Below are 1,153,433 nucleotides of genomic sequence, written 5' to 3'. Positions count from 1 at the left end.
TCGCTTCTTCCAAGCAGGTTCATCAAAGTCAAATACAGAGCGAACAACGTCATCGAATTTCTTGTTATACATACTTATGTATAGAGTGGTATAAAGGGTGGCCCAAGTAGAGCGCCAGCCGAGGCAGACATCGTCGTCAACGTCTTTGTCGTCGTCGTTGTCGTTGTCTACCTGCCAAGCACTTGACACATGTGGTCTCCACATAACACCACGTGTGTGGGCGTACAAGTATCTGTTAGAAAGGAAACTTATCGGTATGTCAGCTGACAAGTCAAACGCAATAGCTTGTACCTTTCCATCTGTCCATTGGCTCTTTAACGACTGACATGTTTCCGCGTTAACAATTTCTTTTACTTTACCTGCACCTAACAGCCACTTTACAGTCATCGTCATTTATGCCTACACACTTGCGCGCAGTACATCCCAGAAGGGTATTGCGGAACACGAATAATAAAAACAAGCTACAAAGTTATCGAAGCTACAACAAAACTTTATTCCTCCAGGGGAAATATGCCAAATTATTAGAAAAAGTATTCAAATTTACTAAATCCGGATTGGGAGCACATTTTTTGCTTAAATGTTTAGCAGATATTATATCCAATACAATTATATCATTTTATGAAGAAGTATTAGCTTATCTGTATTCATATTATCGTTTTCAATACAAATTTTAAAACTAGCAATTTTGTCTTTAAAAATATGAAGCTGGTATCAAATGGAAACTTTTTTAGTGACGGTAGTAATTGTCCATCACTTAAGAAGTGTTTTCAATTAGCTGTTAGCCTCCATTTTTAAAAATTTCAATATTTCAAGAAATATTGTTTCCAGATTTAGTGTAAAATTGGCCTTTCAGTCACCACTTATATTAAAAAGGAATTATTGTAAAGAAATTGTCCAGACAGTACTTTCAAATATTGTTTATAGTTTTAGTTTAAAATCTTAATCTTTAATCAATACTAATTCTTAATCGACTTGAGGTATGAAAGGCTCATAAAAGCTGAAAATACGACAATTTTTTTTCAGAATTAATGAATATGAAATATTTTGATAAATTGTTACTCGAATAGCTTGTCTGATCAGAAATTTTAACATTATTATGCACTGAAATTAAAAAAAAAAAAAAACGATTTCGAAAATGATCTGCGGATAATAACGATTCCTCCGATAAATATGAATGGAAGCGACTGAGCATCACAGAATACATTATATCGAAGGAAAAGCAATTTGTGTATAGAAATTCACATATTTAGGAAGATTTTCTGGAACTTGCCTCGCACACTTATCCGTAAAATTCCGATTGGCGCGTGAAATCAATTAACTTAAATTAATTCCATGCAAGTGGTGCCATGAAAAAGTTTCCCAAACATATGCGACGAAACTGTTTCCTTCGCTGCTTCACATGCGCTTTGTGTTGTAAATTTGACTACGGTTTCCTCTCCTTATACACCCACATATATGTACTATACATACATATATACTTGTATGTACGCGTATGTGTGAATGTAGGTGGCAAGCTTATTGGCTGAAAGAGCTTTGAGAGCGACAGTTGTGCCAGTGGAAGTGCGCTGACAATTTAATTTGCATTTTACATGCAAGCGATTTGGCATTGAAGTGGCGGGCGTCTCTAATAGACGGAATTTTGGGGCTATGTGGAGCAGGTGCGTAGCAATGGGAAATTGAATTTTTATAGACAATTGCGGGCGTAGACAGTGGAGGCGTAGATATTAGCTTTTACCGGCAATACAAAATCCTTGAGAATTGAAACGATGACACCTAATATTTTCGATTGCTCAATTTGTTCATGCTCTACATTTTTATTGCAAAACAAGAGCAAATGTGGGGATACAAGTAGGCAGAAGCCATACATAACTGAATGAGAAACGGCAAGAGTTCGAAATTGATACGCAATAAAGGAAAATAGCATTGAAACGTACAGAGTCTAGGAACCCACTTTGGAAAACAAGCAATATACTACAAGAGTCAGATGAAAAGCACTACAACACAAATAACCGGAGATTGGCAGATTCTGTGATATTAGCAGAAAAGATGGAAATCAATGCGATTGCAAACAATCAAGGTTTAATTTTGTCGTACCAAGCATAAGAACTACTGTTTCAACTGTTTCAATAGCAATCTCAGATAGAAATATCCCTTGCAAACTATCATAAAGTAAAAGCATATTTTTGTAAAGATGTTTTCGATTTGCGACAACTTCGTATTTAAATAAATATAATAATTCCTTTGTTAGGTACAAGTTTTCATAAAGACGGGTCACAGTTATGTTCTTATTTTCTATTAATTTTTTGGTTTTTTTTTTATTTAAGAAGAAACAAGCAGGAATTAATTTTAATTTTAATTTATTTATTGTGTTTTGTGAAAAATAAACTTTTATAGATCTTCGAGATATACCTTCCCCTAACACAATAAATAATAATTTAACTGTCCAGATAGGTAGTTTAATAATAGTACTTATGGATGTGCAGAAAAATAAAATTCCTTGCCCACTTATAGGTGCTGCGGCTGTAATGCCAATCGCTTTGCAGATGCCGGCACATAAAGCAATATATTGGATACTTTTTCAATAAACGCTTCAAACTTTTTGCAACGATGTGCAAATGATAAAGAGCGCGGGTGTGTGGGCGTGGCGGTATGGGCGTAGGCACAAACATGCCGCCGTTTCTCTGCTTCCTTTTCAAGAACCGTTTGCTGCTGTGCTTTCATAAAACTCTCATAATGATTACGACCACCAGCTGTACGGTTTCTTTAGCTCAACACATCCTCCCATAGCCACGCGCAACACCAAATTTTATCTTTCTTACGTTTATGTTCGTGCCATTGAGCCTACTGGGTTGCTACTTCGACTGGTACTGCTGCGTTACTGTCGAGACTGCTGTCATTTCGCAGCAGCAGCAGCAGCCTTCGCAATTTTGGGGATTAACCTTGACTTCCTTACGGCATACACGAGCGCACACATACACTCACATCAATGGCAACAACAAAGCCTAATCTCGAATACCATTACCTCACATATATTTTTTTAATGATGCGCTGATTTTATGATACATTTTTCACACATGATACTTTTATGGGATGAGACTTTTCTGAATTGGTTAACTTTCTTGTAAATATTATAAACGTTTACTTACCGTTCTCTCGAATTGTCATCGTTTAGCGATCTAGCAATTATCAAGAATATACAATGCAAGTTGTTGACGATGAACGAAATAAACAAATCTTTAAGAAAGAAAGAAAGTTTATATAATAAATTTCAATAGAAACAAAAATTGTAGATATAATAAAAAATAATAAAAGTGATAAAAGAAAAGTTTGTATTGTATATTGATCTGCGTATAAATGCGTTAATAAACCTACAACAAAGTTGTGTCCGAATGTTTAAATTTAAATTATTTGAAATTCTGAAACATTGTTGTATAGCAGAAATTAGCTGCCTAAATCGCAGCAGCCAACCTGCTTGACAAAGGCAGAATTATCATTTTGAAAAAGGGTATGATGGTAGCAGGCCGTCAAACTTCGACACACACACACCAACTCAAAACCACCCATTGTGGGTGTGCCTGGCAGCGCCATCTTGAGTTGCCTTTGTTGTCAGTGGCCTGGGCTCCTGCTACTGATGCTACTGCTGCTGCTACTGCTTCTTCTACCTCATCTGGTTTTGGTTTGTGTGCTTCTAATCTTATCTGTTACTTTTTCTGTATGTATACCGTTGTGCAGCAGTTATTGCCGTTACGTCGTCTCCTGAAAGTCATTTAAAATTATGTACATGAACAGCACAAACACCCGCTAAAGCAGAAACAGAAACAACAGCACGAGCCGAGAAAACAAATCCAAGCATCAACAGCAGCATAACAAAAAAGAAAAGTATTCTTTCTAATTTAGTCCACGCGACTTTTATGACTTTAATGGCCTACCACCACTTTTGCTGTAACTGCCCCTACCACCACATAGACCCTACCACGACTGTTGCCTACTTTCAGGCGCCGCTTGTCGCCATGGGATTTGTCATTATTGTTGTGTATTTTTCTTGGCTTTTCTTCTCTCTGTACATATAGTATGTGTGTGTTTGTATGTGTGTGTGGGTGAATGCTGCTCACTGTTTTCGGCAGCTGCTTTGTTGTATTAGGTAAGTTTTATGTTGCCGACGTACTTAGGACGCCTTTGTGCGTGCTATTGATTTATATTTTTGGTACACTTTTAATGGCAGTTGTTGTTTTCATATAGCCGCCGTGGTACTTAGGTCCGCTATTTATAGTTTATGGTCATGAGCAATGGGCATTTGAAGAGTTCCGGACTGCTTAAAGCAGCTTACATTTTCGAGCCCAATGTGAACATTTGGCTTTGATCCGATGATATATGACGTTGATGCCTCAAATTAATGAGATATATAAAACAAAATTCTTACGTATTTCTTTTGTTCTTCATTCACATAACTTTCAACTCTAAACTAAAGGTGCCAGTCTGCTGCTGTAAGTGATTTACAAAGCCCACCCATACTCTGAAAACTATCGATTAGTCGATTGGATAGTGTTGTCATACAGAAGCAGCTTTCTTATGCGTCCCGCTTATATAAGCTCTAGGGTGAAAGGATCTGCAAAGATCCCATTATCTAAAAGAAGCATTTCAGTAATACTATATGACTAACAATTTCAACACATATCTTAATTAATCGAATTATTACACCAATCCAATATATATGTCAAACAGGTTTAACATTCCACTACAAACTGAAAATAAAGCCAGAAAAGTTTTAAAGACAATAATAAATGCATGAAATTAGATTTCATTTTCACAGTTCCAAATAAATAAATTTGCATTTGGAGTATGCGTTTCAAGTTAGTTTGTAAACAAACTTAGAATGTTTTGGTTCGTAATTTTAGTAACGAGTTTAGTGGTCACTATCGGAACAGAAGACTTTCTGAAAATGGAGGATCGCCGCTTCATTTTTAGCAAAGATAAGGTAAGTAGTAAGTAAAAGATTATGTTTAATATAATGATAGTCAAGTTATATTATTAAAGACAAACTGGTATGAAGCCAATCAACGTTGCATTAAAATAAACGCACGATTGGCCACCATTCGGAACGCAGATGAGTATTCAGCAACCGAGAATTTTGTGAAATTAAATGGCCTAAAGGGATCTTATTGGATCACAGGATATCGCGTAAGAGGACATGAACCTTCCCATTGTATCGACGAGAGATTATATGTTTGTGAAAAATAACCAAATATTCTAAATTCTCGGTTTAAGCAAGTAACTTGAAACTTTAGCAAATAAAACCAACAGAAAAACTATCGAAATTCTCGACAAATCTGACAAATATATGTATTGACTATATCAGCTCTCTGACCCAAAAAGTTGTTTACAGTCTAAAATAAAATACAAACCTTGATAAATATTTTTCAACATCTTTCATTTTAAGCATACACGTAAATTAATGTTTTCAGGCAATAGATTTCCTAAATTAAGCACACCTATTAATTTGCTTTTTTTATTATTTATAAACATTACAACTTTTCAGTTTAATTTCAGAATTGCAAATTTAAATACAAGCCAGATATTTTTTTAGTTATACTTTTGGAATTAAGATATTCATTTCAAGAATAAAGAATAGAATAGAGTAAGTGTATCTAAGACATAGAAATAAAAAACTTAGAAACTAAGAACTGGAAGAATACCAAAGTTTGGCAACACAGGAGCCTTGCCATAATGCCTGACCTAAATACAGATTTAATATCAATTTGGAAATAGAAAGAAACCGATAGTTTGTGCTCTGATTAGGGATGATAAGAACCAAGTCTTGCAGAAGAAGCATTTATATGTGATGTACATATATTATTAATTTTCAAGCTACTGCTATTCATTTACTTCAAATTAAAAAATCGAGTCATTGAAAGAAAACGACTGCAATCTTTCAAAATTAATGAAAGGTTTTCGTGGCTTTGAAACACAGAACATCTTCTACACTCAAATTTTGAACTATTTTTGTCTGTAGAGACGTTTATATTACCTCTTAGCTGACGAACTGCGTGCTTGTCATATTTAAATATTTTGTTAAATGAACGATGGCGACCCATAGACAAACTTCAATAAGCGGCGCAAATGAAGTCTGCCTGCTGTGGCCTGAAGTGCTGTGTTATAATTTGAAAATTTGCATATTACATCAGCATGCACATTTACTTGTTTATATGGCTATATAGCTACACATATACGTACGCGTAGGTATATAAGCACTGTCTGTGTTGTGCTTACAATTGGGTTTTGATAAGAGACTTGACTGTGGTCGGCTCACTAAATGCGTGACGGCTATTACAATGGACCCCCCAGACAGTCTGGATATTGTGGCTTAAAGTTGTATTTGAAAGTGAGCCACAATGCGGTTTTATGGTTGCGACAAAGAGAACGCACATATGTACTCACTTACATACACACATATGTATGTATATATGTAGGCGTTGTTTTCAATTTAACGTTCGAGTGACTCTCGAGTGCTTTTCATTAGTTTATTTAACTTGAACACACACACACACACACTCAAGCACATACCTATATGTACACAGATTCTTATGTTGGAAAATGTCAAACGTGCAAGGCGGGTATGCCGCCTGCATTTTTCATTTAAAGCTCACACACTCACCAGCTATAAACAACACAGACACCAGCAACAAAAATAAATAAATAAAAAATTGCACCCCAAAAAATGACTTACAATATTTTATGGGTCACAAAAAAATGTGCCGCCATTTGGTAAGGATAAAAATAAAATATAAGAACGCCAGCTCGACCAGTATACTTATTTTTATGTCAGATATGTGTATGTATATACCTAAATACATATATGTATGTGTTTGTATGTATGTCTTTTTCAAAGTAAATGTTGTTGTTGTGCGCAACTAATCAATGGTTATGGTTTTTACACTCCAAATCCGAGTCGAATGTATACAAAAAATAGCAGACACGAAGTAAAGGTTGCAATTTTGTATATTTAAACATGTTAAGCCTTGCACATTGGTTAAAAGATTTCTGAAAGTTACGTAATAAATCCAATAAACTTTAGTTGGAAAATTAAGCATAGTTCTCAAAGAAATTGTTCAGTGGGTTGTGAGTTCTCATACTATATTGCAGGCTATACACAACACTTCTCAGAGAGGATTTGTACACATTTTATTATAATTTCATCACCCAGGGTTTCCTGCACATAGAGATTGAATAGGAATTTATTAATTCTATTTAAAATTGTATTTAAAGCTTAATGTATAAATATGCTTTCTAACTTGGACATCTTTAAAACGCAATCTTATAGGTTTATAAGAGAGGAAATTAGTATTGATTATTATTATTGATTTGATATGAGTTCAACATATCTCCTTATCAATTTAGTAAAGTTAAACAATTTAAATTTATTATTATATGTAAGAACGAAGTAAGAGTATCGCCTTATCAGCGCTATAGATATTACTATGTTTTATCGGTTAGTGTGAAAATCTCATTTTTGTATCAACTTGAAGCACTGTTTGTCTTTCAGCTACTTTGAAAGATTTTGCCTTCCCCTTCACCATCATTGCTTCAGCATCATCAGGCAAGGCCAACTATCAGCAACACGCGCTTCGCGCGTTGAGTAAAAATCGCTGATGTGCTACAAAATAAAACGTAGAGCAGGAGAAATACATTTTTTCCACGGCAGCCAAAAAGGTTGCGTTCGTGACCTTTGTCAGGCGTTTTATAGTTGTCCCTGCTGCTGTTTACTTTTTTTGCTCTTGGCATTTCTTTGCTGAGCTGATTTGCTTCAAGTATTTGTTCACACACACACACACACACATATGCACACACACGCACACTAGTTACACGCTCGTTTGGTACGTGCTAGAGCTGTGCCACTCGCTGGCACGCACGGTTTTTTCGTCGTACTTCTTTTTATACATGCTTGGGAACATCAACTGCATGTTGCGTATACGCACAGTTCGCCACGCGCAGAAAAGTATGCTTACTTATTTCCTTGGGTGTGTGTTTTCAACATTTCCACCCCTTATGCCCTGCATCAGATGGCTAAGTAGGGTATATTAGTTTGAGCAAATATATAGTACATACATATAATATATAATATAATATAATGTTATTTAATATAGAAAATATTAAGGACATTTTTTAGCAAAGCAGCTTTGTTCCGGTAATACGCACCCAAAACAGATTCGCCATTCCTCTTTATAAAACAATGAACATAAAACTCCGGTGGAGTTTTAGTTTAGGTAGAGTATTTCGCTGTCGGACTTGGTAGATTCTAACATTGTCTCTTGTTTGATTTTAACTGCTACGTCAAGTATATCTAGATTTTTGCATTGAAACTGGCAAGTCACTGGAATTTGTTTCGGTTTGCAAAATATTCGTTTGTTTTCGGCATGTGTATTGTTCTCTAATATATTTTCTACAAGTATGTGTCGGAATTCACACCTCGTTTTGATCTTCAACAAACTCATTAATATTTAAGCAAACTAACTGAGCTAACTACTTGATATTTCAGGAAATACTTCTGGTGAAATATATTATGAGATTGGTATCAAAATTTGATATTATGTTGATTCTAAAAAAAATAAGTTAGTGAGAGAGATAAGGATATACCAAAATCAACAGCTGATGTACGGAAAAAGATTACAACTTCGCTCATAAGTTTGGATTTCAATCAAATATTGTATGAAAACAAAACATTTTTAGGTTTAGTCAGAGTAAGAAATTCCGCTAGTTGGAAAGTTTTGATTTCCTGAGCTATGGTACAATTGGCTAATAATTTTCTTATAATTTGCTTATAATTTGCGTCGCATTTCACACATTTCATCACGAATCAAAAGCAATTAGCAAGAGCGCAATTTTTGTTTGTTTCAACATTTTTGAGTTTGAGCCCGACATGGAAGCTGTGGAGTTTAGTCACCATTTCTAAAACATATTTAAGATAATAGTATAATATTGTATGCACCCAGTTCCAGATTGTATTATACTTTTTCTATAAATTGTTATCTAATTTCCAACAAACTTAATTTTAAGACATTTTTCAGTTAAATCGATATATGTGAAGTTTAAATTTAAACTCGCGAGCCGTTTCGAAGTAAATATAATTTTACAGTCCGATTCAAATTCAAAGTGAAAATAAAATAATAGCAATAAAAGAAATATTATAAATAAATCTTATCAGTATAAATCAGCGAAAAGTTTTTGGAAATAATAAAAATAAGTGTATTGCTCAAAATATATAAGTACCATGGCATCATAGTGCACTGATGATCTGAGGGGGATTGCTTTGAAGTGGACGAAATGGATATTGATGAATAAATAAATGTTCTTCAAAGTAATTCAAAATTCACCCTTTCTTCTGAACAGACATAACCTCCTTCTAGTATTCCTTATTATTCCTTGATGCACCACACATATGTAATCGAAGAAAACTGTGAGGAAAACCTTCACCTTTTCTTTTGAACAGACCTCGTAGATTGAATCTTTAAATTTTTTAAATTATGGTATTAAAAAAACGTGTCGAATTACACAAATCATATTAGGGCATACCTGTATTACATTAAAGCATTAACTAAACTTTATTTTTTATTTCTTCATTATAGTTTTAAACATATTGCAAAACTGATCAGACATGTGGGGTATCTTATTGTCTGGAAATGAATGTAAAAGCTTGTGGCAACTATTATTACGTTGAGACGGTTCAGACGGTGAGGCTTGCTATATGTCGAAAAATACAAATATTCTATTTAAAGGTAAATTGGTTTGTTGCAAACAAGCTTTGCATCGGTAAAAATGCCCATTTAGTGAACTTAGAGGAAAAAAAAAAATACTTACGAATGCGGGGATTCGTAGAAACTCAATCGTTTTGGATCTCATCATTTGGAATCGACACTCTGCGTTTAACAGTCAAAGAGAAGAGCAAAGTGGTTAGAAGCTCTTTTACATTTGGGTATAAAAATAGTCCGTTAGGTCATTGTGGCCGAGTTAAAATACTTGGTGCTGAGCTCGACTATGCTCTCTCTAATTGTGAAGGGCAAATGCATTTCATATGTAAAAGCAATGAATAATGCTTTTCATTACCGAAAATAAATACCCTATCAATCACCTGTGATAAAAGAACACCAAAAAATAACAGTCATCTTTATGGGGTTTTTAATTATACGAATACATTACAAATATGATTCAATTATGCATCGATGGTGTGTAAACCAATATAATGCACCCTATTTTGATGTCGCTAAAGGTTTCCTATTACTATTACTTTGTATTTGAGGACTGAACTTTTATGTTGCGTATACGCACAGTTAGGCACGCACTGAAAAGTATCCTTCGCAGTTTTACTCGCGTATGAGCTTATCCTTTAGTGTTACTCTATTTTCCGTCAAAACATACAACTCGAGAGACGACCTTGGAAAACACTATCATTTATAAAAATACGTTAATTCAGATACATCAGGCAAAAATGTAACGTCAAAGTACTTAGTTGTACTGTGATCAGAAGTTACACTTCAACCAACTAATACTTTTCACTAGCCAAAATAAATACCCCATAAATAACCTGAATTCGGTTCCATGTTGTGATTACAGACCATCAAAAGACAAGAGACTTATCTGTGGTCTTCCCAGATCCGGCTTTTCTAACATTTACTTTAAATTTGTGAACTGTCTGAAACATTCTATGGACAAATCAAATAATCCTTTATAAGTGTATTCGTACATGAAAAAGCTAACTTCAGCGTGATTTCTTTTACATTTACTATATCCATAAGAACAAATCGTTCTTGAGTTGATCTTGTGCGCTTGGCGTTAAAAAATTACAGATATTTCAGCACTTGACCATGAAGTGACAGCCAGGAATGTATGAACTAAGGCTAAGCTTAGAAATGCTAAGCTGTGGTGGTATGTGGATGGGCGTTTGCAACTAACCACAAGCCAGCCACATGCAGGGGAGTGCGCGAGGGGGGCAGAAGATAGCCCACACAGGCTATGAGCCTAACCAATTCCGCAGTTGTTGATAGGCTTATAGTTGGCTTCCACTCGGTTCGGTAAGCGACACAGTCTTACACTCAGAATCCAAAACTCAAATTTAGAAATTAATTTTCATGAATAATAATTATTGTGTTAATTTTTTGTTTTCCTTGGCTTGGTCGACAATTATAATTTATTTGAAATCTTACCAATTAGTTTACAGTTAAACATGTTGTAAAGAAAAATCTGTCTTTAAAACGTTAAAGTTTGTTTATAAATTTGAATATAAGCCATTTCTATGCTTAATGTAAAATGTGAACAGAACAGCAGCAGCAGAAAGTTCTTCAAAAACTAATAACAAAATGGCTCGAATGTTTCTTAGTTTTTATTTAAATACAAGTATAAACAACTTTTGTCATATTAATGAAAAGTATACCTTTAAAGAAGAATTGTACATCAGGCAAAAATGTAACGACAAAGTACTTAGTTGTACTGTGATCAGAAGTTACACTTCAACCAACTAATACTTTTCACTAGCCAAAATAAATACCCCATAAATAACCTGAATTCGGTTCCATGTTGTGATTACAGACCATCAAAAGACAAGAGACTTATCTGTGGTCTTCCCAGATCTACTTTAAATTTGTGAACTGTCTGATACATTCTATGGACAAATCAAATAATCCTTTATAAGTGTATTCGTACATGAAAAAGCTAACTTCAGCGTGATTTCTTTTACATTTACTATATCCACAAGAACAAATCGTTCTTGAGTTGATCTTGTGCGCTTGGCGTTAAAAAATTACAGATATTTCAGCACTTGACCATGAAGTGACAGCCAGGAATGTATGAACTAAGGCTAAGCTTAGAAATGCTAAGCTGTGGTGGTATGTGGATGGGCGTTTGCCAGCAATACAGTTTGGTAGCAGACATTTTGTTAGCTCCATTTCTGTGGTTTTGCTAATCAGGTTAACCTTATCAAATGAATGAATAATAGCCTTACTACATAATACGCAGACAAGCAGGAACGATGCTTATTTTTCCTCTGCTGGGTATTTCGAAGACCTTGCTCGGCGAAAATTTTAGTTCGGGTTAGTTTCGAGAAATATATTTTGCATTGTCACTGCAATTTTCGCACAAGGATGTTGTTCCTCAAAAGTTTTGCGTATTGTTTTTCTGCTAAAAATGTCGCAAATGCAATAAATTGAAACTGCAGATCGTGCATCAAAACTTTTGTGCCATGGCCATCGTAATATAAATTGGCGGTGCACTGCAAAGTTCACCTTGTTGTCCAATATTTGGCTGCCACATGCAACTAACCACAAGCCAGCCACATGCAGGAGAGTGCGCGAGGGGGGCAGAAGATAGCCCACACAGGCTATGAGCCTAACCAATTCGGCAGTTGTTGATAGGCTTATAGTTGGCTTTCACTCGGTTCGGTAAGCGACACAGTCTTACACTCAGAATCCAAAACTCATATTAATCTCAAATTTAGAAATTCATTTTCATGAATAATAATTATTGTGTTAATTTTGTTTTTCTTCGCTTGGTCGACAATTATAATTTAATTGAAATCTTATCAATTGTTTAAGCATCTAACATTTCTAGCAAATAGTTTACAGTTAAACATGCTGTAAAGAAAAATCTGCCTTTAAAAGGTTAAAGTTTGAATATAAGCCATTTCTATGCTTAATGTAAAATGTGAACAGAACAGCAGCAGCAGAAAGTTCTTCAAAAACTAATAACAAAATGGCTCGAATGTTTCTTAGTTTTTATTTAAATACAAGTATAAACAACTTTTGTCATATTAATGAAAAGTATACCTTTAAAGAAGAATTGTTCCTTCAACTTTTATAAAACAACTTCAACTACTTCTATTTGGACAAATGAGCAAATATCATTTTAAGATAATAAACATTTTCATTTTAACAAACAAATATGCTGATATTAGGAGGAGTTATTAAATAAATGAAATAAGTTATTAAATAAATACCTATTTCATTTATTTATTTATTTATTTTTTATTCCTTTTCTCTTTAATAAGACGTATTGCCAATCAATCATTTATGGATGCGGCTTTCATCAACATGTTTATTAAAATTTTGTTTTTGCGATGTCGGTACAATTTTTCTTCGAGTGCATGTACACACTAGGTTCTACGTCATTGTGTGTGCGTGGGAAGGCCGTTTTGCTGACACAAGCAAGCCGCAAAATTGATTTCCTAATTGATGTCGCACAGTTGTCGTCGTCGTCTGTCTTACATGATGCAAATGAGGCATGGAAAGGGCGATAGAGGGACAGATATAAAGCTGAGTTGCACGGCAACAATATACATATAAACGCATGCACACAATCGGAACTTTATTTGGGCTGAACATTTTCGTAAGCTGATTCTTCACATGTGCAATTGAATTTCAATTTGTGTGAGTCATTCAGTCATACAAGTTGTCAATGATTTAGGATTAAGGCACAATACAAATTGCAGCTTACGTCTTCAAGGTTGTAATTAAATTGTCAATGGCAAGATTTTAGAGCAACAATGGTGGCTAAACGTAATTTGTGCAGTAAATTAATACATATACGAGCTAGGGAAGCTAATTTTGATAACATCCCTTTGGCGAAAAAGTATTAGCAGTCTATTTTAAATAGAAGCGAATGTGTTAAGAGTTTAATATTGATTTCCTATCCCATTAATCATCTGTCTACATAGTTTGAAAAAACACAATAACAACGATAATTGTTGATTAATCAATTCTAAAAAAAAATTAATTAAAAATGTAGCATATTTTTAGTGCAATTATAGATATTTGTATGCAAAAAAGTTCTTATTTCTTTCAATATAACAGCAATTAAAGTTATTTATTTTATTTCCTCAAATCTATCTTTGAGGATTTTCTTCAACAAAAGGCTTACTTTTCGAAAACATGTGAAAAGAATGGATAGCCCTTAAAATAGTTAAAATTCTTAGAAAATATTTTATATATATATACGTTGTTTTAAATGTGATCCCATTTTCTATAATAATTAATATTATTTTCTTTAATTTCCAAACTCTCTTTAAGGCATAAATCAACAGTCTATGTTTGGTTGTACCTGAAAATTTCCACCACTCTCAAAATGATATAATTTGATTTTCTTTTAGTACCTTAATCATATCTTACTCCAGTGCCGACTGCATGCCTCATTAACATTTTGTAGGACCTACGGAGCGTTTTAAATGGGCGCAGCATCGGCCCTTTGGCCATTTAGGCCATTTGCTCATCTGCCATTCAAGTTGGCGGACCTGTTTTACGACAAACATGCGGCAGGGTTTTGGTAATTGGTATTAAGACGGAACGAGCGCAAAGGGAGGCCAGACGAGAAGCAAACAATGCCGAATTCACCAAACATAACAAAAACAGAGCAGGAACAACAATAATAAAAGAGTAGGTTTATTTGAAAAGTCTGAAAACTAATTTAGTTAACGACATCCAAAGAAGTCTTTGTGGGACAATATTATAATGCTCTTTATCGGATATAAGAAACATGTTCATAGAAAAGTACGCCATACTCTGCACCTAAGTGGGCATTGAATTAGTATTTAAGAACCAGTATACTCTACAAACACATAATTCAGTAGTTTTTAGTAAGACTCAACAATACACAAGAAACGTGTTAATTGGCCAACACAGAAACATTCAACAGGTTTGTTTATAAAGTACCAGTATAACTGATTTATATTTCATTTTTATATAAATAAATAGTTAGAAATGGATATATATCTAATGATACGCAAGAATAAAACTACATTATTTTTTGAGGCCAAGGATAACACCAAAGTTCTTGAATTGAAATACATGATAGCGTCCCTTTTGAAAGTCCGGCCTCTCAATCAGCAATTATACACTAAAAATAATGTGCTTATGTTCAATTCTGACGAGTTGAAGGAATATGGGATCATTTCTTCAACTGCGACGCCACAAGAACCAGCCCAATTAGGTCTGGTTTTAAGAAACTCGGAGGGGGACTTCGAACCTGTTGAAATCGAACCATATTCAACGCCACCACCCATGCCTATTGTTGGCTCCAAAGAGCATGACTGAGAGGGTAAAAATACCTTTTAATCCACATAGCAGTTGTAAGTACAAAAAAAGAAGAAAAGTGGAGCTCGAGTAATGCTGCTTCAACTTTATCAATCCAAGTAAAACTACAAATGTTCCTAGTTTCTTCATTAAAAACGCAAAATCATCCTGGTGGCCACAATTGAGCGGAAGTGAGACCATCCCCCGTATCTCTAAAGGATAGCAGTTTAACAACTTTTAGAAAAGCAGGAAAACTTTTGAACCGGGCTCTACTATTATTTATACTTCCAGATGTCTAGCATTACAATTTTCATAAATTTTATAACACCTGTAAAGTGAGATTTATGCCAAAGTTATAGGTCTCTAGAGGATAACAGCATTACAACTTTTATTGTCTAGCTGGTGATCGATTTAGTACATTTCAGCACATTAAAAATTCAATATGGAAAACATACAACTCGGCTTTCACTTTTTTATACAATCATGTTGGGGATGGACTTAAATTTTATAGGGAGCTTTTTCCATTTTAAAAGTTGTTTCAAATTATTAATTATATTTAAAGAATGAAGTGAGTTTGTTCAAAACTGGTTTGGCAATATTTAAAAGTTGTTTCAATATTTGTTCATTACCTGTTCAACAAATATGTAGAACCATATTTGTGAACCATATTGTAAACATTTTGGTATACTATAACAAATGGAGTATATAAACAATTCTAGAAAAAATTAAATAAATGAAAAGAATTAATTATAGGAAGAACACTTACTCTCTGAAATAAACCTCTGGATTGCAATTACAAATACATTTAATGTTTAGCTTTTTTTAAACATACATATGTATTATGGTCGGTTATTATATTTCAAGTTCTTCTACTGATTGGTAAGTTATATTAAAGGAACTTTAATGTGCGAAACAGATCTCTTTCTAATCCTTTAACAATAGCACAAAAGGTCAAAGAAGCTACAACTTTATGCAATCGTTTTGTAATCATAGACCAGAACGAATATGTGTGCTTGGTTTTAGTTTTTTTACAGCAACACTGATATGTGACAAAGGTAACAAAGGCAAACGATCTCTGTGCTTCAAAGCCCGTTAACAGCTTAAGGTCTTTTCAATTCCCAATCATTTTTGCACAGTTCAGTAAACCTTTTCCTTTCACCCCATCACGTACAGTGCTTTGTTTATCAACCATGCGACGTATTTGTTATTCGATTTGGGCGACAACGTGACTGCTAAGGCACAAAAAGTGCAACAGGCTTCAACAATTCAAAAATGTGTCACTGGCCAGAAAGTTTGCAGCGCGAAAAAAACTGTCGCCATCGTCATCGCCATTTCTTGCTGTTGTCATCACCACAGGCCGGAGCCAGTATCCTTGGTGCGCTTCAATGGACTCTCTGCTGCCCGGACGAGCTGATGCCATGAGTTAAGCCACAATAGCAGTGTGCAGCTTTGGGTGCAAGCAAGGGCTGTTCGAAAAATACGCACAATGGAAGCATATAGAACCAAAAACGGAACTTCAAACATCAATACTAACGGAACCAAATTCGGACCCAAAAAAAGGACATGAACGACCACGGGATCCTGCACCTTAACCAGAACCGAAATCAGAATTAAAAGAACGACCGAAAATAGGCCTAATGCAATTAAGACCAGAAGGGAGCCCAAAGCCAGGATTGGAACTGAAACCTCGTTTGGAACTAGAACCAAAACCGAGTATCGGAACCAGCACGCAAGCCCGTCCCGCTGCAGAAGCACGCCTGAAGACGCGAACGAACCTCGTGCACACCAAACTCGTATGTACATACGGACATGGCTGTTAAGTCTAATGACGTCAATGGCATCGGTGGCGGTATTTGTCAAACGCAGCCCAACGTGCACGAGGCGTAAAGGGGGCGTGGAACTGGGTGAGAACATGCTAGTTGCTACTGACACGTTGCAACATGCAACAAGCCACCCAAAGAGCAGAAGCTGCACAAATTCAACGAAGCTGAAACTTTTTGTGCACTCGTTGACGTGTTGGATGGCCGGAATGGTTGGATGGTGAGGCCTCTCTGGGGGCGTTCGGGGCACCAGCAGCAGCAGGTCGGAATTGTTGCTGAGCTCTTGGTCTGTTGCGTTTTTCGGCTGAAATATAAAACTTTGCGCCTTTGTTGCTCGAAAGTTTTCAATGCCCCAGTTGGCCGGCCAGTCGCCATCGTCGCCATCGTCGCTGTCATCGCTTTGATACTCGTTCCTGGCCACAAAGGCCGTCAGTCATGGAGTTGAGGGAGAAACCGCAGCAGCATATAAAAATAAATAAATTGGTATATAAGCCGCTGAGTGTTTTCAGTGCAGCTTGTGTCTGGCAATTTTATGAGTTAATTAATCAAAATTTAAGGCGCAGCTGATTTTTATGTGCATGCTAGACAAATTATTGCTCACTTGGGGCAAACAAGGCTTAGGGATATGTGTCTACGTCCCAAACAATTATAGGTCGAATGGCCGGCAATTAAGGTGAATAATTTATATGCCTGCCTTCAACCATTCAAGACAATTCATTTTTTAAAAGCATGCTTATTTTTTAAGCTTGTAATATTTGGTACTTTTATTTATTTATTTATTTTAAATAAAAATAAGAAATTATTTCTGTGTTGATTCATTTGTTAGCCAATTTAAAATTGTAAATATATTGTTTTAGTATCTAAAACATAACAGAGAGATTTTCGAAATTAAAGATGTACGAAAAGTTCATTTTTTTCAAACCTAAAACTTTATGTGCTCGACTGAATGAATGTGCCAGTTATTACTTAGGGCTTTACCAAAAACAAAAAAGAGTTGATATTGGAATTTCTTATACCAGATATATATCAGTTATATTGATAATATTGATACATAATAATTGTTATTTAAAGATAGAAATACTTTAAAATATTTATTGTATGAATATTTATTATAAATATTATTGCACAGCGGTATTCCTTTTTAATCAATTCAATGGCATACTAGAAATAACTCTTAAAACGAGTAAGAATGGGAAGGTCTCCTATAGATATAAGATAGAAGAGAGAATCTTTTGCGGGATTCTTTATCCGTCTTCTCTTACAGCAACACTGCAGGCCTCACGCCACCTAACCCTAAATATTGTAGGAAGCAGGTCGATTTACATATTATTCTCATAAAACCATCACTGAATGCTATAATAACAATTCAGTGATAACGGATTCGCCATACAACTAATCTCCTTCAGGCTTCCGACCTCCAACCACGTACGGACAACTCTGACTTACTCTGAACAACAGCGATGTTTTTTTGTGTTCCATAATTTCTGCAGAAGCTGTAGATTTAACGAAGGCGAGGATATTTTCCAGATCTTAGCAGGCTCATGCTTGTTGCTGTAACCTAACCTAATCTTACCGTATGTTCTAATAATCTCGTTAACAAACTATAAAAAGTAATTAATTTTTGCAAATTATTTAGAGATTTCCAAAGACTTAACAAGTATACGGAAATGTAAATTAAAACTAATACAAATTGTACTTTAATAATCGATCAGAAATGACTACATTTTAAATAAACATGCAATTGACAATTAACTGCCATTTATTTCTTTAATACGGCAACAAATTTATCATTATTTTCTTATACTTAAAGTTGTCTGCCTCCCTTTAGTTGAAGAAACTAAATGAGCAAATGGAAGACAACAAAATGGAGGAAAACTTAAAAAATCAAATAAAAATTATTGTGGACATGAAGCTTTTCAATGTTGACATCATTTCCAGTTTCTCTGCGTCAAGGCAGCCCCAACGATAAGCGACAGATGAACCCCAACCAATACCACTGCTCCAGTCAGTTGGCATATCATTTGCAGCAGCAGTCGATTGGCAAGTCATGTACATACGGGTATATGTTCAAATGTACTTATGTAGTACGTGTATGTATGAAGTTGGACAGTTTGCCAGCTGGCCATATATTTTAGCCATGATTGCATTGCAATATCTATGGCGGGTATTGCAAGTGGGGCGAAATGGTTCGAGAACTGCGCAAAATATTGCGAGTATTTGTTTCTGTATGAATGTTTGGCATTTGCCAAGTTGTTTACCAAGTTCAAGGACAATTACGATCCTGTAATGGCTGACAGCATCGAAGAACTTTGCTGTTTTTGTTGCCGTTGTGCCCTATTTTTTATTTATTTCATGAGCTTCTTCTTTTTTTTTGTTCAGTACTTTGCAGACGCAAATGGCGTTTATCATTTGCCGAAACTTTTTATGCGTCGCCAGCTCAGTCCAAATGTAGGCAGCGACAGAAGTAACAAAATTTGGTTGTTATTTTTATTTCTGCTTTATTGTCTACTTGACGCGCTTAACGAGGCTGCTGGTCGGAGCGGGCCTAAGGATGGAAATAATATTTTCGTGAATTCGTGCCAGGAGGACATTACAGGATGTACGCTGGCACGAGAAAAAGAAACGGCATATTTAAGAAAGTAAAACATTGCTACAACTCTATAAGTGATACTAATTGCACTTTAATGATGAAACTATTGTCTTTAATGTAAGAAAAAAGGATTTATATGCGTAATTATGTGTTCTGTTATCACAGGCTAATCGCTTTTTTCAACTTTCTGTCATCAAAACATTCCAAGCCAAAGCGATATATATATAAATATATATGGAGACTACATAATGTCGCCCGATTTTCCACACTTTATTTAAAGCTAGCATTCCAGCAACAGGAGAAGGAGGCTGAAGAGGGTGTGACCTTCCCAACAGATTTATATTGTAATTAAGACTAAACACTTAGTTTAAGTTGTATTGTAACTATAAGTGTAATTTAAGATATAAATATAACAGTATAAATAAAAATAAAAAAATAAAAGACGTATTCAATTGTTTAAACTATTTATTAAAATTAAAATACAAGTAGTATACTTTTAGGGTTCAGTTTTAGGTTTTGCCAATCAAAAATTCCATAAAACTGTACCGAAACTGTACTTAATGAGAATTAAAGATAAAATATGCACTTGGCTATTGAAAAGTAGGGGCTATCCCAGCTTCTAGTAGAATATAGAAGTGGAAAATTAATATGTTGCTAAAAGCTTTAAGAATTTAGAAGTTCAACAATGACAGTAAAAATTGAAGGTGTTTGAGCAACAGCAGCTTGGACAAGCTCTTTTAAAATAGTCTTTAAATATATTTTACTCTCTGTAAAGACTGATGTGGACTAAGATCTGTTTTCTATACTCGTTTTTAAAATAAAACAGTTTCTATTAATATTGAATTTGGAATTGAAATATATTCTATACTTATAGTCTAGTACTTCTTGTTTTAATACTAATAGCAGAAAAATTGCAGTATTTACTTAAATTTGCTTATCAGAGAGTACAATTTATTGAATAAAGAATTGAAGAGTTGCGTATCTTCACAATTTTCTACCACATTCTTATCCTTCAATAGTTAATCTTATTTTATTTTTTTAATCCACTATTCAAATTTTTCTTTCCTTTGTCGTCGCATAGCCGGTCAGATGGTAACGAAACCCCCAACACATCGAAAGCATTGTAATTTGTCTTATTTTGGTCTTTTTATTACGTTTGTATTTCGTTTTCTGTATTTGTATTTTTCTCTAACTTGAATTTAAGTGGTTGCAAATAGTAACTGTATAATTAAAGTTTTCATTTATAAAAAAAAAAAAAAAAAAAGAGGGCTCTTATTTGTCGATAAACATATAAATTCACACTAAATCCTTCTTCCCCTCTGTTGTAAGTGTTCACGGCTTCGATGCTCATCTCTATAGGCGCGTTTCAAGTTGCTTGGTCCAAAAATTAAAAGGAAGAAGAAAATAAATATAAAAAGCGTGGCGCGTAATTCAACGCATTCAACGAATATTTTATGAGCCACTAAAAAGCATCCACGACTTGCGATGATGAGGTTAAAGGGGGCGCAACAGGAAGTGCCATTTGCATAGACAACTGCGCACCTTTGGCTTGACGGAAATATTCGAAAGGGGCGACAGCGAGGGCGTGGCGCGTAAACAAGCAAACTCGTTTAGCACGGAAATGCAGCCACTGAATGAGTCGTGCAGTCGTGATATGAGCGATGGGTGGCAACTGGTCACGAATACAGGAACATGCCCCCAACTCCCATACTTGGTTGTGCACTCAAAGGTGCAACGTCTGGTTGGGAAAAGCGAAAAGCAGCTCTCTAGTGTAAAGCACAAAAGCGTGGCGCGGTGTTGGCTGCCATTTTGAATGCCGTCGTCATTGTGCGGCTTCGACAGCAGGGAAAACAAAGCGGCAAACATTTTGACCAGCCGCATGGACGGGTTATGAGCTCAACAAAGCAAGAAATGTAGAACGCAAATGGCACACGTGTCGAAAAGTTGGGGTCCTGCAGAGCTGAGCGCTAAATGTGCGCAGTTTCAATTGCGATTTGTAAGGACAAGGATGAAGCTGACGGTGTGGGTGTGGGAGTTGAAGACCATAATAGAGATTTGCGTTTTATTTTTTGGTGAGCAGAAATAAAGTGGTGTAATAGGTCTATTAGTGCTGAACACGGCTATTTACGTTTGCGCAATTGCAGCCATTGTGCGAAAAAGTAAAACACACGTTTAAACAAAACATTTCCAACATTTTCGCCACCCAGCGTTTGATGAAGAGGAAAGTTTGCATTTATTAAATTGTTTAAAAACTATTCAAAGTAATTTCATAAACCATTTTGTGTGAATAAATGGCGTAGAAATGATGTGAAAGTATAAAAATAAATGGCGGAAGACATTTCCAAAGCCCGTTTTTCATTTTCTAGAAGAAGATGTCGAAAATTGAAACGAAAAACTATTGAGATGCGTACAAGTACTGAAAACTCGAGCTATTGGTTTTTTCGAAATAATTTTAATCCAAATGGTCTGCTCCTGGCGACTATATTCTCACAAGTGCTAAGTTGTACACTAAAAAACTAAGTCGAAGGCATAAGCCGGCGGACTTCAAAGCCGAACTTACTTCGTCTAATAAGTATAAGAGGTTGAACTTAAGGGAACTATCTTAGCTTAAGTTCTTATATTAATAATGTTATCATACAACTACTTATAACTATATGCCAGCTCCAAAAATATATACCTACTCATTTAAAAATATTAATAATTGTAATGCACGTCAGCTGCTTCCAAATCTTACACAGTTGGGAGTTTTTTCTATCATAATTATTTTCCGATTTCTCAAACTGAGTCTTCTTCAACGAGGTGTGGCCCAGCAAGATCTTCAAAGCACTCTAAAAGAATTGAACAGCTAAAAATATTTATTCCTCATTGATTTTGCCATAAACGTGCAAAGGAAGAAATAAAATAAGAAAGTACAAGTATATCGCCACAGACCCTCGCTAAATGATGAGAACAAATTGAGCTTGGAGTCGGCCTTACTGCCATACTTCTTAACGCATTCACCGCATTCCCTCTCTTAACGCGTCCCTTTTGATTGCTATATTTATATTTGGTAACAAAATGGCGCACCAGTTTTTGGAATTCTCCTCTGTGCGTATGCAAAACATTCGGCATGACATGGCCTGAGGGTAGTTAGCAACTAAGTTTGCTTTTTCTCTCTCTCCATCACATCCTGCGCTGTCCTCTAGGCTGTGCTGTTTGTTGTTTTTGTAGTTGTGTTAGGACTGCGTCTGTCTGTAATTTTTGGTAGGCCCATCAGCTCCATCATCATCAGCATCAGCATCATAATCATCCACATGGGGGGGCAGCAACATGCTTTTTATTTCGAATGTTTTCCATAACTGTAAAGGGTCCAGGCTCGGACTACTCATAAAAAATGCTGCCCACCTTCCCGCCATTTAAATGCAACACAGTCGTTGCTTGTGTTTTTGTTTGTTTTGAATTTGTTTTTGTTTGTTCATTGATTTTCTGTATTTTCCTTATTTTTTATTTATTTTTTATTTATTTTTTGCTCTTCTTTGGCCAGCGCGTGCCTCGGATTAAGCAACCCTCTGGCATTTGATTTTGATTTCCCCACCAACCGGTTGCGCTTCATTAGCGTTACGTACGAGTATTATTTGTCAAGCATTACCCGTAAATGTCTTTGAATACAGCGTACATTTTTTTAGCTCTGAATAAGCCAGTTGCGCTTGTTGGAAAATATATTCGTATATATATTCTATATATAATATAGAATTCCACAAATTGACTTTAGCTTTAAAAACACTTTAGGTTAAGCGAGTCAAGCGACAAACGTTTTATCAGCTACACAAGTCAGAGCACTAAAAAGGCTTAGCGTATCTCCGTTGTTGGGAAAAACCGCAAAATCGGAAATGTCCTTTTCTTCCTACCATCGAACATATGCAACGTCATGCCCTCAGTTTCTGTGTTCAGCAGTTGCAGCATCCATGCAATCCGATTGTCTCACACAAGCAAACGCACACAGCACACACACCCCATCTGTCTATTTGCCATCTGTCCATCTGTCTGTGCATTTCATGGCTCACTGGTACATATATCCGCTCTGACTACCGCATCGTCAGTTGTTGCCCTTATCCATTTCCTTATTTGGCTTACCTTGGCTGCGAGTCGCACGAGCTTACAATCTCGCATCCTTTTTCCAATGGCAGCTGCGGTTGCCATTTGTTTTTGTTGCTGTTACTATTGCTGATGCTGTTGTTGCTGTTGTTGCTGTTGTGTAGCTGTTGTGGCGACTGCCTCTGTTTTTCCGCTCAAATGCAATCTGCCAAGGACTTGACTCTGACTTTGATTACTTGAATATGTGTGGCTGGATGCGTGCCTGCCATGTCTGATGTTATGTTAAAGATGCGTGTTGCACGGTAAATATTAAATAAAATATTGATTAACATATTTGATTGCGAAATTTTCGCTTTAAAGTACACAAATGTTTGTAAAAATGTAATTATATTTGTTAACATTTTTCAAACTTTTTAAACTCAAAATTAAAAAGTTGGCACTCTTCTAAATAATTTCTTTGAAAATTATCCAAAGATGAGTAAAAACAACAATATTTATTGCGCTCGAAGCTGAGAAAAATAAGGAAAACAAGCTATCCTTCAAATTTGCAAACTCATTCTAGTTTTCTTCTCCTCAATGCCGGGCTTTTATGCTATTTGTTGGCTTACAAACTATAATATGTAGTTAGGTGGATTATGAGCGACTTCGACTTGTGTTATACCTGGAGGTTAACCTTTTAGAGACCCTTGTTTCCACTATTTCACCCTTCCGCACACTCGATTAAGCTCTTATGTTTCTCGCTCCCTCCTACAGTATACTGTTTTTTGATCCATTTGATTATTTTTCTGAAAAAAAACCCTTCGCCCTCTTCACTTTAAAAGCACCCCTTGTGTGTATTAAAAACGAGTAGTCCTCGCATAACTTTTATATATGTAGGTGGTGTAGTTCCAGTATTGCGGGTATTATATTTTGTTTACAGAATCAAGAGAATTTTTTATCATTTAATCGCATTTTCGTTGCTCCTTTTTTCCGTTCACCTACTTCCTTTGTGGCCCCTTTTTGGGATTTATTACGAATGCATCGGTATTTTATAGACGTTGTGGTGTTTTTTATGTTTTTTTTCTGCCACTGCCAAAACTTATTTGGCCCTCGCTTTTGGCTAGCAAATTGATTTTACTTCGTTATGATGATAAGTTTTTTGTGGGTGCGAATGAGATACAAACCATTATGTTGTTGTTGTTGTTGTTGTTGTTATTATTATTGCTGCCAGCAAATCATGTTGTGTGGGATACTTTATTGTGTATGTCGATGTGATTTATTGCGGTAGCAAGTTGTTTAAGTGAAGCAACTTCGCTTTTCATTTACTCTACATACAAACATTCAGACAGCTGAAGGATATCAAAATATAGAAACATACTTATAGACGGCGTAAATCTAGATCACCATTGGAAACCTTTCTATCAATATTTGTGTACTTTAAACACATCTATAACAGAGCTTTCAGCATAACATATGTAAATATGTATCATAGCAGATAAAAAAGACATTTTACAAATCATTCAGACAGCATCATAATTGTAATTAAATGAAGTAATTGTTAATCATATGAAGTTTTAAGATACCAGTTTAATTGAGTATTTTGTACCTAATGGGCTTTCGAACTCGTTTTTTTTAGTGTAGAAGTGCTGCTACCACTTGAATCTGCTATCACAATATTTGTCGCTTTTAATGCCAAAGCACTTTACTTACACGCACTAAAACCAATGGGTTATACGCCACATAAGATGGTATGTGAAGAAGCTCTAGTTTTCCCTTTTCTGTCCTTTTCCCCATTCATCATTCTGTCGGCCAAAGGCCTTGACATACACGTAATTACTATTGATTACTAACAATGACTTAAGAAAGTGACATAAGCCCCAATATATACACACAATTGTCCGGCAGAAGCCAACAACCCACATAACTCGTATGTATAGTATATCTAACCATATTTGTTCACATCCATTCGGATTCGTTCGCTTACTGTGCGTAATATATTTTTATCTAACAGATACAAACGCACATGCATTTGGTTATGTCATAAGCAGCACAGTCTGTGGGACAGACTGACACAATTATCATTGCATTTGCATTACTGGCTTTCCACCACTTTGCACATCGAATGAACGATTGAACGATTGAACGAACGAACGAGCGAGCGAACGGCAATTTGTTGCCTAATAAGAAAATTGCGCACAGACCTCAGGCCTCCAACCTCAGACCTCCGACCTCAGATGGAATTGGAAATGGAAATGTTCTACAAATGGAACGCCTCGTTATCGTCATAGTCAGCTTTTTGCATATTCGAACACACAGATGTGAGTGCATTTTGACGAAATTTAATTTGCTGCTCACTTTTGGACAACCTTGACTGTGGCACCAGAAGTCATTTGCGTCAGCCATTTGGCCATTTAGCCATTCAACTGTCCCCCGTCTAACTGACAGAAAATTCAATTTGCAGCACCAGCCCGCTTTTCCCAGCCACACACAAATGGCTGCAGCTGTTAGCCACCTCAAGCGGACCGCAACTATCTCTCGACTGTTTGTTTTATTATTTTTTTTTTTTTCTCTCAACTTAATTCTAATGAAAATAGAAAACATCTTATGTCAACATGCGAGCGGCACGCTAATATTTTTATATTGCCATAAAAATAGGCACAATATTTTGTATTTTATATTTGTTTTTGTTTTCCTTTATTTTCGCGTGCGCTGTTTTTCTCGACTCTACAATCAGACGAATTGACCTTGTAACGAATACGGTGCGCACATAATCGCGAATTGCAAGCGACACGGCTGTGAATCAGAATTATAACGAAGTAATGCTTGTATACTCTTTGAAATCAACTGCATTGGATGGTGAAGAAAATTAAAACATACAAGTATAAAGTCTATTCTATATTTCAGAATTTTGCACAAAACACATTTTAAAACTTGTTTTTATTTAAAATTTTTTCTAAAATGATTGATGAATGTGAAAAAATATATAAATTATTTAAAAATAACATAAAATAATACGAATGGAATGTTTAAGTCGTGTAAATTAGAGTCTAATATCAGCCTTATTTTCGCTAAAATATTAAAATAAACGTCGTCATTTCTGCGAAAGCTATCAACCAAAAGAGTTGTTGGAATTATGCCATGGCAGCTATAGTATAAGATAACCTGCGTCGATTTACAAAACTTATAAATACCAGACTTATTTAAAATATCTTCATGAACAAAAATGTAAAAGAAAGTCAATAATATAATGTTGGAGAACTAATTTAAAGGTTTCATCTCTCATATTTCTACCCTATAACTTTTTATTTCATAAATATCTGTGGTCAAGGAAACATTTAAGCGGTAAGAAGCAGGTTGGCAGTACCAAATTGGCAGCCCAAGTATTTTAAGTGGAAAATATTTCCGATCACACTCTTTAATTGTTTCCGACATATTTTAAATATAATATAAATTGTGATATAATGTTGGAGAACTCATTTAATGGTTTAATCTCTCATATTTCTATGCTATTACTTTTTGCTTCATAAATATCTGTGGTCAAGGAAATATTTAAGCAGGTTGGTAGCATCTTGCTATATCATCCAATTGGCAGCCCGAGTATTTTAAATGGAAAATATCTTTGATCACAGCCTTTATTTGTTTGCGGCAGTTTTTATATAAAATATAAATTATGATTTAAAAATCAAACGAAAAAAGCTACTTTAGAATAATGAATAGCTGTTTTTTCCGAAAAAACATTTATAAATCAGATTATGTTTTTGATGGCTTATAATGTGTGTGCGTTTTGTAATCTTTTTCGACAGCTCCTATTTGTGAAGCTATTATTCAATAAAAGAATACATAAATTATTATGTGCAGGCAGAAATAAAGTGCTTTTGAATAATTTATTAGCCCAAGGCATAGGCTTAGCTTTGTAATTCGCTTGATTAAGTATTTCACCCTTAATCCGTTTATTTTATTTAACAAATAAAAACAAACTCTATGAGTTGCACACCCAGGCTCTGAAATATTCAGAGTATTTGAAATGCATTCAAAATGTGCAACCCACATAGCAGCTTTATTATGCTTCTATCATCAGCCCTAGTGCATATGTATCTGTGCTGTGGAACTTTGTGCGAGGCGCTACCTTTAAAGCTTACATAAAGTGGCGTGCTAAAAAATGAATAAATGAAAATGAAAATGAAAAAGGTGGCCAAGTTGTCGTCACCACTGTGCCGCCGAGACGCGAGACGTCTGTGGCGCGACTGCAGTGTCTGGGTGGCTGTCGAGTGCCAGCGGGCTGTGGGACGCGATTCTTGATTGGCTCTCGCATATCTTTTTGCATGTTGAATGGCTTCGTGAGTTGAGTTTTGATTGAAATCTATGACAGTTTTAGAGCTGGCAGCGCTTTCTTTCTATTGTGTCGACAATTTGCAAATAATATGGTTCAAGGTGACTTCGAATTGCGGGCACCTCGTTATAAAATTCAAATGAAATTATTTGCTCGCAGCAACTCTCTTTGAATGACTGGCTAACCATACAATATATTAGCACTACAAATTCTAGAACTGATAAGCAAGTGTAGGTCAACAAATTATCATAATTTGTGCAGTAAATGTGAGTCAACTTATTTGTGCTAACGAGCTCCACTTTAGCTATGAATAGAGCGTCGGGAATAGTACTTAAGCAAATAAATCCTTTTCTATTTTTGCATATGCGTCATGAAATCAATGTTAGTTCAGTCGGAAAACAAAAATAGCTAATAACTAGTAGTATATTAGATTAATATGTTGTGGTATATTTTTTTTTTTTTGAAATTTCTGTAATTCGTGTGTAAACTGTTTGACTGATATAATATAATAATAATAAAGTAAACAAAGAAATTTTAATGTATGTAAGTTTTAAATAATTGCTTAAAAAATCAGAAAGACACGATAAAAAATATAAGCCCAACACAGCTATAGATGTTACATTAATTATGATTTGTTAAAAGGTACAACATAACACTATTAGATTGTTTTATTTGCTTAGTCAATTCTACAATTCTACCATACCTTAAGTTATCAAAAAAGTGATACAGATTTCTACCTTTTATTTCCTTAAAGTCATCGTCGAAGACAAAAATATGGTTCTATATTTCTAAAAACAATTCTTTTTGTGTTTAATTTTAAAATTGTGTCTTTATTCTTTGACAACTCTCAATTTAAATGTCTCCCAAGGTTAAGTAATTAATTATACTCTGTACATGAAATGTACAAGAGTATATTAGGTTTGCGGGAGCTGAAAAATGTAACAGGCAGAAGGAGGCGTGGCAGACCCCACAAAGTATATATATTCTTGATCAGCATGACGAGACGAGTCGATCTAGCCCTGTCTGTCCGTCTGTCCGTCCGTATGAACACCTGGATCTCAGAGACTATAAGAGATAGAGACACCAAATTTTGCACAAAGATGCGTTATGTGTGTATTCTATACGAGTTTGTTTTATTTTTTTGATTTTCCCCCCCACTTCCCCCGTATGGGGGTTTTCCCGATTTTCCATTCGTATAATCGCCTATATCTCGGAGACTATAAGACCTAGGAACACCAAATTTTAGTCCCAGATGCCTTATGTGAATACGCAGAAAATGTATATTTTGGAATTCCCGTCCCTCCCCCCTCTACCCCGCAAATCGTAACTCCCGTAATTCTTGGAATTTCGAACTAAAATTTTGGAAATACCCCCAGTTGGTTATTATGTGTCCGTATGCCAAATTTCATTATGATAGACCGATTTAACAAGAAGTTATAGCCATAAATATATTTGCTGATGCAGCGCTGCTGCAGCGCTGCTCAAGCGCTGCCCGCGGCTGTTGTTGATGTTGCTGTTTGGTTGACTGCGAAAATGCTTACACAGACACGAATTGATGCGCATAGGCATACATACACTCACACAGACGCAATTGCTATGTAAATGTGCAATTATACACCCTTTACGTGAGTTCGAATACCGAGAGAGGTAAAATCGATCAAATTTTTTTTTTATTTTCTTAATTTTTTTATTTTCTATAATTATTGTAAACATATGTACAGAGTATTTCAAAGTCGGGACACCCGACTTTAGCTTTTTTACTTGTTTTATATGCTATAATTATAAATGGCTATCTTTTTTTGTGAAGCAGAAAGAACACAGGACAATATAATTAAAGAAGTTAGAATACGACTAAAAAACAAATCTAAGCAATTGATATAAAAAAACATATTCCCATACCCTTTATCATAATTATATTTTACATATGAAAATATATTTGCGAGTTTATTGCCGACGTTTAAGCGCCATAAGCATCAGTCGACTGCATTATTTAATCTCAACTTAAGCAGCTCATATTAAATTGAAACCAGTTGGAGATTAATGAACTACTTTGGTCGAGCAGCAGGCCCAAGCATACTTTCGTAATTCCAGCAAAGAAAACTACCACCCCCCCCCCCCCTTGCCGGCTACAAGATATCAAAGAGCTGATAAACGATTATGCAACTAAGCCGTCTTAATCAATTAAGTATACGCACCGTTTGACCGAAGCCGATGCAGGAGCTGCAGATGTTATGCAGTCTATAAACAAATTAAACAAGCTGCAACAAAAATATGATAACAATAACAATAAAAGCGCAACCACACCAACAACAACAACAACATCAGCAGCACACAAAACAATGCTTAAGCACGCTTAAGTGCTTTAGAAAAGCGAGCAAAATTGCAGGGGAAAAAAGCGAGGAGAGGGAAAAATAAAAAAGATACACTCCAGCGAATTCCACATAAACAAGACACAGCAGCAACAGGAACAGCAACAGCAACAACGACAACAACTAAGTGCAGTTATTTGATAAAGCCGGGGGTCGGATGGAGCAAATATTTTTACCCGCTGTGCAGCTCAATGGGGCGCACATTTCACTTTAAAGTTGCACTCGAGTGTAGTGCAATTTTTATTACTTGCACGGCAACAAGAAGAAAACAATTTATTAAGTGGCAAGTCAAAATAAAACACTTGATTTGCTGTTCATTAAATCAGTTAGCATGTGTAATATAAGAGTGGCCATAGGCCGATTCTGTTGGCTCTTAAGGGAAAAAAAATGACCATATGTTAGTCGGAATTTAGACTCATATTATCTTTATACTTAAGTTATACCTCCAATAGCCATAGACCGCAACGGACTATATACCCTACTATTTCAATACTAAGAGTATCTTATCTTGCATTAGGAAGCATTTTTTACAAACAAATTGGACTTATTGAACACCACATTCGCTGTCCTCGAGAAATGCAAAACCATCCATCCAATATGCTCTTTTGCTCCCATATCTACAAAAATAATTAAGTTAACAATTTCTAAGTCAAATTTTAAGACATGATAAGGGTTCATATATGTATTAACTGCGTCCCTAAGCAGAAAAAAAGTGGCTAAAAATCTGTGAAAGGTGTTGTTATTACAGCAGACAGTAACGAATCGCTCACAAGTTATTTCCAATGTTTGTAGGGAAAATTTGGTAACATTTTATGAATTTTTCACGTAATGTAATTAACTTTTGCTCATAATCTATTATCTTTTCCCAAACTTACGTACTGTCTTTTCATTATTTCATTATTATTTCACCCTTGAGGCATTATTTCTTCGTCATTCCATCTATTTTGAAAGGCCTTAACAACTACAGAGCAGTTTTGTTATTTGTTTGCTGCTTTCCACTTTCCAATGTGTTGCATATTTGTGCAGCGATACGTGGCGTATGCGTAATAAGTATTCACTTAGTATAAACAATCAGATGACGACGAGGCTAGGTCGTTCAACAGAGAAATCAAGTCTTAATTGTAGATAAGCCACTAATCTATTGACGAAAGCAATACAAAGAGCTATATATACATAAACACATACAAACAAATCTATAAATATAATCTTGTATTGTTTTGCTTGGCTTTGGTTAGCTTAGTCAATAAACTTTTGATTAGAATTATCAATTACGGGCATTTGGGTCAGTGGTTGATATTTATATTTGTAATTTCAATATCGTTTGAAAATTGGGAAACTATTGGCTTAAATGTACATACAACATTCTAAAGTTGAGTAAATCAACTCTTGAAACCGACAAATTGTTCAAAGGTATAAAAAGTGTAACTTTCCAAATATATTAAATGAGAAATGCCTTTAGAATTAAAATCTCAAAAACTATTCAGAAGTAACTATTCAGAAGTATGCGAATCATTTTTTCATCATTCATCCTTCAACTCCAATCATTCTATAGCTTCTTATTACAATTGAGTTTTAATAATTCTACTTCTCACTGCTCTTATTAATTTTAATTGGCAGCCACTTCCTAATGCTAATCCATATGTAATGTGAAAGACAATCATATAAAGATTCGATGGCACAGTTTGGATTTATGTCCACTTTTCGCATTCATTCGCAAGCAATTTCAATTGCAATTAAATTTTTACGCAGAAGCTGAAAGCACACTGGAACAGTTTAATTTGCCGCATCATTGCATTCCGTGGTTTGCTATACAACTTTTTTATTGCCTACACTATAAATGAAGGGGTATTTAAGGTTATGTGGCCATGCTGGCAAATAAGCATTCATGAAATCGTAAATTGGAGCGAAAAGTGCAATAAAAGCTGATTTATTCAAATTAATGCTCCAATGTGACATTAGCATCAGATTTGTGTTTCGTGTGCTTTCATTTATGCTTTGTGGCTCGTTGCAGACTATTGATGGAGAAGCTAGTGTGTTATCTAAATTCGCTCTTTATGCCATTTCAAATGGAGTAGTATAAGTTAGTATTTAAATATGTATATAATATAATATATATAATAGCAATTCATTTTATTTATGCGCTGCAGTACTAAAAGGTGTTTTTCAAAGTAAACAGGACTTTTTTAATAGAGCGCGGACTGGTGCGTTAGAATCTGCTGTCTTTATCGGTTGTCCAGTGAGAATTTCATGACATTTCATCAATTGGAAGTGAAGTTATTGCGTTTTAAGTGTCAGTATGTTTGTGTTAACACTAAATTTTGTTTTAAAAATGGTAAAACTTTAACCGAAACTTTTCAATTGATGGAACAAGTTTATGGCGATGATTGCCAATCCCGTAGCAGAGTGCACGAGTGGTTTCAACGTTTTCAAAGTGGTCGTGAGGACATAAATGACGATTAACATGTGAGCCAATCAAAATTCGTGATCACCGAAAATTCCATCGAAACTGTGCGTGAATTCATCAAAAATCAGCCGAAATCATCATTGAAATTGATGGAAATGGAATTGAACATCTCCAAAACATCGATTTTTCGCATTTTGACCGACAATTTGGGCTTACAAAAGGTTTGTGCATGGTTTGTTCCGCACAAATTGACTGACGACCAAAAATTGCTTTCATCGATCGACGCTTGTGACCGATTATTTGACCAAAAATCACATTTTAACCATTAACCACGCGCCGTATTCACCTGATATGGCGCCGTGCGACTTCTACCTTTTCGGAAAAATGCATTTGCCCATGAAAGGAAAGCGTTATGCAGACGTAGAGGCCATTCAAAAGGCTTGCACCGGCATACTGGCGGCCATACCGGCAAACGAGCTAAAACACTCGTTCGACATGCTTTGGGATCGTGCAAAAAGCTGTCTTGAAGCAGAAGGAGACTATTTTGAATAAAATAAATTGATTTTGCCGAAAAAAGCACTTGTTCTGTTTTTTTTTTGTAACCTTTATCGATGCAAGCATTAATATAAATAGTGGAACTACTGGCAAAGCTCCGAAAACCACTCAGAAGACAATTGCGTGAACAACCCCACAAATCAAATGAAATTCTTTGTTAAAAATATCACGGTGCGTGCCAAAAAAATGTGCCTACCCACATAGTACATACGAGTACATATAAACAATAACAACTGACGGTACATTAATATTTTGCACAGCTGAAAAGTGGCGATTATATTTTGTAAGCCGACGTGAGCGTCATATTAATTTATGAGCGCCAAATATACGAATAAAATTGACGTTTTGCACGACACATTAAGAAAACAAAAAACAACAGCAGCAACAAAATATAATGCGAGTTAATCGTAATAATAAATACACACATACACACATACATATGTACATGCAAGTACCATTATGTATACACATATCTCTCTACATACAAGGTTCAGATTTTAGCCACAGCTGTAAATCTATAGCCAGTCGAGTTGGAACGCGGCTTTGTAACCATTTTTGGCAAACTGCAAGTTGCGTGAGTGTGTTGAAATATTTCCTTTTGGGTTTTATTTTATTTTTTTTTTTTCATTTTTTTTTTTTCATGTTGCTGTGATGCTTGAACTTCCCACACGCACAACAGTCGCAATCGAAACAAATGTTTTCAGTGCGCTTTCTGTGCAGCTCAGAGAGCGTCAAATCTTCATGGTTAGCAGTCCATGTAGTGGCGAACATTTGTGTGGCATTCAAAAGGCATGTTATTGGAATATTTTGTATCAAATTGACGGACTGGAAGCACATAGTAAAATTTTTAACATTTGTGCAATAAAATCTAACTATTTGTTCAATTTATAGTAGTAAATATAAGCGAATAGGTTAATATTGGTAAAATGTATTCTTAAATTCAAAACGCGCGCGCAACCCCTTTACATATGACGTCACGATGTGCACTTCTTGTTGAGCCGCAAAGAAACTGCATGTGGTAATGCATTTAACTGCTTTACAAACTCCACTGCTTGCTCTTCCTTCTACCGCTCTTAAGAGAGCAAGAAGCAAAACTGTTATATTACTCTCTTACTAGCGCAGCGCATGTGAGATGGTTAGATCGTGACAGTCTAAGGCAGAGCAAAAGAGAGCAACTTCATTTCTTTCTACTTCCTGCATTCTTTTTTTTGCTTTCCTTTTTGTGCGGACGCCTTTTCGTCAGCAATTGCGACACAATTTAACGCGCTTTTTAAAACAGCCTAGCAACGCGCATGCAGCCACACAACATGCATTCATACATATGTGTATGTACATAAAAATATACATATGTACATACACACATACATATATGTATATTAAACGTGAATGCATGTACATACATATATTTGTCTGTACATACATATGTACATATGTACATATGTACGCATTTATATGTAAATACAAGTATGTACGTACATATGTACATATGTATGTATGTATATATACATACATACATAAGCATGTACATACATACATATGTACATATTTGTACACATATGTACGTATGTGTGTTTGCAAAAACAAAATTCAATGTCAAAATAACAAAATAAACTAATAATACTTACATATACCGATCAAATTAATTGCAATGCGGTGCAGGCGGCTTGATTTACACACAAAACACTTTAAAAATCACAAAAACATCACCCAAAAAAAAGAGAAAACAAAATGGCGACACCCACGCTGATGCGCAAAACACATTAAAAACTGCAATAACATCACTTTAAAAAAAAGAATAAAAAAAATAACCGTACGAAAATGAATGCGAAATAATCGATACACATTTATAAACACAATTAATAATATAATAATGATTTTATATTTACAACGCGATAAACTATTTACATATTAATTTTTGTGCGCGGAGAACGCGACGCGGTTGGGAGGTGAAGCAACACTAAGCCTTTCCATGAACCCAGCATTCGTTTGACACAGAAATCAAAGCAAATTAGCTAGATATGTAACTGTAAATCCGCCAACGCTAACTGGCATACGTCAACTGTTAATTGGAGCAGGGACCGCTGCAAGCGAAAGTTGGTAACAAGAGTGCCACCTGTTGAGCTGAAAGAGTAATAAGGCGCGTGTATAACAGTTTCCTCTATCGCTTAAACGCATTTAAAAAGTTCGAAAGTAATCCGTAAACTGCAAGCGGGGATGTTAAGTATAATTAAGTATATACATTTTTTTTTAATAAACAAGAGAGAACGCTACAGTCGAGCAAGCCCGACAGTGTAATACCCTGTACCCAGGTAAACTTCCGTCACTGAGTTATATGCGCCCATAGCAGAAGCAAAAAGAGGAAGAAGAAGAGCGAACTTGTTGCTGCAGTTTGGGGGGGTTGTACTGTCGAGAATTTGTTTTGCTAATAACTTTTCTTAGAATTGACCGAATTGAATAAAATTTTATACAACAGTAGACAATTATATATAAATTATGTGTGCAAAGTTTGGTTTAGGTAGCATTTGAAATGTGGACGCTATTGACGAAATTCTGTAGCGGGGGAAGGGGGGGAAAATTAAAAAAAAAAACATAAACTCGTCCTTACTCGGACCTAGGAGAATCTGGATGCCAACTTTGGTTATTCTAGCTTTTATAGTTTCTGAGATCCTCGCGTTCATCCAGACGGACGGACAGACGGACAGACGGACAGACGGACAGACGGACAGACGGACGGACAGACGGACGGACATGTCTAGATCGATTTCTCTCGTCATGCTGATCAAGAATATATATACTTTATGGGGTCGGAGATGCTTCCTTCTATATGTTACATACTTTGCACAAACCTAATATACCCTTTTTACCCTACGGGTACAGGGTATAAAAAGTAATAAATGATGTGCACATAAATTACTAACTTATTCGTAAAGTAATATTAAACTATCAGCCTGTTAAGCGCGTGTATAACAGTTTCCTTATGTGAGTAGCAAAAGCATTCCATGAATTAAGAGCGAGCATGCTGCTTGGTTTCCTTTTTAAGAACTTTCTGTAAGTAGAGAATTGTTAGTGCTTTTCAGCAACGGATTCTTATCAGAAGCGAACTTTTTTCTATGCTTACACAAAATTCAAGTAGAAATTTTTTTTAGTTGCTGCATTCTTTGCCTTCGCCACTACGTATTGTTTTATCTCGGCAAATTTTTAGATACACGACATTCTGTTACTCAGTCGCGCAGATACTTGAAACAGACGTTCATGTCCACAGAGCGTGAGCGGCCGACGCGACGCTGGCTTAGCACGCATGCTGGCTTCGAATGAGGCTGGCTATTCACTTCCAATTGGAAGAGTTTGGGAAACTTATAAATGCTCTTAAAAAAATATTTATGATTTAATTCGTTTAACATACATATTTATTTTTATAAAATCTGCAATATTAAACAATTATCGGGCCTTATAAATATAGTTTTTTCACACAATTAAATTAAATAAAAATACAAATAAATTATATAAAAAGTCACACCTGTGTAAGTGCATTTAAAGTTCGTGCATTCATATTTCTTTCTTATGTTTTGAGTTGATTTCGTGTTTTTGACACATCGTTTGTGGGCGTGCGATGGAAACTTTTTGCGGCATTAAGCTTGCCCAACATTTAAATTATTGCTCGTGTCAGTTGTGAACTATAACGGCGTTTTTCAACTGCAAATTGTGTCGGCAGTGAAGACCACGCCCACCCCCTCCCACCTCACTTACCTACCTACCTAACTTTTCAATTATCTATTGTCTTGAAATTTTACAGCGTCTGCGCTTACAAATTGCTTTTCATTCGCCTTAAACAGTAGCAACGGTACCACACACACACATACATATGTACATGATACATATTTATATCGTGTAGAGCTATGTAAAGATGCAGCGACACACGCACACGCTCACTAGTGTGAGAGCAGAAAGGGCGTTTGAAATGATGGCTGCATTAATAAAATTGGAACAAACATTGAAATACACAGCGGCGATAAGATAAACGCACACACACACACACACATTAGGTGAAATGTTGTGAGAAATGCGAAAAGACAAAACACCAAATAGCGCATGAAGAAAAGTGAACAAAACGAAACTCGAGAGCGAAAAAAGTATAACGAACACATCACTCATAAAAGTGTCCAAGAAATTGTTGAAATTTCAAGCATGCTTTGTCTGTTCTAGATACGTTCGTACACATAAAACAATCTACAATTTAGTGATTAAGTTAAATACAAATTTCAAATACTTGGCGCAATTCAAATTTAAAATAACCAGTCAGGTTAAATGAAAGTTTCCAAAGCGCCATCTATTGCAAGATCGCTTAGCACCATCTATTGAAATTTAGCAGCGCTGGGAGACACTTTTTCCAACTTCATGCAAATTAGATAAGAACAGAGTTTTCGTTCGGGCTCAGATTAGACACTTCTGTTTCTAATCAATATACACCTAATTCTGTTTTTACACGGTAGGTTTGAAAAAAGTCGTGTTTGTTATTTTGATTCGTGCTAAATGGATTTAAGTCGTGCAACCATGTACATATATAAAATTTTAAATATTCAAACAGTGTTAAATCAAAACCGTGTAAAAAAAGACAGTGTAAAACCGAATTAGGTTTATTTTAATAAAAATTCCTTTTTTTTTGAACCAACTGTCGCTTTGACTAATTTATACATGTTGTGTTCCAAAGTAAACAGGACTCTTTGAAAATATCCCTTTCTTGTGGAGGCCCATATCGATGGGTGACTGCCTTAGTTAGGTATATCTTTTATCGAAATCTCATTGAAATACACACATATATATAAAAATCAAATCTTAAGTTCTGCTTAAAAACTGGATAAACCTTTTCGAAATAATTTTAATTGATGAAACAGATTTTTGTGATAATTATTTAAATTACCGAAGATGAAGGGAATTAATTTAAAATAAGCCAAAATAGTTGGTGAACATAATCAAAATTGAATTAATTATAAACAAAATAAAAATTTAAATTCAAAATACATTATTGTTTGCCGTTTGCACCAAAAATCTCTGTAAAATAAGATAATGTAATTCGGCTCTCTTGCTGTAATTAACAGTGTGGTTTGGCAGCGCTTTTGCTCTCATTACAACGGCTGATCTGCAATTGCAGCTTCAGTGCGAGGGCGTTGGTCAAAGTCTAGTCTAGAAGTTTAACAGTTTGCATCAAAAAACGCTGTAAGATAACATAATGTAATTCGACTGCGTCTGCAGCGCTCTCTTGCTCTAATTAACATTGTAATTTCGCGCTTGTTCTTGTTTATTGCTCTCCAGCATTCGTACAGGATTAATTCGATCTCGCTTATTTATTGTTTTTAGCGAAACAGGATAATCTATCAGAGCTACAGCCATAATATACTTTGTAGTTGCAGTGAAGATTTTAAATAAATGTTTATTACTATAAAACGTTTTTTTCGTTAAAAGTCAACTAGTTTTATTTGTAAAAAATATGTTTTGGCCATAGTTTTAAAAAAAGCTGCCAAAAAAAAAGCTTTCTACTATTCGAAGTATATTTTTCCACTTGCCCAAATAGCTAATGCTGTGCCACATGCCGGTGCATCGTAATTGTCGTATTCCGTCGAAATATCTTGAGAAAGAAAGCCTTATCGCACAATTCTGAAGGATATGCCGATCGATGTACTTGCTTGACGTTGCTTTGATTAAAATAACTTATTTGTTTTAAAAAATTGCAATTCTGTGTTCTTTTTTTTCGGACGCAGCTTGTACACTCGTTTGAAGAATATATTGTAAATGATTTCCCATATGGGTTCAGCTCAGCGTAAGACGCGTCACTTTTTCTTTTGCCAGCTATTATGCGTTTTAAGCTGCTTGGCAGACGGCGTTTCATTTAATCTAATCTTAAGCAAATAAATGGCAACGCACACAAACACAATATATTAACGTATATGTGAGTATGTATATGTATGCCTATCTGGGATAGATACTATACTATACGAGTATGTTTTTGTTTCTGTTTGTTACTTTATTTTGTGTGTTTCTTTTTGTTTTGGGCGTGGGCGGTTTGGAGCGCCATGGTGGTGGCATGGGTTTGTTGTTGTTGTGGAAAGTGTTAAATGTTTTACAACAGCGATGACTGATTGGTTTTTAATTGTACATAATTATAGTCGGCACCTGGTGCGATAAGCCAAAGAGCTGACAGAGAGGTCGACACCTTTGACATTTATGTAAAAACTTGTTAAACAAAATAATTCAATTAAATATGCAACGTCACATTGTCAGCAAACAGAACCATGAAAAAATCGGCAGCAATTTAAAATCGACCCTGAACTGGACTCATATACTATACAATACTATACATATACGAGTATACGCTATGTTTTATAAATAGAGAGAACGACGGGCCCACGTAGGCCAAGCTATGGGCACAAATATACACACACATACACACACAAATACACACACACACACACTTCACCACATTTCAATTTCCCGTTTTGTTTTACGGCAGAAAGCATCAATTTTCATTTTATTGATTTCGATTTTTATTGTCAACAACAACAAAAACGAAAACAACGACGGCGACAGCGACAACAACGCAAATGGCAAACAGCAAACATTGAAATGGAAATGACAGTTTAGCGACAACAACAACAACAACAACAAGAACTACAACAACAGCAGCAGTTTAATACAAGGTCTAGTCCTGATAACAAATCCTTCAAAAGCCCAAGTTGTGCCGAAATCTAGTTGGGATGTGTGTGCGCACTAAAGCTTGCTGTCTTGACTAAGCTGAGCGACAGTTAAAGTACAATAGAATGCTGCACTACTTATTAAAATCTGATGCTAAATATCTGATGTTTTTTAAAAGAGAACTTTTCATTTCATAGCTCATTCAAAGCTGCATGAAGGAGCTACATTTGTAGAAAACAAAATTTGTAATATAATTAACAATAATAATAAAAGTCAGATATCTGCAGGAACAAAACTACTGTTTCGTAATCTGTCGGCATCTGGATATTTAATGGTGAAGCTTTAAACCATATTGAAAAATGATCTAAGGAAGCAATATATTTATTAGGGAGCGTTAAATTTAACTGAGTTTCGGATACTCAGAAACAATATTTAGATTAATATATAAGAGTTGTAATTATTAAAGCACATTTGATATTAGGATACGAGATCTGAAAATATTTCAATTTTCCTTGATCTGTATATGAAAATAGCTTATACAATTGTTTTAAGCTAATTTTAAGTTCATCAGTATTCGAATATCTACTCTTGTATATTCATAAAAAAAAACAGTTTGTCCTGACTGATTGATCAACTCAAAGTCCAATAGGGTCAAAGCTAGGAAGCTGAAATTTTGACTTAAGTATATTTTCAAAGGGGGAAAACAAGCTTCAAAGTTTGTATACAAAATTTTCAACCGAGTTTGAAGTCAAACTTAGTTTTATTTTATTTTATAAAATCTATAAATTATGCTATCAGATGTCTTTTACACATTAAAATAAAGGTATAGAACAATATTATGTTTGAATTTAAATTTTAAAAAAAGGGATCAAAAATAAATGTAGAATAATGTCTATTAATGCCTCCATACATATTATATGGTCAAAAACAGACCTAAAAACTAAAAAAAAGGAGAAGAGAAAACTTAATCCTACTTAAAAGCAAATTAGATAAAGTAAGGAGTTCCGAAAGTTTTCAAAAGCAATACATCGTTAAACAGATTAATGTTCTTATTATTATTTAGAGTCTGATGAACACGTTTCAGCTTTCCATTCATCCGTATCGGAAAATTGCTTATAAAATTGTTTTAAACAAAGTTAAGGTTAATCATATCCGAATATTATTTATAGTAGTGTCTCAAGAGAAGTAAATATCAATTTTTTAACATTTGCCAATACTGTGAGTTCTGAGTACAATTCTGAAAACAGTTTTGAGAAAAGTCAGTATTTAACTGATTTTCTTTTTATTTAGAAATTCCAAGCAATATTCTTTTGAAATATGCAGCTTAACTGAACGGGCGGTGTCTTATCATTTGTTGTAAACGTCTATTGTTCCGACCAACATTTGATGCTCTTTTGCTAAGCCGATTTGTTAGAGCAAAGTCTTTTAGCTGCCCACCGTGCGTAGCTGTCAGCGTTATGGCCTTTACTATTACTTTTCTTTGTTGATTTGCATTTTCCTTTCCTCCGATTTTGCGCCACTCTTTTTAGCCGCTCATCGTAGCGGAAATAGCTGTCTTTCTCCATAGCCATTGCGATTCATTCCTTCATACGCTTGCTCCCGCCCGACCATTCATGCATTCATTCAGTCAACCAGTCATTCAGTCATCCAGTCATTCGGGCACCCTGTCGTGCTGAATATTTCGCCCCGGGACTGAAACTGTTAAGGAGATTAACGCAGCTGGCAGGCACCGACAATGGCGAGCAGCAACAACAACAACAGTGGCGTCGGCGTCGACGTCGACGGCGATGTCTTTGTGTCGCTGTTGATATGCAAATTTCTTGGTATATATCTGCAGATATTGCTATTACATGTCAACAGTGCAAAACTGAGTTGGGTAGACATGTAGTTCTGAAGGCAAAATATTGTCAGAAATATGCAAAAGGAGGTGCTAGTTGTTTTAAAAGAATGAGAGACTGTCTTTCTTGTTGCTTTTTTTTTTGTATATTTAAGCAGTCACGCAATTAAGGAGCCAAATTTTTAGTTTATATTTTAAAAGCTGTTAGGAATAAATAGCTCTACTAAGACTACAAAAAATAGACCATATTTTCCACACAATTGTCTTTAAAGCAAAATTCACACACCATTACACTGCCAGTTCTGGTGTTATTTTGCACATCTTTATCATTACTTTTGTTCCCTTTTGCCATTCCATATACTTGTATGTATAAACCACAATTTGCTGCATAGAAATGTTTATATGGTGGGCATAAACATTAATTTCCACAACATTTCTGCATCATTTACACGCTTGTAATATTTATTGCCAATAATCGCAGAGTTTACAGCCTGAGGAAAGGACACTACCAGCTGCCTAAGCCTCTATTCCCAGAATAAATGCCAAAAGTGAACAGCAACAACAATAAGCAATAATAAAAAAGAAGCGCCCACAAAAAATCTGCCAGAGAGCTTCATTTACATACAGAGGCGTTTACATACATACATATATCTAACTAATATGCTCGGTGCAATGCCTTAACAAATATTTATAGACCATAGTATTATTTTTATGAGTACTTTACTTGGAAAAATTATAATTGAGCGCCGCCTCCTTTATCTATTCGTTGGTATTCGAGGCCAATATAATTGCAGGCAATGAAACGCATTACGCATACGCCACGTTGGCGTCCATTAAGTGGAACTATGAAAATATAATACCAGCAGCTAAAACAGTAAACGAAATAAATAATTATAGCATAAATATTGCTGTGGCACACACAAAGCAACCAACTCGATGGGTGGCTGGGTGGTTAGGTGGTTGATGTGTCAAGAAAGCAACTCAGGGGCGTTCGATTTTGCCACGCTCGAATGCTCAAACATTTTGCCCGCTGCACAGCACAAAAATAAATATTATGGGACACACACACACACACACACATATATATATATACACACACCTCCACACTCCAAGTAACGAATTTGGTTTCAAGGGCGCACAAAGGATGGCAACCAACTGACACTGGCCAGTCAGTTGACCGACTTGCCTCGCCTTTTATTCAGTCAAGGCTTTCGAGGTGTGTGCACTTTTGAGTGCAGCGCATTACGTATACGCAGCATTGCACACTTTTATTTCGACATTGATTAAAAAGTTTAAAGCCCTCGCAACCGCATCCAAATAATTGACTTAATTAAGTATGCCAACGCAGAACAAAAGCAAACATATGTGCCAGTTCGGCCAACCAGCCAGTCATTGATTTATTATCAGCTCCAGCCGCACACACACACACACACACGCACACACACACACACCTTTGCAATCAAACCGTGCGCAAAATAAAATAAAATGGCTTGTGAGTCTCGGGATGGCAGGCAAGCAAAGTTAAACTTTCGCTTCATTTGTTATGCGAATCCATTTGATAAAAGCAGCATCGACATCGTTGTCGATTCAACGAAGCGTTCTGCTAACTAAAGATGAGCTGCCGCTCTAGTCACGAATGTGCTATATATCCCGGATTTAAGCAGCTACTAATGGCTATAGTTTAATATTAATCTTAAGCGGGAGTCTCTGCTTGCAAAGCGGACTTTCAAGTGTAATAATCCAGCAGTATAGAGATTGTTTATAGGCTTTTTAATTGTTTTAAATAATTTCACTACCTAATTGTTTTTAGGTCATCAACTTATTTACTTTACGTGTTCTTGGATAGTTAAATTAACTTTGCAAATCAAAGACTTACGAGATCTTTTGCGTAAGTCTCTGTACCATCAACTTCACTTTGCACAATTGGTTTCGGTTTTTTTGGAACAACTATAATCGTTTTCGTCATCTCTTTGGCCAATTTGATTAAATCAAGCATATTTATAATTATTTTCGTCATCTCTTTGGCCAATTTGATCAAATCAAGCATACTTAATTTTCTGAAGTCGGAATAATATTTATTGTTGCACTTTAATATCTTTACTTTTTTTAGAATAATTACTGTTACTGTTAATTTTAATTTTTTTGCTGTTTTTATAATATTTAAAATAAATTCTTGTAGGTTTTTGTTATTCATAACATGGACAGTTATTTGTTAGAATTAATAAATAGCTTCGTCTTTTCAGCCACTTTTTAAGATAAGAGTTGATAATGTTAAATAAATATGTATTTATATAAAAGAGATTTTGTTTATAGCCATTTGAATTGTCATATTTTTTGTTAAATGTTATTGTTAGGTCATAAATATATCTTTGCAATCACTTTTAAGGCGTTAAGAAATATTTGTCAGTGTTCAGATAAAAGATAAAGGTTTATAATGTCAAATAAATACTTTGCAGGCATGATTTCAATTAATCGATTGCTCTGCAAAATATTAGTAACCATTTCTATAGATCTTACTTAGTTACAACATAGCCATAAATATATATACATATATATAAATAATAGTTTAAAGCGCTTCCTGGCCTTGTCGCACAATGATTTTCCAAGTCTTTTAAGTCAAAAAAAAAACTCTTCAAATATATATATTTACTTATTTATATTTTCTACTGCAACAAGAAAAAGTCTTATAAATGAATTCACTAGTCACAAAACATACATTTTTCTTTGATTAAATTTAAAACGATTTTATTTTATAAAATATAGAGTTTAATTTTGAACTTTGTTAGTTACATATTTTTTAATGACTTCTAATCGTGTAAAAATGTTGGCATTGTGTAAGAGCATTTTTCTCTCCCACTTTCCATCTCTAATGGCAGTTAACATGAAGCCGCCCACCTTTTCAAAGCACAAGCGGAAGGTCGGAAAAGCGCCAAGGCAATGAAAAAGGCGAAGGCAAGCAACTAACAGTGCCAGCACCAGCGCCATTGCCAGTGCCAGCTTCATCTTCATCATCGTTGTCAGACACAGTCGATGCAGTTGCTAGAGCGCTAATGGCTGGCAGCTCCTGGCTGGCTGTAATTGCTTTGCCACTGCCTCGCTGCTCTTGGCCTCAAATTGCCACTGAAAGGTTGGTTTTTTTTTCTTTTTTTGGGTTTGCCGAACGAACGCGCCTTTGAATAATTGAGGCAAGTTTATGGCAAAAAAAAGAAAGCAAAAAACCACAGAAGAATAGTAAAGTAAAACCAGAGACCTGTCTTCATCTATTGAGTGTCAGCAGCTGCGTACGCATAACTTTTATCGGCGGTTAATTAGTAAAGTTTTCCATTTTTGATTTCGTTCACGGTGATTGGTAATGCAAAGCGGCAATTCTTTTAAGTGAACGGCATTGTCTATTATGTATTCGGTAAACACGTGGAAAATGTAAAACATTTTCGGCAGCGCAAAACTTTGTATGCTGAATCACAAAAAGTTTTAAGCTGACACGCAGAAATTTGCAAACTTGCAAGAATTTATGAATTTCGGCTGCTACTGGTGTTTATTATTAAAGCGAAACTTCGTCGAAATATCTGACGCCAAGTGTCTAAACGATCTTTACACTTCAACAAGCAGCGATGCCGCAGTAAAAACTCTCGGTGGCGCAAACATAACTAATTATGGCTCAGGATTCCTGAGTGATGTTCAAACACCGCTGATGTGCTAATCGATCCTGCGCTGCTAAATAAAATGCGCACTAGCTGAACATAAGTTTAGTTAAAATTAATTATTATAACCATTATAGAATACAAGTATACAGTTTTTCTTGCATTCTTAAAAGTATACAAAACTAAATTTGAAGTTAATCGTATGAACATTGTAGATTTTCCATACAAACGTTGGAGCCCGTTTTCCCCCCTTTGGAGTTCGAGTTTTCCAAAACCCCTGAGAGGAATCTTGTGTCCACATTTCAGCTTCCTAGCTTTGATTGCCAATCAGTCAGTCAGTCAGGACAAACTGATTTATATATATATATATAGATAAATGTTCCATTGATAGCATGCTTAAATGTTTTTCAAGAAAATAAAGAATTTAAACATCAACATGAACGACGTGCAATGAAGATATTTACATATTTAGCCCAACTCTGTGCACACTCTGTACTGTACAGACTACTTGTCTGCAATAAATGGCGTATTAAACCCTGCCAATAACTCATACGTATACTACCCATTCCTTATTAGATAAATGAAAAACATGAACAAATTAAGTCTAATGTGGTTTCTTTGAACCAACTTTTCAACATCCTCGCGGCGAAAAATAAAAACAATTTAAACAAATATCTCTATTTAATCACAGCAATGCGTAAGCATTATACTTCGTATTATAATTCCAACAACTCCTAATCCAATACTATATTTATTTATTTATTTATTTATTTATTTATTATTTTTATTTTTTTATTTATTTATTATTTTTATTTTTTTATTTTTTTATTTATTTATTTATTTATTTATTTATTTATTTATTTATTTATTTATTTATTTATTTATGTCAACAAACTGCAACTTATAACTGCACTCGCCACACATTCTCTTAGTAACCTTTTTCAACTTTCTCTATTTTCCATTATAAACCCTTTTCAATCCCTATTCGATCAGCATTTCTGCCATGATAATAGCAGTAGCCTTAACTCCATTTATCATAATTTTTACATACTCCTATAAGCTAATCCCCATCCAAAATATATACTCATATTTATGTAAAGCTAACAAACATTGCAATTAAATATGCAGCCAAACTGATATGAACTAAAAAAAAATAAAAATAAAACGAAATATTTGCATATTTGGGGCATGAAAAAGTTTTTAATTAACGCTCGACACTAAACATATTCGGACTAGAAAATTCTGCAAACTACTATATTGCCATAACTAAGTGCGTTTATATCAAATATAATTAAAGCAAGTGTTAACAACTAAATTGGTAATTTTTAAAACACAAATATTAGAGGCGCAACCACAATTTAATGTCAATAGTTAAACCAAATGAGTTCGCGTTGCAAAAATTCAATTCACACTCCCTTAAACACACAGAAATTCGGTTTTATGTTGTCTAAGCTTATTATTAAAATTTGCTTTATAATTTCTGTTTTGTATTTGCTCTTCATTATATTTATTTATGACGTGCCGCGTCGTGCGGTACGCATATTTAGTTGATGTTATTGACGCGTTTTATGGCATAACAATATTCTTGTTGTTGTTCGGCTCGCACGGTTCAATGGGTTAATTTTGAGGGACGTCGATTTTGACGCAGACCGACAGACAAGAGTTCGTCAATGCGGCGTATGCGTAATGCGGCTGTAAGGGGGGCGCAGAAATGTGCAACAAATTTAGTTGATAATTACAATTGCTGGAAACATTCTCGTTCTGTTATATAAGCACATTTACAAAATTCCACTCAAATGCCACGCGCCACAGTCGGTCTGCCATTTATCTGGTCAGCTAATTAACGTGCAATTTGAAAATACACGGCTTTTTTGTCCAACAATTTATACAAACATTGAGCTCTGGCAGTGAGCTCATCTATTAACGGCTCAGTTTCTCAATCTCTGTGTCGCTTGTTTTGACAAATATTGCCCCCACCTCCACCCCTTCAACACCCCCTCTCTCCACCCCCTAGCACTCCATTAAATCGGCAAACGCACGCAAAAGCAGCGCTCGGCATTAGCTTTATAAATGCTGCGCCATAGTAAATCAAATTAGGGGCAAACACGTTTACCGTTTTAAGCATTTCGAGATCTGCTCGACAATTACAGTGACAATGTTGAGACAATGCACAGTGGCCCAAAACTCATTTGAGTGCAATTGAGTAAAGGCAAAGAGATTCATTTTTAATTTCTTTGTAAAAAAGAAGACACATTTTTTTGTTCAATATAAAACTTTAAAACCACTTTATAGTTATTTGAATTTTTCTAGGAGAGTTCAAAATTCGAATGTGTACTTTCTAGAATCCAAATGGAAACCAGCTAATAAATCAATTATGTTACTATAATAAGCCCAGTAGCTGAACTAAAACTAATACCGATGGCGAGACCTTTTAAAGCAACTTGAGCGCCCTTCTCTCCTTTCTCCACATTGAAACAGCTTGAGGTCATAATAATAATTTGAACTATTTGTACAAATTAGGGCCCTTCTCGGCGCCTTTCATACAAAGCCACCTAACGCAGCCATATTTGACAACTAAGTTAATGAAAATAGCCGACCTTCGCACTTCACTAAATTTCTATTAGCAGGGGAGTGGGGGAGGGGGGAAATTTTAATATACTGCGTACTCACATAAGGCATCTGCGTGCAAAATTTGGTGTTTCTAGCTTCTATAGTCTCTTAGATCTAGATGTTCATACAGACGGACGTTCATTTCAGGTACAAATTTCGTAAATAATAACCTAAATGGTGGAGCTTTATAAGCACATGCAAGCGCATTAAATTAGATGAAAATATTATCAAATCTATTCAGAATAAACTATTCAAATCAACATCATTATTCCTTATATTGCTTGCTTTGAAATTAAAGTGGCCTTTCTGAGCTGCTGGGAAGATTTTTGTATTTAAGAAGAACATGAATTTAAAAAGCGAATTTTATATCTTTCACTTAATTATTGACGTTAGGAATAAGCCCAGCAATTGATTAAAATAAAAGACATTTGATTATGTCTATACTTAAACCACAATCGCCCCTGTCCAATAGTCTGTGCTGTTATCCAGCTTTGTCAAATTATTTCGCCTCACTGTGCTTTGTTACGACGACCCCCTCAACACGCATACGCCATGTTGTGCCATCGCTTATCTCTCATTTAGCAAAATACTTTTGAGTTATATGTTCTGAACAGAACAAGACATGTGTACTATATGCTTCGCTAGATATACTCGTAAAGTAGTTAAGTATTTGTGTATGTATTGTGCGAGCATGTGTTTGCTTTTTTCTCAAATAGTAGCGTGTTAACATCACTTCTAATTAGAAACGAAATCAGCACAGAAATAGCATTCGAAATATATTTGAAAAGCTAAAGCAACAGATCTTTTGACAATGGCGAAAACACAGAAGCACCAGTCAAGTATCACTCGAAGTATAATTTGGAGCAATTGATTTCTGACAACTCATTTCCTGTCCATTTATTAGGCAGACATAGGCGATGGCTTTTCAATTTCAATTTTAACAACTTACTGAGCTTTTCCCGAGGGATTTTTTGTTGAAAATGTTAAGGGAATAGTTTTTTTAGTTTTATTTATATTCTAAATCTCCGAAATGATGCATCATTATACTAGAAATCGTGGTAGACGATTCGTTCTAGACATGTTTATGTCTCTGTCTGTCCGTCTGTATGAACCTAATAATCTTCAAATTTTATAAGAGCTAGAGTAACCAAATTTCTTGATCAGTTTCTTCCAAGTGTGGTACATGAGAAGTTTTTGTTTTCCTTTTGATGTATTCCCCCACTCTTCCGCAATGAGTTTTTGATATCCATATTTCGCTAAAATCTTGGAATTTGTAAATTTTCAAATAATATTAAAATCAGAAAATCGGTAAAGGGGTTAGGGCGTGACTCTTCTCATTCTTTATCATAGAACAAATTAATCTTAGTTAAATTAAATGGGGGAACTACTTACAACATAATATAACAAGTCTTTAGATCGTTTGTTCGACTGTATGAACGTAAAAATATTGGAAACTCTTATTGCTAGCAACACAGAATTGGATCTGAGAAATTACATTATATTTTGCCTTGATAGTTCGTTTGATCGTTTATTCCACTTTATTTTGAATTTTAATTTTCCTCTAATGTAGGTTGTAAACAATTCCTAGAACTCTGCTAGTATTGGTTTCTATGTGGCAGTCGGCTTCCCAGAGACTGGTGTCTTCTAATTAAAGCGACGTTTGAATGCCTATCAAATTTCCTAGAACAAAATATTGTCTTCTTGTGCGACATCAAACAACAGCATTGATCGATTCAAATATATACTATAAGTATAAACGTAGGTGCTCCGGTTACTTTATTTACCTTCTCGACCAGTACGAGTTTTTGGAATTGCATTCTATTTGTATTTGTTTTGCGTGCATTGTCTGGTCGCTGTTTGATATTCGCTAAATAATCACAAATTAATTGAATTGCCATTCGTGTTTTTGCGTCTCTGGCGACAACAATAACCCATCCCCAACCAATCTATGTACATCTATCTATCTATGTAAAGGTATGTACTACGATTATATACATACAAATATATATATATATATATATATATATATATATATATATATATATATATATATATATATATATATGTGTGTGTGTGTATCTCTATCGTATAAACAGCTAACTGGCTTGGCTATTGGCACGCCCGCACAAAGTGCAAACAATTGTAATTTGCCATTACACCTTGCTGGCTCTCTGTCTGTCCGTTTGTCCGTTTGTCTGCCTGTCTCTCTTCCCTGCGTTTTCTCTTACGGCTGCTGTTGCTGTTCTTGTTGTTGTTGTTGTTGTGGTGGTGGCGTTTGTGCGTCCACGTGGCTTAATTAATTGCCAACCGTCAGCTTGTTTTGTCGTTGAACTGTTGACTAATTTTTGAGCAGCGTTAGCAAATTATTTTGATTAACATTTTTCCTATTTTTCCGTTTAGTTGTTGTTGTTATGTGCGTGGCATGAATCAGCAAATTTCGCCAAGAGCATCCGTCTGTCCAGCCAGCTGGCACGAAACTTGGCGTGCGTTGTTGCTGGGAAAGGGTATTAACTGAATAGCCATGACCCAATGCCTTTAGAAGCTTCTTGGTCGCCACAATTGAAGGTATTAGGGCTATGGCACTGCTTTCGAATTTTAATTAAATGAGTGAGTGAGTTATACAGAGCAGCAGCTGAGAGAAAGAATGTGCATTAAAGCTGTGCTATTTAAAGCTTTTTTTAAATAAAAGTACTAAATATATAGTGCACCTAAATCAAAGCACCTCATAGCTAAGCAACGATACGAATTCCGATAGAGCTGGTTAGTCCGATTCTATGGAAAGCTCTTGGTACTCTCCACACAGTTACGGCCATTTATTTTAACAGCCGTAGCTTCTTTTGGAATTGTCTGCTTACTGGTGGTCAAATGGTTCTCCTTAGCTCGAACATATCTATTGATTAGCAATTTTATCGTTCCATTGCCTTTTTTTCTAACTTGCGGGACGTTCGGTGGTTCGGTGGCAAATGCATAAAAATTAACAAATAATATCCATTGTTTTGACCAGAAAGTGAATGTGTTTCCTTAAGCTATATAAAGACTATTAATAAATGTGGAAAGCCTCTATACACAAGAACTTGTCACAGCCATATTGCATTGACGAAGGGGGGTCAGAGATTGCGAACTACTATACACCTATTTTGTATTCATACGATATTATCTTTTAATATAAAGCATTTGTGATTTCTGCTTTGCATTTAGTCATCATTTATGATCGACGAGTGTTACTAAAACCATTAGCTATGATCTCAAGACTTTCAGTTCAGTTCAGTTTGGTTTCCATATTCTTCGAAGTAAACCAGTTTTCAATTTAATGAAAGTTATATCTCTGAGAGCCCTCTGATATAGCAAGCTCGCATAGTCGGTCTCAACAAGCATAGATACATATATACAGTGCTTTGGTCAGACGAAACAAAGCTAAGTTTATTGGGATGTGATGGTAAGACGGCCCAAAAATAAATCTCATGCTCCTGACTACACCATAAAAACTATTAAGGATTGTGGCGTCAACATAATACTTTGGGAATGCTATTCCTCATTCGGGTGCTGGTCCAATATTTTGGTTTAAGGACGAAATCTGCGCTATGAATTACGTTCATATACTTAACAGCATAATGCTTCCATATTCTGAGAATGAAATGCAAGAAATGTAATGTGGGAGTTTTTACAAGATAATAACCTTTAGGGTTCACTTCAAAGCTTGCGAAAAATGAGGTTTAATGAAATCAAAGGTTCTTTGAAGGAACCGATTTCAAAATAATCCGACCTAAATATTATAGAGCACCTATGAGGTAAATTTATAAAGAATATTTAATATATTAAAAAGTATGCTGGCACTACCAAATATTAGTAATAACTCCAAATTGCATAAATGGTTAATTTCTTGGAAATAAAAAATTAATATTTTTCATTTTAAACTGTGTCGATTCTATTTTTTTCCAACCAATAAAGATCAAAAGACGCTTTTTCGCCATCTAAGTTTTCTCAAAGCTTTTTTTTTTTTTTAATTTAATCATGTCATCTGATAAATATTTATTTGTATGGAAGATAATTCGAATAAACGAAGAAAATTATGTTGGTTCTATTCTTTTTTCCACAACTGTAGCTCTAAGAATATAGTGCTTGAAAGAGTCAGTTGAACGCACGTTACTTCCATTCTTCCAAATCGGTGGACTTATTTGTAAAAATGTTGAAAAGAAAACATAATTTTCTGCGCAAATTTCTCTGACTACGCTTTACGAACATTATTTTTTAAATTATTTTAATTTCGCCATCTTCGCCACTTTTTTCGCTTGCATTGCTAATTAATTAGTTTCGATTCATTTTGAGTAATTTAATAGAGGTTATTAAATCCATTCGCATAGAATTGGCTCATCACATAGCCGCAGTATTAATTGAATTTTAATGGCACTCAATAAAATTAAAATATTTTTTTACTCAGCCGCCACCACAAACAGAATTTAAACAAAACAAGCAAAGCAGGCAGGCTGGCAGGCAGACAGGCGGCATAAGGCTTTTCCGAAACGCCCCCCCAACCAGAAGGAAAGAGAATTTTGGATAAACACACGTGTGAACGGAAATTGAATGGATGGCTGGCCAGCTCTATATATTTAGTATTTATGGATACAGATACGTATGTAGAGATAGCAGAGAAGAACATTTTCGAAAACTACAGCAAATCAGCGCTAAAAATTTGACGTAATTGTCACAATTTTGGTGGCGCGTGTATTTGGTGGCGCGTGTATTTGGTGGCCGCCTTCTCTTCCCAACAACTACTACTATCTCTATCCAGTCAACTAGCTATGGGTTAAGATATATTTTGACGCTCACGCTACCTACACACATATCTACATATGCGTGTATACACATATGTATATATATACTATAATATATATAAAGATGTTGGTGTTGTTGTGTCTACTCCGTCAAGGTATTTGGCGCAGGCGCGTTGCCAAAATTTTTGGAGCGTAAGCAATGTCCGAGGGACAGACTGATGAACTGACTGTCTGCCTGCATGGCTGACAGATAGACTGAGTGACAGACTGACTGACAGAGAGTCCAACAGATTGTCTGTATGTACATATAAATGTATGTATGCCCGAGTGTTGTCCGCCTCATCAATTAACACCAATTTGCCACATAAAGCAAATAAAAAGTGGACATTGGGGCTTCGCAAAATAGCGCACAAATAAATTAAGCAGATATACACAAATATTTGTGGCCATACATACATACAGACAGTGGTTGGCGTTTATATATTTTAAGAAATGCCGTCGTAAGTCGGGCACACAAAAAAGTTTAGGCTCTAAAAACAAAACTTACACTCGTAAATAAATAAATGTGTAATTCTATTCTATGGACGACTGTCTATTTGAATGTCTGCAAGACAACAAACAGGGTGGGGGGGGGGGGGGGGGGGGGGTGAGGGGCCAGACCAAATACCAAATATCTGGTTAGCGGCTAGAAAGGCCATTGGCTGGCCCCTGTACTGCAACAGAAGGGAATCAACCTGGAGCTACGGAATCCAGGTTTAGGGAGAGGCTGCTGCGTCGAACCGCAAACGAGTTCAGACGTTTCAGAATAAAGCTCTACCTAAAACGTTTTTGGCTTAATGCAGACAATTGAACTGCAATTTAAGCGCCACATAGCCTCCACTATAATAAATAATTGCAACTATGTTTAAATCTATCGAATAAGCCAAATGTGCAAACAGGTATGTCGAAACTCCATAAATAATAATAATAAAGTTTGAATAAAGTTGCATTGATTACATTGTACAGTTCCGAAGACTACATCGTTTATTAACATCCAAAAAGGCAAAATAAAAATCAATTCGTAACTCTTCATGATCTCTATTATCCTTCCAATCGCTCTGAACTATAATTCCTGGAAAAGGGTTGACTAAAAGGCTTGTGCGATGAGGCATCGCCCACAGAAATTCCCACCAAGAAAATGTAAAATTAGTCTATAGTCTTCAATTATTACCAGTTTCTATATTTTGGAAAAACTATGTATAGTACATATATATCTACTTGGACTTCTGCCCAGATTTCACGAGGAATAGAGTTCTTTATTTCTAAAAGAAACTTCTGCTACTTACACAAATACTGTATATAAATATTTTCAATCATGTTATTTAATTGATAAAATCTGAAATCTAAAATCAAGATACATATGTTTTTACATCGAGTTTTTATTTAATTTCCAAAAGTTATTAATTTTATTTATTTGATTTTATGGGCTTTTGATGGTGAAGTGGCATTGCTTAGATTCTTTGTATGAGCAGCGCAGAGGAAGGTCGTCTTTTGAATTTAATTTCCAATAATTATTATATATTTAGAGGCCTACGACTCTAAGTAGCTAGTATTGGCACCCCTTAAGTATATTATGGTATGACATATTTAACTCAAATAAAAAAATGTATATATACTACTAATATAAATTATTTAAACAGCTGTGTAGGGACAACATTGCAGGCCAGATCTTCAGTATTTAATGATTAATTTAAAGTATATTTTCTATGCATTTAATGTCCAGCTTTATAAAATAATAGCTTTATAAAATAATATATATATGTGTATATATTTATAATATTTATTATAATAACATTTTGCTTCTGAACATACTCGTATATAGTGTGCCAACCACTGTACGGATTGAGAGACCAGAGACTGACTTTATGAGCACCCTAATCAGGCCGGATTGTGGGAACTGGCAATGTATTGCATGTTATCAGCAGCCGGCAAATAAAAACTTATGAACAAATTAGCATAACAACAAATGTTTACAATGTGTGTACATTTGTGCGAACTTATTGCTGACGATTTGAAAATAACACGCACCTGCGAAATCGCTCTCAATTAAAATCTGTTAAGTTGTAAAATGAAGAAAATATGTAACTACTCTTATGTATATTCGGCAGGTATATGATATATACATATATAAGTAGCAGGTATAGCGATTTGTCTATAAATAGAATGATGTCTGTGCTGCGAGGCTGCTAATAATTGCCATCAATTATCTTTGTTATAATTTCTTTGCATCAGAGAAGAATTCATTTGTTTTGTTTACATTCGTATGATTGCCTTAATTTGCAAAGAAATGTTCCCATTTTGCGAAATACTCGTCTACTTAGTTTGTTTGTTTATTCATTTATTTACTGGAGCATTGCAGCAATTTTCAACAACTTCAGCTGCTTTGGATGGGTCTGGCAGAGTTTAATAAATTGGCTATTCAGTTAAAAAACATACACCAGCTGTTTTATTTTAAAACAAATAAACAAAACAATTCAGTAATGGACTAGTCGCTTAATTCGTAAATCCTGTGTTTTTTTTTTGCTAGCATTTCAAATTTCAATTCCAACTCTACGTTCTCTCAGAATAAGCTTACCAGTTCTGTTGCTTGTGCTTTAATTAAGGACTATTAGTCCTTTCATCATGCTTTTGATGAACTTAACTCAAAGCTCACTTAAGTCTTACCATTAACTAGGCATTATCTTTATTTTACGCATATCGTAATTAATTTTAATGAAAAATTAATAAATTTGCAATATTTTAACCACATTTTACTTTCTTGTTTGGCGTTAGAGAAAAGCTAATGTAAGAAGTCTGCAAACTAAGCAATTTTAAAATTTTATTTTGCTTATTATGGCTTCGAAGGTTTGCTGAACTTTTTCTTTAGTAAAAGACACATTCCATTCATTACTATGTCTAATAAGGTAAAAAAAATGCGCTTTATTTCCCAAAATTTTCTCACAACACAGTTTTAAAACAATCATTGATGTTAGTCTATGAAGATAAATAAGCGATAGTTGCACAACATTTTGCTTAAAAAAGAGTGCTTTCCTATGCAAATATTAAGAAGAAAACCTCGTTTCCTGCACTATCATAGAAGTGAGTGTTTGACTTTAGTTATGCGGCATATTTTGTTAATATTAAATATTGTTTCGTTAGTTGAATTATATATAATAATATTGCTCTCTAATGGTAGGGCCAAGTAGTTCCTTTTTTAATTTTAGATTTAGATTTATATTAGATTTATATTAAGCAACAACTGTTTAAATAAAATGTACAATTTAAAACTCGTTTTCATATATTCCAAATAACAACAAAAATACTATAGTTGATAAGCAATCGCATTTAAGTGCCATAGGGAATGTATGGGTACTACTGAAGAAAAAGATAATAAAGCCCAATTTGATGGAAGAAAATTGATTGTAAAGACTAATAATTTGGTCGAGATTTGGATGCCTTCGTTAGGGCTAATTATTATTATTGAAAATTAATATTTAAATATTTTAAATATTAACATATCTGTGCGAAAAAAGTACTCTCTTCTGGTGTGGCTTAAGCTCTATCTTATGCTGGATATGAATTGATATTGTTATTCTATTTCGTTGTTATGCGATTTAGAGATATAAGGAAAAAATGCCTTGCTTTTAGATAGTAATCTCTTTGTGGTAACAAATATCTAATAAATAGAAGAATAGATATAGAATAGATAAAGAGCCAATAACTTTATGGCATATACTTAGAATAACATTTGTTATATATGCTTTAATAGCAATCAATATTTTTCTAATTATGATTAAATTTTATTAAATTCGCAACCTTTTCTCAGTTTTTTATTCTTCCAATATAGCTTTTAATTATACAAGTACTTTCTGATGCCATTAAATATTTCCATTTTCAATTAATTTGAACAATAATATGTAAACAAAGATTTATGAATAAAGGCCTGCAAATTGACCAATTATCCAAAAATAAGTAGATCTGTACAGCTCTGCATTCTTTGAGTTGCTTTTCCACATTTCACACGTACCTGTGAAGAATTTCCCACATACCCTCATTTATTTAATTAACAGCCGCACATTCCATTTAAATAATTGCTTATATTAAAATGCACAATACACTTTGGCTCATAAAAACACGGACCGTAAAATCATAAGTGAATAAAAAACATATCAATATATATTTTTTTAAAGGCGTTTGCTATGACGAGAACGTTAACGACAACGTCGAATTCCCATCCAGCCAGCTAGCCAGCCAGCCAGCCACCACAAGTATAGAATGAGGGAGGGAGAGATCCAGAGCCCCGATATTTCCCACTGCAGTCGCCTCCCCGGGGGCGGCACTTTGTGAGCGCAGCCATTTGGAAAATGAAATCAAAAATCACTTCAACCGCCAAGCAAGCCAAGCGGCTCGAGTGCCGGTACGAGTCCGATGCTCATTCGCTCCTTCTTTCCTCCCACTTCCTCCCACCAGCCAGCCTTCGTTCGTTCAATCGTTCATTCGTTGCAGTTGCAATTAGAGCTGAGCGCGTGACAACAATTTACCGTCACGCGCAGGCAAGAGATTAATTTTTTTCGATGCAATCGCAACATTTTGGGAGTGTTCATCGTACGAGCGATAAGAGAGTATTATAATATCGTTCAGTTCAGAATGAGATCCCACTGTTTTCGCCCTTACTCTCTAGCATATAATACTTTTCCATATAATATAAATGAGAAATCGTTTATCGAAAGGAATAAACATAGAATATTATAAATAACGAATAATAAGATTATAACAATCTACTAATTTGCTATATAATTTCATCTCGATCCAAAAAAGAGCGCGCTTAAATTTCTATTCGATGAACGCCCTCGTTCCATCGCTAAAGGCTTTATTTTAGAAGTCCTGTTACTCCTGGAAATGAGATTTCAACTTATGCAATACCAATTCCACTAGATATTGATTTTTTTTTTGAAGTAGCTTTCTCCACAATATTTCCAGCGGTGTCATCAAATTGTTTTATATTTGTAATATGTATTTAACAGAAACAGAGGATTACTTTGAAGAGGACAAAATGGATATTGATTAAGAAATAAATGTTTTCAAAAAAAAATCAAAAATCATAAAAAATTCAACTTTTCTTTTAGACTGCCCACGTACTATATATTAGTTAGGTTGACAAATAATTTTCCCAAACATTTTAGTAATTTAACAAGTAGGGTTTAGTAAGTAAATCCCCCACGCAGCTGTTGATTGCATTAGTTAATATTTAATTTAGAATAACATTTTTATTGATTTTAATTAAAGTAACATTTTATTTACTACATAACATACTTCTAAAATTTGATAAATTTGTGTGCAAATTATTTTCCTGTCTGACCATAGCTTGAGTATGCTTTCAATCATTTCAAACATCGGTTCAAATTTATTCGATTTTGCGATTGCGAGAAGTTGTTAATGGCAAGTTCTTTAAAAATTCCACGATAGTCTTAGAAAAGCACGTTACTTTTCACGCTCACGCACGCATTCACAAACGAACACACATCTCTAGACTGCAATTGCCGTAACCGATGCACTTTTGGCCCATTCGTCGATGCCGCCAGCGGCAGCTGCTGCCGGTACATCACGCAATCTGAAAACAGCTTTGACATTTTCTATATGGACGGACCAGACAGACAGACTTACAGACTTACAGACAGACAGACAGGCTGAGAGACGGGACCAGCTCCGACCAGAACCGAGCGAATTATTTTGTTTATCAATTGCGATGTTAACAATAGCATGTTAATAATTAAGTTAAATTAGCCGGACGTTTGTTTTTTTTTTTTTTTGCATTTATTGCGTTGTTCGCTGACGCAACTATTTTGTAAAGCGCTACAATTAACAGCTAGACAGGGCAACAACAACAATAACAACAATGAATTACAGCAACTGCTGCATTCCAATTACCAATTTAAATCGTCTAACAATATGGCACAATTGCAGTCCGGCAAATTAAATTCAATTTGTGACATGTGTGCAGGGTATTCATTAATTCATTACACTCGCAATATCGCACATCAATGCAGAGATTTCCATTTTAATGATGTAAGCCAACAGATTGGCGAATGATTTGCTTTTTTTGGGCGATGCCATAAATGGCAAAAACCACACACCACCAAAGGATGGTTGTTGGAATACCAAAATAATATTTTTTTCACAGCATTTAAAAGTATATTATTTTTTAAATATCAAACATTTTTCTGTTAACTTTAAGCAACGGTTTGTCTTTTTTAGTTTGTTTATTTTTAATTTTAACAAAAAAGTTTTCTGCTTATTCAATGATAACCATTTTCCCCAATTATTTAAGACTATTTTTAAAGACTTTCGAACATAGCGACTATTATTTATTAGATCATAAACTTAGTAATAAGTTCAAAGGCATTACTTATTAATGAATTTTTAGGTTGGGTTAGGTTAAGATTGCGATATTACTTTAAAGACTGCAGTGACCTTTAATTTTGGTGTATCTGCCAGATGCTTGCCAAAGCGCAATGAATCTGAATCAAAAATGCTCTGCGAAAATGTGTTAAATTCAAAATAATGAAGAAATAATGGTATTTGGTAAGAATTGTTAGTGTAAAATATTAAGTAATAGGGGAAAACGGTATTTTGCTGTTGCATTTCTATATAGTAGAACCACTTGTGTACATTTTCAATATTGAAACGAATAATATTTTTAATGTATTTAAATGGCTTTAATTTATTAAATAAGCCTTCCTTTTTCTGTTATTGCCTCAAAAATGCGATTCTTCATACTTTTAAGTAGAGTTTTGAGCGAATTTCTTTCCAATTGCTCCCAATTTCTTATTATTGCCCTTTTCATCAAAATTGTCGAATTGTCTTTGATCCTTAAAGATCCTTCGGACAAGTATTCCCCAAATATTGTACGTATGGGTGCCACACAAATTATTGTAAACAATCGTAATCAAATCGAGCATCTCAAACGGTGTTAGGGTAGGAAGCTAGCGATTGACAAAAGGCAATTCCTTTTTTTTTTTAAATACAAGTATATAATTTTTAAAAAATGTGTTTTTGAAGCCCCGAGTGCTGCTCATATTTTTGAGGCTCTATAGGTTCTTCCTTTTTGGCTTCGTTTGTTCTTTTAAGTCGATAGTTTTCGACCCACCTATGAAGAGTTACTCTTCAAGGTCATTAAGAGAGGTATAAATACATCAGCCCTATTCAGAAACTGACAGTTTGCTATAACTATATTATCTCTGCACTTGGCCAAACTTTTCTTTCGATTGTATAACCACTTTATTAACCAAATTCCCCCAGTGAGTCAGAGATTTTAGAACCCAACGGCTTTTAATTTGTTTATCTTAACGACTAGCATCAATCTAGCAATCTTGCGAGACACCTAGGTTCTAGTAATCGATTTATAGTGAAAATTGTGTAATTACTAAAAAAGGTTCAGCAGGAAATTGATATAAAAAGAGTTTTCGGAAGTCCACTTTTAAGACTTTAAAGCTGAATGTCTTGAGATTTTCATGTTTTCCCTTAGTCAAAATTTTGTGCAATGCTTCTTGAATAACTATGCTCACAACAGATTTTGAAAGTAACCAACTATTTAAATATTTAGTTTGAAAAATCTATTATAGCTCTTTCCGATTAGGCGTATCATCAATTATATCAAGTGAGAGGCAATTAATAAACAAAAAACCTGCACACAACATTTTTGAAATATTTTCAGCGCAATGCAAACAAAAAAGTTGAACAAAGCCTTGCTATGTTATTTTCATAAATTATTAAAATTACTTAGCGCTTTCTTATGATTTAGGAGGGCCTGAAGTGGGGCGCAAATATTTTCCCAAGTAAGCCTTATTATAAAATTAAAAGCTTGTTATGCTGCTTCCCTTATTATTATTTACATTTATGGGTTATTTATTGAAGGGCTTCCCCCCAGAACAATGCTGTCTGGTTTCTTTCGAGCTCATTTCATGCCCCAAACAATACGCTATCAGCATTTTCGTCTCCACTATCTTTTAATAAACTTTTAATTATCGCCAGTGTCTCTCGTTCCAACCACGTTTGCGGCGCTTATCGTGCCACTCAAGCGTTCAGGGCAGCCCAACATGGCCCATAAATATTTACACAGCTGACAAAGTTGATCAGAAAATAAATTTCAATATGCAATCAACGAGCGAATGAACCAACGAACGAAAGTAGCCCATAAAGTTCAAAATAAATGTATATTTTTGAACAGAATTTTGTTGTTGTTGGTAATTTTACGAACTTTTTATACCCTTCAAACGAAATGGGAAAGTTAGTTATAAGTACATAATAGTATATATGGATAGCATGCTGCAACAAACGGCTTAGACATATCTGTCTGTACGTTCGTTCCTTCCTTGGAAAATCACTCTTGGCATGACAAGTTGCTTGTTTATGAAGATATCTTAAGTAATAGTTGTAATCAGGAGATTTTTGGAGACTTTCTAATATAGCTACAATATGAAAAAAAAAAAAAAATTAGTCATGCTACCACAAACTTTTTTTTGTTTTAATAATATTTTAAACAAATTTGTCTTTTATGTATTTTTTATAATGTCTCACAATAATCTAAGGAATTATTTAAATCTATTCATTATATCATACAGTTGTAATAGGAACAACTTTCTTGTTTAGTTTTTGTAGCAATCTTTAGAAATTTGTTATTTTAGCCATTTTTTTATAATAGTTTCTACAGTTGTATAATAATCGATAAGCTATTTTCTATAGCTACCATGGGCACTTTTTTTATGTAGCGTGGAAAATGGTGGCTACAGGTTATTCAAGAGTCGACTTTCTCGCATCCTATACCGGGATGATATCTACGCTTAAACGAAAATGTTAGAGAAATTCTTTGGCCGGCCAATTTAAAGAATTTCGCGTATAAATGTGCAAATAAATAATGTGAAAATATGAAGAAAAAAAGAAAACACTGCGACTAAAAGCAAAATGGACAAACAACATTTTTGCTGTCTTTAAAAATATCAGAAATGAATTTTTTCTTCTTTTTTTAATGCTTTTTTGTGTTGCTCTCCAACTTTGTAGTTGTAGTTGTTGTTGTTGCTGTTTCCGCCGACCGGAATTATATAAGCGGCCGCATCATACTCGTATATAATTTTTACGATGCTAAATGGATTAGTTATTATAATTTTGTTGCTGTTCTGTTCGACTTCGTTGCTATTTTTGGCACAATAGCTTTGCTACGAATTTCGAATACGTCTGTTGTCTATATATTTGTGCTATTAAATCGGCAAATTCTTTAACTGTATTTAAGTGCATATACAATACATGCATAACTACATGTGTGTATGTGTGAGTATGCGAATATGTATTTGGTTTGTTGTTTTGCACTTTACGAGCAATAAATTGCCTTTATATTTTCGCAATAAATCGCTTATGAACTGGCGGCTGTAAGGCATCATCTATCTGTATGTATATACTTGTATATAGACGGCCAGAAATTGCTTAAATTAAGTAGATTTAAAAAAGTCTAGTCTACATCGTGATAAGCAGCATTTGCAAATTTTAAACGAAGCTTAAAAAAAGTCAAAAAACTTGAAGAAAGACCCAAGCGAAACCAATATTTTGTTCATAGTTATAAACTCGACTGAGTCGAATGTTGTAGCTGAACAACTCAATGATTCATAGGTTTTAATTCAATGGTTATATTTAGCAAGACTAGAATATATTTCCAGTTGTCTAATAAATTGAAAAATTTGCAAATGAGCTTCCCTTGTGCGTATATATAGTATTCCGGCAGGAGTGGCTTCTGAACCCTATTTCGATGAAGCTACATTTTATGTTGATAATAATATTTCAAATTAATCTATAATTAATATTTTCAACCGAACATTCCCTTCCTTTAATAGGTCTCTCTTTTAAGCCATTTGCAAAATCTCTGACCAGGATCGGTCCTGAGACGGAGCATAGCTTCACAGAGTGGCTAATAAATCTTTCACAACCGGTTCTGAGATTCCATTTTTAGTTTTGTTCCTTTTTTAAAATTAGGTTTTAATTAATTCTAAGTTTCTTAACTCAAGTTTTTTCTTTTTATATTGGTAGACTTATTGACGCCTTTGTTCACACTTGGCTGTGAGTCGGGCGGAGGCTTTCATTTCATATTATTACAATTTTATTAGATTTCTCCGGCTTAGGCTTTTGTAGCGTATACGGTTTTTTCTTTTTAATTTTTCTATATTCTTTTGCTAGGTGGCCAGTCAATATTATTGACATAAATATAAGTAAAAAATACCAAATTTGTTTGCCAAGTCTCACTAAAAACTAATTTTCCGGATTATCGGGTCTATATTATATATTATTCTACCTACAGAGACAAAGACGTAAATTCTGGCGTAAATTCAACTTATTTTCCAATTACATGTTTCACGCTTCAGTTGCGTTTTACCGCCAACGCATAGTTTTGTGTGCCCAGCAAAAAAGCCAAAAATAACAACAAAATATGTTAACTGCATATAAATTTTCCACTGGCAGGCAGGCAGGCAGCTTGTTTGGCAGTCTAATTGGTTGAGTCCGGCCAGACAAGATAGACCGCAGGCAGGGGAGCTGGGACTGACAAATTCAAATGCGACGTTGTTTTCGCAAGGTAAGCCAAGATAAAAACAACAACAACAACAACAAAAACAAAGCAACCACCCCACTAACTAGTTGGGGGAAATCAAAACAAAGAGGTCCCACAAAACAGCTTGCCACAAGCTCTCTAGAATTGTGTGCCACTAATGACAGACATGCGTGCGGCATTAAGAAGGCCAGAGACCAAGTGAAACATGCATAAGTAGTATATGCTCAATAGCAGATATACATACTATACAATACATACAGTGGGAGTATATATGTATGTACATATACATATTCATATGTGCACGTCTATATAGCCGAAGTGGAGCGATTCCCAGAGGCCCGCATGCCATCAATTACTCAGCCAAACTGTTCACTTTGCTTCGTCCAACTTGCCAACCAAAGTTCCATTACCCGAGGCACAACTCATAAAACTCCTGTTCCCGCTCCCGCTCCTGCTCCTTCTCCTTCTCCTGCTCAGTTCTATTCTATTCTGTTCTGTTCTGTTCCTTTCCATTCTGTTCAGCTCTGTGTTATCCTGTCACATGTGTGCGGTGCCGCAACTTCAAACTTTGAGCAGCAAAAAACGTAAAGGAGCAACCAAATATGTGCCCAAAAGTGTTGCTATAAATAACCTTAGACATGCCATGTCCTTTGCTATGCCACGCACACATGCCTCGCCATAACCTTCCATACTATGCACATATATTACATATGTATATATACATATATACATATTTCATATATATCTCCATATATACATACCTATAAAGGTATATCTGTGTTTCTCTGCGTGTGTTTGTGTGGCAAACACGCCAACTTTCTGCTTCCACGAAAATCAAGGAAACAAAAAATATATAAGACCTCTACTCAGCCATTGCCGGAGCTTCCTTCCGTACATACATATTTTAGTACACTCGGAAAATAATAGATGGATTATAGATTTTAGAAAGTTGACCTAAAACTAAAAATGAAGATGGAAACAGGCAGAAAAATTCCTTTACAATATGTACAAGGCTTGTTCCTCTGCCCATCCCTCTGTTCGCAGACTCGTAATCGTATATAGTCTAATAAATTTATACAGCTGCCACAGGATCGTTTGAAGGAATATTTCTAATACTATGTTAATTTCGGCCTGAAACTATAGCTCTAATAAATGTTTCTGAAAACATTTGAGCAGCGTGTTATGCATTGCCAAATTTCCTTCTTTTTTTTTTGTAGTATACTAGTATTTATACAATATTTAAAAAATCTCGATTCAATTCAAGCTAGACTCGATTCAACAGATTTAAAAATGATAATTTTCACTTTCAAAAAAGTTTACCCAATTTTACAAAATTACTTTTTAAAAAGCAACTTTTTTAAAAGCATTGTTAGTTGTCTTCGTTTGTATTTAAAGGGCGTTTTTTGAATTTTAGGGCGATTCCCGACTTTTTTTTTCAGTGTAGGTAACTACCTTTATATACATACATGCACATACATTGGTATTTTTTCAGCTGCGGCATGTAATAAGTTGGCATGTATGTAAAAAAATGCAACGGCCCGCAACGTCGTAGGTAGAAAGAGCTGCAGACAAAAATAAATATACATTCATATTTCGGAACATAAACAGAACACTTTGGCAGCCCGTTTTGGGTTGAGAAAATCTTTAATATAAAGCTTAAGCTATACTACATAAATATTTAGTAGAACTGCACCCACACTTTTCAGCCACAACCAGGTCAGTTAGCCGTATTGGCCAACTACTAAATTGTCCTCCAGCGGGTCAGAAACTATCACAAATAAAAATACTATTTTTACAATTATTTTTCGCGGTTTCGTGTTACTTAATTGCAATGCTTGTTTATGATTTTGTTTTAATTAAATAGGAAAGAGAGAGTTCAGGTGGGAAATGTTGTTATAATTAAGGCATAAGCCCCGAAAAGGAGTGTGCAATCCCTAATCAGTAGTTCATATATTTATTAGAAGAGCAATACATTTTTTGTTTGGTAAAGGGATTGAGAATTAAGAATAAAAATAGGGGGAAACTATCCACTCGATAATCAATTTGCCGATGACAGTCTGCTCGAGTAGGGTGACAAACGAAGGATGGGATGCCAGTTTTGAAGTACGAAGACCAAAAAGACGTAATTAATGATTTCTATAATCCGGATAAATTTTAAATTAAAATTTAATTTTTCATGGGTTTTTGATTAAATTTTTCCCCCGCTTTTGTTACATATTAGAAACTGACCGTTCACTCATAAACTGTAAAAATACACTTTATATATACAAGTAATTAAGTTAATAAGGTTTTATAACCTGTACTCTTTATTATTAACTAATTATAGATACACACCAATTTATGAGCCAATTTATGTGAATACATGAAATGAATGAAAATTAAATTAATTTTTCACCGGACCAGCGTTTAATGAATCCAAGAGCGTCCCTAGCCTGGTTTGTGATAGTGGGAATGTGAAAATTTAAGATTAATTTGGAATAAAAAAGTGCTATAGATTGTAAATGCGTATACGTAATACTTAGTCGCATGACTAAGTGTGATCTGGTCCGAGAAGCAGTCAAATCATCCTGCACACAAATATTGTAAAAGGGGTTCTTGTACAATAGAATTAACTCCAAATTCAAGTATATATGCTGATCTCTTTGAAATTGTATGCCAAGCTTTAAGTTATTCAATTAAGATTGAAGTAATTTAGCTCTCTATCATTTTAATAACCTGAGTTAGTTAGCTAGGTTACTATTTAGGATATCTTGATAATTACATCATTATCAGGAATAGCTGAGACTTTGAAGCTATACTTAAAGAGGTCAAATCAGCTCATTGTTTGATGCTCCAAGCACTGTCTATAAAGCTGTTACTTCGCATGTATAAACAAATAATAATATATAGTTGTATACATGTCGTATAATTTCAATGAAGCCCGATTTTGTTTTATTTCAGGGCCTCTTTCACAGTCCATTGAAATTCTAAATACATATTGATTTTACAAGTTTGTATTGTTTGCAGGTGTTTTCAGCTGCCAATTTTGCCGCTACAATGGTACATACATATCTATATAAAGTATATAGCATATTAAGTATACGGCATGGTTTTTAATACTCACCTCTATACGTATATGCAAATTTTTGCATGTTTCCAACCACCAACTACGAGTATAACTCGACACTTTAATTTCATATGCAAAACTATTAAATGGAATTTTGCTTTTAGGAAAACGAACAAAATAACAAAATTATGTAACGTGGCCCCCACGTGGCCTGCATGCATGTGAATTGAAATATAATTATTTCTTTTAATGAAAGTAATGGCTTTTTTGTAAAGCAAGCAAAGGCATGAGGAATGGATATGAATATATTCTACAACTAATTAACAAGTGGGGGAGATTTGTAAAACCTTTAATGACAAAGTAATATTATTTTAAAAATACTTGTTAAAAGAACTCAAAAAAGGAGATATGAGTATCTAGAAAATTATTTAAAACATTATTTTAAAATTCAATTCTCTAATATACATAACTACAGAAACACAAAACTTATGTAGGTTATAAATTTTCAAATGCAAACAGATGATAAACGTCCATCGTTCACATGTTGTGTTATCAGAACAATATCAGTTTTTACAGATATGAGATTATCGATGTCACTATCTGTAGTATAGATGGTTTTTAATTGTTTCCAGGCACTATTATCAGAATGAAGCTACTATTGAAAATAATAAGGTATATACCGGTCTCATGTGATCTCCCGCTAGCTGGTATTTTATAAATACTGTATCGATTTTAAAAAGAATATCCTTTTAATTTTTTTTCATCAGATGATGAACAATTTTAGATTTAAATAGATTCTAGCGATTTCATTAGACAGATGTTATTTAAGTTCATCAAAATTTGCAAATTGCTGATGGAATTACTAAACAGAAACTTTCCCATTGCCGCAATAGTTCTGTCTAACCAACGCATTTGAAAGAGATTTTGATTCCTTGGATTATGATAACGAGCTGTAGAGAGGTATGATTAATTCAATGATTATATCTGATGAGTATATTTAGAAAAGATTTGATTCAGGTTTGATTCAAGTTAGCTAACGGGGATGGTAGTGAGTTGTAGAGAATTCCCTTGAATTTCCACTTTCCCCAACTAGTTCCTTTTATTCAGCGCATTCCTTTCAGTTAACGTTCTTGGCTTAGAAAGGGTTGATCGTCTCCCAATAATAACGCACACACAATTTTTCATGTATATTTTTTAAGGATTTCAAATTCATTTTATTGGTTTTTTTGTCTGTTTTGTTTTTTGTTTTTTATTTGTTTCATTCTCCTCAATCTTTTCAAATCATCGTTACTTATAATTGTTTTTTTTCTTTGCAAATTTCTTCCTCTTTATTGTATGCTTGTTTGTTTTTGTTTTTTGTTGTTGTTTTTTTTTTAAAGATTACTCATCTTTGTTTTAAATATATATATGCACTTGCTATATAAACTTAATTGTAGAAACTAAATTAAATAATTTGAATTTTACTTTTCTTGTTTCTTTCTCTTTTTAATATGTATATATAATTATATATTTATAAATATATATATTTATATATATGTACCCCAAATTTTGCACGCACACACATGAAACAACAACAGAAAGTTTGTTTTTTAATTCCTACACAATGTTCGACATAAATGATTTGTTGTTTATGCAAATTGAATCGAAATGTTCAATAGATGGGGGCTTAACAAAAACTCTTTAATGAGCTCGAAAGAAATTATTATGAAATATAATATTTTACAAGAGTTGTGGAAATAATAAATATTAACGCATTGCTACAATTTACTTAATTTTAAAAGAAAACAATTGCACAAAAATGAACCAATCTGGTTTTAAAAAACACATTAATTTTGTTTAAAAATAAAACTGAATATATAAAATTGTTTCTAATGCATATATCGTCGCATATGCCAGCAAATAAATGTCTGTTGTTTTTATTTTCCATTTTTTCCAATGCATATTTATATTTGTTTATTATTAAATTGTTTGCTCAGACTACTACAGACTATTTATATGTTATGCGTGTAGGTTGAATTCTCATTTTTTATTTTTGTTTCTTCTTTTTTTAAATATAGATAACCTATATGGTTATTAATGCGCCTATAACGGTTGTGGCTGATGTATATATGCGTGTGTTAAAAATAAATCAAAATATTAATTAAACATATAGAAACAACGTCGTAATGTGATGTGAACAGTTCGTGGCTACGTTCCTTACTCAATTATTCATTTAAAATGTAGATTTGTAATGCCTATGTATGACTTTTTGTCGCAACTAGTTAGAAATTATTGTTTTTTCTTTTTGTTTTTTTTTTTTTTGTTTTTGTTAAATATAAACGAAATGATTAAAAAATAAACTTTATTTTTTCTACGCTCGTTTTGATTTGACTTCTCACAACATAACTTGAAAGGCCGGGCGTTTAAAATTAAATCAACAAAGATTTACAGGTAGTACAATTTTTAAACAAAATTATAAAACATTCAATTTCCAGGTGCGGCATTTCTGCCGACAATTTAAACAATAAATAATAATAGTATTTCCCATAACTTCTTCAGCGTATTTTTTTTTAAGTATTAAACTTAGTTGGCGCCTTTTTCTTTTTTGTTTTATTTGCACATGATTTGTTGGTATAATGCTTAATGTAAATATATATGTATATAGATTTTTGTTTGTTTGTTAATTACGCCTTTTATGTAATGCTAAATTTTTACGCTTTTTTTCCTTTACACACAAATTTCAGTTGGGGCTTCTTTATCCGAAAGTAAACATAGACGCTTGGTATTTTTATTTCATTAACAGCTACACATATTATTATTCTGGTTTGTTGTTTTTTCTGAATTCGGTTAGCTGGGGTAGTCCGTATTGAACGGACAAAAAAGCAAACAAACAGTTGAATGTGTGTAAGAGCATGAGTTTGGTGCGCCGACTTCTTGGTGCTACTGTTAAGTCGGATGCGGCGTGATGGCGATGATTGGTGATGTACTATAAGTATTAACCATAACACTTGCATATTCTTGGCTGCTGTCATCGCTGATTGTACAACTCTCTCTCTCACACACACACGCACGCATTCGCTCGCAGCCTAAAAAAGTGTGTACACACCTGCTTCGGTTCGGTTATTGCTGCACAATTAGGCATTGGAAATGCGCGTTGGCATCAAACAGTGTGTACACACCTGAATCTGTTTGGCTATTGCTGCACATACTGGTCAGTTCTACCAATTATTGTTTTTGTTTTAAATGTTACATCTTCTCCTGTTTTTTTTTTCTTTATCAAATTTTTTACTTATTGGGATTTTATGCTGCGCCTTTAATCGGTTGATTTTTTTGTTGTTGTTAATTGTTTATTAATATAACACATTGTTTTATCATATGATTTGTGTATTTGTGTTTTTCTTCTTCTTTGTTTTTTTTTCAAGCGCACTGTGTACGTAACGTTTTTTTACACATAATTTGTTTTTATTTTTAAATTTATAAATTAATAAAGCGTTTTATACTTTCACAAATGTTTTGTTGTTGCTGTTTAATGTTCTTTGCTGTCTGCTTGACTAACTGACTGACTGACTGACTAACTGACCGACTTACTTTTTGAAAAACCAATTTGTTTCTGCCCACTCTTCTGCTTCCTTTCTATTTCTGTTTATGTATCTTGTTCTGTTTGTTCCGTTTGCTTTGTTGGCTTTAGTTTTGACCCATTTTGCGGATTCGCTTTTCGCTTTCTTCATATATTCATTTTAAACTAAACTACGTTACAACTAAATACATATCTGTAGTCTCGTGGTTATATATACGCTATATGTATTGTAGTAATGAATGAATATTTTGTTTTCTTATCTTTTGTTTCCTCTATACGTGTACGTATGTATGTATGCAATAAATTGGTTTGCTTGTTTTGTTACTTGTTGCATTTCATCTATTAATTTAACGGCTTGTTTCTTCTTCTTCTCCACCTTCTCCTCCGGCTTCTTCTTCTTCTTCTGGTATTACATTTAGGCTCAAATTCTTTATCAATTGTATGTTGATTTGTGTTGGCTGCTGTTGAAGCTCACACGAAAGGCTGCTTCGGTTGAGGTTACGGTTTGGGAAGGACTTCATTAGTTTGGAGCTAAGAGAGATGATTCAGTTTTGGGCTTCGAGCTGCAAGTAAAAGATGGAAAATGTATTATTTAATAATGGATATTACAGTTATAGAGAATAGATTTTGCAACCAATATTTTGTGTATTGAAAGCAGGTTCTTAGTATCGGTTTAACTTTATAAGTGAAGTGATAATTAAATTAAATTATCCACGCTTAATACTTCTATACGGCAAGGGTCTTTGGTCAGCTTAAGATTTCTTAACAGATGGTTTTTTTCCTCCCCAATTTTCCAACAAATATGAGAAAAGTGCTAACAAACTCTATCTATAGGAAGGTTTTCGAAATCTAGTGCTGGCAATAAAATTAAATAAAACGAAGTTTTACGTCAGGTTTTAAGCTTTTTAATTATCTAAACTTCTTGATCTTCTTGAACTCTTAAATATAATTTTTTTTGCCAATTAATGATGGTTGTATGATATTAAACGGCATTTAATTTTTTTTTTTTTTTTTTTGAGTCAATGATCGACAGCTCTTATCATTTTATTCAATCTTCCTCATTTATAGCTAAAATAAAAGACTCTCGTCTCTCTAACTTCCTTTTATTTATTTGATTGGCTTTGGGTTTCTTCACTTTGTTTTAAACGTTTATGAACAGCCTTGGCGGCAGCCAAGTTTCTGCCAGTTAGTAAAAGTTTAAAAATCCACTTCCTACTTAGGTTAAAAACCTCGGCAACCTACTAAATATGTATGCATGCATAAAAATATTCAAATAAACCAGACGATAAAGCTCACACTGTATGACTCAGACGATTTCAGCTAGCAAGTTGTGGTCGAAACACGTGCTATGAGCGTTTTTCAAAACGCCAGGTCAAGGTCAATTCAGCACAAGCAATTATTTGGAACAATTGCGAAACAAACAAACATATTTAGCGATAATTATTGATTTCTTTTTATAAGGCAGTATTCGTTTCCAGTTTGTAAATATAATTGGATATAAGTATCTACAAAGCTATTAAGGAAAAACTGCTTAAATTGAGTAAATATATACTTATGAAGGAAACTGAGCGCAACGTCTTAAGGGAAAATGTGTTGGAATGAATCGAAAAGAATTAAGGCTATACTTCACAGGATTTTTTGTGTAGTCAGTCTTCAATATCTTTTGTGTTAAAGCAAGAATTATATTGAATATATCAGAAATAAGAAGCGATAAGTTTTGAAAGAGCTATATTTTGAGTAGAATGCGTACCTGGCTGGGTTGAAGGCAAGAAGGAGAGTTGTAAAACAATTGATTATTAATAATTTTAAATCATTTATTATTCATTTCTACTTAACCAAACAAATTTATTTTGCAAAATATTTTAAAGAAGATTTAAAAACTAAACAAACGGACAAACAAATGAAATGATTAACAGCACCTAATGGCTTTCTTTTAACTAAAAAGGTACTAATGGGCTGTGGAGGCGTGAAGGATAGGATTATGAAGTATTATGAACAGACCGGTAGCGCTAGGAAATACTTCAATATAAAGCAGATGTGTAAGAGGAGTTGGAGAACAGTTTATTTAGAATGAGAGCTTGTTAGTTATTAATTGATTTCAATTACTTATTTCTTTTCTTAAATAATTAACAGAGTTTACATAAAGCTCCCCACCCAGTTTTTCAAAGAATTTAATGAAGCAGATGTGTAAAAAGTAATAGAAAATATTTGGTTCATAATGAGAGTTTTTTAGTTTTTTGTTACTATCTCTTTATGCCTGTCTTTCTCAATACTTTTAAAGAGTTTTCTTTACAGTTCCACAAGAGAGCGAGCAATAATTAAATGTAGATTTCCAAAAACCATGACCTAGTCCCTTACACATAATAGTATCTTGATGCAGTTTCCTCACTCTCCACTATTCACATTCACTTTTCATTTGCACATTCAAAACCATTTTCCATGCGAAAAACTAAAACTAATCTGCTATAGATACGAACGAGTGTTGTGCCTTATCATAGTTTGGCGACATCGAGGTTGGGCTTATGACGTAAGCAAAGGCAGCATAGCAGCAAGGCAGCATAGCAGCAAGGCAGTATGGCAGCAGCGGCAGGGCAGTATAAACAGCGTGTTATATTAAATCTCTTACAAAAAACAAAACCATACGGCACAAACAGATAAAAGCAGACAACAACAACAACAACAACAGCAACTACAACATCAAATACTTTTAGTATTCTCAGCGAGTGTTTTATCGTTGAAACAAAAGCCGTTACTGGTCGGCGTCATCGCCTCACCCACGCACCCACCAACCAACCAACCAACCAGACAGTCAGCCAGCCAGCCAGCCACATAATACCACAACGATGAGAAGGTATAAAATATTTCATATACAAGTATACTACTACATATATTATACCTATTTTTGCGTGTGTAGCAGCCCATGGCCCATGGAGGGAGTATCAAGCAACAGAAAATTTGTATCTGCTGCTCAAATTACAACAAACTGGAGGGGCATTACGACTGTCCAGGTATGTATTGTACGTATATAAACGACTATCTATATACGAGTATGGCCAACTAAGTACAGGAAAAACTTTCACTTACACAAAAGTGGCCAACTGCGGTTGCCGGCCTTCAGATGCGCAGATGAATGGCGATATGCAACATAAGTACATACCTATACAAGTTTTTATTTCTTTTGGAAGTATTTGTGGTTGGCTTGAATGAAAAAGCATACAAAAAGTAAAACTGAATGGCTTGTGGGAAGTAGAGATGCGTAAAATAAAAATTTAATTTTATAGACGGCCATTATCTTTACAGTCACACCCGAAAATATTGTGCAAAACAAAAATGTATGCTAATGGACAATTATTTCGTTGCCTCAAACATTTCCCAACATTCTACCAATATATTTGTAGACTCTACATATTTACGATTATTTGAAATTAAGCTGCGAATGATATAAGCAAATATTACATACATAGAAGATGATGTCATCATCAGTAAAAACAAAATAAGATGTGAAGCACAAATGGTTGGCTTGCCTCCCAACTCTGTTGGGGCGCATCTAGGCATAAATAAGTGGAGATACGAGCATTATTGTAGCTTTGATGGGATTCTAATCTGCTTTTTCAATGCTCGTACAGTAGAAAAAGTATTTCTCCTCTTCTCAGAGGATTATCGAAAAGAAAGCGGGCAAGTATTATAATCCAGAAGTGGAATATATTGAGTCATTATTTTTGTGTATTTGTTGGCTTGTTTGTGGTTCGCTGAATGAATCAGAGTTTTATTTGGATAAAATGTCTGGTATTTGGTATTTGTAATAAATTGATGAACAATATTTTGAGAGTGATAGTAAATATTTACAAGGAAAGTTACCTTGCAACAACAACTACAAACGCAGCAGAAAACTATTTTAAACGGCATCTAAAGTATACATAACAGTATTCCTTTCTATAGACCTAGGCTTGGCCACACACACAAGCCGCCAATACTTGCAAACATACATAGATCATGATCTGATGAGTGCTTATGTCGGAATAAATGGCAAGGAAGGAACGTAAATTGGAGAGGACTCCCCCCTTCAAGATGCTGGATAAAAAGAAAAATTGCAAGGCGTCGTTTGAAGCAACACAATAGGAAGCTGAATGGCATAGCTATGTATGATGATGATGATGGGGAGGTTTAGGAGGTAGATGCACACTTTCTGAAGCATGAAAGGTAAGGCAAAACTTCAAACTGCAAACCCTGCCATATTATATGTTGATTTTGCGCACAAAATATAAATATTCATATATGATGGCAGTCCGAAAAAAGTTTCCAATATCGACTTTGTAAATTGTTTGTTAAAACATAACTTTATTATCGATATGGAAATTTTTGGGGAAACACAATCAGAAAATCAAAGTTTGATTAATGTAGGAGCTGGGCTTTATGGCCCGTCTAGAAATATTTCAGGCTGTGCGACAGAATTATTATTAAATCAAGCTTAATCAACTTTTTTATGCTCTCATATCAATAACTGCTTAAATCAACCGCTGCAATCAATACAGAATTAAACAATATCCACAATATCCATTAAGTACCCACGCAGAGCCAAAAATAAGTTGCTTCAAAAAATGTTTGCCGCAATTTCGTAAGAATTTTGTTTCGATTAAATCATTCTTTGCTAATAATAGTCAGTTATTAAAATAGCAATTCCCAAAATGATTCCTTCCAAGATTTCTAGGTAAGTGACGATGGTAAAGTTGTTACACATGAATAGAAGAAGCACAAGTTGATTATTTACTTATTTTCTTATGTTCCAATGCTTTATAGGGGTTTTTTAAGAACAGCGAATAAGATCTTCTTAATCTCAATTTAAATGCCTTAATTATAGATTCTAGCCAAAAGTTGATAAGCTCTTACATAAATCCATACTTTGGCGACGAATTGACGCTTCATATCGTGTATGTAATAGTGATAGTCTCCATCATCTTTATTTAATTATCAATTGAATATATTTGAGACAAACAGTATTGGTTTCATTTCTTGTGGTTGTTGTTGCTGTGGTTCCTTGCATAACCTTGAGACAAAATCACTCACATTTTCCTCACCTTGATACACATTTATGTGCTTATTGCTTTATCAAAAATGCCATGAGCTCACATAAGTTGTCCACTAATTAGCTGCCTGCCTGCCATACTGCCTGTCAACGTATCCGACACACACACACACATGAATATGTAAATAAGTACACATACTATAGTAGTAGTAGATATAGGTATGTTTAAATAACTTAAGTCGCAGACTTCGTGCTCAGAAAGCAACCGAAAAGCCATTTGGCTTTTAGTAGTTGCGTTTATTTGCCTTTTTGTGAATTCTTAAAAAGGCCACATGGCAAATGGGCGACTATAGACCGATTCTGTCTGTCTGTCCACCGCCCGCCCACATATCCGCCCACATAGTGTGCATAGTTTATGAACCGCAGACACACTGCATTTTAAAAGTGCGTAATTACCGACAGGGGAAATTCAACAACTGCCGATACTCGTATAGAGAAACTATAAATAAAATGTTTATAATTTCACGACGCGCTTCAGTGTTTGTACGAGTATGTCGAACTATTTTTAAAATCGCCCATACATTCTACTATATGGATAATCAATATATAAATAATTAAACAAGGCAAAACGATGTCACGCCACAGACAGCAAGACAAATAAAAGAAGAACAGATGAACAGAAAGGGCGGACAGACGAGCAAACATAACGCCATTTTATTTATGCCTTACAATTAAAAGTCAACAACACATATACACGTACACATATTTATAGACAGACTGTTGGATGGTCAGTTGCGGGGACACTTGCTGTCAAAAATAGTTTGCAAATTGTCAACAACAACAATAACAACAACAACAAGAGCAACACAGGCAACAACAGGCGAATTTCTTTTCATTCCATTTCATTTTCATAATATTTGCTTCTATAAATTTTTTTCTTAAATGCCTGTCCACTCATCTCTACGTGCTGTTGATTTATGAAAATCATTTATATTTTTTCTTCAACTCCCCCCTCCCTCCCCCTCCTGCTCTACTCACCTTTTTATATATCTGTCTCTCTAACATGCTGCACAACATTTTCGCACTTGACAGCCTTCGGGGGGTTTTTGGGTAAATCTGTCTGTATATTTCTTTGCTAACACGGAGGGGTGAGAGAGGCAGCTCTCAGCATAGCTTATAAAATTTAATTTAAATAAATAAATATATTTTTTCACAATTTTTAAACGTGCACAGCATTTTCGATTCGTTTAAATACTATGTTGAATCATTTGTATGTATACATTTGGGCCCTGGTGGCAACATTTTTGTCATTGCGTGGAGGTCAAATGTGTATCGGGTTGGAATAATAACAGCTGCAGCCGAAAATGGGACATGAAGGAATAATAAGAGGGACAAAAAAGAGGAAGAGCAAGTGGGGAAATGTATTTGAAAATAAATTGTATAATTACTATAAACTGTTAACCTTTATCCAACAACTTAATATGTATTCTGATAATTTTCCACCTGGCGTGTGTTAAATATTGAATGAAAATGTGTGTACTCGAAGGGTTAAAAGTTCCATTAGAAAATGTAAACGCTAGAATAATCTGTCTGACTATCCGTCTGTTCTTGATGTTCGAACCTTTAAACCATAGTTGTTAGGGACATCGAACTTGGTAGATAGATTTGTTTTAGAGCAGCGAAACTACATTTTTTGTTTATTAAGATATCGTAACTAAATGTTGTACTTATTATTCAATCTAAGTAATAGAAGAATTGATAATAAAATATTTATAAATACATAATTTCTACAAAATTTAAAAAATTCTTCTGTATTGTATTCTTTATTCAGAATAATTTTTATTAAAATATATTAATTTCGGAAAGGATTTTCTGGTACTTTAAGTGTACTGCTCTGGCAATGCTGGAGTTGAACATAATTGCAAAGGACTTAGGAAACTTATTTGTTATTTCCGAGAAATTATCGAAATAGTTTAATTGTTAAATTATATGTAAAATGTTTAAGAGGCAAGGACTAAAGAGAAAAAACTTATTGAACAAATTAAGACTTTAAAATTTAAAAAATATATAAGTAAAACGAACTCTAAAATCTCCCAAACACAATAAACCATACAATGCTAATTTATTATTAGTCTTAAAAAATCAATACATGAGTAATTCAGGCAACTTTTTATAAATAAAAAGAAAATGCTGAACATGTAGTCAGTTTGAAAATTCTTGTATCATAAACTTTTTACAGAACTCAAAACAAGTGAAGATATTAACATTTCAGAGATGCTTTCACAGACATTGCAGCGTAGGGGTTTTAATTTTTAATGTCTGTCACAGGTTCATCAAAAGCTTTTGCCTTTTGTCTCGCTTTTAATAAACCCCCAAACTACAAGTTGAACAAACGAGAAGAGAGAAAAGGAAATCTGCAATTTAAAATTAACTTTGCTTCTTTGTTATTTGTTTGTTTACTCGCCCGCTTTCTTCTCATCTCGTACTCAATATGCAGAAGTCGAACACTTTGAACTTTTAACTTTTTTAATAACAAAACAAATGCGGCTTGGCAACAATTGGCATGCCAATTATACGATGCTTTCTTCGCAACTTTTCCCCGCTCGTATCCCTCCTCCAAGTACGTATCTGTAATGTCAATAAACTTTTTGGCTTAGAAATCAAATCAATTTCTGTGCCAAAATGATGGGAAATTCAGGTGAGCGTGTGTGTGTGTGTGTGTGTGTGAAACTAACAAGAAAAATCGAATCGATTTATGTGACAGGAACTACGTCGTGGATGAGTGCGACGACAACTGCCCACGAGACAAATCAATTAAAATTTTGAATTTCATTTTACATTTTTGTTTTTCCGTTTCCGTTTCTGTTTTTCTTATTTTCCACCAGCAGAGAAAATGTCAAATAAATACAATTCTGCTCGCCAATGTCAGCAACGTTGCCGGCTGAGTTCATGCTGTGGAGTGGAAATGAACAGGAAACGGCCAAGAAGTGGGGGAGGGGGGAGGGGATAGTAGAGAAGAGCAGCGCATGAATTAAAGGCAAATTTCAATTTTTGTCACGACATTGTCTGATGTTATTGCCGTTGTTCTTGTTGTTGTTGCAACAAAATTAACTACGAAAGCAATTAAAGACTAAGAGCGAACGGGCAGGCTGACTGCCCAAAGGCGCAGGGTCAGGGGCTGGCGCTGGGGCTGGGGCAGAGGACACGAATCCTCTTTGCGCGCGCATGCAGGCAATTAACGTTACACACAGACGCACTCAACACTCGCACACACACACAGACAGACATACACACAAAGGACGAGAGAGAGAAAGAGAGAGCGACACGTGCTGCGTTGCCGGCGGCAAGTTGGCGAACAATTTGTGCGCTGCAATAAAATAAAATTACAATTTTTTAACAACTACAAGCAAAGTAACAACTTCAAGTGAGAAGCGCACAGGCAAGGCAGCAGGCAACCCCCTTCCTTCCCTCCACACCCCCCTTCAACCATCCCCCTTTCTTCCACTCCCGCATATACAAGAGCATGTTCTGAACCAAGGGCTTAAGAGGCAACGTCATCAGCGCATCACTTTCCTGGTAATTATGATAAGGCAGTAATTACATTTATCTGTTACCGAGCGCACAAAAAGGAAAAATAATAAATTAAAAAAAAAAAAACAACTAAAAGGAAAGGAAACTCATTTCCAGTAAAGTATTAATCAGGCAACATACAACATTGCGTATGCGTAATATCCATGTTTTATATTACGTATACGCCACACCATCGCAAGGGAATAAATTGATTTGAGAAACACGTAGAAAGGACAGACAGACAGCGACAGAGAGAGAGAGAGAGAGAGAGAGAGAGAGAGAGAGGGAAACAAATAAGCAATTAAATGTATGCATGAATTGGTGATTTACTCAAAGCCTTGGGTGCAAATAATTCGTTAATGTAGAATGCGTGGAATGTACGAGTTGTTCGAGTAATTAGAAAAGCATTCATAATACATATTCAATTAAATTGAACATAAAAATGCTGATTAAATGGTTAAATGCGAGCATATTTAACTTTAATCTGTCACTATTCTAAAAAGATTGGTTAGAATTGAAAGGTTCTATAAAGTTTGTTTACAAACTGGTGGCTAGAGATTAAAAGAGCTTCATCTTTAAGCAGCTAGCATACGTTTCAAATAAAAGCAACTAATGAGCGAACGTTTGTTAGGGAAATCAGTGCTGGGCTTATGGAAGATTTGAAAGGTTTGAAAAATTTCGTACGAGTAGGTAGTTAGTTACTTAGAGCTGAAGCTGAGCATTATTTTAAAAAGTTACCTCTTACTCCCGTCATTTATAGCAAACATTTAACTTGTGGAACAGCAAATACATAAATTGACTAAAGAAGAAAAGTCTCTTTAAAAGTGTCAGCACCAATTGCCGGTACCTTAGAATATACATATATGATATAGATTTAATTACATCGCAAATAACAAACAATATAGCACATTTGTTTCATCACCAACTTTAACATTTTCGAACAATTTATTTTTTATTTGTTCAATTACTAAGCAAATGACATATCTACCAGAATTATCTATAAGACACAGTATAGTGCAGAGACTCATTACCTAAATTTACATATATATGAACAATTAAAAAAGAAAAATAAATCAAGTAGGAGACTTGAAGTCCAACTTTTTAAGACAATTCTATATAAATATGCTTTCCATATATGATTAATTTGTCCTATCCACCAAAATGCTGAAGTGTCAATAAGGCGATAGATTTATTTTCAAATAATTTATCGTGACGGTGATTTATGAGCAAAACTTTACAGATAAAGTTATAAAACTGTATTCAACAAACAAATAAGGTTCAAGGGCAATTTACAAAATACATACTTGTATAACAAAAAAAAAAAAAAAAAAAAAAAAGCTACGCATCAAAGAAAACATTTAGATTTAGAATATATCTATTTTAGTAAATTATTAAAACTTGTTTTTATGGTAGTTATGGGCATGCCATCACCTTCAATTCAATTAACTTGTTATTATACCTTATATTGTTGATTTATATGCCACTTGGAAGAGAGAAAGAGTAATCAAAATCCTACTAAGTACAAATGATGTAGTGTGCTCAGAAGAGTGATGAATGCAATGATAAAAGTTTCGACTACATCATTAATAATTTAAGTTAAATAACCAAGTTTTTCTTTGTGTAACATTGATGGCAGTTCTGTATTCAATTAGAGCTTAGAGTGCTATTCAATATTAGGTCAGAAAGTAGCATTACTTTTGGAAATTACTTGACACTTTGAATATTTAGTATCAATGTTTAATTACAGCTTCATTCCTTGAATCTTTCAAACTTTGCTTGCTAACGAACTCATTATGGTTCTAACCTAAATGCATTCACAATTATAAACTGCCCACAACTTTGCATATTCTGAAAACTTTCTACATATGCAAATATTTAAAATATATATAAAAGTGATAAAGAGGGTTTTTTTTATTTTGTATCTCACAGCACGGCATAAACTATAAACCATAACTATCATTAATGCATTTAAAACTTTGAAAGGACTGTTGCGTTTAACTTTAAACGTTTAAATAAAAAATGCAATTAAGTTGAATGAAAAAGTTGTTTGCCCACCATCCGGCGCTGGTTTATCAACAAAATCATTAAAACTTATTGAAGCCAACAACTAAAAAAAAGGAGGAGGGGGAGGCATGCAAAAGAGGAGATAACCATGAAAGCAACAAACAGGCCAACAGGCAAATAAAAGACATTTATTACACACAATTATGCAGAACGGGCCAACAAACTTATGCGGGTCGGCCAGAACTCTCTCAGGCTTATGCTTTTGTTTAGTCGTAGTTGGCGGCGTGTGATTTCTTGTTAATTTGTTTATAACTAAATGGGTTAAGAATATGCACCCCAACCCAACAGCCAGAATGTAAATGTGAATGGGAATGAGAATTGTAATTAGAACTAGAACGAATCGACGACCCGCTGGCACACTTTATTGTTCGCTTCTTTCTTCTTCTTTTTTGTGCTCTTTTTTTTTATATCATGCACACAATATTTGCTGATAAGCATAATATTAAAAAAAAGAGCAGGTCATGCAAATTTTATTGACTGACTGACAGCCTGACATACAATTACATTTATACAGCGTGCTTCTAATTTAATTTGATAAAAAATGACGACTTGCTCTTCTCACCCTCCCGCCCTACTCCTAACATTCCGATTGCTCACAAATTCAATTCAAACAGCATGTAATCAATAATAATTTGTTGTTGGGGCAACGACTTCATGCTATACAATATATATGTGTGTATGTATGTACTTGTATATATGTACACGTTTAGTTATTCAGGTGCCCTGGCAGCAAATTAATTGAATATGTATATATATGTATACTATATATATAATTTTTTGTACCCCTTCGTGTTACCCTTACACAAAACACTGCACGCAGGTTCGAAGTATTGATTAATTATCTACTGGCTGCGTTTTTTCGTCTGCCGGCATTTCCACGTGCGCCTTTGTGAGGTACAATATAAGTTCTAGTTATATAAATATATTAATTAAATATGTTTCGAGTAGAAATGGGCTCGATCTATAATTACTTTGACATTGAAATTCAACTCAAAGCTAATAAAGCTCATTATGCTTGAACGACAAAAAGAAAATGTGGAGAGGGGAATCAATAAATAACTTTTCACACTCCATTTGCAGCTCAGGTTACTATAAAGTGATTAATTGTGCTTAAGTGGGACATAAGCTTATTGGTAATACAACTATATGTAAGTATGAATATTGAAATCATAGATTCAATAATCAAAATGTTGATTGAAAATTATTATATAGAATGTAGCTCATATTGTATATGAAAGAGATTAAAATTAATATTTATTATTTAAGCAAATAATTTGCACCCAAATTTTGTGTAAGCCCCGAAGTAAAGAAAGTAAAACAACTGTTCGCATTTCTCACGTATGACGAGTATTCCAGAATCCTACAATCAGCCCAAAATGGATTGCTGTCCGAACTATAAAGAAAGTTGTTGTAGAACAGATTGGTAGCAGTCTGTTGTCATAAAAGAAAGGCATTTAATAATTGATATTCATAAAATATGTATAACAGCAGCAGGAGCAGCAACTTAATTGCACTTTTCTAAGCTAACTGGCAAGTTGACGACAATATTTGAAAACAAGCCTTGTTTTTAATGCAAAAATTTGTAGTTCCCACTGCATTCAGCCCCCACTTAGCTTGGCTGTGGAATTCAGAAACCCAACTCAAATTTCAAATCCATTAAGCTCGCAAATTCTGAATGAAAATTGCATGACGTTGTGAACTCAAAGCAGCAGACAAAGCAGGGAAAAAGCGAGACTGGGAGTGGGAGTGGGAGAGGGCGAATGGGGGTGGCAGTGTGAGAGTGAGAATAAAAAATTAGCCATTTATCCCTCACAAAAGCCCATGCAAGATACACACACAACCGAAAAAGAGAGAAAAAGATCCAACAACAGCAACAGACAACAGGCAACAAAAACAAACAGCGGCTACAAAATTTTAAGCAAAGGCAGAACGCAAAACGTCGGATGAGAATAATTGCAAAGTGAACAATAAAAAACATGTAAACGGGCAAAAAATGCGATACACACACACACACACACATGCATATGTACATATGCACGTACATACATATCTATAAAAAGAGACGCAACATGGCGACGACAATAACAGCAATAGCAACAACAATAACGTAAACGTTAACGACGACGTGTGCGTTATTTAAATGATTTTGCTCAATAATGTTGTTCTTGTTGTTGGCTCAATTTAAATTTGTTGCCGCCACTGCCTAACCACCATTCAGGAGACAAAAACTCGTTTGTATAGTATGACAACAGCAACAACAACAACAAAAACCACAAAAAAGTTTGCAAAAAAGAAAATGAGAAGCAACGGCAGAAAAAACGTCATTTAATTTATTCTCATTGCGTTTGAAAACGAAAATAAAACTGTTTTGTTATTGTAGCTGTTTTTGATGTTGTTGATGTTGCTGTTGCCGCTGCCTTTTGTTGCTGTTGCTCATTCGTTTGCTCGTTGTTTGTGTGTTTGTTTATATTCGACTGCGTTGCTCATACGCCTCGTTGTCCAAAACGCACAGCGATGTCGACGCTGCTGTTGCACGTTTAGAATTATTGATGATTTCTTCTGCTTCTTCTTGCTTTTTGCTTTGTCTGCCTGACTGCATTTGTTGCTTTTAATTATTGCCAATGTTTGTTGTTTTTGTTGCTCTTGCTGTTGTTTCGACTGCTAAAATATAAAGTTTGTTTGTTTTTGTTGCTTCTCTGTGCGTGTTTGCAAGTTTATTTGAGGGCACTGTTACAAGGCTGCCCGCCTCCGCCTCTGCCACAGCCACAACCACTGCCACTGTCTACCACTGCCACCCGAACAAGTGAACCACCTTCTGGGCAACCAGTTGTACAATGGCATAAAAGGCCTCTATTTTCAGCAGAACTAGTAATTTTGATTCTCATTAATTTTAAATAAGAAAACATATAAGCTAACAAGCTTGAATCTGCAGCATAATAACAAAAAAGTAGCCACTAAATACAATGCATAAATAATTATTATTATTATTATTATTTGATTATAAGTTTTTATTAGATTTATTAAATTTTTTATTATATATATTTATATTTTTTATTTTTTGTAGTAATTTAATTAAATTATTTCTATATTATTATCGTTTGTTAATTGTTTATTTAATTTCAGTATGAATTTTCTTTATTGTTGATATTTTTTTTTTACTATTTTTAGTTTATAAATAATAATTGTTCATTTCTATATTATTTATGTAACTTTGTTTATAATTAAACTTGTAAAAATTTATTTGTATTATTATTTAACATTATTTTGTAAGTTTTATTTATTAAATCTTGATTTTATTTTTAAAACTATGATAAAACATCTGCGCTGTGCTCTTGAATTCAAGCTAGCGCTTTGATCAGAATGTCTGCATTTTGTACCACTGTGCATTGACCAGACTAGACAATTTCTAAACGCGTTGGAAGTTGCATTTTGCGTGAGTTTCAGTCGCAGTTCTTGTTTTTTGTTTTTATCGTTCGCAGCTATTTCTAAACTTGGTCTAGGTGCTTATTGGAGCGCTACAAATATGTGTGCGACAAGTGTGTTGGTAGACTTTAAACAAGTTTTACGCACACATTTCTGACAAGTGACTTAAAACATAAAAAACTTGAAGTTGCCGAGCATTCGAGCTGCTAACTTTTAATATTTCGCACTCAAAGTTTAATCATCAACTGCAGAAATCAAATACAAACATACATATCTATGTTTTTAGGTTTGTGGAAAGTTTTATATTATGTTTGACCTGTTTGTCGAGCCATATGAAAATGGATATCTTTAGATGAATAGAATGATTGATATTGAAAGTGAGCAGAAAAAAACAATTTAATAAACTCGCTAAGCCGTTCAACATGCAGTGGAAAATCTATGTTTTATCCAGAAAGTGAAAATGTAATCTTTTAATAGTCGTAATTAATTTAAGTTGAACTAAAATGGGGCACAAAAAAAAAAAGGAAAAGGTGGGTCAGCTTTCCCCTGTTTTATCCGACGTTTCAAATGATTTCAAGTGCAGACATTTTTAATTCATTTAATCCAGGCAAGTGACATCAAACTGGTAAGGCTATATAATACAGTTTTCCACGAAAAGAATATAATAACTGAAGTCTGCCTATCAGTCTTCGAGTCGAGTGTATATACGAAGTGACAGCGAGCACACTTAGCTATACTATATATCTATATCTATGGCTTTGTCTATCATTTTTTATAAGTTTAAACCCACAAGGCTTTCGAACCATGTATACATAAGTGGTAGCTGCTAAAAGGTTTGGCCTACTGCCTAGTAGACTTAGTACCATGATTATATATACATCAGCATTATTATCATCATTACGATATGCGCTGGTCGTTGTTGATGATTGATGGACTTTTTTGGCAAGGAGGGCGACAATTTTCAAACAAATTGAACAAACATTAATTAGTGCCAATAAAATTGTAGACGACACACATGTCGCAACGGAAAATTCACAAAATATAGTACCAAATACGCATAAATACATGCAAACATTTATGTATGTATGTATATATATATGTGCTGTGCCTAGCATACAAATATTGGGCATTAGCAAAGGTCAAGCAAGGTCATGGTCAGCTAATGCTGCTTTGGCAGGCATATTTCTCATATTTTTTTTGGGGGGGGACAGAAGGTCGTTAGCAATGGCAGGCAGAGTCGCTCAGTTTCACACTTCCATGCCTCGCTCTCCCCCTCTTTCTTGTGCGCATTCATTCTTGTTTTATTATTTATGCTTTGTTGTTATTTAATGCGCTTTTCACACGCAGCAAAATTAGCTTTAACATTTTCCTGCCGTCTTTCCACACCTCCGGCAACATAGTTGTGGTGGCTTTTGTTTAGTTTTGTGGGCCAAAGTTGAGCACGGCTTCTAATTTATTTATTATTTAAATTAATTGCCAGCAAAATTACTAATTTTGACAACAACAAAAAACTGCAACACGCTAATGTTTACAAAACACGCTAAAAAATTGAAATGTTTGCCTATTTTTGTACAGCATTTGCAGATCTAATTTGTAAATGTTTGATAACAAAAAAGTACTCGTAATATTTCTTAGGAAAGGTAATACATATTCGTTGTATCTGCGGTGCTACGAGGGAGTTATTTAAACTGTTACGGAAAGGGATAAAATCACATAACTTGTTGATGGTTTGCAATTAGTTTGATTACAAATAACCTATGATATAATCTTCAAATTAAATCAGTTTTAAGGAACAAAAAAACATAGAAGGAGTTCATAAATTATTGATCGCATTGACGAATTGGCGCTGACCCTATTTACCAGATTTAACCACCTCCGATTATTTCCCTTTTGCAAACTTAAAAGCAATGGATTTTTGGTAAATGATTTGCCAACAATGAAGATATGGCTTCTGCGGTTGTTGGCTATTACTCTTTAGAAAATAAAAATTGCTCAAGCAAGTTGAAAAAGTGTGGGCGTGTAAGGATATTCATATTTCTGCTGCAATCATTCAAACCAAGGCAAAGGAAATAGCTGAGCAAGAGCAATATATATGTATATATGTAGGGAAATGACGCAAAGGACATAACATTGCATTCAAGCGTATGTATGTACATACATATATCTGGCAAAGCATCACCGGTAATCAATTCAACGAACAGCTTACTTTTATTCTGCGTGGTTGCAACCAGCCGGAAGACAATTACAATGCAGACGAGAACCGGATATTCACTGTATTCCAATACACTAGGTATATACGAGTATATATATATATATATATATATATATATATATATATATATATTTTTGATTGGATTGGATTAGATTTAAATTTGTTATAAATAGCGTTGTCTGCGACATTTACTGAAGAGTTGGCTGTTATGAATACAGTACTTAAAAGTTTTTAGGCCTGTCTGGAACATTTAATAAAAATGGAAACGATTCCATGATTAATTGAAACATTTCAGTGTAGTTCCCCACACAGTAATTTATAGATAACTTCAAGCTTTGTCCATAAAATTCGAAACTTTATTTGTTGCCTTCACAAAAAATCGATTTTTTTTGTATCGCTGTCTAACGTTTTAACATCGCGGCTGATTCATGGCTGATGTTAACATTCCGGGAAACTTATTAGATAGCCGGCTCCTCGCACTTGTACTAAATACAGAATCAAAACATCATCACACATATAGTACAATCACACATTTGTGTGATTCGGCAAGACAGCATTTTTCAGAAATAGCACGTAGTTAATTTTCTGGATAAACATGTGCCGAGCATGTGGATTGGACCTGCGAGTTTATTTGGAATGGAATGGAACGTCAACATTTCGATTTTGGGAATGGGGCAAGAAACGCGATTCATTTCTGACAGCTGCACACACTTCGGATGGGACTAATTAGAAACGAATGCTTGGCACGCAACTCAATTGACTGACTGAGAGACTGAATGATTGAATGACCGACTTATTCAACTGTCTAAAACAAATCCCTAACAGTAGGAACTTCATACATACTACATATATATATTTTTTGTGAATGCGAAGGCCGTAAAATAATTTGATGCAGCACCGAGTGGTGGCAAGTGGGGCACAAACAAAGCTAATCCACTCAGGCATATACAAACAAACACACACACATATATATATACATACACACTCCAATTGTCTAAACAACAATCAATCAACTTGGTTCGAAGCATCAATCAAATTGGAAAAAGTCATAACAAGCAGCAATAAACAACGAAAGCAAAAAACAAATGAAATACTTTACAAATGACATATACCGCCTTATATTCTATATAGATATCTACATACATACAAGTATATAGTAAATATATGTAAATTAAAAATATATATTTCGTCATATACTTGTATTTCAACAGAAAACGACGATAATTTGGTAAAGATTTAAAAAACTATTATCGGCTAAAATTAATCAATTAGAGCGCGTTTGTATATTATTTTCCATATTTTTCATAAATATTGTATATTGAAGAAATATTTCTTTACTTTTGAAAGAAACATTGGATTTCAAATGTATACAACAGACAGGAAAATAAGATAAAGAATATGTCTCTCCAATACCCAAACACTACAAGAGCCTACAAAAACTATATGTATGTATTAGGCTTTGCTTAAATAAAAATCGGGGGCTACCCGAAAAAATAGAAGATAAAGACAAATTATCAAATATCTGTATTAAAAAGACATTTCCCAAGAAACAGAAGTAACTTTTTCAATTTATTTGAAGTATTTGTTTTCAGAAATAAAATAAGTTTGTTTTAATTAGCTTTTGATGCACATAATTAAGATGAGTATGCATTTTAAATTTGCTGACTCCATCTATGATTGTTCAAAAGATATAGGCGTTCATACAGACAAACATTTGAGTTAAAGAAAATTTGACAGAAATTTGCCCTTTACAATTTTTAATGAAATAATATTTGGGACTCCACTGATTACAGGAAATGTTAAATATTGTAAAGAATAGTTAATTAAGAATTAAAAAACGCAGATTTGTTAATAGTTTTATGTTTTTTAAGCTTTACCTTTTCAGAAATTAATAAAAATGAGTAGAAACTGAAGCTGAAGAAACAAATGTTAATCAACTAATAGGTGTTATAGAAAAGAATAATTTTAAAATTTATTCAGAAAACTTTTTGGAAAAGTTTGCCCTTTTCGTAAAGAAAGACACTGAACCTATTGACCAGACTACAAACACCTGACCTAGATAAGATTTCAAAAAAAAAAAATATGTACTTGTATTTCAAATCGTCAAAAATGATACTTGTACTTTCCCGATTTTATGGTCATTGTGGATATGGTAAATTAAAATTATATACTATAGTATATTGTAGTATGTGGCTCTCGTTATACTTACAGTTATGTTTTATGTTGTGGGCAGCTTGTGAAAAATCCACGCCATGGTTTTTTATAGTTGTATACATATGTGCCGAGCTGGACATAGATATAGTAGTTGCTGTAGTTTTAGTAGTAGTTGTAGTTGTAGTAGTAAGTAGTAGACACATAGACGAGACGACGACGACAACAACAATTTGCATGTTGCTGCTGTATTTGCTGCTGTTTTGGCAGCATTTGCTGATTCTACTGCTGATCCGATATTGGCGGCGGCGACATGTGGGCATCTTCTAGAATTCAGCAAATTCCTTTGCGCACTTTTCAGTGCTGGAAATTCGCAACGCTTCCTCTTCGTAATCATCGAAATTGCTTGTATCACCGGGTCCTTTACACCGCGGTATGAAGGGCGCCTCGATTTTCTTTTGGAAGATCGCGATCCAGTCCGTCGAGGCGAACCATTTCTGATTCTTAATATCATTGACGCCCGCTTTCAGATTGCCATAGCGTTTGGTCAGATCGACTTGCAGCAGATTGCGCAACAGATCCTTCAGATCGGAGCCAAAGTGCGATGGGAAACGCACCTTGCCGGACACAATTTTCTCATAAATTTGTATGGGCTGATCCGCAAAGAAGGGCGGATAACCGGCGGCCATTTCATAAACCAGCACGCCCAGCGCCCACCAATCGACGGCCTTATTATAGCCCTTGGACAATATAATTTCGGGTGCCAGATATTCGGGCGTGCCACACAACGTCCAGGTGCGACCCTTGACCCGCTTGGCGAAGCCAAAATCGGTGACTTTTAGATAACCCTGCGAATCGATTAGCAGATTTTCGGGCTTCAGATCGCGATATATCAAGTCCAGATAATGAAGATACTCAAAGGCGAGCACTATTTGCGCTGCATAGAACCGAGAATGGGGCTCAGAGAAGCGACCGACCTTCCGCAGATGGGAGAACATCTCACCGCCGGGCACATACTCCAGCACCATGTACAGATTCGAGTTATCCTTGAAATGATAGCGTAGCGAGACAAGGAAGGGGAACTGTATAGCTTGCAGGATGCGTTTCTCGTTCAGCGTATGCTCCACCTGCTTCAGCTTAACGACCTTCTGCTTGTCGAGTATCTTCATGGCATAATAGTCTTTTGTTGGCTTGTGCTGAACGATCATGACACGACCAAAGGAGCCCGTGCCAAGGGTTTTGATGCGCTCGAAATCGTCGAGGGCGGCCGTATTGGTCGGATTGCGGCGCCATTTATCCTCGAACTCCTCCTTGGCCTGCTCCAGAAACTCCTTAACCGTTTCGGCGGCATCTACCTTCTTATTAGATGTGGTCGCGTTATTTCCCATTTTCGAGATGGTACCCGTAAGAGAGGACAGACGAAAGGTGGCGCTCGCTGTTACTTGCGCTTGGGGATTGCTGCCGCTGGCGGCGCCGCTGCGGTCCTCCTCGATGTTGGCGGGTGCTGTATCGGCGGTAGCTGTATGAGGGGCAGGACTTGTGGACTGTTGTGGTTGTTGTTGTTGGCCTGTTGGCGGCGTTATTTTGTGGCTGCTTGAGCGTACAGTCGTTAGCTTTTCCCCAGTCGTTGTTGTTGTCGCTGCGGAGGCGGCGGCTGCGCTGCTGCTGCTGCTAGCCTCCTGTCCTCCACCACCGCCTTCCTCCTCGTACGACGACTGCTGCTGTAGCTTCCCCTCGCTGCTGCCCCCCGATGTTGAACTATGGTGGGACTTTTTCTTTTTAAGAAATTGCAAAATGGATTTAGCTATTTTGACGAGTTTATTGACAACGTTGGGCAGGAAATTTTCGTTTCAGCGCTTTGCACACGACGTGCAACTCTTTTGTTTTGCTCCTTTTTGTGGCTGTTGCTTAACTTTTCTTATGTTGTGTTTTTTATAGTGGAAGCTGCTTTTTTCGACTTTATCTTTTAGGCGCGTTTTGTTGCTGTTTTGCTGGTTAACACTTTTTGCTTAAACTAGTTTTACACTTTAAGCTTAGACTAACATTTGGTTGTTTAACACTTTATTCTTTTTTTGTTGTTGTTATTATTAATTTATTTCTTTGTGAAGCTGCAAAAAGAATGCAAAGAAGACAACAAAAATTAGCATAACAATTAATTTTAATTAAAGTACAAAGTGCGTGCAATGCGATTTGGCACGCACTCAGTTGCTAGATTTTGAAATATAAAAATGTACATATGTATATTTTTATAATCTGACAACTTTTTTGCGTGTCAAATGCATTGAATTTGTTGTTCATTTAACTATATTTAATTAGACCACATATGTTTTACTAATTAGTTTACTTTGCGCCATTTTCTAATTACTTTGCATTTGTTTTATTTGCAGTTTCCATGTTCTTTGCTTTTGTAATTTATGTGTGTGCTTTTGCTTCTTCTGACACGACACAGCAATCAAACGAAATTCTGCACAAAACCTTTTAACTCAATAAACAAAATAATTTGCATTAATTAAGCAAAGAAAAAACAGGGTATAAAAAGAAAGAACGAATAATTCAAAGCCCAACTCGTTTTCAAAACGATCATCAGGCGCGCCGATCGTGTCAAGTGTCAAAACAGCTGATGGCTGCAATACTAGTGCGCACTCACTCGCACCCACAGTAAAGAAAAATAAAAAGACACACAAACACACGCACACACACAATTGTTGCTGTCTGTTACGCTCTTATTGGATTCTTGTTTATTTAATTTAAAGCTTGCAATTCTTTTCATAAATTATTAAAATTTTTGATTTGCCCACACGCACATATACATTCAAATTCAAATTCACATCGTTTGGTTTTGTTGCGCATTTTTGCTTTGCACTTGTGTTTCGCCGTTGCTTTTGCCTTTACATTTGCGAGCGTTTGTTTGTGTGTGTGTGTGCGTTTCTGGTTTGCTTTTTGCGTTTTGGTATACACTTCTTTACATTATGCTGTCTATGTCTGCTTTATAGTTCGGCGTTCGTTTTCGGCTGATTTACGCTTTTCGCATATATTTTAAATTAGTTAAATTGGCCTTTATTGCACGTTGAGCTAAATTTACATTATTAAATTTTATGGCTTTCTGCATAAAAATGATTTTGAACAAAAGCACACACACACACTCATGCATACATACACGCATACGCACACACAGATTGAATAATCGATTTTTTTTACACACTTCTTTTCCTTTTATTTGTTTGACTTTGCTCCGGGATTTTGTTACCTTTTTCAACTAATTACTATGTTTCTAGCAATTGTAAACACATTCAGAAATTTTGCAAATTGGTTGCATTGAATTTTCAATTTTTTTTAGATCTTATTTGCACTTAAGCTTTGTAGATTTTGCTTAGATTTTAAAATACCCGCATATACCGCCCGTTACCGAACCGTAAACTTCAACAGCCGACCGTTTAGTTCGACAGCAGTTTTAAGACAAAGAGCATCGTGTGTATTTTATCAAAACCATCGAATGGAATCCACATGTGTGGATGCGCAACTCGGCCAGAAATTGTGGCTACAAGAGGCAAGGTATGGCATTACAGGTTACAGCTCTCATTGCGCGCCACAATAAGCTCCGAACTAGTCACATACGGTAGAGTGCACAGTAAATTTACGACAGATTTAGAATTTAGTTCTGTATAAATTCACGGGGCACCACTAAAATGTCAAAAGAAAACAATATGGCTACACCACAGAGCTTATTCTGACGTCACACATAAAGAGCTTGGAATAACAGTCCTGCGCATTGCCATACCTTCTAAGTTCTTTGTACTCTGCAGTCAGAACTGGGGCTATTTCGTTTCTTCCGCAGGCAGCAAATACGAGACTCTATCGCGGGCTTTTTCTCACTGCTTACTCGAGCATTACTAATAAAGAGAGCTCTGCCAGATTGAATCCACAACAATTTAAGAGCGTTTCGACAGACTGATTCCACAACAATTTAAGAGATTCTTTGCCGATTGTTTTTGTTTTTTTTTCTTTTTTGCAAAATGTATCAAGTAAATACCCATGCATTAAATAATAGGTGGTAAGCAAAAAGAATTTATAGTTACGTAGCCGAAGTGGCAGCCATATAAAAGGAATATACTATTAAATTCTAAGTAATTTATTTACGTTATTTTTTTATTTTTAATCGCTATAGTTCTGATATACAAATGTTTGGTATAAAGCTTCATTGGTTTTTTACTTTATAAGCCCTAAATTTACATTAATAATAGTGTTGTAAGTGGTGCGCAAACACACAGAAACGAATTCTACTGCACAGCTGACGGATAATATTAACTGCTAGGGAGGTGAGTGCCAATTCGATATTTGATATATACTTGTTTAAGTATCTAGTTCACCTCACTTTGGTGTATTTGGAATTTAAAAGTGTCTTTTGGCCATTCGTTTATTAGTTGCATTAAGCTATGAATGAAAATAGGTTGCAGATAGTAATTAATATTAATAGAATATGAGATATTACAGAAATATGTAGTTTAATTTGAAATAGCATATCGATATGTTCACATCGGGAGTATCGATACCGCATCAACAAGGCAAATGCTCATCTCAATGCAAAACGCACGTGTATTCGTTTTCTTACTGCCCTCAGTGAAGCAACTAGCCGAGAGGTTGCATTTTGTTTAAACTCATTTACACAACTAATTAAAAACAAACATCAAAATGGTGAGTGTATTTATTAATTGAGCTAGTGTGGAGTGAAATTATAATTAAATTACATTCCCAAACAGACCGAGGAAGTCAACCCGAAAGCATTCCCCTTGGCCGATGCGCAGTTGACATCGAAGATTATGAACTTGCTGCAGCAGTCACTTAATTACAACCAGTTGCGCAAAGGAGCTAACGAGGCCACAAAAACGCTGAACCGTGGCATAGCCGATATTGTAGTGCTGGCCGCAGATACGGAACCGATTGAGATCTTGATGCATTTGCCGCTGCTGTGCGAGGACAAGAACGTGCCGTATGTGTTTGTCCGTTCCAAGCAGGCATTGGGACGTGCTTGCGGTGTGTCCAGACCCATCGTGGCCTGCTCCGTCACCACCAACGAAGGCAGCCAACTCAAGTCGCAGATCCAATCCATTCAGCAGGAAATCGAAAGGCTGCTAGTTTAAGCAAATTTAAGACGCAGTTTTAAGGTACAACATGTACAAATTGATTTAGAAGAGGTGTAAACGTAAATAAAACATATTTTTCATTTGAATTGCTATTTAGTGACATTTGATTGCATTTTGTGTTGAAATTTGCCATTAAACGTTTAAGAGCACGTTTTTTTTTAGTGCAGTCTCTAGCGGCGCGCGTGCTATTGACTCATCGATTTGAAAACGCGCGCTACCACCTCTAGCCGGTAAATAACGTAAATAAAGTACGTATTGCTCGCGCAAGCTGTAAAGTAATTTATACAAATAATGCTTTGTTTAGTGCAATACATGTTCATTTATAAGAATTTGCCAAAGTGGTGCTCAAATTCAGAATGTAATGAAATTACATTCCAAAAATTAAAACAGAAAAGCAATCATTTCTTTATTTTGTCGTGCGTAGTAAGTGTAGCAGGGACTCAAACCAATGAAAAATTCGCCGCCCAAGGCAAGCACCAGAACGAACAGGGCTAGTAATGGCACAAACCAAATAAAATAAATAATAATAAAATATAAATAAACGCATTTACAAATCAATAAAAAAAAACAACAACTACACTTGCCGAAATTTAAAAAACATTTTTAAAACTATAGCTTGTGCAAAGGTTCAAAAACAACTTTTTATTTGCGATATACACGCGACCATCGCAGTTCGATAAATATCGATTTTTTTAACGCATCGAGACATCGTTTATGTTTTATGCCATCCACATTAAAATTTTTTTGGCTGCCACACTATCGTCAGCAGCTGATGAGCAACAGCGACAATGAAAGTTTATCAAGAAGCACGCGAATTGGTGCCATTGTTAATATTGCAGCTTTAGGGCGGCGCGCCCGTCCATAATAAACATAAACAGCCACATCTTCGCAAACAACAACAACAACCATGAAATTGCTGGGCAAATACGTGGACAAGGGCATGCAGGGGTAAGAGACATGTGAGATCCCAATCCTTTATCTACCACTAATATCTCCTCTCGTTGTCTAGCAATGTTGTTCTCGTGCCGGAGGAGCCGGAGGACATGTGGCACGCCTACAATCTGATAGCCGAGGGCGACAGCGTGCGCAGCACCACCATTCGCAAAGTGCAAAACGAGACAGCGACCGGCTCATCCACCAGCAGCCGTGTCCGCACCACCCTGACCATTGTCGTAGAAAACATCGACTTTGATACGCAGGCCTGCGTGCTTCGGTTGAAGGGACGCAACAGGGAGGAGAATCAATATGTCAAGATGGGCGCCTACCACACACTCGACCTGGAGCTGAATCGAAAATTTGAGCTGCGCAAGCCAGAATGGGACACCATTGCCTTGGAACGCATAGACATGGCCTGCGATCCCACACAATCAGCGGATGTGGCCGCTGTAGTCATGCAGGAGGGCTTGGCGCACGTCTGCCTTATTACAGCCAGCATGACGTTGGTGCGCAGCAAAATCGAAGTGTCCATACCTCGCAAACGTAAAGGCTCTGTGCAGCAGCACGAGAAGGGCTTGGCCAAGTTCTATGAGCAGGTCATGCAAAGCATTCTCCGGCACGTCAACTTCGACGTTGTCAAATGCGTGCTGTTGGCCTCGCCCGGCTTTGTGCGGGATCAGTTCTATGATTATATGTTCCAGCAGGCCGTCAAAATGGACTATAAGGTGCTGCTCGAAAACAAAAGCAAGTTCATGTTGGTGCACGCTTCTTCGGGCTTTAAGCACTCCCTGAAAGGTATCTATTCCATATCTTCTAAGTATATAGCTTCGAACGTTTAATGATTTATGTCGTTGTACTTACAGAGGTGCTGCAGGATGCGGCTGTTATTGCCAAAATGTCCGATACTAAAGCTGCCAGCGAGGTAAAGGCACTGGAACAGTTCTATATGATGCTGCAATGCGAACCAGCAAAGGCTTTCTATGGCAAGAAACATGTGCTGGCTGCCGCCGAGGCTCAAGCTATCGAAACTCTGCTCATTTCTGATAATCTATTTAGGTAAGTGCCAAGCCTACTCTTTAAACTTATTGATAGCCAACATGTCGATACTGTACTGAATAAGAAACCGGGAAGGCTGGGTCCTCCCGACTATGGCTTACTGGCCTCTAATTGTATGAATATAATACCTTAACACATTCGGAAGTCATGGGCCATGGGCGAAATTATTATTCCATGATTTAATTCTTTTTAATGAAGAAAAACTAAAGCCCATAAATAGCACTTAACTCCTAAAAATATCGAAAAAAATTAATCTTATAATACCTCGACTGTTATATCATTAATATCGGACTTGTAAGGTGACGATTTCTATAATTCTACTCTTATATTGTTCATCCGCTTTATTATGTACTTATTTTGAGAACACCGTTTTAATAAAACAGCTTGTAGTTTCACAGTTTTTTATGGAAAAGGGTTGACCGGGAATATTTAATCTAGATCGTATTTTCCAAGACCATAAAGTTTTAATATTCAGATTTTGTGGGGATAAACGTAAAAAAATGTATGAATGAATGCAATGAACTATACAAAATGCTTTCCGACTCGGAATTAACTGGTTCCAGGGATCCTTTCTTTATTTCATCGAAATAAAGAGATACAATTTCCTTATACCGAAAGTAACATCTTCAATTGAAAATAAGCACTCAAATATGAAGGCGAAAAGAGTGCTGAGTGTTTGTTGGTGGGACTGGTATTCCATTTATCTGAGGTGTATGGGTACCATAGCTTAACGCAATCGGATCTGCGTAGACCTGTCGTGGTTCGTTCATACCTGAAATTATTCTTTGACGATGCATTCTACGATCCTTTTCTTTGTGATGAAGTAAAACAATAGCCCAAAAATAGCACGAGAGTCCTAAAAGGAGAGAAGGAAAGAAATTAATCGTTTTAAACCTCAACTATTATATATTATTAATATCACATAACTTACCACAATCGGTTAATGTTATTATTATTGGTAAAATTATTAACGCTCAAAGATTAATATTATATTCATCAAAATAATATCGAACTAGAGTAGAATCGCTATTCCAGCTACATACTTGTATAACCAAGGCCCAAGCAAATATTTCAAGAATTTCAAAGAACAAAACGTATACAGATATATAGAACTATATACATACTATATTGGCTTTAATATTTTTCACTGAATTGTACCTTAAGTGTCCCGATAATCAACAATGCTGAGCAAACTAAACATAAGCATGCTATGAAACGATAAATAGGCGTAACAAACACAAGAGATGGAAAGATTATTGGAAGTAAATAATCTACAAATGATAACTCTCCGATTGTAACTACTCTAATGCTTATGTCAATACAGAAACAACATTTTCGCGACAGCTTCAATTAATTACAAATCCGTTTATACTCGCCTGAGCTACTTATTTACCCGCAGTATTACGTATTTCTTTTTAGAGAAAAAAAATTATGCGTGTAGGGCTTTAATGATTCAGCTTGTGAAATTGGAAAAGAGGGTTTAAGGGGAATATTTGAAAAGAATTTTAAAATTAAGTACAATTTTTAACAGCAATTATTTACGGGAATCCGAAATCTAACTTCTCTATTTTATAGAGCTGGATTTTTTAATGCCACAATTCCGTAGTTCACAGATCCTAACCACAGTGATGTTTTTATTTTTAAAGAAATAGGTTATGCGGGTCCGGCCTAAATGATTCACTTTATAGAACAGATGTTTATAATAAGAATTGAACAGAAATATTTGTAAAGAGTTTAAAAATAATTGAGTTCCCCCCAAAAGGAATATACTTAACGGCAAATCCGAAAACCAAAAGGTTCAGTAGCTTTTACTGTAATTTACTAAATTATCTTCTTCTCCAGCACTTCCACATCGTCACGCAACATTTTTCTATCTATAAAATGAAGAAATAGTAACAGAGTCTCACTAACTAACTGTAAATATAGATTTTCTGCTCAGTTAGATAACTAAGAGTAGCTTATACCGCAAGCCACAAAATTTGCTCTCTTTTTTTCCACATCCACATATGTATTCTTCGCAAGTTTTGCTCAATTTAGCCATTTAAAGAAAGCGGCACGTCCAATGTTAATTATTTGATTGCCCCCCAACCGTGTATATGCTCATGATCAAGGTTGTTTCGCCAAAGTCTACAAAGTCTACAGAGGCACACACATGCGGAGACAGGCGAGTGGAAATACAACGATAGTCCAAAGAAGGCAGACGACGCGGACGCCTTTTTTGGCCGCCACATTTGTTTTGTCTGTTCTGTTTACTTTTTGTTGTTGCTATTGATGTTGTTGTTGTTGTTTTTAATGTACCCCACAGCTCCGTTTACATTTTTAATGAGCCGTTGAAATTCCACTTTATTGCTGCTATTCTATTCACACAGAAAAATTTATATGCAAAATGCGTGGCGCGCAATTTAATTAAGTTTTATTGCGCTAAGTTTAATTTATTTATTTACTTTTTCTTAGTAGCTAGAAATTTTTTGCAAAAGTTGCTTAACTTTATGATTTATTTTTTAGCACATTTAATCAGTCCCAAAGTGAAATTGTTGTGAAGGCAACGTTTTTGTTTTTCTCAAAAACTATTCAAATCGCACGTCACCAATGTTGTTGTTGTTGCTGCTGCTGAGTTGTTGTTGCTGTTGCCCCAACATACTTGATTGCTGTCGATTGTTTCGCAATTTGTAATGCAAAGAAAACGAAAAAGTTAAAAATACGCCTTTTTGTTGATAACGACGACGACGCCACAGAAATTTCACAATTTATGATTTGATTTACCATTTGTTTGTGTTGATTAGTCTGTAGTTGTTGTTGTTGCTGCCACTTCGTTGTGGTTGCTGCTGCTGCTTCTTTTGTTGCTCGTTCCATTGATTCTTCAGCTGTTTCTGTTGCGCCACAACATCATCTTTGCTCTTGCCCCTGCAGCCCCTACTCTTTAGGGCTCTCTGCTCTTCCAACTGGCTTTTGTAGTAATCGTTGAGCGTTTCGCGCAACGGCAAGAGGCGTGTAGAAGAATTGGTCGAGCGGCAATTTCTGTACTGATGGCAGGGTGAAGATATCTCCTCACAAGGTTGCCACTGTGTGATGCAGATTCCGAGCTCGGATATGATATAGTCGGGAGTTTTGGTGATCATCTTGGTAGCACAACAATTTGGGAACTAAAAGCGGAAAATAGATGTACACTAAATTTAAATTTGCTGAGTTAAGTTTAATTTATTTTAAATCATCTTTAAAATGTAATTAAATTACTATAATCATAGTTCAATTTATCATGTACATTAAATGCTTTGTTTCTTTACTATATAGCAGCATATATGATCGAATCAATTAAGAAATTTCTTATCATCTCATAGCATTTCAACTGATCTTTTAGCCATATTGTAATAGAGAAACTCAATTTTCTCACGTTTAATCATTTCAACCAAATTCCAGTCTTGCCACCTTTATTTGGATGAATATTCATAAATAGTTTCAAGCCAAGTTTGGACGTCGTCTCGCTGAGCTCTTTTTATAGAGCTTGCTTGTAGTTACTTGACCAGAATTTAAATTAAAGTCGCAATAATTGTATCTAAGGCAAGTGGGACTTGACCCACACCCCTGTCGTTCTTACATTTCTTTCTGGTCCGGCAGCTTCAATGCGCGCTAATTATTAACATGGGATGTGTGGGCGAGAACAACAAATACCAGCAAGTAACAAATAAGGAATGCTTATTTATTAAATCGCACCGTTTATGGCTGGCAACAATCTATTGCTGCTGTAGTGGACAGCATTTAAGCCTTCGGCTTCTTTGATTGACAAGCCCCTTCTCTCTTGCACGCCATCTCCCTCTCTCGCTCCCTTTCTCTCCAACAACTTGGCCACTTACAATCCACACACACACACACACACACTGACGATGTAATATGATCCACTTTGCCACAATCATATGACAACTTATGCTTGTTTCAGGCCTGAAAGACTTCTTCTTTAATGCATTAACCCCACACCCGCTCTCTTCGCCCCTCCAGCACTCTTCACATGTGCGGTTCTCTGCTGCTCATTTGACTGCGACTCGTTCGAACGACGCGTCGCTGCGTTTTCTTGCTGTCCATATGGATTTCAGTTGTTGGTTTTTTACTCGCATTTTATTTTATCGGTTCAACCAGTTTTTCTAGTCTTTTGTTTTAGGGCGTTTAATACTACACGTATGTATGTTTTATGCCTCAAAAACGTGTCCCCCTTTTTGGTTGCCAGCTTTTTGCAGCTGCTTTTTAGCGTGCATTTGTAAACATTTTGTTTAAAACAATTGTTGCTTTGCATTTATGGCGCCGTCTCTTTGTGTTGTGTAATGTTATGGTTTTTTCTTTTCTAAGACGTTCCGTTGGGCAAGAAGTGAATGCATTCAAAGCATTCATAAATCAATCTAAGCTGTGTACGACTCTACTTATTTGACAACGAAACCACTTTAGAGCTATATTTGAAGCAGACTAATTTTAGTAACCAATATTGGTATAAACAGCAAGCGTTGAATTGAAAAATTTCAAGTATACTCATATTTTAGATTCTATAAAATAACAGACAAAATATAGTACATAAAGCTTTGCATTATAAATGATTAAATTGAAGACGAAAATAGAGGTTATTGTAAGAATTTAAAAAACTGCAGAATGCCCCAACAATCATTGATAGAAATAAAGTTTATTATATAAATAACGACTTAGTATTTCAAAGAGCTATCATTTTTGAAGCAATTTCCTATAATATTTTCGAAATTATTATTTATTTATTCCTAAAATTCTTACATTTAATTGTGAAAAAAGAACTCATGCTTTAAGAAAACTGTTTATAAAAAATATTGATTAGTTTCGATTTTGCCAAATAAGAAATTACGATTGAATATCAAATATAAAAGAGAGGGATAAAAACTTTTGTTCATCAGTGTAGTAAGCAAAATACTTAACCCGTATTTAGCCTTTTTTGATGCTTAACCATCATTTAAATCTGCATACATTATACATTTTATGTTGTATTCTATCATTTGTATTGTTTTAGAAAACATGCAGGAATTATATGTTTCTGAATATCTTTCATTTTACTTGTAAAAAAAAGTAACCTATAGCACTAAGTTAGCAAATGTAAAATTGTAAATGTTGGGTTTAACAAATCCAAACTATTAGTGTGAAATTGTATCTTTTTCAATGTTTTACTTTATTCGATTTGTTTATTTTATAAACTCGTAGAAAATAATGTGGGTGTGTAAGCTTTCCTATGGAGGCCCCTGCTGGGTGCTCGATTAATCTTATAAACGAAAAGAATCTGGGAGAGTATGTGTGGTTATCCCGTTTTTCAAAGTTTGTTGCTGCACGCTATGAAGAGAATGATCTCTTAGCAGAATTGAAAGAAACGAAGATAATTCGCAAACAAGGAACCTAATGGCTTAAAAAATCCCTCAAGTAGGTTTTTCATTTCACAGCTCATTCATACATACATAAATACATACATACATACATATGTATATGAATTGAATTCCCATGATTGTCATGCATTGATTAACACAAACCACAAAGTTAAAATCAACACACACACAACCGAGACACTCACGGCGCACTTTACGGTACAAAAATTTCATTGCCTCTCTTTGTTGATTTTAATGGTATATCTGGAGAGGTCGCCATACGCCTCCGCACCACCTTCGCACTACCTGCATGCCGCGACTTTCACCTCGTGGCGGCTAATTCCATTATAACAATTGATTTCATTGTGCAATCATTGTCACGCAGCGACAACAACAACAATGGCCATGCACACAGTTCACGTCATCTCCGCAGTTTGCGGTTTGTGTGTGTTTCTTTTTTTTTTAATTTTATGTGCAATAAGACACTCTCAGATACACTCAGCTTCAATTCACAAGCCTAAAATTCATGTCAGGTGGCTGCTGCCGCTGCTGCTGCTTCTGCTGGTGACTCAAGCTCAGAAATTCCAAAACGCCGATGTTACCTTCTCTCTATGCCTATCTGCTTATTGGTTTGAGAGTGCGAATGTGGGGGGAAGGTGTGCTCAAAAAATGCCAACACGCATAGTTCCCCTGTGGGGTTTGTTTTTCTTTTTTTGCCTTTCTTCTCTCTCTGTTTCTTTTTTAAGCCGTTTTGCACTTGACATGCTAGTTTGCCGGCTTGCAGAAGAAGAAGAAGAGAAGCAAATAAAAAGCTTGATTGAGCGGAAGGGGAAGAAGAAACTTTCACTTTGTCTTTGCACGGGCAGTCAACGCACCTTCTACTTAAGATTTTTGTACACTCTGGTTTTCTTTTGCCTTGCCTTGTACGCTTGGCAACCCGTTCAAAATGTTTATTCTTATTGATCGGCTTTTATTCTTCCTCTTCGGTTTCGCTTCTCCGAACGTGTGCGCGTCGCAAGAAAGCCGCTTTGCAACTAATTCTTCCACACATAGACCGCCAAGACCATGACGACGCTCTCGCCTCGCGCACTCTCTTCAATGCACGTGCTGTGGAACGTATTTGATGCCATACATCAGAGTGGCCAGCTTAGCTATTTTCCCGCCAGTTTTGGGTGTTTTTAAAACGCAAAGAACATTTTACAATTGCTGGGGGGAGTTAAAAGTTTTTTACTATATTATTTTGTAAAGTTACAAGCATACATACTAGGTATGAGTAACTGATTAGATTTGGCCTAATTTTTTGTTTTACCTATAGTATTTGTAGTATTAGTATTCATAGAATAATTATATACACCTAATTCTGTTTTTACACGGTCTTTTTTTACATGATTATGATATAACTCGGTTTGAAAATTAAAAATTTCATATATATATATTTATAGGGTGGCACATAAAAGTGGTGGAAAAAGAAATATATGGAAATCAATAATAGAGTAAATTTCTTCCTTCTAAGCATAGCTTAAACCTTATGTCAATCTTCTCCTACACCAATAAAATGGAAATGATATTAAAGCTTCATCAGCTTGGTACCAAAAATTATCATTTGTTCAGCTGTTTCTGGCTTCTAGCCTTATTTGAACTGGCAACACTGCCACACATAGCTTCCACTTGGCGCACACAGTTAGTTTCCATTTTATTCAAATACATTGATCGCTCGCGCTCTTTCGCAGTAAATAAGTTTTCATGGAGCTCTCTGCTCTCAGTTTGGTATTTCGCTCTTCAAGCCGCATTTTTTCGTTAAACTTTTTATTTATTTTATTTTTTGCTGCTTTCTGCTGCTTGCCAACATCAATAAAAATGATAATTGAAATTTTTTTACCTGCTCTGATATGAATTGAAATTGTTGTTGGGGCGCGTTTTTAATGGTTGGAATTAAACATTTTTGTTAAGGTTTTTGAACTGCATTTCTACTGCCGGCTGTGTTTATTGTATTTGCAAAGATCATAAACGCCCAATACTTAAAGACAGTTTTGTGGTTTATAGTACTAGTATATGTGTTGGCTTTTAATAGCAATTAGCTCACCTATATTGTAACCTTTGTCCGTCCCCGAGCAGAGGTGGGGAGGTGCACCCACAATTTCCAGTTTCGTCTGGCACCCTATGTGGTATATAATACAATACATATGTGTATATTGTATATAAGTATATCATATGTACTCGTCTGTATCTCATTGCCCCTCACGTGCTGATGATTAAGCGCTGAGCAATTTTTATTGTCTGTTGTATAATTTATATTCAATTTTGCAGTATCATGTTAGTTGCATTACAATAATTATTCCTATTAGTTTATAGAGCTTTTGATCGTCAGTTTTTTTCAATGCTACTTCAAGGGTTTCCTACCAATGCGATTTATTTATAAGCCAGAGTATTGTTTAGTTAGTTGCTCAGACCTAACTATTACTAAGTAGCCTTTATAAGAAGTTTTCCCAACTATGCATGTTTCTTTTATTTATAAATACAATCAAACAATAAGAAACAGCAATATCTTTATAGATCTATCTATTACTGACATCCCTTCATAGTTTATCTTTGTATCATAAATTCTTTTAAAATTCCATAAACCTCTTTCGTTGAAACGTTTGAAATTATAACTAATAGTTAAGGAATAAGTTGAATCGTTGAAACGTTTGAAATTATAACTCAAATCGTTGAATCTTAGTCATGATATTTAAAAACTCTATAAACCTCTTTCGTTGTATTGTAAGACAATGGTGCAGATAAAATAGAATCTTAGGATCCAAGACTGTGTTCTTTAAGATTTGGTGCTGTGGATTTATATATTTCCATAAACACACTATACTGATAAATATTCTGTTCTATCTTATTTAATCGTGTAGCTAATCAGTTATAATTTTATGTTTTAATCTTCTTTTGTGTTATCAATAAAATATGTTAATTTCTATCTAATGTTTAACCTAAAATTACTTCATTTGCAGATGTCAAGATGTTAATCTCAGGAAAGAATATGTTAATTTAGTTGAGTCGGTGCGTGATGCTGGCGGTGAAGTCAAAATATTCTCCAGCATGCACATATCCGGTGAACGTAAGTACCTTTCACTAAAGTTATAATCACACATCATCTCATTCATCATTTTCATTGAAATATATATAATTGGTAGAGCAGTTTAGAAAACAAAATAGATAATGCCTTTTTAAATTAGTGGGATTTGGCTTTTCTTTTATCACCACTTATTGTATTTATCAACAGCTTTACTTAACTTTACCGATAGCCTAAAATTTATTGAAGTTCAAGAGCAAAGTACAACTCAGAGCTATCAGTAATTACTCATATTACTACTTTCTATATCTATAATTTAATTTTTCATCAATTTGTGTCCAAACATAATAATCAAAAATGGAAATAACACTCGATTTCTAGCGCTTTTGAAACTTTTAATTATATATTTGTTTTAAAATATGCTCTATATTTCGAGTATATAAACTATTGTTTCTAATAGAGATATTTACTTATTATTAATATGTAGTTCAATATCTGTATTGAAATTGAAGCCCATTTTGTTGAAATATTTAAGTATTTTTTTGTGAAAACATATTTGATATTTTGATCAAGCGAACTAACAATTCTTTTTGTTTGATGAAGCAAAGATCAAAGATCTGTAGAGAACCATCAGGACATGAGTCAAAAACAATTTCTTTAAGCTGTAAATACACATATGACTTGGAATCAATTCTCGATTTACTGAAGATATTTTCATGAATCTTTTTGTTTGTTTGTCCTTGCGATCCAAGATCTGTAGAAAACCATCAGGCCATGCTTTAAAAACAATTTCTTTAAGCTGTAAATACAGATATGACTTGGAAACAATTCTCGATTTACTGGAGATATTTTCATGAATCTATAGAGTAGCTTACAAATGGACTTAGTTGTAATTTTCATAGACAGCTCGTTGCTTTGGCAATAGCTCTGAATTATTTCGTGTTGCGATTCCTATGCCCGATTTGCATTTCAATGCATGCCATGCGGCCTCCCATACCCCCCTCTGTCTAATGACCTCGTTAAAAGCGCTATTTTTAAATGCCTCGCGCATACATATTTCTTGGTGCTGTTGTCTTCATGGAGGGGTCTCCCGCATGCAGCGCGTTTCAAAGTCCACCCAACAGATTCATAAATGCTCGGCTAGATCTGAATGTGCCTGAGAGGCTGCCGCCAAAGTGCATTTTTAGCGACACTTTCGCTTTCGTTTTAGTTTTCGTTTAGTTTTGTTTTCTTTTTTGATCATCTGCAACCAAACAATCAAACTTAATTTGTTTTTGTTGTTTTAAATTAAAATTGCATTTCGAAAAGGGCTTTAAATAGCCACGTTCCTGCACTGCCCTGCCTGCTTGGTAAATGAGTCACGAGCTGACTTAATTATTTAGCATGATTTTCGTTTTCCGTTTCTTGCCTTCTTTTTATCAATTGTCTGCGAGCTGCCAACACTTTTGGGCAATACGTGTGTGTAGTTTTTTTGTTATTAAAACAAAAAAAATAGGTCGTTGCAGCTAAAATAGCAACACATTGTTTGTTGGCTTACAACACCACTTAGGCCGCTAGGAATAGAGATATTTCACACACACACACACAGAATTAATCATTCAAAATATTTGGCAGTTGTAGCTTTAGCTTTTTAAAGTTTTTTTTTAACAGATTTTGTAGCTTCGTAGTGGGTTTTATCTAAAATCAATAATTTCCGAAAATGTTTCAGAGTCCTAACTGGTTATAATTAAAGCATAACCTGTGCTTCCACAATTTTTATTTAAACCTGGCTATAATTGATTCCTAAACTATATTAAGAGCTGAATGATTAATTTTGATTTAGTTTGAATATATGCTTTAATAGGGTTTACAATAAATATTTAGAGAAATCCCAATAATGATTGACATTTTTGTTAAATTATTAATTTTGATCCAGTATTAATGTATGTTGTACTAGTTTTCCAAATCTAGATAGTTTTACTTTTGAAAAATGTGCTGTTGTTGGCAGAGTCTAAAGGCTTTAGAAAAGAGTTTCAAATCGTCATGTTTTCAACTGTTTAAACCTGTCTACAAACATCATCTCAAGACTTATTAATCTAAATTATAAAATTGTAAACAACCTTTGATGCAATAGTGTCAGCAAATGTTTTTATGTAGACAGAGATTCCAAAAAGGTTTTTAAAAGACTGTTAAACTGTTTAAACCTGTCTACAAACATCATCTCAAGACTTATTAATCTAAATTATAAAATTCTAAGCAACCTTTGATGCAATAGTGTCAGCAAATGTTTTTATGTAGGCAGAGATTCCAAAAAGGTTTTTAAAAGAGTTTGAAAGACTTTAAATGGTGTTAATTTTAAAAATGTACTATAACCAATTCTCCCACAATATTCGTTTATCCCTGTCTGCATTTATAATCTTAATTCAATGATTAAATTAAATATTCATGCCTTTCATGAACATGCTTGCAATATCTAAATAGGAAGAGTCTATAAACAACTTTCTAAGTCTTCAAGTGCTTCGAACTTAAACATATTTCGTGATCAATTTTTCCGCAATATTTGTTGAAACATCTCTACATTGATCATCTGTGGAAAAGAGTGCAGAGTGGAAACCCCTTCCACCACATCTTGCATTTTACTGGAAAGCACTTCAATTCTTTCATCATACTTCAAGTGTATTCCAATACTGCAGTGTTCCTCCCTCACACGTCTCGCTATACACATATATATTGTATATATTGTATATATTTGCCCAACCCGACAATGCTGGCTTATCTTTGTCGCGTTTCCTCCTCAAGTGCTTTTTTTGTGTCGCTGTTTACAGAACATTTTAATCAGTTTTAAATTATGTAAACAATGCACAATACGAAAGGGGTAAACAAATTTGTTGCTTGATTTGAGTTTTGCGAGAAGAGAGGCGTAGCAAGAAATTGCGGTTGATGGGTTATGAAGCGATCTTTCACAGCTCCCATCTAATTGTTAAGCCTATGTTAAGGCAGTCAAGTTGAATGTTAAGTTCAACTCGATGAGCTAATGGGCCTTGAATGTAGCAATTGCTGCAACGCCTACTTGTGCGATACTTATGTATCTAGATATATATTTTATGCTAAATATGAAAAGGTGCATTGATTTGTTGTTACTCGACTTGTTGGCCTGGCCTTGGGCAAGAAATAAAATGCAGCAGCAGCTGCTGCACGGATTAGACAGTGAATAAGCGCTAAGATGAAAGCATTGGGATGAAAATAGTTGATTAAAATTGAGAAGCGATTAAAACTTGATGATCTAGCAGTTCTTTTCTTGCTATTCTATTCTTTTAGAGTGCAAATAATTGTTGTTAACTTTATTTTTCTTACAATGAAGTCTTTGATGAAGATGAACATAATTGATTTAAACTGAGTTGGGATTTAAGTTCTAATCCTCTATTCTATTCGTTTAAAATGCAAATTTAATTCTTAAGATTGAATATTAGAATAGTATTATAATATCCTTTTAGTTAAATAGTTGTTAATAATATTACAAAAAGATTTACTTAATTGATTTAAATTGAGTAGAGATTTTATTTTATTTTTTTATCTCTATTCTATTCGGTTCGAAAACAATTTAATCTGTGTTTTATTATTGGTAATCTGATAGCAGTTATTAACGTGGGTTTTCTTACGATTGTAATATAAGAATAATATCTTATTAGCTAAAGAGTTGTTAATAGTTAAAAGAATAAGACTGTCTGTAAGAGTGTTTAGTTAATTAAGTCTTTTAATACTACTTTGCTTTTAACCTTAATTGTTAGTAATAATTATAAAAGTAGCTTTAAACATTAAATTATAGCATGGTTTTGGAAACTAAAACCTAGTTCAATTAGGCTGTCCTTTAATTTTAGAATGCTTCTTAAAAACTAGAAATAAGAGTTGAATTTTTATTTCGGTTATCAAAACGTTTGGAGACTAAGCATATGGCATTGGTTTTGAAATTGTTTGTTTATGAAAATAAGTAAATATTTGTTTACTTTAAATAAAATAACATATTCTTCGTGAGATCTACTAGACAAAAAGTTTGAGATTTAATGTAAAGTGTGCTTCAAATTATCTATTTTTTATCACAAAAGAGACATTCTAACAAGTCATCTTCGTTTGCAAAGCTAATATCCAATTTGGTTCCAGTAAATTACTTACCGGTTTGTTGTTGTCTATTCACAAGGCCATCATCTTTCCAATCCTCACTCGATCATCTATTTAGTGACTTATCGTTTCGTTGCCGAAATTGAAAGTGAAAAGTCTTGAAATATGCTGAAAATGTGAAAATTGTGAAAGCCCATCTTTACATCTCACTCGCTCCATTAACATTTTGTTGGCGAAACAATTGGAAGTGAAAGGACTCGAAAGGACGTGTTTTAAGTTCGAAAACTATATTCGAGAACTATATTTTCTTTGCAGAGCTCGCACAGCTAACTGGAATAGCGGCTGTCCTCCGATTTCCTATGCCCGAACTGGAGGATAGCGACGACGACGATGATGAAGATGGTGCGGCAGGTGGAGACGATAGCGACTAAGTGGAAATGGAGAAACCAAGCATTTTTCAACAATAACAAAACAACACCAACAACATTAACAATAACAACAAAAACTTGTCAACTGCAATCAGTGTATAAAAAACAAAAACCAGCACTCGACCTATTTAAGTAGCTTGAGTTAAAACAAATTCTAAGAATTGTATATTAAATAGGTACTACTTCTGACAGACTTGGACTGTGGCAGGGCATATACAATACTATATACAAGTAATTTTTTTAAGTTTAAAACAAATACATAATTGTTTAAGTGTCTGAAAATCTAGTTAAAATTATAAGGTGTTTCAACAACAAAAACAAAATTTAATGTGGCCAAGCAACAGAAAAGGAAGGAAATAATATACTTAAACATTAAACAATAATTGGAAACTAACAACAAAACAAAACTAAACAAAAGTGTTCAATGCGCCGAGTGCTTGCAATTTGATTTGCTCTCTCCTTGTTTAAAATAAAATAATAATATTTTAATTGATTCGCGTTTTGTTGTACATTTTTAATACAATTTTTTATACCATAAGTTCGTAAATGCTGCGCAAAACCAATTCATTAATTGTTCATAATTTTTTATAAGTGAAATAATAAAAGCGAAGAAAAGCCAAACATTTCTTTCAATTTCATTTTTATTGCAAAGAACTTTAAACGTAGGCTTAGACTTATAGGAATAGGACGCCTATTTGCTGCTAAGTTTGGCTGCCGATGCAGCAGCGGTAGCCGCCGCCTTACGTGCCTCACGCTTTGCCGTCTTCTTGGCCTCCTTGGCGGTGGCTTCGATGTTGCGACGCTTCTTCCGCAACAGCCATTCCTCCTTCTCCTTGGACTGTTTTTCGCGTATCAGCTTTCGGAAGAGATCGCGATGGCGCGGCTTCACCATTCGAGCCTGCAAGCGATGCTCGTCCACCTCCGCCTTGTGCACCTGGCGTTTGTTCACCTTATGGACCTTGCCCGATTGAACGGACATTTTCTGTTGCTGTGAGTGAAGCGAGAAGCAGAGGAAAAAAGTTAATATTTATATGCAGCCGTGTAATAAAATCGCTTACTTCTTCCAGTTTTCGCTTTGTTTTTGGGTCCAACTCTTCTTCCTCATCGTCTTCTGCCTCCTCGTCATCCTCATCTTCATCGGAGGGCACTTCTTCGTCTTCTTTACTGACACCATCGCGACCACCGTACTTCTTATCCTCGATATTCTCATCGTGAAAGGCGCGTTCAAGCTGTGCATCAAGCAGCATCTGTTCTGCCTGCTCATCGGCAGCTTCTTCCTCAGATTCATCGTCACTTTGTGCTAAAAAAGTAATACACAGTTAATAATTAATTAAGCAGTAGTGCAGAAATGTTGCTCACCATGTGTCTCGATGAGTGATGGATCGTGCAAGGCCCTCTCCTCGGGCGGTATGTAAGCATCGCGCTTGGCATCGACGAATGGCGACAAATGTGGCGGCAGAACCTCGCCCATGAAATATTTATTTGTGGGCAGTAGCTGGCGCTGATTTACACAATCGAATATCCATTGCGGCTGAATGTAGTCTCTGGAGATGTACTGTTTCGTTAAGCTGGGCCTGTCCACAATCTGATGTGTGATGGTCTCATCGGCTTCGTCGAAGGTGGCGCCGGCAAAGACGGTGGAGTCCCATGACACTTTGCCGCCAAAGGAGCGTATGATAATAACCAGTGGCTCGCGTGGTACCTCGCGATTTATGTAGAACTTCAGACCCTTGAAGAGAGTGCGCAAGCGTGCCACCTCCTGTGCATCCTGTTTCATTTTAATAATGCGCTTCGAGTCACCATCCTGCTCGAGCAGCTCCATATCAATGTCCGGGTCCTCCTCATCCTCCTGCACTTTGTCTGTGCGCAGCAGCTCGAAATTCAGCGCAGCTATGCGATCCGAAACGAATGTAGACTCATCTTTTAAAGTCTCTGGGTTGTCCTGCAGCACGCTGCTGGGAAACTGTGGTGGATAGGCCATGTTGAGGCCATGATAGAGACGGAAATTGACAAATCCGAGCATAATCGTATAGAATTCAACGAATATCGACATGACTTTGAAGTCAACTTCATGCTTCGACTGTGGCTTAAAGGGATAGTAGTGCGGCACAATCCAAGTGACCTTCTGGCCCTTTATCTCGGCTTGGAAATAGTAGCCCTTGATGGAAATGAAGACCTTGCGCAGCGACTTTGAGGCAATCAGATAGTGCAGGAACTCAATGGTCAGTCGTCGGCAGAGATTGGACTGCTCCCGCGGTATCAAATGCAGCGAAGGGAAGGTGCTGAAGAGGAAGAGCAGCGTCAGACAATCGTCCAGATCCTTGAGCGCATCTATAAACGTTGGATACCGCTCCTTCACTATGTGATCGAGCTTAATTTCTGGATACAAGGCTAGGCGGCGTTTTAAGTTGCGGAAATCCTTGATGGCGCGGTCGCGGCCCGTTTTCTTGGCAAAGATCTGCAAGGCATAAATATGAGTAACAATTCGAAAGGTTTTCTTTTAGAAAAACCCTCACCTTGTAATCACGCAGCGTCCACACAATGGGCTCGTGCAGGAGGAAGCGTATGTCCTTCGCATGATACAGAATTTTTATCTCCGACGAGCCTTTCTGTGCGCGACGCCTGTGTTTCGGTTCGCGCGGATAGACGCCCTTGAGAATGCACAGGCGGCGAAAGTCATTCAGCGATATCTGCAGCCTTCGTATAGCCGTACGACGGCTAATGTACTGGGTAGCCTCACCGGACTCGTACTGCGCAAAAAGTTGAACAAAATGTAAAGTTACTGTGAAAATGAGAGGGACCTAACCTCATTTGCGTTATTTGTGTGTTGCCTACCTTGTTTGGACGTCGCATATTCGCTAAATTGTGTTGTGCAGCTGTTTAGTAAGTGAAAGAGTACTGTTTTCAAATTCCACCTTCGCGTTTTTGGTGAAAAATGTAATAAAATAAAGCACGCACAGCACCAAAACACACGTTTCTGTGTTGTTGGTCGCGTGGAAAGGGTAGAAGAAGAAGAACTCAAACACGAATGCCATTCACATGGAATGATTGTTTGACAGCTGTGTGTTTTGCCGGCCAGGGCTGCCAAACTACTTATGACTGTGAGCTTTTGTTAGGGAGCGTTGCGCGCGACTGCCCATTCATTCAAAATGCAATTCGAGATGCTTTTGGATAACTCATTTTATTGAATTTGTTTTTATTGTTTTATAGGTATTGAGAAAATAACATACAGTCTAAGTTTGTTGTATTATATAATATTCGTTATATATTATGTATTTAGTTTCAACATTAACTTCATTTTTTTTGTTCGCAATATGCTAATTGCAATTCACTGCTTTACAATAATTTTGTTGTTAATAACAAAAGTTCATTTAACGGCCCATTTACTTAATTCGTTTGCTGCGGCTCCGCTACAATTCAGCTATTTAACGTTTTATTTTCGTTTTAGACGCTCGTGTGTGTGTGTGTTTATTGTTTATATGTTTGTTTGTGTGTTTATGCTCTTTTTTAAGCGTTTGTTAACATTGTTAAATGTATGTATGTATGTGTGTGTGTGTGTGTGTGTGTGTGTGTGTGTATGTTGCTTTTGTATATTTCACCTAAATATCTAGTTAACATCTTATTGGGTTTTCTGCGGCTTAGATTCGTTTTGATTCACATAATTGTTGTTCCGTTTCTGTCTGTTTATTTGCGCCTCCTTCAAACATTATTATTTTTACTTGTTTACTTGTATATTGTGTGTGCCAGCCATATTGAAATTGACTATTTATTTGATTCGTATTCGTCTGTTAATGCAGTTTGATGATACCCTCTTGACCAGATGCGAGCGCGTCATATGATGTTACATATGTATAGTATGTGTGGGAGGTGATGGGCGTTGGGCGTTGGGCGTACATACATATGTGTCTGTATAAAATCTAAATGGTATTTTATTTAACTATACTTATATAAAGTAAATAACATGTTTTCCTCTGTTTATAAATTTTAAATTTCATAATTGCTGTATTATGCGATACAGTGCTGCTGCTTTATATTCGAATGTGTTCGTAAAGTAAAGCCCAAATCTTAAGGCAGTCCATGTCAGTAATCAACAGGTGCTTGCTTGTTTTGCTTCGTAGCTCTGTAGATTCCAATAAGTAGCCGGCGACGCATCGGAGCAAGCTTTGGATCGTTGTCGTTTCAAGTTACAAGAGTTTTAAAGTAAAGCAACGTCTTTCAAAATTGAACTGTTCCCTAACCTCTGGCTTACAAAATACGGAAACAAGTGTTGGGAAAATGTTGGAAAATGTTTAAACAATTGAAAAGAGATAAAGTGGACTTTTGAAAATTTATAAACAGGCAGGCCACTGCTCATTTGGTATTAATTTATGAATTATTTGTATAAATGATTTGTACAATCTTATGTGCTAAAAGCGTATCAGTTATTAAAATTAACTTTTTTTTATTATAATACTCTCTTGCTCACTATTAAATTAATTACTAATTACATGCACAACAATCTATAGATTTGTTACAATTGTCCATTCAAGAAAACAAACATGTGTGTGTGTTAAGTAAAAAATTGTACAACAATTTAACCAAACAACACAAAATCATTGGTGGGTAATGGAATTTTATTACACACGACGGCTATATATTTATTTTTTTACGTACTTCGTATCCCAAACGACGTTACACCGAAAATCGTTAACCAAATTGGCTAAAAAACAAATACAAAAAATTTCTTTGCCACATGCTACAATATATTGTTGTTGTTTTTTTCCGCCTATTTAAATAATAAACGCATTGTCGTTACATATACATACAAATTTGAAAACGCTATAAAAACTTTAAATTAGTCTACCAATATGTTAACTATTACTTTTTACTGGATTTTCGGTTGTTGTTGTTGTTATTCTTCTTCGTCTTTTTCTTTTTATTTATTATTTATATTGTTATGGCATTAAAATATTTGTTTATTTAAAACTCAGAATAAAGTTTCGAGCGCAAATTTATACAGCGGCGTGGGCAGACAGACAGAGGCTGCCCGCTACGGCACACAGCTGGAGCCGTTAGGTTGGCAGCCCAGGCCGTTAGTTTTAAATTTCGATTCGACTTCGTTTTTTTTTTTTGAACCAAGTATTCGCTTTTAAATATTTATTGTGTTTTGCAACGGACGCAACTTGAAACGTGTAAGTATATCATGCATATGCGCACTTAATTATATATATATATATATATATATATATGTATATATATTGTACATAACATTGCGGTTCGTATTTATTTAAAAAAAAAGAAAAGAAATTACGTTTCTTGCAACTGTTTATATGTGTATATGTATGTAAGTACGCAAAAAATGATATACATAACTACGAGTACAATAATATATCTATATATTGTATATATATAGGTATATGTATCTGTCTTGCCTTTTTAATAATCCATTATAAAAGTTAATATATGTATTGTATATGTATATCTATGTATGTATATATATGTATATATATAATATTTAAAGCTGAAATTAATGATTATGTGCTCGTTTGTTCGTACGTTTGTTGGTTTCGATTGTTTTACGTGATTGATTTTAAGGCTTCCCAACACTATTTGAGCTTCAACTGCCGCTGCAGTGTGCAGTAACGCGTGCATGTTTCAGCCTCGAGATGATTTTTAAAAAATGAGCCGGCTCTGTGTTTGCTAATTTGTTTGTTTTCTTTTATTTTTTTTTATAAAAAAGCCAATTCGTTGCAAAGCTAAATTATAATTTCTATTGTTCATACTTACGTACTTACTGTAAGGAGCAAAGAGATATTAAAACAATTTCTCGAAACTCAAAATTTTGCTTCAACAAAATTAGCAGACACAAGTAATTGTACGCGTGATGAAGTTGTTGTTTTTTCTTCTTTTTTCAGTTTAATTTCAAACAATGATTTTTATTATTAATTGTTAAATATTTTATAAAGTATATATAGCATTACTATATGTATTAGTTTTATTATGAATTTTATCTTCTTTTCATCATCAATTTTATTATACTTCTTGTTACTGTTATGAACGTTTTACTAATTTCTCAACAATTTTTTTTTAGTTTTTACTTTTTACGCAATTATTCAACTTTTTAAAAATCTATAACCATAACAATTTTATATATATATTTTATGTATATATATATATATATAATCATATATATTTATATTAAAGCGAGAATTCTACGACCACTCGACGTGTGTGCGTTTGGATTTTATTTTATGTTTATGTCTTGTTATTGTTTATTTAGTTTTTTATTAATGGCGTTAAGAGGAGGAGAAGTGCGTGTATGTGTGTGTTTTTGTGTCTTTAAGTTAATGATTAATGATCGATCGATGCCTAAATGAGACTAGCTAACTAGTATTGTTTATTGCTTTGTTGCCTTAGCATTGCATTTGATTTTGATTTTTGTTAACATTTCGCTGCATGTTTTGTACTGCGATTTAGGGTTAGGTCCTTGAAACAGACCGGAAATGTTGTATTAATGCATGAGAGGAGTAGTTCGTAGTCCTAGAGTTTGTACTTCGAGTGTACAGTGTTCTTATCTCTAAGAATAGAGAGAGAGGCGCGCGATATGTATCGAATGTTTGTGAGTATGTGTGTGTGGATAGAGTGTGGCGTGTGTCGGTGTTGGGGTGCTGCTTTTTCCTATCTTCAGTATGTGTGTGTATTTATAAATTTCTCGTATATATTTAGTATGTATGTATATGCATTATTTAAAGTTAATTTGGAAGATTATTGTTTAGTTAAACGTACAGCTTGTATAAAAGTTTAAGTTCATTTTTTTTCTTTTTCATTTCATTTGAATTTGTTCTCGTCTTCTTCAAATGTCTTTGGAAGCTGTCAGTTAGTGTTATAAGTTAAAGCCTGCTCTAGAATTGTAATGCAGCGAGCATCTGAGACTTAGAAGAGTTCGAAAGACTCTATATAGAAACTATTTCGTGTGCAGTGCGGTCTGGGAAGGTGCATTGAAGAAGTTGCTAAACAAAATTCCTAAATGTAAATAAATAGGTGAGAGTTTTCACCATCATTTTATCTGAATTAAAGAATATTGAACACTTTATAGTTCAAGAATTTCTTTCATTGTTAGAAAGAATATTTATTAAAATATTATAGATGTACGTATTTAAGCTAAATTTGTTTATGTTTTCTAAACAATGTTATATTAAACGTGTAACAAGAATTGTTTGATTAGAAATATGGAAATTGGAATTTCAGGAACCATTTGTAAAACATTTTAAAGAACGCTTGAAGTGTTTCTGCCTTAAATTTAGCGAGGAAACATGTTTTTCCTTTAGAAATTTGTATTTTCAAAAATAATAATGTTCAATTGATAAAATTTTTAAAATGTTTAAGAAACATTAGGAATGGGAACCAGAATTTAAGGAATTATATGTATTATATTAGAATAGAAAAGTAGGAGTTTTCATGAACATTTCTCGAAACGTTGAAGAAAATATAAATTGATTAAAATTACTATTAGAATATTTTAGATTAGAAAATGTGAAATTTTTTCGATATCTTTGCACATTTGTAAATAAGTATTTGATCATAACTTTGGAGAAGCATACTCTTTTGGAATATGGAAATAGGAAATTTGTAGAAATACTTCTTTAAAGTTTTATAAGAACTTAATTTTCGATATGAAATCTTGAATCTATATCTATATTAAAATCAGAAAGCCCACAATTTCAGGAATACATTTCAGTGTTCTTCATTGAATTTGTGGAAATCTTGAAATGCTTGGAATACTTGTATTTAAAAAAATCTCAATTAGGAAAAAATGAATGAATATTGAGAAACTTTTGATTTATTTTGAAGTCCTTGGCAGACAGCACTGTTCACATGATAGTTTTGAGGATATCTAGAGCGTAAGTTCCATGGTGCATAGTTAGTTGAGGGTGTGTGGGTTTGGGTGTGAGGGTGTGTGAGTAAGTATAGGATTGGCATTGCATGAACAAAGCATGACGTACGTAGTATGTTGTTGAACTCTATATATGTGTGTATTTTTCGAGTTGAGTTTCTTTGTACAATGCATTCAGAATCGTATTGGTATTGGTGTTCTCTGTATTTATAAATTTGCATGTCATAACATTTCGAGTTAATCGTATTTTTAATGCTTGTGTGCCATTTGTTATGCACTGCACCCATGGGGTGTACGTTCATTTGCTCTTGTTATTATTAAATAGATGTAAGTTGTGTGTGTAATACATACTATACTATATATATATAGTTGCATGTATATATATATATATATATATATATATATGTATGAATATTGTGTGATGGTTTCCCACTATATACGACTGGCTGGCTGGCTGGCTGGCCGGCCGCCGTTTAGCGATTTGTTGGCCGTGCTTTTTAAATATACAGTTCGAATTTGTTAAATAGGCGTATTATATATATATATATATAGGTATATGTATATGTATGTATGTAGTATATAAAGTTAAGTCACTGCCACTAGTTTGTTATTTTTGGTTTCTCATGTAACTATGCTTCTCATTGCATCGTATGAAAAATTATTGCTTTCTGTTCTGTGTTTTGTGTAATTTTGTCATTTCATCAATTTGTCAAATTGTCAATTCGTCAATTCATCAGCTTCAACTTTCAACTTCAACTTGCGAGCCATATGCAAACGTTTGAATATCAGTTAGATATATGTATTTGCCTACTTAAGTTATAGTAGCATATATGTACTTTATGTTTTTTCTTTATATATAAAATATATATATTTATATATATGTATGCTTTTACGTTAAATGTTCAATTTGCTTCGACTTCTTTTTCTTGATTTTTTTTTTTGTAAATTTTTTGTTGCATACTATAATGCGGTCACTTTTTTCGAGTTTTTTTTTTTAATGTTAGTTTAGAAAAATGTTTACGTACTTCTAAATAAAGAGAGCAAGTTTTTTGTTTAAATATTTTTGGTTGTTGTTGTTTGTTGTTGTTGTTATATAATACGTATGTTTATATGCTCATATATATGGGGGAGGTTTTTAAGCAAAAAAGTATATGAAATTATTTGTGTTCTTTTTTTCGTATTCGTTTTCATTTTTGTGTTTTTGGTTTTGTTTTTCTTTCGTGGTTTAGTAGTCTATCATAAATATTGTTAAATTTAAATAACTGCACCTTTTACACGCCAACAATAATCATAATCATAATAAGTTATAAAGGTATAATCGATCATCGTGTTAAAATTATGGCAAATGCTTAGCAAAATTTATTAAAGTAGGTATTTCTTTTGTTACTTTATTCTTTTTGTTGAGTATAGTAGTTAGCTTACTAGAAAGTTTTCTTTCCTTCTTCATCTTCATCTTCTTCTAATCTCTGTTCATCTGTTCTCTTCATCTTCTCATCCCGTTTTTCATTCGCAAATTATCACTTAATCAATATAGGTAGGGCGATATAGGTATGCCGTGTGAGTATGTGTGCGTGTGGTATATAAGTGTTCATACTCGGTTATATATTTATTTTGGTTATTAAGTTAAAACAACTTGGTTGTAAAAACTAGGGAAAGAAGTGTTTTAGTATAGCCTTGGAATTGCTGGAGAATTTCGAATTTAGAAAAAGATTATGCAAATAAAATACAATACTTAATACAAATTTGTGGCTTTGTGTGCTGGGCAGATACACAAATACATTCTATATGAGCAATAAATAGTTAACAAAAATATTATTATTCTTTCAGAAACACTCTTAGCACTTTCTTCTGCAATAACTATGTATTTGTCTAGCAGAGTACATATTTTATTTAGGTATTTATAAGGCGCGGTATTCTGCTGCTTAGCTGATATGAGTATTGGTAGAGCCTCGTTTGCATTTTCTACACCTATACGCTGCCTGTTTGTTAGTTTTGTAGAACGCATACAACGAATCATTTGAAATTCATTTGAGATTTCAATTCCCAGATTTACTTTAAAGGTTAATCTTTAAAATTTGTAGTGCTGTTAAGCGAATTAATGTATTTATATCATAATTTTGTTGTTGGTTTTGTGCAAATCATAAATTTCCTTTGGTGTTGTAAAACTATAATTTGAATAGATTCATTATTTATTTATTACAAAAATTAAGTTACTGTTATTATTATTTATTCATCTCCCTTTAAGCAACATATTAAGACAGATTTTTTGTTGTTAATTTTTAATAATTGGAGGCAAATAAATAGCTAAGAAAGTCAGCCCAATTTTTCGTCTTGTACAAGAATATAACGAATCCATAGTATTGAAAAACGACATATCGAAATGATAGAAATTTAAATTAAAGTTCGGTTGATTTTTGTTTGAACAAATATAAGAATAATGTAGAGCACATGTCCAATTCTTGGTGTTGTGTTATTATTTCTTGCCTTTCGTTTCATTAATTCAAATATTTTTCAATTAAATAAGAAACCAAGTTAGATCTTTAGATTTCTTAGTGTTGGAAAATTACATATTAAAGCATTGTATCTGCAATTGATGAATTTTATTGGGACTCATCTTATTATTCATATCATTCGTTGTATCGTTGCACATCCCTGCTGGAAGCTGGAATCAATAACAAATTAAAGCTATTTAGTATATCAGATATATTCACAAATTCATGTTTTGCAGCATTCATTCGTGCTTAATCGTTTTTCTTGTGGACGCTATTGTTCCAGCTTTCCATCATTAGGTTGCGCATAAACGTAGGTAGGCATCAGAGGGGTTTATAACTAATAGGTTTAGAGTACTGTTGTCATATTGTAGAATTAAGTATGCCTGCTGCCCGACACTTAGCCACGAAACTGCTTAGGTTAATTTTAGCTTTTGCCTATTATATAAGGTGCATGTGCCAGAAATATTATCATTATTATTATATTTTTTTGATAATTTTGGTTTATAATAATTTTTTTCTTTTGGCTGTACTATATTTAGAACCCAAAGGATCAGTTAAAGTAATGTTTTGGGAAGCATTATCTTGTTCTTCTAATCGTAATAATAATAACAATAATAATAATTAGATAAATAGATAGATAAGGTCCATAGTTGAGTAGAAGATAGTAAGATAGAGAGAGCTTAAGAATCGTTTATAGGTTGTTCAATGTTGTCATTAAAAAGCTGCGACTAAACATTTTAAAGTAAATGTCTTTCGAAAAGGAAACGATGCACTTAGTTGCACTAACTAACTCGCATTTTACGTTAAGTTTTCATATTTTTATGTAATTCTTATTTATTTTTGTTTCATTCTTTATTAATGCTTCTGCCATGTATGTGATTCTATGTGTGTAGTATGTGTGTGGGTTTAACAATTCGATTATTTAGTTAAGTCCTTTGTTTAATTCATTAATTAATTCATTAATTTGTTTGTATATAATTTAGCTAAGTGGATGTTGTTGTTGTCGTTTTGGTTGTTGTTATCAAACATGTATGTATATTGCGCTGATCGGCTATCGCTATCGTTAACGTTATCGCTATCGCCATCGGCTGTGTTTGTAATTTTGTCTTTGTTCGTCATATTCGCTTCTTACACTGGACAAGTGATCATATCGTATTCGAACATCAGCGAAACAGCAACAAAGACAAAATACAGTAGAAACATGGTAAATCCCAGCCCCTTGTTCATGCGCCATCGGAAGCAGGCAATTGACATTACCACAAACACCAGCATCATAAACAAAATCGTAATGGAACAAACCATGCCTACAGAGTTGACCTCAACTGGTGCATCGTAGATAATACCATAAAGTAGCCAGGGAATTGGCAAGCTGGTTAAAGGAGCGGGGAGTCAAGGAAAACATATATTTTTTTATATACATTGTAGTTTATTTCTGTTTCCCATTTCAAACGAACTATGCGGAATAGAAATGGATATCCAAAAAACCATGCAGCTATCGAGATATTATGCAAACATTTTGAAAGCGAATATCTGAATGGTATTTTGGATTCTCAACTCTTTCGATTCCGCATGACTTTATGAAATTACGAAACGAATTGTGGAGTATTGAAATCAATAAATGTTTCCATTTCGAAACCATTTTGAAATCTTAAACGTATTCCAGATTCTGGTTTCTTTCAATTCCGCATAACTTCATGGAATTCGGAATTTTGGAGAATTGAAATCAATAAATGTTTCCATTTCGAAAAAATTATAGAATCAAAAATCTTAATCGTATTTTAGATTCCCGTAACTTTCAATTCCGCATAACTCTATGGAATTCGGAAACGCATTTTGAAGAATTGAAATCGATCATATCAATTGTATACTGGATTTTATCAATTCCGCATAATTCGATCGAGTTTGAAATCGAATTTTGTTGAATAGAAATTAATTAATGTTCGCAAATCCGTAAAACAATTGAGCTAATCGGCATTATAATACATTTTTTAAAATGTTGGAATAGTATTTGGGTTATTGTCTATTTCAATTCCTCATGATTTAATAAAATTCAGAAACGGAAACATGGCTAATTATTTTAGTTTTTAGAGCAGTTTCTATAGACTGTACTTACCCCACAGTTACATCGAATATATTGCTGCCCACAGAGCTAGACACAGCCATATCACCAAAGCCTTTGCGTGCCACAATAACTGAGGTTATCAAATCCGGTATGGAAGTGCCCGCTGCCAGGAAGGTCAGTCCCATTACCTATGGCCCAGAAATTGCTTATTTAACTGCTGGCTGGCTGGTTGGACTTTTCCGACTTACCTCGGGCGGTATGCGGGCGGTATCGCCGGCCACATTGGCCCACCATACCATCAGATATGAGAAGGCGGCTATCCACAGTATGGAGCCAATGAAGGTGACGGGAAAGAAGCGTTTGCCGCGGGGCGAGCGCGTATCGGGCAGCGTTAGCCACATCGGTACCAGCAATGGAGCGACCAGAACATAGGTTAGACGTTTCCGTGCCGTATCCGGCCAGGCCATGCTCAAAGGCTCCGGTTCGTCTTCTATTTCAGGTGCCTTTGTTGTTGTTTTTTTTTTTTTTTAGGAAAACATTTTTCGTGTTGTGTGGAAAATAAGTTGCAGTTAGTTTTGTGTGAACTCGAGTGGAATGGGGGTTATAATGGGTCTTTCGTTATCTTTACAATACGTAATAATTGATAATTGATAAATATATAGTAGTATGTATGATATAAGTATATTTATAAGTAAGTATGTATATAGAATATTAATTTGTTCATATAAAATATATAGTAAAATGTGTGATTATGTACGCTCTTAAACGACAGCTGAGTGGTGAGTTCTGAGTGGTGAGTTGTGAGCTCTGAGTGGAGATGAGTGGAGTGGCTTGAGTGGATTCGTTTGATTTGTTGTGATCGGCTTGGCACGATTGCTATACAATGATGAGTGTTATGAATGCATGATTATGGCTTTACTTTTCATTAATTGTTGTGCATATTCAGCTCTTTGCTATTTTTTACAAAAGTTATTTCTTCTTTTTTGTTGTTGTTTTTTTTTTTGGTTTGGAATTCATTTCGAAGCACTCACAGACAGGCGTTTAGAGCTTGCTTGGATTTGGTTTAGTCAACGTTTAATTAATTTAAACAAAAAAAAAAAGTACGTGTATGTACAACTGGAAGGGGGAACACTTCACTAACGATTATGTTAAGAATAAAAGAAATTGAAATTTTTAAAAATTTTATGCACTTACTTCTATTATTATGATTATTTTTTAAATGCTTGTATTTTACAATTATTGTGGGTGCTATGTCTTAATACGATTACATATTGAAACGTGCAGAGTTCGGCATTAGTCGGGCTGGTGTTTTCTTTTTTTTTTTTGAGCATTCATTGATTGATTTCTTTCCACCAGACCCCAAAAATGCACAGCGCATGCTTTTCAAGTGCAACAACACAGACAGAGGCTACACAGACACACCAATGGATGCGTTTATGGGTAGAGCCCAAAACTAAAGTTGGAAAACTATATAAATAGATGAAAGTAAAATTATTCGATTAAATCATGATGAGTTCACAACTAGAGCTAACTTTTAATTCTACGTTACATACAATTTTATTTATTTACTATCTAGGTATTAAATGTATTGGTGTAAGCGGTACTTAAGCAATGTGAGTGAGAGTACAAAATACTCGATTAATTTTTTTAAATGTTTTGTTTTATTTTGCAAAAGCGGTGTATCTAAGTGTGAGTTTATTCTCGTTATTGCGATTGCGGCGTCTGCGGTTGCGTTCAACGTTCATGGGCAGTGCCTCAATATACTATACTTTTTTAAAAATATTTATGTAGATTTATAGTGCCATGACTGACACATTAGATCGAATAACTAAATAACAGTGTACCCATTCGCATGTCGCTTAATCATTCATCGTAATTGTTTAGCCTCCTCCCCACATGGGGCGCGTGTCATGTTTCAAATGCAAATGCTTCGAAACTAGAGGTGGTTGCGTGATCTCCCATTTAACGAGCCTTTCAATTAACTTTAAATATAAGAAACTGTTTTCTTGGCATCTGTTTAAGTATGTTTCACCGTTTTCATTCCTGGTGCTTCAAATTTTAATGCTTGGGAACTGGGCTCGATACTTCATTAAAGGCGTATTTCAAGTAGTACCTTGTAAAATTTTTTTTTTTCGTCGATTACCATCGAAGCAGTTTAAATGTATACACCTTTTCTATTTCTATATATCCACTAGAAAATGTCGAAACAGAGCCTTATATTTGTTGCCTTTAAAAACGATATTCTATTAATAACTTGTGCTTCAAAATATAGCTATTTTCCTAATATGAAAACAGACGTCTTCTCAATTTTATTTCTTGCCACTATTTCCACTTCTTGTACTTCTCATGGAACTACAATAGAACAACATTTATTGCACTAAGTATTTATCTCGTCTACGATAACACATCTCTAGGCATAACTTTTGTCGTCTTTATAATCGATAATCCATTTAAGACTATGATTCAAAAATGTAGCAGAGATAAACCGCAATTTGATTTCTAAAATATTGAAGTCACAGAACCCTCTTTATATCGTTTTTATAAACGATATTTCTATTTCCACTTCTTTGTGATCAGATTATTTAACTATTTATGTAAATGTCGTTTACGATAACGTCTCCCACACATCTCTAGGCACAATCACAGAACCCTCTTTATATCATCTTTATAAACGATATTCTATTTAAAACTTTTCCCACAAAAAGTGTCTCATTTTCTATATTGGAATGCAGGTGTCTCTCAATTTTATTTCTTTAAACTATTTCCTCTTCTTTGTGATTAGAAGACTTAAATATTTATGTATATCTCGATTACGACAACGCCTCACACACATATCTAGGAAAAATCACAGAACCCTCTTTTTATCGTCCTTTTAAACAATATTCTATTTAAAACTTATCCTACAAAAAATGTCAAATATTCTAAATTGAAATCCAGATGTTCTTCAATTTTATTTTCTGAAACAATTTCGACTTCTTTGTGATCTGACTATTTAACTATTCATGTAAATCTCACATCTTTACTCCCAACCACAGAATCAGTTGTGGTCTAGATCGAGTGAATGAATCACTTTCCTATAGCAGAAGTTCAAGCTGAATTTTCCGATTATAACTAACGCTGACTATAGCTTTTCCTATATTCAAGAAATACTATACCTTTTAGTATATATAGTACATATATCTCACACTGCACAGGAATGTTAGTTTGCAAGCCGCTAGACTGACGTCACGTCTTACATATAACGAACTTAATTTTGCTTTTTTGTTTAATGTAGTTTGAGAAAAATAAATAATAATAAAATTGTTATGCAATATATAGAGGAGAGAGATAGAGAGAGAGAGAGCAATAAAAATTGTTTATGAAACTAACTTTGATGCTAAATTTGCGTGTCTGAATTTTGACCCTCTGCTCAATCCAGCTAGGACGTCGACCACTTAAGGATGGCTTTTTGAATTGAATTTAAGTTAAATTTGTTTTGAGAGAAAAGTATATAGATATATATAATTTTTCAACAAATTATATGCGGTTGCCTTGATTTTTGACGTTACTTTTTGTTTGTTTTTAAATGGCAATTATATATAGTAGTAGTAGTATTATATGTAAACATGTAGTTAGTTATTGAAATAAAAGTTGATTAAAACTGAAACTGTTAGAGATAGTAGTTGTTGGGAGACAGATAGAAAGTTTTCAAGTTGGTTGATTTGTTGGTTATGTGTAGAAGTGGCAGTTAGAAGTTAGAAGTGTGGGGAGTTTTGTTGATCGGGTTTTAAGTAGAACATTTAACAAACAATCACATACAGCGGGAAATATAACAATTTGGCATTTGGGGTTGACGAGTCAGATAGAAATAGATATAGGAGATAGCGGAGAGAATTTGCTCACAGACTTGGCCCAACTCGGAAATACTCGCAATGTTGGGATTTTCAAATTTTTGTATCGCAGCTGCGTTTGACTTCACAATAACTTCACAATCACTATTAAGATAGTCAACGACTTTGAATTTTGTGGCTGTTTGCTTTGTCATCTTTTTGCAAAAAATTATAATAACAAAAAAAAATGACAACAAAAATAACAAGAACACCAAGAACCAAGGAACGTAATGCAATGCTGTTGTTGCTTTGGCAAGTGCTGGCTATGCATAGTAATGTACGTTTAAGAAAAAAAAAATGAGGAAAAAAAAGAAAACAATCAGAAAATGTCAACAATAACACGACTTGGGCACAGATGTGTGGGGGCGTGGGATCGCAGCTGTGTCATATATGGTTTTGGCTTTACGGTATTTGGAGGGAGCAGCGAGGCTGGAGCGCAAGGCGCAGCATTTGCATAGCGAGTTATTGTTGTTGTTGTTGTTGTTGCTGCTGGCACGTGGCAACACTTTGAAATGAATAACTGAATGATGTCTTGAATGTCTCGAGTGGCTCAAATGACTTCATCGCACAGCATTGAATGTGAGTGGAAATCATAAAGGTATTGAGTAGAAAAGAAAAACATTTTATGTATTTTTACTTTTTTTTTTTGTTGTTTTGTTTTTTGTTCTTGGTACATACTTCGAATAAACGTTGTGGGTGGGTTAGCTTATGTAGTATGTTTGTAGGTATGTACTGTAACTATGCAATTATGTATGTTCCATGAGTTGATAGGTAATATTACGAAAGTGTCAACATTCGCTTAAAAATTACTAAGTAAAGACACAAAGCAAATGAGTTCCAAATGGTCTGCAGAAAAACGATAATTTTATGCAAATACTTAGTAGTATATATTGTAGTAGTACTTTATTTTAGTTTTTCGTTCTATTCCGAATTAGCTCTTTATTTGGGAAAAAACAACACACGCACATACACGCACAAATAGATGAAGAGATGTGGGATGTGTTGCGAGAGAGTATTACAGTTAAGGCATACACAAAAAGGTGACAGGTGAATGTGTATTAAGAGAGATAGAGAGTTAGATAGAGAGAGAGAGCCAGAGGCACACAGATAGAGATAGAGAGAGTTTTGTGTGGGTGTGAGGTTGTGAGGGTGTGTGTGTGTGGGTATGTGGCTTGTGGGTGGAAAGTTATATGTTAAATTACTGATCAAAATAAAAAATTAATATTACTTTTGTTTTTTTTTTTTTGGTTTTGTTAAAAGAAAGAAAGTTACATAAGAATTCATAAGAGAGTAAGAGAAAGAGAGTTACAGTAAGTCACACATAAACGTTGCATAAACACACAGACTCTTCTTGTTGCTTCTTGCTCTTAAATTTAATTATAATAGGTAGGTACAGTATTTTGACAACAATCGTAGATAGGAGCTAGTAATTGAAGCTGTTCATTCAGCATTGGGGCACATAAGTACATATAAGGTCTGGCCGAACACACATACATATGTACATTCCTAAACATACATACATACGTTTAAAAAAAAATAGTAGAAACATTTAGAAGTGTAAAGCCATGGTCCCGCAGGCAAATAATTTGCTAACGAATTCATCTATATTTACAAGTATACTGCGAGAAGTGATTAACAAGAGGGCTGCAGTGGTATGCAAAATATTTGATTGAAGAAACGTTAACATCAACCGTACTTGTAGAACTCAGCAAATTTGTGGGCCAATTATTTGCCTGTCTGACCATAACTCCATAATGACGCACCATTAAACGGTTTTAGCTGCAGTTCAAACGCTGTGCTGCTTATGCATTAATTAGACAGTCAATCAATCAGTCAATCAATCAATTTTTACATTAGCATTGCAAAGAAACATGCCAACTAACAGAACATGTAGAACTTTTGGAAAAAAAAGAAACGCTTGAACTGGTAGGCTGAACCATGTCGGTGAGCTATTAAAGAAAAACTTGGAAGAAATTGGGTTTACGATGTTTAATTTGGAGTAATGCATTCAACTGACACTGGCGCGTTTAAGTTCGGGTTATAACACAAGAAACCTACTATCTGTAATTGCGGTAGTTGTTCCTATATCGTAAATTTTCATCTGTTTCAGCAGATGCTCCAACTTTAAATGTAACCTTACGATATTCGTTTTTACGATATTGAAATTTACGATATTGCCTGCGATTTGTTGTATGAAGAATGCAGCGCATTGTGTGTGACATTGTATTTTTTTTTTTTTTTTTTTTTTTGTAAATTTAATTTAATTGGTTTTTTAATACAACAAAAGAAAGACTCAAACGATAAACAAATACGAAAAGAAAATCATGCCTAAAAATCATTTCATTAGCAATGTAAGTAATACATAAATATGTATATAGATATGTATGTATTTAGAAATCGGCACAATGGCACAACTTACCGAATCGAGCGTCGTGTCTATATTGCCATTAGGTCGATCGGCCAGTGTGGTCTCCTTGAGATTGATTTTGACGTGATTGGCCGCCGAGGTGGTGGCACCACCGCGTTGCGGTTTCGTCGCGTCCAGCAGCACCTTTAGGGAGGCGATCGCATGCAGTTGGGTCGCCTTTTCGTCCACTTTGCCTGGAACATCATCTTTGTCATTGTAATTGTGTGTGGTTTGGGGGGAGGTGTTCGATAAATAATGCAGTGTTTCATTTCACACACAGTTTTCAAATTGTTTTTGTGTGGTTGTGTGTGTGTGTGTGTGCGTGTTAGTTCAATTGGTACATTGTGTATGTAGAGTAGAGTAGAGTAGTTGAGTAGAGTAGAGTAGAGTAGTAGAGAGCAGTGTTTGTTGTTGTTGTTGTTTTTTCATTTGTAGCACACAACGAATTGAGTTTGGTTTGGTTTGGTTTTGTTTTGATTATTTTTTGAACGCAAAATCCAAGTGTTTTTATTTTTATTTTTGCAAAAATTAAATGAAAAAAAGAAGAAAAAGAAAGGAAAAATTGCATCGATTAAAAATGAGAAAAAACGAATTAACCCCTTTTGAGGTTTCTATTTTAATATTTTCGTTTTTTGTTTTTTAGTTTTTTGGTTTTTTTTTTCATATAGCAAATTATATAGCAATGTAAATGCCCTTTGGGTTTTATTGAAAATATTTTATACAAAATGTTGATGTCAGTTGCGAAATAGCATTTTGGAGATTGGTTGTAATAAGTAGTTAGCTAGAAGAGGTTTCAGACTAGACTGCATATACTAGAGCGGAGTCGGAGTTAGAAAGCCAGAGAGTGTATGCAGAGAGTAAGAGAGAGAAAGAGAGAGGGAAAGAGAGGGCAGACAGAGACAGAGAGAGAGACAGAGAGAGAGAGAGCGAATAGCGCTTTGAAGCATAGTGTTTTGGGGGCGCTTATGAGTATTATGCGGGGTTTATGGATTTGTTTTTAGTGTTTTTTTTTTAACGGGCTCTACTAAAAGACTACAGCTAGTTCTATATGCTAATAAACTACTGATATTTACCGTGTCAGAGTCACATGGTTATTTGGTCTAACTTGTTTTTCTTTTAGCTCTGTAGAGTATTGAGTGTGACAGCGAAATTGTGTTTTGCACTAACAGCTGATTTCTTCTTTCAATGTTAATTTTGTTTGTTACGGTGGTTAGGGGAATGGGCTTTCGGGGTGGAATGTTGTTGTTATTGTTGTTCTCAATGTGGCATGAAGTGGTACGTTTCAGGGGCTCGGCTAACTGACATACACAGAGCTGTACATATATGTGTGTATTTTTTGGGCCCCAAAATGGCTCTAGCATTTATTTTTTTTATTTTTTTGCATATATACATATACATATGTGTGTATATACACAGCGACTTAAAGTGACTTATTTATTCTAGCATCTAAGCTTAACTTAATTAATTTAATTATTAATTATTTTGGCCAATTATTGTTTGACAGACAGTCCTAAATTGCTAAACACATGCTCAACAAAATAAATAAACAAATATATAACTAACAGCTCTATTGACTTTGGCAACTTCAAAAAATTTAGACAGACAGAGCATATTTTGAACACATTAACATAAGCACTAACATTCCAAATGTATAAATGGGTATGAATACAGTCGTCGGCATAAATATATGCACATTTTACTTCAAATTGTGCTTCATCCTAAAGTGAAGAGGACACTGTTTTAAACGGCCAGTATTTCCTTTAGGATGGTGACACAAGGCTTTTGGTGGTATTCGATATCCTTTTAGCGCTTTATTTGATGGGAAAATGCAATTTCCCCTTCGAATCGTAGAAACAAATCCAAAAGCCAAATAGCTTCTCTTTCTTTGGGTTTTCACTCTTTTAAGTGTTTCTAATTGGCATTCTGATGCTTTATTTTAGGATCTTATTGAAATCATTAAGTTTCGTCATCAGCCACAAAAGGGTTTGCTTCTTTTTTTTTAAATCCATAATGAAGAATATTTAATTATGAGAAATTTTTGGTTAGCAGTCAACAATTTATCGAACAATGTAAGAACATATCTTTCGCAGGCCCATTTCTTCAAAAAGGGCACCATGAATCGTTGATTTCGGTATATATTCGGTATATTTCGGATATTTAATTCACTTTCGCTGAATTTATCCGACAATTTTGGCTGATTTTTGATAAATTCCCTTAAGAGCATTCTTTGATTGCGTATACCACCCGTGGACTCTGTCACGAGATAAACAATTATCGCCATTATCGTGAAATTTTAACAGGATATCGATATCGATTCCTTGCACATATAAACTAAGCAATTCAGTTTCTGCATTTTTTATAACAGCAAATGGAATTCAATTAATGACACGAAATATTTTGTAACATTTCAAATGATTCTTTTGACAGTGCCGCCTGTGAAAGGGAATATAGTTTATACCCATGACTGTATATATATATATTGTGTGGAGTATGCTATATATATGTATGATAACGAGATAAAGACCTATGCAAAACAATTCACTTGGCTAGTCAAGTTGACATGCAACTAACCAACGAACTAACCAACCAGTTGGTGTAATGACTTGTAGCTATGCCTAGGCCAATTTTTCTTGAGCAGCATTTTTGTTTGTATTTTTTTTTTTTTCTTATTTGTTGTTTAAAACCAATTGTACTAGTTGCCAAGTAATTACAATTAACACATACAACATTAAAGGCATACTTAATATGTACAAATTATTTTGTTTTTGTCACGCGCCAAACTTGACATTGGACAGAATTGATCGAACAAACGAACGAACGAACCAACAAACCAACTTCTAAGTAGTAGCTGCTACTTATATATATGTATATATATATGTATGTATGGGTATATAGTGTGTATGTGAGTGTGTGAAATCTAAGAATTTTTGCTACATACAATATATTGTTTTATTATTAGTTATATAAACGCATATGTATATATATATATATATATAGAATGTAACTCCAAACTGACATTGAACAACATAAAATATTTTCGTTATTTGGTTTTGTTTGTTTTTTTTTTTCTTTATTTACGCCAAAATTAATAAAAAACAGATAAACAAAAAAAACAAGAAACTGATGCCAAAAATTATTTATAATTAAATAAATTGCATTTTTATAAGCAAACAACAAAAACTTGGCAATAAAGCGAATAAGGCAGCATTGTAGAAGAAATTATAGAACTTGAAATAACTCTAGTAGGGCTACCCGACGCTTTAATGCCCTCAACTGTACAGAAATATAGAAACATTTATCTCGTATATCATATTAAATATTATACGACATATTATAACTGCAAAATATGTACAAATAAGCTTAATTTCCACTTTAAAAGGGGTTACCCTTTATTGCTATAAGTAAATTCTTTCACTTATCTATTTAAGATTTTCTTGTTTTTCCGAAAAGTTTAACCAACTATTTTATAAATATTGATTTTTTGCTTTTTCAACACAATTTCTAAGCCCGAAATATGTAAGTCAAGCTCTCTAAATAGACGAGATTTCAAATTGCAAAAATTCTAAGTAGAAACAAAGTGTTCATAAAACTTTCAACAACTAGATTCTTGAATACATAGTACTTGAAAAGCCAAATCAAAAGTATGTACATGATCAAATTATGGAGCACTAGAACTCATTTTAAAGGCAAAATAATTAAGAGCGCCTATAGGAGATAACTACATCAGAACAAGCTTTCTTTCTTCAGTACGAGAATTTTAAAAACACTGTTTTAATTTGCTTTGCAAATCAAATGCTATGATGCTATAATGCTTTTGAAACCAAATAATACAATCGCTTTTCAGAAATAGGCTTTTAATATTTCTAATTACTATTCCTCTTAGTTTTATAGAATTTTGGAGCGGCATAAAGTTTCCTTGGGGTATTTTATTGTTGGACTGATGCTTTTGTTTTTAAAACATTTTCAGGACACTTTAATTTGTTTAAGAACTTATTTAAGCCCTTAAGCCATTTCTAGTGTTGAGTAAGAGGGCTATTATTTCATTGTTTATCTTTAAGGAAAAAAAGGTTTTAAAATGTTTTAAACGGGCCCAATTGCTTTAGAAAAATAGAAAGATAATTATTTATCAAATAATGCCATATTAGATTGATGAAAACGCTTTTTGTTTCAACATTGTTTCTCTTTCTTCATGAGCCACTTAATGGGTATAGATCTTTTGTTGTTGTTTTATTTTTTATTGGATATCTCTTTTCCTTGAGCCGCTTTTAGTGTTGAGCAGCGAGACTTATACTTCATGGTTTACTTCTCAGCAAATGCTGTTTTTATATTTGTAATAATTACTTCTATATTGTTGCGCTTTTATTTAAGCCACTTCTAGTGTTGAATAGTGATACATTAATTAGAGAAGAGTTTAGGGAATAGCTTTGTAGTTAATTAGTATGTATCTTGCAATAGATATGGGCACTTAAGCTACGTATAGTGTTGAATAGAGAGTAGACGTCAATTAGAAAAGAGTCTATAGATGTTTACCCTTTGCAGTCAATTAGTTGTATTTACTGCTGCAATCGATATACCCACATATGTGTGTAATGCACTGCAATGGTAAAAGAATTCTAACACTTTCTGGCACCCAGCCTTGAAGCACGCCCCACAGTTGGCCCTGGGCCGGTGCTGGTGCTGGTGCTGTTGCTGTTGCTGTTGCTGTTACTGGTGGCATTGCCGTGACAACGGCTGGTGCTAGTCGACTACCCATACATATTAATATTATGTGAATGAGTGTGGAGCGAGCTGCTATGTACCTAATACATAATAAATCAATGCGAGCACGTCTGGTTCTGGCTGTGACTGTGGCTGTATTGCTGCTGTCCCCAATAACGAAATGCCAAAAAGAAAAGCAAAGAAGTATAACCTGTCATCAGCGACGTGGACGAGGACGAGGACGAGGATGAGTCTGGGCCTGTTTCGGACCAGCTGGAGCTGTCATTTCCCTGCACTAGACAATAACATCGACAATAATGTCGGAGTACGCGGAGTAATTTGACGTCGCTCGGTCTGGCGCGATGTTTCGTGCCATGGCGTGGTAATTAGATAAGTGGTTTCAAGGTCAGCTGACGCGTCAGTCAACTTTAAAAAAAAAAAAGAAAACAAAACTACTAACCAACACATAAAGCAAAATCAACAAAATGGGGCAAACGAAATATACAAGTGTATGGTTGGGTGTGGGTGTGAGTGTGTGTGTGTGAGAGTTTGTATACAAAGGAGTAACTTCTTGCTTGCAAGTCAAACATCCAATTAGAAGGAACACAGAATATACACAGAGTTTAACAAAAAAGTGAACACAAAGTAGTATCTCTTTTTAGCAGTTATAATAATAATAATAGTAAGTAATACAAGTAGTAGTATAAACAGTATTAGTTGGTAGTATGTTTTTGCTTTTTTCATGTTTTCGAATGTAAGCGTGGGTTTGGGTCTCAGGTTTCAGGTTTGTGGACTTGGGTTGGGGTGGGGGAGCGTAAGCGTTGGGATAGGTTAGTTAGTTGGGCAGGTGAAAGGTCAGGTCAGGCGGGGGTAGTTGTAATTTTTCGATTTCTTTTTAGAGAACATAGAGTTGTTTTTTTTTTGGCTTGGCTTGTGCAAAACACACTGTGGCAACTCAACGAACTTACCATCGTGTAGTGGATCTATCGTGTGTATCATTAGCTGTAATAGGCCATGACGGAATTTTGCACCGGTCTGTGTACTACCAGCAGTGCCACCACTGCTATTACCTGTAGCGCCCGCATTGCTCGAGCCGGGCGGACCCGAGCGCGTCTCGCTGGCCGCACGCGATGTCACCGAACCGCCCGGCTGTGTGGCCATCGACGTTTCCGATGAGTTCGCCGCATTACCCTGAAGTGAAGGAAGAACGATGGATGGGTGGTTGTGGTAACGGTTATGTTGAGACGTTGGTTTTATTTTATTTCATTTTTTTGGTTTTTTTTTTTGTTTTTCAGTTAATTGGGGTTTTTCGTTTTATTTTTGTTCCATAGAGCGTGATTGTTAATTGTGTGTATATTTGGTTTTATGTGTGGTTGTGGTTGTGGGTGTTGGTGGTGTTTATTGATGGTTGGTGAGTCGTAAGCATTTTGAGAAAATGTGAAAAGAAGAAGAAGAAAAGTTTATTATTGCAAATTGTATAAATTTACAGTTGAGTGTAGCGTTTGTTGTATTTGTTGTACTTGTTGTTGTAGTTGTAGTAGTAGTTGTTGTTGTATCGCTTAAACTCTAATCGAATTGGTATAAGTGCACATATTATTAGAGCCAATTGTATTTATTTGTATCAAAAAATTGAAAACTCATTTAACAAAAAAAAAAAAAGAAACACTCAAAAACAAACGCATAAAATAATATTAGTAAATTAATATTTAGCTTAAAGCCACACTTAAGGGACCATTTGCAGCATAATTTAGTAGCATAGCTGCCAAAATGTAGTTGGCTTTAGCTCTAAGAGTCCATGAATCCACTAAGAATACATTGAGCAGTCTATGGTAGAAATTTGAATGAAATCGCATGTCTCGTATGAATTGCTGTTTTGGTTTCAACAGCACAGGCAAATCGAATTGCACGAAACTCTGAAACAGCGACTGAAAATTCTTGATTTAGTGCCAAAAAAACGCAAAGAAGAAAACCAAAACTAGTTTTTAACACGACATAGACTCCAAGCTCAATTTTATGAGAAAATAAAGATTAAAAAAATAAGTAAAATAAAAACATATACAAAATAAAACTCAAAAACAAATAGTGAACAAGTTTTTTTTTTTTTTGAAAATTTATACATGTAAATAATTGTTTAAAAATACATATTAGGAATAAATCAATACACATAGAAACTTTTTGCTTTTTGTATACAATTTTGTTCAACTTTGGTTTGTTTGTTCATTATACATACAAGCTTCATTTTTTCATTTTTTTATGACTTTTTGTTTGTTTTATAAATTAATTTCTTTTTGTCAAAGCGCAGTGGGAAGTTTTGTTGTATTTCATTTTGCCTTCACTAAAAAACAAGAAACACATAAAACAACATTTTCAAATGATAATTGAATGAAACCAAGTTTATTTGGAGAAAAAAGGGGAATCAAAACATCAGTATCATGGATTACAAAACAAAATGTATATATACATATAGTATTTTGTAAATACTATGCATATATATATATAGTTTGTAATTCACGATTGCTGTTCAAGCTTAGGCACAAGTTCTACAAAGGTGTGTAAATGATATCATTAGGCAAAACAAATACTAACTACTTGGTGAACATGATTGTAAATAACTGAATGACAGATCTTATATTTACATAGTTCATGAATGTGGGGGACTATAGTTTAGATGAGTTTATTTATGCTCTTAAATGCTTTGCATTAAACAAAAACCATATAGCCGGAACGTCGATAACAGCTTTAGATAAAAGCCATACACATAGTTGAAGAAATAACAATGACTTGGCAAATCTAGACAGATGTTTTGATTCTTCCAAATGGCCGGCAATATTGTTGTTTTTACATTTCAATATATGCAGCTAGTTGGGGAATTTTTTATGGAGATAACAATGACTAGGCAGGCCTAGTGTTTACAGTTAACTGATACAATTTGTCTACTCATTCGTGACGAACATATCTCGATTAACATATGTATGTATCTAGTTTGTGGCTTCGAATAATAATCAAAATCACAGCACACTCATACATATAGACCCTCACTGCAGAGGGTCACGAGGTATAGGCATTTGTGTAACATTTAATTACAAAATTAGCGACTACTTTTAATTGCAAAGAGCTTTAGAAGCTGCAGAGCAATGCTCCCATTCTATTAACGGATTATAGACATTGTTGACAGTCGTCTGCAGCGCAACAATTTTAAATATATGTACATATATAATTTTTTTTTTTTGGTATTCAAATAGCTGCCTAAACGCTCAGGGAATCAATGCTATCAGCGATATACTACAATGGCTTCTATATTGTACAGATCTTAATGTTATAATTGACATTTAGTCAATAATAAACCCATTACAACAGCACTGCTAAAAGTTTCTCTCTCTTCATGACTCATTGCCACCATTTCTCTGTTGTCATGATTTTATCAAGGGTTGTAGTATTTAAATAAATTTATTTAAAATATTTAACAAAGTACCCAAAACTGCTCGTCTCAGAGAATTGTAGCCTTTGATTATCCTTATCCAGGAATTCTTCTATCGCAAAGTAGGACTTTCTAAGAAACTTCACTTCATCAAACAATAATCTCTGTTTATATCTAATGCAATTCTTCTATCGAAATACTATAACCACATCTTTGTAAACATATACTCGAGAACTTTCTAGCTTAATCGAAAAGTGGGTTTATCTAATTGTTATATTATAGTGTATGCCATAGCTGTCTACATAGCTGACAACTATAAGCTGTTTCTTTCATCTTTTTATGGCTATGACGACAAAGCTAACGGCAAACTGGCATTATAACGCTAAGTGTGACTTCAAAACACAATCTCTGCCAATTAGCATAAATGAGTCTTTTCAGTGAAATGGCGAATGCACTCAAAATAAGCCAAGAACAATGCACAAGCCAGAGAGTTTGGCCTTAAAAACTGAGTTGACTGCTTTTCGGGGGGCTGCCAATTAACAGCTCGTCTCGTTGATTCAATTATCGTAAAACGCCATTCCAGCCCGTTTTACCAGATTGTCAACAGACTGTGATGGATTTCATCATTAACTTAACTTAATAATTAATGCTAATGCAAAAGCTGCAAAGCTTTTATTTTTTTTGTTGGCCAAAACAAGTGTGAAATCATGTTAAAAACATGCTAAAGAAACCAACAAAAAAATTAAAATGCATCATCATCTGAGCAGAGATTGTTTAATTCAACACTTAGGTCGCATAATGAATTATTGAAGCCTGTATGAATCACTCAAAAGAGTCGACAGTTTTGAAAAAACGCGCACGCAGTGCTGGCGAGTTCAGTTTCGAAAATTTCAATATCAGTTTCAGGTGAATACGAAAACTGAACAGTCAGCGATCGAGCTGATGTAAGAAATGCAAATTGCAGCATCGATGCGATATTTTTGAGTGAATGGCTGAGCGAATGACTGCATGAGTGAAGTTCAATGCTCAATAACCCAATAACCTGTCGTAGGGTATCCCCAAAACCAGTTCCCAGAATTAATGCAGCGATTCGTGGAATCGGACGTAGTAGCCGCCGTGCTATAGACAGTGGCTCGTGTGTTTACCTCTTAAGTCGAGCTACTACGAATAGCGGTCGGGCCTCTTGGCCCCACGATGAGTGCTGAGTGCTGCAGCCGAGGTTCGGACGAACCTACTATAGAGTCTTCAGCGTAATCGCTGAGATTGTTATTGCTATTGTCTCGTCGTTTCGATTGAGCTGTATTGAGCGCATAAGTTTTATACGCTGATATATCCGGCAGTGCAAATCATTTGGTCACGACTCTTAAGCCCCAACGGACGTCCACACTCGAGTGGCTCGCGCGCGTGCCTTTTGTTTTCGAAATGTTTCAAAAGCGCTTAGTGGAAATATTTACACTGGTCTTTTACTGGCTGGTGGCCATGAAATGGATATACGCGTATGTCAGCGAAAAGAAATGGGTCGAATATAGCCTAGACCATATGGGTAATACCGTCTACACCCACGGTCTATTCCTGCTCGCCGTTATTGTCGGTTATGTGGTGCTCTATCGCATGGTCATGTTCACGTACATGAAGTGCAAGGTGTGTGATATAAAAATGTGGCACGATCTGAAGAAGATGAAGGAGGATCCGGAGGCACAGTTGTCGAGGAAAACCGAATACAAGCCCGTCCACAATGTCGATGTCGTCGATGGCCACAAGATGATACGCACCATTAGCAGTCCGCTGCTGGTCGAAAGGGATCTGGCCATGATACATACCAAGCACGAGACCCGGCCCCTCCGCAGCAATACATTGCGCGCAGCTCCCCCCGTCCCGCCAACGCCACCTGGCATGGCCCGCAAGCTGAGTCTGGGGGTGATTGTAACGCCAGACAGGCTCGAGAGCGCGCCCCTGAAGAAGTTCGCATCGGAGGGCACCATCTAGAGGACACTATCTAGAAGACACTATCTAGAGGACACTATCTAGAGGACATTAGTGTGTCGCGCGCGTGTGTTTTGTAGTCCAGTATTAAGTTATAAGTCAAGAGACCAAAGAATTCAAACGACTTTCAGATCCTGTGATCGATTATTAATTTTTAAATGTGCGATCGTCCATTTCGAATTGCAATAATTTAAGTAGCGAAATTTTGTCCGCGGACCCGAATATATTATATTTATTATACAAGTACATATGTACAATAATGTGCTATCGAAATTATTATTTATTATATAAATACATATAGATGTACGTGTGTAATTACAGTTAAGTTTTTGTGGTTTTTGTCCCAACGAATTTGTTTGATAGCAATACAAAACGAAAATCAATAAATAAATAAAATCATTAACAAAATAACTCAAATTGCATACTTTGTTTACCGAGGTAGGTTTTTAGATTATATTTGTGTCTAAAGATTAGAAGCTGATTTGGAAAATACTCGTATTTATTTCATTGAAACTTATACGATTGTCAGCCATTTTTTAATGACGTCATTTTTTTTACAAACTTATTATTTTCTAATATTTTGAAATTAATTGATGAAAAAAGTTAAAACGACTGGTCTAAATAAAATTTTTCAATGTTTTTTTTAAATATTTCTAAGGTTTTGAAAAAAATTTATTTTTTATATTGAAAACAAATTTGAAATGTTAACAAATTTTAACAACTTCAAAAGTTATATTTAAGCCTTTTTTAAAACCTTAAAAATTTATGTTCTTGGAATATACTTATCGTATTTGTGTTTAAAAATTCGAGTCTAATTTGGAAAATAATTATTTCGAGAAAAATTAAAACTATTACGATTGCTGCTGACCTTTTTTAATGACGTCAATTTTATTTTTTTTAACACACTTATTATTTTCTAACATTTTGAAATTAATTGTTGGAAATAAAATGAAACGATTGGTTCTGATACGACTCGAGAATAGATACGCTATTTTAATCATTTTTAAATGAATTAAATTTTTTTTATATATTTTGTAACTTTTTTGTATTAATTTTGTCATGTTTTTAAAATATTACAAACAAATTCGAAATGGTAAATAAATGTATAAGACTTCGAAAATTATATTTATGCTTTTGTCTTTAAAGAACATTTTCTAAATTTTTACCATTATTAAATTTGTTTCATTTATTAATTCACTGATTTAGATTAGTTTTTAAGTTTTAATAAGATAGTGAGCAATTTTTTTAAAATTGATTTATTTTTTATATTATTTATATTTGTTGTTGGATCGATAACTGCATGGCAGTCAGGCTCGTTTCTTTCCATTCCAATTGAATGAACCACTGTAGTCAGAGTAATGTTTGAACCACAAGCTACCCGCACAATCGTGCTTAGCATCGGCAAAATATATTTTACATGACAAATCACATTTGTTTGCGTCCGATTTTTCCTAAACATACAACTCGCATATTAAACGGTGCACAACTGTTTAGCAGGCTTGAATCGGTTTCCGTCGAAATCTACTCTTTGCAAAATAATGCAGAAGACACTGGTTAAAGTAATTGCATTGTGCAGCTATTGGGCATTAATGGTAACAGTGGTGAGAGAATGGGCGGAGGACTTTATTGACGATGAGGTTGACGAGAAAAACAAATCTTGGGTTACAACCTTCAGAGCGCACGTACCATTCGCAATTATAGCAATAATCGGCTACTTTGTGTTCTATATGTTTGTCATCTACATGTATAAAATATTAATGTCGTATGACCATAAAAGGGAATTAAAGTTGAGAAACATGAAAAAGCAAGGATATGCGGATAAAGAAGCGCAATACAGTCAGTCGAATACTAAAAATAACTCGCCAACAGTGACCCGAAAAAACTCGCCAGCAGGAACAGCCACACTTGGCAGGTCTATGGAATTAAGTGTACAAAATTTGCAAACCAGAAAAATAAATGAGCTGAAAATGCCAGTCACCCTACCCAGAAATTACCACGCACCAGGATACACCAGCTTTGGGAGGACCAAGCAGGATGCTGCACCTAAGCCTTCACTACCACCATCACCACCACCTCCACCACCACCAACTACGCCGCAACAAAAATTTTAAAATAATACAAATATTATTAAACTAACCAGAATACAAACGAAATTTTAGCCACGAAAACTTCTAGAATTATTCATTGATCGTACGATAAGCAATACCTTTTTTATATTTTCTTGAACTAGCATTTTTAATTTTTGTTAATTTATCGATTGACTTTTTATTATTTTGTCGCTGTTTTAAATAGGTATTCCTAGAAAAACCCTGTTATTTTTTCATTGTATATGTGAGTCAAAAAAACTTCTAGAATTAATCATTGATTGTTCTTGTATAGGTGTTTAATTCAAACTATTTATAAACAATAAAAGAAAATATATTCGCGTGTTTTTTTTACATTTTCTTGAACTAGCATTTGTATTATTTGTTAATTTATCGATCGATGCGCTATTATTACGAAAAACTTGTTATTATTCCATTTTTAATATTTTGGTTTTAAACCTTACATTATTAAAGATTTAGACCATTAATTATATATTATAAATTATTAAAATATTTGAAAACTTTTTAAATTAAATTAAAATTATTTCGTTGCTTAGTTTTTGATATTTGAGTATTCCTTTAAATTAATTTATTAAATTAAATTTGTTTAAATTGTTATTCGTTTTTACATAAATTTTCTTTCCTCTATTGTATTTTTTATTTTTTATTTTTTTATTTTTTGAATATCACGACACTAAGTAATAAAGTATTAAGAAACTAAGCGAAATATTTGTTTATTTAATTTAATTTAATTTAAAAAGATTCATATTTTTATATCGATTATAATTTCATTATTAATGCATTTAATATATAAAACTATGAAATAAAAAAATAAAATAAAATACAGTCGAATGTTTCACAAAATCATTGTTTCTTTTGATTATATATTTTTTCACTTTTATATTAATTTATGTTTGTAATCTTAAACATTTTTTTTTATATTTTTTAAATTTGATTTTTCAACTTTTTAAATAAATAATTTTAGATTTAATGTGATATTTGAGGCTTTTGTCTTTCGAATATTCTATACTTTTAAAATTAATTGATTTTTTTGTTAATTAACTAATTAAAAAAAAATAAATTTATATTTTTAATTTTTTTATCCTTTTTTAAAACTTACATTTTTTACACTTTAAACGTTGCGAAACCAAATAACTTTGTGGAAGTAATATAGGTATCTCGCTTTAAAGGGGCATGATTAATAGAAATATAATTATTACAAACCACCGGTATTTTTACAAACCCTCATTCATTAAAATAACTTTTCATTTTAAAATGCAATCTGTGATTCCGTAAAAGTTCATGTTTCACTCTATTGGGATTGGAATTTAGTTTCTTTGTCATACTTTTTCCGTTGTGCGGCTTTTATATTCTTATTCCAAATATATTTATGAGAATATTTAAACAGTCTATCGCATTACTTCTCGCTCGAAACATTTGCACGATCGCATAAAGTTAAAATCCGTTGTGAAAATTCATTAATTAATTAATTATTCTAGTTAGTCGATATCGACATACGGAGAATGTGTTACAAGAAAACAATTGAAATCCTCACAGTTATTGTTTATTGGGCTTTTATTTTAACAATCGTTAGGGACTTGTTAGTGAAAATGGATTGGATTGCGGAAGAGGAGAATCTGCTCCCAAAAATCGAGGCCCATATTCCGTTTGCAATTTGTGCAATATTCGGGTATTTCGTATTTTATATTATAACTATGAACGTCTTTTACAAGATTAAGGAGTCTAATTTAAACAATGAACTACTATTGATGGAGAAAAAAAAAACGCTCAACATGCCATCATCTACTATAGAAACTATATCGTTGGAAGGGTCATACACAAGTAATGAGATGCCTGAACTAGATACACGACTAGACCTAGGACCGGATACACCAAAAACCCCACCATCAGAACAATTCGCACCATTATCAGAACCTTTTGCTGCACATCCAATGCTTCCGCCAAAACCAGTGTCTTCGTATATGAATACATAGTCTTCAGGCTTGAATAATTATCAACCTGTAAAAATATCTCAATATATTTATATTTCTAAATTGATTATTTGTTATACATATTGTAAGGAAGTCTTTCAAAATGGTTATATGTATTCGAATTAATCCGAGAGTACCCAATGGTGTTATCTCAAATAAAATTTCATTTTGTTATAATTGGAATAGAAATAATATAACAATTTCATGTAAAATCAATAAAAAAAAATGCAGATAATATTGCATTTAATTTGTCTGAAGGTTTTTGCCTGTCCTTTTCCTTCAATAGCTATCGAACTAGATGCAACCAATTTTTTACAACTCTTCTAAGGTAAAAAGTAATTCATATTCACGAGCTGTAGCTTGAAAATAATACATCTTAGTCGTTAGTCTGTAATTTAACAATTAAAATAATAATAAATCAATAGATGGTCAACAATCGAAAAATTAACTTTGCGTTTTAAAGGGCCAACTTCTAGCTGATTTACCGAAAATTATCGAAATAAAAATGACTTTTTCGAGGGCTTTGAAATCAGGAAGTCCTAACATGAACTTAATGAGTTTCTTTTAGCTCCGAAAATAAATATATATAAATACTCTTTCCATAAAATTTAAAGCAATTTGTGCTTTAAATGTATGTATATAAAAAATAAATATTGCGCTAAAACTTTGTATTCAAAAAGTTCAACGTGCTGGCTATTTCTGAAATTATATACATATATTAGTACAACGCCAACGGCGATAACAGATATATTGAGGCTTTGTGTGTGGTCGACTTAATACTTTGGTCGAATTTATGCTGATAAGCATAAAGCATATTAGCAATGCTCTTAATTCAAGGCTTTCTCTTTATGATAAAAACCACAATGCGGTATCGCAAAAATGGGTTGTTTTTATGAATTCTGTTTTTTGTAATCATTTAAGACTTACTGTATTTTGGTATTAATTCACTTATAAATAGCTTTGAATGCATTTTAAATCGATTGATGGAACTATAATTAACAAGTATATAAGTATATAGGCGCTCTTTATCAAAATTGAAACTTTTGGGCCGAAATGTTGAGAAGGTCTTGATAAATAATTGTTAGGTAATTGTTATGAATATTTATTTACTTATTTTATTTTTAAATAAATAAATAAATAATATATTTCAACAAACATTGACTGTCGTCATAGGAGGAAAAAAATATAAAGATTATAAAAAGCATCTTATAAGCTATAAAAGCCTAAGAAGGAGAAATCTAATCAAATAACAATAATATCTAATTATCGCCTCCGACCCGGTGTGGGAATATTATTTGACCTTCGGCTAGCTATGTAATTACGATAATTTTTTAATTAATTCGACCTAAAATTCTTGGATATTAATATGTTTTTCAATTCTAACTTGTTATTCTTGTTAAACAAATTGTTTGATTAGAAAAGAATATAATAGAGTTTTTGCACATTTTTAAATAAATATGCTGTCAAATAGTTTTTAATCATATAATTTTAATAAAATATTGATACACACACTGCTTCACTCCGCTTTCAAAAAATAGCAGGAGTGGCTTAAAAGAATTTAATATTAAGAGTTAAAATCAAATGAAAACTGCGTTACACAGCTTGCAATACAGCAACAATAACTGAATTGTTGCCTTCCAGCAGACAAAACATCAAGACGAATAATAATAATATACCTTTGCTGGCATAGTATATTAAATAAATAATAATATTTTCATCACTATTTTATCAATTGAATATTTCTTTAAACTCCTTGCAACGCAATGACAAGAAGTGCTTTCTTGCCTATCAGCAGACAAAACATCAGGACGAATAATAATAATATTACTGTTAGGAGCTTCCTTTGCTGCCATAGTATATTAAATAAATAATAACATTTTCATCAGTATTTTATTACGCAAGCCATATGGGCGAGGCCGTCAAAAATGTATTTATTTAAATAATAGCAGGTGTAGCATAAAGGAATTGAATATTTTTTTAAACTCCTTGTAACGCAATGACGAGAAGTGCTTTGCAGCAGAAAAAACATCAGGACGAATACTTATATTATTGTTGGGAGCTTCCTTTGCTGCCTTTATATTAAGTAAATAATATTCTTCTCTTCATAATTTTATCACACAAGCCTCGCGCATATCCGTCCAAAATGTATCGCTACAAATTATTGTTGAGCAGAACTTGATTTTAGTTTGTTTTGAAAAGTGAACGCGCCACGAGGTTTTCTTTTGTATTGAAATGGGAAAGCAGAGTTCGAGAAACGAGCGGCTCTCCAAAAGCCAAATGTTTGCTCTAATTGCCGTCTTCATCATCTATTGGCTGTTCTTCGCCTGCATTTGGTTTGGTAGTGGTGCCAAGCTCATAGGAAATTGCACCTTCAGGGCGGTCCTCTATGGGATCTTCTTTCTGGCCGTCTTTGCGGTGCTACAGCTATTCATAATTAGCTGTTTTACGTATCAGCAGCGATCAAAAAATCGTCGCGAACCTGGCCTTGAGCTGGAGCTGGAGCAACAGACAGTGCGCAACAATTTAAAGGAACAGCCCAAGCCCCATTGCTATGTGGCACGTTATGATACCGATGCGTGCCAATATAGCAACAATAAACAACTGATGTGCATACAAATACAGGTGAACAAGTCTTGGGATGATAAAGGAGCAGCCGCTAGTTACTAATGCAATACTTTAGTGATTGTTTTGTGTATGTGTTTCAACAATAAAGTGTCATTTATTATGAAAAGATGGAAAATGAAACCAAAAGCGTTCTACACATGCGCACAAAAAGTTCTAGAGTGTGGGAAACAGTGCCTACAATAGTACATAAATAATTCCAACATTTGTGAACTTTATGCTGCATACTTTAAATAATTTGTTTATATCTATTTTTCTTAATTTTTAACACTTTTTAATGGCCCATAGACTTGAGAATTGTTTTCAAGCGTTGTTTCAAATATATTTCACATTAAATTGTAATAATATTGTGGAAAAGCTTTTAATTGTGCAATAGCAAGTTCAATTAGAACCAATCTAATTAAGCGTAATTTAAAAACATTTCACATTAAATTGAAATAAATTTGTGGGAATGCTTTTAATTATGAAATAGAACCAATATAATTAATACCCACAAATATTAATTATTATTGCAAGAAACATTATTAATACATTTTATTGCTTGCTTTTAAAACTCTTAACAAGAATAGGACCAACTAGTAAATACCTCTTATCTAGCTCTTATGCTTTCCAAAATCCTAGTGTTCATACTTATGAGCATATGGGCGCCCAGACAGACAGGCATGGCTATATCGACTAGTCTAGACATACTAATCATTAGTTGCTGAAGATTAGAATTTAAATTCTTGTCTTCTTGTATCCTTCCTTGTAAGCTTCTGGCTTTATAATATATGCAACATGAGGTCAGCTTATCGAAAAGATTGACAGCAGATTGAAAATTCGAAACGGAATAAAAGTTCTTAATCTTTTTGCCTGCTAACTTTTTCATGAACGACTTCCGCTCGACAATATAATAATTCAAATTCTTATCAAAACTTCAGAAAAGGCGCATAATAAGACGCTGCCAGCTATCGAGAATATTCACAAGAGATTGGAAAACGAAATATAATTTAAGTTCTTATCCTCGAGTTGGATATAAATTTGAAACATGGGAACACGAGCTTTGATTTAAATACAAATGTTTTCATGTTTAACACTTATTTCTTTCCTTCTGCTTATTGTATAGCTTTGAAAAATCGTTAAAAGGGGTTTCTTAATCACAAATATACTCGTTCATTCCAGCCAAAGACATTTTGATTATTTAACTCTCTAGAGGTTTATCTTGGAGTGCTTCAGTTCTTTTTCTAAAACATCAAATACGAAACGTTTGTTTCTTTAAACTTCACAAATAATTAAACAATCTCACGAATGTGGAGCTCTTTGTTGGTGTAGTTAAGATTGTGCTTAGATATAGAAACAAATATTATAGAATAGTTTCTGAAATTTGTTTCCGATCTAAACAGCACTCAGTGTAGGGCAGACTCTCTAAAAAGGTGGATGTCTAAACTAAAGAACGCTACGTGGGATCTAAACGGCAAGCAGTGTGCGTTGGCAGTTGGCGGGGCGTTGCATGCTCAGTTTGTTTTGCATACGTGTGTATGTGAGTGTGTGTATGTATGTGTATGTGTGATTGTGTTTTGAGTGTATATATTTAGTAGATGTGTTTGTTTTCTGTAGAGAGTGAAATAAGATTCTCAAACGCAATGCAAACCGAAAAGTATTTATTGTAGTTGAATGAAAACAAATGATATACTAAGTCGATACTAAAAACTCAAATTGTAACTAGAGATTAAATTCGAGAGAGAAACTAAATGCATAGAGCATGACGTTAGATAACAAATTTAAATGATAATATTAAAAAGAAAAGTTGATAGAAATCATAGGCGCGCGTCTTAGACTAAACTGTTAACAGCTGCAGTACGGCAAGAGTTTTGGAAAAGTCCACTAATAACGCCAGATAACATTTGTTTATACGAAGTCGTAGTCATGGAGGCTTTAACAACAATATTTTTCCTTCATTTGGCAACTCTACAATATTTTACAAACTTCCAATAATATGGTGATAGATTTGTAGAGTTCTTTGTCCATAGGTAAGCACCTCTACGTAGACAAAAAAAGAGTTTGAATATGCGAATTCTCCAAGTTTTTCCAAAGTTGCTGTAGAATGTTAAACCATTCTTTATTAACTGAACCATTTTAAGTGGACTTTAAAAGTCCAAGGCGAAATTCCATTGAAAAATTGCGAAGACAGATATTATTTATAACTATTTCAATATGTTGTAAAAGAGTTTGGATATTGGAGGAGCTACTCAAATGCGAATTCTCTAAGTTTTTCCAAAGTTGCTTTAGAATGTTGAACCATTCTTTATTAACTGAATTATGTAAAATTACCTTAAAAAGTCGAAGGAGAAATTACATGAAAAATTGCGAAGACAGATATTATTTATAACTATTTCAATATGTTTCGAGCTAAGACCTTTAAAACGAGAACAAATAAATGTAGAACATATTCAATCAAGAATTGTAGAATTGAAGATCAATTACAGTATAACATCAGTAGCAGAATACTGATCAGTCCCTTAGAGAGTTTAACTCTCCGATAAATGTTTGATTTTAGTGATTTTTTGTTCTTTTTGAACAGAATGTCACAGTTTTGAAATATCAGTATTTAAAAATAGTTTTTTTCGAATTAAAATTACTAAAGCCTTTTGCCTGATAAATAAGTTTTGTTAATTGAAAAACATCTACAAATATTGCATTGCCTTTTTTTCGATGTTTGCTCTAATATGTATAAAAGATCTACTTAATATCACTTGAATTTCTGCAAAATTGAGAAACTCAAAACATTTGGAATATATTTTGGCTTCCCATTAGTATTAAAAATTCTCTTTGCAGTAAATTTATAAATACTCAAAAGTGCTATAAATCAAAGGGGTCGTAAAAATTTCGACATTTTCTTTAAATGAAGCAACCAAGTCCTTCAGCAAATGTGAAAATTTCATTGTCGTGATTAATGCAGCGCCACACGAATGGGACCAAGCTTGATTTTGATCAAGTTGTAACTACACTTAGCGATGACTTATTTATTGGAATGCCTGTAAACAACACCTGCGCCAATTATACAGAGACAGGGATGGCAATAGCCATAGCTTTGCTCGAAAGTTGCTGCCGAGTCGTCTGCCGAAGCGCATTTTTGAGTTAAAAAACAACAACTTAGAGGTGAAAATCTGAGCTCGTCAGTTAATGATAATCATCATCATCATCATCAGAAGAGATGAGAAGATGTTCGATCTGGCTGCTGTTAGTCATGCAAGTTTCACCAGCGATTGCAATACAAACAGCACCCAGGCCCTTAGTCATAGTATTTAGCACCTGTTTGTCGTTTGTCCGTCCATTTGTCCATTTGTCTGCTTGTCAGTCTGTTGTCTGCTGTCTGTCCGTTTGACCGTTTGGCTAGCTGTTAGTCAGGTTTAGTTTAAGGCGCGCGCACGCCAAATGCATGGAAAGGTACTTGCTAAAGAAAAACGACACAAAAACGAAAATCAATCGAAAATTGGAATCCTGGCAAAGGATCTTTTTCGTTTTTTGCAAACAATATTTAAAATTTCTTGTTGTTTGCAACCATTTTTTCTTTCGTTTGTTTAACAAATTGACTTGATTTACGTTTTTTGTAATTGTTTTTACTTTAAACGTTTTGATTTTTTTTTTTTTTTTTTTTTGAAATTTGATTTGATTTGTTTGCAAAAAAACTTCCCAACTACTTACTGCTGGCATAAGTTGATCTGTACTTCTGACGCGAGTCACCTTGTTTTTGGTAATCATCTTCTTGACGCACTGCTCCACCTGCACGTTCCACTTCATAAAGGTCACATAGGCTATATAGATGAGAAAGAGTATGAGCGCCTCCCACCAATAGATGCGATTGTCGCGAAAAAAGTATATCAACACCAGCAGGCTAATGCTATAGAATGAGCAATCGCGAAATAGTGGCCACCAGGTCAGAGATAGGACCGTCTTCGAGAATAGCGCACACATGCCAATTACGAAGAGTATATTGAAGACGGCGGAACCAACGATTGTACCAATGCCAACATCATCGAACGACACGAAAACGCCAATAACACTCGTGAAGAGCTCGGGGGCGCTGCCACCCGCCGCCATGAACGTTGCGCCAGCAACATCGTCAGTGATGCCGAGCTTTTCAATGATTACGTCAAGGGAAGGCACGAAGAATTCATCGCAGACAATTGCCAGCGCGACAAACATATATATAACTCCGATGATGTGCAGGATGACAGCGCCGTTCTCGAGCTGTTCTTTCGTGAATAAATCTTTTGGAAATAATGGCGTTTTCGTGGTGGTCGAATTGTCTGTGTGCGTGTCTGCAAATAAGAAAGAGAAAATGCGCAAAAATACATTAATTAGCTATATTTAAATCAATGGAGGAATATATAATAAATAAATGGAACTATTTGATAACTTAGAGAAGTACCTTTCTTTCAGTAGATACATCGTACTGCTTAACTATAATTTAGAGAAGTGCCTTTCTTCTAGTTGATATATAGTATTGCCTAACTATTTCTTTTTCTGCTTTGGATGTCAATTCATGACTTATTTACGATAAATATTTATAGTAGAATATTAAATTGAGTACGTTTTTACTGCTGGAACTCAAAGCACGTCCTCTTTTGTATAAAAAAATTTATATTTTGTAGCGAATATTCAAGTCACATTTAAATACGCCCTGAAAACGCGCACAAACCGCTTACAGAGAAAGGCACAGAAAGCGCTCATTTTTTTTGGATTTTTATTAGAAATTGTACTCTTTCTTTCTTTTAATACACTTAATATTTGTTGGATTTAATCAATTTTTGAAATTTATTTTCGCAAAGGAGGAATATTTAATAAATAAATCTAACTATGCATTTGAAAACTTAGAAAATCACATTTCTTCTATTTCATATATTGTTTTACTATCGGGTATACTCTTTTTCTACTTTGGATGTCAATTCATGATTTATTTACGATAAATATAAATGTTGGAATATTGCTGGAATTCAAACCATAACCTCTTGCATATGAAAAATCCATCAATGACCAATTCACATTTGAAAACGCCCAAGAAACGCGCAGAAGCCGCTCACAGAAATAGGCACAGAAAGTGCTCATTGTTATGGGTTTTATTAGAACTTTACTCTTTGTATTTTGTATGCATTTATTATTTGTTGGATTGTTAGTTTTTTTTTATAATAATTGTCGCAGTTTCGAAACGCTCATTAAAACGCTAATGAAACGCACTGAAAAAGTTTATCTTGGTGGAGTTCTAATGCCTTTGTAAAGAGTTTTCCTTTCATGCTCAGGGTATACTATATGTTTCAATATAATTGGTCTATACTACTAGTATTTATTCGTTGTTAGTTTTGTATTTGTTTGGTATTATTTTTATATATTAACTGCATATTTTCGGTTCCATTTGAGCAGCGTTTTGTGAATATCTCAATACTTGTTTACGTGCTGTTAGGGCAATTGTTTTTGAAGCAAAACAAGGTGTGCTCTAATGCTGTATAGACAAACATACATTGTGTGGGAATAATTGGATTATTTCTTAATATAAAAATAATCATCTTTCAATTGCTTATACGCCAAAGGAGACAACGCAGTGGAGCACAAAAGTCTAACAAATGTTATTTTTAAGCAAAACAAGGTGTGCTTAAAGATTTTGAAAATGCTAACATGATTTGGGAATGATTGGATTCTTTCAATTTGTTTATCCCAAAGGCAACAACACAGTGACGCACAAAAGTCTAACAAAGGTTGGAGCAACCGAATCCGTTCTAACACACCCTTATAATATGTGTTGAACAAATTATATATTATTATTATTGCTATGCGGCATCTTTTGTCAACTCTCTAATGAGCTGTAAATCAATATAATGGGCCAATTGTGCTTAACCTTTTGCATTAGAAACGTTAGAAAAAACAACACACACACAAATACACACACTTGAAAGGTTAACAAGACGTATAGTAAACAATTCCCCAAAGCAGCATTCTAATAATAATAATGGCCATGCATCATCATCATATTTTGTGTCAATTAACATTAACAATTAGCGGTAGTTTTCTCTTTAAAAAAAAAATCGCGGGGAAAACGCGCGCAAATCGTTTCGATTGCGGCATCTTTTGTACTGACATCGATTTTTATTTCAGTTTTTTGCAATTATTCACAAATTATGCAGCACATTCTGCAACAATTAGCAAATTGCACTTATTTGTTGCGACTGCGATTTTGCAAATGTTTAAATATTTATCATTCATTTGCCACATGAGCAATCATTTTGGCGCGTGTGCAAACAAATTAATCGCCAGCGGCACTCACAAACTGATTGACTCATGTCAGTCATCCAGTCAGTCAGTCAGTCAGTCAGTCGGGCATTCAGAACAAAACATTGCAAGGCACAGCTGTATTGTTTCTTTATAAATCATGCTCAAAAGCATTCCGCTTATCAATGTCAATATACTGTCTAATTATATTCCACAAAATGCGTAAACATATCGTATTATCACTGTTTGTATTTATTTTCATTTTAAAACGCATCGCACGACAATTCCAGTTGCAGTTGTGCAGTTTTTTGAGTCATTTGCGGTTAGGCTCTGGACTAGATCCGATTGTAGCTCCTAAGATGATTTACAGACAACTAACGGACGTTACTTGTCACACCCACCACGCCCACTGCGCCCACCACCAGCACCACCACCAGTCTTCGTAAAACCGCAGAGTCGTAGGGGCCATAAATCAATGCTGCTTATGAATCACCAGCCGAATACTTAATGAGTGACGATTGGGTCATTTAGATACGATTTGTTTGCGTAGCACAGAACCCATAACGTGATTCTATGCCGAAGTGCCAGCAATGCTGACTAAGGCATTCCCTACAGTCTACAATGTGTAGATCGACAAGTGTCTGGAAATACCTTCAATGACTGTAATGGTTTTATTTATTCGATGGAATTAGAAAATTTTCCAGAGAAAGTTCAGTTCACTATTGACTCCAGAATGTTACAGAAATCTTTAGAAGCTTAGCAGTTTTCATAGAAGAACCTATTATTTATTAACGTGATTCTATGCCGAAGTGCCAGCAATGCTGACTAAGGTATTACCTATAGTCTACAATGTGTAGATCGACAAGTGTCTGGAAATACCTTCAATGACTGGAATGGTTTTATTTATGCGACGGAACTTAAAACATTTCAAAGAAAGTTCGGTTTAGAAAGTAGATTCTTCATTATTGACAGAAACCTTTAGAATCTTTAGATAAAAGAACCTATTATTTTATGCAACGCTTTTAGTCGTGTGTAGATCGACAACTGTCTGGAAATACCTTCAATGACTACAATGGTTTTATTTATCGTAACCACTTTAATTCGATGGAATTCGAAAATTATTTCAGTTCATTATTGTCTCCAGAATGTTACAGAAATCTTAGAAAGCTTAGCAGTGAATAAAAAATTTAAATAAATGTATAAACGAACCTATTACTTTATGCAATGCTTTTAAATTAAAAACATACAAACAACAAATCTCGTTTTAAAATTGACATTCAAGCGATATTTTTATCCTTTTGTTTCCCCAGCTGTTTTCTTGTCTTATAAAATATCTGTACAATTTAATATTTTGTATCTGTATTTGTAGCTGTTGTTTAGTTTCGGCAGAGATCAACAAAATATAAGTCTATTTTTTATTTAATTTTCAACATAAATATGTGTTTAAGATAGACATAGTCTATAAAAAAAGCAAACCTATTATCAGCTTGTGGGGTGCGTTTTTTTTTCTCGCGTACAGATAAGCGGTATATAGACTTTGCTTACACAAATTTGTATATAGGCGGCCTTGAGCGCAGAAACGATAACAAATTATGATGTCAGTAATAATTAAAAGATCCAAATTTTTGCAATTTTGGTTGCAAATAAGCAAGACTCATAAATGAATAGAATTGATGAACTGCTTAGGAATGACAAAAATTAAACAAAGTCTTAAAAGACTTGTTGTTAATATGTTAGTTGTACTTAATGCTTTGTGCAGAAATTGTATGTTTAAATGTGTATTTAAATTGGAACGAATGAATGAATAGCTATAGTTTTTAATTACTTCTATCAATAGAAGGCTGGGAAATACTGGGATACTGGGAAATTTTGGGGAACTAGTCATATCGCCACAGCTCAGCAAAAAATAAAAGTAGACGACTACCGATAGCGGAGTCGGGTATAAAGACAGGCGACCTAAGTCGCGAAAAACGGCATTAAAAGTGCAAAAAAATACATCAAATGCATTCTAAAATATATCGTCAATTATAGGCCAATAAGTCTAATAAACAAATAAGCTAGTTGAGCATGCCAATTACACTTGAGGGTATTTATAAAGACAGCTAGAATTTTCTAGACTTTTGCTGTGATAGATTCTACAAATATCTGGAAAGTTCTTGAAAAATTAGAGCATTGTTTTGTATTTCAAAAGAAAGTGGTTTATGCTTTAAAGTCTTGGAGCATATATTTGAATAAAATAAAATAGATTCTTATATATCTATCTAGAATAGAATAGAATAGAATAGAATAGAATAGAATAGAATATAACAAAACTTAGCATGGAATAGAAGAGGATGCTGTTGATATAAGTCTGTAGTGGAATTCTAGGTATTTTTATTTGACCGCAATCGTAATTTTCGAAAGAGTGTTACGCAGTAATAAAAGTAATTATTTATTTGCTAGAAGTATACATAAAGGGGTATATAGCTGTCGAAATTTAATCGGAATACCTAATAAATATTGCTCTATAACTGAAACACCAACAATTTATATACTTTAACTTATTAGTTGTATTCTTTTGGGCACAGAAGGGAAATGTTGAATAAAAATATAAATACAAAAAAATAAATGAATGCTTTGAAATCAAATTAATGATCACACTAATCCAGCTATAGTAATTTAAAAATATTGCTCTTTAACTGAAACGCCAACAATTTATATACTTTAAACTAATTAGTTGTATTCTTTTAAGCACAGAATAAATACAAATAAATTAAACTCTGCTCTTCTTACTCCTAAAATATATTAAAATGATTTCAAATCAAATTAATGATCACACTAATCCAGCTATAGTAATTTAAAAATAAATTGCTGATCAATTGTGGGTTCAATGCGCTTGAGTGCTTGAGTCACTGCTGAGAGAACAAAAAAAATGGTAACCACAATATAAATATAGAAATAAATTGTAAGAACGACCGGTTACCGCTTTGGCGTTAAAACACATGATTAATTAGCAAGAGTTATTTTTATTATTGTACAGCATTCAGCATAGTGACGAACTGCATGGAAAAATGCACTGTGCCTGTTTTTTTATAGGGCAGTGCAATAACTTTAATGACTGACTGACTGGCTGAGTCGTTGGCGCTCTGGCTAACTGAGCCTCTCAGGTGCTCTCTGAATAGTGACGAACTGCATGGAAAAATGCACTGTGCCTGTTTTTTTATAGGGCAGTGCAATAACTTTAATGACTGACTGACTGGCTGAGTAGTTGGCGCTCTGGTTATTGCGGCAGGCATTGAGGGCGCGTCGTCGTCGTCGTTTTCGACTTCGACTTGGCTGACTGAGCCTCTCGGGTGCTGCCCGAAACCTGTTTCGATTGCAAATTGTCATTAAACGAAATGCCACAGCGATTTGACTACGCGCCTGCAATCGCAGAGAGGCCAGCAAAAACAAAAAAAAAAAACAAAAAAAGAAGAAAAAAAACGCGTCTAGAGCACACATACAACCCACACACAAAACCAAACCAAACCAAACTCACAGACGTGCTGCCAACGTATGCGTCACAGCACGTTGCGAGTTGTTTACTGAGAAATAACAAAAAAACATTGAAGAGAAAAAAACATAAACCGACGACATCAACAAAGCCGTAGTCACACAATCAGTTGCGAACTGAGACTCGACGCGCTCAGACAACGAATTTTCGCAAAAGTTTCTTCTACTACTTTGTTGTTGTTGTTCTTGTTGTTGTTGGGGAAAATGGCAGCCAGCATAGCCACACACACCCAAGAAGTTTTCATCAGCACGGCCAGCATCCAGTTAGCGCCCCCGCAACTGCAAGAGGGCCAACAGAGTCCCATCTACGAGTGGCATACACAGGTGACCGCGCCCACGTCCCCAACCGGAGATTCGACAACGGAAGCGATAACGCGACGCATCACACAAACCAACAACAGCCAGAGCCCCAGTCCCAAATACTACTACACCCCACCACCCATTAGCGGCAAGGAGGCGGAGAGGAAATATCTGCCACAAACGCTGGGCAACTTCTTTGAGGCGGAGCGCTATGCCAGCGCCTGGAATCGGACCACACAGCACCCAATTTAAATTGTAATTAAACGTTGCCTCAAATAAAATGCAAAGCTAGCGAAAATCAAGAGCTAAAGGTGAATTATTCTGCAATATGCCGAATATGGCATACCCTTGTGCTGTAATTATAAAATGAATTATAAAGTTATATGAGAGCGCTCTTCACAAAAGCAACTCGTCAACAACAATTTTGGACGAGCAGTCGTGAAGTGTGTGGGCCGCGAATTGTTGCCCAATTTAGAAGAGACTTATGCAATGCACTTTGCTGAGATACAACATCAGAAAAACGCACTGACAGACATTGTTGGATATGAATCATTCGCAATTAAAATGCTTTATAAACAAATTAAACTGCGTGGGTTACCTGAATTCTCTTAGGTGGAGTGCTTTCAAATGTTACAGTGCTATACAATTTTGTGACTCATTTGTAATAGTGTTGGAAAACACTATTTGTGTTTGAAAACAATGAATCATGATATTTGTGTTCCGTAAATTAAAGCATTGTCCAACACACTTAATAGGCGCTTCTTTTAAATGAATTTAAGAATATTTTTAAGAAATGGATCAAGACTGCTGCTTTATGGTAAATGTGCCGTTATATTTCTCCAAATGAATCAAATTTTAAGAGTGTTGCACAGTTTGTTAAATAGTGAGCAAATGTTTTTCAAAAATACTGCTTCTGCTGGTACTTTTATTTATTTTAAATAATTGGATGTTTAAATAAATACAAGCAACATTGTTTTATCAAATGTTCTTTTTTATCGAAGCTATGATTGCAAAAATGTAAAGCTTATAGCTTATTTAAAATCAAATTACACTCATTTAGCTGAAGTTACAAAAATATGTTTCAGTAATTTGCTAAGCAATTTTATTTTTTTATTCTTTAATTGTTGCTTTACTTCAGATCCTAAAGAGATCATTGAGTAGTGGCATATGGCAAAGAATTACATGAATTTCTATAAAATAACATGGAGCTTCAAAATTAAGTTGTTGATGTGGATTAAAAGAAAAGATTAGAATTAATAGTTATCTGAAAAAAGCAAAAGTTAGCTCGGACTTAAAATATTCAAATGTTTTCCCAAGCTCCCAAACTAAGGAATAGGGCGAACTCTCTGATTACATAAGAAGATAAAAAGTATATTGAACTATGTATATACGTGTATGTATGTGAGTAAATAAGGTATGTAAATATGTATATCAATAATTAAAAGACGGTTTCTATAGTCACTTGAAATCAATAAATTAAAGTTCTTAAAATTCCGAAACTCGCAACAGACCTCATGCGTATTTAATAACCCGAAAAGTTTGCGCGCGTCACGACAAACTTGTAAGACTTTGGCGAGAGTATGGAAAAAGTTTTTCGCACAGAACGCTGATTTTATTTCGCGACGTCATCAATGTGCATAAATCACGGCCAGCCAGCTGGGCCGTGGCCAGAACTGAACAAACGCACAAAATTACGCGACGTGCGCAAACGGCCGGAAGTTCATTATGGCGGAAACCAGGCGTGCTTAACGCGCATAAGTCTGTGTGTGTGTGTGTGTGAGTGTGTGGGTGAGTGTATGCTTTGAAGTGTGTGTATGTGTGACAAATAGTGGGCGCATACTTTCACGCCTTGAAGCAGTCGCTAATTTATCAGAGCGAGAGACAAGCCGCCGCTTGGCACGGCGGCAACTTTCAAGGTAGCTGGCGAATCGATTAGTGGTACCATTGCCGGAATTGGGCGCACGGTAAAAGGCAACTACAACAACAACAACAACAGCACTAGCAACCAGAAAGCCAAAGGACACCCGCAATGGCCCGATAACAGCAGGAAAATTTAACAAAAACACGAAAGTGTGCAATGCACATGCAAAATAAGTGGCCTCTGACCCACTCTGCTCTGTCATGGCTTTGGCTCTGGCCCTTGTGCCCTGCTGTCCTGCCAGTGTTGTCAAGTGGCTGTTGAATCAATGCAGCACGGCGCTGTTATGCCGCATTGGGTTCTCAACGCTTTCAAACATTGTCGCATAAACTTTATGAGTGCTTGACTTGACGCATAAAACTGTCATAGCTGTGTCGTTTCATGAATGTTACTTATCGCGGTTGCGCTTGCCCTTTCTCCCTCTCCCTCTCTCGTTCTCTTCCTCTTGCATTTTTTGCCAAACATTATTTAAAGTTATTACAATACTAACTGGCTGCCATTCCGAGAATACAAAGTGGGCCATTTTATCATCGTACGTACGAGTACTCGTACATTGTCTGCCAACCAGCCCCGAGGTGAAGTTATACAAGCCATTTAATTAATCGAAACTGTTCCTTTGGGTTCTCTGTGTAATCACAGCATTTGTATTCGGGCTATAAACAGTTGTACTTATATATGCTGGTGCTGTTGTGCAACACAATTAAACACGATAATGCCCCCAAAGCAGGAGCTTGTGTTAAGAAACCGGCTCTGGGCTACAATTTCCCAATTTAGGCTTTAAAGAACTATCCTCAGCAACTCGAAAATGATGACTTTTTATTTCCCAATCCATAATTATGTTAGGCTGTGTTTTAAAAGTGCAAATTAAACAAACATTTTAAAATAATTCTAAATTATAATTGGCTCTGTTGTGCAACTCAATTAAATACGATAAAGCAGGAGCTTGTGTTAAGAAATCGGCTCTGGGCTACAATTTCGAATCGTAGGCTTTAAAGAACTATCCTCAGGAACTCGGAAATGATGACTTTTTCTTCCACAATCGATAATCGTTTTTAAAGTGCAAACTAAGCAAATATTTTAAAATATTTATAAACCGCTATCACAATATAATTTAAATGAATATATATTTCTTCAAACATAATATTGACGTTTAAATAAACTACTCATGGGTTTTTAAAATAATTTTCCCCCGACTTTGTTGCATATTTAAAGCTTTCCGTTCATTTCATAAATTGTAAAAACCCACCTTATAACTAACTAGGTAGATAAGGTCTTATAACCTAAACTGATAAAAGAATCGTACAAACTTATCAGCAAATTTTTTTGTTAAAATTTGAATGAAAATAATATTGATGATTCATTTAGTCTTGAAAAATTAAAAAAAAAAGCCTTTAAAAATAGATCTGAAATGAAAATAAATAAATGTGGAAATTAAGCAAAAATTTTGAAATAATAATAAACTTATGTCACACACACAATATAATTTCTACTAAATGAACATAAAGTATATCTTAAAACATAATATTGACGATTCATTTAGGGTTGCAAAATAAATAGGAAACCTTTGAAACTGCAACTGAAAATATATGTTTCAACTCGCTTCTAAATTACAATGCATCATTAACATTATTTATAATGTTCTGTTAATAGAATCTAAATCAAATATGTGTGAAGTTGAGTTTTGTTTATAATCGAAAGTTACTATTCATTTTATTGCAAACGACGCCTTTAAAGGCTAGGCACGTATATTTCAAATATTCGCATAAGAGTCGTTGAAAAAGTGTTTAAGTACTTATTAATTATAATTAGGTAATTTCCATTATGCTGACCAAATTCTAAGTTGTATCTGGTACAACATGAGAGTGTTGATTAATGTTTTTAATTAATAAGTTTCTATCGTACATTACGTAAAAGTGCTAAGAAATGTCCAAAGAAAGCTAATTACATGTGTTGGAAAGCGCTTTAAGTAATAGAACTGCCATAAATATCATCTGTGGCTCAACTTGCAAAGCAGTTTTATTTAAACTTTTAGTTACATACCGTTGTGGACTGAAAAGAAAATCAGCAACAAATGCCCGATCTAGTTTCCGACTTGTTCCATGCTCAGTAAAATTGTTAGTTTTCTATTGTGTTCAAGGCCCATAATAAAAAGTTAAGCCTACTAACATACTCCGATTAAGTTGACTTTTGCCTCGTTGGGTAATTGGGATTTTCCCATTTTACATTAGAAATACTAGAGACCAGACCCCACGAATACTGAACTGAAATCGTTTGAGTCATCGTTGGGAAAACTTATTTCCGACATTTAGGCACGCAACGTTCAGCGTATTGGCAGACATATAGGCCCACTTTTGACGGTCAATAAGCCGCAAAACTGGTTTAAGCCATCAAATGAAAAGTTAAACTAGTTCAGCTTAACACGTCATAATTTGATTAGGCACACTACATTCTATCATAACAACCGCGACTGAAGTGTTGAATTAGCATATCATTTTAATGCCCACATTTTAATGCGTTTTATCACTCGGACTTTGTTGACATTGTCAAGACTTAGACAAACATAGCCATTTCATCAAGTTCAGTGACAAAATGTGTGGCATCACGTGTTGCGCTTTAAAAGTTTCAGATAAATTAACTTTATTTTACCCTTTCGAATCTGAAATATGATTGATAAAGTAGCATGATTGGCGCAAATTTAAAATCATAATATGGCGGGGCAGATGGAAATAATTGAATTAATATATCTACCTTCACCACATAGCCGTAACATTTGTTCAGAAAGTTACCCTTCTTCCCAAACTTCCTGCCAGTGTTCCCCTTTTCTTCTTAGTCTTTCAGACTTGGCATTTCCATTGAGATTTACTCGTACATTTCGTGCCCTTCGATTGCCAATTTGTAGATTTAACTATTTTATATTGTGTTGTGCACCAATTATAATCTTTTATCTAATCACATATTCTTCGAATGCTCCATTAAGGCTTTTTCTTCTCCAATATACTTGCAACTTGATTCTAACAACCTCTAATCGTATCTCACTCTTTTAATTATTTCACATTTTGAATTTTATTTTAAGTTATACTATGTTATATCTTAAATTCTTTTGCATAAATTTTATGTTTTTTTGCAAATTAAACTATAGACAAATAAATAAATTAAAACTAGCAGCGTGCTGTTGATAGTTTTTCAGCTCCGCTTTCGCCACAAAAGCAATGAATTGAATATCATTTTGTATATCTGTTAAGTGCTGCTTAAATTCTAGTTAGTCTTAATTACATTCTGTTTGTAAATTATATTAATTTATGAGCTAACTAAAGTGTTGCACTTAAAAACTCCATTATTAGGTCAAATTCTAAACTGAATTTAATAAATTCGATTCATTTTACAATTACAATCGCTTAACATGTTAATTATAACTAAACTTTTTTATTCATTTAATCAACAATAATTTGCATATAAATGTGCAGAAAAAATGCTGCTCTATTTTATGGCATTTTTTGTTTTGATTGATAAATAGGCCAATAATTGCGTAATGTAATAATTAACACAAACAACAATATACATAGATGTACATGTGTGTATGAAATATTTACGATTTAAATGCAAATAAAATTGTAGCATGTAAATAATTGATTAGTAAATTGCATTTAATATTGTATTTAGCACATTAACTTGTCTCTCGCGATAAATTAAAATAATGGTTAACATCCCTCTGCCCCCCACAAGGAGTGAGTCAGCAGCGTGATTTTCAAGCCACAAACATGAGGTCTGTGAGTCAGCCAGCTGTAGCCAAGGCTTAGAGGGTGCTGAGTACTGAGTCAGTGTTGGCCAAAACACAGAGAGACAGGGAGCTGGAGAGATGGGGAGCTGGAGAATTGACTTATAATTAAAAATTCGCCCAATTAAGTGCCATGTTTACTTCACACACAGCCAGACACAATGGGCGTGTGTGTGAGTGTGTGTGAGTGTGGCAAGCAAACTAAATTAAAATTAAAGCCAAATTACATACATCAAGTGGCCAGCATACTAAGCACAGCAATTAAAGTCCAAATCGTGCCACACACACAAACACACACACACAGAGAGACACAGTGAAAGCGTGGGAGGAGGAAAGAAAAAATGTCAATAATTAAAAGGCAGCCAAATGTTGTCATTTGGCCACAATGGCGTAGCTGTGGCAGTGGCAGTGGCAGCAACAGCGGCAGCGCCCCATAAACGACTTCCCTGCCCAGAGCGTGCACCCACATGGAACACACACACACACACACACCCATAGACACACACACACACAGATACAGAGATACACTCATGACATTTGCGCTGTTTGTGTTTGTATTTGTGTTTGCGAGCTTTTGAGCATGCAAGTCACACGTCCTTGCTGGGCATTGTTGTTGTTGGCATTTCTGATTTATCGATTTAAATTTGCTGCCCACCTTTTGAGGCATTTAACAGGCAACGTGCAACTTGGGACGTGCGTGCTCGTAAAAGCCTTTCTTCGTGTGCTGCTTGTCCTCCTTTTTACATTTCTTTCTTGACTTACTTCTTCCAATTTTTCTACATTTTTTGCATTCAATCATTTGTGTTTGTGTGTGTGTTTTGTTTTTTGGATTTCCCTTTCATTTCAAGACGCCGAAAAGTTTTGCGTTTTAAATATTTGCCATACGCACGCCAAACATTCACCCACCAGTCAACAGCAATCCACACCCCCACTCCCCCTCCTCCCTTACCACAATCCATCTGTTTATACACACATACATACATACATACATACAAATATCCAGTGGTTCGACCGCCTAACGGCAACCGCCTGGTGCGCGTTTAGGTCGAGGTCTTTGCTAAAATACTTTTCAGGGTCTATGTACACCCACAAAAACGCCATCCGAAGCACGGTCAGGCAGTAAGGCAGTCAGTCAGCCGAGCAACGTCGTTAACAGCCACGTTTGCGTGTGCCCCACACACACACACACACACACACACACACACACCCACACACACAGACAACATCGATGTGTATGCGTAGCTACAATATTGTTAAGTAAAATAGAGAGAGACCAGTTTATTAATTGTTTTTCAAAGCGTCATAATATTTGATTGAAGTTTTTCAATGACTTTTCAAACAACTTTGTCGATAACTTTTCGAAAACAAAACACTTTGACCATTATCAGTATAAATGTTTCCGGTAAAAAAAAGCTATAATAAAAGCCAGCATATTTTTAGGGTTCACTTTTCGCCTTGGCTGCCTTTGATAGATATTTAAGCATGTTTTAATAAAAACTGCATGAAAGAGCAAGTAAAAAATTATAGTATAGGGCTATCAAGTTTTGCGAACTTATCTGTAGAGGTATTAGAAATTATGATCATTTTTTATGCTTTCTTAGATTTGAAGTTGCAAATATAAATTGAAATATTTTGGGCACATATGTACATAGTAAAGGAAATTTATAAATTAATTTAAAGAATAAAATATAAATATAAATCGTAGCAAACGTATATTGGAGTTTAAATCTACAGAAAAGAAAAAATATGTTTCATTTCGATCAGCAAAAGAGCTCGTTTTCTTTTCTTAGTTTTCAGATTTGCTGCAAAAAAATTGTATTTAATTTCATTTGAAACAAAAATTAAAATAGTTTAAAAAATTCTGAAAGTTGCCAGTTTGGTCAATCTTTAAATTACAACAGTTGTTGTTTTCAAAACTACTGAAGAATTAGCAATTATTCAAAATTTTAAAAATATTTGAATAAAGATTTTCATTGAGATATATGGATGATAAAAAGAAAAAATGATTGACAATAAAGAACTAGAGTAAACGTTATGAAAATAATGTGAATATATAAATAGAAGCAATGGAAGTCTTTATGGATTTACAATCCACTATTAATCCTTCTAAGCTATTTAAACAAAATTAATATTGATGGTATTAATTTATTTAAAATCAATGTATGTAATGAATTTTTTGTAATACATGTAAAAATAATATAATTATGATAATTAAAATTATGATTATTATTTTATAATTATTTTCTTTGAAAATATCTCTTTGGCCAACTTCATGATAGAAGAATGTACCATTGGGATTAGTTAAGAGTCCAGTGCTCAGTATACTCGTATATAGACAGCAGGAGCACAATTTAGTTAAGCCTCTCACTATGTTTCGAAGTAAGCATTTAAATTTTCTTGTATTGAAAAAATAAGTCCTGTTCTAACATATTCATAAGTTATAAAAATTTTATTAAATGTATAAATAAAATGTTTATTTTACTGGAATAAATTAATTTAAATTGTAGAAGAAAGTACGCGTAATCCATTGCTGAGAGTACAAGTGGCTTAGGAAATGAAGTATTTATATTTAAATATTTATATACATGCCTTAATGATCCCAACATTTCTCTTTGTGATAGGTAAACTAAGAATTCTTTTACATTCTCTGGATATACTGCCAACTTGGCTGTTCTTCTGTTGGGATTATAATGATATTTCTAACAACCATCTTCTTGGATATCTCTGATCACATTTGGCTGTGAATCGGGGATATACCATTATCCGAACGTGTCGGAGACTTTAACAGACATTGTTGTACTTTTGTTAGACATTTATTTGAGTGTTGCTTAACTTTTAAGTTTAAATAGGTTAGTTAATTAATAAGGAACTTCCAGAAGCCCAGAAAAATATTTTTCCAATTATATCCACCAGCAGAACCAAACCACAAGGCATTGCTCAGTATTGGGAAATAATGGGAATGCCAGCAGAATACTTTATTGGATATCTTGTCATTTTATATCAACCAAAATATTCTGCGTTTCTATTCTCACAAGAGTTGCTGTAGATATGCTGGTAAGTGTGTGTGTGTGTAAGTTTATAGCCTGCCCATTTATAGTATGCTCGTAGCAGGTTCTGCTCTATTGCTGTGTATGTGTGAGAGGTTGTTTTTGTTGCTGGCCTACAGTGAGCGCAATTTGGGTCGATGGTAAAATAGAAAAGCAAAAGCCCACACACACGCACACATACATACATACACACAAAAATGTGTGGCACCAACACACAAATACAAAAAGAAATATATATATATATATAAAGTTTTTCGAACAAGGGTCGTTGAAGACCAGTGCACATTTATATTTATATATAAAAATACAATACAAACACAGCTGCATAGATAAATGTGTGTACGTATGGATGTATATGTGTATTGTCTGTGCTGTTCATGTGTGTGTGTGTGTGAGTGTGTGCGGCAGCAGCTGAGTTATGTTCGCTGCTCACGACGCTTTTTCAGCTCGTGGCCGTGTCTTTTTGGTCGTTTCATGTTAATTGCTCATGGCGTTTGGCAACGCGCGGCGCTTGTTCCAGCAATCTGCGTTAATTTTAAAGGTTGATTTACAGCTGTAACTACCGTTAGTGGGGCAGTTGGGCTCACTGCTGTTGCGGCTGCAGTTCAACTGCATTTGTGTGAGCGTGCCCCTAAAAGCACACAGCACAAATTTTTATATATTGTACGTACGAGTATATGTTCTTTATGTCTCGCGGCTCCATATTTTTTATTTTTTTTTTACTGTTACTGTTGTTCTGCTGTCGCCTTTGTTTTGCTTCTTTTTTGTTTGTTCGCCAGCCACTTGGACCAGTGTTGCAGGTCGCAGCTTGCAGACAGCTGAGTTGAGTCATTAAAATGAGAAATGGCTCTAGGGTTGTCGCCTAAGTAAACACACAATGCACGGCACGGCACGGCAAGGCAAGGCAAGGCAAGGCACAGAAAGGCAAGGCACGACACGGTCAAAGTTGTTTTAATTGTTGGCCCAAAAGGAAACACAAAACCAGCCATAGAAAAGGTTGCTCGACACATGGACTTGGACATGTGCGTTTGGGGCGCTTTAATATTTGCTCTCACATAAATTACACATACGCACTGCCTGCGTGTTTGTGTGTATATGTGTGTGCGGGGGCAGCAAATATTACGTATATGCTATGGGCATTATAATGATTTATATATAATTATTTTTACAAATTGCACAAGTCATTTTATTGCCTTAACGTCCACGGCTCATGCATAGCGTTTTTCTTTATCGTATACGTGTTAACATAACATGTTTCAACATTTCTCCATCAATTGCCATCTGACATAATACCGATGTGGGTGGAACGACTAACTAACTTCTCAGTAAAATGTTTACTTATATTTATAAAACTAATAGGGCATTATATTTCTCTCTTATCAATTCATTAGCTTCTTAAACAATGAAGTTCATGGCATTGATAGCGATATAAAAGCCTTATTCATTTCTTTGCAAATTGCAATTATTTGCACTTTGAAACTTATTTTGGCAAAAAGAATTCAATAATCGATATGAAATATTATTTTAAATCAATATTAAGCAAGATATTTGTGCGCTGCTATCAATTGAAATTAGTCAAAAAGTATCCTAGGTTTTTATATACCTTATTGAGTTTATTTCTATAATTGAAATGATGCCGAGAAAGCAAAGAATCGTTTGCTGCGGAATATATAGGTATTTTTAATATACTTCAGAGACTATGAATCATAAGCTATTTAGGATAATTCGAATATCCTTCTGATAATTTGTTTCAAGTTCTTTGCAAACAAATTTCTCACATACAGTTGAAAATCTGAATTGTTTTAGTCCTCAACGCAATTAATGCAGTCCTGTCGCTTTTCTCTGCCATCTGAAATAAATTTTGAATATCTTCTTATAAAGCAAAACCCTCCATAAGGTTTTCGGCTTCATCACAATATTTATGACATTGGGATGTTTTGCCTAAAACTTTCTTTGAAAAAGTACCAACTCTTCATCAACTGTAACGTCTACATGAATATAATATAAATACTTTAGCTGTCCATTTATCCGAATTACTATCATTATTATTATTTTTGTTACATTCTTGTCACGTTTTTTCTCCCATTCCTCCTCTCAATAATATTAACATTAAATGATGTAAGTAATTACAATTTTGAAGCAAAAGCTATTAAGATAGATATCGCTCAAATAATCTGTAATTCACTCCTTCTCTTGATAAATTTTATTTTATTGTCAATTAAATCCAAAATTCTTTCGCTCGCTCTTCTCATTTTATTTTTAAAGCTTGACAGCATTTGGAAATTGAAATATCGAATTGAAATGAAATTGCCGGCTTAACCAATGTTTTCAATAAATTAAGGAACCATTGTCAATAAAAATGTTGTTGTTCACAGCACTCTCACTTATTGAAAGCACACAATAGGCAATAAAGGCAGCCATACAACTGCAGAACTTCAGAGTAAATATCGAGTGCGTGGGAAAAATGCATATTTTTCCATGAATTTTGTTGCTGCCTCTGCGCGGAAATTTTCATAAAAACACAATTTTTTCTGCGTATCTCTGGTCAATTATGTGGTTGTGTTTTCATTTTTAATTTGAATGCGAAATGAGTTTTGAAAGGCAAACCGAACAACGATTTAAATAGTATTATGACTGCGACTTCTGTGGGATTAGTGGCACTCACAACTTTTCGGGGAAACAACTAAAAGCACAATTTCGCAACGCTTTATGCATCAAAGCATGTGTTGCCGGAGGGTACTGTCGGTGGAATTGCAATTTATAATTGGACCGAAACTACTACAGCTTGTTAGAGTGAAGAGCACTACATCCCGCCGCAATATCCTTTGAGAGATTCTGGCAGATTTTTTGAGTTATGTTAAACTAAATTCATTTAAAAAGTTATTTGAAAATTGCTTTAAGAACCACAACAAAAATGAGATTCTTGTGGAAATATGTATTTTTGCTTTTGTCCTTTACCATAAAGTTAACCACAAAAGTATGCCGTGCTTAACTTTATTTCTCTTTCAAATCCACTGCCAACAACAAACAAAAACTAACATACGTCGTAATTAGATAGAGATAAATGTACGGGTATGTAGGTATGTTTAAAAAAAGTTGTTGAAAATCACTTCTAATTCCACGGGGGAGGAAGAGATGGGCTGGCAGAACACAACCACAGCAGTAGGTGGAATATTTTAACTTCCATACGATATAATTTGTAAGCGTTAACTGTAAATGAAAGGTGTTTGTTTGCCAGCACAGAGCTGTAACTAAGTAACTAATAATTAAGAGTTGTCCACAATCAAAGCGTGAAATGATTAAATTCTATTATATATTATTATTTTATGTCGAACTTTGTTCACGAATAATGAATCTTAAAATAATCTACCTACGCAAATGATGCTATTGTTTCAACAAAAATAAAAGATAAGAAATATAACATTCAGGTTTGGGGGAGACCTGTCGGGTGTCCAGCTCTCTATTCTCCCATGTCCCGCCAATCACAATAACCTAGCCTAAATGCCATAAATGGAAATGTTACAAAGCTTAAAACGTTAGGGATTATATTTTATATTTAGAATTAAGTAAAGGCTCTCAGCGCTTACTGATTAGAATAAATTTAGACTTAATACCATAACATTTCTAAGCTTTACATTTTTAAACATTCACGCAAACACTCTTGTAAATATAACTAGAGCTTTCGTCCTCGAATTGAAAAGCTGTAATTTACCTATTTTTGGATAGAGTTCATGCAATTAAGCCATTTGTCGTGGTTAAATGGGCCGAAACCAATCCGTCTTCAGTGGAATATGCCGTTCATATGGCTGCTTTGAAGCTCAAAGCCAGCCTTTACTCATTTCCCAATCAGTAAGCGACTGTAAAAAAGTTAACTAAAACCCTTAGCGTAAAGCTGGCACACAAAGGCCGATCAACTATTCGACGTTGTGCTTTATTTTTGAAATCAAAGCAATTCAATTCAGCCCAGCAAAACCGAAAATAAATTTAATCACCCATCCAGGCAGTTAACTTCCTTCCTTAAAATAAAAATAAATACATAGACACCATTGAATGGCCACAGATTCTCATATAAATAGATTTGAAAATTTGTAATGAATAATAATTGAGGTTTTTGCGGCGTCTTTTTAAAGCCATGCGAATTAAATTTCTATAATATTTCTATAATATTTACAATAAATATGAAATATATAAAAAAATATAACACATTTGTGAATGAATGAATTAAATGCTAATCTCACAAATTTTCTGCAACACTTCATGCGCACCATGGCGTATGCGCAATAATTTGCTTGATGTTATGAATTATGAAATTATTATAATTACGTATACGCAGTGTAGTTTTTCAGTTACTTAGAAAGAAATGCTAAAAATAGTTGAAAGATTTTTAGTTGTATATATAATTTGTATGCCCATAGAATAATAATTTGCCTCATGAAGGAGATTACGTATACGCAGCGTACGCCAGCACTAATTTGTTTTTTAAAAAACTTTTCAAATTCTCATTATGTGCAATTCAAAGTGTCAACGTACATGCTATATAGTTATATGGTATATGTATCAAGCATACTTTATATGCAAATATTAATTAAATTGCGCATACGCAGCGTATAACGCACACTTGAATTCAATTTGCACTTGCGCTTGCAAGACTGTGAGCGAACAAATCAGAGAGATATGGTAGTCTGATTTGAATAGAAATGCAATTATGTTGATTTGCGTACTTGTGTGAGTTACAGTTTATACATACATGCGAGTATTTTGACTTACCATTGGAACGCTGATTGGCCATATTATCCTCATCAGAGCCATGCCCCGCATTCAAATTGAGTTCCTCCTCCTCGTCCAGCATTTGCTCCTCGGATTGAAAGGGATACAGTAGTTCGGCTTCCTCGTTCGATGTTTGCGATGATATAACCTGATAAGTGGGCGGCACACCACCGCGTCCCATGTTAACCGTTACATCGTTGTTAAAGCTACCCGATTGCTGTTGTTCTTGCTGCTGTTGTTGTTGTTGCTGCTGCTGCTTGTGCTGCAGCTGCGTGGCCGATTTGGGCTTGGCGGCCAGCGTGTGGCTGGGCAGCAACAAACTGAGGCACAACACAAGCGCACAGGCAAAGGACGAGCCGCTGCATTGCCATCGCCGTCGTCGGCGTCGACGATCGAGTGCAGCAGCGTCGGCAGCAGTTGCTGTTGTTGCAGCATCTGCTGATTGTTGCTTGTTGTTGTTGTTATTTGTTGCATTTAACGTTAATAATACTAAGCGTTTTAAAATATTTACACATTCGACAATGTACGCGCACATTAGCGATAACAAAAGCGTTGCATGGTGTTCTGGTTGTGGTTGTTGTTTTTGTTGTTGTTCTTGTTCTTCTTGTTTTTGTGTAGTAGTAGCAACATAAAAATGTGTTGTTGCTGGCACTAATTGGCAACACGCTGTGGGAAATCGTAGTCGACCGCGTCGACGTCGACTATTGAAATCTATCGTAGGCAAGCGTTGTGCCTCGCTTGTGATGGTTGCTGCTGCTGTTGTTGTTGCTGTTATTTGACTGTTGTTCTTGTTATCTTCGGCTGGCAACATGTTGCCAGGCTTGCAATTAATGTTGCTAGTGCGGCTGCTGCTTCTGTCTAAGTCGGCTGCTAAGGCAACATGGCTGCCCAATCTAAGGCGCTGATCTTTAGCTTTGTTGTTCAATTGTTGTTGTACGAGTAGCTGCTGTGATTGCTGTAGTTGTTGCTGTTGCTGTTTTTCTTGTTGATGCTGTGGTTTTTGTTGCTGCGCCTGCTTGCTGCATGTTTGTTGCTGCAACATTGGACCCGAAATATTTATATATTGTGGTTGCTGTTGTTCTTGTGGCTGTTTCTTCTATTTTCTCTGGTTTTACATCTGCTTCTGCTTCTGTCACTTTTACTTTCTGCTTTCGCTCAAAACCGTTTGAAGTCGTTGTACGTTGTTGTTGAAATATTCTTAATTAAAATAACGTGGCTGTTGAATTATGCAATAAAGTTGAAACTTTTGCCTGGTAGTGTAGTGTGTGTATAGTGCTTTAGCTTTAAGTTTTTTCTTTATAATGAAATTTTACTTTTTTGCTAAAGTTGAAGACTGACGCGCTCGCTTTAATAGGCGTTTACTTTTTTATTTAATAAACTTTTTTTTTGCTATATCACACTCGGTATATAAATATATATATATATGTATAATATATCTATGCTTCACACTATTTTTTTAATTAATTTTAATTATAATATAAATAACAATTATAATATTTAATAACTTTTGCAGCACACACACAAACACACACACTTAGGCGGCCAATTTTGGCGCCGTCGCCAAATGCAAATGCATTGCACGCAATGCTTTTGTTGTTGTTGTTGTTGCTATTATCCGTACACCCGAAATTAGTCACGGTTTGGATCTGCTTGCTGTTGTTTTTGTTGCTGCTGTGCTGGTTGTTGTTGTTGTTGCTGTTGTAGTTATAGCTGCTGTGGCCATTTGTGTAAAGTATGCAAGGAAAATTTTGTGCCACCGCACAGCGCAGCGTTGTGGAAAATTTCCCTGAGAGTTGTATTTTTGTTGTGTATTTTTTTTTTGCTTTCTTTTGCTTTTGGGGGGCTGCAAGCCGGGACACGACAGGACGTTAACAAGCAGTACGACCAATTTTAGGCCGAACCACTCGCTACAGCTGCCGTCGCTGTAATGTGAAAGCCAAAGAATTTCGATTTAATTTCGTGCTCCTTCTGCCTTCCTTGTGCCTTGCCGTCGTTTTTTTTTTTCCTTTTTATGGCACTCACAACATGGCGCTGGAATGAACTTTTCTGAGTATTGGAAGTTGCGGCCTGCTGCTTGCTTTTATGGCAGAGAGAGCAGCAGCAGCGCAGCTTGTTCGTTGCTGTTGTTGTTGTTGCGCCTGCGTCGCTTTTGTTTACATTTTCGCATATAATTTGATTAAGTTGTTGGGCCTTTCGTCTAACGGCGAAACTGTAAAATAGCAGAAATGTAAGATTTAACATATCGATAGACATGGACATACTTGTACACACATACAACACAGCTTCAAATAAGCTTCAATCTAGCCCTAACTATTTCATGCAGCATTCCACTTTACTCACACATTCACTCACGCACTCGCTCTCTCTCTCTCTCCATCTCTGCCAACCAAATGCCGCTCTCAATGCAAGCGCTCTCTTTGCTCAATTATGTTCACTCAAGCCTGCACTGCCTCAACCACTCATACAGACTCAGGAAAACTGATTTTCCTAGTTTTGAGAAAATCGGCATACAATTAAAAAAAAAAAACTGTACATTTTCCATTATTAAAATATATGTATGCACTTTTCTTACATTTTGAAACAGTTGTCTGTTATTAAGTAATATTTGTCTTTCAATCAGGAATTAAGGCATTTTTTTGTTTTTATTTAAGCTCATTCACTCAGAAAATCTTTTGAACCTTATAATTTAGAAATATTTTGCTTAAATTTAGAAATTAAAGTTTTTCTTAGAACTCACACACTCAGAAAAAATGTTTTAGATTATTGACTAAAAAGCACCTCAATTTGGTAAAATGTTGTATTATTAGGAAATAATTGAAGTGTTACTTTATAATTTTGATTTTGATTTGCTTCTCTTAAGTTTAGAAATCCGAGAGATAACACATTATTCGTATATTTTTCTAGTTTTTAAGTCGAAATCGTATACTGCATTTAGAAACATTATCTAAAAAGTTTTTAATTTCATCCTTCAAACCATAAACTAATACTTGTAGATTAATAGAATATTGTATTTAAGCATTTTTTGTTTAATTTTCAAGTGGTTTTCAGTTAAATAAGAGTAGTGATTATTTTCTATGCTTTTTAGTTATTTATCGTATTATTGGAAAAAGTTTCAATGTTATGATGATGAAAAAATACATAATAAAAATGGTGTCATGATTCAAAAATATGATAATAATATAATAATAATAACAATTTAATGCTTGTTAAGTGATTCATTTTAAAAATAAACTAAAACTCGGCTTCAAAAATAAATAATAATAATTAAACTTATTATATCAGAAAATAATTTAAATTTCAAAAAATTATACTTGATATTTTGAAAAAAATCAAAAAAAAATAGTGATCATAAGATTTAAAAAAAATTTAAGCATAAAACTGACATTGAAATTGCTTTTAAAAATAGTTTACAAAGTTTCAGTTGAAACTTTAAATAACAATATAAATAAAGTTCAAAAGTAGGGCTAGTTAGTTGTCTGTAGGTGTGTTGTAAGGACGTTTTTTTTAGTGTACTCTCACGCTTGTTCATCACTTATCTCTGCCTTCTTATCGTTGTGCTTGCTCTCTCTCTCTCTCACACACTCTCTGTCCCGTATGATATGCGTTGTTATTGCCTGCTTTCGTTTTGCTTTACTATGTGCGCGTTTGTTTGCGTGTGCGTTTTACTTTCATTTAGCTTAGTAGGTAACAAAAAAACAACAACACGAACAACAACAGCAACAACACAAATAAGTAATGTTAAAGAAAAGAAAAACGCGTGTTGTCCGCCTGTCCTTCTATCCTCCTATCCTCAACGTCATCACCTCACTCACACCCTCTACTTCTGCAGCTGCTGGTGCTGCTTCTTCGCCGTCGCCTTCGTCTTCGTCTTCCTCACTCTCCCATTCTGCGGTCTGCGTGCCAAAATGCGTTACACTTTTTCTCCATTCTATGCCGTTTTTTATGTAGCTCCTTGTGGCTAGCTGGCTGTCTATGGGGTCTGACTGTGGGCTCTATGTGCGGTTATGTTCATTGTTATGCTGCCGTCGCTAGGCTTTGAGTAGCTGCTACTAATTTTACGCGACTATGTTTGCATGTTTGTCTATGTGTCTATATGTGTGTGATTGTATTAGTGTGTGATGCTACCTTTTTCCTCTTCTTTTTCTCTGCTCTACGGTATTTATAGCTTTGGGGAAAGTTTAGCGAGGAATTTGACTATGTGGCGTTGTTATTAATGATGTTTTTCTTTTTTTTTACAATATAAATATATAGCTATAGAGTATGTATGTTGCGTAACCTGGATTTCTATACATTTTTGTATTTTAACGTATTCAAATAATAGAATATTAAATTGCTTAATTATCTGGCGTAAAGTAGCAAGTAAATCGAAATATATGAATTGCTTAATTATTTTGCATAAAACAAAAAGTAAATATATACATACATATATATACGTACATATATATATATATATATATATATATATATATATATATATATATATATATATGTACAAGTATATATATATCAATTGTGGGAATTTGTCATTATACCCTCTTCATCGGTATATACTACTACTTTTCATTCTTAATCAGCTGCAAATTCATAGAAAAGTTAGTTCGCAAGGTCTGTTATATGCGAAAATTAAAGTAAATTAGTGTGAAACATAAGTTATTTGAAGGAAATATTAATTCAAATCAAATATTAACTCATTATCTTTTATCGTTTAGTTATCTTCTGGTTATTCGATATAATTTCCATATCGTTACTTTTCATTAATTGTATAATTTATTATATGTGTGGCATACTTTTGTTCACCCATGGACTTCTTATTCAATTTTTATAGCTCAATCATCTTTTTGAACAATATAGTCTTTAAAATAATTTCAGAAAGTTGTTGGCCAATATAATTAGTATACTATTGCTCGTTGCTCCTTGTAATAAATAACCACCCTGTTAAACCGCCCTAACAATAGTGTAATAAAAGTAGCCATAAAATGTTTTCAACGCTCGCAACTACCAATTAGAATTACATATTTTGGGCAATAAACTACATTTATGGGAATATTAACTCTTATTTATTTCATAGTAATATGTAGTGTTGTAAGTTGGTTGGATGCAAGCAATATTTTTGCCGCTGAATGAATTGTTAAAGGTTATGTTTTATGAGTAACGAAACATATTCTAGCGAGAGAAATACAGATTTTAACAACAGAAAAAAAAACTGTAATATTATGGATATGATATAAGTACTTAGTGTTTTATTAATGATTCTCTTGCAAAAATGGTTAGAATTGTTTATAACAAATAATTTTTAGAACTGTTCAAAATTCTTTTGCTCTGCCAACGATTAAGAAGATGTTTCCCAATTCAGTAATATTTACTATTAGTCTGTTGTAAAATGTAAAAAGTAAACTAAAGAAAAAACATAAGTTTATGTGCTTTATTTTTATAAAGCTTTAATTTTGTTTCGATTAAAAAATAGTAAATTTGTTGTTATTTATTTTATTCATTGTTATTTATTTGCTTATAAATATTTGTCATTTTCGTTTTATAATTTGTAATCAATGTATTTTATTTTGTTTACCTTTTATTTATTCATATATATTTTTATTTTAGCTTATGAATTATTTTTTTAATTATTGGACCATTTTGTCATTACTTTTTTAGCTTTTAATAAAATGTTATTAATTTATGTGATTTGTATGGATTTTTTTTATTTATTTATGGATTTAAAATGTTTTTTGCATTTATTTATTTAGCTTATGAATATTTGTATTTTAAATTAGTATATTATTTTTAATAATTTCTTTTCTAAATTTGTTTTAAAATACACTTTTTTATTTGGTTTTTTTTAATTAAATTCTATTCATATTTCGTTTCTAAATTGGTTTATAAAATTTTTTTTTTGTATTTCGTATAAATTTTTGTTAAATTTATACAATTTAAAAAATGTGGTTTGAACATAAAGCAAATTTAAATAAATAAATGCGAAATCATACTATTCTGATATAAAAACTTGTCTGGAACATAATCTTTACTTTACGTCTACTTTAACACAATAAATAATTTCATGTCTGTCCATAACTAATTGTGTTCTATAATGAAAAGTATATCTATATGTTTATAGATATATGTAGTAGTTTTATATTTCTATGAACGCAATTAGAGTACCTTGTATCTAGTATGTAAGCTTTTTATAGGCCAGGCTTTTTAAATGAATCGCTTGTTCTATGAATCATGTTTTGGGGCATGACGAGTGTGGCATTCATATGCGTGTATGTACCATTTAGCTTACCATATCTAGCCTTTACATAATAACACATAATTCACTTTGCTGTTCGCTTTTCGCTTTCTGGCTTTTTGCTTCTCATGTGACGCTTAGTTTAGCACCTAAAAGCATGCTACAGAAAAATAAAACACTTGAAATCTTTGCATGAATTCTTCCCATGGCAGACACATACACGTTCATATGAGAAGGTACTATGTATGCTTGTATGTATGTTTTAAGTGCATGCACATACATATTAAATGAGGTGTCCAGTTCTTGAATTTATTCAGATTTAAATATGAATTTATGTATCTTTTGTTGTTGCGTTCCGCACTGTTCCGCAGTAGTTGTGGTCTTCAATTTGTTTGTATTCGCATTTGGGGAACACACCCACAATAGTAGTTTGTGATGGAAAGGGCGTGCCACTTGAAAAACTAGCCACAATCTCGTTGAGTCTTTAAATTTTTGTTTGGGCCAAAGGAGAAACTTGTACAAATGAACAAAAATATAACTCAAAGCAACATTTTGACCTCTTTATGAAAAAGCCTGAAGCAGCAGAACACGAACATACACACCACACACAAACACACATACACGTATATACATACACACGCAAATGGTATTAACATTTTTGCACTCACTCGAGGCACCTCACAAAAACACACACAGACACACACACAAACACACAGGCATACACATCGCACACAGACACCGAAAAAAGCGTTTGAACGCCCGCTCTTCTGCTCTGCTTTATTGCTTGATTATATAAAAATTGGCTTTTCATTCATTTGATGTGATGGCTCTGCTTTTTGTCACTGCCCGGACATCGGCTTTATTCATACTTGGCTGTTTGTGTTGCCTTTTCAATTTATATTTTATTTAATTCGCATTTCTTTTAAGCTTTGACGTTTTTAATTGAAATACACACACAAATACGCGCGCACGTTTCAAAAGTTTTGCACACAGACACAGGCACAGCCACACACATACACACACACAACAATATACAACGACACAGAGTCAAACACATGCACACAGTGTTATAGAAAAGTCATGCAAGACAGCAAAAACTTTGACGACGCACCGTCCGCGTGTTGGTCCTGCAAGGATGTTGTCAACGCAGCGTACGAAAACGTTTTGGGCCAAGTTGAAAGCAAAAGCTGCCAAGGCACAAGACAGCCAACAGAATTGAGCAGGACACGAGGCAAGAGCCGAGTGAGCAACGAGCTGGTTATAGCTTTCCAGCACACACACACACACCCTCACACAAACAATTGGCCATATATGCTCGTACACTAATATTACATTATATATTTGTATATGTATACAATAAAATGTGAGTACAAATATTATTTTAAAACATCATTTCTACATGTCAGATAGCGCTTTTTAATTTATCATAATTATTTGTTTGCATTTGGCATAATTTCTAAATAAATTCCCAGCCACCTACTATATGTAGTGTGTGTGTGTGTGTGTGTGTGTTTAGTCTCACCCACTCACTCGCTGCTTTCCAGTTTATAGCATACTTTGAAGCGCTCGCTGAGCGTCCCTCTTTAGGGCGCCTGCGTTGCTCAAGCACAGGTAGCAGGCCACAAAAAAGCAGAAGAAACACACAAAAAAAGCAGCAGCAACAACGACAACAACATGGAGAAGTTTGCAAACGCGCGTGCATGCCTTACAACATTTACAAACACTCTCACATACTCACACATACTCACACACACACACACACATACATATACACACGCACGCTACGCACAATTGTATTTTGATTATGCCCGGTTTGCTTTTGCCGACGCCATCGCCATCGCTGTCGCTATCGCCGCATAGCTTACAAATTTCTACGCACAACAATGCGCTACTGGCTCCTGCCTATTGATAGCACACACATCCATACAATCATACAAGTTTGTATGTGACTTTGTAGGTGTATGTCCCGGCTAGAGATGAGGCGTAATATGATCCTAATTGCAAAAGTTGTGAGCAGCTAAATTAAAAACTATAACGAGTAGAGATTTAAGTATCTTTACAAAATTGTGGATATTAACTGCAAAAACTTGTAGAAGGTGCTTCAAAATGTGATTAGCGCAGAATTTCAACACTCTATACAGATTTTACAATTTCTAAAAAAGTCTAAAAGACAGTTTAAATTTTAATAAATAAAGGAATATTAAGGAAAGGTGTTGCCGGGTATGGGAGACATGTTTAGCAGAGATTTTCATAACTCAATACAATCTATATTAAGCGGTTTTTACAATTTCCAAAACAGAAATATTTCATTTAAATTTAAATTTTATTAAATTCATGAATATTCAGAAATGGTATGGTCGGCTATTGGAGATTCGTTTGTAGAGGGATTTATTATTCCATCTACATCCTGCTGTGTTTTAAAAGAATTGCTACTGGGTGCGTGCATTTGCTGCTTTTGTCATCTGCTGGGATGCCCAGGTTCTTAAAAAAGGATGACTACCAAGCAATGCCCTGCTAGTAGCTACTGTAGAGTGCTCTAAGGGAGCTAAGTATTATTACAAAGTGTTGGTGTGCATTAAAAAATATATGGAAAAATAGCTGTCTTCCTGTATGGAAATGAAATTTTCGGCAACTGTGCTGTCCAAAGATATATTTTTTGTTAATTACACGCTAATCAAATTCTTAAACTGACTCTTAACTCATGAATTAAACTTCGGACTCTAATTTTCATGCATAGAACCATTATTCGAAAAGAAGTGAATTATTTGTACGACAAAATCTCATTAACTTCATCAAGGAGAACTACTAATATAATGTAGTTTGGGTAAGGTATACAGTCCCCTGTTCAGAAAAGAACCCCGTTCGATTGTAGAACAAGTTAACTCATTACTTAAAAATAATCAGCAGTTAAAGGGATTTCGAAATTAAAATTCCAGCACACTCGCAAGAGAATAACTAAATGATAAAGTAAGCTAAAGAGTACAATATTAATACATATACTTGTATGTATATATATACTAGTAATAACATTAGGAAAGAGAGCCCACAACTTTAAAATACATATAAATAAGAAAAGGCTTTATGGGTTTTTGTATAATTTTTTCCGCCTAACACTGTCACATAATTGTTATTTAACTTTTTATATTTCCCCATTTCGTTTAATTATGTAAGTAGTGTTTTCTTAACACTAATATTTTAGATAAAGATATTAAAGATATTTCTTTATCTCACTAGTAAATTCATAATGTTTTTTAAGAAAACTAAATAAATTGAATATAAATAACAATTTAAATTATAAAATGTTATGTTAATATTTATTTATTATTTCTTTGAATCAATTGTATATTTTATAAATAGAATGATGTATTTCCTTTTAATATTTTTTTATTATCTATTTTATTTAGTTTTATAATAATATCAAATAATATTTGGAGGAATAATATTTGCCTTTTGACTAATACTCCAACTCACAGCCAAATTGAAACGCTAGGACAGAGTTTACAAATAAATAAAATAATAACAAAATAAAATAATAACAAAATAAAAGAATAATTAAAATAAATCCGTGCTTGGCAAGCGAATAACAAATGGTATGAAAATATTCTTGTAATATATTTACTCACTCTTTAAAAAACGACTTTCTTTAGTTAAAGAAAAAGCTTGTTATAAACAAATGATTTTCCAGTTGCGTGAGTCGTGATTCAAGGCACAATTTGCTCATCTGCATGAAGCAGATAAACACATATAATACGCATACGAGTATAGTAGATGCGTGAAATATTTATAGAAAGCCAGCATGGGAAGAAAGTTTTTCACGTTCAAACACATTAATAGGCGTTTATATAATTTATTTAATGCACAGTCGACCAATAAGAACGCCTGAAATGTAACGGCATCATAAATTATTTGTAATTATAATATTGAATGAATGATAAGGCTATGATGCTGTAGCCGCCCATCAAGTCAAAACAGTTACCTAACCATGGACCACAAATGCTTAGGGACAGTCGCACACAACTCTTGTTTCTGGTGTCTAATAAAGCATATAATATGAGTATAAATCAAATATGCCACACATCGACTTTTCATTTGTGTGTGTGTGTTGAGCAAGTTGCGGTTGACGGATGTGTCGGCGGCACAGGAAGTTCGGGAAGTTGTGCGTTCGTGTGGGTGTATGGGGGCCACACATCATAAATCACAAGCGGCGGGCAAAAGTTTTGCACTTTGACTGGCTTTTATGGCATTTGTTTGTTTGCTGACAACTCGTACTGAAAACTCAATACTCTATACTCCTTCCCAGCCCTGCCCTGCCCTGCCCCGCCATCCCTCCAACCCATAGAGAACAAACAAACTGACGAACACAGGGACTGGCTAAATTTTAATGAATGGCGTCGACCTCGTCATTCTGGATGGCATGAAGGCCGCTTATGTGCGCCAAGGACGCGCAACGAACCAAACTAAATGGATCAACAACAATAACAACAGCAACAACAACAAAAAAGGATGAGCAAAAGTTATGCTGCTAATCCAACAATAACAATAACAATTACTATACCAACTGCAACAATTGAACAATTGCAATGAACTTTGATAAATTGTCGAGCACTGCGCTCAATAATGTGCGGCACGGCTTGTGGGTTTTCTTTTTTTTTTGGGGGGATTTTGGGATTTGGGGAACTTTTCTGCGAGTATTTTCGTTCGATTGCTGTCCAAACTGTAAACTACAAACTGCAAACTGGTTGTTGTTGTTGTTGTTGTTGGCGAGCAATGCTTGTTAGCATAACTACTGCAGATAGTTGGCTATCGATTTCAATTGCTTATGCAAGCAATTCCAATTAAAATGACATAGCAATGCCAAAAGAGTTATAACTTTTCGAGCAACCCTTCCCCCGCTCCTTATACGCTAGGGCCGAAATGCAATTATGAATTTGTGATTTTCTTTTCCTGCGCTTTTTTGTTTTGGATTTCATCGTATTTGTAACGAATAGCTGGTGCTCCTCAAGGTAGTCATCTTATTTACTTTGTGTACTAGCATTTCATCTTCTTTACTAATTTATCTTTTACTTTATGTATTAAGGACCCTGCCCCTCTTATATACTTATGATGTACATCTTAATTTATCAAAAAGCGTAGTCCCTTTTTTAATCCTTTAACTAATAGGCGTCTGCAGGATGATCTAAACTGCATGCAGTCGCGATGCATGGCTTATTATTTAAATTTAAATTAGTGACCTTTCATTGACTATGCGCCATTCGAACACTTGTAGGTTCCTCATTCGCAGATCTAGGGGTACTTTTTGAATCAAATAATGAAAAGAAATAGGGCGTTCCACCAAGAAATTATTCCAACACAGCTCGGCAGTGCTTGAAGACTACTCCTCAGGCAATGCCTACTTAATGCTCTCCGTGGATTAATCTAGATTTGCTTTTAAATCTTTCTATCATTCTAAAATATTTATTAGCTATCCTTTGGACTGTTGTTGTTAATGTTTTTCTTCACAAGTTCTTCTTCACATTTCAATATGTAACGTATTGCTGTAAGACCAAAAAAAATTTAATAATAGGCAGGAAATTTAAGGTATTTAGTAATTGGGAAACAATATAGTATTTGGTTATGTCTGTTTGGGAACGATCGCTGAATCGGTGGTGAGGCCTATTGTGGTGCTTTCTTTAAAAAGTTTGATAGTTTCATAATATTTAAGCATTTCTAGAAAGGAATGAGCTTGCTTAGTTCTGAAGTATAACAGCGAATATACTCTCCGCACTTCTTCTCTTTCTCAGCTCGACTCGCATCTGCAGACACCATTGAATTTCCTGCTTATATATCCTTTTCAGGCTATGTATGTAGTTTTGTTAGTGTTTTGGTTCCCTTGATGTTCAGAATACATGGTCTATGCTTGCTCGAATACACAATTGTGTACCTAGACTCCTTGTGAGTGCATGGTGGAGCGTCAGGAGCCGGAAGGAGACTAGCTGCATACCCAGTCCGTACTTGTCAGTAAAGCTGTGTGCGGTGGTTGCCTCTCTTGTCTGTTCCCTCCAATGTTTCCGTGTGCCGGTTCATATCCGAAGCTAACACTATGGCAGCCTTAGCTAACACTATGGCAGCTTATGTTAGAAGCAAGTATCTGTCGCTTGGGCGTCCGAGAATATGTTAAATGGGATGATTGAGATGTCGCTTTAATTGTAATAAATGCACAATAATTTCATTAAATATAATTTTTCCATAATTAGGTGTTTGAGAAGTTACAGAACAAATTATGGCAATCATTAATATCCTTATGCAGTTATAGGCATTATACACATATTTTAAAAAAATAGTTTAATATATAATCTATAAGGTCTATATGGTTGTAAATCGGGGCATAGCTGGCCAAATGGCAAATAAAATTGCCCCAATGCGTCGGTGGCATAAATAAACACTATTATATATTTATTTTAGAGGCCTTTTCATTTTCTAAGTCAAAACTATAATATTATTCTATATTTTTACTGTAATAATGTAAATTTGTTATCGACAGCACAATTTATTGATTATTTAAATAAATAAAACTAAAATAATACTTCCTTTGCAATTTCCAAAACTTGCTAGAGAAAAAATCTGTTTTTTTTTCTGTAACAATAATTTACAAAGGTTTTTCCACTTAAAGGGTCTAAGTCAAGTTTTAAGCAATTTTTCCCTTGTAAGAAACAAGTTTTAATGAAAGGTTAAGAATTAATAAGTATATGAAGAAGCGAACTCTTTTTAAGGAACTATGATAATTATTAATATTTTAATTCAGTTACAGGCAATATATATTTACTCGTTTTTTTTTTCTTTGAAGTCGTTATTCTTTATTTAAGATCTGTACTAAGGAGGGCATTTATTAAATTATAAATTATATACTCGTATTTAAAAATAAAATGTTTTTTACTTTGTTTGCAATTTTAAAAACCCGAATGCAAGTGCTCGATTAGAGAAACAAGTTTAAATCATAGATTAGGAAAAGATAAGTAGACGTATATAAAGAAAAAGGATATAAGCCAAAGAACTCTTTTTATGAAACTACAATAACCATTAATATTATCAGTCAGTTACAGGCATTATACATATATTTAAAAATTATTTGTTTTTTACTTACTGAAATTTCCAAAACTTGAAACTTCAACGCGGTCGAGCTAAAGAAGAAAACGGTTGTTTTCTTAAACAATAATATAAGAATCGATAAGTATAGAAAGGAAAAGGGAAGAAGTCTATTAAAAACTATTCCCTTGAAAGCAACCTTGAAAGCTTTAGCGCTAACTAACTAACTAAGTGACTCGTTCTGGGAGAGAGCTGTTTGAAAAGCCTTTAACTTTAAGCATGACCTTTGTGTTGCTTAAAACATATGTTATGCACAACCTGGTCTATTCCCTCAATGCATTTCACAATTAACGTTTCGTTAGTTGGCCTGTGCGGTCATGTTTAATGCATTCGTGTCCAAATATTGCGCATACACCACGTAGTACGAAATGAGAGAACAAAGGCAGGCTCGCACGTTTATCTGTGAGCTAAGAGATACATAGAGACGCATAAACACACACACACACATACATAAACACAGAGAACTAACCGCAGAAGCGGCAACAACAGCAGTAGCAGCAGCGCGTTTACAAGCCACTTAAAATAAAACTCCCATGTGGCCGGCCCGGGGGGAGCGACGGGACAGGCTTTAACGCAAAACGTTACGAAAACTATGCAAAAGGCTAAAAACATAAACACAGAGGCCGTTCCTACCCTCTCCCTCACCCTTGTCTTAAGCTCAATAGCTGCTCGCATGCCCGCCCGCCATGCAAAGGCATAAAAAGCTGTATAGAATGTTGCAATCAGTTAATTTAAGTGCAGGCCGAGCCGAACAACAACAATAGCAACAACAGAGCAGCAGCAACAACAATGTGAGGCAACAAAACGAAAAATGGAAATTTCAATGTGCATATATAAACAAACACGCACGCATACAAACACAAACACACATACACACACACACCCATTCAAGTATACGAAAGATATACGAAATGTTGGCGCTGAATTCGTTTGGGTCTCTTCTGAGCTGTTGCCTATGGGGGCCACACATACACATCCACACACACAAAAGCACAAGTGGCTACTAATGCAAATAATTTACAAGTAGCAGTGGTGGGCGTTGGTAAGCAAGTGGGTGGTTGGGTCGCGTTCTGGGGGGGGGGGCTGGGCGTAACTTGACAGTCACAGCAGCCGATGTCTGCGTCGACGTCGAGGCAAAATGTCGTCGACAAAAAAGTAAAAGGACATTATGCGTCTTTTCACATTTGAGAAAAGGACAAATTTGTAAGGACAAGTGTAAGTGAAGGAAGCCGTAACAAACGCACACACACACACACACATACACACACAAAGCGACACTCACCTACATACATACATACACGGCCACAGATAAACACATCTAGAACGCACTCTACAACGAACTTCATTCCTAACAAATACACCCCAAGAGAATTTGTGCAAAGGCAAGGCTTTAAGTAGCAGTGGGAAAGCAAATCAGGAACTCTACGAAACTTATTATTTATAAAAGAAATCTTTTCAATTAGAATAATTCATTTATTTATACTCTAAATCAAAAACTTGATAATTTATTAAATTATTTTTAATTGTTGCTTTATTTAAAATCTGCTCTAAAAGAAAAATTCTTAAATAAGTTTATATGCATCTTACAGCGGAAAAGATTGCATGAATTTTTCTAATTCAACATGGAACTTAGAAAAGGAGTTGTGGATGTGAATTAAGAAAAGTTTAAAATTAAAATGTTATCGGCAGTTATCGCTAACCACTAACGATGCTCTGCACAATTCGTTTGGGGTTCTTTGTAACAATTACAATCGATTTGGTTATCTCTTTGGCCCTGAGAGCTCTGTCAATTTGATTAAATTTGTTAAGGTCAGAATAAAATATTTAAATATAAACTTAAAATATTGTATTTTTTATTTGAAGTGCAACAAAATCTTTACTCTTTTTAAAGAATGTTTGTCATGTTCTAACTTTAATTTTTAAGTTTTTATTTTCTCTTTATTTCATTCAAATGAATATTTATTATTATTTTTATATGTTTCCATGTTAAATTGACAGTTCCTTGCCAGTAATAAATAAATAATTAAAAAAACGCTCGAGTTGACCCTGAATGGAAGGTCAAGCGGGTGGAGTCTTTTGAGAGGATGATTTATGGCAAGACTGAATAATAATTAAAAACGCGTTTGACTTGGAAATTTGACAAATTTATTAGGCCACTTACGAATTTGAATATAACTTCAAGCTTTACTTTACTAACACTAAAATAATAACTAATACTAACTAAAAAAATAACTCACAATCTTAAAAAGGAAACATTCCACAAAATCAATGTAATAATGCCGTTTAAATAAACTTGAAATAATTGTAAATTGTTAATATTATTCTACCACTTGGTCTAATCATATATCGTTCATTTATATTGGCTTGAGTTTAGATCATAAAAGAATTGAAAAATTAAGCAGATTTAACATTTTAGTGACGCAAATTATTAACTGAACCAAGCAGATTTATTCATTAAATTCATCAACAAACAAAGCTGACGATTTAAAAAAACAAAACAATACAAAAGGGAACTTAAAATAAATAAAATTAAAGAGTAAAAAATCCTTAAAAAAATTGCAATAATATCAAATAACGAATCCGACTCGGTGGGTGATTTTATTTATCAAACAGATTAGTCAGCGACTAAACCCAATAAATAATAAATGGGAAAGCAAGTAATTTATATATGTAATTGTTATAAACATAATTATTAATATTAAATGCATGAAATTTAATAAATCCGTATTAATGCCTTTCTAAATATTTATTTAATTAATAATGCATTTTAAAATTAAAATGTAGAATTATTTAAAAATTTAAACGAGTGGGGCTGAGTGAGACATTCGATAACTCCTTCCTACATCGACCAATCGGTTTTCGTTTTTTAAATAAGTTTTAGCTTTTTAAAATTTTTAATAAAACAGATAATACAAGTATTTCGTTCTACCATTATTGCCGGCCTTCAATTCAAAAACTAATGCGGCGAGTTCATTATTATCTTCAGTTAAGCAAAGATGAAAAATTCAGGCTATTCCTTGCCATAAGCTTGAGGCCACGCTGCTTTAGCTTTAGACAGTTTAGCTGACTTATAATTTAACATTTACTTGCAGTTTTGTTTTATAAATAAAAGTAGCTATTAAACAACAATTCTGTTACGTTTCTTAAAGCGTTGTTCGACTGTGCTGAGATTGTTTGTGCGCCCAAGAAAACGTAGAACATTTTTATGGCCTATCCTAAAGCGCGCGCATGCCGCCTTTTTGATAATGTCGAGTGAAAATCAATGCGAACTGCCGTTCGGTGTTTAATTTCTGGCCCAGCCTCGCCTATGAATAGAGGTAGATGCGACTGTGTGTATGTGTGTGTGTTCGTGTGTGAATGTAGTCAGTCGTCCATGGGACATTTATGAAAAATGAGCTTGCCACTGTGAACAAAATATTATAAAAATACAAAGTTTTGTAGGCAGCCTTTTAGGCTTTCAGGCATAATTTATCAATATGCCCAATAGTTTGCAGACAATCTGAGAACACAGGGCGGCGTGATGAAAACAAAACCAAACTGACTGACTGCTCGACTGACTGCTCGACTGACTGCTTGACTGACTGACTGACTGAAATTTACGCGGCTTTGCCATCGTTCGCTCACTCACGCACGAGCTTTGCGGTGGCGCGTCGTCGTTGGCGCGTGGAGGTAATTGAAGTGACGTTTATGAATGTCATCCGTCAAGCACTCAAGGACATTTACATACAAACATACATACGAACGCATATATATAACACACATACACCCACACTTACACAACACACATTTGTATTTGTGCGAGTGATGGTGATGATGACAAAAAGCGCTCCTCTTCCAACAAGAGACCAAGGCTGCAATGAACTGCATTTTATTTTATTTTACAACTTATGTACAATCGAAACCTATTCATTTATTAGCTTAATTATCTTATTTATTTATACGTATTTGTTTGATGACAATAGTGCTTATAGTATTGTTTTTTTAATTGATCAGCTTAATGACATTATTTAATGTGGACAAGGGAAGTGCTTGCAGCATGGTGAAATGCATAAGAGAGAGAGAGAGAGAGATAGAGTGAAAAAGCTACAAATGCCACAATAATTTGCAGCAAGGAGCTTAGAACAATATTCTAGAGAAATACTAACGTTTTTTGTTTTTCGATATCTCTTGTAGTATTTAATTTTAATTTGTTTTAATACAAGTTTTTATTTGATATGTTTTTGTAAAAATAAACAATGCTATACAAATGTTGCCGCTGCAGCACAGCTTAATTTGAAGGAGTCGTTAATTTCAATTTTAAACCCTTACCGACTTATATGGCAACATAAAAAACGGCCGCTAAGGCTGGAAGGCTAGGAACATGTCTTTTAAAGCTCTTGCGAATACGTTTATAATTTTTATAGATAAATGAAAGTGTATAATAAAAGATTACTAATGTAAATGAGTGAGTAAATGACTTAAACCGCCATTGTGCCAGCTGTAACAACATGCTCGATTTTTCACGTTACATTTAATTTAATCTAAGAATAATTCATCTATAACAATAATGCATTTATTATTTCTTTATAAAACAAAAACAAATAATCCAATAGGATTCATTTCAAATATTCATTCATTTCATCGATATTTTCTATTCTTTTTAGAGATATTGTATGATTATTTATTTTATTGCGTTTTTAAAATCTATTTAGTTCTAATCAATCCAAAATTTATTAAGTTATCCCTTTGACCAAGCTGAAACGAAGACAATCAACTGCGTCAAAGGTGCTTCTGAATGCGTTCATGCAGCTCTCTAATAGATATGTATAAGACTTCTTTAACTTTATTATTTTTGTTCACATTGACAGTCCTAAGTAATGCACAAGATTTTTACAACTCATTGCAAATATATTTTGTTTATTTTAATAATAGTTTTACGTTTTTACATTTTTAATTTTGTATTTATATCTTGTTTGCAATTTTTGCATAATTTTTGTCACGCACCCATCGCTATTGCCTGCACGCTGGGGCGTTTGGTTGCTTGACGCTGATGCCGTGACAGATGCGGGTACACAGATTTTTGTGTTTGTATACACACACACATGCATACATTTATACATACATACATACATACAATCACTAGCTTAAGTCACATGGCGTATACGCCATGTTGTCGTCTTTGCCTTCGTCATCATCGTCGTCGTGGTGGTCGCATACTCGTATGTGTACAAATAAATATGTATGTGTGCATGCATATTGAACGTGTTTGTGTGTGTGTGTTTGTGTTTACATGTGTCAGCGTTTGCTGTATGTATGTATGTACACATATATATACATATGTATATGTGTGTGTGTGTATGAAGCGATTTAAAAATAAATACAAGAAACTAGCGCAAAAAGCGGTGGCTGGGGCGGCGGTTCGGCGACTTCTGCGAATGCCTGCAAAACAAGATGTACGTGTACGAGTCTGTGTGTGTGTGTGTGTGTGTGTTACGAAGAGGGGGAGGAGAAGGTCGCGAGGGCCACAAGATGGATTGACAAGGTCTTAATTGCTCAACGTTTGTCCCAAGAATACTAGAAATGGCACATTAATTTATGTCTCTATATAGTCTGAACCTATCTGAACCTAACATTTGATAAATTAATGCAATCTCTTGTATTCACAATGTACTATACGGGTGTAATATTTAACAGCACATTTAAGATTCATTCGCTTGAACTTTTGTAGTATTATCTCATCTTGTTGTGGACCCGATTTAGGTAAGGATATGTGCCATTTTGTTTCAAAAGAGCGCTGCTCTTGCTGCTCAAAAGCTCTGCCAGTTCCAGAGATTCTCCATTGAAAACTTTTTTTTACATCCAGAAATTTTCGCCATTTCCTGATTGAATTATTCATGAGTGCATCTACAGCAAACTAAATTTATTGTCGCTTTATTGTTGGTTGGTGTATTATGAATTCTACATTTATTTGATAACAAAATTTATAACAAATATTTCTTACAGCTTATGCATTCATTAGAGTTATTTTATAAAATAAGCCAGTTGTTTAGATCAAGCCTAATTTCTTTATAGTTTAGTTCTTTTAAGAAATCTGCTTTGTTTATAACTAAATTTGTATATTTAAAAGAAAAAAACTTAAAATTTTCAGTAAATAATGCACGATTAATAGAAAAACTTCGACAAATCAAACTCAGTTCCATCTTAAGGCAGAATAGTGCGCCTAAATAATGAATGTGTGGACGACTTTATATTGCGACATTTTTTTTTAGAGGGTGGGGATGAACGGCCCTCCATTTTATAGAAATAGTATTCCTAAAAGAGTTCCCCCTATAAAGGTTTCTTTAAACCGTGCCCTTACATACATATGTTTTAATTAAAGACTGAAAGGCGATCCTGAAAAATACGACTGGAGTGTAAAAACGTTGGAGAGAGTGTTGTTGTTCACAGCTTCACCAAATTGAAGATCTTACGACCGACACCCCAACGGGGGCTTTAATCCACCTATGCCATCAAAGGTTTTCTTTAAAATGTGACGTTTTGCAAGCATATTTTCAAATATTTTTCTTGTTCCTGGAAGCAAAGAAATGTTAGTTCGTAAGTTAGATATTGAAATAATAATTAGTAGCATACCGCCAGGCATGAACATAAGTAGTATTGTATTGTTTACTAGGGAAGTAGGCGATGTGGGGTACTCCTAGTACATTTTATTAAAGCTAAGAAAAAAGTCAGCATAATCTCGTTTATTCATTAAATAATTCCATGAAATAGTGGTTTTTAGATTATTGTTTTTTTTTTTAATTTGTATTAAATTGTTATTTACTTTGTCTCGGAAATTGTTTAGAAACTCGAATATTAGATGCTTCAGATATTTGGAAAGGTATATCCTTTTCTTATAATCTTAAACGCCTTGACTCATAGTAGTTCCATCATTAGGAATTGCAAATGGTGAGGCATCTGTTATTTTTAGTTTTCTCTCTCTTTGTTTAAGCTGGAATTTCCAATGTAATCAAAATGTCTTTATTTGTATGATCTGCTTTATAAAAGCAGCTTAAGCATAAAGGCAGTTAACTTCTAGAGAATTTTCTCTACTTTCGACTTCGAATTCCATTTGCTTGCTCCCCTGTGTTCCGTCATTAATTGGCCATTTGTTGTGTCACCTTGAGCTGCCACAACTGCTGATAACCTTATCCTTTGCCTTGAATTTGCTCGGCTGTGCATAATCTCTGATTTGTGTATACCCATAGGACTAACCTCGGCGATGTCTTGAATGGAATGCAATAGCAGCAGCAGCAGCAACAGCAGTATCAGCGGCGAAGGCAGAGGCAACCCACTTGGCTTGTCTACTAATTAAAATGCATGCAATAACCTGAAGCCTTTGTTGCCGCATTGTTATTGTTGTTGTTTGTATGCGTAGAAGGACGCACGGCGTACGCAGCAGCAGCGTTGACAATTTGTTGAAAGTGCTCGGCCCAGGCTTGTCAGGTTAAGGGAACAACAACAGCAGCAACCAACTAACCAGCCAACCAACCAACTATCCATGTCCCATTCCATTCATTCAAGTTCAGGACAGACTCTATTGATGGCTTGTCAAATACACTACTTATATACATACTGCGGGCAGATATATAGATCTGACAAGCTACATTTTTAATTGTCTATCAGCGCACCTATTTATAGCACAAAAGCCATAAATGGCCTTGCACTAAGCTCAGGTCTGAGCCACAGAGCCGTCGGCAACAACAGAACAGCAACAGCAACAACAACAGCCACAAAAGAAGGGCAGGTGGGTGTAGAGGGGTATGTGCGTGTGTGTGTGTATCTGTGTGTGCCATATGCATTTTTAATGACATTTGGCTCTAGCGTCGCCAATTTAGTCGGAAAAGCAATTTAAGCCCAAAACGCAACTGTTGAATGGCCAGCCCCAGTGCCTGTGCCTGTGCCAATGCCAGAGCCGGGCACACGTGTTGCAAAAATGTGCATACCTCGAAATACATTTTTGATGCAGATTTTCATAATAAATAAACGTAATAATGTGCGGCATTATTGTTGCGTGACTGAGCGATGAACGAGAGCTGTGCACGATTCTGATTTGTTTTTGTTTACTTAAACACAACGCTAACGCAATCAATTTTATATTGTTTATGCATATGTTTGTAGAACTTTTAAACTGTAGAAATGAGGCTTCAATTTCAACTACGAAGCTAACTTAAATAGAAAGATTAAAGATTTCACAAAAAAATCCGGAAATAATTTACTATCAATGCTAAACAACTGCGAAGTACTGAAGGACTCCAATATCGAAATATTATTTTAATTTAATATAGAAGAATTCGCTGAATTTAATTAGCAACTTCAACTTTTGCACATCTAGGGAATTAATTCTAAAATGTCCAACAATAATTCGCTTTTTGCCATCATGTTTGCTGCGATTTTTTTTATATCTTCAAGCAAATGTAGAACCTAGAATACATGATAGAATCGTTGTTTCCCAACTTGAATACCTCATCTAAAGAATATTCTACTGATTTTAAAATAAAAACATTTCAAGAAGCTTCGTTTGTTATTTATTTATTTATATTTATGTCACCAAACATTGGCTGTCGACATAGGAAAACAATATATAAAACTTATAATCAAAAACCTTATAAGCTAGGAAAGTCTAAGTAAGAAAAATCAAATCTAAGAAAAACTTAACGGGGAGAAAAAGCTTAGAATTAATGAAAAGCTTATTTTAAGAAAGGACCAAAAAATATATAAACTGGAATCTCATATCGCAAATAAGTAGAATTGTATAAAATTGCGGGGCATTAACAAAATATTTGTTCAAAGTATTAAATTGAATGCTTAAATAAATAAATCTATTTCATCAGAATCATATTTTCTAAATTCGTACTCAAAAGTGGTAAAAATGGGCGCCAACGTTTGACAAAATATCTGTCACTTTTCACTTTTGACCTTCAACTTGGTCTGTCTACTCTTTAAAGGCATTCACTTTTTGTATTTCCGATTTGGTCGTAAGCAGAACGGAAGACAATACCCAACCCAAACATTTAAATATTGCTTCATAGCTGCGGTTATAAATCAAAATGCAATAATTGTTTTTAATTACAACTAAACAATGCCTACGCACACATGCATTTAAGTAATAATTATAAAGTTATTTTTTATGCACTGGAAAGCAACGTTCTTTTGGAATATTTTACGTTTTACAGTCTGTTAATAGCCATAATTATGATGTACGAGTATGTATGTATGTGTGTTTCTAATTGGCATTTATCTGCAGATCAGCAATTAGTAATTTATATTTAAAGAGTATCTCAACTTCACGTTTCGTCGCATGTCAAGCAGCGAATTGTTGTTGTCTCCATATTTGTTGATACGCTTACAGCTTATTATTTCATTTAAAAGACGATTTCATGCCGAAAGAAAACAAATAATAAAGCAAACATTACGCAGTTATTAGCCAAATGCCCTTGAAATACGCCAACGTGGAGCGGGCTGGCAAAAATATTGAAAAAATTTTGCATGCAAATGAGCCAAGCCAAGAAAGAAAGCCGAGAAGAATCGAAGAGAAAAACCCGCCGCCAACCGGTTGGCTTGAACTTGACACGATAACGAAGGCCCTCCCCCCTTCATGGCAACACCTTCTGCAGCGATTACGGTGCTCTTGTAGCTGTTGTTATTGTTGTTGTTATTGCTGCTTACTCACAGCCACCTTCTCTCTTGCGGCATTGCGGGTCGTAGCCCTTGACGCGTGCGCGAATCCAAAACAACAACAACAACAGCAACCACGAATGCCCAACAACGAGCAAAACTACAATCCACAACTATTGAGTAATCTACCGCGCATTATAAACAAAATTCTAGCAGGGCGATCGAAAGAGAGAGAGAGAGAGAGAGAGAGGACAAAAGCAAAACAATCTCATTTCATAATAAGGCGCTTCCGTCATACAAGTCTGAGCTTTTGCTCGCCAATGATCATCGGCAGTGTTGCGAACTTTTCAATTTGAATGCCACAAAGCGCCAGATTGAGGAAGCAAATGGCGTAAAAGGCTAAAATACGCGTCAATAATTGCAATATTTTTCAATCTTTTAGCAAAGACACTACAATGTCGACTTTTTTGACTCATTCAAGTACACAGTCAATGATATATTAAAACTAAACTAAAAAGATGGCATACTTTACAAAAAGTTGTTAGCTCAAAAGTTTTCATAAAGAATATGCTAATCAAGCAAATTTATTTGTGTATATGAATGACAGAAGTGAATGACAGAAGAAGGTTTAACAGAATAACAAACAATGGTTTAATTCTGTTAAAAATTATTTTTACATACCTATATGTATATAACTTTCTGCATATACTATATGTATCTGAGATAGTAAAATAAGTAAACAAATTAGAAAAGCTATTAGGGAGACGGCTCAGGCCAAGCTTTCCCTTTTTTCCCCCAGGTTTATTATTATTATATTATTTGATTTTTGCCTTCCCTTCCTCCGCTCAATACTGCCTACATAAATCCAAATAGGTAGATAAAAAAAACTTTCCACACATCATTAATATGTTATTACATATCTACTTTTGTTTAAAATTTCATCCAAATCGGTATATTTAAAATATAAAATTATTAGCGAATCAATTTTACTTTAATACTGTGCCCACAAACTACAGAAATGGGTTTGTTTGGGTGCAGGTTACTTCATTGTGGGGTTTGCTTGACTGTAGCGTTCTCTCTTGTTGAACAATAACAATAAATACGAGCAGCTGTAAGTCATTTAAAAGAAATAACAAAATGTTTCTCACAAAAATAATTGATTGCTTTAAATTTTAATTGGCTGCAAAACTTATAATACACAATTCGAAAGATTACAACGCACAACAACAAGATAATTCAAATATATTATACACAATATGAATACTAAGGTTCAGTATTTTCAGAATAACAATACAGAATCTTCGCGATCTAGTAAACAACATTAAATTTAAACAAACAACAAATTTAGCTAAATGCACAAAAAAATGCAATGTTTTATCCCTTTCCCTTATTCCGAATAACCGGACCGAATCATACATTTGTAATTATAATTCCCAAGTAAACACATATGAGAAATAAAAATGTGAATAACATTTAGCTGTGAATCTATTTAAACAATGAAAATAGAATGAAATATACCGTTGCTCCAAAAACACTTACTCAAATCTGACGGCAAAGTTATTTAGTTGGCAACTCTGACTGTCTGACGAGTGAAGGCGCGCGATCAGTGGCTGCGAAGAAAAGCTTTTCTGTGTGCGAAAATAAAAAGCTTTGCGAGCGCTCGCTCTGCCGCGACTAACCAACCAAGGCGTCATGCCGCATATCTAAGCTAGTTTTAGTTTGGCAATTTACGCATAGACAGCGAACAACACACGGCAGCCGGTGTATAAATAAATTGTGTTAAATTGAAAGACAGCTGTTGATATTTTCATTTTGTGATTTCCATTTGAACGTCGCCATCTGGAAAATGTATTAAACAACTTTTTTTGTATTACGACTTTCGTTTTGTTTTGTCACGTCAAGAGTGAAAGAGATTTCATTCAACTTTTGTTGTTGTTGTTGTTGTTATTAGTATTCTTGTTGTTGCTGTGTTGTGAGTGTGTAACATATGTGTTGAGTGCCATTTAAGCAACTGTGGCGACCTTGGACAACTGTTTGTGATTTCGTTTAACTCGAAGATACAAGTTGCTGCCGATTTCAATAGAAAGATTGTTGACCCAATAAAAGAGGGAGAAAATATCAGAGCGTCTTTAACTAAATCCGGCCGATATATGTATATAGCATTTTAACGAAATTCGTATGAAATCATATTGACTTAAAAGCACTAATCTGCCATTCCTTCAATATATTTATTTGAATAGACGTGTGTGTGCATTTTCCGGTTAAACGTTAAGCACACATGTATCGCGAAATGAATAAGCAAATCTAATTTCAAAATGAATACCCGTGGCTACAATTGTGAAATATTCAAGATGAATTCAGCGTTTATAACAGCAGTGGTGTTCTAATCATTTCTAACATACTTATATAGTCATAGCTATAAAATAATGTAAACTTGTAAACACAAATTGTAAGCACACTAAACTAAAGTTTGAAAATAAGATTAAACAATGAATGCTTCATCGCTTGTATCGCTTATTCGAATTGTGATTAAATGGCAGCTGCACTGAACTGGTGGAGCATCAATCTTTAGATCGCTTTTTATTCCTTCCCTTCTCTTGCAACTTCAGATTCTTTTGAAATGTTGGAAAAAAATAAAACACACATAGCTCCATTTCTAAAGTTAATAAAAATATCAATTTGCAAAAGGTAATTTTTAATATACTATTTGTTAGAAGTTTTTGGTCTTCAGTTTTTAATAGCTTTTCCTTTTTTTTTGGGGGAATCCTGCAATTTGTAAATTAGAGGAGGAGGTTGTTTTTGAGTTTGTGAATTGTGAAGAATGAAAAGTAATATCACAGCTTTGACGAATTATATCATTATTATAATATAAAATAGAAATAAATTATTATTTATGTAGAAAACTTGAGATATGTGCGATTTTTTTTGGTTCTGCTTTGCCCTTTCGGACTGTAATTGGAATTGTTATTCATTTAAATGGCGATGCCGTCACTTTTTCTCTTTAATGCCTCTTAATAATTTCCTAATATAAAAACTACTTAGCAACCATTATCAAGCTGATTGACTTAATATAAGTACATACATTTTATACTAAGTGCCATTACATTATCTTTAAATAATCTTCAAAATACTTACTTATCTAGCAGATCATTCAACTTCCGCCATTTATTTATAGAGTGGGGCATAAAAATGTCCATAGTCTGCCTATATCTGTATATGTCGTTTCTAAGTACACACTTCAACTTTATTCTCCAAAACTTAGAGAACGCCTCTTTGTTGTGGTCGACTACAAATAATCGCAGAACCATCTTAAGTATTCGCACATGTTAATGAAAAGACGTTCGCACTCACTTCAGGTTAAATAGCTGGCCCAACTACCAGCATGGGCGCTGCCGGATATTATTTGGGGGGATAACGAAGTAACGTTTAATAATGTTAACAGATACAATTTTATCTGCCGTGAACACTAGAAGATTCATATTCTTATTCAGATGAAAAGTTTGATTACAGGCAAAATATTATAAATGTTAAAATGGCAACAACATTCTATGACTAACAATTTGTTAGGAACGAAACAAAAACTATGCCGAAATAGTAATGAACTTAAAAGTAAACGGGGGAGAATTTTTAGATCTTAATGCTAGAGATGTTTTTTAATGAGATGTAGTTTGAAATGATGTTAGCTCTGTAAGAATCTAGAAATAAATATTTTTTAAATATATACATAATTAATGAATAAGACACCCCCAATAAATCTGGCTCTAAGAGATATTTCTGAAGATACCAAATACAGATTATTTCTTTACCTCCTTTAAAATACAGTTACGAAGTTAATAGGATAAAAAATTCTGATTTTTTATACAAACGTTGGTCCAGTGCTTACCCATTTAGAGTAAACATTTTTGGTGAATCAAAATATTGAATTAAATGGGAAAAATACATCTGCTTGTTTCGAGTTCCAGTGCGGGAGGCCCAATGCCCTTCTTAAAGCCCTTCACTACGCCCCTGGCCTCACTCACTTAAGCAGTTGAAAAGTTCACATTGACGTCACTTTTTTTCCCATACGACGAAGCCAGACCGACTAAATTCTAATCAGACATTCGACTTTCTTCATATACTGGCGTGCGTGTGTGTGTTTGTTTGTGAGTGAGAGAGAGAGAGAGAGAGAGAGAGAGAGTGCGAGAGGGGGGGAGTGTGTGTGTGTGTGTGTAGTAGGAGTGTAAATTTCCTGAGCTTAATCACCAGGCAGGCATACACACACACACACACACACACAAACGCACATGCCTGCATGCTGAAGTGTACTTTGCGCCCTTGAGAATGGTGCGCAATTAAATGCAGTAACGGTAAAGCAACAACAATTACAGTTACACTTGGAATAACAATACAACATGAAAGATGGCAGTGGGATTGGGAGAGTGCCAGAGCCAGAGTCAGAGCCTGTGCAAATATACATATTTGCCCAGTGATTGGCGCTTTAGACGCTCTTGACGCACAAATCGGCCACGAGGCAGGCAGCAATTATAATGCATAATTAATTAAAAGCAACAACAACAACTAAAATAACAATAGTAGCACTAAGCCCCATGTGAATTATTATGCAAAAACAAAAAAACAAAACGGAAAACTTAAACTGTCTATTAAAGTGCAACGCAATGCTTTGCTGATTATAAAAAGACAGCAGCAATGACCAACGACCAGGCATTTAATCATTAACTAACAACAATAACAACAATATTAATAAAAATATCAACAACGACGCACATACATATGCTACAAGTATAATGTAAAAGTTATCAGTGCGCGCGAAAATTGAAGCAATTGTGCAAACAAAAGTGTAAGTGAAATCAAAGGCTCTGCCGCACACTGCTCTGGCAACGAAACGAAATGGAATGAATGAACAAAACAATAACAACAACAAAAACAATTATTAGCATTATAAAATATTTGATTTCTTTATTTTTGTGTTTAGTATCATTTCAAAAGCGAATGCGTGCAGGCCGGGCAGCTAAATCTGTAGCGGCTACAAAATAAAATATAGCAACGATACAAATAAATAAGTAATACTACAAACTAAGAAACTGGGTCAGTGTTTAGACAACTCCGTGCCTGGCAAAAGTTGCAATTTGCAGAAAACAAAAAGTTAACTACCAACAACAACAACAACAACCACAAACAAGCAACAAATAAAGAGTAAATAAAACAAGACTTAAACAAAAAATATTACACATACACATTAACACACACAGAGAGAGAGAGAGACACATAAACATCAACAGTTATTACAAAATTTGTGCTCAAAAATGTTGTACAAACTGCTAATCCAACGGCCAGCACATGCCAGCAACAACAACAGCAGCAACAAAAAGATGTACAACAACAAAAAAATCAACTGCAAACACCAGCAGGCCCAGCACGCCGTGGTGCTAGCACTGTTGTTGCTACTAATGTTGTTGCTATTGCTGAGCGGCCAAATCGAACCGGTGGATGGCCATAAAGTGACGGTAAGTTGGCCAAAAAGTTGCAAGCCAAGTTGCTCGTACTTGGCAAGGAAACAACAACAACATTAATAAACTTTACTAGAGTTCGTTTATTTAGTCGGGCAGTTGGGTAATCGCCTTAGGCTTCAAAATCGGCACCACTTGGCGTATACTTGATTTTTGAACGCCCAGCAAAAGCCATATAAGTAACACAAACACAACAACACTTTTCAGTTTCGAAATAATAAATTTCAGACGAAATGTATTGACAGCACAAAAGTGAACGATTTCACAAGGATAAGGAAATAAGTACAAAGAAGTAGGAAAGTAATTAATTAGGTAATGTAGTTACCTTCTTTTTCGAGTGTACGCTTCAAAGAGCATTTGAATTTAGCATTTTAAAGGCAGTTGCATTATTTTTAATTTAAAATTATATTAATTGCTATATATTAATTATTTTTTTGTAACTAAACATGCTTTCTTTTATAGCAATACTTTGCACAAACCTAAAATATCCTTCGTGTACAGATTAAAAACATTTTCATATTTTAGCTTTATTGCTAACTTTTCTTGCGACCAATGACTCACAATAAAGCGATATTTTCGATAAGATACTTATTAAGGATTCAGATTGTAATGTTGATCACCTACAGTTTCAATGTCGGCGATATCTTTTTGCGATATCTTTGATAAGAAAGCGCTTTCTAAGCGATTCATCGTTTTTATGGCAACAGGCAAAGGTCAACAATTGGGGGAATATACATATGTGTGTATACATACAATAGGCTATAAAAGCTAAGTACCGATCGAACAAAGAAGCTACAATTAGAAAGATGAAACAGTGAGTGGTGCTATGAAAAAATAATTAAATCTATTAAGTTGGGGAATATTTGAAGGGTGTTTTCTTTAGCAACAGTTACTTATAATGTGACCTTTAAAATTGTGGCTTAAAATTTGATATGCTCATTAAGAAATGTACGCCATAGATGTTGAATTCCAGCTGTATTTCTATCCCTAATCATAGGCGCTGTCTTAAAGAAATGCATTCAACTTTCAATGTACCCTCGGCTTCATGTTAATGTATCAATGCTAACTAAAGAAATGCATTCTATTTAACAGATTCCGACTTTTTTTTGGCAGCTAAGGTTAATTTTCTATTCATATTATTTCTATTAGTATTATTATTCTTATTAGGCACATTCCGGGCATTATTTTTAGCACCAACTAACAAATTCATTTCAGTCTAATTGGCAGAGAAAATCGGAAAAGGAATTAATATATTTAGAATATTATCAACATATGTGTGTATGTATTTTCTAGAAGCTAGATCACACGTTTAATATCAACGTTCAGCCATGCTGGCGTCCCAAAATCTAGACACCGAATCGATCATCACGTTCTTATCAATTTTGTGCTTCCTCATTGCTAGTGTGACGCGTCATAAAGGCTTCCGACCAGACAGCCCATTAAAATTTGATTACTTGGAGCCAAAAAAAGTAGTAATTATTCATAACACGCGCATCCAGCCACACACCCCCAAATCTAGACACACCTACCGCACCGCTCAAACCTTGGATTGAAACATAAAAAAGTTCTAGAAAAGAATACAAAAAGTGGACAATAACAAGTTTTATGAAAACAAGTCATAGTATTCAGAATATACATATAGTAGAAATATTGTTTCAATACTATATATAGCGGCGATCACCCGATCACTTCGCCCAGCTATCAGCTGAGAAAGGGTGGGTGGGCTAATGTCAGGGACTATCTGCGATAAGCGACAACGAATTCAGCGACACCATTCGTTGACTCTCTCTGAACGCATGGTGCCCTAACTTTTGCCATCATGCCCACTACTTGCTAATCAAAAATAAAAAAGGAAAGCTTGCCAGAAAAAAACGACAGCAACAAAAAATAAAGAGGCTGCTAATAAATGGCACACGATGTCGCATCGTCGGACCACTTTATTCTCCTATGACGCGTTTTCGTCGCAGATATATACATATAATTGGACTTTGGGCCAAAAGCGTTCTCATGGTGCGTGCGATTATTATGGTCAGCTGCCTGTCTTTGTTCGCCGCTACTGACATTCTGAATAAATATATAGTAGGTTTCTACAAAGATAAGCAACGTTATGGTGCCAATATGGGAAATAGCCCCAATCTATGGGAAACAGGTGTTTGAATGCGATAACAAATGGCCTAAGTAAGAATTTAGTAGACTGTTGGTCACTGGGAAAGGCTAAAAATACTATAAGAATATCGAATTAATGTTTGCTCTAAATTTTTAACATAAATTCATAAACATTACGTTGTATAGTAACATAACAGAATGTAATTCGGCTGTATCTGCAGCGCTCTCTTGCTCTAATTAACATTGTAATTGGGAAGCGCTCTTGCTCTCATTACAGAGCCTGATCAGCAAATGCAGCTGCACTGTTAGGGCCGCCTTGCGTTCAGAAAAGTCTAGTCTAAAAATCGCTGTAACATAACATAATGTAATTATGCAGGGCTGTAATGCTAACACACTGTAATTTGGCAGCGCTCTTGCAGTGCTTAGGGCCTCCTTTATTAAAGTATTGTCTAGAAATTCTGGGCAGGCCAGATTTTTGTTGCTCTCCAGCATTCGTGAGAGAGACAATTGGCTTAAATAGAAAAATATAAAACACCCCATAAAATTAACTAAAAATTGGAAAAACTTCCACAATAAGTCGAACACTCTGCACTTATAACTAAAAGTGTCCAACACTTTTAATTTAATTAAATGCTTTAAAAAAGTATGCGATTTAGCAAAAGTCAGCCTTAGAGTCTCATAAAAGAGCAATGATAATTAATTGAAGCCATTTAGCATCATTACTTAGCATTTATTCTCTGTCATTGTCTAAAATTTTTTTGGATAATGCTAGACTTTACTTAATTTAAATATTGTGAACATATTTACTGCATTATTATTTAATAGAAAATGGGGTTTCTAGAAAATTTCAGCCAAAATTAATTACATCATAGGCTGCAATTGTGTTTGGTTTATCCGAAATTCGAACACTTAGTTTACTTCCATTGTCTTTATTTCGGGAACTTCCTTTTAAATATGTTACAATCTGAATCTAAATCTGCTTCACTATGCAGAGTAACAAATTGTTTTAATTAAAACTTATTTGTCTAACAGATTGTTATATGCCACTAGAAAAGCAACAACTAGGGGAAAAATTATATTAAATAAATACATTTATAAATGTTAAAAGCAACGCCCTCCTCTGCGCTTCTCATGCTAAGCACTTAAACGAAGCCACTTATGTAATTTTTTTTGCGAATAATTTAACTGCCGCCACTGGAAGCTTCAATATTAATGAAATAAACTAATTGCCCTCCTCCGCGCTTTTCATGACATTATCACATCATTAGACTGCTTTTAAAAATAATTTATTGATAATGCTTAAGAAGGAAATATAGGATCCGGTTTAGATTGTTCGCCCTTTGTTCCCAGCAGTTTTTAGTTCTATTGCGATGCCATCCAATTTAAATCAAATCGTATATAAACAGTTCATTAAATAGCGGAATTCCATTCAAAACCTAAAATTGGAAAGTGATCTACTATTTACTATACTACTAGATTTTATCGTTTCTCTCTGTTCACCTTGCAGGCCAGACGGATAACCAATCACAACTATCCGGTGGAGGAGCACACCGTACACACATCGGACGACTACATTCTGACTATTTATCGGATACCCACATCGCCGAAGCGTCCGCTGCAAAATGAAACCATAAAGCCAGTGGTTTTTCTACAGCACGGCATACTGTGTGCCTCGGATGATTGGATTATCAATGGACCGGAGACCTCGTTGGCATACATGTTCGCCGATGCCGGTTACGATGTGTGGCTGGGAAATGCGCGGGGCAACACCTATTCGCGCCAGCACAAACACATACATCCGGATACGTCGGACTTCTGGAAGTTCAGTTGGCACGAAATAGGCGTCTACGATTTGGCCGCCATGCTGGACTATGCGCTAGCGGAGACGAACTCCAGCTCATTGCATTTTGTGGCGCATTCGCAGGGCACCACAACGTTCTTCGTGCTAATGTCCTCATTGCCGTCCTACAATGAGAAGGTGCGTTCGGTTCACTTGCTCGCACCGATCGCTTTCATGCGCAACCATTCCTTTATTCTGTCCAAGCTGGGCAGCATCTTCTTGGGCTCGCCATCATTTCTCAGTTGGGTGCTGGGCGGCATAGAGCTGCTGCCGATTACGACAGTTCAGAAACTGCTCTGCGAGCATGTCTGCTCGGTGGGCTCGATGTTTAAGTTCCTCTGCTCGGGCCTCTTGGATTTCATTGGAGGTTGGGGTACCAGACACTTGAATCATGTACGTAAACTGCCTTATGAGGTACTATATTAGATATTTTCACCTGTTTTTTTCTATTCTTTAGACTCTGCTTACGGACGTTTGTGAAACGCATCCGGCGGGTGCATCCACCACCCAAATCATTCACTATCTGCAGCTCTATATCTCGGGCGACTTTCGACAGTACGACCATGGCAAGGAGCTGAATGAGATTATCTATCAGCAGGCGACCCCGCCTTCTTACGATATCTCCAACATTAGGAGCTGCGTCAATCTATATTATAGCGAGAACGATTACATGTCAGCGGTCGAGGATGTCGAATATCTGGCCTCGTTGCTGCCCTGCGCCGAACTCTATCGCATCCCGTACAATGATTGGAATCATTATGACTTCCTGTGGTCCATCAATGTGAAGGAGGTGATAAATAATCGAATCATTGACAAAATCCGCAGATATGACATCGAACACAAATTGGGTGTGAGCTCGTAGTGGACCCTACTCTCTCCAATATCTTCAAAGTTTGTACATAATTGTAAATAATTAGTTACTAACTAGCTAGAGCGTGATATTATATTTGGTATTTAATAGCATTTAAGCTAGCTAAAGTGACAACAAAAAGGTTTGTGAAATGTTATTTAGGCATAATTAATGATATAATAAAATATATATTAAATAAAATAAAAATCGCTTTTAAAAAAAAGTTTATTTAATTAAACAATTATTATAATTTTATAAATGCTACTTAAAGTTAAATAGCTTTTCATATATTACTTCTTTATAATTACGCGCCTATTAATTACCAAGAAAGTATACCCATTTTTTAAAAATATTTTTTGTCTTTTATATATTTTTCAACTGAAAAGCTAATTTTGAATTTTTCAAATTTCGTTCTCGTTCAAATTGTTGTAGCTGGCAACGCTGTGCGCTCTTTTGCACACTCAGTCGCTCTCGCGCTCACGCTCATGCAGTGTGAGAAAAACGTCGACAGAACATCAACAGCATTTACGGGCCACGCCATATTTGATTTTTTGCTTTTGCAAAGTGGACAAGGTTGTTGGGCATCGTGCATTTTTCTAAGTGTAAAAAAATTTAAGCGCACATTCAATTGATTTAAATTTTTTCGGTGTATTGCGGCAAAGTGAAGCTATTACATTTTCTTACAGTGATTGGTACGCACAACAAAAAACAACAACAAATTAGCGCGCAACAAAATGCGGCAGCTGCAGAACAAAAGGAAATACAAAATCGATTAAGTGGCAAGCAAAGCAACACAACTGTTTGTCCGCAGCGAGCGAAACGCTCTTTTATTACACAAACAAAATGGGTAGGTTGTACAGTGGTTTGTGATTTAGTGCTTAAATATTAATTGTTGATTAAAGAAACAATATATAAAGAAATGAATAAAATTTATGCCGCTGCCTGCTGAGCGTTGCTCTCCCTCGTTCCCTCTCTCTCTCTTATCATCACGTTTACTCTCTTTCACCGACTGAAGCAGGGTTGCATGTGAACCAGTTCAGATATATGTAAATCATGAACCAACACATGCACAAGTGTATGTATTTACAAACACATCTATATTTATTGTTTACATTTCCAATGCAGATGGCACAGGACCCAGTACAAGTGCTAGCCTCGGAGCCATGTTGGTGCAGGTCACTACGGATGGGGGCGTGCCGAAGCTGCACTGTCCGGTGTGCAACAAAGCGCTGGGCTCTCTGGCCGGCTATGTGAAGCATCTGAAGAAACACGAACCGCCTGGCGGCTTCAAATGTCGCCACTGTAACTCGCTCTTCTGCCAGGAGGATGAGCTGAAGAAGCACGTGGAGGCCACCCACGCGGAGCTGACGTGCAACCTGTGCCATGGTATGAGCTTCGTTAGTTCGGCCGCTTTGTGCTCTCACATCAACGAGGTACATCCCGATGAGGATAGGGAGAAGCACTTCAAATTCTTGAAGTTTGGCTTGGGACTTGCCACTGAGGATTCCATAAAAAGCGATAATGCCACACGTTCCTTCAAATGCGACATATGCGATAAGAGTTTGCCGACCAGACGCGATTTGAAACAGCATCAGGAGACTGTGCACAAGACTGGACCTGGACGACGCCGGGGCTTTGCGGAAAAGAACGAACGTGCGCACAACGCTACACCTTCTGCTCTGACTCCGCCCGTACGCAAGGTGGAGTGCAAGGGCTGTAACGCCACCTACTCCAGCTCCTCGAATCTAATGAAGCACAGACGCAGTCGACCGGACACCTGCGGCCTGCCCATCTATGATACGTGTACGCAACGGGGGCGTCCTCGTGGCTCACGCTGTTAGTATATTTTTAGCTCGAATATTGCACCTATCTCACACATTTCTTCTCACTTTACAGCGTCCAATACTTTGGACTCATCAACTGCCGCAAAAATAAAAGCGAAAGCCAAGAAGACGCGAAAAAAGCACGGCTCCAATTCTTCTAGCGATGGAGGAGATGATTTCATGGACAATGATAACGTAGACAGCAGCGATGATGATCTGCCATTGGCCAACAGACTCAAGACACGAGGCCAGCAAATGAAGCAGGAGCCCATCAGCACTGCAGTCAGCGATTCGGATGAAGAGTATCCCGACTTCGAGCCCACCAATAGCGACGATGATGACTTCAAACTGCCCGCACCTGCAAAGGTAAAGGAGGAGACATACGATGATGATTTCGAGTACCAGGATGCCAGCCTCTTTGTGCAGTCCACATGCGCCGTCAAGGAGGAGGGCACAGGCAGCGAAATTTTCATCAATGAGAAGGACAAGTTGCTGGATGTGCTGCTCAGCACCGAGGAGGATGGAGTTGTGGCAACTGGCGAGACCAATCTAAAGCCATTCGAAAGTCTGAAAGTGGAGCACGCGATGCTGGATGAAATAGCCGCTGTGCCTTTGGCGGCCACAAACGAGCCGGAGTCCGTGGAGGAAGATGTTCTGGCGCTGCAAGAGCCTGCATCTCCGGAAGACAACGACGACGACGATGATGATGATGATGACGAGGACTTTGAATATGACAGTGAAGCTGAGAAAAAATCTAAACGCAAGAAACAATCAAAAGCGAAGGCGTCTAAACCGACGGGTCCCAAGCGTAAATATCGAAAACGCAATGCCCCGCGTACACCGTCACCCTCATCGGACAGCCAAATGCCGAAACGTGTTGCCAAGATCAGCAAGAAAGAGCTCAAGGAACGTCTCAAGATGATCAACAAAGTGGAAAAGTCGTGGAAGTGTCCGCACTGCGTCAAAATCTATCACATACGCAAGCCGTACGAGAAACATTTACGCGACGATCACAAACTAACGCCCGAGCAAATGAAGGAGATATTCAAAGATGTCGATGCGCACGCCAAGCTGGATGAGGAGGTCTTCAAATGCAAGATATGCTCCAAGATCTATTTGGTGGAGAAACGTCTGGAGACGCACATGAAGGTGCACGGCGAGGACGGCAGTCTCACCTTTAAGTGCCCCTGCTATTGCAATCTATTCTTTGCCACCAAGGAGGAGGCCACAGCACACGCCCACAAGCAACACAAGGAGCTGCTCTACTGTGTCATCTGCGACAAGTACATGACTGGCCACGACAGCTTAAAGAACCACGAGAAGAACTTCCATTCAAAAAAACAGCCACGCAATCAGCCCCGTAATCTCATCTGCGACAAGTGTGGCAAAAAGTTTACCGGACGCACCTCTTTATCGGATCACGTGCGCTCCGATTGCGGTCGACTGCCCCTCTATCAGTGCTCTGTGTGCAGTAAACGTCTCTCCACCGCCGGCATTTTGAAAACCCACATGCTGCTCCATAAGGATGAGACGCCATACCAGTGCGACAAATGCGGCAAGACTTTCAAGGTGAAGGCTCAGTACAAATCGCATCTAAAAACGCGACACACGGACTACAAACCCTACAAGTGTCATGTAAGTAGATTCAATAGTTTTGTTTTTAACTATTTCCAACAAAGAAAACATTAATAGATATTTAAGAAGTGGTTTGAAATTCCTTAACAATGTTATTCTAATTTCTTGTTTGCAGCTCTGCCCCAAGGAATATCCCTACCGTGAAAGTCTGCTGACGCACATGACCGTCCACACAGGCATCAAGCGGTTCCTCTGCAACAATTGTGGCAAACGATTCACTTGCATCTCGAATCTCCAGGCGCATCGGAAGGTGCATGCCGACACCTGCGGCCTATTGCCCCTGAATGCAAAGGCCACGCAATATATGGGCGTGCAGCGGGGCAAGCTGTTGATGGGCGCGAAGCCCGAGGCAGGAATGGAGTATGAAGAGACCAAGACCCTCATTGCGCAGGATGTTATTGATCGCGATATGCCAATGGCACAGGAACTTAATTTTCCCTCAGAGCCATCGGCGCCGTTGGCCACTGTGCCCCTCAACTATGCCTCCTCTCATCTGGTTCCGCATATTGTGCTTCAAACCATGCAGGCGGAGGCCAGGCGCTCATCAAATTAGATTAAGGTAGAGTAGTTAATGATTATTTTCTATTATGCGCCCGCAGTTTATATAAAATACGCCTTGTATATAATGTCGAAGACTTTTTGTGCATTTGCTTACATTAACTTACGACTAATTGACAATTACTAGATGGATTGCGAACTGCAGCAAGTATTGGTTGATTTGAATACTGAGTGTCGCTTCAGATTAGTCTAAAGTAGGGCTTTTGTATACGTCCAATGGGCATGCGTCCCTTGGTGCGCAATCGGCGCACCGCCTCCCGTATAAACTTGGGTTGCAGAGCGCCCGATTCGCCCTGGGCCTCCATGACATCGAGCGCTGCAAAGCAGTGAATTATTAAAAATAGGTATGGGAAGAAACAAAGCTTTGTGCGTACCCTCCTCCACCACTTCGCCGACAAACACCTTGGCTATGCCGGACATGGCTATGACCACATTTTGGGACACAGAGCACCCAGTAATCGTTTGCATTAGACGTTTAACGGCGGCCTTAGGAAATGCCGAGCGGCGGTACATTTCATACCGATCCAGTTGCTCCTCCGTAAAGTTAGAAACGAGCACCCTTGAGGGGAAGTAGAGAGTTGTAATCATTTGGTTATTATTATTTGTTAAGCTCCCTCACTGCATGCGTTCCCGCTCCTCCTCCTCTAGCTCCTTCTTGCTCTTTTGCTTTTTTTGTGGTGGCTCTCCGGAGTCGCCATCGTTTTTGTCAAACTTAAATTCTGTGTCCGCATCATTGATGTTGGCGCTGCCCTCGCCACTATCCGAGGTTTCGCTGTCCTTGCGGTTGTCCGAGGCGGTGTTGAAGAATTTAAGATCCACCTCATCGCTGTCGCTTAGCGAATTGTTTTTCTGTTGGGTGGGAAACAATATTTGATCCATATTTGTTAATTATTGCGAGCGATTCCAAGACAACAAAATAGACCAGGGCTGCAGCAAGAGCTACTGTCTTCGGTACGGCATTTGCCAGCACTGCACATTGTACATCAACTAGTTCGCAATAATTATATTGTCTTCAATTTGTTGCAAATTTATTGCAAAGGAAAGTAAAAAATTTATTAATTATATATAAATTAGTAAGTTTATTACAAAAACATGGCATATGAGAGTAATTATCGTAGTCTGCCCTGAAAAGTAACTTTTAGTTTGTTCGTTGTACAACACTAGCAGCTTGCCTCGTGCTTTTGTTCTTTCCTTTTCATTACTCAGTCCGCGAAGTGCGCGAGTGTTGCTTTTATTTAATTAATCAACAAATAATTAAGAAACAAAGCCATGTCCGCAACTGAGGCACTGAATGTGGAGGCCGTTGCGCCCGAAGTTGTCGCACCACCTACTGGTGAAGATGCGAAAAAACAGAAGAAACCAAAGCCGAACAATAAAAAACTGCGGCAAGGTGAGTGACCTGCACTTTTGATCCGATTGTAAAAATTGCAACTAAAATGCATTTGTATACGCGAAAACAGAAGCAGCTGCCAAGAGGGCTGCTGAGGGCGGTGAAGATGCCGCCGTTGATGGGAATGCTGTAACAAATGGCGATGGTGTTGGAAAAAAGGCGGCGGCGTCGGCGCCGGCAGCAGCGGCGGCAAGTAAGAAGAAGAATAAGGGCAAGAAAAGTGGGGGCGGGCAAACGGATCCACCCACCATACCAATTGCAGAGCTCTTTCCGAATGGTGCCTTTCCCGAGGGTCAGATTATGGAGCATCCCACGCCCAAGGATCTGCCTGACGATCGCACTGCCAAGGATCGCTTCACCTCGGAAGAGAAACGCACGCTGGATCGCATGCACAATGATATCTACCAGGAGTTGCGTCAAGCTGCCGAGGCGCATCGTCAGACACGTCAGTATATGCAGGGATACATTAAGCCCGGCATGACAATGATACAGATTTGCGAAGAACTTGAGAATACGGCGCGCCGTCTTATTGGCGAGAATGGATTGGAGGCCGGCCTGGCTTTCCCCACCGGCTGCTCACTGAACCATTGTGCCGCCCACTACACGCCCAATGCGGGCGATACAACGGTGCTGCAACACGACGATGTGTGCAAAATTGATTTTGGCACACACATCAAAGGGCGTATCATTGATTGTGCATTTACACTGACGTTCAACAATAAGTACGACAAGTTGCTGCAGGCGGTCAAGGAGGCGACCAACACGGGTATTAAGGAGGCGGGCATTGACGTCCGTCTATGTGACATTGGCGCGGCCATTCAAGAGGTAATGGAATCTTACGAAATCGAACTGGACGGCAAGACGTATCCCATCAAATCGATACGCAATCTAAATGGACACTCCATTAGCCCCTACCGTAGGCATTAATCAGTGACTTATCTATGTCAGCAATTAATTTCATTTGGCACTTTGCAGGCATACATTCGGGCAAGACGGTGCCCATTGTGAAGGGCGGCGAATCGACACGCATGGAGGAGGACGAATTCTATGCCATTGAAACCTTTGGCTCAACTGGTCGTGGTCTCGTGCACGATGATATGGACTGCTCGCATTACATGAAGAACTTTGATCTGCCATTTGTGCCGCTGCGCCTTCAATCCTCCAAACAGCTGCTGGGCACAATTAACAAGCATTTCGGCACGCTGGCCTTCTGCAAGCGTTGGTTGGATCGCGCCGGCGCCACCAAATATCAAATGGCGCTCAAGGATCTGTGCGACAAGGGCATTGTCGAGGCCTATCCACCGCTGTGCGATATCAAAGGTTGCTATACGGCCCAATACGAGCACACCATTATGCTGCGACCCACCTGCAAGGAGGTGGTCTCGCGTGGCGACGACTATTAAACTGGTTGGTTGGCAAAACATTATTAGCATGCATTACAACACGTTTTGATATTAAGTTCATTCAATTGTTGATTTTTGTGAGCATATGAAACGATTTCAATATATACAGTATATAATGTGGTAAGTACGGAGCGTATTTCCATTATTTATAAATTTTATTATCATCTATTATGCTGAATTCGAAATTGAAAATTTAATTGATTTGTATGTGAAATTAGTTTTCTATCATTGCTGCTGCTGTGATGTTAAGCCTTTCGGTGACAATTCCTTCCAGTATAGCTCGTTAGTGGGAGGTTCTGCGTTGACAGTTGCTGTGTTCCTTTTCTTAAAAGCCCGATAATAATAGACGAACCATTTGCCAGTCAGATAATACAATATTTCTATATAAGTGATGATGCTGAAGCCATACATCAGCGACAAAATGCCACCAAAACGATCTGTTAACAAAAATCATTTATATATAGTAATATTTTAATAGTTGTTTCAATTCCTACTCAACTGAGTAACACCACCCAATCGCTAGCTACGTCCATTGCCGTTGCCTGTGCGTATCGCAGCCTGAAATATAACTTGATTATCGCCAGCGGACGATCATTTTTGAGGCCCTTGCTAAAAATTTAGATCCGATAAAGATCATTGATATTTCTTGCTCGATCCTCACTCACAGTAGGCCAAAGGAATAGCCAGAATTGCCATAAGCTTTTCTCAGAGGCGCCACATTAGTCGTTATGTGAAATTCCACGCCATTGCAAGTGGGTAGACAATGGCCACATTGCTTGACGTTCTGATCATCGTCGTCCTCGTGGTCCTGCACATAGGAGAACTCCTTAAATCCGTACCAAATCCGCTTCCATTTCAATAGGCAGGGCAAGTCGAGCACTGAGCAAACGGGGACATGATCGGTGCTTGCCGACATGGTTGAGGAAACGCAGCCGCAGTGTTGGAGCATGCTGGCCATGCGACAAAGCATTAGACACTCCTCCAGAGAATAGTAGGACGAGTTTAACAATTTCCTGCCCTCATCTGGAAAGTAACACAAACGTTTCTCTGGCGAAACACCACGCACCGTCGCAGAAGACTCCAAAAATTTGGGTTGTATGGGTATTTCAACAATTGTATTATGATCAATAAGTAGCTCACCTAGAGTACTCGACTGTATCGTAGCATAGTCCTCTTGCTGAAAAAGATATACCTGCAATGGAAGTAAATACACAGTTCAAAGAGCAGAGTTAGCTTTCACGGATTTTGATAAAACTTCAGAATGTAGTCGGGTACTATAAAATACTAAGAAATGCTTAATTTTATGTTCGTAACCTTTGTGGAGGGATAGAAATCGATGTTCATACAGACGGACGAAAGAACTGTATTGATTCCTTTCCTTGTGCCTTTAATATATGAATGTTTTGTATAGCACCGCTCTTTGGCATAAATATTAAATATAAGTCTTAAATAAAGGGACTATAAAATACTAATAAATTCTTAATTTGGTGTTCGTAACTCTTGCGGAGGAAAAGAAATCGATGTTCATACAGACAGACGGAAATACTGTGTCGATACCCTTCCTTGTGCCTTTAATATTTTATCTGTTACAAAATTATTTTATAAATTCCTTTTTTGGTATGGATATTAAATAGGGACTATAAAGGGACTATAAAATACTAATAAATTCTTAATTTGGTGTTCGTAACTCTTGCGGAGGAAAAGAAATCGATGTTCATACAGACAGACGGAAATACTGTGTCGATACCCTTCCTTGTGCCTTTAATATTTTATCTGTTACAAAATTATTTTATAAATTCCTTTTTTGGTATGGATATTAAATAGAAGCCTTAAATAAATCTCAAGTTAAAGCAGGTAGATAGCTAAGATTGGGGTCCCACGTAATAAACAAAGAAGCTTTGTAGACTTTTATTCGAAGCAATTAATTATTCTCAGTTTATTCGGAAGTAGTCCTTAAACCTACCTGAAACGCATCGTTGCTTAAATAGGTGTAGGTGAAGTCATCCGGACTAGATCCCTGTAGCACGAACTGTACGCTGTTAAGTATAGAATTGGACTCGAATACCACTTCGGGTTTGGAGGCCATTTCGGCATCTTGCTCGGCTCGCACCTCTCTGTAAGTGGATTTTATAGAGGAGGGGCGATCTATTGCGTTACTGGTGTTTTCTGCTCACGGAATCTGTGAATAGCTGGGACGTTTGTAATTGAACAAACAACAGATACTCGAAGATGTGGCTCGCTGGAGGAATAACTTTCTGGTATCGACTGGGGCTCCAAAGACTATACCGCGCACCACGAGCTCATCGCAATCGGACGATAAAATGCGCAAAATGTCACGCACCGAGTACTGGCTCGTGTTGTAGTAGCTGGTGAGCAGCCAGTGTAGATGGGACAGTTCGCTTTCCTCCAAGTCGGGCTCGTCGTGGGCATTCAAATAGAAATAAACCAGCCACAGCAGGCGGCGCGCCATATCGTCCACATCGGCTGCCACATCGGTTGCCACAAAACCAGCGACGTTGAACGGCGACGAAGAGTTCAGCAATGACGACTGGTGCTGATAGCTGGAAAAATAGGTGTACGAGTATTATTAGCATGCAAGCCATGTCTGCTGTGGACTCTTCGGTGCATTATAAATGCCAAGAAACTCAAGGGTTCGGCTTTAGTTGCAAACATGAAGTTACTGTGCACTTGGCTTGTCTTCAATTTGTTCGCCACGCTGTGGCTGAATGCTGTCTGCGAACGCCAGCGCTTCGATGACTACCGTGTCTATCGCCTGCTGCCCGAAAAGGAGGAGCACTTGACGGTACTAAAGCCTCTAGAGGCGCATAAGGATAATGTGATCTTCATCGACACTCCGAAGCTGCGCAAAATGGATGTGCTGGTCAGGCAGACTTATGAGGAAAAGTTTCTGTCGCTGTTGCGAGAGGCGGGCATACTTCAGCAGCTGCTGGACGACAATCCACAAGCGACTTTGGAGCTGGATATTGAACCCGTTGCAGATGCGAATAGACGCAGCGACGACTATAGCTGGACCCAGTACCATGAGCTGAACGACACCTATCAGTGGCTGGAAAATATGGCTGGCAAATATCCCGAAGTTGCCAGCGTCTTTGTCGCTGGCCAGAGCTACGAGAATCGAGAGTTGCGGGGCTTGAGAATTGCTTATAAAGCGGAGCAGGAAGCTGACACCCGACAAGCTATCTTCCTGGAAGCTGGCATGCATGCACGCGAATGGATAAGTCCGGCGACTGCCAATTACTTTGCCAACGAACTGTTGACTTCGGAGCAGCCAGCAATCCAGCAATTGGCACGCGCCTACATCTGGTACATACTGCCCCATGCCAATCCCGATGGCTATGTCTACACCCACACGCAAAATCGTATGTGGCGGAAGACGCGTAGTCCGCAGGCCAAGGATTGCTTTGGCACTGATCCGAATCGTAATTGGGGCTTCCATTGGCGTGAGGTGGGGGCTAGTGCTGAGCCTTGCTCGGAATCATATGCGGGACCGAAAGCCTTCTCGGAACGTGAGACTGAGACGCTGTCGCAGTACCTGAGAAGCTTACCCGAACCCATTTTCATGTACATTGCCATGCATTCGTTCTCGCAACTGCTGCTTTATCCCTTTGGGCACACTTCAGCATTGCCGGGGAATCATCGCGACTTGGACAGGATATTCAGTGCAGCCGTTTCGGGTATGAAACGACGGTTCGGTACACGTTATACGGGAGGAAATGTTTATGACGCTATCTATCCGGCTGCCGGCTCTAGCATGGACTGGGCCTATGGCGAATTGGGTGTAAAATATGCCTTCACCTATGAGTTGCGTCCGTCGGGCTATAGCTTCTGGACAGGATTTCGACTGCCTGCCTCACAGATTGTGCCAACGGGCCAGGAAACCACAGACTCACTGCTGGAAATGGTTAATGCAGCAAAGGCCTTAAGCCCTTAACTGTCGACAATAAAGTGGGTTGATAACGATCTAAATTCCTTGTTATTTTGGGGGTAATTAATGTTCCATTTCGACTTCCATTTCCCTTACGATTTCAAACATGACGTTGACAAGAATGAAAAGCAATTGCTGGCTAAAATAAAAGTCCTTAATATGATAGATTAGTTACTATATGTTGATTGATTAGATTTTAAAACGTTATCTGGGTTTCATAATCTACGGAAGAGCATTTGAAAATTAATAAGAACCTTTAAAATCTCTGAGATTTAATTAGCTACCGGAATGGACTAGAAATAAAAGTCAAGTCATGGAATTAGCGAACTCACTTCATTGATGATCGCAAAATCGCAAAATCTTATCAATCCTAGTAGTACAACAAACCCAAGAATGTACATATAGCTTGATTATCAGCACAAACGCTTTTCATTGAAAGAGATGCAGCGGCGATTAATACTCTTTAAAGTGTTAAAGTTGTGAACTAGTAAAAAAGTAGATTTTATTTATAGATTGATTATTCCAGATGTTGATATTTGTTTTAATAATAGGCAGAGTCCATCCCTGGTAGATTAGCCAGTAATACAACTTAACTAACTAGGTTAAATTTCCCTACCCTTTAATAGTTCGAAAGCTAGGGAGTACGTTAACAGCAATAGTATTGCCCTCGCTTTTGGAGATTTTGCACTTAATTTTGATTGATAATTTGATTTTTACCCACCTAATCCGACCCTGTCTAGGCAATTGAGCCGCACGAGCTGTTAAGTCGATGATTTATTATATTCTATGATATTTTTTTTCCCGATAACGACTGTTGAGATTACCGTTATTTATAATTGTGGCAAACTTGCAGACTTTTTCAACTCAATATGCAATAAATTAGATTTAGATAATTCAAAATCACCCCTATCGTCTAACAAGTTCTTGTTATCGGGCGCGCTCCGCGAAACCGAAGTGCCTATATAAGCACTCCTACCGTCTAGCGAAAGGCGTATTCCACGAACATGTCGCGGAGCAAATGTTTATTAGTCGCCCTCGTGGGCTTACTAGCCCTCGTAACTCCTGGCCAGAGTGCTCTCCGTGCGCGCTATGACAACTATCGCGTGTACAAAGCTAATGCCGAGAGCGAAGCCCAGTTGGCTGTGCTGAAGCAGTTGGAGAGCTCCAGTGATTCGATCATCTTCTTGGAGGGCGTACATCGCTTGAACGCTGACGTGCACATGGTTGTCGCTCCCCATAAGGTACCCGACCTATTGGAGGTTCTGGGACGTGAGGAAATCAAATATTCTCTGGAGTCTACTGACTGGCAAAAGGCCATGGATGCGACAGATGAAAGTGTGGCTATTAAGGGCCGTGCTGGCGACTATAGCTGGACGGCTTACTACGAGCTGGATGATACCTATAATTGGCTGCAAACTTTGGCTCAGCAATATCCCGGAGTTGTCACCTTGATCGAAGGCGGCAAGACCTACCAGCGTCGTTCTATTCTGGGTGTGAAAATCTCTAAGAGCGGTACTCAAAAGCCTGGTATTTTCATTGAGGCTGGCATTCATGCTCGTGAATGGATTGCTCCTGCTGCTGCCACTTACATCATCAATCAGCTGCTGACCTCAGAGACGGCATCCATTAAGCAGTTGGCCCAGAACTACGACTGGTACATTTTCCCCCACGCCAACCCCGATGGCTACGTCTATACCCATACCACCGACCGTATGTGGCGCAAGACTCGCCAACCGCATGGCACTTGCTTTGGCGCCGATCCCAACCGCAACTGGGACTTCCACTGGAATGAGGTGGGTGCCAGCAGCAGTGCCTGCTCGGACACCTATGCTGGACCATCGGCCTTCTCCGAAATCGAAACACTCTCGCTGTCCAACTACATTGCCTCGATAAAGAGCAAGATCCAGCTGTACATTTCCTTCCATGCCTACTCCCAGTATTTGCTCTACCCCTACGGACACACCAGCGACCTACCCGTAAATGGCGATGATTACAAGAAGGTATTTGATGCGGCCATTGGCGCCATTAACCAGCGTTATGGCACCAAGTACACTGGTGGCAACATCTACGATGCCATCTACCCTGCTGCTGGCGCCAGCGTGGATTGGGCCTTCGGTACCCAAGATGTGCGCATGGCCTTCTGCTATGAGCTGCGTCCCTCTTCCAACTCTATTCTGACCGGCTTCAAGCTGCCCGCAGAGCAAATCATTCCAGCCAGCGAGGAGCTGTTGGATTCCATTACTGCCATGGTTTCGGAGGTAAAGAATCTGGGCTACTTTGATTAAAAACGAACGATTTAATAAACGAAAGTCATATTTTTGTGGCAAGCAATTTAAAAGTAAAATAAATTATAAGCCAAAGCTCTAATTGCGATAATTTTGGGGTTGGGGGCGTAAGCCGCTAAGAGTGGCCGTTAGCCGAACTAAAATTTAGTTGACTCCACTGAATAGTCTATGAATAGTCGAATTTTCAAACCTTATTGCTGTTTCGAGTCCATCTAACTTTCTAGATAATTGGATAATATAGTATGCTTCCAAAAGAATCGTCGAATTTACAAGAAAAATAGTTATCTCTAATAGTTAAGGAAATAAAGGAAAAACCCAGTTTGGAATTAAAAAAAAAAAAAAACTGTAAAAACTGCAGCAAATTAATCTAACTCGTAAATTAATTGTTCGATATCAGCATGGACTTTCTACAGAAATACTTCAGAGTGGTTCACAAACCACTTCGCTTTGAGTGAGACTTGACTTTCTAGTACATATGGTGTTTACTTTTATTAAATCATGTCTGGGCTGTCTGAGTAGAAAAAGTTGCAAATAGAAGTACTTTGGGTAACTGATTTACTATGCTGCAGAATTTTTGCAGATAAAGTCAACTAAGATAGCATTTATGGTTAGTGTAAAGTAGCAGACAATTCTCATTTACAATAAATCAGATTTGACTAATTGGAAATGCAGGTTATCGTGGCCTGTGGGTCCTATAAAACCACCTACGTTGGCCAGTGCAGGGCTATACGAAAAGCATGTACCGAAGCAAGTGTCTTTTAGTTCTTCTAACGGGTCTGCTGTCCCTGGTTAGCCCCGGCCAGGGTGCACTTCGTGCGCGCTATGACAACTATCGGATGTACAAAGTCAATGCCGAGAGCGAAGCCCAGTTGGCTGTGCTGAAGCAGTTGGAGAGCTCCAGTGATTCGATCATCTTCCTGGACGGCGTACATCGCTTGAACACTGACGTGCACATGGTTGTCGCTCCCCATAAGGTACCCGACCTATTGGAGATTCTGGGACGTGAGGAAATCAAATATTTCCTGGAGTGTGGTGACTGGCAGAAAACCATAGATGAGGCTTGGAACCATGTGCCTGTTAAGAGTCGTTCTGCAGTCTACAGTTGGAAAGAGTACCATTCTTTGAATGATACCTATAGTTGGTTGCAAACTTTGGCTCAGCAACATCCCGGAGTTGTTACCTTGATTGACGTTGGTCAGACTTATGAGAAACGACACTCCCAACAATTCGGACGTGTACCCTGGACCTTCGGCCTTCTCCGAAATTGAAACTGAATCCCTGTCTAAATATATTGGCTCGATAAAGGATAGGATCAATCTGTACATTTCCCTCCATGCCTATTCACAGTTGCTGCTCTACCCCTATGGATACACGAATGAACTGCCAGATAACGCAGCCGACTACAAGAAGGTCTTTGATGCGGCCATTGGAGCTATAAGCAAGCGTTACGGCACCAATTACACTGGTGGCAATATTTACAAAGAGATCTACCCCGCTGCTGGCGCCAGTTTGGATTGGGTTTATGGTACCCAAGGCGTGCGAATGGCCTTCTGCTATGAGCTGCGTCCCACTGGAGGCAATGATTTAAAATCCTTTCTTCTACCCCCTGACCAAATTATTCCTACCAGTGAGGAGCTACTGGATTCTATCACGGCCATGGTTGCCGAAGTAAAGAATCTCGGCTACTTTGTTAAAAAGTGGACAACTTATTAAATGCTACTTACATTTTTGTTGCATAGTCATGAAGTAGACGCTTGCTCACTTTATTGGGACTGCAAACGGCGACGGCGAGAAAGGGACTGTTGGACACATGCGTCAGAGTGGGGGTCATACGCAGCTCGGTGGGTTGGTCAATAAAGTGCAGCGTTAGGTTGACAATGACAACATGTGTCCAGACCACAATTATGATGAGTAGCGCCAGCCAGAGTGCTCTGTCAATAGATGTGGCATACGGTTTATCTGCTGTGTACATTATACGAGTATATCCTTATCTGACTGGCCTGATTGGCTACGCACTTGGCAAATCGCACGGGCGTGTACATCAAAAACGGCTTTAGCCCACTTATATAGCTATTGCGCAAAAAGTCTTTAAAGACGCGCCGAACATCCGATTTTTCCTCGACTACCATCTTGGATGGGGCTTTCAATGTGAACCACAAAACAGACATTTTATAGTGCACTGAGCAAGGTCAGGAGCAGCTCATCAATCAAGAGACTTAATTCGAATGTGTCAAGGGTAGGCGTTTATTAGTCTAGTCCTGATTGACAAAGTTAAAGATAGGGCGAAAGGTCAAAAAATATATAAATTCAAAGGCAGTCACAATGCTGAACCCCATGATGAGACCAAGCAGGCCGCCAAACGAAGCTGTAAAGTAAAAAAAAAATAACTCGATTAAGTTGCTCGTCAAGTTGTTAGCAATAACCACCTAAAGCCGATAGCCAATTCTGAAATATCTCCATGCGGTAACGGGTGGACATCAAATCACTGTAGAAGACATGCAAAAGGATGTTGTCCGTCCGATTACTGCGATTAGCCGCTTGGCTAGACAGATAGGTAGATATAGAAAGATAGTTACTGGAGTGCATCTTCGGAAACTCTACTCACCTGGCAGTCATTCTTGTTAGGGAATAGGTGATGTTTAGTTTGCCCATAGTGCTCTCGGATACGTAATGATTCGATTGGCAGTCTGGCAAGCAGTCGCAGGGAAAGTCGTCTGTCTGGCGCACAATTGACAGTGTAATATTAATATTAGCCAGGGCCATGGAGAAAACACCTACGGATGAAGATGGAGTATTGAGAAAACTAGAACTTAAGGAGCATACAAGTAGTACTCGCAGCTTACGCTTGCTTTGTATCACGCAATTGACTTGTAGAATGCCACAGGTCGGCTGACTGCCATTATTGTGCATATAGGCCGGAAGGCAGCCGCAGCGCTTAAGGATCATCAGCACCCTACATTCAAACATGCAGTTGACGAAAGAGTATCGCTGCAGTCCGTTCAATGAGCGTTCGCGTCCAAACAGGCAGTTCCGCAATTGTAGGTCCATGCGGCGAATATCCTCGGTGGCATATGTCGACTCCGGGCTAATGCGGACAAAGCTCTCACGGGTCGCAGTCACGACTTTTGTTTCCGAATTCTCATCGGGAAAGTTGTAGGCATCGTGTATGAGCAGCCGGAAGCCATAGCCACTGAAGAAGGTGCCGTAGTAGTCAGAGATCATGGGATTGAGCAGTATTGATAGGCCAGTGGGATAGCCGCAGCCCGTAACGCGATACGGTCGCTTGGGCACCTGATACGCTATTTTCCTATAAACAACAATAATATATACTTCGACTTTCCTTCATTTCCTTCGCACTTACTCTGGAAAGTTGTTGGTTACCGAAGCAAAGTAATTGAAGCTGCAACACGTGCCCTCCATGGTTACAACGCGTTGAAATAGGCTCTCACATCTCGTATTCATGCCCTTCCAAATGCAACGCGAAATCATTTCAATGCAATCGGGTGATATTTGCTGTGCAAGATCGGCCAGCGTTACGTTGTTTAGCTTCAGAATGCGATCGTAGATCTGCAAACTTTCGTTGCTCACAACAAGGGTTGGTGGATAGAGTGTCAAGTTAAAGAGATCCCGCAAATCCATTTTCGTCACATTTGAAGGCAACTGCCTAAGGGATAAATAAATTTCAGAAAGAGAATCTTTATTAAGTATGCTTTCTTTTATTAAAAAATAGTGTTTAGTGTTGCTTATAGATCAAATCCCAGATTGATTTGGAAAACACAGCCCCAAATAGGGGGAAATGGAAAAACGATTTTCTTGCTTTATAAAGTAAGTGTTGTTTGCAGCTCAAGTCCTGAAAAAATATGGAAAACTCAGCTCCAAATAGGGGATAAAAGGTATATAAGTGTTTGGAAAAGGGATTTTCATATGATTTTCTTTATAAAAGATGGAAATAAGCCAAAATTATGAAAAATTAAATTCCCAATTGGGTGAAAACTTTATACCCGTTTTCACCCAATTAGGGATTGAATTTTGTTTGTTTGTTCTTACTGAAGCTCATTGCTAATGTTATTTTCTTTATTTAAGTCTGAAATAAGCACTGTAGTGCTAAATCGAAACATATATGATTAATAGGGGTGTTAAGCCCCAAGATAGTAGAGCATGAGTTGTTGATGTCTTTATTCCAAATAATTAATTAGCACACTCTTTGATTTATGAATACTTTATTTAACAAATATTATGTTAGTTCACTTCTTAAACAGTTTATTCAGTTACTTCTTTAGCACTTGACTTTCTTTCTGACTTCTTCGACAATTAAGACCCCACACTTCTGTAATCTGATTCTGATCTCAATGTTTAGCTTTCTTTGCTCTCTTTCTCTCGCTCTCTACCTGTAGCTGTCATTTCATAAACACGGCTACTGTGTTACTTTTTAATCTCAACTTCCTAAGGGAGTTGAATTCTCCCTGTTTTATAGAACTAAAGTATTTCTTTTTCATACTTACATGCGGTCTAAGAAATTCAGAGCTTTCGTTTTTGATATCTTATTGAAATTGCAAACAGTAATTGCGGGAAAGGGAATATTCCATGTGGGAAAGTGTGAGCTCTCGATAACTGTCACTGTAGGCGTTTCACGATTCCAATACCATGAGATGAGCACCAACACAATGGATGTTATGATGGCCAAGATGACAATGCCGAGCCAAAACAGTCGCTCACCATGACTGATGTCGGGCCGTGTAATATAACTAAAGCCATGCAGGGATGTAGTCTGACAATAGTTGCTCAAATTCTCGCTAAACCAACGCTTAAACGCCACCCATGGCGTCAGCGTGACCTGACTAGGTGAACGTTTGTCCTTCGTATTGCTCCCAAAAGACTTGGCCAGCTGTTGGGCCTGCACTTCCTGCAAGTCGAATATGCGACGTTTGGGCAAAGGCATTGATGGTTCTAGACTTCCTATGGACAACTGACCCAGAAGTCCAGAAGCGAACGCCAATTAACTGGCGGCCAGTTGTCCTAATTACCGCTAATGAGCAGCGGCTGCCAACTGGGCCTGACGACGTCGCTTGCGGCGCAGCCGATATTTAATTTGTTGTTTCGTTAACCAATTACAAGTGGGTCGCACAAACACGAAGAATATTAATTCGAAGACAGAAACGAAACTACACCCCATAAATAGTCCAGTGATGCCACCGAAAGTGCCTGAAAATTATACATTAATACGAGTACACAGTACAAGCATACGTCCTTTTGCTCATTAGTTCACTACTTCTGGCATTACTTGCCTATAAATGTTAGCCAGTTTTCGTAGACATCCAAGCGTAACTGCTCAGCGGTTAGAGCATCGTAATAAACATGCAGAAGCACTTCATTGGAGGCATTGAAATTTTTGCTGTAAGTAAAGTAAAGGCTTTCTAATCACATGCGATTTTTCAGATGTTTTTGGTGAGCAAACAAACAAGGAAGTGTAAAAAGGTATACTAAAAAGTCTGAAAATATGTAAAAGCTAGAAGCAAGCCTCATTTTACGGGCCTAAGCAAGTTCAGTATGACGCAACAAATAAATATAGGCTTGTCCGGTAGACCGCTCGTCAGACCTTCAACCTGTCTGTATGTATGAACCACGATAACTTTTGAGCAATAACAGCTAGAGTCACTATATTGGGTATTTAGACTTGTTTTCTGTATATGTATACTGAGTTTATCATAAACCATGAAAAGTTTCATTATTTTATATAGCTACCATAGGAACGATCGGTGAAAGCAAATCCTTTCTATGTTACGCTATTGTAAGTGTTTAATTATATCTCACAATAGTCGGAAGTAAGAGAGAAATCGGTGGACTTTATATGTTAGCTTCTATAAAAATGATTTGTATATTACAACTTAAGGCTGTAAGGCTTTGTGAGAGGGGACCCGTACAAAGTAAATAAGAGTCGGACATCCTTTTATAGAAGAATCTACTTCTATTTCTAATATTTTTCCACTTACAAGAACTTGTCATATTCATTTCTCACAATAGCCTGAAGTATTCGAAAAATCGATGCACTATATGAAGAAGAGTCGGATGCAAGCAGTATAAAAATCCTTTTATAGAAGCAAGGGCGTAGGCAGGGGGGGGGGGCAGGGGCCGTTGCCCCCCGTAGAAAAAATTTTGCCATTTCTAATATTTTTCCACTTACAAGAACTTGTCATATTCGTACTCCACTGGATAATTAACAGCCATTGGCACCACTTCGCTTAGCATTTCATAGCGATGGAATGCACACAGTGGCCAGCAATTGCAAAGGTAGACATAGTTTTCAATATTCCCAGTTTCCGTCAGTTGTCCATTTATAGCTGTAATGAGCTTGGAAAAGGACACTTGCAAAGAACGACTCAATTCTCCAACTTACAGTTGTGTTTTTGCAAGCATTCTAGCTCTGAAAATTTGCACACCAGCCAGTCCCTTCTTTTGGGGGTATGGGGCGCTACGCAACCACATTGTTTATGAAGTCGTTCGCCGCGACATTCCGCCAGACAATTGTCCTGTTCGTAGCTGGTGAAGTGAAACAATTTGCGTTCATTGGGCAAATAGCAGCGACGCTTGTCAACCTCCAGGCCACCCACGTAGGAGGTGGCATGTGTGCCAAATGGCTTCACCATCAGATAAGTCTCGGCGCTGTTTGGCGCAATCACGCGTGGACTGACGCCGTCGGGTGTGGTGTAGGATTCGTGCACCATTACCTCGAATCCATAGGTGGCTGCCGCAGCGCTGCCATAATCCTCAGACTGTGTTGCCAAACGTATAGTTAGGCCCTTTTCACAGCCGCTGTGGAAAGTGTGGCGTGTGCTCTCGTAATTAAATGTGCAACAGAGTCCTTGGTGGACAGTCCAGATGGGCTTAAGGATTTTTTCACAAGCTGTTGCCTGACCCTCCCACTTACAGCCCAAGAGCTGTGCCTCACACAAGGGCGGTGCCAAATCCTCCCATAACTGGGACCAGCTCTCGTTGCTTAAAGCCAATTGCAACAGAGCTCCGTGTGGCATGTTCAAGGACCTTTTGCCAGCCAACCAGGGCAGCCGTCTTAGCGTGTCCTCTGGCAGACCCAGCTGCCTCGCTTTCTGCTGCAAACGCTGCTTGGAAACGCGATTCAAACTGCAGATTGTCACTGCGGGAAAGGGCATGTTGGATGTCGGCTCATGCATGCTCTCTATAATGCGTATGGTGGGCGTGTCCACATTCAGGGTGTGCGACATAACCAGCACGATGAGGGATAAGAGAACGGCGGTGCATATCAGTAGCCACCAGAGAACCCGTTGCCACGTTTTGGCGCCAACGAAAATATGAAAGCCATGTATGCTGGCCATCTCACAATAGATCTCGAATCCGGTCTTGCGTTTGCAGAGTCCGTCATCGACGCGTGCCCGCAAAAACGCCAGAAAACTAGGCAAGGGTAGTCCGTTGAACCATTTGTGGCATAAGCTTAGGCGTTTGGCCGCCACGCTGTGCCCTTTGCGCCACAATCTGACCACCTTTAGGCGCTTCAGCGTTTTGTTAAGCGTTTCAAGATTACTCTCTGGCTTTGGCAGCCTAACGAACTGCTGTAGCGGATGGACTTTGTGCGGCAGTTTGGGTCTCAGATACGACTCGAAATTTATTAAGTAAATAGGTTGCTCCGGCTCGTCGGTGTTTAGTTGGGGCTCCATTACACTTATCTTCGGGCAATGCGGCACAATGATTGTTCGTTAAGCTCAATAGTCCTCTGGCTTATATAGACATGGTGCGCATATAGACAGAAGTTTCATTTGCTCGTGCTGCTACGCCCTTAGCCTGTAGTTGGATTATCAGCGATTTTTCAATCAATACAATAAATCAGATATGTATGTGCTTACAACTCGTCCATGAAAACAAGACAAAGCTCTTTATTAAATGTAGAAGCACATGTACTCTTTTTTTCTTTCTACACCGGAAATCGTGTTTATGTTAAGTTCTTGCAACATTTAATACAAAAGTCTGAAGACTTTAATTGTTGGTATTTAGGAGTGAATGGGATTCAAAAAGAAACGCCACATCATTTGCTGAAATCAAACTGTAATTGTTTTGTTCTTAAAAATGTTCCATATTATATTCACAATTGTTACTTAGGATCTAAACTTCTATATTCTACATCTACTCTCTCTTTTTGCAATTCCCTTTGATTTACATTTGTTATTCTCATCTCCAATGTGAATGTGGACTGTATTTCCTATTGGTTGTTTATACTTGTACTATCGATGACCTGCATATGATATCGCACTAATCGATACCAGATGCTTACATTGGAATTTTGGATTAAGAAAATGTGCTTAAATGCCACTAGAAGTTGTATAGAGTTGTATTTAAAGTATAGTTTCTTTTGCGCATTAAAAAATTTGAAAGCTTTAAAATAAACATAACATTAATAAAGTTGAGTAAAAAAGTGATATTGTTGCATTTAAAATTTAATCAATATCTGCAACAAATCAGATATGTGCTTACAACTTGTCCAAGAAACAATTATTAAATGCAGAACCACTTGTACTCAATTTTCTTTTTTTTATCAGAAATACAGTCTATGAAACTTCAGTTGTTGGTATTTAGAAGAGAAGTACGAATAGAAATGGTGGTCCCTCGAAAGGAGCCAAGTGAGGCAGCAGCTTGGTTTCTTAAAATCAGCTTAAATTATACTAGAAGTCTTATATAAAACATAGTTTCTGTTGTGCATTAAAACATTTAAAAGCTTTTAAGAAGTATTATTTTAACATTTAAATTGTTCTTCATTTCTGCAGCAATGTATTCAAAAATTCCTGGTATCGTTGAAAATAATTATGCATTTGTTTGCCAGGCCATCCTAAGTACATATGTAGCTATATAGTCACTTCTGTTCACATCTGCTGGTCCAATCCAATAAGCTTCGCAAACACATTAACCGCAAAGTGAGAAAAACAATATTTCCTACCATGTTTTTATGCATACTGAGATTGTTTGTTTATGTTACTGTGTTGTTGTTATTGTTTATTTTTGCATTGTTTTGCTAATGAATTTGTTATTATTTGTTTTGGGCACACACGCACACACAAACAAACCCACCCATAAAGCGCATTTATTTGAAATCGAATTTATGGGCATAAATTGTTTAAATATTTTGCTCGTGCCCGGCTGCCGTTCTCCAACGCATATTGATTAGGTCAGTCCAAATACACTGATGATCACCCAAATAGTTAAACACACTGCTGCAAAACACAAACTGTAGCAACAATTCAAATCGTGCTGCAATTTTGGTTCAAAAAAAGAATACTCTTTAATACCTTTTAACCTTTCTGAAAACCTCCTTTAAATTCTAGATAGCTTCAATTTGTGTTTCAGGTAATCGTTTTATTGTTTTCAAATCATGTTCGTAAATTAAATTGAATTAAATTAGAAATGTCTGTTTAGAAAAGCCAACGCGTTTCGGAAAACCTCCTTTACATTCAAGATAGCTTCAATTTCTGTTTGAAATCATGTTCCTAAATTGAATTTGTAGTTAAATTAAATTGAATTAAATTAGAAATAAATTTGTAATAAATACCTTAGTAAATTAAAAATAATCTGGTACTTGGATAATACGCTAGGATAAAGTATATAAATAACTAAATACAAATAAGTTTAAAGAAATCATATTAATTAAAACCTGCAGTACCCTTCAATTATAATAACAATAAATGGAAAAGTAGTTAAGAAGTTTTATTTTTAAAATGTTGATCATTTTATTTTTGTTTCCACAATCATTTTATTATTTGAAAAATTAAAGTTATCTCAAAATTGTAGTATTGGTATAGTCACAATAACACTGCAATGTGAAGTTCGAATTCATTCCTGATTTTCTTTAAATATAAAAAAATAAATTGCTTAATATAACATTGAACATCATGCCTTGCAGTTAAATCTTTGAAATATTAAGATTAAAAATAGTATTATAAATAGGTATTATAAATGGTTATTATAAAGAGTTATAATAAATAGTTAGATGGTAAGTAGTTAGATGATTAATAGTTAGATAAAAAGTTAGATGATAAATAGCTAGATGATAAATAGTTAGTTAGATAAAAAGTTAGATGATAAATAGTTAGATGATAAATAGTTAGATGGTAAATAGTTAGATGATAAATAGTGAGTTGATAAATAGTTAGATGATAAAAAGTTGGATGATAAATAGTGAGTTGATAAATAGTTAGATGATACAAGTAAATAGTTAGATGATAAATAATTAGATGATAAATAGTTAGATGATTAATAGTTAGATGGTAAATAGTGAGTTGATAAATAGTTAGATGATAAATAGTTAGATGGTAACTAGTTAGATGGTAAATAGATAGATGATAAATAGTTAGATGATTAATAGTTAGATGGTAAATAGTTAGATGGTAAATAGTGAGTTGATAAATAGTTAGATGATAAATAGTTAGATGATAAATAGTTAGATGATAAATAGTGAGTTGATAAATAGTTAGATATTAAATAAATAATTAGACGATAAATATTTAGATGATAAATAGTTAGATAAAAAGTTAGATGATAAATAGTTAGATGATAAATAGTTAGATGATAAATAATTAGATGATAAAAAGTTAGATCATAAATACATAGTTGGATGGTAAATAGTGAGTTGATAAATAGTTAGATGATAAATAGTTAGACGATAAATATTTAGATGATAAATAGTTAGATAAAAAGTTAGATGATTAATAGTTAGATGGTAAATAGTGAGTTGATATATAGTTAGATGATAAATAGTTAGATGATAAATAGTTATATGATAAATAATTAGATGATAAAATGTTAGATGATAAATACATAGTTGGATGGTAAATAGTGAGTTGATAAATAGTTAGATGATAAATAGTTAGACGATAAATATTTAGATGATAAATAGTTACATAAAAAGTTAGATGATTAATAGTTAGATGGTAAATAGTGAGTTGATATATAGTTAGATGATAAAAAGTTAGATGATAAATACATAGTTGGATGGTAAACAGTTAGATGATAAATAAATAGCAGGGAAGTGCGAAGCTTTTTCGTTTTTGATTGCCAGTCGTTCGATCGATAGAGCCTTTTACTCTGAACTGAATTGGGAGCATAACGTTTTGTAGATTGCCTTTAGAAACTTAAAAAACTCGTGTTAGGCAATGAAATATTGTGCTTAAATGTGCAAGTCTTAACGAGGATGCTAATTATTGTGCCTTGAACTATAACAAATTAAAATGCAAGCAATTAAAAACTAACTGAACATATTTCTAAAATAAGACTGTTGTCGGAGATAATGTTCGCTGTATTTATATGCAATGTTTGTTGTTTTGCTCAGAGTTGAGTTGGAAAATAAATTGAATTAGTAATTTAGTTTAGTGAAACAATACTCTGGTATATAGTACCTATTGAAATGGCGGCCAGTGTATAGAGGCGTGTGTAAATAGAATTGATTGATGGCTTAAATTCTAAATTGTGGCATACTTTTGTGCGACATTTCAAATCCGCTGGCAGATCGGGTGGTCTAATGCAAACATGGCTGTTACAAATTAATATTTTGAATGGGTAGTTAAATATTATGTTAGCTGGCTGGCAAATATTTAAATTCTATGGAATCCCGCAAGGCCATAAATTAGCAGGCAATGACCACATTAGGTGTGCACGTGTGCCCAATTAATTAAAAAAAATTGCTTTCGTGATAGGAAGTTTGCCCAAAAAATGGGGGTACACATTGATATTGAAATACTGTGTACACTTAATTCACTTTCTAGCCACGTGCCCGCCATGAGACACAGCCACAAGTACTTATATATGTATATAGATACTATATGCCTGTCTGGTTCATTAATTTATTACAAAATGAGAGGTGGTGGTGCTCTGACAGCCTCAGCGTCAGCGCCACCGCCAGCGCCATCGCCTGATAAGGCAGTGATTCGGGTAGATGATCGGATTGGATTGGATCGCTGTCCGATGACAGCTTCATGATCCACATTGTCTCTGTTTTGAGTGCAGCTGCACTGAAAATTGCAAGTTTATGATGATGGGAGGGGGGGCCTTGACTGAAGTTTAAACACACCTTGGTACAACATTTTTGGGCCACAATTGTTTAAAGATGTTCGTGTTTATAAATAAACGCATAACGGTATCTGCATTACGTCAGCCAACGGTTAATCTACAGGGCTCCAAGCTGCTGACTGGACGCCACGTGCGACCGACGTGGAACCGACGTGGCTCACTGGCTGCTGCCTGCATGGGCTATTTTTGGAAGAGCCTCGCCAATTCAGCAGCTTGAAAATAAGAAACAATTGCTAATTGTATAAACACAAGTAGATGAACTGTACAGTAAATATCAGCTAAATAGCTCAATATTTTAATGAAAATTGGGCTTCATCTCGCTTTTCATCATCTTTTCAAATTGAATTGAAGATCAGTTAAAATTGTCGCACGCTGCAACACTCAACAAATGTTTGATGAAATTTTAATAGATTATATTATACGTTTTATATGATATATTTTTTATATATTTATTATGACATTTTATAGCTTAACATCAAAAGAACAAGCACAACTTCCCAGTGCTTTTAAGAAGCTAGCTTTTCATCATCGTTTCAACTTAAATTGAAGATCAGTTCAAAATTGTCGCTCGATTCAACACTCAACAATTGTTTGATGGAATTTCAATAGCTAGACCCTATTTTATTGACTTTTTTGATATATATTTTATATGATTTTTATAGCTTTACATCAAAAGAATGAGCTGCTTTTGGTGCCTTCTTATTATGACAAAGCAGGCTTAATACGCAACAAGCCCTCTGTGTACACTTTACTTAATTAAAACTTACATATCTCATAAAAATATTACATTACTGGCACGGGGTTCGAGTTACGCTTTAACCAATATTTTGGGATATAGAAAATAGAAAACGCCCCCAGACTTTGTACCTTTTGTTGAGTTCAAAATCGTCGGAAATCTGGGCGTTGTTTTTAAAATGACACATCAAATATATTTATTTGACACCTACTTGAGGCTTACTTGACGTCATACATGTAACATTCATAAAAACAACCGAACCGCTGAAATCACTGTGTGGAACTTCTGCCTATATTTTAGAATGAAAAAATTCGAATAAACTATTGAAAGTTTTAAAATTGTATCACATTTGCTGTACTACTGTGTACAAATATGATAATTAAAATAATTATAGCTTTCAAAATCATTATTTATTCATTAAAATTTTTCTTTGTCGCCTTCAAAGAAATCCCCTCGGGGTGCAGGTGCATATATATTAACATTTTTAGAATTTTCAAAGCAGTCCTAAAAGTCCTTTTTCTGTTATGAGAAATACCGACCCGCACTATCAATTAAAGTTTTCATTTCTTCGTTTAAATTTAAATTTGTTAAAATTCAAAGAAATCTTCTCAGGAGCCTAAGCCTAAGCTTTTCCGAAATCTACAAGCAGCCCAAAAAGTACCTTTTCAGTACATTTTTCGGCTTGAATCTCCTTTTCAATCGAGGGTTTAGGAGCAAGGTTTTTTGATTTGCTCAAGATCTTTTTTCTCAGTCGATGTTCTTTGTCGTCTTCAACGCTTTCTTTTTAATTCTTTTTGAATATTTTTTTTTAGTCTGTTTATCGAAAGCTTTCTGTAACATTATTAACGTTACGGCTGTAAAAATTGCATTCCTTAATTTAATAATTTAACCGAGCTGCTTTACTGAATGTTTTCGGACATTGTAAAAATCGAAAAATTTATTTTCTAAACTTTGTTCACAAAACACAAATGGAGGGAATGGTGCAAAAATTTGACACACCTAACAAAAGCAGTACTGCTAACTTAAATATATATTTATATAACAAAATAGAAGCACCCGCTCGGGTACACTCTGGTACATATTTATAGTTGATGTTCATTATAGGTAGGCAGCATTCATATTGTCTGTTGCCCTAGCCCCCCCAGCAGCGTTTGATTATCAGCCGCTATTGATTTACAGCCGACGCGCGTACTTTATTTTTAAAACTAGAGCGAGGCTGCTAATCTTTCGATTGCAATTGACGTAAATCAATTGAGCTGCTGTTGATTCCGAAGAAAAAGAAGTTGACTCTGGTTCAAACAATTTTCAAAAAAGCGTAATGTCAAATGAGTGTGATTCGGCATGACGCAGCCGCATGCTGAATCATGATGAAACCGAATTCCCACATCATTCATTCAGCATTCAGCAATCATTATGCGCATTAACACAAAACAGAAACAGGCGATGTGATTGTTTTAGCCAACACTTGGCTTCTATCTATTAATTATTTACAAGCACAGAATATTTATTATTCTGCAATGCCTGGCACGCTCGCATTCGCATCTACTTGTATGTATACGTATTCTTGTTTACGTTATCATAAATAAATTTTTGGCATGACCTTAGATTAGCGTCTTCAGTTCAGATTCAGATTAGTGTGCATACAGCGGAATATTCTTGCTATTTATTTATTTGATTATTGTTATTAATTTGATGTGTGTTATCAGAGACTCGCGCCGCGCCACTCACATGTTACCACGCACATCGATTGTGGGTTTATTTCTGACATTAGCAATTAAATTTCGTCGCTATAAAAACGCAAATATCATTCACAAATAAACTCACTGCAAATGCTGCTGTCATATAAATTAGCACGCTATTAGGCCCTGACACTGACTTGGAAAACATTTTATCAGCGGTTGTTGCTATTGTTGTTCTGCGCCGGTCATAGCTCTTACTATATACGAGTACATAGTTTTTGATAAGTGCACCTCACTTAGCAAGTTGCCATCCGCTTGATTCCATGGCAGGTGCAGCTCTAAAAATAGTCACAGATCTGGGAGGGATTTCTCAATTATTTTTATTTGATGTTTAGGCTAAAAACGAAAAAAGAAACTAAACAACAATTAATATTTTTAGACAAGGGTATTAAAGGTTAACTATTTTAGTTATTAATTATTATAATCTTCATTAAGAAACTGTTTTGATTAATTTATATAAACACTATTAGCTACTATACCCTTTTATCCTTTGGGTAGAGTGTATGAAAAGCGAAAAGGAAGAGCCATAACAAATCTAGTATGCCCTAAAACGAAGTCTAATAATTAAATAGATTTTGAGTTCAAATAAAATTTAAGCAGCATCTACATAATCAATAAAAAACACGAATCCTAAAACCTTTTAAAAACCAATAGGTTCCAATGTGTTGAGTCTTCTTTGAACATGAAAAGAACCGCAGCATTTCTACCCCCTTTGGTAAAAGCCGCCTACGCCCTTGTTTTCTGCAGAAGCTGCACAGGTGACGAGGATGTAGAAAGTGTGGAGCACTTCCTTTCTCACTGTCCAGCTCCCAGTTGATTTCTTGAATAATCTCAATTATACAACAAAACTGGAGATCGTAAAAGTTTAGTTTATTAGAAGCTCCAGATTGGTGGTCGAAGCTAAAACAACTAAAGGGAACTAACTGGCAACACAATGGCTCTTCTTGGCCTGTTTGTGGGGCGCATATAACCCTTCAGCCATACATATCTTCGCAGCCCAACCTAAGACGTTAACAATTATTCTTATTTCTTATTTTTTTTTATACTATTCACCCGTTTTTCATAATTGTTTCATCATTATTTCATATTTCATTGATGCTTCCAAGTAAATGTCTAGCACATGGCCCATATCAGTGAATAACTTGCTAATGACGCATTAATATATAAATTCCGTTGTAATAAATGAATGAGTGTTAAATTTTAGCGGAACTCTCTGAACAGTTGAAAGCCGATAGCTGGAAATATACTTTCATAATTAAAGAAAGACGCAAAGACGAAAAAATGTCGTGTGACGCATTTGAATTGATTTTTAAAAGTTAGCTGTGACTTAATGCCGACTGCTTCAGCTTTTATAGTACAACTTTTTTTTTGTAGACCAAAAGCTAAACTTCAGCATCAACGTTTCCTTTACTTTTTACAAAGACGTGCTAAAATTAGAATGTCTTTTTGTTGATACGTCAAAAGATTATGCCCAGAAGTGAATGGTAGAATCTACGAGTATAGGTTGCGTAAAAAATGAACATAAATCAAAGATTTAACATTAAATTTTAGGGCTACAGTTAAGCAAAGGTTAGGTTAGGTTGTGTATAATGTGTTCTTAGTTACTAGATAAAAGGATAATGGCTTTACGTTGTCATGTGAGAAGAAAGTGCTTTTATAAATCAGAATCTGTTGTAAAACTATTTGCTGTCATTTATGTGAATTTTTGTTTAAATTATATGTCTCAGTTAAACTGCCAGTTGACTGACCTGGCAAGCAAATAAAGATGAAATCTATGAACCATATAATGATGTGCTGATTACACACGATGAAGTCGTGCCTTAGTCTACCTAGTGTTATTATTTAAATGGGCAGATGACATGTGTTTAGAGAAGCCTTAAAAATTATATCATTTGTTATTTTTTATTTAACAATATATGTAGGCCTTAGCTAACGTTATGCCTGACTGATTACAAGAAATGTTTTCTCGTTTTCTATACAAACAGAAACAAGTTTTATGGGAAAGAGCCATGTATGTAACAATATATTTGTAACAATAGCCATTACAGTTCCAATTGATTACAGTTGGATGCGTCACATTGGCAGCCTATCTAAGCTGCATTATAATACATCCTGTTTCTATGCCTACTATATTAATTTTAATATATCCATCCAGATGTGATCGACGTCATGGAAAGAATTGTGGTTAGAGGGAAAATGCGATAATTACTGCGATTAATATTCGATAATTACGAAAAAACATGATGGTGGTCAGAATATTTATAGAAATAAAAAGCATTCAATTCTATCTATGACTATGCAGTATAAAAAAGAACTTAGTCTTTTCCCCAAAATTAATTCTCAAATGGATTTAACACCGAGATAAAATATTAGTTATTTCATTCTAAATGCATCAAACTTCAAGATTTAAAGAAATGTCAAACAAATCAAACAAACTTTTCAAACAAATGGCATAATGTTTTGGAAAACACAGAATTGAACGGAATGTCCTTTAAAAAAATATATATTTCGAAACCTACAGAAAACTATCTACTTTTTATTAAACTATGAAATGTCAATTTGCATTTTTTTGGTATCAAATATAATTTCTTTGGATCCAATAACACTTCTGAACAAACTTGTTTGTTGTAAATTTGTTTAATAATTTTTTATGTTGATTTATTTTTTGGAAGAAAATTAAATGAAATTATATACTCATAAATTTGTAATATGAACAATTTCGTATTAAGAACACAAGTTGTTATTATGCATTTCAAAAGTGGCACATGTTTTATAATTCTTAAAAATTATGTATCACAAATTATTACGTTTCGCAAAAGTTAATGTCAGTTAACAGTCATATGAAGGGGGTGTTACATCAGAGGTCCATACTCTAAATAAAATATCATAGAATCGATGACATGGTTATCCTCAAATATAATGATTTTTTGTATCCTAATTTTTTCTTTGAACTCCAAGTCTTCGCTCTTTTTCTATAATTAACTGGACATGCTAAAATATTTGAAATGCCTTTTAAAGAAAGAAAAGATGTGTATTATTATTAGAGGTATTAACTCTTTATACAAGACCAACGATTTGTATAAGACACGATGAGTTAGCTTTCACTCTAATTCTTCTGTCAACTCCAAAGCGTCTCTTTTATTTCTAGTAAATAATTCGGAACCCTAACATTAACCGGAGAAACAGTTTCTATGGGAATATTCGTAATTGGTTGTTGAAAGAGTCTCTTAAGAAAAAATGTTTAGTACTATTAACTACACAATTATTGATTTGTCATCTTTGTTAAAACAAAAAATTAGATTGTTAGCTGTGTTGTCCGCTTTAGGACTAAGAGCTTGATCTTATTGAATTTAAGAAATCCTTTCGGAGACCCAAACCCGACTGCAATCTAAGCCGGAATCGAGACCAGAATCAACCCTGATTTTTGAATAAAGTCAAGTCGCTGTAGATAAAAAAACCCATTCCGAATTAATAATTTGGTGTGCAAGTTCAAAACGTTCAAACGGACAGACTGATATGGTCCGACAAACAGACATATTATAAATTGGTGCAAAAATCGCTCTTTCCATAATTTTATTGCTATATTCTTTTTTTTTTTTCTTGCTATTTTTTCAATATTACGTTTCTGGACCGTTTTAAAAATAACTTTTTTATGTTTGTGTTTTCATTTCAAAAATATTTTCAAAATAAATATTAATCAGAATTAGAATCGGAAATGGAGGCACATCTGATCTTTACTGATAACCCTACATAGTATGCATTAAAGTTCGTATTAATATCTCAAGAGCTCTGCTAAGCTTCGCACCCACCCGTGAAAAAATGTTCGCTTTAATGATTTCAGTAATGTCTTTTGCTATGCGCTGCGTCGACGTCTCAGCAAACAAAAGAAAAGGCTTAATACTATGACGTCAGCAAAGTCATTGAATTATTAATTAATAATAATAATGAGGAGAGGCGCTCAGCGCTCAGCACTTAGCTGAGCCGAGCCGAGTCGAGTCGAGCTAAGCCGTGCCAAATACTAATAGCAAACACATTTTGTAGATCATGAGCTTGATCGCAGCGGCGAAATAGTGTGTTTTTGTTGCTATTTTTTTAAGCCAACTATTTAAGTTGGCTCGCACGGAAGACGTCAGTCTCTGGGCCTCTGAGGCCGAGACTACCTGAGCATAATATTAAGTTACAAATAATGACGAATGCGTTTTTGCCGACAAACTCAACTCGCTGCTGATGTGGCGGCTGGCTGTGTGTCGATCCCGTGAGCTGCGTTAAAGTCGCGAGATTAAAAAAGTCAAGTGACACTCAAATGCGTCAATCGGCAACAACAACAACAACAAAGACAGCAGCAACAACAACGCGAGTAACAAAAAAAATTGAAACAAAACAGAAGCAGCAATAAACTTGGACAGAGTACAAAAGTCAAGCTGGCTGTGTTGGGTCTCTTTGTCTGACTGCCCGGTGGCCTCTCAGTCTCTCTGTCTGGCTGTCTCTCCGCCAGGCAGTGTTGCAAATGTAGCGCTTTTTCCGCTAGCTGTGAAGTTTTTGAACTGCAGTTTTCCGAGGGTCAACAAAAAAGGGTATTAGTTTTTGACTCCATTTTGCCAAAGGGTGTGTGGGCCCTTAAAAGGATCTTAAGGCAACAAAACACTTTTTAAAAATGACATTACTATTGCTATACTTAATACTACTAACGTAGATATGAATATTAAATGTATTTTGTCGCTAGTATTTGTATTTGTCATTTACTTGTCTAGTGTTTTCTTTTGGGATTTTTTTTGTTTAATATAATTAAGAAACATGAGGGAGTCATGATTCGGTTCTGTTTTTTTATTTATTTATCAAATTCACTATTCTTATGTTGAAAATATATATAGGAAGTCTGCATAAAATGCAAATTTTATGTATGAATGATTTGACTATTTTAAACTTTGGTCAGATAAACAAATAATTTCCATGACATGTTGTCCTTAAATTAAAACCAATAATCAACAACCATAAACAACAATCTTCCTTAGGATTTACTTTTAAATCCTACTTGCATAACATTTCGATTTTGTCAAATAAAGCAAGCTGCTTATGAAGAATCGGCTTTTTATCTGAATTACACATTCTTTAGCTGTTTTCTAGCAGTTCTTTTGCCGCACAAGGTTGGGCAACACTGCCAGCAGGCTCCTTGCCTGCCTGCCTGCCTCTGTGTTTGTCAGTTTCTCCTTGGCGTTGATGATGGGCTGCGATTGCATTGTGTACAGTTAGCAATTAAGATTGCAGCTGTTAAAGAGGCTTGGTCTTGATTATGATGACGACCATCATGATGTTGATGATGATGCTGATGGATCATAACAAAGAAATGCTGAATTGCCCACTTCGCCAAAAAAAAGAAGAAGAAAAAAGAAGAAGAAGAGAAAAATGTACGCTTGACGTCAACAGCGACTTGGGATTTTATTGTGCGATCGGGATTTTAGCATCAACACACGATTCACTAAAATGAATGTGTAGTGGAGATGAGCAAGCGATAGAGGAGAGATTGAGAGCGCGAAAAAGGAGGGCGCGAAATCGTATGATGTTGTGCTGCGGTTGTTGTTGTTGTTGCTGCTGATGTGTTATCAGCTAATAATTAATTAAGAGTTAGGTGGAAAGGGGGAATGTACTCAGAATGTAGGTGCTAATTATACGGCAATTAATTGTTCATCATTAATTGGCTAATATATCTTCGATAAACGTGCCTACCAAATCAACAATTTCAATTTTTATTTATAAGCCAGAAGATGCCACTACTTCTAATTATATGCCCCCTGATTTATGTTGTTTTATATCAGAACTAAAACTTGTTCATTAGCTAATCTAAAATAATTGAGGAGGTCGTGAAATGCAAATGCCTATATTATAACATTTTATATTGTTCATTTAAACTGAGACAACTATATCTTATGAAAAAACAAATGTTCTTTTAAAAGCAGTCTGAAGCCAAGCTTTTAAGTGTTGCCGTCGGTTGTTGTTAAATATTTTTTTAAATCTAACAATTCTTTTATAATCGGTACTTATGATAAATTTAGTCAGTGCCATTGTTAATGCATATTAAACATTTTAAGGTGGTGATCCGAAGGTTATTTTTGCGCTCTGCAAAATTTAACATCGAGGGTGCAGTTCTGACAACAAACAGACGGTTTCAAGGGCGCAGTAGGGTGTGGCCCTACCTTGGGCGCCAATATTTACAGAAGAAATGAATGAATATAAAAGTCTTTTTCGCTTTTGGAAAGCAACCATAAAGTATAAAACGAATATAAACGCCATTAATGTATTCAAAGAAATTGGTTTGATTTCCATTTGAGTCTATTTTGAAATGTTGAAGAATGGAATGATTCAGAAGTTTTAATTAAAGATAATTACACAAGAGATTTACAAATATACTCGTACTATACGTATACGGACAATGGATTTTCTAGCTAGATAGAATTGGATCGTCTGTCATAGCCCAGCTGGGGACAGTCTATTGTATGGCCCAGAGAAAGATCTACTAGATGGAAACATGTCGATTGATTGATATTATTGATTTAAATGTAAGAAACAGTTGCTTTAAGATAATTACTACCAGTTCCTAAAGGGAGGTGAAGAACTGTTCTACAAAATGTATCAACTCACAAATGGGTAGGGAAAAAATCAGTCAAAAATATTATCTCCTTCTCTTCGTTGACTACTTTTTTGTGCTTTTTTTGATGAACTGACTCTTCTGGTTGGTTTTCCCAAAAGGGGACTTTATTGCGGTCATAGGTGAGTGGCAAACAAAATTTCCCCCCGGCTTTTGGAGAAGCTTTTAGCTTTTGGATGTAATTGTAATTTGGTTGTATTTTATGGTTTCTTGGAAAAGTTGAAAAGTTTATAATGTATGCAAATAAATTATTGTGTGCTTTAGTGGGAAACTGTTTCTCCAACCTATCCTAACTAATCCTAACCTATCCCAAGCTAACCTATGCCCTTTTTGCATATTGTACTCGTATGTATCTGCGGATATCGGCAATTCCCATCACTTTCTATTGTCTGCTTTTCAACCGACGAGCGACGCGTGCTGTCTATGAGTATTGTTTGTATTGTTTTGTAGCACGCCATTCAATCAAAAGTGTGGGCGCTAGAATGGAAACACAACAACAACAGCAGCAATAACAACATCATAGAGCTGAGAACATTGCATTCGACGAGGGGGATTCTGGGGGCGGCGCGTTTAAATTAATGCGCATGGCAAACACCAATTTGATGTTAGCTATTGTGCGAGTATGGTAATGGGATGGAAGTGGATTGAAATGCCTATCTTGGGCAGCAGTCACGTGTAAATGTTAATGAGCGTTACTCATACGCCACGTTGTCAATGCACACATCACACCAGCAGCAGCAGTAGCAGCAGCAGCAGGCAGTAGCAGCCGCAACAAAGTTCAATGCATTTAGGCGCCCACATCAACTAGTACGAGAGTCCCCTTTGGGGCGAAACTTGTTGGCAAATTTGCATCACATTTTGACTTTTGCATGATAATGGGCCAAACAAGCGGCGACAAAGACGTCGCCAACAATTTGCTGACGTACGAGACTGTGGTTGGCACGCTTGGCGGCGCATGTTTACATGCAACAATCGCATTCGCACTCGCAGTCGCCTTTGCAGCCAGCCACTCGAGGTTTGTGTGTCAGACTGACGACGTATGGCAACAAAAGGTGGTGTCGGCAAGAAATGAAATTGAAAACTCCGCAAAATATGCGCATTTTGCACTCCCCTATTGACCATGAACTGGCTGCTGATACGAATACCCAGAATTTCCAGAAAAATTTGGCGCAGTTAGAAGAAGACGATGAAAATGAAAAGTAACAAGAATGTTTGCATAATGTTTTTGTATCTTCGAAAAGAAGAAGCTGCGCAATAACACCATTTGCATTGCAGATATGTACATGGCATACAACTCGAATCTTCGCCATCACACACACACACACACACACACACACACACGGTAGGTTCAACAGTTTTTTGATAAACAACTCTTATGGCTGTCGCCCCCCACATCCAAGTTCATTGGCTGACCTTAGGCGAGCAGACGACCCCGTGTTCTAACATATGCTAAATGACGTCAGCACCCAGGGCGTTTATTATGTAATTAATTAGAAGTATGTTTGTGTACTTAAGCAACTGTTTGTTTATGCCATACACTCAGGGATAGACAATTACCTCTCTTATAATTTTCTATTTTCGATCAGCAACGCCACGTTGTGCCTAAAAACTAGGAAATGTTGGACTAGGTGGACAATAACTCAGCAAAATGGTGAATTAATTACCTAACCTATGAAATATCGGATAATTATTATAACAATCTGGAAAATGTTGGACTAGGTGGACAATAATTCAGCAAAATGGTGAATTAATTACCTAACCTATGAAATATCGGATAATTATTCTAACAATCTGTTATTGTTTCTACATTGCTTTACAATTCTCAAATAGTTTTTCTGGAAATGTGTGCTATCTCAATGCTGGACTACAATTATACCAAGTTATATAAAAGAATTTAGTGTATATATGGAGTTAAATTAGATCAACCAATGAAAAATAAATATATATATAAATAGAAGTGTATATGAAAGAAGCAAGGGCGTACGCAGCGTTTTTTTTAAGGGGGCTAAAATATTAAAATGTTGATTAAATAATGCACGATGCATTTAATATCAAAAATCTAAATACTTAACAACATAAACACAGTTCTAAGCCTTTAGATCATAGTTTCTATGGACAATAATTGTATGCATCTTTTAGGCCTTTTGTTTGCGTAAATACGCAAATACTTGTACACTGCCTTTTACTTATGTACAATCTTAAAAATATTCCTAGTTTCTTTTCTTTAAGACAGTTTTAGGCAACGTTTAATAAAATCTTAATTATTTGTTGCCTCTAATGCCTTATATGTATGTAGGTATATCTAAAAATACCACTTATTAATAAACCTCATTGCCAAAATCTAACCTTTGTTTTCAAATTATTAGGCCACTTATAAGCTACCAAGTTTTCTACGGGTATTATTCACCAAACTTCTATAAGATTGGTGAAAAAATGAAGTCTTTAATTTAAACTATGTTTTTTCTTTCCAAGAATACAAACTTCGTTTACATCAAAAAGGAAAGCACAAAAGTTGGAATTAATTGCTAAGAGCCAGTATTTTTTAGAAGCTTCAGCAGACATTTTAATAACATTTCATTGTATTAGTTTGTTTGAACAATTAGGAGCTTGCACGTAAAAAATGTTAGCACTTATGTGGACAACAATTTGTTAATTTCTGTTTTTCTTAGTTCATCAAAAATATCAACAATAAATCATATTTAAACCAAATTTAACAAGTTTCTTATCTCTCATGCAAATGGCATTTATATTTCGTCATACATTAAATAAATTTTAATTGTATTAGTAGATTTACCTGATGATAAGCAATAAACATGCCACAAAATGAAAAATTTCATTATTATACAACAGCATTTAATGGATAAGTTATTCATTTTCTATGAAAGTATGAAGCGTACCTTAATTTTCACATTGATAACCCGCATCTTAGTATAACTCGACATTTATTTAAATAAATAACAAGAAACTTTTCATAAAGTCAGACCACAGGAAAAGATTTAAAAAATAATTTGCAGTTTATTTTATATTTTTACGTAACGTATACAAACGAAACTCAATAATGAAGTTTTTCAACTTATTTTCGAGCGCGTTAGAGTATTAAGAATAAATAAGAAACGTTTGTATAACGTTTTATTATATGGAAAATAAAATCGCTCCACCGAGTCGGATTCGTTATTAGATATTTTTGTAACTTTTACAGGCTTTTTTATTTCTTTAGTTTAAAGGTTTTATTGATTTTTCTTTTCTTTATTTTACATCGACAGTTTTGTTTGTCGCTGAAATTAAAACTAAATTAAATTAAAACTAAATTAAATACAATAGAAGAGGAAGTTGAATTCTACTGAGGTGGAAATTATAAAGACCGCTAACTCGCGTTATCTTTGCTTTTCAACACTGATACTTCTTAATATAACTTTGGCAGTAAAGTGTAGCTAATTCGAGCTATGAATTGAAAGAAGATGGGTATATTTTTAGGTAAAATTCCAAAAGTAATTTGAAAATAAAATAACTCTTGTTTGTGTGGATTTTGGGAATTTCCACATATGGTAATGCCTTTTGGCTCTCGTTACGTTTATCCTGCTGTGTATTAGAAATGTGTTTATGCGCCGGCGAGCATTCATTTATGCTAAAAACTTCCCATTTGCCACCCCTCATTCGCGGCAATCGTACTCGCACTCAATGCCGCTCATTGCTCCCCAATGCTCCAACTCGCTCAGCGCTCTCTCAGCACCGCCGAATCGTGCATTGATCGTCGCTGTCGTCGCTGTGCCGTCGTTGTTTGTCGCGCCCGCCATAGCAGCCGACGCGGTTCGCCCACAAAACTGGCCGGCCATAAAGGCAAACCAGTTAGTCGTCGCCAAGAGCAGTAAGCGAGCACATAGCGTCGGGAACGCAGATCTAAGAAAAATCATTTATCGTACATACATAACAAGCACAGCGTATGTTCTGTGTGTGTGCGTGTGTAGTGCAGCAACAAAGTCAGATAAAAGAATATAATTGTATACACCAATACAATACAAAAGTAAAGTGCGAGATTATCAGAAAAAAATTATAGGAAATACACACATATTTCAATATAAATTTTTTGAAAAAATTGTGCGAACTGTGTGCAGTAAAGAAATGTTGCAAGAATAAAAAAGACTCAAGTGCAAATAAAAATATATGAAAAACACTTTTATAACTATTTTATCAAATAAGATATTAAATACAAATGACTATGACTTCAACATTACTGCAACGGCCCACAACAACAACCACCACAAAGGAGAAAGCAACAACAACGGCAAAGAGACGCACAACCATGGCGTGGTCGAATGATAAATTGCGTTTTTCATGCATCGATAACATTAGCCTTAAACAATTGTGGAAACTAATTGCCTTGGATACGGCAACATCAACGGCTCCCAATGCAACAACAGCAACAGCCGTGCTCAACGAATTGGAGCAGCAATCAAAGCACGCCAGCAGCAACAACAACAACCACAACAACAATAATAATAACAGTGAGGTAAGTTAACATTGCTTTGCAAATAACTGTATTGTGCGAGTGTGGGGGAAACTTCATGGTTATGGCGGGAGGTGTGGTGGGATCGTAAATCAAGCAAAAAGAAAGCAAAGCTTGTAAAGCGCATTTTATAATTTGTATATATGTATGTATATATATTTTTTTTTATTTTGTTTACTGTTGTTGTGACGTTGTGACGTCAATGCCGGCTTACATCCGTGTAGAAAGCAGCCACACTGGCAGAGAAAGTGCCCCAAAATAATCAAATGACTAGTTAAAAATTAAAAAAGACACATTACACACAAGTATAGTCGTATTAATAACTAGTTAGTGCAGAAATGACGTACATAGTACATACATACATATAGAGAATGTATGTATGTATGTACATTGAAACAACTGACAGCTGCTGTGAGCTGGAACTGAGACTGAGTCTGTGACTGGGACTGGGATGGGGATGCGTCAAATAAACCAAAAGTCGGCGACGTAACGTTAATTTGCATGACGGCTGCCTTGACTTAAGAAAGCCGAGGGGGGACGTCTCTCAGGGAGACAGAGACGACGACGACGACGACGGCGCGCTAATTAAGATCAAGCGTTCGCACAACTTGAAACAGTCGCGATCTTTCTTCTTCCCATACAGGCGCCAGTTATGTTTGCCTTATATACTACATACATATATAATATGTAAGAGTAAATAACGGCTTTAGTCACATGCCTTCTTGTATGTGACAACAAATCAATTTCATTTTATTAAAAACAATTGGCCAATATTCACTCATAAATCACAAAAAAAGAGACAAAAGCTCTCTTGTTGTGACTCGTTCATTAACTGAGCCCACTTATTTGTTACAGTGTAGCCACATCAAGTGTCAAGTGCAACAGCAGCCCACGCTGTCATCGCCATCATTATCGCAACTAGACACAGCTTTTTTTATATTTATAATAGATTTAGATTTTTATTTTCATGTTTTCAAGTTTCAAGCTGTCTGCGCCATTTAGTTTGTTCGTCTTTCGATCAAGGCTCATGATAAGTGTGCGGCGCTTAGTGGTTTTGTGGCACAGTGACACTTGAAAAGCATGCAGCACTCAAGGCTGTCTGTCTGCCTCTCTGCCTGTCTGTCTAGTAATATTTAGAGTAAAGTTCATGTGTGTTGTCTCAATGCTGAGGACAAATGTCTTTGACAGTGAAAATGACAATGAGTGGACAGTGGACGGAAATCCGCAGATGAGTGGCTCGCTAATCGAAACATAAATAAAGCGCAATATTAATCTTAGTTTTCAGCACTAGACATTCGGCTACTTCGTGGGTTCAACTGGCTGTTTAGTTCTATATTAGTAACAAATGCTCTGCAACTTTTCCAACTAGCTCTTGATCATCAAAATGCTCTTAAAACTGGGATCAAGAACTTTAAAGCTAAGGTGATGTAAAAATGAACTCTAAGTTTGATTTCGTGAATTCCCCGAAATGTTTTTGGCTTCACTATGCTGCTCAGCAACGTCTATGAATCATAATCAAATAGCAATTATTTATATCGCTCTCAGAATTTATCAAGCTTAGCCACTGAAAGTCTTAATTTTTGACGTCATTTCTTAAACGTCAGCATTTACATGAATCTGGAGGAACTACTTGTTGTCCAATGATTCGTAAGCAATTTATTGAAAAGCATTGAGTCACTCTTACAATAGAAACTGTTTATGAATTGGTATCGCTTGGGAATTGCGTATTATCGCCATAGAACTTTGTATTATGGACTTGAAAGTTTTCCATCAAGTGTAATTGTTGGGATTTTATCAGTATTTCGAATTTCACAGAAATCGTATGTCATTAACATAATGTCGGAATGTAAACAATAGGTTAACGGTGGGACATTGCACCAGAACAGAATGTTTTTCTTTGGCAAATTTGTGTGAACAGCTTCAGACAGCAGGGTTTAATAATAAAGCCATGACATAAGACATACTTCTAGTATTATACGCACAGAGGGCATGTAAGGAGACTCTGTTCTTTCTTGCCCCAACCTCCAACTGTGCACATACTCGTAGTATAAAAAGCTTGAAATTTTTACGCTTTAATTATCGGTCTTTTTGTGCCATAAAACACAACTGGTTTGGCAGCTATACGATGTTCTAAAAAAATTAAAAATAAAAGATGGCTCTTGAAGATATTGACGTCAATGCAAATAAAGCGGATTGCCTCTTTTGCAGACAGACTGACTGACCGACAAACTGACAGACAGTTTGGCCTGGGTAGCCGAAATCAAAGGCAAACCACCGCCCTGCAAGCAGCATGCTTAATTATTTTGTAGTTCTTCTCTGTAAGTATGTCAGTCAGGGTTGTGTTCTAGAAACCAGATTGCAGGTTCCTGCAACCTACCTACCCAGAAAAGAAAAGGACAAGAAGAATAAGAGAGAAGAAAACGGAAACTAGTTTAGAACCTGCTGCACGCCGGACCTGCAACAGTTTGTTCAGGGTCAAGGGTTGGTGGCGAATATTTGGGTTACCTTTCTCGGTGTGCTGAAGCGATTTTTCGATTTGATAAATTTGATAAATTTGGCAATTTTGAGTTTGTTTAATTAGCAACGCAACGGCAACGGCAGCGGCTTTGACGTCACGCGCATAAATTTTGTTGGCGCTTGCCACGACTGTTTAACCAAAAATTATAATGAAACGATTTTCTTGTCTTTGTTGCTGTTATTGCTGTTGTTGTTGGGCTTTTGTTAACACGTTCGACTGGCAATACAAAATGTTAAGTAGTCATAAATAAACACCACTAAATGCTGAGCTTAGTTAAACAGGCGCTCTGACCGAACGTGGGTTATGAGTTGAGGCTAAAAATAAATCGGCGCGTTTAAAAACGCGTCCGAATCGCGCGCACCCTGAAGCGACGCCGGCGCGTGCGGTGCTGTGCTGTGCTGTAACTTTTGTTATTTCAACTTCAAAGTTGTCACAACTAATTTATTGTAATTATTGCATTCGTCAAACTGCGGTCAACCTGACGGTTTTCCACAAAACAGCATTGATTTTTTCCCCAACAATCAGTTTTATCTTTGAAACAATTTTTTGTTTACTGCGGTTATGCAGCACGAAACAATAATTAAAGAATTGTGCATAGAAATTAAATAATAATTTGAATGCAAGGCAGCCAGCCCTCCTCTCTGAGAGTTTTCATTTAATTTTAGCACCTTTTCCATAAAATGATTAGTTAGCCGCTAATTGTCGTTTATACTTGACGTTTTATAAATAAACTGAAATAAAACGATTAGAGCGAATTGAGGCAGCTGCTTTAACTATAAAGTATAAGTACGGCTACTTGGGGTGTACGTGCAAAAATGCTTAAGTTCAGGCGTCGCTCGACAATCAATTTACATAAATCTTGCATAAAGCTGTTCTTAACGAAGTTGTAAAACGCAGCACGTTTTATGACGTCTCTAAAACAAGTCATGGCTTCTAATCGTACTCGTACTTATAGTACATGCAATTAAATTTGTCTCCTGCCCCTAACATGCGTTTCCTAAGGTCAACATTGACGACATTAACTAAATTGAATACAGCTCTAGCCACTTTGATGTGTGCGTTGAGTATTATTGTTGTTGATGTTGTTGTTGGGTTTAGCAGAACTCGATACGGTATTTCAATTGCAAGCCGCGAACGTTACGGTTTCGGTTTGGGTTTGCGTCCATGTCGCCCCAAATGTCAGTCGATATGTGACAGCTTATTAGCGCCTAATTAAAACATAAAAGCTATATGCCACAGATATAAGTGTGTATATATAGTATGTTGGATGTATATGTGTTTTATTAAAGCATGGCTGATAAGCGATTGCCAGAAACTTCTTTTTGATTTGGCAAATAAATACAATTGTTATTTGCTTCTTAAAAGTAAAGCTCACTTGTTACTACATATACATGATTTAATGAAATGAAACTGTGAGTAATAGACTCATAGCTTGTTTTAATTACGCTATTGTATAAAATGTAAGCATTTCAATCTATGATCTATTTAATTTAAAATTTCGCATTACTCCCAATTTGCTTAATGCTCGCGAAATGAGATTCACGCACTTGACCCAATGAGTTTGAAGTTCGCTATTGCATAAAATTCATGGAATTCTATGGTTTTAATCATATAGCTGAGTTGAGCTAATTAGGTTTGACATTCTCCAATTAGAAGGTGGGGTTTAACTGAGCTAGAGTTGGAGTTAGCTTGAGAAGAATTTGAAGTAGCACTTAGCTCGAAGGAATTCTATAGTTTTGAACATACTATATAGCTCAGTTGGGCTCATTAGGTTTTCATACTCTCATTAGAATGTTGGTTTTACTGAGCTAGCTTGAGAAGAATTTTATGTAGCACATAGCTCGAACTTAACTATAACTTTTTATAACTTTTTCTATACATGATTTATAGAAATGAAATTTTCGCATTACTCACATTTCGCTTTAAGCTCGCTATTGCGTAAAATTCAAGGAATTCTATAGTTTTGAACATATAGCTGAGTTGGGCTAATTAGGTTTGACATTCTCTCATTAGAATATGGCTTTAACTGAGCTCTAGTTAGAGTTACCACCTAACTCTATTGCCTTAAAAATCCAGCTATATATGCAATTTTTTGTTTAATAATTGATTGAGCCATGATAAGAAAAACTATCGTATCTAAACATAGAGCTGTTATGGGCTCCATGGGTTATACATATTTTCAAATGCATTTTGGTAAATGGTTTTGAAAAGTGTTTCATTTAATTTACAGTTTTTGGCAACAATTTCTAAGCAATTCACACTTGAACAGTAGTTGCATGCTTTATGGGATCGTCATGATCTGGAATACCAATTTATTTATAGACAAGCAAGGAAACACCGTAGAAACTCATTGAATTTCATGATAAAAAAGGTTCACCCCTGGAAATTGTGTTACTGGATCATGAGTGCGGCCATGCCAATTAATAGATAACAGATAACATACTTGCTATTGTTGGTTCTACTCCCCGATATAAAATACTCGTACATAGATATAGCATTTCTATACGTCTTGAGCAAATTTGCGTATCTCAAACAATTTTGTTACCACACCCACCCACTTGAGAATAACAATGTTGTTTCCTCTGCCAAGTCAAACATTTGAGCAGCGATAAGTGGAGGTTAGGCTAAGATCAAAGTTGTGGCTGATGAATTAGCATTTGTGCCACATATGCAAATTTGTTAACTGCTTACGTAAAAGCCGTCACACATTGCAGCAATGTTATTAACCTGCTCGCCTTATCTGGAGGGGGGAAAAAAAGACGCAGTCTTATCTACCAGTTACGATAACAAGCTGGAGAGATAGGCGCACGGCTTCTGCCCACTGCTCGTGCTGCCTATTCAAAAGTTCTAGTATTTATTTAGATGCTGTGCAATGAACAGGTTTGAAGGCAGGAGCAGCAGCAACTAAAGACGCCCTAATTAGTTCATTAATTTAAAACGAATTTTTATTTTTATGGGCTGTGTTGTGAGCGCGGGGTGTGTACGAAACGGCAATGCCCCCTTGCCTTGTTTGTACACATTGTTATGGCCAAGAGTTTATAACTTAATTTGAATTTTCATGGCAACAACAACAAAAACAACAGCAGCGGCAACAATAACAACAAATAGCAATGGGCCTTTCAGCATTTTGCATACTAAGTGCCTAATTAGCAGCGAATGCGCGTTTTTTCGCTCATAAACCACACACAGGCAACGGTCCATAAAACAAATAGCGCAGAAATGAAAAGAAACAAAATGTATACTCGTATAAAATATACATATAAATACTATACATTTCAAATAAGCGTCAACAAATAGATTTCTGCCACTGCCATGTTCTCTCCTCCTGTTGTTGTTGCATTTTTATGGAATAATTAATAGTTTTTTTTGTTTAAAAAAAAAGCTTGGCATGTGTCTGAGTCACATTATTGGGCTGCGCTCTTGATTCATGTCCAGCGGAAGACTTGGTCTTATATATGTATATATATAATGCATATAGTTTTTTTTTTAATTTTTTATTTTGTAAACAACATGCCAGTATGTACGTCTAAAAATCGAAGCTTTATGCATTGACGTCAAACCCACATTTGTTTTCACGCTTCTATATCTCTCTCCCTCACACAAACTCTTTCTCTCTCTGTCTCGCTTACAGCAACAAATGCAATACGAAAATTGTGAAAACTTGGCCGACTATTTGAGCTTACAAAGGGCAGTTCAAGCACAAACACACACACAACTGGGCGGCATCCACGCCCCCAACAGTCACATGTCATTGCTGAAATGTTTGGCCATTGTAAGTATACAAAAAAAAAAGCGAAGGAAATAAAAGAAAAATTTTCCATTCCATCCATCCAATCGGCAAGAGAATTGCAATTCCAGACAATGTAAATATTTGTACGACCAGATGGTAACCGAAAAAACAAAACCCGAAAACACTTCCTGCTCGAGGAGAACCTCAGACAATAAGAGACCGCTTGGCTTGCATAAATTTCGTATAAATACAAATACTATACTCGTATATAATCATAAAAAACAAAACCAAACGCTGCAAATAAAATCACATACGTTTTGGGGCGTTGCGACAATGGCAAATAAAATAAAATGTTTCGTCTGATTATTTATAATCTTGAGCAGACAGACAATAACGATCCCTCCCAGAAAAAATTGCAGCAGAGTCCAGAATTTTTTCTTTTTTGTGGTGTGTGTGTGTGTGGGGAACCGGGTTTAACCAGTTAGTGGTCGGACAGATCGCGATATCGCCAAAAGTGTGAAATAATTACTGTTTCTATAGATCAGCAACAATCGACTTAAATAAACAACATTAACAATTTTCCATTTGCTAATTGCATTTATTTTTCTCTCTGTTTTTTTTTTTAGAACGCCTTAGAACTGAGCGCCCCTGCCACGCCTCTACTTCTCCAGCAACAGCAACAACAACAGCCAGAAAAACAGCCAACGGAAGCAGCAAAGCCACAGGGCTGGATGCAGTTATCGGGCCATCCCGAAAGGTAAGCAGCATTAACCACATCTTCTAATATGGAAGTCCATATAACAATTTTAACTGCAAATCATTTCCTTTTTTGATAAGGACTAGAGTTTTCAAACTACGATTTTTAAACTTTTCATATAAAAGGATACTTAGAAATATTTCAGGACATCATCTCTAAAAGAGCTAGAACTTTTTACAAACTTACCCTTTGACTAAAGAAAATATAGTAGATTCATCGTTGTATCCAAAATACTATACAATATATATATTGATAATTAATGTGAATCGTTTCATTGTTCTACAAAGAGAGTTCAAAAAAGACTTTCAGAAATATTTCAAATCTACAAGTATATATGTACTATATGTCTCCATATTGAGAAGGAATGTGCATATATCATTTCTGTCTTCTACTGCTTGCGTAAATAGCTTTACCAGAAATTGAAGACTGAAGTTTTTAGTGAAAAAGGAATGCCGTTTCTATTATTTTGTCCATCACTGTACATAACAATTAGAGCTTTCATATAAAACTATTCCAACAGAATTGGATCCCAAGAAACCTTTCTGATCTAGTACTTATGTTTTTAAATTTAGACCAATTTACAATTCGTTTTAGAAATTTCGTTAAGTGCTGAGCTTTACAATAATATTTAAGAAAATATTGCAAAAGCAGAATCTTATCTTCCGATTAATTAATGATTTGGACAAAGAGCCCTGAAATTAGAGAACGTTTTCTATTTTTCTGGTAACACCAATCTTAATTTAGAGATCACAGTTCTATTGTAACAATATTAGAAATTGTTTTTCTTCAATAAATTTTGTCAGAAATTTAGGGCTATTGATCCAAATAGTTTTTAAATTGAAAACTTCCGTTTGATGTAGAAAAACTACAAGTATTTTGAAAAATGTGTTAATTCCCCCTCTAAAACTTTTCCAAAAGTACGGCTAGCTATCCTTAGTTAAATCATTAACTGTCAGTTACACAGAATTTCGCTAAATGTTGCGTAATTGAATATATTATTGAAAACTCTAGACCAAGTTGAAATTCTTTTAAACTTCCAAAAGTCCGTAACAATTAAATTAATATGATATAATATTAATAAATGTAAAATAATAATATTAAATAACCCATTCTCTTTCTTAATATTTGCAGCATTGTGCCCACGAGCAGCGGCATTGTGCGAAAGCGGATCGTTAGCATTGACGATAGCGAAGTGCACGCCTACGAGCTGATCTCACAGGAGCCTCAGACGGCACAGATAGTGCCTGGGTATCTGGGCAGACGTGAGCTGCACGGACAGCATTACATCGAGTTGCAGGATTTGCTGGCCGGCTTCAAGGATCCGTGCGTCATGGACATCAAGATGGGCTGCCGCACCTTTCTGGAATCGGAGGTCAGCAACACAACGCTGCGTCCGGACTTGTATCAGAAAATGGTGGCAGTCGATGCGAGTGCGCCCACAGCTGCGGAGCATGAGGCGCAGGCGATCACGAAGCTGCGTTACATGCTCTTCCGCGAATCCTTGTCCTCCTCACACACGAAGGGCTTTCGCATTGAGGCACTGCGTCTGCGTGGCCGCGCCCCCCTCAAGGACTTGAAAACCTGTCGCACCGACGAGCAGATCACACAAACCATTGAACAGTTCCTGGCCGCACGCAAATCCGTTCAGAAGGAGCTGCTGAAACGGCTGAAGCACATGCGCCTGGTCATGGAGCAGTCGGCGTTCTTCAATCGCCACGAAATTGTCGGCTCCAGCATCTTCATTGTCTACGACAATGAGCGCGTAGGTGCCTGGCTGATAGACTTTGCCAAGTCCCGTCAGCTGCCGCCACAGCTGAGCGTCAGCCATCGGGCCCACTGGATGCCTGGCAATCGGGAAGAGGGTCTCCTGAAAGGCATGGACGAGCTGATCCGTGCCTTCGAGACGGTCTATGCGCGCAGCACCAGCCATCGCAGCTGTTTGAAGATGTAGGCGTGGGCGGCAGGTCCTCCCACTCCCACTCCAACTTCCACACCCCTTCCTATCATTATTATACTGGCATATAAGACTGATTACAACACCAATTTCCACGCTCACGCTCATTCGTACAGCGGACTTTTCATCGCATGCGGCACGCTTTGGATATTTTCCATATTGGAAACACAGAAGCGGCCAATTCGCAAGACTTGCAACTGTAGGAAATTAGAAAAAGAAAAATTAAAACGATTAGTATTGAGCACCAAGCAGCATTTGTTTGAATGAAACAGGTTTAAGTCCCTAGTTTTTAAGACCATTGTACTAAAAACTGAATTTTGTACGCAAGAAATAAAACTGAAGAGAAAATAGTTCAAAGAATTGTGCAAATGTTGTTTTTACTCTTTAATTGCGATTAAATCGTTAGTCGTACAGCAAAATCTTTGGATTATTAATTATATTTATTTTCAAAAATGGCAGCCAATTAGATTTGCCCGCAATCGCGGCAATTTGAAATATTTGTTACGATGTGGCAGCGCTATATTTTTACATTTCGCGTTGAAGTGGCAGCACAGCGAACTTTCATTTTGATGGGTAGCATTTTTCGCGCATTCTGCTTGTTGCGTTCGTTAGACGAGAACTTCTTGAAATTTTATTAAAATACGGGATGAATACCATACGGCCTTGCGGCTGCAAGGGTGTACGGACCTGTCTCACCTGCGAGCAGGACTTTCGGATAGAAAAACCCTCGCTGCAACAGCAATTTCAACAGCTGGAGCCTTGGTCTTATTGCACGCAATGCCAATGCCTGTACGCCGGCTGGGACGTCGGCGCGGTGCAGTCCCAACACAATGCGCACGATAAATCCAAGGGATTGGCGCTTCCCGGCGTGCTGGTGCAGGAGCAGTTTCTGAGCGAACATGAGGGCGCGCAATTAATGCGCGACTTGGATGCCCTGCCTTGGGCAGTCTCGCAAAGTGGGCGCCGCAAGCAAAACTTTGGCCCCAAAACGAACTTTCGGAAACGAAAATTACAGTTGGGTGCATTCACAGGATTCCCGGCCAGCACGCAATACGTGCAGCAGCGTTTTGCGAATGTGCCGCTGCTACACAACTTTCAGACTATCGAGCAGTGCTCGCTGGAGTACGAGCCCAGCAAAGGGGCGAGCATAGATCCCCACGTGGATGATTGCTGGATATGGGGGGAACGTGTGGTCACTGTCAACTGCCTTGGCGATGCTGTACTGACGCTGACAGTCTATGAACCACAGCAGGTCAGCAAATACAATTTAGATCAAGTCCGAGAATATGAGCAGAGCTTGCTGGCGCCGCTGCTGCCCGAGCGCGAATTGGCGGCTTACAAAGGGAAAGTGCTTCGCATACCAATGCCCAAGTGCGTAATGAAAACCTCATTAATAGTTTAAATATTTAATTATCGAAAACTCCTTGTAGTCTGTCGCTCATTGTTCTCTATGGCCCCGCACGCTATCAATTCGAACACGCAGTGCTGCGCGAGGATGTGCGAGAGCGACGTGTTTGCATTGCCTACAGAGAGTTCACGCCCATGTATATTGATGGCAAGGATAAGCCGCAGGGCGATGGTGTGCGAGCGAAATCTATGGTGTTTTGGCGAGTGCCAGAGTCAATAAACGTGCAATGAAGGTAATTAATTTCTTTTCTTTATTATCAATGTGGCTCATCCAATTGAATGAGGTATTCCGCTTCCAAGTCACCATTGTTCTCGCTGGCGGGTCGATAGTCTAGAAGCGCCACATGCTGTGGCAGCTGCACGCCATGAACGCGCTTGAGATGAGCGCGCAGATTGCTGCTGGTGCTGAAGGTGTTCGAACACACCATGCACTGGTGTTTCGAGTGCTTCTTGCGTATGTGGTCGTTGAGATCCTTGATTTTGACGAAGGCAGAGGTACAATATTTACAAACGTGCGACTTGCGCACATGCGTCTTCAGAAACTGTGGGGAGGCATAGGCCAGGGGACAGTATTTGCATTTGTAGACGGCCTGACTGCCCACGGGCTCCACATCGAACAGTCGATTTGCCTCATTGTACTCGTCCAGGTTGTTGTGCTTCAGCTCCACGGCGGCATAGTCGACAGTGCGCAGCTCATTGGTGGGCAGACCCGACAAGTTCTCGTTCAGATCGATCACATCATCGAACTGCGCAGCGGGTAGAAACTCGGAAACGATCAGAAAGTCGTTGTTGTTCAGTTTCTTTGGCACTTTGGCCACAACATGCTTATACGCATCACTATCATCTGCGTTCTCCTCTTCCTCCAACTGCTGCTCACTGATTTCCTCCACAAGCTCTTCAGCTTCGCTTTCATCGCACTCTTCTACCTCGCTGGGCTCGTATGCCTTCTGTGCCTCATTGTACAGCTGCTGTAGCTGGCGATTCGAAATGAGTAGCTTACGAAAGTAGGAATAGTGCGTCAGACACTCCTCCACACAGGCGGTGCACATCATCGGCAGCTCCTGCGCCAGCTCCAGACTGATGACCTATTAATAATAGGGTGTTTGAATTGGACTCTTCCACTCATCTGGGCTTGCAATTAATTTCAAGGTGCCACCTACCTGGGAACTCTGGAACATGGTCTGCAACATTGTCAATATAGTCACTTGTTTCTCTATTTCGGCGCCATCCTCGTCCAGTGCCCAGGCGCTGGCCTTGTACTCTGTGATGTCTACTGTGGGGCCATCGACGAAACAAATGCGACACAACTTACGCAGATCCATCGTAAAAGCGTGGCTATATTTCTAAAATGTCGCATTAATCTTCAGCCCTTCAATTTGTAAACAGTAGTCGTCCACTTTATGTGCAATTACCAAAAAGCGCTGCCAACTTAACTTATGCCAGTCAGCTGGCTTATTGTTTTATTTTAATAGTCTGGCAACTCTCCACTAAGTCGAAAACTGTGAGTGGCGGTCAGATTTAAAAAAAAGTTTGCAACATTAAAGTGTGGTTAGGTTTTTAATAATGTAACTAAATATAACTGCTTTAGTTTTATTCTATTTATAAACATAGTTGTAGTATTTTGAATATTTGGAAGAAACGTTGCAATGGTTATCAGCTGTTTTCAGACGCAAATTCTGCACTGCAAGCAGAACTGTCCGTCTGTATGAACGCATGGATCTCGGAAAATATAAAAACTAGAATAACCAAACTTGTTTCCAAGGGAAAAGACATTTTTGTTTGTTTTTTCAGCTCGCTACAGATAGATCCATCTTTTCTAGTGACTTAGCTTCAGGTAATCAAGCAAATGTATGTTTTTATTGTTTCCAATATTAAAGTATGATTAGCTTTTTAATAATTTAACTAAACATAACTGCTTTACGTTTATTCTCTATATATATGTACATAGTTGTAGTATTCTTCACTGAATATTTGGAAGTAACGTTGCAATCGTTATCAGTTGTTTTTAAAGCAAACCTTACGTCTGTATGAACGCAAAAATCTCGGAAAGTATAAAAGCTAGAGTAACCAAACCCAGGTTCTCCTATGGCCGAGAAAGGGGACAAATTTGTTTAGTTTTCCTGATGCACCACCAACATAAAAACACAGCATTAACGATTTGTTCAGATAACACAATTATCGATGAGTTATTTTCTTCGAGCGTTATCGTAAAATTGTCTAAACTGCGTTCGCCTGTAATTGTTGACTCCTTAATGATGTCATTCGAATCACGAATTCTATGCCATTATTGATAATATTTGTATGGATAGCTTCAAACTATGCGATAACTCGACCGGATATCGGTAAAAAGATGTACTTATATAACGTAACCATTACTATGTGGGATTTTTGTAAAAGTCCGGTTTACTTTGGGATGCACCTTCTAAATATAAACTTAATATAAATCCACATTTTCGAAACGCAAGAGCAATCACCGATTCCAGCAAAGGCTTTAATTGTGAAGGCATTATCGATCTTGCATTTTAGTGAAATAATCGATACGGACAGATCCATCTTTTCAAGTGTCTTAGCTTCATGTTCTGCAAAGCTGAAAAGAATAGCTTCCTCTATGAACTTCCAGAAAATTCAATATTGTGAAAAAAAAGTCGCGCGATTCTCTTTTCAAAATAAATTTTATTCAGTTTTTGTTTTGTTGTTTGTTTTTTGTTTCTTGCAATCATTTCTCTCGAGTTTTAAATTTAATTTTCTTTTGTTTTTATTATTGAAATCATTTAATTCCTTTTGTTTTTGCTTACAATTAATTATTATCGTCAATGTGACGAAAGTTATTTGTCTGCCAATAATATTTATTGACAACAGACTTTTGCTAATTTTAATAGATTTTTGGTTTTTGTTTTGTGTTTTTTGGTATAAGTTGCGGTTTTTCTTTACATGCATTTGGGATCTCATCTCATCGACTTTCTCTCATCATTATTACACAATTTGGTTTATTAAGTATGCAATTAGCTATGTTTTAATTAAACTGGTTTGGTTTGGTATTTGTTTTGAGGTTTTTGTTTTAGTTTTTGTTGGGGGAGGCGGGAGCATTTCTGGGAGTTTTAGTGCTTAACGTTTGCAGTTAATAGCCTAGTTTAGTTAGTTAAATGCTAATTTTTAAATATATCTTTAAAACATACTGATCAAATGTATGTGTGTCTGTCTTTTAAACGCTGAGTTTTTCCTTTTTTTGGTTCATGCAGAAACGGAAAACATAAAACAGAGTTTTTGCTGTAGAATTTCGAGCTGCTCTCTCTTTTTATTTGTTAATACGAATTGTTGTGTACTGTTTAACTAGCATTTGTTTGTTTTTGGTTTTCTTTTGTGAGTATGATCAGTAGAAATTAGTTCAAACTTGCATAGAAGTGCAGTAGTACAGATTTCAAATGATAAGACATTTTCTTCTTTTTTTTTTTTAAATTTAACTACAAGTTCAAGTTGTCCGCTGACTTCAGAACTTGTGAGACGCATTGAATTTAGCCGTCAACCCTATAATTCTTGTTGTTTTTGCAGTAATTTTAAATTCGTTTTTAGTTATCCTCGCCTAATGTGTCGTAGGACGCTTATTACATAATTAATATTGGGCTTTCCTTTCATTTAATAATTGCCTATTTAATGCTAGATTAGTTTAGTTTATTTTATACATACACATGTAGACTTCATTCTTTTAAAGAGTGTAGAAAATGTTTTGTTTTTCATTAAAATAGCTTCCTTTTTATCAAAAAGACATTCATACGTACGTACATTTAGTAGTAGTTCTAATTAAAGTTTAGCACTAAACTAATTATAAAAAAAAATAAAACAATAAAATATTACAACTAAAATGGATAGAAGACTTGCATTGCTTCTAGGCTCTGCTGCCGAACGAACTAAATCCTGCAGACATACAACCTCAGGGGGGACAGAGCCTGGTAGTTACTGGTAGGATTAAAATTACATTATACGCGTATCAAATGCAAATGAAACATACAAATCGATTTACGTTTAGATCTAGAGTAGTTCCTTCCATCTACATGCTGAATGATAATACTTATAGCCGGATTCCACTCATATAACATTTCACGGTTATCGCAATTTATCTTTAATCTTCTTCCTAACTGATGGCAAATCGAATGAATGTCCTGAGAAAGGAGTCAGTGAGTGGACTCTGGCCATAATAGTTGTAGCACCGAATGGAGCTCTGTCTATAGAGCTAGCTAAAGATGCATGTCTTTGTTTGTTTGTTTCTTCCTTTCTTTTTGTTTTGTTTTAGTATTTAAGAAGTTTTTATTTTTAAGCACTTATTCTGCATTCGTTAGTTTTGAGTTTGTCTGTGTGCGAAGCATATCGAAATTGTTGTTATCCTTGATGTAAGCAAATGGTTTCTGTGTTTCTTTTTCGTAATTTCGTAAGTAAAACTTTGTCTGGTAGCTTACGCCTAAAATCATAAGTGATTGCACAATTCTGTTAGAAATTTTCGGAACAAGAGGGCGAATACTGATACAAAGGAGATAGAGAGTTACGGCGAGGGGGCGGGAAGAGGGGGGAGTAGAGAGTTAGAGAGTATGTGCGAGTTATACGGCAGTGTTGCTTGGCGACATTTTCATCATCATTTTCTTTGTAACAAGGAGGTAGGTTTTTCATTTTGTGTTTCATTTCGCTTTTGTGTGTAGAAAACGTGTACATTAAAAGGTTTCTTAGGTGGGTTTTGGAAAAGTTATACATTTTCTCATATTTTTGTTTTTGGTTTGGGAGCTTTACCATAAATATCACTGTTACGCTTTTTGGTTTCATATTTTCATATTTTCTCAGCATGTTTCTGGATGTGAGTGTAGTAGTAAAGATTCTCAAAACAATAAACAGCAGTAATAGTAATAAGTAGTAGTACGAAAATATTTGAAGCTCATCATTAGGAATACTTAGGAAACATATACTATAATATGGAATATGGAAGAGACAAACGCATACAAGTTCAAAACAAATTCCATGGGTCCTTTTGTTGTTGTCACCAATTTCCAACAAAATTGTGTTGCAGTCGTCGTTGATTTGGGGGTATGGGGGGATTGGGGATCGCTGCCGGGGCTGCTTGCTTGCTTTTTTCTTATTAAAAATATATACTCGTATGCGCGGTGATATATGTGTAATAAAATATATATACACCGGTTGTTGTTCTTGTTCTTGTTTTTGCTGTCGTCTCGTATTGCTAATTGTTTTGACTATTCAGTTTTTGTTTTGCCTTTAATTGGTGACTATAACTGATTTTGTATTCGAATTTGCTACAATAATTCAACAATTTTCAATTTTCTAAAAACAGCACGTTCGTTCAATGAACATATCTTCAATGTATTTTTGTATTTGTATTTGAAATTGTATCTGTGTTAGTTAATTACATGTACTATATTAATATGTATCCAATATTCATTATTATTGTGTCAGTTTGTTACCATCTAGGCCCGACTAGGCCACCCAACCTATCTCCATCCCTTCTAACAAAATGCCTTTAAAAACTTATCTAAATGTACCACAAATAATACCCTACGTCTCAACGACCACCTCATATTTCTTCCTCACCTAAAAACTTTACAAAGCCCGCCTACCCTTGGCTTTTGGCATTTCAGTAATTCGGCCGCTCTGTGTCTAGGCTTTTTTTTTCTGTGCAGACATCAGTAGGAACTTGGAGTTGGAGTTATATCAATAAAAAAGTTATATTAAAAACAGAGGGCGAGTATTTTTTTGAAGCAAACTGCGACTTTACAACACTGGAAAATAAACGATTACCCATGACTTGAAGAGAAGAATTTCTAAAGGGAGCTTAACTTTGGAACTATTTAAAAGTCGCTCAAGTTTTAAAACAATTATTGATATACGAAAAAGGAGAATCATCAATTTTTCCTTTTCCATATGATAGTCATTTGATTCGAAAGGTGAGTTCATAGAGTTCTGAATCACGTGGATTGCTTGCGCCTGATTAGCTTAATTGAAGTGCTAGTTTTTTGTTTAAATACTCGTATGATATAGAATTATTGACATTTTTAACTCCCCTTTAATTTAGACATTCTAATTGTGCAATTTTTCAAAAATTAAATTCAATTGATAGCATATTATAATATTTGTTGCCAACTAGAACTTTTGAGCAGATAAAGGATCGATTAACTAAAGTGAACTGTAAACTGAAGATAAACTACAAGTTTATGGCTGACAAATTATTTAAATATTTATAATCAGTATTCTTCATATGTTCCTCTTCTTGGACACGAATTTTTTTGGTGAAACGCAAAACTGACATTTGTAAAATGAGAAATGAAGAAAGGATTAACTACAGAGAATTGTGAGGGTAAATAATATCACTCACATATATAGTTATAGCTGATAAAATGAAGAAGAAAATAAACGCTGTTTATTGAGCTTAATCTTAAAAGTTTAGCAGGAAGATGAAGAATAGATTAACTATAGGAAACTGAGATATATAGGTATATAGGCTGATAATATGAACAACAAAAGCAACGCGGCTTATTAAGAATAATCTTGAAATGAGAACATAATAAGTTATAGCTGATAAAATAAACAACAAAATGAACGCTGTTTATTTAACATAATCTTAAAGGCTTAGCGGAAAAATGAAGGATGAATTAACTACAGAAAACTAAGGACATAAATAGTTATAGCTGACAAAATAAACAACAAAATGAATGCTGAATGAATGTATGTTTATTGAGCATAATCTTAAAGGTTTAGCAGAAAGATGAAGAATAGAGAACTATAGAGAAATTAAATATGTAGGCATAGCTGATAAAATGAACAACAAAAGCAACGCGGCTTATTAAGAATAATCTTGAAATGAGAACATAATAAGTTATAGCTGATAAAATAAACAACAAAATGAACGATTAACTATAGTGAACTGAATCCAGACTTAGGTCGCTACTTGAGTTTTACATTTTTGGCATTACTCCAAGTTCCTGTCTGCCTTACAACCCACCAGTTTGGTGTCACAGTCCACCTATAAATGGTTTATGTGTTATGTGCCAGCAGTAGTCTCCTCTAGAAGGCTCTGCTCGGTTCTTGGCCTCGCTGCTTCCTTTCTTTGCAGTTCTCAATTACGTAGGTGTCTATCCTTTGTGTGTGTGCCGTGTGTTTGCCATTTTAAATACATATCTAATGTCTCATAGGAACAATCTCTTATATATAATGTACTTGCTTGTGTGTATCTGTGTGTGTGTGCGTGTGGTTGTAAATTATAACAACAGAGCGTAATTAACTTATAACTTCGTTATTGTACATACATAGCATATATACATATGTATATATATACTTAGTATGTATTGTACATATGTATAACCTCATTTTTCGCACTGTGTTGTGTGTTTCCCCTTTAATTTTGTTAATTTATTGCTATTACTATGCAAATTTTTTGTTTGTTTCTTTGTTTCAACTTGCTAAACATTTGCTTCTTCTTCTTATATATTCTGTTTGTTGTACGGCAGTAATTTTTGCTTTGTTTTTCATAAAATACTTCTTCTTTTGGTTTTTTTTTTTTGTAGTACACGCGACTAAATTTGTTGTTTGTTTTTTGTTTCATTTGCGAAATTGGTTTTGACTTAAAAATGTAATTAACAATTGTTTTCGCTTTGTTTCGAAGCATCTTCGCCAGCGTTTTTGTTGAAAAAGAACTTAACTAGGCATTCTCATATATTCTCATCATCATACATACATATAGAACATATATGTAGCTACTTTATACTCGTATATATATATATACATATATGATAACTTAGTTCTCTAAATTGATCGGCCTTATTGCACGATTATGTGCGGAGCTGAGAGCAGCACTGTTACCGTTGCAATAATCGTGAAGAGCGTGAAAACAATTAAACAAAATCTGTGAAGTAGAATGGAGTGAGCAGAGCATAAGCATTAATTAGTCTCTACAAACAAAATGGCGTTGGTGTCCCCCACGTCGCCATTATTGAATATTTATAGGTGTGTGTGTGTGTGCGTGCGTGTGCCGGAAATTGTTTGCCCTTCACGCACACGCTGCCTGTTGGCCTAATTGTTTGATTTGGTGGCGTGACACTGGCTGTTTACTCACCTATCCACAACCATTGCAGCGAACTTCCAATCGCTTATCAATTCCGCCTCATCGTCAGCTTTGCGCATGCGCGCAGTTATGAATTGCAATTCTTTGAGAATTAAGTGTAAATCTTTATGATTGCAGCCTATTGCAGTGTGATGCTCCTCCACCGTTGTCGGCCGACCAAAGCTACTAAAAATTGAGAGAGAACACATTTCTATAAATCCTTTTCAATTTCGAAAACAAGTCATAGAGTTAATCAGAATACTTGCGCCATTTTCTAAACTTTACACACATAAAAAATAAACTAGAGACGGCCTTCATTATTCAAATGGCGAGTGAATTGGTCTTGACTTAATTTATAATACTATAAATGGTTGGAAAAAAGAATTCCTTTTGTTTACTCTATATTCAAATTTATTTTATAAAGTTTGCGATGTCTGCTTGAGGTCAGATATTTTCTGGCTTCGTAGTTCGTCTCCCATACAAGTTCTGGTCTTTGCTGCTGAAAAATCCACAAATCTTTTTTGCAGTCCTTCATTGAATTCATTTGTTTTTTTGTCACTCGAAATATTTTGCAATGACAATTATTTAATAAATATACAGTAAATGTAGAAGAACTAGTCAAACAACGCCTTTTTGGTAAATTTGAGCTCCAAATGGGAGAAAACGTGCTCCAAAGATTGTTTGAAAATCCTGTATTTGTCCACGAATCGACTTTAAACTTGGATTAAATACTTTAAATATGTTTTTTTTAACAGCTTAAGCAACTGATGACTGTCTTTCAAACCCACCCAATGCATAACATAACTTTCTTGGTTTTTATCATATGCGACCTATTTAGACACCAGTTCATTCCGTTTGGCCAACAGCTCCGCAGATGATAATTATAATCATCAATAGTATTTTAAGTCAAGTAACAATAGGATTCGTTATTTTAGTTATGTTACTTCGTTTGATTTAAAAGGCGTTTGTGCGGCATTAATTAATGTATGGTTTAAATGGAATTAAGGATACGTACGCTGACGAGCCGATGGCGGTCTGTGAGCCCGATATTGTGTGCCGAAAATCATCATCAATATCCAGCACATTGGCTAGTAGGGACTTAGAGGAACGCTCCTTCAATTCCAATTCCTTCATGCGATTGCTTAATAATATTGTTTTGCGTGTGATCTTGCGACCTGGCCGACCCATGCGCAAGATCCAGGGCAGCCATTGTAGGAAAACGGATTTGATCTGTTCCAAAGAAATGGAAAATTGACACTTGTATTAGCCAAGAGTGCCATACTAGATGGTTTTCACTGTACATACTAGCTGGCTTCAGCACTTACCCACGGTGGCATCTCGTGTATATCCGCTGTGCGATGATGATAGTTTAGCACCACAACTGTGAGCACCACAGACGATGCAACCATGAACATGATGCAGTTGAAATATGTGCCTAAGTTTTCAGTCGTTGTTGGTATTGTTGTGGTTGGTGGGTTGGTTTGTTGGTGTGTAATTGTGTATAATAGATTACAAAAACAAATAGAAGTTTTTTCATTAGTATGCAGCTTATTGGTCTCCAGCCTTTGCAACACTAAGAACGAAAGCTTTAAATGATAATTTACAAAAGTACAGCAATGCTTTAGTTTGTTTCATTTCATGAGAAAGTTAGACAGAGTAAGCTAAATACTATATACTAGTATTATAGAGTAGAACTTGTAGCGTGAATTAGTGTTAATATAGCACATGACTCAAAAGATGCGATTACTAGACTAATAAGCCAACTACACGCACACAGCTGTGCTCTGTGCAACTACGATATGTTAGCGAACTACTTGTATTACGATAGACGACATGCACGAACATGCAGATTTGTGTGGAGATGTGCGATTTGCATAAAAAGGAATAAGTTTGAAAAATGAAAACAATAATGATTGAATGATAAAGACTGCGATGACAGTTCTGAAATAAGCTGAAGACTAAGGAAAATGTCTTAAAATATTAATTGGAATTTTTGGAAACCTATGAAAACTATAGTTGTTGGGAAAATGTCCATTTTAGTCACTATATGAGTCCTGAAACTCAAAAGTATTGAGTATTGAGATTACAGATAATATACTCGATACTCCAAACTATCGATATTGTTACATTATCGGATAATCTTCCCTATAAGTTTGTACTTCGCCACTCTGTCTTTATGCCTGATACTCACAAATTCAAAGAACATGGTTAAAGAAATTTAATTGTTACTTTAATTATTTATAAAACTTACAGCAGTATTGGTTTTGAAAATCTGAAGGACAGTTATTTACAAATTTAATGTGTGCTCTTTATTTTTCCTATTGTAAATACAATTGAAATAGGAATTTAAGAATTATTTGATATTTCAGACATACATTCTATCTGCAGAATTATCTTAAAGAGAGTTAAGTGGAAGTTCTATCTGCAGAATTATCTTAAGGAGCGTTTAGTAGAAGTTCTACCTAAAATGATTTGCTTAGTCTTGCCAATTTAGCTAAATTTCAGTTGTGTTTAAATTGAAATTAAATGTTAAATTAGGCATTGATGTTTAAGTAAATAAGATGTATCTAAACTTTAAGTATCGATATTACCTATAGAGTATAGAGTATAGTGAGGAATTGTGCGGAAGCTGAATGCTTTGAATACTCGATAGCTTTACAAATGCGCTTTTATATGGAAATAGGGGCTCCCCTACCTCAACCACTCTAGTAATGATTGAAAGCGCTATAAATTTTGAAATGTGTTTGGCATTTCCCAGCACTGACTGACCTTTTACACCAAATTCATGAGACAATTTAATTGACTGCCTTATAATAAATGTGTGATTGACTTAGAGCTATAAAATTGCAAATAATTGTATAAATAAGTAGAGTAGCAAGCATGCATGTAATTGAGACTAAGTATTTAGTAAAATGCTGTTGTTGTTGTTTCTAAAATGTTGGTGAATTCATTTTAAATGCTCGGATGAACATAGCAGTTTAATTAATATTTCAATTCCTTTTTGTTGTTATTGTTATGCAATTAAATGCCTGTTGGATATATTTCTTTCTATAAAGTGTACATTTTATGATTGGTTTATGTCCGTGTACTGTTTAGGCAATCATGTAAATTTAATATGTAATAAATGAGTTTTTAATTTTTTCAGTCAGCTTTGATACTTGGATGTGAGGAATTGTATTAAATAGTAAGTAAGACTAGAGGTGTTAGTTATGGGCTTCATTTGCAATAGGTTGTTAGCAAGTTAGCAAAGCACCCTCAAAGCGTAACTACGGGAAGTCTTGATGCCTCCTACTTAAGTCACACACAAGTGGAGCAAAAAACAAATAAAAGAAACAAAAGAGAAGAGAAAAGTAGAGAAGAGGTTCAGCCAAAGTCTAAAGAAGCATTTGTTAACTGGAAATTTGTTTGGTAACGTTAATCAGGGGGATAAGTAAGTTAGGCAGGCCTACAGATAAGAGTACGTATGGGTTCTTAACGCCTTTTTTTTATCCTTTTCAGTTGTTGCTCATGCTCGTCGCTATTTTCATTTGCATCCTACTTTAAAGGCGCTGCAGCGCTATGTTTTTAGCATTTGTACAACATTTTCATCATTTCATCTTATTTTCTTTATTGGATTTATGGGTTTTTCTTTATTTAGTTTCGATTTCCAAGTCTTTGGCAAATACTTTTTTGTGGTTGTTGTTAAAACTTTGTACATTCGGTTTTTGTTTAGCAGCTAAAAGAGAATAGAATTTGGTTTTTATAGCTCTAGGTTTTTTGTTTGATTTTAAATTGGGAAAACTTAAAAGATAAGTAGCAGGTTCGTTTTGTTTTTTATTTTTTTACTAGTACCTAGCAGTGGTACAGCCTCGCTCGTCTTTGTTATGACATTACCGACCAATAAAGAGAAAACTGTTTGCGATAGAAGTATTGTAACACCTGCAAATAGTTTGGCAAAAATTTTAATAACAAACAATTGTAAACACATCTTAAACAAATATGGCTGGAAGAGCTAAAATTTCTCAATACGGACGTAGTTCGAATTTATTGCTGCTTGAGTGTGTCGAGTGTTTTTTTAAAAGGAGGAGCAATGCTTAAAAAAATAGTTAATATTACAATGTAATAAACGTTGACAAGAGACTGGGCCTAGACAGTTTGTAGAAATGATTCATTAGCTGTATTCTTTTAAGCGTATAAATGAATTTTTGTTTATTAAAAACTATTTTTTTATTTTAAGCTATTATTTGTTGATTGAAGATAGAACTAATCGTTCGTTTGATCTCAAATAGAACTTATACTAGAACTGATGAGAGCTGCAAAGTAATGGAACCGTTTATACCCTCTACTTTTTGCCAATCTGAACTTTAGAGAGCAAACAGCTCTGAAAAACTTTCTATCTTAGGCCCGCATTAGTTGTATAACTGACAAAGCTAGATAAGACCATTCGCTTGTCTTTCTGTTTGCACGTCTGAACGCTTTCAGTTTGTAGACTTTATTCGCTGCGGTCATCAAACTCTACGGATGCTTAAATTCAGCAAAATTGTTTTTAAAAAACTACAATAAAACACATTTTGTAGATAAATAAATCATTTTGAAAGGGTTTTCAAACGAATAAAATATGTATTATTGGTAGGTACTTGTTTTGTTTAATTAAACCAGTGTTAATCCTCATCTATTATGCTCTTTATCTAAAGATATCTTTGCTATAACTCAGAAGAAATTTAAAACAGAAATCAAATTTATTCTGATAGTTTAATTTCTTATGCTAATTATAATCTGGCCTCTGACGACTGAAATATACGAATTCAAACTCTTTTCGATCTTACTTATAAAGTGGTCTGTTTCTGGACCTAAAAGTATATCAGCTAAAGGAATGTAAAGAAATACAGGATTAATCATAGCTGAATGAGTTTGCTTTGTTTTTGAAGATCCTATATATCTTTTTATAGTGTGTTACAAATATAGAAAAATAGTATATCGAAAGATTTTAAATGCAATGCAGCAGATAAGAATGTATATTCTGCTTACTTACATCTCTTGTCAAACAAAGTGGAAAGTTTAGAGAGTGGCTAAATGATATTTTTTGGCTGAACCTTTTTCTTTTACTTTTCAATTCTTGTGCGCAACTTGGAAAGACTTGGTTAGGTCGGGTACATTATAAAATATTTATGTTATACGAAGTAAGCGAAGCTTTGGGGTGCACTTGCTTTTTTTTTAAATTGAAACGCATATATACAATAGCTTTACTTGAGATTTTATTGCTATTATTATTGTGATTGTTATTATTTGTATGGCCCAAGCATTAACATTTTACTGGTTTAGTTTATAATAAAAAAGAACAGCAAGCGTTGCATACATATACGAGTATATATAACCTTTCGACCCATTACGCACGCTTTCAAAAACACATTACGGCGAAATGATATTTTTTCAAAGCTTTCAATAGCAGCTGAATGTTATAATGTTTATATATTCGTATTCATTAGTTAAGTATGTGTACAAAAAGGTTCATAAGCAAAAAAATATCATTCCGAGAAACATGGGTCGAAAAGCATATATGTAAATAGTGAATACAATAGCTATGGACGTGGGTGTAATGCGAATAGGACGACAGATAGCCAAATAGTTAGTTAAAAATGTTAAAATACGAAGTAGGTACTTTGAAAATATATAAGTATATATAGCGTGGGTTGCGGCTGAGTGTACTTGGTGGGTGGTTGGGTGGCTGGGTGGCTCGGTGGTTGGTTGGCTGGTGAGTGGTGAGTGGTTCAGCGTTTTGTGTTAGCTATGTGGTGAGCGAGCGAGCGAGCGAACGAACGAACGAATGATACGTTTATGATAAAACATAAGGTGTTTATTTCTATGCAATGCAAAAACTGTTGCTAAACAAAAGTGAGCATGGGTGAGTAACGAAATGAATTAACAACAAAAACAAGAAAGCTTTTAGCAAACAAGTCAAATCATAAGTTATACAAAAAAAAGAAGAAACTTCTTTCTTTCTTTCTTTCTTTCATCTTCATCGGCGACAACGACGTCTTCATCAGTAATATTTTGTTGTTGTTCTTTTTTCGTTTTTTTTTTGTTTTTTTTTTGTTTTTTGTATTTCACAAGTATTTTCCCAAACTCACTTGTATTGAAATCTGTCTCATAAGTATCTTTTGTAATTACGTATATATGGGTTGGAAGGAGTTACATAATTGCGAAGTGGAAAGAGTACAAACAAGGTGTACTGGATAATATAATATGTATTAAAATATTATAGTTGAATATATATATTTATATATGTATTTATATAGTGAATAATTTAAAACGAAGTTCTTGTTTGGGGCTATTTGTTTCAGTGCGATAAAACTCTGTTTTGTAGGGAATTGAAATGGGGGTTAAGAAAAGTTGCAAAATAAAAGGTAAAATCTAAATCCGCGATTAGGGGAAGTCAATTGCTTAAATATATTTCTCATTCACAGCCTGCAGAAAAAATGGATTATGTTTATTTCGATCTACTAAGACTACTAAGACCTTCTCTATAATATTTTTGAATTTTGATCCAATGTATATATTTTTTGCTGACGGTAAAAAGTTGTTCAAACTTGTGTGGGGATTGTCCTTTAAAAATATGGTAACAATCTAAAATTTATCATGGATGGATCTTGGATTATCCTTCTAGCTACCTTATAAAGCTGCCCTATATTTCAGATTTTTAAATTAACAAATCAAAAAATGTATGTAGCTAAAGGTTTGATGTGTAACATATAGAAAAGGGAATTAGTTTTAAAATCAGCACTGGAACTCATACCCTAACAAAAAATAAGGCGAAACCAATAACCAATCCAATATTGAAATCTATACTAGAAACCTATATCGCAACTTCCAAGCGAACTAATGTTGGAACCGATAACGGAACAAAAACTATTATGCCTATAACAAAACCAGTATCCCTGAACCAGTACCGTGACTTAGAGAATACCAAAGCTGTACTAGAGGACCCAGTATCATAATAGATACTGCAGCTAATAGCAAAACCAATAGCGAAGCTAATATTGCACTAATTGTCTAAAAAATACCGGAACTAAATATATAACCAATACTGGATCAATCTTTCATATTCAATACTGGATCAGCACTAAAACTAGTGATAGTGAAGAAGCGTGCTAGAAATTCCTAGTAAATAAATGTAAGCCTATAAGTATGCTTCATTTTTTTAAACCAAAGTGTTAAGGCGTTGGTCCCGTTTGTACAAAAAGTAAAACCGTTACACATCAAAGGAATTATTTTGCAGTTCATCTAAAAAGTCTTGGTTATAAAGACATTCCCTTTATGGTATATTTTTAACTGAAAAACCTGGAACAATCTAACTAGTTTGTAAAGTTAGCATTAATTTAATTTGGCAATCCCTTGAGATGAATGCCAGGAATATTCTACTTTAAGGTTCCCAATTATCTCAATGCATTCTATATCTTTAGAACAGATATGTTATGTTTGCTTTAATTTAATTTGGAAATCCCTTGAGATGAATGCCTTGAATATTCTACGTTAAGATTCCCAATTGTCTCAATGTTAAGTTTGCTTTAATTTAATTTGGAAATCCCTTGAGATGAATGCCTTGAATATTCTACGTTAAGATTCCCAATTGTCTCAATGCATTCTATATCTTTAGAACAGATATGTTCAGTTGGATTAAATTTATTTTGGCAACCTTATTACGATGAAGTTCTTCCCCACTTTTGTTTTAAAATATATTTCACAAAATTCTATAAAGTATATTTTTCGGTTCTATCGCAGGAAATATAGCACCCATTCCAAATAGAGAAATAGAGTAAATTATATTGAAGAGAATTGTGTACATTGGCGTAGCTGGAATGCATTTTTTTTTTGTTTTGTGTGCAGTAAGAGTGGTCTCTGATTTTCCATTTGCTACGCAGCAATGACGATTAAGAAGTCATAGAGAAAGTGAAGTGGTGAGGAGGTATATAAATCAGAAATATATAGATAACGATAGCATTTAAAAGATTGCTGGTTTACTGGTTTACGTTGCTTTTCACTTGGAAGGTTTTTTGTGACTACCCGGTCTCGTAACGCTGAGCTCGTAACGCTGAGCGCGGGCCTTGGATTTAAGAAGCGAACCAAAAATAATTGTTTGGTAAAATGAAGAGAGGAGAGATCGCGTAGTTGTGGCAAAGAGAGAGAGAGAGAGAGATAAGGAGCATTGGAGAGTACTTGTATAATTGAGATAGAGAGAGTGAGAGAGAGATAGAGAGAGCGAGATAGCAACATAATAATATATGATCAACTAAGGAACATCGTCGTTATATATTTTAGTTTTAATCTTCAAGTTTAGAGCAAGAGAGAGATAGATAGTTAGAGTTAAATTGGTTTAGTTAGTAGCAGTAAACTTGTTTTAATTAGTAAACATAGTAGTACGAAGTACACAAAAAACATTTAACAACTGTTGGCACTTAGAGTTGGTTTTGGTTGACGTTCTGTTTAGTTAGACTAATACTTTATTTAGGTTCAGGTAATATTTTTTTGTATTTTGTTTTTTTTTTAGTTAAGGATTATATATGCGAACAATTTAGCAATGTGTGTGAGTAATCATAATAGATATATATATAACAACAATAACAATAATATTTATGAATATATATATATAGATATACGTATATATGTAAATCATATTAAGTAATTTGTTAATTAATTTTTTTGTTTTTGGTTTTTTGTTTTTTTGACAAATTTGAATATATATTTGCATTTTTCATGTTTTTAAATGCAATCGCTACCTAACAAGGGGATTGCATCAGATACTTGGGGCAATGTCTCAGCTACAAGGTTGAGAAACACTGTGAGCGATAGAAGAATTGTAACTCCTGAAACAAAAGAATTTCGTTGAAAAATACAATATAAAACAATGACAGTAATGGAAATAAAAAAACGTATGTGTGTATTGTTTTGTGACACAAATGGAACAGAAAACACATTAATAATCAAGGTTGGCATTTCCGGTGGAAGTTCAGTTTGTTGTGTGGTGTTTTGTTGTTGTTATTGTTGTATTTATATAATTGTAGTAAAGAGTAAGCAGTTGTTGTTGTGGTTGTTATTGTAAGTAAATGTGAGATACGAGAGAAGCTGCTGTTAATTAATATAATTACGCGCTGCTTTTTGTGATTAGACTTCGTATTTTGTTGTTGGTATGGGCTGCATTGTTCTTATGTTTTTCTCTTTTCTTTTCTTTCCTTTTCTCTTTTCTTTCCTTTTTTGTTTGCTTTATGGCTGACCAAATTTTGTTGTTGTTATTTTTAATGCACATTTAATTATTGCTTTGATGTCAATTTTCGAATTGATTTGAATTGAATTGAGCTGAGCTGAATTGAGTTGAATGAAGTGTGATGTGATTTATGCCTGTATGCTTGAAGTTTGGTAGTAAACGGAAAAACAGGGACACAACTCAAAGTGTTAATAGGTAATGCGGGATTTTTGTCTGAGGACATTAATAAATAACGCCAAACGTTGGGTAACTGGTAACTGCTATTGGCAACTGCAGGCCCCTTTAAGCCCACCGATAAATTAGAGACCAACAGCAAATAAATGGGGATATAGCTTTTTCCTAAACGATGTTGTTTTTCAGTTTTGGAGCTGTATGCTTCAGCAGATATGCGCCATAAGTATAAAGATGCCAAGTCTTAAAATATCATCTACACGCGACCCCTTTAGATGACTGCGACTAAAAAGTTCGAAAGTTGTCTTTTTTACTTTCTATAGGACTGTTAAAAAACATCCATTTATTAATTCATTATTATCAGCATATTTATACTTGAAAACTGTTTTCTATTGCTTCCAAGTGAAACATAATTACTTGAAAGGTATTGAATAATTGTTTTTATAATAATAGCAGGAAGTGTTAATTGAAAAGTGCCTGCAAGTCTTCAGCTTCGTATCGAATGTTTGTAAAATACACGTATATTGCGCAGATTCCTTATTAAATATATCGATTGAATTTGCTACACGCAGATGGAAAACACATTAATGTATTGAACTTATGAATCTATCTACTAAAAACAAAAGGCATTCTGAGCACAAAGTGCAAATTCGGCATCATAAAAAAGTATTTTAATATATTCAATAGTTGTCTGTCTATTTTTTGGTACCTGTTAAGCAAAAAAGTATCTATATTAAATGTACTATTGATATTCGATAGTGTCGTTTCAATAGGACAACTCGATTTTTGTTAACTATTTTGATAGCAAAGATGTCGTGCATAAGTAAGAAATCTATAGAAATAGTTTATATTTAAGAAAATTGTTTTGCCCTCTTAGTTATTGCTATTAACTTAACCAATTGGTACTCAAAAGCTTCTGTAAAAGCATCGATTAATATATTTTGTACTCATTTTCATATACAAAGTGCTGGATATTCTCGACTTTTCGTTTGAAAATGTATAATCATTATTTTCTAGTGCAGATGCTCTAGTGCAAGATGCTCGAATGCGTAAATGTTATTAAAATTAACAAGAAGTAGTAGCTTAGCTGTTGAATAACAATTAAATAGTAGACAACTAGTACAGTTTTCAGTATAATAAATAACAATCGATACTCTTTCGAATAACAATTTGCTCATATTTGACAAACATTTGGCGGCTTCTGATTAACTCTTTTTGTTGCGACCTCTTTTGGATGACCTTCAGAAGAAATGAAATTAGTGCCCATACAAGTGTTTGAGTACAGTTTTGTTAGTAATATCATAAATACTCAATTGAAAGCATCGATAACAATAGTTTTTTCAAAATATCGAGTATGCTCTATCGTTTGTTGCTTTGTGAGGAACTTCCGCTTTATTTCGGATGTCCATTAAGAGCATTTCTTCCTTTTGCTTTAGTTTTTTGGAACATAAATAATAATTTATTATTATTAAGTAATGTGTTCAGCCGTATGAAAATATATGATAATTTGCTATAATTATTTTATTCAACTATACAAAATGTACATGATCTTTTATTTCAAATCTTTAAAAATCAGCAATATCGGAATTTTTTCTTGTTCTTTATGATTGAAAACTTAATCTCTGAAATTGGTCTGTTGTTTCAACTAACGCTGGAAAATCAGTCGAGAGCTTATCATCAAACCACATCGTGGCCGTTCTCGCATTTAATGAAGTGGGGAATGGGAGTCTGCCACCACTTTTTAGTGCAGACTGTGCGCATAAAGTTTTTAACTGTCCTGCCATCTAAGTTCCATTTGCGAAGAACTAAAGCAATTTTGGGTCATTTAATAGCATCATTTCAAATGGCAAAGCATTTAAAAGCAACAACTCTTGAGTAACTGACAGACAGAAAGAGAGAGAGAGAGAGAGAGAGAGAGAGAGAGGGAGAGAGACGGAGCGCAGTAAACATTTTCAAGCAAATTTTCAAAAAACACCTAACAAATTAACTTTTTGGCCGCCCCAGAACTTTCTAGCGGCTTTCTTGGCCACGCCCATGCCCATGCCCCTGCCCATGGTGTGTGCCAACTTTTTGGCCATTACTTGACGCACTTAGTAGAGAAGGGAAAAAAAGTTGTAAAGTTTTTGCGGTTTGTCTCCCACAGCATAAAACAAATAGAAGATTGTTGGAAAATTGAACTCGAACTATGGCCCGTCTTTTTATTTTAGCTTAGTTGGGGCTCGGGTTTGAGTTTGGTTTTGGTTTCGTTTGGCCTCGGCATGGCAATGAGTTTTTTTTTTATTTTTACTTTTTTGGCAAATTTGTGGCTCAGCGTGTCGCCAGTTTGCTCAGCTTTTGGCACGCGGCTCATTTAATGTGGCACGTGCGAAAATGTACAGTTTCCCTCGGAAATGCACGAATTGCATGCAAATGACGCGGCTCCCTTAGTGGCTTGGTCTTCTCGGTGAAGGGGTGGTGGGGGCGGTGGTGCTGATTAGTAGAGTAGACGGATTAGTTCATAAATAGTATATATGGACATAATATGAACGCATGATGGGCACACGACATCATGAACGATACGATATTATGTGGAGTTGCAACTCAACCATCTGATCAAATGGATCTGCATAAATGCAAGTTCAAATGTCGTTTTTAAGTTCACGTTTAAGACTTAAGTTAAGTTAGGTACGTTTTTGGTTTTTGGTTTTAGGTTTTTTAATGGGGACATGGCATGGATACGTTATTTCGTTTTTAATGTCTGGAGTTTACGGGTGCGTAAGCATGAGTGATAAATTTTTTGTTTAGAGCATTTCTATTTTGTTGTTGTTGTTGTGGGTGTTTTATATTTTTTTAAAGCTTGAGCAAAGAAAAGTTCTTAGTTGGTGGGTGTGTTGTGAGGTGTTTTGTGAATTGTATTTGTGATGTGAGTTGAGATTGAGATTTAGAGATTGGTGCAAGTACAAAGTGTTCTTGCCAAAACGAGACAGATGATTCAGAGATAGAGAGAGAGAGGAAGAGCGATACAGAGTTGGAGTTAGATAGAGAGAGTTAGAGAGCGAAAGAGAGCGAGAGTTAGATAGAGAAGAAAGGACTAAGAGCAATGTGTGTGAGTTTGTTGTGTGTCCTTGTTTTTTTTTTTCGTTTAATTATTGCAAATTGGCATGCGCTTTCGTTTTTAATTTTAGATTTTTTGCTGTCGTTTTCCGCTAATTATTGTTGTATTTGCTGTTGTTGTTTTTGTTGTTATAATTGTTTTAGTAGTGTCTGTTGTTGTTGTTGTTGTTAGTGTGTTTGTTGTACTTACGATAGCTGTTCAAGTGTTTCGTTTATATACAGTGTACTCTACAACATTGTTTGTTGGTGGCAATAAAATTCATAAAGTATTGCCTACTTAGTGGGGCAGCTCAGCAGCATTTACAGCGTAGGCTAAATAAATAATACCTACCAAAAATTGCGTCTAATATGCATACAAGTAGCTGTAGTATTTACTCAGTATTTGTCTTATGTATAGTTAAGTGTTGTTGTTGTATGTTTTTACATATGTATTTGTATATATAGTAGATATTTTTAACTAAGCTTGCTTCCTCTATACTCTACCAAGTATCAAATGACATTGGTCGTGTAGATATAGTATGTTTTTCAATACAAACCTCGGCAACTATTGCCGTTTTATTTAACTCTGATTTGGCATATATATATATACAGTCGATTTGGAAATAATATATTCAGCTACTATTTATAATGGCCGTTGTTGTTGTTGACGCTAACTGTTCACTTTGACAGAGCTAGCTAAACTCTTAAAACGTTTTAGAGCTAGTTCATTGTTTCTGTTTGTTTTGCAATGCTTTGATATGAACCTTACAATCGTGGTCATGAAAATATATACCCAATTGTTATGCCTTGTATAACAATTGCATAGCTACTTAATATACAAAATGTTTATATTTTAAGCGCATTTCATAGCTGTAGGCTGCAATTAGCTAACATAATCATAATGAAAAGGTTACAGAAAATAAACTAATGATTAGCTTATTGCTTATTGAAGTACTGCTTAGTTTTTTCATTTAAACAGGCATTTCATTCATGACTATAGTTGTGTAAATAGCTGGTCTTTTATTTATTTTTCCTTCGTTTCCGTAGTCTGCTGATTAGAACGATTAGCGAACAAAATGGCGAATATCATTCAAATGTAAGCAGAGCTTAGCATTGGCGCAGAAACACATCCATAAAAAAGGATTCCTCCTATTTCCAAATTTGTCAAAATGGATTTGTACAGATTTTTTTTAATTGTGTTCAGTTCATGTGCCTTGAGTATTGGCATCTTACAAAGATTAAATAATTTTTCTAATTTATCATGGGGCTTCGAAGACTACAATTAAAAGTTATTAGGAAATTCTAGTTTAACCGGAATGGCTGGTCAAGAGTGGGCGGAGTCAAGAGTCTGATATTAAGATTTTTGATTTGGAATGTCTAAAAATCTTAAAAATTAAACAATTCCATATACATAAGTCTAATTAAATCTATAGATAATCTTAACGAAAGAAACTCTTTTGAAGCTAAAAAATACACTTTATTAATCTGAGCTAGAGCCTTAGAGATTATATTTCATTTAAACTGCTACTTGACTATATTTTCATGACCACTTCTGTCTATTGTTCAATCTAATGTTGCGATTGCAGTTGCGAGTATTGATTGTTCGTAAATGGCATGGCAATTGTTACGCATGTTGTTTGTTGTTGTTTTGATTTGGTAGCGAAAAAAGGTTGTTCGTTGGATTTTTCATATTTTCTATATACAGTTGTGGCTAGTTTTAAGTTACTTGTTTATTTAAATTGATTTGGTTTGGTTTTTCTTTTGTTGCGTTGTTTCTACTTCACGAAGTGATTGATGGATTTGTTTTCAAGCGATGAATGCGCCTGCCTAGCATGATATGATATTTCTCTAAAAAGTATCAACAAGCTATATAGTATAATATATACATGATGATCGATCTAATTTTAGCGATTTACATATGGTTTATTAATTAGGTTTTGTTTTTTGTTACTCAATTTTTTGCAAGCTAATGAACATAGAATGAATAAAAAGGAAAAGAATGAAAGAAATGAAACGAAAAGAAATAACAGCTAAATATTATAGAGTTAGAGGCACACGGAGGAAAACCAACAAACAAACGAACAAACCGACAGAAACAACAACTGAGGATTTACATAAGTAAGGCAGCTTAGTCTCTGATGATAGGTAAAATATAGATATAGATATACGAGTAGATAGGCAACATACGCGTTTCAAACAGCAAAACTAAATGAAAACTTGTGGAAATTTTGGTTTGATTTCATGGCGTGTGTATGTGTGTGTGTGTGTGTGTGTGTCTGTGATGGCTGAGAACTGAGCGTGAGTGCGTTTGTTAGTTGCTTGGTGTCTTGGTGTGTGTGTGTGTGTGTAGTCGTCAAATACCAATTATGTCAGAGCTTTGCAGAGAATGCTAATGCCGCGATTATATAGTACGAGAGTATGATGCTTAAGGCCACTTGAGCAGCCAAACCAAAGGAGCTTTAGTCGAGTAGAGTAGAGTAGTTAAAAAAGTATTAGAGAGGAAAAGAGTAGCAATAATAGTAAACATATCTAGTACTTTAAAGAAAAACTAGCTCTGGTTGTTGTTGTTGGTTCAAGTACTTTACATTGTTAGACAGTGATAGACAGTTAGAGAGTGAGATAGAGAAGACATAGTTGTGTTAGAGATGACTGTGTGTGGGTTTCTTTTGGGTGTGCTTTGGAATTAAAGCTACTCGTTTAGGAAATTTTCTATCCATATTCCGTTACAGAGTACAGCTGGCTGAAAGTCCAGAAGTTAGAGTTCTATTTATATTGCAAAACATAATTAGAGAGGAGGTTTAAGAGATTTTCACATTCTCCATACACGTGTGTTCGAGATCTAAATAATTGGTATTTTTGTTGTATTCTTTGGTTTTTTGTTGTTGTTAGTTTGTTTATGCTTGGCATACATAATGTTTTTCGTTTTTTTTTTTTTTTTGGTAAAAATTTTGTACTGTGTTTTTGGTTTTTTTACTTCATGGCACTACTGTAGTAAAAACTAATATGATAACTAAAAACAGCATTTAGGCACATCACTCCATTTGCTTTGTTAAAATAATTGTTGTCGGTTTTTTTTTTTGTTTTTTTTTTTCGATACTTTAGTTAAATAATAGCGTGTGTGTGTACCTATAAGAGGAACAGCATCCGACGTTGTCGGCATAGACTCAGCAACAAGGTTTAGAAATACTGTTAATGATAGTAGTATAGTTACGCCTGGAATAAGAGATACAATAAATATAAAACAATTTAAATGAAAGTTAACGCAAAATACTGAAAACTGAAAGATTCAAATTAATAATTAATATCATAAAACGTAGCACAATTTTCATTTTCAAAAACAAAGAAATTATTAACGCTTCTTGCTTTTAGTTTTCGATTAATTACACATTCAGAATTTTTGGATTTTAATTTTAAAAAGGGGGAGACACATTTCTTGGTAGCTTGAAACTAATCTTAATCTTTTTATTTAGCAAGTTAGTTGAGGGTGTTTCTTTGCAGATAGCTGGCCGGGCTTTTAAAATAAAAGCATTTGAAAAATTAAACAATGTAATAATTGAGTCACTTGTTTCTTTAAAATAAAAGTCAGTTATTAATGAAAGAAAGTGAAGTTGTCTGAAGACGTTAAATGAATAAATTGCTTAATTGATTGTTAATTGAACAATTAAGAGTATGCCTGAAAAAGTTGATTGATTGGTTGATGAACAAGAAGAACGACTGACAAAAAAACATTGAATTTTATATGAAGACGAAAACAGATAGCAAAACTTTCTGGAATGATTGCTAAAGTTTATTGACACTTAAATGAAAGACGAGAACGACTAAACAACTTGATTGAATCATTCATGAAAGAAAGAATAGAGGGATCAAGTTGATTTAATGGTTGATGAGCGAACACAGCGGCTATACAAGTTAATTGAATGGCTAAAGAAAGAAAAGTATATTGAATCGTTCATGAATGAAATACAAATTTGAACGGGTTAATGGAATCTTGATAATAAATCACCGACTGAAGATGATTGAATGGTGAATATACAAAAAGAATGACTGAACAATGAAGAAGAAGTTCACGGACTTATAAGTTGAATGGCAATGAAAAAAAATGAAAATATGGGTGGAAAAGTTCATTGAATTGTTCAAGAATAAAAGCATAATTTAAACAGAAATTTGTAAAAGGTTATAGGATCAGTCATGAACCAAGCAAATATATTGAATGAATGAAACAAGATAATTGCTGAGCTAGTTGACAAATAAATAAGGAAGTTGTTAGGTTGATAAAATAGAGAATTGATTGAAAAGTTAAACAAAAATATTTATTTTTATGCAGTTTATTTATTTATTTATTATAATATTTATTTAATAAGTCAGCATTAATCTGTTGATTAAATAATGCAAAAAATGACTGCATAAATAGTTCAATAAGGAGATTATAAAATGACCTTCAGTAATAAACAAAAGAAGGAAGTGTTAAACGTAGGCTCATATGAATAAAATATATATTTATTTTGAAGAGTCGCTGTAAATTGTTCAATTTCTGGATACATACGAGTATACCAATTTTTTAATCAAATTCTCATGCCACTTTTGAAAGAAACACCCCACATAACTGTTTAATTTACTTTATATAGTACTTGTATTTACTGAGAAGAAAACATGCAGAGTTTAAACTAAAAGCAGCGTTAGATATGTTGTTTTTGGTTTTTTGTTTATTAAAAGGGAATTTTAGGTTGAGCAATACGATTTAGATTATAGTTTGTTGTACTTTAAATCCAGCTAAGCCTCATTTCGCTACCGCGGCTGCAGCTCGAGCTGAACAGCTTTACCTGAACACTGATCTGAATTTTCTTAGAAAACTTTGCTGGGGCCCTAACTACGTTTTGAGATACAGTATGTATATATATATATAGTATGTAAGACAGCTTAGAGCAGTATTTACCACACATTATCTATAAAACGCGCTGAAAAACTTACAAAATTGTTTATGTATTTGTATATAGAATATATATCGATATATATATATATATAAAGATATTTGGTTTATATTATAAGGGCTGGCAGCGAACGCCCGTGGAATACTCACCTAACGTTAATTTTTCGCCCGAGTCCGGCGGCAATGTGAAGCCCAGTAGGGCCATCGATGATATCAACACACATGGCACAATTAAATTGAAAAAATAATAGAGAGTGCGTCGACGAATTTGTATTGTAAAGGTGATATCGACATATGGTTCTGGGCAGCAGGCGTAGACTATGGTATTCTTCTTTCCGGGCATGGCTGAACGATAGAAGTAGCGATTAGTACGATCGGAACTCGATATGAGTTGAATGACACAGAGAGAGACACACACACGTACATATATGTACAACAAATGGTTTCTTATCGAGACTTTTTAATCTATATACAAATATTATTATTTAGAAATCAAAATATTTGTTTGCAATTTTGGCAAATAATAAAGTCTATGAAGCGTTTTTTCAGACTAGAGCTACAAGCAAATTGCTACAAAAGTGTTTTAAAAATTATACGAGTATTCAAAAAAATACAAAGAATTCAATTGAAAATCTTAAGATTAATAATGTGAATAATGCTTAAATACATTTACAAATGACAACGATTAGGAACAGTTAGAAGGATAAGCATAAAGATCATGATGATTTTTACTAACCAAGCAAGTACCACTCGCCATTTGTTATGAAATCGGAAAGATCCCCTCCATCTTCGGAATTCAAAACCAAATCCAACTGATTTTTTTTATTATCATTTTACCATTTTTTAAAGTACAAAATTGGTTTGCACAAGTTGTGTGACAAACGAATTTTCGATTTTGGAAATTGTTTTTATCATATATTTTTTTTGAGGTTGGGTATTGTTTTGAGTTTTTGTTTTTGTGGTCAATGTGTTCAGTTATTGTTTTTTTTTTTTTTTTTTGGAGAAAAAGAATATTTTAACATTTTAGTTTTTTTGTTTGTTAGGTAACATTTTAGAATTTTACAAAAAAGCCACATTGAAACAACATTTATGTACAAAGAGAGCATGTGTTCGAGGTGTACGAGAGAGCGAGCAAAAGAGAGCTGCATATAAACGGATTGTTTTTTTTTTTTGACATTGCTTTTATGTGCAAAATACATAGTACGTGAAAATCAAAAGCGTTGTAAATCAAATGGTACTCAAAACTTTTTGTTTGACTTTCATTAAGAGTCTTTACGTACGTCCAAAAATTCACTTTGGGTGGATAGCCTGCTACCATGCAAAATAGGTGAAACGGCCATAGCGTTTCACACATGATTCCAGCTTTGGATAGATATGTCTATAAAAGATTTCCATTCTCGCATCATGTCCAATTACCAGCAGGCCAGACACAACAATTTGAAAATTGTGGTTCTCTGGTCCCAAAAGTAAGCGACAATATGCCAAAATAAATCTTTATAGCTGCTAACAACCTATAGATACCTCTACTCTATATGCGTGGACATAAAATATTCAATTCTGAATTGAAAATTTTAGTCCACACACCATATATGGTTCAGTCTGCATAAATAGTGCTTAGCACATATATTTTGGTTTTGTAATTCGCAAAAACGCAAAGAATTGTTCGTAGTTACGACTTCGCATACAGATAAATATATTTAGAATATGTATAAAATAAATATGGAGTTTATAATTTAGGTAAATAGAACAAGAGAGAGAGAGATAGTTTGGGAAACCATAAAATTAGAAGGACGCGCCATGAAGTCCACCTGATTTCAATTTCTTTTGGAAGAACTGAGTCCCTAAAGCAACTGTCAACTAAATAGCTCGTACCGGTAGTAGATTTCGACTCCCTCCTATGTACGTATGCCTAACACCTGTTACAGTTGTTAGGTGCGTGTGTGCGAGTTTGTTAGGCAGCGGTCAGACAGCCAAATAATTTGCACTGAACTGCACTCGTTGTATTTATTTCAATTGCAAAAAATAAGTAAGTGATTTGTTGCGCTATTTAATTGAAATTCCGGGGGTTTTAAGGCAAATTGTTTGCCCGTCTGACCACAAAAAGTGTGTGATTTGTTAGCGCAAAAAGCGTGATTCGTGTATTGCTGTGTATGAGTGCACGACTTGAAATTCGCGTGATTCGAGTGTGTTTCTGTGTGAGTGTGTTTGTTGTTTGTCGTTTGTTGTTTGTTAGTGTGAGTGACGCGCAGCCTAGCTTCACTGTAGCCAGCTTTTTTTTAAAACTGTACTGTTAGTTCTTAGTTCTGTTTGTTGTGGTGGTATTGCAAACACTTTACCTGATTTCCATCGTAAGTCCAACTACCGAATTTCATTTCGCAATGTTGGTCATCAAATGGGAACCACGTGATGTCTATCTTGCATGTGCTCTTGAAGATACCAGGGGGCACGTACAGACAACTGCCGTTATGTTTGACCACAATGTTGGTGTGATACGTGCCATCGAATCCCTCATCCGCGCTAAATTATTGTACAATTTTATGCATTATTGTATTTTTTCGTTCTTTCGCATTCGTTATTCGTATTTATTTTGTTTATAGCTTTTGGTTTCTCTATTTTTTGATATCATATTTAATTTATTTTGTGATTTGCGCTTCTTTTCTTTTCTTGTTTTTGTTTTTTCTTTGTTTTTGTTCTTACTGGTTGAAAAAAAAAGTTTTGAATTTTTTTGAAAAAAAAAAAATTAAATGCTTCAAAGAGCAGGAATTGGAATTAGGTATGTTGTGTGTGGCGAGTGTTTTGTGTTTATTGTGAAGTAAAATGAAGATTCGTAGAGATTTCTTAAAAATATTCTTAGACTATTTCAATGGGCAAGCCAATAAATACGTATGCCTAGTGATAAGCTTAATTTTAAATATAAAATATGGATATCTTAAAATTAAGGCCTAAATTTAAATCGCCATTGCGCGCTCTAAGGTCAACCCCTTTCAATTTCAAATTACTTTTTTTTTTTTTAAAAAGTGTAGAGTTCATAGATTTTAAATTATTTAAAGGTTTCTGTTCTTTCTGATATTTGTGAACAACAGCAAAACAATATCGAAAAGATCCAAAATATTTTTAATCCTAAAAGATTTTAAGTCAATAAACAATCAATGTGCACCTTATTAATTTGTTTAAAGAATAAATATTCAAATTGTAGGGCAATATTTCGAGAAATTATTTAATTACTTTTTAAATTCCTATAAACTGATCTTTCATTTCATAAAATAATGTGTTACTTGTGATATTTCATGAATTTATAAGCAAATAGCTTGTTTGTCTGACCATCGGGTATAAAACAATCTTCAAATCCTAGCATTCTCAAAGTTATTTAATTATAGTACTTAATGTTAAATCCTTTTTCAATTGGCAGCACCAGAAATAAACAGTTCAATAATAATTCTTTTAGACTTAAGGTGAAAATCATTCCTATTATTTATTTGATTGTATGACCCGAAAGCCAACAGAATATCATAATATCACTGAAGTGGCAAACATTCCAGCTTTTCTTTATTTTTCTTCATTTTTTTTTTGCCAAATCTCCGATTTTCGCTAAGCACAAATCCATTTCGTCTGAATCCAACGACCATCCATCCATCCACTTATGGTATCAACTTTTGATGACCCAAACAATGACCGCAAAGAATTGCTGCATATTTGTTGTCAGCACAAAACTAAACTAAATAAATGAAAGCAGCCAAATGCGAAATGCTCTCAGATATCTGTGCATATGCAAATGAAGCTCATGGATAGTCAGAAAAATATAACTACAAATATAAATAAGAGTATGCATACACAGCTCTGCTCAAGAAAATGGGCGCAATAATTTGATCAGTTATGAGCAATTATTAGCAGCCAATAAGACGAGACAAGAGCCATAAATGTAAATAATTTATAAGCTTGCGTTGCCTTTAATACCAATTTCACAGATTAAAGTATCAATTATTAAATTGCCGGAACTAGAAATATTGAAGATAGATGTCGAGATTTCTTAGAATAAAATTTGTAGAACAAGTTTTTATAAAGACGAATGTAATATGCTCATGTAAAAAGAAAATATTTAGGTATTTCAGCCGATGCGATATATGAACTGAAGTACAGTTCCTTTGCAAATGCTTAAGTCAGACACAAAATGCTTTAAAAATGTTTGCCAATTTTAAAAGCCTTTTAAAATATTTCTTTCTTTTTGAAAGTCTTATAAGTAACTGTTTATCGGTTCAATTAAAGACCAAAAATAAATAATGCTAGAATAGGAAAATATATCTTAAAGTATTTTTTGGTGTTCCGCATGTTTATAAAACGCTTATAACTTTGTTCAAAAAACTTTAAGGCTTCTTTATATTTGTACTTTTATTATTATTTCATTAAAGAATTTATTGTGGGCTTATTAAGCTTTATGATTGGAGCTTGACTAAAAATTACGGAATAAAATTTGCTGTTCAACATTAAAATGCGAGTATCTAACAAAATAAGAGTGATTTGTTGTTTATACCACAATATTTGCTTGCAATTAACTACAATATTTGCTCGGAATGCATCCTTAAATCAAATTTGACGAAGTCATAAAAGTAATGCTTATTCCTTTGTGAAGATGCACCTAATCAGTTGAGCGGCGGTGTGCTTGTCCGAGCATTTTCAAATTGACCACTAAAAGCGTCCAGTTATAAAGAAGTGCAAGTCCGAGTGAACTGCAGCCATGCCGGAGATGCCAGCCATATGTCGGTCCAGCCGACTAGCTATACATACGAGTATAAGCATATAGTATGCGTTTTTGCGTATTCGTCTCGCATATCTCGGCATCTACTACATTTTTGCAGATGTATTTAATGCTCGCTTGTGAAATGTTGCAATAAAATGCAATTACATAGATCTGACTGATTTGATGCAACATAGAAACAACAACAACGACAGCAACAAACAAACAAACAAACAAAGAATGTGCTGCGTAAACATTTCGAGAGAATTTCCATATACACGTATATATTTTGGGCAAGGAGTGTCTGGTTGGTCGTTTCTAACTCCATCTGCAATATATTTTATGCTTTTGCTGGCTTTTTGTGCATTTTGTGGTCAACAACACGTGGCGTATACGCAATTTACGAAGCAAACACTTTACATTATTTGGATTGTGATTTGTGCGGCCATGTGAGGGGCGGGGCAGGGCAGGGCAATGCCTCGCTGGGCATGAAATGCATTTAATTGGCACAACTGCATGACATATAATGGCCCTAGCTGTGTGTGTTGGATATGTCAAGGGGGCGTGTGGCTTACACATGTTCGTAGTGGCATTTAAGTGGATTTTAGGCTGTGCTTAGTGGCCATTGTAATGAGGACTTAGCAGAGAGAGGGGCCCACATACACCAGCTGGTGTTCTGTGACAAAGCTTAGCGGCCATTACACTCGCCCCGGCTCTGAGAAGTTGAGAAGCTGAGCTGAGCAGCAGCTGAGTGTCGCGCTCTAATCATTGACTGCTTACGGAAGTCAGGGCATGTCCATGACAGGTCAGGTATCAGCTATTTGCAGCCAAGTGAATGGGCGTGAGACACGAAATAGTATAGGTTAAAAGAATATCGGACTTCCTATTAATCTAAAGAGCTTTTAATTGGGCGCCTTCAAACATACACTGGCTGCTTTAATAACTTAAAATAAAATGTTAGGCCAGCATTTAATCTGCTACCTGACCTAATACCTTAATAACTGTCAGTTGCTTAGCCCAGTTGCTGTACCCAAATCTGACTTTGGTAGTTCGGCGCACATAAATAAAAGTAAACATGAAGATAATTTTAATCTCGCAAAAACAAAAAGAAAAACGGAAAGCAACATTTTGCGGGCTATTTCGCTTTTTCGCTTTCTCTGCTCCTCCCTGCTTAACCTTCGACGGCGAACATGCAAATAAAATCATTGCCGGGCATTATTAAAATGAATGTTGCCTGCTTGGCTGCTTCGCTGCTTGGTTGGTTGGCTGCTGGGTTAGTAAGTTGGTTGGTTCGTTTCGACCACAAAGCTACGTAAAGCAACGCCACCACTGTCAAATTTTGCGCTTTTGGAACACACTGCGCTTTGAGTTATAGGCCTTCAAATGCGGCTTAGGCCGACAACTTTCAGATTTACAACAGACAGCCGACAATATTGCAATTAAATTGAAAGCTTTCCACTGCGCTTATGCCACTGACATTGGCGGTTCAAAGTTGTATCTCAATTAAGTAGCAGCGCATATTTGTGAGTGAGTGTCTGCTCGGCTCAACTCAGCTTAAAAATCATGGCATATTCGGCCATTCAGCCATTCAGCACTTACTGAGGTCCCATGTGGCCGAAATCGCCATAAACAAATTACCAAAAATTGAAACAGGCAGATTGATTCGTAAGAGGCGTTGATGGGCGCCCATAACGAGCAACAAGGCACGTTGTCGAGGCAGCCAACTGCCTGCCCCAAAAGTAGGCGTCGAGTATGTATCTATAAGTAGCTTCGTCGATTCAAGCCACTACGTCTTGGTATTGATCTAAATGATGGCCGCACATTAGCAGCGCTGGCGACGCATACAAATTAGGCAGCAATATACTCCAATATATACGAGTACATATATACAAAATATACAAATAAATAAGAGTGCTCCTATATAGACGAAATTGGGCCACTGGGCATGGCACACAGCATGCGGCCGAGCAGTCGGAAAAAAAAACCAGCACTGCGCAGAATTAATAAATTAAACCAAATAAAAGTTAGTGGTATTTGTTACGCTTCTCTCAGCTCGCAGCTCTTAGCTGTTACGTATGTATGTATGTATATGTATACAGTGCCATTCAACAGAATAGATGCATAGTCTGTGGGAAACAATCAATCGATTGGAGTATTTTTGAAATTGAAGAAAAACAAGCAGGGGAGGAATGCCTTTGCAATTCATATTTCGTTTTTGTGTTTACTTTTCAAATATGTACTTTTTTGATTGGAAAAGAGACTCAACTAAACAACAATAGAGTAGTTATTTGTTATTTTGTTATTTTGTGCATGTATTTAGTGAATTATTGCTAAATTTCTTTAAAATAATATCAGGGATATTTATTTTATTTAAGGAACATTTTCTTTAGAATGTGAAACAATTTTATTACCATATTCCTCTTCATTTTAGTTTCTAAAGTCGAGGAAAAGTAGAACGTAAAAGTCCACCCGAAAAAAACATTTTTTACTTAGTTTGTCCGGCTGTCTGTCTGTATAAACGTCCCTTAGTGGGGCCATCAAACTTGGTATCTAGACTAGACCTATTCATACGCAGATCAAGCTTATTATTAACCAAATATAGTCCCATTACACCATACCATAGGAAAGTTCGGTGAAAAAATCGCATTTATTAGAATATCGTTTTTGTTTATGGAGTTATGGTAATCAAATGTAATATCCATGAGTTTGTTCTAATGTCTAATTCTATACTGAGGTATCTTTAAAATCTGTGGACTATGTATATCAAATAGAAAAGCTGGCATAGGAAAGCTGCTATTAAATTATAGTGACATGTAAGCAAATGGCAAGCTGAGTAGTTTTTTATAGTGCCCGACTATGTTTTAAAGATTCATAAAAATAAATTATTATATTTAATTATTTGATTTTCTACTGATGCTTAGAATCGCTTCAATTAGGTGCCTCGTATGGGGAAAGCTGTATTTTGATTTAATTATTTTTATTGTTATATATTATTTTTATTTATTTGATTTCATATGCTTCTGATGCTTAGAGTGGCTTCGCTTAGGTGCCTCGTATGACAAGCGTAGAGGGGACTATCCTTTGAATTTAATTTTCACAAATTATTATTAATATTTATTTTTTTTTTTTATTTAATGTGCTTCTGATGGTTAGAGTGGATTCACTTAGGTGTCTGGTTTGAGAAACACAGAGAGAGGCCGTCTTTTGCATTTAATTTTATTAAAATGATTATTGTTATTGAATTAAGTAAATTCAAATCGCTATGCTGCCTTAAATTCGATTTAATTTGTAGTTCTGTGGTAGATGGGATAGATACAGGATTTACAGATCAGCATTATCAATTAGTTTTCATTGTTCTTAAGCATACACTTGAACATATACAGTTGTGCGGCACTGTTTGCGTAAACGTTGAGGTGGCAGGAAGTGGTGTGGCAGTTCATTAGCAAATAAAGTTGACAGCCGAAAGGTTTCGGTAGCAGCAGTGTATTGCGAATGAGAGAGCAAGAAGCTACTCATACACTGATTTCCCCAGACTACACATCTGCATTTGCTCTACATAGCTAATCAATATGAATTTTATTTCTCCACCAAGATTGCCACTATTTACGAGTATTGTGCACGGCAGGCGGAAGCTCAGGAAGTTGCGTAGGTCTTCCCTGCCTAGGTTGCCAATGACTTCTGTGGGCGGACTGGTTCGGGGGCTCTCGTATGTATTGTGTGCTCGAAATCAGCAACGGATGCTGCGTGCTATGCAAATTAAACGTAGACGTACGTGTTACGACCGCTATTCACGTTGTAGCTACCTCAAGCCTTTGTCTTGCTGGCAGAAGAACGGAAGTGCCACTCAGAGTTCCTCATGCGGCCTGACATGTTAACTTCATTTGATGCATAAAACCTAATGGCCAAAACTTTAACACTTCTGCTTTGTTTCAAAATGTCTGTACAATAACCATATGCCATGGAAATATAATATTATGTTGCCAGCATTTCAATAACAATTTACGGAAGTGAATTTAATGCGCACACTTGTCTGTTAAAATAAATAAACAGCAACATCGAAACTTCACATATACTTGTAGATATATGTACATATATATGTAGTAGTTGGATTTTCTTTATTTTTAAATTTTTTAAAAAGGTATAAATAACTTTTTTGTATCTATCACAGGGATAGGATTATTTAATATTAATTTCGTTATTTTCTATTAAATTTTTTTTAACATTTTGCGTTTATTTCCCAATAATTTAAGTGAATCGAGCAGCTGTCAACTGAAACTAACTCGATTTATCCGACTCTGGCCAAATTTTAGAAGCTATTCAGAAGTTAACATTTTCAGTTAATTTGTTTCTAATTAATATTTATATCTTGTTAAAATTTCAAGTTTCCAAAAAAGCTCGCTTGAGATACGTTTTTTTTTATGTTCATTCTAACTATGCCAATGCTATAGGCTGTTTAAATCGGTATACGCAGTTCTAAAATTAGTTACTCAATTGCTTTGCAGAATAAAATAACTTTTACTGTCGATAGAAGGATGTAAATGCTAACTGATATGACATTTGAACTTCCAAAGCTGATTGATATAAAATTTCAAATTGCCCTCTAACATTATTTTTTTCTTTGTCAGCAGCAAAAATTGGATGTTCATTCTATCTTTGATTATTAATAAATAGCTCCGATATTGGGTGTTGACTATAGGCTGTTTAAGTCGGAATACGCAGCTCTTTAATTAGTTATTTAATTCTATATAATAAATATATAATAAAATAACTTTTGCTGTCGATTGAAGCATGCAAATGCTAACTGCTGAAATGACATTTAAACTTCCAAAGCTAATTGATATAAAACGTTAACTGGAAAATGACTGAACAGACCATATATTTTATTATAAGTGGAAATTGTTGAGATTGGAAAGCCTCATCGAAGCTGAACGATATTACATTGGCGGCATAAATATTAAGTTAAAATACTTGTATTAAAAAGCTCAACTAGATCGTATAGTTACCACCCAGAAATCTTAAAATATTCCTAAAACTTTAAAAATCAACGGAACGACTTTAAATGCGTTTCAAAAACCGCTTCAACAGCCAAATACAATAAATTTTGATATTGTCGGCCTAATCTGAAACTACTTCTTGCCTGCAGCAGGGTTAAATTTTTTACTATCTCAGTGATAATCTTACAATTCGAGTTAGCATCTGCACTAAAAATATAAATTGCAATTAGCCGAAAAATAACTTGACACTTTATGGTTCATTTACGAGAGCTGCTGAGGCTAATACATACGTCACAAAAAAGCACATGCACTCTGTCAAATAATTTAGCTTTACGAGTATGGGGAAGCAACAGCTCTGCCTTACTCGGTATTTGTCTTCATTTGTGGCCCCCAAAAAGTTTATGGAGAGCTACGCGCTTTTTACGTGCAAAATGTGTAAAATCTGCGCCTGCTCTGGGACTTCTGGCATTTAAGTAGTTTTTAGGCAGAACAGCACAGAACAGGAGAAAAAGAAGAAAAAGCAGCACGGCAGCTCAAAAAGAGGGCGACTTTTTTCTCTGGCTGTGGCCAACAGCACAAAAAGCGCCAACAAATTTTGACATTTAAAGTTATGGCTTAAAATGTTTTAGCTTACTTAGTGGGTTTTTATGGGCCGCAAATGCAGTAACGCCTCATGTTATTTTGTGGTTGATTAAGGCTTAAGAACTTAAAAGATTTTAAGTCTGCACACGCGCTGTTAAGGCAGGTAGAAATAGTTTTAAAAAAGGCTTGGAAAAATTATGGTTGCAACAAACAAACATGGAATGCAATTTTAGATGGGGGTCTATTGAAGTAACACTTTTGAAGCTGCTTATTGTGGTTTAAAATAGAAATTGAAAAATATAATGTTGAAGAAGCGCGAAAAAATGGTTAGAAACTCTATTCCAATCTTTGTTTATACATACAAGTATGTTATATTTCCAGCGCTTAGTAAGCATTTATATTTAGTTTAAAACATTACAGCTACCTCAATTATTTCGTTATTGTTTATCAAAAATTAACAGAATGAATTGCTAAAGAAATTAAACATCAATTGCCAATATTCTAAGCCAACCTGTTTTTGAATAAAGGCAGAAAATAGAAATTGAAGAAGATATTGTTGAAGAATTGTAAAAACATGATTAGAAACTCTATTCCAGTCTTTAGTAACATTTAGTAACCATTTATAATTTAAAACATTCTAGCTGCTTGACTATAATTTTGTTTATCAAAAATTAGCAGAGTGAATTGTATTTGAAGAAAGGCAGAAAATAGAAATTGAAGAATATATTGCTGAAGAAGTGCCAAATTATGATTAGAAACTCTATTCCAATTCTAGCTGCCTGAATTTAATTTTGTTTATCAAAAATTAAAAGAGTGAATTGCCCAAGAAATGAAATATCAATTACCCCCCATTTCTAAGCCAACCTGTATTTGAATAAAGGCAGAGAATTTGCAAAAGTCTTATATCTAATTAAGTACATACTAACACATGTTTTACGTTGTGGCACTTAAATGTAGCTTAAGGCAGGACTTAAATTAGCTTACATGTTGACTTAGGCTATTGGTGCACTGTCGTGCAATGTCCTGATTGCAGTTTCTAATTTAAAAGCAGCAATTGTTGCGCCATTAGGCACAACCGTCTGGCAATTGCGATTAGTTAGACACACACACATCGATAACAAGAGCACGCACATCAACACGAGTTAAAAGATAAATAGCAATGAGCAACGGCAATAGTTGTGGTTATAGTAGCAGTAGTAGTAGCAGTAGTGGGGTGGTAATTACTGGACAACAAGTAAGTACATATACTATATATATGTATGTATAGTAGTATAAAATATAAAATCAGTTATAGGTATAGACAGTAAACACATACGAGTAGCTGCTAGGTTTAACGAAAACAAAACAACAAAAACAGAGAGTACGAGTAAACAACGACAACAATTGATTACTTTTGTAATTGGCACACATACATACACACACACATACACACCCACAGACAGACAGACGCATTCACACTGTTTTTATGTATAGATATAAGCGTTAAATATATGTATGTACGAGTATGTTTGTTTGATGGCACGCTAACATTTAAACACATTTAAAAGCTTAAGGCCAACGAATGGCGGCATGGCATGAAATGGAATTGTAATTATTGTGAGCACATCAATTGCAATTTTTTGGCCATCACACAGACACACCATACACAGACGCATACAGACATATATTCACTCCAATTTGCAATGGCGAGTTAACTCGTCAACATATGTAATTTTGTGGTTATTGCTGCACAATAAATACATTTCGTCTGGCTTATGGGGCGTATGATGAATATTGCAAGGCATAATTGGCGCTTAAGCAACACGAGCGCTGAGGTTTTTATTATTTTTAAACACAGACACTGACACACACGCATCTATGTATATTATATGCACATATATATGTATAATTATTGTAATGTATATTTAACAGACATTCTGTCTAATTGTTTCGTAATAGTGTACAGCATGTAATGGAGAAGTGGTTATGAAAGCTTTCAGCTGGAAATATGAAACGCAAGCTTGGGTTTCGTTTTTTTTTTGCATAATGAGCTGATTTGAGGAAGTATTTTAAATCAATAAATTTCTGTTTTTCTGTTTCCAAGCATTTTCTAGCACTTTACATAATTGTAGAAAAAACTGTAGAAAAATTACTAAAATGTATATAGAAACAGCTTGAAGTAAGGTGGTTGTTGATTATTTAAAAGCTTTTTAAAGTTATCGAAGTTAAAAAATAAATTCTAGTATGTGCAGGCCTGTTTCAAATACAATGAAAATTTACGTCTTTTAAGTTTTTCCTTCCCTTTTTAAGTTTTTCTTTCTGCATTTAAATGATTGTACGTATTGCTTTTTCTTTGAGGGAAATTAAGCGCCATTCGAGAGCTTTCTTATGTAATAATTTTGTTTTTAGTTATTGATGTGTTCTAATTATTATCTATTTAGAAGCATATGTTGCTTATGATTGCGGAAAGCGTTGGTATGTCCTATACTTTTGTTTGAGGGACTGCTTTCGGAATGGTTATTATTAATTATTCAGAAAGTGGTGGAAAAAACGGTAATCTGGAATGTATGTTTCCAGCTAGACTTTCCAAATTAAAAAAAGAACAAAACAGATTCTCTGTTATCTACAAAAGTTGAAACAGGTCTGAACATTTAAAGAGTTTTACAAGCCATGAAAATAAATACCCTATCCTACAGAGATCCTACAGAATATGGTGATGTGCTTGCATTTGTTATATACGAATATATAGTACGTATGTACATCTTATATGTGCTATGAATGCGCAGAACGTGTTTTCTGTTGATTGAGCATTGCATTTTAGACTAACTAATGTTTTGTTTTTGGTTTAGTAACATGTCGTATTTAGTTGTATTTATCGTTAACTAAAAATGTTATGACTTAATTATGTATGACAGTTTTGTTTTTAAACATTTATTTAAGCTTTTGTTAGTACTAACGAATATAAATAAATATAGTATATTTGTATATTAGTTAGGTGTTTGGTGTTTGTGTTTTAGTTGGGATTGTGTGTTAGTGTGTGTGTGCGTGTGGTAATAGAACAGTGGGACAATTTAACGGGTGCCAACAAAGTAAAATTTGCTAATACCTTGCTCTAGCATTTAACAGTTACTTGTTGATATAAGTATGATATATATTTTCTTTTTGTGTTTTTTTTTGTTTTTTTTTTGTTTTGTTTTTATTGTTGATTTATATATGCGTCTTCTTTATTTAGCATGTTTTATTTAGTACGAGGGATTTGATTTCTCATGCACAATACTTGAAAATCTATTTTGCCATTGGTTTGTGTTTTGTTTTGCAAACTACGACAAATACAACAGAAACGTTTTGTTTTTTTGTTTTTAGCGGCTAAATAAATTCAAGTACTGAACGTCTAACCAGAAATATTACACCAGCATATTGTTGAACAATTTTTCTAGTTGTCTTTCGAAATCGAGCAAAATTGTGCTCATTAAGCAATCGCAAACATATTTGTATGTATTCTATTTTCTTCTTTTCTTTTTTTTTTGTTTTTTTTCTTGAGCTGTTGTTTCAAACAAACTACTTGCATAACATTCTGGTTAAACAAATATATTTTAGTTTTCGGAGTTTAGTCAAAGAGATATTATTTAAGCTATACGGCATGAATTAATTTAATTGAGTTTTTTTGATTTTGTTTTCTTTGATTATTTGGCGATTTTTAGGTTATGTTAGTTATAAGTATTAGAATGGTACGTTCGCTTAGCATTACGAATCCAATTACAATGTGACGCCCACATAAACGGCAAGCTGACAATGTACAGTCCCACTAGACACCACTGCGTGTAAACTACTCTTATTGAAGTAAACAAAATGTAGGCATGTTTACGTTGAAGTGAAGTTTTTCGCTTTGTTTTTGCAAATTTCATCTGTTTGTTCAACATAAACATCGAGGGCAAATCATAAGTGGGTAACATTGAAGGGTAAATATTTAGTTGAAACGAAAAACTTAAGGATATCAAGTATATGTTTTGCTATCGCATTAATAGACACACAAACAATAGCGAGTGGATTATGTGTGATAAGTATGCTTTAAGTATATTGCACATACGTTAGCTTTTTTGATGGTATTGGTTTAGGTTTTATTTTTATTTTTTGTTAATAAGGCATATACAAACAGTTTTATATGCAATCAGTATTGCTAAATGAAAAACACAAAATAACTTTAACGGAACTAAGTAATTAACTCAACAAACGCATATCTTTGTTAACAAATTAGTTGGCTAGATACATTTAGATGCAATAGAACTCCTATATTCGCATATTTGTATATTGTTAGAATTGCTTTTTTAAGTCTATTACAAATTAGAACTAAAGAGAGACAAAGAGAGTAAACCACTGCTTTTACAAAGCTCTGGCAATTAATCATTGTAAACAAAGTCATTTCATATGAAAAGATTGTGACTTGTTCAGAAATAGAGACGGATATTCTTATCAATTGCTTTAACAATTATATTTCAAATAACTTAAAGGCAATGAGATAAGATCTTAGAAGAAGAAAAGCATTCTTTAGTAGAAAAGTTCAAATAACAGCAGCAAACTATAACAGCTATTTTAACGGTTTTTTTTCCTGTCGGTGTAAAATGTCGACCAATCAGCTCAAAATAGTGCGAGGTATATTAAAGGGTCGTATTGTAACAATTACCCAGCAAAGAGGAGAACAAGTGAACAACAGACTGGCACGGGTTCTGTACATGTGTTCGACAAGCGCACACTGAAGGTGGAGAAATGGTTTGTCAGGCATATTGAGAACATGATGAAAGGTGTCACATTCGGTAGCCAGTACGAAGTGTCTGCTGTATATGCTCATTTGCCAATTAACTGTGCAGCCTTCGAAAACAACTCGCCGTGTGGAGATGGCACTCAACAGCCAAAAAGGGCATGCTTTTTGTGGAAGAGCAATGTATTGAGGCTATATCAGGTTTGAAAGCACTTATCCAGCTGCCGACTACTGTTAAAAAACAAAGAGAATATTTGTTGTTTCTATACAGTCTTTGTGTTTTTGAAAACACTATAGCTGTGGAGCTAGAAGCTTAGAATTGCATAGCAGTTTGATCTCAATACATAAAGAGAAAGTTAAAAGCTGGCTGTTAACAGCAATCGGTTGACAGAATCAGCTTTGCCTACATTTTATGTAAACTTTAATTGCTCTTTTAAAAACAGGCTGTACAAATTGCAGCATTTCTGTAAAGCTTAACAATGCAATGTCAACAATTTTGCAGTGTAAAGTCGTATGTTTTCTAAAGTTAAGCAGACTTAAAAGAACTTAATTTTGAAAAATTCGTCATAAAGTAGGGTGATACTAAGTATTTTAATAATATTTGATCTCAAAAGCTGACTGTTAACAGGAAGTTTGACATCTGAATCTGATTCGATTATAGTCTATGTAAAGTTTATCAGCTCTTCTAATAGCAGGCTGTACAAATTGCAGCATTTCTGTAAAGCTTAACAATGCAATGTCAACAATTTTGCAGTGTAAAGTCGTATCTTTTCTAAAGTTAAGCAGACTTAAAAGAACTTAATTTTGAAAAATTCGTCATAAAGTAGGGTGATACTAAGTATTTTAATAATATTTGATCTCAAAAGCTGACTGTTAACAGCATCTGAATCTGATTCGATTATAGTCTATGTAAAGTTTCACAGCTCTTCTAATAGCAGGCTGTACAAATTGCAGCATTTCTGTAAAGCTTAACAATGCAATGTCAACAATTTTGCAGTGTAAAGTCGTATCTTTTCTAAAGTGTAGTAGACTTAAAAGAATTCAATTTTGAAAAATTCGTCAAAAAGTAGGGTGATACAAAGTATTTTAATAATATTTGATCTCAAAAGCTGACTGTTAACAGGAAGTTTGACATCTGAATCTGATTCGATTATAGTCTATGTAAAGCTTATCAGCTCTTTTAAAAGCAGGCTAAACAGTTTACAGTGCAATGTCAACAATGTAGCAGTGTTAAGTCGTATCAATTCTAAAGTGTAATAGACTTATAAGAGCTCGGTTTTAATAACTTCGTATAGTATATTATTAAGTATTTTAGTAATATTTATTTCGAATCAAAGTTCTATTGCGCCTAAGTAAAGCTTATAGCCGAATAGCTCTATACTCGCAAGTAAACTTGCTCTTTATAGGCCACTAAAGGCTACATAACGCATAAATATACGAGTATATGAATATATATATTTTTTTCATTTATAAACACAAAGCAAGTGCACAATCCAACTACATTTAAATAAGTATCAACTCAAAACAGAACTATAACTATTAACTAAGAACAAAAAACAATAAAAATAATAATAATATTGATCCTGCTACGGATCAGGCACTATAAATATAGTATGTATTGAAGTAGATTTGCTTTCAGTTAGCGAAGCACAAATCGCTTAACTTACCGCTGATTCAGTAATGAGTTTTACAAAATATGTTAAAGCTATAAAGATTGTATCTGTTTTTGTTGGTTATACCTAGTTGGTAGACTGTAGTATTGACATATGAGTAGACCTTAAGACTGCTCTATTAGCTGTATATTTGTAGCGCATAATCAATATCTCAATTTTGATCGGATTAGTCTTGGTTATAGTCATTTATTAAGCTGCATTATTGCAACAAAACGTGGACAACTTACCTATTGTACATGAGGACATCGGGCTTCCACAGCTTGTTTGGCGTAATGCGCAGATCTTTGACGTTGCCATATTCTGTTTCATTCCAGCGCAGATTGTAATCATTCCATTCCTTGTGTTTTTTGAAAACATATATACAATTGAAATGTTAGTAAGAGACATAATGATGCTTTCTGTAGTTATAGGCTAGCAATTATGATGACTGAACAGCGTCTGTTGTGCAAGAGACGCTGTTCGAGCCTGGAGAAAAAAACCTAGCAGTTAAATGAAAATGCGACATAAGTTGCAGTGAAGATACAAAAGTTGTTGGATTGGGAAGACTGGGAGAGCGGGGGAATGCACACAAGAGCTGATAAAAATGAATTTAAAGCGTAAAGCGTGCAGCAGGCATTACATACATATTTCATTACAAAGTACAGTTGCGCGCAATGCTGTTAGTGAGTGAATGTTAAATTACAGACAAAACAACAACAAGCTGTTACGTCAGGCAATTCTACAAATGCGAGTACATGCTGGATGCTGCATAAAATAAAACTTGACATTTTTTTAAGTCAAGTCTCTGAGTATGCACATATATCTGTTTTCTCTTATACACACACTCACACACACACACACACACACATCACACACCCGCAGATGTCGCTGCAGTCCGCCAACATTCCGTTAATGTTGGTCTGATCCGTTACTGCCCTCTCCCGCTCCCGACTCACTGCTTTGTGTCACTTTGCGGTTATGTGTCGCTGTTTATCTCTGTCTATCCTATGTCCTCCAACCTCTGCCCGTTGTCCCCTGTTCCGAGTGTCTCTCCCTCTCACCCACAACATTCCTATCTTTGTGTGCTGCATTTTGTGGCTTGCCTACAAGTGGTTCCATGTTCATGTCATATAATCAGCAAAGTTTTCCCTCTGTTTAGCTGTTGCTCTTGTCGTTGTGGTTGTTGTTTCTGCTGCTGTTGTTGTTGTTGAGTTTATAATTTAACACATTTGTGGCATTTTTAGAGCATGCAATTGTCTTGTCCTTTCTCATTCGCATTCACATTCGCAGTCGCAGTCGTATTCACATTCATATTCTGAAGCCACAAAGCAGCCTTTTTAAAATCACAAAAAATTTAATTACATGCTAGACTTTGCATTCCCCGTTTTGACTTTAAATTTAAATACACATACATATGTATGAGTACATGTGTGTATTTAAATATTTTATTTTGTTTTTCATTTGTTTGTCTGCTGCTGCTATTATTGTTCCATGCGGTTTTTATGACAGCTGTAAAAACAGTTGAAGATTGAAGTGGCTTTTCCAAATGGGAAAAGTATTTTACAGCTCGTTTTGCCATCTGAGATGGACACTCCACATACATACATATGTATGTATAAATACACGTGTAAATAAAGGTATACATGACAGTGCTAACATGATATAATTAAGCAGAGTATTGCGTAACGAAATAGTGAATTTAGTTCGATTGCCACAGAGGGGCAATAATGTTTATTAAAGATTAAAGATATTAGCATTGTCACCTTAATTCTCCTCATTGTTATTATTTCTCCAAGCTATGGCCCACAAATGCCATTACTTTATGTAATGTAGATAGAGTTGAGTTGTTTAATGTTTTTCAAAACTAATATTGACTTCGAAGAGCTTATTCTATTTGTCAGAGTGAATTATTTATATTCTTTGTAAATATGAAAATAAAGTTACTGCTTTAAAACATTAATCAATTTAAATGTTGCCTCCCAAATTATTCATTTCCAAATTTAAAATAGTGTTAAAGATTCTAACAATGTTGTTTTATAAAGCATCAATAAAATGTCAACTAATCCTAATCGCAAATCCTCATTAGCAACACAAGCGGAGTAGATATACGAAAAATTGATTAATTATTTCGTATAAATCAGTATCACTTATTCATGTAATAAAATAAAAATGATAGATACTTTTATATTTCGATTGCTCTAAGAACTTCGTAGTTACCGCCATGCTAACAATAATTTTGATAGTTCAGCTTTTTAGACATGAAAGCTAACTGAGCCAGCTAATCCATAACAATAAATATACATTATCGACTAACTTTACAACTGTAATGCATAGCTATGTATATAGCTATATAGACTTTTGGTTTATGCACCACTGTAGCAATCAAAATATCGTATGCATATTTTACACTTTGACATTTATCGGCTGTCCTTCGGTTACACAAAATTTAAATTACAAATGTCCGTTGATGATGATGATGAAAATTTACCAACATTCGTACGCAATTTCAAACTGTCAGTTTATCAATGGCATATGGCCCCATCAATCATATTGTGGCTAAAATTCGATGGCGTGACAATGCCAAGCGAATGGCAATGGTGAGAATAAATGGCTCCCACAACCAATTACAAATGGGCCTTGGCTTAAACATTGAGCGCCAATACATTACACACACACACACACTTGCGTACGCACAACACACTTTTAATAACAATTTACGTGTTAAATAAATAATTTAATTAATTTCATAAATTGACAAGCCACGACAAGTGCAACGAGCTTGGTCGGAAATAGGTGTGTATGGAAAAAATTGTGTAATATTTCCCCTTGCACTTCCGTTCACACACAGCTATACATACTGTAGCTTTTATTATTTTTAATGAATGAGATAAGCACAGCCGCACCCTCCTTCTTCTTCTCTCTCTCTCTCTCACACACACACACATGCAATTGTTATGCAATAACATTTTGATGGCTTAACAGGAGCCAGGGCAGCAGGCTGCAGGCTGCAGGCTCTTCATTCGATCAACTTAAAAGGCACGTTACGAACACGTACTACGTTATTAAACAAATGCAAGGCATGCACTACCCTATATGTTTAATTTTTTTTAACATGCAGTGTTGTGGTTTTCTTGTTGTTGTTGTTGTTGTTGTTTTTGTTATTTATAGAACCGTTTTTGTTTGTTTGGCTTTGTTTACGTGTTGGTTTTTAGTTGCTCTTAAAAAATGGCAAAGCAAGAGAGAAACTAAATTTGTTGCCGTTTAATATTTTTATTTTATTTTTTTTTTGAAAATGTTAAAAGCTAGAACTAAAATGAAATAAAGTTGATAAGAAAAACCTAATCTGCTACTTAAAAATAAATGCAATGGAACACAAGAGAGAGTAGTTTTAGGTTTAGCTATCAAGGTAAGTATGTATGTATGTATGTATTTATGTATGTTTGTTTGTTTGTTTGTTTGTTTGTAGGTGTGTGAGTATGGAAGTAGTAGTTCTGTTGTAGCTGTTGTTAATAAAGCGTATTTATTTAAACAGTTAGATTCGTATTTAATTGCAATTTAAATGATTACGTTTAAATAATTTAAAACACACACGAGCTAAGCCACACATTCAAAAGAAATTCCATTATCATTGCAAAGTCTGCAAAGTTTGTACACAGTTTGTGGAAAATAGTTTTAGATTTAGACAATTAATTGAGAGGAATTTCTTTCTCTCTGAAGCTTAAAAACATACGAGTATTGAAAGATTTGAAAAAGATAGGCTCGCCTCTTGAAGACAAAAGACAGCAGATCAGAGAGTTCAACATTTGAGTTTCAACAACAGGCATTCATGGTCAGATGGTGGCCGTGTGTGTCTAAATTATGGGCAGGCAATACATTTTGTTAGCTATATATAGACCAGTCAGACTAACTACAGTAACTCCATGTATAGCTAACAAATGAATCTTAGTTTTATTTATGATATACATGGTGTTTAAAGCATGAGATATTATTTAAGATACAGCTATATTTAGATAAGGTTTTTATGTTTATGGGTTTTTCAGTTTAAGTTCAAACTTACCAACGAAAGCCAAAGATTCGTTATAAGAAGTTGATTTTTCTCGTCCTACAAACGCATTTTTGTTCATAAAAATAAACGTTGTTTTTGTTTGAAGAAACGCAAAACAAAACGAAAAGCAAAAAATGAAGATAATGCCAAAAAAAAAGAAATGAAATGAAAATTAAATTTATAAAAAGAGCAGAGTATGATAATAGAAAGTTTTTTTTATATATTTGTTTAATGAGTTCATAAGAGAATTTTTGTTTTCATTTTTGTTTTTTCTTTTTTCTTTTAGGTATGTGTTTATGGCAATAGTTGTTCGAAATATAAATCAAGTCTTTCCACTGTACGCAGTTTGGCTTTAATGGGCTTTAAAGTTGGTGCTATTTGCATTGGTAAGTGTGTATTTTGTTAGTACTTATTACTAAGTTTTAAAGTGGTCTAAATTTTTATTAGTTATATTAATTTTTTTAATTTTTCTAATATTTTTTCCCCAAAAATATAATTGAAAAAAAATCTATAGATCAGTTGAGAAATACCAGCTTCAATAAGTAAGCCCAGCAGGAAAAGTATTTTGTTGCGAATGATGTGTGTATTAGAAATATTACTAATTACTATTATTATTAGGATTTTTATCGAACAAATTCCTTAAGTTTTTTTATGACTGTCTAGCTCTTAGATAGCTAGCACTATCTCAACTATTTGCATTGCAAGTTATTCTTTGGCTGAGTACCTAAAATATTCAAATCTTTCGTTGCTTTACGGCTAAGCAGCTTTTTTTGTGCAGTGTCCTCCAATTTGTGCAAAGGCTTAAGCAGAGACACTCAAAGCAAATGAAATGATATCAAAACTTTGTTAGGATAAGCATATGTATGTACTATATATACGAGTGCTCGTAGTATGTGGATGTCCAGAGAGCTGGTAGCCAATGCCGCAGGCTTGCACTGGCCTGTCAAAGCGCCTTGATTCGAATCCCTTTTCAATCTAGGCGATGTCTGTGTGAGTGTGTATTCTTCCCACTTCTACTCATCGCAGCTAGGCTTGGCCATTGAAGCATATGCTTAAGCCTTTGTCCAATGTGCCGAGCCGGTTTGCCAATTTATTTTACAATTTTTGCCTTTATCTGTGGTGCAGGCAATAAAAACTTTGCGACTAGGTTGGTCTTAGATATCAGAACCCATTTATCTTTATACAAATTTTAATTAAAGATATTTCATGCTGGTGCATTGTCACAGTCCTGACTGACAGACAGACAGACAGACAGACAGACAGAGAGACAGGCACGTCTGTCACACAGTCAGTCAGTCATGCAGTCAGTCCATCCGTCCATCAGTCCGTCAGTTGGTGAGGCAGTGACAGAGCCCGCATGATACAAATTTAATATATGTAGTTCAAGGTGGACATGTAGCGCTTTCTCCTCGTTTGTAATGCAGATGAAGGCGAACAGCCCACCATTCCACCATGCCATCAAGCCGGCATCTGCATATGAAAGCTGATGTCGTTGTGGCACCATACTCGTGCCATACATCCTATGTATATAGTATAGCTAGGTGCTTGTCATTAATAACTTGGCAGTGTAAACAACAAAAAATCGTTAACAACGGGCGGTAGCAGCTGCAGTAACGACTTAAGCCATTAAAAGATACATGCACGATGGCATTGGGCACTTGTAATGATATGCACAGCAAACGGCAATACGGCAGCACGGCAAACATCAAACCCTCGCAGCACATTGGCACTTAAGGTTTTCGGTTAAGCTAATATACGAGCAGAAGCGAGGGTTCAACCAAAAAGAAGTGTGCGTTACAATTTTCCAATTTAAATTTCTGAAAATAAATAAAACCATCTGGCTGTAGAAGGTCGCGCATTAAAGTTACCTTCTTTGGAAATTAAAGGGGGCTTTCATATTTTAGAAGTGAAACTTCTTATGTGCGGGTTTTCAATGCTGGAGCGTCAACCTTTTCTGTGACGAAACCAAAAGCGCGGTAACAGTCGTAGATAAGTGAACAGCAAGTAGACCAGCTTGAATTTATGAATGTAAACAAAAACCAGCTCTAGTATGAACTTTAAAATCCGAAATGTAAACAAACTGTAAACAAACTCCTATTGCTCATATTCCATAACAACTGATTGCATGATTCTAATTGTAAAATATATTATTTATGCCTATCTAGTAGGTCCTGATTTTTAAGAGTCACCATTTCTTGTGGTTTTCGGGTTTTCCAGGTTGGTTTTTACTGTGGGTTTTATAGCTATTAATAGTGATGTTTCTAGCCATTTTATAGTTTTTATGTCCGTCAATTTGTAGTGCATTTTCTAGCGGTTCTTCTAGCCATTGCGATACTCTACTTCTTGCCATTCTGGCTACTTATACATAGTTGTGCTTTTGGCTATTTTCTAGATCGTTTTCTTTTCTTATTGTCATTTTTGACGCGTTGTCTATCAATTTTATAGTAAATTTTTAGTGGTTGCTACTTATAGCTGATTTTCTAGCGTTGTTTCTATAGTTTTTTAGTTATTTAGGAATAATTTCTAGTAATTTTATAGCGCTTCATTCCATCAATTGTTAGTCGATTTTTTATTTTCTATTTCTTGCAATTTTCTGGCTATTTATACATAGTTGTGCTTCTAGCTATTTTCTTTATCGTTTTTTAGTTATTATTAGTTGTTCTCATAGTAATTTTTAGCGAGTTTTCTATCCATTTTCTAGCTATTTATATTTTTATACCCATTTTCAGTTGAGCTTCTAATTATTTATAGTAAGTTTTTAGTAGACTTTCTTGCCATATAAAGCTGATTTTCTAGCGCTGTTTTTAGTCATTTTTGGATTTTTGGAGGATTTTCTAGCCATTTTATGATTACTTATTGTTTCTAGCCCTTTTCTTCGATAACCAACAGCGATAATAATTTCAAGCCAAATGTACATTAGCCATCCACCTTTGTTGAGAAATTATAAAGGCAATCTTAACGATCGAAAAAAATGGACTTAAATTAAATTACTCCAAAATATCCACTAAGTTTCACTTCCATCTAATTTTTTTTTTATTCTCACAGACAATTCCTCTCTGAATTTCTAATATTTCTTCTACATTTGGTTGCCACAGTCGAAGCTATTTTACATCTTCTACATCTATTTTCTTACCGCAATATAATCGAATAAACTTATTTACGATTTGAAGTCGAATCGTTCTTAGCTGCTTATAACATTCTATTTTTTTTGTTCGGCTCTCGCAGTTGAAGACTTGGAAACAATTCCATAGGGGTGTGTGTTTTTGAACGTCAAAGTCAAAAGCCATAACGTGCACATACTCGTATGTGTATGTGTGTATGTGTGTGCTTATGTGTAGGAGTGTGTGTTGGCATATTTGCTGTTGACACCTTATAAAAATGGCAGTTTTGTGCAAATTTCATGTTTATGACATGCCGTTTTGCTTTGGCTTCTGGCTTGCCTCTTCCGTTGACAAAATGTGAACGCCTTCACGTCGCTCTGTGTGCTGCACATGCGACAGAACTGTCAAGTGTCAGAGGGAAGGCCCGAATGGCAGTCATTCAGTCCGTCAGTCTGTCAGTCTGTTAGCCGAAGCCTGCCTGCCACAAGCAATTTTTGTCGGGCGCAAGTTTTGGACGTCAAATGAGCAGCAGCAGCTTCAATCCTGTGCACTGTCGTTGACGCATACTAATGACATTTGCTTAAGCAGCAAACCGGGCTCAAGAAGCTACAACAACAACCACGACAACAAGAAGAAAAAAGAAACTGTAGCATAAAAATTTTAAACATCATTTGCTACAAATGACATTTGCATTTAATGCTCACACTTGCCAGCAGTCGCAGCAACTTAATCGCGTAATGTGTTTATATATATATATAGTATATATATGTATATATTTTACTTGCGAACTTCGCTGCACGTCTGCCAGACACACACATATGTACAAGTATGTACATATATCTGTATCTTAAGCAGGCGACGAGTTTTTCCTCGTGTTGTTGCTGGTGTTGTTGATATTGCTATTCGGCTTATAGATTTATTTTGCATTAACGTGCTAAATTGTTTTTAAATGAGTTTCTAATGAGCCAACAATTGGCGTTGTCGCCCGACTTTTATGATAAATGTTTGGCAACTTCTACGAGTACTCGTCTATGGTTGTGCTGGCGACATCCATATGCCAAAAATGCTATTCAAGGGCAAAGTTTGCTCGCAACGTACGAGTACAAGTATGTTGAGGCAAATTAGCAATCGATAAGTGCTTTGATACTGCAAACAAAACAACACCAAACAGTCCTCAGTCGTTGTGATAGGTTGGGATGAGCTGCGGGAAAAGTTCACAGGATGTGCTCTGCCTTAAGGGTGGCAGCTGTGCATTGGCTAAGGCTAAGGGTCTTCTTCTACATACGTCCTTTGATGAGCTACGGCAGTAGCCGTGGTCTCTGATGTCTGACAAACGAGTGCAATTCATCAACTCTCTCGGAGTGGGAAGGCGAGAAATTAAAGTAGGACTGGAAGGCCAAGCAACGAATGGAGGTGGCCGTCCAACAAACCTCATATATTACAGTAATTTCTTTTAAATAAAGTGGAGTACAGTAGCATACTAATTACATCCATGAAAAAATAGCGTTATGCTTAATTTCTCGAATAGTCTAAGCTTAAACAAGCCTCTATAAACAACCTGGTTCAGTAAGCTACACTTAAAAATTAACATGGGCTGAAATAAAAATCGCCTTCAAGTTTGTAGCTTACTGAGTAAAATACAAATAATCTTACTTTAGAAGAGTTGGATTTTCCGATCAAAACTGCATAATAAGTTCATTCTTTAACTGAGAAAACAAGCAGTAATACGGACTGTTTATCGATAGCGACACTAAAGGCATAGAACTATATGTATAGTACACATATCCAAGATAGGGTTCAGTCACTCAAAAAATTCTCCTAAAATTTATTAAATATACTTATTTATGATATCTATTGACAGTAGTACAAAGACCTCTTCAATTGAATTCGACTGAGTGCTGACTATTTGCAAAAGTATTAGTGTCACATATATTTTAAGTATTGAAGAAGAATCTTCAAACAAAACAGAAATAACGAAATACTATTTCAGATAGATTTCTTTTTTAATGAATTAAGTCACCTTTAATAATAGAGCAATAGAGCAAAGAAGCCAACGGAGTCTCCTAAACAAGAGAAGAAGAAAGTGGAAGACCATGGGTTGGTTTTAGAGCCATTAGGATTCTTTTTTCATGATCAAAGTCGTGGTTGAAAGTTTAAAAACAAAACAGAAAAATCATCAAAAATGCCAATTATTTCCCAAAGAGTAGAAGACTGTGGGTTCGGCTTAGCGATTCTTTGAAACAATATATATAAATCATTAAAGAAGTCCACGGAGTCTCCTAAATAAGAGAATCGAGTAGAAGTCTGTGGTTTCGACTTAGGGCCACTAGGATTCTTTTTTAAAAATCAAAGACGTAGTTGAAAGCTATAAACAGTATAGGAACATCATTAAAGAAGGCAACAGGGTCTCCTCAACAAGAGAAGCAGAGAATAGAAGACTGTTTCTTTAAAAAAAGTAAGAAGTTTCAAAGCTATCGATATCGGTATATCTAATTGATATTGTGTTTTGTTTTATTGTTGTCACAAAGTTTTGGGAACTTTTGACTTTAGCCAAAAATTTTTGCTATTAACAGCTTAAGCATCATCAACTGCTTTTCACACTTGAAACTTGCTTTGTTCCTCCCTCTTCCTTTCTTCCTTCCTTCCTTCCTTCGTTTCACCTTTAGTCGGGGCCCCTTTTGACATGGATTTCTATGGCACCGAGTCATTTAGGTGGCTTTGTGTGGCCTGCAAGCCATTATGACACTACCATCATCGTTATCGTCATCATCAGGACCGCACCGCACCACACCGCACCACATCGTGCAGTTTGGTGTTAGCCGAAAAATGCTAATGACTTTATTCCTTAACTTTCATTTCGGCACTTGTGTTCAAGCCCAGGCCACAATGTGCATTTTAATGTTGCAGTGCCTAACAACTCAACACGCGACAGTGGGTGGCGGGAGGAGGGGGAGTTGATGGTCGGATGGATAGAATGTTTCAAAGATGCCTTGGCCACACGTACTTTTGGCAATTTTGTGAATGACACTTTGGGTTGCATTTCGAGCAGCTCCAGCAGCTGACATGCATGGGGCCATCAATGGTGAAAGGGCCATCAACAACAGCGAGGGGTGAGGCGGAGCGGGGCCGAGGAACGAAAAAACCTTGGCATGTTACCATGACACACAACAGCGCGAGTTGTTGTTGTGGTTGTTGCATGCTTTTGCTGACAGTTTTTTATAGACTCGTACCGCTCCAGCAGATTTTGCGAATAGGCTATATTAATTTTGTGTGGACACATGTGACAGGGATCTTGACACGAGAATCAGACGTCGACAGAGCTTTTTAAGATGAAATAAGCTAGACATATGTATGCATGTACATATCTATCGACACATTTATCGGCTGTCAAGTCGAATTTATTGTAACGCGTGTAATATATAAAGCGCAGCACGTTTTTGTGGCCTTCGATTGTCCAACTTTAGTGAACATATACAAAAAAAATATACACAACAAGCTTAGTTTTTGATTTGATTGCCCCAAAAGCAGTTGAAGAATGGCTCAATTTTGACTAAAAGCTATATCTCGCTAGTGAATAAAGTTATGAAGTTATGAATAAAATAATTTTCAGTTCAAAATTCTGCCAAGATTACATATGTATATCTCAGATATTATAGAAGCTTTCATGTTATAGTTTTAGTTGCATGGATGAAAAATATAGTCCCTTATTTAGACATTAAATATTTACATATTAGAAAGCATGCAAGCGGTTTATAAACGTACCTAATATCTGCAGGTATATATGCTATATTATTGAATCTTCTTATGCAGTATGTTCTCAACAAAAAATATTTAAAACTGGTAGGAAATCAATTTAAAATGGATTTAATTTGTATATACCAGTACCACGAGTAAATCCTATTTACGTTTGAAAAATGTGTGTAGAATAATAGAGTGTCGTCCTAAGCTTGAAGAAACTCCAATAACTTATTGAGTATAGGAATTTTAAAACGCCTGGTTCAGAAAATATTCTCCTTTTTTTTAAAGTTATAAAAGCTTTACTTTCAAAATTATAGTAAGTATTATGTTAGTAAATAAAAATAAGGGAGTTAGAACATCCAAAAACTGTTTAGATTTAACAAATATTTTTAATTATTATACGAGTATTCGCATTAAAGATTGATTTGTTTGTGTTTATTTGAAGAGATTATAACGGTTGATTATTTATTAATTCTTCTGTGACAAAAAAGCCGCTTGCCTGCGCTTCGAACAATGCTAACAGGATGCTAAAACATTATTAGTATTATTTCTTATAATGTCTTTTAATTACCTAGTATAAGGGTATAATGATCTCCATCATCTAATGGTTTCAAATTCTATAACTGCCGCAGACTGAAGCTGCTTGCTTTATGACTCTATCACTTGTTAGCTGATTGCTGCGCAACTCACATTTACTTTTCTAAATCTTTTCCTTCACTTGTTAGCTGATTGCTGTGCAACTTCTATTCACTTTTCTAAAATATGGAAACTAGCATTTTGTTAAGTCAGCTTTAAAGTATGGGGGAGAAGCCTTTGAAAATAGAACTTTTTTGTGGGCTTGTCCCTTAACCTGTTCGCTAAAAATAATTGTTACTGCTGTCCACTTTTTGCTTCCAAAACTGATTTGCTGTTTTCTGCACAGTATCAGTTGTGGCTCAGTACCACATTTTAGTCTAAAAATAGTTATAATTCATGATAGCCATCAGCATGTTATTAATTATTTGCAAACTAATTAGCGTAATTGACAACGTGGTGGTGAGCACTGGTCAGGGAGCAGATCTCATCTCTTAAATTCATAAAGCGGCCAGCGTTGAATATTTTATATGGCTGCGAATCAGTACGAATATAGGATTGTCAACGATGCATAAATCAAATTTTTCATCAGCAACAGTGGAGTTTGAAAATAATGCGTAATTGTAATCGATGGACGTGTTAGTTTAATTAAAATGTTTACGTGTGCGCACACATTAAAGCCAAACTGTTTGTAATTTGTTGTTGCCTTTAAATTGTTTTTAGCTTGAGTTGCTATTTAACTCTTTTGATTTGTGTATACAATATACCATATACATATACAATATACTATATATACTTATATACTTATATACGAGTATATAAATTCATATTTAGATACAAAGAAAACACCGAGTTTAATTTTTAGTTAGTTGGTTTGGTTTTTTAGTTTAACAACATGCATGCCGTCTTTTGTTGTTATTGTTGTTGTTTGGTTTGGTTTGAATTTGTTGCATTTTTTTAGGGTGTTGGTTGGTTTTGTTGTTGTTGTTGATGTTGCTTTTTTAATTCAGATGCTCAAAACTTTTATGACATGTACCCAGCAAAAAATATTTCAAACATAATCTGTAATAGATACATATTACATATTATTATTATTAGTAGCGACACACACACACACATAGGCACACCAAGTTGGTTGGTGGGTTGCAAAAAGGAGGGTGGAAAAAAACAAATTGCATAATTTTGGAACAGAAATTCAAATGTAATTGCCAATAACATGGGAATGGGAGAAACATTGATTGGCAGTATTGAATAAATATTGTTTTTATGCAAATCAATATTAATTAAAAACATATTATATCCATATGCATTATTTTAGCTGCGATTGCCATTTTCTGCTCTGGGCATTCAAATGTTTTGCTCTCTTTTTGTGGTTATTAATTTGTGATAAATAGTTTGCTTTATAAACTTGTTTATTTGATGAAGTCTGCAAATTACTAATAAAGATAGATCGCATTAATTAAAAACTACTATTAGCTTGCTAAATCCAATAAGCTTTTTTAAATGGTCACAATAACTTGTAATTGTCTTTCTCTTCTCATTAATAATTGTAGAAATTATTCGTCAAGGAAGGGGCACTCTTAAAAGAGTTTGGACGTATTCTCTGCTGCCTGATCACAAATATTTGTTTTCATATACAAGTACCAATATAAAGTTGGAAAATGCATGAGAATTTAACAATATTTGTTCAATTAAATTGAAATAATTGTAACTTTCTCGCATGGTTTTAGGAATATTGTTTTAACCAGAGAGCCAAGATAGAGATCCTTTAGCTTAATAAAAAATGCTTAAAATTTGGTGGCACAATTGAATTCTGCATCTCAAAATACAAATTCTATTTATCTCCATCTATCTTCCTTCGCTTCCTTTAATTTTTTTAAGCGACAGGACTGCTTCTAACTCAACATTGCTAGTAGCTGCTGTAAGAATTAATCGTTTACCAAACTTTATAATTGAATTGGAAAATAAAGGAAGCCTTCAGCAGCATTGCTACTTTTTAAATTAAATGATTCTGAAATATTTTGTCTATATACTCATTTTAATTTATGAGTAGAAAAAGAACAGCAAGCGCAGCATTTTTAATTTTAATGTGTTAATTTGATTGTTTTATAAAAAACAGGTGTAGCACAAACAAATAAATCGAAAATATGTATTTATTCAAAAATTAAAATAGAAAAAAATGCTCATCCATATGTAAATTACACAAAAAGACAACGACACAAACGCCTAAACACATGGTGACATACAGAAAGTATGCAAAAAAAATTGGTTTGCAGTTTTGTTTATTTTTTTTTTTATGCAACGGAAAATATATTGTTGCGTTTGCCACAAGTGTTGTGTTTTGGGTTACATTCTATTTTTTTGTTTTGTTGCTTTTAGTTCAAATGTTTATATCATTTTTACGACAATTAGTTAGACTTTTGTTTTTTAGTTGGCAGCTGAACGGTGTTAGGCAAATTGAAAAGTGTGGTTGTGGTCATAAATCTGACTGATGGGCATAGACATGGGCGTGGGCATGGGTCTGGGCTTGAATGCAAAACGACAAAAAAGCAGCCCGCTATTAATTTTATTGAAAAGGGTTTTTTGCGGCTCAGCGATCCACAGCGTCGCTGACCAGCGGTGGGTGCAGCTTCTGTAGTACGAGTATGTATGTACTATACAAGTATATGCGGAAAAAGCGAATAAAAATGGTAGCTGTACATAAATTTTATTTATGTGCTTTGTGTGTGCGGTTCTTTTGTGTGATTTATTTGTTTATGGCCATCATTTTGTTGCAATTTATGCCAATTTAGCAACGCAAAGCGAGCATGCCACCAGATATAACGAGCTGTTGTAGCCATTTGGTCAAGATAGAAACAAATAACTGGGCTTTGGCTTTGGCCCTGACCCAAGTCCAGGCACATCGGCAGGTTAAACGAAAAATGTGTAAATCAAATGTTTAGATTATGATATACGTTTTAGACTTGGCAACAACACTGGACACTGATGCAGAACTGAGGCTAAATAATTGTCTTCTACTTCCACAGCTTTTTAAAATAATGCGATTATTTCTATGTATTTTCTCACCTCCATACGTCTTTCTTGCATATTCCCTTATTACGATTGCTAGTATGCATCCTTGTATTCTTCTTTAATTCTTTATACTTTCTGTTATCCATTTTTTTGATGTGAATCTTTAATTTATGTTCATTGTATTTTCTTACATATTTCTTGTTGAAATTAGATATAATTTGGATAAGCTATGTATGTTTTCATCTCGCATTATTCTTGATGATTTTAATTTTTCTGATACTCTATGCTTACTCTTTTTATAACTCCATCTGTCAATATTCATTTGTATCTATTAATAATAATTTTTAAATCTCTCTTAGTGTACTTTTTTTTTAGTATATTTTGCTATTTCTATTCTTTTTCGTACTATACTTTCTCTGCTTCGTTTTCCATCCTTTTATTCTGTTATCCTTTTATATTGCTTTTTTATTATATAAAATCCTCTATCAAATTCGAATAATTTCAGGGAACTGAAACTTGTCTCGCTTCATTTAAGGTTTTTGTGTTTTTCTTTAAATTATTTATTCCATTGTTGATCTCTCCTTAGTATTTTTTCTTAATCCTATGTATGAAAATAAAATAGCAAATATTTTATTTTATATCTGTCCCCATATCTTCTTTTTACTAAAAAAACAACCTGAACTCCTTTTAGTTCTATATTTTTTCGTCTTCTTTATTTCTTTAATAATTTAAGTTTTATTTTTCTATTATTCTCTTATATTGCTGTCATTAATTATTGCATACCCAGCACCATTCTCAGATTTTCATCAGCGTCCAGTATATACATGTTTATGAATCAGCTTTGCCACAGCAGCTAATGTTTTATTAATTAATTTAAGTTCTACTTTTAGGTTGTTACGCTTTTAGGTTGTTTGTGAGTTAAGCATTTGCCTTAAATTACAAATTGCAATATGCTGTTTGCACTAAACAAAATACATAAAAAATATAGTGTTGAACAGCAAATGTTTAATATTGTTTTTTGGTTTTTTGGTTTTTCTTTCAAATATTGATCACACACATTTCGAGACAACACATATAGAGGAGCTCCAGAAGGAGGCGTCCCATATTAGACGCAATGCAAAGTAAAGTAAAAACAAAATAAAATAAATAAAAAACTGGATATACGAGTACGTAAATATGTTGGTGTTCAAAAGGGTCGCTCTTCACTTGACAAATTAGGAGAGTTAAGGAAACAATAAGCCTATTCGAAAATGCGAGACAAAGAAGACACACAAATGGTGCTAGACAATTTAAAGACGGGTACATGTCACTTACCAAATTTAACCACGCATTTGTGGTCAGAATCTGATTCTTTTCGTCCTATAAGAAACGCAAGCGTTATTATTCGAAACGGCAAAACGATTAAGTGATTGTTCAACAATTTTTATTTGTTGTTTTGTTTTGGTTTTTTCTGTTTTCTTTCTTTTTATATAAAACCGACGGCAATATTCAATCAGCGGCCATGAAAACTCAGTATAGCTTTGAAATATTTTCATTATTTTGCGATGGTTTCTCTTTTGTTTTTAAAATTGATTTGTTGTTGTTGTTGGTGGTGGTGTTTGGTTATTGTTAGATTGTTAGCTTGAACTTACCACATCGATGATTTGCTGCAACGTCAGTCCGAATTTAACCTCCAGTGGCTCCGATTCATTGGCAACGGGTCGCTCGAGTGTATTGTAGGTGGAGAGCAGGTGATTAAGTAAACGTTTTTCGTGTGGTCCCTGACAGCTTTCTGCAATGACAAGAGAGAGAGAGAGAGAGAGAGACGAGCAATTAGGTGGGCATCAAAACTGGACGGGAGCTCTAGTTCCTGATTTATGGCACATTCTACAATTAAACTAATAAGTGCGCGAGCGAGCGGTAGCAGGAGAAAGTGCTTTCCCAATTTGCCGAAATGGCACGCAGTTTGGCAGCTCATTAGGAAAAAGCTATTAAAAAATATGACTACGCGCCGCTCTGCCCTGATGAGTTTTGTGGCAGAGTCTGTTAATTGGTCAAAAGTGGCGAATGGGCGACGTGCACAACGAAACAAAATGGCGACCGCCAGGGCTGCACCACAAACAACATGGCCTGGGCAATGCCTTTTCAGAAAACTTGACAAATAAAAGAAGTAGTATTTAGTTGGTGTAAAAAGTATTAAAGAAATATAACGGCTTTCCACATTAGTTGACATTATTTTATTTGATAATAAGGCAAGATTTTTCTGCTTTACATACATTGCATTATTGTTATTATTTCATAGTCCCCGATTTGTTGTTAGGGCTCGATGCTAGAAGTTCAAGGGTTTTTAAGGATTCTACTTAGCTCACTAGTTTCGAAAAAAGTTTAGCTTTAGAGACGTCTTTATGTTCAAAATAAATGCGTTTTCGCAGGATTAAATGTTTTAGCTTAACAACTCTTACACGCAAAAAATAGGAATATTTTTTGGAAAGCTAAATATTAAGAGCAAAAATGTTCGGTTATAAAGATAAGCAGCTTAGGAATAGTTGTAAAATATTTCATCCTTAAACTGTCAATGGAGTTCAAAGAAATGCGCTTACAAACCAATTAGGAAATTCGGGAGAGAGGCGTGGGCAGCGCTCTGTTAACTAACAGCGGTCGCTAACAGCTGTTAGCCTCGGACAGCCTTGGCTGCAGTTAACAGCGCGCTGTCGCATAAACACAGCCTAACTAACTCTGGTTATTAATATTAATATTATTTATAAGTAACAACAATGTAAATAAACAAGTAAAATTTTAAAATGATTGGAAGATTCTACCATTTTACCATTAATATTTTAGCTGAGAATTAAGCTCATTAACTTTTTAAAAATATATAAAAAGAAGACTAACTTTTAATTTATATTTTGCTCAATTAACTCTAATTTCTAGTGTAGTCTTGTGTTTTCTAATTCTACGCTTTATAGTCTTTAACTAAACTTATACTAGTTTCATTGTTTTCGTTGCTTATAGTACTAAACTGACAACTAAACTCATTAATTAACTCATTGAATGAATAGTGTTTTTCCCCGGCAAAGGCGATTGTGTTTAGATACGTGTGGACGAGTTGTTGATTCATATTATCCACAATTAGGCAAAATATCTAGTCTAGTTTGTTGTCTCAGGACTCTTCTAGCTAACCTCATAGTTTTCTTTTAGCTTTCTGCCACTTCACTGAGCCCTCGTTTGGTCAAATATTGTCTAGCTTTTGAGAACACACATACACATAGCAAGAGGACAGGAGGACAACCAAAAATGACGGCCATAAAAGCACCTTAAGTGCTTTCAATTCCTTGCTGGCCGGAGCTAGAAGCGTGTTATAACAGACCGTAAAGCGGCAGTGACAAATATTTGAGATGAGCACAAAAACTTGGCAATTTACGAGCATGCGGCAATGCTGCCGAGTCACAACCACCGACGCCGCCAACGCCAACGCCAGCACCGCCACCACTGCCACACGTTCAAAATTGACAACTCAATTGTGAAAACTATTTGCACGCAATTAGGCGAAATGACGGCGGCAAGCAGAAGCTTTGGCCCACACACACTGTCTAAACTTTGTTAGCGCCGTCGTCGTCATCGTCATCGTTGTCGTCGTCGTCGTCGTCATTGTCGTCTAGTGTAATGGACACATAAAAAAGGCGTAACTCTGGCCAGGTGTAGTTACGGACACGTTCAACAAAAGACCAGCACGTGCAGCAGAATGTGGACGGAGACGCGTTTGTCAAACAAGCCGTGAAGAGTGAGCCAAGTTAGTGTCATGCCCAAGTGTAAATATTGACGAGTAGTGGCCAGAAGATGTACGAGTAGAGCGCGAGCAAGCTGCACAGTTCACACATTTTTTTTATATTTTTTTTTTGGCTTTTCTTTTCTTTTTTTTTTGACAAACTGTGCAAGAGCCTATTAATAAATGCATTAGGGACAAGGCACGCAAACGCAATCGAATTCATGTTGGAATTGCGTTTAAATTATGCAACTGTCAGACCATGAATTTCAAATGGCACTGGGAACTGACCACACTGTCAGTCACTCACACAGATGCAGCTATATAAGGAGTACATATGTGGGTATGTGTGTGTGTGTGTGTGCAAAGTAAGTACGTCCGGTTGTCCTGTCAAGGTGAGCGATTGTGTTTATTTCATGAGCGGCCACTTGTCCATCAGGGTGTCCTTTTGCATTTTCAGTTATTTTAGTGTACGTGTATATTTCAATATTTTGCCGTAGGTTTTATTTTACGAGAATTGAAAAAATAACTCTGGCAGCTAACTAATTTTGCTAATTTTTTAATTAATTTTAATTTAATTCAAAGCACAACAATATTGACCTTAACAAAACAATTTAACAATTTAAAGAAATAGCAAACTTGACAAAAAAAAAAACGTATGCATGAACATAATTTATTATAATATAAATCATCTAATTTATTATTTTATTGATTATAGTTGTTTATTGACATTTTTAAAATAATAGGTATCAAATGCATCCTTTTCGTTTTGAATGTCACAGAAAATATAACAAAATCAAAACTTTTAATTGGATTTCAAATCAAACTTAACAGCTCATAAGAATATAATATAGATTAATATAGAATTAAGACCGGTTCCCATCACTAAATTTAAGTTATTTCACATCTTAATGTGTTTGTTAACAAACAGAATTATATCAAAAGGCGTATTTAGGTTTATTTTGAGAACTTATGTGCATATGGGTCAAGGCTTAGAACTATTTATTTAATAAAATATAAATATAGTTGTTGCCAAAGTTATCAATAAATTGGCGAATTTTTTTAAAATATCGTCCGGCAACTTATTCGCCCTTGTCGCTGTTGTAGATCTCCCCTCTATTGCTGTAGACGATGAGAGGAATATGAACAGTGGGCTTAGAGTCTGAATACCCTAGTTGCTCGTCTTATAGTTGGTAAGCCTGCGAGATACTTGGCTTCTTGGTCTTGCTGGTGGACTTTGGCGTTTAGCAAGACCGCAGGGACATTGTCTTTTTTCAGCGTGTTGCCAAAATTCCTGCACTTCCTAATTCTTCCTGCGAATATTCCAGCTTCGAAACCAGCTCTCAAGCAGGTGTAGATACTCCTGCAACCAATTTGCTGCTTTATATATACATTTTTTATTATATTTGATTTTGCAAGAAACTTTAAGCGAATAATGTAACAATATTCGCATTAATCACAAACCAAACATAGCAAGCGCATGACTTTATCTAATTTTTAAGCTTTTATTTTTCTATCTACTTATTTATATGTTATCTGCAATTTTCAGCTCACCCTGTTTGCTTTCCCCATTTGTTAACTGCAGCTGTAGATTGGCTTTTGTCTCAGTTGCAACTAACAAGGTGCGCTAATAAGTAGCCTCCTTCTTACACATGTACTCGTATGTGTGTGTATAGATGTGTGTTTATCTATTCTATGTACGAGTTTGTGCTATATATTACTCAATTTATTTGTATTGTTCGCTAGTTGGCTGACCTACTTACTATACATTTACACGGCTCTGATCAATTCGGCCTTGAGCGCAGTAACAACTTCTGCAGCAAGCAAGTTGCAGTATTCGTAGTCCTTGCCGCCTGGCTTCAATTCAGTTGACATTTGCCGCTAACGCTACCGCTTTCCCTATGGCCCCTGGCCCCTGCCCTTCCCTCCGCCCACTCCCATCTAGCTAGCATTCTCTCGAGCCATTGAGCGTGGGACTGAGTTTGCATGATTTAAACAATTTAACTTGTCGGTGTGTGTTGCACTGCATTTGCGTCCTTTTGTTTATGACATTTGGGCTGTGATTTCGCCTTTTTGCACCTTTTATGCTGAGTGCTCGGTTCGGGTCCGCTCTGCTCTGTTACTGCTGCTTCTGCTTCTCAAAAATTTATGAGTTTTTTAACCTTGACGCAAATGGCAGAGGGCCAGCCCATCAGCAAAGGTACAAGCATGGCATAACAACAAAAAAAGAAAAGGGAAGAGCATAACAATAGTATGTACCTTTGCGTAAATTGTTAATTGCCATTGTATTTGTATTGCCGTATGGGGGAGCGAATGTTTTAAAAGCCAATGTGGCGTATGCGCAATTTGGTTATCAATCTACCATCATGAAGTTGAGCAGAAAAAGTTGCCACGCATTCGGCATATCAGCTCATATTTTAATAAACGCGCATCGAAGCTGCAGGTTTTTAAAAAATACAAATTAATAAATGTTCTCTCTGCTTCAGTTCACTTTTTTTTGTTTTCATTTACAGCTGCAGTCGTTGACAACTCTTTTCCAACATATATATTAACGATTTAATAACGATTTCCCGATTCGGTAAGTCACGAATTTATTTATTTGAAAAATATGACTTTTTGATGAAAACAAATATCAATTAATAACTATTTTTTACTGTACTGTCTACAAAAAATACCATTTATTAAAATATATGGTCAGTATATAAAAAACTGACTAAAAAATATATTAAAGTGCTCAATTAGGAATGCATATTTACTTATATTAAATCATCGTACAAAGACGGCAAATATTGGGAACTACGATATTTGTAAATGAATATCGTTGTTTTTTAGAAATCATATTTATTATTATTATTCCTTGTATCGAAAAAGTAAATGGCTTAATAGTTTAGTTTGAATTACAAGCAATACAGAGAAAGAGGCGTGACTGACCACCCACGGTATATAAGGTTTACTCTTAATCAGTATGATAAGAAGAGTCTCTATATTTTCATGTCCGTCTGTGCATCTACTTATATGAACGGTAAGTAGAAGAGCTTAAATAACTAACCTACATTGTGACATTCCGGACCACAAGTTATTGGTGAAGCCATAATGTACTTAAAGAAAAGTACAGCCCAAATGCAGTGCGTTTCCTTTATTCATGGGAAAGAACCGAGCTAACGATAGTCCTTAAAATTATACCAGTGCAGTGGTTGGAAGTGACGATTAGGCACACTCAATTTTCTTACATCTAACAAGGTTATTTTATATATGTTTAAGCCTACAAATAGTTAATTTTTTATGAAAACCTTTATTTTTATGGGCTTATAGCTCATTTGTAGTTTTTAGTTGAAGCTGAATAAGAAAATAGCTTAACTAAGCAAGTAATGTTAGCAACGATAGTTCAAATATGCGCTATAAAACTATCGAATAGATAAGTTTTGGCATCTGCTCATCTTGATACTTTGTTTCTTATATATTTTGTAAACTTTTTCTTTGTCTGCCTGCTTTGCAGTTTTGCCATACTCTGCAGGCAATAGAATCCTTAGCAAATAGGCCTACACTTAAGATTTCCATTACTAAATATATGCTATCGAAGGAATAGCATAGAGAGTTTCGCAGGGATCTGTCTTCCCTATATTATTCCTGGTCTGCCTGGTTTGGTGTTAATCGAAACCATTGCTCGGAGCACGTTTGGTTGGCATTATCAAAAAAACATTCGTTTCGCTCATTTCCATTCCAATTTGAATAGCAATTAAAGGCTCTAACATGCACACTTCAGTGTGTTGCTTTCTCCGCGTACCACTCCTAGAGTTTTAGACGTACAAGTGTTGATAATGCACTCGGCGCTATTTTTGCCAAGCACGGCTGCTTAATGATATGCAAACACACACACGTACACACTCACACATATAACAACAGAAATAATAACAATAGCAGCATTCTTAATTGCCTTTTCCAACGCTGCTAGCTGCTGCTGTTGTTGTTGTTGTTGTTGTCAACTTCCACCTCCCAATGCTTGCTTTGTTGTTGTTGTTGTTGTTGCTGTTAACATTTAATTAAATGCCTTTGCTGTCAAAAGCACGACATAATTACACGCCAGTTTCACTTTTCTTAGCAAATTTCCAGAAATTGTTATAGCCCTCACGAATTTCTCTTTAGCAGCGCCGCCTTTGCTTTCACTTTCTTCCTCCTTCCTCTGCTTTTATTTTTATTGTTTTCCTCCTTTTTTTCGCCATGCATTATTGTTTAATTGCAATTAGCACACGCAACATGCTGAACAGAAAAAATATCAACACTGACAGCAACAACAGCAACAACAACAGCAACAACAACAACAACGACAACAACAATGACAATAATGAGAAAGAGCTTTTGGCGAGTCCTCAACGTCTCAGTCTCATGCATAATGCAAAGATCAAAACTGAGGCCCCCTTCCTCTCCACCTCTCCGTTGCCCGCCTGCTTTGTGCCTTCCTTTACTTTCCTTTCCTTTCCTTTATTTGCCGCACACACACGTGCATTGCAATTAAGTTGCAAAAGCTTAGCGTCTATTGTTCTTGTTGTTGTTGCTGTTTCTGCTGCTGTTTTACCGTTGCTTCCTGCTCCCCTCTCTCCCGCTCTCGCCCAAACAGCATGCCGAGGCATATCTCTCGCTTGTCTTCAAGTGTTACGCTGCTCTGCCACTCGAGTAAGTAGTGCTCGACTGCTTGAGCCGAGAGTGCGACGTCTTGAGTGCGTTAGATTATTTTTATGTGTTTTATGTTTATGTTCATGTTGATGTTTTCCATACCCTTCCATACCCGAAGAGTGGAAGGGTATGCTAGAAAGTTCAAATGGCAAATTTGTATAACAGGCAGAAGTGGGCGTGGCGGCCTAATGTATATATACTTATCTCTTTTATTTATTTATTTATCTATTAACTTATCCTAGAGTTGTCCTAGTCATTACATATTCATTTCAATTTAACTCAGTTAATTATTAATTTAATTTAATTTAAATACACATTTAATTTAGTTTTAGTTTTCATTTGGTATTTACTTCAATTCCAAGAAAAAAAAATTCAATAAAAAATCGTCAAAATGTTTATTTTGAAGTTGAGAGTTATTGAAGGCAGACTATTAAATCGAATAATATTATATTTCAAATGTATAGTATTTAATAATGTGTATATATATATCTATGTATTGATATAAGGTTCATTTTTATGATTTTTTTAAGCGGTATTTATCTCTATCTTCTATTCTAATTGCTATCCATCTATTTCAATAAAAACGACTCGGTGAAGGGATTTTATTTGCCAAACGGCGAGGTATGTCGCAATTCACAGCACAGAGTAGTCAGAGACGTTATTAGACCCAACAAAAAATAAATGGAGATGAAAGTATAACAACAAAATATAAAATACAAGTAAAATAAAATGTAGTGAATAAATGAATTATTTCTATGGTACTAAAAACAAAGAACGAAATGTAAGAATGTAAGAATGTAAGAAAATAACAGGAAATCCTTTCAAACTCATGCTACTTAATCTAATCTTAAAAACGGAATAGCTGAAAGCTGATGATATTCTTTCTTCATGGAGAAATTTTACTTATAAATGCAGTTCCTATTACTAAAGTTTCAAATAATTACTTCGCTTTGTTCATTGGTTAAATATAGCTCACACTAGTTTTATTGGGATTTATAAAATAAATTCCAAAATGTATGTTTTGTATAAAAATAACCAAAGTCCCTCAAAGTGTATTCTAGTTGAAGAACTGCAACAGAGTGCAGTGTGGTTATAGAGTACAGCAGAGTTGAACTGACGCGACTGTTGTGTTTTGCTCGTTTTTTTCTCGTTTTCTCTCCTCTTCCCCTGCTCCTTTTGCGCCTTATTTTCACATGCTTAAGTAGTTAGTTTAATAAATTGCATTTTGCGCCAATGTAGGCGCGTAAATGAAAGCACTGGTGAGGTGCAATCAAAGAGAGAGAGAGAGTGGAGGGAGTTAATAAGTGGGTGAATATTTCGGGTGGTTGGCTAGTGGAGCCTTGTGAGCGCAATGCTCACGGCTAATTGTAAGCTAAATGGCCCGCTAAGAGTCTTACAAACTGGCGCTGCTTTGCTCATTAATTGAGCAGTTTCCCAAACCTAATGGATTGTATAATTCAAACTGCAAAGCGGCTTTTCTGTTATTTCATTAAAGTTCGGATTATTTTTAAATAGGTAGATTAGAATAAGGAGATTATTTATACGCTCAGTAGGCCTCCAAGCTATATTTTAATTTCATGTGTATTAATGCATATAAAAAAGAATGAAATCAAATGATCAGACTTTTAGCAGCAATAGTGCTTTCTAATGTTTGTCCCTATAATTGTTAAATGCCATAAAAACAATACCCTTACTGGTTATGTCCATTTTGGGATTCACTTTCATAAAAAGTTACCAAAAACTAACGAATGGTATACTTTGGAATTCACTTTTATAAAAAGTTAGCAAAATCTAATGTATAATTTAAGCTCCAAAGCAGCTTTTATATTATTTTATTTAACTTCATATTATTTTTTAAGCCGAATATGGAGATTATGCATACATTCAGTAGGCTTCCAAGCTATATTTTAATTCCATTTGTACTAATGCATATAAAAAGAATGAAATCAAATGATCAGACTTTTAGCAGCAATAGTGCTTTCTAATGTTTGTCCCTATAATTGTTAAATGCCATAAAAACAATACCCTTACTGGTTATGTCCATTTTGGGATTCACTTTCATAATCAGGCTGGAAAGATTGAATTTCTTGTGCTTCTTTCGTTTCGTGCCATTTTCGTTTTGCGCCCAACAATTGTTATTTGTTCACGTCTTCGACATCTCCACTTGATTACAGTTTAGCATTCAAATATGAATATCAATTCATATTTTTATGCACACATTCCGGCTTATTGCAATCTTAATATCTGTCTAGTAATGTTATATCAGAGAACGTGCCATAGTCTCGGCTTATTTTCTTAACTCGGGCTAAAGTCTCATTGACCTTGTCCTTGCCTTTGCCCCTGCCCCTGCCATTGCTCCTGCCCCTGCGGCGTCAATGTTAGGGTTGGTTAAGTGCCATCAAATATCGACATCCCAAATTTGATTATTGCCCCGAAAACGTATAAATGTTGGCTCATATACGAGTATATATAGTACAAGTAGGCCCAGCACCTACATTCATATTTCGGGCAATGAGCGTAATTTGGTTCTTCTGGGTGCCCTGGCCCGGCAATGTTCAGTTTTCAATTTTCAATTTGCTTCCCAGGCATTTGCACAAATTTCATTTTGAAATTCGAAATTCGCTCATATTAAATGCATATCGTAATGCGAATGTGTAAATTTTGTGTTGGAAGGGAAGCAAGAAAAAAAGGCGTAGTATTTCATGCAAGAGGCCAAGTGCTCCGGGGAAGTGGGGGCAGACGGGCGGTCGAGTTTGTGTCACGTTCGCGACTTCATTTGAAATTCATGCATAATAAGCAGTCAAGTACACACGCACACACACACACACACATACGCACAGCATCTAACTGTGCATCATGCGGATCCGTCGGTCTGTCCGCATGCTGCACAGTGGTGCCGATATCTTACAAAAGATTTAGAAGAGTCTCAGTTGTTAAGGTGCAATACGCATTAGTTTTTCCATTAATATAATGGATTTTTATATAGAGGAAGAACGAATTCAATGGCACTTTCCCTAAGAGGCAGCTTCTTCTCTACATTTTTGTTATACCCAGCATTAAATTTACGGAATTTCCAGTAACTGTAATTCAGACAGGCAGTTCCATTTTCTATGGTTTGTCCGAAAAAACACACATAAACTGAAAGCCGACATTTTCTAAACAGATTTGTTTTGCATATAGTAAAATTCTTTTTTGCATGGTTTATCCGAAAGAGCACACACACGGAAAGCCGATATTTTCTTATCAGATTTATTTTGCATAGAAAAAAAAAACGGCTATTCATAATAATCAATAAAATTAAAATTTATTTTATTACATAATTTGTAAGAGGGAGTTTTTTTTATAAATTTTTAATCTTTATTTAAAATCTCTGCTATTTTAGTCAATTATTCAATTTTTTGATAGCCATGAAATTCTTTCAATCATACTTCTGTCATGATTTGTTGCGGCGTGATTCGAACCAAGTTCCTACTCAGGAACAATCTTATTTTGTGGAATTCCTGCTAGTATTTCCATAAAGGATAAAGCGCTTTAACTATTGTGCGAAAAATCAGAATTCTTCAACCGATTGACCCTACAAACATAGTTTTAGCTCAATGTTTTTTTGTTAATTTACTTTGATGTATTGGGGCTTTTCGGTGATAAAACGGAAACATAATAGGGTAGTATATATATTTTTAGTATATATATGTATAGTATATATATTTTTAGTATATATATAGTACATTTAGTATGTATATTTATAATATATATATATTTTTTTCAAATTAAAAATGTATAAATTGTTCATGACAGTTTCATATTTAACTTTTGCCAGCAAAACATTGAAACTATGCCACTGTGCCTTGTCGGTCTGTCGCTTGGAAGCCCTGTTGCCTGCCGCTGCTGCATAAACAAGCACCCAATGTCGGAGCTAATTTTATTAAAAAGCAACGCGCTCTAAGCCAAAAGGCAAGCAGGCAAAACAGGCAGTCGTCTGCCAGCGTGGCTGCCACGCTGCCTGCATCACTGCCATGCCTTGGTATATATGGCCAACTGTTGTGTTTAGAGTGCTATGTGTGTGTGTGTGTGTGTGTGCGATTCTCTGATGGAGTGTCGCTCGAGTAGCACATAAAACTGCAGCTTGCCAGCATAAAACAAACAAAACAAGCGGGAAACTGCGCTAACTGCGTTGACTCCGACTCTGACTGTGACTGCGACTCTGACTCTTACTAGGACTACGACTATGACTAGGACTAGGAGTACGCAAAATTTATGCCTGCATACAGTTAAGTGCGCAGAGATGAGCATATAAACGAGCAGAGGGTGGTCGGCCACTTTTTTTTATGGCTTTTATGGAGACATTTTTTATGCGGCGGCAATTTAATTAGATACATAAATTTTTGTAACGCTGCTTGGACAAATTATTGGGGCCAGCAGCCAAATAGCAGCCTGCACATTTTTCCTCTCCTTTTTCATATCCTGCTGTTTACCTCAAAGCATGTGCTTGCGTGCGAGATTGATGTGGTTTCGTGGGTGTGGGTCTGGGAGTGGGTGGACAGGCATGGTGGTTAGCACCAAAAAAGGTTTACAGCACGTTTTGAGCCGACAGCTGCTTTTACATTAGCTTTGGTGGCGCTTAAAAGCGTGCTACACTTTTTTACATTTCATTTTGAGTTTTTCATATAAATGTAATAAATGTTTATAAATTTGTTATTTGTTTTAAACATTAAGACGTGTGCTGAAGTTTTAACAAAATAGAATTAAATGATGGCACAAGATGTAAAAAACAAAAAAAACTTATGTTTTCAACTACTATTTAGGATTAAAGGTTCTTAGCCTGAATAATAGAGATAAAATATACAATTTTTATAGTAGAAAAAATTATTATATTTAAATACTGTGGGAAGACCTATTTTAAAAAAAAAAAAGGTAATATCTTTTCTATCAATGCATGGCTCGGCTACTTGTTGTTGGGTCAGCTATTAACAATTTTGTAAAGATTTATTTAATTTGTTTTGCTTCATAAATGTTCGTTTTAAAGGCTTTAAATATATTTGCATCAAAGCTTCTATTTTTAGTTTCTTTTCAATTTATTTGTCGAAATTGTACAATTTTTCATTTTAAAACGTAAGATGAGCAACGTGGAAAGGCTTAACCAACTCTTATGTGCAAGTTTTGTGTGCTCGAAAGTCCTTCAAGGATTTATTTTCTGCAAAATTTTATGTCTTATAGTAAGCGGTTGTTGTGCTAAAAAGCTAACTTTTTATTTATGTAATAATTAACAGGGCGCTTAAAATGTATAGTTAATAAACTATATAACTAATTAATACAAAATTGAAACTGCTATCTAAAAAGAGAAAATTATGATTTCGAAAGACGGAATTTCTCTGCTTCGTTTCAGTTTATTTGTCTTTTTAGGGAGCACATGAGGAATAAATGATGAAAATCTGAAACCAGCACTATCTTATCCTATTCTTCCATGAGAAAGATATTTGGATATTATTCAAGGACTTAAATATAGAATAGCATATGTACTTTTTCCATTTAACATGAGAAAGTGTGAGACAGAGTGTGCTTTATTTGAAGAGATGTCTATCCTTTTTTACCCCGCATTAACAATAAATCACACCCCCGCACAATAAATAAATGAATTCTTCTACCAATGGGTTAGAATTTTTCTTTGCCGTTGCTTTTTAATGCAGTATTATTGTAAGCACAGCATTTTATCATAGCATGGCAGTCCCAGTCTGTTATGATTGATTAGCCATTATGATGGATATATGCCCTAAAGGACTCCAAAGGTTGTAAAGTTAACGTGGTAGAAAGAAAGAATATTAAATTATTCAAGATATTGAAGAGAAAGCATGGTGGGAGAATTATGATTTAAAGTTTTGCTTCCATTTTTAACAGGCCTACTCTCTTTTCCTTTTAACACCTTCCTCCTAAAAAAAATTATTATATAAATAAAGAAATAAAAAATATAATAAATAAATAAAAACACTAGATGATCACCTGTAGGCTTACTACTCGACCTTCAACAGCTGCCCTCTCTGCCTCAGCCTAAAAAGCAGGCTACGAAAATGTTTTTTGCGAGCAGGTTAGTAGCACACATGGTTTAAAATTAATCACACGATTTATGACGCTCCCACTAACCGCAAATTTATTAGCCTCAACGTGGACTAGTCTCGAACAACTAAACAGGCGTCTGCTTTCTGGCCACCTGCCCTGGCCACCCCTTACCCTTGACGCTTCACGCTTCAACCGAACAAGCCAACACGCTGCACGCATTTTAAAATTGTATTGTGGCTGAATACACGCTGTGCTTGAATTTCGAGTGGTTTATGTGTATGTGTGTGTATGTGTGTGTGTGTGTTTGGTTCATGCCTGCATAGATTTGCAGCGTGGTTTTTGCGTTTGTGGCGCCACGCTGGTGAATTGAATTTCAACACCGCCAACCAACTTTTGCCGCTCATTACTTTGCCTTGCCTCGCTGCCAGAGTTGAATGCCAGAAACCAGCATTAAATATTTACATACCTCTAATACCTGAGATAAACTGCAATTGCAAATTTGACTGAGCACGTGGGGAATACTTGGGGAATGTGATTCCACACAACCAGCCGGATAAGGTTGTACTTGTTAAGCAAACAATCAGCAGAAGGTTAATAGTTGTGCACTATAATATATGTTTGAGTGACACGAGAATTAAGTTTCAATGCAATTTAAATGTTTTTATCTTGTTCTTAATTTTTCTTCTTCTTATATATATAGCCTATCAAAAGTCTGAACTTATAACTAAATGTAGGCTGCTAAACTAATAACAGTTCAGCACATTTAAATATCTTATTTGTTTTCAATTAAAAAGTTAAAGTAAAGATAGAGATAGAGAACGAGATAGAGAGAGATAGTGCAAGATTAAATAAATTTAGCCCTATTCTATACAAAAATAATAATAATATATTTGAGTGTCAAGAGAACTTAGTTTCAATGCATTTGCAAACTTTCTCCCATTTTCTTAATTCAAACAAACTCATAAGTCTATTAGTTAAAAAAAAAAACTAGTAGACCAAATATCAACTTAAAGGGCCTAAAAATGCTAACATTTACAATAACAAAAACAATTTTAAATAAAAATAATATTAAAAAAATGCAGTCGAATTGAGAATCTCCTTCTTTTTTCAATCGCCTCATCATCAATTCGGCATACTGGTAAATAGTTGCATATTTGAAGCCTCGTGTAATCGATATTAAATTTAAAGACATATGGCAACCCTGCTGTTCAGAGAGTAGCACTATAGAAGTGAACGCCCAAATATTAAACTGTGTAATTTGAATAATGGAAAGGAAACTTGCACAATAATTATAAAATAACTACTTTGATTCCTGTTGTAATTGAAAATTTAATGATATGTGGCAACCCTGTCGCTCAGTTAAAGTACCACTATAGAAGTGAATGTCATTTAAGCATATTTATCCAACTGTGTAATTTAAATAATGGAAAGACTGTGTAATTCGAATAATGGAAAGAAAACGCACGCAGTAATTATAAAAGAAGCTCTTAGTACTTTGAATTCTCGTGTAATCGAACATTTAAAGACATATGGCAACCCAGTTTAAGTAGCACTATAGAAGTGAATGAAAGTGAAATATCCAACTGTGTAATTTGAATAATGGAAAGGAAACTTGCACACTAATTATAAAAGAAGCTCTGAGTACTTAGTACAAATAACAAAACAAACAATATCATAATTTATTATTGTTCCCATTTTAGGGAGTGATTGAGGGCGCGAACTTTTTGTGCCAGCAATCTGGTAAAGTGCTTAAAACTAATTTCTGATTGGCACTACTTCAAAATTGCAAATTTGTTTGACTGTAAAATAATTTTGCTCCACTTGCGGCACATGCTGGTGCCTCATTATCGTTTCCTAGTGCCACACAAAGCCTGCCGCCACACACCTACACCCATACATATAAGTGTGTATATGTACAAGCATAAATGTATATGTATATGAGTGTGTGTGTGTGTGTGAGTGTAGAAGGCGCTGAAGCATGGCAAAGTTATAAATTGCCACATAGTTTTTGGCGCGCCAACTTGGGGCAAGTTATAGAAGTCCTCGTTGCGTGGGCGTTGGCAGGCAACCAACAGCCGAGTCTCTTGAACATTATTCCGTATATGTATATGTATGTATATGTATATCTATAAATGTACATACACGGAACAGATATATGTATGTATGTATATATGCTACATATGTCTATGTAGTCTGTGTATGTGTACTTAAGTATTAGTAACAAAATTAAATGTGCGCTAAGTAACGAGCAGTCTGCATGTTTATGTGGGTGTGTGGGTATGTATGTGTGCGGCAGCTTTTATGGAGCTTGCCCTTTCTCTGGAGCATTCTGGGAGAGGTGTGGGGTGAAGGGGAGGGATGTGGGATGAGGGGCTGTGCATTTGCTACGACAAATTAAAAGCACTTGTGATTTTATTTTATGACATGATTTCTACGCTACTCTTGAAAAATTATGCATATCTTAGATGCCAACGGAGAGGTCTATAAATTATTTAGCCCCCAAGTCAGGGGGTTGTGTGAAAAGTAGGTGGCGGCGTGAAGTAATAAAAATGTGGTTAAACGAGAATTGAATGCGACAGTGAATTGCATTAGAGTGGAAAGAGTGTATGTTCAGTCCCAGTTCAGCCACTGTGGCAAATAATAGTAGTAAGAGTTTATTTCCGCCTTGCACTTCACGCGCTGTGAGTGTCAAACTAGAGATTCATGGTCAACAAAAATAAAATATATATCCATCTCACTTCACTCTAAAAAACAGCTTACATTTCCCCTACAGCATTTAATTAAAAAGAAAAAAACACGAATTAAAATAAATTTCTTTAAAAAGCAAATAACGTGAAATAAAGTGGTTTACAAAAAACTACAATTAATACTAGAGAGCACTTTCAGCGCACAATTTATCTTAGTTTGCTTTGATTTTAATCATTTTTTACACTTGCAGCTCTGCTTGCCAACTCAGCATTCCTTTTTGTTGCCAACTTGTCCTGCACTCTCGTTTGTTTCACATTTGTTTAAGTCTGTAACCTGCACTTTGTGGTTGCACATTATCGATACACCAGAGTGTATGCGCTTTTTTCGAATCTGTTTATCGGATTTGACTTTTTTATATACTCGTACACTTCTGGTTCCTCGTCTCAATCGCATTGGGGACGCCTTCTCGTACGAGTGCCACGGACCACGTAGCTCGAACCTCGTACCTCTATTTTCCGTTAATGCTCCCCTCTTTATGCTCGCTTAGCAACTCATTAAGGCTGTGTGTCAGGCCACGTATTTGGACACACAAAAAGAAAGAAAAGGGAATGGAAGAAAACGCTTTGTATTGATACGAGTACCAGTGAACCGGGATAAAATACCACCTGCCGCATATACTCGTAGTATTCTCGGTTTCGAATGCAAGTGAGCATTTACAGAGAGATTATAATCTGCTACAAATGAGGAAATCCCAGCAAACCGACAGATTAAATTTGTATTCCACTCGTACAAACGGATGTTGGCATGTGTGTAAAGTAACTCGGCTTCCGTGCTGTACACTACGAATGTGGTGTGTGGGTGTGTGTATGTGTGTGTGTGTGTGCCTACGCGTGTGTGCGAGCTGGCATTTGAAAAACAAAGGACGCAAGCACATGCGGCAGATACTCGTACTTTTCAAAGAGCATTACATTATTTATGAAAAGGCAACGCAAATTATACACACATACGAGCATATATATACAAGTATATTCATATACATCTATCTGCGTGCATGTGTGTGTGTAATTTAGAGAAAATGGCTGCCATACAGTGGCTTTTCGACTGGATGGTTAGTTAGCCCAACTAGGCGAGCCCTGGTCGACAAATGTAATTTTGTGTAAAAATTTTCATGAATGAAAACGTTTTTGTCCGCACAGCCATCGCCAGTGTAGGCGTTGCCATGCTGGCGGGAGATAAACGCACACACACACACACACATTCTTGGCAAGTGAGGAGAGTAGGAATGAAGATTATTTCCAAATATTTTATTATTTATATTAAGTATTATTACGAATTGGATAGTCACCGAACTATATGTTTTAGCATATAGTTTTTTTTTTGTCACTTAACATTTAATGTGCCACGAATATATAAATTTAAATTTTTAAATTATATTACATTTATTGTTTTTTTTATGTATTATTTATTAAACTGAATGCAAATATAATTCGCGTATAATATATTGTGTTTAATAATATATGAATATATTATTATTATTTGTTCATGCTAAAGCTGCTGGCAGCTTTCAACTATTGTATGGCTAATTAAACATTAACTTAATATAAATGAATTTTAATTTATTAATAATTTTGTAGCAAATCATGCTTACAAAAAGTAGAAAACATTACTCTTATTAACAATATAGTAAAATGTCTTTCAAAAAATAGAAAACGTACAGAATTGCAATGTTTTTTTTTCATTTGTAGCAGAGTTGTTCATTTTAAGAAGTTTCATTTATTTTATTAACGATAGAACAAGATTAGACTTAAACGTATTTTAACTGATAATATAATAATTAATATAAATAAATTTTAATTTATTAATAATTTTGTAGCAAATCATGCTTACAAAAAGTAGAAAACATTACTCTTATTAACAATATAGTAAAATGTCTTTCAAAAAATAGAAAACGTGCAGAAAGAATTGCAATTTTTTTTAAATTTGTATCAGAGATGTTCATTTTGAGAAGTTTCATTTATTTTATTAACGATAGAACAAGATTAGACTTAAACGTATTTTAACTGATCAGCATCCGGCCATTAATATGGAAACATTATAATCCAAGTATTTGAAAAATAATATTGAGATCTTTAAGTGATATTTGTCACAGAAAATGTGAAAAATTATTTAATTCTTTATTTATTTATTGGACAAAATAACTCTAACAACATCTCCTCCAATGCTGCCATTAATATGAGAAAATTATAAAAATAAACTGTTGGATTTTCTGTTTTCACAAATCTAAAAAAAGTATAACATTTAATTGCCAACTTAACATTGCAAAATCACGTGAAATGCCCATCTCTAGCACACACACATCTGCAGATGTTCTTGGTGGGCATAAGCCTTGGGTATGTTAACAATTGTGTAGCATATTTTTGGGGGTCACTCAAGCGTGCCACATGTAGCGTCTGTTAGTTTTTGGAATACTAGCGCGCGAGTACTCGAATGCGAAGTCGCAGCACAGCGAGCCAGAGTCAGCTTAAAAAGGGATTATATATACTTTTCTATACTATGTATACTATATGTGCGCAGTGGCCATTAAAAGGACTTGTTGTCCCTTTTGCAGCCAGCCCCACCATTAGTATAGATATAGAGAGAGAGAGCGAGATTCTTGAGCGCTGTGTGTGTGTGTGCAACTAAGCACTTGAAATTAATTTGGCATTTTTATTTACTCACAAAGTGGCACCCAAATAACTCGCCAGTTGCTTGCCATCCTCAAGGGCGGCTCAGAGACAATACTGAGCACACTATATATCTAGTGAGCCAGCTACTATACTCGTACCGTTGACAGTTTAGCACCTCAAATCATTTTTCTTTTCAAGCCATGCATGTTTGTAACCATTTGTCTCGCCTTCCTAGTTTGGCAAATTGCCCAAAAGCAGGGTTTTGCTGCTCACTTCCAAGATTAATGGGGCATGCAATGCACTTTGAATTGACTTCGATGCAATGAATGAGAACCATATATTCCTAAATACTAATACCCATATATTTGTCGTTGGAATTAAAAAATTAATTGGGAACGATTTTAAAGGCTGTACAATTTTGAAAGGTAAAGACAAAATAAAGCTGCTACTTATATATTGTACTTACATAAAAATAATTATCAATACACTTATTTCTTTCTTACTATACTTTGTATTTGAAGGGTAAACAGGGCTTATGAGGTTTCTTCTGTAAAAGTTAGAAAGAAGCATTCGCGTGTAAAGTGTACAAATTCCTTATACATCAATACCATATTCCCGACTCTAATCTATATTTCATTTCGTATTTTGAAATTTAATGTTAATCATAAGACAACTGCTTTTTCCCTCTTGTTTGTTTATATTTTTCAAAGTAGGATCAATACATCATTGTTACATTGATAGAGTAGAAGCTGCTCCCGATCACAAGCTCTTTAAAGTTCAATAAACTGAAATTCTTTAAATAAAAAGAAACTAAATAAATAATTAACATCAACTAAGTAATTATTATGATATATATTATAATATTCACAATATCACATTAATCAAAACTGAGTCTGCAACTTCCAAAATGAGATTCGCAAATGAAAAGTCCAAGTAGCTGCTGATTTGAACTAAGTCGGTTTTACTCTATAATTTGCTTAATCTTTCGATATCGTGTGCCTATCAATACAATTTCAATACATCGATATCTGTTACATTTCAGTTCCATTCATATGTTTCTAATCAGTCAGCTATTTACACAGACAGTGAAAATATCAGCTTAATAGTTCAAATCGTTTGATAATAATACTAATAATTATAGAAAATGCGTCTTCTTTACATTAATCTTCTGGTGGTCATTAGGAAATACTTGTAGTGTGGGTTTTGGCGTCATCAAATACTTTGGTTTGAAATGAAAGCGGAATAAATTTTCCATGCACAAAATCCACGATTTGTTCTCGTCTTAAACTAGATATGTGTATAAGCCATTTGTAAGTTGTTAAACGAGATTTGACGTCTCCAGCTGTCATGCTTCAGAAGTTCTCGTTGCTCATACAGTCGAACAGATGAATAGATGCTCTCGGCTAAGTACTCTTGCGTAATAAGTCATCACGTGGTGCTGAACGACGCCTCCCTGCCCGATAAGCAGCTATTTCTCGCATTTGCACCGCAGGTGGGCTACCGAATCTTAATTGGGTGTGCTAGTGGCCTTTATCTGCACCACACTATGTCTTAATAATGCAAACCGCAAGGGAGCTGCATACTCGTACACTGGCTAGGCTTGTCATGACCACAAGCAATCTCCTGAACAAAGACGGCTGAGGTATGCATACAAATTACTCATAAACCTGCACATCAAATAGAAACTAATCAGATATGTGCAGCCTCAGTCAGGAGCTGAAGGCCCGCTCGACTGCAAATACTTGGCACAATAAAAGCACAAGTGTGTGTGTGTGTGTGTATAATAGTTTTAGTCGGAGCTACCTTTTTAGCTACATCTTAGTTATGGCAACTCTTTCTTTATCGACCTATTTATTTATTTATTTCCTATTTCCCAGTGTGACAAGAAAAAATAATTTTACATTAATGCTCTAGTCACAAAAACTTAAACCTTTCTTTTATAAAATTTAAAATGATTTGATTCAAACCAATTTAAAAATTAAAAAAAAAATTAAATGATAGTACTTACATAGTTTTGTCTATTAGCATCAGTTGTTATTTATAATTTATTAGTTGAATTAACTTTTTCATTATTAAAGAATTTCTTTAGCCAAATAAAATAGGTCTTGAGTGTTAAAAAATAAATTTTATTAATCCCATTATAAGATAAATATAAAATCTAATGTTATTTATATGACAAAATAAAAGAATTTGCTTATTTTTATTATTAAATAAATAAAAAAATTCCTTAATATTTGCATTATGTATATATATATATATATATATATATATATATATATATATATATATATATATATATATATATATATATATATATATATATATATATATATATATATATATATATATATATATAATGCAAATATTAAGGAATTTTTTTATTTATTTAATAATCAATATATATATATATATATATATATATATACGAGGATAAATTTTATTATTAAAGCCGATCATAAATCAGTATCAAGTTGCCAAACAAATGATAAATATTTGAAATTTCAAACAAAACGGATTTATTTACATTTAAAAAAAAGACCATTTTATCATTTTCCCATAAAATGCTTATCGAAACGAATTAAGCATTTATGTATAAATATTTTTGAGTTTTTTTAATATTCTAATTATTATAATAATAATAGCATTATTTTAATAATATAATTTTATAATTATAATATAATTAACAAAGCATCAAGATCGAATTAAGTTTGTTCAGAAACAATTCCTTTTTTTTGGTGTTGTGGTTTAAATAGGATTTGCAACCTTTGTTACCCAAGCATAATTCTACTTATCAATATTCAGTCTCTGACTAATCAAGGGACTATCCTTCGTGTTGTATTAATCCCCACACTAATTATCCTTTTCGGGCATTATGATTAACCCGTATGTGAAGTATTAAAACACAGTGCACATTCGAAGGTAATTAGATGGAATTTCGAATTAGTATTTTCGATTCCTAGCTCTCACCGTATGGACTGTGCGTTGATCGTTAATCAGTCAGCTAGGACGAAGTGATTTATATAGACATTAATTTCAATTAAATTTAAAAAAACATTTAAAAATCTATCTATTTTAACTCTTCATTTTGTCAGATTTGAATGCGGCTTTTTGCTTTAGATAGAAAAGGCATAATACAACATTTCAAGAAAAATAAAAAAAATATATTATTATTATTATTATTATTATTATTATTTTTAGAAAAAACGATGTGTTGCATTTCTGCATCAAAGTTGTTTAAATAAATATTGAATCCGTTTCTTCACAAAATTAGTTATCAGCCCACAAATTAAAGTAAAAAGTTAGAATGCACCGCCGCTTGACTTGTTACAAAGTTAAAAAGCTGGAAGTGAACAAAATATTCTGAATACTTGCAAACTAAAGCATTTATCTTTATTAAGGTCGTTACTTGGCTTTTTAGTTATTAAAAGTCATAGACTTTAAATAGAACTATAGTAGTCGAAGCCATCATTTATGATGTGAATGCCAAGCCCTGTTTGGACCGGTTTCAATGGTTGTTTTAGGTGAGGTGCAAATATTTTGGGGCAAACTTAGTAATTTGAATAATTTTCATGAATATGAATGGCTAATAAATCTATTGCTTCGTTCCCAGCATCGTGCCCAGCTGCCGATATTGTAGCGCACTCGCACCATCCAGAGTAGATGATGTTGACAGGTCTGGCGCAAAAACTTCATTTAAATTATGGCTTTGAAGCAGCACAAATGCAATAATGAACGTCAAGAGAAACTGCCACTACATATTTTATTTAAATTATTTGCATAGGAAATATGAAATGTGTTTGTTTGTTTGGCTAACTTGGCAACTCGATTGCAGATGTTGCACTGCAAAATAAACAACGAAATGGTGAAAAGTTTTTGGGGCCAGTGGGAGTGGAAAAGGCAGTGATTCAAACTTAAATGGGCGTTGATTTTGACAAAATTAAGTTTTGAAACTTACCTCAGTTGGGCAAGAAAAGGGTTTAAGGCCAGCCTTCTTTAATATTTATTAAGCACAAAAGGCAGAACACTCGTATACCCATATGCATCGAATCCCATACATTTATGCATGTTTTGTACATATTTAATGTCTGGCTGGCTGGCTGGCTGGCTGGCTTCCCGAGTCAGTTGAGGAGTGCCCTGGACCTGCTTAAGTGCCCTTCATCATATTTTATGTAGCATGCATGCGATGTGGAGTTTTACGAGCTTTTTAGAAGACCGCACAATTCTCAGCAAACCAAACCGATTGGAGATTTCGATGCGACATAAAAACTGGCATTTAAATACTGTCTCTGTGTTTGTGCGACTCTGCCTGTGTGGGGCTGTAATTTTGCAAGAGTGCGCGTTACCGGAAATTAACACGAGTAAAAATTGGCAATAAGCAACAGCGACAGCGACAACTGTTGGTGTTTGTTGTTGGCCAACAAAGCGACATGCCGTTTACGTCACCAATAAATGTTAAAATAAGCAAAGTTGTTTACAGCTGGCAATGGATGGTGGGGAGGTGGGGAGGTGGGGAGGCGCCACAAAAGCAGGCAACCAAACACTTTCCCGTTTGCCACAATTGCTGCTCGTAAAGCAGTCGAGCGAGCTGTGTAGGAGAGAGGCAAGAAGACGTAGTACATGAGATTCAGCTAAGCCTTTGCTGCGTAGGTTGTTCAATTGATTGGCCCAAGTAGAAGTTCTGGGAGACTTTAAAAATAAGTGAATAAATAAAATTTGACCACAGGAATGATAGAAAATACTTAGCATGAAGAAAAGGTAAAGAATTTATTATTTTTTGTGTTTAAGATTTGTTACCTAATTTGAAAATAATCTTGAATCAAAATATATATATATATATATATAGCCAGAGCAACGGAGTCCTTCAGGCCGTATTTTTTTTTAAATCTATTAATCATAGATAGTATGTAGTTTAGAAATGAGCTTTATGAAGTTATTAATATTTACAGTATTTGTTTTGGTAGTTGATTTGTAGTTGATTTGGTGTGGGAATTTTCAAGGAAATAAATTGGCAGTAGTTGGTTTTGCTTGCGTCGCAAAAAGGTAAACAATTTTCTTGATATGCCTTTGTAAATAGCAGAAAATATAGAACTGTAATTTTTTCAATTTCAATTTATTCTTTTTTTTCTTTTCTTAAAAGCATTATATATATTATTTACAAGATAAAGATATCTTATTTTTTCCCTTTTCTAATTAATTAAACAAAATGGAGAAATATGAAAAGTTAAACATCTTCATAAAAGTGTTTTATTTCTTATAAATTATATATTATCATATATTGTATTATTATTATATCATATTATTTTATTATTTATATGCAGGTATGTAGATTACATACATCTCTATTATTAAATCTAACGTTTAGGCGAGCAATCCTTTCTGCAACTAATTCAACTTTGTTATTTGGTGTAAATCTGTAGCGAAGAAGTGCCAGGGAAGGCTATAGATCATCTAAAGTATTTTATTTTGGATGATTTGAATGTTTTTAATATGAGAATTTGCCCAAACTGGAGACCCATAGCAGATAAAAGCTAGCCGAAGGGCAAATAATATTCCCCCACCGAGTCGGAGGCGTTAATTAGATATTATTGTAATTCGATTAGATTTCTCCTTCTTGGGATTTTATAGCTTATAAGATGCTTTTTATAATTTTTATATATTTCCTATGTCGACAGTCAATGTTTGTTGACATAAATAGAAGTAAATAGATAACAGCTTGGTCTGATTGATCTGAAAAATTGCATTTTGTTTTCTATGCAAAGACGACTGTTTCTATTTATAAATGTGTATAAAACACTAACTAATACTAACTAATACTTGTATTTCACTTCTTACTATAACTGTAATAACTTTTAATTAAATCCCTATTATTTGCTCATTTACTCTACAAACATAACTCTTGAAACCAACCACTTTTATGGAGCGCACACAATTAAAGGGAATGTGTTGAGAAATAAATACACATTAATTGCTGTTGCTCGTTGGGTATTTGTTTCAAAAGACCAGCGGCACAAATTTAATTGCTTGTCCGGACGGGCAATAGTTTACGGGCACAGCTCTAGAGCATGTCCGTGCCAATGGCCGCTGCTATTGGCCTTAAAATGGCGGCAAAGGCAGCAAAGGCAGCAAAGGCGGCGGCTTGTTGATTGTCGCCATTACATCGTTTTGGGCGACACATTGGCGAAAAACGTGAGGCGCATGCCACAATATATACGTAGTACGTACGAGTAGTTGCCAAACGGCAGCATGGTGTTGCATTTAAGTATTTCACTTACGGCACTTATTGCAATTGGCGTGAAAATTGTAAAATGCATTTTTGTCGCGCACTCTCCATTTGTTGAGTTTGTTCGTTCGCGTTTGTTGGTTTCTGCCTTTGCGACTAAATTGAGTTTCAATTGCCGACACATGGCTGCACGTGGCGAATTTTCAATTGTTTTTTGCCAGCAGTTGTTGCCATGGCTCTACCAATTTTTGAGACCGCATTATTTATGCATGCACAGCATTCCCGGGCCTGGCCAAATAAGCCAACGAGTCTCTAAATAATTGAGCATGCAACGCGACACAAGACAGGAGAACCGTGCCATGCCATTGCCAGGGAATGCAATGAAGTGACGTTTGCAGCCTGGGATGTTTGCCAAGTTCTTCGAGAATTGAGGCCAATGAAACTATTTGAGAGGCTCAGAAGCAGACAAGCCTGTTGACTCACGAACAAGTAACTTAGCCAGTTGGTAGTTGGTAGTAGCCAGCATGCTATTGGATTACAGGACCATTTTGGGGCACTTAGGCAGCTCCTCAAAGGGGCACACTTTAAGCAGATTGGCTCTGTCAGCCAGCTCTGTCCCATTCAATAAATACAAGAGCAAGGGGCTTAGGCACTTATTAACAGGATATTAAGAGTCTCGTCTCACGCACACACACACGCATACCATATTATATTTGAAAATGCACTCTGCCTTTTCACCTAATTACTCGCACAATTAAATCAATTGAATTGCTGACTGATTGGCATTTCATAAGCTAATCAATGCATTTCTATATACTCGCACATACTTGTAAGTATACACGTAAATCGTGTATATGGCCTTTGTAGGAGCGACCGCAATCATTGGGCAGCATTTAATGCCAATAGCAGTGCATGCCACAGACCACGCCCCACAGCTTCGCATACACACACACATACATATGTACATATGTCCACTAAAATGCAAAACACGCATTACTGATTCCGATCTGCGGTTATGTCATTAAAATTAATGAAATGTTGCTGTTATGGTCATGATTAAAGCTACAAGTATACTGTAGCTCTTAGATCGGTTTAACTTATTTATATTTCTCTGAATTTTTATAAATTCTGTGAATTTTTTTTTGAGATACATACATATATCTATTTGTAATATTAGAAATATTGTTGTTATGCTCATTATTAAAACTACAAGTATACCCGTAGTTCTTAGATCGTTTTAAATTATTTATATTTCTCTGTATTTTTATAATTTCATTGAATTTATTTTTTGTTGAAAAAAAGAAATATTTTTTAAGCGGCACATTTTTAAGCATGTCTTGAGATACATTCTATAAATCTACTTGTATGGCTTCGCAAAATTATTGCTATAGTGATTATTAAAGCTATAAGTATAGTTGCCTGTTCACATTCTTTGCATTTCTCTGAATTTTTAGAAGATTTTTTTAAGCCTCTTCTAGAGATATTTCGTTTTGTATGGCTTCGATTAGGTGCTGCGTATAATCAATGCGAAGAATGGACGATAAGTTTATATAGTTCTTATATTTAATATTATATTTATATATTTAATTAGAATAAGTCAAGCTTCGCGCTGTCTCCTAAATGTCTTAATCATCTTTAATTGCTTAAAGTGTAGGGTAATCAAATCTTTCTTGTCGCACTAAGAAATAATAATAAAGAAATAAATAAATTCAGTGCTTCGAATGAGAAGTTTGAAGTGGAGCTGTGTTAGCATTTATATAGAAAAATATTATTTCAGTTTAATAATTAATAATAGTTAATACTGTATAATTGTTGTTTACCAGCCATCAATGAAAGAAACCCTCCTCTCAGCGCTTGCTTATAAAGCAGTATTTTACCTCAAAATTTGAAGTTATTTTTATACTTATATTGAAAGAAAACAATTGTTCATATCCATTTAAAACACATATGTCCTAAATTTTAGTCAGACATATATTTTTCTAATCACAGCTGTATATGTTTCTGATGAGCTGAGATAATGCTAATAGTCGTCGTCAGTGATTTGAAATCTAAAGCATTTCTTCTTGGTTATCAATAAATACTACATTTTATTTATTTATTTATGCTATTGATTGTTAATCTTTTAAATCCTTTTAACTTCACTTAAATTCTGTTTTCTATTATATTTATTATTTATTTTTATGGGTATTTTTATAAATGCATTTTTTTTATAATCAGAACTGAAAGACGTTTCCTACAGTTTATTTTTTTCTTGGTTATCAATAAATACCCCATTTTATTTATTTATTTAGTCGCTGGAATCCTTTAATTTTAGCTTTTAATTTTAGCTGAATTAAGTTTTCTACTACATTTATATTCTTTTATGATTATAGAAATGCTATTTATTTATAATTAGAACTGAAAGTCATTTTCTACAGTTAAATTTTCCTTGTTTTGGCCCATGGTGCGCATACGCAATAATTAAACGTCAAAATTTAAGCAAATTTCATATTCCTATGCGCAATTGCGTTTATGATTGTGTGTGTGTGTGTGCGTGTGGGTGTTGGTATGTATGTATTTGTGTGGTTATTTTGCGCACATGAAGTAAATTTGCAAAATTGCTGAAACAAAATGATTAACTCACTAGCAACTAGGAAGCTGGAAGCTGCGAGCGAGCTCTGTTCATTGTCTCAGAGCTCTCACGCAACTTTTTGCTGTCATTTCGAGTAAATTTTTCATTTTTATTATTGCGCGCCATTTTGTTTCGCTGGTCACCCATCATTGTGAATGGTGCCCCTGCTCTTCTGCTCTTCTGCTGCTCTGCTGGTGTTGATGCCGCTGCTGCTCTCGGCGACAGAGATTAATGAGGCAGCGTCACATTTAGTTAATTTTGATGACTGCCACACTGGCTGACTATTATTGTTGGCTCTGTGTTTCGCTTCTTCCGTCCGACTCTACATTGAGTTGTGAATGTGTAAGTGTCTGTGTGTGTTTTTTGTGTGTGTGCGGCGCTTAGCAAAATTTAATTGCTAACAACAGGGTACTGTACTTGCTAACAGTACCCCCGAAACTCCTCCGCCACCCCGTCTCCCGCTGTGTTATTATTATTATGCTGAGCATTTCGTTTTTGGAGTCTAACTGCGGTTCATTAAACTGGTGCGTTTCATTTGTCATTTGGTTGGGCTGAGCTCGTCACACCAGCAGCAGCTAAAAACTGACGCACTGTTTTAATTTTGCATAACAATTGAAACGTATTCGTCAGATAAACTTTTGTTTTACGCCCCATTGTCTATGCCCCTGGGGTGTTTTAAAGTTGATTTTGTTTTGCAGCACGTAGCGTGCGGAATTTTTAAGTAGGTCCTTGAACTAAGCTTAGCGTGAAGGTGAACGGTTAATGACTTTTAAATAGAGCTTTAGTTGCAATGAACCGATCAAGCAGTTTGTGGGTCTTTATTTATTAGCAAGCTCAACAAATTTGCACATCAACGTAAGGACTGTTGCTAATTTTAAAGTTTAACAGCAGTAATACGTTCTGCGCATCTGAATAGAAGATTTATAAAGTTATAAAGACAAGGGCGCACAGACATCAACCAATCTATATATAATTGCTGTATCATATGAAGACCACTAAATAGGCATCATTGCATATACTCTGGAGTTGTTCAGAACATAGCAAATGACAACAATTTTTATTTATGACATTCAAAGAAAATGTGCTTCAAATTGGTTTATGACGTCACTGTGCTTATAAGTATGTTTATACCCTGGATCCGTAGGATAAAAATGGTATATTAGGTTTGTGCAAAGTATGTAACAGGCATTAGGAAGCATCTGCGAACCCATAAAAAATAAAAATATCTTAATCAGTATGAGGAGTGACATCGATCTATCAACCATTCGTCCGTCCGTCTGGATGAACGCCTGGATTTTGTAGACGGCTGGGCACACATTAACCAAACGCAGCCCAACAAATCTATATATAATTGTATAATTATGTTTTAAATTTCATTGAAATCAGTCAATTCTAAAAAAAATTATTAGCGAAACAATTTCACTCCAGTATTGCTCTTCTTCTTCTTTATTGTGGTCGCTGCGAATTACTTGACATTTCAAATGGCAATGCGTATATTTTTTAATGTTAATCTTTTTGTGGGTCGAATGCATTTCGATTTGTTGTTTGCGTGTGCGTAGGTGTTGTAAGCCTCTTTGTGATATTACTTTTAAGTATTTCTTTTGTGTTTCTTTGCTGTCGCTATTTATACACCTCTTACTGTTTGCTTCACTGGCTTGCTATTTATATAAATGTAATTGGTTATGATTTCCACGTTCATGTTGTATTTCATTTTCTTTGTGCAGGTGGGGCTTTCTTGCTTGTGCTTGTTTGTGCTTTCCATTTTATTATCTTTTCAATTGCTTGCACTGCTCTTCAACTTCGTTTGCCTCACTTATAAGTATATTTCTTGGTTACCTCACTGGTTTCTTTTTCTGCTTAAGTTCCCCTGCCATTGCCTGTGCTTTTTACACTTAACACGTTCGCTTGCCCCTTTTAAGTAAGTTGTCAGTGCATTTCCATGGCTACGGCATACAATAATTACATACTTATTATGATAAAAGCCGTGCCACATTAACAGTTATATATTTCTTAATTAAATTGATAGGCAGCTTCAGTCGATTTGCTTGAACTCCAACTCCTCGTATGCATTTTAATTAAAGTTTATTATGCCCAACCACCCAGCCACTCAGACCCACACACACACACACACACACACACACACACGCACATAAAGCCAAACCCGGTCAGCCAACCTGCCAACCAACGAAGGACCTGCTACTCTGCTGTGTCGGAAATGCAAAAGTCTGCCCAGCAATTCTTTGGCCATCGTGATGACTGCTGCCACTTTTATTGTTTGTGCAACGAACAAAAACTGCAACAACGGCCAAGTTGAACTTTTGTTAATGAAAATAATGCAATTACAATAACAACAACAACTCCACTCTTAACAATGCCAGCCACTGGCAGGCGATGCACGTCATGTGTGAACGTGTTTGCGGTTTGCCGGAGCTCACAATGACGATTGCCGCGATGATGATGACGATGACGAAGACGGCAACAGCAATGGCTCCACACAGTGGATTGAGAGATATGCAAATTTTAAATTCTATGCTAATAGCTGTTAAGTGTGTGTTGCAACGAGTATTCCCATAAAAAACAACAACTATTCCACATGCCACTGGAAAAAAAAAGGTTGAACAGGAATTTGCTGTGGCAAATATTGGCTTCATCTACTCGTAAATTATCTACTGATTTATTATATATATTGTAAATATATTTTTTATTGAATGAAATGTTGCCTTTATCTGAAAATCTGTACAAAACACATGTTGCTATTAACAGAATCATAGCCAGACCTTAGCTAAGTAGTACGGTAATTTTCTTACAAAGACAAATGTTAAAATTTTAATTTACGAAATATAAATAATACTATTATTATTGTTATAAACAATCAACTTTTTGGCGGGTTAAACCCATCAAAGTAGGTTTTGTATTAAAGCCTGCTTGCCAAATGTGTGGTCGTTAGCTGTTATGGTTTAAAATTTATCGACGTTCATACAGACAGACGGACAAACAGTCGAACAGATAGACATGCCGATATAGATTGATCTTATTATGCTTATTCTATAAGTACCTATGATAGGGGGGAGTCTGTTCTGCCTATTACATGTATTCAAACTACTGTGAAGTTTTTACACCTTGACTATTTTGCAAAATTTTGAACGATATCTGAACATTTTCATAAATGTTTGATCAATTTTGTGTCAGTGTGTGATGCCAGTATTGTTGTTGTTGTTGTGTTGTTTGCTTTGCTGGCAGCGGCATTGCCTGCAATTGGTCTTTCAGAAACTTTTCGCCCTGTCTGCATCTGTTCAACGCCTCGCTATCTATGTTGCTGGAGATGGTGGTGATGGTAATGGTAGTGTGTGTGTGCGAGTGTTTGTGTGTATGGGTGTGTGCGTGGGTGTGTGTTGATGTGTTTGCTTAATGCAATTAAGCGAAGCGGAAGTAATTCTGCCAACTGCCTGACTCGCGGCCTGGCAGGCACATTCGGCTAATGAATCGTTGCAGTTGCCGCTACGCTCGTCTGTCAAACGGGCTGGGAATAAGACGGAGGTAAGACAATGTGTCGAGCAGGAGCAATGCTGTTGTTGTTGTTGTTATTGTTATTGCAACATTTCATTTCGTTTTTCTTTTCTTGCTATATTTTTTATTATTTTGAAAAGTGTGCTCAAGTTTTAATTTCTTTTTGTTCGCGCAAGTATAGAGCTGCTGTTGTGCTGCCTTTTTGTTTCCGCTCTCAGGTCTGCCAGCACCAAAGCCAAAGTTAACGCCAACGCCAACACCAACGCGAACACTCCTGCAACTGCAACTTGAGGCAAGTGGCTGTTGTTGCTGTTGGTTTTGTTGCCATTTCCTTTGCCTTTTCTTTTGTTTTGTTGACTGCGTCCCGCCGACTGTGGGCTCTTCAGCTTGCGGCTGCCATTATTATTACTGCGGTGTGCATGCTAAAGTGGGCCACAGAATGCAATTTGTTATGCAGGCGACGCGGCTTGGAATTTGATTACCAGCCAGCGAAGGCAACGCCTCCTGGTTTAATACCAAATGCCATAATTATTGTCAGTCCAACACTTTGCCCTTTTTCCCACACACACACACACACACACACACACACACACACACACACACACACACACACTCGCACACTCGCACATACACTCAGACAGCCTGACACTTGCCCGGGGGCCAAGCGCAAAGATTGCACTTTGTTGCAAGTGCTAAAAAGTTGAACAAACAGAACAGCACAGCACAGCGCAGAACAGAAGAGAAGAGAAGAGAAAAAAACAAACAACACCAACAACAACACAGTCTGAGGCAGAGTTCAAACAAACAGGCCAGCAGGCTGTCAGCTCTGCACGCGGCATGGAAGTGAAAAGTGAAGAAAAACTACGGCCATATGTTAACAAAGTTTATGCAACTTTGTAGCTGCCATTTTGTGGCGCAATTCAACTCGTACCGCCACCCCCTTTAAGTGGCAAGCAAGGAAGCCGCCACATGAAACCGACTCCAACTTAATTCACTGCACATCAGTGCAGAGAAGTAATTGAATTGAATTGAATTGAATTGAATTGAATAATATACTATATATACTTGTATATATACAACACATATTGGAAATCAAAGTAAAGAAACAGCGTCCAAAAAAGTGCGTTAATTTCAAAAAAACATTCAAACATTAATGCTTCCAATTAGTAATATCTAACCGTATGCCCATTGACTTTTCTATCTCAATTTGCGGATTGGTTAATTTCACATTATATTCCGCTCGGTTCCCAAAGTCTTCAAATGACATTTCACGCACACGCCCGGTCAGTATTTCATCCATATGATGGCTAGATGGCAGACAGGTTAATCGGCCGACTTTACTGGCCACTGAGCGTTCCATTAGCTTGACCATCGGGGATGCCGTACCGGAGACAATACCCAATATTCGCATATCTTGGTTATACCTATTGGCGAGAAAGCCCCTTTCCGCGACTTGAAATGTATCCTCCTCATCCCCCAATTGGGCCAAGCAGGTTTTATTTGCCGGCGTTATCGGCTGGCCAGTGGCACACAGAATTGTGCCGGTCGCCGGCATCAATGCTTGGGTTGGTGGATAACTCATTTTTTTTAGCACTTTAATTATGATCAGTGAAATATATAGATAAATTGCTAGTATAGAATTTGGCTTTGTAGTTGACACTGACAGTTTATTTTGTGTTAAAAACAATTCAATTTAAATACGCCTACTGCCCTGCTCCAAAACAGAGGCACATTCTAAACAATGTGGGGATCGTTTCTGTCTATTACGAACGCGTTTCCCCTAATTAACCAAATTGTAATTCTCACTCTCTGGGATTTCTGTCCAATTCGCTGTTGTTTTACACTGAAAGGTAGCATTCGGCATAAGTTTACAAAATTTGACAGTTTCGGCAGCGTTCAAAATATTTGCTCGATCACAATCGTTAATTAACACTGGTACTATGCCCAGTATGAATTCTCTTCCTGAATCGGTATAATTTGCAGCAGCTTCGCCATGAATCCTTATTAATTTATTATTTTAACGTTTACGTCAGCGCCACATTTTAGAATTTCACAATTTACTATCAAAACAATAAAAAAAAAATCTATATACATTGCCTTTCCAACTACCTGATTTAAAATAATGTTTCATAGATGGCGCAGCTAACTAACTTGATGTGGGAAGTTCGTATGTTCCCTACTGAATAATACGGATGTGTATAACATAAAACAATAAGTACTTTATTTAAGCTTCGCGCTAGCGGTTGTTCAAGCAAGGTAGACTCCTGGAGATCGATTCGTACATAATATATAACGAACTACCTATTCAAATTAGTTAAGCTTTATCAGCAAAAGATGGCGCTACGTAGAGTTTCCACATTGATATTCATTGAAAGATTAATAGCCACTACCAACAGAATAAACAGTAGTACAAAATATATGTACACATTTCCATTCCAACTGAATATAAACAGACTACCAAATTTGAAATAATGTTTAATAGATGACGCAGCTAACTATTTTGATATTCATTCAAAGTTAAGAAGCCAAGATCAAAACAATAAACGGTCGTACAAAAAATCTATACACATTGCCATTCGTGCTTAATAAAAAGGGACTACCTAATTTGAAAAAATGTTTCATAGATGGCGCAGCTAACATTTTGATAATCATTGAAAATTAAAGCAATAAACGATCGTACAAAAAATATGTACACATTGCCATCTAGATAAATATAATGAATTGAAAAAATTGTTTCATAGATGGCGCATCTAACTATTTTTCATATTCATAGAAATGACAAAAAATTATTGCTGATATTAGGCGTTTAAATGCGATTGGCTGTAATAGATCAGGTTATCTACTATTGGTTTGGTTTTTCAAGTTTTAGATCGTAGCAAACTAAATATATATTAACTAACTGAATTTGGTGTTTTAATGGTTTTCCGCGGCTAATTATTGGGTAATACTGGATAAGCCAAAAGGCTGTTAAATTGGACGTGCAACTCCTAATGCTCTACAAGGCAAATTGCATGCAGCTAAGTGTCGGGGCAGCTAAGCAAATTATCGACAGTTTTTCAATCCAGCAATCCCCCTCTTACATAATATATATCGAACTATCTAATCAAATTAGTTAAGCTTGATCAGCAAAAGATGGCGCTGCGTAGAGTTTCCACATTGATATTCATTGAAAGATTAATAGCCACTACCAACAGAATAAACAGTAGTACAAAATATATGTACACATTTCCATTCCAACTGAATATAAACAGACTACCAAATTTGAAATAATGTTTAATAGATGACGCAGCTAACTATTTTGATATTCATTCAAAGTTAAGAAGCCAAGATCAAAACAATAAACGGTCGTACAAAAAATCTATACACATTGCCATTCGTGCTTAATAAAAAGGGACTACCTAATTTGAAAAAATGTTTCATAGATGGCGCAGCTAACATTTTGATAATCATTGAAAATTAAAGCAATAAACGATCGTACAAAAAATATGTACACATTGCCATCTAGATAAATATAATGAATTGAAAAAATTGTTTCATAGATGGCGCATCTAACTATTTTTCATATTCATAGAAATGACAAAAAATTATTGCTGATATTAGGCGTTTAAATGCGATTGGCTGTAATAGATCAGGTTATCTACTATTGGTTTGGTTTTTCAAGTTTTAGATCGTAGCAAACTAAATATATATTAACTAACTGAATTTGGTGTTTTAATGGTTTTCCGCGGCTAATTATTGGGTAATACTGGATAAGCCAAAAGGCTGTTAAATTGGACGTGCAACTCCTAATGCTCTACAAGGCAAATTGCATGCAGCTAAGTGTCGGGGCAGCTAAGCAAATTATCGACAGTTTTTCAATCCAGCAATCCCCCTCTTACATAATATATATCGAACTATCTAATCAAATTAGTTAAGCTTGATCAGCAAAAGATGGCGCTGCGTAGAGTTTCCACATTGATATTCATTGAAAGATTAATAGCCACAACCAACAGAATAAACAGTAGTACAAAATATTTTTTTAGGGACATTTTAATTTTAATTATGATTTCTTAATTGTAGAAGTTCTTTTAATTTTAGAGTTTTTTGCATGACATCGACTCAAGTCTGTACACTTTGTGGCCAATTTATAATGTGTGAGCATATAATAGGGCATTAATCCACCCAAAAAGTTACCAAATTAAAAGGGAGGAGAGATATGTACATACATACTATAGGTTTGTCGACCATTTGTCGACCAACAAGGGAGCAAGTTTGCAGTAAGGTGACAGTATTTGTTAACTAAGCCAGCCAATCTGCACTGAGCCCACTTATTGCTCACACAGCAGTCCTAAAGCTGTAATATAGGCACACACACACACACACACACACACACACCCCTACACCTTTGCACACTTTCTGGCAGAATTTTAACACGCCTTTGCCATTTGGTTACAGTGCTTCATAATTTAAATGGGCAAACCGAGCAATAATCCTTAATTGCTCATTTTACTTAAGCATATTTTCTTCTGCTCGGGCTGGCCCACGCGCTTTACCTTTTCCATTTCATTTAAAATGCCCAGCGCAAACAAGGTTTACGGCTGAGCTGGGGGAGGGGGGGACCGGCTGCACAGGACTTGGTAGCTCGACCGCCTTTCTGTATGCTACGCCTTCCATTATGCATGTGCCGAAACACTCACACATATATACACACACACATACACACACAGTTTTAGGCCTTTCAGCGAACTGGCGTGTGTATTCACTTTGCTGTTGCACAAAGATGTTGAGCGCTGAGCAGAGGACGACGGATGTGCACTTGCAATTTGAGTACAACGTGGCGTATGCAAAATATTTGCATTGATAAACAGCTTGCAGCGCACTCAAACGCACACACACTCCCACACAAGCCATGCATAGGTGGCACGTGCTGGCAGCTTCGCCCCTGTGGCCATCATAGCGCCACCGCAGCACTTAAAATTTTTCATTTAAAGTTTGTTGAAAAGGCAGCTGTGCGGCGTTCCCTTCTGCCACAGCCAGAGCCACAGCCACAGCCACAGTCTCACCTCTCATCTATGCAAAGGCTTATCGATTGGCATAGCGACACAAGCGACTCATACAGCGCCAAAGAGCCGCGCTGGTATGCAAAGGAATTTGTATTATTATATCTTTTCAATAGCATTCAGTTTCTACACCTCTAGTGGGTGTAGAGTATGCAGGGATAGGGCTAGGCAGCGACATGCAAACAGTGGTTTGAACAGCTCGGCTATTTTTCTTATTTAAGGCAGAAGTGCAAAGCTTTAAATTTATTGCAAAGAAAAGTAAACTCTTGCAACCAAAAGGAGCTAGAAATTGAACAAAGTAAAGAATGTTTTAAAAGTGTACGAACTAGAAGATATGTAAGAAAAGGAAGAAAATTCGAAAGTTATATTTTTAAAAAATCAAAAAACAACTTTTATAAAAAAAATGCAAAGTAGAGAATTAAAGAATTTCCAAAAGTTAATAATAAACCCACTTTTTAACAAATACTAATTTATAAAATAAATACCTTTATATATTATTATGCCTTTATTTTTTATATTTGCATCTTAAGGCATAAAATAAAGCTCCCTAAAGCTGTTGTTTATATTCTAAAAGAAGCTTTAATATAAAATTTAAAGAAGTAGAAACATTAGCGTCTTTTGGATCAACATAATGTTCGCTCTATAATTTTTTCAAGTTGTTCAGCAAGACGGCCAGCTTGGCATCTTTTAAGGGTATAGTTTATATTTTAAAGTAAACTCCAATCAAAAATTCAAAGAAGTAGAGACCCAGCATAGCACTAAAGAAGTTCTAAGACTGTTTAGCAGCTGGAGAAATATTTTTTTGACTAAATCGAAATAAATAAATTTATGAAAAATATATATTAGTATTATCCAGGATTGGAGAAACAACAGCGTCTCATGGAACAATATAAAGCTTGTTTATATTTGAAAAAAAAAAAACCCAATAAAAAATTCAAAGAAGTGGATATCCAGCATAGCAGTAAAGAAATTCTAAGAGTTAATAATAAATCCGCGGTTAATAGCTAGACAAATATTTGTTTGACTAAATCGAAATAAATACATTTTATATAAGAGATATATTAGCGTCTCATGGAACAAAATAAAGCTCCCTCTGCAGATCCTATCCCTTCTGCGGGGAAGCATTGAGTTCTCAGCACCTACTTGGCCCCTTCTTCCCTTTTAGAATCTCCCTCACTTGTTGACATAAAAAAAATAAACAAAAATTAAACCCAACCCTGTAAAAATAATTAAATTAACATCGAGTCGAAGGCCCTAGTAGCTAGCACTCGCTAATCTAATATTAAGTTTACTATAAAATACAAGATTTAATTTGTTGAAATAAAATAAAATAAAAGTTCCCTCTTTAGCCGATCAGGCAGTTCTTTGTATTTGAAATTGTTAGCCCTAATTTACAAACTGCTTTTAAGCCACTGTGCAGCAGTCGTTAGCTAAAGGTTAGGGGTGTTGAATTTATTGATTTATTAACTGCACTGAAATGAAAGGGCAGTCTATTGCCTGCCTGCCTGCCTGCCTGCCCTTCACCGAGCAGGGCACAGCACAGTTGCACCTCTCTGGCATGCAAGTAATATATAGTTGTATTTGCACAACAAGAGGAATACTCGTACTCACAACTTTCTCTCATTTCTCAACTTTTTTTTGCTAATAAAAACGCAGAGCGACCTTCGCAGGCCGGGGTCTGCAGCAACTGTAAGCCCTTTCATGCAATTAAATTGCGCAATTGCCTGCAAGTATGACTACAATATGTGCAATGGGTGAATGGGCAAAAGCAAGTGACATGCCAATGAGCTGCCAGGCAGACAGCCAGACAACCAGACAGCCAGACAACCAGAATGTTTGCCTGCCTGCCTGCCTGCAATTTTTTATTACGCCTTCAAGTCGTGATGGCGCGCTTCATTGAGCAGCAGCCAGGCAGCCAGCCAGCAGGCAGGCAGGCAGGCAGGCAGCAAACAACAAATAACAACAGCAATGCATCATGCATATAAACGCAAATAGTACAACTGTATTGTTGTGTGAGTGTCTCTGTGTACAAGTATGTTTGCCTACTTTTCAGCGCACGCCCTGCATTTATTGCCATGCAATACGTATACGCCGCGTATGCCAAACTGCAAGTCAAGTTGCTTTCAATAGCAAATTTCGTGCACTGCATGCTGAAAAGTGAACACACACACACACACAAATAGAATTAAGCGAACATGCAGCAACACTCACTCGCCGGCTGACTGACTGACTGACTGACAACCCCCTTTACAATTGTCAGTTGTAGACGACTTCTACCGTTACATGTAACTAGGGAAAACAATTTAATGATGTTGTCCGTTTTGTAACCATTCATAAGGCTGTCGTCTGTCTGTCTGTGCGTCCTTTCCCCACTCACTCCCTGTTTCCTCGCTGTCTCCCCCCCTGTCTGTTCGTCTTGTCAATGCGAAATTCAATAGCCACCAAGCGCCAACGTGTCGTACATTGAACCATGCCTCTACTCCCGTTGCTGTTGTTGCCACATATTTTGCCCAACAAGTACATGTATCAGTGCAATTGTTGCTTCAACTTGTGCGCCTCCAGGATTTATTGAGCGCCAACTTAAACACTACTACTCGGCATGCTGCATAATTAATGCCAACTCAATGCGGATTTGCAATCGAAATCAATTTTTACAAAAGCCTCCATATTTCTTCTTGTTCTTTCGTTTGTCTTTAAAGCGAAAGAGTTGTGTAAATCGGCCATTTCTGGGCAGACCTGACAGTCATTTACTGTTTGCCAGTCAGTTGTCCAACTTTAACTTTGGCTTAAAGCCATGTTGCGACATTAGTTTCGGCTTCGGCCTATTGACAGCTGTGCTGCCCCTTTATTTACTCAACTTTTATCTTTTCTCTTCTGCTGCGCTTCGTCTTAATTAAACGTAATTAAAAAGTTAGCTTGACACGCATTTGTTGAGTGCTGCAGGAATGCTCGCCTGCATTTCCTCCAAAAAAAAAAAACAAAGACAAAATTAATAAAAAAAATAGGAGTAGCAGACAGCAGCCACAACAGGCCACAGCTAAAAGCTAGTACTTGGCTAATGGCGTAAAGTTAGCCAAGTTTTGCGACTACTATGGCGACGACCACAGAACCTTTTTGCTTTTTATGACTCGCCATGCCCCTTTATGGTCACTTCTGAGAAATTTTTGCGCATAATTAGATAAAGTTCTATGGAAAAGTTTTCACAGTAAATGTGCGACCTGTGCACAGCACAGCACAGCCTTTGGCAAAAGTTACGCATAAAGGAAATATATGTATGATTAGATATTTTTGGGGGCGCACAACCGTTAAATTTTACGACCATACTCATATGGAGGCAATCAACTTAGTTACGCGCAAACGATGTCTGCAATTCCAAATATTATTATTTAAAGGGAAGAGCATATGTATTTTGCTGGGAAATTATTTATTTTTCAAATACATTTTGTATAAGTTTGCTTTATGATGGGTGGTAAGTGGCATTCAATAGTTAAGCTGTTCAGAAAAGACATATTCTGCGTGAAAACTTATTATAAATTATTAGTTATTAGTTACAACAAAGAGAGATATTTTATTTGATTTTGAAAAGATTGTAAAATGTTTGTTCAAAAAATGTATTATTTGATTGCAATTGAATTATTTTACCTATTTATTTTATTTGTATATCAACAAACAATGATTGTCTATATAAGGAAACAATATAAAAGCTATAAAAAGTCTTAATAGAAGAAATCTAATCAAATTACAATAATATCTCCGACTCGGTGAGGGGGAACATTATTTGCCCCGACTTACAGCCAATTGTGGTCAGATGCGTTAATAGATCTACCAACTAAAAAAGAAAAATCTTAACAATGAAAATGAAAAATATATGCGCAAAAAAAGGGGAGAAAATGTGCACGAGGGGGAAGATATTTCAAAAAACTCCAATTCAATGCAGAACAATTTTTTTAAAATTATACTGTTATATTTACAATTTAAATTAAACTTATAGTTAAATACAAATGCAACTTAAACTAGGTGCTCAGTCTTAATTACAATTTAACATTTATAATTTATATAAATCTATTGAGAAGGTGTGACCTTTTCAGCCTCCTTCTCACTATTCTTCTTCCTTTTCTTCGCCGTTTCAGCAGGTCCCCGGAGGGCGAAGATAATTCAACAAACTCCAATTCAACAATGGCTTCAACTTTACTTCGGTTTGAAATGATTTGCAAATAATAATAGGAGTTGTTGTGATAAGCTGGCGAAGAAGATCGTTAAAAATTGTATTTGCCAGCGCTGTTAAGTGTCATGTGGCGGATGGAATTCTATTTTGTTTTTGGTTCATTTAGCAATGATCGGTTTTTTATGACGCTGTTTTGCTGGTCAGCTATACTCGTAGTTTATGGCCCAATTGCCACACCTGTCAAGCAGCAAACAAGCAGCCTCCCTGCCTCCCTGCTGCCCTCCCTCCCTAGTCAGTCAAATCATCTATGAAGTTGTGGACGCGTGTCTGTTTATGGCTTTCATTTCTTCTCCCTTCATTTTCGTATATATTTTCGCATGTATAGCATTCATATAGATGTACTATACATGTATACATATATGCATATATGTATGTATATTTGTTAGGTTATGGCTCGTAAATATTTTATGCGAACGCCATTCTGGGCTATTGATTTGTTAGCGCAGACGATGATTTGTGCTTCAGTTTATTGTCCGGCCATTGGCCAGAGCGTCGCTCAAGCGCACATGGCGCCTTGGCCGTACAGGATTTCAGTGGGGTGGGGAGGGGGATTACCCCTTTTACACTGATGGACAAATGACGGCTTTGGCTTGCTTAGAATTTCAAGCATGAAAGTAGTAGGGATAATATCTCTACTTCTCAAGAAATAAGTAAATTAGAAGTCAAATAGTATAGCAACAATAAAAGAAAATTTGTAAATTTATTTTTCGAATGAAATATAAATAGAAAAGGAAGGTTCCATTAAATGAATAGCTTTTTGGAATGCTTGAGGAACAAAAAGGGGAAACTGTAAAGCGATAGGGGAAAATAAAATGTAAAAATTAAATTCAAATGAAGAGGCAGTCCCTGCTGTGATTAGAGAGTTTGCAAGAGATGTTTAAAGGGATATGTTGTTAAGCTTGTATGTACTATTTATATAAATATATACATTTATATAAATATATGTATATATATATTAGGTGATCTGGTGTGCCTCGCTACACTAAGTACTTTGTGGACTCTTCACATTTCACAATATAATCGTCTTCTTGTGGACAAATCATCGTATTTTCTATTAATAATGCTTTTATGCGACTCTACTAGCTACAAATAACATTCAACGCATTTTCCGATTTACCCTCAGCCTTCAGTAGTCTCGAACGAATAGATATAATAAATTAGTATTTCAGCCTTTTCCAAATCATAATTGAATACTTCTTCTTATAACATACACAATTTCGTTCAACACTTTAAGAACTAACTGGACGCTCTATTCAGTCTGCATTTTTATTCAGTCTTTGACATACATATCCAAAACATACGAAGAAATTTCTGAAAATATTAAGCAAAAAGTAAAATGGATACCTTAGATCCAAAAAATAAATAATTGAGAGAAAAACTATCCTATGTTTTAAGTTAGACCAAATTAAAGATACATCTGAAATTTGAGGACAAACATCGTGACACGATGTATATATAAATATATAGATAAATATAGAGAAACAGAGGAAGTGAGAAATATCAATATATTCAGAGCGTAAAACCCGAAAACAATTCTGCATAACATACTCAGTCTGATGATAAATAGTTTATAATTGATGTGAGAGGAGCAGAAGAGTTGAGACGACCGGAAATGAAGTAAATAATCAATTACATAAGAAAGACAACACCGAACGATAAATTATAGGCTGGTTAGACACAAGCTACAAATTAAATTCAAATGCCAAATGAAAATCTAATTGACTTACAGATTTGTAGCAATAGTAATCAAAAGTCAAAGCACAACCACTTACGATGAAGTGTTCGTGTTGAAAGCTGATATATTAGCTGGCATATTAGCGAAGATATGTGCAGCCCTTTTGGAAATTCTCATCGTTCGGTTATGGTTATCGGATTTCGAATGCTACTGAAATGTTTAGGCAAGAAAATCTTAGCACAAACATATATAGACTTTACTTGGTGGTATTAAATGAGTGACTTAGCTACATTTATAGACTTTAAAGTTTTAAATTTTAAAATCTTATTGGGTACAGTATTCAGAAGCCTCGATGACATAGTTCAACCTCCATCTCGTCGCTATCTGTGTGGTAGTAGGCCCAATTGTGCAGCGCCTCCAACAAGCCGTTGGCTTTCACTTTGCTGCAGGCTGGAGTGTCAAAACGACTTTATATCAACGTTAATTGATGGCTTTAATGCACACAACGTGTACCTGGCAGCCAACCAGCAGGGCTCACCTGACTGCTCTCTCTCTTTCTCTCCCTTTCTCGCTTTGGCCAACATGGCAGCCCTTTTGACAATGATTTTAATGCCTGTCAGCGTGTTGTGAAAAATTCAACGAAGCATAGACATATTGCTATCATTTTTACCCCCATTTTTTCCCTTCCTAATTTAGTTGCCAGGCAGGCAAGCTGGCAAGCTGGCAAGGAACGAGGCAACGAGGCAGCCAGCCCTCGCACTTCAATTACTTTAATGAAGGTGGCGGGAGGGCTCCTTGCAATGTGTTGCATGCAACATGCCGCAAATGTCTTAAGTGCCTCTGGCGTCGACGTCGACACTTTGATGGCACTCGGCTGTTGGTTGTGCCATAGCTTAAGGGTTACGAGAATATACGTATATTTTGTTGCAGGCGCGCGCACGTGTTGAGGTTTTGTGTCTTCCAACTGGGTTGTCGTGCTTTTTTGGGTGAAGGTCATTTTAATTTATTGCTGAACTTGGCAGCCATCAGTTGGTTGCCTTCCCTTGGCCGCTAGCCCACTCCTGGGGCATTGCAAATGAATGCCAAATGAAATGTTTAAAGTCCTTTTGGCGCTTACAATAACAATGATTGCGATGACGATGACGATGACACTGCGGCTACAGATAACAACGTTTATGAAATTACGAGTGAAACAATCAAAACGCCAACTCTTAAGCCAACGACACAAGTGCAGAAATCGCAGAAATGGCAGAAGGCGCAAAAGCAAAAGGAAAAGCTGCCCATAAATGTGTCAAGGTCTCTGAAGCGCAAGCTCTTGGATTTGAATATGAAAGTCAGCGCATGCTCTTATCCCGCCCCCAAAAGCAGCAGCAAAGCGAACGCGAAAGGACGAAGGTGGTGGTGGTGGTGGTGGTGGTGGATGTGGAGGCAAGGACCAAAGCAAGCACTCATAAAACAGACATAAAATGAGATTTCTAGCGCAAAAGCCGCGAATTGCAACCCGGCCGCATTTAATTTAATTCCGTGCCAGGCAGGACCAAAAAGGTCACAAGTAAATGGCCGAATGGCTTATTGTGCTCAGCACAACGCTGTTAGGGCAAGTTCAAAGGGCATGCGATGGGCAGCAGGTGGATATGAGTTGCAGGTGGATACGAGGGAGAGAGCATACTTGTAGAAGCAGCGTGCATTGTGTCTGACGCGGAATAATGATGAATAAAGATGAGCTGCGTTTGTAGAGCAAAACTAAAAAGGCTTTCAAAACTTTCTGATAATTAAAATATGCAATTCATTACTCTTTTATTATGGCATCAAGCTGTAAAAAGTTATTCCACAGCAGCGTTTAATTTAACCCCCCAAATTAGGGGTTCCAATACGCTGCGGGAATGCTAAACTTGTGGTAAAGAAGTTTCTCATACTCTTAGAGGCTAGCTGTGCTAGGAATGAGGAATACCCTTTCGAAACTTATGTCACTTCTAATAAAATCGGATATAAATAAAGACTTTTTGGAGAACGGAACCAAGCCAGCTAGCATTTAAGCTAAAAGAAATAAGAAGATCTAGGTGTATATGTGGAGGGGAGAAGCTTCACAAAATGGCGGCCAAGTAATCAGTTCATCTGCTGTTATCCACTTTGTTTTTGGAATTAATTACATTTTTCAGTAATGCCTATGGCTATGGGTGATTTTCTAAGAAGAGTGACGCTGCCGACGCGAGCAGCGCTCTTTTAGCTAACAGCTGTAAGCGACGGCCGCAGCTAACAGCCACTGTTATAGTTGCAGCCGCAGCTAACAGCCACTGTTATAGTTGCAGCCGCAGCTAACAGCCACTCTTATAGTTGCAGCCGAAGCTAACAGCGCGCTGCCGCATAAACAATAGGGAAGAAATTATCTTCAGCGAGGCGTTGACAAAATGGGAGAAACGAACGACGTCTTTGTCAAGAAAAGCCTAGAAGTGAGGGTAATGAACCTATTAGTGAACTGTTAAGGTAAACTTGCGAAAAACTCATGACAAAGTACGGATTGAGGTTAAGTTAGATTAAGTTGGCGTTACCCGAAACTATTGGAACTTTGTGATGTTGCAGTCGATTAAATTTATCCTCCTTCTACGCATTGAATCTGAATTGCAGTTAAGTCCTCCAGAAACTTGATGAAGTCGGATTTGATGGATAAGTGAACAAATATGAACAAGAAAATGTGTTTAAAATTTCACTTATTGGCAGCATTTTTCTTAAAAAAGCCTACAGTCCTAACACCAGTTAACAACACCTACTTAGTCGACAGAGCTCTATAGAACTTATTTTTTATTTATTTATAAACTTTATCCAAGTAAAAGATTACTATTAAGTTATTGCGCTTGTCAATACATATTTATGTCTAATTTAATTTAGTTTTTTTATATATTATTATATTTACATATATTTATTTTATATTTTATTATTATTTAATTACAACTTTAATTAATTTTTATTTGTTGTTGAGCATTGTATTTGAAAATGTTTGTTTTGTTTTGATACTTGAATTGAATCAACCCATTAGCGTATTTACGCAAGTATAACCTGCCTATTATTGATAAATATCAGCACTGATTGTTAATGTATACGCCAAATAGATATCTGAAGCGTACAGTAATGCTAGTTAGATTAATACATTTTCTACTACTCTTTAAAGTGCAGAAATCTCATGGCCAAAGCTTTTACGTTTAAAGCAGCTGTAAAGAATAAAGCACGTCACATTAAATTCTGCTCCACCAATGCCAGTTAATTAGCGAATTAGTTCAAGATTCTTCGTGCCTAAAGCCATTTACAATATTGCCTGTTCGCTTTCTGGCTCTCTCTCTTGCTTTCTAAGAAACCACATTTTGTTTTGTTGCCATAATCACAAAAGTAAGATCACGTGGCGTATGAACAATGTGCATTCATTATTTGCTGGCATTGCTCATACGCAGCGCTGTCTCCGACATCTCCGAGTGCCTTGGCTGGTCTTTTGAAAATGATTTCTTTTTGAGCAACCTGCGCTTGCAAGCCTGCTGATGAAATAATGAGACATTTTTTGCCATACATTTAAAAAAAAAAAGAAAGGGTTGCAATTGTTGCCTGCCATAAGGCGCTTTTTCACATACACACACACATACACAGACGGACATGCACACGTGCATGTGATTTATGTGTGTGTACAATAAAATGTCTTGTCAACATTTCATAACTCACTTTGTATGCCAGAGTCGTTTCCCTCCCGAGCTCTTCGGGCCTCCGACTGTTTGTTTGACTGTTTGTCGCTTTGTCTGACTGTCTGTTTGCATGTCTGTCTGTCTGTTTGTCCGTTCTGTCTGCTCCCCCCAATGCTTGCAATGGCTCTGGTCTTGTTTGTTGCGTTGGTGGGCCTCCTCCCGGACACCTCGCTGTACTCGTATGTGTGAATAGCAACAAACAGACACGCACGAACACGACTGTCTGTCTGTCTGTCTGTTTGTCAGGCAACCAACCGAAGCGGTCTGGAAACTGGGGCCCAGACTCGGAGTCGTCTGCCTTTAGAGCATTGGGTGTGCTGTGCGTGTGTGTCTCATTTGTAACTGTAAATGTACAACGTGTAGTAATAAAACATTTTTCATATACCAACTCGTATGTAAGTTTCACACTCTGTCCACAATATATGTATTTTTCTTTTTCTCTTGTCTCTGTTGTTGTTGCTGTTGCGCCTTTTAATGATAATGTTCCTGCTGATGATGCTGATGATGATGATGTCTTTGTAATGATAAACAGCAGTCAGTTAGTCAGTCATGGCCATGTGCTGGTCATTTGCGTTCATGTGTTAATCAAAGGCGCCCACTTAAAGCATTTCCCACATTTCCCACATTTCGGGGCACACTTTAACATTTCCTTTTTAGAGACGAACACAATTAGAACTTGTGCTGTAATATTATATTGCCTTAAATGCTGCCATTCGAATGAATTAAGAAATCTTTGTTAACTTTATTTTGTGAAGAGCGATGAAGTCAACAGATTATTTTACATATTTTCTGCCGCTTTATTGTAAACAATGTTTAATCAACAGTTTTTCCGCGATTGCAAATGCGTTGCTTTTCAAACACTCTCATTATTAAAGTAGACTTTGCTGTATTTTTCATTAAATGAGCGGTATTTTTATAAATTTAGTAGCAGCCCCACCATAAAAAGCAGCCATTTGCAATACAAGTATAGTATAAATGCATGAAGATAGCGATCTTTAATATTACATTTTAATTAAGGGAGACCAGAATCAGGTTCAGTATAAATATAAATAATATATATAAATAATATAAATATATATTTATTTATTTATATTCATATTTATTCAAACACTCTCATTATTAAAGCAGATTTTGCTGTATTTTTCATTAAATAAGCTGCATTTATATAAATTTAGTAGCAGCCCAACAATATTTGCAATACAAGTATAAATGCATGAAGATAGCTAAGTACGATCATCAATATTCCATTTTAATTAAGGGAAACCAGAATCAGATTCAATATCAGCCATCAACTAGGCAATCTAGTTAGAAGACTAAGTATATATTAATTAAGGTTTTCTTTTCCATTTTTCATTAATATTTAATAATTGATTTAAGCTGCACTATCCACTTGATATATATGTATGCCATATATCTATGCTATATATATATTTATATATATATATATTTATATATATTCATATCTCAGATGAAAATATATTTGATTTTTTTTTAATTAAGGGAAATATTTGTACTTGGTTTTATCGCTTTTTCTCAACTATAATTATGTAATTAGATCGTTCGCTAAATTAGATAAGCCCTAGCGTTGAAACTACAAGTACAACGAGATTGGAATACTCTACGCTGGACAATGCTGCTAAAATAGTGTCTAAGTGGTAAGAGTATTTAAGCAGCTAAGAGAACTTGCTGGCGAAAGGAAATAGTCAAAGAGTAACTAAAATTATGCACATATTTCACTTAGGACTGATCAGTAAAAGCTTTAAAATGAGCGCCATTAAGGGGGAATGTCTGCCAAATGATTACAATTTTAACATTTCCCTCATATTTTTTGTTTATTTATCATTTATTGTTACTTGCATTCAACTCTGTTTGTTTTCAATTATTTCAAGTGCCCGCCCATTAGGTTGGATGGCGAGGGAAGGCGCTAAGCGTTAGGAAAACCCACACAATTGATTAAATTTTACTGTCGACAGGTGTGTGCTCCAAGAGCTCGTTTTGCCAGCCATCTTATGCGCCTTTATAGATATTTCTCCCGTTCTGCTTCGCTCCCTTTCGTATTGTCTTTCTCTCTCTCTCTCTCTCTCTGTGTGTGTGTGTGTGTGTGTGTGTGTGTTCCACAAACTGGCAATTTTTATGTTTATCGCAAATGACATTTATGCTTCCCAATGGCTACATTTTATATCAAATTGAAATTGCACAACAAACATTTTCGGGCCAACTAGGCGAGTGTCTGTCTATCTGTCTGTCTCTGTCCCGCCCCCAACTCGTGTGGTTTTGCATGAAGGAGGAATTCAGTAACGCCCCCGAACAATGACAAAGTGATTTTTTAATGACAGTTTGATAAGTGTCTCTGGGCGTGCGGGACATGGCCGTCTGTCCGCTTTGGTCCTGCTGTCTGCTCAGATGGTTGCCTGCATTAGATGGATTGTGCAATGAAAAATTGAGAGCATTTCTAAAACGTAGAGATTTTATTTTATTTCTAAAATTGTGTGTACGAGGGTAGAGCGAGAAGTTACCCAACGAAGTGCTAGCCAGCAAGTTAAATTTTAGACTAGTGTTGCGAAGCACTTTCTCTGACTTTGTTTTAGCTTTAGTTTAGGAGTAAAATGAGCAGAAATGTAAACTATTTTTAATCTTAGACTCCTACTGCATAGCACTTTCTCTCATTTTGCATATGCTTATGTTTTAATGAATTGTTATAATTGCTTTAAATTGTGAGCAAAAACTTAAATTATTTTTAATCTTAAGTGCAAAGCACTTTCTCTGACTTTGTTTTAGCATTTGCTGTAATGAATCAATAATATCGATTTAACAAGGAATAATATGAGATTACATTTTTTAAAATCTTAGACTCCTATTGCAGAGCTTCTTTTTGACTTGGTTTTAGCTGATATTTTAATGAATCAATAATATCGCTCCTAAAAGGAATATTATGGGCAGAAAATGAACATTTTTTTAATCTTGGACTGCACTTTTTTTGGCTTTGTTTTAGTTGATGTTTTAATATATTGATATACTTGTAATCACTCTAAATAGGAATATTTTGAGCAGAAAAGGAAAATATATTTAATCTTAGACTCCTATTGCAAAACACTTTCTTTTAGTTTGCTTAAAGCATATGTTTTCATGAATTGATGTAATCGCTTTAAAATGGAATAATTTAAGCAGAAAAAACAAATTATATTTTATATATAATCTTAGACTCCTATTGCAAAGCACTTTTTTTGACTTTGTTTTAATAAATCGCTTTAATTGCTTTAAGAAGGAATAATTTAATAATTTTTTAAATCCTAGACTCCCATTGCAAAGCACTTTTTTTGACTTTGTTTTAATGAATCGCTTTAAAAAGGAATATTATGATCAGAAAATGAAAATATTTCCATTTAAACATTTTATTTACGTGCAAAATTTATATTAAATTTTATTTAATAATGCCATAAATTAGGGTTTCGCCGAGAAATTATTGCCGGCAAATAAAATTACATTGTTGGCATGCCACGAATTTCAACAACTACAACAATGCGGCACTAAGCTATTGTCGCACAAATAAATACAAATTCCAATGCCACCCTCCATCACAAACCATCCATCCAACCCCTTCCAGAACACGGTTCTCACGCCTCAAGCCGCACATTTGGCAGCAGCGTAAAAATATCATTCAATTGTCAGCACTATAAATGTGTGTATGTGTGTGTGTGCATGTGATCATAAATCATGCACACACACACACACACACATACGTTTATCTGTATGTATTTATACGTATGTGCTGAGAGAGCAAATAACTAAAAATAATGCAAAACAATAAAGAGTAGAAGGATGTTAAAGCAGCGGCACCAGGAGCAGACATTGCGGCGCAAGGTGAGCAGAAACAACAACAACAACCACAACTACAAAAACAAGAAGAAAAAGAAACTGAAGCAACCACACAAAGCACAGGCAAAGGCAAAGGCAAAGTCAAAGGCAAAAGGGCTAAGGCCAGGATGTGGCGCCCTGAAGACGCCAGTGTGTTAGCGCGTGTGTGGCACACAAATACAATGCGAGTTAATAATTTATATATTTATGCCGTTGAAGCGTAAAACGAAGTTGAGAAACCAAAACCAAAGCCAAAGCTAAAGCCAAACCCCTTCCCCTACAACCGCACGCCAAAAGATAATACAATACAATGTACATATAAAATAAAAATAACATAATAAAAGAGCGAGCATGCGGTCGCAAGTTGGGAAACCCACTCAGCCCAACACACACCGACAATATGGTTAAGCAAACGGTCGCTATAAATCGAATTCCCTTTTTTTTTTCAACTCGTATCTTCATATAACTCTTATAGCTATAAGTGTGTGTAGAATAAATGTTAGTAGCTTTTGTATAAAATATTAGTAAAATTCTATCTATTTCGCATCTAAAAATTAAATTATTTTTTACATTTTTGATCCACAATGTTTAAATGTTTATAAGTATTCCATATACCAGTATACAGTTTGTAAAATTTAACCTCATTTAAAGCTGTATGTACAATTAATGTGTCTGCCATAGATAGATCGTTCTTTAAAAGTCATTTTTTATGCTCAACCTCTATTCGAAGTCTTTTATCAAATCAAAACAATTTTTGAAGTAAAACAAGAAGTAAAGAAGATGTGTGAGAATCGCCAATTCTTGTGTTTTTCGAGTTTTCCAGGAATATTTTTAATGCGAATTAGAACTGGTTTGTCTGAGGCGTTGTCTTGAAAGCTGGATCTTAAAACATTGCTGACGGTGGGTTTTCTATTCGAAATCTATTTTTTAGCGGATTTTATAGGTTTTTAAGGCAGCGTTTCTAGGCATTTTCTTATAGGTTGTATTTTTGTAAGTTTTATAAATATTTCCTGGCGGATTTTTAGCGAAATATCTAACTCTTTTTCGAGCTACTTATAATTGTTTTTCTAGCCATTTGATAGCGGGGTTTCTAGCTGTTAATAGTGGTTTTTAAAGCCATTAAACATTTTTTCTAGCTATTAATGAATAATTATAAATGCTTCTCACCCATATCGAAATACAACTATTTAATTCAATACAACCATAAAGTTTTACTTCTATCGCTTGCTGCCCTGACACACGTATTTCTTTTATTTTATTTGATATCTAAGAACTAGCAGCTTGAAATATTAAATAGTGACAATTATCCTTTATTATTTTCCACATATGTACAATTTCTGCTCACTGCAGTAGGAAAGATTATAATCTCCAGGGAGGCCAATAGCCGAGATCCAATACGAGCCATTTAAGCTATTTGCTTCCACATATTTCGCAATAGCTTCAATCTCTTCGCGTTTGCGGATTATGGCCAACGGAGACTTCCTGGCCTTGCAACGTTTATTGGCCACAAGCCAGCTTACCTTTAATATTGCAATTCGGATCATTTGTTATTAAGCTCAATAGCGACGAGATTTACTGTCTCATTGCTGAAATAAAAACTACGACCGGCCAGCTTTACAGAATCTGTCAATTCGTGTACGAGCACTGTACTTGCCGCTATCACAATAAATAACTGCCACATTCTGAGTGCACAAAGATCCTTTTAGCAACTGGGTGTGAAATTTGCGATTCACACCCAATTCGCAAACAAATCCAATTGAGGCGAATCTGTGGCAAATGCAAATGTGTTTGGTCGCATTTGTTTCGTTCACGCAATTGAATTTAATTAACTAATTTCGCACATAATGTGCTTATTTGCAAACTAATTTCTTAATGACGTTCGATTTTTGTTTTCCTCCATCTGCCCGTCGAACAGTTTATCAAAAATCCTGTATTTTAGAGGAAAATGTAAGGCTTTGTGAGATCTGTTTTAAAATGGAAATGGATGCCATGCTTAGAATATTTCCAAAAACTTAAATGAAGCTTTAAAGTAATTGAATTTTTTATTTATTTATTTATTTGTTTATTAGTTCCTAGTGATACAAGAAAATTTCTTAAATATTAATGCACTTTTTTCTTTTTATCAATTGTAAAAATTGTAAATTGTAAAAAAAGAAAATCCCCAAATTTTTTGAACTTTTTGAAAAGCTAGATATATGTTTTAACTGCTGCTAACATTTTGGATTTCTTTGAAACGTAATTTTTGAAAGAAAAACTGCTAGATATTGACTTTCTATATAATAAGTCTAATAACTTATGCTTTAATATGTAATGAAATGAATAATTTGATGAAATCTTCAGTAAGTAATGCTAAACGATTTCCAATATTTGTAATGCGTTGATATTTGATTTGAAAATGTTCGACAGGAAAATCGACTTTCCTATGTTGAAATTATTTTGAAACATATCAACAATTTGTAACAAAGCTTCGTGATTTTTTTGTTGGCATTATTGTATTTCTATAGTAGTGGAAAAAATAATGGAAACGGCATTTATTTTTTCAAAAAACAGGGACGATATTTAGCAAAAAATGCAGAATGGTTAATAATCCTAAATTTGTGAAATTTCACTTTTATTTATTTATTTAATAAATCCTCTAATTTATATTATATTATAAAAAATTAAACTAAAGACATATAAAAATATTACGTAATATATGGGTCGGTTTCAAGTTTTTAAAAATTATGCTGACACTACAAAATGTTAGTTATAAATAACCTCAATATTCATATACAAGTATTGTTAATTTCTTGTAACTAATTTAATAAATTCAATTTATGTTCTTCAGATTAGACTATGTCGTTTATATTTTTTTCCAATTAAAAAAGATAAAAGACTTTTTATCGAAAACAAAATTTTCACAAACAAAATGTTTAAGCATGTTAATTGATAAATATTTATTAAAAATATTTTCATTCCGAAATATCAATTTATGAGGAAAAAAATTTGAATAAACGAAGAAAATGACGTCATTTCTATTACTTTTGGAACTAAAGCTTAGCAGTTTAGAATATTGACTTATGATTCTGTTATAATAAACGATTCAGCAAACCAATATGCTTTTGGAATACTTAACAATTTTCATCTGCATTGTTAAAGCACTTAAAGAATTCTCTACAAAGTGATTTTAATGTTAGGAACATAATTTATTTTAGGCAACTGTGTGCATAAACAATTGATAACAAATTTGTCCTGCCATGCCAATAAGGCACAAATGAACCCTTTTTTGGCATTGGAGGGCACGCTACACGCTGAGTAGCTCGGCGCATAATTAATATAGACACTCGAAAGAGTGTACAACGCCAAGACTAATTTGGCAGAAGCGTAGGCGCTTGCATTCTGCACATAAATCACCTTGAATGTAACTGTACTGCTGACTGAGGCTGAGGCTGAGGCGGAGACTGAGGCTGTAAGTGGACGCTGGACCAGGGGGAGTCCTGTCCATTGGAAGGCAGCCGACTGCCTAACTGAGCTGCTTTTGTTTTTAAGCAACTTTCTAATTGCCACTTTAGCTGGCAACGCATGAGGCATACACACACACACACACGCATACATACATATATATACTTGTATGTTTGTACATGCAGCTAACTGTTCATTCATTAAAACAAACTGGCGCCAGGCTAAGAGCCAGAGCAGCATATCTGCTACCGAAAACAATGAAAACAAATGCCATAGCAGCAAAACAATGAGCAGAATTTCAGAGGCGACACAAGATGGGCTTCTAAGTTAACTGAATACGCTGCTTTGGTAGAAGAAAAGCAGAGGAACTTGACAGCTGACTGACACTATTTTCTGCACTTGTAATGAGAGGAGGGTTGCATTAAGGTTCGAAGATTTCTTGGAAGTTGACTGCCAATATTGCAAGGAAAGTGTTGTTGTTGTATTATCTAACCCATTTTTTTTTCTATCCAAACTACTTCTCTTTAAACACTGGAAAAATGGGTGCCGCTATAGTTATGCACAATTCTTCTTTATATTGTAAGATAGGCAAGGAATTTATAAGCATGGAATCACTTCTATTTGTATATTTTTTTAATGTAAGCATTGCTTTTTAAAAAAATAAATTTAAAAAATGTAGCATTTTTTAGACAGAAACTAAGATAGTCACGAGGCGCATTTCATTTTAAACTAATTAAAATTTATGAATTAGTTTCTTTCAAGCTCAAGCCATGTTGCCCGAACAGCGAAAGAACGGCTTAATAGATAAAGAATTTAGTAATCAGTATAACTAAAGAGAAAACAACACCAACAACCAATGAAAGGCATTCGGGCTTATGTTAAGGACTAATTCAGATTTAGATTATTTTCTTGTCAAGCCAAATACCACATAATGGCCAAAGGCTATTACAAATCAAATACTATATTCTAAAACAAGGATTTAGCCATTTAGTGAAAAAAGAAACCCCTCTTAAATCCCCCCGAAAATGGTGAAGCTTGTGGAAGCTTCTATTAGAAGAAAAAAGACTTACTTGTAGTCATTTCGTTAACATTTTGGAAAAACAGAAACCCCTCTATATATTCTTGAAATTGCAAACCAAAAATGGTGAGGCTTGTGGCAACAAACTGAAACATCAAATTAAAATGCTGTGCTCTGCTGATCACACACACAGTTTCCGCAACTGTGGCTCTTCGTTGCCAGAGTGCTGCTGCCAGCATTGAGAGCTCCCAAAATGCTGGGCGACAGCCGCTTGGGGAGTGAAAGTGTTGCGCACACTTAAAAATTTCTCAAGTATACCTACCGGACATCATTTTGTGTAAGCCATTATGTGCCGCATGTAAACACACGCACACACACACACACACACACATATATGCGCTCATAAAAATGTATGTATGTACGAGTATCTGTCCATTGTATTTAGTTGCTGCTGGCAGCCAAGCAGGCAGGCAGCACTCTGCCTCCGCCTCTTCCTCTTCCAGCGCGCATGTTAATGCGAGCATATGTGTGTGTGTGTGTGCGTGAGTGTGTCGGCCATGTCGGCGGCCTGAGGCTACAAACAGAAACTAAATAGCTCTATGTTTGTTGTTTGCCTCTGCCTTTTTTCATACTTTGTAACTACATGTAGTTTTTCAGCAACAAAAAAAAAAGTTGCGCGTGAAAATTTTATTAATTTTTTTTTTTTTTTTTTTTTGCTGTTGTGTACAGTAACTGTGTAACTGAAACTAACGCCCAGTGAGTGTGTGTGTGTGTGTGTGCAAGGGCAGCAGCTGCCAGAGCGGCAGCTTCGTTTGCCTTTATCACATTCTATGGCACCATTGCCGGCTGACTGCCACTTTCGCTCTTACGCAAAAGTTCAAGGACTTTGCTGAGCATTTATAAAGCAATTAAAATTTAAATGAACAATTTTCGGCGGGCGGTCCAACTCAGGCATTCATTTTATTTGTTACAAATTGTGACATGCAAGTCATAAAATATTTATGAATTTTTGTGCTCTCTTAAATAATTGCTGGCATTTTGAGCATCGTTGAGCTGACCTTGAGCAGTATGGCGCGGCTGTATGCGTGGGTGTGGGTGTGGGTGCGGGCGTGCCTGACATTTCGTTCATTCAATTTTCATTTGATATTTCATGATTACATTATTGTTGTTGCAAGCAATTAGCTTAATATGCAAAATATCCACTTTGCGCTGCTAAGTAGGCAATGGTTTTTTAATGCGCAGCTGTTAAACGCACTCAGCGCACATAAGTAGGCAATGGTTATTGTTATTTCCATTCAAGTCGAGTGCGTCTGCCATTTCAAAACCATTTGCAACGCATTAGTAGCCAAACATTGCACATTTAGCAAACAACTAAACTTTTCTCATATAATGAGGCAATGGTTTTCGGCGTGCGATTTGTTGTCTTTGCACATTTACCCCCCTCGAACTCTGTTGAAGGCTATACTCTCCCAGTGAGAACGTTGCAATCGCTTGTGTCATAAATTGCCAACAAAAAAAAAGAAAGAAATAAAAACGATCATATTGTGGATATGAAACATTTCATTGAAATGCAATTTAATACTCTTTCAATGGTGGCAGGTATGATTTATTTAGAACCTATTTCTGCGGTTCAGTGTGCATTCAAAAAAGGCATTTCAGTGCATAAAACAGCATTGAACAGCATTTTAAAATAATAATTTTCTAGCAAACGGAAATACTTTGCGGTCTTTTATGTTGCCTATTACGTGGACTTAGCTGTCAATTGTATGCAAAGGATTTGTTTTTAGTTACTGGCTTAAATGGAATACACTTGTCATTCTCTTTTAGTTTTCTGTTTAAAGGCAATACACTTTTCATGCGTTTCGTTTTTTAAAGTTTATTTAAAACCAAACGAAAATGTTTTGCAAAATTTGCCCTTAAGCTATTTTGATGAGGGTTTTCAGTGGCTCGTCAAGCCCGAATAACTCTCTTTTAAATGCCTTATACTACACAGTTATTTACTGACCTTGCAGTTTAGGGCTTAGTTCAACATATGTACTCCAAAAAAATAATTCATGTGCCTGCGCTTTTGCTTCGCAAACATGTACACCATATGCGGTCGTCATTTTAATGGCCAGGTTGGTTTTCTGTTCGCTTTTTCATCTTATTTTTATTTTTTGTGCTTTCCTGCTTTCAATTATAATGCGCTACAGCTTGAAAAGTTTTTACAGCAAACGCAGCACATTAACTTTACTGCCAACTGGCAGCGTCCATAAATTCCGCTCGGGGTTCGTTTAATTTTTCATTTTTTTTTTACCAACATTGTTTTTGCAACAAACGAGCGCGGTGCATGCAACAAGCGGCTGCACGCAAGCAGCCAAGTTAAATTGAAAATAAATATGACCAATACAGACACAAACACACACACACACACTCAGGTGCACAGTAAATACACCCTGCGCCCAGCTTCCAAATAAAGCCAAAAGCTTTAACAATTTTGTTCTGTGGTTAAAAATTGAAAGTCAAAAAATTGAAATGCCAGTTGATGTCCTCTCAGTTGTAGCAAAATTTTTCGTTATACATAAAACTCATAAAAACAATACGGAGGCGTAAATAACATTGTTACACTCACAAAAAATAAAAACACTTTGTTCTAAGGTTTTTGAAATGTTTGGTAAAACAACAACACATGTACACTAGAAATTGCATGGCAGTTGATGTGCCGATTTAGTCCTAGAAACATTTTCAAATATTTTCTAATGGTTATAAAAACAACAACAGCAAGCGAGATCAAAAAATGAAATGGAGAATTTAGAATTGGCTTAGAATTCGTCCCGAAACATCTCTAAATGATTTCGAAAATATTAAAAATGATATTCGCTTCCCAATTGAGTTTTAGAAACATTTTAAATATTTTACTTGCAATACAAATATTGTAGAATAGTTAAAAAATGCAATGGATTGAATTAATTTGGAAAAAAATGACTATTACGATACATTAATAATATTATCACAGTCCTATTTCTATTTACCTTTCAAGTGGATTCACGCTGCAATTATGTTTGTAAAGCTTTCAAGTTTATACATTTTTGACCTCAGCCATAGCCATGGAGCGCTGCTCAAAACCTGAACTTAACACTGCTTTGATCATTGGCTTGTTTGTTGGCCACAAATTGTAATTGTAGAGACACTAACAGCGAATGGATAGCTCGCAGGGTAGTGCTAATTCGTAGGGATAAAACATTATGTCCCTTCAATTGACAATTTTTAATTAAAATCCTTATCAGGTCTGAAGCATTTAAGTGGGAGACTACAAGAACAGCGTATTAAGGGCGCCAACGTTTTGAAATGAATGCTTTTATTTTTTTTTCATTCTTACAATCAAATAATTAATTTTACAACACCTGGCAAACTGAATTATTAGGAATTATTTAGACTAAAATCCTTAACAAGTTCAGCCTTTCCTCCACCACCTTAAGACCTGACGCCTTCATCACTAAAATTGTTAACTACAAAATGGAATGAAGAATAAAAGTCGAGATAGTACGCGATTGTTTATTCTTTTGTTTCTCTGCGTGTATGCACATAGATGTAAAGTAAGGACAACATATTGCTGGGTTGTTAGCTGTGACAACGACAACCCTGGCATTTGGCTTGCTTGTCGGCATTTATGCTTAATTTAAATGCAAGACAGAAATGGGGAAGAGGCAACAACAACAACAAAAATGAAAAACCAAACCAGCATGCCGTAACGTTCAACGCTACGTATACGTAACGCAACGTAGCGCAACGTAACGGACTGAAAGGCAACGGCATAATTTATGTGCATGTTATTGTTGTTGCTGCTGTTGTTATCGTTATTGTTGTTGTACATACTTTGGCACAAATGCTCATTTCATCGTTTAAGTTGGCAAGGGCACAAAGCAGCATACAATTGAGTTTGCGTTAGTCCTGCTAAGCACACACAAGCACACACACACCCACACACACAGCCATAACAACAACAGCACTCACGCAAAACACACACATACACATACACACACACACACACACAGCGGGCTGCTTAACCCAATTCGAATTTTGCCCCACTCCCCAAAACGCAAGTGTCTTAGGCAGCAGCTGCCGCTTTAGCTTTTGTTTTAGACAACATTAGGGCTAGAGGGCGTAGAGTGTGGAGCTGAACGCGGGCTGCATGTTGCAAGGGATTGGGGTAGGCGAGCACTGTACTCTGACCTGCCTGCCCCGCCCGCCCCGCCTGCGACGCCACGCCACGCCATATCGCCTGCTTGTTTGCGGCTGGCAGATTTTCACTTTTCCTCAGACGGTGAAAACGTTTTTAGCGTAAATGCCTTTGAAATTTTTGACGTTTTGCTGCGAGGGATGCTCGAGGATTGACAACAACAGAAATGGCTTCAATTATGCCAACAAATTTAGTTGAATGTGCACTTACAAAATATATTTCGAAGAACACATTCACGTTTGCCAATTCGTAGAATTTTTTTGCTTAGAAGCTAGAGAATTTGTTGACATAAGTCAGCTTAATGCCAAAGAGAAAACAGATATAGAGAACTATAGTACACTATACTAACTATATTATAACAAAGTATATTTAGAAGCACCATTCCACTCTTGCCAATTCCTAGATATTTGTTGTTTAGCTGCTAGAGAAAAGATTGCCTTAAGTCATTTTAATTTCGACCAGAAAACAGAGATAAAGAACTATATTTTTCAAATTATACTATAACAAAATATATTTTGAAGAATTTCTACCCTTAGCAATTCGTAGATGCTTGTTGTTTAGTAGTTAGACTTAAGTCTTCTAAATACTAGAGAGTAAACAGAGATAAAGAACTATATTTTTTACTCTCATTTTCGGAAGCCAGTCATTTTTCACCTACTTTTGAGCCTACAACAATAGTTTTAAATTAATTGAATTATTACATTTTCTTTTTTTTTGTATTTGTATTTGTTTGTTTATTAATTCCTAGTACGACAAGAAGATTTCTTATAAATTAATGTACTAGTCACAAAGTATGCAATTTTCTTAGATAAAATGAATAGAATGAATAAAATACATAAAAATGAATAAAATACATAAATTTAAGGCTTGTTTTTCTTTCTGTTTTTTCCTGTTTTTTTTTTTATTATTATTAATACATATATTTAAGGTGATTTTTCTTTAAGTAAATTATAAATATAATTTACGCGGCAGCGCGATGTTAGTTTCGGCTGTCGCTTACAGCTTTTAGCGTCTGTTGCTTACAGCTGTTAGCTAACAGAGCGCTGTCCGCGTCGGCAGCGTCTCTCCCTCTAGTAAATTAGCCGTATTAAAAAATATTATTGGAAACTACCAAGTAGAAGGTAGAATAAGAGCATGTGAAATATAAAATAAAACTCCTAGTTTAAGTTGTAATTGTATTTCTCTTAAAGTGTAATTTAATTGTAAATAGTGACAGTACAAACTTATACTGCATATAAGAAAAAAGAGAACCTGCCAGTCAATTATCTTAGAAGTCATTTGTTTCCATTCAAGTTCTTGTTGACTTTTTCAACAGGCAGCTTTCAAAGGCAACCAACTGATGGCGCTACCCTCTTCTAAATGCGTTTGGCAAACAGTTCAGCTCTGCCTGTTATCGCACTACTTGCCGTTGTTGTTATTGTTTTTTTTTGCTACGCCTCGCCTAGCTTCATCTTTTTAAATGAAATCAAAGTTCTGGCTACGATTAACTCCCCAAGCCCAGGCAGGCACTCGAAACTATGTCAAGTTTAAAGCCAGCAAAGGCAAACGCAACAACAGAAGCGATGGCATAGTCGAGAACATAGGGAGTATAGAGGACATTGAGGACGCTGCTCGATAGTTTTGCAATGTAATTTTCTTTATGATTTGGCAGAGAAAGTCGTGCGTGCGTAAAATTGAACAGCAGTGCCCGAAACGATGCTCAGAGACCTCCACAACTGCCGTCGACCACTCACCTCGCTCGCAATTTTTACGGCTTTGTAGTTTAAATGACATAACAACAATGCCAACAACAGCAGAAAACTTAAAGCAACAGTGGCTGAGTGAGTCCAAGTAGTGAAGGATCAGGAGGAGAAGTAGATGGGGAACAAAATAAAAGAGTTACATTTACTTTTTTTTCGTACAGCAACAAGGGGCTGCGATGTTGCCTTTATCAGAGCTTCCGTTTACCGTTGTTGCTCCGCTACGAGCTCTATTGTCTGTTGGTGACATGGTCGGGCATGCCATTGTGCTCGTACGAGTTTGTGAATGTGTGTGGTTGTGTGTGTGTGTGTGTGTGTGTGTGTCCCTCGTTTATAATCAACTAAAAGCCAAATAATCAAAAAGTCAACACAAAAAAACTAACACGCGCTTTTTTTCAAATCACAGTTACACACACAGCTACATATAAAGTAAGTAGGTGTGTGTGTGTGGGTGTGTGTATGAATGAAAATATTTAAAAATAGCAGTCGCCTCATTTGCTTTGTGTTGCCTGCTTTTAGGGTCCTGGTCAGAACCTTAAAGAGCGCAACACTGGCCGTTGCCATTGCCGTTCCTTTTAACAACTGCCATCAAAAGGCGTTAGCCATAAAAATCAATGAACGCCTTCTGGCCAACAATATACGCTCGGTATGCATATTGGCGCAGTGAAACCATAATATAAACAACTTTTAAAAAATGGAAAAAAAGATTAAATATTGTTTATTGTTATTATTTTTGTTTGTCATCTCTAGACTAGCCGCTATTGCAAAAGAGTAGTTGTTGAAAATTCGACCCATAATTGAGGTAACATTGCGAACAAAGTTTATATGAACATTTTTAAAACTTGTATAATATGCTTTACAAAATCAATAAAGAGTATCTGTACATTTGAAAAACTTGTTAACTAGAGTAATGTGTGGGAGAAATGCGTGGGTTTTGCAACCATAATTTAATAAACTAATTTGTAATCTAATTTAAACTCTAGTTGCTAAGAATTATTTTTTTATACATAGTTAGATACAATTTATTTTAAGTAATAAAAAGATAAGGCCAGTTGTTTTCGCAAATTCGACACAAAAATGGGTTAAACACAGATCGGAGAAATTAAACTCCCAAAATATAAACAGTTGCTTATTTTGCAACTTATTTAGAACAATTTCCTTTGAATACATACAACACTTTTTCTCTTTGCCAATATATTGGTAAAAACAAAATTTTTATGAATTGCATTTCAATGACATAATGTCAGTAATGTAGAAAACAATATTAGTTGTTCCGTCTCCCTAAATGCATTCAACGAATTCATATAAAGCTTATACATTTGTTGGATTTTCTTTTACGGCAAAAATTTCTTTCTAAAAAACTATTTTCCAATAATCTTGCAAACAATATTAGTTGATTCAACGCATTAAGCTTATACATTTGTCGCATTTTCTTTTACGGCAAAAATTTGTTTCTTAAAATCAGTTTTTCATGAAAATCTTGACTGTATCTGTAGGCGAGCGGTTGACATCCAGCTCCGATGACGACAACATTTTAAAACAACGTCTGCTTTGGTCCTGGCTTGGCTTTTTGGCCACAACGACCTTCTGTCCTTTTTAGGCCTTGTTATCCTACCACATGCATGTTAATGCCCGAGTGCTTGTCTATATGTCTATGCGAGTACATACATATATATTTATATACATACATACTTGTATATCTGTGTGTGCGTGTGTAAACTTATAAAAATATCTAAACACAACAAAGAGAACAGCAGTTGCGACAGCCTTGCACACAACATGTTGCCTACTTTTTGACATTTTTAACATGTGTACCCCCTGTCATCTGCCACGGCCCCCTTCCCCCTAGTCATAATGCTGGCCATTCAGTATTTGTGTTGGCTTTCAACGTTGACGGTTGCGTTGATTTTTGACAGCTGCCTAGGCTGGTACGCACACAAGCCCACGCACATGCACAAACAATAACAAAAACTTGTTTCTAAAAGTTATAGCAGATTGCCTATGTATATGAATATATATAGGCATATTCGTATACATATGTATGTATCTATTTATGTGTCTGTATGAGTGTGTGTGTGTGTGTGGTTTTGTTTGTTCGTGCAGTTATTGTTTCACTTTTGTGCGTTTATGTGCACACTTTTCTGTCTCATATCTGTAAGGTTTATGTCAAGGTTCCTTTTATTACTTTGATATGCCGTTACGTTTCGTCAACGCTTTTTACTCAGCCACATGTACATACATACTTACGCATACACACACAAAGGCATGTGTGTTCATATGGTCGAGTCGAATGCTCATATATGCGTCCGGGTTTTTTTTTTTTTTTTCGAAGCAGCAGAAGTTTTTACGACACAAGTTGCAGTTTAAAGTTGACAGCGGGAGGATGTGCGCACTTACCTGTAAGTAAGAAGGTAAATGAAAGCTTATTAAATATCATTCCATGCCTTTCTCTTTTTTATGGGCAATGCAGTTAAAGTTATGGCAAATGAACATTTTTTGTTTTCGAATACGCCAAAGGCAACAAACATTTCAATGAAGCAATTCAACAGTGCTCTGCGTCGTTGGGCGCCAGCTCAGTTCGCAAACGAATTTCCTTATTTATTGCGTTTCAAGAGGTTTTGCTGACAAAGCGAAACTCAGCGAAGAGTATTAACCTTTTGTCACAAACGTTTCACCGATTTGTGTTAAGAGTTCAAAAACCGACCCACATCGGGTGCCAAAGGAGAGCTTTAAAGAGTGTGTTTCGCATTTGTTTGATTTTAAATTTGCATTTTAGTTGCATAGTTGTACTTTTTTTTTTGCTGATTTGTGTTCTTATTTAAGTTCATTAAAAAGTTTTTTTGAACTAAGCATTTAATAATTTATAAGCATTTTTATAAAGTCAGAAAAAAAATTTGCTCAAATCCTTCACACTTCGGAAGTTTAAGAAATATTCTTGAAAGCAGTACTATTCTATGAAATTAATTAATACACATTTGCAATTGGGCCTTGAAGATTTGTTCTTCTTCACATTTTTCTTTTAAATAGTTTATTTTAAAAGTTAGCTTCCTTATCGTCAAGTCAGTCAGTCAGCAAATCGGGACATAGGGGCGCTATTAGATCAATAATTAGAATGCTCTCTGCATATTTTTTTATTAATGGCGCAAAAATTGATTTTATGATTAAGTTTCTCATATACGCGTGATAAATATTTAATTAGTGGACTTAGACAATTAATTGTTAATATAGGAAGTTAACCATATAATACTTAATACTTAAATCTATCCTATAAAGCCAAGCACAAATTCAATTTCTAATATTATTTTTGAAACAATTAGTGTTATTCAATTAATGTTTAAATTAAATTAATAAGTCGCAATGATCATTAGCAATACTTATTATGGTTTTTGACGGAAACTGTTTTAGTGCTGCATAAAGTTTTTAAAAATTCTTTAATCAGTACCCAGCAGTGGCATATATTTCCACGCCAGTTGGCAGTAAGACAGTGAAAACATAAATAAAACTGCTCTTAAAAGTTTGGATTTCCTGCCAGGAAGCACGTCTTGAATTGGTGGCTGTGAATAAGTTATTATCACAAAACAATAAGCATTGATAATGAACCTTAACCTGATAAGTTAATTTATCACAGCTTCTGATATTATACAAAATTGGGTTGCATGTTCCAAGAGTTTATCAGCATTGTTTGCTTTTTTTAGTCGTTTGCCAAGAACTTCCAATGCATTTCTAAGCTCTGCTAAGCAATTTCAATCAATAATACAGCTTTGTGGCTGCCTTATTCGCCTCAATAGCGTTCAATTCTGTTGAGCAACAGCCTCTTCGGCTATATCTCAGATCTGCAACTGAACGGCACAACTACAGCTAAACAAATATGCCATTTAAATACAATTAGTATTGTGTTTGCTATCGGCCCACATGTTTCACTCACTGACCAAAGACTTTTTGTGCATTGTGTGGGCGAGCAAATAGAGCATGGAAAGTGCATTATGCATTGTGCCACAAACAAAAAAAAAAAAAAAAAAAGCCACATAAAAGCTATACCTGCCAAAATACTGCCCGTAGCTTGGCATAGAAGCAAGCGTGCATTTAACACGTGGCCTTAATGGGAACTTTGGTGAGAGAATCGCTCGTGCCTGGCATTGCGAGCAACGTTTGATGCCAGAGTTGTCAACGGCACAATACAACAAGTCAAATATTGACGCACGCATGCACCGCATAGGAACCGTCGACGTGCCAGCCTACTCTGCACAGTGGAACACTTCGATAGACAAGGTGGGAAAAATTGTAGCTCAGTGGTGTGATTAGAAACATTATAATAATGACAGAAGTAGAATTTAGTTCCAATCCAATTACACATCATAACAAAAATAATTATAGGGTTTATTATTTATTATGGCTTATGGCCATGTTAGGTACTTTTTAAAAGCATGCTGCACGGGCTTTTGACTAAAAATATCGTTTGATACTTAACTAATACTAGCGTTAAGTCCTTAAACGATTTTTTTATTAGGAACATTATAATTATAACGGAAGAAGAATTTAATTCCAATTCAATTACATATCATAACAAAAATATTTATATGGTTTGTTATGAACAACTTGTGGCCAAGTTAGTTACTTTTTAAAAGAATACTGAATGGGCTTTTGACTAAAAATCTCGTTTGATACTTAACTAATACTATAAAGCAAATATACCTAGCGTTAAGATCTTTAAAGTATTTTTATTTTGATTGAAGTGCAGCAAAAGGCATTTATCCTCAATTACAATAGAACTTGATAAAATTCTTTACTAAAGAAGATATTCAATTATATTAAAAAATTTAATAATTTAAAAGTAATTCTACAATTTATTATGAACAATTTATGGCCAATTTATGGCTATTTACAAATATATTGGACGCGCTTTTGATTAAAAATCACTTTTGATTTTTACCTTCTACTCTAAAGCAAATAAAAACGATAAAAGCTCCTATAAGTATTTATTAGAACTCTCAATTTAATTATAAAATTAGAAAATAAATAAAATGCTACAAATAAAATATAAGTACATATGTATAACTAAATACGAAAGGACATCCATTTTCATTTTCACAAAAAAACAGAATTTAGTCAAAAAACAGAGCGCAACTTTAATCAAATTTAATATTTCAACCTCAATTGCCACCTTTAGAGTTGTAGAAATGAGTCCAGAAAAGTGAAATGAAAGTCGCATTAATATATAGTATTAACAAAATATAACAAAACAGCACTAAGCATGATTCGCCGATTTTAAAAACCATTTTAAGAAACGCAAAATGCATAAAGTCCTTGTGAACTAATGCAATACAAGATTTATGATTAGTCTTCAAAAAAAGCCGAAATCTACATAAATCGTAAACTACAGATATTTTACATCCTTGTTCTAACATTTAAACCATCCTAAGGCTCCCATTTTTTGTTTAATAGAGGACTGCATGTGCAAACAAAATGTAAGTTTTCTAACTGAAGTAATTCGAAGATCAGTAAACGAATCAAATTGCTGAAAAAAAATGAAAATAATAAAATAAACTGAGAAGAGAGAAATAAAACAATTATCAAGACATCAATTAAATTATTCTTTAAATATACTCGATAAGGAGAAAACTATTTGAAACAAACTTTGGCAGGCATTTCTGTCGCTACTCCAAGAAAACTGGAAACCTTCAACCTTCTTTAGTTTATTTGTATTGGCAAAAGAATGAACTTAGGCTGTCCCACTGAGTGGGCTGCAGTTCGTGTAATTTGGTGGTCAAATATAAAAGTGAATATTAAATAAAATAAGTAAATACCCGCACATTAAATACAACAGCTAGAAAAGGCCTGAATTGGTGTTGCCATCATTGAACATAATGCAGCAGTTGGTTCTTGAATAAGTTAAAGCTCGAAAACTTTTCAATTCACTTGGAGAAAATACACATAGAGTATGTACCACTGTGTGTGTGAGTGTGTGTGTGTGTGTGTGTAACACAAAGAAAAAATCGCTCAAACGCTGCAACCGCACGCGCAAACAAAACAAACAATTGGAGCAGCACGAGAACGACGACAATAACAACAACAACAACAACAATAAGCAGCAGCCTCAGAAAATAGACAACAATAAAGCATTTCCAACGAAAACTTGGCAAAAGCAATTGCAATTGCATCAGCAGGCAGGCAGGCAGGCAGGCAGGCAGTCAGGCAGGCAGACACCACAACAAAGTTGTTGACAATGGCAAACACGTTAACCGAAAACTTTGGCACAAAGATAAACGCAAATAAATTTGCAACTTTGCACAGTGTACGGCAACAACATTTGTGGCCATGTCTTGGCTGTGTTGCATCTGCATCTTCCCTTATGCTCTGGGTCTCCTGCAGTTTGTCTTACTGCCACTTGCCACTGCAAATTTCTCAAAGTACAACACAAAGGCGTCGCCCGCAGTTTGTCGGCTAGCCAACACCACCAACACAACCACCACCAACACCGCCAGCACCACCCCTTGCAGACCCGTGCAAATATTGATGTTAGTCGCTGGCAGGGCTTACCCGCATTTAAATGGCATAAATATTACAAACGCTCAGCGCTCAGTGAACGGCCATAAACGATTTTCACGGCACAGCCGCCAACGAACGAAATACGACTCGAATCACAAAAATAAAAATACATATAATACAACAACAACAAAAAACAACAAAAAAACAGAAAAAATCGGCACGTAAGCTCCCCAGAGAGGCGGGGAACCAGTCGCAGAGCCAAAAACCGCAAATTGACATGCATTGAGCGTAGTAGGGCAACAGAAGTCTCGCACACTCACTCACACACACTCACACACACACACACAATAATTCACACACCCACACTCGCACACACACTCTCACCAAATTGTGGCCGTTTGACACAAAACGTTTCTTTTTCTGCTGCCATATTTCGTATGTTTGTTGTGTGTACAGCAAGTGCTGCTTAACATCGACCAGCTGAACAGTTTTCTCACAAAGAGAAAGAATGTCCTTAAGAGCGAGATCAGCTTTTCCTTGCCTTTTAAGTGATTCAATTGTAGAGTTTTCTGAGCCACCATAAATACAAGCAGCAGTAATGTAAGGTGGCAACCATATATCTATAGCAACAAGATGGCATCACTATACAGGCAGCAGAAGCATGGAGAGAAGGGAGTTAGAGAGTCGCCAGAGACTTGTCTAATTTAAATATCCTACATTAAAATACACAATTTTATTCGTCGCTTTACAAATCTACTCCTCTTTAAACTGTTAAAATCTTTATATTCTTATCCGATTTACATATACTAAAAATCCTGTAGTACAACTCATCTTACATTAATAACAAATATTTTTTTGAACAAAAAAGTGCTCATAATAAGTGTGATTTTTTAACCGATCTATCCTATTGCGGTTGTATAAAATAATGAGTTTATATATAGTTTTAATATGGTTGGTTGCATATCAAGCTTAGTGTCCACAGCTGTTAGGGTTCAAAAGTTGTGGGTGTTCATACGGACAAACAAACGAGCGGACAGACGAACAAATGATCATTTATCACGCCTGAATTTGCTTAGACTTTCTAACAGGCCATCTCACTCTTCAGTTAAAGGCTTAGGATTTAACTACCAAGATGGCTCAAATAAAATGGGTGATGCGACATTAAAAAAGCACTTAAATGTTGTCAAAAATGAAATTCCAATTCAGCGATTATTTTTTAATCTCGTGTCTAAAAACCATAACTAATGTCTAATATTAATGTGTAAGTTTTTCGGTTTTAATATGAATATGTTCTTAAATCTTGTTTTCTAAACACTTTTCAAGCATATAAATGATTGATTTGCTTTTGAGTTAAAAAAGAAGAGGCTAAAAATATATAGAAAAGATTTCAATGCTCTAACTTTTTCTAAAACTTTTTTAGTTTAAAGACAAGTTTTAACTTGAAAAGAAAAAAATTTCATTGTAGTCTTTCAGAAATATTTGTCATTTATTTGATGTGGAAAAGAAATATTTGCTTAAAGAAATTTATAAATAATTATTTATTTAAATTTATTTCATAAAACCTTTTATAGTCTTTTACCAACATTATAAAATATTTCTTTGTGGTCTTTCAGCAATATTTAAATTATCATAAACAATGGTACAACATTTATTTGGAAAAAATATTGTTTAAAGAAATGTATAAAAAATTATTTATTTAAATTTATTTCAAAACATCTTTCATATTCTTTTACCAACATTATAATTGCCATAATAAACTACAACATTTATTTAGTATGGATGAAACATATTGTTTAAAGCAATTTAAATAAAAAATAAATAAAAATATATTTATTGAATTTCTTTAATTACTTGAGTAGTGCAGTGTTGTTTCAATTATCGAACTTCTACTGTATTTTAGTGGATGGCCCAAAAAAAAGAGACAAAATAGAAATACATAGCAATGTATCTTGCGACTTGCGCACAGATTTGCGACGCATGACAGTCATAAGTAAAATGCCAATGGCATAGTTCTATGAATACATGTGTGTGTGTGTGTGTGGGTGCGTATATATATATATATATATATATGTGTGTGTGTGTGTGTGTGTGTGTGTGTGTGTGTGTGTGTGTGTGCCTTGTACCCTCTGCCATGTGTCTTGTGTACTGAGGAGCAATGAGAAATCAAACTGAGTGCGCGCTGAGCTTAAGGCTGAGACATTGCCTCAACTGGCTATATAAATGTGACTGCCTTTGCACATAAATCGTGCGGCGACAATAACAAAAACAACATCGCCAACAAATCCAACCACATAACCAGCAAGAACACCAACAACAACAACAACAATAGTAGCTATAGCAACCACAGCAGCCATTTCTCTAATATCTACAAGTTGTCTATGGAGTTGTTTTTTCTTCTTCTTTCTTTTTGTTTTTTTTTGTTTGTTTTTTTTCTTTTTTTGATAGCTGTTGTCACTGTGTACACAATAATAACAGCAGCAGCAACAACAACAACAACAACAACAACAATAGAAGTATCACAACAAAAAATAGCAACAGTAGGGCACCGTCTGCATAGGTTGGTTTGAGAAATACAGTCTCATCGTTAAAAGAGATGGACAGATGGACGAACGGACAGAACATATATAACTATATCGATTCCACTCATTATGCAGATCATATACAGTGAAAACTCCCTTAATGGACACCTCTTTTATCCTCGCACCACTCTTAGGCAAACACTTTTTCTAGCACCTTCGTTCGATGTGCTTAGTATTTAGGCATCCCCTTAAGCGGATACTTCCCAGGGGCGCACTAAAGTTGGGCGACGGTTAGTGTCCAACCAAGAGAGTTTTCACTGTACTTAAGTACTCTGGTTATGCGATTTAAATGCTTATTGGAAAGCCTAACTGATGTGAAGTTGAAACGTATTCTATAAATGCTTATGAATTAGCAAGATGTTCTCGAAAGACTTCGATAGGCACAGCAGCTAATTGATGGACCCTAATGGCTAGCTTTTGTTCATTTGAATATCATTATAATATTATTATAACTAAATATTATTATTATAATTAAATTTCTGCCCTTCCCAACAAGTTCTTTTACGTCTGCAGGAATCAAAAATCATCAAGAATAAGTGCGGAACCATAAATAACAAAATTTAATTAACAATAATACTACTAATTTAATAGTAATACTATTAATAGTAATACTAATTTTGACCAACCAAAAACATTTGTATTTTATGAATTAACCAAAAGCTAAGTTATTTTTTATACTTTGTAAAGCCTTTTATTATTCGTGTTTTGACGCTAAAGTATGTTTATGTTCAAAACTATTTTTTTTATTATTTTTTATACTCTGCAAAGCCTTTTATTATTCGTGTTTTGACGCTCAAATTTGCTTATGTTGAGAACTAAATTTTTTTTAGAACAAAATTAAAGAATAAATGCATGCCAAGCTTTTAAAAAAAAAAATTCCAATCACAGCCTTGCTTTGTAGATGGCTGCTTAGCTTACTCTTTATCGAGTAAGGGTATCAGAAATGAATACTTGTACATTCGCGGCTCAACAAATATTGTTGGCCCATACTTTTCTAATAGATTCAAATCGAATATATTTAAAATAATCTTTCGCCACAAAATTTGGCTTACTTCTAATAAACTTTTCAAGCAGCCCACAAGTATTCGTGTCCTCCAAACATTTCTGCCATATTGGCTACACTGTTATTGACAGCTTTGTTACTTGAATGTAGTTTTCTTTTTGCCTCCCTCTCCTCCTGCCTTCTGCAGGACAAGAAAAAGCTGAGCTGTCGACCAGTCGAGCAGTTAGTTGGCCAGCCACAAAAGACAGTGACGGCAGCAACAACAAGTTGCTCACAGTCCAATAGCTTAAATCGTTTTACTATAAGCAGCAGATAGACTTAGAGACTATGTTCACTCACACACACACACACACACACACACACACACACACAGGCATACATGCTAGAGACAGGATATGTTAAAGGATATTACAAGAGGAGCCAAAGTCTATGCTGCCAATAAGCAATTTCTGTCTATGGCAAAAGAAATAGATAGCAATTTGGTAGAGGGCGATGAAGAGGGAGTGGCAGGGGGCGTGTGTAGGTGTGTGTATGGGTGTGTGTGTGTGTGTGGCCAGTTTATTGCTGAACTGTAAGGACGGCTGACATATGCGTATACGTAATATGCCCAAAGCACAGGAAATGAAAAATGTAATTAAAAAAGTTTTTGGCGCAAGTCTTTGTCACGAGCAAAGTGTTGTTGTTGTCGCAAAAGCCAAAGAGAAAGACAAAGACAGAGAGATTGACAGAGACAGAGGAAAGGGCAGAGAAAAAGTGAACGGGTTGGGAAGGGGCAGTAGAGCGTGCAGTGCTTAAGTTGTCAACAATTCTAGCGCCAGTCTTTAAATGCGCCAAAAATGAGCGCCAGATATAGGCGGTGAGTGCTATTCAGTTTGCTCGGCTTGTGCCACAAAATATGCCGCACACAGACACTGTCAAACACTCAGACATACAACACACATATGCAGCGATTTGATGTGCATGTAAAAAGTGCTCATTAAAACATATCAACAAGCTTTATGGCAACGTCATCAACGTCGCCAGCTACATGGCGTTGTCGTCGTCGTCGACGTCGTCGTCATACCGACGGCAGTTAAATTCATTCATAAACTACGTGACAAAACGAACGGAAATGTAGAAGCGGAAATTGCCAACAAACACACACACACACACACACATATATATAGACAGTCACTCACACAATCACACACTCGGTCGCTCAGTCGCTGAGCTGCTCGGCGGTTCAACGTGCGCAAAATATTTTCGCACTTTGGCGGGCGCGACGTCGCCTTCCACGGCATTTACAATCAATTTTTAAAATGTATGAATACGTCGCTACCCGTTTCTTTTTTTATAGCCCCACACACACATTCACACACACACACACACATGCAAGCAAAGCCCGACGCTGAGTGTCTACTTGAGTGTAGCTGGGGAAAAAAAAAATCTTTGAATTGCGCGCCCAATATGGGGCCCGGCGTGCCGAATGTGGGGCGGTCATAAAACCCAGTGGCTGACTACCCCCCACCCCCGCTCCCTTCCCCCCCCCCTCCTCGCACCCTCTCAACAAGCATATTACATTTGCAATATTTACCCTTTTTTTATGCTCTCGTATGTAAGTTATCAACGGCGGGCGGTCCGCAGCGCAGCATCAAGAGCGCGCAAAATCTCATAATATTGATAGTGCGCTTTTCGTGAGGAGGTAAAAAAAAAAAACAGAAATGGAGAAGGAAAATCAAGCGTATTTTCTGATTGCTGCCATACAAAGTGACAGGCGAACGAGTATGCTCGCATGAAAGGGTTGCGGCGCAAAGACGGAGGTAATTTCGTTTCTTTATATCACAAACAATTGGGGAAACCTTTTGACACAAGTTAACGCAGGTCAGCAACAGACGAAAGGATTGCAGTGGAGCACATGTCTGCACTGTGGGACAATCCCTTTTCATTATTCCGTTATTTCGCATTAAGTTGAGGGCAATTTCTTGTTGTTAGCAATGTCAATCGGAGCTATATTGTAAATAGAAGCAATAGTAATGGCAAGTCAAATGAATGGGATTGCAGCAATTGGCTGACTAGCAGAGACAATTAGGGCAGTATTTGGGTAATAGCCATAGTTGGGAATTAAAGCTAATCACAGTGTCTTCGTTTCCTGCAGCTTAAATTTAATCAATTGCTGGTTAGTTGCTCAAGCCCTACTGAAGGGATACTGGTAGTTTAATAATGAACACGTGATTGTTTTAAATGCTTATTAATCATATTGTTCATTGCTTTATTTCCAAAACGAGTATTTGCTTACACTCTATGAACTATTGCTTAAATGATAAGCTAATGTTAATTAAATCAATTATTCATTAATGAAAAAAGGTTTTTTAAACTGCATTCAAATTCTATAGGCGAGCTGTCTACTCGTATATTTGAAGTTCACATTTAAAAGTGAATCAACCGCTTAAATAAATCTTTACAATACAGAACTTAAACTAATTAAAGCTAAATAAGTAAAAGAGCCTTTAGAAATTACAAAAATATCTAATAACGAAACCGACTCGCTGGGGGAATTTTATTTGACATTTGGCCACCTATGCCCCGATTCGCGGCCTTAAAATTAAAATAAAAATAGTAGAGGAAAAAACTTATTTATACTTAAAAACTAATTAGATGAGTAAGAAACATAAAAATGAAAAATCTGCAACCCACTGCACTGCAGTGGAAGAAAATTTGATTGGCAGTCCAGCAAACTATTTCCCGGCTCGACTCACGACAGTAAGTGGTCAGAGATTTCTGCGGAGATACATATAAAGGACAGCTTTTATGGAATAGAGATAAAAAGAAAGTTCTGTCGGAGATAAATATAAGGAACAGCTTTTATAGAATAGAGATATACAGAGAGTTCTGTCAGAGATAAATATAAAGGACAGCTTTTATAGAAGAGAGATAGAAGGAGAGTTCTGTCGGATATAAATTGAAAGGACAACTTTTATAGAAGAGAGATAGAAAGATAGTTCTGTACATGTGAAATATCATTAAATCATGAATTAGCAACGCGCGCATATTGACAAATCCTGCATTTCATTTAATAGGCCGCTCACTTCTGAACTGATTAGTCAGCTGCTGCTGGCGTAAGGGTGTGTGCAGTCATTAATCACAGCTGCAGGCCAATTACACACTGTCTGCATTCAAATCCACACTTCATATACGAGCATGTGAGTGTGTCTGCGTCTGGCCTTTCAAACTCTTGTTTAGATACGCACTATTTCGTGCATTTTATGGCCTGAAGCTCTATCGCTCATTCAGGCACTGCCTAGGTCAGAGTTGAAAGCGGCCGCTTGATGCTTCGGCCCCGCGTTGGCCATAAATGTCAAAGTCAATGCAGTGCCTTACAATAAGCACAAAAGCAGCAGCAATACTAGCAGCTGAAGCAACAACAACAACAACAAAAGCAATAACAACAGCAAGAACAACTGGCTGGCAGCAGCCCAGCAGCCATCGTCGAGTCAAGGTTTCTTGCAATAAAATATACAAAAATATGTATGCCAATGTATGGAGCTTGGGCGGGCGTTTGTGTCGACTTTTCAGAGGGCAGACAATTTGAAATGAAAATCGCATGAAGGTGCGGGAAACGTGCGTGGCAGTGGGTGGCAAGTTTTGCTGTCGTTGAATAATTGAAACGATAAATTTTACACACAATAAAACGCTAGAAATTCAATAAACTTTACAATTCTACTGTGTACGGGGGCGTCTCATGGGCGTGGCATGTGGCTTGCAACTTGTAACATGTAACTTGTTGCTACACACATAGGAACATGCATAAACATTATTTTATGTGCACACAACACGACAATAAAAATCACGCATGAATTTCATGGATATACAACGAACCAAACGACCCGACCACACAGAAAGTCACAAACACGCTTCACACTCCTCTCTCTCTCCCTCCCTTTCTGTGTCAGCCCACTGTGCCACTTGCATAAGCAACTACAGTGGAAAAGGTATATGAGTTACGCCCAGGCATAATGCCTGGACGAAGTATGGTGAGCAGTGAAGGATCGAGACTAGAAAACACAGCCCATTCCAACAGCAACTAGAAAGAAAGGACTCCAGGCTCGCAGGCTAAATGCCAAACTATAAGCGATCGAAGCACAACAACTGAAGTAATAAAAAAAAAGAATGTTGGGTAAATAATCGGTAATTCGCTTTTAGTGATGTCCACTTTATTTGTTCTTATTTTTAAATCTTCCTTAAAAGTAAATTAATTTTTAGGGACACGTAGTTTTAACATTAATATCAATGCAAGCTAAAATAAATGAAGGCTTAGAGAGCGATTTAATAATTGAATCAGAAAACCCAGCACCTGATAATCAACTTTTCTGAATTTTTAAACAGATTTTTATTTTTATTTTTTTGTTGTATTAGCAAAGTGTTTTTATTTAAAACTGTTTATCGTAGACAATCATTAAATTGGTTAAATAAACTTGACAATTAATTTATATCATTTATGATGAGGCTGTAGTATCCGGCTAGTACAGAACACATGATTGAACAAATTTCAATGCTACCATATAATTTAATAATTGTCCTTCGTAGGACATAACTCAAATAAAGAATAAAGATTTTAAAAAAATTAATAATAATTTAAAAAAAATTAAACTCCGCAGTTCAAGAATAGATATTGAAATAGATAAGTATAGTAGTGCTGTAGATCCAGGAATTTGTGTGCTAACGTTCAGGAAAAAAATCAACAAATTTTAAATTGAATAAGTCAAATATTAAAACTTATACTCAATATCCCTGTAGCTCTGCAAACAAACGACCGAGTTTTTTCTAAATTTTAAATGAGCGACGAGTTCGACCACTTAGCTCAAATATAGTAAAGATAGTCTTTCTTAATACAAATTTGTGCTGCTTAATATGAATATATGTTTTCATTTTTACATTTAAATGTTATAACAAGTTCATGTTGGGCCGTGTTAAAAACACTTTTCGTTGTGCGTGAGCGTGCTTGTCTCTAAAAGTTAATTTCGTGTCTGTATCGTGTTGTGCCTTAAATAGCACATCTCTACATACACTTTCCTTTCCTTGCCTTGGAGTTGTCGAAACACAGCAGGATACTGACGGATCAATAAAGCACTCTTAAAGCCCAACAATACTAAAGGCCAACTTATGGTTGTCGACCAATCAACTAATAGCGCCTGAATTAAATCTATAACTATTACGAAAAGCTTTAATAAAATCAATAGGTTTTCATTCGAATTCTGAACTTAATCCACCTTTGCAGATTGTATAAGAAAAATTCTAAAAAAAATCCATTTTATGAATGGAAAATGCCATTTCTTGTCACTTTCTAGCGTTGTCCACTGTAGGTGTCAGCAGAAAGAAAGAAACATGCGGCAAGGGTCGCGGCAAAAAAGGTCATTGTGTAAAACAAAAAACCTCAACACGAGCAGAACAAAATGTAATTACAACAAGGACTTTTCACAACAGCAGCGACGGTGGCAGCAGCAGTGGCACAGCAACAGCTTTGCCAGCGGGGAGTCTTTGGCCCCAACAATGGCAAAAAGCAATATACCTGAAATGCAACAATGTTGCACACGCACATACTATATACTATATACATACATATGAGGTGCATGTGTGTGTGGCAGCAGTCGGCGAGTGAAAGTGAAGGTTAGTCGCACGCGTTGGCGCCGAGTTGAGTTGAGTTGCGTTTAGTTTAGTTTACCGAAATGCGTTGCATGGATAAGAGGCAAGCACTACGGAGAATGGGCCATGGGCATGCGGGATGAGGCAAGCGGCATGTGGCATGGTGCATGGTGCACGAGGCACATAAGCACACAAGCACACAAGCTCAGCGCTACACTTGAGCTTTATTGCATACATTAAGGGGCCAAGGTGCGCCACAGAGAATGGCACATGCACTTGGCTAAGTGAGTGTGCAAATGTCTGTGTGAGTGTGCGTGCATGTGTGCGTGTGTGTGTGCCAGTGCGTGTTCAGTTGCATCTATTTTGTTAATGGACATTGTCGTTTTGCTTGTCGGCAAACGGAGAGCGCCATAAATTATGGCAGCACACACACACACTCGACAGAGTACAATATAAAGCATAAAGGACTCGTCTATTCTCTACTGCCAACATCCAACTCACTCGTATCCAGCTAACTGTTGCTGAACGCACTAAAATCTAGCATTTAACATTTCTGGCACACATCAACACGTTGCCGATAAAACGCAAATGAAGAATGCATAAAGTTTAAACATCACTCACAACATGGGAGAAGAATTATTGCTATGGCTAATTGAAATAATTTGACTAAAATATAGCACTAATGTTTAAAATCAAAATTAAAGAAAGCAGTGAATATTAAATTAAGCTGAAACCTATACTAAAAACAACCAATAAATGCCAAATTGTTCACAAACTTTGGGGAAAGCCTAACTTCTGGGACTGACATTATTGTTTTCAACTTCAACTTTACTTTGTGTCGAAATTTAGTAAGAATTGGTACCTCCAGATTCTTTCTAACCTAGATTTATTTCCATCATTTATTGTTTCTTGATTTTACAATTCATTAATAAGAGAACTTTAAACTGTTGAGGTATTTATCGTATGCTTATCGAAGTTAGTCCCTATACAATGAAGTTATCTATGTGAGTCACACTTTCTGCTTAAGAGCAGCACGTTCCGTTATATTTCCTCCCTAAATAAACGATTAATTAAGTTTAACGCCCGCATTTATCATTTATTAGAGGTGTAATAAAGCAACAAATAATTATTTTGTATGCTTGATATGAAAAATTGTTTCCTTTATTACCTTTTAATCTATGGACACGGTTTGAAAAGTAAAAATTTTTTAATTTTATTCCATTTACCACGATTCAAAATAATATATGATCAATGTCTTTTTTACACGGTTTTTTACACGACTTTTTCTGGAACCAATCTGCCATGTAAAAATAGAATTATCATATGATATTGTTCGTCCATAAAAAAATCAATATTTCTTTGTAAGAATATGTTTTGATTTCCTTAGGTTCAGTTTCTCATCATTTAAATTGCTTTCTAGTTTTTTATAATTTGCTAACTTTATGTTTGTATCGATTTATATACCAATTCTGCAAATCAAAACATGCCTCAGTCTCAATATTTATAAAAAAATATCTTATTTTGGTTTTAAATGCGGCCAACAAACACACACACGCATCATGTCTGTGAAGTATAAAGTTTTGAAAGCCATAAATAAAACAAGCGCCAGCCGCCACGTTCCTTGGCCACTGTTATCCGAGAGACTTAGCCAAATAAAGTATAAATTTTAAGAATTATTTATTAAAGATAAAGATAAAGAAATATTTGTTGCTGTAAAAAGTCTGCAAAACTTGCTGTGATTCTAATAATTGCTAGTATTTCAAAAAGCAATCAGCAAATAAAAACCCAGCTACACGTTTTGCAATTTTTATTAATATTATATACATATATTACCAATTTGGTAAATAAATCTTAACCGAAATATCCTTCAACTTAGCTTTTCACGTATTTATTTGTATAATACATTTATTTATTTTATTTATAATAATGTCCCCTACATCGCATTATTAAACCTCTTGTAGTCTTAAAGCTTTTTTACTAACCTCTTTTTAAATTTGTAATATTTTAGTGGCTCTGTATTTTTGATACAAAACAAATATTAACAAATTATTATTATTAATCTATTTATTTCATTTATAACAATGTCTTTATCGTCGCATCTTTAACAGTATCGTAGCTTTTTTGCTTTATACTAACACCATTATTAATTTGTAATTTTTTGTTGGTCTGTATTTTTGATACAAAATAAATATAAACAAATTATTATTACTAATCTATTTATTTATTTATTTATTTTATTTATAATAATGTCTCCATCATCGCATATTTTAGCTTTCTACTAATTTGTAATTTTTTTTATTGTTCTGTATTTTTGATACAATATTAACGAAAAAATGTTATAATATACTTGAGAATTCTTCACATTATAATTAGCTGCAAAAAGCACAAAGTATTTGTTGTTTAACATTCTTAGAACTATTAATGCCGAACTATATTAAGACTACTTCACTTATTTTAATTAGGGCTTATATTTTGCAAGAGAGAAAATGTTGATATTAAAACCTTTGTAGGTAGTTTAGTTTACGCAGACAAACAGGTAAACAAATATGTATATATATATATGTCTAACATATTCTTAAATATAGCCATGCGAGCACTCAACGTTTGTGTGTGTGTGTGTGCCTAACCTCTTTAGTAGCGCATCTTATTCAGAACAAAAGCCTATCCTGCACTTTCTGCGCGGCATTGTTTTGCATTTAGTCAGACGCCGGCGTCGCTGCTGCGTCGATTAGACGCCTCTGTTACCTGCTCCCATTATGGGAGACACTGCCGCACTACCACAAAGACACACACATACACCCTTGCCTCTCCCCCCGCCTGACCCATACTCTTAACTAACGAGCAGCTGATATGACAAACGTCGTTTGGGTCGTGTAATTGTAGGTGTGTGTGTGCGTGTATGTGTGTGTGTCTGTATGTGTGAATGACTGAACAACAGAGTGACGTTGTGCACGGCAGAACATGCAACCTGGCGACGACGCCAACGACGACATCCTTGACATGCTTGTGGCGGCGAGGCGGACATCATGACAATTGCGGATTCAGGCTTGGGGTCTATATGCGTGTCTTGCATGTCGTCTATCTTCTATCTGTGTGTGTGTGTGTAGGTGTGTAGATGTGTGTGTTGTAGTGCGTCTGTCTGTAGGCAAATGCGTGTGCATATTTCTTAATTAAAACGCTGCCATTTTGACTCAATTAAGCGCCAAAAACAAGCTAATGCACTTTGCTGCCGTGGCAAGCAGCCGCTCGCAAAGTCTAGAGCAGCTTAGCTTATTCATAATACATACATCATCAGCAATCACTTAATTGTTAATCATATCAATCGATTGTCGAAAAGCAGACTCAGCTCAGAATTTAATAAACAAATACTTAATACTTATTTCTTATTTGCGTTAGATAAAATGTCATTTCAATTGAATAATAAATAATAACTATTAATACACCTCTAACTATTTAATAAACAAATACTTAATACTTATTTCTTATTTGCGTTAGATAAAATGCCATTTCAATTGAATAATAAATAATAACTATTAATACAGCTTTGACAAAAATGAAGGACTATCATTATTAAACCTGTTCTTTTTTTTATTAAAAATAAAAAATAATAATTATTTTTAAATTTTATTCATTCTCTCAAAATATAATGATTACTTTGAGTTATAAAACTTAACCATTATTTTTGAGCAACAAAAAATACAACTCATAAAACAATAATCATTCTTTAAGTTTCATTTTTGTTTATCAAAAATGTAAGTCAATTAATTAAACTAATATATCCTAAAGCAATGACCCAGTTTTGGGCTAAAAAAATCCGTACAAATATATTTTCACTATAATAAAATTAATTGCGGCTGTCATTGCCAAAACCAGAGCTTGATGTTGCAAATCGCTAAAAATTTAAATAAATATCAAACATATCTATTTACAATATATTATAAATTTAATTTATTATTACATTTATTTTATTGTTTAAGGATATATATAAATTTTTTTCCTTATTCCCTAGGAAAAACGCAATTTTATTTTTGATAAAAATTAATCATTATATTGTGAGAAAATGAATAAAAATATAAATTATTAATAAAAAAACAATAAAAAATAACGATATTGGCATAACATCGTTTTCTCAAAGCTACTTTAAGTGAATGATTTTTTCGCTTTATAATAACAAAATAGTCTTTAATTGATAAAAAGTGTACCTTTTTTGGTATAAAAATCTATACATATTTAATAAAAATCTACTTTTAAAACCACTGGATCAGTTTTTAGGAAAACTTTACATTTAATAATTTGCCTGATTTTTATAGGAAATTGAATTACAATTCTTATATTCGATTGGTATTGTGCATAGTTGAACAGCGGCTGAGCTTGAGTTTTGATCGCAATAAATAAATTAATATACTATATATTTTCTATATCACTTTATTGTCTTTTGTTGAATAAAAATAACGAATATATCGAAAATAAACTAAGCAAAGTAGTATTATTTAGTCAGAAATTTGTGACTTCTGCATATGAATATTTAGATAAATTTATAGTTTTAAACACATTCTTAAAAATTACCAATATATAATAATTTATTTAAATACCTTTCGATTTACATATTGGGAATATAAAGTATATGAAAATATACACTTAAATAATTCAGTTAGCCTTTTCATATTTCCTTTCTGATATTGAAAATGTAAAATGTAACCTGCAAGCCTTCTGCATAAATTATAGCTTTGTGTCAATTTTGTTGGGTGTTGAAGCATATCAATCAATTATTAATTTTAATTAAAAACCCGCCGACATTATTTGCATTTTGAAGGAAACAAGCAACTTAAAGACTCCTCCACAACAGAACATGAAATATCAATTTGAAAAGAAATAAAGGGAAGGAAAGGCAATAAGCTTGTTATGCTACAGCAGAACACTCATGTGAGACCTTCCCACATTTAGGCAAATGCGATTATATATCCCATATATAGTATGTGCATTGCTCAAATATCGTGTGCGCAGGAAAGTTACAAAAACCATCTTCCACTGCCACCTTAATTGGATTTCGTGTGATGGCCGTAATAACTGACTTGCCTTGGAGATGCAAAGCAAATATGCAACTGTTGGTCAATTATGAGCAGCAAAACAATGCCATTGCGGCAACAACAAATACACACTTGATGCTATCTACATATACCTACAGTAAGTATATACACATGTGTATATATATATATATATGATATACAAGTATATGTGATACATATATATTGAATGGCTGCTCCAACTTCTCCAGAATCAAGCGATAGAGCTTCGACGTTGAATTGGTCGTTTTGAGTGAAAGAGCACGCATGGAGCAGGCGCGCGTAAATCTCACTGGAATTGAGCATTGAGAAATGTCGAAACGAAACGGGAATAAACATGCGCATCCTTGCATATCCTTGAAAACTTTGCACGTTGCCTGGATGATGCTCAGCAAAGCTTTCCAGATTTTAATTCATTATGGCAAAAATAACTCAACGGGACTCATTGGGAGCAGCACACTCTCTCTCGCTAAGTGTGCGTGCGTGTGTGTGTGAGTGTGTGGGTGTGTAGGTGTGTGTGTGTGTGTGTGTGTGTGTGTGACCGTGTGGCAAAGTCAGTCATTGGGTCGCCATCAACGCACGATGCGTGAAATGTGGAGTATGCCGGCTGACAGCATCAGGCCAGCCTTCTCGCCAGCCTTCTCACCTGCCCGACCATCCTGCCGCTTCGCTAATGTCACCATCGAGACTGGCGCGCGCGCTCTACGCTCCGACCTCTGGGATGGGATCTGGAGTCCATCCTATGCAAATGCCCAAAACAAAGTAAAAACATCGAAGCGCTCTTCTGTGTTGAATTTGCATGAATTTCGAAGCCTAAACTTTTTACAGCCTAGACGCCAGTTCTTGCCGTGCGGCTGCTGATGAGAGAGTGGAAGCAGTATGGGTTCGTGGTCCGTAGTCAGTAGTCCGTGGCTATAGTCGGGTGGATGAGTGGGTGGCACACAAAAGCTCCTCAGTCAATTGGTGGGTAGACACTGCTTTTTTACACATTCACATCCACATTTTCATTTTCGTTTTGGGCGTTTTGCCCAACTTCTGCTTCTACTGTTGTTGCATACATTGCGGACGCGTTGTGCTCTGCGCCTGTAATTCGTTTTGTAGTCGCCTTGGGCGCAATTATTTTTACCTTTTAAGCGCGTTGCGTCAACTCTTTTTTTTCTATTTTTTTCCTACATTCTTCTCGTTAAACGCTTACGCCTAGTTTTTTGAACAGCCAGGTGGTCGCCAAGTGGGAAGGGGGAGGGGGGAGGGAAACAGGGACGATGGAACATTGTGCGTGCCAAACATGTGTTTCGCTTTTGTTCTTGCTTTTAATTTGTTGTTGAGCTGTTGCCGCCATTGTCGCCAGATTGTCTCAATGCGCGAGGTGAGATTGGCGCGTAGGAGATATTTGAAAACAACAACAATTTCATTTGCAGCAACAGACAGCGCAGAAAGAAAATTCGCAGACATAGAAACATGAATAGATTTGCTTAATATAGCAGAAGGTTTATAAATAAATACATAAGTAAAATAATAAATAATAATTATAATAAAAATAGTAATTATAATAAAATATGTCTCGCTTACAAAAATTAATTTGAATTTAATTCAAAATCTAATTCAAATTTAGTGATTGATAAATTTTGGTTAACAAGAACTTAAGAACAATTACCCTCCTAGTCCTGGACAATTATTTATTTAATTAAAATAAGTCTCGCTTACAAAAATTAATTTGAATTTAATTCAAAATCTAATTCAAATTTAGTGATTGATAATTTTTGGTTAACAAGAACTTAAGAACAATTACCATCCTAGTCCTGGACAATTATTTATTTGTTTATCAGTTGTTTTTAAAATTTATTTATTTTTTTTTTAAATTTTTATTGAAATTCACTGGCATTGTTAGCATTTAATTCCTATTAACAATCTTTATGAAAATAGATATGCATATATATACATATTTTTTTAGTAATTTTGAGGTAAAATATTTGTATTAAATATTAAATATTTATTAAATTAAATATTTAGTTATAAGTATGTGTGTTTTATTAATAAATGTATTCATTGATAGTAGTTATTAGTAGGTTATATCATTAGCAATGCATTAGTTTAATAGTTTCTTTGTTGTAATTTTTATTGGTATAGAAATAGTTTTTTTTAGCATTTAATTCCTGTTAGCATTTTTGGTCAATTAAATATTTAGTTATTAGTATTTGTGTTTTATTGATAAATGTATTTATTTGTAATTGTTTCTTTATTGTAATATTAATTCGTATTCGATTTTTTGATGAATATGTATATTAATTTTAGTTATTTTGTTCTTTTTTAGTTCCTCTTTTTGTGGAATTTAAATATTTCCTTAAAATGATGTATTTTTTGCTACATGTATTAGTAATCGTTAATATTTAATTATATCATTACCAATGCATTGGTAATTTTTTCAATAATTATCATTTCAGTATGTAATTGATTTTTTTGCATTTTTGACATGATCTAAATTCGTAATTCCCATTATTTATTAAATTAGTAATCAGTTTTATTTTCTTTTTATTAGTCTTTCTGTTGCCTTTTTGTAATTTTTTATTAAAAAGTTTTTAAAAGTAAAACAATTAACTATTAAATATTTTTGCAAAATTATAATAATGGTTTTTAGTAAATTATATCATTAATCAATCATGAATTATCAATGTTTTTTTTTTTTTTTTTTAATTTTTGTCATTATCCAAATTGGAAATTCCTATTATGCATTACTAATTAAATCGTTGTTTTTTCTTTTTATTAGTATTTCTAATTTTTTTTTTTGTCATTTTTTTATTAATATGATTTATAAGTAAACAATAAGATATTTCCTTATCGTAGTTTCTTTTAGTAATTGTTTTTTTGTCATTACCTTAATTCCTTTTATTTATTTCGTTTTTTTCTTATTATTAGTATTTTTTGTAATTTATTAAAATTTATAAAGTTTGATAAGTAGAACCATTTACAATTGATAGATAGTAAAGCAATTAATAAAACCAATTGACACCATTCTTTTTTGTTAAAAAAAAAAGAAAACAAAGCTTAAACCATAAATCTACAGACGTGAACGCTTCAAATAAAATCTCATTTACGATAAGAAGTCCACAAGAACTGGCGAAATTGAAATCGCACGAAGGATCGTACAGACCTCGTAGGCTATAGACGGTTTTTTACGACATTCTTAAGCAAGTCAACGACGCTTTGTAATTGAAAGCGCACTACTTTACTGTTAAATTACATCAAATTTATGTTTATCAAGTTTTTATCAAGTTTTTTGTCTCTGCCGAAGCTGCTGCTGCTGTTGCTCTTGTTGTTGTTGTTGGTGCTGTTGTTGTTATTATTGTCATTGTCTGCGGCCCAAGAGTGCTGTTTACGGTTATTTTAGGCGCAAGACAGTCCCTGTCCCTGTCAGGCAGTAAGTTTTTACGATTTGGGCGCACTTTATGCGCACATTGTGAATTGTGCCAAGAAAAAAAATAAAAAATGCTTATTTGGAAAGTTTCTTCTTTTTTTGTTTTGCTTATAATTTGGTTATCTTTTTGATTTTGAATGAGTCACACGCATAATGCACGCGGCTTTAAAGTCTAGTTCAACATACAGGTGTTGCTTTAAGGACACGTGGGGGATCCCCATCTGCCCTGCTCGTCTGGGAACAAGGTTAGGAGGCTAGCGACGGGTGCGAGTGCGGCGTCGTTTTGGTCGCCGCCACGGAAGTGGAAGTGCAAAGCGCGTATCTAAAACTTGTTTGCCTCTCCTTGTTGTGCCTCGCTCTACTTTGCTTTACGGCTGGCTGAATGGATTGCGCTGACTGCCGGGCTGCCAGCCTGGCGGCCTTGAAAGTTGCGTTCAGCCATGAGCTATGGCCGAACTGCTCGCTGCTGGCTCAGCAACTAGCAACTTGCAACTTGGCGTCGCAGCGGAAGTGGCAAGTTCTCATTGCCGTTAAGTTACCTGCAGGCTGTATGTGTGGCAGCAGCACACGCCCACAGCTTAGACGAACTACATAAAGAGAACTAGGCTAGCTTAGTTGTTGCCAATGCAACTTTAGAAAAGTTGCTGAAAGCCTCTGCTGCTCGCTACTGGCAACCATGTGCGGCATACAAATTATATGGAAGAGAGAAGTTTCTCCATCAAAAAGTTTAATGTTATTATTTTTGTTGCTAAGACTTGGTAACGAGCCTTATAGCTCGAATATGTATTTTGATAATAAAAACTTGATTCTTAAGAAAGTCATGCAGCTGGACTGGTTTCAGCTTCTGCCTCAAAAGCAGGCTCAGCTCAGCTGAATTACAATTATTTGCTGCCGAGCGATCCACATGGACATCAAAGGGGACTTTTAAACTGTTGTGGAAATGTTATTTTTTGCAATTAAAGAGACGGAAATATCAGATTATATGCCCTTTCAATGGAGTCAGAGTATTTCCAATTTGTTTTTATTTAAATTAATAATTAATTCAAACTACTCTTTTAATCGAATCAGAGAATTTCATATTTGTTTTTAGTTCTACTGGATATTAAAATATGTATATTCTGATGGAAATTTAATATGATTGTTTTCAAAGTCAGCAATTGATAATCCAACCTCTATCTTCGTTACCACAAAATAGTTGCGGTGTTAAAAAAAATCAATGATGGCAGTTTTTTTCTTAAATCTTCACACTAGCATCGACTGATTGGCAGCTTTTAATTGAAAATTATCGAATAAGAATGGAAATAATTGATTAGGCTATAGAAAGCGTTTAAAGTTCTTCAATCAGCATCATTTAAACTCAAGGCCATCACATAATCAATTAGTTCTTAATTCACTTTTGGAAATAATAAGAAATTGCCTTCAACGCCTTCAGTTAAATATATAGAGCACTTTTAAAATGGTCCCATCTTTTAAAAAAAAAGAATGCTTAATAAATTATTTCAGAAGGTTATTTTATTATTTATAATTTACCTTCATATATCTCTCTTTAAACTACAAATAAAGTCGCATTCCCTCAGCTACTAATAAACTTTAAAGGGAACTTGAATGTAGTTTTTAAGTAAGAAGACTTAATATAAGGTCTCATTTGCCATTTAAATATTTAAAATACTTCTTTCTGCTGCCTGTTCTTGGCCGGAACCCCAGCCCCAACCCCATTACGTATTCAAATACATTTGTATGTATATCTTTCAACTCATAAGCCCAGCCGTGCCCATCGACACGCCACTGGGAGTTAGTTAAGCCGTCAGCATCAAATGTAAATTAAGGTTGAGGTATGGGGCGTACTCGTATACTATATAATATACTTATGTACTCGTATATATTGTGAGCAATGCAAGGTCTTTGGCTGGCCTCGCGCGGCTTTCCCATGCAAATCCAATAGCAATTTATGTCATTTAAATTTCGAAATGCGTAAGATGCCTTAAAACAAAATATATGGCCAGCAATATATGCAGACAGCCCAGCCAGGACGATGTGCCAAGGTGCAAAGGTCGCTCCTGTGTCGCTCGAGTTGCTATAAAATTTATGCGCTAGCGCCATTTGCCAACTGGCTGAGGCCAACTCAGGTCAGGTCTCAACTCGACACGATTCTCGGCTCAGAGAGAAATGTTGACAACATTCGGCTAAAATATTTGACTGGCTGGCTGGCTGGATGGCTGGCATTTTACAATTTTCAACTGCTGCTGATTTTCCAATCAGTGCGCGAACTTATTGAAAATATTCTGCCCGCTGACTGCCTTCATTAGTCTTTGTCTGCCAATTTGCGACGCTGATTTGTGGGGCATGCCTCAACTTTTGGCCCATCAGCGGGAAACGAGGCGGTTGCGCCACGTCAAGCAACACAAAGTCAACGTCCCCAAGCGCTGCTTAAGTAATAACTTGGCAGAGACAAGAGCTCACACTAAAAATAATAAGCGCCAAGACAAATACACCCGAGCAGAAAGCGGAGAAGAGAATCGAGAACTCGAGTGCAGAGTCAAATGTGTGCACAGCTCGGTATTATTTTTTTTTTTTTTGCCAATGTTTCCAACACACGAAGCGGCAGCCAGTTACAAAAAAAAAAAAAAAAAGAAAACACTTCAAGCCAATACTAACAGCCAAGAAGTGCCATAATTGACTAGAACATTCAATACTCTGCCAGCTATTCTTTCTAAAAAACAGACTTAAAGTCAATCGCAAGAGCCATAAACAGGTTAGCATTAAAACTGATACTCTTGGGCGAAGAAAAGTAAGGCTATATTGTGAGGAAAAGCTATGAAAAATGTGTGGTAAGGAAAGCTACAAAGTCTAAGATAAAATACAAATAAATATATATAATACAATATAAATAATTAGGTACATCAGTAGAAAAATAGCGGGTTGGAGAAACATTTATAAGGTATCAGGAGAAACAGTTATAGTACTTGTATATATAGTTAGCTAGTTAGTATATATAGTTAGCTAAGTTAATAACTGAGTTGATAGCTAATTAAATTAGGTAAATAAATAGTTTATGACAAATTAAGTTTATGAAACGAAAGAAATGCCAACATTTAATCAACAAACAAATTATTTTCATAGATGGATGGAAATAATAAAAAACGTGCCAAGTTTCGAGTTTTGATTGAAATTGGAAATTAAAGCTATGTAATTACTGTTGAGTAATTATTTTTAATACATTTTGTACAATTTTTTCTTATAATTAATAGCAAGGATAGCAGCGTCCTATTTAAAGCAAATTATAGATTCATTGTTGAGCACTCATTAGTACTTTCACTTCAAGGACTGCTAGAGAGCAGAGACAGAGCTGGAGAGGTATACTTGTATGTAGTAGTATTTGTGCTGGTCTTGAAAAATAACTGTTTTTTTTGCCTATCTCTTACAATTTTACAATAACAATTCTTAACAAAAAGCGTTATACCCTACAATCAATCGTTTTAAGCAATCGCAATTTTTTAAAGTGGTTCTGTAGTTTTGCAATGCACGTGAAACTGTCAAACTATCGATTGCACTATCGGTAGTAAGTGGTAGTAGTAGTGGGAGCTTTATTTTCATATTAACTTCAAAAGATTACCAAATTTTAAGCTAAAAAATATAGCTATATTTCAATTATAGTGACTTGGCTTAAAACCGTTTGTCTATCACCAACAATTACTCTGAACTAGAAAGGTTACTATACCACTATCGGTAGTATCCGTGGTTTTATGTATTGCTATTTAAATATCGATGGTGTTTATTAACAATAGTAGAAGTAGCTTAATTGACTCTAAAATAATGTTTATGAGAATATAGAGCATTATTTTAAGCTATACTATTTAATATATTAAATTCTTCTGTATTTTTATAAGTTTTTTTTCTTTACGTCTTCTCATTATTATTTTATATTTATATTATTTATTATATTTCTTGCAAAGTTAGCAGTTCTTTATTAACTATAAATAAATAAAAAGAATAACAATTTAGCAAAGATGTATTATGTTCAAAATTGATAAAAAGAATATTTATTTATTTATTATTAGTTCCTAGTGCGACAAGAAAGATTCTTATAAATATAGATAAATATAATATAGAACGTTAAGTTGTATTATTTAATAATAAATAAAAAATAATAAGCTGCAACGAACAAATTAGCAACGACAGCACTTGGGTTTACAAAAAGATAAACGATGCCTCATAATTTTTCAATAAAAGAAAAACATTAATGCTTCGATGGTGTGTACATCGATAATTTCGTGCCAAGTTATCGCATGTTGCTAAGTACTATCGATAGTTGAACAACTCTAGACTCTAGAGTACAATCAACGTCGCAAGTTAATTGGAAATATTAATATGCTCCCTTTTCAAAGCGCAGCTGAATGCTTTTTGAAATATTTGCCTGAAAAGTTGAAAGCGCGTGTGCCAGTCGCTTGGGAACAGCTTGAAACAGGATGGTGGTGGTGGTGGGTGGTGCTGCTGGTGGTTGGTGGGTGGCTAGCAAGTTTGTAAAGCTATGACAATTGTTTTTTTTTTTTTTTTTTGTTTTTTCCTTTAAATATTTGTCTCATTGCCATTCTCTGGCTCTCTGCGCTACTTTGGCGTTCAGCAAACTAAAATAAAAAAATATGGCAAAAATTGCAAAACCCGCACGTGAAACGAACCGACGCGAACGAACAGCAGCGCTATGGAGCTGTGGGCGATTTCGGTTTCGGCCTTAGCTTCAGTTTCAGCTTCAGCTTCAGCTTCAGATCGAGTTCCTGCTGTGCTGCGTGCTGCTCCTACGTGGCTTCTCCATGAAGTTCCATGGCGACAATGCTGACAATGGCGACCATGTGAATTTATGGCGCATTGCGTGGGAATTCATGTATGTAACTACACATAATTTATATATATACGGGTATACATACAAACATACATATCTACAATTCTATCTCTATGTATGCATGGCATTTACTTTTTTTTACGTTTTGTTTTATGCGCTCCGCTGGCATTCCGCATTCTCGCATTTCTATCTTTTTGGCCTGCTGCTTAAAGTGCCGTGAAAACATGGCAAAGAAATTGAAAAATCGGAAGTAGCACTGAATAATGTGGCAGCGATGCGCAATGTGGCAAGTTCGTGAAATGTCACAGAGATTTATGCACACAATTGTGGGCGAATAGTATGTATGCACGGAGCGGAACAGGCGTTTATTAAATATTGATAGTGACACATTATTAAAAGAGAAGAAAATATCACATTTCAGTTGAATAGTTGGCAACAAACTAGAATATTGAATAATAGCCGAATAACACGTGTCGGACATGAACTGAAAAATGTTATCAGTTCAATTGTTGCAATATTGCTTGACTATTGAAAAAATATAAATAAAATATTTTACAAAGGGTGTAATGATGCAAAAGAATGAAGGGAGTTGAATAGTTGGCAACATACTAAAATGTCGGATATGAACAGAGAAATGTTATCAGTTCAATTATTGCAATATTGCTTCACTACTGAAAAATATTAATAAAATATTTTACAATGAGTTTATTGCTGCAAAAAATTGAACGAGGAAGGATGTACTTTTCTTTCAATCATTGTTGGAGTTCACCGCTATATGGATCAGCAGCTGGAGTTCCATTTAGTTTGTTCGACTGTATGAACGCCTTTATATCAAAAACTAAAGTGTCTAGAGATACTAAACTTGATCTCTGCTTCGAAGAAACTTTCTTGAGTTAGCTGCTATCTGGCTTTGGGGAATTCGACTCTTAAATGAAGTAAATGTGTATCTTATGTTTTATTTTGTTACTAAGAAACTTTGATAAATTCAACCCTCAAATGTGTCGGTTATATATTTTTAACAAATTATTATCTTTAATTTGCACATATTTTCGATCTGAGTTAAATTAAATTTATCTAAAAATTTGTTTATTATGCAAATAAATTGCCGTACTTTTTTTAACGATTCATGGTCATTGTAGAAATCTATTGCCATCGATTATTTATTTTTATTTCTTTTCACTAAATATTTGATCTACATATTTCATTTATTTTATTTTTTAGATTTTTAACACCACTACCAACAACTTTGTACGTTTACTATTGATTTTGATTGTCAACTACTCAGTTTATTGATTGAACAACACACACATCAGCTTTTTGGCTTTCTTTGTTTTGAAATCTTTGAAAGCTCTTTCAACTTCGTAATTGACCATCAGTGTTGAATGGCGTAAGAATTCTAATTAGTTTGTCAAAGAACTCGATTCTCACATCGATTGCGTTTGCAATTTGTTCGTGTTTCGCATTTTTCTTATCTGCTTTTGAAGTCCATTAGGCATTTGCTTCTTGCTGTGCCCTGACATTTATCTGCCTGTAATGTCTGCACCTTTTCAATTTGAAGAGCATAGTCTGTTGACATTACAAGTCGTTTGACACAGCCTTGATGTGCAGGCAATTTGTATTTAGGCTTTGATGTTTTGCTTTTAAGCTTGCTTTTAATGCAAGCAATGCGTTATTATCTTTCGATAAGAAAGAAAGTCAAGCATACTTGTAGGCGTGTGGAGTTGCTAATGACATGTAATGGTTTCGACTTTAAAAAGCCACGTTACTAGTATGTTTTATGGTAATCTTTTTGGCATTGAATGAATTTAAATTTTTTATATTAATGACTTAGATCGTGCCCTGTTTAACATGATGATTATGTTTCTTAATAAAACTCATTCATTTCCCAGAACACTATCAATGTTTCTTCTTATTTCCTACAAGATTTATTTCAAATATGTTAAATATTTTACACACATAAAACATAGAATTATATTCTAAGAAATAAATAAAAAATAAATAAATATGGTTTCCTATTATTAGAACGACTAGAACTTTTCTGATATTTCGGAAAATATTATAGTCAAATAAAATTATTATACACACTATATTGCGAACCACTGAACAATTTAGAATTGAATTTAAAAAGGCAAATTGTCGAGTTATTTCTAAAACAAAACAAAACCGAAATATATTCGGATTCTTATTGTTTCCTATTATTAGAACGAAAATAATGTTTGTGGTATTTAGAAAATTATTTTAATTCAAAAATTATATTTCAAGCCACAGAACAATTTAGAATTTAATTTAAATTAGAGAAATGCTTTCTAAAATATAACCCCCTTTATTCGAACAAAAACTATTAAGGGAAAATTAAAACATTGGCATGATATTTAGAAACAAGTTTTTAAGCTTCAGAATTAAATTCCCTATTTAAACTTGAAATTTCAATAAATGTAACAATAGGATTTCTTTTCTACACTAAGAAGGAATACCTTCTGGTTACTTGGCTCACTAAACTCAGTACGCAAGCAAACTATAATTGTTATTCCTAGTTGACAAAAATAGAAAACGGAGCTCAATGTCGTCAACGTTTTATAGTTGCCATTTAACTGACACATTTAAGAGCAATGGGCCTATTTAATCGTTTACCTTGCCTTGCCATTTAATGAACAGCTAGAGTTTATAAAGCTATGCACTAAAAGGGAAAGTGCAAAGGTTGAAGGAGAAGAAGAAGAAGATGGCAGCGCACTCACCTTTAATTATCACAAGAAAGATCAACACGACAAACAGCGTCCACGACGACGAGTCCATGTCCTTGGATTGTTGTTTGCGTTGTTTTTACGTTGAATAGGTTGGTTGCTGTTGTTACTGCCTTTGTTGTTGTTACTGTTGTTGTTCTTGTTGTTGTTGTTGTTGGTGTTGGGGGAAAGCGAAAGTGGCTGAATATAGTTGTTGCTGCAACAAAGTGCTAACTGACTGACACTGTCGCCTTGTCGCCTCTCCGACTGGTCGCGCGTTGCCTTCTCACTTATTTTTCTTTTTATTTTTTTATAAATAGACAATGCACCGTTAAGTAGTTGGGCGCACGTTCGTATGATTAACACAATGTGACGTGACGGGTGAGCGCGAGAGAGAGAGAGAGTGAGTGAGTTGTGAGAGAGAGGGGAAGAGTGGGGAGTGGGTCAGAGAACAGCGAGTTCACAAATGTCAACAACAACAATAATGGCCAACGCTCGCTATAACGTTCGCCCGCTCTAACACACTCAACGAACGCACTCACGGCCTGCCGCACACCTCTCTCTTGGCACTGCTCAGCACTGCTTATTTATTTAAAAATTGTTGCCAGTTTCGTTTCGATTTCGGTTTTGTGGGTTTCTGTTGGATTTTTTGTTGTTTTTTGGGTGCGCGGTTTACTTTTGTTAGCGTTCTCTGTTTGCTTTGGCTTTGATTCGTTTTTCACTGCGGCAAATGACAAACAAAATTATGCTGCAAAATGTGAAAATTATTTACGCACTGCAATTTTCCGCGTCCATTTCAGCTTACTGTCTGTTTGTTTGTCGCTCTGCCGCCTCCCTCTTTATACTTATATATCTATGTATATACTAAATAGTATTCGTGGGCGCGTTCGCTACTTTCTCGCTCTAATTTTGATAAACATTTGTTTAGTGAATTTCTTAATTTTTGCTCCCGCGCTTCTCTGTGGCGTTTTTCATGGGTAAATATTTGGAACGCGCGTGGAGATGCTCGGATGCTCGTTTCTGCTCCTATTTTCTTTGGTGGTCGCTGGCTTGGTTTAGTTGCTCGGCTTTCTTGGTTGGATGCGCTCCTATTTATTGCTGACTGGCTTTGGCTGGTCGGTTTTGTTTGCACTGCTTGTTTTTTGAGGTTATGAGCACGCACGCTGCTCTGAAATGTTGTCAGATTTAATTTCCGGTCTTCTTGGCACGCATCTCGTGAGGGTTTTTGTCTTCTTTTTTGTTTTTTTTTGGGCTTTTTGGCACGCACTTTTGCTTTACTCGCTTTGATATTTTATGTGTGTTCGAGTATATAGAGTTTTAGTTTTGCTATAATTTACATAATTTGCACTTGTTGTTGTGTGTTGCTTCTGCTGTAATTCTTCTTCTTTCTGTTATAGCTTAAGAAACCATAGGTAGCAGTTGTTCAGTTATATATCGTTGTTTCGTTGACTGTTGTGAGTTGTTAGCTGAAAACATAAAAAGAGTTTTTTAAATTGAATAAATTAGCTTACACACACAAATTGTTTATATGTTTGGTTTTATAATATAGTTTTATTTGCATTTGGTATCTATAGTTTTCTTTGTATTTTTTACTTAAAGTGTAAATAACGCATTTATTTGCAAGCAAAGCTATCTTTTGAACAAACTTTAGGGCTTAATTATGTAGTTTCAGCGATAAAATAATTTCTGAGAAGGACAGCTTGTCGCGATAAGCTTCAACACCCATCAAGAGATCGCTTACGGCGCTTTATTCAAAGCCACAGCTTAATTGGCCCTTTCTTCCTCTCTTGGAAGTAATTGCTCGGTCCACTAACAAGTAAACAGAATTTATACGAGTTTTTCTGGATGAACTCATTGAATATATTTCTGAAACCACCAGCTTTAATACTTCAATATATTTCTAAGAAGAAATTGAATTTGCACCTCTGCTTTATACTTATCGAATTGTTGGCAAAACTCACTTTATTTTGGGTTTCATAAATTTAAAAACATTGCTTTGAAGTTTCAAAGCAGAAACCACAAGACAGTTGCTAGTCGATTTGTGGCGAGCAAACCACAAAGGCAGGCAGTCTCACAAAAACTTAAGTTGACTTTAACGTTTAATACAAAAATAAACTGTTAACCCTATTTGCTGGGCTTTAACCTCATTTTGGCTGCCTTTGTTGCCGCCACCAAGCCTGCTTTGTCACCTTGGGGCGAGTCATCGTCAGCGCCATATTTTGTTGCCATCATCGTTGTTGTTGTTGTTGCTGGTGCTGTTGTCGTTATTACTGTCGGCCAAACCCACATTGATTAGTTTTTGTTTTCGGTCAACAAACTTGAGTAAATTAAAACAATGAATTTGCGTAAAAACCGCCAACGCCGAGCACACAGAAAAAAAAAAGTACAAGAAAAAACACGAAAAAAACCAAAAGCACATAGCGCCCAAATTAAAAAGGCATGAAAAATAACAACAGGCGGCAACATCGGCAACGGCATCGGCGTCAGGCAGGCAGGCAGGCTGGCAGACTATGGGTGTGGCAATTGCCGAGAATGTGGGCGGTTGTCGAGAGTCTGCGGCTCTTAGCAGCCGCACGAGAAATGCAGTAATTGAAATACATGCGGCGGCCATTTGCAAGAAGTGCGAAAAAGCATAGCAGCCTTATGGGCGCCCACCATTTTGAAAAGCGTGTAATTATTTCCTTCCTTCCCATTTGAAATATTTTCGCTAAGCAGGCGAACATTATTTTTGCCAAATTCTATTTAAAAACAACTAATTTTTAAATAAGTGTGCAGAAATATTTTATGAAACACATTTTCACATCTATAATAAATTTCATTCAAATTTATTAAAGTAAAGCAAATTTAATTCAGTTTAATTATTGTTATTGATAATTTCGATCAAAATCCATAATGAAAAGTCATTTCATTACATAAATAACTCGCTTAAGTTTTGGAGGCTTTTCAAATAATTTTTAAATAAGTGTGTAGAAATATTTTATGAAACAAATTTTCACATCTTAAATAAATTTAAGTCAAATTTAGTAAAGCAAATAAATTTAATTCAGGTTAATTATTGTCATTGATAATTTCGATCAAAATCCATAATTAAAAGTCATTTCATTAAATAAATAACACGCTAGAGTTTTGGGGGCTTTTAAAATAATTGAAACAGCCGCTTCGTCCTGGGGCCTGTCTGTTCGCTTTGCTGTACGCGTCAGCTGTTTGTGTAATTAGAAGCTTTATTAGTTATGTGTGCCAAATGGCGCTGCACACCACAAATAAAAAAGAAAATGAAAGAAAGCAAGGTAACAGCAACAACAACAGCGACAACAGCAGCAACAGCAAAAGCTAAGGAAAGAAAAGTTTAGATTGTGTTGGGAGCGGCTGCTCTTGTTGCCTGTCAGCGTTGCTTTTGCCCTTGTCGCGGTTAATTAATATCAAGTTTAGTTTGCGCTGTACAGTCACCCCCTCAACCCCTCTCCCCAGCCACTCACACACACTCTCACACTCACAGACACACACACAGTCATACATAGTCGGCGCTATTTGTTTGTGGGGCAACTGCGGCATATAAGCTGGCAGGTAAAAAGTTTTAAAGTCAATTTAATGCATCGCTAATGATGAGCAAGAATGTGTGTGTGTGAAAGAGTGAGTGAAGATGAAAAATAAGAGTAAATACAGCGGCTTGCCTCAAACACACAAAACACAATGAGCCTTGAAATTGAAAGCGTTTTCATCCCAGACGCCATCGCGTTAAAGTTCAGCATAAAATGTTTGCAAAATAACAACAACAACAACTTCAGAAAGGAGAATGGGAGTATATGTGGAGAGAGTGCATTGAACTCTCTAGCTCTCACTCTCTCTGTCTGAGCCACTCAGGTATCAGGATAGTTTATCTAGTATTAGGTAAAAGCCAGAAAGTAGTGATAGTTGTAAATATCCTTTACGAATTGCAAAATTTTAAAATGTGTCTTTAAAGCAACTAAGTTTTGTAACTGATAAGTAATTGAATACGTTGAATCTGAATCGATGTATCGATGGTTATGAGTTAGAGTTCTTCAAACAGAAACTATTTGAACAGAGGGACAAGAAATTCCAATACAATACCATCTTCATTAAGATATTTAGCGAAATCGCGAAATAACTGTTTAAAGGAATTCGATTATTTAAGGAAACAAAACAAACTTAGCCCAAAGACCTACTTAGTTCCGTAGTTCCTTTCAAAAAGCTGGTTTTTAAAACTACTTCGGACCAAACCGAATTGAACTGAACACTAAGTTTGGTGTGCCTAATGCTTGTGTACTAGCGGCTCATCCAAGCTTGTATACCCCCTCTCTAGAGGATTGGGCGCGACAAAAAAACGCGCGCATAACTAAGTTTGGCCACCCCACCCAGATTTCGGTTCGCCGATACCCTTTACTGCCTCACTGTCCTTTCACATGCGATTGCATTTTGCACACATTGCTGATCAATTTGGATTCACGTTGTTTGCATAAAGTTGTGTATTGGGGGGCGCCTATAACGCGCCAAACTGCTTTGAGGCGTTTTTTATCGCGCGCAGTCAGTTTGTTTGGCAATCTGATTTTTTCTTGTTCACACGCTCGCCTACTCCTGCATCCGCAACACGCTGCTGCACAAATTTGCGTGCCAAGTTTGGAAACTAGTTTACAAAAATCCCTCCCTAGGTAGCCAGTTGGCTGAACTGAGCTGAGCAGCTTAGCTGTGATTCGCAAAGGACGAAGATATGCAGGAAACTTTTCCTGTCAGCAGCACAAGAAGACTCTCTGGAGCTTTTTTGGAATGCTCATTACATTGTAATGCTTACTTTAATTTGCATATTTTAATATGCACATAATTGTGAATACTCTCGATTACACAGCTTTTGCCTGCGTTGCACATTAAATCGACCGTTCGGTGCAATTATAAGGAAATGGAAAATCGCAGATAAATTTAATAAAGTAATTGAACGAATTTCATTAATTTATGTGTGCGATAAGCAATTAACGAAATAAATAAAATTCAATTAGTTAAATGTCTTATTCTTTGATTTATTAAGCTTACTCATTTGAAGCATTTATTTAAGCAGTAATTTATTATTTGCAATTAATTAACTGATGTCATAATTTTCAAGTATCTTTCTTTCAACAAAATGAATAATTTGGATTGCTCTTGGGCTCAAATATTTCATTTAATTAATAGGAATAACAGACCATAATTAAATCAATTGCAATTATTTATTATTGATTGATTTCTTGTTTAATAAAAAAATAGAATAAAGAATAAATATTAATAAATACAAACTAATTATTGCTTACTTTAATAACCAATATTAAGCTTACTTATTTGAAGCATTTATTTAAGCAGAAATTTATTATATGCAATTAATTAACTGATGTCATTATTTTCAAGTACGGTCTTTCAACAAAATGAATAACTTGGCTTGCTTTTCGGTTAAAATATTTCATTTGATTAATAAGAATACCAGACAATATTTAAATCAATTGTAAGTATTGATTGATTTATTTGTTAATAAAAATATAATAAAGAATAATTATTTTTAAATAAAAGTTACTTATTGCTGGATATAAAAAATCAATATTAAGCTTAATTTAACATTTTCAATTAATTAATTGATGACATCATTTTCAAGTGTCTTTCTTTCAACAATGTCAAGTTATTACCTTTAATATTTCCCGCCCACAATTTTTTTAAAAACAGAAAGGCAGTTCTGTCGATCCAAAAAAGAATTTAACAAGAAGACGCTTATCTGGCTTTCTACCCCTGTGGTCTTAGACATTTCCACAAAAGACACTATAAACGCAAAATGTAAGGAGAGGAAAGACATGCCCTTTACACAATATTTCTGTCCGATCTAAAAACTGCTCGCTAAGCCCATCAAACCATCCAGAAACGTGTCCAGAGATGTGTAGATAAACGAAACTTCAAGAAAAAAGCACAAGTAGCTGAGAATATAAGAGAATTAAACAAATGTGTGCAGAACTTAATGAGGACAGATAACCTCGAAAGCTCGTTATAAAAAAATCAAATGAATGAGAAATTAATATTAATGCCACTATTCTTAAAATAAAAAAATCATTTGAATAAATAAATTAAAATGTTAAATTCATTTTCTCCTGCTGACTAAAAGATTCCGACTCTTTCTCTAAGAAAAAACATATATCTTCGCAAATTTGAGTCGCTTTGACAGCAAGGCTGACATGAAGGAGGCAATATATTTTCAAATTAAATTTTATTGCCTAAATATAATCAACTTTTTTGAATGCACCTTTTGAATTAATATTTTGTGCTGAAAGTTGTTTGCATTTCTCATTGAATTTTCAGCTTAAATCACATTTTTGTCATGTATTTTAAGGCAATCTTTTAATTGTAAATGTTATTTGAAAAGAAAATTGATTCACAACATGCTTTTTGCTATTATGTTCGCAGTAATTTTCACTCGACTTAATAAATAAATAATTAAAAATGGCAGTCTGTCACACACACACCCGTACGCACACTTGGCATATGAAATGCCTAAAAAACTTTAGCAATTTAAATGCCAGCTGATGTTGATTTTTGAATGCCCACAGCACGTTTTTTTCCTTCTGTTTCTCATCTCTTCCTCTTTTTTTTTGCTGACAGTCAACGTTTGTCATTTCGGCTGAAAGTTCATTTCCCTAGTTGTCAACAGTTTATAATAGTTTTTGCCTTTGTGCCCGGCCGAGCGATCCGAACCCAGTGCCCGCATTTCTAAAAGGCCCGCTCGCCATTTGTTTGATGTTTTGACCATTTCCCTCAGTCCCGCCCTGTCCATCTCCGTGTTCCAGTCCTGTTGCCTGCGTCTGCGTTTGTCTCTGTGGCTGCAGCTGCAGTCGCAGAGCAACTGTCTATGCTATACTCGTATATCTCTCAATTCCAGTTGGTTTATTTCGTTGTGCCAGGCAAATCTGCTTTGCTGATTAAACCTAAATAATGTTGCCCTGTTTTGTTTCCTTTCGTTCTGCCTTGGCTTTAAAAATGAACAGCTTCTTTTCTCTATATGCATCTATATATACTTATATATCTCTGTATGTGTGTATGCACAGATATTTGCCGCTCTTCTGCTAAATCTGAGACAATTTCCAGGCAGGCTGGCATAGTTTGCTGCATTTGTATAATAACACAGTCGTTGGCTCTAGAGCCCTGGCTACTGGCGCTTCCGTTGTTGTTCACCATGTCCTGTATCCTGGCCACTTGTTGTTGCTGCTGCTGCTGCTCCTGCAGCTACTGCTGCTGCTGCTGTAGCGTTCTGCTTTATTTCCTTTCAGCTTGTCTGCTATCAACAGCAGCACCGTTATACCAACAACAACAGCATATCCAATTTAATTTCTGTCTGGCTGCACCTGCGGTCCCCCCTCGCCAGCCTGCTTGCCGGCCTGCAGTCGCTGCCGTTGTCTTGCTGCCTCCCCTTGTCTTTAGCATTGTTTGGCATGCACCATTTCCTATTTTACATATTCTTTTCATACCCTTTCTGCACACCAAGCCCCAAGGTGGCAAGTCCTGCAAACTACACATGCTTTACGAGCCAGTTTGTTGAGGATATATGTCTGACTGTTCTTCTATTTATCAAGTCAAAATATTTAGAAGAGAGACTTTCTAGTAAACTGAAATAAAAGAAATAATTATATTTGTAAAGAATGGCAAAGGGAGTCGAATTCTATGTACTGGCAATTAGACCGTTTGAAGTAAGCGATTGCCAAGCCTTACTTCAATAATGACTTGCCGGAAACTCGGCAAGCTTGATTGGAAGGCTTTAATGCTTTCTGATAATACAGTCCGGATTCGGCGCCAATTGTCCTTCAGCTTCTTTTTATCATGGCAAAATTTTCGGGCTGACAGAAAATGCAGTCAGTGGAGGACTGGGAAAATTGGTACCAAAACTTTTATGAGAGAGGAATTATGAAGCCATTTATGAAGGATTGTATTATACGTGTTTATATAAAAATTACAAAATAATGATTATTTTTTAATTTTATTCATTCTCTAAAAAAAAAGGATTTAATTTTTAAGCAAAAAAAAAATAATTATGAAATAGTTATTATTCTTTGTTTTATTTTTTTTTTTATCAAATATAAAACTCAAGTTGTTATTTTGCCTGAATATATATTTTAAAGTATGCTTTTTTAGGGGTTCATCGTGGCTTATTGTTTAAGGATATATATAAATTGTATCCAGGAATTAAAATTCAATTTTTTAAATCATGATGAATAAGCATAGAGAAGATATTGGTATTATCCTCGTTTTGTCAAAGCTACTAAAAGTGCATGATTTTTTCGCCTCAAAAAAAAAAAGAATCGTTATTGCAGGGTTCACAAATAATTTATTTATTCACAAATTGGCAACAAATTATAAGTGCATGATTTTTTGTCTTAAAAAACAAAATAATCATTATTGCAGGGACCACAAATAATTTATTTATGCACAAATTGGCAAAACAAAACATCAAACAAAACGAAAAATATCGTCCTTATTATTATTCAATTCATATTATTTTATTCTTCCCAAAAAAATATTTCGCTGATATACTCTGCTCAAAAATTCTGCTATAAATAAGTATTATTCAAAAATATATTTCCAAGTGTATACATTTTTCGACTTGAACCATCTTTCGAATACCGTGCACCTTTTATCCCTTTTGCTTGGCTTGTTATGCCAGTTGTTGCGCCTCGGGTGTTCCGGCTAACATGCAATTAACTTTTCCACTTCCACCTCACGAAAAAATAAAATAAAATGCCTGCATAAATACAAATAAAAATAATATGAAAGGAAATGAAAAAAAGAAATGCAAAACAATTTATGGCAAAAAATATTTCTATAGCGATTTTAATTAAACGTCGCATCAATGACTGAAAAAATTGTTTCTAATGTGGACGCATCAAAGCGCAATCTGGGTGCGGCGGCCCATGCGCTTCTCTGACCCAAATTGTTGCCAGTCAGCCAGTCAGCCAGCCAGCCATCGAGTCAATATGCATTGGCTGGAGTCTATCGAACGGCTGACTGCATCGCATTGCGCCAATCCGGCCGCTGCTGCAGTTGTTGTAATTGCAAAGCACTTGTTGTTTTGGCTTTGCGCTACAACAAAAGCCATCGGCCCACACCCACTAACCAGGCGCAATGTTTTAAAAGAGTGCCAATAACCGCACTTGAAAGCGCGCGCACAAAAGTATGCTGCACTATTTTGCTAAAATGACTTTTAACACTAGAGCCTGGCAATATTTGCATGTGGCTTGTGTGGCTCCTCTGTGTGGGTGTGAGTGTGTTCTGTCGATGCGGGTAATGCCATCTCTTAGTTTGAATAAGCAACGACCATTACAGCATTTAAAGTTTTTTAATGTCGACTGCACAGAAAATTGAAAAAAAAAGTGCATCTACTTGTTTGACGCGTTTTTACTCGCGCCGCTAACAGACGACGCCCATTGACATTGACATATTTAAAAATGCATTAATGCGGAAAATTGCATCGGTGGTTAAAAAATCATTGCACATTTGTGTAGTTTTTATGGAATTTAAGTGCTTTTCAATAGTTCTCATCCACATATGATTGTGAATTAAGCCTGCTGTGTAATTAAGAATTTACTGCATTGCTATAATTAAGTATGATTAAGCGTTTATTTATAAAGCGGTTAGAGAGTATTTAATTATTCGATTAATATTAATATACTTTAAAAGCTGACACATATTAAGGCGCATATAAATCGAATACGACGTTTATGTAGAAAATCGTCCTCAAAACAAGTAAAGTTAAATTATATTTTTTAGTGCGATGGCTTACTTGGATTGGGATTGGGACTTGGATTGGGAGAAATATTTCAAAACATTTTCTACAAAAAAAAAATGTGTTTTTCTTTGTCAAAAATTCGTTTTTATTAATTAATGTGTTTTTCCACTAAATAAACAGATTTCCGAATAGTGAGATATTTTTCATGAGAAACCGAAATGGAATTGAAATTAAAATGATCGTGAAAAGAATGTGAGGATGAATGAATTGTGGTTGGGAAAAATTTCAAAACATATTTTTTACAAAACAGAATTGTTTTTTCTTTGCTAACAATATTTTTTTCCAAATTAAAGTAATTTAGAAACAGATTTCCGAAAGCTCAGGTATTTTTTCATGAGAAACAGAAATGCAATTTAAATTATTGCAAAAAGAATATGAGAATGTCAAAATTGTGATTGAGAAAAATATCAGAACATTTTCTACCAATTAGAAATATATTTTTCTTTGCCAAAAAATGTTTTTCAAATTAATATCTTTTTCTCTAAATAAACAGATTTCCAAATGCTGAGATTTTTTTTCATGAGAAACAGAAATGAAAGTGAAATAATTGTAAACAGAATATGAGAATAAAAGATTTGTGATTTTATTTTGCAAATAAATTATGATAAATAATATTAGCAAATGTATGGAAAATATCTAAATATTTCCATTTATTTAGCGGCCTAATCTAGTTAATTTAACATCGATTTTCTGTTCTCATTAAATAAAAAAGTGACTTTATTTTCTGTTTCTGTTGCAGCTTGCATGCTGTTCTGAAATTCTTTAATACTGCAACTTTCTGCCTCACCTTTGCTTAAATCACTGCGGAATAAAACTTTTTCTTTAGCCTGTCCTGCATTTTTTTCAAAAGATCCGCCAACCTGTCACGTACAATTTTTCAAATCCGTCTTCCTTTTCGCATATTTTTTAACTGATATGCTTCCTGTTCTCAACAGCTATGCTTCGTAGTACTCGTGCCACCGCTGCGTTCCATTAGAATGAATTCTAAGCTAATTTTTACCAGCGAATGACTTGCAAAGCCCCAACGGAAATGAAACTTCAATGCAGTGCGCGACAAATGGACGCTGTCTAGCAGCAACAACAAAAAAAATGAATGAATGCCATTTACACCTGCCCCTGCCCATCTCCTTTTGCTCTGCAGCAACTTTAAAAACAAAGTGCATGAAACATTCAAAAGAGCGACTGTTTGAAAAACGCCTTCAAATTTTATGCACGCGTTTCTCGTCGCATTTCGTCCCGCAACTAACAGCCAAACTTTTTTCTTGTTTTTTGTTTGGTTTTTTTTTCATTTTTTTATTCTTGTGAATGCGCTCGTCTACTGAAAATTTCTTTCGGTGATTTTTATTGGATTTCGTACGTATACGTAATATGAAATTCATAACAGTCCGAAATTCGAACGATTGCGACTGCAAATGCACTTTTTTCTACAACCGAATGGCTGGCTGGCTCGCTAACTGCCTGGCTGCCTGGCCCTGCTGGCTGGCTGGATGACAGCGCTGAGCTCAACGATTTTTTTGATAGGTTGAGCAAGTTGGGAAACGATTTGAAAATCGAGTTGACTGGAAAATTGTGTGGAAATTTAATTTTTACCCACTCTCTTTTTTTTGTAGTTAGTGTGTTGGCAGCAATTTGTAATTTGCTGTCATTTGTAGAGCTGTTATTTCTACTCGACACAACGAAATTTCGGGAAGGCTCTGAATACTTTAGGCCCCACTCAGAAACTACTTTCCATTTGAACTTTTCTAACCTGAGATTTCAATAAATGTTATTTATTTCATCAACAAACAAAGCTGTCGATATAAACAAGAAAATCAATACAATAGGGTTAGTAATGGTAGTAATAATATAAAATTAAAATATTTAAATACACCTAGATCTCGCTTAACACGGGAGTTGCGTTCCTAGAAAGGCTTGTGGTAGGCGAAATCGTATGAAACGAGACATGGACTCCAAAAAAAAATATGGGGTTACGTTCCTAGATTCCTAGACACAGGCACCAGAAAAGTTTTTCTCTTTAAATTTCCACCGTTTTAAAGGTCAAAACATTGTCAACATTAACAAAAAGTTACTCCAAGTATGGAATATTATTCATTAACAGATAAATCTTATTAAAATGGAAAATATTTGTAAGTGTAAAAAATGTTAAAGGAGCTTAATATAAAATTTAAGATCCATTTGGTCCCATTGCCATTTTCGTGCTGAACATTCTTGAAAAAGAAAGTATTTTGCGATTGTAAACAATCGCGGGTCACAATTTCTACCAATATTTATTGAATGTAGCCTCCTTAAGCTTAATTAGAGATAAAATAAACAATTCAAGGCAATGAGAAATTGCTCTCCAATACTGATCACATCGATGGATCCAGTTTCAGCCTAAAATACTCGTAATAGTAGGTATGTTTTGAAAGCGCCAACTTTTATTTTAAAATTCAGATTTAGCTAGCTCTTCCAACAAGAAAAATGAGTTAAAGTAATACGCTTCTTTTTTAAAAATTTTTTTTCTTCTATCGTGTAAGAACAAGGTTTTCGGCGCATTAATTAAGAAAAGGTAGCAAATTTTTAATCGTGTTTGAGCGAGTACGTATTGAAAGAGGTCGTGTTAAGCGAAGGCTAGCTGTAATAACGAAAAAAGATTATGAACAATTCTTTGGGAATTTTCTTTAAATGTTTCTTGTTTTAAAAATAGCGAACAAATGATGTTTAAATAAAGTCAATTGACTTAAATCTTTAGAACAACATTTTGCAATCTGAAGTCCACCACACATTTATTGTTTAACGCACTATTACGCCTTAGAATGGAATTGAGTTGGATTTATTGAAGTTTTTCTGTTAATAAATTAATTGTGATTTATTTAATCAAAGTTTTAATTTTTTGGCCGCAATATATTGTCGAGCAAGTAATTATAAAAGCAACATTATTATTATTGAGTCATGCCGTTCTATACGTTTGCGGGTGTAGTCAATAATACTATATATTCACAATCAACTCACATTTAACCGATATGTCTTAAATTTATTTTAAATTCGCTTTCAATAAGCCATATTAATTTTAAATATGTATGTATGTATGTATATGTGAGTGACTAATTTATATAGTTTTGGCCATTTTTTTGCCATTATTAGTTCCCTGAAAGCATTTTTTTACGAGTACACGTGCATATATTTTATGAAGCACTTACCCAGCAAATGCGCCTACGGCCATACTTTGTTGCAGAGGTTGTTGTTGCTCTATTGTTGTTGTTTTTGTTGCTGTTGAGCTTTGCTGCAATCGCTTGTTTTAGTGGTTGTTGTTGTTGTTGTTGTGACTGCAGCTGCAAGCAAGCGGGGGCCGTTTGGTTTTGGCATTGGAACAAACACAACAAAAATGTTGATGAATGTTCCATAATTAAACAAAATAAACGTTTTTTTTTATATGTATATTAAATTTGCTTTTTTTGCTTGCATTTATTTGCGTTTTTAATAGCGTGCTTTTAATAATTAAGAACTTTTAGTTGTTATTATTATTGTAGTTAGAGTTGTTGTTGCTGTTGTTGGTGGTTGTGGTGGTGGTGGTGGTATTGGTATTGGTGCAGCGGTTGCTTTTGTGTGCTACTGTTGTTGTTGTTGTTATTATTATTGGTGCTTGATGGGTTGATGGCAGTTGCAGTTGATGATTGGGCGCTTGATAGACTGTTTGATCGATTGGTTCGATTCGATTTTGGTTTTGATTTTGGTTTTGGGCTGAGCAAAATTTATTTATCATTATTAATGCATTATTTGTTGTTTTTTTGCTTGAATTTTAATTGGAGATGTGTTTAGTTAGAGTTTAGTTGGGTGATTTAGAATGATGATAGTTTTAGGCTGGCGATTTCTATTTAGCATTTTTGTTTATTTATTAATATCATTTACAATTATGAACACTTTCTTTGCTTGGTTGTTATTTATATTTTTAATATATGTGTTTTGTTTACGGAGCTATTTAAATATTTGCATATAGCATTAAGGTGATGAGCAACATTTTAATAAAAAACTTGTTAAAGTAGTTGCATTTTAGCTGTGAATGAAACAGAAAGACAGAGGGAGAGAGAAATGGGAAGATAGAGAAAGAAATGGCATAAGTATGCATATTTTTTAAATGCTTATATTTTAATAAAAGTTCAATTATATGAGCAACAGTAAGAAATATGGCATTTCTTTATTTAAATCGAAATTATTTTTAGTTGAAAAGAAGTTATGCTTGACGTAAAAATATATTCCACACACTTTTCGTTAAAAAAAAACTAGTGTGCCGTTTTTAAGAAGTTGATCTGCGGATAAGTAATTAGTTTCTACATTCAATAAACAATATTAAAAGTAAAAATTTGTATTCACGGTTAATCCCAAAAGCAACAGCGAAGTCTAACAACGAAAACAAAATCTTTATTTCTTTACTAAATCGTTTTTTTTGCTGGAGAGATGTTTAATTGTGTCGACAGCTTGTCTAAGATGCGCTTTTAGGAGCCTTGAGCCTTGAAAATACACGAGTATTCAACAAAAGCTGAAATATTGATTTCAAGAATGCGTAGCGTGTTTAAACATTTAATATTATTTTCTGCTACAAAGAACGCAAAGGGCTTTAAGTTTCTGAGAGCTGCGATTATTGCCCAAAATAGTTATTCACTGTTTAGAAAAAATGCATCGAATCCCAGATAAGTTAATTTTCGAAAACTCCCGAAATATTTGAAACACTGTTAAATATATTCTAATAATAGCTGCTTAGATCTATTTTAAGTTCAGAAATGCTGACTCAAATATACCAACACATGCAATGCTCTATCAAATTAGGAATGAGTTTCATTTGATGTTTAGTTAATGAGGTAAACATATCGCTTTTAAGCTACCTACATAAATATTATCAGGATAAAATAATGCTCAAAAGCTGTTTGAAGGTCAACTTTATTTTGAAAGGCTTTAGAGAGCTGTGTAGAAAACTTAAGGAATGTATCCTGATTACTATAGTATGTGCACCCTAGGAAGGGAACATTGCCTGACAATTCTAGTGAAGCTGTGCAAGAGTCCAATCACTTTCAGTCTTCATAAACGCGTCTTAAAGAACCCCTTCCTAAAATACTGGCAGATCTGCCTGTTAACTACAGAGCTTAATCCTTAATTGTCGAATGAATATTTAGTTCGATTCATCATTATAAATAAATAAATAAAAGCAAATAAATGTGTTTATATTATATTGCCATATTTCGTTTTGTTTTAAATAGTGGTCTTTGTTTATTTCATTTAATAAATCATGCTCAGATACAGATACAGATATAAGATGTTTTATATTAACTCACAATGAAAATATAGAATAATATTATGTTATATTTTCAACTTAAAAATATAAAGCTTTTGAGGCTTTATAACTGTAACTATACAATAATGCCTCGTTGGCTGCTCTGCTCATTGAATTCGTCTATGGATAAAGGGAATATATTTCACATTTCTGTAATAAATAGCTTTCTACAAGAGTGATTGTTGCTTGCTTAGTGTTTACAGACAAATTGTACGCATCTTAATCCACATACGTACGAGTATCTGCCGCACATTGTCAAATCAAATTCAGAACTGAGCCGGCAAGCACTACTTCCAACTAACTTAAGGACATGCGAGTACAACAACTAAGTAGTTTGAAAGAAAAACAATTTCGGCACTAACACCAGCCCCACTCACAATTGCGACACTCAAAACTGTCACAGCCCATAAAATTCAATTCAATTCAATACAGTTTCAAGCAATTGCCAGATTACGCCCACCACGTGCCACGATTTACGGCAAAAGTTTTCAAGCGCACTCAGAATGAAAGAAGAGGAAAAAAAACTTCAACGAGAACAAGCAACATTAGTTTAATGTGCTTGGCCATTGATAACTATGAGTATTTCGGGATATATAGCTAGATAGAGTGATAAAGTTAAGAGGGGAAACGAAAGCCAACATTGAAATTTCCGTTATGGGCAAGTCACAAAAAAAAAAATGAAATAAAAATTGCAAAAACGAATGAAAAGAGTTGCCCCCCACCCCATTCACAATCTCTCGCACTAAGCTCGAGTCCAAAGGAGGACCAAAGGTTTCCTCACCGCCAATTGTTGTTGTTGCTCTTCTTGTTGTTGTAGTTGGCACTGGGCCTTTGTTGTTGCTGTCAAGCAGCCAACAAGCATTTTTATTTATGACAATTTCATTGTCTTGCCACCATGTCCGTCGCTTTTCTTTGCTTTCTTTTTCTTTTTTCCGCAATACTCTACCAGGCTATTGCTATAACTTTGATTATACTTGACGCAAGCACTTTGCCTGCCATGGTGGTAAATATTTTTATCAAACTTATGGAGGATCCTAAGGTCACATGATACTAGATAGTTTGGCCAATTGAAAATTGCTTGTATTTTGAAAGATATTGTTAATATAGAGATTGAAAATTGTGTAAATTTTAAAAGATATTGTTAATATATATTGTTATTGTTCGCAACTATTTGTTAATTTAGGCATTGATTTCGTTTGATATGGAAATTGTTTACATTTTAAAAATATTGCTAATCTCCTAACCTTATTCGCTAAGTTAAGCATTGAATTAATTTGGTGCTTGATGCTTTGGAATCAGAATAGGTTACAATACTCAATACCTTTATGATTTTTTTATAATTTTTTTTTTTATTTTGAATTCATTTTTAAGAAATTAATTGTAAAGTTTCTATACTTTGACTTATTTCTTGTAGATGCCATTTTAGTAACTTATATATTTCTTCTGTTACAACGAAAAGTACCTCATGTTTATGAATTTTAAAATAAAATAAATATGAATATTAATATAAATTATATAATAAAGAAATATTATAAACTAAATAATACATACTTTTGTTGCAACATAATTAATATAATTTTTAACTATATTGAAATAATTATTGCAATAAAGAGAATAATTTAGCAAGGGTATTTAATATAATTAATATAATTTAATATATAAATATAGTTTTTGAGTATACATATTGAAATAATTATTACATTAAAGGGAATAATTTTGTATGGATATTTAATATAATTATTGAATTAATATAATTTAATATATAAATATAACTTTTAAGTATACATTTTTAAATAAATTGCAATAAAGGGAATACTTTTTGCAAGGTTATTAAATATATTTAATATAATTTAATATATAAATATAGTTTTGAGTACACATATTAAAATAAGTATTACAATAAAGGGAATACATTTACAAGGGTATTTAATATAATCAATATAGTAATATAATTAAATATATAAATATAATTTTGAATTATACATATTAAAATAATTATTACAATAAAGGAAATAATTTTGTATGGATATTTAATACAATTAATTAATTAAAATAATTTAATAAATAAATAAAACTTTTAAGTATACATATTAAAATAACTATTGCAATAAAGGGAAAACTGCAAGGGAATAGAAATATAATTAATAAATAAATATAATTTAGCATGTAAATAGAATTTTTAACTATATTGAAAGGGTTATTACAATAAAGGTAATAATGTTTGGGAAGTGTATTGAAGCTTCGGTATGGCAATGTCATGAGCATGTGTCCCTTGTCTTACTTTTATTTAGCGCCTTTTATTTATTTACAGCAGACGACGAACTACCTACACACCCATAGATACACACACAAATGCATGCATAGTTAGCTGCCAGGTCTATTGTGTAGCATACTTTTGTGCGCGCGGCGTTATCAAACGTTTTCCGCACTGTTACGCATATTTCTTTCTATATTTCGTTTATTTTTTTCTAGTTTTTTTTCAAATAAAATCGGCTACATCTTTATCTATGTAGATATCTATATGTATGTGTGCAATGTTTAGCTGCTGTTATCACTGAACACACACACACACACACACACATACACAAACACACACGCAGAGAGCGAAACAGGCACTCAGCGCCCATTGATGGAAGTTTGAGTGACTTTTTGCATGAGTTGAGTGAATGAGCAATGCAAAGAAGTAACTGTGAACTTAACCTGAGCTAAAGCTGAGCATTGGAAGCAGCCGCCAGACTCTGTTTACACTTGGAAGCTGACGACGAGGACGACGACGATGACTGCCAATTGTTGCAAACGCTTGTTGCAAAGAAGAAGATGATGATGAAAAAAAAGCAGGCAAGCAGTCAGCCAGCCAGCCAGCCAGGCAAGTGGTCTGTGTACCTTTTTTTCGGTGGGAGTGAGGGCTGGGGGCAGGGGCAACGAAATTCCCGCACTGTGCGCCGTGAAAGCTCGACAAACATAAATACACACCTACCAAATATTTATGTATAAGCAATTTTTTGCCAGCCCTTGTTTCAAAAAATGTAAAAATCATGCGAATGAAATTGGATAATGCTGAATGGCTCACTGGCACTTGCTTGGACTGGCTTAGAAATTTATTTAATTAACTTCTCTGTCTCTGCGTTGGCCATAGTGGGCTATGAAAGTGCCATAAATCTGCGGCAGCTTTCTTCTGATAAAACGGCAGCAGAGTCTAAATTGTCTTTTAAGTGTTTTATGACAGGCACATGATTTTGGAGAGCATTTCCTGCGAGTGCCTAACGGCAATTTTTTGAGTTTTCATTGTTGCTGCTGCCCGTGCCACAAACACACACAAACACACATACACAATTGCTCAACAAAAATTCAACAATCAGCGCCGACATTAGAAGTCCACAATAGCCAAACAACAAAAACAAAATCAAAACTTTCACTTGTTTGCTTTTTGCGCAAACTGCTGATTAGAAATGCTTTTGATGTACTTCTACATACATGCAGACATATATTGTAGACATATATATACGTGAAGGTACAGTAAGAGCTTGTTAATTCAGACACTCAGCATGGAAAACAATCGTTTGTCTATTATTTTCGCGTATTTTCTTTTCTTTATTTATCTACTTTTTGACAGTTTTTGGGCGTCTTTTGAATTTAAGGTCGTTTCTTTGCTTCTTAAAATTGGAAATATTGTGTATTCAACAAAATGCTTTATAGAAAGCAATGGAAAGCGATTCAATATAAATTCTTCGGGTTTTCAAATTATAAACTTTCTGATATCTTCAGTAAAAATCCTTTTCGAATAACTGGAAAAACATATTTCATAATTAACGATAGCTGCTGCTTTCCACCTTTCAGCTACAGTTTTAGGGAAAGTTTGAGAAAAGCGAGAATGATTTAAGAACAACATAGATCGAATTATTAAATTATTCAGCTACGCATTTCAATTCTTCAGGTAATGTCAGTTAATGTGGCGGTAGCTCGCAAATCTATTTCCAAAAATTATTTCTTTTTCATCATAAATATAATAAAGTCTTACAATTAATCAATTATGAAAAATATGAAACGAAAAGGAAATTGCTACGTTTGAATGTGTATAAGGTTTAAAGCTTTGAGGTATATTACCTTATTTAATTTAAAAATAAGAGTAATGAGTAGTACATATAACTTTATTTCTATTGAGTTGAGACAGTGCAGAATATCCCTTTCTTTATATATCGACACATATTTTAAAAACGGCTATAAAATGTAAAAATTTCTTCAAAACCAGCTAACTAATATAAAACTCTAAAAAATGATAAATATACAAACAAAAAATCCAAATTTGAATATATGTACTTAGGTATATAATATTGAAAAAATGATAGAAATAACTCTTAAAAGTCTTTTTATTTGATCATGTTTATTGAATGTATTTTTTTTAAAATTTGTTTAATATTTTAATGTTTGATAAATGGCTAAATGGCTGAAAACAAATGATATCTCAACAAAATTGAATTCATAAATAAATTCACCTTTAATTAACTTAATATGTTTTATGTACATATGTACATATTTATTGGAAATTTATTATTAACTCTTTATGTATTTGTGTAGGTATTGCCTTTTTAATATTACTAAAACTTAAATATAAAAGTTAGGTGAAAAATATTAGAAAGAACATAAACGTGACTAAATTTAAAACATTTGTTTCGAATCCCTGCAATCATAATCGCAGACGCATGGTCGAATTTCAAGTTTTTATTAAATTATTATTATTATTATTTAAATTTATTGTCCAACCAAGGACGGATCTTAAATGAAGACTAAATAGATAAAAAAAAACATTTCTGAAACCCATCAGCTATACCTTTTATATAGGTTCCATGATATGAAATAGAAATAATAGATTAATCAAACATTTACAACTTATTTTATATAATTTTCTGGACCTATTCACGTTTTTTATTAAATTCAATAAAAATGCAATTTGTTCGAAGCCTTAATGGCATGTTGCTTTTCAGTTTCGTAATTTGAACAATTGTTCAGGCTATGGAATTTTTACTTTATTGCATTGTAGGCATTTGTGTGTGCGTGTGTGTGTGTGCTTAACCAACCAAAAACACGCCCTCACGGCCATGCACAACACAACCGAACACAACAGAACACTTTGTGGGAATTGCAATAACCTTAATTAAACATAATGAGTAATTAAAAACTTTTATACATAATTTGATTTGGCGTCGGTGCGACGTCGACGCTGCTGCTAACGACAAAATTCGCGCAAAATTTATGGAAAAGTTTCAATATGCGCGCCATTTTGCTAAATTGTTGTTCCCCTTGTTGCTGTTATTGTTATTGCAATTGCAAAACAACAATAACGTGCCCACAATGCCACACGCAATATGCGCCAAAAAAAAAGAAAAAAACGAAACGAAAACAACAAAAAAAAAAAAGGAGAGGCAAATAGAAAATTGTGAAGCTTGTGGCAGGGCAGAGAGGTCAGAAAATACATAGAAGCAGCGGCAGCGAACAATGATGAATGTTATCTTGGCCAGTTGTTCTTACCTACAATGTGGTCGAAACCAGATAGATGGGAAAGACGGAGTGAGAAACAGGGTGTGGGACAGACATGGACGTGGACTGAGAGGGCCCAAGCAGCTGTTTGAACAAGAATGTATCAGCAATAGAGACTTATTATAATAAGTACTAATAATTATTTTATGAGATAAACTAAAGGCGATGACAAGACAAATACATAAAATAGATAAATAAAATAAATAAGATTTGTAAACCTGAAACCTATTTGAAACAGCTAGAACAGAAGCATGATTGAACTAATTTCAAGGATATTGAAATTTAATAACTGTCCCACCTATAAATGTTCTTAAATAAAGATTAAAAAAAAAGTTTTTATTATGCTGCTATAAAAACAATTTAACATGTTTTTTTTACTATTTTACAATTAATAATTATATTAATACCACTTTCATGACATTTATTGAAAGTAGATTAAAGTCAAATTTACAAATAATAAATATAAAAGTTAGCTAAATAAAAACGTAAATTTATTTATTAATAAACTTTCATTAGAAAGAAATAGGTAGCATATAAATATTTAAAAATATGATAAGAATTATAACGATAAAAAAAGAATATGGACAGATAGCTCATCATTATAAATAAATATGTTTTAAGTTTAAAAAATTTTACTGGCTATATATTTAAAAAAAGTCTAATTCGGGGAAGTAGGGTCGTCTAATAGGACTACTAGCAGAAGATCAGTTAATGGATAAGGCAAGCGTGGAACATATAGAAGCAGCTTAAAATATACCCAAGATTAGAATGTAGTCCGTAGAAGAAAATAAGGAGGGACATTCAAACTAAGGTAAAATAGTATACGTGAAATTTAAGTACACAGATAGAAAGAAAAGATTGAAAAATTTATTTTAAAAAAGTAATTCAAATAAATTAAGAATAAATTTAAGCGAGTATTATTCCCTGCTTTTTCAAACCTTAATGCGCAGATTAATTATTTTGAAATCGAAAAACTCTCACAGGAATGTGTAACTAATTCAGTTGAGTTATATAATGATAGAAAGAAAAGTTTGAGAAATTAAACAAAAATAATAATAATTAACATAAAATGAAAATTAATTTAAGCGAGTATTGGTTTCCCTTCTTTCAAAGCTTAATCGCAGATGAATTACTCTCACAGCAATTTGTAACTAATTCAGCCGAGTTATATGTATTTGATTTCAACTAATCATACCGACAAGTTTTGAAAAGCTTTGTCGCACATACGAGCATAGAGTGCGGACAATGAGTAAAGAGAAATCAATCAATAAATATTGTTAATATCCCTACGCTACGCCCATGAAGAGAGTGAGAGAATGCGAATGAGAGGGGCCGAGAGGGCAAGGTGGAAAAACGAAGTGTATGGGTGGATTGGCATGAAAAGGAAATGCTACAAATCTTTGAAGTTGAACAGCAACAACAACAAGTACTGAAATGTGCACTCAGATTGAAGAAAGTTGAAAAAATAAAGCTACAATAGAGCGGACTACAAAAACAAATAAATAGGTAGATTATGTGTGTTGGCTTTTTATTTTTGTTTTAAAATATACTCGTATACACATACAAGAGCAGAGCTGCTTCCAAATGCAATGAAGCACTAAAGGAAATGAAGATAAGCACAAATTAAAAATTTACCAGAATGAATCATTAAAATGTGTACAGAAAAAAAGAAGAGCATAATTGTCAAGAGTTTATTAAGTTTGATTGAAGCCAGGGTTAAGAGGTAATTATCTAGATCTTTATGCTCCGGAATTGGGCTGCAGATTTGACCTTAACAAGACAGTTTTAAATTTTTTAGATAAGAGACGAATCTTACAGAAGTTTTAAACTGCAAGTCATTCTTAAATCATGCTTTATGCGATGTTGGTAGTCGCTCCGTGATTTGAACCTAGTCATATACTCAGGAACAAACTCACATACTTGTAGTGGAATTCTTGCTTCTAGCTTGTTTAACTATGCCAGGCCCCTAATTGGATCATCAACTAATTATGTAAATATGTTGTGAACGCTTATAATGCTTCGTATGCCGAATTCAAGCAAACTTTGAAGCTTTAAAAATCCATTGCCTTGGAATCATTCTGCTCGTGCCAAGCTTATTTCACATATTTCATTTTCTGACTGACCTGAATTTTTAAGCCATTCAAATAGGTCTATAGCATGCTAGTCCTTTCTCTTTTCCAAGGGCTTGCAGGACAACAACTTCAAGGGCTTGAAGCTATGGAGCTGAGGCCACGAAGAAGGGGAAGAAAATAGGAAGAGGAGTCTGACGTATTTTATGATGACATGGCATTAGATCTGTTCAATTAAGCCGCCATATTTGTAATTTGCATTGCATTTTCTTTTGTTAAATTATTGCAGCAACTATTCTGTCTGTCTAGTACGCTAAAATGTTAAATGAGAAAAGCCAAAAGAACCTCAATACTCCAACAAAACTCAACCACTACCAAAAGTTCGGGTGTCAAATCAATTGAGATAAGGACTGTTAAGCAGATTGGCAGCCAATTATAGAGAGCGCCAATTGGGAGCAAGTACGAGCTTGTAATGACACCTATTTTATATCGATGTTGCATCCCTCCCTCATTTTGCTTTCTTCTTACTCCATTCGTAACTAAATCTTTTCACATTTTTCACGTTTCAAAAAGTTTGCATGTGCGCTATCGTTATTGAGTTTTCTGCAACACTTCCTGCGGTTGCACATCAATTAAGCAAAGGTTTAATATACTGACCAAAGTTAATAACAAACTACTATTTTGGGACCTGTGTGCTGTCAACTCGCACACAAAACTTATGCCTGGCATATGGAAACTTTTCCCAAGGTCCACAGTTCAAGCATAAAACCAGGCTTTCCTATCACTCGCACTCGAAGTTAAGCAACAAAAACTATAAATTTAGGCATTCCCTTTGAGAGAAGGGGTGCCACAGTTCGTTGCCTTTCCAAAGACACCTGTCTATAAGCACGTATGTCTGTGTGTGTGTGTGTGTTTGTGTGTGTGTGCATGTATGTGTTCGTACTCCCAACAGAAAGTTGTAAACCGTCAAGTTAGTGCAACAAAGTTGCGTTTCGTATGATGATGAACATAAAAGAACGCAAGCAAATATTCGCTGCACACAAGTTCACAAACACACACACACGTATACTTGAAAACATATACTCGTGTGTGCGTGTATATATGTGTGTTACTGTTAACTTACTCAAGACAAACACACACACACACGGTAAAAAGGTTAAGGCAGCAACAAAAGCGCTGAGCGCAGCCAAAAAATTTTTGGCAGTTGTGGCTGTGATGCGAAGACACTGCACAGTGGAATGCTTTAGCTTTTCTGTTATCAAAAACAGCTGATTATTTAAAAGACTAATTGAAGCAAATATTCATATTTTTAGAAATTTAAATCAGTAATTTATTAAATGAGTGAAATACTTAAAAGAAAAATAGTATTTCAAGAATCATATCATCATTATAGAGGTAAACCCCACACTAATTCTAGTTCTTGTCCTGCTGAATTTATTTTTACAATTGTCAAAGAAACAGAAAATAAAGTATAATGTATCATTTATTCTTTACTAGGCATTCATTTCCAAATAATACTTGTATATAGAAGAGAAATAATATTAATTCAATCATTATGGGTATAAAAACGCATTGGAACTTAGGATTAATTCGTAATTGCAATTATATCAATAAAAAAATAAGCTTATAATATTTATTACATTTATTTTAAAGAGCTTAAATTAAATTATTAATTAAACAATTAAAAAAAATAGTGTTATTAGTTGCTAGTTCTTGGTAGTTAGTTAATAGTTCTAAATAAATATTTTCAAATACTTCTGAAAATTCAAAGAACAATTTTCAAATAAAAACCCAATCTAAAAAAATATTGTAGATTTTTTATTTTATTTTTAAAATCTGTAGTTCAATAATTAGAATAGAGATTAATTTATCGAATTAATATTATATATTTTATTTATTCTATTTTTTATATTTTGAATAAATAATATTCAAATTCATAGTAAAATATAATGTTTTTCAATCACTTGCTAGTTGTAAGGAAAAAAGCTATAAATTGTTTTTGTTAAATAATGGAATATCACATTTTTTTGGTGGGAAATATAATATAGGCTAATGTTTTAGGATTTATATATTTATTAGAAATAAATAATTTCTATAAATACTCCATTATTTAATCACTTAAATATTTAAAATTTATTTTTAAATTTTTTCAACTTAAAACTTGCATCTTTAAATGTAAGATAAACATAATTGTTGCTTATCAACGGTTTTGGACGCACTGTGCGGCGGCTGGTATGAAGATGAAGACGATGGGAGCGTTGTTAAAATAAAATAGAAACGAACGTAAGGCGAGCAATAAAAGTGCGTAAAGAAAAATAGAAAAGGCCATAGAGCTAGAGCCAGGCAGCGAGAGTAAAAGCAAAACGGAGAAGAAAAGAAAAGGAAAAACGGCAAAAAAGAACGATGACGATGTCGAAATTAATACGAAAAATCACATTAAAACTTGAAGCAACGAGTGACGAGCGTCGAGTGAAGCTGTGCGTGTTTGTGTGTGTGTGTGTGTGTGTGTGCCATAAGGAGGGCAGAAGGAGGAAGGGAGGAAAGGGGGAAAGGGAGCAAATTGTGGCACGGGAGCAAAGCGAATGAAGTAAGGGCAGTTGAGTTGGGTATTTTTCGTTGGGTGGGTTAAAGACGAAACATATTGTGCGTAGACGCCAGAAAAAGGACGAACAGGACGCACGCATATACAAAGACACACACACACACACACATGCATACACACATATATAGAGCAATACAGACAGACGTCGTGGCAATGGCAACGTGTTTATGTTTAAGTGTTTTGGTGCACGGATATATAGAGGCGGGCACGCAGACAGCGGCAAGAGATAGACCCACACACACACACACACACACACGCATACACGCATAAATGTGTTATGTATTGTTGTACATAAAGTGGAACGATTTGACTGACTGGGAGTGTGTGTGTGTGTGTGTGTGCATCGATGTGTATGTATTTCTGCTTTCAATTTGTGTTTTAGCATTTAGCTGTAGGTATGTTTGTTCGTTCGTTCGTTTGTTTATTTGTTTCTACTTATGTATGTATGTATGTACGATATAAAACTTTTTATGATGTCTACACTGTCGCTTATCAGGCAGCCATGCCGCGACAACAAAAACAACAACAACAACAATTGGTCGCAGCAGTGAGCAATGCTTGTAATAACTTCGACTGACTTGACTCGACTCGTCTCTACTGTCCAACGTGCAGATTTTTAATGGGTCTGATGCCCAAGGGGGCCAACGGTGCTCGTAAGTAGAAGCAGAAGCAGCAGCAGCAACTGCCGCCTAAGGCAGGTCCAGTCTATAACCGTTGGCCATAACGCGCTCACTGCTGGCGCCCTACTGGGCCGCACAGCTTTAACTGAAAGGGTCAACTTTGCGAACTGTGAAGAGGGCCGGCAGGCAGCAATGAGTGGATGGCAAATGAATATACAATCAAAATTATTTACATACATACATATCTATGTAAATATGCACACAGAGAAAAAATTGTGGGAATTGTAATTCTATATTTAAATCGATGTCAAATAATGATAACATTTTTATTTTAAATACATTTTTCAATATTTGAACAATATTCTGGTGTTTTAATGCTGTTTTGTGTTTCAAGATTGTGTATTATTAAAGCTTTTTAGTTCTGACAGTTCTTGATTTTGCATAGTCTATTTATTATTGATCTCTTATCGTTTTAGTTATCTTTATTCTATAATTTATTTTATAATTTATCCAATTCCTATACAAACAATTTCTTTTCGATAACTTGAAACAACCTACAACAATCAATATTTGAACAATATTCTGGTGTTTTACTGCTGTTTTGTGTTTCAAGATTGTGTATTATTAAAGCTTTTTAGTTCTGACAGTTCTTGATTTTTCATAGTCTATTTATTATTGATCTATTATCGTTTTAGTTATCTTTATTCTATAATTTATTTTATAATTTATCCAATTCCTATACAAACAATTTCTTTTCGATAACTTGAAACAACCTACAACAAATCAATGGGTAACATATTCATAGTTCATATTTATAGTTGTACCTTTCTGAAGAAAAATGAATTGGGAATTTTAGCTCAAAACATAAAACCATAAGTTTTAATTCCCGAATACTGTGAGCGTTAACGCACCCTAGAAAAATATTGCACCTTTCTACAGTTGCAATGAATTATCTTAATTGTTATATTATTCGTTTGGGATTAAAAGATTAAGGGGGAGGGAGATAAAGATGAAAAAAGAATGTAAAAGCATCAGAGCTTGAGATTTCAGGACACTCTTACAGTTTTAACCTCTCTTGCATGCTTTAATCGAGGTTTAAATATTTATATTAAGCTCCCAGGCATTATTTAACAATATTTTTTTTATTAAAATGCGATATTCTGGTACTTTCAAACTCTAACTCTTGACTTCAACACAATTCGAGAAGAAGTTGTCCTTTTTCTATCAGTGTAAAATTATATATGCATAGTAAGTATGTATAGTATTGTTTGTACGATCCAAAGCAGATGTTCATGTGCTGAAATATGCACTTTGTTATAAACACAAACATTTTAAACTTTTAACAAAAATAACAATTAGACTCTTCAGTAAAGGCTGCTAAACTGCCTAAAGAGGTTTTTGATTTACATTAATTAAATATATTAAGCTTAAATTTACAATAGTAACGAATTTAAATGCATAATATCTAAACAGTTTAGCACTCAGTCTTCAATTCAAACTATTAATAAATGGAAATAAGAAAAGCAGCAAGCTAAAAAATTCGTAATTACTTTTTGTTAAAGTCTTTGCAAATAAGTAAAAGTTGGGAAGGCTCTCACTCGAATCAGGTTAAAACTTGCGAGGCAATATTGATATTATATCGATGTAGAAAAACCACACTCTTTATCTCATTAATAAACATTCTTAAAGGCTATTTAGAAGAGGTTGTTGTTTTTTCACTGTAGTACCATCTTTCAACTCGGTCCTTTAATTGAAAATTGTTGAAACAGTTTGGCTTTGACTTGTCGGAAAAACTACTTTCCACTTGTTTGCGATGCCAGCCTACAATGCTGGCAAACTTCATCAAAATTGAAGCACATGCCATGCCTCTTTCAAAAACAAACTTCTGATGGGCACTCTTCCATTAGGCCCCATTCATTAGGTTTCGAAATACAATTTAGCGACCCATTTATGTCAGAACTCAATGCCAGCAGCCACTAGGTAAACAAATGTCTTGTGCTCAGTCAAGTGCACTAAATGCTTGCTGCCATCGCTTAAATGTTGTCTCATGTTCAACTCGTTAACGCAAAGTTGGGACCGAATAAACACAGTGGCGGTCTAGGGTAGCGAGCTTGCACAGATTTGACATTTTTTCCTCTTCAATTTGGCTTTAATTTGTGTGAAAGTTTGACGCAGCACTATTTATATGGGGCCCCCCATTGGGCGCCAAAACTGTATCGCCACTGCACGGTCGCATTTTAAACTACACGCACGAGAAGCGAAACTAGGCGTAGTCAAGCAAAATGATTGATGAAAAATCTGCGTGTGTACACAACTTGGCACTCAACACACACACACTGATAGACACACAAGCACACACACACACACTCACACAGACAGATACAGCGTCGCACTTACGCCCACTTAAACAAGCCACAGCAGCATGCCCAGTAGTTGGCAAAAAGTTGCTGCTTCCATTTTTTTTTTGGCCGAAAACAAAATTGAATGATAAGGCATTGTGTTTGCGAGTGGGGCGGGGAGTTGCTTTTAAAATAAAACTTTTCCCACTGATTGATAGTTAGCAGCAAAAGTTAATTGCATGTGCCCCACACCACAGCTTCCTCCCCACTCCACGATGCTCCACAAAACCGCAACAATCGACCACAAAACTGCATTTTATGTATGCATATATATTGTAATTTTAGTTATGGTTGAAAAACCGAAAACAAAACAAAAATCACGCATAGTTCTGCACGCAGCGCACAAACAAACACAATAAAATTGCAATTTAAAGTTGCTTATAATTAAATTTTAATTACGTGCTCCGCAGCACAACGAATATGCATTCACTTGTGTGGCGCATGGAATGCACAAAATCTGTGGTGTGCCCGAGTTTCTGTTTTCGTGTAAAGTTATGAGCAAATTCTTTAATAGTATTATGAGAAGGAGTGCGGAAAGCACTCGCGCGCGATTTTTTCACACAATTTAGTCAAACAATTCACACGCATAACACACGTCAGCAAATTAATGCAACAGTCTGGGCATGAATGGGAAAATGAGAAATGCAGCTTATTTAGGACTTTAATTAAATTATGCGCCATTTAATTGATGTTGAAAGGCAATTAATAAATTTCACTCATTTAAAAATCTTTCCCCACATACTAAGTATACGCGTATTTTAAATGTTTCTAAATACTTTTAAATATTACAAATAAAATGTCATTTGTTTAAAACTTAGCGCAATAAATGTGTATGCTGGGAGCAAAGCAAATAATTATATTTGCAAGCAATTCATAAATGTTGCCTTCTTTCAACATTAAATTTAATTTTTCAGCACTTTGGATGCCTTTTTAAACCAAATTTTAAGCAATTTATAAATGTTTCCTTCTCTCAACATGCAATTTAATTTTGGTCCACTTTGGATGCTTTTTAAAAATCTTTATACATTCCCCACATATTTTGTACATTCTACGCGTCACCGCTTTGCATAATTTAATCAAATAAATTGCAATTTAGCTAAAAATGTCGTTTAATTGTTGTTAGAAAACTGCTTTTCCGCTGAAAGCGCAACAATTATGACAGCGACCAAAAATTGTAGCATACTTTTCAGCTGTTGCACAAAAAATCAAAACATACGCGAACGAAAAATGTGTAGCTAGGCTAGTTTTTAGAAATAGTTGTTTATTCAATTAAATATTCAATTAAATTTAAATTGTTTACCTTATTTATATAAATTTATATATAGTTCGTATTTATCAGTTGTATCTGAAGCAATCGCATTTACGGGCAATGTTTTATTGATTCGAATTCATGTGTGGTTGTGGTATGTATGCATAATTGCTAATAATAATTTTTTGCGCTTTATTTAAATATAGCTGCTTGTTGTTGTTGTGTTGTTGCTTTTCTTGTTGTTGTTGTTGTTGTTGCTATTGTGAACACAGTGATGTGATGAAGTTTAAACGACTAATACACGCACAAAATACACGCACACGCACTGAGAGACGCCAAAAAGCATTTGAAATTGTTGTGTAGAGTCGACACCAACACAAACACAAATACCAATACAAATTCAAATACAAACACACACGCACGCATACACACAGAGGGCAACGCGCTAACGAAATTGTTAAAAATTATTTATTTACTTAGATTTTATTTACGCTATTTTTGCTTGAATTATTTTGTGGTTTTATTTGATGTGTATTTGATAGATTTTTTTAAACAGTTGCAGTTAGGGCTGCTCTTGTTGTAGTAATTGTTTTTGTTGTTGTTGTTGTTGTTGGGCGCTCTAACGGTACACACACGCAAAAACTAACCGCGTCAACTCAAAAGTGCGTCCTGACTCGTTGTACCCTAACGACTTAATGCGCTCAACGCAGCTTTTCACACGGCCATGGACCGGAGTAGCTGAAAACCACACTGTCACACACACACACACACACACACTCATGCATACACCCGCACATGCAAGGCGAAGCTTCCAATACGAAGATGAAACCGTTGACTGTGTATGCTGCGTCCGCCATTCGGCTCACATCCTCATCGTAGTCGTAGTCCTCGTCGTCGTCGTCGTCCTTCTCGTCGGCTCTTTTGAGTGAAAGCTCACTGGAATGTTTACAATTGAGCATCTGAGTTAGTATGAACGCAAATCTCAGGCAGTCCCGCCGCCTGCCAGCGCATCCTTTGCGTGGGCGCTCAATGGTGTTGCTGGTGTGCTGGTCAATGTCTCTATACCTGCTGTTGCTGCTGCTCCAGAATGAAAAACAAAAAAAGTAACCGACTATGAGTGTAGCATCCACCAGCATACTCAACCCCCCTCTTCGTCGTCCTTTTGGTTTCAGTTCCAGGACGAAGTTTCATTAATGAGTGCGACAAGTGTGTGGCGCTCAAAATGCTCAACATGTGCGCGCTGCTGCTGCTTTTGAGTGCCTATTTGGGCGTCGCGATGCCAAACCAAACACACTTAACTAATGTCTGTAGAATATTTTAGTCTGATAACAGCTGCCGCAATGTTGTTGCTGTTATCAGCGGACACCTCGTATTGCAAACAGTCCACAATAAAGGACTCCAGGTACAGTGGGTTTAATGAAATGGAAACTAATTTTGGAACTTATTTAACGCTCGTTTTCTCAAGCCAACGGAGAGCTAAAATGTATACAACTGTTAATACTGTCCTTAATAGTATAAGTGGGCCTCGAAATGGGGGAAAGGGGACCGATTTTGATAACGAGATTTATATATATTTATGTTTAATACTACTGTACTAGTTCCGATTCCAGTATTAGTTCATATTTCTTTCCGTTTCTGTGATCTTTCAGAACAGGAACAGAAAAAGTTGCAGTCTTCGTGACGATTTCGACTTACCATCAGTTATGGTATAGATTGCGATTCCGGCATTGGTTTCGGTTGCTTTATTTGTCTAGGTATTTATTCAGGAAATGTTCTCATATAACTCAAAATATTCTAAACCTGTTTAAATAATAGTCCCGACACCATTTTTAGAGTGGACCTCTCTTAAATTAAATTTTAATAAAATATGTCTCCACTTTTGTCATGATTTTTGACGAATTAAATGTGTAGCCATGAGAAAATATTTTAAAAATGTTCAGTTCTCTGACAATTCGGACAATTTAGTATTATTGCAATACGAATTGATTGCTGAAGCTGTTAATTCAATTCCAGTGATCTTTTTAAACATCATTCTTTATAAATAAAAATACAATTTTTTTATATTTAGATTGGTACTAAGCTTTATTGATATATCTTTGAATAAAATAATACTTGCCTTTCCATTTAAAGACAATGAGGTAACTGTACTTTTAAGGGAGAGAACAACATAAGATTAAAGATATAAATTAAAGAAAATACGAACAAAATTGATGGTCGAGTTATGCAGAGTTACATTCCATATCACATTTTTCATCTTACAATCCTTAGCGATCCCTTGGCATTTTTCTAAACCACAACCCACTGTGCACCTCTCGTGGCTTTTTCGTTGCCAGCTTTATGCGTAGCTTAGGAACATGAATTATGGAAACCAATAAAATTAAGTGCATTAATGCGCTTTGTTGGACTATAAAATGAGGCCCGGTCTTTGGCGCCGATGGCAAAATACAATCGTACTTGTATATCCTTAATATACAATATGTTTGAATGTTTTTTGTGTGTTGCACACACATACAGATGTGTGTGTGTATAAATGAGCCTCTGGGCGCTAATATATTTCGTGTACTTCAAATCACAGCTAAATGCATAGGCTTCTAAGTGCACTAATTATATTATTGGACTAATTGATGTAAAGCGAACTAACTTTGTGGCTTTTCCCTCTCACGTGTTCAAAGCATCCTTTGATTTAGACTTTCTCGATTTGCACAAAGCGCTCACGCTTGTATTGATCCTTATAACTGTCTACAAAACGTAAGCGACCCTCGTATTTCAAATTCATAATGGTCTTGACTAAAGGCGGATGTTCGTTGCCCAGTTCGAGCCACAATTTGCCGCCGGGACGCAAATGGACACAAGCCAAATCAAAAACTAAACGGGCAACCCGCAAGCCATCCGGACCGCCATCCAGGGCGTTAATGTTCTCGTAGCTATGCATAGGAGAGGCGGAAATTAATAAAACATTTCTGTTCCTGCTGTTACTCTCTTCACTTACACGACCACCTCGGGATGCAAATACTGAAACTCCATTGTCTTGACATAGGGCGGATTTGATATTATCAAATCGTATTGCTTATCCTTCAGCTCCTCCGGCATATACTTGTTTTCCTCCATGGTATGGTTGTAGACCTTGAAACGCTGGTGCAGTCCCAGCAGCTTGGCATTCTCCCAAGCCAGTGCTGTGGCCGCTTTGCTGCGTTCTATGCCGGTCGCATCCACATGCGGCAGTGCATGCAACATGGACAGGGACATGGCGCCCGAGCCGCAGCCTACTTCCAGCATATCGATATGCTCCGATTCGCGATATTCCTCGATCACACGTCGTACAAACTCTTCAGTTTCGGGTCGCGGGATAAAAACAGTGGGTGCTGTCTTCAGTGTAATATCCATAAAATCCCATTCGCCAATGATGTGCTGTAGAGGCATGCGGGCGCAGCGTGCCTCACAGAAGCGCTCAAAGTCGCGCAATTGCGAGGAATTGAAGCTTACGTTGGCATAATTGTCGGGCACCGTGTTCTGTTGGAGAGCGGAGTAGGGGGCAGAAAAGTGAGGTTATAGCAGACGACTAAAAGCGACTGACACTGTATGAAACACACAAATTTACGCTGCAATACATGTGAGACAATGCATTTTAAGTTGAAATCGGTGTCCTCAACGCCAGCCTCTTTTAGTTTGCCCGCCCATCCGTCCAAGGCTTTGGTAACTGGCACCACAGTTTCATCCTTTGTTGTTTCTGTTACTGCGTGTTCGGCAGACGGCTGCGAGCTGCCGCTGCTGGCATAGCGCGTTAATTTTGCAGCTGCCAGGCAGCGCATTGGCTTTGTCAATAATTTCAGCATCATTTCGACTAATTACCTAACTAATATTGATTAATTTACAACAAACTTGAACATTTTTGTTGCACAAGCCAGTTACAGCTGTTCACATGTAGGCCTAAACAGATGTGCCTGTCAGTGTTGAAAAATACACGTAAGAATAAATATCGAATAGAGCAACAATCGATAGCTGGCCATAACAGCGCAACAGGTGACTTGCAGTGATTTATTTATTTGCTATTATTATTATTTTAAAAGTAAGTTTATTTAAATACACGACTATTGATTAATAGCTCTAGATCAATAATATTAATATTAAATAAATATGTAGAACTAGTGCCGAGATGCCGCAAATGTTGGATACTTTGGTGTTTAGTAGAAGCTCGTTCAAAGGTCATTTTATGTTGTTTACAATGTTTTTGTAATTCATCTTCCAGAGATAATGCTGCGTTCCAAGCTACTGAGTCTGCTGCCACGTGCCGCCGATGCCACAAGATGCATGTCCAGTGCCGCCACGAAGCTAACAACAGTGGAGGTGGATAGTAAGAGCGGCATAGCTACGCTTACAATGAACCGGCCGCCTGTAAATGGCCTGAACTTGGAACTGTTGCGGGATATTAATGCATCGATCGACGAAATTGAGAGCAATAAAAGCCGTGGACTCATACTGACATCGGTATAAATATATTAACCCAAAACATACGAAAAACATTACTAATTGTTGCCGTTCTAGTCGAATCCCACCATCTTCTCTGCCGGCCTAGATATAATGGAGATGTATAAACCCGATCAGGAGCGTCTGCGCGCTTTTTGGACAGCTCTACAAGATTGTTGGCTAGCACTCTACGGCAGCAGTGTTCCCACTGCAGCAGCCATCAATGTAAGCAGCTCTTAAATATGATAAAGAAGACACGACTCATCTTTAAACGGTTCTGCTTTTCTTGCAGGGTCATTCACCCGCCGGCGGTTGTTTGCTGGCCACCTCATGCGAATATCGCGTAATGCTGCCAAATTTTTCTATCGGCCTGAATGAAACTAAGCTGGGCATTGTAGCGCCTCTGTGGTTCATGGCGAGCTTTCTGAGCGTCCTGCCCAGACGTGAGGCCGAGCGGGCGCTCAATCAGGGTCGAATGTTTAGTACGGCCGAAGCATTGGAAGCCGGTCTAATCGACGAGATTGCCAGCAGCAAGGAGGAGGCGCTGGCCAAGTGTGCTGCTTTTATTGGCACTTTTGCCAAAGTAAATCCAATGGCACGTGCATTAACGAAACAACAATTTCGTGGTGCAGATTTGCGGCAATTGGAGAATGAACGCGCTCAAGATTTGGAGAAATTTTTATTCTTTGTAAATCAGCCGGCTGTACAGAAAGGACTGGGAATTTACCTCGATGGTCTAAAGAAGAAGGCCAAGAACTGAAATTGTTTGCATTTTGCCATTAAATCTCTGTTTTTTACATCATCTTTTCTTAAATTTGCATGCATCCATTGTTGCTGGTAAGCTAAAAACTAAATTAATTGGAAATCCATATCTTTTTATATGTCTATTAAACTGTTATGATAAAAATAGTCCCGCAATTTTATGAACTAAGCTTTCAGTTGCTTAACATTTCATTTCTCTTTGGAAATTACTTTCTCCAGTTCCCACATTTATTCATTTCCACAAGAAAAAGTAGTCGTCGTTATAATAGGTCCAATAGCCGCTCAAGCCCGGAAATAGCATATTTATTTTGTTTGAATTTAATGTTAGTTTGACATGATTTAGTAACCCAAGCCACAGAACCGAAAGGGTTTATTTACAAACATAGAAATTTTTAATTTCCCATTCTTTTAAAATCGAAAGAGATGCGAGTAGGCATCGCTCATCGTCAGGAACTTCGAAGTTGGATTGGAAGTCACCACCTCAGTTGCCTGTGGAGATTTGGTGCTACTTTTCGTCGCATTGATGCTCTTTTTCGTCGTATTGGTTCTCTTTTTTATCGTATTGCTGCTCTTTTTCGTCGTATTGGTTCTCTTTTTTATTGCATTGCTGCACTTTTTCTTCGTATTGGTTCTCTTTTTCATCGTCTTGGTGGTCTTTTTCATCGTTTTGGTGCTCCTTTTTGTCGTATTGATGATCTTTTTTGTCGTAGCCCTCAGTGGTTGACTGTTTTCCACCTTTTCAGAACGTTGTTTGCTATATAAAGTATAATAAATACAATAATAATATAATAATAATAATAATAAATCAGACTAAAAGTTTAAAGCATTTCCAATATTTTGCTAATTTTTTTTTTAATAAGCAATATAAAAAAAATTTTATAGTATTTCATCTTCTTTTTTTATACTTGAATAAGTGGACAACAATTATATGCAATTTTTGTATATTTCTAAACATGAAGCAGTGTGCGTTAAATTTTGCTCTCTAATTCAAAGAGGGGATTTCTTTTTCCCACACCCAATATTATAATTATTAAATTTATATGATTTAATTGTTCTTATTTTGAGTATTTGGCTTAAAAGGTACAGTAAACATTAATTATTTAAATAAAGAAACATAATTGCACAAAAGCCTCTATTATACTATTATTTAACTGTGATTTAATATCAAGAAATACTCGGCATCAATATTTAAAGACGGCATAAAATAAACAATTTTTCCGTAGCTTCCAACTTTTTCTTACCCTAAATTTATATTTTAAAAGGTGCAGTCCAATCTTTTGTGATTCCCTTTTTTAAAGTGCTTTTTTTTTACTCCATCAAGTAGATATTTTGATTTATGTGGATAAATAATGAATAGGACTTACACAGTCGGTTCCGCTCTCATATCTGTTAGTGCGACTGGTCCGGCGCTTTTAACTGATTGTTGATTTAACTCTTTCGCTCGCACAGATCGCTGATTTGGCTTCGCGGCGGCTATAAATATTTAATTAAATGTGCATTACATATTTCGTATTTCTATATAAATAAATAATTACCTGCACCAGTTTGTAATTTCTCTAACAAAGTTGTTATGTTTTTCATTCTGTTAAGAAAAATAATTTACATTAAAACAAATTATTTTTTTAACATATATTTTGTTATGGAATGATAGTAATTCTATATTTGTTCACCCACCTCTCTGCCTGATCAAATTTAAAGGCATCGAAATCGTGGAATATCGAATATTTCAGTTGTTGAACGGCCTCCACCACAGGTTTCATAATATCGTTGGTAATGTTTTGAACAATTTGTGTTAAATTATTAAAAGTGAGGACATCTGTGTTACGAGCTGGTTGAGCGTCCGTTATAGTTGCTGACTGAGTGGGTGGCGCAGAACTGCCGGGTAATGTTGTCTGTTCACTGGAACTGGCCATTAAGTTGCTCATACCAGTGTTGACTGTTGTCTGTTCACTGGAACTGGCCATTAAGTTGCTCATACCAGTGTTGACTGTTGTCGCCGCAGAACTGCCGGGTAATGTTGTCTGTTCACTGGAACTGGCCATTAAGTTGCTCATACCAGTGTTGACTGTTGTCTGTTCACTAGAACTGGCCATTAAGTTGCTCATACCAGTGTTGTCTGTTGTCGCCGCAGAACTGCCGGGTACTGTTGTCTGTTCACTGGAACTGGCCATTAAGTTGCTCATACCAGTGTTGACTGTTGTCTGTTCACTGGAACTGGCCATTAAGTTGCTCATACCAGTGTTGACTGTTGTCGCCGCAGAACTGCTGGGTACTGTTGTCTGTTCACTGTTGCTCATACCAGTGTTGACTGTTGTCGGCGTAGAACTGCCAGGTAATGTTGTCTGTTCACTGGAACTGGCCATTAAGTTGCTCATACCAGTGTTGACTGTTGTCGGCGTAGAACTGCCAGGTAATGTTGTCTGTTCACTAGAACTGGCCATTAAGTTGCTCATACCAGTGTTGACTGTTGTCGGCGTAGAACTACCGGGTACTGTTGTTTGTTCACTGGAACTGGCCATTAAGTTGCTCATACCAGTGTTGACTGTTGTCTGTTCACTGGAACTGGCCATTAAGTTGCTCATACCAGTGTTGACTGTTGTCGCCGCAGAACTGTCGGGTACTGTTGTCTGTTCACTGGAACTGGCCATTAAGTTGCTCATACCAGTGTTGACTGTTGTCGGCGTAGAGCTACCGGGTACTGTTGTTTGTTCACTGGAACTGGCCATTAAGTTGCTCATACCAGTGTTGACTGTTGTCTGTTCACTGGAACTGGCCATTAAGTTGCTCATACCAGTGTTGACTGTTGTCGCCGCAGAACTGTCGGGTACTGTTGTCTGTTCACTGGAACTGGCCATTAAGTTGCTCATACCAGTGTTGACTGTTGTCGCCGCAGAACTGCCGGGTACTGTTGTCTGTTCACTGGAACTGGCCATTAAATTGCTCATACCAGTGTTGACTGTTGTCGGCGTAGAACTACCGGGTACTGTTGTTTGTTCACTGGAACTGGCCATTAAGTTGCTCATACCAGTGTTGACTGTTGTCGACGCAGAACTGCTGGGTAACAACACAGAGGCTGTGGGGCTAAACTCTCCGAGAGTTGTGCTGCTACTAGTTTGTGGCACAATAAGTGATGTGGGAATCTGAGTAGTACCAACTCGTTCAGTAGTCTTATTATTGGGTATGTCTGTTGGGTTCTCTGTCGTAGCTGGCTTAGAGGGCGCTGATGAGCTTTGATTGGGTGTAGTACTTACAGTAGGAACTATTGGTTGGTTGCTCTCCTGGCCATTTAGTAACTCTCTGATTTTATCCAATAGCTCCTTTGAGAGATCTAAATCCGCTTGCGAATTAGTAGGATTATTTGCCATATGATGTAACTTGTCATTAAGCAGCTTCGCCAACTTATCCATCAAGTTCAATCCCTCCTTTACTTTATCGATCGGGGAGGCATTCTTATCTGGTAGTTTGTTTGGAGATTCTGTGGTGCCATTTGGATTCTGTTTCTTGGCATCATTTAGTAATGCTTGTAGTTTTTCCAAAAAGTTCAACACCGTTCCTAGAGTTTCGATGGCTGTTAAATTTCCACTCTCACAACCCTTTACTTTATCGTTAAACATTTGTTGAACATTTTTTAATAGATCCAGCAAGTCTTTTATTTCTTGATCGGATGCTCCAGGGGGCAGGGTGGTATTAGTATTTTGATTGTCCTGGGGGTTTGAGGTTTCATTGTTTGTCTGTGGTTTGGTTGTGGCTTGGGGAGGGCCTGATGTTTCGTGTGGGTTTGGTGTTATAAGCGTAGTACCTAAAATTGTCTATAATTAGTGGTTGCATCTGTATAATGTTATATAGTAGTACTTTTTATATCGTCTTTATCGTCCGCTCCGTTCAACAACTTCTGTATCTTGTTCAATATTTTCACGGTCGAGCCCAATGCATCCAATGATGGTACCACACTTTCGGGGGTATCTTTTAGGTTTTCATCAAACATTTTCTTTAATTGGTCCATGAGCCCTAACACATTCTTTATTTTGTCTATTTCAGGGCCTTGAGTCGGAGCAACTGGCCATTTTGGAATCTTTATAGGCCTGTTCGGGTTATGTTCTGCGGGTACGGGTGCGGGTGCAGGTGCGGGTGCAGGTGCGGGTGCTGGATCTTCCGAAGTTGAATTCGCTTGTAGCTTTGGTATAACATCCTTTAATATCTGCATCAACTTTTGAATGAATGCCAACTGTTCTTTCGGGTCCTTAATGGCTGGGTCCGAGCTCGATGGGTATTCATTGGGAATGGGTCTATTTTGCGCAAGCTCATTCGCTGCATTCATCAAAATATCAATCAAGGAGCGCTGATTATCGGCCCAATGTTTCAGTAAATTGGCCAAATTGTGCATTGCGGCTGAATCTGTAGAATGAGGGGGTCTATGCGTTGGTATATCATGTTCTTCCAAATGCGATTTGGGCTTAAGTTTCTTTAGAATTTTCTCAACTAGGTAGACCAACCTCTCGATCAATGCCAATTTTCTATTGCGATGTGGCCTAGGATAATACCCTAATTTACCATTTGCTTTCGACATTTCCCTTATTATTTCGCGCACGAAGGTGCCAATCAATGCTCGTTGACTTTCCGCCCACAACTTGAACCAGGACGAAACATTACCTATCCCGCTGGCGTTATCCTCTCTGCCATTATTCGGAAACGGTTTGTTGTCGTCATACGGTGGCGGTCTTTCGACATCTGTATCATATTCCTGGTATTGGATTGGTGCTGGATAATGGACTGGCCTGTTTTCATAGGGTCGGTGCAAACCAGGATATCTTGGACGTGCTCTCCAGTTCCTTATATGCTCGTCTCCATTGAATTCAGAGCGATCATTGGGCTCATTATTATAATCCTGCCGCATATCTTCATTAGACTCCTGATACGAATCGATTTCCTGCGAAGGAAACACATACAATAATAAATAACTAATCTTCTTAAGATAGCCAGTGATATGATGAGTGATTGTAATATTTTAAAGACTCAAAAACCTGATGCTCTTTATAAATATAAAAGTATGATATAGTTTTTTTTTTATATATATATTTATATAAAAACAGTAAGATCTCTTTACAAAGACTCCGTTGTTCCAAATAAGGCGTTTCGAAATGTTTTTATAGTCTTTGTCAGTAAAACGACAAGACGGGAATTCAATTTAAGGACTATTATCAAAATTTCATTAAAAGATCAAAAATACCGGACTCGAGAACAAAGACGAATATATCTTGAAGATTAATAATATTACTATTTCAGGGTTTAATAGAATAGGAGATAATAAATAGGATTGTTGAAAGCTTTCCCTTGGAGAACTCGTATCACTCTTCCGATTTATTGATATAACAAATATAGTTGTACTTCACTTTGTGTTGATTTTCGTGAGCACTTATAATACATAATTCTATGTATTTAAAAATAATCTTTCCCCACATTAGCGAGCTGTATTTACTTTCGAATAACACTCATAATTCCAAAAACAATAAATGTTTCGTAGAGCTTTGAGATTAAGGATCAAAGAAAACAAACCTTTAGCTGGAAATAGAATCAAGTCTTTTTTTTAGTACTCGTGGTTTAAATGCTAATTCACACAATCAGACGAGTTAATCGGACATTAGTCTCACTTATGAGTAGCAAAGAATTACGTATAATATTTTTTTTTTACAAAAGTTTGTTGACCTTTGACCTTTTCGGTTTACACAAATAAGAGACGTTACAAATGCAAAACATGTTTGTGCGTGTTAAATGAAGAAAGCTTAATCATATTCAAGACTGCACTCACATTTCCAAAGCTACTAATTGCTGATAGACACACAAAAACTATAATGATCGTAACATCCATTTAAGTACACTTAGATCGATCGCACAGTTCACTCGCCAAATGGATACTAAGCCGTTTCTCAATAGAATATAAAACCCTAATGCTATTATCGGACCGCAATGAATTGAAAAAATTGATATGCTATGCCTAGCTAGCAGAAATGATTGAAACTAATGAAATTCTTGCAGTTCACCAATAGTCAGGGAATTGAAATGTGCGTAGCGCCACCTAGGGTAGGTGTACGGCATATCTGAAACAATTACAAGGGAGAGGTTCTTGCCTACGTGTCGTCTTCGGATGGAATTTAGGATTCTTGGTTATTTATTAGGAAACAGAACCATATTCTTGTTGGAATACAATTTATATTAGATGTATGCCTTAGAGACCATTTCCAGCACCTTATTCTGGAAACTTTTGATGTAAATTTTCCGACTAAAGATATTTTATCCCTTACATCCGCCAGCTTAGTATAAAGTTTTCTTAAACTGCATTTGAAAAATTATCCTCTTAGAGAATCCATTATCCCTACTCCAATATTTGAAAAATCAAGAATATTGGCTCTAAAAAGGGTTAAATTCTTCGCCAACTGATTACAATGAAGGCTATAGTTAAGCACTGATAACTATAGTGTATTTATTTGATGAAATAATATACAATGTAGAGGCTAAATTATAGAGTTTTTAAACTTAAAATAAATACCAAACCGGGATTTCGAATTAGGGAGAAATTAGGGATTTACGCAATGGGCTTTTCATATAGTACATTGCCTAATTAATACACAAAGGCATGCTGGGGTGTGGCACGCTCAATAAGAGAAGACTTGCGAGCTGGCATCGGACGGTTCTTCGATATGATTCGAACTGGGACTAGTTGGGAGCACCTGAGTTGCCTGCAGGAGATCGACGCCATTGTCCGTCGTAGTCAGCAGCAGCTGTTCTGGCGCAAAGGGGGCGGCGACAGTCGAGGGGGACAGCTCCTCTTTGGGCACAGTGGGCGACTGCTTCATGATGTGATTATAAATGTTGTCTATGGTGGGTATGGCAGCGGGAGGAGCAGCCGCCTCGGGAACAGTGGAGGGCGGCTTGGGCTTCTTGCCAAAGGCAAAGCAACCGCTCTGCTTGGTGGCCACCGGTGACAGATTGTCCTTGTTTTTGGTGCTGTTGGAAAGGCAGAATAGACTTTAAACTAATGTATTGGAGGGATGGATCATAGCTTACAAAGCCTTGAGCGCCTCCAGCTTGGGTATGTTGCGGTTATAGGTTTTGGCGCCGCCGGCCGCTTCCTGTTCGGCCAGCTCGACGGGATGCGACTTCTTCTTGTGCGTCCGGCAATTGGAGCCATTGGCAAAGGTGCGATCGCAAAAGTCGCAGGAATATGGCTTGAGGCCAGTGTGCAGTATCAGATGATTCTTCAGGGCCTTGGCACGCTTGAACTCCCGTCCACAATAGTCGCATTTGTGCTGCATCTGATCCGTGTGGACGAGTCGATGTCGATTGAGCGTGGGCCGCGAATTCAGCTGCATGCCACACTCTGGACAGATGTATTTGTGCGGATCATGTGTCTCCTTGTGGTGCTTGAGGCGGTTGGCGCTCTTGAAGCACTTCTTGCAAATGTCGCACTCGAAGGGCGCGTAGTCTGTGTGTCGCAACATGTGCTCCTTGAGCGCGGCATTTGAGTGCACGGCGACGCCGCACTGTTCGCAGATGAAGGGTCGCGGCCGCTCGTCCTGGTGCATATACTGGGCATGCAGCTGGGCGGAATAGTTGCTGGTGAACTTCTTGCCACAGCTGTTGCAGGGATAGATTTTTCGCTTCGTTATGGGCACGTGCTGTTGCATGTGGCGCTGGAGTTGGTAGCGTGTACGAAATTTCTTATCGCACTCGGCACATGGCAGCTGCTCACCGGGACTCGTCTGGTCAGACACCGCCTCCTCCTCCTCTTTTGTGTGATGTCGCATATGGCGTTGCAGCGTCCAGGTGTGTGTGTAGACTTTGTAGCATTCGGAGCACTCATAGATTTTGCCATCGGATGTTTTTTCTTTGCCTTTCTTGCGACCTCTGCGACGTATTATCTCTCTGACGGGTCTGCTGGATTTGCTGCTGCAGCTCGATGCACTGCCGGGCTCGCTAGCCAGGTCCTCTGCGCTATCCGCCAGCGATTCATCTTCTTCCGCAGCATTGATTTCCTCGTCTTTGTTCTCCCCACCCTCTGTTCGCCGGCAGGGGGTAAGCGGATTCTCCAGCTCCAGCGCCTCTTCCAGCAGGCCCTGCTCATTTATTTTCGGCTTCTCGTCCACCACATAGTGTACTTCCGTCAGCGCCTGCTGCGGCAGCACCACTGCCTCCCGCTCTTCGTCCAGCAGTCCGAATCTGGTGCGCAACTCTCGCATATCCAATGCCTTCTGCTTGGACCTGCTCTGCAATATGCAATACATTTTCTGTACCCTCGTGATGCGCTCCGAGAAGTTCACCAGCGATGTGACCAGGCCTAGGCATTCTGTGCATATCATTTCGGGCAGCTCCTCGCCTCGAGTTATCTGCCAATTGAAGGAAAAAGTAACAGAGTTACGGAGAAGCCAACACACTAGCCACTAGCTACTCACATTCACCCAAAAGTATTTTCCTATGGCCATGGTTAGATCTCCTCCTGCATCCGTGGTGTCCGCTTCGTTCTTTAGAAAAACATTGATGTTGCCTTGGATGTCATCCTTAGCGCAAAGTCGGCACCACAGCTGCCAGTTTGTGGCTAGATCCTGTGCGCTTTCTGCCACAGCCATTGCAACATTCAGGAGGAGTTTTTAATTAAATTGCAGCAAAACATATTTTGGAAACTGCGGCGTTGCCACATCGTTGACATTGCAGGCATGAGCGCATGAACCAAATTATATTTTAATGCATTTTAAAAGAATTCCTTAAAAATTAAGCAAATAAACCAACAAATAATTAAATACATGGCGCAGTCTTTAATTAATATTATTCCTATTATTTCAATATACATATGTATGTATTTATATATCATTGAATACATTTGAATGCTCTGCAGCCCTGACGCACTCTCTAGTTCAAAAATCAGCTGTTCTGTGTCGTTGTTAGTGTTTCGCTTTGTTTGTGATTTTTTTTAGGCGTTACAATAACAGTTGCGAAATTATTGCGGGGATTTTTAGTGTAAAAAATGTTTGAGGCACGCCTAGGAAAGACAGCGCTGCTGAAAAAGATTGTGGAGGCCTTGAAGGATATACTCAAGGCTAGCACATTGGATTGCAGCGACTCTGGCATACAAGTTAGTTTAAATGTTTAGCAAAGAAACAAAAAGCATCAGTTCTTCACACTCTATCTAGCTGCAGGCCATGGACGACTCGCACGTCTCTTTGGTGGAGCTTTCCTTGAGTAGCGAGGGTTTCGAAAAATATCGTTGCGATCGCAATCTTTCCTTGGGCCTGCACCTGGACATGCTGGCCAAGGTATTGAAATGTGCCAACAACGACGATGCCGTAACCATAAGTGCTCAGGATAAGCCCGATAAGGTGCTCTTTGCCTTCGAATCGCAAAGCAAGGAACGCACCTCGGACTATGAGCTGCGTCTGATGAATCTGGAGCAGGAGCATCTGGGCATTCCGGACACAAGCTATGCGTGTGTTGTGCGCATGCCTGCTGTGGAATTCGCCCGCATTTGCCGGGACTTGGCCATGTTTAGCGAAACGGTAATTATAGCTTGCCAGAAGGACAGCATCAAGTTCTCGGCTAGTGGCGATGCGGGCACAGCGAATATCAAGCTGTCCCAATCTGTCATCGATGAGGAAACACAGAGAGTCAGCATCGAGGTAGATGAGCCCGTTACTCTCTCATTTGGCGGCAGATATTTGTCTTCGTTTACACGCGCCACGCCACTTTCCGAGCAAGTTAAGATTGGCATGGCTGTAAATGTGCCATTGTTAGTGGAATATGCCATCGAAAATTTCGGCTATGTGCGCTACTATCTAGCTCCCAAGGTGGACGAGCCGGAGGCGTAAAAGGGAGGACTCTAACTATTTTTTTAAATTATCCATTTAATGCACGTGCAATGTTTTGTGCAATTTTTATTCTATAAGTCCCGTTTTTATACCAAATACTATGTTTACACAAATTATATATTCAAATATTATATTTTAAAAAGACAATATCGAAGCATTTTTTTTATTTATCAGCTTTTTATTTTGTGGTTGATTTTCAAGCTAGAGTGGGTATTACCTGGGAAAAAACTCTCTTATATACAAATTTACATTTATGAAATGAAAATAGTCAAAAGTCCCATTTTGTATAGAAATATCATTAATAATTAATATTAAATTCACGAAAAACGCGAATTATTTCAGAAATTTCTTTACTGTGCCAAAAAAGAGAATGAAAGAAGACGAAAAAGCCCTAAAAAAGCAATTTTTCCGAAAATTACAGTCAGCTTATGAATTCGTTTATTTATAAAATTAAAAAAATATATATTCATATTGTTCATAATTGTTTAATTTAAGCCATTTTAGTTATATTATTATGAGCTGTTAAACCATTATATAATCGCTAATCTAGGATGAATAGTAAAATAAGCCTGAAGCTAAGCAAAATTTTAAAACAAAAAACATATCCCTATTGTGACCGGAGTCCAGCTATCGTTATTAAAACTAGCCAGTGTTGGACATATTAAAAATATCTGTAGAACGTACAACTGAAAAAGAGAGTATTTTCAATTCGGCATTGCAAATGGACTTACGATAGAAATACTTAACTAAAAATAAAAGTTTATTTCAATTTATTTAAATTGAGTAATTACTATTTATTAAATAGACTGTGTAATCGATAAGTTTCACTTCAATGATAACGATTGCTGTAATACTTTCAACGATTTTGATAACGCCTTTCATTTCATCGTTAGCGCGTCCTAAAAGCGCAGGAAAGCTCAGTCGCATGTTAATTTAGTTAGTCTGGTTAATTTCGCATCATTTAAAATAATTCCGCAACGCTGTTCGACTTAGAAAATACATGAAAAGCAAATATATTTATGGCAGGCAATTGGCAGATGTGGTGCCGACTGTGCGCCAACGATGACATCCAAAACAATATGGATGTGGTGGTGAAAAGTATGAACGAGTCGAAGTTAACGGGCGTAGGATACATAGCCATGGCCATAAGCAAAATCTTTTGGGTGAATGTGAGTAGCAATGACTAGAGCTGGCCCTTCAATAATCAGTAACTCCTGCTTTGGATTGTCAGATAACTCCAGGCGAGGGTCTGCCGGAGATGATTTGCTCAGAGTGCCTTACCCTGATCAAAACGTTGGTGGAATTGTCGAAGCATGTATCCAAGGTGCAAAAAATGTATGGTCAACTGTTGAGCACGCCCCAGCTGAATGAAATGGATGTGCGAGAAGTGCGCAACAAATTTTTTGTTCTGGGCAATGAGCAAGACTCGCTGCTGCCTGATGTCCACCATTTGGAAGATGGGGAACTACAAATGAATGGACAGCGGCAGAGCAGGCTGGAGGAAGATCCACTTGTGGCTTGCGTGCAGAAGGAAAAAGAAACTAACGTGGAAGAAGTTGCTGAAGACACAGCCAGCGAGAAGGGCAGCCTTTTAAAGAGCAGTGAAGAGAAGCGCTTAACCAAATGTGTATCATCTAAGGATAAACCGAAAAAGATCGAGAGGAAGCTGCTCTGCACAAAGTGTGATAAGACATTCGGTACACGGGTGGGACTCCAGCGTCACATGCAGTGCCATGTGGCCATAACCCAACGCAAAATGTATCCGTGCGAGACTTGTGACATGAAATTCGTGAGCAACTCTTACCTGTGGCAGCATGTTCGGCATGTGCACCAGAATGTGCGTCCACTACCCATTATCTGCGAACAGTGCGGCACAGGCGTGCTGTCGAATGCCGCACTCAAGGATCACATGTTGGTCCATACGGAATACGCGCCCCACGAGTGCGATATTTGCCAGAAATGCTTTAAGAGCGAAAGATGTCTAAGGCAGCACAAAGAAACACACGACTCTCGGCCCACGCCCAATCGACCCATCCGTACGGATCAAATGCAGCAGAAATGCGACTATTGTGGACGGGAATTCAAGCGTGACAATGCCCTGAAGTGTCATTTGATACTACACACTGGCCAGAAGCCATATTCCTGCGACTTTTGCAATCGCACCTTTGCCAGTGGGTCTAATTGTTGCAGACACAAGAAGAGAGTGCATCCAGTCGAGCTGGCCGCACAGAAAGCGGCCGGCGCCGCCAGAACCTACAGTCGGGATCTACCAAAGCTGGAAGACCTCAAAGCATTGTAAGATAGGATTGAAAATACGCTCTTAATATGTATAAAAATTAATTTATGTGTGTTCTACAAATAGCATCAGAAATAAGGAGAATCTTTTGCCGATGGCCCCCAAACAAAGTGCATGCTTGGCCGCCAACAGAAACCCCAATAAGCCTGCAGTGGTATCCGAAGCTGCTCCCCAATAATCCAATGCCTAATCCTTCGCAACACATTCACAGTCAGTCCGTGGGAGAAATGATTGGTTGGCGCGCAATTTTGAATTATTTTGACTAATCTTGGCATATGGAGTTCGGGACGCTGCATCCATCCACTGCGCATGTCCTGTGTATGTCAAAGGCTGGCCCACTCTCGACCACCCCCTGACAAAGTAGCCAATATACTGCCTTATAAAGGAATTTAGTTCAGTTGACAGCGTGCGCTCCCTCGTGTCTGCTCTCTGGCTTGGGATTGTTTAATTTTAAAGCCTGAACCTAACATGTAGAATTACCAAATTATTAATTAAAAACTATGTGTATTTGTTTTATACACGCTTTGGGCGTCGCAAGCCTAACGGGCAGTACAAACTTGTTGTAATAAAAATAGAAAATAAACCGCAAAAAATTCAAATTAAATTTTATGTGTTCGGAACTCGATCAAAAAAAAAAATCGATACTTGCCCAATAAAAACAAAGTGCATAGCCGTACCGCCGTGCCTCCGTTCGTATGTGTGTGACTGAGCTTTAAATGAATTTCAGAAGTCTTTAAGCAGAGACAAGGTTAAGTGTTTTAACATTTATGAATAAACAAAATTAAACAGCCAGAGCCAGCGGGCGCTGTGAGGCACATGAAAAAAATTGCTGCTGCACTTAATGGCGTTTATATTGCAAGTAAGATGCGATAAATGTTTATAATTTTAAGTGAGTTTTAATAAATTTAAAGTGAGGTTTAATAATATATATTGAAAATATACAAATTAATTTAAAAATATATCAGCCGTGTCTGCAGTGAACCAGCACAGCTGTTCTTTTGAGACTCAATCTGCGGAGTTAGCGAACCAGCTAGTTCGCCAGTTCAGTTCCACAGAGCCAGCTTGTGAGCCAGTTCGTTTGCGAACAGCAAACACAAATGGTGCGAAAATTACATTTGCTGCGCGAAATGTCGTGTTTTTAGTGCTTTTAAAAATTAGAATAAATGCATTTAGCCAACGGGCCCCTTCCCCAGTCTGTAAACATGCATGTGTTTTACGAATTAGTGACGAAATCTTTATAAATGAACGCATACCGTATTGCTTGTCGTGTTTCTTATTCTGTGTTTGTATTGTTGCACAAGTCGGCGTTTTCTATATGTTTTTACGCACGCACAACTTCAACGCGCGTGTGTGTGTGTGTCTGCCAGTGTGTATGACGGTGAATTAAAAAAAATCGATTTGTAAGTTTTACTTTTAATTGTTTTAAATGAAAATGCCACCCAAATTATAAGGCTGTATAATTGTTTGTGTGTGTATGTGTCCGGCTATTTTGCTACGTTATCGTAAAACGGGTTCAGAGGTGCGTAGGTGGGTCGCCAGCCAGTTTGCTGGCTTGGTGGCATTCAACAACAACAATAATAATTATAATAATAATGACAACACAATAACAGTAAGCGCGCCCGGCAGCGCCTTTATCTCTAAATTCGAAAGTTGAAGCAACAGTGCGTTCTAATTGGAATTTTGTTTCGCCACAATAGCTAGTTGGCTGGCTCGTCAGTTTTGGGCTCAAAACTAACGCCAAAGTGCAACAAAGGCTGGCAACAAAAGTTTTGTGTGTGTGTGTGTTTGGGTGTGCAAAGAAGCCGCGAACCGCATTATCCTTTTGGCTTGACCTAAATTGCATTGCCAACCAACCAACTAACCAACCAGCCAGCCAACCAGTAAGGATGTCCAAGCTGGCAGGCAACCAGGCGGCATTGTAGCAAGGTAGCCACCACTTTGTTTTTGCCTCTCTTGCCTATCTACTTGTCTTTGTCCAGCCTCTTTCGTCGCCTCGTCGCCATAGACTTCCTTTTGTGCGTTGCCGTTTTGCCATTGCCTGGTTTATCATTTAATGTGCGGCAAGTTAATTGCCCTAAGAAGTTTCCCACCCACTGCAATAAACTCTTATCAGTGACAGTGGCAAGTTCTTAAAGTGTTTCATTTCATTTGGTGTGGCAGAGGAGTGCCTGCGGCACCAAGCATTTCCAAATTAAAATTCTTCTTGCCACTCTCATTAGCAATTACGCGCAGGCGGCGATGCCAAATGACTTGTCAAAGTAATGAGACACAAATTTCCATATTGAAAGTGCACATCGACATATCTGCGGCACAATCAATAAGCTTTCAAAATTACAGCTAATGTTTCTCATTTCCCCCCCAAACATCCTAGCCCGCTGCCTCGCTTCAGCTGCTCGCGCAAAGTTTTTGGCGCTTTTCGGCAGACATGCCAGTTGAATTTAATTACTGCCAATGCAGCTGTCAAAGCAAAGGATGCAAAAAGTGAGGGTAATTTCATTAAAAGGCAGCAAAGTTTTTCCAAAAAACTACACATTTCAGTCTAAATATACATGCGATCAGACAGGCAAACAATTTCCACAAAAGCTTCTAGGGTTTTTGTATGGAAAAGAGAGTAGTTTCTTTAAAAGGTTCCACAGTTCTTCCTACTTAACATTTTCGAATAAACATACATATGTACATGCGGTCAGACAGGCAAATAATTTGCACACAAATTTGTAGGGTTTTGTTTTTATGAGAATGAGCTGCAAATCAGGTTTTTATATAATATTGTTATTATTTTTTATGAAAACCCATTGATATTTGAACCCATCCAGATTATACAAAACTAAATAAAACTTTCAATAAAACAAGCATTGGCACTTGATTTTCGTAAAACTTGATTTTATTAATATTATTGTTATATTGTCATTAACACCTTTTTTAAAATCTTTGAAGCTACTGTGCGTTCTTCTTTCATATTATCTTCACTCTTTTTATAACTCTTTCTTTTAAAACAAATTCGACAAAGAATAAGAGTACATACATTTATTTTCCTTTTAACACACAATTACAGCCAAGCTTTAACAAATAATTGCTTAAAAACCATAAAAACCAACATGTTCGACGAAGAATAAGAGTCTTTTTTTATTTCTTCACAGCTGAGAAAAAATAAATAATTGCATGCAGAACTTTTAAACACTTATCAACCATAGTTGTGGCCTTTAATTGTTGTACTTTTTTGTATAACATGCACACTTACTGGTTTGAATCCTATTGCTCAGAATGCCATTTTCATTTCTACAATTATTTCTGCTTGGTTCCTTCAAACTATTTTATAATTTTCTTTAGAAGGCAAAATAAATTTTGTTCTTCAATTAGGCAACTCAAAAGTGTCTTAATTTAAAACTATTCCAAATGGTTGAGGTCCTTATGTATTCAATATTAATAATAGAGTTCATTTAAGTAATTCTGTATAAAGGAGTTTTTAATTAAAATGTGTATGCTACTTATTCGAATCTACCTAAATGACATAGTTCTATACATCATTTTCTAAAACATTTTATGTTCCCCTTCAACTATTTAATAATTTATCTTTAGTAAACAAAGTTAATTTTCTTGAACAATAATAAAGTGGTTTGAAATGGTTTTTCATAATAAAATGTCTTATTCCCGTCATTTACGAATATTTTCTGAGGAAATTGACAATGAGAAACTATAAAATTGTTAATAAAAATGCTTTAATTTTTTGAATTTAACTAAATCGGTTGACAAAATAGAAGAAATGGACATTTTAGTGATAATGTATAAATTTTAAAGCATATTTATTGAAGTATTCATTTCGTTTTAGATAACTTCTTAAAAGTACCGTCTTAGGAATGATTATTGAGCCATCATCTAAATCTTGTTTTAGTAAACAGCAAGTTTACTAAAAGAACAATTGAAAAACTTGGAGGTTTCATTACTTATAAACATTGTTTCTATTATATTTTCATTCCTTAATTAATGAAGAACTCACTGCTGTTAACTAGCAAGTCTTCTAAGAGTCATAGTTTCCAATGCTAATACTCATCTTTCCCATTACTGAATGGACCAGATTTACTTAGTTTCTGTCCAACCGTGCTCAGTAAATATTTCTTCAACTTATTAAATTACACTTGTCACTTTGCCCATTATGTGTTGGGTCGCCTTCAATAAGTTTTTCCCTTGCTCTATTAAGCTTGTAACAGTTCAAATCCCTTAAGAATGCAATAACCCCTTGCAAAAAAAGAAAAAAAGAACGCCTTACGATGACACTGCCTCTAAAAAACTTGGCCACTAGTCAATTTGTTATCTGCTATCTTAATGTTTGACTTACTGGCTTTTTGACGACGGCTACGCATAAGCCCATAAGTAAGTCACTTGATAAACGAACCGCCTCCCCTCCTCCCCCCATTTTTTTCGAAACATATGTATGTATAACTTCATATCGATAAGCTTTGACCAACATTTGTCATGCTTTAGTTGCCCTTAGTTTGTTTGCTTGATTTTTGTTATGTTATGGCTATTAAAGTGTTTGCCTTGGTCAAGATTTGTTGTCTGACTTAATGATGCCATAATATTTCTATGTTTTACAGTTGCTAGAAACTATAGTATGCCGCTAGAAACATTTTATGGTTACGCATTCCGGCTGTGAATATTGAGAATAACTTTTGTGGAGAATTAACATTAAGCTAAAGCGGCTTCTTAAATCAACCCCTAGGCAGTTATACCATTTGAAAAGCTCTTTCACTGTCCTACAAAAATCCTGGTTACGCACCCGAAAGAAGTTTCGCTAGACGTGGAAAACAAAAGTTTCCCAAGACGAGGAAAACTTATTGGTTTATTGTTATAAATATACTTAGGCTGGTATTTCAGTTTGTTGTATCAGAAGCTATTTGTGGCACCATATCTATTAGAAAAAGTTTAGAAAATTTAGAAATTCTTATAAAAGCTTTTAAGCAATAATATTGCACTGTTATACATATGCTGTATAAAATGTGTAAATATTTCTACGTGGCATACAGTAGTAAACGATTTTGTTGGCCCGCCATTCATATTTTTGGGCATATATAACGGTACTATTCCCAATTACAGCATTTTGAAGAGGAATATGTCATGTTATACTTATATATAGTACTCGTTCATGTGAATAAAACACGTGGTTTCATTTGAAGTTCCATACTCTAGTCATAAAATTTCGTTTTAGCTTGTAGAAGAGTTATTTTTTTAAATATGCTATGAAAAGTATGTTTCTTGAAGACGGATGTTACAAATTGATTAAAATTGTAGCTCCCTCACTATTTGCCCATTAGTACAAACTTCTATAAAAAACTATATATAACATTTATTTCGTAGTTCTAAAAAAAACCGCTTGTATAAAAGTGTTATAAATTGTCTAACTTGAAAGAAGAACTAAGATACTTATTGGATTCTTAGTTTATAGCTTGTATAATCAGAAAAAGTGGTATAATTTTGTAGTTCTACAACCTGTTCTATAATTTCGTTGTGTAATAAATGAATTGTATAATTGTTATAAAGAGTCCAACTTGAAAACAGAGCTAAAATACCTACACATTTCGATTATTATAGCTTGTATAAAACACATAAAGTGGTCTACTTTTTTAGTTCTATACCTTGTTCTAAAATTTCGTTCTCATTTTGTTGTGCTTCTGTATAACAATGTGCTAAATGAATTGTATAGCTGGTATAAGCTGGTAGCATAGCTTCTAAATTAGTACACACAGTTTTATATTTGGCCCGTTTGTTTTTTATCCAAAAAAGTTAGCCAAGTTTGAAACCTTTGTAGAGTAAATTGAAACCCCTTAGGGGTATGTGTTATAATGGCATACTTTTGTAAGAGGCGTGCTATTATTTTCGATGTACTGTTCTTGGTTCTAGAGCGCTTTAGTGCAGGGGTTGTTATGGCCTCCCCTATTCAGAGAAGCTGTTATAATACAAGTATGTAGTAGATGTGTCTCCTGAGTGGTTTTGCTGAGAATGGTTGGTTTCATCATCCCCTAAGCATTCGAGTTGTTTTAAACGCACTCTAGATTTGTTTTTTGAGTGTTTTGGCTGATGAATCTCTAGCATGGTTTGTTTTTATCATCCCCTGAGAAGTGGAGTTTTTTTGTGCTCACTCTAAACTTGTTATTTGAGCGCGTTTGCTAATGAGTGTTTTTATATTTAGCTCGCCCAACGGCTGTTGCTTGGCAGTTAAAAAGAAAAAATAATAAAAACTGCAGTGCATATAAATTGCGCGTTATTTCCCTCCACGTGCAACCAGCTTTGCATCCCTTGACGACCACATTTTTTGCAAGTTTTTCGCGATCCAAGAGCAACAACTAATGCTGCAGAAATGAGTGCAAAAAAAAGCCAAAGCTTTTACTTTAATTAAATGCGTGCGTGCTGCTAAATTGGGACTTGCTTTTGTTGTTGTTGCTACAGAGTAGCTGCTGCGGCTCGCCTCCTGATGATTAACTGCAGCTGCTTTGCGTCGACATCTTGTTGGCATAGCATACTTTTATGCTGATTGAGTGGGGCTTATCGGACCAGACTATAACTCATGTTATGGCCGTTACGATACCAATTGTACGACTCTATATGAATATACACATATACATATACACTCGTATATATGCATATATAAGCCAAATCACAGTAAAAGTCATAAAGCGTAAGGGCAGCCACAGACAAATGTTATTATTAAAATGGTCGCGCGGCGGCTTTGCATAAAATGTGAAAAAATGGTCTGTAATTGACTGCGAATGCACTCAGAGAAAAAATAAATTGTACAAATGCGACAGAAATAATACCAATTTGCTTGACTTAAAAATTAAAACAAATAAATTTTATATTTTAGTTCCATGACATTGTTATATCAATTAATTAGTTTCAATTAATTGCCGCCCTTTCACGGAACTAAATTAGGTATTTTTTAATATTTGTTGATGTTTATTTATGCCAATCAATTATATCTGCTTGTACTACTTTAATAAACCCAGGTTAATATTTTTAACTTATAATATTATTAACTTATAAAGTTGTTGAAAAAAGGAAATGTAATTAACATGAAAATTGGCGAAAAAACATTGCTTAAAAGAGGGGAATATTTTAAAACTAAAAGGGTCAAAAGAAGGAAGGATCTACTTAAAGGCGATGATCATTCATTTAGCAACCAAAATTTGTTGCGTATTATGGTTGATTCTCTTTTGTCTCTGTTTTCTATTTTTTGATTAAAGCGCATTTCTGGTGTGTTCATTATTTTTTATACTCACTTATGTTTTCTGTATTGAGTAATCAATTATTAAAATTTAATTAGCATTTTTTCTTTGAATATGCACTTACTTGCCTTTGTGTTCCTTTATAGTTACAACGAAAGGATTTCGAATAGCGTAGTTTTTTTATATATAATTATACTGTTACATTTACAACTTAAATTAAACTGATAGTTAATTTCAAATACAACTTAAACTAGGTGTTCAGTCTTAATTAAATTTTAACATTTATGATTTATATAAATCGGTTGGGAAAATAGCGTAGCAGATGTAAATTGTTTATATTTTAAAAAATTAAAACGGATATTTCGAAAGCTCACCAACTTCATTCAGAAAGAGTGTAACGTGTATTTTTTTATTATTTTTAAGAAAAAGTATGCCTTTTATTCGTCTACTTTCTGATTACTTGTTCATTATATGAGAAGCAAGGAAACAAAACACTTAACTCCTTTTCTTTTCGACTGAACAGTTAATTTCAGTTTGCATGGCAAACGCCTGCCACCCACTTAAGTAGAGCTGGAGGCAGTTGTTTCTCTGAGTGTGGCTTCTGAGTTGTGGGCATACATATGCTTGTATCCTTTAAGCAATAAAATATCATGCTAAAAGCCCTTCAAAATGTCAGGCAAACAGTTGAGCTGTCGTTGTAATGGTTGTTCTCATTGCTGTTTTTGTTGCTGCTGCTGTTGCGGGCGTCTGCTATAAATTTTGCGTATTAAAAGCAGATATCGAATGGATTATTTTTAATATATGACCATATACATATACACGAGTATACGCAAAGCTTCTGCTGCTACTCAGTTGCCGGCCCCGAAAAGTGCAGGCATCCAGTTCGTTTTGGCTTCGTACGGTTCAGTTTGGCAACGCAATTAGCCTGCAAGTGCAGAGTCGCAGCCAGTGGCTGCCAACTCCTACACAGCTACCGCCCCCATTCCCATCCCCATCCCCACCCACATCCTGGCTTACTGTTTATGACTATCTAGGAAACTGCCGCTACAAATTGCCATCAGCAATGCCGCACTCAATCGCAACTGCTCGTCGTTGTCGTATGCGTTGCCTTTGTCGGCAACACAGCTGGCATTTTCCGCTACGTAATCCTTTTATTAATCCCCTTGGCTTGGCAAAAATCCTTTACACTGGTGTTGGCACTTTTGCAAATCATGGTGAGAGCAACGCCAACGAAAAAATTACAAAAAAATAAATAAATACTGTAACAAGATGGGTATAACAACAACAAAAAAAGAGAAGAGTTTCATAGACGCTTGTGTCTTGCTGGTTAGGTCTAATTTGTTGCAATGTTTAGCGTAGATTAAAAATTAATTGGCTGTGGGAACGCCCTCCGCTCTGGCATATTAATGCCCATGAGTCTAACCCGCGTAATTTGTGTTGATTATTTTTGCTGAGCAGCAGCTGAAAACTCAAGTGCTAAACTTTATTTCTTGGCTCACTTTTCATTCCCCCTTCTTTATCTCTCTCTATTTCTCTCTTTTTCTCGCTTTATATGTATTTCAATTTTGATGTTGTGAAGCGAATAGCTGGCGTATGGTTTTTTAATAAAGCGAATTAATCAGCACCACTTGAAGAGCAAGTCGAGCCGTATCCTGCATCCTTCAGCTTCACAGCCTCAGCACGACAGCCCGACAGCCCGCCACCCGTTTGCCACTTTGTGTAAGTTTAGCGCGCATTAAAAATTCAAAATGCACTTAACGAAGCATAGCGCGTAAACCGATAGCCCAGCGAGGATATGGCGTGTTACATGCCATACTTTAGCTGGACCTTTTCGCCTTTTATTTTTTCTTGCGATTTTCTGTGAGAGATCTACGCGCGTTGCGGTGTTACGGCACTGATGGCAGCTTCGATAGAATATTTAAAAATAAAACTATTAGAAAAAATATAGTTTATTAACAACATTATTGAGCTTCACAAAATGTTACTCATTTTCTAGCTAATAGCTGACGATAATTTCAGAATGAAATGCGCTTAAATTTATTCGATTAGAGAAACGATTTTTCCAAACTATAGGTTGCTTTATTATTTATCAGTTTTGCAGTCTTTTCTCAGTTAAAGAATTTATCCATTAATATCAATTAATATGAAATGTAGTCCCACTTCTCATTTATACTGAATAGGTAAATGAATTTGAAGAACTATTGTTACCAATTTGAAAGAAAATTTAAGAATAAAACTGTTACAAAAATATATTATATAACAAATTTTTTTAAAATGTTACTCATTTTCTACCGATTTGCTGATAATAAATAAAGAATGAAATGAATAGAAGTTGATGTAATTGTTAATTAGTTCTGCGGTCTTTCCTCAGAGAATTTATCCATTAAGATCAATTAGTATGTAATTTAGCCCTAACTTTCATTTATATTGTATACAAAAATATAGTTTATTAATATTTTTTTTAAAAATGCTACTCATTTTCTACCGATTAGCTGACAATAATTAAAGAATGAAATGATTTTAGAAGAAAGAATGAAATGATTATAGGTTGCTTTTATTGTTTATCAGTTTCGCGGTCTTTCCTCAGTTAAAGAATTTGTCCATTAAAAGCAATTGAAGGTTAATTTGTTGTCACCCCTCACATTTTTTATTTATATTGAATAAGTGAAAGAATTTAAAGAACTATAGCTACCAATTAGGATTGTCTCAGTGTCCAGATAATCCCATTACAGGGCATCTAAGCTAACCCAAAGCCGTGATTGACATTTTCTTCCTGGCTCCTCGGTCCTGTCCAAAATGCGAGTATTTGAAAATCTCTTTGAGTTGGCGGCACTTTATCAACATTAGCGCAACTTGTTTCGCCTTTTTGGCTTGTTATTTTGACTTTTTCACGCTACGCACAGCAACAACAAGAACAGCAATTCGAGTAACAGTGTAAGACGGGCGACGAGCAAAGGGTTGAAAAGTTAATTCAATTAGCCTGACTCCACCACTTAAGCTGCTTTTTAATAATAAGCAGACAGTAAAGTACTTTGCTTGGGCAGCGGACCAGCGACTATTTAATATGCACGACCCCCGCAAATCAAAGGCACACTTGAAATATTCCGCGCACCAAATTACGAACTAAGCACTTAAAACTTTTACTATTACGCCATGGGGTGTTAAACTGCTTATATTGGAGAGCTGGAAGTTAGGCCGATCATAAATCATTAACCATATAGTATAGCAAAAAAATAAATAAAAAAAAGAGAATGAAGAAAACCGCTATGTTTATTGCTGACAAGTGTGTTAAATGTCAATAAAAACAACAACGAGAGAGGCACGAACCCCTGCTGCTACTTGTACCACAAGGCGTATGCGTAATAAATGTCATTACAAGGGCGTGGTTGGTTGGGGGCGTTAGCGCACGCTGTTTGCAATTGCACATAAATCAAATAGCAAGTCAATTGAAATGCTAGCCACACTCATTTCATAATTATATTGTCATTGAAACTTACACAGAAAGACAAATAGACGGACAAACAAACAGACAGACAGACAGACAAATATATAGACACAGGACAGTACAAAGTGGAAAGGCAAATATGTGCAAACAGCAATATATATACATGCTTACATATAATCGTAAGCTAGAGGTGGGCATATAATCGTGTACATCAATGCAAAGAAAGCGATGGGTAGAGCCAAATAAAAAGTGAAAAAATAAAAGAAATAAAAAAAATAAAATAAATTAAATGCTACCAATTTGAAGGCAATTTATAGCTTTTGATAAAGCGTAGACTGCAGTAATAGTATGTGTTCTATTTTCATTTTCTATTAGTAATGTAAAATAGCTTTTAATGTTACTTACAAGTGTTTTAAAAGCCTTTCTCTTTTGACATTTACAAATACACAAAAAATTAGGCAATTTAAAACATATATTCATAGTAAGTGCTTAGATAAAACTAACTCTACAGTATGTTGTCAGCCAACAAATATATACAAACAACTTAAAAACTGAAGTAATAAAATTTTGAGCTTAACAATCTGTTAAATGAACTGATAGAAAAAGATATGGATTAATTGCTCGATAAATGTGTTACTATAGCAACGTTTTAAAAGACTTTCCTAATTGAAATTTTTATAACAAACAGTTCTCTATTGTTGTCTGCATATGAGACTTTATTTTCTGATCTATCATATTTTTATATGAGCCTTATTCTTGTTTTAATTAGGGTCTTTCTTATTCAAGAACAATTGCTCTGTTCGTACCCTTTGGCGGCTACAAAGGATCAAACTACAGGTTTAAAGTAAGAGCAGCTAACCAACGTTTCGTAGAAAATTAAAGCAACTCATATACATTTGCTGTTCCGTATTCCTCCCCTAATATTGAAAGCTTAAAATTTAAGCAGTTCATCAGCATTTTATTAAGAATTACAAGGCTCCTAGATATTTAAGGCCTATCTTCTCTCTTTCGAAATTTCTGTTCTCATTTCGTCCTTTATAATATTATATTATTGAAGCAGTTAGTCAATGAACAGTTTATATTTGAAGTGTATCTCTTGTCGGTATCGATGTTACTTTTTTCGGTATTATTTTTATCAAAATGTTACATCCAAGCAACTTGGCAGTAAATCAGCATTTGAAGAAGAACTACATATATTCGAAGTTATTTAAAATGTAGCTGCTATGTCGACATTTCTCCTCTACTACTACCTATTTAATGTTTAATATTTAAGCAGTTAATTAGCCGTTTGTGTCTAATTAATTCTACTCCTACATGTCTAGAGTATAGCTGCTACTTCAATATTTCTTTTCTCGCTCATAATTTGTCACGCGCCCACCTCCGCTCACTACCACTCATGCCAACATATCGTAATCGCGTACATCACTTAGCATGCATAGGCATGCTGCATACTTTTGTGCGCAGCAGCAGCGCATTGCGTCTTGGGAAAAGGCACGGCAACAATTTCCCGGTGCGCCGCATCGCCTCAGTGCCTCAGCGCCTGGCTTGCCATTTAATGAGTAAATCGTAAACTAATTGCAAGATAATTAATTTTAATTATTTGTGTATTTTACTTTTGTTTGTTGCGGTTGCTGTTGCCGCTGCCATTGCTGTTGTTGTTGCTGTTGCTGTCTGGACATAATCAGCCTTGCCGGACGTGGGGCACAGACCATTAAAAGCACATTAGCTTGTTAAGCGACCAACTCAAACCCAGGGCAACAACTCATTTGAGCTCAGCTGAACGCAACTCGCGCATAAGGTTGAGTTCTGGCCAACGACACAAAAACAAACACACACACACACCCATACACACGTGCAGCTTTTGTTTGGTGTCTTTACTTGTTCATACATCATTATCACTAAAGCGTTAAATTGCTTTGTTGTTTTTGTATTGCGGTGCTTTGTTTGTTTGTGTTGGTCGGTCAGCGTTAAGCGGCACGTTTAAATGATTTGAGAATTAATTATGGGTGGGGCGACTATTACAGCATTATGGCTGGAGACTTGACAAGCAATATGTTCATAAGATCTCGCCGTAAGGCAGTCAAACTAAGTAATGTCAACTTGTCGACTTTTCAATGAAATAAATTAATATTTAAAATAAATAGTAATTCCGCAGTCCTTTTAAATAAAATGCATTGTTAAACCCATTTATAGACACATAACAACAATGTATAGACAATCCACTGGCCTCAAAAAAAAATGCATCCACAATGTTATAAATTAATATTTAAAATAAATAACAAGTCCTCAGTCCGTTTAAATAAAATGCAATTTTATATAGACAAACAACAACAATGTATAGACAATCCACTGGCCTCCAAAAAAATGCACCCACAAAACAAACTTTCAAAACTCTCTACAAAGCATCTTAACTTAGTAATGTCAGCTTTAAATAAACAAATTAATATTTAAAATAAATAATAATTCCTCAGTCCATTTAAATAAAATACTTTTTTATTTATAAACACACTACATATGTCTTGCGTAAACCTTCAAAACTTGTTCATTAGATCTCTCTGCAAAGCATCCTAACTTAGTAATGTCAACTTGTCGACTCTTCAATTAAATAAATCAACATTTAAAATAAATAAAATGCATTTAAACAAACAATAACAATACAATCCACTGTCCTCCAAAAAAAACTGCACACACTATGTTTTCCGTAAACCTTCAAAACTTCTTTTCTGTTTCGCATTTTGATTTGCCAAAAGTCTTCCTTAGTTCTCATCATTATGGCTTACCTCTTTAAGCCATATCCATTACAATGCGTTAGTTTAGCTTGGCAAATGGCTTTGTAACCTTAAAAGGGCCAGGATAAAAGGAAAAAACTTTCGCCACAGAGGCAGGCAGTAGAGTAAAGTCCTCGGCACAACTTTCACGTTTCCATTTGTAATTTTTCTTGTCGCTGCCATTTGTTGTTATTGATGTACAAGTATGTGTGTGTATTGGTATACTTTGTACATGTCAGCATTAAATATTCATGAAATATACAAAAGCATAACATAACGGTACATCTTCATATGCCTACAGTTAAGCGCGAAAGTATGCTATGCTTTTTGCCTTGTCTGTCTTCCTGTCGGCCTGTCTGCCTGACAGTCGTTTGTATTAGTTTATTTACCGTTACACGCTCAGTTTGCAGCTACGCACTCGCACACACACACCCACCCACCCATCACCCATCCATACTTACACTCAGCTGGAAGGGCCATTTGGCAGTGCCTTTAATGTAGCCGCTAAGTGGCAATGTCATGCTAGGCTAGCACTGGGCGTGGTTGCCCATTTGCCCACATTCGCCCCCTCTCCCCCCCTCCAGCGCTCCCGCTCTCCCGCAGCGACCAAACCGCAAACGACAGTTGCCAAAGATTTTGGCTAAAAGGGTGCGGGTTCGCCTTATGGACGAGCGAGCGAGCACTCTGTCTGAACGATTGTTGCTTTATGCCGGAGTTGCAAAGCGTAAGGTCCTTGCATATTTCATAAGCAATTACTAAGCAGCGCGTCGGCACTGGGTGCGTTTTTAAAAATGTTTGCGTGCTAGCTGAGCGTCTCAATTGCCAATGGCCTAACTGCTGGCATTCTGGGGCTCGGGCAGACGACACGAATTCAGTTGACAACGCCCGCAAGTAGGCAACACTTTTTGACTCTATGTGTAGAGGTGGGGAATTCCTTCACGCTCACGCAATTCATAATAATCACGAGACCGTGCTGTTTTTTAACCGCAGTCCATAAATAAGCTGAACGTTTTTTATTTTAATTTTGTCTGCGTTTAGTCGATAACTAAGACTGCTTGCAAACAGAAAATTAGTCGATAACTAAGACTGTCTACAACCCTGGTAGCTGTCAAAGTGACTAGTCGACTTTTTATTGTGCGCTCCGTGAAAAATTGTAGTAAATTCCTCTTTTTCAATTATTTCGCGTATAGTGCGTTAAAAAAAAAAAAAAAAAAAAAATCACCCGGAAACCTAGTTTCACCTTGGCTTTTTGGCAATCGTTTAGTATCCTTATTTTCTTGGATTCCAATCAACAATTAATCTGCTGTATGGGGCTGCTCTGCTGACGTATACACGTCATCGAAGCAGAGACAGCCCAGAATTTTTCTTCTTTGCTTGTTTTTGCAAGTCATCTTATCTCACGTAAATGAATGCTGATGAAGACTCGGCCGCTCTCGGAGCAGCTGAGGAAGTAGTCAATAAGCTGCCGAAGTACGTGGAGATGAGAAAAATGTCTGGTAAATCACCTTCGGAGCTGAGAGCAAAAATAACCAAGGACTTGCATATGTCAATGGGAAAACCATACTTAAAGCCGTCAAGCTCAACCAGTAACTGGATTGCCTCAACCACTTGTACATCGACTACAAGTACCCTAACGTTCTCTGTGGTGAACTCTCAATCAATGTATACTACAGTAGCGACATCAAATGGCAGTTTGTGCTCCACACCCGCCGTTGTGAGTACACCGGCTTCAATCACAAACTTAGTTGCAAATCCAACTCTGGACAAATTTTGCTCGTTTCAAATGTCAGTACCCGGTATTAATAGGAAGCGGAAAGGAGCCGTCGAGTCACTAAAATCGGCTCAAAAAAATAAGCCAACTCCTGTCAATACAACCCAGGGACAACGAACTGCGTCCTCCTCTCCGCCAGCGCTTCAAAATAATAGATTTGCAGCCCTTTCGGAAGAAGCTGATTCCATTATGGAAATGGAAGAGCCAGATTCCGAAGATCCATCGAGCCAGCAAAATGAAGCCAGCCGTTTCCAGCAGGGAAGTAGTATTCCTAAGCCTCCTGCTATATGTGTGCCACAAGTTAACAAATTGGATAAGCTGGAGGTGGCGCTCAATTCTGCTGTCTCCCCTGACGATTACGACATACGCACATCGAAATCTGGGATCTCGCGTATTTATACGAAGAATTCGAATGCGTTTCGTGCAATAATCAAATTATTGTCCAATCAAAATTGTCAATTCTGGCACCACCAGTTGAAGGAGAACAAACCCTGCAGATTGGTGCTCAGAGATATTCATCCCAATGTACCCAGGCAATTAATAGAGCGCACCTTTACCGACAAGGGCTTTACAGTTTTGAATATATATTGCCCCAGAAAACCGGACTGGCGTAACATTCAAATTAATGAGGAGGATGGTGAGGATGGTGATAATGTCAAAACAAGACAAAATATGTTTTACGTTAACCTCCAGAACGCACCCAACGTTGCTGAGGCACTAAAAATAACTCAAATTGGTCGACACAGGGTTACAATATCAAAGGCCAAACAGAGTAAAGAGCTGGTACAATGCTTCAGATGCCAAGATTTCGGGCACACGAGGAACTATTGCCTTAAAAAGCCGGTTTGCGGTAAATGCTCGGGGGACCATGATACTGGCTCAAAATCATGTAACCTGAATGATAATGGGGAATTTATATGCGCTAATTGCGGCGAAGACCACATGTCGAGCTTCAGAGGCTGCAAGGTAAGAATTGATCTAGCCAAAAAACTTAAGCCAGCTGTGAGGTTGCCGAGAGATGGTCTAGTCATCGGTAGCAATAGGAGTTACCCAAACAACCAAGGCAATAAAGTACAGTTCATCTCAAACTCTGCTGTTAAGAGTGGCTTCTCTTACGCTGATGCAGCAAGGCCAATTGAAGGAAAGCGTACCATCGCGCCAACAAACCAAAACTCGCCCCGGGCACACATTTCCGCTGAAGATTGGCATCTAAACAATAAATTTAGTATGCTGGAAAAGGCGATTTTTGATCTAAACGCAAGAATGGATCAAATGTATAAGCTCATTCAGGAAAATATGGATTCCAATAGAGCCTTCCGTGACTTGGTACAAAAACTAATATCCAAATGTTAAATCCGCTGTTAAAAATCGGATTATGGAACGCACGGGGCCTGGTCAAAAACAATGATGAACTCAGGCTTTTCCTAAGTTCAAACTTGATCGATATCATGTTAATAACCGAAACGCATATGCGTCCTGGCTTGAACGCATATTTGCCAGGATACGACCAGTACTACGCTAATCATCCCAGTGGCACCGCTAAAAGTGGTTCTGCAGTCATCATTAGATCAAGTATCGCTCATTCACAGAATGAGCCAATTATAAAAACAAGCATCCAAGCGGCCAGCGTAACTATAACGACGAATGGTGGAAGCATCAAAGTCTCCTCCCTATATCTTCCTCCCAATGAAGCTTGGTGCAGGGCCGACTTTGATCTATTGCTTGCAACCTTAGGAGATAAGTTTATTGTAGGCGGTGATTTTAATGCAAAACACCAATGGTGGGGTAATTCCAGATCTTGCAGGCGAGGAAGGTGTTTGCAAGAGGCCATAGCTAGTACTACTTGCCAAGTTCTTGCTACTGGAGAGCCAACTTTCTACTCATACAACACACGGCTTAACCCCTCTGCACTAGACTTCTTTATTGTCAACAGGATTGCCCTAAACAGACTCACCGTTGAAACAAAATATGAGCTCGCATCGGATCACCTTCCAGTAGTAGCGACGCTACATCATGCACCGCAATATAATCCCAAGAGGGAATATATTCTACCACCTGGCTCCCGTATTGATGTTTTTAAAGCCGATCTCGAAAGAAGAATTAACCTGAACGTCGAAATTAACAGTCCAGAGGATATCGAAGACGCGATATCAATCCTCATGAAGAACATTTCACTGGCTGCGTCTTCTGCTGCACCGAAAACTTTACGCTTGCCAACCCAACATAGTCAAGCTAGTCTACCACCAACGGCTGCTGCGCTCTTAAGCCTGAAAAGAAGAGTCAGGAAAGAATATGCAAGAACTGGAGATACTCGCATTCATCAAATCTACAAAAGACTGTCCAATCGACTGCAAAAAGAGCTTGCTAAAATCAGACAAGGCAGAATTGATGACATATTGGAAAGTGCTGGTCCAGATGCATCATTTAATTACTCGCTCTGGAAGCTTACGAGGCGATTCAAGAGGCTGGTCATCCCTAAGACTCCAATTAAGGATCCTACAGGTGGATGGAGCTATTCCAGTCAGCAGAAAGCTGAAATTTTTGCAAACAGCCTAGAGGAAAGATTTAAGCCTTTTGACTTTACATCAGCAGATAGGCGAAGGGTAGTCGAGCTTAGGCTGGAGATGCCATTCCAAATGGCCTTGCCTGCAAGCCCAGTTACACTGCAAGAAGTGGTACAGCAGATAAAAAATCTAAAGGTCAAAAAAGCGCCTGGAGAAGACCTTTTAGACAACAGGACGCTGAAACTGCTCCCCACAAGGGCTCTGCTGTATATTGTCTTGCTCATGAATAACATACTCAGGCTGAGGCACTTTCCAAACTGCTGGAAAATGGCGCTAATTACGATGATTCCAAAGCCAGAGAAACAGCATACTGAAGTAGATGGATATAGGCCGATTAGTCTGCTACCTGCCCTCGGGAAGATGATGGAACGCGTGATTCTGGACCGGATTCTCCAGCTCGAAGCCGTGACGCGCAGAATTCCAAAATGGCAATTTGGTTTTCGAAGAAGTCACGGAACACCGGAACAGCTCCACCGTGTGGTCAACTTCGCCCTGGAAGCCATGGAGCAAAAGATGTACTCAGTGGCTGTGTTTATGGATATTAAACAAGCTTTTGATAGAGTGTGGCATGATGGTCTCCTCTGCAAATTGAAAGGCATGCTAACTCCTCAATTGTTTCAACTCATCGAAAGCTTTCTAAGGGACAGAAGCTTCAGAGTTGCTGTTGATGGAGTGAAATCCACGAGGCGCTCAATTTGTGCAGGAGTGCCCCAAGGCAGTGTTCTGGGTCCTACCCTGTATACATTATTTACTGCTGATATGCCTGCACCGCAAGAGATCCTTGGAGTAGACGAGGATGACGCACTAATAGCTACTTACGCAGACGACACTGCGGTGCTTACCAGATGCAGAGATATCGATGTAGCTTCGGAAGCCTTACAGCAGTATGTAAGTAGTTTCGAGAAGTGGGCTCTGAATTGGAACATTGGTATCAACGCCAGCAAGTGTGCGAATGTCACATTTACAACAAGGCCGTCGTCATGCAGAGATATCACAATGTTGGGGTCCACGCTCAGTCATACAAATTCGCACAAATATCTTGGTGTCATTCTGGACAGAAGACTCAACTTCAGCAAGCATACAACAATGGTCAAGCGATCGGTCATGGCAAAAGCCGGAAAGATGGCATGGCTGCTTGCACCCTGCAACAAGCTGTCTCTGCACAGTAAGGTGACAGTATACAAGTCCATATTAAGTCCAATATGGAAGTATGCGCTACCAATTTATGGCATTGCCGCTGCATCGAACCTAAATAAAATAAGAGTTGCGCAAGCTAAAATACTCAGAAAAATATGCAACGCTCCCTGGTATATGCGCACTAGGGACATCGAAAGAGACTTATGTGTCCCCAAGGTTGGCGATGTCATTCAAATGCACGCAAGCAATTACGAGAAGCGACTCGGCAGTCACCCCAACGCACTAGCGAGGCGGCTCCTGTCCAAACCTAAGAAGAGAAGACTGAAGAAGTGCCATCCAAAGGATCTCCCCACAAGATCCCTTGTATAAAATATATAATATATATCATAAAATATAATTTCATTTCTAATGTAAAACATTGTAAATATTGTATATATGTACATAGATATAAGTGCGTCCTATAGATGCTTACTATAGACAAGTTTTGTATTCCCTAACTTTCAACTAGCTTAAGCTGCCATATTGGTAGTAGAAAATTAGTTTAATAAATTGTATATATGTAAAAAAAAAAAAAAAAAAAAAAAAAGACTGTCTACAAACAGAAAATTTGGTAAAAGAAAACATTTAATAATAAAACATTTTAAATTAAGATTAAATTTAAGATTAATGATTAAACAGTCAAAATAAATCTGATTTGGGTAAATTAAAAAAAAAGTTTGAAAATTACTTACCAAAAAAAAAAAAAAAAAAAATCGTAAGTTTCTTAAATCTCTGTCATAGCATATAGCCGCTATATAGAATGAAGAATGTATTTATGTCATCTCCAAATAACCCATGGTTTTTGTTTTTTAAAAAACTTTTCTTACTCTTCAAATAACTTATATAAAAAATTTATATTTTCCATACTCTTGATTCTCTACAAAAACTTATATAAATAATCAATAGCTTTTGTGTTTTCAATAAAAGAAAACATTTAAGGTACAATAAAAAACTTAACAAAACTGAACTATGATAGAAATTTCATAAAAATGAACAGAACTTTAAGAATTATTATTATTAAAAAAGTAACATTCAAAATTAATCTGATTTGGGGAAATTAATAGAAAAAGAAGCCTAATATCAACTCTCATGGTTGGTTAAATCTCTGCTATAGCATTCGTCGCTATATAGGATGAAGAATGTTTTTATGTTACCTACAAATAACTTCTATAAATAGCGGATAATTTTTTTAAAATAATTTTCTTTACTTTTCAATTAACTTATATAAACAACTGATACTTTTGGAGTTTCCATACTCTTGACTGTCTACAAAAATGTCTATAAATAATCAATAGTTTATATGTTTTCGATAGATATTGCTTGCACACTTTATTATATACTGGCTGCATTGTAATAACATATATTAGTAATATTCAAAGACTGTTGCCATTATTTCCATAGTTTATTGAATGTATTGAAAATCATTTATAAACTTCCATACCTAAACGAGAACTTTGTGTTTTCAATCAACTTTTTTACTAGATTAGAAAAGCACATAAATTTTGCTGAATGGTGTCAGTTTCAATCATTCATAGGTTTTTTTTTCTTCCCTCTACCATCTCTAGTTTCGGGTGCAGGGAGGGAAGATAATACAATACAATGACAGCCTATAATTTATGATTACTTTTTATAATAACGGCAAATTGATATGCTACAAGCGCTGGAGAGGAGGAGAGCACACTCTTATATTATATATATATTTTTTTCCGACCCGTACTCTTCCATCAACGGCAACGACAACGACAATGCGCTGTTGTTTTTAAGTCATTGCTTCCTATTATTTTGTTATTAAATTACGCACAATTGCTTTTTCTGCGTGTGCGTGTATGTGGGCGTGTGTGGATGTGTATTAATGTGTGTTTGTGTGTGTGTGTTTCGGGGTTGCTCTTTACGAGCAAAGTTCAAAGCGCATGGCAAGGACCACCAATCTACCAAAGCCATTAAAAAGTTGATTTCATTTTATTAAATTTTGGCGCGGTTATATGCCGTTATGATTTCTTGTTATTAATTTTTGAGCGCCTTAAAGTCGACTTAAATAACAGTTAAGTTGCACACACACACACACACACATACACGCACACACACACATGTTCCACAATCGTTCTGCATAGCCCTGGAACCCAAAACGTCCGTTTTGTGCGACTTGATTATCTCTTATCTAAACAAAAGCTACAATTATCTTAATACCAGGTGCAAGAAATTAATGTGCTGTAAGCACATTTCAACACAATATAACTAACGAATACTACGACGAGGACAACAACAACAGCGATGAGAACAAGGACGCACTTAATCTGCGATAAAGGTGTAGGCAAAAAAGGCACAGACAAATCGCTGGCAGGGACTTCCAACTGCCTGGCACATTATAACAACTCGTTGTGGTCCCTTTTCCTTTTTTTTTCCAACCTTTTTCATTTGCTGTTGTTGTGCCATTGTCGCTGTTGTTGTTGTTGTTGCTTCTACTCTCGTTTGGGTGCCATCTATTTGTATTTTTATGTGCTTAATGTCAACGAAATAATTGAGTGACTTTTGTTTGTAGTGCCAGAGCGGAAGCTAGCTAGCAGAGGGTTGGCAAAGTTGTTGTCTAGTTGAGGTGAGAAAAATAGATTAACATATGTATCTACTCGCAGGAAGTGTGTAGCTCCTTTATTAAGTGATTTCATACGTTTCTACTTCTTCCAGTTAATGTACTACGTCCATTGTTGACAGAAAACATGCTTTGCTAAATCTGATCACTTCATCATACGTACGTATTTATGTGCCCAGGAAACTTTTTTGATAAATTATTAAGCAAGCTAGATAACTTAGTTATAGAGTGAAACCTCTCTTGGCCGAGGAAAGTGTCCGGTTAAGAAGATACAGACACATTTATTTCATCATTGGCTTATTTTCTTTCTCTTTAGGCGATTAAAATAGGTTTACTTCATTCATTATAAAGAATCAGTTATGATTTATGCAAGTACTTTCATACAAAAATGAACCATAGCAGAAAAACCTGATACCTATTTATGTGCCCAGGAAACTTTATTTATAAATTATTAAGCAAGCTAGCTAACTTAGTTTTAGAGTGAAACCTTTTGTCCGGCCAAGTGTCCGGTTAAGAAGATACGTAGACATTTTTTCATAATTGTTTTTCTATTTAGGCGATTAAAATAGGTTTACTTCATTCATTATAAAGAATCAGTTATGATTTATGCAAGTACTTCCATACAAAAATGAAACATAGCAGAAAAAACTGATCTTCACTAACTATTTGCAAATTTTGAACCATGTCTGAGGTAACTTACTAATATTGAATATATTTTGCATTATTTTTCGAAGCACTACTATTGTTTAGATCACATGGGTAGCAGAAAATAATTAAAATTGAAAAATATGAAAAATACGGATGATCAAATAAAGACAAACTTAATGGTCTTCACTTCATATCACTACAATTATTTTGCATGCATTTCAAACGACCATTAAAATGATTTTTTTTTTTGGAAATACATCCTATCTATGTCAGCGTCCGTTTTCAAAAGGTTCGCGTCCAGCCAAGAGCGGCTTTAGTTTGAATTTTTCACGAGAGAGCCGACATTTTAAAAGTACACTAAAACGAATGTTCTAGAAAAAGTGTCCGCCAAAGGGGGGTGTCCAAATAAAAGAGGGGTCCGTTAAGGGAGTTTTCACAGTATAAAGAGATGTGTGAGTTACGAGATTAAGTACTGAAAACTGCCAAAGGATTCTTTTCAAAAAGAAGTAACCAAACAACCAATGCAGTGGGACTACAAATTCGTTTCCTACGCTACTGCCTTTCTAGCTTAACTAGTTTTCTGATTGATGGAAAACTGAACACTGCTCAGTAAGCCGTGCAGCTTGTGGTTCACATTTTAATATTTTCACAGTCACAACTTTTTGCATAAATCGAGCAAATTTGGTTAGCATTTTTTTTATGATCCCGTGGCACTCTTGCATCGTGTTAGGTTTTATGCCTTTCCAATGCATTGGGCATTAACCAACAGAAATGAGCAAATTTTATGGACAGAGCCATCAAAGGCATCAGCATGTTGTGCGCCCACATGCTTGGCATGCAAAACTAGTCTAAAACTTTGGTAATTTTTCCCCGTGGAAAAAAAGAAGAGAGCGAGAAAGAAACCAATTTCCAGACGCACTTAGCTAAGCTGCTGTTTTTGCGCAATATGGGCGTTTTATGTGCCACGCATGTGTCTGCGTGTGTGTGCGTGCGTGTGCGTGCGTGTGCGTGCGTGTGCGTAGGTGCTAAACCTAAACACGTAGTAGCTGGCGGCCTAAAAGCAGGCTACACAAAATATACGACTATGTGCACAGCAGCACCTGTTCTCCTTTCTTTTTTCTCGCAGTTGTTGTTGTTGTTGCCTTCTTTATAATGAAACAATCTCAGCAAATATGATATTTTGTATGCAAACATGCAAAATATTGCCAAAGCCTGAGCACTCGTAAAACGAAATAAGCCCGAGCCCATGCTGGGTGTGTGTGTGTGTGTGTGTGTGTGTGTGTGTGTGTGTGTGTGTGTGTGTGTGTGTGTGTGTGTGTGTGTGCTGTATTGTAGTCTACTTGTGCGCCTTCTTACGTCGAAGATAAACAAACAAATATTTGCGCTGACAATAAGCCGAGCCAAAAAAAAAGCCCGCCCAAAAAAAACACCAAAAGCAAAATGAATTAAAGGCAGTGAAGTGAGCTGAGCAGCGACGCATAGAACGGCGCTGAAAGGTTCATTCTGGCTTCTGAGTAATACTTACAAAAATTCAGTCGCCTTTCAAATACATCAACAAAATAATTTTGCATTTTATCAAAAATTTATGTTCTTAGTTTCGGGCGCGCAAATTGTCAGCTACATTTTAAATGAGGTAAAAAGCCACCTCACCTGCTGAGAACCCTTTGTGAATATTGTGTCAACAACTGAAAAAAGAAGAAGAAAAAATACGCACCATCCACCGCAGCGCGCACCCCATCCATCGTCAGCCAGACCGCGCACATATATCAAATATTGTATATCAATAATTCAATATTTATTTCGTTATTTTTATTGTTTGGCCGGCTCGAGGTCAGAGTAAGAAAAACCAATTTATTTAATTTTCTTTTCTTTTTCCGATATATTTCGGTTACGCCACGGTAACCGTCTTCAGGGCAATTATTTAAGCAAGTCTGCTCTGTTTGACTTGGAGTTAGTTAGTAACTCCAAGTCAAACAGAGCAGACTTGCTTAAATAATTGCCCTGAAGACGGTTACCGTGGCGTAACCGAAATATATCGGAAAAAGAAAAGAAAATTAAATAAATTGGTTTTTCTTACTCTGACCTCGAGCCGGCCAAACAATAAAAATAACTATGAGGAAGGTCACCAAAATACTCAACAATATTTATTTCGTCGTTCCGTGCGTCGAGCTGCTGTACTGTAAGTCGTAACGAGGAAATTTAATCTTTTTTCTTTGGAGTTCGCTGTCTCTACCTTGCTGGTAGGTGCTCCCCTACTCTGCTGGCACATTTGACAGGCATTGCAACCCAATTAGTTGTCGGTTTTGGCAGCGACGCTGCGAGATCTTCAAATTTGGCATTGGTGGTAGCTTAAAGAAAGAATGGCGACCCAATTGCAAAATGGGGAACCAAAATGTATTTAGTGGGGGCGTCTAAAGCTGGCCGCTGACCTTAATTGGTAATCAAATTATAAGCTGATTTCTATAATGCGGTAAATAAGTTAAATTGGTTTAGATTTTTGGCACTGAAGGTACAGTTGATGAACTGAAAGCGACAGTTCTTTATGCTTACACGATTTGCTTCACGTCTTCGCGTTTCCTGTTCAATAGTCTTTTGATGAATCTACTTGCCAAGTTAAATAGCTTTGTGGTTCCTTATCTTACCAAAATTTGTATCTTTATAATAAAACATGGAGTTTCTGACAAGTTTATTTGACTTTTTAACAAGAAACATTTGAAGCTACGTCAGTAGAATATCTTCCAATGCAATATCTTCTTTTCTTCTTGTTTGTGTAGCTTGTAATCTGTTTTTAAAATCTTCTTCCATTCATCTTTAAGATCTACCTTCAGTTCTACCTACTTTCGAACCAATTTTTTTTTTTTCAAATCTTCTATTAACAATCAAATTAACTTAATTTTCGTTGCCTCTTCTTTTCTATCAACTATTCAACTGTTTCTTTTGTCTCTTTTAATCGGTTTTTAAATTCTTTTTCCATTTATCTTTGAACTTTACCTTCATCGCTACGCTTTTCAGTTCTACATTTTCTATTTACTTTCAAATCAAATAAAAATAATTAATTCTTCTTTTAATCTGAAATTAACTTAAATTTTCTTTGCCTCTTCTCTTCTTTCAACTCTTCACCTGTTTCTTTTATATCTTCTAAACTGCTTTTGAATTCTTCATATATTCTTTTTTAGCTTTGCGTTTATGGCTACAATCATCAGTTGTATCTTTTCTTCTTTTTGTGCAACTCTTCACTTGTATCGTTTATCTTTTTCAATCTCCTTTTGAATTCTTCTTGCAGTTATCTTTTAACAAAGGGCTTTTACCTTACTTTCTATCTTCATCTTTCAGTTCAACCTTTTGTCCCTACCTTCTTTTCATTTTATTGCTTTTTGCTGTTTTATCTCTTTCCTCATTTTCCCTTTTTCCGTTTCAATATTGCCATTACCAGTGCCACATTTTATGTCCTGTCACTAATTGTATTCTTGTCCAGCCTTTCTTCCTGGTTATTTGCCCGCTTTACTTACATGCCATGTCTTGTAGTCTCCGAGGAGCGTCAGTCTGCTCCCACAATCCCTATTCTCGAAGAGACACGCGACATACGCCAACTCGCAGCCAACTAAGCTGTCAACAAATTAACTGCGATGCTGGGTGTGTGTGTTTGTCTGCCATACGGCAGGACATGCATGGCATGGCTTGGCATGTTTTGCTGTCCAGCTTAGGCTGCTGGCCACTGCATGCACATAAGTCGTAAATTGTTGGCCCAAAGGGGATGCAATGCAGCATCAGCTGCGACCACTGGGCCCAAAATATTGAACAATTAGCTAACAACAAACAGAGCGAAACGATGGGCAAACGATGGGGCAAGAATGTGGCGATTGGGGGCCAGGCAGTGTTTGTAATTTAAATTTTATTTCTGCCAACAATTGGCAGGATGTGCCAACTACAAAGGAGTGCTGCATACATGCTCGTGTATATATATTTTATTTGTATAAATAATGCTCTGGTACGTGTGGTAATGATGCCGACACGTGACAAGACGGTCGCCAAAAGTTGCCAAAACGTTAAGGCGTTGAAATAAGATATTTTTTCTGTATATTTATGATGGGGTGGTCGTAGCACTTCTTTTTTTTTTTTTTTGGCACGGTTGCAGCATCTCGTGGCCGTGTGTATAAATTTGCATGAGCCCCACTCATATGTATGGAGGAAGAGATCCTTACAGACAAAGCACTGTGCGCATAAACAAATAAACAAACAGAACATAAATTTCTGCACACGGCTGCAGGAAAAGGCGTAGGCGTTGGCGGTGGCTGCTGCTGCCTGCATATGCCAAGCACGTTTTTTCCGCCTGGGTGTCGTTTCCGGCTCCCCGACTCGACTGCCTGCTGTGCCTTCTCTGTCGACGCTGCCTTAGCCATGGCTTGACATTGGGCTTTGATAACAATAATAATAATAAGAAGGTATATAATAACAATCATTTTGTGTCCATAAATGCTGCCACATGTCATCGACAGAGCTGGCTGACAAAAAGATATTATGCCCCGTCGACCAGGTTAACCGCAATGCCAAAGAATGAAGACAGTTTGTGTGTTTTTTTCAGCTTTTTATCTTTTTATTGACTTGGTTTTTTATGTAAAATTGGTTTATTTAAAGCAATTTGTATTTTTTATCGCTCGACATAAATGTATGAATTGCACATATAAATATTCCTATTTTATACTATAACAGCCATAATATGAGCAGCAACAACTTAAACAATCTTAAATATTAAACGCAACAGTCACATCATATAGCATATAAACAAGAGATATATACAGTCTCTCCTCGAAGCCAGTGGTCTCGGCAGGAACAGCTGCATTGAAAAGAAATAAAGCAGAAATATTTTAATGGCAATTAGTTATTTAGTTGGAGTAGAATGTTAAGAATAAATATAGCTTATATAGCCCCATTAGCATAAGATACAATAATATTGCCGATTGCAATTGCTTACAATATTCCACCTAATCAGTACAAACAACTACAATAAATTTGATATCAACAAACATAATAAAAACCTTCATATAATTACGATACTGACTTTTTAAACAATATCCAAAATATTATTAAGAATATTCCAAACATAGAACTATGAAATCAATTCAGAAGCAGGATAAATATTGAACACATACTTATCCAGGCTTATATATAATTGATTTTAAAATATAAATATAATATACTATATAATGGAGCAGCTTTTTTAAATAAATAATTAAAATAAATTCGCTTCATATATGATTTACTAATAATATCAATTTCCATATCTTCTCTACTTATAGTTAACGCAATTCATACACTGAAATAAACGTTTTCCTGCAGATAGAAGGCAACAACAACAACCTTTGAAAATGTTGAAAATGAATAACGTAAGTAATTAATATTTCTCATAAAGATTGGGCCAATACTGCAAACTCTATTGCTATTAAAACGATTATGTGGTGTAAAGATATGCAGTTTTATAAAAATTATGATAAATACTACAACAAAAAAAGACTTTTAAAGTCTATTGCTATATAAACCAATAAAAGATATTATAACAGAATTAAATGAAAAACTGAACACATTTCCGAAATGTCAGCGAAATGTTTATCATAGGGCCAGGAAAGCTCTTACAATTTTGTAAAATGTTGGCATAATATGGAAGACCAAAATAGAACAGAAACTACAAGTATATGGAAATCTTATGCGCTATGACTTAAAATCATTTTTATTTTTGTTCCACAATGTAATGCTAACAAAATTTGTCCCTACCTAACGGCATTTTTATTCTATAGTTTTTATTTTTCAGGAATTTTCAGTAATAAATCAATGGCTTTCTTATGATAGAAAATTTCTTGAGATTGGCTTTGAAATTTGTAGAACCTTGGAAAATGTGTGTTTAAACAATATTTATAAATTGAAATAATTGTTTGGCGAACTGGTTTCTAACATAGGGAAGTATATTTCCTCCTAAAAGAAACACAAAACACAGTTTGTTTTCATTTTAAATTAAATTTTGCTTAACACACAACACAAACTCTATATTTATCAACATCTTTTCAACATTTATGGTCCCTATTTTTGCCACTTAGTGATGTTTGCTTAAATTTGTTATACTATCGTATTTAGCTATCATTCCGAACGTAACATATTAGATTAACTTCGAATGCGATAGTAGTATTTGTTTTGGTTTCCGCTATGCGCTCATTTAAAATCGGTTATTATTTTTGGAAAATTAAAGGCATAGTGTTCAAAAAATCCTTCTTAAAAGCACATTTTGAAATTCAGTTAGCAAACGCTTGACTTTCTGTCAATGGAAAGCAAAGTTGGAAAGTTGGTCTTCAGTATTAATGGAAACAATATAAGTTTCCTAAAATTGCAGTTCCATTTCAAGAAAAAGAAACCTATTTTCCATTTCAAGAAAAATAAACATATTTTCCATTTCATTTAAATAAAAAGCTTCAAAACTGTAAATACATAATTTTTCACATAAAAAATTTGACAAAAAGTAAAGAAAGATCTCCTACAGATATAGTCTTAGGAAATGTGAACCAAAAACTTGTAAATACGGAATTAGCTTCAAATAAGTTTAAAAAAAAAACATTTTATTGTTCAACTTTGTTTAAAAGCTGATTTTATTTCCTAAGGAATATTTTATTTTACTATTTATGTTTCTTTCGTCTCTGGTTATTTACAACTAATATATCCTTTTAGCTTTTGGTTACAGGTCATTAATATTTAAAAACAAATATTTTTCAAAAATTGAGTTCATGTTTGGATGTCTAGCAAAAGTCTATTCGAGAAAAAACTACCTGAGAAGATTTTAAACTCATTTTTATTTAAAAAAACATTCCTAAACATTTTAAACAGAAAAGTGAGAAGGTACTGGATTCTACCTAACTAATAATTGAAAACTGATTTGGATTTCTAATGGCCGTCTTGCTCCGCCTTCGATAAAAAGTACAGTATACAAAAATCTTCACAAGTTGTTGTTAAAAATAGAAAGTATGAAGAGGTTTTCTAAACACGAGCTAAATCTTGTTATAACACATTTTTTAGTTTGCCTGAAGCTCGCAATCTGTAAGAAATCATAAGCTTCTATCCTAAGTAGTGTCCTTAATGCAGGGACATTCATTTCTCATTCTAATCTCCCATAATTGCATTCATTTTTCATTTTCAAAGAAGAATCAAAAAACAATCAATTTACACATCAATTTCATGTGTGATTTTCTTTTCAAACCACTCGTACGAGCATATGTGTGTGTGTGTGTGCCAGGACGTGCCAGAGAGAACTTAAAGCAGATTTTGAAATGTCTAGACAATCAAACAAGTTCGTCAATAGTCCGTCTACCTGTTATTTGCCTTTCACTCAATTGTGTTATTGGAGCTTAATTACTACACATTGCAACGTATATCTCTGAATGTGTATTGTTTGCGTGTGCCCGCCCGACTTGTCCTATAATGCAATATATATGGTCAAAAAGCAGCATGTCTGTACGAGTATGTGTGTGTGTGTCAGTTTCCGGCATTGGTTATATGCTGGTAGCTGGCAGGCAATGAGATGAGCCGCTTAAACTTTGCTGCTGCTGCTGCTGCTCCTGATTCTGCTTCTGCTCCTGCTGATAGCCAAAGTTGCCGCTTTTGTGTTTCGATGGCGATGAGCAAAAGGATATCAGTTGCCTAGCACAAAGGCAACAAATTAAACTGTTCTATTTGCAAATGAATTGTGCGTACGTGTGTGTGCAGATGTAGGAGTATGTGTGGGCATCTGTCCTGCGTAATTTTGCAGAAAACTTGGCAAATGTTGTAAAGCGAGACTCGAACTCAATACTGCCCGGCCAAATACTCGTACATACGCACACGTCCTTCCGCTTGAAATAAAATAAGTAGTATAATATAAAGGAGGGAAAAAAGAACGTGAACGTAAACGTAAACGCAAACTCAAACGCAACGCAACACAACGTAACGAAATGAAATGAAAGAAAAGGATTCTCTGCTTACAAAAACTTTTCGTCTTTGTGTGCACCCGAGTATTTGTGGGTGTGGGTGTGCGTATGGGTGTGTGTGTGTGTGTGTGGGTGGATGTGGATGTGTTTGTGTGTGTGTGTGTGTGAAACTTTTGTGAGGGCTCAACAACTACAACATCCTTTGGTTGGTCGGTTGGTTGGTTGCCTGCTTGCCTGGCAGGTTGGGTTTGCGTTTCATACGCTCAATTGCTGGTGGTTAGCCAAGCCGGCTGCGTGTTCTGGTCGACAGTCAATTGAAAATGAAATTGGCAAAAGTTAGCCAAAGTCCCTCCCCACCCCTCACAGGACCCCCTCTTTGCTTTTTGCTTCAAAAGAGCTTCAAGATACGTGCGGACAAGCATGCATAATGAGTAGCAGCAGTAACAGCAGCAGTAGCAGCAGCAGTAGGCGATCAAGACTCCAATATATATGCGGGCGGTCCTGTCGCTTGCCTTGCAAATTAATACTAAGAGTCGCACAAAAGTATGCAACACAAAATGGATGCCAACCTGCTGCCGCAGCCATTGTAAATAAATAGCTACGCGACGTACAAAAGTATGCAACAAAAAATAGTTACCTCCTACATGTGTATATTTATGTCGGTTTTCCCGTTGCCCTTTTTATAGTTGTCCCTTTCGGCTCATAAAAAAACTAAAACAAGAAAAGAATGCTAAAGTCGAGCAAGCTCAACTCTTAAATACCCTGTACCTCCCACCAAAAAGGAAAAAATGAAAAAAAAAATTTTTTAATAATTAAAAAAATTATATTAATTAAATTATTTAATTAAATTAAAGAATAAAAAAATAAACTTTATCTGCCTAGGGCTTATGGGAATCTGGATACCGAGTTTGGTTATTCTAGCTCTTGTACCTTCTGAGATCCTTGCGCTCATACAGACGGACGGACGGACAGACGGACATGGCTATATCGACTCGGCTTGTCACCCTGATCAAGAATATATATACTTTGCGGGGTCTGCCACGCCTCCTTCTGTGTGTTACATACATTCGCACAAAACTAATATAGCCTTTTACCCTTTGAGTACAGGCTATAAAAAAAACAAAAAGAAAAAGAAAGGAAAAGCACAAAATACAGTTGCAGCGCAACTCGTAAGCTCGTATTACAGCATTACTACCAACTACAAGGCCCCTACTGCCAGTCTCCCTGGCGTCCCCTTCCTGCATTCCCCCCACTCTTTACGCAACTTATCATCGACACGTCGTGTTGTCAAATTTTTATGGATTTCTGTTTGAGTGCATTTGCTTGTTGCGCACACAACGTAGCGTCGCATTCTGATTTTTTACGATTCATTCTGTTATCCTTGCCCATCCCCCCTGCATAAGTATGTGTGAGTGTGTGTCTGTTTTTTATATTTTTTTAGGGTCACAAAGTGACAAATTGTTGGCCAAGGTGCGTAGTAAAAAGGATTAAGCATATAAAGCACGAATATCATGACATGATTATACGGTACTATGAACGATTTACTACACATGTACATATCTATGTATGTGCATGTGTGTTTGTGTAAAGCAGCATATGCAGGGCATCAGCAAATAAGGAACTGCGCTCTAGTGTGGGGGATAATAAGCGTGAAGCAGGCAACCGATTTTCCAAGAAGGATGATTCTATTATTTTTTTATGACAACACCAAGCAGTGTGCTGTCAAGCAAGGATTACATATACAAGTGCTATATATTTGTTGGTGGCTGATTATAGAAATCGGATAATAAAAACGGGTTTAAACCAATGTGCTTGATTGAGATTTAAAACTAATTTAATGCTTAAAAATAAAAATAAATAATTGATTGGTTTAGCTCACCGCGTTTGTGGTCTTAAACTATTCTTTGTATTGCTCCCTCTCCAACATAGCAAGCATCAGCGCGTGTTTCTGGCTGTACTGAAAAGACAGAAGAAAGAATGAAGAAATGCAAATTAGTATTCAGTTTTTTGACAATTTTAATTAAGTTACAATTATTTGAACTGTTTTGTTTTGCCAATCTTGGATATTAACAAAAAATAGTGTTATAACAATAAGTCCGGGTATATTAGGATCGTAGGAAATATTCAAGGCTCAATCGTCAAGTCGTAACTTAGATGACTGTTGACTCCTAGAACGGCTTTATTTCTCTGCCCAAACGACTAACATCTGACCGTTGACTTGTGCTTGGAACTACTTATGGCTAACGACTTCCTAGTACTTGCGGCTGATAACTAATTACTAAGCATATTTACGGCTGATTGCTGAGTACGACGATGTTGCTAATGAGGGTTCCTTGTTTATTATTTTATATTATGCAAACAAGTTAAAGGTTTTGCCGATTATAGAAATTTATTAAATAAAAAAAAACCCAAATATTTAAAAAGTTTATACAAAAGAAATTAGGTAATTAGTGAGTAGCGATAATATTATGCCATTTGAACACATAATAAAAAAAACGTTTTACAAAATTAAGAAAAAACAAAATTCAAGAATTTAGTTTTTAATTTTGTTTACTCAAAACGAAGGCAGAATAGATTTAAGCTTTAATATAATATTTTAATTCATTTTTTCCCTTTAAAATGTTCTTGATTTTTTATTTTTTGCTACAAATGCATTGTTATTTCAACTATATGTTTGTTAACCATTAAATCAATGTAGACACTTTATTTGGTTTGTAATGCTTTACTACAAAACCACAAATAAATCAAAATACAAATATATATAATATAAATACCTACCTACATGTAAAAGGCGTTCGTTCGTAAAATCACACAAATAAAATTTATTTAAAAGAAAAATTGAAGAGCACTTAGTCGAGCGACTGTTGTATCGTTTTAAACTGTCCAAAAATGGTAAATGCTTTTTTCACATTTATATTAAACTAATCTGCCTGAATTTAATCAACGCACGCTCACAGTTACAGTTTGCTGTACCTATTTCTTTATCTATAAAAATGCAATAAAAACATGTTGAATCGATTTATGGAGCAGTACATTTTTTTAGCTTCGTAAATTTTCGCTAATTAAATTAATTAATGAAGTGCGTGTACATATCAAAGGGAAGTGTGTGTTTACTTTTTTGTGTGCACATTTTTTTGGTGCAGTTTCATTTGCTTCGATTGCATTATTTATATCGCTTTATAACGCGGTTGTAACTTTACACACAAAGAAGCTCAATTTATTTGATTTATAACTATTTTTAGGGCCAATTTTTTGGTTTCATGTTCTATAGATATTGTTTTTTTTTTTCAATTATATTATCGCTAAGTAATTAAAATCCTTTAATGTGTTTTGTATAGCATAAGCAAAATAAAAAAAGTCAAAGCTTAAATAATTGAAAGCGGCTAAAATTATGCTGATCCTATTCATCCTTTGGTGTTTAATTAATTTTTATTTCTCTTTATTGCTTTGCATATATATTTAAGAATTTATCTATTTATTTATTATCAGGAATTAAAATATTTTTTTTGCTGATTTCTTTAATAAATTTATTTTTTGTTTGGTAATATTATGTTTAGCAAGTTGTTGACATGTTTGTTTAAATACATTTATTAATTATAGCAGTAGTTGCGAGTTTTGTAATTATTTACTTTCGAAGGGTTAATTAAAACAGTATTTATTTAATTTAAGTTTTTAAACGAATATAATTTTGATTTAATGTACACATAAAAATAATATATTTTATTTAATTTTTTTGATTTATTTATTATTTTGTTTATTTTTCATGTATTTATTTATTGCGTATATTTTAAACTTATAAATTATAGGATAATTCGCAAATGAAAATATTTTTATTTAATAATTCGTTTTGAATTTTTTCTGAAGGCTAAAAAATAAATGTAAAATGTTCTGTTAGCATTATTAAAAAAAGGATTGTTATAACACTTAAGATGTATATTTTTGTTTGTTTACTGCGTAAAATATATAGTCCACAATTTAACAATTATTTATTTATTTCTTTTAAAATTGTGAGCTTAGTTTTTTAAATGAGAAATTTGATTGAAAAAATTAACCTTATATTCAACAAAACCTAATGCATTGGTTAAGCAAATTCTGAGTATTTAATGCATCTTATTTTTCAATTATAACAAAAATTTTAATTTCAATTTTAAACTTTCCCAAAATTTCCTGAATTTTGTAAGCTTGCGAAAATGTGTTTCTTGTAAACAACTAATTAAGATAGTTAAAAAAATGTTTAGCATCGCAGGAACATAAAGTTCGTTTTTAGTCTATTTTATTTAAAATGGGAAGCAATATGATTCTGGAAGCAATTTGCAAACATTTCTTAAGGAATTAGTTTGCGAAACCTGAACACTCGTAAGCAACACTTGCATTTGGTTTATTTCATTTCAAACTTTCAAATGTTATCAGAAGCTTTTTAAATTTTTAACACTGCTGTCCTTAATTTTAATCTTACACCTTGGCAGTTATTTACGTGTATTTTTATTCGCATTATATATTTCAAATACTTTGCTGTTGCCTTTAAGATTGTTTCCAATCGATTGCCTGCACTTGACACTGATTATAGCCGCACACTCACTTATTATCACGCAAAATGCACATAAACATAAACATTTATTTTGCCAACTGTCTCTCTCTCGCTCGCTTTGAAAAAACATTCACAGCCTAATTCAAGCGATTTTGAATTTCGCGTTAAACCCAAACAAAACAAAAAGGAGCAGAGTAAAGCAAAGGAAGAAAAAATCATTATGAAGTTCATTTATTGTTGTTTGGTTGGTTGTACTCACATAACAAAGAGCAACAAATGCCGCCACAAATGCTGCTGCCAGCCTCCAATTGCAGTCGTCCACTTCATGCCACAACACGCGCGCGCTCTCACACACACACACACTTACTCGTACAGAAACTGCTTTCACTTGAAGCCACTGTGTGTCGTTTCCCTTCAGCTCCAGTGCTGCTTCGACAGTTCTTTTTTGTTCCCACGGCGGCATTGTCGTTTACATATCGCCGGTCGCTGAAGCTTCGAGCTACACGTTTCGCCGTCTAAACGATTTACGACACTTTTGCCAACTGCTTGTGCACACATTTGCAATATTGCTGCCTGAGTGTGTGTCTGTATAGAGGTGTGTGTGTGTGTGTTATTAGCATTAAACAAACAGATGCCACACTAAAAAGAACTCTTGGCAACGAAAATGTGGCGCACACGTTCGTTTTTATTATGTTAAATGTCTCCTGGGGCTACGACAACAAAACTTATGCCACTCTCCACTGTTCGTTCTTCTTGTTGTTACTGCCATTGTTTTTGTTGTTGTTGCTGCTGCTTCTGTTGCTGCCGCTTTTGTTTTGCGACCGTGCGCAAATGTTAACTGTCACTGCTTGTCAGTGTCACAGAAATACACACAGAAACACACAAACACATTCACTCACTGTCTGACACGAACATTTTACGTTGATTTCTCAAGCGCGCGCCAAAATGTATGCTTTACAAATTAACCAACTCGTCGACGTACTTCTTCTTGCTGTTGTTGTTGCTGTTGCTCCTGCGGCGGCTGCTGCTGCTAATTCAGAATTTGGAACGCCGCTTTCAACACACAGCACGCCGCACCAGTTGAGACTGACGACAACGGTCAAAGTCAATGCCTGCCTGCCTGTCTGCTTGCTTGATTGCCTGCGAGCCAGCCTCTGTGCTGCCTGTGCTGCTGTTCGTGTGTTGCTTGGGACACGCACGATTCGCATCGCTCTCCACGAAACTCACCATTCGACGTACGAACGACACACGAACGCAAAAGCTTTGCGCTCAAACTCTCTTCTTGAACTAAAACAACGGCTCATTTCTTGTAAGCGCCGCATAGCTTGTCTACAATCATTTGTTTTGAAAACGCTAGAGTGCGCTCTTTTGAGCAACTTTCGTAGCCCTTCTCTGCTATCAGTCTGTTGAGTGCACATTTTTCTGCCTTTCTCTGCTATCAGTTTGCTGAGTGTAACATTTTTGCATCAAAAAATGTCTCTTTGTAGCCAATGCACATTTTGAGTGAAGCTCATTTGCTCTGCTGAGTAAACATCAGCTTTCAATCTGGAATGCAATGCATTCGCTCTTCGAAACGCTTGAGTGTTTTATTATTGTGATGTTTATAGTGAAATTTGTTCTCTGTGAGTTCAAAATGCAATTCTTTCTGAGTTATTCTAGGCTTTAACTGCAATTGTAAAAGCGCGCGCTCTTCGCAGTGTCCTAGTGCTTTATTTATTTATTTAATGCTAACTTAAATATGAAATTTACAGCTTGCAGCTATGACTATCAGGATCTTAAGCTATAGAGTGCTTTATTAGTGTGAACAAACGTGATCAGGCAAAATTTGCTCTATATTGCTGCTCAAATACTTACTGAGTAATTCAAGGTTTTTTATTCTTAAAAGTGCTTCTGTTTCTGTATAGCAAATTTGTAGTTTTATTCGTTGAACTAAATGGTATTTACATTCCGTTGAACTAAATTGTATTTATATTTTATAAACATTTTTAATTAACTTTCTGCCAAGTTTGCAAATCATTTTAAGTGAACGGCTCAGTTTTTCTCTTATTATTTGAGTATTTTTTGCCTGCTAGTCTAGCATTTGTTTAAGCGCCCAGTCCGCTTAAATCCAGCTTCAATTTGAATCACTCCACTTGCTCTTAAAGGCCTCTTTGCTTGCCGTGGTTTGAGCATTTTAAGCAGCTGTGGTAGGTCAAGAACTATGCACTTACAGCTGTGCTCTTAAAGGCTGCGCTTGTCACTCAATTGCTGGCCTCGCTCTTATTCCAGAGTTCACTCGTTCGCTCGATTGGTTTCTCTTTTTCTGCGTGTAAGCAAAACCCACCACAGACTCACTTCGTCAGCACAACTTTGTCGTGTGGCACGCACACACACACACATACAGACACACACACACACACCGAAGTGTGCCGAGCAGCACGAACGGCTCCGCTCTGAGCCTTAGCCAATCGTAAAAGTTTTGTACGTATTTAGTACAATTTCGGGATTTGCCAGGATGTAACGAGCGTGTAAGAAACAAGCGCGCTGGCACGTAACAAAAAGTTCAACAAAATCTAAAATATACAAGAATGAAAAAATATCGAAAGGGCAAATAAAAGAAATAATACAGAAAGCCGAAACCAAAACCAAAAGTGTGTAAACAATGCTTCAGCTGCCACCAATGGTCAAATGAAACCACAGAGCAGTGTTAAATGTTATTCTCACAATATACGAGTATAGTGTTCGCAATCTAGTTTGTTTCTGCATTGCAGTTGTACCGCAATGTTATTGTCAAAGCGGTACTTCAACGTCGTCTTCAGCTAAGTAGCCTCGTCGTAGTAGTGACGTCTTCGGCTGCAGTTCGTACCACCTGGCGGCTACGCGATTTGCCCAGTCAAGGCAACTCGTGTGTGTGTGTGTGTGTACGCGCGCGTGTGTGTTTGCGAGTGCTTCTGTGTGTTTGTGTGCCTGTGTCTATGGCGTGCCGGTTGGCTTTTTTCATTTTGGCCATGTTATTACGGCGCGTATGCTAATTTCGTCTACATAATTACGACTACAAGCGCTGTTTTATTTAATCATTTTTTGTTGTTGCATATTTTTGAAGAATTTTTGCACGCGCTACACTCCGAAGGAACAAAATCAATATGCAGCTGGTAAACTTAAAACTTCAACAGCACAGACCTTTATCTGTGTGTATGTGTGTGTGAATGATTGTGTTTGTCTGGTTGGTGTTTGTTGACCCAGAAATATGTCAAGAAATCACTGACACACTTCCGTTTGACAACGACTGCTGCGAATGACAATAAGCACAATTTTGTTGGCCCACAAACAAAAAAAAAAAAAAGTAAAGAAAAGGACAAGCCGCAGTTGTTTGCCTTAATTCGCTTGGTTATGCAATGCGACAAACACGCTGCCGGCCCAAAACTACAACTAGCCTGGCTGGCTGGCTTGTGGCTTGTGGCTTGGCTTGCCTTGGCTAATCCCCCACAGACGCTTAATAAAAATTTCATAGAAATTGAAAAGAAGGAAAAAAATGTAACAGCAATTGTACACAGAAAATTGGCGCATGGCTAACCCAAAAAATCTTTCAGCCGCACGCAGTTCCGCTGCCCTATCCTTCCCTATCCTTGCTGCCTCTCGCTCTCTCGCGCCGCTGCGTATGTGTCCTGTAGCCCGTGCATGCAGTAATAGTGTCGTTTCCTTTATGTGGCCCAGCATTGGCTTTTATGTTACCTTTTTTTTTTGCTGCTGCTGCTTTCCACAACACAATTGAAAATTCAATTGATTTACAAAATGAAGTCGCTGCTTACACGCTTTTATCTATTTTCATTTTCGGTTTTTACGAGCGGCAAACATTTCTCCTTGCTCCTTTTTTTGGTTTTGTTTGGTTAAAGTGCCGTTAGCAGTTTGCAGCTTTTGTTTTCTCTGTATGTGCGTGTGTGCGTGTGTGTGTGTGTGTATGGCCAGTGTTTGCGATTTGCCAAACTAACGGTGCTTGTGATGGGTTTGTCGGTTGGTTAGTGGGTTGCTCGCTCGCTCGCTCTTTCCCAATAGCTGGAAGGCCTGCCAACAACAACAACAACAATGGCAAAACAGGAATAGCAGCTGTGAAGCAATTTGCGTTTGGCTCATTGTTATGGGGTTAGTGCATAAGGAAACCCGACAAGGTCGTGCACAAGTGAAGCAAAACTAAAGAAACAATTATGAGTAACATGGCAGCCGCAATTCTGAAATGTTGTTAGCCAACTTTTCGTTTTAGGCAATGCGTTTGATAGATAGCTGCACAAAGCAAAAGAAAACTACACTTGAAGAACATTTTGACATGAATACACAAATCATACTTGAAGAAGCTGCTGAGAAAAGTTGAGAAAGTTCTTCGATTACTATCTTTTGTGAAACATAGATATATGTTTCTATGGATTCAGAAAAACTATTATGAATTTTATAACTTTTTTATGAAAATATTTGAAGCCCTCCAAACAATAGTACAGAAATTATTTTAATGAAATCGTTTACTTAATTGTGAACTTTATTTAAAAACTGAAAAATCAAAAGTAAGTTTTGTGCTCCATTTCACATATCATAATTGCGGTTAGTTACAATAGATTTTGTTGGTATTAAAGATGCCTACAGAGGCAAAAGAAGAAGTTAACCGCTTCCATTTTGATAATAGATTATATGAGAAACTATTCGTTGATGACAATATAAGGTGTATTTATATTCGTCTGTGCGTTACAAGACTGATATTTGTATAAAAATAAGCGCTGGCAATTACCAAGACAATGTACATCTGTTGCTGACAACTATTACTTATTCAATAACGTTTTAAATAATGTTCAAATTTGAAGTCTTAATTGTAAGCAAATTTAAATAAAAAATCTTGCAGCCTAATCAAATTTATTTCCCCTGATTTGTTCACCAAATTTGCATCTCTTTTTGAAATATAGATTATAGTTCGTTTATTGTTAGTCAGCATTTTGCTTTCAAATGTCAAATTGAAGAGAAAATTGTTATTAAGTCGAACAATTTATGTGTATTCCTTTTGCCAGATTCAAATGCAATTCAATGCAAGCGGGGAGCTACATTTCTCATTTCAAGTAATTCGTTTGAGCAATTCAATTCAACATTGAATTATATTCTTTGAGTTTGACAAACTTGTGTTGAACTTTACTTTATACCTTTAACATTCACCTGAGACCATATTATTCCAAGTCATATTTTTCGTATTTTGAAAACTGTTTTTCACGTTTAAATTGCAGAGAAACTCAGTTAGTTGTTTCTCTGCATTAAATATTAAACGCAAATTACAAACTAAACAAACTGCGACCTGCTTTCAATTTGGACTAAAAATGTTTTGTTTTAATTTATGGTGCGATAAGTGTGGCCATAAATGGTAATCTGTGTTAAGCGCACTAATCGCGAAGAAGGACAATTAATTGAGAATAGTTTTGGAAAATGGATAAAGCATGGTGACATCTATACGTGCAAGTGGGCTTATGAATCTTATGATATATGGCTTAATAATCAGCTAATAATTCAGTTCATAAATAAGAGAATTTCGTTAAATTTATAGATTGAAATGTCATACAAAAATTATGGAAGAGTCTACGCTGCTTTGTTTGGAAGTTAAACTTAATTACGGTTCTTTTTTTCTCTGATATATACACTTTAATTATACTGTTATTTCAATAACTTAAATTAAACTTATAGCTAAATACAAATACAACTTAAACTAGCAGCTTAATCTTATTTACAATTTTATATTTATAATTTATATAAATCTATTGGCAAGGTAACACCCTACCTCTTCGGCCTCCTTCTCATTAAATCCTCTCATTTAATACGCCGTTTCAGTAGACGCCTTGCTAGAACATTTAGATGGGTTCGAAGACGGCTCCTGTATTGTGAAAAATTACGGTTCCGATTGTTCAGGAAATAGCGCTTAGAAGTAGGCAATAGTCTTTGAAGAACTTCTGAAGCCATTTAATTTGTTGGTCGTTGAAAAATGACTAAAAAGCCTATCCTATTTTATTTTTAAGTATTTTTCCAAAAATTGAAGAAGATAATTAGGGTCGGTTGTTTTCAGTGTCACATTCGGTCGTTATATAGCAAAAATGTTTAGTTCACAACTTTTTATTTGTTGTGTTGCCAGCTCAGCCCATCTTGAGCCATGTTCTGTCTAATGCCTTCCTGCAAAAAGTTGTCGAACATCTTTGGCAATTATTTCTACATTAAACATCATTGATTTTTCCTTCCCATATTGTATGATGGCTGAACTTTTTATCCCACTGGCTTGCTGTCTTTCTTTCTTTCTGCACATATGCAATGTATTCGCAATTAGCTTAATTTCTGTCCCAGAAAAAAAGTGTATTGATTCCTGCTGGCGAGCAATGGCCAGTGCTGCGAGGTATTTGTTATTTCATTTTCTTCAACTATTTCTGTTGTGTGATATGACACCAAAAAGATGTCGTCTTAAAGCCACAAAAACCATTGGAACTTGCTGGTACGCTGGACAATGGCAGCGCTCTACTTCAAGCACTTTGTTTAAGCAACTTTTCTCGTTTGGTGTCAAGTGGTTTTATTAGCACTGTGCACAGAATTTGGCCAACCTGCTCCACCCCCAACCCCCCCTTAGACACATACTCGTACTGGGAAAGTGAGACGACAGTTGCGGCATTTTTGCCTATTTTACTGCACATTTTTATCATGACAAGCCACACACACATACACAGAGACAGAGTTAGATACACCTCCCCACTCTGTTTGTTTGGCACTGAGAAGAGGGCGAGTGACAACAAACAAAGCCACAAGCAAAAGTGAAATGAAATAGTCAGGATGTGTAGCAAACGTATGAGTGGCTTTCTGGGGGCAGCACTCAAATGAAAAGGCTTTCCATATTTCATGTGATCCTAGATTTAAACTTTAACTTTTTGACAGCTTTCAAAGAAAGGTAAAATTCTCTTTTAGAAAGCCGTATAATTATAAATCATCCAACTAAACGACCTTTAATATGTTCTTGTTAATAATTAACTCAATAAATGATTAATTCATTTAATGTTTACTTCAAAAAATCGATTCTCATCTTCCCGCTCCCCGTTGTGTTTTTTTTTTTCTGATTCGGACCTTTTCGGTTGTGGTTCATTTTATGCCTTGGCGGCAATATAGTTCAATATAGCTTTATTTTTTCAAAAAAGTGTTTTTTTATTAATAATAAATGATTTCAACTTATCCTGCCTAAAACAATCAATAGATATTCTTTATTAAAAAGTTATCATATTCAGGAAGTTTTCTGTTTCTGGCCTTATTAAATCTTTTTTCTAATACGCGTTGACACAAACAAATCTTGTGAAGATTGTTGTTCAGATTCGCGTATAGCTGTCACCTTTTCGGGGTCGTCTGCAATGTTGCAGGTATTTACAGCCTTTAGAAAAAGGGACAGCTCCTTTAAGCCAGCTACTATATATAAATAGTATGTTCTTCAAACCATCATGATGCCATCGAGTAATTGTTATTTTAATGATGACTTAATACTAGCGATAGTCTCACTAAATCCCGTGATAGTAACCTCCGATATATAATTATGTAATTAAATTATCATGTTCTTACTTATATTTTATTTATTTTGCTTTAATTGCCAAAAAAAAGTTCAAAAATAATCTAAAGCTAGCTTAATATAAACAAGTTTAGAACAATAACTTTTCGATTGAGAAATGAATATGTATATAGTATACATATATAGCAAGTGTATACGTGTAGTGTAAATCTATTATTAAATAATTATAGAAAAATGGCAAAGAAAATCTGAATTTTAATTAAAACATTTTTGAGGAGACTTATTATAGTTATAAGCTGGTAATTGATGAAAAAAAATAACCTAAAATATACTTGTAGTGCAAAAGATGTGTTCATCTATCGTTTTAATATTGGATTTCTCGTATAGTCGTTCTGTTGAATAATAAAACGGTCTGTTAAAAACAAAATAACCAAAGCATTTTTCACAATATTTCAATTCCTTAACTTAGCTGGAAACAGTCTTTATTAATAGAAGTTTTGCTTACAAAAGTCTAAGGGAAGCTCTTAAAAGCATTATCTTTTTTAACATTTTTGTAGGAAGTATAAATATGAGAAACACCATCAACTCTATGCTTGTTTACTTTCATCAAAGCACTGCCTCAGATAACTTTGGGCATTAATAGTGCAATTTGTAGACAACATGTGAATTTAGAAAAATGTCTGGAGTGAGAAAAAGGGAAAGGAAACTTAATCCACGCTTAACTCTCTGACGATATTTGATATGACATAATTAAAAGCTTATATTGCAATGTCTAGCTTACGATTAAAAGGTTGCAGTTTTTTCCTGCAGCATATTATTTCAAAGGAGGTTTATTATCAATAAATTGGTGTATTTTCTACACTCCTACAGCTCCACTTGCAACAAATATCACGCATACGCGAGGTGCGCCTGATAGTTGGGGGACAAAGTGCTTGAAAAAGAACAGCAGTAGAAAGTCTATGTAAGGTGGGGGTGTAAGTGTAGATACACTGTCTGTGCGTCTGCTGATAATGAGTTGTCGATTATCAATTGTCATTAAGTTAATTGGAATAGTCATGCTTGCATCCACACCATTCCCTTCGCACGCACCTCCCACACACTCGCTGCCACTTTATTAATGTTTCGTGTAAATAATAGTAATAATAAAACAAAAAACAAAAAAAGAACGAAAGAAAAAACTATTAAATCAACTGGCAGACCGTGCGTGAGTGGGCCGCGTATTTGAGTTGCCTTGCCGTCCAGTGCTGGCCAAAGCGTGAGCGAGCGTCCTCGTTGAGTGGCGCCACTCGAAGTTGGCATGAGGATGACGATGGTGCTTGCCTGTATGCCTGCCTGCCTGCCTGCCTGCCTACACCTACCCCATACACTGTTGCTGGTTGCCCTGCTCCTACGCCTTTGCCTTTGCCAGGCACCACTCAATGTTGTTGTTGACGTTTACAATTGGTGTTGAAAACTTCAATGGAAATTGGGTAAAAACTGACTGCAGTGCATTAAGTATGCTTGTGTATGTCGTTTACTTCCTACCCTTCTCACTGCACTCTCCGCTGCACGCCTCCACAGCGTCAGTTGTAACAAAGAAATTTTTAATTTTTATAGAACAGCGCCGTCATCTCCATCCCCATCCCCAATCCCCATCACCAATCCCATGCCCATCATCATCGCCAGCGTCATCGCCATCGCCATCATCATCGTTGTTGAGCGTTGCTGAGCGTTGAGCGTTGAATGTTGAATGTTCGTGCTAGTGCAAAAAAAATCCAATTATTTTAAAACTTTTGACAACTGCAACAACAAGCCAAGCACACAATGCAAGTTACCGGCTATGAAAACAATAAGAAAACTCACTGACTGACTGACTAACTGACTGACTGCCAGGCACAAACAGCAACAACAAAAGCAGGCAGTGGCTCGCAACAACAACAACAACAGCTAAAAAAGGGTTGCCAGCCATTATAACTTCACTTGAAAAGTTTAATTGATTTTTACAAGAGTGCATAGAGCACTACGATATGTATAGTATATATATATATGTATATGTATATATAGATATGTATGCCTACATATATGCATATAAATACAGCGAAGTAGTCAGGCATCCGACACGCCCACAGTCAGTTGAGTGCCTGGCACGCCCACGCAACAGCAAATACTTTTCTTTGTCGTTTTTTTGGTTTTCCATTTTATTTTTTTACTAAGTGGGTTCATAAGTTGAAGTAAACAAACTGCTCTGCTGATGGGTCGAGAGGAAGCCGAGTGGTTACAAAAACAAAAAATCAAACTGACATTGCTCATGCAATGCACAGAGGCTTATGTATATTTACTTTGTTCGCTTGTCTATATCATAGGTAGTAAGCCGTTGTATGTGTGGGCGTTTGCATGTGTACCATGTGTGTGTGTGTGTGTGTGTGTGTGTGTGTATGTGTGTATATGTGTGTGGGTTAGTTGATAACTACTTGACTCGACTTTGTTTGATTGCCATTTTAAATGAGCTAGCACATGTTTTGAAGCTTCCCCCCATTGCATTCTACTTACGCTTGAGATCGTTAACTAACTAGCGCTTAGAAGTTGGCAATGGTTTGTTGTTAAGGCGATTCTAAACTTTGAAGAGTATTTAAATTTGTAAATTGTTAAAGAAATTGATTATTCAAATAAGTGATGTTCATTTTGTATGCCTAGACTTTGGTTTTGTTTTTGAACAAAATATTCTGAATTTCGTAAGGATTTGAAAACTTTGAAGCCAAATGCAAAATTATATAAATTTTTATGATAAAATATATTTATTTATATATTTATTTTTATCTATTTATTTATAGATTTACTTATATACATTTTAAATGTAATTAAAATTACAGAAAAGCTATGGTGGTCTAAGCTATAGGGACTTGGCCTTGGGCTTAACTTAAAAAATAATATAAATTATTATAATGAATTTATTTTATTTACGGACGTAATGGATGAACTAATTAGCATACTTATGAATTAGATTTGATGCTTTTAGAAACATAAAAAGTATTTTAAAGTTGTCTTGAGTCGGACAAAAAAGAGAAGTAGATGGGTTGAGGGTTGAAAATTTTGAAGTCAAATGCAAAGTTATACAAATTTTAATTCAAATTGCTTTTAATGCAAATTCATAATGCTCATAATGAGTTTTTAAAGCAAGAATTATTCCCAATATTCTTGGAAGGCATTAAGTTAGAATACACTTAGTTCCACACGCAAAGTGGTGCTTAGTAATGGAGGGTGTTGGAGTTAGTGAGTAAGCTTATATTCTGTTTATATTTCCCTGGCGTTAAACAAATGCAAAATATACATTTTTCCATTAAGTTGCGTCTTTTGTTATGTGGTTGTAGTTGCGGTTGAATTGTTCACATCTAAACTTAACAGAAGCGGTCTTTATTAAAAAATGAAGAGAGAAAATTAATTGTACATACGTAACTTACAACCAGCAGAAAAAGCTTGCAACAGCTAGCTAAAATTTATGGGTAGTTTTATGCCTTCATTTTAGATCAAATTAATCTGCTTTATTGTTTCCCATAAATGCTTTGAAGTTAGTGTAGGACTACCTTTTTTAATGAAACTCGTAAACGCATGAAAAAGGTAATAAAACCTAAACTTCATGCTACCGTTTAAGGCACAGTGTACCTGTTTTTTTTTTTAATTTGAAAAAAAGTCATCATTAAATTGCAAACCTCAAACATTTTGGTACGGAACAATGTACAATTTACTAAATAACAAGTTTATTTACAATTCAATTGCGTTTATTAGTTTTTCATCAAAAAGCTTAAAGTCAAATAAAATCAGCTTCATTTTTAATACAATATTAAATTAATTCACTTACAACTTTTCTGTTGCTTCTTCTGCATTTTGAAATATTCGTTCTATTTTCAAATCAAATCATTGTAAATGCTTGTGGATTTATTGAATTAAATAACTCGTTTTTCTACGAGAAATATGTACCTGCTGTTAAAAAAATTGAAATGTTATGATCAAACAAGCCGTTCAAATTATTATTTTTTAATGTCATTTGTGTATTTTAACTGCATTCGCCCTTACTTCTACCTTGCGCCGGAAAGTATGCTACGCTTTATAGCAAGTAACTACACCTGCCACATCCTGTGCTGTGCTTATTGTCATTAAATGCTGTCGGTTCTTGTTTTCAATCAATTGTGCAGTTTGTCCGCTCGCTCTGCTCAATGGAAACTTTTTTTACCGCCACTTGCAGAAATCACTTTCTTCCTTCACACACACACACACACACACAGAGAAAGGTCTGTTTGTCACGGCGACAACTTAAGCCAACAGTTGGCAAGTGCCTTCACTCTCTTTTTTTCTTTCCTTCTCATTGCAGCCGCAGCGGAATAAGAAAGCATAAATAAAAATTTAAAATTAAAGAATAAAGAAATAAGAAAAATGAGTCAATAAATAAAATGCATATACACCGTTATAAATAAACAGAAAAACAATCGATTTATCATTGTCAGATGCAATCAATTGAGAGCAAATATCCAGAACTGCATATCTTATATATATAGTATATACACACACCTACATAATCGTGTATACAGAAATAATAATGATACTAGAGTTTTAAGTATTTAAGTCCACAAAGAATCAGGTAATTTATTCGCATAGTAACAACAGCTTCCCTCCACATGGTACTCGTTCTGCGAACCAATCAACGACAATGATGATCCTCCTGGTGATGACGTCAATGCGGCTGGTGGCTACAATAACGACAACAACAATATACCACGCATGTCATTGTTTCACAACTAAATGAACAACATAATGCCAACAATAACAACTACAACCACAACGCATAAATGGCGCACGTTACAACAACAACAAAAACAACAACCACGACAATGTTGCGACGCACCATTCTATGCGTGACAACAACAACAACAACAACAAATAATATAACAATGGCTACAAATCTTCATGCAATACAAATATCGTCGCTATCATGCCAATAATGATGATGACATCGCATTTACTAACACATCTTGTTATATCCGATGATTTTCGGCTTGCGAAAATGTATTTAACCAATGATTGAAAATCATCATCAACTAACGAACGCTAAACCAACAACAACAATAAATAATTATAATAATAATAAATATATACTTAAATATATTTGAAACAAAACAAAACAACGCACGTTCAAAAACACGTTGAACAAACGCAAAAATAAACAAAACTAATACTTGGTACACATAAATACACACACACACACACATACGCACTCTTTCTCACACACACGCACACTATTACACCCTCTCCCTTACACACACACACACACACACACCTAAAAAAACATACCCTCTTCGCTGCTTTGCATGCAATTAGCGCTGGGAGCGCTGTTTACAACGCCTTGTCACCCACAAGGACGCTGAATTTTGAGCACTCAAGCTGTCAGTCAGTCAATCTGTCAGTTTGTCTGTCAGTCAGTCAGTCATTTAGTCAGCCAAAGAGTAAGTCTGACTGTATGTTGAAAAGCCAGTGCGACACTTTGTGTAAATAATATAGCGTATTATAATAATTGTTGTTGTTGTCCTTCTGCCATTTGCTTCTATATACACACATATATACAAATTCAAATATATACATATATACTCGTATATAAGTCCACCCACATACACACAATCGACCCACGAACCCACGCTCTACATAAATAATGGGTCTGCAGATGGCAACATTTCAAGCCGCAGCAGCCAAATTTGTTGCAGCCACCTTCCTAGTGTTGCTCATGTGGACGCCAGCGCCCGTCGATGCAGTCCGTAAGTACAACTTTTAACTAACTATATATAACACATATATATCATAGGGTATACTAATAGATAGTATCATATTTTTGAGAATATATTTTTATTTGTTTTATTTGATTAGAATTTTTATGTCAACAAACAATATAAAAGTTAAATAAAACCTCCTAAGCTAGTATATCCCAAGTAGGAGAGTCTTATTAGATTATAATAATATCTACTAAACGCCTCTGAATCGGTGGGGGAACATTATTTGCTTTTCGGCTAGTAATGATGTATGATGATGTATGATCAGAGGCGTCACAGATCTAGCAAATAAAAGAAAAACTTAACAGAATAAGAAATCTTGGAATTAATTAAAAGCTAATTTTAAAAATTATTCACAGCTCAGTTTTATAAATAAGTTACCTAAGACCTTTTTATTATTAATTTTAAACAAGCGCTACATTTAAAAAAAATAAAAGAAAAGAAAAACTGATAAACTTCCCCACTTCATGGAGAGAAAATTCTGCATTTTAAAAGAATTGTGGAAACATTTGAAACTTCCTGAATCGGTGGGGGAACAATATTTGCTTTTCGGCTAGCAATGTCAAGATTCACAGCCAAGCCTGGCCAGATCTACCAAATAGAAAGAAAAAACTTAACATAGAAAGAAATCTTGGAATTTATTAAAATCTAATTTTAAAATTATTTACAGCTTAGTTAATACTAAGAAATTTTCATATTCATTTTTAAATAAACGCTACGTTTAAAATGTAGGTACTTAGCTTTAAGAAAAACTGATAAACTTCCCCACTTGACGGGCAGAAAATTGCTGCATATTATAAGAATTGTGGAAAACATTTGAAACTTCCTTTTACTTTTGAATTTGCGCATAATTTTTATATGTTTGTTGTCACGACGCGATGTTGTTTCATTTCATAGCCAAGCGATAAACAAGTGAATAGAATAGGACGTAAGGACGAATAGGACAAGGACAAGGGACAAGGAAGCAAAAGAGGCACAACAAACATTGCACATTTCACATCCTGGCTGGCCAGAGTGGGGTTCTTTTTATTTGTTTATTTTTGTACAGCTCTGAGTTTGTCGCACCTCTTTTTGTGTGTAGGCCATTAAATTGAAATTTATGCGGCACTTTGCCGCGTGAAATGTTTGTACAACTGGCTGTGGCTTGTTGTCCGTAAAACTCTGCCCCACCAACCAGCCAGCTAGCCTGCTAGCCAGCCAGCCTACCGCAGGCGTTGACAGAGCAGCAAAATGTTAGACAACATTGGTCGAGACTCGGTGACTCGTGGGCCGGGGCAGGGGCAGGAAGTGCAAAACATATGCAAAATGGTACGTTGTATTGCATGTAAATGGTTTGCCTTTTTTTCTCTGATTGTTTGCATGCAGTTTGCATCGACAATGCGACAATACGAGAATATGACAATGTAGCTGTGTCAGGCAGGAGTCTCGACTAATTTGTCGTTTGTTGAAATTATGACACAAAGCCGCTCAACGACAGCCGCTTAGCGACAACGACAACGACGACGACACAAGTCGCTCGACAATTGCCAGAGAACTCAAATATCAGCAGAGCAACTCATTTCACTTTTGGTTTTTGTAACAAGTTTTAATTAATTTGCCACAACTACCGTCGCAATAATTCTCTGTTTTATGTAAGTTGAGTAGCGAGAGTGTCAGAGGGGGGAGGGGCTGGCTTGGGGGCGGGGCTAATATGCAGAGAGATGAAGAGTGGTAGCGAGAGCGAGAAAAGTTGATGCTACGATAATTTGAAAAGTTTTCGTTTAGACAGAAAGCGGAGCGGCAAACCAAACGATTCTCGGCTCACTATACATACTCGTACATAAATCCATACACTCGGCAAAAATGATTGAAAGAGAAATACTGGAACAATTAATTTTGCCTTTACTTTTCATTTTTTAATACCAACTTTAAAGTATTTTTTGCCGAAAGGAAAATAGTTTAGGGCTACTGCTGTGAATCATTATTGTTGAAAAAAGCGGATAAAAACCAAAAAAAAAACGGATACCAAAATAATGAAAACAATATTAATTTTAAAAGCAACAAATAAAGGTAGTCACACACATTTGCTACTGATAGTTCAGATGTGATATAAAGTCTCCGATTTTGCCAATTTTCAACTGTTTATGTAAACATTTGTCTGTTTATTGACCGAAACGTTTGTTAATTATGAAATAATAGTCATTAGATATTGTAGGAAGACTGATGATTAAGAAAAAGCCGCTAATTTATTTAAGAATTGAAACAAGAAATAAAATTAAATTAAATCCTTTTATAATTTATATTGATATTTAATTTCAACCAAAAAATACATTCTTTGAAAATGCGTATCAAATATTATTTCATGTTATCGAATTTATATTATCTATACATTATAAACAAAACGGAGAGTAAAACTGATAGCCAAGTAATCAACGTAACTTAAAATATGACACTCAATCTGATTCTTGGAAAATAGAATTTATTTTATTTATTCATTTCATCAACAAACAAAAATTTAATCAATGCAATAGAGAACTTAAACTAGCTGCGATGGCAGCCTAGCCTGATTGCTTGTTTTTCTGAGTGTATACACCCACATATGTATGTGTGTCTTTTTATGTGTGAGTGTTTGAATACGACATGCCATATTAAGCCTCAAATAAATTCACCGCCATAATTAACATATAGAAAAAGTTTTACGCTAAGCCCTTCTGCCGTGTGCTGTGCACACACATACATACATACTTATACTCGCATATGTACAGATATCTGGCTATACTCGCACATATACATATACTAGTATTAGATGAAATATGACCAAGGTAGTTCGCAGCAAGTTTATGCAGCAAAAGTAATTTGAAATTTAGAACTTTGAGTGATTGAGGAGCAGCCTACAGACAAGTATTCGCTCGCCAAGTGGCCAAGTAATTAGCCCATAGGTAGTGCTTTTGCTTCCAGTAAGTAGGTGGAGATGGGCAGGCAGTTGGCCATTTTCAATTGTTGGCCACTGGCCATTGGCCATTGTGCCGGATGTGTGGTCTCAGATAAATGTTGTTGATTTATTGGGCAGCATCAGGGCAGGCCATGGGGGTTGCAACCGCACCCCTCCCACTCATTTAATGTGTTGACATTTGGCCCCAGCGACTCCCCAAGCGCTGCCAGCCACGACAACGACAGCTCTTACAAAAAATTATATATATTTATATGTATATGTATAGATAGTATGTCTACATGCATATACTCGTATGCTACAGCAAACTAACAACATTTTGCTGTGCCTATTTTGGGGCATAATGGTTCACAACACACACACACACACACACACACACTGGCACAAGCAGTTGTAATGAAAAGTAATAATATTAAATTAACACAACTCTCAGGAATTGTTGCCGCTTGGTCAGGCAGCTTAACGCTCGACAGTGGTGCAAAAGGAAATATATTAATAATTAAAGTGGTGTTGGAAAATTCACAAGAAAACAAAAGGTAGAGTTTTGGTTACAGCAAATATTTAATTTATATGCTGTTGAAATAATCGATAATTTATTATAAAACTGCGGTTGAAATTTATTAATAATTAAAGTAGTGTTGGAAAATTCACAAGAAAACAAAAGAAAGAGTTTTATTCGTCTGTTCCCTTTAGATATAATGCAGTCTTAATTTCAACAATTATTTAATTTACTACGCTGTTGAAATGATCGATCATTTATTATTAAATAGCGGGTGAGATTTATTAATAATTAAAGTAGTGTTGAAAAATTCACAAGAAAAGAAAATATAGAGTTATAGTTAATTAGTTCGTGGGCAATTCGTTTATTCGCATTAAAAATAATGCAGTCTTATTAACAACAAATATTCAATTCAAATAGCGCTTAATATTTGTCTACAAAAAGTTGGGGTTCAGGGTTGCCACAGTTTAAAGTGTGCTGGCATCCACTAGCGTTCTTTCTCTGTCACTTGAGTTGGTAGAAATGCACCCATCTGACGCACCCATATAACTGATTCGTAGAATTCTAACATAACATAGGGACGCCTCCACAAAATGTCTTCGTTATTTCATTATTAATATAACTTCCAATTTCAAAACCATATAACCCCTGGTAGTGGTAAACATTTACTTTCCAAAGCCCTTGGAACTATCGATTTATATTTGCAGTTGCAATTGAAGTCGAATGCTGATAGCTCTTCATTCTACAATGCGATTTGAAATTTGTCTAATTGAAAATTTTACTTTACGGTCAGACAGACAAATAATTTGCTCACAAAATCATTCCATCTTTAAAAGCGACATCAAATTGTTTAGTTCTAATAAGTAAACAACTTCCTTGCATAGCATTTGTAGTGTTTTATGTTTCGAAATTGAATTTTTACTATACGATATTATAAGTCTATTTTGATATTGTTTCTCCTTTCCTAACCACTGTACGTGGCACGTTTAGGGGGTTGGGCTTGTCTGCGCCACTATTGCTAGGCCGCAACATCTTATTTATGGTCATTTCTCGTAAAAATTTGTTATTTAGATTTATGGCGCTTTGCTCTTTGTTGTTGCTACATTACATTTATTTATTTCGTTTGTTGTTGTTGCTGTTGCTTTTGTTGTTGTCGTTTGCTCTCGCCGTTGCCTTTGCTACTATTTCTCTGAAATTTTAGAGCCAACACGCTGTCTCGACTCTGCATCCTTGGCCACTGGGAACGCCTTGGTCACTTGTTTGAGGGGCGCAAAAAAAAGTGTGATAAATGCCCGCACATTATTATTGTTGAGTGGATGCATGGCGGCAGATATATGTATCTGTACACTTTGTTGATATAATGATATGCGGCATTAACAAAGCGCACACGCATTCCTCGCCGCTGCCTCCTCCTGCTTGCCCGCTCCTCCTCCCGAGGATGCCAGCTCATTTGCTTAACTGTCTCTGTGCCAGCAGGAAGAGTGGACAAAAAGATAAAGACACTTACAAGTCAGAGCATAGCATTATTCTGCCTCGCTATTTACTTTTTTTGGGGGGCGTGGCGTGCCGCTGAAAACGTGAAATGTGTTGGCTGATGTTTTCAACAATCGCTGAACTAAGTACTTAGAGTGTCGCAAATGATATCGGGAAATTATATTAAAAGTTATGAGAACATTTTCTGTTGCTATTTGCTGTCTTGAATTTTATGTAAAACATGAAATATTTCTTTCAATTAGGTATTACCTTTTCTTCTTCTATTAATATTGAAATATTTTGTGTCATTTTTTAAAAGTGGGTAGCCTTTGAGGGTATACATGAAATATTTAATTTAAATAATAATAACAATAGTCTTTAATGATCAAGCTATGTCGTCGTGATTGGTTTTTATTTAAATTTCTTTGTAGGAAAGCTTAACGCAACATTTCAAACAACAGTCTTAAAGAGCCAATCTTTTTAGTCCCTTGTAATAAAAATTGTTTCAAAACTAGTGGAAAAGTAGCAATATTTAATATCGTTTCGCTAATTTTTCCTAAATTAAGCAATTGTTTTCTTGTATTTATTGTGTCAGAATTAATATTTCCAAGAACAGCTGAATATTTTGCTATTTTCTGGCTTCAGTTCGCCCTTTTTAATCTTGCTTTTCTTGTCTTATTATTTTAAAAGCCTAACAATAATTAACCACATCTTATTTTTATTTATTTTATCATCAATTGGATTACGCAGTTGATATAGAAGTCTCTAAGACGTAGGTCCAAATGGGCTTAAACAGATTGTTTGCCTTAACTTTCAGCTGCGTCTTCTCTCCTCTCTAATCTCCTTCACTTATTTTGACACTCTTCCCAACACTTACCCATCAAGGTTGTATGAATGAAGATCTATTTTTCCTGCTTTGTGTTTTCCTTGTCCATTATTTTAAAAGAAAAACCTTTTATTACCTTCTTAAACTGCCCAGCTCTGTACTTTACCTTTCGCTTCACCACATTTGCTGCTTCAGTGCCGCCGCAACATTATCAATTTGTTTTATTTGGTTTCTCTTAAGTAATCGTTCCTGTCGTTTCTGTTTTTTTGTTGTTGTTTTTTATTCACGCGCGTTGCCCAGACAACTTGTGTTTGTTTAATTAGAAAAATCTTAATTTAATGCTTCGTTGCTCCTTTAAAATGTGCTCCTCATTTTGTCCAGTGGCTTGCATTGACTTATGCTGGCCAGTCAACTGACTTGACTGCAATTTGTGTGCGTGGTTCACCGCTTGTCTAACCTCTACGAACATTTTTAATTGCCTAGCATGTAAAGAGATTAATCAGAAAGTATCTGCTTTGCTTAGCGATACTTTGTAGCAATGGCAAGTTATTTTTGAAATATTGAATCCATTTTATTTAACTTATTTTATAAACTAAAAATAAATGAAAAAAGGAATCTCTGACCCAATGGGGGAAGCTTTATTTATCACAGCTGTGTGTGGCTATTGAGAAATTAAGACGATCTTGGAGGGAAGAATAATCGACACTTGTGAAGGAACAGAAATAACTCAAATAAATGTCATCAAATCATAAGTAGGGATAAAACTGTAACAAATTGGAGAAAATTGCATTATGTTTGCATTTAAATAGTTATAGTTATTTACTTGAGAGGGTTTATAATTGATTCTTAACCTATTTAAACCCTAAAGGCATTTATTATCGATTAACTATTATTACTTAATTAATTAATTAGGTTTCGTTACCATTCATCTATGTTTATTGCAGTCGATTTGCAATTTACAAAATTCTCGTACTTCGCTGTTGGGCGGCAAATAATTGGACATTCTAAACGCCTAAAAGCATGCCACAAATGTTTAAGAACTCACACACACATACACATACTTACAATTGCCAATGATTTACAAAAATATGTCGCGACACGTGGCTATGTCATATGCATGCTGTTTGCTTGTGGAAATTTCCGACAAGCCAAGGAGAAACATGGCGCAGAATTTTCATTTTATACAACAAAAATACTTTGTGTTGGTTTTTATTTTGGGCCGAAATATCTGTGCATGTGTGTGTGTTTGTGTGTGTTGGGGGATTGTGTGCTAAATGATTCATGAGTTGCAAACTATGCGCACGTGTGTGTGAATCTCTCGCCCCCCTCTCCCCTCTCTCTCTCTCTCTCTCTCTCTCTCTCTTTCTCTCTGTGTAGGCCAAAAAAGTGCTTAACTCGTAATTTTTAGCGCGACGTGCAAATAAGGCCACCGAGGCAGCTTGGCCTGGCCACTGCACCGTTTAGTGGCCCGCTCGACGGCCGGCCACTCACAACAATTTGAGTGCATTTTAGTGTAGCTGTTGCTGTTGTTGTTGCTGTTGCTGTTTTTGTTGTTGTGGTTACTGCTACTGCTGTTGTAACTGTTGTGTGCACATGAATATTGCAGCTGATGAGCCATATGCCCTTCTAGCCACTCCCATTGCCCCTCTTCTTTCTTTCATTCATGGGCCGCTGCTGTTGCTGCTGCTGCTGTAAGGGTCAAAACTTTTAATTAATGTTTATGGCTGCACTGCGGCCAGAGTTGCCGCTCAACTCAATTCAACTGAGCTCGTTTTGGGGCTGGATCTGTGCCGGTTGCTAGGGTTTCGCACAGCATTTTAAGTAGAATTTATTTTTTTCTGCTGCCTCCCTATCTCGCTGTTATTATTATTTTGTTGTTGTTATTGTTGTTGTTGTTGCTGGTGAGACGCAAAGAAGATGGCAACCTATATAATAAGTAGCAGCCGCTCGCCGCCTAAGACACTCATTTTTTTACGCACTTTGGCAGACAACAAAATTTTTTAATTAATTTGTGTGTGCGTGTGTGTGTGTATGTGTGTGTGTTTTAGGCCTCTTTTATTGCCTGGCACTGGCGCAGAATTTCACATTAATCAATTAGGTAGCGGCATATGACTAAATGAAATTTTCATTGCCTGCTTGCTTTTGGGCGCTACTGTACCATAGAATACAAGTAGGTTCGACACGCAGATCCAGCTTTGGCAGGCAAACGCGTGGGGAGGTGGGGGCTTGAGGGTGGAGGCGGCCATAATTACAAATTTATGTGCACGACAAAGGGCGTGACCGAGCGACTACCTAATAATTGTCAATGGGCTCGGGTCATAAAGTTGAAGTAGTTTGCCACAACTGTGTGTGTGCGTTTACAGTCCAACTACGTGCTGACAAAACTACTACACATTTATGAGAGATGCTTTGCAAAATACACAAAATAAACAAAAGGCAATTATTGTTCCTATACAAGTGACTTTATAAATGTACCTGCTATTTAATATCTTTAAATGCCTGCAAAAATAGGGCCATGCAGTGTTTATTAGTCAACAAAAGCTATCAAAATTAATGCTAATTCGCAAGATATAGAAAATGTGGCGACAAAGAAATAATGTTTATTTAATTTGAAAATATATTTGTATTCATTTTTATAAAAATTGATTAAGACTACGAAGATATAGAACTTTTAATTCGAAAGATATAGAAAATGTGTCGACAAAGAAATAATGATTATTTTGTTTGAAAGTATATTTGTATTCACTTTTATAAAAATCGACTAAGACTAAGAGGATATAGAAATTTTAATTCGAAAGAAGAAAAGAGTGTCGGCAAAGAAATAATGTTTATTTAAAAATACATTTGTATTAATTTTTATAAAAATCGATTAAGACTACGAAGATATAGAACTTTTAATTCGAAAGATATAAAAAATGTGTCTACAAATAAGTAATATTTATTTGAAAATTTATTTGTATTAATTAGTATTCAAATCGACTAAAACTAAGAAGATATAGAAATTTTAATATGATAAAAAAAAGTTGGTGAAAGCTGTGAAATTATTATTACTAGAGTGGCATCGAATATAAACAAAAACTTGGCATATCTGTTATATGCTTGTAAAGAAATCGTTGAAACAATCGGATGGCATCAAAAGTCATTCTAGAAGACATTTAAAGTAATTGTGATAATTGAAATTTTTGCAGATAATATCAACAGTGCAATAGAAAAGCCAAAAAAAAAAACAAATCTCCCCTCGTAGCAAATTCCAGAAAGCGTTCGATCATGTTACACAATTGCCAAATAGGTTTCGATATCATGCTTGAATTCTGTTGAAGATGAAGCTGTAAATTGTTGAATTTAACAACACTATAAAACACAACTAAACTAAAAGGTAGGGGAGTTATCAAAATCGTATCACATATCATTAAAGCTACGCCTTGGCTTGTAATTTTAGAAATGTATATAATTCATTTTTAATTTCCTTTTGGCCCCGTTTGGCTTCAAATTTAATACGAAACTCCCATTTGTATTTCAACATGTGTTGCTAAATAAATTGTGCGTCTATTCCCTGCTCTGTTTATTTTATTATCAGCAGGTTTCACTGTATTTGTTGTTGTTAGTATGTGGCGCACGTTTGCATGTTGTCGTGCTGTATTTTTTGTTGGTTTACTTTTATTTTTTTTCCGTTCTGCTTTGGGAGCACACGCTAAGGCAACAAGGCAGGCACTTAAGGGGTTAACTGGCACGCGCACAAATCAGGCAATATATACTAATATACACCCATATATGTATGTATATATAGTACATATCTCGATTTGTATTTGTAGGGCGCATTTTAATGACATTATTTTGTTTCAACTTAAAGCAGCGCGAGTTCTTAAAGCGTGCAAAGAAAAGCAAAAGTGCAGAGGTGAGATTCACAAAGCAGCATGCAAATTGCATTTAAAAGCAGAAGAAGACGATGGGAATGGAGAGCTGAGCTACGGGCAGATAGACGCAAAGGCAATGGAAAGGAAAAGGCAGAGAGCTGTTGCGGCAAAGTGAGCTATTTTTGTATGGCATATAAAAACAGCTTCAGCCAGGCAAAAATACAAAAGCAAGCTGGCAAGCGAGCGACCAAGCAACCAACTAACGGTAGCAGTGTCAACTTGTACAGCATGCTCGTGCAACTGGGCGGGGCAGCCAGGTGGGGGCTAGAGGTGGGCTTTTCACCGTGATTGCCTTTAAAAATTGTATTCATTGGCATGCACATAAAGCTGAAGAAGTTTTCTGTTCAGTTTCAAAGACAAATAACTTGGGAAATTGAAGTCAATTTCAAATGAAATTTAAACCATGATGAACACTTTGATTTGCACAAATAATAACAGATATTTAAGCATTCGTATTAGAATACAGAAATTTGATATTGCTTAAAATTTCGGTTCACTTAACTAAATTGATAATTAAAGTCACTTTTCTCACAAAAAAAAAACTTCGGAACGTAACAAATTTCCATTTTCACATCAAAATAAAAAATATAAAAAATTCAAAAATAATAAAAACACCAAAATAAATATATTGTATTCATTTCATCATTCATCAATAAATTAAATTGTATTCATTGACATGCACATAAAGCTGAAGAAGTTTTCTGTTCAGTTTAAATTAAATTACAGTCAATTTTAAATGAAATTTAATCCATGAACACTTTGATTTACACAAATAATAACAGATATTTAAACATTTATATTAGAATACAGAAATTTGATATTGATTAAATTGCTTAAAATTCAAGTTCACCTAAGTGAGTTGATAATTAAAGTCACTTTTCTCAAAAAAAAAAGCTACTGAGCGTAACAAATTTTCAATTTCACATCAAAATGAAAAATATAAAAAAATTCAAAAATAATAAAAGACATCAAAATAAATATTTAGACTGTGTAAATATAGTGAAATTCTAAATTAAGTATTTTCATTTAATTAATTCGTTTTTTTTTTTTAAATAATTAAAAAAAATGTATTCTATTTTGTATTGAATTACACTTCAGAGCAACAATTTCATAAAGAGTTGCTAACAAAAGTTCAGCAAGTATTTCAAAAGTTTGAAGAACAGCAAACTGTTTATTTCTCATGTGTCATAGAAACCGTCTTAAAACATTATATACGAATAGAATTCCTCATGGAAACACTATTTAGTCTGTAATTTTCTTTTCATTTCACAATTCAATGGATTTTAAACTATTCTTAATATACAATTATTATTAATATTAATTATTAGTTAGTATAGCATTCACTCATATTATTTAAAAGAATTACAATAATGTATTACTAACTTAAATCATCAATCATAAAACATTATATACAAATAGAATTCCTCATGGAAACACTATTTAGTGTGAATTTACTTTTCATTTAACTAATTTGAACAATTTAACGAATTTTAAACTATTCTTTACATACAATTATTATTAATTTGAATTATTAATTAGGGCAACATATTATTTAAAAGAATTACAATAATGTATTACTAACTTAAATCATTTTGTGAAATTTTAAATATGAATCATTACTTTTCATTGCACTGATTCAAAAATTTTAACGATTTTATGAATAGCTGCTGAAAGAAAGCATGGACGCAGCATGCAGCTTCGTTAAATATTTAGTTAAATGTGAGAGTGTCGTGAGCGCATCTCGTGACTTCACATATATGAATATTTTCACGCACTCGTCCCTAGTACTTTCTGGCAGCTATGTAGTAAGTCCGTTCGCTTGGCAGTCAGACAAAGCGTCGGCATTGTCGCTTTTGTGTTGCATAGTTGACATTGTTGGATTTCTTTTACCGCGCGCACACAAAGGTGCAGCTTTAGCCTCAGTCGCAGTCCCAGTCGCAGTCCCAGAACCAGACCCAGCCGCACACACAGCCACATTCATTTGATTCGGTTTTGCTTTAGTATGCGTATTTGCTTTAGACAGCAATAGTTGGGGAATTTCTATGTCGATCTGTGTGTGTCTCCCTCTCTGCATGTGTGTGTGTGTGTGTGTGTGTGTGTGTGTGTGCAACAATAACGCCGTTAGACAATTGCGACTGTTCATCTTCACACCTCATTGCTTGCGTGTAAAGTTGCCGTGCCATGCAGCACTCAGAAAGAAAGAACGAAAGAAGGGACGAAGGACGCAGGACAACACCTGCTGCTGCCTTTGCTGCTGCTGTTACTGCTCCCACCAAGTTTGCTTAAGCATTTTTTTTTCGTATTTTGTTTTAGCTATGCATGTATATTTTTCTTTATAGTGAGCCGTTTGTTGAGCAAAGTGTGTGAGCAGCGGCAGCATGGCCTTCGAAACTTTAAGTCGACTTCAAGGCGCATTATTTTTTAGTAAACTTTGTTCACTTAAGTTTGTTTGTTAAACAAAAACGGCCAACATGTTTTCATATATTTTTCCCCCATAAAAGTGAACTTAGTGCGGTAAATGATACTGTTTTATTTTTAATTGATATAGTAAGGTCAAGAGTGCATTAAATATATTTACATGTCATGTGGCATTAAAACGTAAAATTATTATTAGAAGACCTCACTGTTTTATCTCTTCTTTTTGAAAGTCCAGTTCAGAAGTAAAAGTTCATAAATCTTAATGAAATAGTAGTCCAGACTATAGTACGAAATCGAGCTTGGATCCGCACTATCTAGTTGCTTGTATACTTATTAAACAACAACATTATCCAGAGCCTACCTAGCAGGAGAAGCAAGCAGGAAGTTACACAGATAGCATTGTTGTGTATTTTGAAAATAAATTATAAATATGGAGTAGAAGATTCGCGCCATTGATCAACAACAGAGACAGCGCTGGCAAAAACATAATTGCACTAAAGGCGCGCACTCTATAATTATAAATAAATAAATAAATGGGGCACCTGTTCCACTCATTTGGACTTGCAGTTCCAATGTGGTTCTTTGGGCGGCAAAATAAATCATAAATCGCAAGAATACGACATTGCTTTTCCACTAAATTAAAATATTTACATTCGCGACAATGAAGTTCATCTTTTTTTTAAAAACAGATTTTCAATATTTCTGGTAACTTATTCGTGAATTTGTGCAGCATTATTCTCAATCAATGTTGCTGTTGTGTGTTTCCTCTATAAATTAAAATATTTACAAGATTTTAAAAAAGACATTTTCGTGAATTTTTCTGAGCATTATTCACAAGCAGTTGTGTGACCAACATTCAAGGCTCACGCACACATCAAATGTTTGTATGTTGCAATGCTGTTGTGCCTGCTAACCCCTCGCCACCTCGGCACCTCCCACCACCCACCTCCGCCCACGTCCCCCTCAATGGCTGTCTGTCCGACTGGTGTGTTGTGGCGCAGCGCGCTGCTTTGCATTTTATGTCGGCGCGTTAACTACTTGGCGGCGCTTTCAGTATGCGCCATGCAAACTTTCCAATTGTTAAAACTTTGCACTTGAGCGATTTTTGTGTAGCATATTTTTTGGCATATTTGCGCGCTCGTATGTACCAAGCACTTTGCAAAGAAAACTTTTCAATGTGGTGAGCACACACACACAGGCACACACACACACACCAGCTCGCCTGCTAGTGCAGACACAACTATTAAAAGCCAGCAACTGAGAGTAAAATGCATAAATAATGTAGGCAAAGCACAGACCACTGAGAGAGTCAGCTATGCAGATAAAGTGTGTGAGGGAGGACTGTATAGTACAGCAAAAAAAAAAAAAAAAAAAAAAAAAAAAAAAAAAAAAAAAAAAAAGTAGAGTAGAAGTAGTAGAAGAAGAAGAACGTTGCCTGCCTGTGTCAAGTTGACAGTTTTTCTTTTGTTGCTCCTCTATGCGCAAGTTCTTTTCCACACATTATGAAAAAGTTTTTTTTCGCCAGCGTCGTCGTCGTCGACTGATAAACGTTCCATGGCGTCGCTTTACCGCCCACTATGTGTGAGTGGGTGTGTGTGTGTGGCAATGTGTGCGTGTGTAAGTCAACACAAACATGCGCTGAGTACATTAGACAGGTGGTATGGGTCCTTTGCGTGTCCGGGCCCCGTTTTGAGTTACCTACGCCAGTTGTTCGCTGTCATGTTACGGCAATTTTACGCCTTAACTTTCCTGCTCGCCATTTCAGCGTTAGACTCAGATTCAGGGGCAGCAAGAAACATAAAAATGTCAAGGCATTCAACATTTTCTATTATTCAGCGCAACATTTTGCGTTGTCTTCCTCTTCCCCTGGCCTGCGTCCTTCTCCACCTTCCTTACTATATAGGCAGCAATTTAATTTTTTGTCCTTGCCACTACAGTGCAGCTGTTAAGCCGCAAAACACGCGTCCATCCGATGCTGATGCTCATGCTCATGCTCGTCTCTCTGGTTTGGTCTGACTGTGGCATTTTTCGAGCTGCATTTGCAGAAATTGATACCCAACTGCGCCCACTCAGTCGCTGGTCGCTGGCTGGCACTAGTTTTAGCCTCTGGTCCCAAGCGCGTAAGCATTTTTGCATTTTAACCAGAACCAGAACAGTCAGCAGCAACAGCAACAGCAGGAGCAGGAGCAGGAAGGAGCAACAGCAGCGACAGCTAAGCCTATGTAAATATGCAGACAGAAAAGCATAGAAAACTATAGCCATTGAGTGCACTAATTTCAAATTATGCCGAGCTCCGCAACTATGGTGGGTTGAGTGGTGCTTAGGCCTGTTATGAGCAACGTACAGGAAGGCGCATTTACATATAATTTCATTGAACGCTTTAACTCTTTAAAATGGCAAACAGTTGCATGTTTTCTTTGATGGCTGAAACATTTCTTATTCGGCAAATATAAGCATTAAATACACTAAAATCACTTAAGGCGCATTTATAATTTCATTGAACGCTTTAAGTCTTTAATGCTGGCGGGGCTTTGAAAGGGCGAGTTTTGCTTGATTTTCCTTTTCTTCAAAACAACATCCTTTAAATAAACTGAAATCATTTACACAAAATGTTGCAACTTTCTATTATTTAAGCCCATGGAATTATGTTGTCAATGTATAGCGAGCTCAAAGCACATTTCTGTTGTAATAAGCTGCTAGTTGGGGTTTTCAAACGAGTTTCAATTAAATACTTAAACGTTTGCCGTTTGCAGCAAGTGTCAATGGCAAATTTGTTGCTATAAGTTGACTAATTATATGGCCTGTCAATAAAAGGCAGCGAAAGAGGAATGGCAGTCCATTAAAGATGTTGCCAGTGGCAGGCGAACACATGGCATAAAAAGTGTCAGAAGTCAAATGTGTTAAATAGTTGAAGGCCTTAATGGCAACCCGTTTAAAAATTAACAACTTAAAGCCAAAAAAGCGAACGGGCGAAAGACAGAGAGTGAGTGAGAGAGATGGAGAGGGGGAAGGGGGAAAGCAAAACAGTTACAACTGTCAGCTAAAAGGAGCCACGTTAAGTAAAATGGACTTAAAGTTTTAACAACCTCGGCCAAGTGGCACGAAGTGGTGCTGGAGGGCGACGACGACGATGGCGACGATGGCGTTAGCTGCTAAGCCGTTTGGGTAGCAATGCTGAAATAAAGCAACAGTAGCAGCTACAAGAACAAAAACAACAAACAAAAAGTGTTGCTGCTTGCTATTTACTTATTTTGTTTGCATTTACTTAAATCGGATGAAAGGATTTGCTGCTTAGAGTGCGAGAGACGCGGCCTCCTCCGACCAAGCTGGCTGGCTGCAGGGAGAGCTGTAGGAGCGGTGCCTAGAAAATTTTAAATGAAGTTGCTTGCCACTGCCACGGCCGCTGGTTGGTCGCTTGACTTAGCCTAAAGTGTTGAAACGTGCAAAAGTGCCAGCGTCAAGCATTTCATTTCGATTTATGTCAAAATGTTCTTTCTTCAACGAAATTCCCAAACCAAAGTGCAGTCGCTTGCTCCTCGGCTTAGATTTATGCTCATTGGGCAAGCAGCAAGCGGCGGCATATCAAAAAGAGTGTGTAACAGATATGAACTGTTTATCCCCGCCCCCCGCCTGCCCAGCGAATGCTGTTGTCACCCGGCAACGACAAACACACACACAGAGGACACACACATTGAAAAAGGATCGCCCGCTTATAATACCAAAGGGAAAAGAACTGCCGGCCAACAGCCCAACAAATCACTGGCTTTATTTTTTTTGTGTGCCGTCTTTGTGTGTGTGCGTTCCAAACGTTCCACACTCAAAAAAATACTGTCCTCAGATTTGAAAGCTGTCTGACAAAAGTTTGAATTGTTTTCCAAGTAGGTTTTCAAAACTAATTTCCAAAGAACACAAAATTTTTTTTAAGTTTTTTTAGTTCTTTTATTTAAGATCTGTCCTACGTTGGACAATTATTAAGTTTAATGATAAACATTTAAATTGTTCTTTAAAGATGTTTCTTACAGCAGAACACTGCATTTTTGTAAAGAATTCGTTTTGGTTTCAATTAAAGAAATATATTTATTGCAAAAGTTTAACATTTAAAGTAATATTTTTAAATAGATATACATTTATACAAAAACTTTCTGTCTAGAAAGAAATTGTTTAATTTCTGTTAAGCTTCTTATTACTGCTGGTTTTTTGTGTAATGCTTTTTCTTTAAGTGTATGCTGGCTGGCTGGCCTGCCGAGTGCCGAGTGGTGTAGTCAAGTCGCGTCGAGTATATTGTGCCCTTATTTGTAAAATCCTTTTTATGTAAATAAATTCTCAAGTCCATTTTCAACATATTTATGCGCCATTTTCCACACCAGCATCAACATCGGCATCAGCATCAGCATCGAACCATCAACGACGTCGACCGTCTGTAGACATTTCATTTTGTAAATCCCATTAAGAAAATTTCCGAAATAAGAAAAATGAGCTTTGGCGCATTAGAAAAGAAAATAATCAGCCAGGCAGCCCAACAAGCCACCCAGCCAGTCAGCCAGTCAGGCAGCCAGCCAGTAAACCGAAGGCAAAGGCAAAGTGTAAGGTAAATTTACTGTTGACATTTCATTTTGTTAAAGGAATTTGTCTTTTTTTGAACTTTGTAGAGCCATGGTTGTTATGGGGGAAATGCGTTCCGGATCGTGTGCCAGACTGTACCGCTACCTTTTCTATTTTTTTTATTCTCGTGCTCGCTTTTTGTTGTTTTAATGACAAAATGAAGTGTTGTTACTCAATGACAAAAAAAAAGAAAAGAAAAAAAGTAAGGAAAACAACACCAAAATCGAGTGAGTGGGCGGTTTAAACTGATTGGGTTAAACAGGGATAAAAGCTTTAGTGGGCTAAGTGAATTGGCTGCGTCTAAGTCTGTAAATAGTACGAGCTAAGGGGGCAAGGCAGATGAAGCAAAACAAAAAATAGGAGATTAAACGTAGATTTGAGAAAAAATAAATACGTGCCCTGCATATTTGAAACATCAAGAATGACGATGAATCTAAAAGAGCATAACTATCTGCTTCAGCTTTCTTTAAATGCCATGCATTAATGAAAAGAACGTACAATTGTAGTTTCAGTTGGAGACCTTAGTTTGATAAACTTATTTAAAAGCAATTCGTTTGTGTTGGTAATTGCTTTGAAAGTATTATTTAAAAACGTAGCTAACTGGCTGAGATAGTCTAACTGGTCTTTAAACCAAAGTTACTGAGTCTACAATAAAATAGGAAAAGCGACGGGAGCTAAGATAGCCTTAAAGTTGAAATTCTTGTTAGTTATTTTAATTTCTCATCTTATAAATATTTCTATTCGAAAATGTAGCAGAGAACATAAGTGATTGGGAATAATAAAACTAATAGCTTCATGTTTTTGTGTAAAGGGATAGCCATTTTAATTGTATTGTCGTTAACTTTTTCAAATGTTGTTTTAGATTGATTATCACTTGATTTATTCAATTCGTTTCAAATTCATGTAATTATTGCCAAAAGAGTCTTCAATGTGCATTAAATAAAATAAATTGAAACCTAAAAGTGCGCCCCCAAAAGTATGCTATGCTTAGTTTCAATTACATTTGATTTCCATTTAATGGATTTTTATTTCATTTAATGGATTTGTATTTCTTCTTTTTTTAAAACAATGAAAAACCTTTTTAATTGAAAGTGGACACGACACCCGACATCCTTTCAAAGAGCTTTGTGGCAAAGAGAAGCGGCGAGTATTGAGGCCAGATTAGATGTTTTAAATAAGACAAGCTTTAATTTCTTTCTCTATTCAGAGTTTGTCAAAGTTTTTAAAAACTGTTTCATAGTAACACGAACCTTCATCAATCCACACATTAATTATTATAAGGAATGCTGCTGACTTGACTTGCAACTTTTCTATATCAGGGCGACTTACCAGTTTTTTCAAATAAGAAAGCCAGGAATATTGCTATTATTTCGTTTTTTCTGCCTGCAATGCGTTCGTGAATTGATGAAGCAATATTTCTCTCATCTCAGAGCTGCTCAATTACCGTTAAATATTTGGCTTTTCGGATAGATTGATATTGATAGATATAGAGATATTTTCACATTTCTTGCTACTCATGAATTTCCTGGAATTGTTCACAAATGTCAATTAGACTCTTTGCCATTGCTAATTGAAAGCCTCAGCTCTGAGGCAATATCAACTGCTGTGGACTGCCACTCATTCGCAGTTCTTGCCTCTCTGCCCCATTCATCTGTCTGTCTAGCCAAGACCCTAACCAGCTCACAGTTGTGGCGCGGCGGCTTTTATCAGTTACGAAATGGAAATTAATATTTAATGTGCTCACATTTTTTATGCCTCACGCCCACAAAAGCAACGTCAGCGTCGACGTCGGCTGCGGCTGCGACGCCTGAGGCAGCAACAACGACAGCGGTTAGCAACATTTCTGAAATGTTAGATGCTGCTTAGGCCTCATTAATAAATAATGAAAGGCATATTATGTTAACGCATAGAAGCAGAAGTACGAACGTTTCCAAAGTGACTTTTGTTGCTGACACACACACTATTGTTGTTCCTGTTCCTGTGTAGTTTTTGCTATTTCGTTTATCCGTCTGGCATTATTTTTTTCAATAATTCTTATCCTTTATTTGGCTTTCTTTTTGGCCTGTCTGCAATTTTTGAGTTCAATATGGGCCAACAGGCAATGCGCATTGATAAGCCAAAAGTTTTGCTGCCATTGCAAATCTCTGGAGATGGAAGCAGGAAAATTTGTTTTTAGACAACTTCCGGCACAGTAAAGAGAACATTGAGAATTGCGGCACAATGCACAGTGGTCGCACTAAAGAGAATATGCTATTTAATATGAATTTGAAATGGCTACAGTTTGCTGTCAAACCTAATGCTCCTCGGGTGGAATGTTTTAATGAAAACTATTGCTGTAATGCTGGAAAGAAACTAGATTTGATTGGCTTTTGAAGCCTTAGCGCTGACTGAGTAAACTTTAAATAATTAACGTTTTCAAAGACTCAATTATGCGCTAAGTTGTATCTTTATTTTAAAGGTGAACACAATCATTAATTATTTTTATTAGTATTTTACAGTTTTTGCATATTCAAAGCAATTATTGAAAACAATTAAAATAAATGACACAGCATCTTATTTATTTAACAATAAATTGAAAATGAATACAAGTATAAACTTTTAAAACTCTTACATAAGAGTATAAGCTATTAAAACAGTTTTTTATTGAATAAGAATGACAAAGAGAAAATAAATTATTAATACTATGAAAATATAATAAGCAAATAGTTTTTAAATTAAAAAATATATATGCAAATAAAAATATATATATAAACACTTGCATAAAAGTATAAATAAATAAAAATCTATAAAAATTAAATAGAAAAACAAATATTAAATATATTAATCTCTGAGGACAGACAGATAGACCTAAATCGACTAGTCTTCTCATGCTAATGAAGAATATATATATTTTGTGGGCGGTGCCATGCCTCCCCTACCTGTTGCAGTTTTCACTTTGCACAAACCTAATCTACTTTCATATAAAGACTATAAAAATATATAAAAAGGACATACATTATAGAAATTATATAAATAAAATATATGCAAAAAGCGAAACGAATAGCTCAGTACGGTTTCCTTTTATATAAATTGTTGACCACTGTACTCGTTGGCTGCTGGCGTTGCTGCTTAAACGCAGAAAAGCAAAAGTTTTGGCCGCAAAACTTTTAACTGGTTGGCCGTACTTGTTGCCAAAACCCGAGTCCTGTCATCCGCCGTCTTCTGCTCCACTGCTGCCGCCTGTGCCTGACCAGCAAAGTGCCAGGAGTTTGCCGTTCTCTGCTGTTATGGGCTGAGGTGGCCAGCTGTGCGGTGCTAAGACAAACATAAATTACATGCCATTGTCTACTTTAGGCGACCAATAGACGGCGGTAGCAGTCAAAGTTGCTTCTAATGATGCCACATTCAATGGCAAGGTGGTGGGGGGAGGGGTTTGGGCATAAATTAGCGGCCGCGGTGGCTCTGGCAGTGGCCACATGGCCGGCAACAACAACAACAATGGCGATGGCGACGGCAACTCAAATTAAATGTTAATTTCATGCCATCATAATCACCGTCGCACGGTGCGAGTATAACACAACACACATGACCTCATTAAGGCCAAGCAGCAAACGGCAAGCGGCGGCAATAGCAGCAGCAACAAGAACAATAGCAACAACAAGAAGAACCAGAGCGGCACGAACAATGGCGAGCATATAATAAAAGGCAAGCCACAAAACCACATCTAACATACACAAAAGCAACTCACACACTCACACTCAACATACACCCAGACACACACACACACACGCACACACATACATATATACATATATACTCGTATTAACAAAGGTATGTGTGTCCGACTGGGCGCCGCCATTGGCCGCCAGAATTGTGGGCAACGCTTCAGCCGCCGCCACGCTTTGCAAATAAACTGTAAAAATGTTTACCGACAATTTTCTACACAATTTTACGCGTCTCTCGACTCTCGTCTCCTGGCTTGGAATTTCAGCAAATTAGGGTGTGCATGAGGTCATATTAATGTGGTTAATGTTAATTACAATAATTAGAAATTTAATTAAGGTGTGCGCGCAGACCAAAATCGAATTTACATGTTAAAGCGCTGTAAAAGTATAAAAAAAAAACAAACAAACAAACAAACCAACTGGCTGCTTGCCTGACTGGCTGGCTGGCAAACAGCAAAGGAAATTATACGCATGGCCCCACATATAAATACTAAACAATATAATTTATTACACAAGCCAACAAAATAAAATAAAAAAAACAAAGAAAAGGGGTGTAGCATTCACTTGGATTTGCTGGAATTTACGGTTAGTCAGCGTCTGGACATGTAAATTAGGAAACGCTAACAGAGTTGTTGTGACTAATTGGGTATACGAGTAATATAGTTTTCCAAGGCGTTGTTATTCGAACATTTTTGGCATGTGTGTGTGCAAACTTTGGGGGAAATGGCTAAACATATATCACACATGTAGTGGAGAACTAGGAAAAAGGGGTACAGAGGCTAATACTAATACCGCAGATACCATATAGATAGATATAGATGTTAGTATGTGATATGATATGTTAATAGTACTATATAAATAATAAAATAAAATCCAACTCATCAATAAATTTATGCAAATAATATATATAATATATCAAAACGGTCGGTCGATTTTTGGCCGCCCGAGAGGAGTGTACACTTAAGGGGATGCTTAAATCTTTTTACAGATAATAGAGCTGTCCATTAAGGGAGTTTTCACTGTATACAAAATGTCAGTACGAAGCAGCTGCTTCAAATTCAAAATAATGATTTTTTTAAAAGAATTAATAATTACTTGACGGATTAGTCAAATTAATAAAAATGTTGTACCGATTAATGCATGAAGTCCACGAAATACTGTTTCTTTATAAAATGTAGAGCCATAAACTGAATCAGGAATATTAAATGTTGCTAAACATTCATATGCTTGTAGAATTGTAAAATAAATTCCTCAAATTGCAATAAAAAATAATCCTCGTGTATCTTGTTAATCACTACTTTCTATTAATCTGTAATGAACTCAAGTAAAAAAAAAAACTCCTCAAACCAATAAAATTGCTGTACATGTATTTAATAAAGGAATTTGAAATTGAATAAATTCTGTACATCCTGCTGGTGGTCATGAAGCTCCTTATTGTGATCCCGCAGTGGTTGATGTGTTTGTATCTCGATGACTACACTTCTGTTGGGATCGACTGGTGGACTGGTGGCCAACCAAACGATCAGTTTAAGGATGTATTCCAGAGCCAGCTATTTTGTTCAAAGAGAATTTCTAGACTTGTCACCAATTTCAAGCGATTCTTCTTGAAACATCTTACAACTAGTCTGTGTTGAATCGGAACTGATGGACAGCCCCTATTTGTTACAAGCAACAATGCTGCTTTATTTACTTCTTTAAGAGACACTTTTTAAGTCGATTCATACCCAAGAGAATAAACTTCCTGTCATTTGTGATGATACAAAGTCCTGGCTAAGACTAATCCCAGTACCTTTCTTCTGTTTGTTTCGCTGAATGGCCTGATGGATAAAATTTAAATACTGCTCTCGTCATTTGGTTCCCGAGTCCTTAAGTTCTATATACCACAGATATTGCAGCAAATTTTAAAATAATCGCTATGGTCCATATTTATCAATTTTGAGAACGATTTTGTTATTTTGCCTTTTCGAGTTCCATTATTTTTATATTCTATTATATTTATTGATCATACATATTAAGACGCCTAATTAAAAGTTACTCATTCGTTGTTTAATCCAAAGATGAATATTTTAAGTTCTCAAAACCACAACAAATCTACAATATACGAGTGCTTGTAGCAGCGCCTGGCAGCGCCTACGGGCTTCATTTGATTCGTCGAAGCTAATACCTCCTGCCACGTCCTTTGCTTCCTTCCTGCACCGCGCAATGTTATTATGCCATATGGCTTCCTCATGCCCAAAAACCGGAAATGCGAACATTTTATGGCCCTTGCGGCTTATGCGCTCAGTGTCTGTGTGTGTTGGCCTCAAAATGAACAGTGCGCGCCAAAAATGTGCGTTTAATTAGAGTTTTTACATGTCATTGATTTAGGCAACACACACACACATACACGCACACACACTTACATATGCATGTGCGCATAAAATTGCTAGGAGGGGCCAACACATTTACGTATATAAAACCTCAGAACTCGAAATAGCTGAGGCATAGCTCTGTATGTGAGACTGCCTTCCGCCTTCTGCCACTGCCTCTGACCTTTTTTCTGCATCTGCCTCTGTTTATTTGTATAAGGATGTGTATGTGTGTGTATCTCTCTCTGTGTGTGTATGTGTGGGATTTGATTTGTTGGTACGGCGCGCACTTTTGTTTAGTTTATTATGTAATGAATATTTGCAAAAGTGCTGGCTGCCACTGCCGCTGCCGTTGGCATTGTGGGTCGTTGGGGGCGCTGGGGGCGCTGGGGCGTGGCAGTTGCACATTTTTGACTTGAAGTAGATTTAATTTGCGTATGAAAAATTCCTTTGCCTTTTAGAGCGGCGCACAATTCCCCAACCAGGGAGCGCACAAACCCACGAACGAACCAACCAACCAACCAGCCAACCAACTGACTGACTCTCTCCCTGCAGTTGTTTAGAGGATATGCATAAGAATGCCTTGCATTTCCGTTTCAGTTTAATGCGAATTTGTTTGTGTGCGTTTACGAGTATATGTATATGTACAGTACATATATATGTTTGTATGCTTGTTTTCGCAAACAGTGATTTCCTATTTGCTCGTTCGCGCGGCCGCCATCTCTGCCCTGTTCTTCTGCTCTGTTCAGTTCTGTTCTGTTCTGGCTTCTAAAAGCTGAGCTGTGTGCCTGGCGGCTGCCGCTTGCTCTTTGGCCCCTCAAATCCCCCCTTTGGTCCTGTACTGTCCGCCTCTGTCGCTGCGGGCTGGTCCTTTGGCAAAGTGGAATTGCGCCGAGTTTATTTTATGCTTTGAGCAAAAGTTTCGTTGCATATTTTAAGGCAGTTTGCCGGCTGCAGTTATGTATGTACTACTACTGCCTCCCTTCCCCCCTCTATCCTCCTTTTACTGCCACCCTGCCTGCTTGCCTGCCTGCCTGCATGCCTGCCTGCCTGACTGTGGAAAAACAATCAACTGCGATTTGTTGTGGAAAAATTGCAAAATTATGCAGCTGTGCAAGCCAACGAGAATATTTTTCGTGCGCTACAAACGTTTGTTAGACAGACAGACATACAGACAGACAAACGCACACACACACTAGTACACACCTACGAAGATAGACTAACCGTCGACCTGCCATGCCATTTGAAATAATTTGATGTTTTCATATTTATTAAATTCCGCTCGCCACTGCTGCTGCCGCCGCCGCCGCTTAGCAAACAACAAAGTGCTGGCAAATCAATTACACTTCACTCGCCACTCAGCATACACGCCACAAACACATTCAACTACAATAAACAAGTGCATACAGTGCTGCTAATTTAAATAGACACACGTTGCTCCGGCGCTGTTAAGTAGCTGCTAAATTGCAAATAGTTTTCGATGTACTTTAGTTGTGGCTGTCTAGTTTGGAATTTTGCATACATTTGCATTCAAAAAATGCCATTCCATACCCTACTATAAGCGATGCAAAAATAGTTTAAGTGGAATGATGAGCTCTGACAGAAACTATTGGCTGACCATTTCAACATCTGTCACTTGAACTGGGGGAGAATTATCTTCAATTGTTCAAGCTTTGAAAATTTACTTCTACGTTTCCTTTAACTTCCTAAAGTAGAAAGAGCTAAAGCTCCAAAGATCTCTATAAAAACACCTCTCCCTAGAACTGCTAGTCAACAATTCAAAGGGTATTAAAACTGTATTCCCATTAATTTGTCTTACACGTGAACTAGAACTCACTAGAAGGGCTGCAGAACTATCTTCAATCGTTCAAGCCTTTCACTTCCGAAAAGATAAAGAGTTATAGCTCTTATCTCTCTTACTTACAGATTAAGGTTGTTACGTTTTCAGAGACCTCTCTAAACATTTCTAGAACTGTCGAAGAACCGTCAACCATTCAACGATATTTAAAACTATTCCCATTAAGTTGTCTTTCATTTGAAAAAAAACAAAATCCCCTGCCAACATCTCTCGCTAGAACTGCTGGAGAACAATCTTTTAATCGTTCAAGCTTTTTCCAAAGATCTCTGTAAACATCTCATCATAGAACTGCTAGGCAACAATTAGACGAGATTTAAAACTTGATTTCCATCCAGTTGTCTTTCATTTGAATAGAAACAATATATTCTTTTGTTATTCTTTTTAAAATCGTTTGCCAAAATCTCTCACTTTAAATGCTGATAAGAATAATCTACAATAGAGAAAGCTTTAAACGCCTGTTCCCTTTAAGTAGCACCTTCAGTTTTTAGAACATAAAGTGTGCTATGCCCTACTTTATCTGTAGGTTTGAAAAATGTAAATCGGCCTGCTTTCCCCATTTAAGTAAGCCGCACTGTTGGCACACACACACACTCACAGGCACACTATATGTGTATATGCTTAGAATTGAGTTCATTGTCCGGAGTATAGTTTGCATGCTAGTATATGGCGGGTTTGCGATGCCTATCTTTAATTAGAATGCCGGCGCTGGCTGGCAACACTTTTAGGATTGATGATGGCAAAAGTCAGCGGCTCGTTTGTTAGTTAGTGGGGCGCCAATCACAGGTAATTACGTTCAGGAAATGCACATGTTGTATCTGCCAGATACAGATACATTGCTTTCCCCATCCGTTATCCGTTAACCGTTGGTTGAAAGTAGGCGTCAGCGCGGCACATTAAATTTTCTTTCTTACCCATATTACAAAAAGTTTGACAGCACACACACACACACACACAGCCGCATACACGCATGCAATTTGTAGCGAAAGCCTTTCGATTTGTTGTTGAGATCGGCCCCCTTCGCCATAGACAGGCAGTCATCATAATCAGCAACAGCAGTAGCAACAGTAACAACACCATCAAAAAATGGGGCCGTCGCCAGCTGATGCTGTCGTTTGTCGGCTGTCGGCTGTCGGTCGAGACACATAAAGAGCAACATGTCAACCTCAAAAACCGCAAAGTTGGCAACAACTTTGCTGCTAGCAAGCCTTATTTTTAAGCTCCACTAACTCGGCCCTTGCACGCAAAAAAGGGACCTTCTTCTTCGATTGAAAATCAACGCACATGTGCAAATTTGGCAACGAGAAATTGAATAAGGTCCACACACACACATACAAACACACACACACACTGGGCCGGAAGTGATGGCAAACATTTGAATTTCAAATGCGAAGAATTAACTTTTCTTTCCACTAACTGACTAAGTTACGGGGAGGAGTATGAATTGCTGCGATAGATTACTTTGCAAGTTTATCGAATGGCTCAAAAAAAAAAAAAAATGGCGAAAAAAAAAGAAAAAAAAACGCACCTCAATAAGTTCAAAATCGTGCTACAATTATCTTTCGAGCCGCTTTACGAAGCTAAATTATTTGGAAATTAGAAATAAATGTTTACCAAAACGCCAATGAAGTTTTTAAATTAAATATAATTAAATGTACAATGAATATAGGCTAATTTAATTTACATTTAAATGAAATTAAACAAATAAATTTAATATAAATATCTCAAATATAATTACATACAGAATTTTGGAAACCAAAATTAAATTATTCAAACTGCCTTCAATATTTAGAACAATTTTAGCTTTTGTGGGCTGGAGCAGCAATTACTATATAAAACGCGTAACTGAAGCAAAAACGATTCAATTAATATTAAATGTTGGTTATTGATAATGCAAAGAAATCATACACAAATCAATTGATGGTTCTATAATTATAACCAATTTACGTACAAAGAGAAATTTAGATAAAAATGTAAATTATATTATATATATACATTTATAATTTTTTTTTTTTTTTTTTGAAGGCATTTGTTTTTTATAAAAAATGTTTTTACAATTTATTAAACACTATTCTGCTAAGAATATGGCAGTTTAAGCTTATTAAACATTAATGGGGAATACAAAAATTGTCCATAGTATTGATCTATAGGGCACACTTAAATCTACAATGCAATATTTACAACACTTTTTAAATAAATAAAAGTATATGCTTTAGACAAGGGATCGCGTGGGGAGATCCTTTTGGGAGGCACTTCTTCAATCTTCAATTTAGTGCGTTAGTCTGAAGTTATAAACATATTGTAATAAAGTTCAGCCTACAACCTTCAGCCTTGACAATTGTAGTTTTGTGTAACAAGAAATGCTTACGTACTATCGACAACTATTGAGGCATCGCAAAAAAATGAAACAATTTCTGATATTATTGTTATTTTGTATTAACAGCCCACTGTGCCACAACTTTACAATCATTTTCAATTTGTAGCCGCGCTGATGGGCAAAAAAAAAATCAGTGCGTTACTTTAAATTTGTTTCTTAAATGTAAAAAATAAACCAGCAGCAGCTAATCAGCATATCAATGCGGGTCCTGCCCTGACTATACTGGTATTTTTTTCAGCTTTCTTCTTCTCTTTCCTCTCTATTATAATTACACTCTTGTTGGAGGTGGCAGAGGGAGGGGAGGAGGGTGGGGCTTGTTATTATTGTGTGTGTGCAGCGTTTCTAATTTTACGCTCGACAAATTTTATATGACTGAATTATGATATGAGCCGTGGCCATGGCGTTGAATCGTCGACCAGCCCAGCCAGGCAGCCAAGTGGACGAAGTGGACTCGTGATCCATGGCCTATGGCCCTGTACTCTATACTGTGTACTGTGTAGTCTGTATAGTCTGTACTGTACGCGTTAATAATTTAAACTTTAAACGTTGCATGCGCCCACCAAGTTGGGATGCTTTTTAATTAAGCCACGTGCTTTAAGCATGGCCAAATCAAAGTTGTCTACAACAGGACCAACAGTGACAAAGGCAGAAACGGCAGCAGTAGCAGCAGAAGCAGCACTTGCATACTTAAACAGATACTCGCACAAATAGGTATATATATATATATATATCTATATAGAGAGACAGACAAACAGACAGATGCCTGAAATTATGCTAAGCATATGCGTTGAGTGAGGGTCGGTTGTGGACCGTTGGTAATGACAAGGGCTCGGTTTGGGCTTCGACTTCGGCTCAGCACCGGAAAGACAGTTTAAGAAAAAGGCATGCTCTGCCCCGCCCTGCCCTGTCACGCAAAAAGGACAACATCAAGAACAGCAACAACGACAACAACAACAAGCTTTATTAATGTTTTATGTGTATTGTGTGCTGCATACTAATGCGATATAGAGCCGACCGCCTGACAATGTCAATTGAAAATGCTTTGTAGCACAATCGCAGTCAATAAGTGGCAAACAGCAATAACAACAAATACAACAGCAGCAACAACAACAATAACGACAAGAACAACAACAGCAAGGACAACGGTAATGAAACTAATTAGTTCCAATGGGCAAGCAAAATGAAAAGCTTGCACCTGGACGAGTGGCCTCATTAAGCAGCGCCCTGTAAAGTACAGCTAGCATATTTGCAACTTGCCTTAATGGCATTCAACAAACTACAGTTGACAAAACCCAGAAAGTGGCACAGAGCGAGAGAGGGAGAGAGGAGGACAGAGACAGAGCGATAGAATTGCCACTGGAACCGCACGGCAATGCACGGCAACATTGCAATGTGCCCGCCAAGTTGCGGCCGTACATGCAGTTGAGATGTCGTTTGGCAACCGCCAAGCATTTTTAATTAAATCGCCGTGAAATAAAATGAGATGCAACGCAAACTTTTGCATATCGAAGACAATAATACCCTTGTTAGATGCTTTGGGGCAGTGCCTTAGTAGCTAAGAGCAGGTACATTGCAGCATCTAGAGATGCTGCGCCTCAATTAGCGATCAATATTTATTCTCATATTTGAGGAACCTTGGCTGGATTTGGAATAATTTCACAAATTATTAGTCAAGAATCAGGTAAAAAGGCAACTTTCGCCTCATTAGGGATAATTTATGCAATATTGCCAAATGGATTATTACCATTTATTGTTTGAACTCATCAGATAGTTACAGTAGGTATAGACGTTGATACTACTTTACATCTGCTACTATAATTTTTGCTGTCCCAAAAACTGACGCATGAATTTGACATGCTTTGGAGAAATACTTAGAGATATTTATTTTTATATACAATTCGATAAATGATTTTCCTTTTTTTTTTGAACCAAAATCATTGCATGGCAGGCTTTTTAAAATATTGTTGGGTTCCGTTCAAATTATTTTAATTCAATTTAAATATAAAACTTAATTTCATAAATATCTGCCAAAAAATATTAATGTTAGCATTTCGTAAATATTTCTGTGCCATCCAAAGAGTAGAAAAGTGTATAACATGCTCATATGTACAATGAATTTTTTTTTTTTTTTTAATTATTGAATGTTGTAAGCAATCGATTTTTTTGTTGTTGTACATACAAATCTTCATGAACCATACAAGATGACAGACTACTTAAAATATTCCTGGGTTGCGTTGAGATTAATTTTAATTAAATTAAAAAATTGCATTTCATTTCAAAAATTTTTTCTAAAAAATGTTAATGTAGCAATTGCTAAATATTTGTGTGCCAACCAAAGAGTATAAAAGTGTATAACATGCCCATTTGAGAGCGTCGAAGCACAGCATAAAAACAACGACAACGACAACAAAAACAACAAGAGCATGAACAGAAATGGCCATGGTTATAGAATGGCAGAGTGTTGTCTGTGCTTGCCATAAAATAAATCCACGCCAAAAGTATGCAACAAAAGTTTGCAATTAAAATTCAAATAACATACAAGCTGTGCCTGGATGGCCCAAAACCAACAACAGCAGCAACAACGACAGAAATGCACAGACACACACACACACACACACTGAAACAACTCAATGTGTTGAAAAGTGGCAGACGATTCTTAGAAAACCGCCAAAAACACACAAGATGGGCGGGCAAGTAAACACACATATATATAGTACACACACATATATGTGTGTTTAAAAGCATAGGTGTGTGTATGTGTGCCAAGGCAAAGCCGTGAATCACACACAGAATGTAATAAAGCTCTACTGCTCGCCCACTCCCCTACTCGCTATACACACGTGCCATGTAGCGCGTATCATAGCATACTTTTATGGGATACTGTTGCACACATGCACACCTACACCAACTGTGGGCTCTGTGGCAAACATCATCATATTCATTATTATGACAGTTGTTGTCACAATTAAAACAATAACAAAAACAAAAGTCGTAAGTTTACATGGTAATTAAATATTTTAATATGCCTGCGTGCTGTGCTCTCAGCACTCAAAAGCTTCAAGCTCAAAACACTCCTCGCTCTCTCTCACTCTCTCTTTCCCACTCACTCCATCGCTGTTGGGTTTCCGGTTGTGGCTTTGGTTGTGAAGTTGAAGACAACAGCGTTGTTGTTGTTGTTGCTGGTGGGAGTCTCTGATTGAGAGTGTTTGGGAGTTGATGCTAGCGGTTGGTGGTGCTGGCATAGTGGCTTGAAATTGCGAACAGCTTGCGAGAAGAAAGCAACAAATTGTCACCAATGTGGCACGCGTCCACATGTGGCATGCATGCCATTTTCAAATACACAGCAAAAACAGCTGAAGAGAATGTTAAATTAGAAATAGAAGAGATCACAATTCTTTAAAAATATAATAGATTTTCCATGAATAATTAACAAATGAATTGCCAAAGCACAGAACACTCTGATATATCAGCAGGTCAAATACATCATGGCGATCATCAGAAGGAAGGTGGAGAAATAGATATCTCTATTAATGATTAATTGTAAACACAAATATGTGCTAAAAATTTAAACCTTTTTTAAACGCAGCGGCAAACAATTCCCACAGCTTTCTGTCACTGAATTGTCAAAGCACAGCATGTGAGATACTTATTGACAAGTCATTTTTTATTTTATTTATATTAAATTTATTTATTTATTTATATTAAATTCCAATAAAGGTATAAAAATAAAAAGTATTATGTATAAGTTCAAATTAAAAAATAAGAAAGTCTTAAAAATCACTATACAATAATGTTGTTTATGCCTCAAAAAAAGGGGGGAATTTAATTTGCTATTTTGCCAGCTATGCTCTTATTCACTGCCAGACCTAAGCAACTAAAACAAAATATAGATAGTGCAGGAAATTAAAAAAAAAAAAAACTCCTCAGCATTCTTTAATATATCACACCCTTTTAGAATTAACAAGAGAGAACGCTACAGTCGAGCAAGCCCGACAGTGTAATACCCTGTACCCAGGTAAACTTCCGTCACTGAGTTATATGCGCCCAAAGCAGCAGCAAGAAGAGGAAGAAGAAGAGCGAACTTGTTGCTGCAGTTTGTGGGGGTTGTACTGTAGAGAATTTGTTTCGCTAATAACTTTTCTCAGAATTAACCGAATTGGATAAAATTTTATACAACAGTAGACAATTATATATAAATTATGTGTGCAAAGTTTGGTTTAGGTAGCATTTGAAATGTGGACGCTATTGACGAAATTCTGTAGCGGGGGAAGGGGGGGAAAATTAAAAAAAAAAAAATAAACTCGTCCTTACTCGGACCTAGGAGAATCTGGATGCCAACTTTGGTTATTCTAGCTTTTATAGTTTCTGAGATCCTCGCGTTCATCCAGACGGACAGACGGACGGACAGACGGACGGACATGTCTAGATCGATTTCTCTCGTCATGCTGATCAAGAATATATATACTTTATGGGGTCGGAGATGCTTCCTTCTGTATGTTACATACTTTGCACAAACCTAATATACCCTTTTTACCCTACGGGTACAGGGTATAAAAACAAAGCATTAAATTATTCTAGAAAATGCCTTAATATAAATGCTTGAAATCTATCATGAACTCATGGAGAAGCTTTCAAGATTTTCAAGGAGTCCTCCATGCACTTAGCACGAGATGTTTCCATCAACTTGCCAGCTACTTGCGAACACTTGTATTACACGCTTCATTTGTAGTGCTTGTGCAGAGGAGGAGAGTTACTCGTCACTTTCTTGCAGTGCACTTTTCAATTTTCTAATTGTTAAACTTGTGCCTTGTATGCCACACCACAGCTTTCCGGCTGCCACCTACACAAGCCCATTTTCACACACACACGTACACAGAAAATTCAAGCCGCAGCCATCACTTCACAGATACGCATCCATATGTGCGAGCGTCTTCTTGAGTGATTTCATCTATCCAACTGTTGCTCAGCATTCTCTCTCCATTTGGTCACACACACACACACACACACACACACACACACACACACACACACACACACACACACACACACACACACACACACACACACACACACACACACAAACACACACACACACTCAGATGTGTTGTGTGTAACGGCATTTTGCAAGGTTTGCCATGCGTTTAATTACAACTTTATTTTGTTTTTGTGTGCGCGCCATGCCGTCAACATTTGTCGGTTTTCATCGCCGTCTCTGTCGTCGTCATCGTCGTCGTCGTCATCGTCGACGTCTCTTTGCATTAATTAATTCAATTCAATGGCGACGGCGACAGCGACGGCACGAGGAATGGGGGGAGGGGGGTGGTTGCTGAGAACGTCAACGACTGCGGCTGTCATTTCCGCAACGAGTCTTTTAATCTGATTTGAGCACGCACTTTATGTTGACGGGCGTTATTGAATTTAAACTTATACACAATATTGCTTATTTCGGTTAAATAAGACAATTCATTCAATTTGTGGCCACTAAATCAACCATAATAATAACAACCACAACAACACAACAGCCACACCACAAACGACAAAAAAAAAACAGCAACAACAACAACGACATTTTATATAGAAAGCGGAAGAAAAAACACAAAATTTATATATGAAACCAAAACCAAAGCATGGTAAAGAAAATTCAACGCCCAATTTGTGCCGCACTGCTGCTTCCGTTGTCAATAACAATTTACGGCACACACAACAACAACAGCAACAACAACAGGGGCGGTCACAAGGACAATAATCGAAAACAGCAGCCGGTCAGTAGAAAATATATTTCCTTTTCCTAATATTAATAATCCGGCGTATACGCAACGAGCAGCAAAGCTTCAGGTCCAGCGCCATGTCCAGCAAATGAGCCTAGACAGAAAACAGAGTAAGGATCGGAAACCCATGCCCCCCTCCCCCATGCTCTCCACCTAATATGTCACTGTTGGTGCCAATAACAATAATAAGCAGCAGCAGCAGTAACGACAGCGGCAACAAAACAAAGCCTAAAAGCTGGCATCATAAATTTTTTGTCGACTGCCAGGGAGTAAAGACATTGACAATGTCAGGGGGCCAGCAGCCAGCCAGGATATTGGCCAGGATACAGGCCCAGGCCCAGCTCTTGCCAATTTTTGCCATTCACTAATAAAATGTATGAAAAAGTTCAATTTATTGTTCTTCAGCCAGCAACAATGCATTGCAATGTTGCTAACATTATTTTAGATTTTATTTAAAAAGTTTATAAATTTTACTTGTGAATTACTTACACATGAAGAGAAACGCTGGCATATCAATTTCTTAGACATACTCGTACGCACATATATTATTTTAACATTTACATATGCGGGCATAAAATATGAATATGTGTGAGTGTGTGTGTGTGTGTGTGAGCGTCTAAGTGCGTTGGCAGCATATGCCATAAATTGCCCGACTTCAACCATTGACTGAAGTGGCTCGACTTTTTCCTGCTGCTGCTGCTGCTGCGTCTAACAAATGCCTGGGCGTTATTGAAATTTTTACTTTTGCTTTGACTTTGACTGCCAGAGAGTCGGTTGTTTATGCGGGCCAGACAATAACCCTGCCATAGCATCAATTTTACATCAATCCACACGCACATATCTAAGCATTGATATCGCATATATTTATACATAATTTTTCTTTTTGCACATATTTGCATATATTTTTTTTCTGTTTTTTTTTTTTTTCTTTACCTCACCACATCAGCCAGACACCACCACCACATTAGCACAAAATGTCTTTTCCTTCATTGGGAATTCCTAGCAATTTATGATGTTTTGCAGTTTGTCTTGAAGGCGCGTTGGTCAAAAGGGAAAGGGAGAAAGGAAATTGATATTGGCATGCATTTTGCTATTGGTATGGCCATAGTTTGTTGATGTCAAGTTTCCCAACAGCTTCAAAAACAAATCAATTTAGTGGTAGAGTGCTTTGTGCGACTTAAACAAATAATACAAAAAATATATATAATTCTAACAAACTTACTAGCAATTCCTACAAATGGGAGTTTAATTTGATGACACAAATCCGCCCATCAGTTGCAGGGTAGGTTTCGATATTCGATCGTGCTGTGATAATACGAAGCACGAATAACCTTCTTGTATGTTTGAAGAAACAAATATTGCTGATGCCAGCGTACCCAAAACTTTTTTTACCCGTACGTTGCCAGCAATCTAAGCGAGTTTCTGGAACATGTTTGATCATTTAATCGCTGCACTAATCTGCACCAAGAGTCTATTCATCTCAGTTTGTTCCTAGCCAATGATTAAATAAGACGTGCCTTTAAATTGTAAATGTGAAGTGCTTTGTGAAAATAAAAAATACATACTTACGTACATATATATTTAAAGACCTGTCTTTGCTACTAAAAGTTTAGCTTTGTTTTTTTTTTTTATAGAAATTGTCATTACATTTGTCTCCCACAATAGCTTGCTGCCAGGCCTGAATTTTGACAATTGTTCGTTCGTGAACTTGCATACATAACCGATTAATCCTGACTAATAATCTTTAATAATTTACACATTCTCACAACTCGCAGGTCATTCCTGCCTTACTATGCTGCTTTAAAGCATATTTGGTTACTAACTCTTGATTCTTTGTTGGATAGTAGTAGTATTCTTTCAAGAATTGTATTAAAAACCCTTTTGACCTAAGGCTTGAGCTTTACACATAATACAATGGTTGTTTGCTTTGTAGTTACTATATAGTTATAGAATGCAAGCAAGTTTCCACATTAATGCAATGTAATCGATAATTGTATAGAAACTTTCTCTTTGACGTCACTACAAAGCAAAGTGCCGCCAGCACAGAGAGAAGATTAATAACACATTCATACATTTATTCACAAAACTTTAAACAATTGTAAGCAACGAAATGAAGAACTTTAAAACATAACTAAGAACTACAAGTAGAACAGCAGTTCACCAAAAGGTGATGCACATACATAGTTGTATTTCTTGAATTATTTAAGCAGCATACACGCATAATTTCTATTAGGGTATCTACGATTTTAACTCCCCATATTGCCTCTCTTCTGGCATTGACTTTATTAAGTTTTACGACTATTTCCGTGCTAGCTCCAAGCAGAGCAACAAAAGTTGTTTATTTGCTATTTTTCCGCGAGCAAAACGCTCCGGGGTGTAGTTGTTTGTTTTTTTGTTTTTTGTTTTCTGTGGGTTTTTTGAGTCAACAAATTAATTAGTTATGCTGTTGCGGGCACATGGTAGCTTCATTAATTAAAACAAAAATCTCTCACATGCCAGGCCAGAAGTCACAAAACGCACGAATAAGATTTCCTGCAGGCATAGATAATGAAAAATAAAAGTAGATAGTCATGCGGTGATGGTGGGGATGCGAGGTGGGGGTGGGGGTGGATGCCGGATGTGGATTTGCTTTGATTAGCCGGAAGCATTTTGTCAAAAAGTTAAGTTGTGAGTCGCATCGTTGGCCAATGAGGAAATTATTTTGCATGATTCAGCATATCAAAGGCAAAAACGAAGGCAGAAGCAAAGTAATTACAACAAAAGGCGCGCTATCATTGCCAGCATATTTGCGCCAAGAAGTGCTGGCGATGGTTAGAGGGGGGGTTGGGAGTTCGACATAAGAGCCTTGACGGCTACACAGTTCGCTGCGCCACTGCAGGTGCTCGGCTCGTGCCTCATATGTTGCTCTAAAGCTTAAAGTCAGCAACCATTCAATTTTTGTTAAGCTTTCACTCACCCTAGTATGTCGCACAGTGGTGCGAAAGCAGAAAAAAACTATTAGGCGTTGAAAGTTATGAACTGAATGACAGTGCTTTAAAAATGTATGTTCATTTAATTCTACCAAGATATAGATATATTTTATGTAAGAGCTAACTTAATAATAGTAAAATTATAGGCTAGCTAGTTATTTGTCAACTCTATTTCATTTTCATTTCATTTATTTACAAATAATTGGCTCAAAATTGTGTTTCTGATAAAAGTTAATAATGAAGGTTATCTTCTCAATTAGATACAAAGTGTTTTTTAACAGTTCATGAATGAATGGACAATTTCTAATATGCAACAAAAGCGGGGGAACATTGTTTTAAAAAACCCAAAAACCCCTAAAAGAAAATTAGAGTAAGAATTTGAAGCAATGCTAGTAATATGGGAATATGTAGAACGATTACAATTGTTAAGAAAATGAAGAGTTAAACATAATAAAGGCCAGGGCAGATTAAAATTTGTTTAAAACAGACCTGCTTGTAAAATGGAACTAAACAGATATATTTTGTTATCCAAGCTGAGGCGTGCCTGCTTAAGGTTAATCAAATATGAATTGCAATTATAAGAATAACTTAAATATTTAAAAATAGTAAAGGAACAGCAAACCCCAAACCGTAGCTCTATTAAAAAACAAAACTGACAAAAAGTAAAACAATAAAAAGGCAGAAGAGATACCAGAATGTGATGATCTCCTCTTTAGTTGATGACTAACAAAAAGCTTAGGACTAGCTGACAAGAGGTTGGATGGGCTTTAAATACAACGAAGATACTGAATTAGAGGGTTGCGAGAGATTACAAGTACTATACTGATAATACTAACATAACAAGAACAAAAAGGAGATGATATGCCACATAGAAAGTAAGTTTATTTATTTATGTCAACAAACATTGACTGTCGACATAGGAAATATATAAAAATTAAATAAAATCATCTTATAAGCTAGAAAAGCCAACGAAGAAGAAATCTAATCGAATTAAAATAATATCTAGTTATTGTTATATTCTTCTGTTAAGCCTTTATAACATGCTATATGACGTAAGATTTGCATTCTTAAAGCAAAATGCTGATATTTGATTGATATTTAAGTTGAACTGATTAGTTGATTCAATGTCGGCGGGTTTCCAATTTAAATAGCTTTAGAACTGATTTAGGAGGCAATCAAAATGATAAGCTGTGGCTTTTAATTTTGTTTTAAATTTCTACACTTGCGAAATTAATTGATTTCATTCTTTAATTATGATTGCTTGCGTTTTAGAATCACTTGTTTATGAATAAAGCATGTATTGCTTGATTAAAGGGAAGAAAACGCTTCGAAAAAAGTAGAATAAAGTTGTGAACCACCGTGTGTCGTCGTTGCGCTGTTTGTGGTTGTCGTTGTGGAGCTTCGCTGAGGTCCCCTGTGTGAGTGTGTTGGTAGCGTAACGTAACAATGCGCGCACATGACCCCTTTTGCTTGACCTCACTTATCTTACTTAGTGGTTTAGTGCTGCGCTCTGTGCGCTACAACTTGCTAACAAAAACATTTAGAACTCACAAGCCTAGGCGTCAGTGCCTGCCCCAGCTAGCCAGCTAGCCAGCCAGCCAGTGAGCCAGCGAGCCAGCGAACATTGGAAGACAAGCCTGATATTTATGTCGCCAGCTGTTGGCATTAGTGGACTGGCTTTTAAGGCGGCAGAGTGTTGTGTGTGTCGGGCATAACAATAAGTGCGACGCTGGTTGGTGTAAGTGACCACCAGATTGTCGGCATGGCTTGGTCTTGGACACATAAACGTGGGCGCGCGCATTATGTTCGAGGCCACAAAAAGATTACAGTCGTGCGTGTATGTGTGTGTGTGTGTGTGTGTGTGAGAGTCTCCTTCTCCTGCCCGATTGCAAGAGTTTTGCGCACAGAGGGAGTGTGGGTGTGGATGTGTGTGTGTTTGGCAATAAACTTGTCGCTTGTTATTATCGTCTTAATCGTCTGCTCGGCCAGCTTGCATCACTTTTCTTCTCTGTAGTTTTTCGTTAATGTTTTAACAGGCCGAGGTTTATGTACTCTAGTCCCCAAGCACAACCCACTGCCCATTACCCACTACCATCCCCATCGCCTCATCGCCCCATCGTCTCATAATTGCTGTCACTGCAACAGTTGTTTGCTGAGCAGCTCCTCCGTATCTGTGTACAGGAATTGATGAAACTTTTAAGCACTGGCCCGGCATCATCATACATTTAGATTTACATAAGCCTCGCACAGCAGCAGTGGCAGCAGCAACATTTATCAAACTGTAAATGTATTTTTCTTTAAAAGTAATGCGGCAAATGCGTGCAACACAACGTGACAAAGTTTTTCAAATGCCTACTGGTACTGCTTCGATGTAGCTCTTACACGTAGTAGTAGTAGTACGACTGCCTTTTTATAATCTCGACTCTTGTCTACCGTGCGTCGCAACGTATGCTGCATAATAAACAAAGGCGGCTCTAGACAAAAGTCAGGCGCGGCACGGCGCGGCGCGGCGCAGCGATTTGAGAAACAATAAAAAAAAGAGAGAGCAGTGTGCTTTACAAAGAAGCATTGCATACTTTATGGCTGTAGGCTTAGTGAAACAAAAAAAACAACAACAACAAAAACAGCAAAACAGCGACAAAACATTTATTTTCCTGTTATGCCAGAGCCGGGAGGGGCCGGTAGCTGACAATGTTGGTAAGTTTGTAAGGCTTAGCAGCGTCAATGATACTAGTATGGGTAGCAGCAGTTTGTAAAACGAAAAAACTCCGCTTACTTACACTTAAAATATTGAAAGCACGTTCCTTCGTAGCGCACTTCTTAGAATGTTTATTGGAAATTTCTATAACTAGCTGTGGACATGGAACATTTCATGTATTGAGTGTAAATCGCGTTAACTGCAGCTTTACTTTTCTATGCTTTTGGCAATAGATTGCTTCCGAGAGATTTGTGAAAATGGATTTAGAAAATGCCCATTTTAATAGAGATTTTACAAATTTGTTGGTAAAAAATCTAGTTCATTATCTAATTATTATCATAGTTATTATTATTTTATAATTATTTTCTAATTGGATTATATTTATCAGCATATTACTTTCTCAATTACAATTAATTATAACTGATCTTAACTGAAAATAATTGCTTTGCTTGTTCTGCAGGAAGATAATAAGAGTTTGGGAAGTATTTAAACAGAGATTCTACAAATTAAAAGTAAATGAATGAATAATTCACAATTACATTTAATTAGAACAAATCATTAGAAAATAAGTGATTGTTCTGTGAATTTTGTAAGGCGTGGAAGTTTTTGTTTCAGAGCGATTTGTTAAATTGAATTTAGAAAGCCTATTTAAAGAATGATTATTCAGGAAGATTTGTGAATAAGAGTTTGGGAAGTATTTTAGTAGAAATTCTACAAATTAGTTGATCACAAATCAAACTCATTAACTAATTGTATTCTATTTATATAAATTATGCAACTTAAATGAATGAATAATTCACAATTACATTTAATTAGAACTGATCAAAAGAAAATAATGCAGAGGCTCAGTGGTTCGTTAGTGAAAAAATGGCGACTGAAGTCGTCCTATTTTTTTGTGCCATCTTAAAGCAAAGCTACTCAACTGAAAATTTGACTTATACTCATATCTGTGGTGCAAACCTACGCTCCACCACCACTCCCTGTGTTGGTGGCATGGCAACCACTTATTACCGCTGCCTCCTACACAGTTTTAAGGCCCAAGGCAAGCTGTTCACTCAGCTTACTCGAGGCCTTCATTGTTTTTTGTTGTTACTTTTGCGGCTTAAGTGTTGCTGTTTACTTTTGTGCACATTTAGCTGCCAGTTATTGTTGCCACTGTCAATGCCACTGCCACTGCCTCTGCCACTGCCAATAGCTGCTGCTTTAGCTTTAATGCGTGTGTTGAACTCGCGTCCCAGCATTGGAATTAGTTTTGATTCCACCATAGGCCCAGTCTGGCCAACTGCCACCTGCCACAGGCCTTACCAGCTTATAAATAACGCAAATTAAAGGAAGGAGAGAAAAAACTTTGATGCTTTTGCTTTATTATCGTTGGCCTATCGTCTGCTGTGGAGAGAGGGGAGGGGAGGGGGTCTGACAAAAATTCGGTCGCTCCAATCATGATCATCAATATATACTCAATATAATTTCTGTCAAAAGTTGAAACTAATAAAAGGCAAAAGCCGTGTGCGAGGCTTTTAATGCTAATAACAATAATAATAAAAGTTTTAGGCCCACAAAGATTTTTGTGCACTTGCTTTGCTCTGCTTTGCTCAGTGCTGTTGTTCTTTGTTTTTGTTTCTGTTTTTGTTTTTGTCATAGTCATGGCACTTGCTGGGCAAAGTTTTGTGGGCAGACATCGTCTTTTGTTTTCAAAGTCGTCAGTGTCAGACACACACACACTCACACACACCCACACACACAATCATATATCATATTGTCGTCTCAGGCAAGTTGACAAACCACCACCTGACGCCTGGCTCCTGGAAAACATGCGATGACTACGAGTTTCGGGTACATGCATCTAATACATATCATAAATATTATGACAAGCTCAATAAAATATCAAAGCACACTTACTGGCGCGTTTACGTGCGTAAAATAAAAGCTGGCTGCAAAGAGAAAAGAGAAAACAAAGCCAGTCGCCAACGAAAAGCAGAAGCATTCAACAACATCCAGCAACCAGCATTCAGCAGCCATGCCTGGCAATTTGGCAAGTGTCTACACAGTTTATGAAATTGCCAGGTTGTCTACGACATAGTCGTCGTCGTCGTCGTCTTTGTCGTCGATGCACAGTGGTCTAATAGTGGCGGCCAAAATTAGAACGAATTTCCTCGATTCTTTACATTCCTAATAACTAAAATCTTAGCAGACATCCTTTTTATTTCAAATGTTAAATGTGTTCATATATGTGGCAAATATTCTTGATGGGCATAATATATTTCTGTCAATCTGTACGCTGTATATAATTAAGATATATGACTGCTTCATGGCTATTGCTCTCCTTTTCTTGAATAAAACAAAGATGATTTCGATTAGATTGTGGTGTCGAATGACATCAATCGCTCTTCATTTGTTTTATTAAATATTCATTCTGACTCACAGCTGCTAAGTATTTTTATTCTCCTCTGAATGTAAACTGTAGGGCGAAACCTTAAAAACAATCTCATAAATATATTGCAAATGTCTGTAAAATGTTAGTCTATTTGTTATTTCTCGTGCAGCTAGTTTTTCCAAATTGTTAAATTAATTTGAATGAAACTGAAAATGAAATTGTGCTGCTACCTGATCGGCAATGATATGTTTGATTTATATTTTATAGTATACTTATATATTTTTGGGCAATTGTTGATATGTCTTTAAAAATATGAAGATGCTTAGAATGTGTTTTGTTTCTTATAATGTTTTAAGGGTATTACGTAGAGCAGATATACTATAAACTTCAAAGAACTAAAAAAACAATCACACTTCTCTTTTTCAAAGCCTTATACATCTTTAAAAATTTGAAGATGTTTAAAATATTAATAACAATTTTATAAAGAGCGTTTAGCTTTTAATTCTGATTCAAATAAATTACCCCTAATATATAAAGTAGAGCAATTTATATCGCTGCCTGTTCTCAATCTGCATTTAATTTTAATGTATTTTGAGAATTGAAAAAGGATGATTTGGGTTCACTGTGCATTGTCGTCGACATCGTTCCTCCTTCTTGTCTTCGGCGGCAGTTTGTTGTCCCTCGTCCGTAGGCAATCATAAATTGCTAAGGCGTTTTTTGGTCATAGGAATAGGCATAGGCATAGGTATAGACAACGGTATATAGGCATAGGCACGTGTGTTGCGTCTCATAAAGTTTGCGGTATTTTAAGCTGGCCCAGCTTACTGGGTAATCCTGCATAGAAATAATGAGTGTGTTGCCGGCTGAGTCGGGGCTCGGGGGTCGGCCGTTGTTGGACGTTGTATACATTGTATTTCGCTTAAAAAACAGATAGATGGATGGATGGATAGATAGTTGTACACATGGCGTGTTGGGAAGCAGTGGGGCGGTGGGGCAGTGGGCAACCGACAGCAAATCCCCATTTAATGGAACAGGCGTGAGCGACAGCATTACGATGTCTGTTGCTCTTGGGATGGGAGAAGCGAAGGGCGCTTCTATCTCTCTCTCTCCTCCCTATCTCTCTCTCCCTTTCTTACTCTTAACATTTTTGAAAATATGCTGCGGTTTATAAAATGCTGCCTGCCAGCCTCAACTCGAATAGTTTTGCAAAACCCAAAACCGCAGCCAAGTTAACTTTGCTGGCGTCGTTGCGAACCTTAAGGCATGCGGCTTGGACTCGACTTACCGCAACACCACCTTGCCCCACCCTTGTCTCGCCTCGTATGTGTTGAAATTTTTGTGTTGGCCGCACTTTACGTTATGACCGAAACACACACACATGGTAAGAGAGAGCGTGAAAGAGAGAGAGAGAGAGACATAGAGAGAGGGAGGGGGAGAGAAAAACTAATTATATTAAAATGTCATGTAAAATTTTTGTGCGGCACTGTGCTGGAAATAGTTGTCAGGCGTTAGTTGTGGGCATTTAGCGTTGAGTTTGGCAAGTCATTTGGTGGTTTTGGCAAGCATCTCAAGTTGTGGCCGAGAGTGTGCAGGAAAATGTGATACGAAATCGAAACAGCTCAGCTGAGGTTAAGGTGACAAAATGACAACAAAAAGCCAAAAGCCAAATCGAACGAAAGCTAGAAGCAGTGGTTAAGCTAAGCTAAACGAAGTGGTCAGATAGGCAAATAATTTGCATGCAAATATGTAAACTATAGCAGAAGAAGAAAAACGTTTTATTGGAAAATACTTGTACATTTGTGTTGGTAATGTTTATGGAACTAGTTATAATATTCTAATCATTTCTATTGCATTCTTTTTAATTTCGAATTTAACAATATCTCTTAAATGTTTTAGTTTAATCCATTACCTTAACACGAATTTTAACTTGGCAAATGATTGAGGAGAAATCTGCATAAGAAGTTATAACTTGGCTTGACATTTGCAACGTCTCGTTACCACAAGACCCACAAATATAGGGGAGGTGTTAAAATGAAAGGCATTTCGATTATGCAAATAATGCCCAAGAGTTTGAAATTGTGACTCAAAAGTGTAGGGCAGGTGTACGTGCGTGGCTTTAACTAGTTAGGAGGCAACAGTCAACAGTCATCTCAAGTTTTCTGCTACATTTGGCCGACAAAAGGCACACTTTTAATTTTGATTAATGATGCCAACGTCCTGTTGGCGGCCTACATCATTTATATGCCTGACTGACCAGAGAACCTAATGCCGTTTGGCTCCACCTTTACTTTTCCATTGTGTTTTTGGTCTAGCGTTGCAGAGGCATCGATTTCATGATGAATTGTTTAATGGCATTTTGTTGACATTTTTCCTCGAAAATCAAACCCAAATCACATACATTGACAATAATGATGAGGACGACGCACAAATTTAATTAAAATTTTACATTGAACGTTGTTGTTTTTTTTTTTCTTTTGCTTTGTTTGTGTCGGGAACGTTGTCATCTTCAACGCTATATACTTACTACTTTGCAGTGGCGCTAGTATAATCACTGGCCTTTGTTCGCACAGCAGGCGTTACTGAAGTTGCACAGAACTTTATTTTTATTACTCTTTCAAGTAACATTAAAATTTAGTTGCATACGGCAGGGCGCCGACGCGCTGGCTGGCTATAAAAGGAGCGTAAAACTATGCTGCACTTTATATTTTATTTGCAGTGTGCGCCAAACAGAAAAGAACAGAACGGCAAACGCAGCAGATTTAGCAATGCAATGCCAAAGTTGCCGCATTAAAAATACAACAGTCGGGACAGACGGACGAACGAACAGACGGACGGACGGAGCTGGAATTGGTCTTGGGTGCGGGCCAAGTCATTGGACCAACAGAGTTGCAATTTTCAGCACTGCAGATGAGTTGAGTTGAGTTGAGATGAGATGAGACGAGTTGGGTTCAGTTGAGATGATGCGATGCGATGTGATGTGAAGGAGATGGGTGTCGAGTAGCAAAATGCAATGAATCGTTAAATTTAGCATCGCATTTCAATGCAATACCGTGCACAGCAGAATTCTGCTGCTGCTGCTGCTGACAGGTGAATTGTAGCTGTCATTCAAAAGCTGCAATCGTAGACATTGCCCGGCCGCCTGCCCCTGCCCCTGCCTCTGTCTCTGCCCCATTCCCTGCTGTCCCAGGCTACTCGTACTTTTGTTGAAATTTCTTCTCGATTTGTCGTCAGCGCACTACAGCTTAGCCAACATCCTTCCTTCGTCTATTTACAGCTTAAGGTTTTCCATTACAACAGCTAAGCTGTAAGCTAAGAGTGGGTAGGTAGGTCCTTCAACCGACAACATTCCGACAGTGCGTCGCTGCGACTACACGATATACCCCTTTAGGCCAGAGAAATGATAAAAATTCTGCACAACTTTGTTCCACTTTGCACTTATTAAAAAGTCGTACACATGAAATACGCTTTCCAGGCATAAATTTTCCGAGGCCTAACTTTTTAAACTAGGAGGGTTAGGCACAGGCGGTGTTGTATGGTGTGGTGTGGTGTCGGCCATAAAAAACAGCTGCATACTTTACGGCGTACAGCATATGCTGATTTTATATGCCAGCTTGTTCGTTCATACGTTTGCTTGCTCGCTGGTTCGTTTTCTCATTCTGTATGCCACACGGGGTCAATTTTTATGAGCGTTTTGGCATATTGGAAACAAGGGCACAACTTATGGGGTATAATTTAACAAAGTAGTAGTAGAAAAGGCAGACACAGTGAGGCTGTGCCGAAGGGGATTGCCAAAAAGATGGCAAGAAATGGAAAGTAACGGGTGTGAAAGCATTTTGGACCGCAAACTGTGAGCTGAGTGCTAGCAGAATTAAGAGGCTTAGACTCGAATAAGAAAGGAGACACACATTCAAATCAATTTGTCAAAATAAAATACATTTGAGAACTGGCACTATGCTTGCATTCTAGTTCTATAACTGATTGGTTATACTATTAATTTGGCTTCTAATAGAGATTCGATTCATGGCTCTGTTTATTTTTTAAAAGTATATTGTCAATAATTGGATTTGCAAATAAGAGAAATGTTTCAAGATTTTCCAGCTCCCAAAACTTAACAAATTACAGAAGAGGAGTTGTTTTACACATTTCTGGCTAAGCAGCTATTGGTTACAAATTATTATGCCCAGGTTTAATATAATTTTCAAAAAAGCAAACTTTTAATTTGGTTTCATTAAAATCCTATTTCAAAAAATTGAAAACAAATATAAATTTTTAATTTGAATTCCTTGAAATCCCAATTCAGAAAATGTTGTAAATAAAATGGCGCAAAATTTGTGTTTCACAAACATTAGCCTTTTAATGTTATTATAATAAGCTTTTCAAGAATACAAATATTTTCAGTTATGGCCCAAAGATAAAAGGCTACTTGGCACAAGCAAAAGACTTCTTGATAGATTAGCTTTCTTTAAGTACTATAAAGAAACTACAAAAAGCTAAATAGACTTTCACATTTTCATTTAAGAACTTAGCTGTTTGAAATAAATATTAAAACACAATGGCAAATAAAACTGCACAAAAAGTAAATTTGTCGAAGAAAGAAATGATAGCTAAAATATTGAAACCCAATTTTGCAAACACACAATACAGACATACTATATATATATATATAGAAGTTTATATATATTGCTTGCCACTTATACCCCCGCTGCCACTAAGCCTCTGTCTGTAGAATATTTGCTGCATATTTTTTACAAAATCAATTTGATTTCTCTCTTCGTTTTTCTGCGTTTCTTTTTAAGGGTTGTAGTAAAAATTGTTAGTATTAATTTCCATATAAATTGCCCGTCTATCGGTTTTAGTATTGCTGTCGAACGGTGTAGGTGTAGGTGTGCGAGGGTGTAGGTAGGTGTGTGTGTGTGTGTGTGTGCCCATCTATAACTGCACATTTCAACCGTTGAAATCAATTTGCACATATCAACAACGAAATTGTTTGCTCTGCGTATGTGGCATGCCACACCCCAACACCACCCCACCCCCCAACCCAACCCAACCCAACCCAGATCGAAGCAAGCCCAACGAAACGTGCGAAATGAAAAATCAGCAAAAGGGAGAAATAAAGTTGCACGGCATGCAGCATGGGAGCCAAGTTGGTTGCATTTAGCAGCGACTGTGTAGCTTTTTCCACTTCCGCTGTCTTTGCTTTTACTGTTGTTGTTGCTGCTGTTGTTGAAGTCGACGTTTTCTATGTTATCTATGCCATCTACAAATTTCATTTGCCATGCCTTTAATCTTTGTAACAAGCTTCTGTGTTCGGAATCAGTTACAGCAGCAGCAATGGCAACAGCAGCTCCCTCCCCACAGCACAAACATAATTAAATTTATTTAAATTTTTCGCAAAACCAACAACAAGCTGCGATAGCAACGCATAGCAATCCAACAAATAAACAGAAATCCCAGTTTTATAGCCGTAATGATACGCTTTTTATGACTCGTCACGGAAGTGTCTGGCAGTAGCAATGCCGTGCTTCCTGCCTCCCAACTCCTGCCTGTAGCCTGTAGCTTCATCGCTTCTCTCTCTTCCTCTCTCTATCTCTCTGCTTTTCGCTTTCTCTCTATATATATCGCTTTCTTCATGCCATCAAATTGTTTAAGCAAACATAAAACTTTACAAATGCGCGAAGCGCCGGAAAAAACGCTGTTGTAGCTACCAATTTGCATTGCGTCTTGTTCAGGAACTAGAGCTGAACCAAAAACGTGAGCAGACAAAACTGTTAAAGGAGCTGAAATGTGCTGCCATTTGAAAAATTGCAATACCCTATAACTGATGCTTTGCTGCTTTGAAATCAAAGCAAAGACATTAAAATAATTCAATATGAGTTAGATATTCATTATGAATATCAAAGATTAGCTAAAATATTTATTAATTCTATACGATTTCGTTTATTTTTTATTTTGAAACGCTTTTGAGAATAAAAGCTAGTTTTAACAAATTGTTCTTAATAATAAAATTATTATTATTATTGAGGAAATATATTTAAAGCAAACAGCTTAGAACCCAATACTCAAAAGTTGATTAGTTTCTGAATTCAGTTTAGCCGTAATTTCTTATTGGTTTCCAAGTAATTACAACAGAAGGTGTATTCTCCAAATAGGCAAATTCTTATTTCTTATTCTTAATGCATTTTCAATTTTAATCTTAGATGTGGAAATACATTTAGTGTATTTGTATATAAACTAAACACAGTTATAATTTATTCAACTTCAGCTTAAAAAAGATCTCTAGGTTCTTCTTTTTTTACCAAACCAAGTTTGTGATTGTGTTAATTTCTTGTTTATTTTATACTTACATTTCCAATTGTATATTTCAAAAAAGAACCATAGAAAATGCGTAGTTCGATACGAAGCAGTTCAGAAATCCTAAGTTAAATATTTCTATATATGACTAAAAAATACATAACGGTTGAGCTGTTAAAATGACTAGTACTTTAACATATGAGTTGTTGCACTAGGAACTAATTAACATTCAACAAAAATAAAATAAAATGCATATAAATATTACTGAAATTTATTTTCTAATTTAACTGACAATTTTTAGAAAATTAAAAATGTTGCTTTAGCGTTGAAAAATATGCAGGAAAACCTCATATAAATATTACTGAAATTTATTTTCTAATTTAACTGACAATTTTTAGAAAATTAAAAATGTTGCCCATCAAAATATTAGTATATTTCAAAAAAATTCACTCGTCTGCCACATAAAAAACTGATGAAAACTTCCTTTTAGAGATCTTTGCTTTCGCGTTGAAAAATATGCAGGAAAACCTCATTTTAAAAATGTTTTGCTGAGCGTTTTCTTTTCAAGCTGCCATCTCCAATCGGCAGATCTACCGCCCAATTGCGGGCGTGCGTAGCTCATTACAGCCACAAACCAATATGCTTATTGCTGCTTGGGCTATAAAAACTGTTAACGTAAGCGTAAAATGCTTTCAAGTGCTTGGCAAATCCAAACGACGACTGCCAGCGCGTCTTGGCAAATGAAACGAGGACAGACAGTCAGATAGACAGCCAGAGAAACAAGCAAGCAAGGCAGTTGTCCTGGGTGTTTATAATGAGCAGAGGAAGCTGCGAAAAGAAATATATATATGTATATCATTTGTATATAGAAAGAAATTCAGAAAAGGAATTATCTGCTGCTGTTGCCAAAAAGCAAACTGGCATTAAAGTGTGCGTCATTTATTGACATATGCACGGCATTTATTGCAAGTTGACCGAACGCTTATTTTGTTCTCAAATATTTTTATTTTATTTCAACTTTCCTTCAAGCTCAAGTTGCCTAAACTAAAATCTCCAAACGCATTGTTGCACAGGCAGCAAAAAAAAACAAGAAAGGAATGCTAAAGTCGAGCAGGCTCAACTCTTAAATACCCTGTACCACCCCACAAAAAAGTAATTTAATTAATTAATTAATTTAATTTAATTAATTAACTAAATTAATTTAATGAATTAACTAAATATTAACTAATTAAATATAAAATATTCCATGCATGCATACATACATTTACATTTACATCAGTATCGTGCCTTATGCGTGTTTGTGTACTTGTACATATGTATGTATGTGTGCATTGGGCCTGGTTATATGGCTATAACTTTCTTTCCGATCATTCTATCATAATGAAACTTGGTATACGGATATATAATTACTAACCTAATGTGACTACCAAATTTTAGCTCAAAATTCCAAGAATTACGGGAGTTATAGAAAATCAGTAATAGGGGGGGAGTGGGGGGTTGGATCAGAAAAAATGAACAAACTCGTCCTTTCTTGGTCTCAGGAGAATCTGTGTACCAAGTTTGGTTATTCTAGCTCTTATACTTTCGGAGATCCTTGCGTTCATACAGACAGACAGACGGACAGACAGACGGACAGACAGACGGACAGACGGACAGACGGTCAGACGGACAGACGGACATGGCTATATCGACTCGGCTTGTCATGCTGATCAAGAATATATATACTTTGTGGGGTCTACCAAGCCTCCTTCTGTGTGTTCCATGTGCACTCGCACAAAACTAATATACCCTTGTACCCTTTGGGTACAGGGTATAAAAATGAAAATGAAATAAAATAATAAATAAATACGAACCCTGACAAACATGTCGAGAAAAAGTTTTACGCAAAACTTGCCAAATGATACTCGGTAGCAAGCAGCAGCAGTAGCAACAACAACGACAACAACAACAACTATAAAGCCGCAACAACAGCAAGCAATGCAGCACATTACAAGGCAAATTGTGTGTATATATAGTATGTGTATGTGTATGTGTGTGTGTGTTGGCAACAATGGAAATTTTGTTGTTGATTTTTTTTCCTCTTTCTTGGCAAAGTGTGTGTTGCTGTTATACAAAAAACTTTAAATTATTTATACAAGAGTCTGCTGCACAATGTTGTACACACGAATAACAACAACAACAACAACAAAAACAACTTGCTTGAGAGATGATGTGTATTTTAAATATATATATATATATTGACCCTTGGCCATATTAAAAGCTGTATTGCAGCCACACCATATGACAGTTGACTTTTGAAAATAAAACAATTTGTCTACCAATATTCATATTCGATAGAAAATTGCCTCCGGCATTATTTGCCAGCTCATAGTTCAAATTCCAAAAACAATTCACAGTTTTTTCTTCTTTTTTTTTGTGTGTGCAACCAGAAACCATAAAGACCATTTATGCATACAATTTTGCGATTTAGAAGTGCAGGTTTTTTTCCAAAGGCATTTTCGGCTTTAAAATGCTGTTCTATGATGGGGAAAATGAATTTTTAGAGCAGGCTGTGAACAGGAAATTACTTCAGAGCCAACAAACATTAAAATTTGAAATAATATTTTCGAATTCTTTCATCAAAAACTTTCAGTTGCAAGCAATATTTTCATTTTACGCAAATAATAAAAATTAATTAGAGAACCATAAGCGTTAAAATTAGTTTAAGACAACTATTGAAAATATATTCAAAAATAAATTTAAAACAAAGCAAACACGGGGTGAAAAAGATGCAATAATAGCAATCAAATCTAAAAGATTTAAACAAGCTGAAAATAAGAAATTACTTCACAGCCAGCAATATTATGGAGGAATTCAAACAGTTCCTAGTCTATTCCATCAATTTATTTATACTTACATCAATAAATTACAGTACATATTATTAAGTACTAAATACTCTTATATACTCTGTTTGTTTCTTCATTTACTTTTCGCACCTCAGTGTCTAGGTGTGCTATTTGTTATTATTTATGGTTGTCCACAATTCCCAATATAATCATCAATTCCAAGAAAATTAAGCAAATAACAAAAAAAGCCTCTTCATGGACTATTTAATAAGTTATAAAATTTAAATATAAATAAAATGGGCTTATCCTAAGAAGGGAAAAGGAATTTAAAATGTTCGAAAGCAGAGTTAGTTAAAGTTTTTTCCTTCAAGAGTACACGTATAACATTTATTTAAATTTACAAAACTTTTTTAATCAAATTAGGTCATTAATATTATATATAAAAAGTATCAAAGTTTCTTCAGGACTCTCAAATGTATAATTAAAATATTTTTTGAAACTTAAAACATATTCCAAGTTAGTTTGTAAGTAAACAGCCATAACTTTAACAAACACTGAAAAGATGTTTCCCAACTAAAGTTTAAGTTTGTTTAAGCTCTTTAAGTTAATGGTGAAAATAATACGAGTAAGTTATTCATAAGCCGCAAATAACAATTTTATATAATATATGCATATAACTTTTAATCGAAACAAACAAACGACTAAAAATGAATAATGAAAAAAATCGCGTTTACCGAAATATGTCAACGCGTCGTCAACAACGACCATAACAATAAAATAAGCAAATAACTCAAAAATAAACAACAACAACATACTAACCCGTTGCTGCCGTACATTGCAGATGCAAATTTTTCGGATTTTCCATATATCCAATACCTGACACGTAAGTTGGTTCGACGGCTCGTTGGCGCGCAGCTTAGAGTTGCACGAGCAACATTTAAATGCGCGTAATATTTAATTTCAATAAAATTCATAAATCGAATTGATATGTTGGGTAAACTACTTACGTGGCCCGCTGCTACGTTCATCATCACGATGATGGTGATGATGATGATGATGACGATGATGCTGATGATGATGATGGGAAAAGCGACCTGGGCACGGCTGCATAACATGCATGTGACAATATTTTGCTGTTTGTTTAACGATTCGTGATTTCTGCCAGATTTTTAATGCTGCGCAGTTCCTGTACTGTACGCACGAGTGTGTGTCTCTCGCTCTCTGTGTGTATGTGTGGCACGTACGCCGGAACACACACACACACACACACACAGCTGCTACCTACCCGCATATATGTATGTTTGTGTAAACAAGACTCAGCGTTGTATTGACAGCATATTGTGACAAATATGTAAAAAATATACAAAACACAAACGCACACAGATACAGATACAGACACAGACACACAAACACAGAGATATGCAGCGAAATATGACAGCGAAAATGCATTTGCAGAGCCGCCATTTTGTTGGCTGTTGGCATTAAATGTGTTGCCTGCTTTAAAGCGCAGCTGTGTCCCACCCAGGTCGCCTGTTCCCCTCCTTCCTACCAAGGCTGTCATAGCATTCAAAACATTTACTAATTGAATACCACGTTCTTTTGCACATCTTTATAGATCCACCGGAGATCATCAGGAAGCCACAGAATCAGGGCGTGCGTGTGGGAGGCGTGGCCAGCTTCTATTGTGCAGCAAGGGGCGATCCACCGCCATCGATAGTTTGGCGCAAAAATGGCAAGAAAGTATCTGGTGAGTAAAGTTAATTCAAAATAAACTGCATTCGCAGCAGAATTATTTCAAATTCATGAAAAAAATAGTAATATATTCGCCTGAAGCTCGAATTTTGCGTAGAATAATTGCTTTCAGTTGCGTAATTATGAGATAAAGTCATGAGCTCTTTTACCTCCACCCTTAAATCCCCTTTTATGTCTTCATTTTCGACTGTTTGTAAGTTGTTGCTTAACCAGCTTAATATAGAATTATCATACTTCCTAACAACAATCGTATTATTAGTTCAAAAATTTTACTTTGCAGCCTCAAACTCAATTCTAAACTCTCAACTCTCAACTCTTTCCCACGCAGGCACACAATCACGGTACACGGTTCTGGAACAGCCGGGCGGTATTTCCATTTTGCGTATCGAGCCAGTCCGAGCGGGACGTGATGATGCGCCGTACGAGTGCGTAGCGGAGAATGGTGTGGGCGATGCCGTTTCCGCCGATGCAACTTTAACCATCTATGAAGGTAAGTGATGGGAAACCAAGAACTCTCAACTCTCTCTCTAGCTGCTAGCCTGCAGCTATTTAGAGCAAGTGCGATGCAGTGCGCCTTAATTGAAGTCGATAACTGAAAGCGGCAAAGCCGCAGAAGCAGCAGCAGCGTTTGGCCAAAAGTTTCGGCTGTGTGTGCGGCGTAATGTAAACAAAGTTCATACATTGATTTTGAATTAAAACTGGGTAAAGAACTTTACATGCCTTGGCGTAAATGGCAACAACTTTTTCCCCAAGCGGCTCCCAGCCTGACTATAAACTAGTATGTGTGTGCGTGTGTATTGGAAAGAAAGGGTGGAGGGGGTCGAGGGGGGCTAGAGGATTGGAGGTTAGTGAAATGGTTGGCTCGAAACTTGTTTGCCAGCTTGTTTGTGTGGCTTAAATTACTTGCCAAAATTTACTTTTGCTTATTTACAACTCTCTGTGCAAAGGATAAAGTTTTGCCTAAGCCTAATCAAGTCTATGCCCCATCTGGGGGAGTGAGGTGGCACGGCAGACAGTAGTGATGTGAAGTGAGGCTGGCAATTGAGCTAATTTGCTTAAACCGAGCGACGACGACGACGACGACAACAACGAACCGGCCAAGTATTTATAAATTTGGAGTAAATTATAAACCACCTAAAACTTTTCTGCACAAATCAATAACAATTTTTCGCCCAGTAGCAAAACAAATTGTTGGCACAGTGGGCACAAAAAACTGTAGACTAGAAGCAACTAGAATCAATTTATTTCTTTGAACACTTTTCACTTTTCACAAACGCTTTGAAATAAAGATAGAAAGTGTGAAAGATATCCAATAAGGCAATGAATTAAAAAAACTATTTCTATACAATTTTAATTCTTGCTGCAACATAAAATTGTTTGTAGAAACATTCCATTGCTGAAAAAGTTTCAATAATTTGACTATTTCTTTTTGAAAATCCCAAAACTTCGCAAAAGTATGCTTGTTTATAGTTTCTGGAAGTGAATAACGTGCGATGAAAGTTAAATCTTGGCCATCAGTCATTAATTTGGCTATCAAACATTAATTTGTTTCTACGGAAAATCCCATTGCGGGAAAGGTTTCAATTTTGTTTATGGTTTCTAGAAGTGAAAAATGTGCGATGAAAGTTAAATCTTGGCCATCACTCTTTCTATTTATATACAACTTTAATTCTTGCTCTAAAATTCAGAAAATGACATTATTGAAAAGGCTTAAATTATTTTAATATTTATTTTTTAATTATTTTATTTATTTATGTGTTATTTTATTTGTTTGTTATTTTTATTTTATTTATTTATTTATTTTTTTCTTTTTTGAAAACAAACTTCATAAAAGTAGGGTTGTTTATGGTTTCTAGAAATGAAAAATGGGCAATGAAATGTTTATTTTCACCACCAGGCTTTATATTTATATACAACTTTAATTATTGCTGTAACATTCAAAAAATCACATTTTTGAAAAGGTTTCAATGATTTTAAATGTATTTTTATTTATTTTATTTTATTTATTTATGTTTTATTTTATTTATTTATGTTTTATTTTATTTATTTATTATAATTAATGGTATTTTTTTGAAAACAAACTTCATAAAAGTACAAGCATACTTTTCGTTTCTTGAAGTGAAAAATGTGCGATGAAATGTACATTTTGGCCATCAGTCTTTATATGGCGAGTATTGTAGGTCGGCCAGGTGTTTGCGAGCCATTTTGTAAACGGAAAATAATTACCAACCCAAGGCAAAGGAAAACTATCGCTGAAATTTATGTACGCGGCGTATGAGTAATGTGCACTACTTTACACTGAGCCAGCCAGTCTCAACTTATAATTTACTGTCTAGCTTTTTAGTTGTTGTTTATTGTTGTTGTTTTTGTTAGATGTTATTGTTTATGTGGCCGCTGCCGCCATTCAACCGCAAAATGTGTGAAAATTGCACGCCCGAGTACACCCGAAGGCGCCAAACATATTTGATACCCGGCCTGTAGTTGTGGGGCTTGCATTTTTAGTTCTTGTTAATTATGCCGCTTGATTATGCTCTCGGCATACGGCGAGGCGCCACGTAATTGGTGTGCATTTGATTTGTGGCAGCTTGTAACGGTTCACTGATACCAGAGCCATATGGAAGAAGGCGAAGGCCGTCTGCTGTGCACTTACTATACACGTATACTATATAGTAACTACAACGAGGGGAAGTAATTAGTGTAGTTTAGCGAAAAGTACACACCATCAAGAAGGTAGTAGCAGCAGCAGTAGAGGAAGATGGAGCAAAGGTATGAAATTTTGACAATAAAACGATTTGCAGCCTTGACCATTTACGAGCACAGTTTGTTGCTAACTAATCCAACTATTCAGACTCAAAGGCGACTTGGCAACTGCAATCAAAGTTAATTTATATTAAGCCACAGCTAGCTCCTCTTTGTTAACATTAATAGGTGGAAATTTCATTTAATTTTAGAAGAATTTGTGCAGTAAATAAAGGCAAACATTTGTGTTACCGGGCAGTAGTAATATGGCTAGCTACATCGCTTGTTTTTATAAATGTCGAACAATGTGGAATAAAAAAATTGAAAGATAAAATTAACTCCCTGCAAAGTCTACGAGCTCAGTTTTACTTTCTTGGAAGCCTGCATTGCGACTTAATTGATTTACAAATTTATTTACTGCCCTTTTGTAAAGCGGAGAATTAAAACATCAGTATATGCATATACTTTCACTTCAGCGATAAATAAAGTAAATTAAGCCTGCATTTAAAGTGTCAAGGATGTATTGAATAAGTGATTTAATCGTTGCTCTCATTAACTTGAATGGCAAGCCGTTTTAAAGCCACATGTGGCTTAAATATTAAGGTACATGTCATGTGCATAAAATAATGTTATAATGTAGATAAAATGCATATATTTGCAAGTATATGTATTTATGGTAAACATTATATTTATATTTTAACATCAATATATTTTCTGTCTATTCTTATAAAAGTAACAAAATTGTTGAATTGAAAAAAGCCTCTAACGTGCTTGTCGCGATGATGTGAAGCTTTGCATGTGTGAAAATATTTGCCCAATGGCCATAAATATTTAAATGAAACATAGAAATCCTGTAGGCAACCATTTTTCATTTATATTCTTGTAACATTACACTTCAATTACAATTTAAAGCTTTTTTGTTGTATTTGTTTTATTTTTTTTCTATAGATGAATACAGATTGCTGCAAGTTTTGCAAGAAATTCAATTCTTTCATAAAATAGCATTTATTATGCCACTATAACACCATAGTATTAAATATATACTAGTATGGAAAAATATCAATAAAAATCAGTTTATTCACTCTTAAATGGCAGGTGTTCACAAATGTTTAGCATTCATGTAGCCATAAACAATTTGTATTTGCTAAAGAAAGCAAGCTCCTTAAATATTTAAAACAATTATTTAAATGTGTAGAAGGTTAAAACAAAATTTACCAATTTAATTTAATTCTCAGCTATTAATTCAGCGTACGCTTTCGAAGCTTTGTGTTCCGTTTTGCATATCTGTGCATAAAATTCTTGTATATTGAAGTATTAACAAATATTTGACCATTTCCCATTGGTCTTTGATAAGAATTTAGACTTGAAATAATTTAATTAAATTAAATTAAAAAGGTCTTAAGTCTTTGTGCTATTGTCTTTGAAATACGCTCGGTTCTTAAAATCTTCAGTGCTGCTTCAACCTTTTCGCTTTTGTCAACCACAGACTACAAACAGTCGCCACCCGCCACCCCCAACCACAAATCTACTCTCAACCCGCTGCCTCTGCCTCTGTCTCTGCTTGGCTGTGCCCCGCTTTTGTTTAGTACTTAATTAAAATTTTGTATTCCATCACGAGGCCAAGTGTTGCGGGCCCTGATCCCTTCCCTCCCAGTTCCCTTGTTCCTAGTTTTTTGGGTCTGTTGAGCGCCATGCAGCGTGAAGCGCTCCAACGTGCCACAGGGCGGTTACGTAATACGAAAATAATAATGCAGCAACATTATAATAAATACGCAGCGAACAGTACTCGTAACAACAGTAACGACAAAAGCGACAGAAAAAATTATCGCATGCAATAAATTTTGAACGCAAGCAATCAGTGAAGAGCAACAGAATGGGGCAGCGTAGAGGCGAGGCATAGGGCAGGATGCCACCGGGGCAAGGACAACAGACAACAAATTGTAAACACTAAATTCTAGTAAACTGAGGAGGTAACTTCATGTGGGGAGGGAGAAAGCTTTGCTTCCTTTTACATTAGCACTAAATCGCACACACTAACGCCGCCAGTTAGTTAAACGTTTTGCGCATAAATACACGCAGCAGCCGGCAACAATACTATCCTTACACACACACACAGACACAACGATACAGCTGGCGGTGTTTTTTGGTGGATCTGCTAGGCAGCAGGCGCCCACCCACCCACAAGAAATTTATCTGCAAGCGGCGAAAATCCCTGCTGCAGTTTGTTGCCTCCATCCAGCCGTTAGACTAATCTTTATTTCGATATTTGCATAAAAAACAAACATGTCAAAATTTGCCTGCGTCCGCAGTTACCCCCGTTCTGCCCCCCCCCCCCCTCCCTTCTCCCAACCCCACCTTTCCATTCCCTCCTCCCTCTCCTCGTCCTTCGTTGCCCGTCAAATGCAACCGCATGAATCGGCGCTGGCGCCGGCGCCGGCGGTTTTGTTTCTGCTTAACGTCGCCGTTTGTTTGCTTGTGCGCTCGCTCGCTGCTGCCACTACATAAAATGCAAGGCAAAGGATTTACTACGATGGCTGCAGTGCCACGCCCACCCCCCCGCCAACCGCCCACAATATTACTTGACGCTGTCAGTGAGACAGAGTCACGTTATTTGCAGGTGTTGCAATCTATCCGATGCTGTAGGTGTGCCGCCATCCAAGCAGCGGCTTTGTGGTAAGAAGTAATAAGAGCTACACCGCCACGCACACACCTAGCAGCCCAAATATGTATAAAGGGTGTCCCACGAGTCAGGCAATAAATCACTTATTGTTAACAAGTTTGAATTAAATTAGCAATGTTGTTTTATTGTTTAAGTTGAGTTTATTCGGGAAATTATTCTACAATCTCACGAACTTTGCTAGCACTCCAAGAGGGTTTTATTTAACGATCTTTCATATGAAAGCAATATTTTTATTTATCTTATTTAATTGAAAATAAATCAATAAATTGATTGAGCTCTACAATTGGTTTCTCCGATGAAACTTTTGATTTCGCAGAGGCATAAGAAATTTACAAATACCAACTTCTGTTGAAATATCGTAACAAATATTATGTGTTGTGTGTGAATAAAAAACAACATTTAGTAAATTATAATTACGGACTATCTGACACCCTAGGCGATGTATTGAAAAGCGACTGGAGTGTCTTCTAATAATTAAATCAGTTTCCCTGAACTGCTGAACGCTGCTCTTCACAGAAAGTCTCCTCAGTTTTGTTCGCAAATATTTGACTCTCCCCTCAATTATTGCACATTGATGGCTACAGAGTGTCTTAATAATTAATTAATTTTCCCTGAACTGCTGAACACAGCTCTATACAGAATTTGCAAGAAAGTCTTCATAGTTTCCCACAAAGAGTTAACTATCCTCAACTATTGCGTATTAGTAGCTAAAGTGTCTTTTAATAATTAAATCATTTTCCCTGGCTAAGACTGCTTTCACTGTTTTTCACAGCCGAAGAAAGACAGTCTCCACACATTTGTTCATTAATAGTCAACTCTATCCTCAATTATGAATGGCTAGAGTGTCTTTTAATTATTAAATCAGTTTTCCTAAATTTCTGAACACTGCTTTTCACAGATAATGCAAGAAAGTCTCCATATTTTCAGCAAATCGTTAGCTCTACTCTTAATCATTCCGTTTTGATGGCTGGAGTGTCTTTTAATAATTAAATCACTTATCCTGCTTTTCACAGCTGAACAAAGAAAGTCTCCACATTTGTTTGCAAATAGTTAACTCTACACTCAATTATTGCGTATTGATCGCTATAGAGTTTTTTAAAAATTGCTGAACCCTGCTTCTCACAGCTTAAGAAAGATAGTCTCTACATATTTTCTTACAAATAGTTAACTCTATCCTCAATTAGTGCTGCCTTATATATAATTTAAAAATTATATTAGTTGCTCTTCACAGATGACGCAAGAAAGTCGCCTTATTTTTGAATATTGATGGAGCACCCATTATTTGCACGCAGCAGGTGTGGCAGCAGCAGCCGCGTGTTGCAAGTGTTTTTGATCTCGCGCTACTTTAGTCTGTTGGGAATTTTGATTAAAAATGCTTTCACGTGAAACTCAAACGTGCTTGGCCCGAGTGCATATGTGGGCTGCTGCTGCCGTATCTGGTGGCTTGTGGGCGTGGCCGACACGGCTTCTGCCTGCTGTGCCGTTCCGTTTCGCTTTTATTGGCGTTCGCCGCGTTCATTTTTACGCTCTTGTGCAAATTTTTACATTGAGATTTATCACGCTAAAAACTTTAACATGCAAAAATCCGCCAACACACCAACCAATGGCCCGATAGCGAAATAAAAGCACAGGACTAGGCACAAAATGGTCACCTGCCACACGACGTTGGCAGACGGAGAGACAGAGCTGTGTTCTTTGCCAACAACTGTTACACAAAGCAATTAATTTCAACGGCATTTGTGCAGGTGTTGCGATGATGGAGGGCTATGGCATCCGAGCACTTTTAATGGAAATTTCTCAGATAGAATAAAGGCGCCTTGGACTGATTAGCTACCAGATGCAAACATTACACTAAATATTAAATGAATACTATACAACATGTATGTAAATCAAGAAAGAATTAAGTGTATTATGCTAATATTATAGAATGAATGTCGTCTCTGCATTGTTATTATTTATTATTATTTTCTGAGTTTCTTTATTATTTTCTAAAGGACAAATGTATAGCCAGCTAAGTTCTCTTGATCAAAAGACATTTATTTAAAGTTCATCATCGTCAAGAAATGAACATCTTTATCGCTCTGATCCATAAATGCTGTTTTCTGGAAACAAATTTGTTCAATGTGTTAAAAATTGCTCTCATTCGGCAAAGAACTTTTCAAGTCTTTACATCGGGGATAAACGCTCGTTTCATTTTTATTTATACAAATAAGAAAAGATGTGGAAATTTATGTGTGCTTCTTTCTAGACAGAGCCATTTTTATTTCAACTTATTGCAATCGTTTCAAAAATGTATATAAATATTTAATTTTATTATGAGAAACCAATACAATGAACATCACATTTACTGTGAAAACTCCCCTAAAGCGGACACTTTTTCTTGAACATTAGTTTGGTGTACTAAGTATTTAAGTATTCCCTTAAGTGGACAAAAGTTGGCCGGCAGTAAGTGTCAACTGGCTAAAATTTTAAATTCTAATTCTATGAATTCAAATTGACAACAGTCTTATTACACATTCCATTATCTTCAAAAATATGCACGAATTTCCGTTCGGAGAAGAATTGATTTATGCATATACATGGTATATTAACATTTTCTTTATAACAAACATGCTTGCTGTTGTCTGTTCTTTTAAGCAAAGTCTTTTATCTGATAAGTAAATAATTGTGTATATCTAAGACAGCAATCACGGTAATATTCTATCGTCACGCCTACCCCTTGAACGCCCCCTTGAATTTACGTCTCGATGGCGGCCAGACAATAGGGCCGCACAAAATTGCAATAAAATCGACAACAAAACCGGCGCCAACAACAATATTGTGGTCGCTAAAGACAATAGAAAACCGCGCAACGATTTGCTTTAAAATTTGTACAAGCAACCACAAGCCTCCCCAAGCCCCCCATTCCATAAAGTCACGCCATCGCCATCGCCATCCGACCACCATTCACAACAAACAATATGGCGAGCGTCGACATCGTCGTCGCCGGCAAATAAATTTCATTAATTGCCAACCAAAAAAGGCAATGTCGCTCGCTCGCTCGCTCGGCCAACGCAAAATTCATTAATCTCACTTTATAGTAATAAGCGGCTTTGGTGGCTGCGCTTAGGTTTCGGGCTTACCTACGCCCCTACCTACGACCAGGGCCATTAGTTGTGCTTGATTAAAACCCAAGCCCAAGTCGGACCACGTTGTGGTCTCGGCCTAGTGACGATGACGACGACAACGAACAACACTGCCAACTGCTGGTGCAGCTTTTGCTTTTCTGCACTTGTTGCCCAGCAGCCGGTTCTGCAGTTTCAAAAGTCAAACAGCAAGTTACGCTTACCCGTGCTAGGACCAAACTTTATCCTTGCCATTTGCTGCGTCCTGCTGCGCATATGACGACGACGACGGCGGCAAAGACGACCACAACCACCATGGCGTTAATGGTGACGACAATGCACAGTGGTCCTTGCAATCGATGGTTGAAATCCAATCCAATCCTTGTCAATACTCCTGCTGTAGATTAGTTGGAAACAACTTGATCTTGCAGATTTACAAATACTTTTTAAGTAGAATGTTCGCACAGGCTAAACATTTGCACACACATTTGACCATAATATCCTTCTAGTCCTTCTAGTCTAGTCTAGACTTCGGCTGTACAGACACATTAGAGGTGCGCACTACTTTCTTCGTCCTGCTGGAAGATCCTGCTTTTTGCATCGAGCGACAGATGGTTTTGTGAGGAATGCTGCCAAGAGTCGGAATTTCATATAAGTTCAAATAATTTGGGCCATATATTTCCCATGAAATCAATAAGCTCTTTAACTTTAGCTTCTGGCCTTTTATTGCAAAAGCTACTCCGGTTTATGTCGACATATTTAGCTAACAATGCGTTGTCTGATTACCATCCAAGTCTTTAGTGTGTTTCTGGTCCATTTCGTCTGCGCTTTTGTTTATAAAATTCTCAGAGTGCCCTGAAACCCAGCCAAATGGCATCTTGTTATCAGCTTGGATAATGATCTTTAAGAAAGTATAGCTCCTTTAACTGCCATCCTAGTCTGATGGCAAGAATAACTCCTCTAATGAGCTTACTTAGGATAATGATCTCTAAGAAAGTATAGCTCCTTTGACTGCCTTGCTACCACTGAAAAATAGTCCCTCTCATGAACTATCTATCAGATCTCTCTGGCATGACTTTCGAATTTGAGAACGCTGGGTCACTGGGTGTTGGGTTCCAGAATTAATTTAGCAATTTCTCTTCTGTGTTCACAGCAAATTGTACTTTTTTCTTAGACCTTAAAGCCCCGTAACAACATTTTATTTCGAAGTTCGTAGTCGAGAACATGCCTCTAACGATTGCTCATATTCTCATATCGTATAAACATAATCGAAGAATATAGTTGTTAAGTTAGAGGAGAGCGTTGTCTTAAACTTATGACCGAAACTAGTACTTTCTTTGTGCTCCATAAAGAGCTTACTTTATGTCTGCTTTGTCCGTTATTACCTCTTTTAAAGTAATAAATAGCAGAAGGCTCCACTGTGCGGCATGCAGACAAACATTGAGAATAGAAGAGGCGCGTCCAACTGGCCAAAGGCATGCCGGCTGCCGGCTGCCTAGCAGTTGGTTGCAGCAATCGTTTGGCTGTTTGCCTGTTCAGCTGTTCGGCCGTTTGACCGTCTGGCAGCCGCCTAAAAAGTCATATTAATAATGAAAATTGTACAGTAGCGAAAAGTTTAAATGGGAAATTTTTGCCGGCATGTCCGCCTGCAGCGATGCAGCAGGATGCCAAACGGCAAGCTGTGAGCGCGAACTCGTGCCCACCACAATGAAGTACTTGTATATGTATAAATATATATACCTACTTATATATAAATATGTAAGTATATATGTATATGGAGTTGGTGTGTGCGCTCATGAAAGTTATTGGGCTTAGAGCTGTTTGCGTTTAATATATGACGGTTGAGCTATGGAGGGTCTGCGTCGCAGAGGCCTGGCCGCACAATTGTGTTTTGCTTTTATGGCCAGCCCCTGACTTGCGCCAAGGTACCTGCATAGTCCAAACACACTCACACACACAGGGACACAGATGAACACACAGAATTTCAACTCAAGCTAATTAAAAGCTGTCAGACATTAGCTGGCACATTTCTATGCCAATTTGCATTTAATATAATTCGCAGCAAAAGTCATAAAGTGTCGTGCGAAATTGCAAAAAATATTTTACTTTGCAAGCAGAAATGTCGTGGCAATAACTGCGGTCTCAGCTTACTTACACACATGCACACACACACACATATGTATATACATATATAACTATCAAAGTAACGTTCTTATGGTTGTCAGTGACGTCTTAAATTGAGTAACATCGTGTTCGTGTTGCTGCCATAGAAATAAGCAGCAAAGCAGTAACAGCAACAACAAGAACCTAGCTGGAAAATTGTTGCAAAGTAAATTGAAAAATTGATAGCTTGGCAAAAAGAGTGCAGCTGAAAAGTTGTAATAGCTAGTGAGTTGGTCTCAAGGTAAACCGGATACGCTAGCTTAGCACTCACTCTCATGTAAGGGGCAGTGAACTGAAAAAAAATCAGTTTTCAGGATTGACTAAACAATACTAAAATACTCTAAAGAAGTTTTATCAATTCGGAAGTAGTATACATTTTTTTAGTATATCTTTTTCTGGACGCCACTTGAAAGCATTATGTTCGAAAATTCTATTTATAGCTAATAGGAGTAATTGTGCAAATGGCGGTTCAATGTTCTCCTCCAGGTATTGTGGGGCCTTTCTTTTCTTGTGCTTCCTTGGAGATTCCATTCTAAAGCAGCTCGGTTTATATCATTGTGGAATCTGCGCAAAATATGCCCAATCCATCTCCCTCATCGTCTTCTGCTGGTAACAGTAACAGGCTCTTGATTTGTCCATTGCCATAAAGATGTGTTGCTTATCGTGTTGGGCCAAAAGAATTTGCCAATAATTCTTGGACACTTGTTATTGAATGTGTGGAATTTGCATTTAATCCCCACGTTTCGCATTCTTACAGTAGATTCGTTTTTTAGATGTTTCGTATATTCGTAATTTAGTTTTATAAATAAATATGATAACTATAAATAAGTATTAATAAAAACTCAACATTATTTCAAATTTTAAAGTACATTAGTTAGTTACTATTGTGAGTACTTCAAGCAAAATTCTTGGGGATCCAAAGTTAAAAAACGCCTATTAACAGCTTCTTCTTCTTCACACAATCTTCCCACTTATAGTGTACCCCTTTTGTTGATCAAATACACCTAACCCTCACGAACGAAAGGTATTCAAAAAGTAGAACACCCTTTTTACAGCGCACCAAAAAATATATTATATATAACAGCCATTCTTATGACAGTCGCCTCCTTCTACCTCATCCCTATGGTCGCCCACCATCTTCTATATAATAGTGCCTTCCCACTGCAACAACCAAGTGCAAGTTTTGGTATTAAAGTTTCAAATGTAATGACGTTAAATAAAATTGGAAGCGACTTAAAAAAATTGAACTTTTATTGGCTTCCAAAAAGAATGTGAAAAAACGAAAGCGAAATTGCGTTTTTCTATATGTACGATTTTCTACGAGTATAGGCTATAGTTTATGGCTTGCATGGCTTGTTTTACAAGCCATTTATCAGCAAAGTTGTGTTAGTTCATCATAAAAGTGGCAAACGATGCGCTATGAGTGCATCGAAATGTTTTTGACGCATTGCGGTGAACCCAAATGATGTATGTGGCACAGTCAGATGGAAGTATAGCGATAGTTAAGGAAGAAAGGCAACGAATAAGTGGAATGGTAGTTTAGAAAAAATTATTCTTAAGGCATTGTAGATTGCATATAAAATTTAGCACCTTTAAGAATTACTTGCGTTTATTTTCGACTGACGGAAGTATAGAGATATAGTTCAGGAAGAAAGACAACGTATGGTTGGTATGGTTTAAAAAAAAAATGTATTCTTAAGGCTATTTTCGTAGCATATAAAATTAAACACATTTAAGAATTACTTGCGTTTATTTTTGAAAAGAAAACGAATAATTGGAATTATACTTAACAAAAAATATTCTTAGGGCTACATATTGCATATAAAATGAAGCACCTTTAAGAATTACTTTCGTTTATTTTCGATTAATGCTTATGCAGCTCAACTCGATTTTATCAATGCAAAGTATTTCTTTCGCCTTAGAAGCGTATTTTTTTTATCGTGCTATCGAACTGTGTTGACCTCTTTACACAGCTCGAGCCATCATGCATTCACATGCCTTCATCTTTAATGCCATTGCTTACCTTTGTTTAGTCGCCTTACCAAGTTGCCTAGTTGCTTTGTTTACCTACGACTGCAGCGCCACTAAGTGCTTTGTTATGCCACAGAACTGCACAATGCCAGTATCTAAGAATGCGGCTCCAGTAGGATGCATGCCATGAGGCCCAGCCGTCGTCTGTGGTTAGATTTTTGATTTCTAAACAATAAATAATAAATGCCATCAGCAACAGCAGAAGCAGCAGCAGCTGCGGTATCAGCATCAACATCAAGAAGGCAACTCTAAATTAAGAACAACAATGAATATATGGCATATAAGACTATGTACATATAGTATGTATTCAGCCACAACTTGTATGTACATATGTATGCCATTTTGTTGGCGTCTTTCCGTGCCGTGTTGTGTGAAATATTTTGCACTTCAACAGGCAAATGCCTACAACTTAATCAAATATATTTCATGCGAATTGTTGGCAGACAGGCAGACATACCCAACTGGTACTTGCCTTGCAGGCAAATTAGATTGACTGATGTATACTCCCCCTTTACACACACCCACACACACACTACCTTGAGTGACACACACACCTTGCTGTGCACTTGACATGCCTTGGCTTGACATACGATGCCACTTAGCTATGTCTTCGTTTTCGTTTTCCTTGTTTTCTTTCTTACTTTTTTGCCCCGCCCCGCCCCTGCACTTTGCTTGTTTTGTTGCTCTTCTGCCGCCTTTTGATATCTCTGTTTGGTTTTTTGTTTCAACATTGCGTCTTAGCGGGCAAAAGTTGACGCTCTTTGTAAATCGACGCAATTGTGTCACGCGCTTTTATCAGGCCATGGAATCGTATGATATGTCAGTTGGCTGTGGTTGTTTATTTATTTACTTTTTTCATTACATGTGTAACAAAGTTTTGCATTTGTTTTACACAAACACATTCGCACACACACACACAAACACACACATTAGAAAGTCAAAAGACAGCAAACACGCTTTTTTGATGTCTTACGCGCATATTTTTTTGTGCCCTTCCATTTGTTTGCTCTGCATTTGTAAAAAAGTTTGCAGTCGTGTGTTTGTGTGTGTGTTTGAGTTGTTGGCATCGTGATAGGTCATGGAGCTCACCCGTGTCAGCTTTTGATGTGTGGCATAAATCGCCTTCGCTACGCTCTATATAAATGCAAAAAATGAGAACAAGAAGTCATACATCAAGGGTATGTAGACCGCCATGTAACTTTTTCCCAATGAATGCTTTTATCGACCCAGCTGGGGCTTCCTGCGGCACCTTTAATTAAGTAAATCTTTAGCTTCATAATTATGTTCATTATTTGCCATTGAGAAGAAATCCGCTTTTACAAAAGACAAAGGGTTGCAGGACACCTAATAACTGCTGTTACTAGGATCTAGAGGAAGAGGATCGGGCATTATACTACATTATAAAGAAACAACGAAAATAAAACAGAAGAAACTCGCTTTGCTTTGAGGAGAGATACGCGTCATTACAGTATCCTTTAAATAGCATCGCCTATATCCTCTAAGGCAGGTAATTACAATTATTTACCATTTTTTAGAGCAGAAGCTACATCTTTTCTAAGAGTTCTCAAAGTCAGAATATAAACACACCTAGGAAGCACAAAAAACAATCACAGAGCAAGTGCGTCCAACCAAAGCATCCCCCAACACCCACAAGCAAACAAATACTCTAGAACTAACAATTCCAAAACAAAACTAATTTGCGTATGTGTTTCTCAGCGCCATATCTATCTACATATATGCTGTATTTATATATAGTTGTAGTTTCTAAAATCTTAGAAAACCAATAATCGGAACAAACATGAATAGAAAATTGTTTCTCAGAGAACAACTGCAGAGCATATAATTCTTTGTTATTTCAGCTTATGAAATAATAATTATTTGTCTGTTTTAATATTAAAATTACAGAGAACTTAGTAATCGATTCGCTATGAAATTTCCAATTTAGTATAATCTAGGTTTTTCATCCGCTTTCTATAAAAATCAAAAAGTTTCCATGTAGTTCGACAAATGTTTGCAACAATCATATAATTTTGCTGTTACTAAACCTCTATTGAGCACTTTTTAACAGAACTATAAAACGCTTAAATGTTCATCGATAGAACTCAAAACTTTTGCAACAACTTAATAACACTATTGAAACAGCTTTAAGCAACCATTTAGCTACTTTTGGAGCATTTGAAGCACAAGACAGTGGTTACAGGCACCAGTTAATCCGCCAATAAAGTTCATGAAACCCCGCTAGCTGAAAATTTGCATTAGAATACTAAGAAATACATTACATTCATTAAACCAGAATTGCGAATTTCAAATTGGAAATGAAAAATATAGCTATTAAAGGGAATATCATGGCAATAGCTGCTTTATTCTTCCTTATTCATTCTTCAACCGTTCGAAAAACATTCCATTGTAAGTTATTTATGTTTTGTTTACAGTATGCTTATATTTGAAAATGTTTATATTTGGTTATTCCGGCATTTTCCATCGTATTACATATTGCTGATGCGGCAGCACGGCGACCCACAAGAACCCAAACAAGCCAACGATTCGAGCAAATATTATATGCCAGAGGCTTGCTCTTTAATTAGCTGGCCCACATTTCAAGTTCATGACCCTATGCCAACCCTCCTTTAAGGGCTGCACCTTCCCCCATCCAATCCGCCAGCAGAGTGCTTGGGAAAAAGTGCTGCTCTCACATTTTTCGCTGGCTTGGCATATAAATGGCTTAATCGCCTTAATGACAACGAATGCTGTGGCATAGCAATTACTTTAATTACCCGAAGGGCCGCCAACAATTTTTGGTGTTGAAATTGCAAATATTTATTGGTATTTATAAGCAGCTCGGGAATGTTGAATGTTGTTGTCGACTCTCGCATGCGAGTAGATGGTTGGTTGTCGGGTGAGGTGCCTGCAAATATGCAAAGCTTTTTGCTCTTGTCGTTATGACAATGAGGCCAGCCCGACAGAGAGACAGACAGCCAGGGTGGCCTGGCAAAAATTGTTGACATTTTTGTCATTTGTTTTTAGATTCTAGTGGCAATGACACACTGCGCTCAGTTGTTTTTGTTGTTGTCGTTGTTCAAGTCACACACAAAATGTTATTTATAAAAATGACAGACACTTCTATTCCGTGCAGCCGTCGTCAACGCTGTCGGTGTTTGTGTGTGTGTGTGTGTGTGCGCCCGTTTTTAGAGTACGAGTATGTGTGCTGCGAGCTGTTGGAATGCTGTGAAAAATGGCGGCAGCGGCACGTCGCAAGTTTGTCACACATACCACAGTAGATTAAATTATAATCGAGCTGCAGCCCTAGCCCAAGCCTGAGTCCTAGCTACACATACAACACTGAGATTTGCGCAATTGACTGTGCAAGTGTTGGCATCCTTCTGCGTGCGTATGTGTGGGAGTGTGTGTGTGTGTGTCGTATGCATGCTTTATTTTTAATGAAATGTCAGCCCGCCATTTCAGCCATTTTTCATGTAGGGTCATCGGTTCTCTCTCACAACACACAGCAACTGATTAACTTTTAACAACCGGGTTTTTTGCATTGCTTTACAAAACCAAAACAAAAACAGTGTAGCATACTTTTGTGCGTTTGTGCCTTACATTCCCTTTGCCAGTTTGATGTTCAGTCGTAAATCATTTTTTCTGCACTTTTACAACCAACTAGCAATGCGCACAGCCATCTCTTTTAATCCTTTTTTTCATCTCATACAAAGAATGGTCGCACTTTTGACATTTACGCCAGCTTTGACATTTTCCTCTAGTTTATGTGATATTCCATATGCGATAAGCACAGCGAAATGTCGAACCGTGGGCAGCTCAAAGGTCCCGTCCACGCATCACATTTTGCTGCCAGTCCCTGCTGTTCTCCCCGCTGCCTGCTACGCTCTATTAATAGCATGGAAGTTATAGAGTAGCCTGCGAAGGGTCGCCGCTTGTGCCTTTTTGCAGCTCATTTAACACTCTCTTTGCCAGCGACGCTAATCACGGGTCATCAAAATGTGCCAAAGCACATCAGAAGTCATCCAGTGACTAACCAACGACTAAAAAAATAACAAAAATAGAACAAATAGAGAAAGAAAAGCGGCAACATAAAAAACTGATGAGCCAAGCAAAAAAAGGTGCTAGAGATGGACACCGAATTGATATAAGTTACAGACGAGTTGGCGCACAGATTAGAACTTGGGGGGCCACAAAAAATGCCAACTGAGGGATTTGAGATAATGCAAACATAGCGTTGCACAGCACAGCACAGCACAGCTATTTTATTTTATTTTGTTGTTGTTGGAAGGGAAATGTTCTAAACGCTTTTAATAGCATATGCAGAAAACTGTAGAAAATTAAAGAACAATGTAAGCCTTACACACACATGCCATCAAAGCAAAGCTGCAAAGAAATTAGAACGTTTTCAGCATCTAACGAAATAATTAATAAGCGCTGGGAAACTGAAATTTAAAAATTATAAACCCAATATTAAATTGTTTGTTTTTTCGGCAAGTATAAATCTTGGCAAAAATTTGCAAAAATATTTGCTATTTGGCCCACAACTATTTGCTGTTTTGTAATGTCTGCCTTTGAAAGCAGACTTACATCGTTGCAAAAACTCAACATTTGCTTTGTTAATAAAATATTTTCGCTATTGAAGGAAATAAAGAACAGGAAGGTACTGAAGAACAAGGCTTTCATATATTCAAAATATTCTAATCAATTGTTGTGCTTCTGATTATTGAAAAACAAAGCTTTTTGAAAAGCAACAACTTTAATTTTTAGATAGTTTGGCTCCAGCTTTTATGCTTCTGTTGTCTTTCTGCAGAATATTGTCAGAAAATGTACTTTTCTTTTTGAAGGGAACATGCTTCCTAAGCAAGCACATACTTTTATGATTTATTAGAATATTTGAAAATGTTTTGACAATGCTTTTACAATATGCTGGCATAAAAACACAATTTCATCCAAAATTTGCTACCTTTGCTTAGTAGCCGTCTAATTCTGTGCCAGTTGAAGATATATTTTGTTAAATTCGTGCTGGAAAAAATGTGAAAAGCAGACATCAGTTGCGGTCGTGCATGGCTTTTGATAAAGCCATGGTGGAGTGCCTGTGGCCAGAATCTACTTTAGGCATTGATCCATAAATTGCTACATTTTATGTGGTCGGTCAGTCGTTCGCTGCCTTCTCAGCTGTACGCTTGTTGGCTATTTACATACCTGGCCACGTTTCATAGCCAGCCTACCTTCGCCTTCTCGACATCAACCCCAACCACCCCCTAAGGCCGACAGTTGGTGTGCGAAATGTGCGTTTTGGGTAAAATTATAACCGTAAGCCACGTGCTCCAAAAAATGCCGAAACCGAAACCAAAACCGAGCCACAAGCTCGCGCGCGCACCATAATGCAAATTTATGATCAGAATTCAATTATGTGCTTATTGAACGCAGCTGCTGCCACCGGTCCTTGATGCTCTTACCTGGGCTTTTGGCACTTGGCGCTGGGTTCTGGCTCTGGCTGTGGGCCATGGGCTCTGGGCATGCAGTTAATGCTGCGCAGTTTAACAGTTAAGGCCAAAAAGCTATGATTTACTTACACACACACATACACATACTCGTATATACAGTTGTACACTCTACAAAAAAAGGGTGATTAATAGATCAAAATGCAAAGAAAATTTTTATTGATATACAAAATTATTTACAACCAGTATTCTTCTACTGATATGCCAGCTTAAGCTAGTTGAATAATAATTCAATTTTTAGAGCAATAAAATAATTAAATCAATGGAATGTTTATGTTTATGGTTTACTTTTCAATTTATCTAATGAACAATTTGTATATTTTCTGTTTATTTGGCTGACCAAATAATTCAATGTAATATACATTAATTAAAGTAAATTAAACTTGAGCTTAGACTGCCATTTCCTAGCATGGATACAAGCAGAGGTGAACATACGTGTAATGCTTAGCTTGTAAGTGCTAACTTCTTGATTTATTTAAATAATTTTAAATGGAATTTTCTAATCATTTAATTTTTATTTTATTCATTTTTTTTTTTAATTTTTGTAATTTTATTATTATTTTGTGAATCGACCTGCAGATTTGCCCATAACACGACAGTTTTGACATTTGTTTTTAGCAATTATTGGTCTTTTAGCAAATGCTATTAGCAATAAAATAGTGGGTGCCATTCTAAAAAAATCATGTCTTCTTTAAACAAATGCTCGATTAACAATACTAGCATCTGTGGGCAAGAGAACCTCACAAAACAGCTACTTAGTTTTCTGATTTTTCTCAAAGTGCTACTCACACAGACGCACGCGAGCACACACAGGCATAAACAATTGTTGCAATTGACGGCTTAAAGTGCGTGATTCCAGAACTCCAGGAGGACATTTTATGACCGGCAGTCGTATTCTGGCCGGGCTCAGGCGTCATTAAACCAGTTAACAAATAAATACTTTGCGGCCTCATAAACGTCACAGCCTAAAAGCGCGCCACACTAAAAACACAAGTTCCTCTGTGGTATGTGTGGCTGGCTGTGTGTGTGTGTGTGTGTATGTGTGAGTGTAACAGAGAGAGACTTCCGAGCCTGCTGCGAGCTTATGGTCGGTTTTGTTGTTTTTGCTGTTTGTTGCCTTGCCGGCTGTTAAAGTGGGCGCAATGTTATGCTTTTGGTTGGTGTTGTTGTTTCTTTTTTTTTATTGACTGTTGTAAGCGCGTTGCCTTTAATTGAGACACACACACACAGATAAACTCACATATGTGTGTGTGTGAATTGGCAAAGAAATGCGCCGCAGGCTGCGCTACAATTTTTCACTTGCTACGCGTTCATGTATAAATAATTTGAAATTAATTACATGTAACATGCTGTTGTTGTTGTTGTTGCTGCTGCTGCTGTTGTTGTTGATATGCATAGCGTTTGCTCATTCAGATGTATGCGGTGTGTTTGTTGTTGTCTTTCATTTCATTTTATTTTGTTAAAACGTGGCGCACGTCGATGCGTATGTCATTTGGCAATTGGCAGTGCAAGATATATAAAATATACATACATATATATGCCAATGGCACAAATGTCGACGACTGTTGGGCCCAGCACAGATTTATGGCGTGCAATTAACAATGCTGGCCATTAAGCAACAGCAACTACTACAAGCCACTACTAACCATTTTATAGCATACTTTTATGGGCAAAACATCCACACACACACACACAGGCACACACATCGTTCCATTTTTGCATTTTACTTTCGGTCCATTGCTTAAAATGTTTTGAATTTAAACTTATAATTAAAAAACTTTGCACTCTGGCACAATGTAGCGCTCGTAATTGGCCTTTTGTTACAGTTGCAGACGCTGTCGCCGTCCATGTAGATGTCCATGTTGTTGTTGTTGTTGTTGTTGACGCTGTTGCCACCTCGAGCTAGTTAACTGGCATCATAAAACAGTTGCCGGTTGCTATTTATAATAGCATGTGTGTGTGTGCGTGTGTGTGCTTTGCAATTTATGCGCATTACAATTTCAGTGGCATTTTACATTTGTTCGGCGCCAATATTAAATCATTCACAAGCGCTACGCACGCCAAGTTAAACATTAAAATAAACTTACATAAAATTGCATAATTACATTTCATAATAAACGTGTTGGCATAATTGAGTTGACCACTCACTGCGTGTTTCTCTCTCTGTGTGTGTGTGTGTGTCTATGTGTGTGCAATGAAATGCGATGCCAGCACAATATTGGCAGCTACTAAAGCGTGTTATTTATAGAGAGATAGCGGTAGGAAGTGTACGAGCGTAGCAACTGCACCAACTGTTGGAATTTGAAATATGTGTGTGTGTCGGTGTAACAATGAAATTATAAAGCAACAACAGCATCCTAATTAAAGCAAAAAGAAATAATAAACCGATTTAAATTTATTACAAACCAAAATGTTTTGGTTGCACACGCGCCGCTAACTAGTATGTGCACTAGAGACTGATTTCATGTTTCAAATTCAACATCAACTCCCACATAATGGCACTAATGCGCTTTGAAATACGAGCTTTTTCAATTTACTCCTCCCTTAAAACATATATTCATCATATTTTTTAATTACACCCATTCATTCTTGCTGCTTAAACAAATCCACATTTTACAAACTCGCAAGATCGTATGACTATTTAATTTGCAGCAAAAGAATTGTTTTAAAATTTGAACGAAACAAAATACATGTATTTAATTATTGCGAAATTAATTTATAGATTATCACAAATAACAAATTACAGCAAAAACTTCATTAATAAGCAACTCCTTCATCCCAACATCCTTCCTAGCCGGACACTTTTTCTAGAACATTCATTCGGTTTAAACGGACACTCCCTTTGGACGGTCAAAAGAGTTTTTACTGTATCTCTATCAAAAATCTATTTATCAACATTTTCTTACTGGCATTTTATTGAAAGCGAAATGAAGAACTTTTATTGTTGTATTGTTGTTTAGCAACTTACGAATGTTTGTCCTCTAAGTACTACGTTTAAGTAAAAACATATAAAATAAAATTAATGCTACAACTATCTAATAGTTATTTATGCGCTGGCTCGCTGGCAGTTATATTTCTGTAGACCTTTGCCGCTATTTGCACTTTTCAAAAGGTTTTAGATTTTTTCGTGGCATTGACAAGTTCCTTAAAAACCATATTTCTGTCATAAGAAACATTCCTCAGCTTTGTCTGCTTGACTCCATTTTTTAAAAACTAAAAAGATGTTATAGTTTCCTATTGTATTGGAAACAAACGTTTCTATAACAATGAAAAGGAGGATAATTTAAATACATACATTATACTTTTAAGATAATTTTCCATACATAGATGTATGTACTAAGATACTTATCTTAAATTACAACAAAAATTATTTAGAAAAGGAAAAAGCAACAATCTTAACATTCTTAAGATTAAATCAATTTAAAGTTCCCCATAAATATAGTTCTTTTTATTAAGAGAAATAATTATAGAAAGCTTTTAAAGAACATTTTTAATGTTAAGGTTAGTAAGTTTGTAACACCCACAAGGAGGAATAATTGGAGATAATATAAAAAGTCTAAACGCCAAATGTATGTAACAGAAGGCCAGTTTTAATCACAAACCTTCAACAACTTTGCATCACAACTTCTTTTTGAAGGTCGCGGCTGTCAGTTATCAAATTTTTGTAACAAAAACTTGTTTATCTTTAAAGTTGCGGCAACCAAGTTGCATATCGGGAAATAGCATTTAAATCTTATAGATTTGCGTTACTCATAACATGGCTTAATGGAAAACAAAAGTTCAAACGAATTCGAAAGAATTATATATCACTAAGTGTGGAAACAGTAGGGTATGTAGATTGCGGCCAATGCCCAGGAAGGAATGCAGTTTTGTTGTGAAAAACATATAGACGGACACGAAGATACCTTGTTAGCTTGCAATTATTTGCAAAATATAATCCCCAGACTATATTTCAGATGACTTTATGAAATGGAAACTATTTATTTGGCTTTTAATCATCGCCTCAATATTCAGCGAAATCTGTTCGCGTTTAAAACAGAACCATTATTCATGCAAACGAACATACGGACATGCATATGAATTGCTGTGTGTATGTGTGTCTCTGTGTATTTGTAATTAAGTATATATGGCAATATTTTTTATGGATGCATTCTTTATACTCAGATGCACATTGAATTGCTTTTGTTTATTATTGTTATTGTTGCTGCTGTGCACTTTTTGTTGTTTTAATTAACCACTGCAAGTTAAATGAAGACAGTAACATGACAACTACAACAACAACAACGACCGCTTTCCCACGCACGCACTCACACATAAAATGTCTGCTATGTGTGTATGTACGACAGTATACTATATATAGATAGATGGGAGAGCAAGCATATAAACAAACAAACAAAAAAAGAAGAGAACCCGGAAATGCGCGCACAAAAACTAATAACCAAACGGAAATGCACATGCATATTTAAAAATAAAGCCCTGCCCCGTGTGTATTATATATACGAGTATATGTAGGTATAAGGATGCGGCCATAAAGCACGCACACAGGCACATTAAGTGTACATTTGTATGTGCGTACTGCCAACAAAAATGTAATTAATTTCATATGCGCGTCCAACAACGAACAATGAACGCACGCACACGCACACACACATAGACACACATACACCCGCATCCACACCCGCAAAAATGGACGACAGTTGTCGAATGACTGTCACAATAAAAGCGGAACTCTGACGGCCTTATCTGTTGTACGGGCCCTGCTTACCTAGCACATAATACGTGGCTGTCTGCTGCCTGTTGTCACTCATTTAATATACAAGATTTTTTCCGTTTTTGACGGCCCCACACTCGCACTCACTCACCCACTCAAACACACACGCACACACACGTATTTGTTATTTTATTCTATTTGGCTCATTCACTCACTCGCTCACAGGCCCTCCTTTCAATTTGTGTTTGACATCTATTAACATTTCTGTTTTGCTTTGCTTTGTTTTGTTTTGCTTTGTTTCTTGCCGTTAACATCGTTGCCAACATTCCACATACAAGTTTCGTTTTTCTATGTGTTTTTTTTTTTTTTTTGTTTTCCTGATGGCCAGACATTTACATAATTAAATTTATAAACATTATTGCTGGCATGCTTTTAGCTTTATTAATTTCTGTTCTGTGCTGCACACATGTGCAAGGGTTGCTAAAAAGTACGAGTATGAAAGGGAGAGAACATGTAGAAAAAACGGTGTCGTCTGATATCATGTCACATATCAATGTTAATTACTAGTTCATTTTATCACTTAGGCGATAGCTCTAGTTGCTGCCGACTTATGGCCGCTATAAATTTCAATAAAAAAAAGCACCACACACTAGTTGCCAAACATATTCAGACAGGTTACAAATTGAAAAAAAAAATCTATGAGCGCTACCAGACGGCACAATTTCACAGAAATATGATTATTTTTTTTTCCCCGTATGAATTATAGAAACAGTTGTGTACTATATTTTCTATATGTGGAAAAAGACACAAATATATATCTTAAATATATGCAATTTATATAAAAAGGGCCAGAAATAAACATTTTATACTTAAATATTTTTTTGTTTAATATTTGTTTTTTCCATTGATATTAATATTTAAACATATTTTAATATTTTAACTGTATGTTTTTGTATTTTTTTATATAAATTTTATTTAATCTTTTATATTTTGTATTTTTTTCTTCTTATTTGTTTTCTTTTATCTTTGTTTTTGCAACATTTTGAATACATTTTCCTTGCTGTCCGGCTCGAGGTATAGATATTTACTGCAAATTTTGTAAATCGTCTCTAAGGGACTACGCGGCGTTGCTACCCATTACATAATAATAAAATCAATTCTCATTTATTATGAAAGACCCTCCATTTATGTATCGTCATATTCGCTTCTTAGAGAATGCTAAATAAATTCTAAATAGTCGATATCTGCTCAGTATACTCGCCGGAAAGAGTTGCTCCAACAAGCCGTTTTATGGTTTAATGGAACTTATATTTGATAGTGTGTTCACAGCAGTGTGTTTGCAGCCTACTTCGATACTCAGAATTATCAATTCATTCTACTTAGCCTGAACTTACGCACTAACTATTCTTAAGTCGCAATGCTTAGCCTGAGCTTACACACTAGGACTTTGTGAAAGCTGCACCATTGCCATAATCCTAACAAATTTGAGCTCGCATCACATCTTTAGTTTTTATATTTAATTTTTCAACACACGATTCCTACTTATGTACTACAAATATATATAAATAAACGAACTCTTCTCAATCAAAAGCGCTGCAATTAGTTTATGGAAAAAACTATAGCATACTTATATGCGCACATTTCACAAGCATCACTCCCGAGTGTATAGATTGGTGTTTATGTGTGGATGTGGGTGTGTGTGTGGTTGCGGTTGTGTGTGTTAATAGATAGAAATAAAAACTTGGCAATTGGCGCATTTAATTGAAAAAGCCAAGCCAAGCCAACCCAACAGAGCGCAATCAAAGCGCGCGCTGAGAGTTGAGTTTCCTCCTGCCAGCTAGAATGCCTTTTATTAATTATAGTCTAATTAACAAAATGCTCAAATAACTCGCCCTTCCACCCACTTGGCGCACTCGTGCATGGCGTATACAGATGACAGCCAGTCAGCAGTCAGCGAGCAGCGGCAGCAGCAATGGCAGCAGCAGTGGCAGTGGCAGTTGCACTGCAAGTAGGAGTAGCAGTAAGAGAATTTGTGTAAGACAACACTCAACGCAAGTGCCATGAGCCACGAGCTTTAGCTATGAGCGCATCAAGTGCATTTTTAATTGCTTTTCTGGTCAGTTGAACGCCAGCGTAGTCTCTAGTCCAATGCAGAAAGTTTTACTCTTCTAGTTGTTGTTGTTGTTTATGCTTATTATTTGAACACAACTATATAGCATTCCTAGGCAGCCACCAACTTCAAAGCAAATGCATAAAGCAAATGACCAAAGAAGTTTATAATTATGCTGATTGCAGTCACAAAAGCAGTAAAAACGACAAACTTTTCAAAACAAACCAATAGTACATATTTTTTTTTTTTTTTGTTGGAATCAATTTCCTCACAAACGGAAGTTTTAAAATTTAGTTTAAAGCCAGAATTAAAAGCGTTGGAAAGCTTCTATTTAAGAGTTTCCATAAATTTAGCAATATGTGTCAAGGTTTAATTAACATTTGTTTAAAAATAACCTCTAATCAAGATATAAAATGTGTTTGCAAACATTTTTTGAAATTGGTTTAGATTTAAAAATAACATCCTAAAAAATAGCCCAGAAAAATAACTTTTTTAAAATTTGAACCTTTATTTTTATATAATTATTTATTTCACTTCATTTGAGGCAGAAATGTACAAAAAGCTAGCTCATTATAAAAAATCGGAGTTTAGAAAAATATCATTTGCAAGCTCATCTCTATTATTAAATATTAAAGGAAAAAATGGTAAATAAAACATTAATTATAATGGAAAAATGTTACTAAATAAAATATATCGTACAAGTATATTCATCAGTAGAGTTGAAGTTTATTTTGAACAAATTTTGTTAATTATGCTGCTCATGTTCCTATGTGATGCAACAAATTCCAACACTCGTTGGTGGATTACATTATGAATGTTTCTTGCATGGACTGGTTTTATACAATTATACAATTTTTATATGGCTTCTTAGAAATTCAGAGTCGCGAATAGTGTGTGTTTCTTGCATGGCTTTTAGTTTTACAGGCATTTTGGGCAAAATGGCGAGGCGGCCATAGATATGCAAATGTAATTAGTTGCATGCCAGCGGCCAACTGTAAAACGCCACATGCCGTGCTCTGTAAAATGTTAGCGTAGTGAAACAATTTATAGTGAAAATAGAATTAAAACCACAAAAGCAAAACATGCCAACCAGCAAAACAAAACAAAACAAGACAAACAAACAGTACGAAGAAGTGAATACAAAAAATGTTAGAGAGCCTTTTGTAGCAGGCAAAGAAAGCGCAGCCGGCTAAACCAAGATTTATATGCAAATAAAAAAAAGGAGGCGGCAATAGAGAATAGTGTGGAGAGAACGAGCGTGTTGGAGAAGAAGTTGCGGTGACTAAAAAAAATGTGCATAGATTTTCTGTAACCGCAATGCTTTGCACAGGCGAGTTTCTGAAATAACCCAAGTGGCGAGTGGCGACGAGCACGCCAGCGTCCAGGACGAGCACAGGACGAAACGTATAAATTTGTAATTCCTGATGCAACCGCAACGTTTATTAATTTAAAATTCAATTTCCAACGTTCAGCACACAGCAATAAAAAGTGGCAAATGCGAATGGGTGTGTATATGTACATATATAGGAAATAGTGTGCTTGTGTGTCTGTCGTATCAATAGATTAATGCGCTAGCAATTAGTGCGATCAAGCGTCTAAATGGTAAAGAAATTTAAATTGCAACACCAAGAAATTATTAATGTACAACCCAAGCGCATTCGCATTGCTTTAGGGCGTGGGATTTCCATTATAAATAAAAGAAAACACAAGCACGGGAATTTGTAATTTGAAAACTGTATAAATCAGATGTGTTGCAAACGGAAACTATTATTATGGGAGCCCAGCTATGCTAGGGTTTCAGATAACACTTCGTATTGTTGAGTAGTAAGAGAACTGCTTCAAATTTTAAATATTTGATCTGCAATCGATGTTGAATAAGATATATACTCTTTTTCTAATTAAGGGAACGCGCAAGTGAAGCGAACAAGCGGGGGAACAAAAAACTGTTCGCATTAAAAAGAAATGGAAATGGAAGCATACGTCACGTGGTGTTGTCATAAAATTCACGTCGTCGACGTTCCCAGACGACAATGCAGACAACAGGAGATGTTACAATGTGCCAGTGTATGTGTGTGTATGCATGTGTGTGTGTACATCGATGACTCTAGGGCATTTTTAATGGAAACTCATTTTTGAGGTTAATTGTAAGCAAAAGATGGTTGGCTGGCTGGCTGACTGCCGTCTCACAGTTGGATGAGTGCTTTATGACTGCTTCGTTGTCTCCTCTGTCGTCTACCCAGTGGCTTTCACGCTGAAGCAAAGCTAGCAAGAGAGAGAGAGAGAGAGAGAGAGAGAGAAGACAACATTTTACAGCTACATATGAGGATGGCAGAAGTAGGGAGAGTAGCAGCTTGCGGGCTCTGCTCTCACTCACTTGCTCATTGCATAAAAATATGAAAAGCACAATGTGTGAGCGTCTCGCTCCCTCACCCCCCTTTTTTGTGCCCGCTCTGTCTGTCATTATTGCTGTTTCTGTTGTTGTTGTTGTTGTTGTTGTTGCACTTGCCAGCGACAGCGCGGTTGATGTGTTTCTGGCTACGTTTCATAATGAGCGGAAGGGTTTCAAGCGAATGGCACTTGCACTCCGGCAAAACGTTTGACTTCCACTGTAAAAGGTAGGGGAGAAGAAGAAAGCTGATGAAAAGCGAATGAAGCGTCTCTCGTCTACAGGATAGGCTGTTCTGAGTGGGAATCTGCAAAAGATTGACAGTTGAGAGTCGTGTCATGGGGCTTTAACTGAAAGCGCACATCAAATGTTGAAACAAAATTAAAACCGATTTTTCATAATATTTCCCACTGACAACGGAAGGCTGCATGCCTCAGAATTGACACGTCAATCTTGGGTTAATCTGAACGAAAAATTTAAATTTTAAACCTGCAACTATTTATATCATTTGGTATTATTTACTTGCGAAGAAGTGACAAAGGATTTCAGATAACAATTGAACAGACTTTCTTCAACCTGGACAAGAACATTCTTAGAACATTTTCTTAGAAAGCTATTAATCAACCAGTCTTTCTGAATTAAGCTTCTCCTTTCAGCTACCATTAAGCCCACGTGGGTACATAACACAATTTGCTAATAAAGCCGCAAATTAACTGCATCAGGTTTCAAAACAAGACTCTAAGTTCTCGTAATTTTAACACTGAACCCAAATTGTAGAATGTCTTTTTAAATCAAAATTTTTATTATTTTGGTCCAAAATAATTGGCAGTCAGGATCAAGCTAACTATTCGATAGGAATTGCCTTTTTTGTGGCCATATATAGGTTACAGGTTATACTTTAGAAGGGGGTTTTTTCTGCTTCATTTGCTGCTTCTGTTTGTTTTAAAATATTGCCGATACCAAGGCTACAGAATTTTGAAGAAAGTATAGTTATGACTAATATACCTGGTCTATAGAAAAATAGCTGTTGCTGTAGACTAAAACTAAACAGGGTCTAGCAATAAAAAGCTGTCTACCATAGAATAAAATACTGGCCTATATTTTTGTTTTTAATAACCTTTTTGCTCTCTCAGCTTCCAGCAAGCACAATTTCTAGTACCGAGCTTAGAGTAGTATTGGTAAAACTTAAGCCAAGCCAAAGCAATTAAATTTCTAAGCACATGCAATTGTACATATACTCTTATTCATGTCATGTCAGCAATATTAATTACGTCATATGATAGCTTTGTGTCTCGTTCTATTATCACTCTCATTTGTATGAAGGGCTTTACTAATGAATGACATTTCGTTCATTACTTAAGAGTATACTCGCATGCTGCAGTGAATTGCATTTAGATAATTACAAATTGGCTTAAACTAACAAAATGTTGCTTGCTATGCATGTTATTTACATGTTTGTTTAATTGCCAACACATTGCTTGTTGGCTAAAGCGATGGCTAAAGCTGGAGCTAAACCTTAACTTCATTTCATTTAATGCATTGAGCCCAGGGTGTGACGGAGAGTTTGCATTGATTGTTTGCAATAGAATAAACAACAAATGGTCCTGTCAAAAATTAATCACTTACACTTAGTGCGCGCACACTCACATACATAACACACACACACAGGAGCAGATGCATACAAATGGACACTTAGACAATGGCTGGCTGCTACACACGCATTTATAATTGAATTTAGCTTTTGTTGTTGCCGCTATGGCGCCTGTCAGAGTTGGCATGTGGCCCGGCAACTGGCAACTGGCAGCGCCTGAAAGCCGGCAATTTATTTTCATTTGTCTAATAGACTTATTTAGACACGCACACAAACACAATCACACATACACACAGATATACATAGACATAGACTCGTAGTCATAGTCATATGAGTCACTGCCAATACGCGTGTGTGTCGTGATAAATTATTTGCAATTTATTAATTTATTTATTAATTTCAACGACTGTTTGCTTCAGCGTCCTTTCTCTCTGTCTCTCTCTCGTTATCTGTCTGTCTGTTTTGTACGCCTTTTGTTTTTGTGTCTGTCTGGCCGTCGCCATCGCTTATGCCTTGGTCGAGTCATTAATAAAGCCAACAACAATATGCGTTCAACATTTGACAGCTGCCATTGGACCCAGAGGTGTTTATGAGCCTAAAACATACATACATACACAGGCACATACACACACATACCTAGAATTATTTTCTTGCTGCATAGAATGCCACGTTTATGTGCAACACACATGCGAACCTTGCAACTACACTGTGCTACCAGTGCCACCGACAATATAAATGGATTTTCAATGATTTATTATTGCATTAAAACGCATTAGACGCATGCAGCGAGCAGAAGAGACGAAAAACCAAAACAATTCCGAACACAAAATTGTTGAAAATCGTCAGCTCTTACCCAGAGAGGAGCCGTTGAGCTTTAAAGTCGTGACACTATTGTCTAGAATATAATTTTTTTTTCCGAAAATAGGGGTGTACGCTTTTGGACTCCGTAATGGGAGTTTATCCATCGGAATAATTGTCGATTTATTGCGCAGGCAATCAAAATGTATTTACTGATTCAGGACTTTTTTTTTAATTATACTCTTATATATAACTTAAATTAAACTTCTAGTTAAGTACAAATACAACTTAAGCTAGGTGTTTAGTCTTAATTACAATTTAACATTTATAATTTATATAAATCTGTTGGGAAGGTCAATAGGGTGACCTCTTCAGCCTCCTTCAAGTCTAGATTGACAAAACTAATTGAATGATCATCTAAACTAGACTCTAATAGGCATATCATGTTCATCTATTATGTATCATAAACGTGATTGCATCCATTTAAGGAAATGGGATATTTAACTTCTTCGGTTCCGCATTGGGAATTTTTCAGAAACCATATTTAATGACAAAAAAATGTTATATAAATAAAATTTATATTTTAATTCACATCCAGATTGAAAAACAATAGCTTGAATACTAAGAATGCTTGTATCAGGCATCTAGTTTTGGAAATATATGTAGAAAAGTTAAATTCTTAGATTCTTCAAAACTACCCTAGAATTCCAAACAACTGATGTCTATGGAACTATGGAGTATAAGCATCTAAAGTATAGACAGTTATGGTTAGATAGATCTGACATTAAGACACTTGACGTGTATAAATCTGAAGGATAGAAATTTTAAATAAAGACATCTGAGGCATACAGGTCTGGCTTATGGAAATGTGAGTTGTAAACACGATTCATTTCCACCCCAAAGCTAGAATTCTCAAGGCTTACGTTTTTGGTGATCATAAGCCGTTGTACTTCAATTTTTCTGCTCGTGAGTGTTTATTTTTATCACGCAATCATATCTCATCCCAGCTGAGATGTGCTCGGTCAGTGGAATTGTGAGAAAGAAAACGAAAAATTTGAGCCATAAGTTGCTGTTGCTGCAACATTCCCCATTCTAGTCGTATCCTTTTTGTCTTTCCTTCTGCCCGTCGGCAGTTTTAAAAATTTATAAAATGCGCCAGCGCATAACTGGCAGATGGCAGCAGCAACAGGGGAAAGCAGCTTTGACCAGCAGCGTCGCTCGTTGTTCGTCCTTCGTGTCCTTCGTGCTTGTGTTCCTGATGCTGCTGCTACGATTTCTACAACTTTCTAGTTGTATGCGACTGGCAGCATTATCAAATGTCTCTGACAAGAAAAATTAAATTAAATTGTAGCGCACAAAGACAGAGACAGCGACAGATAAAGAGTGGGGAAGAAAGACAGAGAAGAAGCGAGACTTGGATATGTTAAAATAGACTTCGACAGTCATGGGTTGCGCTGAGAAGTGGCGCTGCCCATCTAAGATGCCGCATAGCTGCGCCCTGTCTGCCACTGCCACTGCCGCTGTCTCAGCCACTGCCACTGCCTCTACAGCTACAACATCGTAATGCAAACTTAATAAGATGTACGCTGTGCATGTCGCCTGTCACTGAATACACATGCAACTATCGGGCCATGCACTGACAGTTAGACAAACAGACGAGCAGACGAGCAGACGAGCAGACGAACAGACAAGCCAGACCCTCGTTGCAACAGCGGTTAGACGTTATGTCATTGCATATCAGACCTGGACACTACAGGCAGACAGTCAGTCAGTCAGACAGCCAGTCAGTCAGTCAGTCAGTCAGAAGATAGTTGCGACTGTAATCAGTAAACATTTTATGCTTAAAACTGAAATGCATCCTGGTTGGCATAAAACACTGAAGTGGGCGAGTACACGATGATGGCCTTAGCGGCAGACAAAAACAAGCCAGAAGATAAAGCCAACACAATCGATCGTAGAGGCGTACAAATAAATGTTCAAGTATCATTTAAAACTTGAACAAGATGTGGTTTCTTGAACCACACTCCATTCCAGAATTTTCAATAATTAATTTTGCTTTTGTTTCAAGCTCCACCCTTTGTTTGCTCTTTGGTTTACAAAAAATCTTTATTTTATTTTTATAACATCAACAAATATGGGCAGTCGATACAGATATTTATTCAAAATGCGCTTAAAAGATTAGAAAGCCTCATAAATAAATGTACAATAAAATCTATTCCGACACAATGGGCGAGTCACAGCTGTTCGTTGTCAGAGATTTCCTCGCAAAATAGACAACAGTTTTTATAGCCTGTACCCAAAGGGTAAAAGGCTGTACTAGTTATAGAACAGAGAGAGATAGTGAATAATCTGTCATACTAAAATCGTAAAAAAGTCAACAGCTTCGACTTTCATTAACCTGCGTTCTTTAATCTTAAATGAGTATAAGATATAAATAAATAATTAATTTAAAATGTTCGACTTAACTGACTGATTAGGGATATATATAAATTTTGTCCTTAATAAATTTTCAACTTAAGTTTTATTTTTGATCAAAGAAAATAAAATCCTGATCCTTCAAAAATGTATCTGTAAATTACTCTCGTTTTTTCGTTTAAAAAACAAAATAATCATTATTTACGGTCTCTGATACAAATCGGGTCGTTTTAAAGGTTAAATGAAAGTGCGCCTTTAAGTAAATCCTTATTTAATTTGAAAAAATGTCTCGTCTTTTGTCATCTTAAATGAATATAACAATTAAATAAATAAACGTCTATAGACCAGCTTTGTCTTAAAGCCAACCCTTAACCAAGCCTCCTTCATATTTTTAAAAAATTGCTTAAAATGCCAATTGATTTTAAAATACATATAATAAATAAATAAATAAACATCTATAAACCAGCATAGTCTTTAAGGCAGTTCTCTTTTATATTTTCAAAAATGTATTCGTCTTTTGTCTTCTGAAATATAGTAAATATAATAAATGAATATAATAAATAAACAAACGTCTGTAAACCAGGGAGTTTTAAACGCTAAATGAAAGCCAGCTCTTAACAAAGCCAGTCCCCCTTCATACTTTGGAAAAATTGACCGTCTTTTGTCATCTTCAATTAATATAATAATTAAATAAATAAACATCTATAAACCAGCTTAGTGTTTAAGGCTACATGAAAGCCAGTCCTCCTTTATACATATTTTGAAAAATTGATTCGTCTTTTGTTTTCTTAATAACCCAGAAAGTTTTAAACGCTAAATGAAAGCCCGCCTTTAACCAAGCCATCCTCCTCTATATTTTGGAAAAATTGCTCGTCTTTTGTCATCATCTGCTCACTCTTTGCGCTGCTCAATATCATTTACTTTAAGCACACATCGTTCACAATTAATAAAAAGTCACTGCAACAATGACTACTTGGTATTATCTAGTCCCTTATGAAGTCCTTTGTATTGTTCGCTGTAATTGAAAGGCAATTGCCGGAGGCAGAAGAGCAAAAGCGACAGCAACAGAGACAGGGACAGCAATTAGGCAAACGTTGGCCCTTCATTACGCTGATCAATGGCTGCTTGATGTCACTTATAGGCCGGCAGTCTAAGCTCAAACACATACGAGTACGTACGAGTATATATCCTAGAGTTGGTTGCCAGGACTGCAACATTGCTGCTCAACCGGAAGTGTTGACTGGCCACAAATTTGCTGCCGCTATCTCCCTCTTCGCTCCCTCTCTCTTTCTCTCTACTTGTGCTCTTTTTAGTTGCCGTTTTTTTTCGTTTTTGTGCAAGCCGCCGGCACTCGAAGCTTTATTGTTGGCATTGTCTAACATCTTCTGCAAGTTGCCTTTTTCTTTTTCTTCGTCTTCGTCTTCTGCTGTTGCTGCTGCTGCTGCACTAAAAAACGGTTATTTACTCAGCCGGCGCTGTAGGCAGCAGTCTCTATCCTTCTCTACACACACACACACAAACACACACTTTTCACTTTGCCTTCAGTTACACTTTTCGTTGTTGCTGCTTTTCCTATTGCTGTGTATCTGTGGTTGCTGTTGTTGTTTTTGTTTGCTTGTGTGCCTACTTAACAGAATAAACACTCAATTTTCGAGCATGTTTTGTTTGGGATTTGCGGCACTACTTCCACACGCCGTCGAGATTGCTTAGGGCTCGAAACTTTGCTAAGCCCCCACTCTCCAATCTCCATTCCCCACTCTCTGCCGTTTCTTGTAGAATTGTTTGCTTAGGTGTGATGTTTTCTTTTCTCCCCCCAGTATCGAAAAGAAAGAACGAAACCCATAAATACATTTCGGTTTCACAATTGTTGACATTTTGTGGCTTTGATTTCTTTTCAATTGCATGGTCAAAAGTTTGGCGCTAATCACAAGACAAACTTGACAGCAAGTTAAACTTGAATTAAATTGCTGGCACGCCACACCCTCCTACTTACTTAGACTAAGCAGTGGCAGCAGCAGCAACCAACAACAAGAACAACAACTTTAAAAAGCATATTACAAATTTATGATACTCATTTCTGCCAACGGGGATTATAACTTTGTCATGGCATTGGCCATCGAACACATTATACTCGTAAGTAGTCCAGCTAACGGAGTCCTTTTCAACAAAGTTGCTTAGCATTGTCATAAAAGCAAAAGCAAAAAGAATACTATATTATTTAGAAATATACGACTCTATTAATTCCACGCTAAAGATGCTCATTAATTAATTTAATTAATTAATTGACCTCCTTGAAAATCAGAGCATTTTCCGCGTCGAGCATACTTTCTTGGCCGAAAATGTGTGGCCAAAAACAAAAGTGGCGACTGTTGCTGCTTCCGGCCTGCGGTCAAATGGCGAAACCATGCTGCTGCTGCTGCGGACAAGCAGCACCAGAAGATGAAGAGCAAGGAGAAAATAAGTAGAAAAAACTGTTATCAATCTTAAAAACTCATGAATAATTAAAATATGTAAATGCGCTTGTGGCTGTGGTTGTGTTGGCGAATGTCGCTTTAAAGCCACTCTCGACAGCTTTAAGCGAAGTCGACAGTCTGGCTGTCTGGCTGTCTGCCTTTCCCTTTCTTCGACTTGGACTATGAAAATGTTTGTCTGTTTACGCTGTTTGCTTTGGCAACACGAACGTAAAATTCCAAACGCGCTGCAAACAACATATTTTTCCTTTGAGCAATAGAAACAAAAAAGCAAGAACGCAAGATGAAAAAACGACAGAAAAGAAAACACGGCGGCACGGCGTGAAAATGCCTTTTGAAAGCGACTCAATAATACCAACAGCTAACAGCCAACACCCACTGATGGGTCCTTTTGGGTCTCTTCTGTTTCGGTTTGTTGTTTTGAGGGATGGGAGGTGGGGCAGCTTTTGTGCGGGGGTCAGTGGCACTGGCAGCGACACCTAAAAGCAGACTACATGCAAATAAGCGCTTTTGTGCGAGCTAATGATGTTTATCGTCGCCAGCAAGACATATACGAGTAAGCGAGTATGAAAGAAAGTCAGGTGGCAGGCAAGCGAATGGGTCCTTGGCTTCGCTTTTATTAGCTAATTCATTAAATGCTGTCACCAAACTCAGTCGAGTATTACACAGCGCTGCTGGAGTGGAGTATGAGATTGAGCGGGGCTGGGCTGCGCCGAGTGGGTGGAGAGTGGAGTGGAGGGGAGTGAAGTGGAGTGGAGCGGGAACTGCTGTTTGGTCTGCATTGTTAACACATTTGCCAAAGCTTTTCACACTTGCATGACGGTGGCGACAATGACGACCACTGCACTAGTGCCATACCAGAAGCCAGAGGAGTAACACCAGCAGCAGCACACAAGCTTAATTGAAATGCATGAAAAGCCACATGAATTTGGCAGTCACTGACAGCAATGGCCGCCGCCGACGCTGACGCCGCACACTCCTTCACGGCTCGCTTGGCTTTATAATAAATGCATTCCCATTCACGCACAAAACAGTCTATACCGGCTACAAACAACAATGGAATCGAATTTCAAATGACATTCCTTCAAGTGATTTCGCACAACAAATGCCACAAGAATGTGAATGCAAAACCCAGGAGAAATTCACAAATGTGAGCACTTTTTGTTTTAGATAAACAAGTTATCGAAAAAAACACATCTATGGTCTGAAGAAGATCATTTTTATAACAAAAAACTGCACAGATAAAAAGAGCTTACGAAACTCAAGAAATAAAGAAATGCCAATATATTAGATTCGGAATAAATTATAGAAGTGTCGAAAGACACAAGTTCACGATTCATGAAAAATAAAAGAAATTTCAACATTTAAAATATATCATATCAAAAGAAACCATGTTCTAAAAAGTGCCTAAATAGCGAAATTTCAAATCTATTAGACATTTAAAAAGTATAGAATGTGATCTTAGGGTCCACTTTACATTACGATCAAAAACAATCAAAAGAAGAAATGTTAAAAACTCCATTAGATTCGAAATAAAATATAGAAATGTCGAAAACAAAGCTCATTCTCTGCGCTTCTCAAAAAAGAAACAAATAACTTTTATTATTCTTCTAAAAATTCTCTAATTCTTGCACAGTTTTAGTTCAAAAGTCTTTATCTGCGCTTCTCAAAATGAGCCAAAAATCTGTTTAACCATTCTTCTAAACAAATTATATTTTTCTTCATCGCTCTTTGCGCTTTTCTAAACCAAAAATCCGATATTGAAGTGATACCTTATCTTTTTTTTTAAATTACTAACTTTCCCATCTCTACTTCAAACGCCTTTCTTTGCTGTAAATAAAGTGTGCATTGTACGCTTTTAGATTTTTCATTACATTTTCAACGGCGCATAGGCGACAACAATGTTGTCTGGACTCTAACAACAACAGCTATAACTATAACTTTTAGTTCGAGTGATAGATAGTTAGATACGAAGATAGAGAGAGAGAGGACGGACGCCTAACTGCAACATTGTTAAAGCGGTTATACTATTTGTATGGTGTCTGACAAAACGCTGTCATAGAAGCTGTAAAGCTAAAAATTGGTTTGATTAACAAACAGGGAAATCAATTTTTCCAACGAAATGCAGTTTTTCCATTTTTTAATGGAATAGGCATTTTTGTATGAGCTTTGCATTTAAATAATATTCATTCCCAAATTTAAAGCGTCTGCATTCTTGAACGTCATCTATCCCCACATTTATTTAACTCTTCTTTAAAGCCATTTATAACTTTTGTCGCTCTTCTGTCATTTAACTGCTCGCTTGGAATTAAATTTATTTTCAACTCCGCGCATAGTTTTAAAAATGAGAGAAAGCGACACAAAATTGCCCCAAAACTGTCTCCACCAATCTCTCTAAAATATGTTGCAGTCCTCTTTCTTTGTCCCATCACTAAACGAACAGAAAGCACTTTTCTCCGAATGTTATTTAAGGGGGGAAAAAAAAAACAGAATAATAATAATAATGTTGCAGTTTTATTTGTTAATTTGGCACAGTTTTCTGCTATTCGTTATGCATTTTGTAAGAAGTGACATGGCCATAAAAAATATACGAAATGCAAAAACAAAAAGGCAACTAAAAGCAAACTTTGCAGCAAACCAGCGACAAGAGCAGCAGCAAAATGGCAAAAATGGCTGAAACAACAGTCAGACAATCAGACAGATAGACAGGAAGGCAACAGAAGCAGCAGCACCAACAACAATTATACCGACGGCTACGACAAGGACAACCGACGGCAACGTCAAATGTCAACATCAATGTTGTGTGTCTGATGCTGTTGTTGTTGTTGTTGTTGTTGTTGTTGTTGTTTCGTGTTGTTGCTATTATTGTAGTTTTGCATTTATGCATATGTATGCGCATTTGTACGTGTGTGCTGCAGTATTTATATACATATATATGTATGTTTATATATACATATGTGTATGTATATGCAGCGCCTTTTTTGTCTCTGTTAAATTTTAATTTCACGCTGAAAACACACAAACACATCCACAGGCACATACATAGATATGAAAAAATACAGACTGACACGAAGGTAGTCTCGGTATTACCAGAGCTTAAGAACTTTACAAAGCAACAGGACTACTTTTTCACTATCGGGGGTACGAATCCTAAGTAAGCTCTCATTAGAAGTGACTCTGAATACAAGGATTCCAATCAAAGATGCAAGCTCCAATTTTAGAAATCCGCTCTACATCGGCTCTCATTACCAGAGCTTAAGATACAAAGAAAAGCGTCGACTTCTTCAATATCAGAAGGGAAATTTAAATGCACGTTAATACCTCTCTTCAAGATAGGTCGTTACTAGTGAGGAGAAGGAGAAAACTGTCTTATATTTCCTGTATTAATAAATGCAACATTTTATTGTAAAGGCGCTCCTAAGCTAACAGAAGTCCAGGCTACTAAAAACAAATAATTCTATAACCCGCTTTAAATGAGCAACAGATATACCCGCCCGGCTAATCCCTTTCGACTCTATTTTAGATTTTACAATAACCATTAATTCCATTTTTCGAATACAAGAAGAAAATGTGATATTTTGAGGCATATAGTATCATTAAATCAAATGATTCGAACCCTCAAACATATTCATGAGTCAGAATCGTAATAGATAGGAGATACATTTTCCAGATCACTTCCAAACTCTTGTGCCCCCTAAAGAAGAGTGAAAGTTTGTTTCTACGGAAGCGGCAGACTCTATTAGGATCTTCATGAAACATTCAAAGCTAGACACACTCGTAAATGTAGATGACTTCCAGATCAAGCAAGCGGGAATCTGGATCCAGAAACAAGCTTAGGAAATATAGTATATTATTCATTTACATTCTTGCTTTACTTTATATTGGTCCTGAGCCACAAAGGAACGTTGAGGGCAACTGCAATGAACAACTGGCTTTCGCAATGGTGGGAATCTAGTCAGCTATTCCCCTAGTAGCGCATTTATTAGAGAAAGGAAGCTTTATGAAAAGTAATGGATCATTAATTTACTTCCAAACTCTTAGTTGTTTGGCAGCTATTTTCTTTAATCAGTATTATTGTATTTTAAAACTTCTCTTCAGCATAGACTCAATAGAGTTCTAACACCAATTAAATAGTAAACAAACCAACTGAGCTTTGAGCTCAAGCTCTTGCATTTATTAATGTTGTATTAAGAACTTTTAAAACGACTCTCGCTCATACTCGTAGGGAGTCAGAGAAGTGGCTCTGTGGCTGCTAACTCCGCGAGGCGACGAGCGTCGCTTATTGTAGATTTCGCTGCTGTTAAATGTTTTAGCAAGCGGCGAAAATGAAAACGAAAACAGCGGCAACAACAAAAGCAACAGTAGAGGACAGAACATCCGGCAGATGTGGCAATGGCAGCTGCAGCTGTACTTGCAACTGCAACACCACTCCACCCTGCCCTCAGAGCGGATTTAATTGGAAAATGTAAATGAGCTTTGTTCATTTGCAAGATGCAGCCGGCGCGGAATGCCGCAGCCACTTTCCAGTTATGCATTTCTTTAATGCGGCAACAAAAAAAGTACCTAAAAACTTAAAAGGAGGGCGGGGAGCAATGGAGGTGACTTACAGTTAAGCCGATTTGATACAACAATGCCATGCTACTCATATACGCGTATGTGCAGTTTAAAGTCGCCGCACAAAAGCCAAACTAACAAAACAAACACAAAAGAAATGTCATGGAACGCAAAAGAAAGAAAATGCTGACCCCACTCTCACAACACAACAGAACACAACACAAACTCAACACAACTCACACACACACACACGTGTTACGCGTGTGTATGTGTTAACATGCACGCCATTGTTTGACTTACAAAATGGCGTAGAAAGCTGCAACAGCAATACCAACAAAAGCAACTGACGGCGGGCTTTTAAAAATGGCAACTTCCGTTTATAAAAGCGTCATGTAAAACAATACATTGGCTGCTTGTGTGTACGCGAGTGTGTATGTGTGTGTGAGTGCGTGTTTGAAAGCGCCATATTGTTTTTCGCCAACCTCCTCCCCTCGCCACTTAAACTATATAAGCAGCGTGCCATTTTTTTACCCTTCTACATACAATCGAGCATACTATATATATAAATTTTTTTGTTTTATAATTTAACCCTTTTCCCTCTGCTTGCTTTTCTTCTAGGCGATAAAACACCCGCGGGCTTTCCAGTCATAACGCAAGGTCCGGGCACACGCGTCATCGAAGTTGGTCACACGGTGCTCATGCAATGCAAAGCGATTGGCAATCCCACGCCTACTATCTTCTGGATAAAGAATCAGACGAAAGTAGACATGAGCAATCCGCGCTATGCCATTAAAGACGGTAAGTGAGAAAGTATTTTCATAATATGAAGTATAGTATTTAATATAGTACGTATAGAGTATGATTTCTGCTTCTATGCTATCTATAATCTGACAGTCTCTATACGTCAAAAAAAAAGACTGTAAGGTGCAGGTTGCTGAGGATTTTCTTTCTCAAAACGTTTAAAGGCAACAGCCGCACAATGTGATACAGATATTTATTTACTTATTTTATTTAGATAAATACGAGATGTCGGCAAAGGTGATAATACTATATACAACATTATAATGGAGCCTTTTAAGCTAAAAAAAAAAGCCTAAGTAGTAGAAATCTCATTTAATTACAATTATGTCTAAGAAATGTCTGCGCCTCGATGGAGGAGTTTTATTTGCCACTCGGCCCGCTATGCCCCGCATCACAGCCAATAGTAGTCAGAGGCGTTCAAATAAACATTTTAAATTAAATCTTATAAAAGAAAGGCAACTTGAATAAACGAATAGCTCTCGATTGTTTCCTACAAGACTGCTGGACAAGGCCAAGTCGTAGGTTAGACTGCAGAGCAGGGAATATACATGCAGAGAATATATAGGCGATCGCTTATCTCCTCAAATTTAATTTCAATTAATCAACTTCATGTATTCAATCTTGTTTTATTAGGCATTTAATGCTATATTTTTAATTCTATTCAAATTTCTAATTGAAATGGAATTTTGTTTGGTAAACATTTTGGTTTTTGTTGTTATTTGAATTGCAAGTCTTTTTGGTGTTTTTTGCTTTCTGCTCCATGTAGCAGCTTCACTAAGTTTTGGCAATTTTGTTTGCCTCCCTTTAAATAAAATAAATAAATATTTCACAATTTCAAACAAACCTCACTTTAAAGTTAATTTGATTGTGGAATTTATTTTTTTTCTGTTTTCTGTCATAATGTTTGGCTTAAACGTTATTCTCCAATAGTTTTGCGAACTTCCACTATACTCGTATGTGCATTTATCTTTGATTCATTCATGATAAGCATCGTTGCTTCCATGCCCCCCTCGGTCCGCCCTCTGCCCGCCCTTTCCTCGGCTAACACATGCACTCGCGTATCTGGCGTTTATCAAACAACCCGTAACTAAGAGCTGCCCTACCCGGAGTCGCAAAAAAGGTGCACTACCCCCAGCCCTGGCCCCAACCCCATCGCGGCAGGAAGAAAAACGACTTCATTTATTAAAATTCTAGTCTGTGCGCTGGCTTTTTGGCATACTCGTATTTCTTTCTTCTTTTTTTGTGTGTTCTTTTTTTGCGCTTACGCTCATTTGAATTTCTTAGGAGTTTACTTACGCTTCGTCGCATTTTGTGTCTGAAGTTTTTCGGCGCTTAGTTAACGTTTGACTTTTGCCAGCTGTTGGGACGCGATGCGGGATGACCACCTGCCTGCTGCTGGCCTACCTTTTTGGTAATGCTGCTCCACTTTTGTTGTTAGTGTTGTTGTAATGTTGCTGTAATGGTAAAAGGCAAAGTTTGTCCGCATACCTTTTTGCTGCCTTTACGAGCTAGCTCAAATCTTATTAGTGCTCAGAACTTTCCAAATGTCAACAAAATGGTGTGCGGCCTTTAATCAAGCACTGGACTCCTCTCTGAGAGGACTACCTAGTCAAAAATCCATCCAGTCTGCAGTTGTAGTTGCAGTAGAACGAGCATTTAACTATATAGGATGTAGTAGTAGTATGTTCAATGTCAGGTCGCACGTCCACCGACATCGTTAGCGCTGACACGCATCAAATCGCGCGACAAACTACTACGAGTTCTAACAAAGCCAGCAACGACGCCAGCAGCGGCTCTGGTCATTAGAAGCGCAAATATTGACATTAATATTGACATTAATATGCATTAAGGAGTACCTTTTAAAATGACATCAATGGCGGGTACTGGCGCTGACAGCCAACAGCAAGACAGACAGACAGACAGACAGACGGGCGGACAGCCAGGATGGAATTGAATAGGATGAGATGGCATGGCATGGGATGTGATGGGTTGGGTTGGGTTGGGACCATGGAACAGCGCGATAACAATGATTATATTTGCGTTGCCATTGCCGCATAAAACGCAAATACATAAAGCTGTCGAGGGGTGGGAGAGGAGGGAGGTCGTTTCAATTGCAACTACCACCGACAGGCCATCCAGAACGTTGTTTTTGTTGCTCTTGCTGTTGTTGTTGGTGACATGACCAGCGTTGCCAACATATGCCTGGAGGGGCTCTGGCGAAAGTAAAGGCAGCAGCGGGCGGTAACTTTAACAATTGAAACGTGTTGGGCATATTAAAAATCGCGTACCCTTAACCAACTGCCCGGCCACAATGCTAATGAAATGGCCGGCAGGGCTCCTAACGATAGCCTACCAAACAATTGAGAGTTTAACAATTAGGCTGCAATGACTCTCTAATGACCTACACATCAAACAACAGAGGAGTCTTAGAATTGAATGTTGAATTGAAGTCAAGCAGTTGCGATTTTTAAAAGCTTTTTAAGAACTGTTGAGAGTGTTTATAAACCGGACCTAGTTAAGGACATTTGTACAAACTGGCATAGGTTTACATGCCTAGGTAGAGGCCGTTTGTCGCTAAGTTTATCTAAATGGTTTCAACTTAACATTCTAAATGAATAAGTTTCTACAACACCAACAGGCACTAGATAGGGGGATATAGGTAAGATATAGCCACGCATATGCAATAGTTAAATCATTAAATTGTTAGATAAAATAATGTTTTAGTCCCATATGAACCAAAATAAAAATTTGAAAGCATTTGGTGACTAACATAGTTGGGCTACAATCTGATAAATTATTTATAATAAAGATATTGATAATATTGTTAGCGATCTTTATTATAACATTTTATTACTATATATATATATAAAATCGGAAATATTTGTATATGAATACACCTTCCATTTAAAGAAAATTTGCAATATTTACCCCCAAATGGGTACAAAATGTGTTTACATTTTTGGGCAATATATAAGTAATTAATTTAATTTATATAATCAATTCTTCAATTATTTTAACTTTAGAAGATTTGAATAGGTTATATACTTGAAAGAATCCTAATAATAATTAGTTATCTCGTTTAATTGTTATTTGATTTTAATCGATTATTACATGAAACCAAGAAAAGGTGCTACTTTTCAAAGTTTTGGGGAAAGCAGACAAACACACTGTCTAAATTAATTAAACTAACGACATGTCTGCCTCAATTAATAAAAATGTTGATGGATGATTTAGTCGGGATATGGGAATACCAACTGTCCATAGACTCAAAAAAGTGTAGAGTGTCGGACAACACATGAAAAAGCGATTAAAGTAAAATAGTGTTAGCATCCCTTTTAGTCTCGAGTGTTCCTACTTCTACTGCCCAAGCAATTTGCTTTATAGCGTACACGTAGGCCCTTTCGCTTTTCGCTATTACTAATTGTTACCAGCACTCCCAAACAATGCAACTGCCCCATTCATCCACCTTGGACTATATAGCCATAGCTATATAGCTGTAGCGCATAACAAATTAAAAACTGTTACAAAAATTTCCCCAAGGTAAAATCACTTTTTACTGTGCATGGCTCTAACATTTCTCCTTTTTTGTTTTTTTTTTTTTTTTTTTTTTTTTTGTGCACTTGGACTGGCTCGACTAATTTAGCGCAACACGCCAAAAGTGGCCAACACCGTCATGGCCATTGCCAGCGTTGGCGCCTGTGGACGGTGCGGGTTAAATTAGTTTTACGTGGGCCTTGCAACTTTTGTAGCCGCTTTGAAGGCGTGTTGAGACTTTGGTAAGCACGATGGTTAGTTGGTTGGCTGGCTGGCTAGCTGGCTGGCTGGTTGGTTAGGTTGGCTGTCTGCCCGTCTGCCTGTCTGTCTGCGCCATCTTTGGCACGTTAAACGAAACGTAAAAATATTTCCGCCAGCTAAATATCCTTTTGGGCGCCTTAAACGCCTCTCTCTTTCTCTCTCTTTCTCTCGCGCTCTGTCTCTCGATTTAGTATCTGCCTTCTGCTTGGCATATCTCTAAGCGTTTGGCGGCTGCTTAAAGTGCGTTTTTAAATTTATGAAAATGAATTTGCGCGCTCGCTCGAGGCGCGATAGGTTCGGTTCGGCTCGGGATGGGATTGGATGGGATGGGAAGGGGCTACTACACCCTCGGTCTGTGCATAGAAATGACGCAACCAAGCTGGCAAAAAATATATATTTTTCATAATAAGTTATGCAAGTCATGTGCCGTTTTATTCAATTAGCACTTTATGGTCCTTTATTGTGCCAACCCGCCACTGAACCCACTCTACGCCGCAGGACGCGTTGATTTTTCGGTTATACGACCGTTCCTAATTAAGGCAATGCCATGCAAACGGGTTGGGTGTGGAGTGGCAGTGGGAGTGGATGTGGGTGTGGGTTGGATTGCGTGAGTTATCAAATGAAAAGTACCTCGTACTTCATATTTCTGTCTTTTCTTTTTGGGGGGCATAATTAAATTAGAACTTTATTATTTTAATAAAACGGCTCAAGGCATACAACGAACGCCTTTTGCCATTGCCTTTTACTTATCCTTTGCCATTTTCCTTGCGAGCACATTTTGCCTTTGCTTTGCTGGCTGGTGGACACGCCTCATTTGTTGTAAGGCTCATTAATGTGATTATTTTCTATATTGCTTGCGCATGCAGGCAAATGACAACGGTCGCACTTCAATGCACAAATACGTTTATAAATATTTTATTTAAAATTACTTCGGGGCATTGCCGCATAGCCTGGACATCGATAGAGACCCAAGTGGCCCGCCCAGCCTAGCCACAGGCACAGCCCTCGCTCCTCTCCAGCCCAATGGTCGTTGGCAGTTAATTTTGTCCACATAGAACGAAAGCTGGCTCGCTGTTGTGTAGGCTCCTCGACAATAATATTGAGCATTATACCTTTATTTTTATTCGTCGGCGCGCCAAATAGTCCCTCAGGGCTTTGGGGCGATAAAGTAAAAAAGAAAGGCAACCTTAAGTTCCACTCAGAGAGTGCGGGCGTATGAGAGAGTAGAAAGCAAAAAGTGTAGTGGCAATGTTTCTAGAAGGGTTCATGTCGTTCAGCAGCGTCTGGGGAAATTACTTCATAAATGCGTCAGAACGCCAAGGCACGAGTACAACTTTGTATTTTCAAATGCCATAATTTGGCTTTTATTTGGAGATTGTGGCGGGGGGAGTGGTGAAAAAAAGAGGCTTAACAGAAATTGGCTTCGCCAATTGTCCTAATGGGCACCATTCGATGAATGGCAAACGCCAAAACGAGCTTAAGCGCCAAGTGGCCGAGCTTAGCCATTAAAGGACTTTCAATGCAATGTCACACAAAGGACTACAGCAAAAGGCACTGAGTGCTGTGTGAGTGCAAATAAAAAGGTGCGTAATTTGCAAGTAATTCGTTTCCCGTTTCAAGCGGAAAGATTGCCAAATAATTCCGATCGTCTAAGGATCGCTGCTACTACCTCCACATGTAGTCAAGTGCGGTTTATTTTTCTCACTTAAAGCAGACAATATCAAACAATGGTGTTAGCTGAAAAGTATACTCTTCATACTCATTATTTAGCGCAGACAATTGGGAATAAAGGGAAACAAACTACTGCTACAATTTCCATCTTTATTCTGTTTTAATTTTGAAAATGTCTCAGTATTTATACATACTTTTACTTATTTAATAGTTATTTTCTTTAATGTACTAACAACATAATGTTTTGATTTTTCTTATTCTCGTAACACCGTACTTATTATAAATTTACATGTTCTGTCTTATTCATTCCTGACAAGTTATGAAGTGGTTTTTCCTAAATATGTATATTATATTTATAATATTCTGTGAATCCTCACTATTTCTGAATGCATTTCTGCTGCTGTACTGCATTGTGTTATTTATAAATCATAATTCTTTTTAGCCTTCCTACTGGATTGCATTCTTTATGGTAACGTCTAGACTCTGTTCACTTTTGTGAACAATTTCACAGACAGTTATTGTTCATTGTCTCAAAAAGTGGTATTTTATTCGCAGCCCTTACTTTCAAAGAACGATCTTATCGACTTGTTTTCCAAGTAAGACGATCACTCGATTTCTTTGTAGACGAATTTCTTTAAACAAGGCAGATTGTTCACCTTCTTCCAATTCACTCCAATTCGATTGGTATTGACATTGCAATGCATATTTATGCATTTTGCATTAATTATCTAATTATTTACAAAATCCTGATAAAAATGAGAACAATGACGTCTAAATGTTTTTTAAATTTTATTTAAGTCCAATCAGCTTAGCCTTAGCTTCTAAAGGGTTATAATTGAGAAATAATCTTCTAAAATTGTATTTCTATCACTAATAAATTTCATAAATGAAATAAATTGTCAAATTTATTTAACCAATTTAATAACTGTCCACGATGTACAGTTTTAAATAAAAATACTCTGCTAATACCAACAAAAAGATAATTAGTTGATGTGCGAACTTGAAGTTTAAAGTTAATGGGCTTGCCTTAAACTTGGTTTAGAAATCACATTTAAAATACTCCTTTATATAACTTTAAAACTCAAGTTGTCTTATAAGTATTTAACACTTGTCAAAATCTTACTAACCAAATAAAAAGAGCATCAAAGGCGGCACGAATTCCTTGGAACTGAAACTCGCATGTCTAACGCGTCTTAGAAAATGCAAAATTATATTCAAGGCTTTACGTTTACTTTCTGTTCGGGGATTGCGCTTAAGTGCAGGCTCATTCCACGGTTTATTGAACGTGGAATTGTATGAAACATTTCAGTAAATAGTAGCCAATTGGGCTTATGACTGTTATATTGTCTTTTTATAGTCTCTTGTTAACTACATGTTCGTTGCGGAGCAGCTGCAGGTCTCTTTAAAGTCCACACTCAGCAGCAGGAACAGCGATAGTCTCGACTACAACTGTAATTGCTGTTGCCCATCATTACAATCGCCTCGGTGGCTGGTGGCTGGTGGCTGGAGGACCACAGCCACCCGCCAGCTCCGTCTGCCGCCTGCCGTCTGCAGCCGCCACTTGACGTGACCGAGCTTAACAATACAGTGGGAGTCTTTACAGCCCAATCGCCACCAGCAACCCGCCACCCGCCACCCAGCAGCTCGGCAAGTCGTTCGCTGCGTAATTATTTACTTGAGCTGTAAAACTGTAGTTAAGTCAAGTCAACTTGAAAGCGTTTTGCGAAAGTTTAATGTTTAAATTATGAGCTCGTCGCACCGTTGCGTTTGTCACACTCATCTCAGCTCTTTCGACTTAAGTCAGCGCCATTGCCATCGCCATGGCCATCACCATCACCATCGCCATCGCCAGTTCAGTGCAGTGCAGTTGAGCTCAATTCATCTCGCTTGCCGCAAAAGAGTTGACAGTTACTTTTCTTGCAAATGAGACAGTAATTGCCAAAAATGTGCATCACACTGGAAAGCAACTTGATCGAGGTCAGTGAAGTTTTTGCATTTACCGAGCAAGCGATAAGTTCTTAAGATTAGCGATGGGCACGTGACTATATTTTGTTTATTGAAAAAGTTGTAATTACTACTTAGTACCACTTTTTATTACAACGGATTTCATCTTATATTATTTAAACATATTGAATGGATTTATCGCTTCGTGTGTTCAAACGAATACATTTTCAGTTCGTGCAGTCAAAAAAATATAAATAATGGACCATTCCGTTTATCGCAGCCAGTTTCATTTTAATGTGGAATATATTCACTTTGAAAGGTTTTAGACAAAATTTAGGGTCCTAGTAAGAGGTCTTTGGTGCTTATTTAAAATTTCTCTACTACACCACTTAAACTACAATTAGACGTGAAAGTAGAAGTACTTAAATTTTTTGTAACAAATTTCTCTTTACTTATTTTTAAATAATAACAATATTTGTTTGAAAGTACAATTATGTAGTACTTTTGAAGTTCAACAAGTGTGTGTGCAAATAAGTATCTTTTTTTATAATTTATTATTATTTTGCTAGTGGACCTGCAGCTTTGGTCATTACACCATTACAGACATTTAAAACTGCAACTAACTGTGAAGTTTTGTGGCGATTGGCTAAACAGAATAGGAATTCAACATGGTGATAATAATGCTGAAATTTATTCACAGACAGAATAGACAAATAGAATCGTCTGAGCAGTAGTTAGAATATTTATTTACCTTTCTAGGAAAATGTTATAAGGCCTCTTCCATATAATTGAAAAGATTGCCTTCGTTGAAGAATTCGAAACGTTCTGCTCACACATTGTGAAACTCCTGGCTGTTTTCATAACAAAAAGTATAGCATACTTATGTGCGACATTTTTTGAATAGAACGTTCTGCAGGCTGCCGGATGTTTTTTGTATCGATATAGAGTCTAGTTTATTTACCACAGTCTTTAATTTTCTTCCAGCGCGAATAATCGCGTTTCTTTGAATTAAATATTTCAGAATAGGGCATTATGTAACTTTTTCAATGCACGCTGGCAACGCATCTCTAGTCGTGACTTTAACCAAAAAAACGAAAAAAAAGAAAATAAAGGAATTTTGTAACTCACTTCTTTTGTTCGGGCACTGAGGGCAGCCCATAAATGTCACTTTGTCGTCGACAGCGACAACGACAACGACGGCGACTACTTAAATTAAAGCATAATTAAATTAATAATCCCATTTGGCCGCGCGAAGCCAAGTCGAGAGTCGAGTCGAGTCGAGCACGCAGCAGTTGCGCAGCGTTTTGCGCCTTAGAAGCGGCCCTATGGGCGCTTATGTTGCAGCCCGGCAAGTTGGGAAGTTGGCAAGTTGTGTTGTGCCTTGGCCCGGTTTGGCCCTTCCTGCGCTTGCCATGTGTGGCAACGGAAGTTGCAAAATATGAAAATGACTGCGCAAGCGGAAGTGCAGTTGTGGCGTGCCACATGTGTGTGGCTGCCATGTAGCTGGGCCGCATTGTCTTGCTGCTGTTAATGGCTCGACTATGCCCTAGTCCACAGGTCCTTCTCCCCCATCTCCTTTACTCTCTCTACGAGTATATATTGTATATAGTCGCTGAATCGTTTGTGTTAAACACACACAAAAGACGTTAACGCTGACGTTGGCGACAACGTGCAGACGCACGCTTTTGGCCTTTGGCCATGCCCATGTTTTAAAAGTGCAAACCTGCCTAGTTGAACGTTTGTAGCCCCAGTTGTGTTGTCGCCGAGTTATTGTTGTTGTTGTTGCTGCTGCTGCTGTGATTGACTTTAACAAAATAGTTTGATGCTCTGCCCAACAGGCTCACTAACAGCCTCCACAGCCCCAGGACTCAGGACTCAACGACTGCGTGTGTAGGCCATTGCTTTTATTTTTTACGATGCTGGCAAGAATTTTTAATTTTCATAAGAGTTATTCAAACACACACACACAATAACAGCCACGCATACACACGCGTATGTGGCAGGAAGTCACAAAGTCTGAGGTACCCTAGATGTATGCTAGCTTAATTTTTATTACGGCACACAAAGTGTTAAGGCGTTCCAACACACACACAGATACACACTTGAAACCCTTTCTTCTCCCATTCTCTCCCCAGCAACAGCATCATATTCTGGCTATAATGTCTGTAATATTCCGGCGTTGCAAACGTTTAGCTGTTTAGCAAAGTTTTTGTGTTCAGTTATCGATAATGTAACTGAAAACATACTTCAATATATCAGTTCATGCTCATATTCACACTCTCCTGCTCAAGCTTAATGTGTCCCCATAAAGAGAAGTAATAATTTAATAAATTATGGAAATAAACAGAAAATACAAATTGTTTCTAAAAACGACACTTTAAAATATCGTAGAAATCAGGACATTGAAGGCTGCAGACTCAAAGCAGTTCAAATATATTTATTGTGCTCTTAGGCTAGTGGTTGGTACTTTCAGATAATCAGATGGCTATCCAGAAAAGGTTGAGTAGCGGCTATGGCAGTTGAACAAAACTCTGATTGCGAAAAACTTCGAAGAAAGCGAACTTTAATGCTGATTATAATATTTATGTTAAAATACACAAAATTTGCTTTAAAGCCTTAAAGCTTAATCAGGGAGGAGTACTTCAAAAAAAGGCAGCAATGTTAAATAATCAAAGTTAAAACTTTTGACTTTCAACTTTCTGTTTTAAAAATAAATATTTCACACTCTATAGCCTGGCATTCGCAGTACTATGTTTAATCGCAGCAGTGTGTGTAAAAAAATCGAAGCTGTTTGAACGAGTTTTTGCGGAATCGCTCATTAAAAGGGAATACAGTTTTTGCTCAACTTTGGCAGAATCAGCGGCTTACGTATGTTAGTCAAAAATGTTGAATGAGAGTTGCATTCATCCATGCATACTCGTATATCTGTGTATATGTTTTGTGCTTTCTCTATTATTTTGAAGCTTAAAAGTTGTGGCACGCCATTGAAATACCTTGAATACGTTTGATTATTCGCCATTTGAAATTGTTTATATTGGCATGGCTTTTAATCGTTATTTGAAATGCTAGTATGTTGCGCTTGCCTCAAACGATGCAACAAGCGTAATAAATGTGCAGCAATACAAGCCAAATAGTATGCAATAAATTTCCAAACAATCAACATTGATGTACGAGTACGCGTACGCGTATGTGTGTAGGTGAGCGGCAGCAACAAGAACAAAAACAAAAACGCATAAAACGCGCAGTTACAACATGCCAGACCTAAAATGGTGGCACTAAAAACCGCGCACAACAATCTACCAGATACATCATTTTTAGTTGTACGACGAGTATTGCAGACACATTTCATTGCTTTTTTATTTTTTGTTTTTGTTGTTGCCATTCGTAACAACAAACACCAGAAAAAAAAAAACAGAAACAGAAAAAAGAATAGAAACAATAATAAACACAACCCATGTTACGGCTGATGTGTTGCTCGGTTTTGCAACATTTAGCACTGCCTCTGTATTTTTACAATTCATATCGTACATATATAGCATATATACTTTATGCTATAGCAGCCGGAGCAACATGAGTCATTAAAATGATTCACTCAACTGTAGTCGCTTGTACAATATATTTTTAGTGGTTTTCTTTTTCTTTTTTTTTTTAAGTGGAGGATGGGAGTTTATTGTGCGAGTCAGAAAGCATTAGATGTTTGAACATAGTTCCCCTGCATCACATTTAATTCATAACCTTAATCTATTATTTTGATTGATTAACTTTAAAATCTGTCGTCTATACTCGTATACCGATATCCAATCGGTTGTCTTGCATACCAGGGATACTATGGTTAATATATTTTCTTGTACAATATATTTTTTAAGTGATGGGTGGGAGTTTATTGTGCGATTCAGAAATCATTAGATATTTGAAAATATGTATTATTAATTAATTCATAACTTTAATCTATTATTTTTATTTATTTTATTTTCTTGTACAATATATTTTTGAAGTTTATTTTGCGAGTCAGAAAGCATTAGATATTTGAAAATATCTATTATTAATTAATTCATAACCTTAATCTATTATTTTTATTTATTTTATTTTCTTGTACAATATATTTTTGAAGTGGTGGTTGGGAGTTTATTTTGCGAGTCAGAAAGCATTAGATGTTTGAAAATAGTTCCCCTGCACCACAATTAATTCATAATCCTAATCTATTATTTTGTTTGATGAACTTTTAAAATCTGTCGTCTATACTCGTATACCGATATCTAATCGGTTGAGAGCTTTCTTGCATACGTGGGATGCTTTGGTTAATTTTGTGTGTCTTGGGGTTATAAAAATATAAATTTTGCAGTCAAAGTTTGTTTGTTTTAGCCAGCCTTGAATGGCGGGCATCGCATTATACACACATTATCCACATTACCATATAAAATGTGGCCATAAAATGAGCGTAAAGTGGCAGGTCTGGCAGTGCATTTATGTTACCTTCTCCTTGATTTTGATGGGCGCCAACAGAGGTGGTACTACGGCGAACGATTGGTGGCGGCGCAACACATGAAAATTAACACTTTTTATATGATTTTAAAAGCCATATAAAATTTACGACATTGCCATGTCGAGGGCGAAAACAACACAGCGGGTGGGGGGCGGCATCAGGCATGTATCTAAGGAGGCGTGGCTTGCAATCTCCACACATCTATTAAATATCGAGCACACTTTTCCGGCATATTAAGCTAATGTGAATGACACATATAAAGAGTCATAAACTCAGCATGGCATTCATTCGGCTGATGTATAGTATACTATACAGTTCAGCCATTATATTTATATGGCTAATAAACAATGAAATATGTAGACACACAGTCGGTCGGTCGGTCGGTCGGTCGGTCGGTCGGTCGGTCGGTCGGTATACTCGTATGCATAAGTTAGTATGCGAATGCAATGCATATCAAAATTGCGCTCTTAAATTAACATTTATGAATACATTTTTTGGGGCAGGAATCGGCTGGATGCCTGATGGAGCGATTGTTAGTTTGTTGATTTAAAAATATTGATTGAGTCCATAATTAGCCAATAGCTGCATAAAATATAAAACTCGTTAAGTTTGTGATGGCTATTCTGGCCCAGTTTTCAATTATATGCCACAAATTTGACAAAAAATATGCAACATTTTGCTAAACATTTTAAGTAAATGAACGAAATTATTATAAACTATGATGTCAAACCGTTTTCAAAGCCTTATTTTAGTCAGCAAGATGCTTATTGTAAATATAAGATGAAAAACTTGCCTTTTACCAGAAACGAAAAGGTAGTCCGAATTGTCGAAATCGATTGAGCAGCTTTGATTTACGATTTGCGGAATTAATTCTCCAATTATATGAAGGACTTTTTTGGCTTAGTATGTATGTGTCAAATGGCGCCTTAATATCAATCCAAAATGATATGCAACGGGCTTAAATATAAATAGAGCAATTTAAAGACTAGATTTTACAAGAAAGTGGATATCGTGAAGTAACCGTTAGCTTTGGAAAGCTAATTAATAAAACTTTACAGTCAGCTGTTTAGAAAATTTAAAATGAAAATGCTTTTCACTGAATACTGTACATATAAAATTTAGTTTTTTACCAACCATTAGAGGAATGCAGGCTAGGCAATAGATATGGGGTTTTTAATATGAAAAGCTTCAATGAACATTTTTAATAATCTGCTTAGAAAAATCAGTTATTTAAAATCAAAATCAACTTATTTAATTTTTTTTTTAATATGTATTTGTTAACGGCAACCGACTTAAATATAACTAAAGCAATTCATGGAATAGATTTTACAAGAAAGTGGATCAAATGAAGGCTTGATTTTAAAGGACGAGGTATTATTAATATCAAAATATAGAATATGAAAAAAATAGAATGGAACTGTTTAATCAGCTGCTTAGTGAAATAAACTATATTTTATTGCAAAAGAAAGTTCATAAAAGTGCTAAACAGCTTTTATACTTATTATTAAAAAAGTCAATTTCAATTTATTCACATTTCTTAAAACATTACGAATTTACTAGTGAGATAACTATGTCTTAATGTCAAGAGCATATCCTTTTCTACATAATTGAACAAACAGGAGAAATATTAAAATTTAAACAACAATTGACAGTGTTAAACGGGAAAAATTACATACAAAAAAAAACTTAATAAACTAACTTTATAGAAGTTTTTTATTATTTATTATTAAAAATGAAAACTTAATTACTTTGCCTTAAAATTAGCTTCAAATGGCATTTGAAATTGTGGGTTAATTAGTGAATTCTGAAAACAAAAACCCCTAAGCCATAAGCCGTAAAGTCTAATGACAGCCACATTCCCTGGCGACCGCCTTCTGGTACTTAGTCAAATCGATGATATCCTCGCTTAAATAGCGCAATATGGTAATGGCGCCGAGGACGGTGGGCACACAGCAGGGTTTGGGCAAATGGGGCTGCTTCAGATGCATCAAGGTCTGTACAATGGCATGATTTGTGGCATTCATTTTGGTGCCGAGCGGAAAATTGCAGCCACCGCCACAGAAATAAGCCTCGAACTTTTTGGGCGCTATCACCCAATTGTGCATCTGCAGCTCTTTAAAGTCCACCGTGAAATTGAGACGCTCGCAGGACTGTGGGGGGCGATAATGCTCAACGGGAGGCGCTTTCATCATACCACTCGGTAGCGTGGCTTTTCGTTTGTGCAGCTCGCGTTTAAAGCGCAACTTTTGTATCTTCACCAACAGCTCGGGGCCGTTAAAGTAGCCCACAATATAGGGCTCCATACTCGAGAGCCCCGAGTGCGGCGGCATAATGCCACTGTCCAGGGCACTCAGGTGTACCTCATCCGCTTCAGTCACCGATATGCGCACCTCGTGGCCCTGCTGTAGTTGCTCCAGCGTCTTGTGTTGCAGCCAAAAACGCAATGTTTGCGTCAAATTGAATTCCAGCCAGCCCTTGAAATTGGCAGTCGTATTGACCGAATGCAGTATGCGATAGTTGACAATATTCGTGTCCTGTTGTCTGGCATAGAGCCGTCTGTATATGGAAATTGTCAGATTCTGATTGCCAGCATCCAGACTGGGCTGTTTGTACACCCGCAACATGGCCTGCACGAGTGTCAAGTCCAAGGGCACATCATTCGTATTGAAAGTTATGTGCAGATCCGTGTGGCATTCGTTGCGTTTCAAGCGACTAGAAAAGGTCAGGATGCTGTTACAACTGGCTATCTCCTGACGATCCTCGTTGGAAATGAGTATGTCATCATCGACGGAACGCTTGTGCCGCTGATGCAGCACCTCCTCTGGTTCCTGTGACTCGCTTATCTCATTGTATACCTCCAGCAAAAACTTTGATGCCGAATTTCGCAAATTCGGCTGCTCCAGACGCTGTGGTCGATCGCCTAAGTCGAGTAGATCCAACATTTCGAATTGCTCATTAATCGGCTGCTGATAGAGCGGTGGCTCTACATGACTATCCGTTGTTATAAATGTGGTGGCCTCTAAACAGCGAAAGCAAGATACGAGCACCAAAATTAAGCTGAATATCATGATGTTATAGTAACCAATAAGTAACTGAGTACCACTGACGAGCTGGCAGGCACTTATATAGAGACTCAGGTAGACAAGCTGCCGTCAACAGCTGTGTCAACAGAAAGTGTTGTATCACAGGTAATATTCATAAACTGGCCAATAAGTTTGCCACTAAACAGCTGAACTGAAGGGCAGAATAGCTACCCTTGTCCAATTGACCGTATTTTCCAGTTTTTATGGCCCGTTTTATTACTCCCCATGTAAATCAAATCAAACGCTGTTATGTGAAAACAAGCATAACGTTTGGTACAATTTTAATGTAGAAAAGAATCAAACAGTGATCTAGAATAATGGCAGATGATAGTGCGAGGCTAATTGATACCTTTTTAGATTATGAATAGCTCTTAAGCTGAAGAACTGAAGGGTAACACAGTAAAAAATTTGATAAAATGATTATTAAAACAAAGGCACCAACGGCTTATAAACAGTTAAACTGAAGGCCAATAAGCTGGCCAGTTTCATAAACCGTAGAACTGGCAGCTTAGCTAATGAGCCGCAGAACTAAAGGGTAGGTTAGGTTAGGTTAGGTTAGGTTAACTAAAGGGTAACACAGTAAACCCTTTATAACTGAGCAAATGATGGCCAATAGTTTATAAACAGTAATGCTGAAAGCCAATAATCTGGCCAATAAGCAGGTTTATAAAACGCTGAACTGTCAGTTCAGTTAACGAGCCGTAGAACTGAGGGGTAATATAAGTAACCCTTTTATAACTGATCAAATGATAATCAAATCATAAGCACCAATAGTTTATAAACAGCTAAGCTGAAGGCCAATAATCTGGCCAATAAGCAGGTTTATAAACCGCTGAACTGTCAGTTCAGCTAACGAGCCGTAGAACTGAGGGGTAATATAAGTAACCCTTTTATAACTGATCAAATGATAATCAGGTTATAATTCAGGTTATCTTAATATTCTCTATGCTGTACCCAAAAGGTCAACGAAGGTAAACTAGTTTTTATTGCTCTTCTAGGGGTAGCAACAAATAATGATTAGCTACTACCCTCACAGTTAACTCAACCCTGGTGCTTACCTTATCTTTAATATGTATCTTAAGAATGTTAACTTTAACTAGATGTTAAATTAAATCAACGCCTTTTAAAACGTATCTATTCCACGTTTCTTAATCGCTTTATCTTCTTACCTTTGCAGGCTTCTTGCAAATCGAAAACAGTCGCGAAGAGGATCAAGGCAAATACGAGTGTGTGGCGGAAAATTCCGTCGGCACCGAACACTCCAAGGCCACAAACTTGTATGTTAAGGTGCGTCGCGTGCCGCCAACCTTCTCACGGCCCCCAGAGCCCATTAGCGAGGTGATGCTTGGCTCTAATCTTAATTTGTCCTGCATTGCCGTTGGCTCACCCATGCCGCATGTTAAGTGGATGAAAGGTAACAGCAACAACAATCATATGTAAACATTATTAACCCACGCCACTTTCCCCGCAGGCGCGACCGATTTAACACCTGAAAACGATATACCCATCGGACGCAATGTCCTGCAGCTGAGCAACATACAGGAGAGCGCCAACTTCACGTGCATAGCAGCCTCCTCGTTGGGCCAAATCGAGGCCGTTTCGGTGGTGAAGGTGCAATGTAAGTAGCAGCAATTTTTGTCGTCGCCCTCGGATTTAATTGAATGTCCACTCTGTTTTGATTGTAGCGCTTCCCACGGCACCAACTGATGTACGAATTTCGGAAGTAACCGCCACTTCGGTGCGGCTGGAGTGGTCCTACAAGGGTCCCGAAGATCTCCAATACTATGTCATCCAATACAAGCCAAAGAACGCCAATCAGGCCTTCAGCGAGATAAGCGGCATCATAACCATGTTCTATGTGGTGCGTGCTCTGAGTCCCTACACCGAATACGAGTTCTATGTGATAGCTGTGAATAATATTGGACGTGGACCGCCGTCGGCGCCAGCGACTTGCACCACCGGTGAGACAAGTGAGTATCGAATGAAAGATTAATCGCCACCACCAGCAACTAACTCTCACTCTTTTACTCACTTACATGCTGCACGCCCGTACAGGATTTTTATCCATTTTGCTTTTAAGTTCATGTTGCCACTCTTGTTTTTTGGTATTTGGTTTGGTTTGGCTTTTAAATCCTCTTTCGTTTGTGCTATTAGAAGCTCTCTAGAATAACCCTTTTTCCAAATGTTTTTCTCCACTCAAATGCTGCTCGTTTAGGCGATTTCTCATTTGGTGGCACAAGTAAGTACCACACACCACCCAGACGATGTCTAGCACTTGCCGTAATCCATTTGGCAAACAAAATGTTATGTCTGTCGAAAAATTGCCAAAACAATTTCAAAACCAATTGCATACAAAAGCGAGCAGAGCCCTAAATATTGACCGCAAAAAAAAACATGCCGAATGCTGAACTCGGACGCGAACGACTTTTGATTACACTTTGCATGGAGTCTTTAAAGTAAAAAGACTTTATAGAGAAAATGTATAATTATTTGTGACTAGTTTTCTAAAATGAAGCCCCATTATTGGTTTTAATTAAAGTTAGATTGGGGGTATACTTACGAAATTCGATAACAATTATGTGCTGGGCAGACACACAAATAATTAACAACACATTTATTCTAGAATATTTGTTTTTACTAATAATAAATAATTGGCCTATTTCAATTACTTGCATCAAATTCTATAGCAATTCTATATTAAAAGGTAGTGTCATGTTACAGCTTATCCTTTCGGGAGTTCATTTTCTGAGACCTGCTTGTAACAGCTAAAGAATATGTGTTCAAATTATTTGATCGCAAAAATATAATAGTTATTGGGCACGGATATTACGCCTTATCCACTTCATCCATAGATGCTGAACAAATATGCGAGAAAATTGCATTAAAAAACTAGCCTTTGAATAGGGTTTCTGTAAATTAAAGCTAGCATTGCCAAGCCTAACCCCTGAAATTAAACCGGATAAATATTGTTCTACTGTTTGGTTACGATATCGCAATTAACAAAATTGTGCTACAAAGTGTGAGTTTTGTCGCGATTGTTTCTTTGACGAAAGTAAAGTCAGATAACACATAATTTATATACCCATTGGGTAAAAAGGGTTATATTAGGTTTGTGCAAAGTATGTTACAGGCAGAAGGAGGCATCTCCGATTCCATGAAGTATATATTCTTAATCAGCATGAGACTATTTCGTATACCTGCAAGCCATTTCGCCAGAAAGAAACAGGAATTGTATAAAGTGACTTCATTTTCGAAGAGAGATATTTTTCTAATCAAAGCCCATCTCATTTTGTTGACTCTGTCACTTAGGGACATGGGTTTTTTGAAAAATTAGATGCCCAAATATTTGTAGCTGTTGAATTGCTCCAGCAGCTGGTCCTACAAATTGACACCAGGACAAAGGGACCTGTTACATACACAACTAGCTTCGGGGTACACCAGTTGTATGCAGAGTATTGGAAAAGATTGTTGTAGCTTTACACAGAGATAGAATCAAAGGTAAATGCAATGTTTAAAAATCGTTGCATACGCAGCTGCGCACGAATTCGCTAATATATGCCTGACTGTGTGTGCGTATATGTGTGTGTGTCTGTCTGTCAGTCTGTCTGGGCGGAAAGAAGCGAGAGCTCACGTAGCTGGGAACGCGTTAAGCGTGCGAGCGGCGAACATCGCATAAAGTTTGCATTGTTATGCGTTCGTTTCAATGCGCATCAATGTCTTTGTGGGTGTATTTGTGTGTGGCAGTGTGCGTGCGCCTGTGTGTATGCAACGCTATTTTAGCATTGGAAATTGCGCGTAAGCGTGCGCTTGTCTACCACTCTGCCGGTCCGTCCTGCCTGCCTGTCTGTCCTGCCTGTTTTTTGTAGCTTGTCGTATAAAAGTTGAAAACTTTTATTGCTGCAATTATGCTTATCGCTTGCCCAATATCGTTTCAAAATATTATTTCGATAGCTACGTTTATGGCCAAATAAGAGCAGCAAGGGTTGCAGCAGGTCATGAGTTGGTAGCACGTGTGTGCACAGAATCGGTTAACTCGACATGTTTTAGGTAGAAACAGCAGCCGATTTGGCTGTTAGGTAAGAAGAAGAAACTGCAAACAGGCTCTAGGATGCAGAGCAGCCTTAAACAAACTATATTTTTTGCGCAGCTTTAGCTATTACTAAGATTTGAACTTATCTAATTATTATCTAATTGCTATCACGATATCTGTCTATCATTTCTTCCATCGCTATTCGATTTTATCGAAGCTTTAAGAGTTTCGTGTCTAGATAGGATTGCGTTCTTATTTTTGCATTTTTCCAATCTTTTGAAAGTTTGTTTGCTTTCAGAAAACAGTAGTAATTCATTGTTGTCTTCGTTTGTTTGCAAATAAAAAATTGCAAATAATTTGATTGTAATTTCATACAATAATTTGTAAGAGAATAGTTTAGGACAATTAATAATTTAATTTGCTAATAATTTGGTACCGGTTCGCTTTCGTTTTCTATTCCATTCCACTCTTTTGAAAGTTGGTTTGCTTTCAAAAAACAGTAGTAATTCATTGTTGTCTTTGTTTGATTGCTTTTCAAACATAAATATCAAAAGTTACAAATATTTTGATTGTAAATACATACAATAATTTAAAGGAGAATAGTTTATTCAGGTGTTGTTTATGCAGAGGCTATTCTCTGCTAATTATTTGGTAGCGGTTCGTTTTATGGATGGAACTCCATCACCAACAACATCACAAAGTGCTTTTTTTTCATACAATCAGTACACCATTCAGGGAGCCCTGTCTTAATGCAGTATAGGGCTGCATATTAAGTTTCAAGCTTAGTAGTAAATTCCGTTTGGTACAAAATTGACTTTCAAAATATTTTAGTGCAAGGATAATTAAGGCTTTGCATTGCTTGAGTGCTGCGAAGCCTTTCCCAAAGCGTGAAAATGTTGATCCATCAGCGCTCCCCTACTCGCTTTCAACAGCAGCAGGCAAGCAGCCAACCAATCGCAAATCGGTGCGCACTTTTAAAGCCCCTTTTATCTTGGCCTTTGCAAATTCGCCTACACGAGCTGGCTGTCTGCAGCAACTTGGATTCAGGCGACTCTTTAACAGCTCCTTTCGTCATGTAATAGGTCATATGGAGCTGCCTGCACATGTATGGCCTGCATGTTGAGGGCGGCGTGGTTGCACGAATATGTATGAGTGTGTGTTTGTTTGTGTGTGTGTGTGTGTGTGTGTGTGTCGTAAGAATTTAGTGCTATGTGCTATAAGCAGTAGGCGTGCGCAAGCATGCAAAGGATACATATTAATGGAGCGTAACCGTATGTAATGTATATGCTCTTAAATGCAGCTTACGTGACGCTCTCCACACGCACATGCAGACCCAGCCGGTCCTCCTGGCGCTCCTATGTCCTCATAGGTAGGGGCTGGCAAAAGACGGAATTCAGGCATCCGGGCATCCGGGCAGACAGGCAGGCAGGCCACCAAGCCACCAAGCAGGCAGCCATACAACCTATTGCAATTTTTGAGTGGGGCATGTGCTGCATGCAAATCTTGACTCTGCCCAGGACCAGGTCAGGCTCGAAACGGCACACACAGACAGAGCCACACTAACACTTATGTAACAGATGAGATGCTTGCGATATAAATTGTGGGCAAAACGCTGCAGTAGCACATGTACTCGTACTATAGATATTGCAGTAAAATTGTGGGAATTGGAATTTATTGATTGGCCATTAACCAATTGAGCAACAAGACAAGTAAAAAGCAAATGTCCAGCCAAGCTATATAATTGGTTATCATACTATATTAGAGCTGTAATCAAACCATAGAAGAACTCGATTATGAACAAAGATTGATAAAGTGGACGAGTTTATCACACACAGAGCTGCAGTCAATAAAACAGCACTACCTATTATAGAAATCTGTCCTTGATGGAGTTTTGATTGGCTACTCAGCGATTCAGGCAATGTCTTAACTTGTGATTGTGAAGAAACAACTCGTTTTTAGAAAAATGTTAAAGTTTTTTAAACAATATTTTGAATAAAAGGGGGTCTTCATTCAGTAGCAAAAGTGGCACTATTATTCAGAACTCTCGCACCTTGCTTTGGGGATCCAGCCGCAGAATTCCTTAGCTACAGAAGAAAGAAAGAAATATTCTTTCATCACGAATATATTCTACTGGACACACTAGTCTGGCGACTGCGCAGCCCTCAATATATAATGGAATTTCTTCTTCCACACAAGGCAGCTTCTCTGCATAAATAAATTGGTTCACAACAATCGAGCTATTAAATATTAAAACTATATTAATGAAGATTTGAGCCGCCGACAACAAAGCCACACTTCCACTAATTCAAAACTTAGCAAGTTACAACAAATAGATCTGTAGTTCTACTTGCTTTATTAAGGCTTTAAAACAGTTCAGAATGTAGATGTACAAATAGGTGAGTAGGCATACTATTTGGTTAAAATGATGAAACCAAATACTGAGCCCAACCACTCTCAAGACGCAAGCCCTGCCATTCAAAGAGGGGGATCTATAAACTGAATGATGTGATTACTCCACAAACACACACACACACACACACACAGCAACGTTTTGTACGATTAATGCATTCGAAGGAATCATATGTTTATTGGGAATGTGATGGAGAAATGTTGGCAGTGGGTAATACAAAACCTTTTGGCCCTGGGCCGGACTCTCCATACGCATATTGTTTTGCAGAGCAACAACAACTATAACAACAAGAATCAGTTTTGTGTATTGCTCATTATAAATGCAAAACTCGGACTATAATGCCGTTCTGCTGTTCTGCGACCGTGTCATGACGGCAGCAGCAACGTTGCAAATTTTCACATTAACGGCCAAAAAAGTTGCGGCCACACGGCCAGACGGCCATAGTATGAATAGACGGATACGGAGATAGATGCCGTATGGACACGCAACTCACGCTTCGGCCAACAGAGTTCATTGGCGAAATTGTGATGGATGGTTGTTTGCTTTCGAAAACATTTGTGCAGCCGTAATATGAGGTTTGATGGTCCAAACTAAATCTGACTCTGGTCAATGCTTTAATGCATTTAACAAATTGCATGCGAGTATGCATGTTTGGCATTTGAAACGGACAACAATTCGGACAGCGCAATTGTTGAAGGTGCAGCTAAATGGGACCGAAGTCAAGTGAAATGAAACGAAATGGATGCTATTTTTGAATAGAAATGCAACTGACTGCAGAGGATGGTTGAAAAAATCTTGACAGAAACTTTGACTTGACAGTGGCTGAGGCAGAGCTTTCTTGCAAACTCTTTAAGGGGGCTAACATTTTTGGACCAGCTTGAAAATGCTAGCTGTTACTTGTGGTTATTAGTTGATGTGTGGCTAGCTTTAAATTACATTTAAAAAACGCTGTGGAAAACGAAATGTTAGAGCCTTTACAAAGCATTTTTTTATAGTGGGTTTACATTTACGTGGAAATAGTAAAGAGTAGTATTTATTTGTTAGGAGTGTAAATATTTGTTTGTTTAAATATTTATTTGTGAGCAGTGGAAATATTTAATATTCAATTTAATTAGAAGCCTCGATAGATTTATGAAAATATTGTATACAGTTATATATATATGGAATAAACTTTCCTAAAGTTATAAACTAAGGTTCCATCACTACCCGTACCCGCTTTGTTTGCAGTATATATTTTGGGGAAAATCTTTGACTCAAATATCAACTGATAGCGCTTAACTTGTAAGCCAATAACATGAGATCAGGGTTCTTGCTCCACAGGCACTACAATAACGTGTTTTGTAGCTGGCACAACAATTAACTGGTGTAACTAAAGCAAAGATAAACCCTTTATTAATCCCATCGATAGGCCAGTAACTGCTTACTCATCCATTCGTTTCGCTCTCCTACTTTACACAGAAATGGAAAGTGCCCCTCGTAATGTACAAGTGCGCCCGCTCAGCTCATCGACCATGGTTATTACTTGGGAACCGCCAGAGACGCCCAATGGACAAGTGACCGTAAGTACCTGGCATCGAGCTCGCATATTAAACCTCAAAAGCAATAGCAACAACGAACGGAACGAGCAGCTAGCCAGCCAGCCAGCCAGTCCTTCCACCGACTACCACTTTGTCACGTCGACAGTGGCAATGGCAGTGGCAGTGGCTAGGAAATTGCCAAATGCCGTTAGCCATGTTTGGAATTTGGACAGCAGAGGGAGTCGGGCGAGGGAGCGAGCGAGTGAGCGTTTAAATGCAAATATGGAAATGAAATCAAAGCAACACGACTCGACACAACTCGGCTCGGCTCAGCTCGACTGGGCTGGACTGGACTGGCAGCCATTTGATCGACTAAATTGTTGAACCACAATTGTTGTGGTCGAGAGTAGTGTAGTAGTTGCAGCGTACGACCAAATTATAAAGTTCAAAATCTGAGACCACAAGCAATAATTCTTGGTTATCAGTAGTCAGTCAATGCGTAAATATTTAAACAAATATGCAAAGTTCAAATGACAATTTGGCTAACAAGCTTTGGCTTGTGGCCTATGCGGCCTATGTGGCCAGCAATTAGACGCATTTATATGAAACCCAGCCCCACTCATTCCCCCACTCTCACTCTCTCTGTATCACTCTCTTTGCAGGGCTACAAGGTGTACTACACGACAAACTCAAATCAGCCGGAAGCCTCTTGGATGTCTCAAATGGTTGATAACAGCGAACTGACTACAGTATCTGAGTTAACACCCCACGCCATCTATACGGTGCGCGTGCAGGCGTACACCTCCATGGGTGCCGGTCCCATGTCCACACCGGTCCAGGTGAAGACACAGCAAGGTGAGCAAATTGATAGAGCAATCAGCTTCAATTAGGCATTATCATCGTCATCATCGCCATCGCCATCGTCATCATCATCATCATTGTGCAGTGGACAGCAAATATGCGCAATTTAATTGCCCAATTCAATCGTTGTGCATAGATCACACCAATTATTTAATTATAATTCGAAATGTCGGGCGAAATGTCTGTCGTAGTAATGAAATATTTATGCCTGCCTATGTAGCTATTACACATGCATACATACTTACATATACAGATATTGGTGCTGAATATGTGGTTATGGCCTCAGGAATATACACAGATACATATGTTCGTTATTGTGGGCTGGGTTCGCACACGACAATTGCATTTGTCGTACTTCAATATGCAAGCTAAGTTGGTAATGCATGTTCCTCATGACAGTGTGTGTGTGTGTGTGTGTGTGTGTGTGTATGAGTTCAACTTAAAGCGCTTAGTTAGTCGCATATGCTAGTTACTTAGTTACCTAATGCGCTTAGGCTTATTGAAAAGTTCTATGCTGTTATGAATTTCCTGAACCAAACCCCAATCTCAAATGCGTTTATTTGAATATGGCGTATTTTCCGATTTTTGGCCAAACTCAACCCGGTTCAATGAAAAATTAAATACATAGGCTATAGAGGTCGCAGAACATTTAAGTTTATTACAGATAGCTCGAAATATTGATACTATTGATAGCAGAAGTTGTTTTCATGTTAAATACCGGCCTTTTCGAAGGACAACTGTCTCTACATAAAGAAGAATATAAGCAATTCTTTATTCATGCAATTCGCCTTTGAAGTCAACTACCACCGGATTTGAAGAAACTTAGTAGTGCATCCTAAAATGTAACTTATTGTTCAAAACGAATATGTAACTAACATTATTTTTTACATTTTATATTCGATGCATAACAAAATCCAAAAAATTAAAGTCTAAATTTTAAAAAATAGGTTGAGTAGGTTAGTCAATCATTTCAAATTTTATAAACGAATAATTTTATGTTTTGTGACTAGTAAGAGTTTTTCTTGTCGCACTAGGAAAGTCAGAAAAATTAAGAAATAAAATATCTGTACAAATTGTTTGGCATATGAACAGAATCCGCAGTAATAAGTAGGTTCAAGTAAATGAAAGTTATTAACTATTTTACAACAACTATGCAACGATTTATACCATTTGTATTGTATATATCAGATTCAAAGATGAATATGCAAAGAATTAGCGATGTATTGTTTTTGTTTTAAAGTTTTTTTCTGATATATTCCATCAACTTAGGATCCATGTTACTTTTAAGTGTATGTTGAGGAATATTCAGAGCAACTTTAACGGCTTTGCACTGGTTCTGTAGGCAAGGACTATATATAATGTACATATGTCATAGATTAGATTATATTATAACATTTAGATTATATTCATTTAACTGCTTAGTATAACTTACAGTTTTAGCAAACTTAGAGCTTGAAATCGCAATAAACCACAAGAAACAAAGGCGCATAGGCTTTTAAAGGTTTTAATGACATTCCCTTGATTTTTATGTAAACTCAGGTGCAGCTGATGAACTCATCAATTGTTTAGGATTAACTCTAACCAGGACATGGTTATTCAACTCTCACATTACCTCTCTCATCCAGAACCCTACAAATGCGTACCACAATCAATTTCGGCTGAGCCCATTTATTGCCACAAACAGGCAAATAACAAATGCATGTTTGTTAGTACGAATATGTAGATATCATCATCTGCATACCATCTGCATGATGGTGGGGGAATAAATATAAATAAATGCCACATTGATTTGTTTGTATTTTATTTAATTTCCGTAATTTCCGTTTCATTATTGCCAACCAAACAACCACCGAATCGAATCGTATCGAATTGAATTGAATCGAATCCCAACGAAATGAAACGAACCAAACAAACTTGGCCAACATTTACGCACAACTCGCCAGGTGTGCCATCACAACCGAGCAATTTCCGGGCCACTGATATCGGCGAGACCGCAGTGACACTGCAATGGTCGAAGCCGACACATTCCAGTGAGAATATTGTGCATTACGAGCTTTACTGGAACGATACATACGCCAATCAGGATCATCACAAGTGAGTTTGACAGCTTCAGCCAATTATAAATACATCTAAATACATACTACATTGATTCTAATATGCATTTAGGCGCACTTCGAACCTTGAATCCTATACGCTTGATGGTTTGTATCCTGATACCCTATACTATATATGGCTGGCAGCGCGTTCGCAACGAGGCGAGGGCGCCACAACACCGCCCATACCCGTCCGCACCAAGCAATATGGTAAGTCTGCGATGGCATTATATTAGAAATAAGGTTAGGACCCAACAACTACGACAACCAATCAATCACATAACTAAGCTGTAGCAGTCGTACAAGTTTCTATAGTCGGCTTTAAGATTAAGTGAAATGAATGAAACGAAATTGAAATTGAAATTGCGTTCCAATTGTTCCAATAAACATACATATATAAATATACAATTATTATATATAACATACATATTACCATATGCATATGTTTATATGCCCATATACAACGCCTATCTATATATACATATGTATACGTAGTTGATTATTTCGTTCAAATCCCCCTATATTTATACATAAATATTTCCCATGAAGTGTGTATGTATGCGAGCGTGTGTGTGTGTGTGTGTGTGTGTGTGTGTGTGTGTGTGTGAATTTATGAAGTTGTTTAAAGCTCACGTGGAGACAGGTAATTGCTGGTTTGATTATACGAATATGTGCGTGTGTGTATTCATGTGTTTGTGTGTGTGTATGAGTTCTGTATGTATTTCAATTTATTGTACTATTCTATCTAAATATTGATATATTTATGAATAATACTCGTATATATATATAGTATGTTTGTATTGTTCTGGTCTTGCAATTTATTAAGAATTAAGTTTTATATAAACACTACATAGAATACATATACTCTACATATACCATACATATACTATACATTTACTATATATATACTATACATATAAACCCATCATAAACCAGCTAATGTACACAGTCTACATACATATACAATAATTTATGCATACACTATAAGCCACACATCACAATTAGACATTATACAAGAGCTTAGGCTACCAAAGCTGTGGTCAGACGCGCAAATAGTTTGCGCTCTTTGTCACTCTTTTTACAAATCGAACAAAAGGATCGTTTGTTTTTCCTTTTGAAAAAAACAAAATTAAATTCGGGCTTTTAAAGCTATTTTTATTTATTTTCAAATATTTATTATACAAATTCCTTCACAGGAATGAATTAAGAGATTCGCTTTAAAGAAACTCAACTGTTTAATTAGAAATGTTTCTGTCTTTTGACTGCAAGATCTAAGATATTGGTCAGACAGGCAAATTACTATACAAATTCTTTCACCTGTTTGTACAAACCAATTAAAACTAGTGTGGTTTATAAATGGTTCTACTTTTATTTAAAAAACTTAATTTGCTTATTTAACCAATTCAACCAAATCAAATAAGCAAATTGTCATACAAATTTTTCAATTTCTTTGTACAAACTATAAAATTTGAACATAAAAATCTTTAGTTCAACAACGTTTCTTTTTTGTTACTTGTCTGCAATCAAGAATTAAGTCTAATTGCTGTACAAATTCATTCTATATTCTTTGCTTAAAAATTATATTGAACTTTTGTAACATTCAAACAATTGAAGTGCAAAATATTTGCCCGCCTAATCATTAATTGTGATCACACAAGCAAACTTGTTTATACAAATTCTGGCAAACAAACCTTGTAAATAAAACCTTTTCCCCTATCTTTCTATCACATTAGACAAGTTTATGTGCAAAATATTTGCCCCTTTGACCACAACTATAGATATAGTTATAGTTATGAAAAAATTAAAGCATAGCCAAGAGAATGACATTTGGAATCAAATGTTGTTCAGAAGCAGCCCGGAGTATGCAATCGAAAGGTTTTTAGCCATTAATATAATGGATATCGTTGTTTACTTAATTCCAATTTCACAAAACTATGCAGCAGGAAGCAAACTATAAAGAAAATACAAACCTGAAGTATGCAGTGTTTCACAAAATTTGCAGTAGGAAACAAATAATCAAGAATGTGTAAACTTGAAGTGAGCAATTTGTAAGCCTTATTTATTTACTAAACAAAGAAAAAATGCTGTCGGATATTAAAAGTACAAACTATAGCAGCAATTCCCAATACCATGTATGTGATTTATGCAATTGAGAGATTCGATTATTATTATTATCGATTCCACTAAATTCACAGAAGAAAGCAAAAGATAAGTAGCATGCAATCAATCATAGACCTCCCTATTTATTAGATTAGTAAAGAAATAATTATTTTCACTAGCACAAGAGTGTTTAGCAGCAAAAATAAAAATCTGAAGTATGCAATCGAAATGCGAAACGTGAAACTCAAGCGAAATGAAATCGATTGAATGTCTAAAATGCTCGCGGGCTGCTTTTCCAAATACTTAGCTGCCTCGGAGATTTGTTGATACACCCGATACCAACAATAACAATAACAACAACAACAACAACAGCACAAGTAAACAGAACCACACCACAGTCGAACATATTGTTTTATTGCTCTTAGCAATGCAATGCAGAGAATGTTTTCCGTTTTAAAAACTATATTTATTTGAGCATTTAAGTGTTAATAGCTGCCTGAAATGTATGTTATGAATGCACTGCATTTTAAATACTTATGTCTATACTTGTATAATCGTGTATGTATTTAACTATTTGCTCTCGTTTAATGATTTCCTCCGTTCTCTGTTTCAAGTGTTAAGCCATGTAAATTATTCCAGTCTGGTCCGCATGTGTGAACTACTATTCAAATGTCAAATTTTAAATGCACTTTTGCACCAACAGACCACTCTGCACAAAACCACAAGCCAGTCAGTCACTCCGTCAGTCAGTCATTTAGTGAGTGAGCTTTTAATAGACATTGATTTGGAATTAGACATACAGATGTACATATGTACTCGTATATTCGACTCGACTCGGCGGAATGTATATTTGTTGAATGGGCATTTGCGTAGAGAGGCGGAATGTCGTAAGTGCCGAGGAATACGAGTATGGTTTTGATTTCCGCACGTTTTGCATATGATTTGCGCATAATTATAGTTTAAATGGTTATTTTAGCAACGATTTTGTGGCTTTGTCATGGATACTCGTATGTATTGAGACATTGCACAATGGATTTAATGGCAGAGCTGCAGATGAAGAAATCCCTGCGATATCGTTTCGAATTTATATGCAAATTGTTTAAATAATTTCGATTGCCTGCTATTTGAAATGGTTGTGGCTTGAAAGCCATGTTCAGCCCAAATGTATTTAGTTTTTAATTATTATATACCTATATTGTTGTATTTATCTTTACTCTGCACGCTTTAATTATTTAAAGAACATTTATTTTGCACTTTTAAGGCCAATGCTAGTTAGTTATTTTTATGATTACAATTATTTTTCAATTCGTGTCGTCTTCCAGCAAATGAAAAAAAAAACAATGTACCCCGCCCACATGGTTTATGCAAATCAATGTTCATATCTGTGTATATACAAACTATATATATATCTGTTTGTGTATGTTTGTATCTCTCTCAGCAAGCTTTAAAATTTTCTATGAATTATGTAAACTAGAGATATTTTCTCTACAAACCTAGTTGTTTATTATAGTGTCTGAGTGTCTTTCTAATCGTACCAGCATGTTTTATTTTTTATAAAAAGAATTAAGTATAATAGTTAAATATTTTTAAGCTATTAGTTGCTAGCAACATTTTTAGTTTAGCTGCCTCATATACTAAGTATAATTCTCTCTTAGCTCGTTAAAATTTCAGCTGAAAATCGTTACCAAAAAATATGCACAATTATTTATGACAACAGCAAAAAAAAAAACAAAAACAATTAAAAAAGCAATTGTTGATTAAAAGGAAAAGCAACATTATTTGCATAAACCATTGGATATATCTATATAAATACTTATATTATTGTATGTCTTGAGATTTCATTTAATTAATAATCGTTTTATTTTCAATATAATACATCATTATGCTTTACCATTTCTTTATCGTTTCATATTTTGGTTTGATGTTCCATAAACTTTTTCGTTGGTTTAACGCTAATCGCTGAACGCTACTACCTACCACATGTTTCTCAACTTATGCAACCTAATGTGTTTTTTTTGCTACAACCGCAATCAAAAATAAAACAAATCTATGCACAAAAAAAAACAACCACACAAAAAAATACGTTCCGTTCCCATCTATGTAATTAGTACCAGGTGCACCGCCACGCAATATCAGCGCTATTGCCACCAGCAGCACGATGATCTCCGTTAGCTGGCTGCCACCGCCCATTGAGCGCTCGAATGGGCGCATCATATACTATAAGGTCTTCTACGTCGAGGTGGGTCGGGAGGATGGTGAGGCGACCGTTAGCACACTCAATATAACGCACATTGTGCTCGACGAGCTGAAACGCTGGACCGAGTACAAAATATGGGTACTAGCCGGCACCTCTGTGGGCGATGGTCCGCGCTCCCATCCCGTCATTGTCCGCACCCAAGAGGATGGTATGTATTCCAATTGAAAATTCGCGCAAGCGTAAGTCTTAATTGAATCGTATTCTCTATTCCTTTTCATTTCATTATTCTCGTCAATCAGTTAACATTTTCATTTTGAAACCTTTGATATAGTTTCGGTTTATTATTACAACTTATTGGTTATCTATGTATATCTACAAGCATATACCTCTCATATGTACTAATCAAAGAATTTTGTACAATTTTTGAATTTTGGAAACGAGCATCCACTACAGGAGCTGCTGGAACTCAATACGCGCAATGGAGCGTTTATCTTTTGAACCTATTTTTTCTGTATACAACTAAATTCCAAGTATTTTCTTCAGTTTTAGAGCTGTGGTACAAATTTTTGAAAACAGCCACATATTGTTTCATACATATTATTATTGTTTTTCTTAAGCCCCGTAGTTAATGTCCTTTACCTATCCTATTCAGGCTTTCTACAATGTCAAACCCATCCAAAGTTTTATTAGAATTCCAAAACATTAACTGTTCAGAAAAGTATTATTGAAGCAATTTGAATAGAACCTTTGTAAGAATGTTGTATTTATTCAACTGAAGACCAACAATTCACATTATACATTTCTTAGGCACTTTTCGAATCATATAATATCATAATATTTGTGATCCTGTTTTAATAAATACTTAAATTTTAGTTGAACTTTCATAGGTACACTTAATAACTTTTGTACCGCATACCAAAATACCAAGCAAATGATGTACCTCATACACCTCTGTTAGGTACACCCTCAATATTCTTGCTTAACTAAAACGGAACACATTTATATTGCACTACTGCTTTTAAATACAATAGTTGGCTTGGCCAGGTACGAAAAGTACTCGCCAGTTACCAAAAAAGTACCGTACATTTTAGTATATTGTACACAATTTGCAAAAAGATTTTATACCGTGTACATTACCTAGAAACTTTGGTTTTGGAGTACATTTCACCTCAACTAGGTACAACAAAACTTGTACCTGGTCCTACTTAGTTTGAAATGTGCTTATGTACCATGTACGGAGTAGGTTTTGTAACACCTATGGTACATTTTAGCCACACATGATCTTGTATTATTTGTCAAATTTAACAAATATATTATCCCGTACTATTGAAGAAATGTACCCAAGAGGTTTATGTTCCTTAGTCTACTATTGTGAATATGCTTTAGTACAATCAAATAGAAGTGAATATACTTCGATTCTTTATTCGATCCAAGTCGAAATTTAAAACTAATCATTGAAAATGTGAATAAATTGAAGTAGGGCCTCAACTGGCTTCTGGCTAAATATAATTAGTACCCTTTCCTGTGAGCCCAAGCTTAACCATAGGTACACATTCCTAATTTGTACAATATTGTTAACCACAATGGTGACTTGGTTCATATTTTAGGTAACAAGCTCTGAAAATGGAAATGAATTGATTTAGCGCCCCAAATATTTATCCAATAAGTTAATTCACCCAAACCTTCTCCATTCACACTCACAAAATTTTCGTCTCTACATTTTAAGCAATTTAAGTTCTTGTTATAGCTATTTTGCTCTTGTTTACATATTGATTTCGTTACCATACCAAATAATTATTGTTTACAAATATTTAACAAAAAAAAAAAAAAATTAAAAATTGAAAAACAAATTTATAATTGGTACTATAAAATTGCATATTTTTTGGCGCAATTTTTGACTACTACCTACTACTTTTTTGCACTTGTTCTCTATACGAAACTTTTTTTTAGCAGAACTCTTGTACTGTGTATATGCAACAAATAATTTTTGTTCCTTACTTGACTCGCAAAATCAATTGTCTCGAGCAAAGAAAAACCAAAAATTTCCAAACAATTGCGAACCGATTGTTATAAATCTAATAATAATTATATAATATTAATACCTTTTTTGATATATACGTATATACTACATACATATAATGCATCGATTTTTGTGGTAATTTGTATAGCACCAAAAGCAATGAGCTGTGTTTTTGTAAGAGCACCAGAAACAACAACAACTACTACTACTATACTACTCTACTACTCAACATACTCCCCAATATACGTATTAAACTAATACTCGTATGCAGCATATAAAGAAATTATGATTTTTGTGATATGAAAACAGCACACCATTTTAAATATTTCATTAATTTATTTACATAATTAAATTTATGCAATTATAAATGTAAACAAAGCCCCCCAGCCATGCATTTGAGACCGCCCTCCCACCACCAACCCCAACCAAACCAAACCAAAAGCAAACAACAAAAACTATCCGCAATATGTTTATTTATTTTGGCGTACGTTCCCACAACAAATAATGCAAAATGTTTTGCGCGTTGTTGATTTCCACTTAAATACTTTTATTTATAGTATGTATTATTTTTTTTGCGTACACCACACACACACACACGCACACACACAAAGATACACACCACCTCATGATGTAATATTTACATGAATGCATACATATTTAATAACATTTTGCAAAAGTTTGGTGTACAAATTTTTTCTTCTCCCTTTGGTTTTTGGCACATTTTGCACTTTGGCCCCGATGTGTGGGGCGCGTTTTGTGATTTTTGTATTTATGTCCATTGCTATGCAAATAAAACGGCACACATGAACATACAATACATATGTACTATGTATATACTTTTTCCCACAACCGTTTCATGTACAAAATTCACCCAATTTTTGTATTTCATTTTATATGTTGACACATTTTATTAAGTTTTATTTGCAATCACCTGCATGTTTGCACAATTAAAACATTTACACATTTGTACTGGCTCGGTTTTTTGTTTTTTTCGTTATTATTATTATTATTATCATTGTTTGTTGTGAATGCCAGTGAGAGGCCCACAGTCTTTTTGGAGCTTCCACCCTTCTTTGCAGCATTTGTTGTTGTTTATATTCTTAATTTTTAAACAAACAAACTGGCGAACTGGCTGCATTAATGGCCAGTCTTTTTATTCCAGTTTTTCATTTCTTTTGACTAAAATATGCACAGCTGTTCAAGAGTCGGGCTCAAAGTTTTTATTTAAAACAAATATTTATCTCCCAGCCCACGAACTATTTATAAGTCGAATGAGTTATTGCAGTTTTTGCACAAACCTGTAGGTTAGGACAGAGGAAATAGTCTGCCACAATAGTATTTAAAACGATAATGGGACTTAAGGGTATATATATTGCAAAAAGCTAAACATCGAAGAACTTCGATTGTACAAGGGTGTATCTAAGGCGAGAGATTTTAAAACTCTTTGTGAGCGTCAAGCTTTAGAGAACTTTAAACTGATGTGATATTTCACTCTAGTGTTTCCTTCCTATAATAAGAAGCAAGATTCCAGAACTCATTTTGACCCGAGAACTTTCAAGAGACGAGATACTTTTCTCCAGAGGCCCTTTCCTATATGGTGTGCCATGCTTCGGACTACAATTCATTGCTTTGTCAACATAGTCTCCTTTTATTTCAATGCTCCTTTTGTTTTCGAAAAACTACATATATATTGACATCATTAAAATAGGCAGATGACCACAACAGTTGACTAAATGTGGCGCTAGAACAGGTTCACTTAATTGTAAAAAATTACTGTTGCGTTGTTTTCTTCTTTATGCAAGAAGCTTTTCAATTCGCGCTTGAATATATGGTATAACAAGAATCAATGAAAACCAGATTAGACGTTACGATTTACCAAAAAGGAAATCCAGCTCAACCAGATGAAAGTAATGAACTGATTTTCAGCTAAATTCCTTATTCAGCCTGTTATTTATTTTCATACATTTTTGTAAAGTAAATATCTATTTCTTGATGTATTGTTTCAAACTATTTTGAAACGTTTCTAAAACTTCCATGAAAAAAAAACAGATTTCAGCATACTTCTAAGTGCAACTTTTGAATTTTTCTACACCAAACATTTATTTAATAACTTTAAAGCAACTAACTAAGCAACAACAAAGAATATTAGTTTTATTAAAAAAAACAGCAATAAGCGTTAAGGAAATGGATACAGATTTTGTTAGTTCAGCGAAAGAGACTGACTTGAAGATTTTTAAAAAATGTAACTTCCATTATTTGGTCAAGGAATAGAAGTTTTTATATTGACAAGATTTAAAAATTTTGACGACAAATATTTAGAAGCTCAATTGTTTGTTTTTAACGAATCTGTATTGAAACATACAAAGCTTTTTTCTTTCTCATAAACACAATGTCTAGGAAAAAACTTTGCGATCGTTTAGTATTTTATTTCTAATTATTTCACACTTTTAATTAGAACATTATTTCATCAAACAATGCATAGTTTTCACCGATCATCTATCAAGTAAACTGTGTACAGCTCACCAAATCACTATTTTAAACTCTACACATTTTTTCGGACTTTTTGGCCATGAATACCGGGCCGTGCATATGCGAAAGATTTTTGATTATTAACCTAGAAACACAAACATATATGTACTTATACCTTATATCTTTTGTTTTATTCAAACTTTGTTAACTCTTTGCCGTTTTCATTTTAAAACTGCACCAACTGCTTGTTAGCTGTTGACTTGCTTGTTTAAACCTCTACTTTATAAAATGCCTTCCACTCATGTGCTTTTCATTTTAAAGTCCCACACCAAATGGGCGTAACTACGATATTATCCATTATCCTTGTTTCAATTGTCTAAACTAAGCACAGTTAACTAACGTACTCAATTATTAAGTACTTAAGCACCTATCTATATATGTATATGTATTTGCGAGTAGTACGTCTCCATAGTCACGAAAACTAAGCTAAGCATTAAGCACACTACAAAGGCACTTTGTAGCACTTAAAACTATGTTGTATGACTAAGCACTAAAAAGCACTGATAAGCACTCTACCGGCACACACCTGTTAAGCCGGTGAAAAAAAATATATATAAAAAATAATATTAAGCACACACAAACACACTCACAAACACCCACTAGCGGCTGTAATGAAATTTGTTCTTTTTAAGGACTCATCACGTGAACTAAGGGCAAATGTTAAGTAGTCCTGTGGTGTGTGTCTTTTAACAAGTACGGCTACTTGCTACGCCCCGAGGTATGGTATTATAAGCAAACAGCACCGATCCAAGCACCTGCCACGCCCACCACCGCCCCCAATTATGCTCGCCTCCAGCTGCACTCAAGCACAACTCGCACTCTTACTCGTATATCCCATCTGTCTATCCAGATCCTTACGTATTTGCATATAATTTTAATTGTACACAATTTAGCGCAACCAAAAGCTATTGCTCTTTGTATGTATGTTTGTGACAGTGTCTGTGTGCCTGTGTGTCTGTGTGTGTGTGTGGGTGTTCATCCTGAAGAACAGTCAAACCTCTATATAAAGATTTCATTGAACATATTTGAAGAATTTTATGTAACTGTTCTTACAGCTTATTTTCAATTAAAGTATGGTATTTAAAGTCTGTAATTCATAAAAGTTTATTTCTTATATTACTCTTAATAGTTAAATTTAAAGCCTCAGATATTTGCAGATGGATTTGGTTTAAAAATAAATATGCGTATATAAATATTGCTTTTTATATACCCGTACTTATGTGCCTATCCAGATACGACTTCCTCGTCGCAGTTTCTAAAAATATTAATTAGCTGCCTATCAAGCTATCATTAGAGCATTACTATTGTTATTATAATATTTTTTTGGTAGCTACGACTTTTTTTTCGTGCAAGGAAAATCTTCTATATGCGAATCAGGTTAGGTTAGTGTCAATAGCGCATAAATAATGAACTCTTCATAAGAGTTGGCATATTTGACAATATTTCTCAAAACGAACATTTCTCGGAAAGTTGAACACGCGTCTTTTTTGATTCCTAAATTATTGGAAATTATAATTATTTCATATTTTAACGAAAATATTATTAAGGAAAGCCCCTCAGTAAATTAAAGCCACGATGTCAGACTGTCTTTTTCTATTTTACATTACCATGTGGACTTGATTTTTCGGTAGAAAGATAATTCTTCCAAAGCTTTTATTTCGTAAAACAATTTCGTATTTTTGCTTAAGATTAATATTCTATTTTGGATCATAAATAATTGTTTATTTTAACGAGCATAATAGTAAAGAAAGCTGCTCAGTATATTAAAGCCACGATGTCAGACTGTCTTTTTATATTATATTATTTCGATAGAAAGATAATTCTTCCAAAGCTTTAATTTCGTAAAACAATTTCGCATATTTGCTAAAGATTAATATTCTATGTTGATTCATATATTAATGTGATTGTTATTATTGTTTATGTTAACGAACATAATATATAATATATTGAAGAAAGCTACTCAGTAAATTGAAGCTACGATGTCAGACTCTATTACTATTATATATTACCAAGCGGAAATAATTTTTCGCTAGAAAGATAATTCTTCCAAAGCCCTACATTCTATTGAAATCGGATCTGCACTATTCGTATTGCTCGTTTGGGCGTGATTTTGTCCAGAGCATTGAAATAATTAATAACTTGAGTTAAATAAATTGTAAAGAGAGAGAAGTTCGACTGTAGGACCTATGTGTGTGTGTGTTGGTTTGTGGGTTTGGCATTCATTGATACGAACCTTGCAGCAAATTGCACGTCTTATTTCCTACATACCTGCTGTGTTCCCCCTTTTTCCCTTTCTCAGCCAAAGGGTCAATCCACATAAGTATGCAACAGTATTTCTCTCTTTTTTCTCTTCTAATTTGTATTTTGTGCATATTTCGTCATTATGATGCGCTTGTTAGCAATATAGTGCTTGGCTTTATATGCAAATGCTGCACACACACACACACATAACTGGGCACTTGTTCTTCTTCTAGTTAGTTTTCTTTTTGAGGTATGGGTGTGTGTTGGTTGTGCAAAGCAGCTACAGCTCGCACAGCAGACACACGTCCTGCCACGTAGCCCAAAAAAGAAGAGAGGAAAAAATGGAATTATAATAATAAAAAGGAGCACCTCGAGCATTGGTTACTTGGCACGCGTTCTTCGCTTCGCACACCCGTTCGTTCGTTCGTTCGTTCGTTCATTCTATTCAGCAGACAAAAAGCACACATTTCTAACGGTAGCATTTTAATTATTTTATATTTTTAGTGTGCAGCTGTGTCTGTGAGTGTGCGTGTGTGTGTGTGTGTCTTCCTCAACTGGTGTTGTGAATGCGAATGCGAAATGACGACAAATTCACTCAAAGCGACAACCCAAAGTGACCCCAAGCTCAGAAAATCTGTCGAGTACACTAATGAAGCATAATTTAATACACATACATACATACATGTGTGTTTATGCGTGTGTGTGTGCAGTGCATTAGAATATTTTGTAGTCCACAAGGTACATATTTAACATTTTAATGAAGTAAAGTGCTTGAGGTGATGTGTGTCGGCAGTTTTCGGGCAGTATATAACACAATAATAATTTCATTTAAATTATTTACTTAACTGCAAGTATGTGCAACAAAAATATTGAATTGCAATTTAATGTCGAGAGTTTGGCTTTAAATCAATTCGAAATTGGTCTATTTATTTTAATAAGTCTCAAATTTCAGCATTCTGCCGGCTCTCTAATTAAAGAAACAGATTCTATATTCATTATACTAGTGTGGTTCAGCAGTTTATTTGAATTAGGATGCGCGTCTAAGTTTATTTTAACTAAGTTTCTTTCACCTCTTTAACCTAGAGAAAATAATCGTATACGGATTTGATTAAAAGCATTAAAAATTGAACAAAGTAGGTCTGAGCACGAGTGTGGCGCATTTTTCCAAATAATCCATTTCTTGCATTTGTTCCTGATCTGAATCTTACACTGTCAGTATTGTTCTAGAATACAGATACAGCTGATAGCTGCTCGCGATCTTTTTAACGCGTTGATTGTTGAGAAGAGTATACAAAATCTGTGCTTGTCAGCTTGGCAGCTTACCAAATAACCTTCTGGAGATAATATGACGTCTATACTAGGCCGCCAAATATCAACAACTATACATATATATTATTTATTATCGAATTAATATTCAAAACAGATGTGGTTACGATACGATACGCAACAAATGTGTAACAACAAATGCCTTGTTACAAAAAAGAATAAGAAGTTACAAAGAAGGAACTAGCTTTTAATAGTAATTAGAATTCCCAACCGGTTTAAGCAAACTTAATGCTTGGTGAGAAGGTCAAAAACAGTTTCACCATAAATGTGTTGTATTATATTTAGATCTATAGTTGCCTACAGTTAACCCCTCAGCGAACTTTAAAATGTTTTTTAAGTGTTTTCAAAAATATCGAGCAATAAATAATTGTCTAGGAATTCTAAACTTCGGATCTTCTTAATACTTTAAATACATGTTTACTGCTTGTTGGTAAAACAAGAAGAATTACAGCGATTCATATAATATTTAAGATTCAAGATCAACAATCGCCAAAGTTGACAGCCACTTATTAAACGTTTTACAAAATTTCGTACATAGATAACGCTTTAATTTTAAAATATGAGGATTAGTTAATTAAATACCAGACTAAGTTACTTTAATTATAATAAAATAACTTTCGGAATAAGTTAGTGGCTTAAGCTCTCCAAACACTATTTAAAATATTATTTATAGACTGTTAGAGAGTTAAAATTTCCCATAATTGTACACGCAATTCAAACCCATAGATTTATAACTAAATAGTGTTTAAGAATATTTTTTCTAATAAGCTTAGCTCTAAGTCCTAAGTCCCCCACTTACAAAATACTATACCACATCATCATATTCAAAATTCAATTAGAAATGATTGTAGAGTATCAAAGCGGGTGTGCCAACAAATATGTATATTTTTGTATTACCTTTTCAAAATTATATGTTTTTTGTTAACTCCTCCTCTTGCTGTTTAGTTTTCTATTCACCCTCCTGTAATATGCACAGAATTTTTTCCCCCAAAACTGAATACCGTAAACTAAAAAGCTATATCTTATATCTTTTTTCATATACTAAACCAAATAACTTTGCTTGGCCACTCGCACCTTGCACTACTTGCTCTGTTTCGTGCACAATTTTTTTGAATGCAAATCGAAATGGAACACAATAATTTTGAAACTTTTTGATGTGAATACACTTTACAAAAACAAAAATTATTGCGAAATTTGATTTTTGAACGCAACATTTAATGGATGGTGGTTATTTTAATAAAAATACAAAACATTTTAAAACTATTTAGAGAAAAAGAGTGAGTATTTTTAATGGTTGACTATAATGTTTAAGAATGCAAAAATAGCAACTTATATTAACTATCTATATAATCTCTCATCACGTTTTTTTGTGTATTGGGCTCAGAATCCTGAGAGCCTCTGAACTAAATTGTCAACTTTATTTTGTTTTTTGACATGTTTCTCTATTTCACATTTTTGCTTTTTTTCAAAAACAAAAGTCTGCCAGGATTTTACAATAGAGGTGCTCTCAAAAGATTTTTGATTGAGCGCCCACACATAAATCTACATACAAATATATATAAATATATATATTTTTGTTTTTTATTTGACTATCTGTTTGAAACCTTTGCACACTCATTTAACAAACTTTTTGAATGCTTACATGTTTGTTTTTGCCCAATCCACGAACTGAAACGATATTGGAGGCCCACGGCCCCATCTTTGTTTCGATTGCCAACTTTTTGTGTACATTTTGACATACTCTTTATAAGTACAACTCTATATATAAATAGCAAGGTATAAACTGCACCTATTTATCACTTTTGAGCACCTTTTGAGCAACCCTTTATACATATATATATATACATAACTATCTAGCACCTAAGCAGCACTTTGTTTGGTTTCCTTTTTCTCTCTCTCTCACTGTGATGTGGTGACGTTCACTTGGAGCTAAGTTCGTTCTGGTTTTTGTACATTATTGCTCTTAGGGTCTAAGAAAACTCTAGAACCTAGCTTTTATAACAACAACAACAATACCCTATAGAGACACAAAAACTATCACTGATAAGCTACTTAGACTTAATGGTTATATTACTCGATCTAAGCAGTTAAGCTAAGTTAACATTAAATACTAAAATGTAAGGGTTACAAATAAATTGAACTATTTATGTATATGCGTGTGTATGCCTTGAACTAATCGTTTGTTTCTTCGCCGTCGTCCATAGTGCCTGGAGACCCGCAAGATGTGAAGGCCACGCCTTTGAACTCCACATCGATACATGTCAGTTGGAAACCGCCGCTAGAGAAGGATCGCAATGGCATCATACGCGGCTATCACATACACGTGCAGGAAATGCGCGATGAGGTAATGTTTTCAGACATGTGTGGCTAGTTAGAAAATCCTTTATGTGAGCTTGATTGTGAATACCTACTTTCCATTAACTAGTAGTTTGCTTTCAACGAAAGTTCTTGCCACAGCTCTCTATCTGTGCCCACCAGTTTCCCAGCTAGCCGCTAATGTGGCATATTCAGAAGAGTCTTCATTTTATTTAGAAAAAGGAGGTGGGGCAATAAGATAAATACATATGTTCCGTTTAAAAAAAGGACGAAATCCCTGATTGAACTCTAATATTCTTTATTTTAATATCAATTGAAGGAAATAGCGAAAATCTTTAAACAACAGCTAAATTCACTATTTAATTAAAGTCCTTTTCCTACCAGGGTAAGGGCTTCCTCAACGAACCCTTCAAATTCGACGTTGTGGACACACTGGAGTTCAATGTGACGGGTCTGCAACCCGATACGAAATACTCTATACAAGTGGCGGCTCTCACCCGGAAAGGTGATGGCGATCGCAGTGCTGCCGTCATTGTAAAAACGCCTGGCGGTGTGCCTGTACGGCCCACTGTCAGCCTCAAGATCATGGAGCGCGAGCCGATTGTGTCCATTGAACTGGAATGGGAGCGTCCGGCGCAGACATACGGTGAGCTGCGTGGCTACCGATTACGCTGGGGTGTCAAGGATCAGCTGCTAAAGGAAGAAATGCTTTCCGGACCCCAAATGACAAAGAAACGCTTCAATGATCTGGAGCGAGGCGTTGAGTATGAGTTCCGTGTGGCGGGCAGTAATCACATAGGCATTGGCCAAGAGACCGTTAAGATCTTCCAAACCCCCGAGGGTACTCCTGGTGGACCGCCTTCCAATATTACCGTGCGCTTCCAAACCCCCGATGTGGTCTGTGTTACCTGGGATCCACCCACGCGGGAGCATCGCAACGGTATTATTACACGCTACGACGTCCAATTCCACAAGAAAATAGATCATGGCCTCGGCTCAGAGCGCAACATGACGCTTCGCAAAGCAGTCTTCACCAATTTGGAAGAGAACACGGAGTATATCTTCCGCGTGCGTGCCTACACGAAGCAGGGAGCGGGTCCATTTAGCGAGAAATTGATTGTGGAGACTGAGCGGGACATGGGCCGAGCACCCATGTCGGTGCAGGCGGTGGCTACTTCCGAGCAGACGGCTGAGATCTGGTGGGAACCAGTGCCAAGTCGCGGCAAGCTCTTAGGCTACAAGATATTCTACACGATGACTGCCGTGGAGGATCTGGATGATTGGCAAACGAAAACGGTGGGCCTAACCGAATCTGCAGATCTCGTCAATCTGGAGAAATTCGCGCAATATGCTGTGGCAATAGCGGCCCGCTTCAAGAATGGTCTGGGTCGCCTCAGCGAGAAGGTAACGGTGCGCATAAAACCCGAGGATGTGCCATTAAATTTGCGTGCTCACGATGTGAGCACACATTCCATGACGCTGAGCTGGTCGCCGCCCATACGCCTCAATCCGGTCAACTACAAGATCTCCTTTGACGCCATGAAGGTTTTCGTGGACTCGCAAGGCTTCTCGCAGACCCAAAGTGTGCAAAAGCGTGAGATCATACTCAAGCATTATGTTAAAACGCATACCATTAATGAGCTTAGCCCCTTTACCACTTACAATGTGAACGTTAGCGCCATACCCTCAGACTATTCCTACAGACCCCCCACTAAAATTACGGTGACCACGCAAATGGCCGCGCCACAACCCATGGTCAAGCCAGACTTTTATGGTGTTGTGAATGGGGAAGACATTTTAGTTATATTGCCACAAGCTTCCGAAGAATACGGCCCCATCTCGCATTACTATCTCGTGGTTGTGCCGGAGGACAAGTCTAATTTGCACAAGAATCCTGATCAGTTTTTGACGGAGGATCTGTTGCCTGGCCGCAACAAGCCCGAACGTCCGAATGCACCCTATATAGCCGCCAAATTTCCGCAACGCTCCATACCCTTCACCTTCCATCTGGGCTCCGGCGATGATTATCACAACTTTACCAATCGGAAGCTGGAGCGTGAGAAACGGTATCGCATCTTTGTGCGCGCTGTTGTGGATACGCCACAGAAACATCTGTATACCTCCAGTCCTTTCTCGGAGTTCCTATCATTGGATATGCGCGAAGCTCCACCTGGGGAGCGTCCGCATCGACCTGATCCCAACTGGCCCTCGGAGCCGGAGGTTTCGGTAAATCGCAATAAAGACGAACCCGAAATCTTGTGGGTAGTGCTTCCCTTGATTGCCGCCTTTGTGGTGTCCACCACACTGATTGTACTGTATGTGGTGAAGCGCCGACGTCAGCCTTGCAAGACACCCGATCAGGCGGCGGTCACACGACCACTGATGGCAGCCGACTTGGGCGCTGGACCTACACCCAGTGATCCCGTCGACATGAGACGCTTGAACTTCCAAACCCCCGGCATGCTCTCCCATCCGCCCATACCCATCTCTGAGTTTGCCAACCACATCGAACGCCTCAAGTCCAATGACAATCAGAAGTTCTCGCAAGAATACGAGAGCATCGAACCGGGCCAGCAGTTCACCTGGGATAACTCCAACTACGATTACAATAAGTCCAAGAATCGTTATGCCAATGTTACAGCTTACGATCACTCACGCGTCCAGCTACCGCAGTCCGAAGGCGTGGTTGGCTCCGATTACATAAATGCCAACTACTGCGATGGCTATCGGAAACATAATGCCTATGTGGCCACTCAGGGCCCATTGCAGGAGACCTTTGCCGACTTCTGGCGCATGTGCTGGGAACTGAAGACGGCGACCATTGTGATGATGACGCGTCTCGAAGAGCGAACACGCATTAAATGCGATCAGTACTGGCCTTCGCGTGGCACCGAGACCTATGGCCAAATATTTGTGACCATAACCGAGACCCAGGAATTGGCCACCTACAGCATACGCACGTTCCAGCTGGTCCGACAGGGCTTCAACGATCGACGGGAGATCAAGCAGCTACAATTTACGGCCTGGCCCGATCATGGTGTGCCCGATCATCCGGCGCCGTTCCTACAGTTCCTGCGACGTTGTCGCGCTCTGACACCCCCCGAATCAGGTCCCGTAATCGTGCACTGTTCGGCGGGTGTGGGTCGCACGGGTTGCTACATTGTCATCGATTCGATGCTGGAGCGCATGAAGCACGAGAAGATCATTGACATCTATGGCCACGTGACCTGTTTGCGTGCTCAACGCAACTACATGGTGCAGACGGAAGACCAGTATATCTTCATACACGACGCCATACTGGAGGCCATTATCTGTGGCCTGACCGAAGTGCCGGCACGTAATCTGCACACCCATCTGCAAAAGCTGCTGACTACCGAGCCAGGCGAGAGCATTTCGGGCATGGAGGTGGAGTTCAAGAAACTGTCCAATGTCAAAATGGACTCGTCCAAGTTTGTCACCGCGAACTTGCCCTGCAATAAGCATAAGAACCGCTTGGTCCACATACTCCCATATGAGTCGAGTCGCGTTTATCTGACGCCCATTCACGGCCTTGAGGGCAGCGACTATGTGAATGCCAGCTTCATCGATGGCTATCGCTATCGCTCCGCCTATATTGCGGCACAGGGACCCATCCAGGATACCGCCGAGGACTTCTGGCGCATGCTTTGGGAGCACAACTCAACCATTGTCGTCATGCTGACCAAGCTCAAGGAAATGGGTCGGGTAAGCTAACCCCCTCTCTACCTCTACCCCTAAGAAGATTCATTAAATTGATCGTCTCTTTGCAGGAGAAATGCTTTCAATACTGGCCGCATGAACGCTCCGTACGCTATCAGTATTACGTAGTGGACCCCATCGCTGAATATAACATGCCGCAGTATAAGCTGCGAGAGTTCAAGGCAAGTCCAATCCTTCACTTCCGTGTGCTTCAAAAACTAATTCTCAATTTCTTGAACAGGTCACCGATGCTCGCGATGGCTCTTCACGTACTGTTCGCCAATTCCAGTTTATTGATTGGCCCGAACAGGGAGTTCCCAAGTCCGGGGAGGGCTTCATCGACTTCATCGGCCAGGTGCACAAGACCAAGGAGCAATTCGGCCAGGACGGGCCCATCACTGTCCACTGTTCGGCGGGTGTGGGACGCACAGGTGTCTTCATAACACTCAGCATTGTCCTCGAACGCATGCAGTACGAGGGAGTGCTCGATGTGTTCCAAACAGTCCGCATATTGCGCTCCCAGAGACCAGCCATGGTCCAGACAGAGGTAAGTGCAAGTTTTCCTTTCGATATTTAGTATTTCATTCGATTTTATATCAATGCTTTGATTATGATCAGTTTTCTTTCGAATTGTGAAGCGAACTTTAATCCAGTTTTTTAAATCTTTAGATAATAGCTAGGGTTTCCATCTATGTTACTCGAAAGTTACTTCATATTAATCAAAATCTTTCGATAAAACTAATTAGCGATAAAAAGGATTGTCCTGAAACTTTAAGAACCCTTTAAGATCCCGTCTCCGCACTTCTCATACGAAAGAAAGAAAGGGTAAAAGATGACGAAGGAAATTAGGAAATAATATTAATATAATGATAGTATTAAACAAGAAAATTCCAGTAATTGAGACCCCTGAAAAATTGTGCATAAACATTATTTCCTAGAGTGTATACAAACCGAGTTTGATCTTAGGCGGATCAAAAGCACAGATATTTTATACAAACGTTGTAGCCCCTTTTTCCCCTTTTAAGTTCGAATTCTCCATAACAGCATCTTGGTGGTCACCTGTTCTTTAAAAGAAAACTTGATACCCTTGATTAAAATGGATATTAATTCATTAGTTTACAAATACTTTAATATTTATTTTTGTGCCTTGTAAAATTAGTACATCCTACAAAAACAATGAGTGATGGAAAATAGAAATGGAAAATAGAGAGAGGGTAGAGATAGCTTTGAGAATAATCACACCACACACTAATGTTCTTTAGATATAACTATTTCTTTAAGTGCATTTCTTTATGATGAAGAGACAGGTTGAGCAAATGGAAATATTGAAAGATGAATGTGGTTGAGGTGTACCAATCTAATAGAAGACTAATAGTAGTCTAGTATAGTAAACTAATAAAGTAGTCAAATTTGTTAATTGATGATAATTAATTAGAATTAAATACAAATTATGATGAAGAATAAGAACGAATTGCAGAAGAGAAGAAATGAATGATTGAATGATTATCAATCATATTAAAGTTAACTTGTTCATATTATTCTATATTTGAATATAAATTCAGCATTTATAATTAAAAGTAATCAATTATGTGTTCTCTCTCTGATTATATTTCATCTGTTGAATGATTGTCAATCATATTAGAGTTAAGATATATTGATACATTCCTATCGTATATTAAAATTATTATCAATCACTGATTTAAATACTCATATCAATGTCCTTCTTTCTTTCATTATAGGATCAATATCATTTCTGCTATCGCGCAGCTTTGGAATATTTGGGATCGTTCGACAACTACGCCAATTGAAGAATGGAGCAAAAATTGTATTAAGTCTTGTATTAAGTTTGCAGCACGTTTCGCATAATATGCATTTACTTACAAGTACGAGTACATACATACAAGTATTACTAACTTTTAAATGTTTATAGCCAGCTACTGCCCACTTATTGTACTGTACACATACATATGTACATGATATCCGTATGTACGTGTATGTAAGCACCTTTGAGTTATACGCGTGTGTCGCCGGCCCCCGTATTTGTGTTTGAAGTTGTGTTTCATTTGAAATTTGAATTTTTTAAATATGTCACCTCGAAAAGACTGTTACACATTTAATTATCAGTAATTTATTATATTATGATATATATACAATTTTTGCTCTAACTGAACAAAGTATTCAACCATCGTGGACTTGTTGTTGTGGTAGTGGTGGTGCCACTGGAAACCTATACATATTTTAACTAAGGACTTGGTAGCTATTAGTCTTACCGCCTAAAAGAACGAATCTCGAACAGAAAGAAGCAGAACGGAACAGAACAGAAGATAGAAGTCTAGTTGATTGCCATTCGGACTTAACTGTCCACTCGAAATGATCGTAAATCCAATTATCATTATTATAATTCTATTTTAGACGTGTACAACAATCAATCAAATACGTTTTTATACTTGCCCCGATTAGTGCTGACTAGGTTCTTATAATATCTACCTATTATATATGTAGCTGACAACCCGTGCAATTATGTAGTCAAAAGTCTTGTGTAGAACGAAGTATTTTCTATGGCAGCTGGCAAAAGCAAATACATATACATACATATAGTTTCTAGACTTTAGTTTTAAGTTCCAACGAAACCGATTCCATTCCTAATTTTTATATCGTCCTGATTGAATGTACTTTTAATTTGCTTCAACATTCCTGTATATACCATACCTTTATACCTTAAACGATACTACATACGTGTAATTTAGTCCCTAAAGCTAACCAACAATTATTGTACCTAAACAAGAAAAAAGAAAGGCATAAGATTATTGTAGATATGTATTGTAGCATATAGTTATACTATATATATACTCATGAATAGTGCAGATCGACACACGCATATATAACGCTAATAATAAACCCATAAGCATAAGCATAATAATGTACATAACACTAAGCTGGTTGACGATTAATTGGCATATAGTAATTATAATGAAACGTTAAAATTGGCAAAAATGCATAAACAAACACTAAATTAGTAGCTGAGTACACATGTTAAAGAACAATAGTAACTATATATAAATATATATGAAGTATTTGTTAAAAATATAGAAATAAACAAGAAATTATGATACGCAGCACATTGTCAGTCAGTTGATGTCAAAAGTTTGGATATGTTTGATATAAATTATAAATTACGAAACGATAACCGTAGCAGCTAAATAACTAGACAATGTCAGCTATAAATGCAGTCGCTAGCATGTTTAGGATACACAAATATCAAATTATAAATCTATTGTATATTAGAAACAAATTTGTCGGCTTGTCAAATTTTGTTAAAATTATAAATTGTTTAATATGTTTTACCAATTAGTCAGATATAACAATTTTAATGATACATCATAGACATGCAACCACTAATCGAGCAAAACAAAAGCAAAAGCAAAAACAGAGCGTGCGTATTCCACTTAATCGTGTAAGAACAAATAATATTACGTTATATATTATCGTATGAAAGAAATGTAATTTTCAAGAACAGCAAACCAAGCGCAATGAATATAAAGAAAATAAATAAATTAATAAAATGCAAGAATTTTATTTACTGGTTTGGGAAAAGTATGAAAATAAAGTTTGGCCGATGGCCACAGCCGCTGCGTTTTCTAAAATCCAAAATCTGAAGTACCAGGCGAACAGAATTCAGCAGCAAGCTGCTGTTTTATAAATTAAAGCCGGGTTCCAAACCAATTAGGCAGTCCGGCTTCAAACCAACTGGTTGTCAAACCAATTAGGCAGCCGGGTTGCAAACCAATTTGGCTGCCGGCTTCCAAACCAATGTGCCGAATTGGTTTGAGGCCCGGCTGCAGTGGTTTGAAACCTGGCCCAATTTATTTTTAATTTTTTTTTAAATCATCTTCCTGCTGAATTATGTTTGCCTGGTACTTAGCAAGAGTGTCAGCTTGCAAACTCAAGCCAAAAACGGCAGCTACGACGGCTTTCAAAAAATGAGTAAAATCGCCTGCAAATGCTAAAATCCAAAATCTGAAGTACCAGGCGAATAGAATTCAGCAGCAAGCTGCTGTTTTATAAATTAAAGCCAGGTTCCAAACCAATTTGGCTGCCGGCTTCCAAACCAATGTGCCGAATTGGTTTGAGGCCCGGCTGCAGTGGTTTGAAACCTGGCCCAATTTATTTTTAATTTTTTTTAAATCATCTTCCTGCTGAATTATGTTTGCCTGGTACTTAGCAAGAGTGTCAGCTTGCAAACTCAAGCCAAAAACGGCAGCTACGACGGCTTTCAAAAAATGAGTAAAATCGCCTGCAAATGCTAAAATCCAAAATCTGAAGTACCAGGCGAACAGAATTCAACAGCAAGCTGCTGTTTTATAAATTAAAGCCAGGTTCCAAACCAATTTGGCAGCTGGGTTCCAAACCAATGTGCCGAATTGGTTTGAAGCCCGGCTGCAGTGGTTTGAAACCTGGCCTAATTTATTTTTAATTTTTTTTTTTAAATCATCTTCCTGCTGAATTATGTTCGCCTGGTACTTAGCAAGAGTGCCAGCTTGCAAACTCAAGCCAAAAACGGCAGCTACGGCTTCCAAAAAATAACTAAACTCGCCTGCAAATACTAAAATCCAAAATCTGAAGTACCAGGCGAACTGAATTCAGCAGCAAGCTGCTTTTTTATCAATTTAACCCGGTTCCAAACCAATTAGGCAGCCTGGCTTCAAACCAGCTGGTTGTCAAACCAATTAGGCAGCCGGGTTGCAAACCAATTTGGCTGCCGGCTTCCAAACCAATGTGCCGAATTGGTTTGAAGCCCGGCTGCAGTGGTTTGAAACCTGGCCTAATTTATTTTTAATTTTTTTTTTAAATCATCTTCCTGCTGAATTATGTTTGCCTGGTACTTAGCAAAAGTGCCAGCTTGCAAACTCAAGCCAAAAACGGCAGCTACGACTTTCAAAAAATAACTAAAATCGCCTGCAAATGCTAAAATCCAAAATCTGAAGTACCAGGCGAACAGAATTCAGCAGCAAGCTGCTTTTTTATCAATTTAACCCGGTTCCAAACCAATTAGGCAGCCTGGCTTCAAACCAGCTAGGTTTCAAACCAATTTGGTAGCTGGGCTTCAAACCAATTCGGCAGTTGTAATTTAGAAATAAAATATGCGCCTGTATGGTATGCTACACTTTTTAAAAATGTAAATTGGTTTGAAACACGGCGCGAAACCAATTAAATAAATGAATAAATTAGTTGCAGCTGTGCAACTAGATTCAAATTATTGCAAATAAAAAAAGGACACTTTTTAGAACTCGCTGATGATTTATGTTTGCCTGTGGCTAAGATCCTACTTCCTGTAGCAAATAAATAAGAAAAATAATAGCGGTTGTTGTATTTATAAATTTGTTGCTTTATTTAAAATAAAAATAAAATAATTTCCTTAATGTGACAATTTTAAGGATAGAAGTAAAGCTTAAATAGCGGTGACCATAATTCAGAAAGCCAGTTTCACTTATAAGAAAAAGAAGAACAGGTGACCAAAACGGTTCCTTGGAACAGCACGGTAGGTTTGGTAGGTGTCCAAAGGAGTTGCTGAACTAATAGCAAATCTGGGTGGCTTCTACAGAACTCAAAGGTCCCAAAATGCAGGCATCATCAGCAACTTAAGGATCAATCGCCTTTACATAATAGCCAGCATTCAATAATGAGCAAATACATTATATATACAGCAATAAAACAGAGTACATATTCTGAGGAAATATTCAGAATTAAATAGATAAGTTCTAATATACGTATACACATAATTCTAGATTGGTTCCAGAAAAAACCGTGGAAAAAGGCATTGATCGTATGCAAAAATAGGTGTTGGTTCCTTATCTCTTAAACTTATTAAAATTACTGAAAAACAAGGATTTTTTATTAAATCAACGTACTTGTATTTACGAAATTCTGCAGCGGGGAGAGTGCAGGGAAAATCCAAAAAGTAGAATAAACTCGTATGACTTAGGGGTTACAAGTATAAAAACTATCAGATTTTGGACTCCAAATAGTTTTTGATTTGTTGGAAGCAGGACATTGCGGAAGCCGAATGGTAGCCTACTTACGTGTATTGAGAAAACTAACTCTTCCCTTATTTTGTAATCTTCAATTCATTAGATAATTCTCTGATTTAAAGCCCAAAGCATCTTTAACACAATAGTTAGTTTATTTTTACAAATGGCGTTGGATTTTATAAAAAATATGTCTTAAAAATATTTATATATCAATATGTGTAAACATAAACAAATAGCATTTTTCTTGTGTAAAGTGCGAATTATAAAAAATACGTAATACTTACGTTAAGTGGTAAAATTTTTTTTGTAAATTCAAGCAACTGTTGCATCAATCTCACCTTCTTCTGCATCCAATGTTGATTCGTTTTCGTCGAATGGGTTCTTTATCTCAGATAAAATTTTCAACGGATCCTCACTGCGTAGGTATCCATTATGTTCTGGGTGATGCTCGAATACGACCTCACCTCGAATTACCCGGACACGGGGTCCGTGAGCACGGGCTGTAAACTTCACCTTGCCACACGTATCCGGCCGTAGCCTGCGATGGGCACGCAAACCACTCACAACAACAAAATACTTGTCACAGCCATAGCATTTGTAACGCTTCATGCCGATGTGGCGCGACAAATGTGAAATGAGCGTCTCACGATGTGTGAAGGCCAGCGAGCAGACCTGCAAAAAAAATGAAATGAAAGAAATGAAAAGTCAGTGGAAACCCCAAAAGATTTGCAAGATAATAGACAAATTATAAATAAGCATTTCAAGATTCCATTCCGCAGAGTTTGATTATATTCGGAAACGGCAAGAGCTGTGATAATGCCGGAAAATATATTCTGCATTAAAAAAAAGTTATTTCAAATAAATTGTAGACGGCCAATTGTGAATTTCGTGACTCTTGTTGGTTTCTAAGTTTTCCTGGCACAGCTCTAATATTATATTAAATTAAACAAATATAATGGATTCATTTTTCTATACCTTGCACTTAAAGGGCTTCTCGCCCGTATGACGGCGATGATGGACCCGCACTTGGGCGCGCGTCCGGAAACGCTTTTCGCAGTAACTACACTGATGCGGCAACTCGCCGGTGTGTATCAGCTTGTGGGTGTTGAGGGAGCCGGGTGTTGTGAAGCTTTTGTGGCACTCCTGGCACTGGAACATGCCCCTCTTATTTCTGGATGCCTGCTGTTTGGAAGCTGACGTAGTGGTTGATGCCGCTGGTTTCGACTCCACCTTCTTGCTTGGGCTGGTTGTTTGTTCATTTGTTTCGGACTTTGGACTGCGCCGTAACTCTGTTTTTGCGCTGCTGTCAGAGGCTTTAGCTATGGCCAGGAGCTCTTCTATCGACGTGCTGGCTGCTGGTTGAGCTGGGTCCGCTGCTGGTGCAATTCTTTCTGTTTCTGCCACCTTATTCAGTTGAGTTACTGACAGAACGTTTATTGGTGGTGTTGACGTCTTCATTTGATTTTCGTCGATGGCAACTAAACAAATATTTTAGTTAGTAATCAGAACAAAACTTTGAAAAATATGAAATCGCAGCAGCACTTACTCTTGAAAGGCTTCAGTTGAACCAATTCTTTGCCCATTTGGCTCAGTTCTACATTATGGGCTAGAGCCAAATGCTGATGAAACTGGTAGAGTTCCCCAAAACACTTTGCACATTTCGGACAGCTCCACACAAAGCTGTAGCCGGGATAGATCTGGTTGAGGGCACTCCTCTTGGCCGTGGCTGTGGGCATGTCGACCAGCAAGGGCCTTGGCGGATATGGCAATTCTTCATTCAGTACTGAGGCATAGTCGGGAGTGGACACCTCCTCCTTTGTCGGCTTTATCTTTTCTTTCATAGTGTGGATTACTTTTTTCCTCGACGGCTGCAACACAGTGCCCGGTAACGGCAAAGTCTTCTCTATATCACGGATTTTAGTTTGCAATTCCTCGATTATTTTGCGTGACTCCGGCAGTTTTTCGATTTTATCAAAGAAACAATTGTTAAAGTAATTATGACGTTCCTGGGGCTCGTCAAATTGATTCTGATTCTGCTTCACGTTTTCCAAATTCTCCGTAGCTGTAGCGGTGCTTGTGGTTGTTATTGTTGTTGAGGGCGTGGACATGTTTGTTGTCACATTTGTTAGCACAATGCTGTTGCCACAGGACAGGGCGGGTAGATTGGAAACATTTTGGCCATCGTTATTGCCGGGTAGCTTGACTATCCTAATGTTGGCGGGCAAATTGATGACCACACAGTTGCTGGGCAGCACCTGCAGTATGTTGGATGCGGCCGGCATTGCCACCAAGGACGAAGGAGCTTGCGTTGGCACCGTCACAAGCGGCAGCGCCAAAGTTGTGGTGGCTGCCGAAACCGTTAATGAACTCGCTAGCATTGGTAGTGGCATGGGCTTGGGCATGATTGGTACTCCTTCTGCAGCTGCGGGTCTTGTGCCGGGCAATGGCTTGGCTGTGCCAGTCGCTGCTTGTGTTTGTTGGCTTTTGCTTGTTTGGTATGTATCGCTTGCGAAAGGCAATACCTTTATCATTGATTTTGCGAACTTTTTAGGAGCGGGCACAACTGCAAGTGAACAGAAATACAGATAAGTAAATATGCTTTATACCAGCGATGGGCACGAAATTTCAAATAGAGAGCGCTACAACAAAAATCACCGTTGGAGTTCTTAGTAAATGCTACTGAAAATCGAGCAACGATACACGAACTCTGTGTATTTTGTTGTTGCATAAATCTGCTTGTGCGTCTGGCTGGCGACAACTACATATGTACATGTATTTTGTTTTTGTAAGGTCGCTCGCGAACGATATTTTGCTTGTGCGTCTGGCTGGCGCCACTTACCAAAACTGCTTTATACAATGTAATGAATAGAGACGCTTAAAACTAGCCCTATTTATTAATAAATAAATGATGAATCAAATGCAATCTAATTTGCTTTGTAAGCCTATAACTATGATAGTTACATAAGTATAAATTGAAATTGAATTTAATAAACTGCAACAAAGATTGACGTTCTGTGGCAGCAATATGAGCATAAGTTGAAGCATTTTATAAAAGCATTACATAACAAATTTGGTTTAGATAGCTTTACAAACGAAAAAGTCGCTCCAATGTTCCAGGAGTTCCTACGACTAGTAGTGATCTGTTCCGGCTAGGTTTTTGCTTGCAGATATTAGAAACCTATCTGGAAACTTCGTTTTTGCTTAACATAGAAACAGACGGACAGACATGATCGATTAGTTTCGTCGTAATCATTTATGTAATTATAGGATGCGGTCTGCCACAACATATACTGCGCGTTAAAATCTATCTGAACAGCAATACATCCTTTGTAAGCATACAACTACCCTTTAACTCACATTTGATGCCTTGCGGCTTTTGCTTTTCCTTCTGCACACCAACCGACGGCACTTTATCGCGTTTCGCCGAGTTGTCTATGATCGGCTTCAGCGCCGGCAAACGCAATTTGCTGATTGGTGGTGGTGTGTACTGGGGACTAGCCGTACTGAGATTCACATTAGATTGAGGTTCGCTGTTGTACAAATTGCTGTTGTTATTGTTGTTTAGCTCGTGCTCGTCCAGAGGCTCGTCCTTAATGGTTACGCCAGGCTCGTCCTCGACAGGTTCGTTCTTTATTTGTACATCACTGAAGGGTTCTTCGAACTTGCAGCGCTTGTTGGGTATTGTACCGGCACCAGAAATCGAAGGCATTTCCCGCTTGAACCAACCTTTGGTGCGCACCAGCTCGATATTGGGTGCATTCCTCTCATCGATATGATGCAGTTGACCGCACAAGCTGGATGTATCATTCCAATGCGACAACAAACCGTTTCGATACGGATAGTCCCACCGACAGAGCGCACAAATAAATCGAGGCACGAACTGGTGCGTTTCCATGTGCTTGTTTAAGCTGCTGGTGTCGGAGAACAAAGCATTGCACAGCTGAAAAGTGTCGGGTATAATTATTTGGAAACTATTTTGTTTTCTTTCCCTTTCACTTACGCCACAACGCGGCCTGCCACGCCGGCAGGAATGCTCCAAATGCTCGTGCTGGAGACACTCCTCCAATGTATCGCACCACACGCCGCAGTCGTGGAGACAGAAATGTTTATTCAATCGATGCAACGTTATGTGCGCCTCCAATTCATTAGCGGCGTTAAAACGCATTGAGCAGTACACGCATTTGTGCCACGAAATGCAGCTGTCAGGGTCCGCAAATAACTGCAAAATAGTTTGGTTACTTGAGGCTGACAATTTCTCTGCTTGCGTTCGCTTCTTACCTGTTGCTGCTCAACCAGCATCTGTGCCAAAAATGCACGCTCGTCTTCCGATTGCTGTTCATTCACGGACACCGTTATCATATTGGGGCGCTCTTCAATTATTTTAAGCGCATCGCTGCTGCTGGCTAAAATGTTGAAATAAATAAAAATCAACAAGTTAGCAATACAAAATTAACGGTATGCTGCGTAATAAAACGCACACACACATACACAGAGACAGAGACCGACACACACATACACACAACTACGCACGCAGAACATTTGTTGCGTACACACATACATACATACATATAAACATACTTACATGGAAATTCTATTTGTTGCGAAGACGTTTGTGCGTCCGCATCCACTTCCAACTTGATTTTTGTATCATCAATATCAACTTCTTCCTTTACTATAGACAAATCCACGTGCATTTTAATATCTTTGTTTGTTTTAGAGATTGAAAAAAAAATCAAATATCAGCACAGGCAAAATACCGCTGCACGAAGCCAGCCACCCTTACGATCACCGAATGGCCTGCATGACTTAATATCGAATATTTGTCTGCGCCAGTGCTACCCATCATACACCGTTAGCATACCAACCGAGTGGCAGCATTCGTGAGTGCGGGCTCATAACAATGATAAGAACAATCTTATCGCATATGAAATTTGTTGATTGTTCATCTCTAAAACTAAACAGATGTATTATTTAATGTTAAGCTGTTCGATTAACAAATGGCTGTAAGACAACATGTGCGTAAACAAATTATTAAAAATGAAAACATTGCGAAAAAATACCGATTTAAAATACTGGAGTCATGACGCACTTTCATTATTTAAACCAAGGATGGCGCTTCTGATTTATTGGGCCAGCATTAGCGGCCGTTTATTTTTTAATTTAGATTTTAAAAAGTGCGAGCAATGAGCTGCCATTAGAAAATGCTTAAGAAGTTTTGATATTAAATGTGAATAATCTAGAGTGCCTATTGATATAAATAATTTATTTTTTTTTGTTCGCAAAGGGACATTGCTTTTAGAATTTTTGAAAAATTATTGGAATATTTCTTTGTCCCATAAATAGATGTTCGTAGCTTGTTTAATGTTATATTTTGAAAGCATCGTTATGTTTTGACAATAATAATTGTGTGAAAACTAGTCATACCAGGGCAACATATCGTTGCAATCAGGTTTTGGGATTCCTTTTGAGTCCGAGGCAGCGAAGAAAAAGCAAATCGGTTTTCATAATCATATCTTTGTTTGTTTTAAAAACACCAGAGTAAGTTTATCGCGTAATTTTTGATTGGCAAACAATGCTGCATTCGTCTTCCTTTAGCTGCGTATCTTTAATGGTATATATTTGAATATTTATGGGCGATTGCGTATAACTCGCAATTAAAATACAATCGACTGAAATCGATGGTTATTATTTTTTATTTAACTAAATGAAAATCTCAACAAAACTTTGCGTAACAACAAAATAACAACAACAGTGAGATGCCACTTATTAATTTAAGAAGCGGCTATCTAGCGAATGGCTCTGAGATCACTGAGATCTACGGATGCTGCACCTAGAAGCGGAAACGCTTGGCTGGCACATTATATTGATAGCCATTGTTCTGCTCCAGGGCTGGAGAGTACTCTGGCTGTTGGCTGATGGGAGCAGGAGCTGAGTAGATGGGAGCGGGAGCTGGCGCTGGAGCCGAGTAGATGGGAGCGGGGGCGGGTGCTGGAAAGTCTTGGACAGGTGGCAGATAATCGTTAGCTGGTGCTGGAGCGGGAGCCGAGTAGACTGGAGCTGGAGCGGGAGCCGAGTACGATGGTCCAGGAGCGGGCGCCGAGTAGGATGGACCGGGAGCGGGAGCAGAGTAGGATGGACCAGGAGCGGGAGCAGAGTAGACTGGAGCGGGTGCTGGGGCAGAGTAGACTGGTGCGGGAGCTGGGGCAGGAATGTCCTGTACAGGTGGCAGGTACTCGTTAGATGGAGCGGGTGCTGAGTACGATGGTCCAGGAGCAGGAGCTGAGTAGGATGGTCCAGGAGCAGGAGCTGAGTAGGAAGGTCCAGGAGCTGGAGCAGAGTACGATGGTCCAGGAGCAGGAGCAGAGTAAACTGGAGCGGGAGCTGGGGCCGGAGCAGAGTAGACTGGAGCGGGAGCTGGGGCAGGAATATCCTGAACAGGTGGCAGATACTCGCTAACTGGAGCTTGCGCTGGTGCCGAGTAGATAGGAGCGGGCGCAGGCGCTGGCGCTGAGTAGATGGGAGCGGGAGCAGGCGCTGGCGCCGAATAGATTGGAGCGGGAGCTGAAATTGGAATGTCCTGTGAAGGTGGCAAGTACGAGTTGCTGGGTGCTGGCGCAGGAGCGGAGAAGAGGGGAGCGGATGGCTGGAAACCAGATCCCGATGAGGAGGAAATATCGAACGAAGGCGAGGGCCTATTGTAGTTGTAGCCACCGCCACCTCCCAAGTTCAGGTGCGAGACATCGGCGGAGACGACGGCAATGGCGCAGACAGCAAAGACGAACAGTTTCTGGAAATCAAATGGAAATCAGCGATTAGCCAAGCACTCAACCCGTTTAATGACAGCGAAGGCGTTACAATAAGGTCAACGTCAATAGCACTTGACACTCGACCTCAACCTCAAGCTGCTGCTATCGCGATCGATGTGCTCACCATTGTTGTTGTTTTGTTGTGTTTGGCGGTGTTAAAGTTTGTTGGACTTCTTCTGGTCGACACACTCTGGCTCGAGTTGCAGACGACGAATGATGTCTACTGGCAGATGGGCCAGCGTTTTTATACCAAAACTAAAGCGATAACGTAATGCATTCGAAAGGTCTTGGCTATGGCTATGGCTATGGCTCTGTCTCTCGTTTCTACTTCAACTTCAACTTTAGCTTCAGCGGCGCAATCATTAAGAGCGATCGCTGATGCGCATGCGTGGCCGTCGTTGCCGCTATGCGTGTCTTTTTCGGGGAGGTTTTGCAATGTCAATAGGGCAGCTAACGCTCTGTCTTTGTGCCCACGCAGCAGTGGCCAGTCTGTCCACTAATTTACATATTAATATTAATTTTTATCAGCTTTTTGACTAATGCGTACTAATTAAAGGGCTTTGGCGAATGTCAAAGTTCAGCTTCTAATGTTGAAACTCCTCCACCTCTACCTCCACCTCTACGGGTAGCTTGTCCAAAACTCAAGGATACCTGTTCAACGCTTGAGTTATATCTGCAGCAGCATTGAACTTGTAACCGATCTGACTGGATTAGCAGCTCATGAATATGCAGACAACAATTTATTTGAATATGATTCAGAGGCCGTCCCGCTGTAAATAAAAACGCCCTGCGTACGTCTTCATCGCTTACTCGTTTTTGTTTAACTTACAACCGCTTTTCATACGCTAAGTATATTTGTTTAACATCCATATTTCTTTTGTTCAACTCTTTCGCGAACTCGCTTTGACGTCTGGGCGACATTGTCCGAGTTTTAGGCGTCAGCCACTTTTACCCAATCGCGTTTAACACTCGTTGCCTCTTTTATTTGGGCAAACTTTTATCTTCATTTCGTCTCTACAGTGAATTAACTGAAAAGCAAATTAGGGGCAGGTTTTACTCAAGAAAAACGTTCAATTTAAATTAAACGAAGTCTCTGTTTTAGAGTCTTTTCGGAATCACTTGAAGGGGGTTTTTAACATCAAATCGAACCATGCACATATTGCTATAAAAATAGGGATAATAGGATCGCTATTTGAGGAGGAAAGCCTGCGAAAAGAACATTAAAAAACTTATCGGAAATAATTTTTATGTGGGCTGATAAGTAACCAGTTAATCATATTAACAATATTATTATTTACTATATAAAGCAAGCGTTATTTGTAATAAATTGTACATAAAATAATTCTTATCTTCAAAAATAGATCAAAATTATAGATTACCTTTTGAACATATAACAAATTATACTTAATTGTTTTGGAGTTGAAAAGAAACTGTTTCAAACACACATAATAAAAAACTTATTAAAAATGTGGATTACATATAATATATATTTATCCTAATATATATATTTTTTATGTTATTTAAAAAACGGTCCAAATATTTATTTTCATGATTTAAGCATTTCTTGCACTCTGAAATATTCTTTAAACTTTCCTACAGCAATGCACAATATTTTATAAAAAGAAGAGGCAGACCATCTGCGTTTATGAATCGTTTGTGCCTTGTTTTTTGTGATTTCTTTTTGTAGATATGACCAACAATACTTTAAATTACTTTTATTATCAGATCTGGCATTGAAATCACCATCTTTTAAAGGAGGGATTCGTTCACTATGCTACTATTGCTCCTTTTTATTCTTCCAAGAACCCAAATTGTCTTCCAATGCATATAAACCCTGCTGGAAAGGATTCCACAAAGGTTGCATAGTCTATGGGATTAAGATCTGGCCTTTCTGCAGACACTGGTATTTTTCTCGGTTAGCTACCATTGTAAGACATTAAAAGGTTAACAGTTTATGATGCCTAGTTCTGGGCCTGACACCAAGTTGATGGCAGGAATCGATCGGACAAATGTGGCAGTTATGCCCGCGTTTATAACAGAGCCCAGCTTGTCCTCTCACGTCTAAAACTCTCCGCCCTTTAGAGTAAGTTGATGGATGCCCCCACTCTTCTGCTCTTAAGATAATCTCGTCTACCATTTATCAAACGAAACGAATGACAGATGCTGTCGAATGTGCGTTTAAATCGTACCTTTTGATTGTTCAAATGAGTTAATTAATTGTTTCCCATTAAGGCAATTCCCACTGTACTATTATGTCTTTATTAAATAAGGCTGTGCCTGTTGCTGCTGCTGCTGCGGTTTTGGGAACAGCGATCTGTTAACCTTGAGGACGCGTTGAAAACTCACAAAACGAAATTTCATTATCAAAGTCTGCACAGATTTGTATAATCGGTGCATTCTGCCGATTGTGTGAATGTTGGTTAATGTTTAAATGAATGCCCCATACATACATACATGCTAGTAGTGTTTATGTTGTGTTTTGTTTAAAACGAAACCAATTTATTAGCAAGTTGCCAATAGCCAGCGGAGAGGCGATCGAACGAGTTTGTTGTGACGCTGCGGCCCTAAGCCGCATTAAATATTAACAATTAATACGTCAAATAAAAAACAAATTGACTTTATTACGCACGCGCATTAAATATATGATTCGCCAAGTGCTTAATTATATTATCAGCTGACAGTTGGATAAATAAGCAGAATGGGGCGTGTGTGTGCCTTGATTTCGACAAGGCCTGGCAATGACCAACTCTCTAGGCAAATGCTAGATGCTTCAAGATGCGATGGGAAACCATTTCAACTCCAACGTTTATGCATCTAGACTTCGATTTGTTTTGAATTCGCCTGCCGGCAACACGTGCTGGCCATTAATAAAACATACTAAGTATAAACAAAAAATGTTTGCATAGCAACTATACAACTATATTAGTTTATCGCCGGCATACCGACGGATTCACAAAATGAATATGCAATTGATTTACGGTTTTAATTCCAAGTATCGCGGCTCGCACCTTGAAGAATGGAATCTAAAAACATTGAATTGAAATACAGAGAAAGTCTTCACTTAGTAGATAGAAGTATATTCAATATTTTTTACCATTCCTCCAACATTTCATTTGAATACGATGCTCCAACAAATTTCAAAGATGTTTCAATGGGTTTAGGCAAATGGTCTGTAATGGATTCGATAAACATAAGGTTCCGAACTCCTCTGTAACTTAATGGTCGAAGCGAGGTCTGGTAAATCTCATATAATGATCAATATTTGTATTTAATAACGCATTTGCTTTTGTCAATACAAAGCACACGGTTTTAGAAGTAAGAAGGCTCTTCTACGAACTTTTTGGCAAATTGCTTCTTTCTTTAAGGTTTTGGAAACATCTTGTTAAGCTAAACTAAACTCTTTTCAAAATATCCTATATCTCGCGATCAATTTAATGGTCTGGACTTCTGCGTCACTCTTTTTTAACAACACCATGATTCTTCAGTTGTTGTTGTTATAATTTAATCGCCTTAATCGATCTACCTCTAGAATAGTTTGGAATAGGGTATGGTGAGGCCTTCTGTAACTTTCGCTTGATACGGATGAGGAATCCCGGGAATAATTCCTTCTCCAAGCATTGTCTCTCCTTCCCATTTTAGGCAGCTCTTGCTTATAAAAATATATACACAAAATAGTATAAGTAGTTTAAAAAGTGGCATGATTTGGCAAACTTGTTAATTTTTAAATTTTATATAAATCTGCATTCATCTCATAAAAGTTAGTCACCGATTTTTATCGTACAGTTATCTAAGAAATAAAATCCCAAACAAGTTAGCTGACTATATATATTTGGCTTGTAAATCCTAAATTTGTATTATCATCGACCATTATATGCATAGATTATATTTAAAAAGAGACACACCTTTTTATTTGAATTTAAACAAATTGTTGCACTCTGCGATCAAATAGAAATACTATATAATATAAATAAACCCCAATTATAATGCGATTGGCCTCACAACGTATTCGCAATTTCAGACGAAGAGCGCAGACAAAACACAATCCGCAAACTTGTTTAGCCTACTTTGCCACCGAAAATACATATATATTTTGACCCGGCCAGCGATGTTACACAGACGCCCCGTCATTGAACGGCTTTAATTATGGAGGCCCATACATCATTGGTAGGTAGGAAAAAAATTAAGCCAAAAAAAAATGCTCTTTAACAAGCATGCAAAATTGATTGCCGGCCAGTTCGCTATTTTAATTAACTAATTAGCTAACCATAACACTAAGTCCAATGAGTAGGATATGCACTACGAAATTTAGCCAATGACGACCAATTTAATGAGCTACAGTAGCAGAAAGGGCTGTACTCGATAGCTAGCATAAATGAATCCATTTCGCAAAAATCCGCACAGAGGTATTTCTATTCACTAGGAAATTGTTTTATATTTTTATAATAATAATATTAATATTTTACTAAATACAATACAATTTCAAACCTATTTATAATAATTGTATGTTCTTAAAAAATAGCTACGAATTTTGAAAAGAAGCTTTCTAGTAGCCTTACCAAAAGAACTTTAGACTCTGTGTTAGATGGAATTTTATTGAAGAGAAATGTCATATGACCGTTTCTTTTTACTCGTCTGGGTGTACTTTACTTTACTGGTTATATCAAAATTATTCGAATTTACTAACCTAAATTCTTACTAACTCTAAATTTATTTTGACTTCATTGGCTAAAACGGTGACTTGGGACTTTAAGAGATTAATAATGTAAGGGAAGTTAGATCACAAATATTATGCGCCAGTCCTTGTAAATCTTATGATACTCTTAATGTTCAAGAATATATATTTTTATATCCTTGCAAATTAGTTATAGAATCAATGTGGGTTAAGTCTTTTCAGTATAAAAACTTATTCCAAGAAATAGCTATTGCTAACGTTTGATAAAAAAAACACTTCTTATCAATTTCGACAATCATAGCTCTGACAAATATGCACAATGAACTTTGTAGATGGAAGAAATTAATAAATTAAACAGCTATTTTTAAACTTAGGTAACCTCTTTTTTTTTAGATAATATTAAAGCATTAATTTGCGGTCCCAAAGAGTTAACTTTTCTTGCCAATCAATATTGAAGAATAAAAAGCTGCGATCAGACAGACAAATAAATTCAATTTGATCAAAATGCCTCGCGAATAAAATTCGTGTGGCTTGTTCTAATAATAGTCTTTCTTTATGTAAAGCAGTGTTATTCTTTGAATGAACATTACAAGAATTATTGTAATTAAACAAATTTTTGTGCAAAAAAATGCTTGTCTGACCATAGCTTAAAAGAGTAGAGAACAGTGTAATGCAACTTTCGGCGATATTAAAGCAAGAAACCACTTAAATGCAAGTACTCTTTGCTATAAATATAGCTAAAAAGATAATTTGAACTCATTTTGGATGAATATATAAATCAAAATGGCATAGAATGTGTAAACATAATTTATGACTGTAAGAGACAAAAACAAATTAGTTTGGAAAACTGCAAGAGAAAAAAAAATTAATTTGAAGACAATACTTTGCGTTGGCAATTGTCTTAAATCGTTTTATTATTTCAAGAACTGAGTTAAGCTAGAAATAAATTAAATGTTTACGTTAATGAGTGAGTAGTTTAGATTGAATCTTTATGGTGTTGCCTGCGGTTTGATCCTTTTGCAATGAAAACCAAGGTCTGACCACGCGCCTCATTGGCATTGGTTTCATCCTCGGTCTCATCGCTGCCTTGCTCATCCTCATCATCATTCTCAGCCTGATCCTGTTGATCGAAATCTCGCAATACCGCCGCCAGATCATAGTAATCCTCATTGACTATGCTGTAGCCCTGTTTGGCTTCCTGAACGGCAATGCTGTACTCGTCCAAATAGTTGTCCCCAATACTGACAGTGCGTCCGATCCTTAAGTAGGGACCGGCCTCATCGCTCAAGGCTGGCCAGGCAGGCATGTTCTTGGCCGCAGGCACTCCACTGGTTGCAAATGAGGTCCAGAGATCTACCATACGGTTGGCAATCTTTATATCGCGATTCGAGTTCAACACGTTGAAGCGCGGCCAGGGGAACAAGTACAGGTTGTCATCGGTCAGAGAGACGCCCATGTCGAAGGGCACGTCCACGACTTCATCTGGTGGGGTGGCATACCGGTTCAGGTCGCTCTCGTAGTCGAAAGTGTAGAGGTAGGTGCTGTTGGGTAGCTTCTTGGCATTGGCCTGCAGCACGAGCAGCACGGGATTCTTCAGGGAAATTGTGCTGCAAAGCTATTTTGGAGTAAATGAGCCAAGGTTCCAACATTAACTTGCCCTGCCTTCTACTCACATCAAGGAGTCCGGGCGTGAGGCGCTTGAAGCTGCCATTCCGCAGATCCTCAGCGCTGAAGATCTCCTCCTCGGCAAACTTAAGCCAGGCACCGGTGGGATCAGCTCCATTTGTCTGCTCGATGATGCTCTCAATATATTGTTTTCCGGTCATCGAGTCGTCCAGTATAGTCTCATTGAAAGTGTCGATGAAAATGTCTGGCAAGGAATGCTTGAATATTATGCAAGTCCATTAAAAGTGAGGGCTCAGGTTACCTCGCAACATAAAGGAGCCGCCATGCTTAACGCTGCCACCTAGCGTGGGATAGGCCTGGAACTTTTCAGCGGCCAGAAGACGTCCCGGATGCTCGGGCAGTATGCCAGAGGGTCCGCCAATGACCAGCTGGACTCCGCTATAGGTGCCCCCGCTCAGGGCGGGCGTGTTGTCGGCATGCACCGTGAAGGAGGCCAGCAACATGGTTGTGTTCAGGCGATTCAGGCACTTGTGTAGGGCATCCAGCTTTTTAACAGGGCAGCCCGCAATGGTGGCAATAGCTTTGGTGGCCGCCAACGGTGAGTCTGTAATGAAGGCAGGCGATAGGGCCGAGCCAGATTGATAGATGACTCGATGGAAGAGACCCGCCGGCACAGCTGGACTCAGGGTGAGAACATTCACAAGTGCTGCCCCGCCCACTTGACCGAAGAGGGTCACTCTCTTTGGGTCACCCCCGAAACCGGAAATATGCTCCTGTATCCACTGAAGAGCCAAAATAATATCCGTAACGGCCATATTTCCAGGCATTTCCTCGCTCTTGGTCGACAAAAAGCCGAACGGGCCCAAGCGATAGCGCACCGACACCAAGACCACATCCTTCTCCAGCAAATATCCAGGTGCGGCTTCCATGCTGTCGCCCTCATAAAAGAAATCCCCATGAATGTAGACCATAACGGGCGACAGCTTGCCCTCCATCTAAAAAAGAGAAAGCGATTTATAATTTATTTAAATCCCAAGTCATTCAGATAGTGAGAGTTATTTCCTGCCTTTCTGGTGTTGATTGTCAACCTCAAACAGTCCTCCACATCTTCGCCGCTCTTCTCAAGCTTGGCAAACTTTTCGAGGTCCTGTATTGATGGGCAGCCGGCATGATGGCGATGCGCTTGTAGAACGCCCTTCCATTGGCCGGTGGGCTCGGCTGGCTTGAAGCGCTGATGCACTGAGCCATAGGGAATATCCAGGAACTGTAATATAGGCTTTCCCGTCCACTCCGACTGCAGTGTGCGACCTCGCAAGCGACCCAAATCCGGCACATCCACCGTAATCAACTTTAACTTTTTCTTATCCTGCTCCTTCTCCTGCTGACCCTTGTTCGGCTGCTTCTTGTGTGGTCTGGGACGATTGTTGTTTTTGTTTTTGTTAGCCACGGCCTGTACCGCCTGTGTGGCCGGCCGGGGTCGCTGCTTCTGTGGCTGCTGCCCCGCCGCACCTTGCAGCACAGCGAGCACCGAAACGATGAGGAATAGCCCCAATATTAAACCGCTTATTTTTGCCATTTCGAAGCGTTCTCGTTGCCGCTACGCAACGAACTGTTGCCAAGTTCTGCGGAGCTGCCAAAATAAAGACTTTCTCCCACCGCCGCGAAACGCATAATTAGAGAACAGATCACGAGCTCACAAGTGGAGCTTTAGCCAAATAGCCAGAAGCCCAACATCTGCGGATGATGAGGAGCCCAGCTTCTTCTTGTTGTTGTAATTTGTATGCTAAGTCTTAGAAATTGGGTCGAGCTTTGTCTTTGTCAACAAGACCAAGACAAGCAGTCGCCAAAGAAACTTGAACTCCCTTTGTCAATCTGTTCTGCACAGATGGATGAAACATTTGTCTACTTGAACCGGTTGCCGGTTGGTTTGGCATATTTTAATAGATTATGCTTGATTAATAATCTATATGAGGCGCATAAACTCTAAGCCTCAATTAGCTACAGCCTACAAGAAATGTGATTATGTTGCCAGAAAAATGCCATCGCCTTTGAACTCAACGGCAGATTTGGCGAGAGTTATGTTACATAATCAGAGACAGCATTTAAAAAGCGCGCATTAACATAAAAGAATCATAAGATAGGAACGCAAATATGTATACTCAAGAATCTATAGAAAAAAGAAGTAATGTATGCACACATTTAATCAGATTTAAAACCATATGAACCGGCTGAGTGTGTCTTACATAAAAATAGTCACAAAGCTACAATAAACCCAAACCCATAGGATGGAAAACTCTTGCTTGGATTTATAAATCTTCAATTCAATCATAATTTCATTCTCATTTGTAGTAAACAGTTCTATCATCCAAAGTGCATTTGATTATCCAAGGAAAAAACTGTTGTCTAATTTCATTTTTTCAATTTAAATTTTTTTAATGAGCAGGCGTATGCAAAAATTTTTCTTTTATTTATTTATTGTTCTTAGATTTGGCAAGACAGTTAAATATTTTTTAATATGAAACCACTCCTAAAGAATTTTTAAACCATCAAGTAATTTTTTAAATATTGCCTAATGAGTAAAACCATAATGAAGTAAGAGTCGTAAGAATAAACGCGGCCGAGATCTGAATAATCTACATAAACATTTTTGTGTAGCCACTAAAGCGACAAATAGCTAAACAAAAATGTGAACCTAATTTGTAAAATTCGATTTTTATAACAATTTTTCACTACTTTATTTAAAATTGATAAACATTTTTAAAGCATATACATTATAAACAAAAACAAGTTGTAATAAGTCAGATTCAAGAGCTCAAAAATATAAGTTACAACTTCATTCTTCATTTAATTTTTTGTCAGTTAGATCTATGAGCACATTTAAAGTTATGTATTTTTGTATGGAAGATAAAAGCAGCGTTTAAATATTTAATTAAAGAGTATATACTTCCCAGCCTGTTACGAACGAAAGCGAGTTAAGGCCCCAGACAACATAACAGCTAAACATAAGATTGCCAAGCGATAGCAAATAAAAACACCATGAAGATAAGCACTATCTAGCCAACCTAAGGACATAACCAAATTAATCATGCATATCTAGCGAACCTTAATAAATACACTATAAGGATAAGCATTATTTAGCAACGATATAAGTTATAAATGGAAACACCGAACCGAATTTCGTTTGATTTACTTTTAAAATAACTGCCAGACAGCAGCGGTCACGTAAAAAGCGCAGTCTTAAGATTCAACTGAATAAAAGTTCGTCTTGTATATAGTATGTATTTTTTTAAAATCGTGTGAACTAACTGCTTATGCAGAAACCACGTAATTCGCATGGCCGCTGTCAGTGCTAATGAGCTGCTCACTAGCTCAATGCTCAAATTCTCATAAATGTTTAAATCTAGTAACACAATAAGCTATCTGGTATGCCTTACAAAATAGGTATACATATATGGAAGTTGTCTTTGCAGCTTACGATTCGTAGTCCAGCATGCAACAGCGGAAGAGGTGGACACGCCATCCTCAGGAGCAAAGCTTCGTCTCCACTATTCCCCTGCGTTATTTTTACATTGACGTCGTTACTATTTGTAAAGCTATCTTAAACAAATCTGATATCCACGAGTTTTGTAAACAACAATAATTTTGGTATTTTAAATAAATTAATTTAAACTTCTAGAAGACATGCCGCCGCCAATGATATTTCCAAGGCCAGATTAAATTTACATTTGGTTTTTATTCGTAAACGTATGCTTTTAGGTACTTATAACATTCGTTAATTATTTTGTAATAAAATAAATAATAGTTTTAAAATTAAGTTAAAATGCATTAGTCTAAGATAATATGTGTATAAAAGCGCACTAACATTTGCATTCAAATGCACAGAATATAGAATTTTCCATAAGTAACAGATGTTTCCGTTTTCCACAGATCGACGAAGATGATTTCTATTTGAATTGACATTGCGAAAGCGAGAGAATTAAACGAAAATACTTCGTGAATATTATTAATTCGTCAGCGGCAGAAATGCATGAGAAAGAGAAAGAGGAGCAGCAGCGGCGATGAACACCTCAAGTTTGTCGAGTGTTGAGTGTTCTGTGGGGCAAGTGCGGTGCCGGAGGGGGCGTATTATGTGAGTGCGTGGGCCGACCCCCCAATAAAGTGTTAGTTGCCGCCGCCGCCGCCGCCGCCGCTTCTCCGAAAAGCACCGCACTTGGCTTTAAATGTAGTACAAGCGCACAACCGATTTTGTGATGAGTGTTTCGTTGTCATAGAAACTGGTTTGAATCGTCACATTGCCATTTAAGACTTTGGCTGGCATCATTTGGGACTCGGGCGCCGCTTCGATTGTCGACTGCCAGGTGTTGGTGGTGTTGGCGCCCACGAAGCCCATCTCGAAGAACCACTCCTCCATGATTCGCCCCTTAAACAGCACCTTCTGGTCCAGACGAAAGTTCTCCATGGACTCGATGGTGCTAAAATTAATTTCACGCGAGACGGCACGCATGTCCAGAATTTTAACGGGCACTCGGGCCTCATGCTCCAAGTCTGGGGCCGAAAAGTCCTTATTCTCTTGCCAGATTACCTTGCCGGTGTCCGCATCGCGCAGTATCATGTAGTTTATTTGAAATCCCTTCAGGATTTTATCCCCTGCGCTCAGATCATCGGAGCCCATTTCGATGCTATTGTCACAACCAGTGGAGCGCGTTGCAAATTATATTTTTGGACAAAAAATCAATTGTGTTTATTTTTAATTGAGTACTACTAATGAGATAGCTATAGAGATGGGCGATATTTTTAAAATCACGCACATATTTGAATTACTCACGAATACACATAAAGTATTACAGAAGTGCGTTTGTTTCTCACGATGTTACGAATATAATATGTACTTGCAGTCTTAAATTCTGTAAGTATAGTCTCTTAAAATAAATAAAATACAAAAAAATAAATAAATAAACAACTGTCGCGTTATGGCCAAAGCTGCAGGTTGATTCGTAACTCAATACTTTATAAAAAAAAAAACAAACAGAAGTTGCTCACAATACCATCCCACTAAATTGTATAACATATTAGTATATTGTTAGTATAAAACACTATTATTATAAAATAGCAAGTGAAGGCGTGAAGTTTCTTTAAATATCGGGTATGGCAAGTCACGGCATTTCTCATCGCTACGCCTGAGCATCGATGGTTTTCTAACAGCTGTTATTTGTGGCTGTTATCGATATCGCAAACGCGCTTGGTATTTTTAAGCGCATTGCTGAAGCGCTACGGTTTTATCAACATAATTGTTGCTATAAATAGAAAATAATGATTATCTATGGCGTCTATATAGTCAGCAAATCGGGCGGACTTATTTTCAACCTGGACAACAATGTGCCGCGCATTGAACACGAGCGTGTCTTCACCTACCCCCTGGAACTGGTGTTGGACTACGATGCTAAGAAGGTGTCCGTGTCATTCAATCGCAAGGACGGCATTAATGGTAGGACTTGGCAAATGTTTTCATCTTGTATTGCTCCAAATTCATTGTTCGCCTTTGTCCACTTTTGTAGTTGGCCATGTACTTGTCGGGGTCAACGGAATAGCTGTCAACGGCGGCACGCTGGACGATGGACGCGACGTGAAAGCGACCCTGGAGGCGGCGGAAAACTATCCAATAAATCTGAAGTTCACACGCCCCAAGATGACCACCAATGAGAAAATCTTTTTGGCCAGTATGTTCTATCAACTATATGCCATGGCCTGCCAATTAAGTCCCGAGCCAAAAAGTTCTGGTATTGAGTCGCTGGAGGCGGATACCTTTACGTTACATTGTTTTCAAACGCTCACTGGCGTTAAGTTTATTGTGATATCGGAGACCGGCCTCAATGGCATGGATCTACTACTGCGCAAGATATACGAGCTGTACTCAGATTATGTGCTCAAAAATCCATTCTATTCGCTGGAGATGCCCATACGATGCGAATTGTTTGACAACAAGCTCCAGGAACTTCTCACGCAGGTCGAGAAGACGGGCATTAGCAATATTGATAAATAAATATTATTTTCTAAAACATTCCAACGGGTTCTCCTACATGTATATGCCTTTGCCTAAGATCGGAATCACCCTGTGTGCCCGCAAAAAATACCAAGCATTGTGGTATTTTATGGTATCTTTATTTTACTATATGGCGGTAGTTTTGAAAAGTCAAAAAGACGGTCTGCCCCTCCTTGAAAGCTTTTGTCCATAAACAAAATAATGAAATGCCTCCAAGTTCTTTATTTTGCTAATTAATAGATGTTTTAAAAAAAGAAGACAAAGGCCATATTATTGAAATAACATAGCGTCCCGAGAAAAATTTATTTCTGGCACACATTACATTTCTGTACACCCTTTTCTGTCTTTAAGTACAGGGGGGCATGAGAGAATATTTCCAATGGGCTGATATTTTGGGGAGATGAGTTGTTCCTCAATTCATTCCGATTTTTTTTGGCAACCAGGAAGAGCAGCCAAAAAACTTAAATAATTTCTTATAATGTTTTTTTTTTTTTTCGATATATATGTTTATTTTATATAGCATTTTTCATGTTTGTATAAATATTTTATATAGCAATACAAAATGTTCTTTAAAGCTACGAATTACAAATATGTGACATCCAATATCTATATGTATTATTACTACTACGCTCTATGTAGACGTATGTACAGAGTTGGCATATAGCGCATATGTATGTATGTATATTACTTAATAATGCTAAAACGCACATTATTTTTGGCATATACGCATATTCGTACCCAGAATTCGATTTGTTTAAAGACATGGACTAACTGTATCGTGATTACTCAGGCATTATTTAAGGAAGTACAAATAGTAAGATCTGGTCGAAGAAAAGGCTAAACACATACAATACAGACTTAGAACTAAGTATTATACACTTGAATAGGTACAGGTTTGAATAGCATATGTAGATATTATTATTTGTTATACATACATATTGCAAAATGCTTGGCCCTTTTTGCAAATTTCGTATTTAGATAAGTCGGTTTCTTTTTACAACTAAGCCAGTAAATTGGAAACGGAATCCAATATATTATGTTGAGAAACAAGGAAAGATGTGCGCTAAGGGGGTGGGGAGGGGTCTTACACACTTCGCAACTCGATTTGGAAACTTACATATGATAGGCAGCACACTTCGATGAACACCTTATGCCAAAGCTATGATTTTTGAATCCCTGATATCACAGATGCTTAAGAAACTAATCTTAAATCAGCAGCATCTTATGGCTTTCAAATCTCATAATTGCTGGCCCAGATATACTCGTACAAAGCTTTGATGTCATTCCAAATCTAAGCAATAAATTCATTCCAATTACAATTTACAATTATGTACACTAATCATTTTAGTTGGCAGGAACACTTTACGGTTGGTTCGTTTCGATTCGATTCTATCAAAATTGACAACTATGTACATTTTTTTATACACACTTGACTGATGTTTGGAAAAGGCAACCAATTTTTAATATCATATTAGACATATTAGACATTCTCAAAAGAAGTCTAGTATTCCAATGTACATGTTTTCTTTGATGATTGAAAGTTGATCAATGTTTATCAATCATTGCCAATCAAAAACAATAAAGGTTTCGCGTTTTTCAATTCTAGAGGGTTAGGATATGTTTCATGTCTAGGGTATATGGAGATAGGCAACTAATTTGTAAAGAATATCGCATATCGCTAAGTTTAAGACATATATTATATAATATGTATGATGTAAGTAACTGAAAAGTATAATTTGCACTAATGGAGAGTTTTTCATGTTTATATTTCTCTTTTTGGGGGATGCCCCTTACATAGGTTTCTCGTATTTTAATGCTTAACGTAAATAAATTATATCACAACAATAGAGACAATTTTTACATAATAATGTGCGTCTGCGTGTGATGAAGATTTGAGTATAAGTTACACATTGAACGAACAACAACAGGCTGCGAACAAATGATGTTTCCAGGGATATGAATACGTATACTATTAGATAGACGACAAGAGTGAGGTTAAGATTGCGGCGGGCAATACACACAGACACACACATGCACACGCACACACACACACACACACACTGTTGAAGTGCTTCACTGAGATCCTGGAAGGCGCGTCTCCTCTAACGCATGCTGCCTAATATTAACTTTTGCTCAGCGCCTTTTTCTTCCTTTGAACTAGGATATCATAGAAGGGATTATGGGATATTGACTGCGTCAAGCGCTTTATCCACTCCTGCTGGTCCTCCTCCGTTGCGGCAGACATGCGATAAACGGTGTGTTTTCCTTCAACAACCTGTAAAGTTCAGAATTAGAAGAATTTAATAAACAGAACTGTGAAAATCTTCTTACACACACATAAATAATGGTCTTTTAAGCAGCCTCTAGTGATCCCGGGGTAAAAAAAAGAAGAACATTCCTGGTAACGGTAACTATGCAGATGACGACAAAGTCCGAATTCAATCTGGATATTATGACACAATTCTGTATATGCAAATGTAGCACTGCTTTCACGAATATTAGGGGATAATGCTGCTAAACGCCATAATCTGGATAAGCCGGCCGAGATAAGTTTACGAACGAATGCAGTGTTTTTTGAAACAAATCACATTTTACTTTTACGAGGCACAAAGGATCTCTTAAAATGGAGTTGAGAATGCGAACTGCATCAGCAATATTCAGTCTTTGGCCAATTCTATGATTTGCTTAACGTATTCTTCAACAGTTTTTAGTAAGGAACTCACAGCTTTCTCATTCCTCTTTGAACATTTTATGCCATTTATAAACTTGCATTTTTTAGCCGGATTATCGTGAATTTTCTGCAATAATCTGAACGTTTCTGCAGCATAAGTTCCATTCTTTACACAACATTTAACAAAACTCCTTTATTGCAATGAAATCACTTTTAGAAGAAAAAAACACAAAAACACAAGCTCACTCGTGTAAGCAATGAAGAAATCGGATTGCAAATTAGACACAGCTGATTGTGCCAGTGTTGCCAGCTGCGAAATAAAACGATTGGTTCCCATAAAAACACTCGCTCGATTTCAGGGACATATTTTCTCTTCATATTTGTGCCCAAGTAAGTTTCTAATTTGGTTTTAAAAGTTGTTATCTGTGTTCATCTAATGATCGGCTTAAAAAATATATTGTAAGCAGGCCCGTTTATTCAGTTTAAAAATGATCTACCGGATAAATTGCTCTAGACCTAACCCAATAGAAAGCTACACTTACCTTGCCCTCCGAATCAGTCTTGCATGCCTTGATTATGTCAGCGCCGCCAGTCGCAAAGAGCTCAAAGCAATGCGGCTTGCTGCGATCATGGATCTCACGCACCGATATATTCTCCAGCGGTATGATGCCTCTAGGCTCCTTATCTGTGGTATATTCAAAATAATACAGGCAATTGTCGTTCAATATGAACCAGCGTCTCTTCCACGATTTGTATCTGTGGAGGAAGAGAAATATTTAGTTGGATTGTTTGATTACTGACCTAGGACTATCGTCACTTACCTTCCACCCTGCTTCCAGAGCCAGCCCTCTTTGTCCGGATTGAAAAATGTGTGCATCAGATCATTGCCATCGTCCTGGGGTATTTTGAATGGCTCGGTGCGAATGGATTCGTAGAGGGATTCGAGGAGACCACGGGCCAAATCGCCGCCGTTGTTAATGCCACGATTCATTGAGATGAATTGCTCAACGGTGGGTTTGTCTTTGACCTGAGGAATAATGGAGAGAGGGTAAATATTACTGAGTTTCTACTGTAGAACTGAAGAGCTTTACAGCATTTCCTACACTGAGAAATTGCTTTCTAAGGAATACAGCTCAGCTCTGACCAGCTCTGACGAAATAATATCATATGGATAGTTCAACTATAGTGGTTTTTTGAAATATTCAGCCACCATCTCTAGGTCAGTAACAGAAACCACAGTCAACATTGTCTGATTTGTTAATTTCAACGCAAGCTAAAAATATCTATAAATTATTGTTAATTAGCACCAGAGTGCACGACTAGATGAGAGCAGCAATAACTGCGACACAATCTAATTAGTTGCCAGAGAGTTTTCTCGGATGCGGCAGCCGTGACTCATGAAACAATTTATACTTGACCTATTTATAGTATATCCTATAAGTGTTTGTATCAAATCGTCAAGCGTTGGGATAGGCAGGCAACGAGGCAACAAATGCGGAAATGCGTTGAGTCGCAACATCACGCGATGATACTGTAGCCAGAATTTCAATTTCGCAGTTGAAGGACGGCAGGGCACACGTAAGGCGGATATGCCAAGCAGAGTGCTGCTTTCTTTTGCTTCTCTGTACGTGTTTTTTTTTTTTGGGCCAAGACCAACTACTTCCTGTCGCTGCCAAGATTTCCGGAGGAAGCGAAGACGAGCAGACGTGGTCGGTTCTTCTCTATCTATTTCAGATACATACCTCGGATTTGTTTCTCTGACAATGCCTTATAGCCATTATTTATTCAATAACATAATGTTGAGGGGTCTTGGGGAGTTTCCTACAATATGAAAAGTCTCTAGATGAAGTAAAAATCTAGTGGCGAACACCAGACTGAACTTTTTCAGCTTTTCACGATAAGTAGAATATAGCTGCCTAATCGTGAAATGCTGTTGTTTCTGAGAGGTAAAGCCAAACTGTGGACAGTTTTTGGCTATATTCCAGACATTTGCTGGACGTACAGTATTATCCTATCAAAGCTTACTTCGACTTATAAACTGTTCTAGCTTCTGTCAACTGAACTAAGAACAAGAATATAGCCAGCAGAGCCAGCGGTTAGGAGTTCAAAATAAGCTCTATATTATACATCGATTGAACATCTATGGGTTTCTTATCTCATTTGTGATCTCTGTTAAAAAATGAATGAGTTTGAAAATAAAGTATGGACCTAGTGATGGTTCTTCTGATCGCTTAATCCGGCCTTATTTCCCTTACGTTGATTTCTCGTTTGTCCTTAGAATTTGACAAATAGCCAGTATAAGTCTAATTCAATTTGAAATCAAGGACATTCATTGCCCAACTTCCTTTTATAATAATAAGTATTTCGCCCTTTACTTACCGATGGATTGTGCAGCGATGTGTTGAGCATTATAATCGCAAAACTGAGCACATAGCAGGTATCCGTGTTGGTGAATATGTCCGGATTCAATTGGCAGTAGCGCTGAGCAAAGCATTCCATCATCCGATCGATCTTTTGCGCCTCGCCGGGCAACCGAAACGACCACAGGAATTGTCTGTCAAATACAAATATAACTTACAATTTAGTGGCTGTGTATTAAAGAAATAAGTATTGGACGCACCTTAAAGCCTGCACCAGTATGAGGTTCGTGAAGTCGTGCAGCTCCACAAATTTCTTCAGCACATTCTCATTGAAATCGTTCTTCTCGCCGAGGTAATCGCCTGGAAAGTCAGTAAATGAACATTAAAATTTATGAACGGTTTGCGTTTAATTGAATTTCAGTTTTGTGCGAGGCAAGCAAGCAAGCAGACGATAAACCCACCTATTGCCGTTTTATTGAGTCCTTCCCCCTTGTGGAGAAACTGCGCCACATCCTGGGCATTATGGAGCAATAGTCGATTCTCTACAAGATATTCGATACCTGCAAGCATAAGAGGGGTTAGGACATCAGTTGATTAAAGTTTTTTAAAAATAAAATAAAAGGTTTTATTTATCCTTTCATCGTTTTGTAATAAAAAGACGGAAATACCCGAAAAAGTATGTATTAACAAAGACAGTTGCGTTTTAAGTATGTGGCTTCAACTCAAATATTCTTACTATTTAGAGAATTTCCCGGAAGTTTAAGCAAGACTCTAGATTCGTCTAGATCTAAAGCCAAGGATTTTTCATTACAAAATCTACCTAGTATACATGTTTTTAGTTCTCATTTTTTAGTGGATCGGATGCCAAATACCCAAGTGTGATAAAAAGATAAATGACTGCACAGAGAAATCAATTGTATACGAGTATACAAAATAATATTCTAAATACTTGGGGGACGAATAAAAACGAATTTTGCTGATAAATAAACAACAATGCACCCGGAAATTCAAATGCAGGCCAAGCACTGAACGATTCCAACTAAAATGCGCTGACTATGTTTATAGCATTCATGTATGTACATACTCGTATATAGTTTGTTTATATATATACTTTATCGGTAACTACTGAGGCGCAACACAAACCACACAAGTAATGGGCAGCCATTGCTGATGGGAAGCCAACGAAGAAGGAGCGCCATTCATGTCATCCATGTCATTATTTGCCAATCAAAACGAAACGAACTGAGCAGCCTTTGGAGCTCTGAGGGCGAAGCGGCAAACAATTTGCGATAAAAGCCGGAAATTGAGCAAAACAACTCAGACACATACAAAAGTAATAGACCCAGGCGCGAAAAAGGCATTAAAATGAACGAGATATGAAAAAAAACAAACAAAACAACACAAAGCAAAGCAAAAACTCCATCGCGTGTTATTATTTAGCCTGAGGTGCTGCCATAAAACTACAATCGAAAAAAATACTATACGAAAAATATTAAACACATTTTTTCGGTTTTGTTGAACAACCAACAAGTTGGGTGCGTCCTTTGATTATTTGGCAATTTGCTTGGAATGCCAACAATGGGCCAATCTTTTCAGTGGTATGTCTGCCATTGGAATTGCTTACATCACTTTTATGTTTTTGATTGCAGTTAGTTGTTCTCAATAGTGTTTGTTTTGATTCTCTCCAAAAAATAGCACAAAATTAAGAAAATTAATTGAAAAGATGCTTTAGTTCCTTAATGTGACAAGTATCAAGAAATTGTCTCTAACTTTTCTCGACTACGCTGCTAAGATTTCATAATATTGTAAAAGGAACAAACGATATGTTTTCAATTGAACGGAACTATTATTATAACCATTATCCTTTTGAATAGGCATAAAACCGACTCTTCACCAAAAAAGTGGTTCAAAATCTTACAAGATTCGAACTAGCTCTGTTTTGCAATAAAATAAAGATAGAATAACTTTTTTTGCGTATAATATGCAAGCAGTTAATGGGTTAAAGGGTTTTTAGCTCGCTTGATGAAAATCCCGCTGACGCATAACCACAAATTGTTGAATCATTTCTAACTGAGTATCTAACTTATTTGTTCTTTCCTCTTTCTGTTCAGATATTGGATCTGTAGCTTCAAATGTTTTCATTTAAACTTTTCAATTGTGGCCCAAAATGTGAGTTTGTTCCTGAGTAGGCACTCGGTTCAACCAGGACAGATCTTAAATAAATATTTAGTTAACTCATTACGTTGAGGTTCTATTTCGATAGATTATGCATTTGTTCCATAGCTATAATAAATCGCGGCATCCCAGATACCAATTGTAGTTGTTGCCAAAATAAATACACACACAGACAGAGACACATCTACATAAATACACAAATGTTCATCAAGACAACGACTACAATAATGACGCAAATGGCATCGATAATGACAGACAACAACAACGAAAACAACAACAATAACAACAGCAGCATCAACCGAACAGCAGTGGCCAGGGACGGAAGGAGCAATAGCGACAGGAGTCAAAACAGGAGCCACAGCGTCTGTAGCTGAGAAACATAAGGAGGGCAGTTGCAAAAGTTTTTGTTGCCGCTTCAAGCGTCACACGCGATTAGCATCGGCAAGTTGGCAACACTGCTCCCCCGCCCCATCCCCTTCCAGAACACCATTTGACTTTCTCTAGCGGCCTCTGTGCGTTATGATGGCACATTTGTGTGCTATTAATATAAGTGTGTGTGTGTGTGTGTGTGTATTTGTGTGTGACATGTCGTTGATAATCGGCCGATAAGGCGACAAATGGTGCCCATCCCTACGCCTCCTAACGCGCCCTCCTCCTCCTCCTCCCTCTCCTCACCATCCACCCAACACGGCTCATTGGCATGTTTTTAATAAAAGAAGACGCGTCGACGTCAGTTTGTTGTTGGATTGGATTTCCCTGCCATTTCATTCCATACGTTCCTTTCCTCTCCTCCACACATATCTTTGTTGTTATCGGGTCGTCGCTCGCCGTTGATTTACCCTGTCGAGGCACACACACACACACAGTTTTACACACACACACGCACGCATCTATGTATGTATGCATACATATCGTAATATATAGCATACTTAAATGTGGATTAGCATTTTTATTGTGCTGTTATTTAGAATTTCGTGCAGGATATATATAAATAAATGCTCTGCTGCCGATCTGTCTCCTAATATGTATAGTATGTTGGCCTAATTTTAACTTGTCGTTCATAATTTATGACGCTGCGGTAAAAAGTTCTCTCCCCGATTACTTTAATGATTCCCATTTACGTTCATAAAATAAACAAGATGATGGATTGAAGTGGGCAAATGGTGTGGTGGGAGTTCTATTTAAGCTGCGATTTAATGCAAATTTTAACCAACTTACTATTTTATGCTGTTTTGGATACAGAACATGGAGAAGTAGGCAACAACGCTTTAACCCTTCGTATGTCATTTTGTCTGATTTTAATAATCAAATGTAAATATTCTTTGTTTTTTTTTTTTTTTTTTTACAAAAAACGATGTGTTGCATCAAAGTTGTTAAAAGGGTAAAAGAAATGTCTCCTATTTAATTTAAATGAACATTGAAAGAGCTGGTAGGTTGTAAAAAAGTGTCAAATCTAATTTAAATCTGCTTTTCTAGGCGGTGTCTGTTCGAGGTTTTCTTCTTTTTTTTTAGCATTTATTCGCTTTCATGATCATCTTTGCCATGCGATGAAGTTGGATCGATGTTGATCATTTCCAATGCTGCCTGCCTCTCACAGGTGGACTGGCGATCGTTCAATGCCAGCACCACATTGACATTTTCATTTAATAGAAGCTTTGCATGCTGATGGCTCTGAACGCTGAGAATGTACTTCAAATGTCAGCGAACTGTCAAATTTGTCAGCGTTCAAAGATACCCGCACAGTCAGACAGACGCCTTGGACTGCAACGCGTGACATTCCCTGCACTTTATGGAGGGCTCATTACTTTATTAAATTAACGTTGACATCATCATCACCATCGTTTCGATGAATACAAAAGGCGGCGTTACTTGCGCCTCTTCTTCGTTTTTATGACCATTTCTCGTCGCATGGTAATTTTTCTCTCCATGCCTGGATACGCCATTTCGATTATGTCGCCCTCAATTTGCAGCCCAATTATAAAACAGTTTGTCTGTCGTCGGTTTGTTCGTTCCACGGATTGCTTGGGTGCGTGTGTCGGCATTGAGATTTAATTTAAATCAGTCCCCTCTTTCGACTTTTGTTGCTAACAACTAGCCAAGTAAAAAAGAATCTCACTTAGGAGTTAAAACATAAGCATACGATTTGCAAACGAAACATTTCCTTTTAAAGGTGTTGACTTTAAGCCTGTTTCGGAACATCCCGTCCATTGTACATATTTGCATTAAGAATGTTAAGTATACAAATACTTATTATTTGTTTGCCGTCGGCAAATTAACAGACGGCTTATAAATTCTGTAAATTCACTCAAAATTCGCTCAATTACCGACACTTCTTCCTCATTACTCTCTGCTGCTATTTTTAGAAACGCTTCAAGCAACTTCAGCTGTTTACTAATTAGCTAACAGTTGAATGAAATTGCTGTTAATTTATTAATTTCTATAGAACATTATATTTATAAAAAAGTAGTCATTCCTATTAACTAATATTTAAAAGTGTTCGTCTCTCACCTTTCTTCGGATCCATGTTAAACTTTTTACGTCCAATCGACATTTGTTTATCCTTGTTGGAATGCTTGCAGTCTTCTGGCACATCGAGTGCCTCCATTTCGGAAACAACCTCGCACAGTTCATCTTTGATTTGCTATAAAAATAAAAATAAAGTAAACAGGGAACTTAAAAACTTGTCGCAGAACAAACAGCTGCAAATTATTTTAGGCATTACAATGAGCCAGAAATGGATTTTATTTGTGCAAACACACCACAACTTTCTTTTAAAGCGGAACCAACCAAAACGGAAGCTTTAAAAGCGCCGCACGTGCATATAGAAGAATGAAGTTTTAAAATAAATTAAAAAAAGTAACGTTCGCAACAGTTACCATAAATAAACGTCATTTAAATGTATTCAATGTTTTCAAAGCTCAAGTGAGGCTTACAGCTTAATTCCAGCAAACGTTTCGCACTTGGGGCTCAGAAATGCACAAAAAAATATAATTTATTATGCCTAGATGCCAGATCCCCAGTGCCATGTCGCGACTGGCGCCTCAAAGTCGAGTGATTTTGCTCACTTGAAACGCTTTTCAAATGCGTTCAAGTGCTAAAAATAAATGCGACGTCGAGTGTCACGCATAATGGCGAATCATAGCGAATTTTGTTAATTGAATTATAAAATACCTGCTGCGATTCGGAATGTGAAGAGACTGTGAGGCTGACTGGGAGCCATAAGTGGGATTGAAGGCGCAATCAGCGGCACAATTGTCGTGTTGTGCGAGATCACAATATCGTAATATCAAGTGTACAAAAGAATTTAATTCAAATCTTCCTACACACTTGCATATAAATATATTTAGAAATAAAAACTTGTATGTATGTACTACCAGCATTTCTTCAACAAAAGAAAGAAATATGTAAAATTCAAGAGGGCATGACGAATCTAACAAAGGCACGCACAATTGAAGTGACGACAAAACTCGGCGCTGATGTCGACGATCTGCAATAATGATTATACAACAGGGTAGCCCAAGACCTCAACAATTCACTTTTATATTGCGAAATGGATCTCAAGTTCTAGCTCTATCTGTGTCCCACAATTGTATTGTAAGAAAACAACACATAACTGAATCCTGATACTTCCTATAGAAAAGATTATATGGACAAGTTATTTGTATTACCTATAATCTAAATATAAAAACGATACCATACTTCAAAATACTTTCTCATTAACATTTTTCAATTCCCAAAAATTCTAAAGAAGAAACACCAACGTTTACGAATCGGGATGGAACTCAGATAAAAAAGAATGATAACGTGACTAAAATGAAAAATTATAAAAGATAATCAGAAAGGTTTTCAGTAAGAAGAAGAAACACCTATAAGAAGGCGCTAAGAAGAGTTGCAAGTATATGTTTACTAATCGGAATGCAACTCTGATGAACAAAATGAAAAAGTAGGAAAATGTGACTAAAATGAACAAAACAATTAAGCTGCTAGATAAAAGAGAATTGCAAAGAAGGTTTTCAGTTGAGTAAGTAGTTCAATTGAACCAATTCTAAGCTGGTTTTAATAGTTTTTTTCGATGGAATTCAGTGCCGCTACTATCAATAGTTACGGTAGAATTGAAAATAATCACTAACGAATGGATAATTGTTCAGTATTACTCTAAGAGATCATCAAACGCGAACATTTTTGATCCGACTGTGTTTAATCACCCTGCTGTCTAGAGAGTTCTTTGATGTCAAATTTTCTTAGATGTCTAGTGGCGCAGATCGTGCTAGTCGAGTGTACCATAATACATAAGTATAGTTGTTGTCTGTGTGTGGGGCAGCACATTAACGGTTGAGTGGCGTTAGGCAGGCAAGAGGCACGAGACCGGAACATATCAATTGCCAGTTGCCAGTTGTGTGGGCCTCTGCTGCTCCCAGATGACCTTCTGACTTATTTGCCAATGCACGTGAATGTCAATTGAGCTGGGCCTGACTATAGCTCTATAGCGGATACAGTTTGTATGTGGCAATTGACAAATTATGTGCACATCTATTTTTAACTGGCACATACTCGTACATATATTTCTGGCTGCCAAGAGAGCGTTGAAAGCCGTGATTTGTCGTTCGTGAAGTAGAATTGTTGTTAATGTCGTTTTTATTGACAATCGGATGAGCTCATCACAAACACAGACGGCATGCAACGGACAGTCATCAATAAAGTTATTTTCAAATGCAAACAGAATTTTATAGCTTTATATGTAGCGATCTTAGAATTTTGAAAACTTTTTTTCTGTTTTTATAGAAAGATTTTGTGGAATTTTAATCCCATGTACATATTATGTCACAAACAATGGGTCGATTAATGCGATGCGATCAATTAAGTCAATGTGGAACTCAGACTAACATTTCGAGCTTGCAGAATCAAGAAAAATCTAAAGTTCAGGTATAAAATGTTCATGTAGATTAGAAAATGTCTATATTTATTTTAAAATTTATATTTAAAATAAGTAGATTAAGTCAAGAAATATTTGAAGGCTAGATTTAATTTGTTTTTAGGCCATGTAAATGTAAATACGCTCATATCTGTACTGTAATTCTAGTAACAGCTGTTAACAGGCTAGTCTCGCGTTGCTCTCTTGCTGTTAGTTTGGGGTCCATTAGATAACATAGTATGCATGTATGCGTATGTTAAGCCCTGCACTGTTAACAATAAACAATTCATGTAGCCTAGAAATTTTCTGTAAGGGCACATTTATATTTCAAAGAAGTAGATTAAGTCAAGAAATATTTGAAGGCTAGATTTAATTTGTTTGAAGGCCAATTAAATGTAAATACGCTCATATCTGTACTGTAATTCTAGTAACAGCTGTTAACAGGCTAGTCTCGCGATGCTCTATTGCTGTTAGTTTGAGGTCTATTAGATAACATATGTATGCCTATGCTAAGCCCTGCACTGTTAACAATAAACCACTCTTAAAATTGAAGTTCACTTGTGACTATATCGTATTATTTTCCTTGTTTATAATGCATTGCTTGTAACTGTATATACGGTGCTTATATACAACGTGCTCATATACAATCTTATTTGATTGTTGCGACAAGGGAACCCCATCTGACCCATCAATGTCTAAAGAGGGACTTTAGTTGAAGATCATTGAAAACTTTAAATGAATATCGCAACGAACAGCAATAATATTTGTAGATGGATACATTTTGTGCACACATTGATATTAAATTATAAAACTACATAATCAGCGCACGATCAACTACAAATTCTTCTCACCCTGCTCACGTTTTGGCCATTTCTTTAATGACCATCGCTAGAACTGAAGAACTCCATGAACACGACATTTTTATAGTCGTATAGATAAACTTTATTGCGCTCGTAATCTTTTCTTTTCCCACCAACCATATCTACACACATATGTATGTATATATCATATTCCACGCCGCTTCCGTTGGCTTTGGAATTGCTCAATGAAAATGCCATTAGCGCCATAAACATTTAATTAGTGAGATGCATATTTAAAATTTCTTGCTTGCAAGTCAATTTTTTTCAAAGAAAATATGTAAATTTACAATTTTCCAATCAACGTACTCCAGCAAGAAGAAGCCGGGTTATATAACCGCCGGCTAGGCTACCAAACTACGCCCTCATGCCGTGCCGGCATTTTATAATAAAATTAAAAAAAAAAAAATAATAAAGAAAAATTACAACACCTGCTGGCTACAATATTCTTCTATGGCGGCGCTTCTTCTGTTCGAGCGCTGATTAAAGAGCAGTGGACGGACGGCCAATTATTGATAGATGTGCTGCGCACACAGTAGACATCCATAGAGGTAAAGCTAATGAACGTCAAACTTAAAAATAACTGAGACAGACAGGCAGACATACAGACAGAGGCACAGAGACAAGCCGAGGTTTTGTTGGAATTGGCTGTGAGAACTTGCCAAAGAAATGTGAAGTGTGGGTCAAAAACCTGTTTGGCCAGAGAATCCCCACAATGGTGTTGAATAGAAGAAAGGCAATCTGTTATTGAATGAGCGTATTGTGGATCTTCAGCAGCACTGCACTAAAAATATATTCGATTACTAATTTGGATTAATATAAGTCAATAGCTGGGCAGTTTGTAAACGACACCAGCTATGTTAGGATGGTTTTTTATAGCTTTACTTGCAACTTTATTTAGGCGCACTTCTTAGTTTAATCTTAAAGACCAGATTTTACTTTAAAATATGTACTATTGAAAGAAACACCATTATTGATGTGGGAATTGCTTTGCTATCTGAACAAATTTAAGATTGGAACGAGATTAAGCCGAATTGACATTTCAGAATCTTCAGCCAACAAATCACATCAAATTTTACTGATGCAGCCTCATTTGGGTACCGAAAACCGCATCATCGAGCTGGCCAGAGAGTGGACTACTACCTTGCTGACAAGGAATCGATATGACGTTAGTCTCCTTCAGCCTTATAACCACACATGTACATTGGTCCAGCAACGCTGTGAGAATTATAACCTATCTGTTCGGGAGAGGCGGACTTGGGCTTTTCGGAACATCAATAAATCCAGCAGCACTTCTTAAACTGACAAGAATAGAAGTATCCCATTTAATACCTTATAGAAGAAGCTGCAGAGATGAGGAAAGCGTGGAGGAGCAGCTACTTTGTTACTTTCTCAGGTTCCATTGGGTGAAGGACGAAATTAAGAAAAGCAGCAAGCGGTACATGCAGAGGCTACACGACCACCCCAATAATTTGGCGATCAACCTGCTGGGCAACAGCGAACGGACCAGTTGGCTGCACAGGACATATCCTCTGGACCTCGCCTGGCACTAGCCAGATACTACAACCTCATCATAAATGAAATGAATTAATTGTCAGGTTTATTTAACCAATTTAATGATTGTCCACAATGGATAGTTTTAAATAGAAACACTCTGCTTATAAAAAAAATAACAAATTCGGCCAAACTTGTAATCCCATCTAACACCTTATAGAAGAAGCTGCAGAGATGAGCAGCTACTTTGTTATTTCGGGCAGCCCTTTCTAAACAATCTCATAGATCCAGCAAAACTAAGGCCTAAGTGTAGATTTCAGCTACATAGATCTAGCTAAGCAGCGAGACATACATTTATATAAATAAAACAAAATATGTAAATACATGGCACTCATCCACTCTGTATAAACAATATTATTTGTGTATGCCTGGATTTCTGAGGCCCAACCGACTCACGAAGGAGTTCATATCGAATTACCTGCTGTTGTTGTTGTTGTTGCGGTCTCCTCAAAATGACAACATTTGCGCTCTGCTCGGCATTGTTGCGATTCCGCTCAATGACCGTGCGACAAATGTCGCAGAGATTCATGTGATTGTTGTTGTCGTTTTGGTTGTGATTTTTCTTGCTATTGCTATTGTTTGTGTTGTTGTTATTATGATTATTACTATTATTGTTGTTGTTATTGTTGTTGTTCACTGAATTGCGTTCGGATTCGCTCTGAGAATTCGAGCTGTCGTCAATGAAACGCAAGTCATTCGACTCCCCCTCCTCTCCGGTGGACAAGGGGGAGCTCAGCACCGAGCTTTGTCCACCATCGGTATCTATTTCCAATGCACCGTTATCTATGCCCCCGCCTCCAACTTCTTCTTCGTCCAGCACACAGCCCAGCGAGTTGGAGCGTCGATTGCGCGTCAATTGTTGGGGCCGTCTGGAAATAATCTCGCCGCGTTCGTTGAGGAGCAGCTCCACTGGCCGCGAGATAATCATGGTGTGCGTTGTTGTTGTCGTCGTCCTATTCGTTTGCTCGGCACGCTTGCAAAGGAGTTGTGTGTGCGGCTCAGTGGAAGGCAAACGTATCAGTTCTGCCGTTCGACTCACATCGCTGGCGGTCACAGTCTCGGAGGTGAGTGTGGAAACTGCAGGAATCTCAGCGGAATTGTAGCTGGCCACGCTTGTATAGGGGGTCAGGGAGGGAGATCGGGGCTTGGGCGGTGGCTTGCCGGCACAGGCTTGTTGTTGTTGGTGCTTAGTTGTGGGCGGTGGCGAGTCACTGACGGAGCGGCTGCTGCCCAAATTGCAGAAGCAGCGCGCACACAGCTGAGAGACGCTGCTGCTGCCGCTGTCATCGCGTATCAAGCGTCGACGATCATCGTCTTCAGCGACAGGTGTTGTTGCTTCCGCTGGCGGCGTCGACGTCGACTTTGGCTGAGGCTGGGCTATGTAGAAGGTGCTGCTGCTGCGACTGTTGGACACGACTACATTTGAGTCTATCGCTGTCGCTGTGGCTGACGACGACAAATCGAAACAACTGCGCTGCAACTGCGGCTTGTTGCCAAAACTGCCGCTGCTGCCAATGATGCCGCCGCCGCCACCATTCTTTTTGTTCTTGGGCGGACGACGCAACGAGGAGAACCAGTTGGTTATGCTGGGCCGCTTTTGATGCGGCGGTGCCATGTTCAGGGTGTCTCTCTACTCTATCTTACACCTCAACACACACACTATTGCTCACTTCCGCTCAGTCTTTTATGGGATCTTAATGTTGGCCCCCAACTTGATTTGTTTTGTTTGCTTTGGTTTTGTTATGGTTGCAGCAAACGAGTTTCTTGTAAAGAGTCCGTGATTCGCTTCTTCTTCTTCTTTTTACGACTTTCCTTGGCTACTGTAATTATTTTGGCTTCCTTATGATGTGCATCCAAGGGGTCTATCAACTGAAAGTGGTAGATTGTTTTTGTTGTTGCTTAGTCTTTGGTGGCACAAACGCTCATACACACGAGTGTTGCCAGCAATATACAAGTACAAAACAGCGTCGTTTATGGGGTGTATAGGTGGGAATAGGTAAAACAAAATATAAACTCATTTGGTCTTAAAACCCTTTTAGACAAAGTGCGCATCGATGCTGGTTTGGTTTGAAACCCAATTCTTAAAACGTGCAACTAAACCAATTTAGATTCAACATCAAGCGTCGCCTGTGGCGAATTTATCCACATTTTGCATTTCAATTTTTAAGTTTTTATATTTCAGTTAAAAATGTTGAAGAAGCCCTAAATTAATTAGCTAATTACATATTACGCCTCTTTTAATATTTCAATCTTTTTTTTTTTTGTTTGTTTTCAATGAAGCCCCACAATGTGCTCTGTTCGCCACTCAGGAAGTGTCAGACAGGACAATGTTAAATTTAATTTGTCGCTGTTTGTCAACATTTTTTGGGCTTCCCTTTCCCACAGTGCTCGCTCATTCCGCTGCGGTCGTCGCTTCCTCGTTTGAGCGTTTGAGGCACCGAGCGCACAAAACAAATTACGCTAATGGCGTTCAGGCTAAGAAGGTGATGGCGTTTGTTAATCCCGTCGCTGTCGCCGTCGGCAAGGACATTACCCAGCACTTCCGTGCGTGATTTGTTGTGAACTGGCTGGCAGTCAGACAATGCCGCTAGCCAGGCAGGCTACCAGGCAGTCAGTCAGTCCGACGAGCGTTTTGCGTGGGATAAAGATAAACGGTTTAAAGCGCAGTGCAAACACAATGCGGCGACTGAAGGAATGAACACATTCTTCTTTTTCCCTCTGATTTATAGAGTTTTTTTCCTTCCTTGATATTTGCTCTCGGCTTTGTCGTTCGCTGTGGCGCAAAAGGAAGAAAGGAAGTGTGCGCGATAAAATTTGTGAATTGTTTCGGACAAGCAAACTCTAATTGGAACCATGGTGCACACATGTGGCACAGACCCTTGCTCTGGGCGGCATCTAAAAAGTCTCTTCCACAGAGGCAAATAGAAATTCCAAGCTAAAAAAAAGATGTAGTGACAAGAACGGAACAAGGAGTACAATGTTCCGACCATTTTCAATTGTTGTCAAACTGCCAATTCGAATTTTTATGTCCACCCACCTCGATAAGACAAAAACAAATGCCGTTTTGTATACTAGTCTGGTACATCTAATAGGTACGAAGCAGTATTTCTCATATATGTAGCTATGATTATTTCCTTTATTTTAGACTTTACTTTTGACTATTTTCTACCTATTTTGTTTAAGTATCTTAACATGTTTCAGCAATCTCGCATGTCGCTCTTACATAATTTTTAACATTCATTCTATTTATAACCTACTCTGCCCATTCATTCTATTTATAAGCTATCTATTCTACATCGAGTGATATCATTCTATTGACATAATCGTTTGCCATCTAAAATTGAAGTCCCAAGTGAGCTTTTCCATGAGACATGTCATACTTGTCGTATCTTATTCGATATGCTGTAACAATATTAGTTATGTACACACAGAAACTATGTGTGTATGTATGTTGGTTTATCTCTGTGACTGTCGTTGACATTTAGTTCGTTATTTGTTTATCCAACTGTCCACATAAATTGCTATCAGAAATTATACAACACAAATAGTATTAGTTTCCAAGAATTTAATCAAAATGGTACTTCAGAATACATACGAGAATATATGTAGTATGTATATGCATTGACAATGTTAGAAGAATAGCAATTGCCAAATAATTCTTGGCCAACATTTTACAAATGAAGTCCACAACGTTGTACTTAGCCCAGCCCTTTTATTGAACAACCCAGCTCAAGCATCCTTTTCGAACGTTGCACACCATTGAACATTAACAGCAGCAAGAACAACAACAATAACAACGACTTTGTTGACGACGTGATTGGATTGTATAAGTACAAGCATTCAAATGAATTGCATTTATTCTCCCCGCCTGTCTCCTTCTTTTCTACTTCTCAATTTCTATATTTGTATATAAAATTCCAAAAGATAGAAGTCAAACAAATGAGCGACCGACAACCACACTCACATAAAAGGCGCGGCGTCCAGGTATAGAGAGAAACGGCGAAAAAAAAAGAAGAAAAACCACAGCCACAACAAACATGAGACTTGAACATTAGGTGAATGCCACAAGGCATTAAACAAAAATAAGTAAAATGAAATTAAATTTGTAAACAAACTATCAATCAAACAGAACGACAACAACAACAACCAAGTCAGATACAAATGAGAAGAAGCAGAATAAACACATGAAGCTCAGGAACTGAACTCGGCGATGCAAGATAGCCACAAAGAGATTATTTGAAGTGCGCATCAAAGCAAAGCCCTGCTTGCTGCTACCTGTGAAGAGTGTTGTGAGAGCGTGTGGGTGTGTGGGAGAGGAACAAGTGGACAAGTGGAATTGAAACGTTAGCTTCGGTAGTACATTGGCGGAAATGCGCTTTGATATTACAAGAGAAACGAACAGCTTGGGCTTTTGTGCAGAGTGTTGTAACCAGCAGTCAGTCGGCTGTCTTAGAGCATGATAAATGGCCAACAATATAGTAGATAGGAGATAATGGAGAACAGTAGTCAAAATAGGCGTTGCCGCATAGTACTCTTTTATCTTGAAGTTCTAATCGCTACCGAGTTGCAGACATTTCAAAATTCAACCGAAACTTGGGCATGGACATGAACCATACGTGGGCTGACAAGGGGTTAACGCTGTTTAACTCTTTTGTTTGTCTGCCTCTGCAAACAATTTTTAGCAGACAACAGCGACAGCGGCAGGCAGCGAAATCCAATTAGAAAATCAGACACATAAACAGTGCTAAAAAGAACAAGAAACACAAAATGAAGACATTGTCTGTTTGCGTCCTTTGTTGTTATTGTTGTCTATTGTCTGGCGTCTGCCATTTCTGTTCCCACAAGTGACTTTCACTTTTCACTGTCAGGGAAGTGATACTGCGACTCCACTTCGTTCGTTCCTTCATCTCAGTTCGTAAGCAGCTAAGTGCAATTAAATGCGAGCTTTACATTTGCAACAGTTACTTCCAATAGTGTTTTGCCCAGAAGCAGTGGCTTGTCTTTAAACAAAAGTGTGAAAATGCCAGCTTTTGCCATTGTTATTGATTGTCTTCTTGCTTGCTCCCTTTCCCCTAGCAGTCAGTGTTGTTGGCTAGTGTGGAAAAGTGTCAGAGCATGGAAATGCAAGTTCTTCAAATGAGGTAATAGGCTTTTCACTTTTCACATGTAAGCGCCTTACCGAAAGCATTTAAGAGCTTTTTAAATTGTTTACCCCAGTTCTTCTTTAATGCATTTAAGTGACATTAGTTATGAGTTGAACATTTTCTAAGTTGTGATGGGAATTATGATTTAAAGGGAATTTGGAAAAGTACTGCCAATTGCCTGCATCTAGAATTGCACATAATTTATTGTTATTTAATTGGGTTTTCTTCTATTCTGTTGTGGGAAATCACACACATTTTGAAAAGATTTAAATCGTTTTGTTTTCAAAAAAAAAATAATTAAACAACAAAAGCCATTTCGAAATTTTGGCAATGCAAAGCATGGAACGAAAACTTTCACCCCTTTCTTGAACATAAAAAAAAGACCAAATATTATTTAACTTGGTAAACAAATGGCGCAAATCAATAAACATAAAAGCGTGTGCGAGTACAGCTGCTGCCTCGAGCGGACGGAAGGTCGTCATCATATCATACATAAACAAGCATATACTATATATTCGTTTTGATATTGATATGGATATGGATATAGCTCATTAGGCTCAGTATGGATGCCCAGGCAGCAGATGGAACAGCAGTCGCCGTTATTATTTATTTATTTATTTATTTATTAGATTTTTGTGTGTGCTTGTTAGGCGGCCAGCAACTAATTTAAACTGCTACTGACACGACCTGCCATTTATGTGGATTCAACTAAAATAGAAGAACCTCGAGAAACTAAAAGCTGCTGTGTGTGTTGTGTCTGCGCGACTTGCTGAAAACTAAAAGCGAACACAATTTGCATCTTTCTCAATATAGCGAAATGACGCAATTGTTTCAAAATCTAAATAAACAATCATAAAACCCGACGACCATACATATGGCGGGCACAGTGGATTGTGGACAGTGGATCTTTGTAAAATCACAAAATATATTTAATTCTACAACTGCAGTTGAAAGCATAAATGTCAAACAATTGTATCTAAAGGGAGAGGGAATAATATTTGCACCGACTTGATCAAAGATGTATAGTCGAATTAAAAACTTAACGATTTTAATATTGATTCGAGTCCTACATCCTATTATTATTATCTGTAAAATTCCATAAATCTACATTTGAATGAATGATAAAAAAATGTATTTTGTAGACATTTTAAAAGAAAAGTTAACTGGGGTTCTTGAAATCAATTCTAACAATTCAAAACTTATTGCTGTATTGTTGTATACTTTGTTAAACAACTTCTTCAATATTTTAGAATTTCGCGAGAAAAGATGAGATTTTGCCACTGTGTGGCATTAGAAACAAACATACGTAGCTCGTGCGTCTGTAAACTGTTTTGTCTTATATGGCATTTTGAATTTCACTTTGTTTTTTCCTCTCGTTTTGTTGGGAAGCGGGTTTTTGCAAGGTAAAAGCAAATATAAACATACTAAAACAAAGTATTTATGATTCTTTTATTTTAAAGCATTGTATAGAGTTTAAAAGCTTGGGATTTTGCATTTGAGAAAAATCTGCAAACAAATTTCTATATACTTTATAAAGACCTGGATTGAATAATTATCAGAGCATAAGAGTATATCTATATATAAAATAGTTTATCCTGATTGATTGACGGACGGACAGATTGGTGATCAACGCACAACCTAAACGGTAAGAGGAAGGAAGCTGAATAAAGTTTCCTTTCAAAGTAAAGGTGAGCACTTAGAAGCAAATTCGAGCTGCAATGGGGGAAAAGGGGCTTTAAAGATTGCATTGTTTCTGCTACTATCTATTTCTGCTACTACTATCTGCTTTCTATTGAAATTCTTTTTTATGAGGAGGAGGAGAAATAAGTAGTATATATAATATATATATACTTATAATTGCAAGCAAAAATATTGAGCCCAGCAGAGACGGGCAAGATCTGCTAGCGATGTTAAACGGAGTTAATTACTAAACATGGCTATAGAGTATGCTTGTATGGTATTTACGTTGCGAAAATATTTCTCCAATTATATATACTTAAATATAACATTGAAAATAGGCGTAGCAATGTTTTTGCTGTTTTGTTCAGTCACTGAACCGTTAAGAAGCGAGTTCGTTGGCCCACTTAGGCGCACTTAGCATAGCCAGCGTCGACAATGATACTCTGACAATGTCATCGGAATGTCCAAGTGGTAAATGTGTTTTTAATTAAATGCCTATTGTTGCCCAGAAGCGGCACATAATAGGGAAAGACAAAAGCAAGTCTAACAAATAAGTACGAGCTGTGTACACATAGACAACACACACACTCACACACATACATAGATACAATATCATAGCTACTGGTGGCAGTTTCGTACTAACAAGTATACCTGACCGAAATTCCACTACATTTTTGCCTTTTCCCACAAACCCAATTAGAATTTCAAATGCCTTTAAATGTGTTCCCTATTCTCGGGCTTAATTAGGCAGATGTGGAGATATACATAACCAGCAGATACTTGCTGTGGAATTCAATGGAATTTGTGTAAAGTACTTATGTATTTGTATACCCCTCCCTATATATTTGAAAATGCCAGTTATACGCATTTCGCATGCTAAACAACCGCCTGTGCACATGTGGATTTTATGGATACGTCAGTGGCATGGCGCGTGTATCTGTAGGATAGTACATGGCGGGGGCTGGGGCAGGAGCAGGGGCACGAGTTTTATGGCGCTTGCTTTCGTCACTCGCAAGCAGACAGACAGGCACGCAGACGATTGTGGCAACAGGTGCACTGACTCCTACAGTAATCCATTTACGTAGAGCATTTTGTTGATGTTTATTGAACCGCCTCCTTCCCTCCCACATTTGCTAATTTTTAATGACTTTTTACTGCGGACAGCGATTTTCTTTAGAATGAGCCGAGGCTTTGTTTAAATTCATTTCAATAATCCAACACTTTACCTCTGCATGTTCATACAAAGGAATATAAGTGCTTAGAAATGGAAGGAACAGTCAGTCTTTTGTGGTCTTCAAAAGGGCTACAGGAATAAAATGTACTTTCAGAAATGAAGGCAATAATGTGGTTGACAAACTTTCTAATTTCTAGTGTGATTGATCTTAAAAGGGACACTGGCCTCAGTACTAAGCTTTACCTTCAGCTACCAAATATATATCTACCTTAGTTATATACACATACTTATATGACTTATGATTTATACAATGCGAGTATTTGAACTCAAAAAGCGTACAATTAAATGTAAACTTTGAGAACAAGTCTCGAACGAACTGGTTGTTGAACAAACTTAGCGTTTGTTGTGCTTATGTAAGGCTTAAGCATACTATATTTAATACTTTAAATAAAATAAAAATTAATATATTTCAGGGTCATTTCAGCTAATATTTGAAGCTATAAGCAGCGATAAATGTCTAAAGAAATATATAGTAATGTAGCTTAAAGTATTGTTATTTTCGAATACCAAGACGCAGCGACAAGTGCGGCGAATCGAGCAGGTTGCACAAAGGGGTGTTACGATTATTAAATATTTAAAAATGTTGAACAGAATATTCATTAAAATTTTTTTAGTTGTTTGGATGCGGCGTTCAGTTCCAAAGCAGATCGACCAGTTTTTCGCACTGCGCACCAACAATATAATGCCTTTTATCGGCGTTAAAACAAGCTTAGCTTTGGGTTTGAATAATTCCAAGAAACAACAGCTCAAGCATTTATTGTGGTGAGTATATAAGTATGTATGTATGCTCAATATATATACAGATGTATGTATATATATATATATATATATATATATATGAGACGACTGCGTATATTTGTAGTTCGTTTTGCTTTTTGATTTGATTGCTTGCCGGGGCATTAACTGAAACAACAACAGCAGAAGGTTCGCAGCCGCAGACCAAATCGAGACGATAAACAAAACAGTATTTGTTAAAAGTTTACTTATTATACAGTTTCCGCAATTGTAAATAAAAATGTACATATTGGGGCGCAAGCAGACCTCACTTCCTAAATATTTCATTGGCATCGTTTAGTATAGTTTTATTATTATTTTATATCTTTTTCTGCCGTAGAGGTATTGGAATTCAGGATGAATGTGACTCGGAAAATTATTATAGCTTGCCAAAATCTGTTCTTCTACTGACTGTTGAAGTATACACAACTAAAGCGAACTCATCTGACGTGTGGAGATCTGATAACTAGCGCTCTGTTGCCTAGAAAATCTGTCAGAGCCTAAGAGAGATCATCGCTGTAGCCAGCTTGATAAAAAAAAACCTTCTGAAATAAAACTTTTGTTAAAGCCAAGCTTGACTACCACACATACTTGTATTTGATAGGGTTTTATAATTTACACGTTTCTACCAAGAGGCGTGAGGTCTGAAATATTAATAACCATTTCATTAGTTTTTTGTCGTTATGCAGACATATGTACATATGTTTTATGCAATAAAATTGAACTACCATTGCCGTCCAGATAAGCGGACGGCCATTGCGAAATGAAAGCGGATATGAGTTTATCGTTATGAGCGTTTCAAAGCGGGCCTTATCGCCAAACTAACGCGTGCTTGAGGCGCTGCAGCTGCGAGCGCACAAAATATCTCGAAGCCGTTGACATTTGAACATGGAACGATAAACTGAAGAAACACATAAAGAGAGAGTAGACAAAACATGATGTGGATGCTCAAGTAAGTGGCAATTTCTATATGTATTCCGCAGATACAAATGCGCATTCCGTCTGCATGAGAAGATACTCGACCATATATACAACACAGGGAGACAAAGGACGATGGCCGTAACGTTGGGAAGTGAGACGAAATATGTGTGTGTCCGACATGGGGCGAAGAGAGTCGACGTGATTTGAACACACAAAATATATCCGTAGACGCAACAGCATTCTGTTGGTTCTCTCTCTACTTTTTGCTTTCAATTCGTTTTTGTTGCTGGCTGTTTCTGCTTTGTCTGCTGCTGCTTCTCTGGCTCTGGCATAAAAATGTTCCTAAAATGTTTTGGCTGTGCATTTGATTGTGCCCCGGCACATGCTCATTGGTCGGAGTCGACGACACACTGTTGGCCAGAACAAGAACTTTAATTCTGAAATTGGTTATTTATTTATACGGTTTTTATATGAAGCTCCACACTCATAAGAACAGCAACCACTTTAAGTAATTATTGATTATTTATTATTTATTTTTTATAAATTAGAAAATAATGATTATTTTTTAATTTTTGTTGTTTCCCTCACAATGATAATAATAATGAATGGCAATAATGATTCATTTTGATTTATAAATTATAACTTAACCAAGAAACATTATTTTTGATAATTAATTTTTTAATAATTAATTTTAATTTTTGCTTAAAAATACAACTCAAGCTCTTGTTTATTATTTTTTTTGAAAAGAGTAAAGGCAATATGTATATATATTTTTAATCAGTCAAGGTACAACTTTCCATTTTTAAATTTAAAAAAGTTAAACAAAATATTAAAAAAAATGTTTGTTTCATTTTATAGTATGATAATAATAATGAATGACAATAATGATTAATTTTCATTAAAACTTAATCAAATTTTGAGCAAAATAATAAAAGTATTAAAATAATTAATTTGAATTTTTGTTCAAAAATACAACTCAAGCTGTAATTTATTCTTTTTTTCTGTGAAAAGAGTAATGGCAATTTGTTAATACATTTTTAATCAGTGAGTCAAGGCAAACCTTTCCATTTTTAAATTTAAAAAAGTTTTAAAAATAATAATAATAATAAAATAAAACATTTCAATGATTTTTTTCGGTTTCCAAAAACAAAATAAATAATATTTGCGTTGCCTGATATAAAGTCTTAGCAGCGTTTGATTTATTAACAAAAATCCCAATTTCTGATTTCATATTATGCTTGCAACAAAGAACTTTTATTAGTTAGTTGCATGATTAGTTCTGCAGCTTTTCCTATCACTTGTGAGAAGGGGTTTCCCATTTGTTGTGCAATTATTACCACAATGGTTTGCTTAATTAGATTGGGAGATGTTTCTACATTATACATTTCTAGGATGCGTTATTCCTTCTAATTCTTCGTTTCTATCCTAGCTCCAAACATTTATGCGTGATGAAAAGCAGGACCGAGCCACTGTGCAATGCCGCTGTCCGTCAGACAGAATCGCGTATCTTTGGGTTGCTTTTGTTTATAAATGGAAAACTGTTATGGCAAGCCAGAAACCCGTGGCTTATACATATATAGAGACTATATGTTTGTAAGTATGTATATACAGTTATGTATGTGTGTGTGTGCTCTTTCAAAGTCAACCAGAGCACTAAACTGAAAGAAAGTGAAATGCCGAGCGTGCTTAGTCGCAATGCTGCAAGTCCTTGAAAATAGCTGTCAGCAGAGTTGTTTAGGTTGCATGCAACTTCGAGACGTGTTAATACGTACATAACTGCCTGCCACCCAGCATTTGAACTCTCACTGCAGCAGATACTTCTGCATCTCTCAAATTTGTTTATGCGCCTTTCCACTGACATGTTGCTTGTGGCTGCTGCTGCTGTCTGAATTTTCCCATTTTCCCAAACCATATAGCCAAGCATTGCATTTCACGGTTTTCCCGTCGTCGTATGTGAAAATTGCTGCATTTTTATTTTTGTTCGCTGGCTCTCGTCGCCTGACATGTGTTTTGGATTTGAAAACTCATTTTGTGTGTCAATGACTATTTCGTGTGAAGCGATTTGAATGACATTCGACTTTGGCTATTTCTCTAGATACCCGTATGTTTTCCTAAATGCAGACTAAAGAAATGCACATCTGAGAGCTCACAATAATAATTTCAAGATACATAATTTCCAATGCTCAGACACGACTCACGCCATTTCAATGTCTGCTGCTAATTGTTTTGAAATTGAAAGAGCCATGCGATCTTTATTTTTACAGAATAATACAGAAATCTGTCATTCAATTTGAAAGTCAAATGGACAGAGAAATAATAATGTCAGGGCAACGAAGTAATTTGAATTTATTTTAAATAAATACGACAAGATACATGACCATCTATTGGCTTGTCTTTGAGAACAGAAAACATTTCCCGAGCACTTCATTTTTCTTTGATTTTTCCCACACACATGTGTACTTGACTTCACTTCTCATTTCATTTATCTTTTTATTGACAGTGCAAAGAAAATTAACAAGCCGCAATGGAAATAAACAATAATAAATAAATAAAAGCAACGCCATGTGTTCCCAAATGAATATTAAAATACAACAAATTCAAAAATAAAACTAAATTTAAGGAAAATTCTTGCTTTCTCTTTTGCCTTCTCCTTTGTTTTATTTGAAAATGTGGTTTTAATTTTGTGTGAGCTGCGGAATTTAAATGAACTGAGCATGTTGGAAATTAATTTTCATCGCATTTTCATAAATATTTGGCATGATTTGTGTTGCTTTTGTTTTGAATTTTTGACGACTTTTTGGCGCCAACTAACTAGCAGAAGCAGAATCGTTGGCGAACGTTGACACAATGCTATAATTATGTGAGGCAAGAAGGGGCATGAATATTTGCCTCTGATTCATAGATGATAAAAAAAAAACAAACCAACCGCTACTACGAACTGGCACAAAACAATTTGCGCTCGCTTAATGCAAACTAAATTGTTTCCCACGTGCACTTCAATTGTTTCACCTACTTAGTTAGCTTTTTTGCAGGCCAACACAAATGCAGATATAGTTACAGATACATCAGGTATGTAAGTGTCTCTCTCTTTCTGTGTGTGTGTATTGGCGGGCAGGGCAGGCGGCACAAACGACCCCAGTTCTACGCAGCCTACACATTTGTTGTCCGGTCATAAAATGTTGTGTTCACGTTAATTTATGGGCTTTACATGAGTAAATATCTCGTACCCGTGCACATATATATTTTTGTATATATATGTGCGGTTAGTTGATGTGTAGATACTTAAGCGTCGCTGGATTAGTGCCACAGCAGCAGCAGCAGCAACAGTAGCAACAACAACAATCATAAATAAGAGCAACAGCAGTGCGCACGAGCTGCACTCAGGGGGCGCCCGCTTTCCATAAAAAATTATTGAAATTTTGTAGGTAACAACAAAAAATAGGCGAAGGCTTCACCCCCTCCCTTCGCCATTTTGATTTCTAGCTCTAAATACCACTGTTAAGTGCAGCAGCAACTGAGAGCAGTTCTATGGTCTGTGAAAAGGCAACATTTCATTGCACCCCTCCCCTCCCCACCCTCACCCCCACCCACTATTTACCACTTTCCCCGCCTCGCCTAGAACGCCATTAGCGGCTGCATATTTGTATTTGAATCCATTTGCCCATCAAGTTGGCATTTTTGCGTTGCGTGTAAAAAGCATCTGAAGACGCTCTTCTTGTTATTGTTTACTTTTTACATTTACTTTCAACCCACCACCGACTCAGTTGTGTTGGGCATTCGGCTTTATCGGATATACAGGCACATAGTATACTAGAATGGTATCAGCATGGACAATTGTTTCCCAAATGTTTTGGAATATAACATGCAAACTTTATTTATTTCTTTAGTTATAGCAAGCTAATAGTAAGAGTTTTAAGTTATAATTTACTAAAAAGATTTTATTATTAAAAAAAAATGTTTAAAATAGACAAATAAAATTAAAATATAGCCATGGCTACTTTTCAGTAGATTTTAAGTTTTGTAAGCCTAAGTCTTCTTGTGTAAATAATAAAATAAAGTTCAAATAATTGACTGCTTGTTATAATTTTGTTTATAAATATGTAGATCTATTTTAGTGTAGAAATATTATTGACGACAGTTCATGCCATCTTAAGATTTTATTTGAATATCATAAAAATGTCGTCAAATATTTTTATTACAATTTTGTTAATTAACAAAATGATTTATTGTTGTTTAGAGACATATAATTTAAAACAGTTTATTCTAGCTCAATGTAAAGTTCTAGTTTATTTTTTCGGCCATATTTTTGCAAATATTTACAAAAGAAAGAAACTAGTTTCGCCAAATTACTAGATTGGAATATGTTTCCACATTCTACATTTCTAGAATGCGCTATTTGTTCTGTTTCTTTGTTTCTATCCTAGCTCCAAAAATAACTTTTGTGTGCAATACAAAGCAGGGCCAAGTACTGAATTAATTTCGAGAAACGCTGACATTTAATGGAAATCGAAATGCGGAGCAGAATCCAATTGGACACATATACTCGAAACTGTCAATTCTACCGATTCTTACACCCAACAAACGCCTTCAAATCGATGAATCTGCAATCTGAAGCCTCTTAATATATTTACAAACAGTAATGACGAACTCTCCTCTGAATTTTTATTAATTTTTGTATTTTTTACTTCACAGAGCTTGTAATTTAATAAAGGAAATGGAAACCTTCTCGTCCTTAAGGTCTGCGTTATTCAGACAATAAATGGACTTCTCTTTTCTTATAAAAATAGAGGCTATCGTTGTGTTGTTGCTCATCCAACTAACATTCTCAAGACCAGTCCTTGTTGTCGCTTCAACCACTTTCATGGCAAAACATTTACAATCAACCACTTGCAGAATCAAAGCGTTCGCAAGTGGGGAAACCTACGGCAATACTTGACACAGAAAGCAGCAACTAAAAGCGCTGGTAATGGGATATATAGGTAGACGACAGGTAGGCAGGTAGGGAAACAACGGAAGCTCTTCAGAAATTGCCAACCAGTGTTGTGCAATGGCAAATGTTTTGCGAATCAACAATTAGGCTGATTCATACACACCTCAAAAATGGGGCACAACACAAGGCATTCAATAGTAACTCAATGTTATGCCAATTGAATACAAATGCGCCATTTACGTGAGTGTTTTCAGACTCAAGACAACGAGAATTGTTTACTTTAAGTTTGTTGCTCAGTATAGTGAACATTGTAAACAACAAAAGCACCTATACGTTATCAATAAATATAATTGGAAAGAATGTAGAAGACAGAAATATTTCACATACGAGTTATAGGAATATAGTTGTATAGTAGATGTACATGAAGAGCCTCTTCTTTGATTTGAGGGAGAACAACAACTTCCTCATGTTGATTGTAAGAAAGAATAATTTGCTTTGCCGCTAGAGTTGTGTTTTCTAGTTCATTATTGCCGAACCAGTCTGCTGGAAAAATTTCGTTCAAGCCAGAACCAGAACTCGTCGTTGCAAAAAACCTAATAAAGTAGTGTTGGTTTCACAGAGAAAGATGAAAAGTGCCCTCGAAAGAGGGTTACATCTAAACATTTTTTGTAATGAACTAGTAATTAGAAACTGCACAGCTCTGGTATGAGTAATTACCATGCAAATGAGCAGAAAAATATTGAAGAAGTTGAGGAATGCAAAAAGAGCAAACAGACTAAGTAGAAGAGACACACATTAGACAACAAACTTGTTGTTTCTCACTGCAGTGGTAATGTTGGTACATTCCTGACGCGCTTCCAGAGCTAGAAGAACACGCTCAAGCCTATTTGCATGGCACTCACACAGACACAGTAGTTCCCTGCCGCATTGCAGTTTAGATGTAATTTCCAAGATACCCAACGACGCCATGAAATAGATGGCATTCATTCCCCTTTAAGTGTATCTGTAAGTTGTTGTGTGTTGTGAGTCAGAGAGCTTATAAATTGCAGTGCTCCTGGACGGGTTGGGGTCAATGTTTGAAGAGCTCAGCTCGTGTTTGTGTTTATGACGCACATCGGCGGCGGGTGACAGCAGCAGCTAGCGAAAAAGTGTTTGCCATATAAATCACACCAGATAAAGAAAATTGCAACTACCACTAGATACGAGTCTGATGATTGTGGATACGGCAAGGCATTAGATGTTGTTAAGTATCGTAAACTAGGGTAGACACGATGGAACGCACTGCTCAAGTGGATTACGGCATGAGCCAGCGGAAGTTCGCACTACATAAAAAATTATACACATACTCAGGCATGACATAGTCGACTCAGCAATTGAACGTCAGATAAGTGTATCGTTTGAGTGGACAGCCGGACGGACGGACACATTGATAAGAATTGTCTGTGCTCAAGGAAGGAGGTTTTTATTGCAGCTTATTATTACTGGCACTTACTGCTGGCAAACAACTCTTTGCGGTGCTTTTCGAGAAATGGCATTTATTAGCGATTATTGACGACGATCAACTGGAATTGAGAGAGCAAATTGCTAAATTCGCTGACCCAATAAAAACATATACAGTGAAAACTCCCTGAATGGACAGCACTTTTAACCGAACACCTCTCTTAGGAGGGAACTTTTTCTACAACATTCGTTCGGCTTACTAAGTACACCTAATTCCTTTTTTACAAAGTGTTTATTTTACACGATTTTGATATAACACGGTTTGAAAATTAAAAATTTCATATATATTTCTTTAGAGATGAGGAACCAATCACCTATTTTTGCATATGATCATGTATTTTTTTACACGTTTGTTTTTGGAACGAAACTACCGTGTAAAAACAGAATTATGTGTATTTAAGTATCCTCTGAAGTGGACACTTCCCTTGGGCGACGTTGAGTGTCCGACCAAGAGAGTTTTTACTGTATATAGATGCATGAGAACACATTTAAAGCTGGGCTCACACAGGCAGATAATTTACAAGCAAAAAACAAAAATTTTTCAAGTCCAGTTCAAATGTGAACTGTAAATGAAAAAACAAACTAGTTGTAACGATTTTAGTTCTCTTAAAATTGTATTGACTAATAGAAACGTCAAGAGTACCAGCAATAATCAGTCTCTAGTCAAGGGCGTATGCAGAGGGGGCAGGATGCCATTGATCCCCTACATCTTTAGAAAACAAAAATTCGCAATCTGATGTCGACCACACATTCATTATTATGGGGCACTATTTCGCCTTAAAAGGGAACTGAGTTGGATTTGTTGCAGTGTTTCTGTTGATCGTATGCATAAGTTAGTATTTTAACGCACCGCGCATTATTTAATCAAAAATGTAATTTTTGTATTCTTTTGTTTTTTAACCTATTGTCCATCAGTTGATGTTTTTGTGTGAGGTTCGTTTGCAACGCTTTGGCGCGCCTCTTTAAACATTTGATGTCATTTATAAACTCTTTTTCTTAATATATGTAGACTCTTTATTGAAAGCCTTTTGCAATATTCTTCAACGTTTCGTGTGCAGAAATTCCAGTCTTTACACAAAATGAAAATGAACTTGCCTTTTCAAACATTTCGAGCTATAAACTTATTTTAATATTATTCATCGACCCCGAGGCCTATTTGGTTATTGAATATTAAACAAATAAAGTATAAGGGAATACGAATTCCGCAGTTGCTCAATAGTTTGGGTTTCGTAAATATGTTTGTAAGTATGTAGATAAGGGATACATATCTATGGGAAAGGGAGAACGCCACAGCTTATGGCTCCCACAGCTGCTGCCACATGTAGCAAATGCTAATTACACTAACAAAACAACGGTGGCGGTGGCAGTGGCAGGAACAATTTTATTGCATTTGGGTTGGCCTTGTGCCGTCTGGAAATTTGCATACATATGGCGCTAAAAGTGTGTGAAGGAAGGGTTCAAGCCATTCAACACATACTCGCATATGAAAAATGAAGAACTATTAAGGCGAACGGAAAGGAAAAAGGTGCATAGCTATCGAAAAACTAATAACAAATGTTGCACACAAAGGAGCAAAAGGACCGATATGTGTGTGTATGAGTGTGTGTGCCTCCACAACAACAACAACCACTACCCCAAATTGACCTTTTATTTTATATACAAGTATACGACGAGGATTGTGAGTTAGCTGCCGACATTGATGTCTTGCTTGTGGCAGCGTCTGGGGCGTGTCCGTGGCGTCTCCATCGGCTCCCACTTCTTTGTCAACGACGCTCAACGAAGATCAATGACTGAGCTAAGCTGTCTGTTGTCCGTTGTCGCTGGCAAATGTCGCCTTGACGCTACAGTTTTTATTTTTTTTTCCGCATTTTTTGCCGTGCCTAGCACAAATTGTTCGTCCATTGTGTGCAATTAAAATACATTTTGCACGCCTTCTCCTTGTTGTTGTTGTTGTTGTGGTGCTCTTTGTTGTACGAGTATGTTGTAAGTGGTATTTGGTTGTTGTATTATTATTATTGTCATTGCTGTTGTTGTTGGTGTTCGCTGCTATTAAATTAATTTATTGCCTTTTTTATTTGACCAACACACTCTTTGGGTTAAGTGTTGGCTTCGTTGCCGTCACTCCCTCAATTTATTTAGTTGTTTATTTCATTAGGCGTTCAAGTTTTCAGATTTGCAAATTGAATAAAGAAATTGTTGCGAACAAATCGAAAGTGTACCAATTGAGGGACCATTAAGCTTGAAATCAAAGTTCGAACAAAGTTGGCAAAGGTGAAGGGCTTTTATATTTTTTCGTCTTTTATTTAATATTTTACAGCGCTCTAGGATTTCCCATAGAAAAGCATAACATATACTTTTATCAGTAGGAAATAACACATGCAACAACTTTAAAAATTATAAAATTAATATAAAAAAGAAAAAATAATATTTATAATAATAATTAAAGCTTAGGAAAATATTTTAAGAAAGAGAAAAAAGAGAAAAAAGAAATACCAAACAACAATTTGTAAAAAAATTAAATTAAATGTGGAAATTAAAATGTGAATTAAATAAGAAATATATATTTAATAAATGGAGCAATAACATAAAACTAATCTGGTACTTGTTACGCTAAGATAAAGCTTACAAATAAATAAAAATAAAATATTACATAAAGGGGATTATTTTTTACAGATTATTATGTTAATGGGGGGCTGCTCTAGTATTAAGATAGTTAAGTTTCCACATCAATTAATTATTAAATTATTATATTATTAAAGAACATGCCACTATTTTAATTAACTTTTCATTCCACTTCAGCATTATTTTTTACGAATTATTAAGTTAATGGGGGCTGTCCTAGTATTAAGATAGTTTAGTTTCCCCATCAATTGATTAAGTTATTATATTATTAAAGAGCATGCCACTATTTTAATAAACTTTTCCTTCAACTTCAGTTTTCCTTCATCTCACTAAAAGAACCTCTTTTCAGATATCTCCGAGAAACGGCTGTGAATCAAGGCATAGCTGGCCGGAATGCCTAAAAACATTTTGTATTCCATTTGTTCAGAGACTAACACAAGAATTTATTGAATTTATACTTCTTACTATTTATTTTCTGTGAGGAGCTAGAAGTAACGAACGAATTAAATAATTCACGAACATGTTTGTTGTGCATAGCGAATATTTCAAAACTTCACTTTATTTTGACAGTTCACTGCACTTTCTGATTCCCTTCACCATTTGCCCTTCCATTTCCCTCACCCCCTAGCGTATTAAGAAATTACATTGACTTGTCAGCTTGGGAACGGTAGGGGCGAGCACATGGGAGGGGGTGGACGCAAGCAATTAGCCTGACTGGCGTCAGGCGCCCGCTTCGCCTTGCCCTTCATAATGAAAATATTATTACGTGTAGTTTTTTTTATTATTGTCTAGTAAGTCAAGGCACATTATGGCAAACAGATATATAGTCATATATATACAAGTATGTACAATATTATAGATATATGTACGCACATGTGTGCAGCGTCATAGCCGAAGGGGGAAGCCGTGCCAGCTGCCTTGTTTACCTACGTGTCGTGCTCAGGGGCTATTAAATTAATTATGCTTTCCTTTAACAGACGCTGGTACGTACTTTTCATAGACTTATGGAAAAAGACAGCGCTGGTTAAATAAGCGGCCAGGCAGACCCTCAGTTGGGCCACACTTCACACACCAATGGGTCCCGCAACACTTTTGGTATTATCTTTAATTGTTTGTAGCATGAACCCCAGCCAGACTGTGCAATTTTAAGTTCCAGCTCATATAGTTTCCAGTTCTGGCTGGACATTTGAAATGAATATTTGTGCGGCAGTAACTTTTAAAATAATGACCTCATAAAAGTGGTACATTGGAACCGTGTCTATAGTTGCCCTTTAAAATTCTATAGTTGTAGCCATAGCTACTTTATTTTCTTTTTTGATTCCATCTAGAAATCATGCAAGCTAACAAACAATTCTTGTGTGGAACTTTTCCTCTAGTTTTTAAAAATTAACAAACAATTCTTGTGTAGAACTTTTCCTCTAGTTTTTAAATATTAACAATAAATTCTTATATGAAACTTTTGCAAAAGTTTTCAAAAATCAACAAATAATTCTTGTATGGAACTTTTGCATAAGTTTTTAAAAATAAACAAACAAATCTTAGAAGGTACTTTTGCACTAGTTTTTTTTTAAAAAAATGGATGGATTATATTATCGATTTCATGGAATATGTAAATCGATCAAGAATAATATGAATGTAACAGTTTAGAGAAGAATTTCCGTTTTATGTAAGACGACAATTGATCGCTGATTCTACAGACTTCACACAATATGAACGCTTTTTACGACTCCGCTCTCCATTCTCCTTGCTGCCAGTATAAGCTATCCTTATCTTGTTGCTATATAGTAGTTGCCCAGTTGCCTCTTTACATACATATTTCTATGAACATAGAAACTTTAAATTTTAAAGAACGTTGCATGGATAGTTGATTCCTAATCATTATTAGACCGTAATTTTGCAAAAGATTGAAGCATACTCGGACACAGATAAAATAGGTCATTTAAATTCCATTTGTGATAAGCAATTAATGACCGATTTTAACTGATTAATGCTGTAATTATTGCATTGTATAATTGTATATTGTATTACTATTATTATTGTAACTGATTGCCAATCGTAATTGTAAATAAAGTGTAATTAAACTTCCAGTGCCATAGCTGTTTAAGTCTTTTCTTGTGAATTCAATTTGAATTTTTACCCGCGAGTGAGAATTGTTTGTCCAAAAATACTAAAACGACAATATTTTTATCAATCAGCAATGCCAAATAGAATTTTAATAAACCACTACAAAATATGCTATTGATTGCATTCTTTCCTTTCCTTGTCTAAATTGCCAATTAAGTAGATCCGGTGGCAAAAATAACAGCAAGTCGTGATCCAAAATAATAAGAATTGCATGGAATTTTGATAAATTGAAAGCAATTTCAAAAAACAATGCTTTATTATATTAGAAGAAACCTCAATTTTGATCAACGAATTTGTTATTTGCTATTTCTATTATTTTCTTGTTGTTTATTGGCTACTGTGGTTAACTAAAGGTATCCAGTATTTGCAGATATTGCTGCAATATTTCACTGGAATGCCTCGAATGCTGCTGTCGTGACTCAACTGAATGCGCGGGCACATCCAATCGACATTAATAATTAGTTCTGAGTGATTTGCTGTTCAGTTTCCATTTGAGAGAATTGAATTCTGCGCACAATAATTTATATATTCTTTCTATTTCTATATAACGAAGTATATGCACATATGGTTACATAAATTAATTTTTTGCGCATCATATAATTACAAACAACAGCGCGATATTCATTGCCCTGTCTAGTTATTAATTTTTTGTTAGATTAATGCCAGATGGAGGCAGCAGCAACTATCGTAAAAATCTATTTACATGTATGGGTGTGTAGTTGAATGAATTTATCTCAGCGTTGTGTGAATTGTTGCTTGTTTTCAAGGCACATTTAGCAGCACACTAATGAACAGAAAAGGGAAACGGGCCAGCTGTGTGGCTCAAGTTCAAACGAGACTGCATTTGTCGAGCTTGCAAAAACCAATTTGGAGCTACCTCACATTACATGGCCCAAAAGATACACACATATATATATATATATATATAACACTTGTCTTGTCTCCATGGTTTTGCGTAATTCACAAACAAAATATTGTATTACAAAAAACACAAATTGAAATAAAATGCGAAATTGCCAGCACGTGTGCGAAAGTATCGAGGCCCAGAGCCGCTTCTGAGGTGTTTGTTTAAACAGCCCGGCGCCGTTTTTAGCAAACGCATTCAAATTACACGAAACCTGTGAAAGTTTCGCAGCTGGAGGTGATCAACTAATGAGTACCAGCTACCTGATACATTTGGCAGTAAACACCACTACTCCATGATGATGATGATGATGATGATGTCTCAGAAGGTGGCCACCAAATACCTGACACCAAAAGCTCAAGCTCAAGAATCCCGATTGAGTCACAAATCCATTACTCTCTCTCTCTCTCTCCAAATAGTTGCCAAGTCTAGTCAGAATGTCGTTTCCTGTCTGTCGGCAGCTTGTTCTAAGAGGGGGGCGGTGGCTAAAACCTAAACTAAAATTAACCGCACGCGTCAGTCGAGCAGCCCCCGAAAAACACCACACAACTCCAGTAACTCTGTCCGTCGCTGCTGCTGTTCAGTAACTGCTGCATTTGCATTAATGGCAAAATTCAATTATTGGCGCACATGCGATGCGAATGGTCCCGAGCCATGTTTCTGCCACACGCCACATGTCTGTTGACAATTAATGCAAGTTTGTCTACCGTGAGACTCCTGGGCAAAGAATGATTCATTATGCACGAACATTGTTTAGTTTTCTTGTTAAAATTTCAGAAACCATATCCTAATGGATAGATACTGTTCGACTTTTTGTAAACAGTATATCCCATAGAAAATCAATTTAAGGAAACTACTAAATAAATGCGCTACGCATTGTTATACAAGTAGTGTTTATATATTTAAAAGTATCCGATATCGATAACTTAGCTTTAAGAAAGTTTTATGATTGTAGATATCATTGATATGGTTGTTTGTGTCGTTCGATTACTTATAAATAGTATATCCACTAGAAAAGCAATTCAAACAACAATAAATGCTCTACAGTATTGATATTTTTACTTAGCTGACTTTTAAAAAATATCCCATATTGATAACATAGTTTTAAGAAAGCGGACGTTTATAGATTGTAGATATCGATGATTTGTTTGTTTGTGGAGCGCTGGTATCTGGATTTGAAGTATAACGCTTTTTGTAGATAAATAAAGAGATGCTTCTTAAAAAAATCATTTCTGTTAACAAAAAAAATGCTTTTTGCCAGCATCAAGTAGGGCTCCCAAAAGGCTGTAGAAAACGTTATCCCAACAATTCAGTTCTAGCCTCAAAACAATAAGGGAACGGAATGTAAAAACACTACACGACATATCCTATCCCAGACTAGGTATACCTGCGATCAAGTTTTTGAAGAAACAAATATGCTAAATGCTTCTTTAAAGTGGGAACAAATAGTACCATGGCTCTGCTGAATTAAAACAAATCAAGTCAGCACTCAAATCAAAAGTTGCCCCAAAAAGGCATTGACTGGGAATTATGCAAAAAATTTAAAAATAATTTGCAAATTAAAAGCCAAGAATCTCACGTTAAGCTCGTTTGTTTCGCTAAAATCGAACATCTTAGCTTTTTCGTTTGCGAATAGTCTGCTAAGATTTCGAAATGGAAACCGGGCTTATTGTTCATTCTTTAAAATGTGGTTTCACCGTAGCGTTGTTGTTGACAGCCGTCTGGACTAAAAATGGCGAACCCCACCCCACACTAGTCAACGAAAACACAAACGTGTCCAGGTCAGCTGCTTGTTTGGTTGTTCGCTGTGGTCCGCACTTTTGCATTAATTTCCGCATAACTTGGGGAATAAGCAAAAACGATCAGCAGTATAGATATAGCTGTCATACATACACACATACATCTATCTATGAGTGGAATAGTGGTAGTACTAGAGTAGAGGGCGTCGCTATAGACGGGCATTCTTGCACGGCAGTGCGACAAACCCACAATGACTTAAATGAATGCATCCGCTGCACACACACACACACGCACGCACACCTAACCCACTCCATTGCGATGGGTGGCAGAACTTGCAACAGCAACAACAACCATTACAACAACAGCAACAACAAGAACATGCTGCAATGTGCGTCCATGTGGCGACAATGAGCAAATGACCAATCATGCGTTGCACTTTGCTGAACTGCATTCGGCCTAGTGATGTGCGTTATACTTTAACATCGATGTTTGCCTCCGATACATCGCGCTGTTCCGATGTATTGTTCAATAGCGATGCAAACACTCGATGTAATTGATTTGAAGTCTTAAGACATATGTGCCTGAGTTTAGTTATACAACAGATTTTTGTTTTCCAAATAATTGTTGAGGCTATTTGCAAAATCAAATACTTAGTTAATAGGAAGAAACAAAGCTAAGATTTATAGAAAGCCCTCTGGAAACATGAAATGATTAGCAGCTTCAGTTTCCACTGCTGTTCCAAATGGAGTATAAATATTTGAAAATGTTGGTCAGCTCTGAATCGCTTTCTTTTCAAAGTTTGTCTAATGGGATACCAAATGGGATATAGGAGATTAAGTAATTTAGAATGTTTTTAAAAATATTTTATCAAATATTTAGTTAATAAAAATATACAAATCTAAGTAAACCGATTTAATGGAAGCCCTCTGGAAGTATGAAAGTATTACCAGCTTTAGTTTCCACAGCTGTTCCATATAGCATATTAATATTTGCAAATATTGGGTAGCTCTGTGCAAAGTGAAAGGCTTTTTTCAAAGTTTGCCTAAAGACCACATTGGATATAGGAAATTAAGTAATTCAGAATGTTTTTAAAAAGGGTTTTATGAAATATTTAGTTATGAAAGAGCTCTGGAAGTACTGAAGACTGAAGCTCAGTCTAAGAATATTTAAAAATCTTGGTCTGAGTCGAAAGAAAGGCATTTTTCTCAAAGGTTGCCCAAGCATGTTAATTCAATTTCTAAACAAAGTTTAACCAAAAAAGTTATTTAAAATGTTTTTACCTAATATTTGTTAATACAAAAACTACCTATTTTTGAATTGAAGCAAAGCTATTTAAATTAAATGTGATAGACATCGATGTTTATTTCACATGCACATCCCTAATTCAGCGCAATTATGATTGTTAATCTGTCGCTTGGTCGTCGTTCACTCTATATGTATATACTATATGTCTGCATATCTGTGCAGAGAGAGGCTGATGCTGGTCCGGCATCTGACTTTGATGTTGTTTTAGTGGCTTCTTAACAGCGTCACCATCGTCAGAGGTCGTTATCCCCTGATTAACCGCAATTGCGGCATCTCTTTCCACTCCTCCATGCCATCCATGTCCATGCATTGTGTCTGGGAGTATTTATTTGCTCCATTCTTTCCACGAAGCAGTTGGGAACTTTGCGCTTGGTGTTGCAATTTCAAAATGTGATCGATAAGTCATGATGACTGACTATCTAGCTAGCGAGTGTTGTCTTGTCACCACGCTTTTGGAGCTTGGAGTTGCGAAAAGTTCTGGCCTTTCAGTGAACGAGAAGTTAAACAGCTCCATCATATTTGTTGTTGTTTTTGTAGTTATGAACAATACGAGTATATTATGGCTACACACATTCACAGTTACATGCACGCTAGTAGTACGAGTAGTAGGTCTTGTTTCTGGTTTTATTGGAGAACTGACACGATATGGCGAACGGTAGTGGCAGCTCGCAGCGCACGCCATTTGCATTCTTGGCACTTGGCAGTGTTGGCCAAAGACCCAACAAACACCGACCAGCTGCAACCCACACCTCCCCACCCCCCCTCTAGCGTTCCTGCCCACCTTCCGCCAAATACTTCGTTTGCAGTCGCGTAAAAGTACAAAATAAACTGCGTCTTTCGTATTCCTCTGTACATGTTTCTTTCCTTTTCTCATTTTTGTTTGTTTTTTTTTTTTTTTTTTTTGGCATGTTTCATTGGCAGGCCGCACTCAAAATATGCAAACTGTAAAAAACGAGAAAAAGTCGCGACAAAACTGCGCATTCAATGGGGGGGGGTTAGAGGCGGGTAGGGGCAGGTGAAGGGGGAGTCCACACCCGTTTTCCAATTGCTTGTCGCAATTGTGGCGGTGTTTATTGTTCGCTCGCGACACTTGATAAAATGCACAATGGCCACCGCTAGAGGTCGCTTTGGTGCTGCCACACACCATGGCAACAACAATATAACTTGGGCTCCGTGTGCGAATCGAATCGAATTACTTACATACATACAGATATATTCGTATAATATGTGCACACAAGACACTGAAACGAGGGCTGCACAATGAATAATAATGCTCTATTATCTGTGTAAGAATGCTATGCTTTTAACGCATAGCTTTGCTTCTGATAGGTATTCGGGTTTTAAGAAATAACGTAGTTTTAACTGAGCCATCAGTTTATTCTAATTACAGAATCTATAATTAATCCAATTAAAATGCAATTGAATTCTTTCCCTAAATGATTGCTTTGATTGCTCTTCTTTTCGAAAGAAAATTGCCCATAAGGCATCACTAAAAGGTGCGGGTTTATTTGTGGATAAAAGATGTTGATGTCTAGATATTCAGACCATATCTGAGAACCAAAAATCAAATTTTTCTAACAGCAAAAACCATTACTGAAAAGGATACAAAAAAGTAAAAGTAAACAGGGTCAAATAAAGTAAATGGATGATGGATGAAAAGGATTGCTTTATTTATTTATTTATTTATTTATTTATTTTTGTATTAATTGTTGCTTTATTTAAGATCTTTCCTAAAAGGACAATTACTAAATTAGGTCATGTGCCTCACAAAATACAAAATTAGGTGGGGCTTTGAAGAATAACAGTTATTTGTAAGGCTCCAATTGGCTCGTAATGGAAAGTCTTTTGAGACGCTCTAGGGTCTGGGGTTTCTTCATTAAATTCGCAAAGATATATCCAAGCAAATGAAGGAGCTTTCCTAATATTGAACATTTTTGTTTCTTAGAAATGTATCAGTAAACCATTTAAGTATGGTTAGTTTGTTCTGTGGAACTGTAGAATTTTGATTGTTTGCTGCTAGCCTGGCCCGCATATATTGTAAGCAGGCCTCGTTGGTAAATGTACATTTCTTTACACAAAGGTACATACTCATATATACAAGCAGTTGTGGAAAAGTTATTTTCCTGCTAGTTTGCAAACGAATTGTGTTTTACCCTTTTTCTCGTTTATGGTTGTGTTTTAACGTTATTCACTGTCCCGTCCCACCCCGTCTTCTGTTGGCAAACTCTTGGCCTATTGGGAAAATGGCGAATACATTTAGTCGCAATGGCTGCAACTTATTTTTGGCGTCAGGCCGTCTCATCACCTAACCTTCGACGGTGGCTGACTGTTTGGGTCATTGTCGCTTGTCTGGCTGTCGGTGGGACTGTGGTCGAAAGAAAGGCGGCATACTGGTTTGTGGTTGGACCGGTCAACGGTAAGGGTTTGTTTTGCTTGCCTGCTTGCCCTTTTGGTTTGGCAATTTTCATGCATATTTGAAATGCCATTTTCTGCTTAGATTTTTATCAATTTCAACGTGCGTCGAGTTTATTTTCAAATCGATGAGCATACTAAGTGGAAAGAAAGGCACATATTTAGCTTTCAAATCTTAAATTAAATTCCCAAAAAGGTGAAATACAAAATCCCAACCAGTAGTTACTGCGAATCCATAAAATTTATCCGCCTCAATCACGTGCTCGATTTTTGCTTAACAACAACAGATTCGCTTCGTAAGCAATTCACTGAACAAACTCGTGTCCGTAACGTAAATGTTTATTACTCATATGGCAATTAAACAAATAAAGCCCGGTGGTCGGGCGTCAGCCGAGCCTCGCCACAATAATAAAGACAAACCTCAATATGCGAAGACAGACACAGTCGGAAAGACATTAATTGATAAAATAAAAAGCAACAACAACATTTTCAATATCATATCAGCATTCATAAATGCCCAACTGACGTCACATATTGCATATTATTGTAGAGCAACAATTTTTAATTTACTATTTGTTTTTGTATCGCTTTTGATTAGGTATTGCGCTGAGCATTACTAATTCCTCAAGTAGATTAATTTAAAGCGGAATTCGCTTCATTGCGGCTTTTGGATGTGGGGAGGATATGACGCATATTTGTACTTGTAAATTACTTGCAACAACGGTGTGTATTTGTAATATTTATAAGCTTGTTCAATATTTACATTTCTGGGCCCGTTGTGGATTGGGCTTTTTGGGTTCCTGAAGTTACTCTTCAATTCTGTTGGAGTTGTATTTTGTTTTTGAATTACTTTTCAACAAAGTTGTTTCGAATATCTCACTCGCGTTTAGTATTTTTTGAAATTTTCCTTTTGGCCTAACTTTTGCGCATTATCTACAATTTGACTGATAAGCATTTATATCAGTTCATTTTTATTTTCTTGCCATATATTTTAAACAACAATATTTTTTGCACAAGCACATTAAAGTGTAAACAAAGCGGAAACTGAGAGGCTGGGGTGCAAATATAAAATTATTGCCTTTGTGTTTCGGCTGTTATTTAGAAATATTTATAGATTTTATGCAGTAATTTGCTTGAATTTTGTGCCACTTTTTTTTGCCAGGGCCCGAAAAATTTGTTGCTTTTTGGTTTTAGGCTGAAACAAAAATATCAGACACACGCGCCGGGCACGTTGCAGGAACGGGAATAGCGCGAACGAACGAAAATAACGCGAACGAAATGAATAAATATGTTACTCAGTTGGGAGTGTCGCACACGCCGTCTCCGCGTCCGTTACGACATTGTGTTTGAATTCTCGAACTCAGACTGAGGCGTGCAAGCGTTGACGGCATTGTCGGAGCCCTTGTGCGACGAAAAGAGCCTAGTGCCCGCCAGCCAGTCGACAAACGAATGCTCGCTCACACAACAAGTGTTTTTAAGAGAGCGTGTTCGCTCTTTGTCTGGCATGACTCTTTGGCGTTAACTACTGCCGCTCTTTACAAATGTAACGCATAGGAGAACTTCTGCATTTGTTGAAAGACGACCACGAAACTAATCTCAATCTAACTGGGATATTCATTTTCTTGGTTGCTACTGCCCCTCTTAATAATAATAATAATAATATTTACAGTATAATAATATAATATATATATAATAGAATAATAATAGGGCTCCAGCTGGCATTCAGGTAGAACTGGGGCGCCTAATTTTTATAAAGAAACCAGAATTGTGATAAAGGAATACCTTTTCTTGGATGCGGAAAGGCTAATACTACTCCTAATAATAATAAGATATACAATATAATAATATATAATATGCATAATAATAATGATGGGCCGTCCTAAGAAACTGATCTCCATAGGGCTCCAGCTGGCATTGAGCTAGAACTGGGACGCTTAATTTGTATAAAGAAGCCAGAATTGTGATAAAGGAAATGCCTAGAGAATTTCAACTATGCTCTGAGTGCAACAGTCATACAACATCATTGCCATTTTAAAAAGGCTTCTTTGAAAGCCTATAAACATATCCTAATCTCTCAACATCCTATTATTGACGAAGAAGTTTTTTATACTACTTTCAATATTAAGCGTAGAGAAATCTGAAATCCGTTATTAATGCGTTTATCGCACAGTTATGACTTGGAAAAACAATGCCACGCCAATTGTTGTGCTCTGATAGAGGTTATATAATCCGTTGATAATATTAATTAGGAGTGCTGGACATATAACAGCAATCCAAAGATCAAATGGCCTCATTGCAGACTGTGACAGGGAAGAAGCACCTTTAAGCGGAATGAAGATATTAAACTTTTTATGGAGTGAGTAGCCATGGAAATTAGAACAGACTGAGTCATTGAAACGCAAACTATCCCCTTTTCTAGCGGTGGCACCAATAATCGCATTTTTGCAGATTCAATATGCATCGAGCGTTATCCTGGGCACAGGTGCCATCGGTCTTGGTGCCGTGGGAGCTAAAGTGCTTGGGGCAGGAGCGTTAAAGACTGGCGGTCTTGGTACTGCCGCTCTCGCAGCTGGTACAGTAGGAGCCGGAATACTTGGTGCTGGCGCTGCAGCACTGGGGGCTAATGCAATAGGAACGGGGGCACTTGCCGCTGGCGCAGCCGGGGCTGGAGCGCTTGGAGCTGGTGTGCTTGGAGCGGGTGCCATTGGAACTGCAGCGCTTGGTGGCCACGCGATGAAGGCTGGAGCTATGGCTGCTGGAGCCGTAGGTGCGGGCGCGTTAGCTGCAAAGGCTGGCGCAGTGGGCGCAGCAGCACTTGGGAGTAAAGCTGTGGCGGCAGGAGCTTTAGGTGTCGGAGCTATTGGTGCTGGAACGGCTACTGCTGCTGTAATTGGTGGTAAAGCCGTCCAAGCTACTGGCGTCAAGGCTGCTGTGGCAGGAGCTAAGATACTTCGTGCTAAAGCTGTGGGAGCGTCTGCAGTGGCCTCAAAAGTTGCCGGAGCAGCTATCCTTGGCACTTCGGCTGCTGCGGGCAAGGCCGTTGCGGGTGGTGCTGTCGGTGCTGCCGCCCTTGGAGCTGGAGCACTGGGAGCTGCTGGCATTGGCGGCGCTGCGCTTGCAGCTAAGGCCGCTCATTCCGCCTCAGTCAATGCAGCATATCTGGGAGCGGCCGCTGCTGGCGCAGCTGCATTGGGGGCTGGAGCTATTGGCTCAAAAGCGATTGGATCTGCGGCCATTGGAGCTGGTGCCTTGGGAGCTGCCGGACTTGGAGCTGCTGCTTTGGGAACTGGCGCCATCGCAGCGAAAGCTGTGGCGAAGGGTGCCGTTGGAGCAGCTGCCCTTGGAACCGGCGCCTTGGGCGCTGGAGTCCTTAAGAAAGGAGCAGCAGGAGCTATTATTGTGGGTTAAAATCCCCTGGCATTTGCCACATCCCCAAAAATTTTATTTATCTCAAATTTTTCAATTTTTTTTTATGAAATACATAACGAATTAAATGCTTTAGCGTAGAGAAAAATAAAATTTCACGCTGTGGCATTTGTGGGGGAAATAGTGTAGCGTGTATTGCACACAGACGCCATAAATTGAAGCGGTGTGAAAAATTGGCAACACTTTGTTGTCGTGGCTGGCTTGGTTGGCTCTTCATTACTGCAGTTGTTGCAGTTTATGCTGTCGTTGTTGTTGTTCTTGTTGTTAAGTACTATATAGTTGTAATGGCAACCAACAAAGTCTTTTACAAACAATGGTAAATACACACACACACACACAACCAGCCAGACGGTCAGTGGTTATGCATGTGAATGGGCCATTGTTGCCACTCGTTCCATTTCAACCCGTCCCGTGCCGTCCCGTTTGCTCTTGTCCTGTATGCTGTCGTTTATAACCTCAAAGCAGACATCATAAATCAAAGCACAAATTTGCACTTCAAGTGCGCTTTCAATAAGTTCTACGAGTACACTGCGTAACTCATTGTTGTTGTTGTTGTTGCTGTTGCTGAAAGTTTGTTGTTATTGCTGCTGCTGATGCTACTATAAATCATAATTTTAAGGTTTGAAAGCAACGGACAGAATATTTGAAAAGCTTAATGAAGCCACACGAACTTAAAACAGCAGCCTAAGAGCGAGCATTCAAAATTAAAAGAGAGTAGCCGAAGAGAGAGCTGGTGAGCGGCCATCGAAGAGCAGACGGTCCGCGCTGCTGCGCTCGTCACAGTGGCATTTACTGATCAGATGACTAAACATCCAAACAATTTTTATTATAAAATAAAGCAACACAGCAAAAACAACGATTAAAGCAAGCAAAAGAAAAACAAGACGTGAATGACAACAGCAAAAGATATGACAATAGCGAAAGTTCAACGGAACATTCAAACGTAAACACGTTAGAAATATTTTTTAATATTGACGAAAAGTCAAACTGTTCATCAAATCGAAGTGCACATATTCTGGTTGGATTAATGCATTTCGGATGCTGCCACAATATTAATTGTGTTATGTGCATAGTATGTGTATTTGTTGGTAATTAAATAACTCTCCGAGCCCAATGATATCTCAGATCTCATTGAATCGGATAGCAACATATTAAAAAGATTTATATATATGTACATACATCCCACACTCTGTTAAGCTTAACATTGAAAGTTTCTTGCTACAAAAAATATCCTACATATATATTTAGCAGGTATGCTGTTGTCTTAGTTTTGCCGCCACTGTTAACTGGATAGCAGTAGCTCTCTGGCTTTCAAACCAGACACTCGAAACTCTGTTAATCTTAACAGCCCTTTGAAACACTGTTGTTGTATCAATTTTATGTAGACGAATCACCACTGTTGACTGGACAGCGGAAATTTCTCAGTCCAAAGAGTTCAAGTTTGATAACTATAGCGTAAAATCGATGCCGATATCTTATCAATTACCCCACCCCGGACTACATACGAAATGGGGATCGAAACTGTGAGTGTGCAAAATGGCAGATAAGTGAGCGAAGAAACAATCGTGGTTTAGGTTAAGGGGCCAGCCAGTCAAGACGCAGCTGAATATACATATACTTGTAGTACTTTTGATAAGAATGTCTGAATACATACACATATGCAAACATAAGTACATTTGCTAAATGTCATTCAGACATCTGCGTAATTGACATGCAAATTAAAGCTTTTCACATACATAATATTCATACAAATGCATGACAGTAATAAGTTTCGTAGAAAATTTGTCACCAATTATAAGCGATCATTTAATTGATTGAGATTATTAAAAAATTGTTATTTTTAAAAGGTATTTTTGTAGAATACCACAAGCGCATTACTATATTTATCTATTAAACAAATTGAGACTAAGAGTCGTCTCATGTTTTGTGTTTAATCTTGTTTATGAGAACGCCGAGAAATGAGTCAACAGATTCCCGACATCCAGCCCAATCCGGTGAAGCATATTTGTGCCACTGTAACAATTGAATGTTAAGCACCAGCACGGGGCTTAACAGAGGGCCGACAGTGCTCCTGGCACCGTCCTCTCTTCTACAGTGAATGGAATTGCTTTGTAACTCCTGTTTAAGGCGTCAAATGAAGCAAATAAAGTCTAATCAAAAGTGTTTCCTTGTATTACGCTTATTAATCTTGCAAATTCAGCCCCCCTATGTTTTAAGATATGAAAATGGACTGCAGGGACTCCATGTTGAGGCAAAGGTGCATATTAGTTGAATTTTTTTATATTTTTATTAATTGAAGTTTTACTGCACAGCAGTTATAAGATTTTGAATTGAAAAGGGTTACACGACTTATACAACGCCCGAATTTGATCACAATTCTTTACTTTTAATTAGTTTAACTTCTCTACTTATTGTATTGTTCTTGTTGCTTTTTTTGATAAAATAATTTAAGAATATAAAAAAACAAATGAAACGCAGTTTTTTTTACCACTTCAAGAGCTATTTAATATTGTTTACGTTTGTTCTTTGTAAATCAAAACTCCTATGGGTCGCTAAAAGAAATAGATCTAGTTTCGCAGCAGTTAGCTTTAAGTTCTGGTCACAATTTCTCGTAGCATACTAATACGAGCAACATCTCACTTTTATTTGACTTGTGACTAAAAGTATGCAACACTTTGCGTCAAATTAAATTAAATAAACCACATGAAATCTCATATTCAGCATGAATAGAAACAATTAAAACAGCATCGTGCACTGCTTATACAACAACATAAAAGCTGTCGGTTCAATGCACAAAACAACGTCAGCCCCTCCTCAACTTGACCCCCAACTAATTACCGAAAAACCGAAAGGAAACCCCTTTGCACAGAGCTGTGCACGCGGCCAGATAAAGAGGATTTGGTAATTTATGCATTGCGGTAAATGGCACGCACACAATTGCTTCCAGGTAGATGAAGCCAAAGGTAAGGGCCGACGATGCTAGGGAGCGCCGAGAGGAGAGGTGTCGATTGCTGCCTCCAGGTAAAAACCAAATGGATAACGTCGCTGAATTACCAAAAACTAGCAACTGACGAACGTCTGTGGCACATAAAAACGAAATTATGCGTAATAAGCAACGGTGGAAAATGTGCGGAAAAGGCAAATTTGCTGGAAAACTAAATGCAAATGAGAGAGGGAGAGAGAGAGAGAGAGCATGGAGAGGCATACGAAAAAGGTACAGGGACTGAAAGCATTTACCTACTATTTGAAGCATATAGTTTGGTCAGAGCTCACCTCTTAGAGCTACCTATAATAACAAATTTTTCATGAGTGTGTCAACATTTTGCTATTCCAGCAGTTGTAAAAATATGCTGAAATCATAATGAAAATGTAGTAACTTATTTTCAGATCTAATAACAAGTTTATAAATTAAAAGTTAATGGAAAGTGTTCCAATAAATACAATAAAAGCTGCTGGGTGGCCTGATTAGGCGCGAATTAAAATGCTTAAGAAAGTCACCTAATATTTTAGCTTCGAAGCTAAAATATAAAGTTCCAATATATTTTATTATTTGTCAAAAGGAAACTACTGTCGCATTTAAAAGACTAACGTTAAAGCGATTGACTGTAAATCTATTTATGATAAAATTTTCTTTTTAATTTCATAAACTGAATGAAGCCAATGAACAACAAGAGTGAATCTTTCCTCAAAGCGATTAGCAATTAACGTATGCTAATAAATATTAATTTAAACAACACGTGAATATATCAAACCATTATTAATGAAAACATTTATATTAGTGCTTTGTTAACAAGTCATTAAATGGATTAACCGGTTGGCTAACCCTGTTTGCTTTGAATTCGCAGCTCAGGTTCAGGTGTACAGAAAATATGCATATAATTCATAAACACATGCACAGCTCTATACAAACATATAGTAAATAGTGTATGTATGTGTGTACATATGCACGTAATATTATTATGTATTTGTTTGCTTTTTCACTGCATTTTTCGTTGCTTTCTCTTATTATTATTCTTTTTTCTGCATTCTAGACATAGCCCAGACATTTTCGTTGACTCACAGACTCACCTTGCTTTTGGTTTTGTTTACAAATTTGCGATATAGATATTTGTACATAGCACACACCAACAACAACAATAATAAATATAGTAACAACAAAACAATGATAACGTTAACAATTAACACTTAACGTTGACGTTTTTGGTCACGTTTAACGAGGTTTTCGGGCACGCCAAGAATGCTGTCTACTTGTATTTGGAAATGTGTTTGTGTGCGTATATGTATATTTGTATGCACACTACTATCTTTTATCACCGCTGTTCACTGTTCTCGGCCCACTTCGACTTAAACGCACAGCGTGTGTTGCCTTCGATTTGCGCCCGCCGCGAAACGTCATTGATGACTAAAGTACGCTGAGCACGACTCTGACAATTTTACATGCGGCCGGCCACACAGGAGCGAAATGTCCAGGTAGCAGCAGGAGTGCGTGCGGGGCGCACAATAAAAAGGGTATCATAGAGGTAGAGGTAAAGCGGAAAATACAACTTATATTATATAGGAACAGGAATATTTAAAGAATTTGAATTTGATTTGATAATATTTGTTTTAGGTTAAAATGCAAATAGCACATGCATACATACATATGTTAAAAATATTTAAATCTTTAGCGTGTTTAAAAACAATAAATTATATTCTCAAAACTTAGAGTGGAACCAATTTTTATACCTCGATTTGTTCGATTGCAAGCAACATTATTTTTGGACATAATAAAGTGACATGTTCTATGCACGACCAAATTAAACTCACAAAACTGGACTAGGACATTTACTTTAACACACAGGAACAATGTCCAACATTTCCCCTAAAATTGTAGAGCCATCAGAAAACAATTCTTATATCCCAACAAATGCCCCAGAATATGGAATATATTTAAAAACTATTATTAAAACATAAATTTTCAACACAAATTTTCATTGGAGTCACACATGCACATATGTATATATTGAATATTTTTCATATATTTTCACACTTGTGTTCTTTTGAATAAATGTTTTTATAAATATTAAACTTATTATCTTGTACAGACTGGGGAGCTAATTGCCATAAAAGCTATTGCTTCGTTCAATATTAGGAGAGAATTTCATTTGCAATTATACATATGTAAATAGAAATACATAAAATTTAAAATAGCTGCAGAAAATGGATTTTTGATAAACATTTTTGCCCCGCTTTTGTTACATATTAGAAACTGTCCGTTCATAAACTGTAAAAACACACTTTACAAGTATATCGAATTAAGTAGATAAGGTTTTATAGCCTCAACTCTGGTTAACAAATTAAAGAAACCCACAAATTTGTGAATAAATGAACCCAATGAATGAATGCTACAAAACATAAAGTACATTCATATACATATGTACATACATATGTATATTTATTTAAGTCTAGTAGAGGAAATATAAAGCAGCAAACAGCACGTGCAATGAAGCTGCCAAAAAACGGATTCGTTCTCAATGTTGTTTGGCGACTGGGAAACCATCCATTCACACAAACACAAGTATTTTCAATTCTCATGTACATCCGTATGTATGAAGACAATTATTCTTCAAACAATTCGTTAGTACCCCCAATGGACACAATATTTGTGGCCTCCAAGTGGCCTCAAGTGCGCTCCTGTGCCTTAGTTTTGTTTACAGTTGTGTTTTACTTACACATACACACACACACACATGCATATGTAAATACATATTTACAAGCAAAAAAAATTCCCATGTTTTTGTCAAAAACGAACAACAGCAGCAAGAACAACAACAACAGCAACACACATAAATGTCAGCAAAAAGTTAAAACGTGACAATAAAAGAGAAATAGATAGACACACTTCAGAGCAACGGTATTTTATTGATGGCATAAGGTTCCCCAAGTTTTTGTTTTATGTTTGAAGAAGATGATACGACTGTCACATAAGAGCCAAAATGGGAAGCATTTAAAGGCAATTAAATAAATTAACAACAATAAAATAGCAAATGTGAACAAACCAATTAGCCGCAACATACAAGAAGGGGCAACAAACGAAGACGCGGCAAGCGTCAAGCGACAGGTGCGAAGAGAAAGAGGAGGCCAAAAGGGAGAGGAAAACGACTTGACATTTGCTCTGCTCTGAACTGAAGAAGTTGTTGGCAGGCAGATGATTATTCATGCAAATGAATCAAAGCAGAGAGCTGAAATGTCGCGACCGAGAGCGGAAGGAGAAAAATAGTTAGGCGCTTAGGCGGACTTACCTGTATTTCGAGCAGAAGCTCCTGTTTCTTGCGTCGCAACTCAATGAGTAATTTTTGTTGCTCCGGCGTTAATTCTGCAATAAATAATAGACACTCACATTTTTAAACAATCACAGATGCATACATACATACATACATACATACGTATGTACATACATATGTATGTATGTATGTATGTGCATTCGTAATAATAATTGTTGAAAGTTCATTTGCGCTTGCTTTGTTGTTTCATGCTGTTTCATGTTGCTGTTATTTGGTTAATTGGAACAGCACCAACAACAACAACATTCCTCAGGCACGTAAACAGTTTACTCACACACACACGTACACGGACGCACAAACACAACACACACTCACAGCACATAAGCTTGCAACGCATGAGCGCAAAGGAGACAGCGTCCGCCGCATTCTGCTGGCTTACATACATATACATATGTATACAAGCACATATACATATGCGTGTATGGAGGCCCAGCGGCGCTCTAATCAATATAATAATATTTCTGCGGCACAGTGTGTAGTCGTCCAACTGTATAAATTGGCGTGTTAGTTTAATACGGCATTACACATTTTTAATTCAATTGAGGGCCAATTAATACACCAACACACACACGCTCTCACACACTCATACGTGCACGCACCCACATACCCCGACACTCGCTTGTTGCTTCATGCAATCAAAGACGCGTCGCACCCATAAAAATAAATATTGAAAATGCACTTGGCTTTAAACTTAAACGCAATAGCATTTTCTTTGTTTTGCTCATCATGTTTTTTTTTTGTTTTTTGTTCTTTTTGAAAGCCTTGTTTACCTGGCATCGAGAATTCACTGCGCCCATAAGATCTATTGTCGAAACTATTATCCATTGCAGCCATGGCGGACATTGTGGAGGCCGCGGAAAGCTCAGGCACGCACTCACACACACACACGCGCGTTTAGTTAAACATTATTCGATTTATTCGCGTACTGTGCTTCTGTTTTTCATTTAATATTCACCGTTTTTTTACGAATAACAAATAAACACAACACACAAATTTTCACAGAAATTTTTCACGCAAGCGCGACGCTGCCGGACTGTCGTAACAATAATGCTGCCAGCTAATAGGAATGAGTATTTAATACCGTATCACTCATTTGCACTGGCGTTAAAATACCAGCAATGGTCTTGCATTGGCAACGTTGGCGACAATATGGACAGATGGTTTCCTACTTTGCTGCTAAACCATATGTAATGTAATGTATTAAATTAATTAAATGAGTATATCTTTAATTATTATTTGTTATTTCTCATTCCGAGCATTTCATATCTTAATTTCCTCCACTATTCAGAAGAATGTGGTTATTTCAGATAATAAATATTAGAAATATTGTATTTTTGGCAGTTAATTTAGCTGAAGTGATCTAGTATTTAAAAACATCGTCTATCGATAGATTTTCTTCACAGAAAATGAAATGAATAAGTGAAATCATATATCCTAACATTTTATGTCATCTGCAGTCTTACTAAAGTCTACTAATTTGAAAAAATGAAAATAAATTAGCATTTGAGACCAACTACTCATTTCAACTAGGGTGCAAACATATGAGGCTGGTCATTCGTCGTTTTTCCAATTTCCAAGTACGGTCACACTTTATATTTTTGGCCATCAGAGTTCTGGAAGATTCGTAACATTTTGCCTAAATCGTTAAGCTCGCGGACCTTTTTGAGGGGCAACAGTCAAATACAGTGACACCGCAAAACGCTACAAACGCACTGCCGGCACACTCAGAAGAAAAACCCTCCGCACCCCTATATAGAAGACAATCGTTCAGAACAGAATATTAGCACGCGATTAAAATGGCCAAATGGGGAGAAGGAGATCCGCGTTGGATTGTTGAGGAGCGCCCCGATGCCACGAACGTGAACAATTGGCACTGGACAGAGAAGAATGCGACACCCTGGTCAAAGGAGCGACTGCATCAGCTGTTCCAGGACTTTAAAATAGGTATATATTGAGCGAGCTGGTAACCCTAATTATTTTTTAATCTAACCTTAATTTTATGCTGCACAATAAGAACGAAACGATATCGATTGCATTGTGGAGGGCGTGGACAAGTGCAGTGGCGAGGCGACGGTCAACAATCGCAAGGGCAAGCTTATATTCTTTTACGAGTGGGAGCTGGTGCTTAAATGGTCCGGATGCCTGCTTAAAAACAGCAAACTCAGTCACAAGGGCAAGCTGACAATACCGAACTTGTCGGAGGAGAATGATTTGGATGATGTGGAGATCACTGTGACAATTGACGAGTCCAACGACGAGTCGGAGACCCTTAAGCAGTTTATGTACAATGTGGGTCGCGACAGTATACGGAAGCAGCTGGGCGTCTATATCAAGGAGCTGAAGGAGGAATACTCGAAGAACTTAATACTACCAAAGAAGGGCGCCGAGAACAATGGCCCAGCGTTGGCCGATACTCAGCTAAGGGATGCGAACAACGCCAAGAATGCTGCGCAGAAGGCAGCGACGGCCGCAGGAGGAGGAACGAATTCGCAAACCACAACCAAAACATCCAATAGTGGGACAAATGTGGGCTGCAAACTAGATGTGCGCTCCCTATCCATGGCCGAGGAGTTCCACTGCAACGCCAACGATCTGTACAATGCGCTCACGAAGCCCGACATGGTTACTGCATTTACACGCGCGCCGGCGAAGGTGGACGCCGTGCGTGGTGGCGAGTAAGTAGTCAGATAATGTTCTGAGATTTCGAGAACTTTCTCTTGCAGTTAGGGGAGAATATGCTTCATTGAAAAAATGACAATGTTCTTCAAATCGAAATGGCATTAAGTTTAGAGGTGTGGCTTTAGCTTTTCAGGTGAAAATCAAAATCTTAGGAGACTAGCAAAGAAAGGGACTCTTAGAATGTGGCTAAAAACCTAATGGTTTACATTTCATTACCGTTTCAGATTCGTCTTGTATGGCGGCAACGTTTTGGGCAAGTTTGAGGAACTCGTGCCGGAAAAGAAAATACAACAGAGCTGGCGCCTGAAAAACTGGGCCTCTGGTCACTACTCGAATGTCACTATAGAGCTGGAGGAAACCGTAAGTAGCCCAGCTCTTCTCTCTCTCTCTCTCTCTTATCGTCCTGTGATTCGAAATAAATCATTTTGTTGCAGTCCTCGAGCACCATGATGACGCTAAAGCAGACCGGCATCCCCGCCTCCGAGTACGAAGCGATGAGAACCAATTGGCATCGGTATTATTGGCACAGCATCAAGCAGACATTTGGCTTCGGCACCTCCATAGCTGATGCCCTATAAATTATAATTATGTATATCCATGGAACGCACTCATTCACGATTTCGACGAGCCTGCAATACCATAGGAGTTCCACTATTTCTACGCCGCTGTTCGTTGAAAACCACTGCATAACATTTATGTATATTTGTAAATGGTACACGCATATATACAAAAATCGTACGACTCTTCTAGCTATAATTTCTGTGAGGCTGCGCCCTGCTTATCTTAAAACATACATACTTATTTTTGAAATTGGTATTTAAAAAAGGGAATGTTTTCGCTATCATTGTCCAACCGCGATGGCAGTAATAAATACCTTAAGTTTAGTAAACCTATAGATTCGATTTGGATTTGAACTTTAAATGGCGAAATAAAGGAAATATCTGAAAAAAACAGCTGTCAGAGTTTTAATTACAATGGAAATTAAATCTATCTGAGGTTGTTAAGCAAAAATTTCAATTTTTTGAATGCTTTTATATTCAATTTAGATGGATATATCTCAGAAATCGTAAAAGTTAGAACGATCTTCAAGGAACGGGCGAAGAGATGCATCTCCCACCTCTTCGCTGGCATTAGTGTTTTTTAAATTTGCAATTAAATCCTGTTAGCTACTGAGTTATCCTGCCATGTTGCGTTGGGATAGGTCATTAATTCTAAGAAAGTTATAGCCATAAAGCAGTTCGATGCAATTCTGAACTGCACACATAAGCATAGACACAAACCAATGCAAATTCAAGCAGTTGAAAATATACGTGTGTTTGTATTTTTAATTTTATTTGTTGTCATTAAAAACATTTTCAAAAAGAATCATAGTCTTTCTTTCAAGAAACCAGAATAATCCGTAAACTGTCGTGCGGATTTGATAGCTACGTTGAAAATTATAGCACTTACTGTAGTTTCTTTTCTGGCCCTCTTCTGCATTGCAGTCTCAGATTGATAACAAGCAGTGCAAAGCAGTTTAATGCACTTACTGTGTCTCTGCCCTTATCCTGCTCAGCATTGCAGTTTTCGCATTGAGAATGAATTAAATAATCAAGCAGTGCTTAGCAGTTCAATGCATTGCTCCTGCTTATGAACAGTTAAGAATTTGATTAAACAAACCCAATAATCAAAAAGCATGTTAATAATGATCTTAGGGTGAACTTAGCAATCTTTAACACTCTCTATTTGTTCATGTGATGTTGCAATTTCATTTGACTTGTAATTAATAAACATTTCTAAGAACTAGTTAAAAGCAGGAAACTATTTAAAAAGGTTGCAAATTCAAACAGTTGAAAATGTTTGTAGGCATTTATGTATGAATGCATGCATGTGTTGCATTTTTAATTTTATTTGTGGTAATTAAAAACCTAATTAAAAATATCATCGTTTTGGAATAATCTGTTAAGTTTCCTGCAGATCTGATAACTACGTAGGAAATTATAGCGCTTGCTCTTGCTCTCAGATTGATAGAAAGCAGGGTAAAGCAGTTCGATGCATTTCTCCTGCTTAAGACAGTTAAGAATTTGATTTAACAAACTGAAAAATCAAAAAATATATATATTAACATTAATATTTAGCACTTACTATATGTTCATGTGATGTTGTGATTCCATTTAACTTATTATTTATAAACACTTTGAAGAAGTAGTTAACTATGTATTTAATACGCTTTTTTGTTCAGCTCCTGCTCCTGCGAAAGAGCTTACTTCCTTTTATGAACATTCATATGCGTTTGATATTCCTTGAGCTGATTGCTCTTGAAGACCTCTGTTGCCTGTTCCGCCACACAAATACTGCACTCATATACGAACTTCCCTTTATGCTTGTCAGTCTTAAGGATGTGCTTCCGCAAATAGTCGAAATCGCTGCACTGGAAGTCGCAATAAGGACACTGGTGTGGCTTCTCACCCGTGTGGCATCGCATATGCCGGGTTAAATGACTCTTTACGAGCGTCTTGAACTTGCAGCGTTCGCACTGCAACAATTTCTGGCTGTCTCGATCGGTTGAGTGTGACGTCATGTGTCTGCAAGAGTAGAAAACACAAATTGTACAAATTTTATGCTGAGGATGTGATTTCATGAAATTCCAGGGGCACAACTAATTGCTAATTTAAAGGTCGCATCGCAGACCTAAAATCAAAATAAGTTGAGGCCAAACATAGAAAACAAATGGCCAGCTACCCGACTATGGCGTCGAATATCACTGTAGGTGAGAGAAGCTGCCAAGTAACGTTCGCTCAGATGAAGATCAGCTCGGCCAGGCGCGCAGTGCTCGATATTTCAGGATACCAGACTTTTCAATGCGCTACATATTTACACAAATATATTCTTAATATTTCAAGAAGGTAACGATGTTAATATTTTAGGGTTATCCTAATTACTTCCATGCATTACCTACAGATTTTAGAAAGAGTTTTCTAACAAAAGTGCCCAAGAAAATATAGTTTCGTATCCTTAACATTTTAAAAAGGTAACGATGTTACACTTTCAGGATTATCTTAATTGTTTTCATGTATTACCTGAAGATTTTAGAAAGAGTTTTCTAACAAAAGAGCCCAAGAAAATATAGTTTGGTATTTAAAGTATTTACATAAATATATCCCCAACGTTTCAAAAAGGTAACGATGTTACAATTATAATGATTATCTTAATTATTTCCATTCATTACCTACAGATTGGAGAAAGAATTTTCTAACAAAAGTTCCCAGGAATTTAATTTCTTATTTTTAGTATTTATATAAATATAAATTTATTTATATAAATTTATATCCCTCACATTTTAAAAAGGTAACGATGTTACAATTATTATGATTTACTTAATTAGGAAGACTTTTTTATCACAAGTGCCCAGGAAAGTAAAGTTTTAGACTGTTTTTTCCTACGATTTTTAGATCCTATGTTTCCTAAATTAATAGTCGTTTGTTTCTGGTATTTTTCATCTCTTTCATTTTGTAACTTAGAATTAATCCTAAATCATAAAATTTCATATATATAAAGTATATGTATAGCCAGAGCAACGAAGGCTTTCAGGCTGGTCTCTCCTGTATATTTAGGCATTACATTGCTTAATGTCTTGAAATTTCCGTTTTAGTAATAATTTCAATGTATTTTACGATTTAAATGAGGTATTTTAAGTACCTATTGCCTTTCTCGCTTGGGATAAAGAATATCCACTTATTTTCAATAATAAATATTCCGTAGTCTTTGGAGAACTTCGAGATTTTCTGGGTCATAGTGTTAGAAATAATTTTAAAGTTATAAAATGATCCTATTTCCAATTCAAAAAGGCCCCTAATGCTGCTATATATTATAAAATATTTTTATAAATTGAATAATTGAACTGGTCTTTCAACTAATAATAAATACATTAAAGCAGATACAGGAGTTATGGTTAAGGGAGAAGAAAACGTTCCAATAGTTAATATTTGTAAATCATTTTGTGAAATTTCTAGAAGAAAAATATATTATATAAATAGTAATGTTTAAAATACGTTTTGTATATAATAATATAAGTGGTGATAAATAAATAAATGAAAATATTAAAATAAAATATTGTTCGTAGAGTTTTCTCTAATGGTATCTCCCAATATTTGATCATTAATTTCAGTAGCGATTTCAGTGATTTCGTTATGTTCTTGCGAACTGATATGCCCTGCCATTTGCTCCCTCACATAACTGCAGTTACGCGCGTTTTAAATCCAAAGCCAATTCCCATTTGTAGTGCTGTGTGTTGTCCACTCCACTTATCGGCTACTGTCCGAGCCGGGCTCTTACAATTAATTGCCAATGTTCTGCGTTGTTTGCGCAGCTCCTTCAATGGAGGAGGAATTGGAATCTGTGTGAAATCTCAAGCACAGTTTCGGCCTCAGTTCACCGACAGAAGCCGCGACTCATGCGCACTCGGTAGGCTTAATTAGCGGCTTTCTTTTTTATTTTTACAAAAACACAAAAAAACAAAAAGCCAAGGCAGCTCATGTCGGTCCGCTGTTGAAGTTGTAGGAGTGTGGAGGACCGCTTTGAACGCGGGTGCAGTATGCCGACGACGACAAGAGCTCGTCGATCGCAAGAAACGAGATCGAACGAATGAACGTATGGCTCAGAATTTCTGATACTACACACAGCTAATTGAAGTTTGAAGAACTGAAGCATGTGGCTTACTGATTTGGGGGTCAGATCTCGATGTTTTTAATGAGACGCTGTGAATACATGGCTGGGGAATTGCCTTCAATTTAAAGGCTTATGAAGAATACAAGAATACATCGCCGAGCCAACATCACCGGGAAAATGCATACAAAGTGCTTAGAAGTGTAAGTTAAAATAAATATTAAAAAAAAATTATCTAATATTAATTCACATTTTTACGTAAGTATCGCTATTTATCCAGTCTATGTACAATATGCCAAGCAATCATGATGAGAGCCGTCTACTCAAATAAGATCCTTCGAAGACTCTTTCTAAGACTGCTTTGTTTAACACCAGCTACTGATCTTGGAGCTTTTTGACCCCTTTACCCAAATAACCCCTTTTAATCAATTGCAATTTCCATAATTAAATAAGCTTCAGCTCATCATGGATTAACAGAAAATATTCACTACACAAAGGGTATTTTTTATGAATATAGTACAGCAAAGTACCATTTATTATTAATTTAAGGTATCTACTTTAAAATTATACAGGTCTATGAATATAGTACAGCAAAGTACCATTTATTATTGTTAATTCTGCTTATGAATTAATTGGAATAACATTTGTATTAAGCTGCTTAATTCATCATTTAAATAAACATTTTTCAAAAAAGCTATATATCCTTGTACTATATATCCTTGTACTACTATGATACCCCTATGGATAGTTCCTTGGAAAACAAATGCAACACAATCTAAATCAATATGTATTTAATAACGAGAAAACATAGTTAATGAAAAATTCTCCATTATAATTTGAGAAATGAATAGTTCTGAGTGTCCGCTTTGGGTAGTTATTTTTGGGTTCGTCTTTTTGGCCGTCTTAAGCGGAAAATCGAGCACATAGCTTCACTTCAAAAAAATGGGTATTTACTCAGGAATAATATTATGTAAAGAGTTGTTGTTTTAACGCAACGAAAATAGAGTTATGTGAAGCGTTTCATTTGCTTTATGGGTGCCACCTTAACGACCTATCAGCTACAAATTAATGCTCATCACACGGCTAAAAATATACAACAATATACAATTCGGTTGCAAAGTCTTTAAAATACTCAAATTTTTTATACGAAAGCTATCTTCTAATTAAATTGTTCATATGATATACTGATCTGACGTGGTCGGTCTTTATATGATATTGGTTTTCTTAAGATTTGATTAAGACTTTGTCGATCCGCCCTTTACACAAAATCAGGTCAGGCTAAAACGACTGACCGTTTTTATAAGAGCAAATAGAGTTGCGGTATCAGTTTGGATTTCCAAAGTACATACATTTAATTCAAAGGTGAATTGGACCGCCGATAAACGAGTTATAAAATGTTATGCTAAAATTAAAAATAGAACAAATAAAAATAACATAAAATTAGCAATGTATTTGGATATCATTATATACATAATATGTATTTTTTATGGCATTGATTTCGATCTGTAAATATTTAGTGACTAGTGTACTAATTTAAAAGTAACATAACGCTAGGATAGAGATTACAAGAAATAAATAAATTAAGAACACTTTTATAGCTTGCATGTAAAGGGTATATAGATGCTTTAGATGACAAACCTGTTAGCTTCTTGGGGATATTGATACCAATTTGTATATAAGTATTTAGAATAGTGTTCTCTAAACTGACGCAAGGAATGGAACATGTAAGTAACAAATGATTTTTAGTTTATAATTGCAGCCAGACAAAAAAGGCTATTTTTTAGACAGGTTTGCCCTTTTGGTAGTAAGTAGGCCTTCCTTGCACATTATATAACTTATAATACACCTAATTCTGTTTTTTTTACGGTAGTTTGTTTCCAGAAAAAGTCGTGTAAAAAAACTGTTTAAAAAAGAGGAGTCGAGTCGATCTAGCCCTGTCTGTCTGTCAGTCTGTCCGTCCGTCCGTCCGTATGAACACCTGGATCTCAGTGACTATAAGAGCTAGCGACACCAAATTTGGCACAAAGATGCCTTATATGTGTATACGATATACGAGTTTGTGTTATTTTTTTGATTTTCCCTCCCACTTCCCCGATAATGGAGTTTTTCCGTAACTCCGTTCGTATAATCGCCTATATCTCGAAGACTATAAGACCTAGGGACATCAATTTTGAAGTCCAAGATGCCTTATGTGAATACGCAGAAAATGTGTTTTTTGGAAATTCCCTCCACCGTGTAAAAACAGAATTAGGTGTATTCTTTTTCGATATGCAATATGCAAAATGTGAGTGTCAATCGCATCTGGGCAGCAAAGGATAACACAAGCTGGTCCTAACAGTGACTTCAAGGCTTCAAGGTTAAATTGGTTCTACAGCATTCCCATAAGCCTGCCTCAAGAGCAATGCAACAACAACAACAACAGCAATAAGAATAAGAAGAAGAAAAGCAGCTACATGGGAGCTCTGCACAAAGCTGCAACTGTCGTCTGCCATCAAAGCGATCCCGATGGGGACCACAACACTCAGAGGCAAAGGCCAGTTACATGTCTGTGACTATCCCTCTCTCTGTGTGTGTGTGCTGCTGATCTCTCTTGGGGCGGACAGCTGCACAGTGGCAGGGAATGGCAATGGCAACGGCATTGGCATTGGCAATGGCAAAAGGAACGGTGGCAGTGCCATTATTGGCCATGAACGACGATTGCCGGCTCGCAGCGCATCGAAGCTGCGAAGCTGCGAAGGAGGAGCGTACCGATGTGGCTGCCTCGTCTCGTCTCGTGTCGCCTCGTCTCGTATCTCAACGGGCTCATTGGAAATATTACAAGAATTCAATGCGCATATCAAAGACGATCGATAAGTCACGATTTTGTGGTACGACTGGCGACTGTCCTCCTGCGCTGCCTTCCTCTGTCTCTGCATCTGCCTCTACCTCAGTCTGGTTGCTCGCATTCGCATTCGCATTGGCCTCCGATATTGCCAGCTATACTTATAGGTAGGTACACATAGTGGCTATAGTTGTTGTTGTTGTTTTCGTCAATTTATGCAATTGCCTTTCAAAGTCTGCAATTATGGATGACATTTTTGCTCTTGTTGCTCCTTTTTACGCTTCTTTCTTCGCAACCAACATAAAAAAAAAGTCCGAATTCGTGTAGAAAATGTCGCTCGTTCATTTTTCAGAGGCAGCCAATTGTTTGCTTTTTTTTCATTCGTTCGTTCTAGCCTGATTAGCATTTTATAGATTTTTGTAATGGGGCTTCACAATTCGACTTGGGAATCTTCGGTTGCGTTTATTCAAGCATACTAGAAAGAATGAAACAGTTTTGTGTTGAAGACGAGAATAACAATCTTAAATCCCAAATCTTCTGCCTCCAAAAAATTCTCGATTGGGTTTACCAAGTTTGTAAGTTTGCGATTGTTTTGTTTCAGTTATTTAAGTAATTTAATCGTATTATTCAAAAGTTTTAAGCATATATTGTAGATATAACACTTTTCCAAAGAGTTATTATAGTAAAGACTGGGCAGGTATTAAAGATTAAATCATTTGTACGAAGAATTGGGCTTCAGAAGTAATTTAATAGCCATAAGCAATTTTCTTAATTTCAAAAAGACGTCCATCAAATAGCTTGATGATCCAAAATTGTGTACACACGGATCAGATGGCATTACAATTTGGAAAGTGAGAAATCTCTTGGCCGGACACTCACAGTCGACCAATTTTTGTCCGCCCAAGGGGAGTGTCCGCTTAAGGGGAGAAAAGGAGAAAAAGTGTCCGCCGAAGAGAGTGTCCGGATAAAAGAGGTGTCCACTAAAGGAGTTTCCACTGTACAAGTATGTAGCGTATGGGATTCATATGGCATTATTAGACTAAGAAATAACACTAAGAAGGTCCTATTTGTATAAGATATTAAACTTAAAGCTTAACATAAATTGTTCTTCAATTGCTAATAAATTCTAGTCACTCTCTCTCTCTCTCTCTCTCTCTCTCTCTGTTGAATAAAGCCCATTTATTTAATTTACTGATACGAAATAAAGAATCTATTCAATTTAGAATTCCATGTACCCGACTTGGTAAAAAAGGAGTAGAACATTTATATTCTTGGTCAGCAGTTGTCCTAGACATGTTCGCCCCCTTCTCTGTGTTACGAAAAGGGAACAATTTCATATATTTGTTTCAAACTTCGGGTATAGAATATATTAAAAAATAACTACTGTTTTGAATCAACTTCTTTGTAGCAATTACAATATATTTAGTCATCTTTTTGTCAATTTAAATAAACAAACTATACTGAATTTAAAAGATCACAATAAAAAACTTTAAATATTTTAAAAATAAATTGAAAATATTACACTTAAAATCTCTACTTTTTTTAAAATAGAATTGTTGGTTTTTAATTTTATTTTTTTTAATCCTTTTTCCCCTTTTTTATATTTGAATGAATCATTATTATTATTATTATTATTTTTGTAAGTTTCCATGTTTTTAAATAGACATTTCTTTGTCTTTCTGTTTCTTTCTGTTGGAGTTAACAAAGGATATGTTACAATCCACACTTGAATACAGTATTTGATATTTGAGTGACGGAATATCTTATATATCAGTAGAGTATTCTTTGACTCTAACAATTTTTATGAAGTGCTTGTTTGGGGTTCTGGCAAAGCCATGCCTCACAAATTAGCAACTCTATCAGCATACTGAATTCTTAATACCCTTAATAGTATACTACTCAGGAAGCGACTGACTCTTTGGCACTCACCTCTTTAAATGCTTGAGACTTTTGCCGACATATGTGCAGCTCGCTTGCTCACACTTGTGAGCACCTTGGGCATGGGAGAGCAAGTGGCTTTTTAGATTCTCGGGCGTGAGTCCCGCATACTGGCAGTCCTTGTGGTGACATCGAAAGCGACGTTCGACCTTTCCATGCGTCAATTCGTGCTGCTTCAGGGAGTACCTGAAATGACCGAGTTAGTGTAAAATGTAAAAAGTTTGACTCGTCAAAGGATGTAGATGGAATCTGACAGCATTGGTTACGACACACTCGTTAGGTTTTCTCTGCTTTTCTATTATTCTTATTTTCGTTTCTCTTTTGCTTTAGATTTTATTTGAAATTTTTTAATTACATTAAATCAAAGCAAAAGTAATTCGCACCAAAGTCACGTTTCACTCGCCCTGGCGGCCGCACTGAACAGACGGATAAACGGACAATCGGACAATTGGACGATTGGACAATTGGACGGGGCAAGGCACGTTCGATGCGCAGCCGACCTACCATGTCCATGTCCACATCCACATCTATGTCCACGTTCACGTCCACGTCCTCGTCCAGCATGTCCAGCACTCAAAAAGGCAGCAACCAGCAGCAGCAGCAGTCGGGGGCAGGGGCAGGGGCAGGGGCACTGCAAACTCGTAGGCTAACTTTTATGCACATCAATTACGGATGCTAATTAATCGGAACAGCTGAGAGTTGTTGGCGGCAGCGTGGACTTTAAATGAGGCAGACTATTTGGTTGCATTCCGGCTCTGACTAAAAATTAGATTGTACTACTACGTATGTATACTAGTGTGTCGGCAATCACTGGCAAAGTGAGGCACGAACTACCAGCGAACAACTCAAGACAATTTATTATGCAATAGAACTGGACATAAAAAAAAAACAATACAATTTTTATTTTCCAGCGATAACTACTCCAGCATTGTGGCTTGTCACCAACACCTTGCGATCTGAGTTTTAGTGATGAGCGTACATTTATAAAATAATGCTTTTTAAATCGAATCATAAACGAAAAGTGGCTAGAATAGCATTTTTATACACATGTATTCGAGTAGAACATTAGTTGAAGCTGCGAAAATCTGCATTTGCTGGAAGATTTCCAGAAATGTGTAATATAAATGCTTTCAATAAATAGTTAAACCGCAATGCAATGGAAGATTTGTACAAATACTGAAACTTTGCAAATATATGTAGCTTTGCAAATTATATCTTTATTTGTTTAGAAAAAAAGAAGAGTGAGTAGATCAGTTTTTTTTAGCTTTATGTAGCTTTGCCAATTATATCTTTATTTGTTTAGAAAAAAAGAAGAGTGAGTAGATCAGTTTTTTTTTTAGAAATATCGAGTCACCTGAAGAGTTTTCCCAGTGTAATGTTTGTTGAGCTACCAACATTTTTTTGGCAGCGTTATAATTATTTATTCTTAATCTCCATGGACAACTACTAAGTATATTATGGCTGTGGCTCTAACCGATTGCCCAGCTTCGCCCCGACCACCAAAAATGCGAGATCAAATTAATCGTGTACGAATGCTGGAAAGCAACAAATACTGGGCGGCGCGGGTGTTCACAACTTCTAGCCTAGACTTTGACGAACGCAAGGCCCTAACATAGCAGCTGCATTTGCAGATCAGCCGCAGCAATAAGAGCAAAAGCACTGTTAAATTACAATGTTAATTAGATGAAGAGAGCGCTGTAGACGCAGCTGAACTTTATTATGTTATGTTACAGCGATTATAATGCAAAGGTGCCAAATTACAATGTAAATCAGAGCAAAAGCTCGCTGTGGACGCAGTTATGTTATATTACAGAGATTTCTGATGGAAACGTCAAAGCGCAAGGCCCTAACATTGTATTTGCGTTTGCAGATCAGCCACTGTAATGACAGCAAGAGCGCTGCCAAATTGCAATGTTAATTACATGAAGAGAGTGAATTATATTATGTTATGTTATAGCGATTTTTAATGCAAAAGTGCCAAATTACAATGTTAATTAGAGCAAGAGAGCGCTGCCGAATAACAGTATGTTGTGCTACAGCGATGTTTGATGCAAATGGCAAACAATAATGTGTTTTGCATTTTACTTGTGTTTCTACGGGCAGGTTATTTCTTGTCCTTTTGGGTTACAAAGAAAAACACGTCCTATGTCCATCTCAATGAGGAATTTTTCGGGTACTAATATGTACTTATAGTATTTGAAAAAATATAGACCTTTTTCTTTGTTCGTTGGTGTTTTTGTGAATATATTACGAAAAATGTATTACTAAAATATAGCAAGTATATATAAAGAGTGAAATCATATATATAGCCCGCATAATTGGCTCCCCCAGTAATCTGCTATAAATGAACATGTTTTCCAGAGCAGACCATACATTTACGAGTGCCTTAATGCCCGGAACACGTCTCACATCAGCCAGCAGCGAATTAGCGAGACAGAAGTAATGCAGGTGGTAGAGAGATTTGGAGCAGGAGTTGTGGGCGCTGAATAAACACATTGGGGAGAAAGAGGAGCAGGAGCAGGAGCAAGGCAGCAAAATGCAGTTGAGGAAATAAAAGTTAATGTTATAACTGAAAATACAACAGCCATGAACAGCTACTATGAACGAACCGAGGCAAGAGATAGAACTATACATATCTCTACTTGTTGTATACTTGTGTTGTTTTTGTTGCTGCTGCAACTATGTATGTAATTCGGTTTGCTTTCTTTCAACATTATGTCGTTGCCATTATCCTCGTGCGCGGCAGCGCCAACAACAACACCAACAACAATAGCAACAGCAACAGCAATGGTGCAGAAATGTACAACAAGCTTCTCGTGCTGCAGGTAAAATGGCATCCTTTTGTCAAGTCTTAAATGACAACATCGTCTTGGACAGGCATGAGCGGACTATTTAGTCTGCCAGCGTACACTGTGAAAAATAATGTAGACTGAGCATTTTCAGAAAATATATACTGCCATGCACTGAATAAGTACAGAACCCTCTCTCTTACTTCTATGTACTTTTTTTCTGAGCGGACATTTTTAATGCAGCAGGAAATTTGTAATAACTTTGTAAGCTTAATCAGGAAGGTAATAATACTATATAAAGACTTTATTAGTTGAATAAGGAACTTTTTTTGGCTTCTGTTAAAGATTGGAAGTCTATAAGTAAACTTCCAGCCTTATACACCCTATGAACCATTCCTCATATCTTCTCAACCACAGTGAGATGAGGAGAGTGAGGATGCGTTCTGCTTGTTTATATTGTTTTTCGCTAGAAAATTAAAGGTATTAACTGGAATATTATAAGGCAAATCAAGGAAAAAGGTTTCCAAAATGTTACCAAAGTAAAGAAACTTGGATTTGTTCTAAAATATGAAATACTATAAAACCGCCATTACGGCAATAATTACGAGCAAAAAGCTGATGAATGTCCGGTTTTGTCAGAGCCGTTTTTTTGTTGTTGTTGTTGAGCTTTAATCTTTTAAGATGTTTAGCTTTTCGCAGAAGTGTTATAATTAGCCTAATGTGTTCGCTCTACTAACATTCTTTTTTACTATTTACTGCATTTTATAATTCCTTGAATTTGTTTTTTCAAAAATATTTTGAAATATTTCCTATACAACAATGATGGCGAATTTTTTGTCAGTGCATGTGGCGTGGATCTCTTTTCTCGTCGCCATTCATTCAAACTGCACACGAAGTGACATTTCACATATCAACGCCGCAGCGTTGACTGCCACGGAAAAGCCACTCCCCCCGGCCCCATTTTAGATCCACGCCCACACGGTGCGTCCGCGTCATTAGAAATGCATGACAATGTCGGTAAGAGGCGCCCGGGCGCCCAACATTCTCCCAATGTTCTCCTGGGTTCCTGGATGGCCATTGTTGGTGCGACGTTGGCGCTAACAGGAATTTAGATTAAAGATTGAAACTTTGTTAATGTCGCGCATTATTAAGAGGAATATTGTGCTTCAGCAGTCGCGTTAATTCAAACGCAGCGGAGCAACGGAAGTTAGCGCTTAGAATATTTATAAGTCGTCCTGATCTGCCATTAAAGGACGCATGTGATAACGGAAGCTTGGTGGGAATTCCACTCCCCTCTTAGAGCTACAAATAAAGGTTTTGAAGCAGAAAACTGTAATTGCCTGAAGAGTTGTTATGGCGCTTAATAGAAGGAAGAAACATCATTGCCAGTCATCTGACCATAGTCTTAATAATTTTCAGTTCCATTCCTTGGGTCCTATGAACCTTTTTTTAGCTTTAGATATACTCGGCTTAACAAAGAAATCCATAAACCAAATATTTCACCATCGAGTCATTACACAAGAAATGTTTTGAGAGACAGCAGCCTGAGAGCGTATGTCAAGGACAATCGTTGAACAGACTGTTCTGGACAATGGCTTTATTACTTTTACGGATTTATTCTACTTTTTGGATTATCTTGCGTCGTGCTAGACTACTAGCCGCCCACTCTTTTTCTTAAAAGTGGGCTACAGCTGCCAAAATTAAAAGCTTTGTTTTAGAAAATTCGCGCTCCAAAGGGGGAAAAATAATCTACAAAATTTATATGAAAAATGCGAATTTTTTCCATCGATCGCATACAAACTTTGCATACTTTTAGAAAAAACACAAAAAAAACTGCACATTACTCTTTGTTTATACCCTGTGCCCAAAGTTTAGCAATAAATTTCAAAATAAAGTAATTTTTTCATTCATCCTCACAACATTTAGTTTGAAATAAGTATTAAGAGATGTTGAAAGCGCTCGTTTTTGTATTTTCTCTAACCAATAATTTTCGAATATCGCAACAAGATTATTTGCGTGCATCCTACCTAGCATTTAACAAATTCGCGGTTTTAGAAAATTCGAACTCCAAAGGGGGAATAATAGGCCACAAAGTTTATATGAAAAATACGAATTTTTCAACCGATCGAATTCAAACTTAGTGTGTAAGCTTTTACAAAAAAGACAAAAAAACACATTTGGTTATTCCTGATCCCTAATTTATTGAGGTTTTAACATATTTATTCTTTTTTATTTACTGTACCCAATGTTTTGTGATAAATTTCAAAATAAAGTAATTTTTTCATTCATCCCCACAACATTTAGTTGCAAATAATTATAAAGAGATGTTTAAAGCTCTAGTTTTTGTATTTTCTCTAATCAATAATTTTCAAATATCGCAACAAGATTATTTGCTTGCATCCTACCTAACATTGCCAGTCAGGCAGTCATCCTGCCTCCGCTCCAGTTGCAATCTTGGAACGCTGCGATTAGTTGACGAAATGTTTCACGCTTGGCAACGAAAACTTTGCCCTTTTGTTTAGTGGGCGGGAGCTGTCGTGGGTTTGGAGCTGTCGCTGTCATCAGCATAGGGAGTGCCTGGACAGAGAAATGGGTGAACTGCTTACTCCTTACTCCTTGCTGATTGTCAAAGCAGCGCAAACATACAGAGACAGCAGCTGCTGTCTGCGGCGAAGCTGTTGTGTCAACTTTTGCACGCCATCCATTTTGAGTTGCTTGTGCAACGGGGCGGATGCGCAACGAAGGTGAGCAAACATGTGCGGGTGTGGCAGGTGCAAATGTATCCTGCTGCTGCTGCTCATTGTCAGCTGAATGCAGGCGAAGGATGTGTCTTAGACAATCGCATGTGTGTTGGAGTATGTGGGTTGTGAAGTGTGTGCAGCCAGCTCCTTTATGAGTTTACGTTTCGGCTTGCCAGAAGGCAGCAGCAGCAGCAGCAGCAGAAGCAGCACATACTCGTAGTCACATAGTGTTGTGCGCATTGTTGTTCCCAAAACTCGCATAAATATTTATGACAGCGCCTTTCTTGTCTATTTCGCAAGCGCGACAAGGATGCTCTGGCCAAGTTTTGCTTCGCCACAGGGCCGCGAGCGTTACTCACGAGTGCAGCGACAGCTTCCGGTGTCAGTCACAAGGATGTGTGTGTGTGTGTGTGTGCTCCTTTAAGTTTGCCATCTACTCGAACTCGTACTGCTCGTATGCTCTGAGCCGGGGGCGAAACTTTCATGTAATTGGTACGTAAGTCTTGTCTCGTTTTCTTAGCTCAACTCTGAGTTGTTGTTTGCTTGCGCGACATTAGCTGGATTTTGATGCGTCGCCCTGTGCTGCATGTGAAATTAGTTGAAGCTATGGGTGGGGCGGGGGGTGCTGGGGTCCGGGATGGGCGTGACGACATTTATGCCATATGTAATTAGGGAAGTGCCTGACACTGACACCTTCCTTCTTCTTCGGCTGCTGCTCCTGCTTATCGCTGCACAAAACTTGAGCTAAACAAAACTCTCTGCCGGAAATTACCGTTAAACGTCACCCTTGCACTTTGGATCGTTCCATGTGCCTCTGTCTGCCTCATCTCCATCTTTAAGTCCACCCCATTATTAACGCCTGAGCAAAATTTCGTCTACTTAAGTACTTGTGTATTTATTTTGTTTTCATTTCAAACGGAGATGTGCGTACACTGGGAATAAGGCTGCATTTTTTTTTATGGAAAGAAGTCTTTCTTAACTATTGTTACTCCGTGCCTCTCTGGATTATAACAAATACCCTTTTATTTATTAACCCGCTCTTCACACAAATTACACATTTTTCGAGACATTAACATATTTGTCGCATTCCCAAATTTGTAGTTAAGTTTTTATTGTTAAGCCCTAGTTAGGTTTCGTATCTTATGTTTGAATCGTTGGACGATTTGTAGCTTAACGTTTTCCAAAGCCATCGTCAATTGTGCACATCACGTTTCGAAAATGATTTCGCTGAATAGTTTTGAGTTGAACTAGAAGACCAGAATCGACCACAAAAAATTAATTTTAAAAAAATGTATGAAATGCCAATCGTTTTCTAAATCTAGGCGTTCATACAGACGGACGAATGGACAGATGCTTATGTCTAGGTTGATTTGTCTCGTCATGCTGATTAAGAATTTAATAAAACATCAGAACATGTTGGGGCATATAATGATAAAGTGATAAAAGTTATCCTGATAAATATATGTATTCTTCTATATTAAATATTGCGGTTATATATGGTGCCCTCAAAAAGTGTGGGGGCATATTTGGTGTATGTATAAGTTAATATTATTTTTCATATCGCTTTCAAACTTTGCACAGAGGCTTCTTTTTGAAGCACGCAGATAATATGAATGGAATGAAGTATCTGTTGGTAAGCACAAAATAGTCGAAATTAGGGCACAGCTTGCCGGATTGTCGTTTAAACTTTCCCCCACCGAATAGGAGATTTTCCTTTCTTTCGTTTTGCTCTGACTACATTGGATTTATAGATGGCAGTATGGCAAATAAAATTCCCCCAACGTTTCGGAGGCGTTAATAGACATTATTGTTATACCGTGTACACGAAGAGTGAAGGGAGAAGAAAACATGACGACATGAATCCATAGAGCCATACACGTCTGTCTGGATGAACGCCTGGACTTCGGAGACGGTTGAGCCCACATTCATCAAACCTTTGGTGTAGACTCTCTTAATATCCAAGCAACACGAGTTTATTTTATTTTTTTTTTCACTTTTTTATTTATTTTTTGAGCTTTCTTATCTTTTAAGTTGAAATAATAGCGTACTGATATTCTATATATTTGTTGACTTAAAAAAAAAAACAAAATAAAAAAAACGCAGTTTGTTTTTTAATCATTTTCATTATGTAGAAGTGGAAATAGGGTATTCAACCCATTCGACTCTAGCATTGCGTTCTTGCTTTTTTTGAACAACATAATAGACATAACTGTTTAAGTATTTATATAGAAAAGCTCATATTGAAAGCTTTCGCGCGTTATCAACTAATTCATTTCTGGTTAAATGAGCTTTGTGGGGTTCTTTTAAAAGTTGAATAGTGTCTTTATTAAACAGCTGATCGAACTTTCGCTGATTTAATAATGTTGACTCATTTGTTTATCAAATTCTGTGCAATCCAGTTCGGTTCTAGATAGTTTGTAACTATTTCAATTAAAGTGGATACAAAATGAGTGACTTCCATATATTACAACTAGACGATGATTGTTTGGGCCACTTGCTACAATATCTAGAGATTCAGGATCAAATTAATTTTGCGCGCGTCTGCACAAGATTTCGGCAGGTGTTGAAAGACAGAACGCCGATTCTATATCCAGAATATAAGCTTGAGGATAACTGTTTTGAAGACAGTATCAAGCTGTTTTTTATCGTCAGCGCTAATGTCAAGAAATTGCTCGTGAATGTAAAAGAATGCCAAGGTTTCTTAAACGCACTCAAAAATATTAATGAAGAGCTCTTCTATCAACAATACTTCGAAGCGATTGGCAATATGCGTTCTTTGGAACGACTTGTCTTGTGCGGAGTGTATGCAGATTCTCGGCGTATATTCGATCGATATTTTCTAGCTCTCAGTCTGTTACCCAACCTTAAGAGCCTCAACATTCTCACAAATCAAGGTAAGTGCTGATGGGGAAATGAAAAACCTATCTATTTCAAATGACTGTAGTGGCTTTTTAATAAATGGGTGTGTAGTTTTAGTAGTTTTTGGCTCAACCAGATGTTAAGCACAACGTTTGCTAAAGAGCTTTAAAGCTCAAAAGCTTTTCGGTCCCAATAGAAATTGACGCTGACTGCGCAGCCGTAAAATGCAGAAAGAAATATTTAAATGATGTACATTTAGAAGAAAAATTAGTTACTTAATTCTTTGCTCGACTCGAAAATAGTTGTATCAAGAACGAAATGCTATTAATAAATTGTTACAAGGTTTATTAAGAATGCTTACGGCTTCATTTCTTTTCTTTTTTCCACTCAAGAATAAAGAAGAATGGAATCAGATTTACAAACCTTTAAAAACCAAAATATTTCTTTGGGGTTCCACTTAATGGCTATAGGAGCTTTCCCAAAACTATATAAAGACATCATGCTAACTGTTTTAGAAGTTGAAGTCTTTTGTTGTAGTTGGTTTTTAAATAAAGTCTGCTTACATGTTATTGATAAGGGACTGTCCGCTTAAGGGGATACTTAAATACTTTATACACCGATCGAATGTTTTAGAAAAAGTTTCCTTCGAAGAGAGTGTCCGTATAAAAGAGGTGCCCATTAAGGGAGATTTCACTGTAATTGTCATTGTTCTAAAAGTTTTTCTCATTTTCCCTATACATATTTTCAGGTTTCAAAGGAGATCATTTGAAGGAACTAAACCTTGAGGAACTCTCAACAGACATAGGCATGACCACACCTCAATGGATTGCATTCTTGAAATCAAATCCGAAACTGCGTTCATTACAGTTTCGGGTCTGTCGCATTATACCCGAAAAACCAGCCGATCTAGTACCGTACTGTACTAGCCTTGAAGAGCTGTACATTTGGTTCAAATCGAAATGTGATAGCTACGATTATGGGGCATTTGCGCAGCTTCCCAACCTGAAACATCTCCACATTATTGGAAAATACCAGCAAACGGACTCCACTGTGCAGCTCTTCAGGAGCTTGGTAGCCAGGGATCCTCAGTTGCTGGAAAGTTTAAGCATTAAACGCGGCATGCTGACATTTGATGAGACTCAGGAAATCGTCCACATAAAGTCCCTAAAGGAACTAAATTGCTCTTTCTCCGATATAGAGTGTGTTGATCTTTTAACTCAGCTAACAGAATTGGAAGAACTTTCCATTTTGTTGAAGTCTGACACCGACATTTCGAACGCTGCTTTAAGAATTCTGAAATCATGCACAAAGCTCAAATTATTCCGAATATATGCCGAAAACATTCGCCGTGATTTCATATTTGAGGCTTACAATATACTGAAGGAGATCAGAGAGCCCAGTAAACAACCGCCTTTAAGCTTGGAAGTGCCATATGGAAAGTTTGCGCTGATGAAACCAGAAGAGGTTCGTATAAGGCATTATATTCTGATTTATTTATACACGCACGCTAATACTTTCTCTATATTTATTTTCAGGAAAGACGAATAGATCCAGCATACATAAGAATTGATCCAAAACACGCTGCTTAAATATATGTTAAACAGTAATGACAGTTAAGCAAACAGTGCGCTCAGAAAAATAACCTAAGAATAATAGAGTAGCTCTACATTATAATTCCATATAATTGATAATATTTTACTAAGTGTTGATAAGGTTTTTTTTTTTCTGTATTATAGCTAGGTGACTTCTTTAAAAACAATTTACGGAATTAATCTTAGCATTTTAATTAAAGTAACTTTTGGGTTCGAAAAAAAACATGAAATAGTAGTTGGATTTCTTTAGAATAGACATCTGAATTAAAATCAGTTCGAATGCTATTAGGTTAGAGATTGTTTCAATTAATCAATTTGAAAACTACTTCAAAATTAGTTAAAATTTTATTTATTATCAAATAACCTATATGGGTGTTATTCTTCAACAATTTCTTTGTTATTTGTATCTATGCTTGGACTTGATTATAAGATAGAAGGCCCCATTCATTGTTCGCTCTGATCGTCAGAAAGTTTCTAAATTGCGTGATTTGCGAAACTGAACAAATTTCAGTAAAATTTGTAGTAATATTTGGAAACTAGGTACGTTTTGTTTTGTCCACAGCCATTTTTGTGATAAGGAAAAGAGCTTATCGTTCGGAATAGGTCTAAAACACAACAAATGGATATAACTTTCTGTGCTTATTTATTTAAAAATTGATGAAAAATATATAGAAAATCGCGTATACTTCTAGATATGCGGAATTCCGGATGTGTTTAAATGCATTTAGCTTGAAAGAGTAGACCAAGTTAATGATCAAAATAAATCTATTAAATTGTACTCTTTTAATGTATTTTGAAAACTATAGTCCTTGCTTCCACAGCAATTTTTGTGATCAGGAAAAGAGCTTTTCGTTCGGAATAGGTCTAAAAGACAACAAATGGATAGATCTTTCTGTGCTTCTTTATATAAAAGGTGATGAAAAATAAATAGAAAATCGCTTATACTTTATAGATATGTGTAGGAACTGTTAGAAAAATGCGGAAATTCGGATGTGTTTATATGCGTTTTGGTTAAAAGTCTAGACCACGCTAATGAACAGAATAAATCTATTAAATTGTGCTCTTTTAAGGTAATTTATAAACTATAGCCCTTGCTTCAATACTTAACTGTCTAATTGAATTAGCTTTATCGATTTGAAGCACTACAGTATAGTACTTTGATTTGGTCTGACAATGTGAGCTCATGACTCGGAGCACAAAATAGTCCCAGGGCCTGGCACAAACAAACACTTTGCTGCCTGAACATCAACAATTGAGGCAATCCCAAACACGTTCTGCTCACCCAGAGCCCGCAGAGCCCGCAGAGCCCGCAGAGCCCACAATGCCGAACAATGTCTGACTCAATTTTGCAGTTGCATAAAAATGAATGAATGAGATGTGGAAGTGGAATTGGAGGAAGTGGGGAGAAGAAATACCTAAATCGTGCGAGTAGGGAGGGAGGGAGGGAGCGGCGGGACGGCCGAATTGGAAATGTGAAATCAAGTTTTCTTTTTTTCGTTTCTTTCTATTTTTGTGAAATTGACTCTCAAGTGACGGAATAACGCGCGACGGAGGACTAAGAGGGCAGAGCTTGAGCTCGGCAGAGGACGACGGCGACGGCCATTAAAATGAATTGCACTGCACTTTGTGCCATCAACAGAATCAACTCCCGGACAACGGATGATGCAGCATAGAAATGACTTAAAATACAAAATAAAATAAACTAAGCAGACAGACACACACACACTCACATACACATACACATACACACATACTCGTGTGAAGAGAGAGCGAGTAGTTGTGGAGCCAACGACGAATTGGAAAAGCGAAGCAAAAAAGGAAAACCAAGCAACCAACAGAACATTGCACGCCATTTCAATAAAAGTGAATTGCTCGACTCGGCGGCTCAACTTGGGAAACGCCTCAAACTTCAAGCTGACGGCTGGCGAAAGAACAGAGCCAGTGCCAGTGGCAGTGCCAGTGCCGTAGTCGTGGCCACTCGGCTGCTCTCCGTATACGTAAAAGTTGAGTTAGTTGAGCGCGTCTGGAGTTCCGGAAGTATGCTGCGCTGCGTTGACATGACTGACGACGTCGTCCACATCCTTCTATCGCGCTGAAACTTTGCACTCTGCCTCTGCCTGTGCTCTGTTCTTGGGCCACTTGGGGGCTCAGTCCACGTCCACCTCGTCTACGTCCACGTCCACGTCCACGTCGTCGTCGTCGTCGTCGTCGTCTCGTTCACATCTCGGTCTCGTTAGTCGTAAAAGCAAAGTATCTACATCAAGCGTGCACGACAATAACTTCAAATGAGCATTTTAATAAATTTTTCAAATAATCACTTGAAAAGTGGAAAATTCTTTTCCAGCAGCAGCTTCGCCGTCTCCCAGTACTCCTCCCTCCTATTTTATGCATGCAGTTATGCAGCTCAGGCCATTGCAATTCAACTTAATGTTTGCTCAAGGAATTAGTTGAAAGTTGGCAGCAGTGGGCCGGCTCTGGACATTGGACATCCTTTGGTTGGCATGCCAGCTCGGTTATGACATTGGCACTTATGTTTTCAAGTTACGATTAAGTGCTTAAGAGATTTTCTGTTGTGTTAACAATTTATCCACTTGATTAAGGTGGCTTAAAATATTGACATTTATGCACACTTATCATTGCAAAGTTCTTAAAAATTTTATTTAATATTTAACTGAGATCGTGAGAGCCACAAACTATACGGTTTTTCCTGCAGTATTTGAAAAAACGTTGAAAACCCTTTCTTATACTTTTCCGGATTAACAAGTTTTCGATGTATTACTCAAAAGTCGAGTCTGGAGGCTTTCTCTACAAGTTTGTATTAGTCTCATAAGAAATCGAAGCATTACAATGAACATTGATATATATATAGTATGTATATACTTTGACAGTAGTCTTGGCAGGACTCCACTAATGAGAATTGGTCGTGTTTTAAAACTGAAACATGATTTTCCTGACTAGCTAAGCCGCGTTCGCTCTCCCATCTTATATTTAAAACTAAATATTTTTCTGTTGAATTAAACATTTCCCTGTTGAAACAAATATTGCTGTTGAATCAAATATTTCTATGTTAAATGAAATATGTCTGTGTTAAATCAATAGTTTCTCTGTTAAATCAAATATTGCTCTGTTAAAACATACCTTTCTCTGTTAAATCAAATATGTACATATGTAATGTAATATTTCCTTGTTAAATCAAATATTTTTCTGTTAAATTAAATATTTTTCTGTTAAAGTAAATATTTCTCTGCTAAATCTAATATTCTCTGTTAAGTTAAATATTTCTCGATTAAATATATCTCTGTTAAATCAAGTATTTCTCTGTTGAATCAAATATTTCTCTGTTAAATTAAAATTTTGTCTGTTAAATCAAATATTTCTCTGTTAAATTAATTATTTCTCTGTTCATTCATTTATTTCTCTGTTAACTCAAATAGTTCTCTGCTAAATCATTTATTTCTCTGTTAAATCATTTATTTCTCTGTTAAATCAAATATTTCTCTATTATATCAAATATTTTTAAAATATTAAATTAAATTAAATATTTCTCTGCTAAATCAAATATTGCTCTGTACACAATTAGGTAGTATTTGTAATACATTAACGATTGGATGTATGCATATTAATCCTCCGAATTGAAGTTTAAAAAAATAAAATACATTTGCGCTATGTAAATACATGTTTGTATTTAGTGTGCATATCTGCAAGACTACAAAGAACGCTAATTAGAAATACAGGCAACAAAAACATACTCGTACAAGAGCCCTAGAGGCGAACTGCCACACCCATGCTTATGCAATTTTCATATGAAAATGTCATACAATTTGTTGTGCCAAATAGTTTGCATTGCCATTATGAAAATCTTAAAAGAAACACAACAAATGAGCGCGTGTGTTGCATTAATTAAAAATTCCAAGCTAAAACAAATTGTTGCTAAAAAAAAAACACACACACATAAACAAAATAAGCAACCAAAAAATAACTCATTAATTGCAGAACATTCCGGCCAAATAACGCGAACAGAACACACTCACACACACACACACACACACACAGGATGCGAGTCCCATTGCAATGCCGGACACACTAGCCACGAAGTATGCAATGCACTCGCAAATCAAGAGCCTGCGGTCATGCTGCGATAAAGTGCAATCGCCCGACGAAAAAGAAGCAAAGAATATATTCTCTCTGTGCAGCAATCCAAAACAAAGACAGCTGCGTCCCCCACATCGGAACTGAAGCTTCATTAGAACCGCCATTAGACCGCATAATTGCTACTGTTGTTGTTGTTGTCATTGTGTTGTTGTTGTGAGGAAAGTGCCACAAGCCAAAGGCAGCTTGTGAAGAAATGGGAAATGATAATAAAGTTTTCGGTTGAAATTCTGAACAACATGGGTGTTCCGGCAATGTCTGATTCATTATAACTTTTAAGTCTTTTTCTTCAGTTTCTTGTTCGTACCGGCCTTAATCTGCTAAATCGTATAATAACGGTGTCCCACGAAGCTGGAAGGAAATAGGCCTTGTTTTTGATGAAATGGTTACGAAGAACGAGTGCTGCATTGTTTTTAGAACCAAACTGGAGATTTGATATACAAGTTATCTTAAAATGGAGTTGACTGATGCTTTACAAATATCAACAGCATCTGCAATATCTCTAGAGAAGTTTCAATCAATTCTGGAGCATCAATGGGTCTTTTTTTTTTTGCGAAATGGTTACGAAGAACGAGTGCTGCATTGTTTTTGGAACCAAACTGAAGATTTGATATAAAAGTTCGCTTCAAATGATGCTTTAAAAATACCAACAGCATCCTGCAATGTCTCAAGCCAATCGACAAATAATTATAGAGCCCCAATTTTTTGATATTCTTAACGTCTCTTTGATCAAGTGCTGTTCTCGTTCGTCTTGGATATGGTTCGTCTGCGACGGTTTCTGCGACCCTCTTTCAATCATTTATGCTATTTTTAAATGTGTTTTTTTATATAGCCTGTTTATTGTACAAGTATCTCTTTCAACATTCTCTAAATTTCGTCTAAAGAAATTCCATTCTTTACACAGAATTTAATCGAAGAAAACACACGTCTATATACAGTGACGAACAAAATTATTGGCACAGTTGGCACGCCTGACTTTCGCACAGTGTTTCTCCATGAAATATGGTGATATTTAAATAAAACAAATTTTATTCATATACATTGATCAATTTCCTACTAAAATTACTTTATTTCATTCATTTATATTTTTCCATTAATTTAAGAAAATTAAAAATATAAAAAAACAGCCGTTTTCGCCTGAACAAAATTATTGGCACACTTAACCAAAAATACTTAAAATTAACATAAATAACCGTTTTTAAACATAAATTAATATTTTGTGGCTAAGCCCTTATGTTTAATGACTGCTTCCAAGCGTCTGGGCATCGAAGAAACCAAACTTGGAGTGGTTTCTGATCCAATATTGCGCCACTCCTCCACCAGTGCCACCTTCAGCTCGGCCTTTGTAGATATAGCGCGTTTTTTTACACGTCTATCTAATTCTTCCCACAAATGTTCGATGGGGTTTAGACCTGGAGATTGGGGCGGATGCGGCAAAGTATGTTTTACATGATGTGCACGCCACATGCGCAGATCATAAGCCGTATGCTTTGGGTCATTGTCGTGTTGAAACGTGAACGTGGCTGGTATGTTCAACTTTTCGGCACTTTTTTTTTAGATTTCTCTTAAGGATATCTAAATAATACTTTTTGTCCATAGTTCCTTCTATAAATTCAAGTTCGCCAACACCACCAGCGGACATGCAGCCCCACACAATGACGCCTCCACCACCATGCTTTACAGACATAGCGATGTTTTTTTTTCCAGTTCCGTATTAGGCTTTCTCCAAACAGTTTGGCGGCCATCAGATTGAAAAATGTTGAATTTACTTTCATCGGAAAAGATGACATTGTTCCAAAAGTCCATCGGCTTACTCAAATATTCGTTTGCATAGGCTAAGCGCTTCTTCTGGTTGACTTTTGAAATAAGTGGTTTTCTTCTAGCAACGCGGCACTTGTATTTAGCTTTGTGCAGTGTCCTCCGAACCGTAATCGGGTGAATATCTTTTCTAAATTCATTATTAACCTGAGCTGCAATCTGTGTTGAAGAGATTTTTGGGTTCACCTTCACCTTCCTGATGATCTCAGTGCGTTCCCGGTCGGTCAAAGCCTTGGGTCGACCAGTGTGCTTAGCACTCTCCAATGTTAAGGCTCCTTTAAAACGCTGGACAATGCTCCGAATGGTAAACCGGCTTCTATCCATAATTTCTCCAATCTCAGCATATGATTTGCCTTGATTATGCAAATACAAAATTATTTTCCGCTGAGATTCAGTGGTTTCCTTTTGTTTGCCGCTCATTTTGTTAAAATCTTAGAGATTTTGCTTATAAAAAAAGGCACTGCGTGGTTTTTAACACAAACATTTACAACTATGTCATTCCAAATATAAACATAACGGGGTTTTGAAAAAAAATTTTGCCATATTGTTGAAATTTTGAAAATATAGTTCACTATTACCCAAGTGTGCCAATAATTTTGTTCAGGCGAAAACGGCTGTTTTTTTATATTTTTAATTTTCTTAAATTAATGGAAAAATATAAATGAATGAAATAAAGTAATTTTAGTAGGAAATTGATCAATTTATATGAATAAAATTTGTTTTATTTAAATATCAATATGGTGAGTGGAGAAACACTGTGCGAAAGTCAGGCGTGCCAACTGTGCCAATAATTTTGTTCGTCACTGTATGTATGTAAGCAAAGAAGAAGAACGACAGTGCTGCCAACTTAAAGGACAAAAAGGCTTGTCCCATTTGTAACTCTCGCTCAATTACAGGGTCAAATTTTCGGATCATATTAATCGGACAGTTCGTTCTAATGAGGGATATTCAAAATCAGAGGTTATTTAAAATCAATTTCTTTAAAAGACAAAGGCATTAAATATATAAACCACAATATTTGATGAACAATTATTTCACTTTAAATAATCGTACAGTACAGATAATAAAATCGGAGTTGTACTCACTTCGAGGACAATATCTTGCCGCATGTGCCGCATTGAAATTTTTCTTTGGGCTCCTTTTTTTGCGGCTTGGTTACGGCACGCTTTGTGTATTGGCTATGCATCGTTGCCATATGATTCTTGAGATTGTGGCGCCGGACAAACTTCATCTGGCACTCGGTGCACTCGTATATGCGTTCGTTTGTGTGATTGCGCAAATGATCGCGCAGCGAGTGCTTGCGGAATCCCTTGGGGCACAAAGGGCACTGGAGAACCTCGCTCTTGCCAATAGTGCCGTGTGTGTGAAAGAAGCGGTGATAAAGCAAATCCGATTCATACGGCGTTCGGAAGTTGCACTCACTGCAGTGTCGGAGCTTAGAGCTGCTACCAGATTCTTCCGGGTCGAGGGCTCTGACTGCGGCAGCGGCCGCCGATGTAGAAGCCATCGGTTGACAGCTGCGACTATGACGCCCTAAGGCCTGTGCGGACTGAAAGCTACTTCCGCAACTAGGACAGGGATGACTGTCTGCGGCGTGTGCTTCGACGCGATGCTGGGCAAGATTTTGCGGAGTATCAAAGATTTGTTGGCAATTGACGCATTTCAATTGCTGGCGACTCTTTTTCGCGGGCGGACTAGTAACTGTCTTCTTCGGGATGGGCTCTTTGGGTTCGTCCAGAACCTCGCGTAGCATGTGTTCCAGTTCATTTTGAGTTGTTGTTTCTAGTTTTTAAATAAAATGTTAAGTTGAAAAAAAAAACATTAGAAATAAATCATCATAAGAACAAAAATGGAAGTTTGTACATATGTATGTTCCCTAAAGACTCCGAAACCGCTCAAATGATTTTGATCCAATTTTGTGGCAATGTTTAGTTTAGTTTATAGTTTATAAATAAAATGTTAAATTTAGAGAAATTAGAATTAAATCATCATATAAATAAAATTGGAATGTATGTTCCCCAAAGACTCCTAAACTGCTCAAACGATTTTGATCCAATTTTGAGTGTGCATTTATGTTCCCTAAAGACTCCGATACCGCTCACACGATTTTTATCAAATGATGTGGCAATATTTAAATAGTTTATAAATAAAGTGTCAAATTTAGAGAAATTAGAAATATATCATCATATAGATAAAAATCGAAGTATGTATGTTCCCTAAAGACTCCGAAACCATTCAAACGATTTTGATCTAATTTTGTGGCAATATTTAAAATAGTTCAGTGGATGATTCTGTCAAGTTTCATGGCGATTGAATGAACAGAATTTGTTTTTCAATTTTTCACATTTTTTCAAGAATTTTTGTTTTGTCTATAAATTACTCCTTTAATGGTTTTTATCGATTTTTCTTCAATTTTTGTGTTTGTTTAAATAAGAATATAATTAATTTTTAATTTGATTTATTGCAAAATATAAATTAAATAACATTCGAAAATTGGAGAATGTTCGTTAAATAAATATTGGAAAGTACTTATGTACTTATACTTGTATATTCATTGAATAAATTCGAAAATGTTCGTTAAATAGATATTAAAACGTACTTGTGTGAGAAATAAAATACTGGCTGTCGGAACGAATCAAAGTAATTAGCTTTTTGGTAGATACTTTGGGAACTTTAGAGTGTGCGTTATAGAAAATTATTTCCATTTTATTTAGTTTTTTTTTTAGAAAGTGTTTATTCAGAATTAATGCTTAATGAGTAATTACCATTGCTTTGTGTTGTTGTTCTGCTCTTCAATCGATTGGCCTTTCGCTTGTGCTGCATTTGATTGCGATGGCGTCGCGCCTGGAGCGCTGTTTCAAAATCCAGATGACAAATGGCGCAATAGTATTTGTTTAAACGATGTATGCGCTTCTCGTGCCGTTGCAGCGCAATTCGTGATCGCTGCGGTTCTCCACACAGATCGCATCGGAAGCGGCACTGGTAGTTGTCAGCAGCACTGCCCGTAATTGTGAGACCCACATGGTCACGTGTAAAATGTTGTCTCAGTTCCATGTTAGATATAAAGTGCTGATCGCATACTGTACACACTACTGGCTGGCGTTGTCCAATGCAGATGGGCACTGATCGATTGAGAGCGAGCAGAACCTGCTCGTGTGTGCCACTTAGGAGGTGGCACAACATTTCCTCATTGCTGGGGCACTCGTACTGGCAGTAGCTGCACCAGAAGTGCGTCCTCAAGTCCTTCAGCCGACTGGTCTGCTGCAGATGCGCTTCGGACTGCCAGTGGGTGAGGAACGTGGACTGAGTGTTGCAATAAAAGCGACAGGGTCGACACTGGAAGGGCGACTGCAGCACAATGCTAGGCATATGCTCGAGTATTGTGTGCAGGGCGCTCTGGCGACGGGTCTCGGTCTGCTGTTGCTGGAGACGGCGGTAGTGGTAGTGCGAGATCAGATGCTTGCCCATTAGATGACGTTGCACGTTATGACGGCAGAGATCGCAGCGCAGCGAATTGGCCCGACGATGACGACGACGACAACGCTGTTGCGGCACCTCGGACTTTGCCTCCTCCTCCCGTTCGAAGTCGAAATTCTCGCCAATGCGCAAGGTACCGCCCAGCTTGGCCTGTTCCAGTTGACGTTCGCCGTCGGCGCGTCGTCGATGGTAGCCGGTCTTCAAGTGCTGCTCGTAGTTGGCACAACTGTTGAGCTTGCGACAGCAAATGTTGCACCAATAGGTGCTCGGTTGGCTCAGTCGGGTCAGATCGATTAGGTTCTCGCGGTATTCCAACATTTTGCTGCCCGGCACCCATTTACCGCGTGTGTGCTCCTCGGGCGGATGCTCCTCGCCTGGCTCGTCCACGTGCTCGTCCCAGTTGGGGGAAATGCGCTGCATGTGCGTGACTACGTGTAGTTGGGGTCGATGCTCCGGTTTCCATTTGCCACCTGTGTGCTCGGCTGGTACAGCAGGCGGCGAATGCCGCAACGAATAACCGCCATCACCATCCACATCCGCATCCGCATCGACATCTCCATCTGCATCAGCATCTCCGTCGTCGTCATCGTCTTCTGCATCCGCTTCGGCTTCGGGTTCGAAGAGTTCGCCCTCATCGTAGCCGGCCTGCTCATCTTCACTCTCCTCCGGGGAGTCGTGCACAAATTTGAGCGGCTTGAATACAGTTTCGTCGTGCTTCTTGGACTCGCCGATTTCCCGCACCGCCTTCATCAGCGTATCTGTGCAGGCCTGGGCATTGCGATGCCAGGGAAGCTCATCCCGCTGCTCATCCGACTGATCTGCACTCCGGGATTTGTGACGCTCGTGTCGCGCGCTTCCTGTCTTTCCTCCCTGTACGCTCTGCAGTTGTAGTGATGAGAAGAAGACATCGGCTCCCAAAGTCAAATCGTAGGCGTCTGTCAGGGATTTTGAGGTCTTGCCACCATGACTGGCCGCAGTTTTGCGCAAATAGCTGCTTGGTGCCTCGGGCTCTGTAAAATGAAAGCCATCGTAGGTATGATCTAGACTTGAGCGACTTATGATTGGGGGCGACACAGTCACAGAGTTGGACTCCTGGATTGTAGTTGTCGGCAGCGGCATCGGCCTTGCCACAGACTTTGCCAGCCCCACACTGCCCCCCACATGCCCCGTAGTTGCTAGGCAGTTCTGCTTCCGGTGCTCAATGTATTTTTCCAGACCCACTATAGTGGCATTGCATTTGATGCATAAATGCGTGTCGTCCAAGTCATCGACATTCATCCTCGATGATCTGGGAAAGACAAGAATGTTCTCGTTGATTAGAATTTTTATTATATTTTAATTAAAATAAATAATCCAATTGATGATGCAGAAAACGAAAATTATAATAACAATTATTACATTTATTATTTATTCTAGTCAGCAAATAAATCTTTCGTAAGATGAGAAAAACAAATCCAAAATCAGGAGAGCAACAGTCTTAAGTCGCCTTTTATTATAGTTGACAAATATCATAGCACTCAAAGAAAATAGTAACAACGAGCTGAAGAAGTGAGTAGATCTGGAGAATTAAGATTAATTTGTTGTGTCAGCAGCTGTACTCTTTGTTGAGCATTATTTTTATAGTCGTTATACTATATACCCTAAAAGAGCACCCACCTAATATGTATGAACATATGTATACTTTTTCTATCATTTTTTTGTTGTTGTTGCTTTATGCCAATTAAATATATATCTATGTGCTTATACTAATATGATAAACTCTATTTAATATATACATATTGGTTCTTCCTCTAATAGTCCCTGATGGGCACTCTAGAATTTATTTAAAGTAATCTATATTTTGTTTTTGCTAATACTTTTTCTATCCTTAAACAAGGCGAGCTATAGAATGCCGCCAATACTGTCCAAAATTCGCAAGCTTTACACAACACAATTTTATATCAGTACGACCTCCCCCTCTCCAAGTTAAAGAAACTTTTAGATTTAGCCACGTTTTTTAGGTTCATTATTATTATTATTTTTATTTATTTATCATTATCATTTATCATATCATTTATCATTACTTTTTTACAATTTAAATTTTTATTCACATTTTAATTGTTTTTTAAAGTTTATAAATAACTTAATGAATTCCTCATTGATAGTTTTCTATGAATTGCTAAACATATCTTGTATGTAGATGTTTTTTGTTTATATCTAAAAGTATATTTCGACAATTCTATATGCACGATTATGGCAAATATCATGAATCTCAAGTACGCTATTCCCAAAGCATCCTCAAAGTAAAGTAAAACTAATTAGCAGTAAAAAAAACTTAATGACAACCGAGATCGCGTCCTTTTATGGACGCTTGCCCGCCCACAACTCTATCGACTATTCAGGGCATAAATAAAGTTGCATGTGCTGCAAACACGTTAATTGTTAAACAAATGTGCGTTTATCACTCACAGCCACAACATATCGCTAGAATTGCGAACTGGCAGCGAGCGCGGGTGGAATAATCAGTTTGGAAACTAAGCAAATTTTATAAATCTGGTAATATACTTGTATAGTTATAATATCAGAAATAGAGCCTTACACATCTATACCCTTCACTGAAAAGAGCAAAAGTTTATTGAGCTTAATAATCTTGTAATACCCATAAAATAAGCGCGGATTAATAGATAAATGGTTTCAGATCACCACTTGATTTTTGTATAGAAAACATGTTTTTATTTATAATAAATTTTACAAGATATTATAATAATATCGAATTTTTGTGAGCGCCAATGGTAACAAAAGCAGATACTTAAAAACTGATTTTTTTAATAAAAGATCGGAAAGTACGCATATACTAAGATTTAAAGTTTCATTAAGTAATACAATTTTCGTAGTAAGAAATATCCATACGTTCCCACTTGTATATATTCTATTTAATCATGACAAGATGAACTTCTGGATTTTGGAAACGGTCAAGTCGACATTAACAAAGCCTAGTATGCAGAGCTCATTTCATTTATTTTTCATTTATTTTACTGTTCTTGAGTACTACTCCTTTTATTTTAAACGGCGGTTCCTTTTTCTTTTTTTTTTCAAAACGCGGATTTTTTTTTGTTTTGGGTAGAGGACATTTTACTGCCGTGTAAGTTTACTGACTGTCAGTTTAGTTAACTTATCCTGTTATTATTTTTCCTATAGAACCGTTTTAATTTCCATCGAAAAAAAAACTTCTCAGGTCATATAAATGGACCACACCCAAGCAGTTGTTACAACAAGCAGTTCCGTGCACTTATACCTTGTAAAGGGGTTAATGGGTATACGAGTATTTATTTTTAAAGCTATTGATTACATTTAGAAAGGCACAATAATTAAATATTGAAAAGAGTGTATATGTTAAAACTCGGATGGCTTAAATGATATACAATGAATGACTGGTTTGAATCAAAATTACAATTAATTCAGTAATTAAAAATTAAATATTGGAAAGAGATAATGACCAAAATTCTCTGCATTGGCTGTATTGCATTATTTGAGTTCATTGTCAAAACTTGGGTGGCTTAAATGATATACAATGAATGAGTGGCTTAAATTACAATTAAAATTAATCCACAAACGTATTATAGCCATCACTTGTCAGACACATTTTGAATGTTAATAAAACTAACTTAAACTACCCATGTAAACAGGACGAAAGCACACACCATCCAGGAATAGCCACCCAGCCAATAAGCCAATATTGTTCTTGTCGTTAGACGAATAAAACCATCGCGGCATCCTATCCATGCCATCAACAGCAGCGCCAAATGCTTTGACACCCGCCCATGCACACAACCACCCACTCATCTCCACGCACACACACATACATATAAATGTACATAAGGTCCATCAGAAGGTACATATGTGCGTGTGTGTATGTGTGTATGTGTGTATATAGTTGGCTGCGTGTGCGAATTTGTATTGTTATGTTTTTCGTATTTAACCTCAGACATGGGCCTCGTTTGTATAAATTTCAACGGCAGGCAGGCAGCTCTGCCAACTGCTGCCAACGCTGTTGTTGTTCTTGTTGCTGCAATTGTACTGCTGACATTATTAACAACGACAACAGCAACAGCAAACAATAACATCATCGCTACCGATTGTGGATGCGGAGGACGACGACAACGACGCATCGTTCATCGCGCACACATATGGCGAAAATGACACTTTTACATTTAGCATCGCGGGTGGGGGAAAATGGGGGAATGGGGCAGCAAGAGAGAGCGGGAGAGAGAGAGAGAGAGAGCACGTGCACGCTATACAGACGCAATAAACTTCAATTGTGACAGGCCGCAACACCAACATGAACAGCATCCAGCATCCAGCACCCAGAACCCAGCACAGCACAGCACACGCAACTCATGTCAACGAGTGCAGTTGATGATTATTTTGCACTACGAGCAGAGATGAGGAAGTTAATGATGCGAGCGCACGATTATCGGTTTTCTTGCTACACATACTACAAGTCATATATTAATGTAGTATTGTTTATTAATAAAGAATTTAATACATGTTTAAGGAATTTGGATTGAAGTTTCATGAGATTACTAATATTTAGGAAGGGCAAACGAATATAATAAATAAACGAATAAATTTCCCCACACCGGGTCAGTAATCCTCCACTTTTTAGCTACTAATTAAATTAAATTATGTTTACGAAACATCGGATTGAAGTTTCATAAGATCATTACTATATAGGAGGAGCAGACGAATACAATAGCTTGCCGGACTGGCTAATAAACTTTTCCCCACCGGGCAAGTAATCCTCCACTTTTTATACCTTGTACCTGTAGGGTAAAACGGGTATATTAGGTTTGTGCAAAGTTTGTAACAGGCAGAAAGAAAATATTTTAATTTATAATTATTTTAATTTATTTTCTGTTAATTTTACTTTATTTTTGATTTTTCATTGACCCCACCGGGTCAGTGATTCTTCACCTTTTAGCTAAAATTTAATTTAATTTTATTATTTAACTATTTTTATTTATTCTTATTTTAATTTCATTTTACTTATTTTGATTGAACTTGAACTTTTAGCTAAAATTTAATTTTTGTTAATTATTAAACTATTTTAATTTATTATTATTTGAATTTAATTTTACTTGTTTTTGATTTTTCATTGACCCCACCGACTAAGTTGTTTTTAGGACTTAAGTAATTTAATTTAATATTTTATTGACCACACCGAGGCATTTATTCTCCACCTTTTAGTTATTAATTAAATTTTGGTTGTTATTTATTATTTCAATTTAATTTTACTTGTGTGCTTTTTTATTGACTCCACCAGGAAGGGAATCACTATTCTTTTTAACTCTTCATTAAATTTTGTTAAATATTTTAATTTATAATAATTTATCCACCTTTGAGCTTATCATTAAACTTTTTGTAATTATTTAAATATTTTACAATTTTAATTGGCTGACCGTATGGCATTGAGTCGGATTCGTTACTAGATATTTTTGTAATTTCCATATGCTTTTTTATTTAGTTCAACTATCTATTGTATTAATTTATTTTACATCAATAGCTTTGTTTGTTGATGAATTGATAAATAGATAAATAATGGCATTAAAGAATATTGCTTAAGGCATAATGTTTTCAACACATTTATTGTATTTCATTTATTTTAAAATATCAAACACTTCATTCAATAAAATCAAAAAATTCCCGAACCATTATGCGTACGCGTGGAACTACATGCTCGTTTGACACAATCGCCTTGAGCTCATCCTCAAAGAGCGCAGCATCAGTCCAATGGTTAAACAGAAGTTCCTGCATTCGACCCAAAACCCAATCAAACCAATAGTCCGACTGCTGGTCGCCCTGCTGCTGTTCGTGCTCGGACAAGATCCGCACAAAATGCCGTATAATGGTCAAAAGTAATGTCTTCAACTTTAGATTCTTGGATACCTCGTCCACTTCATCAGTCTTCTCCAGCACAATGCTATTGAACCGTATGATGAAGCTCAGCAATTCCCACAAATACATTTTGGTCAGTTCCGGTTTTAGATGCTGGGAAAAGATCCAAGAAAGCATGGCGCTATCCTCAATTATTTTCATGCGCAAAAGCTTCTCAGCCAACAGCAGCTTGCGCTGTTCATTGTTGGCCCAGAGTTCAAAAACGGCCGAAAGTATGGCATGCTGTGAAGCTTCGTCCTCGGCCAACATCTATATATAGGTATGAATGTATCCACAGAAGTGAAAGATGGTTCCAATAACTCACCTTAAGCACTGGTTGAAACTTGAAAAACATGGCATTGGTGTGGGTAAATGATTTCGAACCCAAATGCAGCAATGTCTGCACGAGCACATCGATCTTTAACATCGGGCTGTGCTCAATGGCCGCCTCGAGGAGCCCACCGACTATCTCTGGATTGCATTTGTTGCGGATGGCGTCAAGCAAGTGCTTGGCCAGCTCAGCCCCCGGCAACAGTACGTCAATATACTTGAAACACGGTTCCGGCACCTCGGGAAGCAAAGGCGCGAAACAGGCTGGCAGCATGTCCTGCACATGCTGATAATAGGAGAGGCTGCGGGAAGGCGCCATATGAATTATCGCAGCTGTTGGTGTTCAATATTTAGATTCGCAAATATGGAAAGCAAAATCAATCATTAAATGTATCTCAGTAAATGGGGAAAATTCAACAATTATCAACCTAATTGGAGCCCATCAGGGAGGCCGAAATATCTCCTTATTTCTCGCATTCTCAGCAATACAACAATTCTAGCCGCACTGATCTCTAAAGAGAGTAGATCCAGCCTCACTACTGCCTCATTACTTTGCTTACAAATGCTCTAAAAACTGCAGGAGCTTCGAATTAACATTTTAACTTGATCATAGCAAATCCGTAGTCAAGGCGGAAAATGAAAGTTAATATCATAATCATCTACCCTTACTATGAAAGTATATGATGTAAGATCCATCTTCTATTTTCAGGTCGATAAAAACTTTACACACTAAACATTTCATAGCTTGGTGAGCCATACCAGATGCTTCATACTTCATATATAGTAGAAGTCGGCTAAGAAATATATTGATCTATCTATCTTGAGGAGCAAAATACTACTTTAAAGATAAATATGCAAATTACTGGTACGCACCGCAAGCACTTTTGCAGGAGCTGCTGCAAGAATTTGGCCCGCGGCTGATCGATGGACTTCACCTCAGTGGCACTCTTCCACTCCAGCCAGTTCCACTCGTAACGAAAGTTGCTCAAGTGATGCGAGAACCAATTGACGAACCTATCAAAACAGGCCACCCGCATGTTGTCCACACGCTGGAAGAGTATGTGAATGGCCTGTGTCAGAACTGGACTCCATTGCAAGGGCTTCGACCGGCACAGCTCAATGAGAATAACGCCATAGTTGATGGTCAGATGCAAGGATTTAGGCAACTCCAGCAGCTGCCCCACTATAATCTCCACAACACAGTGCTCGACGGTCCAGGCGGGCTGGGCAGCGCAGAAACTGATTAAACGCTCCGCGCAAATTTTACGCTCCAGATGATAAACTTGCAATATCTCCAATATTTGAGACTCCAGCAGGTGACGCTCAATACTCAGCAGATCGGGCAGATTAGGGGCGACTTGGGCGCCATCTCCTCCGCTGGATTCAAACAAATGAAATGTGACCAGGGGTGCGTTATATTTGCAGTTGGGCTCGTGGGCGGGGGCCCGCAATGGTGGCAAGTTGTGTTGCAAGGCTTCAGTCAGACGCTCATCGAACGTCAGATAGGGACGCGTCAGCATTTGTTCCATCCAGTTGTTGCTCTGTAACTTCAACACTTGCTGCCACAGTAGATCCAGATACTCGGGCTGTGAGGTGTCCATTGTGGCTGCTGTTGTTGTCCACACGCTGAGCAGTGCCCCATGGGCATTGGAGCGACGCTCCATATACAGCTTAAGGCGCAAAATGAGCGCCTGCAGGGCCGACTCCTTCTTCTCGTACAGCTCACGTCCAATGAAGGGCAGTGTGGAGAGCACTGCATGCGCAAACCAGTCGCGACGCAACTGCGGAGTATCCGTCTCATCGCACACCATCAACAGGGCGTTTAGCAGATGCAGCAGCGAGCTAATTGTTGCCACATTGGCGTTGATTAGGCCGGCCAGAAAGAACAGTAGGCCTTGTGCCTTGTCCCATTCGCACTGCTGCAGAGTCCGCTTAAATCGCATGCTCATGTGCATCAGACACTCGCCTCCAAACTCATAGTCCCGCTCGTTGAGCAGACCCACTAAGGTGGCGTAGGCGCTGCTCTGCATGGGATACGTCTCCACGCACTCGACCAGAATGCGCAAAATGTCCAACTTGTAGCTCTCCAGCTGATCGTCCACAAAGTAAATGAGCTCCTCCAGACGAAACTCTATCAGATTGTCCGTGTCATCGCTCAACTTGACCATCATGCGCTCAATGGTGCCGGCCAGAGCGTTGTCGTGCTCGAGGCAACGCTGGCGTTTGCAGCTCCTGGGGCTGTCCCGCTCGTCCTGCAAGCGCCGACGACGACTCATTTCAACTCGACCCTTGAAAAGTTACTCTAAAGCTGCAAAATCTCACTTGAACACTTTTTTTTTTTGAAGAAAATTTGATTTTCTTGTTTTTCAGCTCACAACGACTGCCGCTAAAGACTAAATGAAATTTCTAATTTATTCGAACAGGCTCGATATGAGACCGAAAGGAATAATGCTTTTAAAAAAAATCAGACTAATTAGTGTTGCAAACTATGCGTATTTATTGATTAAACTACAGTCTGGGCAATTAAATCAGAAGTAAATTAGACTTATTATTCTCCAGTTTCATTCACCAACATTTTCTTATACTATCTATCCGCGGGGTAAAAGGGCAAGGATGTATGAAAACAGGCAGAAAAAGTCCCCATATTACCGATATACATTTTTTTATCGATATATATGATCAGTGTAATGAGACGACTATTCTTATTTCCGTCCACATGAATATCAAGAACATTTTCTAGGCACTTCAAATTAATTGTGAGCACTTGACTTATCTTCACACAGAACCCTATAAATGATCATTATTTTATATAGCTGCCTTAGAAACTATATCGACTATCAAAAGTCAGTGTTAGAGAAATTACGTGTATGTATATATTCGCAAATAATTTGTACACAAAGTCCTTCGATTCAATAAGTATAGTATGTCATGACGTTTATGCTCCATAAATAAAAAATAAACAGAAAAAAATCTAACTAACCTGTTTTTAATTTAACAGCCTAAATAAAATAACAAACCAACATAAGAAAATAAGTATAATATAATAGTAGGTTTCACTGAAAAATTACTAATAATAATTTTATAATTTGAACACCTTTTTTAAGTTCTGACAGGAAGGAAAATGCAACCTTTTCAGAAGTCATTGTGGGTTAAGCCCAGCCTGTTTTCAAAAGTTCATACAGCTAGTGGTAGCTAGAACCCGACTACCCTTATTGGGAAAACATAATTATTGGTATGTCCTGATATGTCCTGGAGATCTGCTACAGAACTAGGAAATATATTGCTGGAATTGCAGTTGGAATTGAGTGGAATATACCCCAAAACTTGACGTTCTAATAATGTCAAAGAAACAATACTTATTAATACACAAATAATTAATAACCAACTTCTAATTCTGGGAGTTCTGACAATCGACAGGCTTTTTGTGATTTATGCGAATTATTCTTAGGAATTGCGGACTAATATAATTCTCGCAAGTAATTTAAGAATCATGACAAGCGCTGGCTGATCGGCGCTATGTTTTTTCCTAATTTTATTTTATTTAGTAACTCAACAAATAGTGCTATTGATTCATATACAAAAACTATGATTTAAATTATAATATAATATAAAATAAAGTATTATATTAAAGGTAATGAAGCCACTACCAATGGGTCTATGAAGAGGAACCATTGTATTACGAGGTTATAAGAAAATGAGCCTATCTCTACTGAAAAAATATCAATAAAAACTGCAACTACATAAAAAATGTCATTCTAATTTTCAGTTAGAAATATCTCTTAAATAACTACTTGTTTTCTTGTTTAGAAAAGGGGAAATGTCTTGTTATAGCTTTATCTTTATATCATTCCATTTAGAATTCCATATAGCACCTATCCATGAAGAAGACCTACAAATTGTGATAGTATCGACTAATAGAATCGAAGACAGCATCTATAGCTTTGAATGTTCAGTATGGCCCTCTATTTGTTTTAGTATTCCTTTGCAAGCTCCATTATTAGGGGCGTTTCCTCCTTGTCAGACTGCGGATTACAGTTCGCGTCCAGTTCATTCGTCAAATGAGCGCCAGGTTCAACCCTTTTCCAATTCTCCCATAAAAGTTGGTACCTTATTTATTCGCCAGTTGTCTGACAAACCTTTGTGGGTTTTTTTTTTTTTTTTTTGCAATAACAAATAACCGGCCCTGCTGAGTTCTGCTTGGCAACCAAATTATTGACATCATTATTAAATTAATGCAATCGATTTGCATATTTTCTTTTACGACGAACCAAGTAATTTACACTGCAGAATTTATTATTATTTCATTTCTTGATTTCTCTCCATCAGCTGCTGGCCACAGGCTACAGGCCACAGCCGTATCGGATCCCTCAAAACCCGGCCCTAGCTGTTTTATTATGGCGGCTCGTTGCAGTGGCCGCTACTCCCGACTTTGTTTACCTGCTCGTTTCGGCTCCCCTTTCACAATATCTGGCCCCGGATCAGTCATCAGCTTTATGTGGCGTATAATTTTTATTCGGTTGGTTCATAAGAGCATCGTAAAATTTTTGATGACGTTCGTCAAATTGCCGGCGCTGTTGCCTGCAACGCGTCTGGTGTCGTAATCCCATTTGTAGCTTCCATAAAATGTCATATTTATGGAGCACTGCGGGCTGCTAATTTGGCGAATTGGACAAAAATTTTGCTAATTTATATTTAGAATAACAAATGGTTGGACCTGTAGCAAAAAAATAATTGGCGCACAAACGGATAACAGCATGTCTGCAGGAAATTGTATTTAAGAATGGAAAAAGGTATTCTGTGATGAATTGACATGACGATGAAAGAAATGTGGTATTGTATGATACTTATATTCATTTTATAATTTGGAATTAATGGATAAGTTATTTATTTATTTTATTAACTTATCCTACTTAACGGCTCAGCAATTCCACAAAGCCGCTCTGTGAAGTATCTTGGCTTGCATCTTGATCGCAGACCTACATGGATAAGTCATATTTACGAAGTCACAACGAATGTCCTGGCTGATAGGCCGAAAACCAGGTTCGCCTCTATATAGACATACTACAAATTGTTTGCTCCATTAAGCTTTAATCGCTGTACCACCAACTACGCTTTGCACAGTTCGTTTCGGGTTCTATGTAGCAACTGTAATCAATTGGCCATGAGAGCTCTGTCAGTTCAATTAAATCATGCATCCTTCATTTCTTAAGGTGTGAATAATATTTTTTGTTGCTGTTTAAGATCTTTACTATTTTAAAACAAGTAAAAAAGCTAAAGTCGGGTGTCCCGACTTTGAAATACTCTGTACATATGTTTACAATAATTATAGAAAATAAAAAAAAAAAAGAAAATAAAAAAAAAAATTTGATCGATTTTACCTCTCTCGGTATTCGAACTCACGTAAAGGGTGTATAATTGCACATTTACATAGCAATTGCGTCTGTGTGAGTGTATGTATGCCTATGCGCATCAATTCGTGTCTGTGTAAGCATTTTCGCAGTCAACCAAACAGCAACATCAACAACAGCCGCGGGCAGCGCTAGAGCAGCGCTGCAGCAGCGCTGCATCAGCAAATATATTTATGGCTATAACTTCTTGTTAAATCGGTCTAACATAATGAAATTTGGCATACGGACACATAATAACTAACTGGGGGTATTTCCAAAATTTTAGTTCGAAATTCCAAGAATTACGGGAGTTACGATTTGCGGGGTAGTGGGGGGAGGGAGGGGAATTCCAAAATATACATTTTCTGCGTATTTACATAAGGCATCTGGGACTAAAATTTGGTGTTCCTAGGTCTTATAGTCTCCGAGATATAGGCGATTATACGAATGGAAAATCGGGAAAACCCCCATAGGGGGGAAGTGGGGGGGAAAATCAAAAAAATAAAACAAACTCGTATAGAATATACACATAACGCATCTTCGTGCAAAATTTGGTGTCTCTATCTCTTATAGTCTCTGAGATCCAGGTGTTCATACGGACGGACAGACGGACAGACGGACAGACGGACAGACAGACAGACAGGGCTAGATCGACTCGTCTCGTCATGCTGATCAAGAATATATATACTTTGTGGGGTCTGCCACGCCTCCTTCTGCCTGTTACATTTTTCAGCTCCCGCAAACCTAATATACTCTTGTACATTTCATGTACAGAGTATAAAAAATTATTGTAATTCTATTTAATTTTTATACCCTGTACCCGTAGGGTAAAAAGGGTCTGTCCGTCTGGATGAACGCGAGGATCTCAGAAACTATAAAAGCTAGAATAACCAAAGTTGGCATCCAGATTCTCCTAGGTCCGAGTAAGGACGAGTTTATTTTTTTTTTTTTAATTTTCCCCCCCTTCCCCCGCTGCAGAATTTCGTCAATAGCGTCCACATTTCAAATGCTACCTAAATCAAACTTTGCACACATAATTTATATATCATTTTCTACTGTTGTTCAAAATTTTATTCAATTCGGTCAATTCTAAGAAAAGTTATTAGCGAAACAAATTCTCGCCAGTAGAACCCCCACAAACTGCAGCAACAAGTTCGCTCTTCTTCTTCCTCTTTTTGCTGCTGCTATGGGCGCATATAGCTCAGTGACGGAAGTTTACCTGGGTACAGGGTATTAAACTGTCGGGCTTGCTCGACTGTAGCGTTCTCTCTTGTTTTTTTTATTTTTATTGTTTTTCTTTTTAATATCTGAATATATATCCCGTATGTTTTTATGTTATGTTATATGCTTATGATCTTGACAGATATTTGTCATAAAGAAATAAATATAGCTTTTGTGGACATATGCCATATAACGGTGGGATATTGCAACTACAAAATTGAAATTCTTCAACGCTTCCAATCAAAAACATTGAGATCCATAGGTAATGCCCCTTTTTACGTTTCAAATGCATGCTTACACAAAGATCTAGGAAGTCCTTATGTGAATAAATAACTAAATTTAGTAAAAAATACATGCATAGGCTTAACAACCAGGAAAAAAAAACATGTAATCAAATCTAACAGATAATAGCCTAGCAGTAAGAAGACTTAAAAGAATACACTTTTCCGATGAGCCGGAATATATAAATCAAATAAGTTATACTTTAACCTAACATATGGGAAATAAGTAAGATATAATAACAATTTTTATTATGCCTAAATAAATTTACTTTTTGTCTTTAAAAATAGTAAAAATAAAAAAATAAAACATAAATAGAAATATATGTATATTGTATGCAAAATTGTAGTAAATAATTGGAAGTTATTGTTTCAGGCTTAAGAGAATATGAATAACAAGTTTAATGATTCCAGCTTTCGCTTATATGTACTTTCCGAGTTCGACAGATGGGCAGACATGTGATCAAGTCTTCTTCGGCTATGCATTATATACACTCGTACTAAATCCAAATGTTTTAAAAAGTTTTGCAGCTAATTTGGTTTTTTTAACCGATCGTTTCTATGGCAGACATACTTGCTTACTATATATAAAATAATGGGAGTATATATGCTTGCCCATCTATGTCTAGTGTGGACTGCCCAACTGCCATGTTTCCAATACGATCGATGGCTTTATCGATTACAGGGTATAATGCTAAATAAGAAATAGATGGTTCTAATGACCAATTCGTACGATTCGACACTGGCAACTGATTAGATTGGCGTATCATCAATAGTCATTTTGTCTCTCGTGTACAACATTTTCCACTCCCCAAACGCATTTGCATTCAATGGGTAATTAAATAACATCGCTTTTCCGCAACCGCTCGATGAGGCAGACTTTCAAATGCTACGAGTACGAGTATATCATTTATTTACGAGCAATAATGCGGAGAGGCAAATGCAATCAGAACACTAAATCTGATGTACGTCGCTAATTGCACATAGATTACTAGATGCACGAGCGATATTGAAACGCCCAATGTGGATGTGAATGTGAATGTGCGTGGCAGGACCTCGAATCGAACGCGAAAAGTCTGCTCGCAAGATGAAGATGAAGGCGAAGCCAACGGACAAGGAGGTAACCACAACGGCAACTCCAACGACAGCTCAATGAGAAATTGCGACAAAGACAACTCTATTTGGGCATTGCGTACGGATAGGCCAGGCCAGACCAGACCAGCCCGCACCCTGGTTGTTGGTTCATGGTTATTGGTTGCTTGTTGCTGGTTATCCCGCTCGAACCGTTGCATATTTATTTCCAATTGACCCATTTGGTAATATTCATAATTTAAATGCGCACGAAAGCCGCCGCGTCGTCGCTGCCTCCAAAGAGCTGCATAAATTCTCGCGCCCCACACTGGACGCGAATCAGTTGGTGCCGGCCATTTGGGTTTATTTGCGATCGGCTGGCTGTCATAAGTTGCCGCCAAATTGTTGCATTGTACCTGCTGCGCTGCCGGGACCGATCCACCTTGGATTGTAGTATGTACGAGTACTCGTAGTAGTAGTAGTAGACGTAGTATGTAGTCCCGGTCTAGCTTGTTGTAGTAACTCAGAAATCATTAAAAGTGCAAGATACTTTATGAATTCATCGTAGGCCGGGACAGGCCTCCATTCGGGCTGGCGTGAATTATTCGCATAAAATGCACATCCGCGCCTTAAATGCAAAACTAGAAGACGCAGTCGTCATTGAATTATTGTTAACGATTTGCAGTTAATTCGACTCATAAGTTTTGCCTCGATTTCGATTTCATGGCTTCACCCATTTTTATTGACTTTATTTTGAATGCTACAAACACGCACGATCAGTCCGTCAAAACTGGCTACAGTGGCTTAAGAAAGCTTAAAAATACAGTAAGAAATCAGTAAATAATGCAATTGGTGGTAGGCAACTAAGTTCTAGCGATTCTTGCAGCTTGTACTAATTATACTATTCACTGCTGCTTAATTGAATAGGTTCAAAGAATTTCGTCCAATATTTCAGCTTATACTGCACATAAATTTGAAATATGAAAGGAGGGTCTCCGCATGCGACAACTACAGATGAGAGCATGGGCGTAGCCAGGATTTAGTCCAGGGGGGTTTTATTTTTTACTATCAAATTATTTGCACTACACAAAAAACACATGAAAAATATGAAAAAATAGGGAAAAATGCATCTAACGATTTCGAATGCAATATAATTTTAAAGAACTTGCTAAAAAATAGGAAGCTTCATCAAGAGTGTAAAATGTAACAATTTAACATTTTGTTTTTTTACATAAATAATAAATTGGTATATACATATGAGTATATTCATTAAAATTATTGAAATCTAGATAAATAATAACGGCAGCGAAAAAAAAGAAGCGTGCAAAGGGAGAGAAAAAAAAAAAAAATAATTTTTCAAATGGGATCTGCTCCTAGTTTGAAAACCAATTCAAGTCTAGTTAATTTTCTAGAAAGAAATCGGTTGAAAAGAATTTGTTTGCAAGCTCACATGGAATGCGTCCGTATCTGGGGTTATCAAAAGGAAGTTATTGCAGATAAAGAAATCTAAAATCATTTTATTACGAGAGTTCAGAACTGAAAATAGGTAGGACTGCATTTTCTGAACTGAATTTTCTGAAAAAGAAAACGTATTTAATTTTACTAATATTCGCATTTAAATCTATTTTTGTTTATTACATTTATATTTATTTTTTTTTAAGTATATACAGATTGTTCGTTTGATATGTAGTTAAGTCTCTTATTATTATAGGAATTAAAATAAAAACATGTTATGTTTCTATTAAACCACAACCATTTTTAAGAGACAATAATGCACAACGTTTTAAAATTAGTCACATTAATATATATTGCCTCATAAATTAAAATTATTATTATTATCATAACATTTTATTTGATCAAAATTGAGGAGTTGGTTCAAAAGATATAACTATTTCAACTTTTGAAAATCGTTGAACCTAGTTGAAAGGCAGTGTAAGTTATATAAAGAAGAAGAAAAAGAGCGCATAATTTTCTTTTAGATTCGACCGACTTTGATGAAATTCAAAACAAATACAGAGAATTTCTCATTATTAGTTTACGCAGCTTTGGAATTATGGACTGTACTGCCAAAATTCTGTAGCAAGGGAGAAAAATAAAATAAACTTCTTTCGTCTAGATCATAGAAGAGTCTGTATAATCTACTTACGAAATCTAGGCGTTCATCCAGACAGACAATGTGCATTGCAATGTTTAGATCGATTTGTGTCGTCATGCTGCCCCTACATTTCACGTTTCACGGAATTTTTGGAATACCCTTTTGCCCTGTCCTTCTGCAACGACTGGTCCGCTTCTTGTTCACAATCAGAATCCCATAAATCAGTAATCGGCGGTGGAAATAAATGTGTGGGTCAATAAATCAATAAACTATAAATATTTGTGTGATTGACAGAGCACATAAAATGGAATTAAAAATACGTAAAATTTTATATAGTCTAACAGGAGGCACGAAACATATACACACACACACACACACCCTTCGAGCCGATAAGTGGTGTTTGATGTGCTGGTACCGCCCTTTTGGCTAAAATGTCACACATTATCAAGCACACGTCTGGCTGTGAATATAACTGTGTGTGTGTGTATGCCATAAAAAGCATAATTATGGCATTTTGTGCTAATGTGATTTTCTGGCCTCAGGCAGAGCAACATTTCTTATCAACGACACAGGATGTGCCGGAGTCGTGTGAACCGAGCGAGCCGGCAATGCTACGCGAATCGAGCCGAGTCGAGCAGAGCAGCATAAATCACTCATTATGAGGCGTAATTAATGCGACTATAGTGCAATCTAAATTTTCCATAAATCATCAGATTAGACGCAGCCAAAACGCTCGCACATGCATGGGCATATGATATAGAATTTGACTAAAATTTGCAGATGCTATCTTATATGGCTAATGATTGCATACAAAGGATACCTCGTCGACAGATAACTTGGTTTAACTACATAGTCGTATCAAAGTAGCAAGAAAAGTAAATGGAATTGCAGAAAGTTGACAAATATCAGAAAATTCGACTTTAATTCAACAAAAGGGGGTAGGGTAGGGGTAACAACATGGTCAACTCTTAGAGGGCTGGAAATTGAAAAGTATTCGAATTTACACAAAAAACTTTTCTGTTTAAGTCAAGTCAACGCGATAACGAGGATCCAATGGGAGACCCCGAAAAAGGGTCCAGATTCCTATTGTTGCGACTTCATTATTAATTATTTATGGAATCTATGCTTTTTCTTAGACACTAACAATACATATGTTATCCAATCTAGCCACTAATTGGGTATGTATTTCGTTTGGCATGTCGTTTTGACATAGTTTTGTGAGGGGTTTTTGTAGGCGGGCAAAAAATTAAAATTTTGATTAATGATCAATGATTAAACTTCAACAAATCCAACTCAGATCCATTTTAAGGCGAGTAGCGCGTCATAATAATGAACGTGTGGTCGACTTTATATGGCAAAATTTTTTGTAATTTTCTATTATGTTCCGAAAACTCTTTTACTTATTAATTGTATTTTATCTTTTATTATTTTAGTAATTTATTTTAATTTAATTTATTTGTTTTTGATTTGTTATTGTAATTTCTTCATCTCTATTTCTTTTTTGTTATAACGTCTCTGACAACTCTGGCAAATAAATTCCCCCCATCGAGTCGGAGTCGCTATTACATATTTCTGTAATTCCTATAGGCGTTTTTATTCTTCACTTTTATTTAGTTTAAGTTCTCTATTATTTGATTTTTTTAAATGGACAGCTTTGTTGTCGTTAAAATAAATTACACAAAATAAATTGTGTATTGCTAATTGAAAGAAAATTTTAATTTTCAAACAAATGGGACTTCTTCATGATTTTCTAAATGATACCAGCAAACAGTTATTTTGCGAGAAATTGATGTTTAATTAAAATGATACTTTTTAAAAATTATGCAATTTTCTTCCTACTGTAATCACTTTTAGGTTTTTATGATGTGGAATTATTTGGACATGACTTCATGTGACTTGTAAAACGAATGCTATATCCACATACGAGTGGAGTCGTCAGAGTCGTAAATTCGATAAACGCGCTTAAGTGATTTTCACACTAAAACAGCGGGTCACTTTGACTATTTCAAATGATTGGCCCCGCCCTCAAATGAAGCCCCCTTCGCCCCCTCCTCATCGGCCAGCACACGCCCTCATGCACTCACGCCTCGCTTTATGCTTTCACATAAAATTCAATTTTATGTACGCGCATGAAGTTAAGGAACACAGTTCAACAATTAAAGAACCATAAAAAAAGCGACTTTGATGACGACTTGCCTGCTCGTTTGTTGTTGTTGTTAATGTTATTGTGATTGTTCGCTTTTATGGCCATCAAAATGGCACAAACAATTTTGACATCTGACAAGACGGCTCTGACCGCGTCAAAGGTGAAGAACTGTAACAACAACAACAACAACAAAAACAAATCTGTCACGGCCCAAAGAACCATCCTGACACCTGGGGTGGCATCTCTTCTATTCTTCTGCTTGTTTATTGTCATATAATGGCCGGGTCGTAAAATCTTGAATTTTATGTGCATCGTAAACCCAGGGACATGACACTCAGTATGAACCAAACGGTCAGCTGTTTATTTAATTAGAACTTATACTTAATTCACATCGAGTCTTGATTATAAGTGGGCATCGAACATAAGGATTATATATTTGAATAAAAGACACGAATGCCACAGAAGACAGAAAACATATAAACACACATACATACATACGAGTATGGTATGTAAATGCCTTTAATAGGAATTTATGGCTGTTGCCAATTGAAAATGCTCGCTTTAGGCTTTAAACTAACGCAACATCAACAACTTGTGGTATTTACGACTCGGGTTGTCATCGTCTTCTGCGGAACCCACGCATCTTTCAAAAGCGGAAGCGCATCGTCCACCAAACATTTGGACTTAAGTGTCATTTACGTTGCATTTAAAATGGATTTATCACCTACACCCACATGTCCGACTAGAATATCATCGTCCCATGTTGCAAGTGTAGCTGTAAAATGACGCAGGATACAAAATTCTTCACTTCTTCAGATAGATGTACGTTTTTGGACTGCTGCTGCTTCTGCTGATTTATTTTCGATGTAACTATGTTTTACAAATTAAATAAAAATAAAATGAGCTTTTATGCACTATAATGACTAGCACTCGTTAATTTAATATTAAATTTAGTATTACATACTAGATTTATTTATTTAAAAAAGATAAAAGATATTTCTTCAACAGCACCTTTTGAATTATTATGTATGTATATAGCTTTGAAGTGTTTGTTTAGCAGAGTAGGCCATTTTTATAAAACCTCGATCACATACAAGTATGTACATATATTGCCTTTTTAATGGACATGAGTTTCCCTCAAAATGCATCCTTCTATTTAATTAGATGGAAGAAACAGGCTACAATTATTAAACAATTTTCATAATTTATAAATATTTTTACATAACACAATCAGCTATAATGTAATCTAGTATTTCGAAGAAAAAGAGCCACATACATCATCTGGAGGTACAGGAATCAGGCAAGTAGGTCTCTCCAATTGCGAAATGAAATCTTTATCTAGGACTCGATAAGAAATCGAATGGTTGATTAATTTGAAAAAGATGACGGGGCTGTACTTTTTAAATAAATAAATAAATAAATAATTTTTTAAACGAATAAATACATTTCTAAATAATTTCATACATTTTTAAACAAATGAATAAATTTTTAAAAAAATGAATAAAATTTTGAATAAATTAATGAACTTTAAAATATTTTTTTAATTTAATAAATTTTTAAATATTTATTACAGCACACGAGTAAGTCCAGCAAGCACTTTCTCAGGCTAGTTCTTTGGTATTTGGAGAAGTGTTTCTATGGCTGTGCAGTACTGGAAGCATATGTAAAATCTTCTTTTCAAACATTGTATAATAAATAAGAGAGAAAAGTGCTTTGAACATACATATACCCGAGCATATACAAACTCTTCCATTCCGAACCAACTAGAGTCTTTCGGGTAACTTTTAATTTGAATCTTTTCCTAATCCACATCAATAACTTAATTTAAAATAAAATTAATGTTAAATTAGAAAAATTCAGATAATCTTGTGAAATGATTGATTGAAATGATTTAATAATTGCCCCTTTTCGACAGATCTTAAATAAAGCAGCAATTGAAAAAAAAAACAGATTGAAAAATGGATAGTTAGAGAACAATTTTTTTTCTTTACACTCGTTTCTATCAAAACCTAGCTGGTAACCTTAGCAATAAAGATATTCAGATATTTATGACAGTTCCGGGACAGTTAAAGAAAAAATTACTCTTCAAATTCATATAAATTAAAATAATAACGTAATATATATAAAATAATAATGTAAAATGCATCTTAAATAATTGTTATACCTTTAAAAAATATCGGTATATACATAAATATAAAAAATTAAATAAAACGATTGATGCTTTAGACTGGCAATGCTCGTTTATACATACTATATACTAGTATAGAATTCGGATATGTCAGTTGCTGTCGGTTTTGTCAGTTTTCCTGTCAATTTTTTAGGCAGCCAACTTAATATTCTTTCAGACAAAAGGGCGAGGTAGCAGCATTTTGTTAAAATAAATACATTTAAATTATAAAAAACAAATTTCTATCGTGCAATACAATTAAAATGTTTTACAAACACTCGGGCCAATGTTTTCTATGCTTCCACAAAATTAGTCATTAAACTAACGGCAAAGATAGGGTGAGGTATTAAAATCTGTGCTTGCACTTTTTCGTCCTCCATCAACTCATGCAGAAAATTGTAAACAACAAAGGACTGGAGCGTTAAGTACTTTCCATGGATGGATTTCTTTTCTTTTAGGCTGATTATTAAAGATTTACTTATATAAATAGAATTAGATTCGGCAGTCTTTCTAAAGTATATACTTTTAGGTATGCATAGTATTACTACCTATCTACATATTTAGTTCTTCTACAACAACAACGCAAATAGAGAGAAATTGTACTGAGGAGTCCACTCGTGCATGAAGCCTTCAAATTTTGTCTATGACAATGACTCCAAGCACCTAGTACATACAAGTAGCTCCTGCCCCTTCTGCTCGGTTCTAAAGCAGGTCCAATGGTCGTGGGCTGTGGCGCTAATTTATCACTTAACCTTCTTTAGCAGCCAAGTTTATAATTTCGACAGAGCTATTGCGACGACGGGGTGACCGGGTGGGTGACGACGGGGTGACCCGGCAAGGATGACGAAGACAAAACGAGGACACTGGCTGCGGAGACCCCTGAACGACAGTGCCCATCAGAGAAGTGTTGGACCGACGACGAGTTCTTCGTCGCCTCGTCGCCGTGTCGCCTAAGTGCGAGTGAAAATAGAATAAAATAAAAATAAAAAATAAAATAACAAACGACTGCCACCGTTATTTGCCATTTGCCAAAGTTCCATTGTGTGCCTCTTCTTCTAGTGCCCCGCCGCCGTCGCCGCCACCGACCAAAGTGACGCCGTCCCATCTCCCCAATTACCAACCCCATCCGCCTAGCTTTCTCTATCTCTATCTCTCCTCTCCACTCTGCTCTGCTCTGGGTCATGTTGTCCTTTTTGTTGACGCTTTACGTTGCCCGACACTCTTTGCAAAATGAAAATCCAAAAGGAATATTCATGAGGAGATTAGAATTATTTTTCGTGCTGTCATTTTCATTTCTACTCTACCTTCTGCGCGCTCGTCTCAGGATGCGCTACGTTTCACTAAATACTGTTCGATTGCCATTGAAGGACATTCTTAGACAGAGTCTAAGAAGCTCTTCGGCTGTTTTTTTTTTTTAATTACTAAGGTTTTAAGTTCCTGGAATCAAATTAGTTGTAATATTAATTGTGAATGCTCAATATTTTAAAAACTTATCCAGACATGCTGCTATTTTCATGAATAATGCTACATAGTTTCGAACGATTAATTAATTAAATCTATTTATGTTTGATGGCTAAATTTCTACCAAAGACGTCAATTGATTCGTTTATAGAACTTTATTTCGCTACAATAGGAATGGTATTCTATATAATGATTATATTATTATTATAAAAATTCCTTTTAGAAACAGAACTGATTTTCATTTTAATTAATAATAAGCACAATGGAAAACTTATCTGTCCCCAACACACATTGAAATAAACGAACAGATAAAGTCTCTACTGACAATTTAATATCTGTATGATATAGACCTAGTTGGTCCTTAGCCCGGTCTAATACCCGTATTAGAATTCAGTTCGGAGATCAATCCTTTGTGCGTTGATTTATTTTATGATGGAATTGGAATTGATGGGCAGTGTCATGCAAGCTTTTCCTGCGTCTCGATCGCTCCCTTTTCCGGTTTCTTGCTTTTTATGCATCTGTTGTAATGTCCAGGTTTTTGGTCGTCAAAACATTTTTCGAGCAGATGATGATGGCCATCTGAAGGAATTTTATAGCTGCCTGGCTATCCACAAAAATGTTGATGCGACCTTCTTTCACCTTTCCTCATAAATCAATGCCATTTATTTATTTATTTATTTTTTTTATAATTTCATTTTATTTGCAATCTGTCTTAACCTAGACAATAAACAAATTTTATTAACATAAATTTCTTAATTAACAGGACGTTATGAGCTTCAGTGAGCCGAATCCGTATATACCTATTTACATATTTCTATATCTTGTTCTATATGGGAGATCTAGGACGTGGAATCTTTTTAGCCGCTTTCGCACCTTTCCTCATAAATTAATGCGATTTATTTGAATATTATTTTTATTTGAGTTCTGTTGAATAAATAAAATATAACACCAAAAAATTTTATTTTTCATCAACCTTAAATTAAGAAAGTATTTTGTTACAACTGGGAAAAGTGAAGTTTAAAATAATTTTTTTTGGCTTCAGAACATCCGATTGTTTTTAAATTGAAGCATGTTTGTTATTAGACAGAATTGTAATTTGATTAGATTTTTCCTATTTAAGCTTTTTTATTTTTAGCTTATAACGTATATTATAAAGTTCTATATAGTACTTATTATCACCTAAGCCGACAATAAAAAAAATTTGTTAATTAAAAAAAAGTGATAATGGTAATAAGTCCTTTAAGAAGTTGGAATAGCTCTGCCAGTCGGCTTGACCTAACACTACAACTGCAATTGGTCTCCTCTATTTCCTTTTGTACCCGCTCCTATCTGTTCTGTTCTGTTTTGTTTTGTTTTGCTTTCGCCCGTTTTCAGAGCTTGGCGAGAAATTATGATTTTTCTGCCAAAAAGGGATTAAATTCACGCTCGTTTGTCCTGTTTATGATGAGTGCTAATGTTTTTGTTGTTGCTGTTGTTGTTGTGTTGTTGTTTTTGAGCGAGCAGCTCCTTGCATAAAACTTTAATGATGCGCACACACACACACATACACACACAAATACACATAGACAAGAGCACACTCATATACATATAGCGACACTGACATGAATCACAGGATGGCGGGCGTCGTCGTCGCAGTCGCTGTCGTCCTCGTCGTCGACGTCGTCCTCAACCTTTGTTTGTTTGCGCATTTCTCGCATTTAAAATATTTTTTGAAATTATTATGAAAATGCGTAAAGGGATTTAATAAATAACTGTAACTGCTTCGCTCACACTCCACTCCACTCTCATTTGCTGGCGCAGCGCGACTCTGTATACCATTATTTACCGTAATTCATTTTTTCGCTCTGCTGTTCCTTTTTCTTTGGCATGCAGTGAGCCAAGCGTCTGTGTATTTGCTTTTGCCTTTTCTGTTGCTGCTGTTGTTGTTATTGTTGTTGTTGCTGGCTGCTGTTGCTATGTGGAATTATGTTTTATCCTGAATTATGGATTTTGTTTTGTTGTTTTCTGTCAAAATCATATTTTGTGCCAACCAGCCAGCCAGCCATTCGCCAGAAACGAACCAACCATCCACCTACCCAGCCACCACCCCCAAGGACAAACGCCCACCCACCCACTCAGCCACCCACTCCACTACCAAGAGCAACGCCGACTCATTTACATGCTCACAATGCGTTTGGGGTACACTTCTGGGTACCATTTTGGGCCTTCTCGGCTCAGCGTCGTGAGCCATTAATGAGAATTTGTTTGTATCGACGTCATTTGTGGTGGGGGTGGTGCCGGGTTGCATGGGTTGGGTGGGGGGTTTGGAGCTTGAGGGGGCTCTGCTATTGTTGTTGCTGCGCCTCAGTTGCGTCGTTTAGTTGTAAATTTTGGAAAAAAGTTTTTTAAATAATTTCTACTTAATGTTTAGAATTATTTTTAGCTGGAATTAGAAATTATGAAGAATGCTTCCAAACACATACAATACATACATACATACTATATACATATGTATGTATACACCACCTAATAGAACGTTGATGTGAGCAAGCTGTATGGCCTGAAAATGTTGTATGTATTGTATTTATAATTGCTAGGTTCCCTCATAACTCATACTTGTGCCTCACAAACATACATATAGTATGTCTAGGCATTATAGAAAAGTTTATTACACAATTATGCATGAATGGGTACTAAGTTTTATCAAAATAAAAGAGGCGAAATGAAAATAAAATACAAAAACCTCTCTCTATGTAGTATTTTAATATTAATATTATACATATATTGATTGATATTAACTTAAATAAATACACAATAAATAATAAGTAAATGTACTTATTTATTCTATGTTTAATATATTTTAATCACAGCACTATATTTAAATTCTCGGGAATGCAACTAAAGTGATATTCTGGAAACTCTTTCTCTTTTTAAAATCAGTTTTCTCTTCTTATGTTTTCGGATATTCGTTGATTATATGTATCAACAATTTTCTTAAAGTCTCCTTAATAATAATTTGTTAATCCAGCTGTTAAAACACTGACATATTCGTAACAGACAGTGTAGCTACTACAGTTCAATGAAGAAGAACTTCGGTATTTAACAATATGTAGCACTAAAAGAAAATTTATTATTAAGTATTCATTGATTAATTCGCGAGCATTATACAATATCTTCTTTGGTTTAAGATCTAATGTACCATATTTAGCAGGTGTGACTGGCTCTAGGTCATGACTGGTTTACCAACACAATAATAACCATGAGCCGGAAAACTCCAAGAGAAAATTTTTCCATACTGAAAGCAACTTTCTAACCATTCTAGACTTGCTGCAGCCAGTTGGGAATTATAGTGCTGGTGAGTGCAAAACTTAAATACAGTTTATAGTCAAGAACATTCTTCAGACCGACTGAACTTTTGTTGTGTCTATTTAAAACATCATTGTTTACTACAATAAATAAATAGTATTGCTGCTTCTTCATTACATTTTGTTGGTTACAGCGAGCTTTATTAAGTATTTCTTTAACGTTTTAGGCTTGAGGTCAAGGTTCGTTTATTATGTTGTTAGTAGTGCTGTATATTGATGTGATTGCTTACTAAAATAATAAGCTAACAAAATCAAGAAACTTCGAATAACACTTTAAGTGATTGCAGAAGTAAAACAAGTGATATTTATCCCATATTGATTTATTTTTATATTTTTATATAGACTATTTATATAGACTCGGTATTTACTAAATGCATACCAGACTTAACCGTCATTTGGAAACGGAGCAGAAAAGTATTGTATTTGAATTTATTCACATTTCTTAAAAACATTATGAATTAACCAGTGTGGTAAGGATATCTTAATGTTAAGAGTACAGGCAGCTTAGCCTTTTCTACTGAATTAAATAGAAATAAAATGGTTAACAATAGAAATAAAAATGGTTAACAACAATCAACAGTGTAAAGCTTAATAAATAACTTATACAAGTTTTTTAATATTTATGAGCAGCAAAGTATTTATTTCAAGGACATATTGATATATAAAACAATGAGCGTATGCTGCAATGTAAAAAGTAGAACACACAAGACATAAATGCCTTATTTTGTGGATCCACCGAATGAGAAACCCAACAAATAAATAAGGCAGGTGCGTCATTTTCGGTGACAAATTAATGTGCAGCTCATTAACGCACTGAATAAGGATTACGTGTTTGATTGAAAGTCCTTTGGGCATAAGCATTGCCGCTTATGTCCACATTTACATACACATTCACATCAACAGATAAAGCATTCTCCAACACTTACACACACAAGCACATAAGATATACACTCATATAGTATATGCCCGCATATATACATATATCGCCCCCATTTGTCTGCCTGCAAAATGTGTCATTACACAATGCCTCCGCCCACCCGAAATATCGCTGCTCGGGTCCCCTATGCGGCGAGCGGAGGCGAAGCGACCCGACCCGACCAGGCACAGCCAACGACATTGAGGACAACGAGGAGGAAAATGTGTACATAAAACAATCTCGTTATGTCGGCATTATCCTGAAGAATTCTGGTTCGTCCTCGTCACTCGCCTCGCCATAAATCACTCACACGCTTGGCATATTTCCTCTCTCTCTGCATCGTCACAATCACCATCATCGCTCGCTCCTTCTCTCTTTTGGTTTGTTTGCTTTGTAGCGCGTGTCCTGCCGGCCTCTTGTTGTTCTCTTGTCTCGCTCCCACACTGCACACACGGCTGCCTCGCACGCTTTTGTTTCACATTCTGTTTAGGGATTTTTTCATGAATGCCCTGCAAACATGAAACTTGTTGTCGAGCGGGTATTTCTAATTTTTGTGGACGTTTGCTTACAACTTTTTACAGCATTCAATTATGTTTATTAAAATAGTTCAGAAATAGAGAAAAGTTTCAATATTGTACACAGTTTTTAAGACTCTCGGAAAAGTTAAGCTATGAAGTACTTTTTAAAATTAAATAAAAACGAAAATTTCAAAGATATATTTTTATTAACATTATTCATTTATTTTTTGTATCTCCGCTTATATTTTTAAGGGGCCAACAATATTTAATCAAAACTTAATCTACTTTCAGCATTCAATTATGTTTATAAACATAATTTAAAAATTTGGGAATGTTTCATAGAGAGTTCTTACGACCCTCGAATTAATAATGCGAAAAAATTAACCTATGAAGTACTTTTTAAAATTAAATAAAAACGGAAATTTTGAAGATATATATTTTTATTAACATTATTTATTTATTTATTGTATCTCCGCTTATTTTCTTAAGGGACGAACAATAATTAATCAAAATTTAATCAAATTTATTTAACAATTAATTGTTTTAAAGACATGAGCTTTGTTTCCTCAATATCCTGGAATTTTTCAACCACATTCTTTTAGAGCATATCAAGGCCTTGGTTAGAAAATATTTTATTTAATAATTTTTTATTTACAACCAATTATTAACCCTGTTGTCAAGGAGCATATTAAAGACTAAAAACCAAAGTCGAAAATTAGTTATGAATAATTTTTCAAAAAGTTTTAAAAGCCCAAGCTAAAAACAGTTGACAATTCAATTAGAAATTGTTTGAAGTAGTTATAGTATGGTATCTAGTTATAGTAATATCCATAAATCTTGTTAGTTTTTTTGTTCTTGCAGGACATCTGTTAGTCTACTAAACACAATCGCAGCATTTATACCGCCTTGCTTTCCTTTTTGTTTTTGCATTTTTCTCTGCGCCAGTAATTCACCCCGCGGTGACATTTTGGTGTGACAGACAAGACGTGTCCTTCGTCCTTTGCATTTTTTGTCGTTGTTGTCGGCGTCGTAATGTTGCTGTGTGTGTGTGTGTGTGTGTTTGTGTGTGTGTGGCAAGTTTATCGTTTTAATGTTGATACAAGCGAGGGTCGTCCGCGTGACATTAGCTGGCAAGGATAATAGGATGTTAAGTAAATATTTTAAAAAGCGCGCACGGTCCAATTCCACTCTCATCCGGCAGCCGCCACCCACCATCTCCCATCTCTGAACACAATTGAGAAATTGTAGGCGACCTCAGCGTTTCTGGGAAATGTTCGCTCATTTGCGCTGCTTGATTGGCGAGGGAAAGCTGCAGGAGGGCTGCGGGAGGGCCAGCAATCTAATCCAGTCGTGGCCGGGCTGCCAAGCAATTTTTTGGCATAAATCATTTGCATACAAAATGAGCCGAGTGCCTGCGAGTGAGAGCCGAAGATGAATGCTGCGCCCAACAACAACAACAACAACGACGACGACACACAAACCACAACTCACTCTGCCGGAGAAATCCTTTCAATTTTCGCACACATTCAATTTATTAATTAAAACAATTTTTTGTTTGTTTGTTTGTTTGTTTGTTTGTGCGATTTCCATTTCGTTGTATGGGCGAATGGGTGGTGGAGTGAGTGGGAGGGGGGCAGAGGTGGAAGGGGGTTCGGGCAATTAATTCCAAACATCCGCAATGCTTTTTCTTTGTTAAGTTGCGGCGCCTGGACGAGAATTATGCGGCGTCGGCGGCATTGGCGGCTTGTGCGCTATCCTCTCCTTGCGCAAAAATAAAATATCACAAACAGTTACTGCCCCATAAATAATGGGAATTTATGCTGTGGGTGTTGTTGTAGTTGTTGCGAAACAAAAGGCGGCACAACTTTTCTGCTGAAATTACCATTCAATCATTCCGTAATTGCCGCCACTACTGAGCCCTCCTCAGCGAAGGTCCTGCGACCGCTCTGCCCAGCACTTAAGCTTCCACCGCTCTGCTCCATTTCATCCTCTCTCACACAGTTGTGGTTCCTTTCATTGGCTTGCTGCTGTTTAATTTTCACAATCCATTTTAATAAGCCTACGACGCGCAGCCATTTTGCATCGAAATTGGTCCTGTCAGCCAGAATTATTAAAGGAGGCGCCTTGGAGGTGTCTTGCGATTAGACAAGTCGAAAACCTTTCCACCTTTGCCTCACTATTAATGTGCTTTTTTATTGAACATTTGTTTTACATTCACAAATTATTATAATACTGTTCTGCTGGAGTATTTAATTCTATTAAACTTTGAAAGAAACAATTGGAGCGGAAATATACGTTTTCCAATACATATGTATATAATAAGGAAGTATAATTATCATAATAAATTCCTTTTAAAATAAACAATAGAGTATCAAGGGAAGCAGGATGGATTTTGTTCTGTCTGAATTATTTTGTTCACGCATGTAAATAACGTTTTGTTTGAAAAATAAAAAATGTTTCAAATTTAAATTCAAAAGTTTTTGTTAATTTGTTGTTCATAGCTGCTCTGCTCTGTTTATATAGATCGACAAAAGAATCTATATCTGAAGTTTAGAGAGAGTGACAGAGAGAGAGAGAGAGAGAGAGAGAGTGAGAGAGAGAGAGAGGGATAGAGATTATTTTACTTATATAGGTTCATGACAGACATGCTGATCAATAATATCAAATAGAGAAGAGAACTAGAACTACTTGTAGAAGAGAACTAAGTCCATTCACCAACTGTCCGGCTTTGAACTAATTTCAGCCGTTTGGGAGGTTGACGAGATGAAGAAATTGGAAATTTTACAACAATATTTAGAATATCTTCGGGTACTTTCAAAGCTAGAGAAGTATGGTTGTTTTTCCTTCCAGAAAGTTGTTCTTAACTTGTGGATCTATTCCCAAAGATGTAAATACAATGTCTACCTAAGATGCCAGAAATGTGGAGTGGATTAAGATCTTTTTCTCATCTTCTAGCTGTAGAGCTTAGCATTCTTTCGAAGACAGTGTTTTTTTTTTGCGGAGTTAAAATGACTAACTAAGATGGCTTGAACTTTTCAGAGGTAAAGATCCTTCTTTAATTTCTAAAAGTTCTCTTCCCGAAACATCATTATAACGCCTTTGTTCTAAATTCTAATCTCCATTGTCCAGTCCATTGCCATGTTTGTTTCAACGCTTTTGCCTAAAAGTTGTTCGAGCGCATTTTTGTAAAGTTTATTGAAAGCCCTTGACGACTATGAGGACGCAGAGAAGACAACAGAAACGAAGGACCAGCGAAGGAACATTGAAACAGAAACGAAACACAAATAAATAAGGATAATAACAGAAAAAAGTGACGGCTTGGGCTCGAACAAGGCGGGCAAGGGCTGCCTGGGCCCAGGCTGGAAAGTCTGTCATTTGGGTGGTGGGTCTCTAAATTCGGCGCACTGAAGACAAGAGCCTTGCGGCGGGATGGGGTGGTGTGGGGAAGACGTTGCTCATTTCATTTGAGTGGTAGTTGGTGGATGGCGGGTGGGGATGGGGATGGGGGTGTAGAGGTTAATGTGCGAGTCTTTCTCTTTTGGCACGAAAGGCAATTAAAAAATATTTAAACTGCCAACTGGCAGCGTCTCGGCGCTCGTCCTGCCTAACTGACTAACTGACTGACTGACTAAATGACGTCTTGGCATCTTGAAGGAAAAGTTGGGTGCCCGTTCTGCAAACGCTGCGCCAATGTCAGGGCTAAAATTTATGCATACGGACTTTTTTGTTTCTGTTGCTGCTGCTGCTGTTGCTGTTGCTGTTGCTGTTTCTGCTTTTGTTTTTCGCTCGAGCAAATCAGTTGAATTGTGTGATTGTGTACGTGCGCATAACGGTAAAATGGCCAAGTCCAACAACCCTGGCGCCACAGCCCACCACCACCAAACAGCCACACAGCCGGAGCCGGTGGTTGCTGTCAGAATTGATTGATTGAATTGCCACTTTATGAAATTTGTGAGTCTTCTGAGATGTGCGTGAAATTCGTGCGCTCGTCCTTTCTGCTAGGCCGGTGGCGGAGGGGGGCTGGGGCTTGGGGTTGGGTGGCCAGAGGGTTGCTGTGTACTGTGTGCTGTGTGGGTCGTTGTGGGTGTTTGACTACCATTTGCAGCATAAAATACATAAAATTATGTGCAGTGCTGATGCGGCCATTAAACTTGATAGATTTATGACATCAGCGGCGACTGACGCACCAATAACAACAATAGCAGCAGTATCAAGGATCAGGAGCGCGCATTTGGCGCAGGGTGGCCAGCTCGGTAGTATGTTTTTCTTGCTTGAAAATTATGCTGATTAAAATTCCATTTTTGCTGAAATGACCTCTGGGAATGCTGGCACAAAAATAATTGTTCTTGTAAAGCTCCTAGAGCTGAGATAAAAAAAAAATTGTAAATATATATAGGAATATATGCAGTCTAAAGACAAGTATATTCCTTAACTTTTCTTTTGGTTCTTTGAAGAACCTGTATTTACATCTTTGGGAATAGGTCCAGAAGGTAAGAACTGCTTTCTGGAGGGAAAAACAACCATACTTCTCCAGCTTTGAAATTACCCGAAGATATTTTAAATATTGTTGTAAATGAAAATTCAAATCAGCACCATTCTTAGAAAGGAATTTACAATTTCTTCATCTTATCAACCTCCCAAATGGCTGAAATTAGTTCAAAGCAACTGTCCGCTGAATGGACTTAGTTCTCTTCTAGCCATCGAGAGATTAAAGGGTAGATCTCAAGAAAAATATTAACACAAATTTGATCGAAGTGCAATCTGGAAAATAATCGTTGTGGAGTCTAAAGACAAGCATATTCCTTTACTTTTCTTCTGGTTCTTTAAAAAAATGATTCTGAAACGCTGCTGCTAAGGTTGTATCAAAATGAGCTAAATCTGATAAATTATTTAAAATTTTTGTACGTTAACGTTGTTTTTACCAGACCAAGACTTCTTCATAGCAGCTCGCAACGTTTTTTTTAATCAAAAAAGGCTTTTAGTTATGAGTGGAAATGTCCTTGTAACACTTTAGGGATTTGTGGGATATTTAAACATTTATTTATTTATTTAATAGATCAATAAATAGTGCTGTTGATACAGGGCTAAAAACATATTGATTTGATCAAATTTGATGTATATTTTTTGTGATAATATAATTTCGGAAATATGGTTAAATCATTCGGTGAAAGTCTAAACAGTTGATGGCCAAGCTTACAAAGCTTATGAAGATTCTATTGATAACAGAAAATCACAGAAGAAAACTTGACAAGCTGAAATATTTCCATTATCTTCATGTTACAAGTTATAGTTCCAATTGATTAAGAGTTAGGCACCTTTTCGAACCAAGTACGGGCTTAAAATCCTTCTGATTCAAATATTGCAAAGAGAAAGAGAGAGGGAGGGAGATAGACTACCATATAAAGTGTTCGCTAAAGCTGTTGTTTTTAATTCAATGCAGAAAAAATTCACAAATCATCCCAGACTGCAAATAAAAGCAGCAGACTGCTCTCAGTGCACCTAAATTTTCAACGAATTTCTAAAAGTGTACAAAATTTGCTTGCAAAGAAAAGAGAATTGATTAAAAAACAATCGATAAACAAATTGTCTATAAGATTCCAGCAATATCTTATCACTAATGGCAAACAAAATTGCCCCATCGAGTCAGAGGCGTTTGGATTTTTACTATTTAGGCTTTTTAGCTTACAAAAGTTCATTAAAACGTTGTTGTATGCCTATAATAATATTATTATATTATAAAAATATAAAATTAAAATTTAAAAAAAATATTTAATTTCCTATTGTAGGTCTCTGTAGAATATTTTAAATTCAAAATGTACATTCTCAACAACAACAGCATGAAGAACTGAGTGAGTCCTCTGCTATAATGTGTTGTTGTTTTTGTTGCTGTGCCAGAGAGATGGCCGCGTCCACAGGTGATTGATTGACAGGCGTACGAATGCAGATGTTGCCAAATGAAAGCGAGCGAGACAGAGAAACTTAGTTCGTTTGAGCTGCTTGCTAGAGGAGCTGAGCATTTAACGAAGCACAATTTCTGCTCCGCCCTAGACAGAAAGCATTACGAAAAAATAAATTTATATACATATATAACCGGTTTTGTTTCATGCCAAAAGCCATGAGAGTGAACAAAGTAATAAAGCAATTGTGTGCTCAGTCAGCTAATAGTTAATTAAGATTTTATCTACCCACGAAATTTACTTTTTATGGTACATACAAACATATGTATGTATGTACGTAAGTATATAACAATTTCTTTATTGTATCAAAATTTATTACAATGTAAATATAAAGCAACATTTATTAGCCCACAAGCTCAATTGTTTTTTTACGCAAAGAAATCTAAAAGTTATAAAAATAAAATTCAATTGTAACGGCCATAAAACCACTCAATTCGACAGCGACTGCAAATATATAAAAAATGCTCATTTTCGAACACACTCACACACTCACGCACTCACTCGACAAATATGAGCGCGCGTCTTGAATGTTTTTCGAAAATCTCTCTTTGACTCTCACATTTCGAAGTGACGTAGAGAGGTTGAAGCATTTAAAACAGCTGTTTTAGCCGCTTTGTTTATGCAGCTAACAAACAGAGATTTGTGTTGAAATTAAATAAAAGCTAAATAATAACTAAACTTAGCCCGTTTGTTGCACGCTACCACTAATGTAACAGCAATACCAAATGTCAGGGCCGTAATTAATGTAAATATATTTAAAAAAAACAATTAGGCATATCACTTACCGGCTGGTATGCAGTGCATTAGTTTTATTGCTTTAAGCACACAAAACAAGGTCTGAACTGTAACATTGGTAACTGCTAGTATTTGCGCACTTGGCTTTAACAACAATAACAATTGGGAGTGCAATAAACGCGCACTACACAAACAAATTCACTTTATTTAGCACAGCACACTTTGCAAAAGCATCCGTAGAGGCACAAGCGTCACAGACAACAGCTGCTTCCGAGTTCGAAAAGTATTCGAAGAGCGAGAGTAAATGCTGAGCGAGCTGAGAGAGGCAAGTGTTCGAAATTCTCACTTTGAAAGAATTGAGTGCTTTGAATTTCGAACTGAGTTGAGTGAACGCAGAATTTACTTGAAATGCCGCTCAATTAGGTGTACAGACAAGGAACAAATAAACTACTGAACGAATTTTAAGAAATTTTTATTCTGGCGTGTTAGTTTAAGTTTAAGTTTTATTTTTTAAAAAGGAAAATAATTAAAAAGTAAGGCTTTTTAAGGCCCAAGGAAGTCTATATCCAATATTTAGAACCCGATGTTGCCAATATAATTGTGAAAATAAAAGCTTTAAATAGTAAACTCAAATTCTGGTTAGAAATCATAATGTTGTAGGAAATGAGTGAATTACTTGTAGCTTGTCCAATGGAGATTTACAATGAAATCCGCTAATAATCGAACTGTTAATAACATATAAAAATTAAATTGCTTAGTTCTTTCATTCGTGAACAATTTGAAATTATATAATATATAATCTAATATATTATGAAATCATATTAAAGTAATTAAGAATTAAATATTATAAATTTATTAATATAAAAATATGTAATCTGAAATATAATCAAATAGGAGCTTGTTAAAGTAATTTAGAATTAAATATTATATATTTATTAATATTTTTAATGTGGTTAGTACTGATTAATGATTGTATAAATTAATTAGAAAACAAACTCTGGAACACAATATTCTAAACAAATACCAAGCCTGAAACTTCAGATTCGATTAAATAATATTTACAAGACTCACAGATTAAATACAAAAACTTTAAAATACTAAAGCTAAACTCATTATAGAGTTCCCAAGAAAATCAAATTTGAACTTTAAGTAAAAACAATATAATAATAATACAAATTAGTGCTTTTCCATTAATCTGCGCTGAATTTTTTGCTTATCAAGATCAAGATATTGGAATGCAGCATTTAAAAAATATTTTAATGGTGCTTCATTGTTGTTGTCTGCTGCTGTAGCTGGGCGAGATTTATGAAAATAATAATTATAAATTTGCTAATTGATTTATTGTCGAAATGTATAAACACCTTTCGCTTAATTTATGCGGCAACCTTCATGTGGTTGCTGTTGCTGGGTGTATTAAATACCTGCCTGGCGAATTTATAACCAAAGTTCGAAAGGTGCCCAGAGTCTGGGAGTGACTTCAAGTCCGATTCCGACTCCGACTCTGACTCTAAGACTGAGACCGACACAGAGACAGCGACAGCGACAGAGACAGGAGGCTGAGCAACCTGTGAGCAAAAGCAATCAGCCGGCAATGCGGGCGCAAGCTTTTGGATGATGTACGACGAATGTCCTGGCAAACAACAAACCGTTCATTATAAAGGAGTCAGTCGTCGTCAGGTGAGCAACAGCAGCAACGACAACCGCAGGCAATCAAACACACACACACACACATACACATATACGCACACACACAGAAATGGGCAACGGCCGGCGAGAAGACGCAAATTAATTATTAATCAACGAAACGCAGCAAAAAGGCAGAGCTGCGGAGATGCGGGGAGACAGAAAGGATGCCAAGCCGCGCCTGCGCGCCAGCGACTGATCAAAACGTGCGGAGTGATTTATGCGCATGCGCCGCCAAAGCTAACGAATCGCATGAGAGAGTGCTGGAGCGAGTCTCCCTCCATCAGTCTGTCTCTGTGTTTCTATGTGTATGTACATGTGTGTGTGTGCGTGTCTGTGTCTGCCAGTGTGCCTGACGTACCTTGCGCTAAGATGGACGACGGCAATGACGACGCTGCTGAGAGGCTGATGGCCAAGACAAAACGAAAACGCAGACGAAGAGGAAGAGATAGTCATGGGACTCGATTCCCAATGTCCAATGCTCGCCTCTTCGCCTGCCGCCAAGCAATGCAATCAAGCGTGTTGGTCCCCGGCAAACACTTCGCAGATCGCTTCGGACATCGCTTGGACAAGCAAGCGGCTGCAGGGCTTCCAGCGCACTGCATTTTGGGATCCACCCATATCAGTCAGCCCCCAAAGTACGTCAGTCAGATACTCACTGTGTACGTGTCTATGTGCAGACTACACTGCAAATTTTCAGCTAAACTTACAACAGACCTTCAATCGAATTCCACCATCTGAAGGGAACGATAACAGAGTTTGCCTTTTTGTTGATAATGTTGCATATTGTAATGTTTTTTATTTTTGTGCAGCTTCAAAGTGATTAAAATAAGTAAATAAATAAAAAATAAATAATAAAATATATAAAAAAAATTAAATTTATATTAAATAAATAAAAATACATAAAATTATAAGATATGGCTAGTTAAATCTCAGCTATAGCCCATAACCTTAATCTTTATCTTGTTAAAGATATCTACAGAATATGTATATTATTTATTTATTAACTTATCCTAGCGTTACAACTACAACTGTCTTTAGAGGGACTAAAAGGGCGGTGGATTGGTCGAGACTTGTGAAATGAAAATACACCTAATTCTGCTTTTACATGGTTTTGACTTAACACGGTTTGAAAATTAAAATTGTTATATATGGTTATACGACTTTATTCCATTTAGCATATGATCTACCATGTCAAATAGAATTAGGGGTACTTTTGCCGATAATTGCTGAAGTGTAGCGCATTCAGATAAAATGTGTTTTACAGAAATGGTGGTGTTTCCAAATAGGTCGATGTTTGTAATTGTAATATATAGAATCAGTAAGGTGATTGTAGTGACCGTTAGAGAATTAAGAATTCCTAATCCAGCTGGAACTTACCATATTCTTAGATGGTTGGGTGGTATTTTAGTTTGAAAATAGGTTTAGAAATTTAAATTGAAAATGGGAATTTAAGGATCTGATGTATTCTAAGCAATTAGAAGCTTAAAATACAGCTACAGGTTTTTCATTATCTTTTTACCATTCCCAACCAAGGGAACCTAAATTAATGGTTTATGGGAGGTATCTAATGAGAGTAAGTGACTGGCTATTAGGGGGTAATATTTATATTAATTTAATTTGCATGGATGGCTCTCATTAATGTAAATCATCATAAATGAAATAAATTAATTGTCAAGTTTATTTAACCAATTTAATCATTGTCCCGATGGACAGTTTTAAATAAAAACACTCTGTTAAAAAATTAATATTAAAAAAAAAATAATCATATGTTTTGAGTTTGCAAAGAAGGCAATCATTTCATTTTAAACTACATTTTTCTTTCAGTGTACGTACTAATGCAATGGCATGCTTCAGACATTGGACATAAGAATCAGGCATCAGCATGCGATGCCCAGATACGAGTACCTGCCGTTCAAAGCCATCCAAGTAGGTACAACCTACCTCGCCCAACCAACCTAAGCCTCACCAAGAAATGGCCAGCGACTCAAGTCGAGTCGAGGCATGTCCAGTGCAGTCCAGTGTCCCGTCCTGTGTCTCGTCGTCCAGTCTGATCAGAAATGCCAGAATTGAAATCGCTTTTTAAATCATATGCGCCTCTCTGTCGCTCTGCTCTCGCATCGAACATACATATACTATAGCTGTAGCTGTAGCTATAGCTTCACATGATTCACAGTCACAATCGCCTCAAATCTCGAATAACAAATCGCATAATTACGGTGCTGTGGGCCAGTCCAGAGGTTTTCAGCTTTGCTTCGTTCCGATGGCAGATATGAAATATTTTAGCTAAATGGCAGCCGCGGAAATAAAAATGTGGGATTGAAGCGTATAAATCAACACGCCACGACTTGGCCAAATGGGCCGGCCAGCCAGCCATCCAGTCGGCCATTCAGAGTCAGACTCAGAGTCCGTCAGTTCAGTGTGCAGCGAAATGAATTCACATTCGCGTATCCCAAAACACCACTGTGCATGTGTGTGTGTGTGTGTGTGTGTGTGTTGCACGCACATGGGATGGACATTTTAGAGGGGGAGGGGGACAAGCAGTTGCTTGCTGCTTCATTAATATGGATGTTTGTACAGGTATGTACAAGTATAGCATAAAATCAACCCGAGGCGATAAATTGAAATGATTTTGCAGTGAGCACGCAATTAGTTCTAGTCACATACTACTAGTACATACTCCTATGGACAAAAAATGCCTCCAACTGTTGAGAAATTGTCTTCATTTTGTTTATCGGAATTGGTATTACGCATGCCTCCACATTATTGGTCAGGCTAGAGAGAAAATCGGTGAAAGGAGTGACAAACAAATGTGTATGTGCCAATTTTTCAATTGCTTTCAAATTGATTGTGATTTGAAAAGTGAATTGGTTTTGAAAAAGCTTTTTGTAATCGAATTCATTAAATCGCGTTCAATGTAGAGAAGTTATAGAGTTTAGATTGAAAGTATTTCACAAATTGTTAATTGGTTGTTATTTAATTTAAGGACACAATACCATTCTTAAAAAGCAATACACGTGTGTTAAGTCTGGTTATAATACCAATACCTTTTCTTAAATACCAATATTCTTTTTTGAATTTAATTTAAAAACACAATACCACATAACGTGGATATATTCTTCATCAGATTGACAGAAATTATAATAAATACGTAATTCTCTAATTTTCTTTCAAAATTTCATCCAAATAATTCAGTTTTAAAAACATTTATTATCAAAACAATTTCGGGCTTTCTCGGTAGTTTGTTTGTTACTTAATTTATAGTTTTTTTATTTCTTTGATTTTTTCTTCCTTTTGCTTTTTTTACATACATGATAAATAAGTAAGTATGTGATCAATAAATAAATAAATAATCATTTATTTTTAAACACATTCAGTAGATTTACAAAAACTATTTGTATACGTCGCGATAACTTACGAACATTTCATCTCCTTAGGAATCCTGTACCGAGCCGAAAATTATGTTGAAAGCGCCCCCAGCTCTCGACATACGTCATCGTTCGGCAAGTGGAGTACGCCCACAATTTGGCGTTTATGCGTCATTATTAACACATCATAACTTAGCAGGCACACTGTTTCAGGAGCATCATCAGCAAAAAACAAAACAACACAGCAGCAACAATTTGCTAACATTGGGCGCCTGAACCAAAGCCAAAGCCGAAGCCAAAAGTTGCCATCAATCACAACAACAAGCTTCCAAAAAGGCTAAGCAAATGACGCTGTCCTCCCGGAGACAGGACCGAGGCAGACACATCCATGACTATGCAGGCGATGGCGTTTATTTATGCATAACACGACGCACGGTGGCGACGGGGCCGCAAAGTGATTTTAAATTGGTCGGTCAGGTCGCAGAGACCGTCGAATTGTACCTTAAAAGCGATGATGACAAAAAAAGAGCTTAATGGCGAAATGGCGGCCCGGGACAACGGGGCTCCAAAAAAAGCTAAACAAAAACGTATGAAATCAGGGCCTGCTATATGGCGGACCTATTCGTAGTGTACAGTTTTCCAAATTGATATGCAAAAGCTTCAAGAAAGAAGGTTCATATGTCCGTATAGAAGGGACTTTGACAAAAAGAAGAGGCTTCTGTATTCTGGAACACTGAAAGGATATTAAAAATATGTTTAAAAATGAACTTCTTGATGATACCATATGCAGAAAGAAGGTCTACACATCTGTGCCGAATGGACTTTGTTAAAAAGTAAGTTGAAGAATCTGCTGCATTTTGAAATATTGAAAGGATATTAAAGATATGTTAAGAAAGGTTCTTCTTGATGATACCATATGAAGAAGCTTAAAGAAAGGGACTTTGACAAAAAGAAGAGGCTTCTGCATTCTGAAACAGTGAAAGGATATTAAAAATATGTTTAAAAAGGTACTTCTTGATGATACCATATGCATATGAAGAAGCGTAAAGAGAGAAGGTTTATATGTCCGTATAGAAAACTCTTTGACAAAAAGAAGAGGCTTCTGCAATCTGGAAGAGTGAATATTGATTAAAAATATGCTTTAAAAAGTAATTCTTGATGCAGAAATAGTAAAAAAAGGTCTACATGTCTGTACTGAAAGGACTTCTCAAAAAAGTAAGAAGAAGCCGAAGAGTCTTCTGAAACAGTGTGGTTTTTATTGCTCAGTAAATTCGATTTACATATCAGTCCCCGGTCCGACCTTTAAACTATTGTGGAGTTGAACATCTAAAGGAAGTACTCGTATTGATTCTATTAGAGGATTGAAATTACAATTTATATATATCTTAATATGCATTACGAATGCCGCGCTTCGAAGTGCTTCTAAGCTATACACTATATTTCTCATTTGTTATGCTATGTACTCCGAAATATAATTTGATACAATAGTATTAACCTTCTGCTTTCTCATGCTTTGCAAAATCAAAGCATGTCCGCAGGATAAAATACAGGCAGCTCGCAATATATAATTTCGCATCGAGTTTGTGTTGAAATTGTGTGTCAAAAGAGGCCAATGCTGGAAAAAACAAATTACGGGCAAGCTCGCACAAAGACTTGCAGCAGAAGTCTGGAAATCTGCGTTTGCGATTTTCAATTCAAATTCAATTTCGGTGCATTTTACAATTCCCCAACAGAGACAGAGCGACAAACAGAAGGACAGCAAAGGATGCACAACACGCAATTGAATTCACAAAAACTGCAACTGCACACACACACACACACACAGGCATGTATATTCGTGTGTGTGTGTGTGTGTGTAGGCAAGGATGAAATTATGGCAATGCCAGGGCAATTGTTTCAGCTGCTGCTCCGGCTCGGCCCGGCCCGGCCCGATAAAACCGGTAAAATGTTCCGTGAAGTAAATCTAATTTCACTGGACAAGTGACTGTCATTGATTGCCGATATTTAGGATATGGCACACAGGACTATGCGAGTACACAGGACTCCACAATGTGAGTACATGTGGTTATAGATAGAAGAAGAGAGCTTCGACGGCATTGTTGCAATCGTCAATCGTGTTGCGTGGCCAGCACAACATTTTTCCAATGCATGTAATGGACAGTGGGCCAATTATTTTCTCAGAACCTGTCATTTTCTAATTCAAATGTAGTTTAAATATAGTCCCACTGTTACTATACGTAATTGTTTAGTCGATTCTATTACATTTATTTTACACATCTTGCTGAGTCTCGAATATATGTATTGGGTGGACTACTAAGATAATATTATCCCTCTAGTTATCAGCAGTTAATTGCGGGCCAACAATTTCTAATAACTAGTATTTTTATAATTAAAATATAGTCGTGTAGTCGTGTAAATATAGTCGACTATTGTAAAGAAATTTCAATGCGATTATATTAAATTTCTTTATCACATCTTGCTGATTATCGGATACATTGAGTGGACTATAAGATTATATTACCCCTCTAGCTATCTGGTTTTTTAAAAATAACTAGTATTTTTATAATTAAAATATAGTCCCATTATTATTGTGAATAATTGTTAATTCGATTCTAATACGTTTATTTTACACATCTAGCTGAGTCTCGAATATATTGAGTGGACTACTAAGATAATATTATCCCTCTAGTTATCAGCAGTTAATTGCGGGCCAACAATTTCTAATAACTAGTCTTTTTATAATTAAAATATAGTCCCATTGCTATTATAAAGAATTTTCAATTCGATTCTATTACATTTCTTTATCACATCTTGCTGATTCTCGGATATATTGAGTGGACTACTATAATAATATTTCCATTTTAGTCATCAGCAGTTAATTGTTAAAATCACAATCGAAATTTGAATTCTAGCCATATTCCGTCATCGAAAACTTGCAACTATGTATAGAATATTCCATTTCTGATGAGGGAAACATAAGGTCGAGTCGAAAAGTGTTGGGAGCATTGGATGGCCTGGAAAAAGTAGCAGCCCCGATACATTTTGCGGAAAAATGGTCATCTTGTTAAGTAAAAACCTATTTTCTTTTCGGTGTTTATGTTTAATTTCCCGCGCTTCCCTTGCAGAATCATCATATTAAAATAATCCAACGAATGTAGTCGCATATCTCTATCTCTCTTCACACTTCCCTCCATTTTATCAGTTACCAGCAGAAATATTTCCCATCTCTCGACCCATCTACCTTTCCTTTAAGTTACTCTTCAAACAACTTTATAATACACGTAAAGTTTCATTAAATTTCAAATCTAATTCATAAATTTTAGTTTCATAACAATTCCACAAAATCTCCATTAATTATTCCATTGATTTCTTTATAATAATTCATAATATTATTTTTTAAGTTAAGCTCTAGCTTGGACTACCATAGCTTATCTATAATTTTAATTTCCTTAAAACTCTTTATAAATAAATAAATAATAAATTAAGACAAATGAATAAATCTCTATCTCTATTTCAAACTGTATTCATTTTTAGAAATGTTGGCAGTATCTTCCTTGTCCTTTTTTTCTTTATAAATAAATAAAATAATAAATAATATAATTAAATAAATATCTATCTCTATTTCAAATTGTATTCATTCTAAGAAATGTTAGCAGTATCTTCCTTGTCCTTTTTTTTTTCTTTATAAATAAATAAAATAATAAATAATATAATTAAATAAATCTCTATCTCTATTTCAAATTTTATTCATTCTAAGAAATGTCAGCAGTATCTTCCTTGTCCTTTTTTTTCTTTATAAATAAATAAAATAATAAATAAATAATATAAATAAATAAATCTCTATCTCTATTTCAAATACAATTTTTATTTACATTATAAGAAATGTTGGCAGTATCTTCCTTCTACTTTTTGTTCTTTATAAATAATAAAATAATATAAAAAAATAAATATCTATCTCTATTTCAAATTGTATTCATTCTAAGAAATGTCAGCAGTATCTTCATTGTCCTTTTTTTTCTTTATAAATAAATATAATAATAAATAATGAAAATAATTCTATACAAGTATTCCAAATTGTATTCATTCCAATAAATGTTGTCCTTCTACCTTTTCTTTTGCAGAATTCTTTTGAAGTTTTTTTCAACTCTAAACATAGAACTGTGGTTTCGAATCGCAAAAATGAAAATTGAAACAGAGTTTGTAAGGCTTCTATGTCCGAGAATTAAAGATTTTTACCCGAGTTTTATTGTTCAACCGCCAAATCGCATACACTGTGCTCCCATCTAGCGCTTAGTCGCATCATTTCATACTCGATTGGAGAACGTCGCAGCTGGTGTGGCTTGGGGGGAAAGTATGGGATGAGTATGGGGCTGGGGGTGGGGGTGCTGCGTAGATATACACAACCATATGTATGTGTATATATGTGTGTGTGTGTGAGAGTGGGAATGTGCGTTTGTGTTTTAGAAAATAAAATTGCATTTTCATGAACCTTTGCAGCGAATTTATCTGGCGCACAGATTTTGCAACGGCCTGTGCCGAGCCCGTGCCCGTGCCCGCGTCCAGGATCTGGACCTAGACCTGGACCAGCAAATAGGCACGCACGATGCATAAAGCGCATAAATAGCTGCCCAGTAGGCAATGGCAACGATGCCCCGGACATGGGGCTGGACATGCGTGCATATTTACGACCCGGCTGTGGCGGTGGCATCAGCTGCACCAAAAACTCAATGACGCAATGACAGTGGCAGAGGCAGAGGCAGTGGTAGTGGCAATGACCAGACCAGACCAGACCTGGCCGGGGCAGGCCGATTGTCGAGCTTCTGCCCCTGTGCGTTGGTGCACATCGCCTGCCATTGTGGTCGTCAGAGCAGCAGCCATTGGCGTCACAAAATAATTACCCAGTGTCGAGCCGAATTGGTTGCTGCGATGGCTTCGTGATTGAGTTGGTAGAGCGATGTGCTCGATTTGATTTTTTGTTGTTTTTCTAGTTGTTGTTGTTGCTACTGTTCTGGCCGCTTCTGTGGAATTGATGCCATAGTTTGGCTAATTTGGGCAGAGTGCAACAAGGACGACAACAGCAGGAGAGAAATGCTATCGCCTTGCAAATGCACTCAGAAAAACAATCGCCAAAAAATGGTTAAGCTTTAAAAAGTAAGCCAATGTTTGTTTCAAATAAGGAGATAGCTTTATTATAAGCGATGCAAATAAAGTAAAAAATAAAATCAAATATAACTATATATTAGATTTCTTTTGGATAACTCTACTCTGTTATATTCTATCGCCTTTAGAATGCACTTAGAAAAACAATCGCTAAAGGATTGTTAGGCTTTAAAAAGTAAGCCAATGTTTGTTTCAAACAAGGAGATAGCTTTATTGTAAACGATGCAAATAAAGTAAAAAATAAAATCAAATATAATTATATTAGATTTCTTTTGGATAACTCTACTCTGTTATATTCGATCGCCTTTCGAATGCACTTAGAAAAACAATCGCTAAAGGATTGTTAGGCTTTAAAAAGTAAGCCAATGTTTGTTTCAAATAGGAAGATAGCTTTATTGTAAACGATTCAAATAAAGTACCTATATATGGGTTTTCATATTCACTTTTATTCTTTAAAATCAAATATAAATATATTACATATCTTTTAGATTACTCTACTATGCCGAATCTGTTATATTCTATCGCCGTTCGAATGCACTTAGAAAATTGTAAAGCCTTAAAAAAGTAAGGTAAAACAGAACCAATGTTCAAAAAACAATATAGCTGAAGCATTGTGAATAATTCAAATACATTCTAATATACAGGATTTCACAATCAATCTTGTGGATTATAGTCTTTTCTTTAACACTGGGTTTTTGTTACCAACACTAAAGAGGTCTCTTGTCTTGCTCTAGCATGTTTTTAAATAACTTTAAATAGATATTATTTAATGATTTCTATTTAATATACTTTTTTGTTTGTAAATATTCAATCTTTATTGAATAATGTAAATAAAATTTAAAAAGAAGTAGAGAAGCTAAAGTCGGGGGTCCCGACTTTGAAATACTCCGTACATATATTTAGAAAAATAAGAAAATGAAAAAAAAAAAATTCGATAGATTTTACCTCTCTCGATATGGCGTTATGAAAAAATCCCTATAGGGGGGAAGTGGCAAATCAAAAAATAAAACACACTCGTATAGCGTACATACATAAGGCATCTTTGTGCAAAATTTGGTGTCTCCAGCTCTTATAGTCTTTGAGATCTAGCTGATCAGACAGACAGACAGACAAGGCTAGATTGATATATACTTTGATATGGGTTTTGGGGCATTGCTTTTTGTAAGCATTTGGGAAAAAGTTTGTTCCACAATATTTTAAATTTTAAAAGATGGTGAAAACTAATCCAATGCCCATTTTGTAAAGTATATACATATACTGAGTTTTTTATATTCTCCGCTATCTTACCTGAGCTAAAATTTTACAAATCTAAAGCACTGCAAAACTTTTCTAATTGCTCTTATTATTTCCATTGAATAGTTTTTTATGGTGAGGTAGCAAGCCATCATGGCAGTGCATACGCTTCAGTGTAGGGTATGTGCAACCACAATTGAGTGAGTGAACAAGATTTAGTGACGCATATAAATGCCAAAACGAAATGCTCCAACAGCAAATCACGTGCTGCATTGACACGCCTCCCTTAGGTTTTTGGACTGTTTGGGTATTTTTGCGTATATGTACTATGGTGAGAAGGACAGGCAGACAGGCGGACGAACTGGGAGGCAGGTTGCCAGTCTGGCTGATTGCTAGCCGAGCAGTGCAGGGCAGCAGGGAATCTCATGATTTGAACACAAGTGCAGTAACGTCGCTTTTTCCTCCAACACCCACCACACATTCGTATTGTGTGTCAGCAACAGCCACCGCAGTGGCCTCATCAAATTGCCAGCCTTCATCATCATCATCAGCAGTAGAAACAACAGCCACATCCACATCCAATTGGCCAGAAGGTGGACATGCCTGCAGCTGTTGATTTTGTCACGCGTCCCCCCTTTGGCATTGTTTCTCGCATTTTGACGCTTGCGCCTGATCTTCTTTGTGGCTTGGCTGACTTGCTCGGTGTCCATCGCCATCGTTGCCATCGACACCATTGTCGCCATCGTCGTCGTCGTCATTGTCGGCGACTCCAATAAATCAGTTTGATTTATTCACCTTCCCTACTCGTTCATTTTTCGATTGTTGTCGACGTAGTCGCCCCAATGTTGTTGTTCCTGTTGTCTCTTCACGCTCATGTTTGCATCTTGCTGAGTGTCTCCTAAGTATACGATATACGACTATACTACTTATATAGTTAGTAGGTATGTTTATATGTATGTCTTCGATTGCCTTCGATCGCCTCCAGCTGAAGATCAACTGAACGTGCAGTGAACGTCTAATCCAATTCAGCTTGCAAATATCGATATCGTGACTTTTGATTTCAAATTAAGATTATTTCCTATGTATAATATGTAATGTCATCGTTGAAATCGTCGTTGTCGTCCACGTTGTCGCCACAGCCGCCTCTGCCTCTGCCTCAGCCTCTGCTGCCGCCGGCTCTGACGTTTATTTATGCAAATTTATAGTTAATTTGTTGGGGTCAGCACGCGCGTTCCTCATCACATTTTGGCCATTAAAAAGCGTATGTATATTTATACGAGTATGTAGGCCTTACAAATTGCTTTTAAAAATGTAGGCTCAAGCATATTTGATTTGGAAGTCAAATTCCGATCCAAGGACTGTTATAATAACAACAAAGACTGTTTGAATTTATAAATGCCGTACTACTCGTAATGGGGATTCTAAGGCAAGGCCATGCCATTGCATTTCTGGCAGCGATATCCCTTAAAATTAAGGTCTCGATCACATCAAAAACGAAGGACACCATATGTTAAAAAATCCACAATATATACAATAAGGCAAAGGGTACCTATTAATTAGACAGGCGCTGTATTTAACATTAGTTACATAATGAAGAAAATTTAATTTGTATTAAAAAAGTATTAAATTATCTTAGTTATTTCTCTATCAATTTATAAAGTTTGCTTTTAAAAATTTAACAAACATTTAACCAATTATTTTCAGAAAAAAAGTAACATTGATGAAAATTAGGTAAAAACACTGTTAAAATTAAATCAAATGAATCAATTAAATTAAATCAAAAGAGACCAAAAACAAACAAACAAAATAATAACAAGTTCAAGGTTGGCTGGAAAATGTTAACTTTCTAAAGATCATTTTTCTTATAATAACATTAGGGATAACAACTTCTGCTTTTGCGATTACTCGGATTGTAAGAAAATTTGTTTCTCAAATACAAATCATTTCTATAAAATCATCGACAAGATTTATTTGGAATTATTATAAAAGCTATCTCATCTAGTGTGGGGAATACGGTATATTTGTAGAGTTGTGGCTATGAAAACTTCTAATAATAGTCTGCTATTAAATACGTTTTTGAAAACTGTTTTACAATTAGTTCTCAGAGGATAACTCTAAGTTCTACCAGCTCAATTGATTTGCATAACTCTTAAATTATAGAACATATTTTGATATTGAGTACAAAGCCAGAGGAATTATTATTATTTTTTTTAAATATTTAAAAAATATCTTTAATTTTAAAAATGATAACAAGTTGTTTTTTTAAGTTCTATTATATTACCAGCTCAATTGATTTGAATAACTCTTAAATTATAGATCATATTTGGATATTCAGTACAAAGCCTGAGGGATTTTTTTTTTATTTAAATATTTAAACAATGTCTTTAATTTTCAAAAGGACTACAAGTTTTTTTTCCATTTAAAACATTTAACAATAAACATTAAACCCTAGAAAAGGGTTCAAGAAATCGGTCAGAGAATCGCTTTCGAGCGCATTTATGTCGCTAGGTTTTCAATACTTTTTCGCTGCTATTCAAGATGGTAACAAAAATGAATCATATTAATACAAGTATATGATAGAAAATGCGTTAATTAGGAAAAATAGACGTAGGACAGGCGCTCCAGACATTAGTCTGGGATCAACGCCAAGTGAATTTCATTTGCACTAATTTGCAACTCTCTTTCCAAATTAAAAAGCGTCTAGTACCTCAATTAGGCGCGCCGCAATTTATGAATGAAGTGACTAGAGAAATGTTTCAATGAATGTTTAACAAAAAAAAAAAAAAGAAGAAGATAATAATGAAAAACGCATGTCTGGAGAGTTGCCTCAATTGGGTCACTGTCTAGCAGTGGCGCTTCAAAATGTGCAAAATACGGGTACTCGTAGTATGCATGGAAATGGAAAATGAAGTGCTAGTTGGGCGGAAAGAGAGAGAAGGATGAAATAAATGAACAGAGCAGAGCAGAGCTGGCGAGTGCGAGTGCGAGTCATTGAGACAGCGAGCGAGTGAAACGATTGAATGATTTATTTTTGACAGGTTTTTAACTTAAAATTAAAACGGTAAATCAACTTTTGACAGCGAAGGCTGCTGCGACGACTGCCAACAACAGCCACAGCCGCAGCCACTGTCGCAGCAGCAGCAGCAGCAGCAATGTTGACTCTGACTCTGATGCTGATGGTTGCTGATGCTGTCGCCGCTGCTTTTTGCTAATGATGCTGTCGTTGTGTGGTGTGTGTGTGTCTCTCAGTGTGTGTGTGTGTGTGTGTGTGTGTCTGACTGTACCCAAATCAAGCGAAAAGAGGCGCGACAACTTTACCGCATGTCCCATGCCAACATGCCGCTGCCGAAATGTTGTTGCGACAAAATGTTGCTGTCGCTGACTGTCGCCAGCTGACGTACGAGCAATGAATGGATGTGGCTGTGGATCTACATATACTTGCACGTATGTATGTATACATACTTAACATCTGTGTGTGTGTGTGTGAGTTTGCTCTGACGCATAGGAATATGGGTCGTTGTGCACAATTAAGTCAGTTAGTCAGTCAGTCAGTCAGTCAGGCAGTCAGTCAGAGTGTATCTAATTCGCAAGCCATAAATACTTGCTCGAATGCATTGTCTTCGCAGCTGATGCCCTCGCGATTGATGAGCGGCTCTCGGCCCCAAGGCCCTTGGTGCCTGCCTGCCTGCCTGCCTGGAGCGGGCGGGTGTAGCGGGCCAGGCGTTCGCACTCAGTATGCATATTTACATAAATGATTTCTTTTTTTTTTCTTTCTACTTAATACGCTGAAAACAAAGTCATAAATTGTCTGTCGCTTAATTCTCTGTCAGTTGAACTGTAATAAATTAATATAAATTTCTTGTCAACGAAAAACGGCAAGAACCGCGAACAGAGCTGAGGCAAAAGTTGAAATGCGCAGACCCACACAGTCAGAGATGATGGCCATGTTATAGCTGAGATGATGGAATCTTGCGTAGGTTGCAGTTTAAGTAAATCGGCAAAAATATGGGCCACTTATCCAGATGCGGATACGTAGGAGATTGCGATTGAAAGAGGCTACTTTTTAACGTCATAGTTGATGTGAAATGCGCAACAATTGATCTGAAATCATCTGCAATTCACTTCAAATAATAGGAAATGACGGATTATATTTAGAGGGAACAGAGGATGTAAGGGTAGTGCTCATCTCATCTACAACTCACTCCAAATAATAGGAAATGAATAATGATATTTTAAGGGAACAAAGGAAGTAGGGGTAGTGCTCATCTCACCTGCAACTCACTTCAAACAGTAGTAAATGAAATGATATTTAGAGGAAGTAGGGGTAGTGAGTAGCTAAAGAGGATGATACAAGATCTTGGAGATTTGCACGATCTGGATGTACACTCTGTGTAAATCGAAGAATCTGTGCTGTCTCTACTAATATACTCTAGTAATTTATTAGCTGCCCTTATGAGCTTTTCTCAGTTTTTTTTTATTGGCCTCTCCCTTTTTAATTTCTTAAAGAAAGTTTGAGTTTTCATTTTGATATTGCTAAATAGGGTCCGGTATTCGAGTTCCCTTAGTCCAGCATTTATAAAACTTTACTAATTGCCTCTACAACAGCCCTAGAACAGCAATATTGCTGCTAAGCCTACTATATTTAATCAAAAAGATAGTCAACCCATGCGATGTTTTCAGCAGTGTTTCGATATTGCCAAGATATTGCTACCCTCGTACTGCTACCAGATGATCAAGTATGAGAAGAATAATATAAACTTTAATGAGAAGCGCGAAAGGCGGAACCAATATCCTCCTATATATTGTTTCGTTCCTCTTTAAAGGGATCTTCAATAATAAATAATCTGCCCAGCTTTCTCTAAAATCAGTTAGGCACGGCTCAAGGTTACTTGCAATTATTAAGTCTACACAACCGGATTCCCATCCAAACTAACACTTGCTAGCATTCTAAAGTTCACAATGAGACGGCTATGGTCATGGCGATGGCGATGGAGTGGACGGGGAGCGTACTTGGTCAGTAGTTACAACAGCTTATACGATGTGAACGAGGCGAACTGAGCTTGGTCGATAATTGATGCATTCTAATCACCAACATCCAGTGACTGCAGTCGTGATTGATCATGACAGGTGTGCGCAGTCAGGTGGAAGCTGTCATATGGCAAATGATTTTCTTTGATTGACAAGCAGGTCAAGTCAATCGCAAGATCATCGGACTTTGGTCGTGGAGTCGAAGTCAAGTATTTGCATTTAATGATGTGCAGAGCTTCCGTTTGCAAATACTAGGCAGAGTATGAGAAGACTGAGAGATCGAAGGAAGAGACTGCTGCGTTTTACGTTGGCGACAAATTTACACTTGCCTTTGCCTCTGATGCGACAGGTTCATTAATTAATGTGCACACGGCCGCCGCACGAGCGCAGCAACAGCAACAACAACTTCAACTTTGCGCAGGCGCCGAAGCCGACGCAATGAGTTGCGTGCGGTGGCTGCTTTGGCGCATTTCTTAATCGATATCGAAATGATTTACGTTGCCTGCTTAATGAGTTCGTATACACAAACAGAGACAGACAGCTGGACAGTTGGAGAGTCGGTCTGGTCTGTTGGTTATGCGGTCGACGTCGACGACGTCTGAAATTTTCCTTTCACGCAACTCTTTGGCAGAGATCGCAGCTGGTACTGCCACTACTGGGCTATCAATCTCTGACATGACGTGGCCAAAACGAAATATGAGAGTGATTGGCATTTCAATTAACGAATTGGTCATTTGCATGCTGCCGTTTAAATTCCATGCTTGCCACTCCCCTCTGAACTGTCCTTGCCTCTGAATACTCGTTCGATTGGTCAATGCCACACGAAATTTCCTGGTAGCACTGCAGTAGCTGTTGACAGCAATCCATCACAGAATCAGGGTTGTTTTCTTGTAAAAGCAACCCTTAAAATGGTTTGTAAATCTCTCTCGAAAATCAAATGTGCATGCACTTGATAGTTCCTTCTCTTTATTTACAGCTGCCAGCTTATTAATTGTTGCCCCATGTTGGGCGCCACTTGTAATACGGTAATTAGTAATAGTATGTGTTTAATATTTGATTGCATGCACTTCTTAGTTCCTTCTCTTTTACTTGGATTTTTTTTATTTAGTTGTCTTATCAATTTTTGGACCCATTTTGGGCGCCAATTGTAATACTTACATTAGTTATAGTAGGCGTTTAATATTTGATTGCAAGTACTTAATATTTTCTTTTCCTTTTTTTACAGTTTATTTGTCTTATTAATTTTTGGCCCCTTATTGGGCGCCACTTGTAATATGGAAATTAGTAATAATAGGCCTTTAATATTTGATAGCATGTAATTGTTTCTTTTTTTTTTAATAGTTTAGTTGTCAACTTATTAATTTCTGGCCCCATGTTGTGCGCCAATCGTAATACAGAAATTAGTAATTCTATGCCTTTAATATTTGATTGCAGCTCATACTTTTTTATTTAGATTTTAGTTGTCAACTTATTAATTTCTGGCCCCATGTTGGGCGCCCCTTGTAATACGGAAATTAGTAATAGTATGCGTTTAATAGTTAGTTGCTTGAGAAATGATGAAAATCCAATAGGTATTCAAAGTTGTGCTAAGAAGGAACAAAGTTAAAAATTGTCTTTTTGGTGCCAACTCTTTTAAATAGTGCCCATTAAGCCCTATTAGCCATAACCCAACTTATAGTGGTACTAATATGTGCTTCAGTGTAGCAAACGATGCTGTCGTCATTTGCTGTTGGCGCCCACAAAACCCACCCAAAACCCATTGCCATTCCCACACCCACACCCATACACCAACATCCACACCCATACAACCCCTATCCTTGGGTCCATGCGTATTTTATGCTGAAGCGCGTTTCATGTGCGGGTGCTGTGGACATATTTATGTCGCTTTTGGGAACATTTCATCCTCATAAATATTATTCATGCTCTCGTTCACTCTTTAGCGACAAGCTCAATGGTTGCCTCCGTTTTGCCGCTTCTTCAATACTGCTGAGCTTTCAAATTGCACAACAAACACTCACACAGACGAACACATACACCCACAAAGTTCGTTACAGTGTTCAACGCCCTTGCGACGACGACCGTCGACGACCGAGGACGACGACGACGAAAACATGCGAAGAAAAATAGCAAGGAATCCATCAGATAAGTGTGTGCCAACTCGCTCACTCACTGGATGGCTGCCTGTCTGCTGTCTCTACCCCACCTATTCTCTTCCTCTCGGTCGCACTTTGCTTTCAGCGTTTTCGCCAGTAAATTGTCAAAGTGACAGCTTATGTGAGTCGTCGTCGTCGCCGTCGTCGCAGCGTTCCTGCAAAAAGGAATCCCAACCATCATTTACTTGCCCTCGCACACCTTCCACTGGCATGTCTTGCCATTTCTTGGGTTTGATTTAATGTTGCGTGTGATATATCACAGTAACCAAGCACAACCACCACTAGACTTTTTACTTTTATTTTGGTTCGCTTATCGAACAGAACAACCCTGCCCCTGCCCCTGCCCGTGTCCCTGTCCCTTCTTCCACAACTTCCCTGCCATCCCATCATCGAACCACTGGCAACCACTTTGCCACATTTAATTTTTGGACGATGGGCGATGTGATGGCAATGCCAATGGCAATGGCGTCAATGACTGCCAGTGTCAGCGTCAGCGTCAGCGTCGGCGTTGGCGTCTGTTCCAGCTTCAATGTCTGTCACTCTGTCAGCACTGACACGTCTTATTCTCGCACTCTCTCTCTCTCTCTCTCGCTCTCTCGCAAGTCTTTAACAAAGTTCGTTTCATTTGTGGAAAAGTTCTCTTTGTCTCGTCTCTGGCATGTGCTATGTCTTTCGCAATCAACTTCAATTCAATGGCCTGCCTGCCAATAAATCACTCATTTCATGGAACTTCTCCACTTTCTTCTCTACCCATGCTGTGTTCTAATATTAAGGCACAGTGGTAGGAAATGATAAGTATAGCAAAGAAGAGAAAGGTGCATTAGAATTATAAGCATATAGGATCTTCTATTCTAGATATGTTTGAAGCATAGGAAAGTTTTACCTATTAGCTTAAGAAAAGGACAGTTTACAATCCTAGGTCTGTTACAGAAGGCACTCTCTGATTGAAGCAGAAGAAAGTTTTAGTGTCTCCACTTGATTAGTAATGGGGGGAGCATTCGAGTTATAGGTGTATAGGATGTATTCTACAGATCTGCTTGAAGCAGCAAAGAAGATAAAGGTCCCATTGGAGTGATAAGTTTATAAAGTATTAATTTAAAGAAACGAAAGTCCTATATTTTAGATCCATTAGGTTAGGCATCATCTGATTGAAGCAGATGAAAGTTTTAATCAAAGAAAATAATGGGCTCATTCGAATTATAAGTTTATTAAGTATTAATTTAAAGAAAGGAAAGTCTTCTGCTCTAGATCCATTAGGTTAGGCCCATTACAGTTATAATTGTATAGGATCTTCTATTATACAGATCTGCTTGAAACAAAGGTGAGTTCTAGTGCTGACGGAATTGTAGTACATAAAAGAACATAAGTTATAAGTTTATATAGTATTAATTTAAAGAAAGGAAAGTCTTCTGCTCTAGATCCATTAGGTTAGGCACTCTCTTCTTGAAGCAGAGGAAAGTTGTAGTGTCTACGCTTGATTAGTACATCAAAGAATAGAGGGGCCCATTACAGTTATAATTGTATAGGATCTTCTATTATACAGATCTGCTTGAAACAAAGGTGAGTTCTAGTGCTGACGGAATTGTAGTACATTAAAGAAGATAAGTTATAAGTTTATTAAGTATTAATTTAAAGAAAGGAAAGTCTTCTGCTCTAGATCCATTAGGTTAGGCACTCTCTGCTGGAAGCAGAGGAAAGTCTTAGTGTCTACGCTTGATTATGTACATCAAAGAAAGTAAAGGGCCCATTCGACCTATAAAGTATTAATTAAAATAAAGCACATTCTTCTATCCAGGCTCTATTAGATTAGGCTGCACCTTTTCCTAGCCAAGCAGCTCCTTCTATAATTAAAAGACTAAATAAAACGGTTGTCTGATAAGAAAATGTACAACGATTTTTCGCAACACGATATCTTCTAGTCAGTTAAGTGCTTATGTGCAAAGTGTTTTGCATCATCATCAGATTGTATCATCAGATTTGATTTGATTTCTTCCTTTAATTACTCCAAAATCATTTGAGCTCCATTCCACTGTTCTCACGTCAGAGCCATCAAAGTCAGAGCGGTCCAATGTTGGCGTCAGTATGTCATTGGACTTCTTCAACTTTTTGCTTTTCCTTCGGCTCCCAGCTTGGGTCTTTTGGGGTTGGGCGCTGCTTCGATTTACTTTTGCCTCTTTAGGGACAGGGGCGTGGCGGGCCGGGGGAGGGGGCTGCTGTTTACTCTGGGCGTGTGTATTTCTCTCGATATTGCCAAGCTTTAAATTGCAATGACGTCAAGTTGGCATGCTTCATGATTATGTCGCCAGAGTTTCACAGTCCCTTGTTCCTGCTTCTGCTCCTGCTGCTGTTCTTGTTATTGTTGTTTTTGTTGCTATATGCTTCCAAGTTCTATGCGAAGTCTTCTTCGTTCCCGATGTCGATTGTGTACGAAAAGTGCGAAAACGAGACGAGCACTCTTATCTGGCGGGCCCCATCGATAGATGTCATCTTGAGTGATTTACCGTCAATTGGGGATGTTGTCTTCAATGAGTTTTTCTTGTTGTTGCTGCCTTCCATCAGATTTATGTTTATATTTATTTACGCTACGTTCTGGCTAAGGGATACATATTTGTGCGGTTGTCTTTGCCTCTATGTGCGTTTGCGTGTCTGTCAATGTGTGTGTGTGTGTGTGTGTACATATCTGTTCTCATCACCGACCATGTGGAAACTATCTGGAAAATTAATCAATACTAAGTATCGGACTTTAAATTAAAGTGTGCTGCCAATTTTAATTCAACGGCTGATGGCAAATGTTTTTGAATGCATCATTAAATCTTGTCTTAAGATATAAAGGAGAAATCAATTTAGGCTCATTCCAAGATATTGTGAAGCGTTAACCCTAGCCCTGATTATTAAATATATTTGATTGTTATGGCTCTTAATTGAAATAAGAAAACAAATATTCGAGTGAGTGCTTTGAAAAGGTGGCAATCGGAAAATGTGGTTGCTGATTGATTGATTTTTAAATTAACATTAATGGAGACAAATTGACAGGTTTGTTCCATTATGTTGACCACTAGATGGCGGTTTAGAGAGATTTTGTAAAATATTAATCAAAGTATATAAGAAGGTGCATTCGGTTTGTATGTAACAGTAAGAAAGAAGCATCTCCGACCCCATAATGCATTTATAATCTTAACAGCATGACGAAATAAATCGATCTGTATAGTACATGTTTATCTGTCTGTATGAACGCTTGGATTTCGGAGACGGCTAAATAGACCAAATTTTCTACCTATCCCGAGGTAATATGTTTTTTTAAATAGATTTTTAATCCCTTTCCACGCTATAGCATTTTGTCAATACTTCCCATAATGTCACAGCTACGTTAATCATACTTTGCACAAGTAATTATTGTTTAAGTACGGGCTCTTGTTTTAAATTTCATTTAAATCAGTAAATTATATGCGAAGTTATTATCGAAACGATTTCATTTCGCCAACAAAAAATCTGCAGGGTTCGCTCTTCTTCTTTTTTATTTTGCTTCTGTTATGAGCGACAATAAAATAATTGAGAAAATTCGTATGGGGAAAGGTTATTTCACCGTATTTATAATTATAATGGAATTTATAATTATTAACGAAAATGGTTGTAAAGTATTAATACATTTATTTAGTCGATGGTTTAAATGATTTAAGAAATTGTTATCCATCTCATCAATCTTTACACAGTGAGACTTAAACAGGAAATTAAAGTGGGTTAATAACATCATTTGAACAGCCAACGATCTTAATGCAATTTGAGCTTTATTATAACAATACATATTTCTAAAAATTAATTAGAAGATTCAACATGAAGATTTATATCGCTATTTGCATCTGCATCCAGCTCAGAAGGCGTGACTGTTCTTAGACAAATCACATATGGTTTTTATATATCATTTGTGTGTTTGTGTATGGATTTTATATAACTAGGACGATGGGTCATTATTATTTCCATTAATTGTACGTTATTTTAGCATTTTTTTCACACCCTTTCATACAATATGGTAGGTGTGTAGTTCACTCAAAGCTCCATCTTATTTCAATTTCATTGCACAAATAATTGCATGTTCAAAACGCACATATCTCACGATATACATATTTATACTATAGTATAGTACGTATGGAATAGATTCAAGTGCTTGCAGCCATTTAGCTCTTAATTGGATGTGTTTGGCAGCGTCTGGAATTATATGTCTGGGGTTGCATTTCAAATGGAATGTCAATGCTAATAATCGTCATGTAAATTGCTTCTTAATTTCAAAATTGTTCAAATTGTCGACGAGTAGTGTTTTGGATTCATTTAAATGACTCGTGTCTGAGTTTCCAGATGACTTAGCTGCTATCGTTGTGTGTGTGTGTTGTTGTTGTTGTTGTTATGGAGTGACGTGTTTGGCGACAAAATCTAATTGCAATTAGTATGAGGCGGATTTTCTCCCAGACTCCCAACACTAGCTTCGCTGCATTGCAAAATTATGCAAATCCATCAATAAATTCGTGTCATCCAAGCGACATTTATGGATTGTTGTCGCCACGCATAAACTGGCCTTGCGTCCGTTGTCTGACTGGAGGCTACCAGGACAAGTAAAGTGGGTCGTAATGCCCAGGGGGGAAGGTGCGCAGTAAAATAGACATTTGTGTGTACACAAGTGCCTCAGCCTCAGCGTCAGATGGAGCGCGTGGGCCTCTGACTTGTCTACTGGCTGCCTGGCTGCACTTGCAAGATACGTGCATGTACAGTAAAGACAGCCTAACATGGACTACTCCTAGTGTAGAGTTTGTATGTTTTGACGGGTTGGGTTTTGTAAAAAGACTCGCAAATGGGAATGGCCAGATGATGGTAGAACATCAATAATCTAAACAATTCTATAAATAAATTCTTTGAGATGTTCAAAACACACAATTTCTGTTTGATTAGTAAAAAGAACAATCAGGGAAAGCAACGTCTATATTAATCTAGAAGCCCAGAAAATCAGCTTAAGCTAGGAAGATATTTTTTGTGCGGAGTTCAAACTTTCCCTAAAACTACAACTGCGGCAAAATGTAGAAAATTAGAAAACATAGTCCCAATTATTCTTTTAAAATATGTACTCGTAAAGACATAAATTATAAATTTACGTAGGTTCCTCTTATTTCTTAGTTCAAACAATTTCAGCTTTTGACAAAAAAAACACAAAGCTTTAGGTTTAGAGAGTTTTTTAATGATATTGCTGACGAAATTGTTGTCGAACAAAATATATAACGTATGTTTTTCATCGATGATCTGTCTTAGCCGTTATTTGAAAGGTAGGTTCGTCTTATTTCTTAGTTCAAAGAATTTTAGCTTTTGACAAAAAAAATTACAAAGCTTTAGATTTAGAGAGTTTTTTAATGATATTGCTGACGAAATTGTTGTCGAACAAAATATATAACATATGTTTTTCATCAATGATCTGTCTTAGCCGTTCTTTGAAAGGTATTTTTACTGTTGAGGTTCGTTATTTGTCATTTGTTGCTCGCGTTGTATTCGTCTCTGTCCACTGCATGTCCACTTGCCATTCGATTCATGTAGCTTTGCATATTTCACAAACACACACACACACACATAGATGCTTAGATATATGGTGCCAAAGTCCTAAATTATTGTGAACTGGTTTTTCGTTGTTAATAATGATGCCTGTCAATGGCAACTGACGGCTGAGCTAATAATTGCACTTGATTTTTTTCCCACTTAATGCTACTTGTACCATCGACTGATGATAAATGGTTGGACATCTTGCGCAAATTTCTAATTTCCTGACTGAAAAATAACATTAAAAACATTATTCCGCACCAAGAGTGTAAGTCTTAACAACCTGGTATCCACTTCAAAGAAAAGTTAATTAGCAAACGTTCATAAATAAGCAGCAGCAGACAATTGTAGCTTCAATGCAGATGAAAATGTTGATAATATTTTGTCAAGGATGAAAGTATTCCATTTAAATCATAACAGTTCCTATTAAATATGCAGAACTATAGTTCCCAACTCCCAAAAAAAAAACCCTTACACATTTGTTCTATGTGGTCTTAACTGCGTTCCTATCGACATTTCTCTCCCTACTTCAGTAGACATCTCGTTCTTAAGGTCATCGTAGGATAGTTCTTGGCAGGGACAGCAAATAATGATTATTTTGTTATTTTTAAACGAAAAAAGCATTCACTAATACATAGTAACTTTAAGAAAGCGGGGTCTTTACAGATATCCTTTTTTAATGATTTTCTATCCATTTTCACCTTGATTTATATTTTTTAATTTTTTTTTATTCAATAAAAATTTAATAATTAATTTTTAGTGTTACTTTAAAAATTATTATTATTAAATTTTTGAGCAAAAACATAAAATTTACAGTCCCTGGTTCTTAGTGTTCTGTTCCTCCACAATTTGACAGTCGGCGATGTTGATTCCTCTGTGCTTCTAGGTCGTATTATTTATTCTGCACCATCCAGGCCAACAAGCAGCTTTTTTCCTCTTCTACTCAACAGACGTACTATCCTTTTTCGAATATTATGCTCTAACTAGAATACTTTATACTTTTTATTCCCCGCTGAGCGTTGATCAACAGGTTTGTTTGTTGATACAATAAATAAAAATGTTCATCGAATTAAACAATGCATCGAAACTTTCGGACATATACCACCACTATGAAGTTAAGCTTTAGTTTCTGTTCTGTTTTTACAACTTTTCTTCACCTTGACGTGCTCTCTTAAACGAGCTTATTATAAGATTATTATTTTCTTATATTATACATTAATTTGTTAAATTCTCTTATCACTTTTTTAAATCTGAATATTTTGGTCAAATCTAAAAGTGTGTATATATTTGAAATATGATGTTGAATGGCTGATTTGGGGTTAAAGTTTCTGAAGATATAAGTAGAATTCTATAACATTTATGAAACAATAAAAAACCCGCACAATCCAAGCAAAAGTCTATCTTATTGATCATAACATTTTGATAGCTACAACAACATTTGCTCAACCCCCCAATGTTGCACAAAGAACAGCTGTAACTATGTACTTATTGTAAACTATAATCGTAGTATATCAGTATGGTGCGGGTAATGGCGTTATATATATGTTTGTATATTGTTTGCTTGTTTATTTTTCTTGTCTGAGTCTCTTGCTCCAATAAAGTTGGTTTTTATGATGAACATGCAATTTCTGGACATTGATACTTGGCTTGGCTTGGACTTGGACTTGGATTTGGACATGTGCTTGGCACATAAAGCTTGACAATTTATGGCAGCCGCATCGCCCTCGTCGATATTGTTGTTCGTGTTGTTGTTGTTGTTGTGTGGCCACTTTTGTTGTTGCTTTTACTTTCAAACTGCGGCCGAATGTTGCATGTTGGCACGTGCAGTGTGTGGGTTGTTTTTATTTTGAAGGACTGTTCAGACGGACAAAACAAATTTCATTAGATATGGTCAGACTGGCAGCCAATATTATGAGTAAGTCATTAATGAAAATTCTAGAAGAATATTATGAATATTTTTTTTATTGTTTGTAGAAATGGTTTATGAAGGACTATTCAAAATTTATTCTTTAAATAAATCCTTTGTTTATTCTGATAGGTTATTCAATTTTTTATTGGCTCAAGCTACACCTATTAAAATTTCCAATTATTCCTAGATGTTTTATTTAGTTCTAGAGTCCATAAATAATTTAAAAAAGAGATCGTTGGTTGCTTCGGAAATAGTTTATGAACGACTATTCAAATTTTAAAAGAATTTCGACCAATTTTCGTGGTCCATGTGATAATTTATTAAATTTTTTAATGGCTCAGGCTATACCTATTAAAATTTCCAATTATTCCTAGACGTTTTATTTAGTTCTAGAGTCCATAAATAATTAAGAAAAAGGAGATCGTTGGTAGCTTTGGAAATAGTTTATAAAGGACTATTCAAAATTTACGAGAATTTCGACCAATTTTCGTGGTCCATGTGATAATTTATTAAGTTTTTTAATGGCTCAAGCTATACCTATTCCCTATAATACTTAGCTTAAATTTTCCAATTATTCCTACACGTTTTATTTAGTTCTAGAGTCCATAAATAATTAAAAAAAGAGCTCGTTGGTTGCTTTGGAAATTAGTGTTTTGGTCTGAACAGATCCTAGATATGGATGTGTTCGATTAGCCGCCAGCCACAACAGCTTCATGTGGCCAGCGTTTTGCATTCGCCTTCATTGATATTTGTTGCTGTTGCTGCAGCGGTCGGCAATTATTCAAAAAACGTTTAAAAAATATAGCCAGCACATCGCGGCTGTGCATTGTTTGTGTGTTGAACGTGTTGCTTTCTAGTTTGTGCGCTTGTTCCAGTCAACCCAGAAGCGTTTTGCACTCCATGGCAACGACTACCATCAAACACACATCAGCGACCAAGATGGGCGACCCACATCATCTGCACGCCATCCGCCATCCTCAAGCCTCCTCCTTGTGGGCCAGGGCAGCAAGGGGGCAAGGCAAGGGCTGGCCACTATATTCGAACAGTGGTAGACAGCGCCAGCAACTGCGCCACATGTGGCCATAAAGAAGGCAGCTGTGATAATCACAGCAGTCGAACGAAGGTGATGGCGTTCCGCGGCACATTTCCAAGCTAAGTACTTGAGCAGAGTGTTAACTATGACTATTTGTTGGAAATATCATTTTTGGCTTCACCGATTTGAAAGAATAAAACCATTTTGTAAATTAGAATATACCTTCAACTGAAACGAGTCCTTTTAATGCCAGCTATATGTCAATTTGAATATACCTTCTAGAATTAAATTAGAATTGTTATGATACCCTCAATATTGTTGAAAAGGCATTTCTTGGTAATAAGTTTCTTTGGAAACTATGCAAACTATACATATGTAAGTATCTTTAAAATCAGATTTGCAGATTTGATTTGGAATAACATAAGCCTCTTTCGATTCATCTAATTAAAGCTGAATTAACTTTGCTTGATTCCTTCAGTTATGTTAAAAAGACATTTCTTGCTATTAAGTTTTAACTATGCAACCTATCCATATGTAAGTATCTTTAAAATCCTCTTTGATTTAAATCGGCAAAGAATCTGCTTTATTTGCTTACAAATCGCCACACAAATCGCTTCTTAACCAAAAAGATTTTGGCTAAACTATAGAGTACATGTAAATAGAAATATATCAGATACAAGAACACAAATAAATCATTTCATATTAGGTCAACTGTCCGATAAAATTGAAATCTTTCGCATGTTTTTTGTGCACAACGCAACGAACAAATTAATTTTTGAACTTATCAAGTGTGCTTTCAATTGTTGGCCAACCTCTGGTCTACCTCCTCTACCTCTTCCTCCCTCCAGCTATCGTTCTGGGGCCAACTAACAAGGCAACATTTTGTGCTGTCGAGTGCACTCATCATGTGAGGCGATGGCTACCTTTTTATTGTTGCCACACAAGCCACGACGCCGACGACTACGACGACCGATGAGTCTGCCTGGCAGGTTGCATTGCAAATTTGCAGCTGAACATGCAACGTGCATTTGGCAGCACAACAAATACCCAGAAAGAGAGTCAGTCACTAAAAGGGAGGGCTGGGAAGGGAATAATAACACACAAAAAACCACACAGACGCTGCCAATATTGACTGGGACTGGAACTGGAAGTGTGTCTGAAACTGACTGAGCAGGCATAAGAAAGCAATGCTCTTTTTATACCCTATCGAAGGGTATTTTATCCAGATAATGGTATTTGGGCTGCCACGTCTATGCTTTATATCTGTACGCGTTCGTTAGTTCTGCTCTCTCTGTTTCAGCAATCACGAGATAGTATTATTCACAGTATAGATAGTATTAGCATAGTATATTAGTATAGATAGTATTATTTATATAGAAGCTATCGGTGAGATTTTGTGTACCTTCATTCGATTTAGAAGACGTTTATGGAAGGCACGCGTAAGGGATCACGATCTTTAAGAGCCACAATATCGTGAACTTGTAATACTTGAAGCTCTAGGGATTTTGATGTACAGATCGGGAAAAGCTATAGACAAAAGTTACATAAAAGCGGAAAGTGTAGAATAAAGCCATCTCTGGAAGTATTGTAACAGAAAAATAACCACCACTTAAGGCTACGAGTACATTGAATTGAAACTGTTTTTTTTTCTTAAGATTTTAAAGCACTTATTTTTGTATTTAAGCTTGCTTAGATTAAATATGAAACTATTTGATATGCAAAATGGACGAAAACAATAAAGTATGACCTTAAAAAGATGGGAAAGGAATTTAAAGTAGGAACAAATATTTGTTCAGAGAGATATCCGAAAACAATATTTTATTAAATATTTTGTACCTAAAACAGATAGTTTCGAGCTAACCCCATTTTACATTTTACGCCGATCGCATTTAAACAGTATTTAAAAATATGAATTGTTGAAAAAACCAGATCTATAAAATTGATTGAATTACTTTTTCCTGCCAGAGAGATAATATTATGTAATTTCTCATATAGTTTTGTTTTTTCAATCACAGATTTATTAGATGCACTTACTAATTCCTTTTAGCCTTTAGCATTTTTGTTTTTTCAATCACAGATTTATTAGATGCTCTTACTCTTTTCTTTTACAAGTAGCTATAGATCGAACAAGCACTATAATGAAACATCGCAGTAATCATTACACGAAATGAATATTAAATTAAATACCAGACTTTTCAAATATTATATGTTAATGCTCTGTTGTAATAGCTAAATTAAACACAATTTCTGTTTGTATTGCAAAATTTTTAACAATAAGAACAATAACAGAAACAAATGGTGTTAAAATTTCTCCCGTAAGTATGCGAATTCAAGTCAATCTGATTCCAATTAACTTTACTTTCAATTCATAACACAATAAGATTGCAAATTATACCTATAACTACATTTAATTATATAAATTTTCTTAATTTGTTCAAGCCAATAAATGTTTAATTGTTATGTTAGTTAGAAGGGTATTCAATTGTTGGTCATGCTGCTGATAATTTGCTTGTTTCTTCATGTTTTCCGTTTATCCTTGCCTTGAGTTTGCGGTGCAATGCGACCGAGTATTTTTAATAAAATAAACCCAGAAATGTAATCAACATAAAGGATTTCACACAGCAGCAGAGGCAAGCACACTTATATACATAAATATATATGTAAGTACATATAGAAATATATAGTTGTGTGAAATGTGAAATTTCTGTGCATGAGCTGCTTTCATTTCACATGCATCTGTGACTGCAACGCTTAACGAGATACCACGTGGATATTCGTATCATTGCTGCCCCAGCTTCCCAGCCTCCCAGCCTCACTCGACCACCCACAACAACAACAACAACAACAACAAAAGCAGCAAAAAAAGCAGAAAAATTTATATATGTATGAAATGAACCCTTTATGAAATGTATAACGACTGCTGCCGTTGCTCGACATCAATGCAGTGAGCTGTATGTTGTATGTTGTCTGTGTGTGTGTGTGTATCTTTGAGATACATTTGCAATTATCGTGACTTGAACTTGTTCGTATAACAATATTGAGCGCAAGTGGCAGAGAGGCAAGTGGATGATGGGCCCAGAGCAAGGAGGAGGAGAGGGTGGAGGTGGAGGTGGGCCGGAGGGCTGGCAACATGTCGGTGACAGTTTATTAAATCGATTACTTTCGGTTTTGATATTTTAAATAAACATATTTTTGCCGGCCAGGCAATGCTTGGGAAGGCACGATGGCCAGGATGGGCAAAAAGGCAGAAGGCAGGTCAGGTACGAGTATGGTCTTACAGAACAGACGCAGCTCTGGCCCTCCCACTGGTCAGGCTCGTCCTTGTTGTTGATGTTGTTGTCGTTGGCTTTTTGTCAAACTTTATAAGTCGCAGCATCACGAATCATGTTATGCAACAACAACGACGACAACAACGACAACAACAGCATTTGAAAGATTAGTTATTGTTAATCAACAACAACAACAACCAGAGCATTGACAACAACATAAAAAGGGAAAATTTGTATTTTGCATTAAATTGACTTTGAAATTGACAGCATTTGGAATTACCTGCAAACGAATGCATTACAAAATTTATCGTGACTCGTGTGCGATGTCAGTCTGACCCAGGCAGTGTCTATATACAAATACATACATATCGATATAGGAGTACACTCTTTTGTATATACAAGCTTTCACGTTTATACATAATTCTAATCAATGTCTGTAACTGATTTTGACATTAGCTTTTTACAGTCCAGCCGCATTGCAAATGTGTTTGGCAAATCGTTTGCTAAATTGTTTGCCAGGAGATGTCAAAAGGTGTGAGCATCCAATGGTTTGAGTTTTCAGTGTGCTTAGCACTTGCTCTTTGCTTTGCATATATTAAATAAATTATAACATAGATCTGCCAATTTATAATTGATTTACTAGTTTTTGGCAGCTACCTTTTGGATTGGGGGTGTGCATGGAGAACGAATAAACGAATTAAAGTATTTAGTAATTACAATAATCATAACATATGTATAGTTCATAAGTATATTTAGTGAAAAGCTGAAACAATCCTTCTTACTATTGTAGAAGCACATTCTAAGCCTATTAGGGCTAAGATTATTATATATGAATGAACATATGGAAAATCTTCAAACAGTACAAATTAAACAAATGGAAATTGAAGATGTAGCATTCAATCAGAAAGAATTCATCCAAAAGTAAAACTTATAGTAAGAGACACTGCTATCTCTAGCAATAAACATGTTTTTTTTTCACTAATATAACTAATATAAATACTGTTTATTTATAACAAATAAAGAGCCAAAAAGTTCATCATAAAACTTATGTTAGGAGACACTGCTATCTCTAGCAATAAACATGTTTTTTTTCCACTAATATAACCCCTACTTACTGTTTATTTATAACAAATAAAGAGCCCATTAACACAACTGTGGAAAATCAAATATGGTACACGGATAGATCGCAACTGGAAACAGAGGAAGTTTATGGCTGCTCTTTATAGACCATATTTCGAACCATATTCTAAGCTGAAATTTGCGGAAAATGAGAAACTTTCACATCATTTGGAAGAGTCCAGTAGCTCTAGTTACTTTTTTATGCTTCAAAATCAATTGGCTGCCAAAAATACAAGACTTTTTGGACCTGAAGGGGTATTCGGCTCATAAGACTCGACGGTTGTTAATCTGAAAGATATTCATTGAAAACAAAGGTTTCCACAAAACAAAGCTTTCCACCAATAATACCATTATGTGAAAAGATAGTCTGGATTGTTGTTAAAGGTAGAGAACTCCATCATTGCCCATTATAGCAAGACAGTGAATGAAATTCCTTTACAAGTTTTGTTTATCTCTGAGAAGTACACCGAATTAATTTGTGAAATAAGAGTTCGTTACTCACTTATCATATATCTTTAAAAATAAAACTATCTACATAATTATGGAACACTGTGCTTATTTAGTTGGAACAATAAATACATAATGTGTCTTGAAAACGACACTCATGAATGAAACATTTGTATACAGTTTTGTTTCAACTTAGAACTGATTAGAACTGTCATTAATTAATTTGCAGCTGGCACTAGCATGCCTTCAATATAGTGAGTAGCTAATAAAATCCATAGCAGCATGGTGTAGACTATTGGGTGATTGAATTCAATTTGAAAAGGTTTGCGTGCTTGTTGTTGTTGGTTTTTGTGGCGACCCCCCAAATACAATGGCGAGGCCTGACCGCCGCACTCAACACTTTCCGCATCAATTACGTCATGTTAATCCGAGTGTCCACTGCATGTCCGCAAACTGACCGACCATACATCACACTCTGACGTGCTGGTCAACCAGAAGACAGGCGCACCATTGGTGCAACATGCAGCAACCATAAAAACAGAATGCCAACCAACCAACATTTCAACTGCTTTGATGTGCCCAGAAAAACGAACACACAACCAAATGAAAAAGCAACTGGGGATTCAGGAATATCCCCGCCCCCCCTCTTAGATGCTTTGGAAATGCAAATGCAAGGGTGTGTGTATGTGTGCGTGTGTGTGTGTGCGTGTGTGTGTGTGTGTGTATGTGTGCGTGTGTGTGTGTGTGCCAGCGAACATTTCAATCAAATGGCTGCAAAAAGAGCCAACAACGCAAAGGGCAGCTGAATGACGGACATAAACTTACAGCGTCAGCGTTAAATGCGTTCGTGTCCATGTCCATTTCCATGTCCATGTCCGTGTCCAGTTGGTGGCAGCGTCCCTCTCTATGAGCTCGGCTGCCATTCCCGCCACGAGTTGCGATTCATTCACTCACTCAACCTCAACTCATGCGCCTGCAATGACGACGTGCAGGCAACAACAAAAAAAAACTCCGAGGAAAAGCACAATGTGAAAATGTGGAAAAAGGGAAAATGCGAACGCATAGTCTTTCAGTGGGAGTGTGTATTTATACTCCTCTGTGTGTGTGTGTGTGTGTGTGTGTTTGCAGCTCTGGCGAAAAACTCAATTCAATTTAATTAAAACCAATTTTCGACTTAGAGTTCTCCATTGTTGGGCTTTTCTGCACTCTCTAGACACTCTACTCATATATATTTATTGATATTTCTAGATTAATCAATAGTTTTAAATCTAAGTCTAAGAAAAATAAATAGATATATTGATTTTCATCAATCTATGAAAAGTGTTCGGTCTAAGCCTAAGAACAATCTAATATAGTGAGCAGTTAAGCTAAGCAATCGATAATACTACAAGTAATAAGTACTGATGAAATTTTGAATATTACTTGTAATAATGATGAAATATTGAACATTAATAATGATGAAATATTGAATGGAATGAATTGATTGAAATGAATATTGAATAATAAAAACAATAACTTCATTTTAAAGTGTAAAAAAATATACCCAAAAGTCAACAAAAAACTAATCTTGTCGCATCGACTTCACGTTTTCAAAATTTGTCTTTTAATTGAAGACTGGAACGAATGGTGGACCGAAATATGAACTACTATTTCATCGAAATTTTATTTAAAATTTTATTACTTTTCAATCAAGAAACTAACTTTAATATTTATTTGTTTAAAAGACAAGAAGACCCTATAAATCTTTATATTTTAAACTATTTTCCTTTTTAAGATTAATTTTATTAATATTTTTAAAATTATATTAAAAACGCATAAACTTTATTTATTTAAAAGACGAGAAAACCCTATAAATCTTTATATTTAAAAAAATGTTACTTTTTATATCTATATATTTTTAAAAATGTAACTTTTCAAGATTAGTTTTATTATTATTTTTAAAATTTTATTCTTGGGGTGATATACTATAAATTTTTATATTTTAAGAACTTTTTTTTTAAGATTAGTTTTATTATTATTTTGAAAAACATTTTTTTGCGGGTGATATTAAAATTGTACAACTTTTTAAACTGCTTTAATAAATTATTAATGTAATAATTAATCCATTAAAACTGATTAGAAATTATTGTTCTTGCAACTGGCCTTACTGTTTCCACAGTTTGGTGCTAAATATTTCCTTCTTTCTCTGTGTGTAGGGTATTCAGAATGCGGCCACGTGTGCATTCAACGACCATTGGAAAAAAAATTGACTGCAGCAGGTGCGATCCTAACCAATGACGAACCAACTTGCCTGTTGGTGGGCTACTGGCTACTGGCGACTGATGCGTCTGTTGCAAGTCGCAGCTTGCCACATTTACATTTTTGCATCAAGTTTCGTTTGGTTTGTTTTGGAGAGCGCGAACGCGAACACAAAGAATATTTGGACGTGCAGTTTATTTTTCGTAGTTTTCTTTTTCGAATTTTTCGTTTTTTTTTGCAAGTACCGAATATTTTTGGTCGGCGGAGTTGATTAAGTCGATGAAACGTGTTTGGAAATTTAAGCAATGGAAATATTCATGTTAAACTGAACAGTCGCAGTGACGTGCGAACAATTGTGAAGATATTTGAATCATTATTTATTTGAAGTCTACATTTAATACTGTTGGCCAAGCAACTATTTACCTTAAATGTTGAAGAATTTATTATGATTTTTATAAATTACGTAGCCTTACACTATTTTAATCCAAACAATTTGATCTGTAGTAAGGAACGGTATTCGATATTATGAGGATTACAGTGGGTGTTGTGTAAAAAAATAGTTTAAATGAAATAATTATTTATAGAAATACAATAACTTTCCAGCACTTTAAGCACTTTTTATGGTAATTATTTCACAGTTTTCATCTTGAAATAACGAGGGTGAAATTTTGTATAAAATAATTTATACTTTACGGACCAAATTGGTGTTCAACAAATAAATTAAATACTTTCTACACTAAAAGAAAAAGTCCGCTCTATTTTTTCTTTGCTGTAAAAAATATTCTGTATAACCAACCATTATTTTTCTATAGCAAGAAATTTTTATAAATAAATTTTATTATTCTCTTGAAACATGTCATATTTTGTGTTTGTAGTAAAAATTTGATGACAAATTGCTATAAAAAAATATATAGTATGGGTTTTCCTTTGTTTGAATATTTATATTCGTACACAAATAATTTTTGAATTTACGAAAAAAATTCCATAGTACTATTTAATCTTGTTGCATATTGAAGAGAGAGCTCTGCTGCATTTATTTGTTAGGTTGCTGATTTTGAATTTATTTGTATTATTAATAAGCTGGCCAGAAACATACTTTTGTTTACCACATTTTTTAAAGAAACTAGATTTCTTGCAGTCTGCCTGCGCTGGCTTCCTTTATGGCTGGATTGTCAACAATGGGTTAATCACACAACGCACTGCCATCACCATAATCATAGCCGTTCTTCTCATCAGCGCCGCGTCTGCGTCTGCAGTTGCATTTCATTTCGTTATCGAATTTCGCACAATTCGCATATTATTTCACGCAGTTTTTCGCTGGACCCGCTATCAGGAAGGCTCTCGGTGCGTCCATTGGCCGACACTTCCATCGACAGTGCATTGAAATCCACTTCATTTCTGGCCGAGAGGCAATGAGCAAGAGACCAGCAGTTGGTCGGCCGGCTGTCGGTTTGGTTGTCGGACTGTCGCTTGGTTGGCGTTGGCAGGCAGCGCACATTGAAGGGTATTAACAGTCATTATTCAATGATATCTCGTTCTGCGGACATTGCAGGACAGGGATGGGGACGGGGACATGGACATGGACATCATCATTCGTGCGGAATACATAGTCGACTGGCTGGCTGGCTGGCCGGCTGGCTGGATTTGCTGAGTGGGGCGGGGCGGGGCGGGGCGGAGCGGCTTTGTAAATGGATCGATTCGTTTTTGCGCACCATTCAATGCTCTGGTCGTCATCGCTGTTGCATGTGTCGTTGCCGCTGTTGTTGTTGTTGTTGTAAAGGATCAAGTGCTGTGTGTGGGTGCGAGCGCCAAAATGGCCGCCATCACACACATACACACAGACACGAACGCTGCCCAAATGCATATGCATATCCTTAATTATGATTATTGTTATTTTCGACTCTGGCTGTCGCATTTAATGCGCATCTCTCTGTTTCGTCCCGAGCTTCGGCTCGTTATGTTGTCATAAATTTTGCGCTTTGCTGGCATCGGCGGCTGCGGCGGTGGAGGCGGTGGCAATGCCTGTGGCAGTGGCAGTGCAAGTGGTTGTGGCGGCGGTGGGCAACAAAATGACGTCTGGCCCATTAAAATATCGAGCACAGTCCAGTCATCTGTGGGCTTTCCATGCGATTCGTCTGCTGTGCATTATGAGGCCATTACAAGCACCACTTCTTCTTCTTCTTTTTTTCCCCAACATTCTCCGCCCCGATTTTGTCAATGTTTGATTTGGTTTTGCCGTCAATCTTATTGATATTGACGTTTATGTATAGCGTGGAACTTAAAATGTTATTTCAATCGAATATGCCTGAAGAAAACCATTTCCAAAATCAAATTATTTGGAATTATTTTATTATAAAATATAACACATGTTTGGAAATTAAAGAAGAAATATATTGATATTATTGATATTCATTTAACAGTTTTCCATATTTAAGAAAAACACTTTCATCACATTTGGATTTTTTGCTGCAAAATCTAAATGGGAAAGTAAGTAAATAAACTAAAATTAAAATTTTAGTGCGATTTTATAGAGATGTTTAGAGAGATTTATAGAGAGATTTTTAGAAATCGAAAGTTTTACTAACAAAAATTTACTTAGATAAGATGTAATTGGGAGGTTTCGAGCGAAAGACCTTGAAACGAATTTTTGGACCGCTAAACGTTGACGGCGCCTTCCAATACGCATGATCCATGAGCTATATGGCGATATTGTTCTAGTAAAGCCCATTTAAATAAAACGACTGTGCTGGCTAAGTCATGGATGACAGTGCTTCGTCAGGACTGATAAACAACGCCACTATTTGAAATTATAATATTGAAAATTTGTTGTTGGTTCCAGAAAGTTGCTGCACTTTGATAATTTCGTGTTGAATTTCCACATTTAAAATGAAACTATGCATTAAAAATTACACATGGGAGCAGATTTTGTAACTAATAAATGCTTAGTTTGGACTGATGCTGTAATTTGTCATATTACAAAAATTCAAGTCAATTTAAGTCATCCAAAATACAATACTTAACATGATCTTTAGCCTATCTTGAACTTCTCCACTACAGATTTACACCAAATGGCAAAAGTTGAATTGAAAATTGCAGAAAGGATTACTCGTCTTAAAATAAAATTCAATAATAGATGTATGTACGCTAATACAAATTTATAAATAACAAAAAACTTTTATACATTTAGGCTCAGGTATTAAGTTTTATGTTTTTTTTAATTTTATTTATTTTTTCTTATTATTTATTTTATTATTGTTAGTTTTTTTTCCTCAATTTTATTCAATTAGAAAAGGCTAAGAGTACAGGCTCTTAATATTATGATATCTTTTCCTCACATTTAAATATCCAATATTATAGTAAAGTGAATATATTGATATTGAATAATCACTCGTAACGTTAATTTCGCTAAACAAATGAAACCCATTCTCAACCGGATATGTAATAAAATGTTTTTTATGCTGAGCCTCATTTGAAATGTCTGTCTTCCCAATATTGAAAGCCTTAATAAGAAACAAAAAGCAATATGCATGAGTATGCTCTTTGGAAATTAAAACTGGCCTACTAACACCTGGGCTCAGTCACTGTAGGTCGAAGAAATGAAATTTAAAGCGACATATAAATAAAGAGGCAACTATTCTGGCAGAATCTCTCACATTAAAATACATTGTAAAAGGGTTTGCAGCTGCACAAACCCACTATATATTTCTCCCTACTCCGTTTAATTTTTTTGGAGCTGACTGAACCAATGCACTAAGCTGACCGGCTGACCGGCCGACCCCCCTCACGATCCATTGAGCAAACACATGAAATATCATTAGTTTTTAGTGCGGCTGGCAAACAATCAGAAAATTGCCACTTGAAAGTGCACGATGGTCGAGAACAAACCCTTGCAAACAATTGAAATGGGGTGTTGTTTCTGTTTTTTCTGGTTTTATTTTACGGCTTTACGGATTTTTTCACACTTTTTTGCGCCTCATAACGTATTCAAAATCAAATTGGTTTGCCATTTTGGCGTCGGCCTGGGTCCGCTCCCGGTCCCGGTCCTGGTCCCGGCCTAGCCAGCAGCAGCTTTCACTTTCCATGCGAGTATCAAGCCAGCAAATTGAAAATAAAAAATCATTTTTCGCACAATAAAATATGCGCAATGAAATCGAACACCACCGCACCACACCGAACCACTCCACACCACACCACACTGCACCCCTTTCACCGAATAGTTTCACAATTGTACGCCTGGCCCTGGGGTTGTTCGCTCGGCATTAGTTGCGCCTGAATTGGCGCCCATTTCGCAAAAGTTCCCCCAACCCACACCCCCGCACTCTTCTACACAGAATCGGTTGGTCATTCGGTCGCTGGCCAAGCGTTCAAATCGAAGCGCAAAATCCAAAACGCTTTTTGGCGTTGCTCGATTTGAAACAATGTTTTCTCGCTTGTTTTGCGTTTGATTTTATTTGATGTGATTCCCCTTTTATTCCTCTTGTGGAACCCCTCCGGCCGCTATTCTTCATTCTCTCCTCCGTGCAATTGCATTTGAGCTCCAATTGTATCGTGCGATTGAAAGTGTTCAAAATTTTTGAGCACAACGAAATCCTTATTAAAGACCTGAGATACTATATAAGAGGTACGTGTAAGCATTTGCATGAAGAAATTTGTTCTAAAAGAGATAAAGCCACTTATAACCACCGATATGAAATTTGTCTCAGAGTCTTGTAAAAGCAATCTGCATGAGCAACAATACCTAGATAGGAATACGGCGGCGATATTATATTATCCCTCTCAAATAAACAGCTTAATGAGAAGCATTATTATATATAATTTTATAAATAATTTTAAAAAGTACGGTACTTTAGTATTTTAGAAAAGTAGGGTACTTTACTTTTCATTGGAAAATAAATAATAATTAAATCTGAAATATTATTCTGATAATTCTGAATTTTCCACTAATTCTTACAATAGACTTTCCTTAAGGTAAGAAAATGTAAGAAAGATTTTGTTAAATTTGTTTATAAAGAACAAATATTTCAAATATCATTTGTCACAGCTTGATTGGAACAATTATTCTAGTTAATTTATAACTTGAATATTTATATTTTTATTTTATTTTTTTTATTTATTTTATTTTTTTATTTTAAAAGCAAGATTTTTATATCAATTGGAGGAAAAAATATATTAGCAGAATAACGTAAATGTTTATTGGGATGTCATAAAAAAATTGCTTACTTATTTTTCACCGAAATTGGTTCACCATATCATATAAGTAGATGCCACTAGAATGAATCGTGCAACTTAGTTTAAATGAGTGCGGCAGAAAGAGTAGAGGGTATTTGAGAGACGGCCTGGTGAGACTTCAGCATTTATTTTAATTTATTTTATTTTATCTTATCTTAGTTTCTGAGCCTAGTAATTATAACAAAAATGAACATTCGTAAGAATCACACCAAAAATTTTAGAGAAAACGTCAAAAAATGAAAAGCAAGGTTCAGGGTTTTGTTTCCGAGCGCGTTAACGTTTGAAGATGGAATCTGTTTTAGATATCGTTCTTCTGGTGCTTGGAAGCATGTACTTTTCTTGTACAAGTCCATTTTGAATTCTAAAAATCTACAAATCATTTTTTCCAAAACTTTTTGGAAATAGTTATTGCGTTCAAAATATCAAATCAGCATTAAATAAAGCCAAAAATGTAGTTTTTTAAATTAATAGTAAATAATGTTGTTTTAAAATTATGGATTTTAGGTTCCCTCAAAACGGTATTTCATGATTCAGTTTCTTTTAGTTTTACCAGTTTTTAATCTCCTTGTGGGACAGATCAGTCTTTCTTTCTTTCGCTCAACACATGCATAAGCATATGTACATAGTATATATATACATGTTCACTTATGTACTAAATCCATGTATTCTTCTTGCACTGCCATGCTTTTTCATCTAAATTTTCATTGGCGTTCTGTGCGCGCGCGTTTTGTGTTTTCCTCAGCTGCTTTTCTGCTGCTGCTGCTGCTTCTGTTTCGGCTCCTGCTTCTTCATTCTTTGACTAACTGCCTGACGTGTTTTCCTCACACTGGCAATAACATAAAATTTTACTATTATGCGTTTTAGCTGCTTTCCAGCATTTTAATACAATATTTGTTTTTTCCGTGCCCGTCATTTTCAACACAACACACACACACACTCACACACATAGATTCGCACAAGACCAAAAGAGCAAAAATAACAACTACAACAACAGTATACACACACACACAACAAAGGGCAAATAACGCCAAAGCCCCATACACGCATTGCGAGCGGAATTCATGGACATGCAACGCGTCTGAAATTTACATTCAAATGTGTTTCGCCTTAGATGCGAAGACGAAGGCGCCGGGGAGTTCAGCCCACGACCCACAACCCACAACCAACCCAGAGCATCAGGCACTGCTCGAAAAGCACCTCAGTGCAGCCGCAGCAGCCAATTCCCCCGAGCAGCATATGTTCCAAGTTCCCTTCGTGCTCAGTAGTCAGGGAACACTGGAAGAAATGTGGAATACAGATCTATTATAGTCCATGTCTGAGAATGAGAATATGTGTAGGAAAAACTAATAGAAATCAAAACAATCAGCAGTGAAACGCATTTTAGAAATGCATTTTAGGAACGCATTCTAGAAATAGAATTTATTAATTTTATTTATTTAGTAAATCAACAATAGTTCTGTCGATAAATTCCATTATAATTATTAAAATATATTTTAACATTTTATATATATTAAAATAAAAAAATTAAAATGATTATATAACTTAATATAATATTATAATCTCAACTTAAAAGATAAGAAAGCTTAAGAAAGAGCTGTTCAATAACGTACCCCCTTTGGTAAAAGCTGCCTACGCCCTTGCCCCGATTTCCATATGTGGTCAGAGACATTATAGACCTAACAAACAAAACAAAGAGTAAGTAGAGGAGGAAATTTAATTCTATTAAAGAACAAATCAAAATCGTGTCAAAAAAGACCGTGTGAAAACAGAAATAGGTGTACGTCTATTCGAACTACATGTTTATATTTCGGGCGTACTGAACCACTATGGTAAGTATTTTCAGAGCGAGATTTCTTAATTTATTCAATAAAGAAGATCAAAAAAGGGTAATATAAGTGGAGAAAAGTTTAAAAATATCCTAATCTATCTAATCAATTTCACAAAACTTGCAAAGGAAAATACCGAAAACCGAAAGGTGTAGCCTAAAAGTATGCTCTTCTTAATTCGATATTCGATTGTACATTTCCACCTAATGAGTAATTGTTAAGTAAACATACGAAGAGCGACAATTCTACAAAGCAAAGGGACAAAAGACAAACACGGTAATACGGCAGTTGTGAAAAAGTCGCGAGAGAGCATATTAATCATTGATAATTAACCCAATTAGATTAAACAAACTGTTGTACAATTTATTAACTAAAATGTGACACAGGTACTTAGTACGAAATAGCAATGAAGAGAAAACATTAAAAAAAGCAAGCAATTTATTACAAAAATTGCTCATCTACTTGTATATATATAAGATTATATGCTTGTAGTTTATATAGTAGAAGGTTGATAATTTATTTCAATTAATTATGTAATGCTATGGGGTATAACATCGGTACACGGTAGATTGGTTCCAGAAACAACCGTGTAAAAAAAGACATTGATCATATGCAAAATAGGTGATTGGTTCCTGATCTCTAAAGAAATATATATGCATTTTTTAATTTTCAAACCGTGTTATTTAAAAATCTTGTAAAAAAAAGACCATGTAAAAATATAATTAGGTGTATATTAAACCTCTAAATAGCTTCTAAAGAAATGTCCAAATAACTTTAGTAGAAATTATTTGATGAGCTCCTGACAGAAAGGACTCCTTCAAATTATGATTTCATGTAGAATAGGATCTAGCTTTTTTAAAAAAAGGCATTCTAGGAATCGCTTGATATGCTTTTGATTTTCTTAAAGTTGCCCCCGTTTTTTCTTTGAAAGAAAAACCGTATAAAAACAGAATAAGTTATACTTATAAATCTTTTAGTTTGAAAACAAAAACAATGTAAATATGTATATTAAACGTTAAATAGCTTCTAAGTAAATGGAAAGGAAACTTCAACTTTTCCAGCTTCTTCTTTTTTTTTAAAAAAAAAGCTTTTTAGGAAACGCTTGATATGCTTTTAATTATCTTAAAGTTGCAAGAAGCGCCCGTTTTTCTTCGAGTGCAGCCATTGCACATACAAATTCTCGGTTTGATGGGGCGTATGTGTAATGGTGGCAGGCAACGGATTTTTGATGAAATTTCAAAAATTTCCCACTTAGCAACAAAATGACTGACATTAAATTGATTTGCAAGCGCCAGACATGACGAACGAATCGTTGGCGCTGGGGGTTTTGCGTTGTTTCCGTTGACGTTGCTGTTGTTGTTGTTGTTGTTGCTCGAAGGTGTAGGGAAGAAAAAAAAAATCAAAATTCCGTGCACACTTGAGCATTTCATTTAGAGTCTAAACTGCACAGACACTGTAAATATGTATATATGTTTATATACATACATGTATATATGTGTGGGTGTGCGGCACGGCATTCATTTTTTTGTTCAGCTTCACTTATTGTAGTTGTTGTTGTTGTTGTTATTGCTGTTGGCATATGGGGGGTTGAGTTGGCATAACAATGCCTTTGCGAAATGCTTTTTGTTGTTGTTGTTGTTGTTGGGCGCTTTCACTCCCAGCTCATTGGGCTCTGGTTGGTAATACAAATTTAAAGTTATGTTCGCCTTGCACAAACACATTCGTTCATTTATTCATTCGTTCATGCATTCATTCATTCATTCATTCATTCAGCTCGTCAGTTGGCGAGTGGGAGCGGCTTTGTTCCTTTCTTCTTCTTCTTCGACGTTGTTGTTTTTTTTTTTTTTTTCATAAATTGTTGTGTGTTTTGCATTTCATGAAAATGAGAAATGAATAAAATAAAATTTTATTTTATGCGAGCAACATGTGAAATTATTCTCGCAGTTCGAACACATAACACACGCTTCACGTTCATTTTCCTGCTTTCTGTATCATTAAATTTTACGCATAATATTTATTGTACTCGTATGCGGAAAGTGAACGTTTTTCCCGCCGCCCCTCCCGCTCCATATGGGCTAGTGGGGTGGGGTGTGGATTGGGAAAAGTGTTGGTGAAAAGCGTTGGCGTATTTCTCTTCCCTCTCCATATTTGCATTTAATTTCCACGCTGATTGAATATTTAGCTTCGAATATAACTTAGCAGAAAGTTAATAGGACTTGGAAAAAATATAACAAGCTAGCGATAGATAGGTGTCGAATTGGTTTGAAATACCTATAAAGTTTGGTTTTGTGCTTGCGTTTCCTTTAAACAGTTTTCCCTACAGATTTATATGAATTATAAATGTTAAATTGTATTTAAGACTGAACACCTAGTTTAAGTTGTATTTGTATTAAACTAGAAGTTTTATTTGAGTTAACAAAAAAATTTTTTACAGCTTTAGATTCCTAAAAGTGGTTTATTTTTCAAATCGATAATAATTGCTGTCAGTTAGCTGTTGAAAAGAAGCTGCGAGCAATAAGATGGTTTATATCTTTTAAACATTTCTAAATAGTTGAGTAAAAAGTTTTTAATACCAATTCATTTATTTTTTGGTAAAGTTGAACTCCTCTCTGCTTTTGTTTTACATAAAAGAAGACTGAAAACTTGCCTGCATTATAAAGAACAAAGTATAGTAGAAACCTTACTCTCATAGTTTATTAATCTCAAAGAAAATATAAACAATTTTAAAATAATATTCTAAGCATATTCTTTTTTGATTTTCTAAAATCTTAGCCATCTATTGTAATTGGAAACTGGCAACCCCGAGTCATGGCAATATTAAGTTCTCTGCTATAACATAAGTTTACGGTTATTTTTAAAGAAATTTGTTTGATTTTTTTAAAGCAGATGTTACATCAATTATTTGTTGTTCAGCTTGACATTAAATTCCTCTATGGCTATGGCCCACAAACAATATATACTACTATTATTTTGATAAAAAATCGTCATCATTAATACTCTCAATATCCAATTACTTTCCATATTTTTCAATACAAAGACCATTTTAAGATAGTACAGTCTAACATGTAGGGTTTGGATATATTATCTGGACTATCTAAATGAAGTCTCTGTGAAGTCTGAAGTCTGTGTGGGGCTTGCGGTTTTAAATCGTTTTATCAAGCTAATCATAAAACATATAGTATAATATAATGTTTAATCCACCAATCTGTCCTTTGCTGTTAGAAGCTACGCTTAAAATCTTTGAGTGTAGTATAATTGTTATAAGTATACTTATTATTTTTTCTAAAAAGCTTTTCGACCCACCTACAGTCGTGTTTTCGATCTACTTAGTTTCGTTTATTTTTATATGCAATAAATAGCTTAGAAGAAGTTGTTACTTTGATGCTTAAATTCTGACAAGAATAAGATCTTTAAACGGATTTAGCTGATTAGAGCTTCAATTATTGGAATTTATTGTGAAATAGCCTGTCATTTATTGAATAGATTATTAAATCCGTTTAATCATCTTATTCTCAGTCGAAAATTAAAATAAAAATCCTTTAGTGTAATTGCTTAAAAAAATGAAAAAGTACAGTTCATTAAAAAAGTGAAGTCAATTTTAAATTAATTCGAGGGTTTCTTAACGCATATTCAAAGAGAGATAAAGTTCATTCTGAAGCTCATGGGTGTATCTTGTTTCTAGTACCTGTAGCTAGCATTTCAATGAATGTATTCACCTGCGATTAGAGCCGAACAAAGAGTTAACAGAAACAGTATCAACGATTGAGCTGTGACACTTGATTTCTGGCTCTTTATCGGACAGAGTATGACACCAGAAATCAAACTTGGCTGTCAATGGCGTTTTATTTGTATTTGTATTTATATTTTTGTTATTCGCTCGCTGCTCAGCCATCAATCAAAAAGCTAAAATTCATGATATAAATATACTAAGTGAATACTTAGAGCTGTTGGTAAATGGAAATGCTCGTAGGTACATACTCGTAGTCTGATGGATGGCTGGTGGTATGGATTGATGGCTTGATTGATCGATCGATCTACCGATCGCAGGCAGTTGCCAAATGTTGGCTGTTTACAAAAGGGTTTTGCGTCTGCAGTTGCCATGCGAGGGAGGGACGGGGGCTTGGCACTGGGCTAGCCAAGTGCGAGGCGCTGCGTCATTCCATACACGCAACATTGAAGCAGTCAGGCAGTCAGTCAGTCAGGCAAGCGGGCAGGCACCTAGACATGCGCGTCTCGCTTTGATTGATGGATGAGTGCTCTGCCAACTAGTCGGAGATTCAGATAAGGCTGGCCAGCTAGCCAAAGTGGGTCGCTCCAAGCTTCAAGCTGCAAGCCGCAAGTCGTTGTCCCCCAAACATTTGATAGACAGTGCGTCAGGGGCGCACTTGGCGCTAACTTTGATTGATTCAATGTGACGTGGCATGCAATTGATCAACTGAGGCATTCAAGTTGGCAAACATAAGTGGCTTGGGACTGTAGCTCGAATAAATATTATACAAAAAAACATCGGCATGCGCCAAAGTGCACCTTTTTCTCCAAACTTCACATGGCAAGGTGCTACTTTTGTTTTCAATATTTATTTCATTTAATTTAAGACAGTAGTGTAGATTTCTTAAAAGATAATAACTTCTTCAGTTGTGATCGAAAGCTAATTATATTTCTAGTGATAGTAGCTTGATTTCCTTCAATAATAAATGATTTTCTATTTACTATCACATTTCAATGTTTTTAAAACATTCTTCAAGCACCTTTTTTGACTTTAAAGGTCTATGAAAATATTTAATTAATTGTGTGTTAATAACGATCTCCTTTTTTGTTTGCTGAAATGAGAGTTTTTTGTTTTCATAATTAAGTTTCCTTTTCTTTTTTGGCAGCGTAGCTTTTAAATGTGCCAAGTGCTTTTTGGTATCTGAATCTTATCAATGATTATAAAATACTATCTTTTGTGAAAATTTCAATTTTAAAGGGCGCCTATATCTATAAATTTCCAAGCATTAGACTTTTGAAAATCACCTTTTTTTGTGTTTTTGAAAAAGCTTATTAAGAACTGGAATAGATTTGTTTTCTATTGATAATTTAATATCTCTTATTGCTACACTTATGATGGGCAACTCATTAGAAAATAAATCGCCTGAACATAATCATAAACCACTCAATGCTATTCAGATATTAAAGTGCGTACAGCAATCAAAAATATGTCAGCAACAATAATATGCCACACATCTAATTGTTTTTTTTTTTTTTTCTATGAAAGTTTTGCTTTGACTTTATTTTTGTTGAAGAACGTGGTTTGAGTATATTGGTGTATTCTCTTCTATCTGTGCTTTTTTTTTTATCAACTAAAGCCACCCAAAATTTTCGGATGATTGAGTGTGTTTTCAGTTCTTGCAGCTTTGCGAAAATAAATACAGCTGAGTACTAGTTGGAAAAACCAAATCAAACGAATCATTGGGTCTACAGCGTATTTATTTAATCGTGAAAGAAGTAGCATTCAGAAAAAAAAATTATTATTTATGTAAATAAAAAGGGTTTGGCAAGAAGTTCTGTTTATTATTATAATTATTATAATGAACTCAAAGCCTTTAGCCTTTAGCTAAAATTGAATTCCTTCCAAACCCCTTTTATTTCCAAAAATTTTTTTTATGAAGGAATAACAAAAAACAAAAAAAAACAGACGAATTGATAACCTCCTCCTTTTTTGAAATCGGTTTAAAATATACAACCTTCTGGAGTGTTTTGTAAATAATAATTATTATTATTATTTTTTAATAATAATAATATTTCAAATGTTCAAAGAATCATCTATGAAATTAAAGAAATTTAAACTAAAATAGAAACTAAATACAGTTTTTAATGAAAACTTACTTATTAAATCTGATATCTATGCTTTAATAATCTCGATACTATAGGGAGCAAGAAAAAAGTAAAAAGTATTGATTTCAAATCTAAAGATGTAATTTTGTAATCCCTCTTAAATTCAATATATTTGCACTCTATAAAAGGTTTTTGTTTCAATGGTTTATTATCTGGGATCTTCCAAATATGTTCTATCTTATTTATTGTACAGCATTTCATATGTTCCTTTATTAAAGAATGCTATAGATATACTTGTAGATCGTTGTCGTGCCTGAAGTCGAATTTCCATAGAAGGGCGCATTTTTCAAATGCTTTTCCAGTCGCTTTGGCATTGTGTTGACGCATGTATCGTGTAATACCTGATAAATCTGTCAGTCTAATGTTTAAATTGAAATCTTTCACCAAGGCAAGCGTTCGCTGCTGGAAAGTGCCACACGGTGGGGCACCACTAGCACCACCAACAAGCAACAACCACAAAACTCAAGGCAGCAGCCAATCAGTGCGCAAAACGGAGAAAGCGATGTGTAGGGCAGACGACAGCCACTTGGAGCGATGTGTGGAAAGAGGGAAGAAGAATAACAACAAAAACAGCAACTGGATCCTAAACAAACAAACAAACAAACAGACAGGCAGACGGACAGAGAAATTCAGGAGATGAATTTGCCGTGCAGATACAATTTAGATAATTTGTATCTCAGCGAGGTTGTCAGGCCCACTCGCTGACTGACAGATGGTTTGATTTCTTAGCCAAACGGCAATGCATTAAGTGGGGGCCACAAACAAACTTACCCATTTATTTATTTGTTAAATCTCTCAGCACAAGCATACAAATATACATTTACACCACGATGCGTATATAACACATATGTATGTACATACATATGTGTGTACTATGTGGCACACACACTCGTAGAGAGCTGGGCAAGTGGTGCGCGCATCTCAAATCAAAACAAATATTGAGAATAAAACGTTTTAAAATCCAATTGAATTACTTGTGCGAGCCAACAAGTGAAAGATTTATGCACAATGCTGTGCGTATTTATGGCCACTCCTAAATTATTTTACAGCCACGCATCATCGCTCAGTTTCAGCTTCAATTTCAATTTCATGTTCGATGTCGGTGCTGGTCGTAGTTCCCGTTGCTGGGGCGGCCATTAAAGACGCATAAAAAGATTCTGGATGCCAGAGTTGTAGACACAGGAAAATGCTCCATGTTTGTTTTTTTCGCAACGAAATTGAGTGAAAATAAATAAATACAAACATATACCAAGACATATACCAAGTACACCCACCAACTGGCCAAGGAGAGCGAAAGGGGGGCGGAAGGGTGCACACTCACTTATAATTTTTGAACCAATTAACGGCACAAAGTGGCAACAAGCCACGGCCCGCCCGTTGCTGCTGCCTATGGGGGGCGTCTTCAGCGAAAAGCGCGCAACAAAAACATTGAAATTGAATTTCAGGAATGCGCATGAAGAAGCATTTTTTAAATGCCAACAAATCAGAGTGATATACGAATTAGAGGTATAAGGTAGATAAAAAAAAAGCAATGCACTTACCTTACACGTACTTGCGATTCTAAAAACAAATATCCACATTTCCTAATCGCCACGAATAAAACATTCACGATTGTTGCTAAATTATCGGTTTTTAGAAACATATGTATATGCTTTAAAAATGAAAGCACACGACAAAGCATCTTTGGATGCATCTGAAATCATGAAAATTCAATGTTCTTTAATGAATTAGTAAATAAAATATTGAAAAACAAATTTAAAAATTAATTAAATTTAAATAACAAAATAAATAAAGTTTATTAAATTAAGTTTATGCACGTGTGTCTATGAACGTCTATGGGTGTGTATTTGGCATTGGCAGATATTGCATTTACGACTATAACTAATCATCCTAATTACTTGAATTGTGCCAATTATTTATTAAGTGCCTACTATGCTAGCTTCATTGCCTTACATTTTTTAAGAGAGTTCGTACGCTCTCTTGCTTTTCTGATTGATCTGACCGCGCTCTCTTGGTCCTTTGCGACAAGTTGGGGCGCTCGACCACCCACAATCCAACTTCTTGGTATGTCTTCATACAACAGACTCACCACAAAAATGTAGGCAAGTTAGCATTCTGTTATGCAAGAAAAATGTTAAGTTTGCAAATTTCGTTTTCTTCTTTCTATTTATATGTATCTGTTGTGGTGACATGTTGTCTGGCAAGTGTGAGTGAGACCTATGCATATGTGTACATACATACATACATACATGACAAAAAACAATCATTAATATAAATCGCTGCGTACTTACATTTACACATTAACTGCGATCGCATTAATTGAAAATTATATACAAATTGAACACCTTTACTTATTAAACTCACATTTACAAACACTTAAAAAAAATAAAAACAAAATTTAAGGCACTGCGCAATTTATTTAAAATCACAAACACACACATACACATACACGTATGTATGTACGCGCGGTATTTTCGCATTAATAAATCACACTTTTCATACTTCAAACACAACTAAATATGAACATATAATGTTTCTAATATTTAAACTACTAATTAAACATTTTCGCAGTTTTCGGTGAAGGCAAAGAATCAAAACTGTTAACAGTAAGTCGGCTCGCGCCCCTGCCAAACGCAGTTTGTTTCATGTAGAATTACATACATTAATAAACACATATTATGCATACTTTACACACAACTTAATAACTGCATATGTTTTCGCTATATTTTTCTAATATTTAAACTATTAATTAAACATTTTTTTAGGGTTTGCGACCACTCGAAATAAAAACGGCGCGACGCGTCCAACAGGTTGAGAAAAACTAAGCCTTACACTGCAGCTGCAAGCAGAATGCTCTCGTGACGAATGCAAAAGTGAAGGAAGCGAATCAAAAATCATAACTGTAAATTCGCTCTCGCGCCTGCCATACGTATTTTGTTTCACGCACATTTTCGCACATGAAATTGTTGGTTTATTTTTCCTTTGTATATAAATCAACAAAATAATTAAATTAAATTAATTTACTCTTGAACACCCAGTCTTACAAAAAATAAATAAATACAAATATCTTTCGAAGTAATTGTTTTTTAATTAATTGAGATTGTGCCTATGCGTGTGTTTATGTGCAATAACAGCGGATGGCTAAGGATTGAGATTAGAGAGAATGAGGCAGAGATAAAATGTTTAGCTATAACGGTCTTTACAAAAACTTGACGTGAGGGATGCCTATTTGGCTATTTTCCCGTCAAATCTGGTTGTTTTTGAAATTTAATTGTTGAACAAATTCGAAAATTGCTGGAATTTTGGGAATTTTAACCGTTTTATAAATATATTTAAGTTTTTCAACTTTTTAATATTAGGAATTGCTAACATTTTTGCTTGATTTTACTCTGCTTCCCAGCAAAACGGCTTTTTTTTTCTTCGTAAGAGTTGTCATCCTGATGTAAATTAAAAGAAAGAACACAACCTGGCGGCGGGCTACCCTTAGGAATTACCCAGAAACAACACCACATGGGATACAGCCAAGACAGAAAGATGGCTAGAAATAGAGAGTTAAAATGGAAAAAAAAATGTTCTTGTAGAAGCCATTTCCCAACAAATTTATGTAAATTATAAATGTTAAATTGTATTTAAGACTGAGCACCTAGTTCTATTTAGCTATAAGTTTAATTTAAGTTATATATATAACAGTATAATTAAAAACCAAAAAAAGTAGCAGTCCTAAGCTCCCAAGTGGAGCAAAAAAGAATAAAAAAATTAAAAATTAATGGAAAAGAATTCCAAGAATTACACCTGCTAGTATAATCTTTCGCGGCTCTGAAGCAGAGTTAAAGAAGTAGCTTTTTAAGTCCATTGCCAGATTTAAGAAGCAGCATCTGGCTGTCTAAGCATTTCACAAATCGACGAGATATACATATACATACTATATGTTTATGAGTAGCGTGGTGTTGTATTGCTCTTGATAAGAAATATCAGCAATTCCTCAACATTCCGTAGACTAGAGTTATTACAGATACATCAGGAAAGCTCTTCTAAGCTTGTTGACTCATGCAATTTATCATCAAGCAACAGTCAAGCATTGTGATACATCGCTAGCTAAAAACGCTGAAAATACAGAAAACACTGAAAACAATACCCATTCATACATCAGCGTCAAATATGGACAGTTTATTATTTGTTCAATTTGTACTTGTGCGAAAGGTGTTGTTCCATTTGCACTTGGCCAAATGGTCGATCGCTTGGTCGGCTCGACATCAATCAAATGTAGAAATATTGAAAAGCAAACGATCTTAATACTACCAGCGAAGGCATTCATTTGTCTTTGCCCGCAACAGCCGTAGAATGGCAGTAATGACCAAAAAAAATATTATGAATTATGACTGGTAGCACGTATTAATCAAATCAAATGCCTATGGCAAGGCACTTAATACAATGAAATAGTTACGATAGATAGACACTGAAGAAGCGACAAAAGAACTATCAACTGCTAAATGCCAAGACACAAGTTGCTCAATCAATTTCACAGGCGAAAAGTTAAGCCGTCTCCGGAGAATGAAGAATGAGTGAAGAATGAATGAAGACGTAGAATTTTCCGTGTGCCAGTAGTATTTAGTTGAAAATTGAAAGTAAATGCTAATGATGGAAGAGCGAGTGCCCGCAATCCATCTATCATAATGCGTTTTAAGGCCGCATCGGGCATTATAGAATGTCAAAACTTGTGCCGACCTGCGAGATTGCCAAATTCACAAAAATATTTGGTTGATCGACCGACCCATAGACCGCTCGGCTTTTCGTAACTTGGTCAGCGTTGCATTCAGTTGAGTTGAGTTGAGTTGAGCTTCAGCTTTGTGGCTCTCCCACTGCCCGCGCATTTTTATGGTCAAGCAAATTAAGTGATTTAGGAGCTCTTTTGATTGATGTGGCCGTGTTGGTCGTGTTGGCCGCGCTTTGGCAGACAATGCGGAATACGCTCGTGCTTAGACGACGGCGTCAACTTATCAATTACAAAAGGCGGCGCGCGTTGGCAATTAACCAGTCGTGGGGTAGTCAGGGCAGTCAGTCAGACAGTCCGATATTCAGACAGTAGGGGCGGCGGCGCCCATCAAAGTACGCGCCAGGCTTTGAGGCTTTGAAGCCGCCGACGCCAGTAGCGCCCACAAACCGCCCACGGCAATTACACTGGCATGCAAAAAATGTTTGACAATCCGTCGCCGTTCGCATCGTGCCAGTTATTGTTAAATACTTACAACTCCAACTTAAATACTTACAACTCCAGAAGATTTCGGTTGTGCTCTGTCATCATGCTCATTCAAATTTGCGAGCTGAGTAGCGGAATTGGTAATGGTCTCAAATCATCTTTTAATTTTCGATTTTCCAAGTATTGTTTACCTACAGTTTTTATGTTTATAGTTCACTCATTATAGTCAGTTAGTTATGTTTTAGCAAAACTTAAATATAATTTTTCCAAATACATTTTTTTAATTTGTGATGGAATTTGCACTAAAAGTGATTTGTAGACCGTCAGCAATGGTATTTATGTTGAAAGCGAAATTGAATTGACTTTTTGTTAAAAACTGTGGGATCGGAACTATAAATACTTTAATAGTTAATCAAATGATATTTCTTTCGGTAATCGGTAAATGCAAATAGTTTTGGGCAACAAAAACTTTCCTAGCGTTAGCGAATTAATTAAATAAGTTCACTTTTCGCTTAAGATCCTCGATTCAAATAAATTGTTTAAAGGGTATACGTATTAGTTTTATTTTATAAAAGTACGAGTACTCTATCAAAGGAACATATTGGATCGATTGAGATCCTATACCATTTTCTGTATATATGCAAATGCTTGGCGATCTTTGATATCTCCAGATCCTCTCTTCCACTTAATGTATAGCCTAGACTTATTTATAATCTGAAATGATAATAGCCGTACTGTTTCTGATGTAAGTCTGCATTAAAGAGTAACACTAGATCCCATCTCTGTGAGATTTGTTGCGCATTTTGAGTTCTACTTTCTAGTAAAACTAGTAAAACTTTGTAACTAATTTCGGCAAAATGATTTAAAATATTGTTAATCACCTTCTCAAATATATAACTCATTAATATTTGTTTTCGTTAAACTTCTGATGAGATCTTTTTAATCATAGAATTCCAATTAAGAACTTATTATAATAATAGTCTTTTTGTTAAATGGGGAAATCAAAGATGGTTCGATATTTAAATTTCATTGTGATGAGATCTTTTTAATCAAATAATGCCAATTAAAAACGTGTTATAATAATAGAGAAATCAAAGTAGATTCGAAATTAAAAAATAAATAAATTCTATACATAATTGATGTGCTATCTTGATGTTTTTCGAATAACAGCCAATGGCTCTAATACCCAGCAATATCGAAAATTTATAACGAATATAATACACTCACAAATTATAATAAGTACTTGTATATTAAAAAGTTTGTAGCATTGTTTCTTGCTATTTGTTTTCGTTAAACCTGTAATGAGATTTTGTTTCTAATCGAAGAATTCTAATTAAGAACTTATTATAATAATAATAGTATTTTTGTTAAATTGGGAAATCAAAGATGGTTCGATATTATATGAAGGAAAAATTTCATTGCGATGAGATCTTTTTAATTCCAATTAAGAATTTGTTATAATAATGAACCTTTAATTGAATAGAGAAATCAAAGTTGGTTCGAAATTAGAAAAATAAATAAATAAAAAAAATAAATAAATAATAAAAATTATAAATAAATAAATAATTCCTAGTAATATCGAGAATATATAACGAATATAATACACTCACAAATTATAATATGTATATTGAAAAGTTTATGCCACTTATTAGAATACAAATGCTGCTCAGTGTATTCTGTTCGCATTTGTTGACATTTTTACGCACATTTGTCATGTGTTTATACATACATATATATATATATATATATATGTATATATATGTATATGTATATATGTTTGTGTATATGTATATATGTTTGTGTATATGGACGACTATATACATATATGCCGCATAATCCGCCAAGTTTTGCAACCGCTTTTCGATTTTTCTCTGCTAGTTTTTGCATCTGGCGCTTTTCATGTTAGCTGCAAACCAATTTGCATTTTAGTTCGCGTTTGTGTGGGAGTCATGAGTTGTTGGGCTGGCGATGGGGGAGGGGGGTGTGGGACGTAGGTGGGGGTAGGGGAGTAGGGGGATAGGGCAACAAAACCGCAACAGCGAACACGTCGCGTTGACGTCATTATTATGGTCAGTGCTGCTGCTGTTGGTGTTGTTTCTCGTGGTGCAGTTGTTGTTGTTGTTGCTGTCCATATTTTTTATCGCTGTCGATAATTGGCGGCCCGCTAGGCACTGATTCAAATAAAGAGCCCCCCCCCAACACCTGATTCAACGCGATGGTCATATTGTTTGTTGTACTGTGTTTGTGGCGCTTGGCGGCTGACTTCGCGTCGGTGTCAAAAATTAACAACCACAAAATCTGAGTTATTATTGGCGCACAAGTTTTTATTTACACAACATATGTAACAACTCTTACACACACACACATACGCTCGTATATAGAGTGTACATTTGTCTGTATAAATATGGATTCATGACAATATATAAATTGTAGAAACAATACTTTTAGCGCCTGCATATATTTATAAGGAGTAGGGTTAAACGAGGCTAGGGCCTATCATATTTGAAAAATCGAAAACTTCTACTTGCATACCTGTTCTTGTTTGTTTTTGATGAGCTATACATAGATATACACCATATTAGAAAAACATTAACATATGCATGCTTGTATAATATTCCATTTGAAACATCTTATGTTTGTGTTAACTTTTTTAAATTAAATTTTCCTTGATATTTTACTTCAGTTCCCTTCTAATTCAAGTGCTTAGTTTGCAGAAAATCTTTGGCTATATATTCCCCAATCTTAGAGTTCAATTTTTGGTTCAATTTGAGGAAAAGCTGATTTGTCTATAGTATTTGTAGTTAAAGTAGTAGCAGAGGTAGTAGTAGTTGAACAGTAGTATTTGTAGTAGTAGTAGTAGAAGTAATAGGAGTAGTAGTAGTAGTACAAGTAGAATTAAAAGTAGTAGTATTAGTAGTAGTATTAGTAGTAGTATTAGTAGTTGCACTACTATTTGTACTACTACTACTACAGTATTTGTATTACTTGTAGTAGTAGTAGTATAAGTAATAGGAGTAGTAGTATTAGTAGAAGTAGTAGTAGTAGTAGTAGTATAAGTAACTGGAGTAGTAGTATTAGTAGAAGTAGTAGTAGTATAAGTAATAGGAGTAGTAGTATTAGTAGTATAAGTAATAGGAGTAGTAGTATTAGTAGAAGTAGTAGTAGTAGTAGTAGTAGTAGTAGTAGTAGTAGTAGTAGTAGTAGTAGTAGTAGTAGTAGTAGTAGTAGTAGTAGTAGTAGTAGTAGTAGTAGTAGTAGTAGTAGTAGTAGTAGCAGTAGTAGCAGTAGTAGCAGTAGTAGCAGTAGGAGTATCAATAGAAGTAGAATTATTATTATTATTATTAGTAGTAGGGGTAGTAGTAGTATTAGTAGAAGTAGTAGTTGAAGGAGTATTAGCGCTTTTGTGGGCGAGGATGGGGACCTATCCCTACTTGCACCTGATCCTTTAAGTAGTGCTATCGGAGGCAAAGAACTTAATTATACAAATTCCAATTGATAAGCCACTCTAATAAAAACGACGTCATGCTAGCATACAGCAGGTGCAATTTATTTAAAAGTTCTATTTTATAGCCGAGCCTATTCTAACTGAATCGCTCGAGTTCAGAGTGTTATAAAACATACATATGAGTATTTGTAAAGGAGAATTAAAGAAAAGGGGTTCGATGTGCCATTAGGCCTTGGATTTGAATCGGATTGATATGCCTAATTGAAAAACACATCAAAATCGAGCTCGTTAGATGGCACATAAATATTTGAAAATTATCGTCTGATCCAAATAAACAAGATCATAAAAATCACTAGGCGAGTGCAAAGCACAACCATTTAGGGGCGTAATCGATGGCTTTGATAAAAAGCAAAACATATTGAACGCATTCTACGGTTTTATGGCTTCAGTGAACACGACAGCCACAGCATCTGTCCGGCCAATAAAGGGAAATACTTTCTCAGACTTTCCCATAAATAACGTGACACATAATGCAAGTCCGGCCCAAGTCCGGCTCCAGAGCTCTGGCTCTGGCTCTGGAGCTGTCATTGTTGCAGTTCCTGATCGAGAGCGAGATGCAGCGAACGAGCGATTGCTGGTGCAAGTGTCAATATAAAGTAACAACTTTATTGAAGGTTGTTTATTCGAAGGCGACCCAATAAAATGGGCAACTTTATAATGATGCTCGTAAATAACGCTCCGCAGACACAAAGCAGAACGAACAGACTCCGCCGACTGCCTCGAAGGCTGTGGATCGTCGATCGCGGCTCGAGCGCAGGCGCGACGACATCATGTCAAGCGATCGACGAATGGCGACGAGTGGCGACGAATGGCGTGTAATCGAAAGAGCCGAGGAGGGGGAGAGACAGCAACAAAACAATAACAAAGACAAACAAACAAAAAAACAAAAACAACAAATGCAGCTCAATGGCGTGACAGGTCCATCGTGAATAAAGACATTTCTAAATTGTGATTGGAATACAGACACACAGTCGCTTGGAATTCAATCGGACTTGGGCGGACAGGCAGACAGGCGGACAGACCTATTGAAGAAAATGATGTTGTGCATTAAGAATTTTTTAAAGTGATTGTACAAATAAAATTGATTATAAATTGTTGCTGAGAATATTTGTAGACAGACCCCGTCTACAGAGAAAAACAAACAAAACATTTCCTTTAATGGAAATGTATATAACAGCCTGAAGTATTTATTTATTTACTTAGAGCTAACAATTAATTGATAACTTAAAAAACAATATAAATATTAAATAATAATAATAGCAACAAAACAACTTATAAATATACAAAAGAATTCAAGATATTACAAGTCAAGCATAAGAGCTAAAATCACCGAACTAACAGCCTGAAGTATTTATTTATTTACTTAGAGCTAACAATTAATTGCTAACTTAAAAAACAATATAAATATTAAATAATAATAATAGCAACAAAACAACTTATAAATATACAAAAGAATTCAAGATATTACAAGTCAAGCATAAGAGCTAAAATCACCGAACTAACAGAACTAACTACTTAGAGCTTACAATTAATTGCTAACTTTGCAATATAAAAGACAATAAAAATATTTAATATTAAATAATAATAATAATAGCAAAAAAAAAACATAAATATACAAAAGAATTCAAGATACAAGTCAAGCATAAGAGCCAGAATTTAATTTATTTATTGAATTTTAATTTAATTTATTATTTATTTCTTTAACTAACTTATTTAATTAATTTATTTAATTTTTTTAAATTTATTTATTTACTTAATTTATTTATTTTATTTTATGAATGACATTCAGATAGATGGTTTAAACTCATTGTTTTTACAAAAAATGTTCAGCTTCTATCATTTAAGAATGAATTTTTCAGCGTCTTACAAGGGGAGCAAGTTCATAATCATATTTGATCGAGTTCGCGTTAAAAGAGAGCTAGGAGTATAATATTTTCGAATGGTTTGTCCCCAACAATTTCCCATACCTAGGTCTTGCACTATTCCAGCACCGAATCATTAGTTGCATTAGCACTTTACAGTTAATCTCTGGCAGTGGAGGACTTGTTTCCACTTCCCTGACCTTATTTTTAAATAAATATAGCCATACATATACTTGTATATATTTATATATGGCTTAACTTTCGAATTATCCAATCCCGTGTCGCCCTTGCATCGCTTGCATTAAATTAAATTTGTTTATTGTGGTTGATTTGGTTGAATCGTGGTTGTTGTTGTTGTTGTTGCTGTTGTTGCAGCTGCTTCATAATCGGGCTAAAGGTCGTAAATTGCAGCGCAGTTTTAAGCCAAACTATAAAAATCGAAAAATCCTAAATCCCTTTGCTGTTTTGTTTGTCGGCGCTCAGTAATTTACCGTTGCCACCGATTTGATCCCGCAGAGCTTTAAACTGTCGCTCATAATTTTCGCGACGCATTTTGCGGCAAAAATTGGCTTTTGTGAAACGTTGAGTATTTAAACAAAATCCAATATACAAACATACATACTTGTATGTACTATACATACAAATATATGTGTGCGTATTTCTGTGTGTAGATGAGGATCGAAAATGTTAATGCCATGGCATCAATTAGCCGTCCCTACACAATTTGTGCTGCTTCATAAAGAAGTAGAATACATATATACATAAATATAACTATATTTTCGATAAAGTTGAAGCTCACATTTGACAGTATGGCATAGTTATAATAATAATAAAATTAGTAATTGCAATAAATCGCTAAATATTCAGTTCTAAGGTAGATTGAATAAGCAATATTATTTGCTTGCAAATCAAATATCTTTATTGTCTACAAAACTTCAAGTGGAACTACTATAAGTATTTCTTGATTTCATTCGTGGTATAAGCTGATTAATAAAATAAATATTTGATTGTAATTGCTTAAGATCCTGGTAGTAATAGCTATTCAAACCCTGTTAGCTGTAAGTTTCTAACTTTAAACTAGTATTATATAAATAAATAAAAAATAAAATAAATATTATTAAAGTAATTGATTAAATTAAACAGTTTGCATAATAATAACAAGATAGAACGCTACAGTCGAGCAAGCCCGACAGTAAAATAGCCTGTACTCTCCACAAAAAAAGAAAAATTAAAAAAAAAAAATTTTAAAAAAAATTAAATTATTAAAAAAAATTAATGAATTAATTAATTAAATTAAATTAGAATATATGTTTATGTTTAGTTTTAACAGCATACATTTACATCACGTACCTATGCGTGTTTATATGCGTGTATGTATGCAGCACAAAGTTGAACCAAAGCAGCAACAACAACAACAGCTGCGGGCAGCGCTGCCGACAGAGGCAGCGCATGAGCAGCGATTTTACTTATGGCTATAACTTTCTTCAGAATTGACCTATCATGATGAAATTTGGCACACGGACACATTAGTACTAACTGGATGTACCTACCAAAATTGATTTCAAAATTCCGAGAATTACGGAAGTTATAAGAAAAAACACGAATTGCGGGGGAGTGGGGGGGTGCATCGAAAAAAAACTCAAACTCGTACTTTCTCGGTCTTAGGAGAATATGGAAACCAAGTTTGGTTTTTCTAGCTCTTATACTTTCTGAGATCCTTGCGTTCATACGGACAGACGGACAGACGGACAGACAGACGGACAGACGGACGGACGGACAGGGCTATATCGACTCGGCTTCTCATCCTGATCAAGAATATATATACTTTGTGGGGTCTGCCACGCCTCCTTCTGTGTGTTACATACATGCGCACAAAACTAGTATAGCCTTTCACCCTTTGGGTACAGGCTATAATTATCATAATATAATAATAAATAATTATAAAAAAATATAATTACAATAAAGCCATTTTTTATATAAAAAATCAACAAAATAATTGCCATTAAAAAATAATCATATAGAAAAAGGCAAGCGAGTTAATCAGCATTCGCAATCAATATCAAGATTTTATTTGAAAGCAAAGAAGCTTAAAATATTACAATTAAAGAAATAATCTGCTTTAAATCGAAAGTGTTGATTTATTTGGGAAATAGTTTTTTAAAGGACGAATAAAAACTGATAAATAAAATTGTTGCTTCAATTAATGCATCAATTCCATAAATTCTATTGTAATGTAAAATATATTGTAATATATATATATTTCTTTTGGATTCTTAGATTTGAGCAAATAATATCGCTTGCATTCCCACAGTATTTGAGGAGTCAGTAATAAGATGCTCCAATCATCCGATAACGACTCAATAACGGCTTCGATAAATCTAAGTCTTTATTGAACTGAAACAGAAAACACTAGTGCTAAAAAATATACGTATTTAAGCTATGAGTTTAATTCGTTTTCAATGGCTACAATTAACTGAACAGCTTTACTGCTTTCAAAAGTATTCCATATTAAAGAGAGGTATTTAAATGTCAATAATCGTAAATTAAAGTACTTTTATTGGAAATATTGAGGTATATTAAGTACTTGTGGTTATTTCTAAAATAGTGAATTAAAGACTAAAGCAGTTTTGATTCCGTCCAGATGTTTTCTTTTGTTTTTTAAATTTTGTGTATCAGCTTGCTATTTATTTGTTACTTTTTTATTTATATACATAAATACATAATTAAGATATACATTTTTCAATAATGGACAAACTTTTTTGAATCCCTAAAGTGCTCGTAAATATTATTTATTTATTACTTTTTTATTTATATACATAAATACATAATTAAGATATACATTTTTCAATAATGGACAAGCTTTTTTGAATCCCTAAAGTGCTCGTAAATAAATTTTATAAAATGGGACCCCTTGGGAATTGCAATCAATTTTTGCTTCAATATTTGTTTCTTGTTAATCTGCCTTTATACAAGTAGATCTCAGAGAAGAATTCTTGTTAATCTTAAGGCCTTTATAAATATCAGAAAAGAATTCTTGTTAATCTTAGGGCCTTTACAGATCCCAGAGAAGAATTCTTGTTAATCTTAGGGCCTTTATTGATCTCAGAGAAGAATTCTCGTTAATCTTAGGGCCTTTATAGATACCAGAGAAGAACTATTGTTAATCTTAGAGCCTTTAGAGATATCAGAGAAGAATTCTGGTTAATAAAAGGGCCTCTATAGATCTCAGAGAAGAATTCTGGTTAATCTTAGGGCCTTTAGAGATATCAGAGAAAAATTCTTGTTAATCTTAGAGCCTTTAAAGATCTCAGAGAAGAATACTCATTAATCTTAGGGCCTTTATAGATACCAGAGAAGAATTCTTGTTAATATTAGGGCGTTTATAGATACCAGAGAAGAACTATTGTTAATCTTAGAGCCTTTAGAGATATCAGAGAAGAATTCTGGTTAATAAAAGGGCCTTTATAGATCTCAGAGAAGAATTCTGGTTAATCTTAGGGCCTTTAGAGATATCAGAGAAAAATTCTTGTTAATCTTAGGGCGTTTATAGATACCAGAGAAGAACTATTGTTAATCTTAGAGCCTTTAGAGATATCAGAGAAGAATTCTGGTTAATAAAAGGGCCTTTATAGATCTAAGAGAAGAATTCTGGTTAATCTTAGGGCCTTTAGAGATATCAGAGAATAATTGTGGTTAATAAAAGGGCCTTTACAGATCTCAGAGATGAATTCTTGTTAATCTTAGGGCCTTTATAGATACCAGAGCAGAAATATTGTTCATCTTAGGTGCTTTCCTAATGATATTTCTATGGGAATTGGAGGTTTGGAAAACTGGCATTATATTATAATGCATACTCTTTTTGCTCATCAATGCGCTGATCAAACAATCATGGCTCATAAAATTTTCTAAAAATACTATATCAGTGTCAGAAAAAAGAATTCTTCTAGCTTAGCTTAAATTTGCAGGGACATGTATAAGCATATATTCGGCATTGAAATCAACTTCCGATCAATTGGCAAGACAATTCACAAATAAACTAAATGTCGAAATTATGGAAACTTAAAGAGTAGCTTCCTCTATTATTATTATTTTGGCGGAATTGCAAAAAACCCAAGAAAACCTTCAATACAATTCGACGAACTATTCGCAAAACTACATCGTTTCGAGAATTGATTTGTTACACCCGACTTAGACTACTATAAATAAATCGCGAGCAGTTTCTATTCAAATGTGCACATAAAAGGCTTAATATGTGCATATATTTATATCTCATATACCAAAGCTATATAGCTTCGGATCTGTCAGCGTACAAGTGGAAATTCGTCGCTAATATTAATGTTTGCTCATTTAAAGCAAAACACATTGGCGCGCTGGGTTTTATCTTTTGTCTGGGCTATTCATTAATTAATGCCACTGCCGTAATCCGAATCGTATGTATTTCGATATCGCCAAGTCGCGATGCCGCTGGATCGTCATAATTTGAATAAATGTTTTACGAGCCAGGTCTTTTGTTAGCGCTGCTGGCTGTGATCTTTTGGACCGCCATTAGCTGTGATTGAGACGGATTTAGTCGAAAACGAAACCAGAATTGTTGATTTGTCAGATGAGCCGCAAATCGAAAAAAAAAACCAAAAAAAAAAGCAGAAAAATGCAGAAAAAAGTTTATAGATAGAAAGGCTGATGATCAATTAGTGGAATTTTGTATAACATTTGAATTTGTTTTTTAAAGCCACCAGACTTCTTCTAATATGTATGTGTGTGTGTGTGTGTTTGTCAGCATTATGGCAATCAAATTCTTATTTATAAGCTTTTTAATATTGTACATTTTTTGATTTCTGGCTCTAATTTATTATCGCTTGCTAGTCAACTTTTCGAAGCTCTCGAATCGTCGAAGTCGTCGTCGCGTCGATCTGGCATTCAAATCAAAGGCGTTCAATGTTTATTACTTTTGTTAATTGTAATTTATTTGATTGATTTATCGCACGAATAAATATTTATCAAAAAACCGACTCCGACACAGACGAGTTTTGCAATCAGCTTCGATTTTTAGTTTATTTCAACATTCAACAAAAATAATCATATTTTGAATAAAAAAAAAGACGAGCCGCAATCAAATAAAATATTTTCTAAAAGGCGGCGCTTTTGCGCATTTCGGCACGTGTTGTATTTAATGTACAATTGGATCTAATAATGTTCCTATACCTACATGTATATATAGTATAAACATATATGCAATGGGTCCCCATTTATAAACGAAGCTTTTTTTTTTGGGCCACATCAGCAGTAATATTTCAGCTCTAGTTGACAGTTTGCCGGACAGATTGTTCACCATGAGATTTACGTCGCATTCATAATTTTAAGTGTTCGGGTGGACTCGGTCAGAAAAGTTAATCCCCGAACCACATAAAAATTGTCATTAAAATAAATCCAAAGATCAGCACGCATGGAAAATATTGTGGATTGTGCCATTTGACAAGCTCTCTGTTGCGTCCATTACTCAACGCCAGATCTGTATGTGTGTAGATGCGTGTTTTCTATATAATCTATACAAAGGTACAGCTATATAGTACCAGTGTAGAGATCGGCTCAACAAATCTGTTTTTCTTTTCTTTTTTTTTGATGTTGTTGCTTTTGTTCTGCACCTCCGGAAGCGTTGACACTCGCATCAAATAAATCTGACAGCTTAACAAAAGTATTTTTTATTGTTATTTTTATAAATATCATGTGCTTAATGCCTTTTAAATTTTTCACGGCGCTTCGTGTGCGCTTTTTTTATATTTTAAATTCAATTAATGCGCTCATTAAATATTACAATGGAAAGCTGTAAACGCGTTCGATCAACACGAAATCAATAAACGGTTTAAGCAATGTGTGGGCAGACTGTCTAAACGGCATCGATCGGCCATCAATAAGTGAGTTCGGATTTTAATTTGTCAACAAAAGTGCGAGGAAAAAACTTGGTCTTTCATTTGAGCAATAATTGCATTTTTTCTCCAATTCCCAATCAAATAAAATCTTAAAGCTTTTATAGAAATGCTTAAAATTTCACTGGAAACAAAAGGAAATAGCTAGAGATATTTTATTTGCTCCTATCGATTGCTGAAAAGAGTTATCATCTAGCCTAAAAATATATAAGTTATAGTTTTGTTGGAAGAGAAATGAAAATATTCTTCAAAGCAAGCTTTCTGGATTATTTTCAGCAGCGGGTCGAGAAAAGGAAATGAAGAAAGCCGGAAACTAACCAGCACTGTAATCAACTGGAGAAGGCGACGCAATTAAAACAATTGGTTCATTATCAGGCACTTACCAACACTGACTGAGCAGTGTAGATTAGCGCCAAAAGGCTTTAAAACAACACTTAGGGGAGTCATAGCCGTAGAGATTAAAATACGCCTTTTAGTGCCTCTTTTATTTATTTATTTATTTATTTAGTGGAACTATATGTTGTAGAGTCATTGGTAAAAATAAGTAGTTAATACTACAAAAAATTGGTACTTAAAAAAGCCCAAAAAGTAAGAAAACTAAACTGAAAGGTCAGAACATAATAAAAAAGCAGAAATTTCAGGCATTATTTGAACAAAGATAAGCTAAGAATAATTCCTACAGGGAAGGAGATTAATTCTCTGAGGGAAGTTTTTTCAACAGAGATTCTAAATGATTCTCTGAGGGAAGTTTTTTTTTTACAGAGATTCTAATTCTTAAGAAATGGAGAAACATTCAGAGTGATAGAAGAAAGTTCATCCCAGAGCTAGCTTGAAATATCATCATAACTTATATCTTCCTGCAGGAAAATGAAGACCATCTTAAAAAGAAATAATAAGCTTCTTCAAATAAGACTGCATAGACCAGAGTTACAGGTTCAGGCCAGTAAAAAGTAAGAAAATTAAACTGACAGTTCAGAACTGAAAAAAAGATGTAGAAATTTCAAGCATTATTTGAACAAAGATAAGTTAAGAATAATTCATACAGGGAGGAAGATTATTTCTCCGAGGGAAGATTTATTACAGAGATTCTAAATGATTCTCTGAGGGAAGTTTTTTCAACAGATTTTCTAACTGGTTATAGGAATGGTGAAGCATTCAGAGTGATAGAAGAAAGTTCATCCAAAAGCTAGCTTGAAAATCATCATGATTTATTTATATCTTCCTGCTGGTCTGCTTAGAACTACAAAATGAAGACGATCCTAAAAAGAAATAATAAGCTTCTTCGAATAAGACTCCACAGAACGTAGTTACAGGCTCAGGCCAGTAGACGACTTTCTCCAAAGGGTTAAACCTATAGCTGCTGGTTGCTTTCTTTCACTTCGAGACTGCAACGACATTACTGTTTATGGACCATTAAGAGTCCAGTCCGATTTCGCATTCAATGTCCAATGTTGTCAGTTGCATTAAGCCGGCATTATCTGACTGTTAAGCCCGTAATTGTTGACGAATGCCGGCAGCGTGCAAATGGTGGACATTTTTTATTGAGATGGCCATTGGTTGGCTGGCATCCAGACTATATACTACTATATTCCCAATCATTGATCCCTACAAATGCACTTGTTGCTGGCATCGCTCTCTCAAAGTTAATGCACAACAAGGCGGAGCCATAAAAGTTTTTACGAGTCACCAATTAACCGATAATAATCAAATCACTTGGCAACAAGTCATCTGCCCCGCCCACAGCCCACAGCTCCCTCCACCAGTCCACCACTCCATCAACAGCACAACAGCAGGTCCGGCAGCCATTGCTCCTGTCGCCGCATAATTCTTGGCCGGCTGTCGCCAGCCGATTGACGACCGTCATCATCGACATCATGGACATCATGGACGTCTTGGACATCAGCAGCGGCAGCGTGACCAGCGTGACTGTCGTCGTCGGATCGGCCACATTTCGGCCATAAACACTTTTACGATTCTATAATTTGATTTGGGCATTTTTATTTAATATTTCTTCGGCTCTTCTCTAAACTCACTGTCTTGTCGTTGCTGCGATGTCTTCGTTCGCCATCGCCATCGCCTTTGCCTTTTGCTCTCTCCTCTATTTTTTTTTAATCGCATCGATGCCGCACATTAATTTTTTATGTGTTCCCGATCGTAAAATTCGTTTGATAAATTGTTATTTGGGCCTTGGCAGCAGAGCTAAAGGTATCTGCTGGATACGAACAAATGTGTGAGTGTGTGTGTGTTGTGTGTGGAATGTGCGTTAAGTGATCAAAACAAATTCTGCATCTAGTACTCTCATCTAGTTTTAGTTCTCAACTAATTTATGTTTCATTTGCATTATCATGGGAGCGATGAGTATTTAATCTGAAAGGAACTTACTCCTCTTCTTCGACTTCATTTCGTTAAGCTGAAATTTCTGAACAATAAAAAGGGTTCTCAAAAAGCATTTATATGTTGAGGGCTTGGACTGTCTCAAGAAATTGTAGCAGAACAATATTTTCAATATAAATTAAATGAAGCCACAGAAAGATTTATATAGAAGTTGGCCATAAATCGAAGGCCAGCTGGGCGAATTATAAAGTGCTTGAATAAAAGAGAAACATTTATTCAAGATTCATTTAAAGTTCCAATATTTTCTTAGCTTCAACTAAGCGAAAAGTATCCAAGTTTTTAATTGCTTGTTTTTTCATATTTTTTCGGAGAGGTAGCAGGGTATTTAAAACTTGTGTCCGCTCGACTCTAGCATAACTTTCTTGTTTTCTATTAAATTATAAAGCTCCTGTCCTTCTTCTGCATTACTTGTATAAAACCTTGTTGTTGTTTCTGAATTCACAAAAAGTAGCTTCTTTTTTCATTAGATTGATTTTTATCTTACGATTGGTTAATAGTTTTTTAGTTTTTTTAAGGTTTAACGAACAGAGAAAAACACTTTGAAAAGCACTGCAACTTTGACTTATTTCAGCTACAGTTTGAGTAGCGCTCATAAACAGTTTTGAAGCCATTTGCATTGGTCACATCGGATCCTTCTATATGGAGCTTTTTTCGTAAAAAAGATTCGCTCAAAGCAAAAGAAATCCACTGCCAGAGCTTGTAATTGAACTTTTAGAACAAACAGGTTTTTAAATTAATTTTAATGAGATTTCTCTTATTCATAATAATAATTTGTCAGATAGTGTTAGTGATACTAGTTAAATATTAACACATTCCTAGATAATGATAGTGATTCTGATGCCGAAACTGGAAATCTCTACCGCTAGAATAAAGGTTTTATTATATTTTTGTCTTTTATTTTTTAAGTATTTTATTATTTAGGTATTTTTATTTAATTTTACACTTTCTCCAATTTATATTAATTTTATTTCTTCATCTCTATTTGTTTTTTTTGAGGTCTAATAACGTGTCTATGTTGTGAATCGGCTGGCCGTTTGGCAAATAAAATCCACCCACCGTGTCGTTTTCGTTATATAAGTATATATTATTATTGTAAATCACTCTTTAATTTTATTTATTTTAAGATTTCTATTTTTTAGTAGTTTAAAATTAAAATTAATTAAATAGTTTCAAATTAAATGGTTCTGCTTGATATTAATACCTGTACTTCATTTTTTTTCATCATATTTTTTGTGTAATTGTAAATCATTATAAATATGTATTGGTAAAATATGAATAATAACTATTTATTGTTATTATTTCTTATTATTAATTCTATAAATTATTACATTAGCCACAAAATTCATTTTTAGAATCTATGCAAAAAAATTGGCTTTCTGGCTCAATGTTCAGTGGAAGGCTGGTTTTCAAGTTAATTATTGTTTTAGGAAAATGGTTTGACAGGTAATAACAATTTTTAAATACAGTGTAATATGTAATGCAAAGGCTTCACCAACTCACGAGCTCCGCCTAAAAAACTAAGGTCTGTTAGTGTAAAAAGGGTATACATACGTCTAGCTCGCTGATGACGTAGCATATTTGCTTCTATGGAATTGGGGCATGTTTCATTTGAACGATCGATAGGTTGTTAATGTGGCTATAAATCAAAATAATTACACTTACATACTGTAATAACTTACATATTTATGTGTAAGTTATTATATCTATGCGAAATATGTGCAATAATATTGGATAGTTCCTGGTTAGTAAAATAAACAAATGCCTTTCAGACATTCGGGCGCCACATTAGTAATTGTTAGGCGAAGTTTTTTTTTGTAAATTTTTATTATTAATGCAGAATGTTAAAAAGGGCTTCCTGCAACTATTTTGATTTTTCAGCGCTAACATTAATTGCTCAGCTAATAGGGACATGATTAGCGCATGTTCTATCTGAAAAAAAAACGACTACTATGTTAAATAAATGAACTTTGAATTTAAAGCAGGTGTCCATGGTTCTGACAAAACCGTTTAACCAATTCGAAGGCTTAACAGCTTGCTTTGATTTCTTCAAATTGACGAGCACGACTAAAGGGCGAAATTTTAGAAGCATTCAAAACGTGCGCAGGAGCAATAACAATAGTGTGGGTGAGAAATTGTATTTATTTTGTTGTTTTACACTGTCATTGTCCACGCACACACGCATATAGACACACACACACACATATATATATATAAACATGCAGAAGCGTAGCGCAAAAAATGTCAGACAGAGAGACAAAATGTCGAAAGCGCGACAGCAGCAGAAGCAGCAGCAGCACAGACAGCAGAAATAACAACAGCAACAAAAACAAGAACAATTTAGAACGAGCCACCTTCAGAGACACATGCACACACTCAGACAACAAATACAATAACAAAGGGTGGGAGCGGGTAAGTCTGTGTGCGAGCGAGTCAGCGCATGCGAGTGAGAAAATTTGTTTTGAACTGTCATAAATCCTAATTGTGGCGGAGTGATGGAATCGGAATCTGACGAAACACAGACAACACCAGAGAGCAATTGTCAGATTGGGAGAGTGAGAGAGTAAGAGCGCGTCACAAACAGAGCTGAGCAGGGGAAATTCTCAGCATGATGTTTCATTTCCACATCATACCTATTGCCACGAAACATAAACAAGATTAATTGCCAGCAAGGGGCGAGAGCTGACTGACGCATGCGTTCTGCGCCCTCTCCACTCTCTCTCTCTCACTCACTCTCGCTCTGGCGGGCAAATGTGGCAAGCGCCAAAGCGCTTAAGCCGCGCGCCACATTCTTCAGTCAACAACAGACCGTTACAGCGTGCGATCGTGTTTTAAAAAGTTCGGCGGCGCGCAAATTTAGACGAACGGGAAAACTACGTAAACCGTATGAAAAAAAGGGTAAAAAAGCCCCAACACGTTGCGCCGCTGTTTTACGCTGTTTGCAATTAATTAGCACAGACGCCAACGTCGCTGTCAACGTCAGAGTCGCGCGAAAGAGACAGCTGCGCGAGTCTGTGGCGCACATTTAATCACAGCGTTTGTGACAAGTAAGCAGCCGGTGGGGGAGGCAGCGTAGAAAAGAAGAAAAAACAGGCAGCAAAGTAATCAACACGCAGCGCTGCCGACGTCGTGTTTGGTGGGGGGCGCCACACACACTCGCACCTACACACAAATAAGCCGCAGACGCGCGCATTGCGTTGCGCGTCGCGTCGCTTAAGCGCAATCGAATCAGAAATTGCCGTCGCCAAAACGCGCGCTTCGTGTTCGCTTCGAACGTCGACGACGACGACGACATCGTGTTTCAAGTCCAACTCTCGTCAAAAGGAAACGCTGCAGCAACACAGCAACAGCCGCCAACAGCAGCAACAATAACAACAAACATAACAGCAACAACAACAGCAAAAAGAGCAGTGACAACGGCCAACACCACCGACGCGCAGCATCCACATCCACAGTAAAGGGCAAAGCAGAAACAGAAGCGTCGCTGCCGCGCTTTGAACTTCATTTTTTTGGTATCAATCAGCAGCGAACGGAACGAAACACGACGACAACGACAACGACGCATTGTTGTTGTTTGTCTGATTTCTTCAGTTTGACAGCCGACGCAGCGCAGCGGCAGCGCAGCAGATAAGACTGAAGAAGCGACCGAGACGAAATCGTGGCAGCAGCGTCAGCAGCCAGTGACGACACGGCAACGCCGACACATTCATTCGCTGTTCGACTCTCAAACGAGTAACGACGGAATCCGGATGAAAACACACAAAACAACAAAAATAAAAAAAGATACAAAGCGAGCGAAGTGTGCGACGACGCGTGTTCCGAATTACAACAACAAATTGATTAAACAAAATTGAATTATTTAAATCAAAAAGTAATTTGAACGCCATTACAATGCAAGTGTGATAATAATTAATAATATTTAATGAAAATCAAGTATTTTTCAAATCGATGCCCGCGCCGCACGACATACTTAAATAAAATCAACAACAAACCAACATACGCACACACGCATACATACATACACGCGCACACACATACACATATTAATCATATCTAGTCAAAATTTTTATGTTTTTTGAAAGACTCACAAGTCGGAAGTTACACAAATTGTGAATTATGCAAGTTTCAATGCAAATTACGCGCCGCAAATGTTTAATGAAGACTGATTACAACAACAACAACAACAAAATAATTAAACAAAAAACAGCAAAAGCAACAGCTACAACAAATGGTTCAACAAAGTATACGTAAAACAACAACAACAACAACTACAACAAATTATACGCCACAAATATATTTATTAAAATAAACTTAAAAATTAAACTAAAAAAGAAACAGTAAGAAAAAACAAAACAGAAGAAAACTACAAAAATATTTATATAGTATATATATATATATATATTTCCAAATATTTTGCTCATCAGAATTAAACAATAAAATTATGTAAAAGCAAGTTACTTAAAACTACACAAAACAAATCAAACAAACGAAGTATACGATTCAATGCAATTATTAAATTAAATTTAAAAACAAAACCCTATTAACAAATATTACAACTAATTTTTGTCTGCCGTTTTTATGCCATACGAAAATAAATAATTATTCTAAAGATATACCTAAATATTTAAAGTCTAAACAAACAAACATACAAGTTATACGTAGCTCCAATCGCTAAACCACAACTAAATCTATACGAAAGGTACCAAGTGCAAACAAAAATTAAAAGGAAAATAAAATAAATAAAATATTAAAAAAAAAACACACACACAAAAAAAACCAAACAGAACTATTAATTAGTTAATGCATACGATTATTGTGTCAAATTAAATTAAGCTACCTTTAGACCTAAATAGTGCAGATAGTTGCACTCCCGCACTACGAAACCGAAACCTTAAGTCTAGTTGTCACCCCAAACCGTCAAAATTCAGCAAAATCTGAAAATGTTGCACGAGGCACTAATGCTCGAGATCTACAGACAGGCGCTAAATGCCGGGTAAGTGTTTTGTTCAGTGTAGATCTTAAGAAAGTTATTTAAAAGGAAGCTGGAATCAAACGTAAACGGTTCTAAAGATTCTAGAAGGGAGTGAAATGTGAAGAGATTTGTACTACCTTTCAATATATATATACGAGTGGTTCCTTATTAGTATTACTTTGATGTTTGGGAACCTAGTAGGGCTGAGAAAGAGTCTGTCTTAAAACCTGCTCTGTTATAATACAGATTAAACAATTAATGATGAACTCTTTAAAGATCCATAAATGAAATGTGCAAATATATTCGTATTATTAGTGATATTTTGACGGTGTGTTTCGGAACTTTGAAGTAATGGGAAAATCAGTCAGAGACGTCTTAAATGACCCCTTTGAAGATTCAAGAAGGAAGTTTATAAAAAAATAAATACTACCTTTCAGTACATATATGATATTATTAGAGATACTTAGATGTTTGAGAGGTGCACTTAACTGTGTAGAGAAGTTTTAAAAACTACTCTGTTGTAATACAGATTAATAATTGAAATAAAAGATTCAAAAAGGGGGTGATATGTATATAAATTTATACTACCTTTCAATACATTTCAATACTATGTATTAATGGTGATATTTCGATATTCCGAATGTGGATCTTGCTGTGCTCTAGAACTTAGAAATGTTGAGAAAGTCAGTCAGTGAATTCTTAAGAGCTACTCTAGATTAAAAAGTTACTGATGGCCACTTTAAAGAGTCCAGAAGGAAATAAAATGTACAGACATTAGTATAAAACATAATATATATTGTTAGTAATACTTCGATGTATCAAATGTGGACTTCGCTGTGATTTAGAACTTAGAAGAGAGAAGTCTTAAAACTTAGCTGTACTGTAGAGCTTAGAAGTTATACGAAAATTAGCCAGAGAAATTGTAAAACCCACTCCAGTTTAGAAAATTACTGATGACCACTTTAAAGATTCATAAGGGAAATAAAATGTACAGCCATTTGTACTACCTTTCAAAACATACTGTATATTATTAGTGTTACTTTGATGTTACAAATGTGGAATTAGCTGTGATCTAGAACTTAGAAGTTATGAGAAAATCAGGCAGATTTAAAGCACTTTTAAGATTCAAGAAGGAAATAAAATGCACAGGCTTTTGCACTACCTTGCAATGCATACTACGTTTATATATATGTAGTATTATTCAACTTCGACATAGTATTATTAGTGATAGGTTTGTGAACTTAGAAATGAAGAGCAGCCTTTAATTTGTCATAATTTTTTGTTGTGGCATAGTGTGAGAGATCTTGAAACACGATTACGAAAGCTTTTTAGTTTTGCTTTATTAATTAACTCATCTGCTTGATGGGCCATAAAAATATTACTTTCGAATCCATAGACACATACTCGTCCATCTATGTAGTATATCTGAAAATAATTCTGACGAATCTGCGCGCTGATTTTGTCGTCCGTCGTCGTCGACGCAGAGCACCTGTCGTTTGTAGTGGCTGTGGCGCTTAGCGGCGACAAATTGTGCGGCGCGCGTCTCTGTTTTTATTATTTTTAATAGACGAGTACTATTTGTTTTCTTTTTTTTATTTTTCTTCATAATTTCCATCTCATTTGGTGTGCGTGCCTACAATTTGTATCTTTGAAATGTATCTGACTACGCATGCACTACACTCCGCACTGCTTGCACAATTTTCAAGATTTTCCAAGGCGATGACGTAAAAAAAAACTGAAATGAATAAATCATGCACGCAAGTTCAGTCGAGGCCCCAAAATGTTTACGCTCTGCTTCGCTCTATAGAGCATTCGAAGGTGTGTGTGTGTGTGTGCGCCCATTACTTGAAAATTTATGTTCATAATTTGCTGATGTGTGTAGAGTATAGTTTTTACATTTCTGATACTTATTAGTCATGGGCACTAGACTATCTGATGATTCGATTGATTCATACGTTTGACTAATCCGTCACAGATGCAAATGCGAGAGACTGGGCTTTTCAAGTCGCGACAAGTTTCCAGTCCGCTGCACGGCAAAAAAAAAAAAAAAAAAAAAAAAAACGGTGCCTGGCTAGGATCACCTCGTCAATCTGCTGTCCGTCCGATATATTAATGAGACACTCCAACGTGTAATTAACTGCAGTTGAGCGTTGCGTATAAATCATTTTGATTTAAGCTTAATCGAATAACAAGATTTTATATTATGATTGCTTGTTTGTTGTCGGGAAAACTACTCACCGTTCTTGTTGTTGTTGTTGCTGCTGTTGTTTCTGAATTGTTGCTTGGCTATTTTTACAGAAATATTTGTATACGGGTTTTATCGCGCATGGCAATCTAAAAAGCTAATTAGTTGTAGGCAACAAAGTCTCATATACAAATACCTATGTCCAGATACTGAATAGCTGATAATGTTGGTTATAAACTGCTAATTGGTTGTATCCCCTAAATAGGGAGTTTCTCATTTTATTTACGTATTTCTAAAAGAAAGCTTTATAAACTAGAAAAGCGTAAGTAGGAAAAATTTAATCAATTTACAAAAATATGTAAGAAATGCCTTCGGTTCGCTGGGGAGTTTTTCAAACTATCCCTTAAATACTCTTAATTAACTGTAATGAATTGTTTAACCCATACATATTTCTCTATCAAAAATTTCTAGTAAAATATATAATATAATAATATAAACACTTCGATCATTTGAATGAAATCTTTAAAATGCATTCTTAACATTTTATAATTTGCTTTTTCTTATCATTATATCAGAAAATTTAATGGAAATAATATTTGAAAATTTGAACAAAACGTACTTCCTAATATAGGAATAATTGCTCTAGTACGTTATGTCGATTTTCCTTACCAGCATTACTTGTAAGATATTCTCCCATACTTCTAGAGGACAAATAAGAAGCTCAAAATGCCTCTATTCATCGAATAGCAATTAAAATCCAGCATCAATAGAGGAGTTATCAAAGCTCCAGCTAAGTTCCAACGTTCCCAGGCACCCTCCAAAGTATTTGCATTTAGCAATGTCCGTCTGTATGAACGCAAGGATTTCAGAAAGTATAAGAAATAAAATATACTAAACTGACTATTCATATACCCCTAAATGCCATGTACATTTCCCCACTTCTTTAGCTCAAATATACGGGTTAGTTATTGTTTGTTTCAAGTTTTGTGTAATATTACTTTATTTCCAAATCAAAGTAATAGAAGTTTAAATCAAAAAGGTCCTATACAACAAGAAATAAGAATTAAATTTTTTGTCGGAACTAAATGATAAACCAAGCTTACAACAACAATTAAACCACTATAACCCATTCAATTATGATTAAAATAATATATCAAAAAAATCAAATGCTGTTTCTATAATTACTATAAATTATAATTCTAGCTTCAAAATCAGCTTTAAAGCAACAACTACTCTAATAGTAGGGCGTCTTAGAGTTGTTCAGAAGTATGTTAAGCTAAAAATTATTGGATCCCTCGCTAACTAGTTTGGGTTCTTAAGTCAACTTCGAGCTAGTTGGAGTATCTGTTTGAGGTATTTCCGTTTTTATTGTAATTGCGGTCTATGCTTCATCAGAAATCAAAAATATTGCTCAAAACCTACACAAGAATAATATTGCTGCTAATCAGATAAATATTTATAACAAGCACACATCACAGTCAATCAGGGAATCTTTCAAACACACAGACTCACTCACTCATCCAACAAAAGCCGCAAATGTTTTGTGAAACAATTTGTTCGGTTATTTTTTTTATTATGGCGATTTTGTTTTCCACTTGTGGCACAACCCGCTACATTGTTAAAGCGAACCAAAACAAAGCAGAGAGGCTCGTAAAAGTCGAAACAAAAGCTAAATATTGATGCAAAACGTTGTAAAACATAGTTAGGAGTTGAGGAAATGGGACCGCGTTAGATTTGAAATGAAAAAAAAGAAGAAATATTTGATAAAAACCTATCAAAAATACTTTGCCATGCTACTATAAATGCGGAGCAATAAAATTTTTATTTATTTATGCACATTTATGAACGACAAGATGACGAAGAAGAAGAAGCCTAATTTATGCAAAATATGTGAATTGCTTTTTTGTTTGGCGTCTTCGGCGTTGTCATCAGTTTTATTACCTGGTCCGATAATTGGCGAAGCCATGTCAGCTCTTATATGGCATACATATATACATATGTATATATATTCCTAAATTCGATCTCAATCGCAGCTCTTCGCATCAGATGCCAGCGATGATAACGATGAGCGTTCAGCTCATAACTCACGCCACGAATTAAACGCCATTGTTCCAAAAACTGATTTTAACGAACAGCTGGACACAGTTTCGATTTGGTTTATGACTACGGCATTAGCATTACAAATGAAATGTTGACATATGTATGTATGTTTGTTGTTGGCATTTGTTGCTTTAATTTTATGCTCTCCTGGTTATGATATGCGACGCCCGATTAAGATTTGAAGCGTATCTTATCAATATAATATTTGATATTCGACTCGTGATCTCTTCTGCCACAGATGTGGAGTATTTGATTGTCTGTGTTGTGAAAGTTTATGGCTTGATATACTATATATGCTTTCACTGATTCATCTACAATATATGATGACAGCGATGTGCCCCTTGCCTCTGACAGAATTATAATGGCAAAGAGATGGTGAATTAATAAAAAGCATCGCTGGATGAGACTTAATTGCCCTTGATTAGCTACACATAATTAATTAGGATTATACATTCTGATAAATACATCAAATCAACAACAGCTCCCGTTATCACTATAATGGGAACATCATTAGGCATTGTTCAACACTATTTACACACTATTGGTTCTGGGGCTGGGGCTCTCTTTCGGGGCCTACTTAAAAACATAATTTTCTTTGTAAAAAATGGAGGACTATTGCAATGGAAATAGTTTCCAATCGAGCTTTATAGTTTCTTTGCTGTCCTGCTCCTTGTTTTCTGTAAAAAAGGGAGGAATATTGCAATGGAAATAGTTTCCAATCGAGCATTATAGTATATTTGCTGTCCTTCTCCCTATTTCCTGTATCTGGCCAAGTTTGCTTGAATGCTGTTCCAAATCAACTGAAAATCTAGCCACCTTTGTCTGCATCCGACTATTCAGTTCATTTGTATCCTTAATCTTCTGACATTTTCTTCTGCATTCTTTGTTTCGCTGGATCCTAAACAGGACCCTTTAATAGTAGTTTACAAGTCTATCCAAATAGTATAATGAATAATAATTACTAGTCTATTATATATCTATTTCAATCCCTTCTTTTTCCCAACTAATCTTTGCAATTGTTTCTCCTCTCTCTTACAGCGCCCTGCCCACAGCACGTCCACGTTCCACGGAATCGGCCAACTCCAGTGAGCGTTGTCCCTCGCACGATTCCAACTCCTCGGACAATGGAGGTGGCCAGCGCGAAGCCTCGAGCGGTATGGGTGGCGGCAGCGGCGTTGGCGTCCTGCCTGTCGTTCCCACCACAATGCACTCAACATTCCCGGCCGTGCCGCAGTCACTGCCCGCACAGCCCCCCTCCATGGAGGCCTATCTACACATGGTAGCCGCTGCGGCGCAACAATATGGCTTTCCCTTGGCAGCCGCCGCTGCCGGTCCGCGGCTCCCGCTGCCACTGCCAAACGAGGCGGCCGCACCTTTCAAACTGCCACCGCAAGCTTCACCCACGGCCTCGAGTAATAACTCGGAGGCTCTGGACTTTCGCACCAATCTCTTTGGACGCGCCGAATCGGCCGAACCTCCCGCCTCCGAAGAGGAAGAAGAATACGATGATGGCGGCGACGGAGCCAATAATCCGCTAGATCTGTCGGTGGGCCCGCGAAAACGCAGCGCTGAATCGAATCAGGAGCCCGACTCCAGCATTGGTCAGATACAGGTGAAGAAGATTTTTAAGACGTCGGAGAGTCCACCGGCGAGCCATGCAGCTGCTGCTGCCGCCGCCGCCGCTGCTGCACCACTCTTGCCCGGCGTAAATCCCTATCTGGCGGCTGTGGCTGCGGCCAACATCTTTCGGGCCGGACAATTTCCCGATTGGAATGGCAAAAGCGATCTGGTGGTTGATCCCCTGGAGAAAATGTCGGATATCGTCAAGGGAGGCGGTGGTGTGGGCAATCGCAAGGAAAAGAGCATCAAGATGCCGCCCACATCTGTAGCCGCACCACCACCACCCACCCAGATGTCCAATAGTAACACGAGTGCTAATAGTAGCAGCGGTGGTTCCGGAGCCAACACAGCACCCACAGAGAGCGGTGTAACCAAAGCTCGCCACAATATCTGGCAGTCGCATTGGCAGAATAAAGGCGTGGCCAGCTCCGTGTTCCGCTGCGTGTGGTGCAAGCAAAGTTTCCCCACCCTCGAGGCTCTTACCACCCACATGAAGGACAGCAAGCATTGCGGCGTTAATGTCCCTCCTTTCGGCAACTTGCCGAGCAACAATGATCGTCATCATCACCAACCACCACCAGCACCACCAGCTCCAAGGGAAGTCAACAACAGTGGTTCGCACGGTCTGCGAAAGCAAGGCGGAGCCGGCCACAACAATAATTCACCGTCGGCCAATGTCAAGAATGCGTTTCAATATCGCGGGGATCCGCCGACCCCGTTGCCGCGGAAATTGGTGCGCGGCCAGAATGTGTGGTTGGGCAAGGGAGTGGAGCAGGCCATGCAAATTCTAAAGTGCATGCGCTGCGGCGAGAGTTTCCGCTCGTTGGGCGAAATGACGAAGCACATGCAGGAGACTCAGCACTACACGAACATACTCTCCCAGGAGCAAACGATCAATATGAAGAGCTCGGCGTCAGCTTCAGGCGGTGGCAACTCTGGCTCGGACCACAAAGATGGTCAGAACAGTCTCAGCTCCGAGGAGAGTCGCACCTTGAGCGCCGTACTCACTTGCAAGGTGTGCGATAAAGCCTTCAACTCACTTGGTGATCTCAGCAACCATATGGCCAAGAATAATCACTACGCCGAGCCGCTGTTGCAATCGATGGGCGGTGGTGCGGCGGGCAGTCGTAAGCGTCCGGCGCCGAAAAAGCGTGAAAAATCGCTACCAGTGCGCAAGTTGCTGGAGATGAAGGGCGCCCAGCAGGAGGAGCTGCAACAGCAGGACAAGATGCAGGTGAAACGCATGACCATGGATGGTACTGGCCTGGGACCCAGTGGCGATAAAACAGAGGCGCTTTTTGCCGAACGCATGCGTCAGTATATAGCCGGAGTCAAGTCTCCCGAGGAAATGGCAGCTAAGGCCGCTGCCGCACAACTTATCGCAGCGAAGGCCAACAAGTCGCCCGAGCTGGAGCCCAAGAATGGCACCAACAAGGCCGCCGCAGGTGGAGGCGCCAACGCGGGCGCCTCTTCGGTGCTCAGCGCTATTGAGCAAATGTTTACCACTAGCTTTGATACGCCACCCAGACACGCAAGTCTGCCGGCCACCAGTCCCTCGAATTCCTCGACTAAAAACACCTCGCCGGTAGCCTCGAGCATACTGAAGCGCTTGGGCATCGATGAGACCGTGGACTATAACAAGCCCTTGATAGATACATCGGACCCATATTTCCAACATTATCGCTACACCAGCAGCGAGCGCAGCGGCAGTGAATGCAGCGCCGAGACGCATGCGGAGGCGGCACGCAAGCTGGACGCACCCACACCCACACCAGAGGAGTCGAAGGTCATTAAACAGGAACCACAAGTGGAACACTCTACACAGCCATCGCCCGTCAAAATGGAGATTAAGTCTGAGCTTAGCGATGAGCAGGAAGAGGCTAATGAGCTGCCTGCCATGGAGCCGACAACGCCCAAGACTGAACCCATGACTGTCAATGGTAGTTATACCAATAACAACAACAACAATGTAGAACGTCCAAATAGCTCGCCTAAATCGGCAGCAGCTAGTCCCCAATCCCTAACCAACCGCAATTTGCTGCCACCGCGCAGCCCAGCGGATAGTCAACGCAGTGCCACGCCCAAATCTCCGGCCTCCAGTCACAAGTCCTATGATGGAAGCGAGACCAAGAAGTACCCGAGTGATTCCCTGAACGCGCTCTCCTCGATGTTCGACTCCCTGGGCAGCAGCAGCTCCACAAACGCTCCGGGTGCGAATACACGATCCAAGCTGGCCGCCGCAGCTGCATCGTCGTCCACGAGCGGTATGGAGAGTCCAGAAAATCTGAGCGCTACCAATTCGCTGGCCGCCTTGCGTCAATTCTGCGTGAAGAAAGAGAAGACTGCCTAAGCTGCCGCCGCTGCCGCTGAAAACAAATCCGAATCGAATTGAAACCGCTCGTTTGCCTTTTTCGTTGTTTCGAACAAAAGATTTTTTCAACTTTTTGTTTGCCTCATTGCGAGTGCGCGCCGCGCCGACCGCTCATCGATCGATGGATCGAACGCCAGCCACACGCTGCACGCCGCACGCCGCCCGGCCCATAATTGGAGCATTACGAAATGACTGACTGACTAATGGTCGGCATTGAAATCCAGTCAAGATGCCAAAAACAGAGAGGGCATGACAACATCGTGTAACACACCAGCGAAGACGAAGACAAACTGCGATCCCTGAACATGATGGAGCAGACAATAGGGGAGCGATAGAGACCGAAGGCCCAAGCAGATGGGGATGTTATTCCAAAAACACGAATCTGCCGAGCGTCCTGCGCACCGTCAGCTCGCAACTGGGCCAACTTTTTCAAGGTGTGTACCAAAGATTATATTTCTAATATTTCTAAAACCTCTGGCACATTATAGTAGAGTCTTGCTAGTTATTTTTACTGATTCAGGGCCTCTTATTCTTACCATTTTAGGATTACGCGCCACAGACATCCTTGAAAGACTCTGGCACCTGTGCTGACCTAAGCAGACCTACAAATTGTGGCCGAATTGCGCCAACGGAACCAAACCAGAACGAACAAAATGAAAAACAGAAAAAAAATAAGCCCTTCTCAGGGCTGCCAAATGGATAAACAAGAGATAACAAATTTTCTAAAAACTAATTAGTTGATTTATCACGGAAGCATTCCCCCAAGAGCATTCAAGATAGGTGTCTACTAGTAAATAGTTTAGATATCTATACAACGACGAATCTTAGAACGCAATGGTATACATTTTTATAAGACGTAAATCTATTTTTGGAAAAGATCTATAGGAACCGCACTAAATATTAAAACCCATTCAGAAGAACTAGTTATTTTTGTTCGAAGTTTTCGCCATTATTGCCTTCTTCCTTGCTGGAGGCTTTTGATCAGACCAGAAAGATGTCAGCAGTTCGCTCAGATCCGGAATCTCTTGCGTCACTTTGGGAAACTGTATATTCTCGATTTCACGCTTTGTCTCCGGGTCGTTGATCATCCTGGGCAACACCATCATTAGTATCAGGGGTAAGACCATGATCAGAACCATGGGATTAAGCAGCACGTCTAAGATCCGCCACTGCTCGCGCAGATAGAAATACCGGTTGCGTCCGAGGGGCTTCAATACGAGTGGATATGCAATGTGGACCACCACTCTCGGCTGCACCAGGTTCAGTTTGCGTGCCCGAATCTTGCCCTTCGAGTTTATCTCGATGCGCACAGGCAGAAACTGCAAGTCCGGATGATGTATATAGAGGATGTAACTTCCGCTGGGCACACCACTGACCACAAAACGGCCATTTTGGTGTACGAACCCCTTATAGTCGCCATTGTCCACGGAGAGCGTGAGTAGTCTCTGCCAGTTACCTTTAATGCCCAATTGTGGCTCTGGGGGCATTACTAGACCCTCTATGGTGTACAGATTTACGGGTTCCCTATTGGACACATTGAATTGAAGCTGACCAGCGTCGAGGGTGCAAAGGTATGCAAAGAAAATAAAGAAATTTAGATACATCTTCCGATTTTTATTTGAATGATTACAGTATCTTTGAAAGGTTGTGGGCTGTAAAGTGAGTGAATGATGTGTTCCGATTGTGATCTAATTGAATGAAGCTACAGAGGGTGCTAAGTTATATAAGACTCCAAAATCTAGCTAGTTATTACATTCTCAGGATGGTTTCTTAGTGTGAAGAGCCGTTCTCCCCCAAATGTATCAATCTCCCCCTGCATAGGCCCACATCCTCTCTGACTACCCAAACAACCTGGAATTAAATCTTCTACCTACCGAAGACTAAAGAGAATCCACCCTTTTAGACCTGCTGTTCAGAACATCAAACTAGTTAGCCATCCTGTCATTGCAAAAATATTTATATTGCACAACTTTTAATCTATTAATTTCTGAAACAACAACTTAGAAACTTTCAAGGCATAACCAAAAAACCTAATGATTTTAAATAAATATTTGAGAAAAGCATTAGAAATGGTACCGCATAGTCTATCAAAGATCTTCTAGATGTCCATTTTCTTTCTATGTGTATATGTTTCAGCAATTACGAATACATAATAAGCCCTAGAAATAAATCCGACATTCGCTAGAAATTTTTCCAGACAAGTAACTTGTAATGCCATTTGATTGCTCATATTTGGAAATCCTTCCATCAAGATCTGGGATTTGTCTTACAAGCCATTTGCTTGCTCATGTCTAGAAATCCTTCCATTAAGATCTGGGATTTGTCTTGCAAGAACAACGTTCCACCCCAATGCTTGTCTCTGCCGTGGTCCGATTATATACGGCGGCTACTCCGACACTAATCATACCTGACAATACAGATTCTATAAGTTGCATCTATAATGTAGGAAATGTAAGGTTCCAAGTCTATTATCAATTGCTTTGTTGTTGTTATGTGAGAGAATAGGGTATAGAGCGAGATTTTCTGGGATGCCGAATGTGTCACGTTAGCTTCCACCTGTGGCTTGTCTCAAGAATGCTAATAAAATGCTGAAACTGAACTACATACAAGTATGCTCCACACAGGTAGGCCTCCCAAATCGAGTCATGAATATTCATTCACCATTCCCGTTAGGCAGGCCAGCCATTGCCGAACATGTTGACATCTTGCGACTGTTCGCAAGATAGAAACATTTCTAAAACGTCGAACATCTACATCGAACGTTTCGTCAAATTTATTCGTGGCGGCCATGAAAACAAAAAAAGGAACATTTTCTTTATTTTCTTTCTTTATTATTAATTAACTTTATTTTCATTTTAGAGACATTGACACGTGTTTACTCCACAAATATTCTTCACAACTGAAGTTCGTGCCAACAATGCCAGCCATTGTCGAACATGTTGGCAGTTAGCAACATTTCTTTATTCTGCGCAAACAAAACATCGAACATTTCGTCAAATTTATTCGTCGTGCTTTTAATTGCAATGAAAATAATGCAACAAAATGGCCAAATTTACCAAGCTTGATTGTGCAAATGTTCATATAATATTATTATAATGGTGGCTCATTGTGGAGCTAAAATTCATTGCTTATTTGACACGTATTTGCTCCACAAATATTCTTTACAACATGTTGGCAGAAACAGCCGCAAGTTGGAAACATTTGTCGACTCTTTGCGAACAATATGTTGACTACTAGCGTCGAGCCGAGCAAGTTCGATAGCAAGCGAATCGATCGTGCGGGCTCGACTCTGCAAAAATTTCATTTTGCCGACGGCAAACCTTTTAGGCAGAAACATAAGTACTTACTGAAGAGCGTAGTTCTAAAGAGAGAGAGAGAGAGACAAGACCGGCTAGACCAACTGATTGTGGAGAGAGCAAGCGCAGCTTTGTAGCTTCCTGCAATGGGTGACTCATTTGTGTAGAATGCTGCAATGGCCACCGAAGCGCAGCCACTGCCCTGCGCCACAGCTCGTCCGCCATTGCCTGCGCCGTCGCATCGCCTTATCGGAGTCGTGACCAATACGGCTTTTGTTTGCCGAGTATTGGGAGGATGATGGCTATGATGAAGCGGTAGCCGCATAGTCGGCACAAATTTGCACTCTTGACGAACGCTTTATGAGCGTCGGGCAGGCGATCAAGTAATCGGCTTCTGTTGAAATACTATACATAAGTAGATACGTATACTTTATGGGTATGGCTGGTGCCCGACCTCCGATTGCCAAAATGCTTGATTGTGCGGATAAATTAGCGCAAGCCTTCAACATGTGCAGTTATACATAAATATATTTACAGTTACTATATTTTTTTGTAAAGTGCAACAAGTGTGCTTGTCAGTGTGTGTGTGAGAGAGAGAGAGAGAGGGAGAGCTTGCGCAGGCGCAGACGATTTTCAAATAATTTGGCTGTTCGCGCGATCGCTCGATAGCTGACACTAGGAGAAGATGATGAAGAAGCAGCAACAGAGGCAGGGCGCAGACCATCATCATCATTGTCGTCATCATTATCATCATCTGCTTCATCGCTGCTGTGTCGTCATTATGGCAATTTCGTGGCCGTCGTTTGATTTAGCGCCAGTGCTGGTGCAGTGGCTGCCGTTGCAATTGTTGTTGCTGCTTATTGTTGCTGCTGATGTTGCTGCTGCTGTTGTTGTTGTTGTTGTCGTTCAGATTCCAAGTTGTTTGCATTTAAATTTTTTTATAGCTAGTACTCCTCGTGCTGCTCTGCTTGTTGCTGCCGTTGCTGCCGAGCTGCCGAGCTGTTGCTGAGGCTGCCATTAAACTGAGTTGTTGGCTGCACAAAATTGACAGCGCATGCGCATGGAAATTTAAATTATGGCCAGGCTGCCCGTTTTCGCTATTTTAATAGTATGTGTTACCAGATGATTGCCAACTTGTGCTGCTCTGGACCTTTGCAGTCGCCAGTTTGTACAACACAGCCGGTGCAGATTGAATTCTGGCACAAAAAGTCAACAGATTGTTGCGCTTTGATTGCAAATATGGACAAACATTATGAAATAACTGCCGAAAATTGTTCAATACTTAAAAGTTAAATAATCAGAATCCAGACAAATATTAGATCTTTCTAAAGAAGAATCTCTAAATAAGTTATAACAAAAATCTTTATTCAAAATAATCGTTTAAAGAAAAGAACAACGCCCAAATGAGAAATGGCTTGAGACGATTGGTGGTTTATTTGTGGAAATGGATACTATATTTCCTACAAAAAAAGTTCCAGATATAAAGGGAAAACATTTGATGACAAATTAATTGGATTAAGCTGAATTCTTTCATTTCAAACAGTTTCGACAATAACGTTCATTGCATCAATTCTTTAAAGAAGGTGTGCTTCAGAAACTCTTTTATATGGTTATTTCTTAAATACTGTAATAAAAAGAGAATTAGCCGATTAATTCAAACAGGTAGAAGAAGATTCACTTTTAAAATTAAATACTATAGACTTGTTCACCTAAGTACCAGGTTAAATCTTTATTTCATCTGGAAAAAAAGTTGGAAAAAGAATTGCAGAAACACTCAATAAAAGCTAACAAAATAAAATAACAATTCGTAGGACTTATAGATATGGTTATAGTGAAGGATCGATAACGAAAGATGACACAGCAGTTTTAAAATAAAGCTAATTCGAATGCTTTGCTAATTTTGGCTTAAACCGTTTCAGCAACTGATTTAATTATTCCATTAATCTGTATATATAGTTTTAAAATTAATTGCATTTCAAATAAAAAGAACTGAACTGTCCTTAATCTGTCACTCTTTTATTCCTATTTTTATCTAAATTTGCTGCTAGCTAGTAGAGTTGATAAACAGCTCACAAAAGCGCATTTCTTGTTCGATAACTTGAGATTTAAATCAAGGGGAGTTTATCGATCGAATTCCGATTCGAATGCAAATTTTGGGGCTGGGCCTGGGCCTGTCAGCCGCGTGGCAGCTTCTATGAAATGAGTTTTCAGGGAATACCGAAATGTGTTAAGATATGCAAACGCCGTCAGCATGACAAAATGCTTCGATATTGGAGCGTCCCATGCACCTTTTATCCGGCAGTGACACAAACTTAATAAATCACTCAGGGCTGGAGAGCAAGGACAGCAGCCGGGCAGCCAGGCAGCCGGGCGATCGTGCAATACTTGTTGGCTGTCAGGATCGGTAACGTTTTCGGTAACTTAGCGGCCAGGGTCTATAGCCCAAATGACCCATTGTCTTTGTGTGTTGTCCTCCTAAACAATTGTTGTAGTGGCCCGCAGTAAAACAAAAGAGCAAATCTGCAGGGCAGACCATCGATCGCTGAAGCGACGAGCCTTGATCCTGCCTGCTGATCTGGTCTGTCGCTTCGACAAATATCACGCATGAATATTTAAAAGATTGTTTCAAAAAATTGAAAAACAAAAGGTTTGATTTGTGCCTTCGATATTTATTTATGGCTGTCAGTTGCACTTTTTCAATGGAAATGCCTCTGGAGGATCATATTGAGTTATGATGTGGACTGCAAATATTGCATTCGTAGCAGGTATTTCAAAGTTTTCGGGCAAACTAATTTATTGTCTTACGCTGCAAAACCCCCAACGATAAGAAACTATTATATTCATGCGACGGACTTACTAAACCTTCTTATGGACATGATTATAATCAGAGTTCGAAGCGCTCCAATCACTCAGCGGTAGAAAAAATTGATTGACGAATACATATGACACTGATATGAATTAATGGGTATTGGCCTAGGCCTAGTGACTCAACGTTATAGTTCATAATACAATACATACTTGTATATATTTATAGAATTCCTGCACGAGAGACTTGTCCGATCGCCTTGTAAATCAGTCATAAAGCTGCCGCTTGATTTATTATACTGATAGCTTGGAATACGGAATATTCCATGTTGGAGATTAGATTATGAAACCATATTGATGTCAGCATAACACATTTCTTTAGAAGTACTAAACAGTTGTCCGATTCTAACGCAAGTAATAAACGTAAAGGCATTGTTTTTTTTTTATTTCTAAAGACTCATCAGTAATGAGTAATTTGATAAGCCATTTAGAGTACTTACGATCAACTATTAATATAATTAGCTTGGGAAGGTGTCGGCGAAAGGTGTGCCTTCGAGAGCTCTATAGCGAATTGCAAGAGTTCGGCATTGCTATATATTTCTAAAGACTGTTCTAAAGATATTTCGAGGCCTCTAGAGTGCTTACGATAATGTATTAAGATAATTAGCATGGGAAGACGTTGGAATAACGTCGTACTAACGTCTATTAATCCATCTTCTCTACAGGGAATTGAAAGAATTCGGCATTACTTTATATTTCTAAAGACATTTCGAGGCTACTGGATTACTTACTATAATAGATAATTAGATAACGTCTGTTAATCCGTCTTCAAGCGCTTTAGAGCGAATTGGAAGAATTCGACAATTCTATATATTTGTAAAGACTCTTCTAAAGACATATCTTAGAGTACTTACTATAATAGATATTTAGCCTGGAAAGGAAGGTAATGGACTAACGTCTGTTAATCCGTCTTCAAGCGCTTTAGAGCGAATTGGAAGAATTCGACAATTCTATATATTTCGAAAGACTCTTCTAAAGACATATCGAGGCTCTTAGAGTACTTACTATAATAGATATTTAGCCTGGAAAGGAAGGTAATGGACTAACGTCTGTTAATCCGTCTTCAAGCGCTTTAGAGCGAATTGGAAGAATTCGACAATTCTATATATTTCGAAAGACTCTTCTAAAGACATATCGAGGCTCTTAGAGTACTTACTATAATAGATATTTAGCCTGGAAAGGAAGGTAATGGACTAACGTCGGTTAATTCCTCTTCAAGCGCTCTATAGCGAATTGGAAGAATTCGACAATTCTATATATTTCGAAAGACTCTTCTAAAGACATATCGAGGCTCTTAGAGTACTTACTATAATAGATATTTAGCCTGGAAAGGAAGGTAATGGACTAACGTCGGTTAATTCCTCTTCAAGCGCTCTATAGGGAATTGCAAGAATTCGGCAGGGAAGAGTTACTTCTTAGTTACAGATGCAGAGCTATAACGATTTATAGATCTTGGGGCCTCAGAGCACTGCTGTTGATTCAGCAAAGCCCTTTGATATTAGCTAAAAATCCTATATGTATAATCAATAGAAACAAATTACGAGCTCACTTGGCAAAAAGTAATTCATTATAATTACTTGGTTGAGGACAACAATTTGGCAGCATTCTAGGAGCAACATTTTTATGGCTAGCCAGGCCCACATCATGTTCTCATTAGCGCTTCGCTGCATAAACAAAAGTATGCCACAAGGCAGGGAAACATATTTTCTAATTAAAACGATCGTTGCGCATATTTGTGTGGCATGAGAAAAGTGGCAGGTTTTTGGGTTTTAGTTTTTCTCCAGAGGCTTTGTTTTCTGGCACTGGCCAAGTGCATTCAATGAATCAGCCACGACGCCAGATATGGCCGTAATGTTGATGGCCACGACAACGCCATCGACGGCGACGGCGACAACAACGACGGCGACAAAGACGATGAGGATGTGGATGTGGTTGAGGATGATGATGAGGCTACAAGATGAAGTGAATGTGTGTGCGCGCGCGCATTTAAAACAAGTTCAAGATGCAAACAATGGATCATTATCCAGATACGCGAGGCACACCAAAAACAAAAAAAAAAGGCAGCAACAACAAAAAGAGAAGAACAGAACAGTAGAGCAAAACAGATACAATCGAGCGCAATCGCCAACAGTCGCCAGCATTCCCATAGGTTACACGAGATGCCAGTCAGCCAGTCGACTGGCCTGCTCCTGCTCCTGCGCCTGCCCAAGCCTCAGCTTCGATGGCTCTTGTTGTTTATTGATTACACGCTTTTTGGGGAATGCGATGCATTGCCAGAGCGAGAAGTGGATGATGCGATGCTAGGCTGCTGGGCTGTTGCTCGACTGCTCGACTGTTTGGCTGTTCGGCTGAGTTGCCATAATGGTGCGGATGCCAGCGGCTGCAACATGCGCCTGTCATGCGATCGCCGCCAGAACATAACATCCATTACACTCCGATCGGCCCAAGACGACGAGGACGAGGACGACGACGATGGGGTTGGCGATTGGGAGTGCGACGCTTACGATTGTGAACGCGCCTGGGCTGGGGCTTTAGCTTTGGCTCTGGCTCTGGCTGGGGTCGAGCCTTCTACTCGCGCGCGCAATATGAAATTCAATGCCACATTTGCTGCATGAACTAGAAAATAACTACAAAATTCAATTGGCAATAGCCGAAGCGAGCATACTCTACACGAAAGTTGTTAATTAGTTTGTTGCCAAAATTGTTGTTAGTTTTGTTGAATTTAGGGTCAGTGATTCTTCACCCTTAATTTTTAATTATATTTTATCTTTTATTATTTAAGTATTTTAATTTAATTATATTTTTTCATCTCCAATTCTTTTTTGATAGGTCTAATGACGTATCTGACTACTCTCTGCTGTGAATCGGGGCATAGCTGGCCGTTTGGCAAATAAAATTCCTCCACCGTGTCGGATTCGTTATTAGATTTTTTTTGTCATTTTATAGGCTTTTTCATTTCTTTAGTTTTATTTAGTTCAAGTTCTCTATTGTATTGGTTTATATATATATTTTTTTCTTCTTCTTTTGTTTCTTTTACATCGACTGCATTGTTTGTCGATGAAAAAAATAAATGAAAATAAAAAAATGAACTCTTCTCGGTTTTGATATTGAAGCCCTAGACCCTTTATTATTAATTTATTTGTTTTATTGAATAAGCATATATCCATTTTGAGTTGAGTTTTAAAGCTCAGACAAGGCCCAAATAATATTCCTTCAAAGTCATAATCTTCAATTGAAGATTTGCTTTGGAACTTAGGATTTGAAACATACATTTTTAGTCAAATCTATTTGTCTTACAAAAAATATAGTTCAGAAATTAAATCTAAAATATTAATTAAAATAGTTTAAAATGATTTAAGCATAATCTAAACATAGAATATGGAAAACATACCTCATTTTAAAAATTATTTCGATTATATTAATAGATTATATAATAATTATTTATTTATTTGGGCTTAATCCATATAATATATTTACCATTACATATTTATTTTCAAATTCTTTTTAATTTTATTACAGATTTAATTTAGCTTTATTAGACATTAAACAATTACAATTATTTATATATATATATTTTTTTTGTTTCTTTGTTCTAATTATTATTTTTTTATTGTTTTTTATATTTGTTTATATTATTATATATTAATTTTGTTTTAGCAATCTACGGCCGAGCAGCGAATATGAAGATATATAAGCATGATGTTTAATGATTAATAAACTGAGCCACAGCAAAGCGTCTATATATATGAAGGACTTTTTATGTTTATTAAAGAAAGGTCTCTTAATATTCATTAAATATTCAATCGGTGCTGAACACTTATTAGCCAGTCCGATGGGTCGTCTTTATTCATTTAGCTATTACAGGGTCTTTTTTTACACGATCCTGATATAACACGGTTTGAAAATTAAAAATTGCATATGTATTTCTTTAGAGATATCATTTATTTTTGCATATGATCAATATATTTTTTAAATGGTTGTTTCTGGAACCAAGCTACCGTGTAAAAGCAGAATTTAATTTAATTTATTTAGAATTAGGTGTACATATATTTTTATAAGGACTTGCTTATCCTCATTTCTATAGACATTTTAAATAACATTTTATATTCATGATATGCTTTTTATTAATATTTATTTACTTATTTAATTTAAAGCAGAGACTATTAAACATTTCATAATAAAAATACTATACCTAACAAAAAATGATATACTGATATCTAAAATTATCAAAAATACTACAGCCTTAATTTATTTGAATATTAAATCCAAAGTATTTACTTACGTCTCCTTTCAAAATACACGTATACATCAATTATCTCTTAAGTTCTACCAATTGATGCGTGATTTGGGGAATGCCCTGTTTTGGAAAGTGTATTTCGCTAAGCTGCTGCTGCTGCTGCTGCTGCTGGTGGCTGCCTGCCTTCTGCACTGCACACATTTAAATACAAAATATCAAAATTAGCATTTGTAACAATAGCGAATTGGCCAGAAATAATGGAACTGACCTGGCATAACCAGCCAACAACCAACCAGCGATCATGGCCGATGGCCGCCGGCTCGTAAATCAGATGGACGCGGTTTTTGGGGGGAGGAGACGACACAAAGCTGCCCCCCACCCCCCACCCCCCGCCATTCCGCCCTAGTCTCCGGCAAATGTGTGATGTCGTCTGTGACGACGACAGTAACAACGGGAGCAGCTACAGGTCGTCCACCAAGCGGGACAAGCAACGACAACGGCCCCTCGCCATTGGCACAAAAACTCGATGCTGAGACGCTCAAAGGCCAATCGGCCGTGACTACAACGGCGACAACAGCAACAGCAACAGCCACAGCCAACAACAAACAACCACAACCAAAACAACAACAACAACATTTCAAAATAAACAAAAACTGCATAGTACGAGTATTCGAATTTCGCATTGCTAGTTTATGCTACTAACTCGTAGTAGTACTCGCAGCATGGCCAGACCACGCCATATTTGTATTTAAACTTTTGCTCAAACAACAGCCTCGACCCGCGCTGGCCTCCTTCTGATTGGAAAAAGTCAAGCTCTCTTGGCTTTATTACAAAGTTTTCAGTTTTATGTTAGCGCGTGCCTCGCTTGATCTCTGCCTGTCAGCCAAACAACCCACAGATAGGAGCCCTCTTGGAAAATCTAATAAACACCGTGCACATTGGAGGCAAGGCCTGTGGGGAAACCTGAGATCACGGAAAGAGTTTGTTCGTAAAAATGATTGCCTTAAATGGAATGCGACAAATATTTTCAACAAACAGACAGAAAGAAGCAGCTTTGAATTGAAAAAAAAAGCTAGCTTTCAACTATAGTTGGAGTAGTCGGAAATTAGTTGTTAATAAAAAGGATTAACTTTTAATAAAGCATTCATTATTTTAATTATTAAATGAAGTGAGACACGTCTGAAAATTATTTAAAACAAGAAAGGAATTCTAGAGTCGAGCGTGCTCAAAAAAAAGAAAAAATTGTGAATTTTAAATTCATTCTTCAAAATTATGCAATACATACAAACATAAGTGGAAACATGTGTGTGAAGTACAGAATTATGTCAACAAACATCATCAACAACAACAGCTGCAGAGCTTCGGCAGAGATTATATTTATGTCTATAATTTTCTTTCTAATTGATCTATCATGAAGAAACTTAACATACGGACACAAAATCACTAACTGGATGTGACTACCAAATTTAAGTACCAAATTCCAAGAATTATGGTATATCGGAAAAAATGAATAAACTTGCCCTTTATCGGGCTTAGAAGAATCTACATACCAAGTTTGGTTATTCTAGCTCTTTTACTTTCGGAGATTCTTGCGTTCATACAGACAGACGGACAGACGGACGAACATGTCTAGATCGATTCGTCTAGTCTTGCTGATTAACAATATATGTATTTTATGGGCTCGGAGATACATCCTTCTGCATGTAACATACTTTGCACAAAACTAATATACCTTTTTACCCTTTAGGTACAGGCTATAAAAAGTCTATATGGTTTGAAAGAAGGCGCTTGGCCGGGTCTGAGGAGAGTTCTTACTATCGACTAGTTTGTCTGTTGATCTGGAGTTCTACGGTCTTCAGATTTGGGTTACGGTGGCTCGCCTCCATTCATAAGACTCTTTTGTAAGACCCGCAGTCAATCTTCAAATCTGCAAACCGTATCTTCGGCCTGTATCTTCTTCTTCTTGACCAAGCAGAAGCAAAATATCCTGACAAGTTTCTGCCTGCACTTGATCTTAGTTGTGGCTAGTCTGTTTGGTTTAAAAGGAAGCATCTTGTTAAGAACACTATCCAAATATTTCGTCTTCTCAGCTTCTTTATTATTGACTCTAAAATGTTGTATAATTTTGCTTAAATTTTGAATTATTCCAGAACTTTCAACATTATTTTTAACTATAGTCAACAAAGATAATGCTGTAAGATCTTTATGGGATTCATTTGTTGCTGTATCCCCTCTGCCATGGCTAGCTTTTTCCAAATGTATGCAAATATGCAAAATACTCTAGTTCTCGTATGCTCTAGTCTCCATTGCTTCGCAGAAAATTACTCAGAAGCGGCCAAGCAGCTGGCAAACAAAAGCCCACAAGCGTTCAAGTGATGGCGATGGCTTTGCCAAAAAAAGAAATCAATAAATGCAATAAGTATACTCGTAGTGTAAGCATAAAATTTACGACCGATCGATTTGAAGCTAACTACTATATATGCGAATATGCAGCCCAGAAGCGCAGCAAAGAGAGATGCATCCGACATGGGCCCAGCAGCTGGAGCATTGAAAAGGAGGAGGAGCATATCTGCCTCTGCCTTTAGGATTAATTTCATCTTTCATCTTTCATGTGTGTGTGTGTGTGTGTGTTAGAAATGGGTGCGTGATTAAATATTTTATCTATTCATTATAAAGAAAAACTTTGAAAATGAAATTTCTTCACTCTGCAATGCGGAACTATAACTGGGATTCATGACCGCACTTTCCGCGCCAAACTATGTATAAAATAAATCTTGAACTAACTCCAAATATATATAGATAATTTAGAATTATATATAGATAATTTAGAATTATAAAAAATATAGATATTTTAGAATTAATGCAATATAGATATTGATGGGAGTTTCTTTGACTCCTCACTCCAAAACACCCATACAAATTCCAATTCTTTCAAAAACTATTCAAGAAAAATTGGAAATAAGATCTAGAAATATAGACAGCAGCATAGCACCGATATAGCTACAATATAGCTTGTAATTGTCGCCTGTAACTATCTCAAGGGGCACAAATATTTCATAATTTTCCAGCCAAGTCTCCATTGACTTTATAAGTATTATGGAGAGGTGATGCATGTTAAAAAAATATTTAATACATCTTTACTTTATAGATGGAACTATAAATGTAGAGAAATATAGTATATATGAGTATTACGAAATCACCCCAATGTCACCAACATTTGCTTCAGCACACTCCGCAATATCAACCCAAAAGAAGATATTGATATTGAATGCCAATCCCATAACCGAACGTGATATATATTTGTTAGGAGAATGATAAGTTATTTAATTGTATATGAAAATAAACGAAATATCATTGAATACATATTTCATGATGAGGCTTATAGTAAAGTTAAGTCATAAGGATTGTTTTCCCACAGCAAATACAAATAACTTTCATTTGTTTTCAGCTACTGACTGATTAAACATAATTCTTCATCAGATCCCATTTTCGTTATTTTTGTAAATCTTAACTCTTAGTGTAATTTCTTTCTTCATTTTTTGGATTGGGAGTAATAAATGGTTCGCTATGAAGTGAAGCTATAACTAAGGTGTTTAGGAAGAAATCCATACTTAGTTAATAGAATAATAGACGCGCTTAAAATTTGAAACTTTTTATTATTATATTAAGTGATTGGAAGTCTTTACTCTGACAAGAAAAATAGTTTAATTGGGGTCCACATAGTTCATCCATTTCTCCTCTTCCCTTCGTCTTGTTCCACGATTGTTCGTCCTTGGCCATATATTTTCGTTTCGTTCCTCTATTCGACTTCTCTTCATTTATGGTTTTATTTAATATGTCGACATTTAAATAATTAAAATATATTAAATAAATAAATAAATAAGCTAAGACCTTAACCAAAAATGTCACTTTTCCATTCCATGTTTTCACTAATATTTTCACCCTTTTGGGAGTCGAATTCTCTCAAATATGCATTACTTACAGCTTTATACTTTGTGTTGCTTGTTTACCAATCCGTCAGACCATCCGTCAAGTCATTCTGTATTCTGTAGATATTTATTTTGGTTGTAGGATCGATTTTTCACGATCGCCTTACATCTCTGCTGCATTTGTGAATCGTTGAATCGGCGAATCGTTGAATCGATGAATCGGTATGAATATGAAACCGTTATGATCCCTGGCGGCGTTATTGGCGCTCAGGCATTTTGCACTTAATTTAATTTGTATTGCAAACAACGGCAAACATTTATTGCAAATATGAGCGGGGTATGTGTGGTGCATAAATGGGTTTAGTGGTAGAGGGAGGCAGTGCACTAGGGGGGTGGAGAATGGGGGAGTTGGGGGCAACAGAGCGTTAAGGAATCGCTGGCATAGCCGACGGGGGGCGTTGGCCAGCACCGGTGCTTGCAATTTGCTGCGGCGAGGACAGCGACGAGGATTGCGACGGCTGCGACTCATATCAGTTTCATGGAACTATGGTCACGATTTGGCAATAATGTTGCTTAAATACGCCCGACTGTTGGCCGCTGGTCGGGCTTTGGAGCACCGGCTACGACTACGACTACGTCGTCGTCTCTCACTGCTCGATAGCCAATTGTAAAACATTCGTTCGCGAGATTTGTTTGCGGGATAAAAATAAAATTGTTCATTTAAAGTAGCTGCTTCTGTGCTGCACTGTGGCATAGCAGTTTGTTGTTGTTGTTGTTGGCCGTTACTGTGGCTGTGGCGTAGCTTACTTGAGGCACATTGCCGACCCGCTTCCAAATTGGCTTTGTTTATGAGATCGTTTTATCGCACAGTGCATGGAGCAGCGAAAGGACCTGCGGGTTAATTTCTTAGCGCTACTTAATTTTTCTCTCTCTCTCTCTAGGAACGAGAAATCAACGAACGCAAGTGCCACGAGTTGCATGCCGCGGAAGCATTGGCGAGATTTGCCGAAATTAGCCAACTCTGCAGAATTCGCGCTTATCAATCGCAGTTGATGTAGCCATTCGATAAGATGTGCTGTTATTCAGGCCTCTACTGCAATACTACAAGATATTTCAGCATGTTTTCGGGCTGTAGATGATGCCAAGATTGCTGCCTTACCCCTTGCTGTCGACCAAATTGCAGCAAGTTTTGGGAAAAGGCTAGCAATATAAATGCAACAAAAATGTTTCCTCAGATCCAAAATAAGTAGTACCCTTCGGATACGAGGTATAGAAATATTCCATCTTAACTGAATGATGATAATTGTGTGGTTGGTATTTATTTATTTATATTTATGTCAACAAACATTGATGTTACTTGGGTAAACAATATATAAAAATTATAAAAAGAAACCGACTAAGCTACGAAACCCTAAATGGGGAAGAAGTTTAACCAAATTAAAATAATACATATCGAATTATTTGTCTCTCGGAATAAACTCAACAGCGAGAAGTTTAGAATTAATTAAAAGACCATTAAAAAAATCAAAGTGGCTGTTAAATAATAAAGAGATTTTAAAGAGATCATTATAATTTAATGATAAAACCCAAATCGGATTGTGCAATGCATAATCAGTAGAAACCCTATCAGGGAAAATATATAGATAATTTCTTGTGGTTCTGCAATAAACAGAATGAATCATTAGAATAACGCCCATAGAGTTCATATACAAGTACAGTTCAAATACTTCTCTGCAACAGAGTGTAAAAGTTCATTGATTTTGGGAAAAGTGAAGTGAATTGAAGACTTTTGTTCTGTTTGGGTTTCATAATCATAATAAACAGCAGACACGCCCGCACGTCGAAAAGAGCATTCCATTCTTTGCCAAAGCAAACTTCGAGTAGGTAGTCGAGCTATAAAGAAATTTCAAAAGAAAGCCACACTTCCTTTTTCCTGTGGCGGCATCCTTGCTTTCGTCGCCGTCGTCGAACATCAACCGATGTTGTTCAATGGCTGCCAAGAAGCGATGTGTGTGTGCGGGTGTTTTGGTAAACGGCAGGAGGCAAAGGCATAGAATTTATAGAATCTGTTCGAAAGGAGAACGCAAGCTGAACCGCAACGAAGTGGAGCGAAAAGAAAAACGAATTTTTCGTCTATTTCGATGGCAATAATTCAAAAAATGAAGACGGCTCGATAGTCATAAATCTGTCAAAAATCCATTTCTTTCATTTACCAACAGCTTGGCAGCCTAGCGTTTCCTTTCTTCTCTCTCTCTCTCCATATGTGAGTGTGTGTGCTAAGCGTATCTTTCAGATACACAAACTGGCACTTCAGAAAATGAAATACTGTGGCAGAAGCTGCGCTACAATCGTCGTCGTCGTCGTCGTCGCCGTCGTCGTCAACGAGTCGTCTTTAGACACATTTCACTGGCTTTTGGGTTCTTTTTTGGGTGTTTGTGGCATTTTGCTGCTCAAGATGCACTTCATGCGCGAACTCACATGTACACACATGCATACACTGAGAGAAAATAATTATTAAATAAACAGAAATATATATTCTTCCATATCGTTGGTGTCATACAAGCCTAGTAGCTTTATGATCAGATTTGTTACCATTTTTAGCCGCCATTAACAATATTAAAATGATTTCAGAAAATTAAAACTAAGCTTACATTAATGTGGATTACATCATAAATTTATAACTTTGTTTACATTTCTCACCTTAAAAAAAAAATTCTTCGAAAAGTGTATTGATTCGCCTTCACCCCACTCCCTCAAATATGCAATTTCTAACTCGAGTCACATGAAGAAGACAAGAAGAGATTACTTCTACTGTCACGCTCTCAAAAAATCCACAGCCTCAGCAATACAATAACAATATTCTATCAATACATATTTCTTTAATTAAATCCATAACATATGCCTTTGTACTCTGCATAATTAGTTTTCATTATTTAATTTATAATTTTTTGTTATTTACTTTTATATTTTATTTTATTCAAGAGCTGAGAGCGCATGCCATTCCAGTATAAAATACGTTTGGCAGGTGCGCGAGCGAATTTACAGTTATGATTTTTGATTCTTTGCCTTCACTTTTGCATTCGTCATGAGAGCACTCTGCTTACAGCTTCAGTGTAAGGCTTAGTTTTTCTAGATCTGTTAATCGCGTCGCGCCGTTTTATTCGGAGTTGCCGAAAACTCATACAAAACGTTTAATTAATAGTTTAAATATTAGAAAAATATTGCGAAAACATATGCACTTATTAAGTTGTGTGTAAAGTAGTCATAATATGTGTTTATTAATGTATGCAATTTTACATGAAACAAACTACGTTTGGCAGGCGCGAGAGCCGACTTACAGTTAACAGTTTTGATTCTTTGCCTTCACCTACGCATTCGTCAAGAGAGGATTCTGCTTGCAGCTGCAATGCAAGGCTTAGTTTTTCTCGACCTGTTGAACGCGTTGCGTCGTTGCTAATTGGAATTGCCGAAAACTGCGCGAAAACGTTAAATTAATAGTTTAAATAGTAGAAAAATTGTGCAAAAACATATCTACTTATTAGGTCGTATGTGCAGTGTGTTTTAAATGTGTTAATTAGTGCGAAAATGCCGCGCGCTTAATATGCTGCGTGCATACATACTTATTATGTATGTATGTATGTGTGTGCTCGTGGCTTCAAATTAATTGCGCAGTGGCTAAATTTTTGTTTTGTTTTTTACGTGCTAATAATTGTGCTATAAATAATAAAAGGTGCCCAATTTTAAAATGTATTTAAATGTAAGTACGCACTTATTCATATTTCTTTACTCCACTATGAATATTTTTACTTTTTAAATTGCAATTTATACACATGCCTATGCATACATACATACATGTGCATGTACATATATCAACGCATTCTTTATCCAACACCACCACAGTTGGCCTTGAAATTAGCAGACGAAATGTCACCATAACATAACAGAGGTACAAAGTAAGGAAGAGGAATAATACATTTACAGAGCATGACGTATGTTTTGTTTAACAGATTGCTAACCTGCCTACACTTGTGTGTTGAGTCTGTTGTATGAAGATCAACACGTTGGAGTGTGGGTGGTCGAACGCCCCAACTTGTCGCAAAGGGCAAGCAGAGCGTTGTTAGATCAATCGGTCAAAGCAAGAGAGCATCAGGTTTCTCTTATTAATTCGTAATATAAATAAGTAAGCATTGGCAAGTCGACACGATTGCTTCGGTTGGTCGGTTTTTTGCAGATGAAAAAAATGAATTAATAATAAAAATTAACAATAATAATTAATTTAAGACATATTTTTACCAGGAATTTTTTTCTTAAGAATTGTACCCGCTCTACTCTACCATTCTATTCTTATTTTAATTAAATAATAATATGTTTGCAGAACTATGTAAAGCTCTGTAGATTAATTAGTATTCAGTTTAGCGTGTAGCGCGTGATTTTAAATGAAGGGGATTATCTTGGTAAAGTACTTAAATTTCCTGCATCTACTCTTAAAGAAGTGTCGAAAAATGTTTTGCAGTGTAATGGGACTGCCTTTGGTTTTCATTGTTTGGCTGCTTTTTCAATTCCATTCGATGGCAAGCGTAGCTAAAACGAAAGTGAAGCAAAGTATCTGAGAGATGCTCGTTTGCGCACTTCAACTGGCAAGCGGCGGTCGTCACCAGCAGCGGACACGCTTGTGCGCTTCCCCCCTTTTGTAATCGCCAGCAGCACCACAAACAACAACAGCCCGCAGTCGAGCACATTGCATGGGCAGCCGCATCTATAAGATACGTACATATATACACATGTATGTATGTATATACATATATTTATATACACACATGTGATGGAAAGCAGCCATCGCACCATATTTCAGTCAATTAGAACTGTCATAATTCATTCTTCGGAGTTATTTAGTTGCCTTCGTTTCGCTCTCTCTGTATCTCGTTCTCCCTCCCTCTTTCACTCGCTTGTACGCTCTCCCTTTATCTGACAATATGGTTGCGCATATTTTTTCCTATAGCTGATAATTTATGATTTCGCTTATGACGAGTTCCAGAAAATTAAACAATTTTCCTTTGCCGTTTCAAAATTGTAAATATACTTATACATATATAGCATTGTTTGCATGTGTGTGTGTGTGAGAATCTAAAATGTGACTGGCGTCTGTATGGCATCGTAAAATTTAGAATTATATAATTTGTAGTCTACAAGCACTTGGAGTCGTAAATACACAACAAATCTCATTGTATTTTTGAAGAATCTTTTCTTTAATAGCACAGCTTGTTAAGTGTTTAACCCCCAGTGTATAGGTGATCTTTACAAGAACCTCAGCCTCAACTCTTAAATGCAATAAAAAATAATGCCTTTGAAATTAGCTCGCAAATAACAGATTTCAATTCTAATTTCTGTCAAAAGTCTTTAAGAAGCCTTTTGATTTATACTGTAATGATTAATTAGTAGCATTAGTAATCTTAGTTCAATTTGTAAAAATGTGAAAGATTATTTCGTGGCATACACAATTCAATTTCTTCGTGTTATAGGAAATGAAACCATTGATCATCGGACAAATTTATAAAATGAACTAGTTGTACTCAGCATAATAATAGCACAGTAAAATAGTATTTAAAAACAATTAAACAATCAATGACATAACAATTAAATTGGCAGTCTTAAAATACATATTTAAGTCCGGTATTGTAATTTCCATATCTTTGTAGACCATGCTATTATCATTATAAGGTTGAAGGAAATCAAATGACACTAACTGTAATGTGATTCGATGTGATATAAGTATAAGAAAATATCATATATTCGTGTAGATGCGAGACATTAAGTCACACAAGTTGCGGAACAATAAATAACAACATTTTAGCGGTTGTGTAAATTCCAGTTTTGGATGCACCAATTGGTCACTGAACTGTAGCGAGTTAGCACGGTTGGATTTCATTCTTTTTGGGGAATATGAAGAGTAAGGTCTATGCTAATAATCCGCAAACAATTGGAACTGTCTGTCACCTAAATAAAGGCCCAAATATGGCAAAGAATAATGGAAAATTTCCAAAAATCGGTTTAGATTTGGAAGCTTGTAGATACAATACTATACATAACTCCCAGATGAAAATCTTAGAGATAATCCACTGAAGAACAAACCACCCCATGCCCTATGCTAATTAAAGATTATTATACAGCATCGCAAGCATCTAAAAAGTTGCAAATATGTGCATTATGGATAGTTAAAAAGTTTTGTATATTATTTAGTCTTTGATTGTGTTTAATACGAGAAACTCTCAGACAAACTAGAACTAGTTGAGAAAACCACTCTAACTCTAATTTTTGTTCCAATTAGAAATGACGACTGGCTTTGCTCGTTTCAGTTGTGTGTTTAAAATATCGTCTTCATTATCAGCGCATTAAAAAATTTAGAGCGTATAATAGGGACTTTGTCATAAAGTGAATCCCCAGCAGACCTCAGTGCCAGATGCCGCAGCGAAATTGATGCCGCCAATTAACGGGCAGTGAAAAACATTTCCCAAAATGTGCAGTCAAAATTACATAAATTATTCCTAAAGCAAATACACGTTTGGTTTGTCTGTGTGTGTGTGCGTGTGCGTGTTTGTGTGAAATACAAAATCATTTGAGTGGATTTCATTCAGATCCGCGCGCTGCATGTCCTCTTAGTCCTTTTGCCAGTGCATTTTATGCGTCCGTTCGCTATGCCGCGCCATTTCACTGCCCAGACTGTTAATGGAAAGACCCCCCATCTCTCTCTCTCTCTCTCTCTCTCCCTCTCTTTCCACAAATATCATCCCTTCTCCACCAGCCGCGCCGGCCCATCATGCCGATGCTGATGATTGTTCTGCAATTTGTGTCCAGCCCGGGCCGACTCCTGACTGTGAGTGTGAGCGCCAATGCGTGCGTGTTGAAAATTGTCCTTCTTATTGCCTTTTCAAAAATTATTTCGCGTTAATGGCAATTACCACTTATGTGCTCTGTTCCCGCTCTTTAATGGAATGCGATTCGCCATGAAATTATTTTTTAAGAAATTATTTTCAACTTAATTTATGTTGAGTGCAACGGCATGCAGTTAACTGTAAATTGTATTTGAAATTAGCCAAGCACCATGATATTTGGTGTTCGCATCTCCAATTAGCTGGCATTTAAAATGATCCTAATATTTAATTGGACTAGGACTAATAATGTTTTAAAATGGAATGGGGAAATAAAGAATATCCCATAATAATAATTCTCCTAAAAAGTTTAGTTTACAACATTATCCATTTTGATTTAAGTTAATCAAATGTTTTTATTATTAGTGGAAAAATTGATCACGATATATATTTGAGTTCGATAATGGAAATAAGGTCTCTCGTGCGATTTGCTGGCTAATGTTTTTCCATTCCTCTGGTCAATTCCGGTTGCTTTTTGTTGGCTAGATGTGTATGTGTATGTGTGTACAGTTGAGCTCTCCAATACGTATCAGAATTGGTTTATCGACTAAAGTCAAAGTCCCGACGATGCGGCGTTGTTGCATTCAACGAATCAACGTTGAAAAGGCAACTGAAAGTAGCGGAGATACGACGAAGAGCCGTTTGAATGAAACGTTCGGATTTTTGAGATTGGCCCAAATGGAGTTTGAAGTTTGAAGCCAAAGGCTGTCGACTGCAATGCAAAAGGGGCGGGGTGGCATTGCAAATAGCTGGACAGACGACTGAAGGAGCAGTGGCAGTAACAGTAACAGCAACAGCAACAGCAACAATGCTAACAGCAGAAAAATCGAAATAAATACATACATACATCCTCGTACATACAAACATACATACATATGTATAGTACATACCCGTAGGAACGATAACAACGGGCAGCAGCAGCAACAATAACAACCACGGCGATAGCAACAACAATTGAAAAGAAGGCAGAGACCAGCAAAAGCTCAAGTGGCAGATGATGAAGAAGAAGAAGCACCAACAGCAACAGCAGCAGTGGCAGCAGCGGCAGCGACAGCCAGCGAATCAACGAACAAACAGCAGTAGGAACAATGAGAGACGATGATGATGACGATGACGACGACGACGACAACGACGACTACGACGACTACGACGATGTTGTGAAGGAGGTGGAGCAGCAGCAGAATCAGCCTCAGCCTCAGCAGCAGGGAGCAGCAGACGAAAAAGTCAACGAAACGAGACAACGACAACAACTTCATGTGTATGGATTTTTGTTGTTGTTCATCTTCTTCTTCTCTTGCGTTGTTCTGGCTGCCACTGTTGTTGGACCCATTTTTTGATGGACAGAACAATGGGAAAGGGGTGGAATAGCGAATAACTCCCAAAACTAATACCAATGCAGCAGCAATGGGAACGTCTGTCTATATACACTATACATATAGTATAAGTGTGTGTATGTGTGTGTATGTGTGTGTGTGTTTGCGGACCGATATGAATTTCGATTTGCATTTTACGAGCAACAGCAAAACAGAAACGACGAAAATGTCGACCGAGGGTCACATAAAAATTGATGGATTCTTCTTCAACTCACTATACATATGTATGTATGTACATACATATATAGCCAGAGAATCAGCAGCAATAGCAACGTATCCCCATCTTATACACCGTTGTTCAGTTTAATGGAAACATTTATGCACACGTTGTACATATTAGGAATATCGTACTTAGTATGTTCATGTATACTGAAGGCCTTTAGAATTGGATTAAAATAAAAGAGTTCATTAAAATAATAAATACTCTTAGCTTATGGTTTCGATCAGCCAAGATTTTCTAGCTGATAGAAACAAGGTCAAAACATATTGCTTTCCTCATAGCTTAAAATGTAACAATTATAGCTAATCTGTATTTATACAAATTGCAGTAATTTTAAATCTATATATTTACGCTACCGATTTTGGTCCATGCGCTCTTTTTTCTGATAACTGAACATGCTGGTGTGACAAAATGCTGAATCCTAATTCCCTCCATCTCGATCTTAAATATAACATTTCCCTTTTTGTGGAATATTTTCTTAACTCGAACAAGAGAAACAGCTAGCCTTACTTAATTTCTATTATTATTTTTTCAAGTGTTCTATTCCATTCAAATAAATATCTCATTAGTTAAGCTTTGATAAATTTGAAACCCGGTAATCATTTATATTACATATTTACGCCCGCAAAAATCTTGCTCTGATGCCAATTTTGCAATAACTGTTTTCTGATTAAAAATATAGAACCCAATCCATGGAGGTTGCATTTAAAATTAGTGGAACAGTGCACCCATTGCAGTGACCGGGACTGTTTTTTGCGAGCGTTCAGAGAATATTATACTCCTCCTTTTAGGGCTGACGCTCTGTTGTTGTTGCTTTTTTTGCTTGCTGTCAGTGCTGCTGCTTCTTCTCTTGCTTTTGTTGTTCACTGGCAATGTATCTGTGTATCAGAGTGTGTGCATATGTGTGTGTGTGTGCGAGTTTTGTTCGAGCGCATTGAGCTGTCAACTTCATGTCTCAGCAACATTTCGTTTTCGTTTGTGTTGTTGTTGCCGTTGCTACTGCCCATTGTTGCTGCTGTTGTTGTTGCTGCTGCTGCTGCTGTTGTTGCTGATGGAATCTGGCAACACGAAGCTGGCTTGGCAGTCAACTACCAATCAGGTTGGTCGCCTCGTTGCCTCTTGCCAAAAGGATTTCACGTGCACTCTCGCACAAAATGGCAGACATCTTACTCAAGTGCTCCGTTCGCTCGTTATTATGTGCAACCTGTCTCTGCATCTGTATCTGTATCTGTCCCTCACTAGCGCACACACACTCACACACACTCACGCACCAGCAGAGATCGGCCCGCTTAATTGAGTCACTTGAATATGCAATTTTTCAAACGCACCAAAGGCCAAATGAAAAATCGAGCACATCAAAGCATCGTTAAGTGCCAGGCGAGGGTGTAGGAGCATCTGCAGCGATGCCGCCAAGACCATGATATGATTTAATTAGGACTTTCCACGAGCAATTAATCTTGCGCCTTTTTAAGCAGACGACCGCAACGAGCCACTTGAGCGCAACGTTGAAGAGCTAACACAGTTTATGCGTTGCATTACTTCATGAAATTTGAGCAATTCTTTTAAAGAAAAAAAAAAAAAACAACATTATATTAACTGCAAAGAGCGAACAAAAACCATCGTAATTTAAATTATAAAATTACAATTAAATTATTAAAACACAGCATAATGACAACATAATAGGACTAATCCTGAATTCCGATGAACTTCAAGCTCACAAGTCTTTGTGAAATAGCTGTTGCAACTCTTTTTTATAATATTTGGTTGATTTAAATAAGCAATTCACTTTAAAATAATTACATACTAAGTTTTATAAGTATACTTGAGAAGGTTAGTGAATTTATCGAATATACATACATATGTATACATCTATCTCTATTAAATTATATATTCCATTGATCATTGAATAAGTGGAAATGGTCTATACAATTACTTTGAGTTTAAATTGCACGGATTTTTCGAATAAGCGCATATGAGACTTTTCAAAAAATTAAAAACTTGGTTCGCATGTATTGCAGCAAAAATCAAACTCTTCTATATATGAAGATTACTGTTATCTTTTCCTTGCCCGTTCATGCTCTTACTTTCGATGGCTTGTAAAAAAAATGTTATAATTAACAGAGACTGGTTTGAAATCTCCTTAGGCTTTCATTTTAAAAAATATATTACGACTGTGCTGTTTTCTTTTCCTTTTCCTCTTACTTTCGATGGATTGTAAAAAAATGTTATAATTAACAGAGATTGGTTTGAAATCCCCCTAGGCATTCATTTTTAAAAGTAGTTCGTGAGAACCTTACGCATAAACGCATCTAACGACTCCTACGCGTGCAGTGCTGTTTAGTATCGCGGTCGATGATGCGTTGGCGGCGTCTGCAACATTTACCAGGTACCGGCACCGGTACCGGTACCTGTTTCTGCTTCATTGAGTGCGCCACTCAGGCAACTTTCTCCGCCTCTCTTGCTCTGACACACGCTACTCTCTCTTCCTTGCCTTCCAGGCCATAGCTTGACATTTCAATTATTTAAAAGAAGAGAAGAGGCCAAGTATCCTACTCCAAACACATGTTACTTGCTCTGCTCGTCTGCCTGCCTGCGCGCCTGCCTGTCGGGGAACATCTTCAGCGAAGGTGACGTGAGATTAATGCGCCAATTGTTCCCTTCATCATTTCCATTTTCCCCACTTCAGATGCTTCCCAAACGCCCGCCCGCCCGCGCGCGCTCCCTCCTCTACACGCGCTCGATAATAATGCAATTACTATTTGAAAAATGATGTCTGACAGTTTTGAATTTGTCATGGTATTTATCAAAGTCGTCTCAGCCCGATGCTATCCATATACTGGTACATATGTTCTCATGTGCATATACATGCCTGCAAGAGTGTGTGCAATCGGTGTAAACAAAAAATGAGCATGTCACTTTCCACGCAGGTAAATCAGATTTTCCTTTATTGTTGAAGGATTTATCGTGGCCCATCTTCGGCTGCGTCTTCTGTTAGTGTCTTCTGCTACATCTTCTTCGGAGCTCTTCAAGGTTAAACCTGATTGGGGCAAATAAGTTGTGATATCAACGCTACAAAAGACTTATTAATAGCTCTATTAATTTAGCGATAAAAGAGACAACTCTGTTGCTTATTACTCTCCCTTCTTGGACAGCTTTAATTTAGTTTTGAGCAAAGGATTGAGGCACACGAAGCGGGTCGGGTCACTTGATAAATTGAGAGCAGGAGACGGGAATGATGGTCACAATGGGAGCTAGGACCTAAAGAAGTGATGCTCATGTTGTGTGTTTCCGAAACTAGTTTGATCAAACTTTGAGATTACGTTCTGACTTAAAAAAAATGAAGCAAATAAAAGGTCATATTTTAAAGACTCCATTCATTTGGATATTCTTGCAAAATTTCACTGGGCTATAAAATTTTTTACAATTTAATAACTATTGCAATATTAAATGAACATTTTGAAACTGTTTTTCATTAAAATTATGTACAAAATGGGTTCGTTAAATAAAAGAAAAGAATAATATTTTGATTTAAATTAAAGTATTTAATTAAAGCATTTTTTAAGATGTAATATTTATAAATTAAAACAATTTCTATATACAATCAATATATAAAGTTCGGTCAGAAAAGGCGGCAATTAAATAATTTATCCAACGCAAGGATTGGATTTCGATTGGAATCGAAATGTAGGACCGTGTGGCGATGCCAACTCACGTTATACAAGAAACTTATGCAATAATTATAATATATAATTATAATAATAAGGACATGAATACTTTGTGTTTGCACAAATGCAATAAAATATAAAACATCAAGCAGTGCCCAAATATCTAATCTCCATCCCGTCATCAACCTAACCAAATGAACGACTCTCTGTTGAAAAATTGAACATATGTATTGTTGTCCCATCTACGGCATTCCTCCAACTCTGTCGGGCTGTAAACGACAGACTAAAAACAAAAACTCCAATTTATTTACACAATATGAATGACATGAAATATGAAAATTTCCAACAGCGACAACAACAACAACATGCTAACAAACTGGCAGTAACATTACCTAAAAACCTGTGACGCAATAAAATAGAATTAATGGAACCGGAATTATGCGACCGACAACTCCTCACGATGCCCGATGTTGTGGGATTGGGAATGGAAGGCTAAATACGTGTCTGTCTGCATCAATTGTACGATCTGTATGTATGTATGTATGTGTGTGTGTGTGTGTGTGTGTGCGTCGCATCTAATATTAATAAATATCTTCAATCTGCTGTCAGAGAGTGCAAAATAGTTATAGCGCGATATGCAATTAAAATATAGCTAAAAATGAAATGAGAAAAAAGTCATTGGCTGGGAATTGCGGGCGGGCGGGCGTTAGAACGCAAATACCCCTGACAGGTAATAAAAGTAATTTATGCACGCTAAGGGTTGTAAAAGCGTTGCGACAACGCGACAGGGCGACGGCAGGACACCAGGACAGCACGACAGCAGGACAGGATGACAGTGCGACAGGCAGCTCGTTTATGTTGATGGCTGTGGCGCAGAGGCAGCAGCGACGGTGACGGCGACGGAGACAGCGACTGATGTTGGTGGTGCAACCAACCACACCGTCTCACATCCTTACTACTCGCATATATGTGCACATTGTATAATTCATATTTGCTATCAAAGATCACAAATCAAATTATAATGCCATGTGATGGCCACACCAACACATTTAGCGCGACAGAGACACATGCAGAAGACACCAACCACCCAGAATGTTGCCAAAAAAAAAAAAAAAACCAAGCTGGATTTATCTAATTTCGCAATAACGAACTAGACATACTCTTCTTATGCTTCATAGTTGTTATAAAGAAGATACAGTTAACTAGTTATTGATCAAATAAAATTAATATAAATATTAATAAGTGTAATATTTGTATTTTTAAAAAGTAAGTAAGTACCTGGTTAGTTCGGTTTCAGTAAAGTATACACATTGTAGAAGTACATCATTAGCAGCTTTATTGACTTGACAATACTAATTTATATAGGTAAATCGTTCAGATTAAAATACCATTATAATGGTCTTCGATAATATTTAATTGAAAAAGTATAATAAGAAAATTGATGAAAATTGATGCATCCTATTTTTTTTGTTTAATTTTGAACATCAAAAGCAGATCATGCGATAGCTTCATAAAATGTGATAAACCCAGATCATTAAAATTCCGAATATTCTTCGAAAAAAACAACTCAGAAAATATTTCAATTACTGCCTTTTCTTTCAAAAACTGAATGTTGGCTTAGCGATAAAATGTCGCGTTTGGAAATGAATTCATTGAATTGGAAAATCCTAATTTAAAGTTTATATATTGAATTTTAAAATTAATTCTATGAATTAGAAAATTCTGATCTAAAGTTTATTGATTGAATTTTGAACTTCAAATAAAGGTAAGAAATGTAGACTATTCAGGATATTGATAATCGTGATTAAAAAAATTCTGATTGATTGATTGAATTTAATTTTTAAATCCATTAATATAAGTATGCTACATTTATATTTTAAACATTTCAGAAGAGTAATTAATCTTTTTAAATAATAATTTTGTAAATACAAATATTATACAAATATTAAGACCAGCTAGGACAACTACATATGTATGTATGTACATATATGTACCTATTTAAATACTTTAATTGGAGACATTTATAATAAAGTTTAATTCCAAGATCTGAGAAATTTATGAAGAAACACTAATAATACTGAATCAGAATCTTTATTAGTGTATATGCACACTCTCCTTTATAAATAAGTATTTATTTTTACGCTCTATTTATATCGTCCTTGTTACAAACTGCATAACGAATCAGCAATATCTACACAGGTATAGTAGTACTGCCCTAGTCCTGTACATTAATGCTTGATGTGTGCCAAATGCTCATTTGTACGCAAAGCTAAAAAAAAGGAACGTGAAAATTACGAGGCTAGGCCAAGAGAGCCCATCAAGTTCCAATGACGATGACGATGAAGGCTGCCAAGCCCTGTGCCGAGTCGTTGTCGCTGTTGCCTCGAAGGACGCAAACAGAACAGGATATTATTTTTATGATATCTGTGTCCAATCTCTTGATTTATTCGGCCGCACGAATCAGAATTATTTTATTCAGCCTCAGCCGCCCTGCAATTCCTGATGCTGAAGCTGGCTCTGAATCTGACTGGTGGCTGCCATTTTGTTGCCTGTGTGCTTTGCCCTTTGCCGCCGAGCCAGCGCTGCCTCTCGGTGCGTCTGCGTCCTTTTTGCGTTTAATTTCATACAATTGAGTGATTTATTCGTGTCACAAAATAAAAAAGAATTATGAACGCAGTCGGCAAATAGAATAAGGGTCGTTTCTGAGCGTTTGGCAGTGCCAAGAAGAAAATGTTTGCCGTTTAGCGAAAACCGTCTGGTGGTGGGAAAAGTGTGGAAGGAGTCGGCGACGCTGACGCTAACTCTGACTCTGACGCTTGCGGCGACAGCCCGCACATTCTCTTTGGCCGTTGCCCCGGTCCTGGCTCTGACTCTGGTTCTGGCCCTTGCCTGCCAGCATGTCCTTCAGCGCTTCTTGACTGACGTACCGACTGAATGACTGACTGACAGAATGTCGTTGTCGGCCATGATGGAATGAAAATGTTCGTCGTCGTCGTTGCCGCCGCTTGACGCTGTTTTTCCTTGTCTGTGTGGATGTGTGTTCGCTGGTGGTTGCTTAGGAGGTGGCTGCTTCCTTCTCTTTCACTCCACCGGCTGATTGCCTTTAAAGAAAACTCTCTCCTAAGTGGATTGTGTTTCTCTGTATGTGTGTGTCTGTGTTTGTTTTGTGTCTGTATGTGTATAGCAATTTTCCACGAGTCGTTGCTGATGCGGGTTTTTCATTAAAAAGTTTCTTCGTTAATTTTGACGAAAGCAACGAACAATGCATAAAGAAATTGGTCAGTGTGGGTGTCTCCATTATCCATCTGATTCGAAAACTAAACAATCATGGAGAGAAGGCGGGTGCTACGCATGAAGTATATATGTATGTATATATATGTATATATGTACTATATATACATTTGGATTTTCAAGTTCTTCAATATTGTCAGAAAATAATGGGCTGATTTGAATTGTTATTAAAAATTGTTCGTTATCGTCAGTCCTGAATGCTTTTATGTGCTTCAATCAAGTCATTGCCCTTGAAGCGTTTCCGAAGACATCATTTGTTTTGTGAAGATTGGTGGGATTGGGAGAATTTCAAAAATGAAAGCTGCATTATTACTGACAAGTAACAATTGTAATTTCAATAGCATTTAATGTTGGAAAATATATTGAAAATATACTGTACTGAAAAGTTATACTATGAAGTCCAAATGTCCATATTAAGATATGTTCGTCAATATGTTGATTGCTATTTATACGCAATTGGAATATTATAGTTACATACATACATACATATATGATCAGTCCTATGAGACGAGCCCTAGCACTACTCCTTCCACAATTTCATAGCTTCTTTCTCATAATCTTCTTTTTGAGAGACGCACATTCGAGCAGTGCCTTACAAGTATATATATATGATTTGAAAAGGGCGTTTGGGCGTTGTTTGTTTACAAAGATATTGTAGTCCTGTTGCATATAGAGAATGTTCTTACCGCACCTGATGGTATGATGGCATTAAGCACTGATGAAATGAATGAACAATTCGCGCCTATCAATGAAAGAATTCAAATGTTTAGCATATTTTTCTTAATGGCATTCGGTGAATTCTGGTATATAGCAAGTAAATGGAAGTCTCCTCATCGCGAATGCAGAAAAAAAACAAATATAACTGTATGAATGCATAAATAGTTGCCTAGATCTTTTTCCATTTCCAGAATACAAACCTTATAGCTACGCTATTTTTTCATACAGTATATTGAATTGGAAAGATCATTTCAGCTCTGTCTTATTTACAACCTTATTTAATTTGGCTTAGTCTAGTTTATTTTACTACAATATCTTGTATTTTGAAGCTGCTATTGAAGCACTTACACGATTCTTCAAATATTTTGCATTTCGGAAGTTTTGAAATACATGCGTTATTTATTTTGAAACAGCTGTCTTTTAAACACAGACAGCAGTTGAACGTGCCGAGCGTTGAAGGGTCAGTGTATAATATATGGACAGCTATAGGCCTGGGGCCGTGTCATACAAAATAAACCCTTTAGTTTAATTTATGGTAGCGTTAGTAACTTGGAGGCAGGCAACTATGCTGGGAAGCACTGGAGTGACAACGCAACGCAACGAAACTGAACAAAACAAAATCGAAAGCCACTAATCAAGTTTTTGACAGTAGAAATCCACCTCTCAGCGATTGTATGAGTATGTGGCCATTGTGGCCACTTGGGGCGTGGCAGAGTCCAATCCAGGGGCAAAAACTGAAACTGAAGCAGAGGCAGAGGTCGCTGATAGCGGCAATGACGAAGACCATGATGATGACGATGATAATGATGATGATGACGACGACAACATGGCGCTGGAGCTGGTGGTGGCAACAGCAACGTTTCATCTAATGAAATGCCTTCATATTGAAAAATTATAGCACACTCACCCCACACACACACACAAACGCACACCAGCACACATTCACACACACCAGCACACACGCTCATGCCATAAAACAATGTCACGCAATTTAAAAGAAAACTGTCAAAAATTGAGTGATTTACAGTCGAAGGCAGCGGATGGATGAGTGAGTGCCTATGGCTACGAGTTCTTCTCTAGAGTTCCAGCGAAAAAATAGAAAATAAAGGAGTTCGGGCTCATAATTTTCAGGCAATATTTTATGTAGGAAAATCTTTCGTTTCGTTTCGTTACGTTAAGTGAAAGATGGGCCGAAGAAAGTGAATAACATCGGGAGGTGGCCAGCACGCTGGGTGAGCGCACATACACATGTCCTGCTGTAAATTAGGCAACTTGACAAAAGGACGTCCTGGAGGACAGCCCGGAGTGTAGAGGGAAATGCGAGGAGACAGTCGTGACATCATACAGCGCGGCTCAAACGAAAGTCACGGCCACTCTCACATAGAAGTATCAGAGATTTCGATTCGAGAAACGCACAAGTATGCCATAAATCAAGGACACGCACGCGTCCTGCTAATTTGGCAGAACGAAAATGAATGCAACTGCGCAGTCGCTCGATAGCGCATTCATCAGATACTACAGTCGTACTTCCCCCTAACGAACATTTTCATAAAAACACTCCAAATTTTTGCATCGATTTTTTTGTGAATATAATTTTTTAAGAGACTCTAAAAATGCTAGGAAAAGATTTCTCAAGGTTGAATGTTAAATAAAAGTTAAGTTATTATTAATAATTATGAAATATTCGATTCTGTAAGCCCCATTTAAGCCATCGAAGTGATTTTCTTTGAGTTAGAATACCTTGTGCCGTACTTCGAACAACTAAATATATTATGGTCCTTAGCCATAATTTGAAACTAAAGCGTATCAACAGCTTCTTATTTATAAATACTTATAAATATTAATGCTAATAAATAAATTTGTAATTATTTCTATCTACTATGAATATTATCAAATTACAAACTCAATATTCTTTATCCATTACTTCTCAATAACTTATGTTGGATAAACTAAATAACACTAATAATCATAAGGTTTATAATTAAAAATCAGTCGATTGGTATTCCTCGACGCTAAGGTACTTCTTCTTAAACATATAACACATAAGTATAATCGTAGTTGTAGATTTATAATTGGAAATTAGTCGATTAGGGTTACTCAACGGTAAGGATCTTGGCATATATAGTATCTAATATATCGCTTTTTAAACAGCTACCTCAATGAACAATCAAAAAATGAAAAACGAATTATTTAACAAATTAAAAGAAAGACTTCGAATTCGTGAATTCGTTATAGAGCGGTCCGACTGTGGCATTTGAGAATAGGTTTGCGCAGGCGCAGCAGCAGCAGCAGCAGCTGTTTTGTTATGCCATATGGAAATATGAAAATTATGATGATGACAGGAACGGAGGGACAGCGAGATAGAGACGGCCATATCAGATTTATGACCTTGACAGCCTGTCATTAAAGTAGGACCTTACTTCTCTTTCCCACTCTCTAATGCGCTGTAACGAAAACTGCTGGCCGCCCGCCTTTCATCTCTCGCAGTGTTTCAAAGACACATTTCTACTTTTCAAAAACAAAAAGAAACATTTTTAATATTTTTATGATGCACATTTCCTGCACACACACACATTTATTTTGAAGGCAGTTTCGAGACTTCGATTCTCACTGAGCGCCGATTGTGAGTGACTGGTTTTTTCCTTTTTCTTGTGGCGCAGATTTATGCGTTTCTTCGATTATGTAAGCCTTGGATTTTCCCGGCGACGGCCTTTGTGGAAAGTCAATTATCAAATTTATGAGTTTTAAGTTGGTTTTCTTTTACATTTTTATGCCTCTCGCCATGTGATTTTTCCTTAGCGGCACAGTTTTTTAATGGGTTTCATTCCCGCATATAATTTAATATCTTTGCTTGTTTCTCATTGCCTGTGCTGTTTAATTTGTTGTTATTATAAATTATTAATCATAACTTCAGTATTTAAAGTTAGCCGCTGACAGCTAAATGGTTGCCTTTTGGCTGATTCGGGTAGCATAAAAGAGGCATATGTTGAGGTGAGGATAACCTGAAAGCGGTATGCATACTACTCGTATATCAAGAATTCTCTGTCTGTCAGTTTTAAATGCTATATACATACATACATATTACATAATTACAATCGCTCGCCTTATGTATTTTTGAAGAAGTAACTGCAATCGTAACAAGAGCTTCTTTTGTAACTCTATCACAAATTTGTAGACTTAAATAGATTGCATAGTTATGGTTGATATTAATATATATAGAAAGAAAACCTTGGCTGAATTGAAAAAATAAAAAAATGAACTAATATTTTTAAATGTTAGCTAATGTCTAATTTGTTTGAAACAATTCAAAGAAGTTTTGATTGTTAACTTTGATAGGTTTTGGAAGATTTGCCAATGGCTATGAATTTATTTCTGAAGTGAGGGTTTTGTTTTTATAGAATTGTGCTTGAAGCTACCAATATTAAATATTTATGAATGTACGCTTAAAATACATGTATTTTACACATTTATTTATAACTACATTTGGATTTGAAGCGCGACAGAAGAAAACAAACCTCTTTTTCGCTTTTGGGGCTAGAAGTTAGTTTATTTTGAAATCTAATGAAAATTTTTAACAATAATGTTCGCCAAACAGTAATATAATATTTGAAAAGAACTATAAACGGCCAAATATTCTTTTTTATTAAGCCACATTTGAGAACATTTAGCCTATGTAGCTAAACAACTTATTAAGCAAATAAACAAGCAGTATATATTAATAAAAATTAAATTAAATTTTGGGAGGAATAATTATTGAAACAGACAGATGGATGCACATACGGTTTAGGATTTGGCAGGCTAATCGTACGGCGTACACAACTATATAGTTGTTAAAAAGTTGATTTTAATTTTTTAAATTGCCTTTAAGACATAATTCTCTGAAAATGTGAAATATTCCCATTGTTGAGGCGAAGAATAAACAGCTCTTAGCTTGTTGTATCGTACATGTTCTGAGGCATTAAACAAATCAGCCAAGCAAAATGCTGTCTTGTCAAGCATGTTAGCCCAACAACTGGCCATCAAGCATTTCGGATGAGAAAGTGGCAATTAACTAAATCCATAGGACCAAGTCCAGAGCTGAGGAAATCTACCCCGATTCCTTGACAACGCCTTGCTCTGTGAGTGCTGGTAAGTGTGTGTGTGTGACATTAAAATATAATTGCGACTATTTAATGCCATTAAAGTCACTGCGTCAGTTAATGACTAATGGAGGTTTGTACAAGACGGGCAATTGGATGCGGGGGTGGTGGTGATGGTGGCAGTGGTGCTAGTGGTGGTGGTTGATTTCTCTCGACTGCTGGTGAAAGTGAAAGGCAGGCGACAGACGGCCGGCAATGGGCGCTCGTGCTTAGGATTGATAGAATGATTTAATGTTGCCAATAAATGGGCAAAGCGGGACGTGCGACTCATTCGAAATGCATGGCTTGGCTTGATATGGACTTGGAGAGACACTCGGATTCGGACTGGACGCCCGCATGAACACAGACGCTCGCCCCTCCTCCCCTTCTCAACCTCTTTATCTCTCACTCTCTCTCTCTCTTTTTCTCCACATATTAATGGAGGCGAGCCAAGATGGCCGAACGTTTGGTTCGTTCATCGCATGCTCAAATGACATTTAATGTGTCAAATAAGGGTTACTCCTCCTTCTGCTCCTTGCCCTCCTCCTGCTCGTCACTGTAGTAGTTGTTGTTGTTGTTGCTGTTGCTTTTGTCGTCATCATCATCATCATCATCCACTTTCTTGGCTGATGTTTGCTGGCTGGCTGGCAGGCTCACAATTTTTATGTGAAATTGATATCCGCCCGAGCGCATGAACACATGAAATGTTCATATCTAAAGGGAGTAAGCAAGAAACTGTCTCTCGGTCTGTCCGTCTGTTTGTCTGTCTGACTCGTATCTGTTGGTATGCGTGCGTGTGCGTACATAAATCTGTCAGTTTGCTTTCTTTTTGTCACTGCTGCTGTCAATTCACACAAAAATTATGATCCTGAAAAGTAGATTATCCTTGATTTATCGCCGCATCATTCGAAAGTTGAAAGCGAGCAATGAAATTTCGTTCTATGCAGGCAGAAACACAAACACATACATGCTATATATACAGTTGTATATAAGTTTATAGCTGTGTGTGTGTGTGTAGAGAGCCTGCGTGTACGAGTATCTTTGTATCTATTGTTGGCCGTTGTGTAGTATTTTCATCTGTCACTCTGACTTGGCCCTGGCAGCTAAAATTCCATCTACGACTTGACTCGACTCGACTCGCACTTTATTTGTTGACATTTTCTCATCTGCCTTTGGACCTTTCTTCTTCTTGTTGTTGAACGTCAATTTGGTTTATTTATGTTTTTTTTTTTTACCCTCATTGCCTGGCATTGCGTCACCCGCCTTTTGACTACGAGCAGTAGAAAGATAAAAACACGTCAAATCATTTTCCAACCTTCGAGAGAGAGTGAGTGAGTGAAGCTATGTATCTGTTGGATACGTAAACGCACATGCAAGTGTTCGTTGTGCTGTCGCCTCTCCTTGTTCTGCCCATTCGCGTTGGCAGGATAACGCATGCAGGCGATAATAAATAAAATTAAATGTGCTTTTGTTTGAGGCAATTGAATTATGTGCGTGTGAATGCCTCGTTGCCGTTCCCAATTCCCAATTTTGACTTTCCACATACGACTGTTCAGTTTTTATTTGTTATTCTCATACATTTGGTTTTTTCTTTTTTTTTTTGCCACTGACTGGCGGGTAATTGAAAACTGACTGCGATGTCAAACCAGCTAACAATATCAACATTATTTTCGTTCTTCAAATATTTCAGTTCAAATGAAATCACTAAAAAAGTTATTTCCTGCCTTTACACTATTAGAGAGGTCTGGAATTTGGGAAGCTTTTATAGTGTATTAATATGTTTCGATTCAGATTTAACCAATCGGCCTGAGAATCTGCCGTTGTGGGCAAGCCTTTAAGTCTTTAGAAGCATTCCCCTCTCAGCAGTGCTTATAGAAGATATATAATGAATTATAAGGAATTTACTCAATTAGGTAGAAGTTTAAGTCTCATAAAGAATATTTTTCTGCTGATAAAAAAGATATATGTCGTTTCTATAGCTCTGATACTCCATTTAGTTATTGAATACTTGTCGTTCGATGAACTGGCTCTAAAAAGTCAAAGAAAACCTACAAGCCTTCAATATGTGTTCATAAAAACCTTGGGCTCTTGAACTTGAACAACAACAACAAGCGATTAAAGGCACTTCGGCATTTCGGGTTTCAACTCAAAGAAATAAAATGTAAAATTTCAATCTCTGAATACGAGGAGTTTCAGAAAAAGCGCTACGAACTAAACAAATCAATCGAATTTATTTACCAATGACAAATGCACCAACTGAGTGACTGAATGAATGAGTGGATGAGGGCCAAAGAAAATGGAGAGAGAGAGAGAGAGAGAGGGAGAGATGGAGAAGAGTCAAGATAGGCGCAAATCAATAAATATTCTGGGCCAGGCCAAAAGAAATAAAACAATGGCAAGAAATTTAAATTAAACGACAAACACAACAAAACAAACGAAAAGCAAAGCATTAAGAGCCATGACGATTAAGTTCGGATTGGGATTGAGGACCAGGGCTCTACGCCTCCTTCAGTCAGGATGCGGGGGCCCGAGACTTGAGGGCAGTGCGACACTGACTGAAAATCGATTAAGAGAATGGAGCTGGAACTAAAAACACAAAACGAATAAGAGGAATGTCAAATCAGAAGAAGGTGAAGCGCACACGGCGAAGAATGTTGGCAATAAAAATGATAAAAATGGAAACAAAATCAAATAATTCTCGGACAGCACAAGACATGAAAGAAGAGGAGGAGCAGCAGCAGCAGCAGCTACAGCAGCACCATCGGAACGCAACGTTCCTGTCTATGCCACAAATCAAACGCCAGCAGCGGCACCAAAACATCCAGACACAGTTCCACTCAACGAATACGAATGCCAACGAATCTCTGGCTTGGCTTGGCTTGGCCTGGCTCGGTTCGGTTCGGTTTGTCTCTTGGCCGCTGCAGGGCGTCCAAAACGGCAGCGTCATAATCACACGCTGCAAAGCAAAATCCTATACTTTGGGTGGGGGGTTGAGGTAGAGGTAGTGGCTGAGGCAGAGGCAGAGGCAGAGGCGGATTGGACATCACTGCTGCTCCTCACACACAAATATCCAAGCGCTCTCTCGATAATTATGACGGGAAATAAATTGTGTATGATTGCTTGATTGGCGATTTATTGACTCACATTATTGGAGCTGCCGCTGCCGTAAGCCGCCAGTTGCCAATATCCAACTCCTCAGCAGCTGAGTAGCATTGAGTGTAACTATCAGTACGAAAGAGTGTGTGTGTGTGAGTGCCTGAGTCCATCCGTGAGTGTTCGTAATCGATGCCAGCTTGACAGCGTATTTATTACGTAGTAGACGAATGTGCAAAAAAAATATGGGTATACATTCTCTCGAGCTACACAACTGGCAAACAATTGGAGAGCAGAGAGGAAATGGGTTGATGATTAAAATCGCGTTTCTTTAAGCGGATGTTAAAAGGGCAAAATAATTTAAAACCAAACAGAAACAGGAATGAACCTTTTCTTTTTTGAATACAGCCGTTCTAAAAAAAAAAACATTTTCAAAGTTTTTTTTGATGAAATGATCAATTCTTTCACAAATTTGTGGCTCATCTTTTTTAAAAATTAATGATGGAGATAAGAATTATTTGTATAAATATGAACACTTTCATTTTAAATTGCTATAAATAAATTGCTTTCGCACTTTGCAGATTATCGAATTGAAAAATTGAAAATACATTTTTGAGCTGAAAATTTATAATTCTTTCTAAATCTTTGAAACACCACACTTTTTAAATAAAGAAATAATAGGAAAAGGTAATATCTGCGAGCACCTCAAACTTACTTGCTAAAATTCTCAGCTCGGCTGCCAAAGATGTGAAGTCGTTTTATTTTAATCCATAAGCGCTCCCATGAGATGCCAAGGAAGCTTTCACGACTTCATTAATTGCTGCAATTTTTCACAATTCTCAAGCAAAATAAAACCAAACAGTTTCCCCATTAAAAGGCGCACAATAAAAATAAATCAATCAATAACACAAAATTAAACATAAAAATTTAAAATAAACAAGTTTAACGCGAAGCTGAGCAGCCATGGGGAGCTCCTCACATGCCCAGAGCGCTGGGGAGAGTGTGCGAGTGAGCGACTGAGGGAGCGAGCGAGAGGGATGGAGCAGCTGCAATTGAGGAGTGGAATGAAATGATGAGGAATAACAGCGGGGCTGGCGACGTCAGCTCATTGGATCCTAATTCCGAATAACGAATTTAACCAATTTACTCAAATGCTAATTTATGGCCGATTGATGCGCAGGTAGTCGTCGTTGTCGGCAGCAGCAGCAGCAGCAGCAGCAACAACAACAACAACAGCCTCCAAGTCCAAGCCCAAGAACAGGACAGACACGGAATCAAAATGAAGGCTGCGAGCGATGCGGGGTTGGTTGAAGCAACACATCATCATCATCATCATCGTGTTCGTCTTCGCAGTTGTTGTTGTCGTCAACGTCAGCAGCGGCAGCCATAAACATGGAAGCTGCACGCAGTCACACACACACACACACACACACACACATACATACAAGCACACACGAACACACAACTGAACGGACACTTGTTGTGGCTCTGAATGAAGCGACGGGCTGCGGCCGTTGTACGAGTATGTATGTTGTGCATGAGTTACGACGAATCAACGCGCAGCAGAGCCACCAACAGCAGCAGCAGCAGCATCATCATCAGCAGCAACAGCAGCAACAGCAACAACAACAACAAGAGCGATTTGACAGCTGAGCAACTGCTGCCATCATTGCCACCTTCGCTGGGTCTGGCCGCGCAGCAAGCGATCTTTTGCGAAGAAGCGCCAAAGGTGCACAGTGGGATGCAGACGATGCAGCACCAATTCCATGTGCACCCATGCAGCGCACTGTGGACAAAATGGTCAGCATCTGGAATTAATTAATTAAGGAGAGTATCCATTGCAATCGTTCGTCATAAAATTACTTGTTTTTTTTTTTTTTTTTGGCTAGTATTTATTGATCCTATTAGGAATGTGTATAATTATCTTATGATTATAAAATCGAGAGCTAGGAGGTTATTGAAAGACGCAGGAATTGAAGAATTATATAAAGAGTGTAATGCTGAGAAACTAAATTATATAAGTAGTTGGTAAAAATGGTAAGTTTTATCCAATAACAACAAACGTGAAATGTAACTCAAATAGATATATGCATATATGATTTTACAATAACTTGCCTGCAGATCTACAGTACGCCGCCTATCCATTTCATCTGATTTCTTCCATTTCTAATTACTATACACTTAATTCTGTTTTTACACTGTCTTCTTTTACACGATTTTGATATAACACGGTTTGAAAATCAAGAATTGCATATACATTTCTTTAGAGATAAGGAACCAATCACCTATTTTGCATATGATCAATGTCTTTTTTTACACTGTTGTTTCTGGAACCAATATATCGTGTAAAAAAAGAAATGTGGAAATAATACACCTTTTACTACAACACATACTTACATACCCATACAAATATATTAACATAAAGACATGAACCCATCAGTGAACAAACTTTTTGAAACAGTTTTTTAATAGGGAGAGCTGGGAAAGGAAAGAGGACCCCATTAAGTGAATTATATTTTAACTGAATTATATTTCCTGCAATCGATTGATGCCTGAGCTCAATTGTGAAATAACTCCTACTATATGTATGAAAACTCCCACTGTTCAGCATTGATGTTGCCCTGAAGTTAATACGCGGAGGCAAGGCTTTGGGCGCATGCACATAAATTTGCGGCATCATTGCAGTGAACTGATTTCAGAAGTCTGTGTGTTCTGGATGCTTCCTTCTGGGACAGCAGCTATAGAATGTACATCAAGTTTGCAATCAAAGCAACCAAATGAAGTGCAGTCGTTAATTTAAATATTATGAGCAGAAGAACAATAAAAGCTGATATAATTTATTCCCTTCTCTAAGTTGCCAGTTAGGACTCTGGAGCTATAAATGCATACGAGTATGTGTACAAGGTGAAGGAACAACGAATCATTTATTAATAATAATAATGACTTAGCTAGGAAAAGTACTTATTTCAACCGACATTCATACATATATAGAGCTAGTACCTATCTATAGAAAGCTTTATTAATAATCATAATTACTTTTTTGTTACTTACTATTAGTATGTAGAGAACTTCAAAATAATTTACATTTTTATATCATTTTTAAACATTGTTTTATTTGTATTTAATAGTAAGACTTATTGGGAGTGAGACTAATACGTCTCTAGCAGGCAAGATACTATTCTCAGTTGTACGCCGATGACAAAGTTTATTCAAATCAACAGGCCGATAAAATCAAATACTTGCCTTTAAATTAATGCTTCAAATTAAGCATAACTTGCAGTGTCAACAACTTCATGGGCCGCGCAAAAAACTAAACAATAATTTATCTTGCAAAAAGTGAAAGAACCGCTATGTGTGTGTGTGTGTGCGTCTGTGTGTGTGAATGAAACCTGCTACTAAAGCATGGCACCATGCGATACAAATGTATCTGCACGTTTGCACTTTGATGGAAGCGAAGGCATTGGCCGGACCAAGTGTGGCCGGTTGACTTGTGCATTTAGGCACTCATTCAATTATTCAGTTGACGTTGTACATTTATTATATGTATGTGCGCAAAATTGGAACAAAGGAGTGGGGGGCACTGGTTGCGACAAAGTTGGTCACCACGGCTAGACAATGAGAGCTGCACTTCTATCCGTGGCTATCGCGCACGCCTGTCGAATCCCATGATCCATGCACTTGAAGCGGAAGGGCCCACGGCGACAGCTGAAAAGAGACAGCCGCCCGACCGACCCAGCCACCACGTCCATGTCGGCCAAGTGTCAAAAACGCCACATAGAGAACTGGCACACTGGTGGACAATGCAGTTGGCTGCTGTTACTGTTACTGTTGCTGGTGCTGGTGCTGGTGCTATTACTGTTGCAGCAACTTGTGCAACAAGTTCCAGTTCCTGCTGCTGCAACCGTGCGTTTTAATTGACAACGACAAACGTCCCAGCGTCGCATGGCGGCGAATGCCACCCACACATCCACAGGCATTGAGAACGTCATGGACTCGAGATTATTTCTGTGCGTTTCCCACAATTGATTCGGACAATGCGACCAGGCACTTAACCACCACCACCAACACCACCACCAGTGGTGCTGTGGGGCCTCTGCCTTTTATTCGCCAACGAGCCGACCAGGAGGCTAAAGTGCAAATGGGTCTTTGACTGCAAAACCAACTCAAGGCACACCCGACAAAAATGCTGAATAGATTATGAACTAGAAGTGGGGAAAAACTCGAAGCGATTTAATCCTAATACTTTGTCCAAAACGGTAGAGATTTCGCATTTTTGAATTTTGAAAACTTACTTCTTACACTTTTCCAGAGTTAGACAATTTCTGCATTAAATGAGAATAAATGAAGAAAAGAATTAATAATAGAACTTCATTACATTTTCCAGAGTCAGACAATTTGTGCATTATATGAGAATAAATGAACAAAAGTGGTAATATTTGAATGAAATTCCATTAGTATTTTTAAATCGATGTCAGCTTTCATTTAAACATTTGTACACTAATTGGCCGAAAAAGTAAAATACATTAATAATAAGTAATAAACTTTCGTAGTCGGACTAAGGCTGCAAATCCGGAACCCGCATGTATGACACATTTCTTCAACTAACAAAAAAATGGTGACACCAATCTTTCCCATATAATTGACAAAACCGACATCAATTAAAATACAGAGCATAATGGGTGATTAGAAGAAATCAGTCACTGATGTATACACTGCTTCGATTCTGATGATTCTTCAGAAAACAATAAGAAACAATAAGAATATAATATTGGATTAAAATATCTTAATAAACATCAAAGGGATTCTCCTACTTTAGATGGGATCTTTCCAGCGATCAGTCTGTGGCTGCTAAATATTATTAATAAATAGTATGTGGTTTAAAATAAGCCTGATCTGCTTTTGAATCGAATAAGACTATATTAAAAGTTTTGTGACACGGCTTCTACTGCCTTTCATATCACTGCTGTCTGCTTACAGCAATGTCTTGAAATATTTGTGTGGTGGCTTTGTCTTTTAATGAAATGCATTTCAAAAGATTTTCGTATGTGCGTTTTATTCAACAGGTTGCCAGTTGCCCTCTCCTGTGGTGGTTGTTGCTGTCGTTGTTGTTGTTGGTGTGGCAGCCGCGTGGAGTGTGTGTGCATTTTAAATGTGGCTGGGCCGTTGTCGTTGCCGCTACCTCAGCCTTAGCGTCAGCCGCTCCTTCCGTGGCCGCCTTTCCCAGCTTCCCACCTGGCACTTGTCCGCTTTGATTTCGTGGCATTCGTTTGTCGTTGGCGGCTATTTGATGCATGTAACTTGTCGTGCATAATATTTTTGAACATATTTAGCATTGGACGTGATACATAATTTCCCAAAGTCATAAAAAATGTACGCTGTGTTGTTGTTGTTCTGGTTGCTGTTGTTATTCTTGTTCTTTGTGGGTCTCCATGTGCATGCGAAAATGTTGCAATGAAGCCAATTGTGGGGAGTGGTCAGTGTTTCGGAGGCTTGTCAGATTATTTTCATTATATTTCAAATATTATTACGATGATTAGGTAGAATAATAGTAATAAGTATGTGCAAATTTGAATACTTAATGCCAACAAAAAATTACAAATAAATAAAACATAAGAGAATAGACAAGATCAAAAAAAAAAAAGCTTTGCAAATTTAAGTTGACATTATTTCTATGAAAAATTGTAGAATGAACTCGGAAATAGAGTGACTAAGCCAGAAAAGGAGCAGAAGCTCGATGAAATAAAATATATAAAGAAAACTTAGATTGATGGAGCTACATACTTTAGCAATAGAGATGGCCACGTTAGATACATTATTTATTCTTTTAGGACTATGGAAATATGAGATGAGATACTTATGAGATGAGCAGGCTATTATCGATGGACCCCATCTTGTCATCATCAAAAAGCGAAAGCTTCAATGATGTTCCACAACAGCTCATTTTTTCTTAAATCAACTAGAAATAGGGAGAGATGTTTGTAATACTTAGAATAAATAAAACATAAAGATTATTATTAAGATTAGTCAACTATAGAATGAGGAGTGAGTCTAGAAGCGGTTGAAAGTAAATCAACTAATTAGAAAAGAAATTAGAATACTGGTTGGACTTTTCACCGAATACTCTTCACTGACGAAATATCTTAAATAGCTGTTAATTTATAGTAGAGTGTAATGAAGTTCCCATAAAAATCACATGGCTTAGAAGAAGGACATTGTATCTCTATGATCTGTTTTACAAAAAGCTTATACTGTTGGACGGGAAACTTTTCTTATGCAAATAGCAAGTTCATGAATCAAGTGAATAGAAGTATAAAGGAAGTTAAAAGGAAAAACCATTGATAGAAGTAGCAGTCCATTAGTATGTTGCCAATTAACTAATTTCCTACTGATGTCTGAGCCAAATCAAATAAACTGTTGTACTGGTGGTGTCTATTATTTATTTTCACGTTGACGGCATTCACAAGAGTTCTCTGAATGCAAATATTGTTATTGCGCCGTGTACGTAAGCATGCTCGACCCATTTTCAATGCTTAATTACTGAGCTTTTATGATTGTTTTGATAGAAAATGATTGTAAATATTGCAAGCGGATGGCGATCATAAAATGTGTATGTAGGCAAGCCATGGCCACAATACTACTTATAAGTAAACAGGCGGTAGATAAATTTTGACTTAATTAAAAGCCAAAGTGGGGGAAAATCAACGAATTATTTCACGATCTCCCCTCATAAGTAGAAAGAAGAACGATCGTCTGTTTGCGCACACGCGCGCCTTTCGAGATGCGCAAATATCGGCGGGCTAATTGGAGCCGGGCAAGGCTGACGCCAAACGCCCCCAACGTTGCACCTGGCCATGGGCCTGGCATCCAAAATGCCGCCATGGCGATAGTTCATTTCTTAATTGTTGTGCGGGCCCCGCTGCCGCAGCCACCGCAGCCACCGCAGCAACCATAGCCACCATAGCCACCGCCGAGCCACAGACAAACAATAATTGCGTTCGTGATAGAGATAAAAATGTATCCGGTAGATAAATGCCTGGCAGCAGCAAATTGTTTGCTCTTTAACAAAGGAACCTTGCACATGGAGCGAAGGCGGTTGCGGTTGCGGCTGTGGTTGCGGCTGTGGTTGTTGATGGAATTTCAGGTGCCGGGGCATTTAGAAGAATTTCACAAACAAATATGAAAATTTATTAACTCTTGAGTTCAAAAGAATTGCTGCGCATTTCCTCAATTCCTTTGACAATTAATAATACAAATTACGCCCGAGTCTTGCGCACTCAATTGCTTAACTTCATAATAATCATCACACTTGTGGGCCCCAGGTCTGGTAAGTTTCCTTTGAAACCGTTTCACGGGCACACCATTCTCGGCAAGATCAAAAGACTGACGGCGACATCGACATTCGGCTGCTTCAATATTTGCCCAACAGCTTCGTCTGAGGGCGCAATTGTTGTTTAGACCTTCGAGTGTCTGCATGTTTCAGTTTTTTTGGTGAAGCACTTCAGACACTTGAAGACTCAATTGGGTTTGTCACTGTTTAGTCTACTACTTTCCCATGCCTTTGAAAGTGTCGATAGCAAGTTCTTCTCAGGCAGATAAGCCCTTTGAGAAAGACATTTGCCTAAAAGTATCTACAGCGATGAATAGATAGTGTTCTATTGCTTCGAAATAGAAAGCTTTGGAGTACTTTTAAAAAATATTTTATCATTTTACAGAAGCTTTGAAAAAACTTTGATGCAAAAATGCTGCTGCATGCTAAATTTCAGATAAGTGTACATTTTTCCTTAGAAATAAGCACCTACATTGGGTTCTGGACACAAAAATCCGCTGATTTATGCAGAAAAATACTTTTTTACATACTTCCCGCGACTTGCAAAGTCAAAATTTTCAACACATTCAGAGTTATACGGCGGTCTATAAATTGAACTAAATACTTTCAGTTCATTAGCAATAAAAACAATTGGAGCACATGTTCCTCATTTCTATCCTTCGCCAGTTTTTGCGTATAATAAATAAAGTTAGTAAACAATTCTTTGACGAGCTTTCTTTGAGAGAAAACAATAATCTACTGACATGTCACCTTAAAGTTATTACAGTCAAGAAAATTAATGAATTTTGTTTTAAATTTAGTTCCGCTGGTTCCTCTGGTTTTCCGCTTAAGATTTTTTTTTTCATTTTAGCTATCAACTGATCTTAGCCGTTCCATACAAAGCCTACAATGTGACTTGACAAACAGCTAAGACAAAATCAGATCAGGGACAGATTTCAATCTGGCCTTTCTGTAGGTAGAATTACCGTTTTGTTCGGTCAATCAATGCCTTCTCAGCATTTGTGTTCTTATTACTGGGAGTTCCGATTTGCGTTTTATTTGTGTTTGATTCTTTTATTTCAAATCTATACTATCTACATATACATAATTATAATTTTAAACACAGGATACGTTCAACAGCAATTACAAATAGCATAAGCAACTTATTTTTTTTTTAAATACATACTAATTGAGAACTTCCTCCACTTTTTTTAAGTCTGTTGAAAAACATATGTTTATGACTTGTTTGCAACTTGTTTTATGATATTATCTCATGTTCTTTTTTTCTGTAAATGTGGAGCTAACGTTTTTATGAAGTTGCGTTTTGTTAAAAAAAAATCAATCAACAATAAAACCATTCGATAAGAGTTTTCTGAGAAATAGTTTAAGAAAAGACAAATTCAAAAGTTAGTTCAAAACGTATGATAAAAACCTCTAGCCAATCGATGCGGAAAGTTCCAAAACCGCCTACGTAGGGACTTGTCGATACTCGTCTATAAAACATATTTGTGCTGATTTCAGTTCATGAATTATTTCAAAGTTGTTAATGTAATGAAGCTTAACGCAATTAATGCATTTATTTACAACTAATTTAAGCGACCGTAGCTAAACAGAAATACGTAATTTTTCACTCACCGACAAATGCAATAAAAATTTATGAACCAATAAACTGAAATTAAATAAAAATGCAATTATTAGTCAACGCCCAATTTTAATGCGCTTTTTACTCGCATACACACACATTCGATGTATGTACTATATACATATATATATGTATATATATATGTGTATGTGTATGCACATGTGCTTTGAAAAATGCACAACAATTAATTTTCAATAAAAAGCGCAATGCAGCAACAACCATAACACGAACAACAACAACAACAAGCGAAAATGCCGCATACATATGTGGCATGTTTATATAGAATGGCTGAATAAAGTAAAGCAACTGTTGGGTGGGGGGAAAGGGGTTGAAAAAAAATATACAGAAACGTATCAAACGAATCAAATGAAAAACGATAAAAATCGCGCAATTGGCAGCCACCGCCTGAGGCCGAATGCAAATTTTCCGTTTTGAAATGTTGCAACAATAATTGTCACAAATTGAACTCATGTCATGATTTGCGAGCGAGGCGGTCAGCGTTAGGGCGGTCGTGCCGGCCGTGGGTGGGGTGGCAGGGGAATGGAGTGGTTAGCGATTGCATGACAGGTGCAATTTAGTCGAGGTCTAAAGCATATACATACCCATATATGTACAAGTATGCACGAACATATTGGCTTTTCTCCGACATTTGTGCGGGTAAAGTAAAGAGTCAACAATAAAACAATAAGATTTATATAATCACGTAAACCCCTTAACTCCAGCCAGTGTATTAGTTGTCCGCGTTATACAAAAAACTATTGAAAAATACTAGTTGCTCAAAAATGGGAAGCAAATTAGGTTTTAATTATTTTATAAAGTTTTTTTTTATAAATGTAAAACTAAATAAAGTTACTGTTATTATTTACAACAACTTAAATAAAACTTGTAGAATAATACAAATTCAGCTTAAACTAGGAGCTTAGTCTTCTTTAATTTAAGTAGAATCAACTAAGAAGGAATTGTTCCTCTCTATTGAATTTTTATTAAATAAATTTAGAATGTTTACTTAGAAAGAGAATTTAAAACGTGAACAGCAAGTCCACACTTCAGTGGCTGTCTAGTTTTTGACATGGTTTTTTTTTTGGGGGGGGGGGGGGGGGGAGAGGGGGGTACTTCCTCAATTGGTCTTTCAAATACATAAATAGAATTGAGTGATATTAACAATCCAGCTTATGCGACTTTTAACTTCTCTAAAGTATTGAATACTCACCTTATTTAAATCAGATTGCTGCGCTAGTTCGCTATCGACGTACCTGTTAGAATAATAATAGCTCCGCCGACTTTTAAACAAACTCTACTTATTCCTTAATTTTTTTTAGTCGAGCTCTTTTTTGAAATTTTTTTACAATATCGAATTAAAACAATCTTACTTCCCTTTACGGTTGTTTTTTTAAGTTATAGCGTTCTTTGATATCGATTGAGAAATCATAAAAATAAACTCCTTACTGAAAAGTGTAATTGCTATGTTGGCTCTTGTATATACTTATAGTGTACACTATATATAATGCCACATTTCAAAACAGCACTCTAAAGGTAATCTAATATCGTCAAGTTGTGGCAACTTGTTTGCGTCACAGCGAATCGCTTGAACGAGTTCTATGTCGCACCTGTTGGCCAATTTGAAATGAGGTTATGAACCCAACTGTTGTTTCTCAGCGTTGCAGCAACAATAACAACGGCCATAACAACGGCAGCAACTGACAAACGCATTTGGCCACCTCTTAGCCGGTTTTTCATCAACTCTCCATGCCACACCATTCCACTCGACTCGACGCCACTTTCCGTTCCCGTTCCCGTTCCTCGGCAGTGCAGCCGCCGCAGGCGCTTTTCCTTTGTGGCCACCAAAGAACTCGTTGCCAGGCCCAGACCAAATGGTTGCAATGTGGCCTGCCAGTGCGCTGGAGATTGATGTTCGCTGCCTCTGACATTTGTTTCGCGCGCGCGCGCGCGCACTCATTTGTTGCTGTCTCGCTCGCACACGCGATCTTCCACCACAAACCGGTTAGTGGCCACATATTTAAACGATTTTATTTTTTATTTTCATTTTTGCATTCAAATGGACGTCCGACCTGCCGGTCGCACGGATGGACATGTGGACGGTCAAAGCCGCGACTGCCATCGACTCCATCTCACATGCATTCCGCCTCCGCCGCCGCCTGCGTCTCTGCCTCCGTCTTGGTCACGTCTCCGCTGGTGTTTTCGGTAGATTTACTGGATTTTCCACTGTCATGAAAAATTGCACTGTTCGATCATGTAAACAAATTCATTAGCTACGCAAATATTTTAATTGTTTTATGGCCGACTGAACATTGTCTGCGACAAAATTTGAAGTGTGCAATTGTTTGAATTCTTAGCCGTGATTTTTCTCTAACGAATTTGCTCAATTGGCTCAATATATCTTTAGCAATACGAAGCTATGACAACGTTATTGAATTCTACAAAAAAAAAAATACTAACAAGCTAAGCGTATACTACAAAAATTCCCTTTTCTTAAGACATTTTTTCGCAAATATTTTAATTGTTTTATGGCCGACTGAACATTGTCTGCGACAAAATTTGAAGTGTGCAATTGTTTGAATTCTTAGTTGTGAATTTTTGAATTCTAAAAAAAAAAAATAACAAGCTAAGCTTATACCACAAAAACTATCGGTTCTTAAGACATTTTTGTCTCTGATTGGCGTCAGTTTCTATTCAAAGCTTCTTTCATTGTTTTGGACAATTAGTGACAGTTTTATTAAGTTTTTAAAAGTTATGTACATATTTATTTTTAGAACTTGAAATTGCAAATATATACCATTTTATACACATGTGTATATAATATCTATAATTCGAACGTTTTTTTATACTGTCTGCTTAATTATGTAAATATTTAAATCTTCATTAAAGCTTAGACTAAAAGTAGAAGTAGTAGAAATATTTAAAAACTTTACATGTTTTCATTAGGTTGGCTTTTGGTCTTTTTCAAAACATAACATATGCGCTTCAATTAAAATCATAGAACTGTTTATATAAATATTTGTATATGTTTATATCTGGAATGTTTGGGAAATTAAAACAATATATTAAGAAAAGCCAAAAACCAAAGCAGAGAAAAGAAAAGACGTGGAAAATATACAAGATAGTGGCCGGTTTATTTAATAGCACTACGATTGCAGAATAATGCGCATTTAGAAATTTTGGAATGTTACAATATGAAAGCCAACTAAATGGAATTATGCTCATAAATGGAATTATGTCGACATATTTGAAGATCGACAATATATTAATCATAAACTATATATCGTCATAGTTATTATTTGTTTCACAGAGAATTTTCTTTCCGAACTGGCTAGTTGCTACCCTAATCTTAAGCTGCTGAAGGAAATCAGTTTATATTGTTATTCTGTGTGTATGAAGATCAGGGCTCTATAACATTGAATAATATTAAAGGTAGATGGTTGGTTCTCGTTCAATTAAAAACATAGCCCGCCTCATTATTAAAATTGATTATAAATTAAAGCAGAATAGAAATTTCTTTTTCTAAATTTAACTCCTCAGACTTGGCCTCTTTTGGAGCTCAAATTGCAATTGAACATTTACGCTTTGCTTTATTTAAGTTCTGTTGTCCCACAAAAGCCTAATAGAAATGAAAATCGATAGGAAATGGGCATTTCTTCCCATGCATATGTACTATATGTATCGGTGTATGTAACCTTTGAAGCATAATGACCAAGAAACACTACCGCAGCCTGGCCAACAAATTCAACAGGTTAATTCGAGCCAAGTGAGTTTTCGAGGAAACGTGGACGTGGACGACGACTTCGACACCAAAACGCCATAGCCAGGGAAGTGAAATGCCATCAAACGTATATAAACATATACTATATATGATTTGCAGTGCGGGGGAGGGAAATGAGCAAAAGTGTTGGCCATAAAAGGCGGCAGGGAAAAAGTTTTGAAAAAATAAAACATGCAACTTCACACATAGCCGAGACAGTGGCGGCGGTGCACGGAGCGGAAGAGGCCGGGGCTGGGGATGCATTGAAATGTCCGCGTGGCCAGTGTGTTGAAACAATGTGCCGACGACATCGACACCGACGACAACCACGACGACGGCGACGACGAGGACGAGGACTGCAACCAAATTGGCAACATGTTGCCATGCCGACCAGTTATGAGCAGGGATGGCGGGATGAGTGTTCGATGGGGGCCAGATGAGGTGAGGATGAGGGTGGGGGATGGTGTGTGTGGGTTGCGGACTGCCAATGCACGTGAAGGTGTCATTTGTTTTTGTTGGTCGCATGCATTTTCCGACTTGGCTACAAATCGCGGCACCGAATGCAACATGCAACTACGCACAGTGGGTTCAATTAAATAATTGCCTGACGAATGTCTTGCGAATTAAACTTTTAAGTATTGTTCGCGTATTATTTATTCTGCTAATTCAAAATAAAATTCGAATTAGTAGAAAGCCAAATGCAATTCGTAAAAGTAAAATTGTTTGTAATACATACATGCATCTATTACATTATAAATATATCCTATTCATACATACATCAGTGATGTAATACATGTATCTATTACATTATAAATATATCATATTCATACATACATTAATGATGTGAAAACGGAATAAATATAGAAGGTGGCTCGCTAGGAAGAGGGGAAAGACATTTAACATCTTGAATACAATGTAAAGAGGTTCCCAACATAAATGTTTATCATATTGATTTGAATAAAATTTTCATACCATATGTGACAAATATTATCTACGAATTCGTTTAATATTTTTTGGGTATTCTGCCCAGCTATTGGATACGGGTTTTGTAATGGAGTATTTCCAGAAAATAAATAATCAATTGTCAATATCAATTGAAAATATTAAAACGTTGCAGGCTGTCTAAATATGAAACAAAGAGACCAACTTGTTTTTTAATTGAAGTTCACGTTTCCAATTTCCCATTTTCTTGGATAATATCTTTTATATTTGGGAATGGAAATAATGCAAAATAAAGAACCATTGATCCTCTCACACTTTTTTTTATAAATCTTTATTCTATATTTAAGATCTGTCCTAAGGAGGACAATGATTAAATTATATGGTAGCATTGAATTTGTTTAATCATTTAACTTTTGAAATTTTGGTTTTATTTCAAAAACAATTGATGGCACCTACTTGTTTGAAAAATATTGTAAAACCATTGTGCAATGTGCCCCCACGACGACCAGTTTGGTTTCTAATGTCAGTTTTATTAAGGCATAGAAGTGGTGGTGGGGAAGCGAGGGGGGGGGGGGGGGTATCTAGTAGGTAACAGGCAGCAGCGCAACACAGTCGGGCAGTCGAACATGTGTCTTGCAAATTAAACGCACATGTCGCTCGTTCGTCGTTGTCGTTGTTTTCCTATACAGGCCTCCCAGTGCCACATCGCCGCGCCGGCCCCCTCCCCAGTCATTTCCCAAACACGTTCCGATTTTGTATGCCAATTGTTTTGATTTTACTCTGCCCTTTCCTGTTGCGTTGTCAGTTGTCGTTGTTCGCTTTGTTGGCAACTGTTGTCAACTATTTTGCGGACTGCATGGGTTTCATTTCAGTTTTATTTCTTTCTTTTTTTGTGCTGTTTCTGTTGCCACATTTTGCAACAATTCTGACACATTTTAAGTTAACAATTTATGAGCAGCCACCGAGCACCGAGCACCGTTTGCCGGCAGCTCCACAGCCAGTGCCAGTGCCAGTTCCAGTGCCAGCGCTTTGACAACTAAATTCAAAGCAATTCATGTATCACCTGCTGGCCCCCCATTGGCCCCTTCCCCTACGTCCCGCCGTCCCACCGGTCGGGTGCCACTCGTCACCCCCATCTATTGCTTGGTTGAAAAAGTGCGTGTGTCAAAGTGCGTGCCTGTCCGGTGACATTTGCAGCTGCAGCCGGAGCAGGAGCCGGAGCCGCGGCAGCGACCAACCTCGCCACGATATCCGTATACGTATTCGTATTCATGTCCGTGTCAGTTCTTCTGACAGTTGTCAGTTGTTCTTTGATAATTTCATTTGGGTCGCATTTTACACAATTAAAGAAAAATATATACTTAGGAACCACTGCCCTGTTGTGCATTTCAATTCAGTTTGCTTGGCCTAATCAACCTGCTAGTGGGTTAGGCTCGGCTCTTGGCTACTACTGGCTTAGTACAGTTGATGAGTGGAAATGTTTAATGCTTTTCATTGTGTAGTATGAGGCGACTAAAGAAATAAACTCTACATTAAACATCACAATTGCTTAATAAAATCAATTAATTAATCCTTAAAATCCTTAAAAAATTCCAAGCTTTGCAGTTACACTAAATACGCAGGACTATTGTACATAGTTGCAATTAAAATTTATATCAAATAGAGCAGCACCAGGGCTGGAATGGGTTTTTGCTTTTTCCACAAATTAAAATATTTGACTGCTGTAGGTTATTCAATTAAATAAGGGATTTCCTTTTCCAATATTCAATCTGTGAATACTTGTCAGGAATTCCTTAAATATAAATTAATGAGAGAGTAAAGTATTTGAGTCAGTCGGTTTTTATACCCTGTGCCCAAAGGGTACAAGGGTATATTAGTTTTGTGCGAGTGCACATGGAACACACAGAAGGAGGCTTGGTAGACCCCACAAAGTATATATATTCTTGATCAGCATGACAAGCCGAGTCGATATAGCCATGTCCGTCTGTCCATCTGTCCGTCTGTCTGTCCGTCTGTCTGTCTGTATGAACGCAAGGATCTCCGAAAGTATAAGAGCTAGCATAACCAAACTTGGTATACAGATTCTCCTGAGACCGAGAAAGGACGAGTTTGTTCATTTTTTCTGATCCAACCCCCCACTCCCCCCCTATTCAAGATTTTCTATAACTCCCGTTATTCTTGGAATTTTAAACTAATTTGGTAGACACATCCAGTTAGTAATTATATATCCGTATACCAAGTTGCATTATGATAGGTTGATCAGAAAGAAAGTTATAGCCATATAACCATGCCCAATGCACACATACATACATATGTACAAGTACACAAACACGCATAGACACGATTCTGATGTAAATGTAAATGTATGTATGCATGCATGGAATATTTTATATTTAATTTAGTTAATTAATTAAATTAATTTAGTTAATTAATTAAATTAAATTAATTAATTAATTTAATTAAATTAATTAATTAATTTAATTACTTTTTTGTGGGGTGGTACAGGGTATTTAAGAGTTGAGCCTGCTCGACTTTAGAATTCCTTTCTTGTTTTATTTTTAATACTTCAGCAGAGCATGTCGACAGGAATTTTATCTATTATTAATGAGGTTGTAAATTATTTTAGTCAGTTATTATTTATTCATAAAAAATCATGACAGAAGATCTGACATTTGTTTGATTTAAAGGCGCTGCTTACATTGAAATCCATTTGATCATAGGTTAGTTAAGATTACTTATAAAGAAAATATTAAAATATTAAATATTAAATGTAGCCGATAAGTTGAACCTTATAAGACCTTATAAAGACAATTTTAGAATTTGTTACTATTTCCTCTACTAAGCCCTACAGCACTTCCTGCCGAAGTAGTGGGGTTTGTTAAAGAGTGGACTGCTTCTTAAATGTGCTGTGTGGTATTGCGAAGATGAAAGGATGAAAGACTCCATTCTTTAAAAATGGATCATAACCAATGAGATGTGTTCCAGAGTAGCTGGTAAGATTCAAATGAAAGCCTCCAATCTTTAAAAATGAATCGTAAACAACGAGTTCTGTGTGGTCCTATACCAGGACCTAACCTTAACCATACTCTTTATGGACATACCTATGGCAATGTTTTGGTTTTCCAATTTTTGTTTTTAATATATGCAGGCCACTTACTCTAACTATAATGACATTTGTAAGTCAACGACATTTCCATTTTAATTTCCAAACATTTTGAAGGTGATGTCAAACCAACATACATACATAGCTGAACTGAGTCCTAAGTCGAACACTTTTAAATGATGATGAGATGAAATGAAATGCTGCAAGGCAACCTTATACTACAACAATAACAATAACAGCAACAACAACAGCGACAGCGACGACAAAAATGAAGCAAACAGTCTCATCCGTTCGACATTTTTGAAGTTGTTTTTTGTCTTTGCGTTAATTTATAGTCACTGATTGGGGCGTTATTCTTATTGATCCAGGCCATAAATTAAGAGAGCCCCTGACATGGCACATACATTACCGACATTTTAGCGTTTGATTTGTTATTTATCATACGAATGAGCGAGATGCCGATGCCGATGCCGATTCCGATGCGATGTTGATGCCGAACCGGGCAGCCAAGTCAGAATGAAGCGGCAATGGAGATTGGAGGCAACGAATGTTGAGGCTGTGGCTCTGGCTCTGGCTGTGGTTGTGGTTGTGGCTCTTACTGTGGCTATGACTGCGGGTTTCAGTTTTGAGTTTTGAGCTGAGCGGCGAATCTGGTCTCATCTCATCGGATCAGTCGGCTCGCTTACCTGTAAAACTAGTTTCCATTTTCTACATTTGGTTCGTTCTCCGCTTTTAGTCGCTTTTAATTTTATTTCATTTTTTTTTTGCCCCCTGTTATTTTTTAATGATGAAATATACATTTTGAGTTTAATATATCAAATCGAGTGGCGCGCAAAGCGAATGTTAATTTGTTTTCGAATGCAAAGAGCTGTTTGTATGGATTTCGTTTCGTTTCGTTTTGGTTTTTTGTATTTCTTTTGGCTTTGATTTTGGTTTTTGTTAATTTTGATTTATTTCATTTTGAAATTAAAAACCGATTGAGTAACGAACTGTCGTCGTGTCTGACTGTTCGTCGAATTTCAATTTGCCGCAAATATGGCTTTTGAATATATTTAGTATGGATTTTGCTTTCAAGTATGTATATATAATCGAAAGCCAACGAGCACCAATCAAAGTCGAGAAACTCGTTGCTGGTGTCTGTCTGCCAAACATATTGAGTGATTAATGAAAATGATGCCCAGAAAGCAAACTAATGAGTTTAATGCGACAAAATCCATTAATTAAACACGAACCGAGTGGATTGGAGTGGAGACAACGATGATGATGATGCTGATGGGGCTGACATTATGGCGGGTGCCGAGGGCAACATTTAAATGGCGACCTTAATAATTAAAGCTGAACTTAAGACAAAAGGCAAACGATGCTGACAGAGTCAAGAAGCGATCGGAGATCGGCGGTCGACGATCAACGGCAACAAAAAGTAAACGACGACAAAGCTTCATCATTGCCTTAATTCAGCATCTACAGAGCATCCGCTCCCTCACCCGCACCCACACCCCCACCATCACAATCCACCGTGTCACATCTACGAAGCTGCGGCGTTGATGAGTTCCATTTAAATAAAATCTTGATCGGCGCAGAGACGCGCAGCTTCGGCATCCACCAATTTAATATCGTAAAGATACATCCGATAATTTATGAAACATAAATAAGCAAAACAAAAATACAAATCATTTGTTCGATGACAGTTGCTGCGTCTTCGTTTTTTTCTTCTCCTCATTTTCATTTTCTCAATAGTAATTCCAGAATTGATTTCGTTGTGTTCACGTTGATGGAGTCGGAGTCCAGCTGTCGTTATCGTTGTTGTCGTTGTTGTTATTGGTCAGCCAAGTGACTCGCTCATCGTCGCCCTCTCCCTCTTCCATGCCCTTTCGACTCATCTGACCGTTTCATCTTTGACCGAAACCGACGCCGCAGACTCAATTTATGTAAATTACTCGTCGGGAGAAGGAAGTCACTCAATGTGGCGGCACAGACGCAAAACGAATTATGAATTTATTGTGATCGGCGGTTATAGCATTTCTTTTGTTTTATTTCACTGTTCAAGATATCATTTTATAGCCCTCGGCTTCGATCGAAGACATTAAGCGTGTGAATGGTTTTGTGGAGAACTCCCTCTGGCTTCACTCCACACATCCTAGTTGTCCATGCGAATGTAATTTAAATCAATATTAAAATTCTGTATTGCAATTAATAATGGATTTAGTTGAGGGGGTTGCTAAAGATCATGTTGTCATCTATTCACTAAATAATTTAATTCCCATTTAAAATAGAGAATATACATACATAGAATACACATATTAATTCACAAAAAAAGAGATGATGAATTTCAAGTTATCAACAACTCACTAAATAATTTAATTCGCATTTAAAATATATAATATACATACATAGAATATACATATTAATTCAAATAAAATTAGCCTGTTCGGTTATGCCCTTCTTTCGAACTTTCGATCTTTACGAAAGGCAAATAAAAAGGCGTTTTGTCAGCCTAGTTTTTATTTTTGAACATTTTGCCTTCCACTCAATCATATAAAAAAGTATAATCTAAATTTTGTGCTCCTAAATGTTTTTATACAAAATCGTATCTATCATCTAGAATCTAGAATATACAATATTACATGTAAGACATTGACTCTCTTCATAACTTCTGCTGTCTGTTGAAATCAGCTACTTTCCTGCCTACAGAACTATACTAGATCCCATAGATCAAGGTTAAGTCACATTTATAAACAATAAATTACAAATCATTGTTTAATTAAGTAAACATTTTATATTTTACAAAAAAGAACAAAATGATGCAAACGACTTTTTAAAAATTTAGCTTAAAAGTCATACTTCCATTCGGAAATCGTGTTACAAAGCCCCTCTTTCGTCGGAAAAACTGAAAAGGGCACCCCAAAAGTATGCTGATCTTAATTTCCATTTCGTTCCATTTTCACTCAACGGGCAGAAGTTAATTAAATTTTTCATTTGCAAGAATTGAAATGTTTTTCATTTGAAGAAAGAAAAGCAAAATTTATGTTTATGATTCTTACGAGTTTTTATTTTAATCTGGCTCCCAGCACTATTGTTGTTACAATTTTTATAGCTATATCCTTTAATAAGATTTATATTATTTTTGGCCAGTCGTTTTAATATTTGCGAGTTCACTTAAATCTGCTATTGTTTTTTTGTCTGTCTTACACACATACATACATTTGTAGATGGCAAAGACTGAGCTTGAAATGTCGTTAGAGAAAGTGTTCATTACTCATAAGGACACATAACTCACTTCGGAGTGTTCGCGATTTAAGCCCCATTTGCCATAAAATAAATTCTTTCACTCAAATAAATAAAGCGCATACACTGCCAAACACACTCATACATACATAGTATATGTATGTACCAACAGGCAAGTCAAATTTGCATTCGCGCGAAATCCAAACAAACAAATAAATTCAAACTGCGAAAATGACACATAAACAAAAAAAAAAGTGAACACATTTTTTGTTGATTTAACAAATGTCAAAAATATGAAATGAAGATGCGGCTTATGTACAACTTTTCAATGAAATCACACTGAGAGAAATTGGTGCGGCAGATGTAAGCAGGATACTTAGGCTTTGGTTCTGCCTTCGTACACTTCATTTTTTAAATTTATTTTATTTATTTATTTGTTTACTTTATCACTTGATTTATATTTATATATTTATAAGTAATTAAGTTAATTAAACAAAAACTCTTTCTAAATCAATTGATAGTCGTGCTGACCATATATACATAGTACGTTTTTTCAGGGGTTAAGTAACTTAGTTATTATAACTGATATATATAATTATTATAACTGAGATGCTATCTTGCTCGTATGGGTGTTACAAACTTTCACGGTAGAAACAACAGGTTAGGTAAGGTTAAGATAGATAAGCATCCAGATTACAGGCTAACTCTGTATGTTACTTCTTGGCATGGTTAGCCACTAAGCCGTTATCTGTGAGTCATTATCTTTATTTGTTGGGAGTCGCAGGACAATATTTCCAAAATTCTTGTTTTTTTTTCCATTATAAGAAAGGTTCTATAGATCTTATTTACATATACAATAATTGGAAAGTTTAGTTATTCTTATAGTGCTTCAAAATCAGTGTCCACTACATCATTTACTTCTTCAACTTGGGCAAATATCTCAGCTATTCGTATTGTGTAATTATCTTCCAGCGATTTATAAAAAGGCATCATTTTTTTCTCGCTGTATTAAAATAACTCGTATTTGTGCTAAAGTGGTGTGTGGTTGTGTGGTGGTAGTAGTAGTAGATGATGAAGAAGAAGAAGACAACGAGGCGAGTGCCGAGCAATGTATTCTACATACGAATACATACATAAATAATATTTATTAATGTATTTTTATGTGCGCTAAGAGTACACAATGTAATAATTTATACAGTTGCCGCCAACGCTGCCGCACTTGGTCTGTTGTTGTTGTTGTTGTTGTTGCTGCTGCTGCTGCTGCTTGCTTGCTTGCTACATTATGACGCTTACAATTTACTGTCCATGTTTTGTTGTTTACTCTGATGATGATGATGATGGCTGGCTTGCTGTTGGCAGTGGCAGCGGCAGCGGTGCCACACAGTGGGAGTGGGTGGTTGCTTGGATGTGGTGTTATGGGTGGCATGGTTGGTTTGGTGTGGTGGTCAGGCATGTGACAAACTTGCTGGATTTTTCGGCTTGCCGGCTTGATGAGGGTGGCTGAGGAGCTGTAACCAACCAAACCGTCAACTCACCTCCCTCCCTCCCTTTCCCCTTCGCCACCCCACACCACACCACTGTACAGGGCGCATTTCAAACAGAAAATGCCAACAAATGCGGCAGCGTGCAAATAAAAATGATTAATGATGATGCGCGTTGGCAGCGGCAGGGGCAGAGGCAGAGGCAAAAGCAGAGGCAGCAATGGCGGCCACGCAGGCGTCAACGTCAACGTCGGCGCTCAGTGAAATGTTTGTAATTTGCGCACCAACACAAACACACAAACACACACACAGACACCTAAAGGTAATGACTTTGATTAATTCCAGTAACAATACACAATTTTTCAAATGCCTTTTATAAAACTATTCAAAATCACACTGTACGAGTATTCATATTTAATAGAAATTGTTTAGAAAAATTGAACAACTATATTTAATTGCAGTTTCTTGGAAAACATCATTCCATATATTATTGCCATAAATTACGAATGTGAATAAAACTTGTATTTTATTGAACATTTATCTAAAAGCTAGCATATAACAATGTTAAATATTCTTTGAGAAGTCCTTACGCTTACCATATTTCTAAGAAATAGTTGCCTTAAAATCAGAAAACTTTCTGAAAACCTAGCTTATTTTAGGGCGATCTTCGATCTTCTTGTGTGACATATATATAATCTATATATTCAATATTTTTAAATAATTTGTTTTAAAGAAAAACAGAAGCACTGCTAAATATATTAATATTAAATTAGTATTAGCTGGGCTATTCGAAAATATATTACACCCGATCTTTTATGCGATTTTTGTAGCATTTGTCGGAACATCTTCACACCGATATCGAAGACTTGCAGTTTGTCAGGTGGACGACAAGGTGTTTGTGTAATTTTAGCAACCTGCACAACATCAGCTACTAAATCAGCAGAAAGTAGCACGCTGGCTTAAGTAAAAGTATCTAGCAGATACACAAACCAACACCCAGACACACTCACACAGAGACAAAGGTTAATAACTGCCAGAAGATGATGCATAGCATGACGCGAACGCCGACGATGAGGACGCGGGCATAGCGCGGAGCATACCGCCGACAGTTGACAGTTGACTGGCAGGCAGGCAGGCAGGCTGGCTCGCAGGGAGGGGCAGAGAGAGGGGCGGGCAGTGGCAGAGGCAGCTGGTCGCCATGTTCTTGCCATGGCAGAGTATTGCTGGCAGCCATTTTTATGCCTTGGCGGCGGCCAAGGTGGAATTTGGCCAAGTTTTGCATGCCAGTCGCGATAATCGCACCTTTGCATCTTCTCCATGACAGCCTAGACGGAGAAGCTGATGAGGGGGGGTGGCCATTCTGACGACTGCGACCCGAGGCGGCGACGCACAGTGACCTCAAATTCACGTCTAACTACACAAAAACGGATTTGTTAATACAACTAAGTAATGAAAGAAAGATAATTAGGGTAGCTATAAGAAAACTAAACAATTCGAGCTTTTATTGAATTGGTGTTCCATTTGATTCGTTTTGAATAAACATCATTTTTGAAAAAGTTTCTAAATATTATAATTAATTATATTTCATGATGCTTGCATTCTAGTTGTGCCCAGTCGCATTTGTAATTAAATCTTTGTATAAGATACTTAGCTTAAGCAGTCAGGGTTCCTTTTGGTCTTTTCTATTTATTTATTCTTATACATATAATAATTAACACACATTTTCACATAACGATTTTTGAAACAGATGCTAAATATTGAAATGAATTATATTTCGCTGGCATTCCAAACCATGTCGTGTCATATTTGTTATTAAATCTTTCTATTAAATACAGTTGCATTAAATACCTTGCTTGAGCAGTCAAGTTTCTTCTACTTTTCCATTTATGAATTAACGATAATAATAAATAACGATTTTTAAAACAATTTCTAAATATTATAATCAATTATATTTCGCTGGCATTCCCAATCATGTCGTGTCATATTTGTTGTTAAATAATTCAACTAAATACAGTTGTAATAGATACTTAGCTTAAGCAGTCAGGTTTCTTCTTTGTCTTTTCTATTTATTTATTCTTATTCATATATTAATTCTTATACATATAAAGCAATTTTTAAAACAATTTCTAAATATTAAAATTAATTATATTTCGCTTCCATTCCTAATCGTGTCGTGTCGTGTATTTGCAATTAATTATTTCTACTAAATACAGTTTTTTTAAAGGCTTAAGAAGTAAGGATTCTTCTTTGTCACTTCCATTGAAATATTCTTATAAATATAGCTTGTTGTCAATCCGAATAACGACAAATGCTTATATATTACTTACAGTTGTCGGACAAGTTTAAAACAGCATATATTTTGCATACTTTCGACCTCAATATTAGTATGTATTTCATAAATTCTTTATCACCTGTTCTCGTTTTGATTTGAATTTTTGACCACTATGCGCTGACGGCGGTGGCTCAGGTGTACAAATACAGGCACTGGCACAGGCACAGACACAGCCATGCACAAATGTATCTGTATATCTGTATTTTGTATCTGGCAGTGCCAGTGCCAGTCAGCCAACCAAAGTGCCAGCGAGCAGCGAGCAAATGCGCCAACCAAGACCAAGCAACTCTTGCCAGCGGGGTGCATTTTCATTAAGAATGAAAAATGATGAGCAATCAATCATTGCCCGGGAGGGTGTTTCTCGGGTACTCCCTCTGCATATACTACGAGTATAGTGTGTGCTCTCTTGCTCACACATACCCATAGATACGATACACTCGCCTGACGGCCATGTATCTGTTAGATACTTACAGCTTGTAGATTGATAGCATTACCTGCCGCTGGTGTTCAAAAATGGTCTTGTGCGCCATGCACGTTATTATTATTGTTGCTGCTGCTGCTGCTGTTGTGGTTGCTGTTTTGGCCAACCAATGCTTCACATTTTGTATAATTTACATCTTCATTTTCGTCTTTTTACTACTTTTTATTTTATTTTCCTTGCGGCCCCCGCCGCACATAACTCGCTGAGAACGATTGTTGTTGTTGTTGCTGCTGCTGTTCGAGTGTTTTTATCGCTTTTTGTTGCACTTTGAATATATTTCACACTTGATTTGTGGGCCGGGCCAAATGAAACGGCAACCAGTCTCTCGGCTGGCGTCTCGAATGCTTCGGCCAACGCCATTTTTCCACGTTTAGTTTTATTTTCTTCGTTCCCTCACTCTCATTGTGTTGATGATCTTGAAAATTTGACCAAATTAACACTGCATTCAAAATGAATCATTTAGTGGGAGAGTTGCGAGCATTTGCCTTTTATAGTAATACCAGCTGGATAGGAATGAGAAAACCCAGTTAAAGGTGAGGAATGAAGAATCCCAAGATTAGAAAAAATTAAAACAGGTCTGTGTAAGGTTTATAAATTGTTTCTGGATCAAATGAATAGTTTAGAAAAAAGTTATATGCTTCTGTAAATACTTGTAATAAAAAAGTATAATATTGATGAATTGTATGGTCGGCCAATAAAGTATTAGTAGGGGAATGGAATGGAAATGTCTGAAAAGACAGACTAGGAAAACAATATATACTTAATATATGAGTCACTAGTTGTCCATTATTTTGTGTTCTATGAATTGCTGAAGATTTTGTTTGAATTTTGTGTAGGAATTTAATTTTGAATGCTGTTGCGCAGGAACTAGAAAATGAATTACTTAATAAATGGCTGCTACACCGGACTCTAATCGCAGTTAGGCTTCCTTTACAAAATATTATGCAGGCCCGAAAGATTTAAGAAATCCGTAAATCTATTCTGAGCTTACGTTCAATCGATGATAGTAAAGTTCGGTTACCGCAGTTCGAAAAGTTTTCATCCAGACGTGCACATACGAGTACCACAGCAGAATAAATCCAGAAAGCCACATAATTATACTACAAGAAATTTAAGCGAAGCTTTCTTCTAAGATAAAACTGCTTTTTTAGAGACCCTTTTCATATATAATTCGAGACTAACCAATCGCTGGAGTGATACTTTCATGTTGGCGCATGTTGGTAACATTCGTGTTACAATTGAACTAATTATATAGCGATATCAATTAAAAAACTTCCATTTAGTCCCATAAATAAAAATTAATTTAATTACAATAAGATATTCAATTTGTTGCTTCACTTCTGTGAGAAATATTTTGCACCATTATTGTCAGTTTTGTACAAAACAAAGGCAAGAACATGTTCCAAATTAATTTTTATTTCTTATTTTATTTTATTTATTTTCCGAAAGTAACCAAAAAAAGGACAACTTCTTTTTTTTGTTAGAATTAATGAATTAAATTATTAACCAAACTATCTTTGGCATTAAAACAAAAACAACTTTTCAGTTTTGTAAACGAATGTTTTTTTGAAAATTTTACTTTTTATTGACGCCTAAAAGATAGATAATTTGCAGACATAACAATTCTATTATGACGAAAATAAATGCATTAACTAGGTAGAGAACTGAAATCTACTTAGGAGCTTCCTGACAACTCAGGCAAACCGTCATCGCAAACATCAATGTCAACAAATTACACAGCCAAATGGCGTTCAAACCACACCCAGGCTTCAATGACTTCCACCCCACTATACAACAACAACAAAAAACACAATTCTTCTGCAATCCTTTTGGCCGGCCAAGACGTTGCTGCTTCTACATTCTCGTAGGTCTCGGATGCATGCTTCCGAATCGACGTTAAATGCGGTGTTCGCTTGTATCAGAGCTCTGTAGCTGGCTTGTCCGCTCGACCGGGCCCTCCACCCACTCCTTGGCTTGTCAATAAATCGTGGACTGCCAGTAATGATGCCAGCCATCCGAGCAGCCAAATGCTTGGCAAGCGTCGAGCGGCGATAGCAGCCGTTAGTGTCAGACGAGTGAAAATATATGGCAGGCAACCTACCCCAGCTCCGAGTGCGGCAACAGTAACGAATAACCGACCATCAAGCAAGGGCTATGGCAAGCGCCCCGAAAAATGTCTTTAACTTTCGGGGGCTCCATAATGCTCGTTACCAGCGCCTTCGGACTCCTCGGTTCGCCCTTGATGATAATGATGACGAGCAGAAGGACGAGTAGACAACCGAAAGCAGGTCCTCCACTTCCGCCCAACCACCCCGACCGCAACACTCATCAACCGTTCGTCAAGTTTCGCGTTCGTATTTAGATGTGCGGTCGCCCAACCCTCGACTACACAACCCCTTAACAAACATCAACATCACCAGGAACCCACGCCAAAGCCATAGTTCTTCTTCTTCTTCTTTGGTTGCCGCCTCGGAATTGTTTCATGCGTCATGCGGCCGCCTACGTTGCAGCCCCTGTTCGACAGACTATATAGACTGGCCTAGGTCATTATGTGCCTGCCTTAGACTTGGGCTCATCATTTATAAGCACTGAGCGCCATTTCGTTGTCAGCTGAGGAAGGATTTACGCAAGTCGCCATCACCATCACCATCGCCCTGTGTGTTTGAGTGAATTATGGTCCTTGCTGATTTCTTTTTCGTCCCTTTTTTCGGGAGGTTCGCCTGCAGCAGGCAGTGGCGCACAGAAGCAAATTTATTGACAGATATAATTTCTTATGCGTATAATTAGAAATTCGGCAATCATTATGCGAGCCACATATATCAAGTTAATGGCTATCGCCTTTCTGCGCAGCTCAAGATTGAATTGCCAAGTGGACAAGTGGCTGTAGTCGGTCGGACAGATACCGCTTGAGGCCAAAAGCGAGCACACATTAAATTTTTTATAATGGGTGATGGGTCTTTTCATAATGGCTTCAGTTCGGTAATGCATTTTAGCCACATAGCCTATCTACTTAAATCTAAGGCAAATGAATCAATTCAAATGAGTGGGCGTACAAAAAATTGACCATTAAAGTCCGTAACTGCCCGAGCTAAGAGAGAGTACTTTGACAGTTTCCAAGCTATTGGAGGCCGCTAATAATGGGAGATTTTAAATAAGTTCCTCTACAGAATCAATCATAATGAATCAAATTATATCCATGAAATGACGTAATTTCATCAAAATTATACACCATGGAGGATATATTGAACTAAGCATTAGTTGCTTTTTAGTCAGACCCTATTAGATGAATCCCTCTAATAGCAAAGGGAGACTTTAAATAAGTTTCTCTACAGAATCAATCATAATGAATCAAATCATATTCATGAAATGGCGTAATGGTTTGAGAATTAACACCATAAAGGATGCATTAAACTAAGCATTAGCTACTTTCTAGTCAGACCCTATTAGATGAATCCCTCTAATAGGAAAGGAAGAATTTAAATAAGTTGCTGTAAAGAATGAATCATAATGAATCAAATCATATTCATGAAATGGCGTAATGGTTTGAGAATTAACACCATAAAGGATGCATTAAACTAAGCATTAGCTACTTTCTAGTCAGACCCTATTAGATGAATCCCTCTAATAGGAAAGGAAGAATTTAAATAAGTTGCTCTAAAGAATGAATCATAATGAATCAAATCATATTCATGAAATGGCGTAATGTTATCAAAATTATACACCACAGAGGATGCATTCATTAGTTGCTTTTTAGTCAGACCCTATGAGATGAATCCCTGCCTCTGACGCTGCCTCACTAGGAGAAATTGCCAAACATCTCTGACTATGAAAACAATAAAACACGGGTCGGAGGACCTGCAACTCCAGCTCCGGGCGCTGGTTAATGTGTGTGCCGCAAATTCAGGCAATTTCAACGTTTCGGCAGCGTCATCAGCCAACAGTGGCAACTGCCAAGCGGCCATACAGTTAGACAAACACACAGAGACAGAGAGAGAGAGAGAGAGAGAGAGAGAGAGAGAGAGAGAGAGAGACAGACCCTTGAGCTGATGATTCATATGCCGCGTCGTCTAAGCTGTTTCTAATGCCAAGAGCTGCCTTTGCCAGGCTGCGGAGCTGGCCTGTCGCCTCCGTACCCAACAGCTTCCACTCATTTGCTTGAGAGCGCCTTCGGCATATTTTTAATTGCCTAATTTTGCGTCTTGAGTGATGGGCACCCGCTCGTTCGCTCCGTCGTTCGTCCGCCTGTGTTGAGGGTTGCTCAGGCAAGGGCTAGGGCTAGGGCTATATCTCTGGTTGTTCGTTTCCTTCAAATGTGTTGTCGACGTCGTCGTTCAGCTTGATAAACGCGCCGCCCGTTTGGCATTTTAAAATTGCCAACATCCCCCACCACCCGGTTGCCAAACCATCGCTGGCAAGTGGCTTCATTTGCTGCCTTCGTCGTTGCTGTTGCCTTGCCGTTGAAATATTTTAGCGCACCCCCAAACGCTGCCGCATTGTCACCAACGCTCGCGGCAAATTATGGGACAATATTTTAGGCTAATGTTAATGTTTTCCCAAAAATTTTCTCATTGTGCCAGGGACCGAACACGCCGCGCTCGCACTCGCGCCCGCGCCCGCGCCTCCAGGCAAATCCGTTAAATTATTGAGCTGAAGGTACTTTTCAATGCGGTTCGCTGGCTTGGGTCGCCAAGCCGCTACCGCTCCTGCTGCACACTGGTTGGGGTTAAATGAACAGCGACACTTTTGGCTGCTGATGCTGATGCTGTTGCTGGCATTTCTCTGAGTCTAGGGCTCTCGGTATTCTTTATTTGTTGGCATTGCAATTTCGAGTCGCTCAGGTTCGGTTAAATGTTTCGGAAACGCGAAATGAATGAAAAGATGAATGAATTTATGTTTGAGTTGCGTGGCAAGCAAGTGGGAGTGAGTTGCAATCCAAACCCATTCTATATTGCTGTACAAATGTCTAAGTTATGAGAAGACTTATCTACATTTATTTCATAACAACCGACAAGACAGTCTTAATAAGCGACAAGAAAGGACGTTGATTCACCCACAATATGGGTAAAGCGTCGAAAAGGCATTACAACTTAGAAACCGAGGCGCAATAATAATTAGTTTCTACTTCTCTCAGCGAATTAGTTATAGGGACAGAACGCCCAACCTTCCTTATGGATTTGTCTACCCAAAGGATTTGAAATTTATATTGCAAGCAGGTTGCTCGGAAAGGCAGCTTCTAGCTTGTTTAAGTGTAACAATAGGTTTCCAGAACTTTATTAAACAAATATTTAATTTGGATAGTTGTTCTTTCACTTTCATTTTCTAGCAGCTTTGATAGTTCACCACCTGCATTTGCCGCAAGTAGCGATAGTTGAAGTCCTTGAGGCACTTCTTGGCCAGCGCGACCGTTCGGGCTGATGGCATTTCTGCATGTGTTAATATCATAGCTTGATTGTCTAGAAGACGGAATAGAAATGTGTTGTAAATAGGCGTTCGATCGAAAGACAGATCCAAGACAATACATACAGCGCTTTTGAATTTGATTATTGAAGCGTTTGATCTCACAGAATATGAGAACTGCGTAGTACTGGTAGTCGGTGCAGAGGAGCATGGGCAGAGGCAGTGGCGGTATGTACTCCAGTGGTGGATTCGTTAGATTATGCAAGACCTGGCCAAGGAATTTGTTGTCGCCCAGACAAATGACATCCTGGGCGAACGGCGGGTAGGCAGCATAGCGAAACCAACGCATCGGGAGCTTCAAATAGAATAGACTTAAGTGTCCTACTTGCTCCATCAGCACTCTCACTTACATTCCACAAATCGTAGTCCTTTTTGGGCAAAGGATGACGGCAACTCTCGTACATTTCCTCCCGCCATGTTTTCTCGCCACTATTAAGACTTAACAGTGCCAGAAAGCAAATGAAAGTTAGAGTTTTGCACATCTTTGAAGCGATGCAAACGAAATTCTATGGTCAACTGAATTCAAGTTCTCAGCTGGTAGGCCCTTAAATGGCAAAACCTTGGCTCTGAGGCACGACAAGTGCCTGGCCAGCTGCACATTTCATTGTAAATAAACAAAAATCTCTTTAACCAAATACCAAGCAACCTTAATAGCGTTTATGTTTGAAATCGATGCCACACGAGCTAATAATATAAACAAGGAATGGATAAATGGAAAGCAAATACTATCTTCATTACACTGAGAAAAGTGGCAAAAGTTAAAATTAAAAAATAAATAAATTCAATATCCAGCATAAGACATTAAAATAAAAATGTTGTTCTTCGAATAACAAACGCGAGACTTTTTAGAAACTTACAAAATATAATTCCAATGGGCTTATATACTAGTAATCAGCGAATCACGCGAAAAGTTTTTGCTAATTTAGAACCTTTTTCTTTCAACCAAACATGGATAAAAGGATTTAAATTTTATCTTAATCAACTAAGAAAATTGGCAGCACCCCCATTAAAAAATAATTCAATAAGGAACTAAAATTAAAATGTTGTTCTTCGTAAACTAAATTCTCGAGACTATTTGGAATCTTAAGAACAGGCTAATTTAATAATAATCAGCGAATCATCCGAAAAGTTGTTGCTATATGTAAACCGTTCTCTTTTTACCATTCTCTGAAAATCACAATGGACTATAATGTTGGCTATAGCTAGCAACAAATCTAAAATGTTTTTTAAATACAATTTTAAATACTGAAGGGGGCTCTCTAGATCATCTTTCAAGTAAAGTTCAATGATAGGACCGATCGACGCAAATATCATTCTTAGTGAACAGTCTTTTCAAAAAATATCTTAGAAAAATGATTGCTTATTACAATATTTAAACCAATAGTGCTATTTACAAATCTAATCATAATCTGAAGATCTATTCTTTTCTCATTGTGGGGTCGTTAACTGGCGAAAATATCCCTGCTTCGATACTGTTTGAACCTCCTTCTCGACTTTAGAAGATGTTGCTGAATAATAATAGTTTAATTGAATAAAAAAAACACAATCGTTTCAACGACTAACTCTATTTAAGTGTTTGGAGTTGTACTATTAACATATAAATATTGAAAAATATACTTGTATTATTTTATTCGTTTCTCTGCATAATTATAATTACTTATAAATAAATAAAAGTCAACTGCGAAATATGTATACATTTTCTTCACATCAACCGTCTTGGATTCAATTTATATTATTATATTAATTCATATTTTCGTAGAAAAAGCCCGATCCATAGTGGGAAAAAGTATCATATTATTTTCTTAAAACTTCCTTACAAAACTATTTTATGCAGATGAATTACTGTGTTGCCCACGCCCCCAAAGTTTCCTCGGCTTGCCTCTAAAATTATTTGAATGGCATAAGTTTATGTTTTTAATTAAATTATAAGTTAATTTTGCTTCAATATTTTAACTGCGTTCAACTGCATAAAATGCTTGTCAAGTTGGACCGCCAATTGTTTATTTTATTTTTTGTTCATGTCTTATTTAAATACTTACTTTTGACAACCAATGCCGGCGGTTAATTTTAATTGGATTCTGACAAAAAGGAAAAGAATCCTTTAATAAAATTAAACATCAAACATAGCGTGCAATTTTTGTCGTATTACGCTGACAACAACAGCAGCGGCAGGAGGAGCAGGAGCAGCAACATCGACTTCGGCAGCTGGCACAGGAGCCGGCAGGACAGATGATGAAGGCGGCGGGCGCAGGATTTAATTTAAAAACACGCCAGGCACAAAAACAGCAGCCAAAGATCAAAAGGCATCAAAAATTGTACAGCAGTGGCAGCAACAGAAAAACAAAAAGAGCAAAAGCCAAAAAACTGGCGGCAACGCAAACGGAAATCGACGCGCAAAAGGTTGCAGGTGTCATGTGACAAGGTCGACGGTGGGGGGAGGAGCAGGAGCACGCGCCATGCAAGTACAAGCGTGCCTGCGTGGGCGGCGAAGAAAGGCGAGGGGGAGAATGGGAGCTGGTGGCTGGTGGCTGGCGCCTGGAACTTGGGGGACGGCCAAGTTGGCGGCAATTGATTAAGCTGGCATTAAAAACGCGCAGAATGTGAGAAAATTGTGAGAAAGGATAGGCAGGGAGTGGACCTCGGGCTGGAGTCTGCGATGGCAGGGTGGATGGTGGAATTGTGCGGTTATGGAAATGGGGCCGTTGCCAAAATGGAGGCGCGCAAGTAAGAAGGCACACGGGGAATCAAATCAAAGTGTTGAAGCGGTTAAGCACTTGACTGAACGCGCGCGCATTTTGAGGCGTAGGCGGGTTAACTGCCACAACAACAACAGCAACAGCAATAACAACAGCAACAACAAAAAAAGCAAGTGGAAAGGTGGCAGCTGGCGCAACCCCTGCGGCATTTCGAAAAGTTTAGTTCCAGTTCAGCTCAGCTCAGGTGAGAGGGTTAATTTGTTGCGTCGCAGAACGTCTCGCGGCATATGCGCGCGCGCTTCAAATGAATTAGTCCCCGAAGGATACACAAAAATCATTAAAAGCCCAGAAAGAAAAAGTTGAATGAGCGTCTGGTGGCAACAGCGAGCGCCTTAAATTAGGCGAAGGCATAGCGAAAAGCGAGGAAAAGTTGAAAAAACAATTGAAGCGAGAGCACCCAGCTGCAGGTTGGCAAAGGAATGGATGCACCCACGTCCCACCTCCACACCTTCCACTCCACACCTCCACACCCAACAATGGGTGAGCCATTCGCCAGCCATTGGAGTGACAGCCTTGCCATAATTTTAAATCACGCCAAAAAACGCGAAGCCACCGAACAGCCAGAACCCAAGCAGATCCCATCGACGAGAAGGCATCGGCAAATGTCAGTGAGCTCCCGAAAGTGTTGTGCTGGGGAGGTTTGGGGTTTGCTTGCAACGTGGTTGAAAAAACTATTAAAGTGTTTTATGGAGCTCGAGACAAGCGAGCGCTGCTAGAAATAATGGCAACACGTTTAAACGAAAAACGTACAAGATTTAGAGCTTTCGTCTTCTTTAGGGTCTTTCGCGCCGTTTTTGCGGCCATTCCTTCAAAAGCGACTTTATCTCTAGGCGAATGGGGCTATGGGGAGGATTGGCTGTCTGAAAGTAATGTTATAGTCTCCGAATTGCAGGCATTGCAAATAGATTGCGCCAATCAAAGTGGTTTCAATAATTAAATTTAAAATTGTAAAAAAAAAAAACAACAAAATAAAAGGATTTATTCATGTGCCTTCGAATATCAAATGAGTTTTGGAAAATGTTGAGAGATCATCAATTGTAAGACGTGCTGATTATTTTTGCATTCTCTAAAATCATTAAATGCTTTATAAGGCTAGTTTCGAAATTAAATGAAATCCAAATTAATTAAATGAAACGTAAAAGGAATTGAGTTTTGGGAAAGAAGAAGTTACATAAAGGTTTTAATATAAATTGGATATAATTTGTCCCAAATTTTAAAGTCCTTTTCGAGCTCTTACTTAAAGTATTCTGAATTTTGACAAGTTACATTGAATGTTTATAAATATGATTAAATAATTTTCAGTCTTTCTTAAGAATTTATTAAAACCTAGTAACTGCTCTAATTATCCCAAAAAAAGTAAAGATTTCTATAATATTCAGTTCTTGATCATTATCAGTGTATATGATATGTAATTCTTGAGAACTTTTAATTTTAATCTCTTGGGCTACGAATATTCCCATACATATAAATATTATTCATTTTTAAATTGTTTGCAACAGCATTGCGGTCACATGTATTTGAAATGCTTTTTCATAAAAGGTTCTAAACCACTATTGAACGATTTTCGAAATATTGTAAGATATTTTTCAATATATTCATAAATAAATACTGAATACTGGTGCTCTTCAAGAAACAATTTCGCAATTTGAAGTCGACCACATATTTATTTTTATGGAGCACTCTTTCCTCTTAAAATGGAACTGAGTTTAATGTATTCAAGTTTTTCTGTTGATCCTATGCATAAATTATAAATTTCATAATAAATTTGGCCCAACCTTTGGAAAAAGCCTACGCCCTTGGACATAGCCTTGAAATATACTTCCGAATCGAGAAGAACAGACGGTAAAAAAGGTATAACGGTCAGCTAAGTTCGATTTTTTATGACTACTCTATACTCATGCTTCTACCTTGAGAATGGTCCTTTTTCCTCTGCAATAATCATAAAATAGTCAGCCACTTTGCGGAAAGTTCAATGTGTCCTTGTCCTTAACTAGAACTGACACTTTCACTTTTGCGGCTACTTCGGTCTCGGTATAATGAACTCGGCCAGAAATCTTGGCCGAAATCTTGGCCGAAATCTGAGCAAACAAAACGCCCCTCAGGTAAACAGGCAACACACTGTTAAAAACTGTCGCACAAATTAATTGTCCAGCCTGCTGGTTGCAAGAAGTCAGCAAGCGAGATAATTAAACCAACTACCTACCACAACTTTCACCGATTCAGTCTCAGTTCGATTCGCTCCGCAACCAGCACCCGCTCTCGTCGCAGTAATCCGCACTAATCCATCAAACTGGCCCACTGGCGACGCAATGTTGCAAATGCGATTTTTCCGGCAACTGCATCAGTGTCACAACATTTTACCCGACCTGTGCCGTTGCCATTGCCATTGCCGTTTCCCATACCCTTACCCTTACCCTTACCCGCTGTGAAAATGCGAAACGTGTGTTGGCACAACATTTGCACATTTGCATAGACTTCTTCGGAGACAATGGCGGAGCACGCCCTGATGCCTTAACAATTGCTTGCCATGCTACTCGTAAATGATGTAAAACCGGTCACTGATTTATGGCCTGCATTTCACTTTCGTTGTCCATTGTGAAAGGGATCTGCAGGCTATATAATACCAGTATGTGCGGAATACATACTATATATGGTGGTACGGTTCTTTTTATAATCTCCACACACTGACATCTTCTATTCAAATCGTGGATCGTGTTTACTTTCCATCGTAAATCACTCAAACTCGCAACCATTCTTGTAGTGCGAAACAATAGTGACGACCTTTTGACTGAGCTACCGAAGTGAAAGTCGCTCCTTGCTAAGGATAAACGGTATGTCCTTGACGAATGCCGAGCATGACTTGTGTAATTTGTTGTAATTAGAGGGATAACAAAGTTTATTCATTGCAGAGACCCTAAGAAGAAGCAATGTGTTTTAAATATGACACATATGGGAAGGATATAGCTCCCTAAAGAGTATGCAGAATCTGCTTTGCTTAATGGTGGGTTAACTTCTAAAATCATTGGACTTTTGAGATGCCTTTGGTAAACAAAATTATTTTGCTTTCAATTCCAGGCATCGCTTTAGTTATTTTTTTTATCATAGCTCTCTGTTGGGGGTTTCTTTTCCTTGCACTCTAACAACTTTCAAAATGACTCTCACTTGGCACTTACATATGAATTCAATCGAAGGCTAATTGTAACCAAATTCTTTTCGAATCCATAAATAAATGATGTTTCCAGAATTATAATGATTACTTTTCCTTGCACTCTAACAACTTTCAAAATGATTCTCACTTGGCATTTACATATTCATTCGAATTGCAACCAAACTCTTTCCGAACTGATGTTTCCAGAAATATAGATTAGGTCGCAGAAATTTCAGCTTTTGTGGACAACCTGTTTCAGTTCCTTTCACCCTGAGTTGAAGTAAAAGCACCAAAAGTTCCACAAATTGTACTCAAAATGGGTTAAACACTAAATATGAGGTAAGCCTTTAATTTGGAATTAAAGCCTTAGAGTCCCAGATAATACGAGTAATATAATATTCTCCTTTAAGCGAGTATCTCTTAAGCAAAGAAAAGAACGTAACTTTTAACTAAGTTAATTAACGTTTGGGGTCCAATCTTAAGTAAAAGTAAATGTAGTATTAGATATCCTTTCCCATAAAATTGGGAATACTCCCATACTCCCACTCGCATTTTGAGCATTTCAAACAATATCTATATAAGATATCTATATAATTGTTTGCTGGGAAATGACGGTAGCAGGCATATCCAGAAAATTAAATGAAATGTCATATCGACTGTAAAGCGCTTTTAAAATCTATGAAATATTTTCTTTTTCGCTGCTAGCTTAGATAAACATTTGATTTCCATCTCAAAATGCTAACTGATATTACTTTTAGAAATACACGATTCAACTCTTGTAAACGAACTGACTTTAATAACTTTTCCCAAACATATGGTCTTATCGCTTTCTTCTTCCTGCTCAGCATTTTTTGCTAGAAATTCAGCAGAGTTTTTGAGCTCCAAAGAAAACATACCACAAGCTTAGATAAATGGCAATCGGCAACATCATTCGTTCCGATGCTCATCAAAGTGAAAGATGCCACACACCTTATCTCTGTTGCAATGCTAAGCCAATTATCAAATTAATTAGCTAAGCATATCTAAGCGACATTGCAACATACAAGTAATTGCATTGGCAACAGTGCGCAGCCATCAAATCAAGTGCATGAAATGATTTGAGGCTCCATCCGTAGCTCCATCAATGTGCAATCGCAGCAACAGAGATGTGGACAGAGACGTACGGGGCATATAAGTATAGGTAAAGACGATCTCACGATTTATAATCATGCTCCATGCACACAGACATCAGCCCAGCGACAAGCTGACAACTTGAGCTGCTAATGAATGATTGATGTGTGTGGCGATCGTCGTATACTTGGATACTCGTACTACTTATAAGTTGGCAAATATGTACTGCTAAGTGAATTCAAGAGAGCAGCAACATGGACGCGCAATTTGCTGACCTTGCATTTGCATTAATCATCATTGATTGATCACTGCAGCCACTAAGTACAGTAAAGCAGCACACTGTAAAAATATTCTCTTTATTCTCAAATGCAAAATTGCTAGCAGACAGAACTCCTAAGCCGCCACAAAATGGCAATGAAGCTATGAAAAGTGACTGAAAAAATAAAACATGCATACACCAGTATGTATAATATTTTTCTCTGAGTGTAGCTTGCAATGATCGACAGTCGGGCGATGAGGATGAGCATGCAACGACGTCAGCGGTGGCAAAATGTGGCACCAACTCAAGTGCAATAAGAATTTGATACCGGACGCCGCAACTGACTGACTGACTGAATGAATGGCTAACTGACTGACTGACTGACTGACGGAGTGACTGAGGTTTTGACTGAGTGCGCGAATGGCTGAGTGACTAATTAGTGCGACGAGCACAAGAATCAACGTTGGAGCTACGGTTCACATCCGCCTGATTGATGGCACCGCGAAATTTAAGAAGGATGCCAGGCAGCTGTCAAGTCATTGCGAAAAGGATTAGCAGAGGCGATCAAATGATGCCGCCGCCGCCGCAGCCGCAGCATCAGCCTCAGCTCCCGACGCACATTATAATAAAGTTGACACTGGCGACTGCTGCATGATGGATCAGTGGAGCACCAGCCGCTTATATTCCTACAACTCTTCGCCAAAATCAGCCCAAGACCCAACTCCGAATCCAGCAACATCTCCCAGCATATTCCATCAGCTGTCACAAATATGTCACTGTCAGTCTCATGAGATTTGCGCAAAACTTCTTCTGCACTGTTATTTAATTTTTTTTTCTGTATTTTTGTTTTTATTTTTATTTTGGTCGGTCTTTTCGCGCTCTATAGGCTCCCGGTATGTTGGTGATGCTGCTGCTTCGGCTGCTGCTGTTGCTGCTTTTCGAGCAGATTGACAAGGGAACGCTGCTAATCCAATTTAATTTGAATGTCAGTTCGTCTGGAAGACGTGGAATTAAGAACTTCTGATTTGCCTTTCACTCTTTCTACGATTTTTGTGGCGGCGTTTCAAATTGTTTCCCAGACCCAGAGACCCAGGAAAGACACATGTTCAACTTAATTTGGTTCACTGGCTTTTTGCGTATTTACTGCGAACATTTCGACCATTTGATATGCGCGGAAGCAGAAAACATTGAAATCTGCAGTTGTTCAACAGAAGCTACAACAAAATCGCCAACAAAAAATTATGAAATTCGATACAAACTGAAATGGGTGTTGAGACTTTGTTTAGATTTCCAATGCACAATGGAGGAAGAGCAACGGAATCGAATTTCAGTAAAAACATATAACAATTTGAAAAATTATGCTAAAAATTTCGGTTCTTTTTATTAAATTAAGGAATAAAGTAGTTAAAGCGACTCATAAATGGTAATTTTTGTAAGGTGTTTGTAAAAATCGGGTTAAATGCTGAGTTTATGCTTCTCTGGATTATCTGGGAAATCGTTTAGCCCTGCTGCTTGTTTGTCTTAAGAGCTCTAGAATTGAAATATGTTTAATATTATTGTATAGAATGGCTGTTTCTCTAAAGAGAGAGAGAGAGAGAGAGCTTGACGGTGTTACATTATTCGTTCTATCAATTGGTAATCAAATACAAGTATATTAATGAGAATATGCTGAACTAGTTCATCTATAAAAGAATCAGCTCGTCTCTAGAATCGAAATACATTTAGTTTCAATTTGAAAAATTGTGCTAAAAAATTCGGTTCTTTTTGTAAAATTAAGGAATAAAGTATTTAAAAGAACTCATAAAGGTACGCTCAGTGTACATTTTTTTAGAGTGCTTAAGTTACTTCTCTAGATTATCTGGGAAGTCGTTAAATGAGACACTTAGTCCTGCTTCAGGTTTGTCTTAAGAGCCCTAGATTAGAAATAAGTTTAATATTCTTCTAGAGAAGGACTGTAAATCTTTCTCTAGAGAGAGAGAGAGCGAGAGAGAGAGAGAGAGAGAGATTGACGGTGTTTTATCATTCGATCTATCAATTGGTAAACAAATTTATTAATGAGAATATGCTGGGCTTCTTCGTCCATAATAGAATCGGATCGTCTCTAGAATCGAAATACGTTTTCTTATAGAGAAGGACTGCTAATCTTTCTCTAGAGAAACAGCTCGAAGGTCTTGCATTGTTCGTTCTATCAATTGGTAAACAAATTTGTTAACAAGGAACTGTTGAGCCTTTAGGGGTTAGTGCGTCTACAATGAAATTCCTGGCTAACTACAGCTATACTTTTTTCCAGGTACTGAATGATTTCCCTAGAAACTTTGCTGTTTTTAGGGATAAACCCCTCCAGACCTTTCTAATAACATCAAGGAACGTGCATTGCTTGAAAACAGATGACAGTAATAGTAGTTGGGGTCTTAGTATAATGATAATTTCTATTCAGTGGAGCTTTCTGAGCTGTTCTCGTTAAATTTAGCTAACCTTGCGATAGTTATAGGGTAAGTTCCTCTGCAGTCAAATGTTCGAATGTTCAACTCTACCCTAAGATGGCAGCATCCTTCTGTTTGTCATTTGCCCCACTCGCAATCCATAATATCGAACATTGTTGTGGAGGGTATTGTTGCTCTTGGTGGCATTGGTGCGCTTCTTCATTTTCAACGTGGCAGGCCGTGGCAGAAGGTGCCTTTATTTATGTTTATGGCTTATGAGACACGACAACACTGCATCGCATTAGTTGCCAGGCCCCAAGAAACTCTACGACGCTGGCTCGCAGTGTCCTCTGGCCTGTCCTGTGCAAATAATGGCGCACAATGTGATTTTCCGTTGACATCTTGGAATTTGGTAAACGCGCGCGTTCATGTCTCATCAGCTTGTTAGAGTCAGAAAATGCACTGCGCAAGACTGAGGCCGAGGATCGAGCTGCGAGCAGCGACGACCAAACAAGCGCTGCAGACATCGATTGAGACCAGCACACAGAGAGAGAGAGAGAGATGTCCATCGCAATTGCCTGGTGGTAACTGAGTTAGTAGCGCACACGTTGTTCGTTCCCTGGATACCTGAATGCCTCTTGTTTCTTGATTTTTCTGTCTCCTGTCTCCCGTCTCCTGTCTCCACCTCGTGGTCCATGGCTCGCTACGTTGGCTGGCGACGCTTTTGGGCCTGTTCGTCGCACGCGTGCGCATTTAACAAAATTTATTGGAGCTGTGCTCTGGAATTTGGGCTTGTGTTTTGTGTCTGTCTGTCACTCGATTCGTTTATCCAGCAGCAGTAGGAGCAGCAGCAGCATCAACTGCTGCTCCATTGTTGCCAGTGCTGCTCTGTCTGTCTGTCTGGTCTGTCCTTTGATGCGATCGATTTTAAATAAACGCAAGCCAACGAAGCAAACGACCAACAAACCACAAAGTGACTATTTTTTCCACAGGACCTGCCCCTCAATGCGGCATTGCGGCCGAGGTTTTTTAAATATTTTATCAGCCTGCAAGTTTGCTGGAAATGCTGATAACGATCGCGCCACTTTTTGTTTAGAGTGCTGCTGCTGGATCTCCGGTTCTCTCGCATAATGAGTTTGTTTCACAGCCTCTCGAATACTTGCTGAAGTATTGGCAGCGGCACTCTTGACATTGTGATTAGCGGCTTCACGAACTTAATGATCCACAACAATGACGATCCTACTTAATTAGTGAATATCTAATGAGCATTTATTTCTATATATATTAACAAATAAATCCATATTGCTGTTTTCTATTTAACAAATTGAGATACCGCTGCATTATTGGGCTTCTTCAGCAGCCTACTTAATTAGTGAATATCTAAGGAGCATTTATTTCAATATATATTAAAAAGTAATTCCATATTGCTGTTTTCTATTTAACAAATTGAGATACCGCTGCATTATTGGGCTTCTTCAGCAGCCTACTTAATTAGTGAATATCTAATGAGCATTTATTTCAATATATATTAAAAAGTAATTCCATATTGCTGTTTTCTATTTAACAAATTGAGATACCGCTGCATTATTGGGCTTCTTCAGCAGCCTACTTAATTAGTGAATATCTAATGAGCATTTATTTCTATATATATTAACAACTAATTCCATATTGCTGTTTCCTATTTAACAAATTGTGATATCGCTACAATATTGGGCTTCTTCAGCATCCTACTTAATTAGTGAATATCTAATGAGCATTTATTTCAATATATATTAAAAAGTAATTCCATATTGCTGTTTTCTATTTAACAAATTGAGATACCGCTGCATTATTGGGCTTCTTCAGCAGCCTACTTAATTAGTGAATATCTAATGAGCATTTATTTCTATATATATTAACAACTAATTCCATATTGCTGTTTCCTATTTAACAAATTGTGATATCGCTACAATATTGGGCTTCTTCAGCATCCTACTTAATTAGTGAATATCTAATGAGCATTTATTTCAATATATATTAACAAGTAATTCCATATTGCTGTTTTCTATTTAACAAATTGAGATACCGCTGCATTATTGGGCTTCTTCCGCGTCCTCGGGCCGCATGTCCACAGAAAATGTGGCAATCTTATAGCCTGGGGCCATGACATTACCCACAAAGGTTGGCTCTTGACCCTCAGCTAGAAAAGTAGCGCAGTTGGAGAGCACAATATTTGCATCAGGATCGGTGCAGCTAAAGACGCCAATCAGAATTAATCCATTCTCGAGAACCACACGTACCATGCGACCCAACCACTTCTGTAGTTTCTTGCGGCCCATAGACAAGGTATTGGCACTCTTCTCCCCCTGCTTGAGGTCGGGCGCATTCGTCATAATAATGGGCTTGAAAGTAGAGGCGCCTGGCGGTCTAGTATCGCTGCAGAGCTCGTTGGACATAGCGGCCATATGAATTTAAATAAAATCTAAAGTATTTTTTGTTGTTTGCAATTTTGAAATGAAATTCTAGGATATCGACATAGTTGGCACCTCAGCTCTCTCTCATATGCTAATTCCCTGACAACGCCCCACAACAAGCTGTGCTCAGCAGCATCACCAGCCCGGTCAGTTGAGTAGTGACCATATCGCTGACGTTGCTATCGGTCGGACTATCTTGGCGTTTGCCCAAAAGCTGCACAATGCCACAATGCTCGGCAACAAAAAAAAAAAAAAGTGTCGCCATCCTTGGGCTTGCAAAGTCGCTCGATCTGCGGTTGGTAGGAGGCACATGCGAGGCGCTGCAAATGCAATAATGCAACGACAACGTCAACGACGACGACAGCAGCAACAACAACACCAAAGCTTATACATGCTGTTCGATCGTGCTGTCCATCTGTCCTTCCTTTGATGACCACAACAAACTGAAAGCCGGCACAAGTCCGCAGTCGTCTGCGCAACAGTTCAAAGTTTTGAGGGCTGCTGCCAATGCCAATCGGATCGAGCGGCTAAAAAGTAGCAAGTAGCCAGCCAGTCAGCCTGCCAGCCAGCCAGTCAACCAGTGAACCACTCAGCCACAAGTTGCAACAGCCACAGACCAGGCAACAAAAAATCCAAGATCTGTGATCTCAAAAAGTTGCCAGTTTTCCAGCGACTGCTGACTGTCCGGGCGACTGTTTTGCGTATATTTCGCAGCAAGCGCGTCGAACAAAAGCGTTCGGCGCAGATAAAATTGGATTGGCCATACCAACGATCCAGCGGGGGCATTACAGGTTGCTAGAAACGTTTGTGCGCCTTTAGAATAGCACTAAATAAAAACGTACAAGCTAATCAAAGCTAGCACCAAGCAATCATTTCAATCAAACTTTCAGAATAAAACACTACTCTTATATCGCATAATGCTCTAAGGTGGACTATCTGGTAAATGTTACTAGTGGGATTCATTTGTTGACCCTTAACACCCACTTCTCACGGCTAATCACGGACAGCGAAATATAACTAAACATTCGTGGTCGAAGTTTTCCTTTCAGAGTCTTAATATATTTATTTAATTCAAGCTGAGTTATAAATAGTTTGGGTTTCTTAAAAACAGAGAAATGAGCATAAAAGATGACCCTGAAATGGAATTTTCAGAGTGTGCTTGAACTTTCCTGTTGAGCGATCTTACAATCGCTTTCGAAGTCTTTCTTCCAAAGTCTTAATATATTAATTAATTTCAAGTTGAGATATAAATAGTTTTAGTTTCTCAAAAAAAAAAAAAAAGAAATGAGAATAAAAGATGATCCTGAAATGGAATTTTCAGAGTGTGCTTGAACTTTCCTGTTGAGCGACCTTACAATCGCTTTCGAAGTCTTTCTTCCAGAGTCTTAATATATTATAATTTAAATTTATTCACATTTCTTAAAAATATTATAAATTAAAAAGTGAGGTAAGGATATTTTAATGTTAAGAGTACAGGCAGCTTAGCCTTTTCTACTTAATTAAACAAAGTGGAGAGTAAAAATGGTTAACAACAATCGACAGTGTAAAGTGGGAAAAATTAAACAAAAAAAAAAACGCATAAAGCTTAATAACTTAAACCTAACTTAATGCTAAACTAACTTATACAAGTTGTCCTAATATTTTAATTAATTTCCATCTGCGATTTAAAAAGTGTCAGTTTCCCAAGAGAGAGAATAAAAAAAGATGAGCCTGAAATTGTTTTTTCCCCTTTTTACAAAAATTGAATTTACAGAGCGTGCTTGAATTTTACAATCCGTTCGAAGTCTTCCCTCCTTAATATTTTAATGAATTTCCATTTGAGATATTAATAGTTTCAGTTTCCCAAGAGAGAGAACTGAGAGTAAAAAGATGAGCCTAAAAACGTTATAAATGTTCAAAGTGTGCTTGAATTTTCCTTTTCAACGAAATTGCAATCTTTTTTATTAAATTTTATGTGAACACAAAGCTTTATTCCATTATCGTACAGTTAAATAGTCCAGTAAATGCAAGTTATTATTTTATAGAGCATTTAAAATTCGCGAAGCACTTCTTATGGGCCTCACAGGCCAATGCAACAGTAGGCTCAACAAAAACAAAAATGAAAACACAACAACTGCTCCCGACATTGGCGATCGATCGCATTTGATATATTTGCTCCTCGAGCTGTGTCGGCGGTGGTGGTGGCAGTGGTGCCGGTGGTGGTGGTGGCGGTGGCAATGGCGGTGGCGGTGGCGATGGTGATGGCGTCGTCTGTCTGCAGCATGCACTTTTGCAGTTGCTTTGTTGTGCATCCTCTGCTGAGCCCCAGCCCCGTCCTGTGGGTTGTCGGTTCGCTTCAGTTACTGCTGTTGCTGGTAGCTGCTGCAGTTGCAATCCGCGATCATCATCATCATCATCTGCAGCAACAACAGCAGCAACAACTGTTGCAGCCCCAACCTTAGCCTTTGCCAAGGCGTAGTGTTTATGTCGTTTATGTGAAATATCAGCTGCTCATGTTGAGAATGTTTGCTGCCTTGTTTCGTCTGCCACTTTTTGTTGCCTGCTCTTGTTGCTGCTGTTTCTGTTACTGTTGTTGTTGTTGTTGTTCTTGTTGGCGCTGGCGTTCGATCTGTTGCCTGCAGCAAGAGCAACACTCGCCTGGCCACTCAGCCATCGTTTTGTTTATGGCGTTTGCAACTATTGGTCAATACTTGAATTTCAAATATGCATGTTGTGTACCCAAGCGGTTCGTATGCGGATCGTACCGCGCAATAAAGTAAATTATTGCAAAATGCAGACGTTTTATTTCCATGCATAGATTTGCACCACATTTCGAGCTTTGCCACTCAATAAAAATTAAAATAAATGTTGTGGCATTGCCAGTAGGCGATTTAAGTTTAAAAGAGCAGCAGTATAGATAGTTAGTTATTCGCAAATAATATACAATCGACTCTCGTTAATTCAAACCTGCGATAGTTCGAAACTCTCTATAATTCAAAGTTATCACGAGTTCCCTACTAAATCTCTTTATATTTCGAACTAAATCAATACATTTTTATGCACTTAGTAATTCGAACTAAAAAATCATTGCTTCATAACAAAACGACGCATTAATTCGAACTCGTCCAGCACTCGACAATTCAAAGTTGCATAGAGAAAGAGGCGGAAAGATTGTATGTAAGTACATTTTGAGACAAGTTCAAACTTGTATCAACAAACAGGTGCTAGTCCCGCCCAGTCATTCAGTTACTGTTACTCTTTTGACATTGTTATAGAATAGTAATTAATAAATAATTATTGATCAACATTTAATCATTTTTTCTCTCTCACAAATTTCGAACCATTTGATATTTCAAACACTCGATAATTCGTAATATTTTAACAGTCCCTCGAGTTTCGAATTAACGAGAGTCGACTGTATTCCTAAACCGTATACTCGTACTCTTACTATAATATTTGCCACATGAATACTTTTTGGTCTGGTGCTGCTTTATTTTTGAACATATTCTATAACTTTGTTATTTTTGATGAATTCTTTTGCATTTCTATTTTATAATATTTCTTACTCGATTTATGAGCTGTTTTAATTTCAACAAAAATTGTGTCGTCGCATTTATTTTTGGCGATTATTTATGGCGCCGAAGCAGCGCAGCTCCCCGAGCGGCAATCAGAGCCATTAAACGCCCGTTCGAAAGTCAAAGACGATGAAGGCAACTTTTCTGCGCTCCATGAACTTGCTCTCGGTCCCTCGATCCCCCCTATATCTACCATAGATGAGCAGCAGCCGGTGATCTGTGATCACTGTTGCCCCACAATTCGTCAACGCCGCACGTTTATTTTTTATGTTTTGTTGCTTTTGTGTTTGGTTTAAGTATTTTGCTTTGATCAAATATTTTGTATTAGCTGCCGATTGGAACGTGAAGCTGATTTGGTTAATTGTTGGCAGCATATGTATACTTGTAGTATTCTTTGCCTGCTAGCTGTGTGCTCTGGTTTTGTAACGCGACTCATAATAAAATGTTTTTCGGTCAATTTAAAAATGTTGCTTTCTATGAATTAAATTTATGACAAACACTGGCGATAAATATGTTCAGTTTTAGTCTTGGCAGTTGGCTGCCTCCTCAAGTGGTGGGCAAGAGCTAAATACATCAGCCAGAGCCGAAAATCGAGCAAATGACGAAATTGTCGCTGGGTTGCCGCAACGATGGGGCTAGGGACGACGACGGCGACGTGGAGGCGCGTCACATCATCAAAAATTATAAATAGTGGGTGTTTTCGATTGGCTTGATTGTGATTTACAGCAATTTTTATATTTATTCAAATTTCTTTAAATGTATATTGTATACAAAATGTATTCAGAGCGCCGAGCGCTTTTTGTTTTCTTGGTGGACGGGGGCGGCGGGCAAATGTGTTTATATTCGTTTTATTATGTAAAATGCCTTTCACGGCCCATCAACGCGACTCATCAGCATTAAATTATGCGGCAATCAAACATTGGCATCGACACGAGTGCCGCTCTTTGGGGCATTTCTTTTCTTTCTTTCCTCCTCGACTGCGGTTATCTTTCAGCTAACTTGCCACTGCCCCAAGGGAACGGCAGAGAGAGGGGAGGGCTCTGGCGCAAATGTGCGAGCATTGCGCTTCTGCAGCACTAATATAGTCATTCAAGCTGCTTTTCTCAATTGCATGCAAAATTAATTGCAAAAGAAAGCAAACAAAGTGCTGCGAATGTATTTACAGTGGGCAAGAATTTGATTCCATGGCACAGAACAACAATCAATAATGACAGTTATCGATTTTCGATTGTCCTACTATGAGATGAAGAAATGTTTGTCAAATTAAAATAATACCAAGTCGAGTCGCTCACTTCCTGGTTGCAGAATCAACAACTTAATGTTTGTTTATAAATTCTAAAAACTAAAACGAATACTTGTGTTCTGTAAAAGAGTTAAAGGGAATTATGAAATCGTTCAGTATTTGTAACACGCAGAAGCAGGCGTGTTGGACCCCACGGATCCTTGATTAGCACGACAAGACGAGTCGCTCTAGACATGTCCGTACGCCCGAAAATATAAGATCTAGAGTCAACCAACTTGGTAGGTAAGTTCACCAACTAAACAACATACTAGACTCTTTTAAATAAATTTCCCAATAACTGCTACATGACACAGTAGTCTAATCTAATCGATCTTAATCGGTTGTCTGATCTGAATTGAAGCTCTTCCATGCCCCCCGCCTTTGGGTTGAAAAACTCTTAGACCTTCGTTGGGTTAAATTTATGTAAATTGTAATACTTTTGCATAGTCAAGAACAGTAGAATCTTGTGTGTACCGTGAATCCAAGGAATCAAAGTATATTATCAACAATTATTAGATCTGAGAAAGGACATTGAAGTAATGTTTTTAAATTGTCTTTTGAAGCATGTACAGGATTCTTAGGAATAGAGTTTGTGTGACTCTAGCACTCCATTCTTGTTGACTTTTTATCTAAATTTTATTCCACCTTTTTGTATATCTTCATTGTTAATTTAAGGACTTGTACAGCTCGTAATATAATAATTTATTCGTAAACATTTGTACAGTATTAGCTTTTTACAAAAACAAGAAATATAACAGCTTCTTTACCGAAAAAATTTGAGACAGAGATTGTGACCACAATGTGGATTTGAGCTCTAAAATATAAAATAAATAATGGAAAGTGTATTTGAAAAAAAATATATATATAAAATTATAAAATATTTATTAAATAGTTGTTAAATAATCGAATTATTTTCTTATTCTCATACGTGGTTTCAAAAAGATCTGTATTTTTTTTTTAATTGGTAGTAATTGTATTCGGCCCACTGTGCCGCACTGCATGCAATGAACTCTGTAAATGCCACTGTGCGCTTCTCGATGTGCTTGCCCATTTGTCTGCGGGTCCATTGAAATGCTTTTGTTTGGTCTGTCTTTATGCCCCTCCCCCCATCCCATGCACGCCCCTCTCTTTGCCATACCGTTTATTTTTCCTCACGCAACCACAGAAGAAAAGCGCGCTGCCATCCGTCAGTTTTTAATATTTTCCATTTGTATTTCACTTGTTATTTACGAGTATTTGCTGGGCCCCATACGTTGCAACGCCAGCAAAAGTGTCAACTCTGGCAATTTGTGGATGACGGCGACGAGGAAGTATCCGATGCCGACTTGGTAGCTCCTTCTACTTCTCCTTCTAGTTGACATGTTCTTGTCATTGAGCATCACTTTCCATGTTGTTGTTGTTGTTGTTTTGCCAGCCGCAGACAATTTTAATGTGTTGTTGCAGTTGAATTTCTTGGGGTAGTGCTGATGTTGTTGATGTTGCTGTTGCAACTTTATTTGCTGTGAATATTTTTGTGCAAATTTGTCGCTTCGTTGCAATTAATAAAAAGTTAGCAGAGTTGTGTGCAGTTGTTGCTGTTGTTTTTGTTGTTGTCTCTGCTGCGGTTGCATGTTGTTAATATTTTGTAAATTAATGTTCGATGCAGGAATGCGGACGTGCTGAACAGCCACTCAGCAACGCAGCAACAACACACACCAATGTTGCCTTCTTCATGTTGCCGCCGCCTTTTTATTTGAAGTTTTTTTTTACTGAAGGGCCAACAACAATGAATTTGAATTTAAATTTGAGCAAATGCCATGTTTTACATTTTTCTCTATTTTGTGCATTGGCTGGCAGTGTTTATCGCTTCGTTGTCTTATATATTAAGCCTATTTAGATCGAGTTTTCGAACGATGAAGAACAATTAGGAGGACAGTTTGGCATACAGATATAAATTATTAATATGGATTATCGTTTTCTAAAATATATTAAACCTTTATATAAATTATCTAATTAAAATGCTAGATTCATACTCGAACGTTGTCTTTGTTCTTCAGCAAAATACTAATTATCATTATTAAAATAGTGGCAATATTTGGAGCTATAAGTAGCTTAGTCATTGGAGAAGTCAATTGCTCAATTAAAATATACTTGTATAATAATATATTAATATATAATTTCGTTACTACTCTGATAGTTTTGCAAAATAAATACTAAATAAATTAAATAATTCTGATATTCCTAGTATAGATAATTCTATAGATAATCGATGATAGAGAAATCGGTATTTTATTAAAAATTTTAATCTGTTTTGCTCAGAGAAATCGGTATTTTATTAAAAATTTTAATCTGTTTTGCTTCAAAAAATGTAAGCTATTTATACTCGTACTTATTTATATACAGTAATATATAATAATAGAATAATATTTTTGTAATTATTTAATAATACTCAAAATTTTAAACTTGTTTTATGTTAAAATAATAATCTTAGAAACAATATCACTACTTAACAAAATTTGAGGCTTTTTGAAACGAGAAATGTGCCTACAAATTAAAAAAATATCTATCTCCCAATATCTATCTCAAGTGTTGTTTCATTTTATTAGTAAAGTGACTTCTTAGTTTAAACATAATGTGAACTTTAAATTTTAAATATTTAAATGTTCTTAAATTTTTTATAAATATAAACACTTCTTTCTTATTTCTTCTTCCTTTTCAACAAATATTTATGTGATCAAGTATTTCATTAAATATTAAAATTTAATAACGTTATCTATGCATAGTTTTAAGTCTCGCAAAGAAATCTAAAATCAATAGTTTTTTGTGCTGTTTTTCTCAATTTGTCATTTTCTTGAAATGTTAGCAAATTTAATTTGTATTTATTTCACTTCTCAATTAAATAAGAATTCGACCAATGAAATGCCTAGCACATTGGGGCATGATTCCAAAATTTTTGGGATCCCTCTATTACTTAAAGCATTTGTCCATCTATCCATTTGTCGGGCCGATCTAAGCGGCTTGTAGAATTGAAACCGACTGACAGCGAACATGCCAAACATTTTCCACATACACATGTACCGCTCTATTTTCATTTCCAACAGAAATAAAGCGCTAAATAAATACTGCGCCAATTTAACATAATGATTTATTATTTTATTTATTTCCCAAAGATTTCTTCTTCAGCAAAGCAGCCGAAAGTTCTTTCATAACAAGAAGCAGAAGCCATCTACATCCACATCCACATCCAACATCCAGCCACCCACCCACGCGTCGAACAAATCCGCAGTGTCAACAGCAAAGTGCGTGGCATGGTGGGCTAGAGAGGGGGGTCGGTGGAAGGGGGAGGGAAGAGCATCAATGGTCATTGAAGTGTCGCAGAGGCCGTGCGGCGAACTGTGCTCGGGTCGTGGAACCAAAACCAGCACCAGAACCAGCACCAGAACCGGAGGAGACTGTGGCTGACTAACCAATTTACGAGACTGCCGACAGAGATATTGACGAATGCCGACTAAGTGCCGGCAGAGTCGTGTCTTTTGCATCCAAAATGCGGAAACTGAAGTGCGTGGGAGGCGGAATCGCTTCTGCCCATAAAGATGCATATGTATTTGTATTTGTATCTGTGTCTGTTGTGTGTCGGTATCCGTGGAAGATGGGGTCTGCCTGTGTAGGCGGTCTGGAGAGTTATGTTAATTGTTGACGCGTCAATTTGAATCAGGACTTACACTTGTTGTATGGCGGGCGGCGGCGGTATTCGCCAGCGTCGATTATTTACGACTGGCCGGGTGAAAATCGCAATTATCATTTTTTAATATGATTTAAAGGCAACTCAAGAAGGCACAAGTCCAAAAATACTACAGCACTTGGGCAAAAGAAAAGTCTTGTCCAACATTTATTATTTTGCGCCTCTCGTCTCGTCTTGTATCATCTGTATATTTTATTTTTTATTAATTTCCACGCATCATCGGCAAATATTTTATGATGATGGAAGCGTTCTTTTCACTCGCGCCGGTAATTGTTGTCGCCATGAACAACAAGTTAATTAATTTGCCTAAATGATTTCGCTTAATGGGTACAACATGTTTTATGGGATTTTCGGCGCTTTTGTCAAAGACAAAATCCAAATAATTTAAAATAACAACGAAAATAATATATTTATTTAAAGGCGAGCCTATTAATCAAGAACTATTTAGCTAAGAATATTGCTTTGTTTCGAACTGTAGCTTTAAATACTTGTACTTGGATTTGCTTTGTGTAAGAAATTGTTCTATATGCTACAAGTTGACGAAAGGACATATCTACTTTTCTACTCTTTATCTAATGATAAATCTAATTTTAAATCATTTTGTATAACTCCTAAATAAAAAATATAATTTCAACTTCCATAATTTAATATTCATGTAATTGCCAATAATAAAGCAACATATCCGATACGAATAGATATAGCAGTCAATATCCCAGCATTACAAGACTTCATATTCTGAAAATAAATTACTAAACAATAAGAAACTAAACCTAATCCATTTAATTAAATTAGAACTAATAATTAATAATATTATTGATATAACAAATATTAAAATCAAAAAAAATTACTGGAACAGAAATGCTTCTTTCGTTTTTTTAAAAGACTTTCTACAAAAATAAAATTCTTTGGCAATATAGAGATTTAAAGATCTCTTTATATAGTAGAATTTAACCGATGCTACTCTATAGTACATTGTTCCTTAGGGCTTTTCCAATAGGGCTTTTTTGGCATTCTGTTGTCCGTCTACTTATCGACCCACAAATCGTAAAATTAATTAATTAATTAAGTGTGACAACAATAGTTCCTATATTTGATTTGGTTTCAACATGTTAATAAACTAAATGTAATTATAAGTTATATCGTTTGTATGTCAAAAGATTGAAGCACGCAAACATAATAAGGACTCGACTCATCTTGTTGTTCATATAGAAATCTATAAAATGTGTTCTAAAAATTTGTTATCTCTGTCTTACACACCTATCATTCGAAAACAATATACTCTTACTACTGTTCTATTACTGTTCCCAGTGAAGGGTATAAACACTTTTCAAAAAACGTCTTTTGTATCATGAAATTGCTTGAGTTATAAACTAATTCAGATAGTTTATTTAAAAGCTCATTAATGGATTATTTGTTTTGGCTAATACTTGTATATTTTACTTTTATCATCAAATCCTATATCGTTGTTGTCCATTCACAATTATTGTAATTTAATTATTAATTATTCTGTTTAAATATCGCTATAAAGGCAATCTTTCTTGTCATTTTTATCGAAGTACTTTGATTTGATTTCGAACCACAATCCTTGTGGCTTTATTGTTTTCTACCCTTTTAGATATCCTTAAAATGCAGACTATATATTGGGACTGGGACTTCTTTTTTTTAACATTTTTAAATCGAGCATTCCATTCCGCAAGTTATAGACCGTATTTTCATTAATTTTAGTCTGAGTTAATTGCATCCATCTATTCGCACAACATAACTATTATATCGGACAATAAAAACTTTATGGCTAACTGAAGTTTATTGTACTGCTATATAGATGATTACACTGCTCTGTAATTTTGCGCAAAACTGTCAGAATGACAACTGTCAAATATTTTCAGCTGCGAGCAAATGTTGAAACTCATTAAACAAAACGACCAACAACCAAAGCCAAAATGGCAACGACAACAGCAACAACAACAACGACATCAACGTCCGACAAAAAGTTGGCTCTAATTAGAAATAAATCGAAAATGTTTTGCTCCGCTCGCTCGCTCGCTCGCAAATGAACGCTCGTCGCATATATTTTGATGCCGATGCTCAAATTCAAAAACCATTTCGTATGCATTTCGAGTGAGTGTGTGTGCATGTTTGTGTATTTATGTGTGTGTGTGTGTGTGTGTCTTTTTTTATTCATTCGCAGACAATTTTCAAAATATCAACTGTCAAATTTTTGCTGCAGAATGTAACTCACATTTATATGACACTTGCTGTTGCAAACATGCATGCGGCTGCCAGTGTGTGCCAGTGTCTGTGTGTGTGTGTGTCAGTGTGTGTTTGTGTGAGTGTGAGGGATGGAGATGTTGAGGGGGTGGGCAGGGTTGGGGCTTAGAGGCATTTGAAGCTGGTTAGCATTTGCGGTAGAGAGGTCGCCGTCGTCGTGGTGTTGACAATTTTTTGACACAGCTGAAAAATCTGCAAATTTCGAGTCCCGTCCCTTCGTCCCGTGCCTTCGTCCCGTTGTGTTTGTCTAAAATAGCAATTTGGTTTTGTCAACTCTTGTGTTGTGAGTGGGCGTGGCAGATGTAATTACTGCTGGCACTCGTTCTTGTTTTTGTTTTTGTTCTGGCTCTGTCTCGTTAGAGGCCACTTACAGAATTCACAATTCGGGGGTAGCTCTTAATGAAATGCCGACAAACAATGGAACTGCCAAAATATACAATAGTAGTAGTAGTTTGAGGCAAAAAGCGGTCGAAACTGTTGTACAAATTAATTTCGACCATTTGACATTTCATCTCGGGAAATGTGGTTTTGTTTTTTAAATTATTCGATGCATACCAGAAGGGTTACAATGTGACCCAAAATATGAGAATAAAAACTCACATAAAAAACGGATTCACGCTATTTGTTTGGTATTTTTGGAGGTTCATTTAGGTGGCGTAACAGACCTTCTTTCAAATGTGCCACAAATCTATATAGATGTGACTCTACCTTCCAGCTTTCGAAAATAGTTTACAGCCCAATCTTTGATTCAAGCCAAAGCTATACCATCTATCTCGCAGCTACAAAATGTATACCGAGTAGAAACCAAAACAAACTAGATTATCTTTTTTATAGAGCTTGACTACCCAGCTTCCCCGATAAACCACTGAACAGGAGTTTCAGATTTTCTTGCCAAGTCAAGCACTTAATAGATAACTAGAGATGGGTTCAATGTAGCCAGAAAGATGGGAAAAAGGTTATTGACTTATTCTTAAATACTTTAGGAAATTTAAAAACTAATCCGAATATAGTGTTAAAAAGAAAATACTTGTTTTTTTTTTTAAATCTTTATTTAACATCTGTCCCAAGGCGGGTAATTATTAAATTATATGGTAGCATTGGAATTGTTTAAAAATGTGGAACGCTTCATGATGTTGCGTGTCAAATACTTAAAAATCAGAATTACTTTTAAATCATAATACCATCTTCTTTTCACTCGAGTTATCCTCTAATTGCGAAGAAATTGTCGACCCTCAGTGGTTCAGACAAAATCCTTAATAGTTTAAGTTAACCATTCATTTAGTTTAGTTGATTCATGAATCATGCTGCTAGGTTTTATAAAATGTTAGCAAAACCCAGACGTCATACTATATAAGACTGTGGAAACTGGGTAGCACAACAAAAATAATAAAAATATAAATAAAATCGCAAATGCTGCATTGAAGCGTTTCATACTCGTAGTGGATACTTAAAGCAGCAAGAGCGTTGGAGAACGAAGTTAAACATCATTTCAAAATGCGGTATCGTAAATTTTCAAGTTAACATCAAAATTGTGAAAATTATGTACAATTCCCAGCAACAGAAACGAATGGACGAACGAACGGCCAACATTCATAACCAAATTTATTGCAAATAAGAAAAATGTCCGCCGTACGATAGAAAGACACACAGACTGTTGTTGTATGTGTGTGAGGCAGACAGAGACGAAAGAAGCAACCGGACGGGGCAGGACAAAACAGCTCAGCTCAGCTCGGGACAGGACAGGACATTGGCGAGAAACGGGAAACATGGACACGGACACGGACAGAGACACGGCGACTGGGAGCTGAATTCATCGTATTGGGTTCGAGTCCTATGTGCCAGGCCAGCCACAGAACAACAACTACCACTCTAACAACAACAACAACAAAAAGTGATGTGGGGCGAATGTTGTAGGTTCCTCGTGTCGTGTGGTCAGCAAAAATGTAGAAAAATGGATGAAAAGCAAAAGCGTAAAAAGCATAAATTCCATACAAAAAGCACAACAAAAAACACTCTAACAGTAAAATAACAACAAAAATGAAAAAAATAAAAATAAACAGAAAAAAGAATGATGAAAGACAAACATGCGCCACCAGGATAATGGACACCACAGACATCCGAACAGACAGTTAGATGAGAGGAGCACAGTGAATGGTCAAGCAATCTTTTGGTTGCCTCTTCTAGGCTGGGGGTTGGGAAAAGGCTGGTTTTCATCAAAACAAACAGAAAACTCGCCACTTGACAAACAAAATGAAAGAAACAAGAATACAGAAAGCAGGACAGCAGGACAGGACACAAAGATAACTTAGATGAAGCCGACGATGTCGGAATGTAATGGACAAGTTATGTGGAACTGTGTATGTGTGTGTGGGTGGGTGGGGGAAGTACCTTTGAGAAAGGGTGAATTCCATCTAAATGGCTTCGCAAATTCTAAAAACAGCAAATTATTTCGTTTGTGAATAGATACTCTGATTGTTTAAGAGAGAACTCTATACTGGTATACTCATACACATCGGAATAAACTGAAATGAGTTGAAAAATGCACTCAATCAAGTTTCTTCGAAATCACACTTCTTCTCTTTTATGTTTAATTAGGGAAGAAATCAAAAGGTTTGAATTATTATGAGCATTTCAATGTTTAGTTTATCTTTTAATGGATTTTAATTACAACAAATTTATATCTGAAAAAGGGACGTTTTTGTAATGTTATAAACAAGAGAAACCCCCACAAAGTGGAGTCTACAAATATCTTGTTGAAGATGTCTTTGAATAGAGAATCTATTTCGATGCTGTCAACTAGCAACTTTTATATGACATCCAGAAATATACTGGATGGGGAAATTGTTTAAAAAGGTCAATATTTAATTTATTTATTCTATTTCTGTTCCCATCATTTTAATTAGTGACATTCCTGTGCAGATATTACTGACAAGGCTCTAGTCCAAAATAAAGGCGTTTGTCACGATGCGAAATATTTCCGACTTCCCTTATTATTATTCTCTTACCCGTATTTTAATTTTGTGTAGCAGCTGCCATATAAATCGTCTTAGATTGGAAAGATGTTATTTATTATTTTGAGAACAATATCATAATACAGATTTGTTTTATATTGGGGCTCTGGTTATTCTCTCTTTGTCATATATTATATTATATATTAGGTCCTGCTCAGAAAATTCAGATGTTAGACTTTCTCTCTATTTGTGAATGAGTTGAAGATTTGGGCGCCCAACGTGGGGCAACTTTTAAGTTATGATTATTTAACATTGTAATATGGTAGCATAAAAAGGATATTGTGTTGTAATATCCGTACTTGCATTGAAATATTAAAAATAATCACAATATTAATCACAATTAATGCTCAACAACGCCACTTGGTCGTTTTTCCCATGGAACTCCCAAACAGTATCAATGTAGAAACCTGAAAACAGGCACCAACCACCAGCTTTTCGATCTAAATGGACAGGAAACTATATTGGAAGGCAACTCTTCCAAATTTTAAGAGAAATTACAATGAAGATGAAACAGTTTTTAGAACTTGAAATCCTTGTGGCAATTGAAACGAACGCACACAGCTTTGTGCAGAAAAGGAACAGTCACCATAAGAGGCGCACACACATACACACATTTACTTTTTTTATATACGCAGATATATAGAAGCTATATATAATCAACACATAAATATTTATGCATTTCCAATACAGCTTTTTGGCGAACAAATCGTCGCAAATCGACGCAAAGTGCTCTAATTTACGTCAATTTTGCGAACGAAGACGCCAGAGAAAATGTCGCACAATTAGGAAAGAAATATGTAACAGTTTCGAAATTGCTCGTCGCGTTCGGATCCTTGGCTTTGGACGAGCCATAAGGGCTCCAACAAACCAAATAAAATTAATTTATGAAAACTATTTGCGCAGGACAACAACAACAACAACGACAAGAACGACAAGAACAACAATAGAAACTACAAGAACCATGGCCGGTGCCAGGCTATTGTCCTGCGCTCGATGGATAGACACGCGCTCGTCATAATTCTGTATAATCTATGTACGATTTGAGTAAAAACAAAAGGAAAGCCAAAGCCAAACATAAATTTGACATTTTATGTGCGCTTTTCTTTCATTCTTGGCCACTTTGGCTTCTGTTTCTGCTTTTCGTTCGCTCTTCGTTCGGCCCTTGGAGACATTTTGTGCGCTGTCATTAGGAAAAATAAAATATGCTATTGCTGTTTTCTGGCCATTGCTGTTGTTGTTGTTGTTGTTCCTGTAGCCGTTCCTTCGTTCTCCATTTCGACCATGTCCTGCGGAATGTCAAACAAACGAGCCAGCCATCAACTTTATGGCCAAATAACAAAAATTGCAAAAAACAACTAGGAAATGGGGCTAAACTGAAGAGCCGGAGAGCACCAGCTTCGACTGCAACAACAAAAACAACAACAAACACGAGTATAATAACAAAGAATAACAAAAAAAAAAAAAAGAAACAAGGACATTTCGTCAATTTCGTTGGCATCACATAAATAAACTTGTCCAGCTCTGTGTCGTCATTATGGGCTTTGCGTTCGGCAGTCGTATATAAAGTCCCAACTGAGTTATAGTTACGTGTGGGCTGGGCATTAAGGGAAGGCACTGCTGGGCATAATTATTCTGAATAAGGCTTCCATTCTTAGATTTATCTTCTCCAAATGGTTATACCAAGATATTATAGTAAATACATTTCTATTAACTCATTTTTCTTTACTATTAGAGGATCCCCAACCCACTGTACACAGTATGGGTTCCTCTTTAAAGTGAAACTAGAGTTGAATGATGACACCTTTGAAAAAAATGTTTTCATACCTATTTCTGTTTTTGCACGGTCTTTTCTTACACGATTTTGATATAACACGTTTTGAAAATGAAAAATTTCATATATATTTCATTAGAGATAAGGAACCAATCACCTATTTTTTCATATGATCAATGTCTTCTTTTACACGGTTGTTTTTGGAACCAATCTACCGTGTAAAAACAGAATTAGGTGCACTTATTTCCGTAGGTAAGCACATATTATCTAAAAGGTTAACAATCATGATTAAAAATTCCTATCAATTTTCAATGATTTTATATTAAATAATTTCAAAGCAAATGCCAATAATAATAATAATTAGGTGGATTTCAAAAAAGATGTCGAAAAATAGTCGGAAATTTAGCTGCAATTCTACAATCTTGGACAGGGATCTCAGCATCCATATTATATTTACTCCATTTGCTGATTTCTCTAATAAGCCATTTAACCATTCAAATCTATATTTTTTGTACATTTTGAACCCCTGATTGGAATTTTTTCTCCAACGGATTTCGATGAACTGCTTCGAAAATGAATTTTTTCTAAATCGGATGGTTTCTTTAACTGATTAAGTTAACCGATTATACAGGTTCTTTCAAATTGAAATTAATTTGGTTTAACGGGTCTTAGGCTTTAGAAAATGAATGTTACTTCCAAATAAGAAATAAGTCATTTGATTTGAGGTGGCAAGCGCTGATATTTATTAGCACGATTGTGTACTAAAAAGAGTTTTAATTAAAGTATCATATCTTTATGTAGATTATAGCCTTAAAACCCTGTATAAGTAGTCACAACTTATACATATCATAAAAGAAAATCGATCTAAATTATAGTTTCCAATCAGACTGTGTTTATTTAAAGCTATTTGATTATTTGTTTGACGACCGCGAGGGGACTTTTTTATATAAACTATAGCCTTAAAACCCTGTATAAGTAGTCAAACCTTATATCGTAAAGGAAAATCTTTCTAAATTCAAGCTTCCAATTTCTAGTTTCCAATCAGACTGTATTTATTTAAAGCTATTTGCTTATTTGTTTGACGGCTTTTTATATAAATTATAGCCAAGAAACCCTATATCATAAAAGAAAATCTATATAAATTCCAGCTTCCAATTTTTAGTTTCCAATCAGTCTGACTGTAATGCTATTTCTTGCTTTTCATGAAGCCATATAGCCAGCTGATATCTCAACTTGGCAACAAATGTTAGGCGATAATACTTACAGACTTTAACCTTTTCTTCAAAACTATATAGTATGTTGTACTTTGGTTTGAGAAGCCATTCAGTAAAATCAAATTGTGCATTCTAAAATTATATTTGGGCTGTCATTCATCAAGTTTTATTGCAACAACTGTTGGCGTCAGTCCCTCCATCTCACCTGACAAAGGGGAATGCATCCAGACATGATTCACGACGCCGCCCCCCACACCCCAGATCGGCACGGCATGGCCGCACACTCAAACATTTGGCATAATATTTCACCCTCCTGCACAACGAATGTGTCCAAAAATATCAGGCAGATGCCCATCGGGGCGTTGCACCAATTATGAATAGAACAATTAATCTCTAATTATGCCTGAACATCTGTCATGCGAATTATTAGCGAGTGGCGAATGCGCGAATGCAAATGCTAAATACAAATCAACGTGAAAAGTCTGAGAAGCCGCCAAGAAGCCGTTAGCCACAGAGCCCGTTCATCAGAAAGAGACGCCATCGTGCATATCGTCGCCAACGACCTCACAGATCTCAGAGCTCAGATCTTAGATGCCATATCTGGTGCCAGCGAGCCGTCGTCGCCCAGTGTGTGCCGAGTGTGTGCTCCATCCTATCGCTGATCGGATTATGACAGGCCAAGACACAACAGCGCGGGCCCCAAGAAAATGCTTTTGGACGTTTTGGCGCATTTGCAGACAACGTTGACGATGCCAACAGATGCAAACGGATGTGGATGCGTCGTCGCTGCTGATTGCCGCCTGATCGCCACTTGATTTGGATTAAATGAAAATTCATTAGATAATTTCAGGCAGCATCATCATCGTCGTCCTCCTCCTCCTCACCAGCAGCATCATCGTCCTCGTCATCCCCATTAGCAGCAGCAACGATGTCGGTCTTTTGCGAGGCGCACTACCGCAGCGACTTATCGCATATAATCGCAGCTAAGTATGCCAATTAGTTTATATTAGCGCCGATTAAAAATTGCGTGAGCCTCGTTGCAGGAAGTCAGCGTGGTGCGTTCATCTGACGTAAATCATTTGACGAAATCGCCAGCCAGTTGCAACTGTCGGCCATTCAATTGATTTACAATGAGGGATAGCAGAGGAAAAGAAAAGCTTTATATGTTTGTAAAAATATGTCTACATTTCCTCAATCTAGAGGCAGATCATAACCTCTAAGGAAGTCAGCGTGGTGCGCTCATCTGACGTAAATCATTTGACGAAATCGCCAGCAAGTTGCAAATGTCTGCCATTCAATTGGTTTACAATGAGGAATAGCAGAGGAAAAGAAAAGCATTATAAGTCTGCATTTCCTCAATCTAGAGCCAGATTCATAGCCTCTAAGGAAAAGCCGAGTTGACTCTTAGATTTAAAAAAAACCTCCACAAGTCTTTCTTAAACACCTTCTATATTAACAAGTTGTTTCGAATTACCATTGGAGCTCTAAATTTTCATCGTCATGTTTGGGAAACTTCACGAAAATTATAAAACTATCCTCGTCTGAAATACTTTGTAGCATTTGCGTCTATTTAGATGCATTTGCATGTCCATATCTGCGACATAAATAAACATGTAAATGACTCAATGAACCAAGCCAGAGTTCGCCGCAATAAAAAGCAACCAATCCACCAACCCATTGACTAGCTGAATGAATGACTGACTGACTGACCCACCGACTGACAAACTCAACTGCCAACACGTAGACAAACATTGCAGCAATTGGCCACCGGGCAGTGGCCAGTGACCAGTGACCAGTTACCACTGCCAGTGATCAAAGCGGACAAGTGGACTCCATTAAAACACTAACGTCACGTCAAGCGCCAAATGATGAATGTGCCTAAGGCAGAGCGCCGAAGAGCGACATCATCCTTGTCCAGCTCTGTCCAGTCGCCAGGACCAGAGTCCAGACGAGCTCAACGCAACGGCAGATGCAGGCGAAAAGCAGCCAAAAAATACGTTTTGGGGGCAAGGCAGGCGAATGGCAATTGTGTGTCCAAGTGGGTTTTTGTTTTTCAGGCGCCAGGATAAACGACGAGCACGAGAAACACGCACAGGACATGCCAACGGGCTGAGTGATGGCCAAGCAGTATGTGCAAGATAAGTGAGTTGTGTCCCATCAACTAGAGATGGAGGCGTGAGTGAAGGCGAGTATCACAAATGCTGCTCACGATCAATTGACAAATGAGTCACTGAATTATCAATTTATAAAACACTTTCAAATATCAAATGTTGATTTAAAATTAATAAGCGAAAAAGTGAGAGGGATATTAGAGCGGGAGTTTTTCTACAGATTAATCCTAGGGTAGCTATACAATATAAAAGCTATAGATTGATAGGATAAGTCTGCATACCAAGTTTGGAGCTCCTAGCGGTTCTGGTTCAAAAGTACTCGCTGTTCATACAGACGGACAGATGAACAGGCGGACATTTTTAAATCGATTCATGAGCAACTTTAATATTGCTCTATTATTTACATAATTGTCTTGTCCATCTAGAAATGTACATATTAAGAAAGTTTATAAGGAATACGAAGTCGTTTTTGGAACCTTTTTATTAAAATTATTGACATAACAGCTACATATCCATACGGGAAGCTATTCGAATTGATATAAGTAGATATGCAGTGACACAAAGGTATAATCTAAATGACGATTTGGGGATATATTTCCATATATCTATATATATAATTATATTTTAAATTTTGATAAAATAAATAATCAAAATGCTTATTCTTATATTTAAAGATCTTGTATTTAAAGATCGTAATCGCTCCAGAAATATTATTATTATTATTTACTTAGCATTAAAAGATTTTAAGTTCCACACCATTTTTTTTGGTAAAACTTACTCGTAGGTCAGAGATATTTTTGAAAAATCCAGCTAATTTGTAAACTAAAAAAAGAAATTTAATAAATAAAAAGGTAAATTTTCCAATCACAAGAATACCAAACTACTATTTATAGTAAATCCATTATTAAAATGTGTGAGGGCTTTTTGTTTGCAGTGTTTATAAAAAAAATGCTTGATAGAAAGAATTCTAGACTACTTTTATAGATCATATAAGATCCACATTACGAGCAGAATCGGAATCGCGATCTGTGTCTGTCCGTCTGTTTTAATGACTACTCCTTCCACAGCTTAAGAGCTATTGCATAGAAACTTTGCACTGAGGCTTCGTTTTGAGAGAAATAGATAAAATTATATATATATTTTGATATATTTTGAAAGATATGGGAACCACATTCCATATAGATTATAGTATAGAGATTAGATAGTGCGGAAACAGTAGTGTTGGATCAAAATTTTGTTCTAAAGGCAGAAAAAGATTGCTTTTTTTTGCTCGTTCTATATAAATTATTTGTTTTCATTATCGAGAAATTCTTGCTATATTTGTGTAAAAGGCGTAACATGCTTTAAAACACGTATAATGACTGTTTGTTTAAGGAATATAAAATATTTAAAATATATATAAAATATACAAAGTTTTCAAAAGTAAAATATCGCAAAATTAGAAACCAAGAAGTTCCAAAAGTAAATTCGTAGAAATGCAAGCTGATAAAAGGTTTCAATGCACACTTACGCTAAGGGCTCGCGGCCATCTCTAAGTAGTACGTCTGTCTCTGTATGTGTGTGTATGTGTGTGTGTAAGTGCAACGCTGCGTATGCGTAACATGTGTGGCGTGTGGATGAATACCAATCACAGAAACAATTGGCGCAACGTACCAGGGACGCAAACAACGACTGCAACAACAGCAACAACAATAAGCAGCAGGATGTGATGGCAATTTAAGTCCGACAGTCACTCAAATGGCCGGCAGGATAACAGTTTTTGCAACAACAACAACAGCAATAGCAAGGGAGGCAAACGCTGTGAGTGAGTTGTGGGCGTGTCCCATGACTTTGACTTGAACGCATCGTCCACGTTTACGTCCTCATCGGCCAAAAATGTTGCAGATGCTGCCATGTTGCAGGACAGCCAATTGCCCATTCACGCACACACACACACACACACACACACACACACATAAACACTTGTGCCGCCGGAAGTGCGGAAGTGCGCCTCTGCACCCTCGACTCATGAAGTCATTCACTCAATTTATCGTTTGATGAATGCCCCGGCAGATAGTGGTGGCCTACCTACCAAATGGCAGCCTCGGCGTTGATGGCATCACACACACACACACACACTAGCATACACACACACACACACACATACTAAGGCAAACACACACATGCAAAGCCATTTAATGGCCATTTGAGCAGTTGATAAACGTTTCGCTCGTTTGCGTTGATGAAATGTTGTCGTCCACGTCCTTGTCGCCCTGCATGTCCTTCGTCCTTTGTTGCATTGTTTATTTATGCCATGGAACACATGCCAGTGCCAGTGCCACTGCCATCGCCAATGGCATCCTCATCCATTGCGTGCGCTTAGTTTTTGCGCTTATTTCTAATTGTTTTTGTTTAGCTTTTTCTCTCTCACCCCCTCCCTCCGTCTCTCTATCCCTCTATTCCACTGTTCGTCGTCATGCGGCGCTTTTTTGATTTATGGCCGCAAAATGTCGTCTCTTTTTGGAGCTTTCCGTCTGCATGCAACTCCGCTGCTGACAACAACACTATTATGATGTCAGACAACGACAGGCGACAGGCGACAAGCAACTTTCAACTTCCACTCGTTCAACACCGACGTCCGACGCCGAAATGATGCGTGTTGTTGCAACTTTTATGATCTATAGCTGCCCGGATGCAGTTGATGAATGGTTAGTTGGCCGTACAACAAGCCATCAAACTTATTAATTATTCCAGTACGTTAGAATATTCGATCATGATTTTTAAGTTGAGCTGCGTTTTTTCATTCGCTTTGAATAAATATGAGATGGCAATATTTGTTAAATATTTCAAAACATGTTAACAGGACTTTTGCTAACTAAATGCTTATCGAAAGCTAGAATCCTTTAAAGATTATGTATTTCGCTTTAATTTTTTATTTTCCTTTATTCGCCCAAAAAAAAAAGCCTAAAAAATTCCTTAAGCCTTAGCCTTAAATACAAAATCAGAGTTTAAAACAATATCTTTTAATCTGAGATATGAATATATTCTTATATTGGAAGTGTATTATTTAAATCTATTATTAAAGTTATTAAAAAAAAAAATAGCAAGGAAAAGCTTAATTATAAAGAAATTAATTTAATTCGATTAAGCTTGGACTTGACGAAAAATAGTCACTACTGGCTTTAAATACAAAATCAGAGGATGGAACAACTAGCTTTAAATACAAAATCAGAGGTTGGAACAATATCTTTTCATCTGAGATATGATTATATACTTATATTGGAAATGTATTGCTTAAATCTATTATTAAATTTTAAAGACAAAAAAGGGTAGGAAAACCTTAATTATAAATAAATTTAAGACTTTTTGATTAAGCTGTACTTGACGAAAATTAGTCAGCACTAGAACGAAAAGTACCAGGCAGAACGAAACTATCCTATTTTTTATTTGTTATATTTCATTTCATTTCAACAACAAAGCTTAAGGTTTTTCGTTAAATATACGGCTGTAGTTTTAAACGCATAGAAATATATAAACTATACAAATTATTATTAGTCATAAAGAGCAGTTCATAATATATATACATATATTATATACTAAGAAAATTACTGGAGCATAAAGAGCAGTATCATCAGCAAAGACTTATGTCTTATAACTTTCAATAATGGAGATGTCATGAGTGCAAATATTATACAAAATGTTCGATTTCATTTAAAGCCACTTGAACGTTATTCTAGGAGTTGTGTAAAATTATTGATGATGTTAAGGTTTCTTTATTAAAGATAAATATTTTCTTATTTTATTGAAACAAGATTAAAATTATTGATGATAATAATGTTTCTTTATTGAAGACAATTATTTTCTTATTTTATTGAAACATTTAAGTTATGCATTGCGTTGAAGATTCCCCCAAAGATTTCCAAAAACAGTTCTAAAAGGCATTCATTTACTGACTGTCTACTGAATGAGTCCTTATTGCTGAAGATTTAAAAATCCGATTAAGATGTTATGGAAACAGGATCGATTGGTCTTTTAAAACTTGGGAGCGCCTTCTTTAAGATTTGTTGAATAGTTTCCTCCACTTTTCGTCGCATTATCAATCAGTTAGTTAGCCTCTTCTAAAGGCAAGGCCTGAAGGCACTGGTGAAGGGTATATTTTATTCTTCTATATATATTCGTATTCATATTTAAATGGTCTCGGTTTTTATTTTCATCCCATGCCAAAGCTATTAAAGCAATTAATCAAAGCGCGTAATTCAGAAAATGGAAAAGCCACAATAAATGTTTTCATGGCCAACAAATCATAACTAAAAGATAGTGGGATTTACAACGCAAAAAATTGTGCGCTTCAAACGATTTTGGTTTTAAAAGTTGTAATAAAAATGCATTTACACCTCAAAAAAAAAAAAAAAAAAAAAAAAAAAAAAATCAACCACAATGCTTAGGTGGTGGCCGAAGGGGGAAGTTCGGCCTGCATGTGAAACGACAGAGTGCCGCCAAATAGAATAGAACAGGCGCAGCCAAAACAAGCCAAAGGGACGCACAGTGGGCAGCGTGAGGAAATAAGTGCCCGAAGGTTTAAAACCTTTCAACAATTTACAATACAGTCTCAGCTGAAGCTTTCAAAGTACAATGCCAAATATTTATCAACGATATATTATTTGTATTTGTGGTTGCATTTAAAGTAAATCATTTTTTGATAGTCGCCTACAATATGGCCCACTGTGCGGCAGACTTAGGGACGACCGGCGATCCAACAACAATTCCGCGCTAATAATTCGCTTTTATTGAGTGTTTCTGGTGCAATAAAAAAAAAAAAACATTTTTGTTGGATTTCCCTTTTTCTGCTCGTAAAAATTTTGGAATTTTATTGACCGAGCGAGCAGGCAACCAGGCAGCAGGCAACAGGCAGCAGGCACCATGAAATGCATCGACCATCGTCGTGCGGCATGAGTTGAGATCTAGAGATGCATCAGAAACTTTGAATGCAGTCAACGGATTGTTGTTGTTGCTGTTGTTATTGTTGTAGTTGCCGCTGTTGGGGCAGCCTATTAAAAAAACTTAACGAGCCAACAAATTACTACACGTCATAAAATCAAATCACAAAAATACTCCAAAACATGCAAGGGCGAGTGCGTGTCAGAGCGGACGAGAGCGGGAATTAGTGGGAGGGAGAGAGGACATAGGCTGCTTAAAATAAACACTGGAAGGGTGTGGGTGTGGGTGACACAGCCCGAGCAGTCTGCTCAGCCCATTATCAATATGATTTAAAAGCACAGTTGCGGTGGCATTAACGGGATTTCCCATGCCAATTTATACGCCTTCGGCGGCAGCAGCAGCAGCAGCAGCAGCATTGGCCGTAAGCTGATGAGCTCAAGGGCATTTGAAGAGAGCAGAAGAAACCGAAAGAGTGAGTGCGAAATCACATAGCAAGTTTCCTATTGGAATGCTCAACGATATTCCAACTACGAATTTAATGAATGCACGCAAATAAGAATGTGTATAAAATCCAACTAGCACAATTGCACTATCGTGTACACTCACATATTGGACTCCAATCAGATAATGCAGCACTCCAACAGGAACGACATTGAGGCATTGCCAACTCTTATTAACACCCTTAGTTGTAAGAAACCCAATTTTTAAATAAATACTCTTAGCCGAGCTAAGAAGTTAGCTTTGTCTGCATTTTTTGCTGTGCCTATATATTTCTCCATAGTTAAGGGCTGACAATCAAATACTCTTCTATATGCGTGCTACTTAATCGTTAGAGGAAATTTGCATTTGGTCAGAAGTTGTCACTTGCGTCCCACTATCAGGTATAAGAACAAAATTTCCAATCTGCAATGTGGCTTCAATTAACAAACATATTGTCGCCTGGCGCTGACAACTCTTAGTCTATGTATGAGGGGGGAAGGGCGATTGAAGATGAGACAGAAAAACAGACGGACAGACAGACATTGCGATTTGGTTTCGAATCGTCGTTTAGCTGATCACTCCAATATAGCCTTACACTTTTCAAAGGCAAATAGAAATATACATACATACAGACATACATACATACATATATATATGCATGCACATATTTACATTCATTTGTATGTATGTATGTATGTATGTATATTTATCGCAAATGAACATTTTGACAATGAGGTGAAAAAATAAAATCAGTTGAAAATGCCATTGTGTGTGCGTGTGTGTGTGTGTTTGTGCGAGCTTGCACTTTGCAGTAGCTACAACAATAAAAGCAACTACAACAATTAAAACACAGCTACAACGTGAAAGCGACGAACATAAAAAGAAACAAAAACCACTTCCACTACCAAAAGCCCCATTGGGCGTGCAAATGAGATAGCAACACGCGATGCGCTGACAAGTGTGAAGAGCGCATCAAGAGCCAAAGGGGAACAGCAAAAGCAAAAAATAAATTCGACGACAGCCAGAGAGCAAATATAAAGCAAAGAGAGCGCTGCAGATGTCTGCTTAGTTGGGGAAATGACGGAGCAATTAAGCTGCAGAGAGCGACGAAACGGCATGGAAACGAAACGGACCGGCTGCAAAAGGGGAAGCTGCGAGAGAGAAGCAGCGAGAGCAATATGATTGCCAATAGCTACGCTCGCTCTTTTTCAGAGCAAGCAAGAGAGTCTGCTGAGAGTTGAATAACGATGCGCTCGCTCTCCAACACAAACACAAACAAGCAAGCCACGCTGCAATATGCAAAGTTGCCGGCAGCGACGACCTCCAACCCTTGCACTTCCTGCACTCGCCGACCCACACCACTCTCCAGCCCCCACCACCACCCCCAACCAAGCCCGCAACTAACGACCGGCATAAATTATTGTTATTGTAATACAAATACATGCTTAGTGTCAGTGTTTTGTTAGACTCGCCAAGTTTTGTGCTACGTATTGTTTGTGTGTGTGTGTGTGCTAAAACGATGTTGTTTTTGCTTTTTCGAAAATCGAAAAGTGTATTTGAATAAAATGCGCGCGTAATTTAAACACATTAGGGAAGGGGCTAAGAATATTCTATGTTGCTCTCTTTGTCAAGAATGCCTTCTAACTGTTATTTTAATAGAAATATAAGAACGACTGTTTTTTTGGATAAAACAAAATTCGGGCTAGTCGAGAATCCAACAGTTCCTCCAACAGCTGCCACAAATAGCAATTTGAAATCAAGACAATTGATTACAGGCCGCACAGAGTCGTAGCTGAAGTCGTAGTTGTTTCAGAATTTCATATATTTTATAAACTCTACTGTGGAACTCGGAATTTATTCCAAGTCTAGTGCAAAATGTACTAAGGCTTAAATGATATTCCTTTATTTAAAGCTTTGAAGCTATTAGTTTATTTAACTTAAAGCACAACAAAAATAATTGTGATAATTATTAAACAAAATAATGATACAGCATAAAAAATTAAGTATACATTTATATTAAAATAATTTTATAAATTCTATTATTTTTTTGATAATTTAATATAAATGCTGAATAACAAATATAGAAATATAATGTAATTAATGTTGATATCATTAAAATAACTAATAAATAGTATTAATTACATAAAGTTAATTGTTGAATAACAATTGATTTAGGTAAAAATGGGGGCAATCCTTCTAAGGATAGTAAATTAATAAATAATATACATTTGAATGATTTACTATTGAAAAAATATTAAAACATAATAAATTTAAATGTTAAAATAAATGTTAAAAATTAATAAATTAGTCAATTCATTTCATTACCATAAAGAGCTCTTAATATTCAACCTAAATGATTAATACATATATGTACATACGAGTAAATATGTACATACATACGTAGCATATTCTTCAGCAGAAAATTGATTGTTTCTTTGCAATTAATTCACATTGAGATCAAAAATAAAAAGATTAAGAAATATCAAAATTGTTGTTCAGCATTGTTTAATAAATAGACTCCCACACAGTAAAGCATAAATGTTTTGTGTTTTATCTCGGCTGTAGCTCAACCATTCCAGATACTTCTTGGGATACATCACAGTTCATTTTCAAATCGCTCATTGCATTTGATTAGCTGTAGAAATGAAGGGAGCTTTGATCAACATTCTGAATTATTTTGCAAGCCATAAGAGGCGGCCATAATTTTGATTGAAAAATATGATTCGCGGCTGATTAACACCTACGCAGAGCAATGTTGGCCAAATAGAAGATATCTGGCAGGATGAAAGCATTAGTTCATTGATCTTGCCCAGGCAGCTTGTTCATCCATCAGCTCGCACCTGACTTCGATAGACGCACAAATGGCCAGACAAGTGGTTTGTTCAAAGGCAGCCGCCAAATACGGGACCGCCGCCGCCAGTACAAACAAATAAACAAATTAGAGACGCGTTGAATTGTTAAAAATATGATGAGAAGCATCAACAGGTTCGTCTCCGATCGCTTTTGAAGTTCCAGCTGCGGAAGCCGCCTTTAATCTTTGGGCAGATATCTGAGGGCCTCCTCAATGGGCGTCTGTGAAAGAAACTTCCGTGGCGGCTGCTTTGAGCACCTGTGTGGGTGGCAACCACCACATCCCCTATTCCCACCCAACTAAATATCAGCCCATGGCGCCTAATCCCATTAGTTATAAGTGTAATTTTTAATAATACAATATTTGGAAACAAACAAGCTTTGAACTACGAAACCAAAAGAATAGAAAAAACATTTATTCCAAAAGATTGAAAAAAACTGCGATATACGGGGTTGCTTTTGAATGTTTCGGAACGATCTCATCTTCCTTCCGATCTCAGCTGTTATGTATAGTCCAGGTATTCGTCTAATTGTGTCCACGTACGACTGATTTTGATTTTAATTTGATGTTTCGAATCTAATATGTTAAGGTTTTTTCAAACTAGAAAACGTTTCCACTTCAGTTGCACTTCTTACCCCATTCTGTCAATATCCTATGTCTATCCTCCAGTCATTTTTTAAGCTCACTTAAAAGTAGAACATGTATGAGATCTTATCCTTGATCCATTGATAAATTGTGTGGTTTTTGGGGGCGGCTTTGGGAATTATTGCCTGAAACTGAAACTGATCGTGGATAGCTTCATTTTTTTCCACCGGCTCACTATTAATTACATACGATTGTTGGCTTCCCATATTCTGACTGTTGGAGATTGTTCTCTTGACTTCGAGAATCTCCGGGGACGGAGTTTCCTTCCACACCTTGACGGGTATATCAGCGCCATAGCCAACCTTTTGGGCATTGTAGCTCAGAGCAGTCTCGCTGTGCAGAGCCTTGCAGTATTTCAGATAAATAACGTTGGGTCTCTTGAAGTACCTATCCGAGCATTGTCCGATGTCGCTAAAGAACTGATACACGGCATAGGCGCGTTCGTACGGATACTCGCCTATGGCAACCCAAAACTGGCTTTCCATTTGCTGCAAAGGAGTGATGCTTTTGCCAAATGCTCGGCCAGCATGCGAAGTCGGGGGCAGGCTATCGCCGACCATGCCCAATGTCTGTTGCTCGTTGTCCCAATCCTGACGAGCCTGCTGCGACTCTCGGATGTCGCGTCGTATCAGCTCCTGCTGATATATCTCGTCCACGGGGCCGCCCACAAATGGCGGCAGATACTTGTCATCCGGATGGTTACCGCGCCAGCGGGCCGCAAAGTCGTCCAAATACGTATTTTGGTTATTCATGTCTGCTTCAGTTAAATATTGTACGTAAGCTTATGTTCTAGGTTTTCACAGTAAAAAAAAAAATGTAAACACTTTTTCAATAGAGCTGCCAGCTCGTCTCGAATTGAAATGGAATTGAAACAAATTGGGCTGCCACTTGAATCAGAAATGTTGCAAAATGAATTCTATTTCAAAATAGTCTTATTAAAAATCGTGGCCCATTTACAAAGTACACCTAATTCCGTTTTTACACGGTAGATTGGTTCCAGAAACAACCGTGTACAAAAAGTCATTAATCATATGCAAAAATAGAGGATTGGTTCCTTATCTCCAAAAAAAATAGATATGCAATTATTTATTTTTAAACCGTGTTATATAAAAATCATGTATAAATTATTGTTGTTGAAAAAGAAAGAATTTACATACATCGATTTAATTAGTGGTGTGATGATCAGAAATAGACCTACATGGCACGACCTTTTCCACTGTTTAGAATAAATGAATTGCGTTAGAGTCAATGTCGAAATATCACAGTATCTGAGCTTTTTTTTTAATCTGTGATCTTCCATTTATGTAAAAGGAAAAAAGGCAATGGAATTTGATTATTGACTTGGGGGGTAAAAATCAATCGGAATTCAATCGGGTTGGCCATTTACTCTTTCGAATACATTCTTCCTTTATAATTATATTAAAGAATACTATATTATCGCATGTTGTTCCAATTGAAGCTGCAAAGTATTCGTATTATTACTTGCTTGCTCCATTTTACTTAAAATTTTTCCAATGCAGAGAAAAAATGCTCTTTTTTAGGCAGTTACTCTGAAGAATATCTGAACATAGCATTACTTTCTGGACTGGACAGAAATCTTTCCTTATCACGTCAGAGATTTGTTTATCCTTTAAAGTGAAGTAAGGAGTAGACAAACATATGTCTAGACCGACCACAAAATACAAAATATGCCGAATAGGTAAATGAAATAACTTCTTAATGAAGAATGAGATAGTATGGACATAGGTATTTGGGTGTAACTGTTAAAAGACAGAAGAATAGAACTATTTGCAGATCCTTAATCCTCAAAAAGGTTTATATGTAGCTTCGAAGTAGCTTGAGAGCTCATCTATTAGGTCCATCCAACTCCTCAATTGGATATTAATATTGGCTATTAATCTACTACTTACAGGTTTTCGTTTTTAATAAATAACTTATTTAAATAAATTACGATATCATTAAAATATTATTATTAAATTGAAAAATATTTAAGATGAGCTAAAATATATTCACTTTTCTAAATGGGCCGCCTTTTCTACTTTCTGAACCTGATTCAATCGAGTTGAGTTAATCGTTGAGTGGCTTATGAAATCTCCTATCTTCTCTCCGTCTTTCCGCTGCTCGCTGTTTTAAAGAATAAAACTTTTTGCAGATCATTTTCAAATTAATTGTATTTAGAAGCATTGTCTTAACCAATTTCCCTTCACACATGGATACTAGAATTGTGGTCGCTGTAAAAGTTTGGCATATTAAATTATTTTGTTTAATTGAAATAATTTTTATTTTTAAATTCGAGCTATAATGAATATAATTTTCCAATATCTCCGCGCTATTTTCTTTAGAAATCTTAGAAATTTGTGATAATTGGACGTCCAGCTTATAATAATTCTCTTATTCGATTACGAAAGTCTTGCATTGTATACTTAGTATATTTTTAGGCTAAAATATTCAGTTCGTGGCCAGACTAAATGAGTAATTACGGTGGAGACAAGGAGGATGAATGAAACGTGCATTGTTCACAAAACTGACTTGATTTGGCGCCACAGCGGGGAGAATTTAAATGACAGCCGCGGTTGGCACAACAGTGCTCGGCAGTGTAGAATTTTTAATTATAATAAATCAATTTAAATAAAATGTAATTTTTCAATTTTATCAAATTGTCATTATGCGTAATTAATTCCTATGCACAAATGCATTTTGTTGTGTCACCCGCCGAGCGCATTCCCTTCCCTGCCCCGCCCCGCCCCGCCAAACAAACTCTTCCGATTGTGTCCATGCGATTAGGCAAGCCGAGCTAAATAACGGAATGCGGGAGGCGGGAGGCGGGACTGAGGGATGTGCGTGCATTTGTTTTGTCAAAAATAATGCTGCTTAATTATTATATTTGTAATTTATTTGCCACCGGCAGTTATCAGATACAAATGCTAAAAAGGTATCCACGGTGCTTAAATGCCGCATTAATTCCGCACAACACAACACAACAACAACAACTACAACAACAATAGCAAAAACATGCAACTACAACAACAACCACGAGAATTGCGACAAGCACTAAACTGGGAATGACAGTAACAAACAACAACAAAGGCAATTCAAATGCAGCGCATAGAATGCATAATTAATTTTTATTTTGATGACAACGTCAACGCTACGCAATCCTTCCGCAGCATTCCAGCCCCCCACGTAGCGTATACGCAATTATTTTAGATTTGTTGGCGACGTGTGCGCGTATTTCGTATTTCTCCCCTGTTTTTTTCCCCCACATGTATACGTACATTATATACACATGCATATGCACATATATGTGAAATATCGAAGAGCCAAAAATGTAGGTGACTCATTTCTACTTACCTAACTACTTATACATATATACTTCAGTTACACAAATCAGTATTCAAGCATGTTCCCTTTTCAAATGTTAGGTAATTGTTCTAGTATATTTGTATATGTCAAATCCTTTCCTGTGCCTAATATTAGAGCATAATTTGTACTGAGCCATAATTATTATTTAATTATTATTATTTAATAATTCTAGAACATATAAGCTGAACGACTAATTATCCCAAATTTGTTCAGCCTTGAAAGCGCCGAATTGCATCAAAGAAAATAGCGTGGAGATATTGGAAAATTATATTCATTATAGGTCGAATTTCAAAATTATGAATTATTTCAATTCTATTATTAAGTACTATTTAGTTAAGTCTAGTCTCAGATACGTGTACAAATATGACCCGGAACCATGAATCTGAAATTGAGTGTGTGTTTCCATAGGAAAAAACTCTTTTTATTTTCAAGTTGGCAGTACCTTTTTTTTAGATTTTTAAATATTTTTTTTATTATTTACAATAACTGAAATTAAACTTATCGAAAAATACAAATGCAGCTTAAAATAGGAGTTTAGTCTTTGTTTTTAATTATTTATTTAATTTTCATTTCATTTAATTTTAATTTTCACTTCATTCCTTGCATATTTATGAGGGGTTATATTTTGCGAACATCTAAAACTTATTTCTTTAAAATTGATCCACAAAAAAGTTCGTTTAAATTGTATTTATTTATTATTACTTCCTAGTGCGACAAGAAAGGTTCTTATAAATTAACAACAATTAAATTTCCATAGATATTAAAATTCAAGTGATTTGATAAGCCTACTTAACCTACAAGTATCTTATTAGATACATTTTAGTTGACATAGATTTGTAGTGTTTTGGGTTTTTTTTTTTTTTTTTTTTTTGATTAATATGGTTATTTTATTATATCGTATTGTGTAAGGAATGGTATTTCTGCAGCCGAAACTTCAAGAATATTGCAGTAGGCTTTCGATAAGTCAGGATATGTCAAAAACCCAAGTTTATAAATTGCGTAAAATGTTCAAAAAGAGTTGTGGTTGAAAAGCTTTTCAGACGAACCCAAACCATATTCAAAACTACGAAGAAGAGCAGAGAAAAATGAAGAATTTCTCCCTAGGCGACAAGTTGTCAATACAAGATACTAGATGGCTGATCCTGTTGACATTTTTAATAGGGCTGTCACCACGATTTAAAGACAACATTATTTTCTAAAAGTTTAGAAAGAAGTTTAGAAGTTTTTAGCATTTTTTAGCCATTTTATAAACCACACTTTGGGGATACTGTTTCGGCCCAATGAGGGAGATTTAAGCCGATCCAAGAAAGTGCTGTAGGCCATTCCAGAAGAATTTGAAAAAGCGTTGGTATAGTATTTATTTATTTAGTTGTTTAAAGGTAATCTATAGTTGTTAATCATTAAATAAAGATTTTGAAAGTTATAATAATTAGTGCGGGTCATTTTTTTTACACAGGTGTACTTATCAGTTTTTAAAGAATTTTTGCATCGGAATGTTAACCATGATAAATATTTTATCGTAAAGAAATGAAAACCAATAGAAGGGCGCTTCCAGCTGTTGCTGCATAAATTTCGAATGATCTGATTGAAAGCTTGTCATAACTCCTCTCTATTACGGCTGTAATTGCCTTTCATTTTCATATTCAACTACATCCATAAATTGTGCTTTTTAATCAGCATTTTCCTGACCCATTAGCTGTGCTACAAGCGTATTTATCGAACAGAGATACTCCAATATAGTCCAGATATTTCAATGCGCACTATTTATACGCACCCTACCTAACAGTCCACCGTGCACTACACAGTGACTCATATATATATATACACATATATACACACACACACTCTTGCAGCAGGTTAAACACAAATTAACCTCATTTGACAAAACAAAGCGAGAAACGCTAAAATGGATAATTTGTTAAATAAATTGCTCGATTTTTATGAAACCATTAAATATTTGTTTTTGTCGCGAGCCATTGTTCTGTGTTGTATTTGTAGTTGTTGCCATTTCTGTTTTTGTTGTTGTTATTGTTGTTGCTGCTGTTGTCGACTATTTACATTCGATAAATAAAATAAAATTAAAATTCTTTTGTATTTTGTTGTAGTTGTTGTTGTTATTATTGTTGGCGGGATTTTCGTTAACAGATACAAATCCGTTCTATTTGTTGTTGTTTTTTTTCTGTTGCATGTAGTATTTAGTTTGTTTTTGTTAAATTTTTATGGTTTGCTGGCTGTAAACCGCGCCATCATTAGGCGCCTGTCGCCAATTACCAACACCTCCCCCTTCCCTCCCCACCCTTTCATTCTCGCCCTCACTCTTCAGCAACCAACCACTACAGCTTCCATGCTGTTGATAGCTTTGTGTGGTTGAAAATCCTCTGAAATTATGGCGTTCATTAAATTTTAAACAAAGGTGATTAGATTTTATAATTTAAATGAATGCGAATGTGTGGCTGATTTTTATGCACAAATACACACGCACGCACATATTACATGACACTTTTACAGTACAGTTGTGCTCATTATTTATTTAAAACAATTGCACAAAAGTATTTGTGCATTGTATTTAGTTATTTTCTTATTTATTGGTGGCATTTTTATCACAATGCGGGATCTACGAAATGTTAATTTATTTACTTTTCGGCTATTTTTCTAATAATATTTTTGTCAATTTTAATTAATTTTTGTTTAGTCGCCAGATATGCAAAACAGAAAAGCCTAAAAGAATTGCTTTGCTTGTAAATGCGAGCATTTGTTTTTGAATTATTAATTCGAAACCAGCATAGTTTTAATTATTTTCATTTTAATCGCAAAAGCGGATATAATGCTATTCATCTATATTTTGCTCATCCATATATATTTATTGAAAGCAACCAATACACATATAATTAATCTGGGAAACGCTAATTCTTTGAGGCTAATATTTTTATGTAAATGCTTTAGTAAATGAGTGCTTGTCTGATTCTTGTGCCTCCCCCCTCTCGCATGCACTCTACTTCCAACAAACTAACAACTAAACTGAGACAACTTCAGACTATGGAGAGACATTATAGAAACTGGAATTATCATAAATAGAAAAGTTCGTTTCTATAGCAGATTATGATAACAATACTTAACGATATCTTAGTAAAGAAATAAGTTATGCCAATAAGTGCGATTCTTACACTAATCGGTGCTATGGCAGCTATATGAACTGATGACGTTATATAAGATATACGATTTTTTGAATTAAGACACGTTTACAGACGAAGCTTGGTGGCCCTATCTGTTACGGCTTACAAGTTATTAATGACGGACGGACGGACCCTTCGGGTACAGGCTGTACAAAGCGTCTTCATAAACGTAAGTCTCTCTAAAGAAATAAAGCCATCTATTCTGCCAAGTTTACGTTTTATGTTTTCGATCCAAAACCCCCATCCCAGTTACTGTTGGTTTTATACAATTCTCATATTTTGATTAACTTTTTAGACACTTTTTACAATAAAATCCTGTAAATGTATATTTGAGCTGGAGTTTAATCGTGTTAGGTGAGCCCTAAAGAAAGATATACTTGTATACTTATAATGATTAATATAATGTCTCCTGTGCCCATACATGTTGTAGCTTTAATTCAACTCTATACTGCATCCCAAAAGTATGTATACAAAACCAATTCGACAACGCACATCTATAGTTCTGAGCAGGTATTGTAGTTGTAGTTAGTTTTATTATTTATACTAATTTAATTTATTTTGAAGAAGTAATTACTAAGAATGGGGAAACAAATATTAAAGTGTGCTTGGAATGTTTAAGAATTGTTTAAAATATATATATATATATATATATATATATATATATATATATATATATATATATATATATATATATATATACATATTTTTAAAAGATATGCCCGAAATCTGTGAAAATCGTTGACTGAAAATTAAATTGCTTTTTTATTTTAATCTTTATTCTGTATTTAAACTTTTAAAATAATAAGAGAGAGTCCCCTCACACAGTTACTGGTACTATAAGTTTTCATCGATATTCCTATTTCTGCCCAAACAACTGAATAATACAAGTAGACAATGAATGTGTCCTCAAAAGCCTTGCAATTTAATTGAACTTTAAGTGGAATGTGAGAATTTTATTAAAATAATTGGCGACACGCACGATTTTCCTTTCTCTTCTCATGCCTTTGTAGAACGTATGACCTGACTTGATTACATCATAAAAAATACACAAAGTCCAGCCCAAATGTGTAAAACATTTACTATAAAAATGCACAAACACATTTATGCTAGCAGTTTGTTATTAATCAAATGATTAAGCTCGCAGTCAACTGGCACCACTCAGTGGTCGATTTCGATTTCGATGTCGCTGTCGCTGTCGCCATCACAAACGCCCGCAGCGGATAATTTGCGTCAAAATGTCAGTTCATTTGAAGAGTCATGTCCATAGTCCCAGTCCCAGTCCCAGTGCCGGCCCAAACGTCCGTCGAGCTAACGCATGCAATTGAATTAAAATTAAAATATATGGCGCAACAACCAGCCGCAAAAGAGTCAACAAATTAAAAAAAAAATAACGTAATTTGCAATTTATTTATATGAATATGCGCAAAACGCTCATATGGTGAGCCGTCAAGCCTTATTGTAGCAATGCCCAAAAAATATTATAAATTTAAAAATAATAAAAACAAATGTCAGCCTTGCTGCGTGTGCCGACGTTTGTATACTCTTGCAAAATAACTCCCCACTTTTAAATGAGCAAACAAACAGGCAATTTTTCCAAGTCTGTAAAATCTGTAACTTTCATAAAACCAAACCTTTCCTAAGGCAGCTGGTAGCTATAGAAGACAAATCTGATCTGTTGACTTCCAATTCGATCTTTTTCTTTGATATCTAAAAAGACAACCAAACTTTTTATATAAATAGTTTTTTTTAAATCTAAACTTTCTCGTTGCAGGTGTATGATGTAAAAGTCGGAATTCAGTTTATATTTCAAGACTAATTTAATTTAAATTTTAAAAGCTTTAGATTAGATTCCAAAATCAATCCAATTCGCTTCTAATTATAACATATATTTCTGCATTCTATAAAATATAATATGCACAATCAGCCTACGGATAAAGGGTTTTGATCTGCAAAATGCATCCTAAGACTAATTAAATTTTAAAAGCAAACAAGAAGCTTTACACACAATTGCTCGATTATGGCCGCTATTTGAAGATCAATCAAATAAATAATAAAACGTATAAAGGGATCTGATCTGCAACAAACCTTAAAACCTGATTGTTCCTACGGCAGCTATACGCTATTGCTGATATTTAAATAAACAACACACCTGCTCACATAAGAGTTAAAAAAATTTAACATATAAACATTATAACTATATGATATAGAAATCGGAATTAATTCCCATTGCAACTATACGATATAAAAGTCGGAATTCACTTCATATTTCAACTCTATTTAAAAAAGCAAGGAAGAAGCTTAATCCCTTGCTCGTTCATTCCTATGACCTCTATTAAAAGAACAGTCCAGTTGGCTTCTAATTTTAACATATATTTCAGCATTCCATAAAATAATTACCATTGCAAAATCGGCCTATGGATAAGGGGTCCGATCTGGCCAGTTCAAATTATATGTTTTTGTACAATTTGCATAGCAATTGCTTTTAAACTGCAAATCGGAAACTGGAAAGCGATGGGTACTGTCAAACGCCACATACCCTTTCCAAGAGCATTATTATAATAATTAAAAATCTTTCAATCCCCGGCAGCAGCCACAACCTCCGGCAATCGTTGACTCACATGCCAACTCGGTTTCAATTAATGCAAAATGTCCTAAAATGAAAGCAACTTGCTACTTTCCACTTGCCACTGATTGTTGGCGATTGTCAGGCGGCCGTTGACAGGGGCCAGCCAGAAAATTGAAATGGGCATGGATGCTTACGACGTGATCCTGTCCTGTCCAGTCAGTCCTGCCCGCTTCGGTTCGTGCAATGCATTTGTTTAAATGCCGGAGAGTGCGTATTGAAAATAAATTGAGTCGTGACCAGTGCTGGCTCGCCTTTTTGTGGCTGTCACTCAGTTGCCAGAATAGCCCAAGCTGTCACAAATAATTTGCACCCAAACATTTTAATTGAAATGCAAAAATAAAGAACATGAAAGCAATTCAGTAAAATAGCAAATAAGTTTACTTACAAATATCGACAGCACTTTTTATAGTTTTTCACATTAATATCCACAGCTAGGCAGGTAATTGTGTAATTGTGGTAAATACTTACGGGTGGTATTCCTAAATTCTTTAATTCTATATTGTACAGACAGAATTGTGAAGATAACATATTTTGACACTTTTTTTTTTTTAATTTCAACTTAAGAGTTCTGTATTTGAATTTTGATTTTTTTTTTAAATGTATTTATTCATCAATATCCATTTTGTCGCTCTCAGATATAATGCACTTATGCCTTAAGGTTAATAAGGTTAATAACCTTTTGGCAAGAAGTCAAAATGCACTACGCATTGTAATCGAAGAAAACAGTAAGCAAAACCTTCACCCTTTCGTTTCAACAGACCTCGTATATCAGAAAATTCGTGAGCTTGCTTTACTTTCCTTAAACTAATCGTACTAAAAAAAACGCTCAAATGCAAGCCTTGTTAGCGCGTATTTTTGTGATTTTTTACTTCTAAAACCAATTTATTAAGCACTGCTAATTTAAGAGAGTTATCACTGCAACAAAGCTTTTTTCTTTCTTGGAATTTTCATTTCATTTTTTTCCCTTGATTTTATATTTTTCGAAAACCCTACAAAATATTTTATGTACACAGCTTTCAAGCTTAACAAGATTAATGGAAAATATTGCTGCAGGAGAGCGATATTTTTAGAAATATAGGTGATTTGAAAGAGTTTCATTTTTGAATAAAAATAAAATTTACTTAGTAAACAAATTTCATTCACTTTTAAGTATAAATATATTTGGTTATACAGGGTGCGCCATCTTTTATTTCGGTATGTCCACATATTTAATCGTAGAAGGTCAACTCAAAAAGAATTATTTTCTCTGCATGCTGCTGTTTTTTTTACTGCTGCTTAGTTTCGAGTCCGTTTGAGACTCCCAGCATTATACTCTAATTTTATATTCCATATATAATTGGTATACATTTTTTAAAGTGAATATTTGGTCAAAGTTAATATTTTAAATCCAGTATTAATCTTCGGTTCAGCCTTATGCCTAATGCTTTTTCAAAGCAGTAGCTTTCTACATGGCTTCATGACCTAAACCCCCCCTCGAAACATTTCAGTGATTGGCAGTGAAATCGGTTTGATGGATTATCAGGCAATAGCGTTGACTAACGTCAACCTCACAACCTCGTTTGTGATAAGAAACACTTGAAGCACGTGTAGTCATAAATTTGAAATGCGGCCGAGAACTGAGAATAAAAAACAGAAATGTGTTTTTAAAAATGTGACTGTGGTTGGCGTTGTTGGCAAGTGTCAAGCATTAGCCATCAGACAAGCACCCATCAGAGTGAGACTTATCATTTGCTCATAAAAATGTCAAAACTATCGCACAGACATTGACTGATGACGACGACGACAGCGACGACGACCGCAATACGCTTGACATTCGCAGGAGAGTAATGGAAGGATGCCCATGCTAAATGCTTTTTTCTTCGGCTCCTCACAATTCTCCACATGTCACACATTCGCACATTCCCCCCCAAACACACACTCTCTGAGAGACTTACAATGGTGCTCCATCGCTTATTCAGCACGCAATGACATCGATGTTGAGTGATTTCATTTTTTTGAACTGCAATGCTGAAGGCAGGCAGCCTCTCGTCTAACCTAGCCATCATCATCATTCTACCAGCCAGCCATACAGTCATCCATCAGTTTAGTGAGTCAGAGTGAATCGCTCTTGGAACCATCATCAGAATACCCATCATTCCGAGCTTCTCGGCTGCTGCTGCTGCTTGTTGGCATGATTCATGGCTTCGATTGAATTTTGATTGACAATATCGCAAGCATTTAAAGTGTCTGTTTCCGCTTCCGTTCTGCTCCGCTCTCTATGAATTTTTTCCTTCGCCTTTCATGTGCCTTCTACCATTCTGCATCTACTCTGCTTTCTCCTTCCCCTAAGTTACTCTGAGTCCCACAGAGTTGTTCGACTTGATGCCTTGGCTAAGTGATGCAGCTTTTCAAAGTGATTTTAAAATCATTTGTCATCTGACAGATGAGCGTTTGATTGACTTCAAGGCTATAAATTCATCAGTGGTTACAATTCTGTTGGCGTAGTAAAGGAAGGGACATATGTATATTGAAGAAAGGCCTACAATCGGAGCAGATTAAGTGAGAAAAGAGGAAACGTGACACAATTCCTGAAATGGTTACATACTGGCAGCGATTCGAATTCTTAAGCAGGTTTTTTTTTTTGCAGTTAAGCACTTGTTTTGTTGTTGGATTAAGCCTGTTGGGCAAATAATTCAAATTTCTGTCATCTTTGTTGTCCAACAAGGACTAAACAACCTAATCACTCAAAAAACTTAAAATAAAAATAAAATTTTTTCGCTTTTAAATTGTATTTTTCAAAAAATATTTAGGTTGAAAATCGACAATTAGTACTAATTTGAATAATCTGCTGAAATGACTTGACTTCATAAAGTTTTGATTTGTGTGCCAATTATTTGTCTGCTCAGTCTGCTGATCTAATTCGAACTGTTGCTCCAATTGCTTTGAATTTATGACCCTTAATATGTATGTTATTCCCATATTGATTAGAATCCCATCCATGCCTCACACATCAATTAGCGATAACATCGCATTGTTATTATTTATGCTCGTTCTATGGAAATATCAATTCTTTTGACATTGATGAAATAAATTTATGATCGCGCGCTTTGGGCTTTCACTGCCAGACGATTTATGATGTCTATAGCATACCGATGCAAACCAAATCAGGGCGATTTGAGTGATTACCTGTTTGTCCAATTTGAGATTTTGTTTTGGACACGCAAAGACCTCATTTCCCGCTGACATGTTCAAAAAGAAATACAAGCAGTGTCGCATACCCATCAAGTGAAGTCTGAAATAGTATATATTTGATAAGACCCGTTCGTATTCGTCATTTGTATAGAACGAGCCGTAAGCTACCATATCATAAATAAGAAAATAAATATGACATTGATTTTTATGCAGCCTGAAGTCAACTAAAAACGAAAAAGCACTATTTTAACTTGTATTAAAAAATGCTGAATGTAAGAGCTGGAATACTAATATTCAAAGTTTACATTTAAAAATATTTTTAAATAGATTATATAAAAATAAAAAGTTAAATAAAAATAAGACATTGATTTTAATTGAGCCTGAAGTCAATTAAAAACGACAAGGCCCTATGTGAATTTTTAATAGAAAATGTTGAATTATAGGGCTCTAGTATACAAACATTTAATGTTTTGATTTAAAAATATTTTTAAATAGATTATAGAAAAATAAACAGTTGAATAAAAACAAGACATTGATTTGTATGCAGCCTGAAGTCAATTGAAAACGAGAAAGTCCCAATTGAAAATGCTAAATTAAAATATTCAAAGTTTAAGTTTTAGTTTAGATTTAAAAGTATTTTTAGGTAGATTATAGAAAAATAGACAGTTAAAGTTCGAAGGGTAAGGGCAGAAATCAATCCACTTAATAACAGCTACAAAAGTGTTGAAACTAGAGTAGCATTAATTGTTACTTATTCAATATTCATATCGAGCAGATCTAGGCTATTCTATAACTTTAACCACACCATTCATAATCTTAAATACACTTTCACGATTTTGCAGTAATTTTTTTTTTTTTTTTTTTGATTTTGTAAATTATTGCAAAGAAGTTCCAACTGATATTTTTATAAAAAGAATGAATTAATCGTTTGGAAAACCTTCTGCTATACTTGCCATACTGTTTTATTTGCATTTATGTATTGTTTGAGCTCATCCGATATTTATAGTTGGCATAGAATTATTAGTTGTATATAATTTTTTTCTGTCTATCTATTTTGTTGTCAAAAACCGTGCGAATTATTAAATGCAACATTCGTTTTTAAATTGAAAATTTTATTTCGCCTACTAATATTGACTTCCGCATCCGCTCAAAAGTCCAAAGTATGTTTCCTGTTCTTTTTATTTCTCTCACAATTTTGTTGTGTTTTATGTTTGGCGCCAGAGTCGAGACCACCACCACTCTCTCTCCCCACGCCATTCCACGCACCGCTGGCCAACAAGCCATGAAATTTGTTATCGTCGCATTTACAAAAACAAAAAATCAATTTTCCATGAAATGCAACAACAAATGGACAAACAAGTCGACGGAGAAAAAAGTTTTACAAATCAGACAAATAAATTTACAAATAAATACGCATACGCGGAATATTTGACAGTTATTAATTAAAAATGGGAAAATTTATATTAATTTTATTCAAATTGTCAACAGCAACAAAGGAAGCTAATGCCAATTTATTTTATTTGTCTCCCCCCTCTTCCAGCCGCTGCCACTGTCATTTCGTCCTTTTTTTGTTTTGTTGGTGCAGATAAAATTTTATTCGCAAACATGTGAAATATGTATCCACGATATCGAAAAACTCAATAATTTTCTAGCGCTCTTCCCCCAAGCTACACAATGCAGATAAGATTAGGGATACATAACTAATAATGGATCCGTCAAAATATGTCTTTAGCTACCAACTTATAAATTTGCGATTGTTGCTTACAGTATTTAACGAATTTTAAGACCGATTTCAACTTGAGTATTAATAATAAACAAATCACTTTCCCCCTTTCCGCTAATGTTTCGAAGCTAGTTTTTTTTCTAATCACTTGAAACTTATTTATTCCTATCGCTTCTGAACAAGGTCTCTATATAATTAAAAAATATTTGATAATCATATTTTATTTATTTATTTTTATTTATTTATTTATTTATTATTATGATTTATTTTATTTATTTATATTTTTTTATTTTTATTTTATTTATTTTTATTGTATTTATATTCATTTTATTTTTTTTTTTTATTTTTATTCATTTTGTTTATTTTTATTTTATTTATATTCACTTTATTTTTCACAATTTATTTTCTTAATTGCAATAAATTTCATTCATATATAGATATTATTAAGAACAAAAAGCTTTTAAAAACATAGCGTATTCACAATTCGTATAACATTTTTAACGATTGTATTATATTTATATTTCTTTTGTTTCTTTTCAGCAGTGCTTCTTCGTCATCTTAAGCCTAACAACAACGACAATAAGACAGGGTAAGTAAATGTTAAACTGTTAACTAATTAAGAGATTTATTGAGATAATTATGATAATATTATTTAAATGAATTTATAATTAAATTTTGTGAAAAACTCTCCAAGACATATTAAAAGTTACCAAGAGAACTTATCATGGAATTCAGAGCTAGGAGATGTCAAGGAGTTATAAATGTTATTATATTTCTTCTATTATTCTGAATTTAAGCCAAATGTTGTTGATGAATTGAAAGACGAGTCTTTAGATTCGATGGCACAGTCAATCGGCAAACCAAGTTCATTCGACAGTTGTTATGGTTGGTCGGGTTTTGTAAAGACGAGGAATATTTCCACCTGAGTTCCCTCAAATACGCATTAAAAAATAGCGAAAATTCGCTTTGGGGTGGTTTTATGTCTTTTTTATGTTTCCATTGTATTTTTTTAGTCAGATAATATTTTTAAAAAAATTTCAGCATAACCCCTGTAATCGGCAAAATGGAACGCCTACAGAAATAGCGTTTGATTTTATGCAAAACAGGATTGCTGCTAATGCCCTTTACTTTTTATATATTCATTTGAGGATGGTTTTCTAATGTATTTAATATTTTACAAATTTATTTAAATGTGTTCAAACATAAAATCTTCTTAACTTTCCACATCTTCTTCGTCTGCTTTTTAAATACAAACACCTTCTTGCCAAAACAAAGACATAGTATATTAGCGCAATACATTCCAGTCCCAATGCTAAGTAACTGAGAAAATTGGCCAGCAAGTATAGTGGGAAAAATTTATCGCTTAAAAGTTTTTCGCAGCCCCTGGTAATCAGAGAGCCTGCGAGATCAGACTGATTGGTATAGCAGGTAGGGTGAACCTTGCGCATGTATTCCAGATATGTTGCGGGACCCTCAAGACCACAGCACTTGAGCTGCATATATATGCTATATATATTATATACTATAAGACCATATATACGACTATTTGATAAATCACCTTGACTTGTATGTCAATCCAAACCGTCTCGTTTTGCTCGGTAAATTTCCACCAGGCTGTGTTCAGGAACTCGGTTGTATTTCTCAACGAGATCTGTGGCACTAGTTGGTTAAAGAATATGTGTTTCGTCCATTTGAATGCATATATTAAAAGAGGAATATACTGAGAGGAGGGCGTAAATAAATAAAGGTGCTTATGCAATCCTGACATACCAGAACAGTAATCCATTCCGTAGTCAAGGAAAATACACAAATGCTCACAAGGAGCAGTTCTACAATAATAACGATCCAACTCGTTAAAACTATATAGACCCCAATCACGGTTTCTCTCAGAGTCTGGAATACATATTCCTTTTCTAGAGCCCTTATGCTTGGTAATAATATAACCAGTGTCAGAACAAGTACCAGCTAGAAAGTAACGCGCTTTTTAGTTACATTTTGGAAAATAGGTAGCCAGCCAGCTTCGTTGCTTACCGCGATTGTCCAAATGAACGTGTAGTAACAAGTTACTGGAATATTGCGACTCATAATACTTAGTAATGTTCTACGTCCGGTATTTGATGTTTGTAGCAAAGCCACACAGATTGATTTTTAATTGTGGATACCCAATAAATTGGCCAGTGTTCGGCAATAATGGGAAGTTTCCAAATTGTTTTAAAAGTCACAGAATAGAAAAATAGCGTTTTTAGAAATTGATTATGCGAGAACGATTATTGAATTGGACATCATATTGCTTCAAAATTTTATTAATCCCATGCTTAGACGTATTTAAAGGGTGTTAAATAAAAAAGGAGGCCCAATTTAAATAAATATGTTAGCTTGAAGCCTTTTAGACTTGTCTATCAAATGGACACTTTGTAACTTATAACGATTGAAAGAATTTTTTAAGGTTTTTTTTATTATTATTAGGGGCATTATTTTGACTTGACTCAGTGATTAAGGGAATATACAAATTTTGTCCTTAATCCTTAAGAAAAAGTTAAAATTACAGGTTAAGTATAATCATTATTATAAATAATGATTATGAGTTAATTCTTAAAGTAACACTCAAATATAATTATTACATTTTTAGCAAATGAATGAAAATTAAAAAATAATCATCATTATTTTGTATTTTTTTAATAACACTTATAATGATTAAGGTCCCTGATTATTATATTAATTGAATTCCTATTATAATTTAATTAACGACAAAAAGTAAAATGTTTACTTTGGGTTGCAAATAAATAGTTTTGCTGTCATATTTACTTATTTCGGGCATATTTACTTATACGTGTACATACTTTTGTATTCCGGTCAGCCACGTTTTAACTGCGTGTATACATATATACATATTTTTTATCAGCAGAGTGTTATTTAAAACTGTCCATCGTGGACAACCATTAAATTTGTTTAACTGCACATGTACATACATACATAAATTTCTTCTTTGATTTAATATTTTCTCTCTCTCTTTGTTGTCAAACATTTACACATCAGTGTGCAGGCATTTGCAAGAGATTTAGATTTTTTAATTAAAATAAAAGCTTAATAAGTTGAAGGTGTGATGGTTCAGAAGTTTTGTCACTTCACATACTATTGCCATTAGCAAGTGGACTAAGCTTGGGTCAAGGTTAAGTTACGCCCATTGTGATGACACATAAGCTCTTTGATTTTCGACCACCCGGAGCTGCTAATAAACCCAACTTTTTCTGGGATCTGCAGAAAGTAGCTGCTCCACGCTTTCCTCCTCTGCTCTTCTTTTAGTTTTAGAAATGCTGAGGGGTCTTTTAATGTTAAGAAAACGCCTTGGCTTATATTTTTCCAACGCTTTAGCAGCCTGAAGGATAATTCGAGTTTTCTGTGTTGTTATAAGTCGGGCTTCGGCCTTCAATAGTTGGGGATTGGTGTTGAAGGGTCTCGCTTGTATCGCTTCAACTTCAGCCTGACATTCATCAAAGCAAACTGACCTAGTTTTTTCGCATTCTGTTCTCTTTATTGGAATACTACTAGCAGCTTTCTTTATGCAATTATGCTAAGACAGCTTTGTGGGAACAACCTTTGTCTACTTATTAAAAGATTTAACTGTAAATCAACATTTCTACTGCCAATCTGCCAGATAGTTAAGCTTTTAGAAGAATTCTCCACAGAAGAACCCACGGGTTTTATTTCCGACCTATGCGCTAACTAGGTTGAGTTATACAAAAATATATTGAAAAGTATATAATATTTTTAAGCACATACATTCTATATACTTGCATGCTTGCGGCGAACACATTTAATAATTTATATATGTATATGTATGTAAATGCAACACTATTTTTGTTTTTGTTTATCTGTTCTTTTTGTATACAAATTTCCATTGTTGATTTATGGGATTTGCTATTTTTGACAGTTGTTGCTGGTATTGTTGTTTTGTCAGAGCTGTTTCTATTTTATTACAAATATCCATGCATACATATGTACATTCATGTGTTTGTGTGTGTGTGTGTGTGTGTTTGTGTGACCACTATTTTATAATCGGCTTTCTATATTAATTTAAATTTTATTTTGGGCATTTTATTATAATTACTCTTGATATATGTAAATGGTAATCGTTAGCATCGCATTGTAATTGTTGTTGCATTGCTTTACATTCATTGCAGTTGATGTTCGTTTATATGCCTATGTATGTGTGTCTGTGTGTGTGTGTGTGTAGGATCTGTTCGCCCTTCCCTGCCATTATGTTTTGTTATACTTTTTGTGCTTGCGGCATTTCATTCTGAAACCCATTCCAGTATTCCAGAACTTATAGCGGTTTTGGGCTGCTTTCATTACTATATACAAGTATGTATATATATTTCCATTGAAAAAAATTAATACTCAATGCGCAGAAACAAAAACGAGTCCATTGCAAAAAAAAACTGTAATATTTTGTCTAAATATTTATAATATTTTAATGCTAATTTCCACAAATTCAAATGCATGTGCTAATGTGTGCGTGTGTATTTATTTATCAGATACTATCTAAGCACTTTGTATGCGGATTTTCGCATCTGTTGTTGATATTTTAATTTTACTGTCACATTCGATCATAAATTTAGCGATTAAGGCATACTTCGTTGAAATCTATGCAGGCCTACTATATTCTACATTGCGCTATATAGAGCGTAGAGCTCCAAAAATAGAATCGCCTTTTGAGTTTTCTACACTTAGCCACTGGACATTGGTTCGATTATTTGAGTAAAATTCTAAAATATTGTTTTCTTATCGAATCAAGCTTATGAACAAGTAGCTTGTCAAAAACTTCCTCTCAAAACTTCGCTCCTTTTTAGGCCTTTTTTCAAGTTTTTGTTTGAAATAAAATGCGATTCAAATAACTCTTGAAATTCGTTCCTTATGGATGCAAAAACGAGCCCTAAGTGGAGTAACCCATTAATATTTTGAATAAGTATGTAAATCGAAGCGGGTCTGAACGAATTAAATTGGCCGTAACTTATCGGTGATAACTTCCTCATATCATTTGTCTGATCTTTGTTCATCATAATCAGAAACTTGAAATGAGCTTTTCTGCCCAAAATACTTGTTCTATATGAGCTCAATAAAGATGCAGCCAGCTATATTTGGAGAAACGGTAACACATTTTATGCTAATTGAAGCCGATGTCAATAATGATTATAAGCCTGCCTGATGATGATGATGTTATTGTTGATGAAACGAACGAATATGATGGCAGCTGTCAGTGTCAGTGTCAGTGAATATTTGTAAGCATTTTTTGCGACTTTGCGATGATTCGAAGTTATGCAAATGAGCAGGCAATTAGTAAAAACAAACAAGTATTTTGCATGACTAATTTAAAATACGCCTCCAATTAAAGTTCTCTTTTTAAGAGTGTGCATATTGTTTATTAAGATTTTAAGTTGAAATTAAAAAAAAAAACACACACTTTTTAAGAAGAAATTTTAGTTTATATAAAAGAAATGAAAATGAAATCTTCATTTGGGTCTTGCAACAAAACTTGACTCCTCCATAATCATGGGCCCCGGTCTATATAGTTTTTCCTATCTATAATTAGCAATAATTTCTTTTTTATTTTGCATTTGCCCAAATTATGTTTAACCTGATGGAACAAATTATCAAAAAAAAAAATCTTCACCAGTATATACTCTGCACAGGGTCTTAACACAACATTTTATTCCTGCTATATTGGTATAATATTCCTTTAAAGATTTGTCAGAAGTTGGTATCCTTTATGTCTGCAGGAATCGAAAAGATCATTAAGAATAATGTCGGATATTCAGTGTATTAAGTGTGCTCTAATCAATTCAGTATATACTATAAATTTCAACATTTTTTCCAATTTTTTTTGACACACCTATTACTCTGTCCAACCGAAATATTTGTATTTTATGAATTAAGGATTTTTTAATAGTTGGTAAAGCGGTTTATTATTTGTTTTGTAGCTGAATTATGTTTATTTTAAAAAACTAACTGATTTTTTGAAAAAAAAAATAAAATACTTACGAAAGGCAAGCTTTTTTGAAAAAGAATGTTCTCACACCTACTTGTATTATTCTATCCAGGTGTTTTATATTTATTTATATGAATACTGTCTGTATACTTTTTCTTATCTACCATTAGCAGTAATTTCTTAGTTATTTTGCATTTGACCAAATTGTGTCTACCATGATAAACAAATTAAATGATCATACATACGGGTATACTCTAAACTGGATCTTAACACATGATCATATCATTAGAATGAATTTCTTAACTATTTCGCATTTGCCCATCCATGGTCCCATTCCCTGGCTATGACTGACACACCTATCAGTGAAGAGTACAAATAAGCGATTGGATAGTGTATTTAATAGTCCCCAAGACCAGCGAACAGGACATCCTCCACTTGCTTTACAGCAGAAGGAGAGCAATCGGATGAACATTTACGAGGCTTTCGTCAAATTTACGATCCCCACCAACGCTCAAGCCGGCGCATAAAAATGTCACTTTATGGAGGATGATGCGTGACTGACGCCGCTTTGTCGATGTCGTTGACGCACCTCTTTCGATCGCCGGCCTGGCCTGGTCTGGTCTGGCCAGCCAGCACTTAATGTGCTCCAAAAATAAAAAAAAAATAAAAGCCAGCTGTCCAGGAGGCGCGCTCATCATTACGATTATCGCATTGAAATTTATTTTGCATAAATCTGCCAGCAATGACAAAAAGCTGGCGAATGGCCTCCACAATTTTGGGTGTGTTCCGACTGACTGACGTCTGATGCTGGACACAGGTGCTGCTGCTGCTGTTGCTGCTGTTGCTGTCGCAGCTGCTGCAGTTCTAATTGCATGTCCATGTGGCCAAATAACAATGTGGAATTCATTATAAAATGTGGTTTGAGTTATTTGTCAAAATGGTCGTAAAATGTCTCGCAGTCCGTGGCTAAAGTGACATTGATGTTGACATTGACAGACAGCCGTGACAAGCCCGTCTGCTGCACCCACAACGGACAGCCCCACCAGCTGATTCGATGCGACAAATAAATGAAATTGTTAATGGCCTTGCAGGCAGAGTTAAGAGTTCAGTTCCGCTGTTGGCGTTGTCTGTGCCGTTGCCTGTGCTCAGACCATGGACTTTATTTAATCTGCTATTTTATTGTTGTTGCTACACATCAGTATAATTCAAATTAAGCTTTACGTTTGCGTAATTATGCTCTGCAGCATCGGTTACGATGATTTCAACTGCATTATAGTATACTCTTGCAGGCCGGGCTGCATCAGCTTTACAGCCAGGGACGAACAAACAGACAGACAGACAGAGAGACAGAGGAGGCAAACAGATACCTTTCTTTCCAGCATATGAATCAAGCAAAGCGTAGAAGAAGAACGAATATAAAGTATATAATAAAGTGTATAACTTGAATGTATAAGATATTCAATTCTCATTTGCTTTTTTTCTTTATCACCGAAAGGGTAAAAGTTTTACGAGGTTAGTGCGAAAATATTTACCACTCTGAGAAAAGCTTTAAGGCGATCAATGTTTCTGAGAAAAAGTAAATCAAAAGTTGTGACATATATATTATTCTTTCTTGTGAATATTTCAAATATTTACATCAAAACAAATGTTCACTATTGAGTGTAACTTTATTATTATTACGATAATTATTTAAAATGTTTGGGCTCTTTATGCATTAAAAAAAATTGGTTTTAGGAAGCATGAAGTTTACTTATATAGTATTCTATTCAAAAGCTTTATTTATTTATTAAGTAAATCAACAAATAGTGCTGTCGATACAAAATACAAAAACTATGATTTATATTATAGTATAATGTTATAAATAAAATAAAGATATTTTATAAAACAACGTTATAATTTCAACTGAAAAGATAAGAAAGCCTAAGAAAATACTATAAGCTACTAATGCTTCCGACCCGTTGGGGGAATTTTATTTGCCATTTGGCCAGATATGCCCCGAATCACAGCCATATGTTGTCGGAGACATTATAGACCTAACAGGCTAAAAAAGTATAGTAAGTACAGAAGGAAAAGTAATTCTCCTTAACAGCTTATAAGGCATAAAGAGAAAGAGTAAAAGGGAAATCTCCAACCCGGTGGGGGAAAAAGCGATTTCGCCGGAGATACCTATAAAGGATAAATTTTATAGAACAGAGAGAGAGTTCTGCATTTAACATTTTTGAACTATTTTACACTCTACGAGATTCTAGAGCAGACCAGCTTTATCTTTAAGGCACAGCAAGATCATTAACAGATTTGATATAATCTTATCCAAAATGTATATCAACTTTAATTTGACCTTTGAGATATGCAATACTCCACAAACCTGCTACACCATTTTGTAGCTTCAGTGCAAAACTTTGAGAAATGCAACTCTTTTCTTGCTTCCTCTCTCACCCTCTCGGTTTTCTCAATATTTAAGCAAGTCCTCCGGCACATCATTCCGAGGCACTCAAACAGAGAGACTGTCTTGAATCTTGGCAACAAAACGTCAATCATTTGCCTTAGTCTTTTGCGTTTGCTTGCACATGCCATTTCTTGCACAATCCTTGCACCCGCCACGCCCACTGCCTCACTACCCCATCGCCTCTTCGCCCACTCGCCCACTTGCTGGCCGTGCCTGCAGCTGTCAGTCAATGTGTCGTGTCACAGTGTCTCTCCATCTGTCTGTCACTTGCATGTCTCTGTCTATTCTACGTGACATCAGCCCAGCGAATTTTCCTCCTGCTAGCAAACTCGAAGGATGCCAGCAAGTAAGCACAGACGAAGATGAAGACGATGGCGATGGCGAAGGCGAAGGATGCTGCAGCCGATGGATGGATTTTTGGATTCGCAACTTGCACTTGGATTACAAGTCTGATTTTGATGCGTACATGTTTGTCGCTCTGTATGTCTGTATGTGTGTGTGTGTACTCGTATATGTGTCTGCATGTCTCTGACATGAGGGGTAAGCAGCTAGGTGGTTAAGGGGTTTTGGGGGGTAACGGGTTGTACCTTCCATAAAATACATATTGCACTCACTGCACTGCCTGCTTCTTCTTCTTCTTCTTCTTCTCTATGGGTCACCTCCAACCCACATAGCCATAGTCATAGCTATAGCTATAGCTTTAGCTATAGAGCTCAAGTTTAGTTTTCTTATGCTTTTGTCTTCTGTGCTTTTATTATTTTATTCCTGGCCTTGTTTTAATTCACAGCGTCTGTTGCCGCGTCATCCTTAGCCCCTCTCCCAGCAACACTTTGTCGTCGTTGTCGTGTACGGCAACATTGTCTCAGTCGCCTCTTTGGTTACAATGTTTACACACACATATCCACATATCTACTTCCGAGCATGTGAGAGTTCTCACATACGAGTCCTGCATCTCAGCTCGCTTTGAGCCTTTTGCTATACTCGTACGAGTATGCGAGTGCGTGTGTCCCTTCGAGTTGTAAGTGACAGTTGCAATTTTCAAACTATTGAATGAGTGACAAGTTCTGCAGACACGATTGAAACTGACAGCTACTGCTGCATTGTCTCAGCGTTGGATTTCGCTTCTTCAATTGGCCTTGCCTTGCCTCGCCTCGGGCTTGGGCCTGGGCCTGGGCTCAGACTTCCTTTGTCTTCCATGCAACTTGAGTTTAAAGATAGAACTTATAACAGAAAAGGGATAATAAATGTTGATTACTTTTATTAATGAAATGAAGGAATACTTAGCTGATTAAGCTCTTTAGGCCTGAACCACATTTATTGAACTACTATTTATTGCGCTATTTCGAGTAATCGACAGCTATCGGTTTTTGAAAGATTCATTTTCTTTTGAGCGGGTATTTCAGGTTGAAGTGAACTTTTCTTTCCCCATATATGCCTCACTGACAAACACTACTACTTATATCCTTTCCAGCTAATGTTTTTGTTATACACTCTCTCCATTTCTTAACTTTTGCTTTGGTGTACCTAAAATAGTCAACAGGACGACTAGAGGCGTTTAAAGGAAGGAGGCATGGCATTAAATTATTTGACTTGGTTCTGGTGGAAATCTCAAACGATATCCGATGAGTAAGATCGGATCGACTAGTCGTCCTTCTCCGATTCTGTACGCTCTTCGTTTTTCGTATTAAACATTCTTTTGTTAAAGCTTTAACTTCGAGAAATTTGAAGGATTTTAAACTACGAAATTTTACTACAAATTTCACAAATAAACTACGACCTTGCCACTGCATTGTAACTTGAAATGTAAATTCTCGGCAAATCCGTCACTCACTTAAAACGTCAGCTTAAAGACAAAGTGTAAGCCTTAAAAAAATTAATTGCATCAACAACTTATGAGCAATGTTATTTTTTTCGGGCATAAAATAAATCAAGGACACTCATTACCCCACCCAGGGACCCACGGTGTCGCATGCACAGGACTCGCTTCAGGGTGGTTCGATGGATGGATGGTCAAGTGCCAGTGCACTTGGGAGCTGGGAGATGGGAGCTGGGTTGTCCTCTTGACGAAACATTAGGCGACAGCGAATATGAGACGACGGCAATGGGAATGGAATGGGCAGGAGGATAAGGATGGGAAAGCGAGAGCAGCAGTCTGCAAAAAGTGTTTTTAATTTCATTTTTTTCACATTTAATTTTTGCGCTCACAGCTTTTTTTTTTGTTGATGAAGTTGAAAATCATAAAACAGAACAGCGGAGGTGGTGAAAAATAAATAAGAGTAATTAAATTTTGTAACAAACATGACGAGATAATGGACCGAAGCCATTAACAGTGCCAAAACGTCTGACCGGCTCGAAGGATGTTGTCCTCCAAAAGATGACGAGCAGCTAGCTGATGGCAAAGATGTCCTCGGCGATGACAAAACAGCAACAACTACAACAACATCCGGTCCCATCATAGATCATACAAAGCAAGGCAGGTTCGCATTTGCTGCTGCTTTTCCTTCAATGTCCTGTAATCCTTTACGCACGTACAAAATTCCCAAAGGCAAATCTTTCTTGATTTTTCCAACTCCTCAGCTCTTTCTCGCACGTCTATGTAGTTTGTGTTGTTTGTCTAAAGTTTAAAAAATTACTGCATCATTTACAGCAAAACGCGAGCCTGGCCGAATTGCTTCTGGGGAGTTCAAAAGGCGTCTGAATGACACGGCATATCGGTTGACGCTTTACGAATCGTGATGTATGTTAGGTCATCAATAAAACCTTTCGCCCTTTCCACTTATTATCAGTGAAGTCTGAAGCTTGGATTAAGAATTACCGTATTTCGTGTTTCAAAATAAAGAGGTGCTGCTAGTTGTTGGGAAATATCGGAATGCAACAGATCATTATGATTTTGTTCTTTACGAAAAGTATATGCTTTAACATCTATTTATTTTATTTATTTATATCATCCATAAAAGAGGCTGTCGATGTAAAAAAAGAAAGAAATGAAGTCAATTCAATAAGGAACTTAAAACTAAGGAAATAAAAAAGCCTATAAAAATTACAAAAATATGTAATAACGAATCCGAATCGGTGGGGGGATTTTACTTTCCAAACGGCAAGAGTAGTCAGAGGCGTTATTAGACCTAGAAAAAAGAAGCGGAGATGAAAAAATGGAAACAAAAGTTTAAAAAAATATGATTAGATAAAAACAAAACAAATTAAAATTAAAATACTTTAATAATGAAATATTACATATAATTAAAACTTTTATGCTGCTTATCCAATTTGTTTCCTTTTCTTGTCCTTTTCGGCATTTAAAACAACATTACGACCAAAAAAACAGAATAATCTGCGTGAACATTTTCCGGCCAAGGATAAATAGTAATCAACGTTTTATAATAAAGGTTTTGCGAATTTTGAATAAATGAACATATATATTCTTAATCCGCCAACACTATTTGTAGATTAGTCCTTAGGCAACACGATTTTATTTTTATACCCTGTACCCAAAGGGTAAAATGTTTAATAATTTTTTTTTTTTTGTTGGTTTGGTACAGGGTATTTAAGAGTTAAGCCTGATATGTTTTAAATATTATTTTAGTTCTTCTCCTGCTACAGAAATTAGTCCTTACAGTACCAAATTGTGCTCAATTTAATAAATAAATAAAATAAAAAAATTCGATGTATAAATTATAAGTCGTTGGGAAATTTTCAGGTCGATTGAAAATGTCATCTAAATCGGCCAATCCTGAATAAAGTTCTTAGCAAAAGTATTAAAGTCAGGTACTACGTCAACAAACTACAGCCACTGGTTACATTGTTCTGCTTCTGCTTCTTACAATTTCTTACAGCTAGTATACCCTTTAACGCTTTGATTACAGGATATAAAAGTTCAAAGAACAGATTATTCATTCAATTTCAAATTTACTTTAGAAATCTTATATACATATTCGTACAACTCGCCTATGCATTAATATAGAAAAATCGTCTGCTAGCTCGAGCATATGTCCATATACTTGTATACATACTTATATACATACGAGAATATGCTTCCAAGTATATGCAGGAAAGGATGATGCGTGAGTGAGTGCCGTACATTCATTCATCTATCGTTCAGCGACAGCTGTTCGTGATTGGGCTGCCATCAGCGACCAGGATTGTGGATGAATGGGAATGCTGCAATGTGTGTGGCATTTGCTGCTGCAGCTCGAACGCCACATGAACAGACGCTCTAGATGGATTATGCTCCATCCGTTGACCAAAAGGACGAGCGCGACGTCATCAAATTCGAGGTGGCCGTCATCGAAGACTCCGTCTTCCGTCGTCTCAAAATACTGAATGATGTTTGCTGCCGTTATCCTTTAGCCACTGACCGCCTTTGTTGCTTTGTTATTTTTCATGTCAGTCAAGAATTGGCGAGCAGTGAAGAAAACAGGACATGGCCGGTGAAATATGTTATATATTGAGAGATGCCCAACATGGCGGCCAGGGACAATCGGGCCAGAGCACATTGCATCAATATTGAAACGTCAACATCAACTTGCCGCCGGCGCAATGGCATGGGGAGTGCATAGACAAAAGCGACGACCAAAGCAGACGACCCAAAAAAAAAAAAAACAAAATCAGAAAAAAAGAAAAAGAAATAGCTGATGAAGAGTTCAAATTTTTCTTTGTGTGATTTGACGAATGAGCTGTCATCTTGCATTGGAAACTTGCGCAAACACCCAGCCATACATAGATACTAGCACATACGTCGACATATGTACAGCTGATGGCGATTCTTGTTTGTTCTGGTACGAAATGAGCTTTAAAAAGTGACTGTCCATTTCTTTTTGATGCCCAACTGGGGGAAATGATGGCAGGCGTATGGAATCGACATACGAGAACATATCTTGTTAGCTTCGAGCTAAATCTCAAATTGGCAAGGGCCAAGAAGGCTCTATTGACCAAGTATGTGGCACAAGAATACATTGTCATATTGGAGTAGTTGTGATAAATATTATTTTCTTTATCCAACACCTTAAGATTTTAATAACAATATAATGTGTCTTTCTAGTCTGTCAATTTACACAGCTCTGATATAACTTTGGTTGGCGGGGATATTTTTTCACGTTCCTCTTTTGCATTATCTGCGAATTTGCATTAACATCTTTGATTCATTCATTATTCATTATTCATTAAAAAATAACAGTCTTTGAATTATAAAATATAAAACAAAATACTTTTTAATGAAAAAAATGCATGAAATTAATTACGAAACCGGGCATAGAAGACTCTCTCTAGAACTCGAACTTGCTCTGCATTTATTCTTTTAAATACAAATCGCATACAACAGTCTTTGAATTATGGAAATCAAATATAACACAAAACACTTTGTTTATAAAAGAAGTATTATTTAATGCAATTAGTAACTGAACCGAGTATAGAAGAATTTCTCTAAAACTCGAATCATACATCATCGATTGCTCTACATTTATTCTTTTAAATACAAGTCACAAACAACAGTCTTTGAATTATGGAAATCAAATATAAAACAAAACAACTGGTAATATGTATATATAAAAAAAATTATAATTTAATACAATTAGTAACTGAACCGGTTATAGAAGACTCTATAGAACTTGATTCATATTACTTGATTATTTTAATGATTTGTTTAATTAATTATTACTGAGATCCAACTACGCTGCACGCAGAAAAGCCACACGAAAATTCTAGTGGAGTTACCTCCTGAAAGAACATAAAAGAAAGAGATAAAAAAAAGAGATAAAGAAAAGAAAAGAAAGAGAAAAAAGAAAGAGAGAGAGAGAGTGAGATTTCATGACTTCTTCACAGTTTGTGGCTATAAGATTAAAACTTTTGGATTTGTTGTACTTTAAATCTGGTCTTGAAATAAATGTTTTGGCATAGTTGAAACTTTTTTATTTTGATTAGGCTAGTTCTTAATATTTATACGTTTAGTTAAAGTAAGACGGAAGAGAAAAAATAAATAAATAAATAATTATAATAATTATAATAAATAAGGAATATTGACATAACAAATATTAAAACTAATATAATAAAACGATTAATATTTTAATCTCTTCTCATATATTCCTTTCTATAAAAAATGACTAATGAAGCAATTATTAATACAAAAGATATAAATAATGAAGTTATGACAATATTTATTGAATTTAAAGAAATAACATATCATTCAATAAAATAAACTAAATCATTCAATAAAATAATTATACTCAAAAAATAAAGAATAATTATAATAAATAAATAATTTTCAAGTAATTGAATTGAGCGAGTAGTCTGAAATTATGAATATAGGCTAATGGGTGCTTGTTAAACTAAATAGAGTAACTCAAAAACCAGTCGAGTGCGTCCCTCACTGCCCACAAGGAGCTAGAACAACAACAACAACAACAACAGCAACAAGAACTGCAGCACCAACGCCATTCATCGAAGCGTGTCCGGCCATCACTTGGCTCGTTTGCTCATCGTCAAGACAAATGGCAAATAAATAAATTACTTTGGCCAACTCAGTTCGGCCTTTTTGCAATTCAAAACGTCACTATATACATACGAGTATGGACATATGAACATATGTACATATGTATGTGCTTATAGGTATGTAGTTGTATGTATGACCAACAGTTGGTCATCCATCTGGTCGACGACTGCATTTCCAGTTGATTTTCTTTTGGAGTCTTTGGGACGAGAGGTCGAGTTGATATTGTTGTCTACATTCTACATACATATAAATATACATACATATAGCATACGTATGCTGTTGTTGTCTGCTTGTGCGAGTAGTTGTCTTTGGTCTTTCTGCTGCTGCGGCTGCTGCTGCTGCTGCTGCTGCTGCTGATGTTGTTGTTGCTGTTGCTGTGGTTGGTGCAAGCAACGCCTCTACTGCTAAACTTTTAAAACGTCAATCAATTGTCCAAAGTTGTCGGAGCTGTCTGACATGTTTTAAATTAACTGACGAAGACGAACAAACGTAAGCGATTTATGGCCCATGCTCAAGATGGCGTATCCAGCCAGTTTTGCCTCCATGGTGGACATGGCAGAGGAAAAATTCCATTCAAATAAGAGCTGGTCATACCCATATCCCCGGCCAGAGGACGAGGGCGGGAGCAACATGTGCGATGGGTAATTGCAATAAAGATGGCCATCACTTGTTATAAATTGTTGTCCTACCACTTTTCGAATGGTGATCGTGTCGTGTGTACCGTTTTGTGCAGTTGTGAGAAAGGCTTACAAGATAATGTAAGAGGGGGACTAGCTAAATGGGGCAACTATGTAACATGACTTGGCCTTGGAAGGACTCAAATGTATATTTTATTAAATGTGCTTATCACATTATAAATTTTGGGCTTTTAATAAAATATAATAATAAAATAAAATAATAAAGAAAATCTTCAATCCAATGAAAAAAATCAAATATCCCGTTTGATATTAGAGAGGTTTCCAAAGATTTTCAGACAGAGAAGACCTTAAGCAGCAGAGAGAGAAAGAGCGATAGATAGAGAGAGATGGAGTTCTGCTGAGAGTAGATGAGAAAGACCATTGTAATCCGAACAAAAAACTGGTGTATTTAGGAAAATAACAAGAGAGAACGCTACAGTGTAATACCCTGTACCCAGGTAAACTTCCGTCACTGAGTTATATGCGCCCATAGCAGCAGCAAAAAGAGGAAGAAGAAGAGCGAACTTGTTGCTGCAGTTTGGGGGGGTTGTACTGGCGAGAATTTGTTTTGCTAATAACTTTTCTTAGAATTGACCGAATTGAATAAAATTTTATACAACAGTAGACAATTATATATTAATTATGTTTAAGTTTGGTTAAGGTAGCATTTGAAATGTGGACGCTATTGACGAAATTCTGTAGCGGGGGAAGGGGTGGGAAATGAAAAAAAAAAACATAAACTCGTCCTTACTCGGACCTAGGAGAATCTGGATGCCAACTTTGGTTATTCTAGCTTTTATAGTTTCTGAGATCCTTGCGTTCATCCAGACGGACGGACAGACGGACGGACATAACTAGATCGATTTCTCTCGTCATGCTGATCATGAATATATATACTTTATGGGGTCGGAGATGCTTCCTTCTGTATGTTACATACTTTGCACAAACCTAATATACCGTTTTTACCCTACGGGTACAGGGTATAAACAAAAATTAAAATCAAATTAGAACACATAGAAAGCCAGTCAGAGATTAGAGATTTATCCAAAGATTATCAGACACAGATGGTTTTAAAAAGCAGAGAGAGAAAGAAAGACAAAGAGCAGAATAAAGAACATTGTAATCAAAACACAAAAGTCGCAAACGTTAGTAAGAAATTTTTTGATAAAGGCGCCCAAAACATTCATCCCATTTTATATTTTTATGTCTTTAACATCAAAATACAGCTTTAAAAAAATTGCGATTACCACCGAAAGAGTTCCATGAAACCTTCATAATCACAGTCACAGATTCGCGATTCATAAAAAATAGCACAATTACAAACTACAAAAGACTGGTGCACCATTTCAGGCCAGATAAGAGGGCTATTCTATGTTTTCTGTAGCGTAAAGATCTGATGGGGTTTCGAAGCACAAATGCAATTTGTCTGTTTTGTTTTGAATTTCAATTGTTATACGACGACAGGAAATGTTTTTGCAACTGACCGGACAGCAATTTTTTGTTGTTGTTGTTGCGCATTATGTGCCAAAAACAATACAAATATAAATTATATTATAATAATTACTGTCAAACAATAGAAAATTAATTGCGAAACAATCAACGTTTCATTAAGACAAAATGGATTTGACATAATTCAAATACAGAAGTGCATAAGTGTCGCCCTCAGTCGATGTCGTTCCCATGATATGTATATGTGTACAGATGTACATGTACATATGTATACATATATAGAATATGTACTATATAGTATGTGCAGTATATTGGCAGGTATGTTGTTGGGGCCTTCAGAGCCACACAGACACACTCGCATGGCTGTTCCGTGTACCTACATTGAATCATTCATTCGGAAAATATTTAATTAATTTTTGCCACTAACGCGAAAAAAAAAAACCAACCCAACATGCGTACACAGACATATCCACAATTACGGCATTCAAGGGCTAACTATAGCCTATGGCGTCGGGGTTGGGATTGGATGTATATGGGCACGTTTTGGCCCTGTGATATATTAATGCCATTGTAATGACGCCCGTCTGACTTGTCGCTCATTTAATGGCCGGCTCGCGACCTAATAACCAAATGCGTCCGCATAATCGCTCTGGTTGGAGCCCCCACTAGCCAGAATGTGTCGCATGTCGTATGTGGGTGAGTGTGTCTGTGTGTGTGGGTGTGTGTGTGTGTGGCAAATAATGAAGTCTGCTTACAGGCTTATAAAGTTGTCCACCTATAGTACGAGTTATTGTGTAATTTGGAATATAATGTAGCTCAGTTTGATGGAAATTGCGAACGAAGTCAGCTAGAGAAGCAAATTGTCGCTTGACGAGAACTGAAAGAGAATTTTCAAGTTGCAACAATTTCCATGATGATCTTATAACCCTATAGTAAATAATTTCCGCCAAACTGATTATTTCTCTTCCAACATAATTTTGCAATATTAACTTAAAATTGTAAAATAATCTCTTTATTCCGAAATATCGATTCCTTACTTGACCTTTAAGAAAGCTTGATTAAATCGATTTTGGAATTGGATCAGTGTAGATAGCGTTTAAATGTCCTTTACAATTGTGCTATTGTGATAATTAATCTGTACCGACCTGTGACCCGATTTTGATAGATATACGAATAGGGGATTATTTAAAATAACTTAAAAATAATAAAAATTTTGCATCGCATTTAGGATAAGGAAAAATTGGTACTAAGTACTAAAAAATAATTTATTTATTTATATGTTTTGTGATCAAATGGCCTCTGTCTATATGAATTCGTCTTTTTTACTAATACTTACTTGTTTGTTGATAAATAAAAATTTATTTAAAAAAGCAAGTAAATAAATATGTTAATAAATATCTAAATAAATAAATATCCAAATAATTAAATAAAATGATTTATTAATAAATAAATAAATAATAATGAACAAATAGTAAGGAATAAATAGACCTTATTAAGAAAGCATGGATTTTTTCAAGAATTTCTGGCAGTAAAGATTCACTTTCAAAGAAATAAGTAAAAAAATAACTAAATAAATTAAAAATATCTAAATAAATAAATATCTAAATAAATTGATGAATAAATAATAATGAACAAATAAACAAATGAGTTTCCGGCAGTTGCCGAAGTTTCCCATATAGAATGTAAAGTTTGTGTGCAGTAAGGAATAAATAGACCTTCTTCAGAAAGTATTGTGTTTTTAAAAAACTTCAGGCAGTAAAGAATCACTTTCAAGAACTCAGGCATTGCATTTTACGGTTCCAACTGCTTCAACACTTTTTTTTATTTTTTCTGACGCTTCTACATTCCTCTTACTGAAAATCAGTTTGAAGTCAGATTATTTTTAATTTGTGAACAAATCTGCGAATGCTGTGGAAGGATGCCAACATTTAACAAACAGTTAGCTAGTAGACGAGTTAGAGACATTTTGTAAAAGCAAACATTTTCACAAACATTTGATTTGAGTGGCAGTCGGCAAGACAGCCGACAATGTTCAGTTTTAAAATGTTCGAATGTTCAAGATGGCAATCCACACTATCCAACTATATATATCCAGAGAAAAAAAAAAACAAAAAACACAAACACACATACGCTGTTGGCAAAAGACAAGCAAACAAACAAACACATACACATGTCAAAAAGTATTTCGAGATTTTTGGCAACAAAGCTGCCAATAAAACGGGATTCCACCCTCCATACCCCAGCCAGAGTCCGCTTGCACTGCCAGCATTCGGATCTGGCGGATGCATTTTGGACAAATGATGCCTGCCTGCAGCTCCCGCACCAGCAAAGGCCAAAGACAAGCAAATGATGAACCGGAATAGAAAAGTAGATTTTCGTTTTTAGTGCACGTTCAGTCCAGTCCCGTCGTTTGAGCGAAAACCGAAGCAGATGTAAAGGAAGTTCATTTTGTGGTGGGCTGCACTCGAAGATGTTCATCAACGGTTGGCCGAGTGCTCAGCCACTCTGGGCGGCTGGGCGGCTGGACGGCTGGACGGATGGGCGGCCGAGCGGATGAAATGAGCAAAGAGCTGTGGCTGTCTGTTGACAAAAGATTTCCAGCTTTCTCATATTCTCATATGGACATGTACACGTACATAAAATATTTTATTTCATTTCTGATTCTCAAGTGAATGGCGACGTCGACGCAATGATTTGCCGACTGTCACAAACAAGCGCATACGTACAGATGCCACAGCAAGTCCGAATATACGAGTAGTTTGCAAAGTCTTGTGCTTGAAAAATAATATAAAATATTTGACATTTTTAGTATTATTTTAATGCGTCTGTGTTTTCCTACCTTCCTACCGACCTTCCTTCCTGTCAGCCTCCCTCCCTCCCACCGTTTGAACTGGTGACACTGACAGCATACAAGTGCATTTAATTGCTAAAGCGATTGCAAAACAGAAATTTTATTTGGCTTAGCATTTCAAACGTAAATCGACGTCAAAGTCCGTGTATTCTTCTCTCCAATAAAGGCATGCGTTATCATCTATTCGGACAGCTGCCTAAGCTCTTGCACAGTTGACTGCTGCACTTTTGTCAATAAATTCCAAGCATGTGTTTTCATTAATATGGTTTTTAAGAGACGATTAAGAAAGCCAAGAAATAAATAAAATAAAATCAATTTCGTTTATGGATTTCACTTAAAAAGTGACGTTTCTGAAATCTGAAATAAATATTCTAAAAAAGAAAGCTTATCCCTGCATTTAAATTGTTTCATATATATTATAAGTAACTTGCGAATATCTTTTGTGAACCAAAGTTTTTAATCACCTCAATGCAAGAAAAGTGTTCATTAATTATGGTTTTTATTCAAACTCCCTGTACTTGAAGTGTAAAAGGGGAAGGTTTGTGGAAGCATCTCTTCATAGAGGTTATTTACTCTGAATAGATTAATGATAGGCTGGATTTCCAAAACGGCTGTTCCCATATTAATCAAATTTATTACTGTTACTGTTACTATCTCAGTTTTTAGGCAATTCCAACTTATTTTGATTGACTGATAATTCTAGCTTCTAAGTGCTTTAACACCTTCCATAAAAAACCACTCTTTCCACTAACTTTTACACCTAGTATTAATAATTTTCCCGACATTTCAAGATTTATTATTATTATTATTACAGTCAGACTTTCAACATTAAAGTTAATTGATTTTATTTAACTGGACTCGGCCTAAACATAACTGAAATATTTTCTAAAATGGATCAGCTTAATATATATAATTATTTTTGAATGCATTGTGGAAGTTTTATTTTATTCTTTTCAACTAGAAAGAAGCGCTGAATTATTAAATTACATACAAACTAAAATAATGTTTGTACCTATTTACCATGTCTTTTATCACTTTTGATGCATTATTTTTCGAACCTCTGGTTCTGATCTAGTTTTGAACGAGTTATGTAAATAACTTTATACCAGCAGTCTATATACCAAATTGTTACTTTGAATATATCTCCAATTAAGGATCTAAACCACCATTGACCCCCTTATAAAATACTCTTCATTGCCCCTAATACCATTTATAAGAATTATATACTTAGTAAATTAGTTACAAAACTAATTGGTATATGCATTCATTTAACGATTAAAATATTCAGAGCTTTAGCAAACTATGAATATTGCCAATCAACTTTTCTATTCCATCTACAAATATCACTAAAATAACTTTGGAAATATTGCTCTACCGTTACCAGCAGCTCTGCAGTTGATTCTCACTTTTCCTTCATTCTTACTTCAACTATTGTTATTGTTACACGGCAGGAACAATTCAGACAGTTTTCCTTCGTTGCAATCATTTGTCCATCTATCTATCAATCTATCCGTCCAGCAATCCATCCATCCATCGTACACTCAACTGTCCGAATGTCCATTCAACTTGCCATCTAATTGCAGCAGTCTGTTCGACCGGATTGCTGGTCAACATCATCGCCACCCCTTCACCCCTCCACTCCTTCAATTCCTGCCACTTGCATTTAGTACAAATGTCCTTTGCTACTCTGCTCTATGTGTGTGCTTTTAGTTGTAAATTTTAGTGTTTAGTCTATTATTATTTTCACATTTCACAGTCTTTTGCTTTCTATGTCAGTGTGCTTGTGTGAGGGTCTGTGTGTGTGTGTGGAGAGTGTGTGTGAGGGAATGTCCTGTTGTTTAACTGTCAGTCCATCTATGCATTCATCCGTCAGTTATCCAGTTGTTGCTGTCCTCCTGCTTGCGCGCAGCACAGAAAGGCAGACAGACAGGCGTCTTTTCAAATGTCTTGCATTTTTAGCAATACTCGTATAGTTTTATTTTGTTTACATTGGCAGCCATTGCGCAATAATGAACTGGATATGGGTAGAATCCAAATTCTTTGTCTATTGCTGCTGTTGTTGTTATTGTCTGCGAAATGTTTGGCTGACATTTACAATTTGCTGTCCTGCACATGTCAATCCCAATGCGTTACAGTTGAGCTAAAATGAATGCATGATTAAGGACACAGCAATGTACGATCTACTCTAAATTAAACTTTATTGAGATATACATACTATGTATACATTTATTTCAACAAAAATGCATAACCTACTAAACAAACCCATATCGATAGATTATAATAATAATTTCTAATAATTTATAATCTAATAATTTCTAATTTTCAATAATATTGATAATTATCGTTTCAAACTCAGACGAACAATAAGCACATAGCTGGGTATTGTCATTGCAAAATAAATAATAAAGCTACTTCTAATTAGTTGAATAATTTATATGTTCATTCCTGTATACGAAAATCGGTCCCTTTTCACAAAAAAAAGGAGGCTGAATTATTTTGATCTGGCCTCTTCAATTAAATTATTAAATATAAATAATAATATAAATTATTTCATATATTTTAAATATTAAGTATTAAGCATTAAACTATCGATATTTGTAATATGTTATACCCATTTGTTATCTTATTAGAAAATTAGTGCAAAATTACTCATACGTCCTGTAGTACAATGTTACTAAGTTGCTTAGATTAGTGATCGTATATAATATAATTAGTGCAAAATTACTCATACGTCCTGTAGTACAATGTTACTAAGTTGCTTAGATTAGTGATCGTATATAACATAATCGTACAAGATACTATCTTGTTAAATATTCTTTTCAGCTACACTCACACAAAACGTCAAAAATTGTCGTAAGTGTTACCAAATTGTAAGTTTTAAAATATTTCTTCATATAAAAAAAAAAAATCCATTTGGACCAATGGCTATAGCAAAAAAAAAAACTTTTTAAATCTTGTTATTAGAGCAGTACTTTCTACAAAAATTTCGTAATAAAATAAATTGTTTCTAAAAATCTAGAAATAGATCCTTATAGTTAAATAATTTGATTTTATTACCTTTCTCCTAAACTTAATTTCGTACTGGCCACGACTCCGAAACTGCTTTCTTTAAAGAATTATATTCTGTTTGGAAACAATTAAATGCCAGCATAGCATGGCAAAATGTTCCTTTGGTACAGAATGCTTTAGAGTGGGAATTACTCGACCTTGACATTATGTATGTAGATCCAAACTTGTTCGTTGTCTTCCGTCAGCGGTGACTGCAACCACAGCTGCAAGTGAACAACAACAACTACAACAATAAACTCTAAATAAATTTTCTAATTTCAATTAAGAACGTGCATTCGTTCCTAATATACGAGTGTGTATGTAGGTTCCATCCCCCCTCCTCCTCCGGCTCTTTCCTCGACCTGGTTGCTGTGTGAGTGGCCGCAACAAACTTTTTGGCCCCCAAGCTCCATTTCGGCCAGCAAACCATTGACGTGTTCACTTGCCCAACAGCCCGACAGCTTTCAGGCAGCGTGACATATCAAAAGTATAAAATATTTTAAAAGAAATGGTTTTTTTTTTTTTTGTTGGGTGGAGAAAAAGTTTTCAATTACAACATTATAAAGATCGACAAGCTGTCTGCGGCAATATGGCTGGACAGGGCAGGACAGGACAGGCTATCAGACACTCGCCCATAGCCGCACTTACGAGTACACACATGTGCCAGAAATTATTATTTATATGCGCTGCGAACGAAATTCATGTTCGACACATGTCTCCAAGGATTAACACGAGTGACCACAAAATCATCATCAGCATGGAAAAGGCCAAAAGTGTTGCCGGCTGGTGTTGCTGGCCGGCAAAACTTCCGACAGGAAGCGAAGAAGGGACGGTCAGGTGGGTGGCGGCCGGGCGGATGGCTGTGACGGGTTCGCTTTGACGGCGAAACTGCTGCAGAGTATGCATAAAGTGTGGAATTCCGTGATGTTGGGAGTTGTCTCAAAAAAAAAAAGGAGGACGGACATACATACATATTAAAAATGTTCCCAAGACACAAACCCAACCAAAAACGCAGAGATCCATCCGTTCTCTAGCATGTGGATCCGGCCGGCAAGTGGAAAGTCAAGAACTTTTTATGCGAAGTGAAGTGTGTCCGAGCTGTCAGAAGCCACTATAAACTTGTGACGTGTCAAGCGACGTCACAACATTACCGAGCGACACGTTAACCTCCCCAAACCCACCGGTTCATCATTCAGCGAACCACTCGACCCAACAGCTTGTGCAGTTCACTCACTCACTCACTCACTCAGTCAGTTACTCAATGTGCGAGTGCGAGTGCGAGTACGAGTACGAGTATGTGAAACTTTTGAATTTATTTTTGCACTTTTCTTTCTCTACTGTTGCTGTATGGGTGTATTGGTATGTGTGTAATTTTTTAATAACGGTAAACGGCATGCCATGAATGACAGTTGAGTGAACGCCACCCGCTGACGTTGACCCAAGGTGTAGCCCTCTAGCCCGGCATACTATGGAAGGCTATGGCAGCGTCAGTTCTCCGGGTGTAGGCAGGCAGGTGGGTGGATAGTCCAGATGAGGAGTCGGGGGAGGGGGTATTTGGTCCGTGCATTGTACATAACTGTCAGCTGAAGTGAAAAATGTCATAAGCGCGTCCATTGCAAAGTGGCGTCATGCTCGTCTGTCCGCCTGCCTGTCTGTCTGTCTGTCCGTCCGTCTGTCTGTCTGTCTGTCTGTCTGTCTGTGTGCCCGTAACGTAAAACATTCGTACAGCAGCGCCACTGGCGGCCAATTCACGAACCACACGCACATCAAAATCACTTGCCGTGTCAACGTCATTTGCCAGCTGAACGGCCTGTAAAGGGTCTCTCTTTGTGGTCCCATGTCTCCAGGCTCAAGGTGAGGCAGAGCCAGAGGCATGGGAGAGAGACCCCTCTGTTTAAAGCTCAAAGACAACATACATACATGTGGAGGGAGCTCCCACGGTGAGCAAGTGAAGCAGACATAAATGTCACAATCGGTGTTCCCGACTTAGTTTCTTCTGCTTGTGTACACATTATTTGCCTTATTTACAAATCAGCTGTGGCGCACTGAAAAGACAATTGGAAAATATATCAAACATATATTACAACATCAGCTGATTCTCGACAAGATCAACTATAAATACATAAGTACGAGTATGTATCTTTCTTCATAACTGGAAATTGGAAAAAATATTAAAAGTATATTACCACATTAGCTGATTCTCGACAAGATCAATTAAAAAACCTTTGGACGAGTAAGTATCTTTCTTCATAACTTATTTAGACTACCAACAAATTGCTGTCAATTTAAGTTGAGTTCGAAGCTGCAAATAAACTGTTCGAAAAAGAAGACCATTACGAAACTATAAATAATATACAGAGAAAACTATATATCCACTATATAGTAGTAGTAGAGAGCGGAAAATTTTGGCTCATTTGATGTTCAAAGTCAAAGAAAGTCAAGACCTATTAATGTTGATTTAATTGAAGATATTAGCGGTTTAAAGATTCGGATTAGTTCAAAGATTTTTAAAACTTTTATAGAAGACCAAACTTGAGCTTAAGTTTCGGATTTTCTGAATAGCCCTGCTTTTGGTAGACTTATTAATGCCTAATTCTTTATGAATACTTGTATATATCTATTTTCGACACAAACTAAACGCAGAAACGTACATATATACTTGTATGTCTAAGAGGAGTGTTTGATGAAGAGGACACCTAGACATTTTTTGAAATAAATTAACTTTATTCACCAAATATTCATACAAAATAAAAAATTTAACTCAAAACGAACATCCAAATTCGTTCAAAAGCTCTAGAATATTACTGTGGCGGAGATTATTGATTTTTAGATTTATTTCACAAAATTTCAATTTTTTTCCAATGAGCAACTTACTTTAAATTAATTAGAATCATACATAATTTTCTTCTTTTTACTTAGCAAGACGCCGGTCTGTCAAGAGAGTGTTCGGTCCAAGTCCAAATGAATGTTCTAGAAAAAGTATCCGCCTGAAGGTGGTGTCCAGAGAGTTTTCACAGTATTCGATTTCGATACGAACTCACCTGACGAACTACAACAATTCCATATACACATTCGCCTATTACTGGGACCTTTGTGTTTTCGTATTTGATTCTTTCTTATCACTTATTAAATTATATTGAATTTGCAATTAGGTCCCAAAGTAAAAAAAATTAAATTGTAGCTGGAAAATATTTATTATACTCTGTACATGAAATGTACAAGAGTATATTAGGTTTGCGGGAGCTGAAAAATGTAACAGGCAGAAGGAGGCGTGGCAGACCCCACAAAGTATATATATTCTTGATCAGCATGACGAGACGAGTCGATCTAGCCCTGTCTGTCTGTCTGTCCGTCTGTCCGTCTGTCCGTCTGTCCGTCTGTCCGTCCGTATGAACACCTGGATCTCAGAGACTATAAGAGATAGAGACACCAAATTTTGCACGAAGATGCGTTATGTGTGTATTCTATACGAGTTTGTTTTATTTTTTTGATTTTCCCCCCCACTTCCCCCCTATGGGGGTTTTCCCGATTTTCCATTTGTATAATCGCCTATATCTCGGAGACTATAAGACCTAGGAACACCAAATTTTAGTCCCAGGTGCCTTATGTGAATACGCAGAAAATGTATATTTTGGAATTCCCCTCCTTCCCCCCTCTACCCCGCAAATCGTAACTCCCGTAATTCTTGGAATTTCGAACTAAAATTTTGGAAATACCCCCAGTTAGTTATTATGTGTCCGTATGCCAAATTTCATTATGATAGACCGATTTAACAAGAAGTTATAGCCATAAATATATTTGCTGATGCAGCGCTGCTGCAGCGCTGCTCAAGCGCTGCCCGCGGCTGTTGTTGATGTTGCTGTTTGGTTGACTGCGAAAATGCTTACACAGACACGAATTGATGCACATAGGCATACATACACTCACACAGACGCAATTGCTATGTAAATGTGCAATTATACGTGAGTTCGAATACCGAGAGAGGTAAAATCGATCAAATTTTTTTTTTTATTTTCTTAATTTTTTTTATTTTCTATAATTATTGTAAACATATGTACAGAGTATTTCAAAGTCGGGACACCCGACTTTAGCTTTTTTACTTGTTTATTTATTAAATATTCCTTAAGCTGAGTCACATATATAAATAGAGCTAAATTAAAATATCATATTACAGTGGATACTAGGTAACAATAATAGTTTATAATAGGATACTTTTTGTTTTAGTATAGAGTAATTTTATATTATGTGATAAATATTGGATTCTTTAAAATATGTCAAAAGTTTTTGAACCTTGTCTTTATCAGGGTTGGCAAGGGCAGAAGTGGGTTCAACGTTTTGGAAATATTTTTCGCGTAGAGAGCTCAGGCTTAGTCATGAAGATATAGACTTGATAGTGGTGTGCTAAAATTGCATAGGCGGCAGGTTGGAACTGGAGATCTTAGTAATTTTCATAGGCAGTAGGGGGGTTAGTCAAGCGTTAAAATCCCGTGAAGATTTAAGAAAAATATCCTGAGCTGTAATGCTTATAGAATCGATTACTCTTATTTCATGTATGTAATGTATATTATATATGTATATACATTTTTGGGAATGAATATTATAGCATAGCCGTAGGTTTTGAAAAAAATTCTGTGATAATGTTCAAACTTTTAAATGGAAATCGTAAATTTCTTATATTTTATAAAAAAACATCATCATCGTCGCCATCATCAAAGTGCACAAGACAAGCCAAAGCTTTCAAATATGTCAAATTTGCAGTGGGCCATCCGGTCCGTCAGTGGCTCGAATGCGACGTCCGTGTCGTGGTCAGTGGCTGTTTGCCCCTTCGGCAGCCCCCTTGTGGTTTGTCACCAAGTCTTTGTGCTAAATAATGACGAAAGTAAACTCTGCATAAAACAGTACAAATATAAACTGGCAAAAATATATACATACATACATATACTTGTATACGAGTATATGTACATAAAATACTGACAGGCAAGAAGTAAAACTTTAAGCGAATGTCCTGCATTTTACTTATCTTGATGTCCTTTGAGGATATGTGTGTGTGTGTGCTTCAAGAATTAAACTTGCAGTGAAGCCAATAAAAACAGGCGGCAAGCGCAAAATAAAGAAAAACTTTAATAGTTCTCAAGTTTTTTGACGTTTGTTCGTTGAAGCTGTCAATTTGCCAGAGTTGCCCCTATGCGTCCATATGTGTGTATGTGTGTGTGTGTGTGTGTGAGTGTGCGAGTATGTGTGTGCACGTTTATCTAACGCCAGGCCGGCAACTCTGGTTGCCCAGTGGTCCAGTGGCTCTCTGCATAGTTTTGGTTTGAATCAACCCGCTCCTTGGCCTCTGCGCGTTCCATCGCATTGTCCTGCGGCCGTCCCTGCTGCCATTGCTGATGCTTCTCTGTTGCTTGTCCAATGTCCTTATTAAAGTCCTGAAGCTCCTCCACCTCAGCTTTTGCCAGCTCTTCATGTTGTTCTTGTTATTTTTGCTATAGTAGCTGATGTTGTTCCTTTTGTTGTTGTTACTGTTGTTGTTGTTGTTGTTGGCAATGTCACTCCTGCTGTTGATGCTCCTGCCGACGACAACAAGCGTGCATGTTGCTGTTGCTATTGTTGCTGCTGTTGCTGTTGCTGCTGCTGTAGCCCACTTATCATCCCTGGTGACACTTTATAATTTCTTTACTTTTAGTGATGTCACTATTTATTTCATTTTTCCATCAAAACTTTTAAGTTTTACAATAAATTTTCAGAGGAAATACAAATAGAGTGTCCAGCACACCCACACCCATACACACAAAGGTTGCACTATATGTATGTATATGTGTATGTTTTTACGGTACACTTCAGAGATGTTTTCATGATGCAGTCGCTCTTGTTTGGCTGCTGGAGGTGGTGGTGGGTGGTGGAGATGAGGGGCATTTCCCATTTTGTAAGTGATGTCCATGTCACTGTCAGAGTTGCTTCACGTTCATAGCTTTTCTGTTTCTTTTAGTTCCTTGCTGGTTTTTATTTAGTATGCCATTGTTTCTTCTTGTTGCTGTTGCTGTTACAAGAATTGTCCATTGTCGTCTTTATTTTACGGCAACTTGACATTCTTAGTGAATCAGAACTTTAAATATTTGTTCTAGATATTGATACGATACTTATATGAATCACATTTCTGCTGTTATTGATTTACAGCTGTGGGCAGAATTCAATGACCTTCACCCTTAAATATATGCGTTGGTTAACCCAGCAAGCATTAGCATTGATGCGCCAGTTTAAAAAATATAATTTAGACAACCTGAACGGCTTAATCTTTAATATATTAATATACTTCATATTATTTAAGACTTGAGGAGCATTGGGCAGAGCATATATTTATCATAGCCTAGTCATTTTTATGGGCAAACATCTCATAATTGCGCAGAACTTAGAAGCTTAGAAGTTGAAGGCTTGCATTTCTTATTATGATGAGAGCTTTAAGATAAAACTTTTAAAGAACTCACATTATGCGCCTCGATCCCAAAACATTTTCTACTTGATGGCCGACTGCCACTCTCCTTTCCGGGCCAGCACCATGGCCAGCGGTTGATGGTGGTGTCCACATGACTTTGTTTGAAGTAAGTTTTCCCTGCATCAAGTAAACAATTTACGACAATGCTGATGATGACGTCGTCGACACTGAGGTGTGGGTGGGGTGGAGTAGTTCGGAAGTTGGGAAATGGACAAATGGGTAAATGGGGAATGGGGTATACTGGCACAGCTGTGTGTTCAGTGTCCGTTGCACTTAGCGAAGAGCATTGCCGGCAACTTGCAGACACTTTCCACGCTCAGTCGCTTAAGTCTGTTGCATTCGAAACTATCCGTGTTTTGAAATCCCGCGGCGCTTTGTGCAAAAGCGGATTCGTTTCATTTCAACGCCCTCTCAAGTCCCCGTGGGCGTTGCAAAGCATAAAAGTCAAAAGCACTGCCACTGGGTGCCACTGGGTGCCACCGCCACTGCCGCCTCGTCATCATCATCGTCACTGATGGTTGAGGGAATCATTTTTCAACACTTCATGCATTCCAGACATAATGAAGTGGCCGCCGCCACAGCCGCCTACCCCCTACCCGCCCCCCTCACAGCTCAGCCCCGATGCAGCCGCTGACACTGCATTTAGCCACAATATCCCTTTACGCGCATTGTTTTCCACCATACCCATATTCTTCCATCTTTTTTTTTCTTTGACCCACTCTTTGTTGACTTTTATTACTTCACTTGGCGTTTGTTTTTCAGTCTGTCCATCTGCTGCCTGCTTAATTTTTATTCTTCAGACTTTGTGGCCGGCCGACCGCCCGGCCATCAACAGTGCAATAGATCATTGTGGTTGGTCTCGCCATTTCTGCTCGTCCTTGTCCTGCGCCCGCCTCTATCTGTCTGTCTGTCTGTCTGTCTGTCTGTCTGTCTGTCTATCTGCCTGTCATAACGAACGAGGCTGGACAGTCCCGCCAGCGGCTCCAAAGTGAAACTCATTCAAAATGGCATTTCTCTTGGGCTTTTCTTCTTCTCTGTACTTTGAACTGGCACAATTTTTACATCTGTTTCATATTTTATATTTATTTAGGTTAATCCTTTGGCTTTGTTCCCCCGCAGTTGAGTGCACTGCAAATGAAAAATATTAATGGAATGCGAGTGTTGGCATTTAGTCATTACATTAGTAAACATTTGTTCAGTATTTATTATTCATTGCTGTCAATATAAGTATGGAATGTTCAAGTAAATTTGTTAAAAAATAAGCAATATTCTTATTAGACTAAGAACAAATTGTTATTATAAAGAAACCGTTAAGAAAAATATAGGTACTATATTATAAATGGATAATAGAAAACCAATAAAACGTTAATATCGTGCCTGTTCACTCTTTTCCCTTTTTTATAAGAAATGCCATTTAATAAGTTGATATTGTTTATTTTACTCTGATGGCTGATGGGTTTGTTGTTCCATAGCTATTGGCTGAAAGTTTCTGGCAGGCCGAGCAGGCAGAAAGAACGTCTGTCTAATCACAATTTAACATATTATTTATAAATTTAATTTAGTAACACATCGTGACAAGAGTTGAGTCGGAAAACTATCTTGATATGTAGGAAGAGATGGTCCGATGCTCCATTTTTATTTTGATTGATTGTCTCAAAAAGTTCTCACGTATTATATATCTAGGTAAGCCGCCAAAGTTGATTTTAGTTAAATAGCTGAGTTAGAGTCAGAAATAAAGACTGTCGATTCTTAATATAGCCTGACTAGTCTGCTCTAACATCGATGCGTTGACAAGCTCTGTCTATTAGCCCGGCAATATCTATTATAATATTACCATACAATGTACTTCGCACAGTGCCTGTAGCTGTGCCTGTGCTTGTGTTGGAATCGAACACAAAATGTGGCGCCAACACACAATCAATGCAGATGCAGAGCTGCCAGCGAGTGGCAGATAAATGGCCAACATGAATGCAGCTACAGATGCATTGCAACAGATTGAAGACACACCGCAGACCGAGGCCGGGCCGGGCCGGGCCAGGCCAGGCCAGACCAGGCCCGAGAACCAGCAGTCGTGTCACGAATTATGAACGCCAATTGAAGTGAAGTGAAGACGGGGAGGGGAACAATGAAGATGAGGACGACACGCATTCACACATGCGCCGCTCTTTTATCGCCAATTCGCGCATAGTTGGCAACACTTAATAATTGAAAAGGAAGCGAAACGATTCAGATGCAGTCCCAGCCCCAGTCTCAGCCTCAACATGAGCATCGACATCAGCTCCATGACGCCGCCAACTAAACTGCCAGGCCTGCTCCGTCCCTGTCCCGGTGCTGTCCAAATGTTTGTCGATAAATTTGCGGATGTGCGAGTGTCTTGCGCGTCGCTCGGCGCTTGCCGCTTGGCGGATGCCATCACTCGCGATTGCCCAGGCGCGCAGGCACAGACACTGGGGGGCTTCGAATTGCAGATGTATAGATGTATCTGTATCTGCTAGATGTTAGCTGCTGGCTGAATGCATGTGCTGCGTCGCGTTTGGGGAAATTTGAATTTGATTTTGGCGCCCGCTTACAGCCCGCCCCGAATCCGCTCCCAGCCGACAGCCTCAGCACGCCCAGGCGATCTGTTGCGGCAATCTGCGACGCGTAAAAGTTATTGACAATGGGATGTATCTGTCGGGTAGTGTCATTAATGGCGAATGCTTTATGATCACATTGCTGCGCAATTTTCAACACATTTTGCGCTCGTTTCCATTGCCGCCGCCGTCGTCGTCATCGTCGTCGACGCGTCGTCGATGATTTTCATGTTTATTGAAGTGTAGATATTTTTATCTATTTTAGAGGCGCAAGTGTTTATTTCGACTGATTGTGTGCTCGGCCTGTGGTACTGGTGTGCTTTTACTGGTACTGGCACTGGGAATGCAGATCTCCCTTTTCCCCCCACTACTGCGCACTCGTCCCACAAGTAATTGCCGAAATTATATTCAAGAAATGTTCACATTTCGCGCATTGAACGAGTTGATAAAATTATGGCCAAATGCATTCATTGACATGAAGGTACGCGAATACTTGTGCCATGGTTTATTTGTGTGTGTGCCGCCTGGTATTATATTATAAATTTCCCATGTAATGGAACATTTGCAAAATTAATGCGTTCCTTCTAAGTAGTGAATAGAAACGAAGAAATAAATTCAATTGCTGAGTCAGCAAGAGGCGATAGTTGCCTTTCTGGTCTCTTGAAGAGGTTGAAGGAAAGACAAATACTTGTATATAGATAGTACTTCGATAATATGGTTTCAAGCTTTGATTGTAAACCATGCTAAATCATAATATAAAAGCATACAATTAAAGAACTGACAGACGAATAGTAATTTTAAAGAAACAATTCGAAATAATCCAAAAGCCAAACTGTTGTTATTCTGCGGTTTCATTATCTTCGAACTTTCTCTTAAAAAAATTATGTTTCTATGGTTTTATTTTCACTCACTTTGTCCTGCGAATTAATTTAATTTATATCTTTTCAAGCAACACGGCTCTATAATCAAATAAACAATCAGAGCAGAAACTAAAACAGTAAGCCGAACCAGAACCGTACATCCTAATACGATAATGAGATGGAATATTGACCTATTTATTATCTATTTAATCTAATCCCTTCTTTAATAAATTTGCAAACAACAGTTAGAGACTTGGGCGCCTCCTTTAAACAGTTTATAAATAGCTTATAAGCAATTTTGATTTGAAATCTTTATGGCATTAAGAAATTTATCTGTTAAATAAAAAGAAAATTTCATAATTATCAAAAAAAAAACTCAAAAAAAATCTGTTTTTTAATTATAATAGTTTCATGTTATATAGCAGTTTTAAGTATTCGCTTCTAGGATCTATTTATGTCCCTTTTCATTTCTAGATAACTCTCACAATGCATGGGGATATATGTTATTACCTCGTTAAAAGACGGCATCTCTTTTAAACTTTTATCAATAGAATATTCATGATAAGTGGCTCGCAGCTCATCTCTAATTTTTCCGTATTACTAAATTTTTCAAATAAACAGTAAATTCTTTTTTTTAAACCTTTCCCTTCGCATCCAATATTCAGTTGTAATTGTAACTCAATAATACAAAATGTGCAATAATTATTAGCACTATTTTAAAACTGAAATAAGATTAAGATACTTGTCTGTGTACTTGTAATTTTATATTTCACAGCTAAATGGGGTTCAGGAGTAAATCTATGGCTTAGCTGAGGCACATCTCTGTTTAGAAATTGGATTAAAATAAATGTTTTATTTATAAAATATATATAAAATATATATAAAATATATATAAAGGACATTTATGAAAGGTCAATTAATTGATGACACGCCCATCATTGTATATTTTTGCCATAGAAATTATAATTTTTAATTAAAGCTGCTTATTTGTTATATTACGAGAGACGCAAAAATTTGAGGCACACATCTGTTTTGAAATTGGATTAAAATAAATGTTTTTTTATGCAGGCAGATATAAATAAAGGACATTTATGAAAGCTTCAGGATATGGTCAATTAATTGATGACACGCCGATCATTGTATATTTTTACCATAGAAATGATAATATTTAACTAAAGTTGCTTATTTGTTATAGTCTTGCATGCAATTAAAAATCGATCAGAGCCCGCGTTCAAAAAAAAGCAAAGTATCTGAAAGATAACAAATGGCAACTGTCTAAGCAAACAGATGGTCAGGCAGAGAAGAAGTTTTTAATGCTGCAACAAATAACATTGACATACTCGTATAGTATTCGCTGCGACGTGGTATGTAAAAATCTGGATGAGAGGCAATAAGTGGCATCTGATAAATGATCCAGGGTCTGGGTCTGTTGCCAAGCCGGGCGCACAACGAGTCAACTACGAACTACAGAATTTCTCTATTTCGGTCAATTGGAGTGATGTGATGCGGCAGCAATGTCGCTGAACGGGCAGGAGCCGGGGCTGAAGGGTTTCTGGACTAATGTTAGTGTCGAGTGGAAATGAATGTGCGGACATTCCTTGGGCTGACAGTATTGTGTCCTCATTCGCCAACGCTCGACAAGCAAAATATGTGGCCAAGATGTCATTGCAAGCAAGTCGAACTCGTGGGGTTTGCATTGAGCGATATGTTGGGGGCGAGGCGGGCGGTGTGTTCGTTTTGTTTCCTAATGTTGTCGCCCCCCTCCCATAAGATCTCCCATCAGCCACTTGTGTCTTCTGCTATTTTGCATGCTTTTCGTGTTGGTTTTCATTTCATGCTCGCGTGTGATGGCCTCGCTTTGACAGCTATCCCCATCCAAGCCTTTGTTTTATTGTTTGGCGTTTTCAGTTTTTCATTTGGAGCTGCTCCGCTTTTTCTGCCCGCCGCTTGACATTCGTAAGATGAAGTGGCGGCGTTGCGTCCGCGCTGCTGCTCCAATCGCCACACATTTGAATTTTATTGGCTTGCTTGTCAATGTTCCAAGTAACAAGCAGTTGAAGCTTGATTTGAAGAAGATGCATAACTAAAGAAGTGGGAGGAAGTGGAGACTTGGTTCGATCGAAAATTAGTTTTCCTAAAGTTCTATATCAAAAACCTATCCATAAAAAAGAACCCTTTTATGATGTGTCTGATTGAAGCTAAGTAAAGTAGTTCAGCAATAATCGTATAATATTTGACAAAATAGTATATAGATGTTGGGCAGGAATAATAAGTTGTGGAAGAATGCAAAGTTGGGGATAAACCGATTCACTGAGCGAGCTAAAAAAAAGCTAGGTAGTTTCTATATGATATGAAAATATACCTTTTTGTGTCCGATTGTGCTGATATTCGGAAACAGGCTTCTTTTTCCAAACCCTTCGCTGTGGTATGAATTACAATATTTTAACCAAATATACAAATATTCTAAAAAATCTTACAAAACAACAAATTTAGATGTGCGCATATTAAAGTCAAAGATTAAACAAATAACTAACAAAACCGTTTAGAAGTGCGCTTTATTTAAAAGGACTTCATATTTTATATAAGCTTGAGTAGAATTTTTATCTGGTAAGGCTCTCCTTGACATACCCAGGTAGGCAACTTACAATATAGTTATCCATCTTGCTCCCACTTGCTGTTATTGTCAAGTCTAGCAACATGACAGCCTCTAAATTTGTAAACAATTTTTTCAAACAAGCGACGAATTTCCTGCCAACACCGACCGGTTAAATGGTTGCGGCATCGAAATCGTCGGGAGCTACAACCACAGATGGGGCAGCCAACGTACCGGTGGCAACAGATAGTTGCAACGCCTACGTCCCCACCAGGCCGCGCAATTTGTTGCACCTCGTTGGTAGTCGCGAGAGTCTCAATAAGAAATGCGGGTGACAAAAGTTTTGTTGTACAAAGCGCTCGAACACAACTTGCCGCTGTTGGCGAACCGTCCCAACAACAACTGAAACAACTTCAACAACGGCAACAACAACAACAGCGAAATTCATGCTGCAGTTGAGGCCGCTGGCAAACCTTTGCCTCAGTTTGAAGATCCCTCAATGCGATTAGGTGACATTTTGCAAGTGCTGCAAACGCGTTTGGAAAACCTGTGCGTTGCCACTTGTTGCACAGACTCCATTGGGTGGACCAATCCAAAGCGTGGGATAGTTGAGGCAGAAAGTCATTTGGAGGCAGCAATGCCACTGATTTCCAGCTGGCGTACTTCAAACTGAGTTGACTCCAGGAGTAGGAAATACGCTTTCATAAGCATTTTGAATTATGTTTAGAAAAACCAATATATCCTTACAATTTTCAAGCATTTCCTCTATTAAACTAAAAAAGAGATACAGAGATACTACGTGGAACTCCAAACTGTGAACTATGTATGTATATAGTATTTATATAGTTCGTATCAGTAAATGTAGAAAGAAGCTTCTGCGTCAACCCGAGGCTGGGCTGTATTGTTTCGTATCCTCTTCGTAATCTAGGCTAGGCTAGATTATTGGTGGTGATACAAAAAATCAGGTCTCCCTGCATAGCTTGGATTGCCATAGAAGCTAGGTCGATTCATTCATGGTTATGTGTGCAGGGCTAGCTCGCAAATAGGATGCATATTAAATTAAGTTACGAATTGGTATTACTTATACATACCGAAACGCGATACTTTTCAGAAGGCAAAAAATAGCATCTGCCTGACTTTTTTATGTACCCTTTTTATGTGCGGACGTGCTGTTATATTAAATAAAATATTTAAAAATGACAATTGGTGTATCTTTGTAACAAAGGGATAAGAATGCCGAATACGGTGTAGGAACAGTTATATACAGTTAAAGCCTCCATTAAAGTAGAAAGTTGCTATCCCAATTGGTCGAACAAAACTCGTTAATTAAATAAGAGATGATACCATAAATAAATGATATATTTAATTAAACCAACCAGATGATCTGTCTACGAGTGTCTTCTTTTAAAGTAATATCTGTAAAATTTTATATGTAAACATATATCTGTTAAGCTTTATTTGGCCATATTGTTTCTTTTCCTCATAAACAAATAGATTTAATTATTAAAATAGGTGGAAGCAAGCTAGCTTTAAAATAAAACAAGAGAGAACGCTACAGTCGAGCAAGCCCGACAGTGTAATACCCTGTACCCAGGTAAACTTTCGTCACTGAGTTATATGCGCCCATAGCAGCAAAAAGAGGAAGAAGAAGAGCGAACTTGTTGCTGCAGTTTGGGGGGGTTGTACTGGCGAGAATTTGTTTCGCTAATAACTTAGAATTCTTAGAATTGACCGAATTGAATAAAATTTTGAACAACAGTAGACAATTATATATAAATTATGTGTGCAAAGTTTGGTTTAGGTAGCATTTGAAATGTGGACGCTATTGACGAAATTCTGTAGCGGGGGAAGGGGGGGAAAATTAAAAAAAAAAAAATAAACTCGTCCTTACTCGGACCTAGGAGAATCTGGATGCCAACTTTGGTTATTCTAGCTTTTATAGTTTCTGAGATCCTCGCGTTCATCCAGACGGACAGACGGACGGACAGACGGACGGACAGACGGACGGACATGTCTAGATCGATTTCTCTCGTCATGCTGATCAAGAATATATATACTTTATGGGGTCGGAGATGCTTCCTTCTGTATGTTACATACTTTGCACAAACCTAATATACCCTTTTTACCCTACGGGTACAGGGTATAAAAAGCTAGCTCATCAAAAATTTGCAGAGAAGTATGCAATATTTGAAGCATCCTCAGCCAATAACCAAATGTAATTATACAATTTGGATAAAAATTGCCAACAATTACAAATACAACTGAAACTACCGTTGCTTACAATTTAGTTTTAATATTAGAAATTGGAAGTATTCTTAATGGTGAAGTTAAGCTCATCTTTAAACACTTCCTTATTATGCGAAATAATATCGCAGAAATGATTGATCTTAGGTGTTGGCCACTCCTTTTGATACATTTTCGTCCCCTAGTACATGGTAGTTCACGGTACATGGCAAATGAATTAATTCCTTCTTATCTCGGCCTTACATGCCACATAATCCTTTTGCAATATTGCATTGTTGATTGCCTTGTTGTTGACATGGTCTTCTGCTAAATACCGCCCTTGTGCGCAACTTGAGGTAATTTAGAAAGTGAAACAAGTCCCTTCAGGAAATTAATGAACATGAAAACAGCTTTTTAATCGAGTTGACGCCCAAGAATAAGCCTACTGCACTAACTCAATGATTGAACAGGTTTCGGTGGCGCAAGGCCACTTAAAAGGCTTCTAATAAGCAACGCAATCTCAAATCCGACAGCAGAAGCCAGCACAACGACAATGACATTAGCAGCAAGGACGACGATGAGGATGTCGATGACAATACTGCCCCTGGCGTTATGGGTAAGACAGCAGGCAGCAGACAGCAGAGAATAGTCGCGTTATTGTCTGCTGAATCCTGTTGCTGTTGCTGTTGTTGGGCCTGCGCTCATCAAAGTGTTGTCACTGTCAGTTCAAATGTCACAGACACATCAGGGATTAGGGCTGGGCAGCAAGTCTAGGCCGTCGGTGTGAAGGGGCAGCCCGGAAGCAGGATTTAAGGGTTTATGCGCGGTTGACAAATACCAAAAACCAAGTGGAAAGTAGACGGGCAGACGGGAGAAAGTGAGCGGACAGAGCAAGAAGAGCACCTGACGGCGTCAGCTGCCCACAACAACAGCAACAACAATAATAATATGCGATTGTACTCTGAGCAAACAAAACGATGTCAACCACAACACCAACAACAACAACAGTAATGAGGGCAAATATCAACAACAGGCAACGCAGACTGACAGGCAGTCAAAGGATTGTGCTTTGGCTAAGGTCGTTCGGGCGGTTTGTCTGGCCCCATTGTTGTTGTTGTTGTTGTTGCGATTGTGTCTAGTGCCCATTTCGTCATTACTTCAACCGCATTTACATATGTCATGACGTCGCAGCGAGCCTTTGAAGCATCAGCAGCACCCAACTGTCAGCGGGCCAACCCCCGTTTTGGTTGGTCACCCACCGCTCTCAGACCAAGATACCCTCAGATACCCTCACCCCCTTGTCACCTCACCCTAACCACGACTAGCGTCAGCGTCAGCGTTAGCGTCGTCGTCTGTCAAAGTCTGTGGGCTGTTGCTTTCAAGTCTCAAACCGGCAAGTTTCTTCGCTTTTGATGCACGTTAGTCCCCTGCCTCCCTTGCTAGGCTGCTGCCTCCTCATTACGAATGTCCTGTGGCATTGTCAACATGTCCTACGCATTATAAACGAATTACTGTCGTCTGCCCGTTTACCTTCTTAACCTCCGACCCCTTTGACGTGCGAGTGTCTCTGTGTGTGTGTGTTGATGCGTTGGTTTTGAGTTTTGCTTGCAAGTTGGTTAATCGCCGGTAAATTTAATTAGACACTGGTGTGGGTATATTACGGTAAATAAATGTCTGGCTACATGCACGCGTAATGGGCCCCCATCGTTTGCTTCTACTCAACTTTTAATCCACACAGCAAGCAAAGACTCGACTAATAATTGTTGGGGTACCATATAAAATAATGGGTGTTATCTTTTTCAAAAATTTTATATGAACCCCAAGATGAATATGAAGTTGGGGAACATCTATTGAAAGAATTGCAGATTATGTGTTAGTTGAAAAGGTTTCTAGATTTTATATCTATGTTAATTCGATGAAATGTTGCTGTATTTAAAACAGTCAGATTATATGAACCCCAAGATGAATATGAAGTTGAGGAACATCTATTGAAATATTGGTGTTAGGCAAGAAGCTTAGGAATGGAAATCATGTGTTGGTTGAAAAGGTTTTTAGATTTTATATCTATGTTAATTCGATGAAATGTTGCTATATTTAAAACAGTCCAGATACAAAGCAAATTCCTGTGTTGAATTATGATCATCATTTCCATTCAAAATATTTCAATCTTTGATTACTGCTGTTAGTAAGCAGATTTGTAGAGAGCTCAGCTGAATGGTATTATCCGAAAACACTAACCCAGCGCATTGCAGGTTGGTTATGCTTTCGCTTCATGCTGCTCCTTGCACATACTAAATCAAATCAACTTGAATCAAAGCAAGAGCCATTAAGTCGTCAAAACCAAGTAGTACTCAACCATTTTCATGTGTGGAATGTTTAGGTTTATTGCCTCATGCGGTGCTATTTATGACATGTTTCCGTCAAAACTTTCGCGATTTGTGCGCAGACGAGGACCCTTATTCAGGGTCTAACATTGACACTTTCGGCTTACACTGGCCAGCTTTTTGTGCAATCACTCGTCAGCTCATACATTCATATGCACCCATAGAATGCCAGAGAAGTAAAGGGGTGGGGTGGGGTGGGGTGGGGGAGTACAGGAGAGGGATACAATAGTAGTTGCCGCGGGCTCGCGAATCCAGTGAGCACTCGAGACTTCAAAGGAAATGCCTATCGCTGTCAGAGACATAAATTCCGCTGACAGCGAAAAATTGTAATGCCACACATTTGTGACGACAAGGACGCCGGCAGGGAAGGGGACATAGACGCGTCGCTTAAGGAAGAGCTTGTTGTTGCTGCACGGCGCTGAAATGTATGCAGCAAAATATTTTAGCCGAGACATCAATAAAATAAATAACAATAATTTTGCAAACTGCCCATAAATCCAACGGGCGACGTCATAACTTTCGTTTTTATGACTACAACTAGACAGAACGACGCGACCACGACTACGACCACGTAGCCGCACCTGCGTGTTGGCGGAGCTGACGGGACTGACGGGGCCGTCATGACGACGTCGACCACGTCAGTCAGCAATAAATAAATGCAAGCTGGCAGTCAAATGGTCGTCAGACGACAGTCGACAGACGATAACCCAGGGTTGGGGCTGCAGTTCCCCCCGGCTTCTATTGTGTCTGTGTGTGTGTGTGTTTGTGTGTGTGCCCCGCGGAAAATTGCAGTTGAAATTATTGCATTTAAACAGGACATTATCATACACACACCAGCTGGGTGTGAGAGAGAAAGAGAGAGAAAATGTACAGGCACAGGAAAAAATTGCGGCAGTTGCCTTTCCCATTTGTTCGTGCAAAAGCCATGTCATTGTTATATTTCGAGTTGTTGTTGCTGCTGCTGCAACTCATAAATTAAGTCCTCATAACGGCAAAGTTATTGAAGTAATAAAATTTTACACTGACATTTGACAATCGAAGCGTCGCCATCGCCATCGCCATCGCTGCCGTTGTCGCTGTCGTTGCCGCTGACGAGAAATCGCACAGTAATCAACTTGAAAATGCAACGAATTGTAAATATTCGGAGTACCGGGAGTGTGGAGAATGGAAAAAGTTTTCAATTAAGGAATACAAGAATACGACTGGAAGGAACAAATCATTATTAAGAGGAGCTGTAAGCGACTTTCGTTTCTTTTTAGTCCCCGTAGCTGGGCTTTAATTTTGTACCGATATCAGATGCTAGAAACAACTCCATTCTCTATTAGGGGCTGTATGCATTTTTTTTGGGTACAAAATGCTATTTTAAGAGATTTTGGGAAAGCATAATACCAGACTCATTGAGTTTTAAAGATACTCATATATATATATTAAAGACCTGGACTTTAATTCATTTATTTTGGAATGTCTAGTACCTTGTGCAAGGCTCATTAAATAATACATCTATACATCTATATATTTCTTATATATCTAACTTTATCGCTTTTAATGAAACACTAACATTAACAAAACGATTATTGCAAAGGAAAGTTTTCTCAAAGGCGGATGCATTGCAGTTATAGGATTGACCCATAAAGTAGATGTTCTTAGACGAATACGGGAAGCCATGACTTTTCGGGACTTTCTTTCATAGAATGTTAAATTAGCGAAAACCCAACACTTCCAAACTTTTTTTACACCGTTCCTTCCACCACAGTCCATCAACTTCAACAAACTTTGTTTCGATCTTATGACAACTGTTTTATATAGCTTGAGGAAATATCAAAAAAAAAACTTGTGTATCATAAATTTTGGTATCGTAATAAACAAAATTGTTAAATCTCGGAAATTGATTTTTCAACGTTCCTATGCATATGAAATAAAGTAATTTGTAATGTTCGCATTCAAGAAATGGTTTCTTTATTGTCTTGCCTTTGTTTTCAAAAATTTAATTATGCGCTGTGTCAAAACAAAAATGGTATAATAGATTACTATAGTTTAGGACAAATGTAAAAAAGAAGTAATAGACTGCATAAAGACAAGACAAGTCTAGTACAAGACAAGTCTAGACAAGACGAGCGTTGAAACAGCCCTGTTCCTCTGAACGCCTGTCCATCTGTATGAACGCAAAGATCTCAGGACATATTTCTCTTCATATCAAGATCTAAATTGACATCTCTTGCCTGAAGAAAGTTTTAACCATAACTGTAATATCTGCGCATGCTCTGTCTGCAGTTCTTTCTGCTTTGGTATATAGTACTTAGTTAACTGAATTCATGAGCTGCATGATAATTTATTTAGCTACCGAGTCCATTTCTGCACGACCAGTGAGCTATGGAAACTTTGCGATAATCGTATTTTACAGCTAATGGTGATTCAAAAAGTTGCCTTCCCTTGGTCCGCTTACTCGGAAGCACATTTCGAACAAATTGCGATTTGATTTTCGGCGCAACATTTTGCAAGTAGTAAGCTGATAAAAGACGGGAGCAGTGCTCTTGATGATGACGAAATCATGTCAATTTTCAGAGGCTCAGAGCACGCGCTCATCTCGTAAATTCCATCACACCCCACACACACACACACACACACACACACACACACACACACACACACACATCCCCAATACCTCCTTACCCGCAGCGCATCCCATCTGGTCCCATGCTAATGGCCAACGTTGCCGTAGCCGCCAACTGGCGCGCTGTGATTTCATTTGGTGAGTTTTCCAGCCGACGATTTGAAGGGCCACGACGCGTTTTGTTCTGCGCCGAATGGGCCGAGCGGCCATTAGCACGTGCACACATTCCATAGATTGCAACGATGGCAATGATGGCAACTCTGGCAGCTGTGGGGGCTGTGGGGGCGATGGCAAAGTCGACGGCGGCAGCACATAATTTGCACAAATTACCGACAACGCGTTGCCATATTTTTCATTGGCAATGATGCCGCGGGGCTCTTGACGCGCTTTCTATTTATGATTGCCTCCGACAGCGTCGTCGTTTCGTCGCATCGCTCGTCGGACAGGTGCAAAACACTGGCAAGGCCAAAGGAGTGCAGGACGCCGACAATAGGGGGGGAAGGCGGGCCAACGTTTATCAGCAGTCGAAGGAGCGAGCAACATTCGCTTGCACGCTACGCGCACGAACTGCACAAATCATTTCCGAATTGCACGAAAGTTTGTCTCGCTCCCGAGATGTGGAGCAGCTTCGCAGGACATAAGCCGAGCTCATAACTTTTCCTTGTTTATGCTTATGGGATGTGATGCGGCGCCACGCTTCCCAGTTCGACCGAATCCTCAAGACCTGGCAATGTTGTATGTTCGAGTGCCGTATAAACATAATTTGCATTTATGAGTGCCATGGAACTCTCCTACAACCATGGGGGTTACAGAAAACATGAGCGAAAAATTGCCAAACATGATCAACAAAACGGAGCGAACTAATTTCTGGGAGGAAAATAAAAGCTTTAAATGAATTTCGAACACTTCTGTGTTAAGTTCTTGACATCAGAAATGTGTCTGGCGCCCTAGGAATAATTTATATATATTATAATAATTTATTTTCCTTCAGTGCCATTTGGCAACTCCAGTCTTTACAGTGCACATATATTTTTATGACTCATTAGTTGATCTTGAATTATTATTTGGCTTGCTATCTTCTGATCTCCAAGAGCGCATCAAGCATTAACATTGCTGGGATCAATTGGTTCTTCGTTCTCTGCCAGAAAGCGAAATGGATGCGTCTAATGTGAATATGTATGGGACGGGTGGCTTTGGAGGACCAATGCGGCAAGTGAAATGCCAATCCTGCCACTCCACATTTGGGGGTGGGGCAGCATTTTTGTGCTGCTATATATGAGTGGTACGTGTGAATGGCTCGCGTACAACTGCTACTCCTGTTTATCGAGCCAGCTCCTGGGGGTGCCGCTTTCATTGATGTGATGTGGTGATGCGGTGATGTGGCATTGTGATTCGGATGCAACATCTCGGCCGTCAGTTGGTGCTACTTTTCGCGCGTCTTGTTATGCTCGACGCGCTTCCATCACAAATTCCATTCGTGATGCAACGTCACGCACACCAATATACAATAATATCCTACGCGCGCGCGCTTCCACCAGCTGAAGCTCCAGCATCTGTCCTGGCTGACGTGTCATGTCGCAGGCGTCAAATGAATGTTTCATACTCGCGTACCGAAAAACAACGTGCACTTGACTTCGCTCCGTCGAGAGCAGGAGCAGCAGCACTCGGGGACTCATCTGGTTTCGGTTGCGACATTTGATTAGTTTTTCGAGATCGACTTCTGTCTATCTGCTCGTCGTCCAAAATGGTAATTGACAATGCCAAGTTGTGTTCGATGGCGGGGGTGGGGGGGGGGAGGGGGGGGGGAGGTGGACAGCCACAGCAGTGCAAAATGTTTGGTGCGTGTGGCAATTTCATGGGATTATTTATGAATACTTTTTATGCTCGCATTACCCACTCCAATGCACTCCAAGCACAGTCCAGCGGCTTGTTGAATGTGCTTACTATTTTATTTTCACATTTCTGATAATGCTATGAGCCGTTTGCAAGCATTTAAGACTTACAGCACAAAGCACAAATGATTCAACGGGGCGTATACTTGATGTTTGTATTCAATATTTATCATGCATTGAAAAGCTGCATTTATTAAAAACTAAAATAAATATAAATTAATTTCAATTTGTAGTGTGAAAACTAACTAATAGAATAGATAAAGAAACTATTTAATTTGTAAGATCCTACTCTCGTATTGTTTTTTGCTTTTAAAAATCAATTAATTGGCTAAAAGTGTAAGTGAGTGTATAACCAATAGCTGAAATATAAATTATAAAGAACAATCATCGATCTAAGAAGTGACTGTCTATTAAGTTTGATGAATCTAGTTTCTGTTCTTTAATTAATTACGTTTTATAAAATAACAACAATTGCTAATTTATGTAATTACGAGTTGGTTCTTTTATCAGAAATGTAAATAAAGTGTAAGTGAGTGTATAACCAATAGCTTAAATATAAATTATAAACCACAATCATCGCTCTAAGAAGTGACTGTCTATTTAGTTTGATGAGTCTAGTTTCTGTTCTTTAATTAATTACTTTTTATAAAATAACAACAATTGCTAATTTATGTAATTACGACTGGTTCTTTTTATCAGAAATGTAAATAAACGCCTTCATTTAATTATGAATTTCTCATTGAGGTAAAAAGTCTACAAATAGTTTTGTGTTCCCTTTAAAAACTATCTTTTACATTACCAATGCTTTGAAAATAAATGCGAATATGTATGCGTATGTACATATGTGTGTTAGTGTGCAAATATATTTTTCGATGTTGGGCAAAAACTTTGAAACAGTTATTGGCATCATCAATTGAAGTGTAAGCAAACAACATTAAAAATAATTGCAACTAAATCCAAGCGATTGCGCCGTCACATTTTAGCGACGAAATGGCTTCACTGCTCCAAATGGCTGCTTGAAAGGCTGCCTGGGCTGCGCTGGGCCAGGCTGGGCAAGGATGCGAGGATACGGGGTCTCTGTAGTACGGCTGAGGCAATTGCAACGGCGCAAAAGCTTTCTCGAGTGCATAAATCTGTCTCTGGAATTTCCTTTCCGAGTCATTTTATGATTATGTGAGAGATTTTTCCGGCACAACTTGCATCTATGCAACGACACACACACACACACTGACTTTGGGTTTGTTGGTGTGTGTGTCGGCATAATACACTACTAAATTTTAGCGCTCAAGTCGTTTACGAAATGCTATTGAAAGCGCTTTGATGTTTGTTCTGACTTCAATGTACCAATAACTGGCGATTTGAATGAAAATTATTTGCCAAAGTTTGTGCCTTGATGGCAACCATGCCAATGCATTTAAAAGTTTTAGAAGGAATTTTATTATACGGGCACTCTTTTTTTTGTGCTTATATAGGCCAATTATACATTTTATCTATTTATACTTACGTATTCGTATAATCGTACATGTATATATGATCCACTGAAAACCATAACATTAGTTTCTGAATTGGAGGCAGTAGTTTAAAAACCTTCATTTTAATCTGATTCCATACATGATTTGTAAGCTTTATTTGAAAATTTATTTAAAGAATATTTTCCATATACCATCTCTTTAAGCTGTAATACTATATCCCATAGCTTCCATGAAACCGCTAGGTTGTCATAAATAAATAATTGAATTCAATTCATGAAAAAAAAAACGGGCAATAAATTTGCTTATAACTTCTTTCTTTTCTAAGTTAACTGAAAAAGTTTTGATATGCGATTTATGTGTTTTCTTAAAATGGATCAAGTGTTCCCAACAAATTAAACACTTTATTTTAAAAACAACGATAAATGTATTTTTATTTTATTTTTTTCAAGCGGAAAATTCCATTTGTGAGGTATAGTTTTTAAAATGTATTTTCCATTTACAGCTCTGAAAAATGGCACAGCAGTATGATTCAAAAAGAGTTTTTCTCTCGAATACTTGTTATTGTTGGCACCTAAGAGTATTTAGATGGTTGTTGTCATACCTCATTACGTTTCCTTATGATCTGAAGCTTACTTAACATTTTAATGAAAGACTTTAGTTCACATTTGATACAATAACGCTATATTTCATTTCACATCGGACCTACATATATACTAAGTACTATATTAATGCATTTTTTAGATGCATATATCACAGCAACACATTGTCAGCATCGCCATCATTATCACCATCATTATGCTTGTTGCTGTTGTTGTTGTTATTAGTAATAGCATGTAGTGTAGTAGTATGAAAGAGTTGACGTAAATTATCGATAGCCATCGATAGTTTATGTCACACCATTGACTTTGATATACGACGAGATTTTGCACAAATCATAAATAATGGCAAATCCGATAATAAATTTGAAATTTCCTGGCACCAGCAAATGATCGTCTACCTCTCTGTCTTCGAATGAATCCACCAGCCCGCACCCATGCCCCTTGCGTCCGATGGCACTGCTCCAAGCGATGCCAGGCATTAGGCAACGGCAACTCAAAGTACGCGACGAGGCTGGCAAAGTGGGTTGACACGACCATGTCGATGTTTTTGTTGTTTTCCCAGTGTTGTTGCTGCTGCTGCTGCTGCACTCGCTACTGAAGCTGGCTGGCTGGCTGGCAGTGCTCGCGAGTTGCGCCCCAAGAGGTGTCGCCAGCGTACGTGCAATTTATTCATAAATGTTGTAGCCCACATTCAAAGCACATGCCCTGCGCTTTGACGGAGATGAATTCGTCTTTGATAGATGATGGATGTGCCGGCTGCAGCGGCAGCCAACATAAGTCACTAACACACACACACACACACAAACACTCACACACACACACATGCATCACACACATTCTCTGCAACGACAGCCAGCCAGGCAACCAAGTGGTCGCTCGCCCGGTCGGATGGTTGGTTGCTTGGTTGGTTCGCCGTTTGGTCGGGCAAGGAGTCTTCGTGACATCTGAGAAATGTGCAACATTGACGACACCAAGCAACGTAGAATACTTGAGCTTCTACAGTTAGAGAAAATTGTAGATACCAGCGCTGAAGTTCATTGTCTTCTAAAAAAAAAAAAAACAATTTGCAACTCTTATCAGTTGAATTCCCACGGCTAGTCCGTCGACTATACTCGCAATAATTTCAGATTCTATTAGACAAATATTGCATTTTAATATTTAGCGGGTTATTTATACAATGTAGAATATAAAATAGAAAATAGAAAAATTAATTTTCCAAAAAATTAAACATAAGCGTTGAAAACATTTACTAAATGCAGTAAGCAACTTTACCTCAAATAGACTTTATTGAAGAAAGTTGGAAACGATTTGATTAAATCAATAAATAAATAGCAATTTTCTTGGGTGTATCGCAGGCACATGATTGGGGCACATGAGTTGGCGTGGCTGTAGATGTAGATGTCGTTGTAGTCAGTGGAAGCATTGGCTATCAATGATGTATAGCGCGGCTATATGCGACAATAACATAAAATAATGGCGCAGGTGTTTCGGAAGACGACGACGACGAAGGCTATGATGACGAGAGAGTTTAGATTACGCTGCTCAGCAAAATCAATCATGAGGGGTCCATTGCTTTGATGAAGGAAGAAGGACATTGGCAACTGGAGCTTAGAGCCTGAGCCAGCAAAGAGTTTGTTTTCTAAGAGAAAACTTTTCAAGATTCGCTCTTCTTCTTTACAAACCGTAGTCGTGCGAAGGTCAACTTGAAATATTAAAATGCCCGTCCATGCTAACCTAAAACTAGCATTATCTATATTCAAATACTATATGTATAGCCTCTATGGGCTCCTTTGCTAATGTGCCTGCACATATTATCTGCCTATTAGATCCACAAGCTTCGAATAGCTTCCACACTTTTGCTTTTATCCCACTAAACAGTCGAATATCAGGCATCAGGCAACCAATAGGCAGTCGCACATAAATTACACGATTTGCAAATGCCACAAATTCAATTTACGATTAACAATCAATTTTGTATCGAACGATCGCAGGTTAACTCTTGGCCCCCATTCGTTAGACTTTCGTTGCATAGCCATCCCATGGGATCCCACATTCACACACACACACACACATTCACTTACATATTTCATTTTGTTTATTTGCATTCCGCCGCTTCGCAACGCCTTGGGCCGTGGGCTTCAACTTCAACTTGTTGACGTGCCACAAAGTTTGATTTCGCTCCGGTCAGTTGACTTTGTTTCCCACCGCAGCGTAAGGCCAAGATCGAAACACGCTTAGCTTCAGCGTCAGCATTTGCGGAAATTGAAATTTGCTTACAAAGTGAAGGCGGATCGATTGCAGGCAACGATCAAAGTCAACCCAAGCCCAATACCAATACCAATACCAAGCCCAAGTCCATACCGAAAGCCAAAGCCAAACCGAAGTCACTTGGCTATCTACGCTCGACTTTGCTTTGCTGACTGCTTGACAGCTCAGCTGTGGTTGTTGTTGCTGCTGCCGCCGCCCGATATGTTGGCCATCGTCATTGGGCTTGGAATTGGGCCTCTGAGCGGTCCGAGATCGTGGCTCTTGGCGCAATTTTTATTGTTGGCATTATTATCGTCACATGTCGCTCACTAATTGATTTTTCATGTCGCCTGCCTCGTCGTCGTCGTCGTAGTTGTTGTCTTACGTTGGCTCTCTCGATCGTCGTTTGATCTGAATGATTGCCCGTGTGTGTTGCATCGCTGGTGTTGCCTCGGTTGCAGTACTCGTATGTAGTTTCCGTAGCGGCTTGCAAATTTTGTGCGCTCATGACAGGCAACAGTCGCCTGACAGGCAACATCAGCGCTGCCAGTGCTGCCAAATGTGTCAAGTGGCTTGCATTAATACATTTTCAACAAGCTGCGTGGATCACTTTCGCGTAATAGCTTGCACTCTGCACACTGATGTAACTCACTTCATTTCCCCATCTCCCCCCCTCCCTATCACCCTCTTTCTAGCACTTCTTAGCAGCGCCATAAATTGTACTCAGGTGTGTTGCCTACTTTGCTTGTTCGTATTGACATTTTGCCACTTAATTTGTTGTTGTCCGCTACAACTTGTGCTGTAGCTTGCAGCTGTGGTCGTGTGGTCGGCCACTGCTCGTGTTCACAATTTGCAGATCGCAGATAGCACAACTTTTAATTGGACTTAACGGAAACTAGTGAGCAGATGCAGGTAATGCATGCAATTGATAGCTGATGTGAGGAAACATGTGCTTAAGCGTCAATTCAGAATCCCATGTTGATTGTCAAGCTGGTCCTCAAAAGCAGCCACTATCAGAGAAAAGTCACACTGAGAGGCTGTACATTCGATGACTAACTAATAACAGGTCCAGCTATCTGGAAATTCTCAACAACAAATGCCAAACAATGCCAAGGACATGCACTTGTCTGCCATTAAGACAATCTAGAAGCATTCCAAAAAAAAAGACAAACTAACAGCAAAACAAGCCAAGGAAGCTGCCTTTCTAATTCCAATTCTCATAGATGCATACAAGTATGTATGTTCATTTAGAAAGCCACCTTACACTACGACATATAGACATTGGTTCTGAAAAGCAAGTACGACCTAAACAAGTTGGTTATAAAACAAGATGGAACGCTACAGACGACCAAGCCCGACAGTAAAACACCCTGTACTCTCCAAAAAAAATAGGGAAATTAAAAAAAATTATTAAAAAAATTTAATTAATTAATTAAATTAAATATAAAATATATTGAAACTTGGTATACGGACATATAATCACTAACTGGGTGTAACTACCGAATTTTAGTTCAAAATTCCAAGAATTAAGGGAGTTATAGAAAATCGTGAATAAGGGGGGAGTGGGAGGGTGCATCAGAAAAAATGAAACAAACTCGTCCTTTCTCGGGCTCAGGAGAATCTGGATATCAACTTTGGTTATTCTAGCTCTTATACTTTCTGAGATCCTTGCGTTCATACAGACAGACAGACAGTCAGACGGACAGACACACATGGCTTTACCGACTCGGCTCATCATCCTGATCAAGAATAGATAGACAGAATCTGGATATCAAGTTTGGTTATTCTAGCTCTTATACTTTCTGAGATCCTTGCGTTCATACAGACAGACAGACGGACAGACAGACATGGCTATATCGACTCGGCTCATCATCCTGATCAAGAATAGATAGACAGAATCTGGATATCAAGTTTGGTTATTCTAGCTCTTATACTTTCTGAGATCCTTGCGTTCATACAGACAGACAGACAGTCAGACGGACAGACAGACATGGCTTTGTCGACTCGGCTCATCATCCTGATCAAGAATAGATATATTTTGTGGGGTGTGCCACGCCTCCTTCTGTGTGTTCCATGTACACTAGCACAAAACTAATATACCCTTTTACCCTTTGGGTACAGGGTATAATTAGAAATTTTAAATAACGGCCAATCAAAGAAGAACTATTTGTATAAGCTTAGCAACACACTGAAGTTGCACCCTTTTAAAGAACTAAGCATAATACACAATGAGCCTTGTTTCGAAGCCCCACAAAGGAACGCCCGTTATCGAAGTCATCAACGCCAGCTGCGGAAGTTTGAAGTGTCGTCGAGCCTTCAAATGCAACTTCAACACGCGATGAGTGTTCCGGGCTCTCACAATGCCAAGACCCGCAAATATACTCTACCCTCACATTTAGTCTCTCTGGCACAATGTCTAATGACATTTTCTTTTATTTCTTTGCCATTTCTACGAGTACACTAAGCGGGGGTGCATAACCAAAAGAGCCAAAGTTTTCGCGCCTTCGTTGCGACATTTTTCGCGTCGTGGCGGCTGTTTTCTTAATTTCTGATTGAACTTTTCTGTTGACGGAATTGAGTGTCGCCTCACCTTCCTGCCTGCTTTCATGTCTGCCTGCCTGCCTGGCTTGTCTGGCCTGTCTGGCCTGCCTAGCTGTCTGTCTGGAAACAATCGACTGAATGAATTTGTACAAAACAGATGTGTTAGTTGTCTCAGACCCCTCCGTTCCAATTGTCTTCTGGCACTGCCTTTTTTCCGTACGTTTGTTGTTTTTTTCCTGTTGCTGTTGCTGCTGCTTCAGTCAAACCACAAAACGCAATTGTCTGGCACTTGGCCGCTCATCCTATTCTGACGCTCTTTGCCAAAAATTAAAGGCCAGGCAACTAGGCAGGTGGGGGTGGGGAGTGGGGGACAGTCGAAATTGTGAGTACATTTTGGCCATTTTATGCAAATAAGTTCAATCACCTTTCACTCAATCAGACAAAGTGTAGCGGAAGCAAACGAAAAGGAACATGGCTCCATTGGCAGCACCTCGTCAATTTTCCTACGCAGCACTTTCAATTTATTTTCCACTCGTCCGCCCGCCCTGTCACTCGTATTATTTACCCTTTTGTCGCTGTCACAATCTGCAACACCCATCTGGAATGATGGGTCCGGTCCGGTGGCTGTCAGTTGGGCGGTCAGTCTGTCACTCAATCGGAACGAGTAACGGTTGAGTTTGTCCATCGTCTGTGTCTTGTGCTGTTGGTTTGGCTCGCCTGCCCGAAGGATTTTCAATCGAATCTGTCAAATATCACAACCTTCAATCAAAATGAAAGCTGTGCGGCTCATTTTTCTTGCAGCGCAGTCCACTGACGATGAAGCTGAAGCACAGGCAGAAGCTGAAGCTGAAGATGAGGACGATGAGCATGACGATGATGATGATGATGACGAAACAACCCCGCAGGACTCGCATGTGACAACAAATGAAATGACAATGGACCACAGCGCGTAACGAACAACGGACAACGGAGTTGGCGTTGGTATTGGCATTGGCATTGGCGTTGAAGATGATGACCAGCGGCTTACAAATAGCTTTGTGCACACACACACACCTCCACACCCACAGCCAAGGGTATAAATCATTGGCTTCAGATCTCAGAATTGAGGCGTGGGTGCAACATCATATCCAGCAGCCATGTCAACCTTCGATATTTCATATTTTCAATTTATTTTTGCAATTTATTCTAACCCATCTATGGAAGGAACAAAACCAATTTATCGCTAAACACGTTAACGAAATTTTGAATAGATATCTCCCAACTTATACTTCGAAGTACTCGAGGAAGAAGAGAGGAATACTTATTTAAATGGGCTAAAGGTGGTTTATTTAAAAAACCTATCACTGGACTAAATTAAATATCGAAGTTGGAGTTGAAGTAATCTTACTGAGCTCTGTGGCTGAAAACTCATATGATTTGCAGGACATTAGAGTGACTTAATACTGCAGTGCAGGCAGGCAGGCAGGTAGGCACTGATACCTCTGTAATTAAATGCACACAATCGACGCCCACTTCCCCCATTCCCCTTGGAAAGCTGGAAGAACTGGAGCAAGCTGGACAAAGAACCAACAACAACAACAGCATCGCAACATCAGTGAAAACCAGAGCACAACTACATCAAAGTTAAAAGCGCTGTCGTTGACGAAGATGTCAGCACATTGTCGACAGAAGGACAACGCCCGACCACCGCCCGGCATCGTCGGTCAGACAATCTGTTAGTCTGTCGGCTGGTCGGCTGGTTTGTCGGGCGGGCATTTACTTGTATACGAGTAGATACTCGTAGATGCAAGGAAGGCAGCGACCGGCACACATATTTTTCCTTTCTTTTCTTTACGTTTTGCTTTCAAACGCCACTTGCTTTTCATTTATCACAAATCCTTTATCTATCTACTCAGCGACATCATCTTCCACTACACATCTTCGGGTGCTGCACAGTCTGCTGCGACTTCGTCAAACTCAAGCCAAACGTCTTCGCCATAAACCGAGAAAACACCCGTGCACCGGTCCAACCGACCGAAAGGACGACCAACAGACCAACCGACTAACCGACCGACCGACCACTCACACCCGCATGTGCATTGGAGCAGATAACAAAGATCCTTCAACGGATTGACAACTGGAGGCGAGTGAGCGAGTAACTTTGTAATTTCTCATGTTTCAGAGTCCTCGAAGAGACGGTGACGACAACGAGAACACTTCAGCCTTTACTTGACGGAGCTCCTTTTTAATACACTATCGTAAACGGAGTGCTCGTACTACTCTACTCTACCAAACAAATATGTTGTAAAGGCTTCGCAAATACCTGTTCTACTGAACAACTACAGACTTCAAGCTGATTGAATGACTAATTGTTTTATTGATATTTTGAAGCAACATTTCAACGCCGTCTATTGCTAAACCAGAAACCAGAAACAGAATCGAATCTAAAAATCATATTCAAACCCTCGTCGAAAATTAAATTGCATCAAAAAATAAGACCCAGCACACACACACACTGTATTAGTTGGCACATTCTCCAGACCACATCAGGGTATTAGGATTTCTTCTTCATAGTCTCAGTTAGCTTGGGTTCTATTCGTTTGTTGTTGTACATAGTTGGAATGCAAACAAACTCAAGGCATCGGAGCGCACTCCACACTCATCAGCGCCTACATTACGTACACACTAGCACATCTACAAACGTCTGTCGGTGTGTCTGTGTGTGTGTGTGTGTGTGCGAGTGTATGTTTGCCAGCATGCTGATGTCCTTTGTGCGACAAAAGGTCCTTCATTAGAAAAATTTTCAACTTGTCATCTTTTTCGTCATCAACTCAATCTCAAGTCAAACCAACGTCTGCTGCCTTCGCTGCTCAGCCTGTCGCTTCACATCTCAACAGGACGTCTATCGTGTTCTCCTCTCTCTCTCTCTCCCTCTCTCTCCCTCTCTCTCCCTCTCTCTCCCTCTCTCTCCTCCCACCCCCCTGCACATCAGCCGTCGCTCAGCCCATTGGGCTGCATGTGTGTCGACTTGTCCAATATTGTCCCTTTTCCTTATGCTTTTCATTTGTTCATCTTCTGTTTGTGCCCGCTTTTCCCTTTTCCTTCGTTCTCAAATATTTTCTGTTGTTTTTTTATATCCACGCTGTCGCTTGATGAAGGGTCGTCGCAGTTGTCGGCCAGAGTTCGTCACTTTTAAGTTTTTGGTTTGACGAACTTCGTCCGTTCGCTGTGAAAATTGTATAGAAATTTTCACTGGCACTGCACGTTCTCGAAAAAAGTTTATGAAATTCCTCTTAATTGAAATGTTGATTTTAGTTGCGGGGTTAACAAATTGTGTGGAGACAAAGGACAACGTTTACCATTATGTCAATTTTAAAGCAGACGATGCGTTTGCATTGAAAATTAAAGGAATAAAATATTTGAGGGCACTGGCCTGGGTCTGAACAACTTTTTAAATTGAACAATAATCGAACGCTAGCATTTGTTATAGCCTGTACCCAAAGGGTGAAAGGCTATACTAGTTTTGTGCGCATGTATGTAACACACAGACCCCACAAAGTATATATATTCTTGATCAGGATGAGAAGCCGAGTGGATATAGCCTTGTCCGTCCATCCGTCTGTCCGTCTGACCGTCTGTCCGTCTGTCTGTCCGTATGAACGCAAGGATCTCAGAAAGTATAAGGGCTAGAATAACCAAACTTGGTTTCCATATTCTCCTAAGACCGAGAAAGTACGAGTTTGAGTTTTTTTTCGATGCACCCCCCACTCCCCCGCAATTCGTGTTTTTTCTTATAACTTCCGTAATTCTCGGAATTTTGAAATCAATTTTGGTAGGTACATCCAGTTAGTACTAATGTGTCCGTGTGACAAATTTCATCATGATAGGTCATTTCTGAAGAAAGTTATAGCCATAAGTAAAATCGCTGCTCATGCGCTGCCTCTGTCGGCAGCGCTGCCCGCAGCTGTTGTTGTTGTTGCTGCTTTGGTTCAACTTTGTGCTGCATACATACACGCATATAAACACGCATAGGTACGTGATGTAAATGTATGCTGTTAAAACTAAACATAAACATATATTCTAATTTAATTTAATTAATTAATTCATTAATTTTTTTTAATAATTTAATTTTTTTTTTTTAATTTTTCTTTTTTGTGGAGAGTACAGGCTATTTTACTGTCGGGCTTGCTCGACTGTAGCGTTCTATCTTGTTTTAAATCTAGCTAAATGGAATAATATCATGTAACCATATATAAAAATTGTAATTTTCAAACCATGTTAAATCAAAACCTGCCGACTCCAATTGATAAAGACATGCAGGTCCGTTTACAAGATCTTGTAAAACCCTTCATCTTGATTTGTAGACTGCTCTTGAGCGTATGCAGAGCAAGTTTAAAATATGTACAGCCTCAAACTAAAATAAAAACACACTTCGAGTGAAAATTGGATTTATTGAAGAATTTACGATTAGCTTGAAGAGTCTTCAAGAATGCTGTGTGAATCATTTTTGTGGTAGACCTCCATAGCATGTGAGAATGTGTGTACAAGTATATGTTTGCTTGATTCTGCGTTTATTGGACACGGTTGACATTTTGTCCAGTGCTGGACATTAACTGTACCGTTACTTTATATTACGTGTCAGTGTCAACAGCATCATCCCAATACAAGGACAAGGCATCACAGAAGCCGGGCGAGCAGGCAAGCAAAAGGAAAATGAAGCAAAGTCGACAAACTGACGAACTCAACTCAACAAACACAAGCGCGCACGCTTCATTCATTCTTCTTTCACTCATTCCGTCATTTCGTCATTCAGGCCATCCTGAATGACCGAACGGACTAAGCGCCCAACCGCCCAACGGCCCGTCTGCTCCCCACAACGCACCACCAACAAAAACTCCAGCTCGACTAAATACACTTCAAAAGAATAAGTTGACAGCTGACGATGACTTGTCAGAGACAGGTCTCTATCCTTTCACACACACACACACACACACACACAAAGACACACACGTACGCACTTATACAAACGTATATAAAGAGTGCCCTCTCCGCTCGACTGCGACTCATACAAAATGTCCAGACACACACACACACACACAGCTGTCCACCTCACAACAGTTGATGAACGATGGGCACGAATTTCTCTCTCGGCCCGGCCTGTAACGCGCACCGTTACCTTAGGGATAATGATTTTTCAGTCAAGTGAAAATAATTTTTAAAATAAACATACACATTTTCAACTCTTCTATTACCTTTGCTATGTGCTCTGTCTGCTGTTGTTATAGTTGCTCCCTCTCTCTCTCTCTCTCTCTCTGTCTCTCTTCCTTGCTGAGCAACGAAACCCTCAACATTCGGCCGACACTTGCATAAATTTCCAACAGGAGAGGTCATTCGATTAAGTGTGAGGTAAGCCTCGTATTGGACAAGCTCTGTTTTGTGTCTTTGTTTTGGATGCGAGTATACGATTTTCCATCTGAGGTGAAACTTTTGTGTCCACCAACCTAAAGGAGCGAGGAAGTTCAATAAATCTTCGGGTTAAATGATCGTTTTAGGATAATACTGTTTGCTTTGATTTGTAATATTAAACGCCTAATCTTCGTCCAGCAATCTTCAATCAAACAAGACAGATCGCTACTGTCGAGCAAGCCCGACAGTGTAATACCCTGTACCCAGGTACTTAACTTTTCTTAGAATTGACCGAATTGAATAAAATTAAATTAATTATTAATTAAAATTAAATTAAACAACAGTAGATAATTGTATATAAATTATGTGTGCAAAGTTTGGTTTAGGTAGCATTTGAAATGTGGACGCCATCGACGAAATTCTGTAGCGGGGGAAGGGGGAGAAAATTAAAAAAAAAAATAAACTCGTCCTTTCTCAGACCTAGGAGAATCTGGATGCCAACTGAGATGCTTCCTTCTGCATGTTACATACTTTGCACAAACCTAATATACCCTTTTTACCCTACGGGTACAGGGTACAGGTACAGCTGTCAAAAACTGCATCTAAGCTTCCATAACATTATAACACTTGGCATTCAATTTAAACATTCAAAAAATATGCGTACGTCTTTTTCAAAATTAAGATTTACCGCTTGTAATAGAAGTAATAATTCGACACAAATTATTATTAATTTCTACGCCCATACTATTTGCATTGGAGTCAGTGCTGTCATTTTAGCTTTTTTCCCGCTAGATCTGACTTTTTTAATGCCAGTGCGGGAAATATTCGAAAAAAGTGGGTTGCGGAAATTTCAGCTTGGAAAAATTTATTTAGCCTTTTTCTAGCTTTACTTTATTTTTCACCATCTATTTTTTGCCTTATCTTTGTCAACACTTAAAATCATGAATAAAGCAGTGATAAACGACTTTCGATAATAAAATCTATCAAAATCACCTCCAGGCTCTAGCATAAGACGTTTTTTTCTTCTTCGCTGCGTTAAGATATGTCTAAAGTGTATAAACAAAGTGCTCGCGAAGTGGAGCGGGTCTTTAGCCAGGGGAACTTAGTTAAATCTAAATTAAGAAATAGGATGAATTTAAATACGCTTAACTCCATTTTAAGCTTAAGTTAGGTTTTTGTAAGCAAAAAAATAAAACAATATTCAAATTTATATTAATTAATTTTCAATCTAAGATACGGACTTAATCGTAACATGAAAATTATCCTGACGAAGAGGCAGTGAGTTTAGATGAGCAACTGTAGAATTTTTAGCTTGATTTTAATGTGAATTTTTTACTATTTTTTTTTACAAGAACCTCATATTATTATTATAAATTATGAATTAAGAATATAGAATTAATATGAAAACATTAAAACAGATATGTATTTCCTTCAATTTAACCAAGAAAATAGTGTTTTTAAAGCCGGCTTGTTTTTTAGCTTATTTTGCCTTGGATTTAGTTTTTTTTTTAGCTTTATTTTTTTGGCAATCTAGCTGTTTTTGATCAAAAAATTATGACAGCACTGATTGGAAGCCATATCTTAAGACGCGGCTTGACTAAAAATTTGCATAAATATGCTTTTGTAACTTATGAAGATCCCTGTTCCCCTTCCTGGGAGTACTATATATCTAAAAATAATTTTAAGGACATTAACCGAATCACTGGTACATCGACCACAGAAGTTCCCAACAAGAGACTGTAGTCTTTAAATGTGATCCGATTCTATTTTGGTAAAAACTATATATACTGCTTATATAAGTTTTTGTATAACAATAGAAACAATAATATTGACACAGACGACAAAAAATATTGCTTGCATTTAAATTAAAATAAAATGTACAATAAATTTAACTTGCAATATTTATATTTTGTAATTTGTTAGTGCTTTAAGTTAATTACTTGTTTTAATATTGAAAATCTAAATAGGCTTGATTTGTTCAATAGATTTCTACCACTTTTTATACTCTGTACATGAAATGTACAAGAGTATATTAGGTTTGCGGGAGCTGAAAAATGTAACAGGCAGAAGGAGGCGTGGCAGACCCCACAAAGTATATATATTCTTGATCAGCATGACGAGACGAGTCGATCTAGCCCTGTCTGTCTGTCTGTCCGTCTGTCCGTCTGTCCGTCTGTCCGTCTGTCCGTCTGTCCGTCTGTCCGTCCGTATGAACACCTGGATCTCAGAGACTATAAGAGATAGAGACACCAAATTTTGCACGAAGATGCGTTATGTGTGTATTCTATACGAGTTTGTTTTATTTTTTTGATTTTCCCCCCCACTTCCCCCCTATGGGGGTTTTCCCGATTTTCCATTCGTATAATCGCCTATATCTCGGAGACTATAAGACCTAGGAACACTAAATTTTAGTCCCAGATGCCTTATGTGAATACGCAGAAAATGTATATTTTGGAATTCCCCTCCCTCCCCCCTCTACCCCGCAAATCGTAACTCCCGTAATTCTTGGAATTTCGAACTAAAATTTTGGAAATACCCCCAGTTAGTTATTATGTGTCCGTATGCCAAATTTCATTATTATAGACCGATTTAACAAGAAGTTATAGCCATAAATATATTTGCTGATGCAGCGCTGCTGCAGCGCTGCTCAAGCGCTGCCCGCGGCTGTTGTTGATGTTGCTGTTTGGTTGACTGCGAAAATGCTTACACAGACACGAATTGATGCGCATAGGCATACATACACTCACACAGACGCAATTGCTATGTAAATGTGCAATTATACACCCTTTACGTGAGTTCGAATACCGAGAGAGGTAAAATCGATCAAATTTTTTTTTTTATTTTCTTAATTTTTTTTTATTTTCTATAATTATTGTAAACATATGTACAGAGTATTTAAAAGTCGGGGCACCCGACTTTAGCTTTTTTACTTGTTTTTGAGTATGAATGTGAAAGGCGAGCAATGCCAAGGAGGGCCAAGTCCAACTGCGTGTTTTAAATGCATGTGGAAAGGCTGTTATTAAACTTGAATTCGTCCTTGGCCATAATTCAATGTAACATGGCAATTCGAAATCCGTTAGCGCTAGTCAAGGGCAATACACTAAGTAGATTGGTGGGTGGACGTCAATCTGTCAACTGGCTCGACTCATTCACTCATTTGCCGAGACAGGATGTCAGTCACTCACTCACTCACTCAATCCATTCGATTTCATGTTCCATTCAATGCCATTCAGTTAGTTCGGCTATAATGCTCAGAGGATATCGAGCGGGCGAACAAGTTCAGAGCTTCTTCTGTTTTAGTTGCAAGCAGCAAGCCGTTTGGACGAGGCGCTGTCAATTTTAAATAGAAAATTTATAGAGCAGACAAAATGATGGACAGCTTTCGTAGTTACTGTATACTAGTATACTCGTATGTACAAGTATGTATATATGTGTGTGGGGGTCTGACAAAGTGTTAGATGTTGTGGGTGGGTGGGGGTTGGGGGCTCCAAGTAGTGTGACGCTGCACGAAGGACAGCTTGAATCGTAGTTGCATTCAGAGCCAAGCTGACTAGCTAACTGTCTACTTGTCTGATTGACTGACGCACGCTCTGACTGCCTGGCTGACAAATTGACGGACAGATTGATGGACAGATGAGATTAAATAACTTGTACAAAATTATATATGTAGAGCCAGACAGAGACGCGAGCGCAGCGCCGGCAGGACAACAACCGCACGTAGGATGGAAGAATCCTGCGCCAAGAAAAGTTTCGGTGCAAATGCATTGCGAAAGTTATTCTCTTGCTCTTCTCTGTCAGCAGCGTGCGATGTCTAAAGATTTGTCTGACAATCCGCTTGTCTCTCCGCCTGTCCCTCTGTCTGTCAGTCCGTCAGTCAGTCAGTTGAGCGAGTTGGCGACTGAACTTAGTTTGACTTTTGCTTTGTGTGCTTGTTTCGTCAATCAAAATTACGTGACGTTTCGAATTCACGATTCAGCGTCATTCCATGCCCGTCATAAATATTTTGGCTACCCAGGCATATAAAACAGAAAACAGAAGGGCCAGGTACGTGTTGATGGTCGCCTTTCTTTTGGACATTTTTTTGTTAACTCGCTTTAAGTAATCAATTGATATACATATATATTTAGTTTGGAGGAATTCTAGGGAAGTTTCAACACAAGTTGTTCAGAGATAGTTCAGGTATAGCTCTAGACAAACACTGATTGGGAAATCGTAATACACAAACAAGTTTCCGGTGCTGCGGTACTGCGATTTCTTCACGGATTGTTTCTATGACAACTATCCCTAACCCGCCTTTGATCAATCATTTGATTATGGCAAAGCATTTAAAAAATGCTAGAAGCACCAATATCTAATATATCTAATATATTTATAATATATTTAACTAATGAGGCTGCATGGTTATACGAGTGCATAGCAGAAGCTGAACGAAGGAAATGGATGCCGATTGGATAAAATGTGTAATAGAGGTAGAGAATTGTAAGTATGTTATAATTAGGTTTAGTTAAAGCGTCTTTAGAATTGTGGGCAGTGTTAGCAAAATTCTGGAATTTCTAGTTGAAATTAAAATAAACAAAAAATGAAGTGAACTAAAACTAAATAAATGATCTCTAACGACCAGCAGACTGAACTGATCGATCTGGACTCAGCCGTTTCCGACATAAAAGCTATTATCCAGACAGACCAACAGACCGGCAGACATGTCCAGATCAGTTTGTCTCGTCTTGCTGTCTAAGAATATATATTAGAGAGTATGTTATATAAAGTTATGCTTTATTCGATGAGAGGCATCCAATTTGTCTCTAATAGCCATAAGATTAGTTTGAACAACCAAATGTAGTTGTGGCTGACCCCAGAAAAACTACACATCTGGTTCGCTTAAGCATATTCTCGATGCACCCCTCGATACAAGACCTTTTTATATAAAACGGCCAGAATTCTAGAAATTTGTTGTCCAATTTATGCAGTCATGTTGTTATGCTACTGATTTATTTATCTACACTAAAGGAAGTTATAGCCATGAATGTAATATCTTGGCCAGCAGTTGTTGCTGCTTTGGTTCTCGTTAGCATGGACACAAACCCTAAACAAATGTGTAATTAAATAAAATATATAAACAAATAAATGTATGCAGCTGCTATAATATATAACTCATATTTGTTTAAATATTAGAATATTAATTAATTAATTAATTTTAATATTTAATATAAAATTTGTATTTCATTATGGGTCGCATTTGTTTGTATTTTTGTGTGCAAAAATAGAAATTTTCCCACACCGGGAATTGAACCCGGGCCTCCCGGGTGAGAGCCGGGTATCCTAGCCACTAGACTATGTGGGACTGGTTGAAAGAAAGTACAGAGATAAAATCATGAAGGAAAAGAGCAGCACATCCATTTAATTGCAAACAAACAATTTATTTCTATAACATTTAAAATAGCTTAGCCTTGGCCACAAGACTTAGCATCGAACAGAAACCAGAAAAGCTGACTCTTTAATTGATGGCAATAATATTATTTTTGTCTCAACGCTATTCCATCAGCAGTGACTAGCCCTACATATAGTATAGCCTTTACTGAAATAAACTATTTTATTTTTGGCATAAATGAAAACAAACATCGCACATCTGATTGATTAATTAGATTTTCACTTGAAAATATTCTCAACGGAAGTGGCACTTGATCTGTGCTTGAAGGTGTAGCGAAGATGATGCTGATGCTGATGTCTGTAGATATTCAATGCCATTTTATTTTCATGAGGCTCTTCTTTTCAACCGTGTGTGCTTAGCCACTTACTCGATGATATATCACTGACATGTGAAAAATATGAAAAACTAAACCAATGCGTTGAATGTTCGTACATTTGTATGTGCGAGTATGTGTTTAAGAACTCGCCCTCTCCACACCCCCACCCAATGCTCGCCAGTCGTCACCTCGCCACCCATCAACCCATCTTGGTTCGTCTGAAGGAGGCCTTTGCCGAAATGTCGCCCGTGGCTGTGACCGAAGCGCTGGGGCTGCGATGAAACAAATGAAGCAATAAATTTCGCTGACAAAAAACAAGCGACACACACACACATACACTTGCCTGCGTGTGTGTGTGTGTGTGTGAACTGAAAGTTGGCCCCAACCAAGTACATGCCGCTAAGTACGCGGGAATTTAGACTAAGTGCCTGCATGTGAACAGAACATGAATGTGGATGGATAACACGACCGGCATTGGACGTGGACGTGGATGTGGATGTGGACATCGCCAAGTCAAGTCGATGGTTGCTGATGCTGTGCTTCTCTGCTGCTGTGCCGTGTGTGTTTATATATCACTCACATGTATGTCAGATGACAAACAACTGACAAGTGACAAGCTTTGGCGTCAACGTCGACGGTGTTTCTGTTGCTCGCTTTTGTTGCGGAAAACGGTGCTGTGGCCACAGTGGAACAAAAAGGATTAGGGATTATTCCGGAGAAAGCTATTTTAGTTTGTTTTTGCTCTCATAATGTCAACATCTTAACCAAGTCATTACTTCTTAAGCCCAAATACAGTTAAAGTCGTAAGTGAAGAATCAGAAGAAATTCATCTTTACTACTATTCTTAAGGAAGCTAATATTTGAAGTTACTCTTTGGCTCTAGAGCAACAGAATTTCTACTGCTTTCTAGCTTGTATCTTCACCATATCTATAAGACTTTCACACAAACATCCAATTAGAAAATCAGTTTTAGAGTACGATTTTAAAACTTTAACACAATATATTAAAAAAAAGGTCTTAGAAAAAGCCTTACAACTTTCCAGCTTCTTCATGAAGCCATTTCTGTTCGACATGAGTGTTCTCAAATGTCAGAATTTTCTATAACAATCAATTTGCGTCGATGTCGGCAATAGAAAATCTTTTTCCGATAGAGATATCGACATAGTATTTTATAGTATTAAAATATAATATTATTATAATTATAATTTTTAATATTATTGATTTAATATTTTGCAAAATATGCACTGTATTTTAACCCACTGTGAACGGCCAAACTGACTGAATGATGAAATTTTTCCGATCCAATAGTAAAAGCAGCTTTAGAGTTCGATTTAAAAGCTTTAACACAATATATTAAAAAAAAAAGGTCTAAGAAAAAGCCATACAACTTTCCAGCTTCTTTTTGAAGCCATTTCTGTTCGACATGAGTGTTTCCAATTGTCAGAATAATCTAAAACAATTAATTTTCTTCGATGTCGGCAGTACAAAATCTATTTCCGATAGAGACATCAACAAAGTATAGTATTTTATAATATTAAAATAAAATATTATTATAATTATAATATTATTAAATTCATAATTTGGAAAATATGCACTATATTTTAACCCACTGTGCTCGGCCAAACTGACTGAATGATGAAATCTTTTCGGTTGGCTCTGTCGCCTATTTTCTTTTGGCATCAGCGAATTATGATGATTATGATGAACGCGTGGTTGTCCGATTTGCTCGACCGCCTCTTGCCAATCGCTGGTCCCCCCGATTCGACTGCCATAACCGGTCGGAGCCTGTCAACATGACGACGACAACGACAACCACGACGACGACGACGACGAAGACGACACTGACGACAAAGATGAGACGAGACAACGTTGGAGAATGTGGCAATTCTGCGGAATTTGTTTCGCAGCCAATGTTATGTATCCGAGCAATTGACTGCATCTCATCTCTGAGCATTCCACATAATCCCCAACCAAGTGTATTTGCGGCACATGTAAATCACTTTGTACCCGGTATCCGAGCGCAATCAGAGTGTCAAAAATTAAGAAGCCCAATTAGACGTTGCCACCTGTCAGCAGTTCGTCATTTTCATCCAAGAATATGACATTCATTCATGCGCCCGAATGACGAAGTAGACGAAACGCCTCAACGAGCGAGTTGTCGGTTTTGTTTTTGTTCTTCTTCTTCTTCTTGTTGGCAGAAATCTGTGTCGCCTGAATATGCACACTTCTATATACACGCATATTCAGATATTTATGTTTATGTGCTGGTCATAAATGTTGAGGCCATTATTGTGCCAAACGATACACTGTTTGTTGAATATTACGCCTGTCTGTATTTATTTTGGCTAAGAATATGATTTGTTTATGGAGCGTGACTCGAACCCATTGATTAAATGAAACTAACCGTAACATTATACCTTTTGAGTACTTCCTTGGTAATTGTTTTTAGATTACTCATCAAAAAAGTTTGACTACTATAAGGCACTAAATATAAAGCACTAACTATAAAACAAACGTAATAGTCGATGATCTTTTTTTCTGTCTGCTTTCAAACGATCCCCATTGAACCAATTTCGAGTTAGCTGATTTGCCATAAAGACTTTGAGTCTCCTCTTTTGTACTTTATGGCGATATGACAATAAGCATACAATATAAATATTTGCAGGTATTTTTGGGTAATTCCGATGCTGCTTATGCGAAAAAAGTGCCTACTCACATTTTGCTTTTCTAAGGAATCTCTTGTTGACGAATTTCTCACAAATTGTTCACAAAGCTCACAAGATTATTACACATAAACAAAATTGTGCCTTACATTCATTTGGAGGGCATGTTAGAGCAAAAAATACTAAATTTGTAAATCAATTTTGAAGAGCAGTAATCTTAGAAGGATTTTATACTTCCAAGAAATAATAATACATTGAAAGTGCATTGTTTAGGTCCTTTTTTAATATTCTTATTGGAAAATGATGTCACGCCGCATCTTTGCGGCCTTCGCTTTTAGTGTAAATTCAAAATAAACTATTTTATTTAACGTGACAATTTTAAGTAAACAGCATGCCTAATAAATTCAAATTTAATAGCAGTTGCCTCTCAACGATAATGAAACAGAAACTGTGACAAAAACGATGGGAAACGGAACATGCATAAATGTTCGACGTTTTTCAACACTAACTTCTTTGCAGCCCTGTTGGCGTGAAACGATGGACCTCAATTTTCAACTTATTCAGTGAACGCGCAACATTGCCTTTAAAGTGAGTGGAAAAATTAAATAAATAAGGCGAACTATTTAGCAGTTTGGAATTGTTGATAAACAACAAAGCTCTCTCAGCATGTTTTTACCGAAATCAGATCGTGATGCCATCTACAGGACGCTCTTCCAAGAGGGCGTCATCATTGCGGAGAAGGCCTCAACCAAGCCCCACCCAATACTGAAAACTCTAAGAATTTGCAAGTTATCAAGACGATGCAGTCGCTCAAGTCTCGCGGCTACGTGAACGAGCAACTGGCCTGGCGCCACTACTACTGGTGCCTGAATGACACTGGCATCGATTTTCTGCGAGATTATCTGCACCTACCGGCCGAGGTCGTCCCCAGCACTCTGAAGCGTCAACGTCGACCCGACTCCGTTCGCATGCCCCGCACCATGGGCAGCGCTCGGGCAGGAAAAACTGACGGGGATGAGCGCTCGACCTATCGTCGCACAGTGGAACCGGACGACGAGTTGGACAAGAAGGGCCAAGTTGGCGCCGGAATAGCTGCCGTGGAGTTTTGTGGCGGCTTTGGACGTGGCAAAAAGGCATAGGCCATGAATAAATAAACACGGCAACTGCGCTTGTGATCGGATTACAATATAATAACATCTGCATACTGAAAGTTTATATCAGCTTACGCAATCAAAATCAATAGTAAATAAAAATCATTTGGCAATCATTTTATTTATACTCACACTAAAGCTAAATATTTACATACAAGTATATCATCGACGGTTGAAAGCGTTGAAGAACTTTTTATTCTTTAATTGTAACTCTTAGCTACTCTGAGCCTTCGACTTTACTCCGGAATGGGACATTAGCGTCTGGTATTCTCTACATTAAGTGCTGGTACTTTGTGGATGTTGCCCAAACTCATCCTCTACTCGATCTTAATAGGCCTGTCAACCATCTTGGTAAGCTTCACCAACCGCACGATGCAGACCCCCTGAACGCCAGCGACAGTGCTGCGTGTTATAACTACTTTGGTGGTCAACATAGCTGCTATAATTTATTAAACTGGTAAATTTTCAATCAAACTGCGCTTATGCAAATGAATAAAGGATTTTCTAAAACTACGACACCAAGAAATTGTTACCGAATGATAAATGAGTGGAAATGTAAATGAATACTATTATCAATATTTTGTCAGGGCCTGCTGCGTAAATGAAAACACTTTACATTTACCATCTAGATAAAATACCTTTATTATAATCAATCAACAAATACAGCTTACAGTAAAGATATTTTATAATAATGTAATAATAAAATATATTACAATATAGATATAACTATAATAGATTAGGTTATAATTTTAACTTAAAAGATAAGAAAGTCTCATAAGGAAATGTACAATAATGTCTTTAATGCATCCAACACGTTGGGGGCATATTATTTGCCATTTGGCCAGTTATGCCCCGATTCACAGCCATATGAGTAAGTGGTCAGAGACATTATAGGTCTAACAACCTAAAAAATAGTATTAAGTAGAGGAGAAATCTTAATTCTAAGCACTTAAGAGCTAATAAGATGAAAGTAAGGAGTAGAAAGAGAAGAATGTAGAAAAAGTATTGATGGTTTTATTGTTCAATGACTATCGAAGAACGGATCAATGGAACTACAATAGATGTTGAGATTACAGATTTTTAAGCCCAAAACTTTTTCAAAATATTCTGGCATTCTATCTCTCAGCTGGTTATATCATTGCAAGCGATTATTGTTTGCTTAAATACTCGAAAGAGTGCTCCTGTGTGCGAGACTACATTATGTTAAACAATTCGCCTCAACTCGGATAAAGCCAATAAATCCAGTCTCGCTTCGGAATATCCAACGCCAACGCAGTCCAGCCGGGTTTCTTGTTGTTGTTGTTGTTTTTTGCGTTGTCGGTTGGCCTTTGCGCTGAGCGATGGCAGAGAAGGCGCATTTATTATTTGATTATAAACAGCAGTGAGCAGCGGCGAGTGTCGAGCGTACCCATAAAAATCACCTACTGACAGATTTATTACACAACGAGTCGGGGGACTCAACTGGCCAACAGCAGCAGCAGCAGCCTGGAAACAACCTGGCCAGGCTCTTTGACAACAAACAGATACGGTAACAACAGCTTCAGCAACAACATTGCAATTTCCGTTCGCGTTCGCGTCCTCGTACTCATCATCGTCATCATCAGCAGCGATGCTGACAGCTACACGGCAACGCCATCAGTGTAATCAACTTCGTGTCGAGCAGAGTTGTGGCAACTGGCCGGGACAGCTCCGCTCAGCTCAGCCCAGCTTGCTAGCTCCCTGGCTCCCTGACTGTCTCAGCTTAGCAATGCTTAAGCAAGACTCTTCGCTTTATGGGTGGCATGTGGAAGCCGACTGCGACGCCAAAGCTACATTTGTTGCTCATCTACCCTATAATGCCCCTATCTATCCAAGCCAATTGCCAACTCTTTGACCTCATTAAACAAAAGCTCAACAGTCGCAAAGCACACAAAGCGGCCACATTCCTAAGCAGATGTACCCTGTAATTGTCCTGGAAATGGCCGCAAATGGTAATCTAGGAGTATGCAAAATCAGGATAAATAAGTTGAGCTCTGTTGATAGTATTTAATCGACAGCTTACCATTTTTAGTTACATTTTCAATTAGTTCCCAATATTGTACCAATTTAAAAAGACAACGGAAAGTTTAATGGAATTCTAGACCATCTGAAAGATGATATATCTCCTTCTTTAATTCGAAGTTGCACATTCACAAACAAGGAAAAGTTTAGATTCCAGGATAACTGGATTGCTAAAATGAGATAACATCAAAAGAAAACGCGACCGTCCAAATTTAAGATATGGCTTGCATAGTACCCGTACATGCAGATAAAGAGCTCTACTAATGACATACCCACTGTAGAAAGATGTAATTTGACCAATGGCTTTAGAAAAGGATAATAATAATTTAAGTGCAGATTTTTTGTAAATAGGTGTGGTCAGACAAGCAAACAATTTGCACCCAAACTGCTTAAGCTTTACACAACAGCTAATAATCACTTTTTAATGGCTTTAAAATAAGATAAAATTATAATTTTAGTGCAGATTTTTTGTAAGCAGCTGTCAGACAAGCAAACAGTTTGCAAACAAACTGTTTGGTGATGATGATTTTTTTTGGAAATTGTAATTTCAGGGCAGTTTTTCGTAAGATTGTGCGAGCAAAAAGTCTTCCAATGTTGCCAGTGGAAGTTTGTCGACTTGTTTCTAAATAGTTCCATTACATAAGTGTCGTAGAATTTTGGAACAATCTCGCCTGGTTCTGAACTTATCGAAAACAAAGAAATAAATGAAATCTTTCACAGCTTGATGATCAAATCGGACATTCTCAGTTGCGAAAGGGTAGCACAAGTTACAATAACTTACCAACTACTTCAGTCACAATATGCAGCGACCTCGGTCAACACGAGCAGTTCACTTCAGTCCAGTTCAGGGATCCACTCCACCCGTCCATTTCAATACTCATCAATGGCAAAACTTTGTCCAGCTTGTTGTCTGACGGTGGTGCTTGGTGCAGAGAGCCTGTGACCGGCGATGCCAACGATGGCGACGATGGGGACTGCAGTGGTAGTGGCAATGGATGTGGCAGTGGCAGTGGCAATGGAAGTGGCAGTGGCATCCCGAAAAGTGTCAAATGTGTTGTGTGATTTATGCAGTCAGTCGCATGATTTGTTTGCAGTCCGTCTACTTTTCGTGTTTATCTGCAAAAATATGAGAAAGATAAATTGACGACGTTTGCATTTTGCATTCGCTGGTGGTACCTAAAACGACCGATGAGATGGTGGAGCCCAGAGTGTGGAGCGGGGAATGGCAAGCCAGTTAGTGTGTGTGTGTGTGTGTGCATTTGACCAAATCGCAATCAGTTGGCGATTTTCACTTGGAAAGCTTTCCCCTGTCCGCTGACGCGGCTGCTTTCATTCGTCACCTGGCCACACTTAACAAGTACGAGTGGTATTTTAAGTTATGGGAACGTCCTTAACGATGCAATCAGACGCATGAGCATCTCACGAAGTGTTCGGGATACTATATTTTTATTGCACTTTGATTTGTGGCAATGATGTATGATATATTACGAGCATCTCATGCATTGGAGATTCAGATCTGGTGGCTTAGTTGGGTGTTAATTTATTAACAAGTTTGTTTTTTGGGAACTGGTCAGTGAATGCTTTTCAGCAATGTTGGGATTGAAAAAAGACTTGAGTATAAGAGTATAAATAAGAATGCTGCTCAAAGTCTTTCAATTGTAACTTGTGCACTGCACAGTGGTTTCATATTTATTTATTTAATTCATCGACAAACAAAGCTGTCGATATACAAAAAAAATCAACACAATAGAGAACTTAATCTAAACATTACTAAAGAATACGAAAGTATCTAAAAACGAGTCGGATTCGTTCGGTGGGGGAATTTTATTTGCCAAACGGCCAGCTATGCCCCGATTCACAGCACAAAATAGTCAGAGACGTTATTAGATGAAATAGAAATGGTGCAGAAATAGCAATCGGCAATTATTTTATTGTATAATTATAATTGGGGCTTTTTATTGAAGATTGATTTTGATGCATCACTAGTATCTACCATCTTTCATCGCAATTTGAAGAGAAAATTTAATAAAAAAGATTAAAATAATAAATTTAAATTTTTTATCTTTTATATAGCAATTCGAAATTATTTTATTGTATAATTATAATTGGGATTTTTTATTGAAGATTGATTTTTATGCATCACTAGAATCTACCATCTTTCATCGCAATTTGAAGAGAAAATTTAATAAAAAAGATTAAAATAATAAATTTAAATTTTTTATCTTTTATATAGCAATTCGAAATTATTTTATTGTATAATTATAATTGGGGCTTTTTATTGAAGATTGATTTTGATGCATCACTAGTATCTACCATCTTTCATCGCAATTTGAAGAGAAAATTTAATAAAAAAGATTACTAAAATTTTGTTTTCTACAATTTATTTTTGGAAGAACTCTTATAAATGGGGAAGGTTCTTTGGATTGGCAAAATCAGTAATCAGTAATATTTGATTTCTATAAACATTATAGTTATAATTAATTTAAATGTAGAACATTCTTAACAGTCTGGCCATAAGCTGGCACCACCTTTTCCATTGATCGGCATACGTATTATAACGTTAACAATTACCATAAATTACGATAAATGGTCAGTCTTTAATCAGAGTGGATAGTGAAGTGTACAAAATGCCAGGAAGCCACATAAAGCAAAAGGCAAGTCTCGGCTATTGGTCGATTGGTAGTGGCCAAGTATCTGCCAGCCGAGCACACTGAGCTACGCAGGCGCAGCCCTCCTTCTGACTGCTTTACGATGGCAGTTGGTGGACTTTAGCAGCAGTGCGATGGTGGGACTCTCGACTCGACTCAACTCGACTCGACTCTACTCGAGTCGCCTCGACGCGGCTTGGTGCGGCGTGTCAAACGTCAACCTACTGAGTTAACATGCGCTTGTGCAGCTGGCTGCGAAAGTTTCCCAAGCTGAGGAGAGACATCGTGGCCACCATTTGCCATGAAATATAACCTCAATCAACATTCGCTCATTACCAACAGCGACGGCGACGACGACGACGACTACGACGGACGTGCAGGAGGTGCAGGACGAGGAGGAGGAGGCGGCGTCGGCGGAGGCTGCGAGCGGATGACATTTTATTTATGAATACCAAATTGTAAATTATTAACATGTTTCACGCAAGTTATGGCCTGGCCTGGCCGAGTGCAGCCTCTGATGGAACCCCTTCCGTCCAGCCAACCACTGTCCAGCAACAGAACAGCAACAACAATGCAAGCGACAAGCACAACGAGCTGAAGCGATGGATCTCTGACTAGTCGTCGTCGACTTGCTGGACCTGGCGGACTCTGACTTTCCCATTCCCTACCTCTGCACCTCCCCTGTTGCGCTTGGATTGCAAAACTTTTTTGCGTTGCAAATGAAAAGTTAATGGCGCGCATGAACATACAAATGAGGTTATTAGCGGTTGATTATGGTGTTCATTTGGAAATGTTTTGCAGTGTAGAGAAAATTGGCAGCTATGTTTGAAACGGTCGCATTACTGAGGCGAAAATGTACGTGCAATTCAATTCGATTTCTTCACTAAATGATGAAGCCTTTAAGCTTTGATTTATAGCTTGAATAGGTTTTTTCAATAATATGTGTGAGTTTCTAAATAGTTTTCATACGTTTTAAAAATTCATTTATAATAAAAGCAGGAGCTTTATTTTCATATTTATATTAACAAAACGTTTCTTAATTTTATAGTTAAGCTTCGTGCAACTCGCGATTTCTTCACTAAGTGATGAAGCCTTTTAGTTTTGATTTAAAGCTTGAATACTGATTCCGCAACTTCTGAACCAGGTGCGGATCGAAAAATCTCGCAATAAAAAGCCGAATGGCTGCTGATTCGACTAAGTCGGAAAACGAATTTTATTATAATAATGTGCTTAGCCTAGGGGTGGGCGTGTGTCTTTTTTATGCACACAATCGATACCTCAAATTCATTCGATATCTGCTACATTTCAATTACATTTTGTGGGTTTCTTATCATTCAGCTATTTACATAAACCACGAAATATCGGTTGAGTAATTCAATTCTGTTTACAATACTACTAATTATAACAAGGTATTTACATAAATATTCTCCCGGCCATGAGGAATTAATGTAACTTTAACTTATATCAGCTTTCGGCGTCAACATACTCCCGGCCTTGGAAGCTCCTTCCAACAATCATCTCGTCAGTCTGATATCGGTAGTGGGCAAAGCTTGTGTATATTCCGCTTAAACAATCCCGCCTTTGTTTTCACCGTGACGACCCGAACAGCTCCGTCAGCGCCAGGATGAACTTCTTCGATTCGACCCAGTACCCATTGTCCTGGGGGAGTATTGTCTTCTCCAATAAGAACCAAGGTCCCGCGTTGTAGATTGTTGCACGTCGATGCCCATTTTCTCCTTTCTTGCAATAAAGTTAAATACTCCAGCGACCAGCGTCGCCAGAATGAGTGATGCACCGCTACGATTCTCTTCCATCGATTCGTTACTGATAATTTCAGAATATCCTCATCGCACGCTTCGGTCATAGCGTTTAACGGACGTCCGATTAAGAAATGACCTGGCGTTAAGGCTTCCAAGTCATTTGGGTCTGAAGACAATGGACAGAGTGGCCGCGAATTCATAACGGCTTCAGCTTGTGCAATGGCCGTGGCGAGTTCCTCATAGTCGAGCGCCGTTCCATTAAAGCACCGCACCAACAGCTGCTTAGCCACCTTCACAGCGCTTTCCCAAAGCCCTCCAAAATGGGGCGAGCGGGGGGGTATAAAATGAAATTGAACCCCGAGGCTGCTGCATTGGTTTTCGATTCGACGTTTGCCAGTTTCGTTCCACATACGATCAGTCAGCTCTTTTACTTCACGAGCTGCGCCAACAAAATTTGTGGCGTTGTCGCAAAATAGCTCTGCGCTGAGTCCACGGCGCGCAAAAAAACGTTTGAGGGCGGCAATAAATGCATTTGTGCTAAGGTCCGACACGAGCTCCAGATGGCAAGCCTTTGTCAGGAAGCATACAAAGACACACATATACATCTTGGTTGGACGTCGTCCTCTCTGGTGGAAATGCATCCAAAACGGGCCAGCGAAATCCAATCCTGCTCGTTGAAACGGATTCACACCCGTTTGTACTCTGCTCGCTGGCAGCGAGCCCATAATCTGGTTTGCCGCTACTGGGCGCTGGCGAAAGCATGCCAAGCAACTCCGCACTGTCTTGCGAGCTAGCTTTCGAGCATTAATGACCCAGTACCTTTGTCGCACAAAAGCGCATAATGCATGCGCTCCGGCATGCATATTAGTTCGATGTGTGTACTCAAATAAAGCGGTTATAACAATATGATTATTCGGCAATAAAATTGGGTGCTTTGTGTCAAATGGTACATTAGCTTGAGACAACCTGCCACCTACCCGAATAATTTCTATCCCGTCAATTACGTCTAGGAACGGATTGAGCGCTTGTATTTTCGCGGATCGAATAAGCTTGCCATCGTGCAATTTTACGATCTCTTCGTGAAAACTCAAACTTTGCAAATTAAATATTATGTAGTTTAATCCACCCTTTACTTCAGAGGCTGTCAGCGGCTTGGATTTAGCTAATTCAATTTTTGATATAACCCGACGCCAGCGACAAATATAGCCAAACACGCGAGTCAACTTAACAAAATCTCTTGCATATTTACATTTGCTAACGATATCCTCCACAAGCCTTTGGGGACTGGCTACTAATGTGAATTTAGAATTACGTTGCTCGGGAAGTGAATCAGAGCGATTCCAATGCACCGCGGGCCACTGCTCTTCTGGCTGCTGCAAGAATTTAGGACCTTTCCACCACAGCGACGAGTTTCTCAATTCGCTCGTATGCAGACCACGAGACACTATGTCTGCTGGGTTAAGTTTCGATTCTATCTTAAACCATTCATCTATACTAGATAATTCGTGGATTAAAGCGACCCTATTTGCAACAAAGGTGGTCCATCGGCTAGAATGAGAGGCAATCCAATTAAGCACGATGGTAGAGTCTGTGAAATACCTGACGCTAGAAACATATCTAGGAACACACTTCTTAACCTTGGCCATCAGCTGGACCAAAAGTCTGGCGCCCTCAAGTTCTAAACGAGGTAGCGATGTGACACGAACTGGTGCTACCTTGGATTTTGCCGCCACCAAATTGACAGATATGGTTCCTAGCTTGTCTATAACCCGAGCGTATATGGCTGCCCCAAAGGCACGGCAGGACGCATCCGAAAATCCATAAAACTCAACCGTGTCTATTTCCCCTGAATTTGGGATGACAGCTCGAGGCAACGAACATTCGTGTATGAGTTTTAACTCGCTACGATATTTTTTCCACTGTATGGCATGACTGGGTGGCAAATCCTCGTCCCAACCCTGCTTCAATAGCCATAACTCTTGCATGAAAACTTTACCTAATATAATAATGGGGCTCAAAAACCCAAGCGGGTCAAATAATTGCGCTAGCTCCGATAATACTACGCGCTTAGTGACCACGTCCGAGCACTGCGCACCGTAAGCGAATTGGAACTTGTCACTAGTCGACGCCCAACGTATCCCAAGCGTTTTTGCAGCGTCGGTAACTTTAAGTTCCAACGGCTCGGTGCTCTCATCATGAGAGGCAAATTTGAAATTAGAGCGCCATTTATGAAGTTCAAATCGCCCTAACTTTAACAACTCTGTCACTTGCTGTTTTAACTCTTTTAGCTCATTAATGGAGTCAGCTCCGCAGAGCATATCGTCCATGTAAAAGTTGCGCTTCACTGCTTCACTAGCTAAAGGATATTGATGACCAGCCTGCTCAGCTAAATAATATAAGCAGCGAACTGCCAGGAATGGTGCTGAATTTGTACCGTATGTTACAGTTTTCAGCCGCAGTGTCTTTACAGCTTCAGTACGCTCTTGTCGCCACAAAATACACTGATAATTACAGTCACCAGATTCTACTAAGATTTGTCTATACATCTTTGAGATGTCAGCTGTAAGCGCATACTTGTAGAACCGGAAACGAGTGAGTATATCGAATAAGTCCGGCTGCAAGGTAGGGCCTACTAACATGATATCGTTCAATGAGAGCCCATTGCTCGTCTTGCATGAAGCATCAAATACGACTCTTAATTTAGTCGTTGAGCTTTCTGGTCGAATTACTGGGTGGTGAGGCATCACGTATCTAACATTCTGTACCTGTTCAGACCCTACCTCCTCTAAATGATCCAGCATCCGATATTCTTCTATGAATTCTGTGTAACTCCTTTTGAGTTCTGGATTACGAATGAGTTTTCTTTCAAGGTTCAAAAACCTGGTGAGAGCAATACTATAAGACTCTCCTAATTCCTCTTTGGGTACTTTAAAGGGCAGACGTACCACGAACCTATTAGCAGCTGTCCTTCTCACAGATGAGACAAACTGCGTTTCGCACGTCTGCTCAGCCTCTGTATACCTGTTTTCTGGCTGTGAAATCTCTTCACACTGCCAAAATCTTTGCACCAACTTGTGCAGTTTTCTTGTATCCTCTTGGTCGGAACTTGGTACTCGACTAACAATTAAGGCATTCCTTTCACTTGTTATACATTCACCTACAACAATCCAACCTAAAAGAGATTTTTGAAGTAATGGCTTATTTATGCCCATTTTAATTTGGCCTGCTACGATAAGCTTAAAGAACAAATTAACTCCGAGCAGCATAGATATTTCATTAGCTGAATCGAAGAAGGGATCTGCCAGCTTTACTTTTGATGGCACGAAAAAGCCTTCTGCTGACGCGCTTGTTGCCGGATTGTATCGCGTTATTTCCTGCAATACACTGAACTTGTCTGTAGCTACGAAATTTGTTGCCCTGGACTTGATGGTAGTCTGAACTTCACCTAAAATTCTCGACTTGGCATTTCCTATTCCATTTAGCGAGTATTGAACATCCTTTATATTGAGTTTCAACTGTGATGCCAAACTGGTGGTTATGAAATTCAACTGACTACCTGAATCTAGTACGCATCTGCATTGCGAATATTTACCGTTCGAATTCTGCACAAGAACTACCGCCGTTGCCAAAAAGCTTGTTGTCCGACTTGGCAGTATCGCACTATGCAGTGAGCTAGGATTAGCTTGCCTACTGACAGGACAATTGCTTGAACCTTCCACTTCCATTGCTGATCTATGAAGCAACTCATGATGTGGCTTGTTACAAGCCGAACAACGCTGCGCGCTGCAATCCTTTGTTTGATGACGCTTACTAAAACAGACAAGACATATTCCAAATTTTTTAACTTCGTAATATCTTTGCAACGGTGACAATGACTTAAACTTTGGGCACATCTTCAAGTGATGTGAACTCGAACAACTATAACACAAGTTAGTTGCAGTATTTCCCAATGCAGCAGTTAGACTGGCCCTTTTGCTGTCACCCTTAGCATTTGATTTGGCAATGACTGCCTTTCTGACTTCTCGCCCGGCTAGATTAATTCCTCTATTGCATAAGAATTGTGCTAGCAGCTGCCAAGAAGGTAGCTTGGCGCAATCATATTCGCTCTCCCACTTCTCTAGTGTTTCATCGTCCAACTTGCTACGAACCAAATGGAACACGAGGGCCTCAAGAATTTCCCCTTCATTGCCTAGAGATCGAAGGGCTACAAGTTGCGAATTCACTGCATCTACCAAACTGCCAAGTGACTCTGCGTCTGCATTCTTAAGTCGACGAATATTGAATAGCTCACTCACATGCGATTGTACGATAATAGCTTTATTTTCAAAACGATCCCTAAGTAACTGTAAGGCCTTCCTATAGTTGACTGCAGATAATTCCAAGCACTCTATAGTTCTCAATGGGACAGCGCTTAGACATGACTTCAAATGAATAAACTTTGACAGCTCATCAATGTCATGGTCTGCCTCAATCAAGGTAGTGAATGCGTTGTACCAACTAGTCCACTCTGTATATTTGCCAGAGAATTCTGGCAGCTTCAACATTGGCAATTTACCTACTCGGGAAACTGCAGCACCATTTAGCAATGTTGAATTGGCCGCTGGATCTGTTCCGATTACTGAATGACGCCCCCTTTGTGTCAAGTAGCTTAAAATCTTCGCCTTTATATCACAATACATATCTTCTATAACTTGACGTGTTTCGTATTGGCTGGCATCTTCAATTTTTGTCTCAACTTGGCTCTGGATGTCACATAATTGCGTGAAAATTGATTCAACTAAGCTCAAGCGCGCCTCTAGCTCTGCTGCAGTCATTGACTGGCAATTGTTTATAACATAATCTTTATTACGATTAAGAGAATTCATTAAACTTTCGCGCGAAGAATAAAACTCCATTTCTTTCATGTTTCTTTTTGGAGCCATTTTATTTTTATTCAATTACCCCTCAATAATAATATTAGTTAATATTAATATTATTATAATCTTAACCAGATTAATAGGAGCCACTAAAAATTTTGACTTTTTTATACAAACAAACAACGAATTAGTCCCACTGTACCAACTGTACGAGCCTACAGACGAATATATGACCAAATTTAATGTTCGTGTAGGTATGTATTTATGTGCGTTTAATTATACCGCAACAACTCCTATCTACGCCAACAACAACAACAATGTTTGAGAGCAGCAACAGCTTCAGCTATTCTAACTGTTTCTTAAGAAGAACAGCAAGAATTTCGTTGCCTTACTTTTGATGCTCTCAGTACATGTGCACTCAAAATCAATTCAAGGTTAAACGGTAAGTAGTTGCCGCTTGCATTTACGTATACATACATATATATGTATGTATGTACAGCATATGCATATGAATTAACCTCTTCGCGAATTTTTCACAACACGTGTCTCACCAATGTACCACTGTATGCCGCGTAAATATTTCAATTATATTTTACTTACAATATTTGAATAGTCAACACATCAAACTGAGAATATGTATATGCCGTGCAAAAATACTAGGAGCACCATGCAGAAAACTACTCACAGTCGAATGTTAGAGTTGAAGCTGCACTCCAATGTGCACCAGCATCCAATCTCCAGGCTGATATATGTCCAAATATGTTAGAGCTCCAACAATGAGCTCCAATCCGGTTAGAACTTTGTCCAAGAAGTCCCTGCTCGGGCGCCAAATGATTCCGCAACTTCTGAACCAGGTGCGGATCGAAAAATCTCGCAATAAAAAGCCGAATGGCTGCTGATTCGACTAAGTCGGAAAACGAATTTTATTATAATAATGTGCTTAGCCTAGGGGTGGGCGTGTGTCTTTTTTATGCACACAATCGATACCTCAAATTCATTCGATATCTGCTACATTTCAATTACATTTTGTGGGTTTCTTATCATTCAGCTATTTACATAAACCACGAAATATCGGTTGAGTAATTCAATTCTGTTTACAATACTACTAATTATAACAAGGTATTTACATAAATATTCTCCCGGCCATGAGGAATTAATGTAACTTTAACTTATATCAGCTTTCGGCGTCAACAAATACGTTTTTTCAATGATATGTTTGAGTTTCTAAATAGTTTTTGTAGGTTTTTAAAATGCATTTATAGTAATAGTAGGAGCTTTATTTTTATATTTATATTAACAAAACTTTTCTTAATTTTATAGTTAAGCTAAAAATAAGGCTATATTTAAACTATATCGACTTATTGTAAAGCGTCTCTCGATCACTAATTATTATCCTGAACTACATTATTTATTCAAATATTGATGTGAGCACTCAATGAAATTTCTTTTCTGGCGTAAATTTTGCGAAATATATTTCAATATTTCAATTATTATTATACGTTTTTGGCATGGTGAAAACATAGATCAAATAATCTTTATCTTTATCAAATAAAGTTATTATCAATGAAACAGAATGGTTTTCTTTTTTTGACAAAACTCTGGTATGCTTATCGATCATATCAGTAAGACAGAGAAGAGTTTTTCGTGTTTAGACGGGCTTGCGAAAATTTTGCAAAAACTGGCAGTTTATTTCAATTATTGGTATACATTTTTAGCATCGTGAAAACAAAATACATAATAATATAAAATCTGCGCTTTTCTTTACCAAATAAAGGTAATATCAATGGATCGATCATATTAGTATGTCAGGGAACACTTTTTCGTGTTTAGACAGGCATACAAAAAATACAAAAATAAAAAAAAATCTGACTTTAATTGTCTTTTGGATTAAGTAGTTATGAGCAGACTTACTTAATTTAGGAATAATATCGTGTTTTAAGAGTTCGTTTAATTACAACTTCCCGCGAACTATAAGCGCCATTTAATTCCGCCTATTTTCCTTATTATTTGTATGTTTTTAAATGATTAATGCCACAAATTTGGCTTAGTAGCCTACTTTCTCACCTGTACTCGTACATATGGCATTATTTTTGTGAGCCCCCATGACGTCAGTGCCACGCCACACGATTTTGTGTGCCAACAATGCCCAAATAGAATTTGCATTTGAATTGGTTACAACTGTTGCGGGTCAGGGGCCTGCTGCCACAGATCAGAAGCAGGCAGCCACGCGCTTGCAGCAGCCACAACAACACCAACAAGTGTTCGAGGAACTGCAACTCGTGGCTAAGCTGGCTGGCTGGCTGGCTGGCTGGCTGGCGGGTCTTGTGGGCGTCAGGCGAGCAAACTCTTTTGCATATCGGGCCGTGTCTGTGCATTTGTCTTCATTCCAAGGCGACAAATAGACTTGTTTGGGCAATTCCCAGCCGCTAATGATGCATTTTCGATGATGCTTCGTGCGCGCATGCAAATTTTTGTTTGTCTAGGCGCCGCCAACCGCGACATATTACATAAGCACAGAGCGTCCCTTAGACTGGAGAGCCTGGGGTATTGGGGGACTGGGGGCTGCGGGGCTGCGGGGTCATGGCGTAATCACAACTATCAGTAACTTGGCGTGCGACATTTATGACACGAGGCAGCAGCATCAGCTCCAGCTCCATACAGCTTGGATTTGACAAGAACAGCGCAGTTTGCGTAGGCAGCGCGGCGTAACATAATACGCCTCATCATCAACAGCAGCACCAGGCTGGAGCTCCAAAGTCGACATCGCCGTCGTCACTGCTACGAGTAACCCCATCAGTTTCGTTCAGTACTTTAGCCTTCGTGCACAGATTGTCAACATCCGCCTCCGCCACACCAAAAAGTGGGCCAATTCAGTGAACTTTGTGGAAAACATTTAAGTTCATTTGTTCACTCATAATTGTTTAAATGTTTACGTTTGTTGATTGTCGGTATATACAAAAGTATCTTTAGTTATAGATGTTATAATATAATATTTTTATTAACATCAAAATCCTACTTGTATTTTCCGTGTGTGGATCACCCATATTTATTTTCACATATCAATAAATATAGATGCGAGATTTTAAATTTTTTTGGCATATGTGTGATGATATTTATTAATCGATAAATTTGACCAATCTAATTTACAAGTATCTGACGAATTGTTATATTACCGAATGCTTCTTCTGCAATTCCAATTTATTAATTTCTTCACAAGAGCATAGAATATCAATCAACTAACAACTATATTAATATTGCAAAAGAATTTGATATCCAAAATTTGGAAAGTATGGAACCTATAGACGGTGTTCTTAATTACTTAAATATGTCCAATATTTTCACGTTTTAATATTACATAAAATGTGAAGAATTTTTAAAACCACGCATCACTCTAAACGGATATTTATGTGCACCTCAAGTGCCAATTCTTCACACTGTGCCCTGCCAGCCGCACTTTGTAATCATCCTCATCGTTCTCGTCAAGCAGAACCGCGACGACGACGACGACGACATCAGCAACATGCCAGGCTCCAGCATCAGCAGCAGAGACACAACATATCACATCATCACTGGGAATGCATTTTGCACCGCTTCATGTCACTTCTCGCATTTGGTTGCATTCCTTGTGCCCTGCCCGAACTTGCCACAAACGCGTGCTTCTGGCAGCCAACGGCAGGCGGCATCGGAGGGGTACACATTTGCATACAAGTCAAGGATTTTCATACGCTAAGGACACGAAATGAGTTGCGTATAAGCTGAAGTGTATAAATGTTTGTGTTTTTATGCCCACAACCCAATGGGTATTATGAATGTTTTTCTAGCCACCAAAAGGACACAAAGTACTATCCACATTTGAAGAGAGCAGTCAATATAGCTATGTCCGTCTGTCCGTCTGATCGTTCGTCTAAACGAAAACCCCTGGAATCATCAAACTTGTAATGGATATTCTGCTTAGCCAAGGCTGCGTTTCATTAATAAATAAATAATTAAATAAATAAATATTTTTTATTTATTTTTACGGAATATTGAATATTCAATTAGTTTTTAAGAAACTAACAAGAAATGTGAATAATAATAATTTTCTTTTTTTTATAAAAATTATTTACAATTTATTAAACTAGTATTCTGCTACCAATATGGCAGCTTAAGCTAGTTACAAATTAAAGGGAATACAAACATTACATTGAATATGTTTGTCGAAGTAAGTCAATTTTTCAAATAGTGGGGATGTAAGAATCTGATTTTAAAGCGCCTGATAGAGATGTTGTTTAAACATTTTATTTTATTTTATTTCAAACACCACAGTGAGACTACTTAGTAAATAATTAAACTTTGTGCCAATCGGCCAATTATTTTTTAAAAATAGTCACAAATCTTTCCTTGAAACAATCCGCAAAACTTCCTCTGAAACCTTAAGAGATTATGAGAGTCGGCTGAATACATTTTGCATAACTTGTGGTTTTAATCAATTTTTTTTAAGCAGTAAATTATAAGAAGAGGTGTTGCTCTTAACAAAAGCTATTGTTTTAGGGCCCAGTGAAGGGTATATTCTCGTAGCTTCCACACAGACGACGTTAACTTCAAAACAGGCCAAGTGAACTTCCCGAATGCGCCTAATTGTTCCTATTTATGGCAAGACGTTTCTTTATCCGCGTTCCAGTCGTAAAGTGAGGCCAGGCCAGGCCAGGCGAGGCGAGGCAAGGCATTGTTTGGTGGCTGTGCTCTGCCTTATAAAATTTCTCAGCCCAATTTGTCATGTGGTTGACAAAGGCGCTTTGTTGCTTTTGGCCTGGCTGGCCCGACTACTCGAGCGGCCGCGTCAAGTGAAAAAACATTTCCGGATGAGTAACTCATCAGTCAGCGCCAAGCTGTTGACACCACTTTGGGGGCCAGCACTAAGAGAAGATACGAAAGTTGCAAAGTGATTTTCAGACGCTTACAGTGCCTGCACAGAAGATATTTGATGTTGCTATTGTTGTTGTTGTTGTTGGCGTCACATTTCTGCGCAACAAGTGCGCAGCACAATTCAACGCATGATTGAAAACTGATGGTGATGGCATCAGCGTCGACGACTTCGATGTCAGCGTTTGGTGCATTCGAAATGCATCAGAATTAAATAAACAGAAATTGCGCATTTCTCACGCGGAAATGACTGTGCGCGTATCTCACAGATACACGCGATACAGACAGTAATACAAATACCGAGCACTCGTACATACATACATTCATACTTAGTTCACCCTCCATGCAGATTGCATGCACGACTGCCGGGGCTATGTGTGTTTGTGTGTGTGGATGTGAATGTGTCGCTGTCGGCGCGCATCTCTGTCAACTGTCGCCACCAGCTCACAGCCATCATCTCATCATCATCATCATCACCAGCACCACCAGCACCACCAGCACCATCAGCATCATCTTCTTTGGCTGCACTTAATTTGCCAGCTACGTTCCTGCGGCCGGATGCGGCAGCGATAGTTGCCAAGGCATATCCATACGAATAGACTGCATCTATTCACGTCGCCTGCTGCTGACAAAATGAATCTGTTTGCAATTAAATGTCACAGGCGCGAATAACGACACACACACACACACATACACGCACATACACATTCTGACAAGCTGCCAAATTCCAGAGGAAAGTGCAATGGAAAACTAACTGGATGTCACTGATATTGATGCGACAGGTAAAAGAAATGCCAAAAGCTCGAAGAGCTCAAAGAGCACAGCGAATAAGATGTTCAAAATGATTCATCGGGTATAGAATAGTTATAATATAAAGCTGTATTGTTATATCGTGCATTGAGTTATTAGGTTGATTATTTTTCCTTGTAAAAAACCGTTGATAGGTTATTCAAAAGAAACTTTAAGTTATTTCGTAGCTAGATTTATTAGAATTAACCAAAATTATTAGAATTTTTCGAGACTTTTGCTATAGCTGGATTTTATATCGTGCATTACTAGAGTTTCCCTAGTTTTCTAATGTATAGTCTCTCTGTGATTCTTAAGTATTCCTTTCTAATGTCTAGTCTCAATGTGATTTTTAAGTTTTCCTTGTAAAAAACCCTTTAGTCAAAACGAACTTGAAGCTATTTCGTAGCTAGATTTATTAGAATTAGCCAGAATTATTAGAATTATCACAGCAATTATCTTTAAGAATCAGGCAATTATTTATCATTTCTAAATCAGTCATTTGATTCAGAATCTAAATCTAATCATTTTCTGAAAGATACATAAAGCTATCATATAGCTGGATTTTATATGCTGCATTGAATTAAGAGAGTGTTCTCAGAGTCGCCAATCATTTGCCTTTCGTTAAATAGTCAGTTGTTCCATAATCTAATATTGTAGTGTATCAATGATTTATCAATTTTCTTTGCGAGAAAGCCTTACATTAGAAGTAACTTGAAGCTTCTGTACTCGCATCGTCCTGAATGTAAATCTTAGGTTTGCATCGCACTTATTTATTTCGTTTTAAATTTTATTCAAAGAAAACTGTACATTTTGTTACTAATGCATTCATTTACAAGCATTTTTCTTGTAGCAGTGGAAAATAACAATTAATAAATAAATAAATGAAATAAATTAATTAACACTGGAATAAAATAATTAATAAATAATATCAAACAAGAGATGTTAGAGAAATCTCTATCCATAAAATTTTCGGAGATGCTTGCATTAAAAGATACATTTCTACAGTTCGTTTGAAAAATTGAATAAAATAATTAATAAATAATATCAAACAACAAAAAAAGTTAATGAAATCTCTATATATAATACTTTCGGAGATGCTGGCATTAAAAGATACATTTCAACAGTTCGTAAGAAAAATTGAATAAGATAATTAATAAATGATATCAAAAGAGAAAAAATGTTAGAGAAATCTCTATGTATAATATTTTTGGAGATTCATAGATGCAGATTGACAGGCAGGCGGACATAACTCTTCTTCTTCTGCTGATTAAGTATAAGTATATACATACTTTGAGGAAGACTTCTGAAATGAGTCTTTCTGAATACAAATTGCACCATTCCATGCGTTTCTAATACAGATAAAAGTGGCAGATGAAACATACTTCAAAATATATCTGATATTAAAGATATAAAAAAATATATATATCTATAAAGCTTACCTTAAATACTTCAAATTGAACTGATTTGGCCAGGCAGCACAGTAAAATTGAAGTGGGTTTCTTAGAGCTGCAAGATCTCAACGAACAACTCTATTCAATATTATCATCATCTCGAGGCAGCAGCAATGCCATTTCCATAATTAAACGCTATCCGATGCTCGCAATGCATCTATATTCATATATTGATAAAGTTGCAGAAGTTGAAACTTGCGCAAAACAATAAAAATAAATTCTAATGAAGATGGCCGAGCAGCATGGCGCATGGACATGGACATGCAGACATTCAGACACGGTTACCAGGCTCTGGCACAGGCGCCATTTGTGCGCACAATTTTCTCGTCTTACGTAAGCCAAGCAGGCCACATGGAGTGCGGGGTGTGGGGTGTAGAGTGCGGATAACGGAGAACGGAGTGTAACTGCACTTCCGTAATTTTGCAAAGTAAAAGCGAGAAAAACAATCGAATCGAAACTGTCGTGGCATCAAAATTCAAACGTCAAAACGAAGCATGGAGGTGAACACCCATAACCGAGCACCCTCCCACAACTGTGACAGCTATCCAGTCAAGCGTCAAAGTTCCTAATGCACACAACAAATTTCTTACATAACGCTGTGCATTGAAGAGGTTGGAGGATGCGAGCAAGTCTGAAAAAGCTGGCCAGTGACGAGCGCAAGCACAAGCACAAGCACGAGGACGACGAAGGCGACGAAGACGAAGACGACGCATCAGGCAAAATGTCGTGGACAAAATGACGTTGTCACGAAAATTGCAGAATATAAAATTCCTAGTTCCGGCGCCGACGACGACGACGGCGACAACGACGACGACGACGACGAAGATGACGACGACGAGGTCGCCACCACCCTGGAGGCTGCCCAAACCACATGCACATCCGCAATTGTTGGATGCCTGATGCCGCTGTGGAAGCTGAGCTTCGATTTTTGTTTTGCGCTGCAACGATGCGAGGCAAAATACACTATAAAATTTATAGAACATGAGATGTTTCTATCAATTCTGACTGACTGTGGGTTACTCTACGATTGCTGAAAAGTGTTGCAGAGAAAATATTTGGGTCTCTCTTCAAACTTGAAACTTGCAACAAGTAAGAACAAATACTGTTTTAAAACCAATTTGTGGTTTACTTATAAAAATATGTATATATATAAAATAAATTCTAGATCTTATTCATAAAGTTATTCCTATTTTAAAAATATTTTGAATAAAGTGATGTATGTAAGAACGTATTGTTTAAGCTTAGACTTGATCTGAATGTGGAAGATCTTCATATTATTGCAACAAAATCTAACTGTATTACAACAATTCTAGACCTTACCTTTAGAGTCATCCTTAATTCCAAGTAAAATATTTTGGAAGTAAAGGCATTTATGTAAGAAGATTTACGCTAAATTTTGTTTACAATTTTACAACAATTCTAGATCTTACCTTTAGAGTCATCCTTAATTCCAAGTAAAATATTTTGAAGGTATTTTTGCACACTAAAGGCATTTATGTAAGAAGATTAAAGCTAAGTTTTGTTCTCTGTTCCAAATACCAGCAGACATATAAAACGCTCCTTAACCCATCGATCTTAGGGTATTTGCGAAGAGAATGATAGGGTTGGGCAGAGAAGAACCGGCGGACAAGAAAAAAAAAAATATAAGGTTCAGGCAAGTAAGAAACTTTTCAAAAATTATTGAAATGTCACGTAGCAACTTCTCAAATTGCAAAAATCCTGACGCTGTCGTTCAATTCGGTGTGCGGATTGATAGAGCGCGTGGAAGCCCAGTGGGAGGCTGGGGGTCGGGTTAGCCGGTTGCACTTGTTGGCTGCGGGGGGAAGTACAGCACAGAAGGAACTATGGGGGCAGTGGCAGTCACGACGCGGCCTGGACGCTGACACTAAGACGCCAGCCAACCAGGCACAAATCCAATACACAGCAGCAAAAGCAGCTTCCCCCCCCCCCCCCGCTCCGCATCCCACCGCTCGAACCGCAATTCAACGTGCGAACGACAGTTTGACCCGAGACTTTTTTCTTTGTGGGCCGAGAGTTATCTGGGTGGGCTAGAAAACATCATCCATGCTGCTGCTGCTGCTGCTGTTTGTGCTCTGTTCTGGCCAACGTCTTAGCCATTACCAGCAACAACAACAAAGTCGTCGTCTTCGGCGTCCTCGTCAATCGTCAAATGTCGCCATGGCGCTGTCAAATGCAGCAACATTGGCAGGAGCGTAGGAGCGCGTCAAGGGCAGAGCGGGCCGAGTGGGCTAAGTGGGCTGAGGTTTGTGTGCCATGTTGTCGTCGTCGTCCTTGTCGTCTTCTATGTGCTCGTCGTCGTCGTCGTCGTCTTCATCGTTGTTGTTGCTGGCATTAGGCAACTAACGGCAGACCAGGATAACCGCCACCCTAACATCCCACATCCGCATGGAAGGAAATCTGCGAGCAGCGCACAAAGTTTTCATGACTTTTCTTTTATTGCACATTTCAACAAAACGATTGATGGCTTCCAAGACACACAAACACACGCGCGCACACATACACACACACACACACACACATCCAGATACAAGTAGTATATTGGAGCCTTGCACAATATTCACAAGTTTTCTTGGCCGGTTTATGGTTATGGGCTGGGCGATGCCGTAATATGATGGCGCAAGGATTAGTCTGACGTGCAGCGTTTTCTTTCTTATTTTCACTTTTCAGTTAGACATTTTGTTTCACGTCTCTCCCTCCCCGACATCCCGCATACTCGCATCAACATGACGCTCATCAATGTGGCGACGACGTCGTCCACTCGGAGGCAGCACAGGCGTCCAGTTCGAGAGTGTTCGAGAGCGTTCGTAAAAGTCTGTAAATAGTACGCTAACTAATAAACTTCTTTGGTAAACCCAATCAGTTTGCTAGGTTCGGAATAAATACTTTTAAATATCTGTACTTTAATGAAAACTTCAATCAGCTATTTATACCAAGAAGTAGCGCTATTCATCAATCATAAGTAAAATGTATGTGGATAATATTTCTTATTTTGATTCCATCCGTTTCTTTATAATACAAACATCTGCAATAAATACTCAAAAGAATTCAGATCTATATATTTTTGCTAAACGATAAAAGCCAACGATTTTTTAAATTCCTGTTTTTAAAAAATGAAATGGCTCATAAATATTTTAACTAAAACAGTGTGCTCTTTCTCTAAATATATGCATTGTGTTTAAGACAAATTATTTTTATAATAATATATAAACAATAAAAATATATGCATTGTTTTTAAGAAAAGTACCTTTATAAAATAATAATATGAACAATATATAAACAATAAGAACTCAGTAGAATAAAATTAAAAAATTAAATTAAATTAAAATTTAAAAAATTAATTAAAAAGTGTTAAAATAATAATATAACAAATTCTGTCCTTGGAACTCTCAAAATTATTATTGTTAATTGTATGGTATTAGTATTGTAAATTTTTCACAGACTCCCAAAGAAACATGTTCCCTTTAGAATGTATAAACAATTTTTTTTTTTAACCCATTCTCACGCCACCAACAAAATTTTGGAACACTCTCTACCAACTCTGCTAATATTCCAAATGAATCAATGAATTATTAACTAAAGGAGGCGAAAAATCTGATATTTGGACATAAAACTGTTTTTAAATTAACTTTTCAAATTTTATAATAAATCGCAATTATTATTTTTTTTCTGTGGAGGATCAAGACAAAAATTGAAATTGGAATTTCTGATTTCATATTTATTTGAAGAGTGCATGCAATTGTCGATTATGTTCGCCTATTTCGCTTCCATTTAGTGCTACTTTGCAATTTTTTAAAGTTTTACATTTCCTCATGGTCGCCATTGTCGTCTTCTTCTTGCCGCGTTCTCGTCCCTTTTTCCCGGAATGGATGTGGACGTGGACGGACGAGCACGTCTCTGATGACAAGCAAGAACAGTTTTTGACTGATGCGCTGTTTGTTGTACGCGTACGTTCGTCTCCAAGTTTGTGTCCGAGCCGCAATGGCGTTCGGTTGTAAAAGTTTAAGCATTGGGTTAAGCTAACGGCCGACATCGACGTCGCGTCGTCCAACTACTATATGTACTCTCAACTTTGCTCTCAAATTGACGACGACGGACACACATATATTTTGCAATGTATATTTCATGGCACAGAAATGCGAGTATGTGTGTATATTGATTGATGAAGATTTGCAGTTCGACAAACTCTGTACGGGCAGCTGAGAAGAATGAGATTTATTTAAAATCTAACCTTTGGTTGGATAGTTTTTAAAGCCATGGATAAATGGATAAAAAATATTGATAGTTGAGTTCAGAAACAGAACAGAAATAATTATGAAATAAAATCTGAAAGTGTGGTGGGATTTAAATTTGTATAATTATTTGTATATTTTGTATATTGTATAATTTGTATAATTTAGCTAAGCAAATACAGAGAATGTTCCGTCTAATGCCAGAGAGAGAGAGAGAGTTCGTCTGCCTTAACTTTTGGCCTGCCTATTGCTATTATACGGATAGAGTGTTTGCGGCATTTACGTTTTAAGCATTGGCAGTGGCAGTGGCAGTAGCCCTTGATGTGCACCCACATAATTCCAAAACTTATAGCTATCTGCACAACGTGGCTTCCTTCGTAGTCTCTTACCCATTTGGCCACCAGCTGACACTTTGCATCTTGTGCAATCACCAAATATTGTCAGAGAATGTCGTCAACGTTGCCGTCAGCCTCAACTTTGTATCGAAGTTTGAACACAATCAGTAAAATATTTTGGCCATCCTTCGGGAACGACCTCATTTCATCTCCACCAGCGCTCTGCTCGTCCTCATCGTTGTCGTTGTCCATGTCGATGTCGATGTCGTTGTCGTTGTCAGTGTGACGACGACGCTTCGTCTGATGTTGCTGTTGCTGTTGCTGTTGCTGCCGCTGCTCCTAGTTCTTGAGCTGTTCTTCAATGTTTTTCCTTGGCCATGTTGAGCCATGCACATTTTCCGTTTTTTAATCTTTTGCTTTTTGGATTTTTCTTAGCTCTCTGCCATTGCCATTGCTGAGGGCAAACTTTTTGGCGTTTCATCTGCAGCACATCAATTTTTGTTGCTGACGAGCAAAAGTTGCAATGGTCCACAGACCTCTCAGCCAACCCACTCACCTCCCCTCTCACTGACCACCCACTGCATATGCATACATATGTCTAACAAATATATATACATACATACAAGTTCGTATATTTACAAGTGTGTACTATATGTGTGTATCTTTCTTTCTATATATATATTTTTTTTGCTTCCAACTGTCCCAATGTTATTCTATGGGGGTGGCAGCCTTGTCTGTCCACGCATTCCAATCCCACTGTCCACTGATTGACGGCAACTGACAAGTTTCTTTTGCTCTGCACATTGACTTTTCTTTGCAGTCGTTGCATTTTACGAGTATGTTCGAAAGTTTGCAATAAGAAGAAAGAAAAGCATTTCAGTAAATTTCTAATCCTTAAGTATATGGCAGGAAGCGTCAGACGGCTGATGTGTCTTCCTTGCTCCAAATATATATTCACAGTCTCTGTGTGTGTGTGTGTGTGTGTGTGGGCGTGAACGTACTCGTTCTTGTAGTTATATGTGTTGCATAACACTCTGCCGCCAGACGTGCCAGCCAGCTATTTGCAGCTTTCCCAATCCAGCGTCGATTCGCCACCCAACAACCGACACATTTCAGCTGCATTTTTCTGGCCTGAAGTCTCAAGTCTGCTGGTCATTTCGTCAGACACTCTGTCAGTTGCTCACCCAGTCAGTCAGCCAGTTTGTCAGTTTGTCAGTCAGTTAGTCAGTGAGTTGCTTGACTGTCGCATGGTGGGTGATGTGCATGAATATGAAGAACAAAACAGACAAGAGTTGGCAAAACGAAGGACGAGTCTTTATTGCATTTTGGCGACAAACTTCTTGGGCTGCCGTTGCCCTTTCTACAATAAACGGATTTTGCATGTTCCAGTGACAGCTTCCAAGCACATTTCTGTCGCCTGAACATTGTTTGTTGCTTGGACTTTGAGAGCTTTGGGTTTATTTGGCTACTTCCTGTCTGATTTTTGGGTTACTTTGGTCGATAGAAGCTGTCGTTGTCAATGAACTTCCCATCTTAGACATTACTATGACTGGGTTACATATTTAATTAAATTTTGTGTGAATGGTGGAGCCACATAAAAAAAAAAACCCACAAAATTCTATAGACTTCGAAATAGTTATACAGCTATCTCTAAACGCTAAATTTTTGTCATAACGAATGCTAAATGCCTAATTTTTGTTTTAACGAAAGCTATATAGTGCTTCATTAAAAAGTAGATCGTTTTTTTATCAGACATAAGTTACTATAGAAATCCAAACAATTATATTTAAGTTCTTGAGAAAAAAAAAAGAAATAGCTCTACAGCTATGTCTCAAAACTAAATTTGTATTATAACGACAGCCACATAATAATAATGTTTGTGCTAAAAAGAGCTCGATCTGTATATAAGAAAAAGTTACTATAAAAATCTAAACATTTCTATTTTCCTTAAAAAACAACAAAAATCCGCAAACTCTGCAATTCTTGTAGTTCTACACCTATCTCTAACCATTACATGTTGGCAGCTTCGATACATTTCCAGCTCAGTTCAAATTGATTTAGTTTTGAACCAACTATAAATTCTATGTGAACAAATTTCACAGCTTTAAAAAACTTTCGGCCAAAATCTCATCAACGAATCGAAATTATTACTCATACGCCGGATTGCCATTTATTCTTCGATGTAGAATTAGGACTGGCTTTCAAAATGTGTCTAAAATTAATTAATACACAACAACATATACTGAAGCATATAACTAACTATAAAAACATATTTTTTCGTTTATCCAATAAATGTCAGATTTGAAAAACCATGAGACTTGTGGTCATTGGCAACGTCTAGTGGGCTATTTGCTCGGACCACCTGACATGTCAAATAAATTAATTTGTGCAACGAGAAACGTCAAAACTAATTACGAGGACGCGACCGCTGCCGCCGCCGCTGCTGTCAATTCAGCGAGCCACGACCGCGAACTGTCAATGCGGCTGCGACGTTAACGTTGGCGTCGTCGTCGTAGTCGTCATCGTCAGCAGAGGGCAGGTAGTAGGGCAGCAGGCAGACAAAATATATTAATGACGTGTCAAAATTAACATTTCATTATGTGAATTTATGTCCAAGTTTAAAACTGATAGACAGCCAGTTGTACATGCCCTCGAGCATACAAATTACAATAGAAGCAGACGAAATGCATTTGAAATGCACACAACGCTCTTTCTCTCTCTCTCTCTCTCTCTCTCTCTCTCTCTCGCCACCCCTTTCTCGTTCTCTTTCGCTTTGTGTTATACTGCAGCTAGTTTTGTCAGCAGAGTTGCCATCAATCTTTGTCAGGCTGCATGCATGTCCTGTACCGTCCCGTCCCGTCCTGCCCAGTCCTATCCTGCCAATATGTCTGCTGTCAATCAATCAACATCCGCTTTGGACTCTCGACGCCCAGCTAACCGCCAATTCCAATTGATTTCGTCAATTGATTTTAACACCCGTCAGCCATCAGTGCAAAAACAAAATGGCTGCCAGAGCTCTTGCTTGTCTCTGCTTGTCTCTCTATACTCCTGTGGCTATGTGTGTGCATTTGCTAGTATGTGTGTTTGTGTGTGTGTGTGTGTGTGTGCATCATCGTCAACGTTACGACTGACACGTCAATATTTTATTAAATGACATTAAACTGTCTCTATCGGCTTAATTAATTTATTGTTGCTGTATTGTCGCCATACACACACACACACATACACATTGGGATCGTCTGCATGTGTGTATGTGACATTTTTATTATGCAAAATCAATAAAACAATCTCTCACTCACACAACGTTCTGCCAAATGTTCGGTCATGTCCTTTTTGACACCGCCATGTGGCCATAAAAGCGAAATACCCGCTTTAAATTGTTCAATTAATTTCGCGTTTTTTTTCACGCCGTGTTGCAGCAGCAATAAAAATGAAAACAACAAAACTCGCCTGACAGTTTGTCAATCGCATTTTGGCTCCTGCGACAAATGAGTTTGAACCGACACTCCATGGGCATCGGCAACGGTATCGCCAGCGACACCGACAATGCCAGAATGCGTCACTTGCAACCAAAGAGTTCATTAAATGTTCAGTTTTTTATTCCAAGTCGAAACATGTGCCATTTAAAAAAAAAAAAAAACACGACATCGGGGAATTCGCATTTTGTGGCAGCTTATGAAGTGAGTTGGGAAATATGCTCAGAAATTCATTTGTGTTTCGTTGGAGCTCTCGATTCCACACAGAAACATATTAGAGCTGGATGGTTTTATAAATCTATACTCATTACAGCAGACACTTTTAGAAGAAGTGCAGCCGTTAATTGTAACTGTTTTCGACCATGTCCTGTGCAGTTAGAATCCAAGCAATTTCTGCCCATTAAATTAGTTTAAAGGCTAAACTAAAACCGAACTGCAGAAAGCAGAAATAATGGTAGCCCACTTGTTATAATAGGTATATACATACAAGTATGTGATAAGCTTAACACGACGAATCCAAATCGGGATGCACGTTTGTACTTCTTCCACAGTTTTATTGGAGGCTGAAAATGTTAGATAGAACAATGGAAACTGTATACGTAGGATTGACAAATAGTTTTTATACCTTAAGATTTGAGAACCAATTTACAGAATGGTTAAGCCCAAATATTTTCATGTTATATCTGCAGCTACCTTTCTTTATAACTGTGCATCCGTGGCCACTATCCGGTATTTTAATTAGAGTCATTTTTTTAATGATAAGCCAATATACTTACATGTCAGAAAGACATAAAAACATAAAAAACACAGAAAATACATTTCCAAATCCTTTTAGTCGACTTTAAAAAAGGAGGAGGTTGTTGTAACTATAAATAAATATTGACGTTTCCCGGGACTTTGAGCCTTTATTAATATTGATACAATTTGTTCTTATACCGCAATCACAAACCGACTTGTGAATTCTAAACAGATTTCCTCTCTACTTTACATTTTAAAGTAAGCGAATTACCTTTTAAAAATATTAAAATGTAAATTGTTTGCTGAATATTGAAACCAACTAAAAAACACTTCAAATCAAAGTTGATAAAAATATTTAAATGTGCTATGGCATATGGAATTTAAATACGAACCGTGTAAATTAAATTAAAATTATTAAATTAAATTAAATTCAGCACTTCCCACTTTCATGATAAAGATTTACATCTTCTTTTGAATATTATTCACAATTAAATCAGTAATTAAATAGGTTTGTAGTTAAATCTACGTTGTTTATATTTAATTTAAACGCCAAATAATAAATGATGGAATTGAATATGAAAATATTCACTTATGTACTGTGCATTTTTTTTTTTTTTTTTTGAGTGTACGGGAACTACCCCTGCGTATGTATGTACGCATGTGGAATTCTTAAACAATGCAATCTACAACAATCTTCAATTGGCAGCAGGTCTCGCATAAAAGAAATCTTCATCAGCAGGAGCAGAAGCAGGAGCCTCCACATACCACTATATAGCCACATAATAAGGCTGTCAACTTGTGATGTTGACATTGTCAACTCACTTGTCAAAGGCGCACATCAAAGGCAGACGACAGATATGGAGCCATCGTGGCCGTCGAGGTTGGCGTCAACGTCAACGTCGCTGTCCGCGTTTATTTGTTTGTTTAGCGAAGTTCATGTGTCCTTTGTTGCTGCTCTTGTTGTTGTTTCTGTGGCTGCTGCGGCTGCTGCGACTGATGGTTGGTGTTATTGTTATACGCATTGTTGTTGCGGTTGCCGCTGTAGATGACGCCCGATAATGATGCCTTGTTGTGACTTCATTGAGTTCTGGCCACTGATTAATTCGCTTCAATTTAAACAAAAGGATTTTTCAGATAGAGGTCTGCACATACAGCTTATCAGTCCGAAGTCAGAGAAGTCAACAGCGACAGTCCAAGTTGGTTGGCACGTTGCTCAAAGCAAATCCCCAAAGGCAACTAATTAACATTTTCACGGCATTGCAGTTGCATTTCGGGGCCAACTACACACCCATGACATTTATTGAGTTACCAGCTGTACCATCTGTGATTAAAGATGTGTCTTCAAGCCCGCACATGCCTGCACTTCCACAGAGAAAAACTTGAACGAAAATCTACTATGAATTAAGGTCTGAAATATAGTATCGAACGTATTGTATCTTTTACTTAATAATACTAGTTTTATATAAATATTTAAATTATAATTATTTTTCATTAATGGTATGTGGCAAAGGGGTAGCCCTTTCAAAAATAGAGATCTCCACAGATCTTCTACATAATAATAATAAGAATTTTCAAAAATATTTAAATTATAATCATTTTCATAAATGCAATAATAATTTTATATAAATATTTAAATTATAATAATTTTCCTTAGTGGTATGTGGCAATAAGGAGCCCCTTTTAAAAATAGAAATGTCCATAGATCTTCTATATAAATATTTAAATTATAATCATTTTCCTATCAAAGTATGTACTTGTATGTGGCAATAAGGTAGCCCTTTCAAAAATATAGATCTCCATAAAAGATCTACATAATAGTAATAATTTAAAAAAAATATTTAAATGATATTCATTTTCATAAATGGTGTGTGGAAATAAGGTAACCCTTTAAAAAATACATATCTCCATAGACATCTTCTTCTTCAACTCAGTGAAAAGAAAAGAACACTTAGTAATAAATTGTAGGAAAACCCTAATGCACTGCTCAAGAAGACAAAAATTGATATTATTGATCTGCCACATACTCTGTCATTGATTTATAGGATTTAGAGTCTATAGGCCAGACATCGTCAAACTATTTATAAATCTTCCACATTCTAACCAGCGTTTCGAAGACAGAAAGGCTTGTGCTCGGCAAGCAGTGCCCTAAATGAGGAATATCTAAATCGAAATTCAGTCACTTTCCCTGATAAAAAAGATAAAAAGATACAGCAGCGTATAATCTACCAGTCCACTGATACTGGTAGGCCAGATTGAGTGTCCTTCTGTTATAATTCCTTCACTCTTTAAGGACTACATCCAAGTGAATGCAAGGCTACAAAAACTTGCTCAGTGCATCAATGCAGGCAGGCACGTTTGTGTATATGGAACTAATCAGGAGGCAATTGCTTTTTCATCGTCCATGCAAATGCGCACGGAAATTCGCTGCAAGCGTTTGATTAATTCCTACCGCAAGAGCTCACAGGATACTGGACAATACCTCCAACCCCTCCCATACCCCTCCCTTTTGGGCTCATTTGACAGTAATTGCCGTCCAACGGTTTTCGCTAATGCCCCAAATTGGCTGTTGACGCCAAATCTTGCATTCTCATTCAGTCGACAGAGCCAGTGGCAGATTCCAAGTCGATGTCTCAGGCCCAGCTGCGTGACACATGAGCAGCTAATTATGAGCCGTTATTGCGTTCAGCGTGTCGCGTGTGTGTAAATAATTTTGGCCTAGAATGTTGGCTGGCAGCGCTGGCCTAAACCGTCAATTGATTCATTGTACGTTTGCATAGCAAACTTTGTGGGTTAATGTACGCACCTCCTCATGAAGCTTAAACCCAAACAGACGCTATATATTTAATGTTGAGGAATATAGAGGGTTTAAAATACACAAAATTTACTGCTAATGCGATTTGTTAAATGTTCAAATGTTAAATTTCACCTTTATATTTAAGAGCTTCAAAAAAATATATGCTTGACTGCTTTAATGACGACTATGTCAGAACTCTATATCATATAGCCTCTACAGAAACAAAATTATATGAGGCTAGTTATTACACATAAGCCTTGTTTATTTCATTGTAACCAAAACAGCTTTTTCGATTACATATTGGCTTGGGGGCTTTACATTGCAAAAATATTAAAAAAACTAAATAAAATACACGCCTATTTATACTTAAATGTATTGGGAAAAAATCCTATAATTTGTCATCACTCAGAGAAATGCTTGTTGGCATTCCACGAAGCCCTGTTGACTGTGATTGACAGCTGAATCAATTTTATTGAACAATTTTCATGTCAATAGCTCGGACACACATCATCACTGGACTGCCACATAACGTCAAATGCCAGTGGGATTGAAGGAACAAAATAATTAAATAAACCATTCCATTTACTTTTTTTTGACAGCATTGTCATTCAAATGTACGCAATATATGTATGTTTATACTTGTATATACAAGTATGTATTTTCATATTTCTTTTGCCCGCACGAATTTTTCGATGATTGCAAATGACAATGAGAATTCTGCACATTTGCTTGAGGACTCACGACGCATTTAAATCCTCATCATCCTCAGCACAACGGCTCTGACTGTGACTGTGACTCTGACTCTGATTCTGGCTGTGGCTGTTGTCGTTGTTGTTATTCCTGTTGTTTTTGTTGTTGCTGTTGCGGTCTGTCAGCGACCGTTGAAACTTCGAGTGTAAGACGTGTCATGTCCACTCAATGCTCCATGGCAAGCGACGGTCCAAACACTTGTCCGTCACATCAAAAGCATCAAAAGTTTTGTCATATGAGTGTCCGTACGCGTGTGTGTGTGCGTGCGTGTGTGTGAGTGTGGCTCTTATATAGAAAGTTTTGCACCTGCCTTTAATACAAAACGTTGACATATTAATCCTAAATAGAAATTTCATCATCACCAGCAGCAGCAGCAGCAGCAACAACAACAACAACAAAATTGGAGCAACAATGGCAATGTATGACTATGACAGCAGCTCGAGCCTTGCCATGACTGCAGCGCATGTCGACCGGACTGACAGACTGTCAGTATGCTCGGATATGTGGGAGGGTATTATCTAAGAGGACTACTGTGTGCATGGCGCTGGTGGGCCCAGGGCCAGTTCAGTTCCATGGCACAAAAAATGTCAAAATGCTTGTTTGTATTGTACAGTCTGTGCTTACATAATGAATTTTACGATGAGGCTTCGCTTACTTTACCGATGATTGGAGGCGTTGTTCAACTCAGCGTTATCTGAGCAACATCGGTTTATTCATTATTCTTTATCCGAACGATCGATCTAACGTTAGTCTTTTCTCTTGGCATCTATTAAGGCCAGTTAAGGGAGCTATTTGGAAGAGCTCGAATCAATCAAAGAATAAGCATAAGAAAGTAGTGAGCTTAATAAATAGAGCATTTTCAGAGTATCTATGAAACAAAGGTTCCTAAAACATGAATGCCAACTACCACTTGTCTCGATTTTACGCATTTTTTTCGAACAAATCTTCTCACTTGTGAAGAATATACAAATGGAAGGAACGCTATGCATTTTAAAATCAAATTATTAGCAATATATTTATTTAGTTTTTTCACCAACAAACAAAGCTGTTAATGTAAAAAAACAATGCATTATTTATTATTATTATTATTTATATTTATTTATTTATAAATATTTAAAATTCCAAAAATATCTAATAACGTATTCGACTCGGTGGAAATTTTATTTGCCAAATTTTACAGTAAATTCTACTCAGAGAAGTTATTACACTTAACAAAAAAACAGAAATAGCAATAAAAATACAATAAAAATTTAATTAAATTAAAATACTAATAAATTATAATTAAAATAATTAAATAATTCCACACGAGATAGCTTAAAATATAAGATTTCAGTGAGAGGAGGGAGAGCTCACTTGAAAGTAGAAATGTATTATAATCAGAGAATAGAGCATCTGTTGAGTAGAAGAGGCAAAAGGTTCCTTGAGCAACAGAACACCAAGAACTACCCTACTAGTACTTCATTATTATTTGTTTTTTCCCCTATACACTATTCTTTTAACCTTGACGGCAAGTAGGAAATTCTTAAAGTCTGCGTTCGTCCCGATGCACAACTTTAAGTTTTAACCCAAATTAAGTGAGAACGACACACATTTGCTGGCAACGGGCGATGAGGAATGCGCATAGAGCGCCAGAACGGGCAGACCTAGACATAGTACCACCCACTATCCCAGTATCTGCAGACGTTCTTGGTTCGGCTTGGTTCTTGTATTGAAGGGCGCGCTCGCTGTGCGGTTTGGAAATTCGCAAACAAAACAAATTGCGAACAAAGTGCGTCTTTCTTCGTCTGCGACCAAGAGAAGGCAAGATTGTGTGAGTGTATTTGTGTGTGTGTTTGTGTGTGTGTGTGTGTTTGTATAAATAAGTGTGCGTAGTTGTAGTCCTTCTGAGCACAGGGGCGGATTTATTGCGACTCACAAACCCACACATACTAAGTATATATGAGCAAGCACACAACTGTGTATGTGTGTGTGTGTGTGTTGGTGTGTGTGCAAGGACAATGAACTTGTCGCTTTCATCGTCTTCATGCTCGTCAGTGTCGAAGTCAAATGTCAGTCAAAGGCGACGAGTACGAAATCGAGGATGAAGGCAGTCCAGGAAGCACAACTAAGCAGTTGCCGACTCGAAGGCTGTCACTCACACAGCGTCAAGGCCTGGCATAAAGGATGATGAATGAATTTGTGATTTGCAGGTTAAATAAATGTGTCTGGGCTGTTCGACCCAGCCCAGCCCAGCCCAGCCCAGCCCTTGGTCGCTTCGCCTGCTTTCACTGCTAATGAAGTGATTAGTGCAACGCCTTCCCATGCAATATTGCTCATTAGGCAAAAGTCTCTGGGCCGCAGCGCTAATAAATTGCCCTTGCCTTCGACTCGAGCTGGAGTTGGAGTTGGTGCTAGAGCTAGAGCTAAAGCTAAAGCTTCAGCTGAAGATATACATATTTTCCAAAAACATCAACGGAAATAAAAGGAATCACTTGCCATCGATCACAAATATTAAGCACATTTGTTAATGGTAGCGCCACCTTCCCCACCCACACCCCCAAGAAACTTGCAGCAACTATGCCAGCTTGGGAATGAAGGAGGAACTGAAGCACAGTTGGAGGGTAGGAGGGTAGTCGACGCTCGACTCGGCTCGACTTGGCTCGCACACATGTGCCATAGATGCAGATAAATATGTGAAACGTGCATGGACCAGGGCCGGCCTGTGTCTGTATGTGTGTGTGTGTCTTATGCGGGCGGGGCTCTGCGAGTCTAATCAATTCCAATTAGCAGTCCAGCTCTCTGATGTATTCGTATAAATTATTATTTATCATTTGGTTATTTGTTATTTATTTCAAGCATAATTCGCACCCACAAATGTAGTCCTCGACTTCATCTGTGCCTGTTGTCCGAGTCCAAAAGGCAGAGTTGAAACTTTGACCAAACATATGGGTAGCTCAGCAGTAGACATTTGTTGGACCTCAAGCAATACCGCTTTTGGGTTGAGCGATGAAGTCAAAAGAGAGTGGAGAGTTGGGAGTTTAGTAAAAAGTTTATACCTAAGAAAGTAACGTCTGCAGGCGATGCTGAACTTTGTCTACTTCCTTTATTACTCACTTCAAAATGAGAATTACAATATACAAGTATAGTTATCCCGAATAAAACACAAAGAATCTTTAAACAATGCAAAGGTTCAATCAAAGTCTTAAGCATACTATGAAAAAGCTTAGCTACTATGTATATGAAAATTGTTTTATGGTGTTTCTACATGATTTTCAAATCAAGATAAAACGGCGAAAAATTGAATAATATTCCAGCTCTTCAGGCCACACTACTACAATACTATATGAAAATTGTTTTACGGGGCTTTAAATGATTTTCAAATCAAGAAAGAACCGTGAAAAATGGAATAATATTCCAGCTCTTGAGGTCGCACTCTTTCTGTTATTAAGATTGCTTCTTCATGTATAAGGAGTACTATGAAGAAGAAGAAGAAGCTTAACTGTTTAATGGGGTTTTTTTATGATCTTCATATCAATATAAAGTAGAGAAAAATTTAATAATATTCCAGCTCTAGAGGCCACACTCCTTCTATTATTAAGATTTCTTCTGCATATATAAGGATTACTATGAAGAAGAAGCGTATATACTATATGAAAATTGTTTTATGGGGTTTTAAATGATTTTCAAATCAAGAAAGAACCGTGAAAAATGGAATAATATTCCAGCTCTAGAGGCCACACTACTTCTATTATTAAGATTTCTTCTGTTTAGATATACCATATGAAAATTATTTTATGGGGTTTTAACTGATTTTCATATCAAGGAAAAATGGAGGAAATTTGAATAATATTCCAGCTCTCGAGGCCACACTCTTTCGACAGCGTCTCAAAGATATTATTAAGATTTCTTTTGCACTATATACGATAACTGCTGTTATACACACGCAAATACGAGTATATGTTCAAGTTTATTTCATATAGTATTTGTTGTTGTACGTCGTTGATGTGCCTATTAATTAATGCGTCATGAAATGACACACCCACACACCCATGCCCCCACAATGCCCCCAATACGAAACACCAACACAAAACACCTCTGCAAATTATGAAGACATATACCATAGTTATGCGTATGTGTTTGTATGTGTGAGTGAGCCTGTGAGTAAAAGCATATTTATGGATTATGAAGGCATAAATCTCAGTTGAGTTTTATCAGCACATCGCACAACTGGCCCAGACTTGGAAAAATGCGCCACAATGATGATGGAATATGCGTATTTTTTTAATTAGCAACGTTTCCCACAGATTTATGAGTGTCCTTAGCTGGGTGTGAGTGTGTGTGTGTGTGTGTGTGTGTGTGGTGAGTGGAAGTATAGTCGTATGTGTGTATTTTCGCACTCTAATGCGCATCTTTTTGGACTTTGGGGAATTATCTGCAGACGTGCCAATCGTTTGGCCATTCAATGATTTATGCATTCATTTAATTGAGAAGTTCGAGACTTTGACGGCAAATCCTCGAATGCTTTGATACTAATCATACCTGAGAATTAGGCGCAAATACAAAAACACACCGTAATTAGACATGAGAGAGAAAAACGAAAAATAAATAATTGAAGTGATAATTCCACATAATTAGCAAATGTCGAGTGATGATTTTCAATTATTTTATTCGCACTGTTCGGGCGCCAACTTAATGACTTTTTCCCCTCATTTCCATGACATACGCATATACGCTATTTTCGTAGGGGTATACACACTTAATTCTACTTCATGCCATGATTATCATAAATTCAAACTTTTATTTTTCGATTTCAAGCGATCCGTTTGGCACTGCTTATATATATATATAGAGAGAGAGAGTGGAGAGTATTCGTGATAGGGAAGAACGTAGTTATCCCAACACAATAAATGGATTGAAGGAAATGCGGATTATACAATCTTCCTAAAGACGCAATGCAACAACCTGAAGCGAATTTATAAAAGAAAGGGCTCCAGTACTTTAAATTTGTCCAGGGGCAGGGGTTGGGCAAAAAGAGCTTCAGAAAATGGTGCCCCCAACAATATGTCTTTCAGAATGAATCATCTACCGATTTCAACAGTAGATTTTTAAGTTATTTAAACAATAAACTCCTTTACAGAACCGTTAATTGTTCTTTTCGTGCTTAGTATTAGGAGGTTAACAGATTGCTTCCCTCAAGTCTACGATTTCGCCTGGAAATAGCTAAGCATTTCAATAGTGTTTAGTATCCGACAACACTTAGAGCTAATTAGTCTTTGTGCGGATACTCTAGTAGTCAACAGGTCTGGACTATATATGAAATATATAATTTGTTACCGATAGTAAAAGCTACGAGTATTATATCTGAATGAGTCATTGAAAAAATTAAAAATATACCCAGTATTATTATATTTTTGGCATTTCCAACGATGAGTCCATTGCTTAAGAAAACTAATGTACGTATAGAGTATTTCAATTACTAAGTTTAGATTAAGCGTGATTCTCTTCCTTTGTGCAGCCAACTTTGGTGCATCTTCAGGTCTCTTAATTAATTCCTGTTTGATGAAAAACACTTCTACAAATTAATGTCCCAAGAGCTGGAGCGGGTGAAAAAAGTTTTACCTGCCTGCTGCCATTCCAATCATCAAAAACAACATTTCCTTGTCAACTTCAATGACCCAGCCGTGGACGCAGTTCGTCTGGGCATTCGAGTTCGTGCTCGCAATCCGTTTTGTCAACTTTTTTTCTTGGTTTTACTTAGTTCGCGCATTCGCTTTTGATTTTCCTTTTGATTTTCGCACTGCGAATTCAATTTCTCCTCATAATTTTTTGCCCAGCACATTCGTCTTTCAATCAAGGGTTCCCTTGCTACTATCGCACGTCCAGCTGTCAGTCAAGTGCGAGTAGTGTGCGCCGTTCTGTATACAGAACGAGACGAGCACGAGGACCAACTTGAACGCCTAACGCCCGCCCCACTCCTTACGCCTCACGTCCACACGTCAGTCTGTCATTCTGCTGTTAGTCTGACTCTCAATTTGACAGACTGTATATATGTTTGTATGTTTGTGTGTCTGCCTATCCTGTTGCCTGTGTGCGTCTGTCACTTCTCAACTTTCTCAACGCAGTACGAAAGCTGGAGCAGCGCAAAGTCAACGCGCCAGAGGGACATTGATTGACTTTCTTAATAGACTTTACGTCTTGTCAAAATTAAAGAAAGCCTTTCCCATCCATCCTCTGCCAGGATCTGCCGACCACTTCCACTTAAGATGCGCACATTTTTCGTTTTCCCTTTGCGGCCTTCCACTTGTGGGTATTACGGGTAAACCCGTTGACAGCTGAAATAAATAGCGCCATGATTAATAAAGTGCACCGGCTAGGTCTGCACACGTATATCTCAACTATTAGTGAACAAATCTTGAATGAAATATACAAAAGTTTTGACAATTGATGGAACTTTATGGAACTTCAACTGGCATCTACAGATCTAGCAAAAAGCAATACCTCCATCGGTTTTTTTTGTGACCAATGCCATAAATGCCTTAAAAAATGTTTTAGTGTCTTCATAAAAAATTGTCAAAAATTCAGATGGCTAAGGAATTGAAGTAGTAAGTAGATTTCTGACACACCCACACTCTTATTGCTTTAATCTGACTGCGTTTATCGTTCCCTTCCATTATAACTTGGTTACTGATATAAAATATATTTAAATAGTTCTCCCACAAAAGCTGCCATTGAATTATGACACTTCAATTTTATTAATTGCCAATAAATCAGCGGAGCAGCAATATAAAACAAAACTAAATTGAGCTCAGTTAAGTCGAGAACAAAAGCAGCCGACAAAACATTCACAGTCCAAATTGGCCAACATTGAAAGAGACAGACAGACAGACAGACAGACAGGCAGACTGACGGACAGTCAGACAGACAGACAGACAGGCGGAGAGCATGAAAACAAGCTCAATGCCTGTCCTGACAGATCTTCCATCAAACGTGGCGCGCTCACGTCAAACGTCAAATCGGCGCGTCCATCGGACGTCGGAGCGGAAAGTGTTGTGAGTTATGACGAGGACGTGCACAAGTTGATCCATCAAACCGTTCAAATCCGATGCCAGTACACACGATTGCATGCAATGAACGCCAACATGATAGGAGTAGGGCCTGGGAGACGGCAACTGCGACGGCGATGTCTTCAACGTCACCGTTCATGACGGATGACTGTGGCCCAAAGCTGAAGTGTTGTGACCACAACAGGCGCAGGCACAGGTCCGGACACACTCGTATGTACTATAGGGGCCTTGGCCGGGCCCAGACGTCTAAAAGTGTTGCCATGACGAATGTGCCACGCTGCGGCTAATTTGATTTGTCGGTTCAAATGCAAATAAATTGCTGGCTATCCCAACTAGTTGTTGTTGCTCTTTTTGCTGTTTTGCAATATAAACAGTTAACGCAGACCTATGGAGGTTCAATGTACGCATATCCACAAGTATAGCTAAATAAACTCCTTCACACCAGTGCCGAATGCTTATTTTAACACGATTAGTGTGTGTGCGACTCTCGCATAAAAACATGAAACATGAACAAATGTATATACCTGGCAACTGGCCCAGTGTGTGTCTGGGATTAGCAAGCAGTACGAAATAGTTAGAATTAGGGCAGCATTGTCTTCATATTGCATAAAGACCAAATATTTGCAGGGATATGAAACTGCGGGGCACTTTGCAGCACGTCTAGGGACTAACCTGCAAGGCTTGTAAACGTCAAATGCATAGCTCCCATCAATATTCGTTCAATAGTGACCTTCAAATTGCACTAAACACCATTCAGAGCTCGAAGTAAGCTTTTGAGAAGTCCGTAGTCCGAAGTTGTGTTCAGAAATCCACTTACTGAATCGAAATCTATATTCTACCGTCCTGGTAAAGTTTATAATATCCTCGTCTGTTCGAAGATCGTTGCATTCTTACAGGCAAATCGATGCTTTTCTTCTTACCTCGACTAGTGGCATCATGCTGACCACAATATATGTTCCATTTAGATGATCTTTAAGAAGTCAAAAAATTGTTATAATTTAATCTAAGCAAAAACTTTGTTAAGGTATACCCTATATGTATGTTAAATCGTAGGTTATATTTTAAATCTGCAGGCGATTCATAATAAAATAAAAAGAAATAAAAATCAAACAAAATTCTGCATTCTGCATATTTTAGTTTCCTTATAAAGGCCATAATATAGGACAATATATATAGACAAGTTGCTCTCTTTAACAAAAGATCTTAGTGCAAGATTTGTAAGCTCTTTAACATAGAAGCAGATGGAAAATCGAACATTCGTTTTCCTTTTTGGATCATTAATGTACCTATAACAATAAGTCTATCATTCCGGTATGGTATTATGGTATTACAGCAAAAAGTATTATGGTCGAGCAAAAGAGAGAACTAGAAAAAGTCTTCCAGGCTTGCTGCTGTGTTTAATTTCCTTTTCTTTTACTTTAATATAAATAGATATCATCTTTAAAATACATCTTTAAAATATGAAATTATTCAAAATAGGAATGTGTAATCAATTTTATCTAGAAGTCAGAAAAAAAGAACGCTACTTTACAATTGCTTACCAAAGAACTTTAGGCTGCATGCCCTATTTAATAATGTCCCTTTAAACAATTACAAGGACTGCACGCGAATTATTAAATATTATGTTTGATTCATAAGTGGCAGTAAGTAGCAGATAGAGTGCTAGAAAAGTGCCGTTACACATGTCCAATAATTCAATTCACCTTCAATTCAAAGAGCACACACAAGCGCACACTCTTTAATGTACACACGAGTATGCACGTGAAACAAGATTTACGGCACTTTAAAAAGTGCCATTACAAGAAAATCGATTATTGATTTCCTTTGGCGCGCAGGCAGCCTAGTTTGCGACCTGAAATGCAGCAGGCAAAAAAATGGAACGGCAAAGGAATAAAAACGCGCAAAACAAACACAGCGCGCAAAAAAAAAAAAAATGTATCGAAACGAAAGGGAAGCAAAGTGGAGTGGAGTGGCGAGTGTGTTGGGAGAAGGGAGAAGGGAGAGGAGAGAGTGCCTCGGCAATGAAGGGCGAAATTGGTTTGGTTTTTGCATGCGAACTTCATACGAAAATCAACAAGTTGCTATCGGTTCGATGAATGGGAACCTGAGAGAGCGTGTGTGTGTGTGTTTGTGTGAGTGTGTGTGTGTGCTCGCGCGCCAGCTAGGGGGCTGGGGGAGTTTGTGGGGCTTTCGGTGGGCGTGGGCGTCGCACTTGAACTCTGTCGCTGCTGTGGCGAGCAAGCAAGCGAGCGAGCAGACATCGGGCAGACATGGCGCCCTCCTCCTTCCCATATATGTGTGTGTGTGTGTGTGTGTGTTTGTGCGTGTGTATATGTGAGTGAGTGTGTGTGTGTGAAAAACAACGAGAGAGGCGACGCCTGGCAACATTAAAACGTGAAAAAATCGCCATGCGATGCTTTTGCCTTTTTATTATGCCAGCGCTAGGTTGTTTCTGTTGTTGTTGTTGTTGTTTTATGCCAAGAAAAACTCAAACGAACTGAACTGAACTTTGGCAAAAACCTTTTTCGTCTTCATCTTTTTTTTTCCTCTCTCTTCAATTCGTTTTTGTCTTTTTGGGGGCGACGCTTCCAGACACGTTTGCGTGGCCTTTGCCACACAGGCGAGAGAATGCGATTTAATTTCTATGGCTGTGGCCTTGTCCTAGACCCAGTTGCTTCGCATATGTGTGTGTGTGTGTAGGTGTGTGGGTGTCCTGTAGGCTCAATTTCCCACACATTTGAAATTGGCAAAGGCGCAACAAGCGACGCACATCAACGAGGCAGAAGGTAAAGCGTTTTATTGTCTCTCACCTTTGCATACAAAAGCTGACAACGCAAATTGTTCGCCGCTCCGGCACGGCGTCAGGACCATCAATCAATCAATCAAGAGGGACGCGTCGTCTGCTAGCTGGTTGCGCATACGCCCCGTTGGGCACACAACGGAACACACTTATCATCGTTATCGATGTTCCCACGTCGCCTTCTTCGGCAATGCGTTTCATCACATTCATCACAAATTATTGCCTTGCGGCTTATTGAATTGATCTGAGCGTTTGTTGCTCGTTTAGGTCTTACTTTTGAATGTCTCGTATACAGAGTATTATACATATGTATATGTCTCGAATGTGTGTGTGAGTGTAAATATACTATGTGTGCGTGTGTTGACCGCCTGTCAATCACTTGGCATGATTGAAGGTGCTTATCTGTGTCGATTTAAAAGATCTCCTTAAGTCACCACCAAAGGTTAGGCTTAGAATTCAATAACGTTATGTATTAGGTATTGCCTGGCATTGGCCGGCTATTTTTTTATGTTTATTATTATTATTAAATACATATATTTATTAGCTATATAAGTATTTACACATTTACACATTAAGCTTCATTTCCAGAAAAGTTGAAAAGCAACTAGCCTTCAGGAGTAAATTACTTGTCTAGATATTTCCTATTTTAGGCTATTAATTAGCGTGTTTAGGATGAAGGGACATGGACCATATGAAGCAATGTTGCTTCCGTCTGACTACATATCTATCTTTTTATTTATATATCTATCCATCTATCCATCCATCTATTAACACAAAAGATTTGTTCTCTGGGGGAGTACTTTGCCTCAGCACTGATATTTGTATACCCTATACCCAAAAGTATTAAGGGTATATTAGATTTTTGCAAAGTATGTAATAGGGAGAAGGAAGCGTCTCCTACCCCTCAAAGAATATATATTCTATAGTATATCAGCATAACGAGACGAATCAATATAGCCATATCCGTTTGTCTGGATGATTTCAGAGACGACCGACCACAATCACCGTACTTTTAATAGGCAGAAGAAAGAATCTCCGACCCCATAAATTAAGTATATATTTTTAGTGTCCGTCCGTCTGTCCGTCTTTATTTGGGAGACGGCTGAATCCACATTCACCTCACTTGGTATATAGATTCTCCTTATATCGAGGCAGCACGAGTTTTTTTTTCGATTTCCTCCCCTTTCCTCTCGCTACAGTATTTCGTCAATACTGTCCACATTTCCAAAGCAACATAAACCAAACTTTGCGCACGTAATATATACAATTATATAACACTTATGTTTAAATTGCATCCAAATCGGCCAATTCCATTTATTTCTTTGATTTTTTTGGCAATCTACTTTACAAGTTTTGGGTCTGCGCATTTATATTTCAGCGCGCTAGCTTGAAAACACTCCCCATCTATTTGCAAATAGTCTCATTCATTTCTGACACTTCAATTATGCATTGCTGCTGCTTACAATACTATAGTTTTGCGAAAAATACGCGAAAAAACGCCAACGCATTCAAACTTCAATTGCCTGGAGTTTTTTTTTTTTTTGGCTTTAGCCGGTTGTGATTACTGCCAACGATATCACGTTTGTGGAGACCGCCTGGGGTTAATTGTATTGCCACTTCGATCGCAGCTCGATTAAGCGATCAGTAAGGCCTTCTGCTGCCTTGCAGTCTGGTCATCGCCATCGCCATCAGGTCTGATGGACACGTTAAACGCATATTTAGATCAAATCGTTGCTTTTAAAGCAGCGTGTGATTTATGGCAGAGTTGGTCATAAATCAGCCAGAAAATATTGCTCAATATTTTGCTCAGCAGCGGCAGCGGCATTCCTGCTTAAAAGCTTCAAAAGACGTGAAGAATTGCACAAGATTTGGGCGCCAAAAAGAAAAAGAAATACAGAGAAAAAACTCTTCGTTTACACTCGACAGCAAGTGTCAGGCGGCATTAGAAGCTTTCGGTTCGGAGCACGTAATTTGAACCCAACATGATCGACGAACGGTAGCTACCGAAAATTATTCTGTAGCACAAAAATTCCATCTCGCTAATCGGAAATTAATAAACGCCAGCAGATTGAATGCGACGTCATTTCTGGACTCTTCCACGTTTCAAGCTCCTTTGACTTCTGTTCTTTTGAACAGCAGCTCCCGTTTTTAACATAATTAGCAACTTTTTTGTCGTTTCGATTTCGAGTCTTACTCCAATTTCTGGCTCTGCATTGCTTCATACTTATATTGTTGTTTGGGTGTCGACGACGAGTCGTTTGCGTGCATTTTGGCGTGAAATGTCAGCGAGAATTATTTTGGCCGATGTCAGAAACAGAATTGATGAACGAGCCGCAAATTTTGGCATGTGGTTTCGAGACAGATCAGGTTTCAGCTTCAAATTTTGGTCAGAAAGCGCATGACATTTTAGCTGGATGGCTGATCAAGAAAAAGAAAGCAGCAGAAACTGTCAGCAACTTGACTCAAGTCTACATTTCTTGCCGCAATCAAGCGTGTTATACTTGAAATAATGTCTTGTAAATGGAATATATCTTAAGGATTTACATTGAACTAAGAACTCCAAAAGTTTATTAAAATACATAAATATTTGATAGATTTTTGTAAACTTTTTTTTTGCAAATACTTCAACTATCGCAAGAGAGTGCATTGCATGAACTGTAGGTCCTGCATGTCCTGCAATGTTAATGTCTTCGTTTAGCATTTAATTTCTGCTGTGGTCGTTGAGGGATAAATTATTTTAAGAGTTTTACGCAAACGACAATGCCATCGCCATCGTCAGCTCCATCTCCATGGGCCATGCTGATGACACTGTTGTGCCTAGCCTGTGGCTTTTGCCAAGTGACGGATTGCACGGCATGCCAGCAGAATTGCCCGAGTTGTGTGCAGATGGAGGGAAAAGTGCGTTGTGGCAGCCGCCTCTGCTGATGACGATGATGGCGTTGCACAACTCATAATTCACTCGGATAACAACACAAGGCGAAGAGCAACTCCAATTCCAACTCCCACTCCCACTCATGGGCTGGGGCTGGGGCTGGGGCTGGCTCTGGGTTCTGGTTCGCCCGTTTGCTGTTCATATTTACCGCCGCCGCTGACACTTTGACACCATTTTCGGTGCGATGATATGGCATTCATCTTGACAGGCATAACTGCCTGTGATGTGCCTGGACGGCTGCCACCGCTCTTGCGTGGTCTTCCAACAAGCAACATCCAACAACCATGATGATTTACTTCACACACTCCTCCTCTCCCATCCATCCATCCATACATCCATCGGTCGTTCGTTCGTTCGTTCGTTCTTATATGCATGCATGTGTGTGTGTGTGTGGGCTTCCATGATGCATTTACGTCACTTACTTGAATGTTGCAACGCATTTTCGGCCACACACACAGACACACACAGACACACACACACACTGACACACACGTTGATAGGATGCCGCTGCTGGCATTCACCCAGTAGCCTGAAACATGTTGCATCGCCGCCAGCTTCAGGCCGAAACCAAAAAATGTCCTTGACACTTAATTCACGCTGCATTAATGCGAACTGAATGAAGTTGTTCCGCAGCGCACAGTGGGCTAAGTTCATTTAAAAGTCATCTTTTGCGAATGAAAATAAAATGATAAGATTCTTTTATATTTCCAGCCGCAAGATATAGAAACAGCAAATCAGAGTGATGACACTTTTGTAAAGTATTTTATTTTTTGCCCACCCTATACACATATAGTGTTTATGAAGTATATATTAGTCCTTCGGTGCCCAAAAAACTTGTTGGCTCGACTGACAAATTATTTCCAGTCCAATTGTACTTCATATGGGTGTGACAAGTTTGTTCTTCCTAGCTGTTATGGCTCAAGAATTCATCCAAGGACATGTCTATGTACTATAAATTCGTCTCGTCATGCTATTAATATGTATGTAGTTATGACAGTTCTACCTCTAACATGCATTTGGAGCTTAACCCTTGGTATGTCTATGATTATTATTTTATCAATTATTTTACAATGTATGCGCGTAATTTGAAAAGGTTCTATTTGATGTAGACATTATATTTTAAGTGTATTTGATTTGGTTACACTGAAATAGGCTAGTGAATTGAAATTATGATCACTTTTGGCGCCAATTTTGAGATTCGTGGGATTTTTTCAAATATATAAAGTACAACTAAAAATGCGATAAATGTGAGGTCGCATTAAGCTTTAATAAAAAGGATGTTCATTTACAGACATTTTTTGACCCCAGAAACGACAATAATGTTGTAATGAAACACATCATTTAAAAAAAAATATATATATATACAAAACGACAAAATTAAAAAAAAAAAACTATATTTTTATTTTATCTTTTCTATCTAATGGAAAAAACCTCAAATCAGACAAAATGTCAACGAAGGGTTAAACTTTTGAATATACATACAACTAAAAATATAGATATAGAGCTGATATTTTCACAACAAAAAAAAAGGATATCATAAGCATAGTTCACAGGCAGCATTACTCATTGAAACTTTTGATTCAGATATTAAATCATTATTCACACAAAAAGATACTAGAATTGAATTCAAGGTATCTCAACGTTCTAGTTGCACATGCCAGATGTAAGTTTTCAATAAATTCGTCTACTGTGCGATGGCAGCAATCAAATTGCCACCGTAAACTTTGAACCTCAAGCCCCACACCCTGCTCCGGCTCCAGCTCCGGCTCAGCCCGATTACAACAACCTCAACTCAAACGTTTACACACAGTAATATTGTCACTATGCTTCTAGCTAAAATGCTGCACGCAAGTGACCTCACAAAAAGCTCGTAAATTACTGGGGACTGGGTCCATGTTAGAACTGGACAGAGTGTGAATGTGAACGTGTGTCTGTGTGGAGTGGAGTGGAGTGGAGTCTAGTGGACGAAAATATAAACATCAACATCAACGAGAACAACAACAACAAGAAGAACACTCATCGCTCATGTTGGTGATGATGCATTTTGCGGTCTGTCACACAAAATGCAATTTGACGGAGCTGTGCAAAAACAGTTTTTCAAGCTATCAACCAATTTGGCCACGGCTGCACGCCGAGCGGGCCACAACAGCCATGTGAGTGCTACTGAATGCCATATCATGCCAGTCCGAGGACGTTGCAGTGTTGCAGCCCGTACCAGGGGCGGTCTATGGTCACCTACAACGCCTCTACATTTGTTCACGCATTCACTAACAACGTTTCAGATGGCCTTGCTATGTTTCTAAATACTCTCTACTGGTAGGTTAAAAGTTGTTCGTTACCTTCAGAGAGATCTCTACAATTTGTAACGCCATATATAGGACAAACAATTGCAACAACAGCAAAAATTTCAAAAGAAAGTTAAGAAAAAAATTTTAATAATAAAAACTTATTAAAACAAAAAAAAAGAAGATAAATAATTAATTGTAATGTTTAATGTCAAATAAAACGAATTTAAATTTGTAATTAAATTAAATTAAATTTGAAAAAAATATTTAATAACTAGCGATAGAAACTTATAAAGTTAATAAATAAATAAACAAAATAAATATATGTGTCCATATATCTAACAATATTAAAATATATCCTACATTGTTCTTTTGGTTATTCACTTCGCCGATCTTTATAATGCCAGTTTCAATTTGTTGGCTTTCTATTAGCATCAATTATTTGTTTTCAAACAGCCTGAATCATGTAATAAATACGAGTTTTTAAAAAGGCAGCAAAACATTTGCTTGAAGTTCAATTTCCAAAGTACTTTTCATTATTTGAGTTTTGCTTTTATTTATTTATTGGAATCTTAGCAATCAATATATATGTTTATAAGTTCAGCATATCCTAAAACCATTATTAATCGAAATTTCCATTTTCAGAAGCTCGCCGTTTTGTGGTAAGTCCTTTACATAATCATTTATAATTTATTTTTAATTTTATTTAATTTATATTTCATTGACAAACAAAGCTGTCTATATAAAAAAAAAAACAATACGGTAAAATACTTAAACTAAATAAAACTATAGAAATTAAAAAGCCTATAAATTTACAAAAATAACTAATAATGAATTCGACTCGGTGGGCGGATTTTATTTGGGCAGCTATGTCCCGCTTCACAGCAGAGAGTAGCTGGAGACGTTATTAGACCTAACAAAAATAAATGGAGAATGGAGCAATAAAACTAGGAAAGAAGTAAAATAACTTAAAATAATAAAAAACTAAAATTAATTCTATCGGACTACAAGTATTTGTGTATTAACTGAATTAATTTATTTTTTATTTATTGAGCGCAAAGCCATCGCAATTGTTTTTTATTAAGCTACCCCCACAAACACCTCACCAAAAAATCTCACATATAGTAAGAAGAAATATAGAAATACAAGAAATATTTGTAAACAAAATCATATTTTTGATGTTGGTGGAGAACAACGTCGGCTTTGAAGAGTATTCTAGAGTTGACAAGGCCGACAAAAGCGTTTGTGCTGTTGACTGTTTGCAGGACGAGCACCGAGCAGACTCTGCTGCAGCAGCAGCTTACTAGTTGTCGTTGTCCTTTATGGTAACGTTTGGTAAATTTTTTCTACCGCCCCCTCTAATATTTTGTGTATGTGGAGTATGTCTGTGTGTTTTAGTGCCGGCTAGTGTTTATGTTGGCGGATTCATGTCGTCACTGCGTGAAATGTGTGGCATATGAAGGCAAGCCCGAGCTCTGAGCGATGCGGACTGGACAACGGCTGTACGGCTGTACGCGTCGCCTGTTAGTTTTTGAAATTTATGTACCGTTTGTGAGTTGGTTTTTCTTCTTTTTCTTTTTTTTTTTTTTGGTTGGGCCCCCAGCAGCATGACCATTAACTACCATTGTCCGTTGTCCCAGTGCCACATGTCACACACAACGATGATGCCGGCTCTGCCACTGCCACCACCGCTTTTGCCACCTGCCCCGCTCCCTGCACGGACCATGGCTACCGCTGATGGTCGTAAATGTCAGATGCGCGTGTTCGCCAGGACAGTAAATGTCTTCAGCTGCAATTACAGCATCCAACGGCTTGTTGTTCTTGTTATTGTTACAAGCACAAATCAGTTAGAGGCCCAACCACAGGATTTTATGAACCCATAGGGTATGACAGATATGTGGCTGCATATCAAAAAAACGCAAATTACTGATGGCCCTCAAAATTGATTCAGTGACAAATGAGTAGCTATGAGTAGCTAGAAATTTGAATTTGTTTCCTTAAGTCGGTGTTGTTAAGGAAAATATATTTAAATATATATTATTTATGCGCGCAGTTGAACTTCTTAGTTACAAGATCTTCTTGTAGTTACAAGATCATATAGGAATAGTGTGTTTGAGCAGCAAATTGTTTATCGTTTTAAATAATAGTTATAAAATAGTTAACGCATTCAAGAAAATATTCAAATATAGCTCATAATTTCCGCTATTGCCAACACATATCATCAAGTCAATATAAACAAGAGAGAACGCTACAGTCGAGCAAGCCCGACAGTGTAATACCCTGTACCCAGGTAAACTTCCGTCACTGAGTTATACAAGTATGCGCTCAAAGCAGCAGCAAAAAGAGGAAGAAGAGCGAACTTGTTGCTGCAGTTTGGTGGGGTTGTACTGGCGAGAATTTGTTTCGCTAATAACTTTTCTTAGAATTGACAGAATTGAATAAAATTAATTAAATAATTAAACAACAGTAGATAATTATATATAAATTATGTGTACAAAGTTTGGTTTAGATAGCATTTGAAATGTGGACGCCATCGACAAAATTCTGTAGCGGGGGAGAGGGGGAAAATTAAAAAAAAAATAAACTCGTCCTTTCTCGGACCTAGGAGAATCTGGATGCCAACTTTGGTTATTCTAGCTTTTATAGTTTCTGAGATCCTCGCGTTCATCCAGACGGACAGACAGACCGTCGGACGGACAGACGGACGGACATGTCTAGATCGATTTCTCTCGTCATGCTGATTCAGAATATATATACTTTATGGGGTCGGAGATGCTTTCTTCTGCATGTTACATACTTTGTACAAACCTAATATAGGGTATATTTACCCTACGGGTACAGGGTATAAAAAGTGAAGCTCCAGTTATTTTTATTAAAATTTGATAGCAAATAGTTACTTATTCGCTACAGCTTTTTAGCTGAAATAGTATGAGTCAGGTATATATATGACAAGTATTACAGTTTTTATCCAAAAATTCAGACTACGGTAAGGCGCTCTACATCACTCTTTTCTTCAGTACAGTTTTTCAACTAACTTAGTTAGATCATTACTGATTATGATTAACAATTTTAGACTTAGCCGCTAACAACATTTATAATACAACATTTATAAATGCAAGATTTTCCTTAATTATTCTTATAATTAAAAAAACTCAATACAAATACAAAATGTACTTAAAACCGAAGAGTTATTCCAAAACTAATATGGGTTTCTACACCCATCTAAGTCATATGTGGTGGAACTTGGATACCCGGCTCTTGTTCTTCCTGAGGTTATTGCGCTTATACAAATGGCTGGACAGATTCGTCTCCTTATTCCTTCTATGTGCTACATATATTCGCACTAAGCCCCTTCGGGTACAGGGTACAATAATTAGGCAATATATGGTTTATTGGAAGCTTGCTATTCAAACGAACCAGGTTTGGTGTCACTAGCTGATGGACTGATGGGCATACTTGTATATATCCTATCTTCATGAATATGGTAAAACAACAAAACACAAAGAATATAAGTTAACTATTCAGTATTGAATAAAGCTCTAGAAATAGTTGTGAGAATGTTAATCAAACACAGTTGTGTTTCAAAGCTGTTTAGCGTTTTTATAGAACTTTGTGGAACTGCGACCTGATGACCTTTCGTCTCTCAAGCCCCTCACTCATAACACATCAGTCAGTTGGTATAAGTTTTGGCCGCTTTTAGCGCTGACTCAGGGTTTTCTCATTCGTCAGCGGCAACTTGCGCCTTCCCGGTCCTCGTGTTGGTGTCAGGCCCATCAATTTATTGCTGATCATCATGCAATGTGTCGACTCGACAACTGGACTCTGTTTCCCCCTTCCTTTGTGGTTTTTATTGTTGTTGTAGTTGTCGCTTGGGCTTGGCTTGGAGTCGCGTTGCAACAAACAAATCATTTCATGTCACAATATTGACACTTTGTCGATACAATATAGCTCTGGCTCTCTCAATCGATTCGATAGGAATAAAGCTTACGAATGAAAATACAGGGAATGATGAACGATATTCTGTAAATAAAATAGAGTCTATTGATAAGGAATTTTGTGAAACAACTGCTTTATTTTTTGCCAAAATTCTCATTATTTAAAATGATATTTTTCATTTCAACACTCAAATATATATTTGTAATTGGCCCACATTTAATTTCTTCTTGTGCTGTTTTAGTTTCTACGAGTGTGTGTATGTGTGATTTAAGCTAGCAATAAAGTTTACGAATAAAAATACACGGAATGATGAAATGGGTTTTGAAAGCATACAATTATTGTCTTACTTTTTGCGAAATTATCTATTATTTAAAATGATATTTTTCATTTCAACCCTCAAATATATATTTGTAATTGGCTCACATTTTTGGCTCACATTTAATTTCGCTTCGTGCTGTTTTAGTTTCTACGAGTAGGTAGCATTTGAATTTTTTAGGGCTGGACTAACATAGTCCATAGGATTTAAGCTTCATTTCATTTCCTTTACAATTTCAGACGCTTGCATGTCTCTTCATTAAAAGTGCTGTCCAGAGCAGACAACACTTGCCATATTTGTCTGGGGCCACACCCCATTCCACCCCATCCGGTCCAGCACACCTCCACAGTGGACATGAAAACAAACGAAAATTGTGGCTTTTTTGGTGAAATTATCCAATTTTGTTCACTTGATTGACTGCACTTTTGATGCCAAATCCAACAGACTTCGTTGCTGCAGCAACAGCAGCAGTAGCATCGGCATCAGCATCAGCATCAGCATCGTAGTATGATGTACTTATGCTCGTACCCTCCCCATCCCCACCCATTGTATCCCATTGCCAATCCCATACTCTTTGTGGCAATCGACACTACACTTTCGCCAGCCCCAGAACCAGCACCTCGGCAGCGACCCTAATGGACTTTCGCAATCAGCTGTCAATGTTGGCTATTTATTTTTGCGCACTGGTCCAAGTGTCACTGACGACGACGACGACGACGACGTCGTCGACGACTTTGCAGCGATTCCATCAATCAATCGCCGCCGAATTATAAATAACCGAGGCGGCGGTCGTTGCCGCTGCTGACTGACTGGTGAGGAGTGGCTGAGTGGTGAGCGCTGACCTAGAAGCCCAATGCTTGGTGCATGGTGGTGACGATTTTGAAAAATCACCCATCAATGCAACCGCGAACAAATCGCGTTGCAATTCTGCCAAAAACAATCACATTCCCGCTCACATTGTTTCCGAATTGTTCGTTGGATATTTTGAAAGGTCAAATTGTCGTCGAAGGCTGCTTAATTGATTTTATTGTTACCTTCAATTCATTTGGTCAATTGTGAAAGTGACAACTGCTTTGATGCTCTGGTCTCTGCAAATTCTCCGATGTATGGCAATGAAATATATTTATTTCTGTTGTGTACTATCTAAACCGAAAATCGTCATTATATATTTTACTCGTTTAGATATGTATTTGAAGTATAGACTTGTAGCTCCAATTCAAAAAAGTCATTGATCATATGCAAAAATAGGTGATTGGTTCCTTATCTCTAAAGAAATATATAAGCAATTTTTATACCCTGTACCCGTATATGCAAAGTGCATAACATGCAGGAGGAAGCATCACCGACCCCATAAAGTATATATATTCTTGATCAGCATGACGAGATAAATCGATCTAGACATGTCCGTCCGTCCATCTGTCCGTCTGGATGAACGCAAGGATCTCAGAAACTATAAAAGCTAGAATAACCAATGTTGGTATCCAGATTCTCCTAGGTCCGAGAAAGCACGAGTTAATTTTATTTTATGGAATTTATATTATTTATAAATCTAGACATGTCAATCAGTAAATAAATACATAATTCTTCTTACAAATACAACTCCAAACCGGGGTTGATCTTAAGAAAATGTATTTGCGAAACTATTTGACTCCAGTACTACGCCGACAAACTGTAGGGTTGGCACTTCTTCTTCTTCTTTTGAATTCTGCTATGAGCAGTTTTTTTGGTTACAGAGTATTTCACTGGTAAACTTCTTCTCTATATCTATTTTGCTCGCAATCTTTATAGTGCTGGTGCCTGCCACAGTAAATGGTTAACTGCTTTTCTTTTCTTTCGTGATTTGTTTTAGTCATACAAGTAGAAGTTTAAAGATGTTCTGTTATGGTCTTCATATAAGATTCAAATTAAATAGAATTATTTTGTCGATTCACCTCTTCATCTCTAAGTTTAAATTAATAAATTTTGCTCGAAAGAATTCAGAATTGCCTTACATGTAGTACTAATATTAAATGCCTATGAATTATTCTCTGTTTTAAGGCATATATTGGAGGCACAAATTGCGCGCAAAATTGCAAATTCACGCAAAACTAATCCTGATTTTAGAGATAAACGAAGCCATGATGAGAATTGAGCAGCAAGTTTTTGAAATAAGCAGCCCTTTTCCATTATTTTGAGTTAGCAAATAATTCAAGTGGTTTTCAGTATCCTAGTGCAAGCATCTATTCTTATATTTGGAAAGTTATCGGACAAAGAAATAAGGGTACTGCTGATTAAATCGGATTATACATACATTTTAATTCCTCCACTGCAAATCTTACTACAGGGAGGTCTGACAGACGAGCAGAAAACGCTGCGCAGACGTCTTCACGATCAGTTGCAACTTACAGGAAATTCCAGCTAATAATAAATAGAGATTAAATATTGTAAATATTTGCACGTAGATTTTTTACCGCAGTGTTTTTTAGTAAACCTAAGTTTGCTCACTTCGATTTCGAGGTAAATATTAAAATATTAAACTACAACTTGAGTTTCAAAGAACAATCAATATTTAATGAGTTTATTAGTTTACTCAAAAATAATGATTTTTGGTTGGGCTATAAAGTATAACTCAAAATTAACTATAATATTTTAAGGGAATGAATACAATTAATAAAAAAATCATTATTTTGTAATTTTTATAAGAACACTTGACACAATGATTACAGTCCGTGGAAAATATTTATTTTTAATACGCAATTGTTTTGTTTTTTGAGTGCACTGTGTGCAATTTATTTTCTAATTGTGTAAAATAATATCAATTTTTTCAGCACCTCGAAATCTTATGTTCCCTTTTGATAGAGGTTATGCCATTAATTTCATTATAAAAGTTTTGGTTACGCTAATAACATTTCTCGAATTAATTATTAAGGAACACTTAAATGAAATATATTTCGAATAGTGAACTTCAACTTCCTACATTTGAAGAAAGAGTTTTTATATTTTACAGAATCTCATGAATATAGACTTAAGTTGTCCTTCTACTAAGTTTATAGTTTTAAATAAAAAAGGAATGCATACAAGTATCCTATGGCAATAATTGTACAAGCCCATTTCCCAATATGTAAAATATGCATTCTCCTTCCATAAATTTGTAGCGGTTACTTGAAATTGTTCCTCTTCGAATTAGGTGTAAAGTTCGCAGTGATGAAAATAAATTATGAAATTATGATTAATATTTTTTTTTTTTTTTATTCCTGTTTTACTCCACTTGGGAGCTTAGGGCTTCTACAAGTACTTTCCATCGAACTCTATTTCTGGCCGTCTGTCTAGCTGTGTCCCATGTGATGTTGTTATGGGATAATTCCTGAAGGGTGGTCCGTCGCCAGGTTATCTTAGGTCTGCCGACCCGTCTGCTTCCTTGGGGGTTCCAGTCTAGCGCCATCCTTACAATGCTGTGTGGGTCCTTTCGCAGTGCGTGGCCAATCCACATCCATTTCTTCTTCCTTATCTGGAGGTGGATTGGAGATTCACCAGTCATGCTCCACAGGTCTGCGTTTGATATTCTGTTCGGCCAGAATACCCCGCATATAATTCTGAGGCATTTGTTTATAAATGTCTGCAGCTGTTGGATCATTCTTTGTGTGGTCAGCCACGTCTCGCTCCCATACAGTAAAGTGGATTTCACGCAGGCATTGAAGATTCGGAGTTTGGTTTTTCTGCTTAACTGTCCGCTTCTCCATATGCGATACAGTCTTCCGAATGCTGATCGGGCTTTCGTAAGACGGCTCGACACATCTTCATTTACGCCACCATTTTTGGAGATAATGGTGCCGAGGTATGGGAAGTTATCAACAAACTCGATTGGGTTCCCACATATGTTGACATTTCCTTGGCAGGCGTGATTGAAGCGCATCGCTTTTGTTTTTGCCGTGTTTATTTCCAGCCCGACTCGACTGGCTAACTCCACGAGGTCATCAGTTTTGGATTGGATATCACAGAGCCTGTGAGAGATCAGATGATTATTGATTGACTGATAATTAAATTAGGCATTTTTCATAGACTCGATGCTCCGCCCAAAAGTTAAATGACCTAATAGGGTATATTTGGTTTCTGCAAAGTAAGTAACAGACAGAAGGGCGTCTATCCGACCCCATATATATACTTAAAATATTCTTAATCAGCATGACGAAAGAAATCAATCATGTCTATCAGTCTGTCTGGTTGAAAGTCTGAATTTCGGAAATGGCTGAGCGTCGACCAAACATTGTAGACTCTCCTAGATCCTGAGAAATACGAATTTCTTTCTTTTTTTTTTTTGATATCATCAATACTCTCCACATTTCCAAAGCATTTTAACCGAAACTTTGCATACGTAACAAATGCATTATTCTTTACTTTTCTTACAAATTCAAATTCAAAAGAGAGCTTATGAAGAAGTTATGTGGTTATTTTTCACGCAGACAATACAACTCTTTTTGTCAATCGATACTTGAATATTACGGATGTCGGACGACGCACAAATTACACGTAAAATTTCGGGGAAATGGCAGCATGGCGGAATATATCAAATTTGATGGACATTTATTAACTTAATGCCCCGAATAATTGCACTCCATATACGCAGAAGTAGTGGATTTATTTAGTGGTTCTTTAGTTATTTTCAAAATGTCGATGGGACAACACCACAGAGTCACAAATCGGAAATGGATCATCAAACTGAATGTCTGGATTATCTATATTATTGGTCGGGCCTTGTTTTTAATCGATGTGGAGTATAAAGCCACATCGAGACGTTTGGAAATGCTCAGTGAGCTTCGTCGGAATAAACGTATATCAAATTTTGTGAAAATTCTGCTAATCTTTCTGGATTGTAAAATACCGCTTGCGTTAGCATATGCTATATATTATTATACAATGGAAAAAAAAACACTGAGGGTGGATGTAACTCCTATGCATGCATTAATGTTTGTATATGTGAGCTGTCGTTTTTTTGGATTCTTTCAAATGGTTGTATTGACCCACAAAAGATATTATCAACAACTATTATTGGAAATTGTGAATGGTCTTCTGACCATAGACCAAATATTTAACGAAAGCTTCCACGTTGTAAATAGGGTTAAAAAAGAATTCGTCTTAGTAATGGTGCTTAAATTCTTCTTTTTTGCACTTCAGCTGTACAGGTTTTCTGTAGAAGCACCTATTCTGTTCATCGGTACTTACATGATATTGCTGGAGTACTTGTACTTTGCCTATTTTACCTATCACATTCTATTGAATTCTTGGTACAAGATGTTCATCTATCTTATAGATTGTTTTATAGACAGTATTAAAAAACGGGAACGCGTTTCAGCTGCAGTTCACGCAAAACTAATCCTGATTTTAGAGATAAACGAAGCCATCATGAGAATTGAGCAGCAAGTATTTGAAATATGGCAGCCCTTTTCCATTATTTTGAGTCAGCAAATGTTTCAAGTAGTTTTCAACACTATATTACAAATACTTAGGTTTATATTCGGAAAGTTGTCAGACAATGAAATAAAGGTACTCCTGATCAATTCAGAAAACACATATATTTTAATTCCTCCGCTGCAAGTCTTACTGCTGGGTTGTCTGATGGACGAGCAGAAAACGCTGCAAAGACGTCTTCACGACCAGTTTGTAGTCATTAATATTTTTTATGTGACATTTGGAAAAACTTCCCGACTTGCAAAGTACAGGAAATTCCAGCTAATGGTAAATAGAGATAAATTGTTTGCACCTATATAATATCAGCTCGTATAAAGTAATTACAATTTTTTCAGCACCTCGCTTCGCAAATGCAAGAGCACCTTCAACTACCCAACCATTCGAATTTTTATGTTCCATTTGATAGATGTTATGCCATTAATTTCATTATAGGAGTTCTGGTAACTCTAATAACGTTTCTCGAATTTATTGTTAAAGATTATTATAAAAACATGTACGAGTATTCCTAATCATGATCATGAAACAAAAAATGTTTTAATTTCTGATATTAGAAGATGAGATCTTTAGGCATCTTATTTAAATATAAAACAGTTTATGGGTTTTATAAAAACATATAAGCTTTGCAATTGTGTTTTAAATAAAAAAGGAATGCAATAAGCCCCAATTGTATCTTTTTTTGGTATTACTTTTAATATAGTACACAAGCCTATTTGAAAATATGTAAGATACTTGTATGTGTTCTCCTACCATACATATTTTTAGGGGGTGCTAAAAATTGTATCTCTTCGAATTATGTCTAAAATTCGCAACTGGACTGATATTATATTTCAACCGATCAAATCCAAATGGGTTTTTTATTTGTAAAAAGTGGGCTTATGAAGTAGTTATGTGAAAATTTTTCCTCTCGGACAAAACAACTCTTCTTAGCAATCGATAGTTGAATATTACGGACGCGAAATTGCGTGGAAATGGCAACACGACCGAATATTTCAAACAAGTTGATGGACATTTATTAACTTAATGCCTCGATTATATTTACTGGTTGTTTAGTTATTTTCAAAATGTCGACGGAACAACACCGCACAAATCGGAAATGGATCATCCAACTGAATGTCTGGATCATCTTTATTATTGGTCGCGCCTTGTTTTTAATCGATGTGGAGTATAATGCCACATCGAGACGTTTGGAAATGCTCAGTGAGCTTCGTCGGAACAAACGTATATCCAATTTTGTGAAAGTTCTGCTATTATTTCTGGATTGTATAATACCAGTTATGCTAGCATGTATGATATATTCTGCAATGGAAAACAATCAGCGGCTGAATGTAAATCCAATGCATGCTTTAATGTTCCTTATTGTAATTTGTCAATGTTTTGGATTCCTCCAAATGGTTGTATTGACCCACAAAAGATATTATCAAAAACTATTAATGGAAATTGTGAATGGCCTTCTGACCGTGGATGAACTATTAAATGAAAGTTTCCATGTTATAAATAGTGTTAAACAAGGATTTCTCTTAGCAATGTTGTTTAAATTTCTTTTATTTGCATTTCAGTTCTACTCGTTTTTCTTAGAAATGCCATTCGTGTTCGTCGGTACTTACATGATATTGCTCGAGTACTTATACTTTGCCTATTTTACTTACCAAATTCTATTGAATTCTTGGTACAAGATGTTCATCTGTATTCTAGATAGTTCTATAGGCAGTATCAAAAAACGGGAACGCGTTTCAGCTGCAGTTCAAGCAAAAATAATTCTGCTTTTTGAGATAAACAAAGCCATCATGAGAATTGATCAGAAAGTTTTTGAAATATGGCAGCCCTTTTCCAACGTTTTGAGTCAGCAAATGTTTCAAGTAGTTTTCAACATTATATTACAAATAATTAGACTAATGTTCGGAAAGTTGTCAGATAATGACGTAAAGCTGCCTCTGATTAACTCAGATTATACATATATTTTAATTCCTCCACTGCAAGTCTTGCTGCTGGGTTGTCTGACAGACGAGCAGAAAACGCTAAGAAGACGTCTTCATGACCAGTTTATAGTCATTCATGTTCTATATGTGACATTTGGAACAACATCCCGACTTGCAAAGTACAGGAAATTCCAGCTAATGGTAAATAGAGATTAAAAGTTTACACCTGTATATATTATAAGTAATGTAAATATTTTCAGCATCTCGCTTCGCAAATGCAAGAGCATTTTCGGCTGACCAACCATTCCAAATTTTATGTTCCATTTGATAGAGGTTATGCCATTAATTTCATTAAAAGAGTTCTGGTTACGCTAATAACGTTTTTAGAATTAATTGTGAAGGAATACTATCAAACATGTATTCCATCGCGATAATAAAATATAGAACTTTTTATTTTCTTATATTAGAAGATTAGTATCTTACTACATCTAATGGAAATGCCAGATGTTGGCTTAAGTTCTTGTAAATAACTTTTGCATATAATTTGTAAAGATAAACAAGTTTATAGTTTTTAAAAAATATATTATTAACTATGTTCCCATTTTTATATTATTGTTAGTATTCTTAGTACATATTCCTATTTATAAGTATCCCTGCCTAAGTTTCTCCAACCATCAATTTGTAAAGAGTGCTAGAAGTGGTTACTCTTCGAGTTATGTCTATAGTTCAATCAATCATTAAAAAAGTTATTAAATAGATGATCAGCAGAGCTCAGCATGAGCTTTTTAAACATTTTTTTATAGAGCCGATGGATTTGCTGGCTGTTGAATATCTTGCTAATAAATTTCTCAATTACTTTCACTATTCAGCCATATTGCTATTTGTCTGCTCGAGAGCGTCGAAAACCAATCAAACAAATTGCCAACAAGTATGGCTGGCAGTGAGTGGAAGAGTGTGAGAGCTAAATAAACGGGCTGCCTTGAGATCAAACCACGAAGCTGTTGATTGAAATGAAGTAATTCAGATTTGAGAAAGACGACTTTGAAGAAAACAAACAGATTGTATCAAAAAGCCGAGCATTGGCACTTGCGCATTATCATTACACATTAAATATTGTAGATACATGTTAAAGTGTCTCTCGATAATGTCAATAACATCATTCAAGCCAAAACGAGAGCTGCGTTTGAATTCCGCTGAACTGCGCCGGATTTCTCCCTTTGACAGCCCAGTTAGTCAGGCAGTCAGGCAGTCATCCAGCAAGCATGTGGAAAATGAAATCCGCGCGCAAACAACAGCGTTGGAAACGGTTGGAGGAGGAGACGGGAGACGGGAGAAGGTGAAGGGGACTGCATTCGCACTTGAAATCGTACAAGTCACACAGTCACTCAGGGAACTCGATGCCATCAATGTCATTATCAATATCAACAACATGATTGGACGAAAATGGGGCGAGAAGTGGCAAGGGAAGGGGCAGACGGTGGCGTTGACGGTGACGGAGGCGATGAATCGATCTTCGGATACGCACAGACGGCAATCGAAATCGAGCCCCAAGACTAACTGCACTCAATCAAAATTTTGATTATTTTGATATGAGGTGCTCGAGACGCCGCACAGCCTCGGCCTCTTCTCGGCCCATTGGGTCATTGATGAACCAACATCCACATCCACAAACACAAACAGAGACACAAGCATTTAAGGCCTATAATAACAACGGCAACACCAGCTAGTGTGTGTGTGTGTGTGTGTACTCACAACTGCAGCTGCTGCATCTGCATCTCAATCTCAATCTGCATGCCAGCGTATCCGTATCCATGATATTCGTGGAAACTCCACTTAAGCGCCTCAATTGTAAAAGAATACGAATTTAATTGCAGAACACAAACACAAAATCTAGCAACGGAGATGAAACTCCAGGTCCAGACCTAGCTCTGAATGTGGCTGTGTGTAAATAAATATAAATAGGTGAAGAGTAAATATTACAGACACTTATCTACATACCTATATGCATTTGCTACATATATATATAGGGTATGTAAGTAGATGGATATGGGTGTCTAAATAGAAGCACGGGCTTGCCACTTCTTGCTCGCTTGTTTTGTTTACTGAAGCTGAAATTTGTAAAAATATAAAAGCAGCATTAGAAGGACACATGCAATGCTATATGCACTATATTCTTTAAAAAATATTTAAAATCTAAGAAATATACTTAGTATATTGGTTTAGGTGCAATACCTTTAATTTAGCTTTGATACGATATACATATTTAAAAAACCATCTTAACGGGACAATTTCTAATATCAATTTCAATTATTAGCACATTTCTGACATCAATTATTATAAATTTTATATTCCCGTAATTCATAAAAATAGTTTGTGGAATTGTTTCAGATTTTGCAATGGAAATTATATGTCTAATAATGAAAACTTTATTCTAAGACTTTTACTGTTAGACGAACCCCCTGATGCCGATATGATAATCGATAAATATCTCATTAGAAAGGTTTTAAAGGCTTTAAAATAAGTTTAAATCGATTTGAACATTTTATCGGCTTCCAGAAAAACGGTCGAGTCTCTCGACGCTGTTTATATTTCAATATTTTGCAGCTTTAAGCTATATTTAGATATTTATAAGCACTTGTAGTTCCCGGAAAATCTTTAGTCGGCCTTTTTCATTATTTGAAAATTAATACCCCTATTCTAATTTCTTAAATTTTGAAAGTCGCTTGAAAGTCTATAACAACCCGTATGTACTATCTTCTCATTTATGTCCTTTACTTTTTAATTAAATAAATAGTATATATCTACATATGTAAACACAAAATTATGGTATACCATTAGGCTACGAATATTACCCAACAATTGAATACGAATGCTTGCTTGAAGTTCACTCGAGTTCATACGAAATAATGAGAAATGGTAACAAATGCCATAAAAAAGCTCATTACCCGTTATTTATACATGTATGTATGTATGTATGTATGTACTCGTATGTATACACTATACTCGTACCTATGTATAAATAGTCGGCTATACATACATATAATGTGCTCTTGAGCACTGAACGATATTTTGTTTTGCCTCTTGCCTGTGCCCGCAAAGATAAAGGCCAGATCTGAAGTGGACAGTCGAGCCGTAAACACAAATCAAATACAATTGAGGCAAGTCTGGATCGATCGTCGAAGATCTGTCATATCCGCATCATTGTCCACAGAGCCCGTTTCGAGGCAAGTCAGTCTGAAACTTCAGCTTCAACTGACGACGACGACGACGACGACGACGACGACGACGTATTTGATTTGTAGTTGTGATTGATTGATTGTTGAAGTAATGATTTTCGATTTTTGCGCAACTCATATAGAAGTTCTACATTGCTTGTATTGGTTCCCACAAATAATGACATTGCGTCTTTCTTTGATTCACGCACTTCGCATCACAGCCTGTCTGGGAGAGTCTCAGTCTCAGTCTGAGTCTGAGGTTTCTCGACTCTGATTGACAACTTGTTGCCGCAGCTGGGTGCGTGACTATTGCGGTCTAACTAACCCAAATATTTTTTGCATATAGTGGCAATGTCTCGCGAGACCTTAGCCAAACTAATCAGCAATGCATCGATATCGAACCGAGGCTTCGCTTCGCATCGCATCGGTTCGGTTCGGCTCGGTTTCTGTGAACCGCTGATGGAACAACCTACATCTCAAGATATCCACGCAAAGCAATCCCGGCCGTTGTCTGCCGTTCGTCTGGCTGCTCCGCCGACTGTTCGATGTCGTAGTCCTCATCATCGCGTCGTCGCAGTCGTCCCAGTCGTCTGGCGCTATATCTTCAGCATCTCTGGCCATAAATAAGCGAAGACAGTAGAATGTTGCGCACACAAGGGCTTGACATACGAATGCAAGTAAATAAGTTGGCAAGTGGTAGTCACGTGTATCTGAGGCGCAGTATTTCGCACTGGTTGCCAGCGTCCCAGCAGCCTCAATTGATGGCAGATTGGCGGGCTTTTGGGATTTTGGATTGCGGATTGCGAATTGCGGATTGGGCCTCTCGATTGTGGAGCATGCAAACAAAGCGAGTAAGTGGTAGGCAGAAAACAAATGCTCGTTGACAGTTTTTTTTTTGCTGTGTCAGCGTCAAGCGACAGGCAAATTTTAGAAAAAAGTTCCCCCATATACGAGTATTACAATGTTATTGATCATAATTAAATGGATCTCGTCTATATCGAAGAGAGCATTGAAGAACGAAACTGCTCAGTGACATGCCTTCTTTTATTTTGGGTTCATACTTTTCATGTGCCTTTCATATCGGTTCTTATCTTTGGACTATCGACTACAATGTACAATTAACTAGAAACCACAATTAAATTGGAAAAGATCTATAAACTTTAAGCACAGCCCCAGCCACAATCTCTTAATTTTGCTTGGAAAAAGAAAATTTTTCAAATAAACATTACTTAAGCTCGATTCTGAAATCACAACAAAATATGTATAAAGTGGAGTTTGGATAAATAGCGCTCTCCCACGTTGATTAGGATCTATTGATAAAACATCTATAGTCGAAATATTCAAACACTTTAGGATCCTTTACCACAAATACTTAGCAATGCCAATTAGGCAACTAATAGCTAAGACAGCTCTCTACCCAGCGCAAAGAAATATCACCCGAAATGCCAAACTAAGCTCGTGAACTGTCAACATCAAACTCGAGTCCAACTCCGGCTGAAGTCGCTTGCGTGTATGTCTGAGGCTCATATCAGTCAAGACAAATCTTTGAGTGCCGAACAAGTCAAGACAAGCACCAAGCACGAAGGAAAGCGACAGACAGGCAGACAGAGAGACAGACAGACAGGCAGCCAAACAGAAAGTAAGAAGCCAGAGTCAAAGTCAGGCACTGAGACAGAGACTGAGTTGGAGACGGAGACTGGGACAGAGAGATTTTAATTACATCTACACTGGGGCGCTGGCAATTATTTACATTAACACGATCACAACTCACAGACATTGCACATGCATCATCGTGTAGCGCTGTCGTTGGATCTGGAGCTGAAGCTGAAGCTGGTGCTGGTGCTGGAGCTGGAAAGGAGCTCTGGCAACACAGCAACCAAGTCGTCAGAGACGCACCATGTATGCATATTAATTTATTGGAATCATGTTAGTGAGTCGATATTGATACAAATCCATTTTCGATCGCGTTTCTCAGATACCACAACGAAGGACGACGATCCAGGGCTCTGCCCCTCCCCCCTTCCTTGTTGACTGCAACAGTTTTACATCGCTGCGCATTGCAACATGTGGGCCTGACGAAGGCTGCGGCAGCTCGAGCACATGCTGTGTGCGCCAGTCTCGTCGTCAGCCACATTATACAACACCGATAGCGCTACCATTTTCTTCAGCAACAACTAGAGATGGACGCGTTACTTAATCACGCAGATCAATACACGAACACTTAAAACGCTGGCAATTCAATTTTCAATAACAAACATTTTTTGATGTGAACGAACGCAGACAGATTTCTGTTCTGGGTTCACAAAAGTTAGACTAGTAATTAAATTAAATTAGTTTATTATTAGTTGCACTAATTTTTAAATGTCCTTGTTGCAATCTTCTCTTGGTACAGTTTTTCCATAGTTTTTCTATTTCTGATACAGTCCTTCTATACTATACCGATAATAATCCAAAAATATGCATTAAACTTATTATTTGCTCAGAGAAAAGATTGCTCAACTATTTTAGAGAGTTCTTCCGATTACGTTAAATGTCCATCTCTAGCTTGGACAGGGCCAGTAAGTGTCAGTAAGTGGGCTGTAGATCGGGGCGGCAACGCGTATCGCATGCTCAGTGCCCGTATGGCGCGTTAATCGCTGGACTATCATGCGATTATGGACGGAGAAACATTAAAATACAGAACGGCAGCAACATTGAGCAGCAGGGCTTGCCTGACATTTTCGACATTTTGCATTTTCTAATTAATTCAATCGATTAAACATTTGATTTACCGCTGCGCACTTCAGTCTCAACATGGACTGATCAGTGATCTTGAGGGGAGAAAACGGCAATAGGCAATCGGGTTGTGGGGATTCGAAAGAATTATACTCCTAGCTGATGATGCAACAAATTAAAGATGAAGAATTAAAGTTATTACTTGATGTGCTTCCCTATTCTTGATAACACAACTTTTTTAAAAATCAAATGGGAACAAACGAACTTAAAAGTGTTCATAGCTGATATAAAATTAATTTTAATGTTTAGCTAAATTTTGCAACTGTCCGACAGCAGTGTTCTTTGAAAAAAGTATCAAAAACACGCTTCCACATAAATAACGATCGAAGCCATTATATATTTAGGTTTTTCTTCAATATTTTAAAATATCTTTAAACAAATGGAAGAAGCGAATATATAAGTATATGTTATAGATTTTTTTTCAATATTTTAAAATATCTTTAAACAAAAAAGAAGAAGTGAATATAAAAAAAAACTGCTTTGGTTATAGGAAATTATCTGTGGAATGATCTGTACTGGAAGAATTGAATTAGAATTAGAACTCGAATTGAATTCTTAGGGCTAGAAGTTCGTTCATTATAGTAGAGATTGCCAAATAAGTACATTCTATATTTTAAAGCAAAGCCGATGGAATTTTCACGGAATGAACGATATTTTTCTATTGAAATAAGTGTATTTTTATATTCATATAATTATATATGAGTATTATATAAATAACTATGGATTCTCGAATTCTAATCGCCGACACTTACTTAAAAAGATTGCACTTCAGAGCTTATGGACGGACGCCCTCCACATTTTGAGTTCAGCAGACGCGTTTGATGACAAACGAGCAAAGGAAAGTTGCTCCAACGCCTATTGCCAATATTGTCTGGGTCGATTTTAATCATTCCGCCCCCGCCATGTCGCACTAATTGCCACAATTAATTATCGAAAATTTTCATGGTGAGACGTGATGGCAACATTGGGCACGAAAGCAGCGAATTGATTAAAAGGCCGACAAATATGTGAGGGTGTTGGTGGTGTGGCTGTGGGTGTAGGTGTGGGTGTGGGTGTAAATGGGCTACACGTTTGGCTAACGAAGCGACTGCGATATAAATACACAGTACTCGGAACATGGCTAAAATTATTGCATCAAATTATTGAAATTCCAGGGCATAAAAGTTCACAAGAAACGAGACGCGTTGACGTTTGAGTTGCTGGCTGGTTGTTGGTTGCTGGTTGCTGGATGCTTGTTGCCTGTTGTTCCCTGTTCCCCGTTCCCTGTTCCCTGTTGCTGCAAGCCTAAGCATGCTGGGCATGTCAACAACAGCAACCGCTGCCAGCAACAAGTCACTGCGCTGACAGCAACATGAGCGCAACAGCAACACAGACAACAACAACAACAAACAAGAACCAAGCGAACGATCGTTGTCGTTCGTCGTCGATACTCCATTCAATGATCGTCATCAGCAACAGCAGCACTCGTACGAGTAGTGTATGAGCACTGCTGCTGAGTTTGCTATTCTACTTTGCTTTTGCTGCTCATCTTCATCTCCCTGATCAGACGCACACACTCACACACACAGAAGAGAAGAGTGTGTGTTTTTGTCGCAAATCGCCAGATTGTGATCTCATTAAAACGAATTATTTGTGTTGCTGCTTATGTTCGAGCCCGTTGTTTCTCTCACTCTCTCTCTCTCTCTCTCTCTCCCAGCCCCATCCTCTCTATATATGTAAGTATGTAGTGCATATACATATATTCGTATGTATCGCTGTTGCTGCTGTTGCATTCGTGATTGTTATCTCTCGCTCGCGATTGCAACAAAGTTGTTGTTCTTGTTGCTGCTGCTGCTGCTGCTGCTGTTGTTGGTGTTGCCGACGATTTGCCAATCGTTTAGGCCCCATTCCCGTGTTGTTAAAATGTGCGATTAACGCGCTGCTGCTTTGCCCATAATTTATGCAATGCCCGTTGTCAATAAGTTTTAGCTTCGCGACGCGTCGCTCGAGTCACACGATCGCTGACTTAAGTCGAATTTATGCACTAGAAGGTGGGAATTGAAGGGTCAAGGATGTTTCGGCTCCCTGCAGATGACTAATAAAGAGTATTGGGGTGCATCCTCCACAAAATTCCCTTACAGTTACAGTTTTCATAGGGTTTTGCTTGGGATTTGAGCTGAGACTCATTCGATTCATTGTCATTAGAAACCTTTCGCGCTTATTGATTTGTAGATGTACTCATGGGCTTTTGATTAAATTTTTCCCGCGCTTTTCTTACAAATTAAAAAACGTCCCTTTATCCATAAACTGTAAAGGTTTTATAAGGTTTGATAAGGTTATATAACCTGTACTCTTTGTACCAATTTTTGTGAATAAATGAAATGAAATATTGTAACTTCTTTTGTAGTATTATAGTTAGGGACATATTAGTTAGTTCTGGTTCGAATCCTCATTATCGCAAAAGCAAGTTTCAATTCGTCATATAATTTAATATTTGTCCATATAAGAACAGATCTTAAATAAATACTGAAAGATAATACAGTAAAAACTCTCTTTGCCAATTTTTGTCCGCCCAAGGGGAATGTCCGCTTAAGGGAATACTTAAATACTTTATATCCGCCGAAGAGAGTGTTCGGATAAAAGAGGTACCCATTAAGAGAGTTTTCACTGTAATAGTTAGGGACTTTAATTGCAACCTAGCCACAATTCAGGTATCCTACTCAGTCCTAAAGAAATGGTTCTAATTAATAATACAGTGACTTGAAAGAAAGAGCTTAAAAAGGCTTCGGGCCATTAAATGGAATTCCTGTTCGTGCTTGCTATTTTCTCCAGAGATAATGTAAAGACCAGAAAATCAGGAAATCGTCAACTTCTGAGCAGATATTTGTTCTTCAGAGCGCTGTGCTTCTTCTGGCTGCCTAGCTATCGAAAAAAAAGTGGCAATTGTGGATATTTCTTGATAGACGAATGCAGTTTAGTGCACTTTTTATTTCAGTCGCTTGCTCCAGCTTGGGTGTGGATTCTTAGCAAATAACCGTTCACAACAACCCACAAAACATACTCGAGATATTTGAAGAGTCCTTCCCTGTTGGTAAGCACAAGAGTATGCATATTTAGTTACTGCTCGTCTAGACACAGTCTCATTTGTTTCTTGACAAACTCACATTTATTCACATTTGTGTGTATTTACCGCATTCGCCAACTCTAGCAGTGGGATAGACCAGGACCAGGACCAGCAAAGCAGGACTACCATCAATTTGGTGTTGCTCTCTGGCTAGCCCACAATAGATGGGAATGGTCCTGGACCTGGCTGTTGGACATTGGCAGCCTGCGAGTCCCACGGGTCTAATCAGTTCGTAATTTGAAGGGCACATCGAGTGATACCTACGCATCAAACTACTTTTGCTTGACTTATTGCAGGTGACTTTTTTCAGGAGCTGCCGAGTCCGAATCGTAAATAAAAAGCTTATGCTGGGAGACAACCCCATCCACGCACCCCTTTTGCCGGTTGCCGGACATTTGCAAAATGAATGGCCAGTGATTTTGTGGGCTAAATGAATGAATTAGTTCCTTGGAGAATTCATTTTGTGGTTGAGATTTCTCTCGTGATGGATGTGCGTAGCTTCAGACTTGATGAGTGCAAATTATTTGGAACAGGGCACATTATCAAACAAACCAAAAAAATGTACAAAAAGGTGGGGGGGAAAAGTTGAAAATCTAGCCAACCTATTCGAGAATTTGGCTTTGTCCATAAAATGAAATGTGTTTTGAAAATGCGAAGCACAACAAAAAACATAAAGAACAAAAATGCTATACAGTTTAAATATTTATTTTAATTTGGAATTGAGATATCGTGTGTTGCGGATGCGCGTTGAGAGATTTATACGTTTGCATCAAACTGTGAGATAAATTGCGGCCAATAAGCGGAGGCAGTCGAAAGCAAAGTGGGAGTGGAGTGTTTACAGTGCAGGAAATGTTGCCCCAATCGAAAGGGGTGATGGGTGCTAGAGAGCACTGATTCTGATAAACACAGTTCATACCGAATGGGCAGCTGATTCACAATTAAAATTCGCATCTGCAGGCATGCAAATTTGTTGTTCGACTTCTAAGCTGCGGCTGCTGGTGCTGCCATTTCTTTAATTTAATTAGGCGCAACTTTTGGCAACGGGCAACATTGCGCCGCCAGTCCGAAAAAGGCAGCCCCCAGCCACTAAATGCTGTGGGATGCCATTAAGGCTGTTGCACGTGCAACTCTCGGACCACGAAACCTGTTGCCAGTTGTGCGTGCGCCCACGTCTCCAAACTGCCAAACTGCAACTGCATCTGAAACTGCAACTTCCACTCTGGCTTTGGCTATGTCTATGGCTATGGCTTTGGCTAGTTTTCTATTAATTACACTGATTTATGTGCTCATTGTCCATTGTTGTGACCGACCGACCGACCGACCGACCGATCGGCCACTTACCCATTGCCCATTCCATATGCACACTGTCGGGACCGATCGCTTTATGATGTTTAACTTTTGGCTGCTCTCTACTATCTGCTCCCTACCCGATGCCCGCCACCCGCTACCGGCTGCTGGACGCGACTCCGTTAATGGCACAGCACACAAAAAGAAATTTGGCCAAGTCCATGGACCATTGTTGTCTTGAGCAAAGAAAGTTTTTTGTCGCATAGATAAATAAGCCCAAGCATGTGGATATTACTTGTCCGGAATTCTTGGGCTCCATTTTATTCTCTTACATTGAAAGTTTACATTTATAGAGTGGTAGAGATATTTCAACATTCTATTCTGATATCGACACTAGATACAGATCAGGCTCTTGTCTGAGTGAAGAGTTGCTTTTATTGTTGTATTTCATTTGGAATGAAAAGGAAAAGGTCAGACTTCATTTGGAAAAAGCTTCACTCGTGCCAGTTCATTGTTTTATATACCCTTTACTCGAAGGCTAAAGTAGTATGCCCTAGAGAGTCTAAATGCCAAATGTGTGTAACGAGCAGAACGATGTGTGGCAGACGCCGGAGATGAGCCCATGTCCGTCTGTATGAAGACCGATAGTCAGTGGAAAAATCACTCTTAGTAGGATAACTTCTTTTTTTTAAGATATCGTAAGCAAATTTGTATCTTATGATGTACTGAAGAATCGGTTTACATTATCACATATCTGTCATAGAAAGCATCTCTATAGAAATAAATCGAAATATAAATTTAAGTGTCACTAAAACCAGCTTACTGTCATATAGCTGCAATGTGTATTCTAGTTCAATAGCTGTACTGGAAAAGGCCACCACGATCTAAAATATTGAAGAAAATGTTATTATAGTAAAATTGACAAAGTTATGGCTCTTGGAGTAGTCAGAAGATAGAAACAGATATCATACAATGCGATCATTTTGTGCAGATAACATAAAAAAGTACATATTTCAAAAATTAATCTAATTAATTGTCAGCTAAGAATTCATTTAAACTTAATTTATTTGTGTTTTTTCTTGGAAAAAACTAGCTTGTAGTTTGTTTACATAGACGGTCCAATAGGTCGCAATTCTTAATGATGATAAAGCAGCTAGGATGGCAACTGTTTTGACGGATTGTAAACCAATCGACAGCGTATAAGACACTCAACATAGGAGTTGGGCCAACAACACACCAACTGATGAAGTAGCCAAGCGGTGCATGCCACAATTGTGGGCCCGCAGTGGCGAGGCAAGCTGATGGAAATAATTCAAATATCGACACACACACGCCATGCAACTTCAAATACCACAAAATCACGCGTATCCAAAAGATACACAACAGCAGCAGTAACAACAATAAAAACAATAACAACACCAATGCCGTCTGATTGTTTATTTGTTTACTGTTTTGAGTGTAAAATTTGTGACTGATTTCAGCTTGTTTGTGTTGGAGCTGAAGCAGAAGAATCGACATCGCGTGCTCCATGAACAGTGCTGATGAAATGTATACTGATCAGCTTTATTTTGATGAAAAATTTTGCATTTCCGATATGTATATTGTATACAAAGAAACACGCCCATTTAAAGTGTGGCCATGGAACTGCCTTTACATATTTGACCATCAAGTCACAGAGTTAGAGAAATCGATATGGAAACCATGGAATCCTCAAGGTAGAGCCGAGCCTCTTCGTTCAACTCTTTTGGCTAGAAGGGAAAATATATTCGGAATACATTTTCATAAACATAATATTCATAGAGAATGTAAAGTATTTAAACTATTATAGAAAGTGTGATTTGAATAACACAAAAAGATGAAATATAGTGTGGAAGGGAATAAAATATTTAAAAAGGTTTTCATATATATGGATCCAAGTTCGATCAGAGTAGAGTAGAAATTCGAACACTGATTGGAAATGTCTTCGGTTGAACTAGCCGACATTCTTCTTTAAAATTTTTCTAGAACTAGTCCTAATGAGAGAATAAAACATTTTTAGAAAGCTTAAGTGTATCAGTTATTGAAAATTACCTCAGCATTTACAACCTTTTATTGATTGAAAGATTGTACATCCCTTTAAAATGTATGCCTTATTCAAATATTAAAATTTTCGGACTCATTTGCCTAATTTCCCGCTTCCTTAGAAGTGTGGTTGCAATCCCTGATTGAAGAGAAATTAGTTGGAAATCAGATTAAACAAGAAGTGATTGAATGAAAATTAATTTTATGTTTTATCAGAAAACATTTGTCGACTATTGTAGGCATTATCTGAACAACATCTGACAGCTAATGCGAACTCTCTATAGGATGCAATAAATTGCATCTCTTTTGCAAATCATAAAAATTATTATTTATAATGCGTTCATTTTGATACTTGACTCGGCTATAAAGGAGTTGGATCTATAAATTTGGCCGCCCCTCTCAGCGTCTTGCCGCTGATAGAATACATGGGATTCGTAGCACCGCCGGGCCGGTGCGGGTAGTACTCGTACTCGTACTCGTAGATTCGTAGTATATTGTGAATGCCTGTTGCTGGGCTATTGTCGACAGCAGCTCTTCATGAGATTTTCCATGCACGGCCGACAACAAAATGTGCGAAAATTATTTCTGTTGTTTTATTTATGTTTACAAACTGATTTATTCATGGGGCTCTGCACTCGTTTCCCTGAAATTTATTTTGACAGACGAGAATATCGCAAGCAAGGATTGTGTATCCGACGTGGAGCCGTTTGCCGCTGCCTAGCCTAACGATGCATCCGCCTCAAATGTGTTGTTGGCATCTGATGCGCGAAGTAATCATGAGAGAAGATGAAGGGATAAATATATAGATATGCAGCTTCATCACCTAGCACCCCAGTCCATGCAGTGGCGAACAACAGCACTAGCACACGAATATCACTACTAAATTAGAGTATTTGATGGGCTACACCTCTCACTGGCAAGGTTTCGAAATACATTTTCAGAATTTTAACTTAGATTTTAAATAAGTAAAATGATTGATTTCGCGTTCAATGGCATATAGAATGTTCAAAATAGAAGCTTAATAAAGTTATATAAAGTTTCTCGGCTTGTCTGCTTAATATATTTGATTTCGATTGACAAACTAACGTTAAAAGTTAATAAAAAAAAATATTGAAACTATAATGAAAATATATTCATGTACCTGTCCTATATATAGTATATCTCTTTGAAAAGATCTCTTGAGAGTTATTTTATTTAGTGCATTTTATTGCTTTTGATTGTCATATGAAATAAGTATGCTTCCAGAAAAGAAAACTAAGTCGTGATATCGCTTGGTTAAGCTTCAATATTTTGAACCTCTCTCTCTCTCCCCCGCATAGAATAATATATAAATCGATAGTTTATATGTAGATATATCAGAAAGTTTATGAGGGACAGTCTGTAAAATATTTTTTATGAATCTTAAACTTTATTTAAGATCTTTCCTAGGTTGAAAAATTATTAACTTTAAAAAAAAAATCTTTGAAATAGATATATTCGTGTAGATTATCAGAAAATAAATAAATAAATATATCAGAAAGCTTTTGAGGGGCAGTCTGTAAAATATTATTTGTAAGTCTAAAATCTTTCTTTAAAATCTTTTCTAGTTTGAATAATTATTAAATTTGTTAAAAATTTTGAAATAGATATATTCGTGTAGATTATCAGAAGATTTATTTATTTATTTATTCAAATTAGTTGCTATGCATATATTATAATATAAGAACTAATTACTGAAAAATATTTTTTGTTAATCTTAAGTCTTTCTTTAGAATCTTTTCTAGGTTGAAATAATTATACAAATTTTTAAGAAAAGTGAAATAGATATATTCTTGTAGATAATCAGAAGATAAATTTATAGATATATCAGAAAGTTTGTGAGGAGGCATTCTGTAAAATATTTTCTGTAAGTCTTTATTCAAGAACTCTTCCAGCTTAAAAAATTATTAAATTTTAGAATAACTGTGAAATTTGTTAATCTGTCAAGATAGTTGCGGCGTGATTCGTACCTAATGCCTACTCAGGAACGAACTCACACTGTGGGATTCCAGAAAAAATATGTATTCGAAACTTGATTTGAAACTGAGACTGATTAGAAACTGAGAAATTGAAGTCGAAATGCGCAGAGAACTGGAAACGATCGGGACATTTCGGCCGCACAATGTTGGGTTTCTTTCGCCCGAGAAGTACGAGTAGCTGTCTCTGTTTCCATCTCTGCCGACGGTAGCTGCCACTAGTATTATCTCCATCGATCGGTAGCACAGCCAATAAGCTTGCAATTTTGGATGCGGAACCTGCTCGACAAGTTTGCAGCAAATGCCCGGCAATCGGCAAACGGCAGGCGAATGAAAAAATGTAACAATGGTTGCAGCTATCAAGCTCGCAGTACGGCAATGTATCAATGTCAACGTGAGGGTAACCAGCCACTGGCACCACCTTCTGCATAAAAAGCCGCGCCTACCATTGGGAGTCGCGCTCGAGCGCTACTGGGCCGGCCAGAGTGGCCATTGTTTGTGCATCAAAAAGAGTGGCCTCTGGGCCGCAGCAGTGCATCCAATGCCGGCCCAACTGTCAACATTTTGAAGAGCGGGACTTGCAACTCGCTGCCGCTCATTGGTCGCCAACTCGGGCTCCTCGCGTATGGGTTTGTCATTGTCATTGTTTGTTTGCAATGCCATTACCTACTTGCTCTGTTTATTCTGGCGGGAGTTGGGGGCTTTTGCCATCAACGTCGCGGTCTTCGATGTTGTCGTCGTCCCGTCAAAATTTAATCGTATTCCAAACAACAACACTCCATAGGCAATAATAAACAAATCACACAATTCAATGGGCCACCCGCACACGCGGTCTGAACATCCATGCCGATCGCGACTCTGTCAGGTCTGTCTGTTGCTCTCTCACTCTTTCTCACCCTCTCTCTGTCTACCTTTCTCTATTGCCACTTGATTTTGCTTTTTATAATTGCAAGACAGCTAGACAGCTGTGTAGACTCTACTCACTATAGAGTTGTGCTCCACACGAGCGCCCGAAACAATCACAACGGCCTGCAATACATCGCACCAGCGATTTCTCTGCCTCGCCTTTAAATCTGTCTACATAATGCCTAGGGGTGAGCGTGTTAGGGTAATCGTGAAATCTGGATACCCTTGATCAGTGACCAACCATCTTACATGCACGTTCAATAACTTTACATTTTTCCGAACTATAATTAAACATTAAACGAAGATATCTTAATTTTATTTAAGTATTCCAAGCAATTTAATATTAATTTGATAAAAACGATCAACTCGATAAAAAACTATTTTTATAGATAATTATATATATTTATATATTAGACCAGAATGAAGTTATAAGAAACAATAGATGTAGCTCACAAATATATCCATTTTTTAGTTCATAGAAGATAACTCTTTAAATCTCTACCAAATAAAGATTTAAGAAAATCAGAGCTATTTACGCACAGCCTTTTATCGAATGAAACAATATTTTAAAATAAAGCTCAGATAGCTGCAATCTAGGATAGATAGGCATATTAGCATATTTTGAAACTTTGCAATATGACATTAGGGCATTACGGAATATTTACAAAACTTATAAACAGAAAATTCTAATTAGATTGAGTTATTTTACTAAGCTTGGTGTTTCTATACAAAGAAAGGGGTTTAAATTTCATCTGCGTATGATACGAACAATTCTACATACCAAGTTCGACCTCTACCCTTGTATAATCAAAGAGTTTTTACTGTTCCTACGGTCGGAGAGGCAGCAACGTCTATATCAAATCGATATGAACAAATTTTTATAATATTACAGTCTCGGTATTTTAGTGATTAGAGAAAACCTTTCTAGGAAGATTTATAGCTATTATAATATCGTAGTAATACATACCATATAGAAATATATAATATATAAAAATATATAGAAATATATAGGAGGAAATATAGTGGAGTATTGAAATCGCTTGAAGATATAAGTGAACGAATTTCAAAACGTACGAAAAAGATTCCGAATTACACTTTAAACTAATTCAAACAAACCTAACAAAAACGTTTATCAGAAAAATCGACACATTGTTCAGACATAGAGTACTATGAAAAGGCCTAAGAAGCTTAGATAGAATATAATATAATGTATTTTGAAAGTATAAGGAAAGTTTAGTAAACGAACAAACATTCAATTCAATTCATTAGTATACATGTTCGAAAAATATTATGTCGATACTAACATTTATTAATTATATACTCTACAAGCATGTACGAATGTTTTCAAAGAGAAAGTTTTAGAAAGAAAGTTAAACCTAATTCTGTTTTTACACGGTAGATTGGTTCCTTAAAAAGTCGTGTAAAAAAGACATTGATCATATGCCAAATGAATCGTGCTAAATGGAATAAAGTCGTGTAACCATATAAACAATTTTTTAATTTTCAAACCGTGTTAAATAAAAAGCGTGTAAAAGCAGAATTGGATGTTTAAATATCATGCCTACAGTTTTGAAGTAAATATAAAGTATTTTAATAACTAAAACTCAACTCACGCTGCCATCTCTGGTACCCCTTGCTATGACGTCCATCAACTGCCAGAGAAAAGCAACTCCCGTACTGAGTTTCCGGCTGGATGTTGGCGAGATCATGATCATAGCACGATCTCTTATACTTGTATGTAAGAGTACACGCGCCTGTTGATTGCTTGAGTGTGCACATGAGTATCTCAGCTGTTCGTGTTGTTGGCTGCTGTTGCTCTAATCGACGGGTCTTTGCTTATTCAACTTCGCCAAACTGTCAAAGATATCTCAGTTTGTAGCCCCGACCGATGGGTTCCCCATATTCGAGCCATCATCAGCATATTATGGACATGCATGCGAGCAGAGGATTGCGGGTATTGCTTATTTTGTTGCGTGCAGATCACTTGATTGATGATTTGTTTATTTTGATATGAAAAATCTCTTCGCACCAGTCGTGCAGGGCATACGAAAATAAATTTCAGGCAATATTTAGAGCAAGGCAGCGGCTGGCTCCGCGGCCACCCCAGTGCGAAAGTGCGAAATGTATTGTTTTAATTTATGAATTATAATTTGTTGTTATTCCGTTGCGTTCAGTTCCATTCCGATGGCAAGCACAATTCAGCTGCGCACCAGATTTCTGCCATAGTTTTGATATATAGCGGGAATTAAATCGATCATTGAAATGGAATGTGGCTGCTATTCTGCAATTGTATGAATTATCTACACAACAAATTTTTATGAATTTGACTGCATCAATTATCGTGAATGGAAGTGGGAGTGTTGATGGACGCTAATCGATTGGGGAATGATCAAGAATTCTCTGCTGAAAATCAATGCCCTCAATATACTAGGCATACTTAATGCAATAAAAGATCGAACAGACCTTTGATCGATCTTCAATTGCCTTTGCTTTGCTTTTCTGTATAATATTTTGTAACAGGGGAAGGCATACGTCTGTCTGGATGAACGTCTGCATTTCAGAGACTATTGAGCCGACACTCACCAAACTTTGTATGCAGACTCATCTAATAGTCAGGCAATTCGAGTTTATTCTATTTTTTCGATTGGGCACGACTGTAGCGTTCTCTCTTATTAGAACGAAGGCATGATCATTCCTAAGCATAATAAGCTTCATTGGTGGACCAATGTTTGCCATCGCTAAGTGTGGCATCCTCTCAGTCCCAATTCTCTGTAGCCGTCTAAAGCCCCTTTGCGGCAGAGCGACAGTAATTGCTTGGGACACATTTCTTATGGCTGCTGTTGACACTGACGCCTTGGTACGGGCCATTGCCAGTTAGCCAGTGGCCAGTGGCCAAGTTCTGACCACTGACGCTGTTATCAGCGGAATTTTAAAGCGCATCTTACGCCTTCAACGAAACCAAATAAGTACAGAAACAAGAGGGACCCACGAGTAAGAGGGAAAAAAATGCGAGACGACATGGGCAATTCATCGGCAACGCGGGTGCTGAGTGCTGAGTGCTGAGGTCTTGCTTCTCCCGTCTTTGCTAATTCGCTGGCATTTTCTTTATTTTAGCCAAATGCGTTCGCCTTCGCTTTTTTCTTGGCTGCCTCCGCGCTGCTCGATGGCCGTGTGTGCGGGGGTGCTAAGAAATGAAATTCTTGATATCTTTTGTTTGTTGTCACTGTGCGACAGACAACGACGGCTTGCCGGCTGCTGTTACTCGAACTGTCCTGACGCATCTTGGTCCTTTCGCTTCTCTAATTAAAAAAAGCAGCCGAGTGACCGCACTAATTAGCCTCAAAGCAACGCGCGTCTGCCACATTTGGTATGCTTTTGATTTGTAAAAGATTGGCGCGATTTAAAAAAACAAAAAAAAATACCACTTTTAAGGTTGAGGTCGGGCGGGGCTCCTTTAGGAGCCGAATTTCGATTAAATGCGCTGCGCTTGCACTTCCATTCTTCTTCTCTTCCGCAATAATTACAACACATTTTCGCTCGCTTGTCTTCTGTTGTACAAAATGAAACAATTCTGTAAACATGTCACATGCAACCGAATCAATTTTCGCATCAATTCGTGGGTATTGTGTGAAATGAAATGCCAAATGAAATGCCCTCCTCAATGCCGTCTTCCACGAGAGAAGGAACTAAAACAAGAACTAGTAGTGGATGGAATGGGGTGAGGAGCAGAAGCGACGAACGAAGCATTTAAAACTAAGCAAGGAGAGACGACTTGGTCTTCCCATCAAAAGTCACCAAAGACCAAGGACATGAAATTGGACATTTTTACAGTTTCCCAGCCAAAGGCGTAGAATATGTTCTGTTAGGGGTAAACAGATAGTTGTTGAACGAAGTCGAAGTATAATGTTTGGTCTGATAAGTGCAAAAAAGTTATTTCGAAAAAAAAACTCTTAAATGTTCTTCTTCTTGAACTAGAATGAAGAGAAAAAGGTTCTTCATTTACACATTTAAGTTGAAAGACCGTGTCGGTTAATGAGCATTAGCCGAACATTTATTTACTTAAGTATATTTGTAGGTAGAACAAAGATTGAAATAAAATATTCTCCATTTCCATTCTAGCTTAGATGTAAAATCTAGTACATTTAATTATCAAAGCAATAGAGACAAATACATTAACGCCGCAGCACCACCCATGGGTATGTTATGTCCTACAGAGTAGACTGGAATGCTAGGTATAGAATGGGAATAGAATGGAAATAGAATGTCCCTATAAGGTATAGAGCTATGAAAACATTGACCACCGTTTTAAAGACATTGTCTGCGCTTGATTTAAGATGAGGAAACATCATAGATAATTAGTACGGAATATGTGGCTTTATGTACTTAGAAAGAGGTCGTAATCCAAGCCGGCGTGTTGGTGCAAATTAAAAGTAATCGAATATCACAACAGATCTCATTTAATAGCAATTATCAAAGCAGTAGAGACAAATACATTAAAGTCACAGCACCACTTATGGATATGTTATGTCCGACAGAGTAGACTGGAATTCTAGGTATAGAATGGGAATAGAATGTGCCTATAAGAAATGGAGCTATTATTTAAAATCCCAAAGGTTATAGATGAGGCAACATCATAGATAACTTGCAACGCTTGATTGCAAATGAAAACAAATCGAATATCCCGACAGATCTCATTTAATAGCTAATCCCCCTTAACTACGCCCATGATGAAGGCAGTGCCTGCTTCTTCCAACGCTGTAGATGATGCAACGATGACGCTGACGGCCTGGCTGCGACTCAAGCTGCTGTGGACAGTAATTAAAAGCAGCAGAGTGCACACACATACGTATATAGCAGTATATGCGGATTTGGCAGAGAGGGAGAGAGTAAGACTGAGGCCAAGGAAATGGAATAGTGCTGCTGGAAGGGGGACGTCATCAGATGCACTTGTTTGCACGCATCCGAATTGCGAAGACACTTGATGACAATTTCAGTTCAAAGAAAACTTTGACCGAAAATTCTTTTTAGCAACGACACACGAGGGGTTGCTAGTCGAAGAACAACAACAACAACAATAGCAATAGCAATAGGCGAGGGGGGAAATCAAGAACATTTTAATCAATGTTGTACCTTCAACTGCTGGGACATCACAAGGCGCTCATCTACCAAGGCAAGGCGTATAACTTTGGGGCATTGTCGTTGTCTGCTTCTGCATCTTCACTTGGCACTCGGTCCAAATTAGCGATAGCGAAATGAAAGTCACAGATGGACAATAATGATGGCAAAGGTCCTGCAAACGTTTGCTTTTCCTCGTAATGATAATGGACCTACATTGACCCAAACACGAACCTTTCTTGCGGCTGCCCAACAAAATTTGCCGGGGACGTGGACGTGGACGTGTGAACGGACAGCCGAAAGAATGGAAATCAATTAGCCAATTGCACTCGACCAAGATGCTCATCGACGGCTATTCTGTTCTGGCCATGTCCTCTTTTGACGCAAACTGTAGTCGAGACGCGTTCTATTTGCCCCACACCCCGGCACACAAAGGCCGAAGAAGCAAACGTTTGTTATACAAGTAGTATGTTATGTCTATGTCTGGGTCTTTGAACCGAGGGTTGCAATTTTGTTTGCGACGTGATGTGTTTCTGCCACAACAGCAACAGCAACAGCAACAACAACAACAACTATTGATGAGATTATATGTGAAGGCTCTGAAAGGACTTGGCTACGGAATTTGAAGTTTCAATTGAAAAGATTGATGTCTAACAAGCTGGTTAATTGTTAAATACTTTTGCTCTCTTCCTTCAAAAGGATATGCATTTCAAATTAGAAACAAAAAAATACAAGTACCTATAAATGAATTCTGCTTGCAAGTTGTCAGATAATCTCTATTGCCATGAACCGTAGTGCAATTATCTTTTGTTATTAAAGGCATAATCAAGACAAAAGCAATTCTTTTTAAGTTGCCCGTTTGGCAATCAGCTTTTGACCACATCTGATGCAAGTTTTATGTAAAAATAGAAACAAACAGAAACCACACACGAGAGAAGAAGAGTGTGCTTGAATTATTGATGAATACGTCCCTGTGGAATTGAACTCACAGCTCAAGCAGCCGAAATCACTCACGGACAGGAATACACTCGCACACACACTAGCACCGAATGACGTGAGCTGCAGGACGAAAGGATTCATGTGAAGTCCTTTGAGGTGCGAACCGAGGCTGGCCGGCTGAATGGATAATGTATTGCACATCATCATGAACAATGATTTCATGATTTTACTTTTGTTTTTGTTGTGGTTTACTCCACAGTGTCCATTCGTCCTTTCGCCCGTCCGTCCGTCCGTCCGTCCGTCCGACCGCCTTGGTCAGGGCAGCTAAGGGAGGAAATTCAGACATTTTACTAATGGGTCAACGTCACCGAGCAAACGAAAACGGCCGGCCAAAGCAAACGTCAAAATGTCTGGAAAATAGCTGAAAACAAAAACAAAAAAATAAACCAAGCTGCACATTTTAACGGACTTTGAGGTGTTGTAGATCAAGAGGGCTGTGGCATTGTGGGGCCAAAGTAAACGCAAATTTCGGATAGCATGCCACACAATCCTATTTCATGCCACACACACTTTCGCTGCCCACATGCATAATAAAGAAGGAAAGCACGTAAATTACTCTCAAAGGTATAATTTCGTTACTGACTTCTCCCATTCCTCTGTTTTATTTTTTATTTAGGTCTCTATCTCCCTCTCTCTCTCTCGCTTTCTCTTCTGCATCAAATTCTGCGACATGCAAGCCAAAGGTACTACCACTTTTTTTTAATTTTTAGTTTTGCTACAAATTCTGGATTAACTCAACTATATTTCAGCAAATCAAATTATTTCGAAAAAACTTAAGTAAGCTCAGTAAGTCATAAGCAAATGGTTAGTTTTCAATTCATATTGTTTATTTTTACCATTTATAGATGCAATACGATAGATGAACTTTTCTGTAAGCACAACTTTTAGAGAAAACTATCAGAGAAATACAAAACTTCAAGAAGCAATTCGATCTGGCCAGCAGCTGGAACTGTGTTTGATTTCGTTTCGAGCCGACTCTCCACTGTCAACCCTTCTTCTCAATAGATCCAAAATTTGATCAGTACTGCACAATTTTTTTGACAAAATACAATGTACAAACAAAATTATTTTTAGCAATTTTTGTCTGTTTTGACAATAGTACTTTATGCTTAATAATTTATAATAATAAATAACCCATTTTTCTATATTTACAAATTGATGAAATATTAAGCCACCATTCTTATAAATTTTCAATATTTACGAACCATTCTAACAAATCAGAATCAATTCTTCACTTCTATAGGGATTGGTTGCATCCCTGGCACCCTAGAACCATGACCCATTCCAGTCAGAAAAGACCTGTGAGAAGTGGGAATGGAAAGAAGGATTTCCCCTTCTTGCAGTGCCAACTTTTCCTGAAGAACTTTCTCTGACTTTCTCCCACAATCCTTGGCGATTCAGCGCTTGATTGACTCTGGTGTGGACGATCCCTTTTTTTGCCAACTCATCTGCCATTTCGTTTCCATGAATACTGACCAGAATTGCAGAAATTCGATGACTCTTAACGTCTCTCTATTTCAAGATATAAATCTATCTACGAACCAACTACAAAATTGTTACCTCATTCAAGTAGCGTCTCTGCAAGCTTCTTTGAATGTCTGGCAGCAAAAACAATATGAAAAATAAAAAAAATATGAAAAGCCAAAAGCAATATTCATTAAAACTGCGATAAAAAGTACCCAACTTGATGGCTAACTGAGCGCAGTTCTTGTTTTCTGTTGCTCGTTTTTTCATAATGCTACAAATTTAATTCATTGTTCGTCAAAGGGTTTGGGTTTAGAAAGCTTCCGTCCGTAATGTTCTCGTTAACAGACCCAGTCTCTGCGAGCCAAAGCCGTCGGATGATTGTGTGAACATTTCATTTTAATGCGGCGGCCACTGTTGAAACTACATGCCCCCCCCCCCTTCTTCCCCTACTAAAACCCCCCACCCTGAACCACCCAACACAACCCCACTAGCCATGTGATACGAGTTGGCGTTTGCCGCTCGCCGACTTCGTCGTCATCGCCGTTGCTTCTTCATATTTCGTACTTGAAACGTAATTACTTTAGAAAATAATCGTTAAAAGTAATGGTCTGTATCAAATATATTAAAATATAACGCAACGATGGCGGGCAGGACGATGGTCATACTGTTGAAGGCTGCCAACATCACCAGACATTGCACACTGGAGCACCTCTATGTGTTTCTAGCAATTTCCCAAAAATATTTATTTGAAATACGCATCTTTGATCAGAAAATCCGCTAGAATTTTTAACATTTTGTGAAATATATCCTTTCTTTATTACGGTTTAATACATTTTTCTTTTAGGAAAGTAAATTTCATTTTTTATAGCAATTTCCCAAAAAAAAAAGGGTTAAAAAACACATTTTGATCAGAAAACTCGTTTAAAAATATTATAAAAAAATATAAAAATATAGATTTATTTAAAAAAAATATTATTATACTGCATAATTTTAGTTCAGTTATCTTGTAAGAAAATTAATTTAAATAAGATATATGTTTCTGAGTGCCCCCGGGCACTATTATAGTCTCTCAGATTCTCTTTGATGCTTTTGAATCTATTTATTAATGCAATAATGTAATAATTAATGTAATCCTAATCGGATATCTTTTAATGCATCGCATGCTGCATTCAGATACCAAAATGAATATCTAAGAATCAAAGATGGAATAATCGAACCTCATATGCAGATTTAGGCAAAATATGATTAATTATTATATAAAATCACCCTCAGAATATAAATCTAATACCTATCATATTTTAGGTCTAATCCTTTGCATTTTAGATCAAGTATGATTAGAAATTAAGCTTCCATCAAGTCTTATTCTACGTGGATGTCTTTCGCTTGTAGACTTTTGAAATTAATATCTTGAAGAGGCTTAGGCTTTTAGTTCTGCCAGACCCTTTACTTTCGCTTTCGGCCCAGTGTGCATGGCAGAACTTTCGAGCCATGTCCGTAGCAAAAGCGACTGGGCACTCGAACTCGTACTCGCACTCTCACTCGTCATGTCAGAGTCGTCATTCGTATGTCAAAGGAAAGGAGTCGAAGAGGTTCTCCGTTGGCGCTCCATTGGACGCGATGTTGGCCTGGGAGTTGGCCATGACCATCAGCTGGAAATGAGTTTTTATCAGCGGCATTCTGACTATCGCCTCCATTTCTGTCTCTCCATCTGTCTGTCTGTCTGTCTGTCTACGTATATTTGTCGTATTGTCTATGTGTCTGGTCTGTCTGGGCACATTAGTGAGCAACATTTTATTGTACCTCTGTTTTCATTTATTCATATTAAAATTTTTTTGTTTGTAAGCTCTCTATAGTAAAAATTTGTTGCAGTGGCAGATGTGGCAGTAGCAGTGTGATTGTTTTTGTTGCAATTGCGTTTGCTTACATAATTCATAAGGAATGTTTGAATTTGCTGTCTCCCCTCCACTCCCCCCCCCCCCCCCCACCAACCCACAACCGCCTGCCTATTCTCAACCTTTGGCATGTTAAATTTAATTTCTTTTGTTTCGTTACTCGCACGTCATTTGCAAAATGAAATTATTACAAAATGTGTTTTGCTTTCTTTGCCTTGCCCTCCCTACCTCCCTCCCTCCCTTCTCGTTGCTTTGGCTTGCCTTCCCGTGCCTTAATTCCTTCAGCTACCATTTCTTTAGCTTTTCTGGCTTTTGCATTTTTCACCACACCGCCCCACCACAACCATCCACTGCCATCCACCGCATCTAAGTCAGCTCAGGAACAACACAAGTCCCGCAGGCATATCATCTGCTTCATCACTGCCGGGCACATCGTCCTTGTGCTGCTCATCCAGCGCCTTGACTTCCCATTTCATTTGGCTTTCGGTTTTTATGTTCATTTCTTTTGTGTCCTTTTCTACAGATTTCTTCTCGTCCTTTTTTGCATTTCTTAATCATTTTTGAACGTCTTAATTTAACTTGTATGCTCTCGTTTTAATTCCTTTTGTTTCCCTCGGTGTACGTTTGTTTGGGTGTTTGGGTGTATGGGTGTGTGGCTGTTGTTTGCTCCTAACTGGTCCTGATGGTATCATTAGCATTTTAATAGTTGCCCACCCCATTAACATTAAAGCGATATCGGAGCGGAGCCTGCAAGCTGGTTATCCGTATTTTTCAGATGAAACTTATCAAAATCGGCGGCACATTAGGCTTCCAATCGGAATTTCAAAGCTCAGAATTTATGTTTGCAAGAAACTTAATCAAGAAGTTAACTAAAGTAATCGTTTCTGGCAAGGATATATACGAAGGTAGCTCGTTTTTTATACCCTGTACCCGTAGGGTAAAAAGGGTATATTAGGTTTGTGCAAAGTATGTAACATGAAGAAGGAAGCATCTCCGACCCCATAAAGTATATATATTCTGAATCAGCATGACGAGAGAAATCGATCTAGACATGTCCGTCCGTCCGTCCGTCTGTCCGTCTGTCCGTCTGGATGAACGCGAGGATCTCAGAAACTATAAAAGCTAGAATAACCAAAGTTGGCATCCAGATTCTCCTAGTTTATTTTTATTTTGTGGAATTTTCCCCCCCTTCCCCCGCTACAGAATTTCGTCAATAGCGTCCACATTTCAAATGCTACCTAAACCAAACTTTGCACACATAATTTATATATAAATGTCTACTGTTGTATAAGTATATTTATTCAATTCGGTCAATTCTAAGAAAAGTTATTAGCAAAACAAATTCTCGCCAGTACAACCTGCCCAAACTGCAGCAACAAGTTCGCTCTTCTTCTTCCTCTTTTTGCTGCTGCTATGGGCGCATATAACTTAGTGACGGACGTTTACCTGGGTACAGGGTATTACACTGTCGGGCTTGCTCGACTGTAGCGTTCTCTCTTGTTAGTAACTGTAGCCACTGATCACCATTACTTAGTCGAATGAAGAATAAAAGTTGCCATTATGTTTACTTCACCAAGAAGGAATCGTTTCTGGTAAGAATATATATACGAAGGAAACTCGTTTTTTAGTAACTATAGCCTCTGATCACAATCGAATGACGAATAAAAGTTGCCAAATGGATTCCAGCTTAGGAAAACATGAATTGTAGCAAGATATGTTTGCAATAATTGATATAACTGAAAAAGATTACTTGATAAATGGGTTAAGCTGATAAAGAGTTGGTATACTTCAAACAAAAACACTCTCCTTGTTACGAATTTATAGTCAACTCGCTGTATTTTTCGAAAAATACTGTGCTAGTTTTTCATAAAGTTGGATTTTCTCTTGTAAATAATAAAATCTTTTTAAAAATGAAATCAAAAATATTTCCGGCAATAAATGATTATTTTTTCTAAAATATATTTGATTAGATAGAAAAATGATTGTTTATAAACAAATAAGTTTTCTAATTCTAATTCGCTCGAAATTTAAATAAAAATGTTATTCTGCATTTAAAAATTGAGATTACTTTTCTCCTTAGACATTTAATTGGAGAGCAAGTTAATGTAAAAAATTCAAAAGCAAATTGAAATATTTCCAAAAATGATTTGCGAACATGTGATAGTTTATCTTAAAATGGGATTATGTGTTGAATATTTTTGAACTAAAGGAAATAAAAAAAAAAAAATAATAGTAAATTGAGACCACTGTTCTGTTATTTTGCTCCTCAGACTTTTAATTCGAGAGCAAGTTAATATAAAAACTTTAAAAACAAATTAAAATATTTCCAAAAATAATTTGGTAACTAGTGTTAGTTTTTCTTAAAGTAGAATTATGTCTTGAACATTTTAAAATCTTTTATACGATGGAGAAATCCACTGTTCTGTTATTTTTCTGCTTAGACTTTTAATTGGAGAGCTAGTTAATATAAAAAGGTTAAACGAAAAATTAAAATATTTCCCTATATATTTAAATCTATTCAGAACCTTTAAAACGATTATGCCTTGATCACAAATTGTATTTGATTCGGCAGTGCATCCATTTAATAATTCTACTGACTGCCTTAATCTGCTGAGGATAGCACCGCTTTGTTAGCTATATAAATACTACAATTATAGGTTAGGCGGGGGCGGGATTGTTTTGTGCTTGTCAGGGTCTCTTTGGGAGAACTGTGGTATGGTGTGTGTATTCAAGTAACTCGCCTTGGCGGCAGTTATTTCAATCAATCTAGCGGCAACTGAAACCTCTGCACTTCCAGTCCAGTCCGATCCGATCCGCCGCACTCCACCCATGCCAGGCTTAGCGCGCAACAAAGGGTGACAAATGACATGGAAGACTCAAAGTAATTTCTTTCAATTAGGATGAGATGCGCAGACGCGGACTCAGTGGCCGATGGTCAGAGAGTGGCGAACACTTTTGTTGACTCTGACGTTGACATAGCGCGCATGCACAAGCCGTTAAGCTGCCAACTCTCTCCCTCCCTCCCTCGCTCTCGCTCGCTCGCCCGCCCGCTCTCTCCCCATCTATTTCTCAGTCTCGGACTGTCGCGCCTGCGCACTCACGCGCACGAATCAAATCGCGCGTCGTGTCAGTTATTAATGTTTCGCATTTTGCGCCTTAATGGCTAATTCAAAAGTTGACAGATGTGCGTAATTTATTCGCGTCTCTCTATCTCTCTCTCTCTCTCTGTATTGCCGCTCGGAGCCGGCATACGTGCATGGGGAGCATGAGGAGCATGAGAAGCATCAGTTGCAGTGGCGTGTCGCCAAGCCGATCCTTCAGTGGAGCGTCGGCTGGTGGCCTCTTGATAAACGAGTCCCGTATTGTGGTGTTGAAAAATGTTGCAAAAATATGATGGGGCCATCACGCGGCTGCCTGCGATGCTGACCGGGCGATAAAGCCACCGCAACAATTGCATTTGCAACATCAGAGAAATGAGAACCACACAGGCCATCACCCTCGGAACTAAGCCAAGCAATCAGTAGAAAACAAATACTTGAATTTTGAGAGTGTGTTGATTTTGGTCGGCTTTGAAAAATCAAACAAAATTATTATGAAGTGTGAAAAATGTACGTTTATTGTCAAGTTCAATTTTATAATTCATACTAAGTAAAGTGAAAAGCCCTTTCTACATTCATTTGAACTCAATTTTAATTTATTCACTTTACTTAAATTATTGGTTGTTTAGAAGTGAGTTAAAGATATCTTAACGTTGAGAGTACAGGAAACTTATTCTCTTCTACTTAATTGAACAAAATGGAGAAATATAAAAAGTTAAACAACAATTATAACAATTATTCCAAAAGAAAACCGTAAAACTTAATGACTTAAAAATAACTTAATACTTATCTTTATACAACTCTTTTATGTAGAGTATATTATAGAATCTTATGTTAAGGCCAGATATTCTTTCTGCAACTAATTCAGCTTTTACAATTTAATGTAAAACTGTAGTCGAGAAGTGTCAGGGAAGGCTATAGATCGTTTTAAGAATTCTTTTTTGAATGATAAATATTTGTAATATGAGAATTAGCAACATCAGTCTAATATAGCCTCATAGCAGATAACAGCTTGGAAAATTGATCTGAAAAGGTACATTTTATTTTCTATGCTAACACAAAAGTTTCTATTTATAAATGTATATAAAACAGGAACCAATATATTTGATTTTGTACTGAAGTATTGGACAATGTCTTTAAATGTCAATTTATCCTATTTTTCATCAACTTTGTTCAAGGGCGGATATTATATTTCGCTATCTGGCGGACTACTTCGCCTTAAAATGGAACTGAGTTAGAATTGTTGAAGTTTTTCTATTATACAAGTATTTATTATATTTCTATATTTAATAAAAAATTGCATCCCTTTGGCCACCTCTTTGGAAATATTTGTGTACGCTCTTGACCTTATTTTGGAAATTGTCTAATGTTTAGAGAGCAGCAATAATCAGAAAACTACTCTATTTTTCTATTTTAATATTTAATAAAAAATGTCATCTCTTTGGCCATCTCTTTGGAACACCTCCTGAACTTATTTAAGTTAACGTAATTCTATATTAATTTATAAATTTCAAATTGTCTAACATCTGTTTAGAGAACAGCAATCAATAAAAAACCACTCTATAAACTGAATATAGATTCCAAATGTTTAGAGAGCAGCAATATTTAGAAAACTACTCTATAAGCTGAATATAAATTCCAAATGTTTAGAGAACAGCAATATTTAGAAAACCAATCTATTTTTCAGTAATATTTATTCTATTTCAATATTTAATAAAAAATTGTATCTCCTTGGTCACCTCTTTGGAAATAGCTGTATACGCTCCTGAACTTATTTAATTTAATGTAATTGCAAATTGTCTATAATCAGTTTAGAGAGCAGCAGTAATTAGAAAACCACTCTATAAACTAAATATAGATTCCAAATGTAAGTGCAGAACTGAATGAACTCGAATCGACTCGACTCGACTGGCATTTGTAATGCGCTCGAATCTGTTTGCCTAACTACCGTCCAATGGTGACAAATCAGTGTTGCAATCACATTGATTTTCTGGCCTAAATCGGCATCATGGCATGAACACACACACACTGTCACATATTTGGCCAACAAATTCGCGGTGTGCGATGATAGCAATGGCGACACCAGACGCTTTGTGGTCACGGTCACTCAAATAGCCAGCCGTGGCCAAATCGTCAACAACAGCGACAATGCAAATTGCTTAGATTTGTGTTGGACCACAACGCTTAGCCCCCACCCTCCGCGCTCTTGAACCAGTCGAAAGCGTGGCCTGGTCAACACCTGCCTGCTGGTAGCCCTGCCTTGCCTGCCCGTCCTGTCCGACTAACAACAACTAACCAAGCCAGGGACTGGCGTTGAAGGATTCACGATGTGACAATGTCCGTCCTTTGACATGCGGCATAATGTTGCTGCTGTTGCTACAAAAACTACACACAAAGCTCAAACTGTTGTTGACAGCGACAGCAACAAGGACAACAAGGACAACGGGGACAACGGGGACAACGAGGATAACAAGGACAACAATGGCAACAACAGCAATAAACTTGAAGTTGACAATTGTAAAAAGCTCGTCAGAGGCAATGATGGCAAACGTTGGCGGCACATGTGAGTGGAGCGGACGGCCAAACGACTGAAATGATAGCCATTGCAGAGGAGTAACAACAACAACAACAACAACAAGAACAACAATAACAACAATGGCAGCAACAACAACAGCAAACGATGGCAATCATAAAATCAACAAACTATGAAATTCATCACCCGACAACAAGCCGCTCCAGTGAAAGCCTCTCGTTGACACTTCCGCTCGAGGCCCGAGTCAGTGGATCAGCCAGGGGGCGACCGACCACCCCTCCCTCCCTCCCAGCCATCCAACAGATGGCAGTCACGGCCAGAGAACAACATCATCCTCATCCTCATCCCCATCTAAGCTCGACAGCAATGTTGGCGGGTAAGTGAAATTAATTGCATTGTTTTTGGCCACACAGAGTAAAACAAATACTCGTACTAGTCCGTGCATTGTTTCCTGCCTGTTGACAGTTTTTTTCTTTTTCTAAAACCTAATAAGTTAGTGCTTATATCAAGCAATCATCAAATTGCAGAATATTTAAAGAATCAAGGGGTGTACTAGACACTATTAGCGACAAAATGGGAGGCATAGCAGAACCCATGTCGAAAGAAATCGATAGAGACCGAGAACTTCTTAATCATTATAGCTGGGGAACAAATACAGCTTGGTTGAAAAATCATACTCAGTTGATTAACTGTGTTTATTAAGATACTTATTTATTTATGCATTTAATCATTATTTTTTGTGTAAGTTTAGGAACTGCAGTTTCTTCTCGAAAGTCGCAAGTTTAAATTGAATAATATTTATTTATTTTGAATAAATGTCTTTACAAAGATATTTATTTAATTATTATTTTTTATAAAAGTTTAGGAACTGCAGTTTCTTTCTCGAAAGTCGAAAGCTTATATTGAATAATATTTATAATATTTATTTATTTTGAATAAATGTCTTTATTAAGATATTTATTTAATTATTATTTTTTATAAAAGCTTAGGAACTGCAGCTTCTTTCTCGAAAGTCGAATGCTTATATTGAATAATATTTATAATATTTATTTATTTTGAATAAATGTCTTTATTAAAATACTTATTTATTTTTTTATTTAATTATTATTTTATTTAATTATTATTTTTTGTGTACGTTTAGGAACTGCAGCTTCTTTCTCGAAAGTCAAAAGCTTATATTGAATAATATTTATAATATTTATTTATTTTGAATAACGGTGTTTATTAAGATACGTACTTATTTATTTATTTATTTATTTATTATTTTGTGTGTATGTTTAGGAACTGCAATTTCTTTCTCGAAAGTCGCAGGTTTATATTGAATAATATTTATAATATTAAATAAATGTGTTTATTAAAGTACTTATTTATTTTTTTATTTAATTATTATTTTGTTTAATTATTATTTTTTGTGTACGTTTAGGAACTTCAGCTTCTTTCTCGAAAGTCGAACGCTTATATTGAATAATATTTATAATATTTATTTATTTTGATTAACTGTGTTTATTAAGATACGTACTTATTTATTTATTAGTTTATATTGAATAATATGTATAATGTTTATTTATTTTGAATATCTTAGTATATTTACTTAAGTATTTTTTAATGTGTAAGTTTAGGAACTGTCGTTTCTTTCCCGAAAGTCGCAAGGTCTACTACTTCAATTCTAGATGTGTATTTAAATCACATTTATGGTGTAAGTAAAGGCTTAGGAACAGCAATTTCTTTAAGAAGACTCAGTTCAAAAAGACTCATGGGGATATGTTTAAGTCTGGAGGCTTCTTTTTTCTTGTACGAGTAGGTTTATTTTTCATATTATTGTTCCTTTTCATACTGATATTATTATTTTTCAAAGATCTATTATATGGATGTGTATTTAAAGCAGATTTGTGAGCAGTGAAAGGTGAGCCATGTCTGGAAGTTTCATTTTCATTTCTTATTTTTATTGCTTTTTTTCTATCAGTAAAATTTTTTTTTTCAATGATCAATAATCCGGATATGTATTTAAAACAGTTTTATGGTATAAGTAAGCAGTAATAAGCGGTTTCAGAGCCAAAAAGGGAACAAGGAGACCGAAGCTCAAATAACAAATTATTATTTCTGGGTTTGGAAATGTTGCTATGAAGAATTGGTTTTTCACAATTATGTTCGTTTTCGAACATAACAGAATATGTTTTAAAAGTTGTTGGATATATTTCCATTATAAAAGCGCCAATGTGCACCAATCTCTTCGCTAGTCAGTCGCGCCTAGTCTTTTGCGATTCGCAATTGCTTACAAATTTAAGCTCGGAATTGGCATTGCCTCGAATATTCTTAAACAGGCGCAAGGACAACCATTGCAGGAACAACAGCAACAACCATAGAAGCAACAGTCTATGAAATTCGTCACCCGACACCAAACGCTCGCTGACACTTCCGCTGGAGGCTGCATAATCGGCTGACCATCCTTTCAGCATTCATCAGAGGCAGGCATCGTCATCAGCAGCATCTGTTCGCGAACGCGACGTTGGCGGGTAAGTGAAATTAATTGCATTGTTTTGGGCCAATGAATTCCTAGTTGCCAGTTTTTGTTTTCGGATTAAGCGCCTTGATGTCTCTTTGCCAAACAGAACACAACAGCCCCTGCCCCTGCCCCTGTCCCACCTCTTACCAACGCTTTCGCAGTCTATCACATGTGATTGCCGCAGCATGCTGCAAACATTTGAAGCACGTGGCACAGTGGAGCCAAGGCGACCATATTTTTTTCATATATTTTTGAAAATCACCGAAATAATTCAATTGAATGTCAGGCTTCTTCGAGTGTGATTGAATTCTTAAAACAAATATACATATATATATAAATAAATAATTGTAAAGCATTGTAATAAAAATATGCTAAAATGTTGAAGAATCAGACCTGATCGAGTTGAATCGAAAGGAATATATTAGCTCAGAATGAAAAAAAGTAAAATTTAATACATATAGAAAAATTCTAATTCTAATTTCAGTTTAGTATATAGGCTTATCATTATTTGAAACTTTTTAATCTGATTGTAAAAAAGTCGTTTTACAATTTAATTATATTTAATTTTTTTTATTTTTATTTTTTGCTGACAATAAATGTCTTCGAAGTCTTCTACGTACAAGTATGTACATATGTATAAATGGGATAGTTGAAGACAACTGACGAGCACTACCCAGGTTTATAATTCCTAAAATATTAGAGCATGACTAAAATAATTAGACAGCTAAATCGGTAGCTAAAGTCTCCCGATGTCGAAATATTTGAGTTTTAGGAAATAGATTAAGAGACATCCAGCTCATTAGTTCTTAGTGTTGTATGTTATTCCACTTGGCCATCAAAATGATAAACCAGTCATATTAACAGGTAGCACCACCAATTTTCTATTTACCTTGCTGATTTTTAACGATAAAGTGGCAATTTTTAATCTTTTTTCAAAATTAAGATTAAATTGCGTTTTTAAAAATAAGAATCAAAAGTTTCTAAGGATTTCAACACCACTTCAATAAGCCCAACCACTGTGCGCCAATTTAAATGTGTGCTTTGGAGTTGCTGCCTGCCTGCTCTGTGGCCCCCGCATCCTCCTCCTTCGCAACGAGCTCACCACTTGTCGTCAGTTTATCGCGCACTGCTCCAGTTAGGTACCATCATCAACATGTTGACATGTCTATGACTGCATGCATGCGTGTGTGTGTGTGTGTGTGTGCGTGAGAGAGAGAGGGTGTGCGCTTGTATGGGCCGACGCGTGCTTTTGTTGTTGGTCCCGTTCCCCTCCCTGTCCACTTTACCGTTGCCGTTGCAATGTGCGCTAACCAAGCTCAACAGCGTTTATCACTCATGCTTATGGTCTTGTTTTTGCGGTGATATATCACACTTGACACTCATTCATTCAGTTTGGAGTTTGGAGTTCAGTCTCTGTCTGCCTGTGTGTTTGTGTCTATGCAAGTGTGTGAGTGTGAGTGTGAGAGAGAATTGTCATGCCTTCGTCTCTCCCTCTCAGCCAACACTGTGCGCCTAGAAACGCTTTCATTTGAATTTCATCACTTTTGCGGAGCACAGCGCTCTGAACACTGAACACGACACCCAACACTGGCACTGGCAATGGCAATGTCATAGTTAAAGGCCGCAACTATCATCAACATGTGGCGAACGGCTCACTAAACACACGCACGAATAGCTGTCAGATATGGGGGCGTGACAAATTCAAATATTCGCCAAATCGAAAGTTGTCGAATTTTTAATAAGGGGATATACATATATATTAATTTGTACTGAACAAACATACACTCACGATTAATTGTTAACAGCTCTTGACAAGCTTCCGAGAGCGCCTACCATAAGAGAAGAAGCGATCGAGAGCCGAAACAAAACGCACTCAACGAGCTTCTACTAAGGAATTTAACTTCTTTTCTAACAAATCTGTTTAATTTTTAAATTAAACTGCGGAAATTTCGTGTTATTTAGAAAAATATCCAGCTTTTCCAGTTCTTATTTATTTTTTTTTTGAATTGCCAACATTTAAGATTTTTTTGCTTCTGAAAATTTGTTTTAAATACATTGTCGATAAACCTGTTCTTCATTGGAGAAATTATACTACGATGTACAAGTTATTCCTTATTTAATAAGATACGCCCAATGAAAAGCTGCACTTGGATTTGTTGAAATTTTTCTGTTTATCATATATGCTTAAATTATTATTTTAATGCTTTCTGCATTATTATTTTTAATTCCAATTAAAATTTGTTTGCCTCCTTTTGGAAAAACCTTCGTACTGCCTTGATTATATTAAATATTGTAGTTATGTATTAATTTAGAGGCTTTGCAATGGTTGTTGCTAGCTAGTTTCTTCTCAGCTCTTAAAGTTTGCTTTTACTTGCAATTTGCTTCTCTAATTTACTAGTACGCCTATTTATATATTTACATAGTTCCACTTTAAGCCAAATATAAAAAAATTGTTTCAGCACATATACATGTACATATATAGTTCTAAGTAATCGAAAAAACCAAAAAGGAAAAGAATGGAGCATTAGTTGGGATTTTGTGGTGAATAGGGTAGGAAATGGAATGTTTTATTCAATGTTTTTCCATTCTACAATCAATTCACAGCCAATTCACGGCCAATTCCCATCTCTAGAACTTCGACAAACACTCGCTGTGTGTGATATCCAGGCTTGATGAATGTTCCTCCTACACGGCAACGTCAACTTTGTTGCTTCACGCTGTTGTTGTTTGTTGTTTGTTGTTGTTGTTGCTGCTGCTGTTTGGTGCTGACTGTCTGTTAATTTTTGGCAACTGCAGCATCTAGGAGGCTCTAGGTCCAGGGGCATGGTGTAGAGGGAAGAGGGACATCAGCAAACTCATCCACTCGCATCACTCACAAGCCTTTCGACACTATTTTGGGTATTTGTCCTTTTGTTGCTGTTGCTGTTGTTGTTGTTGCTGCTGCTAGGTTTGTTTGTTCTTCAATTGCTGCACAAATGTTTATGCAGATGAATTGTATTTTGAGTTGTGTTCTTGTCTCACTGATGTCTGTGAGCAGAGCGTTCGGGTCCTTTATTGTTTGATGGATGTGAAAACTGTTTGCTGAGCTTTCCATAATGTGACTGCGACTGCTCGCTTAGAATTAGCTTAGTCTTGTGGCATTCCAACGACAGGTGATGAGAAGCGGAACTTGAAGCTGTCCATATACTTATGTATATTCATATCATAGTCCAAATGAATGCTCATATCTTAGTGCCAATAAATGATTGAAGTCAACATCTTCAGCCTTGATGGAACCTACTTGTAAATAGATGTTGAGATCTAAGTATTGGAAATTTGATATCTTTTTAATCGGGTTAAGCAATTTGCTAATATTGTGTGCTGTTTGCAGTACGAATCCTTAACATAACAACAACAAGAATATGGGCAGAGACTACTCTCCTAACAATAACCTTGTCGTATTGTGATGCTGGTTCAGAGTAGGTGTACATTGTGGGGCCTTCTTAACAAAAACAGAATAATTTCAGAACACACACTTATCCTATAAGTGAGGGTTTAACTACGAACTATCCGGAGTAATCTACAAAGCATTGTTATAGCCACAGCCTACAGTGAAAACTGCCTCAATGGACACTTTATTTATTTGGACACCCCTCTTAGGCGGACACTTTTTTAGACCAAACCTCTTGGTTTAAGTTTTAAGAGAAAGTTTCTTTGAAAACGGACGCTGAAACGTAATTAATCTTGTTTATGGACATTTCAAAAACATGCAAAATAATTGATATGATCTCTTCACTAAGTGTGTTCAACTGTATTCTGCAGATTCCTTTGATATATAATTATTTCTTTCTACTACAAGAGGACAATAAAGTATTTCATAACTTTGTTTTTTTAATTATTTCACAAATATGCCCATTTCTGCATGATCAAAATAATAATAGTGCTTGGACAAATATTGCAAAAAAGTAAATGTATTCTTAGTAACCACAATGCTAAGGAAAGGTTGCAAATGGAAAATAATATTATTTGTGTTTGTGGTGAATATTAAGGTTCGTTTTTTCTGTACTTCTGAACGGCGTGCACTTACTCAAATATTAATGTTTAAAGAAAAAACTAACTGCTTTTCAATAAAATGAATAAATTCCTTTAAATGTACGAATATGTGCTTCTACGTTTATAAAATAACATAAGTATTAAAAATGTATTATTATTTTGATCCGAATTAAAGTTTGTAACATCTCCTCATCAAGCTCATCATTGGTTGACCTACTAATATTATTATGAATAGAGTAAATGCAGGCAAATAGTTGCCAACAAATAGTCAGCAACGAACTTATTTCTCTGTAAGATTAGGCATATGGTCTCTTGATCCTTTCACAGTTACTGAGCAGTGAGAGCTGTAGGAGTTCTAGTGCTAATGCAGGTTTTTGGAAACTTTTGTTTTTATTAAAGAAAGATTGATATACTTATTAGCTGAGCTCCTGGATAGCATGTAGATCATCTTGTAAGAGAATATTCAAGGCGTTCAATTCAAAGGTATGCCAGCCATATACTTGACAGTCCTGGCTTGTTGCCATCAGCTGACAATTGCAGTCGAAGCATGCGGCATCGGCTGCTGGCAGTTGTGCAGTGTTTTGTGTTTTTATTGTGGACTAGAATTTGTGGGGGACTGATGCTTACAAATAAAGATTACAACCCACTCGCATTTTGCGCTAATAACAGATATTTCGCTGCCTCAATATTTTGTTTGTTGTTGCTGTGCGGAGCGCTTTTTTGTGCCACCAACCTGTCACAGACGACTGTCAAAAACTCAACCGCCGCTGACATGACGTCACAATTTTTGTAATACTTTTTTTCTCCTTTCACGCCCATGCCGCAAACATTTAGAGCGGGTAGGTTGCGGCAACTGCAACAGCAACTTGCAACTGCAACAGCAACTCGCAATGCAGCTGCCAATTCGCTGCCATAAATGTCATGTACGGCGTCCGTTTCTATTGCAACAACAAAACGCAGTCCCCAGCGGCTTGACACACACAAAAAAAAAAAAACCAAGTGTTGCTGTTGTTGTTGCTGCTATTGTTGTTTAGGCAGCGGTGGCGGCAACAAACGCCAAAAATCAAATTGACACACAATTTTATCATTCGCTGCACACTCCCCCCTCCCCCCCCCCCCCCCACCCTTCAATAGTCATCTCTGTCTGATCGTCCATCTGTCAAATTCGCATTCCTGCATGCAACATTTCTGACACCTTTGCGGTGACTGACGCGTCAAATGCGTCAAAAACATTTGTGTTTCAGCAACTTTTTCCTTTAGATGTTGCTGCTGTTGCAGCAACCATCGTAGTACGAACAACAACAAAAATAACTGCAGCTACAAATAAATAAAAACAAGTATTGTTTAATTTCTGTGTGGATAGTGTGCATGGGTTTGTGTTTTTAATGCTATCCCTGCATTTATTTGAATGGCATTTTACAATTGCCCTCAAACTCCTCGAGCAACAACAATAACTGAACAATTCTAAATTACAACAAATACACGTACATGGAATGTTAACAAAAATTTGGTGAAAAGTTTAATGAAAACCAATTGCAATTTATACAAATTTTAACATATGCTCGGCACATGTTTATGATTTGTGGTAACTGCTTGTCAGTTTTTCATTTTTCCTTTTTTTGATTTTGGCCAAAATTTCAGCCGCAAGCTTTTTTGTTCCTACTGGGAAAGGTGTGGGAGGCGGGGGGAGGATGCGTAGAGGTTTGATGAAGGAACTGCAGCATCGTTTTTAAATTGTTTTCTTTTTTTTGTCAGAGCTCGCCAGAGAACACAAGGAGGAGAAATGGAAGATATGTACATACATAGGTACAAATGTATACATATATATGCCTCACATCTCAAATAGAAATATGTAGCTATAAGTGTGTATGTTTTAGGAGAAGTGTTTAGAGAACTTTATTTCCAGCATTAGCATTACAAAAATCCCGCACAATTTCTGTTTCGTTTTCTATTTTGTCAACAAGAATTATACATGGCATACGAAAAAATCTGAGTGTAATAGACAGGAGAGGGCGTGGCACATTTCATAATGTTCATAGGTATAGCATATAGAAGTGAATGTCCATCCATCCGCATAAGCTTTGAAAACATTTTCCAAGTCGAAGGAGACTGAAACATAAATATCAGTGTCCGAACTGGCAGAAATCAGTTGAAAACAACTTCCTTTTTCAAGCAAAATCACCTTCAGGTGTAGAGAACTCAGTCTTCTGCTCATTGGGAACCAGCACTGCGTATACTTAACGTGCAAACACTCAAAAACTAAAAGGCTCAATGGAATGGGGAACCCTTCCCAAGCACGATAGAGAGAACACACACACACACACACACACACAAACACAAGTACACAAGCGTGTGAGTTGAGTCGCTCCTACGTTTGAGTGTAAAGGAAATCAAACAAAGCAAGAATTGGCTGCTTGTTCTTCTTTTTTTTTGGAGAAAATGATGAAAATAAAATGCCAAACGAGAAACTCATAAAGATGCGTAATGGTTGCCTGCGCACAAGTATCGGAAAATAATTAGAGGCAGAAGCAAGTGGCGATAGGCAAAGAAAAAGGCAGCGGCAGGGCAACTCGAGAATGTGCAACAAAACGCGACAAGGAGGCGACAAAAAGAAAAAAGCAACAAACATTTAAAGGATATGAGACTTGGCGAGCAACAAGCCCATTGAGCATACGTACATACATACATACATATGTACATATTTACGTTTATTTGTGTGCTTGTGTCTAGAGAGGGGGTCGCATGCAACAATTGTGCTGTCCAGAGTTGGTTGAGGGGGTTGGTGGAGCGAGGTTTGCGGCAGTCGCGTTGTTCGTCTGGAGAGCGATAAGCGACTTGATTTAGCATTTTCGATATGCAAATACAACAATACCAACAACAAAAGAACTACTTATGCCCACTTCAGTTCTAGCACGCGACTGCGACGCATAATGCAGCAGCAGCGCCCACCCCCTACAGCTATTTGCGCGCACACACACACATACACATGTATCTACTTAATGCAACAACAACTGCAGCAGCGCTCTTCATTTTCAATTTCAATAAATAACCTTGATTTAAGCGACAGCGACGCAAGCAGCGAAGCGCCAACGCAAATGCCGCCAAACACCCGCACGGACGTACACGTATATGTGACCAGCTGCGCGCACACACACACATACACACACACGCCGAGACGGACAAAGTAAAAGAGAGACAGCGTGCAGACCGGCCCCCCCACACCCAAACACCTGTCACACGTGCGCTCCAACAATAAGGCGCTCTCTGCCATTCTCTCTCTCGTTCTTGCAAAATATGCTCCAAAATGTTCTCTTTACACTGCGCTCCTCATGCAGCTGTTTCAGTTTCAAGCGTTTCGTATACAACTCTTTTCTCCTTTCTCGTCTACGCCACGGCACACACACATTAATCAAAACAAAACTGCAGTCAATTCCTCAGCTTTACTGTCCAGCGCATGCGTCGACGCTCAGCAGCAGCGACAACAACAAAAAATCAAAGGCGGCCATAAAGCAGCAGCAGCAGCAGCGGAACAATAACACACACACAAACAACAAACATACAATTTGTTGCTCTCGCTGTCGCTGTTGCTATTGCTATTGCTGCGGTGTCGGAGTAGGGCTCTCTTTTTCAATCCGATTCGGGCTCTGCCGCGGCGCTGCTAGTTTTGTTGCTGCTGCTGCCGGTATATATCAATTTAATGGGGAAAATGTCGTCAGCTCTCTTGCGCGCACACAATTTATTTCTCTCTGCTGCTACACGACGTTGAACGTCGCGGCCGCTGTCAGCTCTCAACGTTGTCAGTGTCAAAAAGATGTTTTAGTCGACAACGGCAGCGCTTAACGAAATCATGTGGCATATTTTCATTGTTGGATTTTTCGCAAGAAATTCAACAGCAATACCAACAGCAACAACAACAAGAACGTAGTAACGGCAGCAGCGACGTCGCTGCTGGCAGCGTGCTGCCACAAAATTGCAACGCGCGCGTGTCAATCAGTTTTTGTATGGTGGTGGGCAGCAGCATTGGCAGTTCCTCTATGCCTAGTATTTGAGTTACCGCTACAAAAGAAACAAAGAAACAACCGTTACAATTGTCGTTAGCAAGTCGCGCGCGTGTTCGGACATGCAGGCGCACAGTTCCCACTAGTCCCTATACAAAAAAAAAACACAAACATAAACAACAAAAATAACAACAACAAGAACAACAATGAAGAACTGTTGAAGAACATTTGGCGAAATTCTACAAACGACAGAAACGGCAAAGCAAAAGCAAAAACAAAAATAATAATAAATTTTGTGGCAAGCCGTCAGTAAATCATTAAATTAATAGCCTTGCTCTGGCCACTCTGACACACAAACACACACAGAGACACACATACAGGCACGCATACGCAACGTGCGTGTGTTTGGTTGCCAGTTGCCAGGAAGTGCTTGGAATTGGCGGCAGTTTTGACCGCAGCGACAAACGACAACAATAATAATAACAACAACAACAACAAAGGTGGCTGCAACGCGCCCAACAACTACCAACACATACACGCACACACACACACACAGACACGTAGATTCGCACTCACACAGCCATCCATCGACGAGTTCAGTTCTTCAGCGCGCGCGTTCGTCATCAAGCAGAGGCCGCTGCGCCCCTCCAGCCGCACATTCCGCCCTCCCGCCATCGCCGCCCATTGTGACATTTGATTTATTTGACGTGTGTGTTTTTGATAGAAGCTCAACACGAAACTGACACGTTCACACACACGCGCAAACAAACTCACAGAAGCACACACACACACACACCCTCGCCACCCTCGCCAGCGCCCTCACGCACGCGAAGACGCCAGCCAGCCAGCCAGCCAGAAGAGAAGAAGAAGAAGAATTTATCGTGCGTTTTAGCAAAAATAAAACAAAATCAAATCAAATAAATAATTCGTATTTGTTTTGTTTGATGGCTGAAGACGACAAGAAATTAAATCTGCTCGCTTTGCCTTCGCTCCTCAAGTGTGACACAACAACAAAAACAACAACAACAGCAACAAATCACTGCACCATAAATGCGAGAGCAGCAACAATAAAATAAACAAACAAAGAAGTAACTCCGACAAACACGCGCATCTCAACAATACTATTGACAAAATGATGCTGCACGAGGCTGTCATGTTGGAGATCTATCGTCAGGCGTTGAGCGCAAGGTGATTGTGATTATCAAGTGATTTCTTTGCCCCCAGTTTCTCGCTGTGTATTAGTGCAAATTTTTAGCTTGCAATACGACTATCAAACGAAATCGAACCCCCTAAATAGCAGTTAGTTTGAGCGTAGTTGGTGGTCCTTTGAACTTTCGCTGTTCTTAAAGGGAAAGTGAATAAAATTGTCAATATTATGTGACCAGTGGGCCTTTTTTAAATCATGGCAGTTTTTATATTCTTTGCCCAACGAGTAAAAGGGCCTTTGTTAGTGTTTTCCAACCGTCCGTCTGTCTGTATAAGCCCCTAGGAACTCAGAAAGTATGTGAACTAGAGCTGCGAAACTTGATATAAGGAATGTGCTTCCTAACCCCTCTTTATATGCATATGTGGAGATCTGTAGTGTGTTTATTGGAGAGCTATATTCTCATATTGTTCAGTTCCATCTACGATCTTTTAGCTGTTGTTTTGTAGAGCCGACTTAAACCACAACTAGAACTGAACCCTACCCTTTCAATTAATTCTTTTCAAATACAAGTACTGTTAACAGAAATTAATGAACAATTTATTGTGGTCACATATTAGTTAATTTTATAAGAACTACTGACTTGTGTTGTTCGTTAAAAATGATAGCCAGCAAGGATTTCAACTCTTTCTCTTTTTTTGAGAAATTTTCTTTCAGTTGAGAAATTTGAGTTTGACATCAAATTGAAATTAATATTTTATTTGCTTTATTTATTTATATTTCTTCACTCTCTTTAATCTTTACCTAAGCTCTGTCCTAATAAATTTATCTTTACTAATGTTATAAAGAGGAAAGATTTAATTGTTTGTTTATTTGAATTGAAAACTCCGAAACTACTGGACCGATTTGAAAGATTCTTTCACTGTTGGGAAGCTACACTATGTGTTATATATATATTTATATTTATTGTTAAATTTCATGATAACTTTAATAATTTGTATGACAAAGAGTTCAAAGAGGGAGTATATTATTAACCATCTTTTAACTCTTAGTCATAAAATAATAATTTCAATTTAATGTCAAACTCAAATTCCTTCACTAAACATTGCTATCTAGTCTAAACGTAATGGCATATATACATATATATATGTATTTCAGTAAGCTTATTGGACTTGTTAAACTTAGCGCCATTTATGAAAAAAATAGTACCTGCTTAAATAAAATAGTTATTTTTTAAATGTTTATCAGCACTAAACAACAATTTGTTGTTTATAATGTTTAGTGAAAATGTATTTTAAATAAAGTGTGTGAGGCAAGGAAATGTTGTGTGAGGAAAATCAAAGCTCTCTCTCTATCCTTCCACTTAGCAGTGATATGTTTCCATTTATTCAAGCCAGTCTCTTCTGGTTTATAGGGTTCGTACAGGGCGTTCTTTCTGTAACAATTAAGCCCCTATCTGACTTATCGAATGTATTTTGTTGCAGTGAATTGGCGAGTCCGCGGTGCCAGTCCCGGGAATCCAATACTTCGGCGACAGCGGGCGATGCACGCTGCCCATCCACCGAATCCCATTGCTCGGCCAATGATTGTTTGACACCAGCGCCAACGCCGACACCCACATCGCCGGTGGGATTGCCGCTGACGGCAACGCTGGCGCCCGCAGCCGCTGCCGCTCTGCTTCCGCCACAATCGGCCGCCATGGCTGCCTACCTGGCAGCGGCCCAACAGAATCATTTGCTGCTGACAAACCCACTGGCGGCAGCCGCATCTCTGGTACAGCAGGCCACGCAACAGTCGCGCTCCCCGGACGCTGCATCGCCGCAGAGTGGACAGCAAGAGGAGGCGCCCGCTCTGGACTTTAGCAGAAAGCGCACGCCCAGCGATTTTGAGGCCAACGCTGGCAGTGAGGATGAGGAGGAGCAGCGCGAACAGGAGGCGGGTGAGGCGACCAACGACGATGGCAACTGTCCACTAGATCTCTCGGTCAGCACACGCAAGCGACCGACACAAGAGGAGCAGGATGCACCGACCAGGAAGACGCCTCGTAGCAGCGACTACAAGTCCCCTTTGCCACCTGGCACCTGGGTGCCTCCTCTGAATCCGTATCTAGCTGCTGTGGCGGCGGCCAACAGCATGTCGCCCAAAAGTCTGGACTGGAATGGCGCCAAGATGGCAGGAGCCGGCAAACTGGCCCCCAATGAGGCTACAAAGGCGCTGGAGAAGATGACCGAGATGAGCAGACTGGGAAGCGCTGTGACGTCTGCCAGCAGCGAGGAGTCTTCAACATCGGCGAACCGATCGGGCAGCAGTCGCCACAGTGCCTGGCAGTCCCATTGGCTCAACAAGGGTGCCGATGCGGCCAAGGATGTCTTCAAGTGCGTGTGGTGCAAGCAAAGCTTTCCAACGCTCGCCACCCTAACCACACATATGAAGGAGACCCAGCATTGTGGCGTCCATGTTGCTCCTCCCACATCTGGGGGCAGCAACAACGTCTCGAATCAAACACCGACACGTCCGGCAACAGCTGCTACGTCCACTTCGTCCAGCTCCTCCTCGGCGTCTTCAACAGCATCATCAGGCTCGGCCAAATCCGAACTCAATATGCTCATCAAGGAGACCATGCCGCTGCCTAGAAAGCTGGTGCGCGGCGCCGAGCAGACTCGGCAGATTCTCAAATGCATGTGGTGTGGCCAGAGTTTCCGCTCCCTGGCGGAGATGACGAGCCACATGCAGGAGACCCAGCACTACACCAATATCATATCGCAGGAGCAAATCATCTCGTGGAAGTCGGGCGATGAGAAACCGTCTTCGGAGCGGCCAGCCAATGGAGGTGGCAGCAACGCGGTGGCATCCACTACCGCGCCAACACCAACCGTCAGCGCCGTCCTCACGTGCAAGGTGTGCGATCAGGCCTTCCCCACCCTGAAGGAGCTAAGCACCCATATGGCCCAGCAGGCGCATTACAAGGAACCCCCCAACAACACGAGCGTTTCACCGCCAGCCCCACCCGCACAGGTGCCGGCTTCGAAGCGGGGCGGACGTCAGGCGCGTGAGAAGCGCAAGAAGTCGTTGCCGGTCAGAAAACTCTTGGAGATGGAACGCAATGCAGCACATGACTTCAAGTCGGCAGCCAGTTTGGACTCGGCCCTGAAGCCACTGCGCGACTTTGCCGCCGCCACCAAAATCACGTGCGAGAAATGCGGCAGCAAGATAGAGACGGCTCTGTTTGTGGAGCACATCCGGAAGTGTCTGGGGGACAGCATACCCATACCTCCCCGTCGACCGCCGCCCACCTCGGAACGCCTGCCCAGTCCAAGGACGCCCAGCAGCCCACTGTGCGAGAAACCTGGCATGGGATCCAGTGGAGCACCTTCCGTTCTGAATGCCATTGAGCAGCTCATCGAGAAAAGCTTCGAGACTCGCGGACGCATGGGAGTCCCTCATGGGGGTGGCTACGCAGATGCGGGCACGCCGCTGGGTGCCAGCATTCTGAAGCGTCTGGGCATCGACGACAGCAGCGACTATACGAAACCATTAATGGATGTCCAGACCATGCAGCTGCTACGTTCCTATTCGGCGCGCGATCGCAGCGCCAGTGAATCGAGCTCTACGAGCCGTGTGGACTCCGCATATACACCTGAACGTCAGCAGCCGACGCCCAGACGCACGCCCGAAGTGCCACCGCCGCCACCACCTGCTCCGCCAACGACCATCAAGTCGGAGCCGTTGGATAACACAGAGCTGGACAACGTCAGGAGCCATATAGCCGTGAAGAAGGAGTTCAGCATGCAGGCGCAGGAGCAAGTCGAGGCGCCACGCACGCCACACAGCCCCAGCGTGGCAAGTGAACGTTCGAGCACCCCTCCGCCTCCTCCCGCGGATACTGGCAGCTTGTTGGCCCTCAATTCCATGTTCGATCAGCTCAATAGTCTGAAACAACTGGGCAGCGAGACGAACAACAATAACAACAACAACAACAATCAACATCAAGTCGCCGCCAAGAAGCCGAACGCTCATCCGCTGGCCGCTCTCCAGAAGCTATGCGAGACGACAGATCCGCCGGCGGCAAACACGCGCAGCTCCTCGACAGCTTCGGCGACGGCCAATGGCAACGATCTGGTCGCCTTCAGCTGGGCCTGCAACGAGGCCGTGCTTAGTGCCGCCGATCCATCGATTATCAAGTGCTCCTTCTGTGATACACCGTTCTGCTCCAAGGGCGCCTATCGCCACCATCTGTCTAAAGTGCACTTTGTGAAGGACGATGGCGGCGGTGAATCCCCAGCCGCCTCTGTCGCCGCGCAGTCGCCCAAATCGGCGCTCACATCATCACCGAAATCAAGAAGCCCGATGGCGCAATCGCCCAACACACAAGCCAACACACATCTCCAGCCCCAAACACCCACCATCAATCCCTATGACGAGAGTCCGCAGTCGAAGTTTCTAAAGTACACGGAGCTGGCCAAGCAGCTGTCCTCGAAGAATGCCTAAAAGTCCGATTCAGAAGGGGAAGAACTTCATCAACAACAACATGTCACAACAACAAACATACAGACACACTCGTTTGTGCATTGATTTCTGATCGAGAGCACAAGCAGAAGAGAGCGTTAACTGTGTGCTCTCTCCTGCATGTTCGTGCTCTCAATATTTGCGCTCTTTGCAGCACTTGCAGCAGCTCGTCACAATTTCCCCTACTTTGCTGAATTGATTTAATACAGCAGAGCGTAAAATTCCCCAAGCAGAAAGGCCAAAAGTCAAAAGGGGCCAGTCGTTCGTCACTTCATCAATGCGTCAGGCAGACAATTTTTATTGTTTACCAATCGCGTTAGCTTGCCATCGCACTCGCACTCAAGCGTGCAGGCCAAAATTCAATTACACCACCAATTTGACGAACTGCTGTCCATCAAGCACACCAACACGCACACGCACAAATACTTTTACACTTTCATGTGCATGAACTACTGTTGCAGCAACGAGCGCGAAAGAGACGCCTGTAGTATGCATCGCGTGTAGTTTGACGAAAGGCGACGACAACAGTTCGTCAAATCAGTCGAAACGCAAAACTAAAAACACAAAGCCAAACGGCAAAAACAAAATACAAAAGCAGACAGCTGACCATGCGATTGGATGGCGGCACACGAGCAGCAACAAAAACAACACAAATACAACAACAACAACGGTAACTGTAACAGTGCGCTCAAGTAGGTGGGGAACTTTTTGGCCTCCATTGAGTGTAAAATGTGAACAGGTTTGAGCGCAGAGGAGAGCAGAGCAGAACAAAGCGAACCGAATCGAATCGAGTTGAGTTTGTCGGTGTATTGCCGTTTTAGTAGAAATTATAAGCAGAATGTAAAGAGCGTGCCAAAAAGTAAGCAAATATGCAAATATATACATATTACCAATTAAGTCATTACAAACAAGAAACGCAGTATACGTAACATTTTTGAAATATTAATCTTAAAAAGTTAACCTCATTTTGAAAGGGCAACACAGCAATTACATTTCAAATTGTATTTGGCGCCAAAATGAAACTGTCTACCAGAATTAAATGAAATGTAGAGCAAGCGACTTGAGGAGAATTCTACATCAATACAATGTACATAACTAGCTCTTAGCACTTTCCTTCCACATGCCTAAAACAAAAGTTAAATAATAATTAAAATATGATAAAGTATTTACATAACTACTACTACTATACGAAAACAAATAACTGATAGATACGAGAGGGAATAAATCAAATCAAAATGTAAGCACGGCCGTAATTGAAACGCATGTATACGCATTAATTATAAATTATACAAAATTATAGAGTACGAGTATATACAACATATGGATACGAAAATCAATCGCGATCAATCTCAACAATAACACAAATGTATACCTACCTATACGATATTTAACCTAAGATTAAACCTAAGACTTTCAGCAAGAGGGTAGAAAAGAAGAGGAGGAGGAGGAGATTGAGGAGGGGAAACGAAACGAAACTAAAATGTAAAACATTTCATCAGCGTCGTCGTCTCATCATCACCAGAAACTATTTAAAAAACAAACTACATACTATATATATTGTAATTGTACGACTTGTATTTGAGTTTTTGTGATATTATTTTATAAAAACCATTTGCTTCCCTTCCGCCTAGAGTGTAAGTCTTTGCCAGTGTTGGGCAACAACATGCAACATTTCCTCTCCCCAACCGAACACTTGGATTTTAGAACTTTTTAAAAAAAAATATGTACGATATACTGGAGCGTTTTTAGATTCGATTGGTGTGGGCAGCCAAAATTCAATTACAAAACAAAAAGCGCCAAATAAAATTATCTTCAGAATTATAAACACAAGCAACCGCTCGCTCAACAGCTCAATACAGAAAAGCAATTCAATAAAAACCAACAGTTGTATGTTTCAAATTGCAAGAAAAATATAAATACACTTCACTCTTATTTAATGGACTTTGGACAATGCTATACTTTTCAGATCTACAGCATATTTATGAGTATTTCGTATTTAAAAATCACCTGGACAAGAGTAATTCAGCAATGGATTGAAGTACCCTCGCTGATGAACGCGAGGCTGCAGATAAATTTGAATTTTCAACAAAGATTTTTCCACATTATATGAACAGCCCTAAATAAAAGCATATCAAGAGTAAAGAGTTCAGAAACTGCAGACCGCAGATACGGGAAGTGGAGCAGTTAATAAACGGGAAGGTAAGCAGAATTGATGCATTTACGAGAAAAATGGATAGCTGCATGAGTCCAAAATTTGATGTTGGAGGATGGATGGACAAGTTTGAGGAACACAAAGGCTTGGCAAAACTTTAATAACAATAGTGTTATTTAAAAACCCCTTTCGGATTAAAATGTTAAAGTTAATGTATCTTTAAAAACATTTCCATTATATCTTAAAACTGGTTGTTTCTTTTTAATGATAAGCTAGGAAGTTGTGTGAATTGCTTTAAAAGCTACATCAAAGGCAGATTCTTATAAAAGGGATATATTTTGTTTACCCCAATTGAAAGCAAGCGAAAAAAGTGTATTTCCAGCTTTGTGCTCGTTTATTTCTACTAGATGGGTTGAGAGGTCAGCTAGAAAATTTGAAAATAGTATATAGCCAAAAAATCCACTAAGTTATGAGTAACATTTTATGGCATTCTTATTTTTATTTTATTTAATTTATCGACAATCAGGGCTGTCAATTTGAGAAAGAAAATATAAATAACGAATCCGAAGGCTTTGGAATAACGTGAAATCTTTAAATATATGTATATTTTCTATCTTACTGCTAGATTCGGAGTCAGGCAACTGAGATGAGATCAGAAATACAACCTTCGCAAAAGGGTTTTTATGTTGATATAAGATAAGATTTATCTTATAAGATGGTATAAGATAAATACGAGTATAGCCGCATTATTTTGTATAGCTTCCCTAGGATCGTTGCAAACTTAAGCTTTCATGGAAAACCTGTTTTGTTTATAAAGACATCTAAAGAATCCTTGATATTCATGAGTTTCTGCTGCATTACTATATTTCATGATAATATTTTTAATTTCATAAATACTGGTTCTCTTACAATATAATAAAGCTGTCATATGACAACAATTTCCAGTTGATTTTCTATTGTTTTTGTTTAGCAATAAGAATTCGTAAGAAAAGTTATGCTGCACTTCAAAATCATTCAAATATAAAAATCATTTAATACAAAAAAAAATAATAATATCAAAATTATTATTATTAAATTATTAAAATCGAATTATTTATTTATTTATTATTAGAATACTAAAAAGTAGTTTTTTCGAGTAAAAGAATGTATTTGCTTTAATTTGATAATTTGTACGTATTTTTAATTATTTTCCAATTGCGATTTAAACTCTGTTTTCGACCTCCTAAGCCGTACTGCCCTTTATTGTAGGCGTGCCTGGCAATTCTAAATACTTAGTATTCGTCCTGCAATATATCTCTGGCTCGTGCCAGCTCGGAAGGTGGCGGGTAATGGCATTTTCCGCTCAATGCACTCCTAATTATTTATAATACGAGTGGCTTGCATTGCGGGGCTCCTAAAAGGACATACTATACGTATGTACAAGTATAGCGCTGGTTGTTGTTGGCCCAGTGTACTAAATCCCAGTTAATTGTGTGGCCAAAACACGGCATATCAAATTGTAAACTAATATTTGCTAATAAACATGCAGAGTTAATTAAACCTGAATTATGGGGCCGTGTAAGGCAGGATGCAGGATGCGTGCCAACATGCGCGAAATGCGAACGCGAATCGCTGATTTATGGCCGACAAAGGATTAAGACATGCTGCCGACCAGATATGAACTTCCTAAACACACACACACATACCTATTACTAAATACATATGCATGTATATGTGGATGAGGATATATAGCACATACAAGTATATATATGTGTGTGTGTGTGTTGTGTTGGCATTTGCGACCACGTTGATGACGATCCGACGCCAACAAAATCTCCTCGAAAACTTCAATTGCCAAAGGATTCATTTTCACTTAAAATTTATGACGTGTGTGCGCCAACCCCCGCCACCCACTCCCGCCCACTCCCACCCACCACTCACACATACACATATGCCCCACATACGGAATGGGGAGGGGGTTGCTGCTGTTTGGTGTCACATTTGTGTTTAGAGATAATTTTTGGAAAATGTTTCAAAAACTTTTCTGCCCGGCTCTGTTATTCAGTCTAGGCTTCCTTCTTCATTGACGTTCGTTCGTTCGTTTGTTCAGCGCGCGCGTTTTCTTTCTCAAAGTTCCGAGCGTGGCACCTTTGGGCCGCCCACTGCCCCCACCCCACTACCCAGCTATGCGGCTGTTTCGCTTAATGAGATACAAACACATAAATTCTCAAAACTGTCATGCATCGCACATAACGCTCTTCTTTTTCCCTTTTTTGATAAGCCACGGCAACAAAACTGCCGCTTCACACTGACACTGACACGGACACTGACGATGTGTTCGACTGTGTGTGTGTGTGTGTGTGTGTATGTGTCTATTAGTGCATCTGTGTCTGCGTGCGTTTTGAAAGTTGGCCTCCGTGCGTGTGTGTGTTTGTGTGTGTGTGTGTGTGTGTGTGGGAGCGCACGTTGGCGTTTGTTTGTGTGACAAAGACGCTTGAGGCGTTGACGGTAAAATCAAATTTATATACCAGAATGTCATGTGGCAATACAGTCGATGGCAAAAGTAGATGAACACAATTGTCTAATTGAAATACAAGCTTACAGGTATACTCTAAACTATCTTTTCGATGTTAAACAGATACACGATTGACAGATATAGCCATAGATTAATAAATACATTTGCACATACATAGATACATAGATAAAAAAGGAGTAGATAATTAATAAGATAATAATATAGTTGGGAGATAGACTGGAAAGAATTAGACATATGTATAGATAAATATATAGATATAATTAGATAAATGAATAATAAATAGAATAATAAAAAAATATATAAGGTAGGAGTAAGAGAGATGATAAATCAATAGGTATAAGGTATAGTATATCTATCTTATGAAACAGAAATTGATAGATAGATAAATATAAAATAAATAGATGGATGGATAAATAGTTAGATAAATATATAGAAAATCTAAATACATATTAGATATATAGGAAGAAGAGCTATAAAACAATACATATAAGATATCTATCTATCTTAAGAAAGAGAGATTAATGGATAGATAGATATAAGATAAATAAATGAATAGATAGATGGATAAATAGCTGGATAAATATGTATAAAGAAAAACTATATAGATATTAGATACATATGTGGAAAAGCTATAAATCAATACATATAAGATATCTACCTATCTTTAGAAAGAGAGATTGATGAATAGATAGATATAAGATAAATAAATTAATAGATAGTTAGATAGCTAAAGAGGTGGATAAATAGGTAGATAAATCAGTTATTAGATACATAGAAGAAAGGGCTATAGAAAATAAAAGATAGTTGGATAGAGAGATCGATAAATAGACAGATATATAGACATGGGATCTATGTGTATATAAATTTAGTAAGAAATGGCTAAATAAATATAACAAGTAATATTACAGATATATAGACAACTAATTTAATAGATCGGTAAATAAACAAATAGAAAGAATGGACCATAAACAAATATTCTATTCATAGATAGTTAGATAGATAAAGATAAAAATATAGATAAATATATAGAAAAACTATACAGATATTATATACATAGTAGGAGGAAGGGCTATAAATAATAATAGATAGTTGGATAGAGAGATAGATAGATAAATAGACAGATATGTAGACATGGGATCTATGTGTATTTAAATTTAGTAAGAACTTGCTAAATAAATATAACAAGTAATACTATAGATATATAGACAACTAATTTAATCGATAAATAAACAAATAGAAAGAATGATCCATAGATTAATGGCCTTTATTAATATAAAATATTTATAAAAACATAGATAAATTCAGAGAGAAATGCTTTGACATATGAATAAATTATGAATAGATAAATAATTGGGCTGATACGATGATTAATAGATCGGTAAATAAATAAATAGAAATAATGACCTTTATTAATATAAAATATTTATAAGAACATAGATAAATTCAGAGATAAATGTTTTGACATATGAATAAATGATGAATAGATAAATAATTTGGCTAATATGATATGCTAGCTGGATAGTTTATAGCAAATAATTTGATATCAAACAAATATGCCTTTCCAACCACATTTAAACACAAGCCCTATTCCTATTTCTATACAAAATCTGTCATTGTTTGCGCAGTTTTAAGACTCTTTTTTGTATAATGAATAAAAATAACTAATTTGACATTTCATTATCGTCCGCAGGTAATTGTATTTATTACGCATACGCCACATTGGATCAGTTGCGGGTGAGTACTTATCAAACATACTGTAGTCTTGCGCAAGGACGCATTCAAATCGGTGTAAATGCTTGGGCACAAAGCCCGCTCCTCTAATGAGCAAGATATGCCTGTGGAATTAGCCAAGTGAGGCAGGGAGCGAGACATAGTGGGGGAACGCCACAAAAACTACAACATTGGGGCCACAGCTATGCTGTCTACGATTCCGCTCCATGTAATGCCCTTACTCAGATACTTCTGCACATCTGATTATGGGGTGATTTATGAGTATTTGTGACATGGCTCCACACGTTCCCAATACAACCATATTGAACCTTTTTACAAATTTATAATCAACTACAGTTTTTTAAAGCTTCTTCTATATCTCGAGAGTGATGCATGATCGGATTAAAATATAGATGAAGCCTGCTTTAAATGGGGGTGTGATCTATGAAGTGAAAACTACACATTGCAACTTTTATTTGAAACTAAATACAGAATGTATTAGGTGTGAAAAGATTTTTAAAATGTAATTTTAAAAATTCTGCTTCAAATTCAATTTTTATTTCAATTATTATTGAGTTAATTGATGCTTAGGTTGCGATTGTCAATAGTTTCCGAAAAAGGTGTCGGAAACAAATCGGGGAGTTTGGTATAGAAATTATAGAAACTTCAAGATTGATTTGAATTGTTGCTTTCAGCCGATACAATATCTTTCACTCCTTTACATGAAATATGAAATCTCTGCCTGAATATTTTTTTGAATTTATTATTCTTACTATTTTAATTCTATAATGATTTGAAATAAATATATATATTTTTTTGTGTTTATTTATTATAATTAAAAAAATGCTTATAAATTAACATACATTCTTTGAAAAAAATATAAAACGATTTGATTAAATAACTGCACCTATTTTATAAACTTTCGAATTTAATTTAATGGATTATACTATATTTTAAATAAAAATTAAAATAGCTAATATTTATAAATTGCATTTAAAGGAAATATCTTTTACATGAGTCCTTGTGATTGATTTTTTTGATTGAGCAAACAATTATTGTTCTCGGTCTCCAAGCCTACTAGGGTTCTTACAATTATTTCAGTCTATTTTCCAAACGGAGTAAAGTGACTGAAAACAGACTTTAAGTTCCGACTGCCAATATACTTAGTAGTATATGCTGTCAGCTACTATCTTGAAATAATTATGAAAATCATCTGGCATGCCTCCACCCATGAAACAAACACCAGACTAAGCGAAAACATTAAGATATAATTTGTATTTGGAGGGCAAAAAAAGGGATACGCAGACACTGAAAGCAACGCCTTCCATTATACTAGCTCGTACACCAGCATCAGTAAACACTAATGAGACTTACACACACACAGACACACACATATGTAGGTAGTGGGAAAAAAGGACAATTGCCTGCAGTGTGAACAGCAAAAGTTTTGCAAAAGTGTCAGAAAATGTGAATGCGCCCAAAGGAGGCGGCCAGGGGAAGGGGCAGGGGCGGGGGCAGGAGGGAATGGCAGAACAAAAAGAGGAGCAGTAACTCAGTTGTTGCATATGTATAGGTGTGGGTAATGTGCCGAGGAGGTAGCAGCAGCAACAACAACAACAACAAAAGCAACAACAGCAACAGAGCGAACGATGAGATGGATGATATCTAGACGAATGATGCATGAGCCACATTGGGGGCGGCAGTGCGACATGGCGACCATGGCCATATAGGTGGCATAGTCTACGTAAATTCCAACGCTTCATTCGCCAGATACACTAGCACACACCCACACACACACACACGCACGCACATCCGCACACACACACACACACACGCACACACGTTCAGTGTAAAAGACAGTGCCATGTGAAATATGCTGACTGTGTGTGGCAAAGACAAGAAGCGAGAAGAAAAGCGAAACGAGCCAGGGCGAGCGAGGACGAGAACGCACGCGTAAAAGCAGCGAATGAGCATGCGAAAAACACACACACACACACATCCATATACATATGTATACATACATATATATAGATATATGCACACACACACACACACACACAGAGAGAAAGCTGAACATATCCAACTCGAATCTTGTCCACAATAAATCAAATTTTATTACACTTTTCTTTATTCATGCCACAGGATATGGCAGCGTATGGTGCACTGATGAGCACACACACACGCACACACACTTGCACACCTACAGCATAGCAGAGAGACAGTCACAAGAGCACAGAGATTTTCGTATGCTCATTTACCGACTTCTTCCCGGGTGTGGGTGGAATTATAACATCCGTACATTGACATTTTTATAATGTACGTAGCTCCGATGGATATGAATGTGCATTCCGCAGTTACTGCTCGGCTCTTTAATGAATGCATTTAATGAATAAATGCGATTATCGAGTATTAAGTGAGAGCTATATTTAATTATGTATTGTCATCAATAAATAGGGCATTTATTTAACAAAAATAAAGTTACCAAATCAGTTGGGTCACAAAGGTCGCATCCAAATATGGTTAGTCTTTTATGAGTGATGCTTAATTTCTTTCAGTATTCATTAATGCTTAGGGTATTAAAAATCTATAGTTTTTAGAATAGGTGTTGCAAGTCAGAAAGGTAGATGTTTGGTATCCAAACAAAACAGCCTTTAGAAAGTTGCTGATAAATTATGGAATGGAAATTATAGAATGGACAAAAAATAAGTAGAAAACATACAAGTATTTCAGTCTTTAATACTTATGTATTTGAAGATCCATAGTTTCGGGAATACGGATTGAAAGTTATATAAATGGTTTGCAGCGAGAGTGAACATAAAATAATACGCTTGTGGTTCTAATATATTTCAGCTTAACATAAGTAAGAAAAGTGGCAAAATAAATATCAAATTTATTTCGATCTTTGGAAAATGTATCGAATCAAAATCGAATGGGAATAGATGTAATTTTTAAAAAGGGCGCATAAGAACCTGTTGAACATGTTTACAAATACGAGTATATAGTATGTATATCCGATCTATAAAAAGTAAGTCAAATGGCGAAAATAATACGAATCACAATATTTGTATTCGAATCGTTTAAAAAAACAGCTTGTGAATCAATCAAATCATTCAACATTTCACGGACTTACTCCCAAAACGATTATGGATATGAAACCAATACCACATATCCTTTCCGTTGAGCTCCTTCCATTGGTGCCAAAGCAAATGAATTATTCGAAGCAACTCGCTTGCATTCCATTTAGATTGTCTGGCCCACAGGCACAGGCAGAAGCTCGCCCGCACATCAATAATACCAATCAATAATGGCTTGGTATTGCTTGCATATCGGCTTGCATTATTTTAAAATATCCGAGTGTGTAGTTTTAGTTTTTTCACCGTCGTTTGTTGTGAGAACTTTTGCATTATAGCATACTGAGTGAGAGGGACATAAATCAAAATTCCATTACGCCCGAAAGGTCCCGCCCATATCAGAGACAACCCATGCTGTGATTTATTAGAAAAACTGCAAGCTGCTCGCTTGCTCGGCAACCAAACCCGAAAGCAGAAGCAACAACAACAGCAAATACAGGAGTGCAAATACAGGAGTATACAGGAGCATGAGAGTGAGGAGCAAAAGGAAAACAGCAGCAACGCGTTTCTTTTGATAAAAATTTTGAACTAAATCAAAACTTCATTTCACTTCGGTGCCATTTCTTGTGCCAGGCAACGCCAACGCCAACGCCAGAGCTCA

The 1,153,433-nt window shown here is 36.8% G+C and overlaps 49 protein-coding genes, 2 long non-coding RNA genes, 1 other non-coding gene and 1 pseudogene across 61 annotated transcripts; 24 read left to right on the top strand and 29 right to left on the bottom strand.

The window, feature by feature from the left end:
- The first annotated feature begins 14,771 nt into the window (after positions 1–14,771).
- LOC115626118 lies at positions 14,772–15,501 on the top strand. The gene is made up of 2 exons (XR_003995559.1): positions 14,772–15,103; positions 15,168–15,501. It is a non-coding gene; the product is annotated as an uncharacterized LOC115626118 (long non-coding RNA).
- A 53,196-nt stretch (positions 15,502–68,697) lies between these two features.
- On the bottom strand, positions 68,698–90,191 carry LOC115625756 (cAMP-dependent protein kinase catalytic subunit 1). The gene is made up of 2 exons (XM_030520913.1): positions 88,428–90,191; positions 68,698–70,489 (listed from the first exon to the last, which is right to left on the bottom strand). Exon 1 carries the CDS (start codon positions 89,755–89,757, stop codon positions 88,696–88,698), a length of 1,062 nt encoding a protein of 353 aa, XP_030376773.1. The 5' UTR covers positions 89,758–90,191; the 3' UTR covers positions 68,698–70,489; positions 88,428–88,695.
- Positions 90,192–90,436: 245 nt separating this feature from the next.
- Positions 90,437–91,805, bottom strand: LOC115625757. The gene is made up of 2 exons (XR_003995549.1): positions 91,617–91,805; positions 90,437–90,477 (listed from the first exon to the last, which is right to left on the bottom strand). It is a non-coding gene; the product is annotated as an uncharacterized LOC115625757 (long non-coding RNA).
- A 1,142-nt stretch (positions 91,806–92,947) lies between these two features.
- Positions 92,948–93,596, top strand: LOC115625963 (NHP2-like protein 1 homolog). Its single transcript, XM_030521206.1, has 2 exons — positions 92,948–93,061; positions 93,127–93,596. Exons 1-2 carry the CDS (start codon positions 93,059–93,061, stop codon positions 93,505–93,507), a joined length of 384 nt encoding a protein of 127 aa, XP_030377066.1. The 5' UTR covers positions 92,948–93,058; the 3' UTR covers positions 93,508–93,596.
- A 345-nt stretch (positions 93,597–93,941) lies between these two features.
- On the top strand, positions 93,942–109,064 carry LOC115625824 (protein pelota). Its single transcript, XM_030521014.1, has 5 exons — positions 93,942–94,458; positions 94,520–95,241; positions 95,310–95,502; positions 103,859–103,965; positions 108,331–109,064. The coding sequence occupies exons 1-5, from the start codon at positions 94,418–94,420 to the stop codon at positions 108,444–108,446; spliced, it is 1,179 nt and encodes a 392-aa protein (XP_030376874.1). The 5' UTR covers positions 93,942–94,417; the 3' UTR covers positions 108,447–109,064.
- LOC115625825 (myb-like protein F) lies at positions 97,932–101,874 on the bottom strand. Its single transcript, XM_030521015.1, has 3 exons — positions 101,738–101,874; positions 98,266–98,645; positions 97,932–98,150 (listed from the first exon to the last, which is right to left on the bottom strand). The coding sequence occupies exons 2-3, from the start codon at positions 98,619–98,621 to the stop codon at positions 98,063–98,065; spliced, it is 444 nt and encodes a 147-aa protein (XP_030376875.1). The 5' UTR covers positions 98,622–98,645; positions 101,738–101,874; the 3' UTR covers positions 97,932–98,062.
- Positions 109,065–109,066: 2 nt separating the features above from the next.
- Positions 109,067–111,433, bottom strand: LOC115625822 (pescadillo homolog). Its single transcript, XM_030521013.1, has 5 exons — positions 111,279–111,433; positions 110,960–111,193; positions 109,803–110,901; positions 109,502–109,743; positions 109,067–109,431 (listed from the first exon to the last, which is right to left on the bottom strand). Exons 1-5 carry the CDS (start codon positions 111,294–111,296, stop codon positions 109,135–109,137), a joined length of 1,890 nt encoding a protein of 629 aa, XP_030376873.1. The 5' UTR covers positions 111,297–111,433; the 3' UTR covers positions 109,067–109,134.
- An 8,023-nt stretch (positions 111,434–119,456) lies between these two features.
- Positions 119,457–169,460, bottom strand: LOC115626059 (sodium/potassium/calcium exchanger Nckx30C). The gene is made up of 10 exons (XM_030521311.1): positions 169,161–169,460; positions 168,035–168,087; positions 167,524–167,958; positions 147,627–148,243; positions 132,813–133,035; positions 127,159–127,340; positions 124,240–124,314; positions 121,119–121,373; positions 120,922–121,058; positions 119,457–120,177 (listed from the first exon to the last, which is right to left on the bottom strand). The coding sequence occupies exons 1-10, from the start codon at positions 169,244–169,246 to the stop codon at positions 119,937–119,939; spliced, it is 2,304 nt and encodes a 767-aa protein (XP_030377171.1). The 5' UTR covers positions 169,247–169,460; the 3' UTR covers positions 119,457–119,936.
- LOC115625648 lies at positions 136,623–137,594 on the top strand. The gene has a single exon (XM_030520776.1). It carries the CDS (start codon positions 136,685–136,687, stop codon positions 137,246–137,248), a length of 564 nt encoding a protein of 187 aa, XP_030376636.1. The 5' UTR covers positions 136,623–136,684; the 3' UTR covers positions 137,249–137,594.
- Positions 153,840–154,318, top strand: LOC115625649. The gene has a single exon (XM_030520777.1). It carries the CDS (start codon positions 153,921–153,923, stop codon positions 154,266–154,268), a length of 348 nt encoding a protein of 115 aa, XP_030376637.1. The 5' UTR covers positions 153,840–153,920; the 3' UTR covers positions 154,269–154,318.
- A 22,808-nt stretch (positions 169,461–192,268) lies between the features above and the next one.
- Positions 192,269–200,979, top strand: LOC115625900 (lipase 3). 2 transcript variants are annotated; one of them, XM_030521129.1, is made up of 4 exons: positions 192,269–192,349; positions 195,474–196,005; positions 199,622–200,347; positions 200,412–200,979. In XM_030521129.1, exons 2-4 carry the CDS (start codon positions 195,805–195,807, stop codon positions 200,814–200,816), a joined length of 1,332 nt encoding a protein of 443 aa, XP_030376989.1. In that variant the 5' UTR covers positions 192,269–192,349; positions 195,474–195,804; the 3' UTR covers positions 200,817–200,979. The 2 variants fall into 2 exon arrangements, with proteins under 2 accessions (XP_030376989.1, XP_030376990.1); XM_030521130.1 differs by lacking the exon at positions 192,269–192,349 and adding an exon at positions 195,322–195,338.
- Positions 200,980–201,355: 376 nt separating this feature from the next.
- LOC115625722 (zinc finger protein 236) lies at positions 201,356–204,981 on the top strand. Its single transcript, XM_030520870.1, has 4 exons — positions 201,356–201,651; positions 201,930–202,640; positions 202,701–204,262; positions 204,378–204,981. Exons 1-4 carry the CDS (start codon positions 201,648–201,650, stop codon positions 204,813–204,815), a joined length of 2,715 nt encoding a protein of 904 aa, XP_030376730.1. The 5' UTR covers positions 201,356–201,647; the 3' UTR covers positions 204,816–204,981.
- Positions 204,886–205,826, bottom strand: LOC115625723 (transcription initiation factor TFIID subunit 11). The gene is made up of 3 exons (XM_030520871.1): positions 205,440–205,826; positions 205,195–205,379; positions 204,886–205,136 (listed from the first exon to the last, which is right to left on the bottom strand). The coding sequence occupies exons 1-3, from the start codon at positions 205,697–205,699 to the stop codon at positions 205,000–205,002; spliced, it is 582 nt and encodes a 193-aa protein (XP_030376731.1). The 5' UTR covers positions 205,700–205,826; the 3' UTR covers positions 204,886–204,999.
- Positions 205,827–206,032: 206 nt separating this feature from the next.
- On the top strand, positions 206,033–207,740 carry LOC115625734 (methionine aminopeptidase 2). The gene is made up of 3 exons (XM_030520885.1): positions 206,033–206,210; positions 206,281–207,126; positions 207,186–207,740. The coding sequence occupies exons 1-3, from the start codon at positions 206,090–206,092 to the stop codon at positions 207,611–207,613; spliced, it is 1,395 nt and encodes a 464-aa protein (XP_030376745.1). The 5' UTR covers positions 206,033–206,089; the 3' UTR covers positions 207,614–207,740.
- Positions 207,741–207,838: 98 nt separating this feature from the next.
- Positions 207,839–215,973, bottom strand: LOC115626058 (sodium channel protein Nach). Its single transcript, XM_030521310.1, has 7 exons — positions 215,861–215,973; positions 215,569–215,775; positions 209,788–210,174; positions 209,577–209,727; positions 208,279–208,805; positions 208,113–208,222; positions 207,839–208,050 (listed from the first exon to the last, which is right to left on the bottom strand). The coding sequence occupies exons 1-7, from the start codon at positions 215,971–215,973 to the stop codon at positions 207,839–207,841; spliced, it is 1,707 nt and encodes a 568-aa protein (XP_030377170.1).
- LOC115626013 (zinc carboxypeptidase) lies at positions 210,285–211,565 on the top strand. The gene has a single exon (XM_030521260.1). The coding sequence runs from the start codon at positions 210,285–210,287 to the stop codon at positions 211,563–211,565; it is 1,281 nt and encodes a 426-aa protein (XP_030377120.1).
- LOC115625738 (zinc carboxypeptidase A 1-like) lies at positions 212,561–213,926 on the top strand. Its single transcript, XM_030520891.1, has one exon. It carries the CDS (start codon positions 212,564–212,566, stop codon positions 213,842–213,844), a length of 1,281 nt encoding a protein of 426 aa, XP_030376751.1. The 5' UTR covers positions 212,561–212,563; the 3' UTR covers positions 213,845–213,926.
- Positions 214,915–215,590, top strand: LOC115625739 (zinc carboxypeptidase A 1-like). Its single transcript, XM_030520892.1, has one exon. It carries the CDS (start codon positions 215,048–215,050, stop codon positions 215,555–215,557), a length of 510 nt encoding a protein of 169 aa, XP_030376752.1. The 5' UTR covers positions 214,915–215,047; the 3' UTR covers positions 215,558–215,590.
- Positions 215,974–216,096: 123 nt separating the features above from the next.
- Positions 216,097–218,783, bottom strand: LOC115626170 (pickpocket protein 11). The gene is made up of 6 exons (XM_030521445.1): positions 218,347–218,783; positions 217,206–217,508; positions 216,688–217,151; positions 216,450–216,618; positions 216,271–216,368; positions 216,097–216,209 (listed from the first exon to the last, which is right to left on the bottom strand). Exons 1-6 carry the CDS (start codon positions 218,781–218,783, stop codon positions 216,097–216,099), a joined length of 1,584 nt encoding a protein of 527 aa, XP_030377305.1.
- Positions 218,784–218,870: 87 nt separating this feature from the next.
- LOC115626057 (pickpocket protein 11) lies at positions 218,871–221,532 on the bottom strand. The gene is made up of 5 exons (XM_030521309.1): positions 220,935–221,532; positions 220,239–220,838; positions 220,026–220,182; positions 219,130–219,236; positions 218,871–219,046 (listed from the first exon to the last, which is right to left on the bottom strand). Exons 1-5 carry the CDS (start codon positions 221,530–221,532, stop codon positions 218,871–218,873), a joined length of 1,638 nt encoding a protein of 545 aa, XP_030377169.1.
- A 17,381-nt stretch (positions 221,533–238,913) lies between these two features.
- LOC115625881 (inositol-trisphosphate 3-kinase homolog) lies at positions 238,914–248,716 on the top strand. Of its 2 annotated transcripts, XM_030521098.1 has the most exons (4): positions 238,914–239,550; positions 245,697–245,837; positions 246,422–246,552; positions 247,684–248,716. In XM_030521098.1, exons 1-4 carry the CDS (start codon positions 239,254–239,256, stop codon positions 248,501–248,503), a joined length of 1,389 nt encoding a protein of 462 aa, XP_030376958.1. In that variant the 5' UTR covers positions 238,914–239,253; the 3' UTR covers positions 248,504–248,716. The 2 variants fall into 2 exon arrangements, with proteins under 2 accessions (XP_030376958.1, XP_030376959.1); XM_030521099.1 differs by lacking the exon at positions 245,697–245,837.
- Positions 248,717–249,140: 424 nt separating this feature from the next.
- On the top strand, positions 249,141–433,279 carry LOC115625659 (alpha-ketoglutarate-dependent dioxygenase alkB homolog 4). Of its 2 annotated transcripts, XM_030520789.1 has the most exons (4): positions 249,141–249,877; positions 249,937–250,146; positions 296,499–296,539; positions 433,213–433,279. In XM_030520789.1, the coding sequence occupies exons 1-2, from the start codon at positions 249,153–249,155 to the stop codon at positions 250,142–250,144; spliced, it is 933 nt and encodes a 310-aa protein (XP_030376649.1). In that variant the 5' UTR covers positions 249,141–249,152; the 3' UTR covers positions 250,145–250,146; positions 296,499–296,539; positions 433,213–433,279. The 2 variants fall into 2 exon arrangements, with proteins under 2 accessions (XP_030376649.1, XP_030376648.1); XM_030520788.1 differs by lacking the exons at positions 296,499–296,539; positions 433,213–433,279 and having other exon boundaries at positions 249,150–249,877; positions 249,937–250,150.
- On the bottom strand, positions 250,171–251,290 carry LOC115626054. The gene is made up of 2 exons (XM_030521305.1): positions 251,074–251,290; positions 250,171–250,998 (listed from the first exon to the last, which is right to left on the bottom strand). The coding sequence occupies exons 1-2, from the start codon at positions 251,233–251,235 to the stop codon at positions 250,171–250,173; spliced, it is 990 nt and encodes a 329-aa protein (XP_030377165.1). The 5' UTR covers positions 251,236–251,290.
- On the bottom strand, positions 257,450–399,733 carry LOC115625657 (acetylcholine receptor subunit alpha-type acr-16). The gene is made up of 13 exons (XM_030520786.1): positions 399,404–399,733; positions 308,209–308,348; positions 307,892–307,936; positions 292,357–292,466; positions 277,750–277,930; positions 276,150–276,225; positions 275,564–275,758; positions 273,613–273,699; positions 266,759–266,845; positions 259,331–259,440; positions 259,021–259,235; positions 258,018–258,191; positions 257,450–257,807 (listed from the first exon to the last, which is right to left on the bottom strand). The coding sequence occupies exons 1-13, from the start codon at positions 399,459–399,461 to the stop codon at positions 257,723–257,725; spliced, it is 1,563 nt and encodes a 520-aa protein (XP_030376646.1). The 5' UTR covers positions 399,462–399,733; the 3' UTR covers positions 257,450–257,722.
- On the bottom strand, positions 339,772–340,342 carry LOC115625661. The gene has a single exon (XM_030520792.1). The coding sequence runs from the start codon at positions 340,313–340,315 to the stop codon at positions 339,884–339,886; it is 432 nt and encodes a 143-aa protein (XP_030376652.1). The 5' UTR covers positions 340,316–340,342; the 3' UTR covers positions 339,772–339,883.
- Positions 431,029–432,845, bottom strand: LOC115625658 (MTRF1L release factor glutamine methyltransferase). The gene is made up of 3 exons (XM_030520787.1): positions 432,557–432,845; positions 431,956–432,476; positions 431,029–431,890 (listed from the first exon to the last, which is right to left on the bottom strand). Exons 1-3 carry the CDS (start codon positions 432,800–432,802, stop codon positions 431,650–431,652), a joined length of 1,008 nt encoding a protein of 335 aa, XP_030376647.1. The 5' UTR covers positions 432,803–432,845; the 3' UTR covers positions 431,029–431,649.
- Positions 432,967–434,232, top strand: LOC115625660 (enoyl-CoA delta isomerase 1, mitochondrial-like). 2 transcript variants are annotated; one of them, XM_030520791.1, is made up of 4 exons: positions 432,967–432,986; positions 433,213–433,451; positions 433,509–433,655; positions 433,723–434,232. In XM_030520791.1, exons 2-4 carry the CDS (start codon positions 433,218–433,220, stop codon positions 434,188–434,190), a joined length of 849 nt encoding a protein of 282 aa, XP_030376651.1. In that variant the 5' UTR covers positions 432,967–432,986; positions 433,213–433,217; the 3' UTR covers positions 434,191–434,232. The 2 variants fall into 2 exon arrangements, with proteins under 2 accessions (XP_030376651.1, XP_030376650.1); XM_030520790.1 differs by having other exon boundaries at positions 432,971–433,032.
- A 223-nt stretch (positions 434,233–434,455) lies between these two features.
- Positions 434,456–440,008, bottom strand: LOC115625916 (cell wall protein DAN4-like). The gene is made up of 6 exons (XM_030521150.1): positions 439,999–440,008; positions 438,045–439,119; positions 435,867–437,991; positions 435,728–435,774; positions 435,557–435,665; positions 434,456–434,946 (listed from the first exon to the last, which is right to left on the bottom strand). The coding sequence occupies exons 2-6, from the start codon at positions 439,084–439,086 to the stop codon at positions 434,601–434,603; spliced, it is 3,669 nt and encodes a 1,222-aa protein (XP_030377010.1). The 5' UTR covers positions 439,087–439,119; positions 439,999–440,008; the 3' UTR covers positions 434,456–434,600.
- Positions 440,009–440,627: 619 nt separating this feature from the next.
- On the bottom strand, positions 440,628–442,827 carry LOC115625901 (zinc finger protein weckle). Its single transcript, XM_030521131.1, has 3 exons — positions 442,640–442,827; positions 441,255–442,573; positions 440,628–441,194 (listed from the first exon to the last, which is right to left on the bottom strand). Exons 1-3 carry the CDS (start codon positions 442,811–442,813, stop codon positions 440,843–440,845), a joined length of 1,845 nt encoding a protein of 614 aa, XP_030376991.1. The 5' UTR covers positions 442,814–442,827; the 3' UTR covers positions 440,628–440,842.
- Positions 442,828–443,155: 328 nt separating this feature from the next.
- On the top strand, positions 443,156–444,193 carry LOC115625930 (proliferating cell nuclear antigen). The gene is made up of 2 exons (XM_030521166.1): positions 443,156–443,316; positions 443,375–444,193. The coding sequence occupies exons 1-2, from the start codon at positions 443,209–443,211 to the stop codon at positions 444,044–444,046; spliced, it is 780 nt and encodes a 259-aa protein (XP_030377026.1). The 5' UTR covers positions 443,156–443,208; the 3' UTR covers positions 444,047–444,193.
- Positions 444,194–444,968: 775 nt separating this feature from the next.
- On the top strand, positions 444,969–446,879 carry LOC115626185 (zinc finger protein 493-like). Its single transcript, XM_030521463.1, has 3 exons — positions 444,969–445,215; positions 445,278–446,341; positions 446,409–446,879. Exons 1-3 carry the CDS (start codon positions 445,066–445,068, stop codon positions 446,518–446,520), a joined length of 1,326 nt encoding a protein of 441 aa, XP_030377323.1. The 5' UTR covers positions 444,969–445,065; the 3' UTR covers positions 446,521–446,879.
- Positions 446,880–447,015: 136 nt separating this feature from the next.
- On the top strand, positions 447,016–633,860 carry LOC115626183 (tyrosine-protein phosphatase Lar). 2 transcript variants are annotated; one of them, XM_030521460.1, is made up of 21 exons: positions 447,495–447,742; positions 473,816–473,902; positions 493,870–494,300; positions 545,024–545,065; positions 545,798–545,929; positions 546,263–546,424; positions 585,810–585,989; positions 602,146–602,382; positions 602,440–602,586; positions 602,654–602,929; positions 603,184–603,207; positions 608,867–608,967; positions 609,588–609,780; positions 611,730–611,880; positions 611,953–612,089; positions 616,088–616,384; positions 626,497–626,636; positions 626,993–630,331; positions 630,397–630,507; positions 630,567–630,872; positions 632,065–633,860. In XM_030521460.1, the coding sequence occupies exons 3-21, from the start codon at positions 494,198–494,200 to the stop codon at positions 632,131–632,133; spliced, it is 6,147 nt and encodes a 2,048-aa protein (XP_030377320.1). In that variant the 5' UTR covers positions 447,495–447,742; positions 473,816–473,902; positions 493,870–494,197; the 3' UTR covers positions 632,134–633,860. The 2 variants fall into 2 exon arrangements, with proteins under 2 accessions (XP_030377322.1, XP_030377320.1); XM_030521462.1 differs by lacking the exons at positions 447,495–447,742; positions 545,024–545,065 and adding an exon at positions 447,016–447,201.
- Positions 599,727–600,953, bottom strand: LOC115626010 (protein screw). The gene has a single exon (XM_030521258.1). It carries the CDS (start codon positions 600,951–600,953, stop codon positions 599,727–599,729), a length of 1,227 nt encoding a protein of 408 aa, XP_030377118.1.
- Positions 633,861–636,528: 2,668 nt separating the features above from the next.
- On the bottom strand, positions 636,529–641,091 carry LOC115625818. The gene is made up of 7 exons (XM_030521007.1): positions 640,937–641,091; positions 640,633–640,757; positions 640,355–640,573; positions 639,712–640,294; positions 637,901–638,917; positions 637,330–637,832; positions 636,529–637,026 (listed from the first exon to the last, which is right to left on the bottom strand). The coding sequence occupies exons 1-7, from the start codon at positions 641,046–641,048 to the stop codon at positions 636,667–636,669; spliced, it is 2,919 nt and encodes a 972-aa protein (XP_030376867.1). The 5' UTR covers positions 641,049–641,091; the 3' UTR covers positions 636,529–636,666.
- Positions 641,092–642,184: 1,093 nt separating this feature from the next.
- On the bottom strand, positions 642,185–644,081 carry LOC115626052 (leucine-rich repeat extensin-like protein 3). Its single transcript, XM_030521304.1, has 4 exons — positions 644,025–644,081; positions 643,285–643,380; positions 642,763–643,141; positions 642,185–642,669 (listed from the first exon to the last, which is right to left on the bottom strand). The coding sequence occupies exons 1-4, from the start codon at positions 644,079–644,081 to the stop codon at positions 642,185–642,187; spliced, it is 1,017 nt and encodes a 338-aa protein (XP_030377164.1).
- A 4,559-nt stretch (positions 644,082–648,640) lies between these two features.
- On the bottom strand, positions 648,641–651,034 carry LOC115626051 (glutactin). The gene is made up of 5 exons (XM_030521303.1): positions 650,525–651,034; positions 649,760–650,453; positions 649,506–649,702; positions 648,947–649,447; positions 648,641–648,646 (listed from the first exon to the last, which is right to left on the bottom strand). Exons 1-5 carry the CDS (start codon positions 651,032–651,034, stop codon positions 648,641–648,643), a joined length of 1,908 nt encoding a protein of 635 aa, XP_030377163.1.
- Positions 651,035–653,171: 2,137 nt separating this feature from the next.
- LOC115625955 (probable cGMP 3',5'-cyclic phosphodiesterase subunit delta) lies at positions 653,172–654,210 on the bottom strand. The gene has a single exon (XM_030521194.1). It carries the CDS (start codon positions 654,128–654,130, stop codon positions 653,675–653,677), a length of 456 nt encoding a protein of 151 aa, XP_030377054.1. The 5' UTR covers positions 654,131–654,210; the 3' UTR covers positions 653,172–653,674.
- A 520-nt stretch (positions 654,211–654,730) lies between these two features.
- On the top strand, positions 654,731–655,516 carry LOC115625984 (trafficking protein particle complex subunit 4). The gene is made up of 2 exons (XM_030521230.1): positions 654,731–654,943; positions 655,014–655,516. Exons 1-2 carry the CDS (start codon positions 654,769–654,771, stop codon positions 655,496–655,498), a joined length of 660 nt encoding a protein of 219 aa, XP_030377090.1. The 5' UTR covers positions 654,731–654,768; the 3' UTR covers positions 655,499–655,516.
- A 1,661-nt stretch (positions 655,517–657,177) lies between these two features.
- On the bottom strand, positions 657,178–708,054 carry LOC115625861 (cytohesin-1). 3 transcript variants are annotated; one of them, XM_030521069.1, is made up of 9 exons: positions 698,081–698,224; positions 670,446–671,896; positions 665,213–665,345; positions 660,991–661,089; positions 660,790–660,889; positions 660,549–660,723; positions 658,991–659,196; positions 658,712–658,925; positions 657,178–657,773 (listed from the first exon to the last, which is right to left on the bottom strand). In XM_030521069.1, exons 2-9 carry the CDS (start codon positions 671,640–671,642, stop codon positions 657,621–657,623), a joined length of 2,277 nt encoding a protein of 758 aa, XP_030376929.1. In that variant the 5' UTR covers positions 671,643–671,896; positions 698,081–698,224; the 3' UTR covers positions 657,178–657,620. The 3 variants fall into 3 exon arrangements, with proteins under 3 accessions (XP_030376929.1, XP_030376932.1, XP_030376930.1); XM_030521070.1 differs by lacking the exons at positions 670,446–671,896; positions 698,081–698,224 and adding exons at positions 707,025–707,098; positions 707,837–708,054 and having other exon boundaries at positions 657,621–657,773; XM_030521072.1 differs by lacking the exons at positions 670,446–671,896; positions 698,081–698,224 and adding an exon at positions 704,812–705,079.
- LOC115625862 (elastin-like) lies at positions 699,601–700,836 on the top strand. Its single transcript, XM_030521073.1, has 2 exons — positions 699,601–699,673; positions 699,737–700,836. The coding sequence occupies exons 1-2, from the start codon at positions 699,649–699,651 to the stop codon at positions 700,723–700,725; spliced, it is 1,014 nt and encodes a 337-aa protein (XP_030376933.1). The 5' UTR covers positions 699,601–699,648; the 3' UTR covers positions 700,726–700,836.
- Positions 708,055–708,562: 508 nt separating the features above from the next.
- LOC115625828 (activator of 90 kDa heat shock protein ATPase homolog 1) lies at positions 708,563–710,638 on the top strand. Its single transcript, XM_030521020.1, has 4 exons — positions 708,563–709,010; positions 709,081–709,741; positions 709,970–710,105; positions 710,180–710,638. The coding sequence occupies exons 1-4, from the start codon at positions 708,863–708,865 to the stop codon at positions 710,321–710,323; spliced, it is 1,089 nt and encodes a 362-aa protein (XP_030376880.1). The 5' UTR covers positions 708,563–708,862; the 3' UTR covers positions 710,324–710,638.
- Positions 710,639–711,987: 1,349 nt separating this feature from the next.
- On the bottom strand, positions 711,988–772,217 carry LOC115626050 (zinc finger protein 585B). The gene is made up of 5 exons (XM_030521302.1): positions 772,163–772,217; positions 737,862–739,861; positions 736,182–736,878; positions 719,140–719,334; positions 711,988–712,309 (listed from the first exon to the last, which is right to left on the bottom strand). Exons 2-5 carry the CDS (start codon positions 739,849–739,851, stop codon positions 711,988–711,990), a joined length of 3,204 nt encoding a protein of 1,067 aa, XP_030377162.1. The 5' UTR covers positions 739,852–739,861; positions 772,163–772,217.
- On the top strand, positions 727,189–729,201 carry LOC115625860. Its single transcript, XM_030521068.1, has 3 exons — positions 727,189–727,572; positions 728,286–729,001; positions 729,073–729,201. The coding sequence occupies exons 1-3, from the start codon at positions 727,446–727,448 to the stop codon at positions 729,124–729,126; spliced, it is 897 nt and encodes a 298-aa protein (XP_030376928.1). The 5' UTR covers positions 727,189–727,445; the 3' UTR covers positions 729,127–729,201.
- LOC115626049 (nuclear cap-binding protein subunit 1-like) lies at positions 744,179–747,092 on the bottom strand. The gene is made up of 3 exons (XM_030521301.1): positions 745,690–747,092; positions 744,812–745,118; positions 744,179–744,756 (listed from the first exon to the last, which is right to left on the bottom strand). The coding sequence occupies exons 1-3, from the start codon at positions 747,090–747,092 to the stop codon at positions 744,232–744,234; spliced, it is 2,235 nt and encodes a 744-aa protein (XP_030377161.1). The 3' UTR covers positions 744,179–744,231.
- A 70,854-nt stretch (positions 772,218–843,071) lies between the features above and the next one.
- LOC115626116 (protein teashirt) lies at positions 843,072–851,358 on the top strand. Its single transcript, XM_030521371.1, has 2 exons — positions 843,072–843,124; positions 848,427–851,358. The coding sequence occupies exons 1-2, from the start codon at positions 843,072–843,074 to the stop codon at positions 851,356–851,358; spliced, it is 2,985 nt and encodes a 994-aa protein (XP_030377231.1).
- Positions 851,359–852,219: 861 nt separating this feature from the next.
- Positions 852,220–852,995, bottom strand: LOC115626117 (ER membrane protein complex subunit 7 homolog). The gene has a single exon (XM_030521372.1). It carries the CDS (start codon positions 852,981–852,983, stop codon positions 852,300–852,302), a length of 684 nt encoding a protein of 227 aa, XP_030377232.1. The 5' UTR covers positions 852,984–852,995; the 3' UTR covers positions 852,220–852,299.
- Positions 852,996–918,631: 65,636 nt separating this feature from the next.
- Positions 918,632–919,320, bottom strand: LOC115626169. Its single transcript, XM_030521444.1, has 3 exons — positions 919,186–919,320; positions 918,902–919,130; positions 918,632–918,831 (listed from the first exon to the last, which is right to left on the bottom strand). The coding sequence occupies exons 1-3, from the start codon at positions 919,315–919,317 to the stop codon at positions 918,698–918,700; spliced, it is 495 nt and encodes a 164-aa protein (XP_030377304.1). The 5' UTR covers positions 919,318–919,320; the 3' UTR covers positions 918,632–918,697.
- Positions 919,321–930,510: 11,190 nt separating this feature from the next.
- LOC115626124 lies at positions 930,511–931,033 on the bottom strand. Its single transcript, XM_030521378.1, has 2 exons — positions 930,824–931,033; positions 930,511–930,763 (listed from the first exon to the last, which is right to left on the bottom strand). The coding sequence occupies exons 1-2, from the start codon at positions 930,973–930,975 to the stop codon at positions 930,604–930,606; spliced, it is 312 nt and encodes a 103-aa protein (XP_030377238.1). The 5' UTR covers positions 930,976–931,033; the 3' UTR covers positions 930,511–930,603.
- Positions 931,034–958,488: 27,455 nt separating this feature from the next.
- Positions 958,489–959,635, bottom strand: LOC115626002. Of its 3 annotated transcripts, none has more exons than XM_030521248.1 (3): positions 958,999–959,635; positions 958,800–958,946; positions 958,489–958,740 (listed from the first exon to the last, which is right to left on the bottom strand). In XM_030521248.1, exons 1-2 carry the CDS (start codon positions 959,559–959,561, stop codon positions 958,928–958,930), a joined length of 582 nt encoding a protein of 193 aa, XP_030377108.1. In that variant the 5' UTR covers positions 959,562–959,635; the 3' UTR covers positions 958,489–958,740; positions 958,800–958,927. The 3 variants fall into 3 exon arrangements, with proteins under 3 accessions (XP_030377108.1, XP_030377109.1, XP_030377107.1); XM_030521249.1 differs by having other exon boundaries at positions 958,800–958,940; XM_030521247.1 differs by having other exon boundaries at positions 958,800–959,635.
- A 14,443-nt stretch (positions 959,636–974,078) lies between these two features.
- On the bottom strand, positions 974,079–974,678 carry LOC115626046. Its single transcript, XM_030521298.1, has 4 exons — positions 974,636–974,678; positions 974,424–974,524; positions 974,163–974,358; positions 974,079–974,101 (listed from the first exon to the last, which is right to left on the bottom strand). Exons 1-4 carry the CDS (start codon positions 974,649–974,651, stop codon positions 974,079–974,081), a joined length of 336 nt encoding a protein of 111 aa, XP_030377158.1. The 5' UTR covers positions 974,652–974,678.
- Positions 974,679–1,034,945: 60,267 nt separating this feature from the next.
- Positions 1,034,946–1,035,017, bottom strand: Trnae-cuc. Its single transcript has one exon. It is a non-coding gene; the product is annotated as a tRNA-Glu (tRNA).
- Positions 1,035,018–1,038,691: 3,674 nt separating this feature from the next.
- On the top strand, positions 1,038,692–1,039,350 carry LOC115625982 (annotated as a pseudogene).
- Positions 1,039,351–1,138,586: 99,236 nt separating this feature from the next.
- On the top strand, positions 1,138,587–1,145,170 carry LOC115625863 (protein tiptop). The gene is made up of 2 exons (XM_030521074.1): positions 1,138,587–1,138,862; positions 1,140,303–1,145,170. The coding sequence occupies exons 1-2, from the start codon at positions 1,138,807–1,138,809 to the stop codon at positions 1,143,304–1,143,306; spliced, it is 3,060 nt and encodes a 1,019-aa protein (XP_030376934.1). The 5' UTR covers positions 1,138,587–1,138,806; the 3' UTR covers positions 1,143,307–1,145,170.
- The last annotated feature ends 8,263 nt before the right edge of the window (positions 1,145,171–1,153,433 follow it).

This window comes from Scaptodrosophila lebanonensis, unplaced genomic scaffold (assembly GCF_003285725.1).
Source record: "Scaptodrosophila lebanonensis strain 11010-0011.00,11010-0021.00 unplaced genomic scaffold, SlebRS2 tig00000080-arrow-pilon, whole genome shotgun sequence".
Classification (NCBI taxonomy): domain Eukaryota; kingdom Metazoa; phylum Arthropoda; class Insecta; order Diptera; family Drosophilidae; genus Scaptodrosophila; species Scaptodrosophila lebanonensis.
The sequence above is the reverse complement of the archived record's forward strand: the minus strand, read 5'-3'. Positions and strand labels throughout refer to the sequence as shown.

Coding starts and splice junctions, on each gene's coding strand:
- LOC115625818 (XM_030521007.1), bottom strand. CDS start 641,048: ATGCACGTGGATTTGTCTATAGTAAAGGAAGAAGTTGATATTGATGAT. Junction 638,918..639,711: donor AAAGCCGCAAGGCATCAAAT/GTGAGTTAAAGG, acceptor GTTCACTTGCAG/TTGTGCCCGCTCCTAAAAAG. Junction 637,027..637,329: donor AGAAGCCCTTTAAGTGCAAG/GTATAGAAAAAT, acceptor TTTTTTTTGCAG/GTCTGCTCGCTGGCCTTCAC.
- LOC115626059 (XM_030521311.1), bottom strand. CDS start 169,246: ATGGCCACAGCAGCTATAACTACAACAGCAACAACAACAACAACCAGC. Junction 148,244..167,523: donor GGCCAATCAGCGTTCCAATG/GTAAGTCAAAAT, acceptor TCTTATTTGCAG/ACACGCACACAGACAATTCG. Junction 133,036..147,626: donor CAGATCAACTTATGCCAGCA/GTAAGTAGTTGG, acceptor CCTTCACTTCAG/GGTAATGCGGCGAACTCATC.
- LOC115625930 (XM_030521166.1), top strand. CDS start 443,209: ATGTTTGAGGCACGCCTAGGAAAGACAGCGCTGCTGAAAAAGATTGTG. Junction 443,317..443,374: donor GCAGCGACTCTGGCATACAA/GTTAGTTTAAAT, acceptor CACTCTATCTAG/CTGCAGGCCATGGACGACTC.
- LOC115626116 (XM_030521371.1), top strand. CDS start 843,072: ATGTTGCACGAGGCACTAATGCTCGAGATCTACAGACAGGCGCTAAAT. Junction 843,125..848,426: donor AGACAGGCGCTAAATGCCGG/GTAAGTGTTTTG, acceptor TCTCTCTTACAG/CGCCCTGCCCACAGCACGTC.
- LOC115625861 (XM_030521069.1), bottom strand. CDS start 671,642: ATGGCACCGCCGCATCAAAAGCGGCCCAGCATAACCAACTGGTTCTCC. Junction 665,346..670,445: donor AACAACAACAACAACAGCAG/GTAATTCGATAT, acceptor TTATTTTTATAG/CAAATCAAAGATGAACTGTG. Junction 657,774..658,711: donor AGACTGATTCGGAGGGCAAG/GTAAGTGTAGCT, acceptor TGAACTTTACAG/GTTGTTGAAGGAAAACACAC.
- LOC115625825 (XM_030521015.1), bottom strand. CDS start 98,621: ATGATCACCAAAACTCCCGACTATATCATATCCGAGCTCGGAATCTGC. Junction 98,151..98,265: donor CTAATCAACACAAACAAATG/GTAAATCAAATC, acceptor AACAATCGACAG/CAATCAAGTATGTTGGGGCA.
- LOC115626049 (XM_030521301.1), bottom strand. CDS start 747,092: ATGAGTCGTCGTCGGCGCTTGCAGGACGAGCGGGACAGCCCCAGGAGC. Junction 745,119..745,689: donor CTCCTGCAAAAGTGCTTGCG/GTGCGTACCAGT, acceptor GCCTTCCCGCAG/CCTCTCCTATTATCAGCATG. Junction 744,757..744,811: donor AGTTTCAACCAGTGCTTAAG/GTGAGTTATTGG, acceptor ACCTATATATAG/ATGTTGGCCGAGGACGAAGC.
- LOC115625881 (XM_030521098.1), top strand. CDS start 239,254: ATGACTATGACTTCAACATTACTGCAACGGCCCACAACAACAACCACC. Junction 239,551..245,696: donor ACAATAATAATAACAGTGAG/GTAAGTTAACAT, acceptor TCTCGCTTACAG/CAACAAATGCAATACGAAAA. Junction 246,553..247,683: donor TTATCGGGCCATCCCGAAAG/GTAAGCAGCATT, acceptor TAATATTTGCAG/CATTGTGCCCACGAGCAGCG.
- LOC115626010 (XM_030521258.1), bottom strand. CDS start 600,953: ATGATATTCAGCTTAATTTTGGTGCTCGTATCTTGCTTTCGCTGTTTA.
- LOC115625863 (XM_030521074.1), top strand. CDS start 1,138,807: ATGATGCTGCACGAGGCTGTCATGTTGGAGATCTATCGTCAGGCGTTG. Junction 1,138,863..1,140,302: donor CGTCAGGCGTTGAGCGCAAG/GTGATTGTGATT, acceptor ATTTTGTTGCAG/TGAATTGGCGAGTCCGCGGT.
- LOC115626185 (XM_030521463.1), top strand. CDS start 445,066: ATGGCAGGCAATTGGCAGATGTGGTGCCGACTGTGCGCCAACGATGAC. Junction 445,216..445,277: donor GCAAAATCTTTTGGGTGAAT/GTGAGTAGCAAT, acceptor TTGGATTGTCAG/ATAACTCCAGGCGAGGGTCT. Junction 446,342..446,408: donor CTGGAAGACCTCAAAGCATT/GTAAGATAGGAT, acceptor TTCTACAAATAG/CATCAGAAATAAGGAGAATC.
- LOC115625756 (XM_030520913.1), bottom strand. CDS start 89,757: ATGGGAAATAACGCGACCACATCTAATAAGAAGGTAGATGCCGCCGAA.
- LOC115625828 (XM_030521020.1), top strand. CDS start 708,863: ATGGCCAAATGGGGAGAAGGAGATCCGCGTTGGATTGTTGAGGAGCGC. Junction 709,742..709,969: donor GACGCCGTGCGTGGTGGCGA/GTAAGTAGTCAG, acceptor TTACCGTTTCAG/ATTCGTCTTGTATGGCGGCA. Junction 710,106..710,179: donor CTATAGAGCTGGAGGAAACC/GTAAGTAGCCCA, acceptor ATTTTGTTGCAG/TCCTCGAGCACCATGATGAC.
- LOC115625658 (XM_030520787.1), bottom strand. CDS start 432,802: ATGATGCTGAAATTATTGACAAAGCCAATGCGCTGCCTGGCAGCTGCA. Junction 432,477..432,556: donor ATGTATTGCAGCGTAAATTT/GTGTGTTTCATA, acceptor GCTCTCCAACAG/AACACGGTGCCCGACAATTA. Junction 431,891..431,955: donor TTGCATCCCGAGGTGGTCGT/GTAAGTGAAGAG, acceptor TCCTATGCATAG/CTACGAGAACATTAACGCCC.
- LOC115626117 (XM_030521372.1), bottom strand. CDS start 852,983: ATGTATCTAAATTTCTTTATTTTCTTTGCATACCTTTGCACCCTCGAC.
- LOC115625984 (XM_030521230.1), top strand. CDS start 654,769: ATGATTATCTATGGCGTCTATATAGTCAGCAAATCGGGCGGACTTATT. Junction 654,944..655,013: donor TCGCAAGGACGGCATTAATG/GTAGGACTTGGC, acceptor CCACTTTTGTAG/TTGGCCATGTACTTGTCGGG.
- LOC115626013 (XM_030521260.1), top strand. CDS start 210,285: ATGAAGTTACTGTGCACTTGGCTTGTCTTCAATTTGTTCGCCACGCTG.
- LOC115625739 (XM_030520892.1), top strand. CDS start 215,048: ATGAGAAACGACACTCCCAACAATTCGGACGTGTACCCTGGACCTTCG.
- LOC115625659 (XM_030520789.1), top strand. CDS start 249,153: ATGAATACCATACGGCCTTGCGGCTGCAAGGGTGTACGGACCTGTCTC. Junction 249,878..249,936: donor CTTCGCATACCAATGCCCAA/GTGCGTAATGAA, acceptor AACTCCTTGTAG/TCTGTCGCTCATTGTTCTCT.
- LOC115626054 (XM_030521305.1), bottom strand. CDS start 251,235: ATGGATCTGCGTAAGTTGTGTCGCATTTGTTTCGTCGATGGCCCCACA. Junction 250,999..251,073: donor CCATGTTCCAGAGTTCCCAG/GTAGGTGGCACC, acceptor TATTATTAATAG/GTCATCAGTCTGGAGCTGGC.
- LOC115625860 (XM_030521068.1), top strand. CDS start 727,446: ATGCGTTCTTTGGAACGACTTGTCTTGTGCGGAGTGTATGCAGATTCT. Junction 727,573..728,285: donor CAACATTCTCACAAATCAAG/GTAAGTGCTGAT, acceptor ACATATTTTCAG/GTTTCAAAGGAGATCATTTG. Junction 729,002..729,072: donor CGCTGATGAAACCAGAAGAG/GTTCGTATAAGG, acceptor ATTTATTTTCAG/GAAAGACGAATAGATCCAGC.
- LOC115625734 (XM_030520885.1), top strand. CDS start 206,090: ATGTCCGCAACTGAGGCACTGAATGTGGAGGCCGTTGCGCCCGAAGTT. Junction 206,211..206,280: donor CAATAAAAAACTGCGGCAAG/GTGAGTGACCTG, acceptor ACGCGAAAACAG/AAGCAGCTGCCAAGAGGGCT. Junction 207,127..207,185: donor ACACTCCATTAGCCCCTACC/GTAGGCATTAAT, acceptor GGCACTTTGCAG/GCATACATTCGGGCAAGACG.
- LOC115625862 (XM_030521073.1), top strand. CDS start 699,649: ATGAAGATATTAAACTTTTTATGGA. Junction 699,674..699,736: donor GATATTAAACTTTTTATGGA/GTGAGTAGCCAT, acceptor CCCCTTTTCTAG/CGGTGGCACCAATAATCGCA.
- LOC115625657 (XM_030520786.1), bottom strand. CDS start 399,461: ATGGACTCGTCGTCGTGGACGCTGTTTGTCGTGTTGATCTTTCTTGTG. Junction 308,349..399,403: donor CTTTCTTGTGATAATTAAAG/GTGAGTGCGCTG, acceptor TTGTCATTGCAG/AAAGCTGTCAGGGACCACAC. Junction 292,467..307,891: donor CAAATGCGTGGTTAAATTTG/GTAAGTGACATG, acceptor AAAAAACACAAG/GAATGGAATGATTACAATCT.
- LOC115626052 (XM_030521304.1), bottom strand. CDS start 644,081: ATGTCGCCCAGACGTCAAAGCGAGTTCGCGAAAGAGTTGAACAAAAGA. Junction 643,381..644,024: donor TGAACAAAAGAAATATGGAT/GTTAAACAAATA, acceptor ATCTGCCAGTAG/ACATCATTCGTCGTCTGCAA. Junction 642,670..642,762: donor TATTCCTGCCCCAGCTCCCG/CTCCAGTCTACT, acceptor CTCCTGGACCTT/CCTACTCAGCTCCTGCTCCT.
- LOC115625722 (XM_030520870.1), top strand. Junction 202,641..202,700: donor GCGTCCTCGTGGCTCACGCT/GTTAGTATATTT, acceptor CTCACTTTACAG/CGTCCAATACTTTGGACTCA. Junction 204,263..204,377: donor ACAAACCCTACAAGTGTCAT/GTAAGTAGATTC, acceptor TCTTGTTTGCAG/CTCTGCCCCAAGGAATATCC.
- LOC115626170 (XM_030521445.1), bottom strand. CDS start 218,783: ATGCCTTTGCCCAAACGTCGCATATTCGACTTGCAGGAAGTGCAGGCC. Junction 217,152..217,205: donor GTAACCAACAACTTTCCAGA/GTAAGTGCGAAG, acceptor TGTTGTTTATAG/GAAAATAGCGTATCAGGTGC. Junction 216,619..216,687: donor TTGCGTGATACAAAGCAAGC/GTAAGCTGCGAG, acceptor CTTCATCCGTAG/GTGTTTTCTCCATGGCCCTG.
- LOC115626050 (XM_030521302.1), bottom strand. CDS start 739,851: ATGAATGTCGATGACTTGGACGACACGCATTTATGCATCAAATGCAAT. Junction 736,879..737,861: donor AACAACAACACAAAGCAATG/GTAATTACTCAT, acceptor TTTAAAAACTAG/AAACAACAACTCAAAATGAA. Junction 719,335..736,181: donor GGCAAGATATTGTCCTCGAA/GTGAGTACAACT, acceptor CGGTCATTTCAG/GTACTCCCTGAAGCAGCACG.
- LOC115625660 (XM_030520791.1), top strand. CDS start 433,218: ATGCTGCGTTCCAAGCTACTGAGTCTGCTGCCACGTGCCGCCGATGCC. Junction 433,452..433,508: donor GTGGACTCATACTGACATCG/GTATAAATATAT, acceptor TTGCCGTTCTAG/TCGAATCCCACCATCTTCTC. Junction 433,656..433,722: donor CCACTGCAGCAGCCATCAAT/GTAAGCAGCTCT, acceptor CTTTTCTTGCAG/GGTCATTCACCCGCCGGCGG.
- LOC115625824 (XM_030521014.1), top strand. CDS start 94,418: ATGAAATTGCTGGGCAAATACGTGGACAAGGGCATGCAGGG. Junction 95,242..95,309: donor CTTTAAGCACTCCCTGAAAG/GTATCTATTCCA, acceptor TTGTACTTACAG/AGGTGCTGCAGGATGCGGCT. Junction 103,966..108,330: donor CATGCACATATCCGGTGAAC/GTAAGTACCTTT, acceptor TTTTCTTTGCAG/AGCTCGCACAGCTAACTGGA.
- LOC115625648 (XM_030520776.1), top strand. CDS start 136,685: ATGTTTCAAAAGCGCTTAGTGGAAATATTTACACTGGTCTTTTACTGG.
- LOC115626124 (XM_030521378.1), bottom strand. CDS start 930,975: ATGGCCGCTATGTCCAACGAGCTCTGCAGCGATACTAGACCGCCAGGC. Junction 930,764..930,823: donor CGCAAGAAACTACAGAAGTG/GTTGGGTCGCAT, acceptor TGGCGTCTTTAG/CTGCACCGATCCTGATGCAA.
- LOC115625916 (XM_030521150.1), bottom strand. CDS start 439,086: ATGCGGCAGGATTATAATAATGAGCCCAATGATCGCTCTGAATTCAAT. Junction 435,775..435,866: donor AAATTTGATCAGGCAGAGAG/GTGGGTGAACAA, acceptor TTTTCTTAACAG/AATGAAAAACATAACAACTT. Junction 434,947..435,556: donor ATGAGAGCGGAACCGACTGT/GTAAGTCCTATT, acceptor TACTTTATATAG/CAAACAACGTTCTGAAAAGG.
- LOC115625723 (XM_030520871.1), bottom strand. CDS start 205,699: ATGGATCAAATATTGTTTCCCACCCAACAGAAAAACAATTCGCTAAGC. Junction 205,380..205,439: donor GAGGAGCGGGAACGCATGCA/GTGAGGGAGCTT, acceptor CTTCCCCTCAAG/GGTGCTCGTTTCTAACTTTA. Junction 205,137..205,194: donor CGGCGAAGTGGTGGAGGAGG/GTACGCACAAAG, acceptor ACTGCTTTGCAG/CGCTCGATGTCATGGAGGCC.
- LOC115625901 (XM_030521131.1), bottom strand. CDS start 442,813: ATGGCTGTGGCAGAAAGCGCACAGGATCTAGCCACAAACTGGCAGCTG. Junction 442,574..442,639: donor GAAAATACTTTTGGGTGAAT/GTGAGTAGCTAG, acceptor TTCAATTGGCAG/ATAACTCGAGGCGAGGAGCT. Junction 441,195..441,254: donor CTGGAGGCGCTCAAGGCTTT/GTAAGCTATGAT, acceptor CCTTTCCAACAG/CACCAAAAACAAGGACAATC.
- LOC115625661 (XM_030520792.1), bottom strand. CDS start 340,315: ATGAGTTATCCACCAACCCAAGCATTGATGCCGGCGACCGGCACAATT.
- LOC115625649 (XM_030520777.1), top strand. CDS start 153,921: ATGGCAGCCAGCATAGCCACACACACCCAAGAAGTTTTCATCAGCACG.
- LOC115625900 (XM_030521129.1), top strand. CDS start 195,805: ATGTTGTACAAACTGCTAATCCAACGGCCAGCACATGCCAGCAACAAC. Junction 196,006..199,621: donor TGGATGGCCATAAAGTGACG/GTAAGTTGGCCA, acceptor TTCACCTTGCAG/GCCAGACGGATAACCAATCA. Junction 200,348..200,411: donor GTACCAGACACTTGAATCAT/GTACGTAAACTG, acceptor TCTATTCTTTAG/ACTCTGCTTACGGACGTTTG.
- LOC115626183 (XM_030521460.1), top strand. CDS start 494,198: ATGGGTCTGCAGATGGCAACATTTCAAGCCGCAGCAGCCAAATTTGTT. Junction 616,385..626,496: donor TGTCCGCACCCAAGAGGATG/GTATGTATTCCA, acceptor CGTCGTCCATAG/TGCCTGGAGACCCGCAAGAT. Junction 626,637..626,992: donor TGCAGGAAATGCGCGATGAG/GTAATGTTTTCA, acceptor TTTTCCTACCAG/GGTAAGGGCTTCCTCAACGA.
- LOC115626046 (XM_030521298.1), bottom strand. Junction 974,359..974,423: donor GGATTGACATACAAGTCAAG/GTGATTTATCAA, acceptor ATATATATGCAG/CTCAAGTGCTGTGGTCTTGA. Junction 974,102..974,162: donor CTTAGCATTGGGACTGGAAT/GTATTGCGCTAA, acceptor TTTAAAAAGCAG/ACGAAGAAGATGTGGAAAGT.
- LOC115626057 (XM_030521309.1), bottom strand. CDS start 221,532: ATGGAGCCCCAACTAAACACCGACGAGCCGGAGCAACCTATTTACTTA. Junction 220,183..220,238: donor ATGCTTGCAAAAACACAACT/GTAAGTTGGAGA, acceptor AGCTCATTACAG/CTATAAATGGACAACTGACG. Junction 219,237..220,025: donor TACGAATATGACAAGTTCTT/GTAAGTGGAAAA, acceptor CTTTACTTACAG/CAAAAATTTCAATGCCTCCA.
- LOC115626169 (XM_030521444.1), bottom strand. CDS start 919,317: ATGTGCAAAACTCTAACTTTCATTTGCTTTCTGGCACTGTTAAGTCTT. Junction 919,131..919,185: donor AGGACTACGATTTGTGGAAT/GTAAGTGAGAGT, acceptor TTCTATTTGAAG/CTCCCGATGCGTTGGTTTCG. Junction 918,832..918,901: donor TAATCAAATTCAAAAGCGCT/GTATGTATTGTC, acceptor TCCGTCTTCTAG/ACAATCAAGCTATGATATTA.
- LOC115626058 (XM_030521310.1), bottom strand. CDS start 215,973: ATGGTAGTCGAGGAAAAATCGGATGTTCGGCGCGTCTTTAAAGACTTT. Junction 209,728..209,787: donor CCCAGCTATTCACAGATTCC/GTGAGCAGAAAA, acceptor ATCCACTTACAG/AGAGGTGCGAGCCGAGCAAG. Junction 208,051..208,112: donor CGATTGGGTGGTGTTACTCA/GTTGAGTAGGAA, acceptor TTTTGTTAACAG/ATCGTTTTGGTGGCATTTTG.
- LOC115626002 (XM_030521247.1), bottom strand. CDS start 959,561: ATGAATAACCAAAATACGTATTTGGACGACTTTGCGGCCCGCTGGCGC.
- LOC115625738 (XM_030520891.1), top strand. CDS start 212,564: ATGTCGCGGAGCAAATGTTTATTAGTCGCCCTCGTGGGCTTACTAGCC.
- LOC115625955 (XM_030521194.1), bottom strand. CDS start 654,130: ATGGGCTCCGATGATCTGAGCGCAGGGGATAAAATCCTGAAGGGATTT.
- LOC115626051 (XM_030521303.1), bottom strand. CDS start 651,034: ATGGCAAAAATAAGCGGTTTAATATTGGGGCTATTCCTCATCGTTTCG. Junction 649,703..649,759: donor CGGCTCCTTTATGTTGCGAG/GTAACCTGAGCC, acceptor ATTCCTTGCCAG/ACATTTTCATCGACACTTTC. Junction 649,448..649,505: donor TCACGCCCGGACTCCTTGAT/GTGAGTAGAAGG, acceptor ACTCCAAAATAG/CTTTGCAGCACAATTTCCCT.
- LOC115625822 (XM_030521013.1), bottom strand. Junction 110,902..110,959: donor GGACGCTGCGTGATTACAAG/GTGAGGGTTTTT, acceptor TATGCCTTGCAG/ATCTTTGCCAAGAAAACGGG. Junction 109,432..109,501: donor CAAAGCGAAAACTGGAAGAA/GTAAGCGATTTT, acceptor CTTCACTCACAG/CAACAGAAAATGTCCGTTCA.